The sequence below is a fragment of the Chiloscyllium plagiosum genome, unplaced genomic scaffold, assembly GCF_037043375.1.
Source record: "Chiloscyllium plagiosum isolate Xiang-an unplaced genomic scaffold, Cpla_swu_hap1 HiC_scaffold_1, whole genome shotgun sequence".
Lineage (NCBI taxonomy): Eukaryota > Metazoa > Chordata > Chondrichthyes > Orectolobiformes > Hemiscylliidae > Chiloscyllium > Chiloscyllium plagiosum.
The window spans coordinates 34915444-36039325 of record NW_028270139.1 but is presented as its reverse complement, the minus strand read 5'-3'; the positions used below and the strand labels follow the sequence as shown (position 1 = coordinate 36039325).

General features: G+C 43.3%; 5 protein-coding genes, 1 long non-coding RNA gene and 1 other non-coding gene across 7 annotated transcripts; 3 read left to right on the top strand and 4 right to left on the bottom strand.

Annotated features, from left to right (window-relative positions):
• The first annotated feature begins 73312 nt into the window (after positions 1 to 73312).
• prkg2 (protein kinase cGMP-dependent 2) lies at positions 73313 to 175165 on the top strand. Its single transcript, XM_043696194.2, has 19 exons — positions 73313 to 73413; positions 87648 to 88190; positions 102933 to 103099; positions 105389 to 105502; positions 106882 to 106987; positions 107739 to 107802; positions 111208 to 111285; positions 118574 to 118668; positions 120218 to 120286; positions 121308 to 121406; positions 128458 to 128605; positions 133521 to 133657; positions 145790 to 145879; positions 146018 to 146159; positions 149553 to 149716; positions 156190 to 156312; positions 159551 to 159613; positions 168673 to 168739; positions 172571 to 175165. The coding sequence occupies exons 2-19, from the start codon at positions 87661 to 87663 to the stop codon at positions 172664 to 172666; spliced, it is 2352 nt and encodes a 783-aa protein (XP_043552129.2). The 5' UTR covers positions 73313 to 73413; positions 87648 to 87660; the 3' UTR covers positions 172667 to 175165.
• A 41040-nt stretch (positions 175166 to 216205) lies between these two features.
• On the bottom strand, positions 216206 to 331202 carry bmp3 (bone morphogenetic protein 3). The gene is made up of 3 exons (XM_043696224.2): positions 329848 to 331202; positions 221159 to 222066; positions 216206 to 219615 (listed from the first exon to the last, which is right to left on the bottom strand). The coding sequence occupies exons 1-3, from the start codon at positions 330125 to 330127 to the stop codon at positions 219424 to 219426; spliced, it is 1380 nt and encodes a 459-aa protein (XP_043552159.1). The 5' UTR covers positions 330128 to 331202; the 3' UTR covers positions 216206 to 219423.
• A 2785-nt stretch (positions 331203 to 333987) lies between these two features.
• On the top strand, positions 333988 to 375152 carry LOC148152102 (uncharacterized). Its single transcript, XR_015757700.1, has 3 exons — positions 333988 to 334057; positions 357190 to 357293; positions 374458 to 375152. It is a non-coding gene; the product is annotated as an uncharacterized LOC148152102 (long non-coding RNA).
• On the bottom strand, positions 367875 to 1062228 carry cfap299 (cilia and flagella associated protein 299). The gene is made up of 6 exons (XM_087989061.1): positions 1062114 to 1062228; positions 943332 to 943462; positions 765131 to 765221; positions 454839 to 454981; positions 371210 to 371339; positions 367875 to 368092 (listed from the first exon to the last, which is right to left on the bottom strand). Exons 1-6 carry the CDS (start codon positions 1062222 to 1062224, stop codon positions 367997 to 367999), a joined length of 702 nt encoding a protein of 233 aa, XP_087845187.1. The 5' UTR covers positions 1062225 to 1062228; the 3' UTR covers positions 367875 to 367996.
• On the top strand, positions 880702 to 880893 carry LOC122555958 (U2 spliceosomal RNA). Its single transcript, XR_006313402.1, has one exon. It is a non-coding gene; the product is annotated as a U2 spliceosomal RNA (small nuclear RNA).
• On the bottom strand, positions 945697 to 964614 carry LOC148152101 (uncharacterized; the record flags this gene model as incomplete). The annotated part of the gene is made up of 11 exons (XM_087992407.1): positions 945697 to 945833; positions 952666 to 952741; positions 955534 to 955652; positions 957681 to 957886; positions 958411 to 958600; positions 958755 to 958847; positions 959685 to 959839; positions 962671 to 962884; positions 963732 to 963787; positions 963976 to 964053; positions 964568 to 964614. Coding segments are annotated over 11 exons (1371 nt in total), but the record flags the coding sequence as incomplete, so codon positions are not given.
• Positions 1062229 to 1090803: 28575 nt separating the features above from the next.
• Positions 1090804 to 1099887, bottom strand: fgf5 (fibroblast growth factor 5). The gene is made up of 3 exons (XM_043701938.2): positions 1099431 to 1099887; positions 1098157 to 1098260; positions 1090804 to 1091154 (listed from the first exon to the last, which is right to left on the bottom strand). Exons 1-3 carry the CDS (start codon positions 1099702 to 1099704, stop codon positions 1090804 to 1090806), a joined length of 729 nt encoding a protein of 242 aa, XP_043557873.1. The 5' UTR covers positions 1099705 to 1099887.
• Between the last annotated feature and the right edge of the window lie 23995 nt (positions 1099888 to 1123882).

Sequence of the window (1123882 nt, the reverse complement as noted above, 5' to 3'; positions counted from 1 at the left end):
GCTGGTTGTAGAACATGCCACTTGTGCCTGAGGTTGTGGGTTTGGAAGGTGCTGTGACAGGAGCATGGGTGAGTTACTACAAGTTGTAGATACTTCACATTGCTGTCAGTGTACATTGGTGGTGAATGAAGCGAACATTGAAGATTGTGGATGCTTTTCAACTGGATTGTGATGAGCTTCAAATGTTTGTGAAGCTGTACCCATCTAGACAAGGAGAAAGTATTCCATTACACTCACTTGGGCGGCACTGTGGCTCAGTGCTTAGCACTGCTGCCTCACAGCGCCAGAGACCCGGGTTCAATTCCCACCTCAGGCAACTGTCTGTGTGGAGTTTGCACATTCTCCCTGTGTCTGCGTGGGTTTCCTCCGGGTGCCCTGGTTTCCTCCCACAGTCCAAAAATGTGCAGGTTAGGTGAATTGGCCATGCTGAATTGCCCGTAGTGTTAGGTATAGGGGAATGGGTCTGTGTGGGTTATTCTTTGGAGGGTCGGTGTGGACTTGTTGGGCCGAAGGGCCTGTTTCCACACAGTAAGTAATCTAAAAAAAATGAGCAGGACGTTAGGGTTATAGGAGTGGGAGGCCATCTTCCCCAGATGCTGTGAAAGCTGTCATTGCAGTGTTAAACTGCCATGTGACTAGCATCTTCAATGGAGTGATGGGTGATCTATGTGGGATCTCCTAGTCACACTCCCACAAATGAATCAGGAATGTGACTGATGTCATTTGTACAAGCACGGTGTTGCCGCTTAGGCAGTAGGATTCAGAAACATTGCTGGTTTCACCTACGTGCAGGGTGAGATGGACTGCACCCACATGGAACTGAGAGAATGGAATCACAGAGCTGCAGAACTCAGCAACAGCAGAGGTTCCATTCCATTAACCACTTCTTGGAGAGCTGTGCCCACTACCCCAACAGCTGCCATGAAACTCACCAAAGTTCCTCAGATAGCACCTTCCAAACCAATGATCACTTCTACCTAGAAGGACAAGAGCAGCAGATGCATGGCAACACCACCACCCGCAAGCTTCCCTCTAGGCCACTAACCATCCTGATGTGAAAATATACTGCTGTTCCTTTACTGTCACTGGATCAAAATTCTGGAATTGCCTCCCTAAGAGCATTACATACAGCATTTGAACTGCAACGGTTTAAGAAGCCAGATCTCCACCACCTTCGCAAGGACAACTAGGGAAGGACAATAAATGCACTCCCACCAGCAACGCCCATGTCCCACGAATGAATAAAAGAAAATCTTGTCCATTCTGGAGCACTGTTACATGGAATGCTTTCCAAGACTGTTTACTGGGGGATGAGGAAAAGCAACTGTGACTGCAATCCATACTGTACAACCCCCTGACTATTGTGGAGTGCAGAAATGGAATCCCTACAGTGTGGAAGCAAGCCATTCAGCCAATCAAGTCCATACCCGCCATCCAAAAGTATCCCACCCAGACCTATCCCCTACCCTATCCCTACATTTCCCATGGCTAATCCACCTAGCCTGCACACCCCTGGGCAATATGGGCAATGTAGCATGGCCAATCCACCTTCCTGCACATCTTTGGGAGGAAACTTTGGGAGAGCACCCCGGAGGAAACCCATGTAGATATGGGGAGAATGTGCAAACCCCAGGCAGCAATGCTAACCACTGAGCCACCGTGCTGCCCATATAATGCTATCCATTCCTCAACCAGTGGTGGAGCAGAGTATTCGGCTGCTGAAGATGTGTTTCTATTGCCTGGAGCGATAGTGAGGGGACTTCCAGTATAGTCTGGGCAGAATGTACTGCATATCCTGGTAAGCTTTGCTCTGCACATTTTAAGCAGCCAAAGTAGTGATGTGTAGGATGGAGTGGTTCACTCTCCTGAGGATAAGAGAAAATGAGAATTTTGGGGAGAAGGAATTTGTTATTTGACAAAGGAGGATACAATAAAGCATCAAAAATGTCAAGGAACACAGGATTTAGTGCGAGGGAGGACCTGATGGAAATTAGTATTGGTAGGGAAATAGTGTTGGGGAAATTGATGAGATTGAAGGCTGATAAATCCCCAAGATCTGATCATCTATATTCCAAAGTATTTAGAGAAGTGGTCTGAAATATAGTAGATGCATTGATTGTCATCTTTCAAGATTCTATATACTCCAGATTGAAGGGTAACTAATATAACCCCAATATATTTTTAAAAAGGAGATAGAGATAAAGCAGGGGATTATGTACTGGTTAGCCTAAAATTAGTAGTGGGAAATTTGCTAGAGTCCATTTTCACAAACCTCATTAACTTGACCAAGATCTTTGTATCCTTGCTAGCCGTTGGAGAGGTCCTGGAGAACTGGTGAATAGCTAATGTTGTTCCTCTGTTCAAGAAGGGGAAATAGAGATAATTCAGGAAACGATAGACTGGTAAATATCACATCGATGGTTGGGAAGCTATTGGAGAGAAGTTTTAGGGAATAGGATTTATGCACAATTGGTAAAGCGTGGCCTAATTAGGGATAGTCAGCATGGCTTTGTATGGGGCAGGTCATGTCTTACGAACCTGATTGATTTTTTCAAGTGACAAAGGTAATGGATATAGGTATAGCAGTGGATATTGTCTACATTGGTTTTAGTAAGACTTTCAATAAAGTACCTCATGGTAGGCTCATCCAGAAGCTCAGGATACACAGAATTCACAATGACTTGGCCACTTGGATTCAGAATTGCCCAAAGAAGGCAGAGGGTAGTGATGGAAGGGTGTTTTTGGCTGGAGGTCAGTAACTAGTGATGTTTCACAGGGATCCACCCTGGGACCTCTGCTGTTTGTAATATATGTAAATGATTTGGATGAAAATGTAGATGAGTGGGTTAGTACATTTGCAGATGATACAAATATTGGTGGAGTTGTGGAAAGTGAAGAAGGTTGCCAAAGAATACAGCAGGATATAAATCAATTGCAGATATGACTAGAGAAATGGCAGTTGGAGTTTAATCCAGATAAGTGTGAAGTGCTGCACTTTGGAAAATCAAATGTTAAGGAAAAGTATACAGTTAATGGCAGGACCCTGAAAAGCATTGATGTACAGAGGGATCTTGGGCTTCAAGTCCATAGCTCCCTCAAAGTGGCCACGCAAGTCGATTGAGCGGTAAAGAAGGCGTATGGCATGCTTGCCTTTATTGGTCAGGGATTTGAGTACAAGAGTCAGGATGTTATGTTGCAGCTTTATGATACATTGGTAGGCCACACGTACAGTATTGCATTCAATTCTGGCCTCCACATTACAGGAAAGATGTGGAGGCTTTGGAGAGGGTGCAGAAGAAGTTTGCCAGGATTCTGCCTGGATTAGAGGCTGAGCTCTTAGGAGAGGTTAGAAAAACTTTGCTTTTTGAACTTTGCTCCTTTTTTCTGTGATGCAGCAGAGGCTGAGAGGAGACTCACCAGCAGTCTGTAAAATTATGAAATGCATAGATAGGGTTGACAGTCAGAATCCTTTCACTAGAGTTGAAATGTCTAGTACGAGGGGGCACGCATTTAAGGTGAGAGGGGAAAGTTCAAAGGAGACATGTGGGATTAGTTTTTTACACACTGAGTGGTAGGAGTCTGGAATGCATTGTCAGGGGTAATGGTAGAGGCAAATATGAAAGGGGCATTGAAGGGACTTTTAGATAACCACATGAATATGCAAGGAATGGAAGGATATGGACCAAGGACAGGCAGAAGGAATTAGTTTAATTTGGCATTATGTTCGGCACAATATCATGTGCCAAAGAACCTATTCCTGTGCTGTATTATTCTATATTCTCTGCTCTAATAGCAGACCATTTGGAAAACAGTGACAGGATTGGATGGAGTCAGCATGGACCTATGAAAGGGAAATCATGCTTGACAAATCTATTGGAGTATTTCAAGGGTGTAACTAATAGAGCTAATAAGGGGAAAACCAATGCAAGTGGTTTCGGAAGGCTTTCGATAAGGTTTCATACAAGAAATTAACATGTAAAATTAATGCCTTGGGATTGGAGGTGGTGTACTGACTTGGATATAGAATTGGTTGGCAGACGAGAAACAAAGAATAGGAATAATTGGATCATTTTCAGATTATGACCCAGTGGCTAATGGGGCCAATATAGGATCAATGCTTGGACCCCAATTATTCACTACAGATATATATATTTGTTAATGAGGGAACCAAGTAATATTTTCAAGCTTGCAGATGACACAAAGCTGGGTGGGAGGCTGAACTGTGAGGAGGAAGTAGAGATGCTTCAGTGTGATTTGGGAAAGTTGTGTGTAGTGACAAATCAACTATAATGCAAATAAATGTGAGGTTATCGACTTTGGTTAAAAAAAAACAGGATAGTAGGTTATTATTTGAATGGTTAGAAATTGAGAGAGGGGAATGTACAACCAGATTAGAGTGTCCTTGTACACCAGTCACTGAAAATAAACATGCAGGTGAAGCAGGCAGTGAGAAAGGTAAGTGGTATGTTGGCCTTCATAATAAGGGGATTCGAGTGCAGGAGCAGGGATGTCTTGCTGCAATGGTACAGGGTCTTGGTGAGACCAGTTCTGGAGTATTGTGTGCAGCTTGGTCTCCTTGTCTGAGGAGGACCCATTCTGGATATGGAGCGAGTGCAGTGAAGGTTTACCAGACTGATTCCTGAAATGGCAGGACTGAGTATGAGAAAAGACTGGATTGATTATATTCACTGGGCTTTAGAAGAACGAGAGACAAACTCATAGAAATTTCAAATTTCTAACAGGAAGAGACAGGGTAAACACAGAAAAGATGTTCCCAGTGACTGGGGAGTCCAGAACCAGGGGTCTAATGATATGGGATAGACCATTTAGGACTTGATTGAGTGAGGAATTTCTTCATCCTGAGAGTAGTGAGCCTGTGGAATTCTCTGCCATCGAGAATAGTTGCAGCCAAACCACTGTATGTTTTCAAGAAAGAGTTGGATATAGTTCTTCATGCTAAAGGGTTCAAGGTTGTGGAAAGAAAGAGAAGAGCTGTGTACTGAATTGGATGATCAGCCATGATAATATTGAATGATAGGGCAGACTTAAAGGGCTAAATTTTGGGGTGGCACAGTGGCTCAGTGGTTAGCACTGTTGCCTCACAGCACCAGGGTCCCAGGTTTGATTCCAGCCTCAGTCGACTGTGTGATTTGCACATTCTTCCTGTGTCTGCGTGGGTTACCTCCTACAGTCCAAAAATGTGCAGGTCAGGTGAATTGGCCATGTTAAATTGCCCATAGTCTTAGGTGTATTAGTCAGAGGGAAATGGGACCGGGTGGGTTACTCTTCGGAGGGTTGGTGTGGACTTGTTGGGCCGAAGGGCCTGTTTCCACACTGTAGGGAATCTAATCTAAATGGGTTAAGGTTAGAGTGGTGCTGGATGAAGGGTTCCTGCCCAATTTTCCTGCTCCTCGGATGTTGCCTGACCTGCTGTGCTTTTCCAACATCACTCTAACCTTGACTCTGATCTCCAGCATCTGCAGTCCTCACTTTTGCCTAGTTAAAGGGCTAATTGGCCTACCCCAGTGATATTTTCTATGTGTTTAAGTAACATTGAAGGGCACACCCCATGGGCACTATTCACATGCACCCCATGTCCATGGATATTTGCATCTAACATGTGCCACCCTAACAACTCTCATGGAACACCTCCAATCCACTGTCAAAACACTTTTACACTTCAGTATGACATTGAAAAGCTGCAGCAAGGACACTGTTTGCTGAGGAACCGACCAGCTCAAGGACTAGACCAGGCTGTACCTCTGGGCTTTCACAGCACTCATTCACTCTGAGCAAACAGTATTCCTGCTTTGCTTTTTGAACTTTGCTCCTTTTTTACCATCTAGCACAGGCACAAGTCCAAGGGACTCTCATAGTTCCCAGGAAGCCTCAGTCAAGTCAAGGGGGAATAACCTTTACTCACAGACTCCTGGTACAGTATTTCAAGGGTATCCTCTGATACCAGTCTAGCTCCTGAAGTTTGACCGGTCAGAGTCAGGATCCTCACCACAAAAGACAGACAGTATCCCACCTGTCTTGACTTTTTCTGCTATATTGTTTTCTTCCTGAAGTGAGCGAGAGGCAGAAATTAATGGAGATGAAAGTGGGTTGTACAGCTATTCCTGTTGGTGCAGGTGACCAGAGCGAGTGCATAGGCAGCACAAGAGGGCATGAAGCATTTTTGGTGTTGGGCATTGGGGTTGGTGACAGTAAATGGGGATAGTGTTACAACCAGTGGTGAGAATGGTGGAGCGTGAACCTTGGTGGGCAATGGGTGCAGTAGCAGAGAGAGAATGAGTGTAAAGTATTGGAGAGAAGAAGGCAGAACTTATCCTGGCAGAGTGGAGAAGGACAGTTTTGGCCATTCCTCTGTTCCTTCAGGCTGTTGAGAATACTTTAACCCAGATGGGGAAACCTTAGAGCAGGCTAGCATGGTGTTGTGGCTTTCAGTGCTGCTTCTGGGGAGGAAGATGTCCTTGTCCAGCAGGATGACCAGGACCTTGTCTGCAAAACGGGGTTCCAATCTCCCTTTGTTTGCCATGTCTGGGGCAAATGTCAGTAACTGCAGGGGACTTCTGGACTGACCATGCTTTTCTAAGAGCAACCCCTGACTTTTAAAGGATACCAATGAATTCTGGTTTGCCAGTTGAGTGGTAAGGTGGAGCAGACATTAAACATGGGGATCAGATATAGAAATGAGATAGATGGTTAATGAGACAACTTTGGCATGAAATCATTAGGCTTTGTGGCAAAAGATCCTCCCAAAAAAAACGCAATGCATCTTTACTTAACCAAAAAAAATGCAAGATTCAAACCTCTGAATACTTCCTCGTTAGCTACTCTTTGCAATTTGATTTTCCCAATAAAGGTTAAACTCATCCATGAGTAATGTTCTGTTTTGTTTTACATGACCTCATTATGTCCTGATTTAATCTCTGTCCCACAAAACAGTCACTGTTAATGGGCCCTTAGACTACTCCCATAATGCCTTCTTTGTTTTTTAATCTGAGTTCAGAGGGCAGTGAATGTTTATAAATATAGTTTTCGTTCCTTGTTTACTTCTATTGATGGTCACAATGTTAAATCATGTTATAGATTTGACAGCCATTGGTAGTTAATGACAGATAATTCACAAATTGTTCCAGAGCAGAGTTCTCATAAAGATTATGTAGATTAACACTGAAAACAATTGCTGGAGATCACAATGGGTCAGGCAGCATCCACGGAGAAAGAGCAAGCTAACGTTTTGAGTCAAGCTGAAGTGAAGTGTGCAGGGGGTAGCATTTATGCTATATTTAGGGTTGATAGGGTGTAGAGTGCTGGTGGAAAAAAGATGTTGATAGTTCAGAGAAAGTGATTGGAACGTGAGAATGGCAGAACAATGGTGTGTCTAAATGCCAGAATGGAAAGAACAGATAATCCCATTGGGATTGGGGAAGGGGAGACCATAAGACATAGGAGCAGAAATGAGGCCATTCAGCCCATCGAGTCTGCTCTGCTATTCAATCATGGCTGCTAGGTTTCTCAGCCCCATTCTCCCTATAACCCTTAATCCCCATGACAATCAAGATTAGATTCCCTAAAGTGTGAAAACAGGCCCTTCGGCCCAACAAGTCCACACCAACCCTCTGAAGAGTAACCCACCCAGACCCATTTCCCTCTCACTAATGCACCTAACACTATGGGATATTTAACATGGCCAATTCACCTGGCCTGCACGTCTTTGGACTGTGGGAGGAAACCAGAGCACACAGAGGAAACCCACGCAGACACAGGGAAAATGAGCAAACTCTACAGACAGTCACCTCAGGTTAGAATCGAACTGGGGTCCCTGGTGCTGTGAGGCAGCAGTGCTAACCACTGAGCCACTGTGCCGCCTCAAAAACCTATCTACCTCTGTCTTAAATATACTCAATGACCTGGCCTGCACGGCCTTCAGTGACAATGAATTTCACAGATTCACCACTCTCTGGCTGAAGAAGTTTTTTCCTTATCTCTATTCTAAAAGGTCTTCCCTTTACTCTAAGGCTGTGCCCTTGTGTCCTAGTCTATCCTACCGAGGGAAGCATCTTCCCAATGTCCACTCTGTCCAGGCCATTCAGTATTCTGTATGTTTCAGTTAAATCTCACCTCATCCTTCTAAACTCCATCAAGTATAGTCCCAGAATCCTCAAAAGTCCCTCAATGTTAAACCTTTCATTCCTAGGATCATTCTCATGAACCTCCTTTGGACTTGTTCCAGGGCCAGTATATCCTTCCTGAGATATGAGGTCCAAACTTACTCACAATACGCTAAATGTGGTCTGACCAGAGCCTTGTAAAGCTTCAGAAGTACATTGCTGCTTTTATATTCTAGACCTTGCAAAATAAATGCCAACATTATATTTGCCTTCCCAACTAGCGATTCAACCTGTAAGTTTACCTTCAGAGAATCCTGGACTAGAACGCCCAAGTCCCTTTACACTTCAAATTTCTGAATTTTCTCCTCATTTAGAAAATAGTCCATGCCTCTATTCTTCTTTCCAAAGTGCATGATCTCATACTTTCCCACATTGTATTCCATCTGCCACTTTTTTGCCCACTCTCCTAATCTGTCTAAATCCTTCTGCAGCCTCCCGCCTTCTCAATGCTACCTGTCCCTCTACCTATCGTTGTATCATCTGCAAACTGAGCCAGAATGCCCTCAGTTCCTTTATCTAGATCATTAATGTATAAAGTGAAAAGTTGTGGCCCCAACACTAAACCTTGCGGAACACCACTTGTCACAGGCTTCCATCCTGAAAAGGACCCTTTTATCCCGGCTCTCTGCTTCCTGCCAGACAGCCAAGCTTCTATCCATGCTAGCAAGTTGCCTCTAACACCATGGGCCCTCATCTTACTCAGCAGCCCCCTGTGCTGCACCTTGTCAAAGGCCTTCTGAAAGTCCAAGAAGATAACATCCATTGGCTCTCCTTGGTCAAAACTGCTCATTACCTCCTCAAAGAATTCTAACAGATTTGTCAGGCATGACCTCACCATGATGAAACCATGCTGACTATGCTCTATTTTACCATACACTTCCAAGTATTCAGAAATCTCATCCTTCACAATGGACTCCAAAATCTTACTCATGACCAAGATCAGGCTCATAAGCATGTGATTTCCCATCTTTACCCTTACTCCCTTCTCAAACAGAGGTATTACATTAGCGATTTTCTAGCCTTATTGGACCCTCCCTGACTCCAATGATTCCTGAAAGATCACCACTAACACCTCCACTACCTCTTCAGCTATCTCCTTCAGAACTCTGGGGTGTAATCCATCTGGGCCAGGTGATACATCCACCTTCAGGTCTTTTAGTTTTTCTAGCACCATTCCCATGGTGTTGGCCACCATACTCAACTCTGCTCCCCAGAGTCTTTTGAATATTACTCGTGTCTTTCACCATGAGGAATAACGCAAAGTACTTATTCAGTTCCTCAGCCATTTCATTGTTCCCCACTTCCACTTATTAAATTCCCTACAGTACGGAAACAGGCCCATCGGCCCAACAAGTCCACATCGACCCTCCGAAGAGTAACCCACCCAGACCCATTTCCCTCTGACTAACGCACCTAACTTATGAGCAATTTAGAATGGCAATTCACCTAACCTGCACATCTTTGGACTGTGGGAGGAAACCGGAGCACCCAGAGGAAACCCATGCAGACATGGGGAGAATGTGCAAACTCCACACAGACAGTCGCCCAAGGCTAGAATCAAACCTGGGACCTTGGTGCTGTGAGGCAGCAGTGCTAACCACTGAGCCACCGTGCTACCGAGTGTTTCTTTCTCCTAAGGTTGAATTGTTGCTGTGTTGCCTGAATTACTCTCAGAAGGAGAGGGCTTGGTGAAAGAGAATGTCACAAGTAAACCTAAAAGAAAAGGAAGCATAGGAATTGTTCCACATGTGGAATGGTTAAGTTGGAAACTATAGCAATGATCTTGGATATATTGAAGTGCCTTTTGTGAGTGAACAATATTAAAAAGTAGCATTGTAACAAAGCGATATTTATTTGGGGGAAGATCTTAATGTGAACAAAAGCAAGAATTGAGATATGTCTTTTTGACCAAAAACAATCGAAATGAAAAGAAACATCAGATTCTTTTTTAAAATTTTCAGCCTGTTTTGAGGTGCTATGATTCTCCGCTGCAGCAGGTGGGAATTGAAATTGGGCCTTTAAGTTCAGAGAGAGGAACACTACCACTGTGCCATAAGAAACACCAGAGACTTACTCAATGATTCACATTTTGAGATAGATAGAATGGGCATCACCAAAAACAAAGAATATATTGGAGTTTAAAGAGTGTGACCACCAACAAATCTGCAAAGAGAAAACGTGCTATAGGCAAGTAATTTTAACTTTTACTGACCAGGCAAGCAATCTTTTTTATTAAAGCTCTCCCATTCGAGATAAACAACTGTTTTATTCATCTGTAAGATGTGGGCATCACTGGCTGGTCAGCATTTATTTCCTGTCACTACTTACCCTTGAGAAGGTGATGGGGAGCTGTCTTCTTCACCCGCTGCAGTCCACCTGCTTCAGGGTGACCCACAATATCCTTAGGGAGGGAATTAAAGGATTTTGACCTTTTGTGAAGGTACCCAACAGTGAAGGTACACTGATATATTTCCAAGTCAGGATGATGGGTGGTTGGGAAGGGAACTTGATAATGGTGGTGTTCCCATGTATCTGCTGCCCTCGCCCTATTAGGTGGAAGTGGTCGTGGATTTCGAAGGTGCTGGCTGAGGAGTTTTGGTGGATTTCAGCTGTGCATCTTGTAGATGGTAGACACTGTTGCTACCGAACGTCAGTGGGTGGAAGGAATGGATGCTTGTGGATGTAATGCTGCTATGCCTTGGATGGTATCATTAGAGTGTCATTGGAGCTACACCCATCCAGGCAAGTGGGGAGTATTCCATCACACTCCTGACTTACAGGAATAGAGGCATAGAGTCATACACTACAGAAGCAGACCACTTGGCCCAACTCGTCTACGCCTAACAGGTATTCTAAACTGAACTAGTCCCGTTTGCCTATGCTTGGCCCATACCCCTCTAAATCTTTCCTATTCATGGACCTGTCTGAATGTCTTTTAAATGTTGTATTTGTACCTGCCTTTATCACTTCCTCTGGCAGTTCATTCCCTACACATGCCATCCTCTGTGTGAAAGAGTTACCCTTCAAGTCCCTTTTAACTCTTTCCCCTCCAACTTTAAACCTATGCCCTTTATTCTCGACTCCCCTACCCTGGGAACAAGACCTTGGCTATTCACCTTACATCCACCTCTTTTGAGTTCACTTCATCACTCGAGAAGTTTGCTGTCCTGAAAGCAGCAGTGATAATTTTTTAAAATTCTGAGTTAAGACTCCATGGAGTGCACTACTAGTGATTGAAACAGCAATTGTGTCAAACTAAATTATAATTAAAGATATGGTTGAAAAAATAGGGAATAATGGGATATAAAACTGAGGCAGTGGGCATGCAAGTTGGAATTCCTGCTCATAAACAAAGTCAAAACATGATCAAGCAAAAAACATTGTAATGTTGTCACTTCTATGTATTTTGACACAATGCACTTCAGTGAAGTTGACATGATTTAAGACATTAGAATCATAAATTATTTTATTTGTAATGTTTTTGTGATATGATTATATCCCTTTTCCCTGGAAATAGGAATATGTACTTATAATGCAAATTACAAATGCTATCTTGGCTTGTTTGACAGCATGTTTTCGTCTGGGATGGGAAACTGGAGGTTGAACTCTTCATTAGGGCTGAAGCATACAAAACAGTCAACCAATGCAGTACTAAGAACTGACTGTGTTGGTGGCACTACTGTCGTAGTGAAATGTCAAAATAAAGATGTTGTCTGCCTGCTCAATGTTAAAATTCCATGGAATGACTCAAATTTAATCAATGACTTCTCTCAGTGTCCAGGCCAACTCAATCGATACAATCTGAACCAATTAACTTCACATTTTGCGGCGATCGTTGTGGGGCATTACAAGTGTGGAGTATTTCCAGTCTTGATTCAACAGCCAGTGCTTTCTGTTTCCTCCAATATTCCATCCTGTTTTGTCATGAGTGAGTCTAAAGAGTGACTGTTAACAGTTAATCCGTGAAGGCTTTGTGGCTAAATCCAATTTGGTCCTTATTTAAGAATCAACATGTTCATGGTTCAACACATGGTTAAAAAGAGTACAAAGTCCGGTGACGGCACATCTTTCTTTTAATCATTTGCAAACTGCCTCATTGTCATGCTTCCAACATTGCCCTAGTTCAAATCAGATCAGTCGCCCACATTATGGATTGAACATGAAACCATTTCAGTCTAGCCTCAGCTAGATACCACAACTGCCCAAGCATTTAGTCACTGAGCTACACAGTACCCTATCCTAGATGCTTTTTTATCCTTCATATATACTGCCAAAGAATTAAAAGAACCAAGCTAAACCAAACCTAAACCTTAAAATTTTGACATATTATTGAACACAATTGCTCAGTTCAGATATAAAAATGATTATTTATGCCAGTTCCAGAAAGCAAACAGAAACAACTCTGAACATTCTATAAAAAAAAGGGAAACTTAAAAATGGAACAAATGTTATGTAGTTTTGTCATGAAAGCACTTTCTTGATGTTTGTTTATGGTTTTAAAACCAAGGATTACAAACCAACACAAAGTACAGATTTTATTTTAGAAAGTCATCATTTAAAATTAAATGAACGAATGATCGATTTTGAATTTATCAAAAATGAAATAGGAATCTGATGAATGGAAATGGTTTAGGAATTTGCTTAAATTCTGGCTGGTCTCAGTTTAACATTTAGCAAGTTACACAAAGCATAGCTTAAGCTTCTGCCCATATCTAACAGCCTCAACTATCCAAGCTGACTTACTGACATCACTCCATCAAACAAGAGACCCCTCAGCAAATGATACAGAAAATTGAAAACAACTCTTACATCCCCCTACAAGACCGCTAAACTGAGGATCTCAAACTGAATCACTGAAGGTAATTAAATATCGGCACAACGGTCAAGATTCAGAAACAAAATGGAACAAATCTTTGCCCTCATTTCAGAGCAGCAACCAAACAATTGAGATGTATTGCGGTATAACATGTCTACATATTAACAATCACATCCGGTTTGCATACTAGCAAAAGTATATCACTCATACTCAAGGCGGCATGATGGCTCACAGCACCAGGGTCCCAGGTTCAATTCTAGGCTCAGGCGACTGTCTGTATGGAGTTTGCACATTCTCTCCATGTCTGCGTGGGTTTCCTCTGGGTGCTCTGGTTTCCTCTCACAGTCCAAAGATGTGCAGGTCAGGTGAATTGGCCAGGCTAAATTGCCCGTAGTGGTACATTAGTCAGAGGGAAATGGGTCTGTGTGGGTTACTCTTCGGAGGGTCAGCGTGGACTGGTTGGACCGAAGGGCCTGTTTCTACACTGTAGGGAATCTAATCTAAAAGGATGACCATGACAGCAAAACAGGAAGCGTATGTTCACGGGTGAGTTGATGATTATGCAGGCCTTTATGAAACATTATCTCCTAAGAAGATTAAAACACGTTTCTGGGGGACTTTTATTTCTTTCTCCCTCCACACTGATTCTACATTTTCTCAAAACCCTTTGCTTTGTCTCATCAGCTTATTTTTGCTATTTTCCAGTGACCAGGTCTACATCAGAACAAAAGACTAAGTTGCACCACCTTGAGTAAATATTCAGATGGCATTGTTGTCAATTTTAGTTGTCCTCCTTCTAAACACAATGTCTAGCATTAACTACCATGGCATGAATCCTGGTGCTGCCAGCATGCTCCAGTGTTCTGTTGTTACCAATTGTAACTTGCCCCCTATTTTAAAGTTATTGCAAATGATGGTCAGGTTTTAGGGAGTCAGGAGGTGATTTACTCACCATTATATTCCTAGCCTCTGACCAGCTCTTGTAGCCACCATAGTTATGTGTTGGGTCCAGTTGAGCTTTTAGTCAAAGGTAACCCCCAGGATGTTAAGGGAGAGTCAGTAATAGTAATACCATTGAATGTTGTGGCGGAGTTCAGATTTTCTCTTACTGATGATGCCCATAGCCTGGCATTTGTGTGGTGCGAATGTTACTTGCCACTTGTCAGCTCAAGCCTGAATATTGTCCACATCTTGTTCATTTGAAAATAAACTGCTATAGTATCTGTTGAGTCACAAATGGTTTTGAATATCCCCACCCTGATCTTATGATCGAGGGAAGGACATTGATGAAGCAGCTGAAGATGGCTGGGTCTAGGACACGACCTGGAGGAACTCCTGCAGAGACTAATATCTAACAGCCATGACCATCTTCCCATGTGCCAGGTATGATTCCAACCAGTGGAGAGATTACTCATTGATTCTAATTTTGCTCAGACCCCTTGAGGCCCCACATGATTGAATGCAACTTTGATGTCCAGGGCTGTCACTCTTACCTCTGGCACTCAGCTCCTTTGTCCATGTTGGAACCACAGCTGTAATGAGATCAGGAGCTGAGTGGCCCTGGTGGAACCCAACTTGGACCTCACTGAGCAGGTTATTGCTGAACAGGTGCTGCTTGATGGTACACTCAATAGCACCTTCTATTACTTTACTGATGGACTGAGAGTAGACTGATTGGGCAAGACATACCAGGGAATCTTTCCACATTGTTGGGTAGATGCCAGTGTTGTAACTGTATTGTAAGAGCTTGTCTAGGGGAGTGGCAAGTTCTAGAGCACAAGTCTTCAGTACTATTGCTGGAATGTTGTCAGGGCCTGTAGCCTTTGCAGTATCCAGTGTCTCCAATGATCCTCGCTATCACATGGAGTGAATTGAATTGGTTGAAGACTGGTATCTGGAATGATTGGGACCACTGGAGAAGGCAGAGATGAATCATTCGCTTGGCACTTCTGGCTGAAGATTGCTGTGAATGCTTCAGCCTTATCTTTTGCTCTGATGTGCTGAGTTCTTTTATCATTGAAGAAAGGGGTATTCATGGAACCTTCTCTTCCACTGAGTTGTTTAATTGTCCATCACCATCACAATTAGATGTGGCAGGACTGCAGAGTTAGCTCTGTCTAACGCTTGGTCCTTATGCTATTTGGCATGTAAGAAATCCTGTTTGGTAGCTTCACCAGGTTGACACTTCATCTTCAGTATGCCTGGTGCTGCTCCAGACATGTCCTCATGTACTCTCCATTGCACCAGGGTTGATCCCCTGGTTTGATGGCAGTGGTTGAGTGAGGGATATGCCGGACCATGAAGTTACAGTATGTGCTGGAGTACAATTCTGCTGTTGTTGATGGCCAACAGCAGGATGCCCAGTCTTGAGTTGCTAGATCTGTTCAAACTCTGTCCCATTTAGCACAGTGATAGTGCCATACAACACAATGGAATTTATTCTCAATGTGAAGTCAGGACTTCATCTCCACCAGGATTGTGTGGTGGTCACTCTTAGTGACACTGTCATGGACAGACATGTCTGTAGCCAGCAGATTAGTAAGGATGAGGTCAAGTATGTTTTTCCCTCTTGTTGACTCCCTCACCACCTACCGCAGACCCAGTCTAACAGCTATGTCCTTTACGATACAACCAGCTCAATCAGTAGTACTGCTACTGAGCCATCCTTGGTGGTGGACACTTTGTGCCCTTACTATCCTCAGTGCTTCCTCCAAGTGTTGCTCAACATGGAGGTGTACAGATTCATCAAGATTAGAGTGGTGCTGGAAAAGCACAGCAGGTCAGGCAGCAACCGAGGAGCAGGAAAATTGACATTTTGGGCAGGAGCTCTTCATCAGGAATTAAAGCACCACTCTAATCTTGACTCTAATCTCCAGCATCTGCAGTCCTCACTTTTGCTGTACTGATTCATCAGTCGAGGGAGTTGTCATCAGCAGAAGATTTCTTTGCCCATGCTTTAAGTGAAGCCAGGAGACTCCATGGGGCCCAGAATCAATGTTGAAGATTCGCTTGGCAGATGTCTCCCAACTGTATTCCATTGTGCCACCACCTATGCTAAGTCTATCCTGCCAGTGGGACAGTACGTATCCAGGGAGGGTGATGGTTATGTCTGGGACATTGTCTGTGATGTATGATTCTGTGCGTATGACTATGGCAGGCTGTTGCCAGACATTACGACTTTGCAGGGTCAACATTGCTGTTTCTGCTATTGCCTTTTCCAGTGCTGAAGTTGATGCTAGGTGATCCATCCAGTTTCATTTTTTTAAGACTTTGTAGCAATTGGCGCACCTAAAGGGCTTGCTAGGCCATTTCAGACACAATTGAGAGTCAACCACATTGCTGTTGGTCTGGAATCACACTTAGGACAAAGTTCCTTCCTTAAACCAGATGGGTTTTTCTGACAATCGACAATGGTTTCAGGTGATTAGTAGATTCTTAATTCCAAATTTTTAATGGCATTTAAATTCTACCATCTGCTCTGGTGGGATTCGAACCCGGATACCCAGAACATTAGCTGAGCATCTGGATTAGTAGTCTAGCCATAATACCACTAAGATATTGCCTGGTCAGGTAGCAGTTTGACCTGAGAGTGGTCGGGAAGGAGAGCCCTTCATTGTCATCTCAGCTAATGCAGGAATTGGCTGTGATTGTCTGCATTACAAGCCAGCCATATAGTTAACCAACCTCCCCCCAGTCTTTGCAAAACTGCACTCAACAGAAGTTAAAGTAATGCCTCTGCTGCATGTTTCAACAGAATGAAAGATGGTGAACAATTCTTTAACATATTCATCAAGATTCAAATTGAAGCTAAACAAGAGACAAAAAAGCTTAGTTGTTTCCCAAATGAATTAATGTACTCTGAATTAGAGATATGATTTGCATTAATTGTACTTTAAGGAGTTGTAATTTTGTGTTTCATTACTAAATTGGGGATATAAATCTTTTCCTCATGATTAGACTTGCAAACATGAATAAATAGTTTTATTGCAAATTGATACAGAGGCTGCTTATGAGCACAATTTTTATTTTAAAGCAGTACTGATTGTGGAACATACAGATTTACATAATTCCCATGCTAGGCTAATTTATCCCATTTACAAAACTGAGAGATCTAACACCTCTAATTAAAAGGAAAGCAAAAGATTTTGCCAAAGGAAGGAATGTCTCTGTGATCTGATTTTTCAATTATGTTGAGAATTAGGGGTCCCCTTAACCTGCATTAACTCAGAATTCCATATTTGGTATTTCCAGTGATGAATGAGACCTGAATATTAGTAAGAAATCCATTGCAAATGTAAACAAATCTCTATATGAAAACAGAGAAGGGGTCATTTGAATCATCAAGGACTTTACTCATGTCAAATATTTATCAGGCCCACTCTATTCCATGACAAGTGTATCACAAATAAGAACGTTTTTTATCAGAAGAAAATGGAGAACTAATCTTCCGATGGAGGTGGGCGAGGAGACGATGGTCATCCAACTCAGGAATATCTGTCCCATGGCCATTGACCAAGACGGGTAGACAGGTGCTGTGGTTCTGTTCGCCGAGCTGGAAGTTTTTGTTGCAAACGTTTCGTTCCCTGTCTAGATGACATCCTCAGTGCTTGGGAGCCTCCTGTGAAGCGCTTCTGTGACACACGCAGACGACAAGCAACATGAATTTGACTGGGACAACACTACCATTATAGGGCAAGCCAAACAAAGAACAGCCAGGGAATTCCTAGAAGCATGGCTCTCATCCACAAACTCCATCAACAAACACATCGACCTGGACCCAATATACCGGCCACTACAGCGGACAGCTGAAACTGACAACCGGAAGCGGCAGGGACAGGCCACTATAAATGCCAGAGGAAACACCACAGAAGCGCTTCACAGGAGGCTCCCAAGCACTGAGGATGTCACCTAGACAGGGAACGAAACGTTTGCAACAAAAACTTCCACCTTGGCGAACAGAACCACAGCAATGAGCACCCGAGCTACAAATCTTCTCACAAACTTTGGGTAGACAGGTAATTGACATATCATTGATGGCCAGCTCCCAAAATGATTTAGGTTAACAAAAACAGGAGGGGATTAACAGGAATCTCAGATGGTGACAAAACAGATTACAGATGGGAGGTGGAAGACCTGGAAAAAGGGTGCACTGAGAACAACCTAGCTCTCAATGCCAGCAAAACCATGGAACTTATCATTGACTTTCAACGGGATATGACTTATTCCCCCCCTACACATTAACAGCACAGAGGTGGAACGAGTGGAGAGTGTCAAGCTCCTGGGAGTAGTCATCCACAGCAAGCTTTCTTGGACTCTTCATGTGGAAGCACAGGTTACAAAGGCCCATCAACGTCTCTCCCTCCTCAGGCAGCTGAGGAAATCTGGCAAGATGGCGAATGCCCTTGTCAACTTTTATAAGTGCGCCATCGAGAGCATTCTGTCTAGATGTATCACTACCTGGTATGGCAACTGTACCATTCAAGATCGGAGATGGTTACAGACAGTGGTGAACTCGGCCTGGACAATCACAAAGGCCAACCTCCCATCTATAGAATCCATCTACCAGGCCCACTATCAAGGAAAGGCCGCCAGCATTCTCAAAGATCCATCCCACCTTGGCAATGTTTTTCTACAGCCTCTACTATCTGGGTGAACACACGCACCAGCCAGTTTCGAAACTGTTTCTACCCTACTGTTGTTCGAATACTGAATGGACTCACAAACTCTTTGCATTCGCCGTACTTGTGTTTTTGTTTTTGCTGCTGTTTACTTATTATTTACTTATCTATGCTATTTAACTCTGTGATTTGCCTGTATTGCTCACAAGACAAAGATTTTCACTGTGCCTCAGTACACATGACAATAAATTCAATTCAATTCAAGAAGATCCAGGGAGATGAGCTACACCAATTCCTGGGGGCAGACTAGGATTTCCCCTACATCAGCCCGGGGGAAGAACAAAAATTGCTTGTACTGAGAATACCAAAGCCTGCCAGAGGCCACCACAAAAGACCATAGAATCACTGGGACATGTAAGTGTGCTGCCTCTACATCTCCATTCTACTGAACAGCTCTGGGATTGGTAAGGCCCTGTCATCTGTCTTGGGTCAAATATTTCTTTTCTTTGCCCTATTAATTAATGTACCTTATCTGAACTGATACTTCTAAAAAAACCATCAGAAAAATGCTATAAATTGTCGACTGTCCACGTTAGGTAACAACTACTTATTTTAGCAAATGGTGCATTAAACATGGCAATCCTACATGCTATATGAAAGACCAAGGAAGAGTCATACCGGATTCAAAATATTAACTCTGTTTCTATTTCCCCAAAAGCTACCAGACCTTCAGCACTTTTTGTTTATATTTTCAGTTTCCCAGCATCCACAGTGTTTTGCTTTTATTATAATCACGGTCCCTTCTTATTGACAATACAAAACAAAATCCTTATGCTAAGATAAGTAATGTCAAAGACTTTATTTTGTGTTTTGGTTTCACTGAGTCCCCGAATGCTCTGAAATCTTTCACCGGCTGTCCTTTGATCTGTTGCTCCTTGACCAGCTGTCAATGGTTAGATGTTCCTTGACTTGCTATTTCTTAACTTTGTATAATTGAACAACTTCTGCCATTGGAGACATTTGAGGTCAAGACACCTCTTGCTCCTCAAAGAGTGAGAATTCTTGATTGTGAAGAGTGTATAGGTTTTCTATTATTTGGCATTCCCTATATTGGAAAGATGCTTAGAACAAACTGATCCTTTTAAGTGCTCTGCCTCTTTGGCCACACAGTGATTTCTTACCCATGGCTCACAATCTGACACTCACACTTGTCTCTAACTTGAAATTTGTAAAATGTGCATTAACATAAATAACACCGTAACAAAATATAAGATCCAAATCACTTATTTCCCTGAAGAACACTTCAGACTTCTTTCTGTTGTAGACTATTCTACCTCATTAACCTCTTTTTGTGCGTGACTCTTTGATTTTCTGCTCTCCTGAAACTGTGTCACACTTCTGCACTTTTACTGGAAGTAACTTACTGTGTAAAGCATTCATTTTTAATAGCTGGGCACTATGTGTGCCATTTGTTTCACAATGCTAACAAAGAATGTTAGTGTCTGATGCCTGTTCTACTGCTTTGCTGTATTCTGTCATGTGCTTTTTGTAATGTCGTGTTTTAAGAATTGAATGGACTCTGCTGATCTCCTGTATAAAGGATAATCTTCTCCTCTTAAGATTGATCTGTGTGGCTTCCAGACTTCAGTTTCACTCAACACCTGAATAACTTTCTCTGGAATAGAGTCAAGTTTTCTTTGGACTGCAATAAATCTAGCAAACAGTTATTCGCAATTTCCACAATGATTCTGTCTTTTACAAATTCTGAATTTAAGTCATCATTGTTATATTTTGCCACTGATCTGTAGAGATCTTGAATTAAATTATGGATTTCTTTGGATGCTAATCTCTTGTATTGGATCTTGGTTTTTCAAGAACTTTGTTAGTTACCAAGCCTTACCAAAATACTTCCTCAAAAATGTTTCATACTTCTTTTTCTCTTGATAAGCTACAACATTATCTGCTGTACTCCCAACAGTGTATGGAAGTGTATCTAGATCATGACTTAGTACCTAATTCTGAAGTTACTCTGTATTGCGGAATTATTTTTTTCTGCAAGATGTCTAATTCAGTGTTCTTCTCAGCTCATACCTGGAATCATGTCTTCCTGACAATATTATTTCCAATGCCATCTCTTCCAGTTGTGATTATATAATTTGCTTGCTTTAAACCTTTTATTTTGTAATCATATCTGTTCTGCTATACTTTATTGCCATACGGGAGGGCTCCCCATGCTTTGAGGCGAAAATGGATGATTCACACATCTGGTAGTTAATAAGATATAGTTAAAACAATGGCCGAGCACTATGAACACATTGGACTGATTTTATGACCCCCACCTGTCATGCACATTTTCAGTAATGTACAAGTAAAATATAATCAGCGAGTAGCCTACTGCCTTCCCTCACTCTCAACCTGTTCCTCATGATATAGTGATGGTAAGACACTCACTCACTCACCTGCCCTTCGACCTATTGAAGTGGCTAATTAAGGGGCTAGTTAAGGACATTAATCCAACTTCACTGCCTTAATTCTCTGGAAATTGTGAAAATTTGTGGCAAGGTAGAAAGGCATGAGGTTATATCCTTGTCTGGGGTGCTCTGTAGGCACCTTCTCAACAGTGCCTGATCCTTCTCCACACAAAAGACCAGGAATTTACCTGGATTCTTTAATTCATGTGGAACTCTTTATGGTTCCCAGCTGCTCCCATTACTGCGTTCTGGTGCTGCTGGAACCACAAACTATTAGTTTGGCTGAAAGCTTTTGCAACTGGGATATCCTCTCATTCATGTGCAGAGTTTCCACTCTCTGCTTGTTAAGGCAGCACAAGGGCCACATTTTATAAAGTGGCTTGTTTTCGACTGCTTTTTCTAATGAGCTGGGGAAGAAATAAAATTCATTATCCATCTTATGCAGCCCACGGTGAAAGAGTCCTTTCAAATGGAGTTGGCCGCTGGTGTTAATGGGAATGGTAAGGCTACCAACCCCAGTTGATGGCCGAACCGCCCAGTTAACATACGGCAAAGTGAGTGAAAATCAATCTCATTGTGTGCAACTTCTAGACAATTAACTCCATGCAGAAGGAATTATTGCATTATGTTACACGGGCACATGTTTGTATGCCAAGAACTTACCTGATGGTTGAAATTATAGTTTCTCATTAATTTTGATAAAAGTCTGAAAGGACATATCTCATCCTGTTCATACTTGCTGTCATAAATGTGAATATATTTGGTTGCTGAGATTGATGCTTTATATGAAAAATGTAAAGGTGTTAACATTGACAGATTATGCTTCAATTTTCTGCTGCCACCCAGTAGTTTTTGTAGTTGCAGTGGTTGCATACCAGCCTGATCGATTCACAACAGTACAAGCATTGTCCTTCACTAATAGTTAATCAGACTTTGTGCAGGATGTTGAGCGACTTATGCTGCATGTCTCTCCCTGAGTCCATCATAAAAGATTTGTTTCGGGAGATGTTGCTCACTGCATTCTCACTACAGTATAGGTTTGACCCAGTACCTTCATCTCAAAGTTAATGGTATCTTCCATGTCAGAACTGCAGCAATAAGTACCCTGTCCTGTTACTTGACACTCAGGATGGTGTGTGTCAAATTGCTAGAAGGCAGAAACCTACCTTCTGGTGAATTACTTCAGATGATTTAGTAATTGCATATTCATGATACAGACCTGCAGCCTGTATAAAGGTCAACATAAGCACATAGACTCAAAAGCAACGTGCCATTACTTGGTGACAGGAAAATTCTCAAAGGCTGCCATCTGCTACAATTATTTTTTGATTTGCTGTCCCTCGGGCCGGTCACTGGAAACCAGCATAATTATTTGTTTGCTTAACAAAAGCAGTCGTCGCCTGAGACATGCGATGCAATGTGGAAGCTTAACTGATACCAGATGGGCCTTTCATTTGTCAGAAAGGGGCCTGCAGCAATAAAGAATAAGGCTGCTGAAATCGTGACATACGTAGACATCGCATGACTTCTGGGAGCATTAAAGTCAAGATTGTTTTTTGTGGTTAATGCAGCAAGAAATCAATAAAGTCACCCGGGTGTCTGCCAGAACAAGAAATCACCTGCCAAAGCATCGTCTCCCTCCTTTGAATTTCTACACGGCTTTCCTTGACAAGGATTAAACTTTTGAGGCACATGAAGACAGAACCTGCTTGTGCTGCTCTTCAAAATACTAATTACGGATAACACTCTTCATGAAAGATTTAGCTGAGTTAATTATACTTCGCTAATGAATATTTTGTCTGAGGAGCAAGTACTTTGAAGAAACAAAACTCACAGTTGTAGGCGTCCCCTTATCTTTGTCAATATTTTGTGAAATTATTTTGAGAAGTTACTTGAATGTGCCCTTTGAAATGGAAATGTGGCCGTGTTGGGACTTGCAGTCTGTTCAGATCAGGATTTTCCTCTTTGTCATTCTGCACAGCCCTTTGACATCTCAGAGTGTATCCAAACACAATCACCTGCCCTCCCCTTGTGCTGCCTAGTGATTAAGAGTCTTTAGCATTTGCATGCCAGTTATCCTAAAGCTCTTTGGATGTCGAGATCCTTTCTTTGCGGATTCGATATGTAGCTATGCACTGAAAAAAGTGTCTTTTATCTGGAGAAAATCATTTTTAATTACCAGTGTATGATCTAATTCAATAGAAATACCACCCTGAACCTGTTTCAAGATAGAGCAAATAAACAGACTTGGAGTATACCTTTGAAGCAACATCCAATATATAACATTTGAAATATAAAAGATTAAAAGGTAGAATTGGAGGGAAAATGTAACCTTCAATCTTTTGTATACCAAAGATGGTTCTTAGCTCAAGATGTTAATAGATGGGTACACAGTCAATAAACCTGATTTGGCAAATAGTTCCTTTTATTCAGTTGTAAGGATTTTATTTTAGTTTGGAAAGCTTTTATGCCCATGAAGTTAGATAGTGATATCACTGGATAGGAAACATTTCGAACAACCAGGCTAGGTACTCGTGTGCCCCATTTATCAAGTGTGGAGATTGCAATATCGCAACCTGTCCACATCCACTGAAATCCCCAGTCAGTATGAAATAATTTTGACATCGTCATCTATTTTCCTTCATTGTCGAATTTTGTGGTATAGCTGCCTCACTGTTCACGTGCTGCACCTCTGATCTCAAAGATGCCTGTGGCTTCTTTATACTTTGTGAAAAAAAACACTCTAGCCCTGTTGTTTGCCCATCATATCTTTCAGACTGCTTGCTCCATTTAAAGGCTCACTGTCTATTAAAGGGAATCTCCACACTACAGTCATGGCTGATAGAAAATCAGTTTTAAACATTTCAGGGATGGTTCACACAGCACAGGAGAAAGTCTCCCTGGTTCAGGAATGGCACTCTGGGACTCTAAATGCCACAGTGATACAGGAGAGAGACAATGTTTCCCTAGGTCAGAGGAAGCCCTCAAATCATGGCCTGAGGGATGACTGAGAGCATGATGCCCAGGAAATGAGCGCCTGCAGCCTGGCACTGTGAATATGGTAGTAATATGGGAATAAGTACAATAACTTATGGGAATAACTGAACATTAAGTGCTTAAGGAGTCTGAATGCTTCCCCTCAATATGTCTCATATCACCTAGACCAACAACCTGTTCAAAGTATGACACCCCATCACTCCCTCAGCAGCACTCCTGTCTAACATTCGCATGTTCCATTCATACTGTTGATTGATTGATTTATTGTTGTCAATGGACTGAATTACAGTGAAAAGTGTTGTTTAAGTGCTATAAATACAGATTGTACCATAAAAAGTGCACCAGCGTATCAGAACAGGGTGCAAAATACAGAGTTGTAGTCACAGAGAAGGTGCAGAGAGACAGGTCAGAATTAACATTTGAGAGCCTGTTCAAAAGCCTGATGACAGCAAGGAAGAAGCTGTTCTTGACTGGGTTTGTACGTGTATTTATATCTTCAGCCCAATGGAAGTGGGTGTAAGAGAGTATAACTGGGGTGCAGGGGGTCTTTAATTATGTTGGTTGCTTTCCCAAGGCAACAGCACATATAAATGGAGTCAGTTAATGGAGGGCTGGTTTGCGTGATGCACTGGGCTGTGTTCATGACTCTCTATAATTTCTTGCAGTCTTGAGAAAACCAGTTGCCATACCATGCTGTGATGCATCCAGGTATGATGCTTTCTATGGTGCATCTCTAAAAATTGGTAAGAGTCCTTGTGGACATGCCGAAATTCCTTGGTGTCCTGAGGAAGTGGAGACGTTGTTGTGCTTTCGTACTTGTTGCGTCGATATGGATGGAACAGGTCAGATTGTTGATGATCATCACTCCCAGAAACTTGATGCTCTTTACCATCTCCACTTCAGTACCATGGCTACATAGTCATGAGTGTATAAGGAGAATATCAGAGAGTGAGTACGCAGCCTTGCGTGGGTACAGGCACATCAAAAGCTTTTGGGACATATGATATCTTGTCATTGACCTTCTGTTCAAAGTCAGTGTAGAGTGCATTGAGGTCATCAGGTACGAATGTTTTGGTGCTCACGATTCTGTCCAACTTCTCTTTGTGGCCCGTTATGTCATGCAAGCCGTACCATATGGTTGGTCTGGATCTCAAGCTTAGTTTCGTATTGCTTCTTGGCATCTCTGATAGCCTTAAGATGGCTTACCTGGATTTCCTGTATAGATCAGGGTTGCCTGAATTGAACACCTCAGACCTAGACTTCAGTGGGTGTGGAACTCCTAGTTCATCCCAGTTAGGGGACATGCTTATTAACTTTCATGGCAAGCAGTCTTCTAAACACTAATTAGTGAAGTCTGTAATAATAGTGACATACTTGATGAGGTTGGCCACTGAGTTCTTGAATGAGTCCACCGACTCTAAGCAGTGCCATAGAAGCCCTTGTTGTCTCAGACCAACACTGCACTACTTTCAGTATTGGGTCCTCAAGCTTCAATATCTGCTTGTAAGCCAGGAGGAGAAACATTGTACTGTGATCTTATTTTCTAAATTGTGGACCGGGATGGAGTGCTGGCATCTTTGATGGCTGTATAGCAATGGTCAGAATGTTTGGACCTCTGAAGGGATAGGAGATGTGTTGATGGCATTTTGATAGTTCATTCTTGAGGCTGACCTGGTTGAAGTCACCGACTACGGTGATCAAGCCTCGAGTTATTCTGTCCCAAGACTGTTTGTAGCATTATATACTTCATTAAATGTACTCTTCACTTTTGCGTGGAATGGGATATAGACCACTGTTAGGATAGTGGAGTTGAACTTGTACAGCAGATCGGAAGGGTGGTTCTTCATTGTAAGATATTCTAGGTTCAGGGAGCATTAACTCACCAGGCTCATCACGCCTGAACTCCAGGAGGTGTTGATCAGGAAGCAAGTCCCATCCCTTGCTTTGCCCGAGGATGTCAAGCCGTCTGTTGGGTGAACTGAGAAACCATGTGGATTTAAGTAACAGTCAGGTGTAGCAGGAGTGAGCCATGTCTTCGTGAAGCAGAGCGCACAGTAGTCTCTCAGTTCCCTTTGAAATGTGAATCAAGCTCTGTTTTGTTCTCAATGGCTTGAGTGTTTGGCAAGAGTATGCTGGGGAGATGGGGGTGTACTCGAAACTCCAAAGTTTCAGTCTCAGCTGAAGTCCAGCACATCTCCCACATTTCCCGAGTAGGTGGCTGTTGCTAGTCGAAATTGGGTGTCAGTGCAGGGAGTGTGCTGCTTCGAGAGATAACAATGTGCTTCTGATGGGGTCCTGGACACTAGTCACGTTAATGAGTGGGAGGTCTTGCAGTCAGTCTGGTCAGGCCTCTTTGATGTTGGGTCACCTTGTTCCTGCACTGGTTGGCCCTTCTCGATATCGGATCGCTGTAGGGTCAGGTCTTGTTCTTGAGCTGGTCAGGCTTTTCCTCTGGGTTCCTATGAGAAGGTTGGGTTGTGGGAAGCCAGTAGGCCCTTAATTTGTGATTCCAGTGTTGAGCAGTTGAGCCTAATCGGTCGTAGAATCTTTAAACTAAAAGTGGATTGAAAAGAACATTGTTAGTAATTTTGATAGACTTAGAATCGAGGACTGGAAAAGCAAAATGATTGTAAGATACGTAAGAATACAATCTGCTGTAGACAGCTTACAAAATGTCACCACTCTAGCATTATCTTGAAAAAAATCCACCGGTATATATGATATATACATGTATATGTATATACAGTAACATTGTGAGGATCACACCCACCACTACCTGTGTCCACATAACATGAAGATGATTTAGTAGCCATTATGGAGATATGGTTACAGGATGGTCACAACTGGGAGTTAATTATCCAGGGGTACCAGACTATTTGGCAAGCCAGACAAAGGTAAAGAAGGTGGTATAGCTCTGATATTCAAGGATGGCATTAAGGCAGTGGTAAGAGAGGATATAGGTTCCATGGAGAATAAGGTTCAATCCATTTGGGTGGAAATTTGAAATTCTAAGAAGAAAATGTGACTGATAGGTGTAATGTATAGGCCACCAAATAATAACATCACATTGGGGTGGGCAATAAACAAATAAATAACGAATATCTGTAAAAAGTGGTACGGCAATTATCATGGGGGAATATTAATCTATATGCCGATTGATCAAACCAGCATGGTCAGGGTAGCCTTGAGAAGGCCTTCATTGAGTGTATTCACAATAGCTTTCTTGAACAGTATGTAATGGAACCGACAAGGGAGCAAGCTATCCTAGATCTGGTCCTGTGTAATGAGACAGGAATAATTAATGACCTCATAGTTAGGGATCCTCTTGGAAGGAGTGATCACAGTATGGTTGAATTTAGAATACGGATGGAGAGTGAAGATGAAAATCCAATACCAGGCTCCTGTGCTTGAACAAAGGAGACAACAATAAGATGAGGGAGGACTTGGCTAAAGTACACTGGAAACAAATATTTTGTGGTGGGACAGTTGATGAGCAGTGGAGGACTTTCAAAGCAATTTTTCAAAGTGCTCAGCAAAAGTATCCAGTGAAAAGGAAGGATTGTAAGAAAAGGGTTAATTTTCCATGGGTGGTTAAGGAAATAAAGGGAGGGTGTCAAATTGAAAGAGAAGGCATACAAAGTGGCCAAGATCAGTGGGAAACTAGAAGATTGGGAAAATTTTAAAGGTCAACAGAAAGCCACAAAAAGAGCTATAAAGTGAAGTAAGATAGAACATGAGAAAAAACTAGCACAGAATATAAAGACAAATAACAATATAAATATGTAAAACAAGAAAGAGTGACTAAAGTTAACATTGGTCCTTTCGAGGATGAGAAGGAGCATTTAGTCATGGGATATGATGAAATGGCTGAGGCTTTGAACAGGTATTTTGTATTGGTCTTCACAGTGGGGGATTCTAATGACATGCCAGTAATTGACAAAGAGACAAAGGTAGGTGAGGACCTGGAAACAATCACAATCATTATCCTGGTGAGGTGTTGGGCAAGCTAACGGAGCTAAGGATAAACAAGTCTCCTGGCCCTGATGGAATGCATCCCAGATTCGTAAAGAAATGGTGGGAGAAGTAGCAAGTGCACTTGTGGTAATTTTCAAAAATTTGCTGGTCTCTGAGGCAGTTCCAGCAAATTGGAAAGCAGCAAATGTGACACCATTGTTTAAAAAGGGAGGTAGATAAAAGATGGGGAATTATAGACTGGTTAGTTTAACTTCTGTAGGGGGAAGATGCTTGAGTCTATTATATAGGAAGAAATAGGAAGGCACTTAGATAGAAATCATTCAGTTGGACAGACGCAGCATGAAGGACATGCTTAACAAATCTTTTGGAATTCTATGAAGACATTACAAGCAAGGTGGACTATGGGGACCCAGTAAATATGGTGTGCCTAGATTTCCAAAAGACCTTCAACAAGTTGCTGCACAAGAGGCTGCTACGTAAGATAAAGATGCATGGTGTTACGGGTAAAGTATTAGCATGGACAGAGGATTGGTTGACTAACAGGAAGCAACAAGTGGGGATAAATGAGTGGTATTCTGGTTGGCAATCAGTAACTAGTGGTGTGCCTCAGGGATCAGTGTTGCCACTGCAATTATTCACAAGTTATATAGATGATTTGGAGTCGGGGACCATGTGTAGTGTGTCAAAGTTTGCAAATGACTCTAAGATAAGCGGCAGAGTAAAGCATGCAGAGGACTGTGAAACTTTGCAGAGGAACGTAGATACTTTAAATAAGTGGGCAAAGATCTGGCAGATGGAATAAAATGTTAATAAATGTCATGTCATCCTTTTTGGTAGGAGTAACAGTATAAAAGACTATTACTTGAATGTTTTTAAAGCTAAGATAGTTTTTTTTTGAACAATAAAGGAGTTAAGGGATACGGTGAGAGGGCGGCAAGTGGATCGGAGTGAATGATGGAACAGGTTTGCAGGGCCAGACGGCCTACTCCTGCTCCGAGTTCTAATGTTGTTATAACTTAAGCTATACAGCTACAACAGGCGCATGTCCAAGCACTTTTCAAATATTATCATTGATTGTAGTCTCTGCTTTCCTTCTGATTATCCTTAACACCAAGAAGAGGTAATGGATAGAATAGTACTCCATTATCTAATTCTCAAGTCCCCTCGAGCAGATGATGTTCTTTAATATGGAGTTGGAGGTAAAGTTATCCACAGCAATAGACATAAGAAACAGTTTCTAGTGTTGAGTGATAGCCTTACCCCTGTTTTCAACTCTCTCTTCACCTTCACCTGTGATGTGGCATCAAGTGAAGAGGCAAATGGTATCTAAAAATTAGGGCCTAGGCAAATTAAGGCATGATTGCTAATGGTGCTATAAATAAAACTGAGGATGCCCAAGAGGTCAGAATTAGTGGAATACAGAAATATTGGAGTGGGGATAGAATACATCACAGCGATAGCGAGGGTCATGCAATGAAGAATTTGAAAACAAGTAGGCAAGATTTCAAAAGACGATGTTCCTTGACAGGTAGCCAATGTAGGTCAGTGAGCATAGGGGTGATTGGGGAATATGACTTGGTATGACTTAAGGCACAGCATGCAGAGATTTTGATGTGACTTCATCCTCACTCCTGACCTTATAATGAAGGGAGGTCATTGATGAAGCAGCCGAAGATGGTTGGGCCTAGGACATTAACCTGAAGAACTCCTGCAGTGATGAAGCCACAGCAGCTGATGGCCTTTGTTCAAGAAGTTGGTCTGGATTTACTGTTTTACACATCTCCTACAAATGTTGTTTAAGGTTGATTTCTATGTTTGAGCCATACACACAGTGCAGAAAGAGTTTATTTAATTGACAAATGTAATCTACAATAATCTTACTCCGCAATGATTTCCTTCACAGAATATAACTCTCAGCACAATCTAAACCTTGGTCATGCTGCAATGCGAGTGCGGAATCTAATGAATTTCAAAATAATCCAATATACTGGGCTTTAATCAGCCGCATTGGTGAGGCAATCATGGCAAGGGAAATATTTACTTTATCCTCGATTATTTCACGTTTTATTTACTGAAACCAATTTCCAAGTCAAGATGGTGGGTGGCTTTTGGTAGGGGAGGGGGGAGGGGGTGGGGACTGTGAGGGTGGGCTGGAGAGAGAAGAGTTGCAGGTGATGGTGTTACCATGAATCAGCTCCCTTGTTGTTCTAGCTGGAAAAGGTTCTGTGTTTAGAAGATACTATTCAGGGATTTTTGATGAATTTCTCTTTTTGGTGAGTTATTCGTTGTTGTATTCCTTGCTTCTGGTCTATTCTTGTAGCCATTGTGTTTATGTGGTGAGCCCAGTTGAGTTTCTTGTCAATGATAAACTCCAGGATGATGATAGTGGAAGTTCAGAGATAGTAACATCATTGAATCTCAAGGGGCAATTGTTAGATTGTCTCTGATTGGAGATAGTGATTGCCTAGCATTTGTTTAGTGCGAATGTTACTTGTCATTTGTCAGTCCAGGTCTGGATATTGCCCAGATTATATTGCAGTTGATCATGGACCGTTTCAGTATCCGAAGAGTCACGAATGGTGCTGAACATTGTGCGATAATCGGCAAACATCCTCACTTCTGACCTTATAATGGAGAGAAGGTCATTGATGAAACAGCTGAAGATGGTTGGGCCTAGGACATTAACCTGAGGAACTCTTGCAGAGATGTCCTGGAGCTGAGAGGACTGACATCCAACAACATCAATTATTGTGTTCCCATGTGCCAGGTATGACTTCAACCAGTGGAGAGTTTGTTCTCTGATTCCCATTGATCCTAGTTTTGCTAGGGCTCATTGATGCCATGCTCAGTTTAATTGCTTTTAACATTTCTCATCTCTCGCCAAACTGTTTTCACTTCTTGTTTTACCTAACTTTCATCCTGCTCTAATGTGCTAAAATATTCATTGCTTAACAGGGTCAACTCCCAAACTTTTCCTAGCTTCCTGCTCTTCCTAAATATCCTGCATCCTTCAGTATTCATGTCACAACCTATATCATGGTGCAGCCCAGTCTCTGTATGCTAGATAGGTTACCATACATCAAGAGCATTTCTGAACTGACAGCCAGACTACTACGACCACTAGGACTCATAACAGCATACAGACCAACAGCCACTCTCAGACAACAACTCACCAGGACAAAGGACCCGATACCCAGCATGAGCAAAACCAACGTAGTGTACAAAGTGTACAAACTCCCATGCAAGGACTGCACAAAACACTACATAGGACAAACAGGAAGACAGCTAACGATCCGTATCCATGAACACCAACTAGCCAGGAAACGACACAACCAGCTATCCTTAATAGCCACACACGCAGATGACCAGCAACATGAGTTTGACTGGGACAACACTACTATTATAGGACAAGCCAAACAGAGAACAGCCAGGGGATTCCTAGAGGCATGGCACTCATCCACAGATTCTATCAACAAGCACATTGACCTGGACCCAATATACCGGCCACTGCAACGGACAGCTGGAACTGACAACCGGAAGCAGCAGAGACAAACCACTATAAATGCCGGAGGAAACGACACAGAAGTGCTTCACAGGAGGCTCCCAAGCACTGAGGATGTCACCTAGACAGGAGACGAAACATCTGCAGTACAAATTCCCAGCTCGGCGAAAAGAACCACAACAGGTTTTTGAATCTCAGGTACTTGAAGACTATTTGAAATTACACGAAAGAGGGGTTGAGACCTGGGGCATATCAGCCATGATCTTAATGATTGATTGGCAGGATGGGCTTGAATGGCTGAATGATCTACTCCTGTTCTTATATCTTATTTTCTCATGTTCTCATCTCCTACTTATCCCAGTACTGGTGTCTGTGCTTGTATGCATTGGAACCCATTTCTACCATACCAGTCTTAGATCTACTACATAATGGATGAGGTCAAAGTTATATTAGAATTTAACTCAGATACTAATATTCATTATCTCTATCTCCATATCTCGCAAGTACATTCTCAGCTTTCCCTAACAGAATTGTTTGTAATATTATAATGGGTTTATATTGTTAACTAAGGCAGTAGTAGGTAGTATCAGTAGATGTGTGAGAGGGAGATGGGATACCTGGATGTTTGGCACATTCTGTCTCGCAGGGAGTATGGTGGCTGAGTGATGGGGGCGTGATGCATCATGTTGTGAGAGTTCTTGGTGGATTAATGTGTAAAATATGACCTATGACCCTTGACTGCCTATGTGAGATCTTTGGAAATCTTTTGACACTGCTGTCAGCTCCTTGAACCCAGACTCCAGGAATTGATCTCTCTATTTACCTAATGCCTCCAGCATCACATCGGTGAATGTTGAAATCCTTTCTCTGATCTGGTGGTGCAATTTCCTTCTTCAAATTGTAGTAATGGCACTCAGCATCAGCGCCCTTTGATTCAGTTCAGCTTCCCCTTAAAGGAACAGACTGTCTTTAGGAACAGCAGGCTGACTGCACATTGTGCTTTTGGTGCTTACACACCCCTGCTGAGAGTTCAGGGGATCAACGTCAAAGGTTCACTAACCACAACGCTACTTCAAAGTAAATCAATGAATAGTTTTAGATTTGTCTAGTGCTGACCTCTACAGCAATGGGTAGACCAGATAGCAAATCGCAAAACCCATGCCCAAGTAATGACATGGATCAATTTGTAGACTTGGTGTTTAGCTGCCACATTGTAACTCTACCTAATAACTAGATCAAGTTTTAATATGATAACAGGATAACCCTTTACAATATTATGAGTTTAGGATTGAATTTATAGATTGTATTTATTTAATTCAGTATAATAAACACTGTAATAAGCAAATTTGATATCCCCGACCCAGGCAGATCTACCACAAAGGTTTCTCTTGCTGCAACATTTGTTTGCACTTGGTGCAGAAATTTGCTTTGAGATGTCACAGATTGTTAGGGACACTGAACATATTTTCAATGCAGGTCACTGCTTCCTCATCTCGACTCTACAAGCCTACGGCACTTCTAAATTATACATAACTTTAAACCAAATTAACATCATATTGTCAATGTATTACTCTCAATGCTGTTAGTTGATGAAATATTTAAAAGAATGAGACATGCGTTGTACAACATTGGCCAGTCCAAATTTATTTTCATCACGATGCAGTTACACTGGAAACAACCATAGTTTCTCCAGCATAAGCATCATTTCCTTTCTCAAATCAGACATTATTTCTTTGCAATATTTGAGCTCAAAGCATTTTTCAGAATTCTTTCTCTTGCTTTTTGATACTGTCCTTAGAATCTTAAAGCACATAAGGAGGCAATTCAGCCCATCATGCTTAAGCCTGCTGGCAATTAATGGCCTCACTAGCTGTTTCTTCATACTTGTGCAATTATTTTCTGATTAAATATATCTGGAGTTCCCCTTGAAAGTTACTGTTGACTCTGCTTCCAACATCCTTTGAAAGAAAACATTCCAGGTCATGACTTGTTGCATAAAAATGGTGCATCTTCATTTTGCTTCATTTCTTAATTATCTTAAATCTGTGCCTTCTGGTTTCCAGCCTCCATGACAAGGGAAACAGATTCTCTTTATTTGTTATATGTGAAGCGTTCAGACTGTCAATTAGCTCTATTCATTTTCTCCTTCATCTGTTCTGCTCTGATGACATGATGGAGAAAGTGAGGACTGCTGATGCTGGAGATCAGAGCTGAAAAATGTGTTGCTGGAAAAACACAGCAGGCCAGGCAGCATCCAAGGAGCAGGAGAATCGACGTTTCGGGCATAAGCCCTTCTTCAGGAATCTGATGACATGATTCCAACTTCTAAGTGAAAGCTTCCAACCTTGATGTAATTCCATCAAACGTCCACTGTCCTTTCTATAAGGCGTTGACATCCTTTCTAAGCTATAATGTTCAGAATTGGACATGGTTTTTATCCATTCATTTTCATAAATATATTGGGCAGGCTTGAAAGACAGGTGCTATGGTGAGCTTTGTGGTGAGACAGAATCATGTGAGAAGCTCAATGAGGCCTGACTCCACATCAACAATAACTCACTGCATCTTTTATTCATCTGCTGGGTAGCAAGGCAAGATACAGTGTTTATTACACTGAATTAAATAATGTGCTCTTCACCGCCCTCTAGACCTGCAATCTTCTTCCTGACCTCTCTGCCCTCACCCCCTCTCCGGCCTATCATCCTCACCCTCACCTCCTTCCACCTATCGTACTCCCAGCGCCCCTCCCCCAAATCCCCACCCCCCTACCTTTTATCTCAGCCTGCCTGGCACACCAGCCTCATTCCTGAAGAGGGGCTCATGCCCGAAACATCGATTGCCCTGCTCCTCGGATGCTGCTTGGCCTGCTGTGTTTTTCCAGCATCACACTTTTCAACTCTGGTCTCCAGCATCTGCAGTCCTCACTTTCTCCAAGATATATTCTCCACAAGGCAACGGAGAGTTGCCAATTATGGGGGATTATAGCTTGTTAAAGTCCTTATTGACAGCACAAATCACTCTATTAATATTCAGCTCCTTATCTTATCAAATGTACCGAACAAAGTAGATGCCAAGAATTCCCGACATGGAAATTCGGTACCTAATGCCTTCAGCTCCTGCTGGCTCCAAACAGTCTCCATGTTAGGCAGCATCAAACAGCATCTCAGGGAATGGTCACCAGCCACAAGCATCTCCCGTCTAAAGATATTGGCATCTGATATTTGTCAACCCCTCAGGATTCTCAGGGACTATCTCGGATCCATTTAGGAATAGCACAGCTGCAGGCAGGGTTGCACCAGCCACTAGCATTGAAAGGTTGCTGAAAGGAAACTTTGCACTCAGGAGTATCCAGCTCATTGTTAGACAAACTACATCTCAGGGCTGCTCGTTTGGTCGCTTAGTAATTGCTCGATTAGTGCATGTCAGTACGCTCAAAGCATCCACCCTTGTGTGTTCCATACTGCGCCATACCTCTGAGCACATTGGCACTTTCCCCTAAGGTCTAGCAGGCCGGCTGTATTGATGTGCTGTTTTGCACAGACTCACAGACAGACTATTTATATCAGTCAGGACATGACCTTGGGATGGACATTCTCCTGCATAAAATACTGAGATGTTAATCTAGCACCTAGATCACCTGCCAGTGCCTGGGCATTTATTCAACTGAATGGCCATGTTGAAATGTCGGTGGATTCCTTAATCCCATCATGGATGGGGAACTGGGATACTGTCGTTAATGGTTCTGGTATCCTCAGCCATTGCACAGTCCATGCAGAGTCCAGGGGCTTGGCTATAGCCAATCACTCACTTGGCTCAGTCACAATTACAGATATGTCAACCACAGTCTGGGGAGTGGGCAATCATCAGTCTGTAGGACCAGCACAAGCATTCAGGGAATTAAAGATCATCAGGCGGGGAGCTGCTAAGCCAGTGCTCAGTCATGTCTAGAGACTGCTTGTGAATGGTGGCCAGATGGCCTGGGGATCTGTGTTTTGTTTATTAAGGGAAGGTACAATGGGGCCATAGATGAAAATTCCTGTTGGGCTTGTCCAATTGTTTGCCATGACATGATGTTTCCTTACTGGATAATGACAAGGTGTCCAATGACCTCTGGGGACAGACCAGCTGTGCCTTAGATAGAATGCAGCTAAGGATGAGTAAACTGTGTGACCTGGTGGTTCAACAGTGGCTAAGGACACAAAATGTGTGAGGGAGTGTCAGCCATGTGCCATAAGGACTGTTGTTTTGTGGTTGTTGTACCATTCCATTGCCAGTGAGGGTTAATGCCTGATTGCCAATACTTGTCCAAGTCTTTTAAAGATGGCATGAGTGTGAGTTATGCTGGTCTTTCAGCAGATGTCCACTTGTGGCAAGTTGCTCTGGGAAGGTTGCATGGTGAGATAAGGCTTGGGTTGGATGCGAAAGTGCCATGGGACACTTTATGTGGTTAATGTGGTGAGTTTGGTAAGATATGGTAAAATGACTTGTTAGGCCTATTGGGGAAAATCCCCGAAAATTTGATGCAACAGCACTCAGCAAAAGAAATGTAAGATTCAGACCATCATCACAGACAAGAGGTCACAGTGAACTGAATGTTTTTTTACTGTTTCCTCTTGTGTTGATAAAAGGTACATTTTAAATTTGTTTTCCTAATTTTTTTACTTTCTCTTTTGTAAATTGACATGATGTGCTTTCATAGAATATAGAACATTACAGCGCAGTACAGGTCCTTCGGCCCTCGATGTTGCACCGACCTGTGAAATCAATCTGAAGCCTATCTATCCTACACTATTCTCATCCATAAGCCTATCCAATGACCATTCAAATGTCTAGTTGGCGAGTCTATTACTGTTGCAGGCTGTAATAACTTGGGGAGGCACAGTGGCACAGTGGTTAGCACTGCTGCCTCACAGCACCAGAGACCCGGGTTCAATTCCCGCCTCAGGCAACTGTCTGTGTGGAGTTTGCATGTTCTCCCCATGTCTGTGTGGGTTTCCTCTGGGTGCTCCAGTTTCCTCCCACAGTCCAAAGATGTGTCAGTTAGGTGAATTGGCCATGCTAAATTGCCCATAATGTTAGGTGAAGGGGTCAATGTAGAGGAATGCTTCTGGGTGGGTTGCCTCTCCGGAGGGTCGGTGTGGACTTGTTGGGCCGAAGGGCCTGTTTCCACACTGTAGGGAATCTAATCTATTACTGTCTGAGTAAAGAGCCTACCTCTGACACCTATCCTATATCTATCACCTCTCAATTTAAAGCTATGTCCCCTCATGCTAGCCATCACCAACCAAGGAAAAAGGCTCTCACTGTCCAACCCAACTAACCCTCTGATGATCTTATATGTCTCATTTAAGTCATCTCTCAACCATCTTCTCTTAACAAAAACAGCCTCAATTTCCTCAGCCTTTTCTTATAAGACCTTCCCTCCATACCAGGCAGTATCGTAGTAAATCTCCTCTGAACCCTTCCACATCCTTCCTACAATGCAGTGACCAGAACTGTACACAATACTCCAAGGGACCAGAGTTTTGTACAGCTGCAGCATGACCTTATGGTTCCAAAACTCGATCCCTCTACCAATAAAAGCTAACACACTGCATGTCTTCTCAACAACCTTATTTACCTGGGTGGCAACTTTCAGGGATTTCTGATACCTGGATACCGAGATCTCTCTGCTCATTGACACGACCAAGAATCTTACCATTAGCCCAGTACTCTGTATTCCTGATACTCCTTCCAAAGTGAATCAACACAAACCCTGTTTGTGTAATGCAAGTTAAAAATAGCCCACAGCAAATTCTTTAAAGCTAAAACAAAATAGGATTCAAAACTCAAAGCAGAATAGTTTGCAACACACACATCCACCAACAAATAAAAGAAAGATAAAGGAAAAGAAAGAAGTTACAAATTGCTCAAAATCTAGGATATTGGTTCCCTCTGGTTGTGAATCAGAGAATCCAGCTAGTCAATATCCAGTAGAAAGCCTTTCCATTGAAAAGGTCTTTTTTGCAGAATTGGTTCACTTTACAGGTGAAAAACAGGATTCTTTCCAAAAATAATACCTTTGAGAGAGATTGGGAATAGAGACACATATTAACCAAGCCCAAGGCTGCTACGTGCTTTTTATTTGGTGTGACAAGCAAATTATGGAAATCAATTCAACCTCTATAATTAAAGGCAATTCAAACAAACCAGCAGCCAACACAATCAGAATGGACTGAATGGACTCCTTCTGTGCCATAACCTATTCCATGATATGACATGGCTTGGAATGTGAGTTTTGATGTCCTGGTCAAAGCCTATTGCATTATATAGAAGGTAACTGAGGAGTTGTCAGCACCATCTCATGCATAACTTGTTTTAATAGTTTCCTTTGTTTAGAACTAACTGAGATAGACATCTCAACTATTATTTGTGTTGGCTTGAGTGGAATGTTCTTACAAATGGGAGATGTGACTTTCCACAGAGATGAATTAATGTTTGCCCTGGTATTTGCTAGAAACTTCCAGAAACAGCCGATTTGTCTATTTTGTGTTTGAGAGCATCCTTCTTTGTTATGCTGTCAAATGTGTTTTTTAAAATAGTCACTAAATAGATGTAGATGAGTCTTAAAGTTGGTTTCTAATCCATTCAGGATAATATGAACAGATATTTCAGAATGTTAACATTTAAGATTAATGAAAAGTAGAGAGAATTGTGCTGAAATTATGCGAACATTTTAATTTTAAAAATTGCAGTGAATGATATTGTTTATGACTGGCAAAAATAGTAACAGTTAAAACATGCTTCTAAACATATTTGACTATCTACCCACTGGAAGTTCATCCAATTCAATATAAGCTGATATTGGGCTCTCTCATGCCATCAAGTGGCTATATAATGCAACAAAAGTACCATAAGTTCGAGTATGCTGGTGGCAGAATGAATTTTTAAGGTGATTGATCAAGTTCCCTTGTCACCAGCTAAAGAGGAGGTAAAACCATATCTTACCTTCCCTCTGGGCTAGAGCATCACAACATCTGCTAGGCCACAAAGCAAAAATAAAATCTCTCACAAAGAAAACTTTACGAACAAAATTTATAATTGAACAAAACCATAGTGAATGCAAATGTTAACTAACTATTCTTGTGCAAACATATATCTCTCTAGTGGGTCTTTTGCCTGTCTTAGTATTCCTGTACAATGCCAGCTGAAATGCCACAACACATGTACTTTTACATGGAAAATACAGCAAAACGTTTTGTAAGTCGCCTCAGCACAGTGCCAACAATGACAGAAGTCATACATAACAATAAAAAAATGTAAAATTAAGACAAAGTTCATCACAGCCCAATTAACGGCTCTTGGGCTCGGGGAAAGCTGATTAAAGAGCGATGGAATACCCTGACAATGCAGCCAGGCTGAGGCTGCCACACTGGGCTGCTGGATACTAGGCCAGAAGCCTCTGCCGAAGACTGCCACTCCTGCTGGGCTGATGGAATACTTGGACCAAGATCTCCAAAGGGGACAAGACGTCCACACAGGGAGACCTCTGTGCCAGCACGTGACAGTCACATCTCCACTTTTGGCCCCCACCTGGGCCTAGCTGCAGACTTGGAGCCTCGACCTAGCGTGCAAGTCGAGGCTGGGAGAATCAGCTCGAGACCTGCTTGTCACTCGCTGGGACACCCCAGGGCTGTGGTCGCTAAGGCATGTCCAGTTCGTCCTGGCATTGCTGCTGTTGTCATTCAAGGCCTCTTCCTTCTCCCGCCAATCTCCAGGTTTAAAAGAAAAGAAATCAAAGTAAGCAAAAGAAAAGAGCAGAAGTAAAAAGAAGTATCAAAACAGAATGGAAATCTGGGTTCAGCCTCCTACTCCGCTGCCATCTTGCTGTGGGAAATGCCTTGCAGGGAGAATGTGATTAGTTTGTGGGCCTAGTGGCTGCAAACAGCACCATCCCAGGACAGAAGCAGCAGCCTAAGCTGGCTATGCTGATGGACAACAACCAGGAGACTGGCGGAGGGCAAGGTGAAGGAAGAATGCTGTCTTCCTGAACTAACCAGGATGTTCATGATCCATGGAATCATCGCTATTCCCTGTGATGATACCTCAGCAATCCCAATAACTTGTTGGAGAACAGATTGCTGAATTGTTGTAACCCTCTGTAAATCCCCTTGATCTCTGGTATCCTCAGGCTTGAAGGCAATGGCCTGCAATTCTATTGTATCAAGTTGACCTCGGTGTGAGTTTCTAATTCAGTGTTAAATATTGAAGGGATTCTCTTTGTACTGCAATGACGGCTGAGGCATTGGCCGTCAGAAAGGGCAAATTCACAGGGTTTTTGGAGTTGGCCACACTTCACGCTGGAAAAGCTTAACCCTGGGTTAAGCCTCTGGGTTAGTTGTTGTCTGAGTACACCATGCTATTTGATTGTGAATACAGTACGTTTGCTCAGCAGTGTTTGCTGCCTGTATACCAAGCATTTCATTGTGCATTTCTTACAGTTTTTCTTGTTTAAGATGAATCAGCAAAACCATCATGTGTGTCTTTCATAGCAGAGTTCCTGTACATTCTCATCCACCAGCCACCCTTGTTCGCTGCCCTGTCTGCAGATCACTCATGTCTGGTCTATCAGCATGTGTGAATTCCACTTATCAACTCTCATGTAAGTTCTGTCTGCATAAAAGACCCTGGGCTTCCATTTGTCTGCCACTTCAACACACCACCCTGTTCTCTGGCCAACCTCACTGCCTCAGGCCTGTTGCAGTGCTCCAGCGAAGCTCAGTGCAAGCTGACTTCTACTTGGGAAGCCTGTAGACTTTTGGACTCAGTATTGAGTTCAACAATTTTAGGGTTTCAGGCAGCTTCTTCAATGTCTTTCCCCCACTCCCACACACCTTGTCATCACAAGGGCTGTTACCACAAACAACCTTCTGTCGACCACTAATTAACCCTTATAGTCACAATTCATTGTCCAGATTGAACTTCAACCACTCCTTTGTCTGTCCAACTGTTTTTCTCTGTCTTTGAGCTCTATTTCCACCTATCGTTTACTTTCCCCCCCCTCTCCCTACACCATTTTTTGCATGAATTCCAATCTTTCTCTAGCTACCATCAGTTCTGAGGGAGGGTCATTGGACCCAAAAGTTACCTCTGATTTTTCTCCACAGATGCTGCTAGACCTGTTAAATTTTCCTAGCAATTTCTGTTTTTGAACCTGGAAAAATAGGCTGGCCAAATCCATGATCTAGGTGTATGTCCCTGAGCACTCAGTATCCTTCCTGCAGCATTACGAAGGCATATCATAGCACACATCACTCAGATCCCTATAAGATTCTACCTAACCTTTTCTTTCTTGTGTCCTTTTCTAACTTCCTCTTTCCTGTGCTTATGAACATGAAGCATGTTGTACAATTAGCTCTCCTTTGTTTGAAACTGAATTGACTCTTCCATGCTTCCAGTCAAAAAGTAGTTAGCACACCTTTCCAAAAAGAAAGAAGAACAAATCCAGAAATAAGGCATCTGTGGAGAGAAAACAGAGTTAATGTTTCGAGTTAGTGACCCTTCCTCAGAAGCGGGTCTTGTCTGATAAAGAGTCACTGGATTCAAAACTTTAACACTGCTTTCTCTGCACAAATGTTGCCAGATCTGCTGAGTTTCTCCATTAATTTCCGTTTTTGTTTGTTTCAGATTCCCAGTGCAATTTTTTGTTTTATCTAGATGATTTCAGTGTACTATATTTGAAAACAAATCTTGAATTGTTACCCCATGTATATTCTAAGCATAAGAATTTTCAAGGAAAATAAAATAAAAATCATTTATTTTAATCAAAGGATTCCTTCTTTAACAAAGCGTATCCTTTGATTCCAGCAGAGGGCAGTAGAACCTCTGTAACTGGATATCAGGGCTTACTTGAAGCTTTATTTATTTTGGAGTTTTGTGTGTACACAGGAACCTTGATTATCCAGCATTTGATTATCCGAATTTCGGATTTTCTGGCAAGATCGCAAGGTCCTGATGCTTGGCTAAACTATGTTATCCAGCATTCGATTATCCGGAATGCGATTAACTGAATGAAATACTGCCTGCTCGTGTCCTTCAGATAATTGAGGTTCCTATGTATGTGTCTATAGTTTGGTGATAGAGTGCAGCCGCTTTATTAGAAATATAATTGGATAACAAGATGAATAGTTAATGAACAAAGTCAGGGTTTACAACTTTCTTTCGCTTTGGAGATTCATGTTCTATGAGCATCCAATCTTTTCAGTTGCCATTTGAACTGAATCTTAAGCTACCTTTTGGAAATCTGCTGAAAATGTGAACTGCAAAGGCATATTAAGGGGCACAATGCATCCACAGTTTGAATGAACAGACTGAACTAATCTGATTCCAGGATTGTTAACAACACAGTGATGCTATGCAGGAAGTGTGGATTTGAGTGGGTGAATTTAATGGTATATTACAAGAATAGAAAAGAATGCAAGAGATAGGATCAGGAATAGAACAACAGCCTAGTGAGACTGCTTCAATTTCGGTATAATCGAGGCTTAGGCTTCACTTTCTTGCTAGATCTCCGAGTCCCTCTACTGTCTGAGGAACCAAAAATCTATCAATCGTAGCCTTAGACATTGTCAATGTTTGACTGCCCATCAATCTCTGGGATACAGAATTCCAAAGATTGACAACCCTTTGAGTGAATGCATTTCCCCATATCTCAGTCCTGAAATGATCAGTCCCTCGTTGAGAGACTGTCCCGCCATGTACTAGATTTGCGAGTCGGTGAAAATGACCACTCAGTGCCTATCCTGACAAGCTCCTTTAGAATCTTGTATATTTCAATGAGAACACAGCTCATTCTTGTGAACTCCAGAAAAGATAAGTGCAATTTATTCAGACTTTTATTGCAGGGCAACACTCACATCCCAGGAGCTAGGTGAATCTTCCAATGCAAGTATATCATTCATTATATTTGGAGACAAAAACTGTGCAGACCAGGACTCCAGGTGTGGTCTTGCAAAAGCCATGCACAACCGTAGCAAGGTTTCTTTATGAAATATTCCATTTGCTTTTGAGTTGTTGGCTATACCTGCAGGCTAACTTCCTATCATATGTCATACAAGTACTCCCACGTACCTTGGATTGTCACCAGTCACAGGTTTCACACCTTTTGAAGAGCATTCTGCTTTGTTATTCTTCCAGACAAATTGAATAATCTCACATTTTCCACATTACACTCCATCTGCCATATTTTCCTCATTCATTTAACCAGTCTATTAGACTTTCCAGTGTCTCTTAATCCTCCTTGGAACTTATATTTCTACCTAGGTTTGTGTCACCAGCAAATGTAGATACATTCCTCTGGTTACCATTGTGTAAGTCATTAATATTGATTGTAAATGCCTTGAACCCCAGCTCTATTCTTTCTGGTGCTCCATTAGTCACAGTGTGTCAGTTTCATGCAAACTCTTTGTTTCCTGCCAGTGAATCAGCTCTCTATCCATGCTCATATATCAGATGCCTAGATTTGTGAAACTTAAGTCTCTTCAGTTTCTCCTACATTTTTATTCCTGCAGACAATAATTACTTTAATTTTTCCACTGATTTTAGCTGGAAAAGCGCAGCAGGTCAGGCAGCATCCAGGGAACAGGAGAATCGACGTTTCGAGCATAAGCCCTTCTTCAGGAATATTCTTCAGGAAACTATCCCAAAAGCAATCTACAAATTCACCTTCCTTACCAATTTGATTGATCCAGTTTATATGAAGATTATGATTTCTCATAATTATTACATTTTTTTTGATATACTCCAATAATTTCTTGTGAAATTCCTTTGACCAAATGTATAACTACAATTCAAGATTCTACAAACAAAGTCCACAAGCTTTTTCTGATTCTTGCTAATCTCCACCCACATTGAGGCTACCTTATGATCTTTGAAGGAAAAATCTCTCTTCATCTTATAGCATCCTTTGCTAATAGACTACACTTCCTCCTTTGGAATTTTCCTGTTTTCTTTCAAAATATTGTGTACCCTGAAATATATATTTCCTCACCTTGATTGCCATCTGATCATGTAACTGTGATGGTGAGTGGATCTAAACTACTGATCTCTAGCCATTAGTTCATTCATCTTTTTTTTGAGAATGCTCTGTCTCTTAAAGTAAGGAGCTTTTTTGTTTCCTATTTTTTAAACTGCAGTACCTTCACTGAAACGTAATTACTGATGAACTCTTTGTCCCTTCCAGTTCCACTCTTCTTAGATTTAGCTACATGCATGTATTTTTCTGTTGCCTCAACTTTTCAGATTTCTAAATCTCCCCTCAGCTGAATCCTGCACCTCACCCCAATTCCAGTTAGTTTAATGACTTATTCACAGCTCTGTTTATACAATTTCTTGATACAACTAATACCAGCCTAGTTTAATGGTAGCTCTTCCTAAGAGAATGGCTCCTTCTTCAGTCTTTAAAAACTTAACTCGAGCGCGGGAGTCCTCCATTTCTGTTCTTCAGCAGCAGCAGCATGAAGGGCGAGAGCTTGGACCAGGGCCTGTAGGGAGTGGTGCGTCACTGATTTGAGTTTTTACACCTGACATCGGAGATCAGAGGTTTCTGGGAAAGGAGAGACTCTTTTATTTCCCTCCAGCTATATAAGTGAGTGTTCTTTAAACCCGAGACCCTACCCTTGTAGGGCCTCCCACCCAACCCACCTCCTCTACCCTTGAACACCAGGACACATCAGATAAGCTTCTCTTTTGTACATTCTGATAAGGAGATGAGCAGCGATGGCAGTGCAGGGAGAGGAATGTTCCTCCTGTATGATGTGTGAAGTGAGGGATGCCATTAGTGTCCCATCCAAGTACCTCTGTAGGAAGTACACACAACTCTCGCTCCTCCAAGACCGCGTTAGGGAACTGGAGCGGGAGCTGGATGAACTTCGGATCATTCGGGAGGCAGAAATTGTAATAGATAAGAGTTACAGGAATGCAGTTTTTCCTAGGCACGAAGAAAGTTGGGTAACTATTCGAAGGGGGGAATGAACAGTCAGTGCAGGGATCCTTTGTGGTTATTCCCTTGAAAAACAAGTATACTGTTTTGGATACTGTTGTTGGGGGTGGGAGGAGGAATTCACCAAGAGCATGCAGTGGGGCCCAGGTGTCTGGCACAGAGTCTGTCCCTGTTGCACAGAAGGGAAGGAGGGAAAGGAGGAGAGAGTTAGTCATTGGGGACTCAATAGTTAGAGGGTCAGATAGAAGGTTTGTTGGGAACAAAAGAGACCCACGGTTGATGTGTTGCCTCCCAGCTGCCAGGGTCCGTGATGTCTTGGATCGTGTCTTTGGGGTCCTGAAGGGAGGGGGTGACATGCCCCAAGTTGTGGTCTGCATAGGTACCAATGACATAGGTAGAAAGAGAGATAGGGGGTAGGGGAGCTAGAACAAACAGAGTTGTTATCTCTGGTTTGTTACCCGTGCCATGTGACAGCAAGGCAAGGAATAGGGAGAGATATCAGCTGAACATGTGGCTGCAAGGATGGCGCAGGAGAGAGGGTTTCAGGTACATGGATAATTAGGGCTTATTCTGGGGAAGCGGGGACCTCTACAAATAGGACAGTCTTCACTTGAACCAGAGGGGTACTAATATCCTGGGTGCTAAATTTACTGGTGATATTCGGGTGGGTTTAAACTAGCTCAGCAGGGGATGGGAACCTGAGGTGTAGTTCCAGTGCGCAGGAGGTTGAGAGTATGGAGAGCAAGGACAGGATTTCATGGTCACAGGAATGTGCTGGCAGACAGCAAGCTGGTTTGAAGTGTGTCTCCTTTAAAGCCAGAAGTATCCAAAATTAGGTAGGTGAGCTTGTAGCATCGATAGGTACCTGGGATATTGACGTTGTGGCATAGGGAGAGCAGGGTCAGGAATGGATGCTGTAGGTTCCAGGGTTTAGATCTTTCATTAAGAACAGGGAAGGTGGTAAAAGAGGGGAAGGGGTAGCGTTGTTAGTCAAGGATAGTATAACAGTGGCTGAAAGAACTTTTGACGAGCACTCGTCTATTGAAATAGTATGGGCTGAGGCTAGAAACAGGAGATGAGAGGTTACATTGCTGGAAACCTTTTATAGGCCTCCACAAAATTCCAGGGATGTAGAGGAGAGGTTCAGCAAAACAATCCTGGGTAGGAGTGAAAGGAACAGGGTGGTCATTATAGGGAGATTTAACTTCCCAAACATTGACTAGAAATGCTATAACTCTAGTACATTGGATGGATCAGTTTTTGTCCAATGTGTGCAGGAGGGTTTCCTGACACAGTATGTCGAAGGGCCAACAAGATGGGAGGTCACACTGGATCTGGTGTTTGGTAATGAACCAGGCCAGGTGTTGGATTTAGTGGTAGGTGTGCAATTTGGAGAAAGTGACCATAATTCGGTTGCGTTTAGCTTAGCGATGAAAAAGGATAGGTACATGGCACAGGGCAAGAGTTATCGATGGGGGAAGGGCAATTATAATGCAATTAGGCAAGACTTAGGATGCATAAAATTGGGGTAGAAAAATACTTGGGATGGGGACAATCTAAATGTGGAGCTGGTTTAAGGAACAGATATTGTGTGTCCTTGATATGTATGCCCCTGTCAGGCAGGAAAGAAGTGATAAGGTAAGGGAACCGTGGTTTACTACAGAAATTGCATCTCTTGTTAAGGGGAAGAGGGAGGCTTATGTGACAATGAGGCGAGATTGTTCAGAGATTAGCTAGGAAGGATTTAAAGAGAGAGTTAAGAAGAGCAAAGAGAGGACATGAGCAGTCTTTAGCAGGTAGAATAAAGGAGAACCCTAAAGCCTTCTATAGGTATGTGAAGAATAAAAGGATGACTAGGGTAGGAATAGGGCCAGTCAAAGACAGAAGTGGGAAGTTGTGTGTGGACCCTGTGGAGATCGGAGAGGTGCTAAACGAATATTTCTCATTGGTTTTCACTCAGGAAAAGGAGAATATTGTAGAGGAGAAGAATGAGGTACAAGATATTAGACTAGAAAGGATTGAGATTAGTTATGAACAGGTGTTATCAATTCTAGAAGGAGTGAAAGTAGACAAGTCTCCCGGGCCGGATGGGATTTATCCGAGGATTCTCTGGGAAGCTAGGGAGGGGATAACAGAGCCTTTGGCTTTGGTATTTGAGTCGTCATTGTCTATAGGTTTAGTACCAGAGGACTGGAGGATTACAAATGTTGTGCCATTGTTCAAGAAGGGCAGTAGAAATGACCCAGGTAATTATAGACCAGTGAGCCTTATGTCTGTTGTAGGGAAAGTTTTGGAAAGCATTATGAGAGATAGAATTTATAATCATCTAGCAAGCAACAATTTGATTGCAGATGGTCAACATGGTTTTGTCAAGGGCAGGTCATATTTCACAAACCTCATTGAGTTTTTTGAGAAGGTGACCAAGCATGTGAATGAGGGTAGGGCAGTTGGCGTGGTATACATGGACTTCAGTAAGGCCTTTGATAAGGTTCCACATGGTAGGCTGTTGGAGAAAATGCAGATGCATGAAATTGAGGGTGATTTAGCAGTTTGGATTAGAAACTGGCTTTCTGTAAGAGGGCACCGATGGAAAATATTCAGCCTGGAGTCTGATTACTAGTGATGTGCCACAAGGATCTGTTTTGGGACCACTGCTGTTTGTCATTTTTATAAATGACTTAGATACAGGTACAGGTAGATGGGCTCGTAAGTTTGCAGATGACACTAAAGTTGGTGGAGTAGTGGATAGTGTGAAACAATGTTGCAGGTTGCAGGGGGACTTGGATAAACTACAGAATTGGGTTGAGAGGTGGCAAATGGAGTTCAATGCAGATAAATGTAAGGTGATTCACTTTAGGAAGAATAATAGGAAGGCAAAATACTGGATCAATGGAAACATTCTTGGTAATGTGGATGTGCAGAGGGATCTTGGAGCCCATGCACATAGATCCCTGAAAGTTGCCACCCAAGTTGACAGTGCTGTTAAGAAGGCATATGGTGTGTTAGGTTTTATTGGTAGAGATATTGAGTTCCGGAGCCGGAATATCAGGCTGCAACTATACAAAATGCTAGTGCAGCCACACTTGGAATATTGCGTATAGTTCTGTCCACCCCATTACAGGAAGGATGTGGAAGCATTGGAAAAGGTGCAGAGGAGATTTACCAGGATGTTGCCTGGTCTGGAGGGAGGGTCTTATGAGGAAAGGCTGAGAGACCTGGGTCTGTTCTCATTGGAAAGTAGAAGGCTAAGAGGGGATTTGATAGAGACGTACAAGATGATCAGAGGATTAGATAGGGTAGACAGTGAAAGCCTTTTTCCTAGGATTATGACGTCAGCTTGTACGAGGGGGAACAATTACAATTTGAGGGGTGATAGATTTAAGACTGATGTCAGACGCAGGTTCTTCACTTCAGAGAGTGGTAAGGGCATGGAATGCCCTGCCTGCCAATATAGTTAACTTAGCTACATTTTCAGGAGAACATCACTCCTGGTTTTATTCATGTCACTGCTTCCATCATGGACAATGGCAACTGGATCCTTTTCCTCGGCATTAAGTTCATCAACAATTGCAAGATAATGTCCTTAACCCTGGCACTGGGCAGACAACGTAACTATTGGAGCTCCCAGTCATGGTTACAGATAATGGTTTTAATTCACCTGTCTATGTTACCTCCATCATGAGCATACACTTTCTTAATTCCTCCATTTCAGTGCATTTTGCATCATGCTGCTATGCTCATCCATTCTGCCAGCCATCGCCTCATCCAAGCAGGTGGCAAATACTTTGTTACTGTCGGTTCAAGGTAAGGGCTGAGGTTCCTCCATCATTACCTCCTAGATCCCCAAAACTGCTTGACTCACAGTCAAACCTCTCTGTCACTGACCATTGATCAACTCTAACATTCCAATAGCTAAGATGTCCAACTGTTACTTGGAACAAAGTGGATGGAAACATAGAAAACACAGATACACAGAAGATAGGAGCAGAACCCTTTGAGTCTGCTCCACTATTCAATACAATCCTGGCTGATCATCGAACCCGTTCCCTGTTCCTGCTTTCTCCCCATAACCTTTGACCTCCTTAGCCCTAATAAATTAATTGAACTCCTTCTTGAAAATATTCAATATTTTGACCTCAACCACTTCCTCTGGCATAGAATCCCACGGCTCATCATTCTCTGGGAGAAGAAATTTCTCCACATCTCAGTTCTAAATGGCCCACCCCACATCCTTAAACTGTGAGCCCCTAGTTCTTTAATTCCCACTCATCAGGAAAATTCTTCCTGCATTTATCGTGTCTAGTCCTGTTAGAATTTTATAGCTTTCTATGAGATCCTCTTTCATTCTTATAACCTCCAGTGAATATAGTCCTAAGCAATCCAGTGTCTTTTGATATGTCAATCCACCGTTCCCAGGAAGCAAGCTAACAAACTTTTCCGTTCCCTAATGCTCTGCTACTCAGACTCCAACCTGCCAACTCTAAGCCAAATGTCAGAGATATAGTTGTTCAGACAGCAGTACATGCCATAGATTCCTATATATTGCAGACCTGGCACACTGCCACCTCTATGATATCTGTCTAACATTATTTATGTAATTACGCAATTAATTATTAATTTACAGAGCTTATGTAATAATAAGATTCCTATCTTGATGTCTCATAACAAATATTCACTGGAAACTGGAAGCTCATAAAGGATTTAAAAAACAGCACTTCCCTCCCCCTCCATCTTAATTCCATCAATACCAAATAACAGACTTAGCACTTTTTCCTTGTCGCGGTGGCACAGTGGTTAGCACTGCTGCCTCGCAGCGCCGGAGACCCGGGTTCAATTCCCGCCTCAGGTGACTGACTGTGTGGAGTTTGCACGTTCTCCCCGTGTCTGCGTGGGTTTCCTCCGGGTGCTCCGGTTTCCTCCCACAGTCCAAAGATGTGCAGGTCAGGTGAATTGGCCATACTAAATTGCCCGTAGTGTTAGGTAAGGGGTAAATGTAGGGGTATGGGTGGGTTGCGCTTCGGCGGGTCGGTGTGGACTTGTTGGGCCGAAGGGCCTGTTTCCACACTGTAATGTAATCTAATCTAATCTAATCACAAGTCTTGTGCTTCCACTCAAGTACAGAAGGAAATAAGCAATGAATGGAAAAGAAAAAGTAAAAATTACACAATAAGTCTATATTTTCAAATCTCCCCAACAATTAAAACTGGATGAATGCAGCTACTTTCAGTTAATTTTTGATGCCAGAGACTAACTAGCAGTCATTAATATTTATCACATGACTAAATAGAAATATGTAGACTTAAACGAACAAGAGTTAACTTGCCTTGATGGATTTAATTTGAAACCACTGCACAAATGCAACAACTTTCCATCATTCATTATATTTCATTGGTGAGGAAGACAGCAAAATAATGTTTCTGTGTAGCTAATGTCAGATAATGTTTGGATTCGGAATTTAATAGTGTATCCATCACTCACCTGAAATTTCGATACCAATTCTGCATAAGTAACAATGAGAATCATTAACCTTAGTTATTTTAACAACAAATTCTGGTCTGACAATTTACATAATTAATGTTAGTGTAGATATTGCTGGTAACACAGAAAGTCATCAATATTGTCATTTTAGTGGTTTGTTAAAATGGGAATTCCGATCTATCTTCATGACTCATTGATTGAGATATTCTTCAAAACCATTCTTATTTATCGAGTCACAAATTTCAGGAGGACCCAGTTCACATTTTTATAACAGGATTTCCAACAAAGTACATCGCAACAACACAAGGAAAGCTGGAGACCATCCAGTGAATTTGACAATGTAAGTAACATCATTGGAATAACAGGGGTAATTTAAAAAGTGTCTAAGTTTCAGGTTTCGATTTATAATTTAGCAATTCACATTTTCTTTTTGCCAATGGGTACAGGCAATTTGTTCATAAGAACAGTTTTATTTTGTTACATTCAGAAAACTAGTGAGCATTTTCTTTTCTCCTGCATTCATCAACCAGATAAATTGGAGAACTTTGGACAGGTTTGACTAAATAATTTTGAAGTTTGTGATGACTATGGGAATAGTGGATCTCAATTTCCAGTGTACCATCCAACTAATAAGAACATTATGATCCATGGTGATGATGACAATTCGTTCCTCAACTTTTGTATTACCAAAAGGTGAGCACAGTGGCTATCAATGCTGTCATCTAACATACAGCGCCTTATATATCAGAAAGATACCTTACATGGAGGACATCCGAACGCAAACTTTCATCTCCTTATCCACCAAGTGGAAACAGCAACATGACACAGTTTCCCAATATCAGAATAAATAACTGACAAATAAAAATTGGGTGAATTAGTGGGTTAAGGTGGTTGGGTTTGAGAATGTCATTTTTCATCAATCATTCATCATCATTGTCTGTTGCAGGAGGATGCTTAAATATTTAGATTGCTTTTCTGTGCTGTCTATAACACCGCTCATTGCAATTTTCTGTAGCAATGTGTAGTGGGCTTCACAGAACACATTTTAGTCATTGGTGTCGGCTTCACTAGAGATCATTAAATGGACCCCCAGTCAAGGTATAATCTAGGAAGCTTAGAGCTTGTCAGAAAGATCTCATAGTGACACCAATGTTGTCAAGTTGCAGAAGTCACTTGAGTTTTGTAGGCTACTAGAAAAGCATTCTTATAGTTTAATATAAAAATTACAAACAGGAAGAGTGATGTCTACTGTAAGCAAACAATCTGTATATTTATAATTCTCTTGAATATATTTAGTTCAATCTTTAAACAAAGTTTAAACCAATGCCATCTTTTTACTGCTTAAACACCCAGAGGATCTGTAGGAGTGCTAGTTAAATAAAAGTAAAGAAATACTTTGTTTATTATCATGTGTGAGCAATCAAACTTGCCAAGTTATCAGGACAAGTTGGAATGCTTATGAGACTGTAAGGTTCAAGGCTTCATTTAAGTGCATAATATAAATCAAAGCTACAAAAAATACACCTAGACTAAGGAGCGCAAAAAGATCTAAAACTGAAGGCAGTCCTTTAGGGCAACTGTTGTGTATAAAGACTATTGACCCTCTCTGTATACATATTTCTACTGCATTAAAGGGCCAAGAGCATATCATGAACAAATAGTTAGGGTTGCACACAAAGCAGTCCTGGAGTTTGACCTGGTGGGAAAATTCAAAAACATTGAGATTACCTATTTAACATGAAGAGTGGAAATATTCCCCAAATAATTTTTACAAATAATTTTGTTTTCCAAAAGGGCCTTTAGTGTCACTTTGACTCAGATTGTTATAATCTGTCTTCTGAGTCAGATGTTTCTGAGTTTACAGTCTATTCTAACATTTAATCATATAGTCTAGGCTGGCACACATTGTTGTAGTGAGTCAGTGTTGCATTATGGAAGATGATTTGTCTTTGAATGAAGAGCTAAGTCAAGACCCAATGGGTCTATTCCTGTAATTTAAGGAAACATCTAATATCCCATAGATTGAATGGGGGTCATAGGTTTCCTGAGCCAACATTCTTTCCTTAATTATTACCACTAAAGGTTCCATTGATCTCTGTAGAGATATTATATTGCTGTCTTCTTGCTTGTTAACATCAACTATACTTCAAAAAATTAGAATAACATGAAGGAGGAAGTGTTTAAAAAAATACCGTTTCTTAGGAACACAAGAGATTGTAAAGGATGTGATTTACCAAAGTAATAAAAAACATTCAGGATTGTAAATATTACACTGCTATTTATATTGCCATGTGATCATATAATTTTGTGCTCTTCCATTATAATAATAGGCATCTACAGTGGAATAGTTTTTGCTTATTAACACATGGTAAAAGTTAATATTTCATTTTAATACCACATTTAATACCATATTCTGGTATTAATTGTGCATAATATAATTGGATACAGAGTCCTTAGCCTAACATCCCTAAAATATTAGAGATAATGGTATTAAACAGTTTACAAAGGATAATGGAGGTAAGTTGTCTGCACCAATAACAAACTTACACATTGGACAAAATTGGTCAGCCATGGCTTGCTTAGCATCATGTTCACCTCTTAATCATAAAGTTCCAAAATCAAGTCCCACTCCAGGGCATAAGGAAAACAAAGATCAAGATTGACGCTCTAGTACAATACTGAGGGAGAGCTGTACCGTTAACGGTGCTGTCCATCAGATGAGACACTAATCTGTCCACATAGTGGGTGAAAAGATCCTATGGAAAACAGCAAAGGGATTATCCGTGGTGTCCGTGGCAATATTTGTTATAGAACAAATAGATTATTGGGTCATTATTATATAGTTGCTTGTGGGAATTCGCTGAGTACATTTTGTATGTTGTATTTCCTATATTCAGATAGTGACTACATTTTAAATGTAGTTTATTGGCAGTAAAGAGCTTTGAGATATCCACAGGTTGTAAAATGTGCTATATAAATGCAAGTCTGCCTGTTTGTGATTATCAAATGTTCACGAAGTGAGGACCCAGTGTGGATGTAATTCAAAAATCATGGGACCAAAGGCAGTCTCAGAATCCAAAAATGTTGGGAGACTGAGGAACTGCAGAGGAGGAAAGGTTTAAGAAAAGCACACTATTATAAACAAGGGAGATCTGAAATAAACGCAGGAAGTACCAACAAAACTCAACACGTCTGCAAGCAACAATGAGGAGGGAAGGACAGTTGCCATTCTAAATTCAATTTAAGTAAGTTTTGGTACTGGAGAGGTGGAAAAGTAATGAATATTTGCTGTTCTTAGAGGTAAATGGAACATATGAAACAGAAGGGATGATCAGGGAAATGATCAAACTGTAACAGAAACAAAAGGCAAAAAGACTGGCTGTAGTGGTGGAGAAGTTACATAAATCTAAGTAAGGTGTTAATAGTGGATTTTGGTTATCACTCTTGAAAGCAAATTCATAAACTCAAGATCCCATGGTAGGGGCAAGAGAAGGGGAGAATCAAAATGGAGAACAGGGTTCATGTTCTGAAGTTTTCGAACTCAATGAGGCTAGAAGATTGTAAAATGCTGAAGTGAAAAATGAGCTGTTGTTTCTTCACATGCTTCCCTGCAACACTGCAGCACAACTAAAGCAGAAACATGAGTGTGGAAGCAAGACAGTACTTTAAATTGCAAGTCACTCTCCTCAGTCAGCCACAACCAAGATTTTATGTCTTTTAAGCATTCAGCTATATCTCATTCTAAATAAAAATGTAGTTGCAAGTTCATGTCAAGCAATAAGGGACCAATTGCAAGGTTTCATTGAATAGAGGAAGACCAATTTTATTACTTGCTAACCCCAAGAAAGATAATGAAGACAGAACAGATGCAAAACACAGGTGACAAGTGAAAATGTGAACAATGTCCCATGCAGAAAGGCATATAAATCATATGTAAAAACATGTGATGGAAGCATCATTTGCTTAGCTGCTCACACGGTCAGCATAAGTTCTACCAGAGCCACTCAGCTCCTGATCTCATTGCAACCTTCATTCAGACCTGGACAAAAGAGCTGAATTGCAAGATAAGGTGAGAATGACTGCCCTTGACACCAAGGCTGCATTTGTCTGACTTTAGCATCAAGGGATCCTGGATTCAATGGGAATAAAGTTGAAAACTTTCCACTGGTTGAGTTGTAATGAGCACAAAGGAAGATGGTTATAGTTGTTGCAGGTCAGTCAGCTCAGGTTCAGGATATCTCTGTAGGAGTTCCTCAGCATAGTGTCAAATACCCAACAATCCCCAACTGTTTCATTGGTAACTTTCCCTTCAGCATAAGATCAGAAGTGGGGACATTTGCAAATAATTGCACAATGTTCAGCATCCTACATAACTCATCAGATATGGAAGCAGACCATGTTCAAATGCAGCAAGATATCGACAATATCCAGGGCTAGGCTGACAGGTGCTAAGTAATATTGATATCATGCAAGCAATCATCTCAAATAAGGGAGAATCTAACCATCATCCCTTGTCATTCAGTGGTACTATCATCTCTGAAATTACACTATCAATATCCCAGGGCTTACCATTTACCAGGAACTGAACTACACTATTCATATAAATACTATGGCTATGAAAGTAGGTTATAGACTAGGAATCCTGTAGTGAGTAACTCACCTCCCGTCCATCATCTTTAAAGCACATGTCAAGAGTGTGATGGAGTATTCTCCACATGCATGGATGAGTGCAGGTACTGGGCGGCACGGTGGCACAGTGATTAGCACTGCTGTTTCACAGTGCCAGAGACCCGGGTTCAATGCCTGCCTCAGGCGACTGTCTGTGTGGAGTTTGCACATTCTCCCTGTGGCTGCGTGGGTACCCTCCGGGTGCTCCAGTTTCCTCCCACAGTCCAAAAATTGGCCATGATAAATTGCCCGTAGTGTTAGGTGAAGGGGTAAATGTAGGGGAATGGGTATGGGTGGGTTGCTCTTCAGAGGGTCAGTGTGGACTTGTTGGGCTGAAGGGCCCGTTTCCACACTGTAAGCAATCTAATCTAATCTAAAAAAAAGTAGGAAGTATGACACTATTCAGGTCAAAGCAGCCGACTTGACTGGCACCACATCCACAAACATTCACTTCCTCCACCGTTGTCGTACAGTAACAGCAGTGTGTTGAACCTGTAAGATGCACTGCAGAAATATCACCAAGATTCCTTTGAGAGCACCTCAACTATTGTCATCTAGAAGAAAGAGGGATACAGATACATGAGAAAATCAACCTCCTTCAAGGTTCTTCACTGTTGGCCAGAATCATAGCATTCCCTCCCTAACATCATTGTTGCTCTACTGACATGAAATGGACTGCTGCAGTTCAAGAAGGTAGCTCACCACCATTTTCTCAAAAGTGATTACAGATCAGCAATTAATGGTGGCCCGGCATGCAAAGCTCACCTCCTATGAACCTTATTTTTAAATAAAGAACTCAGATTATTGTTTGACCAATGTGTATTGTTTGATTGATATGTTTGTGTCAAGTAGAATATGGTCTGGATTTGGATGTGCATGTCTATATTTGAGAAAAGTGCAAGTGGATGATTGTGTCAATTGTAGGAATCTGTGGTTAAGAATTCCATTACAAACTTATTCAAGAAAACTTCCTGTGCTTGCTTTCTTCAGTGACAATAATTCTTTCGAAGATATTAAAAGCCAAAACAGAGCAAATCTTCACAGATAATATTTGTTAAGATTATCACTGCGCACAGAAACAATTTTTTAAAAATCCAGTGTATCTTTGGGTGAATCCTGAAATTTTGCATATATAGGTGAAAACTGACGTGGATGAATTGCTCACAGTACTTTATAAATACAGTAGCCCCCCTCCCCATACCCACAGGGTTACGTTCCAAGGAAGCCTGAAACCATGGATAGGAGTGAACCTGTTCATTTACATGGGAGATTTACCTTCCCAGCAGCCTCCTGGTCCCTGGTTCCAGAAGGTTGCCGATAATATGTCCAGGCCAGGGGTAACTGAAACCGCGGAAAACGATTCCATGGATACAGGGTCGACCTATATAATAAAAATATTGGAGCTAAAGTTAGTTTCATTGTTGCTATTATTGCAGAAAATGAATACATTAGCGCTGTCAGGTAGGTCAATTTCACTTAACAATCCACAGAATATGAGCAATGTTGGCATGGTCAGAATTTATTGTTCAGCCTTAAATTATAAGATAGAACTTTAATTCAGTTACTATCTGACATTAAGAAATAAACATACGCTGTTTCTAAGTTGTTTTTGCCTTACAATGTCACTCAGCTGATGATGCATTCTATTGTCTCTCAGCTACCATAACATAAGAGAACATGCGAAACAACAATTCACAAAACAACAGTACAAGGTTTTAAAGTAGACATGAAAAACAATGACTGTAATTTAAAGTATCATGGTAATACATAAAATGTGTTGAATATAATAAACATCTGAAATCTGTGTTTGTTTTTCAAAAACAATAATATTAACATAATGGTCCAACACTATTCAAGTTGGAACCTGAGGTGGAAGCATGAAGTAAATCTATAATTTACATATTCTCCAGATCAAAAACATCTGATGACTCCCGGAATGGAAATTGCATTCTCACCTGCATTGTGGATGGGTGTGTAGTACAAGTACCATGACACAAATCGGATTTGTGTCTGAAACAGCAGTTTCAAGATATTTAGTCAGCAGATTAGTTATTCCACATGTTGACATAGAGATTATGACACTTTTGGCATCAGACTCATGCGCATTTAAACAGTGAACAGTGGAGATAAAATGGGCGCTGGTCCCTTTGGTAGCAATTTTGAGCAGATATAATACCAGCATCACTCCTTGGGTAGATCCAGTGGAGGAAAGAAAGGGAGTGAAGTGAGGTTGAGAGGGGGCTGGGGGGGGTGAGGTGGCTCTGGGATGGAGTGATGCTAAATCCTGGTAATTATTTTGCAGAACATGGAGAAGCATTCCTGCACTTTCTGTTCTCTTTATAAAAAATTGAAGGGTGTTTTTTTTTCCAGCAATCACAAATGGAGCTTGTAAGGACATTGGATTAAGATTGTCCTAAACCCACAAAACTAGTCTGAATTTGCATACAGACATTTCATCTAACTGTGTTCAATTTCACTTCAGACTTGCAAATCTGTTTGCTGCCAGTTTCAAGTGAGTGCTTGGGCATGTAACGACATTGGGTTTAATTTTTGTGGTGTACACTTCAGGGTCAGACAGCATGGCGGATTGTAACTTTGGATTTCAATTTCCTCTACTTCATTGTCAAGAGATGGATGAATTATGTTCAATTTTGACAGAGTATTAATGATACAGAATACATGACTAAAGGGATTTTATCTGTTCATTCAGCTCCACTTAGCTGAAAAATACTGACAAGTTGCTAGAATATGCATGTTTACTATAATGGTTTTAATCAGTTAGAAAATTATACTGAAGTTTCAGAATATTATACTGTCAGTAAGACGTTTTTTATGTCAGACTCATATCTAATTAATGCTTACAGTGACTGATAGGTCTAAAATACAATTTCTGAACACTAAAAAGTAAATTGAGCGGCATCTCAAGAGGGCTATTAGAAGACAGAAATTAAAGTTGCAAAATCTGTGATATAATGTGATTGCCATGTCGAGACAGCAAATGTTGACTATCTGACAGTTGTTTGTCTGCCATTATTTCAGAAAACTGTGCACTTCAATTTAATGTCTATAGGCAAAGTCTGAAATTTTAACTGAATTATTAAGATGTAGGTAGTGAGTGTGGGCAGAATTTTACAATCTCTTATATGCAGTGTTGCAGGGAGAGGCCCCTGAAGTTCTTCTGATGTTCTTCCAGTTACCCTCCTGTCCCCTGCCTCAATCTGTCTTCAATTTTACAGAGGCAAATTCAAAATCTCAGGGTAAGTTGCTTATCCTTAGTCCAACTGAGGCCAAATATTTGTCACTTATGGGGTACCTCCAAACTGGTTTTAATTCTGAGGCTAACACGAGGAATTCAGGGCAGCTGGGAAACTTGGCAGGTCATGTTGCACGAGCTTGAGCGAGAAAACTAATGGTAGCTCTATAGCCAGCACCTTTCCTAGAATGAGCATCCCAATCCATTCTCCCCACCCCACATCTGTCATCCTAGGTTCTTCCACCATTGAGCATTGCAATCACACACCCAGCCTCTCTATTCTCTCTGACCCCAGACACCTCTCCCATCACTGCCATGAGAATCCACACCCAACTGGTTGCCTGGCATGTAGATTGCTTTGAATCGTGTGTTGTCCAAGAGGTGGCGCTGCTGGTGCATTCTGCACTCCAACTACTAGCACCGCACCCCAACCCCCCCATACCCCCAAAACTGTTCTTCCCCCTAACTGGATTGGTTCTCATAATCCTGTGCTACTGCCATGAAGGGGATTGAATAATAAGTTGAAGGTTACAAAGGACTTGGCAGACATTGAAAAGTAAGCGATTGATGACAGGGCCCCTGCCAATGTCAAATATATTTATTTGTGGCAATGATTTTCACTTTAATCAGTTTCAAAGCAATCTTACTGCTCAACTGTGAAGCACTGAGCTGTGTTTTCCTGGCTGAGAGGCAAAATGACTAGTGAATGATGTCAAGATTGAGGATGACATGTTGCAATCAGCGTAGCACATGCCCAAAGACAGAGCCTCAGTGGCAGAAATACCCAGTGAGTACTAATTGAGCCAATTAGAGGGTTACAGTGATAGGCTGGAGAACAGGACTGGCTGGGTAGCTCTTTCGGGAGCCGGTAAAACATGGTGGGTCGAATGGCCTCAGTTGGTATCGTAACATTTTATATTTCTACAATCTCCCAGCCTATAGAAATTATATTCAACTGCAACCCTCCTGCATCTGAGCTTCTAAGAAAAGCAATTCTGCTGCACAAACTAACTTCAAAAATTCTCCAGATATTAACTTACTGGACTTTAATTCATATAAATTAATGCAAAATATCTTTGATTTTGCAGCAATTTGCAATCGCTGTAGAGCTGATTATGCAAAAATCACCATATTTCTTGTGTCAGTGAGTACACTTTAAATATACTTCATTGAATGCAAAATATCTTGGGATATCCTGAAGTTGTAAAAGGGCTATATAAAAGTAGATATAAATGCAAGTCTTTCCTACTTACAGGGAAACAGATTTAAAGCATATTCCCTTCCTATGTTTAATTGAGGCCTATATTTACACAATGGCAGAGAGCATCAATACCATTGTGAAAATGATGGAGGCAATCAAAATCTGAATTCCAAGCCCCAGCGAATGCACCTACCATTTTGTGGAGGCAGGAATGGTGGTGGGTCATGTTTTGCACGTGCAGGTTTCCCAGCATCAGTGTTCCATATAAATCAGTAGCTATCTCCACTCAGGTGGATAAACCTGGTAGGAGGAGGTTTAAACTTGGCTGAGTCTTTAAGACAAGTGCAGCATCCATTTGGAGAGGTGAAATATGTCTCTACATATGATCTTACAACACTTTGGAAGAGGGTAATTATTTTCTGGGAGAGGTAAAGCACCACTTTGGATCTTTAAAAGTAAATATGTGAATGGGTAAAAATGCATAAACTCATGAATAGTCCTACTGGTCGGAACTGTCAACAGAAGTGTCAGAGGCAGTTGTCAAAATTGCCTAATGAATCTGTCAAAAGAAATTTCCAGTGCAACAATCACAGGTGTCAAAGCAAACTGTCCCACAGAACTATAGAAAACAACTGTCAAACATGTCAAAAAGGACTGTCAAATGTGGCCTTCAAATGTGGTGAAAGGAAATGTCATGCGGACATATGATTTGGCATGGTCACTGTACGACCAACAGTAGGTTGAGCAGGAGAATGCATTGGCATGAATTGAGATTGAGTTGGCAGAGGGGCCACAACATAACATGAGGTCAGAAGACATTTAAGGTTGACAGGGTGCGTGAGGGATTAGGAGGAAGACAAATGGTTATAGAATGGCATGGAAGGTATGACAAGCCTTTGAAATGGGTAGGGAGGGAATGGGTTGGCGAAGGGGTTATAAAGTACCATTGATGCAGGCAGAGAGGCAGAGTAGCATGAAAATTATGACACCCCGGAGGTGGGTAGGGGCATGCATTTGTATAGATGGATCATAGGGAATGTATGGGAGGGTGTGAGAAATGGAGCCTGGAGAAACGTTTAATATTTTATTAAGTTTTAAAATGTAGACACAATCCCAAGCATCAACATAATCCTGCCTTTATTTGTGTGAGTTTCTGTACTTGTTCAACATTGACCAGAGAACACAGCCATGCAATAATGAAAACCCTAACTTTCAGGGTTCTTTCTTCAGGCTTGGGTCTGTTGCATTGGGAACTGTCCCGTTTATACGGGAGCAAAGATTCAGGACCAATCATTTATATGAAGCAGTACAGCACTGATCATAGACCCAGGATGAAGACCAAAGTGACCGAGGATGGAATAAGGATTGCAGGGCTGATGCCACAACAGAGAGTGAGAGGAATTGGAGGCAAGCACAGGATAGTAGCTTTCAGCAGTTCCCCCATTCCAGTGTTGAGTCTCTGATACCGAGGCTTCTGAATGAGGGATTCCCTGCATCTCTTAGGACCCAGAAAGTGAGAAAGTGGCAGTTCTAACATCTATCGATCTCAAACTCTGATTAACCTGTCATTGTTTCCTCAAAGTCTTATAATACTCATTTCCAGCTTAGGACCCTACAAGCAAACCAGGCAGAGTTTGCCTTTCTGGTTCCCCACCTATTGCTCATTGAATGTGATGAGACCCTTAGGTAGGCATTAATTGCCAGTTTAGAGGCTTGTATTGGCATGTGGGTAAAAATAACATCTAATTCAGATGGAGATGGAGAAGTGCTGAGGACCCACCTGTGCCCTGTCACCTGGATCAATACTCTCCACTCCTCCAAAGAACCCTCCAAGGGAAGAAGAAATGGTGAGGATTAAATCTCATTCAATGATTCCACTATACAAATAATGTGCCATATGTATAATTGTCCAAAGAATCAAGTTTGATTTATAAATAGAAATAAGCAATGCTCCACAAATGTTACAAATGACCACGTCTAATCCTTCATAAAATCTCTTGATAACTTTTACCTCTGGGATACAACACATTCTGCTCTGCCAAATCTCCAGTGTGGATCTTTGGAAAACCTTTCCAAATTCTACAAATTAAATATTACGAGGTGAGGTACAGAGTAAGAGTTCATTAAAAAAATCTTCTCAAATATGTCATCAAAGCAATCATAAATTGATCAACAAACATGAAAAATGACCTTATTGCAAGTTTAGCTGATCTCTTGGAAAGAGAAGTACAAGTCACAGTCTGAGCATTTTACATTTCAGGATGTTCCCTGATAAGAAACTAACAAATACATAGAGATAGGTTTGGTGAATGGGCCAAAATGTGGCAAATGAAGTTTAACATGGACAAGTGTGAGGTTATCAATTTTGGTTGGAAGAATAAAAAGGCATCTTATTGTCTAACTGGAGTAAAATACTTTGGTGTAGAGGGACCTGGGTGTCGTTGAGCACAAGTTACAAAAAACTAGGACTCAGGTACAGCAGATAATAAGGAGGGCAATGGACTTTTGGCAGTTATTGTTGAAAAATGGAGTATAAAAGCAGGGAATTGTACAAGGCATTGGTGGCATTGCATCTGGAGTACTGCATACAGTTTTGGTCCCCTTACTCGAGGAAGGATGTAATTGCAATGGAAGCAGTTCAGAGAAGGTTCTCTAGATTAATTCTAGAGATGAGAGGCTTGCCTTATGCAGAGAAATTGAGCAGTTTAAGTCTACACTTGCTAAAGTTTAAAAGGATGGTAGGACATCTAATTAAGGTAATTGAGATTCTAAAGGGGATTGACAAAGTTGACATAGAGCAGATGTTTCCCCCTGTGAGACAATCTAGAATTAGAGGTCACAGTTTTAGGCTAAAGGGTGGCAGTTTTAAAACAAAACAAAGGAATTGCTTCTCTTAAAAGACTGGAAATCTATGGAATTCACTATCCCAAAGTGTGGTAGATGGCAGGACACTGATTAAACTGAAGGGGAAGATAGACAGATTTTTATTTAGTAATGTGTTAGAAGGTCATGGGGAGTAGACGGGAATGTGGAGTTGAAGCTGAGATGAGCTCAGCCATGATTGTATTAAATGGCAGAGCAGCCTCAGGGGGCTGAATTGCCTGCTCCTACTTCTAGTTCTGATGTTCTTATCTAATAGTTGCGATACCATTACCCCAGATTGGAACAGGGATATACTCTTGTTATTTGAACCAGATATTCATATATTCTGTGTGTATCCTTTTGAGGATAAACTGAGAAAAAATGTACTTAGAATGTTTTTCAGCAACAGAATGTACAGAACAATGATTAATATTGGGCACACTTAGTTCCGTCAGAACAAAGTATACATGATGGGTAGCTTTGCTTGACTTAAACTACCTCTCACTATTATATTGTATTCTGTAGAGCAACCTGCTGAAATCTGACAGGGCTCTGTTTAAAAATATGCCTTTGTCTCTGATTTGGACTTCTGATAGAAAGTGAGAAAGAGGCAGTTCTAACATCTATCGAGCTCAAACTCTGATTAACCTGTCACTGTTTCCTCAAAGTCTTACAATACTCGTTTCCAGCACTGCCAATGTGATATGGGTAGATTCACTGTCATCAATCCTTCTTACTGTATTAATTGATCTATTGATACCAAATGGTGAAGGATGTCCTCACGAAGTATTCAGCAGAAGTAGGGTTTAATCTTGGTAAACATTAACGGTTTCTTCTAATATTCTTATTAGCTAGCTACATTATTTGATGTATTGTTGTTGTCACAGGTACCTAAGAACAGTGAAAAGTTTTGATTTGAATGCAGTATAGGCAGATCATTGAAAGTAAAATCTGCTGTAGAGAGCTGGTAAAGAGTTGCCCTGTGTCAGTGCCATGTTGAATGTTGTTATCTAAGATGCATGATTGTCTCTTGGGCAACATCAGGCTCCATTTAAGATTAAATTTACATTACTAATTTAGCTACATGCTGTTAATACTGAGACAATCACTGGAGTGCTAATTACGAATCGTTACACATCTCTTTGTGAACACATGAAGATTTGGCTGGCTCCTCACAGGTACAGTGCTTTATTTCCTGATGGGCAGAGCTAGTCTTTTAGTGTCAGTTAGCTCTTTCAGGTACTAGTTGTCTTATATAACATATAGAAACCTCACTCATCAAGCAGGATGGCTCAAAGGTCAGAAGAACATTTGTATGTGGCCTACCACTTCTGTAGAGAAGAAAAGTACATTTCTGATGCAGCCTTTCATCTCTGTGATCCAGTGCTCAAAAGGCTAAAAATTAGAAACAAAGGACTCGTGTGTAGAGAGTAGACATAACTTCTATACATATGTTTGAAATGCTGAATATGTAGGATTGATCCTGTCTCTGCATCTGTTACAAATTGCATTAAGTAATTTACAAACTGCAGAACATCTTTGCACAAAGTGATCAGGTGTACCCTAGAACTCTGTGGGAAGCTAGAGAAGTGATTGCTGGGCCTCTTACTGAGATATTTGTATCATCGATAGTCACAGGTGAGGTGCCGGAAGACTGGAGGTTGGCAAATATGGTGCCACTATTTAAGAAGGATGGTAAGGACAAGCCAGGGAACTATAGACCAGTGAGCCTGACCTCGGTGGTGGGCAAGTTGTTGGAGGGAATCCTGAGGGACAGGATGTACATGTATTTGGAAAGGCAAGGACTGATTCGGGATAGTCAATATGGCTTTGTGCATGGGAAATCATGTCTCACAAACTTGATTGAGTTTTTTGATGAAGTAACAAAGAAGATTGATGAGGGCAGAGCAGTAGATGTGATCTATATGGACTTCAGTAAGGCGTTCGACACGGTTCCCCATGGGATACTGATTAGCAAGGTTAGATCTCGTGGAATACAGGGAGAACTAGCCATTTGGATACAGAACTGGCTCAAAGGTAGAAGACAGAGTGTGGTGGTGGAGGGTTGTTTTTCAGACTGGAGGCCTGTGACCAGTGGAGTGCCACAATGATCGGTCCTGGGTCCTCTACTTTTTGTCATTTACATAAATGATTTGGATGCAAGCATAAGAGGTACAGTTAGTAAGTTTGCAGATGACACCAAAATTGGAGGTGTCATGGACAGTGATGAGGGTTACCTCAGATTACAACAGGTTCTGGACCGGATGGGCCAATGGGCTGAGGAGTGGCAGATGGAATTTAATTCAGATAAATGCGAGGTGCTGTATTTTGGGAAAGCAAATCTTAGCAGGACTTATACACTTAATGATAAGGTCCTAGGGAGTGTTGCTGAACAAAGAGACCTTGGAGTGCAGGTTCATAGCTCCTTGAAAGTGGAGTCGCAGGTAGATAGGATAGTGAAGAAGGCGTTTGGTATGCTTTCCTTTATTGGTCAGAGTATTGAGTACAGGAGTTGGGAGGTCATGTTGTAGCTGTACAGGACATTGGTTAGGCCACTGTTGGAATATTGCGTGCAATTCTGGTCTCCTTCCTATCAGAAAGATGTTGTGAAATATGAAAGGGTTCAGAAAAGATTTACAAGGATGTTGCCAGGGTTGGAGGATCTGAGCTACAGGGAGAGGCTGAACAGGCTGGGGCTGTTTTCCCTGGACCGTCGGAGGCTGAGGGGTGACCTTATAGAGGTTTACAAAATTATGAGAGGCATGGATAGGATAAATAGGCAAAGTCTTTTCCCTGGGGTTGGGGAGTCCAGAACTAGAGGGCATAGATTTAGGGTGAGAGGGGAAAGATATAAAAGGGGCAACTTTTCACGCAGAGGTTGGTACGTGTATGGAATGAGCTGCCAGAGGATGTGGTGGAGGCTGGTACAATTGCAACATTTAAGAGGCATTTGGATGGGTATATGAATAGGAAGGGTTTGGAGGGATATGGGCCGGGTGCTGGCAGGTGGGGCTAGATTGGGTTGGGATATCTGGTCAGCATGGACGGGTTGGACCGAAGGATCTGTTTCCGTGCTGTACATCTCTATGACTCTATGACTCTAAGTGACATCTTGGGAGGTGCATTAAGGAGGAGAAGGACAATCTTCTGTGAAAACTGGTGACCTATAGACCATTCCTGAAGAAGGGCTTATGCCCGAAACGTCGATTCTCCTGCTCCTTGGATGCTGCCTGGCCTGCTGTGTTTTTCCAGCACCACATTTTTCAACTCTGACCTATCGAGTAGCCATGTATGACCTATTGTTTTAGTTTTTGCGAAGGAGCTTATCGAGTCAAGGAAGCATTAATCTGGAGCCCCCCTGAAAGACATAGATATAAACCAGGTGGTAAGATGCCATGAGAATTGTGGATTATGTGCCAGCCTCTATGTGCCATCAATGAAGGGTAATTAGGTTACTACTAACCAATCAGATTGTTAGAAAAGATGCTTTGTCTGAAATGACACAGAGTGAAGCTGTGGCTGTACGTAAAATAAAAAAAAATTGGAAGACACTGGGCACGCATTACTGAGAAGAGCAGTCAGAGATAAGTGGCAACCAATTTAGATCGTCAGTCATGTTCACAGTATGGTCTACTTGCAATACTAAAAGTTACATTTAGTATATATTAATACAAAAAGATGTATACCAGAAAACAAGGACCTGCGAATGTGATTACTTGTCACTGTTTTCACTTAAGAATCACATTTTATACTCATTGGGATAAAAGTTTAGAAAACTAATGCAAATAAAGGTTGAAAGGTACCCTGTATATGATGCATGCTAAGTTTTTTAAAAGAAGTGACTCCAAAAGTAACAATTACATTGTTTGTAATCTTTTGGAATTCCCCCAACTCTGGAAAGGTTTCACCAGATGGGAAATCACAGCTGTAACAGTTGTAGTCAAGGATTAAGGGAAACAGAAAGCCTGGGTAGGATTCATCACAGGGTGGGGGATGCTCCACAGAAATTTAAGGCTTCGAAGGGTATTAACTGTCTGGAGACAGGACGTCTGCTTGAGAAACAGCACCTCCCCAGTTAAGCAATTTACAGTCTTACAGATTAGATTTGACTCCCTACAGTATGGAAGCATGCCCTTCGGCCCAACAAGTGCACACCGACCCTCTGAAGAGTAACCAACCCAGACCCCCATTCCCCATACCCTATATTTACCCCTGATTAATGCACCTAACACCATGGGCAATTTAGCCTGACCAATTCACCTGACCAGCACATCTTTGGATTATGGGAGAAAACTGGAGTAGCCAGAGGAAACCCACGCAGACACGGACAGGGAGAATGTGCAAACTTCACACAGACATTCGCTCAAGGCGGGAATTGAACCCAGGTCCCTGGCATTGTGAGGCAGCAGTGCTAACCACTGAGCCATCTTACCGCCCATCTATGCTGCCCTTCTTTCCGGCACAATGTTTGAGTTTAATAATTTCAGAGTGCAGTCTCTGAAACCCTCTGTCTCCCATCACCATTTCTTATTTGCATGTGATGATCTTAATTTTGTTTTTCATGTTTTTGCCTTCAGACATGCCTATTCATTATAGTGCCATTCACACTCACTTGGGGCAAATATGTTGCTTTCTCATTCCAACTATTACTTCTCCCTTTGCCTTTTGTCCCACAAAGTCTTTGTCATTTGATCTCTCGTACTCTTAGTCCTATCATATATTCTTTATGTATGCAAGTTAAGAACGGGACTCTTTGTATTAATATATACTAAATGTAACTTTTAGTACTGCAAGTACATCACACTGTGAACATGACTGATGATCTAAATTGGTTGCCAGCATAATTCTTCACAAACTCAGGATTATGTGCAAAATGTTACATTTATATAGACGATTTGGAGTTGGGGACCACGTGTATGGTGTCAAAACTTGCTGATGACACTAAAATGAGTGACAGAGAAAAGTGTGCTGAGGACTGTGAAACTTTGCAGAGGAACATAGATACATTGAGTGAGCGATCAAAGGTCTGGCAGATGGAATACAATGTAAGTAAATGTGAAGACATGCATTTTGGTAGGAGTAACAGCAAAATAGATTATTACTTGAATGGCAAAATGTTGCAGCATGCTGATTTTGCAGAGGGACCTGGGTGTCCTTGTGCATGAATGGAAGAAGGTTGGTCTGCAGGTACAACAAGTAATTAGGAAGGCAAATGGACTTTTGTCCTTCACAAAAGGGTTTGAGTTTAAAAGCAGAATGGTAATGTTACAGCTGTACAAGGTGTTGCTGAGGCCACACCTAGAGTACTGTGTGCAGATTTGGTCTCCTTACTTACGAAAGGATGTACTGGCACTGGGGGAGTTGCAAAGGAGTTTCACGAGGTTGATTCCAGAGTTGAGGGGGTTGGCTTATGAGGAGAGGCTGAGTGGATTGGGATTATATTCTATGAAATTCAGAAGAATGAGGAGGGATCTTATAGAAACATTTAAAATTATGAAGGGAATCAATAAAATAGAAACAGATAGGATGTTTCAACTGGTAGGTGAGACCAGGACAAGAAGGCATGGACCCAAGGTTAGAGGGAACAGGTTTAGAACTGAACTGAGAAAGAACTTCTTCATCCAGAGGGTTGTTAATCTGTGGAATCCCTTGCCCAGGGAAGTAGCTGACACTACTTCAGTAATCGCTTTTAAAGCTAAGGTAGATACTTTTTTTGAAAAATAAAGGAATTAAAGGATATGATGAAAACGTGGGTAAGTGGAGCTGAGTCCACGTAAAGATTAGCCATGATCTTATTGAATGGCGGTGCAGGCTCAATGGGCCATACAGCCTACTCCTGCTCCTGGTTCTTATCTGAGCCAATTGCAAAATCACATCCAATATTAGAGACTGTGTGGCATGTTTTGCAAGCATAGCTTAGTTGAGTATGGTCAGTACCTTGCTTGTTGAGATAAGCTGAAGGTACATATTGTTTGATACACTCTGCCAATCCTTGGAACGTACAGCCTACATACCTGGCATCACACCTGCAGTGGAACAGATAGTCAGCACGGATTAGTTAAGAAAAACTTGCATTTTGAATACAGGGATACCTGGCTTACCTGACTAGGAAGAAAAGTGCTCCACAGTCCATTAGGGAGAGAACTGGCAATGTGACTTGCAAACTGAAAAAGATCAATGCCAGATTTCGGGAATTCTATGCAGAGTTATACTTGTCGGAGGGCTATGGGAATGGAGTTGTGAGAATGGAATCCCTTTTTGAAACCTGGACCTCCCAGGTATAAATGTAAATCAGACCTCCCTTTTAAATGTACCTCTGACAGTACAGGAGGTGCAAGGGGCAGTAAGGCAGCTCCAAGGTGACAAGGCACCCGGTCCAGACAGGATCCCGAGTGAATTTTACAAGGAGTTTATACGCATTTTAGCTGAACCACTGCTGGAGATGTATGGTCATTCGTGTAGCCAGGACTGCCTTCCGCCCCTCTTAGGGAGGCTAATATCTCTCTTAACTCTCTTATTTTAAAGAAAGGGAAAGACCCCGAGAATTGTATAGACCCATCTCATTGTTGAATGTCAATTTCAAGACCTTATCAAAGGTGTTCACTGTAATTTTGGAGAAGGTGCTGCCCATTATTATAAAAGAGGACCAGACAGGTTTTATCAAGGGCCGCAGCTCCTCCAACAACATCAGACGGATATTGAATATTGTGCAAATATGTCAACAGAGACTGATTCCAGGTTTGGTGGTCTCCCTGGATGCACAAAAGGCTTTTGATCGGGTGGAATGATCACATCTCTTTGCTGTTCTAGATCGTTTTGATCTGATAGGGGCATTTGCCAGGTGGATGGCAGTGTTATATAAAGACTCTAAGGTGGTGGTTATCATGAATGGTGTTAAATTGAACAATTTTAGTGTGGGGGAGGGGTAGCCAACAGGGGTGTCCCCTGCCGCCGCTGCTGTTTACCTTGGTACTTGAACCACTGACAGAGGCTATCTGAAAGGGCCCTGAAATAATGGCACCAAAGGCGGGAGTTGGGGAACACAAAATCACTCTCAGTGCAGATGATGTCCTTCTGTTTTTGGCTAACCCTGAAAAGTCCATACCACAGCTCATACAAACATTTAAATTATTCAGCAGCTTTTTGTGATACAAGTTAAATTTTACAAAGTTAAAAGACATGTCCATGGAGGGATCAGTGGAAGTACCAAAGCTGGAGGATGGAATGGAGTTTCCTTTTAGATGGTCACAGAAAGGTTTTCTTTATCTGAGAATTTTTATTACCCCTTATTTCCAGCAGCTGTACGGAGCTGACTTTGTGCAGCTGTTTGAGAGGATAAAGCAGGACTAGCAACAATGGGAGGGACTATTCATATTGTGGCTAGGCCATATATCCTTGATTAAAATGCATGTTCTTCCTTGGTTATTATATCCCATGAGGATTCTCCCATTGTTATTACCCAAACAGGTGCTGCGAAGGTTTGCGGAGTGGCTTGCATCATTTATTTGATACCGTAGGCGCCTCATAATTAAATGTACCAAACTGTGTGGGTGGACCTCCCAGATTTGAGGAGAAATGAAACAGGCACCCTGTTGTGATATGTGGGTGAATGGGTGCGTGATGTCGAGGCCTCGCTGGCGAGATGCGCCTCATAAACGTACAGTTCATGGAGAAGATAAGATTGGTAGTTGAGCACTGTGAGAGTCTGATTATTATAAATACGGTGAAGCATGGAGGATAATGCTGACAGGATGAGGAAAATTTGCTTTAGACGTTGCTATTCACCCCGTTAGTGGGAGCCCCAGGACTTAGACTGAAGCTGACTCCAGCTTCAGAGCATGGGAGAGTAAAGGAATCTCCTGTCTGGGAGATTTATTCGAGGGCAAGGTCTTGATGTCTTTCAACTAATTAGGTCAGAAATGCGGAATTCCTAATAGAGACCTTTTCCGATATTTCCAGGTTAGGGATTACAATACAGAAGACCACACTCTTGCTGAATAACTTAAGTCGGATATCTAAAGAAGAGTGCTCCGATGTGGGGGCGCTCTCTCAGTTAGCACCATCTGCGGAGAGGGAATGCCTTGGAGAATATGGAAAGACTTCATGAGATTTGGAGTCAGGAGTTAGGGGAAGAAATCTCATCAGAAACATGGGAGAATGGGGAATGTAAAGAAAATTTCAATATGCAATAAGGCACAAGCGATGCAATTGAAGATCCTCCACAGGGCCCGTATGGCACCAGAGAGGTTAGTTGAGTTTAAGAAAGGATCTTTTCTGATATGTCGCAAAAGTAAATTCAGCACAGGCACCCTTACAGATTGCTTTTGGTCCTGTTACAAGATCAGTGGATATTGGGGGGCCATAGTGGATGAGCTGGAGAAAATCCTGGGAATGGAAGTTAAGGAAGAGCCAGTGTCCCTCCTTTTGGGACTATCGAATCTTCCCTCTTTGAATGAGCACAGGAAAAGGTTATTCAATATTCTTACACACTGTGGGAGGAAGAACATCCTAATGAATTGGATATCAGAAAAGCCTCCAAGTCTTGCAGAGTGGCGCAGACTTGTGACAGAGCACGTCCCTCAAGATTATCTGACAAATTTAGTGCACCGTGGAAAAGAGCAATTTTATAAGACATGACAGCGCTTACTAAATTACATAAACATAGATCTGTCGGTGGTACTGATTAGGGCCTTTATATAGCCACGAGTGCCACATATGGTGGTCCGGGGACCCCGGGGGGAGGAGGCCTAGTAAATACGGGTATAATAATAGTTGCTCCCGTGGACGAGTGCTTTGGTGAAGGTGCGGTGAGTGGAGTAATATAATGTCGTGCAATGTAATGTAATGTAATTATAATAAACTGTAATTTAATTTAATATTATTTTATTTAATTTGGGTTTATTTTAATTTGGGTTAAGTTAAGTAAATATGAGATGACTATATCTTGAAAAATAGTAGGCAGTTTATTTCTAACGTTACTGTAATACAATAGTACAATATTATTTCTACTTTTCTATGTTCTGTACTGTTATAATTTTTCAGGCTTTTTTGTAAAAGAGTGAAAAAATATTCAATAAATATATACATTTAAAAAACTCTGCATTTGACAAATTTGATCCAATCTTTTGAGGAGGTAACCAGGTGTGCTATGCAAAGACTATAACAATGTTTTTGTCAAAGTCACGTAGGGCTGGTGATGAAAGTAAGCACCCAACTGATCAAAGGCAAAAGTGGCACATTGGAATGAAAGACGGGAGGCAGAAAATGATGTTAGATGGATAATTCTGCGACTGGAAGTTTGGAAGATAGGTTGGAATTGATATTTTCAGGGCAATGAATGTTGCGAGGGGATCTAATAGAAATTCTAAGATTATGAAACACACAGATAGGGTGAATGGGAAGACAATATTTCCGTTAGCAGAAGAGTCAATGGCTATGTTGTTTTAAGGTATGAATTAAAAGGTTAAGACAGGAGTTTAGAATACATTCTTTTATTCACAGGCTCGTAGCAGTCTGGGACTCATTGCCTGAGTTGAGTCAGAAACTCTCATAAATTTAAGCAGTATTTCAATTTTCGCCTGTGTAGCTATTACCTCCAGGATTATGGACCAAGAGATGGAAATGGGATTAGTGTAGCTGGATGTTTATTGACCAGCACTGCCACAATGGGCTGAATGGCGTCCTTCGATGCTCTAAGCATCTATGAGTAAGAGTAAAATTTATATACCACACTATTCATTTGAGAAGTAAGCAAACTGACATTTTAGTTTGACAGCAGTATGCTACTTACCTTGGTACTGAATAACAAACAATGCAGCTTAGAATTTGGAGATACCATACTCTTCCAGGATAATCTGAAGTAAACTGGGCATTTTTCAGATCTATTCATGATTTTGCATAACCTACAGTGAGAAATTATGTGATTAAGATAGGAAGGCTTTGATGCATTTTATTTCAGCATCAAGGTTGTCTGATGAATAAGTGACTCAGGCCCTATTTATGAAGTTGCCAATAAGAATAATTTTATAACACATAGAAATGTAGGATTCCCAGTGGTATTCTAATCAGCAAAGGTAGGTTTAAGGTAAACAGTTAATAGAGAGCTCCCTGGCTGGTTTATCAACATTAACATTAAGGAAAAGAATTCATTTGACTGCTACATTTCGAAGGAGAACTTGAGCACATGGTGGAATCTCTTAGGACATTTTACGAACTTCTTACATCAATGTATTGGATGTATGCAAGAAATAGGAGATTGAAAGTGCATTTCTCATGGAAGCTAACAAAGATGTTTGCAAGAGGTGGGCCAAGCAGGGGTCTTACAATATTACCATTTGTGAGCATACAGTGCTTCCTATTTGATTCATTATTAGTGACATCATTATGAAGGGAGAAAAATGAAATGAGTTTAGTACCTGTTAAGACCAGGACTTGGTGATCAAAATACCATAACCTTTCAACACATCCTATAACAGCACACATAGCCACTTGATTAGACTAATGAAGAGCGTAAGGATAGCTGATACATGAGGAATTGTCTGATTACATGTTTGTGATGGGGAACATTGGCCATTGACTGTACATTAATTTCTGAATCTATTTCAGTTTTCTATAACTTGTGGTTAAGGTTCCCATGAGTTGGTGAGGAATTTATTCTAAGCGTCTGCAAAGAGGCGGAGGATATAGTATTTTGTTAAAGGAATTCTATAATCATATGTTAAAATGTCATTTTTACAGGGCTGCAACCGCATAGCAGTGAACATTACTCCTAAAAGAAGACATTGCAGCAAATGCAGATAGCATGCAACTTTCACCAATCATTTTCAGTAACCAAAAGGGGAGATGGATAACACTTTGATGCCGCCTCACTGATAGGAAGAGCGCCCCACCTCAAATTCCATTACCAACGATCTCAACTCAGAAGAAACTGTTCTGTCACTAATGCCACGGGATAGAATGTTATAATTCTAATTATAGAATTGCAATGGAGAGCTTTAATAACCAAAGCAACATAATATTTCGAAGTTGCTTGCGGATTACAGAATGCCCTGAAGTGATATTAAGCCGCAGCCCATTTCTGATCAGATGTAAAGATCTGGACTTATTCCATGGGCTGTTCCTGCTGGAAGCGGATTCAGAGGTCCGGTTGGTAAGAACGGCTCCATGCAGCCGTTCCTTGTGATGGATGAGTCCTGGCACCCTTACTGCCGCGAACTCGTGTCGTCGGGGCACGTTTCTGTGGTTACAGCTGATCCCAGTCTGATCGCAGAATCACTGGGCACGTTGGCGCTGGGGCGTTCCGCTTGCAAAACAAATACAGGACCGAGCTTTGTACCGTGAAGGCACTCACTCCCAAGCAGGAACAGCGGAAAAGTGCAGCCCGGAGTTCAAAACCAACCCGCATTAGCACCGGGTAAGTATCATCTGTCAATACAGAATAAAGAACGCTTTTATAAGGTACAACTTCTTTAATTCCCTTGGGTTCAATACACCCTTGAACTGGCATATTTTTGCAAAATATTGTTCCTGTACAGGATGGAACATTGGACTAGATTTGATTCTGTAAATTGGACCCCTTGACATGGGCCAACGTACAGTTAAGATACATTTTCCTGTAATACTTCTGTAAAATGCACTTGTTTAAGATACGCTGTCCATCAGAGGGTAGTGAACTCGAAATTTGTACCCCGAGTACTCTCTCATGTAAATACCCAAGCTCTTCTGTGGAAAGACCCTAGCGTGGGAAAGGAAGGTATCGCGCTTTTGTGAAGGAATATTCTTTAATCAGCCACTGGGCAGATGCTATCGCAAATGTTGTTTAAAACGGGACTGGGTAAATAATTAAAATGAAAACGTGAACATACATGCAGAAAGAGAGTGGAAATCGGCTGGACAGCTTCAGTTGGGGCGCTTGTACCAGAAGGTGCATTAATGGTTCTGTGCTGACATTTATTTAACTCTGGGCACTGGAAGTTCTTAATTCGATGTGGGGCCCTGTGGGGTAAAACACATTCTTCTACAATAGGCCATGATCTCTTCGTATGCACTTTAGTTAGGAGATGATGCACTACACTCTAAAGCAAATTCTGGCAAGGATAAGATCACAATCTCGTGAATAAGGCCCTTAAATGAATGTTATTCTTATGAAGCATGTTTTAGGTGGGCTGTTACATGTTTCCTCTGTAAATGTCCTATTTTGAGATTTGGTTCAGATTACACAAGGTTAGATGAAATGAAGAAAAGAACAAAGAAAATTTACAGCCCAGGAACAGGCCCTTCTGCCCTCCAAGCCTGAGTCTATCCAAATCCATTGTCTAAACCTATGGCCGAATTCCTAAGCATCTGTACCTCTCTGCACCCCATCTACTGCCAGATGCACCTTAAATGAATCTACCATTCCTGCCTCTACTATCTTTGCTGGTAACATGTTCCAGGCACCTACCACCGTCTGTGTAAAGTACTTTCCATGTGTATCCCCCGTAAACTTTACACCTCTTGCCTTGAACGAGTGACCTCTCGTTATTGAATTCCTCACCCTGGGACGGAGTATTTTGAGTCCTGTCGACCAGCTGTGACATTAGAGAAAACCAGAACTTCAATTGTGGCACAGTGGTTAGCACTGCTGCTTCACAGCGTCAGAGACCCGGGTTCAATTCCCGCCTCAGGCGACTGACTGTGTGGAGTTTGCACATTCTCCCCGTGTCTGCGTGGGTTTCCTCTGGGTGCTCCAGTTTCCTCCCACAGTCCAAAGATGTGCAGGTCAGGTGAATTGGCCATACTAAATTGCCCGTAGTGTTAGGTAAGGGGTAGATGTAGGAGTATGGGTGGGTTGCGCTTCGGCGGGGCGGTGTGGACTTGTTGGGCCGAAGGGCCTGTTTCTACACTGTAAGTAATCTAATCTAATCTAATCTGATGCAGGTTTTCGAAAAAAAATGTTTGAATTTATTAGAAAAAATATGAAAGATTTGAAAATATAACTTATTTATGTCATGTGAGAGATAAGTGTTATATGCTGAAACACTCTAGAAAGTTGTTGATGTCTGTCCTGAAGGGAAGATTCCTTGTTAGTTTATAATTACAGAATAGACAAAGTCTTTTCCCTGGGGTCGGGGAGTCCAGAACTCGAGGGCATAAGTTTAGGGTGAGAGGGGAAAGATATAAAAGAGACCTAAGGGGCAACTTTTTCACGCAGAGGGTGGTACGTGTTTGGTATGAGCTGCCAGAGGATGTGGTGGAGGCTGGTATAATTGCAACATTTAAGAGGCATTTGGATGGGGATATGAATAGGGAGGGTTTGGAGGAATATGGGCCGGGTGCTGGCAGGTGGGACTAGATTGGGTTGGGATATCTGGCCGGCATGGACAGGTTGGACCGAAGGGTCTGTTTCCATGCTGTACATCTCTATGACTCTATGACGTGTTTGTTTTTAAACACCGCAGTTACAACAATCATCATTCCAGTGCCTGATTTTTTTTCAATGTTATTCTTGCTGGGTTTTTTCTACAAAATGGCCTTAAGTTGTCCTTGCATGCTGTATTTGTGTGAGTTAGCCCAGACACAATTTTGGTAAAGGAATTGGTGTCCCTGTAGGAACCAAAAACCAAAGGAGCTGGAGAAACTTAGCTGGTCCAGCAGCATCTGTAGAGACAGAAACCCAATTAACTTTTCCAAAGGGTCACTGGACTCAAAATGTTAAGTGTGTTTCAGTCTGCGCAGATGCTGCAGACCAAGCAAGTTTCTCCAGCTAGTTTTTTATTTTAGTCCGCTGAAGGCATTGACCACTACAAGTATGCAGAGTGGGCAATGATGTCTATTATCATGTCATGCTGACGTGCCAACAGCATAATTCAATATGGAGTTTAATATTCCACATTCCTGCTAACCCCATCTCTTACTTAACCTTTCACAGTGAAACACAAACTCAGCAATACTATTTAAAGGGAGCATTAACATATTCCACCTTGGTTGCTAATTGATTTTGACCAGCTGTTACTGTGATTGTCAAAGTGTTTTGTGATTTCTAAAGTCTGCAGGGAGTGGCAAATCATGTACTAAGGACTTTGTCCTAATTTCAAAGCTCTGTGCAAACCACCTGTAATTCAGCAGTAGACAATAGACAATAGGTGCAGGAGTAGGCCATTCTGACCTTCGAGCCTGCACCACCAATCATTATGATCGTGCTTGATCATCCTCAATCAGTATCCTGTTCCTGCCTTATCTCCATAACCCTTGATTCCACTATCCTTGACAGCTCTATCCAACTCTTTCTTAAATGAATCCAGAGACTGGGCCTCCACTGCCCTCTGGGGCAGAGCATTCCACACAGCCACCACTCTCTGGGTGAAGAAGTTTCTCCTCATCTCTGTCCTAAATGGTCTACCCTGTATTTTCATGCTGTGTCCTCTGGTTCGGCATTCATCCATCAGCGGAAACATGTTTCTTGCCTCCAGAGTGTCCAATCCTTTTATAATCTTATATGTCTCAATCCGATCCCCTCTCAGTCTTCTAAACTCAAGGGTATACAAGCCCAGTTGCTCCAGTCTTTCAGCGTAAGGTAGTCCCACCATTCCAGGAATTGACCTCGTGAACCTATGCTGCACTCCCTCAATAGCCAGAATGTCTTTCCTCAAATTTGGAGACCAACTAACTGCACACAATACTCCAGGTGTGGTCTCCAAATATTGGGGAAATAACAGAGAGAGCAATGCAAAGGGATTCTCAGCAGAAAGACATAACCTTGGGTATTCAGAAAGAATTCTCCCTTCTGATGCTCAGCCAGTGACAGGGGCTGAATTTAATGGCTGCAGCAATGGCTATGCCAGCCAGGCAGAAATCCAGGACAAACTGACCGTGACCATTTTCAAAAGACCTGATGGAATTCAATGGCAATCAGGCAATTCTATCATCCCGATAAGGGTGGAGATCCAGCCTCTAAGAGCTGCTGATTAATCGAGTCTCAACAGCACCACCTAGAATAATGGATACTTCAAGTACTGCAGGAGATTCCAGCATCAAAGGGAGCTTGTGTAGCCACTAAGGCAGTAATGTAAGCCCCAGTGATGGGAGTAATGGATGGGGTTGGGGTCATTGAGGGGCAGTTAGACATGAGGGCAGAGAGGCTAGAAGTGATCATTACCATCAGGAGAGTCTTGTACATGCCCTGGGATGCCTAATAAGAAAGCCAAACCTGGCAGGCGGCCAACAGCTTTCACTGGGGTTGGGGAAGCAGGCTGAACAGCCTGTACACTTGGTCTAAATTGGTAGCAACAACATCCCTAAAAAGAGGGGATCTGGTCCAGCAGTCATAATTTGGAGAGCTAGGTAGAGAATTGTTAATCAAGATCTTAAAAGTAGCAATGTATGGATTACTCCCAGTAGCACCCACCAGTCAATTTAGAAAGAGGAGGATAGAGCAGACCAGTGTGATTGGAAAGATAGTGCAGGAGGGACAGTTTTAGATTCTGGGGATTTTTGGTCAGTTGTAGTGGAAATGGGGCCTGTACAATCTGAATGGAATACACCTATGCAGAGACAGGAACAATTTCCTGGAGGGTTTGGGGGACTTCAATTACCTTGGCCATGACGTGGGAACCAGGAGGTCATGTCAAGAGGAATACCAAGGTACAAAGAATAATAGGAGATATAAATTGTGTCACAGCAGGAAATAAAAATATTGGGTTCAATGCTAGAGGGAAAGTAAAAAGTCCAAATTCAGTTTCAGTGCACAAATCTGGATGCACCGAGTGTAGCAAATAAGGTCACTGAGTAGCAGATAGTAGGATGTTGTTCCAGTAACAGAGACGTGTCTCAAAGAAGGTAGAACTGTAGGTTAAATATTTCCAGATACAGGAAGTTCAGGAAAGATAGAAAAGAAAGGAAAAGGGAAGGAAGGACATTTGATTTGATTTGATTCATTGTCATGTATATCTAGGTACAGTGAAAAGCTTTGTGAGCAGTACAGGCAGATCATAGCAAGCAAGGACATACAGATCATAGGGTGACAAAAAAGCTTCAACAGCGTAAGGCATACAGGTTACACCGCCCAGGACATGTGCTAGGCATAATCAACATAATTTGGAGTTAGAGAGCCTGTTTATCTGTCTAATAATGGCACCGAAGAAGCTGTTGGTGTGTGCATCTTCTGTATGTTCTGCCAGATGGAAGAGGTTGTATTTTACTGTAAGATATTCTAGGTCCGGGGAGCAATGGCTTGCCAGGGTCTCCACCTCGGAGCACCAGGAAGTGTTGATCTGGAAGCTTACCCCACTGCCCTTTACCTTATCCGAAGATGCTGTGCGGTTCATGCAATGTATGCGGAAACCCTCCTTGCAGAGCACAGTCAAGTATGACGAGTGAGTCAAGTCTCAGTGAAATAGAGCACACAACAGTATTGATTAAGGGGAACATAGTGAAAGATGATATCCCTGAAGGGTCAAGGACAGATTCTATTTGGCTTGAGCTATGCAAAGATCCATTATTTTTGTTTGATTAGCCAGTGGGAATGATATAGAGGAACAAATTTGGAATAAAGTTACTGAGAAGTGAAAAATCACAGAGGTGTTACATTGGGGAGTTCAGGTATCCAAATATAAGAATATGAGAATCTATTATTATAAAAATTCTAAAAATATATTTTACTAGCTTTTGAGTTTAAAGTGAAAACCACTACAACAGAGGTCTCAAGTCTGTGGCAAAACAGAAGATGCAATATACAAATATGTTTCTCTAAATAGTCCTCTTTTCATATAAAAGAATTGCCTACACTATCATGTCCAACCGAAACTCTGTCAACAAACACATTCGATCTCATTTACCACCCTCTGAGAAAAAGAACAGGAAATGACATCACCACAGGAAATAACATCACCGCAGGAAATGACACCACCAACCCAAGGGAACCTAAACACATAAATAGAAAGCGGGCTTCATCCGGAGGCTCACTGATGATGTTACCTAGTATGGTGATGAAACGTTTGAAAATGGACCTTCCAGCTCAGCGAGCAAAGCTACATCCAGAACCTCAACCTGAGCTATAAATCTTCTCAAAACTCGCTATCATACAATGTATTGGTCTCAACTGCTTTCTGTGGTAGCAATTCCACAGGCTCACCATTCTGTAGGTGAAGAAAGTTCTCTTCATCTCATTCCTAAATAGTCTACCCCAAATCTCTAGTCTGTGACCCCTGGTTCAGAACTCCCTTGTCCTCAGGAACATACGCCCTGCATTTACCCTGTCTAATCCTGTTTGGATTTTATCGTTTTCTATGATCTCCTCCTTATTCTTCTGAACTCCAGCAAATATAATCCTAATCAATTTAACTGCTCCTTATATGTCATTTCTGTCATCTGAGGAATCTGTCTGGTACAACGTTGTTGCACTCCCTTAAAAGCAAGAACATCTTCCTCAGATAAGGAAACCAATACTACACACAATATTCCAGATGGTCTCACCAAACCCCTGTACAACTGCAGCAAGACATCCCTGCTCCTGGGCTTGGATCCTCTTCCTATGACAACCAACATTCCATCTGCCTTCTTTGCTGCCTGCTACACCTGCAATGCTTACCTTCGGCGACTGGCGTGTGAGGATACCCAGATTATGGTCAGATATGGTTTTGTGAAAGGGAAATTGTGTTTGAAAAGTATTGGAGTCCTTTAGAGAATGCTGTCAAAGGTCAACTAGTAGATCCAGTATACATAGATTTCCACCAGACATTCAGTAAAGTGCCAAACTAAAGCTTAATCGGGAGGATGAGGGTTTGTGGAAGCAGGGATATATGTCAAAAGGATAAAGGATTGCTTGGTGACCAGGAAACAAAAAGTAGACATAAATGAGAATAGAATTATATTGGCAGGCTATGATTAGATGTGTGCAACAAGGATTTGTGATGAGCCCTCAGCTCTTTTATATTCTATTATAATGATTTAACCCAAAAGACACTACTGTGTGTCAGTTTTCTGATGGAACAAACTTGTTGGAAAAGTAGGTTTTGAGAATACGGAGAAACTGCAAGGAAATGCAGACAGTCTAGTAAGATGGCAACAAGTTGGATACAATATGAACAAATGTTAGGCTATTCACTTTGCTCGTGAGAAAAGCATTTTTAAAAGATGTGAAAATTGTAAATATTGATCTCCACAGGCACTTGAGTATACTCATACAAGGAACTTATAAAATCAATGTAAGGGGATAGTGCAAACTGGGAAAGCGATAGCATGTTGGCCTTTTTAATGTAAAGAGACTGGAGTACAAGAATGTTGAAGTCTTCCACAACATTGAACAGAATTTTGGTGTGACCACACATAGAGCACTGTGTGAAGTTTTGGACTTCACATTTAAGGAAGGATATATTTGCATTGGAGGCAGTACAGGGAAAGATCACTAGATTCGCCCCTGGGGTGAAAAGGTTACCGTATGATGAGCAATTGAGTAAGCTGGGTCTATATTCTCGGGAGTTGTTTTTTTTACTCATTCTGACGTGTGACTGGCTGGAACAGCATTTATTCATATCTTGAACTGTCCTTGAGGAACTGTTGGTGAGCCCCCTTGTTGAACAGTTGCAGTTGACACTGTTTGGGAGACATTGAAGAATGAGAAGTGAGTTCATTGAAACATACAGTGTTCCAAAGGGGTTTATCGGGGTTGACCCTGAGAGATCATTTCCACTGGTTGCTCACAGAGCCAGAAACAAGGATGTTGATCATTTCGGACTGAGATGAGGAAAAATTTCTCCACTCAAAGAGATATGAATCTGAGGAAGTCCTCAATCCAGAGAGTTGCAGATGTTGTAGCTTTACTTGTAATACAGATGAACTCAGGGCATGTATGGGAACTTGGGACTGTGACATCATAGATATTACAGAAATATGGCTGAGGGAGGGACAGGACTGGAAGTTTAGATGCCATAGGAAGGGTAGAAAGGGAGGCAAGAGAGATGGTGGGGTTGGCTTTTTTGATTAGGGAAAGCATTATTGCTCTACTTAGAGAGGATATTTCTGAGGAACGATCCAGTGAAGCTATATGGCCGGAACTCATAAATACAAAAGGGATGATCACCTTGATGAGATTGAACACCACCATCCCACACTCCCCCCACTCCCCCACCCCCCAGCATTCAGCAGGAAACTGAGTTGCAAATGTGTAGAGAGATCTATACATAATAGGTATATAAAACAGGGAATTTTAACTTTCCAAACATAGACTGGGACTGCCATAGTATTAAGTGCTTGGATTGTGGTGAATTTGTTAAATGTGTTCATGGAAATTGTCTTTATCAATATATAGATATATGTACAAGAGAAGGAGCAAAACTTGACATTCTTTTGGGAATTAAGGCAGGGCAAGTGATTATGTTATTGGGGGGAGCACTTTGGTACCAGTGATCATAATTCTCTGAAGTTTAAAATAGCTAAGGGAAAGATTAGGCCTTGTATAAAAGTTAAAGGTCTTATTTGGAGTCAGGCAAATTTTGAAGGTACAAGATGGGTTCGCATGTAAAGGGACACCTGGCAAGTGGGAAGCTTTTAACGGTGAGATATGTTCAGAGGCGCTATTTTCCTGTTAGAATGAAGGGTAAAGTTGGTAAGATAGGGAACAATGAATGACGAAGGATATTGAGACTCTGGTCAAGAATAAGAAGGAGGCAGATATTAGGTATAGACAACTGGAATCAAGTGCATCTCTTGAAATGTAAAACGGTGTAGGGATATTCTTTAGAGGAAAATCAGGCAAAAGGGAATATGTGATAGCCTTGGCAGATAAAGTTAAAGTTAATCCAAAGAGATTCTACAAGTACATGAAGAACAAAAGAGCAACTAGGGAGAGAATTGGGCCCCTTAAAGATCATTGAGGTCATCTATGTGTGGAGCTACAGGAGATGGAAATTTTAACATCAGATTTTACTGTGGAGAAAGATACGAAGACTAGGGTACTCAGGAAAACAGTCCATATTACAGAAGGGAGGGTGCTGGATGTCGTAAAAATCATAAATGTGGATAAATCTCTGGTTAAAATCCAAAAGAACTGTAGATGCTGTAAAACAGAAACAAAAGCAGAAATTGTTGGAAAAGCTCAGCTGCTCTGGCAGCATCTGTGAAGAGAAATCAGAGTTAACATTTCGATTCCAGTGACCCTTGCTCAGAACTGACTCTGCTGAGGAAAAGTCCCTGGACCTGAAATGTTAACTCTGATTTCTCTTCACAGATGCTGCCAGACCAGCTGAGCTTTTCCAGCAATTTTTGTTTTTGACGGTGATAAATCTCTGGGACCTGATCAAGTATATCCCAGGATGTTGTGGACATTTGGGAAGAAATTGCGGGGCCCCTAGCAGAGATTTTCATATCATCTGTGCCAGAGGAGTGGAGGTTGCCTAATGTTGTGCCTTTTTAGATGAAAAGCTGTAAGGAAAAGCCTGGGAATATTAGACCAGTGAGTCTGATATTGATGGTAAGTAAGTTGTTGGAGGTGATTCTGAAAGATAGGATTTGTACGCATTTGGAGAGGCAAGGACTGAACAGAAATAGTCAGCATTGTTTTGTGCAAAATTGATTAAGTGTTTTGAGAATGTAACCAAAAAGATTGATGAGGGCAAAGCAGTAGATGTTGTCTACATGGACTTTAATAAGACCTTTGACAAGGTTCCACATGGTAGACCATTTAGTAAAATTAGATCATAAGGGATTCAAGAAATTGGCTTGACAATAGGAGACAGTTGGTGGTGATAGAGGGTTGTGTTTTGGACTGTAGGCGGTGACCAGCGATGTTCTGCAGGGAACAGTGCTGGGTCCACTGTTGCTTGTCATTTATAAAAACAATTTGAATGAGAATGTAGGAGACATGGTTCGTACGTTTGTGGATGACACCAGAATTGGTGGTATAGCTGACAATGAAGAAGGTTATTAAAATTACAAACGGATCTTGATCAATTGGGCGAATGAGCTGAGGAGTGGCAGATAGAGTTTGATTGGGATAAATGTAAGGTATTGCATTTTGATAAAATGAACAAGGTCAGGGCTTATAAAGTTAATAGTAGGGCCCTGAGTAGTGTTGTCAAACAGAGAGACCTAGATGTTGAGATACAGAGTTTTTTGAAAGTTGCGTCGCAGGTAAACAGGGTGGTAAAGAAAGCATTTAGCATGCTTGCCTTCATTGCTCAGACCACTGAGTATAGGAGTTGGGGCGTCATGTTGAGGTTGAGGTAGACATTGGTGAGGCCAGTTTGGGAGTATTGTGTCCAGTTCTGGTCACCTACTTGTAGATATCCGAGTGGCAGTGTCTGCAGAGACCACAGCTGTTAAGTGAGACTGTCACTGACTTATTTGTCATGCTGCAATATGAGGCGAGACTCATGAGTCTTAGTGGACACCCAATCCTCATGGCCTTCGAAGATCACTGCATCGACCTTTACACAAACAGACCTTTCAGGAATCGCCCGTGGAAATGTCCAGAGTCTCTCAGGATGTGGCTCAGGATGTAGCAATACATCAACAAAATGACTAGTGTCCTGTTCTAGATGCCTGGTGACTATGGCCACTGCCAAACTGACCCATACAGTCAGGCCGACAGTAGCTTTGGGTTCAGGCTACAGCAGACTATGGATGTGTGTTAATCAAGGCACCCATTGGCCAGCCAATAGCCTTCATCAACAAAAAGAACTTCCATTCTATTAACATCCTATTGGTCTGTGAATAAGAAAAGTGGATTTTTCAGGTATCTGGCCAGTTCCTGGATACCATAAGGGTATATACATCAGCAGACCCAAGAGCTATAACTTTTATCAGACTCCTGCAAACCATCAGGAAGAATTTCCAGAGACATAGTTACTCTTACCCATGAGGACCCCTTACATTACCCCAGTGGAGACCTACAATACAATATCTGCCATAAGGTGTGACCAGTTGTCGGTCCAATCCTGCTGAGCCCTTTAGAATGTCTCATTCAGAGTCTCATATTGCTGTATCTGCTGTACTCTGCACAACTGAGGGAAAAAAGGCCTTGAATTATTAGAACATAAGTGATTGGAAGGAACTGCTGAGTAGATGGCATAGCATCAGAGATAAGTGGAAAGGAAAGCCAATGGCAGCCATAGTGGGTGGAGTAATGTACTGTCACAGAAGGGAAGGAACCCACAGTGGAGTAATCACTGGGAGATTTCAGCACTGTTGATAATGCAGTCCTGAGAAACAAGCCTGGAGGGTATGAGCTCTTTACATGTGCCTTTCAGTCAGGTCACACAGAGGTCAATGCCTCACCGTCGGAACTCCACTCGTCCATTGTATAGTTCCATGTGTCTTCAGGCAGTTAATTGGTCTTCTGTCTACATGTCACTTGTGTGGAAATGGCATCACTTACAGTACCAATGCCATGGTCTGGACTGTCACATAAAATTCAGCCCAATTAACAGGGGCATTGGAAGGGAACTTGATGCTGTTTTCAGCAAGAGTCAAGTGTATTAACAATTCAGATGCAGGAAAAAGAACAGAAATGACAATCCGGCCACATTTCCTCACCTTACTGATGTTAATGCAGTCACCCTCCACTGGAGATCAGAACAGGAATTAAATGTGGAATCTTTTGGATCAATTAGTTTAGCATTATGTAATTGCTACCTTTATACACTGGTCTACTGGATAAATCAGGAATTGCCTTTAAATATTTGGGGAACATGAGGTATCAAAGTCATTATAAAAGTGTGGGGGCAATGGTTGTAAATTATTTGATCCTTGCTGTTATGATGTCTGATGTAGTCTGATTCCAGGATGTTCGGAGAAAAATAATTGTATGGAAAGGGTTAACCAGCTGAGTGTGTTAAAGGCGTCTATTGATTTCACTTTGCATTATAATATTGTTAACCTTCAGCCTTTGTTTGTTGGGTTCAAAACTATGACTCAGTTTTAAAGCTTTGAACAGACTTATCTCAGTAAATGCCAGCTTTACCCATAAAGCGATCAAGGCAGAGTGAGGCAAGTTATTTACAATTGTGCTGTTGCTTTCTTGCTCCTACGTTTCAGGGAAGTCTCGTCATTGATAATGGAACACAGATGTTAATTATTCCTGTAAAATTAACTCAATTCACCCACATATCAATTCGTAAATATTATGGAGGAAAACTCATTCTATATTGTGGCACTTCAAACAGCAGCACACAGATTTGAATAGATTCTCTAAGCCCAGTAGTACCATGGGCTGCTACCTGATCCGGCTGCCTGGTTTTCCCTATGATTCTTTTTTTTAATTTCAAAAATATACTTTATGCATAAAAATATCTTTATGTACATAGTCACTAAAGCAGTTTGGTTTGATACAATAGCATATGAAAAAACAAACAAATGTTGTAGTTTGATTCTATCCCACAAACAAACCCAAGGCATTTGTTATACTTACAAGAATATATTCACATCCATTTGAGGCACCAGGAGAGTCTGACAACTGAATGGACCCCCATTTACTTTGGCAGAAAAACTTAGACAATGGTCTTTCCCCACTGTGCCTTGGTGGCAGCTGCCCGAAGCTTTAGTACATCCCTCAGCATGTAGTCCTGGACCTTGGAATGTGCCAGTGTTCAACACTCGGTCAGGGTCAACTCCTCGCTCTGGAAGGCCAACAAGTTAGGCAGACCAAAGAGTATCTTTCATTGCATTGATGGTCCTCCTGGAGCAGTGAATGTTAGTCTCAGTGTGTGTCCTGGGAAACAGACCATAGAGCACAAAGTCTACATCACAGCAGTTTGGGACAAACCTCGCCAAAAACTACTGCATCTTTCTCCTTTGCAAAGACACATTCCAGAAGGAGTGTGTGATAGTCTCTACTCCCTCTGTAGCTGCTTTGAGGACAGCGGGTGATGGTGTGGGGTACATGAAGGTCCCTCAGAAAATGCAGGAGGTGCAGGAGACTCAATGTTTGCCATTTCCTCTAGATGGACGCAATGTACAAGTCATCAGTGATCATTACTAACACGTTCTCGAAGTCTGCACTAATTATCCTGGGAGTTGCCCTGGTGTGTATATCTTTGAGAACTCCCATGTACCTGCTTTGTTTTAAGAGTTGAATGTCTTACAGGAATGGTTATAGGGAGACAAGGAATACCATTTGCAACTAGCTCTGATAACTTTATTATGCAACCCAGATTGATGCTAAGTGTGGATGCAATTCAGCTCATTCTTCAACCATGGTGATGGCAGCAGAAAGTAGGCATGCCGGGGATGAGGTTCTGATGTCTGGATCAGTCTGGGTGTGCAGGTGCCTTACAGTATGGACAAAGTGAGCTGTGCAATGCTGGCATGTTGTGTTCTGCACAAATGGAGCAGGCGAAGAGAAGATGCAATGGATACTGAAGAGCTGGCAGACTACCAGCAGTCTTTCAAGGAGATTGATAAAGGTGTTGAATAGGATGGGCAGCACCTTCTACATCACCTTCTGCAAAATCAGCCTCAATAAGCCAGACAGGCCTTAATTGACACCAGATTCCAGTAGATGGGAGCTGATGCAGTGATCACTCACTGACTGACTGTAAATCTGTTGCTGCTTAAAAGGGATGCAGTTGCTGTCTGTTCCCCGAGGCAAGTGCAACTTATTCTCATTTGTTTAATGGTTGCTTTTTTTGTTGCTGAATAAAAGTGAATGTTCTGAACTGTTTGAAAGCTTTCATAGAATCATAGAATCCCATTAGTGCCGAAAGAGCCCATCGAGTCTGCACTGACCATCCAAAGAGCAAGTCCCCACTCCATCCCTGTAACCCTGCATTTCCCATTGTTAATCCACCTAACCTGCACATTTTTGGATTGTGGGAGGAAACCAAAGCACCCAGAAGAAACCCATGCAAACAGGGGGAGAACATGCAAACTCCACACAGGCAGTCGCCCAAGGCTGCAACCAAACCCACGTCCCTGGTGCTATGAGGCAGCAGTGCTAACCACTGAGCCACCGTGCCACCCTCTGAATAGAAAGATATTTCCAGTTAGTGATGGGTCCAACAATAAATGATGAGAAGATATTCAGCAATGCTGGGTATTGGGGAAAGAGTAGCATTCCCTTTGACAGACTTCTAAGTTGAGGCTATGGATCTGTAAATTGCAGTAATTGGTTCTTAAGTAGAAATAGATGCACAAATGTGCACTTGTATTTGCAATGAAGTGTCAGCCATGCCGTATCAATGCCCTGAAGAACTGTTTGTTTTTGGTTACCCCTGCCCACTGCGTGCACGGTGAAGGGCAGCTCCGGATTGCCAGTGCTTGACCCGATGTCATGGCTTAGCTATAAACATGGCAGAGGTGCCCGGGAACTGGAATAGTCTCAGTAGTGGCAAGTACCTCTGCCTGTGGCATTGGGATGACACTCTCACTGAACTTGTAAATATTGACTCTTAGCCAATTTCCAGTAAAGTTCAATCGTTGGTGTTACCAAGAAAACTTAGAGAATTGATAAAAAAATTGTGCAAATTTGGATTTAGTTTGTGTACACAATAAAACTGGTTTGATGGTTTCTGATATAATTACATGCATTGACTATTACTATTAACTAATATATTACCATGGTCAAGGACAAACCAATAAGATCAATACGAGTCAGTTACTATCCTGTGCACATGTTCGGGCATTGAGATTGCATTAATTTAGAGCTCATAAAATTGCTTTTGCGTGTATTTGCAGATCACCTGACAAAATGGGAAACGGCTTAGTTAAATCCAAGCAACTAAAAGAACCAGAAAGTCATACAGCAAATATTTGTGTCAACAGCGTCAAGTTTTTGAGAGACAATGGCAGTGATTCAACTATTAAAGCCACACTAGAAATCCTGCAAAACAGATTATTGGAACTTGAATTGGAGAATAAAAACAAAGATGACCAATTGCAAGAGAAGGAGTGTAGGATACAAGATCTGGAAAAGCAGATTGTATGGCAGACCCGAACCATTGCTGAAATCACAGAGGAATTACAAGCCAAATGTATTCAACTGAACAAACTGCAGGATGTAGTCAAAACACAGTGTGGAGTCCTTCTTCAGTCATCTCCATCACCACTTAGAACTGCTAACAGAATTATGAATCAGTGCACCGGTTTATTCAAAGACATTGGAAGCAGAAGGAAAGGGGCTAAGGAGGGTGTGTCTGCCGAACCTACTAGCAGGACCTATGACTCCAACAAACTGCCAGAGTTCTCTTTGGAAAGAGCCAGGGTTCGAAAGGATTCAGGGTAATTACACCTTCTACAATTGCTTTGCATTTTTTTTTCAATGTTGCAAACACAGACGAAAAGTAAAGCAACCTTGTATTTGTTAAAATTTTGGTCACACTGCATATGTATATACAGGTGATTGGAGAAGACTCAGTATCATGGAGTAGTATTCAAATTCTGAGGTTCAGGTGAAGTTATAACATGCAAAACAATAAGCTCAAATAGTTTTTGATCTTTGTCTGATTGTTTTTCTGATTATTATTATCATTTTTCTATCTGCTCTAGACATATGTTTTTCATGTGCAATAACTAGTGAAAGTCTTTTTATATCAGAGGTTAGTGTTGCTCTGAAAATGACTTTTCACAGTAATTTTATTACATAAGTACATAAGAACTCGGAGCAGGAGTAGGCCGTCTGGTCCTTTAAGCCTGCTCTGCCATTCAATAAGATCATGGCGATCTTTTCTTGGCCTCAGCTCCACTTACCCACCCTCTCACCATAATCCTTAATTCCTTTATTGTTCAAAAAGTATTTATCTTAGCTTTCAAAACATTTGCTGAAGTAGCATCAACTATTTCACTGGGCAGGGAATTCCATAGATTCACAATCCTCTGGGTGAAGAACTTCCTCCTCGATTCAGTCCTAAATCTGCTCCCCCTAATTTTGAGGCCATGCTCTCTTGCACTAGTTTCACCTGCCAGTAGAAATGTCCTCTCCTTATCCCATTGTCTATCTTATCTATTCCCTCAATAATTTTATATATTTCTATAAGATCCCCCCTCATTCTTCTAAATTCTAATGAATATAATCCCAGTCGACTCAGCCTCTCCTCATAAGCCAACTCCCTCAACTCCAGAGTCAACCTCGTGAAACTTCTCTACATCTCCTATAGTGCTAGTACATCCTTTCTCGAGTAAGGAGACCAAAACTGCAAGCAGTACTCCAGGTGTGACCTCACCAGCACCCTGTACAGCTGCAGCATAACCTCCCTGCTTTTAAACTAAATCTGTTTAGCAATAAATGACAAAATTTCATTTGTTGTACCTGCAGACCAACCTTTTGTGATTCATGCAGAAGGACACCCAGGTCCCTCTGCATAGCAGTATGCTGCAATGTTTTACTCTTCAAGTTATGCTCCTTTTTACTGTTACTCCTACCAAAATGGATGACTTCACATTTATTAACATCATATTTCATTTGCCAAATCTGTTCCCACTCACTCAAAATATCTATATTCCTCTGCAAAGTTTCACAGTCCTCTGCACACTTAGATCTGCCATTCATTTTGCTGTCATCTGCAAACTGTGATACACTACACATAGTCCCCAACTCCAAATCATGTAAATTTATGTAAATTGTGAATAATTGTGGTTCCAACACTGATCCCTGAGGTGCACCACTAGTTACTGATTGTCAACCAGAACAGCACTCACTTATCCCACTCTTGGCTTCGTCTATCCTCTATTCATGCGAATACTTTACCCGTAACACCATGCATCTTTATCTTATGCAGCAACCTCTTGTGCGGCACCTGTCAAAGGCCATTTGGAAATCTAGGTACACTACATCCACTGGGTCCCCGTTGTCCACAGTGCTCATAATGTCTTCATATATTTCCAAAAGATTAGTTAAGCATAATCTGCCCTTCATGTACCCATGCTGCGTCTGCCCAACAGAACAATCTCTATCAAGAAGCCTTCATGTGTCTTCCTTGATAATAGACTCAAGCATCTTCCACACTACAGAAGTTAAGCTAACCGGTCTATAATTCTGTCAACTGCCTTTTTTAACAGTGGCATCACATTTGCTGTTTACCAATCTGCTGGAACTGCCCCAGAATTATCAGAAGTGCACTTGCTATTTCTCTTGCCATCTCTTTTAGTACCCTAGGATGCATTCCATCTGGGCCAGGAGACTTGTCTATCCTTAGCTCCATTAGCTTGCCTAACATTACCTCTTCCATGATAATGATTGTTTCTAGGTCCTCACCTAACTTCGCTTCTTTGTCAATTATTGGCATGTTGTTAATGTCATCCATTGTGAAATCCGATATAAAATACCTATTCAATGCGTCGGCCATTTCTATACCATGACTAAATACGCCTTCTCATCCTCTAAAGGACCAATGTTTAATTTAGCCACTCTTTTACATTTAATACATTTATAGAAACTTTTGCTATCTGTCTTTATATTCTGTGCTAGTTTTTTCTCAAGTTTTATCTTACGTTTCAATATAGCTCTTTTTGTGGCCTTCTGTTGATCTTTAAAGCTTTTCCAATCTTCTAGTTACTTTAATTACTCATTGGACTTTGCTAATACTTAGGAAATTGATGATAAAGATATATTTAATTATTGAAACATGAATAACAAAACTGGTTGAAATAATTCCACTGCCTTTGGGTTACCACAAACACAAATTTAGCATTAATTCTAGAAAACATTTCATAAGAACCAAACAAGACTTATGAACTGTTTGTGCGTTGTACAAAAATGTGTTACACTGTCTATGTAAAACAAGTTTAATCTTTTGCAACTTGTTCTTCTCTTTTATGCTTGGAGATAAATGTTCCCCTGCACAGCATGTATTGAGAGAAGTCAATTAGGAAGTTGTGAACACCCCACAACACAGCCACTTGGATTTTCTGTCATTTTAACTTATTTACACTCAAACGCAACAAAGGAAAATGTGTTCTTCGAAAAGCACATGTAACTCAATAGGAGAGTAAAGCCTTGCCAAAGCATCATGAATGACAGCCTGTATGACATTAACCTCAGGCCGCAAGGCCTCTGGCATTTTGTATTAAGTCTTAGCGTTTGGGCATCCCACTAGCAAGGACAGCATTTATTGCTAATTTGAATTGTCTTGGGAAAGTTGTGGTAGTGTGCCTTCTTGAAATGTTTCAATTGGTGTGACTTTGCAGCAATTTTCTATTTATGGTTTTACAATCTGGATTGCCATGCCAACTCCTGGGGGGTGGTGGTGGTGGATGTTCACATTCCTATGGGACTGGGATCACATACAGGCCAAACCAGGTAAGGATTGCAGTTGTGTTTTTGAAACATCACGATGGCTTCATAGTCACTTTCTTGTCATTGTTTTCAACTTTTATTTTCAGAAATTTCATTGAAGTCTGAATTAAAATTCTCTACCTGCCACAATTAGGTTTGAACTTAATGTTTTCTAGATTATTACTCCTGAACTGCAATCATTGTAGTTCTAGACTCTTATCATCCTCAAGCCTCCTGCTGAAGATCGTCACACTTTACTTCTCCACTACTTCTCTGATGGGGTTAAACCTCATTGCCAGCACATTATGGTCTGGATGTTTCTTTATATATTAGCTTATGTAGCATATAACGGTATATAAAAATTACAATAAACAATAACATTATATAAACTATAATATAACGCAGACTGAATTTTTGTTGAGACAGCTGACTTGAAGTTTATTAACAATACTAATTATTTACACTGTTACAAATACTCAGTTGCTTACAGACCATTACAATTGCATTGCATATACATAGCTGACTGACTAAACACACTACACTGACTACATTTCATGTATTTGGTCTTAATGTTGCCTTGTATGAAATCTATGCAATAGTACTCTGCTGTCTGACAAGGATTACTTCTGATAATTACCTCACTTCTTTGAAATGCTATCTCTGGAGATCCCAAACGATAGTGGTTGACCTTTTGTTTCTAACTCTCATGCTATTTTTTGGTGACAGCATCTGCAGTCAGTTTAAATGTGCATGCTGGTAATACTCAGTTCCATCTCTGCATCCAACTCTATCTGTCCCAGGACCGCTATGACCAGAGTACCCAAAATCAAGGACATGAAACAATGTGGCCCATATTTCCATTTGCTGATTTACTCTGCTGTTCACCAAACTGCAGGGGCAGGAGGTTTTACATACAAGGAGCTAGTGGTCCACACCCTGGGGATGGAATGGAGTGCCTGGTCCCAGATTCTGTGGAGACCCAGTAGCAGTAGGGGCACGATGTGTGTGTGTGTGTGTCATATTGAGAGGATAATCCTGATTGAGGGTTGAAGAAGGAAAATAACTTAATTCAAAGGACAAATTGGCATTTGGTCAAAGGTTTTGTTGAGACCTTTCGAAGGCCTACAATGGAACTCGGATCTCCAGCAGATTTGAGATTCACTGGGTGAAACAGGAGCAAACTGGATATAGTTTCCTGAAAACCCATAGATCATTTTCCAGGCACATCAAACTGAAGCCATGAATTGTTACCAAGCTGCTCAGACATGTCATGGCACACACTCAATGAAATAGAACTCCATGAGTTTCATATGATTTGAACATACTTTCTAACCTGGAGTTAAATACACTACTATTGTGCCAACAGTGAAAGAATTTTATTCTCAAAACCAAAATTTAGACACTGGCTTGTTTTCCATCCCCGGTTCTCACAGCAGTTAAAAAAAAAGTCTTCTGGAAATCTGCAATAAAAGCAGGAGTGCTGAAAAGGTTAAGTGTATCTTTGTTCATGCTCCACTGATTCAGCCTGAACCCTGAATAGTATTTCCAGAATTTTATGTTTTTATTTCCATTTATAAGAAGAGGGTTGCTTTGAATGATTCAACATTCTGTCTGAGGAAAAATTCTAAATACTCACCGAAGCTGAGCAGAAAGTCCAATCTATCTATTTTCGCCATGTTAATACTGACCGTTTAACTCAGTCTGCACTTCTCCTGTTATCCCTCCTATCCTATATCCTGTTCAATTCCTTCTTTTCAGGAATACTTATCAAGTTCTTTTTTAAGTGATGTGGTTGGTTCTGAATCATAGTCACTTGTGATGAAATATTACTCATTCAAACGACCATCTGCATCAAAAACAATAGTCTAATTACCCCTTTCATTCCTTTACTGATAAACCTTAGTTAATGTCCCTTGTTCAGCGAAAATAAGAAGGTCAGCTTTTGTCTCTGACTCCTGATGTGTGCAATTCTGTGCTAGGAATGTTAGGGAGAAAATTAACTCTAATCTTAATGATAAGGTGGCATTATTGCAGGTATGTTCAGAACATGTAATTGACTGTACATTATTGTTGTACTGCATCCAAATTGGCAAAAAAAATAATTCTGTGTAGTAGGGATAAAATAATGCCACACTAAAATACTGAGTTGAGTGTTTTAAAGATTTAAGCAGGAAGGTCAATTTCCAAATGTATTAAGAAATTCAAAAATATTTTGGCCAGTGTACATTGCAGTTTATTATGCAGCAGAATTTAATACTGTATTCAGATTATTGAGGGAAATGTTTATCTAATTTAATTACATTTGGGATTACTCAATTTATTATAGTGTCATAGAGTTATACAGCACGGAAACAGACAGCTTGGTCCAACCCCTCTGTGCTGAGAAGGATATGGAGAAGATTGTGGCGAAGGATATGGAAGCGAGAACACCTGGGGGAATAAATAATGATATTTTAAAAAGTGTAAATGTTACAGAGGAGAAGGTGCTGGACATGTTTAAATGCATAAAGGTGGATAAATCCTGGGACCTGATCAGGTCTTATAGAGTCATAGAGATGTAAAGCATGGAAACAGACCCTTCGGTCCTACCTGTCCATGCCGACCAGATATCCCAACCCAATCTAGTCCCACCTGCCAGCACCCGGCCCATATCCCTCCAAACTCTTCCTATTTATATACCCATCCAAATGCCTCTTAAATGTTGCAATTGTACCAGCCTCCACCACATCCTCTGGCAGCTCATTCCATACCCGTACCACCCTCTGCGTGAATAAATTGCCTCTTAGGTCTCTTTTATATCTTTCACCTCTCACCCTAAATCTATGCCCTCTAGTTCTGGACTCTACGATCCCAGGGAAAAGACTTTATCTATTTATCCTATCCATGCCCCTCATAATTTTGTAAACCTCTATGAGGTCATCCCTCAGCCTCCGACACTCCAGGGAAAACAGCCCCAACCTGTTCAGCCTCTCCCTGTAGCTCAGATCCTCCAACCCTGGCAACATCCTTGTAAATCTTTTTTGAACCCTTTCAAGTTTCACAACATCTTTCCGATAGGAAGGAGACCAGAATTGCATGCAATATTCCAACAGAGGCCTAACCAATGTCCTGTACAGCTGCAACGTGACCTCCCAACTCCTGTACTCAATACTCTGACCAATAAAGGAAAGCATACCAAATTCCTTCCTCACTATCCTATCTACATGCGACTCCACTTTCAAGGAGCTATGAACCTGCACTCCAAGGTCTTTTTGTTCAGCAACACTCCCTAGGACCTTACCATTAAGTGTATAAGTCCTGCTAAGATTTGCTTTCCCAAAATGCAGCACCTCGCATTTATCTGAATTAAACTCCATCTGCCACTTCTCAGCCCATTGACCCATCTGGTCAAGATCCTGTTGTAATCTGAGGTAACCCTCTTCGCTGTCCACTACCTCTCCAATTTTGGTGTCATCTGCAAACTTACTAACTGTACCTCTTATGCTCGCATCCAAATCATTTATGTAAATGACAAAAAGTAGAGGGCCCAGCACCGATCCTTGTGGCACTCCACTGGTCACAGGCCTCCAGTCTGAAAAACAACCCTCCACCACCACCCTCTGTCTTCTACCTTTGAGCCAGTTCTGTTTCCAAATGGCTAGTTCTCCCTGTATTCCATGAGATAGGGCGGCACGGTGGCACAGTGGTTAGCACTGCTGCTTCACAGCGCCAGAGACCCGGGTTCAATACCCGCCTCAGGCGACTGACTGTGTGGAGTTTGCACGTTCTCCCCGTGTCTGCGTGGGTTTCCTCCGGGTGCTCCGGTTTCCTCCCACAGTCCAAAGATGTGCAGGTCAGGTGAATTGGCCATGCTAAATTGCCCATAGTGTTAGGTAAGGGGTAAATGTAGGGGCATGGGTAGGTTGCGCTTCGGTGGGGCGGTGTGGACTTGTTGGGCCGAAGGGCCTGTTTCCACACTGTAAGTAATCTAATCTAAAGATCTAACCTTGCTAATCAGTCTCCCATGGGGAACCTTGTCAAATGCCTATATTTTTGTGGAAAACCAGGGAAGTGATTGCTGGGTCCCTTGCTGGGGTATTTGTGCCATCGATAGCCATGGGTGAGTTGCCGTATGACTGGAGGGTGGCTAATGTGGTGCCATTATTAAAAAAAGGAGGAAAGGAAAAGCAAGGGAACTATAGACCAGTGAGCTGACATCAGTAGTAGGTAAGTTGTTGGAAGATATTCTGAGGGGACAGGATTAACATGTATTTGGAAAGGCACAGACTGATTAGGGGTAATCGGCATGTCTTTGTCCATGGGATATCATGTCTCATTAACTTGCTTGAGTTTTCTGAAGAAGTGACTTGAAGATTGATGAAGTCAGAGTGGTTGACATTGTCTATGTGAACTTCAGTTAGATGTTAAACAAGGTTCCCCATGGGACACTGATTATCAAGGTTAGATCTCATGGAATACAGGGAGAACTAGCCATTTGGATACAGAACTAGCTCAAAGTTAGAAGCCAGAGGGTGGTGGTGGAGGGTTGTTTTTCAGACTGGAGGCCTGTGACCAGTGGAGTGCCATAAGGATTGGTGCTGGGTCCTCTATATTTTGTCATTTATATAAATGATTTGGATGTGAACATAGGAGGTATAGTTAGTAAGTTTGTTGGTGTAGTGGACAGTGAAGAAGGTTACCTCAGAGGACAACGGGATCTTGATAAGATGGGCAAATGGGCCAAGGAGATTAATTTAGACAAATGTGAGGTGCTGCATTTTGGAAAGGAAAATCAGGGTCGGACTTATAAACCTAGTGGTAAGGTTGTGGGGAGAGTTGCTGAACAAAGAGACTTTGGAGTGTAGGTTCATAGTTTCTTGAAAGTGGAGACGCAGGTTGATAGGATAGTGAAGAAAGCATTTTGTATGCTTTCCCTTATTGGTCAGTGCAATGAGTATAGGCCATGGGAGGTTGATTTGCAGCTGTACAAGACGTTGGTTAAACCACTTTTGAAATATTGTGTTAAATTCTGGTCTCCCTGCTATGGGAAAGATGTTAAGAAACTTGAAAGGGTTTGGAAAAGATTTACAAGGATGTTGCAAGGGTTGGAGGGTTTGATCTAGAGGGAGAGGCTGAACAGGCTGGGGCTGTTTTCCTTCTGCATGAAAACATTGTACCTTTTGAATCTTTCTCCTCTTACCTATGCCTTCTAGTTTTGGATTTCCCACCCCTGGAGAAAAGACTTTCATTATTCACCCTATCCAAGCCACTCATGATTTGATAAACGTCTGCAAAGTCACCCCTCAGCTTCCGACACTTCAGGGAAGAAAGCCCCAGCCTATTTAGCCTCTCGCTACATTCTTGTAAAACTCTACCTGGATAAATACACACTAAATTGAGGGCAAAATGCTTGTGAACTACTGAAAATCCCATATCAACTTGAAAATCTTTATATGGTTCATTTCTATTTATTACCAGTACACTTGCAGATATGATTAACCGAATAAAGCAATCAAGGGACAATGTCCAATCCAGAAACATGACTGTAAAGACCAAATTTAGCCCCAACAGATGATAGTCTGGTCTGTGCCAGCAGTACTCCAGAACCCATAGATTGCTGCTAACAGTCCTATCAATATTCTGCTAGACAGTATGCAAATAACAAAGTATATGGTAGCAAAAATGTTCCAAGCTCTTAAAATAATCGATGTACCATGCCCAGCCAAAATCGTCAATATTGCTTCATTCCAATAAGGAGAAATGAGAAGAGGGGAAAAGAGGTGTTTAAGTTTGCTAAAACAATGAAAAGAACAATCTCGGAAACTTCATACCAGAAAGTATGTTGGGAACAGTTTTTAAATGAAATTGAGAGAATTGATGAGTGAACAGTTATAAAAGTATAAATGAAAGCATAAGCGCTGAAGGTGTGCAGCAAACCGTTGGGTGAAAGTGAAAAATTTAGCATTTGGGGGAGATAGATTAGATAAGTGTCAATGGATAACTGTAATCGTGATTATGGGGAAATTGCTAGATATTTTCTTTTATAATACCATCTCCCACTTTAAAGTCACTTTATTAATATTTATATAATACTGCAATTGAAGTATCTTTAAGAATATTTTAGTTTCTATTTAATAACAGTTGAGGAGTTGGACAAACATGAAGAATACTGGAGAAACTGGCAGGTCTGCCTGGATCTGGTTTCAAAATGGGATGGGGAGTAGGATAGAGAGCAGGATGGGGAGTGTGATAGAGAGCAGGATAGAGAGTGGGATAGAGAGCATGATGGGGAGTTGGATAGAGAGCAGGTTGGGGAGTGGGATAGAGAGCAGGAAGGGGAGTGTGATAGCAGGATGGGGAGTGGGATAGAGAGCAGGACGGGGAGTGGGATAGAGAGCAGGATGGGTAGTGGGATAGAGAGCACGACGGGGAGTGGGATAGAGAGCAGGATGGGGAGTGGGATAGAGAGCAGGACGGAGAGTGTGATAGACAGCAGGATGGGGAGTGGGATAGAGAGCAGGATGGGGAGTGGGATAGAGAGCAGAACGGGGAGTGGCATAGAGAGCACGACGGGGAGTGGGATAGAGAGCAGGATGGGGAGTGTGATAGAGAGCAGGATGGGGAGTGGGATAGAGTGCATGATGGGGAGTTGGATAGAGAGCAGGTTGGGGAGTGGGATAGAGAGCAGGACAGGGAGTGTGATAGAGAGCAGGACGGGGAGTGGCATAGAGAGCACGACGGGGAGTGGGATAGAGAGCAGGATGGGGAGTGGGGTGGGGAACAGGTTAGGGAATTGGGTGGGGCACAGGTTAGGGAATAGGGTGGGGATAGAGAGCACGACGGGAAGTGGGATAAAGAGCAGGACGGGGTGTGGGATAGAGAGCAGGACGGGGAGTGGGATAGAGAGCATGACGGAGAGTGGGATAGAGAGCAGAATGGGGAGTGGCATAGAGAGCAGGATGTGGAGTGGGATAGAGAGCAGGACGGGGAGTGGGATAGACAGCAGGATGGGGAGTGGGATAGAGAGCAGGATGGGGAGTGGGATAGAGAGCAGGATGGGGAGTGGGATAGAGAGCAGGACGGGGAGTGGGATAGAGAGCAGAACGGGGAGTGGGACAGAGACCATGACGGGGAGTGGGATAGAGAGCATGACGGGGAGTGGGTTACAGAGCAGGACAGGGAGTGGGGTTAGGAACAAGGTGGGGAGTTGGGTGGGGAACAGGATGGGGAGTGGGGTGGGGAACAGGACGGGGAGTAGGATAGAGAGGAGGATGGGGAGTGGGGTGGGGAACAGGGGGAACAGGACGGGGAGGGGTGGAGAACAGGTTGGGGAGTGGGTGGGGAAAAGGATGGGGAGTGGGGTGGGGAACAGGATGAGGAGTGGGGTGGGGAACAGGGTGGGGAACAGGACGGGAAGTGGGGTGGGGAACAGGGTGGGGAACAGGACGGGAAGTGGGGTGGGGAACAGGGTGGGGAACAGGACGGGGAGTGGGGTGGGGAACCGGGGGAACAGGACGGGGAGAGAGGTGGGGAACAGGTTGGGGAGTGGGTGGGGAAAAGGATGGGGAGTGGGGTGGGGAACAGGATGAGGAATGGGGTGGGGAACAGGGTGGGGAACAGGATGGGTAGTGGGGTGGGGAACAGGATGGGGAGTGGGGTGGGGAACAGGACAGGGGTGTGGTGTGGAGAACAGGATGGGGAATGGGGTGGAGGACAGGACAGGAGTGTGGTGTGGAGAACAGGACAGGGGTGTGGGGTGGAGAACAGGACAGGGGTGTGGAGTGGAGAACAGGACAGGGGTGTGGGGTGGAGAACAGGACAGGGGTGTGGAGTGGAGAACAGGACAGGGGTGTGGGGTGGAGAACAGGACAGGGGTGTGGGGTGGAGAACAGGACAGGGCTGCAAAACTTGGAAATCACCTTTTATCACGCCTCCTACCTGTCCAATCCCCCCATCCAGTCTTTGCCTACCTCCCCTCCCTGATGCCCTTGTGTCCGAGAATTGCCCCTGACCAATTTTAGAGGTCTTTTTTGCTGCTGTGCTCCTGTTCTATGCAAATTTGCAGGTATGACGCAATAACATTGTAAGTCTGGAGCTGTGTGTAAATACATTTCTGGTGAGCACACTGGCCTAATTGTCCTGCAGTTCCAGTGTGAGCAAATATTATTATCACACAAATACAAACATTAGATTTTATTGACAGACCATAAGATAGAAGAGCAGAAGGAGGCCATTTAGCCCATCGAGTCTGTTTCACCATTTGATCATGTTGATATATTTCTCAACCCCATTCTCCTACTTTCTCCCCTTTACCCTTTGTAGTGATTGTAATGAGGTCAGCCAGGTTTAGGTATAGGAGTCAGGAGGTGGTGGTTAAAACCTGTTTATGTGCCTGGAGGCTGGTGTTCAAAGGCTTACCACAGGGATCAGTGCTGGATCCCCTTTGTGATGTATATTTAGACAACATAGATGAGAATTGGAACAGATGATAAGTAAGTTTGTGAATGACGAGGGTTGGCTGGGTGATTAACAATGAGGAAGAAGGTCTTCGGTACAGGAGGATACTGATGGATTGGTCAGACAGGCAGATCAATGTTAGATGGAACCCAATCCAAATAAGTGTGAGATGATGCACTTTAGAAAAAGGAGCAAGACAAGGGCTTGTCTCCACTTTGTAATTGTACCCTTTATTTTGTATCATCTCTTCATCTTCTTTCTGCTAAAGTGAATCACTTTGCATTTCTCTGCCTCAATTTTCAATGGGGCTCTTGTTGTCCTATTCCCATTGCACCAATTTGTGAATGACCTTTAAAGCCCTTGTCATGTTTTCACCTGCAAGTTTTGAAATGGTGTCCTGTACACAAAGGTCTAGATCATAGATATCTATCAGGAAGAGCAAGGGTGCCCCATACTGACCCCTAGTGAATCCCACGATCAACCTTCCTCCAGTCCAAGAAACATCCATTAACCACTGCTGTCTTTATCAGGTTTCTCTCTGTTTCTGTCTGTCTGTCTGTCTGTTTGTCTGTCTCTCTCTCTTTTTCTCCCTGTCACCTTTTGGTTATCTCTTTTTCCTTTTGCTTGTCAACTTCGTTTTGGCTCTCTTCTGTTTCTTTCTGTCTATTTTTTTCTTTTGAATGAAACTGGTTGCAATTAGAGTAGGATTGGGGGTATGTGGGGAACATGCCAGTGATAGGAGATATCTGCAGTTGATCTGAGAAAATGTAATCCTCAGCAATATCCTTTCATTCCCTGCCAAACACTCTTACTTCTCACCAACCCCTCACTGTTATTGTACATCTTAACCAACCCCTCACTGTTACTGAATGTCCTAACCAACCCTTCATTGTTACTGTATGTCCTAACCAACTCCTCACTGTTACTGAATGTCCTAACCAACCCCTCACTGTTACTGTATGTCCTATCCTACCCCTCACTGTACATCTTAACCAACCCCTCACTGTTACTGAATGTCCTAACCAACCCTTCATTGTTACTGTATGTCCTAACCAACTCCTCACTGTTACTGAATGTCCTAACCTACACCTCACTGTTACTGTATGTCCTATCCTACCCCTCACTGTACATCTTAACCAACCCCTCACTGTTACTGAATGTCCTAACCAAACCTTCATTGTTACTGTGTGTCCTAACCAACCCCTCACTGTTACTGTACATCCTAACCTGTTGCTGTACGTCCTAACCTACACCTCACTGTTACTGTATGTTCTATCCTACCCCTCACTGTACATCTTAACCAACCCCTCACTGTTACTGAATGTCCTAACCAACCCTTCACTGTTGCTGTATGCCCTAACCAACCCCTCACTGTTACTGAATGTCCTAACCAACTCCTCACTGTTACTGTATGTCCTAACCAACCCCTCACTGTTACTGTATGTCCTAACCAACCCCTCACTGTTGCTGTATGTCCTAATCTACCCCTCACTGTTATTGTACGTCCTAACCAACCCCTCCCTGATGCTGTACGTCCTAACCAACTCTTCATTGTTACTATTTTCTAACTCATTCCTTTGTAACCAAAGCCCTGTCCCTTCTGCACAATTCACCAAGGACAGGTAGCAAGATGCCAAAGATTCCCAAATTCTCATATCTTTCTACCCAATCTTTCTATTGGATTCACTTAAAAGAGCTTCTTTATTATAAGGTAATTTCTTAGGAAAAGATTGACAGCCTGTATTTCACATTACTTGTCTCTGTTCTCTCTGGTGCTAAGAGTGGATTTTAGTTCCACTGTCCTGACATGTCAGGATGACATGAGGGTTGGTAATGTGGAAATGCCACAAACCGAATCCCAAGAGAGATTTTGATGGAGGCCAAATAAGTATTGGGAACCTCCCAGTTGTCACTCATACTAGAAGGCCAATGCCTCACTGGAATTGAATTGAATTCGCTTTGTTGTCACATGTACTCAAATGAGTCCAGTGAAGAGTTTATAAATCACCATTTACAGCGCTATATTTGGTACGGAGGTACCTAGGAACTGCTTCTCCAGTTACAAGCGTAGTTACAGTGTAACCATGTCAGTAACGCACGGTGTCATCTGAAGTATAGAGTACCTCGCCACAATCCTTGGTTACAGAATAGAGAAATGAAGAAAACAAGACAGCTATAATCAGTATAACCATAGGGCAGAAAAGCAAGAAGCAAAGTTAAAAAAATAAACTTCACAGTCTCTCTCCAAAGGCTGTCCGCAGCAGGCCAGCATGCAAGGCCCTCAAGTTGCCTGACTGCTGGACTGCCTTCATGCTCCACAATTCAAATCAATTCAATTCACTACGAAGTGCTGAAGCACCATGTTACCCAAAACATGGAAATCACAACCAAAGGAAGAAGTTGACATGAGTAGTATTGAGGAAGGGGATGTTAGACAAGAAAATGAGGGAGAAGAACATGGTTACGATAATAGATTTCGATGGCAAAGCTGGGAAGATGCTCAAATGGAGCATAATCACTGGCATGAGCTGAACAATTTAGGACCTCCCATCTACAAAATGTGCAGTTATACCTCATTTTTCCAGCTCTGATTGTTTCCAAATATAAAGGTGTCATTCCTTCTGAGGGGGCAAGGAGCCCTAGGCACTAAGCAGGAGCCTGGGGAGCAAGGGAGGCAGAGAGGATTGAGACAGTGAAGGAGTTTAGGAAAGGTGGAAAGGCAGGAGTTGAGGAGAGCAGGAGAGCGGAAAAGGGAAGAATTTGAAAGGTTTGAGGAGCATTTGAGAAGGTTTTTTTAATGTGAACTGGAGAGTTTAATTATGGCCCACATGGCTGACTACTGCAATTGCATATTTTTATTTAAACTAGGCCTTTATTTTTGAATTGGGCACCATTGAAGCAGTTGAAGATTCAACAGCAAAAACAAACCTATTCATCATAATGCAATCCAACAATTTTGAGAGGGAGGGCAAAAGAATAAAGCTCCTCATTTCATACATAAGGGGATCCAGATGGGTGTCTGGAAAATTGTGTAACTCAATGTCATATCAGATAAAATATCCTTCGGACACAGGGCATTTGCTTTCAAGGTGACCCTCATTGTGCCCATTTTAAGGCCTCTATTAAATACTCTACATGAATGAGTTTATTGTTGTTGAAGTGATGATCACAGCTGATGCAGTTGGTTAGCCTCTAAGGCCTGTGTTCAACTTAAGTGATAGTTTGTTTCAGTTTTCTCGACAAAGATAATGGGATAAATTATGTTCACTGATGGACACTTCCTAGTGTAACAGACTGTATTGTTTCCATGTCAGAGTGAAGAAGCTTGTTACCGATGCCCTCAACAAGAACCAGTTTCTGAAGCGACTGGAGACACAACAGATCAGAGATATGGTGGAATGTATGTATGAGAAAATCTATCAACATGGTGACTATGTTATTAAGCAAGGAGAACCTGGCAACCATCTCTTTGTGTTAGCAGGTACTCTTCATTTTGGAATTTTGGAAAATTCTCAATATTATTCTAGAAGTTAAACTGGGGGAAGAATTGCTTTGGTCATTACATGTTGTAACATAATGGGGGCACACTTTGCTAAACCAGTCAGCAAGTCATCTGTTGCTCCTAGCGATCGTCCGTTTTGAGGGCCATCAGGTCTCATAATGTTCAGTCAACAGGTGCAGGTGAGAAAAAGTACTCTGGGAAAGACTGCAGACATGGACACGAGGGCAGCGTGGTGGTTCAGTGGTGAATACTGCTGCCTCACAGTGCCAGGGACCCCAATTTGATTCCACCCTCGGGTTGTGTGTTTATGTGGTGTCTGCATGTTCTTCTCATGTCTGCATGGGTTTTCGCCAAAGATGTCCAGATGAGGTGGGTTTTTAGCATCCGTGCCCCTCATAGTCCCTCAAGATCACAGTAAATTTTAACCTTTTGCTGCTTTCTCCACATGTTCTTCAGATAGTGCTTTCCTGAAATGCTAGTTGGAGCCTTTAGTCTTGTCTGAGGCAGGCGTTCTGTCTCCCCACCTGTAGGCCTGGGCGAATGTCAGACATCCATAGTTATAGCAGGGATAATGTATTTCATATTATTTTTGGTTTTCTACTGCCCCTTATTTCTGTAAGGCAGGAAGAAGGAAAACCTCCTGAAATATATATTCCAGAGAAGTCCATTTGGTTGTCTGCAGTGGAATTATAAATGGGTCTCCTTACTGCACATGATCACCTATTTCACGGTATCTTTTTCCAACAGGCTAAAGTTTTAAAAATCCCATATGACATAAAGTCAAGAGTATCAGAATAAAGAACTAAAACTCTTCTAATCTGATGAAAATTTGTAAGATCTGAATAAAATACTTGAGTTTACAAAAAAAAGTTTGTAACCCAGGATATCCCAAAATGCTTTACCACCAGTGAAGTACTTTTCATTGCTGTGTAATCACTGTTGTAGCATTGCAAACCTGAAAGGCAGTTGTACGGAGCAAGCTTTCAGAAATAGAATGGGAACACCAATGAGATTAACTGCTTCGATGTTGGTTGCAGGGTCATTGATGGCCAGGCCAACTTTGCTGTCCTTCATTGTAATAATGTCCTGAAATCTTTTCTGTCCACTTGGGATCTCAGGTAGAATTTGAGTTTAATAACTCATCTGAAAGACAGATCCTCTGAGCAATGTGCCTCACCACTGCATTGAGTTTCAACTTGAATTTTTTGATCAAAGTTCTGAAGTGTGACCTAAATCCACAACTTCAACTCAAAGGCAACAGTGTTACTGACTGAGCCATGGCTTCTGCATTTAGATAAAGAGTATTAGTTGGCTACGTATTTTACAGGACCTTGATGGAGATAATTTTAATTTTACACAGTCTGGTAAGCTATCTGTTAAATTTCTGCCTAATTTATTTTCCATGTAATGCCCACTTATTCGATTTTCCCGTTGAGCAGCAGTGCCAATAGTTGCTCAGTTGGTCAAATATGGTCTCTGAGTCAGGAAGTTGTGGTTTCAATATTTGGTGCTGTGTTCCTCATGGAGGCAATGGGTCTGCCCATCGACTGAAAAATTGTGGATGAGGTCATGTCTGCTGGACTTGAAAGTTGTGACTGAGTTTTATGGTTTGCCAAGTGGTTAATTCTTGAGGTTGTGACTTCTGCTTCCAAGTGGGAAGATACTCCACCTCTACGGACATGCCAGTCAATCAAAATGCTTGCAATAGCACCACTGGGTGCAAATTCCTGCCAAGGAAGCTGAACTGGAAACTAAATAGGGAGAACTTGCTGGGGACAGTAAGGGAGATTCTGTCAAACTGAGAGATGGGCAGGAGTTGGAGGTGGTAAATCAAACATATTACTGTATAATAAAATTACTGAATATTAAAATTTTACTGTACTTGGCATGGCCTCTCTAGTTAGTTTCTAGTTCAGCCTCCCTAGGCAGGAATTTACACCCATTTGTGCTAATAGGTGCGTCCAATTAGGAGCAGGGTGTCTAATAGGAGTGACTCCTCTGTTTGAGGTCACAGCCAGAATGGCAGGTTAGCTGGTGTTTGACCTGCTGCAGGTTGGAAATGGGCATCTACAGTAAAGCACTTCGAGATATCCTGAGGTGAGCAATAAAGCCAAGTGTTTATATTGTATAATCTTATTAAGATCATTTCAAATTCTAAAATATTTTTAGGATATATATTGGGTAAACCTGCTACACTGGAATTTCATTACTTGCATCAAAACTAATTCTCCGTTTTTGTTGATAATATTTTTACTTTTTTTTTGACAGAAGGCAAATTGGAAGTCCTTCAAAATAACAAAATTTTAACATCTATCAGTATATGGACGGCATTTGGTGAGCTTGCAATTTTATATAATTGCACAAGGACAGCATCTGTGAAAGGTACAGTTCTTCCATTACTTAAAGTGCAATAAAATAATTGTTTAGTCATTGAGTTTTTTATTTGCTTGTTCAATCATTTGTTTAAAATGTGAATCCTCCAATTAACATGTTTAACTTGTGTCTGATATTCATTCTGGAAGCAGCCATGTATTTCATGTATTTCTGTTAGATTATTATTATGGAGGGATTAATAAATGCTACCTTTTTATTTCCATTAGCTGCAAGCTTCTATGTGAAGGCATTTTACTTAGGAGGTTAATTCCCAAACCATATTGAAAATGGCATTGTATGTCCCTTTAGTCCTTCCGCTTACAACAATCTCAAGGCAATTCTGAAGAATTTTAGATGTACAATAATGAATAACTATTGACCAATGTCACAAACTTTAACAACAAAGCAAAACCAATTCATGACCATTGTTTGATGCCAAAATTAGATTATACTCATAAAATTGTCTGCTCTTATTAATGAATTAATTAAATGTAAGTGTGTATTGAGGTTAAATGTTAATATTCAATAACAGTGATTCTGTTTAATCAAAAGTATATGCAAAATTCTTACTGTAAAATTTTGTAAACTTCTTTAGTGCTGATTAATGTACAATTCAATCACCTAGTTACTGGTTTTAAAGAATTGTTATATTCTGTTAATGACTTCCCTGCAAAGGGCCATATGTTTTGAATGAAAATGTGGTGTACTAACATAATAATAGTATTAATCATTCCATTTAATTTTTTACTGTTACATTACCAACCTGACTTCTCTTAGATTCAGCTGAAAATTTGACTTTATGTTCAGATTTTCTTAGGATAGTTTTAGTTATCACTTCTTTCAGACATTTGCTGGATGAGATACATGAACTGCATTAAATCCTTGTTTTCTCAGTGGATTCTATGAACTTACACTCTGCTCAATAAAAGCAAGAGGCTTCTACAAATAAAAATTATTTGTGACACCGCATAAACAGGAATATATCCTTCTCAATGAAAGAGTGGCTACTGCTGTCACATTGGAACCCCTCCATTCAACCTGTCTTTCCATATTCATTTAATTTGCTTCAAGTGCCAGCGCAATGGCCTCCAGGTTGCCCATTATTCATCAGCTAACACTGGGTGAGCTACTTATGGCAAGTCATTTATACTTGCTTACTTCATCGCCAATATTAATGAGGCCTGGTCATTAAAATGGACTGAGCAGCCCCCACATCACCTTTTCAGAAGTGGTGGCCCAGTGCTCCAGTGGAAAAAAAATGTTGTCAGAGATCAGATAAATCTATAGTTACAGGCTCATTCAGGTTGTTGTCTTTGAGGGGAACAGTAAATTGAATATTGCCTGTCATTACCATTGTTATTATTTGAATTATTATTACCCTCCTAAAGCTTTAAGCAGAGTCAAAACATGGGTACTGGACCAAGATGTTTTCCGGAATATTATGAGAGGAACTGCGCAGGCCAGACATGATCAGTACAGAAACTTTCTCAGAAGGTAAATGTCAGTATTAGCATTGCGTGCAAGCATATGTTGCAGGATTAAATCCTAAAATACTTTACAATCAGTACATGCTATGGAGTTGCAGCCATGAACATAATGTTGGAACTACATACAGCAAGATCCCACAAATAGCAGTGTAATGATGATCAGATAATTTACTTTTAAGTCTTAATTGAAAAGCAAATATTGAGCAATGCACTGAGATTTTCATGATCTGCCATTTAAGTTGGAAGTGTAATCAGGAAAAGCCTATGTCAACATTTACAGCGTAACCTTGCATCAATTGAGAGAGGAATAACCTGTGCATGAATCATTTCTAAACAGTACTTACCTGTTAATTTCATCTGAATAATTTCAACTCTTTCAATTTAATGTTCTTACTGCAACAAGTTGTCCACCCAATCTGTGATCTATGAAAGTACTTTCTTTACTCTCCCTTGCAAAAGAAAAAAATCTGAACAAGTTCCCTGCAGAAATGAAAAGCACATTTCCTTCTGCTTCCCCTCTCATCCTGAAATTCCATGTTGTATCGTCGCTGCCCCTGTTTTACATTTCAGAACATGTTAACAATTATATTGCACTGCTCAATGAAAGTAAATTGATCCTGAACAATGATTCCGAGGACTCAAAGGATCGAACAATGGCTTGATAGCTTATATCAGAGTGTATTCAGTAATAATTGTCTGACCAGTTTAGTGCAAACCAGAATGTTTTTTAATGATTCACGTTTCATACATTTCTATAGTGTTTCTCTGCTGAAGAATCTACCAGAAGATAAACTGGTGAAGATAGTAGACTGCTTGGAAGTTGTAAGTTATTCATTGGGAGGGAAGTAATGGAAATATCTTGCAGACACTCACCCTTCTGTTTCTCACATTTATTTCAAAATAGCTTTGGATAATCTAGAAGTACTGGATCTGGAGGTTGCAGTCAATTCATCACATCAGAGTTTAGGAATGTGGATATAAAATCAAAAATTGTGCTGAAAGGAAATTATGATTTATTATATTTTCCATATATATTATTCAGCCTTTAAATGCATTTTAGTAAAACTCTTATGATGAAAACTCAATTAAATATAAGTTTCGCATTTCTTTTAATCATTAGTTATCTTTGCATGGAGGACTGCCAGATATTTTAGGGACTTTGGTGTCACAAACTAATCCAGTTTTCTGGTTAAAGAGTCATGGAGTCATACAGCACAGAAACAGATCCTTTGATCCAACTCATCCATGCTAATCAAGTTTCCCAATCTAAACCAGTCCCATTTGTCTGCATTTGGCTCATATCCCTCTAAACCTTTCTTATTCATGTATCTGTCCAAATGTCTTTTAAATGTTTAAACTGTACCTGCATCTACCACTTCCTCTGGCAGTACATTCCACATACGAACCACCCTCTGTGTGAAAAGACCTTTGCTATTCACCTTATTTATTCTACTCATGATTTGATAAACTTCTATAAGGTCACCCCTCAACCTCCTACACTCCAGTGAAAACAGTCCCAGCCTCTCCTTATAACTCAAACCTTTCAGTTCTGATAACATCCTGGTAAATCTTTTCTGCACCCTCTCCAATTTAATAATATCCTTCCTCTAGCAGGGTGACACATGATCTTATTAGGAATGTATTTTCTTTTCCTCAACTAAAAATGCTTTAATGGAATGATGAGAGCCTTCAATACAGACCAAATTACAACTGGAAAGTACATGATAACAAATAAGTACTGATTGTTGAATTTCATTTTTGTATGAGTGAATCTTCCTCTAAGAGACAAAAAAAACCACACAAGTGTAGGCTTTTGTGATAAAAAAATTAGTTATGTGAGTTTTTTGTGAATGATGTATATCTGAAAATGCAAATAGTAACTGGTCATTTTAAGCAAATGCATTTTGGTCTTCAAAATAAACATAAAGGCACCATAGTCTTATCATACATCAGGTTGTTCCCTTATTAGAAAGAGACAGTTGTCATGGTTTAACCTGAGGATCTCCAGGCCTGAGGTTAGGGGGAACGTTGAGAAGGGGATCCTTCACAGCTGGTGTGAGAATTGATCCCTAGGCATCACAAACCAGCCATCCAGCAGACTGAGCTAATTGACTCCCATTAACTGGAAAGTCTCAGTTTGATCCAGTTAACAGTTTGACAATCATGACATACAGACTTTTCTGATCATGTGGAGGAGGGCTTCCACTGAAGCCATTGCTTCTGGATAAAGTTCCATCCTAGGTCTTTTTCTGATGCCTGTTCCCCATACATTTGCATAGCCAGTATATGTGTTGTCTAAAACTGTTTATAGTATTTTATTCCAGCTAAAATTGTAGTTTAATATTAAGATGATGAGAATATCTTTATCTGTTTATTATTTCTGCACGATTGTCCTTATATATATAGTGTAGTAATCAGAGAAACTTCTGGAAGAATGGCATGTAAAGCTGAAGATGCCCGTTGATGCCAGTTTTATTGTGGTTTCACCATTCTCACAGTTTCTGGCTGCTATATTTTCTGTCCCTGTTCTGGTCTGCCAATTTCATTAAAAATTTCTTGGGCCAGAAGATGGGAAGACAGGTTACACCCAACTCCAAGGTGAAGATATGAACACTTTCCCAGATATTTGTGAGTTTCCTATGGAGCAGGTGTTTGGAGGAATGCTTGCCAGAAATGGAGGCAGGAGAAAATTTGACAAAATATTGGTCGACTGTTGTATTTCCATTCAGCTCAACACATGAAAATCTCAGTTATCTCATCTGTGTTGTCGGTTCATATTTGTCCAATTGTGGGGGCTCAAATCAAAATTTAGAACAGCTAATTGGCATTTCTGGCAAAGCTGTTACACCCTAACTGGATCCTTGAGCTAATCAATTTTCCGTTGCACAAAATCCCCCACCATCCTCCCCACATCAACAAATGTTTTGGCCAGACAGTTTAAGTTGCATTGCCATAATATACATAAATCTCATCATTAAGTGTCTTTGCACTATAATTGTCACAAAGTTAATTTATGTTTACTATGCAAATGTAGCATTCCTTGAAACTTGTAGAGATCAAGGAGCTCCTGTTGTTGTGGAACAAAGAGTAGAATGGTACAAATCATCCAGAATTTCATAACAATTCACAATGAGGATGTTTCTTCGCAAATTGCTGGACAATGTATGCAGTAATAGTGGTATGAATAATAAACTCAATATTATTTCCCTGGCAAATCCTGCTCTATATTTGGAAATATCATACAAATGGCTGGTTCTCAGCAAGAAAATTCAGCGCTGCAAGGAAATGAGCTCTGGATGTAAGAAATCTAATGGCAAGTTGTAACAGCCTGGGGAAGGGAATTAATTGGAAATTGTAACAGGCAATTTTGGCAAGAGAAAGGACTTGATTTTATTTCAAACATGGACAACAGAATGGATGAGAAAGGTAAACTTAATCTTGCGGGTAAAATAACTTTAAGGGCAGAATGGCAAATGAAACTTTATGAAAATGGTGGAAGATCCTCTTAAGATTAATCTTAAAGAGATTCAGAAAGGTACTTACGTATCCTAGATTTTGTGAGCTTTTGCAGATCTGTCCCCAGTAAGCAACTGAGGCCCAGTTATGCTGTGCCAGGATTAGGAATTACAGAACTCAAGTGTTCATGGTCCTGCTGGACAGTTGGTATCCAGCATTTGTACAGTGACCAGAAAACCATGGGAGAGAATGCCAAGACTCCATATCACCAGCAATAAGTTGTAGTATTAAGTGGCTTACTGAAGGGTTGCACGGATGTCCTCGCTTCTATGATAAATCAAATAAATAAATAAAATAATTTTTTTAAAAAATCACATAAATAAATAAATTGTGATGCTAACTTGGTGGTATAGGACCTGGAACAACATTTACCAGTAGGTCAAACAATGCGGTTTCACGTTCATGTTGCATGGCAGTTAGTCTACTTTTGAATGTATTACTGGGCTTCCATTCAGCTAAAACAGTAACAATTTTTTTTAACATATTAAGGAACAATGCACAGCTTTATAGATCATACCTTACTCTGCTAAAGCTAAGATGAAGCATTATCCAAGTTTCTTTGGCATGTATTTTTATTATCATCATTATGGGCGGTGCTATTCAAACATCCCCAGACCTTAATCTTTTCAGACCCAGGTAATACAAACCATCTTGAACATTGAAAGTATGGCAGATATGGAATAAGAAACAAAAGATTTTATTTTCTCACAGGAATACTATGATAAAGGAGATTACATTATCCGGGAAGGTGAAGAGGGTAGTACCTTCTTCATCTTGGCGAATGGAAAGGTAAGATTTACAATCTTAGTAGATACATTCAGTCGGAACCTAAGTCTTATTCCTGTTGTATTATGTATGTCAGTATTTTTTAAAGCTTCACCTGACGAAAGAGCAGCACTCCGAAAGCTTGTGGTTTTAAATAAACCAGTTGAACCATTACTTGGTGTCATGTAACTTCTGACTTTAACCACTCCAGTTCAACACAAGCATCTTTACATCATGGCTACTTTTAAGAGATACAGTATACCTTTAAGAGATATGCTTGTGATATAATCATCTATGTGTCATAGCATGTTATGTGAAGGTATAAGGCCTGCATACTCCATCTTAACTCGAATCACTTGAAGCATGACATTCTATCTGAAACATGCTCTTCTACTGAGACTGAATACACTAACACTAGCCCAGATACTTAAATGTGCATGAATGTAATAATTATATATAATGGTCAGCTGGGGTAAACATCTGTTGGATCCTTAAAAGCAAATGCTGTCCACGCCTTTTTTTTAATTTAAAAGGAATAGCATTAACATTGCTGGAGGCAAAACCCACATTTACAAGTGCATTGTCCTCAATCCAGAGTACTAGTCAGACAATACGTCTAGTAGTCTTAAATTCTCAGATTATTGCTCTCCTGTGTGCATGTTGGTCGGAATTTCAAAAATCAATGAGTTTCAGATGATTTTCTTAAAGACAGGAAGGAAAAAGGTATTAAATATTTCATAGATAGATGGATCAGTTTAATGTGCAAGATTGTAAATCATAATTTATTAAGTTGTCAGTCTCGGGCGTAAAGGGTACAAAATATTCAATATTCCTCTACTGAGTTGTACATTCTCTGAAACAAGTTTTCTGATAAAGGCACCTCCCTGAAGTACTAATTCAGCTTTATTTTTCTGATAATGAGTAGTATCCTGTGCATTTATAGCACTTCTTTTCTTTCAGTTAAAACAGCTATTTAAGCATTTTATTTTCCACTGCTGAATTTTATTTTGATTGAAAAAGCCACTATCATCAAATTATGTCAAAATATTTATTTTTAATGGGTTGGTTTAAAGTCATAATCAATTTGAAACATTTTTCTAGCCTTTACAACTTGGCCTCAAAACAACAACTTGCATTTATATGTTAATGTCTTTCATATTTTAAAGAACCTGAAGATGTTTGATATACTATGATCCTGCTCTGATTTTTTACCACCTCAACTGAGTGGGTGGCTCCATAGGTACAGACATGCACTGTAACCATGAATTAGAAATCCTCAATTAACGTTGTGGCTATATTCCTGAAGACATTCCATCAAATGTCTTTAAGTGAAAAGTTAATTTCCATAGGAAATAGTGTTAAAACTCAAGTTAGATTCTGTAGTGTTTTCCCTATCAGAAAACATGTTTTAAAGAGTTATAATCTGAAAGTTGAGATATTATGCATTGTTACAGTAGTAAATAAAATAACTTTTAAAATAAAGTAAATTTCAAAATATAAGAGAAATCTAATGCTCTATTTAGAAAATTGTGCTACATCGCTGTTTCTTGTTATTCATCCCTGGGATATGGGTGTCACTGCGAGGGCCAGCATCTGGTTAAATACCAGATGGCCTCCTTCTTCAAAGACTGAAATTTCCCCTCCCACGTGGTCAATGATTCTCTCCAGCACATCTCATCCACTTCCTGCACCTCTGCCCTCAGCCCCCACCCCTCCAACCGCAACAAGGACTGAACCCCCCTGGTCCTCACCTTCCACCCCGCCAACCTCCAGATACATTGCATTATCCTCCGCTATTTCTACCACCTACATACAGACCCCACCACCAGGAATATATTTCCCTCCCCAGCCCATCTGCATTCCGTAAAGACCATTCCCTCCACGAATCCCTTGTTAGGTCCACGCACCCCACCAACCCACCAAAAACATATGGCACCTTCCCTTGCCATTGCAAGAAATGCAAAACCTGCACCCACACCTCCCCCCTTACTTCCTCCATGGCCCCAAAGGATCCTTGTACATCCGACAGATATTTACCTGTACTTCCAAACACATCATCTACTGTGTCCGTTGGGGATACAGGACGCTCTCTTGCAGAATGCTTCAGAGAACATCTCCAGGACACACGGACTAAACAACCCCACCGTCCGATGACTGAACACCTTAACTCCCCCTCCCACTCCACCAGGGACATGTAGATCCTGGGCCTCCTCCACCGCCAACCCCTTACCACCCGGCGCCTGGAGGAAGAATACCTCATTTTCTGCTTAGGGACCCTCCAACCACACGGGATCAATGTGGATTTCACCTGTTTCCTCATTTCCCCTCCCTTGATCTAATGCCAGATCCAATCTTCCAACTCGGCACAGCCCTCTTGAACTGTACTACCTGTCCATCTTCCTTCCTACCTATTTGCTCCACCTTCTTCTCTGACCTATCACCTTCACCCCCAGCTTCGTCTACCTATCGCATCCTCAGCTACCTTCCCCCAGCCGTACCCCCTTTCCATTTATCTCTCAGCCCCCTTGGGCCATCCCCCATTCCTGATGAAGAGCTTATGCTTAAAACATCACTTCTCCTGTTCCTCAGATGCTGCCTGACCAGTTGTGCTTTTCCAGCACCACACTCTTCGATTCAGGCCAGCATTTATTATCTATTCCTTATTGACTTTAAGAAGGTGGTCGTGAGCTGCCTTCTTGAATTGCCATTAGGCGTAGGTACACCTAAAATTCTGTTAAGGAGGGAAACTCAGGATTTTGACCCAATAGCATTGAAGGAACAGCGATATATTTCCACATTAGGATATGAGTTGCTTGGAAGACATCTTGCCAGTGGTGTTCCCATGCCTTGGTCTTTCTAGGTAAAAATGGTTGTGGGTTTGAAAGGTGCTTTTTAAAGCACCTTAGTGAATGTTTGCAGTGCATCTCGCAAGTGGTAGACACTGCTGCTACTGAGCATCATTGATGGAAGAACTGAATATTTGTAGAGGTGGTGCCAGTCAAGTGGATAGTATGGTCCTGGATGGTTTCAAGCTTCTTGAGTTTTGTTGGAGAATACTTCATCACTTGTACCTTGTAGATGTGGATATGTTTTGGGGAGTCAGGAGGTGAGTCACTTATTGCAAGATTCATATCTCTCACCTACTCTGTGCACCCCTGTATTTATATCACTAGTCCAGTTCTGTTTCTTGCAACTCCAGGATGTTGATAATGGTGGATTCAATGATGGCAATACCTTTACATATTAAGGGGATGTGGTTAGATTCTGTCTTGTTAGAGGTGGTCATTGTCTTGCACTTGGGTGTGAATGTTATTTGCCACTTTTTAGTCCAAACCTGGATATTATCCAGGTCTTATTGTATTTGGGCACGGACTACTACAGTATCTGAGAAATTGAAAATTGTGCTAAAAATTGTGCAATAATCAGCAAACATCCCCACTTATGACCTTATGATGAAGGGAAGTAATTGATGAAGTAGCTGGAGGTGTTTGGGCCTAAGACACTATCCTGAGGAGCTCTTGTAATGATGCCCTGGATTGAGATAAGAGACCTCCAACAACCACAAGCACCTCTTTTGTGCTAGCTATGACTCCAACTAGTGGAGAGTTTTTTTTCCTGATTTCCATTGATTCCAGTTTTGCTAGGGTTCCCTGATGCCCCATTATTTCCAACATAGCCTCGATTTCAAGGCAATCGGTTTCCCCACCTCTCTGCAATTCAGCTTCTTTGTCCATGTTTGAATTAAGGCAGCAATGAGGTGAGGAGTTAAATGACTGGACAAAACCCAGTTTGAAATCAACCTGCTAGTTATTATTAAGCAAGAGTTGCAATGATAGCACTATTCAAGACAGCTTCTGTCACTTTGCAAATGATTGAAAGTAGACTGATGGGGCTGTAGTTGGCTGGTTTTGTTTTATTATGCTTTTATAAACAGGATGTACCTGGGCAATGTTTCATATTGTAGTGTTGAAGTTGTTCTGGAACAGTTTGGTTAGAGATGTGGCATATTCTGGAACATGCAGCTTCAGTACTAGTGCTGGAATATCGCCAAAGTGCATAATCTGTCCAGTGTCTTCAGCCATCTTTTGGTTTCACATTGGCTGAATCAAATTGGTCAAAAACTGATAACTGTGACCTGGGGACCTCTGGAGGAGGCTAAGATGGCTCATCTAGTCAACACTTATGGCTGAAGGTTTTGGAAGTGTTTCAGCCTTACTCTTTGCACTGATGTACTGGAATCCCCAACATTGAAATTGGGAATGTTTGTGGACCCTGCTCCTTCATTGAGTTGTTAAATTGTCCAACACCATTTATGATTGAAAATGACAGAGCTACAGAGTTTAACACTGAATGATTGGTTATAAAACTGTCCAGCACTTGCTGCCTATGCTGTTTGACATGTAAGTAGTCCTATTTGGGAGCTTCACTAGGTTGGCACCTCATTTTTTACATCTACCTTGTGCTGCTCCTGACCTGCCCTTCTGCATTTCCCATTGATTCTAAATTGATACCCTAGTTTACTGGCAATGGTTGAGTGAGGAATATGAGTTTGCACATTATGTTTGAGTACAATTCTGCTGATGATGATGATCTAGTGTCTCATGAATTAGCAGCCTTAGGTTGTTAGATCTGTTTGGAATCCATCCCATTTAACACAGTGAATTTAACGATCTCCCAGGTCTTTAGATGGAGATGGACCATACACTTCACCAAATGGATTTCTTATTGCTCTCCTTCACCCACCACCCTCACTGACCAGTTTGTAATGTTATGGGGCAAATAAAAGACCTTGGGTGGCAAATTAACCCAGGCAGCAATTGGAGCCCAGAAGTGGCAGAATTTGGAGGCTGTGTGGAGGAGAAGGAGTGCATGTTAAATGGAATAAAAATGGAACGTGTCCTACAACTCCCAGCATCTTCAGCTCCCAGCCAGCCAGGTCTGTCCTTCCTTCTCCTCTATGTGCTCCCTCCCCCAAGGCTTCACATCAAGACACACATCACACTCAAGCACTCGCCTGACCATGCACCTCCCCAATTCGTAGACTCGGGATTTAGAAACTGGATGCAGCTTCTGGTCCCAGATCTGACTGTTGCTGCCCCAGTGCTCCAGGAACCAATAAGCTGCTGTCCAAACAGTTTATTGAGGCAGGACCTCTGCTTGAGTAAAGGACAAAAAATCCCATCCATCTCCAGCCAATGAATAGCCATGGTTAGTGGGGACACATTCAGTAACAACTATTCAGGCATTGGCGTAAGAAACTGTTTAAGGCATGAGTAAGTTGGCATTTTGAGCTCAACTCACTGATGATGGAAGCAAGTAGAAACAAATACCCAGTCCAAGAAAACCCATTTGATAGCATATATTTATTAAACCATTTAATCGTGGTAAGAATCTATAAAATGTCATGTGTTCTGTGGTTTCCATGAGTTAAACATTTTCTAAAATCTAGATTTCTCGCTGTCTGAAATTTGTTGGTGGGTTGAGTGATTTATTTCAGTTTGACTTGTGGGTAGGTTTGGTCAATGCTCAGCAAATGTTGCTCTCTACATTAGGTTTTCTTTATAGATAATTCAACAGTAGCTCCAAGTGCTAACAAATTGATGTTTTAAACGCATTACATCTCCCACACTGTACCCTTTCAATTGGTTCATTTTCTTTAGTCACATCACATTTAATCTGATTACATATGTGTGCACATTGTACCGTCCACATGCTAAAGTCTGTTATTTTTAATAAATCACCAACATAACAAATCACATTTTTGAAAGAAGAGACCAAAGCTTTTATTGTCTAAACAGAATTTGTCTGTTTATAAAGCTGCTACTACCCTTGGTGTTACTCTGTTCAGACCATGCACACCCAATTGTTTTGATCTATTAGCTCCCTGAGTACAAAAAGGGTACCTTGACAGTACAACAAAGGAACTCTGTGCCCCACATTAAGATAAGGTACTGAGTAAAGATTGCCAATTGCCATGTCTGCATAGGATTTAATTTGGCAGGTTGATGCTGCTATTGCTTATAGAACACTCTGAAACCAATAGTGGATTAAGTAGCTTCCTTTCTTGGTCACAGGAAGTTTCAGCTTCATTGTTACTTTGTTATCTAGAATTATAACATTTTTAGGACACGTGCATAGAAGTATTCTATGGTGCTTTGCTGATGATATATAGTTAGTGGGAGGGTAAGCAATGAGAAGGATGAAGGAGGCTTCAAATGACATAGACATATTGAGTGAATGGTAAATAGCTTATGGCATATTGGAACACAGTCTGGACAAGTCTGATGTTATCCATATTGGTAGGAAAATAGAAAACAGATTTTTTTATTAATGATGAGAAAATGGGAAATATTTAAAATCAGAGAGATCTGTGTGTTCTGTTGGCTCCAGACTAGCAGTGCTTGACCAGGCTATAGTGACCATTTAAAAATGGTGCCCAGGCCAGGGATCCCAGGTTATCACAGCAGTGATGGATACTTCCACCTCGGTGAGTGGGAGAATCAGGTTAGCATTGAATGAAAGGAATGCCACAGGGCATGGTACATATTGAGTTGAGTTTGGGATGATTTGAGATCCTAGGTTTCTCTTCGAGAAACCTTCGATAAAATTTGACAAAATTGACACTTTGCTGATATTAGTTGAAACAATAAAGATAATTGAGATAATGTATTAAAAGGGTGGGTAACTTAAAACAGAATGTGGGACAACCAACTCAGTGGAGTTACAAAACCTGATTAACAATAACTACCAAATATTACATATTGATCAGAAGAATACAATTTGCTTACCTGAAATTATTACCAATTCTCTTAAGCTCAACCATTTCAATCACTCTGTCGCCAAACAGCATTTTAGTGAATAATTGACCTCTAGGGAAGAAAACAATTCCATGTCCCATAGTTTCATGTTGTAAGTACCTTTGGCAGTTTTCCAGTTCTGACAATATGTAGAACCAACTGATCATCACTGTACACATTCTGTGAGTACTAGTGCATGGATTTAATGAAGCAGTGCTTACGTGGATAATGGTTGGCCACTTACGTGGATAATGGTTGATTTTATGTAACTTGAGTTGATATGTAGCCTCCTTACTAGTATAAGTAAAATTAATTGACCCTTGACCCACCTCCATTATATCCAGAATTGGGTTGATTGAAGATGGATTGGGGTTGGGTTTCCTGCTTATTTTCGTCCTCCTTTAGATGTTAAAATTACCCTCAAAGTTTTTGAAAAGCTATTAATTGTTGGTTCTGTGAATGATGTCTGTTCCATGATTTTTCTAAATCTCTAACAGTGTTCTCTTTGGTTTTAGGTGAAAGTCACACAGAGCACTGAATACCATATAGAGCCTCAGCTGATCAAAGTCCTTCAGAGAGGGGATTACTTTGGAGAAAAAGCTCTAATCAGGTTTGACTACTGAAAAGAATGTCTTAACTCAGCAACCATTTTTGAGAAAAAGAGAGGACTTGCTATCCTGAAATGCCTGGCACATTAATGACAGACACTGTTATTACAGTTTTGGAAGATGAATTGTAAGGTGTATAGTCTGACAGTTGTTCAATGCCAATATTCAAGCAGCAACTCATAGATCATCTATAATATGTTTTAGTGAGATTAATTTTCTCACTAGATTAGTTTTCCAGCCAGGTACACAGCTGTTATTTGTGAAAATTGCCTAATTTCCATTTAACTCAATAGAAGGATAAAAAAAAACTCTCTGCAATTGATGGATTTCTGTGACATCAGTTTTCCACTGTGGTGCAAAATTGAATTCTAAAATATTTGTTGTGAAGTAGTTATTAAAACGTTGGATACTAGAGTAATTTTGTCACAAACCTGTTTGTTTGTTTGAGCTATTCAGAAAGAAAAAAAAACAAATGGTCCACATTCAAGTAACCCTATGGGTAGCATTTGTACCAGCAGTGTTTCTGATATTGTTGTAATGTTTGCAGCTAGCCTCAGTTAGTCTCCCTGTTGTAAAATGATATTATTTTTACCTGACTTGGAGAAACCAGACATGTGGGTAAATGAAATAGCCCACACTCTTGCTTGACTGAGCAAATAGTAATGGCATTGGCCATAGTAAGGGACTGTGACATCATTTTTCCAAATGGACATTGGGCAATTTTCTTTTAACTTTCTGTGCGGATCTATGTTCACTCTCAGGGCTTAAGGCAGAAAGCTTTGTATTCCTACATGTTGACTTGCTTCTCCTAGCCTTGATTGAGAGACTGCTCTGATTGCTGATCCCAACACTTACCCTGGTTTTGCTGAGCAGCCTCTGATTATCTGCCACTTTCAATCCAGACTGGTATTTAAATGAGATCTGAGAGATGAAATCCCCTTGGCCTTACTCCTGGATCAGTGGTTGAGTTCATAAATCTCTTACTCAGTTCAAATTGGACCCTGTCCAAGATAGAGATACCTTTCTTTTGGGCCAACCACCACCATACTATACGTGGACTAGGACAGAAAGGGACTGAAAAGGCTCAAAATGTATGTCACAGCTCCCATGTTGCAGATCTCAAAGTGTTTATCAGCATCTTCCCAAATGTGTAAATCCACAGATTCTGCATTCTCATCAGGGAGCTACATTCACTGGAAACGTGCCTCAGAAAATATGGGAACTTCTTTCACCCCTTCCTCAGTTTAGGCTTATAATCCTGCTGGGAGTCTGATTGACAAACTTGCCCACATTAATTCACACGTACATTCACCTTTTCTATGGAGAGCTACCTGAAGGATTTACTCATCCCAGAGAATAGAAAACCTAGTTAAACAAGTTGACATTCTGAACCACCTAAGAAAGTCTGTATGTGTGTGAGAAAGCTTTGCCCTGTGCATATATTATTCTGTTTGAAGACACAAGAGTTAAATTGCCAGGATGCTAGATTGCAATGTATTGCAAAGCAGTGTTTGATGTGTTACTAAAATGTTTTTGATTTTTTTTTCTCAGTGATGATGTGAGGTCAGCTAATATAATTGCTGATGAAAACAATGTGGAATGCCTTGTGATAGATAGAGAGTAAGTGTTACAGATATCCATAAACTAAGGTCTTTTTCAGTTGAAAGATTGCAACTTTAGTGAAAACCCCTTCAGCATGTTAGTTGTAAGTGGCAGCACCTTTGCAACAAAGGCCACAGCATTTCTAAAAGTTGTCTCACCATCACCTCCTCAAAGGCCAGCAGGATATGGGCAATTAAGGCTGACCTTGCCAATGATGCCAGTGTCTTAATTTTGAAAACATCTTTCTTAACATGAACTGAAACTAAATGAATTATGATACCCGGTAATAAAATGTTGCAAAAATTAGCACAAAGGAGTGATTGTTCCAAGTAATGACAAATACTTTGAAAGTACGATGCACACAATACAACAAATAAACAATTGCGCTTAAAATGCTTGGTTCATGAGGGTTCCTTGAGAATTGCAAACTTTCCTACAAGACTTGTAGCTATCATTAATTTCATTGAGCATATATAAAATTAGAAATGTACTTAGCTTTATTGACGTAAGTTTTTAGTATGAAATGCTGTTTATTTTGTTTTTGGAGCATTGTCACTTTTTTTCTGAATGATGTAAAAATAACAAGCTTTAAGGAATATCCAGAGTGAAGACATTTTGTGCCACATTTTGATATAAGTGGGTAATGTTTTTAGTGCATCTGTCAATGATAATTCTTTCAGAGTGTTGAGAATGTGACACTTGTATTTGTGGGTTACACAGTCTTTGAAATAAGGGGTGACAGAAGAATGGCCTTCTTCGATGTGTGATTCTGTGAGATAATTGAATTTAATACCTTCCTTTAAGAAAGGAAGTACCAGTGTTACTTTACAAATGTTTTTAAATCACATGTCTACATGTTATTCTAAATGTATGCACTCTGAATGTCCCCTGTTTTTGACTCTGGTTGTTCCAACAGAATCTGTCAAACATATTGGAGATCTTGTATTTTTTGTTAATCAGCATTTCTGACTTGCTCTAGTAGGTTCAGATCAATGGGATCACTTGTGATTTCTATCATTTGTCTTGTTACATGCTACAGAACATTCAATCAAACGGTCGGAACATTTGATGAACTCCAGAACTACCTTCAGGGTTACGTAGCAGAGTTGACTAGAGATGATGAGAAAAGACATGCCAGGTGAGTTATTATTAGCCTCAATAACATTTTCAGTAGCAAAGAAGAACTACAATTATTTAACACTGTTTCAGTATTTTAAATATTTAGGACTGGTAAGTCATGTATTTTTATTGATAAGCATGGCCTTCTAAAGAAGATAAATATGTTGGCATGTTTAATTGGAAGCACACTAGCTTTCGGAGCGACGCTCCTTCATCAGGTCAATCACCTGATGAAGGAGCGTCGCTCCGAAAACTAGTGTGCTTCCAATTAAACCTGTTGGACTATAACCTGGTGTCGTGTGACTTTTAACTGTACCCCAGTCCAACACTGGCATCTCCGAATCATGTTGGCATGAATTGTTATGGTATAAATCATGGGACAAATGTTTTAGAAGCTGCTTCTGCTCTGTCACTGTATCATTACAGGAAGTTTGCGTGTCTACATGGGAGTTCATGAACTGCAACACTCATGAGTTCAAATCCCACTCTTCATAGAATCCCTACATTGTGGAAACAGGGCAGTTGGCCCATCGGTCCACACCAACCTTCCAAAAAGCAGCCCAATCAGACTACCCACCTACCCTGTCTCTGTAGCCCTACATTTCTTTAGATTGGGTTGGGATATCTGGTCGGCATGGACTGGTTGGACTGAAGGGTCTGTTTCCGTGCTGTACATCTCTATGACTCTATGACTATGACTAATCCACCTAGCCTGCAAATCCTTAGATACTATAGGCAATTTATCATGGCCAATCCACCTAATCTGCAGTTATTTGGATGTGGGAGGAAACCCATACAGACACAGGGAAAGTGTGCAAACTCCAGAAGACAGTCACCCAAAGGTGGAATTGTACCTAGGTTCTTGGTGATGTGAGGCAGCAGTGCTAACCATTGAGCGACTGTCCCACTCTTGTTGTTCTTTCAAGCTGTGCTCAATGCTGCCAGCGCTCTTTACACTTTGGGGTTGATTAGTTCAGTTGCTGAATGGCTGGCTCGCAAGATAGATTGATACCAACAACACAGGTTCAACTCCTGCAGTGGCTGAGGGTTGCCACGAAGGCCCTGCCTTCTCAACCTCACCTGAGGCATAGTGACCCTCAGGTTAAACTCACTACAAGTCATCTCTTTCTAATGAGGGTATGAGATTGGCGCCTTTACCTACATTGGAATTATGTAGTGGAGCATTCACAGCTCAAGTAAAATCCTGGTTGTGGAAAGAAATATTTATGATAGCAGCACATGAGTATAACATTTATTATGTCATTTTAAGTCAATTACACTTTTCATAAAATAGAACATTGTCCTTATATTGCCTCACTGTGGTAGCCCAATGGAAATCAAGCCCTACTATTCCTGGGGTCGCCAAGTAAGTTAAAAAATTTTAAAAATACGCTAAATTCCCTAATTCATCTATCTTTTAGACCCAGATTGGCATAAAGATTGGACCAGGTTTCTATACTTAACAAGAATTATAAGTAATTAGATTTTAATTACAGGCAAACTATTATGAATCACCAGGGTATAACTCAACTAGTTAAAATTCTTATCCTCTTTATAAATTCTGCCCTTACACTCAGTCACATATAAATAAACAAACACAGGCAGGAAATAAAAAAAAGTGTTATAAATGGAGAGAAAACTGGGAAAGTAGTTAAGTGGCCTCTGTGCACAGGATCTGCTGAGATGGTCCTTTGGTTGATCAGAACACTGCTTCTCGGTCTCCCTTCCCTGCTTTCACTGGCTTGCAGGAGTCACAAAGTGGCTGGTTCATACTTAGAGCAGAGATTTGACTTATTAATTAAAAGCTACAGCCCATGGCAAGTGCTGAAGGAAAAATAAATTGTTTTATTTAGAGAACAGAGAGAACTCCTGGGCTGGTGAAGACCAGATGGCTTTTCACTGTCACGTTGACAGCCGTAAGCAATTCAGCTCCCTGAGAGCCAATCGCATAGTTGTTGCCAGTAAGAAGGGCTTTGTGAACAATAATTGATCACCAGTCCACAGACCAATCAGTTAATTGTTACTGGCTGAATTACTATTTGTATATACTGTCTAACACTAGCTCATCTGCAAACTATACCTCAATTACAGCTTGAATAATCAGCTGTGTAAATAGTGCTCACAATGAGTGTCAGGTCATTTGCTGCTTATTTTCCAACAATCCTTGGTTTTTAACACAGTTCTTTTCCCATTTTAGTCCCGAAAGAAAAATATCAAAAAATTATAGGACACTGTATTTACAGCCTGTGAAGTCACTTATATTCTGGAATACATAAGAAATGTCATACTGTACTTTCTTTTTCTCTAAATCTTTTTGCTAGGAATTATTTTCCTTAGTTTTCTCTCTTCAATTTGATACCTTCAGTTGAACTTTGCTTTTAAGCTATTTCAAAATCCCCGTAATCAACTCATGACTAGAAAGGGACAGAAGATTGTGTGGTGAATTGGTCCAATTTCCCATGCCTTAACACGACCCTCACCCCCACCCCCCACCCCCAAAATAAAAAGTTTTAGGCTTGGATTTGATTTGAGCGGGACATAATTATGTTGCAATTGTATAATTGAATTTGTTTTTAAGAGATTTCAAATAATGCTGAGTGGAACATGTATATAGGAAAATCGACATTTCGGGCATAAACCTTTCTTCAGGAATGAGGAAAGTGTACCAAGCGGGCTAAGATAAAAGGTAGGGAGCAGGGACTTGGGGGAGGGGCGTTGGAAATGCGACAGGCAGAAGGAGGTTAAGGTGAGGGTGATTGGCTGGAGTGGGGGTGGGGGCGGAGAGGTCAGGAAGAAGATTGCAGGACCTTTCCGCCCCCTCCCCCACTCCGGCCTATCACCCTCACCTTAATCTCCTTCCACCTATCGCATTTCCAACGCCCTTCCCCCAAGTCCCCCCTCCCTACCTTTTATCTTAGCCCGCTTGGCACACTTTCCTCATTCCTGAAGAAGGGCTCATGCCCGAAACGTCGATTCTCCTGCTCCTTGGATGCTGCCTGACCTGCTGCGCTTTTCCAGCAACACATTTTCAGCTCTGATCTCCAGCATCTGCAGTCCTCACTTTCTCCTGGGACAAGTATATATCCAAGCCTAACCTTGTCATGGATAGAAATATTCATCTAAAAATGTGGCTCAAATTAGCTCAGTTTGGTTCGAACTGGTCTGGGCTGAATACTGAGCAGGAAATGCAAGTTTGATATAAAATTTTGCATCTCAATTATAGCAGAGTGGCAAAATGCAAGCAGCTGCTAACACTGCCAAGTGGTTTATCAGGAATATTCAGTTGCTTTAAATTATGTTGCTATTGCGTCATTAACAATCGCCCTCAGGTAAGTTGGCAAGAGGATGTTAATGACTGGATGAGAATGGGAAGTTGTGATTAGAAGCTGAGGGGAGACAGATTTTTGGGGAAGGAGCACTTGGGAAAAAGAGGGAGGCAGCAATCAGGAGAAATAAATAGTGATCGGAAAGTGGCGGGCAAGTGACCATGAAAGGGTAGAAGACAGCAATCGGTTGAAGGAGGAGAGGAAGCAGTTTTCAGCAGGAGAGGAAGATCGCGATCAGGTGAGGGAAGAAGGTAATGATCTGGTGGGAGAGTAAGGCATAGATCGAATGAGGGAGGGAAGCATTGATTTAATAAGAGAAGGAGGCAAGGGTCAGGTGATGGAGGGGTTAACCAATCAAGTCAAAGAAAGGAGGAAGCCTCTGAGTGAGGGAGGAAATGATTGAGTGAGGGAGGAAAGGAGAGAAGGAAGGAAGCAGTGAATAATAATTGACTTTTGCTTTGTTATGGCATAGATTGTAAAGTTCCTCGATGTTTGGGCTCAGTATTATTTAAAAACATTATAATTTGGCAAGACTTGATCTCAACCCTTAGGATTCTTGTTGATCTGGTTATCTGTTCAGGGTGAATAACTTTGATAAAAGCAACATCAAAAATACATGAACCATGGTTCAATTCTTTTGATGCAACCACTGGTCAGGGACAATGTACATCTGCATATGCTCCTGGTCCAGTTTCATGCACATAACAATTCACAGCAAAACCAACAACTCCATCCTCCTCCCTGGCCACAGAAGCTGGAGCAGACTGTTTTCAAGCTTGGCTTGCTAATTGCACCTGAGTTGAATTCTAGCCTAAATATTCTCTATCATCATTAGGACCTACTTCTATGTTCATAACATCCTGTGTCCTCGCTCCCATCTCAGATCATATGTTGTTAAAACCCTTAACCATTATCCACTGTTACCCCTGTGATTGCTGATTTGCAATGCCCCCTTCTCAGCACCAGTCCTGTTTTAAAATTCTCATCCTTGCTCTCAAAGGTCTGCCATGGTCTTTTTCCTATTGGTGTTTGTTGCCTCCTTCAGCCTTACAATCCCAGTTGTGAAGAATACCATTGGATGTGCAATATTAGCTATATTTCTCTCTGCTCTGATGCTGTCAGACCTGCTGTTTCTCCAACACTTCCTGTTTTTATTTCTTACAATTCTCCAATGTTTGAACTTTGGTCTGTTGCACATTCCTGGCTCTAATTTGGTTCACAATGGATGGCAAACTTGTCAACAATCTGAGTCCCAAACACTCGAATCCCCTGTCAATGCCCTCCTCTTTTTCCTCTGTTATCTTTTAAAATATTCCTTAAATATTACGTGACCTATTGTCTCCTCATGTAGCTCGGTGTCATAGTTTGTTTGGGAAACTTCTTGTGAAGTGCTTTGGAATATTTTATTATTTGAAATCAGCTATATAAATGCAACCTGAAGTTGCAGCAGCTAGAGAATCTGTAGATGTGTGAGTGTTGGTATTTGTTGGGTTTCCTTCTCTTTTGCCAAAGGAGTGCATTGTGTTCTTCTACCTACCTATGGCTGAGATTAGCCAACTCATGATAGATGAAAGATCAAACCTGATCTGTACATTGAGTTCCACAGTGACAGGTGTACGTACCCACTGACACTAGGGTGGAGCTTCTTTGCATAACTTTTTGTTAAATGTAACATTGGACATTATGACTAGTGCAAGGTAATATTTTACAGGTAATTACAGATAATTGGCCTGAAGAGTAAATGATTGTCAATTGACGCAGTGACAGCTTTGAACATCTATTATTGTGATTGTGTTCCCAAGGCATTTAAGCATTGACGTAAATCCTTCTAAAACCTGACAACAAAAATCAAACAGTCACAGTGTGCACATTTCTAGTATAAAGTCAGTTTGTTCATGTGTCTTAAAGGTCAAGCGTGATATCTATAGTTTGATTGAAGCATATGATATGTTTATTTGAAGTTCCCTCTTTAAAACATACTCATTTTGTGTATTGTATACCAATTCCATTTGTTAAAAGAGATCACAGGTACTCTGTTACTGTTGTTTTATTGTGCAAATTCTTTGCATCCTGCTCTTTACTTTCCAAACATTAATTATGGGACACTGTTTAGTTTCCAAAACTAATCAGAATGTCACTGTAGTAATTTAGCACTGCCATAAGAAAGAGACCATGCTCCAGTAGATTTCTGCAGTTTTCTAAGCATCTCAAAATTCAGTTATAAAACATCACAGTGTATTGTACATTGAGAATCTGTTGTATTATATCATAAAGGTGTACTGTGTAGGTATATATTCCCATTTCCCTGTGTGTTGAGCAATTTATCTCAGCAACAGATTACTAGAGTGATGCAGCTGAGCAGAGATCTCATGTATTTTCACAGGAAGTGAAGGAACTGGAGATAAAATAGTTGAAACTTCTAGTAGGATCTGCATCCAGGGATTTACCAGCTCCAGTTAGAATTAAAACAGACAGAAGGTTGGAATGTGAAAAAGACATGCAGCACCACTTATTATATATAAATGATTCTCTCAATACTAGGCATTCTCCCAACCCTATGTGAAACAAAGATACCTAATAATAGGTCTGAAATTCTAAGTCTCCTTTATTGACTCAGAACTTATTGAGATAATTCAACTGACTCAAAACGAATGGTATTTTAATCTGGTCTTCCATATATACAGCATATTACGATTTAAAAAGCATTAAACAAGCAGTATTGGTTGAACTGTCTCTTCTAATCCATGGAGAAAGTGAGGACTGCAGATGCTGGAGATCAGAGTTGAGATCAGGAATCACGATGAAGGGCTCCTGCCTGAAACATTGATTCTCCTGCTCCTTGGATGGTGCATGACCTGCTGTGTTTTTTCAGCACCACACATCTGTTATAATCCATGCTCAGTGTCTCTTTTTATTGACTTAGATGATTAATAACAGACAGAAGTATAATAGATAACTGATGGTCTAGCCTTTTCACACTCTTTCCATGGCTTAATCGTATATCTTGCAAAACTAGGTATTAAGTTATTGTCATGGCATGGCCTTAAGAAGCTTACTACCATAACAGGTTCTTTGGTTTAACTGTTTTTTCACTATCTTCCGAAATGAGTAGGAATGCTGTACTGGCACCAATGTTCTATGAAAACCAGTTCTATGAAGACTACTTCCTTTATTTGCCAGGAACGTTCCTTTTATTCCAATATATCACTGGATAATTAAAATAACTATGATACATGTGATTTTGCTTTTCTTGAATTTATCTGTGTTTCCTTTCATCTGTATTCTTTTCATCATACTGTGATTTATATTGAGCTCAGTGGAGTAAAAATCTCACCTTGTTCTTAAATGTAAACTTTAACCAAACAGATTCAACTTTTCCCTATCAAGCTTCTGTTATAGTCAAATGCCAGAATGAAATCTTTAATTAGTACTGCCAACTCTCATTTTCACTTAACATTGTGCACACTGAATATTTTGGAATTGGGAATTTTTAACTCCCAGTCCTGCCCTACTCCTGCTCATGTTGTATGCCATGTACCTAATAGAAATTTCTACTTATAGCTGAGAAACTTTATTCAGACTGCTGTATGAATTTAAATGCTTAGAACACAAACCTGTATCTGTTTGTTCAGCAATCTTCCTTGCAATCCCTCCACCTTTTGATCTGTTCTTTCACTTTTTCTTTAAAATGTTATGAGGGTTTTGGCGTCAGTTCACATAACGTAAATATCTGGTTCCATGTAGAATATCCACGCATGTACAAGGGGCAGAAATCTCTTTGGAGATGATTCGGTTGAAGGAGAAAGTTGCCACATTTTCATCAACAGCCCCTTTCAGGAACCTTGAGATCATCACTACCTTGGGAGTAGGCGGATTTGGGAGAGTTGAGCTGGTAAGAAGATTTCCTCCTGTAGAAAATATGATATTGCACATTTTTGATTACCAGAAATATACAGGGGTGATATTGGTATTTGTGAATTGACGGTTCAATGTACACTTGGCCCAATTTTCTTTAGTATGAATGAGAATAGAATAGAAAATCTGATACATTGCAAAATGGACTGATTATATACTACAGCCATTTTGTTCTGTGGTTGAAACTCAGCGTCAGCCACATTGATTTTTATTACTGTTCCAGTGATGGTGCTTTATTTAAGTTTTGCTTACAACTGGCTTCATCTCCCAATCTTAGAAATTCAGCTTGGTCTTATAGCAAGCAAGATGCATGTCAGTTAGTTCCAACATTGATTTAAAAAAAAAATAAAAATCGTAGGTTTGTTTATTGTTTATATTACTTGCTTCATTTGCAGTAATAATCAAAGTTTATTGACAATGTCACCTAATAAATATAACTTCCATTGAAACATTTAAACTTCTCTAACTTTCACTTAATGCTCACTTACTTAGGCAGTTACTGCGCTTTCTCTTCATTTACAAAGCATACATGTCTTTCAAGAAGTAACGTTCAAAGTGAATACATTTCTCAAAGTATGGTTTGGCCAGTTGATTATAAAGCCCTAAGACTATTTCTATAGATTTACACATGGATGGATATAATCTACATCTGGTTAACATTTCTATGAGGTGAAATTAAGCCTGGTAGTGCCTACAAGTCCTCAACTTCCTAAAATGGTGTCCGTGGCACACAACTGTAGGGCCATGTCAGCATTAAGGCTGTCTGCAAAATCACCGAGAATCAATGAAAAATGTCAAAGAAACTGGCGAAAACCAAGCAGAATCATAGTGAAGCTGCAAGGAGAGAATTCTGAATCGTAATTCTGAGATATAGCAGTCTACATCGGGCACTAGATGGAAATTATTTTCTTTAATGAATGGATGAAATGTTCAGATTTAAAGTGAAATTCTAGGCTGAGAAACTAAAAGAAGGCTTAAATATTGTATTAAGCTAAAGTGCCTTGTTATAATTATTTCAAGCTGTAATGAAAAAAATAATTAGATTAGATTCCCTACAGTGTGGAAACAGGCCCTTCAGCCCAATAAGTCCACATCAACCCTCTGAGGAGTAACCCACCCAGACCCATTTCCCTCTGACTAGTGTACCTAACACTATGGGCAATTTAGCATGGCCAATCCACCTAATCTGCACATCTTCGGACTGTGTGAGGAAACCGGAGCACCCACGGGGAGAACATGCAAACTCCACACAGACAGTCACCCGAGGCTGGAATTGAACCTGGGACCCTGGTGCTGTGAGGCAGCAGTGGTAACCACTGACCCATCATGCTGCCCCTTGTAATTGTAAGGAAAGGATTCTTATGAGGAAAAGTGGAGGTGTAAGGGGGTGAACAGCAAGGTAAGTGGAATGACTGTCAGTGGAATATCCCCTTCTCAATGCTGGGACAGTCAAACAGGCGTTGAAGCCCTTTAAACAAGGAAACAAGGGACCCATGGGAGGCCAAAGACAGCTGGCACAGGTTTTGTTGTCATGATCCCTGCATGGCAAGATCCCACCCAGTGCTGGGTCGATAAAAGTGGCAGGGGGCTGAGATCTTTTAGTGGGCATTAAATGGCAATCCTTGTGGGTGTAAGAAGGTAGAAGGATTCCCACATGACAGAGCCTTGATAGCCAAGGTTGTCCCAAAGTTAACTGCCCTTTTTCTGCCTGACTGCTCTGAAATGTTGTGAACCTGATATATTTGTCAGCCCAATGACACAAGGCATCTGTGACCTCCTTTATAGGTCACTGATTGAGAAATGGCACATAATAAATCTCCAAAAGAAAATCGTTGGAATAAGTCACAGGCCATAAAGAAGAGGGCAAATGTCACATTATAGGCTACAGTCACTGTGTATTTGTCACTTCCTATTGGCATCAGTTTTTGTTCTAGCATTGTGCGAAGCTCATACAAGCAAATGAACATACAAACTAGGAGCAGAAACAGACCAATCACCGTTAAATAAAACAATGGTTAATCTGTCTGCCATTTGAATTCCACATTCCCTTGATTTCCTTGCCTAACACGGATCCAACCACCTGCACTGTGATGAGAAGAGACCTCCACTGTGATGCGTTTCCAGTGGCTACTGTGGATTTGAGAGACACCTTCATTAGCATATCTCAAAGTATAGCCAAGTTTGCAGATGACACAAATAGATGGGAATGCAAATAATGAGGATGACACTAAGAGTCTGCAGAGGGACATGATCAGGTTAAGTGAGTGGGAAATAACTTGGCAGATGGTTGATAATTTGGGAAAATGTGAGACTATGCACTTTGGAAGGAAGACTAGAAGAGTTGAAATATTGCTTAAATGAGAAAGACTGCAGAAAGCTATGGAATAGAGGGATTTGGGAATCCTCAACCATGAATTACAAAAAACAAGCATCCAACTTCTGTGAGTAATAGGGAAGACAAATGAAATGTTGACCTTTATTTGAAAGAGAATTGTTAAAGAATTCCTACAGTGTGGGAACAGGCCATTTGGCCCAACAAATCCGCACCGACCCTCCAAAGAGTAACACATCCATTCCCCTACCCAATTACTTCACATTTTCCCTAACTAATGCACCTAACCTACACATCCCCGAACATTATGGCCAATTCACCTAACCTGCATATCTTTGGACTGTGGGAGGAAACCGGAGCACCCGGGGGAAAGCCACGCAGACACGGGGAGAATGTGCAAACAGTTTGGGGCCCTTATATAAGAAGAGATATACTGGCACTGGAGACAGTTCAATCAAGTTATATATGTACAGGGACTGTCTTATTAAGGGCAGATTGAGTAGATTGGGCCCATGACAAATCAACATTATTGAAACACATAAGATTCTGGGAGAATTTGACAGTGTAGATATGGAAAGGTTGTTTCTCCTTGTGTGAGAATTTGGACCAGATGGCAAGATCTCAGAATGAGGGCTCACACATTTAAGACAGAGATGAGGAGGAATTTCTTATCTCAGAGAATAGTGAACCTGTAGAATTCTTTATCACAGAGGACTGTAGAAACTGGTCATTATGTATCTTAAAGGCTGAGGTAGATTTTTAATCAATAAGGATTAGATTAGATTACATTACAGTGTGGAAACAGGCCCTTCGGCCCAACAAGTCCACACCAACCCACCCATACCCCTACATTTACCCCTTACCTAACACTACGGGCAATTTAGCATGGCCAATTCACCTCAGCTGCACATCTTTGGACTGTGGGAGGAAACCGGAGCACCCGGAGGAAACCCACGCAGACACGGGGAGAATGTGCAAGCTCCACACAGTCAGTCGCCTGAGGCGGGTATTGAACCTGGGTCTCTGGCACTGTGAGGCAGCAGTGCAAACCACTGTGCCACTGTGCCGCCCCGATAACAAGGGTTATGGGGAAAAGGCAGGAAAATGAAGCTAAGGATTATCAGGTTTGCCATGGATCTGATTGAATGGCAGAGCGGAGTGGATGAGCTTATTTCTGCTGCTATGTCTTTTGATCTTATGGTCTAATCTCAAATGGCCACCACTTTCTGCAATCTCTCCAAATTTGACAGCTTCTGTTCTTGAGGGCTCAGCCTTACACAGCTTTATGAAAGCACTGCCATTTCCCTTCACAACTCAGCTGTCTTCCAGATTTCAACTTGTTTGAGAAAGTGAGAGTCATTTTCTGTGCATCCTGTGTGCCCTTGGTAAAATCAGAAAGATACAAAAACATTTCATAATTGGCTGGCTCTATGACCATATTGGTAATCTCTGTGACCTTAATTACTTATGTACCTAGGATCTGACCCTTTGTTTGGACCTTGTAAAATTGGTCAATATTAGGAAGTCATTGAAAAGTCAGCCCCATGCCAACCCATGCCATTTTATCAGCCCCCCCCAACCCTCCCGCACCCCCACCCAGCAGTGGCAAAACTCTTTCATTTCCTTAATCAAGTAGAGTTGTGAAACTTGAAAGGGTTCAGAAAAGATTTACAAGGATGTTGCCAGGGTTGGAGGATTTGACCTATAGAGAGATGCTGGGGCTGTTTTTCCTGGAGCATCGGAGGCTGAGGAGTGACCTTATAAAGGTTTACAAAATGATGAGGGGCATGGGTACATCTCTAAGTTGGGTGACTTGTAAGGTGTAAGCACAAATGGTAATTTATTTATTTTGAAATGTCATGCAAAGGGTTATGGTTATACACTGCAGATCACAGTGTATAAATCAATCCTTAAAGTTTTGAAAAATCATTGCAAAAGCGTTGGTCAACTATTTCTCTTTTATGGAATGAGTTAGTTGAATCCTGCCTCAATGATTGTCCCCAATGTTCACTTTGCTATAAAATTAATCAAGTGATTAAGATCTCGTCTTATTTCGCAAAATGTTTGCTTGGCTGAACTTTGGAGAGATCGAAGATAAAATGCATAAATTATGAGGCAGTTCAGGTCAACAAAAAGCAGAAATCCCTGGAATCCCGAGAAGGTATTTACAGTGAAACTGAGTTTGTAAATATCATGATGACTGAGCTGATGGCCCCAACCTTCACTATTGGGTGGTCAGAAGCTTCCATTCCTTCTTTCCTGTTTATTTCTTATAAATTTGCTTTACTCTTTGATTGTTAAATTCATATTAAGCATTCTTTATGCTTGAGCTTTCATTAATGCTCTTGAAAATCATAGGATTTAAAATTACTTTGAACAAATAGTGACAAAAACACAGCTCAACATAAATGTTCATTTTCACTGGAAGAACAATAGTGTAACAGAATGTACCTCCTTCCTTTTATTGAACCTGACCAGTGTATCTAATGAATACTTCATTGCCTTGTAAAATAAATATTTAAGAATGTAACTCTCAGCAATTAGCTGCTGTTTTTTATAGGTAAAAATGAAGAATGAAGATGTGACCTTTGCTGTGAAATGCATTAAGAAAAAGTACATAGTTGACACAAGACAACAGGAGCACATACATTCAGAGAAGAAAATTCTAGAAGAGGCTTGCTCTCCATTTATTGTGAGGTAGGTTTTTTTTCTGGAAAATGGTTACAGGAAGACTCAACAATTCTATTGCTGAGTTGACAGTAATGTATGTGAAAAATTTAGTTTGAATTTGCATCTCTTAGGCTGTTTTACCTTTTACCAGCATGTTGTTTGAATAGTAATTGACAACTATTTCCTTATTTCTGCAAAGATATGTCAGAGCCAGATGCTGAGTCGATCTCTCCTCTGCTGGGATCACTATTAACATTTAGTTAAAAACATATTTTGATAACATGCTGACATCCTAAAGCAGTAGTTTCTTTCCATGTTATTAATTTGATTGAGAGACGGTATCGAGAGTCATTTTATTATAATTTGAACAGAAATGCTGTTTTAATTTTGACAGGTAATTTAAAATAGTGTCAGCGGAGTCATTCCTGTTTCTCAGTGGGAATGACAGGGAACAACAATTTATGGTTCGCAACCAAAAACTGATGTGTTGTTTCTTCAACTGTGCATAAATTAATTATTTCCTTTGTGGGCCTTGCCTTTCCGAAATAATAAGGCCTTTGATCAGATTGGAGCACTGAAAGAAGGAATAGGCAATGCAATTATGGCAACGTTAGGGGAGTAATTTTATGATGCTGTAGGATTAAACATGAATAAGGCTCAAAACATAGTTTGGGCACTGTGTATGATTGACCTTTGACAAATACTGAAGAGGCTGGAGGAAGAGTCCCTGAGCAGTAGCACAGTGCAAATGGTGCAACAGGGCACAGTACATGATCCAAAGGTCACTGATGCAATGCCACAGATCTTGGTGCAAGATGTAGATGGGTCCTTGCCCAACACATAGCCACTTGTGGACATGGGAATGGTGGTAGTGCTTCATGAGCAATGTCTCTGTTTTCATTGCAGCACAAGCTGCAGCCACTCAATGGTGGGAATTTCACACAGAGGCAGTGGCCACATGCCCTGGCTTAAACAAACCCACCGCTGCACGGCTGGAAGTAACAAGTTACCTTTAAAGACATTAGGCCATTACATGACTCAGGGTGAGAATTCTGTCCCTATCTAAGAGCAAGTCCCACCTCCCAGAGTTGTTGGCTAGCCAAAGGGTTGACAACTCTCTAGTCCCAGCACTGCCATTGGCGTGGGTGGCCACTGCTGGGACTACACGCCATTCCTAATGATAATCATCACTGGTGACATACCATAATGCAGAGAGCCCCATTGGGCACCTGATGTCCAAAGAAAGCCATCAGGGTTTACCTGGAAGCCTTTCCATATGACATAAGTGCTATCATTTCTAATACAATCAAAACAACAGCCAGAAGAGGGCATTAAATGACTAGTCACTGGCCACCTAAAAGCTTCAGATGGTCCAAAGATGAATGGGCTATTTAATGCCTCTTCCTCTGCAGGGAAAATCCCAGCAGCAATGGTTAGGTGCAGGCACGGCACATATGCAATGACCTCCCTCTATCAGGCCACCCACATATATTTAACACTTCTCTTCCTCCCTTGTTCCCCAGTTTCCTGATAGGTGGTTTGGAAAATTCCAGCCAAGATCCAGTCCTGAACTGAAAGTTCTGAATGAAGTCATGAAATCTCAGTTTGGTGCCACCTAGGGTCAGACTGCTGCCATCATGGGTGTGGATATCAGTGCTAAGCGGGTGTCAGTCCAACCCTCTGTCTATCTGTGGATTGCTGAGTGCCCATGGTAGTGATGGTTGTCTCTTGGAGCATAAGGCCTCTGTGCTTTCTCAAGATGGTAGTGTTTGTCCTCCCACCAATGCCACTCTGTATGTGCCCTTGCTGATCGGTGTCAGCCAACCCGTCCAGACTGATATGGTGCAGTTTGAGGTTGAGCTCTTCAGGCCCAGAGCACCTTGACCATGCCTTGTAAAGCCATTTGAATTCTCCCCAGTGGTTGTTACAGGTATCATTTGTTCAGCTTGCAAGATCATAGGGTCCTGAAAGTGTGGAAACAGGCCCTTTGGCCCAAGAAGTCCACACCGACCCTCCGAAGAATAACTCACCCAGACCCATACCCCTGCATTTAACCCCTAACTAATGCACCTAACCTACACATCCCTGAACGCTATGGGCAATTTAGCATGGCCATTCCCTAACCTGCACATCTTTGGATTGTGGGAGGAAATCAGAGCACCCGGAGGAAACCCACGCAGACACGGGAAGAATGTGCAAACTCCACACAGACAGTCGCCTGAGGCTGGAATTAAACCCAGGTCCCTGGAGCTGTGTGGCAGCAGTGCTAACCACTGAGCCACCATGCTACCCCAAGTCACTATAGGGATATTCAGGGCTATTATCATTATAAAAGCTGCTGACAGTGCCATTCTTACTCTCCAGACAGTGCTGTCCTTACCCTACTTTGAAGGTGCACATCTGTCTGCATGAGTTGGCAGATTTTCTATGAGCAGCTCTTCAGCAAAACTGAAGTGAATGTCACCATAGTCCCAGTCAATTGTCTCATGACAGAGAGAGATAACTGATGGTGAGTTTAACCGGAATATCAACATCCCCCAGGAGAGGGGTGAGGTTAACAAAGTGGGGCAATCTCAATGTTCCCAGGAATGGAACCCATGATGTTCGTACTACCCTGCATTGCAAATAAGTTGTATAGCTAACTGAGAGGATTGGCTGACTGACAGAAGGCAAAGAGTGAGGATAAAGGGGTCTTTTTCTGGATGGCAGCTAGTGACTTGTGGAGATGTGCAGCTGTCAGTGTTGGGATCACAACTATTCACATTATATATTAGCGATCTCTACAAAGTAACTAAGGGTATTGTCGCTAAGTTTGTGGATGACACAAAGGTAGGTGGAGGGATGGGCAGTGTTGCGGAAGCAGGGAGACTGCTGAAGGACTGGTACAGGTTAGGAGAGTGGGCAAAGAAGTGGCAGATAGAATACAATGTGGCAAAATCTGAGGTTATGCACTTTGGTTGGAAGAATGGAAGTGTAGACTATTTTTTGTATGGGGAAAGACTTCAGAAGCACAAAGGGACTTGGGAGTCCTTGTGCAGGATTTTCTTAAAGTTAAAATGTGGGTTTTGAATGGCATTTAGGAAGGCAAATGCAATTTTAGCATTCATTGTGAGAGGGCTAGAATACAGCAGAACTGCACCACTGAGGCTGCATAAGCCTGTGTTTCGACCACATGGAATCATAGAATCATAGAGATGTACAGTATGGAAAGAGACCCTTCGGTCCAACCTGTCCATGCTGACCAGATATCCCAACCTATTCTAGTCCCACCTGCCAGCACCCGGGCCATATCCCTCCAAACCCTTCCTATTCATATACCCATCCAAATACCTCTTAAATGTTGCAATTGTACCAGCCTCCACCACTTCCTCTGGCAGCTCATTCCATACACGTACCACCCTCTGCATGAAAAAGTTGCCCCTTAGGTCTCTTTTATATCTTTCCCCTCTCACCCTAAACCTATGCCCTCTAGTTCTGGACTCCCCCACCCCAGGGAAAAGACTTTGTCTATTTATCCTATCCATGCCCCTCATAATTTTGTAAACCTCTATAAGGTCACCCCTCAGTCTCCGACGCTCCAGAGAAAACAGCCCCAGCCTGTTCAGCCTCTCCCTGTAGTTCAGATCCTCCAAACCTGGCAACATCCTTGTAAATCTTTTCTGAACCCTTTCAAGTTTCACAACATCTTTCCGATAGGAAGGAGACCAGAATTGCACACAATATTCCAACAGTGGCCTAACCAATGTCCTGTACAGCCGCAACATGACCTCCCAACTCCTGTACTCAATACTCTGACCAATAAAGGAAAGCATACCAAACGCCATCTTCACTATCCTATCTACATGCGACTCCACTTTCACAGAGCTATGAACCTGCACTCCAAGGTCTCTTTGTTCAGCAACACTCCCTAGGACCTTACCATTTAAGTCCTGCTAAGATTTGCTTTCCCAAAATGCAGCACCTCGCATTTATCTGAATTAAACTCCATCTGTCCCTTCTCAGCCCATTGGCCCATCTGGTCAAGATCCTGTTGTAATCTGAGGTAACCCTCTTCGCTGTCCACTACACCTCCAATTTTGGTGTCATCTGCAAACTTACTAACTGTACCTCTTATGCTCGCATCCAAATCATTTATGTGAATGACAAAAAATAGAGGGCCCAGCACCGATCCTTGTGGCACTCCACTGGTCACAGGCCTCCAGTCTGAAAAACAACCCTCCATCACCACCCTCTGTCTTCTACCTTTGAGCCAGTGCTGTATCCAAATGTCTAGTTCTCCCTGTATTCCATGAGATCTAACCTTGCTAATCAGTCTCCCATGGGGAACCTTGTCGAACACCTGACTGAAGTCCATATAGATCACATCTACTGCTCTGCCCTCATCAATCTTTTTTGTTACTTCTTCAAAAAAATCAATCAAGTTTGTTAGACATAATTTCCCACGCACAAAGCCATGGTGACCATCCCTAATCAGTCCTTGCCTTTCCAAATACATGTACATCCTGTCCCTCAGGATTCCCTCCAACAACTTGCCCATCACCGAGGTCAGGCTCACTGGTCTATAGTTCCCTGGCTTGTCTTTACCGCCCTTCTTAAACAGTGACACCACGTTTGCCACCTGTGACTATCGATGATACAAATGTCTCAGCAAGAGGCCCAGCAATCATTTCTCTAGCTTCCCACAGAGTTCTCGGGTACACCTGATCAGGTCCTGGGGATTTATCCACTTTTAACTGTTTCAAGACATCCAGCACTTCCTCCTCTGTAATCTGGACACTTTGCAAGATGTCACCATCTATTTCCCTACAGTCTATACCTTCCAAATCCTTTTCCACAGTAAATACTGATGCAAAATATTCATTTAGTATCTTCCCCATTTTCTGTGGCTACACACAAAGGCCACCTTGCTGATCTTTGAAGGGCCCTATTCTCTGAGGAGAAAGTGAGGACTGCAGATGCTGGAGATCAGAGCTGAAAATATGTTGCTGGAAAAGTGCAGCAGGTCAGGCAGCATCCAGGGAACAGAAGAATCGACGTTTTGGGCATAAGCCCTTTTTCAGGAAGGCCCTATTCTCTCCCTAGTTACCCTTTTGTCCTTAATATATTTGTAAAAACCCTTTGGATTCTCCTTAATTCTATTTGCCAAAGCTATCTCGTGTCCCCGTTTTGCCCTCCTGATTTCCCTATTAAGTTTACTCCTACTGCCTTTATACTCTTCTAAGGATTCACTCGATCTATCCTGTCTATACCTTACATATGCTTCCTTCTTTTTCTTAACCAAACCCTCAATTTCTTTAGTCATCCAGCATTCCCTCTACCTACCAGCCTTTCCTTTCACCCTGACAGGAATATACTTTCTCTGGATTATTGTTATCTCATTTCTGATGGCTTCCCATTTTCCAGCTGTCCCTTTACCTGTGAACATCTGCCTCCAATCAGCTTTCGAAAGTTCTTGCCTAACACCGTCAAAATTGGCAGTTTTGGATTGCATATCTCAGGGAAGGTGTGCTGGCATTGAAGGGAGTCCAGAGGTGGTTTACAGGTATGATCTCAGGATGAAAGGCTTGTCATATGACAAGCATTTGCTGACTCTGGGTCTGTACTCATTGGAGCTGAGAATGAAAAAGGGGATCTGGTCGAAACTTACAGAATACTGAGAGACCTGTATAGAGTGGACATGGAGAAGAAGTTTCCATAAATAGGAGAGGTTGGATCGAAGGCATGTCCTCAGAGTGAAGTGATGACCCTTTAGAACTGAGATGAGGAGGAATTTCCTCAGGCAGAGGGTGGTTAATCTGTGGAATTCATTGCCGCAGAAGGCTATGGAGACCAAGTAATTGAGTGTAGTTAAAACAGGGATAGGTGGATTCTTAAACAAAAACAGAAATTGCTGGAAAAATTCAGCAAGTTTGGTAGCATCTGAGGAGAGAAATCAGAGTTCATATTTTGTTTATTTTGGTTCTGATTTCAAGAGTCTGCAGTTCTTTCAGTTTTTTTAATAGATAGGTTCTTGATTAGTAAGGGGATCAAGAGTTACAGCGAGAAGGCAGCAAAATGGTTTAACTCTGCTCCGCTATCTTATGGCCTCATAGTCTTGTGAAAACCCCCAAGCAGTTCACCAAACTCAGATTCAGCATCAGCAACTAAACTGAGAGTGGTTGATGAACTTCAACTGGGACAACAAATCCATCCTAGGACAAGCCAAACAGAGACATGCACAAGAATTCCTAGAAGCATGGCATTCCAACTGGAACTCTATCAGCAAACACAGTGAATTGGACCCCATTTACCACCCCCCTGAAAAAAAGAACCGGAAATGACATCACCATAGGAAATGATGTCACCATGGGAAATGACATCGCCAACCCAAGGAAATCCAAACATCGAAATAGAAAGCAGGAAACACCAGCAGTGCTTTGCTGGAGGCTCACTAAAGATGTTAACTAGTATGGTGATGAAATGTCTGAAAATGAACCTTCCTCCTCACCGAGCAAACCTACATCACTTCATTAATGTTCAGCCTCCCATCTTACCAAATGTGCTGAATGAGCTAGACATTGAGAAGAGTCAACATGGAAATCAGAGTGGGTACCTGGTCTGTTTAGCTCACCACTGGCTCTGAAGGGCCTCCATGTTGGACACTGGGCATATGCATCTCAGGGCACACTTCATGGGCATACCTCATATACACTGACATTGGCATTCAATATGTGCTGGCCTCCAAGAACCTACATGGCACATCTCCCAACCCCATGGAGGATGCTTCTTCACTTCAATGCTGCACCTCAGGCTGTGCCAGTAAGTATCGTAGTAATGCTTCAGCAAGGACACTTTGCACCCATCTGGATGACATGTTCCCTCAGCCAGAGAGAGACCAGGCCCTTATTGCTTCTGTCTTATTTTGCCATTTGGCAGAGACACAATGTAATCAACAGACCTCAGTCAGGTTAAAGGGTAGCAGTAGTTGCTAAGGATGACTCACGCAGTGTGTGAGAAGCAGTTTCTGATACCAAGGGCCTGCTTAGGGCAGAGAAAGTCGGGACAGGTGGTGTGTCATTCACTTCCTCACCCTTTATAGGAAGAGGATCCTGATACTGACTGTCCTAAGGAGGCCCTGGAATAGTATCCGAGACTGCTCCTCACACACGGTGCTGGTCATCCTCAATAAACACCACCGCCCTTTGATGTGACTGAGGTCTGTTGACAAACATGACAATCATATTATGTTTGTACTAAACTGCAAGGCAAGGCAGAAGCATATGAGTTAAGAGGAAGAAGCCCACTGTAGGGCAGAAAGAGTCAGGACAGGTGGCATGTCATTCAATTCCTCACCCTCTTAAGAGGATCCTGACTCTGACTGCCCTATATTGGGCTTTTCCCTCTTAACAAAGAGAGAAGCAGATATTACATGAGATGAAAGTGGCTGGCCACATCTATTACTGAGGGTGCAAGTAACAAGTGATTTGGCAATGCAGGCAGTATGCAATGTTAGTGATGTCAGGGGCTGGGTGGATAACAAAGAATGAGGGAAGATGTTATTGGCTTTAGATTTGTAGAGCTTGGTCCATACTGGGAGGTAGGTGCAATAGCAGAGATAAGGTAAGTGTGAGATATTGGAGAAAAGATAGTGGGACTTAAGGTGGTGGAGCGGAGTAGGTCATTGATCTTCCTACAGTGCCATATATTCCTCAAATGCCAGAGACTGCTTTAACCTAGGTGGCAACCTCAGGCCAGGCTGGCATGGTCTGGTGTTGTGGCCTCCTGTGTTGGTCTTGTGGAAGAGGACATCCCACCCTGTCCAGCAGTACCTCCAGGACCCTGCCTGCAAAGCAGGGCATTGATTTCCCTGCCTGACACGTCTGAGGCAATTAGCAGAAATCGTGCAGGGCAACTCCAGCTTGATAGTGTTTGTCGTGTTTACAGAGAACGCAGGCACAAGAAATGCTGGTGAATTCAGGGATATCCAGCAGGCTCTTTTGAGAATGAGGTATGGTATGATGATGGATGCTATAAGGTGCCTGGTTAATGAAATGTGTCTGGTAAGATACAATAAGAAAACTTGTTATGGCGTAAGGTGGAAATCCCTCATCAGATCTTGCACAACTTGGACTGAGCCCAAACAAAATTTAGGCTCATTGCCTTTATTGGCAGAACAGAAAGATCTGGTCTTTAAGTACAGCTTTCCTTTAGCAGCAGTACATGGTGAGCTTGACATAAAATTGAATATTATCTGGATGGTCAAGACTTTTGCTTTATTCAATGAAAAGGAAGTGACAATAGTGAATAGTATGAAGTTGATTTATTCATATTAATGGAAAAGCACAGCAGGTCAGGCAGCATCCAAGGAGCAGGAGAATCAACATTTTGGGCATAAGCCCTTCTTCAGGAATCATTCCTGAAGAAGGGCTCATGCCCAAAACGTCGATTCTCCTGCTCCTTGGATGCTGCCTGACCTGCTGCGCTTTTCCAGCAACACATTTTTCAACTCTGATCTCCAGCATCTGCAGTCCTCACTTTCTCCTTATTCATATTAATCACTAGAGTAAAATTTGAAATATAATGCCAAGTGAAAATAAGTTATACACGTTTACCCTTCAGAAATTATTACAATAAATAAATAACAGTAGCTTGAGCTCGTTTTTCCAATATAATGGGGGATTTTGTGTAATCCAGAATGGCATCAGTAGTAGATGTTCAATCCCCATATGAGTTGAGAAAGTATCTGGAGTCTTCCGTCTCACTCTGCTCATAGTGGCATCATGGTATAAGCCTTGATCTTCTAACCAATGAGTGTAGAATATGACGAGAGGGAGTAAGAATGGGGTAAGAAGGGGGCTGGAGTTTACTACTACTCAACGTTTTACCTAGTGGTCAGTGAAAAATATTATGAACTACAACCAGTGAGAGGCGATGAGTGCTGCTCCACTTCTGCAACGAAAAGAGCAACAAAATTAAAGGTTACATGGGACAGTTACAGGCCAAAGATTGAATGCAAAATTTGTAAGAAAGGTCTGTGTGAGCTGCTGGAACCCTTGGTTTGGGAATTCAATGGTAGATAGGAAGAGAGGTAGTTACATCATGACTCATTCCTTCCAGCAAGGTCAAAACAGGATTTCCATTGTAACCACCTGAAACACCTCAGCTGATTGCTGTAAACTGACAGACCGAGGACTGTTGCTTGTTTTCCCTGGTACTGTCGCCACTATCTTTCAAACGGAAGCATTCAAAGATCAAAATTTCTGACTGAATTTTCAACCCTGAGGGGTGTTAGTGGGCTCTCATAGCATTCCCATGATGATTGACATTAGACACTGCTCTCGATTTTCCACCTTGCTCCACTATTTGTACCAGAGGAAAATGTAGCCCCAAAATAGGTCATTTAAGTCAGAGATTTACTGACTCGTAGCTGCAATACTTGAACAATTTCCAGCTCCTTCGAATATTGAGGACATGCACAGCACTGTGGCATTTTGAGCACCGATGTGCAGTATTAAGGAGACAGAGATGAATCATTTTGAGTTGCCTGAGTCCTTTAATTGCACTGCAACAGGGAAAGTAATCAGTTTGCTTGTACTTAACTTATTGCAGAAAAACTGAAGTAGATCTGATGATAGTTTTTGAATGGCTATTCCTATTATTGCATCCTCTTTGTCTGGAAGACATTCAAAGGGAGGCAATGGCAAGAAAAATGGATTTTTACTTTAATGGAAATATCTAAACCATTTAAAACAAACGTAGTGAATAAACAATAGGATACAATTGGATATGGAATGCATAAATGAATCAATCCAGAGAGATAATGACAAATTAGAATGTAGCATTCAAATTGTTCATGAATGCAATGAATTTTATAATCTTGGATGTTATCTTTCGAATGCTTTTCTTTCAGGATCTTTTGTTCCTGTAATGTTATCTACTGAACGTAATTAAGTTATATATTGGACATACCAAGTCATAGGTGTACTTCAGTCGAATACATAGAGGACACTCTAGCTTTGTATACTGCATATACATGTTCAAAAGTAGCCAACAGAACATCTAGCTCTTTGGTAACAAAAAGAAATATCACTAATATTCTAGTTGTTGCTCCTTATTTGTGTTTATTCATATGCAAAACTCGTACCTCCAGTACGGTAAGGTCAGTTGTTTTGCTTTAGAGTATGGGGAGGTGGTAAAGTATGCTAATGTCATTGAACTAGAAATCTATGTGCAGAGGCTAATGTTTTGGGTGTAGTGGTTTGAATCCCATATACTGATCTTTAAATTCAATTCATAAAGCTGGAATTAAACATTCTTTTAATGATAAACATGACACCGTCGTTTTTAAGATTTGTCATAAAAGGCCACCTGTTTCATTAAACTCTTTATGGGTAAGAGGTTTTCTGTCACTTCCTTGCCTGGTTTGGCCCCCACGTGACTCCAGATCCACACCAATGCTGCTATCTCTTCACTACTTCCTGAAATGACCCAACAAGGCATTCAGTTGTACGAAATTGAATCTAAGCTTCAGAAATGAAATGAAAACAACCTATCACTGGAAATGACAATGGCAATTGATGTCATCATAATCATTGAATCATGCCTGTACTTAAGAAAAATTAGTATTTATTACAAATCAGTAGCTTCTAACTACAAATAAACAATTATGAACCTTTAAAATATAAATGTATTATTTAAAACTCCAGATTGACTCATAAAACTATCCTTTGTATGCCCATACAAGCAAAAATATAAAACACATGGATGTTGTGGATGGAGGGAAAGAGTGGGAAAGTACTTCATTGTCTTTGTCCACAGGGTTTGCTGAATGATCATTTTGCTGATCAGAATGCTGTTTCTCGATCTTTCTTCTCTAGATAAGAGACCCAGATAAGAGAGAGAGAAGAAACAATTTGACCACTGTCTCTTGACATTCAATGGCATTACCATCACGGGATCCCCACTGGCGACATCCTGGGGGTTACCATTGAGCAGAAACTGGACTGACCAAGCCATATAAATATAGTGGCTACTAGAGCAGGCCAGAAGATAAGAATGTTGCAGTTAATAACTGACCTCCTGATTCCTCAAAGCTAGTTCACCGTCAACAAGACATACATCAGGAATGTGATGGAATACTCCATACCTGCCTGGATGGGTTCAGCTCCAACAAAACTCAATTTGACACCATCTAGGACAAGCAGCCCACTTGATTGGCAACACATCCTGAAACATAATGCTTAGTAACAGCAGTGAGTACAACATCTAGAAAAAAATCACCAAAGCATTCTTTACAGCACCTTCCAAACTCACAATCACTTCCATAATGAAGGACATAGACAGCAGGTACATGGTAACACCACTATTTGCAAATTCCCTTCCAAGCCACTCGCCATCCTGACTGGAAAATATATCGTCATTGCTTCGCTGTCACTGGATCAAAGTCCTGGAATTCCCTTCCTAACGGCATTATGGGTCAACTTACAGCACTTGGACTGCAGCAGTTAAGAAGGCAGCTTGAGGGAACCTAAGGATGGACAATAAATACTGGTCGAACCACCAATGTTCTGATCCCATTAATGAATGAAACATATCTCACATACTAATCTAGCAATTTTATTTTTGATTAATTCATGGTGTCTCTGGCTAGACCAGTATTTATTGCCCATCCCTAATTGCCCGAGGGCATTTGAGACATTGCAACATTGCAATATAGTGCAACTGTTCCCAATTAATTTTTGTAATTTTGCCAATTTCAAATGCACAAACCCGACTGCTCCCCAAACTTTATTTTCCTCCCCATGTGGACCTTAAAACCTACTCCCCTGTTCACTGCTCCCTAAGGCCTCCAATCCTTCCCTCTAAATGTCGCTTCCTTGCCTGATTCAAATACTCTGAGTCTGAGTCCTGAAGGTTTTAGTTTTAGGATTGTTTGGAGTGCTGGCAGCACCTACTGTTGAGCTTGGTGCTACTGGTCAAGCAGATTAGCCACTTCAGAAGGTGGGTATTCCTCCCACTGTGAAATCCCAGCACATCATGGCTGCCGTCAGGCTCCTTCTGAATTCTGTCCACTTCACACCAACGACCTTCATCCGTCAAACACCCCACAACCTTGTAAATCTTTAATAAGAATTTAAGTGAGCTTTGTCAGTTCACCTGGTTTCTTATTTGATGTTGTAGACTTTTTCGCAGTTTTAAAGACAACAAGTATGTTTACATGCTGTTGGAGGCCTGCCTTGGAGGAGAGATTTGGAGCATCCTTAGAGATAGGTGAGCTGACTTAATATTTGTGTACAGACATTGTACTCATCTTTCTGACACAAGCTTTGTGGAACTTTGATAATAAATGATTATCTTATCTTACATTTTACACTGACAATGTGCCTCAATGCATTCCTTTCATGGCAGAGGTTGCTTTGATGAATTCACGGCAAAGTTTTGTACTTCTTGTGTGACTGAAGCATTTGATTACTTGCATCGTATTGGAGTCATCTACAGGGATCTGAAGCCAGAGAATCTGATGCTGGATAGTGAAGGATACATAAAGTTGGTAAATAACAAATATTATATTGATTCTTGAGAATTAAATGCACTTGTACATATTAGTCTGGTTGTACTAGGCTAGCAACCTGATGGCTGTGAGTTTAAATACCTCCATTCCATGCAACATTGCAACATAGCATTAGGTTCAGCACAATCATTCTTAAGACCGTAAGACCATAAGTCATAGGAGCAGAAACTAGTACATTCAGCCCATCGAGTCTGCTCCACCATTCAATCATGGCTGATATGTTTCTCAACGCCATTCTCCCACTTTGTCCCTATAACCCTTAACCCACTTGACAATCAAGAACATATCTATCTCCATATCAATTATACTCAGTGACCTGGCCTCACAGTCTTCTGTGGCAAGGAATTCCATAGATTCAGCACTCTCTGGCTGAAGAAGTTTCTCCTCATCTCCGTTCTAAAAGTTTTTTTCCTTTACTCTAAGGCAATGCTCACAGTCTAACCTGCTCATTACTTCCTCAAAGAATTATAACAGACTTGTCAGGCATGACCTCCCCATGATGAAACCATGCTGACTTTGCCCTATTTTATCATGAACTTCCAAGTATTCGGAAATCTCATCCTTCACAATGGACTCCAAAATCTTACCCAGGACCGAGATTAGGCTAATCGGCCTGTAATTCTCCATCTTTTGCATTATTCCCTTTTTAAGCAGGAGTGTCACATTAGTGATTTTCCAGTCCTCTGGGACCCTGCCTGATTCCAGTGATTCCTGAAAGATCACCATAAACACCTCCACTATCTCTTCAACTATCTCCTTTCAAACTCTGGGGTGTAGTCCATCTGGTGTAGGTGATTTATCTTTCAGGTTTTCCAGCACCTTGTCCTTGGTCATGGCCACCATACTCAGCTCTGCCCTCCCCCACTTCCCCTCTCCCCCCGACTCTCTTAAATTTCTGAGATATTACTGTGTCTTCCATTTCCTTGTTCCCCATTAATATCTCTCTGGCTTCATTTTCCAGCAGTCTAATGTCCACTTTTGCCTCTCTTTTGCCTTCATATATCAAAAGAAACTTTTACAGTCTTCCTTTGTATTACTGACTAGCTTACCCTCCTATTTAATTTTGCTCCTTATTTCTTTTGTTGTTGCCCTCTGTTGGTTTTTGTAAGCTTCCCAATCCTCTGGTTGGTTAACACAACATTATTTTATATCAAGCCTTCAGCTTCAGTGATCTTTCTTAACTATTTGGCCCTATGTCTAGATTTTGTTAAAGGATTAGGCATTCTACTGATGTATTTTGTTTTATACATATTTTACGCATATTTAGATATTTTAAAATGTACTTTATTCTATTATTATTGTGACACTACAGTATTAGAAAGCCAATGGCATTTGATGCAGCAGGGCCAGATACTCCCTATGCATATCCCTATCAAGAACAATGTAGCCTAAGGCACATTCAGTAGGATTTGGTTTACAAGGCTATCAAAGAGAATGCTCATGGGCAAGTTCTAAGGTTCAAGAAACCGTCATAATTTGGATCTTTCAAGAAAATAAACTGACAATTAGGAAAGAGGAGGCAGCGCTGAATGTCTTAAAATGCATAAAAGTGGATAAATTCCTAGGACCTGTTCAGATGTATCCTAGAACTCTGTGGGAAGTTAGGGAAGTGACTGCTGGACCCCTTGTTGAGATATTTGTATCATCAATAATCACAGGTGAGGTGTTGGAAGACTGGAGGATGGCTAACATGGTGCCACTATTTAAGAAAGGTGATAAAGAAAAGCCAGGGAATTACAGACCAGTGAGCCTGACGTCGGTGGTGGGCATGTTGTCAGAGGGAATCCTGAGGGACAGGATTTATATGTATTTAGAAAGGCAAGGAACCAAATGGGATAGTCAACATGGCTTTGTGTGTACAAAATCATATCTCGTGAACTTGTTTGAGCTTTTTGAAGAGGGAACGAAGAGGATTGATGAGGACAGAGTATTTACTTCACTAAGGCGTTGGACAAGATTCCTCATGGTAAATTGCTTAGCAAGGTTAGGTCTCATTGAATACAGGGAGAACTAGCCATATGGATACAGAACAGGCTCGAAGGTAGAAGACAAAAGGTTGTGGTGGATGGTTACCTTTCGGACTGGAAGCCTGTGACCAGTGGTGTGCCATAAGGATCGGTGTTGGGTCCACTACTTTTCATCAGTTATATAAATGATTTGGGTGTGAACGTAGGAGGTATAGTTAGTAACTTTGCAGATGACACCAAAATTGGAGGTGTAGTTGTCAGCAAAGAAGGCTACTTCAGTGTACAACAGGATCTTGATCAGATGGGCTAAGGGGTTGAGGAGTGGCAGATGGAGTTCAATTTCGATAAATGTGCGGTGCTGCATTTTGGAAAGGCAAGTCAGAGCAGGACTTATACACTTAATGGTAAGGTTCTGGGGAGTGTTGCTGAACAAAGACACCTTGGAGTACAGGTTCATAGTTCCTTGGAAGTGGAGTCACAGGTATAGTGAAGAAGGCGTTTGGTATGCATGCCTTTATTGGTCAGAGCATTGATTTGGGAGGTCATGTTGAGGCTCTACAGGACATTGATTAAGCCACTTTGAATATTGTGTGCAATTCTGGTCTCCCTCCTATTGGAAGGATGTTGTGGAACTTGAAAGGGTTCAGAAAAGATTTACAAGGATGTTGCCAGGATTGGAGGATTTGAGCTATATGGAGAGGCTGAATAGGCTGGGGCTGTTTTCCCTGGAGTGTCGGAGGTTGAGGTGTGACCTCACAGAGGTTTATATAATCATGAGGGGTATGGATAGAATAACTAGCCAAGGTCTTTTCCCTGGGGTGGGGGAGTCCAGAACTAGAGGGCATAGCTTGAGGGTGAGAAAGAAAAATTTAAAAGGGACCTAAGGGACAACCTTGTCACACAGAGGATGGTGCATGTATGGAATGAGTTGCCAGAGGGCATGGTGGAGGCTGGTACAATTACAACATTTAAAAGACATCTGGATGAGTATGAGTAGGAAGAAGTTGGAGGGATGGTGGTAAATGGTAAATGGGACTCGATTGGGTTGGAATATCTGGTTGGCATGGACAAGTTGGACCGAAGGGTCTCTTTCTGTGCTGTACATCTCTATGACTCTATGAGAGTGACTACAATCCCCTTTAAGGAAAGGGAATTCTTGACCTCCCTGTCTACCGTAGGGGATATGCCAAATGCCATTTAGTGGTGCAGGCACCTGATTTTGCCAGATAGAATAACTAACCTTCTTTCCCCTAACCCCTGTCACTGGAAGGCTCATTGAATCAAATTAATGGCTGAGATTTCTGGTGAATGAGGATCACAGGTCAGAATCTTTCATCACTATCATAATTTTATAATAAGTAGTGTGGATAAATGGAAGATTAAATTTGACTGGTCCTGTTTCCAGGTTGACTTTGGATTTGCTAAGAAGATTGGCAAAGGTCAAAAAACATGGACATTTTGTGGCACTCCTGAATATGTAGCACCTGAGATCATCCTGAATAAAGGCCATGATTTTGGAGTAGACTTCTGGTCACTGGGAATTCTGGTTTTTGAACTTCTTACTGGAAGGTAAACAGACCCCTTGTGTAATTGACTGTATCTGTAGACACATCATGATGATGGGGACATCATGATGATGAACAACAACTAAAAAGTTAAATCTTATCAAACTATTGGGCCTATATTGAGTTAACTGATCGCAGCCAATGTGGCAATTAAATGGTATATTTGACTAATGTGTATTTGGGCTAATGAGAGTCAAGATTATTTAAATGCAAATTAGATTTGTGGATGTAGGTTTGCTCGCTGAGCTGGAAGTTTTGTTTTCAGATGTTACGCCACCATACTAGGTAACATCATCAGTGAGCCTCCAGATGGAGCACTGGTGGTATGTCCTGCTTTCTATTTATGTGTTTAGATTTCCTTGGGTTGGTGATGTTATTTCCCATGGTGACGTCATTTCTGGTTCTTTTTTGCAAGGGTGGTAAATGGGATCCAAGTCAATGTGTTTGTTGATAAAGTTCCAGTTGGAATGCCATGCTTCTAGGAATTCCTGTGCATGTATCTGTTTAGCTTGTCCTAGGATGGATGTGTTGTCCCAGTTGAAGTAGTGTCCTTCCTCATTTGTATGTAAAGATACTAGTGAGAGTGGGTCATGTCTTTTTGTGGCTAGTTGATGTTCATGTATGCTGGTGGTTGGTTTCCTGCCTGTTTGCCCAATGTAGTGTTTGTTACAGTTCTTCCAAGGTATTTTGTAAATGACATTAGTTTTGTTTGTTGTTTGTATGGCTTCTGTCAAGTTCGTTAGCTGCTGTTTTAGTGTGTTGGTGGGTTTGTGATGCCTGGTGGGTTTGTGATGCCAAGAGGTCTGAGTATTCTGTTAGTCATTTCCAAGATGTCTTTGATGTAGGGGAGAGTGGCTAGGCTTTCTGGACGTGTTTTGTCTGCTTGTGTGGGTTTGTTGCTGAGGAATTGGTGGACTGTGTTCATTGGGTACCCCGTTCTTTTTGAATACACTGCATAAGGTGATTTTCCTCTGCTCTTTGTAGTTCCTCTGTGTTGCAGTGTGTGGTGGCTCATTGAAATAATGTTCTAAAGCAACTTCATTTGTGGGTGTTGGGATGATTGCTTCTGTAGTTCAGTATTTGGTCCATATGTGTTGTTTTCCTATAGATGTTGGTTTGAAGTTCCCCATTCCCCGTGCAAGACCATCAATAACACCTTTATGGTATAAAATTCACTAAAGAGGAGGAAACCAACAACAAACTGCCATACCTAGATGTCCCAGTAGAGCAAGCAGCCAATGGGGAACTTCAAACCAGTGTCTACAGGAAAACAACACATATGGAGCAAATACTGAACTACAGAGGCTCACTGATAGTATAGTGATGAAATGTCTGAAAATAAACCTTGCAGCTCAGCGAGCAAACCTACACCCAGAACTTCAACCTGAGCTACAAATCTTCTCAAAACTTGCTAGTTAGATTTGTTTTACAAGTAATGATTTGCAATATGGCAAATAAGTTATTTGGCACTTGGCATGTGGTAATTGTAATGTGCTTTGGAGCTTTAAGATTGCCTTTGCACCTACAGTTTTCAAAGCTCTCCAGGATTGGGATTATTTGCAATGATTACAATGGGCAAATGTTGAACTACTGTTGTATTATGTGATTATGAGTTGGATAGCTGGTTTACATTGCAGAGTGATGTCAGCAGCGTGGGTTCAATTCCTGCACAAGCTGACGTTACCATGAAGATCCTCCCTTCTCAGTCTTCCCCTTATCTGAAAGTTGGTGATCATCAACTAGGCAAATGTGAGGACTGCAGATGCTGGAAATCTGCAGAGGAGGTGGGGCTCTTCTCTCTTACTGCAACCCCCAGGTCATCTCCTCTGCCCTGAAGCTCTTCAAACCATGTACTGATACAGACTCGCTACCACAGGCACATTTGCTTACTCTTTGCTACCTTCTCCCATCCTCCTCTCTGACCTATCACCTTCATCCCCACCCCATCCACCTATCGAACTCTTTGCTACCTTCTCTCCAGCCCCACCCCCCCTCCCACTTATCTCTCCACCCTGGAGGATCCCAGCCTCCATTCCTGCTGAAGGGCTTTTGCCTGAAACATTGATTTTCCTGCTCCTCAAATGCTGCATGACCTGCTGTGCTTTTCCAGCACCACTCTAATCTAAAATCTGAAACTTGGTGATCTTCAGGTTAAATGCACCACCAGTTGTCTCTCACTCATGCGAGAGCAGACTATTGTGACTTTACCTTTATGTGATTACCAAGATATTAAAAAGTGAAGAGTGTGAGCTTTGGTCTTTTTGTACCAACACTTCTTTACTATATGGATTAGGACTTCTATCCCAATGACCAAGACCATAAGACACTGGACTTAGAAATAGGCTATTGCGTACATTAAGTCTGCTCTGCCGTTCAACAACATCATGGCTGATATGCATAACTGCTCCTTTTTCTCTTAGTGGTTAAAAAAATTATCTTAGCCTTGAACATAATTAACAATTCAGCCTCTAGAGCACTATATGGTAAAGACTTCCATGGATTGACTACCCTCAACAAAAGAAATGCCTCCTCATCTCGGTCTTAAGTGGGCAACCTGTTATTCTGAGATTATGCCCTCTGATGCTAAACATAAGAGGAAACAACCTTTCCACATCTACCTGTTAAGTCTCCAAAGAATCGTGTATGTTTCAATTTGACTGCCTCTCATAAGGATGCATGGTGTTGGAAATAGTATGACAGCATAGAGAGAAGATTGGGTAATTAATAGATGACAGGAGCTTGTAACAGGGGCATTTTCTGGAGAAAATGAACCTTCCCTGGAATGCCAGAGTGCCAATATACCTTTCCAGAGGATGTTTTCTCAGAATAAATGGGTGTCAATTTAAAACTGAAATGAGGAGGAATTTCTTTGTGAATCTTTGGATCTCCTTGCCACAGAGAGCTATGGGAGCAGGTCCTTGTGTATGTTTAAGGCTGAGATAACTGAGTATCGATTAGAGGGGGAATCAAGGATTATAAAGAAAGGGCAGGAAAGAGAACATGAAGGATACGGATCAGCTCTGATCTTATTGAATGGTGGAGCAAGCTTGAGGGACTGAATAGCCCATTACTGTTCCTCTTCCTTATGGCCTTACTGTCCTTAGCTAAGGGCACCAAATTGTTCACTATATTCCAGGTGTGCCTTGTATTCCTTTAGCAAGACCTCCCTATTTTTATCCTCTGTTACATTTGAAATCAAGACCAGCATTCCATTTGCTTTCCCTATTATCTGCTGCACTTGAACTGTTTACCTGCTGAGGTAGCTTTATGTGATTTATGTTCAAGGGGTCCCAAATCCCTCTGTGCTGTAGCTTTCTGCAGATTCTCTTCACTTAAGTAATATCCAACTCCTCTAATCTTCCTGCCAAAGTGCGTAACCTCACATTTTCCCACGTGTTTTCCATCTGTGAAGTTTTGCATTCTCTCCATAACCTGTCCACATGCCTCTGCATTCACTTTGTATAATCCTCACCATTTGCCTTCCCACTTACTTTGCTACAACTTGGCTATAATATATTCACTTTCCTCATCCAAGCCATTTATGTTACAAATCATGTAGCCGCAGCACTGATCCTGTGCAACTCTACCAGTTACAAGTTGCCACCCTGAAACCACATAACCACCCCCCCACACTTATCCCCATTCTCTGTCTTCTATTAATTAACTAATCCCCTATCCATGCTAATATACTACCTCCAACGTTAGAAGCTCTTATCTTATTAAAAAGCCTAATGTATGATATGTTATTGGACAATTTACAAAAATCCAAATATATCTATTGCACTCCATTTATCTATCCTGCTTGCTCTCTCCTTAAAGAATTCTAATAACTTTTTAGGGCATGATTTCCCCTTTGTGAAGCCATGCTGACACTGCTTGACCATAATCACTCTGCGATTTGGTCCTTTAGAAGAGAATCTAACATTTTCCCAGGAATATGCTGGAAATGTAGATTCCAGTTGAGAACTGTAGTGATTATAATGAGGTCAACCAGATGGACCTCACAGAATGTTAACCTGGTCCAATCAGGAAGCCATGGCTGACAGATGTAAACAGGAGTGTCAGAGGTTCTGCTCACTCTGAGAGCTGCCTCTTAGGGAGCTTGATCAGTGTCAAGGACTCTCCACATGTAAATAAAAGGTGCCTTGGTGATGGGATACTGGCCTCTGGGTAGATATTACAGCGGCAACAAGGATGCGATTAGTAATGTAACCATGCAAAAATATTTACTATCTGAAGCCCAACTGAACTTCAAACAGGTACTACATCTGACTTTGTCATTAGGAAATGTAGCAAGCGGACCATATGAGTTGCAGTGGACACCCTTATTTGTCTGACTGAGCTTGGGGAACACCAGTTGAGTAAAGGCAATTGCATAGCCTCACTCAGGACAGAACAAAGGCACTGCAGGCCAGTCCACAGCAAAACCCCAAAACAAAGCCAAGCACCGGCCAAACAAATAAAAATTTCTTCAGGATCTGGGCCGACAAGTTACTAGTAGTTGCTGCCGGTATGCGAACTCAAGACAGGAAAAGAGTCCCACGAGACCTAAATTGTACAAAAGCACTCACAGGCTAGTATCTAGGAGAGTGCACCCTCTGGAAAATTCACCTACCTCTGGTTTGGAGCAGTTCAGTTATCTAACAATACCCTGGTTTGGACAGGACTTTCAGAAAATGTTGTGCACTGAGAGGATTAGGGTATCTGGAAGTCAATGCCTAAAAGGGAGGGAGAGGCAGAACCTCAAGATATTTAACAACTACAGTACTCACTTGAAACATTGTAGTATATGAAGCTATGGGGCTGGAAAGTGGGATTAGAAGAGATGAATGCTTGATCACCGGTGTGCAATCCATGGAACAGAGGGCCTCTTTTCATGCTGTAAAAATTGTATGATGCTAGCTGCAATATACTAAGTATATGTTACTGCTTGGTCACACAGACCACATCTGAGAGCAGCTAACATGGCATGGTGTCAAATACATTGTTCTAGATATGTTCTAGATATGGGGTTGGTGATATAGCCATGAACAGAGTGGTGGAGTTCTGGACAAGAAACCCATACTCAGGGCTTTGTACAGTCCGTGAAGTCTTAATTCTGCAGTCTGTGTTTTCTTTGTTCCCATAAGTCAGCCCGACTGACAGGGTTACCCTCCAATCCATAAGGTAGCTGTCTCAAACAAATATCAGGAACAAGTCTGTCTGATCTATGACCTTGCTGGGATTGTGTGAGGACACCTGATTCCAAAGTCAATAAGGTGTGGAGCTGGAAAAAGCATAGCAGGTCAAGCAGCATCAAAGGGGCAGGGGAGTCAATGTTTCAGATTGGAATCTTTCATCAGGATTCCAAACCCAAGTGCTGTGCTCATTCCAGATCACATTGGGAGGAGGTAGAAGACTGTTATCCAACCCAGGATTTTTTTTATGGATTAGATGCAACAAAAGGGGAATTGGACTCCAGAGAAAAACATTCCTGCTCCTTCTGGCCCACAGGTAGTGCTTTGAAAAACTTACCTTCTCTTCAAAGTTATCTTGCAACTACCAGATTTCTAGGTGTCTGCCAAACCTACCCACTCATTTTAGACCCTGCAAAGTAGGGTCTAAAATCTGAAACTGCCATCCTGATTAACATGGCTAAAATGGTAGCGTCTCCAGGAAACAGATAAGATGCCCATCACATCTCCTGCCCTGATGTAAGTGGTTAGAACAGGTTTCCAGATGCAGTCAGAATTTATCTCCAACTTACAACTCTCCCAACCATCACCACCACCAACAACTCACCTTTGTTAAAATTCCTCCCATCATTTCCATTTCACTGCATCTCTGTGGTTGCTGTATTTGTTATAGAAATCAATCTTTAGCAGTTCAGCAGCTCACTAGTTCGAACCTGGTGAACACACAGAAGGATTGGCGTGGAGTGTTCAGTGATTATGGAGGCTGGTTTAAGGGTGAGATTGAGAGGACTTCTCCCAACTCCACATAAACTTAATTATTAGAAAACATTTTGGCAATCCACCTGTAAAGTTAATGATATCACTGAATAAGCTGAATCAATTGGATGGTGCATTCACATTACCTCTTTTAGATTAATTTTAAGCGAGGTGCTGCAACTGATGACCAGACTCTGATTTGCCAATCTGGTCACCTAGTGTCTGTTGCAGGTAGAATCTTGGATTTTGGTAATGGGGTCATTCACAGGAAAGGTTGGCACTGGAGATGTGAAATTTGTCTTCCCACTAATGATTATATGCCTAAAGAACAGGCATAACAATGATGAATTTATCCGGCACTGAATAAAGAACTATATAAAATGCGAGAAGTTCAAACTGCGTTCAATATTTGACTTTGATATTTTCGAAATTCTCTGGGCATTGAAAGACAATGAGCAGTTGTAAAAATCTTCGGTATGTGCACTTGGATTAGAATTCCTGCAGTGAATTGCCTTAACATTAATTCTCTTTTATCTTTATTTAACAGTCCACCATTTTCTGGCTTCGACCAGATGATGACATACAATTTGATTCTCAAGGGAGTAGAAAAACTGGATTTTCCTAAGAAAATCACAAAACGTCCTGAAGAAATGATTCGTAGGTTGTGCAAGTGAGAAGAAATGTTCTTTTTTTTAAAAGTTATGATGTCACAAACATGGGTCCAGTATTCGTGGAGATGAATAATTCAAAAAGTACTGTTTATCAACTGGTTATTCACATAAATTGTAACGGAAGAGTAGCTGGTCAGCTGTATTTATTATCAATACATATCTTTGGAAAAAGGAAATTAGATATATAATCGAAAAGCAAAAACATGCAGAGCTCTGGAAGGATGCCACATACATAATGGGCCAAATAGTCACCTCCTGCACTTGTGTTGTCAATATGTTTCTACCTTATTATTTCATAAGTAAAGGGTGACCTTGTTAATTAAATGATGCCCATATTTACGTAAATGCAGACCCCATATACAGATTATTGCAAGGTTGGGTGCAGGTATTCAAATCAGAGAATTGATTTTAACCCCTGGAAAGGGGGAAGATAAAGGAAGTGCAAACTATCAGATATTCTGTAATGTGACACCCAGGATATTATAAATGCACAAGCCTGATGAGGATGGGTGGGGTGTCATGGTCAAGAAATGCACAAAGAAATTTGGGGAAGAGTAGACCAAAGGTTTCCTTGTGGATTTGGAGAAGCATTGCTGTCTGGTGTAACTCTTTGATCCCAATTTGTCATGGTGGAGAAGCTTCAAGAACCTTCAGATGGAGGTTTTGGATTAGAAATTGTTTAACATCCCAGATATAATCTGTGCATTTACATGTGCAGATTAGAGTGGTGCTGGAAAATTCCTGATGAAGGGCTTTTGCCCGAAATGTCGATTTTCCTGTTCCTCGGATGCTGCCTGACCTGCTGTGCTTTTCCAGCACCACTCTAATCTGGATTCTGAGCTCCAGCATCTGCAGTCCTCACTTTCGCCACATTTAAATGTGCAGCTTGCTGTCTTCTGGCAGTAAACCAATTTTTTTGTTTGGAAAATTCACAACCTATGTGATGGCAACAGGATCAATGGAGAAAAGTGGCTTCAGCCATTTCACTCAAGCTTGGCCTCAGCCAAGCAGACAGGGTTAAAATCAGCCCTCAGACAGCAGTGTCAGCAAGCAGGTGGATCAGTGGCACTTTTTATGCCAACAAGTTATTAGCACCTTTAGTGAAACTGAGAAAGTTTTGTCTGTGTTCTTTGTGCTGTGTGCAGTAAATTTGTACAACAGACACATATTTAGAGGAAATATTTCCCTGATTTTCCACAAGATTACTGTTCTGCAAAAGAGAAAATTATACTAATAGTCAGGCAATTAACAGCTAATATTGCTTCAGTAACCTCTGAAGTCTGATTCTGTGAAGGGTCATCTGAGTAACTAATGTTTTTCACAGATACTACGGGATTCTATAAAGAATAGAGGAAATTTGGCTTAATGGAATGGATTGCACCCCATTACAGGCCTCTGGAGCAGAATCCAATATTATTTTCTGATTTATTTACCAAACTATCTTTAGTTTGCCTTAAACCATTGGAGCAAAATGTTATCCACTTCAAAAATCATGTCTGGTGAGAACCATTTCTGGATCCCAACCCTGTGCCTGATGCCAGCCTGACCTCACAGTAAGCAGCTGCCTAACTGACCATGAGCCTGCCTGCCATCTAAGGAAGGATTATGGGCAAGCTGTCTTGGCTGTAGCTCCAAAGAGAGGGCCTGCAGCTTTGCAAGGACAGTATGCTGAGGTGAGCACTCCCACTGCAGTAGCACGGCCGTTGCTTCCATTGCTTTATAATAAATAGCGACCACAGTTGCCAGGTTTCCATTATGGTACAGGGGAAGTTTATCAAAGCACTGTGGACAGTCCCAGCTGTGGTTGGCTAATCACTGCCACTTGGGTGGGGGTATAAGTACCAATAGCCTCACAACCCACCCCCCACCCCACCCACACACTCCCCTTCACTTAGCCAACCATTGGCAACCCATCTCAAAGACTCTACTGGCCTTGGCTTCAGTGATAGAGATGGGAATGGGTATAGAGTTGGGGAGGAGGAGCTGAGATGCCAACTTCTAGGAAGACTTCGGCAGCTTCTCAATGAGCCCAATAGGTGGGCACTTGTAAGTTCAAATGGGCTACCTGCCACTGGTGGTTTGACCCTTCCTCCAGTGAGATTGACCTGAGGCATGAACTCATTGGCTCAATGACCCAGCACCCTCCTGCCCTACCTTCTTCCTGGTTTGGCTATTGAGGCCACTTTGGCAGAACTGGTAACTTCCATCCAATGAGTGTACTATTTTATGCAGGATTGGAAAAAGGTGTAAATGTTAAAGGCCATTAGTGAATAAGCTGGTTTATTACAATTCAGAATGTTTCATAGTAATTCTTTCTTCAATGTACCAGATTTATTAAATTCAATTTCCCCCAGTTTGCCTTGGAATTTGAGTTTGATGTGCTCATTCATTACTGTAACCACAAGGCTACGATATCCAATAGCAGTCCATGACATGGTCCTCATTTGTAGTGGGGTTCTGATCTACGCAGGTATCAATGTCCACATTTGCACAGTCTAAGAATATGGGGTAGGCTGTTTAGGACTGAGATGGGGCTAAAATTCTTCACTCAGAGGGTGATGAGCCTGTGGAATTCTCTGTCACAGAAAGCAGTTAAGAACAAAACCTGAATGCTTTCAAGAAGGAGTTAGATATAGTTCTTAGAACTGAAGGGATCAAAGGGTAAAGGACAAAGTGGGCATATCATATTGAGTTAGATGATCAGCCATGTTCATATTGAATGGTGAAGCAACTTTCAAGGAGCAAATGGTCTAATCCTGCTCCGATTTTCTATGTCTCTATGTTTCATACACAATTTATTTTACCCAACTCAGTGGTATCCTCTTAAATTAACCCTGGTCTATAATAGGAATGTATCAAGCTGGAGACCAGGAATCATATCAGTGGAAAACTTCAGAAAGGTTTTGTAATTTTACTACTATTTTTACAGGAAATTCATCTATTCAAAGTGAGTTTTATTCTGCCATGGTTTCTGTTTCTGACAGGCATTTATTGAACAATGAGGGTTCATGGTTTTGGAGACAAGATTGAGTTTGGCTGTGGTGCAGTACTGTCAGTACCCTGTCAACCTTTATTGTCAATACTCCAATATAAAGAATGAGTCCTGGAAGGCTGCAGAATGTATAAAACTATGACCCAGCAACAGACAGCCACTCCTGGAAAATAGGGTGAGAAGAACAGAGACAGAAAGATTTGGAAGAAAACTTACATATTTTTCTATGACATCCTTTATTGCAGGCAAAACCCAACTGAACGCCTGGGAAATCTGAAAAATGGAATCAATGATATAAAAAAACACAGGTAACTTTTATCCATAAAGACTTGCTTAGATTTTATAGGCATTTGGCAAAAACATGATATTTAGATTGGGGCTGGCACAAGATAATTAGGTGTGGGAGATGACTTGGCAAAGTATCTGAGTAGAAGCCTAGAAGGTCCCTGCACTGTCTGGGTTTTCACCTTCAGAGCGTCTGTAGTTCTGCTTTGACACTTTTCCTGTTGAGAATTGATCTGATTGACAGGCTTGGTTTCCAGTCAGATGGGGGCATTTGAGAGGAGGATGAAATTGCAGAAGAGAGATTTGTGAAGGGGAGTGTGATACCTGAAGTTAGAGGAGAGAGTCTGAAACCTAACCCCAGGAGAAGGTGGGATCTCCCTGTATGTGGGAGTGGAGTGGATATGATGGTACTCAGAGTTAAGATATTGGTGCCGTTTAGGAGAGGCCCAGGCCGCATTGGCCTTCTTCATGTATTTGTCCTTCTCTCTCTTCAAATGCTGGGTTGTTGGAGGACTGAGAAACTATGCCACCACTGTAAAGCCTGTATAATAACTTAAGTCATAGGCTCTGTAGAGTATAAAAATTGTTAACTTGCTATCTGGAAATGGATTAACTGACTGCTTTTGCCCTGCACTGATTGCAGAAGTAAGTGGGCAAGTTAGAGACAGCTCAGAGCGTGGTTATTGAATTTTAAAGATTTAACTTCTCTGAAAATTGTTCACTCATCAGCTCAGGAAAATACTGTAGTTGAAAGAAAAGACCTGCTGTCAAAAGTTTTCATCTTCCTCTTATCAGGGCAGACATGAGAATGCCAAATTTCAAAGGGAGCATCAATTTGTGCTGCTATCAGATTGGTTAAGGCATTGCCATAGAAAATACAGCAGGGAGCAATTGTCCCTCATGCTTTTGTATAATTCAATAAGAAACATGCCATATCTGGACATATATCTTTTCTCTGCAGAGGACAGGTCCCCAAGTATGTGTAATGTAGCAAATGTATGTATGCTACTTTGTGAGCCATTTTGATAATTTTAAATTGACTCTTGCTCAATTCTTAACACATTTGGGATTATTCAAGGAACTGTTCGAATTTTAAACCATGGTCCAGGTCATCTGGTGAGGAGATAGTTGTTATAGCATTGCAAGCAGTAGTTACTCATCAGAACCCTGTGAAATCATTAAAGAGCATTGAATGTTAAAATCAGAGAAACAAAAATGTGGTGAAGCTGCTTCTTTAACAAGGTTATGTTGTCCTTGGTTATTTTTCCAGCATGGTCGTAAAAGACACAGAAAAATTCTAAGTAGAAGGGGTTTAGGGCCAGTTTGATTTTAGCTAAGGCAACAGGCTTTCAAGTTTTCAAAAAAAAATACTTGTACAGTGGAAGGGGAGTGGCCAGATCTCCCAGCTCATCTGTACTCTGGTTTGGTTTGGTTTGGTTTTTTTAGTAGTAGTGTCGAAATAGCTGCTGGATCCAAAGAAGCAGGTCCAGTGATTTCTAAACTGTCAGATCCACACAGTCAATGTGTTTCAGGTATAACTGAGTTCTCATTAGGGGATTGTAAAACTCTGTTTTACAACCATCGCAGACTCTGTGCTGGCTGGTGCTACAGTCAGTGTGCTCCTGCTACTGTTGGCTTCTGCTTTTTTTTGGAGGAGCAGAAGTTTCTCTTTCTTTCCCCTTGTTTAGGGAAGACATTTGTTTTTTTGATTTTCTTTACTGGTTTTTGCTGTGTTTGTAAAGAAAAAATTAAAAAGAAGGTCTAGGCTGGTACTCTCTCTCTCTGACTTCTCTCCTGTAAGACCCTCTGTTTGACTTTTTTCTTTTGTGCCAGGGATTTTTATAGGGATTGTTGCAAGTATTTGGAACAGCATCATTAAGTTGGGATGATCTGTTGGGTTTTCGGATAGGCTAAGTTATTCTGTATTCTGATTTCTTTTGTTTGTGTTTCATTTAATAATCTTGTAAATAAATTCTGTTTTGTTTAAAACTAAGCTGTTGAACCAGCAGAATCTCTCCTGGAATATTCACCTTACACTTGCTTAAAACAATTAGCAAAGTTAGGGTCTGGGCTACTTTCTTGAAATGTTTTGAGGGAGTCTGGCCTGGTCCATGACAAATGTCACTTTGAAATATTAAATTACAGGACATTGAGAATTTTTAAAAGATCATTACACTTACAATTAATCAATTAAAATAGCATTAAATGTTTCAAAGAAACAGAAAAAAATAATAGTGAGTTATATATTACATGCAGACATTTCATTACACTTAGCTGCCCTCAAGGAGTCTTCCTAGGTCTTCTGGTTTCATGGCATGGTGTGGGTTCACCTTCCTTGGATGGGGTTGGGAACGAAAGAGGGCTGCGATGGAGATGTCTGGGTACAGCAGACATGGAAAGTTAAATGGATATCGTTTGATCTGATTGCCATTGGATAGATCTGTTCTTTCAGTAGTTGGAAGATCTGGACTATTATATTAACATTTTGACAGCATAGGCTGGTTAAGTAATGCTAATACCCTTGCTATTGCAAGCAATCAAAGAGCTGTGTGATATGATCCACTTGTTTTGAGAATGTACAGTCGATTTACTTGACACCAAACCAGCCATTTATAAACCTGTTCACTCATTTTTGTGAAACTTTTTGGTTGGTATAGCTGCATCCTGTCACTAGGAAATATCTAGTTTATTGAAAGTGATTAGTAGCAGCATGAAATGGTTAACTTGTTATTTAATGTTTTGAGTCATCTGCCTGTTTTTCCAGGTCAATTTGTAGTAGATCACACTTTGTAAGTCTGAAAGTAGCAGGCATAGACCCACACCTGAGCTTGTGCAATATACAGTGAGTGACGGACTGGTGGGGGTAGCTATTTTCCTGCAGGATAGCTTTGATGTGCCCAATTTTGGCATCAAGGTTGCATGCTGGACAAAAAGCTTGAGCCCAATTTACAAAGTTGCCAAAATCTCGTAGCATGTGGAACTGTAAGAATTCCAACTCAGTTTTGACCTTTAAAGATAGGCTTATGGTAAACAGTAGTAAGGAACCCATTGGCAGATTTTTCAACTAGCACATTGAGGAAATGGAGCTTGTTCACAAATTTGTACCTGGGGTGGATGGCAGTAAGGAGTGCAAGGAAATGCTTATATCCAGCTGCAGATCCAAAGATGTCAAACATATCATCTACACATTAGAAATATGCAAGCAGAAGAGGTTAGAAGATGTTCAAAATTGCATTTCTCATGGAAACTAATAAAAAATGAAAGTGAGATCTGGGCCTAGAGGGGATCCATTGCAACACCATGTGTTTAGGCATTAATTGAAACTGAACTCTACAGGAATTGTGAAGTTCAGAAGTTTAATTACAGATTTAAAAAAAGTGATGCATCCAGAATGTCAAGAGGTAGTAACATGTCAATAGCTTCTTTGAGAGACTTATAAGTGAAAAAGCTCTTAATGCCAAATGAACACATAAACACAACATTGCTGTATTTAAGCTAGTCACAAATAATCTTCACCAAATTGAAGGAATCCCTCATTTTACATGTGAAAAACTTATGGGTTTCTTCTGGGTGCTTTGGTTTTCTCCACATACCAAAGATGTGCAAGTTAGGTGGATTGGCCATGTTAAACTGCCCATAGTATCCATGGATGTGTGGCTAGGTGGATTAGCGATGGGAGATGCAGTGTTAGAGGGATAAGGTAGGGGGCTGGGGCTGGGTGGGATGTTCTTCAGTGGGTTGATGTGGACTCAATGGGCTGAATGGCTGGCTTTCATACTGTGGGGAATCTATGATTCTACTCAGCCTCTCCTTACAGCTCCAACCCTGGCAGTATTCTTGTAAATCTTTCAAGATTAGCAACAACTTTCCTATAGCAGGAAGATCAGAATTAAATGCAGTATTCTAAAGTGCCCTAATCAATGTACTGTACAGCCGCAACAAGCTGTCCCAACTCCTGTACTCAATGCGCTGACCAACAAAAGCAAGCATGCCAAATGCCTGTGACTCCATTTTCAAGGAACTACGTACATGCACGCATAGGTTTCATTGACAACAGTCTCCACAGCCTTACCATTAACTGTATAAGTCCTGCCTTGGTTTGCCTTGTCAAACTGCAAGGCCTCACATTTATCTAAATTAAACTCCATCTCTCAGTCCTCAGCCCAATTGCCGATTTGATCAAGGTCCTGCTATACTCTGAGATAACCTTCTTCATTGTCCACCACACCACCTATTTTGGTGTCATTTGCAAACTTACTGACACAAGCACTATTTTCAACTATCACAGTACTGCCAAAAAAACAATTAAAAAGGCATGTTGCCTACCAGACAACGTGAAATAGTGTGATGTGAATTTCAGTGATCCTTGGTATGTAAGGCATATGTCCCAATGACTGGCAGAGATTACCAAAAAGCCTAACCCTTCACAATAGGCAATGTACTGATTGTATTCAAGCAGCACATTCTTGCAAAGCTCAGAATAAAATATCTAACATTAGATGTGAATCCACAATAGAGCTCATTTACTGAATAATCCCATGTATGCGAAGAATTGCATGATAACCAATTTAAACTTATCAGTTGGGCTTGCGTTGAGGCTCATGTATGCTTCCTGGAGATATAAGTATTCCTACAGATAAAGCTGTCCTTTTCAGAAAAACATATATCCAGGCATTTTGCATTTTTCAGGATTAAGCAAAAGCATGGGGTCAGTAGTTCCCTGGTTCACTCTCCACAACAAAGCCTTGACCAAGCAAAGTCAATCTGCAAACTAATCAGCAGTGTTTTCTCAGGCAGTTAAAACTGTTAGCCCCTTTAATGTTCTTGACTCTGTTCTGCTGAGTGCAACATGAAAGGTTTCTTCAGCATGTCTCTTTTGCCAGCAATGTTCGATTTCTGGACTATCAAATAAGCAGATATACTATTAAAAGATGCATCCGGTTCCAAGATGCTTTTAAGTTAAATATAACTTCCATACTTGGTAATTGGATCTACTCCTCAAACAATAAGCAAAGAAACATGAAGATGATAAATCACTGAATGAAACTGAGAATTATCACTTTTTTCTTCTTCACCCACGGAATGTGAGCATCACTGATTGGACCAACACTTATTGCCAATCCCCAATTGTCTTTGACAAGGTGGTAGTGATCTGCCTCTTCGACAACTGCAATCCATTTGCTTTGGGTAAGCCCCCAATATCACTGGGTAGACATTCCAAGGATGTTGAACCAGCCACACTGAAGAAATGTCAATGTATTTCCAAGTCAATATGTTAGGTGGCTTTGAGGGAAATTTGCAGGATGCGGTTATCCCTTGTATTTTATGCACTTGACCTTTTAGAATGGTAGGGATTGTGAGTTTGAAAGGTGCTACTGAAGGAGTCTTTGTGATTTTGCCATTCAGCTTCTAGATGTTACGCATTGCTGCTACTGAGAATCAGTGATGGAGTGACTGAATGTTTCTAAATATGGTTTCAATCAATGTGGTTGCCTTGTCCTGGATGGCGCCAAGTTTCTTGACTGTTGTTGGAGTTGCACTCATGTCATCACATTTCTGACTGGTGTCTGTAAATAGTGGACAGGTTTTGCTGGATAAGATGATACGTTGCTTACAACTGTATTCTAGCGTCTGACCTGTTTTTTTAGCCAGTGTATTTGTACAGCCAGTCTAGTCAGTTTCTGGTCAATAATAATCTCCAGGATGTTGGTAGGACTCAGTGACAGTGATACCATTGAATGTCAAAGGGAGATGGTTTGATTCTCTGCTTTGGAGATAATCATTGCTTGCAGTTGTGTGGTGCAATGTTACTTGCCATATGTCATCCCAAAGAAGGGCTTATGCCCGAAACGTCGATTCTCCTGTTCCTTGGATGCTGCCTGACCTGCTGCGCTTTTCCAGCAACACATTTTCAGCTCCGATATGTCATCCCAATCCTGGATATTGTCTAGGTCCTGCTATATGTGGGCATGTACTCCCTTCAGTGTTTGAGCAGTGGTGAATGGTACTGAACATTGTGCAATCATCAGCGAACATCCCTACTTCTGACCTTATAATGGAAGGAAGGTCGTTGATGAAGCTGCTGAAGATAGTTGGGCCCAGGACACCACCATGAGGAACTCCTGCAGTGTGGTTCCAGAGCTGAGATGACCAACCTCCAAACACCACAAGTATCTTCCTAATAACTTAACCAGCAGTTCATTCTTTCCAAGATTAACATTGACTTCAGTTTTGCTAGAACTGCTTGATGCCACACTTGAATGAAAATAGTAATTGAAACATGTGTATGATGTGATGTGAAATGCTTAAATACTGTAATTTTGGACAGCTAACTTTTTATATTTTCTATTGGAAGTTAAACAGTTAAATAAGCTATGATCAGATGCCTTTGGCACTTTTCCCTCCATTGATTTTCCCTTTTCTATTTTTACCAATTTCTTTTGGTTGAATAACCTCCATCCTTAACAGAAAATTAAACAAGAAATCAATTGCAACAAACACACAGAACTTGTAGAAATTTTTTTGTAGCCACACTCTTGTGGTCATATTTTTATTTGTTCTTTAATTTTCCCTTGAGGATGAAAGTGATTTCAAGCAAAGGGAATTGATTGATGAAGATAAGTAATCCAAGAAAATTATCCAGAGTTTGAACAGTGGGAGAGAGAATGAAGAATCATCTTACTTGGTTGTTATCACAGACTGGACTATTGCTTGTTTATCTAGAAACGTATGAGATCTGTTTCTGATTTTAACAGATAGGCTATTTCAATTCATTTTCCGCCCAATCTGCCATAATAAATATTTCTGCTGTGAATTGATCTCCAATTTTCATGCATTTGTGTCAATATACTTTCCTGTTTGTGGAGAGTGCAGAGTGATACATAATTAGATGTGATATAGCAATGATGTTATTGCTGTGACATTGACTCAATATCCCTGTGTGATTTACATCACTGTTGATCCATAACATGAAAAGTACAGTGTCATGTTCTGCTGAAACCCAAACCTCTACTGGTTTTCTTTTCACTTGTGCATTCAGACTGTTTAACAGTATGCTGCAAAGAGTTTTGTATCTCTCTGGTAAGCACAATGCTGTTCTCAAATGCTTTTTATTGATCAATACGTTCACAAATAGGTCTATGTCAATTATTGCTATTTTGTGCAGGAATACACAATACAAAGAAACAGTAAAATAATTATCAAATGTTTGCAAAAAGTCTATAATTGCATATTCAGAAAGGAAACAAATCACAATGTGAATACTTGAATACTTTCATGGCTATTCATATCTGTGATTACTTTTGTACCAAACAAAATTTATTTGCCAGTAGCATGATTCCAAGTTACAAAGTCATGTGACCATCACTACAAATATTTTTGCAAAGTAAGTCACAGAACATAATTCAGCTGAAAATATCAAATGAGATTGAAAATTTATATGAACTGTGTCTTTCCTTTGGAAGCTTTTCTCACCATCCTATTGGATGGCTAAAAGTTATGTTTTATATAAACAGGGCTCAGTAATACTCTTGTGTAGTTTTCATACTATTTTCTTCTATTATCTTCTTCCTCTAGCTCAATTGTTTTTCCATTTTTAGAAGTAATTATTTGGTTACGCTACTGATTGTTAAAAAAGAAATTGTTTTCTCTCCAACCTGACTTGTTACTCATTATGTATTTATGTACTTTAATATTATCGACATAATTCAGCCCAATCAAACTAGAATTAGAAAAACAATGTGACATCTTTGGTTAAAATTTATCATTGATGTTTCCCACAAGAATTTGTATATATTTACTTCATCTATAAACTTTGCTTCAATTCGTATTTGCATGTTAGTTCTTGTAACAAATGTGTTTTAACAGCTAATTAAAAAAATCTCAGGAATGCTTGAGTTTTGTAATTCAGATAACATTCAGCTATCTCACTTTGATCTACCAACTGATAACTCAAAAATTACATTGTTAATTATCTTGGTTTCTTCAAGTAAAACAATCATTTTGGACAAAAATGTTCAATTACCAAAAGACTGGCTTTAGCCCATTAAGAATATAAACATATTTAAATGGTGCAATTTAACCAGGAAGAATTAATCAATTAAGGGAAAAGAAATTAGATATTTTTATCAGAGTTTGAAAAAAGCAAATGCAAAAGCAAACTTGAACTAATTTTCAAAGCATTTGTAATAAATGAAGTTGGGGAAAATTAGCAAAGGACTTTAGCACTTTATCATTGCTCATTAATGATTGCTCAGTGTTCAGTGCCATCTATGATAAATAATATTCATGCCACACTAGTGCCACATTCATGCCACCTTCAACAAGAGAGGATCTGGCCATCTCCTATTGGCATTCAATGACATTAATATTATTGAATCTCTTACCATCAAAGTCCTGAAGATTGCCACATACCAAAAGATTAACTGGGCCAGTTATGCAAATACCCTGGATAAATGAAAGCAGGTCAGAGGCTGGGAATTCTGTAACAAATAATTCACCTTCAAATTCCCTAAAGCTTAGTCATCACCTAGAAGGCACATGCCTTACATGTGATGGAATTCACTCCTCCAGGACAATGGCTTGCACAGCCTAAAAAAAATGCACCATAGCAACTTGCCAAAATTACTTCAAAGCACCTTCCAAACTTGTGGCCTCTACTGTCTTGCAGAACAAAGACAGCAGGTGCATAGCAATACCAATGCCATTGCCATTCACCTCAAAGCCACAAACCATTTTGACTTGGAACTATATTGTTGTTTGTTCACTTTGACTACGCACCTTCCTAATGTAACTGAGGTGGACCTGTACTACATGGTCCACAGCAATTCAAAAAGGTGACTCAGCACCACTTTCTCATTGGTAGTTGGGAATGGACAACAATGATGGGATAGTATTGGCATTCATATCCTGTAAATAATAAGAAACAAATATTCCAAATAAATTTTAATAATATGTTTACCTAGCATTGCAAAAGCTACACAAATTAGCTTACAAATGTAGGTTTAGTTGTATAAAAGGAAAGTATGTGTGAACCTATTAGATAAAGATTACATTTAAATAAATTCATTTCCTTCAAATACAGATGGTTCAGTGGATTTAACTGGGAAGGATTGAAAGCCAGAACGTTACCGTCACCTTTAAAAAGAGAGGTACTTTGCTTATTATTATTGTCCTTATGATGTAATATGTCATGATTTTGCACATTATTGTACTCTGTTATATTGTTTCTGTCAAAAATAAGTGGTTTACAATTGGGGGTAAGTAACTGACTAAACAATCAGCTCTTTATCTATTGGTAAACCAACAGTGAAGAGCCATTTGCTACTACTGTAACCAATGAGACAGGATGAGCTGTGGAATCAGGTCCAATTTAGGTTGATAATTCAAAAATGGTAGCTCGGGTGAGGTTTCCAATTCCATTCACATTAATCAATGCAAACATTGCAGAGAGAAGCAAAAGTTTCTTCACTACCAAAGCATTCTTGAAAAACTGGCAGCATTTTTAATGGAATTGGCAATCTCATTCAGAAAAGCAGTAATAGTCACTGGCATAGGATCTGGGCACACTTGACTGTTGCAGAAGAGGATAATCTTGATTAGATTAGATTGCCTACAGTGTGGAAACAGGCCCTTCGGCCCAACAAGTCCACACTGACCCTCAATCTATTGGGACCTAGGTTAAAGAGTATTGGTGAAATGCTGGAGAAACTCAGCAGGTCTGACAGCAGAGAAACAGAGTTAACATTTGAGTCTGGTATGACTTCTTCAGAACTCAACTTCAGTTCTGCAATAGTCTCTCTGGCCTTTTCTATTTTTCTTTCAGATTTACAGCATCTACAATATTTTGATTATTCTGCAGATGATGACTTACTATGAGTCTGATTGCAATATACCATCCCAGTGGATATCTGATACTGTCACTGGGAAGAATGAAATGCTGGAGATCAGAGTCGAGAGTATGGTGCTGGAAAAGCACAGCAGGTCAGGCAGCAACTGAGGAGCAGGAGAATTGATGTTTCTGGCATATGCCCTTCATCAGGAATGAGACTTATGGCCAGGGGGCAAAGAGATAAATGGGAGGGGGGTGGAGCTGGAGGGAAGTTAGCTGGGAATGTGATAGGTAGATGAAGGTGGACGGGGGGAAACGTGTGATAGGTCGGAGAGGAGGGTAGAGCATATAGGTGGGAAGGAAGTTGGATAGGTCAGGAAGAGGGTGGTGCTGAGTTGGTGGCTTGGGACTTTGATAAGGTGGGGGGAGGGGAAGTGAAGAAACTGGTGAAATCCATATTAATCCCATGTGGTTGCAGGGTCCCAAAGCGGAGGCTGAAGCATCCTTCCTCCAGGTATTGGGTGGTTAGGGTTTTGTGATGGAGGAGGCCCAGGACCTGCATCTCCTTGGTGAAATGGGAGGGGAAGTTAAAGTGTTCAGCCATGGAGCAGTGGGGTTAGTTGGTGCGGGTGTCCCAGAGATGTTCTCTGAAAAGATCTGCAAGTTGGTGTACTGTCTGCCACATCGGGTGTAACGGACACAATAGATGACGTGTGTGGAAGTACAGGTAAATTTCTGTCAGATGTGGAAAGATCCTTTAGGGCCATGGACAGAGGTGAGAGGGGAGGCATGGGTGCAGGTTTGGCACTTCCTGCGATGGCAGGAGAAGGTGCCGGGAGTTGGGTGTGGGCTGGTGGAGGTGGGTGGATCTGACAAGGGAGTCGCGGAGGGAATGGTCTCTCCAAAATGCAGATATGGGTGGGGATGGAAATATACCCCTAGTGGTGGGGTCTGTTTGTAGGTTGCAGAAGTGGCGGAGGATGATGCATTGTATCCAGAGTTGGTGGGGTAGAAGGTGAGGACCAGGGGGTTCTTTCCTTGTTGCATTGGAAGAGGTGGTGTTCAAGGGCGGAGGTGTGGGAAATAGCGGAGAGATGCTGGAGGGCATCATCGATCACATGGGAGGGGAAATTGCAGTTTTTGAAGAAGGAGGCCATCTTGGATGTTTTGTGGTGGAATTGGTCGTCCTGGGAGCAGATGCGGTGGAGGCAGATGAATTGGGAATAAGGGATGGCATTTTTACATGAGGCAGGATGGGTGGAGGTGGAGTCTAGGTAGCTGTGGGAGTCGGTGAGTTTGTACTAGATGTCCATGTTTAGTTGGCCGCCAGAGATGGAGATGGAGAGGTCTAGGTAGGGGAGCAAGATGTCCAAAATGGTCCAGGTGAATTTGAGGTTGGGGTGGAAAATGTTAGTGAATTTGATGAACTGTTCAATCTCCGTGTGAGAACACAAGATAGCACCGATACAGTCATCGATGTCGTGGAGGAAAAGATGGGGAATGGTGCCAGTGTAGTTTTAGAAGATGGACTGTTCCACTTACCCAGAGAAGAGGCAGGCATAGCTGAGGCCCATGCGGGTGCCCATGGATACCCACTTGGTTTGGAGGAAGTGGGAGGATTGGAAAGAGAAGTTGTTGAGGGTGAGGACCAGTTCATCCAGGCAAATGAGAGTGTCAGTGGAAGTGTACTGGTTGGGTTGGCGTGACAGGAAGAAAAAGAGGGCTTGGAGGCCTTCGTCGTGGAATCAGTTTTAATCATTAGGCTTTCATCAATGAGTGTGCATTGGTTACCTTCCTCATGCTGGAGTGGCTTGTGCCTCATTTACAATTGCCTGAGGATATAGCAATGCAACATACCGAACCCTAACTGACACAATATGAGATAACTTGCCTGTTGTACCACTCCATGCTATTGTGCAGGGAATAAAAATGGAGAAAGAGAGTCAGTGCATTAGTTTTGAAGGAGTGATAAGTCTACTAACTCCATTTTGAAATCCTTAGTGTTGCTTTTCCTAGGATCAGGTCATTGAAATACAAAATACAAATTGCCTATTACGAACACTAATGTCTTCATTCATGTTGTTCAAAAGAAATAACCATATAATGGATTAGATTAGATTCCCTACAGTGTGGAAACAGAGCCTTTGGCCCAACCAGTCCATACTGACCCTCCGAAGAGCAACCCACCCAAACCCATTTCGCACTAATTAATGCACCTATCACTATGGGCAATTTAGCATGGCCAATTCACCTGACCTGCACACCTTTGGACTGTAGGAAGAAACTGGAGAACCCGGAGGAAACCCACGCAGACACGGGGAGAATATGCAAGCTCCACACAGTCACCAGTACATTATTAAATTTACAGACCACAGTTTAAACTTCTTTGTTACAATGATTTCTCCATTATGTAAACTTATGTGGAAAAAGTAATGGTCAATGAAGGGGAGATTTTGAAAATTCAGTTACTGTACTGTGATTGCAAAAAGGATATTGGAACAGAGAGCTTATGACTATCAGGATACACAGAACCAGATGTGGCATTTTTCTTTCATTGGCTACTAGAGCTTTTTAAGATGATGAATTAGAATAGGGAAATATAAAGAAGCATTTTCACTCGTGGGGCGAATCAAAGGGTCATGAACATAAGGTAGTCACTAATCAATCTGGTAAGAAAGCGCTTTGTTTTGCTCAGAGACTATGGTTAAAACATGGAACTTGCTAAAGATGCAAATAACACAGGTACATTTAAGGGGAAATGAGGTAAGTATGTGAAGGGGAAACGAATAAGACGACACTGATCAGAGTTTGATGATGTCGGAGGCTTGTCAGAGCATAAACACCAGGACAGCCAAATTGAATCAAGTAGCCTACTTTTAAACTGTAAATTATATTAACTTTTTCTTATGGTATCTATTTAAATGAATGAATTAACACACCAACATATTTGGTAAAGACAGAAACTCTGTAATTGTTGAGTTAAGATGCGACACTTTATGTATCAGATGGAAGAGGCTGATGGTCCAAGAATGCCAAGTCTAACTTTGCTGGGTTACTGATGGAACCATTAATAATTAACATAACAATTTAATAGCAGTGTCTTTTTCAGGATGGGGTCCTTCCGAGTAATACATTTTCCCTTTTTTCCAAGCTTAAAGGTCCCACAGATTATAGATACTTCGACACTTATCCTCCTGATAAGGATATTCCCCCAGATGAACTTTCAGGCTGGGACAAGGATTTCTAAATCAATGCCAACTCACGTACTGCAAGAAGACTCCAACTGTTACCCTTACTCAATGATCATACGCAATCTGAACAATTTCATGTTCTATGGTATTGACCGAAACTAACCAGCAGGAGCATCTATACAGAATAAAGAATTAACAATCGATATGATCAAGAAGGAAAGAAATTACTTGAAAAATTTTAAGAAATCAGTAAAAGTTTCTTCTGGTATTATCTTAACTAGAAAAACATTTTCTATTTAAATAGTTGCTATGAGTCAAAACGTGGCTTGTACAAATAATCCTTTCGGCTGTAGTAAGATGGTTGCACTCAGTGGGCAGGAGCAAGTGGGGATGTTGAATAGCCAGGATAAACAGTTGTACAGCTGCAGTCAGTAGCAGTATTTGTGCTGCAGCCTTTCTTCCCAGTATGCACATGCCAAGATTTCCAAGCCACAACATCTTTGATCACACAGAAGTTTTGTTTTTATATTAAGACCTCACAGACTTTCTACACATGATGCTGATTTCACCTGCAGAGTATGTTTTTGGTGAACTGTGTACAATCATGTTCCTTCCTGGCTTGGCGATAATATCATTTCCTGAGAGGTTACCCTGACAAGCCACTTCAGAACCTTGTATATTTCAATTAGATAACCTCTCATTGTTCTAAACTCCAGGGAACTTAGGCCCAATTTAGCAATTCATCATTAGAATGATCTTTTCATCCAAATGCTAATCTAGTGAACCTTCTGTGTACTGCCTCCAGTACAAATACAGGTGTATCCTTCCTTAAAGACGAAGGCCAAAACTACACACAGTGCTCTATGTGTGGTCACACCAATGAGCTGTTATATAGAAGGAAGACTTCCATATTATTGTACTCCACGCCCAATGCAATAAAGGCAAATGTGCTATCTTGTATCAAAGTTCTTGTAAGGTTCCCTTGAAGTGGTCATTTTTTTAAGCAGATCACTAAGTTAGTTGCTTGCAGTTTTATAACTAGGAGGTTGGTTTTCTATACTGGAAGACTTAAAAAGGAACAGTCTGGAGACCTCATGATGTTGCAGCTTCTGGTTTTAAGGCATAAATATTGCTACCTTTGCTGCTCCTGTTATTTGTTGTATTGTTTGCAGACTCAATGATTTCTCCCTGGTTCTTGAAATAATTTTTAAAATCTGTACCAGATGACACATGACGAGTACTTCTTTTACCCATCCAGAATGTTTTGAGATTAGAAACCATCGCTACAGAATTGAGAATGAATAAAGGTCATTCTCATCTACTCACAAAGTAGCTTCTCTGTAGTTTCCATTTGCTAAATTTTGTATTCAAAAACAGGGAGCCCATGATTTCTGGGTTTGTGTTAGAATATAAAAAAAATGGGAACTGTGAATTCTACAAATAGGTTTTATTTGTTATTTCTTTTTAAGGAATGCACCTTAATGGTTTTTCTACTAGAGACTCAAAATACTTCAAATTTCAAAGTCTTCTGACTCTAAGCAGCCACCCTAAGTAGCACATCAGTGTCCACTTACAATGAAGTTAGTTCTGGAGGATTCCAAACAGATTACAGTTCATGTTATAAAAGTTAAATATAGTATATGCCTGTAATGGACAAAACAAATTGTCAAGACATTGTTAATAATAGGTTCCAGCATCTTTCTAATGTTAGCCTAACTGAACTGTAGTTCCTGATTATTTCTCCACCTCCTTTCTTGAAAAAGTGGTGTTACATTTGTCAAATTTAAACTGAATGTAATCCAGGTGGGTGCAGCTGCCAAGATCCTGAAAGAAAGATTTGGCATTTTTAAAGATTGTTGCCTCCCCAATAGAAAATGGACCATAGGAACAATAGCTGGAATCTAATGGAATGGAACACAAGGACATTCCTAAACATTCTAATGCTGGTCACATACCAGATTTTATAACAGCATGGAGCAAGTGACTATTGAAGAGGTATCTATAATGGTGTAGCTACCTGCTGGGCGCAACAAAATGGGGTGTCATTCCTCTGGTGCCACAAACTCAGTGGCGCCCGAACTAAAAGAATAGCTGGAAATATGACCCATGGATGTTTGTAACCAATTGTGAACACCGGTGACTGTGAATGGATTATTGTTTTGACAAAATATGGGCCATAGGCTTTAATGACTAAAGCTAGACATGGTAATCTGATTGTGGAGATGGTTTTGTTTTAACTCAGACAGTGTGCTGTACTCTGTCGATCAGTGCTGGAGGGCATGGCATATGAGAGGTTAGGTCTGCTGAATGTAAAAAAAAACTAATTTATGTCTCAGCCTTAATTATTTGAATATTTGTTTTGACTTGCTTTCCTACTTTTGTTGCTTTCTATAGTGTTGCCTGAAGAGGAAATGGTTGTTTTTAAGTGATATAAATGGTTGTACTTTATTTTGTATTGATTCACCCATTATGCTTCAGTTGGTATAATAAGGTTCTTCACTTAGAGTCAATTTACTAGGTTCTAAGAAGGTAAAAGCTGAAAATGTGTTGCTGGAAAAGCGCAGCAGGTCAGGCAGCATCCAAGGAACAGGAGAATCGACGTTTCGGGCATAAGCCCTTCTTCAACAGCGCTTATGCCCGAAATGTCGATTCTCCTGTTCCTTGGATGTTGCCTGACCTGCTGCGCTTTTCCAGCAACACATTTTCAGCTCTGATCTCCAGCATCTGCAGCCCTCACTTTCTCCTCTAAGAAGGTAAAAAAAATTACGAAAGTCTCGATTAATCCAGAGACTAACATTCTTAATGTCTGTTAACTCTAACATACTCCTATAGACAGACGAAGGAATTTGTTCTATCAAGAGATCTGGCATGAGGAGCAGAGGCCTTTTTAATGGGAAATATCAAACCAGCTCATAACAAGGATTCTGGAATTTTAGATGACACAAGAATAGGAAACACTAGGCAAACCTCTGTCTTGAATTGTGCATGTCAGGAATGTAAAAATATGATACAGCTTTTCCCCCAATTTTTTGGGAGCACCAAAATGATGAAATGTTCCTGGTTATAGAACTGCTTTTCTGGAATATCATGATGTTACTTCATGAGCAAATTTGATATTTTAGTTTTCCTGAAAACTCACCAAACCTGATCATAGTGTTTGTACATGTGAATTATATCAAAATGCTGCCCTATAAGATATGGACATGTCTAATCATATTAATGTCAATGTATAAAAGAAATAACAAATATTCAGCACGAAGGTTCAAGGACATTAAGTCCTACTATATTTGCAAACATGATTTTTATGGAGTATTATTATGGGCGCATCATGTTACCATTAGATTCATTAGCATAGTAAGGAGTCAGTGTATATTGCTTTCCATTCATTGAATTCCAGGTTGATAGAGTTTTAAGAATAAACTCCAGTGATGAAGAGTTTTAAGAATACCAGCTGTGAGCATAAATATCAGTAGCGAATCAGAATGAAAATATTATGAAGATAATGTGTGAGATGCTACTTTACAGATATTCAAACAAAATTGTTCAAAAAAACCCTTAAATTCAAAATTAAATTCTTAATAAAATGTAAGTTATAGTAAGTTCTAGCTGCTGTTTAAAAATCATAATGAAGTATAAATTTAGGTATTTCCATTTGTCAGTGTTAAGAAAAATATGCTTTTGTATTGGAAGTTTTGTTTATATATTTTTAATAAACTTTAGATACAAGAAATGAAACATTGCTTTTTTTATTACAAATGATTCTGAACACTAACACAATACAAAAATGCAAATGAATGAAATCCAGTAAAATTCCAAAAACCTTGTTTAAAGTTGAATAAATTTACAGAGAATATCAAACTTCCAAACGGGCCAAAGAAACTTAAACCTCAGCTAAGGGAAGCAAGTAATCATTTCAATTAATAGAACTCATTCTTAACATTCTCTTCCTTTTTGTAACTTATTTTTCTCAATTTTTGTTTCATTCTGCAAAATATACGTCTGGAAATTAACCTGTATGTCATAAAGCAGTGTTAAGCAATTGTCTCATGATGCTGCAACATGTCATTTCTAAGCCATCAAGAGGTTATAGGATGTTGCCTGGTATAGCAGATTTCAGATTAGATTACCTACAGTGTGGAAACAAGTCCTTCGGCCCAACAAGTCCACACCGACCCTCCGAAGAGCAACCCACCCAGACCCATTCCCTTACACCTAACACTATGGACAATTTAGCATGGCCAATTCACCTAACCTGCACATCTTTGGACTGTGGGAGGAAACCGGTGCACCTGGAGGAAACCTACACAGACACTGGGAGAATGTGCAAACTCCACACAGACAGCTGCTCGAGGTGGGAATTGAACCCGGGTCCCTGGCACCGTGAGGCAGCAGTGCTAACCACTGAGCCACTGTGCCACTCTAAATTGCTTGACCAGGTTTGTTTTCAGGAGGTTGAGGGGCAACCTAATAGGCGTTTATAAGATTGTGAATGGCATGGATAGAGTGGAAAGTATGAGGCTTTTTCCCAGGGTCCATTATTAGGGGACACAGGTTCAAAGTGCAAGGCAGGGGGAAAGAGATATATGAGGCAAGATTTTTACACAAATGGTGTTGAGTGCCTGGAATGCATTGCCAGAAGAGGTGGTAGAAGCAAACACAATAGCAGCATTCAAAAAGCACCTGGACAAATACATGGATAAGAAGGGAATAAAGAGATATGGATCCTGTAAGTGAAGACAGTTTTAGTATGGAAGGGCAAAATGTGGTGGCACAGGCTTGGAGGGATGAATGGCCTGTTCTTGTGCTGTATAGTTTTTTTGTTCGTTGTTCTTAAAAGGATAGTTTTGGACTTCAGCAACATTTATTCTGTGCCATAACTTGCCAGCAAAATTATTATCCCAAGATCCCTGGAACTACAGAGAGGAAAAAAATCTCATCCCTGAAGTAGGCAGAAATTTAAGGTGGACCCCAGCTTACATTGAGAGTCTGTTCCATTTGCACCAGCAAAGTAGGAGCTAAACACGTTGGGTCCACTTCCTGAATAGATGGAAGACAGCCTAATTTCTGAGCAAGAGAACATGTTATGGTAACTATTTTGTGCTAACAAAACCGGGTCCAAAATACTTTGGTCCCAAGTAGATTCACTGGTTTAAATGAGATTAGTAGTTACCCATAGTTAAATGGCACACCTTGGAAGTCTGCAAAAAGAGAGAGAATATAAAAGAAGACACTGGTAAACAGTCAACTGGCCAGTCAGCACCACCATCATTCTCTTCCAATGAAGTCAATACTGTATTAGATTGGTTAAAAATCACACATCGCTAGGTTATGGTCCAACAGGTTTAATTGGAAGCATTAGCTTTTGGAGTGCTGCTCCTTCATCAGGTGGTTACACTGTTGTCAAAATGCAGGTTTAGAAAGTCTCCCAACCCCCTAATGCATTTGGCTCCCATTTCTGCCACTCAAGTAGTTTAAATACTGGATCCATTCCAGTATCCAAAATGGCTGATCAGTGGACAGGCCAAAGGGAAGGATACATCAAAAATAAAGCACTGTGGATGCTGGAAATCTGAAATTTAAAAAAAAATGCTGGAAATATTGAGCAGATCTGACAGCATCTATTGAGTGAATTAATATTCCGGCTCATGACCTATCCCGCTAAATAATTTATCTCTCATCACACCCTCCCACTCCTGCAAAATCAGATGTCACCATTGGATGAGTTAGAAGGTTTGTTCTCCCCAGACTTCTTTATGCATTTGTTCTATTAGAAATCTTTCTTCTGATAATCCCCTTGCGTCCAACATGTATTAAAGGAGGGAATGTGATTAGCAATTCTGGCCATGTCTTCTAAAGCTTAAAAAGAAATGGATATTACATAATGTACTATATTAATGCTTGGTATCTTAAGACCACATCAGCTATTGAGCCATTTCATACCAGAAGGTGCAATGTAGCCAAATAAGACTCAAAAATGGGTTTGGATTTGTGTGTCCAGCCAGAGGTGTGCAGTATGTTTAGAGGAATACAATTGTACTTAATGTCCTGACTGGCTTTCTGTAGCCATGTGACCCTCACCTCTATTGTAAGTATCTTTCTATACAATCTGTGACAGTCATTAAACAAGCTATTTGAAACATGGTATCAGGGATGGCGCAGCTAAAAATGTGGATTTTCAAAACTGTAAAAGACCAGCTACTGAATGAAACCGTGAAAACAATCTGAAAAATACTATAACAGTCTGCAACGTTTTATTGCTGCATGAGTCAAATGGCTATTCACTTTACACTCCCTGATGCTATGGAAATTAAATAAGATATGAGAGAGAATCTGAATTTTTTCCACTCTCAGGAGAACAACTAGAAATAGTTATGTAATGAAATTAAAAACCTGAGCAAGTAACTGTAGTAACTCTGCTATCAGTGCTGAGGATAGAACCCTGCAGACTGTATTAGAAGCTAATTTCTCACCGAGGAGAAGAAAAAGCAGATTGCAGAGATTTTGAACACACGCCCTGGACTCCACATTAATGTCAACCACCAGTGAGAACTTAGTAATGAGACAAAAGCAATGGTTTTGCATTAATATGAGCTGCACATCAGGCTGAATGAAAATGACAAATTGACAAAATGGAATAAATATTTGCAGAAAAGTCAGTACAAAAATCACTGCCAAAGCCAGCCATGTACATATTACAGAGGATATCACAAAAAAGAAAAACATGTCAACAATGGGGCAGCAGTGCTCTAATTGCAAGAAACTGAATTGCTTTGCACACAAGTGCTGAACTAGAAAGAGGCAAAGAGAGCCTATAAAGATGACTGCTGGAGAAATGTCAGCCAACGGTTCTGATAAATCACTCTACACCATGCAACAGATTAGGGTTGCCAGGTCTAAAGATGATAATTGTTTTATGACCATTAGAATGAAGGCTGCAGAAAGAAAGCATCAAATGCAGATAAAGTGTCATTGCCTAGTGCAACATCGTAAGTTTTGTAGAAATGTGTGAAGTGAACTCAAGGTGGTGATCCAAGCTCTTGGAAGTATCGTTAAGACTTTATGATGAATCAATACTTCTTCCAAGAGGCCAACTTAAGCTGAGAGCCAAATGCAAAGGGGAAATGTTGCAGATAATAGAAATTGAGCAAAACCTATGCACCTCAACTGAAGCAAATCGAAAGCTTAGTCTGATAACCCTAAATATACCAAAAAAGATTGTCAGCATTTCACAGGCCACATCCTAAGAGATTTCAAAGAAACTTTTGTAAGACTTGGACATCATCCTGGTGAATGCCATCTCAAGGTGAATGGGAGTGCAAGATCACCTTAGCATCTGTTGAGGAGAGTCCCAACTGCCCTCAAATCCAGCCTGAAAGACAACATAAAAGAGCTAGAAAAGAAGGGAAGAGTCAAGGAAACGAAAACTCCAACAATTTGGTTAGTACCATGATAACAGTAAAATAAAAGTCTGGAAACCTGGAAGCATGCATAGATCCAAAATATTTCAATAAAATTTTGAACATAACTTTGAAGCCAATTATTGTAGAAATTTTGTCATAACTTGCAAAAGCAAGCGTTTTTGCAACACTCATTGCAAAGAACAGTTACTGGCAAGTGAAGCAATAACTTTCTAAATGCATTTTGGATGTCATTTAGGAGATATAGTGGCTGCACATGCTGTTTGGCATTTCCATTGTACTCAAAAAGTGTCGACATAAATAGCTTGATATAGTCAGTGATCATTCTGGAGTAGAGGCTATATTAGATGATGTGCTGATCTATGAATGTGGAGACACAATGGACAACATTATCACTGACCACAATCAGAATTTGGTGCCAACATTACAGACAGCTTGCCAGATCAACCTGAAACTGAAGATAAGGATTCAATTGAAAATACCAGACATCAAGTACATAGGTCATGTACTGACGGCAAAAGGACTCTGCTCAGATCTTGATAAGGTGGAAATAGTAGCAGAAATGCACCGGTCAACAAGTATGAAAGCAATGCACCATTTTGTTGGATTTGTAAACTATTTAGCAAAATTCTTGCCTAGTTTATCATCAGAATTGCGAACATCTATGACAAGGATATGGAGTGCTACTGGAATCCAGAAGCAGAAGAAGCTTTCACTAGAACCAAAAAAATTAATGATGACAATATCTGTGCTATTACAATGTCAATGATGAAGTCATCTTTCAGCTTGATGACAGTGGGACAGGACCTGAGCAGTACTTATGCAACAATCACAACCAGAGTATAAGCATAATGAGAAAGTGTGCCTGGATCTTGTCCTTGTTTTACTCATTTCACCATTGCTACTCAGAAGGGTTTAATCTAGACTTGCAGGGGACTGGAAACCAGAGAAACACGTCAGCAAGTGGAGGGATTGAGGGGAAGATAAGTGTTAGGACCAGTAAGTAAGAAAGGAAGGACAGGCATAGACAGATAAATGAACATGATGGTATTAATGAAGTGTGATAATATCAATGCAAGGCACATTATAGGTAAGGCAGATGAGCCTAAAGCCTGGATTAGTATATGGGCCTATGATGCTGTGGCCTTGGTTGAGAGAGGGACAGGACTGGCTCCTTAACATTCCAGGGTTTCATTGTCTTAGATGAGATAGAGAGGAAGGTAAAAGAGGAGGAGGAGTTGCATTACTAATCAGGGAGATTGTCACGTGTGCACTCAGAGAGGACATACTGGACAATTCATCCAATGAGGCGTGATGGGTAGAGCTTAAATATCAGATGGGTGCAGTCACTCTGATAGGATTATACTATAGCCCCTCCAACCGCCACTGACACACGGACAAGCAAATATGTAGGTAGATTATGGAAAGCTGCAATAACAACAGGGTTGTCATAGTGAGTGGTTTTAACTTTCCCAATATTAATTGGAACTCCTTTAGAGTAAGAGGCTTAGACAGGACAGAATTTGTGAAGTGCATCCAAGAGGGTTTCTTGAATGTCCAATTAGAGGAGGGGCCATACTGGAGCTTGTACAGGTTAATGAGCCAGGCCAGGTGATTGAACTTTCAGTGGGAGAGCATTTTGAAAACAGTGATCACAACTTCTTACATTTCAAGATAACTATGAATAAGTCAGGACCTTGCAGGAAGGTACAAAATTGGAGAAGGCAACTTATATCAGTATTAGACAGGAGCTAGGGAGTGTTAATTGGGAGGAGCTGTAATCAGGCAAGTCCGTATTTGGACATGTGGGAGTTGTTTAAAGACCTGCTGTTCAGAGTTCAGGACCAACATGTCCCAGTAAGGAAGAAGGATAATGATGGCAAGATAAGGGACACTTGGGTAACAGGGGAAGTTCTGGATTAATTCAAAATGAGAAAAAAGTCATATGTAAGGTTTAGGAAACTAAAATCAGACAGGGCTCTTGTGGAATATGGAGAAAGCCGGAAAGAACTCAAACAGGGAATCAGGAGAGCAGAAAGGTGCCATGAAATTACTTTGGCAATTAAGATTAAAGAGAGTCTCAAGGCATTCTATACATACATCAACGACAAGAGGATATTGAGGGGGAAGGGTAGGACCACTCAAGAATAAAGGAGGGAACTTGTGCTTGGACGCAGAGAAAGTGAGATCTTAAATGAGTACTTTGCGTTGATATTCACCCAAGAGAAGGATATGGAGGATAGTGAGATTATTGTGGAGTAAGCAAATATGGTAGGGTGTTTTGAGATCAAGAAAGGAGTGGTTTTGGGTCTCTTGAAAAGCATTAAGGTCAATAAGTCCCAGGGCCCAATGGTACCTGCCCCAGGCTATTGAGAGTGGCAAGAGAGGAGATTGCTGGAGTCTTGACCAAGATCTTTGTATCCTTGCTGGCCACTGGAGAATTCCCAGAGTAGCTAATATTGTTCCTCTGTTCAAGAAGGGATGTAGGGATAATGCAGGAAACTATTGAATGGTGAGTTTTACATCGGTGGTTGGGAAGTATTTGGAGAGAATTCTTACAGAGAGGATGTACAAGCATTTGGAAATTAAGGACAGTCAATTTGGCTTTATTCAGGGCAGGTTATGTCTTGTAACCTGATTGAATTTTTCGAGAAGGTGACAAAGGTGATTGATGAGGGTCGAGCGGTGGATGGTTGTCTACATGGATTCCAATAAGGCTTTCAATAAGGTTCCTCATGGTAAGCTCATCCATAAACTTTAGATGCATGGGATCAATGGTGACCCATTGATTCAAAATTGGCTTGCCCAAATAAAGCAGAGGTGGAAGGATGATTTTCTGGCCAAAGATCCACGATTAGTGATGTTCCACAAGGATCCGCACTGGGACCGCTACTGTTTGTGATATATATAAATGACTTGGATGAAAGTGTAGATGGTAGGGTTCGTACACTTGCAGACAACATAAAGATTGGTGGAGTTATGGATAGTGTAGCGAGTTGTCAAAGGATACAGTAGGATATAGATCAATTGCAGATATAAGCAGAGAAATGGCAGATGGAGTTTAATTCAGAGATGTCTGAGGTGCTGCATTTTATCAAATGTTAAGAAAAAGTATACAGTTAATGGCAGTACCCTGAACATGTACAGAGGGATCTTAGGCTTCAAGTCCATTGTTCCCTCAAAGTGACCACGCAAGTAGATAGAGTGGTAAAGAAAGCATAAGGCATAAAGCATAAGTCTTTATTGGTCAGGGAATTGAGGTCAAGAGTCAGGATATTATGTTACAGCTTTATAAGACCTTGGTTAGGCCACACTTAGAGTGTTGCATTCAATTCTGGCCTCCACATTACAGGAAAGATATGGAGGCTTCGGAGAGGGTGCAGAAGAGTTTTACCAGGATTCTTCCTGGATTAAAGTGTATAAGCTATAAGGAGAAGCTAGAAAAATTCGGGTTGTTTTCTCTGGAGTGGCGGAGGCTGAGGGGAGCCTTGATAGAAGTCTGCAAAATGATGCGATGCATAAATAGGGTTGATGGTGACAATCTTTTTCTCAGAGTTGAAATGTCTCATATGAGGGGGCATGCATTTAAGATGAGAGAGGGAAAGTTCAAAGAAGACATGAAGTGCAAGTTTTTTACACAGAGAGTGGTAGGAGTCTGGAACATACTAGTGAGTGGCATGGTGGCACAGTGGTTAGCACTGCTGCCTCACAGGGCCAGAGACCAGGGTTCAATTCCTGCCTCAGGAGTTTGCACATTCTCCCCGTGTCTGCATGGGTTTCCTCCGGGTGCTCTGGTTTCCTCCCAAAGATGTGCAGGTTAGGTGAATTGGCCATGCTAAATTGCCCCATAGTGTTAGATGACGGGGTAAATGTAGGAGAATGGGTCTGGGTGGGTTGCTCTTCGGAGGGTCGGTGTGGACTTGTTGGGCCGAAGGGCCTGTTTCCACACTGTAAGTAATCTAATCTACCAGAGGGTGGTGGAGGCAGATATAATAGGAGCATTTAAGGAACTTTTAGAAAAGCACATGAATATGCAAGGAATAGAGTGATATGGACCATGGGAAGGCAGAAGGGATTAGTTTAATTTAGCATCATATTTGACATAACATCATGGGCTGAAGGACCCATTCCTGTGCTGTATTGTTCTATGTTCCATGTTCTATGTTCTCTCTTAAGCAATACCAGTTTGAAGAGTCAAAATGAAGTGGAATTCGATCTGAAGTCACTTCAAAGCATTATCCTCGTATTGTTTCTCTCTGCTCCAAAGTGTTTCCAAAGAAGGTTACTTTGTTTGCAGGATACCATCCGAACGTGACATACAAGGAATAAAAACATGTACGTTGCTGACATGCTGTCGAGAACAGCACTCCCTATAAAAAAATTGAGGATGCTAAGAAATCTTCCAGCTTCGTCAAGAGGCAACAGCTCCACACACTCTGTAAGTTATCAGCCAAGCAAAAAAATTCAATTTGAAATACAAGCATCTTGCTCAAAATAAGAAAAGTATACAACAAGATACAACTCGCCAAGTGCTGCAAAAGTTTGTGATCAAAGAACATCCTGAAAGCATCATGGATAAACATGTGCTATAGGAAAATACTTGGTATAAAGAGGTGAAGTGATAGTCCAAGATAGTATCTTATGAAAAAGAAAATAGTTATCACGAATAAAATGAGAAAAGGGTGTTGAGTTTGAAGAAGGCAAGAGAAGTGCTGTACCAGCAAAAATGAACAAAAACAACAGCCTGTGCACAACTTATAACAAATACCAGCCTAAGCAAGCTTATGAGCCACTTATGATGCATTACATCCCAGAAAGACCATGGATGAAGTGCAGGACCTAATTGTCTTGGCACAGTCAACTCCTATTCTGACTAGTGTTAGATTACCTGCCATTAATGGTTACCATTGAGATTGTAGAATGCTTATAAATGCGCTTTGGTCATAATGGCATTCAAATCATGAATGAAGACTTCAGCGACTTCATAATGAACTGGAAACTCCAACAACATACATCATCCCCACACTATCCACAGTCAAATGGAAAGGCTGAGGCAGCAGTGAAAATTGCCAAACGGATCATAAAGAAATCAACCAAATCTAGTACAGCCTTCTACAGCACAATTCTTGAATGTAGAAATGCAGCTATAGAAGCCTCTGAAATACATCTACTGAAGTAGTCCAGTTCAAAGACTAATGTCACACCTCAACCAACTGCTCTTCCAACAGTGTGGAAACTATTGAAGCCAAAGTAACAATATATGTGAATGACAAGCTGCTTAATCATTGCCAGAATGAGCATTGGAGAGTCAGTCAGAGTTCAAACATTTCACGCTCTCAACAAGATTCAGCATATGTGCCAATGCAGGATGTGTGTTGAGCAGTTGTCAGTTTGATTGTACATGATGAACTACACAATATTGTTCTAACCATAGTCTGCAATGTACGACTAGAGAAGAACTGTCTTCACTGCAGGCAGATGATTAGGAAGATGTGACATCGTCACCTGCACCCAACACAAAGTTATATCAGTCCACGAGGTCTGTTGTTCCTGACAAGGGAAATGAATCAGCAAAAACAGTTAGAAATGAGCAGACGCCAGAAGAACAGCCCAAGAAAGCACGCACACCATGCTGAGACCCGCATGTTTAAAGACTATTTATGCAATGTTTTATACAGAGACTGAAGAATGTTGAACTGACTGGAGTTAACATACCATTTTGTTAATGAATGATAATTTTCTCTGTGACCATTTATATTAGGTAACTTGCATAACCTGTAACTGCAAATGGTAGTTAATGCAATTTATTTTATGGAAAGGGGAATGTTTGGAGAAATGCAATTGTACTTAGTGTACTAGCTAGCATTTTGTAATCGTGTGCTCTCTGCCTCTACTGTAGGTGCTTTGTATGCAGTCATTAAACATGGAATACAAGACACAGTCTTGGTTAAAGGTATTTGTATGTGCATGCCGAGTAACCACCAACAATACACAGTGCAGTGAGGTGGTGATGCATATGATTGTGCAATGCTGGTTTGAAGCCACCGCTGCCATTTTCCAATTCACCACTCTGGTCAGCTATCTGTTTTAACCTTGCATCGCTGAGCACAATGTCAGTTGGAATAAAGGATCCCCACAAGCCCTCTTTTAAGAAGATGATAAAGTGTCTAAACATGTAGGGTTATTTCTTCTGGCTACTGCTGGTGCAATTTTACGTGAATTTCGAGAAGTACCCATGTTTGGTAAATTTTGAATGCTCTACAAGTGACTGATCTGGCAAAATAAAGACACTAATGCTGGAAGTAACAGCTTTTGCACATCTGTAGTGAGAGAGATAGGGCTAATATTCAGGTCATTAGTCCTTCAAATATCAGTGGCATGATCTGAGTGCCACTGTGTAATTCTCTCTTATTATGTCAAATAATTTGCTTTAACAAGTTCCTTCCAGACTGACCGTGCTTCCGCTGCAAAGTGATTGGAACTGGCAGAATAGAGAGAGAGCAAGGACAAGCTGCTGGAAGGGTGTAAGATTCTGAGAAGGAGCAGATGGAAGTGGGATGCTGTAACACAGTTCCTCTCTGTCTAGGTTTAACAAGATCAGATTATTAATTAGAAATGTCAGTAAACCCAACATCACCGTTCCATTTGCCTATGATTCCACACTCCTCCCCTGTCATCTCTCACTGACCAGCATATTGAACTCATATGAACAATATTAAAAAAAACTAGGAAGTGTAAATTCAGTTTCAATGTTATAAATTCACTCATTACGGTCAGATCTGTTCTAACGCGGTAGTTCCATTCATGTGCAACCCTGTGTTCTAAGAAAGTTGTGTAATAGCACCAGTATTTAAACTAATGGGGCTGGAATCACGTTATAACCAATGCAAACTTTAAAAGTTCGCACTTTAGGAAGATTTTCCTCAATTCGTCAATCGCGTTATAGTGAATTCACATAAATGAAACATGGACGATAGCAGAACAACCTGTACATAGAACCTATAAAATATAACTCATAATGCTTATGTATTTGAATAGAGTCTATTTATCACATACCTTAACTAGTCTGGTACAGCCAGTCAGTGATTTCCAATGGTCAGTGTATGGCTGCTGAAAGGCTGTCTGCCTTTTATCCCATCCTCGTTTCCAAGGATTTGGCTGTGGTATTCCAATGGATTGGTCCATGTATATGGGGATAGTACTGCAGTGGTTTGCCATTGCCTTCTGGAGGGTGGCTGACCTGGAGATTCTACAAAACTCATCCGTCAGGCTTATTGGAAGGATTTACAGGCTGATGATCAACTGACCTGTGGGCGGCACGGTGGCACAGTGGTTAGCACTGCTGCCTCACAGCGCCTGAGATCCGGGTTCAATTCCCGCCTCAGGCGACTGACTGTGTGGAGTTTGCACGTTCTCCCCGTGTCTGCGTGGGTTTCCTCCGGGTGCTCCGGTTTCCTCCCACAGTCCAAAGATGTGCAGGGTCAGGTGAATCGGCCATGCTAAATTGCCCGTAGTGTTAGGTAAGGGGTAAATGTACGGGTATGGGTGGGTTTCGCTTCGGCGGGTCGGTGTGGACTTGTTGGGCCGAAGGGCCTGTTTCCACACTGTAATGTAATCTAATCTAATCTAATTTAATCATGACCTGCCAGCATTACAAATATACCTTGCAGGCCTTGGTGTGAGTCACAAACCTGGAGCTTGAGGCTCAGAAGACACTATCAATGTGTTGCAAGGCCTCTGGGTGACAGGGCTGCTGACATTTAATTCAAGAGGCAGCAGGAGCCAAGGAAGGTGATCTTGAGTTTTTAGATTCAGAATGCATTATCTCTTTCTGAGCTATAGCAGGGTCTTTTAAAGGCAAGTATTGAGAACACAATAGTTGGAATGCTGTGATACACATGAAGCCCTCTTGAACAATGACAACCTTGAAGAGCTGAAGTTCACTGCAAAACTTTGGGACGCAGATGTCAGAGCCATATCTGGCTCCGGGGCTCACTTTTTTTTATAATGCATACACTTGCTGGCTTAGTTCACCATCCAATTCGGGATAGAGGGTAGGTTCCAGAGCAGGGAGTTCAGGACAGAGCAGTCACTCCAAAGGCTACTGACAATGAGTGATCACTGGGAACACCATTGAGGCCCAAGCAACAGAAGTAGCTTGGTAGCACAAGAGACAACAGCAACACCAGGAGAACAGCTCAGAGACCATAAGGCTCAGGTCAGTTGGTGTTATCCTTTCAATGAAACCCACTCTCAAAGTCAAGGTTGGGAGATAAGAAGACAAAGGCTTTTGCATTTTTCTGCCACTATTCATCTCAATCAAATGTGATGCAGCCTCTACCTCCTGCTATATAGCCCAACCCCTCCCCTTTACCTGCTGGGATGGACACACATTGGTTAGCCCATGTGATACTGGTATGTCTAGAAATCCGAAAAATATCCATTTAGTGTTAATTAATTTAACTATCTGTCTACCACTGCTGTGTGCAAAGTTCCAGCCATTGTTGATAGCAGACCGAAATTCCACTGCAGCACTCAATCCTTTGATGGAAGTCTGCTTCAGGAGATGTTTGTACAGGAGGAGATTAATGAGGTTTTCAGCATCCCAGCAACTGCCACTAAAGCCGATGAAACTCCTTCAGACCCAATTTCTGGGAGTCTTCAGGGAGTTAAAGCTTTGATTTGCAGAAAAACCCTGCCACCAGAACTCGTAGCTCCATAACAGTCATTCAGTTGTAAGACAGCTGCCTGTTGGTTAGAAATACCATCCTGAAACAGGCAGCCATTTTGACACTTGGAGTACCAGCAGTACCGTCGGCAGCAGTGACTGTTGCTAGTAATGTGTTTGGGTTTTTATCAGGACTCATTGTGGGATCTGTAGGACAGGGGAAAGGAGGGGTGGAGTCACTGGCAAGTGGTGGAAGAGGCGTTCAGAGAAAAGAGCCAGAGGTTATCTTCCGGTGTGACTGCCATACCAGACACTGAATCCCTCAATCAGGTAATGTGTCTCTATATTACCGAGCCTCTCTCTATTCAACAAGACCACAGGGAAACCCAATAGGATTGCCAATTGGTCTCCATCCATGGTGAGTCCCCCAACTGCGTCTGACTGATTACCAGTGATGGCAGGATGAGGCACTAAAGTGAGGCTGCCTTACCCTCCCCCCACCCTGCTCCCCCATCTGGCCTTTCTAACAAAACCTTCAAACCACTGCCCCCATAATGCTTCCCCTCCAGGAAACTCTCCATCCTGGGGCTCAGGCACTTGGACTTATAAAATTATGAGTAATCCTCAAAGTAATCAATTTACCAGATGAGCTTCTAACATGGCTTATTTACACTTTCTGTACATCCATATGTAGGCATTCATTCTCTGCAAACAAAAGGAGCATGTTCAAGCCTGGGGCCATTTTTGAATTACCTGTGAGTTTGGGGAGCCTGTAGTCCTCTGTTAATTTCTTCGTAAAATCCATCCACCAGTCAGAGTCAACTTGCCAACCAATCAGCAGCCCTTTTTCCCTTTGGTGGAGAGAGTCAGGAATGTTTGAAATTTACCATTCCTGAGGTTGCCCTGATGAATGCAATAAGAAGCTATACTTTGGCAATCATGTATTTCTTTACAGTAAGAATTAACTTCAGTGCAACATTTGGATCCCTTTTAGCGGCCAGTCTCATTGTATACTCTCTCTTTGCCTTTCTAATTTCCTTTCTCTCTAAACTTTAGACAATCAGCCTGCTTCTCACTTGTATTGTCATCCTGACATCTGTTAAATATAACATTTCACTACTTCTCTGGTAGCAGTGTAGCTCCTCCAATCATGATCATAAAGAGAATTGTAGACTCTGGACATAGAAGTGCAGATGATAGGCTTACCTGCACAAAGCTGAAATTTAAGTTGAATATTGTGCAAAGGATACATATTGTGCAAAGGATAAATCAAATGTCTCTACTTTCTGGCGTGAATTCCAACCCCCAGTAAGTGACCATATACTCTGCCCTGATCAATCTGAGAAATTTTAATTCCTTATTCTCAGATACCAGCTAAATTATAATTCTTAAAAGAATAATCATGGTATCATCGGAATAGGAATAGGCCATTACTTCCTCAAACTCATTCCATCCTTCAAAGATATCATGGTTTTCTTGAAATTAAGTCTTTGCATCCACAATTGTCTCCTACCTTTTAGTAGGACATCCCAGATGGCCTCCTATTTCAAGGACCACAATTACCCCTCCCACGTCATCAACAATGCCCTCCAGTGTATCTCCTCCATTTCCCACACCTCTGCCCTTGAACCCTACCCCTCCAACCGCAACCAGGATAGAACCCCCACCCCCAACCCTAACCCGGACCTCACCTTCCACCCCAGTAATCTCCAGATACATCACATTACTCTATGCCATTTCTGCCATCTCCAATCAAACCCTACCACCAGAGATATATTTCACTCCCCACCCCTATCAGCATTCCGCTGAGACCATTCCCTCCGCGACTCCCTCATTAGATCCACACCCTCCCACTAACCCACCCTCCACTCCCGGCACCTTTCCTTGCCACCACAAGAGTCATTGTGGGATCTGTGGGACAGAGGAAAGGAGGGGAGGAGTCACTGCCCACATCTCCCCTCTCATCTCAGTCAAGTCCCCAAAGGATCCTCTCACATTTGGCAGAGATTTTCCTGCACACTGAAACACCTTATTTACTATGTCCGTTGCTCTTGATGTGGTCTCCTCTACATTGTGGAAACAGGACGTCAACTCCCGGAACATTTCAGAGAACATCTCTGGGACACATGCACCAAACAAACCTACTATCCTGTGGCTGACTACTTCAACGCCCCCTCTCACTCCGCCAAGGACATGCAAGTCCTAGGCCTCCTCCACTGCCAAATCCAAGACACCCGACGACTGGAGGAAGAACGCCTCATCTTCCGCCTTGGAACCCTTAAACCACGCAGCATCAACATCGACTTCACCAGTTTCCTCATCTCCCCTCCCCCACCTCATCCCAGATCCAACCATCCAACTCGGCACCGCCCTCTTGAACTGTCCTCCCTGGTCATCTTCTTTCCCACCTATCTGCTCCACCCTCCCCTCCAACCAATCACAACCACCCCCCCATCTGGATCTACTTATCACTTTCCCAGCTGCCTTGCCCCCACCCCTACCCTCCTATATATCTCTCAGCCCCCTTCCCCCCACACATTCCTGATGAAGGGCTCATGCTGAAACGTCGACTGTCCTGCTCCTCAGATGCTCTCTGGCCTGCTTTTTCAGTGCCACACTTTTAGTGTGTATCCTTTAATAACTTGGCTTAACAAACCTCCAGCAATTTGTGATTTCTGAGCACTGTTAATGATTTTATAGCCAATAGTCTTCAACTAAAACTGCCGTGAAAAATTATGATGATTTTCAGTCATAAAATGGCTGTTTCAAAATTTCTGTAGAACTGAATGTTCCATGACCATTTTTAAAACAAAGAACCCCCCTCAAAGTAAACAGAATTTCAAATAATAGATGCTTTCCTTTATTTACACCTGTAAAACAATGATTAAACTACTCTATGGATATAAAATTTGCAACATTTTTGCTTAATTATCAATTCCTAAAATTAACCTTGGAGTTCCTAATTGTTTAAAGGAGGCAATTATAATTTATATCTATCCCACACTCAGAAACACTGAACTGGGTGTAGTCTGTAATTTACACCATAACCAGCACACAAAATGCAAAGTATCTGACTTGGGTTAGAATAAATACAGCTGCCATACACTTAATCTGAAAACTATTTTATAAGTGACTGCACCATTCAGCAATCAACAAAAAGTCATCTTAACACAAGTTCACCATCTGCATTCAGTGGGTGGCAACTGGAAACGCCCTTTAAGCTATAAGATATAACTTTGGGAAAAATAAGTCTACAGGTATCACTAATTATTTTACATCCAATTCAATCAATTAATATTTTACGACTATTACAAATTGAGTTTTTTTTTATGATACCAGGATGTTGTTGGGTATGGAAAGTTTGAGTTATAAACAAAGACTGGATAGGCTGGGACTTTTCTCAATGGAGCTTGAAATTGAGAGGCGACCTAATAAATGTTTATAAAATAATGAGGGGTATAGATAGAGTAAGTGGTAGTTGTCTTTTCCCTAGGATGGAGGATTTCAAGACTGGGGGCTCATTTTTAAGATGAGAGGAGAGAGATTTAAGAAAGACATGAATGGCAATTTTTTTTACACAGTTCACATGTGGAATGACTTCCTGAGGAAGTGGTGGATGTGGGTAAAATTACAACGTTTAAAAGACACTTGGACAGGTTTGGAGGGATATGGCTCAGGAGCAGGTTGGTGGGACCAGTTTAGTTTGGCATAGACTGGTTGCGAGAAGGATCTGTTTTCGTGCTGTATGACTCTATGGCTATGAGTCTATGTATCCTTCCTGAATATTTCCTGTGGCGTTATGGATTAAACAGACAAAACATTCATGTCAAGGAAGGACCATCAGGTCCATGAAATACTGGAATGCACTGTAGCCTCCCACTTTCCCCCTCTCCTGCCAATCTCACCCATCTACCTTCAGCTGGCCTCACAATCTTCTGATAAATGCAAAAAACACAAAAAAAATGCAGGGCATTTTGGATGAAACTTTAAAAAACTTTGATACTTCTTCTCCAACAGGTCCAATTGATCATCATGACAAAGCATTCAGGATAAGGCTGATATATAATTTAACAATGACAACTTTACTCACAAACATAACTTGCCACTTGCAGGACATGGTATAGGGAGTATAATTAGTTCCAATCATCAGGAGTATATAATATCTTCATTTGATACAATTCTCACCTCGGCAATACTAGGCATGACAAATGTTAGTTACCTATTATCAGTCAGACAGATTCACTATGACAGCCTGTATGCCAACCTAGGAGCCAGTGCATTAAGTAGCATGTTGATCGTCCATGATTTGTAATGTTATTGATTAGAAGATGTACCTTTGTCCAAGTATATTATATTTTGTAAGTGCCCTGTTGTGAAAGATGGGATGCTCAGCAAGACTTGTATGATCATGTAATGGGTTGGCGCGGATGAGGTTTTAATGTAGAAGAGGCAACAATGCAGCAGACAATGTCTGCCATCCCAAAAATCCATGCTTTGCTTTCCTTCTCAGACTGATTGCAATCCTCTTATATGTGTGTATCCAGTTCCTGCAGATAATGTGGTTATTTATCTCGTGATGTCATTAATGTCCTTTGAACAAAGTACTATGATATGTCAAACTGAACAGTCTCTGATTTGGCTCATTTAGCTGCACATCCATTCATTATGTAGGAGGATGATGTTTTGAGCCGCAGGCAGAGCACACAGCGTTGTGTCTGACATGGCAAGTGACAGACGCACTTATAACAGCAGAGAAAAATGCTTCCCAGGGCCTGCACCTGGAAGATCTGACTTTATAAATTAAAAGGCTTAATCATTGTTTGAGGACTCCTTTGTCTGGCATGCCATAATTTCAGATCCATAAAGGGACTTTCAAAAATATTAAATTGAAAAACAATTAGAAAAGAGCCAAACTAATATTATGTTAAATGAAATCTGTTTTTCAGATTAGCAGTTCATCGCTGAAATCTCCAACAAAGACATAATGTTCAAATGTTAGTTGAGGCTTCTAATTAAACTCATCATGGATGTAATTGTTGCTAATCAAAAAGCAAAGTACTGAATTCACCAACACGGGTAATAAGTGAATACCTAATAAGAGAATAAAACCAAGTCTATTTTCTGTCTGTCAAGCAACATGGAGGTTGATTCTCTATTTTGGAGAAGTTAAGTAGTGTTGAGTTTTTAGGAAAGTTTTCCCCATGATTCCTAGCATGTCTTCTTATCAAAGTTACCTTATTAACTAAGTGAAAGTGAGGACTGCAGATGCTGGAGATTGGAGTCGAGAGTGTGGTGCTGGAAAAGCACAGCAGGTCAGGTAGCATCTGAGGAGCAGGAGAATCGACTTTTCAGGCAAAAGCCGTTCATCAACCTTATTAACTACCCAGGGACTCTCTACGCCCAAGTCCAGCTCATTCTTACCTTTGCAAGGTTCCAATAACAACTCACCACTCAGAGGATAGCTGCTGAATGACTTCCCCCCCATATCATGTTTACAAGACTGCTGTGCACCCAGATGAGCACTGTCATTCCAAAACTGCACCGCTTAGTCAGAGACATGTGTAGAAGATGTCAGAAAAGGGGAAGATGATACCATGATTCTATATTCACTGTAGATAGAGGGCGTGGTGCCAAAGAGGGCAGTTCTCTTCCCAAAAGAAGAGCCCATATTGCCAGTCCCTGGCAGCCAAGTCTGAGGTTGCTATCCAGGTCAGTGCTGTCTCCACACTGTGAAGGAATGAGCAGCAGTGTCAAAAAAATATCAATCACCTTCTCCACACACTCTTCCATGTGTCAATGCTCATCTTGCACATTATCTCTGCTACTGCACCCATCTGCTTCTTGTTCTCCCATTCTATCACCCTCATGTTCCCCAAACTCCCATACACCAACTCTGCATGTCCTCTGCACTGCCTACTCACTCCCTCAGAACACCTCACCTCTATGGTCATGTGGGAATGCTGAGACATACAGGTCCTGCCAACCATTCTTCATTCTGCAGTAACTCTCACATTAAGCTCACTGTCAGTCATGACTTGGAGATGCTGGTGTTGGACTGGGGTGTACGAAGTTAAAAATCACACAACACAGGTTATAGTCCAACAGTTTTAATTGGAAGCACTAGCTTTCAGAGCGCTGCTCCTTCATCAGGTGGTTGTGGAGGACACAATTGTAAGACACAGAATTTATAGCAAATATTTACAGTGTGATGTAACTGAAATTATACATTGAAAAATACATTGAATGTTTGTTGAGTCTCTTATCTGTTAGAATGACCATGATAGCTTCACTTCTTTCATATGTACATCACAAAAAGTTACATTCTCAGGTTAACTTTAACAATTGGTGTCAGCCCACATTATCTGGTATGTGTTGTACATATAAAAGAAGTGAAACTAACATGGTCATTCTAACAGATGAGAGACTCAACAAAACAATCAATGTATTTTTCAATGTATAATTTCAGTTGCATCAGACTGTAAATTTTTGCTATCAATTCTGTATCTTACAATTGTGTCCTCCACAACCACCTGATAAAGGAGCAGCGCTCTGAAAGCTAGTGCTTCCAATTAAACCTGTTGGGCTATAACCTGGTGTTGTGTGATTTTTAACTCACTGTCAGTGTTATTCATTGCAGACTAATGCATTCGGATAGCCAAAGGGTAGGGTTTGGGTTTGTATCCAGTTAAGTGTGTCTATGTGTCCACATGTTGACCCACTCTGATCGCCAGCATCTGCAGTCCTCACTTTCTCCCCTTGTCACCTAATCCATCCATTCCAAGTGTGGCCACAACATTTTCTTCCCGTTTACACACTTCTGATTTCCGGCATGATGGAAGGCAACAGTGAGTGCCTCTAGGTCAGTCATGTCCAGCTTCCACCTCCACAGGCCTAAACCATCTACATTCCCTTCCTGATGGCCCTTCTCATGAACGCATAGCCTTCACTCCTCCCCAGGACCCCATCCAACCTGCCTTTGTGATCTTTCGCTTGTCTGCATTTACTCTACAATCTCTGGATTATGAAGCGACCATACCAGGTTTGCCACTGTTACTCCACCATTTTGAAGCCAGGATGCTCGTGAGCATGGATGCTTGACCATGGCCAATCCCCCGGACTAGAATCAGAGGCTGCACCGACACACTGCTGGGACCCCCTGACTGACAGGTGCCTTTCTGAACTTTGGTGAGGACCACTCTCCTGAACCCTTTGAGAGATGGTTGCCTGCTTGCTACACATACAGTGTGTTTTCCACGTAAACTGAAGGCACAAGATGCAATTGTGAGGTTGATATAGCACACTGCCACACAGCAAGATGTGTGTCTCCTTGAATGAGGACTGCCTAGCGTTCAGAGCAAGCACACTGTCTAGTTATGTGACTGCACTGATTGGCACAGCAAGGTGAGCCATTGATGATGTGAGCATGCTGGTAGATACTAAATGAGTGAGCACTAAGTGAGTGTGCAATAAGAGCAATAACCCTTGAGATATAGCGTGGTCCAATCCTTCACCTGGATCTCCCTCCCTGGGTACAGACTTCCTGCTGCACCCCTTCAATGCTAGTTACCAATGTGCCTTGTGATGCAAATCTATGCTTCTAGAGTGCCAAGCCAATCTGTAGAGTGGTGCCATGATTGCTGTGCCAGGATGGCAAATGTCAGATGCCTATTTCCATGGATCAGGGCTGAGTGTGGCTGGTGCCAGTGGGTGATGCCCTGAGATGTTGTTTGGTTGGATACAACATTGAGGTCCCTTGGAGCAAGCACAAGGTGAAATCATCAAGTACCTGTTCTGATTTCCATGTTCTAGTTTCGTGACATTTGGTATATTTATTAATATAGAAAACTGAATATTAATGAGTCAAGTTGGGCCATCAACCAGGCTTGTAAGAAACAATAATCCCCTTTAACTGACAACTCACCATTACCTTGTGAGAAACTTACCACCCTGCTTGCCCCTCAAGGGACTTCTCTTCAAACCTGCCACAAATCTCACCACAATCCATGTTGCTACAACATTCCACTGATGGATTTAGTGGGATTAGTTCCTGATGACCCCTGGTGGCATAATTTAGTATCTGTACATTTGCAAGCCAACGCTGTAGTTAAGATTACTCTATGAGAACCAATCGGGCCAGCTGCACAAAGTATTGTCCCACTAGAATAATGAGGTTTTGTATTCATTAAATTCTTTTTTTCTAAAACTCCGGTTCTCCTTATTATAAAGTTTGCAAGTCGCTGAAAAGGTAGTTGTGGGAAGTTAAAAGATTAAAAGATATAGAAATCCTTACTAAATTTCATGTTCCATTTGTCATAATTCCTTTTGTTTTTTTTTATGGAGTCATTCATCTTTAGCTTCTGCTTTTCCACTTAGTCTCAGTTTTAATTTCAATTCTGCTCCTTTCTAGCTTGCTGGCCACTCAAATCTCTTTAGCTTTGCTGTTTTTTTGACCCTAAGTCCATTGTTTTGTCTTGAAAATTCCTTTTACAATTTGTTACTTCAGAAACTGCACTAATGTCACAATTCGTTTTGAAAGAGAATAGATCCTCTTCTTAGGATTGCAGTTATTGTTCAAATGAAAACTTATTGAATTAACAGTTTTTCTCCATAGATTTATTTACAACGAAGATCATTATTGTGGTGAAAAGTTCCTTAGTTATCAATCTCAATTGCTAGAATTTAAAGCTACTCAAAATCTTGCTTTTATATTTATTGGATTCCATTACGTATTTTTGTGAATTCTTCTCATACTTCCTATCTGATGTCATAAAATTTAAATTGTATCAGTTCCAAAATTAAGAGTGAGGATGATAATGATTAACCAATGCCTGCTCACTGTACTACAGATACATGCTAAACCCATGCTGCCTGCTTTTCCAACTTGATGAGAGAGCTGCCAATGTGAGAGCTGTCTACATTATCTATATTTTTTACTGACTGCAGGAGGCTTGAAGGAGGTTAGTGCAGCTTAAAGATCTCTCATCTCTTAAAGAAGTGGTTTGCTTTCACTGCAAGATTTAAAATGTCCGTTTTGTAAAGAAAGGTTCATCTAATTGTTAATGATATGTGAAAGGTTGTCATCATCGGCAATCACTTGCTAATGAGTATGATTGTCCCACCTAGGAAATTCAGTGTTGCTAGTCACTGGTTCTGCGGGTCCTTGGCTCAATCCTAAAGTTGTATCTCCGATCACATGTTTGGCAGGTACTTCTGGGAGTTGGAATTGGTCCTTGGCCTCAAGATGGCTGGCATTCCTTTCCCCAGTTCCTTTCCCGCATTTCCTCTTGCCAACGGGTGTTTTCAAAGAATTGTGTCCTTCCTACAGGAGGTTCCACCAAGTCAGTTTCTTCTGAATGAGGGTCTCCCAGGAATTGACATTTATGTTGAATTTCATGAGATAAGCCTTCGTAGGGTCTTTATTGTGCTTTCTTTGTCCTCCACTTGTTTGATTGGCTTTCTTGAGCTGGACAAAGATTTGCTTTGGCAGTCAGAACTCAGATATCCTAAACATGTGGCTGACCGAATGGAGTTGTTTTCAGATGATCACAGTCTCTATGCTGATGGTATTGACTCCATCAAGTTTGTTCATGTTATACACCGATCCTCCTGGCTGTTATAGAGGTTTATAAAACCATGAGGGGCATGGATAGGGTGAATAGGCAAGGCCTTTTCCCCAGAGTAGTCCAATCCAAAACTAGAAGGCAAAGGCTTTAGGGAAGAGGGCAAGATTTAAAATGGCCCTAAGGGGCAACCTGTTCACACAGAGGATGGTGCATGTATGGAATGAGCTGCCAGGGGAAGGTCACTGGTCCAATTACAGCATTTAAAATATTTCTGGATGGGTGTATGAATTGGAAGGGTTTAAAGGGGTATGGACCAAATGCTGGAAAATGGGACCAGATCTATTCAGGATACCTGGTCGGCATGGACAAGTTGGACTGTTGTACATCTCTATGACTCTATGATGTAGAGAACCCATTTTAAAAAGTGTTAATGGCATGTCTCCAGGGTCTTGAGGTGGTGTCCATACATAGTCAAAGTTCCAAGGCAATTAGAAGAGATGGAAGGCTTACTGCCTTATACACAAGGGTTATGGTGTCAGTACAGATGTTAGGGTCATTGAAGATTAAGTTGCCTGAAGGTGTACTCACAGATTGGATGGGGTGTTGGATCTCCACATTGATGTCAGTCCTGGATGAGAGGTGACTTTTAAAGGGAGCTTTGAAAGGTAAGCAGTGCAAAACTGATGATCATTTTCTTGAGTGTAAATTTTTTATTTTGCAATAGATATGCTAACACTGTGGGATCTCTTATGCCAACCACAAACCAGACTTTAATTTGATTATATTTTAGTTGAGCAATTTCACAGAATTCTGTGAACTGTACTGATGCAATTACATATTGATCAGTGGATTTTTTTCACATCTTGGGCCCCTGTACTGTACATCAGTTATGTTCACTTGGACTTCAAAGTGTCCCTTCAACATTTGCAAAAATTCTGCAGCCTATTTTCTTCTGTTCTTCAGAGAGATGTGGTTTGGAAACACTTTGAAAAAGTCTGTCTCCAACAATAACAGTGGAGCTATTCACAGATGACTTACCCAGTGATTTAGCTGAGGCCTGTATCTTTCTTTCTTTCCTGTGGCTTTTAGCAGCTTACAGCAGCTCTGAACATTCCTGTGGTCCTACTCTAGTAGCTGTGCCTTGGTACAGACCTTCGATATTCAATCTCAGTTCCACTGAGACACAGTGTTGTGATCACACTGAAACACCATCTGGATTGCATTGTGCTTTTATCGAACTGGCTGTAAGATTAGTGCATGTCACATGGGAGAGGTCACATGCTATGACAAACCTAGATGAGTATTAATATACTATTGCATTTCTATCTCTAACACCAGACACATTTTGATGTATACTTCTACATCCAGTCCCAGTATGTTGTCCCCAGTTTGTCACAGTTCCAAGTAGGACACTTCAAACCATTAAGCCTCTAATTGGGAAGGATGTACTGGCTACCCCTTAGTTATTCGTCCACCCCTTGACTGGTTACAATAAGATTAATAATAAAAGGATTCCTTGCCTCCTGAATATCTTTTGAACCAAATGAACTTACTTGAAAAGGAATCGATGTGGCCAGACCTTCTTGAATTAACGAAAAGAGTGATTTCATTAATTACTAAACATGAAAAGAAATAATCACGCAAAATCTTTCACAGAGATTGGAAATGAGAAGTAAGTCCAAAAGGTAGAACAGAGTCAGAGAGATGGACATCACGGAAACAGACCCTTCGGTCCCACCCGTCCATGCTGACCAGATATCCCAATCTTGTCCCACCTGCCAGCACTCGGCCCATATCCCTCCAAAACCTTCCTACTCCTATACCCATCCAAATGCCTTTTAAATGTTGCAATTGTACCAGCCTCCACCACTTCCTCTGGCAGCTCATTCCATACACGTACCACCCTCTGCGTTAAATAATTGCCCCTTAGGTCTCTTTTGTATCTTTTCCCTCTCACCCTAAACCTATGCCCTCTAGTTCTGGACTCCCCCACCCCAGGGAAAAGACTTTGCCTATTTACCCTATCCATGCCCCTCATGATTTTATAAACCTCTATAATTTCATCTCTCAGCCTCCAACACTCCAGCCCTAGCCCCAGCCTGTTCAGCCTCTCCCTATAGCTCAAATCCTCCAACCCTGGCAACTTCCTTGTAAATCTTTTCTGAACCCTTTCAAGTTTTACAACATCCTTCCGATAGGAAGAGACCATAATTGCATGCAATATTTGAAAAGTGGCCTAACCAATGTCCTGTACAGCCGCAACATGACCTCTCAACGCCTGTACTCAATACTCTGACCAACAAAGGAAAGCATGCCAAACGCCTTCTTCACTATCCTATCTACCTGCGACTCCACTTTCAGGGAACTATGAACCTGCACTCCAAGGTCTCTTTGTTCAGCAATTCTCCTTCGGTCCTTACCATTAAGTGTATACGTCCTGCTAAGATTTGCTTTCCCAAAATGCAGCACCTCGCAGTTATCTGAATTAAACTTCATCTGCCACTTCTCAGCCCATTGGCCAATCTAATCAAGATCCAGTTGTAATTGGAGGTAACCTTCACTGTCCACTACCCATCCAATTTTGGTGTCATCTGCAAACTGACTAACTATTCCTCTTGTGCTCACATCCAAATCATTTATATAAATGATGGAAAGTAGTGGACACAGCACCGATCCTTGTGGCACTCCACTGGTCACAGGCCTCCAGTCTGAAAAACAACCCTCCACTACACTCTCTGTCTTCTACCTTTGAGCCAGTTCTGTATCCAAATGGCTAGTTCTCCCTGTATTCCGTGAGATCTAACCTTCCTATCCAGTCTCCCATGGGGAACGTTGTCGAATGTCATTCGACTCAACAAGTGGTCCATTTGGATCATGTCCACCACTCTGCTCTGCCCTCATCAATCTTCTTTGTTACTCATTCAAAAAACTCAATCAAATTTGTGAGACATGATTTCCCACGCACAAAGCCATATTGACTCTCCCTAATCAATCCTTGCCATTCCAAATACATGTACATCCTGTCCCTCAGGATTCCCTCCAACAAGTTGCCCACCACCGACGTCAGACTCACCGGTCTATAGTTCCCTGGTTTGTCCTTAACACCCTTCTTAAACAGTAGCACTACATTGACCAACCTCCAGTCTTCCGGCACCTTGCCTGTGACTATTGATGATATAAATATCTCAGCAAGAGGCCCAGCAATCACTTCCCTAGCTTCCCACAGAGTTCTAGGGTACACCTGATCAGGTCCTGGGGATTTATTCACTTTCATGTGTTTCAAAACATCCAATACTTCCTCCTCTGTAATTTGGACATTTTTCAAGATGTCGCCATCTATTTCCCTACAGTCTATATCTTCCATGTCCTTTTACACAGTAAGCACTCATACAAAATACTTGTTTAGTATCTCTTCCATGTCCTGCAGCTCCACACAATGCCTACCTTGCTGATCTTTGAGGGGCCCTATTCCCTCCCTAGTTACGCTTTTGTCCTTAATGTATTTGTAAAAACCCTTTGGATTCTCCTTCACTCTTTTTGCTAAAGCTATCGCACGTCCCCTTTTTGCGCTCCTGATTTCTCTCTTAAGTATACTCCTACTGCCTTTATACTCTTCTAAGGATTCATTTGATCTATCCTGTCTACACCTGACATTGGATCCTTAGTTTTTTTAACCAAACCCCTAATATCTTTAGTCATCCAGCAATCCCTACACTTACCAGCCTTTCCTTTCAACTTAACTGGAATGTACTGTCTCTGGATTCTCGTTATCTCACTTTTGATGGCTTCCCATTTTCCAGCCACCCTTTTACCTGCGAACATCAGCCCATCAGTTTTTCAAAGTTTTTGCCTAATACCGTCAAAATTGGTCTTTCTCCAATTTAGAACTTCAACTTTTAGATCTGGTCTATCCTGTTCCATCACTATTTTAAAACGAATAGAATTATGGTCGCTGGCCCCAAAGTGCTCCCCCACTGACACCTCAGTCACCTGCCCTGCCTTATTTCCCAAGAGTAGGTCAAGTTTTGCACCTTCTCTAGTAGGTACATCCACATACTGAATCAGAAAATTGTCTTGTACATACTTAACAAATTCCTCTCCATCTAAACCTTTAACACTATGGCAGTCCCGGTCGATGCGTGGGCAATTAAAATCCCCTATTATTCTTACAGATAGCTGAGATCTCCTTACAAATTTGTTTCTCAATTTCCCTCTGACTATTAGAATTATATAATACAATCCCAATAAGGTGATCATCTGTTTTTTATTTCTCAGTTCTACCCAAATAACTTCCCTGGGTGTATTTCTGGGAATATCCTCCCTCAGTACAGCTGTAATGCTATCCCTTATCAAAAATACCATTCCTTCTCCTCTCTTGTCTCTCTTTCTGTCCTTCCTGAAGCATTTATATCCTAGAAAATTAAGCTGCTAGTCTTGTCCATCCCTGAATCACGTTTCTATAATTGCTATGATATCCCAGTCCCATGTTCCTAACCATCTGCCTTCCCTGTTAGGCCTTTTGCATTGAAATAAATGCAGTCTAATTTATCAGTCCTACCTTGTTCTCTGCTTTGTCCCTGCCTGCCCTGACTGTTTGACTCACTTCTTTTCTCAACTGTACCAGTCTCAGATTGATCTCTTTCCTCAGTATCTCCCTGGGTCCCACCTCCCCACCTTAATCATTTAAATCCTCCCGATCAGCTCTAGTAAATTTCCCTGCCAGTGTATTAGTCCCCTTCCCATTTAGGTACAATCCATCCTTCTTGTACATGTCACTTCTACCCCAGAAGAGATTTCAATGATCCAAAAGTATGAATCCTTCTTCCATACACCAGCTCCTCAGCCATGCATTCATCTGCTCTATCCTCCTATTCCTACCCTCACTAACCCGCAGCACCAGGAGTAATCCAGATATTACTACTCTTGAAGATCTTCTTTTCAAATTCCTGCCTAACTCTCAATATTCTCTCTTCAGAATCTCAATCTTTTCCCTTGCTATGTCATTGGTTCCAATGTGTACAATGACCTCATGCTGGTCCCTCTCTCCCTTGAGAACATTCTGCACCCTTTCTGAGATTTCCTTGATCCTGGCACCAGGGAGCCAACACACCATTCTGGTTTTTCGTTGCTGGCCACAGAAACATCTGTCTGTACCTCAGACTAAAGAATCCCCGAACAAAATGGATCTCTTGGAACCTGACAAACCCCTCATTGCATTAGAGCTAGTCTTGTTACCAGAAACTTGGCTGTTTGTGCTATATTCCCCTGAGAATCCATCACCCCCTACATTTTCCAAAACAGCATACTTGTTTGAAATGTGGATAGCCACAGAAGACTCCTGCACTACCTCCCTAGCTCTCTTACCTTTCCTGGAGTTAACCCATCTATGTGACTGTATCTGCAACTTTTCCCCCTTCCTGTAACGGCCATCTATCACATCCCCTTGCTCTTGTAAATTCCTCATTGCCTCTAAAGTTTTAAAAATAATGTACAAATCTGTTTCTGAATTGTTTGTGAAAAACGAATGGTTGAACCTGGTGACTATAGCAATGAAAGTTACTAGCAACACTGATGTTGATATTTAAACTGTCATTTTAGAGATTCCTGACTTTGTAGGTTGATTGAAACACTTTTGTTATGATTTCTCTCAGTAGTGGCTGTCTGGTAGCACTCAAACTGAGAGTGGGCTGTTTTCATTTCTTCACCCACAGTGCAGAGGTTTTTAAAATGGATTTTGTCAGAGCTAGGACAACCCAAAAAGGTGCAAAAGCTTTACGCTTGTTAAAGAGAAACTAATTGAAGCTTTTAATGAAACAAATAAATTAGAAATGCTGGAGGATAAGTGAAAGATCTTTGGGTAGAACATCTTCTGGAGTTCTTTAATTTCCTGTCATGATTCTGTTACATGACCAGTGAAAATCCCAGAGAAACATAAATTGAGAACTTTTGCAGACATGGCGAGCTAATGTTGTCACCTGTCTCGACATCAGATAATGGACTGGGTGCCATGACCAAGCAGAAAGGTAACAGAAGGGGAAATGCAATGTTAGCCAAACCATCCAGTTAACAGCTGGAATGCCTGGGGACTGGCAAATAAAAGGGAGCAGGCAAGGGGAAGTAACGGCACCCGAGAAACAAATGGGACATTTGAAGAGGAGGCAACTTCCTTGGTGTAAGGCTGCACAAGCATAAAGTGAAAGGAATGCCAGATCAAAGAGGTTGTAGCAAAATGACAGCTCCCAGTGGAAATGTTATAAATATATGTGTTCAGTTCTTAAAACCTCTCACATCACTCAATCTGCATACATAAGATACACTTTAGAAAGACCCACCAGTCTTCAAACATTTGATGAGCCAACCAGGTTTGCTAGGCTCCAAGTTGTTGTTGTGCCTCATTCAATCTAATCCTCCATGTACTGCAACACTGCTGCTTGCAGTGTCTGCCAACACTGACCTGCTGCTGACCTCCTACCTCCTTATGGCCAGTGAGGCTCCAAAACTCCACTCTTCACACGTGGCCCTGAAAAAAGTCTGAAAACCCCCAAGAAGTGCCCCAATAGCCATGTCTTAGGGGGCTCATTGGTATGTGGTACAAAAAAGCAGGGTCTTCAACAGGTGGATTGACTTTAACCAGAAACCTGCAAGAGCAGTTATTCATCCATTTGGGACCATTTTCTTGCTCCACCTGCCTCCCAGTCCTATAGCCCTGCTTATGAGAAAATTATGCTTACCAGCCCTTGTATTATTGGCAGACCTTAATTAACTTGGTTGTTGACACCTTCAGTCCGCAAAGGTTGAATATCAAGAATTTCAGAACCTAAGTAATAAGCTTCACTTCTAAATGTATTGGTCACAAGTTTGAGACAGATTTACAGATTCCAGGATCTAATTCTCATCATACAAACGTACCAACAGCATGGTTATTTACATTTTTCTTGCAATAAAGCATATGTTTCCAATCTGCATTTTAAATATTCGAGTAGCAGAGCAGAATCCATTCTCATTTGAGGGGATCAATTGTATCCATCTCCCAAGCCTAATAAATGGTTGCCTGCAGACCTATCTTTGGTTGAGTGGGATTAGGATCAGATGCCACATAATGTGTCACTGTTCTCTGTTGTAATTTTCTACAGTTTCCTCCAACAGCTGGCTGAGATGTTAGATTTGCAGAATATGGGCTCAGGTTCAAGAAATGTCAACCTCAAGTTTAAATGATGACTGAACACATTGGAATATAAGCTACAAAACATCATTTAGGTTCACTTCACAATGTCTTGAACCGGCTATACATTTTATATAGCATTCATTATTAGTGGTTACTTTAGTCTAATACACAGAATATGCTAGTCTGCAATTTTATTCAGTAGCATGTCTAAAATATTTATTAATTCTGGTTTATGTACAAATTGATTTTGAAGTAGTTCTGATACATCCAATTTGATTGATTATCCCGAAATCATGAGGAAGACACTGAAGAACTTCAAACGACATAGACAAGTTAGTGGAATGAGTGGACCGGGACATGATGAAATTAAGTGCAGAGAAGTCTGAAGTAATTCATTTTTATAGAAAACACTCAGGGAGAAAACATAAAATAAAGGATACAACTCTAGTAGGGAGTAGATGCAGAGGGACCTGAATGGATGTTGTATGATTAGATTCCCTACAGTGTGGAAACAGGCCCTTTGGCCCAATAAGTCCATACTGACCTTCTGAAGAGTAACCCACCCAGACCCATTCCCCTACCTTATATTTGCCCCTGACTAATGCACCTAACACTATGGGCAATTTAGCATGGTCAATTCACCTGACCTGCACATTTTTGAATTGTGGGAGGAAACCGGAGCACCTGGAGGAAACTCATGCAGACACGGGGAGAATGTGTAAACTCCACACAGTCGTTCGAGATGGGAATCAAACCCGGGTCCCTGGTGTTGTGAGGCAGCAGTGTTAACCACTGAGTCACCATGCCACCCTCTATGAGTCATTGAAGTTAGAGAACAGATTGAAAGAGTGGTTAAAAAGCATAAAGTATTGTAAACTTTATCAATAGGGGCATAGAATACAAAAGTAAGGTTTTGTTATAATTGTATAAAACACTGGTTTGGCCACAGCTAGTGTATTGTACCCAGAGTTAAGTAGTGTACCACACTTTCGGAAAAGGTTGAAGACGTCAGAGACCATATGTAAAAGATTCACAAGAATGGTGCCGGAGATGAAAACTTTCTGTCACAGATTGGTGAAGGTGTTTGTCTAGACAGATTAGGTAGGAAGAAAAACTGATCCCATTGGTGGATGGATTGAAACTGAACCAGTATAAATTTGAAGTAATTGAAAAAAAAGCATTAGAGAAATAAGGAGAAACTTTCTCACACAGTGACTGGTTAAGGTAGAATCAAAGAGTCAGAGTGATCTATAGCATAAAAAAGGCTTTTTCCTGCCTATCGAGTTTGGTCAAAAACAAGCACCTCACTATTTTATTCTAATCCCATTTCTCAACTTCTGTAATGTGCTGCCTGAGAGTGCAGTTGATACAGGTTCAATTAAGACTTTGAAGAAGAAATTAGACTATTACCTGAAAAGGAAGAATGTGCAGTGCTACAGCCAGAAGGCAGAGGATGATCCCAAGTGAATTGCTCCTTCAGAGAGCCAGGACAGTACAGCACAGGAACAGGCTCTTGAACCCATCATGTCTGTGCCAGTCATGATGCCATTCTAAACTAATGTCATCTGCCTACATGTAGTCCATGTCCATCTATTCCCTGTCTCTTCATGCCTAACTAAATGTTTGTTAAATGTTGATAATGCATCTGCTTCTACCACCTTCTGCAAGTTCCAGAATCTACCATCTTCTGTGCAAATAATGTGCACCACACATCTCCCTTAAACTTTTCCCCTTTCACATTAAACCCGAAGAAAAGACTCCAGCTATCCACCCTATCCATGTATCTCATAATATTGCATATTTCTATCAGGTCATCCTTTTTCCTCTGACCCCCCCCCTCCCCCCACCACTAACTGAAAACAATTTAAGCTTGTTGAAACTCTCTCTATAGCTAATACACTCCAATCCAGACAATATTCTGGTAAACTTCTTTTGCACCCTCTCCAAAGCCTCCACATCCTTCCTGTAGTGTGGCAACCAGAACAGCACACAATATTTTGAATGTGGTCTAACTAAAGTTTCATACAGCTGCAACATGACTTACAAACTTTTATACTCAGTGCCCTGACCAATGAAGGCTCCCAGAAAGTGACTACATGCTGTATGACTTATTTCCAGCCTTATCTATTCCTGTTGGCACTTTCTGGGAGCTTTGGACTTATACCCCTAGATCCCGCTATATATCAATGGTCATAAGGGTCCTGCAATTTATTGTGTACTTTCCTTTTGCATTTGACCTCCCAAAATATAACACCTCACACTTGTGTGGATTAAGTTCCATCTGCATTTCTCTGCCCAAGTTTCCAATATATCTATACCCTGCTGTATCCTTTGACAACCTTTCTCACTATCCACAACTCCCCCAATTTTCATGCTGTCTGCAAACTTACTAATCAGACCATCTACATTTTCATTCAAATCATTTATATTTATTACAAACAACAAAGGTTCCAGCATTGCTCCCTATGGAACACGACTGAACACAGACTTCCAAGTTAGAAAAACACCACTCCACAACAATCCTCTGTCTTCTACAATCAAGCCAATTTTGCAACCAGCTTACCATCTCATTGTGGATTTCATGAATCTTCTAGATCAACCTTGCACATTCGCCCTGTGTCTGCGTGGGTTTCCTTCGGGTGCTCTGGTTTCCGCCCACAGTCCAAAGATATGCAGGTTAGGTGAAATGACCATGCTAAATTGCCCGTAGTGTTAGGTGCATTAGTCAGGGGTGAACGTAGGGGAATGGGTCTGGGTGGGTTGCTCTTCGGAGGGTCGGTGTGGACTTGTTGGGCCAAAGGACCTGTTTCCACGCTGTAGGGAATCTAATCTAATCTAATCTAATCTAAACCTACCATGAGGGACCTTGTCAAATGCTTTAATGAAGTCCACGTAGATGACATCCTCTCCCCTACCATCATCATTTATCTCTGTCACTTCCTCAACAAACCCAATCAAATTTGTGAAACAAATTCCCTGCACAAAGCTGACTATCTTTCATAAACCCAATACATTCAGATTGAGTTGGGTAAAATAGCATGAGTTGGAGGGTGATAGAGTGTTTTGAAGTGAGGTAATGTGAAGAAGTATGAATTTAAGTGGAATGGATTGAGTTGGAGTGAGGTAGAATGATTTGGAGTAAGGGTGAATAGAGTGAGTTGGAGTGACCAACAGAAACGTCCAACATGAAGGAGTGAGATAGAGTGATTGGGGCATTTCAGAGTGAATTAGAATGATAGAGAGTGAGCTGGAGTGACATAGAGCAAGTTGGAGTGAGATGAATTGAAGAAGAGTGAATTAGGCCATGTTGGAGTAAGTGGGAGTGATGTAGAGTGACCTGCAGTGAGTTTGACGGAGCAGGAGTGAAATGGAATGAGTTTGCAGTGGACATAGAGTGAATTGAAATGAGGTAGACAGACTTGGAGTGTATTAGGGTGAGTTGGATTGAAGAGGAGAAAGTTAAAGTGAGAATGAGTGAGTTAGAGGAATTTGGAATGTTACACAGTGAAATTGGGGTGATGTAGAATGAGCTCGATAATGAAAGAGCTTGATTAAGGTAGAGAGAAGAAGAGTGATTTAGAGTGAGTTGGAATGAGTGTGAGAGGGGAAGAGCAATTTGAAGTGAACCAGATTGAATTGGAGATATAGAATGCATTGGTGTGAGTGGGAGGGAGGTGTGGCTATTTGGAGTAAGCATGAGTTGGAGAGTTATAGAGTCACAGAGTCACAGAGATGTACAACATGGAAACAGACCCTTGGTTTCAACCCATCCATGCCGACCAGATATCCCAACCCAATCTAGTCCCACCTGCCAGCACCCTGCCCATATCCTTCCAAACACTTCCTCTTCATATACCTATCCAAATGCTTCTTAAATATTGCAATTGTACCAGCCTCCACCACTTCCTCTGGCAGCTCATTCCATACACGTACCACCCTCTGCATGGAAAAGTTTCCCCTTAGGTCTCTTTAATATCTTGCCCCTCTCATCCTAAACCTATGCCCTCTAGTTCTGGACTCCCCACCCCAGGGAAAAGACTTTGCCTATTTACCCTCTCCATGCTCCTCATAATTTTGTAAACCTCTATAAGGTCACCCCTCAGCCTCCGACGCTCCAGGGAAAACAGCTCCAGCCTGTTCAGCCTCTCCCTATAGTGGGCGGCACGGTGGCCCTACTGCCTCACAGCGCCAGAGACCCAGGTTCAATTCCCGTCTCAGGCGACTGACTGTGTGGAGTTTGCACGTTCTCCCCGTGTCTGCGTGGGTTTCCTCCGGGTGCTCCGGTTTGCTCCCACAGTCCAAAGATGTGCGGGTCAGGTGAATTGGCCATGCTAAATTGCCCATAGTGTTAGGTAAGGTGTAAATGTAGGGGTATGGGTGGGTTGCGCTTCGGCGGCGCGGTGTGGACTTGTTGGGCCGAAGGGCCTGTTTCCATACTGTAAGTAATCTAATCTAATCTAATAGCTCCAACCCTCGCAACATCCTTGTAAATCTTTTCTGAACCCTTTCAAGTTTCACAACATCTTTCTGATAAGAAGGAGACCAGAATTGCACGCAATATTCGAACAGTGGCTGAACCAATGTCCTGTACAGCTGCAACATGACCTCCCAACGCCTGTACTCAATACTCTGACCAATAAAGGAAAGCATACCAAGTGCTTTCTTCACAATCCTATCTACTTGCGACTCCACTTTCAAGGAGCTATGAACCTGCACTCCAAGGTCTCTTTGTTCAGCAACACTCCCTAGGACCTTACCATTAAGTGTATAAGTCCTGCTAAGATTTGCTTTCCCAAAATGCAACACTTTGCATTTATCTGAATTAAACTCCATCTGCCACTTCTCAGCCCATTGACCCATCTGGTCAAGATCCTGTTGTAATATGAGGTAACCCTTTTCACTGTCCACGACACCTCCAATTTTGGTGTCATCTGCAAACTTACTAACTGTACCTCTTATGCTCGCATCCAAATCGTTTATGTAAATGACAAAAAGTAGACGTCCCAGCACCGAGCCTTGTGGCACTCCACTGGTCACAGGCCTCCAGTCTGAAAAACAACCCTCCACCACCACCCTTCTACCTTTGAGCCAGTTCTGTATCCAAATAGCTAGTTCTCCCTGTATTTCATGAGATCTAACCTTGCTAATCAGTCTCCCATGGGGAACCTTGTCGAACACCTTACTGAAGTCCGTATAGATCACATCTATTGCTCTGCACTCATCAATCCTCTTTGTTACTTCTTCAAAAACTCAATCAAGTTTGTGAGACATGATTTCCCACGCACAAAGCCATGTTGATTATCCCGAATCAGTCCTTGCCTTTCCAAATACATGTACATCCTGTCCCTCAGGATTCCCTCCAACAACTTTCACACAACCGACATCAGGCTCACCGGTCTATAGTTCCTTGGTTTGTCCTTACCGCCCTTCTTAAACAGTGACACCACGTTTGCCAAAATCCAGTCTTCCGGCACCTCACCTGGAAATATCGATGATACAAATATCTCATCAAGAGGCCCAGCAATCACTTCTCTAGCTTCCCACATAGTTCTCAGGTACACCTGGTCAGGTCCTGGGGATTTATCCACCTTTAACCGTTTCAAAACATCCAGCACTTCCTCCTCTGTAATCTGGACATTGTCACAATCTATTTCCCTACAGTAAATATCTTCCATATCCTTTTCCACAGTACATACTGATGCAAAATACTCATTTAGTAGTTCCCCCATTTTCTGCGGCTCCACACAAAGGCTGCCTTGCTGATCTTTGAGGGGCCCTATTCTCTCCCTAGTTACCCTTTTGTCCTTAATATATTTGTAAAAACCCTTTGGATTCTCCTTAATTCTATTTGCCAAAGCTATCTCATGTCCCCTTTTTGCCCTTCTGATTTCCCTCTTAAGTATACTCCTACTTCCTTTATACTCATCTAAGGATTCACTTGATCTATCCTGTCTATACCTGATGTATGCTTCCTTGTTTTTCTTAACCAACCCCTCAATTTCTTTAATCATCCAGCATTCCCTATACCTACCAGCCTTTTTTTTCACCATGACAGGAATATACTTTTACTGGATTCTCATTATCTCATTTCTGAAGGCTTCCCATTTTCCAGTCGACCTGTGTACATCTGCCTCCAATCAACTTTTGAAAGTTCTTGCCTAATACCATCAAAATCGGCCTTTCTCCAATTTAGAACTTCAACTTTTAGATCTGGTCTGTCCTTTTCCATCACTATTTTAAAACTAATAGAATCATGGTTGTACAGCTAAATTTAATAGAATGAGCACAATGAAATCTCATACCTCAGAGAATAGTCAAAAATCAGTGGATATATCAAAGTGCAAAGTGCATTCAAAGAGCTGTGGCATACTTGGTTTTGACCAAGAGAGAGATGGAAGTGAAACCTCAACATTTCATAGTGAATAAGAATGGCTGAAAATAAAGCAGAAGTTTCTATTGCTATTTTCTAGTTCAAAGAAGAAAGCTTTATGGAAATATATTGTTAAGTAAATAGTACTTATTCTTTATTCACTAGACAATTTTGCCTAAAGCATGAAATATTGTGATCCATTTTCTTTGATTAATAACATTGAAAATAAAATTCAAATTCCCAGTTAACGGTGTCCTTGGAGATCACAACCAAATACATTTAAGTCAGATTCAGTGTAGTATTAATTATCCAGTATTTGATTATAATATTTATCAATAACTATTCAACCAACACCCTTGACTAGTTCATTGAAGAAATTCAAGGACTTTAGCGAGAAGGTGGGAAAGTTGATTTCAAATCCAGGTTTAGCCATGATCACATTGAAAAACAAAACAGGCTCGACTGGCCTTTTGGCACTCAATCACTCAAGAAAATCCAAGTCAAAGCATTCTGCATGATCAACAGTCCCTCCATTGCTTTAAATATTTGATCCAGCAACAATCTTCAACACAATGGAACCAGTGTAAGATGCTCGTCAGGAACTCACCCTGCCTTCTTTGACAGCACTTTTGATACTCATGACCCTCATAATCTGGAAGGACAAGAGCAGTAGATGAGTAAAAAATGTAATCATCTCCAGCTTCTGCTACATGTAACACGTTATCCTGACTTGGAACTATGTCACTGTTATGTCACTCTCATTTGGTCACAATACTGGAAGAGCACTGCAGTGATTCAAGAAAGCAGGTCATCACCACCTGTTAGGGGTGGATCTGTTAGGGGTGGATGAAAGATGTAGGCCTCGCCAGCAATGTTCATGAACATTTTTAAAAAAAAATACAGGTTATAGTTTGTGGAGGTTTTGGTTGGTCAAGTTCAGGTCACTGGATGGATTCCATGTTTCATATCAAAGTTTCTTGCTAAGACCTGGTCCTTGGGCAGGGTTCCCTAATTTACTTTTAATTCCAGTTTGGGGTACCCCCAATTGTCAAGCTTCCAACTGTCAAGCTTCTGAGTGAGGAGGGATGAACCGGTTTCCTTTCTATATTTCCTCCACCTTGACTGGCCACAGCAAGGTTAATTTGAAAAGGATCTCTTCCCATGTGGATGCATTTCTCCCAGAACAAAATAATTTATAGTTTAAACAGAGGCAACGTCAGCAAGTTAAAGAAAGAGTGACTTTATTAGTTACTAAACGTGGTAAGAAATGATAACACAACACATAAGCACACACTTTTGAAATAAGAGAAAAGATTTCTTTAAAAATCAGTCTCTTGAGTTCTGTGTAGTGTAGAAGATATGACATTGGGTGAAACCCGTGGCACTGCTATTTGTCAGTGAGCAGTTAATTTCAAGATGTTTGTTTTTCAATGACAGCTGCAAGATCTTTGTCCTGTTTCCTTTCAACTGCATTTTCACTTGCTCTTGCTTAGAGCAACAAAAGATTTACTGCTTTTTAACCTGCAGCATAGGAATGACTAGAGGTTTTCTCAGTTCACCCACTAGCACACACTGACCAGGGTTGAAATTGACATTTAGCTCTTGTTTTTGTGTGATCTTGAATGGAGAAAACACTAACCATGTCTGCAATTTGGGATATAAATTCAGGAAATGATTTTCTGCTGATGATGGGGTTGTTTATTCAGCCCCTCATTATCACTATTGTTACGGGAGGTTGTGTTCAATTTATTTTGATTTACTTCTCTCCTTTTGAAGGGTCACTGTTTGCAATTCAAGTGTGCCATTCCAGGGTCCCACTCCAAAAAGCCATAGAGCTTACATTCACAGTCTTCTTTTGGCCATATCCTCTTTTTAAAAGGATATATGCTGTAATTAAACATTAAATGTGTTCATAAATAATTTGGCTTTCTGATCTGTTGTCATGATGTTCTTTATTTCAACTATTTATACTGAGTTTCTTCTACTTCTAATCACCTCCTGTGGCAACATCCCAACTCCAATGTCACGATATTATTGTGAATCAAATCACCATTAATTGCGGCTATGTAAGCCTTGGGCTCGACTGTCCGTTTGAATAGTATGTGCTGCAAGATTTTACGCATGAAAGTTTGAGTGAACTCAAGTTTCTCCTGGTTATCAGTGGAAATGTTGCTGAAGAACACATACAGAGCTAAGCTTGTCGAGGGCATGGATCATATTGCTGTCTCTCTAGCTGATATCTCTGTATTCTGATGATCCCTAATGCCTGCATGGTAGCTTTGTAACTTTGAGATTGGGCTGATGTTGTTTAAGAAGACAGTGATTTTCATAATTGTGAACAGATCTTCATAGATCAGGTGCACAATCATAAAATTGAATATTTTATGATTCAGTACAGCTGCAGCTTTATGAACAGGAGCAGGCATGATGAGGTTTATAAAATCGGAAGAGCATTGATAAGGCGAATAGAAAAGGTCATTTCTCTAGGGTAGGGAAGTTTAAAACCAGGGGGCATAATTTTAAAGTGAGAGGAGAAAGATTTAAAAGGGATTTGAGGGGCATCTTTTTCACAAAGAGGGTGGTTTGTATAGGGAATGAACTGACAGAGAAAGTGATAGATGTGGGTACAATTACAACATTTAAAAGACATTTAGAGGTACATGGATAGGAAAGGTTTGGAGGGATATGGGCCAAACACAGGCAAATGGAATTAGTTTAGTTTGGGAAACCTGTAGCATGGACGAGTTGCAGCAAAAGGTCTATTTCCACGCTGTGTGAATCTATGACTGTATGTATGCATTCAAAGATAGCTTGATCTTTGGAGAATCTTGCAAACTGCAAAATCCTTCAGAACTTATCCTCCTGTTTCTTGAAGTAGCTGGTGAAAGTGACAGAAATGTTAGCTGGGATATATGCAAATCGCAGATGGATTGACCTGATTTGTGGCAGCATGGAAAGTGCTGGAGATGAAAAGAAAGTTGAGGGTTGTCTGTTACTGACCTCTGAACAAGGTTTTGTGTGCAGTGCTTTATGTAGTGCTCTTCTACAGAATTATTCAGTATGTTTTATTTCAATTACCTTTTCTTCTATGGCAAGTTGAATCTGGGAATAATCTTTATCCCTCATGTCTGTCTTCTCTCCAGCATATTCTTTTGAAGGCAGTGAGCATTCAAGTGCTCCAAGTGCATCTTTATTGAGCAATAAGGCAGAATTATGATTTAATTGGATTTGAGATGATCGCACTATTTGATTATGTTTCGAGTGGAAGTTTTACTTTGACTTGTAAAACAATAATTGTTAGTGGCAAATATTTTCCCTTCTATCTTTAGACATGAGCAGCCTCACATGATCAACTATCATAGAGTCGTAGAGATGTACAGTACGGAAACAGACCCTTCGGTCCAACTCGGCTGTGCCGACCAGATATCCTAACCCAATCTAGTCCCACCTGCTAGCACCTGGCCCATATCCCTCCAAACTCATCCTATTTATATACCCATTCAGATGCCTTTTAAATGTTGCAATTGTACGAGCCACTTCCTCTGGCAACGCATTCCATACATGTACCACCCTCTATATGAAAAAGTTGCCCCTTAGGTCTCTTTTATATCGTTTCCCTCTCACCCTAAACCTATGCCCTCTAGTTCTGGACTCCCCGACCCCAGGGAAAATTCCTTGTATCTGTATTATATCAAGTGATATTCTTTATCACATTGATCTCATGCAACCAACATCCCCTTGATCAATCTCTTCCAATATAAAGTCACTGGTTTTGACTCAATCAGTACATTTTATAATAATATTATAAATATCTTGCTATACCATTAGGACCAAGCTGTCTTTTTAAATACTTCATAAGTCAAATGACATTCCAATTCAGCTTTTGGTTAGTGTGTAATAATGTCAGCTTTTAAAAGACTTGAACCTGGACTGATAGTTACATATGTGAACTATCCAATATGGACTTAAGTCATACATATCAGGAACATTCAAGTTTAATCCCTCATCTATAGTTAGCTTGCTGATCTTAGCCAGGCCAGTGATCGGGCAGTGCAGTTCCAAAAGAGTAACTCAACTCGGATTTTTGCTCTTGATGCTCAATGATTTGTCAATTTTGACTGTAATACCACTCTGCTAGCACTCACAATCATGTGCACATTGTGTTTTACCTGCACAAATCAGTGACTCCAGGAGAAGAGAAAATTGTAAATACTGTATGAGATTTCCTTTTAGAACACTTAGAAATAAACTAAACTGAATAAGCTGTAGAGAATACAGAGAATACAGCTGTAGAGAATACAGCTTTAACAGACAGAACCACAGAAAGAAAGAAAATAAATAAGCCTTATAAACCATACCTAAAGTGATCAGGATTTAGTTCTGATAAAACATTGTAAGGAAATAATGGTGATTTTGCTAGTTACATAACTAAATTTATTCATTTCCAAAGATAGTGAGGAAAGTTTCCATTAAAGCAATAAAACACTATTAAACCAGAAAGCTCAGACATCAGTAGTGACAAGTGCCCTTCACAGTTTCATTTCAGATGCTTTGTCGTGTTCAGGAAACTGAAGCTCATATTATTATTGTATTTAATAAACATTCCTGCAACCAAACAGTGAAACTGGTCAAAGAAGGGAAGAAAAAACTGCAGCCAAACATAAAATAAATTAAAAAAGCATTTCAACAGGGTTTCTTACCATATACAAATATGTACTATTTTAAAACATATTGTACAATACTATATCTTAACTAAATGTTTACAGGAAGCTCTTTACAATGAATGAAATTTTGACTTTTAAAAAAATCTGCTGCAGTCAAATCAAAGTAACACACCAACCAAAACACACCGAATTTGAAAATATATTGTCATATATGTTCATAGACATAAAAATGCACTTAAAAACTATACAAAGCCACTTAATTTCATCCATCCTTAACTATTGTGGTCTTATGGCCAAAGTTAATGTTGGAAATATTGTTTTTAATAAATGAATTATAATTGTGAATTGAGCTGCACATTTGCATTTGAAAACAGAATGATACACAGGCAAGCTGCTTCACAGATGTCAGTGTATTACGACATACATTTTTAAAATTTATAACAGAAAAGCATGCAATTTGACTTACACTAGTTTAATGGAGTATAAACTATTCAACTCTGATGGAGATAGAATGAGAAACATTCATTCAATTGGCTTGTGTTTCAATTGGCAATTGATTTTGGCTGTTTAATAACACATCCACTTTTGTAGCAAATCTAAGATAGAATTATGTACAAAGCTTTAAAATTAATAAACGCATTCAAATGTGTACCTACTTAAATAGCGAAAATATATTTGAATTTTTAAAAACTACTGAAAAATTACATGGGTGATTACTTCTTCTGAAATGAATATAAAATAATTTCCTCTAACAAAATGTTTGCTTATTGGATATACATACAAAGAAATTAAGGTTTTCTTTACTGTTATAAAGTGGTGAAAGCAGTTGACACTGGATCTAGAACTCACCTTTGGGAACAACATAAGAATAAACCACCAATAGGCAGTATGTATGATAAGCATAAAAATAATATTGAAAAACAAAGAGCAAAAGAATATCTCTACTGGACTATATGAGCACTCATTAAAATATCAATATTGTAAGGCACTATCCTCAACCGTCAATGTTCACAACTCTGACTCCATTTGGTTTCAGATACATACAAAATGATTTATCCAGACCTCCCTATCTGTGGAGACCAATGTCATGCATGATAATTGGATTTCTTTAGCCAGAAGAAAGTTTAGATTCAAACAAGGTCCAGATAAGTTCTTCTTTCTCCATTAAATATTTGGAGTGACAAGTGGAATGCAATAATTTTGATTAAATCTTAATCATTTACACATTTGGGTTGATTATCACTAAAATTTATCTTTACATTGAAGAGACAAATGGCATAAGCCAGTGGTTTGAGATAAAGTTGGAATTTAAGTTTAGTAAAAATAAAAACACAAGGTGATAGAAACTATGTATTATTATTGATTGTAATGTTTGCAGCAGAAAAGCAGATTTTGTCCATTTTTAGAATTGTAATTTTTTTTTTACATATGGAGAATGGAAGTTCTTGTGATCTAAGTACAGTAGGTTAGAGTAAATATTATTACTGGGGTAATCTGTAAATATTGACAGCATTGTTGACTTGCACCATATGTGATGGACAAATGTTGATCAATTAAACTGGAGGCTAACTTTAACCCACATATAATTTTTAAGCATCTTCAATTTCATTTTAATAATTAAATAGATGCTTTTTATTCTTTAAGAACACATATAGGTATGAAATTTCACAAATTACTTCCTTTCCACTGAGAAATACATTACTCAAACAAAGCAATATATTTTAAGCATTGCTAATGAAGAACAGATGTTGCCTTTTTAATCTAAATACAGAGCCTAGTCCAATCTGTTTTGTCTGAATAAGATGTAAATTGTAGGATATTGTATGAACAAATAGTTAAGACAAAATTAAAACTCTAGATTATGTTAAGAAATATAGCAAAAATGAGCTAAATATTAACCAGATTTGATTTGAGGAGCATCTAATGGACTAATTTTGGACCTGAGTGAATTTAATACTTTGCTGGGAAGTATTTTGTAATGAATGGAACAGCATTTAATGGGAGAGTAATTATTGCATTTGTGATATTCTAACATATCTCTTATTGTTAATTGATTTGGTATTAAGTAGGGCAATTCAGGAGGCAGGACTGGTGTAGTCTCTCTGTTTATCTTCTACTAATTTGGCTCCCTCACTTGTTTCCTCGAGCTTACAAAACCCTGCTTGCAGAGCTGTTTCATTTGACCATTTGGAATTGGAATGGATATTTCTGAATCATTACAACTGTGGTAGTTACTGGAGCTCCCTGGTTTGTTTTAAGCTATATCAGATTTGTATTTAGCCATTTAGCAAACATTCTGTAACTCTGTCTGCTTGGAGTGAGCTTTTTGGAATCATACAACATCTTCACAAATATTTTGTATTAAAATGCTGCTCACTGACATTAAATTAAAAATTGTGCACTGATCATGTGGCTTACTTTACTGTTGTAGTACATAACAAATAAATTGTTATTTTTCAACGAATACATTTGCATTGATTTGTATAGGTGATTTACATTTTGAATTACTTAATTATTTAAAAGATAATGAAATAAAATTCAAAGAATAAAATAAATTGCCCACAGCAATCTGTAATTGGCTGGGTGGACGAGATGGAGCTGAAGGAAGGGGCCAGTGCATCATAAACAGCCTTGAAACACAATATCTTTAGAAGGGCAATGGCAAGTTGTATGAAGGAGTCTTGAAGCACTTAAAAAGAAATTTACAATAAACACAGTTCCATCTCAGAATTCTGAATTCCAGACACAAATGATCTACTGCCTTAATCTGTTGTTGGTCCAGAGAGTTGCGCATTTAAATGCAGGTGAATGGGTTTGTAAATAAAATGATAAATTATCTTTCTTCTGAAGGCACCATCAGTTTTCATTTGTTGGAAGACTTCCTTTTGATGTTCAGAATGAAAACGAACAGAAAACAAAATGTCAGCAGTGCAAACCCAGAACCAATGTGCGTACTCCTGTGGGGTTATCTGCAAGCACATGACTCCACTTTCATGTTTGGGTAGACTTTCAGCACAATATTCTTGTTTTCATCGACAAAGAGGATGCTTAACGATGACATTTTCTCTGGTACGCAGCATGGTTCGGGAATCCCTGGAACCACGCCGACTGCTCTCACTATACTTTGAATCGTTGCGTGGTTTGAAGGCCTTAATGACTAAAAGAAAAAGGAAAAAAAATTACAGAAACACAGTTTAAGTGTTTTATACTTCTGTCTATCTTACAGTGACAGCTTGTGAATAAAATACACATTGTGTTCTGGCTCTTAAATCTCCAACATTTTGGAGGATAAATGAATGTCAGATACAGATTCATCATGATCTAAATTGAATAGTTGAACAGACTTAAGAAGCTAAATGGCCCACTCTATATTCTTACAAACAAACCTGTTTTACAGATTCAGGATTCAGATTTGTGGAGATGAACTCCTGGTCCTGGAAGTTCACAGGTTTTACAACATAAATGAAGTAAAGAAAACCATTTAAATTTATAAGTTGTACAACACAGAATTTAGCACATTTTTCAACATTTACAAAGAACTTGATGAAAGTACGCAGCCTAATGCCAGCAATATTGTCTCACAAATGCTAGCTAATGGTTATTCTGTCACTTTTCCTATAACTTGATGAAAAAAAAACAGGCTAATGCCTCCAATAAAATAGCAGGACTGTGAATTTGATGAAAGTAGATCAAACATTTCATTACACCTCTGAAGGAGTGACTGGTCATCCTCATCTATACAGATCTGTTAAGGGTAATTCTGCATCTCTCATTAGCTGATTGTAACATTCCATTGGCAAATGCACTTAACACATACCATATTCAAATGCAGCAACATCTGGATAATATCCAGGCTTGGGCTGACAAATTGCAAAATAACATTCACACCACACAAATGCCAGGAAATGAGCATCTCCATTAAGAGACAATTTAACCACTGTCCCTCAACATTCAATAGGGTTGCCGTAATTGAATCACCTACTATCAACATCCTGGGGTTTACCATTCAGCAGAAGCTCAGTTGGACTCACTGTATAGATACAAGAGCAGGTCAGAGGATAGGAATACAGCAGTGAGAAACTGGCCTCTGATTCCCCAGTGCCTGTCCACCAGCTACAAGGCACAAGTCAGGCAAATCATGGAATACCACCCACTTGCCTGGATGGGGGCAGCTCGAACAACATTCAAGAAACATGACACCATCCAGGACAAAACAGCCCGCTTGATTGGTAGTACATCCACAAGCATCCCTTCCCCCCCACTGTCAATGCTCAACAGCAGCAGTGAGTAACCTACAAGGTGTATTGGAGAAATCCAAAGATCAGACAGCACCTTCCAAACCCACAAGTTCCACCCAGAAGGATAAGGACAGCAGATACATGGGAAAACCATCACCTGCAAGTTCCCCTCTAAGTCACTCATCATCCTGACTTGGAAATATATCGCTGTCCATTCAATGTCATTTGGTCAAAATCCTGAAATTCCTTCCTTAAAGGCGTTTGACTCAACATACAGCATATGGAGTACAACGCTTTAAGATGGAAGCTCACCTTCTGAAAGGCAAATCTGGATGGACAATGAATGCTGGCCCAGTCAGCAATGCCCAAACCCCAAGAGTAAATTTTTAAAAATTGCTGGGGAATAGGTTGCCAACCAGATTCATAAGATGCAAGTGAAAATATGAAAAAATGAGCACCTACCTTGAGCATTGGGAACTGGCAGGCACCTGCACAATAATAGGCATCAAAGGACTTGGGAGAGATTATCCACTCACTCCATCCTATGTCTGCGAAATCCACTTTCAAGTAACGGCGAGCACAGTTTCTGGGCTCATTCCACTGTCTCCGTCTTGCTTTCCTCAATGTTTGTTCATCATACTGAAGCGTCTGTGATTTCTGCCTGTTACCCTTCCTCTGCTTTGACTTTCTCTCCCTGTCTGCTGGCCGAGGATGTAGCTTTTTATATGGTCTTCTTGTTTCCCACGCAGTAGCTTCATTGTACTGGTACTCTGCACCAGGCAATTCATTGTTGTGCAGGGGCAAGAGTAAGTTAGTTGATCGTTTCCTTCTTACTTCAGATGTCCTGTTTGCGGTATTGATTCCTAAACCCTGCACTTTGCTAACAAACGATCCCCGGCGTCTTTGAAGAGTGCTCACCACAGTGTCCAGTTCTGAAATTGCAGAGTCAATTGCGTACACCAAGATATAAGGTGAATGCTTTAAAAGTAACTGTTTCCAGAAGGTTGGAGCAGAAGGCATGATCTCAATTCCAATCAAAAGGTCATCATTTGACTTTAGATGGTTAATCACACTTGTGATGTCTTTCCACTGCCAAGACAGAAAGTCTCGATAAAAAGTGGATGCATTTAGCACATGATGACCCAGAATTCTGGTGATATTGTTAGCAGTGGCAAAAACCCAGATTGAAAGATCAATGTTGATTTGTTTTCTGCGTAAACGACGACTGCAGCCCTTTGAGGACGGGCAAATATTGCTTTTATTTTTTGCAAGATCGGCTGTATAATAATGTAAGGTAGCAGCCAAAATGTCTTCAGATTTTGACAGGGAAGTCAGATTAAAAGTATGAAGTTGCTTGTCTCCAATCCGCCCTATAATAATAAAACAATAAAAGACTTAACATCATCAGTGTCAAAATTGAATAAAATTGCAGCATAACGTCATTTATGACATTTGACTGCTCACTTCATCCCAATTTATTTTGTGTCATGCTTGCGTGACATCCTTTATTTCATAAGATATGTTCCACTGAAGTATATTAATTGACAAAATCTATTCACAAATGATAAATGATGAGATATTATCAACTTAAATTCTACAAGTTACATGAAATCAAAATTCTTTTTAAATATTGTATTTTTCTGAGGGTGTACATTTGAATAATAAAGGTTACTCATTACATAGGGGAGATCAGGATTCCAAATAGTGGTGCTCGATGCAACTTCTCACTTTAACATTTTCAAACAATCAGCAAAGTTAAACATACAGAGAAGTTGTGAGTTACAAATGTTAAGGAAGTTGTATTAATGACCAAACTTACACCTTGTCCATTTGACGCCTGTTTATAACAAGTTTTGCTTCTGAACCAGAATATTGAAGACTGAAGTCAACAAGTTGATATTTGTTGGCAATGTGGCCATGATAGTCAACCCAAAATAAAAGCAGATTAATATTAATAATGCATTCACATGCAGCCCTACCCATTTGAAGCAAATTGCTATTACCAATAGCAGTGTGAAGGTAAATCTGGGAAGGTCAGGAGAAAGGGTAGAGTGGCAACACTACAGAATGAACACAATATTGTGGAAGCACGGGTCTTGCTTTTGCTCACGACAGCAATTTTAAACCTCAGATTTCCAACTAAAACTTATCATACATCATGGCATTTAAGTTAACCTTTGAAGCCTTCACATAGCCTATGAAAAGCAGCTTCCACTTATATACTCAGAATACAATGTGAAGTGCCAAGGTGGGTGTAAATAGTCATTATTTTTAGAAGAACAATAACACTGGCAATTAACAGATAGTGTTTCATGATTTATTGGATAAATTAAACGTAAAAAAATTTTAATTACAATCAATATGTTTTAAAACTGCCAAATTATTGTCTTATCTGACACAATGTATGTTAAATTCATCCTGAATCATTTTGACAATAGCATCATCAAAAGAATCCCACTTTGGATCAGATGTGGTTCTTCACTTTCAAATTCTTCCCTGAGCAATAAATCATCTTGTTCTCTAGCCAATGAATTCAATAATCCTCATCTTTTGTACAATCTGATGACAGTTTGCACACTGTTGGCACCACACAATTTGATAATTAAAAACATCAGGCAAAGCAGAATGCTTTGACTTTTTTTTTTCTGTTGACCATCCACTTATGTATGAATATGATTCTTCAAAGATTTTTTGAGGCCACATTTAAAGGTTGAACCATGAGCATTAGGCTCCTCCAGTGCAACTGCAATGTGAATGTTATTTCTTTGAAAATACTTCTTCATCTCACAATTTATATGGGACATGAATCCCTTCCTAATGAATGCTTTTATTTATGTAGACCATCAGAGCAATCAGTCCACACATTATCAATCTAAAACCTCACTTTACCCACATCCATCCAAAGTATCGCATTTTGTTGCTGAAAAGAGGAGTCAAATTATATGCCAAGCACATGATTTTTGACATTATTGAGATGGGGTTACCTAATCCACTGGGTCTGTGGTGAAATGTCTTGCACCTATTGGTGATGGCTGCTGCTTAGGAGCAACAGTCTTCCCAATGCGATTGGAGATAATTGCCATAGCTTAAACAGTGGTGAACTCTTCCACCAGCATATGAAAGTGCCTTGCACTTGTTTAAGATGGCTACCCAATGAGTGGGCCCAAAAGAAAACACTAACATCCAAATACACTCCCATTGCCAACTTTGTCATTCTTCCGTCAGGTGTGCAACACATACTGGAGTTCAGTGTACAATCTCAGATGACATTTCAGTTGAAATGTTTAACTGAGGCTCACTCTGTCTGATTTGGTTCTTCAGGTGGGTGTTCTGTTTAAACCAGAACAGGAAAGTCTCCTGGTGATATGGTTGATCTTTTCCTCAATCAACTTATTCAGAAATGGGTGAACTGGTTATTATGGTTTGTGGAAACCTTAACGCTGTATGCTGAATAATTGAAATGACAGTGATCATATTTTGATACGATTCACTTTAGCTAAAGTGCCATGAGTCATTTCTGAAAGATGGAAAGAACATCTCACCTTTACAATTGAGAAGCTGCATTTTCCTCCTGCTCACACGGGATGGCGCTATTGAGCTATTAATAATAAACTGGTGAGGTTACAATTGAATTCAAATTCAGTAGGGTCGGGAGTTGCCAGTTACCAACAGTGATTAACTAAATTACAGATTTATTTACTCAGTAACAAAATTGAAAGTTGCTTAACCAGACAAATATGTTAAGAGATAAACAAAAAGACCCTGAATCAAGCAAATTGACATTTTAAATTGAATTCTTGTGGAATGTTGTAACGTACAGAATTTAGATAAAAAACTATTCTCAGAAACATTTATAATTAAACTGAAAGTTTTGGTGACAGTGACAGTGAGTGTCCAGCAGTTTCTCAGTTATAAAGGCTTCCTCTGTTAGTTGTCTATGCGATGTTTCAGTGTATCTTTCAGGAATATATTAATGACAATGAAACACTTCCAAGTTCAATAACTAATACTATGTAGTCAATATTTTTTGATGTAAAGTTTTCAATGTAATCTAAAGGTCCTGGAAAATAGTCTTCTGTCCAGTGAATGGGAATGGGAATTTGAGCCTTGGAATGGTGATCACACGGAATCTGCCCTACTCTCTGTGCTCGGAGATATGTGCATAAAGTGGTCTGGTCCTCGCACCATTTAAGGAGCTATGACAACCTGAATGTGGAGGAAACTGACAATGCAGCTTTATCAGTTCACTAAAGCAGGAGATCAGCCAGCTTAAAACTGCAGAAGAATCAAACAAAGTCACCAATTTCCAGAGGCTTTTTTTATTGTCTGAACTGTAATATCCTATTCAGTTGTTAGATCCCATCTCCATCAAAATCAGATTCGTACACGTGCATTGGCAGAAATCTGGCCTGCAATTGTGGCCAAGTGATTTAGGCAATCACATTTTGGTCTCCCTGCGTAAGTCACCATCAATCATGGCAGGGGTGGGGCAGCTCTTGTGGTGCAGTGGTAGTGTCCCAAACGCTGAGGCAGATGGTCCAGGTTCAAGAAACACAAGACCTAGAAGTCACAGAATCACAGCAGAATCTGGAAGAGGAGGCCGTTTGACCCATTGTCCCTGCACCAGCTGTTCAAATGAAGATCATTATCTAGTGCCAGTCTCCTGCTTTTCATCCCAATACCCGTGCATGCAATTTTAATTCAAATCATATCTAATCCCCTCATGTATGTTTCAACTGAACCTGCAGCCACCACACTTTATTTCACACATCAAATTTACTCCTTTGCAAACACTTTAGATCTCTGCCCTCCTGTTCTGGTTTCTTTTACAAGTAGGACACTTTGCCACTACCCAGCCGATCCAGTTAGCTCATGATTTTGAAAACATCTATCAAGAATCTTCTAAGCCTTCGTCTCTCCAATGAGAATAGTTCTAACTTCTTCGACCTATCCTCATAACTTAATTCCTCATCGCTGCACCCTGTAATTCACATCATGAACTCTCTCCAAAGTGTTCACATTCCGCGCTCTCTCCAACATGTTCACATTCCACGCTCTCTCCAACATTTTCACGTTCCACACTCTCTCCAACATGTTCACATTCCACACTCACTCCAACACGTTCACATTCCACACTCTCTCCCACATGTCCACATTCTGCACTCACTCCAACATGTTCATATTCTGAACTCTCTTCAACATGTTCATATTCTGCACTCACTTCAACATGTTCACATTCCACAATCTCTCCAATATGTTCACATTCCGCGCTCTCTCCCACATGCTCACATTCTGCACTGTCTCTAACATGTTCACATTCCACACTCACTCCAACATGTTCACATTCCACACTCACTCCAACAAGTTCACATTCCGCACTCTCTCCAACATGTTCATGTACCACACTCTCTCCAACATGTTCACATTCCAGACTCTCTCCAACATGTTCACATTCCAGACTCTCTCCAACATGTTCACATTCCATGCTCTCTACAACATGCTCACATTCTGCACTGTCTCCTACATGCTCACATTCCACACTCTCTCCAACATGCTCACATTCCACACTCTCTCCAACACGTTCACATTCCATGCTCTCCACAACATGCTCACATTCCACACTCTCTCCAATATGTTCACATTCCACACTCTCTCCAACATGTTCACATTCTGCACTCACTCCAGCGTGTTCATATTGCTTGCTCTTTCCAACATGTTCACATTTGTCGCTCTCTCCAACCTGTTCACATTCCATAGTCTCTCCAATATTTTCACATTCTGCACTCTCTCCAACATGTTCACATTTTGCACCCTCTCCAACATGTGCACATTCCACGCTCTCTCCAATATGTTCACATTCCACGCTCTCTCCAACATTTTCACTTTCCACAGTCTCTCCAACATGTTTACATTCTGCACTCTCTCCAACATGTTCACATTTTGCACCCTCTCCAAAGTGTTCACATTCCACGCTCTCTCCAACATGTTCACATTCCACGCTCTCTCCAACATTTTCACATTCCACAGTCTCTCCAACATGTTCACCTTCTGCACTCACTCCAACATGTTCACATTCTGCACTCTCTCCAACATGTTCATGTTCCACACTCTCTTCAACATGTTCACATTTCACACTCTCAACAACATGTTCACATTCTACAGTCTCTCCAACATGTTTACATTCTGCACTCTCTCCAACATGTTCACATTTTGCACCCTCTCCAACATGCTGACATTCCACACTCTCTCCAAAATGTTCACATTCTGCACTCACTATAAAATGTTCACATTCTGCACTCCCTCCAACATGTTCACATTCCGTGCTCTCTCCAACATGTTCTCATTGAGTGCTGTCTCCAATATGTTCAAAATCTGCTCTCACTCCAACTTGTTCACATTCCTCGCTCTCTCCCACATGTTCACATTCAGCATTCCCTCCTTGTTCACATTCTGCACTCTCCCCAACATGTTCATATTCTGCACTCTCTTCAACATGTTCATATTCTGAACTCTCTTCAACATGTTCATATTCCAAAATTTCTCCAACATGCTAATATTCCACACTCTTTCATACGCTCTCCATCATGCTCACATTCTGCGCTCTCTCCAATATGTTCACATTCCGCGCTCTTTCCAAAATGTTCACATTCCACGCTCTCTCCAAAATGTTAACATTGAGCACTCTCTCCAATATGTTCATAATCTGCCCTCACTCCAATGTGTACACATTCTGTACTCTCTCCAACATATTCACATTCTGCATTCTCTCCAAAATGTTCACATTCTGCGCTCTCTCCAACATGTTCACATTCTGTGCTCTCTCCAACATGTTCACATTCTGCGCTCTCTCGAACATGTTCACATTACATACTCTCTCCAACATGTGCACATTCCGCGCTCGCTCCAACATGTTCACATTCCACACTCAGTCCAACATGTTCACACTCCACAATCTTTCCAACATGCTCATATTCCACTGTCTCTCCAAAATGTTCACATTCTGCCCTCTCTCCAACATGTTCACATTCCACACTCTCTCCAACATGTTCACATTCCAGACTCTCTCCAACAACTTCACATTCCGACTCTCTCCAACAAGTTCACATTCCGGACTCTCTCCAACATGTTCACCTTCTGCACTCACTCCAACATGTTCACATTCTGCACTCTCTCCAACATGTTCATGTTCCACACTCTCTTCAACATGTTCACATTTCACACTCTCAACAACATGTTCACATTCCACAGTCTCTCCAACATGTTTACATTCTGCACTCTCTCCAACATGTTCACATTTTGCACCCTCTCCAACATGCTGACATTCCACACTCTCTCCAAAATGTTCACATTCTGCACTCACTATAAAATGTTCACATTCTGCACTCCCTCCAACATGTTCACATTCCGTGCTCTCTCCAACATGTTCTCATTGAGTGATGTCTCCAATATGTTCAAAATCTGCTCTCACTCCAACTTGTTCACATTCCTCGCTCTCTCCCACATGTTCACATTCAGCATTCCTTCCTTGTTCACATTCTGCACTCTCCCCAACATGTTCATATTCTGCACTCTCTTCAACATGTTCATATTCCAAAATTTCTCCAACATGCTAATATTCCACACTCTTTCATACGCTCTCCATCATGCTCACATTCTGCGCTCTCTCCAATATGTTCACATTCCGCGCTCTTTCCAAAATGTTCACATTCCACGCTCTCTCCAAAATGTTAACATTGAGCACTCTCTCCAATACGTTCATAATCTGCCCTCACTCCAATGTGTACACATTCTGTACTCTCTCCAACATATTCACATTCTGCATTCTCTCCAAAATGTTCACATTCTGCTCACTCTCCAACATGTTCACATTCTGCACTCTCTCCAACATGTTCACATTCTGCGCTCTCTCGAACATGTTCACATTACATACTCTCTCCAACATGTGCACATTCCGCGCTCGCTCCAACATGTTCACATTCCACACTCAGTCCAACATGTTCACACTCCACAATCTTTCCAACATGCTCATATTCCACTGTCTCTCCAAAATGTTCACATTCTGCCCTCTCTCCAACATGTTCACATTCCACAATCTCTCCAACATGTTCATAATACCGTGCTCTCTCCTACATGTTCACATTCCACCCTCACTCCAATATGTTCACATTCTAGACTCTCTCCAAAACGTTCACATTCCGCACTCTCTCACACATGTTCACAATCTGCCCTCACTCCAACGTGTACACATTCTTCTCTCTCTCCAACATGTTCACAATCTGCCCTCACTCCAACGTGTACACATTCTTCTCTCTCTCTAACATGTTCACATTCCACACTCTCTCCAACATGTTCACATTCCAGACTCTCTCCAACCACTTCACATTCCGACTCTCTCCAACAAGTTCACATTCCGGACTCTCTCCAACATGTTCACATTCCACACTCCCTCCAACATGTTCACATTCTGCACTCTCTCCAACATGTTCATGTTCCCCACACACTCTTCAACATGTTCACATTTCACACTCTCAACAACATGTTCACATTCCACAGTCTCTCCAACATGTTTACATTCTGCACTCTCTCCAACATGTTCACATTTTGCACCCTCTCCAACATGCTGACATTCCACACTCTCTCCAAAATGTTCACATTCTGCACTCACTATAAAATGTTCACATTCTGCACTCCCTCCAACATGTTCACATTCCGTGCTCTCTCCAACATGTTCTCATTGAGTGCTGTCTCCAATATGTTCAAAATCTGCTCTCACTCCAACTTGTTCACATTCCTCGCTCTCTCCCACATGTTCACATTCAGCATTCCCTCCTTGTTCACATTCTGCACTCTCCCCAACATGTTCATATTCTGCACTCTCTTCAACATGTTCATATTCTGAACTCTCTTCAACATGTTCATATTCCAAAATTTCTCCAACATGCTAATATTCCACACTCTTTCATACGCTCTCCATCATGCTCACATTCTGCGCTCTCTCCAACATGTTCACATTCCGCGCTCTTTCCAAAATGTTCACATTCCACGCTCTCTCCAAAATGTTAACATTGAGCACTCTCTCCAATACGTTCATAATCTGCCCTCACTCCAATGTGTACACATTCTGTACTCTCTCCAACATATCCACATTCTGCATTCTCTCCAAAATGTTCACATTCTGCGCTCTCTCCAACATGTTCACATTCCGCGCTCGCTCCAACATGTTCACATTCCACACTCAGTCCAACATGTTCACACTCCACAATCTTTCCAACATGCTCATATTCCACTGTCTCTCCAAAATGTTCACATTCTGCCCTCTCTCCAACATGTTCACATTCCACAATCTCTCCAACATGTTCATAATACCGTGCTCTCTCCTACATGTTCACATTCCACACTCACTCCAATATGTTCACATTCTAGACTCTCTCCAAAACGTTCACATTCCACACTCTCTCACACATGTTCACAATCTGCCCTCACTCCAACGTGTACACATTCTTCTCTCTCCAACATGTTCACAATCTGCCCTCACTCCAACGTGTACACATTCTTCTCTCTCTCTAACATGTTCACATTCCACACTCTCTCCAACATGTTCCCATTCCAGACTCTCTCCAACAACTTCACATTCCGACTCTCTCCAACAAGTTCACATTCCGGACTCTCTCCAACATGTTCACATTCCACACTCTCGCCCGCACGTTCACTTTGTGCGCTCTCTCCAAAATGTGTACAGTCCGTGCTCTCTCCAACACGTTCACATTGAGTGCTCTCTCCAATGTGTTCAAAATCTGCACATACTCCAACTTGTTCACATTCCTCGTTCTCTCCCACATGTTCACATTCAGTACTCTCTCCAACATGTTCATATTCTGCACTCTCTTTAACATGTTCATGTTCTGCACTCTCTTCAACATGTTCACATTCCACAATCTCACCAAAATGTTCACATTCTGCTCTCTCAAACATGTTCACATTCTGCACTCTCTCCAACATGTTCACATTATGCGCTCTCTCCATCATGTTCCCATTCTGCGCTCTCTGCAAAACATTCACATTCCACACTCGCACCAACATGTTCACAATCCACACTCTCTCCAACATGTTCACATTCTGCGCTCTCTCCAATATGTTCACATTCCAGACTCTCACCAACATGTCCACATTCCACACTCTCTCCAACATGTTCACATTCCAGACTCTCTCCAACATGTTCCCATTCCACGCTCTCTCCAACATGCTCACATTCTGCACTCTCTCCAACATACTGACATTCCACAGTATCACCAACATGCTGACATTCCACACTCTCTCCAACATGCTCACATTCCGCGGTCCCTCCAACATGTTCACATTCCGCGCTCTCTCCAACATATACACATTCTGTACTCTCTCCAATATGTTAACATTACACGCTCTCTCCAACATGTTCACATTCTGTACTCTCTCCAATACGTTCACATTCCACGCGCTCTCCAATATGTTCACAATCCGCGCTCTCTCCCACATGTTCACATTCTGCGCTCTCTCCAACACGTTCACATTCCACACTCTCTCCAAAATGTTCACATTCTGCGCTCTCTCCAACATGCTCACATTCCACTCTCTCTCCAACACGTTCACATTCTAGACTCTCTCCAACATGTTCACATTCCACACTCTCTCAAACATGTTAACATTCTGCGCTATCTCCAACGTTCACATTCCACGCGCTCTCCAACATGTTCACAATCCGCGCTCTCTCCCACACGTTCACATTCTGCGCTCTCTCCAACACGTTCACATTCCACACTCTCTCCAACACGTTCAATTCCTCACTCTCTCCAACAGGTTCACATTCTCTCCAATGTGTTCAAAATCTGCACTTACTCCAACTTGTTCACATTCCTCGCTCTCTCCCACATGTTCACATTCAGTACTCACTCCAACATGTTCACATTCTGCACTCTCTCCAACATGTTCATATTCTGCACTCTCTGCAACATGTTCATGTTCTGCACTCTCTGCAACATGTTCATGTTCTGCACTCTCTTCAACATGTTCACATTCCACAATTTCACCAAAATGTTCACATTCTGCTCTCTCAAACATGTTCGCATTCTGCGCTCTCTCCAACATGTTCACATTCTGCACTCTCTCCAACATGTTCACATTCCAAACTCTCTCCAATGTGTTCAAAACCTGCACTTACTCCAACTTGTTCACATTCTGCGTTCTCTCCAACATGTTCACGTTCTGCACTCTCTCCAACATGTTCACATTATGCACTCTCTCCATCATGTTCACATTCTGCACTCTCTCCATCATGTTCACATTCTGCACTCTCTCCAAAACGTTCACATTCTGCATTCTCTCCAACATGCTCACATTCCACACTCTCTCCAACACGTTCACATTCTAGACTCTCTCCAACATGTTCACATTCCACAGTCTCTCCAACATTCTCACATTCCACGCTCTCTCCAACATGTTCACATTCCGCGCTCTCTCCAACACGTTCACATTGAGTGCTCTCTCCAAAGTATTCAAATCTGCACTTACTCCAACTTGTTCACATTTCTCGCACTCTCCCACATGTTCACATTCAGTACTCACTCCAACATGTTCACATTCTGCACTCTCTTCAACATGTTCATATTCTGCACTCTCTTTAATATGTTCATGTTCTGCACTCTCTTCAAAATGTTCACATTCCACAATCTCACCAAAATGTTCAAATTCTGCTCTCTCAAACATGTTCGCATTCTGCACTCTCTCCAACATGTTCACATTCTGCGCTCTCCCCCACATGTTCACATTCTGCACTCTCTCCAACATGTTCACATTATGCGCTCTCTCCATCATGTTCCCATTCTGCGCTCTCTCCAAAACGTTTACATTCCACACTCTCTCCAACATGTTCACAATCCACACTCTCTCCAACATGTTCACTTTCTGCGCTCTCTCCAATATGTTCACATTCCACACTCTCTCCAACATGTTCACATTCCAGACTCTCTCCAACATGTTCACATTCCAGACTCTCTCCAACATGTTCCCATTCCATGCTCTCTCCAACATGCTCACATTCTGCACTCTCTCCAACATACTGACATTCCACACTATCACCAACATGCTGACATTCCACACTCTCTCCAACATGCTCACATTCCGCGGTCCCTCCAACATGTTCACATTCCGCGCTCTCTCCAACATATACACATTCTGTACTCTCTCCAATATGTTAGCATTACACGCTCTCTCTAACATGTTCACATTCTGTACTGTCTCCAATACGTTCACATTCCACGCGCTCTCCAACATGTTCACAATCCGCGCTCTCTCCCACACGTTCACATTCTGCGCTCTCTCCAACACGTTCACATTCCACACTCTCTCCAAAATGTTCACATTCTGCGCTCTCTCCAACATGCTCACATTCCACACTCTCTCCAACACGTTCACATTCTAGACTCTCTCCAACATGTTCACATTCCACACTCTCTCAAACATGTTAACATTCTGCGCTATCTCCAACGTGTTCACATTCCATACTCTCTCCAACACATTCAATTCCTCACTCTCTCCAACACGTTCACATTCTGCGCTCTCTCCAACACGTTCACATTGAGAGCTCTCTCCAATGTGTTCAAAATCTGCACTTACTCCAACTTGTTCACATTCCTCGCTCTCTCCCACATGTTCACATTCAGTACTCACTCCAACATGTTCACATTCTGCACTCTCTCCAACATGTTCATATTCTGCACTCTCTGCAACATGTTCATGTTCTGCACTCTCTTCAACATGTTCACATTCCACAATTTCACCAAAATGTTCACATTCTGCTCTCTCAAACATTTTCGCATTCTGCGCTCTCTCCAACATGTTCACATTCTGCACTCTCTCCAACATGTTCACATTCCAAACTCTCTCCAATGTGTTCAAAACCTGCACTTACTCCAACTTGTTCACATTCTGCGCTCTCTCCAACATGTTCACGTTCTGCACTCTCTCCAACATGTTCACATTATGCACTCTCTCCATCATGTTCCCATTCTGCACTCTCTCCAAAACGTTCACATTCTGCGCTCTCTCCAACATGCTCACATTCCACACTCTCTCCAACACGTTCACATTCTAGACTCTCTCCAACATGTTCACATTCCACACTCACTCCAACATATTAACATTCTGCGCTATCTCCAACATGCTCACAATCCAAACTCTCTCCAACATGTTCAATTCCTCACTCTCTCCAACATGTTCACATTCTGCGCGCTCTCCAAAATGTTCACAGTCCGTGCTCTCTCCAACACGTTCACATTGAGTGCTCTCTCCGATGTGTTCAAAATCTGCACTTATTCCAACTTGTTAACATTCCTCGCTCTCTCCCACATGTTCACATTCAGTACTCACTCCAACATGTTCACATTCTGCACTCTCTCCAACATGTTCATATTCTGCACTCTCTGCAACATGTTCATGTTCTGCACTCTCTGCAACATGTTCATGTTCCGCACTCTCTTCAACATGTTCACATTCCACAATTTCACCAAAATGTTCACATTCTGCTCTCTCAAACATGTTCGCATTCTGCGCTCTCTCCAACATGTTCACATTCTGCACTCTCTCCAACATGTTCACATTCCAAACTCTCTCCAATGTGTTCAAAACCTGCACTTACTCCAACTTGTTCACATTCTGCGTTCTCTCCAACATGTTCACGTTCTGCACTCTCTCCAACATGTTCACATTATGCACTCTCTCCATCATGTTCACATTCTGCACTCTCTCCATCATGTTCACATTCTGCACTCTCTCCAAAACGTTCACATTCTGCATTCTCTCCAACATGCTCACATTCCACACTCTCTCCAACACGTTCACATTCTAGACTCTCTCCAACATGTTCACATTCCACAGTCTCTCCAACATTCTCACATTCCACGCTCTCTCCAACATGTTCACATTCCGCGCTCTCTCCAACACGTTCACATTGAGTGCTCTCTCCAAAGTATTCAAATCTGCACTTACTCCAACTTGTTCACATTTCTCGCACTCTCCCACATGTTCACATTCAGTACTCACTCCAACATGTTCACATTCTGCACTCTCTTCAACATGTTCATATTCTGCACTCTCTTTAATATGTTCATGTTCTGCACTCTCTTCAAAATGTTCACATTCCACAATCTCACCAAAATGTTCAAATTCTGCTCTCTCAAACATGTTTGCATTCTGCACTCTCTCCAACATGTTCACATTCTGCGCTCTCCCCCACATGTTCACATTCTGCACTCTCTCCAACATGTTCACATTATGCGCTCTCTCCATCATGTTCCCATTCTGCGCTCTCTCCAAAACGTTTACATTCCACACTCTCTCCAACATGTTCACAATCCACACTCTCTCCAACATGTTCACTTTCTGCGCTCTCTCCAATATGTTCACATTCCAGACTCTCTCCAACATGTTCACATTCCAGACTCTCTCCAACATGTTCACATTCCAGACTCTCTCCAACATGTTCCCATTCCATGCTCTCTCCAACATGCTCACATTCTGCACTCTCTCCAACATACTGACATTCCACACTATCACCAACATGCTGACATTCCACACTCTCTCCAACATGCTCACATTCCGCGGTCCCTCCAACATGTTCACATTCCGCGCTCTCTCCAACATATACACATTCTGTACTCTCTCCAATATGTTAGCATTACACGCTCTCTCTAACATGTTCACATTCTGTACTGTCTCCAATACGTTCACATTCCACGCGCTCTCCAACATGTTCACAATCCGCGCTCTCTCCCACACGTTCACATTCTGCGCTCTCTCCAACACGTTCACATTCCACACTCTCTCCAAAATGTTCACATTCTGCGCTCTCTCCAACATGCTCACATTCCACACTCTCTCAAACATGTTAACATTCTGCGCTATCTCCAACGTGTTCACATTCCATACTCTCTCCAACACATTCAATTCCTCACTCTCTCCAACACGTTCACATTCTAGACTCTCTCCAACATGTTCACATTCCACACTCTCTCAAACATGTTAACATTCTGCGCTATCTCCAACGTGTTCACATTCCATACTCTCTCCAACACATTCAATTCCTCACTCTCTCCAACACGTTCACATTCTGCGCTCTCTCCAACACGTTCACATTGAGAGCTCTCTCCAATGTGTTCAAAATCTGCACTTACTCCAACTTGTTCACATTCCTCGCTCTCTCCCACATGTTCACATTCAGTACTCACTCCAACATGTTCACATTCTGCACTCTCTCCAACATGTTCATATTCTGCACTCTCTGCAACATGTTCATGTTCTGCACTCTCTTCAACATGTTCACATTCCACAATTTCACCAAAATGTTCACATTCTGCTCTCTCAAACATTTTCGCATTCTGCGCTCTCTCCAACATGTTCACATTCTGCACTCTCTCCAACATGTTCACATTCCAAACTCTCTCCAATGTGTTCAAAACCTGCACTTACTCCAACTTGTTCACATTCTGCGCTCTCTCCAACATGTTCACGTTCTGCACTCTCTCCAACATGTTCACATTATGCACTCTCTCCATCATGTTCCCATTCTGCACTCTCTCCAAAACGTTCACATTCTGCGCTCTCTCCAACATGCTCACATTCCACACTCTCTCCAACACGTTCACATTCTAGACTCTCTCCAACATGTTCACGTTCCATACTCTCTCCAACATTCTCACATTCCACAAACTCACCAAAATGTTCACATTCTGCTCTCTCCAACATGTTCACATTCTGCACTCTCTCCAACATGTTCACATTCTGCACTCTCTCCAACATGTTCACATTACGCACCCTCTCCCACAAGTTCACATTCCGCACTCTCTCCAACATGTTCACATTCCGCACTCTCTCCAACATGTTCACATTCAGTACTCTCTCCAACATGTTCATATTCTGCACTCTCTTTAATATGTTCATGTTCTGCACTCTCTTCAACATGTTCACATTCCACAATCTCACCAAAATTTTCACATTCTGCTCTCTCAAACATGTTCGCATTCTGCGCTCACTCCCACATGTTCACATTATGCGCTCTCTCCATCATGTTCACATTCTGCGCTCTCTCCAAAACGTTCACATTCCACACTCTCTCCAACATGATCACAATCCACACTCTCTCCAACATGTTCACATTCTGCGCTCTCTCCAATATGTTCACCTTCCACACTCTCTCCAACATGTTTACATTCCACACTCTCTCCAACATGTTCACATTCCAGACTCTCTCCAACATGTTCCCATTCCACGCTCTCTCCAACAAGCTCACATTCTGCACTCTCTCCAACATACTGACATTCCACACTATCACCAACATACTCACATTCCACACTCTCTCCAACATGCTCATATTCCGCGCTCCCTCCAACATGTTCACATTCTAGACTCTCTCCAACATGTTCACATTCCACACTCTCTCCAATATGTTAACATTCCACGCTCTCTCCAACATGTTCACATTCTGTACTATCTCCAAAATGTTCACATTCTGCGCTCTCTCCAACACGTTCACATTGAGTGCTATCTCCAATGTGTTCAAAATCTGCACTTACTCCAACTTGTTCACATTCCTCGCTAAGTCCCGCATGTTCACATTCTGCACTCTCTCCAACATGTTCATATTCTGCACTCTCTTCAAAATGTTCATGTTCCGCACTCTCTTCAACATGTTCACATTCCACACTCTCTCCTATATGTTCACATTCTAGACTCTCTCCAACATGTTCACGTTCCACAGTCTCTCCAACATTCTCACATTCCACCCTCTCTCCAACATGTTCACATTCCGCGCTCTCTCCCACATGTTCACATTGTGGTCTCTCTCCAAAATGTTCACATTCCGTGCTCTCTCCAACATGTTCACATTGAGTGCTCTCTCCAAATTATTCAAAATCTGCACTTACTCCAACTTGTTCACATTTCTCGCGCTCTCCCACATGTTCACATTCAGTACTCACTCCAACATGTTCACATTCTGCACTCTCTTCAACATGTTCATATTCTGCACTCTCTTTAATATGTTCATGTTCTGCACTCTCTTCAACATGTTCACATTCCACAATCTCACCAAAATGTTCAAATTCTGCTCTCTCAAACATGTTCGCATTCTGCGCTCTCCCCCACATGTTCACATTCTGCACTCTCTCCAACATGTTCACATTATGCGCTCTCTCCATCATGTTCCCATTCTGCGCTCTCTCCAAAACGTTCACATTCCACACTCTCTCCAACATGTTCACAATCCACACTCTCTCCAACATGTTCACATTCTGCGCTCTCTCCAATATGTTCACATTCCACACTCTCTCCAACATGTTCACATTCCAGACTCTCTCCAAAATGTTCACATTCCAGACTCTCTCCAACATGTTCCCATTCCACGCTCTCTCCAACATGCTCACATTCTGCACTCTCTCCAACATACTGACATTCCACACTCTCTCCAACATGTGCACATTCCAGACTCTCTTCAACATGTTCATATTCCACACTGTCTCCAAAATGTTCACATTCCAGACTCTCACCAACATGTTCACATTCGCGCACTCTCCAACATTCTCACATTCCACACTCACTCCAACAAATTCACATTCTGGACTCTATCCAACATGTTCACATTCCACACTCTCTCCAACATGTTCACATTCCGCACTCTCTCCAACATGTTCACATTGCGCACTCTCTCCAACATGTTCACGTTCCACACTCTCTCCAACATTCTCACATTCCGTGCTCTCTCCAACATGTTCACATTCCGCGCTCTCTCCAACATGTTCACATTCTGCACTCTCTCCAACAGTTCACATTCCGTGCTCTCTCCCGCACGTTCACATTGTGCGCTCTCTCCAAAATGTTCACACTCCGTGCTTTCTCCAACACATTCACATTGAGTGCTCTCTCCAATGTGTTCAAAATCTGCACTTACTCCAACTTGTTCACATTCCTCGTTCTCTCCCACATGTTCACATTCAGTACTCTCTCCAACATGTTCATATTCTGCACTCTCTTTAATATGTTCATGTTCTGCACTCTCTTCAACATGTTCACATTCCACTATCTCACCAAAATTTTCACATTCTGCTCTCTCAAACATGTTCGCATTCTGCGCTCTCCCCCACATGTTCACATTATGCGCTCTTTCCATCATGTTCCCATTCTGCGCTCTCTCCAAAACATTCACATTCCGCACTCTCTCCAACATGTTCACATTCTGCGCTCTCTCCAATATGTTCACATTCCACACTCTCTCCAACATGTTCACATTCCACACTCTCTCCAACATGTTCACATTCCAGACTCTCTCCAACATGTTCCCATTCCACGCTCTCTCCAACATGTTCACAATCCACACTCTCTCCAACATGTTCACATTCTGCGCTCTCTCCAATATGTTCACATTCCACACTCTCTCCAACATGTTCACATTCCACACTCTCTCCAACATGTTCACATTCCAGACTCTCTCCAACATGTACCCATTCCACGCTCTCTCCAACATGCTCACATTCTGCACTCTCTCCAACATACTGACATTCCACACTATCACCAACATGCTGACATTCCACACTCTCTCCAACATGCTCACATTCCGCGGTCCCTCCAACATGTTCACATTCCGCGCTCTCTCCAACATATACACATTCTGTACTCTCTCCAATATGTTAACATTACACGCTCTCTCCAACATGTTCACATTCTGTACTCTCTCCAATATGTTCACATTCCGCGTGCTCTCCAACATGTTCACATTCGTCGCTCTTTCCAACCTGTTCACCTTCCATAGTCTCTCCAATATTTTCACATTCTGCGCTCACTCCAACATGTTCACATTCTGTACTCTCTCCAACATGTTCACATTCTGCAATCTCTCCAACATGTTCATGTTCCACACTCTCTCCAACATGATAACATGCCACAATCTCTCCGAAATGTTCACATTCTGTACTCTCTCCTATATGTTCATATTCCACGCTCTCTCCAACATGTTCACATTCCGCGCTCTCTCCAACATGTTCACATTCTGTACTCTCTCCAATATGTTCATATTCCACACTCTTTCCAACAAGTTCACATTCCAGACTCTCTCCAACATGTTCACATTCTGTACTCTCTCCCACACGTTCACATTCCACACTCTCTCCAACCTGTTCACATTCTGCGCTCTCTCCAATATGTTCACATTCTGCACTCACTCCAACGTGATCACATTGCTCGCTCTCTCCAACATGTCCACATTCGTCGCTCTCTCCAACCTGTTCGCCTTCCATAGTCTCTCCAATATTTTCACATTCTGCGCTCACTCCAACATGTTCACATTCTGTACTCTCTCCAACATGTTCACATTCTGTACTCTCTCCAACATGTTCACATTCTGCACTCTCTCCAACATGTTCATGTCCCACACTCTCTCCAACATGTTCACAATCTTCACTCTCTCCAACATGTTCACATTCTGCACTCTCTCCAACATGTTCACATTCCGTGCTCTCTCCAACACGTTCACATTGAGGGCTCTCACCAATGTGTTCAAAATCTTCACTTCCTCCAACTTGTTCACATTCCTTGCTCTCGCCCACATGTTCACATTCAGTACTCTCTCCATCATGTTCATATTCTGCACTCTCTTTAATATGTTCATGTTCTGCACTCTCTTCAACATGTTCACATTCCACAATCTCACCAAAATTTTCACATTCTGCTCTCTCAAACATGTTCGCATTCTGCGCTCTCCCCCACATGTTCACATTCTGCACTCTCTCCAACATGTTCACATTATGCGCTCTCTCCAATATGTTCACATAACACACTCTATCCAACATGTTCACATTCCACACTCTCTCCAATAAGTTCACAATCCACACTCCCTCCAATATGTTCACATTCTGCGCTCTCTCCAATATGTTCACATTACACACTCTCTCCAACATGTTCACATTCCGCGCTCTCTCCAACACGTTCACATTGAGTGCTCTCTCCAAAGTATTCAAATCTGCACTTACTCCAACTTGTTCACATTTCTCGCACTCTCCCACATGTTCACATTCAGTACTCACTCCAACATGTTCACATTCTGCACTCTCTTCAACATGTTCATATTCTGCACTCTCTTTAATATGTTCATGTTCTGCACTCTCTTCAAAATGTTCACATTCCACAATCTCACCAAAATGTTCAAATTCTGCTCTCTCAAACATGTTCGCATTCTGCACTCTCTCCAACATGTTCACATTCTGCGCTCTCCCCCACATGTTCACATTCTGCACTCTCTCCAACATGTTCACATTATGCGCTCTCTCCATCATGTTCCCATTCTGCGCTCTCTCCAAAACGTTTACATTCCACACTCTCTCCAACATGTTCACAATCCACACTCTCTCCAACATGTTCACTTTCTGCGCTCTCTCCAATATGTTCACATTCCAGACTCTCTCCAACATGTTCACATTCCAGACTCTCTCCAACATGTTCACATTCCAGACTCTCTCCAACATGTTCCCATTCCATGCTCTCTCCAACATGCTCACATTCTGCACTCTCTCCAACATACTGACATTCCACACTATCACCAACATGCTGACATTCCACACTCTCTCCAACATGCTCACATTCCGCGGTCCCTCCAACATGTTCACATTCCGCGCTCTCTCCAACATATACACATTCTGTACTCTCTCCAATATGTTAGCATTACACGCTCTCTCTAACATGTTCACATTCTGTACTGTCTCCAATACGTTCACATTCCACGCGCTCTCCAACATGTTCACAATCCGCGCTCTCTCCCACACGTTCACATTCTGCGCTCTCTCCAACACGTTCACATTCCACACTCTCTCCAAAATGTTCACATTCTGCGCTCTCTCCAACATGCTCACATTCCACACTCTCTCAAACATGTTAACATTCTGCGCTATCTCCAACGTGTTCACATTCCATACTCTCTCCAACACATTCAATTCCTCACTCTCTCCAACACGTTCACATTCTAGACTCTCTCCAACATGTTCACATTCCACACTCTCTCAAACATGTTAACATTCTGCGCTATCTCCAACGTGTTCACATTCCATACTCTCTCCAACACATTCAATTCCTCACTCTCTCCAACACGTTCACATTCTGCGCTCTCTCCAACACGTTCACATTGAGAGCTCTCTCCAATGTATTCAAAATCTGCACTTACTCCAACTTGTTCACATTCCTCGCTCTCTCCCACATGTTCACATTCAGTACTCACTCCAACATGTTCACATTCTGCACTCTCTCCAACATGTTCATATTCTGCACTCTCTGCAACATGTTCATGTTCTGCACTCTCTTCAACATGTTCACATTCCACAATTTCACCAAAATGTTCACATTCTGCTCTCTCAAACATTTTCGCATTCTGCGCTCTCTCCAACATGTTCACATTCTGCACTCTCTCCAACATGTTCACATTCCAAACTCTCTCCAATGTGTTCAAAACCTGCACTTACTCCAACTTGTTCACATTCTGCGCTCTCTCCAACATGTTCACGTTCTGCACTCTCTCCAACATGTTCACATTATGCACTCTCTCCATCATGTTCCCATTCTGCACTCTCTCCAAAACGTTCACATTCTGCGCTCTCTCCAACATGCTCACATTCCACACTCTCTCCAACACGTTCACATTCTAGACTCTCTCCAACATGTTCACGTTCCATACTCTCTCCAACATTCTCACATTCCACAAACTCACCAAAATGTTCACATTCTGCTCTCTCCAACATGTTCACATTCTGCACTCTCTCCAACATGTTCACATTCTGCACTCTCTCCAACATGTTCACATTACGCACCCTCTCCCACAAGTTCACATTCCGCACTCTCTCCAACATGTTCACATTCCGCACTCTCTCCAACATGTTCACATTCAGTACTCTCTCCAACATGTTCATATTCTGCACTCTCTTTAATATGTTCATGTTCTGCACTCTCTTCAACATGTTCACATTCCACAATCTCACCAAAATTTTCACATTCTGCTCTCTCAAACATGTTCGCATTCTGCGCTCACTCCCACATGTTCACATTATGCGCTCTCTCCATCATGTTCACATTCTGCGCTCTCTCCAAAACGTTCACATTCCACACTCTCTCCAACATGATCACAATCCACACTCTCTCCAACATGTTCACATTCTGCGCTCTCTCCAATATGTTCACCTTCCACACTCTCTCCAACATGTTTACATTCCACACTCTCTCCAACATGTTCACATTCCAGACTCTCTCCAACATGTTCCCATTCCACGCTCTCTCCAACAAGCTCACATTCTGCACTCTCTCCAACATACTGACATTCCACACTATCACCAACATACTCACATTCCACACTCTCTCCAACATGCTCATATTCCACGCTCCCTCCAACATGTTCACATTCTAGACTCTCTCCAACATGTTCACATTCCACACTCTCTCCAATATGTTAACATTCCACGCTCTCTCCAACATGTTCACATTCTGTACTATCTCCAAAATGTTCACATTCTGCGCTCTCTCCAACACGTTCACATTGAGTGCTATCTCCAATGTGTTCAAAATCTGCACTTACTCCAACTTGTTCACATTCCTCGCTAAGTCCCGCATGTTCACATTCTGCACTCTCTCCAACATGTTCATATTCTGCACTCTCTTCAAAATGTTCATGTTCCGCACTCTCTTCAACATGTTCACATTCCACACTCTCTCCTATATGTTCACATTCTAGACTCTCTCCAACATGTTCACGTTCCACAGTCTCTCCAACATTCTCACATTCCACCCTCTCTCCAACATGTTCACATTCCGCGCTCTCTCCCACATGTTCACATTGTGGTCTCTCTCCAAAATGTTCACATTCCGTGCTCTCTCCAACATGTTCACATTGAGTGCTCTCTCCAAATTATTCAAAATCTGCACTTACTCCAACTTGTTCACATTTCTCGCGCTCTCCCACATGTTCACATTCAGTACTCACTCCAACATGTTCACATTCTGCACTCTCTTCAACATGTTCATATTCTGCACTCTCTTTAATATGTTCATGTTCTGCACTCTCTTCAACATGTTCACATTCCACAATCTCACCAAAATGTTCAAATTCTGCTCTCTCAAACATGTTCGCATTCTGCGCTCTCCCCCACATGTTCACATTCTGCACTCTCTCCAACATGTTCACATTATGCGCTCTCTCCATCATGTTCCCATTCTGCGCTCTCTCCAAAACGTTCACATTCCACACTCTCTCCAACATGTTCACAATCCACACTCTCTCCAACATGTTCACTTTCTGCGCTCTCTCCAATATGTTCACATTCCACACTCTCTCCAACATGTTCACATTCCAGACTCTCTCCAAAATGTTCACATTCCAGACTCTCTCCAACATGTTCCCATTCCACGCTCTCTCCAACATGCTCACATTCTGCACTCTCTCCAACATACTGACATTCCACACTCTCTCCAACATGTGCACATTCCAGACTCTCTTCAACATGTTCATATTCCACACTGTCTCCAAAATGTTCACATTCCAGACTCTCACCAACATGTTCACATTCGCGCACTCTCCAACATTCTCACATTCCACACTCACTCCAACAAATTCACATTCTGGACTCTATCCAACATGTTCACATTCCACACTCTCTCCAACATGTTCACATTCCGCACTCTCTCCAACATGTTCACATTGCGCACTCTCTCCAACATGTTCACGTTCCACACTCTCTCCAACATTCTCACATTCCGCGCTCTCTCCAACATGTTCACATTCCGCGCTCTCTCCAACATGTTCACATTCTGCACTCTCTCCAACAGTTCACATTCCGTGCTCTCTCCCGCACGTTCACATTGTGCGCTCTCTCCAAAATGTTCACACTCCGTGCTTTCTCCAACACATTCACATTGAGTGCTCTCTCCAATGTGTTCAAAATCTGCACTTACTCCAACTTGTTCACATTCCTCGTTCTCTCCCACATGTTCACATTCAGTACTCTCTCCAACATGTTCATATTCTGCACTCTCTTTAATATGTTCATGTTCTGCACTCTCTTCAACATGTTCACATTCCACTATCTCACCAAAATTTTCACATTCTGCTCTCTCAAACATGTTCGCATTCTGCGCTCTCCCCCACATGTTCACATTATGCGCTCTTTCCATCATGTTCCCATTCTGCGCTCTCTCCAAAACATTCACATTCCGCACTCTCTCCAACATGTTCACATTCTGCGCTCTCTCCAATATGTTCACATTCCACACTCTCTCCAACATGTTCACATTCCACACTCTCTCCAACATGTTCACATTCCAGACTCTCTCCAACATGTTCCCATTCCACGCTCTCTCCAACATGTTCACAATCCACACTCTCTCCAACATGTTCACATTCTGCGCTCTCTCCAATATGTTCACATTCCACACTCTCTCCAACATGTTCACATTCCACACTCTCTCCAACATGTTCACATTCCAGACTCTCTCCAACATGTACCCATTCCACGCTCTCTCCAACATGCTCACATTCTGCACTCTCTCCAACATACTGACATTCCACACTATCACCAACATGCTGACATTCCACACTCTCTCCAACATGCTCACATTCCGCGGTCCCTCCAACATGTTCACATTCCGCGCTCTCTCCAACATATACACATTCTGTACTCTCTCCAATATGTTAACATTACACGCTCTCTCCAACATGTTCACATTCTGTACTCTCTCCAATATGTTCACATTCCGCGTGCTCTCCAACATGTTCACATTCGTCGCTCTTTCCAACCTGTTCACCTTCCATAGTCTCTCCAATATTTTCACATTCTGCGCTCACTCCAACATGTTCACATTCTGTACTCTCTCCAACATGTTCACATTCTGCAATCTCTCCAACATGTTCATGTTCCACACTCTCTCCAACATGATAACATGCCACAATCTCTCCGAAATGTTCACATTCTGTACTCTCTCCTATATGTTCATATTCCACGCTCTCTCCAACATGTTCACATTCCGCGCTCTCTCCAACATGTTCACATTCTGTACTCTCTCCAATATGTTCATATTCCACACTCTTTCCAACAAGTTCACATTCCAGACTCTCTCCAACATGTTCACATTCTGTACTCTCTCCCACACGTTCACATTCCACACTCTCTCCAACCTGTTCACATTCTGCGCTCTCTCCAATATGTTCACATTCTGCACTCACTCCAACGTGATCACATTGCTCGCTCTCTCCAACATGTCCACATTCGTCGCTCTCTCCAACCTGTTCGCCTTCCATAGTCTCTCCAATATTTTCACATTCTGCGCTCACTCCAACATGTTCACATTCTGTACTCTCTCCAACATGTTCACATTCTGTACTCTCTCCAACATGTTCACATTCTGCACTCTCTCCAACATGTTCATGTCCCACACTCTCTCCAACATGTTCACAATCTTCACTCTCTCCAACATGTTCACATTCTGCACTCTCTCCAACATGTTCACATTCCGTGCTCTCTCCAACACGTTCACATTGAGGGCTCTCACCAATGTGTTCAAAATCTTCACTTCCTCCAACTTGTTCACATTCCTTGCTCTCGCCCACATGTTCACATTCAGTACTCTCTCCATCATGTTCATATTCTGCACTCTCTTTAATATGTTCATGTTCTGCACTCTCTTCAACATGTTCACATTCCACAATCTCACCAAAATTTTCACATTCTGCTCTCTCAAACATGTTCGCATTCTGCGCTCTCCCCCACATGTTCACATTCTGCACTCTCTCCAACATGTTCACATTATGCGCTCTCTCCAATATGTTCACATAACACACTCTATCCAACATGTTCACATTCCACACTCTCTCCAATAAGTTCACAATCCACACTCCCTCCAATATGTTCACATTCTGCGCTCTCTCCAATATGTTCACATTACACACTCTCTCCAACATGTTCACATTCCACACTCTCTCCAATATGTTCACAATCCACACTCCCTCCAACATGTTCACATTCTGCGCTCTCTCCAATATGTTCACATTACACACTCTCTCCAACATGTTCACATTCCACACTCTCTCCAACATGTTCACATTCCAGACTCTCTCCAACATGTTCCAATTCCACACTCCCTCCAAATGTTCACATTCTGCACTCTCTCCAACATGTTCACATTCTACACTCTCTCCAACATGTTCACTTTCCGTACTCTCTCCAACATGCTGACATTCCACGTTCGCTCCAATATGTTCACGTTCTGCATGCATTCCAACATGGTCACGTTCCACACGCTCTTCAACATGTTCACATTGTGCACTCTCTCCAACATGTTCACATTCTCCACTCTCTCCAAAATGTTCACATTCCGCGCTCTCTTCAACATGTTCACTTTGAGTGCTGTCTCCAATATGTACAAAATCTGCACTTATTCCAACTTGTTTACATTCCTCGCGCTCTTCCACAAGTTCACATTCAGCACTCCCTCCTTATTCACATTCTGCACTCTCTCCAACATATTCACATTCTGCACTCTCTCCAACATGTTCACATTCTGCACTCTCTCCAACATGTTCACATTCTGCACTCTCTTCAAGATGTTCATATTCTGCACGCTCTGCAACATGTTCAAATTCCACAATCTCTCCAATATGTTCAGATTCCGCGCACTCTCCAACATGCTCACATTCCACACTCTCTCCAACATGTTCACATTCCGTACTCTCTCCAAAATGTTCACATTCTGTACTCTCTCCAACAGGTTCACATTCTGCACTCACTCCAACATGTTCACATTCCGCGCTCTCTCCAAAATGTTCACATTGAGCACTCTCTCCAATACGTTCACAATCTGCCCTCACTCCAAAGTGTACACACTCTGTACTCTCGCCAACATGTTCACATTCTGCGCTCTCTCCAACATGTTCACATTCCACACTCTCTCCAACATGTTCACATTCTGCGCTCTCTCCAACATGTTCAAATTCCACACTCTCTCCAACATGTTCATATTCCACGCTCATTCCAACATGTTCACATTCCACACTCACTCCAACATGTTCGCATTCAGTGGTCTTCCCAACATGCTCACATTCCACACTCTCTCCAACATGTTCACACTCCGTACTCTCTCCAAAATGTTCAGATTCTGTACTCTCTCTAACAGGTTCACATTCTGCACTAACTCCAACATGTTCACATTCCGCACTCTCTCCAAAATGTACATATTCCGTGCTCTCTCCAAAATGTTCACATTGAGCACTCTCTCCAATACGTTCACAATCTGCCATCACTCCAAATTGTACACATTCTGTACTCTCGCCAACATGTTCATATTCTGCGCTCTCTCCAACATGTTCACATTCTGCGCTCTCTCCAACATGTTCACATTCCACACTCTCTCCAACATGTTCACATTCCTCGCTCTCTCCAACATATTCACGATCCACACTCTCTCCAACATTCTCACATTCCGCGCTCTCTCCAACATGTTCACATTCTGCGCTCTCTCCAACATGTTCACATTCTGCACTCTCTCCAACAGTTCACATTCCGTGCTCTCTCCCGCACGTTCACATTGTGCGCTCTCTCCAAAATGTTCACACTCCGTGCTCTCTCCAACACATTCACATTGAGTGCTCTCTCCAATGTGTTCAAAATCTGCACTTACTCCAACTTGTTCACATTCCTCGTTCTCTCCCACATGTTCACATTCAGTACTCTCTCCAACATGTTCATATTCTGCACTCTCTTTAATATGTTCATGTTCTGCACTCTCTTCAATATGTTCACATTCCACTATCTCACCAAAATTTTCACATTCTGCTCTCTCAAACATGTTCGCATTCTGCGCTCTCCCCCACATGTTCACATTATGCGCTCTTTCCATCATGTTCCCATTCTGCGCTCTCTCCAAAACATTCACATTCTGCACTCTCTCCAACATGTTCACAATCCACACTCTCTCCAACATGTTCACATTCTGCGCTCTCTCCAATATGTTCACATTCCATACTCTCTCCAACATGTTCACATTCCAGACTCTCTCCAACATGTTCCCATTCCACGCTCTCTCCAACATGTTCACAATCCACACTCTCTCCAACATGTTCACATTCTGCGCTCTCTCCAATATGTTCACATTCCACACTCTCTCCAACATGTTCACATTCCACACTCTCTCCAACATGTTCACATTCCAGACTCTCTCCAACATGTACCCATTCCACGCTCTCTCCAACATGCTCACATTCTGCACTCTCTCCAACATACTGACATTCCACACTATCACCAACATGCTGACATTCCACACTCTCTCCAACATGCTCACATTCCGCGGTCCCTCCAACATGTTCACATTCCGCGCTCTCTCCAACATATACACATTCTGTACTCTCTCCAATATGTTAACATTACACGCTCTCTCCAACATGTTCACATTCTGTACTCTCTCCAATATGTTCACATTCCGCGTGCTCTCCAACATGTTCACATTCCGCGCTCTCTCCAACATGTTCACATTCTGCACTCTCTCCAACATGTTCACATTCCGCGCTCTCTCCAAAAATTTCACAGTCCGTGCTCTCTCCAACACGTTCACATTGAGGGCTCTCACCAATGTGATCAAAATCTGCACTTCCTCCAACTTGTTCACATTCCTTGCTCTCGCCCACATGTTCACATTCAGTACTCTCTCCATCATGTTCATATTCTGCACTCTCTTTAATATGTTCATGTTCTGCACTCTCTTCAACATGTTCACATTCCACAATCTCACCAAAATTTTCACATTCTGCTCTCTCAAACATGTTCGCATTCTGCGCTCTCCCCCACATGTTCACATTCTGCACTCTCTCCAACATGTTCACATTATACGCTCTCTCCAATATGTTCACATAACACACTCTCTCCAACATATTCACATTCCACACTCTCTCCAATATGTTCACAATCCACACTCCCTCCAACATGTTCACATTCTGCGCTCTCTCCAATATGTTCACATTACACACTCTCTCCAACATGTTCACATTCCACACTCTCTCCAATATGTTCACAATCCACACTCCCTCCAACATGTTCACATTCTGCGCTCTCTCCAATATGTTCACATTACACACTCTCTCCAACATGTTCACATTCCACACTCTCTCCAACATGTTCACATTCCAGACTCTCTCCAACATGTTCCAATTCCACACTCCCTCCAAATGTTCACATTCTGCACTCTCTCCAACATGTTCACATTCTACACTCTCTCCAACATGTTCACTTTCCGTACTCTCTCCAACATGCTGACATTCCACGTTCGCTCCAATATGTTCACGTTCTGCATGCATTCCAACATGGTCACGTTTCACACGCTCTTCAACATGTTCACATTGTGCACTCTCTCCAACATGTTCACATTCTCCACTCTCTCCAAAATGTTCACATTCCGCGCTCTCTTCAACATGTTCACTTTGAGTGCTGTCTCCAATATGTACAAAATCTGCACTTATTCCAACTTGTTTACATTCCTCGCGCTCTCCCACAAGTTCACATTCAGCACTCCCTCCTTATTCACATTCTGCACTCTCTCCAACATGTTCACATTCTGCACTCTCTCCAACATGTTCACATTCTGCACGCTCTGCAACATGTTCACATTCCACAATCTCTCCAATATGTTCAGATTCCGCGCACTCTCCAACATGCTCACATTCCACACTCTCTCCAACATGTTCACATTCCGTACTCTCTCCAAAATGTTCACATTCTGTACTCTCTCCAACAGGTTCACATTCTGCACTCACTCCAACATGTTCACATTCCGCGCTCTCTCCAAAATGTTCACATTGAGCACTCTCTCCAATACGTTCATAATCTGCCCTCACTCCAAAGTGTACACACTCTGTACTCTCGCCAACATGTTCACATTCTGCGCTCTCTCCAACATGTTCACATTCCACACTCTCTCCAACATGTTCATATTCCACGCTCATTCCAACATGTTCACATTCAGTGGTCTTCCCAACATTCTCACATTCCACACTCTCTCCAACATGTTCACACTCCGTACTCTCTCCAAAATGTTCAGATTCTGTACTCTCTCTAACAGGTTCACATTCTGCACTCACTCCAACATGTTCACATTCCGCGCTCTCTCCAAAATGTTCACATTGAGCACTCTCTCCAATACGTTCATAATCTGCCCTCACTCCAAAGTGTACACACTCTGTACTCTCGCCAACATGTTCACATTCTGCGCTCTCTCCAACATGTTCACATTCCACACTCTCTCCAACATGTTCACATTCTGTACTCTCTCCAACAGGTTCACATTCTGCACTCACTCCAACATGTTCACATTCCGCGCTCTCTCCAAAATGTTCACATTGAGCACTCTCTCCAATACGTTCATAATCTGCCCTCACTCCAAAGTGTACAAACTCTGTACTCTCGCCAACATGTTCACATTCTGCGCTCTCTCCAACATGTTCACATTCCACACTCTCTCCAACATGTTCATATTCCACGCTCATTCCAACATGTTCACATTCAGTGGTCTTCCCAACATTCTCACATTCCACACTCTCTCCAACATGTTCACACTCCGTACTCTCTCCAAAATGTTCAGATTCTGTACTCTCTCTAACAGGTTCACATTCTGCACTAACTCCAACATGTTCACATTCCGCACTCTCTCCAAAATGTACATATTCCGTGCTCTCTCCAAAATGTTCACATTGAGCACTCTCTCCAATACGTTCACAATCTGCCATCACTCCAAATTGTACACATTCTGTACTCTCGCCAACATGTTCATATTCTGCGCTCTCTCCAACATGTTCACATTCTGCGCTCTCTCCAACATGTTCACATTCCACACTCTCTCCAACATGTTCACATTCCTCGCTCTCTCCAACATATTCACGATCCACACTCTCTCCAACATTCTCACATTCCGCGCTCTCTCCAACATGTTCACATTCTGCGCTCTCTCCAACATGTTCACATTCTGCACTCTCTCCAACAGTTCACATTCCGTGCTCTCTCCCGCACGTTCACATTGTGCGCTCTCTCCAAAATGTTCACACTCCGTGCTCTCTCCAACACATTCACATTGAGTGCTCTCTCCAATGTGTTCAAAATCTGCACTTACTCCAACTTGTTCACATTCCTCGTTCTCTCCCACATGTTCACATTCAGTACTCTCTCCAACATGTTCATATTCTGCACTCTCTTTAATATGTTCATGTTCTGCACTCTCTTCAATATGTTCACATTCCACTATCTCACCAAAATTTTCACATTCTGCTCTCTCAAACATGTTCGCATTCTGCGCTCTCCCCCACATGTTCACATTATGCGCTCTTTCCATCATGTTCCCATTCTGCGCTCTCTCCAAAACATTCACATTCTGCACTCTCTCCAACATGTTCACAATCCACACTCTCTCCAACATGTTCACATTCTGCGCTCTCTCCAATATGTTCACATTCCATACTCTCTCCAACATGTTCACATTCCAGACTCTCTCCAACATGTTCCCATTCCACGCTCTCTCCAACATGTTCACAATCCACACTCTCTCCAACATGTTCACATTCTGCGCTCTCTCCAATATGTTCACATTCCACACTCTCTCCAACATGTTCACATTCCACACTCTCTCCAACATGTTCACATTCCAGACTCTCTCCAACATGTACCCATTCCACGCTCTCTCCAACATGCTCACATTCTGCACTCTCTCCAACATACTGACATTCCACACTATCACCAACATGCTGACATTCCACACTCTCTCCAACATGCTCACATTCCGCGGTCCCTCCAACATGTTCACATTCCGCGCTCTCTCCAACATATACACATTCTGTACTCTCTCCAATATGTTAACATTACACGCTCTCTCCAACATGTTCACATTCTGTACTCTCTCCAATATGTTCACATTCCGCGTGCTCTCCAACATGTTCACATTCCGCGCTCTCTCCAACATGTTCACATTCTGCACTCTCTCCAACATGTTCACATTCCGCGCTCTCTCCAAAAATTTCACAGTCCGTGCTCTCTCCAACACGTTCACATTGAGGGCTCTCACCAATGTGATCAAAATCTGCACTTCCTCCAACTTGTTCACATTCCTTGCTCTCGCCCACATGTTCACATTCAGTACTCTCTCCATCATGTTCATATTCTGCACTCTCTTTAATATGTTCATGTTCTGCACTCTCTTCAACATGTTCACATTCCACAATCTCACCAAAATTTTCACATTCTGCTCTCTCAAACATGTTCGCATTCTGCGCTCTCCCCCACATGTTCACATTCTGCACTCTCTCCAACATGTTCACATTATACGCTCTCTCCAATATGTTCACATAACACACTCTCTCCAACATATTCACATTCCACACTCTCTCCAATATGTTCACAATCCACACTCCCTCCAACATGTTCACATTCTGCGCTCTCTCCAATATGTTCACATTACACACTCTCTCCAACATGTTCACATTCCACACTCTCTCCAATATGTTCACAATCCACACTCCCTCCAACATGTTCACATTCTGCGCTCTCTCCAATATGTTCACATTACACACTCTCTCCAACATGTTCACATTCCACACTCTCTCCAACATGTTCACATTCCAGACTCTCTCCAACATGTTCCAATTCCACACTCCCTCCAAATGTTCACATTCTGCACTCTCTCCAACATGTTCACATTCTACACTCTCTCCAACATGTTCACTTTCCGTACTCTCTCCAACATGCTGACATTCCACGTTCGCTCCAATATGTTCACGTTCTGCATGCATTCCAACATGGTCACGTTTCACACGCTCTTCAACATGTTCACATTGTGCACTCTCTCCAACATGTTCACATTCTCCACTCTCTCCAAAATGTTCACATTCCGCGCTCTCTTCAACATGTTCACTTTGAGTGCTGTCTCCAATATGTACAAAATCTGCACTTATTCCAACTTGTTTACATTCCTCGCGCTCTCCCACAAGTTCACATTCAGCACTCCCTCCTTATTCACATTCTGCACTCTCTCCAACATGTTCACATTCTGCACTCTCTCCAACATGTTCACATTCTGCACGCTCTGCAACATGTTCACATTCCACAATCTCTCCAATATGTTCAGATTCCGCGCACTCTCCAACATGCTCACATTCCACACTCTCTCCAACATGTTCACATTCCGTACTCTCTCCAAAATGTTCACATTCTGTACTCTCTCCAACAGGTTCACATTCTGCACTCACTCCAACATGTTCACATTCCGCGCTCTCTCCAAAATGTTCACATTGAGCACTCTCTCCAATACGTTCATAATCTGCCCTCACTCCAAAGTGTACACACTCTGTACTCTCGCCAACATGTTCACATTCTGCGCTCTCTCCAACATGTTCACATTCCACACTCTCTCCAACATGTTCATATTCCACGCTCATTCCAACATGTTCACATTCAGTGGTCTTCCCAACATTCTCACATTCCACACTCTCTCCAACATGTTCACACTCCGTACTCTCTCCAAAATGTTCAGATTCTGTACTCTCTCTAACAGGTTCACATTCTGCACTCACTCCAACATGTTCACATTCCGCGCTCTCTCCAAAATGTTCACATTGAGCACTCTCTCCAATACGTTCATAATCTGCCCTCACTCCAAAGTGTACACACTCTGTACTCTCGCCAACATGTTCACATTCTGCGCTCTCTCCAACATGTTCACATTCCACACTCTCTCCAACATGTTCACATTCTGTACTCTCTCCAACAGGTTCACATTCTGCACTCACTCCAACATGTTCACATTCCGCGCTCTCTCCAAAATGTTCACATTGAGCACTCTCTCCAATACGTTCATAATCTGCCCTCACTCCAAAGTGTACAAACTCTGTACTCTCGCCAACATGTTCACATTCTGCGCTCTCTCCAACATGTTCACATTCCACACTCTCTCCAACATGTTCATATTCCACGCTCATTCCAACATGTTCACATTCAGTGGTCTTCCCAACATTCTCACATTCCACACTCTCTCCAACATGTTCACACTCCGTACTCTCTCCAAAATGTTCAGATTCTGTACTCTCTCTAACAGGTTCACATTCTGCACTAACTCCAACATGTTCACATACCGCACTCTCTCCAAAATGTACATATTCCGTGCTCTCTCCAAAATGTTCACATTGAGCACTCTCTCCAATACATTCACAATCTGCCCTCACTCCAAATTGTACACATTCTGTACTCTCGCCAACATGTTCATATTCTGCGCTCTCTCCAACATGTTCACATTCTGCGCTCTCTCCAACATGTTCACATTCCACACTCTCTCCAACATGTTCACATTCTGCGCTCTCTCCAACATGTTCAAATTCCACACTCTCTCCAACATGTTGACATTCCACGCTCATTCAAACATGTTCACATTCCACACTCACTCCAACATGTTCGCGTTCAGTGGTCTTCCCAACATGTTCACATTCCACAATCTCTCCAATATGTTCAGATTCCGCGCGGTCTCCAACATGCACACTTTCCACACTCTCTCCAACATGTTCACATTCCACACTCTCTGCAACATGTTCACAATCTTCACTCTCACCAACAATTTCACATTCTGTACTCTCTCCAACATGTTCATGTTCCACATTCTCTTCAATATGTTCACATTCCACAATCTCTCCAACATGCTCATATTCCACAGTCTCTCCAACATGTTCACATTCTGCACCCTCTCCAACATGCTGACATTCCACATTCTCTCCAAAATGTTCACATTCTGCATTCACTCCAAAATATACACACGCTGCACTCCCTCCAAATGTTCACATTCTGCACTCTCTCCAATATATTCGCATTCTGCACTCTCTCCAACATGTTCACATTCTACACTCTCTCCAACATGTTCACTTTCTGTACTCTCTCCAACATGCTGACATTCCACGCTCGCTCCAATATGTTCACGTTCTGCATGCATTCCAACATGGTCACGTTCCACACGCTCTTCAACATGTTCACATTGTGCACTCTCTCCAACATGTTCACATTCTCCACTCTCTCCAAAATGTTCACATTCCGCGCTCTCTTCAACATGTTCACTTTGAGTGCTGTCTCTAATATGTACAAAATCTGCACTTATTCCAACTTGTTTACATTCCTCGCGCTCTCCCACATGTTGACATTCAGCACTCCCTCCTTGTTCACATTCTGCACTCTCTCCAACATGTTCACATTCTGCACTCTCTTCAACATGTTCATATTCTGCACGCTCTGCAACATGTTCACATTCCACAATCTCTCCAATATGTTCAGATTCCGCGCACTCTCCAACATGCTCACATTCCACACTCTCTCCAACATGTTCACATTCCGTACTCTCTCCAAAATGTTCACATTCTGTACTCTCTCCAACAGTTTAACATTCTGCACTCACTCCAACATGTTCACATTCCGCGCTCTCTCCAAAATGTTCATATTCTGTGCTCTCTCCAAAATATTCACATTGAGCACTCGCTCCAATACGTTCACAATCCGCCCTCACTCCAAAGTGTGCACACTCTGTACTCTCGCCAACATGTTTACATTCTGCGCTCTCTTCAACATGTTCACATTCTGCGCTCTCTCCAACATGTTCAAATTCCACACTCTCTCCAACATGTTCACATTCCACACTCTCTCCAACATGTTCACATTCTGCGCTCTCTCCAACATGTTCAAATTCCACACTCTCTCCAACATGTTCATATTCCACGCTCATTCCTACATGTTCACATTCCACACTCACTCCAACATGTTCGCATTCAGTGGTCTTCCCAACATGTTCACATTCCACAATCTCTCCAATATGTTCAGATTCCGCGCACTCTCCAACATGCTCACATTCCACACTCTCTCCAACATGTTCACATTCCGTACTCTCTCCAAAATGTTCACATTCTGTACTCTCTCCAACAGATTCACATTCTGCACTCACTCCAACATGTTCACATTCCGCGCTCTCTCCAAAATGTTCATATTCCGTGCTCTCTCCAAAATGTTCACATTGAGCACTCTCTCCAATACGTTCACAATCCGCCCTCACTCCAAAGTGTGCACACTCTGTACTCTCGCCAACATGTTTACATTCTGCGCTCTCTCCAACATGTTCACATTCTGCGCTCTCTCCAACATGTTCAAATTCCACACTCTCTCCAACATGTTCACATTCCACACTCTCTCCAACATGTTCACATTCTGCGCTCTCTCCAACATGTTCAAATTCCACACTCTCTCCAACATGTTCATATTCCACGCTCATTCCAACATGTTCACATTCCACACTCACTCCAACATGTTCGCATTCAGTGGTCTTCCCAACATGTTCACATTCCACAATCTCTCCAAAATGTTCACATTCCGCGCTCTCTTCAACATGTTCACTTTGAGTGCTGTCTCTAATATGTACAAAATCTGCACTCATTCCAACTTGTTTACATTCCTCGCGCTCTCCCACATGTTCACATTCAGCACTCCCTCCTTGTTCACATTCTGCACTCTCTCCAACATGTTCACATTCTGCACTCTCTTCAACATGTTCATATTCTGCACGCTCTGCAACATGTTCACATTCCACAATCTCTCCAATATGTTCAGATTCCGCGCACTCTCCAACATGCTCACATTCCACACTCTCTCCAACATGTTCACATTCCGTACTCTCTCCAAAATGTTCACATTCTGTACTCTCTCCAACAGATTCACATTCTGCACTCACTCCAACATGTTCACATTCCGCGCTCTCTCCAAAATGTTCACATTGAGCACTCTCTCCAATACGTTCACAATCTGCCCTCACTCCAAAGTGTACACACTCTGTACTCTCGCCAACATGTTCACATTCTCCGCTCTCTCCAACATGTTCACATTCCACACTCTCTCCAACATGTTCACATTCTGCGCTCTCTCCAACATGTTCAAATTCCACACTCACTCCAACATGTTCACATTCCGTGATCTCTCCAACATGTTCACATTCCAGACTCTCTCCAACATGTTCACATTCTGTACTCTCTACAACATGTTCACATTATGTACTGTCTCCAACATGTTCACATTCCACACTCACTCCAACATGTTCGCGTTCAGTGGTCTTCCCAACATGTTCACATTCCACAATCTCTCCAATATGTTCAGATTCCGCGCGCTCTCCAACATGCTCACATTCCACACTCTCTCCAACATGTTCACATTCCGCACTCTCTCCAACATGTTCACATTCTGTACTCTCTCCAACAGGTTCACATTCTGCACTCACTCCAACATGTTCACTTTCCACGCTCTCTCCAAAATGTTCACATTACGTGTTCTCTCCAAAATGTTCACATTGAGCACTCTCTCCAATACGTTCACAATCTGCCCTCAGTCCAAAGTGTACACACTCTGTACTCTCTCCAACATGTTCACATTCTGCGCCTTCTCCAACATGTTCAAATTCCACACTCTCTCCAATATGTTCACATTCTGCGCTCTCTCCAACATGTTCATATTCCACACTCACTCCAACATGTTCACATTCCGTGATCTCTCCAACATGTTCACATTCCAGACTCTCTCCAACATGTTCACATTCTGTACTCTCTACAACATGTTCACATTCTGTACTCTCTACAACATGTTCACATTCCACGCTCATTCCAACATGTTCACATTCCACTCTCACTCCAACATGTTCGCATTCAGTGATCTTTCCAACATGTTCACATTCCACACTCTCTCCAACATGTTCACATTCCGCACTCTCTCCAACATGCTCACATTCCACAATCTCTCCAACATATTCACATTCCGTACTCTCTCCAAAATGTTCACATTCTGTACTCTCTCCAACAGGTTCACATTCTGCACTCACTGCAACATGTTCGCATTCCGCGCTCTCTCCAAAATGTTCACATTGAGCACTCTCTCCAATACGTTCACAATCTGCCCTCACTCCAAAGTGTACACACTCTGTACTCTCGCCAACATGTTCACATTCTGCGCTCTCTCCAACATGTTCAAATTCCACACTCACTCCAACATGTTCACATTCTGTGCTCTTTCCAACATGTTCACATTCGGCACTCACTCCAACGTGTTCATATTGCTTGCTCTCTCCAACATGTTCACATTCGTTGCTCTCTCCAACCTGTTCACATTCCATAGTCTCTCCAATATTTTCACATTCTGCGCTCACTCCAACAGGTTCACATTCTGTACTCTCTCCAACATGCTCACATTCCACACTCTCTCCAACATGCTCACATTCCACACTCTCTCCAACATGCTCACATTCCACGCGCTCTCCAAAATGCTCACATTGCACACTCTCTCCAACATGCTCACATTCCACTCTCTCTCCGACATGCTCACATTCGACGCTCTCTCCAAAATGTTCACATTCCGCGCTCTCTCCAACATGTTCACATTGAGCACTCCCTCCAATCTCTTCACAATCTGCCCTCACTCACATTCCACACTCACTCCAACATGTTCACATTCTGCGCTCTCTCCAACATGTTCACATTCTGCACTCTCTCCAACATGTTCACATTCAGCGCTCTCTCCAAAATGTCCACATACCACACTCTCTCCAACATGTTCACATTCCGCGCTCGCTCCAACATGTTCACATTCCACACTCTCTACAAAATGTTCACATTCTGCACTCTCTCCAACATACTGACATTCCACACTCTGTCCAACATGTTCACTTTCCAGCCTCTCTCCAACAAGTTCACATTACACACCTACTCCAACGTGTTCACATTCCACGCTCACACGAACATGTTCACATTCCACACTCTCTCCAACATGTTCACATTCCACACTCTCTCCAAGTTGTTCACATTCTGCACTCATGCCAATGTGTTCACGTTCTGTGCTCTCTCCAACATGTTCAATTTGCGCTCTTTCCAACATGTTCACATTCCACATTCACTCCAACATGTTCACATTCCACACTCACTCCAACATGTTCACATTCTGCACTCACTCCAACGTGTTCATATTGCTTGCTCTCTCCAACATGTTCACATTCGTTACTCTCTCCAACCTGTTCACATTCCATAGTCTCTCCAATATTTTCACATTCTGCGCTCACTCCAACAGGTTCACATTCTGTACTCTCTCCAACATGTTCATGTCCCACATTCTCTTCAACATGTTCACATTCCACACTCTATCCAACATGTTCACAATCTTCACTCTCTCCAATATGTTCACATTCTGCTCTCTCAAACATGTTCATATTCCGCGCTCTCTCGAAAATGCTCACATTCCACGCTCTCTCCAAAATGCTCACATTACACACTCTCTCCAACATGCTCACATTACACACTCTCTCCAACATGCTCACATTCCAAGCTGTGTCCAAAATGTTCACATTACACACTCTCTCCAACATGCTCACATTCCACACTCTCTCCAACATGTTCACATTCCACGCTCTCTCCAACATGCTCACATCCACACTCTCTCCAACATGCTCACATTCCAAGCTCTCTCCAAAATGTTCACATTACACACTCTCTCCAACATGCTCACATTCCACGCTCTCTCCAAAATGCTCACATTACACTCTCTTCAACATGCTCACATTCCACAATCTCGCCAAAATGTTCACATTTTGCTCTCTCAAACATGTTCGCATTGTGCGCTCTCTCCAACATGCTCACATTACACACTCTCCCCAACATGTTCACATTCTAGACTCTCTCCAACATGCTCACATTCCACACGCTCTCTAACATGTTCACATTCCACACACTCTCCAATATGTTCACGTTCCAGACTCTCTCCAACAAGTTCACATTCTGCGATCTCTCCAATTTGTTCATATTCCACACTCTCTCCAACATTTTCACATTCCTCACTCTCTCCAACATGTTCACATTCAACAGTCTCTCCAACACGTTCACATTCTGCGCTCTCTCCAACATGTTCACATTCCACGTTCTCTCCAACATGTACACATTCCACACTCTCTCCAATATGCTCAACTTCCACACTCTCTCCAACATGCACACGTTCCGTTCTCTCTCCAAAATGTACATATTGCGCGCTCTCTCCTAAATGTTCACATTGAGCACTCTCTCCAATACGTTCACAATCTGCCCTCACTCCAATGTGTACACATTCTGCGCTCTCTCCAACATGTTCACATTCTGCACTCTCTCCAACATGTTCACATTTGTCACTCTCTCTGACATGTTCACATCCGCATTCTCTCCATCAAGTTCACAATTTACACTCACTCCAACGTGTTCACATTCCACACTCTCTCACACATGTTCACATTCTGTACTCTCTCCAACAAGTTCACATTCAGCACTCTCTCCAACATGTTCACATTCCACACTCTCTCCAACAAGTTCACATTCCAGACTCTCTCCAACATGTTCACATTCTGCACTTATGCCAACGTGTTCAGGTTCTGTGCTCTCTCCAACATGTTCACATTTGCGCTCTTTCCAACATGTTCACATTCTGCACTCACTCCAACATGTTCACATTCGTCGCTCTCTCCAACCTGTTCACATTCCAAAGTCTCTCCAATATTTTCACATTCTGCGCTAACTCCAACAGGTTCATATTCTGCACTCTCGCCAACATGTTCATGTTCCACACTCTCTCCAACATGCTCAACTTCCACACTCTCTCCAACATGCTCACATTCCACGCTCTCTCCAACATGCTCACATTCCATGTTCTCTCCAAAATGCTCACATTCCACACTCTCTCCAACATGCTCACATTCCAAGCTCTCTCCAAAACGTTCACATTCCGCGCTCTCTCCAACATGCTCACATTCCACACTCTCTCCAACATGCTCACATTCCACGCTCTCTCCAAAATGCTCTCATTCCACACTCTCCCAACATGCTCACATTCCACTCTCTCTCCGACATGCTCACATTCCACGCTCTCTCCAAAATGTTCACATTCCGTGCTCTCTCCAACATGTTCACATTGAGCACTCTCTACAATATATTCACAATCTGCCCTCACTCAAATGTGTACACATTCTGCGCTCTCTCCAACATGTTCACATTCTGCACTCTCTCCAACATGTTCACATTCAGCGCGCTCTCCAAAATGTCCATATACCACACTCTCTCCAACATGTTCACATTCCGTGCTCGCTCCAACATGTTCACATTCCACACTCTCTCCAACATGTTCACATTCTGCACTCTCTCCAACATACTGACATTCCACACTCTGACCAACATGTTCACTTTCCAGCCTCTCTCCAACAAGTTCACATTACACACCTACTCCAACATGTTCACATTCCACGCTCACACGAACATGTTCACATTCCACACTCTCTCCAACTTGTTCACATTCTGCACTCATGCCAACGTGTTCACGTTCTGTGCTCTCTCCAACATGTTCACATTTGCGCTCTTTCCAACATGTTCACATTCCACACTCACTCCAACATGTTCACATTCCACACTCACTCCAATATGTTCACATTCTGCACTCACTCCAATATGTTCACATTCTGCACTCACTCCAACATGTTCATATTGCTTGCGCTCTCCAACATGTTCACATTCGTTACTCTCTCCAACCTGTTCACATTCCATAGTCTCTCCAATATTTTCACATTCTGCGCTCACTCCAACAGGTTCACATTCTGTACTCTCTCCAACATGTTCATATTCTGCACTCTCGCCAACATGTTCATGTCCCACACTCTCTTCAACATGTTCACATTCCACACTCTCTGCAACATGTTCACAATCTTCACTCTCTCCAACATGTTCACATTCTGCTCTCTCTCAAACATATTCATATTCCGCGCTCTCCAATATGTTCAGATTCCGTGCTCTCTCCAAAATGCTCACATTCCACGCTCTCTCCAAAATGCTCACATTACACACTCTCTCCAACATGCTCACATTCCAAGCTCTCTCCAAAATGTTCACATTACACACTCTCTCCAACATGCTCACATTCCACACTCTCTCCAACGTGCTCACATTCCACGCTCTCTCCAAAATGCTCACATTACACACTCTCTCCAACATGTTCACATTGAGCACTGTCTCCAATATATTCACAATCTGCCCTCACTCAAATGTGTACACATTCTGCGCTCTCTCCAACATGTTCACATTCTGCACTCTCTCCAAAATGTTCACATTCTGCGCTCTCTCCAAAATGTTCACATACAACACTCTCTCCAAAATGTTCACATTCTGCGCTCTCTCCAAAATGTTCACATACAACACTCTCTCCAACATGTTCACATTATGCACTCTCTCCAACATGTTCACATTCCACACTCACTCCAACATGTTCACATTCCGCGATCTCTCCAACATGTTCACGTTGCGCACTCTCTCCAACATGTTCACATTCCAGACTCTCTCCAACATGTTCACATTCCACACTCACTCCAATATGTTCACATTCCAGGCTCACACCAACATGTTTGCATTCCGCACTCTCTTCAACTTGTTCACATTCTGTACTCTCTCCAACATGTTCATATTCTGTATTCTCTCACATTCCACAATCTCGCCAAAATGTTCACATTCCGCGCTCTATCCAACATGTTCACACTCTCTCTCCGACATGCTCACATTCCACACTCTCTCCAAAATGTTCACATTCCGCTCTCTCTCCAACATGTTCACATCGAGCACTGTCTCCAATATATTCACAATCTGCCCTCACTCAAATGTGTACACATTCTGCGCTCTCTCCAACATGTTCACATACAACACTCTCTCCAAAATGTTCACATTCTGTGCTCTCTCCAAAATGTTCACATACAACACTCTCTCCAACATGTTCACATTATGCACTCTCTCCAACATGTTCACATTCCACACTCACTCCAACATGTTCACATTCCGCGATCTCTCCAACATGTTCACGTTGCGCACTCTCTCCAACATGTTCACATTCCAGACTCTCTCCAATATGTTCACATTCCAGGCTCACACCAACATGTTTGCATTCCGCACTCTCTTCAACTTGTTCACATTCTGTACTCTCTCCAACATGTTCATATTCTGTACTCTCTCCAACATGTTCACATTCTGTATTCTCTCCAATATGTTCACATTCTGTACTCTCTCCAACATGTTCACGTTCTGTATTCTCTCCAATATGTTCACATTCTGCACTCTCTCCAATATGTTCATATTCCACGCTCTCTCCAACATGTTCACATTCTGTACTCTCTCCAACATGCTGACATTCCACAATCTCTCCAACATTTTCACATTCTGGACTCTCTCCAACATGTTCATGTTCTACTTTCTCTTCAATATGTTCACAGTCCACAATCTCTCCAACATGTTTACATTCCACAGTCTCTCCAACATGTTCACATTCTGCACCCTCTCCAACATGCTGACATTCCACACTCTCTCCAAAATGTTCACATTCTGCACTCTCTCCAAAATGTTCACATTCTGCGCTCTCTCCAAAATGTTCACATACAACACTCTCTCCAAAATGTTCACATTCTGCGCTCTCTCCAAAATGTTCACATACAACACTCTCTCCAACATGTTCACATTATGCACTCTCTCCAACATGTTCACATTCCACACTCACTCCAACATGTTCACATTCCGCGATCTCTCCAACATGTTCACGTTGCGCACTCTCTCCAACATGTTCACATTCCAGACTCTCTCCAATATGTTCACATTCCAGGCTCACACCAACATGTTTGCATTCCGCACTCTCTTCAACTTGTTCACATTCTGTACTCTCTCCAACATGTTCATATTCTGTACTCTCTCACATTCCACAATCTCGCCAAAATGTTCACATTCCGCGCTCTATCCAACATGTTCACACTCTCTCTCCGACATGCTCACATTCCACACTCTCTCCAAAATGTTCACATTCCGCTCTCTCTCCAACATGTTCACATCGAGCACTGTCTCCAATATATTCACAATCTGCCCTCACTCAAATGTGTACACATTCTGCGCTCTCTCCAACATGTTCACATACAACACTCTCTCCAAAATGTTCACATTCTGTGCTCTCTCCAAAATGTTCACATACAACACTCTCTCCAACATGTTCACATTATGCACTCTCTCCAACATGTTCACATTCCACACTCACTCCAACATGTTCACATTCCGCGATCTCTCCAACATGTTCACGTTGCGCACTCTCTCCAACATGTTCACATTCCAGACTCTCTCCAATATGTTCACATTCCAGGCTCACACCAACATGTTTGCATTCCGCACTCTCTTCAACTTGTTCACATTCTGTACTCTCTCCAACATGTTCATATTCTGTACTCTCTCCAACATGTTCACATTCTGTATTCTCTCCAATATGTTCACATTCTGTACTCTCTCCAACATGTTCACGTTCTGTATTCTCTCCAATATGTTCACATTCTGCACTCTCTCCAATATGTTCATATTCCACGCTCTCTCCAACATGTTCACATTCTGTACTCTCTCCAACATGCTGACATTCCACAATCTCTCCAACATTTTCACATTCTGGACTCTCTCCAACATGTTCATGTTCTACTTTCTCTTCAATATGTTCACAGTCCGCAATCTCTCCAACATGTTTACATTCCACAGTCTCTCCAACATGTTCACATTCTGCACCCTCTCCAACATGCTGACATTCCACACTCTCTCCAAAATGTTCACATTCTGCACTCACTCCAAAATACACATATTCTCCACTCTCTCCAAAATGTTCACATTATGTACTCTCCCCAAAATGTTCATATTCTGCACTCTCTCCAACATGTTCACAATCTGTGCTCTCCAACATGTTCACATTCCTACTCTCTCCAATATGTTCACATTCTGCACTCACTCCAATATGTTCACGTTCTGTATGCACTCCAACAAGTTCACATCTGCACTCTCTCCAACATGGTCACGTTCCACATGCTCTTCAACATGTTCACATTGTGCACTCTCTCCAGCATGTTCACATTCTCCAGTCTCTCCAAAATGTTCACATTCTGCACTCACTCAAACATGTTCACATTCTGCACTCTCTCCAACATGTTCACTTTCCGTACTCTCTCCAACATGCTGACATTCCGCACTCGCACCAATATGTTCACGTTCTGCATGCACTCCAATATGGTCATGTTCCACACGCTCATCAATATGTTCACATTGTGCACTCTCTCCAAAATGTTCACATTCTCCACTCTCTCCAAAATGTTCACATTCTCCATTCTCTCCAAAATGTTCACATTCTGCACTCACTCAATGTTCACATTGAGTGCTGTCTCCAATGTGTTCAAAATGTGCACTCACTCCAATTTGTTTACATTCCTCGCGCTCTCCCACATGTTCACATTCAGCACTCCCTCCTTGTTCACATTCTGTACTCTCTCCAACATGTTCACATTCTGCACTCTCTCCAACATGTTCATATTCTGCACGCTCTTCAACATGCAAACATTCCACAATCTCACCAATATGTTCAGATTCCGCGCTCTCTCTAAAATGCTCACATTCCACACTCTCTCCAAAATGCTCACATTCCACACTCTCTCCAACATGCTCACCATCCACACTCTCTCCAACATGCTCACCATCCACACACTCTCCAACATGCTCACATTCCACACTCTCTCCAACATGCTCACATTCCGCACTCTCTCCAACATGCTCACATTCCGCACTCTCTCCAACAGGTTCACATTCTGCACTCACACCAACATGTTCACATTCCGTGCTCTCTCCAAAATGTTCACATTCCGCGCTCTCTCCAATATGTTCACAATCTGCCCTCACTCCAACATGTTCAAGTTCCACACTTTCTCCAACATGTTCACATTCTGTACTCTCTCCAACATGTTCACATTCTGCGCTCTCTCCAACATGTTCAAGTTCCACACTTTCTCCAACATGTTCACATTCTGTACTCTCTCCAACATGTGCACATTTCACACTCTCTCCAACATGTTCACATTCCACGCTCACTCCAACATGTTCACATTCCACACTCTCTCTAACATGTTCACATTCCACAATCTCTCCAACATGTTCACATTCTGCACTCTCTCCAACATGCTGACATTCCACAATCTCTCCAACATTTTCACATTCTGTACTCTCTCCAACATGTTCATGTTCCACATTCTCTTCAATATGTTCACACTCCACAATCTCTCCAACATTCTCATATTCCACAGTCTCTCCAACATGTTCACGTTCTGCACCCTCACCAACATTCTGACATTCCACATTCTCTCCAACATTTTCACATTCTGCATTCACTCCAAAATATGCACATGCTGCGCTCCCTCCAAAATGTTCATATTCTGTACTCTCTCCAACATGTTCGCATTCTGCACTGTCTCCAAAATGTTCTCACACCACACTCTCTCCAAAATGTTCACATACCACACTCTCTCCAACATGCTCACATTCCACACTCTCTCCAACATGCTCACATTCCGCACTCTCTCCAAAATGTTCACATTCTGTACTCTCTCCAACACGTTCACATTCCGCGCTCTCTCCAAGATTTTCACATTCCGCGCTCTCTCCAAAATGTTCACATTGAGCACTCTCTCCAATACGTTCACAAACTGCCCTCACTCCAACGTGTACACATTCTGTACTCTCTCCAACATGTTCACATTCTGCGCTCTCTCCAACATGTTCAAGTTCCACACTCTCTCCAACATGTTCACATTCTGTGCTCTCTCCAACATGATCAAATTACACACTCACTCCAACATGATCAAATTACACACTCACTCCAACATGTTCACATTCCGCGTTCTCTCCAACATGTTCACATTCCGCGTTCTCTCCAACATGTTCACATTCTGCACTCTCTTCAATTTGTTCACATTCCGCGCTCTCTCCAACATGTTTATATTCTGCTCTCTCTTCAACATGCTCATATTCTGCACGCTCTTCAACATGTTCACATTCCACAATCTCTCCAATATGTTCAGATTCCGTGCTCTCTCCAACATGCTGACATTCCACACTCTCTCCAACATGCTCATATTCCACACTCTCTCCAACATACTCACCATCCACACTCTCTCCAACATGCTCACATTCTGTACTCTCTCCAACATGTTCACATTCTGCGCTCTCTCCAACATGTTCAAGTTCCACACTCTCTCCAACATGTTCACAATCTGCGCTCACTCCAACATGTTCAAATTCCACACTCACTCCAACATGATCACATTCCGCGTTCTCTCCAACATGTTCACATTCCACACTCTCTTCAATTTGTTCATGTTCCGCGCTCTCTCCAACATGTTCACATTCTGTACTCTCTCCAACATGTGCACATTCCACACTCTCTCCAACATGTTCACATTCCACGCTCACTCCAACATGTTCACATTCCACACTCTCTCTAACATGTTCACATTCCACAATCTCTCCAACATATTCACATTCTGCACTCTCCCCAACATGCTGACATTCCACAATCTCTCCAACATTTTCACATTCTGTAATCTCTCCAACATGTTCATGTTCCACATTCTCTTCAATATGTTCATACTCCACAATCTCTCCAACATTCTCATATTCCACAGTCTCTCCAACATGTTCACGTTCTGCACCTTCTCCAACATTCTGACATACCACATTCTCTCCAAAATGTTCACATTCTGCATTCACTCCAAAATATACACATGCTGCACTCCCTCCAAAATGTTCATATTCTGTACTCTCTCCAACATGTTCGCATTCTGCACTCTCTCCAAAATGTTCTCATACCACACTCTCTCCAAAATGTTCACATTACACACTCTCTCCAATATGTTCACATTCCACAATCTCTCCAATATGTTCAGATTCCGCGCTCTTTCCAACATGCTCACATTCCACACTCTCTCCAACATGCTCACATTCCGCACTCTCTCCAAAATGTTCACATTCTGTACTCTCTCCAACAGGTTCACATTCTGCACTCACTCCAACACGTTCACATTCCGCGCTCTCTCCAAAATTTTCACATTCCGCGCTCTCTCCAAAATGTTCACATTGAGCACTCTCTCCAATACGTTCACAAACTGCCCTCACTCCAACGTGTACACATTCTGTACTCTCTCCAACATGTTCATGTTCCACAGTCTCTCCAACATGTTCACGTTCTGCACCCTCTCCAACATGTTCACATTCCACACTCTCTCTAACATGTTCACAATCTTCACTCTCCCCAACATGTTCACATTCCGCACTCTCTCCAACATGTTCACATTCAGTACTCTCTCCAACATGTTCACATTCCACACTCTCTCTAACATGTTCACAATCTTCACTCTCCCCAACATGTTCACATTCCGCACTCTCTCCAACATGTTCACATTCCACAATCTCTCCAACATGTTCACATTCCACAATCTCTCCAACATTTTCACATTCTGTACTTTCTCCAACATGTTCATGTTCCACATTCTCTTCAATATGTTCACAGTCCACAATCTCTCCAACATGCTGACATTCCACAGTCTCGCCAACATGTTCACATTCTGCATTCACTCCAAAATAGTGAATGCAGCATGTTGGAGAGAGTACTGAATGTGTACACTTTGGAGAGAGCGCGGAATGTGAACATGTTGGAGTGAGCGCAAGAATGTGAAAATATTGGAGAGACTATGGAATGTGAACATGTTGGAGAGAGCGCGGAATGTGAAAATTTTGGAGAGAGCGCAGAATGTGAACATGTTGGAGAGAGTACTGAATGTGTACACTTTGGAGTGAGGGCAGATTGTGACCATATTGGAGAGAGCGCGGAATGTGAACATTTTGGAGAGAGTGCGGAATGTGAGCATGTTTGAGAGAGTGTGGATGGTGAGTATGTTGGAGAGAGTGTGGAATGTGAGCATGTTGGAGAGAGTGTGGAATGTGAGCATGTTGGAAAGAGCGCGGAATCTGAACATATTGGAGAGATTGTGGAATGTGAACATGTTGGAGAGAGTGTGGTATGTGAACATTTTGGAGAGAGTGTGGTATGAGAACATTTTGGAGAGAGTGCAGAATGTGAACATGTTGGAGAGAGTACAGAATATGAACATTTTGGAGGGAGTGCAGCATGTGTATATTTTAAGTGAATGCAGAATGTGAACATTTTGGAGAGAATGTGGAATGTCAGAATGTTGGAGAGGGTGCAGAACGTGAACATGTTGGAGAGACTGTGGAACATGAACATGTTGGAGAGATTACAGAATGTGAAAATGTTGGAGAGATTGTGGAGTATGAGCATATTGAAGAGAATGTGGAACATGAACATGTTGGAGAGATTACAGAATGTGAAAATGTTGGAGAGATTGTGGAATGTCAGCATGTTGAAGAGAGTGCAGAATGTGAACATGTTGGAGAGAGTGTGGAATGTGAACATGTTGGAGAGATTGTGGAATGTGAACATGTTGGAGAGAGTGTGGAATGTGAACATGTTGGAGAGAGTGTGGAATGTGAGCATTTTGGAGAGAGCACGGAATCTGAACATATTGGAGAGCGCGGAATATGAACATGTTTGAGAGAGAGCAGAATGTGAACATGTTGGAGAGAGTGAAGATTGTGAACATGTTGCAGAGAGTGTGGAATGTGAGCATGTTGGAGAGATTGTGGAATGTGAACATGTTGGAGAGAGTGCAGAATGTGAACATGTTGGAGTTAGCGAGCAATGTGATCATGTTGGAGTGAGTGCAGAATGTGAACATATTGGAGAGAGCGCAGAATGTGAATATGTTGGAGTGATTGTGGAATGTGAACATGTTGGAGAGAGCGCAGAATGTGAACATGTTGGAGAGAGCACAGAATGTGAACACGTTGGAGAGAGCGCGGAATATGAACATTTTGGAGAGAGCACGGAATGTGAACATGTTGGAGAGAGCGCAGAATGTGAAAATATTGGAGAGACTATGAAATGTGAACAGGTTGGAGAGAGCGACAAACATGAACATGTTGGAGAGAGCGAGCATTGTGATCACGTTGGAGTGAGTGCAGAATGTGAACATGTTGGAGAGAGCGCAGAATGTGAACATGTTGGAGAAAGCGTGGAATGTGAACATGTTGGAGAGAGTGTGGAATGTGAACATGTTGGAGAGAGTCTGGAATGTGAACATGTTGGAGAGAGTGTGGTATGTGAACATTTTGGAGAGAGCGCGTAGTGTGAACATGTTGGAGAGAGTGTGGTATGTGAACATTTTGGAGAGAGCGCAGAATGTGAACGTGTTGGAGAGAGTACAGAATGTGAACACCTTGGAGAGAGTGCGGAATGTGAGCATGTTGGAGAGAGTGTGGAATGTGAGCATGTTGGAAAGAGCGCGGAATCTGAACATATTGGAGAGATTGTGGAATGTGAACATGTTGGAGAGAGTGTGTAATGTGAACATGTTGGAGAGAGTGTGGTATGTGAACATTTTGGAGAGAGTGTGGTATGAGAACATTTTGGAGAGAGTGCAGAATGCGAACATGTTGGAGAGAGTACAGAATATGAACATTTTGGAGAGAGTGCAGCATGTGTATATTTTAAGTGAAAGCAGAATGTGAACATTTTGGAGAGAATGTGGAATGTCAGAATGTTGGAGAGGGTGCAGAACGTGAACATGTTGGAGAGACTGTGGAACATGAACATGTTGGAGAGATTACAGAATGTGAAAGTGTTGGAGAGATTGTGGAGTATGAACATGTTGAAGAGAATGTGGAACATGACCATGTTGGAGAGAATACAGAATGTGAAAATGTTGGAGAGATTGTGGAATGTCAGCATGTTGGAGAGAGTGCAGAATGTGAACATGTTGGAAAGAGCGAGCAATGTGATCACGTTGGAGTGAGTGCAGAATGTGAACATATTGGAGAGAGCACAGAATGTGAACATGTTGGAGAGAGCACAGAATGTGAACACGTTGGAGAGAGCACAGAATATGAACATGTTGGCGAGAGTACAGATGTGAACACGTTGGAGAGAGCGCGGAATATGAACATTTTGGAGAGAGCACGGAATGTGAACACGTTGGAGAGAGCGCGGAATATGAACATTTTGGAGAGAGCACGGAATGTGAACATGTTGGAGAGAGCGCAGAATGTGAAAATATTGGAGAGACTATGAAATGTAAACAGGTTGGAGAGAGCGACAAACATGAACATGTTGGAGAGAGCGAGCAATGTGATCACGTTGGAGTGAGTGCAGAATGTGAACATATTGGAGAGAGCGCAGAATGTGAACATGTTGGAGAAAGCGTGGAATGTGAACATGTTGGAGAGAGTGTGGTATGTGAACATTTTGGAGAGAGCGCGCAGTGTGAACATGTTGGAGAGAGTGTGGTATGTGAACATTTTGGAGAGAGTGCAGAATGCGAACATGTTGGACAGAATGCAGAATGCAATCATGTTGGAGAGAGTGCAGAATGTGAACACTTTGGAGGGAGTGCAGCATGTGTATATTTTGGAGTGAATGCAGAATGTGAACATGTTGGCGCAGAATGTGAACATTTTGGAGGGAGTGCAGCATCTGTATATTTTGGAGTGAATGCAGAATGTGAACATATTGGCGAGAATGTGGAATGTCAGCATGTTGGAGAGATTGTGGAGTGTGAAAATATTGAAGAGAATATGGAACATGAACATGTTGGAGAGATTACAGAATGTGAAAATGTTGGAGAGATTGTGGAATGTCAGCATGTTGGAGAGATTGTGGAGTGTGAACATATTGAAGAGAATGTGAAACATGAACATGTTGGAGAAAGTACAGAATGTGAAAATGTTGGAGAGATTTTGGAATGTGAACAGGTTGGAGAGAGCGACGAATGTGAACATGTTGGAGAGATTGTGGAATGTGAACATGTTGGAGAGATTGTGGAATGTGAACATGTTGGCGAGAGTGCGGAATGTGAACATGTTGGCGAGAGTGAAGATTGTGAACATGTTAGAGAGTGTGTGGAATGTGAACATGTTGGAGAGAGTACCACACTCTCTCCAAAATGTTCACATACCACACTCTCTCCAACATGTTCACATTATACACTCTCTCCAACATGTTCACATTCCACAATCTCTCCAATATGTTCAGATTCCGCGCTCTTTCCAACATGCTCACATTCCACACTCACTCCAACATGCTCACATTCCGCACTCTCTCCAAAGTGTTCACATTCTGTACTCTCTCCAACACGTTCACATTCCGCGCTCTCTCCAAAATATTCACATTCCGCGCTCTCTCCAAAATGTTCACATTGAGCACTCTCTCCAATACGTTCACAAACTGCCCTCACTCCAACGTGTACACATTCTATACTCTCTCCAACATGTTCACATTCTGCGCTCTCTCCAACATGTTCAAATTACACACTCACTCCAACATGTTCACATTCCGCGTTCTCTCCAACATGTTCACATTCCGCACTCTCTCCAACATGTTCACATTCCATAATCTCTCCAACATGTTCACATTCCACAATCTCTCCAACATGTTCACATTCGTCGCACTCTCCAACCTGTTCACATTCCAAAATCTCTCCAACATTTTCACATTCTGTACTTTCTCCAACATGTTCATGTTCCACATTCTCTTCAATATGTTCACACTCCACAATCTCTCCAACATGCTGACATTCCACACTCTCTCCAAAATATTCACATTCTGCTCTCTCTCCAATATGTTCACATTCTGCACTCACTCCAACATGATCACATTGCTCTCTCTTTCCAACATGTTCACATTCGTCGCTCTCTCCAACATGTTCACATTCCATAGTCTCTCCAATATTTTCACATTCTGCGCTCACTCCAACATGTTCACATTCTGCACTCTCTCCAACATGTTCACATTCTGCTCTCTCTCAAATATGTTCATATTGCCCGCTCTCCAATATGTTCAGATTCCGTGCTCTCTCCAAAATGCTCACATTCCACACTCTCTCCAACATGTTCACATTCCACAATCTCTCCAACATGTTCACATTCTGCACTCTCTTCAACATGCTGACATTCCACAATCTCCCCAACATTTACACATTCTGTAATCTCTCCAACATGTTCATGTTCCACATTCTCTTCAATATTTTCACACTCCACAATCTCTCCAACATGCTGACATTCCACATTCTCGCCAATATGTTCACATTCTGCATTCACTCCAAAATATACACATGCTGCACTCCCTCCAAAATGTTCACATTCTGCACTCTCTCCAACATGTTCGCATTCTGCATTCTCTCCAACATGTTCGCATTCTGCACTCTCTCCAAAATGTTCACATACCACACTCTCTCCAACATGTTCACATTCCACACTCTCTCCAACATGTTCACATTCCACACTCTCTCCAACATGTTCACATTCCACGCTTTCTCCAACATGTTCACATTCTGCGATCTCTCCAATATGTTCACATTCTGCACTCACTCCAACGTGATCACATTGCTTGCTCTCTCCAACATGTTCATGTTTGTCGCTCTCTCCAACATGCTCACATTTCATAGTCTCTCCAATATTTTCACATTCTGCGCTCTCTCCAACATATTCACATTCCGTGCTCTCTCCAAAATGTTCATATTCCGCGCTCTCTCCAATGTATTCACATTCTCTGCTCTCTCCAACATGTTCACATTCTGCGGTCTCTCCAACATGTTCTCATTCCACAATCACTCCAACATATTCACATTCTGCGCTCTCTCCAATATTTTCACATTCTGCGCTCTCTCCAACATGTTCACATTCCATGCTCTCTCCAAAATGTTCATATTCCGCGCTCTTTCCAATGTGTTCACATTCTCTGCTCTCTCCAACATGTTCACATTCTGCGCTCTCTCCAACATGTTCTCATTCCACAATCACTCCAACATCTTCACATTCTGCGCTCTCTCCAATGTGTTCACATTCTGCGCTCTCTCCAATATGTTCACATTCTGCACTCACTCCAACGTGATCACATTGCTCGCTCTTTCCAACATGTTCACATTCTGCACTCTCTCCAACATGCTGACATTCCACACTCTCTCCAAAATATTCACATTCTGCGCTCTCTCCAATATGTTCACATTCTGCACTCACTCCAACATGATCACATTGCTCGCTCACTCCAACATGTTCACATTCTGCACTCTCTCCAACATGTTCACATTCCACAATCTCTCCAACATGCTCACATACCACACTCTCTGCAACATGTTCACAATCTTCACTCTCTCCAACATGTTCACATTCTGCTCTCTCTCAAACATGTTCATATTCCGCGCTCTCCAATATGTTCAGATTCTGTGCTCTCTCCAAAATGCTCACATTCCACACTCTCTCCAACATGTTCACATTCCGCACTCTCTCCAACATGCTGACATTCCACAATCTCTCCAACATTTTCACATTCTGTAATCTCTCCAACATGTTCATGTTCCACATTCTCTTCAATATGTTCACACTCCACAATCTCGCCAACATGTTCACATTCTGCATTCACTCCAAAATATACACATGCTGCACTCCCTCCAAAATGTTCACATTCTGCACTCTCTCCAACATGTTCGCATTCTGCATTCTCTCCAACATGTTCGCATTCTGCACTCTCTCCAAAATGTTCACATACCACACTCTCTCCAACATGTTCACACTACGCGCTCTCCAAAATGTTCACATACCACACTCTCTCCAACATGTTCACATTCCAGACTCTCTCCAACATGTTCACATTCCACACTCTCTCCAACATGTTCACATTCCACGCTTTCTCCAACATGTTCACATTCTGCGCTCTCTCCAACATGTTCACATTCTGCGCTCTCTCCAACATGTTCACATTGCTCGCTCTCTCCAACATGTTCATGTTTGTCGCTCTCTCCAACCTGTTCACATTTCATAGTCTCTCCAATATTTTCACATTCTGCGCTCTCTCCAACATGTTCACATTCCGTGCTCTCTCCAAAATGTTCATATTCCGCGCTCTCTCCAACGTGTTCACATTCTGTGCTCTCTCCAACATGTTCACATTCTGCGCTCTCTCCAACATGTTCACATTCCACAATCACTCCAACATATTCACATTCTGCGCTCTCTCCAATATGTTCACATTCTGCACTCACTCCAACATGATCACATTGCTTGCTCACTCCAACATGTTCACATTCTGCACTCTCTCCAACATGTTCACATTCCACAATCTCTCCAACATGCTCACATTCCACACTCTCTGCAACATGTTCACAATCTTCACTCTCTCCAACATGTTCACATTCTGCTCTCTCTCAAACATGTTCATATTCCGCGCTCTCCAATATGTTCAGATTCCGTGCTCACTCCAAAATGCTCACATTCCACACTCTCTCCAACATGTTCACATTCCACAATCTCTCCAACATGTTCACATTCTGCACTCTCTTCAACATGCTGACATTCCACAATCTCTCCAACATTTGCACATTCTGTAATCTCTCCAACATGTTCATGTTCCACATTCTCTTCAATATGTTCACACTCCACAATCTCTCCAACATGTTTACATTCCACAGTCTCTCCAAAATGTTCACATTCTGCACCCTCTCCAACATGCTGACATTCCACACTCTCTCCAAAATGTTCACATTCTGCACTCACTCCAAAATATACACATTCTCCACTCCCTCCAAAATGTTCACATTCTGTAGTCTCTCCAATATGTTCATTTTCTGCGCTCTCTCCAATATGTTCACATTCTGCACTCATTCCAACATGTTCACATTCCTAGCTCTCTCCACCCTGTTCACATTCCCACTCTCTCCAATATGTTCACATTCTGCACTCACTGCAATATGTTCACATTCTGTGTGCACTCCAACAAGTTCACATCTGCACTCTCTCCAACATGGTTACGTTTCCCATGCTCTTCAACATGTTCACATTCTGCACTCTCTCCAAAATGTTCAATTCCGTACTCTCTCCAACATGTTCACATTCCACTCTCTCCCCAATATGTTCGCGTTCTGCATGCACTCCAACATGGTCACCTTCCACACGCTCTTCAACTTGTTCACATTGTGCACTCTCTCCAACATGTTCACATTCTCCACTCTCTCCAAAATGTTCGCATTCTGCACTCACTCAAATATGTTCACATTCCGCGCTCTCTTCAACATGTTCACATTGAGTGCTGTCTCCAATATGTTTAAAATCTGCACTCACTCCAACATATTAATGTTCCACATGCTCTCCCACATGTTCACATTCAGCACTCCTTCCTTGTTCACATTCTGCACTCTCTCCCACATGTTCATATTCTGCACTCTCTTCAACATGCTCATATTCTGCACGCTCTTCAACATGTTCACATTCCACAATCTCTCCAATATGTTCAGATACCGCGCTCTCTCCAACATGCTCACATTTCGCACTCTCTCCAAAATGTTCACATTCTGTACTCTCTCCAACATGTTCACATTCTGCACTCACTCCAACATGTTCACATTCCAGGCTCTCTCCAAAATGTTCACATTGAGCACTCTCTCCAACATGTTCACATTCCACACTCTCTCCAACATGTTCACATTCTGCGCTCTCTCCAACATGTTCACATTCCGCACTCTCTTCAATTTGTTCACATTCCACACTCTCTCCAATATGTTCAGATACCGCGCTCTCTCCAACATGCTCACATTTCGCACTCTCTCCAAAATGTTCACATTCTGTACTCTCTCCAACATGTTCACATTCTGCACTCACTCCAACATGTTCACATTCCAGGCTCTCTCCAAAATGTTCACATTGAGCACTCTCTCCAACATGTTCACATTCCACACTCTCTCCAACATGTTCACATTCTGCGCTCTCTCCAACATGTTCACATTCCGCACTCTCTTCAATTTGTTCACATTCCACACTCTCTCCAATATGTTCAGATACCGCGCTCTCTCCAACATGCTCACATTCCACACTCTCTCCAACATGTTCACATTCTGCGCTCTCTCCAACATGTTCACATTCCGCACTCTCTTCAATTTGTTCACATTCCACACTCTCTCCAACATGTTCACATTCTGTACTCTCTACAACATGTTCACATTCTGTACTCTCTCCAACCTGTTCACATTCCACGCTCACTCCAGCATGTTCGCATTCAGTGGTCTTTCCAACGTGTTCACAATCTTCACTCTCTCCAACATGATCACATTCCACAATCTATCCAACATGTTCATGTTCCACATTCTCTTCAATATGTTCACACTCCACAATCTCTCCAACATGCTCATATTCCACAGTCTCTCCAACATATTCACATTCTGCACCCTCTCCAACTTACTGACATTCCACACTCTCTCCAAAATGTTCACATTCTACATTCACTCCCAAATATACACATGCTGCACTCACTCCAAAATGTTCACATTCTGTACTCTCTCCAACATGTGCACATTCCACGCTCTCTCCAATATGTTCATATTCTGCACTCATTCCAACGTGTTCACCTTCCTCACGCTCTCCTCCCTGTTCACATTCCACACTCTCTCCAACATGTACACATTCTGCACTCCCTCCAACATGTTCACATTCTGTACTCTCTCCAACATGTTCACCTTCCACACTCTCTCCAACATGCTGACATTCCACACTCTCTCCAATATGTTCACATTCTCCACTCTCTCCGAAATGTTCACATTCTCCACTCTCTCTAAAATGTTCACATTCTGCGCTCTCTCCAACATGTTCACATTCTGCATTCTCTCCAACATGTTCACATTCCTCGGTCTCTACAACATGCTCACATTCCGCACTCTCTCCAACATGTTCACATTCCACAAGCTCTCCAACATGTTCACATTCCGCACTCTGTCCAACATATTCGCATTCAAGTCTCTCTCCAACATGTTCACATTCCGCGCTCTCTCCAATATGTTCACATTCTGCACTTTCCAACATATTGACATTCTGCGATCTCTCCAACATATTCACATTCTGCGCTCTCTCCAACATGTTCTCATTCAGTGCTCTCTGCAACATGTCCACATTCTGCGCTCTCTCTAACATGTTCACATTCCGTGCTCTCTCCAACATGTTCACATTCCGCGCACTCTCCAACATGTTCACTTTCCGTGCTCTCTCCAACATGTTCGTACTCAGTGGTCAGTCCAACATATTCACGTTCTGCGCTCTCTGCAACATGCTCACATTCAGCGCTCTGCAACAGGTTCACATTCCACACTCTCTCCAACACGTTCACATTCCACAGACTATCCAACACGTTTTCATTCCGCACTCACTCCGTGTTCACATTCCACACACTCTTTCCAACATATTCACATTCCACCCTCTCTCAAACATGTTCACATTCTGTGCTCTCTGCATGTTCACATTCAGTGCTCTCTGCAACATGATTTAAATTCCGCGCTCTCTCCAACATTCTCACATTCTGCACTTTCTCCAACTTGTTCACTTTCCACAAGCTCTCCAACAATGTTCACATTCCGCACGCTATCCAACATGTTCACATTCCGCACTCACTCCAACATGTTCACATTCCGCCCGCTATTCAACATGCTCACATTCCGCACTCACTCCAACATGTTCACATTCCGCACTCACTCCGTGTTCACATTCCACACGCTCTCTCCAACATGTTCACATTCCGCACTCACTCCGTGTTCACATTCCACACGCTCTCTCCAACATGTTCACATTCCGCACGCTATCCAACATGTTCACATTCCGCACGCTATCCAACATGTTCACATTCTGCACGCACTCCGTGTTCACATTCCACACACTCTTTCCAACATATTCACATTCCACGCGCTCTCCAACATGTTCGCATTCAGTGCTCTCTCCAACATGTTCACAGTCTGCGCTCTCTCCAACATATTCACATTCTGCGCTCCCTCCCACATATTCATATTCTGCGATCCCTCCAACATGTTCACATTCCGCGCTCTCTCCAACATGCTCAGATTCTGTGCTCTTTCCACATATTCACATTCTGCGCTCTCTCCAACATGTTCACATTCTGCATTCTCTCCAACATGTTCACATTCCTCACTCTCTACAACATGCTCACATTCCGCACTCTCTCCAACATGTTCACATTCCACAAGCTCTCCAACATTTTCACATCCGCACGCTATCCAACATGTTCACATTCCGCACTCACTCCGTGTTCACATTCTGCACTCAGTCCAACATATTCGCTTTCAGGTCTCTCTCCAACATTTTCACATTCCGCGCTCTCTCCAATATGTTCACATTCTGCACTCTCTCCAACATATTGACATTCTGTGCTCTCTTCAACATATTCACATTCTGCGCTCTCTCCAACAGGTTCGCATTCAGTGCTCTCTGCAACATGTCCACATTCTGTGCTCTCTCTAACATGTTCACATTCCGTGCTCTCTCCAACATGTTCACATTCCACGTGCTCTCCAACATGTTCGCATTCAGTGCTCTCTCCAACACGTTCACATTCTGCGCTCTCTCCAACATGAGCACATTCTGCGCTCTCTCCCACATATTCACATTCTGCGCTCCCTCCCACATATTCACATTCTGCGCTCCCTCCAACATGTTCACATTCCCCACTCTCTCCAACATGCTCAGATTCTGTGCTCTCTCCAACATGTTCACATTCTGCATTGTCTCCAACATGTTCACATTCCACAAGTTCTCCAACATGTTCACATTCCGCACTCAGTCCAACATATTCGCATTCAAGTCTCTCTCCAACATGTTCACATTCCACGCTCTCTCCAATATGTTCACATTCTGCACTCTCTCCAACATATTGACATTCTGCGATCTCTCCAACATATTCACATTCTGCGCTCTCTCCAACATGTTCGCATTCAGTGCTCTCTGCAACACGTCCACATTCTGCGCTCTCTCTAACATGTTCACATTCTGTGCACTCTCCAACATGTTCACTTTCCGTGTTCTCTCCAACATGTTCGTACTCAGTGCTCAGTCCAACATATTCATGTTCTGCGCTCTCTGCAACATGTTCACATTCTGCGCTCTCTCCAACATGCACACATTCCGCGCTCTCTCCAACATGGTGACATTCCACACTTTCTCCAACATGTTCACATTCTGCACTCCCAACATGTTAACAATCTGCACTCGCTCCAACATGCTTACATTCCACTCTCTCTCGAACATGCTTACATTCCACACTCTCGCGAACATGCTCACATTACTCACTCTCTCCGAAATGCTGACATTCCACAGTCTCTCCAACATGTTCACATTCTGCACTCTCTCCAACATATTAATGTTCCACACTCTCTTCAACATGTTCACATTGCGCACTCTCACCAACGTGTTCACATTCTCCACTCTCTCCAAAATGTTCACACTCTGTACTCTCTCCAACATGTTCACATTCTGCACTCTCTCCAGCATGTTCATATTCTGCACACTCTCCAACATGCTGACATTCCACACTCTCTCCAAAATGTTCATGTTCCAAACTCATTTCAACATGTCCACATTGTGCACTCTCTCCAAAATGCTCACATTCCACACTCTCTCCAACATGTTCACAATCTACCTCTCTCCAACATGTTAACATTCCGCACTCTCTCCAAATGTTCACATTCTGCACCCGCTCCAACTTGTTCGCATTCTGCAGTCTCTCCAACATGCTGACATTCCACAATTTCTGCAACATGTTCACATTCCCAGTCATATTCATGTTCCACACTTTCTTCAACATTCTCACATTCCACGATCTCTCCAACATGTTCACTTTCCACACTCTCTCCAACATCTTCACATTCCACATTCTCTCCAACATGTTCACATTCCGCACTCTCTCTAAAATGCTGACATTTCACACTCTCTCCGAAATGCTCATATTCCACACGCTCTCCAACATTCTCACATTCCACACTCTCCCAACATGTTCACATTCCGCAGTCTCTCCAACATGTTCACATTCTGCACTCCCTCCAACATGTTTCGATTCTGCACTCTCTCCAACATGCTGACATTCCACAATCTCTCCAATATGTTCACATTCCCAGTCTCTCCAAAATGTTCATGTTCCACACTCTCTTCAACATGCTCACATTCTACAATCTCTCCAATATGTTCACATTCCACAATCTATCCAACATGTTCACATTTCCAGTCACTCCAACATGTTTGTGTTCCACATTCCTTCCAACATGTCACATTCCCAGTCTCTCCAACATGATCATGTTCCACACTTTCTTCAACATTCTCACATTCCACATTCTCTCCAACATGTTCACATCCCGCACTCTCTCCAAAATGTTGACATTCCACACTCTCTCCAAAATGCTAACATTCCACACTCTCTCCAACATTCTCACATTCCACACTCTCCCAACATGTTCACATTTTGCACTCCCTCCAACATGTTCACATTCTGCACTCTCTCCAACATGTTCAAATTCAACACTCTCTACAACATGCTCACATTCCACTCTCTCTCCAAAATGCTCACATTCTGCACTCTCTCCAACATGTTCAAATTCAACACTCTCTACAACATGCTCACATTCCACACTCTCTCCAAAATGCTCACATTCTGCACTCTCTCCAACATGCTGACATTCCACAATCTCTCCAACATGTTCACATTCCCAGTCTCTCCAAAATGTTCATGTTCCACACTCTCTTCACCGTGCTCACATTCCACAATCTCTCCAACACGTTCACATTCCACAGTCTCTCCAACATATTCATGTTCCACACTCTCTCCAACACCTTCACATTCCATACTCTCTCCAAAATGCTCACATTCTGCACTCTCTCCAACATGTTCACATTCCACACTCTCTCCAACATGCTCACACTACACACTCTCTCCAAAATGCTGACATTCCACACTTTCTCCAAAATGCTCACATTCCACACTCTCTCCAACATGCTGACATTCCACAATCTCTCCAACATGTGCACATTCCTCACTCTCTCCAACATGTTCACATTCTGCACTCTCTCCAACATGTTCACATTCTGCACTCTCTCCAACATGTTCTCATTCCACAATCACTCCAACATGTTCACATTCTTCAGTCTCTCCAACATGTTCACATTCTGTTCTCTCTCCAACATGTTTACATTCCGCGCTCTATCCAACATGTTCGCATTCAGTGCTGTCTGCATGTTCATATTCAATGCTCTCTGCAACATGTTCACATTCCACACTCTCTCCAACATGTTCACATTCCACAAACTCTCCAACATGTTCACATTCCACAGACTATCCAACATGTTCACATTCCGCACTCACTCCGTGTTCACATTCCAACCTTTCTCCAACATGTTCACATTCCGCGCTCTCTCCAACATGATCACATTCTGCATTCAGTCCATGTTCGCATTCAGTGCTCTCTCCAACATTCTCACATTCTGCACTTTCTCCAACATGTTCATTTTCCACAAGCTCTCCAACATGTTCACATTCCGCACGCTATCCAACATGTTCACATTCCGCACTCATTCCAACATGTTCACATTCCGCACACATTCCGTGTTCACATTCCACACGCTCTCTCCAACATGTTCACATTCCGCACTCACTCCAACATATTGTCATTCTGCGCTCTCTCCAACATATTCACATTCCTCGCTCTCTCCAACATGTTCACATTCTGCGCTCTCTCCAACATGTTCACATTCTGCGCTCTCTCCAACATGTTCGCATTCAGTGCTCTCTGCAACATGTCCACGTTCTGCACTCTCTCTAACATGTTCATATTCCGTGCTCTCTCCAACATGTTCACTTTCCGTGCTCTCTCTAACATGTTCGTATTCAGTGCTCAGTCCAACATATTCACGTTCTGCGCTCTCTGCAACATGCTCACATTCTGCGCTCTCTCCAACATATTCACATTCTGCATTCTCTACAACATGTTCACATTCCTCGCTCTATCCAGCATGCTCACATTCTGCCCTCACTCCAAAATATTCACATTCTGCACTCTCTCCAACATGTTCACATTCTGAATTCTCTCCAACATGCTCACATTCTGCTCTCTCTCCAACATGTTCACATTCCACAAGCTCTCCAACATGTTCACATTCAGCACTCTCACCAACATGTTCACATTCCGCACTCTCACCAACATGTTCACATTCCGCACTCTCTCCAACATGTTCACATTCCACACTCTCTCCAACATGTTCACATTCTGCGCTCTCTCCAACATGTTCACATTCTGCACTCTCTTCAATTTGTTCACATTCCACACTCTCTCCAATATGTTCAGATACCGCGCTCTCTCCAACATGCTCACATTTCGCACTCTCTCCAAAATGTTCACATTCTGTACTCTCTCCAACATGTTCACATTCTGCACTCACTCCAACATGTTCACATTCCAGGCTCTCTCCAAAATGTTCACATTGAGCACTCTCTCCAACATGTTCACATTCCACACTCTCTCCAAAATGTTCACATTCTGTACTCTCTCCAACATGTTCACATTCTGCACTCACTCCAACATGTTCACATTCCAGGCTCTCTCCAAAATGTTCACATTGAGCACTCTCTCCAACATGTTCACATTCCACACTCTCTCCAACATGTTCACATTCCACACTCTCTCCAACATGTTCACATTCTGCGCTCTCTCCAACATGTTCACATTCCGCACTCTCTTCAATTTGTTCACATTCCACACTCTCTCCAACATGTTCACATTCTGTACTCTCTACAACATGTTCACATTCTGTACTCTCTCCAACCTGTTCACATTCCACGCTCATTCCAACATGTTCACATTCCACGCTCACTCCAGCATGTTCGCATTCAGTGGTCTTTCCAACGTGTTCACAATCTTCACTCTCTCCAACATGATCACATTCCACAATCTATCCAACATGTTCATGTTCCACATTCTCTTCAATATGTTCACACTCCACAATCTCTCCAACATGCTCATATTCCACAGTCTCTCCAACATATTCACATTCTGCACCCTCTCCAACTTACTGACATTCCACACTCTCTCCAAAATGTTCACATTCTACATTCACTCCCAAATATACACATGCTGCACTCACTCCAAAATGTTCACATTCTGTACTCTCTCCAACATGTGCACATTCCACGCTCTCTCCAATATGTTCATATTCTGCACTCATTCCAACGTGTTCACCTTCCTCACGCTCTCCTCCCTGTTCACATTCCACACTCTCTCCAACATGTACACATTCTGCACTCCCTCCAACATGTTCACATTCTGTACTCTCTCCAACATGTTCACCTTCCACACTCTCTCCAACATGCTGACATTCCACACTCTCTCCAATATGTTCACATTCTCCACTCTCTCCGAAATGTTCACATTCTCCACTCTCTCTAAAATGTTCACATTCTGCGCTCTCTCCAACATGTTCACATTCTGCATTCTCTCCAACATGTTCACATTCCTCGGTCTCTACAACATGCTCACATTCCGCACTCTCTCCAACATGTTCACATTCCACAAGCTCTCCAACATGTTCACATTCCGCACTCTGTCCAACATATTCGCATTCAAGTCTCTCTCCAACATGTTCACATTCCGCGCTCTCTCCAATATGTTCACATTCTGCACTTTCCAACATATTGACATTCTGCGATCTCTCCAACATATTCACATTCTGCGCTCTCTCCAACATGTTCTCATTCAGTGCTCTCTGCAACATGTCCACATTCTGCGCTCTCTCTAACATGTTCACATTCCGTGCTCTCTCCAACATGTTCACATTCCGCGCACTCTCCAACATGTTCACTTTCCGTGCTCTCTCCAACATGTTCGTACTCAGTGGTCAGTCCAACATATTCACGTTCTGCGCTCTCTGCAACATGCTCACATTCAGCGCTCTGCAACAGGTTCACATTCCACACTCTCTCCAACACGTTCACATTCCACAGACTATCCAACACGTTTTCATTCCGCACTCACTCCGTGTTCACATTCCACACACTCTTTCCAACATATTCACATTCCACCCTCTCTCAAACATGTTCACATTCTGTGCTCTCTGCATGTTCACATTCAGTGCTCTCTGCAACATGATTTAAATTCCGCGCTCTCTCCAACATTCTCACATTCTGCACTTTCTCCAACTTGTTCACTTTCCACAAGCTCTCCAACAATGTTCACATTCCGCACGCTATCCAACATGTTCACATTCCGCACTCACTCCAACATGTTCACATTCCGCCCGCTATTCAACATGCTCACATTCCGCACTCACTCCAACATGTTCACATTCCGCACTCACTCCGTGTTCACATTCCACACGCTCTCTCCAACATGTTCACATTCCGCACTCACTCCGTGTTCACATTCCACACGCTCTCTCCAACATGTTCACATTCCGCACGCTATCCAACATGTTCACATTCCGCACGCTATCCAACATGTTCACATTCTGCACGCACTCCGTGTTCACATTCCACACACTCTTTCCAACATATTCACATTCCACGCGCTCTCCAACATGTTCGCATTCAGTGCTCTCTCCAACATGTTCACAGTCTGCGCTCTCTCCAACATATTCACATTCTGCGCTCCCTCCCACATATTCATATTCTGCGATCCCTCCAACATGTTCACATTCCGCGCTCTCTCCAACATGCTCAGATTCTGTGCTCTTTCCACATATTCACATTCTGCGCTCTCTCCAACATGTTCACATTCTGCATTCTCTCCAACATGTTCACATTCCTCACTCTCTACAACATGCTCACATTCCGCACTCTCTCCAACATGTTCACATTCCACAAGCTCTCCAACATTTTCACATCCGCACGCTATCCAACATGTTCACATTCCGCACTCACTCCGTGTTCACATTCTGCACTCAGTCCAACATATTCGCTTTCAGGTCTCTCTCCAACATTTTCACATTCCGCGCTCTCTCCAATATGTTCACATTCTGCACTCTCTCCAACATATTGACATTCTGTGCTCTCTTCAACATATTCACATTCTGCGCTCTCTCCAACAGGTTCGCATTCAGTGCTCTCTGCAACATGTCCACATTCTGTGCTCTCTCTAACATGTTCACATTCCGTGCTCTCTCCAACATGTTCACATTCCACGTGCTCTCCAACATGTTCGCATTCAGTGCTCTCTCCAACACGTTCACATTCTGCGCTCTCTCCAACATGAGCACATTCTGCGCTCTCTCCAACATGAGCACATTCTGCGCTCTCTCCCACATATTCACATTCTGCGCTCCCTCCCACATATTCACATTCTGCGCTCCCTCCAACATGTTCACATTCCCCACTCTCTCCAACATGCTCAGATTCTGTGCTCTCTCCAACATGTTCACATTCTGCATTGTCTCCAACATGTTCACATTCCACAAGTTCTCCAACATGTTCACATTCCGCACTCAGTCCAACATATTCGCATTCAAGTCTCTCTCCAACATGTTCACATTCCACGCTCTCTCCAATATGTTCACATTCTGCACTCTCTCCAACATATTGACATTCTGCGATCTCTCCAACATATTCACATTCTGCGCTCTCTCCAACATGTTCGCATTCAGTGCTCTCTGCAACACGTCCACATTCTGCGCTCTCTCTAACATGTTCACATTCTGTGCACTCTCCAACATGTTCACTTTCCGTGTTCTCTCCAACATGTTCGTACTCAGTGCTCAGTCCAACATATTCATGTTCTGCGCTCTCTGCAACATGTTCACATTCTGCGCTCTCTCCAACATGCACACATTCCGCGCTCTCTCCAACATGGTGACATTCCACACTTTCTCCAACATGTTCACATTCTGCACTCCCAACATGTTAACAATCTGCACTCGCTCCAACATGCTTACATTCCACTCTCTCTCGAACATGCTTACATTCCACACTCTCGCGAACATGCTCACATTACTCACTCTCTCCGAAATGCTGACATTCCACAGTCTCTCCAACATGTTCACATTCTGCACTCTCTCCAACATATTAATGTTCCACACTCTCTTCAACATGTTCACATTGCGCACTCTCACCAACGTGTTCACATTCTCCACTCTCTCCAAAATGTTCACACTCTGTACTCTCTCCAACATGTTCACATTCTGCACTCTCTCCAGCATGTTCATATTCTGCACACTCTCCAACATGCTGACATTCCACACTCTCTCCAAAATGTTCATGTTCCAAACTCATTTCAACATGTCCACATTGTGCACTCTCTCCAAAATGCTCACATTCCACACTCTCTCCAACATGTTCACAATCTACCTCTCTCCAACATGTTAACATTCCGCACTCTCTCCAAATGTTCACATTCTGCACCCGCTCCAACTTGTTCGCATTCTGCAGTCTCTCCAACATGCTGACATTCCACAATTTCTGCAACATGTTCACATTCCCAGTCATATTCATGTTCCACACTTTCTTCAACATTCTCACATTCCACGATCTCTCCAACATGTTCACTTTCCACACTCTCTCCAACATCTTCACATTCCACATTCTCTCCAACATGTTCACATTCCGCACTCTCTCTAAAATGCTGACATTTCACACTCTCTCCGAAATGCTCATATTCCACACGCTCTCCAACATTCTCACATTCCACACTCTCCCAACATGTTCACATTCCGCAGTCTCTCCAACATGTTCACATTCTGCACTCCCTCCAACATGTTTCGATTCTGCACTCTCTCCAACATGCTGACATTCCACAATCTCTCCAATATGTTCACATTCCCAGTCTCTCCAAAATGTTCATGTTCCACACTCTCTTCAACATGCTCACATTCTACAATCTCTCCAATATGTTCACATTCCACAATCTATCCAACATGTTCACATTTCCAGTCACTCCAACATGTTTGTGTTCCACATTCCTTCCAACATGTCACATTCCCAGTCTCTCCAACATGATCATGTTCCACACTTTCTTCAACATTCTCACATTCCACATTCTCTCCAACATGTTCACATCCCGCACTCTCTCCAAAATGTTGACATTCCACACTCTCTCCAAAATGCTAACATTCCACACTCTCTCCAACATTCTCACATTCCACACTCTCCCAACATGTTCACATTTTGCACTCCCTCCAAAATGCTCACATTCTGCACTCTCTCCAACATGTTCAAATTCAACACTCTCTACAACATGCTCACATTCCACTCTCTCTCCAAAATGCTCACATTCTGCACTCTCTCCAACATGCTGACATTCCACAATCTCTCCAACATGTTCACATTCCCAGTCTCTCCAAAATGTTCATGTTCCACACTCTCTTCACCGTGCTCACATTCCACAATCTCTCCAACACGTTCACATTCCACAGTCTCTCCAACATATTCATGTTCCACACTCTCTCCAACACCTTCACATTCCATACTCTCTCCAAAATGCTCACATTCTGCACTCTCTCCAACATGTTCACATTCCACACTCTCTCCAACATGCTCACACTACACACTCTCTCCAAAATGCTGACATTCCACACTTTCTCCAAAATGCTCACATTCCACACTCTCTCCAACATGCTGACATTCCACAATCTCTCCAACATGTGCACATTCCTCACTCTCTCCAACATGTTCACATTCTGCACTCTCTCCAACATGTTCACATTCTGCACTCTCTCCAACATGTTCTCATTCCACAATCACTCCAACATGTTCACATTCTTCAGTCTCTCCAACATGTTCACATTCTGTTCTCTCTCCAACATGTTTACATTCCGCGCTCTATCCAACATGTTCGCATTCAGTGCTGTCTGCATGTTCATATTCAATGCTCTCTGCAACATGTTCACATTCCACACTCTCTCCAACATGTTCACATTCCACAAACTCTCCAACATGTTCACATTCCACAGACTATCCAACATGTTCACATTCCGCACTCACTCCGTGTTCACATTCCAACCTTTCTCCAACATGTTCACATTCCGCGCTCTCTCCAACATGATCACATTCTGCATTCAGTCCATGTTCGCATTCAGTGCTCTCTCCAACATTCTCACATTCTGCACTTTCTCCAACATGTTCATTTTCCACAAGCTCTCCAACATGTTCACATTCCGCACGCTATCCAACATGTTCACATTCCGCACTCATTCCAACATGTTCACATTCCGCACACATTCCGTGTTCACATTCCACACGCTCTCTCCAACATGTTCACATTCCGCACTCACTCCAACATATTGTCATTCTGCGCTCTCTCCAACATATTCACATTCTGCGCTCTCTCCAACATGTTCACATTCTGCGCTCTCTCCAACATGTTCACATTCTGCGCTCTCTCCAACATGTTCGCATTCAGTGCTCTCTGCAACATGTCCACGTTCTGCACTCTCTCTAACATGTTCATATTCCGTGCTCTCTCCAACATGTTCACTTTCCGTGCTCTCTCTAACATGTTCGTATTCAGTGCTCAGTCCAACATATTCACGTTCTGCGCTCTCTGCAACATGCTCACATTCTGCGCTCTCTCCAACATATTCACATTCTGCATTCTCTACAACATGTTCACATTCCTCGCTCTATCCAGCATGCTCACATTCTGCACTCTCTCCAAAATATTCACATTCTGCACTCTCTCCAACATGTTCACATTCTGAATTCTCTCCAACATGCTCACATTCTGCTCTCTCTCCAACATGTTCACATTCCACAAGCTCTCCAACATGTTCACATTCAGCACTCTCACCAACATGTTCACATTCCGCACTCTCACCAACATGTTCACATTCCGCACTCTCTCCAACATTCTCACATTCTGCACTCTCTCCAACCTGTTCACATTCCTTGCTCTCTCCAACATGTTCACATTCCTCGCTCACTCCAACATGTTCGCATTCAGTGCTCTCTGCAACATGTCCACGTTCTGCACTCTCTCTAACATGTTCATATTCCGTGCTCTCTCCAACATGTTCACTTTCCGTGCTCTCTCCAACATGTTCGTATCCAGTGCTCAGTCCAACATATTCACGTTCTGCGCTCTCTGCAACATGCTCACATTCTGCGCTCTCTCCAACATATTCACATTCTGCATTCTCTACAACATGTTCACATTCCTCGCTCTATCCAGCATGCTCACATTCTGCACTCTCTCCAAAATATTCACATTCTGCACTCTCTCCAACATGTTCACATTCTGAATTCTCTCCAACATGCTCACATTCTGCTCTCTCTCCAACATGTTCACATTCTGCACTCTCTCCAACATGTTCACATTCTGCATTCTCTCCAACATGTTCACATTCCTCGCTCTCTCCAACACGCTCACATTCCGCACTCTCTCCAACATGTTCACATTCCACAAGCTCTCCAACATGTTCACATTCAGCACTCTCACCAACATGTTCACATTCCGCACTCTCTCCAACATGCTCACATTCTGCACTCTCTCCAACATGTTCACATTCCACAAGCTCTCCAACATGTTCACATTCAGCACTCTCACCAACATGTTCACATTCCGCACTCTCACCAACATGTTCACATTCCGCACTCTCTCCAACATTCTCACATTCTGCACTCTCTCCAACCTGTTCACATTCCTCGCTCTCTCCAACATGTTCACATTCCTTGCTCTCTCCAACATGTTCACATTCCTCGCTCACTCCAACATGTTCACATTCCGCACTCTCTCCAACATGTTCACATTCCACAAGCTCTCCAACATGTTCACATTCAGCATTCTCACCAACATGTTCACATTCTGCACTCTCTCCAACATGTTCACATTCTGCACTCACACCAGCGTGTTTACGTTCTGCGCTCTCTCCAATACGTTCACATTCCACACCTTCTCCAAAATATTCACTTCCCACAATCTCTCCAACACGTTCACGTAGCACAGTCTTTCCAACACGTTCACATTCTGGGCTCTCCCCAATGTGTACACATTCCACACTCTCTCCAATATGTTCACATTCCACACTCTCTACAATATGTTCACATTCCGCACTCCCTCCAACATGTTTACAGTCCTTACTCTCACCAATATGTTCACATTCCACACTCTCTCCAACAGGTTCACATTCCTTGCACTCTCCGACATGTTCTCATTCCGCACACTCTCCACTGTGGTCACATTCTGTGCTCCCTCCAACATCTTCACATTCTGCACTCAGTCCAACATGTTCACATTCAGTGCTCTCTGCAACATGTTCACATTCCATGCGCTCTCCAACATATTCACATTCTGCACTCTCTCCAACATGTCCGCATTCAGTAATCTGTGCAACATGTCCATATTCTGCACTCTCTCCAACATGTTTGCATTCAGTGCTCTCTGCAACATGTCCACATTCTGCACTCAGTTCAACATATTCACATTCTGCGCTCTCTGCAACATGTTCACGTTCTGCACACTCTTCGACATGTTCACATTCTGCGCTCTGTCCAACATGTTCACATTCCACAAGCTCTCCAACATGATCACATTCCGCATGCTATCCAACATGATCACATTCTGCGCTCTCTCCAACATGATCACATTCTGCGCTCTCTCCAACATGTCCACATTCAGTACTCTCTGCAACATGTCCATATTCTGCGCTCTCTCCAACATGTCAGCATTCAGTACTCTCTGCAACATGTCCACATTCTGTGCTTTCTCCAACATGGTCACGTTCTGCACTCTATCCAACATATTCACATTCTGCGCACTCTCCAACGTGTTCACATTCTGCACTCACTCCAACATGTTCACGTTCTGCGCACTCTCCGACATGTTCACATTCCGCGCTCTCTCCAACATGTTCACATTCCGCACTCTCTCCAACATGTTCACATTCTGCACTCTCTCCAACATATTCGCATTCAGTGCTCTGTCCACATTCACATTCAGTGCTCTCTGCAACATTTTCACATTCCGCACTCTTTCCAACATGTTCACATTCCGCGCTCTCTCCAAAATTTTCACATTCCGCACTCTTTGCAACATGTTCACACTCCGCACTCTCTCCAACATGTTCACTTTCTGTGCTCTCTGCAATATGTTCACATTCCTCGCTCTCTGCAACATGTTCACATTCTGTGCTCGCTCCAACATGTTCACATTCTGCGCTCTCTCCAACTAGTCCACATTCAGTACTCTCTCCAACATTTTCACATTCTGCAGCCTCTCCAACGTGTTCACATTCTGCACACACTCCAACATGTTCACATTCTGCACTCACTTCTGCGTGTTCACATTCTGCTCTCTCTCCAACGTGTTCATATTCTGCGCTCTCTCCAACTTGTTCACATTCCACATCCACTCCAGCAGGTTCACATTCCGCTCTCATTCCAACAGGTTCACATTCTGCCCTATCTCCAACACGTTCACACTCCGTGCTCTCTCCAACATGTTCACATTCCACACTCACTCCAACATGTTCACATTCCTCACTCTCTCCATCATTTACACATTACGCACTCTCTCCAACATGTTCACATTCCGCATTCTCTCCAACATTTTCGCATTCCGCACTCTCTTCAACGTGTTCACATTCCACACTCACTCCAACATTTTCACATTCTGCACTCTCTCCAACGTGTTCACATTCAGCACGCTCTCCCACATGTTCACATACCGCACTCTCTCCAACATGTTCACGTTCCTCGCGCTCTCCAAATTTTTCACATTCTGCGCTCTCTCCAACATGATCACATTCTGCGCTTTCTCCCACATATTCACATTCCACACGCTCTCTCCAACATATTCACATTCCGTGCTCTCTGCAAATTTTTCACATTCTGCACTCTGTCCAACATATTCACATTCTGCGCTCTCTCCAACATGTTCACATTCCGCGCACTCTCCAACATGTTCACATTCCGTGCTCTCTCCAAATTTTTCACATTCTGCGCTCTCTCCAACATATTCGTATTCTGCGCTCTCTCCAACATGCTCACATTCTGCGCTCTCTCCAACATATTCACATTCTGCGCTCTCTCCAACATGTCCGCATTCAGTACTCTCTCCAGCATGTCCACATTCTGCATTCTCTCCAATATGTTCACATTCCACAAGCTCTCCAACATGTTCACATTCCGCACTCAGTCCAACATGTTCACATTCAGGGCTCACTCCAACATGTTCACATTCTGCGCTCTCTCCAACATATTGACATTCTGCGTTCTCTCCAACATGTTCACATTCAGTGCTCTCTGCAACATGTCCACATTCTGGGCTCACTCCAACATGTTCACATTCCACGCTCTCTCCAAAACATTCGCATTCAGTGCTCCCTCCAACATGTTCACATTCTGCGCTCTCTCCAACAAGTTCACATTCTGCACTCAGTCAAACACATTCACATTCCGCGCGCTCTCCAACATGTTCACATTCAATGCTCTCTACAACATGTTCACATTCCGCGCTCTCTCCAACATGTTCACATTCTTCAGTCTCTCCAACATTTTCACATTACGCACTCTCTCCAACATTTTCACATTACGCACTCTCTCCAACATGTTCACATTCCGCATTCTCGATAACATGTTCGTATTCCACACTGTCTCCAACATATTCACATTCCGCACTCTCTCCGTGTTCACATTCCACACTCACTCCAACATGTTCACATTCTGCACTCATTCCAACATGTTCACATTCCACACTCTCTCCAACAAGTTCACATTCTGCACTCTCTTCAACGTGTTCACATTCAGCACGCTCTCCCACATGTTCACATAACGCACTCTCTCCAACATGTTCACATTCTGCGCTCTCTACAAATTTTTCACATTCTGCGCTCTCTCCAACATGTTCACATTGCACGCTTTCTCCAACATGTTCACATTCCTTGCTCTCTGCAACATGTTCATGTTCCATACTGTTTCCAACATGTTCACATTCCACACTCTCTCCAACATGTTCGCATTCCTCACTCTCTCCAACATTTTCACATTCCGCACTCTCGTCAACGTGTTCACATTCCACACTCACTCCAACATGTTCACATTCCGCATTCACTCCAACATGTTCACATTCCACACTCTCTCCAAATTTTTCACATTCTGCGCTCTCTCCAACATGATCACATTCCTCGCGCTCTCCAAATTTTCACATTCTGCGCTCTCTCCAATATGTCCGCATTCAGTACTCTCTCCAGCATGTTCACATTCAGCATTCTCTCCAACATGATCACATTCTGCGCTTCCTCCCACATATTCACATTCCACACGCTCTCTCCAACATATTCACATTCCGCGCTCTCTCCAAATTTTTCACATTCCGCGCTCTGTCCAAAATATTCACATTCTGCGCTCTCTCCAACATGTTCACATTCCGCGCTCTCTCCAACATGTTTACATTCCGTGCTCCCTCCAACATGCTCACATTCTGCGCTCTCTCCAACATATTCACATTCTGCGCTCTCTCCAACATGTCCGCATTCAGTACTCTCTCCAGTATGTCCACATTCTGCATTCTCTCCAATATGTTCACATTCCACAAGCTCTCCAACATGTTCACATTCCGCACGCTATCCAACATGTTCACATTCCGCACTCAGACCAACATGTTTACATTTAGGGCTCTCTCCAACATGTTCACATTCCGCACGCTATCCAACATGTTCACATTCCGCACTCAGACCAACATGTTTACATTTAGGGCTCTCTCCAACATGTTCACATTCTGCCCTCTCTCCAACATATTGACATTCTGCGCTCTCTCCAACATGTTCACATTCAGTGCTCTCTGCAACATGTCCACGTTCTGGGCTCACTCCAACATGTTCACATTCCGCGCTCTCTCCAAAACATTCGCATTCAGTGCTCCCTCCAACATGTTCACATTCTGCGCTCTCTCCAACATGTTCACATTCCGCATTCTCTCCAACATGTTCGTATTCCACACTGTCTCCAACATATTCACATTCTGCACTCTCTCCAACGTGTTCACATTCAACACTCACTCCAACATGTTCACATTCTGCACTCACTCCAACATGTTCACATTCCACACTCTCGCCAACAAGTTCACATTCTGCACTCTCTTCAACGTGTTCACATTCAGCACGCTCTTCCACGTTCACATAACGCACTCTCTCCAACATGTTCACATTCCGCGCTCTCTCCAAATTTTTCACATTCTGCGCTCTCTCCAACATATTCACATTCTGCGCTCTCTCCAACATGTTCACATTCCTTGCTCTCTGCAACATGTTCACGTTCCATACTGTTTCCAACATGTTCACATTCCACACTCTCTCCAACATGTTCACATTCTGCATTCTCTCCAACATGTTCGCATTCCACACTGTCTCCAAAATTTCACATTCCGCACTCTCTTCAACGTGTTCACATTCCACACTCACTCCAACATGTTCACATTCTGCACTCACTCCAACATGTTCACATTCCACACTCTCTCCAAATTTTTCACATTCTGCGCTCTCTCCAACATGATCACATTCTGCTCTCTCTCCCACATATTCACATTCTGCTCTCTCTCCAACATATTCACATTCTGCACTCTCTCCAACATGATCACATTCTGCTCTCTCTCCCACATATTCACATTCTGCTCTCTCTCCCACATATTCACATTCTGCACTCTCTCCAACATGTCCGCATTCAGTACTCTCTCCAGCATTTTCACATTCTGCATTCTCTCCAACATGTTCACATTCCTCGCTCTCTCCAACATGTTCACATTCCACAAGCTCTCCAACATGTTCACATTCCGCACGCTATCCAACATGTTCACATTCCGCACTCACTTGGGTTCACATTCCGCATTCAGTCCAACATGTTCACATTCAGGGCTCTCTCCAACATGTTCACATTCCACACTCTCTCCAACATGTTCATATTCAGGGCTCTCTCCAACATGTTCACATTCTGCGCTCTCTGCAACATGTTCACATTCAGGGCTCTCTCCAACATGTTCACATTCCACACTCTCTCCAACATGTTCATATTCAGCACTCTCTCCACCATGCCCACATTCAGTACTCTCTCCAGCACGTTCACATTCTGCATTCTCTCCAACATGTTCACATTCCTCGCTCTCTCCAACATGTTCACATTCTGCTCTCTCTCCGATATGTTCACATTCCACAAGCTCTCCAACATGTTCACATTCCGCACGCTATCCAACATGTTCACATTCCGCACTCACTCCGTGTTCACAATCCGCACTCACTCCGTGTTCACATTCCGCACTCACTCCGTGTTCACATTCCGCACTCAGTCCAACATGTTCACATTCAGTGCTCTTTGCAACATGTCCACAATCTGGGCTCTCTCCAACATGTTCACATTCCGCGCTCTCTCCAAAATGTTCGCATTCAGTGTTCCCTCCAACATGTTCACATTCTGCGCTCTCTCCAACATGCTCACATTCCACGCTCTCTCCAACATGTTCACATTCTGCGCTCTCTCCAACATGCTCACATTTCACACTCTCTCCAACATGTTCACATTCTGAGCTCTCTCCCACATGTTTACATTCCAAACCCTCTCCCATGGGTTCACTTTCCACACACTCTCCAACATGTCCACATTCTGCACTCTCTCTAAGATGTTCACATTCCTCCCTCTCTCCAACATGTTCACAGTCCACATTCTCTCCAGCATGTTCACAATCTGCACTCACTCCAACATGTTGACATTTCTCGTTCTCTCCCCCATGTTTACATTCCATATCCTCTCCAACGGGTTCATAGTCCACACTCTCTCCAACGTGTTCACGTTCCACACTCCAACGTGTTCACATTCTGCACTCACTACAACATGTTCACATTCCACACCCTCTCCAACATGCTCACATTCCACCACTCTCTCTACAATATGTTCACATTCTGCACTCACTCCAACGTGTTCACATTCCTTTCTCTCTCCAACATGTTCACATTCCTCCCTCTCTCCAAGCTGTTCACATTCCACACTCTCTCCAATATGCTTCCTTTCTGCACTCACTCCAACATGCTCACATTCTTCACTAACTCCAACATATTCACATTCTGTACTCTCTCCAACATGTTCACATTCTGCGCTCACTCCAATATGTTCATATTCAGCACTCTCTCCAACATGTTCATGTTTCACACTCTCATCAACATGTTCAGATTCTGCGCTCTCTCCAACGTGTTCACATACCTCACTCTCTCCAACATGCTCACATTCTGCGCTCTCTCCAACATATTCACATTCTGCGCTCTCTCCAACATGTCCGCATTCAGTACTCTCTCCAGCATGTCCACATTCTGCATTCTCTCCAATATGTTCACATTCCACAAGCTCTCCAACATGTTCACATTCCGCACTCAGTCCAACATGTTCACATTCAGGGCTCACTCCAACATGTTCACATTCTGCGCTCTCTCCAACATATTGACATTCTGCGTTCTCTCCAACATGTTCACATTCAGTGCTCTCTGCAACATGTCCACATTCTGGGCTCACTCCAACATGTTCACATTCCACGCTCTCTCCAAAACATTCGCATTCAGTGCTCCCTCCAACATGTTCACATTCTGCGCTCTCTCCAACAAGTTCACATTCTGCACTCAGTCAAACACATTCACATTCCGCGCGCTCTCCAACATGTTCACATTCAATGCTCTCTACAACATGTTCACATTCCGCGCTCTCTCCAACATGTTCACATTCTTCAGTCTCTCCAACATTTTCACATTACGCACTCTCTCCAACATTTTCACATTACGCACTCTCTCCAACATGTTCACATTCCGCATTCTCGATAACATGTTCGTATTCCACACTGTCTCCAACATATTCACATTCCGCACTCTCTCCGTGTTCACATTCCACACTCACTCCAACATGTTCACATTCTGCACTCATTCCAACATGTTCACATTCCACACTCTCTCCAACAAGTTCACATTCTGCACTCTCTTCAACGTGTTCACATTCAGCACGCTCTCCCACATGTTCACATAACGCACTCTCTCCAACATGTTCACATTCTGCGCTCTCTACAAATTTTTCACATTCTGCGCTCTCTCCAACATGTTCACATTGCACGCTTTCTCCAACATGTTCACATTCCTTGCTCTCTGCAACATGTTCATGTTCCATACTGTTTCCAACATGTTCACATTCCACACTCTCTCCAACATGTTCGCATTCCTCACTCTCTCCAACATTTTCACATTCCGCACTCTCGTCAACGTGTTCACATTCCACACTCACTCCAACATGTTCACATTCCGCATTCACTCCAACATGTTCACATTCCACACTCTCTCCAAATTTTTCACATTCTGCGCTCTCTCCAACATGATCACATTCCTCGCGCTCTCCAAATTTTCACATTCTGCGCTCTCTCCAACATGTCCGCATTCAGTACTCTCTCCAGCATGTTCACATTCAGCATTCTCTCCAACATGATCACATTCTGCGCTTCCTCCCACATATTCACATTCCACACGCTCTCTCCAACATATTCACATTCCGCGCTCTCTCCAAATTTTTCACATTCCGCGCTCTGTCCAAAATATTCACATTCTGCGCTCTCTCCAACATGTTCACATTCCGCGCTCTCTCCAACATGTTTACATTCCGTGCTCCCTCCAACATGCTCACATTCTGCGCTCTCTCCAACATATTCACATTCTGCGCTCTCTCCAACATGTCCGCATTCAGTACTCTCTCCAGTATGTCCACATTCTGCATTCTCTCCAATATGTTCACATTCCACAAGCTCTCCAACATGTTCACATTCCGCACGCTATCCAACATGTTCACATTCCGCACTCAGACCAACATGTTTACATTTAGGGCTCTCTCCAACATGTTCACATTCTGCGCGCTCTCCAACATATTGACATTCTGCGCTCTCTCCAACATGTTCACATTCAGTGCTCTCTGCAACATGTCCACGTTCTGGGCTCACTCCAACATGTTCACATTCCGCGCTCTCTCCAACATGTTCACTTTCCGTGCTCTCTCTAACATGTTCGTATTCAGTGCTCAGTCCAACATATTCACGTTCTGCGCTCTCTGCAACATGCTCACATTCTGCGCTCTCTCCAACATATTCACATTCTGCATTCTCTACAACATGTTCACATTCCTCGCTCTATCCAGCATGCTCACATTCTGCACTCTCTCCAAAATATTCACATTCTGCACTCTCTCCAACATGTTCACATTCTGAATTCTCTCCAACATGCTCACATTCTGCTCTCTCTCCAACATGTTCACATTCCACAAGCTCTCCAACATGTTCACATTCAGCACTCTCACCAACATGTTCACATTCCGCACTCTCACCAACATGTTCACATTCCGCACTCTCTCCAACATTCTCACATTCTGCACTCTCTCCAACCTGTTCACATTCCTCGCTCTCTCCAACATGTTCACATTCCTTGCTCTCTCCAACATGTTCACATTCCTCGCTCACTCCAACATGTTCGCATTCAGTGCTCTCTGCAACATGTCCACGTTCTGCACTCTCTCTAACATGTTCATATTCCGTGCTCTTTCCAACATGTTCACTTTCCGTGCTCTCTCCAACATGTTCGTATCCAGTGCTCAGTCCAACATATTCACGTTCTGCGCTCACTGCAACATGCTCACATTCTGCGCTCTCTCCAACATATTCACATTCTGCATTCTCTACAACATGTTCACATTCCTCGCTCTATCCAGCATGCTCACATTCTGCACTCTCTCCAAAATATTCACATTCTGCACTCTCTCCAACATGTTCACATTCTGAATTCTCTCCAACATGCTCACATTCTGCTCTCTCTCCAACATGTTCACATTCTGCACTCTCTCCAACATGTTCACATTCTGCATTCTCTCCAACATGTTCACATTCCTCGCTCTCTCCAACACGCTCACATTCCGCACTTTCTCCAACATGTTCACATTCCACAAGCTCTCCAACATGTTCACATTCAGCACTCTCACCAACATGTTCACATTCTGCACTCTCTCCAACATGCTCACATTCTGCACTCTCTCCAACATGTTCACATTCCACAAGCTCTCCAACATGTTCACATTCAGCACTCTCACCAACATGTTCACATTCCGCACTCTCACCAACATGTTCACATTCCGCACTCTCACCAACATGTTCACATTCCGCACTCTCTCCAACATTCTCACATTCTGCACTCTCTCCAACCTGTTCACATTCCTCGCTCTCTCCAACATGTTCACATTCCTTGCTCTCTCCAACATGTTCACATTCCTCGCTCACTCCAACATGTTCACATTCCGCACTCTCTCCAACATGTTCACATTCCACAAGCTCTCCAACATGTTCACATTCAGCATTCTCACCAACATGTTCACATTCTGCACTCTCTCCAACATGTTCACATTCTGCACTCACACCAGCGTGTTTACGTTCTGCGCTCTCTCCAATACGTTCACATTCCACACCTTCTCCAAAATATTCACTTCCCACAATCTCTCCAACACGTTCACGTAGCACAGTCTTTCCAACACGTTCACATTCTGGGCTCTCCCCAATGTGTACACATTCCACACTCTCTCCAATATGTTCACATTCCACACTCTCTACAATATGTTCACATTCCGCACTCCCTCCAACATGTTTACAGTCCTTACTCTCACCAATATGTTCACATTCCACACTCTCTCCAACAGGTTCACATTCCTTGCACTCTCCGACATGTTCTCATTCCGCACACTCTCCACTGTGGTCACATTCTGTGCTCCCTCCAACATCTTCACATTCTGCACTCAGTCCAACATGTTCACATTCAGTGCTCTCTGCAACATGTTCACATTCCATGCGCTCTCCAACATATTCACATTCTGCACTCTCTCCAACATGTCCGCATTCAGTAATCTGTGCAACATGTCCATATTCTGCACTCTCTCCAACATGTTTGCATTCAGTGCTCTCTGCAACATGTCCACATTCTGCACTCAGTTCAACATATTCACATTCTGCGCTCTCTGCAACATGTTCACGTTCTGCACACTCTTCGACATGTTCACATTCTGCGCTCTGTCCAACATGTTCACATTCCACAAGCTCTCCAACATGATCACATTCCGCATGCTATCCAACATGATCACATTCTGCGCTCTCTCCAACATGATCACATTCTGCGCTCTCTCCAACATGTCCACATTCAGTACTCTCTGCAACATGTCCATATTCTGCGCTCTCTCCAACATGTCAGCATTCAGTACTCTCTGCAACATGTCCACATTCTGTGCTTTCTCCAACATGGTCACGTTCTGCACTCTATCCAACATATTCACATTCTGCGCACTCTCCAACGTGTTCACATTCTGCACTCACTCCAACATGTTCACGTTCTGCGCACTCTCCGACATGTTCACATTCCGCGCTCTCTCCAACATGTTCACATTCCGCACTCTCTCCAACATGTTCACATTCTGCACTCTCTCCAACATATTCGCATTCAGTGCTCTGTCCACATTCACATTCAGTGCTCTCTGCAACATTTTCACATTCCGCACTCTTTCCAACATGTTCACATTCCGCGCTCTCTCCAAAATTTTCACATTCCGCACTCTTTGCAACATGTTCACACTCCGCACTCTCTCCAACATGTTCACTTTCTGTGCTCTCTGCAATATGTTCACATTCCTCGCTCTCTGCAACATGTTCACATTCTGTGCTCGCTCCAACATGTTCACATTCTGCGCTCTCTCCAACTAGTCCACATTCAGTACTCTCTCCAACATTTTCACATTCTGCAGCCTCTCCAACGTGTTCACATTCTGCACACACTCCAACATGTTCACATTCTGCACTCACTTCTGCGTGTTCACATTCTGCTCTCTCTCCAACGTGTTCATATTCTGCGCTCTCTCCAACTTGTTCACATTCCACATCCACTCCAGCAGGTTCACATTCCGCTCTCATTCCAACAGGTTCACATTCTGCCCTATCTCCAACACGTTCACACTCCGTGCTCTCTCCAACATGTTCACATTCCACACTCACTCCAACATGTTCACATTCCTCACTCTCTCCATCATTTACACATTACGCACTCTCTCCAACATGTTCACATTCCGCATTCTCTCCAACATTTTCGCATTCCGCACTCTCTTCAACGTGTTCACATTCCACACTCACTCCAACATTTTCACATTCTGCACTCTCTCCAACGTGTTCACATTCAGCACGCTCTCCCACATGTTCACATACCGCACTCTCTCCAACATGTTCACGTTCCTCGCGCTCTCCAAATTTTTCACATTCTGCGCTCTCTCCAACATGATCACATTCTGCGCTTTCTCCCACATATTCACATTCCACACGCTCTCTCCAACATATTCACATTCCGTGCTCTCTGCAAATTTTTCACATTCTGCACTCTGTCCAACATATTCACATTCTGCGCTCTCTCCAACATGTTCACATTCCGCGCACTCTCCAACATGTTCACATTCCGTGCTCTCTCCAAATTTTTCACATTCTGCGCTCTCTCCAACATATTCGTATTCTGCGCTCTCTCCAACATGCTCACATTCTGCGCTCTCTCCAACATATTCACATTCTGCGCTCTCTCCAACATGTCCGCATTCAGTACTCTCTCCAGCATGTCCACATTCTGCATTCTCTCCAATATGTTCACATTCCACAAGCTCTCCAACATGTTCACATTCCGCACTCAGTCCAACATGTTCACATTCAGGGCTCACTCCAACATGTTCACATTCTGCGCTCTCTCCAACATATTGACATTCTGCGTTCTCTCCAACATGTTCACATTCAGTGCTCTCTGCAACATGTCCACATTCTGGGCTCACTCCAACATGTTCACATTCCACGCTCTCTCCAAAACATTCGCATTCAGTGCTCCCTCCAACATGTTCACATTCTGCGCTCTCTCCAACAAGTTCACATTCTGCACTCAGTCAAACACATTCACATTCCGCGCGCTCTCCAACATGTTCACATTCAATGCTCTCTACAACATGTTCACATTCCGCGCTCTCTCCAACATGTTCACATTCTTCAGTCTCTCCAACATTTTCACATTACGCACTCTCTCCAACATTTTCACATTACGCACTCTCTCCAACATGTTCACATTCCGCATTCTCGATAACATGTTCGTATTCCACACTGTCTCCAACATATTCACATTCCGCACTCTCTCCGTGTTCACATTCCACACTCACTCCAACATGTTCACATTCTGCACTCATTCCAACATGTTCACATTCCACACTCTCTCCAACAAGTTCACATTCTGCACTCTCTTCAACGTGTTCACATTCAGCACGCTCTCCCACATGTTCACATAACGCACTCTCTCCAACATGTTCACATTCTGCGCTCTCTACAAATTTTTCACATTCTGCGCTCTCTCCAACATGTTCACATTGCACGCTTTCTCCAACATGTTCACATTCCTTGCTCTCTGCAACATGTTCATGTTCCATACTGTTTCCAACATGTTCACATTCCACACTCTCTCCAACATGTTCGCATTCCTCACTCTCTCCAACATTTTCACATTCCGCACTCTCGTCAACGTGTTCACATTCCACACTCACTCCAACATGTTCACATTCCGCATTCACTCCAACATGTTCACATTCCACACTCTCTCCAAATTTTTCACATTCTGCGCTCTCTCCAACATATTCGTATTCTGCGCTCTCTCCAACATGCTCACATTCTGCGCTCTCTCCAACATATTCACATTCTGCACTCTCTCCAACATGTCCGCATTCAGTACTCTCTCCAGCATGTCCACATTCTGCATTCTCTCTAATATGTTCACATTCCACAAGCTCTCCAACATGTTCACATTCCGCACTCAGTCCAACATGTTCACATTCAGGGCTCACTCCAACATGTTCACATTCTGCGCGCTCTCCAACATATTGACATTCTGCGTTCTCTCCAACATGTTCACATTCAGTGCTCTCTGCAACATGTCCACATTCTGGGCTCACTCCAACATGTTCACATTCCACGCTCTCTCCAAAACATTCGCATTCAGTGCTCCCTCCAACATGTTCACATTCTGCGCTCTCTCCAACAAGTTCACATTCTGCACTCAGTCAAACACATTCACATTCCGCGCGCTCTCCAACATGTTCACATTCAATGCTCTCTACAACATGTTCACATTCCGCGCTCTCTCCAACATGTTCACATTCTTCAGTCTCTCCAACATTTTCACATTACGCACTCTCTCCAACATTTTCACATTACGCACTCTCTCCAACATGTTCACATTCCGCATTCTCGATAACATGTTCGTATTCCACACTGTCTCCAACATATTCACATTCCGCACTCTCTCCGTGTTCACATTCCACACTCACTCCAACATGTTCACATTCTGCACTCATTCCAACATGTTCACATTCCACACTCTCTCCAACAAGTTCACATTCTGCACTCTCTTCAACGTGTTCACATTCAGCACGCTCTCCCACATGTTCACATAACGCACTCTCTCCAACATGTTCACATTCTGCGCTCTCTACAAATTTTTCACATTCTGCGCTCTCTCCAACATGTTCACATTGCACGCTTTCTCCAACATGTTCACATTCCTTGCTCTCTGCAACATGTTCATGTTCCATACTGTTTCCAACATGTTCACATTCCACACTCTCTCCAACATGTTCGCATTCCTCACTCTCTCCAACATTTTCACATTCCGCACTCTCGTCAACGTGTTCACATTCCACACTCACTCCAACATGTTCACATTCCGCATTCACTCCAACATGTTCACATTCCACACTCTCTCCAAATTTTTCACATTCTGCGCTCTCTCCAACATGATCACATTCCTCGCGCTCTCCAAATTTTCACATTCTGCGCTCTCTCCAACATGTCCGCATTCAGTACTCTCTCCAGCATGTTCACATTCAGCATTCTCTCCAACATGATCACATTCTGCGCTTCCTCCCACATATTCACATTCCACACGCTCTCTCCAACATATTCACATTCCGCGCTCTCTCCAAATTTTTCACATTCCGCGCTCTGTCCAAAATATTCACATTCTGCGCTCTCTCCAACATGTTCACATTCTGCGCTCTCTCCAACATGTTTACATTCCGTGCTCCCTCCAACATGCTCACATTCTGCGCTCTCTCCAACATATTCACATTCTGCGCTCTCTCCAACATGTCCGCATTCAGTACTCTCTCCAGTATGTCCACATTCTGCATTCTCTCCAATATGTTCACATTCCACAAGCTCTCCAACATGTTCACATTCCGCACGCTATCCAACATGTTCACATTCCGCACTCAGACCAACATGTTTACATTTAGGGCTCTCTCCAACATGTTCACATTCTGCGCTCTCTCCAACATGTTCACATTCTGTGCGCTCTCCAACATGTTCACATTCAGTGCTCTCTGCAACATGTCCACGTTCTGGGCTCACTCCAACATGTTCACATTCCGCGCTCTCTCCAAAACATTCGCATTCAGTGCTCCCTCCAACATGTTCACATTCTGCGCTCTCTCCAACATGTTCACATTCCGCATTCTCTCCAACATGTTCGTATTCCACACTGTCTCCAACATATTCACATTCTGCACTCTCTCCAACGTGTTCACATTCAACACTCACTCCAACATGTTCACATTCTGCACTCACTCCAACATGTTCACATTCCACACTCTCGCCAACAAGTTCACATTCTGCACTCTCTTCAACGTGTTCACATTCAGCACGCTCTTCCACGTTCACATAACGCACTCTCTCCAACATGTTCACATTCCGCGCTCTCTCCAAATTTTTCACATTCTGCGCTCTCTCCAACATATTCACATTCTGCGCTCTCTCCAACATGTTCACATTCCTCGCTCTCTGCAACATGTTCACGTTCCATACTGTTTCCAACATGTTCACATTCCACACTCTCTCCAACATGTTCACATTCTGCATTCTCTCCAACATGTTCGCATTCCACATTGTCTCCAAAATTTCACATTCCGCACTCTCTTCAACGTGTTCACATTCCACACTCACTCCAACATGTTCACATTCTGCACTCACTCCAACATGTTCACATTCCACACTCTCTCCAAATTTTTCACATTCTGCGCTCTCTCCAACATGATCACATTCTGCTCTCTCTCCCACATATTCACATTCTGCTCTCTCTCCAACATATTCACATTCTGCACTCTCTCCAACATGTCCGCATTCAGTACTCTCTCCAGCATTTTCACATTCTGCATTCTCTCCAACATGTTCACATTCCTCGCTCTCTCCAACATGTTCACATTCCACAAGCTCTCCAACATGTTCACATTCCGCACGCTATCCAACATGTTCACATTCCGAACTCACTTGGGTTCACATTCCGCATTCAGTCCAACATGTTCACATTCAGGGCTCTCTCCAACATGTTCACATTCTGCGCTCTCTGCAACATGTTCACATTCAGGGCTCTCTCCAACATGTTCACATTCCACACTCTCTCCAACATGTTCATATTCAGCACTCTCTCCACCATGCCCACATTCAGTACTCTCTCCAGCACGTTCACATTCTGCATTCTCTCCAACATGTTCACATTCCTCGCTCTCTCCAACATGTTCACATTCTGCTCTCTCTCCGATATGTTCACATTCCACAAGCTCTCCAACATGTTCACATTCCGCACGCTATCCAACATGTTCACATTCCGCACTCACTCCGTGTTCACAATCCGCACTCACTCCGTGTTCACATTCCGCACTCACTCCGTGTTCACATTCCGCACTCAGTCCAACATGTTCACATTCAGTGCTCTTTGCAACATGTCCACAATCTGGGCTCTCTCCAACATGTTCACATTCCGCGCTCTCTCCAAAATGTTCGCATTCAGTGTTCCCTCCAACATGTTCACATTCTGCGCTCTCTCCAACATGCTCACATTCCACGCTCTCTCCAACATGTTCACATTCTGCGCTCTCTCCAACATGCTCACATTTCACACTCTCTCCAACATGTTCACATTCTGAGCTCTCTCCCACATGTTTACATTCCAAACCCTCTCCCATGGGTTCACTTTCCACACACTCTCCAACATGTCCACATTCTGCACTCTCTCTAAGATGTTCACATTCCTCCCTCTCTCCAACATGTTCACAGTCCACATTCTCTCCAGCATGTTCACAATCTGCACTCACTCCAACATGTTGACATTTCTCGTTCTCTCCCCCATGTTTACATTCCATATCCTCTCCAACGGGTTCATAGTCCACACTCTCTCCAACGTGTTCACGTTCCACACTCCAACGTGTTCACATTCTGCACTCACTACAACATGTTCACATTCCACACCCTCTCCAACATGCTCACATTCCACCACTCTCTCTACAATATGTTCACATTCTGCACTCACTCCAACGTGTTCACATTCCTTTCTCTCTCCAACATGTTCACATTCCTCCCTCTCTCCAAGCTGTTCACATTCCACACTCTCTCCAATATGCTTCCTTTCTGCACTCACTCCAACATGCTCACATTCTTCACTAACTCCAACATATTCACATTCTGTACTCTCTCCAACATGTTCACATTCTGCGCTCACTCCAATATGTTCATATTCAGCACTCTCTCCAACATGTTCATGTTTCACACTCTCATCAACATGTTCAGATTCTGCGCTCTCTCCAACGTGTTCACATACCTCACTCTCTCCAACATGCTCACATTCTGCGCTCTCTCCAACATATTCACATTCTGCGCTCTCTCCAACATGTCCGCATTCAGTACTCTCTCCAGCATGTCCACATTCTGCATTCTCTCCAATATGTTCACATTCCGCACTCAGTCCAACATATTGACATTCTGCGTTCTCTCCAACATGTTCACATTCAGTGCTCTCTGCAACATGTCCACATTCTGGGCTCACTCCAACATGTTCACATTCCACGCTCTCTCCAAAACATTCGCATTCAGTGCTCCCTCCAACATGTTCACATTCTGCGCTCTCTCCAACAAGTTCACATTCTGCACTCAGTCAAACACATTCACATTCCGCGCGCTCTCCAACATGTTCACATTCAATGCTCTCTACAACATGTTCACATTCCGCGCTCTCTCCAACATGTTCACATTCTTCAGTCTCTCCAACATTTTCACATTACGCACTCTCTCCAACATTTTCACATTACGCACTCTCTCCAACATGTTCACATTCCGCATTCTCGATAACATGTTCGTATTCCACACTGTCTCCAACATATTCACATTCCGCACTCTCTCCGTGTTCACATTCCACACTCACTCCAACATGTTCACATTCTGCACTCATTCCAACATGTTCACATTCCACACTCTCTCCAACAAGTTCACATTCTGCACTCTCTTCAACGTGTTCACATTCAGCACGCTCTCCCACATGTTCACATAACGCACTCTCTCCAACATGTTCACATTCTGCGCTCTCTACAAATTTTTCACATTCTGCGCTCTCTCCAACATGTTCACATTGCACGCTTTCTCCAACATGTTCACATTCCTTGCTCTCTGCAACATGTTCATGTTCCATACTGTTTCCAACATGTTCACATTCCACACTCTCTCCAACATGTTCACATTCCACATTCTCTCCAACATGTTCGCATTCCTCACTCTCTCCAACATTTTCACATTCCGCACTCTCGTCAACGTGTTCACATTCCACACTCACTCCAACATGTTCACATTCCGCACTCACTCCAACATGTTCACATTCCACACTCTCTCCAACATGTTCATATTCAGCACTCTCTCCACCATGCCCACATTCAGTACTCTCTCCAGCACGTTCACATTCTGCATTCTCTCCAACATGTTCACATTCCTCGCTCTCTCCAACATGTTCACATTCTGCTCTCTCTCCGATATGTTCACATTCCACAAGCTCTCCAACATGTTCACATTCCGCACGCTATCCAACATGTTCACATTCCGCACTCACTCCGTGTTCACAATCCGCACTCACTCCGTGTTCACATTCCGCACTCACTCCGTGTTCACATTCCGCACTCAGTCCAACATGTTCACATTCAGTGCTCTTTGCAACATGTCCACAATCTGGGCTCTCTCCAACATGTTCACATTCCGCGCTCTCTCCAAAATGTTCGCATTCAGTGTTCCCTCCAACATGTTCACATTCTGCGCTCTCTCCAACATGCTCACATTCCACGCTCTCTCCAACATGTTCACATTCTGCGCTCTCTCCAACATGCTCACATTTCACACTCTCTCCAACATGTTCACATTCTGAGCTCTCTCCCACATGTTTACATTCCAAACCCTCTCCCATGGGTTCACTTTCCACACACTCTCCAACATGTCCACATTCTGCACTCTCTCTAAGATGTTCACATTCCTCCCTCTCTCCAACATGTTCACAGTCCACATTCTCTCCAGCATGTTCACAATCTGCACTCACTCCAACATGTTGACATTTCTCGTTCTCTCCCCCATGTTTACATTCCATATCCTCTCCAACGGGTTCATAGTCCACACTCTCTCCAACGTGTTCACGTTCCACACTCCAACGTGTTCACATTCTGCACTCACTACAACATGTTCACATTCCACACCCTCTCCAACATGCTCACATTCCACCACTCTCTCTACAATATGTTCACATTCTGCACTCACTCCAACGTGTTCACATTCCTTTCTCTCTCCAACATGTTCACATTCCTCCCTCTCTCCAAGCTGTTCACATTCCACACTCTCTCCAATATGCTTCCTTTCTGCACTCACTCCAACATGCTCACATTCTTCACTAACTCCAACATATTCACATTCTGTACTCTCTCCAACATGTTCACATTCTGCGCTCACTCCAATATGTTCATATTCAGCACTCTCTCCAACATGTTCATGTTTCACACTCTCATCAACATGTTCAGATTCTGCGCTCTCTCCAACGTGTTCACATACCTCACTCTCTCCAACATGCTCACATTCTGCGCTCTCTCCAACATATTCACATTCTGCGCTCTCTCCAACATGTCCGCATTCAGTACTCTCTCCAGCATGTCCACATTCTGCATTCTCTCCAATATGTTCACATTCCGCACTCAGTCCAACATATTGACATTCTGCGTTCTCTCCAACATGTTCACATTCAGTGCTCTCTGCAACATGTCCACATTCTGGGCTCACTCCAACATGTTCACATTCCACGCTCTCTCCAAAACATTCGCATTCAGTGCTCCCTCCAACATGTTCACATTCTGCGCTCTCTCCAACAAGTTCACATTCTGCACTCAGTCAAACACATTCACATTCCGCGCGCTCTCCAACATGTTCACATTCAATGCTCTCTACAACATGTTCACATTCCGCGCTCTCTCCAACATGTTCACATTCTTCAGTCTCTCCAACATTTTCACATTACGCACTCTCTCCAACATTTTCACATTACGCACTCTCTCCAACATGTTCACATTCCGCATTCTCGATAACATGTTCGTATTCCACACTGTCTCCAACATATTCACATTCCGCACTCTCTCCGTGTTCACATTCCACACTCACTCCAACATGTTCACATTCTGCACTCATTCCAACATGTTCACATTCCACACTCTCTCCAACAAGTTCACATTCTGCACTCTCTTCAACGTGTTCACATTCAGCACGCTCTCCCACATGTTCACATAACGCACTCTCTCCAACATGTTCACATTCTGCGCTCTCTACAAATTTTTCACATTCTGCGCTCTCTCCAACATGTTCACATTGCACGCTTTCTCCAACATGTTCACATTCCTTGCTCTCTGCAACATGTTCATGTTCCATACTGTTTCCAACATGTTCACATTCCACACTCTCTCCAACATGTTCACATTCCACATTCTCTCCAACATGTTCGCATTCCTCACTCTCTCCAACATTTTCACATTCCGCACTCTCGTCAACGTGTTCACATTCCACACTCACTCCAACATGTTCACATTCCGCACTCACTCCAACATGTTCACATTCCACACTCTCTCCAAATTTTTCACATTCTGCGCTCTCTCCAACATGATCACATTCCTCGCTCTCTCCAAATTTTCACATTCTGCGCTCTCTCCAACATGTCCGCATTCAGTACTCTCTCCAGCATGTTCACATTCAGCATTCTCTCCAACATGATCACATTCTGCGCTTCCTCCCACATATTCACATTCCACACGCTCTCTCCAACATATTCACATTCCGCGCTCTCTCCAAATTTTTCACATTCCGCGCTCTGTCCAAAATATTCACATTCTGCGCTCTCTCCAACATGTTCACATTCCGCGCTCTCTCCAACATGTTTACATTCCGTGCTCCCTCCAACATGCTCACATTCTGCGCTCTCTCCAACATATTCACATTCTGCACTCTCTCCAACATGTCCGCATTCAGTACTCTCTCCAGCATTTTCACATTCTGCATTCTCTCCAACATGTTCACATTCCTCGCTCTCTCCAACATGTTCACATTCCACAAGCTCTCCAACATGTTCACATTCCGCACGCTATCCAACATGTTCACATTCCGCACTCACTTGGGTTCACATTCCGCATTCAGTCCAACATGTTCACATTCTGCGCTCTCTGCAACATGTTCACATTCTGCGCTCTCTGCAACATGTTCACATTCCACACTCTCTCCAACATGTTCATATTCAGCACTCTCTCCACCATGCCCACATTCAGTACTCTCTCCAGCACGTTCACATTCTGCATTCTCTCCAACATGTTCACATTCCTCGCTCTCTCCAAATTTTCACATTCTGCGCTCTCTCCAACATGTCCGCATTCAGTACTCTCTCCAGCATGTTCACATTCAGCATTCTCTCCAACATGATCACATTCTGCGCTTCCTCCCACATATTCACATTCCACACGCTCTCTCCAACATATTCACATTCCGCGCTCTCTCCAAATTTTTCACATTCCGCGCTCTGTCCAAAATATTCACATTCTGCGCTCTCTCCAACATGTTCACATTCCGCGCTCTCTCCAACATGTTTACATTCCGTGCTCCCTCCAACATGCTCACATTCTGCGCTCTCTCCAACATATTCACATTCTGCGCTCTCTCCAACATGTCCGCATTCAGTACTCTCTCCAGTATGTCCACATTCTGCATTCTCTCCAATATGTTCACATTCCACAAGCTCTCCAACATGTTCACATTCCGCACGCTATCCAACATGTTCACATTCCGCACTCAGACCAACATGTTTACATTTAGGGCTCTCTCCAACATGTTCACATTCTGCGCGCTCTCCAACATATTGACATTCTGCGCTCTCTCCAACATGTTCACATTCAGTGCTCTCTGCAACATGTCCACGTTCTGGGCTCACTCCAACATGTTCACATTCCGCGCTCTCTCCAAAACATTCGCATTCAGTGCTCCCTCCAACATGTTCACATTCTGCGCTCTCTCCAACATGTTCACATTCCGCATTCTCTCCAACATGTTCGTATTCCACACTGTCTCCAACATATTCACATTCTGCACTCTCTCCAACGTGTTCACATTCAACACTCACTCCAACATGTTCACATTCTGCACTCACTCCAACATGTTCACATTCCACACTCTCGCCAACAAGTTCACATTCTGCACTCTCTTCAACGTGTTCACATTCAGCACGCTCTTCCACGTTCACATAACGCACTCTCTCCAACATGTTCACATTCCGCGCTCTCTCCAAATTTTTCACATTCTGCGCTCTCTCCAACATATTCACATTCTGCGCTCTCTCCAACATGTTCACATTCCTCGCTCTCTGCAACATGTTCACGTTCCATACTGTTTCCAACATGTTCACATTCCACACTCTCTCCAACATGTTCACATTCTGCATTCTCTCCAACATGTTCGCATTCCACACTGTCTCCAAAATTTCACATTCCGCACTCTCTTCAACGTGTTCACATTCCACACTCACTCCAACATGTTCACATTCTGCACTCACTCCAACATGTTCACATTCCACACTCTCTCCAAATTTTTCACATTCTGCGCTCTCTCCAACATGATCACATTCTGCTCTCTCTCCCACATATTCACATTCTGCACTCTCTCCAACATGTCCGCATTCAGTACTCTCTCCAGCATTTTCACATTCTGCATTCTCTCCAACATGTTCACATTCCTCGCTCTCTCCAACATGTTCACATTCCACAAGCTCTCCAACATGTTCACATTCCGCACGCTATCCAACATGTTCACATTCCGCACTCACTTGGGTTCACATTCCGCATTCAGTCCAACATGTTCACATTCAGGGCTCTCTCCAACATGTTCACATTCCACACTCTCTCCAACATGTTCATATTCAGCACTCTCTCCACCATGCCCACATTCAGTACTCTCTCCAGCACGTTCACATTCTGCATTCTCTCCAACATGTTCACATTCCTCGCTCTCTCCAACATGTTCACATTCTGCTCTCTCTCCGATATGTTCACATTCCACAAGCTCTCCAACATGTTCACATTCCGCACGCTATCCAACATGTTCACATTCCGCACTCACTCCGTGTTCACAATCCGCACTCACTCCGTGTTCACATTCCGCACTCACTCCGTGTTCACATTCCGCACTCAGTCCAACATGTTCACATTCAGTGCTCTTTGCAACATGTCCACAATCTGGGCTCTCTCCAACATGTTCACATTCCGCGCTTCTCCAAAATGTTCGCATTCAGTGTTCCCTCCAACATGTTCACATTCTGCGCTCTCTCCAACATGCTCACATTCCACGCTCTCTCCAACATGTTCACATTCTGCGCTCTCTCCAACATGCTCACATTCCACACTCTCTCCAACATGTTCACATTCTGAGCTCTCTCCCACATGTTTACATTCCAAACCCTCTCCCATGGGTTCACTTTCCACACACTCTCCAACATGTCCACATTCTGCACTCTCTCTAAGATGTTCACATTCCTCCCTCTCTCCAACATGTTCACAGTCCACATTCTCTCCAGCATGTTCACAATCTGCACTCACTCCAACATGTTGACATTTCTCGTTCTCTCCCCCATGTTTACATTCCATATCCTCTCCAACGGGTTCATAGTCCACACTCTCTCCAACGTGTTCACGTTCCACACTCCAACGTGTTCACATTCTGCACTCACTACAACATGTTCACATTCCACCCGCTCTCCAACATGCTCACATTCCACCACTCTCTCTACAATATGTTCACATTCTGCACTCACTCCAACGTGTTCACATTCCTTTCTCTCTCCAACATGTTCACATTCCTCCCTCTCTCCAAGCTGTTCACATTCCACACTCTCTCCAATATGCTTCCTTTCTGCACTCACTCCAACATGCTCACATTCTTCACTAACTCCAACATATTCACATTCTGTACTCTCTCCAACATGTTCACATTCTGCGCTCACTCCAATATGTTCATATTCAGCACTCTCTCCAACATGTTCATGTTTCACACTCTCATCAACATGTTCAGATTCTGCGCTCTCTCCAACGTGTTCACATACCTCACTCTCTCCAACATGTTCACATACAACAGTCTTTCCAACACTTTCACGTTCCGCCCTCTCTCCAACATGTTCACATTCTGCACTCTCTCCAACATACTTACATTCCACACTCTCTTCAATATGTTCACATTCCACACTCTGTCCAACATGGTCACATTCTGCACTCTCTCCAACGTGTTCACATTCCTCGCGCTCTCCAACATGTTCACATGCAACAGTCTTTCCAACACTTTCACATTCCGCCCTCTCTCCAACATGTTCACATTCTGCACTCTCTCCAACGTGTTCACATTCCTCGCTCTCTCCAACATGTTCACATACAACAGTCTTTCCAACACATTCACATTCTGGACTCTCTCCATCATGCTGACATTCCAACTCTCTCCAATATGTTCATGTTCCACACTCTCCAACATGTTCACATACAACAGTCTTTCCAACACGTTCACATTCCGCACTCCCTCCAACATGCTCACATTCCACACTCCCTGAATGTTCACATTCCTCGCGCTCTCCCACATTTTCACATTCCGCACTCCCTCCAACACGTTCACGGTCCACACTCTCTCCAACATGGTCACATTCCGCTCTCCCTCCAACATGGACACATTCCACACTCTCTCCAACATTTTCACATTCCGCACCCCCGCCAACATGTTCACATTCCACACTCTCTCCAACATGTTCACATTCCACACTCTCTCCAACATGTTCACATTCCACACTCTCTCCAACATGTTCACTTTCCACACTCTCTCCAGCATTTTCACATTCCACACTCTCTCCAACATGTTCACATTCCACACTCTCTCCAACATGTTCACTTTCCACACTCTCTCCAACATGTTCACATTCCGTGCTCTCTCCAACATGTTCACATTCCACACTCTCTCCAACATGTTCACATTCCACGCTCTCTCCAACATGATCACATTCCACACTCTCTCCAACATGTTCACATTGTGTACTCTCTCCAACATGTTCATTTTCTGCGCTCTCTCCAACATGTTCACGTTCCACTCTCTCTCCAACATTCTGCATTCTCTCCAACATGCTCACATTCCACACTCACTCCAACATGTTTACATTCCACACCCTCTCCAATGGGTTCACTTCCCACTCTCCCTCCAACATATTCACGTTCCACACTCTCTCCAACATGTTCACATTCCGCACTCTCTCCAACATGTTCACATTCTGCACTCTCTCCAACATGTTCACATTCTGCGCTCTCTCCAACATTTTCACATTCTGCGCTTTCTCCAACATGCCCATGTTCCACACTCTCTTCAACATGTTCACGTTCCACACTATCTCCAACGTGTTCACTATCTCCAACGTATTCAGCACTCTCTCCAACATGTCCGCATTCAGTACTCTCTCCAACATGTTCACATTCTGCGCTCACTCCAATATGTTCACATTCCACACTCTCTCCAACATGTCCGCATTCAGTACTCTCTCCAGCATGTTCACATTCTGCATTCTCTCCAACATGTTAACATTCCTCAGTCTCTGCAACATGCTCACATTCCGCACTCTCTCCAATATGTTCACATTCTACAAGCTCTCCAACATGTTCACATTCCGCACACTATCCAACATGTTCACATTCCGCACTCACTCCGTGTTCACATTCCGCACTCAGTCCAACATGTTCACATTGTGCGCTCTCTCCCACATGTTTACATTCCGTGCTTTCTCCAAAATGTTCGCATTCAGTGTGCCCTCCAACATGTTCACATTCTGCACTCAGTCAAACATATTCACATTCCACACTCTCTCCAACATGTTCACATTTCACACTCTCTCCAACATGTTCACATTCCGCACTCTCTCCAACACGTTCACATTCCACACTCTCTCCAACATGTTCACATTCTGCATTCTCTCCAACATGTTCACATCCACACTCTCTCCAACATGATCACATTCCACACTCTCTCCAACATGTTCACATTTCTCGATCTCTCCCGCATGTTTACATTCCACACCCTCTCCCACGGGTTCACTTTCCACACACTCTCCAACATGTCCACATTCTGCACTCTCTCCAAGATGCTCACATTCCACCCGCTCTCCAACATGCTCACATTCCACGCTCTCTACAATATGTTCACATTCTGCACTCACTCCAACGTGTTCACATTCCTCGCTCTCTCCAACATGTTCACATTCCACACTCTCTCAAATATGCTTCCTTTCTGCACTCACTCCAACATGCTCACATTCTTCACTAACTCCAACATATTCACATTCTGTACTCTCTCCAACATGTTCACATTCTGCGCTCACTCCAATGTATTCATATTCAGCACCTCAAGAAAGAATGTTCATGTTCCACACTCTCTTCAACATGTTTGCATTCCACACTCTATTCAACAGGTTCAGATTCTGCGCTCTCTCCAGCGTGTTCACATTCCTCGCACTCTCCAACATGGTCACATTCTGCACTCTCTCCAACGTGTTCACATTCCTCGCGCACTCCAACATGTTCACATACAACAGTCTTTCCAACACGTTCACATTCTGCGCTCTCTCCAACATGCTGACATTCCAACTCTCTCCAATATGTTCATGTTCCACACTCTCCAACATGGTCACATTCTGCACTCTCTCCAATATGGTCACATTCCGCACTCCCTCCAACATGTTCACATTCCGCACTCACTCCAACATGTTCATATTTCACACTCACTCCAACATGTTCACATTCCACACTCTCTCCAACATGTTCACATTCCTCGCTCTCTCCCACCTTTTTACATTCCGCACTCCCTCCAACACGTTCACGTTCCACACTCTCTCCAACATGGTCACATTCTGCATTCCCGCCAACATGTTCATATTCCACATTCTCTCCAACATTTTCACATTCCACACTATCAACATTTTATCATTCTGCACTCTCTGCAACATGTTCACATTCCACACTGTCTCCAAAATGCTCACATACCACACTCACTCCAACATGTTCACGTTCCACACTCTCTCCACCATGTTCACAATCAGCACTAACTCCAACATGTTCACATGCCTCACTCTCTACAACATGTTCACAATCAGCACCCTCTCCAATGGGTTCACTTTCCACTCTCCCTCCAACATGTTCACATTCTGCGCTTTCTCCAACATGCCCACGTTTCACACTCTCTTCAACATGTCCACATTCTGCACTCTCTCCAAGATGCTCACATTCCACCCGCTCTCCAACATGCTCACATTCCACGCTCTCTACAATATGTTCACATTCTGCACTCACTCCAACGTGTTCACATTCCTCGCTCTCTCCAACATGTTCACATTCCACACTCTCTCAAATATGCTTCCTTTCTGCACTCACTCCAACATGCTCACATTCTTCACTAACTCCAACATATTCACATTCTGTACTCTCTCCAACATGTTCACATTCTGCGCTCACTCCAATGTATTCATATTCAGCACCTCAAGAAAGAATGTTCATGTTCCACACTCTCTTCAACATGTTTGCATTCCACACTCTATTCAACAGGTTCAGATTCTGCGCTCTCTCCAGCGTGTTCACATTCCTCGCACTCTCCAACATGGTCACATTCTGCACTCTCTCCAACGTGTTCACATTCCTCGCGCACTCCAACATGTTCACATACAACAGTCTTTCCAACACGTTCACATTCTGCGCTCTCTCCAACATGCTGACATTCCAACTCTCTCCAATATGTTTATGTTCCACACTCTCCAACATGGTCACATTCTGCACTCTCTCCAACATGGTCACATTCCGCACTCCCTCCAACATGTTCACATTCCGCACTCACTCCAACATGTTCATATTTCACACTCACTCCAACATGTTCACATTCCACGCTCTCTCCAACATGTTCACATTCCTCGCTCTCTCCCACCTTTTTACATTCCGCACTCCCTCCAACACGTTCACGTTCCACACTCTCTCCAACATGGTCACATTCTGCATTCCCGCCAACATGTTCACATTCCACATTCTCTCCAACATTTTCACATTCCACACTATCAACATTTTATCATTCTGCACTCTCTCCAACATGTTCACATTCCACACTGTCTCCAAAATGCTCACATACCACACTCACTCCAACATGTTCACGTTCCACACTCTCTCCACCATGTTCACAATCAGCACTAACTCCAACATGTTCACATTCCTCACTCTCTACAACATGTTCACAATCAGCACCCTCTCCAATGGGTTCACTTTCCACTCTCCCTCCAACATGTTCACATTCTGCGCTTTCTCCAACATGCCCACGTTTCACACTCTCTTCAACATGTTCACATTCTGCACTCACTCCAATATGTTCACATTCTGCACTCTCTCCAACAGGTTCATATTCCACACTCTCTCCAGCATGTTCACATTCTGCATTCTCTCCAACATGTTCACATTCCTCGCGCTCTCCAACATGCTCACATTTCTACTCTCTCCAATATGTTCACATTCCACAAGCTCTCCAACATGTTCACATTCCGCACGCTATCCAACATGTCACATTCCGCACTCACTCCGTGTTCACAATCCGCACTCACTCCGTGTTCACATTCCGCACTCACTCCGTGTTCACATTCCGCACTCAGTCCAACATGTTCACTTTCAGGGCTCTCTCCAACATGTTCACATTCAGTGCTCTCTGCAACATGTCCACATTCTGCACTCTCTCCAACACGCTCACATTCCACACTCTCTCCAACATTTTCACATTCCGCACTCCCACCAACATGTTCACATTCCACACTCACTCCAACATGTTCACATTCTGCTCTCTCTCAAACATGTTCATATTCCGCGCTCTCCAATATGTTCAGATTCCGTGCTCTCTCCAAAATGCTCACATTCCACACTCTCTCCAACATGGTCACATTCCACACTCTCTCCAACATTTTCACATTCCGCACTCCCGCCAACATTTTCACATTCCACACTCACTCCAACATGTTCACATTCCACACTCACTCCAACATGTTCACATTCCACACTCACTCCAACATTTTCACATTCCGCACTCACTCCAACATTTTCACATTCCGCACTCTCTCCAACACGTTCACATTCCACGCTCTCTCCAACACAATCACATTCTGCACTCTCTCCAACATGTTCACTTTCTGCGCTCTCTCGAACATGTTCACGTTCCACACTCTCCCCAACATTCTGCATTCTCTCCAACATGCTCACATTCCACACTGTCTCCAAAATGCTCACATTCCACACTCACTTCAACATGTTCACGTTCCACACTCTCTCCAACATGTTTACAATCCACACCCTCTCCAATGGGTTCACTTTCCACTTTCCCTCCAACATGTTCACATTCCGCACTCTCTCCAACATGTTCACATTCAGCACTCTCTCCAACATATTCACATTCTGCGCTTCTCCAACATTTTCACATTCTGCGCTTTCTCCAACATGCCCACGTTCCACGCTCTCTTCAACATGTTCACGTTCCACACTATCTCCAACGTGTTCACATTCCACACCCACTCCAATGTGTTCTCATTCCACACTCTCTCCAACATGCTCAAATTCCACACTCTCTCCAACATGCTCAAATTCCACACTCTCCACAACATGCTCACATTCCACACTCTCTCCAACATGCTCACATTCCGCACTCACTCCAACGTGTTCACATTCCTCGCTCTCTCCAACATGTTCACATTCCTCACTCTCTCCAAGCTGTTCAAATTCCACACTCTATCCAATATGCTTCCTTTCTGCGCTCACTCCAATATGTTCACATTCTGCACTCTCTCCAACATGTTCACATTCCCACTCTTTCCAACATGTACATGTTCCACACTCTCATCAACATGTTGACATTCTGTGATCTCTCCAACATGTTCACATTCCTCGCTCTCTCCAACATGTTCACATACAACAGTCTTTCCAACACGTTCACATTCTGCGCTCTCTCCCACATGTTCACATTAGACACTCTCTCCAACGTGTTTACGTTCCACACTCCCTCCAACATGTTCATATTCCACAATCTCTCCAACACTTCCACTTTCCACTCTCCCACCAACATGTTCATATTCCACACTCTCTCCAGCATGTTCACATAGCACAGTCTTTCCAACAGGTTCACATTCCGCGCTCTCTCCAATTAGTTCACGTTCCGCACTCACTGCAACATGTTCACACCCCACACTCACTACAACATGTTCACATCCCACACTCACTCCAACGTGTGCACATTCAGTGCTCTCTGCATGTTCACATTCCTCGCTCTCTCCAACATGTTCACATTCCACAAGCTCTCCAACATGTTCACATTCTGTGCTCTCTGCAGCATGTTCACATTCCACACTCTCTCCAACATGTTCACATTCTGTGCTCTCTGCACCATGATCACATTCCACGCTCTCTCCAACATGTTCACATTCCGCGCTCTCTGCAACATGATCACATTCTGCACTCAGTCCTTGTTCGCATTCAGTGCTCTCTGCAACGTGTTCACATTCTGCGCTCTCTCCAACATGTTGACATTCTGCGTTCTCTCCAACATTCTCACATTCTGCACTTTCTCCAACATGTCCACATTTCACAAGCTCTCCAACATGTTCACATTCCACACTCACTCCAACATTGTTACATTCCGCACTCACTCCGTGTTCACATTCAGACTCACTCCAACATGTTCACATTCCGCACTCTCTCCAAATTTTTCACATTCTGCGCGCTCTCCAACATGATCACATTCTGCGCTCTCTCCAACACAATCACATTCTGTGCTCTCTCCAACATGTTCACATTCTGCGCTCTCTCCAACATGATCACATTCTGCGCTCTCTCCAACACATTCACATTCTGTGTTCTCTGCAACATGTTCACATTCTGCGCTCTCTCCAACACATTCACATTCAGACTCACTCCAACATGTTCACATTCCGCACTCTCTCCAACATGTTCACATTCCGCGCTCTCTCCAACTTGTTCACATTCCACACTCTCTGCAACATGTTCACATTCAGTGCTCTCTACAACATGTTCACATTCATTGCTCTCTACAACATGTTCGCATTCCGCGCTCTCTCCAACTTGTTCACATTCCACACTCTCTACAACATGTTCACATTCATTGCTCTCTACAACATGTTCGCATTCCGCGCTCTCTGCAACATGTTCACATTCAGTGCTCTCTGCAACATGTTCACATTCTGTGCTCTCTCCAACATGTTCACATTCCGTGCTCTCGCCAACATAGTTACATTCTGCGCTCAGTCCAACATATTCACATTCCACGCTCTTTCCAACATGTTCACATTCCGCGCGCTCTCTGGAACATGTTGACATTCTGTGCTTAGTCCAACATATTCACATTCCGCACTCTCTCCAACATGTTCACATTCCTCACTCTCACCAACATGTTCACATTGCGCGCTCTGTCCAATATGTTCACATTCTGCAATCTTTCCAACATGTTCACATTCTTTCTTGAGGTTCTGAAGAAGAGTCATACCTGTTTTGTAACATTAACTCTGTTTGTATTTTGATCGATGCTGCCAGACCTACTGAGTTTCTCACTCTCTGCTGGTTAATGCTTTGCATAATCTCAAGATAAGTATCTCGCTCTTGTTTTCTCTACCCTTCATCAAGAATAGAGTATTCTAGGCTTTATCATAAACTCCTCAACCTGTCCAGCCACCTTCAATTACTTGTGCATACATGCACCCAGATCCCTCTGCTTCAGCAGCCCTTTTCATCCCCTTTTATTTTATGCTGGCTCTCCATGTTCTTCCCATCAAAATACATCTCTCCCTTTTCCCCACATTGAACTTCATCCACCCACTTGACTGCCTTATTTATGACCTTTCGAAGTTTTACATTGTGCTCCTCACAGTTTATACCCCTTTTTATATTTGTTCATGCCTGCGTGACCATCGCTGGTTAGGCCAATATTTATTGCACATCTTTAGTTGCCCTTGAGAAGGTTGTAATGGGTCACATTTTAAACTGTTTTGAACGCTTGAGCTATAGGTATACCCACTACATGATGGTTGGGAGTGTGAGCTGGGACTTTGACCCTGGATCAATGAAAGCATGTCGATGAGTGTCTACTTCAGAATAGTGTGTGGCATGGAATGGGATTTGCAGGCAATGGTGTTTCAATGAAGCTGTTGCCTTTATTCTTGGGGATCAGAGGTTTGGAAGATGGCAAAGAAACTTTAGTAACTGCATATTATAGATAAGCATATCTGTCACTCTGTGTTGCTAGTGTTGGGAATTAATATTTAAGGTGGTTGCTAGGGTTCCAGTTAAGGTTAGCTACTTTGTCTTGGATGGTGTTGAGATTTTGTTCATTGTTGGAACTGCAATAATCGAGTATTCCCGCAGAAGCCTGATTTGTATCTTGTAGATGGCAGAAATGCTTTGAGAAATCAGGAAGGCAGAGTTAGTTTCTGCTAAACTCTCATGCTCCAACCTGTACTTGCAGCCACAGTATTTAATCAGTGGTAACCCCCAAGATGTTAGTAGTGAGTGATATCATAGCAATGGTAATGTCATTGTACAAAAAGAGGAGATGGTTAGGTTTTCTCTGTTTGGGGATGGTTATCGCTAGGTCTTGTGTCTAGCACATGACTATGGAATATCTACAGAGATATTCTGGGACTGAGACAATTGATCTCCAACAAACACTGTCCATTTTATCTACCCCAAACATAATGCACAAAATATATCTAAACTATTGGATTCAGGTTTCTGATGCATTGTCCCATACATGCACAATGATGAACTGTACAGAATTAAATTTTGAATTAACTAGACTTCATATCGCAAAAGAATTGATAAATTAATTTCATATACATCTTTGGTACAAGTGAGATCAGCACTCGTCTTTATAGTATAGTTGAGATAATCTTTACATGAGAAAATAGTTTACCTAGTGCCAAAGATTATTCAAACTTGCTTTAATAGTGCTTAAAATATAGGAAAGATCTAAAATACCATTTCTAGTTAATCACCTTTTCCAAATAAGAAGGCTGTAATCAAGATTTTATCTTAAAGGTTTTTTTTCAATTTAAGATGCGGGTACCAGACAATATATCATTGCTGGCAACAATTTCATTTATGTTATTTCTGGTCATGAAATATGAGGTGCATTCTTTCTAACTACATTCTCAATATGGGGAATTGTATGGCATATTATAGGTCAAAGCCAGCTAGAGGACAAATTCAATGTGTCCTATTTTCACCTAGCATGGTTGCATATCAGGAAAATAGTATTCATAATGCGTGTTGTGTAATTTACTTCTTGGAATTCAAATGCTGGAATTTATTGGGGTACTAACAATGAATCAGAGACATCTTATGTCAAAATGCATGACGAGGCAATCCTAGTTCGACCTTTGGTAGGTATCCCTGTTTGAACTTCTGCTTACAAGACACAAATTTCTAGGTGAACTATCTGGGAAAGAGTTCCACTAGCAGAAGTAAAATGAGAAATTTTAATACAGGTTTGAAATTATACAGCATATTAAAATAGATCTTATGCTTTTTTTCCAGAATAGGGTAAAAGTTTGGTTTAGTTCTTGGCTATTTAGGGAAAATGCTTTAATCACAATTGTGTAGATTAGCAACAACTTTTAATACTACAATAAAACGTGCATTGAAGCATACTGTGATAGCGCTGAAACAAACAATTCAATCCATTAAACACAAAACATTTAATGTGTGCCAATACTTTTCTTTACCTTTTTCTCTCTCTTCATCCTAAATTTACTCTCCTTTCTTCTCACAATGTATACATTCTTCTTCCTCAAGCTGTATTTGAGTAAGGGAAGAATAACTTCGTTTTTCCTCATTTATAGGATGATAAATGTCTGATCATGAGGTAGTTTGTTCACTGTAAAGGTTCAGATGCTGTTTATTCAGTTACACACATTTTGTCCTGAATTATTGGTGAGAATTTTTCCAGCACAAAGTAGGATACCTGACATCGAGACCAACATGAATCTCAAGGTTGCATGGTCAGCAGTGGCACCGTGGCGACTGATTTAAGAGGACACAATCAGGCTTGCTCTCCATGCCACCAATCCAATCAGAGTGCCAGTGGTTCTGCAGCCTCCGCAAAACCATCAAGAAAAATGGCCACTGCTCAATCTGCAAGGGGACTGAGAGAGTGCCTCCACTTTGATCCATTGTTGAAGTGAAGGTGAAAAATCTGATGCCGTACTGCGGTCAGGCAGACAGACCTGAATGAATGGTAGGGAGGGTCTAACCTACCCCATAGGGAAATCCAGTGATCAAAACAGATGATACTTGGAAATAACCACACTGAACCTCCATTTTGATGTATTTAATACGAGTTGAACCAGTATGCCTCATTCTCCCATTTTACCAGTTTTTCCTTCTGGCACAGAGCTTCTAGAAACCAATATCACACCACGGGAATCTCCTGGGAGGCTGCTTTCATGAATTTGCTGGCCTCCCAATAAGAAATGGGAACCACTTTGCCCATCATGAGAAAATTATCATCAGTTTTATTTTAATTGTGCGAATTAACTGAGTATTGTTAGGAAAATAGTCAGAGTTAGAACTGCTGTGGGGAGCCATCCTTATTGGGCTCACTGGCATTTTACTGCCACTTCCACCACCTGTTACCATGTCACCCATAGGCCTGGTTAAACATCGACCATTGAATTACTATCTCATGATTCACTGTACACTATTTATCATCCTTCATATTTTAAATGTAATTACAATTTAACTTGGGTTTTATAACGTCTTCATCTCCATATCTCTCAGGCAATGTGAGAAGTGTAAACATAGTTACACCCAAGTAGAGTGAAGCTCATTGGCGTGCACCTCAGAGTTATATAAATTCTTGTTGAATGTGAGTCTTAACTCCTTCTTCTATTTCTGATAATGCTGCGTCCAGTTATTCCTACTACATCAATTACATGTTTAATTATAGACAACATTCTCTAAGTTCTGCCACTGGAAATACAACAAAGTATCATATTTTGAGATAAACATTGTGTGAAACCATTTGATTTACACACAGATCAAAATTGATGACAGAGGGAGCTCTTTCCCTATTAAATACAACCTATCCCTATTAAATATTAACCTTCCCAAAAAAAAGTGCAATTCACTATATATGAGGATAGCAAAGTTTTACAAAATAGGGGGGAATTCCTAACTTCTGGGCATTTCAGTGTTTGTAGTTTAGAAGCAATCTAAATATGAAGGATGTTCAATAAAGAAATATCGTGATATGCTGGGTCGAGAGAGGTTACTTTCCAAGAAAAACACTGTTGCAAAACAATTTGGTGTTCAGATATCAAATGATTGCATGACATAAAGTGACTAATTGGTGCACTGAACTAAAGTTCACCTTGAAGTAATGGTTAAAGTTGAAGCGGTAGAAAAATCTAAATTGCAAAAAATGGTCAAATGATATAGAGTATGATTTATGGTCTTATAGCCTCACTATTCTAAAGATGTCCAAATGATTTTGATCTTTGTAAGCATCATAAAAGAAAAAAAATTCAACAATCATAAGAACTTGGAGATTGATTTTCTCAAAAGCAAAAGATGTGATTTGTATCGATGTTGCATATTATTTTAGCAATATCCAAGTCCAAATGGACTTTCTGTTTTTAATTAAAATTAAAGAATAAATGACAAAATGATGACAAGTTGAAATTGTTGAATTTATGCATTCTTGGGAGAATGGCAACACAAAACAAATTATAAATTTTTATTGTTGTTTGAAAATTTAGATTCCTTGCCATTTAAAATTCTTAGATTTTGTTGCCTTGAAATAAGTAATATAAAAAGACTGTCAAAATGTTATTGTCTGAACGTGGCAGCAGCATGTGAGTAATAGAGTATGCTAACCAGACAATCATAAACCACCTTTACAAGGCATTGGCTATTCTTGTGCTCAATGCACAGGCCATGGGTTCATCAATTTAAATGTACATGACAATGGCAGAATAAAATAAAAAGGCTGCATTCAAAGTGCTGTTGTCTCTCCATCTCCTTAGACCATCGAGTACATTGAGTTATCCACGTATCTCCCTAAATCAAAAACAATCTCATGTATCCAGAAGCAGATACAGACAAAACTTTTGTCAAATAAATGGTTCTCTTTATTTCCTTTCAATTTAATAGCTTCAATTTAATAAACCACTTTATCACAACTCTAATCATAAAGCCAACCCAACTGTAAGATTGTAATGCCAATGTACCATCCAATTTGACACTTTACAGTACTAAACAATGCCTGTGCAATGGTTCACTAATGTCTTTTTGGGAAGGGAACTGCCACGTGTGATTCCAAACTTACAGCAAAGTAGCTGACATTTAACTACCTTCTGGGCACTTAATGCTGGCCTAACCAGTGACACTCTCAACCCATGAATGAATTTTTTTTAAAAAGTTTATTATTCACTCCTTGGGTTGAATAGTTGTGCAGTATGAGTTAACCAATTGTATAGCAAAACTGACACATTACTGTTCAAATCACAGAACAATCCAAGTGGTCTTTAGCCTTTGAGATCAGGTAGGTAGACTGTAATAATGAAAACAAAAAAATACTGGAAATCACAGCAGGTCAGGCAGCACCATAGAGAGAGAGCAAGCTAACATTCCGAGTCTAGATGACTCTTCAGCAGAGTTGCTGCCTGACCCATTGTGTTTTCCAGCATTTTTATTTCAGTACTGCGGTAATTTTCTCCTAGATTGTAAGAATGTTTTCCAGCCTTGTGTGTTCTGATCTTATATACATGGATTTTTTTTTGCAAAGATTCAACAACATGAACTCTTGCAGTTCATACCAGTATAATTGATAACCAAATCGCATGATCACACAATTTAATTTGAATACAGTATTTATCACATATATTAAATTCTTCTAAAGTAGACTAAAACACAATGCCCTTACTAAACCTTTGTTTAACTTCAGTTGTTGGGAACCAAGCTGGAGGGCTAAGGTGAGTCAGAAAGGTAGGTATTCTGACAGTTGCATATAACATCCAAAATTATACATTCCTCTTTCCTTCACAAGGTTTGGTGTAATTTCAAGACTTTTATCTAATGCTAGGATTCAAATATGTATAAACTGCTTGAGCTTTGCTCTCATGGTTTATGATAGCATGGAAACCATTTATTGGATTACAGTTTTATAACTATAATTTTCTTCCAAGCATCCCATCATTTCAATTTAAATAAAACATCTTGGGTGACATCATAAAGTCCGTAAGTGAAGATTTAGAACTCAATCCAGGGTTTAAAACCATGCCACATTTTCTTTGAATGACAAAATTTAAAAAGAAAATGCTGTGAATATGCCTTAGACAGACCATGCTATTAAGAATACAGACTAAGAGAGTTCTCGTCTCTGTCATCTTTTTTTGCTGCAATTTTAAATTATCCGCCGAGTGAGGGGACAAGACTTGTACAGTAAGTGTGACGCAGTCATTACAACTACTGATATTAATACTGGGAAGGTACAGTTTTGCTCAGGGTACAGATCGTCCTATAGTCAAAGCGTTAGTAACATTCCAGGAAGACAAGGTACATGGGAACACCGTCACCTGGAAATTCCCCTCCAAGCCAGTCATCACCCTGACGTTGAAATTTAGCATCGCTCCTGCAGCTTCACTGGGTCAAACTCCTGGAGTTGCCTCCCTGATGGTATTAGCCCATGGACTGCAGTGGTTCAAGAAGGCAGCTCAGCACCACATCAAAGACACTTAGGGATGTGCAATCAATGCTGGTCCAAGCAGCCATGCTTACATCTGATGAATGACCTAAAAAAAACTTATTTACCCTTCCTCATCTATTAAGAATAATTTGATGGGCGGCGGGGGGTGGAGGAGAGAGGTAAACTCAGTTGATCAGATGGCTAAATAACAGGAGAGCACGGATTTCCCTCTGGCTGTGGGCAAATTTGGAACTTACTTGCTGGTCGTGTCTTTGAGGTTGGAGGGCCAGAAATGATAAAACAAAACCGGTCAAGGCAGCGGATGAAAAAAAGAGAAAACGGTTCAAGAAAGAACATCAAGGACAATGAAGCAAGGACCAGGCTCTGCGCTGAATATCCACCCCACAGCATTTGATTGAAGTGCTGTCACAGCTCACTGAACCTGAGCTCAAAATGAAACATCGCCTTTTGAACAGCATGAGAGAAACAAATAAAAAAAAACTAGAAGATTACGATGAAGTTTGCAGATTTGTTTTAGTCTATTGTGGTCTCATCAGCTAAACTGGCTGCTGGGAATAATGGTTTGGAAACACTATTGCTTGATATGTATTTTAAAAATGTTTTGTAGTTGATTACAGGAAACAACTTGTCCGGGTCCAGAGAGTAGTTTAATCGGTACAGTGACTCGAGGAAAGATGCGCAAATGAACAGCGACAGTAGTAGGGTTGAAGTTACAACTGGTCAGACGGGAATGTTGCCTTTTATATGTTCGACAGTTCTAATGGACAGCGGAATTGTTATTGTATTAAGACTGGACTTAGTTGCATGAAGAAAGATCCCAGTTATTTACAGAGTGAATACTGAAGACAGCAAAGGTACACCAACATATCCCTCTGTATAATAAAGGTTAGGACCACTGTTTGGAATTCCCGAGTAATAAACAGGCCGGGTTAAAAAATCTCCGGCGGTCTGTAGGCTGCAAAGCTACCCTATAAAATCAGAGACATGCTAAATCACGCTCAGCACCATCCAACCATCACCCCCAACCTCCAAAATTAGAACCACATCACATCCCACCCTGATATACTCACCCAGTGTAGCTTTGTAACTGCGGACGGTATGGCCATCCTTGAAGCGGTAGCCTGCTTTGTTGTACTTGTCATAAAGCAGCAGCATGTGCTCCGACAGCGTGTCCTGACTCAGGTCTGCTTCTGTGGAGCCGGGGCTTCCCTTCAGAGAGTCTCCTGAATTCTCTCCCAAGACAGGAATTCTCCCAAGTCCGCGGAAATGATCCTTCAGCAGATCCGTAAAGCCCGCGGTTAAACAGCTCCATCCGACACACACAAACACCAGCGTGTGAAATTTGCCCATCCTCTTTTTCAGAAGGAAAGTAGTCGAGAAACGCAGTAAAAGTAGGAACTGATTGCCCTCAGAAAAGGAAGAAAATAATGCTCTTGGAAAACGTCCTAGACTTGTTTTTGAGGTTGGCGTTTTTCTGAGCGGCTGCTGGAAGATATTGAGGGTGGATCTCTCAGCTCCTGGGATGTGTGTGTGTGTGTGTGTGCACGGAGCTCGGCTCACTGTGATGCCTCTGATCGCTGGCTGTTGCTAGTGCCGTCTGTCGGTTTCGGACTCGCCTGTTCTGTTCCTCTCTGACTGCAGACGCACGGTGTTATGTGTCCCAGCTCAGGGCAGAGCTTCGGTCTGACCAATCAAACTGCTTCCCTGCCTCAAAATCAAATCAGACTTCAAAAAGCCAACTACATCTCAGATTGTGACTTTATAAATTGTTAACGTGGTCCCGACCGATTGCCACGAGGTACAGCTCTTACACACAGCACTTTAACCGAGAGTTTGGAGTTTAATAGCAGGCGTTAACTTGAGGGGCAGGAGATAGTTTTTTTGTTGCTGGACTGCGAGAAAGCATTTCGTGTTTAACTCTCCTGTTCAGTCAGCTTCTTGAAGTGTTATTTCTGTACAGCAGCACTATCCCGATAGGATACAGATATCAGCGTTAGTCGGACAGTCACTTTGATCCGTGTCAACCTTTCTTTTGGCGGGGGCATGGGACAGTACAAACCTTTACAAACAACAGTCCATCTTCATGGTCATTACTTCCAGTTGAGGCTGTTCTGAACCTGTCAGATTTTGGCAGATCGCTCCCCACATGTTGTCACTTACCCGCACGTTCTCAGCGCTGATGTGAAATGTGTAACTACATCGCCTACAAATTACCCGCTGGGTTAGTTGACATGCTCTTTCAGCTGGTGAACAACCTCATCAAGATTATCGACAATTAGTACATCCGAAATTCTCTGGGACTCATCCGGTAAACAATAGCGCAGATCAAGTTGAAAGTATTTCAGCAAAGTTGGGATGGTTTGAGGATAATACAGTTTATTCCAGGTTTTAAGTGGGATCTACTCTCTGTTCAGAAATGAATAGCGTTAAGCGGATACATCCTGCCGAGCTCCTGGCCCGGACACAGTCGCTGAGTGTCTCACTCACGCCAAATAAAGATAGGAAGAAGGCTTTAAACACTCTCTTTCACGGGCATCCATGAGTAACTAATGATTTCCCGTAAACCCTCTATTGCCTTGATGTCTATTGGTTGATTCAGATATGTTTAGGTTTCTACCCGAATAATTTTAACTAAGATGTCAGTTTTTTTTGCTTTAATATGTGAAACAGTTCGTATTTTAGATCTATTTATAACGCATACTAAAGAGTAACTAGATTTATGATTTGTCAATTCAATTTTAAAGTGAATAATATGACAAAACACAATGAAAAGTTTCAACTGATTGAGCGATGTTACTGGCTGCTGTGGTTAGTGGAATGACACTTTCTCCCTCACTTTGCAAACACACTAAGTGTCACTCCCGTCTGAGGTTCTACCTGCCCCTGGTGTGGTGAAGCATGGGACTGGCCTCGCTGCTGCGGAATGCTCCAAACAGTTGGACTGTTCAATGTTACCTGTGCTCCAGGGAGAAATTTGCAAAGGAAAATAACTGACAAGTCCATCAGAAAGTGGTCAGCACGTAGCCCCATTGAGACACTGTGGGGAAAGAAGACTGGACCTGTCTGGTTGTTCCCTGAGCAGATTGTCAAAGTCACTTGGCAGAACGCCTCATGCAGAACTTTCCAACAAGCTCCAAGATATCGCTTGGTTGATAGGGAGAAAGGCACTGCCTCTGAGATCCTCCATATATGCCCTGACTCTGCGCCATGGCATGTTGTCCTCTAAGCAGCTACAGGGAGGTAAAGACTATCACCCATCTCCTTCTGGAATGTGCCTTTGCAAAGGAAGCCTGGGGAAAGATGCAATGGGTTTGTGTTGAGGTTCATCCGGAGCAGCTCCCTGTCAGGCAGGACTCTGCACTCTCGGTCTGTTTCCTTGCACTCACACCCAGACAAACAGTGATTGTACCTGGAGGACTATCAACTGGGTGAAAGATGCTCTTTGGTCTGCTCAAAACTTGTTGGTCTTCCAGACCTAGGAGTTGGTCTTGACCTGGTGTTGCAGACTGGTACATTCCAAGATCCAGGATTATTTGCTGAGGGCACCTACCGCCAAGGCACAGTGGAGAAAGACCACTGTCTAAGGTCCTTCTGCTGAAGTTAAATGGAGGTCCATTCAGCTATCAAGCATTTACATACGCCAAATACATGTAAATATAGTCTTTGGCGTGCTGTTGGATTCAGTGAAACTCCAATGTTTGTTCCTTGATATGCTCCCGTACAGAACCGAACTGCGTTAGTGACTATGTAAACAGCTTTTTAAATGAATTACATATATATATACTTGAAATTTTAAAAGTCACAAATCGTGAAGAGTACCCAGGTGTATGTTGAATACAATAATGCAAATACTCCAAGGTGTTCACGAATAGGAGAGATGGGCTCTTGCCAATGGCCGTCAGTCACCAGCGAACTGTGTCCAAATGAAAGGCGAACGTATTGCTGAATTCAGCTCACATCGGGGAGGTCGGTGGGCCGCCGTGCTCATCTTCTCACATTATTCTAAATCCAAGGCGCAAGCACAATACCGCATTGTGAGTGCTCCTGAGCTGACCAGTTTAACTGATCTGCCATCAGATTTAAGTTACACCAACTTCCCAACACGCATTTCGGAAATCCCCAAAAGGAGAAGCCTTGCCAAGAACTGACAGACTCACCTTTATCCACATCTGACTTCAGTCACAATCAGCTTTACATTCCTGGTCTTTGATTGACTCCAATATATCTACACTTGATCCACCCAATAGATCATCTGTCAAACTGATTTCTGGGTAAATGGCTCATTGGTCAACTCTGCACTCTCAGGTGGACGGCAGTTGCGGGACTTGTCCCATTGAGCCCTCTTTCCAACTTCTCATGAACCTTCTTCTCAGGTTCATTGTCCGAAGCTGTGAACAAAACTGTAGCCAATCATTGGATAGGAAGGTCCTTCTCTGGGCATTAATTGTTTATCTGGTCTTCAGAAGACACGAGAAGAGGGTCTAAAATTCAATAAGTGAAATAGTTACAAGATACTCCAAATCTTGGAAATGGGACGGGAATATTTTGACAGCGTGTACGTGCAGAGTTTATGTTCCTAGTCTCCAACAATCAGGATTCAGAATTGCTAAAACACCATCTCTGACCATTGCTGAACTTACTCCTATAAGTTGGCGTGTTCCTCTCCTAACCCGAAAAATCAACCCTGGCGGATGGCACAACTGTTCAAATAGCAGCATGACACTGTTTACTTTAACTGCGCAGTCAGCGGAGAGAGGGTTAATGTGTAACCACATAAATGTTTCCAAAAGTCTTCTTAGGTATGAAATGATTAATAGGGCAGGGCACACTTCTTGAAGTTGGACGAGTGCCCAGTATATATCGTCAGATTGCAACCAAAACAGAATTCGAGGGACATACACGACAGGTCGGTCAGCATTTGAGAAAGGTTAAAGACTTGGGTGGGACCTTTACATCAGAATTGATCTTATAAACAGTCACAACCCAAACACTAGCTTGTATTCGTCATTCAGATGTTGTTTGGTTTGCCACATTTCTAACATTTTCTATTCACTCTTTCAGATTGCATTAAGTTGTGCGTATGCTTATTTTGTAGTGTCTGCATATCGGTGTCCACATTCGGGGGTGGGAATGTTGATGGTAAAGGATCCGTCCGTTTAAAAGTGATTCAGATAAATATCAGGCATATTTCCGATGGCCAATGACGCGCCTAGATTCTCCTGGAGATGAACAGAGCCAGAATATGTTCAGCAACCATATCCTTTGAGCAGAAGTTGCTGGGTTTGTATTTCCCGCTTGGCATTGGGGGAAATTGTTAAGCTTTTAGAATTATTGTTCATTATAGTTTGAGGCGAATGAGCAACATGTCCGTCGTTTACGGGATGTTACTACAGTTTATCATGAAATAGCTGAGGCATCTCTTTCACCAAGCCAGAATTTGTTGGGAAATAAGCTCAGTAAATTGAGGGCGGGGAGTGGGGATGGCAAAACTCTGAGAAAATACAAGCAAAGCCCAGCACGGTAGACAACATTCAGAGAGACGGAAGACAAACCTGAAAACGTTAACTCTTTTAATTTTCATGGATGCTGACACACCTGCTATTTCCAGCATTTAATATTTTTATTTTAGATTTTAAGATTCTGCCGATTTTGTATCAAATGGGGTTTCTTTGATTTACGATTGAATGCAACGCCTGATGTTGAATGAAATGAATAAACTGATACAATCCAATTCAACAGCTAAGCGAGTGGACATTACTAAACACAACTAAACACTTTAATAATTAAGCATTGTTCCATCTTACTTTCACACACAAGGTGTAACGTATGATGTATATTACGATTTGGAGATGCCGGCGTTGGACTGGGGTGTACAAAGTTAAAAATCACACAACACCAGGTTATAGTCCAACAGGTTTAATTGGGAGCACACTAGCTTTCGGAGCGTCGCTCCTTTATCAGGTGTGTGATTTTTAACGATGTATGTTACATTTTGGTAATTAGCTGTATTTTTCGAACACAGCGGGAAATAATAATGAAGAAATTGCATTGCAGAGTTAAACTGTAGAAAATCTGTTACGAAATATCTTTTGTGAGGGACTTCTGTTTCTGTCCCTGTTACGACTGACGCTAACCAAACTAGAAAGAGTCGTTTGCAAACTCTGCATTTGCGCTCGCTGAGAAGGCGGCAACATTGAGTGAACACAGAAATTGAAGAAAAGCGAGTGAGAATCCAGGCAACACAATGGGCACACAACAAATACTGTGCACAAATTTTAAATAAGACACAACAAAAAATAAAGTCGCATGATGTTAGTTTTTTTTCATTGAAACGAGTTGTGCAGCCATGATACTGCCCTCTCGTGGCTGCAGGCAGTGCCGCACGCTTCCCGTCACCAACTCAAGCCCCACAGGTCACAGGACATAAGACCCACCAATCACGCTCCAGAGAAGCCTCATGACATCACTGCTCTCCTGGCACGAGAAGGTGTGTGAATGAAATCTGAGAGCGTGCATTGGTTATTTTTTGCTTTGCTTCGTATTGGTGAAGGATAGCAAATATTAAATGTTGTGCTGATCCTTAATGATTATAATACCATTCAGAAAAGGAAACCATGTTACCAGACTGTAGGCCTAAATGACTGAAAGAACAAACCCACGGTTTCTAGTCCTGGTTGACTTTGCCTCCCTACAGACAGCAATTTTGGCTAGTCCAATCTCCTCGCTTGACCCCTTTCTTACTTCTCTCATTTGCTGGAGGCTATTCACAGTTTTTTTTGCCTTTTCCCACTTGTTACTTTCACTTCACCCATCACTGCCACTGGAACTCTGTCAGTAGATAAGCAGTCACTACCATCTCTGTATTTCCCTCCAGAACATTTATTTGTTTGTGCAAAAGATTCTTATCACCCACAAACTTATTGTGGTAGGAAGTACTTTGACGGTGAGTTGCTCTGTAGATTGCAACACTTAACTACTTTTTAATACCTCTTCTCAACAGCTGTCCTTCCAAATTATTTGTGTTGTCTCTTCCTACCAAGTTGGTTTAATCCTCCACCTAATCTTCTGAACTCCTTTTTTCCTATGATTAACTGACCCTCTTCCACTTGCAGATCTTGAAGTATTAATCAATGAACTGTAAACCAGACATTTATTTAGCCCCTTCAGTTTGCTAGTCAAATCTAAACAAGGATGGAGTGTCAAAATTGTGAATTTTGTTTCACAACCTTGAATCCGTGATGATTCAACATGGCAGTTCTCTAGTGGGAAAATAGGGCTCTTTGTCTCCATTGATTTTACTCATTGAAGATTTTACACTGGTCATCTTTCTAGTGCTTCTCATTGTGTACTGCTGCTAATTGTTTATCTGATATCTAGATTGGAATATCCTGTTTTTTTTGATGCTTGCAAATCTCATTCTGTCGATCAGCTACCAGCCTTTCTGAGCTCACCATGTGTCAAGTTCAGGAAGGCAAACCAAACAAATATAAACACAGAAAAGCACAAATAGAGGATTTTGCATCCAGAAATGTGGAGGCCTATGGGTCCAAGATTGAAATTTCACTTCTATTTGACTATATAAATGCAGTGCTGAAGTGAATTTCCAATTGAATGTAATTCAAGTCATTTCAAAAGGGGAAATAAAGATACATGCTATCTAAAATGATGAATGAGTAATAATGTTACAAAGATATCAGGAAAAACATGGGAGATTAAGTGTACAGATTGATTGATTGAATCAATGGTAGTGGTATGTTTTCATGTGAAAAGCCTGGATTTTTATGCAGTTGGTTTGGTTGTTTCATATCATTAGGTGATGTAACATTAATTTTGATGAAAACTATCAAGAGCAGAATGAATCTGGCATTTTTGGAGTAAGGTCCTACATACTTGAGAGAAAAGGAAAATAAGTATTTGATCTTCCAAATTGAATAAAGCTAAAAATGTAGCATAAGCATATTACAGATAAAAAAAAGGGTTGCCTTTATTACAGATGGTTCATTTATTCACTTTACTATAGTAATTGTTGAACTGGAGTTGATTAAATGTTTTTGTCCATAAGTAATGACAAAGGTAATAACTATTATGTTAAAAAGTTAATTCAGCTTATTTGTTACATCAGTTTGTTAAATTTGTAACTCTGCTTGTTGGATTGATTTATGTTGATTCATGACCATTACATTTATATAATAAAACTGGCTTAATTTCATTTTCTAAATTACACTTGATAATGATAGGTATCACAGCAGGCAGGAAACAAAATGGTTAAAATCTGGAAGTGCCACTCTTACCCAGCAAGAATATTTGTAAATTTCAAATACCCCTATTTATATCTTAGGTGGTATAAAATAGTAAACCCTGTATACTTTGCACCTCCATCGACTATACTTAAGTAGGAATTACACGTAAGCATTATCACATTTTATATAATGGAAACTGTTGCAAAAAAAAGTTCATTTATATCAGTACAACACCAATCGATGTGTCAAAGCAATTACAAAACACTGTATACCATAAAATAGAGAACCATACACAGGCCATTTAGTAAGATTAGTAATTTGACCCAGATCTTCAACTCTTATGATCAAATAGGAGTGATGTTGAACATTTGCATTAGGTTGTGAAATTTAGTAAAAGCCTAGTATCTGGACACGTTCCTTTTGCCTGTGGAGGTCAGAACTCTGTGTATGAATATATGTAGCTTCCAACAAGTTTAAGTGCCTACATTGTGAGCCTGTCTGATAACCTTAAATTGGTGGTTAGTGTAATTCTTAGCACATTCAGGATTGTGTACCAATTTACCATGATCATTGATTGTCACAGTTGCCATCAGTTCTGCAGTGCCGTAGTGGAAATAACTTTGAGACCTCAATCTAATAAGCAATTACTTAATGAACAGTTACAGTAGCAGCAAACAGAGCACTAAATGCATCAATGGGATCCATCAGATAGTACCAAATCAAAACATATATCTAAAATGAACTTTCATCATGCTACTGTTATTTCAGTTAGGTCTACACTTCTTCATAAATTAAAATACCAAACTGTAAAATCTGGAAATCTGAAACAATGACACAAAACACTGGAGATGTACTGTTAACTCAACTGGAAAGTGAAAATGTTTTGAGTTTAGATTCGAAACATTTTCCTTAGAAAAGAAAATTGAAAGGAAATGCCTTAAATCCAATTAAACATAAAAAGAAGAGAAGGAAAGTAGCAGACACTCCATTCGTAGTAAGCAATTTAATGTTAGAAATGACGTGTGAACTTCAGAGGGCAGAAAATGGATACACTGCAACCTGTCCAAACTAGAAATCTTCTGCTTTGCAACACCAGTTGTCTGGAAATATTTTGAGCAGACCCAAGCAAGTCATTACCACAATTTCATTCCAGTACTTTGGGAGAAGAGCCATTGAAGATAACTGCATTTAGTGTAAATTTTTAACAGGATGAGATTTTACACTTTTAATGCCCTGCTCGTTTGTGATCACAGGTAATGGTTCCTGTGGTTTTAGAACATCCAGGAATCTACCCTGATAGTTAAATTCTGCACAACTTCCAGGTTCTTTGAATATTTGCCCCGACACAAATCAGTTCCAGAATTGCTCCCTAATACTGTTCAGGTTTAGAATTCCTCACAGTACAAATCCCACTTTACACAGTATTGATACCAGTGCTCCATGAAACAGAACCCACTCATTTGAGCCGCATAATCATTTCTTTAATCTTATTCATCCAATGTCAATTTATTAATGGCTAAGGTAGTAATTCAGAGGTTATTACCTTTGAGTTTCTGCTTTCTAAATTAGCAACCAATTCCTCATACTACCTCACCTAAACCTTTTTCCTAGTTCTGCCTATGTTGTCAGTACTGACAGAGACCAGGACTATTGGATTCTCCCCTTCCCACTCCATGTTCTTCTCCTGCCCAGTGCAGAAGGCCTGAACCCTGGCACGAGGCAGAGAACTCAGCTTTTTGGACTCTCACTCTTTGCTGTAGCAAACAGTATCAATTTCCCTCATTAGACCTTTGTCTACTCCCATTATATTACTTCTTACTTCTCACCTTTTGAATGGCTCCTTGTACCATAGCCAGTTGGCCTAACCACCTTGAAGTCCTCACTGACATCCAAAGCTGAGAATACCTCAAACCTGTTGGACTATTTCAAAGAATAACGCTCCTGAAATTGGTTCTCCTAATTATGATGAAAGATCATGTGTATGCATGATGTTTGTCTTGAGGTTTGATACTCAAGTGACTTTTCATGGTGGTGTCCTTCTTTCTTTCAGTCAGGCCTTTGATGAGCAAGTATGTGATGGATTAGTTCTCTCAGTTGTGATCAAAGGTGAGTGAGCTGGCAGTGTGTGAGCTGCTGAATGCTATAGATTCCTTAATCTTTGAAGGATGAACCATAGCAAATATATATCATTGTGTTGCTCTGAGTTCAAATTGGGTCAGTGCAATTAAGTGAAAAAGCTGAAACCTTTTGAAAGGCGTAAGATGTATTACTTATAGCTTAGATAATTAACAATCATTAATTAATAAGTACATATTAGATATAGCAGGGTAAATGATATGCTCTGGTTGCAGAATCCGGAAGTTTTTGAACCTGGTGTGATTCACGGCAAACACACTGTAGTTCTTGTCACTGCAGGAACTTTGACTCAGTTATTGAGCTGGAGACTGAGCTGATGATTTTACTTAGAAATCTATAAGGCCATCAAACATACTATAATCATAGCATTTGCCAATCCTTTATGCTATTTTGATCAATTTGACTTGGTTGTGTTCTATTATTTTTTCATTCAGCTTTTCAAGAACTCATCATCATGACAGCAAGAAGGTTAAATCTCGAGTCATCATCCTTTTTTTTAATATGCTCCTGTCAAGTGCCAAGGGACATTTTATGACGCTGTTTTTGCATCAGTTATTTTTTGTAGAAAATCCCTGAACAAATCGAAACAACACAGATCACAAAAGATAACGAGTGAAATAAAAACTAACATCTTCCCCATGTAACTAATGTGGACCAAGTTAATTTTCACAACAGTAGAAGCAGTCACACTAACCAGATTTTTTTAAAAATTGCTTCAAGTAAAAATGATCATAAGCTCAATAGAACTATGGAGTTAGGCAGGGGGAAATGGGGAATTGTTCCAGTAATGAATATTACTAAAAGCTTGTACGCCCTTAATTTGTTTATATAAGCATAACAAACATTTTAAAGTACTGCCCAACTCAGATCTCTAAGCAGGTTACTGCTTCCTAAATACCTCTATTGGGAATAAAAGTAAATGCTGTCTGTCATCCATTGGGAATATAAACAATTCTCAGACTATGCAAAACAGAGTGCAGGGGAATATTTTACCAGTCTGTTTTAACCTAAGAGATCAGATTCTTAGACAGCCATATCAAAGTTTTTAAAAGCTAAACCAAGCATCAAAAACAACAAGCAGCGTAGTACAGTCACGCACGTCTCCTGGAAATTATGATGAGGGTCCTCTTCGGTATTCTCCCTCATTTCCCAAAAGGGAAAAACAGAGCAAAGTGCTCATGTGAAATTGCACTGTTTGTCAACATTTTACTGGGTTTTTTGTACGTAACATTAGAATGTGAAACTCAGTGGAACTACCACAGACATTGTGCATGTGTAATCTCATTCTTTACTTCATGAAAGAATTGTGCATGGTGAGTTTTTGAAAGACATATTGGACAGCTTAATTCTAGCTGATAGGACTTAGCTCAACTACCTGCACAGTTTTGAACGCTGCTGTGAAGAAAATCCATTACAGTTGGCATGACAAAATGTTTTTTCCATTTTATTACAATATCTGGTATTTCTATTTAATTATGTTAGTAAAATTAAGGAAAATGTGCTTGATATCAGTTAAGTTACTTGTCCTGGTTACTTTTTAAATGGTGATAACCTAGAAACTGTGGAGGTGCAGAGACTTGGAGGCTTAGGCAAGCTTGTCATTAAAATGGTATGAACAGGTACAGAGAAAAGTACAAAAAAGGCCAACAGACTATGAGATAACTGGCACATATCCAATTTGCCAGTGACACACAGATGGACAGGATTGTAAGTAGGATTGATAGAAGTGTAACATTATGAAGAGACATAGTTAGTAGATAACAATGTGCAAAATAAATTTTAATATAGGCATATGTAGGTCATCCAGTTTGACCCAATGGGATAGAATGGGTTACAGTCAAAAAGGTGAAAAGCTTGAAACAGTGGAAATTCAGAGTCTTGTGGATTGCTATTCCCAGATCAGTAAAACAAAACATTCACAGACAGGAAATAATCAAACTGGAAAGTGGAATCCTAGTCTTATTATCTAACGGAACAGAATACAAAGGGGTGAAGTTATGTTTCAGCTATACAAAGCCCTGAGTAGACCACATTTATTGTATGGTGAGCATTTCTGGGCACCACACCTTGAGAACGAAGGAGTCAGAAAGTAGGAAACTATAGATCAGTTAGCTTAACGACTGTCATAAGGAACTGCTGAAATCTACTATTATGAAGGTTATAGTTGGGTGCTATGAAAATCTCAGTGCAAGGAGGCAGAGTCAACATGAATTTGTGAAAGGGAAATCATGTTTCACTGATTTTTACTGGAGTTCTTTGAGGAAGCTACAAGCAATTTAGAAGAAGGTGAACTTGTGCATGTGCTGTGCTTTGATTACTAGATAGCATTTAACAATGTGCCACATTTCAAAATAAGAGCTCATTGTGTAGGGAGTAATATATTTGGATGGAGAGAGAATTGGTTAGCTCCAAGGAACCGAAGAGTAGGCATAAATGGGCCATTTTTGGATGCGTGTAGTGTCACAGTGCAGGATCAGTGTTGGGGCTGAATTATTTTGCAATTTGTTTTAATGACTTGGATGAAGAGAATATGTTTTCTAAATTTGCTGATGATGCAGTGATACGAAGCGGAAGTAAGTATCTGCAAATTGATATAGATAGGTTAATGGCAAACAAAAATATGGCAGAGGGATTATCACATTGGAAAATATGAACTTGTCTGTTATTTACATTAAGAGGAATTGCAAAACAGAGGTATCCTGGTGTCCTAATATTTGATCCACAGAAGATTGGCAAGCGGGTGCAGCAAGTGATTAGGAAGGCATATGGAATGAGAGATGATTTTATTGAAGTAAAGTCATGAGAGGATTTGACATGGTGAACTCTGAAAGGATGACCTCTCTTGTGGAAGGGACTGCAATTAGGGAACATCTAAAAGTAAGAGATAACCAATTTAAGATGGAAATGAGGAGAAAAGTTTTCTCTTTGAGACTTTTTACCCCAAAAAGCAGTGAAGGCAGAATCATTGAACATTGTTCAAGCCAAGCAAAGATGGCTTGCTTCCTAACTAGGGGCTTAAAGGGTATTTAGGGTAGGTCATAATGTGGAGTTGAGGCCACAATCAGATCAGAAATTATCTTATTAAATATTGGAACGGGCTCAACAGCCACTCCTACTATTTTGTATATTTATGTGTGTTGGTATGTTTTAAATGTTGACCTTTACGTGAATGCAGCATGGATTTACCACATCCTACCTATATTCCAAGAGTTAAATTACGAGGAGAGAATACACCAACTAGGGATGTGTTCGTTGGAATTTAAAAGGTTAAAAAGTAATTTGATCAAAGTTTTCAAGAGAGTTAGGGGAACAGATCAGGTAGGTAGAGGGAAACTAATTTCACTGTTTGTGGAGGCGAGATAAAGGAATAGTCTAAAAAATCAAGCCAGAACTTTCAGGACAGAAATGCAGCACAAGGTTGGTCGAATTTTGGAATGATTTTCCATGGATGGAAATTAATGCTAAAAAATTGTTAATTTTACATTGGAAAATGATAGTTTTTTTTAGCAAAGGTATTTTGTAATGTTCCCTTGCACTTGTTGCATTCTGCTTAATTCTGAACTAACTTAGGATCCTGACATTTATTTTTTGTTAGTGTATGATTGTGTTGTTATCCATGGAGCTCTAGCTGTAGCGATTGGTCCAGGCTGTACCCACAGTATTTCCTCTTTGAAGGCCTGCTACTGTTTTCCAATCCATAGTTTCTGTAACTGTACGTTTCACAGTAATTTTACTGGTCACATGGTATAATTGGAAACTGTCTTTTATAATTAACCTTGAGCAAAGAACAAAATGACATGTTTGAAGACAATTTCCAATTAAGCATAAGGATAATGAATTTTGTACAAGAATCTGTGATGTAATGGTTAAGGTACTTACCTAATAATCCAGAGGATTGGCAAAATGAACCAGAGAATTTGAAATCATGACATCATAGGAATATGAATATAGTTTATGAAATCTGAAAATAAAAGTTGGGAATCAGATTTAAAGTAAATGACCCTAAAGCAATTAGACTGTCATAGAAACAAAACTTTTATTTGTTTCTGGTTTACAAATCATTTGAGGGTCAGGTATATACATGAGTTTAGTTCCATACCTTTGAGATGGGGCCTAGTAAGAATCTTACTTAATTCAAACACCATCTCAGAGTATCTAGTTGTATGTATCTGTTTGCAGAGCTTATTGACTTGATTATTTGCAGAAGAATTATTTAAGTTGTTATTATTATTCTTATCATATTAAATACATAAAGGTGTACATGTGTAATGTTATTGTCCAGTTCAGAATGAAGGAATAGTGCATATTTGAGCAAGTTTAAAAATAACTTTAGATTTCTATGTTTGATCACCCTATGTTGGATTTTATTAATGTTGTATGGGTGGGGGTAGTTGGGACTATGAGGGAGAAGACAGTTTAATCACATAGTGTTAGACTGTGACCACAAGGCATGAAAACATGAACTATCTTAGACCAGTATCCCACTCATTCCTGAAGAAGGGCTAATGCCCGAAACGTCGATTCTCCTGTTCCCTAGATGCTGCCTGACCTGCTGCGCTTCTCCAGCAACACATTTCCATCTCAGTATCCCACTCACCCTGGTTTGCTAGTGCCAGTAGCTGTCCTGATTGATTTTAAAGTCAGTTCTGCACTGGGGGAGGCATGCAGCGTTTTCAGTATTCCGTGCCATTTCTTAATCCATGCAATAAAGGAGATATGGGCCATGCAATAGTACTGGACATTTTGTGGGCTGTATCCTGGGTGGGAGTGAGACTACAAGATATTTTTGCTGTTTGATCTTTAAGTTAAGATGATACAAATTGGAGAGCGGTGTAAATCAGAGGAAATCAGAAGAGCAGAGATTTGGACAAATCACGGAGAGTTGAAATAGGAGTAATCAAAGAGGTAAAAACAATGACTGCAGATGCTGGAAACCAGATTCTGGATCAGTGGTGCTGGAAGAGCACAGCAGTTCAGGCAGCATCCAAGGAGCTTCGAAATCGACGTTTCGGGCAAAAGCCCTTCATCAGGAATAAAGGCAGTGAGCCTGGAGCGTGGAGAGATAAGTGAAAGGAGGGTGGGGGTGGGGAGAGAGTAGCATAGAGTACAATAGGTGAATGGGGGAGGGGATGAAGGTGATAGGTCAGGGAGGAGAGGGTGGAGTGGATAGGTGGAAAAGGAGCTAGGCAGGTCGGACAAGTCCGGACAAGTCATGGGACAGTGCTGAGCTGGAAGTTTGAAACTAGGATGAGGTGGGGGAAGGGGAAATGAGGAAGCTGTTGAAGTCCACATTGATGCCCTGGGGTTGAAGTGTTCCGAGGCGGAAGATGAGGCTTTCTTCCTCCAGGCGTCTGGTGGTGAGGGAGCGGCGGTGAAGGTGGCCCAGGACCTCCATGTCCTCGGCAGAGTGGGAGGGGGAGTTGAAATGTTGGGCCACGGGGCGGTGTGGTTGATTGGTGCGGGTGTCTCGGAGATGTTCCCTAAAGTGCTCTGCTAGGAGGCGCCCAGTCTCCCCAATGTAGAGGAGACTGCATCGGGAGCAACGGATACAATAAGTGATATTAGTTACTTTGATGGATGTGGAACGCTCCTGTAGGGCCTTGGATAGAGGTGAGGGAGGAAGTGTGGGCACAGGTTTTACAGTTCCTGCGGTGGCAGGGGAAAGTGCCAGGATGGGAGGATAGGTCGTAGGGGGGCGTGGACCTGACCAAGTAGTCACGGAGGGAACGGTCTTTGCGGAAGGCGGAAAGGGGTGGGGAGGGAAATATAGGCGGAAAGGGGTGGGGGAGCAAGTACAGATAAGAATGGACAGAAATTGTTTTGAATTGTAGTGGAATCATGTAGCCTGCGTTATGTGGTGTCATTGCAGCTTTTGCACTCTTTCTGCTGTAACCACAGTGAATTAAATTAATTATATGATGAATTCTAGGGTAGGTTACTTTTGAGTAAAAGATTTGGGGCGAGAATGGGGAAGGAAATCACTGCCACATTTGACATAATTATAGTTGTGGTCTAAAATTAAAAGTTTTCAAATGTTCTTTTATACTATTCACAAGTGCAATGATTTGCTCTGTCATCGATTGTACTTGGCAAGAAGGTAATGTTTAAATTCTTGTTCAGCCTCCTGATGATAGAAACGCATTTGCTAAGCTGCAGTGATGGCATTTCCCTGTTGTTAACACTTAATTTGAAAATGCCAATAGAAATATCAACACGCTTATTCATCATCCACGACCATGACTGAGACAAAATCACAAGTCTGGTGAAAATGGCTTGGAAGCGAGAGGAATGGTTCTCTTTCTCATGATTCTTGTTGTCCCCTACAGAGGCAGCACTCCAAAATAGATGTGAAACCCTGAAAAGTTTGGACCCAATTATTTGTTTTGTTTGAAAGATAAGGTGATTGAAGCAATATTTTTTAAACTAGTGGGGAAGGTGGGAGAGTTTTCCAAGGTGTTCTCTTACTTGCCTGCCATATTTGGTCTGAAGTCTGACAAATTTGCATGAAACACATTAAAAATCTGTTGCTGAGCTGCAACTGATAAACAGAAACACACAGATGTTGGCAAGAAGTTGATCAACTGCTATGTAGAGCCAGGTCCCGCCTTTGCAGGTATGTTGGTGAAATGTCTACAGTCCTGAACATGCAATTCCCAAAGAAGTTGGCAGAGAGCCAGAATCTGTGTTGGCTCAGTATGAAACACTGCTCTTTTTCTTAGGCTTCTAAAAGTAAAAACTGAAAATCATGGACCTTGTTAGATTAGATTCCCTACAGTGTAGAAACAGGCCATTTGACCCAACAAGTCCACACGAACCCTCCGAAGAGTAATCCACCCTGACCCATTTCCCTCTGACTAATGCACCTGACACTATGGGCAATTTAGTATGGCCAATTCACCTGACCTGCACATCTTTGGACTGTGGGAGGAAACCAGAGCACCTGAAGGAAACCCACGCAGACACGGGGAGAATGTACAAACTCCACGCAGTCACCCAAGACGGGAATCGAACCTGGCTACCTGGCGCTGTGTGGCAGCAGTGCTAACCACTGACCCACCATACAGCTGTATTCCTTCAATGGTCCTTAGATGGTTTAACCAAGTGAGTCTTCATGGTGTACCTGAATTTTAGTAGAGGACATGATTTGCACAGTTGAATACTCTTTCTTCTTTGGGTGGTCCCTTCCGACAACAAAAAGTCTCCTGAGCCCTGATGAGACAATTTTGATATAGTTTGGTCAGGGCAGAGCATTACATAAAATGGGAAGACCAAACGTCGATTTCTACAATGGAGAAACAAGTGAGCTTGAGTTCAATGTTCATCAGTGTCTCAACAGTCAAATCTTAAACCTCCCACAAAAGTAATCTGTAATCAGCCAGCTGACTGTTTACATGATGCTGGACTTTTCTCTCACTCCTGAGCAAACCTGTCAGATGACTGGTCATGTACTCATCTTGATTTTTTTTGAAACAGTTGCAAGGTAGGTTATTATAAATGTGTGGCTGAGCTCAAAGACTCAGAAATGGATTCAACTCTTTGGATGTTTGTTACACAGCAGAGCAGGACTGCTATCTTTGTTTGATTGAGTTTGATTATCTTAGAAGTTTATCTTTCTTTGAAGTCATGATATGGAGGAGCCAGTTTTGGACCGGGGTGGACAAAGTTAAAAATCACGCAACACCAGGTTATAGTCCAACATACTTAGTTGGAGGCACTAGCTTTCGGAGCACTGCTCCTTCTTCAGGTAGTTGTGAAGCAGGATCTTAAGACACAGAATTTATAGCAAAAGATTACAGTGTTGTGCAAGTAAAATGATATATTGAACAAACCTTGATTGTTGTTGAGTCTTTAATCTTTTAGAATGGGTTACAGGTTTTGGTTCATTAATATATAAATCCCAGAACTTCTTTTAAGTCACATTCTCAAGATAAGTTAAGGTTTTATTAAAAAAAGGTGACATCTCAGCTCAGACAATGCCTTAAAGATGTGAGGTCAGAGTCTGTCTGTATCCCAATCTTCACTCAGACTGGTTCTATTTCCAAAGTGGAATTTACAAAATATTATATGGATTGACTGTCTGTATTGATTGCCTAGTAGTTGTGTATTTTTTGAGCAAAATGTAACCCATTCTAAAAGACGAAAGACTTAACAACAATTGGGATTTGTTAAAATATATCATTTGACTTGCATGACACTGTAATCTTTTGCTATAAATTCTGTATCTTAAGTCCGACTCCACTACCACCTGATGGACCAGTGCTCTAAAAGCTCGTGCCTCCAAATAAACCTGTTGGACTATAACCTGGTGTTGTGCGATTTTTAACTTTCTTTGAAGTGGTTTTTCAATGACTGTTTATTTGGTCAAGTTTAGGAGATAAGTAGATTAAAGATTTTATTTCATGGGAGTAGGAATGCCTGTGCTTATTCACAGTTTCATCAACCAGTAGGTGTGGCAGTCTTTTCAAAAGGATTAAATTGGCTGTACCTTTATTTCACAGCATTTCAAAGACTTGCCCATGTTGTTATATGGCTCATGAGTTCTGCACCCAGTTGTTACCAGATGAATCAACATGTTGGATGCATGAGGGTATGGAGGAAGTTTAAGAGATGTGAGGAAGCATGAGTTTCCCAAGGAGTATAAAGCATCAGGTTAAGGGGAGGGCATGGGTGGTTAGGGGTGAGCAGCAAGTGCCAGAAGGCTGAACAGCCATGAATAGAACTGAACTCATGTCATGGTAAATGAAGGCAGAACTGTGTTGGCCTTGGCACTTTGCTAACACTGTGGCCTTCCCTCGGAAAGTAGTGGGATTGGTTCTAACTTGTAACTGATTCTCAGACCCCAGAAGTTTTAGATGACACTCCTAGCTTGAGAATGTGTCTGCAGGGAAGGGTCTGACTTGCTCTTCCCAAACTAAAGACAAAAATTCAGCCATAAATTACGGGAAAGAAGATTTGTATTGATGTATCACCTTTCTTGGTCAATGGTCATTTCAAAGTGCCAGTCAATCAAGTACTTTCTTAAGTGTAGTCATTATTGTAACGTAGAAAATATAGCAGCCAATTTGTGCTCAGCAAGTTCTCACAAAAGAGCAGTATAATTATTCCCAGGTAGTCTGTTTTTTATGATGTTGATTGAGGGATAAATGTTGGCTTAGGCACTGGAGCTAGATTTCTGGCTGTTTTTTGGTATTGTGCCAAATCTTTTATATCTACTTGAGTACAGGGTGGGTCTAATTTTAACATTTCCAATAGTGTACTTAAGCTGGGATATCAATTTTAATTTATGATGTTTACATCTGGAGTTATGTTTGAAACTTGTCAAACACTCTGGCTCACAACCAGAATTACCCACTGAACAATGCTTGATACTTTTAATAGGGTCGTCCAACATTTTAAACTGGGGTAGAGGGGCTGGTGTGAGCAAATTTCACAGAAATAACGTTTATCACAATGTAAACATGAAATTCAGGAACAAACTTAATTCCAAAGTAATAAATTGATCATTTAAATTGATCTTTAATCAAAATGACCATTCTTATAAGTGCTAAGCAACAGAACAGAGAGGAGGTGACTGTGTTGTCATAATCTCACTGGACTTGTGTGACATCAGCTAATGCTCTGGGACATAGGGCTGAACCTCGCCATGATAGTTGTTGACATTTGATTTTCGTAAATGTGAAATTTTAAAATGGACAATTAATAAAAGTTTGTTTAAGAAGCAGAGGAGAGTTTTTTTAAAAATTGAGTTGTATTTACGGAACCTTTGGAGATGCCTACATATGGACGGCTCTGGAGTGAGATCAAAAGATTGAAAGCTGTCTGCTGGACCACTTGAGCAGGAGTTTTTAAAAATTTGATTGTTTAGCTAAGTGGTTGATTTTATTTAACATATATATTTTTGATTTGTTTTATTTCTTATTTTGTACATGCTTAATATTAAATCTTTGTGCAAAGAAAGGTATTTTATTTTATATATAAGGTGCTATTGTAAGAAATTTCTTTTTAGGGTAAATGACATTGAGAGTATACAAGAAACACATAGTTAGATGGCTAGTAGATTTAGAGAAGTGATTACACAACAAGATCAGATAGTTGGATCACTTAGAAAAGTAAGAAAGTAGTTCAAAAGTTTCCTGTGGCTACTCCTGTTTCAAACAGATATTCAGTTTTGGAAACTGTTGGAAAGGATAGTCTCTCAGAGGAAAATAGAAGAAGCAGTCAGATCTTAGGCACTAAGAATGAATCTTATGTTAGGCAGGGTTTGACAAAATTTAAAAGAATAATTGTTATGGGGACTCTCCTGTCAATGGTACAGGCAGAAGATTCTGCGGCAGTGAGCGTGAATCTATGTGGCTTTCTTGGTGCCAGGATTAAGGGCGCCTCAAAATGTTTGTAAACATATTGTTAAAGGGCAGAGTGAGAAACCGGAACTTATTTTAGATGTTGCTTTGACAAAGGGTCAGTTAGACTCAAAATGTCAGCTCTTTTCTCTCCTTACAGATGCTGCCAGACCTGCTGAGATTTTTACAGCAGTAAGACTGGGCTATTGATTGTGATAGGGGACTATCTAGTCAGAGGCACAGGCAACTGTTTCTGTGGCCGACAGCAAGGCATCAGAATGGTGTGTTGCCTCCCTGGTGCCAGAATCAAAGATATTTCTGAGAGAGTGCAAGATCTTCTCAAAGGGGAATGGGACCAGCAAGCAGCTGTTGTACACATTGGAACTAACGACATGGGAAGGTAAAAGGATAAGAATCTGAAGGGAGAACAAGAGAAGTTAAGCAGGAATTTAAAAAGTAGGTCCTTGAGGGTAGTATTATCTGGATTACTCCCAGTGCTACAGCTAGCGAGGGTAGGAAAAGGAGGAAAGAGCAGCTGAATGCATGGCTGAGGAGCTGGTGCAGGGGAGAAGGGTTCACAATTTTGGATCATTGGAATCTCTTCTGAAGTGACCTGTACAAAAAGAATGGATTGCACTTGAGTTGGAAGGGACTTAAACACTGGCAGGGGGGATTTGTGAAAGCTGCTTGGGAAGATTTAAACTCGTAAGTTAGGGGGAGGTGGGATTCAGGGCGATAGTGAGGAAAGCAATCAGTCGGAGACTCATACAGTTGGGAAAAGGAGCACGTCAAAGGAGCAAGTCAAACAGTCAGGGCAGGCAGGAACAAAGAAGAGAACAAGATAAATTAAACTGCATTTATGTCAATGCAAGAGGCTTAACAGGGAAGACAGAGGAACTCAAGGCATGGTTAGCAACGTGGGACAGGGATATAATAGCAATTGCAGAGACATGGCTCAGGGATGGACAGGACTGACAGCTTAATGTTCCAGGATGCAAATACTATAGGAAGGGTAGAAAGGGGGGCAAGAGGGAATGGTGGGGGGTGGGGGGGGGGGGGGGGTGGGCGGGGAGATGGTGGCGGTGTTTTTGATAAGGGATAACATTACAGCTGTACTTAGGGAGGATATTCCTGGGAGTATGTCCGGGTAAGTTAGTTGGGTGGAACTTAGAATTAAGAAAATGATGATCACCTTATTGGGATTGTACTATTGACCCCCCAGTAGTCAACGGGAAATTGAGAAACAAATTTGTAACGAGAACTCAGTTATCTGTAAGAATAATAGGGTGGGTATGGTAGGGGATTTTAACTTTCCAAACACAGACTGGGACTGCCATTGTGTGAAGGGTTTAGATGGAGAGGAATTTGTTAAGTGTGTACAAGAAAATTTTCTGATTCAGTATGTGGATCTACCTACTAGGGAAGGTGTAAAACCTGACCTACTGTTTGGAAATAAGGCAGGGCAAATGACTGAGGTGTCAATGGGGGAGCACTTTGGGGCCAGCGACCATAATTCTATGGAAAAGGATAAACAGGATCTAAGAGTTAAAGTTCTAAATTGGAGGAAGGACAATTCTGATGGTATTAGGCAAGAACGTTCAAAAGTTGATTGGGTGCGGATGTTCGCAGGTAAAGGGATGGCTGGAAATGGGAAGCGTTCGAAAATGAGGTAACAAGAGATCAGAGACAGTATGTTTTGTTAAGGTGAAAGGCAAGGCAGGTGGGTGTAGGGAATGCAGGAAGACCAGAGAAACTGAGGTTTTGGTCAAGAAAAAGAAGGAAGCATATGTCGGGTACAGGCAGCAGAGATCGAATGAATCCTTAGAAAACTATAAAGGCAGTAGGAGTATGCTTAAGAGGGAAATCAGGAGGGCAAAAAGGGGACATGAGATAGCTTTGGCAAACAGGGTTAAGGAGAATCCAAAGAGATTTTATAAATACATTAAGGTCAAAAGATAACTGGGGAGAGAAATAGGACCCCTCAAAGATGGAAAAGGCAGCCTATGTGTGGAATCGCAGGAGATGGAGGAGATACTAAACAAGTTTTTTGCATCGGTGTTTACTGTGGAGAAGGACATAGAAGGTACAGAATGTGAGGAAATAGATGGTGACATCTTGAAAATGTCCATATTACAGAGGAGGAGGTCTTAAACCACATAAAGGTGGATAAATTCCCAGGACTTGATCAGGTGTACCCTAAACACCGACACGCTAGAGATGTGATTGCTGGGCCCCTTACTGAGACATTTGGATCATCGATAGTCACAGGTGAGGTGCCGGAAGATTGGAGATTGGCTAACATGGTACCACTATTTAAGAAATGTGGAAATGAAATGCCAGGGAACTATAGACCAGTGAGCCTGACATCATTGGTGGGCAAGTTGTTGGAGGGAATCCTGAGGGACAGGATTTACATATATTTGGAAAGGAAAGGATTGATTAGGGATAGTCTACAATCATGTCTCTCAAACTTGATTGAGGTTTTTGAAGAAGTAACAAAGAAGATTCATGAGGGCAGAGCGGTGGACATGATCTTTATGGACTTCAGTAAGGCGTTCGACAAAGTTCCTCATGGTAAACTGGTTGGCAAGGTTAAATGACATGGATTACAGGGGGATCTAGCTATTTGGATACAGAACTGGCTTGAAGGGAGGAGACAAAGGGTTGTGGTGGGTTGTGGTGGAGGGTTGCTTTTCAGACTGGAGGCTTGTGGCCAGTGGTGTGCCACAAGGATAGTGCTGTGTCCACTACTTTTTGTCATTTATGTAAATGATTTGGATGTGAACATAGGAGATATAGGGCAAGGTTGGGGAACATTTTGAGTCTGGTGATCATAAATCTATTTGTATTAAAATAGTTATGGAAAAAGATAAGCCTTCCATAAAAATTAAAGTTTTTAAGGGAGTAAGGGAAATTTTAATGGTACCTTTAAAAAATTGGTTGGAGTAGACTGTTCGCACATAAAGGCAAGTCTGATAAGTGGGAAGTTTTCAAAAGTGTGATAACGAGAGTTCAGAGTCATTATGTTCTTATTAGAGTGAAAGGTAAGGCTGTTTGGATTAGAGAACAATAGATGAATAAAGATACTGAGGTTCTTGTCAAGAATAAAAAAATAATCATGTTAGGTATAAATAGCTGGTTCAAATGAGTCTCTTTAACAGTATACAGAGTCTAGGGGTATTCTTCAAGAGGGATATCAGGAAGGCAAAGAGAGTATATGAGATAGCCTTGGCAAATAAGGTTAAGGATCATCCAAAGAGTTTCTACAAGTACATTAAGAGCAAGAGAGAAATGGGAGGGAGAGAGAGTAAGGCCCCTTTTGTCTTCATGTTGTACCTCAGGAGATGGGAAAGATATTAAATTAATATTTTGCATCAGTTTTTTTTACTGTGGAGAAAGAAATGGAGGCTAGAGAACTCTGGGAAATAAATATTGATACTTTGAAAACAGTTCACATTGCAGGAAATAAAGTGCTAGATGTCTTAAAAAATATAAAGGTTGATAAATCTCCAGGACCTGACCTATGGTATCCTAGGAGTTTGTGGAAAGCCATGGAAGAAATTGTGGGCCCCCTTGGAGAAATATTTGTATCATCTATACATACAGGTGAGGTGCCAAATGACTGGAGACTGGCTAATGTTGTCCCTTTGTTTGAGAAGGATGTAAGGAAAAGGCTGGAAATATAGGCTTGTGGGTCTGACTTTGGTGATGGGTAAATTTATTGAAAATGATTCTGAATGATAGGATTTATATGCCTTTGGAGAGGCAAGGAATGATTAGGGATGGTCAGCATGGTTTTGTGCAAAGGAAAGCATGTCTCAGAAACTTGATTAAATTTTTTTTGAGGAAGTAACCAAGGAAATTGATGAGGGAAGAGCAGTAGATATTGTTTACTTGGACTTAATAAAGCATTTGACAAGGTTCCACTAATTAGTAAAGTTAGATCGCTGGGATTCAGGGTGAGCTTGCCAATTGGTTATAACATTGGCTTGAAGGCAGGAGAGAGAGAATGATAATGGAGCATTGTTTTTCGGTGTGACCAGCTGTGTTCTACAGGGATCCACTTTTGTTTGTCGCTTATATAATTGATTTAGATGAGAACATAGAAGGCATGATTTGTAGGTTTGCGGATGACGCCAAGATTGGTGGTATAGTGGACAGTGAAGAAGGACTTTGAAGATTACAAAGAGATCTTGATCAATTGGGTCAATGGACTGAAGAGTAGCAAGTAGACTTAAATTTGTATAAATGCAAGGTATTGCATTTTAGTAAAACAAACAAAGATAAGACTTATACAATTAAAAGTAAAGCTTTGGCAGTGTTATAGAACAGAGAGACCTCAGGGTTCAGGTACATAATTCTGTGAATCACATAGGGTGGTTAAGAAGACATTTAACATGCTTGCCTTCATTGCTCAGACCTTTTGAGTACAGGAGTTGGGACATTATGTTGCAGTTGTACAGGCCATTGGTGAGGCCTGTTCTGGAGTACTGTGTCCAGTTCTGGTCTCCTTCTATAGGTAGGATATTATTAAGCTGGAGAGGGTTTAGGAGAGATTTTCCAGGATGTTGCCTGGAATGGAGAGTTTGAGTTATAAGGAGAGGCTGGATAGGCTGGGGCATTTTTCACTGGAGAGTAACAGTTGAGAGGTGGCCTTCTAGAGGTTTATAAAATCATGAGGGGTGAATGGCAGGCGTTTTTTTCATGAGAGTTGGGTATTTCAAGATTAGACGGCATATTTTTAAGGTGAGAGAAGGATTTAAAAAAGACATGAGGGGCTTAGTGTGTGGATAAGTTTTTTTGAAAAGAAATGACAGGTTTACATTGTATAAGGTAATAATTCTAAAGAGCTTAGTGTTCACAGTACATAGGCTCCACCTATCCTACTGATGTCTGTGGTGGAGACAGTTCTAAATTAGCTTTAGGAGAAAGCAGATGCATCTATAATAACTCTTTAAAATCCTATTATTATGTCAGACTAGTACTAAAGTTGTAATTATTGCTATCACATATGAAATCATGCCTCTTCTATAAATACTCTCTGGGGTATCCTCCACCAGCACTCACTAGATAAGCCCAATATTAAGTAAAGACAAAGGAGGAATGGTGGAAGTGAACCATCAAAAACAACTGTTATCAAATATCACAAGATGCTAACTCTGCTAATCTGGGAAATACATGTTTGCATTGGAGTGGATCTGACCCCCTCTGCAAGGTGGAGATATCCAGAAGAAAACAATTCCAGCAAGTGAGCTTACCAATTGATGAGCATTACTGCTTTAAGAAGTAGTAAACATTTAAAATGCAATTTATGAGCAAAAAGAGATGGAAGGAGCTACGGAAGCATCAAAATAGTTAGCTCAGCATGTCAAAGGCAAAAATTTCATTCAGAAGATGGTATGAAGTACTGAACTAAGAGTACAGGTTAGGAGTAGAGAGAAAGGCTGACTAAATCTGAAGAATTCAGTAGGTCTTTAAGAGATAGGCTATGAAATGCAAACTGGAAGACTTCGGGAGATAATGTTCAAGGTCCCTAAACAAAAATGGAATAATTTTCTAAAAATTGTCTGAAGACCAGAAAGGGAAAGCAAAGGATTGTAATGAAATATTCTTGCCTCTCATAACAAGCATTACTGCCACTGATATTACGATCCATGAGATGTAGTTACAAGGAACAGTGAAAGTGCCAGAAAAGAAATTTTGGGGCTACAGAATTGGGAAGGTCTCAGAATTTATTTAAACTGGCAATAAGCGAATTTAAAGAAATTTAATGGAAATGTTCGAGGAAAAAGAGTAGTCGAGAAAAGTAGGTGCTTTGCTGTTTTTGTGAAAGGTGAGAAAATGACCATTTTCCCCATGAAGAAATGGGAATGCTTCATCTTGGCTGCAGAAGGTGAGAAAATTCTAGAAGTATGCAGTCACCAAATTTGATGGTTAAGATAGGCAGGAAAACCAAGTAAGCAGTGCAGAAATATAGTATTAGAAAGAAACAGGGGTAAAAATCTTGAACGCAGTAGTTATTATAAAATAATAGGGAATATAATTTGAAGTTTTATTGAAGAATTTGGAACAGTTTTGAAGGAATATAAACTTAAAGGTTGACAAAACATATTGTGCAGAGTCTAGAAAGCTCTAGAGTCATTCAATTTATAATAGCATTGGTGAATATAAAAATATAAGCTATTGAGTAGCGATCGAAACATACATAATGCTTGTCAGGGAAGGAATATATAGAGCACAACACTGAATTTAATGTACGTGATAATTCTTAAAATACAGCATGGTCTGAAGTTAAATACTAAGGCTGAAGCTGAGTATGTTAATACACTATTACATACAGTGGGTCTGATTGTATATGTTATTAACAGACAAAGCATCAAAAACAGCACAGACACTTTTGAAAATAACCGAAAAGCTGTTGATAATTAAATCAATTTAAGATCAAATAAAATTCTTGAATCAGCAAGATTGAGCAAAACATTACAGCTTCTAGGAGAACCCATAGACAATTTCATTAATGACTCTACAGATTAGTGGAAAACTATAAATATGGAGTATTGAAATCAGAATTCCTAAGACATGGAATTGCTGTTGGAAATTTGATGAAACCTGGTCAGATTTCTTACGTTTCAAAGAAGTTTAACTTGAAAGAAAGCTTTTCAAATCATGCTGGGAAGCAGAAACCAAAAAGACCCGTAGACAGATCCGAAGAGGGGCAGAGAGTTTTAGAGTCATATAGCACAGAAACAGGTCCTTTAGCCCAACTCGCCCATGCTGACCAGGTTTCCTAAAATAAGCTAGTCCTACTTATCTAATTTTGGCCTATATCCCTTTAAACTTTTACCATCCATGTGCCTTTCCAAATGTCTTTTAAACTTTGTAATTGGATCTGTGTTTATCACTTCTTTTGGTAGCTTATTCCATATACACACCATCCTCTGTGTGAAAACATTGCCTCTCAGGTTCCTTTAAAATTTTTCCCGCTCAGCTTAAATCTATACCCTCTATTTTTGGGCTCCACTACCCTGGGAAAAAGACCTTGGCTAGTCACCTTATCTGTGCCCCTAATGATTTTATAATTCCCTGTAAGGTCACGCCGCAGCCTCCTATGCTCCAGAAAAAAAACCTCCCAGCCTAACTGGCCTCTCCTTATAACTCAAACCTTCTGGTCTAAGTAACATCTTTGTAAATCTTTTCTGCACCATCTTAAGTTGAACAACATTCTTCCTGTAAAAGAGCGACCAAAATTGTATGCTGTACTCGAAATGTGATCTTACCAATGTCTCGTTCAGCTGTCATGTGATGTCCCTACTCCTGTACTCAGTTCTCTGACTAATGAAAGCAAGTGTGTCAAAGGTTCTTTACCACCCTGTCTACCTGTGACACTACTTTCAAGGAACAATATACCTGCACCCCTAGGTCTTTCTGTTCAATAACACTTCCCAGGGCCCTACCATTAACTGTGAGTTCTGCCCTGGGTTGTCTTCTCAAAAAGGCCAACACTACGTGAAGGCAGCAACAGTCTATTAACTTTACAAGGTAACGGCACTCTAAAGAGGCACATGACATGTCAAACACCAGATGATCAGTGTCAGCGCTGTGGAACAATAAGATCTTACAAACATAGAAAATGTGGGAAAATGGATGTTTCAAGCCGGAACCCTTCATTACTAATGTCGATTTTCCTGCTCCTCAGATGCTGCCTGATCTGCTGTGCTTTTCCAGCAACACACTCTCAACTCTGATCTCCAGCATCTGCAGACCTCACTCTCTCCCGGACACGGAAATGTCAAGCCATCAGTAAGGAATACTAGATTTGCAAATATTTAAGTCATTTCTGGAAGATATGCAGATCTAAGACACACAGTTTCAGAACAGCAGAAGTATTGGTAGCCATACATAATAGAACACCTACAGCTTTTAGAAAAGAAAACTGCATTTGGTTAGATACATAAAGATATCTGAGGTGGTTGTAGAAGAACTAGCAAAGCAAGACAAGCCAGAATAGACAGAACATATATATTCAGTGGGAATTGCATTGATACTATGCTAGATAATGTTGCAAGTGTTACTGTCCTATCAGAAAAAGCAGCTGTTTTGGCCTATAGGGATAACATTGCATTATACAGGAGAAATAAAGGTGAGGGTAAAGTTGCTAAAGGCTATAGGGGTGCTCTTTCATTAAAGAGAGATGACTGGTGTTGGCGCAACTTGAAGGTCATCGCACCTCATGCAAGGGGAAAGGTTGAGGAGAGTCTTTCATGGTAACCTCAGCGAATGTACAAATTGTACCTATGCCTTTGGCATAACTCTGAATCACAATTCAGCTGTCCAGGCAGCTGAGCTAACCAAATCTCACATGTGAAATAATTGTCAGATGCATAAGAATTTTACAGATTAAACTACAATGCAACTCATGTTGAAAACATGTCCATTGTTTGCAATCAACTAACTTCACCTTTGACTCTGTATACCTGCCTTGACTTCTCAAGTTGGAGGAGATCAGTAATATTCTAGAGATTATCTGGGCCAGAAGTGAACAATATTCCAAACACTGGTCCAGGCACAAACTGTTATTGGCGAACTAGTCAAGAGGCAGTGCATTGAAGACTTCAGTGGGCTTCCACGACTCCTGGTGGAATCCAGACAGAACAATAAATCAAGTAAGATCACTTAGGTTGGTGTAGAAGAGTTGTTTAACTTTGTCAAGATTTGGAGTGCCGGTGTTGGACTGAGGTGGACAAAGTTAAAAATCGCACAACACCAGGTTATAGTCCAACAGGTTTATTTGGAAGCACTAGCTTTCAGAGTGCTGTGTCTTCATCAGGTAACTAGATGAAGAGCAGCGTTCCAAAAGCTAGTGCTTCCAAATAAACCTGTTGGACTATAACTTATTGTTGTGTGATGTCGAACTTTGTCAACACAGAAGAAGTGACAAACTTCACAGGACTGATTTGAAATGTTCAGTCCTGTGTCTTGTAAAACAGGATAGTCAATGTCAATCATAATGCTGAGTGAGGAGTAACTTTTCAGTAACACAACTAAGAGTTTGAGTAAGTTTACTTCACCTGTCAAACAAATACAATGGGCAGGTAAAGATATCCAGCCTGATCAACATATCCCTCAGTGCAGCCAAGAGCACCATTCTAAATTATTTTGTTCAAATCTATTAAATAAAGCTTTTATGGATTACCTAAGATACACAAACAAGGGCCTCCCCTCAGACCCATAGTCTCACTCCCTGGCACACTAACATACAGACTAGCAAAGGAATTCCAACGAAAACTGAAATACCTAGTAGAGGACTCATACCACTCTATCCACTCTACCCAAGAATTCCTGAACATTATCAAAGACACCAAGGTAGAAGAGGACAAAATAATTGTCTCCTTTGACATAACATCAATTAACATCAGCCTGGCCAAAGAAACACTGACCTTACTTCTAGATGAACCAAGGACACAAACACCAGACAGCACCAACTCCATCAGCAAGGACAACATCCTCAAGCTGGTAGACCTGTGCCTCACTACCCACTTCACCTTCAATGACAAGACCTACAAACAAAACAATGGAACACTCATGGGATCACCAATATCAGGCTTCTTTAGCAGAAGCAGTAATGCAGAGACCTGAATGAACAGCCCTCCCCAAGATCCAACCCAAACTTTAGGTCTGCTATGTCATCACAAAACAGATCAAATTAGAAGAAACTGACAACTTCATCAACAACATCCTTGCTGGCATAAATTTCACAAAAGAGGAGGAGAACAACAACAGATTCCCCATCCTAGATGTTACAGTGGAATAAACAGTTGATGGAGAACGGCAAACCAGCACCTGTAGGAAAGCAACACACACAGACCAGATACTTAACTACAAAAGCAATCATCCCAATCCTCACAATGGAGCTGCATCTGGATATTACTTAAATGGGCTACAACACACTGCAGCACCCAGAAACTACAAGTAGCAGAAGAAAAATACCGATACAGCGTATTCAAGAAGAACAGATACCCGATAAACACAGTCTGCTGATTCTTCAACAATGAACTCAAACAAGTGGATACAACATGCCCAGAAACTCTAGCTACACTAACATTCATCAAAGATATCTCAGAGATGACTACGAGATTATTCTGACCGCTTTGCATCATGGTAGCCCACAAACCTACCAAAACACTGAAACAGCTACTGATGATCTTAAAGGACCCTATACCAACAACCAGCAAAACGAATGTAATTTACAAACCACCATGCAAGGACTGTAACAAACACTACATTGGACAGACAGACAAAAAACTAGACATCAAGATACACAAACACCAACTAGCTACCAAAAGACATGACCCACTATCACTGGTATCCTTACATGGAGTTGAAAAAGGACATGACTTTGACTGGGGCAACACATCCATCTTAGGACAGGCTAAACAGAAACATGCACGGGAATTCCTAGAGGCCCAGCATTCAAACCGAAACTCCATCGATTTGAACCCTATTTACCAACCTCTTAGAAGAAGAACTGGGAATAATACCACCCACCTTAACAGACCAAGATACATAAATAGAAAGTGGGACTGAACACCAGCGCTTCACTGGAGACTCACTGATGATGCTACCTAACATGGTGATGAAATATCTGAGAACAAACCTGCCAGCTCAGTGAGCAAACTTACAACCTGAACCTCAACTTGAGCTATAAATCTTCTTGAAAAAACGCTTATGAAAATTAGATTACAGACTAAATGCTTTGGTATTATGGGACCGTGTTCACTGCCAATGTGTATACAGGTTGAAGGTGAAGTTACCTGCTGTAGTGCAAACTACAAACAAAAATCCTGAACTGTTGTGAAATGTATTTGTTACCTTAATATACACTGCAGAGCTATTCTTGCAGGCAATTTGAATTCATTTTTATTTGCAGGCATCAGTTGATTAGAACCAGAGTGGGAAATTTGTGGCATGTTATTTGGGAGGGCTAATGGGTGTTGGTAGTTGTATATATTTCATTGCCAGTGTATGCTCGACAGTCTTATTGAAAGATTAATAGCTGTTATAGCTGGAAATGTGTTGCTGGAAAAGCGCAGCAGGTCAGGCAGCATCCAGGGAACAGGAGAATCGACGTTTCGGGCATAAGCCCTTCTTCAGGAATGGGGAAAGTTTGTCCAGCAGGCTAAGATAAAAGGTAGGGAGGAGGGACTTGGGAGAGGGGCGTCGGAAATGTGATAGGTGGAAAGAGGTCAAGGTGAGGGTGATAGGTCAGACTGGGGTGGGGGCGGAGAGGTCGGGAAGAAGATCTCAGGTTAGGAAGGCGGTGCTGAATTTGATGGACAGCACCGCCTTCCTAACCTGAGATCTTCTTCCCGACCTCTCCGCCCCCACCCAGTCTGACCTATCACCCTCACCTTGACCTCTTTCCACCTATCACATTTCCGACGCCCCTCTCCCAAGTCCCTCCTCCCTACCTTTTATCTTAGCCTGCTGGACAAACTTTCCCCATTCCTGAAGAAGGGCTTATGCCCGAAACGTCGATTCTCCTGTTCCCTGGATGCTGCCTGACCTGCTGCGCTTTTCCAGCAACACATTTCCAGCTCTGATCTCCAGCATCTGCAGACCTCACTTTCTCCTAATAGCTGTTATAATCATGTTCAACTAACGAACAGTTGATTATAAGCAAATATAGCACATAATGAATATTCCGTATGGAATCTGTGTTCCCAATTATTTATTTGTCATTATTAAATACATAGTATTTATCTACATAGCCATTATTTTATATTCAATCATTAGATTAGCAGTCGAGCAATGAAGATACTCTAGTTAGTCTATGTTTATATAATATGATATAATCTGTGAATTGGCACAAATCTGAAATGTACTTCCTGGGTGGACTTGTATAGTAGCTATTCAGAGCAAGTCATTCACCAAGGTTTATATTCACAAACAAAAGCTTGATTTTGATAGAGGCGAGGTTTGCTCGAATTGCTGCTTGTCATTGTAAATGAAGCACAGCAGTTCTTTGAAAACTAACAATTCTGATTAAGGTAAAATGTATTAATATAACATCCTTTAATCCTCAAAATTACTGGCCAATGCATTACAAGAGTAGCCAACTTATGCTATAAATGAACAGGATTTACTATGTTCTATTAGCTATTAAGGGAATACTGTACAGGCCAAAAGAATTCCAGTAAATCTTTTTCAAATTATGGTGTTAAGAATGGTTAGATTTTATCTTTATTGAATATATATTTTGAACATTTCCTTTTGAAAACATGCCCTGTCTCTGCAGTGTGTGTGATAGGTTTTCAGCCTCATAAATGTAGTAAAGCTGTTGTTCAAAAAGGTTTTCATTTTGATATTAAATTTTCCATTTATCATAGGAAATTAATGTCATAATGATTACCATTGAAGACTGGAGTGCAGTATGTATGTTTGATGCAGCATGCAAATAGATTCATGGGGTTAATTAATTTTCTTGGGTTCTGTAACAATCTTTTGAAGTATCTAGAAACCATTAAATTGTTTTTCAAGGTATCACAAAGTTTGTGTAATAGTTACATCAACATTGCAATAAAACTAAGATTTAAACAAATGCAACATGAATTTAACGCATGGTTCATTAGCATGGCTGAAATCATTTGTGTAGGCTAAAACAATGCTGACCCCACTCTGTGAGTGTTATTTTTAACTATGTTCACCATTCCTGGTATAGTAGCGTGAAGTAGAAGGATGGATTCTTCACTCGGCTGACTCTATCATCTCAGTCATGCTGTGCAGGGCTAAGATAGGGGTTAGATACTACTTTGTGGAAGCAAGGGTGGAAGTGAATGTTTGGAAAATTGAAGACAAGCCTTCACCTGTTTTGTTTTGTTTTGTTTTGTATTGTGAGGCAACTCCTGGGTGAAGCCTGCTTCATACAATTAATGATAGAACCTTCGTTATTGTTGGAGAACAGAGGGACCTCGGGGTGCAGGTAGATAGTTCTTTAAAGTTAACATCAAATATAGACAGGATGGTTAAAAAGGTGTTTGGCACACTTACCTTCATTGTTCAATCCTTTGACAGTACAGGAGTACAGGAGTTGGGACATTATGATGAGGTTATATTGGTGAGGCCTCTTCTGGAATACTGTGTCCAGTTCTGATTGCCCAGTTAAAGGAAGGATATTATCAAGCTGGAGAGGGCTCAGAAGAGATCTACTGGGTTATTGCTGGGTATGGAAGATTTAGACAATAGACAATAGGTGCAGGAGTAGGCCATTCAGCCCTTCGAGCCTGCACCACCATTCAACATGATCATGGCTGATCATTCCTAATCAGTATCCTGTTCCAGCCTTATCTCCATAACCCTTGATTCCACTATCTTTGAGAGCTCTATCCAACTCTTTCTTAAATGAATCCAGAAATTGGGCCTCACTGCCCTCTGGGGCAGAGCATTCCACACAGCCACCACTCTCTGGGTGAAGAAGTTTCTCCTCATCTCTGTCCTAAATGATCTACCTCGTATTTTTAAGCTGCGACCTCTGGTTCGGCACTCACCCATCAGGGGAAACATGTTTCCTGCTGCCAGAGTGTCCAATCCTTTCATAATCTTATACATCTCAATCAGATCCCCTCTCAGTCTTCTAAACTCAAGGGTATACAAGCCCAGTCGCTTCAGTCTTTCAGTGTAAGGTAATCCCGCCATTCCAGGAATTGACCTCGTGAACCTACGCTGCACTCTCTCAATAGCCAGAATGTCTTTCCTCAAATTTGGAGACCAGAACTGCACGCAGTGCTCCAGGTGTGGTCTCACAAGGGCCCTGTACAGCTGCAGAAGCACCTCTTTGCTTCTATACTCAATTCCTCTTGTTATGAAGGCCAGCATGCTATTAGCCTTCTTCACTACCTGCTGTACCTGCATGCTTGCCTTCATTGACTGGTGTACAAGAACACCCAGATCTCTCTGTACTGCCCCTTTACCTAAATTGATTCCATTGAGGTAGTAATCTGCCTTCCTGTTCTTGCCACCAAAGTGGATAACCATACATTTATCCACATTAAACTGCAGCTGCCATGCATCTGCCCACTCACCTAACTTGTCCAGGTCACCCTGTAATCTCCTAACATCCTCATCACATTTCACCCTGCCACCCAGCTTTGTATCATCAGCAAATTTGCTAATGTTATTGCTGATACCATTTTCTATATCATTAACATTTATTGTAAAAAGCTGCGGTCCCAGCACGGATCCCTGCGGTACCCCACTGGTCACTGCCTGCCATTCCGAAATGGAGCCGTTTATCACTACCCTTTGTTTCCTATCAGCCAACCAATTTTCAATCCAATCTAGTACTTTGCCCCCAATACCATGCGCCCTAATTTTACTCAGTAACCTCCTGTGTGGGACTTTATCAAAAGCTTTCTGAAAGTTCAGGTACACTACATCTACTGGATCTCCCTCGTCCATCTTAAGAGTTACATCCTCAAAAAATTCAAGAAGATTACTCAAGCATGATTTCCCCTTCATAAATCCATGCTGACTCTGTCCTATCCTGTTCCTACTATCCAGATGTGCCGTAATTTCATCCTTTATAATAGACTCCAGCATCTTTCCCACCACTGAGGTCAGACTAATTGGTCTATAATTTCCTGCTTTCTCTCTCCCACCTTTCTTTAAAAGTGGTATAACATTAGCCCCCTCCAATCCTCAGGAACCGACCCCGAATCTATCGAACTCTGGAAAATAATCACCAACGCATCCACGATTTCCCGAGCCACCTCCTTCAGTACCCTGGGATGCAGACCATCAGGCCCCGGAGACTTTATCAACCTTCAGACCTAACAGTCTCTCCAACACCAAATCCTGGCAAATATAAATTCCCTTAAGTTCAGATCCTTCAGCGACTGTTACCTCAGGGAGATTGCTTGTGTCTTCCCCAGTGAAAAATGTGTTGCTGGAAAAGCGCAGCAGGTCAGGCAGCATCCAGGGAACAGGAGAATCGACGTTTCGGGCATAAGCCCTTCTTCAGCCCTCCTGAAGAAGGGCTTATGCCCGAAACATTGATTCTCCTGTTCCCTGGATGCTGCCTGACCTGCTGCGCTTTTCCAGCAACACATTTTCAGCTCTGATCTCCAGCATCTGCAGACCTCACGCTCTCTTCCCCAGTGAACACAGATCTGAAGTACCCATTTAATTCCTCTGCCATTTCTTTGTTCCCCGTAATATATTCCCGTTTCTGTCTTCAAGGGCCCAATTTTAGTCCTAACCATTTTTTTGCCTTGCACATACCTAAAAAAGCTTTTACTATCGTCCTTTATATTATTGGCCAATTTACCTTCGTACCTCATTTTTCCTCTGTGTATTTCCTTCTTAGTAATCCTCTGTTGCTCTTTAAAAGCTTCCCAGTCCTCAGTTTTCCCACTTATCTTTGCTATGTTATACTTTTTCTCTTTTAACTTTATATGTTTCTTAACTTCCCTCGTCAGCCACGGCTGTCCATGCCTCCTCCTGGGATCTTTCTTCCTTTTAAGAATGAACTGATCCTGCAACTTCTGCATTATACACAGAAATATCCGCCATTGTTCCTCCACGGTCATCCCTGCTAAGGTATTGCACCATTGAACTTTGGCCAGCTCCTCCCTCATACTTCCGACTGTACCCTCTCCCTCTCTAATTGCAGATTGAAGCTTAATGTATTATGATCACTACTTCCCAATGGCTCCTTCACTTCGAGGTCTCTGACCAATTCTGGTTCGTTACACAATACCAGATCCAGAATTGCCTTCTCCCTGGTCGGCTCCAGCACCAACTGCTCTAAGAATCCACCTCTGAGGCACTCCACAAAGTCTCTTTCTTGAGGTCCAATACCATCCTGATTCTCCCAGTCTACCTGCATGTTAAAATTCCCTCATAACAACTGTAGTAACATCTTTACGACAGGCCAATTTCAGCTCCAGATTCAACTTACATCCGACATCCAGACTACTGTTTGGGGGCCTGTAGATGACTCCCAAGAGGGTCTTTTTACCCTTAGTATTTCGCAGCTCTATCCACACTGACTCTACATCCCCTGACTCTAGGTCCCCCCGTGCAAGGGACTGAATATCCTCCCTTACCAACAAGGCCACCCCACCCCCTCTGCCCGTCAGTCTGTCCTTGCGATAGCACGTGTAGCCTTGAATATTCATTTCCCAGGCCCTGTCCACTTGAAGCCACGCCTCAGTTATCCCCACAATATCGTATCTGCCAATTTCCAAAAGAGCCTCAAGCTCATCCATCTTATGTCTAATGCTTCGTGCATTCATGTATAGTATTTTTAATTTGTTACTGCTCTCACCCTTCCCATCAACCCCTATTTCACTCAACCTTACAGCATGATCCCTTTCCGAGTTTTTTGCCTCATTGATACAGTTGTCTTTCTTGACTTCTCTTGTTCTAACTTTCCCTTCAATTTCCTTTTTAAACATCCAGTTTGTCCCCTCCCCCCCGCTACTTAGTTTAAATGTAGCGGTGCTGCAGTAGAAAACCTGCCTGCCAGAATGCTGGTCCCTAACCTATTAAGGTGCAAACCGTCTCTCTTGTAGAATTTATGCTTACCACAAAATATACCCCAGTGATCCAAGAACTTAAATCCTTGCTTCCTGCACCAGTTCCCCAACCACACGTTCAAGTCCATTATCTCCCTGTTTCTGGCCACACCAGCCCAAGGAACTGGAAGCAAACCGGAGATAACCACCTTGGACGTCCTGCTTTTCAGCCTTCTTCCAGTTCTCCGAAGTCCCGCTGTAATATGTTCCTCCTCTTCTTCCCGACATCATTTGTGCCCTCATGTACCACCACCTCTGGCTCTTCACCCTCGTCCTTGAGGATTTCCTGCACTCTGTCCGCGATGTCTTTCACCCTGGCACCAGGAAGGCAACACACCATCCTTAAATCCCGTCTGCTGCCACAAAAACCCCGGTCAGTTCCTCTCACGATGGAGTCCCCTATTACCACGGCTCTGTGCGATGTCCGACTCTTCCGCTCTGCCTCTGCGCCAACTTTTGATTGACAGACCTGGCCACCTTGCGAACTGGCAGTGTCATCAGTCTCCAAATGCTTCAACTTGTTCTTGACAGGTACTTCTACCGGGGTCTCTTGCACCTGTCTCCTCTCCGCCTTCCTCATCGTCTGCTCTCTTCTGGCATGATTGGTGTAATAACCTCGCTGAAGGTCTTGTCCAGAAAGATCTTGTTCTCTCGGATGAGCCTAAGGTCCTCGAGTTCTTTCATCAGCGCTGCAATATGCTCGGTCAATAGCTGAATGTGCACACACTTTCCACACACATACGAGCCAGACACACCAGAGTCGTTGATCTCCCACATCAAGCACGTAGCGCACTGAACCAGCTGGGCAGTCATGTCTTCACCCTCTTCGACTGTGGCGTAATCACTTCACTCAACCTCCTTGTCAAAGATTCCTGAGCTGAAGCCTCACTCTTCGATCCAAACTTCCTTACACCCTCTTTTTGTGGCAAGTCTGTGGACTTTTAATTTAGGTTAGAGGAGGAGGGAGGGAGGGAGACCCTACTTTGTAGGACCTGGGGTTTAGAACTCACCCTCTCTAATAGCAATCACTTACCTTCCCGACCGGCTTTGCACTCCGCCTGAACTTCCGCCCAGCTCCCGCCGCTCTCTGCTGCGAAAAGACCGTTGGCGTCGAGGTAAGTTCTTTATATAGCAATCACTTACCTTCCCGACCGGCTCTGAGTTATAAAGAAAAGTTGAATAGGCTGGGACGTTTTTCACTGGAGCATAGGAGGTTGAGAGGTGACCTGTTAGAAGTTTATAAAATAATGAGAGGATAGAATTCTTGATAGTTGCCTTTTTCCCAAGACGGGGTATTTTAAGACTAGGGGGTATATTTTTAAAATGAGAGTAGAGATTTTAAAAAGACATGAGGTAAATCTTTTACAGAGTGTGGTTCGCCTGTGGAATGAAGTTCCTGAGAGGTGGTGGATGTGGGTACAATTACAGCGTTTAAAAAGCATTTGGGTGGATACATGAATAGGAAGGGTTTGGAGGGATATGGACCAGGAGCAGGCAGGTGGGATTAGTTTAATTTGGGATTATGTTCAGCATGGACTGGTTGCACTGAAAGGTTTGTTTCCATCTGTATGACCAAATGACTGTGCATTTTTGGCCAGCGGTGGTGTACAAGACCTAAGAGAGGAAACAAAATCGGCTATTACGTAATAACAACCAAAGGTGTAAATTTAGTTGTCTTTAGCTGTTTTTTCATGTATTTATATGTAATAATTTTAAATGCAAAACAGGTTTAATGCTGTTAAGTAAGAAGAGCTTTCAACAGCAGCAAGTAAAATACTTATTTAATGTAAACAAAAGAGGATGAATGTTTATGAAATTTATGTAAGTTTAATTATTTGTTCACTGTAGTTGTTACAACTGTTTAGCCATTGTTCTGAATGTTAACAAGAACAAGTAATGTGATATCACGCTGTGATTGATCCAAGATGTTCATGACTTTCTTCTTGTGGTGTGATCATAAATGACCACTTGCACATAAAGATCTGTTTCAATTATGTTTCGTGTGGTATTATCCCCGGGAGAGACCTGTGGGGGGAGAAAGACCTTGTTAAAATAAATTATACGAGTGAGGATGTTATTTTGAAATTTCTTTGCTTTGACTTAAAGCACCATTTTAAACTACTCATTCTTCACTCTTTACAGTTACAGGAAGGGATTCAAAATTGTGCTGAACCACCCATAGTTTAGATTATATTCCCTACAGTGTGGAAACAGGCCCTTCAGCCCAACCAGTCCACACCAACCCTTTGAAGAGTAACCCACCCAGACCCATTTCCCTCTGACTAATGCACCTAACACAATGGCCAATTCACATGACCTGCACATCTTTGGACTGTGGGAGGAAACCGGAGCACCCGGAGAAAACCCACGCAGACGCGGGGAGAATTGTGCTACCTCTTTGAAGAAATTGTACTCTCTCAAAGATATCACCGTGTCTCTAACCTGGCAGAACAGCAAGCTTCTAGAGATACTTACCAAGTATATTTGGAATCTAACGTGATCGAACATTGAACATTTTCTCTATTTACTCATAGATGTGGGCATTGCTGGCTATGCCAGCATTTATTGCCAATTACTAATTACCCCTGAAACACTGAATTCCATGATGGGGGATGGGAGGTGCAGAATTAGACACACACATAATGCTGTTAGGAATGGAGTTCTTATCTTATCCTTTCAGCAACTAGCATTCAAATTCCATGTAGTCTACATTCATTCCAATTTGTGCAATTTTATTTTGGACCTAGTTGCAAGGGTAATTAGTTCCTTCCCTAACATTTGTTGTCTCCACCCCTGCATGATGAGATGCATCAATAGTTTTGTTGTGAATAGAGTGTTTACTTCATGACAATAGATACTACAGGAAGTGTTGAGGTAGCTAGGAAAAGAGACCTAGTCATCTATATGACAGAAAGGCTGACAGAAGTTTGGATTCAAACTCTCACAATAACTATACTAATTAAAATGTATAGGATCAACTTAAGCTGATCCTCATTTGGTGACTGACAAAAGCTCAGCCCAATTTATCAACACTTTTGCAAATAATCATGAATCTACTTGACATTGCGAGATAATAAACTGTAAACTGTATGTTCTTAATTTGAAGAACTTCAGATAGTGATAAATCTCAGCCAACTGAGTAATATAAATTTACCACCATTTATAATGAATTTATCTCAACTTTGCCATATACAGCTGTATTTCATGGGATGCTAAAGTAGGTGATAATAATCTATAATAAAAGTGCCAAATTTTGTTGGATTCCCTCTGTGTCAAACATTGGAATTCACTGGAGGGGCTGAATCTGAATCTTGTTTGTGTTTTACATCTAACCAACACTTTGTTAGTTAATTGGAAATCTGTTTTACTTAGTGTGCACATATGATGGTTGAGCATGAGTACAGAGGAAAATAATTCTGGAGGTGCACATTTCTGTTTGCAGTAAACCTTAACATCTGTAAAATGGAATATTCCACAACATAAAAATAAAATGATGCTGCTGGTTAGTTTTCACATTGAAACACATTAAAAGTAAATAAGGATTAAACATATTATACAAATTCCTAGTTACCAGCCACTCTGAGGACACAGTGATGTGATTATGGCATTTATATCCCTTTATATTGCCAATAATTTGTGGAGCTAATGTTTGATGAAACTAAATACCTGATCATAACAGATTTCCCTACACAGAACATTTATGTTTAATTAAAGAGCAAAAACAAAGCTGCAGACACTAGAATTCTGAAAATCGGTTTGAATTTTTCTATTGTGAATCAAGTCCTGTCACCAGGCCCAGTAGTGAGAGTTGCTTTTATCTGGGGTAGCAGAGAGACTGCGATGTTGCTAGTGGTGCCAATTAAGTGCCAACCTCTGGGCAATAGTTGGCCAGTTTCCAGAGCAGCCTATAGCTCAGTAACCTCAGGCATCATTATTTTGAGTGCTTTTGAAGTCCCGATACAGTAAAATCGCCTGTTTGCATCTCTACTCTTTGTTCATTCATTTATCCACACAATAATTACCTCACTTATCTATGATATTAAAATAAAAAAGAAAAACCTAATTTCCTGGAATAAAACTATGTACGATATGTTTTGTTCTGTCCAGAATGCCTTGTTGGTTGTTTGCATTCTCTGGGATTGTACCCTCATGAACGGTGGGTCTTCAGATGAATTTTGAACAGCCAGCTCCTGGCAATCGTGCACTAGCAATTGGGGTTAGGTGGATGGTAATTGTGATGCACTAGCAGTGAATTAGGCATGAAAGGAGGTAGTTATTGTTGCTGTGGGTGACAATCAAGGAAGAAAATGTCCTAAAACCTGACTGTGGAGTCTGTCAGAGCCAACTGGCATTCTTTGTTCTCTGCAGTAATTCTTTCTGCTGCTGGGAGTATCTCTGGGGGCCAGAATGAGCAATTCACATAAAATAAAAGCACTTCAATCTGAGGTGCAGAGTTTGAGATGGGGGGGAGACTTGGTGGTGGGGTCCTGATGGAGGTGTGTGTGGGCTTCTTGTGGCAGCCAAAATAAAGGACAGTGCCTTAAAATAGAGAAGTTAATCATTCTGGCAGGAGGGCATTTGCCATTATGTGCCTCAGAAGGATGGCTGTCCAACTGACTTTTCTGATGCTGACAGTATGTCATACCAAAGAGACACCATTGGGCCTCTTCCGAACATGTTCCCTCCCCATATGGTCAGTCTTGCCACTTAACACTCTATTCCTAATTAGCTTACATAAGTAAGTAAAGTTGCCAAAGCTCCATAGGGCCCCTCTCATTAGAACCAACATCTGGTGCTGAGTTTAACCTGATGATTATCTTGCCTGACAAGGCCTGACCTTTATGCTGATCTCAGCCAACACAGGAATTGAACCTGCACTGTTGGCATCACTCTACACTGCAAACCAGCTGTCCAGCCAACTGAGCTAACCAAACCTGTATGGGATAATTTTACCCATTAATTCTTCAATTCCTTTCATAGATGCTAATTGTTGAGCTGGGTGCTTTTAACATATATGGCTTTGTCTCTTCCATATTTAACTTCTATTCTTTTTGGGTTATCAGAATATTATTTATACTTCAAAAAATAATATACAAGATCTGTGACAGATTGTAAAGGAACAAGAAATAAACAAACTTTTACCTTTGGATCCACGTGTACTGTTTTTCGATCTCTTTTGTTTTTGAAAAGGAGTCCTGAGGCATTATCTGTGGCTACCTGGTAAAATGGACTGGAATTGCACGTGCAGCTCTGTGTGTCCCAATTGTAGAAGCTACCAGAAAATTAGCGGAAATAAGTATGTTGAGATACAATTAATCATTCAAGTATTTCTTACTCCATCCTGATGATCAAGAAACCATTGCCGATTGTTGGAAAAACCCATCTGGCTCACTAATGTCCTTCAGGGAAGGAAATTTGCCATTCTCAGACCTGGTTCTGGTCTGCACGTGATTGCAGGGCCAAAGCGATGTGGTTGACTCTAAGTTGCCCTCTGAAATGGCATGGCAAGCCACTCATTTCAAGTGCAGCTAGGGCCAGGCAATAAATGCTGGCCAGCCAGCGACGTCCACATCCCACAAATGAATAACAAAAAATAAAAATTGGACAGTGTCAAGACTTTAACATCAGTGTCTATTGTGTTTAAATCTTGACCTTGTATTACTTTGTACTGTTTTGCTGCACAGTAAGTGTATACAAGAGAGAGAAAGCAAGGGATTATTATGGAGGCATGGCTTTCCTAATATGCATGTTATTAACATAAAAACAAATTACGGCAAATGGTTGAGATCAGAAAGTTTTGGACAAGCTGTTAGATCTGTCAGCATCAGAAGGGAGAGAGAAACAGAGTTAATGTTAATACTGTTTCTCTCTCCACAGATGCTGTCAAATCTTCTGAGTTTGTCCAGCTCTTTCTATTTTTATTTCATGATATTAATGTCAATCTTCTAATAAAATGCCAAGTGCCATGGTTTAATAAGGGCCTGACCTCCTATGTGACTGAACAGCTGCAACAGCAGTAATGGGGCAGCAAATTTGGATTGAACAGATTCTTTCATCCAAGATCACTGTTGTTGTTTACATGACAATTGATAGTTTTAACATATTTGTGTTTTGGTGTGAGACAATGCCTCAGGTATGTGACTAAACATTTCACACCTAGCTTTGTGCAATGTTGACAACTCTGAATTCTGGGAATAAATACTTGATTGAAAAACGTTTGCTGAATAAAATTTTGAGGGACCAAAACTAAAGAGAAATTAATACTGCACTGGAACTAATTAGAGGTGTCTGCATCTTATTAAATCAAACCTTAAAATAACATGAAGGACGTCATTCCTATTCGGTACTTTACCAAGAACTTCAACTCAGTGCTTATTTTGCTGAATGTTTATGGCTTGGGCTTTGGCCAGAACAAATGTTTTGTGCCAGTTGAGTAACGCGCCCCAGCAGTTAAATAAAGATTTAGTTTTTATTGCCGAAAAGAAATGTTGGATCAATTAAAAAGTTTCTGGAACCTTTTGCTTTATTATGCTCAAAGTACAACTGAGTTCATGACCACATCCGGTGATGCCAGATGCTGGTATGACATGTCACCACTGTTCTTTCAAAGAAGACTGCTGGTTCTTAGTGGGATAAATGAGCTGGAAAAAGTATCCTTCTTAAAATTGAATTGTTACAAGTCTTGGTACAGAATTGTCTGTCTATTGCAATATGAATTAATGATGAGGCTGTAAAAGTAACCATGCTACTGCAGATTTGTTATTGTAACCAGTTGGATCATTACTGTACTTTAAGGAAGGAAATCTGCCATCCTTATCCAGTGTGGCTTGTACGTCTTTAGTCCTACACTAAGGTGGCTAACTCTGAAATAAGGTAACTAGGAGATAATTATTAAACTGTGTCCTACACAGCAAACTAATACTTGAACTGCCACTGGTATGCATAAGAGTGTTCAATCTCACTGGTCCAATCCAGTAGAGTAGAATTTTTTTTAAACACCTATCCTTGTGTATTCTTTAATGAGAAAAATACAAAATGTATCTGTAGTTTGGGATGTAATCTGCAGAGGGTGATTTGCTGTTGAGCAGGAGGTTGTCAGCCCATCATTATCTTTGGAGTCATAATATAATCTATTTGAAATTCCTTTAATGCCTTTAGGTGTTATATTCCACTGGTCTCACAGTGTTCTTTACACCTGCAGTTACATTATCTCTAGCAGTCCTCTTTTTAAAGACAAATTTGAAATTAAGAGCTAAAAATATTCATAGTCCTTTAGATATTCTGACCCATTATTGTAACACTGAAAAATGAAAAGATCTCAATCATCACAGACCATATAGACTTTGCGTGAACTTGTTAAATCTTGAATTTTATGAACAATAATAAAAGTAGCGAGCTCAGAAGTGAAGAGTATGAAGAATAGATAGGAGAAACTATTTATATTAGAAGTAAAATTGGTTACCAGAGGTCAGATTTAAAATAATTGTGAGCTTGGTGCTATATAATGGACCTATTTGTTTATCTCAATAGCTCAGAATTATAATAATTGTTAGTCCAAAAGTACCACTGGTGTAATGGAAGAAATTGGACAGCATCATTTGAGTTTCTATTTTGAAAGCTAAAATTGGGATCAGTTCTAGGTCTTTCCCTTGACCAGCAAGTTCCAGATGCATCCAGTTAGAATTCTAAAGAGCAAAGCCAGTTAATGACAAAGAGCAGACTGAGCCTGGGTGACTGATCTGAATTCTATCTTCTGTGATTGAAACACTTTTTCTAAAGATTCTTGATTTTTACTTCATGCACGGCAAACAACTGTACATGCAGTTTATTCCATGGTCAGCAGCTCTGGCTTGGACAGCGTTCCCCCTTCTTACCATGGTGTATACTGCAATCTTTGCATCCCCAATCCGGAGAGGTATGACATACTCTTTCCTTTTTATAGTCTGGAGAGAGTCATTAAGCCCCCTCCTTACCCACCACCACCACCCTACAACCCCAAACAATAACTTGTTCAGTTAAGATGGGCTAAACGTTCTGGAGGAGCTCCCAATGGCCCCCAAGCATAACCATAGTAACAGACCCACCTGCTGCAGAAAGAGATGATGCCTCAACGAGGAGGTTCCTTTGGAAGCATTTGGCAACATTTTGCTTATTTAGAAATAGCACAGTTATAGAGACATGGAGATGTACAGCATGGAAACAGACCCTTGGGTCCAACTTGTCCATGTCGACCAGATATTCTACATTAATCTAGTTCCATTTGCCAGCATTTGGTCCATATCCCTCTAAACCTTTCCTATTCATATACTCATTCAGATACTTTTTAAATTTTGTAATTGTTTCTAACACCTCTTCTGGCAGCTCATTTTATACATATACCACCCATCCAGGTAATGACCATGAAGAGGGCCTGTGCCCGAAACGTCGAATCTCCTGTTCCCTGGATGCTGCCTGACCTGCTGTGCTGTTCCAGCAATAAAGTTTCAACAATGACCATGAAGAGGCAACCACACTCATGGATGGTCAGCAACTGTGGTCTAGTGGCTATGACCAATTTTGGTGGGCGAGGTTCTTCAGTAATAAAGCATCAATTTCAACCTTTGAAGACAAGAGCCCACCAGGGTTTTCTGGTTACTGTCAAAGCTTATGCCTCTTATCTGCATTGCTGAATGGAAATACAAATAGGAATGGGGCTTACTATGGGTCTAATTTCCTGCTGATGGTCACCTGCCACGTATTGTTCAGGTAGCCATTCTAACTTCTACCAGCCTGTTCAAAAGTGACTTGCCGTTGGGATCGTGGTTCCAATCTGGCACAATGGTTATTAACATGAAACAGTGGACCCACTCACCAACCTTCTTTTACTTGACAGTACGGAGCCCACACATCGTTAGTTAAAGTGGGGAAATTTGAAAGAAATTACTGTCAAAGGCAACTTGGCTGTCCACAGTAAGCACTGTTACAGTCTTTGCTGACAGATTTGGCATTGACATGACTATTATGGCATAATTTTTCTGTACCTTTTCCAATAAGTTCCATACTAAAAACAGTTGAAAATGTTAGGATGAATTCAAGTGAAAATTAGTTCTCAATAGCTTAATTACTTCTGAATAGCCTCTCTGTGCCCAAAAAATATTTAATAAATTGAAAATTTCATTCTCTCAAGGAAATCAGTGTCAAATCTTTTAAATAAAATCCAAATTTTATTGTTTCTGCCTGTCTTTCATCTCTTGTCCTTAATTCTATGTGTTCCCAATCTTTTCTTTACATGCTGTCATATCATTAAACTTTGCGCTTTGATACTTTTTAAATTTGAGTCAGTGTGTGAAGATTCTTCAATCTGAAGCACACTGAATGTTTTAAAGCAGTATAAGTATAATCAAAGATAAGTATTTGTTAATTGGTTGAATAGCATCATTTTGCTTTTCCTGCATAGACATATCGTATATCTCCTGTGGAGGGCATTGTGCTGGAAAAGATGCTAGCTTGGAGGGAATTTCTGCTGTGGAGTGCAGAAGAAATCTGTGGCCAATTGTCAGAGAGATGAATGGCCAATGCTATTGAGAGCACTGAAATAACTTCACAGAGGACTGTATCTGTCACCAAGTCACCCTTTATTTACATTTGGAGAATCCTTGATACTGATCCAGCTCCCTCAGAGCCAGTTCTGAGAATGAACAGATTGGTCTGATGTTCCTCTTGTCATCTGTCAGCCAAGGCTCCCTGATTGTCCGTGATTAACAGCTCCAGTCAGGGAACTATATCCTATGATGTCCACCTGGCTAACCTCATTGCAGTCACTTTAAGCACAATCTGTGTCAATGTATTTGGCTTTTATAGAAATAAACATAGAAATATTGGTAATGTGAAATAAAGTGATTAGCATCCTAAACTGAAAGATAATTTAACATTTTGAGCAAGATCTTTCTACCACCAGAACTCTAACTAATGATTGCACTTGCCATGTTTCCTTTAAGATACTGAATGACCTGCTGTGCATATTCACTAATTTTACTTTTGTTTCAAACTTCCAGCTTTGTTCTTTATGTTAAAAATGATAACAAGTGCATAAGGAAAACATATTTTTGGACACAGGAACAAAAATGTAGAAGATGCTGAGGAATCTTGCTCAAACGTGGCAACAGGCTGACTATTTAAAGTATGTTCTGCATTACAAGCAAATCATTTTATGTTTGGATCAGAATTTTGCATCAAAGTGTTATGCTTGGATCAAGAATCCTGCACAATGGGACTGAACAGAATGTGGCTTGGATCACGAAGTCTGATCTTGATTTAGGTATGACTTTATCTAGACAATGTTTCTTTCATTATAATACTGAAAACAGAAATGGAAGTGATGATACTGTTACCTTTCAATGGCTGTAGAATATTTTTATGTCTAACTGAACAATGAATCATCTCTGTCCAGGTTTCTCTCTCGCAGGTTTTCCAACATAATGTTTACGACTCTCTTAGCAGATAATGCAGTGTATTTAATTTTCCATTTATTCATTTAAATCCTCCATGACAGGCATTCAATATTCCCAGTCTGAGATTTCTCTGTGTGCTGTGACTGGGTAACTAAGTGTTTAAAAGCAAAAGTGTTCAGCGATCTGGGAGTAGCGTGGTAAGGAAAAGCTGCAACATTTAAAAAATGTTGAGAAAGATCTGTCATTTTTTTAAGCATATCTTTGCAGTTAGATTGATCCTTTGTAAATGACTGTTAAGAGTAATTTTATTGTAGGAGAAATATTGGTTCATATGACCAAATAACCCTTGATCTGGAATATTAACAGGGACAGAAGTTAAGATTTGCAAGTCATGAGATTGGACACAAAGATGTTCTGCACCAAAGATAAAGAGGAAATAGATAAAGAAACTTTTGTTGTAAATGCACAAATAAGTTCTCTAGCAGAAGAGACATAAAGAAGACAGATGTAGAAACTTCTGAAGGTGAAGATTGAGCCGAATGCAGAAGTACAAACGCAGACCAAGAGAGAACGCAGGCAGAGACAGAAAGGGGAACACAGTATTTGTGTGAGAAAAAACAAGAAAGGTTTTCAATGAAAAGGTTAATTTTCCATTTGGCAGAAAGATAAAATATAGAATTCTAGTAGTTCTTAGAGCAGTAATGTATCTGAGTACTATGATACATCAGACTGGTATGATTTAAGTGAGGGTGGACTCATAGATGTGTGCCTTGTTGATGTTAATCTTATTCTGGGACTTCAGATGGAATATAATTGCTGGTAAACATGACCTGAGGACTATAGCGATTGATTGGGAAACTGAGAGATCCTATGTATCAGAGCTTAGACATTCTAACTTCAGAACTTCCTGCGGTGACACATTTGTGTGTGGAGTGATGCAAGTACCTGTGGTTGTGTAAAACTTGTCTTTGTTGTTTTGACTATTTAAAATGAAATTAATACTTCCATTTTAAATCTAATTTACTTGTCAATTCATGTTCAGTTTACATTGACTCCGACGTGTATTAAACTAGAGTTATGAGACATGAAATTTTTGTTGGTAGTTTCTTCATTTGGTAAATTATTTTTGGTTTACAATTTCCCCATAGCAGTGTTTTATACTAGGATTTAGAAATGCTGATTTCTAAAACCTGCTAAACTTTTATTCTTCATGATCCTAATTATTATTTGTTAGCAGGTTGTCTAAAAATAGATCACAGTTGAGTGTTCATTTTTCCTGACATGCACATGCGTGCTTTTCAATGCCTAGTCCAGTTATACTTAGTCTGACTATAACTTCAATGCTAGCATTTAACTGACACAGTATAGCTAACTCAGCTTAGGATTGAGAAAGTCTCCTCAATGTTATAATATCCTTGATGAGTTCTACTTGGATTTATCGATTCAACAATTTCCACAGAGAGTACACAATTTGAATAAATTAAACCAGAAATTCAAGCTCAATACAATTATACCATCACTTTGTCTCAAAATGGGAGTTGAGTAGATAGAGACTGAGGAGGCCAATAAGTCCTCATTATCTGACTTGGTACAGTGAAATCTTTTAATATCTTGACTTCCTTTGCATACCGCGAGTGAGCTTCCTGCCTTTTACTGTCAAGAAATAGTAACATACCTGCAAGCAGGAGCACAGTAATTGAAGGGGAGAAGATCCTTCTGCAGGAATGTTTCATGGTAAGTAGGTAGAGCACCAGTTTATAATATGATGCGGAGATAGACAGCCAAACCAAATCAGCCTTTCTACTTATGAAATCACAACACCGTAAAATCAAAACCTTCAAAGATCCTCAAAATTGACCCAAATGGTTCCTAACCAAGCTTTTTTGGATAACCAATACAAGACTTTGTCAGTAATCAATTCTCAACACAGATGTATTGTTTCAATAAAAGACTTAACGATGTATTGACAATACAATAATTTTATGACAGTAAAATTAAATAACAAAGAAAACTAATTGGTCTATGCCATAATCCTAAAGAGCCTTTGTTTTCAGCCCATTTCACACATAAGACAGACAAACAAACATAGTTAAGGGATATATGAAAGAAAGTAACACAACTGGCCAAATGACTTAAGTGATTTTCACGATATGTTCCACAGGCATAGATGATGGTTTCTTGGTTGATTTTCTGAAGCTGTCAATCTTGGTCAAATTTACAGTTCACTTAAATAAAGGCAGAATTACTCACAACTTAGGTTTCTGTTCTCTGAGATTCCAAGAGCTGCTAATGGGTGGGTGGGCAGGGAGCTTTTCAAACCTTCATGATTAGCATCAATAGCCTTTTTTTGAAAACACAGTCCTAAATCCAATTTAAACTGACCACTCCCTTATAGAATAACGGTCTCCTCTATAAGCTTCCAGTTGCCATCTGCTTGAGTTTAAGATCATTCCAGACGAGCAGAAAATTTCCAGGTATCGACCTCATTAATAGCCAACTTTTGACATCTATTTAAACATCATGTACTTCCCAGTAACAAAGTATCTGCAGAACCTTTTATCAGAAACCAATCTGGAATGAACTTCCAGGCCTTCCCTCCCAAATCAACAAAAGCTTGGTTGGTGTGTTTTCCTTTTAACACAAGCTGTGACCCACAATCCAAAAGTCACCTTTGCCTCACAGTTCCCAGTTCACAGCTCCAAACCAAAATTGATAAAAGATTAAAATAAAAATAGTGTAGATCAGCATGGGTCTAATACAAGTGGGATTTGTGATTTGGAGGTGTGAGGGAGAGGGTAACGGTGACAGAGGGCCTCCCATGGAAAATTGCAGCTTCTTCAGCCTTCTCGAGGAAAAGCAACAAAATATAAGGCCAAAGTTCTGGTGTGAACTGGTTGATGCATTGGAAATCCATAATGGCTTTTCTGTGCGGACCTCACTATTATAGCCACCAGGCCATGATGATGACATTACTGCCCTATGTATAGACTGAAAGAAGAATGCTGCTGGCTTCCACTGGGAATTTTTCTCATATATATATATATATATAAATAACAAAATCTGAGATCTGAAACAAAAATAGAAATTGCTGATGAAACTCAACAGGTGTGATAGCATCAGTGTGAAGATGGCAGAGTCAACATTTCGAATGCAGTGACTCTTCAGAATTTTCCTAACTTGCTCATAGGAAAAGGCCAAAATTGTAACCATAGAATTGATGCTTTGCATCACTGAATGAGTGCTGCAGATGACAGAACCACCTGATGCTTGGTTTCTATTGGGGAAGCAGTGTTAAAATCCACAATATTGTGTGATCATAACATGACTTACTATACACTGTATATTATATAATATAAAATACTTTTAACATGGATTCTTGTGCTTTAAATCCAGTTCAATCATCTAGTTGATATTTGCAGATGGCTATATGCCAGTCTCAATTGGAGAATTAGCTTCTATAAAAAAAGGATGATTTAGGTCAAAGGTATGCAAAAGCATTTTGTGTTTTGGTTTGTAAACTCCTGGGTGCAGTGAAATGACACTCAGGCTTTGGTTCATAAATAAAAATACCTGGGGATCAAATTATTACTGAAAACAAGAACAAATAATTTGTACAGTTGTGAGCATGAATTCCCTTCAGTAACTGAGGTAGATCAGAATGTTCTGTTGCAAACAGTCTGTGGTTTTGGTGTTTCACATGTGCAGAACATAGCAAGACATATTGGGTCACTAAAATGCAACAACATGTGTTTGCCACTGGCAGCCGTTTGCATCAAAGGGTAAGTGTGGACAAATTTTGGAATGATTAACACCACAATTTGGCAATATTGTAATGTGGTTTAAGAAGGTTTAGGGTTTAAAATTTTAAGCTCTTGAAATCCTACTGCACATGTTGTCTCCAGGTTTTATAATGTTTTTGAATAGTGGTGAGTTCTAATTCCGATACCAGTCTCTGGTTTGTTTTATCTTTCCTCCTTCCTGAGTAGTCTGAAGATTTCAGCTACAATGTGAATATTGTTTGCAATATAATGAATATTTCTGAAAGTGAGAACTGTCATCATAAAAGTTGATTTTAGGGCAGTTTAACCTAACACCTTTGGGGTACTGATGAAAGCAGAACAATGCTCGTTGTTTTGTCCCCTCTCAATTTCACTGCCTGCTAAAATATTGGGGAAAGATTAAAACTGTTTCATTAGTTCCTTTGCACTTGGCAAGTTAATATGCTGTAATTATTTTGTACTTACTCTTTTTACATCTCCCTGAGTTGTTTACTCTTGGTCAAAAGGTATGGGGCTGGAAAAGCACAGCCAGTCAGGCAGCATCAGAGGACTAGGAGAGTCGATGTTTCGAGCATAAGCTCTCATCAGGAATGAATGTCCCTGATGAAGGGCTTATGCTTGAAATGTCGACACTCCTGCTTCCTGGATGCTGCCTGACTGGCTGCACTTTTCCAGCACCATACTTTTTGACTGATCTCCAGCATCTGCAGTCTTCATTTTCTCCTTGTTTATTCTTGTGCAAGCATCTATTCCTCATTGCAATCTAACAGTTATTGTGCCATGTATTTCCTCGGTTGCTCTGGGAAGCGGGAAAGGAAGTTGCTAAGCTGCTGGCGAAGATCTTTGCTTCCCCACTCTCCAAGGGGATTGTATTGGAGGATTGGAGGGAGGTGAATTGGGAAATCCCTGGCAATTACAGATCAGTCAGTCTTACATCTGTGGTCAGCAAGGTTTTGGAAAGAATTCTGAGAGATAGGATTTATGACTTTTTGGAAAAGTATAATGTGATTAAAGGCAGTCAACATGGCTTTGTGAGGGACAAGTCATGCCTTACAAATCTTATTGAGTTTTTGAGGAGGTGATGAAGGTCGAGCAGTGGATGTGGTGTATGTGGGCTTCACAAGGTATTTGATGAGATTCCCCACGGTAGGCTCATTCATAAAGTCAGGAGGTATGGCATACAGGGAGATTTGGCTCTCTGCGTTCAGAATTGGTTGGCTGACAGAAGGCGGAGAGTGGTTATAGATGGAAAGTATTCTGCCTGGAGGTCAATGGTGAGTGGTGTCCCGCAGGGATCTGTTCTTGGGCCTCAGCTCTTTGCAGCTTTTATAAATGACTTGGTTGAGAAAGTTATGGGGTGGGTTAGTAAGTTTGCCGATGACACAAATGTTGGAGGTGCCATTGATAGTATCGAGGGCTATTGCAGGCTGCAGCATGACACTGACAATATGCAGAGCTGGGCTGAGAAATGGCAGATGGAATTCAACCTGGATAAATGCGAAGAGATGCATTTTGGTAGATCGAACTTGAATGCTGAATATAGGATTAAGGACAGGATTCTTGCCAGTGTGGAGAAACAGCAGAATCTTGGTGTTCAAGTGCATAGGTCCCTCAAAGTTGCCACCAAAGTGGATAAGGTTGTTAAGAAAGCATATGGTGTTTTGGCTTTCATTAACAGGGGGATCAGGTTTAAGAGCCATGAGGTATTGCTGCAGCTGTACAAAACTCTGGGAGACCACACTTGGAATATTGTGTCCAGTTCTGGTTGCCCTTTTATCGGGAGAATATGGAGGCAATGGAGGTTTACCAGGATGCTGCCTGGACTGGAGGACTTGTCTTACGAGAAGAGATTGACTGAGCTTGCACTTTTCTCTCTGGAGAGAAGGAGGAAGAGAGGTGACCTGATCAAGGTGTACAATGAGAGGCACGGATAGAGTCAATAGCCAGAGACTTTTCCCCAAGGAAGGATTGACTGCCATGAGGGGAGGTGTTAGGAGGAAGATATAGAGGAGACGTCAGAGGTAGGTTCTTTAAACAGACAGTTGTGAGCACATGGAATGCGTTGCCAGTGGTAGTGGTGGAAGCAGAGTCATTAGGTGCATTTTAGAGACTGCTGGACATGCACATGGACAGCAGTGAATTGAGGGGAACGTAGGTTAGGTTATTTTATTGTACATTAGGATTAATCCTCGACTCAACATTGTGGGCTAAAGGGCTTGGACTGTGCTGTACTTTTCTATGTTCTATGTATATAGTGTTGAAAGACATCAGAACCCCATTCAGTCTTCACCAATATTAACATGCACACACCTTCCCAAAGAAGTTGTGCACAATAATGAAGAACAGTGATCCCTGACTGTATTTTTCACTTCCTTTCCTGGGGCCAGTGATTTTGTTTTCAGGCTTTGCGCATGGGAAATCATGTCTCACTAACTGAATTGAGTTTTTTTTTGAAGAAATAATGAAGAGGATTGATGAAGGCAGAGCTGTGGACGCAATCTATATGGACTTCAGTAAGGCACCCTGACAGTTCCGCACAGTAGACGGGTTAGCAAGGTTAGATCACATGGAATACAAGGAGAACTAGATATCTGGATTAAGAACTGGCTTGAAGGCAGGGGAGAGAGAGAGGGTGGTGGTGGAGGGTTGCTTTTCAGACTGAAGACCTGTAACCAGTGGTGTTCCACAAGGTTTGCTGTTGGGTCCACTGCTTATCATCATTTATCTAAATGATTTGAATGTGAACTTAGGAGGTATTGTTTATAAGTTTGCAGATAACATCAAAATTGGAGGTGTAGTTGACAGCGAAGAAGGCGATCTCCGAGTACAACAAAATCTTGATCAGATGGCCCAATGGGCTGAGAAGTGGCAGATGGAATTTAATTTAGATAAATGTGAAGTGCTGCATTTTTGGAAAGGAAAATCAGAACCAGACATATATATAAAATGGCAAGGTACCAGGGAGTATTGCTGAACAAAGAGACCTTGGAATGCAGGATCATAGTAAAGTTGCAGGTAGACAGGATAGTGAAGAAGGCATTTGCTATGATTTATTAGTCAGTACACTGAGTACAGACGTTGGGAGGTGTCATTTTGAGGCTATACAGGACATTAGTTAGTCCACATTTGGAATACTGCATTCAATTCTGGTCTCCCTGCTATAGGAAGAATATTGCAAAACTTAAAAGGGTTCAGAAAAATTTACAAAGATGTTGCAGGGTTGGAGAGTTTGAGCTAGAGGGAGAGGCTGAATAGGCTGGGGCTATTTTCCCTGGAGCTTTGGAAACTGAGAATTGACCTTATAGAGGTTTATAAAATCATGAGAGGCATGGATAGGACAAACAGCTAAGATCTTTTCCCCAGGGTAGTGAAGTTCAAAACTAGAGGGCATAGGTTTAAGGTGAGAGAGGAAAGATTTAAAAGGGACCTAAGGGGCGATTTTTTCACACACAAGATGTTGCATGTAAGGAATGAGCTGCCAGAGGAAGTGGTGGAGACTGGTACAATTACATTTAAAAGGCATTTGGATGGGTAAATAAATAGCAAGGGTCTAGACGGATATGGGCCAAATGCTGGCAAGTGGGATCAGATTAATTTAGGATTATCTGGTCGGCATGGACGAATTGGACCGAAGGGTCTGTTTCCATGCTGTATGTTTCTATGATTTTATTACTGTGGCTCAGTTGAGATCAGCCAACATAACAAATATGAAAATTTCCTGCTTTTTGTCAATTACATTGTACATTGCGAATTACATTTGTTAACTAAAAGATATTTTGGGGTTGTTTGTCATTTAAACCTTTTTTTAAGATGCAATAATTTTTTTTGCCATGTATCCTGCAACATGGAAAATATTTATAATACATATATAATTACGGTTAAAACTGACCTTAAAAGGTTAACCATTTCACTCTGATGAATTTGAGGAATTTCTGTTTTTTCAATGGGAATTGGCCAGCCACTTTTGGCCTGGTATGTTGGATGGGAATTGATACATATAACTGTTGTATCAAGAAATAGTTTAGACACCCACATAAGACATTTTAAAAAATGGCTGAACATAATCCAAGTATGATTCCCATCCAAGTGTAGAATTCAAGTGTACCAAATCACTCCCTATTCTTTCTCATTCTTGAAATTTCCTGATTTAAAAACAACATTTGCTTTGGTTATTCATGCGTAAAAGGCTCAGCATACTGTATATTATCTGTTGTTGAATTCTGATCTTATATAGTGAGACCTTTAATTTTAAAAAATATTTTTGCTTTATCTTTTAAAACTAAGATCATCACATGCAAATGTATGGGAAATTTACGTACCATCTTCACAAAGCCATCACGGACGTCAAGAGACAATACCAGACTAAACTAGAATCCCCGATTAACCACATGAACACACATGCTGACCATGGCAAGGCATACATGATATAACAAACTACAAAGTCAAGTAGAATCTCTGGCAACAATATATCCCTCCCTGATGAGCTTCTTGCATTCTGTGCTCGCTTTGAACAGAAGGTCAGGGAAATGATGCCACCTGCCTTGACAGCCTCGGGTGCATGTACCCACAGTCACCGCTGCAGATGTTAGATCAGCCTTTTTGAGAGTGAACCTATGGAAAGCGACTGGCCCAGACGGAGTCCCCAGCTCCTGTGCTGACCAGCTGGTGGGAGTAGTTGCAGACATCTTTAACTCCTCCTTACTCCGATGTGAGGTTCTCACCTGCTTCAAGAAGACCACTGTCATCCTGGTGCCAAAGAAAAATCAGGTCATGTGCCTTAATGTCTACAACTGGGTGGGTCTGACATCCTTCATTATGAAATACTTTGAGAGGTTAGTAATGGGACACATCAGTTCCAGCCTCCCAGACTGCCTTGGTCCACTACAATTTACCTACTGTCATAATAGGTCTACTGCAGACGCCATCTCCCGCCCTTTTACCTAGCCCTGGAGTATCTGTATAACAAGGACACCTGTGTCAGACTCCTATTTATTGACTTTATCTCCACCTTCAACACCATAATTGCAACTAAACATGTTTCCAAACTCCAAAACCAAGGACTCTGCTCCCAACTCTGCAACTGGATCCTTGATTTCCTGACCCACAGACTGCAATCAATCAGTAAGAATAGGTGATAACACCTCTTCCATGATAATGTTCAACACCAGTAGCCCACAAGGCTGCATACTGAGCCCCTTACTATACTCATTATACACTCAGAACAGTTCTAAATCCATTTACAAATTTATTGATGACACCACCATAGTGGATTGGACCTCAAACAATGACAAGACAGAGTAGAGGAAAAAAATTAGAGAACTTAGTGGCATGGTGTAAAGACACCAATCTCTCCCTTATTGTCAACAAAACAAAGGAACTGATCATCAACTTCAGCAAGTGGTGTGCAGGACATGCCGCTGTCTGTATCAATGGTGCTAAGATGGAGATGGTCTAGTGCTTCTAGTTCCTAGGTGTAAATATCACCAACAATCTGCCCTGATTGATTCATGTTGACACTACACAAGAAAGCACACCAATGCCTCTACTTCCTCATAAAGCTAAGGAAATTCGGCATGTCCACCATGACTCTTACCAATTTATATAGATGCACCATAGAAAGTATCCCACCTGGATGCATCCCAGGTTGATATGGCAAGTGCTCTGCCCAAGACCACAAGAAATTACAGAGCATTGTGAACACAGCCCAGTCCATCACACTAACCAGCCTTCCTTCCATTGACTCAGTCTATACTTCCCGCTGCTTCAGGAAAGCAAAATCAAAGACCCCTCCCATCCCTGTTATACTGTCTTCCACCCTCTTCCATTGGGCAGAAGATACAAAAGTTTAAAAATATGTACCAACACAATGAAGAACAGCTTCTTCCCTGTTGTTATCAGACTTCTGAATGGGCCTCTCATATATTAAAGTTCCTCTTGTCTGTACCTGTAATGCTATATTCTGCATTCTGTTCTACTATCTTGATGTACTTATGTAAGGTATGATTTGCCTGGATAGTACGCAAAATAATACTTTTCACTTGATACATGTGACAATAATAAATCAAATCAATCTGAAATACTATACAGGCTTTAACAGCATTGTGGAACTCATATTGAAACATATCATTGAGTCAATTCACTTCGGACGTTAATTGGCAAAAAAGATTCACATATGAAATAAAATGAATGCATTGTAAAGTAGGGCCCTACCTGAAGTATTAAACTGTCAACTCACAGCATAGTTTAAAAAGTTTTCTTTCTTTAGACTTTTCTGCCTTTTTAAACTAAAAGAGGTTATTGTGTTTTTCCAGATGACCACTGATAGTACATAGTGATATTTGTTACATATACAGTATGTGATGTTTAGTAAGGGTTGTTAGAACTAGCTTGTTACCACCAATCTTCCTTTTGTCTTTGTTTTGTTGTAACCATTACTTTATACAACAAAGGGTGGCCCCCACATTTTGTTTGAGATTCTTTTTTAAAAAAGGTGTGGGATGCTTGGCTTCATTAATAGTTGAATAGATTATAAGGTTGGCACATATGTAACATTTTTTGTGACTTAAGAATTTCTCAAGGCACAGAAGCTTCTACAATCAGCAACGTGATAATGATCAGATAATTTGTTTTTATTGATGCTAATTGAGAGATAAATATTGGGCATGGCATTGGAAATAATTTCCTTACTATCCTTAAAAATAATGCTATGTGATCTCTATATTCACCTGAGAGAGAATACAGAGCTTGAATTTCATGTCTCGTGCAATAACACAACACTCCCTTTATATTGTTCTTACGTGTCAGCCTAGATTTCACTGTTCAAGGCTCTAGATTGCACTTGAACCTGTAGCCTTCTGACTCAGAGGTGAGTGCTAATACTGAGACACAGTAAAAAGCAAGAATGTTATTTCCAAAATTTTATGAACCACTGTTAAAACCTCAAATGGAGTAGTAGTTCTATTCTGGGCAGCACACATTTTGAATTGTATCAGTTAAAAAGGACTGTTACAGTTCAGTGGAGAAGCAGCAGTGCTCATTGTGATTGGTGGCAGTAAATTGTATCAGGGATTTATGAGCTTCCTGTGTGGTGTGCGTAGCGCACCACATGCAAAATTATTAAAAATTCTACCTCTTCTGGCCCAGTCCCTTCCTCAATGGGTTAGCCTGGCAGAACATCAATTTCTGGTCAGGTCAACAAGTAAAAATTGGGTCTCAATTATATCATCTGGACGCGATTAGCTTTTGGGCCAATGGTCTTGCAACCTACTTATGAGAGCTTGTGAAAATCTGAACAGCTAGTTTCTCAGTGGCTCAAGGGCATGTAGTTGACCTAGCAGCTGTAACTGCTCAGTTTACAGTGAGAAGGGAGGGCTGAAATAGCATGGCATCAGGTCAAACATGAGCAGAGAAACCTCCTACTAATTACCAACTACTACACCACCCATTCCTTCAGAAAATGAACCAGTATCCTCCATGTTGAGCACAAGTGGAAGAAGTACAAAGGCTAGCAAGCATTATGCATTCAGAATGGGGGTGCCTTCAGTGTCCACGATTCGGTAGCATCAACACAGACCGAGTCCTAAAGGACACAACTTCTAACTAGGACTGCAGAAAGTGGTGAGGGAAATAACAAGAGGCAAAAATGTACTTGACCACTTCCTCAGCAACCTACTGACCATAGATGAATCTGTATGTGACAGAAATGGTAGAAGTGACTACCATACTGTTTGTGAAGACTAAAGCCTTCATCACATTGAGTTTATCCCCAATCACATTGCGTTGTACTGTCAAACTAAATGGAATCAATTTAAAACAGATGTAGCAATTCAAAAATAGGCATCCAAGAGGCATTGTGGACCATCAGCAGCAGCAAAATTTATATTTTACCACAATCTTGCACCTCACAATCCAGCATATTTCACATCTTTTTTCAGGTAGGGGATGTCAAGAGGAGAACCACAAGGCAAATTTAAAACAGATGTCAATCTAATGAGAGCACAGTAAGAATACTTACATGTTCAACAGTGGAAGCAGCATCCAATAGAGGTATATATTCCACAACCAACAGATCAAATCAAAACTGTGCAACTTTACCATATTCAGCTGGGAGTGGTGGTGGATATTTGAACAATTGATAGAAGGAGAAGTCTCCACAAATACCTCATCCTCACCAAAGGGGAGCTCTGCCAAATTTCAGATTGTTAAGAATAGGTTTCTTTGAATGTAAGGAATTTAGTTTAAAATTTCCAGAGCTGAAGTTACAACCATGGAGGAATATTTTGAACCTGGGAGAGTCTAACTTAAGTTGTATGAAGGCTCTAGGAAGAGCCTATCAAATTCTGAAGTCAGGGAGCTGAAGACAATGTTAAATTAAGCCCTATATCTGTGACAGAGAAGGGAATTCTGTCTGGTGTGAGTAAAGGAATGTTGTTGGGATCGATGGGATTGTATTTTCCCATATATTTAGAAATATTTAAATTTGTTTTATTTAAATTGTTCAGTTCATCTTATTTTAATTCCTTTCTTAAATTATTTTATCCTCTCTGTGAAGTGGAACAGCAGTGGCTCAGGAAAAGGTGACTGACATTTGTTCTCCTTCATCAGAGGCATTGGGTAGAACTGCACAAGTTGCTGCCATGTTGCTGTGGTGATTTTCAGCTGAGGAGTGCCAATTGAAGTCAAAAAGGTAGCCTAAATGTCTTCTTTAATACTGGAAATCACCCCAAACATAGGGAAAGCACACCCTGAGAACGAGTCCAGTGAACAAAAACCTTTCACACACACAAAGGAATAGTGGTTATAGCTTTGCATTTAATTGTCAACTTCTTCATCTTATGTGTAATACCATAATGTCAATTAGTTATAAACTAAAAAAAATTGTGTCTGCAGTTATTTCTGTTGTGCAGTTCTTACTCGGTTACACTTATGCAAACACTTTTTCTGTCAAACTTTGTTGATTACATCGTATGTGAATTTGAATAGAAAAGATAAGGAATGTGAACACCAAAAGTGAGAAAAATAGCAAGAAAATTGCTACTGAAAAATAATAAAACAAACCAATTAAAAGGAGATAGCAAATCATGCATCTTACTCAATGTTTTTGGAAAAATGTCTACATGCCTATATTCTTTTTAAATTAAAAATGCATAGTTCACAATGATATAATTGCTTAAGCATAGAAATATCTCTGATGTCTTTAGCAATTCTTCACTGATGAAATCTTTAACAGGAACGTTTGCCTGAACTTGATATTTTTGGTTAGATCAATGACTCTGTAAGATGTAGATAGATTATACAATTTGGGTTCCGAAGAAGAGCTGTGGGACTCAAAGCATTCACTCTGTTTCTCTCTTCATAGATGCTGCTAGACCTACTGTATTTCACCACCACTTTATACATGGTCAAATTTTAGTAAAAAACAAAATGTGCATGGATCTCCAGGAGTTATCAGGAACATTTACTATGGAAAAAAAGAGTCTTTGGCCTCCAACTGTATGTTTAGTTGCTTCTAAAATACTTTGAAGAAAAGCTTACTAACATATTTGTGAACTTCTCTTCATGCAGTGTAAACAGAAAGGTTCTGTACATTTTCTGAGAATTTCTGGATGAGCTCACAGAATGGCTGATTATTTCGAGGATCACAATTTTGAGGGTTACAAAAACTTGTGACTAAATATTGCTACTTGAAAATAAAATTATATTTAAAACAGCATGTTCACTGAAAATACAGCTCACCTTTCTCTCATTCTCCCACTGACAGAAAATCAAAAGCAGAGAAGATATACCGAATACCAGAATAAAGGATAACTAACCAATAACAAAACACAAAACCCGATAGAAGGAAGAGGAAAGGAAAACCGAGGCAAGGCAGAAGGACATATTTTCTGAATTCTCGCCCATAATGAGGTAACTTGTCTGCTGTGAGTGGTCAGTCTGTGGTCTCATCAAAAAACTGGATATCTGAACACAATTGGATTAACAATGACTAACAAAATCAACAGCTGCACTATTCAGTATTATTAAACCCTGGAATTTGCCTGCCAAGGTGGAAAATGCCCAGCTTCATCCTCTCCACAATCTATAACAGGAAAGTTCCAGCCAATTAATATCACTTCCCTTTTATCCCCTGACATATACGGCATGCTCACAATAATCAGGAAAGTGATAGAAGGTGCCATCTACAGTGCTATTTAGTAGAACTTGTTCAGCAATGACCTACCTTGTCATCAATGTTTGGTTTGGCTTCTGCCAGGACAACATGGCTCCATATTTCATTCTGGCACACGTGGTCAAAAGAGCTAAATTCCAAAGCTGAGGTCAGGGTGATTATTCTTGACATCCAGGCTGTATTTGACCAAATGTGCCAGAAGGAAATCCAGCAACATTGAAGTCAAAGAGAAGCAGCAGGTAATCTCGTCACTGGCAGGAGGCACATGTAGTAAAAAGGAAAATGATTGTGGTTGCTGGCACTAATCATCTTTGCCCATAACAGCAGCAGTTCTTCAGGGCAATGTCAAAGCACGCAAACCCTTCAGCTTCTTCAATCATATTTCACTTAATCTGAGGTCCCAAATGGAATGATAGTTGATTGCATTCATATCTGCTCACAGTGAAGAAACTAGTGTCCTTATGCAACAAGAATTAGACATCATTCACTCTTGTGCTGATAACTGGCCTTGAAGTCTGATGTTCGTGCGTGACAATCTTGCATCAGTGACCAGAAACAGAACTAGACCAGCGAATACTCTAGCTGGAAGAGCAATGGAGTGGCTCAGAATCCTGCAGAGAGTAACTCTTACTATGAATCGTCAGAGCTTCTCTTCCATCTACTAGGCTCATGCAGGAATGTGATGGAATATTCTCCACTGAACTGGATGAGTGCAGCTCCAACAACTCTCAAGAAGCATGACACTGTGCAGGACAAAGAAACCCACTTGATTGTGCTTCAGAAACTTACCAAGGTTGCTTAGAATGCACCTTCCAAACCAATGAGCATCACCACCTAGAAAGATGAGGGCATAAATAGATGTCAAAATCACCACTTTGAAATTCTGGTCTGAGCTATTCACCATCCTGACTTAGAAATATAATACTGTTCCTTCACAATTGCTTGGTGAAAAGTATGGAATGCTGTCTTGAACAGCATTGTGAGCATACCTAAAGCAAATGGACTGAAATGGTTCAAGATGAGTAATAAATGCTAGCCCCATCAGCAAAGTTCACATCCCATGAATGAAGTAAAAAAAACTGGATATAAATATTGTGGCTGCAAGAGCAAGTCAGACCCTAGGAACTGTCCAGTGAGTACTGCATCATCTGACTCCTCAATGTTTGCCAACCTACAAGGCAAGAGCCAGGAGTATGATATAATGGTTTATGTTTGTCTGCAGATCCAAAACACTCACGAATCTTGACATCATCCAATACATTCTGCCGGCCTGGCCCTCAGTCACCACTTTAAACCATAAACTCTACCATATAGAATGTAAATAACAGACCCAAAAGAACAACGCCATCTGAAACTTCTCACCAAATTACACAACATCCTGACTTGGAAGTATACCAGCATCCCTTTGTTGTCACTAGATCAAAATCCTAGAAAATCCTCACAAACAGCATAGTGAGATATACTTCCACCACAAGGATTACAGCAATTTAAGAACGTGGCTCACTAACACGTTTTCAAGGGCAATTGGGGATGCGTGATAAATGGTGGCTTGGTCAGGGATCCTCACATTCCAGGAATGAATTAAACACTCACTGAAAATATAGCCAGTGTTGGCTTAGCAGAAGGTCACTGTCAGTAGGGTTAAAAATAAAAGTGAAATTGGATGCAGTGATATAGAAAAGTGTCAAAGATAATTTAACAAAACTTTATCAGAAAGAAATTGCAAATTATTTGACAAGGACACATATACTCAATTCTTTTTCATTCATCCTTAACTGAAGCATTACATGTGTTGAAATAGCTTTTCTTGTTAAAAAAAACAGTCGTTCTGTAAGCCTGTTATTTCACCATGTCACTTGGAGTGTTCATTAATAATTCTTCCTAACCTACATATGATAGCTAATAGTTTTAGAGACTTTACAAAACTGCACTATGATGTAAGGAACTGGTAGCAGTTTTCATTGTATAATTTCAAATACGATTATTAAATACTACTCAACATTGACTGATTACTGCACTGTGCAAACCTCTGATAAATAACCTATTCTTTTGCCTCATTCTGTCCTTACACAGAAGACAAGTTTCAAATTGTGAAAGAACTACCTTGCCTTGCATGAAGAATAGACAATATTAATCATTCACTGCTTAAGATGTAGACAAAATACACAGATAAACTGGTAGGCATTGAAAGAAAAGGAAATTGGAATATTTTTGGCTTACAAATGAAAGGACTAGAATCATTAACCAGTGTTGATTTCAAAATTTGCCAAATGGCATAATTATCCGTTTTAAGTTTTGAATATTTTTTATAAAATTAAAATGTTCTTTTTATGATAATATAAAACAAGGTTTTTCCTCTCAGTAAATAGAAAGGAATGATGCAGCAGCTGGCTTCTGATGTTAAATGATGGCAGTTCACAAAGCATGATTTACAATGTTTTTTTCAGACTCTGAAAAATTTAAAATAATGTTTATATTTCTACTTAATGTTTATGGAAGTTCTCAGTCATACTTGAAGAATGGATCAGCATCCAAGACTTGACTTTACAAAGAGTAAACAGCATATTTTATCGTGTATTCCATAACTTCTATTAACTTATTCACTGAAAACAATTTTCATTTTCATGCAAGTTTTGTTATGTATTCAAACAATGAATGTATACAATACAGAATAAATATTCTGGTAGGTAGTCATTCTTATTTGAAAATAAACACTGATTTAGTTAAATTTGCAATGTTGTACCATTCTACATTGTCAACAACAAGCAGCAAAATTTCAAGCCTCCCTCCTGTGTAGATCAAAACACTTTTCCAGACACAACTGCTGGAAACTTTTGCAGGCAGTAATTTTAATGCATGTGTCATTTTTAAGGTAATCAGAGAAATGATTGACCTGTTCATTGCGCTGTATCTGATTGCTGTAGAGGTTAAGTGCCATTGCACTGGAGATGAACATGTCGATGTCAGGATGATGTCACCATGTAGAAAATGAAATATATTCAAAGGTTCTGTTTAGAAATACTTGAGCATACTAAAAATTTTGAAAATGCTTATTGCTAGCTTATATACTTAGGTTGTACTATAATCAGCTGACCATGGTCAACATGAGCTGCCAGAGCTATCAGGTAAACAATCTAGCACCACGGCTATGGCACCCATTAGTTTAATATTACAGATATCAAGTATTGGCGGAAGGACAGAGCATTAGGAAGCTACGCTTAGCAATCTGTTGGGGTTTGGAAGCAGCCTTTCTAAGTATTAACAGCACAAAGAATGTATTGCAACAGCGATTCCTCTCTGCAATACATTTAGGAAAGCAAATGGAATATTGTTGCTCAGTACAAGGGGAATGGAATATAATGATAGTGAAGTTTTGCAGTTTTACGTGGTGTTAGTATGATATCTTGGATGTGGTGTATAGTTTTCATTATCTTGAGAAAGAGCATAATAACATAATAAGCAGTTAGGAGAAAGTTTAGTTGATGGATTCCTGGGATTAAGGGGTTACCTCATGATGAAACGTTGGACATATTGGGGATTGAAGTTCAGAAGAATAAGAGGTGAGCTCATTAAAACTTATAAGGTCCTGAGGAGAATTGACAGGATGGATGCTAAGTGGATTTTCCCCTTGTGAGAGATTAGAATGAGTGGACACAGTTTGAAAGTAAGGGGTCTCCCATTTAACAGGGAGACGGGGAGAAGTTTTCTCTCTCAAAGGGTCATTTGTCCATGAAATTCTCTTCGACAGAGAACAGCAGAGGCAGGGCCATTGAATAGATTTTAAGGTGGACTTTAGTAGATTCTTAATTGACAAGGAAATCAAAAGATATAGAAGCTAGTCAGCAAAATGGAGTTCAGGCCACTAAACAGATACACATGATCATGGAGGGAATACTGAGGGGGCAGGATTTACATGAATTTGGAAAGGCAAGAACTGGTTAGGGAGAGTCAACATGGCATTCTTTGTGTGTAGAAAATCATGTCTCACTAACTTGATTTAATTGTTTGAAGAAGTAATGCAGAGGACTGATGAGGGCAGAGTGGTGGGCATGATTTATATGGACTTCAGTAAGGCGTTTGACAAGGTTCCTCATGGTAGACTGGTTAGCAAGGTTAGATCACATGGAATACGGGGAGAACTAGCCATTTGGATACAGAACTGGCTCGATGGTAGGAGACAGAGGGTGGTGGTAGATGATTGCCTCTCAGACTGGAAGCCTGTGACGAGCGATGTGCCACAAAGATCAGTGCTGAGTCCACTGCTTTTCATCATTTATATAAATTATTTTGATGTGAACAGGAGGTATAGTTAGTAAGTTTGCAGATGACACCAAAGAGGAGGTATAGTGGACAGCAAAGAAGGTTACCTCAGGGTACAGCAGGATCTTGATCAGAGAGGCCATTGGGCTGAAAAGTGGCAGATAGAGTTTAATTTAGATAAATGTGAGGTGCTGGACTTTGGAAAGGCAAATTAGGGCGGGATTTATACACTTAGTGGTAAGGTCCTGGGGAATGTTGCTGAACAAAGAGACCTTGGAGTGCAGGTTCATAGTTCCTTGGAAGTGGAGTCACAGGTAGATATAATAGTGAAGAGGACATTTAGTGTGCTTTCCTTTATGGGTTAGAGCATTGACTATAGAAGTAGGGAGGTCACATTGTGGCTGTACTAGAATATTGTGTGCAGTTTTGGTCTCCTTCCTATAGGAAGAATGTTGTAAAATTTGAAAGGGTTCAGGAAAGATTTACAAGGATGTTGCCAGGGTTGGAGGGTTTAAGTTACAGGGAGAGGTTGAATAGGCTGGGACTATTTTCCCTGGAGTGTCACAGGCTGAAGGATGACCTTATAGAGAATTATAAAATCATGAGGGGCATGGATAGGGTAAATAGACAAGGTCTTTTTTCCTGGGGTGGGGGGAGTCCAAAACTAGAGGGCGTAGGTTTAGGATGAGAGGGGAAAGATTTAAAAGAGACCTAAGGGACAACCTTTTCACACAGAGGGTGGTGCGTGTATGGAATGAGCTTCCAGACAGTTTGGTACAATTCGAACATTTAAAAGGCATCTGGATGGGCTTATGACTAGGAAGGGTTTAGAGGGATATGGGCCAAGTGCTGGTAATGGAACTACATTAATTTAGGATATCTGGTCGGCATGGACGAGTTCGACCAAAGAGTCTGTTTCTGTGCTGTATATCTCAATGACTCTATATCAAATGCAGAGTAAGCTAAAGTGGCCAAATGGTCTACTCCTGGTTCTAATTCGTATGTGTTCATGTCCTCCTCAATCTTTGGTATCAGGAATCATGACAGTCTTGTCCATACCTCATAGTTTTGCTCTTTTATCATAAATTAAGCTAAAATCGCATTAGTGTGGGTCAAGAGGAACAGAATCATGAAGCAACAGTAGATTAGGAAAGGAACAGAAAAAAAAATATGAATGCAGACTGAGAGGCTCATTCACCAATTCATGATACATTCCAATACGCATCAGAGCATACCATTGTGTGCAATACCTGGCGCACATCAACAATATAAAGTGTTCATAAGCACTCCATTGCTGATTCTTCAGCTAACTCCCATGCCTATTGCTTGGTAAACATTTTCACCATTGCTTGTTGAAAATTGCTAAATAGAAATGCTCAACACAGTGTTGAAATCAGATTCAATGCATGTCTTTAAATTATATGGTCTGTAAATTTCATCAACCTATTTTGGCACAATGCTGTTTCATGTGCTGTGGTTTGTTTTTGCTATGTGAAATTTAAACCTACTATTCATACTCATTAATCCCCTTGTGGAAAAGAAGACGAGTAATGGATGTGGAGTATGACTGTGGGGCGGTCATGTCCTGCTCAATTTGGGATGTATCTAATGCCATTGTGAAAATTATCCAACTCCAGTTCATCCATTGTGCTGCTACACCCTTCAGTTGTAAGCTGAAATGAGACAAAACTTTGCCCAGGAAAACTGGTTTTGGTAACAATCAATTCTTAAAAATTTAAGAAAACAGACTGTTATCCTGCTGCCTCAAGTTGGTATTACAAATATTTCTTACATGAATATTCTGTTTTTCTGTTACTGAAGAAAAAAGAATGTCCTAAAGTACTTATAAACTGCAATCACTATTGTAGTGTAAAGAAATATGGGAGCAAAGAAATATACAGCAATGTCTAACAGGTAACCAAATTCTCTGTTCAGTGAGGGATAAGTGTTGACCAAGACACAAAGAAGAATCTTATATTTCAGATATAGTAGTGAGCTCTGATATTTTGTCTAAAGGAAGGCAACGCCTCTGTACTGATTTTTGATTTTGATTTATTACTGTCACATGTGCCTACGTACAGTGAAAAGGTGTGTTTTTATGCAGTATAGGCAGATCATTCCATACAAAGTGCATAAGGGTAATAAAACAGAGCAAGAAATACAATGTTACTGCTGCAGACGTGTGCAAAGAGTGAGATTAACATTAAATTGAAAATTTGAATACTGAAGGATCACCTTTGATTGTGTGCTCAAGTCCTCAACATTGTGTGAACAGAACGCCTTCTGACTCAATGGTGAAAGTACTACAACTGACGAAAGGTAGACCCTAGTCCAAGTGTGCCTTAGTCTCTAATTAGGTGAATAATTCATGACATGAATGTCTTATTAGGTTTTGGCCTCACAGCTCCACCACTTCCACATTGCTGCTGTCCTAGACGTGTTGTTTCCAAAATAATTGATAAAATATGTTCTTGTGGGACACGGATGTCTTTGGCTGGCACAGTATTTATTGTACACCTTTAGTTGCCCTTGAGAATGGTGATGGTGAGCAGCCTTCTTGAACCGCTTCAGTCCAGGAGCTGTAATTGGTGCCATACTATTGGTAGGGAGGGAATTCCAGATTTTTGACCTAGCAAGGAAGGAATGGCAATTTATTTTTGACTGGGAATCGTGAGTGATTTGAACAAAAACTTGCAGGTGGTGGTGTTCTCATCTATCTGCTGCCTTTGTCTTTCTCGGTGGTGGCGGCTGTAGGTTTGGAAGGTGCTGTCTAAGGATCTTTGGTAAAGTTCTGCATCTTGGATATGGTACAGAATGCTGCTGAGTGTTGCTGATGGAGGAAGTGGATGTGGTGCCAATCAAGTGAGATGCTTAGTCCTTAATGATGTCAAGCCTGCTGAGTGTTGTTGGAGCTGTATTTATCCAGACAAATGGGTGTATTCAATCATACCCTTGATCTGTAACTTTTAGATGATGGACAGGCTTCAGGTAGTCAAGAGATGAGTTATTCACTGCTGTATTCCTAGCCTCTAATCTTCTCTATATATGGCTAATCCAGTTTCTAGTCAATGAAACTAGGATGTTGATATTAGGAGTGGGGTAAGTGATGATAATGCCATTGAATGTCCGGGGCGATGGTTATACTGTCTCTTACCGGAAGTGGTTATTGCCTGCCATTTATGTAACACAAATATTACTGGCACCTTTCAACCCAAGACTGGATACTGTCAACGTCTTTCTGCATTTGGACATGGACTGCTTCAGTTTCTGAGTGGTTACAAATCGTGCTGAACATTGTGCAGTCATCAGTGAGGTCGTCATGATGCAGGGAAGGTCATTGATGATGGTTGGGCCTAGGACACTTTGCTGAAGAACTCCTGCAGAGATGTCCTAGAGCTGAGATGACTGACCTTCAAAAACCATAACCATGTTCCCAAGTACCAGGGATTATTCCAACTAGAGAAGAATTATTCCCTTAATTCCCATTGACTTCAGTTTTGTTAGGGGTCCTTGATGCCATTCTCAGTTCTTCAAATCCTTGTGGTGCTCTACGAGCAAAGATTCATTGTACACTAGATTATCTTATTTTGGAAGTGGAAGAATTGCAGAGAGATATTAAAAATGAATAAGTAGAAACAGAATTTACTGCTCTTTTGCATAGTGTGGTCAATGGCAAGAAAGTTGGAGGAAAAGAAGAAAATGGAAAAATCATGCTCAATGTTGAGAAACATTTCTGAGTTTCTGCTTGGAGCTTACATGGCAAGATTTCGCTAATGAGTTGCAACTACTCTATTTCTATGCATTTGTATGCTATTATCAGCTATATCTAACGCATTTCTATATAGTTTGCAAATTAACTCTACTCCCTCATGCTTTCATCTAATTCTGTCTTCACCACAATGCTCTTGTATCACCTCTTCCACCATTTTGTTCAAACAACTTGGCAATGACAAAGCACCAGCACCAGGGACAATTATTACTTGCATGCTTCTGCTAGGTCACTCTGCATTAGGAATACACACATACACACACACCACATATCTTTTGCATTTACATATTTTTGACTATTTACTCACTTTGCACTGACTTGGAGGCTGACATTCTCTGTAGCTTGCATTGCTTTTTAGCACACAGGACGAGATGGCACCTGTTTGCACTTCAAACCACTGAAGCATCAAGGGACATGGACATGGTTTTGTATGGTATTAGTACCATAATCAGTATCACAGTGACAGCATGTGCCAGCAGCTTACATAGCAAACACACATTATGTCTTCAACAAAATCTCCATGAGTGAAAGCCAAGGGAAGCAGCCCTTGGTGAAGTCAAGGGGTCTATAAGTCTGGGGATACAGCCACAGTCAGTCAAGGGGTACTTCCCATTTGGGGGTTGGTCACAGTCTGTCCTCCAGATCAGATGCAACCAACCCAGCCAATACATCAGTGAGAGTGCTATAGAGACATCAGTCGAAAGGGTGGGCCAATTTTTCTTGCAATGAGACAAAGGGAGGTACTCTGTATGGTAACAGTGGATGGAAGAGAAGTTAGTGGTCATGGAGAGGAGGTGCTGAGTGAGTAGGAAGCACAAAGGTTGGGAAGTGAGATGTGGGAGCTTACAGTGTGGTTAGCACTGTTGCTTCACAGCGCCAGGGATCCGGGTTTGATTCCAGCCTCAGGCGACTGTCTGTGTGGAGTTTGCACATTCTCCCCAGATTTGCATGAATTTCCTCCCACAGTTCAAAGATGTGCAGGTTAGTGAATTGGCCATGCTAAGTTGCCCATGGTGTTCAGGGATACATAGGCTAGGTGCATTATTCAGGGCAAATGTAGAGTAATGGAGTAGGGGAATGGGTCTGGGTAGGATACTCTTCGGAGGGTTGGTGTGGACTTGTCAGGCCACATGGTCTGTTTCCATACTGTAGAAATTTGATGATGATGAAGGTCATTGATTTGACATGACACATGTGATAGTGAGAATCGTAGTCCATATGCCTTGGTGCAAGTTATATGCAGTAGCAGAATTACAGTGAGTGGTGGCCGTGTGAGTGTTAGGTAGCCTGGAGAAGATCATTAATCTTCCCTTGCATTGCTGTGTGTTTGCCTTGCTTGGCAACTGCAATGACCTAGCCACTGTCTTGGTTCAGGCTGACTAAATCTGGTGCTCATAATTTGGAGATGCCGGTGTTGGACTAGGGTGTACAAAGTTAAAAATCACACAATACCAGGTTATAGTCCAACTGCCTGATGAAGGAGCAGCGCTCCGAAAGCTAATGCTTCCAATTAAACCTGATGGACTATAACCTGGTGTTGCGTGATTTTTAAATCTGGTGCCAGGGCCTCAGTTTCTGGTCAGCAGGAATAAGCACTGCCTTCATTTTTACCACCCTTTCACTAGTTTCTCTAGATTCCTGGTGGTGAACTGACTTGTCTTTCTAGGCCATTTCTTGAGAACACCACATTAGGACACCACAATGTTAAGACAAGTTCCTGGTTTGCAGCACCTGATGTGCTGTGGGGCTGGGGTTTCAATGTGGCACCTGTGGTGTGAGCATCACAAAGTCCTTATAACAACAAGTACTTTGGTTCAAGAGGTGGGGACCAAACGGCCAGTTGCATAACTAATGAGATGAAGAATGGTAGAATGTTTGAGAAAAGTTGACACAGCCATGGTGGATCAGTTGCTTTGATTCTCACTCAAAAAATACTTTGCCAGAAAATAGGAAAATTCAGCCCAATATTACAGAACTGCATAAATTCAAGAATGCATTGCTTGCTAGAAATTGAAATGGTCATATCTTGTGTGAAGACCCTTAAGAAATGTTGTTGTGCGCACAGATTGCCTTAAACGTTGAGCTGTATGCTGTACTTAAAATTAAGTGTCCTCAATCATGCAAGCATTCCATGAAGTGTCTCTTCTGAGGCAAGACTGAATCTGGTTAAGCTTCTGATACAGTTCAGCATGTTACAGGAGAAAAGGATGAAAGAAACAGCAAACAGAAAATTCTTGCTTAAGTACTTGTGGCAGGTGCTTGTCATGCATAACAATATTGTTGGCTTATCTTAGCAAATCAGACATCTTTCTTACATGTTTCCCTCTATTTGTGAAGCTGAAAATAAACTGACCTTTTCTGTAATTTCTTCTCAGACTTGCTGCATTAAGGCCCTGCTGCAGTTGCTGAATGTCCATTTGAACCACACATGTCTTTCTCTCCTTCACTTCTCTAAACAAGGCCAGCATAGCTGTATCTGTGAATCTGGAACATCTCTGTACTGAAAGTTACATTCTTCAGAAAAATTACTGTGGTAACAGCTGGCCTGAATTCTGTTAGGACTCTAATGTCACATCATTGCCTTTATCTAGTGTTCCTTTGTGTTAACTAACATGCCTCCACATTGGAAACTGCTCTTTACAAACTGCTCTTTACAGCATAGATTGCAGCAGACCTAGTGAAAACAGTCAAATCAGATGTTTAGTTTTTTTGTGTAATCCTCAAAAACCCAAATTAATGTCCGATTAACCCTTTGTAGTCCACAATCAAACTATATTAAAGCTATTATCAATTGAAATACTGGTTTTAGCAATAAATGTAATTAGAGGTCAGGACTTTCTGTATGAATATCACAGTCTATCTTCTGTTCCACATAAGACGTTACAGCAAAGAAGGAGACGATTTATTGCTTTGTGCTTATGCCAGACTTTTGCTAAACTTATCCCACTTTCTCATTCTTTCAACACTGTCTGCACCTTCCACTGCTTCAAGCAATAATTAGGTTTTTGCTTAAACAGTAAAAGGATTTTTGCCTCAACTATTTCTTTTTCAAGAGTTCAGCTCTGTGCTTAAGAAGTTCTAACTCTCATCAGTTCTAAATTAATGAAGCCTTATTGTTGAAAACATATCCCTATTTATCCTATCAATTTCAATAATTTAAAAAACTTCTATTAAATCTACTCTTAGTCACTGAAAAGGGTCGAAGCATCTTATCTTTATAATTGCACTTCTTATCCCTGGTATCACTTCTATGAATCTTTGACGAATGCATTCCTTGGGCTAAATTTCCAGCCTCTCCCCGTGGACAGTAATCTGGTGAAGTGGATCCAGATTGATTTTTATTGCATTGACTTTGGGAGAGGCTACTAACAATCCCTCTAAAAGCACATGGAAATAACCTTCAGGTATTTATTGTTAAAGTTGCAACAGGTGTTTAGCAGACATAATGGCCTGAATTGCATAACTAAACAGTCAGCCATCTGTTTTGAGTAGACACACTGCCCATCTTTTTCAAAGTTTGCCTGAAAATCGATAAGAGACAGGCAAATGATCCACAAGGTGCCAAGCAGATTTTCAATTGGAATGCATTTGCTATTCATGTTAAAGTTTTATCATGCTTGGAGTTTCTCTGTGTAGAAGTACCCTCCCCTTTTACCATTATTTTCTGATTCTAAATCCCTATTCCTCCATACAGCCCTTTCGATTCCATTCTCTCTCCCCTCTTTCTGTATGTCCTCAGAGAATTCAATAATTAGATTAGATTAGATTAGATTAGATTAGATTACTTACAGTGTGGAAACAGGCCCTTCGGCCCAACAAGTCCACACCGACCCACCGAAGCGCAGCCCACCCATACCCCTACATCTACCGCTTAACTAACACTACGGGCAATTTAACATGGCCAATTCACCTGACCTGCACATCTTTAGGACTGTGGGAGGAAACCGGAGCACCCGGAGGAAACCCACGCAGACACGGGGAGAACGTGCAAACTCCACACAGTCAGTCGCTGAGGCGGGAATTGAACCCGGGTCTCTGGCGCTGTGAGGCAGCAGTGCTAACCACTGTGCCACCGTGCCGCCCACTACAGTGTGGAAACAGGCCCTTCGGCCCAACCAGTCCACACCGACCCTCCGAAGAGTAACCCACCCAGACCCATGTATCTCTGACTAATATGCACCTAACACTATGGGCAATTTAGCATGGTCAATTCACCTGACCTGCACATCTTTGTGACTGTGGGAGGAAACCAGAGCACCCGGAGGAAACCCATGCAGACACAGGGAGAATGTGCAAACTCCACACAGTCGCCCGAGGCAGGAATCGAACCTGGGACCCTGGTGCTGTGAGGCAGCAGTGCTAACCACTGAGCCACCGTGCCACCTTAGTAATCATCAGATGATCAAATAAAGGAGGAAAGTAAATCTGACATAATAGGACTGACTACTGAGGGCCATAAACATGGACCACAGCTATCAATTATTGGTAATATAATGAGGAGAAACATCAGAACTGCAGTGATATGTCATTAATAAGTATTTGGTTAAATTGTAATCCAAGCAAATTTAGTTAATTTGACTAGTGAAAGTGCCATTGGGTACTCATGAATAAAGACAAATAGTAAGGAAACAGTCAAATTGTAGAATTTCCAGGAAAGATGATAAAACTATAAATTAAACAAACTGAATGGAATTCTCACAAACTAAAAACTGTAGTGAGCTGACATCTATAATATTGATTAGGATAGATTTTTACCACCCCGCCTGGGCATAAGTCTGGAATTGCAAATTGCCTGTTATAGAAGGTTCCTGATTTTCATTTTTATTGAAATTTAATTTTGTAATGAGTGGTAAATTGCAAATCAATCCCACTATATTTAATACATTGAACAGATTGGAGAACTGTGAACAGTAATAGAGAACTTTAACTCACTAAAAGGAGCAAAGATGAATATAATCACAATCCGACAGATGACGAAATGTTCTCTGGAGAGAAATACAGATATCTGATCACAGCATCATTCCAAACCCAATAAAAACAACAACTTTAATTAATATGACAAAAATACCATCAATATTAATTGTCATTATGGACCAAAAAACACCAAAATTAGTTGGAAAAATAACAATTATTGCTTCCCTTACAGAGTGAATTGACATATGTAACCATAATTGTATATCATTTCAGACAGTACAGTTCTGCTACAATTTTGATATTTAACTTGCAGAAATGTACAAAGTTCTTCTCTTTAATGAAATGAGAAAATCAACATTCTTCTTGTCCTGTTTACTGATCTGTGGCACCTGGACTTGGACACAATTTAACTGTTCAGTGCCAACTGGGTCTCAGCCAAAACTGAATTTTTGATTTGTAAATTTTTTCCAGGGCTGGCATCAAACATTGAGATGTTAAACCCAACTCAGTTTAACTGAGACAGATCCACCCAGATTTGTTATCTGAGCAGTTCTTTTGTGCCAAACTCCATGAACTTGCATTTTAACTGATAAAATGCAGACTGTAACTTCTCAGGGAATTATTAGAATTTGCTCAGGAAATAATGGCAGGTCAACATGCCATTATCAGTGCATAAAAATTCCAGCAATTTGTCGAGATCTGTGCGAATTGGAAATCAGGACTAGCACCACTGCACAGTTAGCTTAAACAAAACTGGAGGTTATTGTTAGCTTTCCACTGAGTGTCAAGAAATTGATGCATTATCCTGCAAAACTAAAATTACCCCATACAGTCAGGGCCAATATTTATTGAAAAAAGGACAGTCCTTAATTATGAAACTTATGTTTCTGTAAAGCCAAAATGCAAGGCCCAGAACATGAACTACTAAAACTATTTACATAGTGACAGATTACTTATCCCCTAACCAACTGAAAACTCATTGACACCATGCTAACCAGAATCTCCACTGTTCCCCTCCCTCCCCTCACCAGATAATATGCTCAGTGAGGGGAACCTGAATGGCATTAAAATGGGACTTCTGCCCCCATCAGGAAGTTCCATCCCTAGAGAGTTGTCAGATAGTCAGCTCTGTTGTGTCAGTAGCAGCAGAATTGAGTATTGTCCACTGGTGAGACCACGCACAGTCCACAAAACTGAAGAAGTATTTGAATCTGGATTCCAGATCAGTCAAGGAGTTTGGATAGACTTGCCTAGCAGAAGCGAGTGACAAAAGGGAAAGAGGAGTGGTGGGTAAGGTATTATCCAGAGGACAGGGTAGCAAGAGAGGGTGAATGATCTTGAGAGTTTCCCCTCAAAGGGCACTGGGGACACTCCCAGAGGAGGTATTCGCATTGGCTTACAACAAGTCGTACAATGAAAGTTGCTGCACTGCTCACCTTGTCTCTGATTTCCCCAGCCATACTTGTAAATTTGTGATGGAGGCAGAATGTGGTCCACCTTACTCTTTCGGCAGAGTGTAGATGTTAGTATCATTGTAATCAAACAGAATTAAATCCAATATGGTTATAGACTTTTTAGTGTAAATTTTAAGACTATATTTTTAAAAATGTTTTGTTACACAATGTTGACAATTGCTCTCACAGTTCTAACTTATGCATGAGTCTCATGGGAATTAGTTTGCTCCCTGCTTGCCAGATGAGGATGATTCACTTCCTCTCCATATCAGCTCACTTCGAGTATTTCTTTAAACCAACCCAAACCCACAGAAACGAACAACAGCACTCTATTACAACAGCACAGATAAAAGACAAGTGTATTGATAAAGAAAAGGGCATACTGCTCATGAAAAATCAATTGTTTGTTTGTGAAGGCATAAAACTCAGTTGTGCCAGTAGTGGCATTTTGACATAGTGTCACACCCGAAGAACAATACAAAATGTTTAACTTGATTTCTGCCACTGCACTTAATGTTTAAGAAGGACCAAGTAAATACAGGTAATGTTCTGGAGCAAGAAACAGTTAATAGGTTGAATTAGGCCACAGTGTTGGCAGTTTTACTGGAGGTGGGGAGGATGTAAAAATTCAGATAAAGTCACCATAGTCCTACCAGACCATAGAGCTTCTGTCTCATTTGAGAGTGATGACTGGTGGTTGTTAAACTTGCATGTCACCATGCCGAGAATTCAACCCACACTGTTGGCCTCACATTGCATCACAAACCAGCCATCTAACCAACTGAGCTAAATCAAACACTGAGAAAAGTCAGATAGCTGTCCTGCCTTCAGATGAATTTCCAAGGGTCAGCCTGCTGGGAATTGAAAACTCAACCCAAAGAAGCCAGGAGGCTTTTAGGATAATTAAACTCCCACTTAGTGCATTTTCAGGATCCACCAGCATTTTCCTAGCATTTGTCTGGTCCACTTTTGAGTCCAGAAGCAAGCCACAGCATGTAGGTGGCCTCCCAGAAGTGAGCTGAACAGCCATCTGTTATCTTCTCTTATTGGCCTAACAAACAAAAACCTGTAAGCATGAAAATACTGCAGCTGTGTCCAAAACCATTCCTATGGAGGGGTTTCTCCTCAATGTTGATGCACCTAACAACATTAAGCGTTTTTTAATATTAAATTTTAAGTATGTTCCTAAATGGACTTCCATTATGAGTTGCCCTTACACTCATCTTCTGCCTCAGTAGTGCCAATGTCTTCTGGTTCATGGTATGGGCCAACTGTTTGGAACTCCCACCTCAGGAGCCCAGTCATCATCCTTGTTTGATGGTAAATAGAGATAGTCAATTAGGAGTCTGTTCCACGTAAAACTGTAGGCATCTTGAAGACAAGCTTGGATTTTGGATCTGTTTCTGGTCCTAACATTGGGTTCCTGATACTCATGAGAAAATTAGCCAATCTTTCACGTTACCTTTCATCAGAACTAGACACATTTAGAGATGTAATTGGTTTGAATAAAGAATGTAAACAGGGAAAATTAAGCAGGTGGCCTTCATCTCATCCTTAACCTTGAGTGAGTAAGGGAGGCAGGTTCCATTGCAGGAATGGGGCATAAACATGAGACACCATGCCTTTAGCTGCACATTGAGATGTGCTTCATAAGTTGTATGAATTTATAAAAACATTGCTTCCTGATTTCAGTCAGAATTCTGTCTGTTCTCATGAATTGTGGTAGGGACTCGTTAGGGAATCAGTTTTGTGAGATGGGGTGATGATGGCAGCGGAGAGCCCATGCTCCACATCTCTGTGTGGCTTATCCAGATACATTTGCTGGCTGGAGAACCTCTCTTAATGGTTCACATTCAGAGTGAGTCATAGACTTGCTGTCATTCAAGTGAATGGCCATGCCATCCTGCCATCAGGTATGCAACACTGTGGGCAGTCTCTTTCCAAAGGATGGTCACCAGGCTGTATTGGATCACTCTATCAACTTCCTTTTCTTTTTTCTCTTTATTCTCCAACAAAAAGTGGAGTGTCATTTTCTCCTCATCATCCAGCTCCCGTACTCTTTGTCATAAAAATAGAAAGTGCAGAAGAAATTCAGCAGGCCTGGCAGTATCTATGGAGAAACAGAGTAAACATTTTGAGTCCAAAGATGACTCTTTGAAACTGGAGACATCAGTCTTGTTTGATTTGTCATAATGTGAAGTGCACAATAGTTGACCATACCATGAACTCTGGCTGGCCCATTCTGCAAGAGACCACTTTACAGGTCTATGCAACAAAAGCATATCAGCAAGCCAAAACACTGCTCAAAGCAGATTTGTGTGAGCAGCTGACTCTTTTAACTCTTCTCTGTGTCTAGGTCCTGAAAGGATTCAGGAGCCAGCTCCTTGGGTAATAACCCTTGTTTTCTAATAACCACCTATGGAGTTTGGAAACTGACCTGTAGAGGTGCAGTACCTGAGACTTTCACAAGATAAAGGAATTATAACATCTAGTGAAGCATTTTATTGTTGAGAAATCTGGCTTGCTGCTCTCTCAGGAGGAGAAAGTGAGGACTGCAGATGCTGGAGATCAGAGTTGAGAGTATGTTGCTGGAAAAGCACAACAGGTTAGGCAGAATCGAGGAGCAGAAGAATCAACCTTTCAGGCAATAAGCACTTCATTATTCCTGATGAAGGGATTATGCCCAATATGTTGATTCTTCTGCTCCTCGGATGCTGCCTGACCCGCAATGCTTTTCCAGCAACACCCTCTCGACTTGCTGCTCTATTAGTGCAATCAACGACCTTCTGGACAGGGAAATCATCCATGGTGGTAAAGGCCAATGCTCTCTGTGACAACAGTGTCCTGTATATGTAAAAATGAATGAATTTCCCACTGACTAAAAGAGTTCCATTATCTGCTTGATGACATGATATTTTAGGAAACAAACCTAATATATAGAAGTTCAGGGTGACAGTAAACTTAAAATTCACAAGGACTGCCTGGTGCACCATTAGGCATTAAATCAGTGTTTAGCACAGACTGATCCTTCATCACCATCTGCTTTGCTAGCGTAACGACACAGGCTAAACTACCCCGCTAATTCAAATCCGCAACACAGACAAGATTTACCCTGCGTGGTAATCTGTGAAAATTTGATAGGCCAAGAATCATTTCAAAGGTCACTATTTAAAGTAAAAACTAACAACTGTAAAAATAATCTAACAGAGAATAATTAACTAACAACTATTTACAACTCCTTTCTCTAGCCTATCTATAATACTGGTCCGATAAAACCACCCGATTAAGATTTACCAAAAATTAAATTTCAAAACCAGCCAGCTGTTGAAACTTCTCTTTGTACCTTCCTCTGTCTTCTTTTTGTCTTCTTAGGGTTTCTGTTTCACAGGTAATTGATAGATAAAGGTACCTTTCAGAGAGCTATTCAGCGGGCAGTCTGCATATGTTAGTGGCTTGGCAGTTCTCCCCCAACTATTCAATTTCCCTGGTGTTATACACCCAAAGCATTGGACCATTTCATTGGTTTTAATATTGCCAAAATACTAAATTCAAACTTGATTGGAGTTTAGTATCTTGGGGCATAATTTAAACTGATTGGCCAAATTTGAATTTGTTTTTGTCTTACCGCAACCCAGGTAGTGCTAGCTGCTGGACCAAATGTTACGTTGTAAATTCTCCAGCAGTCTGTGTGCTTGCTAAGTCCTTCAACTCTCTTAAAGGTACAGTACCCCTTACACTTCCATAACACTAGCCTGAACTTCCTTTGGCTCTGACATTCTGGCTTTTAGATATTGCTGATTTGCGGTGGTACCCCAGATGTCAAAGTTAATACCTTTTTATTGCGGACCCTCAGTGTGTAACTTGAGCCATATTCAACTAAAAAACACCTCTGCTCAGGCTCCTCCTCATTGCTGTGCCTAGTCTGAGTATCCCACTTTCATCTCCAATCCAGAGCTGGCTCTGATTTGTTCAGGAGGCCAATCTCTGCCATCCTCTGATGCCCCAAAGAAACAAGTAACCTGCCACCACACCCTAGACTCCAACCTCTCACTAGTAAGCAGAACATATGTCTCAACACCAATAATAACAACTCTATGTCAGATGGTGAAGATATGAGTATTTTTGCTGATCTATCTCCCAGTGCCTCAATGCACCTGATGCCTCCCCATTGTGTTCATGCCAAGTGCATCCTGAAGGGTCTGAGACATCACTAAATGTCAATTTCAGGGAGCTCCATAGAGGTTCTCATTGTGTATGTACCACACTTTTACAATGCCGTGATTGTGCTATCCTGCATTCGCCAGTATCAGAGGTACTCATTGCTGCCATTACCTTTGGGGTTCCCACCACCACTGCCAAAGTAGACATAGTGGAGAGCAAGGTTTCTGAGGGCACATTGGTGGCACAGGCAACACTGCATTAGAAATAGAAGATTACATTCGTAAATATATTGCTACTTTACATCATCCCCCTTGACTTTCAGTGAGTTAACACGCAGGAATGGCTATGGTCCACTGTCCTGACCAACTTGGAATGACAGCCCCAATTGATGAGCGATCAGATTCCTGAATAATCTCTCGTAGATCCCCAACTGACTGATGCTCTCCAGAATCGTTGCAGGATTGACTGTAGCCCCCATCCTCTACGATTAAAAGTTGCATTGAATTTTGCTGGCGGCAAGATCCAGTACTCTGTTCTGAGAATGCAAATTTCCTAATTACACCTGCAACCATTAAAGACTTTGGCAACAATTGAAATATAGTCCACAGTATCATCAAATCATTTATCGTACAGAAGGAGGCCATTTGACTCATTGTATCTCTGCTGACTCTCTGTTGCAAATCCAATCAATCCTTCTCTGCAGCCTTTCATAGGAGTTCCTATTTAATTTTTTAAATAATTGATCATTACTGCTTCCAACACCTTTGTGGTCAACAAGTTCCAGGTTATTGCCATGTACTAAATAAAATGTTGTTCCTTACATCCTCTCACAGTCTTATGTCTGTGACCCCTAATCCTTGTACCTTCAGCAAATAGGAACACTTGTCCCTTACCTACTTTATCTAAAACTATCATAACCTTGTATAAAAATCATGGTAATTTTCCACACTTTGTAACCAATAGCTGCTGTTCAAAGAAAACTGGAAAAATTATATTCAGCTGAAAATATTGAATGTAAGGTTGAGTCTGGAAGACCATGAAGTGCCTCAATGTAAGATAAAATACTGTTAGTTGAGTTTTCATTAAGCTTCATTATGAGACTGAGGATAGAGGGGTCAGAATGGCAGTGAGGTGGAGAATTAAAAAGACAGGAAAGCAGAAGCTCAGGTTCAGGTCTATGGACTGAGTGGAGGTGTTCCACAAAGTAGTAACTCGATGTACATTTGTTTTCCCCAATGTACAAGAGGCCACATTGGAAGCAGTGAATAGCAAATAAATTATGTCAATTCGAAAGAAGTACAACTGTGTGGACAATATGACATTTCGAGGAGATTGTGGATGATATTGATAAGGTGGTAATGAGTAACAAGGATATTGTAAGATTACAGGAGAATGTAGACAGGCTGATCAATGGCAAATAGAATTCAATCTGTATAAGTGTGAGATGATGCATTTGGGCAGGACAAACAAGGCAAGGGAATGTATGATGAATAGTAGGACAGTGGATCAGAGGGACCTTGTGCACGTCCACCCAGTCCTTAAGATAGGACAGTTAGATAATGTGGTTAAGAAAGTGTATGGGATACTTACTTTTTTTAGCCAAGGCGTAGTCTGTAAGAATAGGGATGTTATATTGGAACAGAATAAAACATTTGTTAGGCCATAGCTAGGTCAATGTGTGTAGTTCTAGAATCCACATTATAAAAATATATGATAACACTGAAGTGCGTGCAGAGAAGATTCACCAGAACATTGTTTGGGCTGGGGAGTCTTAGTAATGAAAAGAAATTGGATAGGTTAGGATTGTTTTCTTTGGAGCAGATGAAATTGAGGGGACATATGATTGAGATATATAAAATTATGATGGATATATAAATGATAGACAGGAAGTGACCTTTCCCATTGGTGGAGGGATAGGTGATCAAGAGTGCATAAATTTTAAGGTAAGGGGCAGGAGGAGGTTTACAGAGGATGCTTAAAGGGAATTTGGAACTTGCTGCCTGTAAGGTTGGTACATTGAAGAAGTTGTTGACAGTGTGGTGCTGGAAAAGCACAGCAGGTCAGGCAGTATCCGAAGAGAAGGAAAATCGACATTTTGGGCATAAGCCGTTCATCAGAAACAAAGGGTTTATGTCCAAAACGTTGATTCTCCTGCTCCTCGGATGCTGCCTGATCTGCTGTGCTTTTCCAGCACCATACTCCTGACTTTGATCTCCAGCAACTGCAATCCTCACTTTCTCCACATTGAATAAGTATTTGGATATGCATATGTGATGCCAAGGCATACAAGACTATGGGCCAATGCTGGAAAATGGGATTAGAGTAGTTATATGCTTATTCTTGACAGGTGCAGACTTGATGGGCTGAATAGTTGTTTTCTGTAGACCTCCAAGACTCTAATTGCTGTTTTACCATGAAGATGATTTTGGAGATTTTACATCCACTGTGTTTGCATGTGAAGATGCTGAGGAAACAGGATAGGGAATTGGGTGTGATTGAGTAGTAGAGTGGGGATATCATGGATGTAATAGTCCCATCAGAATTCAGAATCATACAAAGAGGGGAGGATGCTCTTCATATTGACATTATGCTAAAGGATGCAGAGACTGGGGAGGATGACCTGTACTGGAGATCAGGACAAGGGGAATCCTTCTATGTACCTGATATGGAATGGTAAGGTTGAATGCACAAATTAAGGAATTGATGGACACAGTTGAGGGCTGTTACATCTAGACCTTTTTCCATTTCTGGTGAAAGTCATTGACCAGCACTGTTTCTCTCATCACAGATGGTGCCTTGCTGAGCATTTCTGGCACTTTCTATTTTTAGTTTACCTTTTCAACATCTGTCATATTTTGTGTTTCGTTTGGTTAAACTCAAGTACCAATGTCACCCTGCTTTAGATGAAATCCTACACGCTACAGTAGTAGAATACATCTGACATAACAAAATTTAGATGAAATTCCTCTATCTGCTATTTTAGTTGAGGCTGCCTTCTTCTTGAGTTTTCTGGCCAAAGGCAAGTCTGACAAAGGCAAGCATACCATGAATCCAACCCAGCCAGAATGGGAATTGAATATTTTGCTATTGGCACCAATCTGATCCAAACCAGCCATCTGCTGTAGTGAACCAAATGGCCTCCCAAGGAGTCTGAATTACTGTGACAACAGACAATTCTATATGCATGTTGTAGTCTTGGAGCTATGGATAACCATGATGGAGGCTCCAATTTCTTTCCATCACCTTCCTTGGCCATCAAGACTTGGATCAGGACTTGAACCTGTAGCTTCTGGCTCCTCAGTAGGGAAGTTAGTACTGTGCCACAAAATGACGTATTAGAAGCCTTATTCTCTTAGCTTTAAATAGTTTAGGATTTTAATAAAAATAGTCGAAAGAGGAGTTCATTTCAGAAGTCCCTCCAGGCTTTTTACAATTATGTCACTGACCGAAATATGCAGGCTAATATTCGATATAATTTTTTTCCAACTTCTCAAAATTAGATTTGATATACTTTTATTATCAGTAGGATAAACAGTAAAGTCTAATACAATATAAATAGTGAAAAGCCAAAAATGATGGGACTACACTGTGACATGAACAAACAAACTAACATTGGGGTGTAAGCTTTCGTCCAGAATAAAGGAAAGTAAAAATGAACATGCATTCAAATAGAGGAAGGAAAAATACAAACCAAAATGCATAAAAACACCAAAGGATGTATCCTTGGAAGAAACTGTAACCCATTTCAGAAATAAAAACCAAGTCTTGAATGCTTCTTTCCATCATCAGATGTAGGAATACTTTTGGCCACATATGTGTCTGCTATTTTTCTTGTAATAGATGACAGATTACAGTCATTATATGGCCTCTCTTACACTTTTTTTTGCACCCCCTTTGTAATGTATTGTTTTGGTTCTCAGAAATGTTTTGCTCAAAGCTAGATGTTCTCTCCATTAACTTTGATTAACCTGCTGTATTTCAGTATTTTATGATTTTATTTCAGAATTCTAGCAGTTACTTTTTAAATTTTTTTTATGATAACCCAGTCAACCTTGCTGGTGTTGCAGTTTGACATTCAAATCTAGTCGAAGATGTGCTTGATGGGTGTTTATCTATGAAGAAGGAATTGCACATGCTAGAGCTTTATTTTGAAACTTGAAGAGGGCTACAATATTTTAGATCATCTATATATCATATTCTCAACAGTCCCCATGCTATTTGGCATGCAGTTTAATACATAGTAAATTGTAGTCACTTTACATGAGAGAGACCATGTCCAGTACTCTTAAACCAATTACTTTTTATATTTAGTGAATTTCAGAATTGGTTACATTCAAAACACTCCACCCATGACACTGCCATGTGTACTATATCCACACACACAATACACACCCATATTAGAAAATAATTCTAAAAAATATAAATCTGGACTTTGTAGTCAGTACAAGGCATTTCTGCTGTTCACAGACTGTCAAGAAAATTGCCCATAAAAATTGTGTTTGATATAGTGGGCTTGGTTTAAAGCAGTTGCTCTTAAGAAAGGGAGGAGATAGTGTAGAACTTTTAAAAATCTTAATGTTAAGAGTTTAGTTTAAATTTCCAGACCAGAAGTATTTGGTTAAAACCTAGGAAGGATATGTGAAACTGAAAATGTCTAGGCTCAATTATCTGACAAATCACAAAGGGGCTACCAGATTCTTATAGCAGGGAATTGAAACCATAGCTAAGGCAAACTATGTTTCAAAATCTTTAAGTGTGTGTTCTATACAAATAGTCTGGTTTATTCTATATTATTTTCTTTTTTTGTGTGCAATAAACTTCTGTTTTTAGTTAAATATGAATCTGCCGGATTGTGTATTTGTGTTTCAGAGAAAGACCATATTGTTTAAACTGAAATAAAAACCTATCAAGGCAGTTATCAGTCTGGGATCTAATTTGTCCAGTAACAAAATCAGCTAGAATCATAATTTGAATCTGATAACAAGTCAAATTGATCTTCAGGCTTCCAGCAACAGTGATGTGATCAGAGTATGCAGCCAATCACATCAAAGTATTCATTGACCACAAATCATGATGTTCAAACTACTCAGAGAATGAAATGATTGGCATGTAAACATAAAAATAAAATTTTAAAATATGTGGAATTTCTCAATATAATGGAGAAATTTAAGTGTTTTGAATTACTCTTTTAAGACTGTTGAGGCTTTTTAACAATAATTGTGAACTTGGTACAATCTAAAAACCAAATTGCACCTCATTCAACAAGGTGTAAATTTTGAAAGGCTTTTGTATGGTCAAGTTAACAGTAAATAGTGAAAGTTCTCATCAGTTTAGTGATTTCCAATTGGGTTTAGTCTGAGAATGTCAGAAACATAGAATGTAGTGACAGCATCCTTTTGATTATTGCACTTAGTTTCATATTTACACACACCAGAAGTTGCTGCCAGGTTCAGAGAAGTAATACCAGCAAAAACTGTCAGCTTAGCCATCATTACTATCGCAAAATCTGAGCTTTTGTCTGTTCCTGCTAGCAAACTTTAACATGAAATATTGTTTAGCTGCTGCCCTGTCTTCCGTCAGGAGGTGTTTTGACTGTTTAACAGCTGTTCTTTGTTTTTACTGACTGATGTAACTATGCACAGATCTTCTGAATAATCTCACTGCTATTTGTTACTGATTTTGACACACAGTAAATGATGGGGTTTGCATGAAGCAGCATGTATTATCACAATCTGACTCAGTCCATTTTATAGTTAATGATTTCGCAATGAGCAGCCGATGCCTGTAACAATCAAAGCAACTGTCATTACTGAACAGAACCAGTCATCCCACAAGGACTTTAAAAATGTTGGGATTTTGACAGCTGTGTCTTCTGCTGAGAGTGTGACATTCAAGAGTGCTGACCTCCAATGATCATCTTCTTAAAGAGTTGCATTCACTACCTCGTGTGCCAATGGACTGAAAGGCAGCACAAAACCAAAGAAGGCTACTAACTAAGATCAAAACTATCTGCTGTCAATACAGGCATAGCCAAAGGCAAATCTAAAAGTGAAATTAAGATTCCTGATCTCCTGTGGCTGCTTGTTGCATAAAACATCTGACCGATAACACTGACTAATAATAGAAACAGTTTCTTGGAAATCAGTTGAATGTAATGGCTAAAGTAAAATTTTCTTGGGGGTTACCTTTTTCTAACTCAATTTATAGCTATTTTTCAATCAACTCAATCACTTTAAGATTACCTTGAAATAAATTGAACACATCTAATCTACCCCACAAAATTTATTTTGTTAACTTTGTAATGAGGCAAAAATGAAAGGGAATTCAGTCAATTATCACAATTTAAAACTCTTTGTTGCTTTGTCTGAGGATTCTTCACAACTACATTTAATGAATAAAATGTAAGCTTTTTGCTAAGATTATAATTTAACAGTTCATATGTATTAACATTTGCAGTCGTTTCTGTTTATTAAATTCAGTTACTAAAATGGGTGATTTCAAAATTTATTTGGAATTACTGTGGTGTGAATAACATTTTTAAAAAGTTGAATCGTTTTAACTTCAATTCAGTATTACACTTCATCCAATTTTCCTTTTCCTTGGCAGAATTTGTCTGACACTAACATTTCAACTTTGCTAGCAAAGTGGAATGTTCCATATAATTTGTATTGACTCTTTGTCCCTGCCTCAGAGGCAAAGCAACTTCTCACATTGCCACAATTTAGGAAGGGACTTTAATGTTTCCTCCTCTCAGGAATTGCCTCAGGTTTGCTGCCAGAAGACTCTGTGGATTCCACTGTTTCTGACAGGCAGGGGTGTTTTGGTTAGCTGGTAAAGCTAGTGGGGTCATAATTAACATGTGCCAATCTGACTCCATGTCTGTCATTGGGCCTTGACTTTGGCCTGCAACTTTCCCACCAGCTGAAAGCCAGTGTCAAGAAAATTGGCAAGTTACAGAAGCTCTCTGTCAGACCTTTCCACTTTCCTTTGTGGGCCTAGTGTATAAGAGGTGAACAATCTTATAGCATTTAATTTATCACCTTCCACATCCCCCATCCCCATCCCCACTCATGAGAATTGAAGATTCCACCCAATATGTTGGTGAAGCAGATGTATTTCAATCACGCTTGTAGTATAACTCTTTCTGATTCATGAATATTGTACACTTGGTGATGACAGTGAAATAAATTTTCACTTATTATGCCAAATAAGTATATTGATCTGCCAAGCTTTAATAACATTTTGCTATTACTTAATTGCCTTTTACATCAGTGAAGTCTCTTGTGATCCCATAATTTAAAGTAAGCAAATTTAATGGTTGGTGACTACTATACATGTAATTATAGTCCACATTCCGACAAGTTAATTACCATCTAATTATATCATAGTTATTATTAAATAATCAGTGACTTTTGTGATAAGCAGACAGAAGAAAGAATTATTTATTATGAAAGGTTGCAAAACAGATTGACCAACATCAGTAACTACATGGGATTCTTTACTCTTACACACCCAAAACATATTCCGCTGGCCCAAAGGTCATTGGAGTAGCGTAGGCTTGATTTACACATGGGACCATGTGGAGTCTCAGACACAGCTGACTCAATGGGAATTGTCTGGGAAATTAAATGTTCTGAAAAGCAATTCCCTGCCACAGAAACCCTCCAAAAGAGTCCATTGAAGTTGAAGAATTCAGAGGGCCAAATCACTTAAGCTTAATAATTATGCAGGAAAGGTTAGAGGATTGAAAAGCTACCAAATGGACCTCCTGGCTCATCAATGGCCTCCTTCCACCTTTTTCCCACAAACTGCCCTTCTCCTCATCCCTTACATATCCCTGGATAGCTGGCAAAAATTTACCCAAACAAGTCCATTTTCACTCCAATCTCACCACACTCCCATAACCCAATGCTGCCTGACACACCTTGATGATCCTTCCACTTCTGTCAACCTAATACTTCCAAAACTGATGCACTTCTCCGGCAGAATTATGCCCCCAAACACCCTCCACTCCAGAATTAAGCAAATTAGTTTATTAGATTATAAATAGTATAAATTATAAATTTATAAATTATAAATTTATAATTATAATTAAAATTATAAATCTAATTAGTACATTAGAGTATACCATTATATTAGGCATTTGTAAGTCCACACCTGGAATACTGTGCACAGTTCTGTTCTCCATATTTAGAAGATGACCAGAGATTTGAGAACATCTGAGTGCTCTGCAGAGAATCAGGGTGAAATTTATTACCTCATAGAAAAGAAAGTCTACATACACTGGTTCCCGAAGAAAGCACAGTATGCAGAAGTTGGCATCTGCAGAGTGCTGTGAACAGAGTTGAAGAATAGCTGCTCTCCAAGAAAAATTCAAGTGATCATGTTGGAGTGAGATGGTCAATCCTGAAATCGATAAAATAGTCGATAAAATGTGGAGCTGGAAAAAGCATAGCAGGTCAAGCAGCATCAGAGGAACAGGACAGTCAAGGCAGGACCCTTCATCAGAACTGCGGAGTAGAAAGGGGCTGAGAAATAGGTAGGGGGGGGGGGTGGGGCTGGGGGCAAGGTAGGTGGGATGGTGATAAGTGGATGCAGATAGGTGGTGATTGGGAAGCTGCCAATGATGTCCACGATACACAGCAAATAAATCATTAATACTGGTTTGGTGAAAATGTAAAAAAATTGCAAGAGCAGAAAAGTGCAGCAGGGTTGCAGACGAGCTTCCAGATTGGCCCAAATCTAAAAGTCTCAACAGCAAATCCTTACTGTGGAAGCTGACAAAGCCATCATACTGCATTCCTCAAAATATGCATGATTGTTCACTTATAAAAAGGAAAAGGACAAAATTCTGTGCGTGATAATAACAGAGAATTCTTATTGCTTCTGGTAGCTTGTAAGATTTGGGCAAAGGTTTTATTTAACAGACTGGTAAGTCACACAATAGAACATGTCCTACCATAAAATCAATGTGGGTTCATTAATGGCAGAGAGATCTGTAACATAACTGCTTCAGCAAATACAAGAAGACGGCTGTGAATAGCTGAAGAGACTTTACTGTGCCTTTGATGACCTAATGAATGCTTTGACACGGTAAATCAAGTGGCCTTGTGGAAAGTCTTTGCCAAAATTTGAGACCCTGTTAGATCAAAAGGTAAAACCATAGCACAAGATGGAACAATGGCTGAGTTGCTTTACTGTAGTGTTTTCCCAAATCAGACTAGTGATGGGCTTGGAGGTGAACTTGAGGCAGTGGTGTTTCCTTGTATTTGCTGCCCTTATCCTTCCAGATGGTAATGGTTCTGGGTTTGGAAGGATCTAGCCAAGGAGCCTTAATTTCTGCTGTGTATTGTTTGGATGGTACACATTGTTCCTACTGACTGTCACTAGTGGAGGGAATGAATGTTTGTGGATGTAGCATCAATCAAGTAGAGTCATAGAGTCTTTGAGTCATACAGCATGGAAACAGACCATTTGGTCCAATTAGTCCACACCGACCATGTTCCCAGGCTAAACTAGTCTCACTTGCTTGCATTTGGCCCAAATCCCTCCAAACCTTTCCTTTTCATGTACTTATCAAAATGTTTTCTAAATGTTGTAACTGTACCTGTACCTACCATGGTCTCGAGCAGTTTATTCCACGTACAAACCACTTGCTGTGTGAAAAAGTCACTCCTTATTTCCTTTCTCCTATTACCTTAAAAAAATGCCCTCTAGATTTGAACTGCCCCACACTAGACAAAAGACCTTTACTATTCACCTTATTTATGCCCCTCATGATTTTATAAACCTCTTTAAGGTCACCCCTCAACTCCTACCCTCCAATGAAATAGGTCTCAGCCTATCCAGCCTACTTTTATAACTGAAACCCCCCATTCCCAGCAATATTCTAGTAAATCTTTTCTGAAGCCTCTCTGATTTAATAGTATCCTTCCTATAGCAGGGCAATCAGAACTGCACACAGTACTCCAGAAGAGGCCTCACCAACATCCTGTAAATCTCAATATGATGTCCCTACACCTATACTCAAAGATCTAAGCAGTGAAGGCAAGTGTGCTAAATGCCTTCTTGACCACCTTGTCAACCGATGATGCAAATTTCAAAGAATTATGAACTTGAACCCCTAGGTATCTCTATTCTACAACATACCCAGGGCCCTACCATTAATTGTATAAGTTCTGCCTTTGTTTCTTTTACCAAAATGCTAAACCTTGCATTTATCCAAATTAAATTCCTTCAGCCACTCCTTAGCCCATTGACCCAATTGATCAAGATCCCTTTGTAATCTTAGACAACCTTCTTCACTGTCCACTATACTACCAATTTTAGTGTCATCTGCAAACTTACTAACCGTATCTCCGATATACTCATTCAAATTATTTATATAAATGACAAATAAAATTGGACCCCATACCATCCTGTGGAACACCTCTGGCCACAGGCTTCCAGTCTGCAAAACAACCCTCTACTACCAACCTCTGTCTCCTACCATCAAGCCAATTTTGTATCCAATTGGCAAGCTGCTTTGTCCAGGATGATGTCAAGCTTGTAGAATCATACCATACAGTTCAGAAGAGGCTCCTCGTAATCTTACGTACCTCTCTGAGGTTCCACACAGACCCCTCCCCCCCAACCTAATATCTGCTCCAAATCAAACAACTTAAGCTCACCCAACCTCCCTTTATAAAAAAGTGCTCCCTCCCAGGCAATATCTTGGTAAATCTCCTCTGCATCCCGTCAGTGTAATCATGTCGTTTCTATACTGTGGAGATCAGAATTGCATACAAAACTCCAGCTGTGGTCTAACCATACAGCTCCAGATAACCTTCTTGGTCTTATAATTGTCTTGACTGATAAAGGTAAATGTTCTCTATGCCTTCTTAACTATTCTATTAACCTGAGCTACCACCTTCAGGGATTTATGGACAAACAACTCAAGATCTCTCTGTTCTCCTGAGTTTCATGGTGTCCTGTTGTTCATTGAGTATTATCTTGTCTTGTTACTTTTTCCAAAATACGTCACCTCATATTTTTCAGGGTTACAGTCCACCTGTAACTAATCTACCCACCTGATTAATCCATTCATATCCACCTTTTTTTAATTCATTTGTGGGACTGGGGCATCGCTGGCTGGCCAGCATTGATAGCACATCTCTATTTGCCCTTGAGAAGGTAGTGGTGAGCTGCCTTCTTGAATCGCTGCAGTCCACTTGCTGTGGGTTGACCCACAATGCCGGTAGGGAGGGAATTCCAGGACTTTGACCCAATGAGTGTGCAGGAATGGTGGTATATTTCCAAGTCGGTGGTGAGTGGTTTGAAGGGGAACTAACAGGTGGTGGTGTTCCCAAGTACCTGTTGCCCTTGTCCTACGTGGAAGTGGTCAAGGGTTTGGAAGGTGCTGTCTAAGGATCTTTGGTGAATTTTTGCAGTGCATCTTGTAGATAGTGTACACTGCTGTTACTGAGTGCCAGTGGTGGAGGGATTGATTGTTTGTAGATATGGTGCCAATCAAGCATGTTGCTTTGTTCTGGATGGTGTCAAGCTTCTTGAGTGTTGTTGGAGCTGCACCCATCCAGGCAAGTGGAGAGTAGTCCAAGACACTCCTGACTTGTGCTTTATAGATGGTGGATAGGCTTGCAGTGCCAGGAGGTGAGTTATTTGCTGTAGTACCCCTCGTCTCTGATCTGTAACCTAAGACCACCTTCCTCACTGTCAAATTGCTGAACAATCGTTGTGTCATCCACAAGCTTACTTTTCAACCCCCACCACATTCTCATCTGTATCATTTATATGTATCATGAACAAGGAGGGACACAGCACTGATCCCTGTGGTATGCTACTGGACACCAAACTACAGTCACACAAACAGTCTTCTAAGACCAGTGTCTGTCTTCTACCACTATGCCAATTTTTGATCCTCTTGTGAAGTTACCCTGGATCCCATGTGTTTTTTAACTTGGTTATCATCTCCTATGTGAGACCTTGTCAAATACCTTGCTGAAATCCATATAAACTACATCAACTACCTCATCTACAAACTTAGTCACCTCCTCACAAAGTTCAATCAGATTTGTTTGGCATGATCTACCTCTGACAAAGTCATGCTGACTATCCCTGATCAAATCTTGCTTCTCTAAATGGGGACTAATTCTCTCATTCAGAATTTCTCCAATTGTTTCCCTCCCATTGATGTGAGACTCACTGGCCTATAATTCCTTGGTTTAGTTTTACCACCCTCCAATTCTCTAGCACCTTTCTCTGTGGCAAGAGAGAAGTGAAAAATTTGAGTCAAGGTCCCTTTGATGTCCTCCCTCATCTCCCACAGCAGCTGGAATAGAACTCAGTCAGATCTGGGATTTGTTCACTTTTAAATCTGTCAAAACAAGAGTTCTATTCCAGTTGCTGTGGGAGGCAGGAAGAGCCCGTTCTAGACCTTCCAATGAGGGGGATCAGATCTTAGTATGTACCCTATAAATCAGTTGCATTGTCTTACATTTTTCGTTGAGATCACTTCTTATTCTTATTAATACCAGAGAATATGGACACAGGAATATAGATGATTATTGGCTGTCAGGCATCTCAATGCCAGAACATCTCTGCAGGAGTTCCTCAAGGTGGTTTCAAGATTTGATCAAGGATAGTCAGCATGGCTTTGTTAGAGGTAGATCATGCCAAACAAATCTGATTGAACTTTGTGATGAGGTGACTAAGTTTGTAGATGAGATAGTTGATACTAGTGGTAGAAGATTAGAATTCAACAATAATTTATTGGCTGTGAAGCATTTCAGTAAGACCTGAGGTCATAAAAGGTACAATTAAATGCAAGTTATCTTTAACTATGAACAATTTTCTCTTCCACGACTGCTACCTTCCATTGTTAAGTAATAATCTCTAATTGACCTGAGAACATGCTCGGAGTTCAATTCCATTATTCTGCTCTTGTGTCTCTGCCCACAATTAAATTCAATTGTTCACCTATCTTATTTAATGGGATTGTACAATTACAAAAAAAGAAACAAAACATCACTGTAATCCGATTTGCAATGGTTGTAATGGACTTATAAACCATTAATCTTACTTTACTGACTATGGGTAACAGAAAATTGCAGTTTACTGTTTTCTTTATTGCTTTGGCACAGACAAAATAAAAGCATACTTATCAGGACAATAAATTCACCATTAATTTATTTACTAAAATCTTTGCAATGGCTGCTATTTGAAAGTCTTAGGTCAGGCAAGATATCTGAAATAACTGAATTCTTCAGAATTGGTGAGAAAAATAATGTGTAACATATCCTGTTGTTAAAAAACTACTTTCAACCATGAATATCATAGATTTTAAGGTACAATTATGTGGCTCATAGAAACTTTTGCTTAGGGTTTCATTGGACATCTGACTAGAATAGCTATGTAAAAATATATATTGTGTCTTGTATAACAGTAAGTTATGAAGTATGAAGATCTTTTCATCACTAGAGAAGTTGGGCTGAATGGCCTGTTTCTATGCCACACCCTCATTGTATTGTACAATATTATATTAACATTGCAAGCCTACATAACAATCCTAAAACACAGCTTAAAAAGGTTGGGATATCATACTCACCCAGGTTGTATGATCTCTATCATATATGACTATGACTCTATGACTAATAATTGTTTGTATGTAAATATTGTTTTAAAATATTGTTTGCAAACATATACCTTCACAAGAATTCTGACGGTCATTGGTGTATTGGAAGGATTTACAAGTTGATATTCAATCTGTTTGAACACATTAGGAAATACCTTCCTCAGCCATCTAGTCCTAGATTGGAAGTTGAACACAGAACGGCTCTCTCAGAGGCAGGGACACTTCCAACTGGGTCCCAAGACTTCCCATATAAGATTACAAGCCCTACTTATATTATCTATATCCTTTTTCCTGCTTTTTCAAAAAATGTCTTTTTAAGTCAAAGAACGTTTGGTACCAATAATTATGATTAAGTACAAAGCCATCAAGTACGTCATTGCTGTTTCCTCTTATTCAAACCTGGGCTGTCTGATCTTTGGCTTTAAAGGGAGTTGTTTCCTTTAATTAATCATAAATCACCTTCTAAAGATTACCATCAAAGAAAAGCAATAAAGTTATTTGCTTTACTCCTGCAATCCAATATGGCGCAATATAATTACTGGTATTTTGTTACCATAATATCCATTTATTTTAAGGCTTGTCAAAAGTAACCATCAACATTTCTACTTCCCAAGACCCAAAGCAAAAGTTGTACGAGCTGGCTTCATAGATAAAATCTTGCCAGAATAAAATCTCCCTTAGCGACAGAAGGATTTATTAGAATTCAAATTAAAACAGTATTGTTCAGTGAAAACGGATACAATGACAATGTAACGTCCCAAAGCAACTAAATGAGCTACATGTGACCTAACTAAAATCTCTTTTGCTAAAGTCACTGAAAAGGAACCAAACCTCTGCAATGCTAACCATCTTATGCTACGACCATTATTATAAAACTATTTTTTGAATTGTAATACTTTAAAACTAAAAATGTGTTAATTATTCAAAACATCAACACTTGGACACTTAGGTGGTGATTGAATAGAATCAGTGGGTGGAATCTTTACAGGACCTGAATGAACTGGCCAAGAAATGTGGGAGAACCGCGTGAGAATTCAAGTGAGGCCTTCATAAAGGCATCGTGTCACACAGCACGGAAACATACTCTTCGGTTGAATTAGTCCATGCCGACCACTTTTCCCAACATAAACTAGTCCCACCTTCCTCTGATGGGCCTATATCCCTCTAAACCTTTCCTAATCATGTACCTGTCCAAATGTCTTTTGAATGTTCTAACTGTACCTGGATCTATGACTTCCTCGAGCATATATGAACCACGCTGTGTGAAAACAAAAAATAGGAGAAGACCACATACAAGTAGACAGCAAAGAAGGTTACCTCAGATTACAAGAGGATCTTGACCAGATGAGCCAACGGGCTGAGAAGTGGTAGATGGAGCTTAATTCAGATAAATGCAAGGCGCTGCATTTTGGAAAAGGAAATCTTAGCAGGACTTATACACTTAATGGTAAGGTCCTAGGGAGTGTTGCTGAACAAAGAGACCTTGGAATGTAGGTTCATAGCTCCTTGAAATGGAGTTGCAGATAGATAGGATAGGATAGTGAAGAAAGCATTTGGTATGCTTTCTTTTATTGGTCAGAGTATTGAGTACAGGAATTGGGAGGTCATGTTGCGGCTGTACAGGACATTGGTTAGGCCACTGTTGGAATATTGTGTGCAATTCTGGTCTCCTTCTTATTGGAAAGATGTTGTGAAACTTGGAAGAGTTCAGAAAAGATTTATAAGAATGTTGTCAGGGTTGGAGGATTTGAGCTATAGGGAGAGGCTGAACAGTCTGGGGCTGTTTTCCCTGGAGCGTCGGAGGTTGGGGAGTGACCTTATAGAGGTTTACAAAATCATGAGGGGCATGGATAGGATAAATAGACAAGGTCTTTTCCCTGGGGTGGGGGAGTCCAGAACTAGAGGTCATAGGTTTAGTGTGAGAGGGGAAAGATATAGAAGAGACCTATGGGGCAACTTTTTCACATAGAGGGTGGTACATGTATGGAATGAGCTACCAGAGGAAGTGGTGGAAGCTGGTACAATTGCAACATTTAAAAGGCATTTGGATGGGTATGTGAATAGGAAGGGTTTGGAGGGATATGGGACGGGTGCTGGCAGGTGGGACTAGATTGGGTTGGGATACCTGGTCGGCATGGATGGGTTGGACCGAAGGGTCTGTTTCCATGCTGTACATCTCTATGACGCTATGACTCTAAAACTTTGCCCCTCAGGTTCCTTTTAAATCTTTCTCATCTCATCTTAAAAATATGCCCCTTAGTTTTGAACTCATTCACCTGAGGGAAAACACCCTTTCTGTTCATCTTATCTATGCCCTTATGACTTTATAAACCTCTATAAGGTCACCCCTTAACCTCTTACGCTCCAGTGAAAAATGTCCCAGCGTAAAAAACATCTCCTCATAATTCAAATCCTCTAGTCCAGGCAACATCTTGGTAAATCTCTTCTGAACCTTCTCCAATTTAATAATACTGTTCCTATAGCATGGTGACCAGAACTGTACACTGTACGCCAAAAGTGGTCTCACCAACGTCCTATACAACCTCGACATGAAGTCTGAGCAACAAAGGCAAGCATGCTAAATGCCTTCTTAATCACCCTATCTACTTGTGATACTTTCAAAGAACTATGAACCTGAACCGCTAGTCTCTGGGCAGTGGCCCAGTGCAGAGCATGGCCGCAGGCAGTGGTCAGACCATATGGAGGCCCCGACACTGGTGTACTGCAGAGAGCCCTTGGAGAGGCAGTGAATTTTTTTTAACTTTTCTTCTTGTTTTTCTACCCTATGTTTATACTGTGTATAGTTGTAACATAACATTTTTTCTTCATTTCTCTATTCCATAAGTAAGAATTGTATCTAGGTACTCTGCATCTAAGATGGCGCTCTAAATGGTGACTTGTAAACTTTTCACTCTTATTATTTGAGTACATGTTACAATGGAGCTAATTCAATTCAATTCTCTGTTCTACAACACTACCTAGGGCCCTACCATTAACTGTGTGTCTTGCCTTCTTCACTTTATCCAAATTAAATTCCATCTGCCATTTCTCAGCCCATTGGCCCAATTGACTAAATTCCCTTTGTAATCTTAGATAACCTTCTTGACTGTTGACTACACCACCAATTTTGGTGTCATCTGCAAACTTTTTAACCATTCCTCCTAAATTTTCATCAAAATCATTTATGACAAACAATAGTGGACCCAGCAATGATCCTGTGTAATATCATTGGTCACTGGCCTCCAGTCAGAAAAACAACCATCCACCACCACCCTTGGTCTCCTAAAGGCCGTTTTAATGGAGAGAAGAAGGTTGAAAGGGATTAATTCAAGACGTATAAGATAGTCAGAGGGTTAAATAGGGTGGACAGTGAGTGCCTTTTTCCTCGAATGGTGAAGTTTAACAGAAGGCGCCATTGCTTTAAATTGATGGGAGACAAATTTAGGACAGATATCAGGGGTAGTTCCTTTACTCAGAGAGTAGTATGGACGTGGAGTGGCCTGCCTGCAACAGTAGTACACTTGCCAACGTTAAGGACATTTAAATGGGCATTGGACACACAAATGGATAATAATGGAATGGTGTAGGTTAGATGGGCATCAGAGTACTTTCACAGGTCGGCGCAACATCAAGGGCTGAAGGGCCTGTACTATACTGTAATGTTCTATGTTCTATGTAAAGTCAATCCAAGTTTGTATCTAGTTGACAAGCTCCCCCGAATCCCATATAATCTAACTTTACTAAACAGTTTTTCTCAAAATCAGGAGCAGCATGTCATATTTTCCAACAGAATTGGAAGCCAACTAAGACTAACAGAGGACAACGAGAAAAGAAATAAGGAGGGAGAAGATTAAGTATGAGGGTAAGCTAGCCAGTAATATAAAAAAAAGCAAGAGTTTCTTGAGATATATAAAGGGAAAAAGAGAGACAAAAGTGGACATTGAGCTGCTGGAAAATGAAGCTGGAGAAGTAGTAATGGGCAACAAAGAAATGGCTGAGGAACTGAAGAGTACTTTGCGTCAGTCAGTCTTCACAGTGGAAGAGATGAATAATATCCCAAAAATTCAACAGAGTCAGGGCGAGGGAGGAGGAGGTTGGGTGGGTTCAGATTTGTGTATGGTGGCCATCACCAATGAGAAGGTGCTGGAAAATCTGAAAGGTCTGAAAGTGGATAAATCATCTGGGTCAGACAGACTACACCCCACAGTTCTGAAGGAGATAGCTGAAGAGATAGTGGAGGCTTTAGTGGTGATCTTTCAGGAATCACTGGAGTCAGGGAGACTCCCACAGAACTGGAAGGGAGTAAGACAAAAGATGAGAAATTATAGGCCAATTAGGCTGTCCTCTGTCGTTGGAAGGATTTTGGAGGCCATTGTGAACGATGAGATTTCTACATGGTAAAATAGGGGAAAATGGTTTCATCAAGGGGAGGTCATGTCTGACAAATCTGTTAGAATTCTTTTAGGAGGTAATGAGCAGGTTAGACCAAACAGAGCCATTGGATGCTATCTAAATTGGTCTTCCAGAAGGCTGCTGAGTAAGATAAGGACCCACGGTGTTACAGGCAAGGTATTAGCATGGATAGAAGATTGACTGTCTGGCAGAAGGCATAGAGTACAGATAAAAAGAGTCCTTCTCAGGATGGAAGCCAGTGACTAGTGGTGTTCCACAAGGCTCAGTATTGAGACCACAACTTTTCACTTTATGTATTAATGATCTGGATGAAGGAACTGATAGCATTCTAGCTAAGTTTGCAGATGATAGGTAGAGGGACAGATAGTATTGAGAAGGTGAGGAAGCTGCAGAAGATGTAAACAGGTTAGAAGAGTAGGCAAAAAAGTGGCAGATTGATTACAATGTGGGAAAATTTGAGGTCATGCTCTTTGATAGGAAGGTTAGAGGCATGCACTGTTTTCTAAATGGGGAGAAAATTCAGAAATCTGAAGTGCAAAGGGACACGGGAGTTCTAGTCCAGGTTTCTCTTAAGGTAAACTTGCAGGTTGAGTCAGTAGTTAGGAAAGCAAATACAATGTTAGCATTTATTTTGAGACGACTTGAAAATAAAAACAGTGATGTACTTCTGATGCTTTATAAAGCTCTGATCAGACCACATTTTGAGCATTGTGAGCAAATTTGGGCCCCATACCTCTTGAAGGACATATTGGGCCTGGAGCGGGTCAAGGGGAGGTTCACGAGAATGACCCTAGGAATGAGAGGCTTAATATGTGAGGAGTGTTTGAGGATTCTGGGATTATACTTGATGGAGTTTAGAAGGATAAGGGGTGATCTAACTGAAAGTTACAGAATACTGAATGGCCTGAACAGAGTGGACATTGAGAAGATGTTTCCATCAGTAGGAGACTAGGACCCAAGGGCACCTTAATTTCTACTTAATCAAGACTCATTAATATGCAGGTTCCCATTTTACTCCTCCTGGAGAGAAATTAGATACCGAGAATTCCTGACACAAAAGTCAGAGTGGTTACTTAGCGCATTGCTTCCGACTTCGGACTTCTATTCTCGACACTAGACACCAATATCTCAGGGTATGCCCAAGGGCAATGGCTACAAACACCCCACAAAGCATCTCCACAACATCATGCCATATCTCTGATCCACTTGCAGTATAAGTCTGCACTGCAATGATGTACTTTGGAGTGCACTGACACCTTTTAATTTAAATGCTCCTGCCAGAAAACTTTGCATGCAGGGACAGGTACCCAGCTCACACATTTTAGCTTATTGATTCTCAGGATTGCTCCCTTGCTTTCTTTGTGCTTTCTTTGTGTTCACTCACAAGGTGCTCAGCTGGATGCTCTGCCTCCCTGCCTTGCTGTGCGTTTTAGCACTTTGTCCCCTCAGCCAAAATGAACTTAGTACCTCTGTCTTGATATGTCAATTTCACACCTGCACCATGAAACAGTGCAAGCAACAAACACACTGCATGTGCTTCAAGCAAATAGCCATGTCTCAAAGTCTAAGGTGAGTCTTCAATCGAATCAGAGGAGAATCCCCTCAGTCAGGGGGTACTGGTGCTTCTACTACTTCTTTAGCAGTCCCTCAGGTTTGAGAATGACTTGCTTACACTCCAGGGGTTGAGTTCAACGTGGCAGTCCTTGTGAAGTAATGGTTGGATCTATTCATTGTTCCTTTCTCAGACCTTCAGCACCTCAGAGGCCATTCAGCCTATTTTCATAAACCTCATTTCTCCATCTCTCCTGGTACCCCTAGCTCTGTTTCCCCTCCATTACCACCACCCTGTTCCTAAAAACTCTGTCATTCCTGGCTACACCCCTCCTGCTGTACATCCCTGCTCTTCTGTAACATCACTGCAACTGAGGAAGTATGAAGTTTTCATCGGTCTGACTGCTGCATCTCACACTGCCCTGGTTTCTTCCACAGCATCATCAATTCCTCCTCCCTCAGTGTCACCTATCCTCCCCTTCCCATAAAAGTCCACTGTATGAGAACTTTCATTTCCCTTACATTAACATGCAATTCCCACTCCTTGCTGCCCTCTTTTACCCCATAACTGTGATTGCCCCTTCAGCTTCCAATTTGCCTAAATCTATTCTTAGTGAATCTCTGTTTATCCAAAGGACCATACTCTTTAGTTCCATTCCATATGCAAAACCACTAACCTTTCCATATTGAGTTGTACCGTTGAAGTTTAAATTACAGTCCTCTTGACTGGGCAATGTCCTGCCAAGAAGCCAGCTTCCTGTCTCCCTCAGATGGTAAATCTACAACAGGCAACAACACCCTGGCAATAACCACTCTGTGAATCATGTCCTATCAATGAAGAAGTCTCGGTAATAAGCATGAAGAAGTGTACACTAGGGTGTCGGGGAAGAAGCAGACCTCATTATGTGCATGCCTCATATAAGCAGCTAGATTTCAGAAGATTTTTTTTTGCTCGTTATTAACAAGATTGTGACTGTGAACAGAATACAGTGGCTGGGGTTTTAATGCTGATGAAAGCAAAAGAGTTTCCTGACCATCACGAACAGGAAGGTCAACCAGCCTGAAACTCTTCTAAATTAATACTAAAACTTTAACTGGCTCTTGGGAGCCTGGATTTTGGCCTTCCATGCAATTAATTCTACCCCTCCTGTCTTACTCTCTGCTCTAGGCAGGCCCAGAAGATTGTCCCTTATGTGTAAGACTGGTGCTCACATGGCAATGACATGGTTTTAAATGATGCAGCATATTACGCAAACATCATACTTTCAGTAGTTGTATTCCATGTAGTAATGCATGAATACATATGCTATTCTGAATATGGTATGGTGTGTTTTATCACATTCTAAATGTTTTTAAATAGAATTTATAAATTCTACATCCATTTATAATTAGAAGCATGCACTTAAGTCTAGAATAAATCTCTTGCATAACAATAGTAATATGTCTTATTCAGAAGCTACTATTAAACACATTGAATAGCATACATATTTAAACAAGATCAATTAATCTTTTATATCTCTTTTATGCAGATAAGCATTCTTTTAAATAAAAACCTCTAGTATCTGGAGCAACACTTAAATTTCATTTTGCTGTTGTTAGCTCCTTTATTAGTAACTTTTCCCGATTAGTTCCTGTTTGGGTTTAGTTACAGAATACCTTCTTTTCAGTGGTTTCCTTTAACATTACTTGACTATTTACACAGATCATGTCTGGTTCTTATATTTGCCATGTAACTGTTCAGCTGCTGTTGGTTTCCTTCCAGGCCTCCCTTCTTGGTGGATCGGGCCAATGGAATCACCCTGGTACATTCTGGCCTCCTGTACCATCAGGTCCATTTCCCACTTAGTAAGCTGGCCTTAAACTGTTTGATCAAGTAAAAGTGTATCATCTTGCCAGCAGTATATAATAAAGCCACTTTCAAGTGTTAAGCACCTAATATCCAACTTGATGAAATGTTTACTGTGATTATAATTGCCCTTTGCTCATAGGTGATTAATTTATCACTGATGAAAAATTAAGAGATCAGTATTACAGAAAATGGTACAAAATCAGAAATAAATGTGTGTAAACACCAATTCAAAGTTTTTGTTTTCATTTCATTTATTGTTGTCACATGTAACTAAGTACAGTGAAAAGTTTTGTTTTGTGAGCAGTACAGGCAGATCATGGCAAACAAGGGCATACAGATCATAAGCTGCTTAGACAGAAGGAGGCATACAAGGTTACAGCTGCACAGGAGTGCACAAAGCAAGATCAACATTATTTGAAATTAGAGAGTCTAATAACAACAGGGAAGACAGTTAAATAAACTGCCAAAACGCCTATCAGCCCAAAAATAGAATCTCAATTACTAAGCCAAATTGTGGAAAATCGTTCCTTTAATCAGAAAATATTTATAAGGAGGTTGTCAGGATTGGAAGATTTTAGCTATAGGGAGAGGCTGAATAGGCTGGAGCTGTTTTCCCTGGAGAAGCAGAGGCTGAGGGGGTGACCTTATAGAAATTTATAAAATCATGAGGGGCACAGATAGGATAAATAGACAAAATCTTTTCCCTGGGGTGGGGGAGTCCAGAACTAGAGGCATAGGGTTAGGACACGCAGAGGGTGGTGCGTGTATGGAATGAGGTGCCAGAGCAAGTGGTGGAAATTGGTACAACTGCAGCATTTAAAAGGCATCTGGATGGGTAGATGAATAGTAAGGGTTTAGGGGGATATGGGCCAAGTGCTGGCAAATGGGACTAGATTAGGTTAGGATATCTGGTCAGCATGGACGAGTTGGGCCAAAGGGTCTGTTTCCATGTGTACATCTTTATGACTCTAATCAGTTGTCAAATTCCAAAACAGAATACTTTGACCAGCCAAAATAGTAAATCTATCCTTCAGAAATTCACATTAGTCTCAGAGAAAAATATAGCTTTTTGTGTTAAACAATATGGCACAGATAGAGTTAATAATTTAGTGTAGTTTCACTCTAATATTAGAGGGAGCACAGAAGAATTTGAAAAGATTTGTATTGGGATCCCAACAGATGTGTCACATATTTTCCATAAGCTAAATCATGCTTCAGCAATTCTTGTTAACTAAGCAATTTTTAACTCTGCTCTTCAACTTTGGCGAATTAGGGTTGGAGTTCAGGTGATTTCACTGTCAGTAGAAAATTCAAAAATACGAAGGTTTGTGAAGGGAGGATTGATGTAGAATGTGAAGTAGTCTTGTAGCATCACTTGTGCTCCTAGTCCAGTACTGCCTTTAAGAAAACTAACAATTCAGTCTCATCTCTCAGTCATTGTAAAAGTTTGCACTCTCGTTAGGTAGTCTGCACTGTGAAACACTGGCTTTTATGGAGCAAATATTTTCTCCATAGGTAGAGAGGGCTACAGTAATTTCCAGAAGGCATTTAGTAAGATGCCATATCAAACATTAAAGTAAAAGCTCATGTTCAGGGGATAACATATTGAATAGTACTTTGGCCAGCTAACGGAAGCAGCATAGGGATAAATGAGTTTTTCTGATTGGTAAGATGTAATAAGTGGTGTGCCACAGGGATCTTTGATGGACCCTCAAAATTTTATGATTTATATAAATGATCAGGATGATGTACTTAATAGTATTGTTGCTAAATATGCTTATGAAATAAATAAAGGTAAGCAAGTAATTTGTGAAGAGTTGGAAAGAGGCTTCAAAATAATATAGACAGATGAAGTAAGTAGGCAAATATCTAAGGGGACCAAAACTGCTCACAATACTCCAGATGTGGTCTTAGCAGCACCTTGTACAGTTGTGGTAAGACTTCCCTACTTCAACCTCTCTCCCCTCCCCACAACACCCTTCCACCCACCCCCTGAAATTAGGACCAATATTCCATTAGTCTTCCTGATTACCTGCTGTACCTATGTGCCAGCTGTCTGTGTTTCATCACAGTACTCCCAAATCCCTTTGTGTTGCAGCTTTTTGCAGTTTCTCTCTACTTAAATGATATTGTGTTCTTTTGTTCACATTGACTTCACATTTTCCCACATTACATGCTATTTGCCAACTTCTTACTCATACACTTAATACATCAATAACTCTCAGTAAGATAATCATAGAGATGTGCAGCATGGAAACAGACCCTTCTGCCCAACCTGTCCATGCTGACCAGATATCCCAACCCAATCTAGTCTTACCTGCCAGGACCCGGCCCATATCCCTCCAAACCTTTTCTATTCATATACCCATCCAAATGCCTCTTTAAATGTTGCAATTGTACCAGCCTCCACCACTTCTTCTGGCAGCTCATTTCATACACGTACCACCCTCTGTGTGAAAAAGTTGTCCCTTAGGTCTCTTTTATATCTTTCCCCTCTCACCCTAAACCTATGCCCTCTAGTTCTGGATTCCTTGACTCCATGGAAAAGATTTTGTTTATTTATCCTATCCATGCACCCCATAATTTTGTAAACCTCTGTAAGGTCACCCCCTCAGCCTCCGACGCTCCAGGGAAAACAGCCCCAGCCTGTTCAGCCTGTCCACATAGCTCAAATCCTCCAACACTAGCAACATCCTTGTAAGTTTTTTCTGAACCCTTTCAAGTTTCACAAAATCTTTCCGATAGGAAGGAGACCAGAATTGCACGCAATATTCCAATAGTGGCCTAACCAATGTCCTGTACAGCCGCAACATGACCTCCCAACTCCTGTACTCAATACTCTGACCAATGTTTGTATTCTTCTCACAACTTGCCTTTCCACCTATTTTTGTGTGTTATGGACCAGACCAAACCCCCTCAAGATATTTTAAGAAGGTGGCCCAGAGCCTAACTTTTTCTTATTTTAAAGGTAGATGTGAAGTACATGGTCCAGATGAGATGCAACAGGTCAAACTACTCAATATTAAGCAAAACACAATTTATTTAAACACTATGGTTAAAATACAAACAAGAGAAAGAGGAAAACTTAACCAAATAATAGATATTGTACCTATTACTAATTAACCGTTCCAATATAGTAACATCCCATAAACACACCCCTTAGCAAAAAAGCAAATTCAGATACAGATTCTTATACGCAGTTCTCCACTCTAGGCGGAAAAAAAAGCATCAAGGGACATTTCAGAGGAAGTAGCAGACAGGAATCATTCATTGAAGCTTCTAACTCTTCTGAGCCCCAAACAACTTCTGACTCCTACAGCTAAAAAAAGCTAGAAGGCTTGGTCTGTGAGAGCTGGCCACTGTCATTCAAGCTGCTGCCATTGTTCCAACTTTCAAAAAAAAACTAAAGGCCTCCTAAGTTGTTTAATTAAGCCATTTTCAGCAGCTAGTTCTTCACCTCTGTCTTTACCCCCTCTTCAAAAAAACCAGACAAAATTACATTTTTAAAGTGACAGCATTGTCACATGTGTCAATGGCAAATGTGGCTACAGCAGACCTACTTCCTTCCAAGTCATAAATATATCTTGCTGCCCAGCACTGAGCCCAACTCCACTGGTCACAGACCGCCAACCTGAAAAAAAACCTCATTACTTTATGCTGTAAGTGCAGATTGTTTTCTAAGCATTGTGTTTATGGTGTGTGTATACACTTCTAACATGAAAAGTGACAAACATTATTTTGGAAAGTGGTTAATGTCACCCACAAAATCATGCAGAGATAGCAAATCCTGATGTCATGCTGATTTGAAGTCAGAGCTACCATCATTGAATTCCATTATTCAGCTGATATGTTGTCTTCATTTTGCACCGATGAACATGCAGTAACAGAAATAGAACTGTTGCTTTGTGTACAGATTGTCAAATGCTTGTAGGTTAGTTCCTAGTTAATTACTTCTGGCTCCATGCTTTCCATATTTATTCCAAGATTTAAAATCTATAATGAGTAGTGTGACAAATATTGAAGTACTTTCTAATGCAAAAAAGGCCTCTGCACAATTCAGTTTCTCCCAGATACCTTAAAGACTTGATTTTTGGAATTAAGTTCAGGGAATGATTTGGAGAATGAAGAGACTCTGGAAGGAAGGATCAGTTGTTGGAAGAATGAGTAGAAGAAAGCAAGAAGAAGAAGATGAAAACAAGGAGGAAGAGAAACTGAAAAAGAAAGCCATAACCTACACAGCACTTTATACTTGACCTGTCAGTGAACATTCACCTCAATCTCAATTCCTCATTGATCATTGCTCCAACACTTATTACCTTTTCTCTGTAACTAGTCATCACATTGTCCACACAAAATACATATTCCAAATCAACTTATTGATTAAATAATGCCATATTATCCATCAAACTCATGACCTGAGAGTGTGGTGCTGGAAAAGCACAGGTCAGGCAGCATCCAAGGAGAAGAAAAATCGACGTTTCGGGCAAAAGCCCTTCACCAGGAATGAGGCTGGGCGACTCGGGTGTGGAGAGATAAATGGGAGGGGGTGGGGCTGGAGGAAGGTAGCTGAGAGTGCAATAGGTGGATGGAGATGGGGGGTGAAAGTAATAGGTCAGAGAGGAGGGTGAAGTGGATAGGTGGGAAGGAAGATGGGCAGATGGGACCAGTCTTGAGGACGGTGCTGAGGTGGAAGGTTGGAACTGGGGTAAGGTGGGGGGGAGGGGGAATAAGGAAACTGATGAAGTCCCACATTGATGCCATGAGGATGAACGGTCCCGAGGCGGAAGATGGTGCGTTCTTCCTCCAGGCTTTGGGTGGTAAGGGGAGTGGCGATGGAGAAGGCCCAGGACCTGCATGTCCTCGGCAGAGTGGGAGGGGGAGTTGAAATGTTCAGCCACGGGGCAGTGGGGTTGATTGGTGCAGGTGTTCTGGAGATGTTCTTTGAAGCACTCTGCGAGAAGGCATCCAGTTTCCCCAATGTAGAGGAGACTGACATGTGAAAGTTTGATGAATGTGGAAGTTTCTTTTGGGTCCTTGGACGGAAGTGAGAGGGGACGTGTGAGCACAGGTTTTGCAATTCCTGCGGTGGCAGGGGAAGGTGCCAGGTGGGGACCATGGTTGTTAGGGGGTGTGGACCTGACCAGGTACTCGCAGAGGGACCAGTCTTTATGGAAGCAGATAGGGGTGGGGAGGGAAATATATCTCTGGTGGTGGGGTTTGTTTGCAGGTGGCGGAAATGGTGGAGGATGATGAGATGTATGCAGAGGTTGGTGGGGTGTAAGGTGAGGACTGGGGAGTTCTGTCCTTGTTGCGATTGGAGGGGTGGGGTGCAGAATGTGGATGCAATGTGCTGGAGGGCATCATCAACCACATGGAAAGGGAAACTGTGGTCTTTAAAGAAAGAGCCAGAAAACACCAGCGCTTTAGAGAACATCTCCGGGACATCCGCACCAATCAAACCCACTGCCCCGTGGCTGAACATTTCAACTCCCCCTCCCACTCTGCCGAGGACATGCAGATCCCACCTTACCCCAGTTCCAACCTGCCAGCCTCACACCCCATCAACCTCCGCATACATCATCCTCTGCCATTTCCCTATAAACAGACCCCACCACCAGAGATATATTTCCCTCCTCATGACCTGTCCTACCTGCTAATCTTCCTTCCCACATATCCGCTCCACGCTCCTCTCCAACCTATCACCTTCACCATCATCCCCATCTCCATCCACCTACTGCACTCTCAGCTACCTTCTCCCCAGCCCAAGCCCCAACCCCCACCCATTTATCTCTCCATCCCGGAGGCTCCCAGCCTCATTCCTGAAGAAGGACTTTTGCCCAAAACATTGATTTTCCTGCTCCTCAGATGCTGTCTAACCTGCTGTGATTTTCCAGCACCACACTCTCTCGACTCTGATCTTCAGCATCTGCAGTGCTCACTTTCACCCACTAAATGCATAAGCCTTGTGTATTAACTTAGTGCATGTCTTCTGTGTACCTTTACCTGCCCTAGTGCCTCTATGCAATACTATTCTTGTGAAAACAGCATGGCAAATGGAATGATGCAGAATTTCATTAGATGACGCTATAGATGTCCTGGAAGTACAACTTCCAGGTCTAGAATACTTGCTTCAGAGTGTACTATTTTAGTAAAAGAGGGTGGTAGAAGTCTGAGCTGCCTGTAAGGTAACCAACTGCAAGGATGTGGCAGATGGCAGAGATAAGACGACAAATGTTGTCTTCCTGAGAGTGGATAACATATCTTCATGCTCCATGGTGCCATTTATACTCTTCAGAACAATGCCTTAGCATTCTAGTTTTGATAAAAATGGTCTCTGATATTATCATTTTTGGAATTTAGAAATAAATAATAGGTAGATAGGCCTAGTCCTGTGAAGGTTTTTTTTTAAATGGTCAGGAAGTCATTTGGACAGTGGCCTAATTACATCATTTCAAAGAAGGCATATGACTTCAGTTTACTGCTTAGCAGCTGCCTGTAGTGTTCTTGGATAAACTGCAGAGTTTATGACTGATATAGTGAACACGTAAGGCATTAATGCAAACCCAGTTTATTTTTGACTTCAGAACAGAAGATTCAAGATCTCAGATCAGGAAAAAATCTAGGAGTTCAGTTCAGAGAAGAACCATGATTTTCAGTTAAGATTAGGGAGCTAATCACTTCAGCAGAAGTAGTTTCTAGTCTGTGGGGTTTCCAAGCTGGGAGAATGTGTATAGTAGTCATCAAGTTTAGAGTTGAGAAAGATTAGGCCATCAGAATTGTGAAAGTTTCCTACCATCAGACTCAGAAACACATCGTAAAGAAAGTAATCTCAGCAGCACAAGGGAAAGAATCTTGAAAGCATCAGTTAATTAAATACAGAAAAAGCTGACAGAGGAGTTCTCTGTGATTAAATTTCTGTAATACATCATGTTGGGAAACAGATTAAAACATCTTTTTGATATTTTTGTTGTAATATTCCTAAAACTTTGTTTTTCTCTTGTTTTCTGAAGGATCACTGGACTTAAAATGCTAACCCTGCTTTCTCTCCACAGTTGCTGCCAGATCTGCAGAGTTTCTGCAGCAATTCCTTTTTTTTCTGGACTTGCAGCATCCACAGTTCTTTGTTTACTTTTTTGTTCTTTTCTTCTTTTGCATAACAAAATCATGTCCTGTTGTTGAAGAAAATCTATAGCCTCATGTGAATAAGTGATTAACAAGGACGTTAATCAACTGCAAACATTTAAACAGATTGACCTATCAATCCAAAATATGGTTGCATTAGTCTGAGATTGTATGATAGCAAGCTGAGCTTGTGTAGGATGTAGCTGAACCCCCATTGCAGAATACAAAAGGTAGGTAACCAGTGCTTCTGTTTCAATGGAAGCTGTGACATTGGACATTTGTTGCCACATTAGATTTGGGTCCAAAGATGCGTGAACAAATTGGCCTCCATCTCTATTCTAGAAATTATGGACTTCAAACTCTTCCCATAACTTTGTCCTATGTTGGTGCTGGATTCCTACAATTCCTGTCTTGATATCAATCACCGGCTACCAATGTACCAATTATTTCACTGTATATAACCATCAGCCTTCTGCTGTATTTTGGTTTATCAAAATCCTCATCTTAAAGTTCTACAGCAGTCCCCCTGTGCAATTTCAACCTCTGGTGAGTGGAAACTAATGCTATCCTTGTCCCCTGCACAGTTGCCGCTCACTTGTGCCCCATTCCTCACCACATGCACATCTCAATCATATTTAGTCCTCTAAAGTTAATACAGTTATTGAGATGGTGTTTGTGGGTGTGAAATCTAGTGATGTTCCTATGTTTTCACTATCTTCATTGCTCCTTGACTGCCTGGTAAGGCGATTCTTTCTAGGGCATCTGAAGGGAAAAAGGACGAGAGGACAGTTGCAGTAAGGAGTGACAGGAAATAAGGAAGTCCAGAATTATATCATGTATGGTTGTAAATCAGAAAAGAGAGTGGGATGAAGGCTGAGTGAGATGTAAAAAGGAACAGCATATCTGTTCATCTTCAACAAATTCAGCCCTGCTGCTGGCCGCAGCCTCAGAAAAGCCCTAATGATAATGGTCAGCACTGCATCATTAATGCAAGCTTGCTTTTCGCTCTCTGGGTAGTTCCTGCTGACTGTCAGTTGTCTACAACTTTCTCCTGGAAGGGAAAAGGATGTATACCAGAGAATGCGAGGTAAAGTATATTTTGGTGATATGGCTGTTGTGGTTCAACAGCCATATTCAAGCTGTGAGATATGGATGCGACACTTAAAACAGTGATACACATGTCAGGTAACATGAAACATATATTAAGTATGAGTCCTGAATGGTAGAGATTGTTTGTAGGTTACTGATGGAATGTTGCAGTAGCTGAGGCTTGTGGTGTTGACTTTAGATACATTTGAAGATGTATTCACTGATCTTGACCACTCTTCTGGGATCATCAAACATTTTGTAGCACTGTATTCAGGTTCTCAGACTTAATTCTTGGCATTGATGTTCATGACATTTGACCATGTGCTCAATCTCATATTGGAGCTATTGACCTAAAATGCTTTTGTGCCATAAGGAAACAGATACTATGTAAGAGATATGAAAAAAACCTCACAATAATAGTAGTACAGATTTGTATGAGCTGAAATTAGCTGTAACCAAACAAAGAATATTTGACTAAGTGAGAAAAGCAATTCCTTTTTAGAAACAATCTCCAGTTCTATCCCTAGAAACTACCTCCAGCCTTGGGTGACTGTCATTGTGGAGTTTGAATGTTTTCCCTTGTTTGTGTGGGTTTCCACTGGGTGCTCCAGTTTCCTCCCACAGTCCAAAGATGTGCAGGTTAGTTGGATTGATTATGCTAAATTGCCAATAGGGGCCAGGTATGTGTAGTCTAGGTGGATTAGCCATGGGAAACTGAAGGTTACAGGGATAGGGTAGGGGTCTGGGTGGGATGCTCTTCGGAGGGTCGGTGTAGACTGGATAGGCTGAATAGCCTGCTTCTACACTGTAGGGAATCTATGTTACCATGTCAATATTTGCATTAAATAAAACACATGCTAACTTTAGAGCTATGCCTATCTTTCATGATTGAACTTTAACTTATACTAAAGCATAAACTCTTGGCATTGAATTAGTTGAGCTGCCAATCCTACATTGTATTTTGCTTGTTGAAGCAGTTTGCTGCCATTGCAATGTACACTCCTGATACTTCCTCAAATGCCATGCAATATTTAAGTGTCAGCTAAGTATTTTTCAGACTGCAAAGTTCAGGGTTTATGAGTAAATATTATAATTTTTTTTATAAATAGCCTCTCTTATTAAAAAGATAAACTATATTTCTCCATAGTTCTAAGATTCAAAATAATGTCAACCAAAAAGCCTTCACTGAGACCAAATTGAGTTAAAAAGAAAACAAGGAAGAGAAATAAGTGTTAATTTTCTTGTGTTATTGGAAGGAATAATAACCTAAATAGACAATAATTTTTAATAACGTGAACACAAAAATCAATGTGAAAAATAGTTAGCCTCAGACTTATCTATTTCCACTGAAGTTGATGGGAGTTATTTTTGGAAGGCTGAGCATATCATTTCAGAAGATGACCCTTAATCACTCGGTAAACTGTTTTCATCTCAAAATGTTAATGTGTGGAAAGAATATTGGCAATATAACTATAACAAGAGAAAAACCCATCAAGCTATGTATCATATGCATCTTAATCACAAGTATGTGCCGTATGATGTTAACTCACAAGTATCTTAATCACAAGTATGTGCCGTTATGATGTTTCGAAAAACTGTAAATACTGCATGATTGGATTCAGTAGAATATCTTTTCAATTTATGCAATACAATATTTGGTACAATCTTCAGTTCTGAGTAAAAGCAAGGCTAAGACAATATTTATGGTGCACTGAATTAGGAATTAGAATTAAATTGAGGCTGAAATTTATGGGATATAATTAAATGTTATAGTTAAAATTAACTTGAGATTAACACTATTTTTCAGTGAAAATAATTTTAATAGCAATTAATTATGTAAAGGAGGATTGCTCAGAGATTTACAATATTTAAACAGATTTAATTTCTTCCAACACTTCTTAGCCTCTCAAGGTATCATCCACTTCTTTTAAAAAAGATTTTCAATATTTGAAGATATTTTTCTTTTTATTACAACATTATGTTTTTTTACTTCCAATAACTTGACTAGTGGTAGCATTTAAGATATAATTCATGCAGGTATTTGTGCATTCCATATAAGTTGCTGAACTATTTAATAAAAACTTTTAAAAATTCCTTCATGGGACTTGAGAATTGCTGGCTGGGCCAACATGTATTGCCTGTCTCTATTTGCCTTGAGGAAGTGGTAGTATGCTGCATTCTTGAAATAGTGTCACAATGTTGTTCAGGAGGGAGTTCCAGGATTTGACCCAGTGACTCTGAAGGAACAGTGACATTTTTCGAAGTAATAATGCTGAGTGGCTTGGAGAGAAACTTGCAGGTGGCAATGTTCCCGTTGGAGTGCTGTGTGCAGTTCTGCTTACCACATTATAGGAAGGCTATGACTATTCTGGAGGGGCACGGGGAGATTCATAGGATGTTGCCTGAGATGGAGCATTTCAGCTATGAAGAAAGGCTGTATAAGCTTGGAAACAAAAACAGAAATTGCTGGAAAAGCTCAGCAGGTTTGGCAGCACTTGCGGAGAGAAATCAGAATTAACATTTCGGTCGAGGGACGCTTCCTCAGAACTGAAGGTAACTAAGAAAATGTTGATTAATATGCAGAAGAAGGGGTGGGAGGACACATGGATTTCACTTCCCAGACTGCCTCCCAGAGTGACTGTTGAATGGACATTACCAGCTGGGAACTGGACACAATGCTCCAGCTGAGACATTGGGTATTTTCTCAATGTTCATCATAACTTCTTGGCTTTTGCATACAATGTCTCAATTTATAAAACAAAGGATTCTATTTCCTTTTTGCTCACTTTTTCAACCTACCCAGCCATTGTCAATGGTTTGTGTACATATACCCTAGAATTTTTTGTTCCTCTGCCTCTGTAGAATTGTATACTTCATTTTGTGTTGTGCCTCCCTTTTCATCACAACAGAATGCATGTTCATTTGTTTAAAGTACAACTCTGTGAAATGTGTGTGAATTTCAACAGCCTATGATCTCCTGAAGTCCATCACTATCAACCTCCCAGTTGACAATATTTCTAAATTTTGTGTTATGTAAAAATTTTGAATTTGTGCTTTGAGCACACACTCAATATGCATCAGAGAAAGCAATGCTACTGGTACCAAACTCCAGGGATTAATACTGCAACCCTCCTCCAGTCCAAAAGAACAACTTTTCACCACTATCCTATTTCCTGCCAAATTTGTATCTATGCCGGCACTCTCAATTTTATTTTACAGATTTCAAGTTTGCCAGCAAGCCTGTTATGTGGCACTTTGTCAAATATCTTTTGGAATTCCATGTTCAGCATAGCCACCTTCCCTATTATATCAAAATACAATCAATTTACTTAAATATGATCATCTTTAACAAATATATGCTGGTTTAATTCTTTAATTAGTCCTGGGTAACATTTTTAAAAGCTTTCCCATCACTGAGCTGAAAGTGACTGGTGTGTAGTTACTGATTTACCTACATACATTTTCAAATAAGGTGTACCAATTCAAATCTTCATTACTCTGGCAAAATGCTCCTGTATCTGTGGAGGAATGGAAGACTATGGCAAGTTCCTTTGTAATTTTCACCATACTTCTTTCAGAGTGACAGATGCATCCAATCCACTCCCAGTGTCTTATCCATCTTTATGTATCGTTAGCTTTTATAGCAGCTTCCTTGATCAATTTTCAGTCCTTCTAGCGCCCCCCAAAACTTCATCTTTCATTATAACTTCAACATGCAGCATCTTCTTCCTTGGTATGCAAAGTCCGAAATCAGTAACACAGCCATGTCCTCAGCCTCCACTTTTCGAGGCCTGTCTTTTTAGTTCCTAATAGGCTTTATCCCTCCTCAGACATTTCTGATATTTCTATATCTTGAGAAGACTTTTGGATTCAATTTTGTGTTGATGTCAATCTCTTTTCAGACTCTCTCTGTGCCTCTCTTATTTTCCTATTCACCTTTCCCATAGATATTCTATATTCCGCCTTGTTAGAATCACAGAATTCTCAACAGTGTGGAAAGAGGTCAATCGGCCCATTACATCTGCACCGACCCTCAGAAGAGTATCTCACTCAGACACAGCTCCCTACCCTATCCCCATAGCCCCACATTTATCTTGGCTAATCCACTTTGCCTACATATCCCCAACAGAACAATTTAGCATGGTTAATCCACCTACCCTCACTTGTATTATTAAGCTGATGTAAAACAAAAAAACGTGTATGCTGGAGATCTGAAATAAAAACAGAAATTGTCAGAGAAACTCTGCAAGTCTGACAACATCTGTGGAGAGAAAACAGAGTTTACCCATGGTTCTGAAGTAGGGTCATTTGGACCCAAAATGTTAACTCTACTTTCTCTCTACTGTTGCTGCCAGACCTGCTGAGTTTCTTCATCAATATTTGTATCTGTTCTTATTAATGTGATGCCTGCTGTGTGCAACCTTTTCCTGTTTCAACTACCTAAATTTGACTTGCACAGAGCTCTGGAGTTAACTTTCCTATCTTTTCCCTTGTGGAAATGTACATCAACTGACCAAGCCAATCATGCATCAAGTTCTCCTTGCAGATAAGTTGAGGGAGGGAGGAGAGGGAAAAGAACTGCTTTCAATCTGATATACAATATTTTTAGTAATATATGAAGTAAGTGTCTTTCTTGATAATGTTGGCAACTCAGGCAGTTTTGACAGAAGGGGTCTGTAACTGACATCTTGTTGTATAAAATTTTCTTTACCTTTATATATTGCCAGAAAAGAAAGAGGGTACATTTTAATTACTTGACTGTCAAGGGAGCCTGCTGGTAGCATTTATAGAAGAAAACTCCTTCCTTCATGAATTTCAGGACATTTGAAATCAAATTTTAAACACTAATTTAAAAAAAATTAACTTGTGTGGCTCAATCTTTGCTATGATCTATCTATTCACAAAATATCAGTCGGATGAGTGGTTTTAATATTAGAATGCAGAAGCTACTGACAATCACCAATATTTTAGACCATAGAATCCCTACACTGTTCGAACAGGCCCTACAGGTCCCACCAACCCTTTGAAGAGTAACCCACCCAGACCCAGTTGCGTACCCTATTATCTTATATTTGCACCTGACTAATGTATCTAACCTACACATCCCTGAATACTATGGGCAATTTAGCATGGACAACTCACCTATACTGCACATCTTTGGATTGTGGGAGGAAACCCACACAGACACAAGGAGAATGTGCAAACTCCACACTGACAGTTGCCTGAGGTTGGAATCAAACCTGGGTCACTGGCGCTGTGAGGCAGCAGTGCTAACCATTGAGCTACCATGGCGTTTTCTTTAAGTTCATATTGGCATTAATATTATCTTGAAAACAAAACATGCACAATGTGAATTAAAATATGAGCCTGTTTCCATATGTGCAGGCACCAGCCCTACTTAATAAAAACTGCTAATGTGTCAACATTTATATTTTAAAAAGTAGGACAAAATTTCGCTTCTGCCATGTATTGCAACATCTCAAATTCCAAAACTACTTACTGTTTGTTTACATACCAAAGTGTTTATCTCTTCTAGCTTCTGCATACATGATTCTGATCCCATTTCCTGTTGACTGGAAACTGATTTATTTTCAATTATTCATTCATTATTATTCCTCTACAATGTTGTTGTAACGTTTCAGAATTGACAATGTATTGCAGTTAAACTGCTTCAATGGATTTGAAGGAAAATACTGTCGTATGCTGCTACTATCTTCTTTCCTCAACTGAGCCTTACGGCTTAGTGTGGTAGAAGACCAACCATTTGTGAGAAGGAACTCTAGTCTTAAACAAAATATAGTTTATTCCATTAAAGCAATTAGGGACAATTGCTTTAATTGTGGATATTGGTCTTCACTCCACAAGGTATTACATTATTCTACCTTAACTCCCCCCAAGCCTGTACAAAATCATCAGTTTGGGTGTGGCTTAATGCGGCCACTAATATTAACCAATATATATTCGAGAAAAAGATTAATAAAGTTTAAAAATAATAACGGCAACAAGAGATACAGTGAGTGTTGAGAATGGATCATCCATAAGCATACTGAATGGTGGAGCAGGTGCAAGGGCTGGATGTCCTACTCCTGTGGTGCTGGAAAAACACAGTAAGACAGGCAGCATCCGAGGAGGGCTTATGCCTGAAACGTCGATTCTCCTGCTCCTCGGATGCTGTCTATGTTTTTCCAGCACCACATTTTTCAACTCTGGTCTCCAGCATCTGCAGTCCTCACTTTCTCCTGTCCTACTCCTGTTCCGAGTTTCTATGTTTCCTTATTAACCCTTTCAAGATATAGGCTGCCTAATCCCTGGCCATCCTAAAGTCTGACCCTTTGTGTGTCGCTCCTAGCTGGCATAGTCACTGCTCGACCTTTAGTTGAACAGTAGGGATGTTGGATGAAGAGGGGCAAAAATGTTTGTATGACTCAATGCCATCTATACACATTGTTCCCCTACTTCTAGATGATGCAGTAGGCTCTCAGCCTCAGATCTCCAAACATGTAGCCTCATCTGTGGCCATAAAATGGTGCTGGATGGTGTAATAATGCGTTTTGTGCTTACATCATGGGACTAATAGGTACATGTACGATTGAAGCATAAAATTTATACATAAGCTGAGAATCTTGTACAAACCATTGGCACCTGTGTCACTAAAGTGGCCTCAATAAGTATTTTTCTTCCTCCCTCACTGTGTCTTAATGTAGTCTTTTGTTCCATATCTGGGATGGAGGGAGCTTGCTCAACAGGGGAGCACATTGGTCCTAGATGTTTGGTAAGGTGACGCCATGGACACTTGTGATTGGGCAGGTAAGATATGCCAAGGGTGTTCTTCCCAGAGACAAGTTGATCCTCCTTGGCTAGAACTTCCAAATGTTGGAGGAGGACAGGAGTGGAGGTCAAGGACACGTCTACAATGTCTTGAGGGAAAACTACTATGGATGTTGGACATGTGTCTCCATGGCAGCTGCCATGGAAGGTTGAGAGGAACAACAGTGAGTGAGAAAAGATATTGAAGGCAACAGTGAGATGGTGGAGCATGAGCCTAGGTGAGCACATTGGCAGAATTAGACTGAGTGTGAGGTAGCAGAGAGCAGAGTGTGGCAATTATTATGGCAGATCAGAGAAGGTCATTGGGGACTGCTGGCTGCCCCTCCACACCCTGGAGATGATACTGATCTGGATGGTGACGTCAGATCATGCTGGCAGGGTCTGGTGGCACAGCTTCTTTTGCTAGTCTTCCAGGAAGAGGACTCTTCTCCTTTACATCACCTGTCCATCACGGCCCTTGTCAGAGAATCAAGGTATCAACTCTCTTTCTCCACCAAGTACTGACTCTATCATTGATTAGGAAGGACAGTTTCAAAATGACTTTTCAGAGTACGCAAGTGTGCATATAACAGCTTTTTGAAGTTGGTGTGGATGCAAGAGGTGCTGATCTTTGGGTGTATATCTGCTAAATAGTATGATGCTGTGGGAATGTGGTAAATGGAATGGAAATTGGACACAAAGAACCAGGGTAGATAATGTGCTGAATTTGGTCAAATGTGGCAAGAAAATACTCGAGATCTCATGGTGAATAGCTCTCCAAAAAACTTGCGCAACTTAGACTTATCCAAAATCAGCATAAAATTCAGTCTACTGAACTGTTTGGACACTTTCCAGATTAAACAGAGTTCTTAAACAAGGAAGAAGAGAACCACTTTCTTTTAAGGAATGAGGTCAACAGTCTAATGTTGACTGCAATTTACCCACTGATTGCAGAAAATCAAGTTACTTTGGAAAAGCAACCAAACAAAGGTTTTCAGGAGATAAGAGACTGGGTTTATTGCCCTTAATTGCTGTAAAACTCAGCTTTGCATGATACTATGGGGCCACAGTGCTGACAATTGTCTATCAACCCTTTCTGGTTTTCATTTCTGTTTTAAAAATCTAGGGAGCCAAAAGGAAGAAAATGTCTAAATCTTGCACAAAAGCTACAATACTCTCTCAGTCCCTTGCTCCCTCTCTTGTTTTCAGTAATTGAGAAGCTGACAAAGTTAAGATATCTCATTTTGACTACCTTGTAAACCCTGATAAGTCAAACTAAGACTGCTTTCAAAAGACTTTGAATTGGCTCGATTTCAATCAGAAACCAAAGTTTAGACTAGATTCCCTACAGTGTGGAAACAGGCCCTTCGGTCCAACAAGTCCTCCGAAGAGTAACCCACCCAGACCCATTTCTCTCTGACTAACGCACCTAAACTATGGCCAATTAGCATGGCCAATTCACCTGACCTGTACGTCTTTGGATTGTGGGAGGAAACCAGAGCACCCGGAGAAAACCCACGCAGACACTGGGAGAATGTGCAACTCCACACAGTCGGCCGAGGCTGGAATCGAACCTGGGATGTTGCTTGAAAGGCCTTTCATCAGTCTGTGGCTTTCAATAACTCAGTTTCATCATGATGACCATGAAAATGTTGCTGATTGTCAGAAAACCCTATCTGGGTCATTAATGACCTTTAAGGAAGGGGAATGCCATTCTTACCTGGTCTCACCTACATGTGATTCCAAACCCACAGCAACGTAATTGACTCTTAGCTGTCCAACTGCCAATTAGAGATGGATAATAAATGTTGCCTGTCCAGGGAAGCTCAAATCCATGAATGAATAATAATAAAAAAAGAACCCGGTGGATTAGGAGAATTTATCAAACTCTATCTTTTGTTTTTCAGACAATTGGTCAATAAGGGTGTTTTGCTTTTGCCCTTTTTAAAGTATCATCATTGCAGCAATTTCTGTTGCCTTTTAAGTTGTCTAAATATTTTTGCATTTGGATTAAAAGTGGATATACTTCTAATTCTGGATCACAGCATACATGTTAACTGGTTTTGCCAATCATTTCTGGAAATGAGTTTTATTTATGTTTGTGTTTATGAATAGAACCTGGTCAAAGTCTCTTTTGTTCTGATAGCAGTACCCAAAAGGGAAACAAATTGCCATTTTGATGATTCAATCAAACATTTATATTAATGGTCTGACTCATGCAGAAGTCAAGCTTGATTACTGGTGCATCCCTTTGTCACACTCATTTCTGCCATTTAAAAGTTCTTTGGTTTTGATGGAAAATATTTTCAGCACTTCTGTATAGTCGCAGATTTCCTTTTTTTGTTGACTGTATAAAGCAATTCCCTTATGTCGACGTTGAGATTTTGGATTCTCCAGTAAGTCCAGGAAGCCAAATGAAATCTTCTACCAGTTTCCCCTTGACCAATTCGATGACAGCCATTTTTTAATAGACCAGTTGATTTCTGACTGGCTTCTCTTTGAATGGACATGGCAGAATGTGTTTTCTCTTGATATGTTTACTTTCTTGAAATTAGTTGAAGACCTTCAGTTACTCTATGGGTGTTGAAGTCAAGACTTGCTTGCATACACAAAAGTGAGAACAGTTAATTGTATATGAGTGCAGAAAAGATTTACTAGGATGCTACTTGGACTGGAAGGTTTGAGTTATAAGGAGAAGTTGGGTAGACTGGGACTATTTTCCCTGGAGCCTAGGAAACTGAGGGGTGACCTTATATAGCTCGATAAAAACATGGTAAGGTAGATAGCCAACAGCCTTTACCCATGATAGGGGAGTCTAAAACTAGAGGGCATAGTTTCAAGGTGAGAGGGGAGAGATACAAAAGGTTCCAGAGGGGCAATTTCTTCACATAGAAGATGGTGAGCATCTGGAATGAACTGCCAGAGGTAGTGGTGAAATCAGGTATAATTTCATCATTTAAGAAATATTTAGATAGATACATGGATGGGATAGGTATGGAGGCATATGGACCAAATGCAGGCAAATGTGACTAGTTTAATTGTCAAAACTGGGTGATATGGACAGGGCCTGTTTCCATGCTGTCGACCTCGATGACTCTATGACGTATATATATTCTCAACTCGAAACTCGTTTTGTTGAAGGGTGACTTGTAGTGTTGATAATCCTCATCAATAATCTTAACAGGTATGTCACTTGGACCATATAGTATCAACTTTGTAAGCTGTAATCTTTGTTTCTTCAGTCATGGGTGTTTGTTCAGTTAAGATAGTGACATTCACCCCAAACAACACAATGGCAGTGCAACCTCAGAATATTTCAGAGACCCAATTATTTCAGGATGGGAGGTAAGAAAATTATCACAATAAACAAAAATTGCATAAAGGCATATGAGAACAGGAGTGGGTTCATGGGATTAAGAACATTGATATTTATCCTTCACATGAACAATGTGGACTGACTAGACTAAATGGTCTGTATTTATGTAATATCTAAGTATGCATCTGTCTCAAGTGCAAGCCTACTCCTGCCATTTAATAATTCCAGATTGTAAGGTGAAAAGAAAATTCAGATTAGAATCCCTACCCTGTGGAAAGAGGCCCTTCAGCCGAACAAGTCCACATTGAACCTCCGTACAGTGACCCACCTAGACCCGCTCCCCCACCCCACTATCTCGATATTTACCCCGATAATGCACTTACCCTACACACCCCTGAATACTATGGGCAATTTAGCATGGCCAATTCACCTAACCCGCACATCTTCAGATTGTGGGAGGAAACCAGAGCACCCAGAAGAAACCCAAGCAGACACAGGGAGAATTTGCAAACTCCACGCAGACAGTCGTCCAAGGCTGGAATCGAACCTGGTCCCTGCCATTGTGAGGCAACAGTGTTAACTACTGAGCTACTGTACTGCCGCCATGAATATGGACCCAAATTTACAATGTAGCATACAATATAAAATGAAGTAAGGTTGCTGCCTTTTTCAAATGTGTCTCAAGAAAATGACGAACATGTTGCTGAAAAGTAGATATGTTCTTGAAAGTTTTTTTTAACTCTACCATCAACAAGCTATAGTGAAACCATAATGAAAGGTTACTTTTCATTTGTTAAAGAGCACCATTACAAGAAAGGTTGCTGATCGTAATAATTTTAACTAATGCCATGAATACTGAACAAATTGGAAAAGACTGTTCATAGAATATGCTTATTTCTTTAGAATCATAGAGTCATAGAGATGTACTGCACGGAGTCAGACACTTCGGTCCAACTCATCCATGCCAACCAGATATCCTAACCTAATCTAGTCCCATTTGCCAGCACTTGGCCCATATACCTCTAAACCAGGGGTGGGCAATTAATTCTTCCAAGGGGCCACATGAGAAACCTGAGTTGTGTTGGAGGGCCGAACCAACAATAAGTTGAACATAATTCTGCTCAGTATTAATTTTCTCCCATTGTAAAAAGTACGAAATTATATAGTTTTGCACTGAAACTTATAATCAAAAGAATAAGGATATTCTGTTACAATAAAGATATGAAACTGTGGAGTAGGTCAAATATAGAAGAAATAAACAGTAAAAACAATAATTTCAGTATTTCATTTTATTTTTAACATGTTAATCTCACAAACCAATACTGAAAAGTTGTTTCATTATTGTTCAGTATTACAAACAACTCTATACAAAAAGCAATAAGTGCTTTTGATGTTTTTCAGTTCATTTTACTTGTTTAGTGAGAAAAATCCAGTCTGTTTTGGGCTTGAACAAGTGCACTGAAATCTGGTTGAATGTCTGAGGTGGATATGCGAAGGACAGCTGAGAGGTGATCATCAGTGATAGAGGATCTGTATTTGGATTTGTTGAACTTCATCATTGAGAATGTCTGTTCGGATATATAGGCAGATCCAAAGAGGACTAGAATCTTCTGAGCATGCCTCCTCTTGTGTGGAAAGTTCTCTTTGAGGGAAGAGTAAAAATCAAGCAGTGAGATTGACCTAAAGTACTCTGCCAGAAGTGTGTCAGACTGCAGGTCAATGAGTTCAGGCTGAACATTACTAGGTGCACCCTCCACATTGCATGTAAATGGGGAAAAAAATCATGTGCATTTCATTCTCAACTGTTTTAAAGTCTTGAAATTGCCTTGAAAATTCACCATGCAGTGCTTCTAACATAGATGAGTACCTGTGGAGGTGATCAGCTGAAGGTGATGGCAAGTGGGTGAGAATGTTGTCCTTCATTTGGCTTGAGAAAAGCTGCAACTTTTTCATAAAAGCCTTCACCAAATTGTACATTTCATACACAAAAAGGTCCTTGCACTGCAGTTTCACATTTAGTTCATTCATAAGTACAGTCACATCAACAGCAAAACCAAGGTCTGCAATCCAGTCTGCATCTGAAACCTGTGGAATGCCGTTCCCTTTCTTCACACAGAAATCTTGAATCTCTTCTCTCAGGTCCCATACACTTTTCCGCATTTTGCCCAGGCTGAGCCACCTGACAGCTGTGTTGTAGCCTATGTCACGATGTTCAGTCTCATTTTCCTCCAAAAGTCCAACAAACTGCCTGTGATTCAAAGCTTTTGCCCTGATGAAGTTAACTATTTTAGTTACAACATCAACCACATGGTTAATTTTTATCACTGACTTACACAACACTTCCTGATGTATAATACAATACAAAAATACCAATTTCTGATCAGGGTCAATTTCTGTCACTTTATCCTGCAATGTCTTTAAGAGTCCAACATTTTTTCCTGTTAGATTTGGACAACCATCCGTTGTCACACCCGCCAGCTTGTCCCATTTTAGTCCCAACGTGTCCAAACATGCATTTACCTCTGTGAACAAACCATTACCAGTTGTTATTCCTTTCATTGACTGCATGGCTGCTAGCTCCTCCGTGATGTTAAAGTCCGTAGTTATCCCACGTACGAAGATGAGTAGCTGGGTTGTGTCACGTACGTCGCAGCTCTCATCCAAAGCCAAGGAAAAAAAGTCAAAGTTGACCGCTCTGTACTGCAGCTGAAGCTCCAGATTTCTTGCGATGTCCCCAATCCTTCTTGTTACAGTGTGTCGGGAGAGGGGCACATTCTCAAATGCCTCCTTTTTCTCCGGGCATATTAGTTCTGCAGAGTCCAACAAGCACTCCTTAATAAACCCTCCATCAGAAAACAGTTTACTGTTTCTGGCGATTTTGTGGGATATGACATAACTTGTCTTGGCGTGAGCTGCCATTTTGAGTGCTAGCCAGCAAACATCACTTTTAGCTGTTGACGCACGCACATAAACGCACATGTGCGTCCATATGTAAATAAAAAAAAGCATCCTTTTCACAACAAAAGCAACACAGTTGTATTGCATGCATGATGTAAATACTTTTTCATTTATGTTCTAATTTAAGATTGACCTCATGCGGGCCGGACAGGAATGACCAAAGGGCCAGATATGGCCCGCGGGCCATAAAATGCCCAGGTCTGCTCTAAACCCTTCCTATTCATATACCCATCCAGATGCCTTCTACATGCTGCAATTGTACAAGCCTCCACCACTTCCACTGGCAGCTTATTCCATACACACACCACCCTTTGCATGAAGAAGTTGTCCTTTAGGTCCCTTTTATATCTTCCCCCTCTCACCCTATATGTATGTCCTCTAGTTCTGGACTCCCCCAGCCCAGGGAAAAGACTTTGTCTACTTAACTTATCTAAGCCTCTCATGATTTTATAAACCTCAAAGAGGTCACCCCCTCAGCCTCCAACCCTCCAGGGAAAACAGCCCTTGTCTATTCAGCCTCTCCCTGTTGTTCAAATCCTCCAACCCTGGCAATATCCTTGTAAATCTTGACGTTATAGTTTTGATTAAAGGCTGTGGTTGGATGGGGAACTAGTTGGTGAGCAATTCTTGCATTAATCCATTCATGATATGGACAAGCTTGACTGCCATATAATGCACATTATACTGGCTACTCAGTCACAACTTGTGAAATGATTATGAACTAAGTGCTCATATGCTTTTAATAAGCATAAAAGCCCTTACTAGTCAAAAAATAAGATAAACAGAGTAATTAAAAATATTTCAAGCAATATATTACACATGTAAATATTCACAAGTCTTTGAAGTTACCAAGTCGATTTTATCAATAAGTATTCACGATATCATTTGTTGTCTGCCAGTTTTCACATGTCTGCTGACAACATCCCTCTACCTCCCAAACCACTTTCTTGAACATTCCACTATCTCTGAGTTGTCATGCTGTTTGTCTGATACTCTGAAACTTTCACCAATTAAATATTCAGACAATGAAAGCCATTGTCTTCAATGCCTCATACATGCCCTGTTCCCTACTCACTCATTCCAATCCCCTTCCTGTCTACTGTCTGAGGATGAACTAGACCATTCTTAACCTTGAGATCCATTTGACACTGAGCTGAATTTCGAAACCCAAATGGTCTTTATCACCATGGACACTTACTACCATCTTTCTAACATTTCCAATCTCCACCTTTCTCCCAGCTAATTTCCTGAAGAAAGTATTCCATGTTTATGCCACCTTTAGATTAGAATATTCCAACTATACAAGGCATTCTTAGGGTAGCACGGTGGTTCACTGGTTAGCTCTGCTGCCTCACAGTGCCAGAGACCCGGGTTCGATTCTAACCTCAGGCAACTGTCTGTGTGGAGTTTGCACATTCTACCTATGTCTGCATAGGTTTCCCATAGTGTTCAGGAATGTGTAGGTTAGGGCATTCGTCAGGGGAAATGTACAGTAATAGAGTATGGGTGGGATACTCTTCGGAAGGTAGGGTGGGCCAAATGGCCTATTACTACACTGTAGGGATTCTATGATTTTTGGCTGCATTCTCTGCAAATTTGAGCTTATTCAAAACTCTGCTGCCCACATCCTAACTGTCATAGCTCTTTTCACCATCATCCCTGTGTTTCCTGACCTACATTAACTCTCAGCCTACCCCCAGTAACTTTAAAATTCTCATTATCCTAGTTTTCAACCTGACCATGTTTTAATTCCTTTCTATCTTTTTAGCCTGCGCCAGTCATAGAATAATACAGTATGGAAACAGGTCCTTTGCCCCAAACTTGCCCATGCTGGCCATGGTGCCCACTCAACTAGTTCCAATTTCCTGCATTTGGTCCATATCCCTGTAAGCCCTCCCCATCAATGTACCTAGCCAAATGTTTTTTAAATGTTGTTATTGTACCTGCCTCAACCACTTTCTCTGGCAGCCCATTCTATAAACGCACCACTCTCTGCAAGAAAAAGTTGCCCCTCAGTCCATCATAAATCTTTCTCCTCTCATCTTGAATCTATGCCCTTTGGTTTTCAAATCCCCACCCCTGGGAAAAAGACTGTATACATTTCTCCTAACTATGCCCCTCATGATTTTATACACCTCAAAAAGGTCACGCCCCATTCTCCTACGTTCCAAGGAATAAAGTCCTAGACTGGCCAACCTCTCCCTATAACTCAGGCCTACTAGTCCTGCCAACATCCTTGTAAATCCTCTTTGAATTTTTTCCAATAGTACTATTTCTTTCCTATAACAGGGTGACCAAAACTATACACAATACTCTAGTCCTACAATGCTATAAGATCTCAGCACTGCTCTAAATTTTGGCTTCTTGAGCATTCTCAATTTTAATCACTCAACCAGGGACATGCTGTACATTCAGTTGCCAAGGCTCATAGCTCTGGAATTTCCCCATAAGCCTCTCTGCCTCTTTATCGCTCTCTCTCTCCTCCTTAAGACCTACCTTTTTGTCATGTCTTAATATCTTCTTATGTGGTTTGCTGGTAAACATTTGTTTAATAGCATTGCTGTGGAGTCCTTTTTACTACATTAAAGGTGTTTCTTTAATGCAGGTTACTGCTATAGTTCTTGATGAAAGGTCCAGATGTTAGCGTATATATATCTTGTTTTTCCTTCAAGGTGTATCATGGCACATTTGCAGCATTTAGGTACCATTCCAACAAATGTTTTGTGATTACTGCATTAACTACTTTATGAAAATAGTGTAAAGTTCAAGTGGTAGAAATATTTGTTGCTGCCAGGTACATTAATTAAGCAGGAGTTAGTGATATGTTGGTAAGTGTAGACTTCATTTTTCATGGTATGTTATCAGTTTTGTGGGAGTTCCCTGGTGGCTGGTTTTGAATTATTATCATTAAGTTACTTTCAGGAAATCCATTGCATTACTGACCTAAACAATTGTTGTATGAAACTACAGATGAGGAATGATATCGGACGTTATTATTTCATGCAGGAATGTTATAATTTATAAATTACCATAAGCAGAAAATTAAACTAAAAATGCCACCAACAGTGTCATCAAATCAGGATTATAATCTGTAAGCGTACCTTAGATCTGTTGACCGTGGTAATAGTTTCTTCTTTCCACTGAAATACCCTTCAAACTGTTCTATCTTCAGCCTATGACAGTAATCAATATACCCAGAAATCTCTTGTCCATGAGAATTGTAGTCTCGGATGAAAATTATAGACTGAAATTTGAAAACAAAATGTTTTAGAGCCTAAAATATTGAATTAAACTAGGCAGTCTTAATAAGCTGTTAAATATATATTATTCAGAAAAGATTGTAGGAACATCAAGATGCTATTTAATCAGTGCCCTTGGTTTGTTTATGCCTATTTAATCATGTGAAACAGACAACAGATATTATCCAAATTAGAAATGATGACATCAATTGCTTCCTAAAAGCAACAGTTTAAAATTACACACATTTCCTCAGTTAAGAATTGAGTTGTTGTTTGTAAGGATGGATATTTTCTTTCTCACTAACTAAATGTGTGGACAATTATGGAGATATTATAAATAAAATACTTATTTGCCTTCAAATTGATCACTGTGGCAATTTAATAAGCATCTTTGTTGAAAATTGGGGTCCCCTTAAACCTGTTAACTTTTCATTCCATATTTGATATTTTCTGTACAGCACGAGACCTTATCTAACTGTCGCATTGGCAACGAGCCTACTGCAAGTGTAAATAAATCTTTATATGACAGCAGAGGAGAAGTCATAGGACTCATCAAAGTCTTGAATCACAAACCACCTTTCACTATAATCAACGCATTGTATCAAAATAAGCATTTGTTCTTATAAAGAATGCTAAACTAACCTTCAAATGGAGGTGGGGAATGGGACAGTAGCCATCTGACTCATTAGTAGCTATCCCATGGCCACTGGCCAAGAGCAGTTGATGGCCAGTCCCCAAAATAAGTTATGTTAACCAAGACATGTGGGGAGGAACAGGGAGGAAGTTCCAGGGAGATGAGCCACACCATTGCTAAGTGGCAGACCACGATTTCTCCCAAGGGAAGAACAAAAACTATTAGTACCAAGACCACCAAAGTCTACTAGAAACTACCACAAAAGGATGTAAGACCAATAGGATGTGAGAATACCCTGCCTCGATTTCTCCATTCCACCGATGTCTCCAGAATTGGTCAAACATTCTCACCTGTATATTTCCTTTCTTTGCATAATTAATTAATTTATCACATTTAAACTGATGTTTCTCAATAAACTCTCAGAAAAATGCTATAAATCGTTGACTGCCTTAAATCAACAATTGGTGTCACTGTCATAAATCATGGGTTAGTTGGCTTTAATTTTGAAAAGCTTGAAAGTTAATTTGTAGTTAAATGTGTGTTCACTAACTTTTCAATAAACCAATGGCTTTCATGTATGCTAAATAGCAGGTGCAAGAAAGTTTTAATTGTGAAAACTGGGGCAGCCAGAGAATGATACAAGAAAATTATGATTCTATTCTTGATACCCTTCTGAATCTTGCTAGAAAGTAAGATTAATATAAAAGAAGTTCAGAATAAATTGGCCTACAGGGCCCGTGTGTGCTTTGCAACTGAATAAATAAGGAATCTTGGGAACAAGTTACAAACTTACAAAAGGAAAGTGACAGCTTGTGTGCAGAATTAAGAAGGGAGGTAAAAGCGTGTAATGAGGCACGCTACAAAAGTAAACAGATAGAGAAAATATAAAAACAAGATGCTGAGTTACGAGCAGAGAATTAGAGATTGAAAGGCGAAATGCAGGATGTAAGTAGTGCCTTGAGATAATTAATTTGACAAAAAATATATTCGTCCCTGAAGCAGATCACTTCTCTTGTATTGACAAAATTAAAAACTCCAGACAGTACTTTGCCAAAAGACTGCACAAATAGCTGTTTCTCTGCTAAAAAGATGAATGACCTTGAAAGAAGCTTGGACAACCAGCACTCTTCTGCTTTGCCTCTCTTGTACAGCAAGAGTGAGTGAGTGACTGAGTATAGTCACAAGAATCAAGGTGAAATCTGGGCAAGAGATAGATGAGGAGGGATTGAGAGTGTGGTGCTTGAAAAGCACAGCAGGTCAGGCAGCATCTGAGCAGCAGGAGAATTGACATTTATGCAAAAGCCCTTCATCAGAAGGACTTCAGGAAGCTCTTCCTGATTAAGGACTTTTGCCTAAAATGTCAATTCTCCTGCTCCTCGGATGCTGCCTGATCTGCTGGTCTTTTCCAGCACCACACTCTAGATTCTAATCTCCAGCATCTGCAGTCCTCACTTTTGCCTAGATAAGGAGGGATCCCTTACTGTAGTCAAAGGAGAGTTCACAAACACACCTTGACCCTTGTCACCAGCTAAGGTAAGGACCTTAAGGGAAGAATTGGGCATTACAATGACATCTGATATCCTTCCTATGCTAAAATGGGAAGTGCTTAGAAGCTCCCGCCTGAAATTAGAGGGTAATGATTTTAAACAGATTCTCCTAGCTGCCTGCTCTCTAGGTTTAAAAAGAGAACTCAGCTGGAATATTACAACTTAGGGAATTAGAGGAGGACATAAGGCACTAGGGGAAGTAGACAATGATTTCCATTCAGTATTAGTTTGAATCAGACAGTCAACCACTGGAAGTCCCTGTAGATTTGCAGAGATGTTTCTTGGTTGCTACAGAAAGATATGGTCAGAAGAGGGAGAGGACTCAGACAGTGGTGAACACTATGGCTCCCCAAGTTTTAAGGGCCTCTTTCTGAAAGGAACTTCAGTTAGCAGTCCATAGCATATTGGGTGTGTACAACAATAAAACAGTGATGTGGGATGAGTTGATTAATTATGCTAACACTACTGGAGGACACGCTGGAATAACCTTTGCATGAGTTTAGGAAATGCTAACATAGCAGCTGCTGAGATATCACTTGCCCTGCCATTATCCAAATTCACTGTTTCCACTGCAACAGGCCGAGTCACTATGCCTTTGAGTGCCAAGGAAAATGTGATCGGGTGTGACTCAAGTGAACAAGTTCTGCATCCCACCTCCTCCACCTACTGTACATGTAGGCTCTGACCCAAATAAACAGCATTTAAGGAGAATAGAGGTAGCAGTGGAGGCCATGAAACTGGGGTGAGAAACCTGACATGTCACTGCAGCGACAATCCAAAGTCTTACGCCAAAAAATCAGAATCCTTTATGATCCCACTGGTGTCCCAGGGAGAGATGTCGCTATACAATAGCTGCAGGAGATTAGGAGTTCATACTGATGATATTGGAGGCCTTCAGCAATCCATACTAGCTGACTCCCCCACAATCATTTTCCACAAGACCACACCCAGATTCCACAAAAGGCTGACCACAAGGTTCGACAAGGTTCAATACAGAGTTACTTGCCCTGGAGTTGAATATAGATAGCATTGCCAAGAACATAAACAGTGTCAAGCAGCAATCTGCAGTTGTAGAGGCCTTGTGGCCTTGAACATTCTTGGCAGAGAGTGGGCGATTCCAGCTGGTATAGGAGAAATGTTGAAAATATTTACCTCGCTCTCTCCGCCATTCCAACGCAATGAGGTGAAACTGGAATACAATGCTACTAGGACAAAGCTCGGGCAGAGACAGAAAAGGTGAGCAATAGACTCTCTGACACAGTTAGAGAAGAAATCACAATTTTGCATGAGTCAATGTTCACTGATGAGGTTAAAGAAACCCCTATGAAAATTGGATTGCATTCACAGACCATTCATGACAGTTACAATAAAAGCACCCCCTACATTCGACTGAGGTGAGTGCCTAAGACAGGGAAAAGTCAGAAAGTGTGAACAATTCAAGCCTTTTGAATCTTACTTCATTTAAAAAGTTCAAAATATGTCTTTTCTTTAAAGTGCTGCAGACAGGATATGTTGTGAAAAATAGTTTGGCTTCTTCTCAAAACATAGATAAACTTTCTTGGAAGACTTCCAATTTAAACTCAGAATTTGGAATGAGAAATATTTTGTTCATGTACTTTTTTTTTGAAGGTAATGTTAAAGAAAACCTTTTAGCCTTTTTCAAGAGTTTGTTTTAATAAAATAAGAAAATGTTGGCAGCTTTTTAAATAGAGTACATGAAATTACATGACATCACTGAGTGGCTTGGGCCCCGACTCTCCAAACAGCAGAGTTAACTCTTCTGAAATGAGTTTTAAGTCATTCCACATAGCTTCTGTGTGATGAGATACATAATTTTAGACAGGACTAAATTCTGAGTTTCTAATTTTACAGATACTTGTACATTATTAATCTACTGGGTATCTTTCAGAACCTCGGTGAATTTTGTTCCCTGTTGTTATACAAATTTCAAGAACTTTGGAAGTCTTGCTGAGACAAAGCTTTTGAGAACAGGAGAATGTTGAACTGACTGAGATCACTTATGTCTTCAATATAAACTTGGTATCTAAAACCACCAAGCATAGACATAATGTTTTCTGAACTTGGGATCGATAAAATTACTTGACACAAGTTGCTGTTCAAGCACGCAGCAGGAAATTCAATCGAAGTTTAAAAGGCAAAAAAAAAACTAAATTTTAAAATTTTAAATTAAAACAAGAGCCAACAGAAACAGCCTGAGTGGTTTTAATTGGTATATAAAAAAAGGAAAGGATTGTTTGGGAAGAAATTAAATTACCACTAATAAAACCTGTCAACCCATTAACATTACTGAGACTGTACACAAAAGAAACACTTAAGTCTATTGTTGTCATATTTGAATTCAGGTTAATTAAAAAAAAAGAAAATTGAGTTTAATGTAGCACTCTGAGAAAACTATGTTTTTTTTGTAAGAAAGTTCAAGTAAAGCAGAATTTGATAATGCTTGCAACAACTCAGTAACATTTGATCTGTTTTGACGATATTATGAAAGCACTTTCTGAGGTCAGACATTAAGGTTTTTCTGGAGATCCTGTATCAAATACAATGGAAATTAATAGGATGGTCCACTTAGAATAAAAGAATAGTAAACATAAAAAGTGACACAAGGTCAATTGGAAATAGAAGTGACTCATCTTAGATGAAATTAAATGGAATATACCAAATAAAAGGAGAGATAGATGAACTTAAATAATTAACAGCTTTCTCTTGGAGATAAGCGTGTCCTTGCTGTTTTTTTTTAAACTGAATTGATTAATTTTGTCACCAGCCGACACAACAGGACTGTCTATACACCTCCTTTCTCCAGAACTGCTCCAGGATTAGTAAAGCATTCTTCTCTGTCAAAAGATAATATATTTTCTTTCTTTGCCTAATTAACTAAATTGATGCTTCTCAATAAACTATGAGAACATTGCTACAAATGATCAACTACCTATATTAAGGAACTGTGATACCAAATTCCCTAAAATAAACTACTTCAGTATGCATCTCTCATTCTCAATTACAAAGATTTGCACAGTAGTGACACAATTCTCATGGAAGTGTATAACGTTTTCATGATTGAATCCCTTGGGTCAATTTGCCACATCAATAGTGATTTTGGTTTATCTACTACACTTACAGTTGCTATTAATATTGTTCCAAAGAGGCTGCTGACAGACAGAGGAGATACAGATGGGAGGAGTACCTCTATTATATAACCGAACACAGACAGGGTCCATGTCAAACATCTGAAACTAGAGTATGATTCATAATCAGTGTAATATATTTTGTGATCTTTCAACATTCACCTTACTGAGGTATCTATTCTACTTATAACAAATGGAACGTCAACAGCAACTGTGGAGCTAATTAGAAGGTTTGACTGGGGACTGTGGTGGAAGTGGTTGGAACTGACCTGCCCATGTAAACTGATTAGGATAGAGGGAAAGCATAACAAAATTATGAAATATTTACCAAAGTCTGTTTTTATATAGCTCACTGAAGCTTTACTTCTTTCCTTGTAACTATTAAGTCTTTAAATAATACTTACTATTGCAAACAGAAGTACATTGAACTAATATGTTTATAATGACTGTAGAAACCTGAAAGGATAAAATCTTATGATAATCTCAAACAGAATACTGTAAAACCGTTTATAAGTACCTTATTGGCTAAAGTGTCTTGAATTCTGGTGGACTACAATCGGACTCCAAACACTACATTGGACAAACAGGCAGAAAACTAGCCACCAGGATACATGAACACCAACTAGTCACAAAAAGACATAACCCTCCCTCACTAGTATCCTTACATATGGATGAGGAAGGACACCATTTTGACTGGGATAACACATCCATCCTAGGACGTCCAAAAAAGACATGCACGAGAATTCCTAGAAGCATGGCATTCCAACCGGAACGCTATCAACAAACACATCGAGTTAGGCCCCATCTACCACCCCCTGAGTAAAAGACCAGGAAGGGACTTCACCGCAGGAAATGACATCACTACAGGAAATGACATCACCAACCCAAAGAAACCGAAACATATAAATAGAAAGCAGGAATTATCAGCAGTGCTTTGCCTGAGGCCCAGTGAAGATGTTACCTAGTAGGGTGACGAAATGTCTGGCAATGAACCTTCCAGCTCAATGAGCAAACCTACATCCAGAACCTCAACCTGAGTTATAAATCTTCTCAGAACTCGCCAAGAGATAATGTTCTTCACATAATTCAACTGAATTAGCTTTATTGTCACATGTTACTCAAGTGAGTACAGTAAAAAGTTCACAAGTCGCCACTTACTTTGGCATCTTAGGTACAAAGTGCATAGGTACAGATTCTTCAGTACAAGTTATTTGGAGAAAAAATACCTCATGATGAAATTGATTTAATGAGAGCTGTATGAAACAGGTGCTTACTTGACAAATATATTTAAAACTAGAAAACTGATTGGACTATTTTAGCTTGATTTGTTCCCACAAAAGGACTTCTTTAAAGATTGTGTTGCTCAATATCAGTTCATTGACTTCATAAAACAAGATGTCCTTTACAGAACTCTGGAAATAATCTAACTCTGAAATAGGGAAATTAATTAGCCAATTTAAATATATCTTACTGAGTCCTTTCCCAATGCAAATTTAGATCATCACTTGGAAAATATAATTAATTTTCAGTAGATGATGTTGATAATTATGCCAAGAGAAACCCCAATAAGAACAACTTAGATTGACAAGCCAAATTCAATATCATGTTGCTCTGTGGCAGCAGGTGTATGAAAAAAATGGTTGTAATTTGTTTAGTAGTGTTGGTTTTGGCTATGTTAAAATTTAATTTCTTTTAGCCCAACCGACCTGCTTTTCTGTGACCTTTCTTGAACCTGTCAACCAAACTCAGATTAAACAAATTTTCATTTTATGAAAGACATTAAAACATGATTGTGACTGAATAAGTAGCACTATAATTGCTGAAAACCTTCAATCTAAATCAGATCAAATTTTCAAAGAATAGAAATGAGCAGAGGCTGCACTGAGCAAAAAACTAAAACAAAACCTCATGGCTCTCTCAGCCAATTTAAAGGATGCTTGAGCAAATTGACCATGTCACCTTGGAACAGGAAGTAGTTCAATTGGTTGGGGGGCAGCAATAAGGAACATAATTGTAGAAGTATTTGATAAAATGGTGAAGGGGATTGATACCATTCTCTGCAACAAAGAGTGAGAGTCCAGGTGGTTGTTTTGCCTGCTCGGTGTCAGGGCTTGGGACATCTGTTTAGGGCTGGAGAGGACCTTGTAGTGAAAAGGGTCCAGTAGTTTTGATCCATGCAGACACTAACACATAGGTACTAGAAACAAGATTCTGCATAGAGAGCATGAGGAGCTAGGCATTAAAATACAACATAGAATCTAAAAGGCTATAATCTCTGGATCATGACTGAAACTGCAGGCAAATTCGCATTGGGTACCAAATGTTTGAAATGAAAATGTGACTCAATGACTAATGTGAGAAATATGAGCTCTACTTTGTGTATATTGGAAACAGTACTGGAGGCTATATAGTTGGGACAGTCTACAGCTGAACCTGTGTTATTGTGCATCGTATAGACATTGAGAGGGGTTCAAACTAAATAATAGGGCAAGGGATCAAATTCAGAAAGATATGGTGTATTAAAGAGCTGATACCAAATAGTAACATGGAAAATGAGTGTCAGAGAATGACAGGAAGGAACTAAGGAAAAAATGAATGAGCACCAACAATCAAGATTAGAAGACAAGACTTCAAAAAGTCAAAATCAAAGGCTCTGAACACGAATGAGCATTCATTACAAAGTAAATGTATTGATAGCACACATTGAAGTAAATTGATAAGATCTGATAGACAATTCAAAGTCATGATTGTTGGATGACAAGGATTGGGTCTTAAATATTGAGGATATATGGCATTCAAGAAAAACAAGAAACTATGTAAATTTAGATGGGTGACATGTTAATCATGGATGCCATTTGTGCAATAGTTAGATATGATGTTGGTTCAGGAGATAGGTTGTAGATTTGGAAAGGAAGAAGGATGGAGAAGAAGAATAGGAAGGGAAAGAAGTAATTAGTTGCTGTGCTCCCAACAAAATGGCTCCCTAGCAGTAACTATAATGTAGAATAAAGTTTACAAAAAGAAATATCGAGTACTATTTTATCATGTGATTGGATGCCAATTATGAGATTTCTGTTCAAGACAGACTGTTTAAGGAGAAGGCAAAGTCAAGAACTGTCTTTTGGTTTGAGATTAAAGTAAAAGCTATACTTATTAGATTGGTATGGTAGCTCAGTGGCTAGCACTGCTGCCTCACAGAGCTAGGATCCCTGGTTTGATTCCAGTTTTGGGCGACTGCCTGTGTGGAGTTTGCACGTTCTCCCTGTGTCTGCGTTAGTTCATGATGAAAGGCTTATGCCTGAAATGTTGATTATTCCTGATGAAGGGCTGATGCTTGAAACATCGATTCTCCTGCTCCTTAGATGCTGGCTGACCTGCCATGCTTTTCCAGCACTACACTCTCAACTTTGTGTGAGTTTCCTCTGGGTGCTCTGGCTTTGTCTCGCAGTCCAAAGATGTGCAGGTTAGGTGGATTGGCCATGCTAAATTGCCCACAGTATCTAGGGATGTGCAAGTTTGGATTAGCCATTGGAAATTCAGGTTTATGGGGTTGGGTTTAATGCTCTTTGGAGGGTCGGTGTGGACTTGATGTACTGAATGGCTAGCTTACACACTGTAGGGATTCTATGATGATGATTATACAACAATAGTAGATACTCCTCAACATGTTAATTATATATACGTACCAGCTTTAACTTACAGCTCCATTATCCAAGGCCCAACATATCTTATTCATACGTTGAGATCCATCTTGCAGTCTGGTCTGGTAATGAGTTGTTTAACTCCATCTATTCTGTGCTATTTAAACTTAGTGATGTGCAGTTCCATGACATCGGGTTTGCTCCAGGGATCTGAAGCTCTTACATAACAGGGTCGTTCTGATAAAGGGACAGCAATAGACATAGCGGATTCTAATCTGCATATAATGCATATTTTGAACCTACGTGCAAAATTTAGTTTGGCCATAGTTGTCTGAATGAAGTGTTTTTAAAGTGCTTTTCAGGTAGTTTCTTGGAGCAGCATATTCTAGGACTTCCCAGGTAGCAAGTTATGTTAGATATTTTCTTATGTAATGTGACAAGATTAACTATGACCTGAGAGTAAAGACACTTGTTGGTAGTAGCAACTATAATGTACCTGAATTTCCATCCAAGTTGAACGATACAAGATTGGAGCTAATACTAGTACCTTAAAATTAAATAAGGGCAACTTACTAAACACGAAAGCTGAGCTAGTTGAAGTGAACTGGCATACCAGGTGAGGGAGAAACCAAGAGAAATGTTGTGGCAGCCATTTAAAGGGATATTTCACAGTGCTCAGAATATATATATATATATCTACTATATTAAAGGGAGGACTCACCTTCTCTGGCTAACTAAAGAAGTTGGGAAACCTCAAACTTAAGGGGAAAAAAACCTATAATTGTATAAAGATGACCAAAAGGACAGATGATTAGACAGAATATAAAGAACAGCAGAGAATAACTGAAAGGTTAATCTGAAGGAAGAATTGGAGTATGAGAGGAAGCTGCCTAGAAATATAAAAAATGGGTAGCAAGAGTTTCAACTGGTATGTTAGAAGGAAAAAATAAGTAAAGTGAGTTGGCCCTCTACAAATTAAGAATGGGGAGTTAATAGTTGATAAGGAAATGATAGGTCAAATGTACAAATATTTTGCTTCTGTCTCCAAAATAAATTCTAATAATATTAGTAAATTAGGAGGCAGAAGAGAGAAAGGAACTTAGTGAAATTATAATTACAAAAGAAACAGTACTGAGCAAACTAATCGAGCTGTGGGCAGACAAGTCTTCAGGTCAAGATGGATTCCATTGTACAGTCTAAAAGAGGTAACTAATGACATGGTAAATACATAGATGTTAACTTTCCAAAATTACCTAGATTCTGGAAAGGTTCCAACTGACAGGAATGTAGCAAATATAATCCCTCTATTTAAGAAGGGAGGTAAGCAGAAAACAGGGAGCAATAGGTCAAAATGTTTGATATCTTTTATGGGAACGTGTTAATATCGATGATGATAGAAATTATTGCTGGGCACTTAGAAAAGTTGGGACTCATTGAGGAGAATCACCATTAACTGGCTTTGTGAATGGGACATCATATTTAACAGATTTATTAGAGTTCTTTGAAGGAATAACACGTACTGTGGATAAAGTGGTACCTGTACAGATACTCCAACAGTTGGATTTCCAGAAGGCATTTAATAAGGTGTCATATTAATGATTATTTCAGAAAATAAAACCTCATAATGTATGGGTTGACATATTGGTATGGATAGATAGATGATTGGTTGACTAGTTGAAAATATAATTAAGCATAAATGGGTCTTTGATTGGCAAAATATGACAAGTAGAATCCCATAGGGCCTTAAATTTTATAATTTATATCATTGACTTGATGAGAGCAGCGAAGACACACTCACTAAATTACAGCCAAAACAAATTTAGTCGGAAAGTATTTTGTGAAGAAAACATAAGGAGTTGACAGACATTCATAAACTGGTCATCCAGTGGGCAAAAATCTAATGGCTGGTGTACAATGTGGGAAGTATGAAATTGTACACTCTCACAAGAATAGAAAAACAGAGCATTACTTAAATGAAGAGCAACTATGGGAACCCAAGGGGTTCTAGTACATGCATCCCAAAAATAAAGTGTTCAGTTACAGCATGTAATCAAGAAAGAGGTGCTATCTTATTTTACAAGAATAATTGAATATAAATGTAAGGATAAAAGTAATTATTCCAAATGCTAGAAATCAGAAAAAAAAGAAAATTGTTGGAGAAATTCAACATAATTAGCAGTATCTGTGGAGACAGAAACAAATTGTGCAGTGGCTTAGCTACATTGGTCTGGGGGCAGGGGAGAAGAGTGGCAAGGCAATAATGATAACAACTTGATTGTTAGGGGATCAGACAGACATTTCAGTGGCTGTGGGTCAAGGGTGTCATGGAATGGATGCAGTATATAGTTTTGGGGGGGAGGTTGAAGTGTGAGAGGTCATGGTCAACATTGGCACCAATGTCGTACATAGGAAGAGGGATGTGATCACTAAAGTAGAACTTAGCTCGGTAATTGACTAAAAACCTGGCTCTCTAAGCTAATGTTACAATCTAAGGATTGGTTCTAGTACTAGGTGCTAATGGATTTAGAAAAATTAACCTGTACTGACTGAATACATGGCTGTGACAATGTTGCAGGAGGAAAGGCTTTAGATTTCTGGGATATTGGGACATGTTCTAGGGCAGGTGGGACTTGTGCAAGGAGGATTGGTTAAACCTGAGTAGGACGAGGACTGGAGATTTGCTAGTTCTATTGGAAAAGGTTTAGACTAGCTTGTCAGAGAGGGATGGGAATCTAAGAGTGAATTCAGATAGGGTAAATAAGCCCATTTATGGGTAGTAGAAAAGCTGTAAATGAAACTAAACAGCAGTAGAAACAAATGCCAGAATCAACCAGTGTCAAATTATGGAATATTGCTAAAAAGGCAGAATTAAAAGCATTCTTCTCCGAATGCATAAATCATTTATAATAAGACTTACAATATAACAATAACAAATGAATGACTGCACTCATAGAAGTAAAATGATGTGATTATATTGCCATCATGGAAATATGACCGCAGGGTGACCAAAACTGGGAACTTAATACTTAACGATATTCAACATTTGGGGTGACAGGCAAAAAAGAGGTTGGATGACGCTGTTAATAAAGAATTAGTTGGATTAGTATACTAGTGAGAGAGGATTTCTAATCAGAAGACTAGGATGTTGAATCTGTTTGGGAGAATCTAACAAACAGCAAGGAGCAGTACTAGTGAAATAGTTTTCATCTTAAGAAGATTTGGATATGGGAGCAAAGAAGTCTTGCTTAAATTTTATAAAACCCTGGTGGCATGCTACCTGCTGCACAGTCTGAGTTGCTGTTCAATAAAGGGAATACAGCAGACATTCACCAGTCTGATTCCTGAGACAGTGGCACTGTACAAGTAGAGAAACTGAGGAAACTCGATCAGTATTCTCTGAAGTTTAAGAATAAGAGGTGATCTAAGAGAAACTATCAAATTTCTTAATGTAATAGATGGAGTAGCTGCAGAATTGATGGCTGTAGGAATCAAAACAAGGGGACACAGTCTCAGCGGGGAAGGCATTTAGTACTGAAATGAGGAAGAACCTCTTCACTCAGAGGGTGGCAAAGTTTTAAAAATCTCTACATCAAAAGAGTCTGGAAACTCAGTAATTTATTAAGTTCAGGACAGAAATTGCACAGTTTCTAGGTGCTAATGGCATCAATCAATATGAAGATAGTGTGGGGACAGGGCTTTGGTGTAGATTATCAGCTATGATGTAGAAGTAGTCTCAAGGGGCTACAAGGCCTGCTCCTGCTGCTATTTTTTTTTAATGTTTTTAGTTGAACAGAACATTTATTTTGTTGTTGCACAAGATAAAATATCTGGCAGCGTATTTAAACTACAATAATAATATGCATCATGTTTCGAATGTAAACATTTCACAGAATTGCCAACTCAAAAACATGAAACAGTACAGCACAGAAACAGCACATCAAATTTCTTGCCAAAGTCACCTAATCTTCTTACACACCACCATTTTTATTTTACAAACTTCTAATTACATAAATAACCTGAATTCAGAAACTCAATGCAAATTAGGTCAAATTTTTTCAAAGTACCAAATTAGGAGGAAAGATGGAAGCAGTTTTCAGAAATGACACAATGACTGAATGAACTAGATAGGTGAAAATAATGATAGTTAATGTGGACAACTATAAAATGCTACACAAGGAAAAGTCGACTTCATGCATACTTTGTAAATTGAGTCATAACAGCTAAAGTTGAAATCTTAACACTAAACATGTTCAGAACAGTGATCAACAAAGTCAATGGGATGTTGAACTATATAGTCAAAACAGAATATTAGTCAGAAAAGGCAAATGGAATGTTGGCCTTTATTTCAAAGGCCATCGAACATACAAATAGGGAAGTCATGCTAAAATTATACAAGACACTAATTACATCTATAATACTGTGAATACTTTTGGGCTCTTTATCAAAGGAAAGATATATTGGTATTGGAGACAGTCCAGAGAACATTAGGTTGTTCGCCATTATGGAGGGATTGTTTTTTGAGGAAACGTTGAGTAAGTTGGGTCTGTACTCTTTGGAGTTTAGAGGAATGAGGGGCTATTTTGTTGAAATATACAAGTTTCATACGGGACTTGATAGGGTAGATACAGAAAGGTTCTTTTCCTTGTGAGAGATTCTGGGACCAGTGGGCATAAACTCAGAATAAGAGAGGATCACCCTTTTCAGACAGGGAAGAGGAGCAATTTCTTCTTTCAGAGGGTAGTGAATTTGTGGAATTATTTATCACAGAGGGCTGCAGAGGCCGATTTGTTAAGTATATCCATGGCTGAGATACACTTTTATTCAAGGGTTAGCGGAATAGGTGGGAATGTAGAGTTGAGGGTTATCATTGAATGGCATAATAGTTCAATGGGATGAATGGACAACTTTTGCTCCTACACTTTATGGTCTTAAGTAATTAGTGATAAACTTTATAATGCTTGAGGACTGTGTCCAGTTCTGGTCTCTGGATACAAATATAAAACCATATTTATTCCACATGATATAAAACAAAATATAACAAATGTTCATACACTGAAAATAGTGCAAAAATGATTCAGTGTCAGAGGCCAGCTGTATGACAAAATATTGGAATAACTTGGTTTATCATCTTAAAAAGGTGGATTGTTAGGCATCTGGAGAAAGACCAGTTAATCTAATTTCAACTGTGGAGAAGTACTAGAACACTATAAGTTCAAAGAAGTAAAAGGTTAACTCAAGACTGATATTGGTAAATGTTTTGACACAAAGGAAATAAATTAATTTCTATCATCAGGCAAAAAATTGTGATTTCAATTTAACAGTTCATTTTACATCTTTCATGATCTTACTGTTCACTGATGTCAATAAAAGAAATTGAGTCAAGTCTCTGGAAATGATATTGTAACATCACTGCAAAGGTAAGATGTGCAATGATATCTTGGTATAATGTCACAATATAACCACCAGAGTAAACAAAACCTAGAGAAATAGAGTCTTCCTTGCTGCTGGTCTATAAAGAAAATTGGCAGGTTAACATGGCCTCTAGATGTTGGAAGTCTGTTTTACAAGAACTGATTGCCAAAGAGCATTTTAATGGCGCACTAAGATTCTGGCTATGCTGTACCTTAATTACAAGTGCTAGATAGTGAGACACCAGCACAATCTACTTACAACACAATTCACTAGCTTGAAAGGTCAAGCCTGGGCTCAAATATAATACATAACTCACACTGGATTCTGGGACATATTGTCAGGCTCAGCTGTCAGACAGCAATCAACATAGTGCTAACACACCTGAAGACTGCTTCTTTTTCACTGGATCTCAATACAGGTCATTCTGATATAACATACATTTCTTCAACGTGAATTGGCTATAACGCAACTGATGAGTTGTGGACACTGTTTGGATAGTGTGATCTTTCCACTGAATGGGTATAGTGATTTTCTATAGCGATCTTCTACAGCAAGATCTTCCACAGTGGGATTTTCTATCACGCGGGATTGCAGAATGACACAACCATCACCTTATTCTAGAAGCCCTGTGTAGGCAGACTTGCACTATTTCAGTGCTTGATTCTTGCATAATGTTTTAGTTAGTTTAATTTTCCCCAATATTGCATTAAACATGTTTGGTTATCTTAGTCACAGGTTTATGTTGGATTAGTCTTCCTGCAGCTTACTGTCAAGTTAAAGTATAAATTGCACAACTAGATATTGCTTATCATCTATTTTGTTCTTTCAATGACATGATAATCTTGCAGAATGGCATCAACACAATTTCTTTTTCTCATGGACCACAAATGTGATGGCCTTCAATATCAACTAGTCAGGTTTCTAAGTAATGGCCTCTGGGTGGTCACAGCATTAATTTGTGATCGACCATAGCAGTTTTGTGAGTGACTCTGCAAAAACTGAGTAGGTGTATAAAAGGATCTTTCACATACTTTTTTCCTCTCACTTGCTCTGCACCATCACATGGCCTGGCAGACATTCAGAACTGTATAATGTGTTTCGGTAGTACCCTGTCAGACAGCATTAGTCTTCCAAGACAGTGGAAATGTTCCAGGACGATAGCTAACTAGCTTCCTTTAAGGCAAACAATCATGTACTGTGAATGATTCTGCAGGTGTCTTGGGGTCTCAGCTGGCTGTTGTTTATTAAGGTGCACTGTGTGTGAGGAGGCAGATGAGGTTGCTACTGACAGCTTTGTGTAAATGTGGTAGGGAAATGGAAATATTGCTCTTCCAGGAACATTTGAGTACGGTGCTTTTGGTGTTTGTGACCTGATTCCACTACTGCTACTTGTTTCAGAGGGAATAGATTTCCACACAGCAGGCCCTGTGTTAAAGTATGCAATAGAGAAACCAGACATGTACACAGGTGTGCATTCACTTTGCCATCAAATAGAAAACCTTCCTAGACATCTTTCATAAAAAGCTACTTATTCCAGACCACCACATTTACTTAATAAATAATAATTATTGTAGTATAAAAATAAGTAAATCTTTGGAAAGGGAAGAGTGAAGATTTGGCCAAAAGGAAAAGTGGAAAATAACAAATTTATTCAGTTGGCTCATACTATTGAGATGAAGAGTGAAGTTGAGCAGTTTAGTCCTCATGGCTAGCTATAATGTAATGAAACGCTGAATTTATATTTCAAATATATTATCTATTTTTCAATCACACTATGTAAAGCTTCCTTTATGTTTCTAGTTATTGAATAAAAATGGTCACTTTATTCTGTAAAATTATAAGTTTACTTCAGAAATATTAGATATGGTGTGGGAGTTGAAAGGAGGATAAGTGATATGGAAAACAGAAGGACATTCCAATTTGTAATTAAATTGAAGAATACTGTATACAGTACCAGTAAGTTTTAAAACACAAGATGCCCACCAAAAGTTAGTATCCTGATATTTTAAATTCATATTTATTCCACATCATATAAAAGAAAATGCTCTGCCTGCCATGCCAGATCAGGGTTTTCCAAAGTGGCAGTTGGGACCTCAGGTGGGGAGGGGTCACAAGCTGAAATTTTGGGGTATCAGTTCTTACTGATGCAACAATTTACCAGTCTTTAATTGGGGTCACAGTGAGAAATAGTTTGAGAAGCACTTGACAAATATTTCCAGCATTTTCTGTTTCTATTTCATGGTACATAATGTTCTGCTATGGAAAACTCAAATCATTAAATTTAATCTTATAGATTAGAAACATGAAACTGGGAACTGAAGGCAAATTATTGGTTAGAAAATTGACTTGGTGTCAGAAGACAGTGAGTAGGGATAACTAACAGGCTACAAGCATTTAGAAGTTGTGCTACATTTCTACAAAGATCAAGTTAGATCACATCTGGAGTTGTTTCTTCAGTTTTGGGCATCATAAATCAGGAATTTTTAAAATAATGAATTCTCCACCCATCCCAAGCACTCCCACCATAACTCTAGCAGGAATGCAATGGAAGGGGTGGGAATTATGCCAGGGCCAAGATAGCCTAGGTCTCATCTCTAGAGTTCTTTCATACCTTTCAGGACTGTTAGCCTTTGATTGCCAGATACAAAGTCAGGGGTTTCAAAAGGAGCAAGGCCAGAGCAAGGACCATGGGGCAGGCTGCTCCTGCTAATGATATTAATTTAAAGTGCCTCAAATTCACTTTTTGGTTGTGGTGTGTTCATAAATCACATCTCGTCCATGTGAAGCGCCTTGGGTATTAATTTCCTAAAAGAGCCTTAGAAAAAAACCTTAATTTGCATATTTATGAAGTCAAAACCTGTTTTAGGTGTCAATTCAGGAATTCATAACACACCCAGTTTCTGACTGGATTGGAATTTTTTCAAATGCCTTAAGATTTACCAGATTTTTAAAATGAAATTGTTTTAAGTTATGTTCATTTTGTAAAACTATATAACAAGTCACGATAGCTTGGTAAATTGCTGAGCACAGTAATAGGATCAGACCATTTATTCTCTGCAGTTTTTTTTCAGAATTCAACAAGATTAAGGCTAACATGCGACCTAACTCTTTATACCAGCCTTTGCCCCATGTCCAATATTCATTCAGCTAAAAATAATGAATTGATCTCAGTTTAAAATTAACAACTGATCTAGCATCAACTGTATGTGTAGAAGAGAATTTATACTACACTGAACACACAGAAGAGTTTACTCCTGAAAGTCCTGATTCTAACTTTTAAGTTATGTCACCCTTAGTCCTAGACTTTCCAAACAGAAGAAATATATTGTTTCATATATCTACTAATCAGTTTTCCTTAACATTTTGAAAACGTTGAGCAATTCAACTCTTGATCTTCTAAATGGCAGTGAATCTGAATTTGTGTTAACTCATCTTGTAAGTTAACCCTTGGAGTTCAGTATAATTTTAACAAATCTTAGCTGCACTTCCTCAAAGGCCTGTATATCTTTCCAGATGGGTACAATGGAACAGGACTTGCTGAGGTGGTGAGGTTCCTCAATTCATTATGGCTCCAGATGGGATATCTCAAACTGTTAAGCTCCAAGAGAAGAGATGAACTGGCTCCCCTTCTTCAGTCACTCACTTTCTTGATTTGGAGATGCCGGTGTTGGACTGGGGTGGACAAAGTTAAAAATCACACAACACCAGGTTATAGTCCAACAGGTTTAATTGGAAGCACACTAGCTTTCAGATCAACGCTCCTTCATCAGGTGATAGTGGAAGGCTCGATCGTAACACAGAATTTATAACAAAAATTTACAGTGTGATGGAACTGAAATTATACATTGAAAAATTGATTGTCTGTTAAGCCTTTCATCTATTAGAATACAGTGATAGTTTCACTTCTTTCATGTGTAAGTCACAAAACCTTTTTTTTAAAGTTGCATTCTCGGGTTAGCTGTTAACAATGGTGATAGCTAGACAATATGTTGAAGGTGTTGGCCCCCTGTGTTCTCTGTCTATGCCATAATATTTAGATTGATTCTAATCTAAAAAGTGAGATAACAAAGTTTTACATAAATTCATGCAGTTTTTGAGCTCAGAGTTCTACATGAATGCATGCAGTTTTTGAGCAAAGTACAATGTAACTCTGCAAGTACAAATTCACCCTACAAAAATATGTGTGCATGTGGGTCTTTGTCTGTGTGTGTGTGTGTGTCTGTCTGGGGTGGGGGTTGTGAGTGTGAGAAAGTGTGTGTGTGTGTAGTGAGTGCATAGTGTCTTAAGTCTGTGAGGGGATGCATGTGTGAGTGTGGGAGTGTGTGTGTCTATAAGGGTGTGTGTGGGTGTCTGTATGCGCGTCTGTGTATACATGTGTCAGTGTGTATGTGAGTGTGTGTGTGTGTAGGAATATCTGTGTGTGTGTGTGTAGTGCAATGCTGATCACCTGTAATGTGACATGAACCCAAGGTCCCAGTTGAGGCCCTCCCTATGGGTACCGAACTTAGCTATCAGCCTCTGCTCGGCCACTTTTCTCAGCTGCCTGTCCTGAAGTCCACCTTGAAGGATAGTCACCCGAAGGTCCGAGACTGAATGTCCTGGACCACTGAAGTGTTCCCCAACTGAGAGGGAACCCTCTTAGTTGTGCGGTGCCCATTCATCCATTGTCGTAGCCTTTGCTTGGTTTCCCCAATGTACCATGCCTCCGGGCATCCTTGCCTGCAATGTATAAGATAGACAACGTTGGCTGAGTCACATGAGTACCTGCCATGTACAAGGTGGGAGGTGTTCCCACGCGTAATAGTGGTATCTATGTCCACAATCTGACACGTCTTGCAGCGTCCACCGTGACAGGGTTGTATGGAGTTGTCCTGAGAGCCGGGCAGTTTGCTACGAACAATAATCTGTTTGAGGTTTGGCGGTTGTTTAAAGGCAAGTAGTGGAGGTGTGGGGAAGGTCTTGGTGAGGTGCTCATCCTCATTGTTGCAGGTCACGAAGGACATGGCGTAATTTTTCAGCTCCTGGGAAGTACTGAACAACGAAGGGCACCCTGCCAGTTGCAGCACGTGTCTGTCTCCTGAGGAGGTCATTACGGTTCCTTGCTGTGGCACGTCAGAACTGGCGGTCAATGAGTTGAGCATCGTACCCTGTTCTTGCGAGGGCATCCTTGAGTATTTACAGGTGTCCACCTTCAACATATTATCTAGTTATCACCATTGTTAACAGCTAACCCGAGAATGCAACTTTAAAAAAAAGGTTTTGTGATTTACACATGAAAGAAGTGAAACTATCACTGTATTCTAACAGATGAAAGGCTTAACAGACAATCAATTTTTCAATGTATAATTTCAGTTACATCACACTGTAAATTTTTGCTATAAATTCTGTGTTACGATCGAGCCCTCCACTATCACTTGATGAAGGAGTGTCGCTCCGAACGCTAGTGTGCTTCCAATTAAACCTGTTGGACTATAACCTGGTGTTGTGTGATTTTTAACTCACTTTCTTGGTTGCATGCAACAAGGTTAATTTAGAGAAGATCCCTTTCTTTATGTATACATTTCTCCCAGACACAAATGAGCTTATGTTTTAATAGTGAATCTGTTAGTTATAAACATGAGAAAAATTAGTAATGCAACACACAAACAAAAACCCTTTAGAAATAGAAGGTGAGTCCAAAAAGACAGAAGTTAAACACACAGATATTTGATCAGTTTGAGTTGTTTGCAATAGCAGATAGTTGAATATTATGGGTGTTGAGGTTAGCGGTAGGGTTGATACTGGTTGCTGAACTGTTATCTACACAATCCTTAATTCTGCAGATTGGTTTAGATTTTGTAATTGTGATGCCTTTCCACCCTGATTGACTTTCAGCATTCAGGGTAAACGTGAACTGAATCTTTCTTGCCTTGTTTTCTTTTTAAATGGTTTGCAACATTCAAACTCAGAAGGTCCTTCTCTGCATTAGAGGGATAACTAGGGGATCGTTCTTTGACTGTGATCTTTACAGCAAGTAAATGGTCAAATAAAGGTTGGCACAGACAATGGCCTTCAGTTCCACTAGCCCACTTTGGTACATTTGAAACTAGCTTTTAAACCCCTGTTCTTGCATATTAGGACCATATCCACAAGCATCTACTCCCTCCACGACCGAGGCTCAGCAGCAGCGTGTACTATCTACAAGATGCACAGCAGAAATTCACCAAATTTGCATATTGTTCAATGGAAAAACACAGCATGTGTTAAGACATACAGTGCAAGTGGTGGTTTTTAGGTGAGCAGGGGGTTGCAGCCCTTCATAATTTTTGTAGTCACAAGAGATCACAGTCTAGTCTGTTTGAAAATTCATGGACATCTTTTAGGTATTACACCCAATCATTTCCTCCCAGATTTGTCTTACACCTGCAATTAATCATGTTGCTGTGACAATCTTGCTTTAAAAACATATTGTGAAATTATGTGCTAAAAATACATTCAGTATTTTGGTATTCTGACCTATCATCATAACCCAGGGGATAGGCCTATCCTATAACCAAACTTCTGCCCAATGGTCGAAGAATTTTCAGACCATTAGACCGTGACAGGTGGGAGCAGAAGTGGGCCATTTGGACTATCAGGTCTTCTCCACCGTTCAGTGATATCATTGTTGATCTGATTATCCTCAACTTCACTCTCCTGCCTTATTCTCATAACCTTTAATTCTCTTGCTGAAAAATGCCTATCTCAGCCTTGAATTTACATAATGACCCAATCTTAACAGCCCTTTGCAGTAAAGAATTCCACAGATTCACTACCTTCTAACAGAAGAAATTATTTTTTCATCTTTGTCTTAAATGGGTAGCCACTTGCTCTGAGACTATGCCTTCTGGTCCTAGACTCTGCTGCAAGGGCAACAACGTCTCTGCAACTACTCTGACTTTTTAAAAATTCATTTGTAGGATGTGGTTGTCACCAGCATTTATTGCCCGTTTCTAGTTGTTCTTGAGAAAGTGGTGGTGAGCTGCCTTCTTGAACCGCTGCAGTCCACCTGCTATGGGTTGATCCACAATGCCATTACAGAGGCAATTCCAGGACTTTGATCCAGCAACAGTGAAGGAATGGCAATATATTTCCAAGTCAGGTGAGTGACTTGGAGGGAAATTTGAAGGTAGTGGTATTTCCATATATCTGCTGCCCTTGTCTTTCTAGATGGAAGTGCCCGTGGGTTTGGAAGGTGCTATCTGAGGATCTTTGGTGAATTTCTGCTGTGCATCTTGTGGATAGTACACACTGCTGCTACTGAGCCTCGGTTGTGGAGGGAGTAGATGCTTGTAGATATGGTCCCAATCAAGTGGCTGCTTTCGCTTGGATTGTGTCAAGCTTCTTGAGTGTTGTTGGGACTTCACTCATCCAGACAAGTGGGGAGTATTCCATCACATTTCCTGACTTGTGCCTATATACTACAATATATAATAATGATTTGGCACTGGGGACCAAATATTTCCAAATTTGTAGATGACATAAAACTAAGCAGGAATGTGTGTTGTGAGAAAGATGTCAAACATTTTGAGGAGGATTTAAACAGGCTTAGTGATTTGGCAAGAACATGGCAGATGGAATATAATTTGGAAAAATATGAGGTTATCCCCTTTGGTAGGAAGAACAGATATGCATTTTATTTCTTAAATAGGAAAAGGTTGGATAGTGTGAATGTGCAAAGGGACCTGAGTGTTTTTGTCACTGAATGCTAACATGCAGTTGCATCAAGTCATTAGTTAGGCTAGTGGAGTGTTAACCTTTTTTGCAAGAGGATTAGAGTACAGGAGTAGTGAAATCTTACTTCAATTGTATAGGAGCTTGTTTAGACCACACCTGGAATTTTGTCTGAGTTTTAGTCTCCTTATCTCAGGAAAGGTATTCTTGCCATATTGGTAGTGAAACTTAGGTTTACAAGGCTGGTTTCTGGGATGGTAAGACTGACTTATGAAGTGAGATTGGTCAAACTGGGTCTGTATTCTCTAGAGTTTCAAAGGATAAGAGGTGATAGTCCAGGCAGAGGCAGGTAGCTGAAGATACAGATAGATATTCTGATGAAGAGCCACCGGGCTTGAAATATTAACTCAGGTTTTCTCCCAACAGATGCTGCCAGACGTGTTAAGGTTTTTCCAGTATTATCTGTTTATGTTTCAGATCACCAACATCCGGAATTCTTTGTTTTATTTTAGATACAGGTAGGATGTTTCCCCTGATTGGGAGTCTAGAACCAAGGAGCACTGTAGTGATTGTAATCAGGTCAGCCAGGTGGACCTTACAGAATATCTGGCTGATCGATATAAGCAGGAGTATCAGAAGTTCTGTTCACTCTGAGTTAACGCTGAAGGAGCCGGACATAAAAGTTTGAATATACTACGGACAGATTCAAGAACAGCTTCCTGCTGTCATCAGACTTTTGAACGGACTTCTCAAATGTTAATTCTCTCTCTGCAGCTGTTACACTGTTTTACACTCTGTTCTGCTACCCAGATGCACTTTGTATAGCACGAACTGCCTGTACAGCATGCAAAGCAACACTTTTGACTGTATCTTGGTACATATGACAACAATAAATCAGTCAATCAGGATCAGTGTCAAAGACTTGCCACATGTAAATAAAGGGTGACTTGGTGAGAGGATATTGGCCTTTGCGAAATTATTTCAACCACAACTTAAAAAATACGGGAATGTCCTTAACGACCAAGATGTGGAGAAATTGTTTCATTCAGAGGGTTGTAAATCTTTGGAATTCTCTAGAGTGCTGTAGAAGGTCAGTCTTTGAGTATATTTGGAATAGAGTTTGATAAATGTTTGATTATCAACAGGGTTAGGGGTCATGGGCAGTGCAGGTAAAAGGCACTGATCAGCCATGATCATATTAAATGGCAGAGCGAGCTCAACGGACTGAATGGACTAGCCCTCTTCATTTGTTCCGACCCTATCAAGACCCCCTAAGAATATTACATATTTCACTCGGCTACCTCTCATTCTACTAAACTTCAAGGAGTACAAATTAAAACTCCTCAACCTCTCATTCAAAGATGTGCAGGTTATGTGGATTAACCATAGGAAATATAGGATTACAGGAATCAGGGGTGGGTAGGGTGATTCTGGGTGGGATGTCCTTTGATGGGCTGAATGGCCTGCTTCATTTTAGGGATTCTATGATTGTCCTAGTAAGAATATACCTCCATACCCAGATTCAAATTCGTAAATCTTCTTTTGACTGTCTCCAAAATGAGTATATCATTCCTTAGATAAAGGTATCAAAACTGTTCACCATATTATATGTGGTCTAATTTAGGCCTTTTAACAAATCTTCCCTATTTTTGTACTCGATTTCCTTTTGAAATAAAGGCTACCAGTCCATATGGCTTCCCTATCACCCGCAGAACTTGAATACCAGTTTGTCGTGATTTATGCACCAGGATCATCAAATCCCTCTGTGCTGCTGCATTCTGTCACCTCTCACCATATAAATAACGTGCAGTTCAGCAATTCTTCTCACCGAAGTGCATAACCTCATATTTTCTCCACATTATACTCTATCTGCCAAGTTTTTGCTCAATCACTAAACCTGCCTATATCCCCCCTATAGACTCTGTGTCATCCTCTCTCTTGCCATTCTACCCATTTTTATGGCTCAGTGTTTAGCTCTGCTGCCTCACAGCGTCAGGGATCCAGGTTCAGCCTTAGGTGGTTGTCTGTGTGGAGTTTGCACATTCTTCCTGTGTTGCATGAGTTTCCATCATGTGCTCCAGTTTCTCTAACAGTTCAAAGATGTGCAGGTTAGGTGGATTGGCCATGTTAAATTGCCCTGTAATGTTCAGGAATATGCAATCTAGGGGATTAGCCATGGTAAAATGAAAGGTCATGTGGATAGGGTAGGTTGCTGGTGCTGGGTCTGGTTGGGATCTCTTTGGAGAATCAGTGCAGACTCGATGGGCTGAATGACCTCTTCCTGCACTGTTGGAACTGTATTCTATGAAATTCTATTTTGTGTCACCTGCAAACTTGGCAAGTGTACATTTGTCCTTCCTCATACAAGTTATTAATATATATTGTTATTAGTTATGGCCCAGCACTGATCCTTGTAGCACTCCATTAGATACATGTCACCCTCCCAAAAATGCCTTCCTTATCCCAACTCCCTGTCTTCTTTTGGTCTGCCAATAGACCATCCATGCTAATGTACTATTCCCACACCATGGTCTCTTATTAAGTAATGTAATGTGTGATGTCTAAAAATCCAAATACATTACATCTACTCGTTCTGATTTATCCATCCTGCTTGTTACATCCTTAAACCATTCCAATAAATTTGCCAGGCATACTATACATACCCTTCAGAAGCCATGCTGATTCTACTTGATTGTAAATGTAATTCTAAATACCCTACAATTACATCCCTTATAACAGACCATTTTTTTTCAGTCACAGATGCTAAGCTAACTGGCCTTTAGCTACTTGTTTGTTGTCCCACTCCTTTTTTTATAAGGGTGCTATATTAGTGGTTTTCCAATCCTTAAAGACTTTTCCAGAATCTAAGTAGTCTTGGAAGATCACCATCAGTGTATCTACTTCTTTTAAAATTCTAGAATGCAACCTATTGGGTCCAGGGAACATGTGGACTTTCAGCCCCCTGAGTTTCCCTGGTAATGTTTCTACGAAGTTGCAATTGTTGTGTTAATTTCCTCCTCTCACCTTCAGACATGTGATTATTTAACACTTTTGGAACGTTATTAGTGCCTTTGACTGCAAAATATTTATTCAACTTCTCTGCTATTTCCTGGACCCCAATTATTATTTCCCAGCCTCATTTGTTAAAGGACCTTGTTCAATTTAGCCTCTCCCTTCTTTTTTTTATGTTTAAAGAAGCTCTTACTGTCCATTTTATATTACTTGCTAGTTTACTCTCATAGATTATTCATTCTCTCTTTATTATGTTAATGGCAATATTTTGTTGGCTTTTTAAACTTTCCCAGACTTCTGGGTTTACCACTAATCATTGCCACATTGTATGGTTTTTATTTCAATTTGATACTATCCTTAACTTCCTTGGTTAACCATGTTGGTTTATCCTCAAATCCTTTTTCCTTGCTGCGATATATCTTTTGCTCAGAATCATAAATTATTATCTTAAACAGCTACCATTCTTCCTCAACCATCTTTTCTGCTAAACTCCTTTCCTACTCCGTTTGAGCCAATTCTGCTACCATCTCTATGTAATTATTCTTATTTAAGTTGAGCATAGTCGTTTCTTATTCATTTCTCCCTCTCAAACTGAATACCAAGTTCTACTATCTTATAGTTATTGCTCCTGAGATCATTTACAAAATCTGCCTCATTATATATATGTTAGCAGTTCAAAAATGCCTGATCCCTGGTTCGGTCCACACCATATTATTCTAGGAAACTGTCCTAAAAACGTATTCTATGAATTCTTCACCATTGTTACTTGTGCCAATTTGATTTTTCCAATCCACTAAATCACCAATGATTAATGTAACACCTTTCTTTTACATGTTTTCATTGTTTCCTGATTTCCTACAGAACATTAGGCAGAACATTAACACTCTGAGTATCATTATCTAAATAACGACCTTGCCATGCTGCCATATCCCTTTGCTTTGTGAGCATATATACCCAGTGTCCTGAACACTGCATCCCCCTAATCGATTTAAAGTCTTCACTACAACCCTAGTTATTTGATTTGCCAGGAGTTTTGTCTCACAATAGTTCAAGTCAAGCCTATCATAATTGTTATGCCATTTAACAGTGTACTGTAGTGATATGTGCTGTGTAGGCTGAGATTGTAGGCCTGTTATACCAGAAGTAAACCTGTAGTTGATTTTTAGCTTGCAAAATGATTGTACTCACTGTGTCAGAAACATTTACATAAAAATGTGCTTAGAAGGCTGAAGTTAATTTAAATGGACTGATTTAGACTAAACAGACGCTAAGAAACTAAAGAAGGTTGTGAGCACTGCTCAGACTGTCATGGAAGCCAACCTTCTATCATTAGACTCCACTTACACCTCTCTTTGCCACAGAAAGGCTGCCAACATCATCCAAGATCCATTTCTACAACCTCTTCTGTCAGGTAGAAGATACAGAAGCTTGAACACACATCAGCAAGTTAAAGAACAGCATCTTCCCTGCTGTTATTACACTCATGAGAGGACTCTCTAACTTCAAATAATGTTGATCTTGCTTCGTGCATGACCTGTGCAGTGCAACCTGTAGGCTTCACCCTGGTCAAGTTTTTTTCACCCTATGATTTGCTCACAAACAAAGCTTTTTACTGTACTTAGGTAAATGTGACAATAAATCAAATCAAATCAAATCAGTGGGAATTAGCGCCAGCAAAAGGGCAATAATTGGGTGATAAAGTTCCCTAACAATTTGAGTTTACCTTGACACAATTTAGATGGTCATTGGATTTGTGATATGTTGTTAGTTCAACATCAAGTTATCCAATGCAAAGATTTCATTTGGTCCTGGCTTTAGCAAAATTCGAACTCTGTAATTATTCTTATTTAAGTTGAGGACACTGGAGTGAGACCTGGGTTTCTCTTCCTCAAACTGAATTTCCAATTCTCCCATGTCGTAATCGCTATCCCATAGAGGATCCTTAACAATGTAATCTCTTATTAATCCTACGTCATTACACATTACTAGAGATACAAAGGCCCATTCCTTGTTTCTTGGAGCACAAGCAACTAATCACTGATGAACTTTACAAATTTGTTTTCCAGCTTTCCCTTTCCATTTGATTTATCCAGTCAATATGCAGATTAAAAACACCTATGACAACTGTGGTGCACTTCTTCCAGTCCCATTATTACCTGGTATATACTTAGAACTACACTGCAGCATTACAGGTGTTTATAGTCGAATCCCACTAGCTTTCCCTTGCTCCTTCTAATTTCCATCCAATCTGATTAACAATCTATTGCTCTATCACTTCTTACGATCACACTTTTCCTTTTTGCCTATTCTTCCCCGTGACCAAAGAGGGCTTTGAGGCAGCAACTAGTACCTGCAGCAAGCTAGGAATAAATAAATTGAACAATGGCCACTATGCATAGATCGCATCAAAATTTGGCTGCAACTGAATCCCAAGGCCAATCCATTAATTTTAGCAGTTAAGACAAGAACTGTGATCTGCTGTTGATTAATAAATATTTGGCATCTTGAACCAATTCTTCTCAAAATCACAGTCTACGTATAGCAGAGAAGGACTTCTGTCGTCTGAGTGGCAGGCCTCATTTGCAATTTTTAGTTAAACTTACTAATATCCTGATATTTCTTAAGACAGGAATGAATCAATACCAACCTCTTGCAAATCGATATGGAAGAATTCAAACTTACTTACAAAAACAGCTTAGTCAATGCCAGAGCTTTACTGCTGAATAACAAAGGCTCTGTGCTATAAACTCATGTTCAGTGGAATAATAACATTAAGAATGTTTCAAAGATAAAAATCTGTCGTATTTCTCTGGTATCCATAGTGAGACAATGATATGAGCTCATCCAGCATCCGTTATAGCTATTTATGAGGTATGTGACACTGAGCCAATAGATGTAACACCAGGTAGATAGTTCTTCAAATTATTTTTATTTTGGATTCAAGCCTGGTATTCTTCAGCAGATGTTGTGGACTGGTCTGAACATTGGATGTAATGATTGGAATTAGTAAGGTCCTTAATATCATATGAGAACATGTCTTGGCAGTGCAAATCGACATTGGGTACACTAAACCTGAAAAGTTGTTATTTTTGTCCTCAAATCTCACTTCACAATTTACTTTGATAGCACACAGTAGAAAAGATATCATGTTTCATCCCAGAACACATGAAAGTTCCATCTGAACAAAATTACATCTATTATTGTGAGTCCAGTGCATATCCTTTTTGACTAGATGCAAACAAGGTGTTTACCAATGTAAAAGAACTTTGGATACATATTGCACAGATTCCTTAAGAATCCACTCAAACATTAAAGATCTGGTGAACCTATTGTTGCTTAAAATCATGTCTATCCTTATAGCATCTTACTAGTAAATGCATTATCTCTATAATACTAGTTATAGACGGAATTTAATGCTTTCTCAAGTTGGGCTAGGAGACAGGGACATCCAGATAATGGGGTGGGATGGTATGTGGTGGACAGTCTGACACTTTGCTGACTCCCGCTAATTATGCCTAAAGCAGAAGAGGTATTGGAAAACCATTCTGTTCCACCAGTGGCAGGCAAGAACATGTGATCAAAGGAGATGCAGCAACTCCCATTCTTGTAGAAAGCCCCCATCTTCCCTTGAAACTGGTACATGGCCCATGGCCATGAGTATTAAATTCTGTCCTGTATTTCCTTTGCAGATTATTCGGCGTTTAGTAGATTATACACTCAAAAAATATTGTTCTTATTTTCAGCAATTTTTAAAAAATCCATTCATGGGATGTTTCTGCTATGCCAACATTTACTGCCCTTCCTTGAATGCCTTTGAAAATGTGATAGTGAGCTGGTTTCCTAAGCCACTCAAATCCAAGTAGGCTATGTACACCCACAGTGCTGTTAGGGAGGTGTACCAAGGTTTTGACATAGCAACAATGATGGAAGTACAATATAGTTCCAAATTAGGATGTTGTGTGGCTTGGAAGGGAACTTGCAGTGATGATGTTCCCACTTATCTGCTGCCTTTGTCCATCTAAATGGTGGAGGTTGCAGGTTTAGAAGATGCTGACTGAAGAGCCTGGTGAATTGTTGCAGTGTCACTTGTATATGGTACACAATGCTGTCACTATATATCCATGCTGAAGTTGTGAGATAATCTGCCAATCAAGTAAGTTGCTCTTATCTTGGCAAGCAGAGATTATTTCATTATACTCCTGACTTGAGTCTTGTCAATGTGTCCAGGCTTTGAGGAGTAACGGAGTATGTTACACACTACTGAATTCCCAGTTTTTCAGCTGTTTTTGAAGTCACAACATTCTCAGTTCAGTTTCTGATCAATGGTAGCTTCCAGGAAGTTAATAGTAGGCAATCCTAATGACAGCATTGTCATTGATTGTCAAGGGGAGATATCTGGATTCTCTCTTGTTGGAGATGGTTATTGCCCGTCACTAGTATGCTGAAACTGTTAATTGCTACTTATTGTTCCAAGACTAAATAATTACCGGTTTTTGATGCATTCATGCATTACTTGGACTGCTTCGTTATTTGAGGAGTTTCAGATGGTGCTGAACATTGTGTAATCATCAGTACGTATTCACCACTCTGACCTGATGATGGAGGGAAGGTCTCTGATAAGGCAGTTGAAGATGGATGGGCTGAGGACACTACCCTGTGGAATTTCCGCACTGATGACCTGCAGCTGAAATGCTTTCTCTCTAACAATCACAGCCATCTCTTTTATGCACGGTATGATTCCAACCAGCGCAGTATTTTCCCTCCAATCCAAATTGATTCCAGTTTAGCCAGGGATCCTTGATGCCACACACACTGAAATACTGCCTTGGTGACAGAATCCTGACAAGCTCTTGTAGTGGTGACTTGAAAGTGAGATGATTGATCCTCAGCAACCACACCCATCTCCCTGTATGCTAAGCATGATTGCAGCCAGTGGAATCCTTTCCTGAATTCGAGTCGACTTGAATTTTGCTCGGTATCATTAATGGCATACTCAGTCAAATTCTGTCTTCATGTCAAGGGAATTCACTTTCCCTTCAAGTTTGGACAACAGGTCTTGCTCTTTTTTTACTCTGAGGCTGTAATGTGGTCAGGAGCTGAGTGGTACTGGTGGAATCCAAACTGGACATCAGTGAGCATGTTTTTATTAAGGGTCACTTGATTGCTCTATTGATGCCAACTTCCAACACTTCGGTAATGATTGAAAGTAGACTGACATAGCAGTACTTGAGCAGTTTTGACTCATCTTGCTTTTTGTAGACATGACCTAGTATTTTAAGGGCTTGCTGGATATTTGCCATGAAAATTAGGGAATATAATTAATAAAGTAAGTTTTAACACCTTTTAACAATGTCATGGTTGTTACTATAACGTAAATTTATCTCGCCGGACCAAAAATGGTACAAGTGATATGGTTGAGTCACATTCCTGTATGTAGTAAATGGCTAAATATTTTTCAAACATATAATTTTAAAATAATCAATTCTCTTAATTTTTCTTTCCACCTCTCTCCTCTATTTTTCCCTCTCTTTATTTTCTGCCTGATATGATTTGATTCATTCTAATTTTCCTTATCCTTTCCCAATCCTTAAAGTCTATTGCTCAAGGAACTGTATTGTTGGCTCTGTCATTTATTAAGGTCTCAGGTCTTCTTTGCTCTTGGTAACAGCTCTCACTTCCAGCAACTTTAAGTGAAACTATATCTGAGTACAAAGTAACAGGAAATTTTCTAATGCTGATGCTCTGCTCACAAATCCTTAGGTTTTCTACCACAATTAAAGAGGAAGAGTGTAAGTTTGCATGTTTCATCAGATTGTTTTCAGGCTGCTTGTTTACATAATTTTATTCTGTAGTGTTGGTATTTTTCTAAACAGCATAATGCATTTGAAACTGAAAATTTGCAAAGCTGATTAGCACAAGGATTTACCTACATTTGCTTCAGGAAACCAAAATTTGGATTTGGTTGAATGAAAATCTTGTCAATTGTATATGACATAAGCTAATTTTAACCACTGTATGGTAGTGCAGCAATGTAACAAAAACTTATCAATAACAGATATTTGATAGAAAGAAGTGAAACATCAGAAATTTATTGAATTGTACAAAAGTTTGTCATTTTACGGAGTGAGATATTTGAAAATATTTAATTTTTCTAAAATGAGTAAAATGCAAAAAACCACGCAAACATTTCACAGAGGTGGAAATAACAGGAAATTAGAAATGGAAGGAAGATCATGAGGTGACCAACAGCAAGATGAAAAAGTGGGTGCTAAAGTTATTTTTTGAAGGAAGGGAAAACAGTAGCAAAATTGAGATGACGGTTCACAAAGATAGTGTGCGAGTTTGCAGTGTTGCTGTCAGAGAACATACAAAAAAACTGTTAGCAGATGAAATATTTTTAAAGATTTTCTCTCCACATCTATCATCAACATATAAGAGAGCACCAGAAACTTTCCAATGGATTTGAACATGTTAACTTCTGTGTAGAAAGCAATAGCCCATCATATGTGCATTGCAAACTAGTTTCATATGATGAAGTATGTTTACTTGATAGGCGAGATGGAGCTTGTTTTTGAAAACTGAAGGCATGGTCAGCTCCAATTTCTGGATGTGTGACAAAATGTGAAAATATAAAACTGTAAGTTAATATTGCAAGAAACAGTGACTGCCTCTACATTTTGTTGAAATTTTAGTTTACTGGAAAAACACATTTCAGGTACTGCCAACTTGGAAAAAATGTAACTCCATATTAGTAACATCTTTAAAGAATATAAAAAGGGAAAAATAAATTGTTTACAAACCTTCAACAAAGAAAGTCTTTTATCTCTAAAATAGTATTTTAGAAATAAAGGCAAGCTATATTTATCTGATGAACATCTGTACTCCAAGGTGATTACATTTTATAAAATTGTATGTTAAATTTGGATTCAATCTGCAGTTTTGTTTTGAACATGCTGCTCTGAAAAGAGTAAATATTTAACTTACTGTTAGCACATTGTGGAATAGATTTTTTTGCCAGAACAGTACTAAAGTGACCTCTGGGTGATTTGGTAGTTCTCAACCACCCGTTTAGTTGGCTTTAATGGCTGGGCCTTATCTTCATAAAACTGGTGTCAACCCACATGTCATAATCACTGATAGGCCAATTCGGAGGTGGTTTTGCTGCCTGGAAACTCTCTTGTTCAAAGGGTTGACTGAACCTCTCAAGTGCCCTCAGTAAAGTTTTTTTTCTGATTGGAAGCAATTTGGCAGGAATTTTTACTGAGGTTCTTATAAAAGTACAATCTGCCTTTTAAGTGTATTTTTCTCAGCATTAGCTGTTTCTTCTTTGGTTTCTTCTTTGGTGCAGACAGTACAACCAAGTATTAACATACTGCAGGAAAAGCTCGCTCACAGCAAAAGTAAATGGATCCATATCAGTAGTAGTTGGTGGGAAAAATATTTGGGGTTGCCTCTGTTTATCCATCTTAGAGTCATAGAGATGTACAACATGGAAACAGACCCTTCGGTCCAACCCGTCCATGCCGACCACATATCCCAACCCAATCTAGTCCCACCTGCTAGCGCTCGGCCCATATCCCTCCAAACCTTTCCTATTCATATACCCATCCAAATGCCTCTTAAATGTTACAATTGTACCAGCCTCCACCACATCCTCTGGCAGCTCATTCCATACCCATACCACCCTCTGCGTGAAAAAGTTTCCGTTTAGGTCTCTTTTATATCTTTCCCCTCGCACCCTAAACCTATGCCCTCTAGTTCTGGCCTATCCGACCCCAGGGAAAAGACTTTGTCTATTTATCTTATCCATGCCCCTCATAATTTTGTAAACCTCTATAAGGTCACCCCTCAGCCTCCGACGCTCCAGGAAAAACAGCCCCAGCCTGTTCAGCCTCTCCCTGTAGCTCAAATCCTCCAACCCTGGCAACATCCTTGTAAATCTTTTCTGAACCCTTTCAAGTTTCACAACATCTTTCCGATAGGAAGGAGACCAGAATTGCACGCAATATTCCAACAGTGGCCTAACCAATGTCCTGTGCAGCCACAACATGACCTCCCAACTCCTGTATTCAATACTCTGACCAATAAAGGAAAGCATACCAAACGCCTTCTTCACAATCCTATCTACCTGCGACTCCACTTTCAAGTAGCTATGAACCTGCACTCCAAGGTTACTTTGTTCAGCAACACTCCCTAGGACCTTACCATTACGTGTATAAGTCCTGCTAAGATTTGCTTTCCCAAAATGCTGCACCTCACATTTATCTGAATTAAACTCCATCTGCCACTTCTCAGCCCATTGGCCCATCTGGTCACGATCCTGTTGTAATCTGAGGTAACCCTCTTCGCTGTCCACTACACCTCTAATTTTGGTGTCATCTGCAAACTTACTAACTGTACCTCTTATGCTCGCATCCAAATCATTTATGTAAATGACAAAAAGTAGAGGACCTAGCACCGATCCTTGTGGCACTCCACTGGTCACAGGCCTCCAGTCTGAAAAACAACCCTCCACCACCACCCTCTGTCTTCTACCTTTGAGCCAATTCTGTATCCAAATGGCTAGTTCTCCCTGTATTCCATGAGATCTAACCTTGCTAATCAGTCTCCCATGGGCAACCTTGTTGAACGCCTTACTGATGTCCATATCGATCACATCTACTGCTCTGCCCTCATCAAAAGCGACACTGATATTGCATTTGGATAGAACAACAAGCATTATCCATGGCAAAAGTCAAAAGTATTGTGAATCTGGAAATCCGAAATAAAAATATAGTGCTGGGGAAATTCAGTCGGTCTGGCAGCGTCTGTGAGGAGAGAAAGAGAGTTAATGTTTTGATGCCAACATGAATCTCTGAAGAATCACATCAGCCTCCAAAACATCAATTTTGTTGAATTGCGGAATACAGTTGAGTACACTACTCTATCTTCATCAAGCATCAGTTCTGAGATAAGCAATCCAATTGGATTGAGAGTGAGATAGAAGACATGCATATAATATTTACATAGCAGTTGTAATTCCTGTTCTCCGTCTCAAACCTTGGTAGAGAGAATCGATCCAGGAAAAGAAAAACCAGCCCACTGTCATTTAACGGTGCACTGGCTGTTAATGAGCTGGAAGTGGAGTTGCTCACCCCAGAGAAGTGTTGGCCAATTAGATGGCTGTATCAGATGTGAGCATGGGGCCATTACTGATCCTACAGGCAGATCCAATGGAGATGAGTTAGATGTCAAGGTAAATGTCGAAGAAGAAGAATGAGGTCAGGACTGACAGGCTGGGGACATGTGAGGTAAGGTAAAGGGGAAAATGTGATCTTTGTCTAAAGGTTGGAGTTTCCTCTCCTGGGCACTGGGAACCAGCAAATGGGGAGAACACACTCCACCTTACCTGACACAAGCCCACGCAGATAAAGTTTCTGTGCCTCCCATGTGTCCTTGGAATTCCCTGGCCAAAGATAAAATAGCTGGGACAATTAATTAGATACTTAAGAGTCTCATTAGCCCAAAGGCAGGAAATCTGGTTGATATGTCCTTCGCATCTCCATAGGATTTCATGCAGGTCCAGGGTCGGCAGCAGGAAGGCCATGCACTGAATTTTACAAATGTCCCATCTCTCCTGACTTCTCTGCCTCCACCCACCCAACATCTAACGATTAAAGATCGAGGCGTTGCTCAATGGGGAGCCAATGTAGGCAAACAAGCACAAAGGTGATGAATATATGAAACTTGGTGTGAATTTGAAATGGGCAACAGAGTTTTAGATCCCCTCAAGTTTACAGGGGACATCAGAGGAATGCAAGAAATGCATTGAGAATAGTCAAGTCTAGAAGTAACAATGGCATGAATGAAAGTGTCAGAAGCAGATGAGCTGACAGAGTTGACAACATGGACACAGAGCATTTCTGTGTTTGTACTTTGACTGCCACTGACTGAACAGACCTGCAGTTGTATGCCAAGTGAACCTGTGCTCTCATATATTATTTGTTGGTGAATTCATGTTAATTGATTCTGGATATATAGACACCATGTGGAGAAAAGGCTTGTCTGCACACAATCCTCCTCCAGTGTGATATTCTGATATCACCTGGTTCAGTTCCAGTATTGTCCCCTTGTGCTCTTGCCCCTGTGTTTCTCCGAAAAGAAAGTGAGGACTGCAGATGCTGGAGATCAGAGTGAGAGTATGTGCTGGAAAAGCACAGCAGGTCAAGGAGCATCTGAGGAGCAGGAGAATTGTCGTTTCGGGCATAAGCCCTTCATCAGGAGTGGAGGTGGGGGTAGGGGGAGCTACAGGCAAAGAGGGGGAGAAGTTTGGGTGAGGTAAGGGGCAGAATGGTTAGGTAGTGATACGTAAACATAGGTGATGAGTATGACCTGGTTGGTCAATGAGAGCAATGAATCCGTTTGGTATCTGGAAGGAAGTAGGTGCAAAGGAATGGAGGAGGCAGACCCAGAAAGGGATTGGGGGGATGGGTGGCAAGGTTATTTGAAATTGGAAAACTCTTGAGTGTTCTGGGCTGAAGGCTGCTCAGGCAGAAGATAACATTCATCTACTTTGCAGTCTGATTCACTGTGGCAATGGAGGAGGCCGAGGATGGACATGTTGGAGAGGGAGGGGGAAGGAGAATTGAAATGGATGGTGGCTGAGAGGTCAGGCTGGCTTTTATGGGCCTGGTTGAGATGCTCGGTGAAACGTTCCCTCAGTTTGTGTTGGGTCTCACCGATGCAGAGAAGACTCCATCGGGAGCACCTGATGCAGTTGACCAGGTTGGAGGAGATAAAATCTCTGTTTTACCTGGAAGGACTGTTTGGGGCCATGGATGGGGGTGAGGGAGCTGGTATGCTGACAGGTTTTGCATCTTTGACGGTTGCGGGGGAAGGTACTGGGTGTATGCGTGCGTGTGTGTGTTTGGGGGGTGGGTGGGGTGAAGAGGGAAGTTGGGATTACTAAGAAACCTGTGTTCACCTATCACTACCTCACCATTCTGCCCTCTCCCCACCCACTCAAACTCCCCCCCATCCCCCATTATCTGCATTTTCCTCTACCCTCACCTCCATTCCTAAGAGAAAGGTTATACCCAAAACGTTGACTTCCCCACATCATGATGCTGCCTGGCTTGCTGTGTTCTTCCAGCTTCCTGTATGTCTACTCCCAGACTTGGACAGTCACAATCTTTCCCATTCCTCCTCTGCTTCGTCACTCTCCCTAAGGCAAAAAAATTAGTTATGCCAATATTCGCCATTGAATCTCAGGGTAGTAATCATCACTTGTGTTGCAAATGCAGCTCCCAATTCACATTCTGATATTTCCTGCTAAGAACTGATGATCAGTCCCATCTCTTGGCCCTGGTTCTATTTTGGTGTCCAAAAAATGTTTCACCTTCCTAATCGTTTCATAAGACACTGATTTAAATATTACTGCCTTACTTCAATGTTTAAGGTAGCCACCCAAATGACCTGATTTAAGAACTCCACAAAACTGATATCAGCAGTATGTTAACCAAGATGAAATGGTAAATTAATATCCACTGTTTTTAAATCCCAACTGTCCAGTTTCCATTGAAGTCAGCTCATGATAATTTCTCTTCTTTATAGATTAATAGCTCAATTAGTCTGACACTTAAACTGCCTGCCAGTAATATTAACATTATATCATTTGGCTTTTTGACCTCAATCTGATATATGGATTAGTGAATGTAAAGTAATACTAAAGGTCTTTCCTGAAGAAATGATTTACTTTAGTTTAATCCTAATTTTGGAATTTTGAAATAATGAGATCAGAAGAAAATGGTTTCTTTGGTGGAGGAAAGCTTTAGGAAACAAAAGATCAACATATTTAGGGAGTCGATGCCTTAGATCACTACTTTTCCTACCATAAACCTGGCATGGCCTGTGTTACAGTAGCAAGCTTAGTATGAAAAAATGTTTTTATGATAGATGAAGGACCCGCACTTAACTTTTATCAAGCAAGGATGAAAAAGGTAAAGCAGCCAGCATAACAAGGCTTTCAGCTGCAAGAATTTTGGCAGAAGAAAACAGAGTTGAACTAATTACTAGCATGAAGAAAAATGTTCACTATTTGCTTACTATTTTTACACACAAATACTCATATGAATCACTATCCAGTTCAACATAATAACAAGTATTTATGGCACTGTGAAATGCCATGGATCACTTGACCACCTTAAAGATGATGTCTAAGCTGGAATTGAATTAGAACTTTAGAGGAAAAGCATGGAGAGAAACACAGGCTTGCAGACTTCATATAAAAAGTGAGATATCAGGCATTGTGAGTGGCTTTTTGTGACCCAATAATTGGAAATTATTTGGAATTTCATTGAACCTTGATTTGAACAATTAGTTGAGCTGGATCATATTATCAGCAGAGAAGCTGCAGCCTCCTGTCTTGGCTACAGTAGGAATCAATCAGCAAAGTGACTTGGAAGGGATAATGGTGAAGTATAATTTAAACAAAGACATGTCCACTTTGTCATCATGAATTGAAGGTTCTGCTCTCAGTTCATCAATTACAAGTGTTTTCATGTAATTCTACCTCATCCTCTTTCAACCTCCTCCTGTCATCCACCATCTTTGGTGCTGCTCAGACTACTCTCGTCATCCTAAAACTCCACAATTCAATCCCATCAGGACCATTTATCAAGGCACCACCCTACACTCCCTCCATGGTGTTACACATTAACTCCATACACCTCCACCTTCATGCTACACACCTCATTCCTGCCAAATCCGTCTGTTTGCACCCTGCAGGAAAGATGGTCGGGGAATGGGAAGTTGAACCAGGAGAGTCTAGATTGGGGAAGAAGGGAGTGATGAGGGCCATTCAGTGACCAGACAAATGGTGAGGAGAACGCAGGATAGGGGATGTGGTTAAGCAGTAAGCCACGTTAGCAATGGAGGACTGAGCCAGAGACATGGCAGAGTAGGTAGGGTGAGCTGGGTGTGGGTGGTGGAGTATTTGAACCAGGGGTGAGATGGTGTAAAGCATAAGCGTTTAGCAGCACCTGGGGTGTTGAGAGTTGAAGAAACGCATTGTGATTTAGGACAGAGGATCTAGGTCATAGATCTGATTATTATGAGGCAAATCTGACTTTGAGTGCACAGCACATAGTTCAGTTGGTTCTCTTGGACTATGTCAGCATTTGTACTCTATATGACACTTTTGCTAACCCCTTTTTATTGTTATTAATACTGTTGTCTATTTCTTTCTCTCTCGTGCTTATCTAGCTGTCCATAAATTGACCCTTGCAATTCACCTCAACTACTCCTTGCTGTAAGCAAATTCCACACCAATAAAAGTAGTAAGTAGAATGGCTGTGATGAAAATGTCAGAAGTCAGGAATCCCAAGTCCAACCTTGAACCTGGCATTTTCCATCCTGGCAGGATTAGTGGTGGTCCATAGTTCACATATGTGTGGCTCCCAAATTATTTGAGTGATCAGATGCCGCTGATGAATTTGGATTTAGGAGTCCATGGTGTCTGGAAGCTGAAGTGCAGAGATCAGACCAGTAAGAGTGAGGCACATAATTTTGAATAGGTAAGATCACTCTTTGGAATAATGGGAAGTAAGGTGCCTTTTAAAAGAGGTAAGGCACCCTTTAGGAGAGGTAAAGCATCCTTTGGGAAAGGTAAGGCACACTTTAATAAGAGATTAAGTACTTTTCAGGATTATGAAAAATAAGTATGCTTGTGTATATAAATTGTATAAAGATATTTTTAAACATTTGCTCATGGGATGTGGGTTATTGCACATTCCTAATTGTCCTCATTCATAGTGAGCTATTTCCTGGAACCACTGTAGTCCTTAGGGTGTAAGAACATCCACAGGGCTGTTAGGAAGAAAGTTCCAGGATCTTGACTGAGCAACACTAAAGGAAAGGTAATATACTACATCCAAGCTGGTGTGACTTAGAGGAATACTTGCAGGTGATGGTGTTCCCAAGCATCTTCTGCCGTTTTCTTTCTAGCTGGTAAGTATTGCAAATTTGGGAGGTGCAATCATAGGATCCTTCGTCAGTTACGGTCGTGTATTTTGTAGCCTGCTACTACAATGGTGAGAGGAATTAATTTTGAATTTGGTGGAGAAAGAGTTGAGAAATCGGGCTGCTTGGTCCTAGATAATTGTGAGCTTCTTGTGTATGAATCTAACTCACATCTCAGGTTGAAAATGGGAAGTTCAGATAACTGTGTAAAGTGAACTAAGTTTTCTATTGCCTCTGTGCACCCAAAACTGGGACCAAAATTTGAGGCAGTTCACTTTGTTGGCCTCCTCATACTGCCTGAACTGCTGAGATTTTCGAGCATTTGCTGCTTTTTTTTCAGATTTTCAGCATCCACAATGTTTTTGTTTTGAATTAACATAGCTTAATAAAGCCAGTAAAATAATCAAACAGTGTACTGTGATTAATTATTACAGGAATGTTGCTGAAAAGTAGGGAGGTCACATTAAAATTGTGCAGATTTTTGACTACACCATGCTTATTTGCACAATTTATCTCCTCATTTTATGAAAAGGAATTGAAGGCATTGGTGATGGTGAAAAAGAGATTCACAAAGGTGATATCAGAATAAAAGATCGTATGTGTCAGAAAAGATTGAACAGGCTGGGACTCCTTCTGAGAAAAGAGGGGTGACCTGATAGAGGCTTTTAAGATAATGAAAGAGTTTGATATTGTAGATGAGGAGAAAATATGCCCCATATGTTGCCTTTAATTCTACACATTTTGAACAACTACATGTTGAAAAGAATAACTGTACCCAAGTAGGCTGACTATGGAATGAAGTAGAAATCTCATGACAAATTGATGTGTAGTGTACATTATAGCATAGGTTTTAAAGATCTAATTCAATTAATGAAATTTATGATATCAGCACATTAATGCTAAATATGCATGGTTAGTACTCTGGTGGCATTAGCAAAACTGCTCCAAGACTCTAACTATAATTAACAATCCTTTTACTGAACTAGACTGAGTCTTAACATGTTTTCTTAAACTCCCTCAATTAGCCTCATTCATATTGCTGCCAACTTTGCCAGGTGGTCCAACACCAGGGAAGCAAAACAGGGATGTATTGATAGGGATCCGATTCTGAGTGTTTATGGGATTAAGTTCCAACTGTGATATGTGAAGCAATTGAAAGAAGCCAGCCATTGTCCTGTCAAGCACAAAGTACAGACTATAGAGTTTATCTTTGTTTTCAATCTAATACACTGTATTATATGAATTCTTGTCTTCTTTGATCCAAGCACAAAGTTATCAGGAATGATGGTATGTGTCAGTTTAAATGTACAGGTGCTGATTGCATCAAAGTATTAAGGTGTTAAAAGTGTAACACAGAGTTTTCGCTCGGTTTATGGAAATGCTGGTGGTTGTCGATCTGTCCATGACATAATAATTCTTAACCCTTTCAAGTGCTGAAATCTTTCGTGTTCAGTTTATAACTACCCTTCACGTGGTTCACCCTAAAATGCTCAAGTATCCAACCTGAAACAAAATAATTGTGTAACTGATATTGTAATGAATCTCACTTTACCTATCAGGCATTAGTATTATGCATTCTCAATAACAGGGCTTTTGCTATTGTTGATGAAGGGGGTGTGGTTAGTTTTTACAGTTTGTTGGATTTGATCATTCCTGTATCGCTGTGCTTCTAAGGTGGAGCAACTGATAAACCAAACTTTATCGTTCTTGTCTTTTTAATAGGAATTATCAGTAAAAATGCTGCATTTGTGAGTTCCCAGTTACTTTGCATAATTTTGAGCACTACTGGGTACAGTCCTGAGAGTGGAGTGAGTAGGAAATCATACAAACTACAGCTATCTGAGAAACCACGGGAACGATGATCTAGTCAGAAGCACTTAACTTTGTTCAAGGAACTATAGCACTAAGTTCTGACTGTCAAAGATCACATACAGTCATTTCATCATGGATTCCATGCCCACCCATCCCAAAGCCCACAACATTGTTTACTGAATTATACGCTATGGGATGCTAAAGGAGAAATTTTTATCCTTCTTAATCAGTGGAAATGATGCTGTGAAACAGGTAAGATGAAACCTACGCCCATCATTTTAGATTTTAATATTGCTGTTTTCATTATAGATGAGACTCCTGCCAGATTCCATAAGAATAATAGGGTATAAACTAAGATGCATGGTATATAATAGAATTTCAACAAACTTCTGAGAAGGCGATGTTTGAATAAATATCTTTAATACTGGCAAAAGAGGGATTTGATATGGAACTTTTACCTCTTTCACTCATCAGGAAAATGAATGAATAACAAATTTCAAACATTCACAATAATTTATATGACAGGAGAAAATGGTGAGTTTGGTTGGCTGAGACAATGCTTTGAAGAAAGAAATGAGGAACTCCCAAAGCTTCTAAGTAATTCATGAAAGATGCAGGGCTTGAATATATTCTTTGCAATTATAGGTCTATGCATAAAGACATATGAGCAAGTGTCAATGAGCCAAATTACAAGCTCTACTGATTATATGAAATTGGTTGTTGATGCAACATTTAGTATTGCTAGTTTCATGGTAAAACCGTGACCAGAGTTCTTTGGGCAACCAATTTGCACTTTTTTCTCCTGCATGTATAAATTGTGGTGATTAAGCACCATGTCAGCCAGTGGGATGTTTATAATGAACAGGAAGCTCAACAAGTTGAACAGCCATTCATGACTTATGACATTCTGGCCAAACCATAGCGAATCTTGGCATAGACCACTTTACTCTCAATTGACCTGATTATAATGTCTCAGTTGAATACTCTTAGAAACACATGAATACAGAAAATAGCAGGAGCAGATCATTTGACCCTTTGAGCATGCTCTGCCATTCAGTATGATCATAGTGAGAAGTCACTTGACACCAAGTTATAATCCAACGGGCTTATTTGAAATCACAAGCTTATGGAGTGCTGCTCCTTCATCAGGTGATGATGAAGAAACAGCACTCCGAAAGCATGGGATTTCAACTAAACCTTTTGGATTATAACCTCGTGTTGTGTGACTTCTGACCTTGTTCACCCCAGTCCAACACTGGCAACTCCACAATATGATTATGGCTGATCATCTGACTCAGGACTGCATTCCTACTTTTCCCCCATACCTTTTGATCCCTTTAGCCCTAATAGTTGCATCTAACTTCCTCTTGAAAACTCGAAAATTTTGGCTCAACTGTGGCAAGGAATTCTAAAGGTTTACTACTCTCTGGGTGAAAGAATCTCCCCTCAGTCCTAAAAAATCTTCCTCATATCCTTAGCCTGTGACCCCTGGATCCAGACTCCCTGGTCATCATATGCTTGGGGTTAGACGAGCTGATATTAACAAATACGAGTGGGATTGAACAATGCCTCAAAACACACTTTAGTTGTCATGATATTCCCAATGTTGTCATAACTAACAATGGCCTTCAATTCATAAGTGAAGAATTCAGCCATTTCAGGAATGATTGGGAAATATGGAACCACACATCTGATATCAGACAAATGGAAAAGCTGAGGCAGTAGTGAAAATTGCCAAAGGGATTATTGAAGAGATCAGATGTGTACAATGTCAATTGGAGATTGGAGAAACACACTTAATGAAGGCATAGAAAGTAATCCAATCTAGTGATTAAGTCATGTGGCTCAACATTGGAACAAAATAACAAGAACAAAGTTTCTTTTTGATAAAGTGCAATAAATTTCTTTATGAACTATATAGCGCAACATATATAGTGCAAACGATGGGGTATGCTTTTTTTCTTCTATTGTTAAGGGTGTGTGAGGATAAATACCTATTTACACTGTGGTTTATCATTCTCATGTGAATCTAATGTCATTAAATGTACAAAAAAGTTATGGACAGTAACCATTTTACACAACACATGGAACAGGATACTCCTAAGTATCGGGAAGCCGGTGAAAGGAAGCTAAAAGAAACTTTTTTTCTACATTATAAAAGCAACGTCAGGTCTTTGTTCTTCCTGGGATCCTCTCTACTTCCATTCTACCTAGTTCCCTCCCAGTGACAAGAACCTTAGAATAAGGCCCAAAAAGACGCACTTATCTACAGCAGACTTCTGATGCCACAAGGTAGTTCAATGATGGCCCAATCTATGTTTTCCCTTCCCTGTTTTCTGCCAGAAATGGCCAAACAACTAACTGGAAAATGTCAAAGAATAATTTCTCAAGACAGACGAGTGATGGCTGGTGTACTTTTGTGAGGGGTAATTTTACATTAGCTAGCCCTGTAGAAAACAAAAGACATTGTAGTCAAACTTCTATTTAACATGCTGCCCAGTTTAACAAATCAATGCAAATAGGCAGAGAATCAATCGTGTTAAGTTTTCTGTTAGTAAGCTATATTAAAAATAGCTGCCAGGTTTTAAATAGTGCATCTGGACAAATGTCCTTCAGACAATGAAAGACATTTTGACATTCCAGTGGTTGTACACATTCATTGCACCTGCAAACTCTCTATTCATTTCAGCTCACTAGAAGCCATTGCCAATTTAGGCTGATGGATTCAATCTTTTCAAAACTGACACTGGAGTCAGTCTTTTTGAAGAAAAAGAGTACTATGAAAGAAAGAGGCTGTCAGGCAGCAAAATGTTGCAAGAGATTTGAAGAGATGAGGTTTCAGGGAGACACGTCCCTGCCCTATGCTGTAGGACATGATGTAGACCAGTTATTTGTTTTAGGTAAGGTAGCCCACTGAAGAGTATTCATTAGGTTTAAATCACAAAGTTATGTTTTGCTAACTGAACTAAATTGATCATCACTGGGGTCCTGCAGTTCATCTTGCTGTGAAACAAAGCAGTTTAATCCCTGATATCAAGCCTCACTTAGTGATAACTTGGCATCATAATAAGGAACTGTACCCTTTATGACCTCTCCACAGTTTTCAATTTGCTGATCACATAACCCTCCTCTAACTGCTTTCCATCATTCCAATAAAACAAAGAACTGTGGATGCTGCAAATCTGAAACGGAAACAGAAATAGCCGATGAAACTCTAGCAGTATCTTTGGGGAGAAAGTAGAGTTAATGGCTTGAGTCACCAGACTGAGTTTCACCAGCAATTTCTGTTTTTGTTTGCTCTCCACCATTGTCCAGTTCAGTTGGAATTACTATTGTTTCCAGTTTTTGTTCTCACCTATCTGGTCAACACTGCTGCCTTACAATGCCGGGGACCCAGGTTTGACGATAGGCTTGGGTGACTGTGTAAAGTTTGCGTGTTTTCCTTGTCTATGCAGATTTCTACCAGGTGTACTGGTTTCCTCCCACAGTCCAACAATGTTAAATTGCACCGCAGTGTCCAGGGATGTGCGGGCTAGGTGGTTTCGCCATTGTAAATGAGGGGTTACAGGGATAGGGTGAAGGGATGGGTTTGGTTGGGCTGCTCTTCAGAAGGTCAGTGCAGACTCAATGGGCTGAATGGCCTCTAAATGCACTGTAGGGATTCTATGATTCTAATGATTGTCAGAGAATCAAGTCTGAGCATGTCTCTTCATGCTCCCACAGTGTTTCCCTGCTGTCCTCCAAGGGTCTTCCTTGGACCCCACAGTTTCTCATCTCTCTGCTGTACCTTGGCAGCCTCATTTGGTAAAGGTAAATATCAAGACACCATAGTCCTACCAGATCATAGAGCTGATTTCTCATTAGAGATAAATGATTGTGGTAGTTTAATCTATGGTGCCTCAGGTGACTAAGCAGTTCAATGTTGGATCCACACACCCTATCACAGGTAAGGCAGTCTTGGTTTAGTAGGTGGGTTTTCATATTTTTTGTTCCATCACACTTGGCCTCCACCTATGCCTATAAAATATGCTCGAGATGATTAGCACTTTCACAGATTATTCTTCTCCACTTTAGGGACAAGATATTTCTATTAGCCAGTGGAGATAATTCCATTACCATCTTGAAAACCTCTTCTCATGACAAAGCTCAAAGTACAGAGTTGATTTGGAAGGCTTGAACCAAACACGCACATGAATTGGCCCACCCAGCTTAGCAACCAATGCCTTGATGCTCGGGATGTAGGATTGAGAGAGGATATTGATAATGAATGTGGGGGAGGTCGTGCTGTTGACATTTTTTTTAGAAGTTTAAGATATCTGCTGCACATCAGCCATCTCTCCAATGTATACATAAGGCAATGCAGCACTAGTGCACTGTAAACCACGAGGATGCTGTCGAGTTTGAGGTCCTTGTTATCAAACACTCTCTTCCTCAAGCAGCTAAAAGCTGCACTGACACACTGAAGGCAATATTGAATTTCATCATTGATCTTTGCGCTTGATGAAAGAAGCTCTCAAGATATGAGAATTGAGCCACGTTGTCCAGTGCTTCACCATGACTTTTAATAATTGCAGGAGACAGTGACATAGTGAGATGAGGCTGGTAGAGGGCCTTTGATTTAAGGAAATTTAGCTTATATTTAGACATACATTTTGTTAAAATTATAGCCTGTTCTTATTGAGACTCTATAGTGATTCATCCTCCACCACTGTAAACTAATTCGATGTTTAGACAAAGACAAGTAGAAGAATGGTGGTGGCAAGTTGCTTCGACCCACAAGTATCACAGCATCCAGGAAATATGGGCATACGTTTCTGATAAAGGTCTTTTGCCCCAAACGTCAATTCTTCTGCTCCTCGGATGCTGCCTGATCTGCTGTGATTTTCCAGCACCACACTTTCAACTCTAATCTCCAGCATCTGCAGTGTTCACTTTTGCCTATATTTCTTTTACTGACCTGCTTGCAGATGTAGGATTCACTATGTATCATTGTAATGCAGCGCGTTCTTAGTAAGGCAGCTCCCAGTCTCATGAGTGCACAAATGCCAAACTTTTCACAATATCCCCAGAATGTAATGGTGAGAATTGCCACTTATGTGTGCTTTCCATAACTTACATACTAAGAACAGACAAAGGTTACATGGAGAGCCTTAAGGTCCTGAACAACTTGAGGAAACACGATTTTCCTGTCCTTTCTTTCTTTATAACTGTTCAATTCCCATGGTGTTTTTCTCTGCTCCGTTCTGTTTTATTAATTTCCGTTAGACTAGGTTTGACCACTTCAGGCTATTGTTGCTCTTCCAGTTTTGTTCTGATGAAGGGTCATCGGACTTAAAATGTTAATTCTGTTTATCTCTCCACAGACGCTGCCAGACCTGCTGTACTTCTCCAGCACTTTCAGTTTTTATTTTAGGTTTCCAACTTTTGCAATTCTTTGTTTTATATTATTGTATACTTCAAATATTGCCTGTATATTCAGTACTGGTCTCTTTGATTTACTTGATAATTATTCTCCATGATCATTGCTGTTCTTAAGTTCATAATTGCTTGGATTGACTCCTACTCTTCTGCTAGTTCACTAAATTTGTTAGTTTGCACTGTTCCACTATGCAGCTGGGCTCTAGAAAAAAAGGCTTGGCTTTAAGTCCCGCATGCTCCGGAGGTATTCCATAACATCTCTGAACAAGGGCGACGCAGTGGCTCAGTGGTTAGCACTGCTGCCTCACAGCACCAGGATCCCAGGTTCGATTCAAGCATTGGGTGACTGTGCGGAGTTTGCACATTCTCGTGGGTGGGTGGATCCCGTGTCTGCGTGGGTTTCCTCCCCCAGTCCAAAGATGTGCAGGCCAGGTGAATTGGCCATGCTAAATTGTCCATAGTGTTAGGTGCATTAGTCAGAAGGAAATGGGTCTGGGTCAGTTACGCTTCGGAGGGTCAGTGTGAACCGAAGGGCCTGTTTCCACACTGTAGGGAATCTAATCAAAAGTTGATTTAAAGATATCTACAGATGGACCATTAGAAGGTACTACTGGCTAGACTGTATACAAACTTGATGTTCTAATTCTGCCAATATTAACTCCGTAATTTAGTTCCTTACCAAAGAGAAAGTATTCCTATCTGATTTTCTCACATGCAAAACCAACACTTCTCGACATTGAATTTCATTTTCCACCATTTTGTCTGTTCATTTCATCTTTGTTCCTATGTAACTTTATACTTCCATCAGGCAGCTTAAATCAGTCAGCGACACATCTATCAATGACTTAGTCCCTTCCCAGGCTTCAACTATTCTAAAAAAAAGCACCTCATTGAGTCTCAGACTGTAAAAGCTGCCACGATGAATAGGATCATAGAGGAGAGTAACATTAGATTGTTAATCCACCTTGACATCTATCAACCCAAATCCATAGGAGTTACAATCAAAATTCTTGAGTAGATTTGTGAAAATACATATAAGACCATAAGACATAGGAGTGTAAGTAGGGCCATTCGGCCCATTGAGTCCACTCCACCATTCAATCATGGCTGATGGGCATTTCAATGCCACTTACCAGCACTCTCTCCGTATCCCTTAATGCTTTGCAAGATTAAGAATATGTCAATCTTTGCCTTGAAGACATTTAATGTCCTGGCCTCCACGGCGCTCCATGGCAATGAATTCCACAGGCCCAATACTCTCTGGCTGAAGAAATGTCTCCTCATTTCCATTTTAAATTGACCCACTCTAATTCTAAGGCTGTGCCCATGGGTTCCAGTATACACCCGCCTGACGGAAACAAATTCCCAGCGTCCACCTTTTCTAAGCCATGCATTATCTTGTATAAGTATCATGCAGTTTGAACAGTTAGTCAGAGCCGCAAACAGAACTGCCAAAAGACCAACATATGTATGCTGCTAGTAAGAACTTTTTGAGATGTACCTGTCTGGAGGAGGAATTTGCACAGAAAAAATAATCAACATCTACCTTGAGAGCAAATCTACAGAGAAAGATACAAAGAGAAGATTCAATAGCTGGCTGGTTTTGAAATTTGAATTTTGCTGTAAATCATAATCGGAACTTGTGTGGGACCAGAACTGTAGAGGGGAAGGTAAAAGATAGGTTTGGATAAATGAATTGTAAGTAATTGTCAGCTAATATTCTCTGTTATACTTTTAAAAAGTTGTTAATTTTTACATTAAGTAGTGCCTTTTGGAATAGTAGTGCCTTTCTTTGCCTCTCGAATTTTCACAGATTACAGAACAGGATAAATCTTTTCCGTGTTGCTGTTTTAATTTAGTTGGGGAGGGGGGAACCTTGTGTCGTAACAGTTTGGGGGCTTTTGTCTGAGATTTGAACAGGTTTAGACAGATTTGAATAGATTTGGGGTACAAAAGCCCTGCAGAAATAAACACTTGCAGGTTAGTGTCCTGGATATTTAAATAAAATGTAGGTGAGGCAAATTGTTTAATTTCAGTGATTTGTGGTTGATTAAAGTACAAGTGAAAGAAATGGCTCTTAAAATTGCTAAAGAGTTTCAGGGATTTGAAGATGATTCTCAAAAATGCTAAGAAAGTTTAGAAGGAAAGTAATAAGCCACACTTTTAGCAAAGAAGTTGGATTTGGGTTTAACCAAGGACAAAAGTAAAACTGAATTGTAAGGGAGTTACTCAAACACTCAAAGAAACAGACAAGTGCAGTAGAAGGTGAAAAACTTAAATTACAATTGAGGAAAATGAATTAGAAGTTTAAGAAAGAGAGAGAGAGAGGAAAGGAAAGGGAGAGAGAAAGAGAGAGAAGAGACAGAGAGAGAGGAGAAAGAGAGAGAAAATATTCTCTGCTGAGCAAAGAGAGCGCGAGAAAAGGGGGAGAGGGATAGGGAGAGAGAGAGAGAGAGAATTTGAACTTGAGAAGTTGCGACTTAGTCAGAAAAGTCAAGTTAACAGGATGGGGATTCAAAGAGAACGTGGTAATATATATAAATATGTCAAAACTCTGCCACATTTAATGAGAGAGATGTTGAAGCCTTCTTTATTTCATTTGAAAAATTGGCTAGGCAGATGGAGTGGTCCGAGGATTTATGGGTAATGCTAGTTTGGATTAAACTGGTAGGCAGACCTAGTGAGGTATTTGCCGTGCTGTCAGATGAGGGGTCAAGTGATTACAAAGATGGAAGGAGGATCATTGTGGTTGCACCTTTTGATTAGTATATGTTACCTTTCGTTGAAAAAAATATAAACAAAATGGATTTTCTGACTTTGCACGATCAGTGAATAGCCTTACCTGCTGTAGTTGCATATTTGATATTTTGGTATGTTAGCCATTTTTGAGAAGATTTGTAGTTCAGGTTGATGATAAGTATGTAAGTTAGCTCGCTGAGCTTGAAAGTTTGTTTTCAGATGTTTTGTCACCTGACAAGGTAACATTATCAGTGAGAGTCTCTGGTGAAGGCTGGTGGTATGTCCCGCCTCTCTATTTATAGAGAGGTTTCTTGGTTTCTTAAGGTGGGTGGTGTCATTTCCAGTTCTTTTTTTCAAGGGAAGATAGATAGGGTCTAAATTGATGTGGTTATTGATGGAGTTCTGGTTAGAATGCCATGCCTCTAAGAATTCTTGTGTGTACCTTTGTTTCGCCCGTCCTAGGATATGTGTGTGTGTTATCCCAGTCAAAGTGGTATCCTTCTTTGCCTGTATGTATAGAAACTACTGATAGTGGGTCGTGTATTTTTGCGGTCAGTTGGTGTTCATTTATCCTGCTGGCAAGTTTCCTGCTTGTTTGTCTGATGTAGTGTTTTCTTTACAGTTCTTGCATGGTAAATGACGTTAGTTTTGCTGGTGGTATTTATTGGATCCTTTAGGTTCATTAGTCGCTGTTTAAGTGTGTTGGTAGGTTTGTGGGCTACCATGATGCCAAAGGATGTGAGTGGTCTGGAAGTCATTTCTCATATGTATTTGATATAAGGTAATGTGCTATAGTGTTTGGTTCTGCTGTGTCTGCTTGTTTGGGTTTGTTCCTGAGGAATCAGTGAATTGTGTTTATTGGATACCCGTTTTTCTTGAAGACATTGTAGAGATATTTTTCTTCTGCTTTTTGTAGTTCTTGGATGCTGTGATATAAGGTAACTCATTGAAATAATGTTTTGATGCAGCTCCATTAGTGGATGTTGGGATGATTGATTCTGAAATTAAGTATTTGGTCAATGTGTGTTGTTTTTCTGTACACGCTGGTTTGAAGCTCTCCGTAAACCGTACATTCAATTGTCATGTCTAGGAATGAGAGTCTATTGTTGTTCTCCTCCTCTTTTGTGAATTTTATGCCTGTCAGGGTATTGTTGATGGTGTTGTATGTTTCCTCTAATTTGTTCCATTTTGTGATGACAAAGCTGTCATCCAAGTAGCAGACCCAAAGTTTGGGTTGGATAGATGGAAGGGCAGTTTGTTCAAATCTCTGCATTACTGCTTCCACTATGAGCCCTGATATTGGTGACCCCATAGATGCTCCATTTACTTGTTTGTAGGTTTTGTTATTGAATGTGAAGTGAGTGGTGAGGCACAGGTTCACTAGCTTGAGGATGTTATCTTTGCTGATAAAGTTGGTGTTTGTGGTTGTGGTTTTCCGAGTAGTGATGCCAGAGTTTCTTTGGCCAGGTCGATTATAATTGATGTGAAACATCAAAGGAGACCATTATTTCATCCTTTTCTATCTTGGTGTCTTTGATTGTGTTCAGGAATTCTTGGGTAGAGTGAATGGAGTGGCGTGAATCTTCAATTAGCTGTTTTAGATTTTGGTGGAGTTCTTTGACTCGTCTGTATGTCGGTGTACCAGGTAGGGAGACTATGGGTCTGAGTGTGTGCTGAGTATTACTGTTGACTGAATATACTGGAAATTCTGAAGTGCTCAACTTGAATTTCTGATCATTACAATTTACACTGTGTGCTAAAATTTCCAACATGTGCTTTTAGTGGGTGAGACACCCACCAGCAGAGCAAAGTTGGTAAGTTAGTAAGTTACCTCTGTCAAGAAATAAACCAAAAACATGTAACTGCAGAAAGCCTGAGCAGATTAGAGAAGTATGTTTCATTTCAAGCCTCTGACATTATGCACATGTAGAACGATTTTTGTACCTATTGTCAGCATAACTTTCAATCAGGTTTGCGCATTTGTACTATGCAGATGTATATAAAAAATTAAACCTGACATTTCTTGTCAAATATTGAAACATTTCTAAAGTAAACCATACAAATTTCTCATTGGGGGTAAACCAGACAAATTCCTTTACCAGTATGCATTCAAACTCAACCAGTATTGCAATACTGTAGTGCATCAGTGCATTTTGGACAGTTGGGAAAATCTCCATTTATATTGATTCTTGCAATGTTACAATGTCTACCTCAAGTTGGGATCTTTTTTTGTAAGTTGACAATAAGATCCCAGTCATTTCAAGGCATACAACCTTATTGTCCATGAAATAGATTTATTTCTCACTAAAAATTCAAAGTATAACACGTAATAAAGAAATTGACAATGAGAAAATAGAGTTATTGGAGAGATGTTGTAAATGGCAGTTCCTCAATTTTAAATTATTCTGGAATGTCATTCAAATCATAAGCAATTACATTGTGTCAGTCTTGGTTCAGTTGGTGGTATTTTCACTTTTAAGTGTCTCTAAGACTGGAGCAGAAAAATCAAAACTGACCATCCATTGAAGCACTGAGGGAGTTAGACGTGCTATCTTTTAGATGAGATCATAATCTGATGCTCTGAATCCACTCTCAGATGGATGTAAAAGATCATGGCTGTACTCCAAAGAAGAACATGGAAACTATTCTTGATGCCCTTTATCCCTTAACTAACATCACAAAAACAACATATAACTTGGTCATTACCATGTTATTATTTGAGATTGTTGGGTGCTAATCAGTTGCCATACCTTTTATACCACAAAATGCAAATGTTTCAAAAGTACCTAAATGACTTTAAAGTGCTTTGAGATGTCAATTGGTCGCAAAAAGTACTATATCAACGCAAATCTTTTCACTTATATAGTAACATTAAGCTAACTTTACAGAAGTACAACTTATGTTTGTAAACTTAACCTTTATATGGTGGTCTTTAACAGTGAAGTATCATCATTGAATACACGTCTAATTGGGTCATTCTGCTTTTTGGGCTTCCAGAAACAGTTATAGAAGTTTCCTGAACACAATTTTAAAAGTAGAATACATATTATTATTTTGGAAATTGCCCCTATCCAACACCACATTTAGGAGGAACACACTGGTTATATGTTGGATCAATTTTTATTATGCATTTAGCTTTCTCTGAAAATGTTCACCTTATTCATTTAAATAGGTCTTGTGTTCTCATACTGCAGGTTCGTGCCTTAATGGGCTAGATTTTCCTACAGTGGGGGAATCTCATGGCATGTGCTATTAATTAGGCTTGTCATGCACCCTTTGCTGAAAAATGTTTTTCACACAAAGTTGCTGAAGTTGTCAATAAGCCTAACAACAGCAGCCTTTATTTTGTTGTTAAACAACAGTGTCGTTTAATTGTTAGTAAATAGAAATAACAACATCTGTAACTTAGCCACTGATTTCTTTTTCAGGATAGAAAGAGAATCATTTTATGATGAAATTGTTAAAACGGAACTTGCTCAGCAGTTGCTACTATAACTGTTAGGACTTAGATATTGATATTGTGTATGCAATCTATATTTCTGAAATGATTTAAGTACCGGTTTCTTTGTTTAATTTATACCAAACATAATGTTAGCGATTCTTCTAGTACAACCCAAAAAGTCTTTTTGGTAGACTGAGAGCTGACTCAGATGTTGGGTTGTGGACAGACAATGATCACAAGAGAAAGAACATGCCCAGAAACATAATCACAGGTGAGTTAAACTGCACCAAGACTCACTGAACCTTGGAATAAAAGCACAGACCAGTTTAATTAGGATGCAGTAATCAGGATATGAGTAGTTCTGATGACTCATGGACCCATCATCCCATTGCGAGGGTAACATGAAGGTGAAAGCACTGTGCCAATGGGATGGTGACATGATTGCAAATACAGGTCAGATAGAAAGGTACAAGCATTGGATGTGGAGATTTGTGGCTATAGTTGGAAGGGTGAATAGCTTGGATGGCAACCTATATAAGGGCAGCCCTCAGCCTCTAACTTTTCATGGCTATTTTCCCTCGGAGGCTGAGGGGTGACCTTATACAGGTTTATAAAATCATGAGGGGCATGGATAGAGTAAATAGACAAAGTCTTTTTCCCAGGGTGGTGGAGTCAAAAGCTAGAGGGCATAGGTCTAAGGTTAGAGGGGCAAGACTTTAAAGGGATCCAAGAGGCAACTTTTTCACGCAGAAGGTGGTCTGTATATGGAATGAGCTGCAAGTGGAAGTAGTGGTGACTGGTACAATTACAACATTTAAAAGGCATCTGGATGACTATATGAATAGGAAGAGTTGAGAGGAATATGGGCCAAGTGCTGGCAAATGGGACCAGATTTATTTAGGATATCTGGTCAGCATGGATGAGTTGCAATGAAGGGTCTATTTCCATGCTGTATATCTCTAAGACTCTATAACAGGCGTTGTAGACAGGATGGTTCTAATATCCAACCTTGTCATTCTCTAAAGAAACCAAGCAACTGGACTGACAGTATACATTATCAGATTAGATTAGATTCCCTACAGTATGGAAACAGGCCCTTTGGCCCAATCAGTCCACACTGACCTATTTCCTTCTGACTAATGCACCTAATACTATGGGCAAATTAGCATGGCCAATTCATCTGACCTGCACATCTTTGGACTGTGGGAGGAAACCGGAGCACCCCGAGGAAACCCATGCAGACATGGGGAGAATGTGCAGACTCCACACACACAGTCACCCGAAGCTGGAAACAAACCTGGGACCCTGGTGCTGTGAGGCAAAAGTGCTAACCACTGAGCCACCGTGCCGCCCTCATTTGTTTCAGAATTTTTACATTGATATTGATTTATGTACCAAGGGAATTAGGTTAATAAAAGAGTTGGTTGCAACATAAGTAAATGTACAATGAGTTGCTGATGTCCAGATTATACCCCGGAACCACAAGGGTTAAGTAATGGACCCTGGATAAGGGATAGTTTACAGAACTGACAACAATGCATCAAAAGACATAGGATATCTCGGACCTGTGGGAACAAGGTAAACAATAGCATAAAATCTTAATCAATCTTATTTGAGGGTTAAGAAATAACAGTGGAAAAATTGAGAAAAATGCTGAATTAAAGGGGATGAAATCAATATCAATGCAGGAACAGCAAGAGAAATAAAGGAAAGGATTTTATCAGCAGTCTGGGGACTTCAAAGAAGGTATATTGGGAAATGTGTGGAGGGCAATACAGTAAATTCACACCATGGTCAGGCTATCAGGACATGCTACCAATGCCAAGACAGAATTTGGAGAGGTGCTTGCCCAATATAAGTTAGCAGCTATTTCACATAATTTACAGTGCCTTTAACATCTTGCTGACATTTTATGTGGTGTGGGAAGGCTAACAGCTAAATGGAGGCAGCCTTTTTGTTGCAGTCTGATGGTGAGGCAAGGCCTCATGGGCCAAAGAAGAGACAGCAGACAGGTAAAGGCCAATAAACATTGCCCTGGAGAGGTTTCCTGTCAGTCCCATGAATTTGATAAAAGTATACACATGTTCCTAATAAATAGTCCTAATGACCTGCAGCAAATTAGTTTATACATATCGCACAAATACAACAATTCTATGACATTCAATGCATGTTAGTGGTAAAGTAGAGAACATTACTACCAGAACAGCAATTCTTGGACATTCACAGTTAACCTTGCACCAGCCTTTTGTCTGAAGTTGCTGTACTATTTTAGCATCATGATTATTTTTGATGATAAATTCTGGCCCTATTATAAACCGCACCACATATTGTTAGGGTACAAACTGAAGGAGCAATTTCCCAACAGAAAAGAAGTCAAAGAATTATAACATAGAAATCACTGGAAAATCTCAACAGCTTTGGCAGCAACTATGTTGCAACACAAGAGTTCTGAAGAAGTGTCAACTGGAACTATGACATTAATTCTGATTTCTCTCCACAGATGCTGCCAGACCTGCTGAGATTTTCCAGTAATTTCTGTTTTTATTTCTTTTTTTTCTTTTACCCCCACACATCTGCCTTACAGCAATAGTGCTCATTTTTCCCCAGCACCCATGTTGTGTGTGCGTGCAGGTCATAGTGAAAAATGATGAGTGCAGAAATCTTTATTTATATTCAACCACCAGGAAGAAAGGAAACACCCGAGTGGCCAGTGACAAGCAGTGCCTTTCTCAACAAAAGGCAATGCTGAGTGATCAATAAAGTAAAAGGGAGGACAGGGATTAAGTCAAAAGAGTTGGAGGGGGAAATAAAGCACTCTACACACCAAGGTGCCCACCTCTCCCTGAATATCTCAAGGGTGCTGGTAGACACCGCATGCTCCTTCTCCAGGGACACCTGGGCTGGGCATAACTATGGCAGAGGGGCAGGCAATCGGCCATAATGATCCCCTCCACAGCCCGCTACCTGGACCTGTTTATGGCCAGCCTGGCCAGGCCCAGTAGCAGATCCACAGGAGATTCTCTGATCTAACCTCCCCCTTCCACACTGGGTGCCCAAACATCAGGAGTGTGGGGCTGAAGTGCAACTAAACACATAAAAGAAGATTTTTAAGAAAATTAAAAAGGAAATGCAAATGCCCACACCCAATATTTACATGGTCCATGGACTCCACAGAACAAGCAGTTGAGCTGGGGGTCCGTCACCGCAATCTGAAATTGCAGGAGATTGCTGTGTGCAACACAATCCACCCCAGATCCCTGACAGAAAGGGGGACAATTCCCACGTATAGAGCCCTCCACTGGGGATCCCCACCGCCCGGTGCTAAATGAGCATGCCAAGGCATGTCCAGGTGGCAGATAAGGGATAAGAGATGTACAGTGTGCAGCAGTAGTTGATACAGGGCACTATGTTTTACATTCCTAAAGGGGACAAAACTAAAATTCCGGAGGCGGCTCAGGTTATAGGGCACAGGCTCCCCCGGGAAGTATGGGACCTTGGGGCCAATGTGAAATTCCGTTCGAACAGGAGTACGCGTGGAGGGGATTCCACCGCACACCTGAGCATCCTGCAACTGGTGCACTGTGTCAGGTCCGAGCACTGTCATTTTAAGGCATCAAATGGCATATTTCTGTTTTCATCTCAGGTTTCCAGCATCTGCAGTTGTTTAGGCTTTTAAGTCAAAGGATTCCCTTGTTACTCAAAACAGCATAAGCAAAGATCCAAGGCTAGAATACTCAATTAACACCTTAAAAGACAGGAAGCAGATGAAAAGAATTACTCTAATTACACTCACAATAACACTTTTAAAAATTTAATTGGCACTTGGTCTCCTTTTTTCTTTTCCAAAATACATCTGAAGAGAACTATCATCACATCAAGAGTGATATCAACACGTTAGTAGGTGTAATATTGTGCCCTACCCTGTGGAGGATTTTATGGCAGGAAGGTTACTTAATTAGATGGGAGAGTGGTGTGCACAGACCCTGTCATCTACTGCTGATTGGGGACCTTAACTGGCCAATTAATGCCTACTTAAGCATCTTGGCCCACAAGTGCTAGCACAAATCAGTGGTAGGCAGGGAACTCACCATGTGGACAGAATGGCGAGCAAACCTTGTCGTGTTTGTTTGCAAGCTGCTGGGGAAGTGCCTCACTCAAAGGTACTAATCAAGGGATTGAGGGACCTGGCATTGGGAATATGTGAAAGTGGGAGGTTTTGGAAAACTAATCACCTGGCCTTGCTGCTGATCCCCTCCTTTCTCTTTCTACCTTCTGACCGTCAGCCCAAGATTCTCTTTCTGTTAACACTCGGTCCTGTCTTGATCTGAGGCCTCAGCATGGTGTGTAGTGTACTGGCAGAAGCCACAACTGTACTAGTGGTGCAGCTGACTGCAGAAGAGCTTCAAGCTTCTGGTTGGCTGACAGCTGTCATCAGGTGAGATTCTGCCCGGCCCCTTGATCCTGAAGAAGGCATGCCACTGGCTAATTCATTACATTTGGGAAAATAAAGTTTTTATTTTAACTTGGAACTGAAGATATGCATGAAATAGCTTAATGTACAAAGGTAAGGACAGTATACCTCAAACAAGCTGTTTAAGGTCAGACTGATTATGCAGTAATTATGCAGATTATTTGCATATCTACATTTTGTTTGAGCAATCTTTAAAAAAACAGCTTATCTTGTATCATCCTGTCATGAGGCAAAATTTTCATTATGCTTATTTTTCACTGACAATTATTTTCTGTATCCAGCTGCGAGAAAATTTATCCATAATATGGAAAAACTACACACAGCATTTTCTAATTTAAAATAGTTATCCAGAAACCTTAAATTCACAGCGGAGGAAAGCTTTGCAAGCCAACCTAGCTGTATAACACATTTATTTATCAGCAGACAGCATGGACAACTGCACATACTACTTAAACCAGCAACATCTCAATATTGTTTATCTTTTTGCAGAATTTAGTACCACAAAACATTAATGTTAATTGGGGATGTCATCAGAACATGTTAGGCTGTATCATTATTAAGAGAGTGGACAAGAATAAAGCCAGAGGCCTCTCTCCCACTGGCTCAGGATTAGAAACAACCTGGTCTTGTACACCGACTTCTTTTCTCAGTCACTTTGACACTGGCATCCGACTAACTTCAATCATATTACATTACAATAGACTGACTGCTGGAAGCTGCTTCTTTGCAGCAGTATGATGATACATATGTGTCTTCACTGTTTTTATAGACATGGCAATTGTCAATACTATTGGTGTCCCAAAGGATGTCAACAGTTGATGGCACAATATAATACTATGCCACCTTTATAAACAGCAACAGTTATTCACATCTACCACTGATGATAAAAATAATGAGCTTCAGGAGGCTGTATCAAGTGAATCATGGTGTGGATGGTCTGGAATATTGCAACATCACTTGCAACGTCATGGGCATTGGCCTCCCATAGCCCATCTCCCTAGTTGTTGGCATTTGACATGTGCCAGTCACAAGATCCAATCTCCGATCCACTTACAGGCCATATTAGCACTTCAATGCTACTAGTCCGGTTGTACTGGCAACTATCATTGTAATTCTGCAGCAAGGTCAACTTCACTAAAGATACGGATCTTGTTCATGGATTGGACCAGATTCTTTCTTTGGGCTCTTCATTCTGAGTCTATCTGGATACTAACAGCTTTGTATTGCCTTGCCTTGTCTTTTTCTGCTTTGCCCCCTCAGCCAGAGATACCACTTCAAATTACTGTTGTCTTGCTGTACCATTTAGTGCATTCACAAAGACTGGAATTTTGTCATTATTGTCAACAGGTTTGACAAGGGGTACAGACTTTGCTAAGGGGGTCCTGGCACAGTATGTCATGAGCAACCTTAGATACCAGACCAGGCCCTGTTCAGGGCTGTCAGTCAAAATTCTCACGTTAAAGCGGTGTGGAGCCAAATGATGGCAGCACATCTTGACTCTTTCTGTCCTATTGTGGGCTGTTTGCCTCCTAGAATATGAGAGAGGGAGAGAGAAAGAGATATTATACAAGAGGAAAGTGGGTTACACAGCTATTACTGTTGGTGCCACTGGGCAGATGTCCTGAGCAAGTGAGTAGGCAGTATGGAGGGCAAGCAGGATTAGGAATGTAATGAGTTGGGCAACAGTGAGAATGGTAGAGCATGAGTCTTGGGACAAAGTAGATATGGTCGGTGTCAGAGGTGAGGTGAGGTGTCAGAGAGAAGATGGTGACACTTATATTGGCAAAGTGGAGAAGGACTCCCCTCCTTCTGACAGTATTGGGCATTCCTCCAGATGGTCAAGCCTGCTTTAACTAGGGTGGCAACATTGAACCAGGCTGGCAACTTCAATCTAGTGTTGTAACCTACACTGCTGATTCTTTGTAGAAGGAAATCCTGTGTCAGCACCATCCTGTCCAGCAGGACCTCCAAAAGTAAGGTGCCAATACTTCCTTGTCTGCCATGTCAGGGGCAAATGTCAGAAAGCATGAAGGGCAACGCTGGACGAACAGTGCTTGTCCAGGTGCACCATGAGCTTTCAAAGATTGTGTGAGCATCAGGGGTGCCAGTCTTGCAGTGGATATCCGCTGAGTGGCAGGTTTATCCAGAATGAGCACACAGTAAGGTGGGGCAGAAATTGGGCATGAGAGACGCTATAGGTGTAGAGTAGGTAATTTAGAAAATTTAAAATGTAAAATAATCGTTAGGCATGTTTGGTAAGATATAGTGAGGGAACAATTCTGGATACAGAATTGGCTGGCTGAAAGAAGACAACGAGTGGTAGTGGATGGAAAGTATTCCACATAGAGGTCGGTGACCAGTGGTATCCTGCAGGGATCTGTTCTTGGGCCTCTGGTCTTTGCAGTTATTATAAATTACTTAGGTGAAGAGGGGAAGAGTGAGTTAGTAAGTTTGCCAATGACACAAAAGGTTGGTGGTGTTGTAGATAGCGTAGAGAGCTATTGCAGCTATAAGACATTGACAGGATGCAGAGCTGGGCTGATAAGTGGCAGATGGAGTTCAACCTGTATAAATGTGAAGTGATTCATTTTGGAAGGTCAAATTTGAATACAGGATTAAAGACAGGATTCTTGGTAGTGTGGAGGAACAGTGGGATCTTGGGGTCCACGTACATAGATCCTTCAAAGTTGCCACCCAAGGTGATAGGGTTGTTAAGAAGGCATATGGTGTTTTGTCTTTCATTAACAGAGGGATTACGTTTGAGAACTGCAAGGTTTAGCTGCAGCTCTATAAAACCTTGGTTAGACCACACTTAGAATATTGTGTCCCGTTCTGGTCGCCTCATTATAGGAAGCATGTAGATGCTTTTGAGATAGTATAGAGGAGATTTACCAGGGTGCTACCTGGATTGGAGGGCATGTCTTATGAAGACAGGTTGAGTGAGCTAGGGTTTTCACACTAGAGAGGAGAAAGAAGAGAGGTGACTTGATAGAGGTGTACAAGATAATGAGAGGCATAGATAGAGTAGATAGCCAGAGACTTTTCCTCAGGGCAGAGATGGCTGTCACGAGGGGGCATAATTTTAAGGTGATTGGAGGAAGATATAGGGGAGATGTCAGAAGTAAGTTCTTTATGCAGAGAGCGGTGGGTGCGTGGAATGCACTGCCAGCGGTGGTAGTAGAGTCAGATACATTAGGGACATTTAAGCGACTGCTGGACAAGCACCTGAAAAATGGCAGTAAATTGAGGAGTGTGTAGGTTAGATTGATCTTAGATTAAGATAAATGCTCAGCATAATATTGTGGGCTGAAGGGCCTGTACTGTGCTGTACTGTTCTGTTTTGACCCATTTGGCCTCCTGGTGACAAACGCTCCAAAAAACTCAATGCGTTTTGGATTTAAGCAAACAAAAACATAAGATTCAGCCCGATCTTTTGGGTATAAGGTGCAATAGTCCTCAGATCACCAGTTCTGTCTGCCTGCTAGTTGTTAGTTTCTCATTTTTGAGACAAAAAGAAGACAAGACTAGTTTAAATAGCTAGACAAATATGAACTAAATTTTAAAGTTTAGTACCAAAAATTTCATTAACAGAACAGAACAAAAGTAAATGGGGAACAAGGCAAGACCAAAATCGAGTTAAGTATATTGCTTTTAATATGTGTACAAAACATATATATGAATAATATCCTTCAAATTCAGTTTCCATAAAGCTTACTGAATTAGTGCCAGACCATACTGAGGTTTGTATAACCCTGAAATATTCTCTGGCATATTTGTTGAACCAAATGGACTGCTTGGTTATAGTCCACATGTACTGTCTATGTTCTGAGGGTTCTTTTTTCCATAAAAAGGAGAAAAATTGAATTGAAAAAAATGTTTTTAGTTTCTCGGATTTACTGTGTTTGGTTTGCTGATGAATTAACACTTTGCCAAATATAATTAATGTAAGTGCAATAGTACAGCTGTTATGACTCTATGAATGGAAACATACTAATAGGCACACACTGAAGCGGGGAGTTCTTCCAAGCTGCACTAAGAAAGGAAGAAATGATAAAGTAATGCATCTTCATAATGGCTTCAGTGATTTATTTGTGGTTTAAGATATTTTGGTGGCTTCTTAACTGAATTCAATTTTTTTCTAAAATCACTAACAGGTTTGTTTTCCATTTCTAAAGGGTTAACTCAAGATTACTTTTACATTTTTAATGATATTTCACAAACACAAATTACATCTGGGAATTGAGTCACAAAAAATAATTAATACAACTCAGATAACTGGAGTAAAAAAATCTGTGTCAGATATATGGCCTTTAATGAAATCTTTAAGCTGCATCATTCATAATCCACTTGGCAAAATAAAAAAAATTCCAAAGGTGATTGTTACAAGGAGTAGAAAACCTCTCAATTGGCAAAGAACCTGTCTTGAAGTTGGGTTTGACACGTCATTGAGACAAAGAAAGGAGTGAAAATTTACCTTGAGTAGTGGTGCAATACAGGTAGTGTCAGATTAACTGCCAGTTATTGCAGGGTTTGATATTTAATTCAATTGACTGTAAAGGAATTGAATAGCAGATACTGAGTGTAACAGTCTGAATATCTGATACCATCTGTTTAGCGCAACACTTGAAGCAAATCTCCACCTTGGAGCTTTGTTTCTACTTGCCTGTGGTCTGCCTAACTCTGAAGAACATGCTAATTCTCTTAAGGGCTAAATTTGTTAATGGTCCTTTTGAACAAAAATGTAATTTTCTAAAATTTTACCTTGGTGCCACTAGTTGAAAATGGCTTTGTTCCACTCCATTCACATCTTTGACTTGATGAAAGCAAAAATTCAAATAAAACTAAAATAATGATGAAATATTTTTAAACATTCTAATGAATATCTGGTCTGACAAGTATGTGACTAGTATGTGGATACATTTCAGAAGTTATTTGTCATGCCCAAAAATTTCACAATTATAGTTTAAAATAGGTTAGCTGAAATTTGTAAATCATAATTATGAACCCTTACTTAAGTGTTAATTTACCAAGTCTGAACTTCTGGCATCCAAGTAGTGCAGTTTGGGGTTGTGGTTACCTGAGAAATATGATTTTCTGACCATTAATTTAAATGGCTGGAAGCAGATGTTTGAATTTCCACTGTCACTTCCATTGTGATAGGATCCTCAAAGAAGGAGCAAAGTCAGAAAATGACCCCTTTGCATATCAAATTCTAAAACTTAATAAGTTATATTTTGAATACAGGATTTACGACATTGAACTTGTTTTCATCAGATAAAAGAGATTAAATGAAGAAATAATCTGGATTTTAAATTAATAAGGAGCACAAATGATGTTATGAAATGACAGAAACTTCAGTTGATCCATCATGCTTATGTAGATAATAGCTCCATATCAGAGTTATCGTGAGGTAGAGATATAAAACCAGAGGCAACAAATCAAAAAACTCAATCAGGTTTGTGAGTCATGATTTCCCATGCACAACACCATGTTAACTATCCCTAATCAGTCCTTACTTTTCCAAATACATAAACATCCTGTCCCTTAGGATTCCCTCCAAGAACTTGCCCAACACCAATGTCAGGCTCACTGGTCTATAGTTCCCTAGCTTGTCCTTACTACCTTTCTTAAATAGTGGCACCACGTTAGCCAACCTCCAGTCTTCTGGCACCTCACCTGTGACTATGATGATACAAATATTTCAGTAAAACACCCAGGAATGACTTCCCTATCGTTCCACAGAGTTCTAAGGTACACCTGATCAGGTCCTGGGGATTCATCCACTTTTATGCATTTCAAGACATTCAGCACTTCCTCCTCTGAAATATGGACATTTTTCAAGATGTCATCATCTATATCATGTCTCACAAACTTGATTGAGTTTTTGAAGAAGTAACAAAGAGGATTGATGAAGGCAGAGCAGTAGATGTGATCTATATAGACTGCAGTAAGGCGTTTGACAAGGTTCCCCAAGGGACACTGGTTAGCAAGGTTAGATCTCACGGAATACAAGGAGAACTAGCCATTTGGATACAGAACTGGCTCAAAGGTAGAAGACAGAGGGTGGTGGTGGAGGGTTGTTTTTCAGACTGGAGGCCTGTGACCAGTGGGATGCCATAAGGATCAGTGCTGGGTCCACTACTTTTTGTCATTTATATAAATGATTTGGATGTGAGCATAAGAGGTATAGTTAGTAAATTTGCAGATGACACTAAATTTGGAGTTGTAGTGGACAGCGAAGAAGGTTACCTCAGGTTACAATGGGATCTTGATTAGATGGGCCAATGGGCTGAGAAGTGGCAGATGGAGTTGAATTCGGCTAAATACAAGGTGCTGCATTTGATAAAGCAAATCTTAGCAGGACTTAGACACGTAATGGTAAGGTCCTAGGGAGTGTTGCTGAACAAAGAGACCTTGGAGTGCAGGTTCATAGCTACTTGAAAGTGAAGTTGCAGGTAGATAGGATAGTGAAGAAGGCGTTTGGTATGCTTTCCTTTATTGGTCAGAGTAGATTAGATTAGATTACTTTACTTTACAGTGTGGAAACAGGCCCTTCGGCCCAACCAGTCCACACTGACCCGCCGAAGCGCAACCCACCCAGACCCATTCCCCTACATTTACCCCTGCACCTAACACTACGGGCAATTTAGCATGGCCAATTCACCTGACCTGCACATTTTTTTTTGGACTGTGGGAGGAAACCGGAGCACCCGGAGGAAACCCACGCAGACACGGGGAGAATGTGCAAACTCCAGACAGTCAGTCGCCTGAGGCGGGAATTGAACTCGGGTCTCTGGCGCTGTGAGGCAGCAGTGCTAACCACTGTGCCACCGTGCCGCCCACAAAAGTACCAAGTATTGAGTACAGGAATTGGGAGGTCATGTTGCGGCTGCACAGGACATTGGTTAGGCCACTGTTGGAATATTGCATGCAATTCTGGTCTCCTTCCTATCAGAAAGATGTTGTGAAATTTGAAAGGGTTCAGAAAAGATTTCCAAGGATGTTGCCAGGGTTGGAGGATTTGAGCTATAGGGAGAGGCTGAACAGGCTGGGGCTGTTTTCCCTGGAGTGTCGAAGGCTGAGGGGTGAACTTATAGAGGTTTACAAAATCATGAGGGGCATGGATAGGATAAATAGATAAAGTCTTTTCCCTGGGGTGGGGGAGTCCAGACCTAGAGGGCATATGTTTAGGATGAGAGGGGAAAGATATAAAAGAGACCTACGGGGCAACTTTTTCACACAGAGTGTGGTACGTGTATGGAATGTGCTGCCAGAGGAAGTGGTGGAGGCTAGTACAATTGCAACATTTAAAAGGCATTTGGATGGGTTTCTAAATAGGAAGGGTTCGGAGGGATATGGGCCAGGACCTGACAGGTGGGACTAGATTGGGTTGGGATATCTGGTTGGCATGGACGGGTTGGACCGAAGGGTCTGCTTTCGTGCTGTACATCTCTATGACTCTATGATTCTAAATCGGTCACCTGTTGTTCAAACTGCCCATTTGGCATTGATAGTTGCATAATAAGCAATTAATCTGCTATCACCTGTCGCAGCATATGCATATGCAAATTATAAACAGGAATAGGCCAGTTGGCCCCTCTCATGCTCCAACATTGATAAAATCATGATTTATCTGACTGCGGCTTCAACTTCACTTTCCTGGCTACTCCAGGCAGTCTTTAACTCTCTTTTCAATCAAAAATCTACCTATGTAAACGAGAATCAAAGTTGAATTTTACGTCCATCTACATGTATATCAGCACAAATCAGATACCAAATATGATTACAACAAGTTTCTGTTATTAACCAGCTCTAAACAAACACAATGCCTTTAAGCAATAGGCATACAGAGAAACAAACACAATTACCTCATTAATCTCTTTGTAGATAGGTAACCTTCTTCAATCTGAGTGTATAAATTGTTAATTCATCTCAAAATCTTTATAGATCACGACTCACGTTGATTTCTGATGATTTGACAAGTTTTATGTGAACAAGACTCACTGAATCAGGTACTTCTTACAAAACAACAGATACCAACTTGCTCACTATCCTGTCTAATAGTCTTACTTGTTATTACAGGACTGGCTTGGCTGTCTGGTGTAAAAATGAAGTAACAAACAGAAGTCAATAGGCAGGAGTCACACATTCCACAGTTTCAATTGAAGTAAACAGCACAGTCAGCTAAATTGTAAACTGACACAATAAATTCTCAAGCATCCTGAAAATGAGCAACTTTAACCATTTATTTATTCCATGCTGCAGTACAATCCTGAAAACATGTGTAAGTTAAAAAAAGCAAAATCCTCAACCATATGAAATTAAATCAAATTCCTACCTTACAAACAGAAGTCTACCCAACCAAAGGATTTGCATAGTTTAAGCTCATTCCTTGCTCCTTAATGATTTGAGTAGTTTCTTGTTAAAATGTTCATAACTAATTCATTTTTAAATAATGTGATTTGTTCAACTTTAACAGCTGACACCAGTATTACATTCTGAATTTTTTAACAGGTTACAATTTTAGAAATTGTAACTTCCTTTTTGTTTGCAATACTCATCCTCTCAAATCTATTCAAATGTTGAAAAGTTGTCTTTATTTTTCTTCTATAATTTTATTTTTAGCAAGAAATTTTTAAAAAACATTTCTCATGAATATTTCCTTTTGAGCATCTTATTATCTGTGAAATGTCACTGCAATTCCCATGCCTGTTATATACATTTCTAAAGGGTTGTCCAAAACTTCACACAGCACTCTAACTGTGTCACAACCTTTTCCAACTCAATTATGGATACACAATAAGTGCTGGCCTACTCAGTGATGACTATAATCCATGACCAAATTTTAAAAAAGACAAATTTAGAATCATCTCATTCGTCACTGTTCAGGATAAGAGTGTAAGGTGAAATGGGGGTGGTGAGAAACTATTCAAAAATGGAGGGAATCAAATGGAGGGAATCTATTTGACTAGGTATCCCCAACAGGATAAATTATAGGAACCCATGGTATTAGAGGTAGTGTAATAGCATGGATAGTGAACTGGCGAAAAGATAGGAACCAGCAAGGGGGAGATAAGGGATTATTTTTCAACCTGTAACCAGTGGGGCTCCACAGGAATAAGTGCTGGGTCCACAATTGTTTACAATATACATTCATGACTTGGTGGAAGGAAGTGAATGTACCGTAGCCAAATAAGGCAAGTTGTAGGAAGGATACAAACATATTACAGAGAGATATTAGTAGGTTAAATAAGTAGGCAAAAAGTTGGCAAAAGAAATATCATATGAGAAAATGTAAAGTTGTACACTTTGGAAGAGAAAGAAACTTAAACGAAGTCTTAAATGAATACTTGTCATCTGTATTCACAGAGGAGAAAGACATTATAGCTGGGGATTTCAGTTGGGATGGTAAGGTTCTTGTACATGTTAAAATTAATAAGCAGGAGGTATTAGGCATTTTAATGGAAATACAGGTACATTAATCCCCAGGACCTGATGAGATGTATCCAAGGCTGCTATGGGAGGCAAGGGTGAAGATTTCTAGGGCCCTGATAGAGATATTTAATACTTTGCTGACCACAGATGAGGAGCAAGTGAATTAGACAAGATATGAGAGACATTTTTTTTCATTTAGTGGGTGGTGAAAATATGGAAAATGCTGCCTGAGAGGGTGGTGGAAGCAGATATTCTTGCAACAATTAAGAACCATCTGAATGAGGACTTAAAATGCCAGGGCACAGGAAGCTATGCGCGAAGTGCACACAAATAGGATCAGTGAAATTTGGTGTTTATTGATCAGCAGACACAGTGGGCTGAAGGGCCTGTTTCTATGCTGTATGGCTCAACAACTCTCTAACAGTATTACTTAAATGGAGAAAAAATGCAGAAAGCTGCAACATAAAGGGACTTGAGGTCATTTATGCATGAAATACAGAAAGCTAGCACACAGGTGCAGCATGTAATCAAGAAGGCAAGTGGAATGTTGACCCTTATTTCAAAGGGATTGGATTATAATAGTAGGGAAGTCTTACTGCAATTGTACAAGGTACTGGTGAGACTACATCTGAAAAACTGTGAGCAGTTTTGGTCCCGTTTTTAAGGTATTATTTCATCGGAGACAGTTCAGAGAAGGTTCACCAAAATAATTCAGCTTTGGAGGAAACGTCTTATCAAACAAAAGTTAAGCAGGTTGGGACTGTAGTCACTAGAATTTAAAGGAATGAGGCCTGATCTCATTGAAACATATAGGATTCTTAAGGGGGTGTGACAGGGTAAATGCTGAGATGATGTTTCCTCTCATGGGAGAGTCTAGGACCAGAGGACACAGTGTCAGAATAAAAGGTTGGCAATTTAAAACTAAGATGAGGAGGAATTTTTTCTCTTTGAAGGATATGAGCCTTTGGAACTCATTCCAACAAAGAGCTGTGGGGGCAGAGTCCCTGTGTATGTGTGAGGCTGAGATAGATTCTTGATCAGTCGGGGAACCAAGAGTTTCAGGAAAGGGCAGGAAAGTGAAAGTGAGGAAAGTCAGATCAGCCATGATCCTATTCAATAGCAGCTCAATGATCCTATTTGCTTTCATTTTATAATATGTGGGGGCGGAGAACTAATAATCACAAAAATCACATGTGCTAGTTTCCACTATCATGATTAAATATCTGGCAGTGATCGGAGGTCACTCAAATGGCCAAGCATTGGCGGTTTATTGGCTTTAGGATAAGTGGATAGTTTGATTCCTCCTCCTGTTGTAGTCAAGATGGGTGGGCAGCAGGGATGGTGACACAGGAATGGCACTAAATTATGCAGCCCATCTACCTGCCATCTTAGCTATGGAACATAAAATGCCACCCATAGCATTTAAGCCTTTCCAAAAATATCCACTCCCAGCCTGGCTAAATATCTATAAAGGTAGAACATTACCTTTATATATGTTCATACTCTATATCCTTAACTAGAATCTTTTGATTCAATTTTTAAAATAGATGTATCAATTTGCACTCCCAGATTTTTAAGATTTATTTATTGAGAAAATCTCTTTGTTACTTACCACCTACTCTATTGTCATTTTTTTTTCTTAAAACATTAACAAAATCAAATACAACTGCAATAATTTTAGGCCAGTGCACCTCAGGACTGAACTTCATCTGAAACTGCATTCTAATGGTTTTACATATTCCATTAGTCTCTCAAGATGTCTCTCTTGTTAATAAATTCAAATTTAAGGATCAACCAAAACATTTGCAGGTGAAGGTGGGCAGTTGAGAGGAATTAAGGTGTGTGGGCTGAAGCATTCATCCATTTAGTTCACTACAGTATAGGGTCAAGGAGGTTTTAACTCTCATGTCTCAATTGCTAGTCTAGTACTGAATCCTAGCTTACAAGGAAGCATCTCTCAGGGCTACAATAGTGCTTGACACAACATTTGATGGTACATCTGAGTCTCTGTAATCCTTCATTAGCCTGAAGGTAAAGTGACATGTATGTTCAGATGTGCTATCAAAACAAGGCTTCGGTATTTAGCCCAACCTCAGTCCTTCCCATGTTGCATAATTGTGGGTGGGAGAGGAGTAGGAACAAGACAAGAACAAAAAAGGAATCCCACCTGCACCACTTCCACTGAGAAACCTATCTTATACTTTCAGTTTTAATAATGGGCTATTTGCCAAAGTTACAAACAGCCAATCTCAGTACATAGTCAGTCTTTTTATAGCTTACTAACTCAATCCTCAGGATAAAAGCAAACAACTTAGCCAGTTTAAGTGTATCCTGTGTTTGACTTAAATAATGCCAGAAATAAATTTGTTATTTGTTCCGTGTTTTTATACTCAATAAAATCAATTTCACAACAAGACACTCTGAGTGACTTTCAGTCCATTCAGGTGGAATCTTATGGTGATCTGAGTGATATGGGCTATACTGGGATTATGGGAGAATTGGGCAAGAAATGTGGTAAGACACACCTCAACGATAAGATCTCTTTGTTCCATCTTTTATGCTTTTCATGAGTGGTGTGGCAGTGTGAGATACTAATTGATAGTCATTATAGCTTGTTAAATGCCTTGATAACTGGCCAGCTTGGCTCATTAATATTCAGTCTCCTACTTTATCAAACTTATCAACACCTTGGTTGTTGGGATAACTTGACAAGGAAACCAGAGTTAGCACTGGGCAAATTCAGTTCACCACTTGCTTGAGCAACCTCCATGTTGGAACCAGGGCACCTGCATCACAGGCCATGCTCGATGACCAGCAGCCAGATGCACTTGCCCAAAAGAGTTCAAAGCTGCACCAATAATTATCACCGTAATACTGCAGAAAGGACATTATACACTACCAGACATACATTCAGCTCATGAACTGGACGACATTGCATCTCTGTGTATCTGTCCACAAAGTGGACACTGAGTTTCCCCTGACTGCCATATCTGTGGAAAATATCAGCAAACATGCAGGACAGCTCCAGATTATCAGTGCTTGTATGGAGTAGGTGCAAAGGATGATGGTGAATTCTGGGATATCCATGATGTTCAGTTGTTCCAGGAACAGCACATGGTAAATGAAGTGTAAATTGGATGTCAGAGATGCTACGGAGGGAGGACTGGTAATTAATGAGGCAAGTGTGTTAAAGATACGGTAAGAGAACCTGCCAGGCTTCATGGCAAGAAACCTTCCAAAAGAACTTGATGGTTTTAGCTAAAAGAAAGTAAGATTTAGATCTTCCTTTAAAGAGTAGTCACTGTGGAAAATTCAATAACTATGATCTGAAAATCTCTAGTGTAAAACCCAGAATCATATTTGCTTTTTCAATGGTTTTGTTTTCACCTACAACCCTGGCATTAAAAATGTGTAAATACATATTGTTAACTATGGCATAACTTCATTTCTTATACACAATGTGCCTGGAGATAGTAATTTAACATTGTCTCAAGGTCAGATCAGTTATATCATTAGAATGTACACCTTGAGCATTGATTTTAAGGTCACTGGGAATATTTATAAGGAATTTTGTCATTTAACAGTAAATTAACATGTATGTCCATGCTCAGGGATGTGGAGAGCAATTCTTCCAGTCTTTCAAAAGAATAAAAATAGCTTTATAATATTTGACAGTCTTTCAAAAGATTGAATGAGAAACGCATATGGCGGACGTAAAGTAATGGAATGCAAATCCGAAGTAAAGCAACAAAAAAAAGGTACACTGCTGGAACTGACCTACAGGGGACTGATACTGTGAATCTGATAATGCAGCTTGAATTGGGCTTTGGATCCTCAAGATTGCACCCTCTCCACAAGATTGGAGTAGCCCAAGTCTGACAAGAAATAATAGCTTGATCATTCACAGTACCCTCAAATCTAGAAACAGATGTAAGAAAAAGAACCTCGCGAGCAATAATTCAAGTTAGGTGGTGCATATCTGTCATGAACTGCCAGAGGAAGTGGCACAGTTACAACATTTAAAAGACTTTGAATAGGTACAAGGATAGGAAAGGTTTAGAGGGATATGGGCCAAACACAGGCAAATGGGAGAAGTTTAGTTTGGAAAACCTGGTTGTTGTGGGCAAGTTGGACCAAAGGGCCTGTTTCCCTGCTGTATGATCCCTGACTCACCAAAACTTATCTACTATCCGCGTGGCACAAATCAGGTGTGTAATGAAATACTCCGCATTTTCCTGAATGTGTACAACTCCAACAATACTCAAGAAGCTTGACACCATCCTGGACAAAACAGCCCGTTTGATGGCATCACATTCATTTCCTTGACTACCAATGCTCAGTAGCAGCAGTGTGCACCATCTACAAGATGCAGTACAGAAATTTGCTATGGCTTCTGAGACAACACTTTCTATAACCACAACCACAACCAACTAAAAGGAAAAGGAGAGCAGAAAAAAAGGAACAACCACCACATGCAAGTACCCATCCAAGTCACTCACCATTCTGACTTGGAAATATATTGCCATTCCATCAGGGTAACTAGGTCAAAATCCTGAAAGTTCCACATTAATAGCATTCTGGGTCTACTTACACCAAATAGTGCTTCACAACAATCTTCAGCCAGAAGTGCCAAGTCGATGATTCATCTCAACCTTCTCCAATCATCCTAGCACAAATACTCGTCTGCAGCCAAATTGATTCACTCCATTTGATATCAAGAAACAGTTAGAGGCACTAGATACTGCAAAGGCTATGGGCCCTGACAACATTCTGGCAATAGTAGCTAAGATTTGTGCTCCAGTACTTGCAACACCTCTAGCCAAGCTGTTCCAGTATAACGACAATACAGGAATCTACAAGACAATGTGTAAAATTGCACAGGTATGTCCTGTTCTCAAGCAAAACAAATCCAATGCGATCAATTACCACCCCATCAGTCTACTCTCAATCATCAGTAAAGTGATGCAAGATCTTATGAATAGTGCAATCATGCGGTGCGTGTTTAGCAATAACCTGCTCACAGATGCCCAATTGAATGTTCTCCTGACATAGTTCCCAAATATGTCACATGCTGTGGTTTTCAACACATGTTGTTGCTTCTAGTTCATGCTATTGTCATTTGCTTTCACTGTCATTTTTAGCACTTGCTGTGGTTTATAACTATATGTGAAACTTCTTGCTTCTGCCCTGGCTTTTGTGGCTCTTTTCGTTACTTGCTTTCAGGTTATAGCCCTTCTTGCCATGCCATTCTTTTAGCTTTCTTCTGGTGTCTAATGTTCATTTATCATAGGCCTGTAACATTGGGAGTAGCAACAAGGATAGCCAGAAACCAATTTGAGAGTCAGAAACCACAGAACATCAGCAGATGTGATGCTGATGTTAATTTGGGAACATCTCACTGATTCTGGTAATCATTGGTTTTCATCTTGCAACTCAACTTTATTTTGGCATGGAAGCCTGGCAGTTTTATCAATAGGTCAAGACTATTGATTGGAAAAGATACATTTAAATCCTACTATGGCAGCTATAGCATTTAAAATAGTTAACTATACAAAATATGGTAAAAAATCTAGCAATAATAAAAATACTTGCAAAGTGTCCATATTATAGAGGAGGAAGTGCTGGATGTCTTGAAACTGGTAGAGGTGGATAAATCACCAGGACCTGATTAGGTGTACCCTAGAACTCTGTGGGAAGCGAGAGAAGTGATTGATGGGCCTCTTGCTGAGATATTTGTTTCATGGATAGTAACAGGTGAGGTGCGAGAAGACTGGAGGTTGGTTAACGTGGTGCCACTGTTTAAGAAGGGTGATAAAGACAAGCCAGGGAACTATAGACCAGTGAGCCTGATGTCGGTGGTGGGCAAGTTGTTGGAGGGAATCCTGAGGGACAGGATGTACATGTATTTGGAAAGGCAAGGACTGATTAGGGATAGTCAACATGGCTTTGTGCGTGGGAAATCATGTCTCACAAACTTGATTGAGTTTTTTGAGGAAGTAACAAAGAGGATTGATGAGGTCAGAGCAGTAGATGTGATCTATATGGACTTCAGTAAGGCGTTCGACAAGGTTCCTCAAGGAAGATTGATTAGCAAGGTTAGATCTCACGGAATACAGGAAGAACTAGCAATTTGGATACAGAACTGGCTCAAAGGTAGAAGACAGAGGGTGGTGGTGGAGGGTTGTTTTTCAGACTGGAGGCCTGTGACCAGTGGAGTACCACAAGAATCGGTGCTGGGTCCTCTACTTTTTGTCATTTACATAAATGATTTGGATGTAAGCGGAAGAGATACAGTTAGTAAATTTGCAGATGACACCAAATTGGAGGTGTAGTGGACAGCGAAGAAGGTTATCTCAGATTACAACAGGATCGTGACCAGATGGGCCAATGGGCTGAGAAGTGGCAGATGGTGTTTAATTCAGATAAATGTGAGGTGCAGCATTTTGGGAAAGCAAATCTTAGCGGGACTTATACACTTAATGGTAAGATCCTAGGGAGTGTTGCTGAACAAAGAGACCTTGCAGTGCAGGTTCATAGCTACTTGAAAGTGGAGTCGCAGGTAGATAGGATAGTAAAGAAGGCATTTGGTATGCTTTTCTTTATTAGTCAGAGTATTGAGTACAGGAGTTGGGAGGTCATGTTGCGGCTGCACAGGACATTGGTTAGGCCACTGTTGGAATATTGCGTGCAATTCCGGTCTCCTTCCTATCGGAAAGATGTTGTGAAACTTGAAAGGGTTCAGAAAAGATTTACAAGGATGTTGCCAGGGTTGGAGGATTTGAGCTATAGGGAGAGGCTGAACAGGCTGGGGCTGTTTTCCGTGGAGCGTCGGACGCTGAGGGGTGACCTTATAGAGGTTTACAAAATTATGAGGGGCATGGATAGGATAAATAGGTAAAGTCTTTTTCCTGGGGTGGGGTGTCCAGAATTAGAGGGCATAGGTTTAGGGTGAGAGGGGAAAGATATAAAAGGGACCTACAGGCAACTTTTTCACACAGAGGGTGGTACGTGTACGGAATGAGCTGCCAGAGGGAGTGGTGGAGGTTGGTACAATTGTAACATTTAAGAGGCATTTGGATGGGTATATGAATTGGAAGAAACAATCACTCTGTGCCTCCTATGAGCAAATGAAAGTACCTCAAGAAGGAAGGTCAAGGATCAGTAAGTCCTGACAGCAAAAATGATCATCCATGTGAATCTTTTGAAAGGGACCATTGAACTATCTTGCCAGCTTTTCCATCCACCATGTTTTTACAAGTGTGTTGTCTGTATGTATAGGGAAAGTTTTGTAAGGGGTTTGAGATTTATATGTTAAAGGTTCATAATTGTTTGCCTGTAGCTAGAATCTATTTGTCTATAATAAATAATAATTATTGTTAACTATAGAAACCGAGTCCATATCTTCTGTCAACCTGGATCTAAAAACTGGAGAATTTGGCATATTTTTACAACATCATTAACTTTTGTGATGAATCCCGGAATAATGGGGCTTGATTTCCAGTGTGCTACTCCAATGAGGTGTAATAGAATTCTGAGTGTGAGAAACATGTGGAACTTATTAAAAGCGGGAATACTTGAGAAGAATAGTTACCATTGCATTTAAGGAGATGCGAGATGAAGAAGGCAGAATAAATAATTATGCTGAATTGGATGAGGAAGGATCGGTGATAGATTACATGGAGTATACATGTTTGGGCCAAATGACCTATTTCTATGCTGTATATATGATGTAATATGCAGAGATCAGGAATTATTCCACCTTGATAATCAATAATAATCAACAAAATAAGATAAATGAAAACTGAAAGATATGCAGATGCTGCATCAATCAGAAACAAAAACAGAAATTGCTGTTAAAGCTCAGCAGGACTGGCAGCATTTGTGAACAGAAATCAGAATTAATGCTTTGGGTCCAGTGACTTTTCCTCAGAAGCTCAAGATAAACAACATTGTTGACCAAGGCACTATGACATGCTCTTCTTCAAAAATATGCCACAAGAGCATTTACAAGGGGCAACTGGGTACTAGTTTAATGTCTCATTCAAACAATAACATCTCATTCCATGTCTACAATAGAACATTCCCTCAATACTGTACTGAACTGTCAATTCCAATGGTGCGATTAGATGACAGTGAATCCTTAACATAGTGCCTCTGACACTACAGTATTAGCACAAAGTCAAGGCTTCATCAAAGCATACTCCCATCCACAATATAGTTAGGCTGCTACAAAAGCAAAATACTATGGATGTTAGAAATCTGAAATAAAAATAGAATATATTTTAAATATTCAGCAGATTAAGAAGGATCAAAAGAGATACAAAGTTAATGAAGACCTTTTGCTATTCACTGAGAAACAGGATCATGGTGGAAGTGGCTCTGTAAAATTAGGAGGAGCAGGACTGGGTCAGTTTTCATCAGGATATTTTATTCTTGCAATGATTGGCTTTTAACAAGTTTCCTACTAAAAGGAGGTTGATTGAAAATTTCAATGACTCACTGATGTCAACTTTACCAGGGCAGCATCATATTTCTAATGGAATATTAATCCCCTGCCAATGGAAAGACGATTAGTTGAATACAGGTGATCCTCATTCAGAAAAAGGGTGATGTGGACAGGGAAGACAGCCCCCAAAGTCTAGGAATTAGGTCAGAGGTGTGTCCCTTCCACTGATCTCTTTTTCAAGGTTTTAAGAAGTTTCTTCAGCCTACCTCATGTAGCCTTCAGCTTTCTTCAGCAGTGGCTAATGCCTCTAGTGGTTCTGCCAACCCTGGGGATGGATGGCACTCCTGCACAAGATGGCAAAAGCCAGCAGCTGTTTATTCATTAGCTCCCACTGGTAAAATTGTTGTTTAAGTTCCACCACCTTCACAGCATGTTTAAGACCCAGATTCCTTCCACACTGAGCACAGAGTTCCTGAGCTGAAAAGTAAAATTCTGCCCAATGCTGTAGTTGGTGCCCTTTCAACACATGCTATATGTTTATACTGCAGTTACACTTGTTTCCTGTTGCTACTTACTGCTATGTTATATTTTAGGTCAATTTGGTTTTGTAGATTACTGTGTATTTTAATTTGTTGTAATTGTGCGAACTTTGGCAGAGTTTCATAATGTTTGCTGTAGAAAATCCTGGTAAATTGCGTTAGGCTAAGAATAGGCAAAGTTTATCAATTAATCAAATTAATGCGCTCAAAGTGGATCAGTATATAATAAGAAAAAAAATCATAAGTAACTGGCTTTCAGATTACTACCAAGAAGAAAAGTTCAACTAAATCAGTTTCTAGAATGGAACTTGAGCCTATTACTTTCTGACTCTGATGTGGGTTACCACTGAGCAACAATAGACACTCAATCAGCAATAGAAAATATTCCTAGTTAAAACAATTAATAATATGTCTATAAACTCAGCAAGTTAAATGTGGTTTCAAGATGTGATTGTGAATTTTAAGGATAGAAACAGATGATCAAATTCAATGCGAAGATAGCGTTTTGTGCTCTTGGGACAATGGATAAATCATCTGTAGTGTGTCATCTCGAGTTGAGTAGTGTTAGTTACAAGGTTAATCTTCTGAATTTTGGGTTGGCAATAAATTCCATTGAGCTTTTTCTTCTTGTCAGTTAATCTCCTTAAAAAATTGAACAGATTTGATCTAATCTGTTGGATTTGACCAGTGGAAAGAATAGGCTTGATGGAATGAATGTAATTTCTCAAGTTTCATACTTAATTTTAAATCAGATGCAATCGTTTCTCCTCACGTGCATCATTACCTGGGACCTACATAATAAGGGAAAAATGGAGTGAAAACTTGCATTGATTTATTATCGGATGACAATCATCTTTTTTGACTTCAACACATTTTCTGTTCTGTAGTATGTAACTTCAAAAAATAGGTTAGTATATTTTAAATGGTGGCTATTAATTTCTCCAGGTCAAATGTTTCAGTTTCTTTAAAAAAATTGGGATTCGATTTGTTTGCCTTTTTAGAGCTGAATGCAACTGTAGCAGGAGGGACATGAATAATTTTATGATTTTACTATTGAACAATTTTCTTCATATGTGGGAAAACTCTGGTTCAGAAATTTCCACAGAGCTGCTCCTGCTTTGTCACTAAACTTACTGTGTGCACATCAGAAGCCCTGCTTACAATAGTGGATGCGGTTTTTGCTGCACCTATAGTGAAATTACACAAATGAAATAGGAGCAGCTCAGAGGAAATCCTCAATTGTTGTCATGATGAATTGCTGTGTGTGATGCATGTGAGGGGGCTGAAATCTATCAGGTTAATTAGATTAACAACTCAGTGGCATCACATATAAATAGGATTAAAAGTGAAAAAAACAGATTGAATAGTATCTAGAAATTTTAACCATCCTGCAAATGTTAATTATATACAGAAGCTGAACCCATACCAAATCAGCCAAATACAAGCCAAACCAAACTCAACTAAACTGAACCGAGAATGTGTGGAATTGTGAACTCTTCAATACGAAAGCAGTGTGTTTTCATCTGGAGTTGTGTTTCAATTTAATTGATTCCTTTCTTAATCATATAATTAAGGCTGTTATTTTAAAACTGCATCTGATTATTCTCAGATTGATTTACGTAACTGAACTCAAAATTCTCAAATCATATTGTATTTTTCGCTGATTACAAGAAGACCAGAAAAATGTTAATTCAATAAGAAAATTACAGTGCAATTTGAAAACTTAGTTAATAAAAGTCACAACTTCTTTCTGAGATGAAATATGGATTGAAAACAGCAAAAAAGACTACAGTTACTGATTGTGCCAAATCAAATTTGCAGTACAGACTGGCATAATGAAACAGAATAGCCATAGTCTAATATATTCCAGTATGAAGTTGGGATAACAAAATGCCCTCTGCAGCTCTTTTTTAATGGAAGAAGAGATTTCAGACAGGGCCAAAAAAACTGGCAATGAAACTAAAACAGCGGATGTTTTTGCTGGCAACAAGTTCCCAATGGCAAATGGTCAAGTTATTGTTGAGAAGCAACAGCTGAATATTTTAAATCTTTAGCTCCTTTCTTCAGTGGAGAGTAAGAGGCATCCACTATGCTCTGATTAATTGGATTATGTCGGCTTTCCACTTCCCACTCAGATTGTTTGTTTTACACATATCACCCTTCAGGGTGAGAGTTTAAAACCAATAATGTTCATTAAATTATTTTCCCTGTAACAATTTAAGTAGATCAGATCTTGGACCCATCATTAAGCTACTTTAGAGGCTCAAATGTTATGCAAAGCTTTATTGCCAACCACAGGAGTCACAAACCACACACTTTTGTCAGTGTCATTCATAGACTGGAACTTTATTGTTGACGTGAGCAGACATGCTGTAACTACATTTAGCTCTCTGAGTTTAAATGACCATTCCAAATCCACATGAATAGTGAGGCAATGATCATTGAAAACAAGTTGATTTAACATTGCGTAAGAAACAGGTGTCTGTGTGACTGAGAGTACATTCCAAAAACAAATTGCAAGTGTCTACTAAAGTTCATGTAAGTCTACAAAGGGTTTCTTAATGAATGCAGATTTGTTAATACACTTAACTCCTAATTTTCCACTATGTTGACTGCATTTATATACCTTTAAATAATTCAATAATAACTAAATTTGTGGGTATGCCATAGCCTAGTTGTATTATCGCTGGACTATTAAGCCAGAGATCCAGGAAATGTTCTGGGGACCTGGGTTCGAATCCCATCATGGCAGATAGTGGAGTTTGAATTCAATAATAATCTGGAAATAAGAATTTAATGATGACCGTGAAATCATTACCAGTTGTTGGGAAAAGCAAATCTGGTTCATTAATGTCATTTTTGGAAGGAAATCTGCCATCCTTACTTGGTCTGGCCTACATGTGACTCCATACCAACAGAAATGTGGTTGACTCTTAAACTGTCCTCTGAACAACAAATGCTGATTTGGCCAGAAATGCCCACATCCCATGAATTAATTTTAAAAAAGCACAATCACCAAAACTAAACATTAATAATATAATTTTATAACTGTTGAATTGAAAACATTTCCTTATATAATATGAATGTGAATTAGAAATCAGGCAATTGGTTTCTGTTGCTATTAAATTTGAATATGCCATTGTCAGACCTAAGCAATCTTACTCTGTTTGACCCATCATTTCCTTCCTTCTTTACCTATTTTGTTCACTATAATAACTCTTTTTGCCAATACCCTCCTCCAATATGTTTATCATATTGTTCTTGCCTTTTTCCTGATTTGTTCCACTAAATGTTGAGTCTCCTTCTCAGACTATTCTACTTGCTATCATTTTGGTCTGCACATTTCATTTAATAAAAGAAAATATGGAGCAAGAAAGAGGCATTGGCTCAGTTGTGGCTATTACATGTACTTTTTCTCATCATATTCTCAACTGTTAAGAGTTTCACCAACCAAGTAAAACCCCTCAAGAAAAAGGTGGAATTTTTCTCCAACCCTGGTGTTTAAACCAGGCCTCCAGGAATGAGTTACATATTTATAATAAACAGTTCAAGATCTATTTCATTTTTAAACAGTATTGCACTTAAAATATATCTATATCCCGTGTTAACATAGCTCAAAAATTCCTGCTGTCAGTCACAGACCTATTCAATTATTTATTATTCCACAGGACAACAGCAATTCTTCTAGGGCCTGAAATCGATATACAAAGCTGAATTTTGTCTTCCGACTGGAAGAATTCTAACTCCACTGGAAGTTCCATGAACATACTATTTAAAACGTCTTGCCTGTACCAAGTACAGCCAAGATTGCCGCCTTGTGGGGAGAGAAGGGTTTAGGAGCAGAAAGTCTTGCTCTGATGTACAATATTCACAATTAGAGTCAACCTGTCTGGTCTAGGTCTAATCAGCTAACATTGACAGTAGCCAGTTCTTGCTAAATCTCTTTGTCAAACGTCATCCAACCAATTGGCACCCTTTTTCTCATGCTGTATAAGTTAATGTTCCCTTTCAAAGTTTAGTTTCTTGTGTGTCAGTCTCTGATGAGTGCAAGATGAAAAACTTCATCATGTGCCCTCTGTTTTTGCAATGTTTAAGATCTGAACTTTCAAGTTTTATTTTGTATTCATGCCCTGTACTTCTGCTATCAGTTAAATTTAAATAGCTCCTGTTTAATAATATTGACATTTTGAAATGGTGGATTATGTCACCTCTCAATTTCTCTCCATAATTCAGTTCCCTGTGTCCTTTTCCTAATTCAAAATTTGAAGTTGCAGAATTATCTTTATTGGTCTCTTTTAATCTCCCTCTAGTACATTTAAGTTCTTTTGTTGTAGAATGTGTCAAATTGCAGCAACATTTTAAATGTTACATTGCCAGTGAGGCATACAAAAATCAAAATAATTTTATTTAATTTTAGAACAAATCCCTTGGAGCTCCAGTTGATTAGTCCTACTAATGGATGTTTTACACTGATTGGCCACTTTCAGTAAGTTTCATTATTAAATCTAAATCCTTTTCTAATTTTACTGATGGACATTTATTCATTTTTGATGCATGTTTCATCTTTCCTCTACTACCAGGGACTACCTCGGATTCTCCTCAGTAGAATCATTGTCCTCTTAATCACACAAAACTATGGTTAAATACAGTATATGCAACTTATCCAGTTCGTTTCGATACTGTCAGTTTCCTGACCTGGTGTTCTCATTCAATTTTACAAGTGCAAAAAAAATTCATAGAATTTCTGAACAGTGTAAACTGGATAATCTATAAAAGTGCCATGTGAGCTGTTCTATTTACTCCTTCTTCACGTTATGAATATGTTGTATAGATATCTTAGGTCACTATTAAACCTATTATCTTTTCTTTGATTTCATAAGTTAACATGTTCAAACTTTGTCAAACATGCATCTGAAATTCCAGACAAATTATGTTTGGTGGCACTCATCCACTAATGTTACTTGTTACCTCCTTAAAGAAATTTAGTAAGTATGAAGGCATAATGTTGCTTTCAAAGCTATGCTGTGTACTCCTAAAGCCACAAAATAGTTTGGAAGAATATTGACAGCATTTAATAAACAATTTGTCAAATATTTTCTTCAACATTACAGCAACCAGTCTATTATTATCTTATTCATTTTTGAAGGTTAATATATAATTCCTTATCCTCCGTTCTGCAGTTTTTCGTTCATTCTTTTATCTTTGAGGATCCTAAAAAAGTTCAAATAATTTGTGTACACCCTGAAACAAAGGATACCATAATTGAAGCTGAACTGTTAGTACTTCTTAGGAAATGCACGAAACTTAAACATGAACCTAATCGTTTACTATAAATTGAGTATTACCTCCAACAGAAGGCTAGTAAAGTGCTTGGATCAGTGGATTCAACATGAAAAAATACCATGTGACTGAGTTAAGGAGACAAGGATGTTTGTGATTCTGAAACTCATTCTGTGCTGATTGTTGACCTCAGTGAGCAGGGGTATAACCAGCACTCCCTTGAGACTAAAGAAAAATACTCCAGGATACCCAGTTATCTGCTTAATTTGTTAAAGCCTTGTTCCCGGGATGTGGCCATCTCTGACTAGGCCAACAATTATTGACTATCCCAAACTGCACAGAGCATAAGTAAGAATCAACCACATTTCAAGAGTTTGGTGTAGGTGAGATCAGTTAAGGTTGGCTGACTTCCTAATCTGAAGGATATTAATGAACCTGATCGATTTTTACAATAGTCAACACTGGTTACATGGTCATCGTTAGGCGAGGTTTACACTCCAGTCTTTTTTTAACTGAATTTAAATTGCACCATCTGCCATTATAGAATTTGACCCCAAATCCATTTAAAAAATAGCATGCCATTCTAGATTACTGGTCTAAACGTGACATTCTACTACTACTCTATTGTGACTACTCTACTGCCAATCCATTTATCCAGTGCTTAATGAAAATATGATGTGGACCATGAGATGATGAGAAAATGAGCTTTTCTGTGAGGTTTCTATGCTGCGTATTCCATCAGTTCCTATCCACTGTTTAAGTCAACATGCCAATTATGGACATTTGAATCAAGTCTCAGATGGCAAGAATGTGTTGCTGGAAGCTCTCTTCCTCCCTCTACAAGGATTTCAATGAGTACCTCTCTCACTGAACCTCCTTCCATCCATCGCATTTCCAACGCCCCTCCCTCAAGTCCCTCCTCCCTACTTTTTATCTTAGCCTGCTTGGCACACTTTCCTCATTCCTGAAGAAGGGCTCATTTCCGAAACGTCGATTCTCCTGCTCCTTGGATGCTGCCTGACCTGCTTCGCTTTTCCAGCAACACATTTTCAACTATGACTAAGTGGCCCAATTGATTGGCACTAACAGCAGTGTATAGTATCCACAATCTGCATTAGAAAAACACACGAAGGCTCCTTCGAGAAAAACTTTCAAACGCATAACCACTGTTCTCTAGAAGGACAAGGGCAGCAGATACATGGGAACACATATCCTGCAAGTCCCCTCCAAGCTACTCACCGTCCAGCCTTAGAAATATATCCCCAGTCCTTCAGTGGTATTGGTTAAAATCTTGGGACTCCTTCCCAATGGAATATGGGTCTACTTCTACAAAATGAACTACAATGGTTCAAGAAGGCAGCTCACCACCACATTCTCAAGAGAATCTAGGGATAAGCAACAAATGCCACCCAAATTCCATGAATGGACTAAAAAAAGCACTGCGCGAGCTTGAGTGTGTCGTTTATGCATCAAAATTATACAGAATGGGCAGATCACAATATTGAAAGAGAATTCAATGACCTCGGTGGTGGACAAGTTGTTGGAGGGAATCCTGAGGGACAGGATGTACATGTATTTGGAAAGGCAAGGACTGATTAGGGATAGTCAACATGGCTTTGTCCATGGGAAATCATGTCTCACAAACTTGATTGAGTTTTTTGAAGAAGTAACAAAGAGGATTGATGAGGGCAGAGCAGTAGATATGATCTATATGGACTTCAGTAAGGGTTCAACAAGGTTCCCCATGGGAGACTGATTAGCAAGATTAGATCTCATGGAATACAGGGAGAACTAGCCATTTGGATACAGAATTGGCTCAAAGGAAGAAGACAGAGAGTGGTGGTGGAGGGTTGTTTTTCAGACTGGAGGCCTGTGACCAGTGGAGTGCCACAAGGATCGGTACTGGGTCCTCTACATTTTGTCATTTACATAAGTGATTTGGATGCGAGCATAAGAGGTACAGTTAGTAAGTTTGCAGAGGACACCAAAATTGGAAGTGCAGTGTACATTGAAGAAGGTTACCTCAGATTACAACAGGATCTTGACCAGATGGGCCAATGGCTGAGAAGTGGCAGATGGAGTTTAATTCAGATAAATGTGAGGTGCAGCATTTTGGGAAAGCAAATCTTAGCAGGATTTATACACTTAATGGTAAGGTCCTAGGGAGTGTTGCTGAACAAAGTGATCTTAGAGTGCAGGTTCATAGCTACTTGAAAGTGGAGTCGCAGGTAGATAGGATAGTAAAGAAGGCATTTGGTATGCTTTCCTTTATTGGTCAGAGTATTGAGTACAGGAGTTGGGAGGTCATGTTGCAGTTGCACAGGACATTGGTTAGGCCACTGTTGGAATATTGCGTGCAATTCCGGTCTCCTTCCTATCGGAAAGATGTTGTGAAACTTGAAAGGGTTCAGAAAAGATTTACAAGGATGTTGCCAGGGTTGGAGGATTTGAGCTATAGGGAGAGGCTGAACAGGCTGGGGCTGTTTTCCCTGGAACGTCGGAGGCTGAGGGGTGACCGTATAGAAGTTTGCAAAATTATGAGTGGCATGGATAGGGTAAATAAGCAAAGTCTTTTCCCTGGGGTCGGAGAGTCCAGAACTAGAGGGCATAGGTTTAGGGTGCGAGGGGAAAGATATAAAAGAAACCTAAGGGGCAAAGTTTTCAAACAGAGGGTGGTACTGGTATGGAATGAGCTGCCAGATGAAGTGGTGGAGGCTGGTACAATTGTAACATTTAAGAGGCATTTGGATGGGTACATGAATAGGAAGGGTTTGGAGGGATATGGGCCGGGTACTGGCAGGTGGGACTAGATTGGGTTGGGATATGTGGTCGGCATGGACGGGTTGGACCGAAGGGTCTGTTTCCATGCTGTACATCTCTCTGACTTTATGACTCTACAATGGTGATTTGGTGCTTGATCTGTCATTTTAGACTCTCTCTTAAATCCTCTGAGCTGAACATACCTTCAATTGAAAGACAGAACATACTACTTCTCCTTCACCCCAATTTGATCTGCATCCAGGCAAATGAATTGCATTCCCTTCCACTCTTGCCTTAGATTTGTAGGTGGTGAATTCAGGAAGTGAGACATTCACTGCAAAATACATTTTAAAATCCTTGTGCTCCCTCCCTAATAGCACTGTATTAATACCTACACCAAATGGACTGCAGAGGTTCAATCACCATCACAAGGGCAGCAATGGCTACACAATAATTTTGGCCCAGCCAATGTGCCTACATTCCATGGACAAATAAAACAAACTTACGATCAGCTCTCATATACGCTGTATTTGTGATTGATTTAGTATCTATAACACCTTGGCTATTGTTGGTGCAGGATTTTGTCAATGATAAAGTCATCGAATATCAAGATGAAGGTGGCTGGTGACTCTGTTGCTGATGTGAAAGTAATGTAAAAGTAAACTGAAGCCTTCAGGAAGGGCAGTAAACTGCAGCTCAGAAGGTATGTCACTCAGATATTAGACATCACATTGTGCTGCTGAGAGAAATGTTGTTAGATTTCCTCAGGATCTTATTCACGGTATTCTAACCATTTTCAGTAAAGCAGGGACAATGATGCTGATATTTGAACTCCAAAGTCTATCTTAAGAATTGGTGATAAGTGGACTTCTGCTCATTGACGTCTTTAAGGTATTCTGTGATGTCAGTTGTGCTGCTGTTATGTGGCACTGAGTGGTGATGGGCCACTTTTCTATAAAGTGTGTGAGAGAAAGAAAACAGAGAGTTAGCTCCCCTCATAGCTTCCTTGCAACTGTTCATAAAACAACACTAGTAGAAATTTGTGCAGTTCTCCAGTCTGTACTGGAGATTTTTGTAGATTAGAGAAGTGCTAAATCATTACATCAGCATTTAAATTTGCTTCCACTATGGTTCGAATTAATTCCAAATTCAGCGATTGAAATTCTTCCTGTACGGAAATGCAGATAAATGTACATAAAGTAGCAAAACAAGCCATGGAAGAAACAACAGAAATTAGTACAAGTGATAGAAAATGCTATTTCAGTAAAAGAGGTGATTAAAAAGGTCAGGTCAAAGCAATGAGAAATCAATCAATGAGATAGTTTTTTTGTCTGTTCTCAGAATACCCTGTGTTCCTGAAATTACACTAACTCTCTTGCCTTTCCTCTTACATATGGATTGCAGACCAGGGTAATCGTGCCTACAAGCAGACTGGAAAATCAGTATATAAACTTTTGATTTCCGCAAGAGCCATGTGCAAGTAAACATTGAAAATTGGCTTTCCTGCTTGCTAAAAATAAAAAGATGGGTCAGAGCAATCAAATTTAAAGGAGTGGTGAACACTTTCAGGAATTCAACTGGCTAATATGTTTTCCATATTCAGAATGCAATTTCATTATCTATTTTTTCCTGAAGGCAAATGCAGATTTTGATGCAATCTGTCGGTATTTATTAAAGATAAAATCTAGAAGTAGTTGTTGATGTAATTTAGACAGAGTGTTCAAAATGTCTGAGGAGTTCCTTTGTTCACCACTGTAATGAATCCAATAATCACGTAAAATATGAAAACCGCCGACCATTGACACAGGAATTAAAGGTTTATGGTCACATCTTCTTTTACCCTCCTCCCCCCATTCAATTTAATGTAATTCAAAACTTCCAAGGATTGACTAGAATAAATGTCTATTTTCCTTACAGACTGCATATCATTTTACAATATTGGATTTTGGTCTCCTATTCTAGTAACTCTTTGTTGTTTGGTAACAAATTTTGGTTCAAATGTTTCATTCAAGCATCTTGGAATGCTTCACAAGATTAAAAATGCATATAAAAACATTCGGGATCCCTCTCTACTGTGACTTTGATGACCATATTACAGAAATTCTGGAAAAAAGAATAAATAGTTTCGGAGATTTCCCAGAAGTTTATCCCTATTGCTTCATGTAAATAATTCGACCTATTTTATTTTCATCTGTTCACTTTATAGAACCAGTTTATTTAGGTTAAATTGAAATAATTTTCTCTCTCATATACATCTACTCGATATCATATTTTTCTATACAGAAGTGTTTTAGGTGTTGGAGGTGACTTCATCGAATTCCAGGAGCAGCATACTGTTTTATATGCTATTGCAATTGTTTTGGAACTTTGGAGAAAAAAAATCAAAACAACAGCACTTTTAAAAGGGCGACAGACAGACAAAGGCAGCAAGGACATGGTCTTGAAAGGGAGAGAGAGAAAGAAACCCACACTGCTAACTGACACAGCAGCAAATCCGCGCAGTTACTGCCTTTGCTATTTGAATTCATGTATCGCTGGACAATGGAGTGCGTCTAGGAAAACTTAACAAACAGCCAATTCACAAGTGATCTTGGGAGGAACCTGTTTAGGAGAGGTCACAGCACAGAAACAGGTAAATAAATAGTTTTAAGTATATCCTGGCAGTAAATCTACATTAGTGAGAAGATGGGTTCTTTCTTGATTATATGTTTTTATTGGGATCTGTCTTTTGATTAAAGTTTAAAAATATAAGCCATAAGTATTAAGTTAGCCTGGAGCAGTATTTTGTAAAGCAATGAAACGGTGCTATTTTCTGGGTCTGTAGATTAGAAGGAGCAAAATGGCCTTTAGTAGAGTGATATGCTCTTCTTGTCGGATGTGGAGTTTCAGGAGAGTTTAAGGGTTAGTGGGGATTATATCTGAAATAATTGTTGTTGGTTGTGAATCCTGTCAGATCGAATGGATTGGCTTGAGTGACAGTTAGAGGCAATGAGGAATTCACAAGAGCTAGGGGGCATGATGAATGGCAGCTATAGGAAGAGAAAAAAGCCGCAGATACAGTCAGGCAGATGGGTTAACTCCAAGAAAGGTAGGAGAGGTAGGCTGGTCGTACAGAAATCTTCTGTGGCTATCCCCATTTGAAACAAGTATGCTGTTTTGGAAAATGTAGGGGGTGATGGACTTTCAGCGGAATGTAGCACAAACAACCAAGTTTCTGGTATCAAGACTGGTTCTAAAGTAATGAGGGATACACCGGGTTCCAAGTGATCGATTGTGTTAGAGGACTCTCTAGTCAGGGGCAAGGCAGACGTTTCTGCGTCCAGCAGTAAAAAATCAGAATGGTGTGTTGCCTCCCTGGTGCCAGGATCAAGGATGTCTTAGAGACGGTGCAAAATGTTCTCAAAGAGGAGAGGGACCAGCAGGAGGTCACTGTATACATTGGTACCAATGACATAGGAAGGGAAAAGGATAAGATTCTGAAGGGAGAATACAGAAAGTTAGGCAGGAATTTAAAAATGAGGTCCTCGAGGGTAGTAAAACCCAGATTACTCCCAGTGCTACAAGCTAGTGAGGGTAGGAATATAGGAATAGGAGGATAGAGCAGATGAATGCATGGCTGAAGAGCTGGTGTATAGGAGAAGGATTCACATTTTTGGATCGTTGGAATCTCTTCTGGGGTAGAAGTGACCTGTACAAGAAAGATGGATTGTACCTGAATTGAAAGGGGATTAATATACTGGCAGGGAGATTTGCTAGAGGTGCTCGCGAGGATTTAAACTAGTGAGGGGTAGTTGGTGGTGCGACCAAGGAAGATACTGAGGAAAGAGATCAATCTGAGACTGGTACAGTTGAGAAAAGAAGTGAGTCAAACAGACAAGGCAGGCAGGAACAAAACAGTGAACGAGGTAGGACTGATAAATTAAACTGTATTTATTTCAATGCAAGAGGCCTAACAGGGAAGGCAGATGAACTCAGGACATGGTTAGGAACATGGGACTGCGATATCATAGCAATTGCAGAAACATGGCTCAGAGATGGACAGGACTGGCAACTTAATGTTCCAGGATACAAATGCTACAGAAAGGATAGAAAGTGGGGGGCAAGAGAGGAGGGGGAATGGCGTTTTTGATAAGGGATAGCATTACAGCTGTACTTAGGGAGGATATTCCTGGAAATATATCCAGGGAAGTTATTTGGGTGGAACTGAGAAATAAGAAAGGGATGATCACCTTATTGGGATTGAATTATAGATCCCCAATAGCCAACAGGAATTTGAGAAACAAATTTGGAAGGAGATCTCAGTTATCTGTAAGAATAATAGGGTGGTTATGGTAGGCGATTTTAACATTCCAAACATACACTGGGACCACCGTAGCGTTAAGGGTTTAGATGGAGAGGAATTTGTTAAGACCGTACAAGAAAATATTCTGATTCAGTATGTGGACGTACCAGCTAGAGAGAGTGCAAAACTTGACCTACTCTTGGGAAATAAGACAGGGCAGGTGACTGAGGTGTCAGTGGGGAGCACTTTGGGGCTAGCGACCATAATTCTATTAGTTTCAAAATAGTGATGGAAAAGGATAGACCAGATATAACAGTTGAAGTTCTAAATTGGAGGAAGGCTAATTTTGACGGTATTAGACAAGAACTTTCAAAAGCTGATTGGGAGCAGATATTCGCAGGTAAAGGGATGACTGGAAAATGGAAAGCCTTCATTAACGACAAAAGGGAGTGAATAGAGCCCCGCAAAGAGTAGCAAGGCAGCCTTTGTGTGGAGTTGCAGGAGATGGGGGAGATACTAAACAAGTATTTCGCATCAGTATTCACTGTGGAAAAGGACATGGAAGAGATAGAATGTGGGAAATAGATGGTGACATCTTGAAAAATGTCCATATTACAGAGGAGGAAGTGCTGGATGTCTTGAAATGCATAAAAGTGGATAAATCCCCATCACCTGATCACCGTGGGAAGCTAGGGAAGTGATTGCTGGGCCTCTTGCTGAGATATTTGTATCATCAATAGTCACAGTTGGCGTGCCGGAACACTAGAGGTTGGCTAACGTGGGGGGTGCCACAATTTAAGAAAGGTGGCAAGGACAAGCCAGGGAACTATAGACCAGTGAGCCTGATATTGGTGGTGGGCAAGTTGTTGGAGGGAATCCTGAGGGACAGGATTTACACATATTTGGAAAGGCAAGGACTGATTAGGGATAGCCAACATGGCTTTGCGCATGGGAAATCATATCATGAATTCGAGTTTTTTGAAAAGTAACAAAGAGGATTGATGAGGACAGAGTGGTTGACGTGCTCTATATGGAATTCAGTAAGGCGTTCAACAAGGTTCCCCATGGGAGACTGGTTAGCAAGGTTAGATCACATGGAATTCAGGGAGAACTAGGTACTTGGATATAGAACTGGCTCGAAGGTAGAAGACAGAGGATGGTGGAGGAGGGTTGATTTTCAGACTGGAGGCCTGTTACCATTGGAGTGCCACAAGGATTGGTGCTAGGTCCACTACGTTTTGTCATTTATATAAGTAATTTGGAAATGAACATAGAATGCATACTTAGTAAGTTTGCAGATGATATCAAAATTGGAGGTGTAGTGGACAGCGAAGAAGGTTACCTTGGATTATAACAGGATCTTGATCAGATGGGCCAATGGGCTAAGGAGTTACAGGTGGAGTTTAATTCCGATAAATGCGAGGTGCTGCATTTTGGGAAAGCAAATCTTAGCAGGACTTAGACACTTAATAGTAAGGTCCTAGGGAGTGTTGCCGAACAAAGAGACCTTGGAATGCAGGTTTATAGCTCCTTGAAAGTGGAATTGTAGGTAGATAGGATAGTGAAAAAGGTGTTTGGTATGCTGTCCTTTATTGGTCAGAGCACTGAGTACAGGAGTTGGGAGGTCATGTTGCGGCTGTACAGAACATTGGTTAGGCCACTTTTGGAATATTGCATGCAATTCTGGTCTCCTTCCTATTGGAAAGATGTTGTGAAACTTGAAAGGGTTCAGAAAAAATTTACAAGGATGTTGCCAGCGTTGGAGGATTTGAGGTATAGGGAGAGGCTGAATAGGTTGTGGCTGTTTTCCCTGGAGTGTCGAAAGCTGAAGGGTGACCTCATAGACGTTTATAAAATCATGAGGGGAATGGATAGGATAAATAGACAAAGTCTTTTCCCTCGAGTGGGGGAGTCCAGAACTAGAGGGCATAGGTTTAGGGTGAGAGGGGAAAGACATAAAAGGGACCTAAGGGGCAACCTTTTCACGCAGAGGGTGATGCATGTATGGAATGAGCTGCCAGAGGAAGCGGTGGAGGTGGGTACAATTGCAACATTTAAAAGGCATCTAGATGGGTATATGAATAGGAAGGGTTTTGAGAGATATGGGCCAAGTGTTGGCAAATAGGACTAGATTAGGTTGGGATATCTGGTCGGCATGGACGAGTTGGACCAAAGGGTCTGTTTCCATGCTGTACATCTCTGTGACTCTCTGACTCTAAGTGGTAGTTGTGGGTTTTCTCACCGCTCCCAGTGTAACAACATCCATCATCTGACATTAGGAGATGTTAGTAATAAGTAAATGTTCCTCATTGTGAAGGTGTTCTGAGTTAAGGAATAAATAGTAACTTCCCACTGCTCTAAAAGTATCTAAGTTCTCTGCATTCCTCTAACTGTAGCCTCTGACGCATCCTCCATTTCCATTTCGACTATATACAGTCCTTTCTGCTATTACACGTTTAGTCAATGTGAATTGGTTGTAATGCAATTGATGAATAGATGAACACTGTTTATAAAACATGAACTTTTGCATATGTGTGTTGGTTATTACGTGATTCCATTCCCAACACTTTAAGTGTTGTGATGCGCAAAAAAAGACAGTGTTATGCCACAGAGTCTCTGTGTTGACATCACGTGTTCAATTGGCTTGTATGCGTTGTTGTGAAGTGCTTTGAGAGAGATACCCTTTAATTTGTGTCTTTTTTTTGCAAATTTGACCCATAAATATAGGAGGACAAAGTAACAAGAGTCTTTACAAGAAGCGTTCTGGTGATAAAATTGCTGAGCTTTCTGAAAACATCAAAATTTTATTTTTACCTCCAAACACAAACTCTCTCCTTCAACCCATGGACCAGGGTGAAATAGCAGCTTTTAAAGCTTATTATTGAAGGAGCACATATAAGAAGCTGATTGCAGTTACTGAGGGGAATAAAGACAGCAGTGTTCTTCAATTTTGGAAGAGTTTTAACATCAAGAATGCTATTGACATTATTATGGAGGCCTAAGGTGATGTCAGTAAGGGCTGCTTGCATGCAGTTTGGCGAAGTTTATTTCAGAGTATATTCATGATTTTAAAGGCTTTGAACCATCAGAAGAGCTCTCAAGAATCAAAGAACATTGTTTGCTTTTGCAAAGCAAGTTGGATTTGAAGAAGTGGAGAGAGTGAGGATGTTGAAGAGCTGCTTGAGTCCTGTTGTGAAGACCTCTCTACAGCTGATCTACAACAACTTGTTACTGAAGGGGAAATGGTAGCTGGAGATGAAGAAGATGAAGTCCAGGATGCAGCACCATGAGGGCTTTCTACTTCTCTTTTGTCTTTCATCCCGAGGGAAATTGAGAAGCAGTTGCAGGTTTAGAAGACAATGATTACAAGGCAGAATGCAGCAGGATAACAGATCATGGAATAAAATCTTATTTGACAACCAATGAACAGCTTCTTCATGAAAGAAGAAAAATGGCAACGGAGCAAAAACCAGATGTCTTTTTTATGCCAACCCCAAGAAACAGACTGAAAACAATGAACCACAGCCATCCGCTTCTGGATTAATTATTTTTCATCTTAATCCTGCAACCATAACTGCACCTGAACGTGATAATGATGATAATGACCCTCAGCCTCTGTCTTAATAATTCAGTTACCTCAAAACCACCCTCCTCCCCTCATCAAGTTAAGAGTACAAATCTTCAGTACTATTTCTGAAATGTTGTCACAGCCTGCAGCCTTTGCAGTCTCCAGTGCATTCAAACAGTTCTTCACATCATGTGGAGTGAATCTGCGATGTTGGGATTCCCCATCATTGAGGATGAGGACATTCGTAAAACTTCTCCCGACAGTGAGCTGCTAATTGTCCACAACCATTCACGATTGATCTGGTAGGCTGCAGAGCTTAAATTTCATCTGTTGGTTGTGGGATGACTTAGTTTTGTCTATCAGATGGCATTTATGCTACATGGTATGCAAGTCATCCTGTGTTGTAGCTTTACCAGATTGATACCTCACTTTCTCCTGTATCTGGTGCTGGTCCAAACATGTCCTGCAGTACTCTTCACTCAACTAGGTTTGATCCCCTAGCTTGGTAATGAGTGAATGGGGATATGCTGGTCTATTAGTCTCCAGACAATTGTTGAATACAATTCTGCAGCTCCTGATCTGCATCAAAATGCTGATATGAGACAGGTTAAAGCACCAAGTGTGGCACCTGGAAAGCTCTGAGATCAGAATGTAGAATCATGGTGCATGCAGATGAGGCACAGGAGGGGAAAGAAGTCACTAGTGAGACGGTCTACAGGCCTCCTAATAGTAAACCACAATACAGGCAAAGCATATAACAAGAACTATTGTATGCTTATGACAAAGGGATGGCAATAATCGGATAATTTTAAATTGGAAAAGTCGCAATGGCAATAGCAGCCTTGATGAGAAATTCTTAGAATGCTATTGCATTTCTTAGAGCTGCACAATCTGGAACCAGAGAGTGGCTTATAACTGTCTTTCTCTTATATTCATTCATGGGATATGGGCATCACTAGTTGGCAAATATTTATTTCCCATTCCTAGTTGCCCTTGAGAAGATGGCGATGTGCTGGCTTCTTGAACCCTGCACACCACATGCAGGTAATGCCAAAAGGGAGTGGATTAGGGGGGACAGCAAAGGAATGGCAATATATTTCCAAGTCAGGATGGTGAATGGCTTGGAGGGGGACTTGCGAATATTGGTGTTCATGTATCTTTTGTCCTTTTAGATAGGAATGGGTTTGGAAAGTGCTCTTTAAGGCTCTTTGACAAATTTCTGTAATGCATCTTGTAAATAGTAGACATTGCTCCTACTGAGCATCGGTGGTGGTGGGAGTGGATACGGGACAATTTAAGTGGGCTGCTTTATCATGGATGGTGTCAATCTTCTTGAGTGTTGTTGGAGCTGCACTCATCCAGTCATGTGAGGAGTATCCTATCACACCTTGACCTGTGCCTTGTGGACAAACTTTGGGGAGTCAGATGGTGAGTTACTCACCACACTATTCCTAGCCTTTAACCTGCTATTGTAGGTTTGTATTTATATAGTGAGTCCAGTTGAATTTCTGTTCAATGGTAAACCCCAGTATATTGAGGGATTCATTGATGGCACCAATGAATGTCAAGGAATGGTAGTAAGATTGTCTCTTTTTGGAGATGGTCTTTGTCTGGCATTTGTGTTGCTCGAAGGTTACTTAACACTTCTCAGCCCAAGCCTACATATTGGCCAGATCTTGTTGGATTTGAACATGGACTGCTTCAGTATTGGAGGAATCACAACTTGTGCTGAACATTATACACTCATCAGCAAACATCTCCACTTCGACCTTAAGATGGAGGGAACTGTATCATGTGACATGATGAATTAAAGACCTTAAATTAAAAACATCCCTATTTAGCACAGAACACAATATGATTGAACTTTACATACATTTGCAAGGTAGTAAGGTTTAAAACTAGTATTCTAAATTTAAATAATTCCAGCATTGTGGGCATGGAAACTGAGTGAGCTGAAGTGAACTGAGAAATTAGGGTAGATGATAAACCAATAGAAATACAGTGGCAAAGTATGAAGGGTAATATTTCAGATAACTCAAAATCAGTATGTTCCGAGTATAAAGGAAAATTCTAAAGAGAGATCCCATCATCTTTGGTTAACTGAAGGAAAAAAACACAAACTTAAAGAAAAAGCATATAATTGTGTAAAGATAGTCATAGGTGAAATAATTGGTCAGAACATAAAGATTTCTAAAATATTAAACAAAAGGAAGAAATTAGAATATGAAAGGAAGCTAATTAATATTATAAAAAATGATAGCGTGATGTAGCTTTGTAATATTGTGGCATGAGAATAACATCCTTTTGAGTCTAGACTTTAAACTCGGGGCATATGGGTGCTGGTTTACTTTTATGAAGGGGTTTAAAAATTAAATGGTCTTTCTGGAAACCTGATTTTAAACCACTGTGTCAAAGTGTAGACATGTAAGTCTCTTGGAGAATTAATGGCAGTTTTTTTATGATGTGAAGTTGACAATAAAAGAGAAAACATTAAACCATTATCTGAGCACAAACTAAGATGAGCAATTACTTTGAAAAATTTAGTTAGATAGCTTTTGGGTTAGTTTGAAGAAAACCTGGCTAGAATCAAATGCAAGGCTAATCACTGTTAGAAAAGAAGATTGTTCACAGCAATTATAATGGAATACATTACCCCAGTGGAAAAGAGTAGTTTCTGAAACTTCCAGACCAGAAGCATTTGGTTAGAATTCTGCACATTATTAATAAGTTGAGAATTTATAAGCTCTCAGTTGTGTGGGTGGTCAAGGGAAAAGATCTCACAGTTTACGGGACCATAACTAAGCAGAAGCAGTTAAGTGAAACCCATAATTTTGATTGAGCAGGAAGGTTTCTTTGGATTTTGAATAACTATAAAATGAAGGTACTGGAAGAAGACTGAATTTCTTTTGTCTGTGTTTTTAAATATTTCAAAGTATGATATATTTAGATAGCTTGATTTATTTTGTATTTATTCCTTTTGTGTAATGAACTTCTGCTTTATTGTTAAAACCAAATCCATCACATTATGTGCTTAGATTTCATTGAAAGTCTGTTACATTAAATCAACAAAAAATAAACTAAGCTAAATGACTAAGTAAACTCCCTAGGGAGTTAACTGGTTCAATGCTTATCAAGTTGGACATTTATAACATATAAAGACAAACCAGGGGTCATAATCATGATTCATTTGAGAACAGTTTGATATCAGTGGAAAACCTGTTTAGTTTGTGGCAGTGCGGGTTTTCAGAATTGAAATGAAGTCTTAAAGCAGGGCTTTTCTTAAAGGTCAGTTAGGAGAGGTGAATTAAGTAGCTGAGCTAAATCTTTAGGTCAGTGCTAGTTATGTAGGGTTTTTGGCATCATGGTAGCCCAAAAACCCACCAACACACTAAAACAGCAGCTAATGAACTTGAAAGACCCTACACAGACAACAAGCAAAACTAATGCCATTTACAAAATACCGTGCAAAAACTGTAACAAACACTACATTGGACAAACAGGCAGAAAACTAGCCACCAGGATACATGAACATCAACTAGTCACAAAACGACATGACCCTCTCTCACTAGTATCCTTACATACAGATAAGGAAGGACACCTCTTTGACTGGGACAACACATCCATCCTAGGACAAGCCAAACAGAGACATACACAAGAATTCCTAGAAGCATGGCATTCCAACCGGAACTCTATCAAGAAACACATTGACTTGGGCCCCATTTACCACCCCTTGAGAAAAAGAACGGGAAATTACATCACCACAGGAAATTACATCATCAATCCAAAGAAACCCAAACATATAAATAGAAAGCAGGAATCATCAGCAGTGCTTTGTCCAGAGGCTCACTCAAGGTGTTACCTTGTATGGTAATGAAGCGTCTGAAAATGAACCTTGCAGCTCAACAAGCAAACCTACATCCACAAGACTGCACCACTGGAACCTGGAAGCCTACCCTGAAGTCGCCACCCAGGTCAGCACCATCTGACAGTGAGGATGTACAGCCAGCTGTGCCGTAGAAAGGTCAATCAACTTCTCTGCTGTACCAGGGTAAGTGTCATACTCTTCGAAATAATCTACCCAAAGTTTTCAAGAAAAACAGATATCCAATAAACGCAATCCACCGATTCCTCAGAAACAAATTCAACAAGCAGATTCAGCGGAACCAAAAACTATAGCCACATTACCTTACATCAAAGATATATCAGAAATGGCTTCCAGACTGCTCAAACCCCTTAGCATCAGGGGTAGCCCACAAACCTACCAATACACTTAAACAGCGACTAATGAAACTAAAGGATTCATTAGATACCACTAGCAAATCGAATGTCATTTACAAGATACCATGCAAAAACTGTAAAAAAAAAACCATTACATCGGACAAACAACAGGAAACTTGCCACCAGGATACATGAAAACCAACAAGCCACTATCATTAGTTTCCATGCATACAAAGAAGGATACAAATTTGACTGGGACAACACAGACATCCTCGGACAGGCGAAACAAAGATACACACGAGAATTCTTAGAGACATGGCATTCTAACCAGAACTCCATCAATAAACACATTAACTTAGATCCTATCTACCTTCCCTTGAGAAAAAAAACAGAAATTACTTCACCCACCTTAAGAAACCAAGACTTATAAATAGAAAGGCGGGACATACCACCAGCACTTCACTGGAGATTCTCATTGATGATGTTACCTAGTATGGTAATGAAACCTCTGAAAAAATATCTTCTAGCTCAGCGTGCTAACTTACGTACTTATCATCAACCTGAGCTACACATCTCCTCAAAAATCACGAACTCTTCTCTCTGCTATGTTACACGCAGTGTACTTCTGCTCCTGCATGAACTTCCTACTCTCATCATTGCATCCAATATCTTTCCACTTGCTCCACAACACTGCCAGTCACTCTCTGCCCACAACCTTCCTACTCAGAGTCCAAGTCGGATAACCTGCCAGTATTTCTCCCTGCCCCTTAACTCCACTTGCCAGTTTTAACTAGTGAGAAGTATCCCTTAAGTGGCCAATAATAAACTTTAAAGCTTCAACCAGATCTGGTCATGTAGATGTGCCTCGTCCCCTCTCTCTCTCATTAGTGGACATTAATGGACAAGTCAGGGTGGGCTGAAGGGTGACAGGAAAGACTTTTACAGGTGTACCTACCTGTAAACTGCAAATTTTGTCCCAGGACTGAAAATGAAGCAAGTCTTGATGTTCAAAGTGACCACCACTTCCGTAGTATTGCTGCAGCCATTGAGATTAGCTGGCTACTTTTTGAGGCAGAAGTTCTCCCAAGTGAGTGCATATTTTCAGCAGCTAATTTTTATATTTAAACACTTGTCACAAGGGCTACATAGTTTGGCAGTTAAGGAAGGGGATTTCAAACTTCTTCAGCTAGATTTTCTGGCTGGCATTATTTTAAATTGGTGACCAGAAAATCTAGAGTCTTAACTATCCTGCAATATCAACAAAGAATTTAACACCAAGTTGTACAGTTACATTGCTTACATTGATGCATAATCAAACTACTTCGCAACAATAAATAAGTCACTGTACAAGATTTCAGTCTTTAAAATACGCCATTGAATTTGTGGTACCTGTTCCTCCTGATTTTCTAAATTATAATAATTTCTACCAATTAAAAAAAATCCATGTAATTCTTGCATGAACAAATTACACAACTTCTATCATTTTAACTGAGGCAAAAATCAAATAGACATTATTCATTATTCATTTCTCAGCATCATCATTCTCTTAATTTACTCCATTTATTACGCATTTTCTAATAAAGTCAGACATGTAGCATTGATGTTTCGAGATGAGTTAAAGACAGTTTATGTAGATAAACAATAGCAGCACTGTTCCTTTAAATTTTAACCGAAGGTATTAATTTAGGTTACAGTGAAAAACTCCCACTGGATACAATTAAAGACATGAAAGGTTTTATGCCCAACCCTTGTAATAATAGGTTTCAGACTACAATGTAATTTTACAAATTATGCTAATGCTAAAAAATGTTTTCTCCCCTATGAATTTAAAATATCCATCAACACACAAATAGAATGTATATGACTTTCAATCTCTTTCCACATTAGAGATTTTCAGAGATATGTTCTTTCTAAAGTGTATTTTTGTACACTTCCATACACATAAGCAAGAATTTTCGATATCCTGGTCTAATGTTAGTGGATAACAAAACATAAAAACAAACCTGGCAAAGGTTTTGCCACATTCAAAAATGTTTAATTAAACTTTAATATAATAGACTGTTTTGCTTACCATATTTCAGTGCATATTACTCTCACAGTGAGAAACTCTCGTATGAAGCAGATTTATACAAATGTCAAAGATAAGCAATAACTTTTTTTTCATCCAAATGCAGATCTATATTAATTTGTCTACTTATAATCACTCCACTCTAATGTTTCCTTGTTTTATTAGGTTTGTGCAGAGCCATAGGTCTAAGCTGGATAAAAGAAACATGGAACAAATAAATACATTTGAGGTTTATGTATTTGCCTATTGATTACATTGAAATGATACAGTGCAAGATGGTGTAGCTTGTCTGTGAAAAGATGTTAAGTACAGGGTGTGTACGAATAGCTTGTTCATTCTGTATTTTGTTATGTTATTAATGGGATCAGCCTTATCATAAACTCACTAACCTGGCTATTGGCCCCATTCCCCTTCTCTGGCCACTCTCTTTGGCTGAGGTTGACTTTTCACAAGCTTTACGTCCTACTTGACTCTGAGCTCAGTTTATAACTCTATATCCATTCTGTCAGAGATAGTCTATGTCTACCACTTCCATTTTGTCACTCTTCCCATACTAATACAGCTTGTTGCGATACACTCATTCCATTTTTAAAAGAAACCTCCAAACACTACATTGCTAATATCTTCCTGGCCAGCATCCCATTATCCGCTGTCCACAAATGTCAAAACCTTGCTGCAATAAGCTGGAGGCAAAGCATTGATATCTGTGGTACCCACTTGCCAATACCTTACATACCAAAAAAAACTAATTTATATCTTCTCTGTTTACTGTCTGCTAACCAACTGATCTGTTCACAGCCTCTCACCTGCCTCTCACTATATCCTTCTCACCTTACTTTGGCTTCAAAACCTCAAATAGCTGAACATTTAAATTCTCACTATTGTTGTTAACTCCACTGAGATAGCCTCCCACCCTGAACATACTGTTCTTCTGACTCGGGCCTCGTATGCGTTCATCTTTTTCTCATTATATGCTACTAATGTTTACAACACATTTTGCAATTCTCCTTTGACATGCCTTTGCTACTTCACTCATTCTGTTAAACCTTTAATTTTGAAAATCCATCTCTTCAATCATGTTCTGGATTATCTGCCCTGATATGATTTTATTTGGGTCAGCCTCCATCTCTGTTCTCTTTATTTGTTTGAGAGACACACAGTGGATATTTTTCTATACCAAGAGTATTAGATATGTGAAAACTAAATGATGCCACTGCTGCCAAATATGAAAGTGATCAGACCCAAATATACACTCTGTTCAGTTTGAAATGTTGTGTTTGGCATCATTAGAGTGCTTTGGGAACACCATTCATTTCAGTTTGAAGATCGAAATGTCACTCTGATTATCTATCAAGGGGAGAAGGACTGTGATTGACATGTGTGTGACAATTAACAGTGTGGTTAGAACATAGTCTTGCTTCCAACTTAGAGATGGAAATTTTGGTCTTTCTTAATCTGAAACCTGGGTAAAGCTTAATAAAACAATTCCCATCATTCATAAACTCTGATAAGAATTTATTATATTTTAACTTCTTTTATGCTAATATTGTAAATCAGGAAAAAGTAAAACTATTACAAAATTCTAACTTCATGCCTCAAACCTCCAGTGTCCTTTTGAGGTGAATCAAGGTAGTGCAATACAATATATCAAAGCTTCAGTGGCAGTTTTTCAGGGCTTCCTTCAATATCAGAAATTGTTGCACAAAAACTAATATCCAGCTGAGCAGCTGAGAAAAAAAAATACGCTCAGTTGCAGATTTTTCTGAACTTTATTCTAGGTCTTGAATGTTTTCCCCAATGTTATTTGCTTGTCTGATGCAGACAGAATATGTATACAACTACAAGAGCTTCCTGTTGAATTACAGATGCCATGTTTGTACCACAGTATGGCTTATCTTTAATCACACAACCTGAACCAATGAATTGCTAAAAAAGAAACCACAGCTATTGACTGGCCATTCTGTATGAAATTGCAGTACTCCTTATGTTTGAGTGCAAAATCTCCAATCTACATTTTCATGTAAAATAAACTTCCCAAAAGGACTTATAGCATATTGTAGAATTACTCAATGAAAACTGCAGATCAATTGGTTAGCAGACAGGAAACAGTAGATATAAATTAGTCTTTTTTTGTATGTAAGGCATTGACAAGTGGGTACCACAGATTTCAATGCTTTGCCTTCAGCTTATTGCACTCTATACCAATGATACAGATGAATTAATTAAAAATAATATTTCCAAGTTAGATGATGACACAAAACTAGGTGTGATCATGAGTGGTAAGGAGGATATAAAAAGCAGAGGTAAAGATGTAAATAATAGAACAATATCTCAGATATTCCTGATCATCTGGTTGTTAATCAGGTAATGGGGAAAAACAGGTGATAGATCTGACTGAAGCAAACTGGAACACTCTTCTGGCCTCTGCTAAATGGAAAGACATGCCACTTTCAGACATTTTGCGTATGTTTGCGCAGAATTATCATGTCAAACAATGGAGATCACTGAAAGCAATGGTTTGAAACACAGGATTGATTATCCAGTGAGGATATTGGAGCAATTATTGTAGCTTTGAAAAGCTGTATGCATTGTAAAAAAAATCAGGAGACAGCATTTTGGAAGAGATCTGTGTCCAGTGAAAAGGTGAGGTCATTTATAGTAAGTTGCTGGTACCTATTTGCTGAGTTGAGTTCAGGTGACAGCTGTTCACTGGTTAATTTCTCTGGTCAAGATATTGTCCTTTCAAAATCAACCTGCCTTGTTTAAATTTTAAACAAAGCCTGGCCATGAACTGCAAACAACATAAAAGGGTACATCCTCCATGGCTTTGGCTTTGAATTAGCATTCACTTGCCAATGAAACAGCATTTTCCTCTCATGTAGTATACATGTTTGCACTTTTTGTGACATAGTGGTAGTGTTCCTACTTCTGAGTCAGAAGGCCTGGGTTCAAGCCCTACCTACTCCAGATGTAAATCATGACATTACTGAACAGGTAGGTTGAAAATATCCTCATGTTGCTTTTCCCCAAGAATTGATATTCTTGAGCATTGTCCTGATGAGTGCAAGATGAAAAGCTTTACTGACATGTCTTTTTTCAGCATTGATCCTGCATGACCAAAACACACTCAAAAGTTGAAAAGAGAAATTGGGCCATTTCATAGTGTTAGCACTAAATTCAACTGATAGCATAATATTATGGAGGTTTACAAATTAACTAAATAAGTTACTTGAACATAATTCACCAATAATGTGCCAAACATGAGGATCTGTTCAATTTGGTCAGAGTGTCAGTTTTGTTTTCAAAATTCAATCTGACAAATGTCTATTCATAAGTTGAATTAATGTCAAATCAAAATAACATTTAATATTTAAGATTCATATACACGAATGTCAGTTTCATAGACTGCCCTTTAGTTTTTCTTCAGCCTTTGGAATTATTCAAGGTGTAATGGACCAAGTGAACCACAATTTGAAAGGAATTCACAGAGTAGTGTTTTATTTGGATTAAATACTTACTTCAGCTCCAAATAGGCAAACCTATCATGAAAGGGTGAAGAACATGCTCCAGCATTTGGAAAACACAGCATGGGGTTCAGTGGTGAGCACTGCTGCCTCATAGCACACAGAACCCAGACGATTGTTTGTGTGGAGTCTGCACATTCTCCCAGTTTCTGTGTGGGTTTCCTTTGGGTACTCTGACTTCCTTTGGGTGCTCCAGTTTCCTCCCACAGCCCAAATATGTGCAGGTTAGGTGATTTGTGTCATGTTAAAATTTTTCGGGGGGGGGGGGAAATGTGTAGGTTAGGTGGATTAGCGATGGGGATTGCATGATTATAGGGATAAGATAATGGTGGTTTGGATGGGATACTCTTCAGAATGTCGGTGTGGACTCAATGGGCTGAATAGTCTGCTTCCACACAGTAGGGATTCTATGATTCTAACAAGGAAATTGAGCAAAGGCTGTCGAATGTGAAATGTTTCAAGTTAAAAATCACAAAGCATCAGGTTATAGTCCAACAGGTTTAATTGGAAGCACACTAGCTTTCGGAGCGACGCTCCTTCATCACAATCACCTGATGAAGGAGCGTCGCTCCGAAAGCTAGTGTGTGCTTCCAATTAAACCTGTTGGACTATAACCTGGCGTTGTGTGATTTTTAACTTTGTACACCCCAGTCCAATACCGGCATCTCCAAATCAGAAATGTTTCAAAATACTGTTGACTATTTGTTCACAGCATAGACAATGCTGGATTGCATCATACACAGTTTACAGTTCAAGCAATAACAATGTGTCACATCTTCAGGTAATCTATAAACTCAGTTACTTTATTTGGTCTTGTAAACTATTGCTACAAATTCATTTAAATTCTGCAACCCTTTGCATCCATTGAACAAACTCATGTGGAAAAGTAAGTGAAGTTATTGTCAAAGGAATGTTACAGATCAGTCAAATTGTGTGAAAGTAAATTGGAAGATGGCATGTGCTTGTACATAAGATTTGTCTGAAAAGATTATGCCAGCATTTGCTGTTTTTCCAAATGAAGTTGCTGCTATAATTCTTATGCATTGTATAATGATGAGGAGAGATTGAATGTTTTTGCCACATCTATCCTCAATTCCAGTGAGTGAAATTATGCTCAGATAAGAGTATGAAGCATTGTTGATTTTTGAAGTAAGAAGACTTCAGAAATACTAGCATGGTCATAGTCTCAAAATTGACCACAACCCACTGACAGCTATGTTGAATCCAAAAGCACCAGTACTCAATTTAGCTGTAAGTCAAATACAGAAATGGCCCTCGACTGTGCCTACTTATAATGTCATGACTGTAGTAAAATATCGATGATCAATTTTCACTTGCATGATCTGATTTTCATATTTGATATCTTCAAGAAACGACCTAAAATGACTGCAATGATCACATGACCACAGATTTAAGCATGTTCCAGAAACAAATGTAAAATAAATGAAATCATTACAACTGAAACTACCACTTTATCTAAAGGAAGTGAAACCAGAAAATTTGAGTCAGTGATCAAGAAACCTGCACCTCCTGTTTTAATTTAGACTTGTGTGAAAAGGTGCACATAATGGACATGAGAAGATCATCTCTAACCATCTAGCTTGGAGAAAGAAAAAGAGCTAGACTCTGGAATACATAAATGCATTTTATTTTAGTGGCTGTTCAGCAGAGCATGGAGTGAAAGAAAATGGATTTGTAATGGCAATGATTGGAAGACTCTTTCTTTCTCTGCTTCCTGTCTTGAAACAAAGCACTAGTGATTAAAAAAAAAGGAGAAACATGCATTTACCAATAATTCAAGGTTTCCAAAAACTTTGCTGAGAATGTAAGCCATTAACTAAGAAATCATGTTCTCAGGTTCAACTATAACAATTCAAGGACTCTAAGAGCATTTGAAACAGGATATTTATTAATCTTCCTGTTGTATTAGGTACATCCCTTTTTTTTTAAACTTCATATAAGTTTGTGGTTGGGATTAGTCAAAAACCTGGAAGACACAGTGAAAATGTCAAGCTGTGGAAAATAAGCCTCCATTCAATTCCTTTGTAACAATGGAAATACACAGCAGGCCAGGCAGCATCCGAGGAGCAGGAGAATCGACGTTTCGAGCATAAGCTCTTCTTCAGGAATGAGGCTGGTGTGCCAAGCGGGCTGAGATAAAAGGTAGGGGGTGGAGGGAATTTGCGGGAGGGGCGCTGGGAATACGATAGGTGGAAGGAGGTGAGGGTGAGGGTGATAGGCCGGAGAGGTCGGGAAGAAGATTGCAGGTCAAGAGGGCGGTGCTGAATCCGGGGGTTGGGACTGAGATAAAGTGGGGGGAGAGGAAATGAGGAAGCTGGAGAAATCTATATTCGTGTAGCCAGGGTCTGGCGATGGAGGAGAACCTCTCCATTTCTATCTCGGGCGGCCGACTCAACACAGACATTTACTACAAACCGACTGACTCCCGCAGCTACCTAGATTACACCTCCTCCCACCCTGTCCCCTGTAAAAACGCCATCCCATATTCCCAATTCCTTCGCCTCCGCCGCATCTCCTTCCAGGAGGACCAATTCCAATACCAAACAATGCAAATGGTCTCCTTTAGATTAGATTAGATTAGATTAGATTAGATTACTTACAGTGTGGATCAGGCCCTTCGGCCCAACAAGTCCACACCGACCCGCCGAAGCGCAACCCACCCATACCCCTGCATTTACCCCTTACCTAACACTGCGGGCAATTTAGCATGGCCAATTCACCTGACCTGCACATCTTTGAACTGTGGGAGGAAACCGGAGCACCCGGAGGAAACCCACGCCGACACGGGGAGAACATGCAAACTCCACACAGTCAGGCCTGAGGCGGGAATTGAACCCGGGTCTCTGGCGCTGTGAGGTCTTCAAAGACCGCAATTTCCCCTCCGACGTGGTCGACGATGCTCTCCACCGCATCTCCTCCACTTCCCGCCCCTCCAATCGCCACAAGAACAGAATCCCACTGGTCCTCACCTTCCACCCCACCAACCTCCAGATACATCGTATCATCCTCCGTCATTTCTGCCACCTCCAAACAGACCCCACCACCAGGGATATATTTCCCTCCCCACCCCTATCAGCGTTCCGGAGAGACCACTCCCTCCGTGACTCCCTCGTCAGGTCCACAACCCCCACCAACTCAACCTCCACTCCCGGCACCTATCCCTGCAACCGCAAGAAGTGCAAAACTTGCGCCCTCACCTCCCTCCTAGGCCCCAATGGATCCTTCCATATCCATCGCAAATTCACCTGCACTTCCACACACATCATTAACTGTATCTGCTGCACCCGATGTGGTCTCCTCTACATTGGGGAGACAGGCCGCCTACTTACGGTACGTTTCAGGGAGCACCTCTGGGACACCTGCACCAACCAACCCAACTGCCCTGTGGCTGAACACTTTAACTCCCCCTCCCACTCCGCCAAGGACATGCAGGTCCTTGGCCTCCTCCATCTCCAGACCCTGGCCTCACGATGCCTGGAGGAAGAGCGCCTCATCTTCTGCCTAGGAACCCTCCAACCACATGGGATGAATGGAGATTTCTCCAGCTTCCTCATTTTCCCCTCCCCCCACCTTATCTCAGTCCCAACCCTCGGATTCAGCACCGCCCTCTTGACCTGCAATCTTCTTCCCGACCTCTCCGCCCCCACCCCCTCTCCGGCCTATCACCCTCACCCTCACCTCCTTCCACTATCGTATTCCCAGCGCCCCTCCCCCCTACCTTTTATCTCAGCCCGCTTGGCACACCAGCCTCATTCCTGAAGAAGGGCTTATGCCCGAAACGTCGATTCTCCTGCTCCTCGGATGCTGCCTGGCCTGCTGTGTTTTTCCAGCACCACACTTTTCAACTCTGGTCTCCAGCATCTGCAGTTCTCACTTTCTCCTAACTATGGAAATAGTCAGCTAAAGTATAGCAGAGGTGCACATCGATTTTAAAGAATTTGAAATGCAACAGGTATTCATTGTGATAGATATTCATTCAAAGTTGGTTAAGCCACCTCCAATGAATTGAAAACAACTGGCAAAACATTTGGGGTTTTGTATAGCTCGATTGTTACTTATGGGTTCTGAGAGGAAATTGCTTCTGATGACAGACCTCAATTTTTCCTCAGAAGACTTTTCAAATTTCTTGAGAATGAATGAGGTACTCTATCACTGTTTCAAATGAAGTAGCAGAGCACACAGTACAAATTATTGCATTTGTTCTTCTTAACCAAATGCTAGATTCAAATTGGAAAAAATATTGGATGTTATTGAATCACAAACTGGTGAATCCTTTTTGCTTATTTATCATGACACACCTCATATTAGTACTGATGGAATGTCAGCTAAATTGTTTCTTAGAAGACAGCCTAAAATTGACTTTCATTGCTGAAGGCATAGTCAGTAGAAGAAAATCCACCTAGACATATAAAAGAGGTAGAGTGAGAGAAAGAAGTCTAAGGTTGAACCAGAAGTTTAAGGTGCAAGAACATTATCATAAGTGGTTGACTTGCCTTCCAGTGAGAATCTTAAAAATATATGGTCCTCGCATATATTTAATCAAGACGTTTGGTAGTGGTAAGGTTGGGCTTGTATATGTGGATCATTTTTTACCTTAAGAGTTTCATGAAGAAGAAAGAAGTTGAGAAGAAACAAATGAGTCTGATTCATTGGGTAATTGGGATACAAGTGGAAACTAATAGTTACTCCAGCACAAGTTTTGCCTGAAACCAGTTCAGATCCCAGTCAGAATTGGAAAGACAGGTTTTTTGTAGAGGAAAATTCAGTTGAGGATCGAGAAAAAATCAGTCGTTGTTGGAGAAAATTTCTCTGTCTCAGGCCAAGACAAGTCAAGGTCCTTCCCCAAGTTCTGAAAGTTTGAGTTAAAACAGGAAGTAAGCCCTTAGGAAGAGGAAATCTTTGTCCTTATTGAAAATAAATGAAAAACAAGAAATGTATATGTTATATGGAAGCTTGAGTATCATGTAACATTAAGGATAAAGGACCATAATTACAGTCTATTGTATATATGTATTAAATAAATTGCTTTCAGTTTGGTGTAAAAGCAAAATATTGCAAATAGTGGAAATCTAAAATAAAAGCAGAAAATGCTAGAGAAACTCAACAAGTCTGACACCATCTGTGGAGAAAGAAATAGAATTAATATTTTGTTGAGTCCAAACGCTCTTCTTTAGACCCCAACCCGTCTTTGAACCCAAACAGCAAATCTGTTTCCCTCAAGAATCAGAGTCAAAAGGAATGCTAAGCTCTTTAGTGTGTTTCACCTTCAGTGCATGGGTGTCTCTCTATTGGTATTGTTCTTTGAGGGGCATCACAAAGCTAGAAGTTGCAAGCCGCTCATTCACGATAGCAGCACTAATCCACTTACTCTGAGTGTAGTTACAGATAATTTAATTTTCATTGTGCATTTGTGATTTACAGGACGATTAAAAGCACAAGAAGCCACTTCTTAGACAGTGTGTTTCGGACTCCGCCTTGCCACATAGGTGAACATGAGAGGCCTTGCAACTCATTACCACCCACTTGAAGCTATGGTTCTACTCACCATTGACAGCCCCTGCTCCCACAGGACCCCTTAGAACTCTCATGCTCTAATATCTCTGTTATATAATGAATTGTCGCATTTCATTGTTATTATCCACACTGTATTCCAGCATTCAGCCTCTATTCTCTGCTATTAATTTTCACAAACCTTGCTCCTGCAGCACCTTGTCCCTGATAACCTCTCACTCCTTGGCATTCAGTGGTTGGAATTTTTGGACTGATCATGACCCACTCTCTTGAGCAGCGTAACTGGACAGGCATAAAGAATGAGTGGACAGACTCCTGACCGATGCCTTTGTACTTCCCTGTCAGCGACTCCCCAGACTGGCTGCACTGGACCCACACTGAACAGGTCTAGATGCCGTGACAGTGAGCATCCCGATCAGATGTCTGACTGTGCCCAAGTCTCTGGATTGATATCAAAAGCTGCCCTTGATTATTTTGCTGGGACTTCCTAATTGACCAATGTCTCCTTGGAACTCAGTGAAGACTCTGCCCCTCAGACATTTTAGCAATGGCCTTTTGATTTATTATCATGTGTACTGAGGTACAGTGAAAAGCTTTGCTTACAAGCAGAACAGGCATATCACAGTAAGCAGGGAAGTACAGATCAAAGGTTGTAAAAAGACTTAGACAGGCAAAAAGGTTATGTTGCACAGGCTTGCGCCAGGTGAGATCAACATTAGGTAAAAACAATGACTGCAGATGCTGGAAACCAGATTCTGGATTAGAGTGGTGCTGGAAAAGCACAGCAGTTCAGGCAGCATCCGAGGAGCAGGAAAATCGATGTTTTGGATTAACATTAGCAGATCAACATTATTTGAGGTTAGAGAATCCATTCATCAGTCTACTAACGGCTGGGAAGATGCTGTTCGTGAACCTGCTGATGTATGTGTTCAAGCTTCTGTATCTCCTGTCTGACATAAGAGATTATAGGACAGCATTACATTTGAAGCACATGGAGTGTGTTTGCCACATGGTGTAGGTATGAGACTGACTTAGCACAATGCCATACAGCAACATGCCCATCTCCTTAACTGTTGGCTGCTAACAACCATGACAAGCTGCCTGGCTCCATGTCTGTGCTAAACTGCAAGATATTACAGCATCACTCTGAACTTTAAGCTCTGGCTGAGGAGGCAAAAATGACAGGGTAAGGCAGGGATACAATGAACAATCAGGTAGACATGAAGTGAAGAAGGCAAGCACCATCTCTCATTGAACCTGTGAATTGGGAACCTACCCAGAGGAGCAAGCAGCAAGTTATCGTCACAGGTTTCCATGTCAAGAATTATTGCCGTTTAGTTTTCTCACAGTGGGTGATAGAGCAGTAGGCTGCATATTAATGAGGTGAGATGTGCAGTTAAGTTAGACTGACAATAAACAATAGTTGCCCATAATAAATATCTCATCACCACTTAGTGAGAATCTCACCTCGATTTCTTAGCAAAATCTCACACCAAGTATCGAGAACTGTTGAAATATGGAATTAGTTGCTTCTGAAGTCAAGAAAGGTCTTGCTGGACTTCTCACATGATTCTCTCAGATTTCTCACCATAGTTCACATCATTCAGGCTCATGCAAGATTCCATCCAGGATGATAAATTGAATGTTAAGATATTGTGAATAGCCTCTGCATCCAGGTAACTAGTAGTTTACATGGACCTCTGTTGGTATTTCTTATTTTTATGTACTAATCAATGTACAGGCAGTCCCCAGGTTACACACAGTTCTGATCTTGAGTTTGTTTGCAAGTCAATTTATACACAAGTCAAAACACAATTCAGGACAGCATGAAATAGCCATTCGTATGTATGAGGAAATGTTCATATGTCAGAGTTTTAAAATTAACATTAATAGAACCCTGTATGGAATTATATTTTTAATTATGAGTGTTGGTAAGTTGGACATTCATAAATCGGGGACAGTCTATACTCAGCATGAAAAGATATACAATTTATTTCCTATTAATCCTTTAAGATATATTATATTTTAGACATCACCCAGCCATTTATAAGTTTTTTAAAAAAAATCCTGCTGTCCCATTTGATGTGATCTATCAGTTTTATTATTTTATTTTTGTTTATTACATTTAACTTTGAAGGTTTGTTTTCTATTTGCTGCTTCATGAAGTTTTGATATGTTTCCCAGGAAGAGATTACGCAACAGTGTAGCCTTGTAGAACTTGCAGAATTAGTTATTCTTTATGCATTCATCAGTGAGAAGCCAATCAATAAGTGATCAATTAAACAGTTTCCCCTGAAGAACTATATTGTTAACTTCTTGCATGTTCACCCTTACAGCACACTGCCATTGTTCTCCAGCTTCACCTTGGAATGGACATAACCTCTATCTCCAATGCATTGTCCTCTCAAAAGAACTATCTTGCATTAATGTCAATAAATTCAAATAACTGGAACTACTTGCTTAACTGAATAAGTGTTCCACAATCAAGAACAACAAGGAATGTCAACCTGTTATGTTGAGGCCATAATGAGTTTCTAACTGTTTCAACTGTAGAAAACAAAATCCTAAGCACAAATTAATATTGACTTGGATTTTGTTTTAATTCTTTCCCACTTTCATTTCCTGCAAGTCTCATTAGCTTCTGGAGATACCATAAGAAGACATAATTCAGTTATTTCGTACAAAAGCTTCAGCTAAACATTCATGCAAACTATTGCTTTACATTCAAATTTACTTTGATTCAACTCAAACTTTAGTAAACAATAGCAGGGATAACCTTTGGTTTCCCATCCGGTTCATGCTGAAAACCTATTGCCCATTGGTTTTCTTGATGTACAATTGGATAGAGTATATAGTATCTCATGTCACTGATCCAAATATGATCTAAATCTCAAGAAATGGTATGATATACTTGAATCAACTGGCCTTTTCATCAATTGCAACATATTACAATCAATACAGCAACATTGCTTCACAGGAACTAACTATGTGAAAAACAATGCACATGCCACCTCCGCCATTTTCAAATATACCTCTGAAATCTCTGCCTGAGCGCAAAATAATTTTTAGCTGACTTTTTAAAAAAAACTTATTTATTTAAACTGCTCTCAAATCTTCAAATAATGGGAAAATTGTTCCCACATCAAACAGCACAGAGTACCACAATATAAACTTTTACTTGCTTCAGTTAGTCCTATTGTAAATTATTTAACTGCCGTTCATAAAAATAGAAATTGTAGAGGTGAGGGATCGGATTTTGAGCTGAGCTTACTGATATTAAACAATACATTCAGATGGAAAACAAATAATCTGAAATAGATTTTTTGCAGTGTATGTAAATATATTCTAAAATAAATGCTTATGAAGCAATAATCTTTCTTTTGATACAATATGAAATCATTCTTACCGATAAGGTGGACTTTGACAATTAAATGTATAGGAAAAGGGTTCTTGTGGTTCAGTAGTAGTATCTTTAACTCAAAGCTAAAAGTCCGACAGTCAATCACATCTGCCTCAGATGTGTGTCAAAACAAACTGGAAAAAGGCAGTAAATTCTCTTCTAGCTTACAGGCACTTCCAATCAAATTCGTGCAACAACATCACTGAGACAATATTAGAGCAGCATCCAAAAAGTGCCCAGTGCTTTGACAGTAACCAGAAGCTGAATTTTACAATTTTTAGCTAAGTATCAGTTTTGTGAGTTTCTTGGAGGCCTAGCGAGATTGCTCACTGCAATTTACCGAACATGATTCATTGACCATCGATACCACCCCTACTTCAGAATAGTTCTGAAGAAGGGTCACTGGATCTGAAATGTTAACTCTGCTTTCTCGCCAAAGGTTCTGTCAAACCTGCTGAGTTTTTCAAGCAATTTCTGATTTTGTTTCTAAAAGCTGTGCCACCCACTTTCATCTCACTCAATCCCTCCTTTTCTTTCATGCCAGGAGAAGGTAGCCCACAATATAGCAAAGAGGCTCCAGATGGGTAGAGGGTGTCTTACATCAGACTCTTCATCCACCATGAGAATAGAATCCTGTCTCTCACAGAAGGAGATCAAAATGGTTTCTGTGGAAATGCTGAGACATCCATGGCACAAAAACCAAGTAAGCACCATTCTTTATTCCAGTGCAACTCTCACATTAACTCTGCTGTCCATGTCAATTATTGTACACCACTCCTAATCACTTGCTGTTTTATCCTCTCTCCCTTGAGTTCGCAAATAGCAGAGGATGTTCACATCCTTAGCAGAGAAATAGCCTGCTTCACCTGAAGCCATCTCTTCAACTTCTGAGGGTTCAGAGAGCCTGATGGGAACTTTGGGCTTTCAGAGATTAGGAGGCCAAGCTGGTGAGCACCTGGAACATTACAGCAGGACCGAGACAGAAATAACATCAATGTTGTGCCGTGGTTGAAATGACAAGTTGCAACATTCCAATGAAGCATAATGCAAGCTTGAGGAACAACATTTCATTTTCCACTAAGGCACTTTCTAGCCTTAGGATCTCAATAATTAAATCAAAAGGAACTGACTGCATTATGTGTGATATCTATTGTTCTTACATTCTTTCTCCTATCCTTCCCCCACAACTGTGTTGTGTTTGTGTCTTTTTCACTTTGCACTTAGGGTGGCATGGTGGTTAGCGCTGCTGCCTCATATCACAAGGAACCCAGGTTCGATTCCAGCTTTGGGCTACTGCCTGTGTGAAGTTTGCACATTCTCACAGTGTCTATGTAGGCTTCCTTTGAGTGCTCCAGTTTCCTCCCAAAGTCCAAAGATGTGCTGGTTAGATGGACTGATCATGTTAGATTGCTTTGTAGCATTCAGGGATATGCAGGCTACTTGGATTAGCCATGCAGAGTTACAGGGATAGGGTGGCAGGCTGGGATTGGGTGAGATGTTCTTTGGAGGGTCGGTGCAGACTCGATGGGTTTTAAATAGCCTCTATCTGTACTGGAGGGATTTCACGATTATTAGGACCATTTCTCTTCATTTCACACTTTAATTTACACTCTTTTAACATCTCTTTCTTTCTCCATCCTTCAACTTCTACACCAGCCTCTAAACTTTCTTCCCTCTTGCTTTTCCTCTGCCTCTGTCAAAAGTATAAAAACACTTCCAATATCTTGCAGTCTGAAGAAGAGCTGCTCAGTTTCTTCAGCATCCTCTGTGCTTGTTTCAGACTCCAGCATCCATAATACTTTGCCTTTAGTTGGGTGGGATTGACATGGCCTGGCTCAATCCATGAGCTGGGTGCCTGTGCCTGTATACAAAGTGTCCTTTCAGTAGCTTTTCAAAGCCAATTGCCAGCACACCATGTAGTGCAGGTCTGTGGTTCCTAAGTGTCCTTTAGGTGGATTGGAGAGGTTCCATGAGGTTTCTGAGGGGTGGACAAATATTGGATGCTAATGTCTGTGAATGAGAGGTGTATTTGACTGGTGCGCATGGATCATTTCCTGACAAACTGAGTAGTCAGGAACACGAAAGCTCTTCACAGAACTGAAGTATTAGGTACCCACTGACTTAAAAGTTGATAATTTTCAGCATCTAGTTTACATCTGGTGGGATGGGAAGTTGCAAAATAATGAGGTTCAAATATTATGAAAATTATGTACTTTGAAGCAATCCAAAATAAAGTATTTGATTGTTGTAGCTGAAAAGCTGATGGATTTTAAAGCCTAGCATCAGTCACTATAATGTTACTTTTCATAGGAGCTATCACCTGCCTGATTAGTAATCACAGATAGTCATAAAATTATCAAAGTTTAAACAAAAGCTCTGGCTGTAAAAACCATCTATCGGGCATGTTGATCCTGGGTGACATCTAGTTTTCTTCTGTTAATGTTGAAATGTTGCACCTTCAAAATTTCCTAAATATTTTAATAAACACTCAGCAGCAATATGACAGTGTGACCTAGTAGCTGGGTAGATTGCTACAGCAATTGTCTTGTTACATGTGTAGGGGTTAGGGAGGATGTTGTTTTACTTCTGCCATTTACTGTATATTTTCCCCTGATTTACTTGCATCCCAAAATGCATCACCTCACACTTGTTCAGATTAAACACCATCTACTATTTTTCCATCCAACTTTCCAACTGATCAAAACCTGCTGTATTCTTTGACAACCTTTCTCACTATTCAAAACTCCACCAATTTTCATGTCTTCTGTAAACTTATCTATCTGGCCACCTACAGTTTAATCACTACAGGCCACAGAACTCCAGTCAGAACTCCCATACTCTGTCTTCTATGATCAAGCCAACTTTGTATTCAAACTAACAACTCACCATGGATCTCATGTGATTTAATCGTCTGGACCAACCATGAGGGACTGGTCGCCACACTCTAGGAAGATGTGGTGCCTTTGGAGAGGGTACAAAAGAGGTTTACCAGGATATAGCCTGGATTGGAGTGTATTAGCTAAAAGGAGAACTTGGACAAACTTAGATTGTTTTCACGACAGCATTAGAGTCTGAGGGGTGACCTGTTAGAAGTATATAAAATTATGAGAGGCATGGGTAGGGTGGGTAGTCCTAGTCTTTTTTTCCTGAGTGGTAAAGTCAAATACTAGGGTGCATGGGCTTAAGGTGAAAGGGGAAAAATTTAAAAGAGATGTGTGAGGCACTTTTTTATGTGGAGGGTGGCAGGTGCTGAGAGCTTGCTAGCAGGGGAGGTGCTAGGAGCAGATATGCAAGCAACATTTTAGTGGCATTTAAATGGGAATAAAGCGATGTGGATCATGTGCAGGTAGATAAGATTACTTAGAATGGCATTATGGTCAGTACAGAAATGGTGGGCTGAAGGGCCTGTTCTGGTGCTGTACTTTTCTCTGTTCTATTTACACACATAACAAGACAATTGCTGTAGCGATCTACTTAACTGCATGGTCACACTCTCATATGCTGTTGGATGTTAATTAAAATATCTAGGAAATTGTGAAGGTCCAATATTTCAGCATTAACAACAAAAAAAGTAGCTGAAAATGTGTTGCTGGAAAAGCGCAGCAGGTCAGGCAGCATCCAGGGAACAGGAGAATCGACGTTTCGGGCATAAGCCCTTCTTCAGGGCTTATGCCCGAAACGTCGGTTCTCCTGTTCCCTGGATGCTGCCTGACCTGCTGCGCTTTTCCAGCAACACATTTTCAGCTCTGATCTCCAGCATCTGCAGACCTCACTTTCTCCCCAACAAAAAAAGTAGACATGCCATCCAGAACCAACATGCTGGATGGTTTATCCAGCCACAGCGTTTGCTTAAACTTTGATAACTTTATTGTCTGTGATTACTAATCAGACAGGTCATATCCCCTATGAAAAGTAAGATCAAAGTGATTGTTGTTAAGCTTGAAAATTCTTTATCAGCTTTTAGTCTTGAAACAAAAATCAAAATACATCATTCTGAGTTGCGTCAAGGTACAACTTCATGACAAAGTGGAGAAGAGAAACCTTTGGTTTTACAAACATGTCAATTTCACGAGCAATTCATTGTAGTGGTACTTGAATACTATGCTGTGAAAATTAGATTTCACCTTTATATAGTCACCACATAATATCACTATTCTTACTGTAAGTTATTCTTAAAAAAAACTTGTAAATGTCACTATACTGAAAATAGTGTCTTGTTATCATAATATCAGCTGTCATTTAAATAGCACAGTAAAACATCATTCTGGATTAGTGGTGCTGGAAGAGCACAGCAGTTCAGGCAGCATCCAAGGAGCTTCGAAATCGACGTTTCGGGCAAAAGCACTTCATCAGGAATAAAGGCAGTGAGCCAGGAGCGTGGAGAGATAAGTGAGAGGAGGGTGGGGGTGGGGAGAAAGTAGCATAGAGTACAATGGGTGAGTGGGGGATGGGATGAAGGTGATAAGTCAGGGAGGAGAGGGTGGAGTGGATAGGTGGAAAAGGAGATAGGCAGGTAGAACAAGTCCGGACAAGTCATGGGGACAGTGCTGAGCTGGAAGTTTAGAACTAGGGTGAGGTGGGGGAAGGGGAAATGAGGAAACTGTTGAAGTCCACATTGATGCCCTGGGGTTGAAGTGTTCCGAGGCGGAAGATGAGGCGTTCTTCCTCTAGGCGTCTGGTGGGGAGGGAGCGGCGGTGAAGGAAAATTGCGGTCTCTAAAGAAGGAGGCCATCTGTTCTGTGGTGCACACCAGATGGCCTCCTTCTTTAGAGACCGCAATTTTCCTTCCCACGTGGGTAAAGCTGCCCTCCAACGCATCTCGTCTACATCCCGCACCTCCGCCCTCAGACCCCACCCCTCCAACCGCAACAAGGACAGAACGACCCTGGTGCTCAACTTCCACCCTACCAACCTTCGCATAAACCAAATCATCCGCCGACATTTCCGCCACCTCCAAACAGACCCCACCACCAGGGATATATTTCCCTCCCCATCCCTTTCCGCCTTCCACAAAGACCGTTCCCTCCGTGACTACCTGGTCAGGTCCACGCCCCCCTACAACCCACCCTCCCATCCTGGCACTTTCCCCTGCCACCGCAGGAACTGTAAAACCTGCGCCCACACCTCCTCCCTCACCTCTATCCAAGGCCCTAAAGGAGCCTTCCACATCCATCAAAGTTTTACTTGCACATCCACTAATATCATTTATTGTATCCGTTGCTCCCGATGCGGTCTCCTCTACATTGGGGAGACTGGGCGCCTCCTAGCAGAGCGCTTTAGGGAACATCTCCGGGACACCCGCACCAATCAACCACACCGCCCCGTGGCCCAACATTTCAACTCCCCCTCCCACTCTGCCGAGGACATGGAGGTCCTGGGCCTCCTTCACCGCCGCTCCCTCACCACCGGACGCCTGGAGGAAGAATGCCTCATCTTCCGCCTCGGAACACTTCAACCCCAGGGCATCAATGTGGACTTCAACAGTTTCCTCATTTCCCCTTCCCCCACCTCACCCTAGTTCTAAACTTCCAGCTCAGCACTGTCCCCATGACTTGTCCGGACTTGTTCTACCTGCCTATCTCCTTTTCCACCTATCCACTCCACCCTCTCCTCCCTGACCTATCACCTTCATTCCCCCCCCCCCCCCCCCCACTCACCCATTGTACTCTATGCTACTTTCTCCCCACCCCCACCCTCCTCTCACTTATCTCTCCACGCTCCTGGCTCACTGCCTTTATTCCTGATGAAGGGCTTTTGCTCGAAACGTCGATTTCGAAGCTCCTTGGATGCTGCCTGAACTGCTGTGCTCTTCCAGCACCACTAATCCAGAATCTGGTTTCCAGCATCTGCAGTCATTGTTTTTACCTACAGTAAAACATCACGAGGCTTCATTAATCAAACAAAATGTCATGCTGATCCACATAAGGAGGTATCGGAACAGGGACTAACAGTCTGCACATGGGTGAAATAAAATGTAATTTCTCTTCTCAAAGTATCCATCTCACAGTCGTATTTCTACTACATCTAAACTCTCAAATGAACTATAATGACAATCCCCCTACCTTGGAGCCAGAATGCTACAACAAAGTTGGGGAACGCAGATCGATAGTTCTTCATAATTGGAATAACTGATTGGTTTAGACAACTATAGATGTGTGGTTTCTCCGTAATTCGTAATTCAAATGAACAAACTTAATATCCTAGCAATGTCAGTATATATCAGGAAATGTAACCGAGATCTTTAAAATACTTGTTTCAATAACAGAATGTAATTAAAGTGCACTAACTAATTAGACTAAATAAAGTAAATTAGGTTAATCATGACACTATCAATCGTTAAAGCTCAGTTATTCAGAATAAATTGTGGCAAAACCAGCAATAGCAAATTAAAAATCTCAATGTACAATTTGCAACATATGGACTTATGATTTTCAGAACCATGATTCGAAATGACTGAAAAAAGTAATTTATCTAGAACGATTTGTCATCCTTGGTAGCCCATTCTTAGTCAATAATAATGTAACCTGGAAGTTCTCGTGATAATCCACCGGTGTTTGAAAACTGGCTACTACTTTCTGCTTGCATATCAAATATCAGTGGAATATAAGTGAGCTTATTGGACCTAGTGGGCCTTCCATAGTATTAATCCTGCCTCAGAATATCACCTGGAGGGAAGACATTAAAACTATACAAGGAGTATGAGAAAACAAAATTTTAAAAGTCATAAAAACACACAACTGCAAAGAACCTTGATGATATCTTTAGGCTTTAGATTTCCATGTTCCTCCCTAGTGTTCTGTTAAAAGCTTTTTCCAGCTGCTGTTGACTTTTGACTTGTGTTTAAGCACTGTGATGAGATCCAGGACCAAAAATGATGGCAATCCTATCCACTCAACAGCAACCAGTCAGAGGCGAACACAACACATGTTCGCCTTGAACAGACTATTGCTGGCTGGGAATCTGATGTGCACTTCATTCAGGTTACATTTTTTTAAAATCCTGACTCTCAATTTATAAATGCATTATGAGTTTGCATAAAATTTCATTGTTCATTATTTTTAATGGAGGTACTGGTCCATTTAAAATAAAGGGATACAGCACTCTATTATAGAGATAATGACAGAGATAAAGCAAATACATATATCTTCACTACTATAAAATGCAAACAAATCAATTTCAAGGCTCAATAAGGAGACCCAATTTTGTTTATCTTGGTTTGGGAGATGCTGTTCCTGGAATCAAAAGATTTATTCGCTTTTTGTACTTGCCTTTAATATTAAGTTTTAAAGGTACATTTTTGAAAGAGAAAAGTAATCATGAAGGAACTTTCTTCAAGAAATTTTAACTAAGTGCCCCTTTGGGGCGGCACGGTGGCTCAGTGGTTAGCACTCCTGCCTCACAGCACCAGAGTCCCAGGTTCGATTCCAGCATCGGGCAAATGTCTGTGTGGAGTTTGCACATTCGGTTTCCTCCCACAGTCCAAAGATGTACGGGTTAGGTGAATTGGCCATGCTAAATTGTCCATAGTGTTAGGTGCATTAGTCAGAGGGAAATTGGTCTAGGTGGGTTACTCTTCGGACGGTCGGTGTGGACTGGTTGGCCGAAGGGCCTGTTTTCACACTGTAGGGAATCTAATCTAATCTAAGTCCATTCATAGGATGTAACATAACTCATTACTCTGCATTTCACATTTTACTACAAAGCACAATATCTTCACTCATTTCTGACTTTTGTTATCTCAGCAAAACCACATATTTGATACTAAAATTGTTGGGTGTGTTCCAACAATCCATTTAAAGTATTTTCAAAAATCCCAGTACTTTCAATGTATGTTATTCCTATAAGTAATTTAGGAATACAGGAAGGTAATGGTGTGAAAAGACTTTACAATATTATAAGTGGAACATTGGACTGTATTTTTCCATTTGCAGTTAATGTGTGGTAGTGAGTGAGCTTCATGGTGTTCAGCCCACTAGCGTAGGTTGAATTTTCTTACAAAGTTTTCCACTTTTCAACTCATTAATTATGCTGCAAAACTGTTGGGCACTTTTCTCAGGGAATTTGCATGCCTGGAGATACCATAGTGCTCACCACTCGGAGCTACATTTCAGTTTACCTATCTCTGGCACCAGCTTTATTCACAGACCAGCTGCTCACCACTTTAGATGCTGAAAGCATCTCCTTCATTTCCTGCACCTCCACCCTTGAACCCCACCTTTCCAATTGCAACAAGGACAGAACCTCCGCCCCCCCACCCCAGTCCTCACCTTCCATCCCACTAACCTACGGATACATCGCATCATCCTCCGCTATTTCTGCCACCTACAAACAGACTCCACCACCAAGGATATATTTCCCTCCCCACCACTATCTGCCATTCCCTTGGCGACTCCCTTGTTAGATCCACGCCCCCAACCCCACCCCACACACTCACCCACCCTCCACTCCTAGCACCTTCCCTTGCCACCGCAAGAAGTGCAAAACCTGAGCCCACACCTCCCCCCTCACCTCTGACCAAAGATCCAAAGAATCCTTCCACATCCGACAGAGATTTACTTGTACTTCCACACACATCATCTACTGTGTCCATTGCTTTCAATGTGGTCTCCTCTACATTGCAGAGGCAGGACGCCAACTTGCAGAACATGTCAGAGAACATCTCTTGTATACACACACACTAAACAATCCCACTATCCCGTGGACGAATACTTTAACTCCACCCATCCCCGCCTCCGCCAAGGACATGCAAGTTCTGGGCCTCCTCCACTGCCAATCTCTAGCCACGCAACAACTGGAGGAAGAATGTCTATCTTCACTATGGGACCCTCTAACAGCATAGGATCAATGTGGATTTTGCCAGTTTCCCCATTTCCCCTCCCCCACCTTATCCTAGATCCAACCTTGCAACTCAGCACCGCCCTCTTGAACTGTCTATCTTCCTTCCCATCCATCTGTTCCACCCTCCTCTGTGACCTATCACCTTCACACTCACCTTCATCTACCTGTTGCATTCCCAGTTACCTTTCCCCTAGCCCCACCCCATCCCACTTACCTCTCAGCCCCTTTGGCCACCCCCTCATTCCTGATGAAGAGGTAATGCTCGAAACATCGTCTCTCCTGCTCTCGGTGCTGCCTGACCGCTGTGCTTTTCCAGCAACACACTCCGACTCTGATCTCCAGCATCTGCTCTCCTCACTTTCTCCTACATCTTTGGCTGTTGTGTTCAACCCTGAAAGTGTCTCAGAGGACAGCAATCTGAAGGTTTTAGAGGACAGGGTGATGGAAAAAACAAATAGTCTTTTTGTCTGCTGACAACCAAAGGAGGTCATGCCTGGATGAAAATTGGAGGTGTTTAATGTCAAAAGGGACACCCAATAATGATACAACAATGCCAATAATCTTTTGCCATCTGCAGAGGCAAGGTTTACCAACTTCTCTCAGCTACCCCAAAGGAGGTTGAGTACAGCACTGCCAACAACAGTAACAATATCCACGATTATGAACTTTTTCAGGTTGCATCAGGAGACATTCAAGAACTTGTAGTTTACTGCCCAGTGCTGAAAAAAGATGTCTGACATTCTGTATATAAAGAGATAAGAATACATTGGTTTCACTCTTCTCGAGAAGCAGACTAAACAAGCACATAGTTTTGCCAGGAATAGTAAGCTTCATGGTGCAGGGTGCAATTGCCTGCACACGTGTTGCTTTACAAGTGTCACACCTAAATTCAATGGATTGGAAAAGGAGTTCAACTATCTCAATGTGAAGCAGATGTGCAACCAGACATAGTATGTCATGCTTGACATTGCACCGTAGCCTAGCAAGAATCATAATGATGAACCAATCTGTTGTACTGTCAGAATGTGAGCCACCATGATTAAGTGGTCAAAGATTAAGTGACAAGGACCATCTGCTAGCCTTCTATTTGTAGTGTACAATACATGCACGTGTAACATGAGCAGCATGCATGTACTGAATGCCGTGCAGTTGCATAGATTTTCATTAAGCAGATTATTGTGGTGCTTAACAAACTATGACCATCAGACATAGGAGCAGAAATTAGGGCATTTGGCCCATCGGGTATGCTCCACCATTCAATCATGGCTGATAGGTTTCTTAAACTCCATTTTTCCGCTTTCTCCCTATAACCTTTGACCCCCTTGGCAATCAAGAACTTATCTATCTTTGTCTTAAATATACTCAATGATGTGGCTGCCACAGCCTTTTGTGACAATGGATTCCACAGATTCACCACTCTCTGGATAAAGAGGTTTCTCCTTAACTCCATTCTAAAGGGTCTTCCCTTTCCTCTTAGGCTGTGCCTTTGGATTCTCATCTTCCCTGTCAATGGAAACATCTTCCCAATGTCCACTCTGTCCAGACCATTCAGTATTTTGTCAGCTTCAATCAGATTCCCCCTCATCCTTCTAAACTCCATCAAATATAGTCCCAGAGTCCTCAAATGTTCCTCATATGTTAAGCCTTTCATTCCTGGGATCATTCTCATGAACCTCCTCTTGACCTGCTCCAGGGCCAATACATCCTTCCTGAGGGATCTACAATTTGGGTCACTCTGGAGGAGACTTGCAGATCTCTCCAGACTGCTTGTCAAGGTTTGTCATTCATTGCTGTGTACCCAGCACAACCTCACTATCATATTTTCCTACCAAGCTTATAGTGAGCAGCTGAGAAATATGAAGAGGAATGTTAGGAGGAGGTGATAGAAGAGAACTGGCAACCAAGCCAACTCTTGCCAGACTGCCTATCATCAAATCATCTAACTTTTGTACTTGTGAATAAGACTGCAAATCCCAATATAACTATAATCTCCCACTTTACAATCTCTCTTTTGGGGACAATCACAGCAGTCTCTTGGCTACTACAGAACAAACATTCCAAAACAATTTAATCAAACTAATAAACCAAATGCAATACAGAAGTCAACTGAACATCCATGTCAATTTTCTTGCTGCCTGTCTTCAATGGGCCTTTGCTTATTTCACTGCATCTAGACAGTGTTACATCCGTTGCTGCAGGATGGCTGGTGGTGGAAGGCTGTTTACTTTTGGTGGGAGAGACTGCAGATGGCCTTATGGGATGACCTCACATGCTTGTAGCCCTAGCTGGCTTGCATTTGGATTTCAACACTACAGCATGAGTGAAAGCAAGTCTGGGTTAGTTGGTTGACAGGTGACAGCAAAGTTGCTGGTAGTTTGGCAACAATCAGAGGATTTCTGCTATCATCCAGAGGTTGTACTTCATGGATTCACTGCCAATGGCTGGTAATGAAGGAGTCTGAGATATGGACAATAATGGGCAATTTGGTGAGTGTGACTATGTTAGGTCATTGCTTGACTAGTTTGTGGGACTATTTTGGCAGTTGAAACTTTATTGCTGGAACAGCACAGCAGGTCAGGCAGCATCCAGGGAACAGGAGATTCGACGTTTCGGGCACAGGCCCTTCTTCAGGAATGAGCAGAGAGTGTTCAGCAGGAGAAGATAAAAGGTAGGGAGGAGGGACTTGGAGGAGGGGCGTTGGAAATGTGATAGGTGGAAAGAGGTCAAGGTGAGGGTGATAGGTCGGAGTAGGATGGAGGCGGAGAGGTCAAGAAGAAGACTGCAGGTCAGGAAGGCGGTGCCGGGCTGGAGGGATTCGGCTGAGACAAGGTGGGGGGAGGGGGGATGAAGAAACTGGTGAAGTCCAAGTTCATCCCCTGTGGTTGGAGGGTTCCCAGTCGGAAGATAAGACGCTCCTCCTCCGACCGTCGCGTTGTTGTGGTTTGGCGGTGGATGAGTCCAATGACCTGCATATCCTCGGTGGAGTGGGAGGGGGAGTTGAAATGCTGTGCTACAGGGTGGTTGGGTTGGTTCGTCCGGGTGGCCCAGAGGTGCTCTCTGAATCGCTCCGCAAGTAGGCGGCCTGTCTCCCCAATATAGAGGAGGCCACACCGGCTGCAGCGGATGCAGTAGATGATGTGGGTGGAGGTGCAGGTGAATCTGTGGCGGATATGGAAGTTTCCTTTGGGGCCTTGGAGAGAAGTGAGGGGGGAGGTGTGGGCGCAAGTGTTGCACCTCCTGCGGTTGCAAGGGAAGGTGCCGGGAGTGGAGGTTGGGTCGGTGGGGGGTGTGGATCTGACAAGGGAGTCGCGGAGGGAGTGGTCTCTACGGAAAGCTGATAGGGGAGGGGAGGGAAATATATCCTTGGTGCTGGGGTCTGTTTGGAGGTGGCGGAAGTGACGGTGGATGATGCGCTGTACATGGAGATTGGTGGGGTGGTAGGTGAGGACCAGTGGGGTTCTGTCCTGGTGGCGGTTGGAGGGGCGGGAAGTGGAGGAGATGCGGTGGAGGGCACCGTCGACCACGTCGGGGGGGAAATTGCGGTCCTTGAAGAAGGAGGCCATCTGTGTTGTACGTATTTTGAACTGGTCCTCCTGGGAGCAGATGCGGCGGAGACGAAGGAATTGGGAGAATGGGATGGCGTTTTTACAGGGGGCAGGATGGGAGGAGGTGTAGTCCAGGTAGCTGTGGGAGTCGGTTGGTTTGTAGTAGATGTCCGTGTTGATTCGGTCGCCTGAGATAGAAACAGAAAGGTCTAGGAAGGGGAGGGAGGAGTCCGAGACTGTCCAGGTGAATTTGAGGTCGGGGTGGAAGGTGTTAGTGTAGTGGATGAACTGTTCAACCTCCTCGTGGGAGCACGAGGTAGCGCCGATACAGTCATCAATGTAGCGAAGGAAAAGATGGGGGGTGGGGCCAGTGTAGTTGCGGAAGATGGATTGTTCCACATACCCTACGAAGAGGCAGGCATAGCTGGGGCCCATGCGGGTGCCCATGGCTACTCCTTTTGTTTGGAGAAAGTGGGAGGATTGGAAAGAAAAGTTGTTCAGGGTGAGGACCAGTTCGGTCAGTCGAAGGAGGGTGTCGGTGGAAGGGTACTGGGTGGTACGGCGGGAAAGGAAGAAGCGGAGTGCTTTGAGTCCTTCGTGATGGGGGATGGAGGTGTACAGGGACTGGATGTCCATGGTGAAGATGAGGCGTTGGGGACCGGGGAAGCGGAAATCCTGGAGGAGGTGGAGGGCGTGGGTGGTGTCACGAACGTAGGTGGGGAGTTCTTGGACTAATGGGGACAGGACCGTGTCGAGGTATGCCGAGATGAGTTCGGTTGGGCAGGAGCAGGCTGAGACGATGGGTCGTCCGGGGCAGTCAGGTTTGTGGATTTTGGGCAGGAGGTAGAAACGGGCGGTGCGGGGTTGTGGGACTATGAGGTTGGAGGCGGTGGATGGGAGGTCCCCTGAGGTGATGAGGTTATGGATGGTCTGGGAGATGATGGTTTGGTGGTGGGGGGTGGGGTCATGGTCAAGGGGACGGTAGGAGGAGGTATCTGCGAGCTGGCGTTTGGCCTCAGCGGTGTAAAGGTCAGTGCGCCAAACTACTACTGCGCCTCCCTTGTCAGCTGGTTTGATGGTGAGGTTGGGGTTGGAATGGAGGGAGTGGAGGGCTGCGCGTTCCGAGGGTGAGAGGTTGGAGTGGGTGGGAGGGGTGTGGGAGTTCAGGTAGCGGTTAATGTCGCGGCGGCAGTTTGCTATGAAGAGGTCGAGGGCAGGTAGGAGGCCAGCACGGGGTGTCCAGGTGGACGGGGTGTGTTGGAAACTTCCATATCCGCCACAGATTCACCTGCACCTCCACCCACATCATCTACTGCATCCGCTGCAGCCGGTGTGGCCTCCTCTATATTGGGGAGACAGGCCGCCTACTTGCGGAGCGATTCAGAGAGCACCTCTGGGCCACCCGGACGAACCAACCCAACCACCCTGTAGCACAGCATTTCAACTCCCCCTCCCACTCCACCGAGGATATGCAGGTCATTGGACTCATCCACCGCCAAACCACAACAACGCGACGGTCGGAGGAGGAGCGTCTTATCTTCCGACTGGGAACCCTCCAACCACAGGGGATGAACTTGGACTTCACCAGTTTCTTCATCCCCCCTCCCCCCACCTTGTCTCAGCCGAATCCCTCCAGCCCGGCACCGCCTTCCTGACCTGCAGTCTTCTTCTTGACCTCTCCGCCTCCATCCTACTCCGACCTATCACCCTCACCTTGACCTCTTTCCACCTATCACATTTCCAACGCCCCTCCTCCAAGTCCCTCCTCCCTACCTTTTATCTTCTCCTGCTGAACACTCTCTGCTCATTCCTGAAGAAGGGCCTGTGCCCGAAACGTCGAAACTCCTGTTCCCTGGATGCTGCCTGACCTGCTGTGCTGTTCCAGCAATAAAGTTTCAACTTTGATCTCCAGCATCTGCAGACCTCACTTTCTCCTCGGACTATTTTGGCAGTAGTCCCAGATGCTAAAAGAAGAATCTTGTAGAATTAACGAGGCAGGGTGTGCCATTGACATTCCTAGTACTAAAGTTGATGCTAGACGGTCAGTCCAGTTTTATGTTTTTTTGACCAATTCCGATAATTACCACACCATTAATAGACTCTCAGTCATCAAAGAGATGGAATGCACCTTTGACAGTCCTATAAAAAGGGTGATACTCTGCACTTTCCTGGATGAATGCAGTTTCAACAATATTCAATAAGTTCAACACCATCCAAGACAAAGCAGTCCACTTGATGGACATCCATCCATCATCACTTAAGCATTCACTCCCTCTGCCATTAATGTACAATGGCAGCAGTGTGTGCCATCTATTAAATACACAGCAGTAAATTGCTGTGGATCCTTCAGCAACATCTTCCAAGCTTCTGAACTCTATCACCTGAAAAAGTATGGGCAGCAAATGTAAAGGAACACCACAACTGCAATTTCCTTCCAAGTTGCGTGCCACTTTGATTTGAAACTACATTGCCATTCCTTCACTGTCACTGGGTCAAAAACTGGAATTTCCTTCCTAACAGCATTGAAGGTGAATCTGCACTAGTTGAACTGAATAGATCAAGAAAGTGGATAATTTCCGTGTTCTCAAGAGTCATTAGGGATGGGGAAAAAGCACTTGTCTTACCAATGACACTCACATCCGATTTGCTAATTTCAATAAAAAGAAATGAATTTGAACATACCTGGGCAATTATACACACAGTGAGGTTGATGGCAGTGTTGTAGCTGCTAACAGTGCCTGAAGGACTGCCCGCAGCAGCACCGGGCACACCTAAAAATGAGGTGTCAACTGGTGAAGTTACTAAGGACGATTTGCATACCATATAGTCATAAAGATGTACAGCACGGAAACACACCCTTCGGTCCAACTTGTCCATGCTGATCAAATATCCTAAATTCATCTAGTCCCATTTGGCAGCATTTGGCCATATCATTCTAAACCCTTCCTATTCATATACCCATCCAGGTAACTTATAAATATTGTAATTGTACCAGCCTCCACCATTTCCTGTGGCAGTTCATTCCATACACACACTACCCTCTGCTTGAAAAAAAATTGCTCCTTCGGTCCCTTTTAAATCTCTCCCAAGCAGTAAGTAATAGACAGAGCTAAGTGATCCCACAGCCAATGAAGCAGATCTAAATTCTGCCTGCCACATCCTGCTATGAACAATGGTAGACAATTAAACAACTCACCGAAGGAAGAGGTTCAACAATCCCCATCTTCAATGATGGAAGAGCCCAGAACATCAATGCAAACGTAAGGCTGAAGCATTCACAATAATCCTTGGCCAAAGTGGCAAGTAGGTGATCCTTCAGTGGTCCCCAAAATCACAAATGCCAGTCTTCAGCCAATTTGATTCATTCCACATGATATCAAGATATAGTTGGAGACATTGGATACTGCAAATGCTGTGGGCCTTGATAACATTCCTGTAATTGTATGGAAGACTGCTCCAGAAATGGCTGCACCTGTAGCCAAGTTGTTCCAGAACAACTATAACACTGGCAACCACCCAATAAAATGGAAAACTGCCCAGGTATGTCTTGTACACAAAAGCAGGACAAATGCAACCCAACCAATTACTGCCCCATCAGTTTACTCTCAGTCATCAGTAAAATATTATGTGTCATTGGCAGTGCTATCAAGCAGTGCCTGCATCGCAATAACCTGCTCACTGTCACCCAGTGTGGGCTCTCCCATGACCATTCAACTTCTGATTTCATTACAGACGTCATTCAAACACAGCCTACAAAGCTGAATTCCAGAGGTGAGGTGAGAGTGATTGGCCTTGAGATCAAGATCGCATTTGATTAAGTGTGGAATCAAGGAGCCCCAGCAAAATTGCAGTCAATGGGAATCAAGGGTAAAACTCTCCACTGATTGGACTCAAACAGAGCACAAGGAAGATGGTTGTCTAGTTGGTAGTCAGTCACCTCAGCATCAAGGTATCTCTGCAGGAGTTGCTCAGGGGAGAGTGTTGGACCCAACTAACTTCAGCTGCTTCATTAATGACCCTCCCTCCATCAAAAAGTCAGATGTGGGGATATGAGTGTCCAATGTTCAGCACTATTCATATCTCCTCAGATACTGAAGTTGTCTATGTCCAAATGCAGCAAGGCCTGGACAATATTCACGCTTGGGATGACAAATGGGAAATAACATTGATGCCAAACAATGACCATCTCCAAAAGGAGACAATCTAACTCCACCTTTTGAAATTCAGTGGTGATACTACCAGCAAATCTCCCATTATCAACTTCTTGAAGGTTACCATTGACCAGAAATGTAATTGGACTCAACAAACAGTGGTTACAAGAGAAGATCATAGCCTAGGAATCCTAGGGGCTGTAACGTGCATCCTGACTACCCAGAACATGTCAACCAGCTGCAAGTTACAAGTCAGAAGCATGATGGAACACTCCTCACTTGCTTGGATGAGTGCAACTCCAACAACACTCAAGATGTTCGACACCATCCAAAACGAAGCAGCCCAATTGATTCGCACATCCATAAACATTCACTCCCTTCACTAACAATCCTCAGTAACAACAGTATGCACCATCTAGAAGATGCACTGTAGAACACCACTACCTGCAAGTTCCATCAAGCCACTCACCATCCTGATTCAGAAATATATTGTCATGCTTCAGAGTCGCTGGGTCAAAATTCTGGAATTTCCTCCCGAACTGCATTATGGGTTTGCCAATAATACATGAAATGCAGCAATTTAGGAAGTCAGCTTGTCACCACATTCTCAAGGGAAACTAGGGATGAGTAATAAATGCTGGCCCAATCAATAATATCCACATCCCATAAGTTAACAAAAATAAAGACATGCAATTTGGAGCACGATTATCATGTAAATACATGGCTAGCACAAAGTTTTCATGCTACCTGCATGAGGTGTAATGGTGTGGCTAATAGTCATAGAGTCATTGAAATATGTCATATCATATTGCGCTGCATAAGGCACTGACCATAACCTATCCAGAGAGTGGTGTGGATTTCTGATCACAAAGATATTACTGTAAGGATATTATTTCTTTGAAAGGAGACAGAGATAAGCAACAAATGTAAGTTCCAGGTCAGGAGCTTAAGTTATAAGAAAAGGTTAAACAATTCAACCTTGTTTTCTTCAATAAAGAGACTTCAAGGAAAGTTAATGTATATTTTCAAGATTATACAGGATTGATAAAGTTGACCCAGGCAATTTGTTCACTGTATCAAAAGGTTCAAATACCAGACATTGTTAAAAATATAAAATTAAGGGTACTGTATCAAATCAGATTTTTTCTGTACTATGTGGTTTTGAGGAGGAAGGATTAAGAGAAGGTGTGAGAAGGCGTGTGTCCAACACTGAAATCTATCAGAATGGGGCTTGTTTGTTGGGGCCAAAGGAAGCATTTTTGAAAGTGAATCTCCAAAAGATTTTCCTATTTTCTCATCACAAATTGAACAGAAGAACCATGGAAGCTGGAAAAAAAAACCTGTTGTGATAAGAGTTTTATGTCATTTTTCCCATGTTTATTTTCTTCTGTCAAAGATGAAACAATTGAAGTGGAGAACGTATGCAAAATTATTTCCCTTGTGTTTCACCATAGTGAGCATTTTTAAATACATTATCTCCATCATTAAACATCATGCACCCAATATTCATCAATACTTCATTTCAATGTCTTAAATTTATCCATAATAACGAGATTTGAAAATAAGAATCTTTGTACATCACAAAAATATTTCAAATCTCGTAAGTTAATAATTGAAGTACATTTCATTAACAGTTGAAGTTAAATGTTGAAATTCTGGAACTTTCACAATCTTCTGATAACCAACATGACAACTCTCACAAGGCATCCTTTAGCATAAATATCATGGGACTCAAATTCCTCAGGGGATCTGCGATGCTCCTGCTGAAGTTACAACAGGAGACTATAAATAATTTTTCCCTGACACAACTTTGGTCTTTGAATCTCAGTTTAATCAAAGCAATGCATCCATCTAGTTTTGTTCTTTAAGTTACAGATATGGCAGGAATGATAAAACACAAGGTGTGCATCAAACCATTTTAGTTCTGTGTGTCAGACCAATGCCATTGTTCATTAATCTTAGTAATAAATAGTAATTACACCCTTCTGTGGATCTATCTAAACAAAAGAATTATGATCTGACAAGAATTATTAAATGGTGTCTCATTTATTGAAAGTATACACAATGAGTTTGTATCACTTTTTTTTAAGCCAGCAAACTAATTGCAGTAATAAATCAGAGTTCACATAGTCAACAGAAAGAAGCGGGAAATCATATAAAAGAATACATGACCTTTCAAAATAAAAAGCTTGGAACCTAATAATGTTTTAAACTGGAAGATAACTGTACTGTGAAATTAAAGACTACAGAAAAGAAGAGTAGCTGGTACAGTTTCAGGAATGTCTGATGTTAAGCCAACATGAATTCTAACATATAATTAGCCTTATTAGTGGTTACAATTGATCATGGAACCAGCAATGTCTCAGCCAAACTAAGTCCAGACAATTTTGTAGGAATCATGGTTTAGAATTTGGTTGGTCAGCATGAACTGGGCATAGAAAGCATTGATTTGAGTGATTAGGTTTGCCCCATTAGTGGGTGAGGTTACAGCAAAACACTTGAGACATTCTGAGAAAATTAAGTTTATAAAGATCAAAATGGATAGGTGGATGAAGGAAATGGATATAAATAGAAATTATCACAAAAGATGGCCTTGCACCACACAGGTCACCTCCTCCTACCATCTTCAACCTACCCTATCATCACATCTTTCTATTCCATTCTTCCAAGTACATTAATTGAGCAGATTAAAGGGCTATGTGAATAGGATGGATATATAATACTAGAAGTCCATGTTCTGATTGCTGATGTAGATTCTTTTGGTGCATGATTTGTTTTAGTAATATAACTTCCAAGCAATTCTACATAGAGTGAAAATGTTTCCATGCTGTGCATCTCTATGACTATGACTGTATGATAAAATCACTCTTTAGGATTATGCATACTGACATAAATATGTAAAATAGAATACAGTCAAATAGTGTCTTTTTCACCAGTATTTGTGCACTCAACAAAATGCCCTGTTGACCTCACTAATTGATGAAGCAAAACTAACAATTTCTAAAAATGTAGAAATGGTATGCAGTTAATGATGTGTCGGTATCAGTATGGATATGTGGCAATAATAAAATGATTTATAATCTTTTCATGTATATTGTCTTAATACAACTGTAATATTCAAGTAAGTATCACAGACATATAGTGTTCTCTTGGTAGTTGAAGATATGACAATTTTTAGGTCAGATTTATCACTGATCCAAGTGCAGAGTATCTGTGGTAAAGTGAATATATTGCAAAGACTTTTTTGTGCTTTTAAAAGCTGTAGATTTGAAATGAGGAAGAGCTGTTTTAAAAAAATCAGTGCTTGAAAGAGCGACTGAAACCTTGAAGGCAAGTAACCTGACATTCATGCCAGGTATCATGTAAACAATATTGGAATAAACAGTAATTGAAGTTGTGTTGCAGACAATTTGAAGCAAAGGGGGTGCAACCAATGCAGCTTTTGCTGCTAACAATAAGTCAATTGGTCAATGAATTGTGACCAGTTTCCAATGACAGCTTGGAGCTGGGAACTACTCACAGAGGTAGGGGTGGATGTTAAGGTCTGGTCTCTGTGCTCAACAGTCAAATCTCACTGTAAAGCTTAAGGAAACCAGTTTATCTTTTTTGCAACAGTTGTTGTAAACAGTGATTTGAACTAACAGATCTGATACTTCTAATAAGGGAACCAGCCACCTTGTGTCTCTTAACAAGCAGTGGAAGCATCAGGAGAAAGACAATTGAAGTAAAGTATTGGCCTGCAGAAGAGTCATAAGGATCATCTCAACAACAGAATTTGGGGACAAAGACTACTGGACTGTCTTTCTCGTTTCTCCTCTCTGCCAATAACCTTTTTTTTTCCCTGTTTACCTGTCTGTTTATGTATGCAGGAGAGTTTATAAGGGGAATAGAGTTTTATTTAGTAATATATATATATATCCATGTTTATAACTGTGAACTTACTTCGTCAAAGTCTATTTACATGTAATAAATAGTGATTTTTGTTGAGTACAAAAAGCTGGTCTGTGCTTTCTATTAATCTCGTTCTGAAAGTCAGGTAAATTGAGGACCTTTGCATACTTTATAAAATCATTGACTTTTGTGATGACTCCAGGAATAGTGGAGCTCAATTTCCAGCCCATTACCCCAGTGAGTCATAACAATATGAATTAATTGACTGAAGTGATAATGGTGCTCCAGTTTGTCTGAAGTGCACACTCTGGATTATTACCAGTAGCTGTTATATTGTGGAACATATGTTTTGTTACCTCGTTGCATAAATGAGTGAAAATGTACTCATTGCTACTTTGTTTGGTGATGGGATTGTAATTACTCAATTCAGAGGTGTTTACAAGAGGTGCTTGAAGTCAAACACCTTGGATGATGCATTGAAAAGGAGAGAAATGTTCTAATTTAGGGATGGAAGAATATCTGCTGCCATCGTAATCTGAGTGAATATTGTTTCACTATATCTGGTTGTGAAATAGCTTTTATTGTGGCATTTCCGTAATATCCCATGCGGTTCTTTGACCACTGCTTGGGAAAAGTTTCTTTATTTGAAATATATGTGGGCCCAGGAAGAACTATCAGTGTTTGCCATCCCTTTTGTGGGAATTTCCTGCTCCCCTTTGTTCTACTTCCAGATTGGTGCTACAGAGATTCTACTGGATTTTAACTGAATTGCTATGTTATCTGTGAATGTTGGATCACACTCATAGTTCAGTACAAAATGGTCAATCTTTCATTCTGATACAATATCTCCTGGTTCTGGAAGCCCATCCAAGGAAAATATTCTTTCTGCATCTACTCTTTTAAGCCTTGCATCCTTCAATGCAATCACTTCTCATTTTTCAAACTGCATACACAGTGAGATCTCTTTCCACAGCAATGCCACCATCCCAGTGATCAAGCAGTGATATTGCTGCACTCTATTGCAATATATATTGCATAAAATACCGCTGATGGAAATTTATCAAGCCTTTATGCAATTTCAAAACTTTTGCGATAAAGGAGATAGGCAGAAAAAAATCTGGTGGATCTGCCCGTGACTTTACATAACCACACAAAGATGATGAAGGATAACATCCAGGCCAAGAGTTCTATCCTGTCTCAGGTGTTTAAGGACATGACTTCATCCATGGAGAGATTTTTGATAGTGAGGAGCCAGGTTCAGTTGACCACTCAGTGGCTGCCAGATATGTGCTCAAACCTGCACATGACTGCTATGATCATAAACACTCGGTGGTAGTAGAAAAGTAAGGTGTCCTTCATCCACTGGTAGACAGGAAAATGCCATTGTGCTCTGAGAGTGAGAAGAAACACCAGCTGGCTGCACCTGGGCAGCTACTCCTCAGCTCAAATGTCCCCAGTAACTGTAGCCTCAGAGAGTGGGCAGGAGCCTGTCAGCACACCTGGTCCCTCCAAGTCTTGAATAAATAGAGGACATCAGCCAATGGCAACGTAGGTGACAGTGCATTAAACTCAGCTGCCTGCCTCCACCTCAGCTACAGATATTAGGGCTCTACCATGGAACAGTGTTTGGAAACACATTAGAAAGACCTTGTAGATGTTCAAGAGTGATGATCAACCTTTATGTGTTTATCAGTAAATATATGGATGTTGTCACGTCTAGAAGGTTTGAATTATAGGAGGATGCTGAATAGGCTGGGATTCTTTTCCCTGAAGCATTTGGTTAGAGGTGTATAAAATCATGAGAGGCATGGATAGGGTGAATAGCTAAGGTCTTTTTCCTATGGTGGGTAGAATCTGCAACTAGAGGGCATAGGTTTAAGGTAAGAGGGGAAAAATTTAAAAGGAACATGAGGAGTAACTTTTTAACACAGAGGGTGGTGTGTGTATGGAATGAGTTGCCAAGGAAGTGATGGAGGCTAGTACAATTACAACATTTAAAAGGCATCTGGATGCATACATGAATACGAAGAGTTTAGAGGGATATGGGCCAAATGCTGGCAAATGGGACTAGGGTCAGATTGGGATGTCTGGTCGATGCAGGTGAGTTAGACCGAAGGAGCTGTTTCCGTGTTGTATGACGCTGTGACTATTTTTTTTACAAGTATATATTTGATTAATATATTAATTTTCTTCTTTCTAGCTGTGTAATCATCTGCAAGTCTATAAGGGGAAACATAGTGTCTTGTCCTTTCTACAGTTGAAGTAGCAAGCATTGAGTGACTTGGTGATGGAAACTGAGCAGTGATTTTGAAGAAATGCAGAGTTACGACGTGTTTGATGTGTGAGCTTGATCAAGGGCATCAAAAATTCTGCAATCAGTTGCAAATGGGGGAATCAAGGCACATCTTTCACATCTATCCATTCCAGTTGCTGAACCCTCAAACTGTTGACTTGCTTTCTCCGCCCCCTTCTCCCCATCCTTCTCATTAGATGATGAATTTAGCTCATCCAAATCATCTGTGTGTGAGGTCTCCTTCATCTGCTATTCATGGTTGAGGAGCACAAATCAGATGGTGATTATTTGGGAAATTAATGCCAGAATGTATTGCAATATACTGTCAAAACTAGTCCAGGCAGTGGAACCTCACCTTCAATATGCTGATCATCTCTTCAACTGTAATGCATGTTAACTTCCAGCATTTATTATAAACCTTCTCAGATGCCTTTCCCAGGCTTCTCACCAGCATCATCAGCTAATTTCAAATGGATCCCTTCCATGCCTAGGGAAGTATGGGGTCTTCAAACAATGATAGCACCAGCAAGTGGCGTAAGATTGAGACCTGAGTACTGAAGAGTGTATTTTCAGTGGTTGCATACCACTTTCCATTGATCAAGTGGAATCCTTCTTGTTTGTAAAAATTATAGTGTGGTGCACTTGTAGAAAATCTGCAGTGTATTCTAAGTACACAGATATCTTTCCCTGAAATTTAGGTTTGGTCCTGTAATGTGCAAACTCTCAGGCCCTCTTGAACAAAGTTACTTCCCTGATCAGTGATGATCAGCTACTGGGAGATTCCAGGTTCAAACCGGTTGTGTAGAAGGTTAAGGCTGCAGTGACCTTCAGAGCCATAGCAATTGGGTTACATCTGATTAATGCTTGTCCTATATCATATAGTCTATGATAGCTGCAATCGCAGTTGGTTTTTCGCATTTGGATACTTGAAGTAAACAAACTATGGGATGTATATAGAACATAGAACATTACAGCGCAGTACAGGCCCTTCGGCCCTTGATGTTGTGCCGACCTGTCATACCAATCTGGAGCCCATCTAACCTACACTATTCCAAGTACGTCCAAATGCTTATCCAATGACGACTTAAATGTACATAAAGTTGGTGAATCTACTACCATTGCAGGCAAAGCATTCCATACCCTTACTACTCTCTGGGTAAAGAAACAACCTCTGACATCTATCCTATATCTATCATCCCTCAATTTAAAGCTATGCCCCCTCGTGCTCGCCGTCACCATACTAGGAAAAAGGCTCTCCCTGTCCACCCTATCTAACCCTCTGATTATCTTATATGTCTCTATTAAGTCACCTCTCAAACTTCTTCTCTCTAACAAAAACAGCCTCAAGTCCCTCAGCCTTTCCTCATAAGACCTTCCCTCCATACCAGGCAACATCCTAGTAAATCTCCTCTGCACCCTTTCCAAAGTTTCCACATCCTTCTTATGATGCGGTGACCAGAACTGTACACAATACTCCCAAGTGCGGCTGCACCAGAGTTTTGTACAGCTGCAGCATGATTTCATGGTTCTGGAACTCAATCCCTCTATTAATAAAGCTAAAACACTGTATGCCTTCTTAACAGCCCTTCAACCTGGGTGGCAACTTTCAAGGATCTGTGCACCTGGACACCAAGATCATCTACACTACCTAGAATCTTACCATTAGCCCATACTTTGCATTCCGGTTACTCTGACCAAAGTGAATCACCTCACACTTGTCCGCATTAAACTCCATTTGCCACCTCTCAGCCCAGCTCTGCAGCTTATCTATGTCTCTCTGTAACCTACAACATCCTTCTTCACTATCCACAACTCCACCGACCTTAGTGTCGTCTGCAAATTTACTAACCCAACCTTCTACGCCCTCATCCAGGTCATTTATAAAAATGACGAACAGCAGTGGACCCAACACCGACCCTTGCGGTACACCACTGGTAAGTGGACTCCAGGATGAACATTTCCCATCAACCACCACCCTCTCTCTTCTTTCTGCAAGCCAATTACTGATCCAAACTGCTATATCTCCCACAATCCCATTCCTCTGCATTTTGTACAATAGCCTACTGTGGGGAATCTTATCGAACGCCTTGCTGAAATCCATAAACACCACATCAACCAGTTTACTCTCATCTACCTGTTTGGTCACCTTCTCAAAGAACTTAATAAGATTTGTGAGGCACGACCTACCCTTCACAAAACTGTGCTGACTATCCCTAATCAAATTATTCTTTTCTAGATGATTATAAATCCTATCTCTTATAACCTTTTCCAACGCTTTACCAACAACTGAAGTAAGGCTCACTGGTCTATAATTACCAGGGTTGTCTCTACTCCCCTTCTTGAATAGGGGAACCACATTTGCTATCCTCCAGTCTTCTGGCACTATTCCTGTAGACAATGACGATTTAAAGATCAATGTCAAAGGCTCGGCAACTCCTCCCTGGCTTCCCAGAGGATTCTAGGATAAATCCCATCCGGCCCAGGGGACTTATCTATTTTCACACTCTACCTCTTCCTTGTGAACCTCAATCCCACCCAGTCTAATAGCCTGTATCTCAGTATTCTCCTCGACAACATTGTCGTTTTCTAGAGTGAATACTGTCAAAAATATTCATTTAGTGCTTCCCCTAACTCCTCTGACTCCACACACAACTTCCCACTACTATCCTTGATTGCTCCTAATCTTACTCTCATCATTCTTTTATTCCTTAAATACCTATAGAAAGCCTTAGGGTTTACCCTGATCCTATCCGCCAACAACTTCTCAAGTCTCCTCCTGCCTCTTCTGAGCTCTCTCTTTAGGTCTTTCCTGGCTACCTAACTGAGCCTTCACATCTCATCCTAACATAAGCCTTCTTCTTCCTCTTGACCAGAGATTCGACTTCCTTCGTAAACCACGGCTCCCGCGCTCTACAGCTTCCTCCCTGCCTGACAGGTACATACTTATCTAGGACACACAGGAGCTTTTCCTTGAATAAGCTCCACGTTTCTAATGTGCCCATCCCCTGCAGTTTCCTTCCCCATCCTACGCTTCCTAAATCTTGCCTAATTGCATCGTAATTGCCTTTCCCCCTGCTGTAACTCTTGCCCCGTGGTATACACCTATCCCTTTCTATCATTAAAGTTAACGTAACAGAATTGTGATCGCTATCACCAAAGTGCTCACCTACTTCCAAGTCTAACACTTGGCCGGGCTCATTACCCAGTACCAAATCTAATGTGGCTTTGCCCCTTGTTGGCCTGTCTACATACTATGTCAGGAAGCCCTCCTACACACACTGGACAAAAACTGACCCATCTATAGTACTCGTACTATAGTGTTCCCAGTCAATATTTGGAAAGTTGAAGTCCCCCATGACCAGTACCCAGTCTCTCTCACTCCTATCGAGAATCATCTTTGCTATCCTTTCCTCTACATCTCTGGAACTATTTGGGGGCCTATAGAAAACTCCCAACAGGGTGTCCTCTCCTTTCCTGTATCTAACACATGTGGCATGGATCATGTCTGACTCATTCCTGGTTCTCTCTTTCTTGCCGTCCTTATGGTTTTGAATTGCTGGAAACGTCTTTCTGATGAATAACTTCTACCTCTGGTAATGGTGCCTCCAGCAAAAGTTTCACTGTCCCTCTGTGCCACTCCTCCTTACTCAGGAATCCAAGAAAACTGGATGGCCATGATCTATGGTAATTCTGGTAGTCCTTCAATGAACAATACCTTGTCAGGGGTGCACAGTACTGGAACTCAGGCCTTGGCTTTGCACCAGACACCTGCAAGGAGCTTCTTCTGGTCTTGCCAAGATCCTGAGGCAACAGAACTTGCTCTGTTCTACCTCAACTTTAAACTCCAAACTCTGTCACATCAGTCTTCTGACAGTGCCTCTCAATCTTCCTACAGAATCATAATTAGAATTAGCTTTGTTGTCACATGCTCAAATGAGTTCAGTAAAAAGTATTCAAATGGCCGCTTAAGGCACCATTTTAGGCACAAACGTCCCTAGGTACAGCTTTTTCAGTTACAGTTCTTGGGAAAAATAGAGAATTTAAAAAATCCAGCATTGCAGATTTAGAAATAAATTATAAAATGGAGAAATAAAAATTCACAACAACCCAGTCCATGTTGGCACCTAGCCTCCAGTCCGCATGGGGCCTTGACTCCGGACAGTGCCTGGCTTCACCTCAGGGTTCACGAGGCCAGGAGATCACTCTGGAATCATCTCGAGACTGGAAATCCTCACTGAGGCCATGCCAGGCTGACAGATTGCCATGTACTGTCCAAAGACCACCATACTGTGTTGGTGGGAGATCACCATGCTGGATCGAGAAGGCACCATGCCAAACCATAAGGATTCCACAATGGGTCTGCAGACTACCATGCTGGCTCAAGAGATCATCATGCTGGGCCTGGAGGCTGCCACACCAGGTCTGTACTGAGGCAAGGAGTTCCAAGGCTGGAGGTCAGAGGCCAAGAAGAGGAGGATGAAAAGACAAAAGGGAAAGAAAAGAAAAAGAGGAACAAAGAAAGAGAAAAAAAGAAATGTGTGGATGAGCTCTGGCTGAAGCATCCTACTCTGCTACTATCTTGGGTTTCCCTCAATCTCCCTACAGTGCCTCTTAATCATCCCCAACCCATAATGGCCTTTAAAATTCCTATAGTAACTTTTAACCTTGACATTTAACCTCTTGGAAGAAATTTATAGAGACAATGAATGGCATTCCAAGTGGCTTAGCTTCCCCCAGACTTACATACCAGCTTTAAATGATCCTGTTGATCAGTGATCCTCGTGTCCCTCATACTGAATTCAAATGGTACCATTGATTACAAATATATTTGTGCAAATGTGTGATGTAATAATATTGGGTTACCTATGTTATTCTAGATACAGATGTGAAAGACATTAGTTAATTAAGGACTTGGAGCACATTTAAAGAGAGCCAGGAAAGCAGGTCTTAGAAGGAGTCATTCAGCTCAACTGTATACCCATTTTCCCTGGCTATATGCTGGCCCTGGAGAGGAAGTATGCAATATTCAGTTTTCAGGCCTTTCGCAACCTTTAGGCCCCACGGAGGCTATGAGTATCAGTAAACTCTAAAACAGTAAGTAATTTAAATTTCTAAGCCTCCTTTTGAGATTTGTACCTTAGGATCCTTTCAGCAGACGTCATATTTTTAATTAGTTTAATTTGGCTTAATTGGTTAGTTGAAATAACATAAGGCAAGTCTAGCAAACAGACAATGGAGGAGGTTGATAAGCACAACTGCCCTCCTCTGTTCCAGGGTTACACCCGCTCTTGAGTATCCTTGGGGAAGGAGCATGTGACTGGTGGTGCACTTGAACCCTTCTGCAAACAGTTGGCAACATAAAGGCTGGGATGCAATACTTGCCTTAAAATTTCACTGAACACTAAATTTTGATTTGAACATGTGAATTTTATTTCAGTACCCATTTGGGATGTTTTACCTTATTAACTTCATTTAATTTCGGTTAATTTAAATTTGTTTTTCAAAAAAGCCTTGTTGTCCCTGGAGAAGGAACATGAGATATTCACTTATGACCTTCCATGTTTAGGGGACACCACAAAATGCTGAGTGTACTAGTGCCCCAAACTTGCTTTAATTTTGCAAGTTTTCTTTATTACAATACCCTTTTCAGGGCTGTATCTTAAACTAAGGAATTAATTGAATTATCTTGATTTAATCATTTTATAAAAGAGTAGGGAAACAGCATGGGCACCAGACTGTAGAGAGGGTCATCAGACACAACTGCTTGCTTCTCTTTCATTATTCCAGAATTGGGTAATGAAAAGCATAGTCATTATGGAGCCTTTGCTTGAGTGAGACGTTGGCCAAGTGAATAAAAAGCAAAAGAACTGCAGATGATGGAAATCAGAAATACAAATAGAAATTGCTGGAATATCACCTGCCTGAACAAAATTCCATTAACACACAAGGAGGCACATGTTGGTTAAAAATTATGGTTCCAGAAACATTGACCCAGTTAATTTTTAAACCCTTCACAAAAAAATGGACCAACACCATATGCCACTAGTTGGAAACCAAACACACAAAAAAAGTTATACATACTTTCATCACAATATTATCTTGAAGGATCAGAGAAGGTGGTGAAGCCCAATTTAATCATTGTTTTCAAAAGTGAATTGGATGGTCATCTGAAGAGAAAATGAAGTAACCTTGGTGTGAAACTTGGCGGCTTGCACTTGCAGTGAGGCAGGATATACATGAAAGACTAAATGGCCTTATTCTCTGATGTACCCATTCTATGATTTTATAATTTGGAGATACCGGTGTTGGAATGGGGCGTACAAAGTTAAAAATGACACAACACCAGGTTATAATCCAACAGGTTTATTTGGAAGCACTAGCTTTTGGAGCACCGCTCCTTTATCGGGTGGTTGTCCTAACGAAGGAGCAGCGCTCCAAAAGCTAGTGCTTCCAAATAAACCTATTGGACTATAACCCCTGGTGTTGTGTGATTTTTAACTATGACTTTACAGATGCTCTCTTTCAAATGAGATGGGAAACTAAGGCCCAATTTTCTATCTTAAATTTTCCCAAGGCACTACTTTGAAGAAGAGCAAGCAAGTACAAATTTATGTCTGTGCTTCCTATGATAAACTACTTTGGAGAATCCTGATGTTGGTTCATGGAATATGGCATAGCTGGATAGGCCAGCATTTACTGTCCACCACTAATTGCTCTGGAGAAGCTGTGGTGAGCAGTCTTCTTGGAATGCTTTAGTGCATGTGGTATAAGTGCATCCAATGTAGTTAGGGTGGGAGTTCAAGGACTTTAATCCAAAGAATAGCAATATATTTCTGAGTCATAAAGATGTGTAATTTGGTAGGAAATCTAGGTGGACAAGATCATGGGTTTGAAATGTGCTTTTAAAGAAGCCCCTGGGTGAACTGCCGCATTGTACAAGGTAGAGGGCATACAATACAGCCACTGTTTTGAAGCGAGTGAATATTTAAAGTGCTGGATGCAGTCCTAGTAAATTTGGGATGTTTCGCCTGAAATAGTGTTAAGTTCTGACATCTTGTTCACTTATGAAGAAGGAGCTGTAATCTTCCAGACAACTACGAAAGTTATCTCATTTTGTGATTTGATAACATACTTTGTTTTATAATGCTCATACATTTCTTTATATTAAAGTAGCCGCATAAATATGTTTTTACTGAGTATTTGACTACATTCCTAGCTTCTGCCTTACAGATGGTGGATAGGTTTTGGAGAAACAGAAGGTTTGTACATGATTAGGAATTCCTAACCTCCTTCCTGTTCTTTTAACAGTTGTATTTATATGGTTTAGCTGAATTTCTGGTCAATGATATTTTGTAAGATGGTGGCGGGATTTAGCATTAGTAATGTTATTGAAAGTCAAGAAATAATGATTAGATTCTCTCGTTTGAATTGGTCAAATTGCCTCGGACTTCTGTGCCATAAATGTTAATTGCTATTTATCATCCGAAGCCTGAATTTTGTCCAGGTTGTGCGGCATTTGGCCATTAAACTCCTCTGTGAGCTCTTAGAGGAACTTAATAGCCAAACGCCACAAGACCTGGACAAAATTCAGGCTTTGGATGATAAATAGCAATCAACATTTGTGGCACAGAAGTGAGGAGCTATGAATGAGACTGAACACTGCAATCTTCAATGGAGCTCACATCCAAAATTATGGTGAAAGAATGTCAATGAGGAAGCAGAAGATATTTGGGCCGGGAATATTACACTGAGGAAGACTTGTAGTGATATCCTTGGATTGAGTCCAGTTGGGTTGCACCAACCACAACTATCTTTATTTTTATGTAAGGACATATAACTCCATCCAGTAGAAGATTACCATTTCTCCTTACAATGTTCCAAGTAACTGATTTAGGAAGGCTCTTGCTGGCACAATTGGTCAGTGTTCCCCTGATGTCAAGGGAAGGCTCCCTCATCTTAACTCGAGAATTAAGCTCTTTGGTGCAAATTTTGACTAAGGTTGTAATGAGGTCTAGAACTGAAAAGTCTTACTGGAATCCAAATTGACTACTAAAGAGCTGATTATTGTTGAGCAAGAGCTCATAGCATCAATTTAAGCAATTTTGGTTACTTCGCCAATTATTGGGTATACTAATGGGTTACTGGTTTACTGAATTGCATTTGTCCTATATTTTGTGGATAAATTACACCTGGGTAATTTCAGGGAGATGCCAGTGCTGACAGTAGCTGTAATATAACATCTTGCTTAGGGTTGCAAATAGTTTTGAAGGTCTAGTCTTTAGCACCACAGTCTGAATATTATTAAGGCTCCTAGCCTTTGCTGTGCCCAATGAGCTCAGCATTTCCTTGATACCGTGCCAGCTGGAGACTGGCATCTGTGATATTGCGGATCTCGAGTCCAAACTAAGATGGATCATCTACTCAGCACAAGTAGCTGAAGATTGCTTTACTCCATGTTTAGAATATGGTGCTGAGTTGCACATGAAGTAGGCTTGTGTCATTTTACGTAAATTCATTTAAGTGAAAACATAGGAGCAGAGGGAATTATTGCAATTATATGTTGATAGGATGAAATAAAGTAAGATGGTGGAAACTTGCAAGGAGTACAGACAATTTTGGGAGGAATGTACATTTCTGTGCTGTAAATTCTTATGTAAGGCAAAGACTTTATGGTGGGATAGTGGATGACTTTCAAAGCAATTTTTCAAAGTGCTCAGCAAAAGTATATACAAATGAAAAGGAAGGACTGTCAGAAAAAGATTAAACCACCATAATTTCTAAGGAACTAGGGGAGGCTAACAAATTGAAAGATAAGGCAAAATGGGAAAGATTAGTGGGAAACTAGAAGATTGGGAAAAACTTTAATGGTCAAAAGAAATGTGCAAAAAAGCTATAAAGAAAAATAAGATAGATTATGAGGGCAAACCAGTTCAGAGTATAAAAACAGATAACAAAAGCTTCTACAAAAAATAAAAGGGAAACAAGTGGCTAAGGGAAACAAGTGGCTAAGGGAAACATTGATCCTTTAGAGGATGAGAAGGGGGATTTAATAATGGGAAATAAGAAAATAGCCAAGGCATTGAACAGGTATTTTGCGTTGGTCTTCACAGTGGAGGACACAAATAACATGCCAGTAATTGACAAGGAGACTAAGGTAGGTGAGGACCTAGAAAAGATCATTGGTTAACTAACAGAAAGCAAAGAGTGGGGATAAATGAGTGCTTTTCTGGTTGGCGATCAATGACTAGTGGGGTGTCTCAGGGAGTAGTGTTGGGACCACAATTGTTTACAATTTACATAGATGATTTGAAGCTGGGGACCATGTGTAGTGTGTCAAAGTTTGCGGTTGACATGAAGATGTGTGGTTGAGCAAAGTGTACAGAGGACTCGGAAAGTTTGCAGAGGGATATAGAATGGGCAAAGTGAATGAGCAAAGGTCTGGCAGATGGAATACAATGTTGATAAATGTGAAGTCATCTATTTTGGTAGGGATAACAATAAAAAGGACTATCATTTGAACATTAAAAATTGCAGCATGCTGCTGTGCAGAGGGACCTGGGTATACTTATGCATGAATCGCAGAAGGTTAGTTGACAGGTACAACTGGTAATCAAGAAGGCAAATGGAATTTTGTCTTTCATTGTTAGAGGGATCGAGTTTAAAAGCAGGGATGTTATGTTGCAGCTGTACAAGGTACTGGTGAGGCCACACCTGGAGTACTGCATGCAGTTTTGGTCTCCTTACTTGAGAAAGTGTGTACTGGCACTGGAGGGGAGTGCAGAGAAGATTCACTAGGTCAATTCGGGAGTTAAGGGGGTTAGCTTATGAGGAGAGATTGAGTAGACTGGGATTACATTCATTGGAATTTAGAAGAATGAGAGGGGGGAATCTTATAGAAACATATAAAATACTGAAGAGAATAGATAAGATAGAAGCAGGGAGGATGAAACTAGAACAAAGCCTCAAAATTAGGGGGATCAAACTTAGGACTGAATTGAGGAGAAACATGTTCACCCAAAGGATTATGAATCTGTGGAATTCCCTGCCTGGTGAAGTAGCTGAGGCATCCTTATTGCATGCTTTTAAAGCTTAAGATAGATAATTATTTGAACAGTAAAGGAAGTAAGGGTTATGGTAAGATGGGTGGGTAAGTGGAGCAGTGGCCATAAAAAAGATTAGCCATGATCTTATTGAACAGCGGAGCAGGCTCGAAGAGCCAGATGGCCTGCTCCTGCTCCTTGTTCTTATGTTCTAATTGTGTGAGAGGGAATCTGGCTCTGTTCAAAATTTTCCAAATAATCGAATTGCTGCAACATAACTTGTATTGTCCATCTTTTGGGTGAGAAGTTATCAAAGCTCCTTCAGTTCTCTCAAATGGACATAAAGAAAATCCCATGTCACTGTTGGCATCACAATTCCTCACAACAATAATTCAAGAAATATTACTTTGCTTGTAATCAAGCAAAATGTCCTGAGATTATGAAAGGTGTTTTTTGTATATAGTTCCTTTTCCTTATCTTACCAACCTACAGATTCTTGATGAGAGAAATTTCACTCTAATATTCGCAGAATTTATAAAATTGGAACATTTCTTAATTATACATATACAACAACTCACATTTTAGATAGTGCCTTGAACACTCAAAAGAAAATCGGGGGTTGGGTTCACAGGAGCACAAGACCATTTGAAAAGAGCTGATTAATATGAAGAGGCATCAGTATCATGAACTAACTGCCCTGTAATCTCCAGTGCTTACTTTGTTGATGGTGCTGAGAAATATTCCCCTCTCTAACGACAAATTCCTTTCCTACTGGGATTGAAACGTTTCTCAATTACATGCTGGGAGCTAAAGCTTAAAACATACATCACCTAATTTATTAGTTGTAAGATTTTCATTAAAAGCATGCCACACAGATCTCTGCATTTCAGTTCAATCAAATTTGTGATGAAAGCAAAGGTAAGGGAAGCTTTGAAAAGCAAACACTAACCGAACAATAATCTGATTTGATCAAATATGTTCACTGAGTGCCTGTCTAATGGCAATATACTGTCCAACAGGTTGTGGTTCAAGGATCCTCTCAGTTAGCTACATGCAGGTGACTGATAAAAACTGATGTACTTAGCGTTGCCACAGCATTTCTAAATTCCTTTCTAGTAATATGACACAACCGTTAAGTTAAGATGATGGTGGGGGTAAGCCAAGAGCCATAAATAGCTGGCAGGGAGACTGAAAAAAGCCAGTTTTAAATATAAAAACACATTATGAAACAAATGTCACTTCTTTGAGCTTCCATAAGCTGTAGGTTAAACGTTCAACTATTACCACATCTGTTAATGTTAACAATAACAAGGTCAAAGTAAAAGCTGGCCTTACTTCTAATTTATAGGTGAACTTCGAAGGAGGTAAAGTAGTGTTGACAACCCAAATAAATCTGGGTTTGCATTTTTACTTGGCTAACAATGTAACAGTGTAAAATAATTGTAAAAAAATATAAAAATCTTGTTGGAAAACATCTTGTAATTTCCAATATGTTCATCCTATTCATATGCAATGCTAGAAAATAGTTACAACTGTGTTCTTTTGAAGAAGTCATTGTATGGTATACCAGTTACCTGGTCTCTTATTTTTAAACTTTTATGCAGTGAACTTCATATCAGCCTTTCCTGTTACATAGCTTTGTATTGGTCAATCCTCAATTTCAAATCTGAAAATGATTTAGAAATAATTGGACAATTGCTCAAAAATAGAGCCAAAACCTCAACTGAATGTAAATCAAATTTCTTGAAATGGAACAAGAACCATTACAAAGGGGGAAGTGTCCAAATCATACAGATTTCAATTGTAGATTGATAACGAAAATCTAAAATAAACATACCTTTCCTTGAGGTAAAGTGGAGTAGTTTCACACAACAGCTCAACTTCAGAACATTTCTCAAGTCATCCTCATCACAAACCTTTTTCCTTGTTAGCAAGGAGTAGGAAAAGAATTATCCCACAAATCTGGAATAAGTTTGAGCCCAAGTCCTTGTGGTAGAAGGCCAGCAACTAATCTATTCACTTATTATACTGGATCTGGAATGGTAAGAATCACGCAGTCTATTTGAAATGTCCCACAAGTAACAATGAAATCGTGAAAAGATACATTTTTGGGAAAATCCATAAAGGCGTTTTTTACAGACATTGAGGTTCCAATGTGCAATCACATAATGCCTGGTTCCATTGAAGCAGGCCACATTGCAAACAGCATGCTGCTGCTTCTTCTAGATAATTTCAGTGAGCAGTCCATTGCTAAATAACTACATAATGAAAGAACAGCCAAACAATGCTGTAGCTAAGTATTTCAGTTAGCTCATACTTTTCAAAGAGAGCCTGCCCATTTAAAGTCGACCTGGTGGACAGAAGTTACTGCAGACTATGGAAGGTGTAGAGTGAAGTAAAAACAGAGCACAGCAAGAGATGACCGGGGTCTCCCAAAGTTTTGTAATGTGCTGCTGATTCTATTAATATGGGAGATAGATAGACGAGAGATGTTATTCCAGAGAAAACAGGAGGTCCCCGAGGTAGATCCTGGGAAGGGAGTTGGAGCAGATAACCAAGTAAAGGACCAGGAAGCCATAGAGATCAATCCCTGAGGATCTGGTAGGAGTGCTGCAGGTCATTCAATTACTTCAGTGAATTGAGGTCAGTGAATGCATCTTTTTATAACATTTCATTCTTAATATTTCACTAATTTCTCATGCTACTCTGCGCATTACCTCTCTCAACTACTTCATCAATCACTCATTAACAATCTCTAGCGGACAAGACTCTAGCTTAACATTTAGACATTCTAAATACCCTTTGCACATTATCTCTAATTGCTTCAACATTCCTTCAGTTATTCAGATCTGGCAAGTGAATCACCCAAGTATGTTACAATAAACTCACCGATGTCTTTCCTTGCAAATAGCACATAATAACAGACTAGAGCAGAAGTAAAAAGATGTAGGCACACCTGCAGCATCTTGGCTTTCTAAGGAGAGGGTGCTTCATACCTTGGGGTGAGCTGTAACAGAAATTGTAGTTTTTGGGGATACTGCGTACAGCCAAGAGGATGGTGATAGAACAGCGAACAAGACAACATTGTTAGTTTCCCACACTGAAATGCATAGTGCACTGGCTGGCTGCCACACAGCCTGTTGTCACTGTCAGGGAACATAAAGGAACCTCAGTGGTTAGCACTGCAGCCTTACAGCACCAGGGACCCGGGTTCGATTCCCTCCTCGGGCGGACTGTCTGTGTGGAGTTTGCACTTTCTCCCTGTGTCTGCGTGGGTTTCCTCTGGGTGCCCCGGGTTCCTCCCACAGTCCAAAAATGTGCAGGTTAAGTGAATTGGCTATGCTAAATTGCCCATAGTGTTAGGTGAAGGAGTAAATGTAGGGAAATGGGTCTGGGTGGGTCGCTCTTCGGGGGGTCGGTGTGGACTGGTTGGGCCGAAGGGCCTGTTTCCACACTGTTAGTAATCTAATCTAATCTAATCTAATCTAAATTGCCGATAGTGTTAGGTGCATTAGTCAGGGGTAAATATAGGGTAGGGGAATGGGTCTGGGTGGATTACTCTTCGGAGGGTCGGTGTGGACTTGTTGGGCAGAAGGGCCTGTTCCCATACTGTAGGGAAACTAATCTAAAAAATCATTTATGATCTGGTTCCGGGGATCAACATGCTTGGAGTCCATTTGCTCACCTTGGAAGTGATCAATGACAACTAGTGGATCCAACTGTGAGGAGGGAGTCATGATTATCTCAGCTTTGTTTACAAGTAGACACTGCCAACATCACAGCATTGCAGTAGAACCTCAGATGCAGGTCATAAGATCCATGTTTGTTGATTCCTAACATGATATCTGCAGATCTTAGTGCACAAAGGGATTTGCAGACTCTTATGACAGCCTAATATTTTCCTCCAAATGACTAACAGGATTGCAGAGGTGCTATTCTGTGGAATGGGAATTCATAAGGGAATGCACAAGGATGAATAGTTCAGCTTTTTATTGAAATATGGATGATTGCCAAGGACACATTAAAGCATTCAAGTAGATGTTAGAGAGGATAAATGGAAGAACCATGATGTTTAAAGAAAATAATGAAAATGCTCTCTGACAACTCATTTGGAATTAGAGTATCCTTCTCTTTCCATGCTGGTCTCTGGATTCTTGGGTATAAAGTTTTCATGCACATGTTGAAGATGGTGAAGAATGCAGGAGATCAACATGAGCTTCAAAATTCACTCTGGAATTTGCCATTGAGCTGTTGGCATGGTGTAGAGCAATTTCATGTTACAGAATGATGAGCCATGCACTTTCTCTCATCTTTCCTTGTCATGTGGAGTCAGTGGAACTATGTGCATACAATCAATTATTCTCCAACCATTGAAAATTGCACTATCTTGGTGAAGCCACATGTTTCGAAGTACATCATGTCCATCTGATTAAGAGACTAACGTATGGTCATAATCTGGACTGGATAGCCTCTGGTCTCCTGCATGAAGGTATAATGGAATATATCTGAGATGTTGCGACCTCTTGCACTGAAAAGGCCTGAGAAAGGTGCAAAGGCCAATGTCACTGTGACTTGACGGTCACCAATAGTGCCATATTTGACCAGCTGTGAGGCTCCATAGAAGTTTAAGAGGTAGCACAGCTTGATATCACATCCTTGTTCAACCCGAGCCACCTAAGGCACTTGAACAAAAACATTATTAAGCAAATGCTTAAAATCTAAAATAAAAACAAAAATGCCAGAAATATGCATTTGGTCAGGCAACCTTGGGCATTACTCTTGGGTGAGGTGGAGGTATGACAACTTCAAGTGCTCAATGCATAAGGCCTTCTTTTCCTTCCTCACTTTGTGCAGTTTTCTCACTCTGCAGTGTCTGCTCTATTTAATGGCTATATTGCAACAACAGCCCACATACATTGGTCATCCATTTTTTTTCCTGATTTCAAATGCTAAATTTTCACATTACAGGACAGCACTTACACCAATGCCCTTCGCAGCATGGACAGTCAGCAAGGCAAAATGCATTAACCAATGACATATTTGTGCCTTGGAGCTTCTATAGTGCTCGTGCCAATTTCATTCCCATAATGTCTACCATGCATGGAAGATGGTTGAAGGAGTTGAAATTTTAGTTTTCATGCTTGAACTATATTATAAAAGTGTTTTTGTGCTTTCCTTAGGTCCTAGTGAGACACCCACAAAATCTGATGAGTTGAAAATAGAACTGAACATCAACTAAATGAGGACAAATGGATACATTTTTATTCTGGCTTACAGGTTGGAGTCATAGTTGGCACATAGGAAAATGGTCAAGGTTGTTGAAGGTCGGTCATCTCAGCTCCGGACATCTCTGCAAGAATTCCAAAGGGTAATATCCTAGGCCCAACGATCTTCAGCTGTTTCATCAATGACCGTCCTTCCATCATAAGGTCAGAAGTGAGGATGTTTGCTAATGATTGCACAATGTTCAGCACCACTCTGACTCCTTAAGTATCTGACAAGTCACATGTTCAAATGCAACAAAACCTGGAGAATGTCCAAGCTTGGGCCGACAAGTAGCAAATAACATTCATGCCACACAAATGCCCAACTATGATAATCACAGTAAGAGACTGACCATCACTGTTTGACATTCAAAGGTGTTATAATCACTGAATCTCTCAACATCCTGGCCGTTACCTTTGACTAGAAACTCAACTGGACTCACCATATAAACATAGTGGCTACAAGTGTAGGTCACAGGCTAAGAATACTGCGATGAGTAACTTACCTCTTAAATCTCCAAAGCCTGTCCATCATCTACAAGGCACAAGTCAGGAGTGTGATGAAATACTCTCCACTTGCCTGGATGGTACAGTTCCAACAACACTCAAGAAACTTGGCACCATCCAGGCCAAAGCAACCCGTTTGATTGGCACTATATCCACAAGCATCCACTCACTGCATCACTGATGCTCAGTTGTAGCAGTGTGTATGATCTACAAGATGCACTGCAAAAATTCACCAAATTCACCTCAGAAAGTACAATCCAAACCCAGGACCACTTTCCAGCTAGAAAGACAAGGGCGGCAGATAAATGGGAACACCACCACCTTCAAATTCCCCTCCAAGTTACTCACCATCCTGACTTGGAAATACATTCCTGTGCCTTCACTGTAGCTGGGTCAAAATCCTGGACTATTCCCCCTAATGGCATTGTGGGTCAAACCATAGCCGGTGGGCTGTGGCATCTCACCACCACCTTCTCAGGGCAACTAGGAATGGGCAATAAATGCTGACCAGCCAGGAACGCCCACAGCTATGAATAAAATGAATAAAAAATACAGAGGCGGATGGTCCAAAGAATGTAGCCTTCAACCAAATTTCACTTCCAAATGAGTTTCTCGCCTTAGTTCATTTTCAATCCTTCTTGAACTTCTTCACATTCTAGATTTTAATATTAGCAACCAAAATCTAAAGGCATTTGTTACTGATGCAATTATTTCCAGTGTCAGTACTATCTGGAAGCTATAAGTAACTATCAGAGAAGCAAACAAGATATAAAACAAACATGACTGTTAACTGTAGAAATGTTTAGCACCAAACTGCAGAGTTTATAAAGCCTACTGATAGAGAAACGAGATAGAGAAGGCTAAACAAACCTCAAAGCTTGCTGAAGTACTATTCTGCTGTTACTCAGTGGATTAAACATTTCCATTTCCAGAATACAAACGACACTCCAATAAATCAATAGTTGTTGCATTCTTTTATGAATCAACTAAGGACAGAGAATATGTTTTAATTACAGAAATCGTAATTTTTAAAATTCATTCACAAGATGTTGCCATCACTACCACCATTTATAACCTATCCTAACTCACCTTGAGAAGCATAGTGGACCACCTCCTTGTACAGCTGCAGTCTGTGTGATGTAAGTATATTAATTATCCGATCAAGAAGGAAAGACAGGATTTTGACTCATGGCAATGGAGAAGTTGTGATTATATTTTCATGTCTGGATGGTCTCTGTGATCTGAGGGTGACCCTTTAAATAAAGGATGTTTCCACTCTGATTTCTGTAAATGTTGAAGGGTCCTGGAAACTGCTGTTGAAAAAGCCATAGAGAATTGTTGATGATACGTATTGACTCCCTCTGTAAGTGGTGCACTATGGCTGCAACGCTGAAGTTGATCGATGAGGTGAAAATCAAACTGACTGCTTTATCATGAATAGTATTGAGCATTTTGTGCATTGTTGGACCTACAGGTGAACAGAGTATTCCATCACATCCTGACTTTTGGACAATACAAAAGCTTTTGGAATTTAAGTTAGTTACCTGCTACAGAATGCCCAGCCCTGACGTACTCTTCCAGCCATTGTGTAGAAACAGTTGGTCCAGCTAAATTACTGGTCAATGATGGACACTTTGTCCTGAGGTTGGGGATTTGGTGATACAACTGAATTTGAGGGTGGGTGCTTAGTTGTTCTCCTGTTGGACATTGTCTCTTGCCTGGTATTAATGTGGTATTGAAATTACTTCCCATGTATGTTCACAACTCTGAATGTTGCATCAGTGTTAACTATTTCTTGATCACGTGGAGTGAATTAAATTATCCAAAGATTAGCATCTGTAATGGTCAGCAGGAGGAAGGTGAGATGGAGCATACATCAATGATTGCAAATTGCACGAATTTAGTGAAGTTAAGAGATCTTGAAAGATCTCAATATATATGAATAAAACAACAGAGGAAAAGATTAGCAGTTACTTTATTAATTTCCCATTAGAGATAACTACTCAATGTCTCACTTCTTGGATAGTCAGCAGAATTTTGATATAAAGTATGGAAACTTGCACTGAAAATACTGAAATATTTTTCACATCAAATGAAGTATTTAATGCATATTAAAAGCAAATTCTGATGATTGTGTACATTTATTATTATTATTAATAAAGTATTATTACATTTAATTTATTTAGTTTACAAATAACTTTACTTAAACAATTGATATAGCACATACATCCAATCATTTCTGCCTCCTTTAAGATCAGCTGAAATGATAAATATCAAAATAAACTAGCTATGTTTGTCATTATTCCATATTGAGGGGTATATATGGATATACAGTTAAAGGGCAAAAAAGCTTATTTGGAAAGATCTTGGGGATGGAATTAATTGAACAGTTCTTTCCAAGCACTGTCATAACTGACTAGGGAAGCAAGTTGTTCCCAAAAGCATCACAAAAATTAAAGGTTCTAAGCGAAATTCCAAAATGGCCTGATTTTCAGATGCAGGTTGATAGAAAGCACCTCAGGTCTAAAGTGGCTTACTGCACAGAACTGAGAAAGAGAGACAGTGTGAGTTTTTAGCTTCTGCAGACTTGCTGGTTTCTCTTCTAATCTGGCCTGACTTCACCATATTATTCACAATCCAAGTTGTTCAGCTTCCAGACAACCAATCATATAGTTGTTGGCAGGCAGAGTATATGTCATTGGTTTGAGGACTAGGGACCAATTATCAATACATTTGTAAACAATCACTCTGTTCTGGTTCAACTGCACATTGCTGGAACCCACAGCTACACAAACAAGGTTCATGTAGGTATCAAATTCCTTGCTTTCAGAACATTGCTGCCATTTTTGTAAATCCCTGATTTTAAAACATTCTTTATCATTTCAGCCTATAGTTTTAAAAAGTACAAAAAATTATGTTTACAGAGTTAACAGAGCTGAATGGGCTCAATGGCCTTCCTCTGTACAGTAAAGTTCAGTAATGTCAGTGATAAGAGTGCAGTTCTTTTTGTTCCAGATTTGCAGTGTTGGCACAAGCAAGGTGGATCAGTTTTTAGTTGAAATGAAATCATTTTTTGTTAGCAATCTTGGTATAGTTAAAATCATTCTGCCATCAAATGACTGAATAATTGGGATTATCTGAAATATGGTCTTCTGCAGTTTTTCAATGTAGATTTATTCTCTATATTTCAAAAACTATTCACAACCAAAAGGAAAAACATAGGGGGAGGGATCTCCAGCTGTTTAAAGCCTTTTAAGAATCTTTGCTCTATGCAGTGTGCACAGCAGGTAAGGGTTATGGAGTAAAGCAATTTGCAGAAATTAAACAATAACATACAAAAGCTCCAAACCGCAGCTAAAAAATAAGACAGTATTGATCCAAGTACATACTTAAGGAATTAGGAAGACTAGATTAATTAATGTTCATTCATTTATGCACTTGCACATACTTAGTCTACAAAAGGAGGCAGAAGATAATTTAAGCCAAAAATGCACAACTGTATGTCGACATTCCAAACTGAATTCAGAACAGCTTTTTTTTCATATTTGCACATCAAGTGGGAAATAGGCCAAATAAAATGGGATTTTAATTGGTGTTTGGGTTGTCCCTTCATATAAAAAACATTTCACAACATTTTTCTCAGTTATATAATTGTCTGATGTGCTCACAAAATTAGATTCAAACATAATTTTACCAGGGCAAGGCTTATAAACTTAATTGTAGGATCCTGGGGAGTGTTGCCAGACAGAGATCTTGGGACGCAGGTTCATAGTTCCTTGAAGGTGGAGTTGCAGGATAACAGGGCAGTGAAAAAGGTATTTGGTATGCCTAAATTTATTAATCAGTGTGTTGAGTATAGGAGTTGTGATGTCATGTTGCCGCTTAACAGGGCATTGGTGACGTTACTTTTGGAATACTACATTCAAGTCTGGTCTCCCTGCCACAGGTGGTTGTTGAAAGGGTGAAGAAAGGTTTACAAGGACCGTTGCAGGGGTTAGAGAGTTTGGGCTATAGAGAGAGGCTGAATAGACTGGGGCCTTTTTTCCCTGGAATGTTGGAGGCTGATAAACCTTATAAACCTTATAGAGGTTTATAAAATCATGAGAGGGATCGATGATCAAGTGAATAGCCAAGGTACTTTTGCCAAGGTAGAGGAGCCAAAATAAAGACAGCATAGGTTTAAGATGAGAGGGGTTAGACATAAAACAGATCTAAGGAGCAACTTTTTCACGCAGAGGGTGGTACATGCATGGAATAAGCTACCAGAGGAGATGCTGGGTGCATACAATTACAACATTTAAAAGGATACATGAATAGGAAGGGATATGGGCGAAATCCTGGTAAATGGGACTAGATTAATTTTGGGATAGCTGGTCGGTATGGATGAGTTTGACTGAAGGGTCGGTTTTCGAGCTGTACAACTCTATGACTCTATAATTTGTAACTCTGTCTCTTTAGCCCCAACATATTCCTCACTATACCATTGCCATCAAGACAGAGAAATAACCCGAGAACTTCCTAACAGCAGTGTACCTACACCAGATGAATTTTAGCTAATAAAGTCAAAATACTGCAGAACCTGGAGAGATAAAATAAAAAAGTGTTGCAGAAATTCAGCAGGTCTGGTAGTATCTGTGGAGACAGAAACAGAGTTAATATTGTGAGTCCAATAACTCTTCTATGAAACAGTTTCAAAGAAGAGTCATTGGACTTAATGTTAACTCTGCATTTCGGCTGTTCCAGATGCTGCCTCAACACCATCTTCTCAAGGGCAATTAGGGAATGATTATCTGAAGAAAACTGACCTTGGCTGCAATTCCCACATCACACTAAAGAATAAGAAAAGTAAAGAAATTACTCAGAAGGAGCGAATATAAGGTAAGTTGCTCAGTTTCTAGACAAAGGTCATAATTGATTGCCCAATATTTTCAATAGAGACAAAAGAACTGCAGACACTGGAATCCAAGGTAGACAAACAGGAGGCTGAAAGAACATAGCAAGCCAGGCAGCATCAGGGGATGGAGAAGTCAACGTTTCAGGTGTATCCCTTCTTCAGGACCCAATCTTCATAGTCCTGAAGAAGGATTATATCATAAGTGTTGATCTCGCCACCTCCTGATACTGCCTGGCTTGCTGTGTTCATCCTGCCTCCCGTTTGTCTACAATACTTTTAATAAATAGAGGCTGACTCAAACCTAAAAACACTTCATAGTAATCTATTCCCTGTTAAAATCTTTCAGTTAAAGAATTTTACCAAGTTCTACTAAGAAGAAAGACTAATTCTTCCCTTCCATCAACAAATCTGGGAATTTGAATGGAGCCAGCCATGTGGAAATCATAGAATTCCTACACTGTGGAAGCAGGCCATTCAGCACATCAAGTCCACACTGACCCTCCAAAGTTCATTGCACCTAGACTCAACCCCTACACCATCCCTGTAACCCTTCATTTCCCATAGCTAAACCACTTGGCCTGCACATCCCTAATGAAAAATGTGACAGCTGCACTTTGAGAATGCAGTACCTTGTTCTATCTGCAGCTCTATCATTGCCAACCAGTATTTCAATGGTGCCCTTTTATTTAAGCCTGCTGGGGCACCCTTCTGACAGAAGAGTAAGCCTCATTAAAATAAACAATTGAAAATACTTTTTAAAAAAATTCTGGTGATATACACTGCTGTTAAAGACTAGCATTTATTGTCCATCTGACATTAAAGGAGGTACTGGGTGGATTCAGTCTATGTGAACTATATATGGATCATCAAAGTGGGAAGAAGAGGCAAATTATCCTGTTCAGGGAATACTATGAGTTAAGTGCTAAATTAGAAAGAAAGGCTTGTGTTATAATCTTTGAATTATTACCTGTCTTTTATGCAAACTGGGACATGAGTTGACAGATTGCCCAGGAGACCATGTTACTAAAGAATTGGAATGGTCAACCACGGTTTCATTCCATGGCATTCTGATCCTGACACAAGAATTGAGCAGGGAAAGAACTATTCCATTGAGGCCGTTTCCACTTGAACTGGATTGTGAACTTGCATCCTAGTGAATCCATACCCTAGGGCATACAGAACATCAGCAAGGAGGTTAAGAACACAATGGAATGGTGGGAAACAATGAAAGGAGGACCGAAGTGGGAAAAGCTTATAATTATTAATTGTGAAGAATGAACAGGTAGAGAGTAGAATAATAGTCAGATATTGTGCAGTAGGTGCTACAGGTAAAAAGGGAACCAAAATATGCAAAGAAAATAAACCAGGAAAGATAAACATGAAACATATGCAAAATAAAATCACAGAAGGACACTTTTCGGGTTTGGTAGGGAAGAGAGAGAGAGAAATGGGTGTGTACTTTAAAAACTTAACTCGTTACATTACAATAACAAATGTATCATTTTATTTCAATACCTGGGACTTGCATGAACTTTAAGAGGGCATTGCTGACCTAAAATGGCTACTGTGATCACTTGACAATTCACATAACATCAATGAAACTGATGGTCTCAGGATTACCATTTTTAATCAAGGATCACTGAAAATCAATGAATATCAAGCAATTTACACCTCGTTTTACTCACACTTATATGATAATTTCACATTTTGGAGATGAAAGGTTGTTGCGTGCCTTCAGTTAGAAAAGATAACGAGTTAGACAGAGAATATAAATAAACCGTATTTCAGGAGCTTGCTTTGAGCAATAAAGAAGAGGGGAAAAACAACACAGACTGAAAATAACACAGCTACAGGAACTTCTCTTAGTCGTTTGCATGCACAGAAACACTATTCCACTCAAGCTTGGAAACTCGCTTTTGGAAAGCAACATAGAAAAGCAACAACAACCAACCAAGATTCTAGGCACTTGCAGGTTTGCCATTACAGAGAATACAAAATAACAGCTGAACTGTTTGATTCAGGTGTTAAGACAACCTAATGGACTCTTAAGATCTATAACTGAAATCTGCATAATTCCACCCCGATCCCAGCTCATGGTAATCATGGAAAGTCAGAGTGAGACCTGATTTGCTAGACTAGAAAGGTTTATTTTTGTTATTTGTTTATTGTGATATTCAGTCATTGAACATATTCACATGAGGCTGCCACTAGCTTTAATAAAAAGAGCATAAAAGTTTATTACAAAAGAAAAATTAAGTGAACTATGGTACACTATACAAGAACTATTGAAATTATCTTAAATGCCACAAATAAATATTAAAACCTATTATCCCAACAACCTTACAGACACTGAAATGTAATTGAAGGATCATCCAATCTTCACTTTAAAGCTCCTTGTAAAGTTACTCACAGCTGTATTGAACTTCTTTACAACAAATTTCTACATTTACCCAATGTTAACTTCTTTCTGAGACCCTAAAACAAACTGCTAACACTGCTAATTATTTAATCTCGATTTTTTTAAATGTATTTCTTCCATAGCTTCCTGCTTTTATGATTTCTTTTAAGAAACTCAGATACCCTATAACAATGCACAGAACTCAAAAATTAAACTAAAACTATGTCTTCCTCCCTTTTAACACACAGGTACAAAATCAAAATACAGAAATATACATCAAACTTGAAGCCACAATTTGTTCTTCCACTTTTTAATGCAAGTTCTCAAACAATATACTATGCATATTCATCACAGTAAGCTCCATTACCTATATTTGTATGTATGAGTGATTTAGTATCTTACCTTTTGTTTCACAGTGATAGGTCTTGAAATGTTACTTTCTTTTATTCAAGAAAACTTTAGAATTCATTCTCATTTATTTTGATCTGGTTAACTAATTTTAACTGAAGCATGATAGCCATATGTTTAAAAAGAAAAAAAGTAAAATTTTCTGCAACTGACTAAGAATAGGTTAATAAAGAGAAGTGTTGTGACACTAGATCCCTCCACCCCCACTTGACCATACAATGCAAAGTGAGGTAGAAGATTGAAACTCTTCCACAAATGGTAGTTGGTTCATTACTTAATCTTAAATCTGAGATCCATAGATTTCTGTTAACAAAAGATATTGAGGAATATAGAGAAAGGTTCCAAACAGGGTTGGGTCACAGATGAACATAATTTCACTAAAAAGTGAGGTATGCTTAAGGTTCATTCATGTTCCTCTGTTGCTTATCACATTTGCCCTGAGAAGATTGTGTTAAGTCATTTCAGAGTTCAGTTAAGAGTCAATGAAGATTGTTTGAGACTGGAGGAATATACAGGTCACGTCAAATAAGGGATGCAGGTTTCCTCCCTTAATGGATATTAATGAACCAATTGGAGTTTTATGGAAATCTAATAGGTGCAGAAACACTTTTATAGATTCCAGTACTTTCATATCCAGATTTCATAAACAGAATTCAAACTGTGAAATTGGAATGGTGAAAACTGAGCTCATGTTCCCTGAATAATCTAGCTGTCTCGTTAAATTGTCCAGTAACAACGTAAAGAAGGGCTTATGCCCGAAACGTCGATTCTCCTGTTCCCTGGATGCTGCCTGACCTGCTGCGCTTTTCCAGCAACACATTTTCAGCAGTAACAACGTATCCTAGTGTATTTAAGACCCTAAAGATATTTTAAGCACTGACTGTGCTGGGTGCCTGATAAGCAAGTCCCACTCTGTAAAATCTAGCAGGAAGAAGTGAAGTCTATAAAGATCAGTTTAAATGTGTGTTTACCGGGGGAAGTAATAGTGGGAAGAGCAGGAGTATTGTTCCACTACCCATATGGAAACTCAGGACTTCCAGCTTAAGGAACTCCTCATAACCTCCTTTCCTCACCTCCACAACATGACACATTCCAAACAATACTTTATTGCTTTACTTACTCATAAAACCCTGTTAAAATTCATCTTCTGAAATGTACCTGTGCATGGATGGGTGGATTCCTGGCTGACCAATCTTCACCTCTTTAGACTAAATCCCAGTTGGAAAATAGTGTTCTATTAACATCATGAAAAATCCAGTATCATAGATTCTTTCTAATCCAGCATTCCTTAAGTAGCCAATCCAACTGATTAATTATTACAAAATGTTTCCAGATAATACACATTTTTACAAGATATCTAGAAACTAAGGATGGAATGGTGGCTCAATGGTTAGCACTGCCATCTCAAAGCACCAGGGAGCCAGGTTCGATTCCACCCTCAGGCAATTGCCTGTGTGAAATTTACACGTTCTCCACGTGTCTGTGTGGGATTCCGCAGGGTGCTCTGGTTCCCTCCCACAGTCAAAAGACGGGCAAGTTAGATGGATTTGCCATGCTAAATTGTCCATTGTTTGCAGGTTAGGGGGTTAGCCATGGGAAATGTATGGGATAGGTGAGGGTGGGATGCTCTTCAGGCTGGGTGTGGACCTGTTGAGTAAATGGCCTGTTTCCACACTGTAGGGATTCCATGGATAGGTACACTGTAATTTTACATAGCACGTTTGTTTGAAAAATCTAAAAACTGAAATAGTTACAGATTTACAAAGTGATTAATCTACCATTGAGGTATGTTAACAATGTGTATAGTCAGATACATTCATTCATAGTGTGTGGGCATCACTGACTAAGCCAGCATTTATTGCCCAGAGGGGAGTTCAGAGTCAACTACATTGCTGTGGTTCTGGTGTCACATGTAGGCCAGACCAATTTCCTTCCCTATAGGACATCAGTGAACCAGATGGGGTTTCCAACAATCAACAACAGTTTTGTGATCATTATTAGACTCTTAATTCCAGATATTTTATTGAATGCAAGTTCTGCCATCTGCCATAGCAGGATTTGAACTCAGGTCCTCAGGACCTTACCTGGATTTCCGCATTAACATTCTCGCAATAATACCATTAAGCCGCTGCTTCTGCTGACAGTGGAAAAGAATTGTGTAGCTAATGCAATTCATAAAGGTTGGTGGATAGAAAATAGGAAGAAGAAAAAAATTTGCAATAATGCAAAATAAATTAGAATCTGTCCAAATGACTTGCTCAAATAACACTAAAAAAAGAAAGGCACAGGATATCTTAAAAAGGAAGTCCAACAAGAAAATAATATATAAAAATCAAACCTCTTCTTTTAAAACTGATTATGTTTTTAGAAGAATGCTATGATCAGTTTTTCTCCTTAAGTATCAATAACATACATTTCTCTTTTGGCAAACAGTTTCTTTCCCCGATTCCAGACCCCAAAGGCTGGCAACTAAACTGTACACCTGCTATTATGCATTACAATGCGATTAAAATATTTGGAGAATTTGGCAAGTTCCAGACTTGAAACTATGCTGGACGTTGTAAGTGTGAATAGGAGTATGGATACTGGCTACCCCATCCCTCCTGCTGATTGCTGTACACAGACCTACTGGTGGTCAGCAGCTGGGCTCATAAGGTTGGAATCAATGCATTGCTTGATATCCGGTCAGATGGCATGAGCGCCTAGACATTGTTATTTTGTCAGGGAAAAGTACGGAAGGATGCTTTGCAAAACATATGTACTGGCTGAGATGGGTGAAATGTGGCTCAGTGTTTTTTCAGGTGAAATAATATAAATTTGCCGATGTCTGGTTTCAAGTGATAAAGCAAAAGATTTCAAAGAATGCATTCCATGTGTTACTTTGAGTACTCTGTTGTAAGTGAATTTCCAATATCAGGTGGCAGCCAGAGATAAAGGAAGCCCCTATGCAGTCTATCAGAATTTTGATAGCTACTGACTCATGATGTTACTACTTAGAATATTTGTGCAACAGAAGTATGCATCATTTAAAATTTTATAATCCCATTCTGCTGTTGTCAAAATTGATTAATTGGGAATATACTGAACAATCATTTTGTCTTGTTTTTAATAAACAGCTAATCATAAATGGAAATGGAGTTGAAATAATGCATGTTCAACACGGTAAATATTTAATTTTGAAACTATTACATGAGAATTAAGAAAATGATTTCTTCAGCACCTTACTACTTGAATAGCAATCGCAACAATGATGTGAAAGTAGCTATTAAAATGGTGTCACTTTCTCCCCACAGTTTCTGTCAGACCTCAGAGTTTCAAAAGCAGTTTTGTTTTTGTTTAGACCTTCAGCATCCACAGTTCTTTGTTTATATTAAAATGATATTACTGAAAATTAAAATTTTAAAACTTTATTAAATCAGCTTTATTGTCATATGCACTCGAAAAAGTGCAGTGAAAAGTTTGCTATGACTCCGCTTATGCGCCATCTTAGGTACAAGATACTTAGATACAGGTACTTAAGTATTTGGTACATAATATTTGGAAAAATATTAAATAAAAGTCCAGCATAAGAATAAAAAGGAAAAAAATGTACTGGATTTACAGTCCTTTCGCCACGGTCTGTGCCAGGACCTACCCTCCATACCACACCAGTCCAAGTCTCCAGACCAAACCGGATTTCAAATTTGAGGCCTCGCCTACAATGCCTCCTTTGCCTCTCCACTACGGGCTCCAGTCTGGGAGGTGCCTCTCTGCACCATTCTCCAGGCTGGGACTCATCTCCCCTCACCAGCCTCCAGGTTGTGACTCACTTCCCTGCATCAGCCTCCGGTACGTGACTCGTCTTGTGGTGATGACCGCTGGTATGGGACATGCCTCCCCGCGACACACCTCCCCGTGCCAGCCTCCCGTCCGGGACTCGCCTCCCTATAGTGGTCTCCGGTCTAGGACTCACCTCCCCACACTGGCCTCCGGTTCGGGACTCGCCTCCCTATACCAGTCTCTGGTCTGGGACTCACCTCCCCACGCCGACCTCCGGTCCGGGACTTGCCTCCTGCTGTTGGCACCTGGTCCAGGATTCGCCTCCCCGCACCAGCCTCTGGTATGGGACTCATCTCCCTTCGCCGGCCTCCAACCCGGGACTCGCCTCCCCATGCCGACCTCCGGTTCAGGACACCTCCTGGTGATGGCCCCCCGGTCCGGGATTCGCTTCCCCACGCTGGCCTCATGTCTGGAACTTGCCTCCCTGTGCCGGCCTCTGGTCTGGGACTCGTCTTCCTATGCTCACCTCCAGTCCAGAATCCGCCTCCTGGTCATGGTCCCTGGTCCGGGTATTGCCTCCCCACTCCGGCCTCCTGTCTAGACTTGCCTCCCTGTGCTGGCCTCTGGACTGGGAGTCGCCTCCCTGCACCAGCCTCTGGTCTGGAACTCGCCTACCTGCGCAGGCCTCCAGTCAGAGACTTGCCTCCCTGCGCCAGCCTCCGGTCTGAGACTCACCTCCCCTTGACGGTCTCCGGTCCAGGACTCACCTCTTGGTGTTGGCCTCCGGTCCGGGAATCGTCTCCTGGTGTTGGGACCCGGTCCAGGATTTGCCTCTCTGCGCCGGCCTCTGGTCTAGGACTCGCCTCCCTGCACTGGCCTCCAGTCCGAGACTTGCCTCTCTGCGCCAGCCTCCGGTCTGGTCCTCGCCTCCCCGGAATAAGCTGATTAGGCATAGTCCATATGGTTTTGTGAAGGTTAGATCGGATGGTGAACAAACAGGTGGATGAGGGTAAAGTAGTTGATGTGGTATATATGGATTTCAGTAAGGCGTTAGATAATGTTTCCCATGGTAGGCTATTGCACAAAATACAGAGGCATGGGATTGAGGGTGATTTCGTGGTTTATGTTAGAAATTGGCTAGTTGAAAGAATACAGAGGGTGGTGGTGATGGAAAATGTTCATCCTGGAGTTCAGTTACTAGTGGTGTATCGCAAGGATCTGTTTGGGGCCACTGCTGAATGTCATTTTCATAGATGACCTGGATGAGAGTGCAGAAGGATGGGTTAGTAACTTTGCAGATGACACTAAGGTTGGTGGAGTTGTGGATAGTGCTGAAGGATGTTGCAAGTTACAGAGGGACATACATAAGCTGCAGAGCTGGGCTGAGAGGTGGCAAATGGAATTTAGTGCAGAAAAGTGAGAGGTGATTCACTGTGAAAGGAGCAACAGGCATAAAAAGTACTAGGCTAATGGTAAGATTCTTGGTAGTGTAGATGAGCAGAGAGGTCTCGATGTCCATGTACACAGATCCTTGAAAGTTTCCACCCAGGTTAATAGAGTTGTTCAGAAGGCATATGGTGTGTTAGCTTTTATTGGTAAAGGGATTGAGTTTTGGAACCAGGAGGTCATGCTGCAATTGTACAAAATTCTGGTGTGGCCACACTTGAGAGTATTGCATACAGTTCTGGTCACTGCATTATAGGAAGGACAGGGAAGCTTTGGAAAAGATGCAGAGGAAATTTACTAGATGTCACCTGGTATGAATGGAAGGTCTTATGAGGAAAGACTGAGGGACTTGAGGCTGTTTTCATTAGAGAGAAGAAGGTTGAGAGGTGACTTAATTGAGACATAAGATAATCAGAGGGTTAGATAGAGTGGACAGTGAGAGCCTTTTTCCTTGGATGGTGATGGCTAATATGAGGGGACATGGCTTTAAACTGAGGGGTAATAGATATAGAACAGATGTCAGAGGTAATTTCTTTACTCAGAGAGTAATAGGGGCATGGAACGCACTGCCTGCAACAGTACTGGACTCACCAACTTTAAGTGCATTTAAATGGTAATTGGATAAACATATGGATGAAAATGGTGTAGTTTTCTGAGGTTCATATTGTTCAGAACATGTATTTCCTTCCTTATTCTTCCACTTTTTTTTATATGTGGTAAAGAACAGCTGCTCAATACTACAGAAATATGCAGAACTCTCTGGTCTTCTAACTGCAGAAGGTGGAACTATAAATCCTTCGCTATTTATCTTTTTCTGTAGAAGTTTCAAATAATCTTAACTTCAGAAAATATTTATTTTTTGGTTGAGTTAAAAAATATTTATTTGTAACTTTATAGCAGAGCTTCTTCATATCCAGGCGATTAGAAGATGATTCTTCCCTTGACAACCATGCATTAAGATTCAGTCTGGTTTTATAAGAAGTGACAAAAATAATTTACTTATTTCCCCTCTTTCTGGCAAGCAGGAGTGCAACATGGTTGCTCAGTGTAAATGGTCAGAAATAGCTTTAGGTAAATATCTCTTATGTTCAAGCAATGATGACAGAGAGGCAGCTAACTTTAATTATTGTCATGATCATACTTTCTTTCCTTAATCCTTTGGTTGGAAGAGCAATCTATTACTGATCTTTATAAACCCAAAAACCCCAAGGATGATTATCAAGGTTGACTTTAACTCACTGTCTGGCAGAAATAGGAATTAAAGCTTTGGCTATTCAGCTTTAATCCTGTCTCAAGACCTTTTCTCTTCATATTGAAAATACATGTCTTTGTCACATTGTGATAGTCTACAAAAGATTGTCCCATTCACAATTCCCAATGATTACCAAGTTGTATAAAAATGTATCTATGAAAGTTTGCTGTATCATATGGACTATATTTATGTTAAAAGTAATTTTATATAATTTGTCTCATTCTACTTACGTATGTTTTTCAACCTGCAAAAAACTGTTAATTTTGCCTGAAAATTTTGCCCAATGACATGGCATCTTTTCTCTGACAGGAAAATGTTTTGGGAATCCTACATAATTTATGGGCACTATGCAGAGTGAGGGGTATTTCTAAACTCTATGAAAGATCATCTGATGCATTTTGGATGTGGGTTTTGGTTCATTGGATATTGAATATGTTTGTGGAAACTATCTTTTTTACCTGAACTTCATTAATTTCACCGACACATTGCACCCCGACCTGAAGTTCATCTAAATCATCTCAGACATCTCCCTCCCATTTCTGGACCTCTCCATCTCCATCAACGATGACTGACTCAACACTGATATCTTCTACAAACCCACTGACTTCCACAGCTACCTGGACTACACTTCCTCCTACTCTGTCTCCTGTAAAGACGCTATCCCTTATTCAAAATTCCTCCGCCTCCGCACATCTGCACCCAGGAGGACCAGTTTCACCACACAACAAACCAGATGGCCTCCTTCTTTAAAGACCACAATTTCCGCTCCCATGTGGTTGACGATGCCCTCCAGCATATCTCATCCACTTCCCGCACCTCCACTTTTGAACCCCACACCTCCAACCGCAACAAGAACAGAACCCCTCCAGGTCCTCACTTTCCACCCCACCAATCTCTGCATACATCACATCATCCTCCGCCATTTCTGCCACATATAAACAGAAACCACCACCAGAGATATATTTCCTTCCCCACCTCTATCCACTTTCCGTAAAGGCTGTTCCCTCTGTGTCTCCCTTGTCAAGTCAAGTCCACCCCCCACCACCAACCCACCCTCCCCTCCCGGTACCTTCTCCTGCCACTGCAGGAATTGCAAAACCTGCACTTACACCCATCCCCCCCATCTCCGTCCAAGACCCCAAAATAGCCTTCCACAACCATCAGAGTTTTACCTGCACTTCCACACGTCACTCACTGTATCTGTTGCTCCCAATGCAGTCTCCTCTACATTGGGGAGGCAGAATGCCTACTCGCAGAGTGCTTCAGAGAATATCTCTGGGGTACCCACACCGACCAATCCCACTGCTCCAAGGCCAAACACTTCAACTCCCATTCCCACTCCATCAATGACATGTAGGTCCTGCACCTCCTCCATCACCCCACCTCCATCTACCTATCGCACTCTAGGTACCTTCCCCCCAGCCTCACCCCTTCCCATTTATCTCACCCCTTCCCATTTATCTCACCACCCCCTCGGCTAACAGCCTCATTCCTGATAGGCTTTTGCCAGAAATGTCGATTCTCCTGCTCCTTGGATGCTGCCTGACCTGCTGTGCTTTTCTAGCACCACCCTCTCGACTGTAATCTCGAGCATCTGCAGTCCTCATTTTCACCTTTTATTCCTGGTATCCTATTTGGTTGACATTGGCAGTGACCATTACTGAATTTTATATATAAACATGAGCAGTTGGAGAAGAGTAATTTTGCTAAATAAAGTATCCACTTATATCTGCTCTTTGCATCGATGTCTGGAACATTTGATATTGTTACTGAAGAGTTATAGTAGTTGCACAACTATAAAGTTATTCCTGATGTAATGATCCCACAGATAGTACTGGTTAAATCTTCTGAAGTTTCACATAATAAAGACTTGCATGTTTGAGACAGCATGTGGTCAACTGTGTTTCTTTTCTCAATAAGAAAAAATAGGTTTGAAATAAATACTACTAATTGGAAAATAGCCAAAAGTGGTTTTATGGACTGCCACGATTTAGATAATGTAGATCTCAAATAAAAGTTGACTTAAGGGGATGCTTGGTATCAATTTGCAGTCATAAGAAACAATCTTGTAAGAGCTTTCATTTAAAAAGAAATGATCTTTTGTCTGACTAAAGCTTGTGAACAGTACAAAGACTGGATAGTCTATTTATTATTCACAGAACACCTGTGAGGCTCTAATTTCTGGATCCTGTGTCCAGGGTTAACTGTCACCAACTCATCCTTACAAAATGAACTACAATGTAACAGTCCAATAACTCCTTAAGAATCTGATACACAATGCCTTCAATCTTAAGGTGAAATATTTTATTTAATGTGACAGCTGGAGCATTTTCATTATCATAGCATAAGCACTAAGCTCACAGGTAATCAAGAAGATAAGGAAGAAGTAAGATTAACACAGTTTACCTGCAACCATGACTAAGCATCAAGTTTTAAGAAAACATCTTGCAAGTTTTGAAACTGCTTTTCTTACAATAACTTCTTCATGCAAAAGAAAACAACAGAAAAATTGCAAATGAAGTTGAAAAAAAAAGGAGTTCTCCAGCGTCTCCGTCCCATAAAAAAGGAGTTCTCCAGCGTCTCCGTCCCATAAGCAGTGTTGGAAAAGCACTTACTTCTTCTATATCCTCACCCACAATATAATAATCATTATATTTCAAAAGATTTCAATAGCTATAAAAGGTTTTGGAATTTTTTTTACATATGAAAGATGGTATATGAACATAACTTAGAACTGCAATATTGCAAAGAAGACAGGGTTAACTATAGGCTTATAATAGTCACACTCCTGCCATCCAACTTTAAATGAATTAATCTTGGAAAGGGCAATGCAATGGAACGCAAAATATTTAATAGACATTTAGCCAGTGGTGAGATTTTAACCCTCCAATATTGGTTAGCTTGAGCAGGATGACATGTTAAACGGAATTAAAATATCAAACTTAAAACCAAAGTGAACTTTTCACTTCCAGTGCGTATGGAGGCTGGATGAGGGTACAGATAATCAACCCCCTTCAAGGAGATGGGTGGGTCGTTAAAAGATTTTCAAGTGGCTAAGTGCCTCAGCCATTAACTCAGTTCCAGCTTTAACCCTGGCCAACAGAGTTTCCCAGCTTAAGGAAATCCAGCAATAAAGAAAGAAAATCTTGTATTCATGTATTCCACACCTAAAATACTTTCCAAAACTCTTTAAAGCAATTGAAATCTTCTGAAGTATAATTATTGTATTTAGGATGAGGACATATAGAATGTAGAACAATACAGCGCAGAACAGGCCCTTCGGTCCTCGATGTTGTGTCGACCTGTGAACTATTCTCAGCTCGTCCCTGTACACTATCCCATCATCATCCATGTACTTATCCCAGGATTGTTTAAATCTCCCTAAAGTGGCTGAGTTAACTACATTGGCAGGAAGGGCATTCCACGCCCTTACCACTCTCTGAGTAAAGAAGCTGCCTCTGACATCTGTCTTGAATCTATCACCCCTCAATTTGTAGGTATGCCCCCTTGTACAAGCTGACGTCATCATCCTAGAAAAAAAGACTTTCACTGTCTAGCCTATCTAATTCTCTGATCATCTTGTATGTCTCTATCAATCTCCTCTTAGCCTTCTTCTTTCCAATGAGAACAGGCCCAAGTCTCTCAGCCTTTCCTCATAAGACCTTCCCTCCAGACCAGGCAACATCCTGGTAAATCTCCTCTGCACCTATTCCAATGCTTCCATATCCTTCCCGAAATATGGCGACCAGAACTGTACACAATATTCCAAGTGTGGCCGCACCAGCATTTTGTATAGTTTAAGCATAATATTGCGGCTCCGGAACTCAATCCCTCTACCAATGAAACCTAACACACCATATGCCTTCTTAACAGCACTATCAACCTGGGTAGCAACTTTCAGGGATCTATGTACATGGACTCCAAGATCCCTCTATACATCCACACTACCAAAAATCTTTCCATTGACCCAGTACTCTGCCTTCCTCCTATTCTTCCCAAAGTGCATTACCTCACATTTAGCTGCATTGAACTCCATTTGCCACCTCTCAGCCCAATTCTGCAGTTTATCCAACTCCCCCTGCAACCTGTAACATTCTTCCAAACTGTCCACTACTCCACCGACTTTAGTGTCGTCTGCAAATTTACTAATCCATCCATCTATGCCTGCGTCTAAGTCATTTGTAAAAATGACAAACAGCAGTGGTCCCAAAACAGGTCCTTGTGGCACACCACTAGTAACCGGACTCCAGGCTGAATATTTTCCATCAACCACAACTCGCTGCCTTCATTCAGAAAGCCAGTTTCTAATCCAAACTGCTAACTCATCCTCAATCCCATGTCGCTGCATTTTCTCCAACAGCCTACCATGTGGAACCTTATCAAAGGCTTTACTGAAGTCCATGTATACCATGTCAACTGCCCTACCCTTATCTACATGCTTGGTCACCTTCTCAAAAAATGAGGTTTGTGAGACACGAGTTGCCCTTAACGAAACCACGTTGACTATCAGAAATCAAGTTGTTGCTTGCTAGATGATTATAAATCTTATCTCTTATAATCCTTTCCAAAACCTTTCCTACAACAGAAGTGAGGCTCACTGGTCTATAATTACCTGGATCATCTCTACCGCCCTTCTTGAACAAGGGCACAACATTTGCAATCCTCCAGTCCTCTGGTACTAAACCTGTAGACAATGACAACTCAAATTTCAAAGCCAAAGGCTCTGCTATCTCCTCCTTAGCTTCCCAGAGAATCCTCTGATAAATCCCATCCGACCCATGGGACTTGTCTACTTTCACTCCTTCTAGAATTGATAACACCTGTTCATAACTAATCTCAATCCTTTCTAGTCTAATATCTCGTACCTCATTCTTCTCCTCTACAATATTCTCCTTTTCCTGAGTGAAAACCGATGAGAAATGTTCGTTTAGCACCACTCCGATCTCCACAGGGTCCACACTCAACTTCCCACTTCTGTCTTTGTCTGGCCCTATTCCTACCCTAGTCATCCTTTTATTCCTCACATACCTATAGAAAGCTTTAGGGTTTGCCTTTATTCCATTTGCTAAAGACGGCTCGTGTCCTCTCCTTGCTCTTCTTAACTCTCTCTTTAAATCCTTCCTCTCTCTCCATCGCCTCATCTGAACAATCTTGCCACATCAACATATAAGTTCATCACCAAGCACCAGAACCAGAGTGGCCTCCCATCTTGTCGGTCGTTCAACATACTGTGTCAGAAAACCCTCCTGTACACATTGGACAAAAACTGATCCATTCGACGTACTAGAGTTATAGCATTTCCAGTCAATGTTGGGGAAATTAAAGGCCCCCATAATGACCACCCTGTACCTTTCACTCCTACCCAGAATAATTTTGCCAATCCTCTCATACACCACCATGGAACTCTGCGGAGGTCTATAAAAAACTCCAAGCAGTGTGACCTCTCCTCTCCTGTTTCTAATCTCAGCCCACACGACCTCAGTAGACGAGTCCTTGTCAAAAGTTCTTTCAGCCACTGTTATACTATCCTTGACTAACAAGGCCACGCATCCCCCTCTTTTACCACCTTGCCTGTTCTTAAAGAAAGGGCTAAACCCTGGAATCTGCAACATCCATTCCTCACCCTGCTCTATCCATGTCTCCGAAATGGCCACAACATCGAAGTCCCAGGTACCTATCAATGCTGCAAGCTCACCTACCTTATTTTGGATACTTCTTTCGGACACTTCAAACCAGCTTGCTGTTTGCCAGCACATGCCTGTGACCGTGAAATCCTGTCCCTGTCCTCCGTACTCTCATTCTCCTGTGCACTGCAACTACACCTCAGGTTCCCATCCCCCTGCTGAGCTAGTTTAAATAGAAGAGGTAAGTGCTTTTCCAGCACTGCTTATGGGACAGAGGAGAAGGAGTACATTCTCTCATCCCTTCAAACAAACCTACTTCATTGCTATCGGGATGATTATAAATCCTATCTCTTATAACCTTTTCCAACACTTTAACCACAACCAAAGTAAGGCTCACTGGTCTATAATTACCAGGATTGTCTCTACTCTCCTTCTTGAGCAAGGGAACTACATTTTCTATCCTCCAGTCTTCTGGTAGTATTCTGATAAAATGATGACATAAAGATCAAAGCCAAAGGCTCGGCAATCTCCTCCCTGGCTTCCCAGAGAATCCTGGGATAAATCCCATCCAGCCCAGGGATTTTTCTCTGTTTTCACATTTCCCAGAATTTCTAATATCAATCCCATCTAGTCTAGTAGCCTGTTTCTCAGTATTCTCCTCGACAACATTGTCTTTTTCTAGTGTGAATACTGAGGAAAAATGTTCATTTAGCACTTCCTCTATCTCCTCTGACTCCACGCACAACTTCCTACTACTGTCCTTGATTGGCCCTAATCTTATTCTAGTCATTCTTTCATCACTTATAAACCTGTAGAAAGCTTTAAGGTTTTCACTGATCCTATCTGCCAACAGCGTCTCATGTCCCCTCCTGACTCTTCTTAGCTCTCTCTTTAGGTCTTTTCTGGCTACCCTGTATCTCAATCACCCTAACTGAGTCTTCAATCTCATCCTAACATAAGCCTTCTTCTTCCACTTGACAAGAGATTCAACTTCCTTCATAAACCACAGCTCTTGTGCTCGACAACTTCCTCCCTGTCTGACAGGAACATACTTATCAAGAACACACAGTAGCTATTTCTTGAATAAGCTCCACATTACTATTGTGCCCATCCTCTGCAGTTTCCTTCCCCATCCTATGCATCCTAAATCTTGCCTAATCACATTGTAATTGCCTTTCTAACTGTAGCTCTTGCCCTATACCTATCCCTTTCCATCGCTAAAGTAAACATAACTGAATTGTGGTCACTATCACCAAAGTGCTCATCTACCTCCAAACCTAAAACCTGACCATGTTCATTACCAAGTACCAAATCTCAAGTGGCCTCACCCCTTGATGGCCTGTCTACATACTGTGTCAGAAAACCCTCCTGCATACAATGGACAAAATCTGCCCCATCTAAGTATATAGTTTTTGTCAGTCAAAATTTGAAATGTTCAAGTTCCACCATGTCACTCTCGCTCCTATCAAGAATCATCTTTGCTATCCTTTCCTCTAAATCTCTGGATCTATTCAGACGCCTACAGAAAACTCCCAAAAGGGTGACCTTGCCTTTCCTGTCTCTAATCTCAGCGCATACTAGCTTGGTTGACGAGTTCTGCAGCCGTAATAATGTCCTTGACTACGTAGAAGACAGAGGGTGGTGGTGGAGGGTTGTTTTTCAGACTGGAATGCCACAAGGATCGGTGCTGGGTCCATTGCTTTTCATCGTTTAGAGTCATACAGTCATAGAGATGTACAACATGGAAACAGACCCTTCGGTCCAACCCGTCCATGGCGACCAGATATCCCAACCCAATCTAGTCCCACCTGTCAGCACCCGGCCCATATCCCTCCAAACCCTTACTATTCATATACCCATCCAAATGCCTCTTAAATGTTGCAATTGTACCAACCTCCACCACTTCCTCTGGCAGCTCATTCCATACCCATACCACTCTCTGAGTGAAAACAGTTGCCCCTGGGGTCTCTTTTATATCTTTCCCCTCTCACCCTAAACCTATGCCTTCTAGTTCTGAACTCCCCCACCCTAGGGAAAAGACTTTGCCTATTTACCCTATCCATGCCCCTCATAATTTTGTAAACCTCTATAAGGGCACCCCGCAGCCTCCGATGTTCCAGGGAAAACAGCTCCAACCTGTTCAGCCTCTCCCTATAGCTCAAATCCTCCAACCCTGGCAACATCCTTGTAAATCTTTTCTGAACCCAGCAAGAGGCCCAGCAATCATTCTCTAGCTACCCACAGAGTTCTCGGGTACACCTGATCGGGGACTTATCCACCTTTACCCGTTTCAAGACATCCAGCACTTCCTCCTTTGTAATTTGGACATTTTGCAAGATATCACCATCTGTTTCCCTACAGTCTATATCTTCCATATCCTTTTCCACAGTAAATACTGATGCAATATATTCATTTAGTATCTCCCGCATTTTTTGTTGCTCCACACAAAGGCCGCCTTGTTGATCTTTGAGGGGCCCTATTCTCTCCCTAGTTACCCTTTTGTCCTTAATGTATTTGTAAAACCCTTTGGATTCTCCTTAATTCTATTTGCCAAAGCTATCTCATGTCCCCTTTTTGCCCTCCTGATTTCCCTCTTAAGTATACTCCTACTTCCTTTATACTCTTCTAAGGATTCATTTGATCTATCCTGTCTATACCTTACATATGCTTCCTTCTTTTTCTTAACCAAACCCTCAATTTCTTTAGTCATCCAGCATTTCCTATACCTACCAGCCTTTCCTTTCACCATGACAGGAATATACTTTCTCTGGATTCTCGTTATCTCATTTCTGAAGGCTTCCCATTTTCCATCTGTCCCTTTACCTGCAAACATCTGCCCCCAATCAGCTTTCGAAAATTCTTGCCTAATACGTCAAAATTTGTAAATGATTTGGAAGTGAGCATGAGGTATAGTTAGTAAGTTTGCAGATGAAACTAAAATTGGAGGTGTAGTGGACAGCGAAGAAGGTTACCTTAGATTACAATGGGATCTTGATCAGATGGGCCAATGGGCTGAGAAGTGGCAGATGGAGTTTAATTTAGATAAATGTGATTTGCTGCATTTTGGGAAAGGCAAATCCTAGCAGGACTTATACACTTAATGATAAGATTCTTGGGAGTGTTGCTGAACAAAGAGACCTTGGAGTGCAGGTTCATAGCTCCTTGAAAGTGGAGTCGCAGGCAGGTAGGATAGTGAAGGCGGCGTTGGTATGCTTTCCTTTATTGGGCAGAGAATTGGCTTATGCCCGAAACGTCGATTCTCCTGCTCCTCGGATGCTGCCTGGCCTGCTGTGTTTTTCCAGCACCACATTTTTCAACTACAGGAGATTTGAGGTCATGTTGCGGCTGCATAGGACCACTGTTGGAATATTCCATGCAATTCTGGTATCCTTCCTATTGGAAAGATGTTGTGAAACGTGAAAGCTTTCAGAAAGGATTTACAAGGATGTTGCCAGGGTTGGAGAATTTGAGATCGGGAGAGGTTGAATAGGCATCGGAGGCTGAGGAGTGACCTTATAGAGGTTTATAAAATCATGAGGGGCATGTATAGGATCGGATAGATAGACAAAGTCTTTTCCCTGGGGTGGTGGAGTCCAGAACTAGAGGGCATAGGTTTAGGGTGAGAGGGGAAAGATATAAAAGAGACCTAAGAGGCAGACTTTTCATGCAGGGGGTGGTACATATGTGGAATGAGCTGCCAGAAGAAGTGATGGAGGCTAATATGATTGCAACATTTAAAAGGCATCTGGATGGGTGTATGAATAGGAAGGGTTTGGAGGGATATGGGTCAGGTGCAGGCAGGTGGGACTAGATTGGGTTGGGATATCTGGTCGGTGTGGACATGTTGGACCGAAGGGTCTGTTTCCATGCTGTACATCTCTATGACTCTATGACGAACAATGCCACACCAGCCCCTCTTTTACCATCTTCTCTGTTCTTACTGAAACATCTAAATCCTGGAACCTGCAACAACCATTCCTGTCCCTGCTCGACCCATGTTTCTGAAATGGCCACAACATCGAAATCCCAAGTACCGACTATGCTGCAAGTTCACCGACTTTATTCCGGATGCTTCTGGCATTGAAATAACCACACTTCAAACCAACATCTTGCTTGCTGGTACCCTCTTGCAACCCTGAAATCTTATTTTGGACCTCCCTACTCTCAACCTCCTCTATATTCGAACTACAATTTAGGTTCCCATCCCCCTGCTGAATTAGTTTAAACCCACTGAAGAGCATTAGCAAAATTCCCCCTAGGATATGGGTACCCCTCTGGTGCAAGTGAAGACCATCCTGTTTGTAGAGGTCCCACCTACCTACCCAAGAAAGAGCCCCAATTGTCCAAGAATCCAAAAACCTCCCTCCTGCACTATCCATGTAGCCACATGTTCAACTCCTCTCTCTCCCTATTCCTCACCTCGCTATCACTTGGCAGAAGCAACAAACCAGAGATAACAACTCTGTTTGTCTTAGCTCTAAGCTTCCACCCTAACTCCCTGAATTTCTGCCTTGAATCCCCACCTCTCTTCCTATCTATGTTGTTGGCGCTTATTTGGACGATTTGGGGCTGCTCCTGTCAAGGATCCCGAAAACTCGATCAGAGACGTCATGAACCCTGGCACCTGGAGGCAACACACCAACCATGAGTCTCTCTCATTCCCACAGAAGCTCATATTTGTCCCTCTAACTATGGAGTCCCTAATGACAAATGCTCTGCTCCTCATCCACCTTCCCATCTGAGCAACAGGAACAGACTCTGTGCCAGAGACCTGTGCCCCATTGCTTATCCCTGGTAAGTTGTCCCCCCCAGCAGTATCCAAAACAGTATACTTGATGTTGAGGGGAACGGCCACAGGGGATCCCTGCACTGCCTGCCAGTTTCCTATCCATCCCCTCATGGTAACCCACCTACCTTCTTATACCTGAGGTGTGACTATCTCCCTGTAATTCCTCTCAATAACCCTCTCTGCCTTCTGAATGATCCGAAGTTCATCCAGCTCCAGTTCTCTAATATGGTTTTCATGGAGCTGAAGTGGGAAGACCCTTACTTCCCACATTCTGCAGGAGGAATATTCAACTGCCCTAACTGCTATTCTCACTATTCCCAATTCCCACTAGCCTATTGAAAACTAAAAAAGAGAGGGGAAAAAAAGTCACCTGATCAATCCGGCATATAAAATGTTTTTTTGGTTAGAGGAGGAGGATGGGTGGGAGACACTACACAAGTAGTGTTTCGAGTAAAGCAACCATCCAAATATAAAGCCTCACTTACCCAGCTTTAAAGAGCAAGTAACCCTGACACATTTGAACAAACTAAAGTTGAAGTTTGAATTGCAGATGATTGGGAGTAAGGTGGTGTAATCAATGCAGCTTTTGCTAGAAACAAGAAGTTAATTGGTCTATGGACTAGAGACCAGTTGTCAATGACTGAAACATTTTTTTCCTGCCAACACTGTGTGATTGGTTCTCAGGTAACCAAAGAGCTTGGTGCTGGGGTCAAGAGAGAGATATATTCAATTCTTCTCAGTTCCAGAGCAGTTTCCTTGCTCACTGTAACCATAAAGAAAGGAAGTTTATCTTTTCTGCAACAGTTGTAATCTATGATGTTTAACTGAAAAATCAAAAATGTTTAGAAGGGAAACAGTTACCTTGTATCTCTTAGCAATTAGTAGAAAAATTTGGAGAAAGACAACTGAAGCAAAGTGCTAAGGAACAGAAGACATAAAGATCATCTCAACAACCGTACATTGAACAATGATTATTGAACAGTTTTTCTAGTTTTTCCCATCTGCCCATAACCTAAGTTATGGTGCCTGCCTATCTGTATGTAAAGGGGATTTTGTAAAGGGAGTCGTGTTTTAACTACTAGTATTATATGCTGTCAGTTTAGAACAGTTTATTTGGAGCTAGAATCCAATTACTTTTAATAAATAGTGATTCTTGTTCTGTGCTGAAACCTGATACGAGCTTTCTGTCAATCTGGATGTGACGATCAGATAAATTGGAAAATTTTGCATATTTTAAATTTTGTGATCACTTCAATAATAGACTATCTAACCATCTTTCCTTGACATTCAATAGTATTGTCATTATTGAATCTTCCATTGTCAATTCTTTGGAACTATCATGAGCCAGACACTGAAATAGATCAGCCATATAAACACTGTGGCTACAAGATTGGATTTGGAATTCTCTGTTGAGTAACTCACCTCCTGTCTCTCCAAGGCTGGCCTACCATCTACAAGGCACAAGTCAGTTGTGTGATGGAAACTTTCCACTTGTACCTCCAAACCACTTAAAATGTTTGACACAGTTCACGACAAACCATCCTGCTTACCCCACTAATATGAACACTTGGTCTCAAAGCACATTGGAAGCAGTATCAACCATATACAAGATGCACTGTGAAAACTGACCAAAGCTTATTTTGATACCACTTTCTAAAACCACAATCACTATCACTTGTAATTACAAGGACTGTAGATGAATAGGAATATAGCCACCTGTGATGACATCACCCCACCTCCTTCCAAACCACATTAGAAACTGCATTACTGCTGCTGGATCAAAACCTTTTAACTCCCTTTATAACAGCACTGTTAGTGTACAAACACCATATGGACCACAACGATTCAAGAAGGCAGCTCACCACAACCTCCTCTCAAGGGCAACTAGGAAGAAGGAAGAAATGCTGGCCTAGCCAATGATGCCCACATACCCATTTTTAAATATCACTTGAACAAGAAATGAATGGATGGCAATTTTCTTTGGTATTAAATTATTGCATATACTACTGCTATATGCAGTGGAGTTTTTAATAGAAACTTTTAAATACTGCAGATGATATGAAAGTTATACAGAATGATGATGGGAAAATTGTGACAGAATTACATTAGATAAAGAAAATGTATTTAAAAAAGCACTACTGAAAGTCATCTGGTCCAGCTGGAAAGTATTATGAGTTCCTGAAAAAAGTAAAGAAGAATCAGCAGAGGCATTGGTTACAATCTTTTAAACATTATTAAATACAGGAGTAGTGGCAGATGACTGAAGGATTACTAATGCTATATTCACAAAAAGGAAGGAAGATAAACCAAGAAACTACAGACCAGTCAATCTAATATTGGCAATGGGGAAGTTATTGCAAACCATTATCATGAGCAAGATAACTTTTCATTTGAAGAAACATGGTTTAATCAAAGAGCATAAATTTGTTAAAGGAAAATATGTCCACTAATTTTAATTCATGAGGTATCCAAGAAGAATGAGTGAAGTATTGCAAAGGACATATGTATGGGTTTTGAAAAGGATTTTCACAAATAGCCACACAGGATCTTTACTAAGAACCATGGAATTAAGTGTGAAATAGCAGTTTGAATAAGGAATTAGTTCTATGACATGAAGCGAAGGGATGTGTGTTTTGTAGACTGGGATGTGGTTTGCAGTGGTGTCCCCTGGGGATCAGTTTTTGGTCCATTATTCTCTGCAATTTTAATAAATGACCAACATGCAGATGAAGACATCAATATTAAATGTTTTCAGAGGATACAGAACTTTGCAATTTAATATATGGTGATATAGATAGTTGCAACCCTACAACCACGCCCACACAAGCAACTGTCTCTGCCCCCACCTCGAGCTCCAGCCCCACTCCCATCCCTGCCATGTCTTCACCATTCCTCCAGACCTCCCCCTCAGCGAGGACAAATGTTTAGTCCTCAGTAAAGGCCTCACATTTACCCCTCTATGGTCCTAGATTAATGAGCTTGACACAAGCTGCGAACTTGAACGTTTCTTCCGCCGCCTCTGCACCCACTTTTTCAACCAAGATGCCAGCCCACCCGCCGACACCTCCTCCTACTTCCCCCATGATCACGACCTCACTTCCCATCACCAAACCATCATCTCTCAGACCATCCACAACCTCTGGGGATCTCCCACCCACAGCCTCCAATCTCATTGCCCATGAACCCTGCACTGCCCGATTCTACCTCCTTCCTAAGGTTCACAAACGTGACTGCCCTGGTTGACCCATGTCTCAGCCTGCGTCTGTCCCACCGAACTCATCTCTTCCCACCTCGACACTGTCCTGTCCCCCTTAGTCCAGGAATTCCCCACCCGACATTCGTGACACCACCCATACCCTTCACTTCCTCCAAGATTTTCGTTTCTCCGGCCCCCTACGCCTCATGTTCACCATGGACATCCAGTCCCTTACACATCAATCCATCACAACGAAGGTCTCCAAGCCCTCTGTTTCCTCTCACACCTTCCCAACCAGTACCATTCCACCCAACACCCTTATCTGCCTGGCTGAACTGGACCTCACCCTCAACAACTTCTCCTTCCAATCCTCCCACTTCCTCCAAACCAAAGGGGTAGCCATGGGCACCTGCATGGGACCCAGCTATGCCTGCCCATTTGTCAGATATGTGGAATAGTCCAGCTTCTGCAGTTACACCAGCAAAACCCCCCCACCTGTTCCTCCACGACATCAATGACTGTATTCGGCTCCGTCTCGTGCTCCCACGAAGAGGTTGAACAGTTCATCGACTTTACCAACACCTTCCATCCCGATCTCAAATTCACCTGGACTATCTCAGAAACCTCCGTCCCTTTCCTGGACCTCTCCATCACCATCTCTGGCGATCGACTAACCACATATACTACAAGCCCACTGACTCCCACCGCTACCTAGACTACACCTCCTCCCATCCTACCTCCTGTAAAAACACCATCTCTTATTCCCAATTCCTCTGCCGCATCTGTTCCCAGGATGACCAATTCCACCTCAGAAAGTCCCAGATGGCCTCCTTCTTCCATGATCGCAACTTCCCTTCCCACGGGATTGACAATGCCCTCCACCGCACCTCCTCACTTCACACACCACCGCCCTTGAACCCCACCCCTCCCAACACAACAAGGACAGGACGCCCCCTCCTCCGATTTTCACCTTCCACCCCACCAACCTCCGCATACAACGCATCATCCTCCGCCACTTCCGTCACCTCCAAAAGGACCCCACTACTAGAGATATATTTCCCTCCCCACCCCATCAGCATTCTGAAAAGACTATTTCCTCCGCGATTCCCGCATCAAGTACACACCTCCCACCAACCCACACCCCATTCCTGGCACCTTTCCCTGCCACTGCAGGAAGAGCAAAACCTGCGCCCACACCACTCCCCTCACCTCTGACCAAGGCCCCAAGGGATCCTTCCACACCCATTAGAAATCTACCTGTACCTCTACGAATGTCATCTACTGCATCCGTTGCACCTGGTGTGGTCTTCTCTATATCGGGGAGACAGGATGCCTTCTTGCGGATTGTTTCAGAGAACATCTCTGGGATACCTGCACCCACCAACCACACCGCCCTGTGGCTGAACACTTCAATTTCCCCTCCCACTCTGTCAAGGACATGCAGGTCCTGGGCTTCCTCCACCGCCAAACCATAACCATCGACACCTGGAGGATGAACGCCTCATATTCCGCCTTGGGACCCTGCAACCACACAGGATAAATGTGGATTTCAACAGCTTTCTCATTTCCCCTCCTCCCACTTTATCCCAGTTCCAAGCCTCCAACTCGGCATTGCCCTCAGGACGTATCCATCATTCCCCCCTGACCTATCACCTTCTCCCTCACCTTCATCCACTTATTACTTTCCCAGCTAACTTCCCAACCCGACTCTCCTCCCATTTATCTCTCAGCCCCAACTCACAATTTTCAGTCTTGATGAAGGGCTTACGCCCAAAACATCGATTCTCCTGCTCCTCGGATGCTGCCTGACCTGCTGTGCTTCTTCAACACTACACTCTCGACTCTGAGCTCCAGCATCTGCAGTCTCACTTTCTCCTGATGTGGATAGTTGCAGAATTCAGTACAGCACAGACAGAATGGTGAAATAGAAGCAAGCACAGCATATAGTGCTCAGCATGGAGCAGTGCAAAGTAATGTGCTTTTGAAGGACTGATATGGAAATACAGCAGACTATCTAAAACAGAGATAGGTTGATGTCCATGTTTACAGATCCTTAAAGGTGGCAGGCCATTTTGATAAGGTGGTTAAAAATACTAGGTTATTTTGGTTTATGGTGAGAGAAATAGAACATAAAGCAAGAAACTTATGATAGAATTTTGTAAATCCCTCAGCAAATTCTGCATCCCACATTTTAGGAAATATGTTAAGGTCTTGAAAGATTTCAGAAGAGGTTTACTGCATTATTAAAAAAAGGAAGAAGGATTTAAATTGAACCAAAAGGTTGAAAGAGTTAGGACTACTCTCCTTAAAAAAGAAAAACAAAAAAGGTGACATAAGAGGTTTTAAAGAATAAATGAATTTTTGATAGGAAAATGATGCCCTCTGATGGGAATTCCATAATCAGAGATCATTACATTAAAATTATTGACAAAAAGATTAGGAGGGAAGCTGAGGTTATGCCATTCAGAATTGATAGGATCCAGAAAATTCTTTATGTAGTGATGGTGGTAATTGCTTCCATAAATCATTTTAAGAATGAGTTAGACAGGTACTTGAGAATGATGAAATTGAATGAGACATAAAAAGTAGGTTTTTGAGATTCAGCAAAGCTGCTCCTATCAAATATTTAGCACAGGTCGAAAGAGCCAAAAAGGCTTTCTCCAAAGTTTGTGCGAAGATTTGTAGCTCGGGTGCTCGTTGTTGTGGTTCTGTTCGCCGAGCTGGAAGTTTTTGTTGCAAACGTTTCATCCCCTGGCTAGGTGACATCCTCAGTGCTTGGGAGCCTCCTGCAAAGCGCTTCTTTGATGTTTCCTCCGGTGTTTATAGTGGTCTGTCCCTGCCGCCTCCGGTTGTCAGTTTCAGCTGTCCGCTTAGTGGTTGGTTTCTCCCTTATTGTAAATTTTTTATGATTCCGTGATATAGACAGTAAATTATTTGATTGTTTAATGCAGGATACGAGGGAAGTAGAGAACAAAGAGTTTTAAGTATAGTGGCTCTGTGCTATCAGTGCAGTTGAATAAGATAGTCAGCCATTGGTTAGTGATGATATCTCATATTTCTTCAAGATATTGAGGTGGCCTTCTACTGCTTTCTCACTTTTCTGCTCTACTTCTGTCTCATCAAGACTGCCACTACCGTTGTCCCTGTTCCAAACAACTATGTCGAAGGTAAATTTGCACTGATGCAGCACACCACTGTAAAATAGCATAATAGTGCAGGTTGGAGTGGGTTCCTGTACCTGGTTAGGCATCTGAATCTCTGCTTTACTATCCCTGTAGAATACCATGGGCAGCATGGTGGCTCAGTGGTTAGCACTGCTGCCTCACAGCGACAGGGACCAGAATCGGGGACAGTCTGTTTGGAGTTTGCACATTCTCCCAGTGTCTGGTTTCCTCCCACAGTGCAGGTTCGGTGGACTGGCCATACTAAATTGCCCATAGTATCCAGGGATATGCAAGCTAGGTGGGTTGGCATGGGAAATGCAGGGCTAGTGCAGGACAGTGAGTCTCAGTGTGATGTTCTTCAGAGGATCAATGTAGATCAGTGAGCCGAATGGCCTGCTTCTACACTGTGAGGATTCTGTTCTATGATTGCATACTAGTTTACTGTATTGCTATAACATTGACTATTCCCGTGTTGCTCAGACATGGCAGAGTTACACTGGGATGTCATGAGTCATGCATTACAGATATCTCTGTCCTGTAACATCCATAATTCTTGAACAGCTCAATACTGCAAGACTGATTGAGTATTGCAGGATAAAAACATCACAATAACTGCCTGGGCATGTTTGCAGAAACTTGATTGGTGATGAGTAGCATATTGATTGAGCATTAACCTTCTGTTCATGTTCAGTTGAAAGAGAAGTCAACCACTTCTACTAATCCCCAAATATTCTCATGTTGAAGAGACCTGAGACAGCCTTCCTGGAAACGTGTAGCTACCACTAGCATGTTTTTCAGATATATCCAAGGAAGTTATTGTGGACCTGTACAACCTTTGTGCTCAGTATGGCCTCTTCAAGTAAACACCTTGTCTGCTGTCTTATGATATGTCCTGATGATGCTGGTTGTCTAGGCTTTTGCTGCTACTTTTTTGACTCTGCCTCAAGTGTTCCTTAATCCAAATGAAAATTGCATTAATGTCATCCATGATAGCCACAGAAAGCTTGAAGAGGATAAAAGGTAATTAAGGTTTGAATTAGGCAATGTGGAAACTGGAAACTGTCCTTAAAAAAACAGATAGTTAAAAAAGAACCTGTGATCCATTTATCTGCAGCTGAATACACATTCTCCTTTACTGGTTCTGACACACCAATCCTGATTTTAAGTTCAAAAGACATTGGGATTCTAGCTGCTTTAGAGGATTTTGATTTTAATATATTCACAACATGTTGACCATCTGTCCTGAATCCTAAAATTTAATAGGAAAAATCATGGCAGGCCAGAACTTTAATACACAGACACAATTTAATCATGCAACAACCCCATTCTTGTCAGGCAGATTGGATTAAAATTAAGCCTTAATATCCTGTCCAGAACTCATCAATCAGTTGTAAAGAGTTATAATTATAGATACTGCTTACATTCAATTTGTGTTTTCACTTTTCTATGTTCACAATTTGGCACTGCACAAAGAAGAAAAATTCTATCAATTACAATCACACTGCAAACATAATGTTGTGGATTTCCTCTAGTCACCATCAAACATATCAATTTGTTATTGAAAATACACTTATAATTTTGTTAAGAATATTGATCAGAGGCAATCCCTATAAATTTACTGCCTATATATTTGAATTAAGTATTCTATTTTTGTAACCTCTCAGATGGCTTGGTTTGTGAAGCAGAAGCTGCAACAAATATTTTTATCACTCTGATGGGAATATTTTTGTGGTTTTGTGGGGAAGAAAAACTCTGGATGTGTCAGGATTGTAGTTTATGTCATGTTTTGGAATTTATTGACCATTTTCCACTGAAAGAATCTGGTTTAAAAAATGCTGCTTTGAATATTGGGTTTAACATATGGGGCAGAACATTTCATATGGTGGCAATTCCTATCCTACCATCTGTACAAATTCCAATCACAATCGCCCCACAAGCCTTTACTGTTCTGAGGGCAGATTATTTTCTGGAGATGGTCTCCTCACTCAGGCGGCGATTCTGCCTCAGAGAATTGCTGGCCATTCTATTTTGATGGCATTTCTATTACAACAGCAACAGTGACCAAGAATGAAACTACAGGCAGTTTCCAGATCCTAAGTCCTGGAATAAGTGAAGGGGATGGGAGCTGAGGTGTAGGGAATCATGATGCAGAGGCTGGATATGGAGAGAACAGAAAACCCACAGATGGAGGTCTTGAAGGGCAGGTGCCCAAGGGGACAGGGTCTCTCGAGGGATGTCCTCCCCATTTACAGCTTAATTACTGAGCTGGATGCATTGCCAGCTTCCTATCAACTAAAAGGCACGTAAGTATTTTGAAGTTAATGAAATACTTTTGAAATATAGCATGGAATCTTCCAGTCCTGGCAAAAGTGAGAGGAAAAGAGGCTAGGAGAATTGGCTAGAGTCCAAAAATTTAGCAAAGAGGCTCTCCCACCTTAAAAGGCTTTCTTGATTGCAAGAATCAAGAAGATAATCCGCAAGTACTTGCATCTCATTAAAAGCACACTAGCTGTAATTAAGCACTTGCTCCCAATTAGGTTGTACCGAATGAGAAATATTTGCCCTCAGGTACTGGACTGCACATAAGGGGTGTGCATCTAGCAAGTTTTCCAGGACCTTAGAGTAAATACTTGCTGCTTTATCCTCATCACAATACAATTTTAAATCAAGGTTAAATTAAGTTGTACTGTAAGGTTTTGAAGTGGAGCAAAAGTGGCAAATGGGAGGAAGGTGGATGTATGTGCAGAACAGAGTGGAGTGAAAAGAGCAAATGACAGGAAGGTGTAGAGGAGGAGTTTATGAATACACAAATGAGCTTCTGAGGTAAGCTGTAATGTAACTATGGCTTTAGTTTGCGTATCAACCACTCTGCTGGGAGATTGGAACCTGTACTGCACAAAACATGCTGTATTGTAGCCTGATCATTATGTACAGTCGAGAGTGCGGTGCTGGAGAGGCACAGCAGGTCAGGCAGTATCTGAGAAGCAGCAGAATCGACATTTCGGGCAAAAGCCTTTCATAGGAAGGATCATTATGTACAATCTATTAATAGACTTTGTTCCAAACTATCCTAAAAATCCAGCCTGAAAATAAGGAAAAGGCAAGAGTTTGGCACTGGATAATACAGCAGTGCAGTCACAATGGGCCAAATGGCTTCCTTCTTTATCATTATATTTGTGATCATATCATTTAAACCAGATCCGCCATTCAATACGATCATGGCTGATCTGATTATTCTGCATTCTTGCCAAGCCCTGGCTTATCAAAATTCTAACTACCACTATCTTAAAAATAATCAAAGAACCTACTTCTATGTCCTTTTGAGAAAGAATGTTCCAAAGACTCTCAACTCACTGTGAGAAAACACTTCTCCTTATCTATACCTTAAATTGATAACCTCTTAAATTTAAACTGTGATCTTCAATTCGAGATTGTCTCATATTCACCCTGTCAAGATTATTTGAATTAAGTCACCTCTTAGGCTTCTATAACACCAGCAAATACAAACCTTACCCTCCCAATCATTCCTCAAAAGCCACTCACTGTTCCAGGTATAAATCCAGTTAACCTTCCTAGAACTGCTTCCGTTGCATTCACATCCTTCCTTAAATATGGAGACAACCGCTGGTTAAGGCACAGACCTGGTCTCATCAACACACTGTATAACTGTGGCAAACCTTTGATTTCAATCCCTCTCATAATAAACAATAACATTCCATCAACTTTCTTAATCATTTGCTGTGCCTGCATTCTAATCATGTGATTTGTGCACTAGGCTGCCTAGATTCCTCAGCATGTCAGAACTCTGTAATCTCTACTTCAATAAAAAGCTTCATTTTATTCTTCTTGCCAAAATGGAGAATTTCATGTTTTCCCAAATTAAACTGCATTTGACAACTTATCCTATCATCCTTCCGTAGCTTTCTTAATCTTCTTTGCAGCTTACTTTCTAATATATCTTTGTGACATCATCAAATTGGGGAGCCATATCTTTAGTTCCTTTATTCAATATAAATTGAAAAAATGTTGAGACTGACTTATCCCTGTAGTATACTACTCTTTACATCTTGCCAACCAGAAATGACTAATTTATGTTTCCTGTCTGTTAGCCAATTTTTTTTTTAATCATGCCATGCATGCCATGCCATGGGTGGCCTGGTGGTTCAGTGGTTAGCACTGATGTCTCACAGCATCAAGGACTTGGGTTCAATTCCAGCCTTGGGCGACTGTCTGTGTGGAGTTTGCACATTCTCCCCGTGTCTGTGTGGGTTTTATCCGGGTGCTCCGGTTTCCTCCCACAATCCAAAGATGTGCAGGTCAGGTGAATTGGCCATGCTAAATTGCCCATGCTAAATTGCCCATAGTGTTAGGCGCATTCATCAGGGGTAAATGTAAAGGAATGGGTCTGGGCGGGTTACTCTTCGGAGGGTAGGTGTGGATTTGTTGGACCTAAGAGCCCGATTCCACACTGTAGAGAATCTAATCTTAACTAATTCATTATCAGCTGTTATTTTGTGCAATAAAAGTTAACGTGGCTCTTCACGAAATGCCTACGAGAAATCTAACTGCAGTATGTCCACTGATTCCCCTTTATTCACAGCATATGTCACCTTGACGACAATTATTTCCAATACTCCAGGAAAAAAATACCTTGGCAAATTGGCATAATTGAAAAGACACAAATATAGATGAAAGTAAGACCAAAAAGTTATTCAATGCAAAATAAAACACTTTTTTTTGTCACTAAACAACAGCAACTTATTTTAAGAATCCAGACTTGGTTATCACATCGGCATCAATTTTATGAGTCAATTGCTCATGAGATTGTACATTAAGATGTCATGTTATTTGTGTTTTAAATTGGGTCAAAATTGCATTTCAGAAAATGTGAAAACTGAACTATGCACTCAAAACTGGAGAAGAAATAGAAAACACTACAACAAACAAGTCATGTAGTATCTTTGGAGAGATGAATATAGTTACCATAATCAGGTTTGATGCAGAATTGTACTCATAAGGCTCTGGATTGCCAGCAGAAACTAGAAAATTGTGGTTGTAACATATTGAGACTGGTGGAGATACAGAAATAATTTATATTGATGCTCCAAAGCTAAGATTATTGTCAGTATTGTACTGGTTCTTTACTGATGAAGATCCTCTTGGATTACAATTGGGGGATAGAGAGGTTTTCAGTATAGATTTTAAACAAATTATTTCTTCTTAGTGTTTTGACTTATACATGTGGATACCATATGCTTTTTATGACCATGAGGCAAACACTGATGCCAGTAATACAACCGGGCCTCCAGGGGAGATCTTCCTGCATGACAGTTGGTGTGGCACCAGTAAGATGTTTCAGTCATTTTTCTGGGCTTCTGAAGATTGAGAATGATTGATGTAATGGCTTCAGCCACCACAGACTCGGTCAATTTGAAAGACTTTGGAACCTTATCTTCTTTTACCTTGAGAATTCTGTTGGTAATTTTGATACTGTAAGTGTAGCCCAGAAATCACCACTAATGACAGGTTACAGAAAGTAAATCTTGAATAAAGGCTATGTATATCAGGTACTTAAAATAAAGAGGGTGAAATAAAAATTCAGTGATAGAAGATAATTCTGGTGAACAGCAGATGTGGTGTTAATTCATAGGAAAAATTTAACTGAAGCAGGATACTGATGATGGGATGACCACATCATAGCATCCAACATAAAACATAAGTGAAGCAATGTGGTATTGTGAAAAAAAAATTCTGGTGACTTACCTTATAAATTTGCCTGCCTTAACCATGGGAATATGGAATGTATTAAATGAAGAACATTTCATTTTCCACAATTAGCACATGAGTTTGATTAACTTGTAATTGTATGCAGAAGCATACTTTGCATCCTACAATGAGTTTTGGCAATGCATACACTGCAGCGGAACTTAATTCAATTGAAAATTGAGAGTAATCAGCAGAAGTATTCCAGAAATTTCATATTGCAACTACTATTGTTTTTCAATGATTTGTCCCATTTGTGAAAAGGACACCTAATTTGTCAAATAATTCGCATCAAGTTATTCAAAATTTGGATAGATTTCTTCTCAGGTTTTACAATTCTAACAGAATTCTAAGTATTTTACTGTGTTGACAGACACACTTCAATACGTATGCATAATATCATAACCTGGGAATCAAACATGAGCAAGGTTTTTCATCATAGAATATTTGTCTCTTTTGCAAATGCCTTCAAATGCCTTTTCAGATTTAAAAAAATGCATTAGGTGACTAGATACTTAACATGAATGACTGAACTGGTTTACTTTGTGATAATTTGATGTTCTGATGATACTTATTCAGTCAATCTCTTTTACTCAAAGGACTGAGCAATGAAGGCAAGCATGCCAAATGTCTTTTTAACCACCTGTTATATGATGCAGACTTCAAAGAATGATGTACCTGAATCCCTCGGTCCTCTTTTCTACAACACTACCCAAGGCCCTACCATTAATTGTATAAGCCCTACCCTTGTTTGTTGTATTGAAATGCAACACATGACTATGATAATATTAATGGCAAAGCAGGCTCAAAAGGGTTAAATGGTCAACTTCTGCTCTTAGTTTCTATGTTTTCATTATTAGTACATTCATAGAATGTAGGTATTGCCCATCCCGAATTGCCCAAAGGACAGTTAAGATCAACTTCATTGCTGTGGGTCATATGTAGGCCAGGCCAGGTAAGTACGGCAGATTTCCTTCCCTGAAGGCCATTAGTGATCAAGATGACAATCAACAGTGGTTATGTAATTACCCTGAGGCTAGCTTTTTAATTCCATTATTCTTCAATTTGAATTTCATCAGTTGCACTGGTGGGATTTAAACCCACGTCCCCAGAACATTAGCTTAGGCTGCATGACTATTAGTTCAGCAACATTACCATAATGCCACCCTTGAAGCTGTAAAACCCTTTCCTTTAGTCAGGTAAAATCCCCTCACATCTTTAGACTCAGCTGAATTTAGAATTGGGATTGTTGGACATGGCTTGGGAGAGGGAAACTGACACTTTAGCCAAGATATTTCTGTTAAAATTTAATCAATTTTCTGAATTCTCTCCTTTGACAGGCCAAACAAAGATGCACAGAAATTCCAAGATGTCTGGCATTCAAACTGGAACGTCATTATCAAAAATATAGATTTGGACTCCATTTACCAACCTCTCAGAAACAGAACTGGAAATGATAGCACACACCGCAACAGACCAAGATGCAGAAATAGCAAGAGGGACAGAACAGCGACACTTCACTGGAGGCTCACTGATGATGTAACCTAGCATGGTGACGAAACGTCAGAAAACAAATCCACCATCTCAGCGAGCAAACCGACAACCTGATTCATAAACTGAGCTACAAATCTTCTCTAAAATCTCAGAATTTAATACTCTCCTCTGTGGCAAGTTTGTGGAGAACATTTGATTGGGCAGGATGATGGTATTCAGATCATGCTTGCCCTAAGTGTATGGTAAGAAGGCTTATGGTGCTGTTCTTGTTTGGCCCACTTTAAGAGTGAGAGTGGGTAAATAATTCTACTTAAAAACATCATCCCTCTGTCATTATTATTTACCTATTGGTGGACAATACGGCTCCCTATGCAAGGAGCCAAAAAAGCAGCTGACTCCTCTATCCAGTTGGTCTAGTTGGCTAGACCATGTTTGATCAAATGGTTGAGATTAACCTGGAACAGGTGGAGGAACAAGCAGATATTTTTAGCTCAGAGAAATTAACTGAGTTAGAACAAAAAGATGAAAAACTGAAGAAATTGTATGAAAAGGCATACATGGAGGTAGAGTCTGAATGTATCCTTGAGTGCTACTATCTTAAAAATGATATCTTAATGAGGAAATGGAGACCATCACAGTCAGGCAGTGAGAAATGGACAGAAGTTCATCAGGTCATATTACCAGTGGGTTGTTGAAAGGTGGTGTTGCGGCTGGCACATGACTTACCAGTAGGAGGTCATTTAGGGGTAGGAAAGTCTCAAGCTAAGATACAAAAACATTTTGACAGGCCTGGAATGCATAAGGAGTTTTGCCAGACATGTATACTTGTCAGGTAATTGGAAAATCATAGGTTGTAATAAAACCTGCACGTTCAATACTCATTCCTGCATTTGAGGGACTTTTTACAAGCGCCTTAATTGACTGCATAGGAACCCTACCTAAAGTGTGGGAGTCAATATTTGTTAACAATAATGGATGTGCCCAGTAGATTTCCAGAGGCTGTTCCATTATGCAATATCACAGTTAAAAGGATTATAGAAGAGTTACTTAAAGTTTTCACTAGATACAATCAGATCAAGGGTCAAGTTTTGCATCAAAATTATTCAAGGAAGTTAGGGACAGTTTAGGAATAAAACAATTTAAATCTACTGCATACCATCCAGATTGCAGGGAGTGCTAGGAAGGTGGCATCAGATGTAAAAGACATGTTAAGGGCTTATAGTCAAGACTATCCAGGAATTCCATTTGTACTTTTTGCCATTAGAGATGCACCAAATGAATCAACCAAATTCAGTCCATCTGAATAGTTCTTGGACATGAGGTGAGAGGACCATTGAAATTGATTAAGAAGTTCGTGAGTCAGAATTCAGAGACTACATATTTGGACTATGTGTCAAATTTTAGGAAATGGTTAAATAGAGTGGGCGAGTTGGCTAGACAGCATTTAAAAATATCAGAGCATATGATGAAACAGGAAGCAGACAAGAAATCAAAAACACTCAATTTTGCTAATGGAGATAAAGTGTTGGTGGTACTGCCAGTGATAGGCGACCATTTAAAAGCAAGGTTTAGTGGACTTTATCAAATCAAAAGGAGATTAAGTGAGGTGAACTGTTTAATAAGGACTCCAGGCAGAAAGAAATCTCAGAGTGTGTCATGTGAATATGCTCAAAAGGTACTTTGATACAGAAGGAAAGCAAAAGGAATATGGTTACAACATAGCATAAAGAACCAAGTTCAGAGGATTCTGAATTAGACATTCAAAGCTGTCAAAAATTGGGATAAATGATTGAATTACCTTCCAGAGGAAAATCAAAATGATCTGAAAGGGTTATTGTGATCGCATGAGGAGATATGAGGAAATAAGCTGAGAAGTACTAATCTAATTATGCATTATGTAGATATAGGAAATGCCGTTCCAATTAAGCAACATCTTTATACACTTAATCCTCTTAAGTTGCATAGATTCAAAAAGAGATTGAATGCATGCTCCAAGATGATATAATCAAAGTGAGTTGCAGTGACTGGAGCTCAAACAAAGTAATGGTGCCAAAACCAGCTGGCACACAAAGGTTATGTGCGGACTATCACAAAGTCAATGCAGTTACCAAGTCTGATTCATATCAGATTCCACGTTTGGAAGACTGTATTAAGAAGATGGGACAAGCAACTTATATTTCTAAGTTGGATTTACTCAGAGGATACTGGTAGGTACCTTTATCAAAAAGAGCAAAGAGAATTTTAGCTTTCGTAACACCAAATGAACTGTGTCAATTTAAAGTCATGCCATTTGGTATGAAAAATGCACCAGCCACATTTCAAAGACTAACCAATAAAGTCATTTCTGGATTATCCAATTGTGTGGTATACATCGATGACCTGGTAATTTTTAGTCACACACGGAAGGAACACTTGCAGCATTTATGAGAATTATTCAATCAATTTTGGGAGGCAGGCTTGGTGAAAAACCTGGCTAAGAGTGAATTACCCAAAGCCAAAGTCACTTTCCTGGGTCATGTTATCGGACATGGACAGATGGTGCCACGGAATGTGAAAACAAAGGTTATTGGGGAGTTTCCTATATCATTGATGAAGACAGCAGTACTATGATTCCAGGGATTGAGTGGGTTTTATTGGAAATTTGTACCTAATTTTAGCAGTATGGCTGCTGTACTCACTCATTACGAAAGAAATGCAAGATGTTTCAGTAGATGGCTGACTGTCAAAAGGCTTTTGATAGCCTGAAAGTAGTGTTAACCACTGCTTTAGTATTGGTTCCACCTAATTAGGCAAAGCCATTCAAGGTGGGTATTGAGGCAAGTGATGTGGGTGTCAGTGCTGAAATCTTACAAGACGACGACGAGACAATAGGAAGACCTATCAGATATTTCTCCAAAAAATTGAAGATTTATCAACAGAAATATTCAACAATTGAGAAGGAGACTTTGAGCTTGGTGTTGGCATTACAACATTTCAACATTTATGTTGCCAGTAATGTGTCTGAGACAATCATATATACTAATCATAACCCATTGAAGTTTGTAGAGAAAGTTAAGCACAAAAATTCCAGACTGTTCAGGTGGAGCTTATTATTTCAGCCATTCAATTTGAAAATTATACATGTGGCAGGACAAGAAAACGTAATTGCCAACACATTATGGAGACTCAGATGAAAAACAAAGGTTCTCGATGGCAGGAGTAAAGAGACTGAAATAGAATGTAGTAGTGCATGTTTGCATGGTTATAGTCAATAGAATGTATATGTATTGTAGTGTACTAACTGAGCAAGATGAAGGAGTTTAAAATGAAGCCATTTTTGTATACTGATGGTACTTAATTTTAAGCAGGGGTGGGGGGGGGGGGGGGGGGGTGGGTAGTGTGACAATGCTGTCACTTTAAGGAGGTTATGTTGTCCTTAGGTTTTGTTTGAAGAGAGGTCATAAAGGCAAAGGTGACAAAATGTCTATTTTATCAATGGCAGGGGAGTGGCCAATTCTCCAAGTTCAAGCTTTTTCTAGTTTGGTTTATTGTAACAGCTGAGAAGCTGCTGGTATAGCAGTCACAGAAGCTGCTGCAGTGCAAAAAGGTTTCATACTTCAGCAGATAATCCCTGGCTGACATTTCTCTCTGAAATCTCTCCTGCCTGCAAAAACCTGTGTTTGAATTTACCTTTTGCCAAGGGATGTGGTTATGGAATGTTACAGGAATTGGAACAGCTCTTTAGTTAAGTTGCTGTATTGAGTGTGTTAAGTTTTCCAATAACAAAGTTATTCTAAAACTTGCTTTCTTTGTTCATATTTCAACTACAGCATTTAAATAAATTCTATTTTGCTTAAAGCTCAGTGGTTTGACCAGCTGCCTCACTCCTTGAATATCCACTTCACATCTGCCTTTAAAATAAGAAAAAGCATCTAGGCTACCTTCTTAAAAATTTTGAGGGAATTTGGTCTGGTCTGTATCAAGATGAAACTGACTTTTTAACTCCAGTCCTTGTATATTCTTCAAAAAGAAACACTCAATTCATCTACAGTTTAGGACAAAAACTGAAGGGGGTAGCTTGCTGGCGAGCAGGACATCATTAGCCCTTTATTATTGTCATAGAAAGAAAGAAATCACAATTCAGTAAGATTTGACTTGCCTCATCTCCCCTTGAAGAGCCTTTGTTTGAGGTTTCCTTCACATCTGTATGTGCGACCTTTCATGGGTCTCTCTCTCTCTGCAAACAGTCACTTGCTTTACATCTGCAGCCATTTCTGCTTGTATGAATATTTTTTAAAGAAAAAAAAGCATATTTTGGTATTATAAGTTAAAAATATCCACAATATTTTGGATTTCTGACCTTTGTCACCATATTTTGCAACATGATTAATACATTTCCCACGTTGCAAAATTGTAGTAAAGACTGTTATAAATGCATCAATGCAATGATGTCTCCCCAAGTGCCCACAGGTAGTCACTGGAATTATTATTCATATTTCAACTATTTCAAAACTAAATAGTGTTATTCAACTTAACACTGCTGGAGTTTAATTACATGCAGTCTGGTGTCTACTGTCACGCTTTTGCTACCAAATGCTAACACAGTCAGACAAGAACATCCTAATGAGCTATGTGTATAAAGTGTCAATCTGAAACAGTTTGTTCTGCATTTATTTAAGGAATGTCTGAAATGCTAAAGTAAAACAGTAAAAGTGATTAGATTAAGTATATCCTTTTTCATCTCTACTGAATGTCAGCCAGTACATACTGTAAATGTTGCTGCATAAATTCTCGCAGCTGTTCATGTTGGTGGGGGGAGGTGAGGGGGAGGTAAAATAGAGGAAATCATTATAAAAAGCACTTCCAGCCACTTGACTTCAAATGCTGAAATAGATTAAACAAGTGGTGTGGATCTCAGACCATTTGCACGCCAGTATGAACTTGCCAGGATTTTTAAATCTAAATGAGTGCCTGTACATAAAGTGAGTTGACAACTTTCCAGCCTGTTCCCTTGAGTCCCACTGTTTACAATTCCAGTAGCTAGAATTTACATAATTATAATTTCACATCAAGAATAATTTTAGATGACTTCCCTGCCTGATGTGTCTAGCAGCTGTTATCCCAGATGAAGGCAGTGATAATTATTCCAAACATTTACAAAGAAAAAATGCAAACCAAATTTAATCCTACTATTTTGTGGAATTTCACATGGTTCCGGAAGAGATGTAAAACAATATTTCAGGGTCTTTGATTTTCTTTCTTTAAACCTTTAGCAGCTTTGGAAGTTATCTTGGGACAGAATAGAGTTGCACTGTTCATACACTTGGTGAGAATGAACTATGTAAAATTATGAAATGGAACATGCTCAATTTACAATTACTAACGTACTCTTAGAGAAATAGAAGATAGGACAGTACAGCATAGTACAGGCCCTTCGGCCCTCGATGTTGTGCCAATCCTTTATCCTACTCTAAGATCAGACTAACCTACATACCCTTCATTGTATGATCTTCCATGAGTCTATCCAACAGTCGCTTAAATGTCCCTAATGTATCTGACTCTACTACGCTGCTAGCAGTGCATTCCACGCACATACCACTCTCAGTGTAGACGAACCTACCTATGACATCTCCCCTCAATCTTCCTCCAATCACCTTAAAATTATGCCCCCTCATGATAGACATTTCCACCCTGGGAAAAAGTCAGTGATTATCTACTCTATCCATCATCTTGTACACCTCTATCAAGTCACCTCTCATCCTTCTTCACTCCAATGAGAAAAGACCTAGCTCCCTCAACTTTTCTTCATAAGACATGCCCTCCAGTCCAGGCAGAATCCTGGTAAATCTCCTCTGCAACCTCTGTAAAGCTTCCACATCCTTCCTATAGTGAGGCAACCAGAACTGAACACAATATTACAAGTATGATCTAACCAGGGCTCTATTGAGCTGCAGCATAACCTCACGGTGCTTAAACTCAATTCCCCAGCTAATGAAAGCCAATATACAGTATGCCTTTTTAGCAACCCTATCAACTTGGGTGGCAATTTTGAGGGATCTATGGAAGTGGATCCCAAGATCCCTCTGTTCTTCCACACTGTCAAGAATCCTACCTGTAATCCTGTATTCTGCATTCAAATTCAATCTTCCAAAGTGAATTGCTTCACACTTTTCCAGGTTGAACTCCATCTACCAGTGGGCGGCACGGTGGCACAGTGGTTAGCACTGCTGCCTCACAGTGCCGGAGACCCGGGTTCAATTCCCGCCTCAGGCGACTGACTGTGTGGAGTTTGCACGTTCTCCCCGTGTCTGCGTGGGTTTTCTCCGGGTGCTCCGGTTTCCTCCCACAGTCCAAAGATGTACAGGTCAGGTAAATTGGCCATGCTAAATTGTCCATCATGTTAGGTAAGGGGTAAATGTAGGGGTATGGGTGGTTTGCGCTTCGGCGGGTCGGTGTGGACTTGTTGGGCCGAAGGGCCTGTTTCCACACTGTAAAGTAATCTAATCTAATCTATCAGTAATCTAATCTAATCTAATCTAATCTACCACTTATCAGTCCAATTCTGCATCCTGTCAATGTCCCATTGCAATTTACGACAGTTCTCCACACTATCCATAAGTCCAACAACCTTCATGTCATTGGCAAACTTACTAACCCACCCTTCCACTTCCTCATTCAAGTCTTTAATAAAAATCACAAAGAGCAGAGGTCCCAGAACAGGTCATTATGGAACACCACTGGTCACCAAGCTCCAGGTTGAACACTTTCCATCCATCACCACCTTCTGTCTTCTATGGGCCAGACAATTCTGTATCCAGACAGCCAGATTTCCCTGTATCCCATGCCTCCTTACTTTCTGAATGAGGAGAAAGTGAGGTCTGCAGATGCTGGAGATCAGAGCTGAATATGTGTTGCTGGAAAAGCGCAGCAGGTCAGGCAGCATCCAGGGAACAGGAGAATCGACGTTTCGGGCATAAGCCCTTCTTCAGGAATGAGGAAAGTGTGTCCAGCAGGCTAAGATAAAAGGTAGGGAGGAGGGACTTGGGGGAGGGGCGTCGGAAATGCGATAGGTGGAAAGAGGTCAAGGTGAGGGTGATAGGTCAGACTGGGATGGGGGCGGAGAGGTCAGGAAGAAGATTGCAGGTTAGGAAGGCGGTGCTGAGTTCGATGGATTTGACTGAGACAAGGTGGGGGGAGGGGAAATGAGGAAACTGGTGAAATCCAAGTTCATCCCTTGTGGTTGGAGGGTTCCTAGCCGGAAGATGAGGCGCTCTTCCTCCAGCCGTCGTGTTGTTGTGGTCTGGCGATGGAGGAGTCCAAAGACCTGCATATCCTTGGTGGAGTGGGAGGGGGAGTTGAAGTGTTGAGCCACAGGGTGGTTGGGTTAGTTGGTCCGGGTGTCCCAGAGGTGTTCTCTGAAACGCTCCGCAAGTAGGCGGCCTGTCTCCCCAATATAGAGAAGGCCACATCGGGTGCAGAGGATGCAATAGATGATGTGTGTGGAGGTGCAGGTGAATTTGTGGTGGATATGGAAGTTTCCTTTGGGGCCTTGGAGGGAGGTGAGGGGGGAGGTGTGGGCGCAAGACTTGCACCTCTTGTGGTTGCAGGGGAAGGTGCCGGGACTGGAGGTTGGGTTGGTGGGGGGTGTGGATCTGACGAGGGAGTCAGAAATTGCGGTTCTTCAAAGACCGCAATTTCTCCCCTGACGTGGTCGACGATGCCCTCCACCGCATCTCTTCCACTTCCCGCTCCTCCGCCCTTGAGCCTCGCCCCTCCAACTGCCACCAGGACAGAACCCCACTGGTCCTCACCTACTACCCCACCAATCTCCATATACAGCGCATCATCCATTGTCATTTCCGCCACCTCCAAATAGACCCCACCACCAAGGATATATTTCCCTCCCCTCCCCTACCAGCATTCCATAAAGACCACTCCCTCCTTGACTCCCTCATCAGATCCACACCCCCCACCAAACCAACCTCCACTCCCGGCACCTTCCCCTGCAACCGCAGGAGGTGCAAGACTTGCGCCCACACCTCCCTCCAAGGCCCCAAAGGAAACTTCCATATCTGCCACAAATTCACCTGCACCTCCACACACATCATCTATTGCATCCTCTGCACCCGATGTGGCCTCCTCTATATTGGGGAGACAGGCCGCCTACTTGCGGAGCGTTTCAGATAACACCTCTGGGACATCCGGACCAACCAACCCAACCACCCTGTGGCTCAACACTTCAACTCCCCCTCCCACTCCACCAAGGATATGCAGGTCTTTGGACTCCTCCATCGCCAGACCACAACAACACGACGGCTGGAGGAAGAGCGCCTCATCTTCCGCCTAGGAACCCTCCAACCACAAGGGATGAACTTGGATTTCACCAGTTTCCTCATTTCCCCTCTCCCCACCTTGTCTCAGTCAAATCCATCGAACTCAGCACCGCCTTCCTAACCTGCAATCTTCTTCCTGACCTCTCCGCCCCCACCCCAGTCTGACCTATCACCCTCACCTTGACCTCTTTCCACCTATCGCATTTCCGACGCCCCTCCCCCAAGTCCCTCCTCCCTACCTTTTATCTTAGCCTGCTGGACACACTTTCCTCATTCCTGAAGAAGGGCTTATGCCCGAAACGTCGATTCTCCTGTTCCCTGGATGCTGCCTGACCTGCTGCGCTTTTCCAGCAACACATTTTCAGCTACTTTCTGAATGAGCCTAACATGGCGAATCTTATCAAACACCTTACTAAAATCCATGTACACCACATCCACTGCTCTACCTTCATCAGTGTGTTTTGTCACATTCTCAATTTTCAGTACAGTTTGTAAGGCATGACCTGCCCCTCACAAAACCATGCTGACAATCTGTAATCAAACTATGGTTTTCCAAGTAATCATAAATCCTGTCTCTCAGAATCCTCTCCAACACTTTGCCCACCACAGATGCAAGACTGACTGGTCTGCAATTCCCAGGATTATCCCTATTCCCTTTCTTGAACAAGGAAATAACATTTGCCACCCTCCAATCATCTGGCACTACTCCAGTGGACAGTGAGGATGCAAAGGTCATCGCCAAAGATGCAGCAACTCTTAATCTCACTTCCTGTAGTAACCTAGGGTATATAGGGTATATCCCACCTGACCAAGGAAATTTACCTTTCCTTTTGTTGTGCAAAACTTTCAGCACTTCCTCCTTCTTAACATCAACCTGTTAGAGCATATCAGTCCGTTTCATGCTGTCCTCAGAAACATCAAGGTACCTCTTAGTAGTGAGTACTGAAGCAAAGTATTCATTAAGGGCCTTCCCTATCTCCTCCGATTCCAGCAGCAAGTTGACTCCACTATCCCTGATCAGTCCTATCCTCACTCTGGCCATCCTTTGTTCCTCACATAAGTGTAGAATGTCTTGGGGATTTCCTTAATATTACCCGCGAAAGCTTTTTCATGCCCCATCTAGCGCTCCTAAGTTCATTCTTCAGTTCCTTCCTGGCTACCTTGTAACCCTCTAAAGCCCTGTCTGATCCTTACTTCCTCAACCTTAAGTAAGCTTCCTTCTTCCCATTCACTAGATGTTCCACATCCCTTGTCACCCAAGGTTCTTTCAACCTACCATCTCTTCTTTGCCTCAATGGGACAAACCTGTCCAGCACCTTCAGCAAGTGCTTCCTAAACAATGTCCACATTTCTGTCGTGCATTTCCCTGAGAACATCTGTTCCCAGTTTAGGGGTCCCACTTCCTGCCTAATAGCATTGTAATTCCCCCGTCCCCAATTAAATACTTTCCCATACCATCTGCTCCTATCTCTCTCCATGAGTTAAGTAAAGGTCGGGGAGTTGTGATCGCTATCATCAAAATGTCCTCCCAGCAAGAGATCTGACATCTGGCATGGTTCGTTGCCAAGCACCAAATCCAATATGGCCTCCCCTCTTATGAGAAATTTTAATGTTTTCTTCCCCATGAAGCTGACTTTTGTTTTTGGCACACATCAACAAAAATGGTGGATGCTAGATATGGGAGTGGGACTTCAGATTTGAAGCTCCAATGGTATTTTGGCTGAAGTGAACAACTCTTCCATTTCTGTGAACATTTGGTCCAAATTGGGCAAAATGGTGAATTCCAGGTTTTAACACAATATCACTGAAGCATCAATGACACTTGGCCACATCATCACGGTTTATGACTCAGAAATGATGGTTTTCTCATGGCAATGTTACTTTTTCCCTCAGAATTCTTTTTGATAATTTCCTCAGCATCGAGGTTAAACTGCCTGGCCTGTAATTTCCTGGTCTATCCCTTCTTCCCTTTTTTAATAATGGGACAACATTAGCAATCCTCCAGTCCTCTAATATATCATCCGTAGCCAAAAAGGAGTTGGAAATTACTGCTTGAGCCCCTAATAACTCCTCCTTTGTCTCCTCAAAAGTCTGGGATAGACCTCACCTGAACCTGCAGAGTTAGTCACTTTTCTTTATTTACAGAGTAGTAGGGGCATAGAATGGCCTGCCTGCAACAGTAGTAGACTCGTTGACATTAAGGGCATTTAAATAGGCATTGGACATACACATGGATAATAATGGAAGTGTAGGTTAGATGGGCATCAGATTAATTTCATAGATCGATGCAACATCGAGGGCCAAAGAGTCTGTACTGCGCTGTAACGTTCTAGGTTCAAATGCTGTTACACCCATTGGTACCTTCATTCTCTGTAAGATCATTTCTTCTAATATTTCACAGTACTCCTGATGTCTATACCTGTGTCATTCCTTCCCATTGTGAAAAACAATGCAAATTATTCACTGAGAACTGCCCATTTCTTCCAGGTCCACACACAGACTACCTCTGAATCCCTAGTGGGCCCTATTCTTTCTCTAGTTATTTTCTTACCTTTCAAATGTTTTATAGAAAACATTAGGTTTTCTTTTATTCTACTTGCCAATGCTTTCTCATGCAACCTCTTGGTTTTCCTAATTTTCTTTTTAAGGATTCCTTGCACAATTTTAACTTCTGAGTGGACAAGACTACAAAAGACAAAGAACAAAGAAAATTTACAGTCCAGGAATTGGCCCTTTGGCCCTCCAAGCCTGAGCTGATCCAAATCCACGGTCTAATCCTATTGCTCAATCCTAAGCATCTGTATCCCTCTGGTCCCCACCTACTCATGCATCTGTCCAGACACATCTTAAATGAATCTACCATGCCTGCCTCTACTTGCAACGCGTTCCAGGCACTTACCACCCACTATGTAAAGGGTGTATCCCCCTTAAACTTTTCACCTCTCACCCTGAAAGCGTGACCTCTCCTTATCGAATCCTTCACCCTGGGAAAAGGTTTTTCTCGATCTAACCTGTCTATACCCTTCATGATTTTGTAGGCCTCAATTAGGTCCCCCCTCAATCTCCTTTTTTCTAATGAAAACAAACCTAACCTATTCAACCTCTCTTCATAGCTAGCACCTTCCATACCAGGCAACAGCCTCGTAAACCTTCTCTGCACCCTCTCCAAAGCGTCCACATCCTTTTGGTAATGTGGCGACCAGAACTGTACACACTATTCTAAATGCAGCTGAACCAATGTCTTGTACAATTTTAACATGACCTGCCAGCTCCTATACTCAGTACCCCGTCCGATGAAGGCAAGCATACCATATGCTTTCTTGACCACACTATCCACCTGTGCAGCAACCTTCAGGGTACAATGAACCTGAACTTCCAGATCCCTCTGCTCATCAACTTTTCCCAAGGCTCTTCTGTTTACTGTATAATTCGTTCTAGAATTAGACTTCCAAAAATGCATCACCTCACATTTGCCTGGATTGAACTCCATCTGCCACTTCTCTGCCCAACTCTCCAGTCTATCTATATTCTCCTGTACTCTTTGACGGTCCCCTATGCTTTCTGCTACTCCACCAATCTTCATATCATCTGCAAACTTGCTGATCATATCAACAGTGCCCTCTTCCAGATCATTTATATATATCACAAACAGTGGCCCCAGCACTGATCCCTGTGGATCACCACTGGCCACCTCGAGAAACTCCCTTCAACTACTACTCTCTATCTCCTGTTGCTCAACCAATTCTTTATTCACCTCGCTAGAACACCCTGCACACCATGTGACTTCACTTTATCTGTTAATTTACCATGGTCAACTTTATCAAACGCCTTATAGTATCTACAACTCTTCCTTCATCTATCAACCTGGTCACTTCCTCAAAGAAGTCTATTAAGTTGGTAAGGCACAATGTCCCCTGCACAAAACCATGTTGTCCATCACTGATAAGCCCATTCTTTTCCAAATATAAGTAGATTTTATCCCTCAGTACTTTCTCCAGCAACTTTCCCACCATTGACATTAGACTCACTGGTCTGTAGATATTCGGAATATCCCTACTACCCTTCTTGTACAGGGGGACAATATGAGCAACCCTCCAGTCCTCTGGCACCTCACCAGTGTTTAAGGATGCTACAAAGATATCTGTCAGGGCCCCAGCTATTTCCTCTCTCGCCTTCCTCAGCAACCTGGGATAGATCCCATCCAGTCCTGGGGATTTGTCCATCTTAATAGCCTCTAGTCTACCCAGAACATCTTCCCTACCTATGTCAATGTGATCCAGAGTTATCAAACTTCTATCTCTAATCTCAACATTCATCATGTCCTTCTCCTCAGTGAACACTGATGCAAAGTAATCATTCAGAATCTCACCCATTTTCTCACACAACCTTCCTTCCTTATCCTTTAGTGGACTAATCCTTTCTCTAGTTACCTGCTTGCTTCTTATATAAGAATAAAAGGCTATGGGATTCTCCTTAATTCTGCTCACTAAAGCTATTTCATGACCCGTTTTAGCCCACTTGATTCGTCATTTAAGACTGGTCCTATTCTTCCAATATTCCTCCAGGCCCATTTTATCCTTAGCTTCCTGGACATTATGTACGCTTCCCTTTTCCTCTTGGCTAGTTGTATAATTTCTCCTGTCATCCACGGTTCATGAATCTTGCCTTTTCTGTCCTTTGCTTTCAACAGGACATGCCTATACTGCACTATCTTTAACCTATCTTTGAAAGCCTCCCACGTATCAAATGTGGACTTCCCTTCAAATAGCTGTGTCCAATCCACATTGCCCAGCTCCTGCCTAATTTTGATATAAATGGCCTTGGCCCAGTTTAGTACTCTTCCTGTAGGACCACTCTCATCTTTGTCTATGAGTATTCTAAAGCTTACAGAATTGTGGTCACTGTTCCCAAAGAAATCCTCCACTGCAACTTCTATCACTTGGCCTGGCTTTTTCCCCAACACCAGGTCCACTATGGCCCCTTCTCTCGTCAGACTATTGTTATACTGCTCTGGATGCTTCTTATAAATTCTGCCCCATCCAGACCTCTGACACTAAGTGTATCCCAGTCAATGTTGGGAAAATTAAAATCTCCCATCACCACCATCCTATTGCCTCTACATCTTTCCATAATGTGTTTACCTATTTGTTCTTCTACCTCACGCTCACTGTTGGGAGGCCTATAATACAGCCCCAACAATGTAACTGCACCTTCTTATTTCTCAGCTCCACCCATAATACCTTACTACTCAAGCCCTCCATAATGTCCTCCTTTAGCACAGCCGTGATATCATCCCTGACCAGCAATGCAACTCCAGCCCCCCTTTTACTTCCCTCCCTGTCCTGTCTGAAGCGTCTATATCCTGGAACATTTAGTTGCCAATTATGCCCTTCCTTCAATCAAGTCTCTGTGACTACAATAACATCATACTCCCAGGCACTAATCCAAGCCCTAAGTTCATCTGCCTTACACACTATACTCCCTGCATTAAAGTATATGCACTTCAGGCCACCAGTTCTTTTGCGTTCATCTGCTCTCTGCCTACTCTTCCCCTTACTCATGCTATCTTCATGATTCTTATAGTCTCCAGTTTCCACCTCGCTGTCTACTTGTCTCCTCTTCTGATCCCCAGCCCCCCCGCCACATTAGTTTAAAACCTCCCCAACAGCAGTAGCAAAATCTCCTCCAAGGACATTAGTTCCAGTCTGGTTCAGGTGTAGACTGTCCAATTTGTAATAATCCCACCTTCCCCAGAACCGGCCCTAAAATCCAACAAATCTGAACCCCTCCCTCCGACACCATCCCTCAAGCCACATGCTCATCCTGCCTATTTTTTTCATTTCTACACTGGCTACCACATGGCACTGGTAATCCCGAGATCACTACCTTTGAGGTCCTCCTTTTTAACTTCTCTCCTAGCTCCCTGAATTCTGCTTTCAGAACCTCATCATGTTTTTTTACTTATATTGTTGGTGCCTATATGCACCAAGACAACTGGCTGTTCACCCTCCCCTTTTAGAATGCTCTGCAGCCGATCGGTGACATCCCTGACCCGAGCACCTGGGAGGCAACATACCATCCGGGTGTCCCATTTTCGGTCACAGAACTGCCTATCTACTTCCCTTACAATAGAATCCCCTATGACTATGGGCCTTCTAGACAGCAATGCCATGATCTTGGCAACTGCTGCCCTCCCCTGGTGAGCCTGTATACCTGTTTTGGAGGGAGATAACCACAGGGGACACCTGCACTGCCTTCCTACTCTTTTTCTGCCTTTTGGGCACCCATTCATTGTCTCCCGCAGCAATTCTAACTTGCGGTGTAACCAGTTCACTAAACATGCTATCCACGACCTCCTCAGCATCGCGGATGCTCCACAGTGAGTCCATCCGCAACTCCAGAGCCATCTTGCAAGTGTAAGAGTCAGGAATGTCAGCCACATTCCTGAGCTCCAACATCAAGCAAGAGGCACATGCCACGGGTCTGAGGTCCCTTGCCATTGTGAGCCTTAGCTTTATATCAACTAACTAAAACCAAACAATGTACCTAAATATATGAAAGAAAAGAAAGAGAAAAATAAGAAAAAAAACCTTACCTTACAGAGTCTTTTTCTTCTGGTTAGGGGGGTGCAGGAGGGAGATACTACACGTGTAGTATCTCGGGTTTAACCGCTGCCCAAATATATACAAAGTACTTACCTTCCCGGCACCCTCCTGGTCTCCATGTCAGCTCCACTCTGTCTTCCGCTGCTCCTGGACAGGAAAAAAACACCTAGCACAAAGGAGGATGACGTGGTCATTGGAGGTCAATCACCTCCATCCAAAGGCAACCCTGCTGGGGCTGCGAGAGACCCAATCATTTTTAGTTACACTATCAAAGACCCTCCTTCCATGAGTGGAAATGCTCAAAATTTTCAGCACTTCGTGAATCCTCAGATAGTGAAGCAGTCTATGTCAAAGTAAAGCAAGAACTGGACAACTTCCTTGCTTGGGTGGATAATTGGTAAGTAACATTCATGCCATACAAGTACCAGGAAATGATCATCTTCAACAAAACAGAATCTAATGAACACATTTTTGTGTTCAATAACATTACCATTCCTAAATCCTCCACTATCAACATCCGTAGGGCTACCATTGACCAGAAACTGAATCCAATGTGCCCTATAAATAATGTGGCCACAAGGTAACTTCAGAGGCAAGTGATTCTGCAATGGGTAACCTAAATCTTTTCTCCTCAATGTCTGTCCACCAACTACAAGGCACAAGACAGGAGTCTGAATTAATACTGTTCATTTGCATGGAAGATTCCAGCATCCAAAAAGCTTGACGTCAACCACACCAAAGCATCCGGCTTAATCGGCACCCTGTCTACTACCTCCAAACTTCATTTCCTTCATTTCTGAAGCATGGAGTCAGCAGTATGTACATCCTACAAAATACACTGCATTAACTCTCCTATACACTCCTTGAAGAGCACCTTTTAAACTCGCAACATGTACCACCTACAAACATAAGGACAGCTCATACATGGGAACACCACCACCTGTAACTTCCCCTCCAAGCCACACAGCATCCTCCCTTGGAAACCGTCCATCAGTGTTACTGGGTCAAAGCCCTGAAATTCTCTTCTGAACAACACTGAGTGTCACTACATCTGAAGAACTGCATTGTTTCAAGAAAGCAGCTCACCACTACCTTTTCCAGGGTGATTAGGGATGGTCACTAAATGCTGGTCCAGCCAGTGATACCCACATCCTAGGTATGAATAATGATAACAGAAAGATAAATTTGTAGAAGGGCATTAGAAGGCATGGATAGGGCACTGGAAGTGTGCAGGGGATTAGAGTTTGAGGGACGAGGACGAGGGGGCTTTCCTGTGTTTATCATTAATGGGACAGGGTCCCAAAGCACCAAGGTAAACAAATGATCTCTGAACTGACAGTGTTTGTGGTTTCTATGGTTAGAAAGTCTGACTGCAGTCAGCACCGACCATTCATGGAATTAAAAATCGTGCTTTCAAAGCCAAATTATCTTGAGGTGAGCACATGGAATTGAGAATTCTCCAGACTCCTGCTATCTGCTTCAAAACCTCAGTGCATTAGGTTAGCTGACAAAACCTACAACTTTGATCAAAGTTTAGAAGTAATGTCTTGCTTGAAAGTGAGATAAAGACATTTAAGGAGGACATTATACATCTTGGGACAGGCAACTGAAGGAATGGCCGGAATGTTGGAAAGATTAAAATTCCATATGGAAAAGAGACCATATCAAAAATGCCACTCCCCCTCCTCTCTCTCTATCCTTCCCGTAGCATTTGTATCCTGGAACATTAAGCCCATCCCTGAGCCATGTTTCTGCAATTGCTATGATATCCCAGTCCCATGTTCCTAACCATACCCTGAGTTCATCTGCCTTCCCTGTTCTGCCCCTCACATTGAAATAAATGCAATTTAATTTATCAGTCCTACCTCGTTCTCTGCTTTGTCCCTGCCTTCCTTGACTGTTTGACTCGCTTTTGTTCTCAACTGTACCAGTCTCAGATTGATCTCTTTCCTCACTATCTCCCTGGGTCCCACCCCCCACTCTACTAGTTTAAATCCTTCTGAGCAGATCTAGCAAACGTCCCTGCCAGTGTATTAGTCCCCTTCCAATTTAGGTGCAATCCGTCCTTCTTGTACAGGTCACTTCTACCCCAAAAGAGATTCCAAAGATCCAATAATATGAATCCTTCTCTCATACACCAGCTCCTCAGCCATGCATTCATCTTCTCTATCCTCCTATTCCTGCCCTCACTAGCTCGTAGCACTTGGAGTAATCCAGATATTACTACTCTCCAGGACCTCCTTTTTAAATTCCTGCCTAACTCTCTGAAATCTCCCTTCAGAATCTCAACCCTTTCCCTTCCTATGTCTTTGGTTCCAATGTGGACAATGACCTCTTGCTGCCCCCCGACCCCATAAGAACATTCTGCACCTTTTCTGAGACATCCTTGATCCTGGCACCAGGGAAGCAACACACCATTCTGATTTTTCGCTGCTGGCCAAAGAAATTTCTGTCTATACCTCGGACTAGAGAGTCCCCTAACACAATTGATCTCTTGGAACCCGATGTACCCCTCATTGCATTACAGCCAGTCTCAATATCAGAAACTTGGCTGTTCGTGCTATGTTCCCCAGTGAATCGATCACCCTCTACATTTTCCAAAACAGCATACTTGTTTGAAATGGGGATAGCCACAGAAGACTCCTGCACTGCCTGCCCACCTCTCTTACCTTTCCTGGAGTTAACCCATCTATGTGACTGTATCTGAGTCTTTCCCCCCTTCCTATAACTGCCATCCATCACATACCATTGCAGTTGCAAATTCCTCAATGCCTCTAACTGTCTCTCCAACCAATCAATTTGATCTGATAGGATTCGCAACCAATAGCACTTACTGTAGATATAACCTGAAAACTCTCCTTAAACTTCCACATCTGACAAGAAGCATATATCACTCTACTAAAGGCCATTTTTGCTTCTTCACAATCTACAGACCCAGAAAATAACACTGCCTTATTCCTCTACAAAACACTGTTCTAGATTAAATTAATAGTTATAGCTTTTATTTTGTTTAATAAAGAGACATATCTCAAAAAACATATAAGCATGAAAGAACCAACTCTATTCACTATTGCAGACTTTCTGTAGGCCACACTTTGCCCTTATCTGTTTCTGTGCTGTGACTTCACCCAAACAGCTCCTTCAAGACCAGTTGTGAATTTCACTGTTTGTTAATTTTCCCAGACGCACTCCGATGTCCAGCGATACATGAATTCAAACAGCAAAGGCAGTAACTGTGCAGGTTCATTGTGGTGTCAGTTTCTTTCTCTCTTGCTCTCTCCTGCACTGACCTCACCATGTGCTGAGGGGTGTAATTCTGTAGAATTCACTACCCCAGAGTGCAGTTGATGCTGGGACACTGAGTAAATTTAAGGAAGAGATGCACAGATTTATAATTAGCAATGGATTGAAGCATTATGGAAAATGAACGGGAAAGTGGAGTTATAGCTGAGATGAGATCAGCCATAATCATATCAGAATGATGGAGCAGGCGCAAGGGGCCAAATTGCCTACTGCTGCTTCAAATTCTGAATTAGAGGAGCACAGTTGTCTTGGATGGTTGTGGAGTTGGAGGGGATTACAGCATTAGAACAATGAGGTTTTGGATGGACTTTAAAACTTGAAGAGAACTTCAAACTCAAGATATTGCTTACCAGGAGTTCATGTATATTAGCAAGCACAGTGGTGAAAAAAAAACATGACTTGCTGTGAGTAAACTAGGAGACAGTGAGGTCTGCAGATGCTGGAGATCAGAGTTGAGAGTGTGTTGCTGGAAAAGCACAGCAGGTCAGGCAGCATCTGAAGAGCAGGAAAATCGATGTTTCAGGCCAGAGCCCTTCTTCAGGAATGAGGCTAGGATCCTCAGGGGTGGACATATAAATGGGAGGGGGTGGAGATGGGGAGAAGGCAGCTGAGAGTGCAATAGATGGATGTAGGTGGGAGTAAAGGTGATAGGTCGGAGAGGAAAATGGACTGTATAGGTGGGAAGAAAGATTGACAGGTGGGACAGGTCATAAGGGCGGTGCTGAGCTGGAAGGTTGGAACTGTGGTAAGATGGGGGGATGGGAAATGATGAAACTGATATCCACATTGATGCCCTGGGGTTGAAGGGTTCCGAGGCGGAAAATAAGGTGTTCTTCTCCCAGGCGTCGGGTGGTGAGGGAGTGACGATAAAGGAGGCCCAGGACCTGCATGTCCTCAGCAGGGGGCGGGGGGGGGGGGGGTGGTGGGAAGGGTTGCAATGTTTATCCACAGGGTGGTGGGATTGGTTGGTGCTCTGCGAAAAGGCGTCCAGTCTCCCCAGTACAGGAGACCGCATCGGGAGCAACGGATACAATAAATGACATGTGTGGAAGTGCAGGTGAAATTTGGATGGATGCGGAAGGCTCTTTTGGGGCCTTGGATGGAGGTAAGGGGGGGGGGAGGTGTGGGTACAGGTTTTGCAATTCCTGCAGTGGCAGGTGAAGGTGGGTTGTTAGGGGGCGTGGACCTGACCAGGTGGTCGCAGAGAGAACAGTCTTTGTGGAAAGTGGATAGGGGTGGGGAGGGAATATATCCCTGGTGGTGGGGTCCATTTGTAGTTGGCAGAAATGTTGGCGAATGATGCGATTTATGCGGAGGTTGGTGGGGTGGAAGTTGAGGAACGGGCGGTTCTGTCCTTTATTGCAAATCCATTTGTAGGTGGCGGATCTGCCAGGACAGAACCCCATCCACCACATCACGAGAAAAGGAATAGGAACTGACTTCACCACAGGAAATGACATCACCAACCAAAAGAAACCCAAACATATAAATAGAAAGCAGGAATTTTCAGCATTGCTTCGCCTGAGGCCCACTGAAGATGTTACCTAGTATGGTAACGAAACGTCTGGAAATGAACCTTGCAGCTCAGTGAGCAAATCTATATCCAAAACCTCAACCTGAGCAACAAATTTTCTCAAAACTCATTAACATTTCTTTATAGATATATTGAGTACATAGAGTCATAGAGCTGTACAGCAAGGAAACAAACGCTTCGGCCCACCTTGTCCATGCCGACTAATCCCACCTGCCAGCACTTGGCCGATATTCCTTCAAACCCTTCCCATTCATATACCCATCCAGATGCCTTTTAAATGTTGCAATTGTACGAGCTTCCATCTGGCAGTTCATCCCATACATGTACCACACTCCGCGTATAAAAGTTGCCTATTAGATCTCCTTTATATCTTTCCCCTCTCACCCTAAACCTATGTCCCCTAGTTCTGGACTCCCCCACTCCAGGGAAAAGACTTAGTCTATTTATCCTATCCTATCCTATCCATGTCCCTCATGATTTTATAAACCTCTATAAAGTCACCCCTCAACCTCTGACGCTCCAGGGAAAACAGCCCCAGCCTATTCAACCATCTTACCTATAATTCAAATTATCCAACCCTGGTAACATCCTTGTAAATCTTTTCTGAACCCTTTCATGTTTCACAACATCTTTCCAATAGGAAGGAGACCAGAATTGCATGCAATATTCCAACAGTGGCCTAACCGATGTCCTGTATAGCCGCAACATGACATTGATTAGGCCACTGTTGGAATATTGTGTACAATTCTGGTCTCCTTCCTATTGGAAGAATGTTGTGAAACATGAAAGGGTTCAGAAAAGGCATGAAGCTATATCAGGACTAACATTTTGAAGAGTTATGCACTTGAAACGTAAAAGATACCACGAACTTGACTACTTAGATTAGATTAGATTCCCTACAGTGTGAAAACAGGCCCTTCGGCCCAACAAGTCCACACCAACACTCCAAAGAGTAACCTACCCAGTCCCATTTCCCTCTGACTAATGCACCTAACACTACGGGCAATTTAGCATGGTCAATTCACCTGACCTGCACTTCTTTGGACTGTGGGAGGAAATCAGATCACCCGGAGGAAACCCACGCAGACATGGGGAGAATGTGCTAACTTCACACAGACAGTTGCCCAAGGCTGGAATCGAACCTGGGACCGTGATGCTGTGAGGCAGTAGTGCTAACCATTGAGCCACCGTGTCGCCCTATGGTTTTGTGAACAAGTAACAAAGAGGATTGATGAGGGCAGGGCAGTGGACGTGATCTATATGGACTTCAATTAAGGCGTTTGACAAGGTAACCCATGGGAGACTGGTTAGCAAGGTGAGAACTCATAGAATACAGAGAGAACTAGCCATTTGGATACAGAATTGACTCAAAGTAGAAGAGAGAGGGTGATGGTGGAGGGTTGGTTTTCAGATTGCAGGCCTGTAACCAGTGGAGTGCCACAAGGATCAGTGCTGGGTCGACTAGTTTTCATCATTTATCTAAATGATTTGGATATGAACATAGGAGGTATAGTTAGTAATTTTGCAGATGACACTAAAATTGGAGGTGTAGTGGACAGCAAAGATTACCTCAGATTACAATGGGATCTTGATCAGGTGGGCCAAGTGGCAGATGGAGTTTAATTTAGACAAAAGCAAGGTGCTGCATTTTGGGAAAGCAAATCTTAGTAGGACTTAATGGTAAAGTCCTAGGGAGTGTTGCTGAACAAAGAGACCTTGCAGTGCAGGTTCATAGCTCCTTTAAAGTAGAGTCGTAGGTAGATAGGATCGTGAAGAAGACATTTGGTATGCTTTCCTTCATTGGTATTTGAGGAAGGTCATGTTGCAGCTGTACAGGACATTGGTTAGGCCACTTTTGGAATATTGCGGGCAATTCTGGTCTCCTTCCCATCAGAAGGATGTTGTGAAACTTGAAAGGGTTCAGAAAAGATTTACAAGGATGTTGCCAGGGTTGGAGGATTTGAACTATAGGGAGAGGCTGAATAGGCTGGGGCTGTTTTGAATGAAACGGGCAACAAAGTCCATGGTCACGAGGAGCTTGATGCACACTTGTGACACAGTGGCAGTGTCTTTACCCATGGACATGGAGACCCAGGTTAAAGTTCCACCTTCTCCAGAGGTGTACAATAACATGTCTGAACAGACTGATTAGAAAAATAGATCGATTTAAAAAAAATGTCACTGCTCATGTGAAACGTGGGCCATCTGATGGCGCATTGTTGGCACCCCATTCCCTGGACCTGGAAGGCCCGAGTTCTAAGGGTCAGGGAACCCAAAACATTAACTCTACTTTCTCCATACAGATGCTGCCAAACCTGAGTCTTTCCAGCAATTTCTATTTTTGTTTTTGATATCCAGCATCCACAGTTCAAGTACCATTTGCTCCAGAGGTTTTTAATAACATCTCTGAGCAGATTGAGTTGAAATGTAGGTTACATATAAAAAAAAATAATGGCTTTAAATACTGAGATATAACAGCTGCTTCCTTACCTAGTTGGTAGTTGTGGGCAAATTTAGTATAAAGGCAAAATATATTAAAGTTATTAATAATTAATGTCAAATTAAATATAATTCGTGCCCAATGCACGTTATTCCCTCACCCAGATTTCTATAATACTTTGTATGATGTTTCATCATGTTAACTCTCTCTGCAGCTTCCTGAACTATTAAATCCACTGATAAAATAACGTCATTGAAAGTAAGAAATATAAAGAATGAATTCAGTGTAGTACCATTGCAGTTGGTCTCCTTGAGTGATTTAAGGCATGTCATAGGAAGGAAATGTCTGCATTGTGTCTTATGGGGAATAAATGCATGCACACATGATATCGCAGCAGTTACATAGCAATTAAGCCATGTTTTCAGTAGGTAGGTGGCTGCCTTCATCACGAGAAATCACCCTGCTTTGTCACACCACTCTGTGTAGAACCCCAGAGACAAGTTGTACTTTATTCTACTAGTTAATTAGAATCTCCACTGTGCCATAAACTCCAATTCAAGAGATACTGAGTTCAGTTATTCTACTGAGAGCCAACAGCTTGCAGAGCTCATTTTATGTGCAAGTTTTTCACTTGGAGAATGTCAATTCAAACCGAACAGACTCAAAATTTGCAACAGTATTAGGATAAGTTAGACCAACTACATCCCCTGTTCCCAAACCATCAGCTGCCCTGGATATGCATTGGCAATAAACCCAGCAACTTTAATTTTCCTGCACTCAGAAAATCATGGCTGATACTTTAATTTTAAAAAAAATCCTTGCATTTATCTCATGATATATTTCAGGTAAAACAAAAGAAAAGCACAGATTCATATTTACCAGTTGCTGCTCTCAATGTTCATGAATGTTTGGTCTTATGGTTTGTTACTTTGGCATACAAAGAGAAACTACATCCGTGGAAATCATCAAGTACAAACTACCACAGTGAGCACCTCAGAAATTCTACTACAATATATTACCTGTCAACATTTAATACAATAACAAATCATTGAAGGAGAATATAAAAAATAACTATAGTAATCTCTAAGCAGTCTCTAAAATTGTCAAAACTTAAAATTTCACATCTAGATAAATATCTTCCTCAAATATTAAGCAAGATTCTGTCTTTTAAAATACCTAGCAAAAGCATTTTGCAATCAACTTGGAAATTTCAAGCAGCCAGGACAAATTGACCTTGTCTTCACTGTCCAAACTATACCTATTAAAATGTGCAGCTGATTTCCTGTGGAGACACACAACTAACTGTCAGTGCTGTTACTCCTTCAGGGAAAGCAGATGCATGGGACATGGTTTCAATCCAACATAGATGTCACATACTGTTATATACATCATAAAAAGCTAGTTGCTATTTGACATTTTAAATTTGCCTATCTGAACTACAAAATCACAGATGTAGGGCTCTGATGTCATGGCCAGTGGCCTAAAAACAGTGCTCTCATTGACCTCAAAGAATATTGCCTGCAAAAATCAAGTGATCCCTATGGCAGGGATCTCACCTTTCCAGATACCAGTTTAAATCTGGTTCCAAGTCAATTGGATCTCCCACCTCCAGCAACAATGAGATAATCAAATAGAGTAATCAGCAATCACACTGAAGTATTTTGCATGTTATATGCACTGACTATCCTCCACTTTGTAAACTTTATAAAATAAAATAAATGATTGGAAAATACATTTGGAATTAAGGTAGAACCTGAAATATTATAATTTTTTAAATTATTATAGCTGAAGAGAAATTTGACATTCAACAAATATAAGATTGTTTTCCAGGACCAAAGAGTGTCATCAAAAGTAATTATAAACAAAGTACATACGTTAAAAATCCAGGGGTTAATCTTGTGAAGCTCCTGAGAGCAGGAAATAAGATGGGTGGGGAAAATGAATTTAGCAAAAGCCAAAACATTAGCTTCCTGACATCAGAATGAAAGTTGGGTATTAGATTGGCAGCAAGCCAAGGATGCTAATGGATTGAAAAGTCGTTCCCAACCATTTGCCATCAGGATGCTAGATACACCCTTGGCTCATTGCCAACTTAATACCCAACATTCATCCTGATGTCAGGAAGTTAATGTTTTGGCTCTTGCTAAATTCATATTATGCATGCTAATTAACCTAAAACATCTCCTAAAACAGAAACTCATCAAAATAAAGCACACTTTTGGGATTAAATCTGCAGGAAATAAGAACTATGTGTTTTCAGATTCATGATTGATTAAAGGCATCTCTGTAAAGCATTTGTAACCATGTACTGGCAGATGTGTCAAGTGGATGATCCTTTTCAGGCCTCCTCTAGAGGAAGTATCCACCATTACAGATGCCAGTCTTTCAATTCAATTCAATTCTCTCCATGTGATGTCATCAATGACTGGAGGCACTGGACACTGCAAAGCCTACATTTTCTAACAACATTCCAGCACCACCGCTGAAGCCTCAAGCTCCAGAACCTGCCACACCTCTAACCAAGACATTTGAGTCGAGCGACAACAATGGCATCTGCACAACAATGTGGATAATTGTCCAGGTACGTTCTATCCATAAAGAGTAGGATAAATTCAATCCAGCTAATTATCACTCCATCAGTCGAATCCCAATCATCAATAAAGTGATGGAAAAGGTTATCTACAGAGACATCAAGCTGCGCATCCTTCGCAATACCCTGGTTACTGGTGGTCAGTTTGAGTTCTGCAAGGGCAACTCAGCTGTTAACATCATTAAAGTCTTGCATCACAGAATCAGAGGGATGTATAGTACAGAAACAGACCCTTCAGTAGTGCCACCTGCCAGCACACGGCCTATATCCCTCCAAACCCTTCCTGTACATATGCCCATCCAGATGCCTTTTAAAGGTTGCAACTGCACCAGTCTCCACCACTTCCTCTGACAGCTCATTCCATGCACGCAACACACTGTGAATGAAAAAGTTGCCCCTTAGGTGTCTTTTATATCTTTCCCCTCTCACCCGAAACCTATGCCCTCTAGTCCGTGACATACCCACTCCAGGGAAGAGGCTTTGTCTGTTTATCTTATCCATGCCCCTCATGATTTTATATACCTCTATAAGGTCACCCCTCAGCTTCCGATGCTCCAGGGAAAACAGACCCAGCCTGTTTAGCCTCTCCCTAAAGCTCAAATCCTCCAACCCTGGCAACATGCTTGTAAACCTTTTCTGAACCCTTTCAAGTTTCACAACTTCCTTCCGATAGGAAGGAGACCGGAATTGCACACAATATTCCAACAGTGGCCTAACCAATGTCCTGTACAGCCGCAACAAGACGTCCCAACTCCTGTACTCAATACTCTGACCAATAAAGGAAAGCATACCAAATGCCTTCTTCACTATCTTATCTACCTGCAACTCCACTTTCAAAGAGCTATGAGCTTGCACTCCAAGGTCTCTTTGTTCAGCAACACTCCCTAGGACCTTACCATTAAGTGTCTAAGTCCTGCTAAGATTTGCTTTCCAAAAATGCAGCACCTCACATTGATCTAAATTAAATTCCATCTGCCACTCCTCAGCCCATTGGCCCATCTGATCAAAATCCCGTCGTATTCTGAGGTAACCTTCTTCGCTGTCCACTACACCTCACATCCAAATTATTTATATAAATGATGAACAGTAGTGGACACAGCACTGGTCCTTGTGGCACTCCACTGATCACAGGTCTCCAGTCTGAAAAACCAGCCACTACCACCCTCTGTCTTCTACCTTTGAGCCAGTTCTGTATCTATATGGCTAGTTCCCCCTGTATTCCATGAGAAATAACCTTGCTAACCAGCCTCCCATGGGAAATTTTGTTGAATGCCTTACTGAAGTCCATATTGATCGTGTCCACCACTCTGCCCTCATTAATCCTCTTTGTTACTACTTCAAAAAACTCAATCAAGTTTGTGAGGCATGAACTCCCATGCATAAGGCCATGTTGACTATCCCTAATCAGTCCTTGCCTTTCCAAATACATGTATATACTGTCTCTCAGGATTCCCTTTAACAACTTGCCCACCACCGACGTTGGACTGACTGGTCTATAGTTCCCGGCTTGTCCTTACCACCCTTCTTAAAAAGTGGTACCACATTAGCCAATCTCCAATCTTCCAGCACCTCCCCTGTGACTATCGATGACACAAATATCTCAGAAAGGGGCCCAGCAATCACTTTCCTAGCTTCCCACAGAGTTCTAGGGTACATCTGACCAGATCCTAGGGATTGATTCACTTTTATGTTTCAAGACATCCAACACTTCCTTCTGTAATATGGACATTTTTCAAGATGTCACCATCTATTTCCCTACTTTCTATATCTTCCATGTCCTTTTCCACAGTAAACACTGATGCAAAATACTTGTTTAGTATCTCTCCCATCTCTTGTGGCTCCACACAAAGGCCGCCTTGCTGATCTTTGACGATCCTTATTCTCTCCCGAGTTACCCTTTTGTTCTTAATTGTATTTGTGAAAACCCTTGAGCTACTTTCTTGAACCGCTGCAGCCTATGTGCTGTAAGTACACCCTCAAAGCCATTGGAGAAGGAATTCTAGGATTTTGAGCCAACAACAGTGAAGAAACAATTATCTATTTCCAAGTTCCTAGATAATGACTCTTGACGAATATCTGCAATGTATTCTGTAAATGGTACACACTGCTACATCAGTGGTGGAGGGTATAAATAGTTTTGGGTATTTTTGGATGTCAAAATGGACGAAAGAGCTGAATACCGGAGGTGAGGTGAGTGCGATTATCCTTGACATCACAGCCACATTTAAATAAATGTGGCGTCAAGGAGCCCTAGCAAAACTAAAAACAACATAAATCAGGGTTGAAGGTAATGACTGCGAGATACTACTCTGCAGAAAAAAGATGGATGTGGTTGTTGGACCTCTGTCATCTCAGCTGAAGAATGTCTCTGCAGGAGTTCCTTGAGCTAGTGAGGACAGCATCCTCGGCTAACTGACCTTAGCCTCCACCATCATAAGGTGAGAAAATAATTGCACAATGTCCAGCACCACTCACAACCTCTCAGACACTGAAACAATCCATGTTCTAAAGCAAAAGACCTGGATGATATCCAGGCTTGGGCTGAAAAGTGGCAAATAAAATTCTCAACATGCAATTTCTTTTATTTAGATTAGATTTAGATTAGATTACTTACAGAGTGGAAATAGGCCCTTTGGCCCAACAAGTCCACACCGGCCCTTCGAAGAGCAACTCACCCAGACCCATTCCTCTACATTTACCCTTCACCTAACACTATGGGCAATTTAGCATTGCCAATTCACCTGACCTGCGCATTTTTGGACTGTGGGAGGAAACCGGAGCAACCAGAGGAAACCCACGCAGACACGGGGAGAATGTGCAAACTCCACACAGACAGTTGCCTGAGGCGGGAATTGAACCCAGGTCTCTGGCACTGTGAGGTAGCAGTGCTAACCATTGAGCCACTGTACCGTCCAGCTAGGCAATGACCATCTCCAACAAGTAAGAATCTCACCATCATCTATTGACATTCAAGTCTGTTTCCATACTGCATGACTCCAAGGCATTACCATTGCTGAAGCCCCAGTCATCAGTTAACATCCGAGTGATTACCATTGACCAGAAACTGAACCAGACCAGTCCAAAACACTATGGCTACAAGTGCAAGTCAGAGGTAGGAATCTTGCCATGAATAGCTCAGCTCTAAACTGCCCAAGGTCTGTTCAGTATCTGCAAGACACATCAAGAGTGTGATGGAATGTCACTCACTTGGCTGGATGAGTAGAACCTCAACAATACTCAAGAACCTTGGCACCAGTCAGGAACAAAGCAGCCCTCCTGATTGGCACCACATCCAAAAATATTTACTCCCTCCACCACTGATGCAGCAGTATGTACCATTTACAAAATGTATTGCAGAAATTCACCAAGAGTCCTTATGTAGGAACATGGAAATAAATCACTGTCCCTTTACTGCTCTTGGCTCAAAATCCTGGAATTCCATCTCCAATAGCTTTGGGGATGTACTTAGAGCACATAGGCTGCAGCAGTTCAAAAAAGTAGCTCATTAGCCCTTCTCAACAACAGCTAGGGACAGGAAATACATGTTAGCCCAGCCAGCCATAAGCATGCCACTCGAGTACATAAAAAGCATGTAATAATGCCATGTTAATGCATGTGGATAGATGCAAAATGGCCTCTCTCTGCTCACTGTTAAGATTCTCATTACACTGTTCAAAAGATAGTTGTAGTATTGGACTTTTTGTCTCAACATCAAAAATATAATTTCTGCTGATTTCACCTCATTTTCCTAACTGATTTACTAATGGCTTGTCTTTCAGTGAGTGTGAAGATTCCACCAAATCTCTATGCAACTTTAATCTCCCATTCCTATTAAAAAACAACTTCAGTCTTCTTGTTAATTGACAGTTTCTATGGAACTATGGCTTTTCCATAGTTAAATCTGATTAAAGCAGATTATGTGTGCTTTTATCATGTTAAGAAAAGCTAACAGCATTTTTAAGTCTGGAAAGCTCCATATATCAGCTAACTCAGTTAAGCACCTGTCTTACTGAAAGATGAATTTGTAATATGATCCATTTCCGAATTATTTTTGTTTCTCTATGTGCTTGAGATTTGACATATGTGCAATGATTTAAAAACTGCATAAACAGAACTCCTGCAGTAGCAGTTCAGTTCAATCATGGAGCCAAAACTAGCAAAAGAGGGTCAACACTAGTGCAGTTTATTAACTCCACATATTGGTTAGAGCTTGATTCCACAAAAAGAAGAGTAAGATTATTTCACGAAATGGTCAATTGATTATTGTAGCTGATTTCCACAAATGTTATGAGTTCAAAGTTTTCACAGCAATTTGAAGGTGAAGGAATCCATTTTGTTTCCCAGAGCCGCTATGTAAATTCCCATTGGTGGAATAAATTCCTGTTGGGTGAATATTGTTATTCACAGGTGTGGCTGTTGTCATGCTCTTGCTGCTGCCATGATCACTTTTCATTGTGTCTTATCATGGCTGCTGTGAGGGAAAAAATCATCTGATTTTCCACTGAACTATATTAAACAAAAATTAAATTGGTAGCATAAGAATGCTAGGAATGTTGATGTAAAATCCACATGACAATATAATAAAGTGAATTCTTGCAGGTCTTTGCAGAATAAAATTGAACACTTTATGGCATTTTCACTATTATTTTAACAATGAGCATTTGCAGAAGTCATTCAGTCAAAAGAGAGAATGCAATAAAACTGAGCAAGGAAAGAAGTCAGAAGTTGTGATAAAGTACAATATGTTTTATGACATGCAGTGCATAACAAGGAGACTCTCATCAGTATACAAGCACACAGTAATTTTACTTTTGTCTAATCATTGGTTCACTTGGCTATGTGTAAACTTGTTGTGAGCAAACAAAAAGATTTGATTGACAAGTACTCCTTTTCATAGAACTTATGGTTATGGCTGTCAGATGTCTGAGTATTATTCTGATCAGGAATTACTACAGCACACAATAGTTGTGTTTGTTTTTGGTCTGTGGACCCAGAATATTCTCTGAGGAGAGACTAAGGCTGTATAGGTAATAAGGTGGTCAATGATGCAACAAAAAGATCAAGTTTAAAGTCAAAATTAAAGTAACATTCCCAGAACTATAGCATTTCAGTTTTTCTAAAGGTTGATATACTCCTCAGCCCTGTGTTCTTGTCATTGGCAGTAGAGCAACAAAAAAAACAAGTTGCTTTGCAAGCCTTAGCTAGTGGGAGGCTTTCAGATCCACTTACACAGAGGAAACATGTCAGCACTGTCAGACATCCTGACAAAGTTAGTAAGTAGACATTTCAAGTTATTTGTAGCTGAGGAGAAGCCATGTTAAATCAGAGGATTACATTTGACAATAAGACAATAAGAATCACATTAGGCCATTCAGTGATAGAGTCATGGAGATGTACAGCACAGAAACAGACCCTTCAGTCCAACTCATCCATGCCGACCTGATATCCTAAATTGACCTAGTCCCATTTGCTATATCCCTCTAAACCCTTCCTATTCACATACCCATCCAGATGCCTTTTAAATGTTGGAATTGTACCAGTCTCCATCACTTCCTCTGACAGCTCATTCCATACAGCACTACACTTTGCATGAAAAAGTTGTCCCTTGGGTCCCTTTTAAATCTTTCCCCTCTTACCCTAAACCTATGCCCTTTAGTTCTGGACTTCCCCACGCCAGGGAAAAGACCTTGTCTTTTTACCCTATCCATGCCCCTCATGATTTTATAAACCTCTATCAGGTCATCCCTCAGCCTCCAACGTTCCAGGGAAAACAGTCCTAGCCTATTCAGCCTCTCCTTATAGCTCAAACCCTGCAGCCCTGGCATCCTTGTAAATCTTTTCTGAAACCTCTCAAATTTCACAACATCCTTCCTATAGGAGGGACACCAGAATTGCACACAATGTTCCAAAAATGGCTTAACCAATGTTGTGTTCAGCCCCAACATGACCTCCCAACTCCCATACTCAATGCTCTGACTGATCATGCTGAGATGTTTCTCAAATCAATGTCCAGCCTTCTCCCCTTAATCCCCTTACTAATCAAGAACTAAACTAATTCTGTCTTAAAGATTCTCAATGATTTGGCCTCCACAGCCTATAATGAATTCCACACATTCACCATCCCTTGGCAGAAGAAATTCCTCATCTCTGTTCTAAAGGGTGATCTCTTCACTGAGGTTGTGTTTTGCATCTTACTCTGTCACTCGTGGAAACATCTTCTCATGCCAATTCTTTCCAGACCTCTCAGATTTCTGAAGTGTTAATGATATCCCCATTTCATACAACACAGACCAAGAGTCCTGAAATGCCCCTCAAAAAGCAAGCCCTTCATTCTCAGGATCACTCTTGTGAACCTCCTCTGGATTGCCTCCAATGCCAGTACATCCCTCCTTTGACATAGGGCCCAAAACTGTTCATAATATTTCAAATGCTCTCTGACCAGAGCCTTACACAGCCTCAGCAGCACAACCCTTCTCTTTATTTTATCTCACTTGCAATGAATGTAATATTGCATTTGTATTACTAGCTGGCAATGAACCTGCATTTTAATATTAAGAGAATCCTGAACGAGGGGACGTAGGTGGTGGGCAAGTTGTTGGTGGGAATCCAGAGGGACAGGATGTACGTGTATTTGGAAAGGCAAGGATTGATTAAGGATAGTCAACATGGCTTTGTGCGTGGGAAATCATGTCTCACAAACTTGATTGAGCTTTTTGAAGACCAGTGAACCTGACGTCGGTGGGGGGCAAGTTGTTGGAGGGAATCCTGCGGGACAGGATGTACATGTATTTGGAAAGGCAAGGACTGATTAAGGATAGTTAACATGGCTTTGTGCATGGGAGATCATGTCTCAGAAACTTGAATGAGTTTTTTGAAGAAGCAACAAAGAGGATTGATGAGGGCAGAGCAGTAGATGTAATCTATATGGACTTCAGTAAGGCGTTCGACAAGGCTCCCCATGGCAGACTGATTTGCAAGGTTAGATCTTATGGAATACAGGGAAAACTAGCCATTTGGATACTGAACTGGCTGAAAGGTAGAAGACAGAGGATGGTGATGGAGGGTTGTTTTTCAGACTGGAGGCCTGTGACCAGTAGAGTGCCACAAGAATCAGTGCTGTGTCCACGGCTTTTTGTCATTTACATAAATTATTTGGATGTGAACATAAAAGGTACAGTTAGTAAGTTTACAGATGACACCAAAATTGGAGGTGTAGTGGACAGTGAAGAAGGTTACCCCGGATTACAAGATCTTGAACAGATGGGCCAATGGGCTGAGAAGTGGCAAATGAAGTTTAATTCAGATAAATGCGAGGTGCTGCATTTTGGGAAAGCAAATCTTAGCAGGACTTATACACTTAATGGCAAGGTCCTAGGTAGTGTTGCTGAACAAAGAGACCTTGGAGTGCAGGTTCATAGCTCCTTGAAAGTGGAGTCGCAGGTAGATAGGATAGTGAAGAAACATTTGGTATGCTTTATTTTATTGTCAGAGTATTGAGTACAGGAGTTGGGATGTCATGTTGCGGCTGTACAGGACATTGGTTAGGCCACTGTTGGAATATTGTGTGCAATTCTGGTCTCCTTCCTATCGGAAAGATGTTGTGAAACTTGAAAGGGTTCAGAAAAGATTAACAAGGATGTTGCCAGGATTGGAGGAATTGAGCTATAGGGAGAGGCTGAACAGGCTGGGGCTGTTTTCCCTGGAGCATGAGATTGAGGGGTGACCTTATAGAGGTTTATAAAATCATGAGGGGCATGGATAGGATAAATAGACAAATTTGTTTCCCTGGGATGCGGGAGTCCAGAACTAGAGGGCATAGGTTTAGGGTGAGATGGGAAAGATATAAAAGAGACCTAAGGGGCAAATGTTTCACACAGAGGGTGCTATGTGTATGGAATGAGTTGCCAGAGGAAGTGGTGGAGGCTGGTACAATTGCAACATTTAAAAGGCACTTGGATGGGTATATGAATAGGAAGGGTTTGGAGGGATATGGGCTGAGTGCTGGCAGGTGGGACTAGATTGGGTTGGGATATCTGGTCGACATGGACGGGTTGGACCGAAGGGTCTGTTTCCATGCTGTATATCTCTATGACTCTATGACTCCCAAGTCCTTCTGTGCTTCAGATTTCCAAAGCCTTTCCCCTTTTAGAAAACAGACTATGTCGCTATTCTTTCTACCAAAGTGCATAACCTCACACTTTCCCTTATTGTAAACTATCTGCCACTTCTCTGCCCACTCTCTTCCGCTTCCTCAACACTACCTGTCCTTCCACCCATCTTTTCGTCATCTGCAAACCTAGCAATAAAGCAGTTCCTTTGTCCAGATCATTAAAATTAATCTGAATAGTTGTGGTCCCAGCCACAACTGTATAGGTCCCAGCCCCTGTACAATTGTACCAGCCCCTATACAACTCCACTAGTCACTGGGTACAAGCCTGAAAAAATCCCTTTATCCACATCAAGCCTTCCAGCAGTCAGTCAATCCTCTATCCAAGCCTGTACCTTGCCCCTAACACCATGGGTTCTTATCTTATTTATCAGCCTACTGTGCAGCTCATTGTCAAAGGACCTCTGGAAATCCAAATAGATCACGTCAACTGGTTCTTCTTTGTCTAACTTAATCACTACCTCCTCAAAGAATTCTAATAGATTTGTCAAGTATGACCTCCCCTTGATGAAGCCATGTTGATTTCCACATACTCCACAATCTCATCTTAATAAGTGACTCTAAAATCTTACCAAAGACCAGGATCAGGCTAACTGGCCTACAATTTCCTGTCTTCTGCCTACCTCCCTTACAAGCAGGGGTGTTACATTAGCCATTTTCCAGTCTTCTGAAACCATCCTTGACTCCAGTGAATCTTGAAAGATCATCACCAATTTCTCTACAGTCTCCTCAGCTAGTCCTTCAGAATGCTGGGATGTACTCCATCAGGTCCATGTGGTTTATCACTTTCCGACCTTGTACCTTCCATAGCACCTTGTCTTTAGTGATGGGGTGAGCACTTTTCCCCCAAATCTCTTGATGTTCTGGTCTGCTACTGGTGTCTTCCATCATGAATATTGTTGCAAAATACCTTTTCAGTCCCTCTGCCATTACTATTTCTCCAGTGGTCTTTCCTCTCATATCTTTTATATATTTAAAAAAGACTCTTGCAATCTTCTTTAATAATACTAGTTAGCTTATCCTCACGTTTCAACTTCTACCCCTTATTTCTTTTGTAATTGTAATCTGGATTTTAAAAGGCTTAGCAATGCTCTGGTTTCTCACTAATCCTCACCACATTTTTCTTTTGTTTATATGCTGACCCTAACTTCTCTTGTTAGTCATGGTTGCCTCACCCTCACCTGAGTTTGTTGATTACAGAATCTAGTTAGCCATCAACATAGACTGAATGTAACAGCTTAGTTCATGGTCAAGGTTCAATGTATTAAAGGTGAGTGCAAGGAGAGAATGTAGTATAAAGGCTAGAACAATGATTTCCTTGTTTTACAGAACAACCCAGATCAGATGAATGTTGTGGTCATGATCATTTATCATTCCCTGTGAAATTACCATAACATACAATTTATAAGTCGCACACCTCTATTTGTAGAGCATTTGTACCTACCTTCACATTTACTATTACAATCTTAAAAAGAATATTTTCTGTGTCAATGAAATAGAAAGTTATTTCATTGTACAAAATCTCCTGATTGTGCGATGTTGTAGTATGAAATTTGAAAAGGCAAACCATGGATAATAAGTATTTGTTGTCACCAGTAATTCTGTTTCTGTTTCTTTGGGATTTCCACTGATGTTATAGCAGTGAGTTGTACTTCTCTGATAGGTACTTCACAAATGGGGATTTTTGTCATCCTCTGTGCCACTCAGCCTTACTGCTCATGTTTATCTCTGTATCGTTTTATCTCTTTGTCAAGAACTGACAGGTCATGTCTTGTGACAGTCAGTTATTGTGGGCCTGAGCACAGATGTAAGAAATCAAGAAATGAAATGCAGCTTGCTTATCCCAAGAATTCAACTATTCTGAAATTGAACAGTTAAACAATGATTTACTGTAGCAGATTCAACTTAAAATCAATGCATTTTTAAAAAAAATCCTGGGATACTGTCAAAACCAACATGTATTAGTCATCCTTAGCTATCCTTCGGAAAACCATGATGACACCATAATCTTGAACTGCTCTTGTGTGTGGTAAATGTTTCTCCACAATGGTAAAGTCAGTACTATTGTGTAACCCCTGAGGATATCATTCTTACAATTCACACAAATTCATGTCAAAATTTAGACCATTTCACTCCGGCTGATGTTAGGTATTCATTTGTATTGTACCTGTATGCCATATGGCTTTTTATCAAACAAAAATATACTAAATTACATTATCAACATATCAATCTTTAGTCCCTTCATGAATGCAAGTAATGACTTCCAGAAACAAAAGTTGCCACCTTAAACAAACAAAGATGTTACTACAACATTGAAATTACACTCCAAAGCCCATTTTCAGAACTTGTTTTTAGTGCACATTAACTAAAACTTGGGTTACCATAAAGTAATTAGGAGGAGCAGGGATAATCCTCCTTTACACTAGTACTGCAGCCAGTCCTTCCCTTTAACTTTATTGTGTACCTTGGCGAGCTAGCTGAAATTACTCGTCTTCAGACTGGTAAGCTGTTTTAAGGCACCCAAGTAGCAACCTGCAGCATATGGCAATCGTGATAATGAGGGCCAAAGACAAATTTAGGGTATTCTCAGGTCTCTCTATTATAGTACACGTTGGTTGCATACCATACAGACCATGTCCAATTTCTGATTCTAATGAGCTTGATCTTTCCTAAAATTATGAATGATGCACCTCAAGAGGTCAGCTAGTGTAATGACAACAATCTTGGTTGCCTCACCCTCACCTGAGTTTGTTGATTAGAAAGAAGGGGAAACAAGCTGAACAGTTGAGTAAAAAGGTAAGTGTGCGCTGAGCAGATTGAAACATAGTAGCAGAGACTAAGCTAGAAGCTGTTGCAAAATTGGATGACAGGTGTGAAAATGTTTTTTCTTTAATCTTATTATCATTCTAAATATGTGTTTAACAAGAAATTGAAGGTGAAATTGGTCTTCCTAAATGTATAAATGGCTATAATTGAGAGCATTGGAAATGTCAGGTGGTAAAACAGCTGGATTTAATGGATTTCAATAAAGTTTCATATGACATGTACACATGGCATTTATTGGAGGTGTTGATTCTTCAATGGCTTTCTGTGGGTGCTAGATTCTCCTAATTGTGATGAAACATAAATGAGCTGTGGTGCGTGAGTGCTGTAGCTCCCTTTCTGTTTGAAGTGTGAATTGTGGCAGATGTGCGAGATGCAGTATCACTGTGTTGCTCTGCGCCTAACGTGGGTAAGTGCAAGAATTGACAGACAGTGACTGGACATTGGACATGTGATAGCATTGTCATTATCCAAGGGTGTGTATTACAGTCCTGTATGGTGTCGAGCCACTATGGTATAGTCATTGGAGCATGAAACATTTAGTAGACAGAGACATTTATTCCAGTAGATTGCAGCACATCATTCATCCTCTTGAGGTTTTGCATCCACGTATGCCTCCAGAATGACTTTGTACTGCCCACCTCAGCTAACTCCACCCATGTTGAAACACCTTCTCCAGGCAAAGGCCTCTAAGTAATAGATCACCAGTGCATAGCTCCAATGGTGATGTCATAAGACTCAGTAACGTGTCTCCACCTCCGCTGTAGATGTCATGGTAACACTAAAGCATAATGTTCTTGCTTGAGGAGGTATCAGGCTTTTCCATTTCCCTATTGACAACTCCTCACCCTTTCCTACTTCATGTTGTGTAGGGCATAACAGGCCAGAACGATTCAGTGTGGTATCTACTAGACTGGTTCACCTGAATGGCCCAGTAGTGGAATCTCATCCTCAACAGCTCGATGGCCTGTTGTATTGTTGCCCTATTTGAGGCATGGGTGGTATTGTACCTCTCTATTGGTGGACTCTATGGATTCCACATTGATGTCATGAACTGGTTGAATATCCAGGAGCTACCCCTGCAGTTTTGATACTGTGTGAGTGAGAGAGCAGTAAGAATAATGTGAGTCCTGGGAAGTGAACACACAACGGAAGGATTAATTTGCAGTGATTGCACTAAGACAGTGAAAGTCCTTTCAGTTTATGAAGGCGACTGGATGATCCCAGAATACTCCCAATATCATATATTTGCAGTTATATCCATGGAAATCCAGTTGTGGAGTTAAATCCATAGGTCTTATTGCCTGGCTCTTACCAGAATCTGTGCAGAATCTCTCAAAATCATTGGTTGCTCAGAACAGGGTGTGATGACTCTCCTGAAGTATTGGTCAGTGAATAACTGTGAAATATCATACATGTTCTGATAGAGAATAATCTGGTAGCGTAGAAATTCAATGCTGCATGCAGGGCAGCTTCAGACCAACAGTACTTGACCTGATGTATTTCAAACACGGCGCAGGCAAATGGAATCCCTGGAGTTCCCAGTAGTGGCAAATATTTCAAGCTCCGGTAAGAGGGAAGCTAGTCAAGCAAAGTGCCATATAGATGTGGTGCATATTCAATGAGGCAACATTTTGAAAAATATTGTGAGAAAAAAACCGCTAAGCTCAGGGAGAGAAACCTCGCACAAAACTCTCCAAAATTGACACTTAGCTGATATCTGGTCACATTCACCCAAAATTCTTTTGTAATGATTATAGAAACTAGAGTTTAGCTTGATGCAAGGAAACGTGGAGATAGAGATAACTTGTAAAATTAGCTTTACATTGGAAACAGAATATTTCAACTGATCAGCTAGAACTGAATATAAGAACATAAAAACACATGAACTGCATCTGCAGATTTGTAAAGTTCTACGGTTTTACAAGAAAATCCTGACTAATGTCTGGTGAATTAATATGATAAATGTTTTAAACACAAGCATAAAATGCTGGAAAGTCTAACCCGGTCAATCAGTGTCTGTGGCCAGAACAATCAATGATGCAGGCTCTTCATTCACTTTTTACATTCCTTTTATAGTGTTTTAACTTAACTAAAAAGGATTTCCAGATAGAGTTCTGGACTGCTGACCTTTGCAGAAACCACATTTTAAATGTTTTGAATAGTGTGTTCGTGGTTTGCTGACATCACCCATTGTTCTAGTGAGGCATTAGTTGGGTACTTATTACAGAGCGGATGCTCAGTTTTCAAAGCAGAGGTTTGGAGCAAAACACATAAAAACACTTTGTTAATTGGCAGATACTATATACCACTTATATCACATAATATAGTATTTTAAAATAAATGAGAAACTCAAACCAATTCTTCGTCTCTCCTGGATTCCTTACACAGAGGCGCTTGTGGTAGCAAAGCCACAATCGTATTAAAAGATCTCATGAACATTCTTTCCTTTCACAGGTGTGACCTGGATTTAATAAAACATTAACTTTTCCCAGAGTAAATAAAGTGGAAACTGCCCAACTGCACCTGTTGTTTGTGTGGAATACTTGGCAACAAGAAGCAGAATTGGACCATGAAAAGAGGTGTATCCTGAACAAGAATTTTTGAAAGGTGTTGAATCATAAGAAAATGATGAATAAAGATAAAGTGACTGTAATTAGCTGTGTGGGCTGGGGTTTAGAAATGGAGATGAAGTTGCCCTTCTATGATTTTACACCTAATTATTCAAATATATGCCCTACGCACTTGTAAGAATTTCCAGGGAGGCAGGAATAATGGACATTCTAGCTCTGGTGTTGGCAAACAAGAAGACAATTGAGGTAAACAGAGATAGTAAAGTGAGAGTTCCATACAATCATTGGGTGATATTAACTTTTGTATTCCATTTTCATGGGATGACAGATAATTGGAGTGGAGTAAACATTCCATCACAGAAAGGTATAGTTTCATCTTACTTGAAAGGGGTACTGATCATTAAAAAATAAAATATCCACACTAAATGGAAATATAAAACAAAAATAAGAACAATGCTGTCCATGGCATGGAAAAATTAGAACAATATCAGTCCTGCAGCATTGCAGTTGATAAAAATGTAATTTTCAATGCATAATGAATCTGATGGTGCCAATACCAGGAATTCCAGGAGGTCCCAGCCATGACCATTACTTCCATTTGCAGCAACTGGGAGAATACAAGTGGGGCACATTTGGAGTGTTATGCACAATTTTGGTCCCCATATCTCAGGAAGGGTGTACTGGCCCTGAAGCGTATTCAAAGAAGGTTCACAAAAATGGTCTCAGGAATGAAAAGCTTAACATATGAGGAACATTTGAGGACACTGGGTTTATACTCGATGGAGTTTAGGAGGACGAGGGTAGATCTAATTGAAACATACAGAATACTGAATGGCCTTGACAGAGTGGACGTTGGGAAGATGTTTCCTTTGGTAGGAGAGACTAAGACTCAGAGTAAGGGGAAGACCTTTTAGAATTGAAATAATGGGAAACTTCTTCAGCCAGAGAGCGGTGAATGTATGGAATTCATTGCCACAGAAGGCTGTGGAGGCCAGGTATTGAGTATATTTAAGACTGAAGTAGATAGGTTCTTGAGTATCAGGGGATTAAGGGTTACAGGGAGAATGGCGTTGAGAAACTGATCAGCCATGATTAAATCGCGGAGCAGGCTCAATGGGTTGAATGACCTAATATCTGCATCTATGTCTTATGGGCACAACAGGACGTAGCATGCAAATAATGGGTTTCTCAATTGGGCACTGTGCCTTTAAATGAGATAGTCTTTTGGGAATCTGCAGGCAAGCTTGTAAGTTTGGTGGTCATGCTTCCACATTGGAAATCTCCTGCCTGCTGCTGAGTTAATATCGTGATGATGGAAAGAGACCATTAAGTGGCACTGATCAGCTACTTGAAGGTCTCAGCTGGGCAGAAATGTGAGGAGGTCATCCACAGGTCCATTCATGTTGGACTTAATTGAAGTGAAGGGAAGAACACAGCACAATTCCGACCATCGCCACATAAACACAATGGCTACAAGACCAGGTCAAGGGTAGGAATACTGCAGAACACTCACCTCCTGACTCCCCAAAGCTGATGGAATGCTCCGCACTTGTCTGAATGAGTACTGTTCTAACAACACTCAAGAAGCTTGACACCATCCAAGTCAAAGCAGCCCGTTTGCTTGGCATGACATCCACAAGCATCCATTTCCTCCACCACTGATGCTCAGTAGCAGCAGTGTGAACTATCTACAAAATACACTGTAGTAATTCACCAAAGATCCTCACACAGCACCTTCCAAACCCACTTCCATCTAGAAGGACAAGGTCAGCAGATGCATGAGAACACTACTACCTTCAAGTTCCCCTCCAAGCCACGCACCATCCTGACTTGGAAATATATTGCTGTTCCTTCACTGTTGCTAGGTCAAAATCCTGGGATTCCCTCCCTAATGGCATTGTGGGTCAACCCACAGCAGGTGGACTGCAGTAATTCAAGAAGGTAGCTCAGCACCATCTTCTCAAGAACAACTAGGGACAGGCAATAAACGCTGGCTAGCCAGCGAAGCCTGCATCCCAAAAATACATTTTAAAAAAATTAACCCACCCACATGAAAAAATGGCCCCATGCCATCATACACATCACAAAAGACAAAAGATTAAGCTTTATGTATAGAAACCTTCTGCTTGAACTTTGCCTGGCAATTTTAATTTCACTCATAAATGTAACTGATTGTGCGAGTAGGTGAACTCATCACCTGCAATTCCTTTTAGTCACCCTTTCACACATGTTGGGCAAGCTTCTTTTATGTGAGATGGTTGCCAGGATTCTCAGCATTGATGCCCACCCATCTCTTTGAAACATGCAACTTCTGATCTCTGAGTCCTCCACAAACAAGTACCTAAAATAAGGTAAAAATGTTTCTTTGATCTGTGTAAATTAGATACATTTCTGTTAATCCCAGAATCTCAGTCTGTTTAGCACTAACACCACCATTATTTCCTGCATTTCTTAATCTGGATTGCAACCCGAGGACCTTAGGGTCAAGACTGTCATGCTAAAATAACTGCACAGAGGCCGGGTCCCGTCACCATGTCACCTTTTATTTACTACTGCACAGTACGCTGGCTGTGGCCAGTCAGTTCAGAATTAATCTTCTACTGAGGTGATCCTACCTCCGTTTCAATCTATGTCCGCTACCGACAGCCCCAGGTCTAGAAATATCAGGTTTAACCCGGTGCAGTCTTCTCCCTATCAGCAACTCTGCTGGAGCTATCCTTACTGTTGTGTGGGGTGTGGTCCTATAATCGAACAGGAACCAGGATAGCTTGGTCTCAACTGACGCTGTAGGCTGTTTCTTCAAGCCTGCCTTCAAGGTCTGGACTACCTGCTAAACCATTGGATGATGGACTTTATGAAGCTGTCCTTATGTGCTGAATGCCATTGGACTTAGGAAATATTCGAATCCCGCTCTTGTCACCACTGAAATAACTGCACAGAGACCAGAGTCCTGCCACCAAGGCACTCTCTATTTACCAGTGCACAGTACACTGACTGTGGCCAGCCAGCTCAGAGCCAGTCCTCAATGGAGGAGATTCTAATGAATCTTGCAGTTAACAAGGTCAAACACTACACATGCATTTGGCAAAGGTGAGAAAGATCATTTACTGGCCAACCTATATTCTCCTAAATACTGAGTATATCTCATGTCTTTTTAAAACAAAAATGCTGCACAAAGGAATAAACAGGACTCATGGCAGCTCTGCAAAATTCCAAATTCTGAGTTAGAAGAAGATAGCTCTTCCATTATTTGTTTTGGTGCAGTTGATTATTAAGATGATCATCTGCCCAACAGACCTGAGAAGGAGGCCATGCAATTTCATCAAAGTCGATCAAATACCCTCAAGTATGTAAACAGCCCGCTCAGATGAACTCACCTTAGAGGGATTAAACAGAAATGATCCAAATGGAGTACCTGTTGAAGTGTACAACACAAGTGAAAAATATTAATTGGGAATGAGGACAAAGTGAATGCCAGAGCATGTCCAGACGTATCACAGAGACCATTGATTCAAACTGTTGATACAGGCAAACTCAAAAGTAAAAAGAACTGTTTCTTCCTTGTATACGTTTTATTGTTCAGAATGCCTAGTGACATGTCAGAACGCACGTATATGTGCTACTCCAACATGTTTGCAATCTTGCCAAAAATCTTTCAGGTTGCAATGATCATAGTTGTGATTAATGGCATTCTACACTTTTAAGCAATGATTGATCTCATGTAAAGTTGATGCCTAACACTTGACCAAGATGTACTTCATTTTGCGCACACCTCAAGAAAAGGTCAATCCCCAATTTTTGGCAAAAATATTAAACATTTCGTACTTGCCACTTGCTTGGCACTGGAGTCAAACTTGTCAAGTGCAAACCTGCTTGACAGAATGATAGACTAACAGCTGATCAGTTCCTCAAATCAACACGTGTCAACACGGTTGGAAAGTTTATCATCCTTCTAGTCTGTGCTGCATTCTCACCAGTACTGCTTTCTAATTTGGCAACATGATATCAAGAAGAAATGACAGATAGATTCACAGCAAAGATCAAACTCAAAGACATCGGTATTGCAAAGTAGATAATCGTACAGCATCAAGAAAATTCAAGACATTGGAAAAGAATGTCATAGACTGAAGAAAGCTACCTATACTGCTTAGGCAGATGTCAAAGAGTAAATATGCCAAAAGAGGAAAGCTGTGCATGTGGCTGCAGTTGGAAGACAAAGAACTTAACAGAACTTAATAACAATGCTGTCACATTTAGAGAATGTAATCAAACATGAACAAAAAAAGAGTGGATACAGACTGGCCTGTGTTGGGAATGTGGATTCCCATGAATCTTTACATGTCAGCAAGTCAAAAAATGACCTGTGTTTTAGCGGAAAAAGTATTAGTGAATAAAATTGGTGCAGGTGTCCCGGAGATGTTCCCTAAAGTGCTCTGCGAGGTGGTGTCCAGTCTCCCCAATGTAGAGGAGACCGCATAGGGAGCAACAGATACAATAAATGATATTGGTTGATGCGCGGGTGAAACTTTGATGGATGTGGAAGGCCCTTTTAGGGCCTTGGATGGAGGAGGTGTGGGCGTAAGTTTTGCAACTCCCGCAGTGGAAGGGAATTGGGTGGGTTGTCGTGGGGGGACGTGGACCTGACCAGGTAGTCATGGAGGGAACGGTCTTTCAGAAAGCAGAAAGGGGTGGGGAGGGAAATATATTTCTGGTGGTGGGGTCCGTTTGGAGGTGGCAGAAATGTCGGCAGATGATGCAGTTTATGCGAAGGTTGGTAGGGTGGAAAGTGAGGACCAGAGGGGTTCTTGTTACGGTTGGAGGGGTGGGGTTTGAGAGCGAAGGTGCGGGATGTGGATGAGATGTGTTGGAGGGCATCTTCAACACGTGGGAAGGGAAATTGTGGTTTCTAAAGGAGGTGGCTATCTGGTGCGTTCTGTGGTGGAACTGGTCCTCCTGGGAGCAGATACGGCGGAGACGGAGGAATTGGGAATACAGGATGGCATTTTTGCAGGAGGTAGGGTGGGAAGAGGTGTAATCCAGGTAGCTGAGGGAGTTGGTGGGTTTGTAAATAATGTCAGTGTCAAGTCGGTCATCATTAATGGAGATAGAGGGGTCCAGGAAGGGGAGGGAGGGGTCAGAGATGGTCCAGGTGAATTTAAGGTCAGGGTGGAATGTGTTGGTGAAGTTGATGAACTGCTCAACTTCCTCGCGAAGCACGAGATGCAGTCATCAATGTAGCACAGGAAGAAGTGGTGACTGGTGCCGGTGTAACTATGCAAGATGGACTGTTCTACATAGCCGACAAAGAAATAGGCATAGCTGGGGCCCATACGGGTGCCCATGGCTACACCTTTGGTCTGAAGGAAATGGGAGTATTCGAAGGAGAAATTGTGAAGGGTGAAGACCAGTTCAGTCAAATGAATGAGAGTGTCAGTGGAAGGGTACTGTTGGGGACATCGGGAGAGGAAGAAACGGAGGGCTTGGAGACCCTGGTCATGGCTGATGGAGGTGCAGAGGGATTGGACGTCCCTGGTGAAGATGAGGTGTTGGGTGCCAAGGGAACAGAAGTCTTGGAGGAGGTGGAGGGCATGGGAGGTGTCTCGAACGTATGTGGGGAGTCCCTGGACTAGGGGGGATAGGACAATACTGAGGTAGTTGGAGATGAGTTCGGTGGGGCAGCAGGATGCTGAGACAATGGGTGGGCTGGGGTTGTCAGGCTTGTGGATCTTAGGAAGGAGGTAGAATCAGGTGGTGCAGGGTTCCCGGACTACGAGGTTGGAAGCTGTGGGTGGGAGATCTCCTGAGGTGATCAAGTTGTGTATGGGCTGGGAGATGATGGTTTGGTGATGGGGGGGTGGGGTCATGGTCAAGGAGGCGGTAGGCGAAGGTGTCTTCGAGTTGGTGTCTGGCTTCAGTGGTGTAGAGGTCAGTGCGCCAAACTACTTCTGGTTCATACATTTGTGGTTAGACATTTTACAATCCATAACATTCTGATAACTAGAAATGAATTCGTTCCAAGTATTCTGGACTAAAGATGTTACGAAGTATCGCATTTGAACCTTGAGTTACCTTTCTTGGACAATACAAAACACATCAGCTCTCAATTTCCTAGGTTTTCTGCAGTTTCCTGCCATAAATTCACTAAGTGCAACAGATACCGTGTTAATTCACATGAGCAGAATAATGATCAACCTACAATGGCAGTGCAGCATCAAAACAGTTGAAGGCAACAAGTCGTTATTAGCTATTGTCATAATATTTAGCTGTAAATGCAATGTTGGTAAGTAGTATTTTTGCTGTGATGCAAATTAATCTCATTTCATAATATCTATAGTAAATCGTACACACCTGTCAGGATGAAACAGAAACTGTATGTCATGCAAAAGTTTAGAAAAATGTTATGGAACTATTCCTATCCCAAATATTGTTCTTTCTTTTGTCTTTGCCAAATGTAATTTTCCTGTACTTGGTCCCATCTGCATTCTACATACCATCTGAAGGAATGTTGCATTTATGAATCATTTGGGTGCTGTATATGACATTGGCCCTATTTTCCTTAATCTGTCAAAGTTGCTGAATCTGCTGCTTAATGCTGAATATACTTCTCAGTGCATTAGCTCATGAAACATCCATTTCAACACAGCTGCACAGTTCATTGGCTTCTGTTTCCCCAGAGAAATAAAAACTTGAGAAATTAATTCATAGTCAATAAATTACCTAGTCATTATACTAACAAAATTGGCTCAAATGCAAAACGCACAATTTTCTACCTTTGTATTCTTGGCAGGCAGCCTATGTTAGAAACCTAGACCTACACTGTGCACAATCTTCTGAATCATTATTTTAAACAATTGGAGAGAGGGTGAAGAGCAAGGATCCAAATTTCAAGTTTGAACTTAGGTACTGTGCTGAGAACACAAAAGTGTAGTGACAATAAACAACATAACCTCTTAACAGAATTAAATTAATTACAATATTTCCTCTGGCCTACATCAATTCTTTTATTTTTCTCTTTTCTTCTGGGTGGGAAAAGATGTCTTTTTGGCAGTAGGGGAAAAAGGTTTGGGGTCAATCAGATTTCTTCCTTTTTACTTTTCTGTTCCAAGTTCCATACAGATGTCAGGGCTGTTCCACATCCCATTAAATCCTGATAGGCCCTGTGGAACTCAAAACCATTGCCTGCTAAGAGCAAGCAAGAGTTTCATAATCAAGTTTAAGCAAGACATGAGAACTTAAAAGAAATAGTAATCACTTCCAGAGGATACCTATCATCTAGTATCACTCACTCATGTTCCACTGTAAAGAAGAAAATCCTGTGGAGTTGAAGCATATTGTTTCATGTACTGTATTTGATGGATGCCACAAACCAAAATGAAAGCATTAACAGCAAAGGTAAAGGTAATCCATCTAGTATATTATGTACAATTGTATGTCGCAAAACCAAATCCTTTACATAAAAGAAAAGAAAACAAAAATATGCTTGCCTTAACATGTTCAGTTACAAGTTACATAAGATATTATACAATATCAGGGTCAACGAAGAAAATGATCTTTCATGAACAAAACTGTTAACTCTAGTCAGTCCTACTTTTGTCAGTCTCCGTACATGCAATGCAAACACAACTTTTAAATCATGTAAGTTTCCTAATGGTCCATATGTACATTGTCATTGGCTGTAAATCAGGCATCTGTTCATTCCTAGGATGATGTTAATTCTCACACCAACTGTTGTTGTGATGGTAACTGTTATTGCTGATTCATTCTGATTGTTGGTAATCTATACTCCATGCAAAAGGTGAGATCACATCTTCATGATCAGCTGCCTGCAGTGAAGGAGCAGCTTTTCTCGTTGTGCATATATGCCTGCAGTTGCAATAGGATAGCTGGTCATTCATGTTCACCACATATGAGCAAGATGTCAACCTGTTCTAAAATATCCCACGTTGTCATGTGGACTAACTGCTATTGAACATTTGCATTCTGATTGGCTCACAAATGCTCAGCTCTGGCAATGATTTGGCAGTTTTATCAGTGAAATTTGGCTTTCTCTCACTTGTGTGTGACTTTGTCACTCAATAGCTGCTAACTTCTTTTTCAGCAGTTTTTCTGCTTATGGAAGAGTTGTTTGGTTGTTACATAACATTAGACTTTGGACAAGACTACTTTCCAATTTAGGATTCTCTTCTACAAGTCTGTGTTAAATTGCTCAATTTCTTTATGACTGCTTTGGTGATTTTCAACATTGCCTCAATCTTCAGTACACTAGGATAGCATGGAGATGATGCATGGCATTGAACCATCCAATTCCACATCCAACCGGTCAGATCTAAGACCTGCAAACCTGACAGATCAAATCATGAATGGTAGTAGACATTTAAACAACTCACTGGAGGAGGAGGCTCCACATATGTCTCAGTTCTCAATGATGGAATAGCCTAATATATCAGTGGAAAAGAGAAGGTTTCCAGTGGTCTCCAGCAACATAGATACCAGTCTTCAAATAATTCAATTCATGTCACGTGCTATCAATAAACGGTTGGAAGCAATGGATATTGTAGGGGTACTGACAACATTCCAGCAATAGCTGTCCTGTGCTCGTGAATTTGCCAGTTACTAGCCAAGGTTTTCCAGTACAGTTCCAACACTGGCATCCACCTGACAATGTGAAAAATTGCCCAGGTACGTCCTGTATGCAAAAACAGGACAAATCCAAGCCAGCCAATTACTGTCTCATTAATCTTTGTTTCAATCATTAGTAAGGTGATGGAAGGAATCATCAACAGTGCTATCAAAAAGCACCTGCTCAGAAATAATCTGCTCACTGATGCCCAATTTGGGTTCTAACACAGTCAATTGGCTCCTGACCTCATTACAGCCTTGGTTCAAACATGGACAGAAGAGCTGAATTTCAGAGGGGAGGTAAGATGATACCCCTTGATTTCAAGGTTACATTTGACCAAGTTTGGTATTCAGCAGCAAAACTGGATTCAATGGGTGTCTCAAGAACAAACTCTCTGCTGGTTAGAACCTTACCTGACACATCGGAAGATGATGGTGTTTGTTGGAGGTCAGTCATCCAGCTCCAGTACAGCAGAATTCCTCAGGCTGGTGTCCTCGTTGGGGACCAGGGATGCGAAAATCATGGAGGAGGTGGAGGGCGCGGGTGGTGGGTGGCACTTTCCTCATTCCTGAAGAAGGGCTTATGCCCGAAACGTCGATTCTCCTGCTCCTTGGATGCTGCCTGACCTGCTGCGCTTTTCCAGCAACACATTTTCACCTCTGATCTCCAGCATCTGCAGTCCTCACTTTCTCCTCGAAGATTTTAACCTACTGCGAATCCTCTTGCAAGGATGCCTTCCTTGAAGAAGCTCTCTTCCTCCCTCTACAAGGATTTCAGTGAGTCCCTCTCTCACTGCACACCCCAGGTCATCTCCTCTGCACACTGTCCTGTCCCCCTTAGTCCAAGAACTCCCCACCTATGTTCGGGACACCACCCACGCCCTCCACCTCCTCCATGATTTTCGCTTCCCCGGTCCCCAAAGCTTTATCTTTACCATGGACATCCAGTCCCTGTACACCTCCATCCCCCATCACAAAGGACTCAAAGCCCTCCGTTTCTTCCTATCCCGCCGTACCAACCAGTACCCTGCCACTGACACCCTCCTTCAACTGACGGAACTGGTCCTCACCCTGAACAATGTCTCTTTCCAATCTTCCCACTTCCTCCAAACCAAAGGAGCAGCCATGGGCACCCGCATGGGCCCCAGCTATGCCTGCCTCTTCGTAGGATATGTGGAACAGTCCATCTTCCGCAGCTACACTGGCACCACCCCCCACCTTTTCCTCCGTTACATCGATGACTGTATCGGCGCTGCCTCGTGCTCCCATGAGGAGGTTGAACAGTTCATCCACTTTACCAACACCTTCCACCTCGACCTCAAATTCACCTGGACCGTCTCAGACTCCTCCCTCCCCTTCCTGGACCTTTCCATTTCTATCTCGGGCGACCGAATCAACACGGACATTTACTATAAACCGACCGATTCCCACAGCTACCTAGACTACACCTCCTCCCACCCTGCCCCCTGTAAAAACGCCATCCCATATTCCCAATTCCTTTGTCTCCGCCGCATCCACTCCCAGGAGGACCAGTTCCAATACCATACAACCCAGTTCCAATACCATACAACCGCAATTCTCCCCCAGACTTGATCGACGATGCCCTCCACCACATTTCCTCCACATCCCGCTCCTCCGCCCTTGAGCCCCACCCCTCCAACCGCCACCAGGACAGAACCCCACTGGTCCTCACCTATAACCCCACCAACCTCCATATACAGCGTATCATCCGCCGTCATTTCCGCCACCTCTAAACGGACCCCACCACCAGGGATATATTTCCCTCCCCTCCCCTATCAGCGTTCTGAAAAGACCACTCCCTCCGTGACTCCCTCGTCAGGTCCACACCCCCCACCAACCCAACCTCCACTCCTGGCACCTTCCCCTGCAACCGCAAGAAATGCAAAACTTGCGCCCACACCTCCCCCCTTACTTCCCTCCAAGGCCCCAAGGGATCCTTCCATATCTGCCACAAATTCACCTGCACCTCCACACACATCATTTATTGCATCCGCTGCACCCGATGTGGCCTCCTCTATATTGGGGAGACAGGTCGCCTACTTGCGGAACGTTTCAGAGAACATCTCTGGGACACCCGGACCAACCAACCCAACCACACCGTGGCTCAACACTTCAACTCCCCCTCCCACTCCACCAAGGACATGCAGGTCCTTGGACTCCTCCATCGCCAGACCATAGCAACACGACGGTTGGAGGAAGAGCACCTCATCTTCCGCCTAGGAACCCTCCAACCACAAGGGATGAACTCAGATTTCTCCAGTTTCCTCATTTCCCCTCCCCCCACCTTGTCTCAGTCAAATCCCTCGAACTCAGCACCGCCTTCCTAAACTGCAATCTTTTTCCTGACCTCTCCGCCCCCACCCCCACCCCCACTCCGGCCTATCACCCTCACCTTGACCTCCTTCCACCTATCGCATTTCCAACGCCCCTCCCCCAAGTCCCTCCTCCCTACATTTTGAGAACGTGATCAAGCATGTAGATGAGGGTAGGGCAGTTGACATCGTATACATGGACTTCAGTAAAGCTTGTGATAAGGTTCCACATGGTAGGCTGATGGAGAAAATGCAGAGGCATGGAATTGATGGTGATTTTGCAGTTTGGATTAGAAATTGGCTTTCTGAAAGAAGGCAGCGAGTGGTGGTTGATGGAAAATATTCAGCCTGGAGTCCAGTTACTAGTGGTGTGCCACAAGGATCTGTTTTGGGACCACTGCTGTTTGTCATTTTTATAAATGACTTAGACGCAGGCATAGGTGGATGGATTAGTAAATTTGCAGACGACACTAAAGTCGGTGGAGTAGTGGACAGTGTGGTAGAATGTTACAGGTTGCAGGGGGAGTTGGATAAACTGCAGAATTGGGCTGAGAGGTGGCAAATGGAGTTCAATGCAGCTAAATGTGAGGTGATGCACTTTGGGAAGAATAACAGGATGGCAGAGTACTTGGTCAATGGAAAGGTTCTTGGTAGTGTGGATGTGCAGAGGGATCTTAGAGTCCATGTGCACAGATCCCTGAAAGTTGCCATCCAAGTGGCTAGTGCTGTTAAGAATGCATATGGTGTGTTAGGTTTCATTGGTAGAGGGATTGAGTTCCGGAAACGCAATATCATGCTGCAATTATACAAAACACTGATGCAGCCACACTTGGAATATTGTGTACAGTTCTGGTCGCCATATTTCGGGAAGGATGTGGAAGCATTGGAAAAGGTGCAGACGAGATTTACCAGGATGTTGCCTGGTATGGAGGGAAGGTCTTATGAGGAAAGGCTGAGACCTGGGTCTGTTCTCATTGGAAAGAAGAAGGCTAAGAGGGGATTTGATAGCGACATACAAGATTATCAAAGGATTAGATAGGGTAGACAGTGAAAGTCTTTTTCCTCGGATGATGACGTCAGCTTGTACGAGGGGGCATAACTACAAATTGAGGAGTGATAGATTTAAGACAGATGTCAGAGTCAGGTTCTTTACGCAGAAAGTGGTAAGGGCACGGAATGCCCTACCTGCTAATGCAGTGAACTCAAGCCACATTAGGGATATTTAAACAATCCTGGCATAAGCACACAAATGATGATGGGATAGTGTAGGGGGGTGAGCTGAGAATAGTTCACAGGTCGCACAACATTGAGGGCCAAAGGGCTTGTTCTGCGCTGTATTGTTCTATGTTCTATGGACTGGCCACATAAATATAATGGCTACAAGAGTAGGTCTGAGGCTAGGAATACTGTGGCGAGTTAAGTCACTTCCTAATTTCCCAAAGATTCTTCATCATCTGCAAGGCACAAGTCAGGGGTGGGATGGAATACTCCCCACTTGCCTAGATAGGTGCAGCTCCAATTACACTCAGAAGCTTGAAACTTTCCAGACAAAGCAACCCACTTAACTGGCACCACTTCCACTCCCTCCACTATTAATACTCAGTAGCAGAAGTGTGTAATATCTACAAGATAGACTGCAAAGAAATCACTCAAGTTCCTTAGACAGTACTTTCCAAACCTATGACTACTTTCATCCAAAAGGACAAGGGCAGCAAATACATGAGCACACCATTACCTGCAAGTTCCCCTCCAAGCCATTCACTACCCTGACTTGGAAATATATCACCATTCTTTCACTGTCACTGGGTTAGAATCCTGGAATTCTCTTCCTAATGGAATTGTGGATCAACCTACAGCAATTGGTCTGCAGCAGGTCAACAAGGCAGCTCACTACCACCTTCTCAAGAGCAACTAGGGACAGATAATAAATGCTGGCCAGCCAGCGATGCCCACATTTCATGAATGAATTTTTTAAAATGGTTACGTAATATCTGAATTCTTTCCCCATGAATTGAAGGCCACTGTCGCCATATCTGTTATGTCATGATAACTGAAGTGTTCTTTCAGGCATTCTACAGTGTCTCCAGTATCATTGTCTAACTCCTACAATTCGGAATGATAGTTTATGGTGAGAAGATGATAGGTTCATACAAGTGAAGAGTTACATTTCAAGATTCAGCCAATGCCCTTTGCTGCATCATATGGTTCTTTGATTTGATACTAACACTGCACTGGATAGTGTCACCCTTAATCTCACTGTTCATACTTGGCTAATGAAGCACTTCTCTTGTCCTTCTCAAATTAGACTCAATTCCTTGACAGTTTGCATCTCTCCTCTTGTCTCTTTACGATAACTCTATTTCCTTTGTACAATATACCACTTGGGCGATCTTACTCTCTTTAGCAACAGATGAGTCATAGATCCTTCAGTTTAAGTCAACCATGTTTCCCAAACTAAACTAATTCCATTTGCCTGTATTTGGCCAATATCTCTCTCAACCTTTCCTATTCATGTACCTGTCCAAATGTCCTTTAAACATTGTAACTGTACCTGCATCTAATATTTCCTCTGGCAGTTCATTCCACATACAAACCACCCTCTGTGTGAAAAAGTTGCCCCTCAGCTGCCTTTTAAATCTCTTTCTCTTCTTGCCTTAAAATTGTGCCCTCTAGTTTTTAACTCCTCTACACTAGGGAAAGAATTTTTGCTGTTCACATTATCATTGCCCCTCATGATTTTATAAACATCTTTAAGGCCACCCTTAACCTTCTGCACTCTAGTGAAAAATGTCCCAGTCTATCCAGTCTCTTTTTATAACTGAAAACCCTCCAGTCCTGGTAACATCTTGTTAATCTTTTCTGCACCCTCCCCTTCCTATAGCAGGGCAACAAGAACTGTACACAGTTCTCCAAAATTGGCCTCACCAACATTCTGCTCAACCATAATATAATGACCCAACTTCTATACTCAATGGTCTGAATGAAGACAAGCATGCCAAATGCCTTCTTCACCATTCCACCTGTGACACAACTTTCAAAGAACTATGCACCTGAACCATTAGGTCTTTCTGTTCGGCAACATACCCCAGGGCCCTACCATTAACGACTTAAATCCTGCCCTTGTTCGTGTTACTAAAATGCAACAGCTCACATTTATCCAAATTAAACTCCATCTGCCATGCCTCGGCCTATTGGCCCAATTGATCAAGATCCTTTTGTAATCCTAAATAACCTTCTTCACTGTCCACTATGCTACAAATTTAGGTCATAGAGTCATAGAAATGTACAGCATGGAAACAGACCCTTTCATTCAATCCGCCATGCTGACCGAAGCAGAAGTAATCACATGCAACCTTTAAAGGGCCACAATTCACAAAGACAATCCAGGTATCATAGGCCACAGAAGAGCACAGAACAGATTTTCTCACATCTTGACTGTTACGTTTTCGCCAATGTACTCTTTTGTGCCATATTACCTTTCTTCAGCGATGTTGGTGATGGGGATGTTGGGTCAACTTATCAGTAATTGTACAGCACTTACTGTACTGTGCAACATGGATTGTGCCAAAGGTCCATGTCGAGGCGTTCAATGGGTCTCCTTGTTAGACTCGCAAGTCCTTGATGCTTTTATCTTGGAGACACCATTCTAGCAGTCACAAACTATCTACCACTTTTAGACCTGACAATGCCAACCTGTCATATGATGAGGAGTGGTCTGTCAGATCACCACTGGACATCTCTTGAATAGCCATCTTTAAAGGCTAGTTTTGTTTGTTTCTAACTAAACACTTGTAGACAAAGTGATTCAGTTTCTTGTATTAGTGCATTGATTTCCCCACATTAGACATGGTTCCTTTTCCTCTGTGTGGTGGCCTCTTCAATATTTACTTCCTATATTCTGGCCTTGCACTTCTAAAAGTATTCCTTCATTTTTTCAAAGATTAGCAGAATGCAAAACCTGATCTGATCTTCCATTGATACCTTCTAACATCAGGTTTTCCACATAATCTTGACAGTAGGTTTCTGCTGCATCAGTATAAGTGCTATCTTGGCAGTATTGTGTTTGCTCAAGTGATAACAGCATTGATGAGTGCAACTTTCAGTTGTCTGAACTCAGGATTCAGCTCGATGTATTAGCACAGTCACATACTGATCAATATCTTCCCTCCTCTCTTGATCTCTGACACTGAACATATACCATGCTGATGCAATATAAGGTTCAAGGCTTGTTTTCAAAACTAAAAGTCACACAACACCAGGTTACAGTCCAACAGGTTTAAATAGAAGCATTGGGACCGCTGCTCCTTCATCAGGTGGTTGTTTTCAAAGCCTTTAAAATCTCTCCTCGCTAGCTTCTCCATTACTCAAAAGTTTAGAGTGAAATATAATTTGAAGCACTCTTTCTTCAGCACAGATAGCAAGGTGGTTATTCTTAATTGGTCAGGCTTTTATTTAATTCTGCAACAACTTAATCGTATTTTTTCTACTGAAACAGAAAAAAAATTCTAATTCTGCCTCATATCTTCTTTCATTTCCACAGCACTAGGGAGTGGAAAAGACACCACCACTCTGATTTACCGTGGTTTTAATTTATTTTTTTCTTTATAGTAGTTAATTCTGTTTTGGCTCTGAGAATTTACTCTATCTCAGCTTCATACTTTTGAGACTATGCTTCAGGTAATGTGTTTACTGGGCTGCAATAACTAAAATGAAAGCACTTACAGCAGAGGTATACGTTACAGAACTATGATAAGCCAGCTAGCATAATATGTACACATGTATTTCTCCAAACACATACTATTTGTTGTCACTTCTTCAGGTCAAGTTCCTATACAGATACGCAGATCTACAGCTGTCCAGCCTGATAAAGAAAATGGCCCTGGATGGTGACCATTATACACTGCAGCAGCGAAATTTACAACCCTGAAATTTAGCACCACTTAGTCTTGCTGGGATAGGGTTCCACTGCTACAGATATCCACCAGTACATTATTTTAATGTGTAGGTCTAACCTGTAAGAGGTAGGTTTCAATATTAATCTTACTTCAGGATTTCAGCATCATACCCCCATCATTGATTACCTTTCCCATAATCTTTGAGTCATTTTTTAGTTACTTATTGTGAATGGAAATATCTTATAAGATTTCTCCAAAATAGTTCAAAATTGTTGACTGCTATTATTGTTTATTGAATTTTGACTTTAATAAAATATAAGTATGTTATTTGAATGCACTTTTCCAGGACAGATTCACATCTCAGTTTAATTTTGTTTTTGATATGTATCAGGAGCACAGAAGTCATTGGAAAAGATAGAGTGTATACAAATCAAATACAAACTGTTTCAAAGCTAAAGGGGAGTACAATAGTGGGCCAACAATTTAAAATAATTTTGGAGAATCATAGAGGTATTCCAGTAGCCATAATTAACTAAACAAAAAGCACAAAATGAAGGGAAAGGAAGACTATGATCCTGCAAACAAATGATGGAATCAATGAACTCTCAACCCTGTATTTGATGGGTACTGATGTGGAGCTGGCTTGTTATTGAATGAGATGATTGCAAGAATGATGGAAATCCATAGCAGCATCTACACTGACTTAGAGGATGGGGTCTGAAAAAAACTAGTGAGCAGCATGACAACAAACAGAAAATTCTGGAGGGCTAACAGCATCTGTGGAAAGAGAAACAGAGTAACAATTAGAGTCCAATGTAACCCTTCTCTAGGATTCTTTGTTTTTTCAGATTTCTAGCATGTGCAAAATTTTGCTTTTATTTACAAAAATAGTATTTACAAAAAGCACATTCTGAGAAACTATGGGCATGCACACCAAGATGTGCTCCCAGCAAATTCAGTTGTTGCTGATATTATAAGACCATGGAATCAAGTACCGCACTAGAAAGGAATTTATTAATTGGAGTTAAATCCACAATAGCAAAGAAAATAAGCTTCAAAATGGAAACACAAGTACTTATTAGCATTGGTACCTATCTTTTGTCATTAAAAAAAAGTTTTTTTCAAATCTTTGCCTTTACACCTCCTTCTAAATATCAAGACCATCAGCCCATTGAACCTGCTCCACCATTCAATCATGGCTACTAAGTTTCTCAGGAGAAAGTGAGGACTGCAGATGCTGGAGATCAGAGCTGAAAATGTGTTGCTGGAAAAGCGCAGCAGGTCAGGCAGCATCCAAGGAGCAGGAGAATCGACGTTTCGGGCATGAGCCCTTCTTCAGGAATCTAAGTTTCTCAGCCCCATTCTCCTGCTTTCTCGCCGTGACCCTTGATCCCCTTGATACTCAAAAACATATTTATCTCATCTTAAGTATAATCAATGACGTGGCCTCGACAGCTATCTGTGGAAATGAATTCCATAGATTCACCACACTCTGGCTGAAGAAGTTTTTCCTTATCTCCTTTCTAAAAGGTCTTCCCCTTACTCTAAGACTATGCCTTCAGGTTCTAGTCTCTCCTAACAATGGAAACATTCTCCCAACATCTACTCTATCCAGGACCGTTCAGTATTCTGGATGTTTCAATTAGATCCCCCCCTCATCCTTCTAAACTCCATCGAATATAAACCCAGAGTCCTCAAATGTTCCTCATATGTTAAGCTGTTCTGAGACCATTCTCGTGAACCTCCTCTGAACATGTCTGAGAACCAGTATGTCCTTCCTGAGATATGGGGCCCAAAACTACACACAATACTCTAAATGTGGTCTAACCGGAACCTTATAGAGCCTCAGAAATACATCCCTGCTTTTATATTCAAGTTCTCTCAAAAATAAATGCCAACATTGCATTTGCCTTCCTAACTAGTGCCTCAATCTGCAAGTTTACCTTGAGAGAATCCTGGACTAGTACTTCCAAATCGCTTTGCACTTCAGACTTCTGAATTTTCTCCCTATTTCGAAAATAGTCCATGCTCTTCCTACCAAAGTGCACAACCTCACGTACACTTTCCCACATTGTACTCCATCTGCCACTTTTTGCCCTCTCTTCTAACCTGTCCAAATCCTTCTGCAGCCTCCCTGCTTCCTCAATGCTATCCGTCGCTCCACCTATCTTTGTATCATCCGCAAACTTAGCCAGAATGCCCTCAGTTTAGTGAAAAACTGTGGTCCCAACATTGAGCCTTGCAAAATACCACATATCACCGGCTGCCACCCTGAGAAGGACCCTTTTATCCCCATTCTCTGCTTGCTGCCAGACAGCCAAGCTTCTATCTATGCTAGTACCTTGCCTCTGACACTATGGGCCCTTGTCTTACTAAGTAACCTCCTGCGTGACACCTTATCAAAAGCCTTCTCGAAGTCCAGGAAGACAACATCCATAGGTTCTTCTTGATCTAACCTGCCATTACTTCCTCAAAGAATTCTAGCAGATTTGTCAGGCATGACCTCCCCTTGACAAAACCATGTTGACTTCGCGCTATTTTACCATACACTTCCAAGTATTCAGAAATCTCATCCTTCACAATGGATTCAGGATCTTACCCTCAACCGAGGTTAGATTAATCAGTCTGTAATTTCCTGTCTTTTGCCTTACTCCCTTCTCAAACAATGATGTCACTCTAGCAATTTTCCAGTTCTCTGGGACTCTCCCTGATTCTAGAAATACCTGAAAGATCACCACTAATGCCTCCACTATCTCTTCAGCTATCTCCCTTAGAATTCTGGGGTGTAGTCTGTCTGGTCCAGGTGATTTAGCCACCTTCAGGTAAATAAGTTTTTCTCGCACCTTCTCATTGGTGATGGCCACCATACTCAGTTCTGCCCCCTCATTCTCTTGAATTTTTGGGATATTACTTGTGTCTTCCACCGTCAAGATTGACACAAAGTTACTATTCAGTTCCTCAGCCATTTCCTTATACCCCACTACTGTCTCTCTAGTGTCATTTTCTAGCGGCCCAATGTCCACTTGTGCCTCTCTTTTGCCCTTTATATGTCTAAAGAAACTCTTTCTTTATATTACTGGCTAGCTTACCCTCATATTTAATCTTCTCCCTCTTTATGACATTTTTTGTTGCCCTCTGTTGGTCTATGTAAGATTCCCCATCCTCTGGTTTCCCACTGCCCTTTGCCACGTCATATGCTTTATCTTTTTATTTTTATGCTAAACTGACATTCCTAGTCAGCCATGGTTGCCTCATCCTCCCTGTATCATGCTTCTTTTTCCTCAGGATGAATCTGTGTCCATTGAATTACTCCCAGAAACTCCTTCCATTGCTGTTCTACTGTCTTTCCTGCTCGGCTCCTCTCCTAGTCAATTCTATCTAGCTCCTGCCTCATGCCTCCATAGTTGACTTTATTCAGGTGTAATGCTGCTACATCTGATTCTATCTACTCCCTCTCAAATTGCAGAGTAAATTCAATCATATTATGATCACTGCCCCCTAAGAGTTCCTTCAAGCTCCCTTATCAAGTCTACCTCATTGTGCAACACTAAATCCAGTATTGCCTGTTCATTAGTAGGCTTTACCACAAGCTGCTCCAAGAAGACACCTCGTAGACATTCCACAAATTCCTTTTCTTGCAATCCACTACCAACCTGATTTTCCCAATCCACCTGCATGTTGAAATCCCCCAAGATCACTGTAACTTTGCATTTCCAATACAACTTTTCTATCTCCTGGTGCATCTTGCATCACAGCTTCTGACTACTATTTGGAGGCCTGTTCATAACTCCAACCAAGTTTTTTTTCCCTTTGCAGTTCCTCAATTCTACCCACACAGATTCTACACCATCTGACCCTACTTCTTTTCTTACTATTGATTTAGTTTCATTTCTTACTTATAAGGCAATCTTATCCCCTTTGTCCACCTGCCTATCTTTTCGATAGGATGTTTATCTTTGAATATTCAGCTCCCAATATTGATGGTAGCCATAATGTGGAGGTACTCCGAAAGCTTGCGATTTCAAATAAACCTGTTGGACTGTAGCCTGGTGTCATGTGACTTCTGACCTTCTTTAAATATTAAAAGTGCAATTTGTAAATAATATTATTAAATGATAGAAAATTGCAACAGCGGAAATAATTGATTCTTAATTTACATTAATCTTTCCCTTACCATCTCCCAGGACACCTGCTTCTAAACCATTTTCCTTATTTAAAAAAGCAGAAGTGTCCAATATAAGAATTCTGACTATTACTTTTCTCCCTTGTATAAATTCCAAGAAGTATATTTCAGTGTGCAAATGGTGTTCCTTAGTTCCTCCATCACTTGTTTCCTAAAAATGATAATATGGTCAATTTTCACATTGTGAGGGACTGGTATGTAAATGTTTTAGTGGTAATTCGCAGCATATTTTGTATATCTGTTGATTCTCATTTTTCTTTCCCCCAATGTAACATTGTTTATGCTTATTAGTTGAACAGAAAATATGCAATAGAAATCCATGAGCACTCAACACATTTTTGTGATCATCCTTTGTTTATCATTTCACTGGATTATTAAACCAGTCAGCATGTATTAATAGCATTGCTAAAAAAGCAAACAGAAGAATGTCATGGAAATGCAAGAAGCATTTGTGTATACACACCATGGCCCAAAACAAGACAGAGTGAAATTAAAAGAGAAGTGAATAATTAATGAGTTTATGTTTAAATAAAATGAAACAATTTCCTTGACTAGTTTAACTTGAAGCATATGGATTGGAGTAATTTTTTTATGTCATTAATGTACTTTTCTAATACAGGTCTGCAAATTTCCACACACTTATTTCAAGCACAGAAAATCCCAATGATTATTTCTGTGAAATTCACTATTGAGATCTTCTCCTATCCCACTTATAAAAATGAAAAGTAAAATAGAATAACCTTCTGAGCAAAGTTAACTAATGATACCAATGAAGAGTTAAATGGCTTTTATGGTGATCTGGTCACAATGTCCAAAGTCAGCTTATCTGCAAAATCAGGCAGACGAGTAATGAAAGTCTGGTGCCAGCATATCCACAATCAATAGAGTGGACAACACAATTATTTGCTGCAAGGAAGAAAACACTTTCTGCATAACATATTACATCTTAATACAGTGGCTTAACCCAAATTTCATGGCCACAGTCTATTCGAGACTGCTTTTAAGATGAAAAATAGAGATTTCAAGCAAGGTGCTAGAATCCATTGATACATGTAATAAGGAGAAAATCTTCCAGCACTAAGGACTGTGGACTACTTATGATTGTCAATTCCCAAACACTCTCAGTGACTAATTTAAGAGCTTGCAGTTGGATGTGATATTCTTTAAGGTAGACAATAGAGATTTCATTCTGATGACTCCAAGACCAATACGAGTACTTCATATTTCAAGCAATAAAAGCAAAATACTGTTGACACTGTAAATCTGAAACAAAGACAGAGAATGCTGGAGAAACCCAGCAGGTCTGGCAGATCTGTGGAGAGAGAAACAGAGGTAAAGTTTCAAGTCTGACATGATTCATCTTCAGAACTCCTTTAATTGGGTCAACTTACAGCAAGTAGACTGTAATGGTTCAAGATGACAGCTTAACACCAGCTTCTCAACAGCAACTAAGGATGGGCAATAATTGCTAGCCAGGCAACAATGCCAATGTCCCAGGAGGGAACAATAAAAAAACAAACAATATGATACCCAGAACTGTATATACTCCAGCTGAGGTGCAATGGTGTCTTGGTGTTCACTGCACAACTGTTAAACATATTGAAATTAGGCCTACATAACATTGTTACCTAAAATAAATGTGATGTGATGGCAATCAAGTGGGCTGATTTGTCCTGGATAGTTTCAACCTTTTTGAGTACTGTTAGAGCTTCATCCATCCAGGCAAATGTGGAGCATTCCATCACACTCCTGTTTTGTGCTTTGTAGATGATGGACAAACTTTGGGGAGTCAGGAGATGAGTTACTTGTCGCAGTATTCCTAGATCTGCTCTTGTAGCCATTGTGTTTATATGACGAGTCCAGTTTAGCTTCTTGTCAATGGTAACCACCAGGCTGTTGATAGGGGAGAATTCAATGATGGCAACACCACTGAATGTCAATGGGAGATGATGAGATTGCCCTTGGTAGAGATAGTCATTGCCTGGCATTTTTGTGATGTGAATGTTACTTGCTACTTGTCAGCTCATGTGGGGATATTGTCCAGAACTTGTTACATTTGAACATGGATTGCTTCAATACCCGAGAAGTCATGAATAGTGATGAACATTGTGCAGTCATCAGCAAAGATCCTAACTTTATGATTGAGAAATGAATATGGATGGAAGTAGCAGAAGGTGGCTGAGCCTAGGATACTATGCTAGGAATTCCTGCAGGTGTTCCTGAAGGTTACAAGATGCGACTTCAACCAGTGGAGAGTTTGTTCCCGATTCCATTCGATTCCAGTTTTGCCAACTCCTTAATGCCAACTTGGTCAAATGCAGCCTTGATGTCAAGGGCTGCCATTCTCACCTCACCTCTGACATTCAGTCTTTTGTTTAAATCAAGGCTGTAAAGAGGTGAGGAGCTGAGTGGCCCTGGCAGACGCCTGGGCACCAGTGAACAGGTTATCACTCATCAGGTTCTGCATTATAATACTGTTGATGACACCTTTCATCACTTTATCAATATTGAGAGTAGACTGATGAGGCGGTAATTAACTGGATTTTATTTGTCCTACTTTTGTGTCCAGCACATAGCTAGCAATTTTCCACAGTTTCTGGTAGATCCCAGTGCTCTAAATGTACTGGAAGAGCTGGGCTTGTGGAGTGGCAAGTTTTGGAGCACAATTATCAGTGCTATTACTAGAATGTTGTCAAGGCCTGTAGTCTTTGCAGTATCCAGTGCCTCCAACTATTGCTTGATAACATGTGGAGTGAATCGGAATAGCTGAAGACCAGTATCTGTAATGCTGGGGACCACTAGAGGAGAGTGAGTTCGATCTTCCATTCGGTACTACTGGCTGAAGATTGCTATGAATGATTAGATTCCTTACAGTATGGAAACTGACCCTTCGGTCCAACAAGTCCACACCGACCCTCTGAAGAGTAACCCATCCAGACCCATTCCCCTATCCTATGTTACCCCTGACTAATGCATCTAACACTATGGGCAATTTAGCATGGCCAATTCACCTGACCTGCACATCTTTGGATTGTGGGAGGCAACTGGAGCACCAGGAGGAAACCCAAGCAGATACAGGGAGAACGTGCAAAGACAGTCGCCTGATACAGGAATTGAACCCAAGTTCCTGGCATTGTGAAGTAGCAGTGCTGACCACTGAGCCATCATGCCGCCCAAGCTTCAGCTTTATTTTTTGTATCGATATGTTGGGCTCTCCCCCTCATGGCGGATGCAGATATTTGTAATTTTATAAGAGGATTTAAGATTTAACTAGTAGAGTTAAATGTTCATGGTCCATAATTTATTACCTGCAGATTGACTATTTATTACAAATAAATAGAACCTTTCTCGTTAAGCACAAACATCTGGTCCATGTTTTCTATCAAACTGGGACTAACAGACAGATGAATTGGTGAGTTTTATGTATTCTTACAAAATCTTTATCTTTTGTGACGACTCCAGGAATAATGGGGAGTGATTTCCACCATGCTATCCCCTGGGAAGCATAACAAGAGGGTGTTGATAAAGTAATCTCAGCATGTTCCAACTTGTTCAAAACTCATTTAGTTTGTTAGCACACTCTGGTCTGAAGTTTCATTGAGCCAAGAAGGAGACACCAGAGGAAGGTGCACCAGCAATTTTATATACCTGACTGATGTGCCAGCTCCTTGAGAAGGGTCTAATTGTTGCAATTTTATAGACACATCAGATACTGTACAACAGCAACCTGCCTGAAAATGCACACTATCAATTTAGTGTGCAAACACACCAACTAGCTTTCTGTTGATTTGGAATAATAGAGTAATTATGGGACAAAAGAAAGCTATTTGACCCGTTGAATCAATGGCAACTGCTTGTATAACCTTTGAAAGCTCAAATTCCTTACGTTATCACCATAGCACTTCATTTCCTTCCAAAGCCCATCCAATTTCCTGTTGAAATAATTGATTATCTTCACTTCACCACCTCGTATGTTTTCATCATATTCCCCTGAATTTCTTGCCCAAAAGTATACATAGGAGTCTTAGTAAATATATACTGGCTGCTCCCAAATTTAAGGATGACATCTACTCAGTTCCTCCCATGGGCCTTCATGTAATTGATATGTGATTTGCAATCTGCAGATCTTTGGGAGCAGAAAGTCCCAGAAAGATTTAGGATCCCATCTTCAGCATTTGTTTCTTTTTCATTGCTCTACCTCTTGATTAAGGTGTTTGGATTTAAAGCATCTCCAGCTTGAAGGGCAAGTTGTTGCCATTTTAAATTATTGGGAGCAAACTCCTACTAGTCATTAATTACAATGCTGTTGTATTTCCTCCCCTGGAACACTGGTCCTTTGAGAGTTGTGAAAATAGGTCCTAAATGGAAAGATCTTTTCTGCCATCTGGATATAGTGTTAAATTCATTGCATATGATTTTACAAAAGTTCTCCGTAATGTTTGTTGAAGCTGGATTCAAAAAGGACTAGCATTTATTCAACATTCTTTCTAATGAAACTAAAGAATGCAGTGGAGGAGTGATCAGTAAAATTTGTCTAATCCTTTTAAGTGTCAACAATAAATAGACCAGGTCTCATGGCAGTGCAGGTTTGTGGTGACAACAATTGTTCTGTCCATTAGAATGTTTGTTGACTTGCAGATACCATTGTAATCAAACATTTGTTATCAATTTGTATAAGGCAAATGTGTTGTAGTTGGTCCAGTTTCGGGTGTCCTCATCAATGGAGGCTTTTTGAGAGCGTTGGCTACTGAGGTATGAGAAGTGTTGGTATGGAAGATATGGAAGTCTCTCCATCAACATATGTGGGAGGTAGAATAATTGATTGACCAGGTTTGAGTTTCTGTTTTGGTAGCATTCAGGGACAGGTTTAATCTCTTGTATTCAAAATTGAAGAGATCCAGAGAGGCTGGCAAATCAAGTGCAAAGTGAACAACAGCTTGGCAGTCAATGCATATTACAGGTTCTGTATATTTGGAGTTTAGATCAGAGTGGTGCTGGAAAAGCATAGCAGGTCAGGCAGCATCCGAGGAGCAGGAAAATTGGCATTTCAGGCAAAAGCCCTTCATCAGGAATAGAGGCAGGAAGCCTCCACGGTGGAGAGATTTTATTGAATTCTATTGATCCACTGTCAATGGAAGAACTACAAGAAGCAATGAAACAGATGAAAATCAACACTGACTGCATCCCTGATGGTATTAAAACTGAGGTCGTCAAATTGGATGCGCTTTTGCTCATGTCAGGATTCTGTGCATTCAAGCTGTGAATTTGGAGGAAAAATGGACACCTCTCTGTATTTCACTTTTAGAAATGTGAAAAATGTAACTTTCTTCAAGAAAGGAGAGAAATCATATTGTGGAAACTCTTGAGATACTTCATTGTTGTTCTTAGAAGGTAAATTTTTGAAACATATTGTCCTGAATCATCTGTTGCCTGTCCCTGATGATATCTGTCAGAAAAGAAATATGACTTTAAACCTTCCTGACATGGTCGTTGTTGCCAGACACATTCAAGTAAAATGTTAAAAAAAATCAGAATTCTTCATTGTATTAATGACCTTACTAAAGAACTGATTCCGTAAATTGCAAGGCTCTTTGAATAGGTTTCAGAGGTATGAATGTTCAAGAAACTTCATCACAATCTCGAAACTGGTTAATGATGATATGAGTGAAACTGTCTTGAGCACATGGACTGCAGCGGTTCAAGAAACTGGCTCACCACCACCTTCTGGATCAGTGGTGCTGGAAGAGCACAGCAATTCAGGCAGCATCCGAAAAGCTTCGAAATCGACGTTTCGGGCAAAAGCCCTTCATCAGGAATAAAGGCAGAGAGCCTGAAGCGTGGAGAGATAAGCTAGAGGAGGGTGGGGGTGGGGATAGAATAGCATAGAGTACAATAGGTCAGTGGGGGAGGAGATGAAGGTGATAGGTCAGGGAGGAGAGGGTGGAGTGGATAGGTGGAAAAGGAGCTGGGCAGGTCGGACAAGTCCGGACAAGTCAAGGGGATCGTGTTGCTGGAGGTTAGAAACTAGGATGAGGTGGGGGAAGGGGAAATGAAGAAGCTGTTGAAATCCACATTGATGCCCTGGGGTTGAAGTGTTCCGAGGCGGAAGATGAGGCGTTCTTCTTCCATGCGTCTGGTGGTGAGGGACCGGTGATGGAGGAGGTCCAGGACCTCCATGTCCTCGGCAGAGTGGGAGGGGGAGTTGAAATGTTGAGCCACGGGGCGGTTTGGTTGATTGGTGCGGGTGTCTCGGAGATGTTCCCTAAAGCGCTCTGCTAGGAGGCGCCCAGTCTCCCCAATGTAGAGGAGACCGCATCGGGAGCAATGGATACAATAAATGATATGAGTGGATGTGCAGGTAAAACTTTGATGGATGTGGAAGGCTCCTTTAGGGCCTTGGATGGAGGTGAGGTAGGAGGTGTGGGCACAGGTTTTACAGTTCCTGTGGTATCATCTGCAGTCATTATTTTCACCACCACCTTCTCAAGGAAAACTAGGGAAGGGCAATAAATGCTGGCCAGCCAGCGATGCATATGTCCCACGAGTGAATATAAAAAAATGTGGAAGATCTCAAACGTATCCTTGGACAACAGTCTGTTAAGGACAGAAAACAGTTTTGGAGGGGTACACCAAGGAAAACAAAGGGACAAACCCCCATCAAAGAGGGTAGCCAGTCATGAAGATGGGTGAATTTAGCAGCACTACATAAATAGGGAAAGGATCAGAGAGCTTTTTAAACTGTAGTACACAGTGCCCTTTGAATATGTTGAAATCGCAGAAAGGAGTTTGATCTTTAGGTGTTGGTCAAACCACAAGAATCCAACATTCTGCAGTTAATGGGACAGAGAGATGGCTCCATTTCACCAAATGCAGTGCATTTGACAAATATGCAAGGAAGATCATAACTGAACATTTGGTTGATTTAGAAGTTGGAGATGAGAAACACTACTAAGCAGATATTCCAAAACCTGATATACATATTGGCCCTGAAGCCCACGCAGTTGATGCACAAGAGGTAGGGAGAGGATAATGCCAATACTTTCACCATGGGGTTTACAACAGCGAACAAAGTTCCTGAAAAGCAGATATGCCATTGGAGGATATACATATCTTTCAAAGGATTTGGACAAAGCTTTCAAGGCCAACATTTATTGCCCTAGAGAAATCAGTGGTGATTCACCCTTTTGAACTCCAGCAGTCCTTCTGGTGTAGTTACAGACACACTGCTGCTGGACAGAGAATTCCAGGATCTTGATCCCAGGACTCCGAAGAAGCAGAGTTTTGTTCCAAATCGGGACAATATGTGGTTTGGATGGAAATGCACAGGAGAAATTTGCAGGTGGTGTTGTTCCCACATGTTTGCTGCTTTTATCCTTCCTAATGGTAAAGGTTTGGAAGATGCTGTTGAAGGCATCACAATGAATTTCAGCCTCTTGTGGGTGATACATATTTCTGCATCAGTAGTGGAGGAAGTGTATGTTTATGTTGGTGGATGGGTGCTGATTAAGCAGACTGCTTTCTCCTGAATGGTGTTGAACTTCTTAAATGATATCAGAGCTTAACTCATTGAAGCAGGTATTCCAAAACACTAATGACATGTCTTGTAGATGATAGACAGGCTCTAGAGACTCATGAGGTGAGTCACTTCAGGATTCCTAGCTTTTCACCTGGTGTGGTAGCCACAGTATGGCTGGACTGGTTCAGTTTGTGGTCAATGGTAATCCCCAATGCACTGATATTAAGAAATTCAATTATGGTAATCACACTGAATGTCAAGGAGATGGTTAGATGCTCGCTTGTTGTAGATGGCCAAATCCCAAGCCTGATTATCACTTAGGTTTTAATGCATATTAGCATAGACTGTTTCAGAAGCTGAGGAGTATGGTGCAACCATCACCTTCTGACCTTATGATAGATAAAGCAACTGAAGATGGTTGGGTGGAGGAAACTACATTGAGGAACTCCTGCAGATATGTCCTGTGTCTGTAATGACTAGCTTCTAAAAACTCAACCATTCTCTTTTGTTCTAGGTATGACAGGTGATAAAACTCTTTGCATTTATGGAGACCCACCACTAAAGTGCCAGTGTCCTTAAACTTCTTCGCCTCTTATAACTTTCAAAATGTGTAAAGTGGACCTGACTAGCACTTGGCAAATGGCGACCCATCATAGCATAATGGATCACTGCTCGAGAAGGCAGCAGATTACAGCATGTTTAGTCCTGATCAGAACACAAAGGCACAAAAGGTATACAATTTAATTCCATTGCTAAAACCCCTCAGGGAGTTATCAACTATACTACATGGTCATCAGGGCACAGGTCAAACTGTGTTAACTGACAGGGAGGTTGCCAATTCTCCAGAACTGACCTGGAATCTAAAGGACTTGTCGTACACAACCCAAGAGAAAACCCATAGAGCCACTGAGAAAAAGCTGTTACGTTTTGCATTTTCTTCAAACATTAGTCTTTACAAATAAAGTATTGAAAATGGGTAGAAAATAGCTCTTTGGCTGATAGGCAATATCCAATTGGTTAAGAGGTCATTTTGCTTTCTAATTGGTGCAGAAAGGAACTGCATCACAAGGAAGAATCTGTTTGCCAATTAGTCATTGGAAATTGGAAGCAAGCGCTGCAAAACCTCCAGCAATATATTTAATCACATTGGCAATCCTAGCCATCAGTTGCCACTGTGGAATGGAGTCAAATGCAGAAATGGTCCTGACTTGAAAATGAAAACTTAGCGTCCTGGCTTCAGAAAACAAGATTTGAATCTGATACCCTCAAGTGTTTATTAGCAAATCAACTGGACTTTACTGTATATATTTGTATCCTGCACCTCATCTGCCATCATGTTGTGGAATTTTGACTCCAACAATTTTTGAGCTGGGCAGGTCAATATATATATATGATCGCCCCCATAGCGTAAGAACTATATGCAAGTAATGTAGTACTGAACAATTAAGTACATCTTAGTTCAGTTCCTGGCATGTATAATATATATATATATATATATATATATAGACAATTCGGTTGCTGGGCTAATAGTTGTTAAGAGACAACATTTTTAGACTATGAACCAAAAATGGAAAAGATACTTCTTTAAACTGTGTAAGATGTTGTTTAAAGTTTTAAAAACAAATTTTCTGGAACACATTGAGAGTACTTTATAAACAACATTGCCCTATTCAAACAGTAAGGAAGAATTCCAAACAGATCAGCACTCTCTGTAGGTGTTCAGAGCAGTTCTGTCTGGAGACAATCTCTTGACTCACTTTTCAATTGGCACTGGTTATTGTGGGATCAGGAGAGCTCAGGATAATAATAATTATTTGACTGGTTTCGAGGCAGGTGGCTACAGCTTTGTATGTACACAATACAGCAGTAATGTCTAGCCTGCAAAGAGAAAACATCCATCTCTTTTTCTCTTCATGTTCAGAAGCAAAAGAAAATCGCTAACAGTGAGTTACTCTCCTTCACTTTTCAGCTGCTCTCTCTGCAAAATGCTTTTTCAAAGGGAAAAGGGAAAACCACCTTGGGAAACACTGAAGGGCAAATTCTCAACTGATGAATGAAAGACTGAGAGTTGGTGTACTACAACCTTGCATCATCAGAAAAGAGTTGGAAGGAATCAACAGAAAACAAATCGTGGGGTCTATGTACAAACTGGTGTTATCAAGCTGTGTTTCCCTGATTTTTATTTTTCTACAACACTTTATTCATGGGTTGTCTGTCTTTATATGTCGATGCATGTGTGAATGGGAATTTTTAAAAGAGGCAAAATTTGGGGGATTCAAGATAGTGGCGATCTGATAGGTCTGCCTTGCTGAGCTCTGCATCGTAACCCAAGCAAAGTGGTGCTTTCATTCTCCCCTCACTAGCCATTTATATAAAAAAAATTAAAAATCAGTAGAATAAAGCCCCCAGAACCTTTAAATACTGATTTTAATGTTTAGGGAAAAAAAAGATTAGGTTAGATTAGATTACTTACAGTGTGGAAACAGGCCCTTCGGCCCAACAAGTCCACACCGACCCGCCGAAGCGCAACCCACCCAGACCCATTCCCCTACATTTACCCCTTCACCTAACACTACGAGCAATTTAGCATGGCCAGTGCACCTAACCTGCACATTTTTGGACTGTGGGAGGAAACCGGAGCACCCGGAGGAAACAACGTGCAAACTCCAGAAACGCAGACAACGTGCAAACTCCACACAGTCAGTCGCCTGAGGCGGGAATTGAACCCGGGTCTCTGGTGCTGGGAGGCAGCAGTGCTAACCACTGTGCCACCGTGCCACCCAAAGATGACAAAAGGAAAGGGATCGCGAGGATGGCAACATGCAGGGCACTCCCCTACAGCAACGGATGCGTCCACAGCACCAACTCCCATGGCAGTACCTTTGAACTTACTGGAGCAACAGAACTTAGTCTCTGAGTTCGTTAAACTTCGAGAGAAGATTGAGTTGGTGCTAGACAAGTCCCTTACTAGACTAGAACCGATCTCTGCCATGCTACAAAAGCACGAGCAGGAGATCCAATGTCTTGATCAACGCATGGAGGAGGTCGAACAAAGAGCCGTGGCGCGGAGATCGTGGCGGAGACCTCGGCAGGACAGATCCAGGCGTTGGAAAGTCAGGTGTGGGCCTTACTCAATCATGTCGATGACCTTGAGAATCAAGATCGAAGAAAGAGCATACATATAGTCGGACTGCCAGAATGAGAAGAAGGTGAGCAACTAGTCAGCTTCCTGGAGCAATGGCTCCTCTCGCTCCTGGGACTGGGAGTCACGTCAAGCCAGGTACAAGTGGAGCAGGCCCACCAAATTGTAATGCACAGGGCCAGGTTGGATCTGCGCCCCGATCTGGTTCGGTACGGTACGGTCCTAGAGCAACTCCAATGCTATAAAAAGAAACAAATGATTATGGATGCCTCCAGAACTCTCAGGCCCAAGTGTAAGGGATGTAAAATCATGTTTTTTCAATACCTTTCTTGGGCTATGATCAGAAAGAGGAAATCCTATGATGAAGTAAGGAAGAGGTTGAAGGACTTGAACATTAAATATTTGTGAGGTATCCGGCAGTCTTGTGCTTCAGCCATGGAGGGTCCATTTATAACTTTGACTCAGCAGAGTAGGCAAAGGATTTCCTAGATACTTTAAAATAAATTGGCTAGATCACATATTATGGACAATAGTGTGTCCTTTGCTAACTTGACTGTTTATTTTATATGGGGAGAAAGTGAGGTCTGCAGATGCTGGAGATCAGAGCTGAAAATGTGTTGCTGGAAAAGCGCAGCAGGTCAGGCAGCATCCAGGGAACAGGAGAATCGACGTTTCGGGCATAAGCCCTTCTTCAGGAATATTTTATATACCTGGCCTTGTTCTGCTAATATGAGGGGTCGGGGATGGGGTGATTCGGGGATGAGCCTGAAGAAGGGCTCATGCCCGAAACGTCGATGCTCCTGCTCCTTGGATGCTGCCTGATCCGCTGCGCTTTTCCAGCAACACATTTTCAGCTCTGATTCTTTCTTTCCCTTTCTTGTGATTTTTGCTAATTCCTGTTATTCCCTTTGTTCTTTCTTAGCTTGGGGTGGTTATTTCTTTTATTAATAACAAGCGGGTTAGCATATGGGAGGAATGGGTTCGATGCTCACTTTTAATTTCCATATGTATAAGATATATGTTTTCTTTGTTTTTGTATTGCTTGGGTTTGGGGCACGGCTCTCGCTGGAACGAGTCATGGTGGGATTAGTGAGTAGGGTGAGTGTCCCCTATGGGCAAAGTAGGTGGGGGGGGTGGAAAGTCTCCAGCTATTTGTCTGTTGCTTAGTTTAAGACTAGTGATTAGAATTTTTGTTTTGGTAGTGTCTGTAGTGGTAGTTTCTAGATTTTACAAATCATGTTTTGTCTCCACTCGATGCACTATGAGTAGGCTTCTTCCTCGTGGGGGGGCACAGGCCACCTTAGGCGGTTATGGCTAGTTGCTCGTTTAGATAATGCACTTGGAACATAAAGAGGAGTCACTCACCAGTCCAAAGAAAGAAACTGCTCTCGAATCTCAGAAATGAGAGGGGCGACATTGCTTTGCTACAAGAAACATACTTGAATGATGAGGAGCATTTAAAATTATGAGGGGGGTTTGGCAGGGTGTTCTTTTTGTCTTTTATTTCTAAAAGTAGAGGAGTGGCTATATTAATGCAGAAGAAACTTTCATTTCAAGTAGTACACCAAATTAAGGATGAACATGGGCAGTTTGTTATCCTCAAAGTCTTAATACATGGGGAGGAGTATGGCATCTTGAATGTCAATTGCCCCCCAGCACACCTTCTTAAATATTTAATTGATGCACTTTCCAGATTGATGGCTCTTGGGGTGTGCTGCACAGTTATAGGGGAAGACTTTAATCTTCTCATGGATCCCGAGGTGGTTAGGATACCAAGGGGTCTCTTGGGTATCTCCCCACAATTCAAACAATTGGTGGATTTGTGTGGGGAGTTGGGGCTGGTGGATGTGTGGAGATGTCTCCACCCTAAGGGTAGGGATTTTACTTTTTACTCCAACCTGCACAAGTGCCATAAAAGGATCAATATGTTTTTTGTCCCATTGATCTGTCTGGATTTGGTACTATCCTGTAAGATTGGGAATATAATCATTTCGGACCATGCGGCAATGTACTTGGAAGTCAAGATCAGGGGTAATAGAACAGAAATGCGGCACTGACGCATGGATCACTGTCTTTTGAAAGCCAGCAAGTTTACTGAGTACTTTACAAGGGAATTCAAGACTTTTTGGGACATTAACTCGGGTATGATCAGTAATCCATTGGTACTCTGGAAGACCATCAAGGCTTATTTAAGGGGTTTAATTATTTCATAGTCAGCGACTAGGAAGAGACACAGGGGAGAGCAGCAAAGTCTACTTGAGCCCGGCTGAAGGCAACCAAGTCGGCATACTATGATAGACCGTCTTTGACTAAATTACAGTGAGCTACGGCTATCCAGGCTTCTCTGAACTCCATACCCACCCAGGCAGCAAACAGAGAAGTCTTCTTTGCGAAGCAAAGACTATTTGAGTACATTGCTAAGCCAGGTAAAAACTTGGTATGTCTGGCCAGGAAGTGGAGCGCCCCACAATCCATTATGTCCATTAGGGACGGTACTGGTATTCTCACTCATGAGTCTGAAAAAAATCAATGCAATATTTAGGAAATTCTATTCAGAGTTATATCGGTGAGAGGGTTGTGAGGATGGGTTGGCAAGGATGGAATCCTTTTTTGAGAACCTCGATCTCCCAGGTATAACTGCAGAGCAGGACTCTCTTCTGAATGCCTCTCTAGCAATATCAGAGGTATAAGAGGCAGAAAGGCAGCTCCAAAGTGAAAAAGCACCTGGCCTGGACAGAGTCCCGAGTGAGTTCTATAAGGAGTTTACAGACATGTTGGCTGAGTCAATGTTGTTAATGTATAGCCATTTGTATAGACAGGACTGCCTTCCGCCCCCTCTCAGGAAGCTAATATCTCTCCTTTTCTTAAGAGAGGGAAAGATCCTGAGGGCTGAGCCTTGTACAGACCTAATTTGCTGCTGAATGTAGACTTTAAAATCTTGTCTAAAATGTTAGAATCGAGATTGGAGAAGGACTGCCCTTTATCATAAAGGAGAGCCAGACAGGCTTCATTAAGGGCTGCAGTTCTTCTAACAAAATCAGGTGAGTGTTGAATATGGTGCAGGTCTGCCAGCAGAGGTCAATCCCAGGCTTGGTGGTCTCCTTAGACGGAGAAAAGGCACTTGACCGGGTGGAGTGGCCCCATCTCTTTAGTGTCTTGGAAGAATTTGGTCTTGGGGGGGGTCTTTGCCAGGTGGGTGGCAGTGCTGTATAGCGATCCCATAGCGGCGGTCCTTACGAATGGCATAAAATCAAATAACTTTAGCGTTGGGAGAGGCAACCAAGAAGGGTGCCCTCTTTCGCCGCTGCTATTCACTTTAGTAATGGAACCGCTGGAAGAGGCTATTCGGATGGTCTCTAAAATAGCTGCCCCAGGAGTGGGAACAGAAGAGCAGATGCTGATGATGTTCTTCTCTTTTTCTCTTAATCAAAGATTAATTTATTTGGTACTTTCTCAGGGTATAAAATTAATTTTATGAAATCGGAAGCCATGCCAATGGCGGAGGGGCTTGTGGGAGCACCTGACCTGGAAGATGGAACACAATTTCCTTTTAGGTAGTCACAAAAAGGTTTCCTGTATTTGGGTATTTTCATTACCCCTGCTTTTCACCAAAGGTACGGAGCTAATTTTGTACAATTGTTTGAGAAGATAAAACAAGACCTTCAGCTTTGGGAGGGGTTACCAATATCATGGTTAGGTCGAATAGCTCTGATTAAAATGAAAGTTCTTCCTCGCCTACTATACCCCATGAGTATGCTCCCGTTGTTGTTGCCTAGACAAGCGCTGCAGGGACAATAGACAAGAGGTGCACGAGTAGACCATTCAGCCCTTCAAGCCAGCACCACCATTCATTATGATCATGGCTGTTCCTGCCTTATCCCCATAACCCTTGATTCCACTATCTTTAAGAGCTCTATCCATCTCTTTCTTGAAAGTATCCACAGACTTGGCCTCCACTGCCTTCTGGGGCAGAGCATTCGATATATCCACCACTCTCTGGGTGAAGAAGTTTCTCTTCAACTTTGTTCTAAATGGCCTACTCCTTATTTTTAAACTGTGTCCACTGGTTCTGGACTCACCCATCAGCTGAAACATGCTTCCTGCCTCCTGAGTGTCCAATCCTTTAGTAATCTTACATGTTTCAATCAGATCCCCTTTCATCCTTCTAAACTCAAGCCTTTAATCCTGATGAAGGGCTTTTGCCCGAAACGTCGATTTTGCTGAAGCTCCTCGGATGCTGCCTGAACTGCTGTGCTCTTCCAGCACCATTGATCCAGAATCTGGTTTCCAGCATCTGCAGTCATTGTTTTTACCTTTATCAAGTCTATACAAGCCCAGTCATTCCAATCTTTCAACATATGATAGTCCTGCCTTTCGAATTGACCTCGTGAATCTATGTTGCACTCCCTCAATAGCCAGAATGTCCCACCTCAAATTTGGAGACCAAAACTGCACACAATACTCCAGGTGCGGTCTCACCAGGGCCCTGTACAGCTGCAGAAGGACCTTTTTGCTCCTATACTCAATTCCTCTTGTCATGAAGGCCAGCATGCCATTAGCTTTCTTCACTGCCCGCTGCACCTGCATGCTTGCTTTCATTGACTGATGTACAAGAACACCTAGATCTCGTTGTACTTCCCCTTTACCTAACTTGACTCCATTTAGGTAGTAATCTGCCTTCCTGTTCTTGCCACCAAAGTGGAAACCACACAGAGGCTGAATGGCTGGCTTGGATCTTTTATTTGGCGTCCTCTTATTAAATTTGCTAAGCTGCAACTTCCACAGGAAATGGGAGGGGTAGATTTTGCCTCCCAGGCAAAACTTCCCTCCTTAATTTGTTAGTTATGGATCGGGTGAAAGCATGGAGAAGGATACGGCAGAGTGAGGGTAATCTACATAAGACCTCCCTGTTCACCCCCTTAGTAGGAATACCAGCATTCAATCCGGAATCAATGAATTCCGGCTTTAAGGTATGGCAGGCCAGGGGAGTCTCCTGTTTGGGAGATCTATTTGAGGGAGAGGACTTGATGTCTTTTGACCAGTTGAGTCATAAATATGGATTATCCGGTAGGATCTCTTCCGTTATTTTCAGATTAGGGACGATATGCAAAAAAGGAGCGTGCTCTTGGTTCAGCCCTAAAAGTCCGATATGGAGAGAAGAGTGCTTTGGTGTGCGGGCACTCTTTCGGTCAGCACCCTATATTATCCACAGAGATGGGCTGCCTTGGAACATATGGAAAAGCTTTACAAAGTCTAGAATCAGGAATTGGGAGCAGAAGTCTCGTTGAAAACATGGGAGGATATCTGGGAGAATGTGAAAAAGATTTTGATTTGCAATAAAGCACAGGCCATGCAACTAAAAATTCTCCACAGGGTCCATTTGGCCCCAGAGTGGCTTGCAAAACTTCAGAGAGGAGCATCTCCAAGGTGCCATAAATGCAAAACAGATACCAGTACTCTCACACACTCCTTGTGGTTGTGCCATAAGATCTGTAGGTACTGGGGTGCATTAGCGAATGTATTGGAGGTGGTCTTGGGAACTGAAGTTAAGCCGGATCCAGTATCCCTTCCCCTGCTTTCTGCCGAATCTGCCTTCAACAGATGAACACAGGAAGAGATTATTCAACATTCTCATGTATTGTGCAGGGAAGAACATTCTAATGAGCTGGATCTCGGAAACTCCCCCTCGGGTCTTATGGGATGGCATAGGTTAGTGATGGAGCACGTTCCCTAGACTTTCTTATGAACGTGGTGCACCAGAAAATGGAGCTGTTTTATAAGACATGATGGCCTTTTTTGAATCACATAGACACAGACTTGTTAGCCATATTGATTAGGGTCTTTGTATAGCCACGAAGACCAGATTTGGTGGTTCGGGGACCCTGAAGGGTGGAAGCCTGAATAAATACGGGTATATTAACTGAGGCCCCATTGGTGGGAGCTTCAGTGAGGGAGCGTCGAATGGTGCAATGTAATTTAATTTAAGTTAATTTAATTTGTTATGTTTAATTATTTATTGAATTGTAATGTGGGAATATTGTTCTGTGTTTTTGCGACAGCTTTGGTTTGTTCTGTAGAGTAGTAGGTAGTTTATTGTTATTGTTGCTGTACCATAAGGTTGCTATATTATCTTTTGTACTTTTATAATTTTGTAAACAATAAAAACTATTTTTCAATTAAAAAAGGCAAAATTTAAATTATACAATTTAGATTAGCAATGCAATTTGTCTGCTTTTTGCCATTAATTAAAAAGAGTTTGATTTGAATAAACAGTTATTGTCTTGTTAATAGAAAAAATACCAATGTTCACATTCTTTTAACCGGAATTAGACTGTTGGGTAGAATTGGGCAATTTAATTTCAACAAATTCTCGCATATGTGATTACTCAGTGACCATACAGGCTTACAGCACACCAGGGAGTCCTGACAGTATTTTCTGCCATAAACAATAGCATGCTTCCATTTATGTGTCATCCTTTAAGTAGCCTAGATTAAGATGGAGTCCAAGAGCTTTATAACATCAGTTCATATGTTATGATGAGGAGATGATACCATGAGCATGTCCGTTAAAACTATACTGCACGATAACTGTAAAACGTAAGCCAACAATGCCTGTTTGAAGTTTAATAACATTCTTCATAACCAATATCATTGACAACCAATTAAGTTAATTCCTTTGTTAATATTATCAATAGAAAATATACTGAGAGGCAGTTATATTCAGTCTAACAACAGGATGAGTTATTTGAAGTTTCAGGGCTACCCTAATCTAACAGTTACTGCTTTCCCAATTGAACTGTTCTACAGTAAAAACACAGTGTTATAAAACTTTCAAAGTTAAAAATCATACAACACTAGGTTATAGTCCAACAGGTTTATTTGGAAACATTAACTTTCGGAGTGCTGTTCCTTCATCCTGATAGCTACTGCTTCCAAATAAACCTGTTGGAATATAACTCCATGTTGTGTGATTTTTAACTTTATCAACCTCAGTCCAACACTGGCTCGTCCACATCATAAAACTTTCAAGTACATGTTGTCTCATTTATTCTCTCTTTTTGGACATCAGAAATTAAATGACATATTACATGACAAAAATACTGCAGATGCTGGAATCCAAAGTAGATGGACAGGAGGCTGGAAAAACACAGCAAGCCAGGCAGCATCGGGAGGTGGAGAAGTCAATGTTTCGGGTCAAGACCCATCATCACCCTGACATAGGATCACAGAGGCCGAATGCCAGCTCTCAGACACCATGACCTACCTCCCCCTGCCCATTAATCCACCATCTCCCACACTGTCCATGATCTTATCACCTTTGGTGATCTCCCCGCAAGCACCTCTAAACTCATAGTCCCCCATCCCCGCACTGCCCAGTTCTACCTGCTCCGCAAGATCCACAAGCCCATCCACCCTGGCCAACTCATCGTATCCACATGCTTCTGCCCCACCAAACACATTTCCTCCTACCTTGACTTCATTCTCTCCCTATTGGTCCAGGCACTTCCCACCTATATCCAGGACACAAACCACGCCCTCCACCTCCTCGGAAACTTCCAGTTCCCTGACCCCCAGCACTTTATCTTCACCATGTATGTACAGTCCTTATACACATCCATACCCCACAATGACAGCCTGCAGGCCTTCAGCTTTCTCCTTTCCAAAAGACCCATCCAGTCCCCTCCCACCAATACACTCCTCCACCTCACCGAATTAGTCATCACCCTCAATAACTTTTCCCTCAATCCTTCCCATTTTCTCCAAATCCAGGGGTAGTCTGGATGTCGCATAGCATGGGCCCGAGCTATGCCTGCCTCTTTTTCGATTATGTCAAACAGTCCCTCTTCAGTAGTACACTAGTACTGTTCCCCAACTCTTTTGCCATTACATCGATGACTACATCAGTGCTGCATCCTGCAGCCAGGCTGAACTGGAGCTGTTCATCAACTTTGCTAACAACTTCCATCCCGCTCTCAAACTCACCAGGTCCATCTCGGACACCTCCCTCTCTTTTCATAACCTTTTTGTTTCCATGTCCGGTGACAGTTTATGGACCGACTTTACTATAAACTCATAGACTCCCATAGCTAATTGGACTACACCTCCTCCCACCCTCTACGCTCAAAAGAAACTCCATCCCGTTTTCCTAATTCCTCCATTTCCATTGTATCTGCTGTGATGATATGTTCCATTCCTGAGCATCCCAAAAGTCCTCCCATTTCCAAAAACGTTCTCCCCCCCCAATCATCCAGCTAGCCCTCCACCACACCTCCTCCATCCCCACTCCACTGCTCTAAAATGCCCTCCACCCAAACATAATAAAAACAAGGTCCCCTTGTCCTCACTTTCTACCCCACAAGCCTATGCATCCAATGTATCATCTTCAAACATTTCCATCAACTCCCTACTACCCAGAACATCATCTCCTCCCCAACTATCTGTGCCTTCCACAAGGACCGTCCCCTTCTCAACTCCTTGGTTTGTGCCACACCCCCCACCAATCCCTCCAAACCCTCTGGCATCTTCCCCTGTACCTGGAAAAGATGCAATAGCTGCCCTTACATCACCTCCCTCACTCCATCCAGGGCTCCAAACAGTCATTCCCAGTGAGACAGAGATTCACCTGCATCTCCTCGAACCTAGTCTACTGCAACCAGTGCTCCTGATGTGGTCTTCTCTACACTGGGTGAGACCAAATGTAGGACGAGGTGACTGCTTCACTGAGCATCGGCACAAGGCCCTAAACAGCCAGCCTGACCTCCCAGTCACTGCCCATTTTAATTCCCCCTCCCACTCCCCCTCCAACATGTCAATCTTCGGCTCCCTCCATTACCGCTGTGAATCAGACCGCAAATTGGAGGAACAACACCTCATCTCATGCCTGGCAATCCACAGCCCTGAGGACTTAACATTCCCTGGTTCCCTTTCCAGCCCTGCCCTCTCCCTTCCATTCCACCTCCCACCTCACTAGCTTCTCTATCTCTCCACCCCTGACCTCATCCCATGTCCAGCCCTTACTCTCCTCCCCACCTCCTTGAACTAAACCTCCTCTGTCCGTCTTCCGTCCCACCTATCTGCTCCATCCTTCCCACTGACCTATCACAATAACTCCCAACCTGCATCCAACTATCACTATCCCACCTACCATTCCCCTAGCCCCACCTTCCTCCCTTTATTTATTTCTGAGCTCCCTTCTCCCTCCCCCAACCTGATGAAGGGTCTCGACCCAAAACATCAAATTCTCCACCTCCTGATGCTGCCTGGCTTGCCGTGTTCTTCCAACCTTCTGTTTGTCTACCTGTGTTACATGTTTTTTAAGTCATCTTTATGTTAGATAAGTAAAATAAACAAATTTTACATTGTCTTTGGCAATACCTGATCAATTCTTTGCTTCCTCATCTTCCTTCTGTGTTTATTAAATTATCTGCAGACTATGTCAGCAAAGAAAATCATGTATATACATTAATTAAATACTAATTCTGGCTGTGCATATAATTGCAAATTGAGGACTAGATAACAACATTCACCAACAGATAAAGGAATGTCTTCCAATGTCATTAATTTTATTCTGAAACGTTTACTTAAACATTTAACATCAGATTTAGTACCCTTATTTCTTTTCTTGTTTTAGTACAACTTGATCCCTTGGCCATGCACATAGCTTAGTCTTAAGCTCACCCAAGTCTAAAATGAGTATGCTATATGCCTTGGAGAAGATTTTGCACAGGAGATGAACTCACCCCATTGCCTTATTTGATCTGCACATCTTCTGCTCCTTTGTACATATATAACTCTCAGCCAAAATGCACTAGATTCCTGCTCTTTTCCCTGCATTAATATGGGAAATGTTAACTATTACACACAAAAAACATACACAGAATACAAAACAACATCTGTGAGCTGTGTGCACCTTATCCTCCTCTGCAGTAGAATTCTTGTACGTGAAAATTAAGATTTTTACTTCTCTGAACATCAATTGGACTGTTGTTCAATTGAAGTGTCAATTGGCTTTACTTACGTCAACCTTTATCTCGAGTATTGTGAAATGCAGTATCTACAGCAGGCAATAGATGTCACAGATTTTTAATGACATTACCCAATCGCTTAAATTTTAAAACAGTTACTTTCAGTCCTCACAAAAAAATATATTCACAAACCTAAAAAAGAACTTTAATTCAGTACTTTACAGATAAAGAATTCACATATCACCAATAGCCAAATGTGTTGATTGAAAGCTCTGCCCTAAAAGAAAGCAATGGAATTTCACATCTCATAGCTCCATTTACTTAGTCTTATCTGGAACTTTTCCATAAGCAAACATATTGAAAGAGACAAGCTTTCCCCTGAACAACTGCAGGCAAATTAGAAAATTATAAAGTCCAGTCTATCAGATAAATGAGTTGATAAAAATTGGACCTTCAACAGCATTTTTGAAAAGTAAATATTTAAATCATTCTCTTTCATTACAATAAATAAAAATGTCAGAATTTATTTATAATCACAAGTTAAGCATTATGCCAATCTTTATTCATTATAACATTTAGAGATGTTTTATATTTTAACATGCCTATGCTTAGTAAACATAAAGTGAAACACATCAACTATTACTGAGCATTCTGCATAAAGTTTATGGATTGATCATTCAAGATATAATGAGACAATGCATCTCATAATGCACATGCCCTATAGATGAGGGCATCTATAATTGAATATATAAATCAGAATAGGGAATAAATATCAATTTAAAGAAAATACATATTTATGTTTGATATCAAAGATTCGTTTTTGTCAAAGTCACCTGCTGGTTATAGAGTCATAGTGTCATACAGTACAGAAACAGACCCTTTGGTCCAATTCATCCGTGCTGACCAGATATCCTAAACTGATCTAGTTCCATGTACCAGAATTTGGCACACTTCCCTCTAAACCCTTCCTATTCATGTACCCATCCAGATGACTTATAAATGTAATTGTACCTGTCTCCACCATCTCCTCTGACAGTTTGTTCCATACACGCACCACCTTCTGTGTAAAAACGTTGCTCCTCAGGTCCCTTTTAAATCTTTCCCCTCATACCTTTAACCTATGCCCTCTAGTTTTGGACTCTTACAGACAAGGGGAAAAGAAATGGAGCAAGAGTGTTTCATTCCAAAAGTCATATGGGGGAAGATGGAGCTAGTATCAATACTTTTGTAAGTGTTTATATTTAAACAGAGATACAGATTCCGAAAATGTATCTCCTCACCCAACAGCCAAAGTTTTAGTCTGTTCCTTTTTATAGAGCTACAAGTGGGTTCCTCCTTAATGCCTTCTTCTTAGAGTCATAGAAATGTACAGCATGGAAACAGAACCTTCAGTCCAACCTGTCCATGCCGACCAGATATCCCAACCCAATCTAGTCCCACCTGCCAGCACCCGGCCCATATCCCTCCAAACCCTTAATACAATTAATGCATTTCCCACACTTTCCAAAATTATAGATGATTTGTGCAAAAAGAATTTTATAGTAAAATAAATTAAAGGCTTCCATATTCAATATAAGTTATTACCTTGTGAGACTGTAGAGCCGCCAACAAATTATATACAGATACACAATTCTTTTTGTAATCCAATTGTTGATAACTTGTATTAATCTATTTGAGAGATTTCCTTCTTCTCCATCATTTTTTCAAGCTGACAAGGTCAATTCACAACCTTTTTTCATTCACATATTTCATAAAAGGCCCATTATCCCACAAAAACAATGATCTACACAACACTCTATGGATATTATTATCTTCTATGTTTCCATTGTTCAGAATCTCACTTAATATATTGGTCGTGTCGTCATAGTCTTACCAGACCATAGGGGCTACTCACCTATTAGAGACGAGCGGCTGGTGGTGATTTAACCTGAGGGCCACCAGACCTCCGGCGAGGAAAGAGGTTGAGAAGCAGAGTTCTTCATGGTAACCTCAAACCGGTGAAACGGATTGCCACCATAAGAGTAAGAACTTTGGCAAAGTACGATTTTATCTTAGCTTCCTGAACTAAACAGCAACATTTCCCATTCCCACCTACAAAATTTATTCCAAAACAAGCTTTACTAGACTATGCACCAAATAGATTAGCATAAGAAGTGTTGTTGAAAAAAAATGATCAATTCATATTCATTTAATCACCCAAGAATGAACATTTAACTATCATGTATCAAAATTTAAGTTCCTTTATGCTTTCTTTTCCTTTAGCACATTTGCTACCTCAGGGTGTTTCATCATAACATTGCATATCATAACCAGGATCTGGTTTAGCTTGAGTGCAAAGAATCTTTGTTATTGCTATGCCTCTTCTTCTGATAGAACAACCTATTTCTGGTGATGATCTAGCCAAAGTTGGTGGATAGGAAGGAACACTCGAAATAAAATTAATTAGTTCCACCTTTTCCAGAACTATTTTGTGTAATATTTAAACCAGAACATTTTACAAGCCTGGCTCCCAATTTTAAATTTAATCTGATCTTATTAATATAGCTAATTTGTGAAATCCTATAGTACCACCTTGTATAAATAAAACCAATTTCATCAAAACATTGTAAAGAAGATGCCTGAAAATTGTCTTTTATGATATCAATGAAACCTTGTGGGTTTGCTTTGAGTTGGACACCTCCATTTTCAGCAACACACATTTATTGAAAAAATCCCTGGAGGCATTGTTCAGGCCATATATGCACTTATTTAGTTTCTATAGTTTTCATTCAGCGGGTCACTTGGGTAGTTTCAGAAATAACATGTTATAAAATATTGCCCTGCAGAAGTGCAGGCTTTATAGTGATTAACTTACACTTACAAGGACATGTCACCAAAAGAACTAAAAGGAATTTCAAGATTATACTTCCAGTTGTGGGAGAATGGTCTCTAAAATCTGTAACACCTGAGCGAGTTTTAAGATTTGTAGCTCAGGTTGAATTTCTGGATTTGGCTTGCTCGCTGAGCTGGAAGGTTCGTTTTCAGATGTTGCATCACCATACTCGGTAACAATCATCAGTGAACCTCTGGATGAAGCACAGTGGCATGGCCCGCTTTCTATTTATATGTTTAGGTTTCCTTGGGGTGGTGATGTCATTTCATGTTGTGACGTCATGTTCATGTTCTTTTTCTCAGGGGGGGGCGAGGGGGAGCCTGGCAAATGGGATTCAGGTCAATGTATTTGTTGATAGAGTTCTGGTTGGAATGCCATGCTTCTAGAAATTCTCCTGTGTGTCTCTGTTTGGCTTGTCCTAGGATGGATGTGTTGTCCCAGTCAAAGTGGTGTCCTTCCTCATCTGTATGTAAGGATACTAGTGAGAGTGGGTCATGACGTTTTGTGACTATTTTGATGTTCATGTATCTTGGTGGCTAGTTTTCTGCCCGTTTGTCCAATGTAGTGTTTGTTACAGTTCTTGCAAGGTATTTTGAAAATTACATTAGTTTTGCTTGTTATCGGTATAGGGTCTTTCAAGTTCATTAGCTGCTGTTTTAGTGTGTTGGTGGGCTACCATGATGCCAAGAGGTCTGAATATCTGGCAGTCATTTCCGAGATATCGTTAACATATGGGATAGTGGCTAGGGTTTCTGGACGTGATTTGTCTGCTTGTTGGGGTTTGTTGTTGAAAAATCGGCGGACTGGATGCATTGGGTAGCTATCCTTTTTGATGTCTAATGACTAATGTCATTTACAAAATACCTTGCAAGAATTGTAACAAACACTACATTGGACAAACAGGCAGAAAACTAGCCACCAGGATACATGAACATCAACTAGTCATGACCCACTATCACTCGTTTCCTTACATACAAATGAGGAAGGACACCACTTTGACTGGGAAAACACACGCATCCTAGGATGAGCCAAACAGAGACATGCACGAGAATTCCTAGAAGCGTGGTATTCCAACCAGAACTCTTTCAACACACACATTGACCTGAATCCCATTTACCACCCCTTGAGAAAAAGAACAGGAAACGACATCACCACAAGAAATGCGTCACCACATGAAATGACATAGAAACCTAAATACATCAATAGAAAGCGGGCCATGCTACCAGTGTTTCATCCAGAGACTCACTGATGATGTTACCTAGAATGGTGATGAAACTTCTTAAAACGAATCTTCCAGCTCAGCGAGCAAATCTATATCCATCTGTAACATCTGTTCATTTTTGAAAAGCTTAAGTCTCATGATAAATCTCATCTGCAAGCATTCTTTGTGACCTATGTGACAAAATGGTTGCCTCTTATCTAGTTCCGCAGAATAACCTCCAAATGCTTTCCAATTATCTAATTCCCTATGTTATGCTTTTCCCAATCATTTATCTTTAAGTAAGCCATTAAGTCATGGTGGCAGCCATTTCCATGATCATGAAGATTTCTGCTTCTAATTCTGATTGTTCTGTGTCTTTAATTCGCACTCTTTATTGTTCCAAGCTGCAGCCTCGAAAAGTAATTTTATCTCCCTCTTGTACTGATTGACACATATCTCCATTTATTAGACTCCTCTGGGATATATATCACCTGAGTTCCCACTCTGGGTAACTGACCTATGCATGCAATAGTACTGTTCTGTGTCCCATGATCACTCATATTACTGCGATTGATCTTTGATCTACCACATTCTGTTGCTCTAGTTTGTTAAATTCTGCCTCACCACTATGACATTGTAAGTTATCAGGGTCTTTACATTTCCCATCACCTTCTCTTTATAAGATACTAAACATCCTCATTTGAAATCTGTCTCAAATGGTCTCACACGGTGCCTTACTGCTCTCTAAAATTTTCTCATGACGTCAGGCTTTATGAAAGCATGTCTCCCTCAATTGTGTAGAATAAAATAGAAGCTGTTTGAGTTTCTTTGAGTGAATGAGGACTATCATACACAAGAGATGATAATTGCGATTTCATCTAGAAACTAATGAGGGCTATATCCTCCAACCATCTAAAGATAATTGTTTGCATGAACTGCCCATGCCCATACAGCAGGCTGGTGGACCGACTATAATTGCATTTTATCGATCACTGCATGATTCCTTTCATAAAGTCTAACACTGAAAGAACTTCATGACAGTGATGTTCATTATTTTACAGGTCTCTGAACTGGTCATTAAAAATTCCCCTCTAATATGTTTGAAATTTTACTCACATCCCTAAGTGCAGTTCCTCACATCTTACATGTAAACAACAGATTACGATAGAAAAACTGAGTTTGGTTAGTAGGTCTATAAAATGTAGAAAGAAAATATTTATCTTTGTTTCATAACATTTGATCTATTGGCAACAACCTTGTTAAAATCATATAATTAGAAGACTAACAAAAGGAATGGTAATCTCGTCCAATTTTTTTTTACAATTTCCATTATTCTCAATTTTTTGTCTATTAGTTTCTATTATGTAGCCATGCCCTGTACAGAAAATTATTTATTGGGCTGGAACTACTGATTGAGTGTGAAAAATCTATAAAGCTATATTTCAGTGGCTTGACAAAGTAGCATCTAAGATTGCAGAAAATTTGCATTTTTAAAATAAATTCCAATGCCATTAATGACAGAGTCAGGATGTGTAGAGTCACAATTGAAGATAATCACCTATGACGAGTGTGAAAAACACTAAATCCTGATATACTCACAAAACACCCAGACAATGCGTATATAATCAACTGGGGGTGGAACAAACAAACCTTTGGACAATGCAACCTGATTGTTAATGAGACTCCTTGAGCAAGAACAGATCCATGTCTAAGCCATGGGTTTGTAATCTTCTTGCTGTAACCAGATTTGAATGACTGACCCATTGGTGAGGAGAGATTTTATGATTTTGTAAGAAGAATATGATGAATCAACTAACTACTTTTGTGTTTCAGAAACTGTTTTTCTTACGTCAGAGATCAGGAGAAGAGATAGAAGAAGAACCCTCAGTGAACACTCTCTCTCCATCTATCCTGGAAGCTTGAGCGTTTACATTGTTCAACCAGCTATATGCCATCTAAAAACATCTAAAAACCAATTCAGCAGCTGCTGACTCCAGGATACCCAATTAGATATTTTCCAGTAACATCTTTAAATCATCCCATCATAGAATTCAGAAGATGCCTGAGCCCAGTCTAAAAATATCCAAGGCATTAATCTAATTGATCTTTTATAGAAGAAATGTTTTGGTCTTTTAAATTACTTCGTCTATTACTCCCACTTTGTAACTTTATTTGTGTATGCACGTGTGAAACCTTTAATGTATAGAAGAGTTGAAACATTTTTATTATTTTGACCTCGTATTTAAACAATAAATCTAATACTGGTTACTGTTATAGGACCTGTGCAGTTACATACTCACTAAATTAGTATTCTTTTAAAGAACAAAATGCATGGTCAACCCAAAGTTGGAAGAGAAGGTAGCCATTCCAGCACTTCCAACCTGGCTGTAAGAACCTTGCAAACTCCTATCTACCAGACACATGCAACTTACAGCAGAATGTTTTATTTTTAGCAAGTGGGGAGCAAATTTTCTCTAACTTGAAGAATAGAAAAAAATTATCTTTTGTTAATTTTCTTTTCCTCACTGATTCTTAGTACATGACACTTTTAAAACGTCTTAAAACTCTGATGAGAAACATCAAGTTCTCTTAATGGGATATTGTAATTTTCCATGTAGGTAAACAACAGATTAATTCTCAAAAATTGCTAATATTAATTGACTTTCCAAAAGTAATTGTCTTAGCAAACTCCTTTCCAAATTTCTTTTATGCTTTTTCAGAGAAGGTTTACTCAACAATATAAATCTTTCTCATGCGATTATGAAAATACCAAGAAAACTGTTTACTTCAGACATTTTAGTGACCTCGATGTGTTGCTATCATAAGACTTGAAGCAGGTAGAACTTCTGAATCTGCATTTCAGTTCTCCAGAGTAGAGCAGACTAAAGAAACAAAATGCAGAGTGGGTGACCGCTTTGCAGGACGTTTACATTTTGTCCGCAAAAATGATCCTTTAGCTCCTGTTGCTTGCCACTTCAATACGCCACAATGTTCCAGACAGTAATCAGGTCCTGGTAAAAGTCGGGCAGCATCTTTCTCTCCGCAGTTGCTGCCAGACCTGCCGACTTTTTCAAGCATCTTCCTGGCCAATTCCTCTCTTTTAGATTTGCTGCAGTGTTTCAGCGAACTCTGTGAAAGCTAGAAGAAAGCATATCATTTTCCGCTTGGGGACCTTGCAGCCTTTTGGACACAATATTGAGTTCAATAATTTTAGGGCCTGAACACTTTCTCCAATGTCCTTATGCACAGTTAACACATTGTCATCTATGAATAGCCCCCATTAGCAGCACTGATTCGTTCAGGCTGATCTTTACCCATTCCTTTGTCTACCCATCTGTGGTTCTCTCTCTCGGGGCTCCATCTCTACCTAATGATTGCTCCTCCCACCTCACCTTCAGCATACAAATCAACCTCTCTACAATCAGTTCTGAAGTAGGGTCACTGGACCCAAAATGTTAACTCTGCTTTCTCTCCGCAGTTGCTGCCAGACCTGCCGACTTTTTCAAGCTACTCCTGTTTGTATTTCAACTAATCTGTCCTGTTTAACTGTAAGCACTATCCAGCATTGCACAGTTAAATTAGATCACAGGACCACTGTTTTGTGATGTTAAATTCATCATACAGCTGAAAATCTTTGTGACTAATATAGTTTATGCTATATTTATTCCCAGAAGCCAGGTGGCGACTTTCCGCCTTCAGACCTTGAAATGATACCTTTATGTTGAACCTCCTCCTAGATGGTGCACCTTGGCAACGTATTTTTTTCCACCAGGTGCGCAACCTCAAACGTGACAGGCAGCTCCTGTTTATCGACCGTGATGGTTTGGAGGTCACCCTCAAGATGCTGCCCGACTTTTACCAGGACCTGATTACTGTCTGGAACATGGTCAACTCAAGGGCTGTGGTGGTGAGGGTGACCAGGGTCAGGAAAGTGTTGGGTGGGTAGGCCAGATGCTGCTGTAGGATTTAGTGAGCAGGGCGGCGGTAGATATCCTGTTCCCAGCCACCAACCATTCGACGTTTAAAATGGTGGTGCTCAGACCCAACATTGTGTGCCAGCTAGAGGATGATCAGGTGTGTGGTGGAATCCCGCCTGTGCATACCGCTGCCCGGATGGAATTTCACATTGGCCCCAAGGTCCCATACCTCCCGCAGGAGCCTGTGCCCCACAACCTGAGCTGCCTCTGGAGTTTTAGTTTCGTCCCTCTCATGGACATGACATGGTGGGCCCTGTATCGACTGCTGCTGCACCCCGTCCACCTCTTCTCCCTTAACCACCGCCCGAACACGCCTTGGCATGCCCATTTACCACTGAGCAGTAGGGATCCCCAGTGAAGGGCTCTTAACACGGAAGTCCTCCCCCTTTCTCTCGGGGATCTGAGGTGGAGGGTGTTGCACGCAGCAATTCCCTGCAACCACAGATTGGGTGGTTCACGGACTCCCAACTCAACTACTCATTCTATGGTGCTGTGGAATCTGTAGAACATGTATACATAGGGTGTGGACATTTGCACTCCCTTTTTGATTTCCTTAAAGACCTTCTTTTATGTTTTCGGTTGTACTTCAGCCCCATGCTCCTGATCTTTGGGCATCCGGTGCGGAGTGGGGAAGTTCGGTCAGAGGATTTCCTCATTGGTCTGCTCCTGGGCCTGGCCGGGTTGACCACAAACAGGTCCAGGCAGTGGGCTGTGGAAGGGGTCATTATGGCTGATTGCCTGCCCCTCTTCCGCAGTTACGAGCGTGCCTGGGTGTCCCTGGAGAAGGAGGTGCATGGTGTCCACCCACACCCTCAGGATTTTCAGAGAGAGGTGGACACCATGGGGTGCGGAGTGTTTTATTCCCCCCTCTGACTCTATTTCGATTTAATCCTTGCCCTCATTTTCACTTTTTTGATCACTTAGCATTGCAGTGTTGAGAAGGACACTGTTTTGTCACTGGCAACTCTGGTGTTTCCTTTCTTCCTGGTGATGGAACATAAATAAAGATTTCTGCACTTGTTACTCTGCACTGTGTCCCAAACCTGCACACACACACATGACATGGCTGCTGGGGAATAAATAAGCACTACTGCTGTTAGGCGGTAGTGTGGGTGTTTCTAAAAAAAAGGAATAAAAGAAAAGAGATTTTAAAAATATATAACCAGGAGATTTAGAATCTCCTCAGTTGAGGACTGACTCCAAACATAAATAAAGATTTCTGCACTTGTTGATCTTCACTGTGTCCCAAACGTGCACACACACGACATGACAACTGGGGAATAAATGGGCACTACCGCTGTTAGGCAGTAGAGTGAATGTTTCTCAAAAAAAGGAAAAAGATTTTTAAAATATATAACCAAATAATATATAAAAGAATCTCCTCAGTGTACTGTGCACTAGTCAATAATAGGTGATGAGCACCAGCCTTTGTGCAGCTATTTCAGTCACATATGAATTTCAGTACAGCTGTGATGCCAAGTTTAAAGGCTGTGTGTCATAGCAATTGCCTGGTCAAACTAAACAGCTTGTTTCTTCAGTTGTTTGTAATACACATAGTATAAACCATGCCCAAACAGCCTGCTCTTGCAAAGCACAAAACAAAATATTTAGAGTAAGATGTGTTGCTTTGAGTTGGCAGCGCTTGCTCTGAAATCCTGAGTGACTTTTTTTCCCCTGTACAAATAATTGGAGGTAATCAGTGTTTTACTGGAAGCAAATTACATTCATATACAGGGGTATATTCTCTGCAAATGAATGGAACATGTTGATGCCTTGTGCCTTCTTTGAATTACCAGGAACTTGGGCAGCCCTGCATTCATCCTTTGCTTTCTCCACCGCAATGCCTCAGTCAACCAGAATTGACTTGCCAACCCTTTTCTCCTATTGTATAAATCACTGAATATTTGAAATTTTGGCTCCTTGCATTTGCTCTGATGAGAGCAAGATGAAAAGCTTTTCACCTTTGTTTTCACCTTCACCTTTTAGGTAACCATGCCCCACTGTCATTTTCTAGCTGAGGAAGACAAGAATTAGATGGAATTGTAGGGTGGTCTACAATTCAATAAAGTCAAGGCCCTAACATTTGTCTATCCTCTCCACACCCTTTTAGATTGAATCTATCTAACTCAAAATTGAGTATATTCAATGAATACATCTCAGGATGCCAGTGGGGAATGGTAAAACTAGAACCAATATTTAAATAATTTTATAAACATTAATGTATAAACGCACATATTACAAATAGGCACATCCTCACTAAAAACTACAGCACCTCTCTTACTTTTCAGATAAGTACTTTTGAATAATTAGTTAATACCCACAGTTTAATACAATTAATATTCAAGTAACAGAGCAGGTGCAATACTAGGCTCAATTTCCACAGCAAGGTTGTACTTGAAGCACTTTGTAGAGATTGTGAATTAGCTACTGTGGGTTGTGGTTTTAAAAGTCAGGCAACATTCTCCTCACAACTGCAAATACATGATCCAGCTGTTTAAAGTGTTGAAAGGTACAGAGATTATAGATGCAAGTGGTTTATTTAATGTAAAATATGATTCCATTAGCAGAAAACATTATGAATGTATAAAATTGCTACATCTGGAATCAGATGAAAAAAAGAGAAATGCCTCACTTCCACAGTGGTGAATGTGTAAAAGGCTAACATAGGTCAAAACAAATAAGAGATCTTAATTTTCTGCCATTAATTTCAATTGATAAAGATCACATCGTCTATTGAAAGAAAAATAATGGCTTGCATTTATATTACACTTTTCACTACCACCTTGAATCTTGAAATACATTGCATTTCAAATAATACTACATTGCAGTCATTGTTATAATATAGGAAACGTTGCAGCCAATGTGCAACAGCAAACCTCCCAAAATTAGCAACACAGTAACGTTCAGATAATCTGTTTTCGTAATGCTGATTGAGATATAAATCACCTTCTCAGCTATCTCCATTCCTTACGTAAACTCAAAGTTATTGCTTATTCATTTGTTTTGTCACTAATGAAAGCAGTGTAAATAGCACTGTGCCTGGCCAAGTGGCACAAGATGTAAAAGCACGTGATTTTATACAGTGTCTAGTATTCACTAAATTGTTTACATATGCCTCATTATTACTGCAAAGAGTTATTCTATTAATTGTGAGCAAATGGCCATAATCAATAAGGAATATTTAGTTAAAGGAAATTCATAGATCTTCATATATGACAGTGTGATGCAGAGAATGATAAATATCATAATCTGGCAGTCTTACTAATTAAATAGTACTTTCCTGAAAATGTTGAATGTTATGCTTCTTTGCAACTCTGATCTACTGCCAAATTTAATAACTTGTTCCATAATATTGGTATGCCAATCTTTAACAAACCACAATTACGCTTTAATGGCTAGGACACAAGCTGTTTCCAACCTCGAAGCTACTCCAGCAGAATCTTCAAAACCATGTAGTTTGCTTATTCTCAGTTTTTCTTTATATGTGCATTTTCTTACTGAAAAAATAAACGACCAAAACCCCAAGTTTAAATCTATGTATCGACAGAACAAGCTACCTAGTTGATCTTGAATCAGGACCAAATTACTAAATGTTTCCAATGACGTCAAAATGATACTTTGAGAGATTAAATGGCACTTTTGAAGCCAAAGTCACCAAAGAAGCTTTTGAGGAATATATTCTATATTCATTTGTCTCTTTTATTTTATCTGTGGCTTTTTAGATTAAAGAAAGACCACAAAAGCCCGCCTCTTCATACTAGAAAATGTTGTTATAAAACTAAACATCACTTTAGCTATGTCTTGAAAAAAGGATTGGTCATTAATTGGAAGGATAGTGGAAGTTTCAATCAGCAATCAGAGAAGAGGGATCTGCGATCAGAGGACTGGGAGTGATTTGGAAGGGAATGCTGCATGTTAGGACTGCAGGAAGTTACACATGCCCTGGGAGGTTAGGGAGGGGGAATTACAGTATTTACTGTTCCACCAAGCCAAAAGGTGATAAGAGAGTGATTTAAGCTGATCCTCAGGAAACTACTGCAACACTGAATCAATACGCTTCCACATTGAACATTACATGGAGGATGCACTGAGGGTGGCAAGTACGCCAAATGTACTCTGGGTCAGGGACTTCAACATCCATTACCAAGAAGGGTTTGGCAGCATCACTAGGTAGAAAACAAAGCAGCAAAGATTTTGGAAATCTGAAACAAAATCTCTATTCACGATCACTAACATCATCCCTTCCCCAACCAACCATCAGCATAAATATCACCCTTTCTCAGCTTATTTTAGGTTGTGATGAAGGGTCATTGGACTCAAAACATTAACTCTAATTTTCTATTTACAAATGCTATCAGACCTGCTTCAGTTAGCAGCATCATTACTCCTTGAGCTAGCAAAGTCCTAAAGGGCATTATTGCTAGACTGAACCTATGGTAGGTGGTGAAGGAACCAATGAGGTGGAAAATCATATTTTACCTCAATCTCACCAATCTACCCAAAGTATCAGCAGCAGTGACCATTGCATAGTCCTTGTGGACCCATTCAACAATAACCTGTTCACTGATGCTCAGATTAGTTTCCACCAAGTGCATTCAGTCCTGAATTCAATACAGCCTTAGTCCAAACCTTGAGCTCAAGAAGGGATGAGATGACTGCCATTGACATCAAGGCAACATTTGACTGACTATGGCTACAAGGAGTATGACTGAAACTGGATTCGATGGGAATCAGGAGAAAGTCTCTCCATTGGTTGGAGTCATGCATAGCACAAGGGAAGATGGCTGTGTTTGTCAAAGGTGAATATCTCAGCCACAGGACACTGCAAGAACTTTTCAGGGTAATATCTTATGCCTAACCATCTTCAGCTGCTTCATCAATGATCTTCCCTTTATAAGGTTACATGTGGGATTAAAATAACGCCAGAGGTCACCAAGTCGCCCTTTATTTACACAAGAAGAGTCCTTGACACTGATCCAGTTCCCTCAGAGTTAGCTCTCAGTGTGAACAGCATGGTCAGATACTCTTGTTCCTATCGGTCAGCCAGGTCCCTGATTAAACCAGATTAACAGTCCCAATCAGGGAACTCATTCCCTGAGGTCCACACGGCTGACCTCTTTACAATCATTACATCACTCCTTCCTCCAAGTCAGAGGACATAAGCTGGTTACTTTGTTTTCTAGCTCTTCCTGGGATGTTGTAGCATCAGGTCAGATTCCTCCAATTCTGCCTTTGACACAGGCAGTGTGTAATGCACAATAGCTTGCCTCTTGAGCCCAAAGCATCTCAGAAGAAATTAATTCTTTTCTTTCATCTGCAGTTTCCACCTCAGATTCGTTTATCTCTTCAATGCTTGACAGAGAGGGAGAACCCACTGGCTGTGGAACCATTGCAAAGGCTGTTGAGGGCCCAAGCACATTTTGCTCCCACGCTGTTTGAGAATTTGCAGCTTTCATACAGACAGGACCGTCACACCTACATGAACTTTATACATCACTGGACATGACCTCACGTCAATCATGCTTCTTACCCATGCAGGACCATTCCCATGGTTCATACACAAAACATCGTTTCCTGAAGTAAACGGTCTCTTGCGCCTAGCGGAGTACCTTGTCTGGCATTGGCATTCCAAATGTCATTTCACAAGTTGGGTGGTGTTCCAACTTGTAATTATACGCACTTAGTATTACAGGTGAATGCTGAATTCAGCCTGAAACTATGACGGCATTGCCTCGTCTTCTTTAAATAGACCTAGCAGGAGTTTGTGGTCCATTATTATTACAAATTTATTTCTGTGAAGTATTAGTGGAGTTTCCAGACTCCAAATATGACTATCAAACCTTCCTACTCTATCTGGGCGTATTTACGCTCTGTATTAGTCAAAGTCCAGGATACATAAGCTATTGGACATTCCTCTTCATTGAACCACCTATGAGCTAATAATACCTCAAGTGATGTGTGGGGAGGCATCTCACTTGAGATCATTGTGTAACAATAAGTTAGAGGAAGATAGCTGTTGCTTCACTTCCCTGAAAGCTATGTCTGGGCTATAAGAACACCTCCAAGGCTGAGTATTATTTCAGAGTTAAGGCAAATGTGCCAGGATGGAGGTCAGGTTATGTATGAACTTTCCTTAATAATTCAATAATCCAAAGAACGACCTAAGCTTTGCTGCAGTCGTGGAAGCCCAGGCATCTTGATCGCGCTCACTTCATCTACCAATGGGTGTAACCTGGTCTTGTTGACTGTAGCCTGGAAGGTCACTTGTTGTGCTTGGAACACACATTTTTCCCTTCTAAGGTGTACGCCTGCCTGGGAAAAATGTCTAAGGACTATGTCCAAGTTTTGTGAGTGCTTCTTATTGGTCTTCCCTGATATTAGCATGTCATCTGGATAAATGGCAACCTGGGGTAAACCTTTTAAAAAGTTCTCCATCGCCCGCTGAAAAATTGCACAGGCTCATAATCTCCCAAATGGCAGTCTCATATTAGTACAAACCTTTATGGGTACTAATTGCAGTACACATCTGGAAATCTTCATCTAACTGTAACTGCAAGTCGGCATGGCTCATGTCCAGCTTTCTGAAGGACAACTCCCCTGCTAGGTTCGAGTGTAACGCCTTGATGCGAGGGATTATGTATTTATCCAGCTGCAAAAAGCAGTTTACCATTTGTTTAAAATTTGCAAAAAGGCGAACTGACCTGTCGAGCTCCACATATTTGTACAACCGATGCTGCCCATTTCGCAAACTGGACAGATTCAACAATTCCTTTACTATGCAACCTTCTGATTTTTGCCTCTATTTTTGCTGGTAAGGCATTGGGTGGGCCTTGCAGAACCATGGAATTGCTTCCTGGTTAACATGCAAGATGGCTTTGACTCGTTTGATAGCCCCTAGACCTTCCTGAAAAATATCTGGGTATTCAATTAGGATTTCACTCAGGCAGCCATTTTCTAATCAAAAAATGTTGAGCCAATAGAGGTGAATCTTTCTCAACCAATTTCACCCCATCAAGCTTGGTCCTGAGCCTTTTACTACAATCAATGGTAACTGAACCACCTGTTTCTCATAGGAGACTGGAACCAAAGTTGTACCCTTAACCTGTAAAAGTTTCCCAATATAGGTTCCCAATCTAGCCAAGGTCTTTCACAAACTTAAGGGTTGGAGTCCAGAGTAAATTTTGTTCAAACCTGGTTCTGTGATCACAGAGCTGCCTCGCCAGTATCGACCTCCATTTGGACTAGGTGACCATCAAACCAGATGTCTGATTTGGATGTTGCTAAGCAATTTAACTCTTCCAAACCAGATGCAGGTGGACTTTCCAAGATGAGCACTCTTCTGGATACCAACTTATTAGTTCTCTTAATCAATTTAGGTCTAGTGGGACTCTTTTGCTGTCTCGAGTCCACATACTGGCAGCAACTACAACAGTTTGCCAGCTGGATCCTGAAGAAATTTTTAACTGTTCGGCTGAGGCTTTGCTATGTTTTGAGTTTTGCTGTGGGCTGACCTAAAGACCCTCTATTCAGGATAAGTCCTGAGTGAAACTATGCAATTGCCTTCAATGAAGTGGTGGTCCCCAAGATAAGTTGGACTGGCTTGGGTGTCTACTTCCATCTGAATACCCTGAAACTCATATTCCAATGATAAAGCCAGTTGTATTGTCTGTTTGAAGTCCAGTTGGGCTTCAGATAGAAGACACTGTTGCACAGTCACATCATTAATTTCACATACCAAATGGTCTCTCAAAATCTTATTTAGGGTTAAACTAAAGTCACATGCCTCTGCCAATTGAGTTAACCTAGTTAAAAATCTGGATATGGATTCTCTGGTTCTCGAATTGTTCAGTAAAACTAATAGTGTGTCAGAATTAAAGGTGGCTTAGGCTCATAATATTCCTTAATTAAATCCATCAACTCTTGAAAAGTTTTAGTATCTGTTGTCTCAGGGAATGTTAAGCTCCTAATAACCGAAAACGCTGCAGGTACACAAGCTGTCAGGAGAATTACTTGCTGCTTTTCCTGCAACCCAATGTCATTTGCCCAGAAAAAAATAACTCATTCTTTCCACGTACTGGGCCCACTCTTCCAAAGCAGGATAAACGAGTCAAGATTCCCAAATAACTGTATGATGCCAGAAATGCTTACTGCAACTCAAAGACGACTGTTGCAAGCAAATTTCTTCAGGAGCATGCTTTTCTCTCATCACCACTGCAGTAACTCCACAGAGGCTCGTATCCCGTCATCAAGTCACCCTTTATTTACATGCCAGTGTCTATGATACTGATCTAGCTTCTTCAGAGCCAGCTCTCAGAGAACAGGATGTCTGGCACTCTTGTTCTTTTTTTTTGTTTTTTTTTAAAACCCCCACACTGCCGCCTAACTGCGGTAGTGCTTATTTTTTCCCTAGCACCCATGTTGTGTGTGTGCAGGTGTGAGACACAGTGAAAGACACAAGGTGCACGAATCTTTATTCAAATTTCCACCACCAGGAAGAAAGGAAACACCCAAGTGGCCAATGACAAGCAGTGCCCTTCACATCAAAGGGCAATGCTGTGTGATCAAAAGATATTGATGCAATCCATATTCAAATGTATTAAAACATGGACAACATGCAGGCTTGGTCTCACAGATGACAAGTAATATTACCACACAAAAGTGTCACTGATGAACTGTGGCAGCAATGTGCACCATTTGCAAAGTCCACTCCAAAAGACGTCTTTGGCAGCACCTTCCAAAACTGCAACCTCTATTACCTAGAAGGGCAAGTGCAGCAGATACATGGAACAGCACCATCTGCATGTTCCCAACCAAGCCACACAACATTCAACCTTGGAATTATTTTACAGATTCGTCACTGTAGCTAGGTCAAAATCCTGGAACTCTCTCTCTAAATGCACTGTGGGTATTACAAACAGCCAAGGACTGTAGAGTTTGACTAATACCTTCTCCATGTCAATTAGAGATGCCAATAAATGCTAACTTAGCTAGTGATGCCCACATCCAGAAATATGTATCCCAATTCTCCCAACTACCATATGATACTATCAAAATGCTAATTTCAACTTACATGGTAAGCAAGATTTTCTTTTGAAGGTGTTTGCAACCCTACTTTGGATATTTACAATGATTGTCCCCTTTTTATTCCTCTGCCTATACCTCAAATCAATCTGAGACCAGGGGAATGAAATTATGAGTACTATTAATGAATAACATCTTTTGCTCTTTTGTTAAGTCCCTGTTTTACATAGATAGGGTTAGCATTTTTATTTTTGTTGAAAGCTGTTCAGAGTTTGATGCAGAATTTTGATAGGCATAAGGTTCTGTACTTGAACATAAACCAGGAAAACTAATCAGATTGTATCTTTGAAAACTGTAACTTTACTTGAATTTTCAGTCCTGAAGAGGAGACATATTTGACTTGAAGCCTCAATACAGATTCTTGCTCCATGGATGCTGCCTATCTTGTTGAGTATTTCCAACGCTTTCTGTTTTTGTTTTAGATCTCCATTATCCACAGTATTTTACTTTTACTATAATTGCATTTTGTCTTGTGAACTACCCATGTTAACAATTTGATGGGAGCTTCTGTTCTGGCAGGGTTTCAATTTCTTCATCATTTACCTTTCTTTAGACTGAAAATTATATGGGAAATACATATACATATTACTGAGAAAATAGGTCTGTCAATGATTTCATGCCTCCTGAAAGATACAGTAGAAGAGAAGGGCCATTCTTCCAAATCCAAACATTTCTCTGCACATCAGATTGCAACTGAAGTAGGACCTACAAAGCCAATTTTACCTGGCCATCCACAGACAGGTGAGCCTGTATTTCTGCATGCGATTTTGTGGGTGGAAAAATTAAATTTAGAATAAAAGGTGTGGGACAATCCATTGATTATGCTACTGGACTAACAATCCAGATGTGATGAGTTGAATTCTCACCATGGGATACTGAGGAAATACTTAAAACCTAAATTACTCACTACTGCCCTTCAGGAAAAGCCCTACAATCTCTATGTAAATATATAATTATTTTTACAAGAAATTTTCCAAGTATGAATAATAATAAGATGAATGTTTCTTGACACAGCTGCAGATTAATTTCCAATGCACCAGTTTTATCATCAGAACAGTTAAACCATTAGTGAGACATTGGTTTGCATGTGGAACATATAGCATACTGATGATTACTGGATGGAAAACTGCTGCAAGCTCAACAGATAAACAAAATGTAAATTAAGCTCCAATTTAAAAATTAGTCACAGAACACAGAAAACAAGGACATGATTTGAAGGCAATAATCATTTTCAGCATTCAGATGATAACTAGAAACCAGTCTAATATTTTATTTGAACCAAATAGTCAAATACCCTTAGTTAACTCCTAGGAACCTATTCTCATAATAAATCAGGTAATACAGATGTATATTTTAAAATATTTAATGGTCATATGAAGGTTCTGCTTAAAAAAATATTTATATAAAAATGAAAATAGCTACAATGTTATTTCATAATATTTACATTCTTTACCTCAAGAATCACCAAACATTGTTTGAAATTCCTGCTTCTGTCACTGAGAGTGAGAAAAGAAGTTCAGAAAGTGGAAAACTATTCAAAAACAGCATTACTAAACATTACATGAAAGTATTTCCACTGCTGTTAACAATAGAGGATTTCAATAGACCAGCACATTATTTTAGTGGGTGGTCTTAGGTATCTTTATTGAAAAATGTTAACTTCTATTATGTGAACTTAAATACACAGTGTGAATGAAAATGTATCAGGGGATTACAACACAGATGCACTGTCTGAGTTCAATGAAATGCTGAAACATCTGTACAGCTTACATTCCATTCGTCTTCCTCCCCTTCTACCTGATCCAAAGCAATAGGATAGCTCTTCTTAAATGAGGTTACCTGCATTTGCTCTGCAAACAGTGTCTTAGACTTATCTAAATCTATAAAATGCAATCATTATTAAACAATCAACCAAGTCACTCTTCCTTACTGATAATAAAACTAATGTTCATCATTGCAAGAATTGTCACATACACAGAAAATACATGCAAGAATAGGCCATTAAGTTCTTTGAGCCTGCGCAACCATTCAATATGATCATGGCTGATCATGTAATTTCAGCATATCATGTCCGCTTTCTCTCCATATCCCCAGATCCCTTTAGCCACTAGGGCCAAGTCCAGCTACCTCATAAATAAATCTAATGAACTGTCTCCAACAGCTTTCTGTGGTAGAGTATTCAACAGGTTCACAACTCTGAGTGAAGAAATTCTTCCTCATCTCAGTCCTGAATGGCTTACTGCTTATTCTTTAACCATGACCTCTATTCCAGACTTCCCCCAACATTGGGAACATTCTTCCCGCATCCAACCTGTTCAATCCCATTAGTATAAGATAGGTTTCTGTGAGATCCCCCCTCATTCTTCTAAATTACCAGTGAGTACAAGCCCATTTAATGCCATCATTCTTCATATGTCAGTGCTGTCATCGTGGGAATCAGTCTGGTGAATCTTTAATACACTTGCTCAATAGCAAGAATGTCCTTCCTAAGACAAGCTGACCAAAACTGCACACAATACTCAAGGTGTGACTTCAGACTCATGCACAACTTCAAGGAAGAAATGAGGGTAGTGTAAATTTAAAGCACATAGAGTCCTTTCTGCAATATATTCTATTTGCCACCATGGCAGAATTAATATAATTTTCACTACCATCTATTTCAATCATAATCATTGCAAATCTTTTTCGAAACAATACAATGAAGGTAGTTTTCAATTTCACTGCCTGGGCATTAACCAAGAAGAGTAAATTATCAATGTGCTGAAGAACACTACCAACCAGCCAACACCAACCCCAATTTAATCTATTAAAATCAATGCAAAGGAATAGGCTCTATAGAATTCTATACATTTCATAGAGTACTATAAAGTGCAGGTGAGCAGCCTGTTTGATCAGATTACTAGATAGGGAGAAGTAAGGGTGAAAACGATTCTCAACACTTTTACACATGAGCAAGATTTTTTTGTAGAAGATCATTTTTTTAATGTCACTCATCTGAGACTTCCACTAATTTTCTGCTGTAGATATACTGGACCAATTGTGAATGCCTACAGAAATTCAATTCTTTTATCTTTAATAACTCCTATTTATCTTTGTATTTATGTGTGTCCATATTTGTTTGCAATATTCATATTTCTGTTAGACTTTTGTAAAGCTTCTTTCCAGGTCCTCACAACGATTAGCAACACGCCTGTTCCAGAATTTTTGAAAACACGTGATGCCCGTTTTTTATTGTTGAAATTTCATAAACATTTTCTAATCACAGACCTGTTTACCATTTGAATGAGTACTTTAGCAGAAGGGTATCGTTGCTAAAATTTGATTTTTTGTTTGTTATTGATTAGTTATTCACAAAAATTGCCACTACAAAGCTGGATGAAGCAACCTTTTCAAATGTACATCAGTCATTTCCACGATGGATCTCCTGAATCATTTCATGTAACTTTCGGAAATAGTTGATAGAAAACCTAAAGAAACAATTGAAAAGGCTGTTTTTTGCTGTTTCTTGAGGGTATGCAAACATTTTCTGTTTAATTAAGGCAGGTGAATGGATAACTGCTGTGAAAATTCTATTCCTTAAATAGCTTAGTGAATTATTAACTGCCTGAGAAAAGTACTGTATTTTAAGCTTTTTATTATTTTTTTGTGTACAGTAAGAATGTGATCCAATCATTCAGCGATTGCAGACGGACTGTTTGATCGTAAGAATATTAAAAAACAAATTCACAAGTTTTGAATTGTACAAAAATGTCTGTGCTGACTTTAAAAGTAAAAAAATTGTATAATACACTTCAGTGTTACATGGCAAAATTATTATCATATATATCTATGTATGTGTATAGAAATGTATATAAAATCAAGGAGCGGAAGTTGGGCATTTGGCTCCTTGAGCATGATCCACCAGTTACTAAGATCATGACTCAATCTGATTCTAACCACAAATTCACATTCTTGCCTACTGCTAATAACCTTTCACCCCCTTGCTAACTAAGAATGCATCTATCCACCTCTGCTTCTATCACCTTTTCAGGAAGAGAGTTCTAAAGACTTGCAACCTTCCTAGAGAAATTAAGAGTTATCTCAACTCTTTAAGATAAGAGTTTTTCTTGAAAGTGTGACTCCTACTTTTGATTTTCCCATAACAGGATCATCTCCATATCTATATTCTCAAGACTCCTTTGAATTGTATTTGCTTTAATCAAGTTGGCTTATATATGCCTAAACTCCAGCATGAGAGCCTAATCTGTCCAATTTTTCATCATAAAACAACTCACCTATTCCAGATAGCCAAATGGTAAACCTTTTCTGAAAAGCCTTTACATCCTTTCTTAAATAGAGCAATACTATGCACAGTACTCTCAATTTCATCAGTGACCTGTATAACTGAAGCATTACTTCCCTACTTCTGGACAGGTAGCTCCCGCTTTCCAAAAGTAGAGTGCTCCCAGGAAACCTTTCACAAGCCGAAAATGGCGTAAAGCGAAGGTATATGATTTTTCTGGGGAAAAAGGTATTGCTGTTTTTCGTAAAACAGGTACTAATGTAGATCTTTCGTAAGAGTGATTTTGTGTAAAACAAACGTTTGGAAAGTGAGGGATACCTGTATTCAATTCACCTTGCAATATACAGCAATATTCATAATTTTCCTCGTTTCTTGCTGTAACTGCATACCAAGGAAGTCAATCTGGGTGTTCCCCAACAGGAAACCCTGGATGAATCAGGACATACAGAACCTGCTAAAAGCCAGACATGAGGCCTTCACATTAGGAGACCCACCCAAATATAAAGAATCCAAATATGACCTTTGCAGAGCCATTAAAGCAGCCAACGACCAATACCAATCCAAACTAGAGACCCAGACAGACAGCCAGCAACTATGGCAAGGATTGATTGACATCACAGGTTCTTAAAAGAGACAGTGCAAGATAGCAGATGATGACACATCCCTTCCAGATCGTCTCAACGCCTACTATGCTCGCTTTGAGCAGAATTTCGGCGGAGAGGTAACACCTATTCCGACAAGTCCTGACGAACTTATCCCAACAGTCACTGCATCAGAGGTCAAATCAGTTTTCCTTCATGCGAATCCAAGTAAATTGATGGGAGCAGACAGAGTACCAGGCCTTGCACTCAGAGTATGCGCAAATAATTGGCAGAGGTCTTCTTGGACATCTTCAACCTCTCCCTGCAGCAGGCCACTGTCCCTGCCTGTTTCAAGAGGGCTAACATCATCCCTGTGCCAAAGAAGGCTCGTGCAGCATGTCTCAATGACTACCGCCCAGTGGCCCAAACCTTTGTGGTCACGAAGTGCTTTAAAAGGCTAGTCATGGCATTAATCAACTTCAGCCTCCCCACCACTCTTGACCCACTCGAATCTGTCTATCGGACCAACAGATCCACGTCAGATGCCATAATACTTGCCCTTCACTTCTCCCTAGAAATACTGACACCAAGAACAGCTACGTAAGAATCCTACTCATTGACTACAGTTCAGCCTTCAACACTATTATCCCTGTGAGACTGATTACTAAACTTAGTGATCTCAGACTAAGAGGAGAAAGTGAGGACTGCAGATGCTGGAGATTAAGCCCCACTCTCTGCAACTGGATCCTCAGTTTCCTGACCCACAGGTCACAATCAGTGAAGATTGGGGAGAATATTTCATCTTCACTAACACTGAACACTGGAGTGTATACTCAGCCCCCTATTGTACTCACTGCATACCCATGACTGCGTCGTCAAATACCAGACTTAATGCCATTTACAAGTTCTCTGATGACACCACCATAGTCGGTCGAATCTCAGATGGCGACGAAACAGACTACAGAAAGGAGGTGGAAGACCGGGAAAAATGGTGCACTGAGAACAACCTAGTTCTCAATGCCGACAAAACTAAAGAACTCATTATTGACTTTCGTTGGGATGTTACTCATGCCCCTTCACATGTAACAGCACAGAGGTGGAATGAGTGGGCAGTGTCTAACTCCTTGGAGTGGTCATCAACAACAAGCTTTCTTGGACTCTTCATGTGGACACACTGGTTACAGAAGCCCAACAACGTCTCTTCTTCCTCAGGCAGCTAAGAAAATTTGGCATGACAGCGAATACTCTTGCCAACTTTCATAGGTGAAAGTGAGGACTGCAGATACTGGAGATCAGAGCTTAAAAATGTATTGCTGGAAAAGCGCAGCAGGTCAGGCAGCATCAAAGTAACAGGAGAATCGATGTTGCGGGCATTCCTGAAGAAGGGCTTATTCCCGAAACGTCGATTCTCCTGTTCCTTTGATGCTGCCTGACCTGCTGCGCTTTTCCAGCAACACATTTTTAAACTTTCATAAGTGTGTCATCGAGAGCATTCTGTCTGGATGTATCACTACCAGGTATGGCAACTGTACCATTAAGTTGGTTACAGAGAGCAGTGAACTTGGCCCAGAAAATCACAAAGGTCAACCTCCCACCTACAGAAACCATCTACCAAGCCCGCTGTCAAGGAAAGGCCGTCAGCATTCTCAAAGATCCATCCCACCCTGGCAATGCTTTCCTACAACCTCTACCATCGGGGAGAAGGTACAGAGGCCTGAACACACGCATCAGCCGGTTTCAAAACAGTTTCTATCCCAATGTTAGTAGAATACTGAATGGACTCTCAAACTCTTAGCATTCGCCTGTACCTGATGTTTTTGTTTTTGCCGCTGTTTACCTATTGTTTATTTATCTATGCTATTTAACTATGTGATCTACCCGCATTGCTCGCAAGACAAAGCTTTTCACTGTGCCTCGGTACACGTGTAATAAATTCAATTCAATTCATACTAGACTTTTGCAATTCATGCAAAAGGATACTCTGATCTCTGTATTTCTGAGTTCTGCAATCTCTCACATTTCGATCATATACTTCCTTTCTATTTTTCTTGTCACATTTTGTCACATGATAGGAGAAAGTGAGGATTACAGATGCTGGAGATCAGAGCTGAAAATGTGTTGCTGGAAAAGCGCAGCAGGTCAGGCTGCATGCAAGGAGCAGGAGAATCAACATTTCGGGCATTCAGGAATGAGGAAAGTGTGCCAAGCAGGTTAAGATAAAAGGTAGGGAAGAGGGACTTGGGGGAGGGGCGTTGGAAATGCGATAGGTGGAAGGAGGTTAAGGTAAGGGTGATAGGCCGGAGTGGGGGTGGGGGCAGAGAGGTCAGGAAGAAGATTGCAGGTTAGGACGGTGGTGCTGAGTTCGAGGGTTGGGACTGAGACAAGGTGGGGGGGGGGGGGGGAGGGGAAATAAGGAAACTGGAGAACCAAAGGAGCAGCCATGGGCACTCGCATGGGCCCCAGCTATGCCTGCCTCTTCGTAGGATATGTGGAACAGTCCATCTTCCGCAGCTACACTGGCACCACCCCCCCACCTTTTCCTCCGCTACATCGATGACTGTATCGGCGTTGCCTCGTGCTCCCACGAGGAGGTTGAACAGTTCATCCACTTTACCAACACCTTCTATCCTGACCTTAAATTCACCTGGACCGTCTCAGACTCCTCCCTCCCCTTCCTAGACCTCTTCATTTCCATCTTGGGCGACCGAATCAACACGAACATTTACTATAAACTGACCGACTCCCACAGCTACGTAGACTACACCTCCTCCCACCCTGCCCCCTGTAAAAACGCCATCCCATATTCCCAATTCCTTCGTCTCCGCCGCATGTGCTCCCAGGAGGACCAGTTCCAATACCGAACAACCCAGATGGCTTCCTTCTTCAAAGACCGCAGTTTCCCCCCAGACGTGATCGACGATGCTCTCCACTGCATCACCTCCACTTCCAGCTCCTCCGCCCTTAAGCCCCGCCCCTCCAATTGCCACCAGGACAGAACCCCACTGGTCCTCACCTACCACCCCACCAACCTCCAGATACATCGTATCATCCGTCATCATTTCCGCCAGCTCCAAACGGACCCCACTACCAGGGATATATTTCCCTCCCCTCCCCTATCAGCATTCCATAAAGACCACTCCCTCCGTGACTCCCTCGTCAGGTCCACACCTCCCACCAACCCAACCTCCACTCCCGGCACCTTCCCCTGCAACCGCAAGAAATGCAAAACTTGTGCCCACACCTCCCCCCTTACTTCCCTCCAAGGCCCCAAGGGATCCTTCCATATCCGCCACAAATTCACCTGCACCTCCACACACATCATTTACTGCATCCGCTGCACCCGATATGGCCTCCTCTATATTGGGGAGAAGGTCGCCTACTTGCGGAACGTTTCAGAGAACACCTCTGGGACATCCGGACCAACCAACCCAATCACCCTGTGGCTCAACACTTCAACTCCCCCTCCCACTCCACCAAGGACATGCAGGTCCTTGGACTCCTCCATCGCCAGACCATAGCAACACGATGGCTGGAGGAAGAGCGCCTCATCTTCTGCCTAGGAACCCTCCAACCACAAGGGATGAACTCAGATTTCTCCAGTTTCCTCATTTCCCCTCGCCCCACCTTTTCTCAGTCCCAACCTTCGAACTCAGCACCACCTTCCTAACCTGCAATCTTCTTCCTGACCTCTCCGCCCCACCCCCCCCCACTCCGACCTATCACCCTCACCTTAACCTCCTTCTACCTATCGCATTTCCAATGCCCCTCCCCCAAGTCCCTCCTCCCTACCTTTTATTTTAGCCTGCTTGGCATACTTTCCTCATTCCTGAAGAAGGGCTCATGCCTGAAACGTCGATTCTCCTGCTCCTTGGATGCTGCCTGACCTGCTGCGCTTTTCCAGCAACACATTTTCAGCTTTGTCACATGATACTCCATTTTCCAGATCTTTTCCCACTCCCTGTACCTATCCATATGCTTTTGTAACCTCTTTATGACCTCTTCATTTTTCTACTGATCTTTTTGTCATCAGGAAATTTGGCCAAATGCAAGACACAGAACGGTAGTGCACAGGTCTGAACGTGGTGGTACTCATAATTGATTTAATCTGCACCCTGCCATCTGGAGGAGGCAGTAAGTAAAAGCCATGCACTTCCCTACAGGAAGTGAGGGAAAGAATATCAGTGGATGAATCATCAAAAATATTCTCGCAGATGATTAGAAAGACATGGCAAAATAGCAGCATGGGCGCAGATCATCTGCCCACCCTCAACAGCACTTATATGTACAGTGCCTGGAGGAATGAGAAAGGGCAATAAGAGAGAAAAAAATACATTGTAAAAGAAGGGTTATGCAAATTTGTCTGTGCCATAAAATATAACCACACATCATTGATTAAAAAAAAGATTCAGCCTGACTTTGATGTGTTTCTGCGATTTACTTTGCTTAGTCCTTTGAGGACACCATTTGTGTAAGACAGATGTTTTCCATCAATTACTTCAGCCTTACAAATAATATTTTATATGACCACAATGCTCAAGATTACATAACAAAATGAGAACATAACTAACACAGTATATAACTTTCATTTCCTATGGTAAAATAAGGAGGCATGGCTCTGAATTCTCACCATTGCCACTGGCAACCTTGATCCAGGATTTCCTTTCCTTCCCACAGCACTGGTCGAGTGAGTAAGTTCCTGAACCCAGAATGTCGCATCAATACATTTGATAGCAGGGAGGTTGGAATCATCGTTCTGTTCAATTTCCCTCCTTGCTATTGATCCAAGGAAGCATTAGAGAGGTGGCAGTGTATCATGAAAAATGAAGCAAACTCTCTCATGTTGATGTTAGAGAGAAAGTACCTAATAGGGACTAGTTTTTCTGCCATGAAATATGAACTCCTCCACACAATTCAAACTTTAATTTTAAAAAATATGGGAAAAAAACCTTTTGTAAGCCCCTGTACTATTTTGTAAGGAGACTTTTCTGTCATCAACAATGTTGGTGAGAGAGAATGTCCTGCAAGGTTTAAGGACAGGATCTCCTTGGTTAGCGTTAACAAACAATAAAGGTGTCATGCTTATGTTGTATTCTATAAGCCATATGGTGGAAAAGATACAAGGGAGCAAATTTGCAAGGAACAACAGAGAAATGCAAACATAATAAAACTTTAATGGGAAACCTCAATTATTCGAGCATGGACTGGGATAGTAATAGTACAAAAGACAGAGGGAAGCATTTCTGAACTGTGCTCAAGGCAACTTACTTCAACATGTTTTGACTTAATGAGAAAAGAGACATTGTAGGATCTTATTCTGGGGAAGAAGTTGAGTCAAATGATTCAGTTTTCAACAGGTTGATAGGGTTGTTAAGAAGGCAGACAGTGTGTTAGCTTTTACTGGTAGCGGGATTCAGTTTCAGAAGCATGAGGTCATGCTGCATCTGTACAAAGCTCTGGTACTGCCACAGTTGGAGTATTGCGTACAGTTCTGGAAGGGTGTGCAAGCTTTGGAAGAGGATCAGAGGAGATTTACTAGGATGTTGCCTGGTATAGAGGGAAGATCTTATGAGGAAAGGCTGAGGGACTTGAGGTTGTTTTTGTTACAGAGAAGAAGGTTGAGAGGTGACTTAATTGAGACATATAAGATAATCAGAGGGTTAGATAGGTTGGACAGTAAGAGCCTTTTTCCTCGGATGGTGATGGCTAGCATGAGGGGACATAGCTTTAAATTTAGGGGTAATAGATATAGAACAGATGTCAGACGTTAGTTTCTTTACTCCGAGAGTAGTAAGGGCATGGAACACACTGCCTGCAACAGTGGTAGACTTGCCAACTTTAAGGGCATTTAAATGGTCATTGGATAGGCATATGGACGAGAATGGAATAGTGTGGGTTAGATTGGCTTCAGATTAGTTTCACAGGTTGATGCAACATCGAGAGCCGAAGGACTTGTACTGCACTGTAATGTTCTGTGTTCCATGTTCTAGGGGAGCATTTAGGGACTATGATCACAGTATACTATGGTTTAAATTGGCTGAAGTAAAGGACAAGGAACAATATAGAGTCAAAACACTTGATTATAGGATTACAGAGCTATTTTTATGGATTGAGAATACATCTGACTTGGGTAAATTAGGATCAAAGATTGGCATACAAAACTGTGATAGAGCAATAGACCTTTTTTTATATATACTGAGAAGGGCACAGTCTGAGTACATTCACATAAGGGTGGAAGATAGGGCAACCAAGGGCTGTCTGGATTGTGAAAGCAATAATTATTTTTCTAGGAAGACAATGCTGCAATAAAAAAAACCTCAAAACAACTTCATACAACAATATATCTAACAATTTATATAAAATTTCATAAATCACTTGTGAGTTCCCTTATTGCCCATCCTCTGGGTGCCTTTTCCTATCTTACTGCTCCTATACAGCATTGTAATGAATGGCAACAGCATGGCTAATAAAAGGCTGCTGACTTTTAGTGTGGAAGACTGCAGTTAACCTTACATTATATCTATGTGGTCTTTCTTACTGTTTACAATTCTCCTAAGTTTTGAGTTGTCTACAGACTTTGAAATTACTCCCTGCACATCAAGAACTTGATTATTTATACATATTCAGAAGGGCAAAAGTCCTAATACTGACTCCTGGGAAACTCCACTGAAACATTTTCCCTAACTGAAAAGTGACCATTACACTTTGTTCCCTAACACGCAGCCAATTTTTGTCACCACATTCCTACCATCCCTTTTATAATCTATAATTTTCCTCAAATGTCTGTTGTGTGGCATTGTTTCAAATGTCATTTGAAGTTGATGTTCACCATCCCAACACTCTTGCCTTCATCAACCCTCTCTGCTATCTCTTCAAAAAGCTCTACCATGTTAGTTAGACAGGCTGACTTTTCCAAATCAACTCAGACTTTTCCATTTGATTATTACTTCTATCCTGAGTAATTATTTTTAGATATTATTCCACCACTGATGTTAAAGTGACTTATCTATAATTGGTAGGCTTATTTTAAAAATGTTTTTAGACTCATGGATATTTTCTGGTCACCGTTAGATTAGTTTTCAGTTCTAGATTTTCATTAATTAAACTTAAACTTCACCATCTGCCATTGTGGGACTTGAACCTCTGTTCCTATCGCTTGAGGCGAGGTCTCTGATTCTTAGCCCTGCAAAAATACTATGATGTTATCACCTCCCTCCAAATTTTGTATAGCACTCCCCCATTTTCTGGAGAGCTTGCACAACTCAATTAATAAATTCAAACTAAACGCTGCTCAAAGGGATTTCAGAAAGGCATATTTCTGCATTTTATGCCTATATTTTGCATTATGCCTATACCTGTAACAAAATATTGCAAATGAGAGAAACAATTTAATTGAAAGTAATAATTCAAATTGCCATGTGCTTGAAGGTGAAGACATAGACAGCATGTCATAAATCTTAACTGAAAAAAAAACACACTTGATTAGAACTTTAAATGTAGATTTAACTTAAATTGGACTTCTTACCTTTTAAAGTTTGTTGGCTCTACAAACATAATAAAATGAAAAAAGTCACATATCTAAATCCCAACCTCAGTATGCACTGGCCAAGTTTCCATTGCAGATAGGGACAACCATACAAAGCACGCAATAGCTGTAATATTTATTTTACAGAGAGAGGAGGAATATCCAGGCTTCCATCACCCTTGTTATTCGATGTATAATATTATAATACACATCAACAAAGACCTTAAGTATAGTTCTACCTTCACACGAGAAAGAATTGTGATGGTATGGAAGAATCAGTGGAAACGTACCATTTGGGACTGCTTTGAAAAGCTGAAACGCCTTTAGTATCATTTATTTCATATAATTCATACTAGCGTACTGCAAAAAAAAGTCATAGTTGGCTTTTGCATTATCTCAAATCAGTGCACATGTTTGGTAATTGTCCCATGTTCTATATATTGGTAACATTTCTTTCTGCAAGGTTATACATGAAAAACATAAAATACAACATCCATATATCTTTCACATATTAAGAAACACAAGGGCTATTATTTTAAAAAGTGAATTATTAGTTGAGAAGAAAGCAGAAAGCATTTCAGGAATGAAGGCTTTTGATGGCACCATCTTAAGTAAACAGCTACTCTGTCATCAGAGAATCTCATTTGCAAAAATTAACAAATGGGCTGATAAGTGAGGGACTTGTAGACATCATGTACAAAAGTGGTTCTCAGACCATTAAGTACTGTATTCAGAAGGAACATCAAGGAATAACAAGAAGACAGTAAGGTAGACAGATTTTTACATTACATATTATGCGCAAAGTAGTTTGTAAAGGGGTTTAGGTCACCTTGAGGTAATATAAGGAAGAATGTAAGTGCAAGCCTTTCTTTCCGTATGTTGCAAGATCATATTTATAAGCTGATCCATGCATACAACTTATTAAAGCCACTTGGTATTATGTGAAACAATTGATGAACATTTACAAAAACTCAGGGTCCTAAATTTGTTATTTCTCAAACCTAAAGTTAGAAACAAATAGTCAATCCTTGGGTCATTGTTTCTGATAAAATGATCAAAAGACATGCATAACTGCAGAATTGCTAAGAATACCAGGTCCTTTGTTAGGAATTCCAGACAATAGGTTCAAGAACTACCACTAAATCATCAAGGACCGTGACAATAATGCTATGCTATGATTTTAATTTGGACTGGATCTTGGGGTCCTGGATTTGGAATCTATGGTTAACCATCCAGCATCTCAAGTGTGAGCTCTGGGAAATTTAACTCTCAGATCTCATTTGCATGCCACAACAAAATTAGGAGCCTCCATCTTTGGATTGTACAGCCAACAGATGGCTGATGTTAGGTAAGCAAAACATGGCAAAGGAAGGGAACATGTGGGAATTAACAGATAACAGCAGGGTATGACTGCAAGTGAGGCAAGTATGGGGATCCAGATTTAAATCCACAATATTGAATTGTCCACAACAGATTTGGAATCACGACAACAGCATGCTAATAAATGCTACATATCATCAGTGACATTGACCACCATGTGGGACACACCTGAGGAGGATCAAAGTTAAAACAAAAGCTCTCTTATCCCTACTTATGTACAGAAGGTAAATAGTTAATAATAAAGGTTTCTCACCATACTGAGAAAAGATTCAATTCTCTCAATACCTTCAGTATGATTGCACTACACAGTGGCAGTGATAGCGGATTCCTTGCTCAGTAGACTTCCCAGTCATCTTGATTAAGAACAGGAACATTTAAAGCATCCAGCAACACAAGGCAAATTCTCAGGAAAGACCCGAAACAAAAGCAGCGAGACCCTCAGCAGATGATGGTTCAAGGGGGAGAACATCAAGACCGACAGTCACAAAAGGCAGAAAACAAAATCTCAGTTGAAAAGATACAATATGATAAACAAATGCAGACAAATTAGCTTACATGTTTCATCAACTGCAGAACATAGATACAATTTTGGCAATAGATAAGTCCCGAGCTCAACCCCATCATTTGGACCATGAGGCTGGCAAAACCAGGCTCTCAATGGTTAAGATGATTTAACGAATACCGTGCCACTCAATATTGCCAAACCAATAAAGACTAGGACAGTGTGCTTTTATATGCCATTTGTCACACTGCCAGCACAATTCTTGCCAAACTTGCGATAGAGGAAAAAATGGCAAAATGCAATGGTTCAATTGAAAAACTCAACAGGTCTTTCAGTCCAAGACATAACGCAGTTATTAATAGCATTAGGTTTAATTGATGCAGCCAGGAACCAGGATAGAGTGTGGATTCTTTCGTAAATGGCCTCTGTTATTTGGTAGATCATTATGACTTTGGACATAACAAAGTGAACTTATCTGAAAGTACATTGTAGTTGGTGTCCTGAATGAGGCTGCCTGATCTTGCAGTCCAGAGGCAAATCCTCAGGTTGTCCAAGGCTATTCAAACAGATCAGGAGGCTGAAATCTGGACATGTAACATGTCCTTTCTCCAGCAAAAATAGAGATTTTCCCTGGGATCCCACAGCTGAGCCTGTCATCTGTTAACCACAAGTCAGCTGGGCCATGTAGATACCAAAATCTTTGTGGGGAAGGAGGCAACACAGTTCATTGTTCACATCTCAATTTGGTAGAAAATTGCCCACCAATTAACGTGCTACATAAGAAAAGAGGTCATTTCAAAACTGTCTTCAGGAACAGCAGAACAGTCCTTACAGCAGGTCAAAACAACAAAAATAAGTAACAACTTTAAAAATAACAACATATTCCTGACTAAGAACTAGATGCTGATGAAGACCACAAGCTTTTGTTTCCTGTAGGCAATTATAGAAACTGAGGATAACTTTAGGTAGTTCAGATGTTTATATTAACAGGCAATTGACCATCTCCTATAAGAGACAATCTAACTACCACTGCTTGATTTACAATGACAATACCATCACTGAATCTCCCATTATCAATATTCTTAGGGTTACCATTGACCAGAAACGCAATTGGATGCCCTATAAAAACACAGTAGCTACAAGAACAGCACAGAGACGAGGAATACTGCAGCGACGAATTCAACTCCTGAATTCCCAAAGCCTGCCCACCATCTACAAGCCACAAATCGGGGTGAATATGGAATATTCCCCACTTGCCCAGACAGGTGCAGCTCCAACAACACTCAAGAAGTTTGACACTATCCAGGACAAAGCAGTCCCCTTGACTGGTACCACATCCATAAGCATCCGCTCTCAACACCACCGTCGCTCAGTAGCAGCAATGTGTACTATGAGACACATTGCAAAAATTTGCCAAAGATCCTTAGACAGCACTTTGCCAACCCTTAACCACTGCCATCTAGAAGGACAAGGGCAGCAGATCGAGAGGAACACCACCACCTGCGAATTCACCTCCAAACTAGCTTTGAAATATAACATCATTTCTTCAATGTCACTGGGTCAAAAAAGTGGAGTCCCCTCCCTAAGGGCATTGTGGGTCTTCTACAGCACATGGAGTGCAGTAGTTCAAGAATGCAGCCCATCACCATCTTCTCAAGGGCAACTAGGGACAGATAATAAATGCTGGCCAGCCAGCCATACTCACAAAAGACCAAACAAAATATTTAAATTAGTTGCTGGAGCTACAGTGTCCATCCTTTTCAATATTATGCTGTGACTCAAGCTTCATTTCTCTTTAAATCTTCCATCATCGAACTGAGGTGCATAATGTATTTTAATGAAAGTCAAAGGGTAGCTGCGTACAAAACTTCTTTGAAGTAGACATAAGTTTTGGACGTTCTAATGTAATTTCTAATCAAAAGTGTTATTGTTGAATGGAGAAGCTGGTCTTATCCTGAATCATCTTTATTCAACAGCAGCAGATAACTACAATCTACCCGTTCTGATATCTAACCATCTCTACAAACATACATGAAGATTCTGGTCTTCCATTCCTATTTCAGGACAGGTTACATGGAGCGGAACATGGGCACAAAAGCGATCAGCCAAGAGATGTCATGCTAGATCCACACTTGCTTTTTGAGGACAGAAAGAGTGAGAAGGAAGATGCCAGCATTGCTGAAGAATGGGTGGAGAAGGTCATCCTAGGTCTAGGCATGCTATTTCAGCACAGCACAGAGATCAACAACTTTTGTGCAGACTCTGCTGTCTCTTTTGACGAAGATCAGCCTTTGTTGAAGATACTCATACGACCATGCATTTCTCTTACCTTTTATCTCTATCTATAAAGGTTCTATTTTTACCTTGCTCATAGTTGGACCCCATTTTTCTCATGCCACTAATAAGTAATTAATATCCATTAATAAGTACAGCTGCTCAAACTTGCCACTCCATGCTTTCTATATTCTCCGAATGTGTTAATGCTTAATTCCCAGTCCTTTTCAATATTATGCTGTGACTCAAGCTTCATTTCTCTTTAAATCTTCCATCATCGAACTGAGGTGCATAATGTATTTTAATGAAAGTCAAAGGGTAGCTGCGTACAAAACTTCTTTGAAGTAGACATAAGTTTTGGACGTTCTAATGTAATTTCTAATCAAAAGTGTTATTGTTGAATGGAGAAGCTGGTCTTATCCTGAATCATCTTTATTCAACAGCAGCAGATAACTACAATCTACCCGTTCTGATATCTAACCATCTCTACAAACATACATGAAGATTCTGGTCTTCCATTCCTATTTCAGGACAGGTTACATGGAGCGGAACATGGGCACAAAAGCGATCAGCCAAGAGATGTCATGCTAGATCCACACTTGCTTTTTGAGGACAGAAAGAGTGAGAAGGAAGATGCCAGCATTGCTGAAGAATGGGTGGAGAAGGTCATCCTAGGTCTAGGCATGCTATTTCAGCACAGCACAGAGATCAACAACTTTTGTGCAGACTCTGCTGTCTCTTTTGACGAAGATCAGCCTTTGTTGAAGATACTCATACGACCATGCATTTCTCTTACCTTTTATCTCTATCTATAAAGGTTCTATTTTTACCTTGCTCATAGTTGGACCCCATTTTTCTCATGCCACTAATAAGTAATTAATATCCATTAATAAGTACAGCTGCTCAAACTTGCCACTCCATGCTTTCTATATTCTCCGAATGTGTTAATGCTTAATTCCCAGTCCTCAATATGCCCTAATATGTGTGATTGCTCTCATACATCCAGATTCCCTATTTCATTACAGAAACTATCTGCCTTGCTTGCACATAGACTAAAGCACAATTAATTTATTTTCTCTTTATTTGTGTTTAATCATATTTTTAAAACCTGATTCCATAACTTTATGTATTCTGTTGCCATCAATGTTTTCCCATTCTGTCCTATGTTCCTCGTTTTGTTTACATTTAGGCTGCTTAAACTTAAATTTCTTGTAGATTCATACTACGACTCTTTAAGCCTTCAAGCCTTTTTTATCTCCCTATTTACCTTTTTAGTTTGGGCCCCATATTGATCCAGCTGAAGGCCAGGCCATCAGAACTGCTCCTTCCTGTCAAGAACCAGTCCCAATGTCCCATGAAATGAAACTCCGCTTTCCCCACAACAACCTTTAGTCACAATTCGCCTGAACTGTCTTCTCCTCAGATAATTTGCATGGGGCTCAAGCAGTATTCCTTCTGGCAGGCTTAAATGCAAAGGCATATTGCCCCACAATCATAAAGTTTATTTGGCACCTTCATTCTGAAGGTTCACTTAATAAGGAACATAATACTTAGGAAACCTTTGACTTAACAGAAGTCACAACTATTGCAATAAAAACCTTTCCAGTGATTTCTCTTAATTTAGAATTCAAATCAAACAAATAATTAAAAATGAACAGTAGAATAGAATCCGTGTCACCTGTTATTTATTTCCCCGCCTCTCCTCAAAATATTCATTCCAAATGAGGACCATTTTATTCAAACAACATGAATAATCAATAATTATCAAAATGATTGTGGGAATGTGCTCTGTAGAAACCAAGGACTTCCCAGCAAAGACTTGGGGTCTGTTAGCAGTGGATAGGTAATGACTTTGTTAACACTAGAAGAACATCCTTCAGCAGTTGATGCACGGTCTGGGAAATCATAGAATTCGGGGCGGCACAGTGGCTGAATGGTTAGAACTGCTGCCTCACAGCGCCAGATTCCAGCCTCGGGCGACTGTCTGCGTGGGTTTCCTCTGGGTGCTCCAGTTTCCTCCCACAAGTCCAAAGATGTGCAGGTTAGGTGAATTGGCCATGCTAAATTGCCCATTGTGTTCAAGGATATATAGATTAGGTGCGTTAGTCAGGGGTAAATAGAGGGTACGGGAATGGGTCTGAGTGGGTTACTCTTCGGAGGGTCAGTGTGGACTTATTGGGCTGAAGGGCCTATTTCCACACTGTAGGGATTCGGATTCTGATTCTGATAATTAATGGGAACTTACAGAAAAAATAAATCAGAAACAGTTTCACACCTGCAATTCACTACACCTTAAAACATTCCTCTTTGAAACCTGGGGCTTTCAATCCAGCCCCAACCAGCATTGGAGATGGAGATCGGTATACATGTGTGCAGCAGGCCTGCATCCTGGTTCCTTAGTTCCATTCTGTCCCTGGGCTATGTAATTGAAGACAAAAAAGGAGGGGCAGCAGGACCACTTTCATGCATCAGATATCTAATTGGTCTAGTTAGAATTTTCCTGTTGGCCTCTAGATTGCTGAAGCTGACAGGGGATGAACTGCCTGAATGACTCTGGGTGGACAGTACTCCAGGCAGGCTGAGGCTGAGCAGAGAGGATTTCATGCCACCATCACACAGACTGGTGTCCCAGCTGCAAGGACCATTTAAACTCAAAGTCTGAAAAGTTGAAAAAGGGCACCTCTATTTTGAAGCGAGGTCTCTCTCATTTACATAAGGAAGACTTCACATTGATTGCCTAGCTTTAGGAGCCCACAGGTGAGCCTTAATTCCTGGTCATTAATTGACCACTCTAAGTAAATCACAATAAGTGACTTCCTCACATCATACTGGATTCTGGCTACAGTTAGGCCTGATAGCAGGGTTCAGAATTTCACTAAAAAATCCAGTTTGAGTGACTGTTCTTATGTAGAAAAGCACATCAAATGTTGTCACAACAAAGCACAGATGTAAATGATGACTTTTTCTGGGTTTTGTTTGGCTGATATTGTTCAGGGAATAAAGTTAAACTGGATATTGAGAGAACAACATGCTCTTTAAAAAGAGTGCATCTGAGTACCTGAATAAGCTGACAAACCTTCATCCAAACATAGTTTGAATACTACTTCACTACTTTGGAATGTCAGATATCTGACATGCAACTATTTCGATTGAATCTTGAAACAATAATGCTTTCTCAGTGTTAAAACTAGTGTAAAATTAAATGAAACAGACTGATGAAAGATAATTAATGGCAAAAATATTTTTTGAATAGGTTACTGGTGATAATTGTTGAAGTAGACAAGTATCAATGGGACTAATAAAAACACACAGCTCGAACATAAATGGAATAAACAAACTATCACATAAGGCAATGGTCAAGCCCTAGATTTGCCTAGGATGAAATACCAACATCAAGCAATTAATAGATGACAGGTACAGGTAGAAAATTAGGTCAGGTATTGGTTCTCCCTCCTGCAAAACTAAGCATGGAATTCCTGCTAGGTGCAGAAATAGGTCTAAGGTTCTTCCCATTACAGTATGATATCAAGCAAAAGGTGCAGCCATTGGGATAGGACAACCTGCCAGAATACCTTATTCCTTTATCATAAGCTTATTAGACATCATTAGTTTATGGAACCCAAGCCAAAGGTGCAGAAAACATGAGCCTCATATGGGTATTACCGTGTATGAGCATGGCCTGAAATCAGATTGGAAGATTAGATTGCTTCTTATAATGTGGGTTTATTTTCATTTTCTATTGAGGACGGGAAAACATTGTGGCTGTAAGAGCTGCTCCTTTTTTGAGGTATTTTAAGTGTTGGAGGTGATTTCCTCAAATTCCAGGAGCAGAAATTACAGTTTTATACACTGTTGCACTGTTTTGGAACTTTAGGGAAAAAAGATCAAAACAACAGCATTTTTAAAAGGAGGAAGATGGACAAAAGACAGCAATCACATGATCAGTGAGGGAGATACAGAAAGAAACCTGCACTGCTAACTGACACAGCAGTGTTTCTGCACAGTTACTGCCTTTGCTGTTTGAGTTCATGTATCTCTGGCTATCACAGTGGGTCTAGGAAAAATTTACAAACAGTGAAATTCACAGTTAACCTTAAAGGAACCGTGTGGGAGAGCTCACAACACAGGAACGGCTAAGTGCACAGTTTTTACGTGTAACCTCGCTGTAAGTCTACAGTAGTGAGTAGAGTGAGTTCTTTCTTGATTATATGTTTTACTGAGACCTGTCTCTTGATTAATTTTTTAAAATATAAGCCATAAGTACTAAGTTAGCCTGCAGCGCTGTTTTTTTTAGGAGAAACTGAGGACAGCAGATGCTGGAAATCAGACGATAGCATGTTGCCTCAAAAACACAGAGACTCAGGCAGCTTTCGCTGAACGGCTTATGTCCGAAAAGTCGATTTTCCTGCTCCTCAGATGCTGCCTGACCTGCTGTGCTTGCCAGCACCACGTTCTTGGCACTGCTTTTTTAGAGCAATAAGACGGTGCTATTTTCTGGGTCTGTACATTTAGCAGAGTGATGTGCCCTTCTGTCAGATGTGGGAGTTTATGGAGAGTTTCCATGTTACTGATGGTTATTTCTGCAGGAAATGTCTTTGGTTGTAAAATCTATCAAGTGGCATGGATCGGTTGGAGCGGAAGTTAGAGACAATGAGGAATTTACAAGAGCTAGGGGGTATAACGGATGACAGTTGTAGGAAGGGAGAAAAGCCGCAGATACAGTCAGGTAGATGGGTTAACTCCAGGAAAGGTAGGAGGGGTAGGTAGGTAGTGTAGGAATCTCCTGTGGCTATCCCCATACAAGTGTGCTGTTTTGGAAAATGTAGGGGGAGATGGACACTCCGGAAAATGTAGCATGAACAGCCAAGTGTCTCGTACTGAGATTGGCTCTAAGGTAATGAAGGGTACGTCGGGTTTCAAACGATCGATTGTGATAGGAGAGTCTCTAGTCAGAGACATAGACAGACATTTCTGCGGCCAGCAGTAAAAAATCAGAATGGTGTGTTGCCTTCCTGATGCTGGGATCAAGGATATCTCGGAGTTGTTGGAGGGTATCCTGAGGGACAGTATTTACATGCATTTGGAATGGCAAGGACTGATTAAGGATAGTCAGCATGGCTTTGTGTGTGGGGAAATCATGTCTCACGAACTTGATTGAGTTTTTTGAAGAATTAACAAAGAGGATTCATGAGGGCAGAGTGGTGGACATGATCTATATGGACTTCAGGAAGGCATTCGCTAAGGTTCCTCGTGGTAGACTGGTTAGCAAAGTTAGATCACATGAAATACAGGGAGAACTAGCCATCTGGGTACAGAACTGGCTCGAAGGTAGAAGACAGAGGGTGGTGGTGGAGAATTGCTTTTCAGACTGGAAACCTGTGACCAGTGGTGTGCAACCAGGATCGGTGCTGGGTCCACTGCTTTTCGTCATTTATATTAACTATTTGTATATGAACATCAAACGTATAGTTAGTAAGTTTGGAGATGACACCAAAATTAGAAGTGTAGTGGACAGCAAAGAAGGTTACCTCAGAGTACAACGGGATCTTGAGCAGGTGGGCCAGAGGGCTGAGGATTGGCAGATGGAATTTAATTTAGCTGAATGTTAACTGCTACATTTTGGAGAAGTAAATCAGAGCAGGACCTGTACACTTGATGGGAAGGTCCTGGGGAGTGCTGCTGACCAGACAGACCTTGGAAATGGAGTCACAGGGAAATTGGATAGTGAAGAAGGCGCTTGGTATGCTTTCCTTTATTGGTCAGAGCATTGAGTATAGCAGTTGTGGGGTCATGTTGTGTCTGTACAGGACATTAGTTAGGCCACTTTTGGAATATTTTGGCTCTTATCCCTGGACTATCAGAAGTTTGGGGTGACTTTGCAGATGTTTATAAAAACATAAAGGGCATGGATAGGATAAGTGGACAGAGTATTTTCCCTGGGGTGGGTAGTCAAGAACTAGAAGGCATAGAATGAGGGGGAAAAATTTAAAAGGGACTCAAGGGGCCTTTTCACACAGAGGCTGGGCGTGTATGGAATGAGCTGCCAGAGGAAGTGGTGGAGACTGGTTCAATTACAACATTTAAAAGGCATCTGGATGGGTATATGAATAAGAAGGATTTAGAGGGATATGGGCCAAGTGCTGGCAAATGGGACTAGATTAGGTGCTAATATCTAGTCAGCATGGAGAAGTTGGACCGAAGGATCTGTTTCCATGCCGTACATCTCTATAACTCTAATTTTAAGCCACGTCCATCTGCTTCAGTACAGCATGGCTTTTAAAGTATCACACTTCAAACCCTCCACTCTGGATGGTCCTGGTCACATGCCTACCCATTTCACTTAAGTGGCTTACCATAATTTTGGCAAAAGATTGAAGGCTTGAACAGCTAAAATATCTGTCAAGTAAATAAACTACAAATATCAGGATTTCTTTGCAATTGTTGAGATCAAAGTATCCTATGTCACATCTTTATTACAAAGTCACAAGTTTTTATAGAAACACAGTGCAATACTGTGGCCTGAAGAACTGCAAAACTATTACTGACCTGTTGACATATATGAAACTGAGTTAAAGCTATGTGACGGAAAACAAACTGTCTCCAGATTTGACAAAATTACCTTTTCCAATTGAAGACAAGTCTCCACAATTTGAAAAGTATTTTCAATATACAAGTTAACCACATCACACAATATTAGATGTATTAGATTCGTTACAGTGTGAAAACAGACCATTTGGCCCAACAAGTCCACATCGACCCTACAAAGAGTAACCCACCCCAGACCCATTTCTCTCTGATTAACATGTCGAACACTATGGGCAATTTAGCATGGCCAATTCACCACATGTATGCTCGTTATCTTGGTAATCCTAATCATTTTCTTTGCAGGAAGTAGAACATGGGAAAGGATTTAAATAAAAGCAAAGTAGTTTGGATACTGGAGCTCTGAAATAAAAAAAACGAAGTGCTGGAGAAACTCAGCAGGTCTGGCAACATCCATTGAGAAAGAAAGAGACTTAATGTTGAGTCCAGTGTGAGAGTGGGGAAAGATTTAAAAGTGACCCAAGGGGCAACTTTTTCATGCAGAGAGTGGTGCGTGTATGGAATGAGCTGTCAGCGGAAATGGTGGAGGCTGGCATAACTACAAGGTACATGAATAGAAAATATTTAGAGGCATTTGGGCCAAATGGTTAAATGGTACTGGATTAATTTAGGATAACTGGTTGACATGGATGAGTTGGACTGAAGGGTCTGCTTCCATGCTGTACAGCTCTATGACTCTACTTCAGAACCAAAGAAGGTCCACAGGAAGATCATATCAAACTTGAAACATTAGCTCTGTTTCTTTCTTCAGATGTTGCTAAGCCTGCTGAGTTTCTCCAGCACTTCTGTTTTTATTATTGGCAAAGATTTAAGCTATATTCACATAAGGAAATATAAATTATTACACAAGAAGTGCAATATTACATGCAACAGATCTAATAAACTGAAATATCCAGATAATTGGCATAGGCAGAGACCTCCAAGAAGCTAACCAAAATGCCTGAAGGATATCACAATATATTTGAGTTTACACATTTGGAATGAGTCTTTTCTTATAATTCAAAACATTGGTGCAAATTCACAACTTGATTTTTTAAGGAGAGTTATCACATAAAATAAAATTATATGTAAACATTAAACAGCCAAAATCTAAAAGAATGGATGATTACATAAAAAATAACTAATGAAATTTCACATTAATTGACAAAAATATTTAATTTTCTTGCTGAGTGAAATTAATAACGTTGGTTAGAGAAGGGCTCAATGGGGATTCCCCTGATCTTCCACCGTCATTTCTTTGGATGCTCAGCAGAAATTCCAGTGAAACAACATAAGTAGCTGTTTATGTGTCTCTTGAATGTTCATCAATCTTCCATGAAGCTTTCAGTGGGAAATTGGAGAATTCCCCTGGAAAATTCTATGGTATGTTCTTCAGCAAACACTTCTTGTATGTAAAATAACACAAGCTTTAGCTAATTCGTGTTTTATGCTTATTCAAATTTAGCAAGAAGTTAATAACAGTTGCCATTAATTTTTCCTGAACTACTGCCATAATGTTTTTTGCATGATCAGCAGAAAATCTGTAAAAAGAGTCTAAGATAAACTTTTTCTTTCACCTCACAGGCTCAGCTTTTAATTTCGATATTTACACTAGAAATATCAGAGATGGTTTTCTACATTGCCTGCAGTAGCTTTACTAGAAAATCAGGGAAACTCTGGAAGAGAATGACCATTTTTATTTTCTCTCCAAGCTTTCATTTTTATTTTCTCTCCAAGGTTTAGACAAAGTTATAACAGAAGAGTAGGGAATCTCTTTGACAATTCTATCCTCCTTTCCCTCATTATGCATATCACAAAAATAGCAAATGTAATGCCTTGCTGTGTGCTGAATATCTTACCTATTTTATTCTTATTTTTTAATTCTCTTGCCTGCAACAAATGTTATCCTCTATGTTCAACACCTCTGTTAAAATAAGTCAGCAAACTCATCTCAAACATTGTTGTGTTAAACCCATTTCTCACTATCTGAAGGAATAGCAAACTAGTACAACAGAGAGTTAGATGCGCGGATAACAGCATGCACCAGTGATTACTGTGGAGACTGTCCCAATAATCTCCTATAACTTTTAGGGAAATTACATAAATTGCACAGGATAATTCTACTCTATTTAGTTTAACCTTAAAATCAGATACCAGACACTTTGGCTGACCTGTCCAATATAAATTAAGAAAATCAACGAAGCACATTGAACAGAACATTCCTTAATTAATCCTTACTATCATAGAACAAAATGACATTCAACTTCTTGGTAGTGTGAAAAAATATCAGATGTTCTACGTTTCTTCAATGATGGAAGAGAGATTATTTTATTATTTTAATAGGCATTTTAACTTATTATAAGAAGACTGAAGCCAGCATTTAAATAGTACAAATCAGAAAATTCTAGGTCCATGTGAGGTGAAATTTAACCGCAATGTGCCACAAAATTATATATTCTGACTGGGTTCATTCTATGTACATTGGGCACCCAATTTTGTAAGGATCTGACAGTAAACAGTTAAGCACAAAAGGCCACTTGAAGTGCACTCTTTGCCCATGTAAATATAGCCTGGTAAACTTTGTAGAGCTTGCACAAAATGAGAATTGTCAAACCTGGAATTGAAATTACCTGCATGACTCATACCTTTTCCAGTAGTGGGTTTATTAAATGGGGGCAAATTTAGGTTAATTGAAAACGAAATAAACATTCTTACAATCAGACCTTTTTTCATCAAAGGAAACACTTCACAAGACTTGGAAAATAGTAAAGGGAAAAAAAAGAAGTGTGTCAGCACAATATTGTTAGTCATATACTGTACAATATTTTCTTCCTCAGGTTTTAAACACAGGAAGAGGTACATTAGAAGCTGCTTAATTCACTGTTTTCTAAGTCAACTACAGTGGTTTCTTTGAATAGTCTTGAAAAGGAACAAGTTGTAACCAGCTCTTTCATATCAACTTCAATAACATAAGTTTAAAAGCTAGAATGGCTTATGCATGAAACTGTTTACACAGTCAATATTCAGTGGGAAAATATGTGTCCACAGGTTCCAGTATCGCTTCGTCAGGCTATGTTTGATCTGGTAATTGCAAATCCCATAGTTCCAGATATAAGACGTCCATCACATTTTTTGCTGCTTATTTTTCCAATCAGAATTTTTGTTAGTCAACCCATAATTTAAATCTTTCCAGTGCTAATATTCCAATATGCCATAGACTACGCAAACTACGTAGTCCAATCATATACATGCATATATTCTGCCACAATCACGTGGATCAATATATTTTTGAAATTAGTTGTCATGGGAAAAGTATAACTGTAGCTATTGTATCAAGCAGGGAAGAATGGCCAAATATGTAGTATACTCTGGTTGTGTGGTGATTTGTGCAACTGTAGCCGTGAATATCATAAAAACAAAATTAAACAAAATACATAATAATAAACTGTGCCTTAATTTACTTTTGTAGCAGTAAATTTCCTTTGGAATTCCTAAATTGAAACATATTGTACATTACATTTTTGTACATTCCTTTGGTCAGAGTTAAATTAAGTGCAAGTAGAAAAAAAAATAATTTTAATCTTAATTTAAAGGAATATTGGAATAATTTGTATTAAATCCTTTCTTTAATATCATAACAATATAACACTGCAGACTTAAAAATATTATGGATGAATTTTCTTGATGCTTTCCCCATTTTGGCATGATATATCGGGCTCCCAGTAAATATCTGCTGACGTTATTCGAGCAGAGCAGGAGAAGTCACAAGGAAATTCACTCCTCTGTGGGAATATTCATTGGTCACACCTGAAAGCTCCAGGCAAAACAGCTTGTAAAGTGATGTAAAGTGCTGATATATTTCTTAAATAGAGTCAATGGTGTAAGTGTACATTTCAGCTAAAGCAGATTTGAAGGTCTCGCCTTCTGACAAGACCCTGGGGTGAAAATGGCCATCAGTGATGCTGCAACATGGATGAGAAACATGTCATCGTTAATACCCTGGCTAATTTTCTTTTCAGTGGTATGTAATTGCCTGTTTTGCAGCACTGCTGATGACTAATTTCACTGTTTATAATGTTTATAAACCACGTTAAGCTCAATTCTTGTGCAGTTTCCTCCAATATAAAAATAATTTATATGCAACTTAAACACTTAATTATGCACTCACAGCCATTCTCCCGCTGCGGTTGGCTTCTTCACGCTCTGCCAGTGCTATCAGGAAATTATCTTTCAGGTCTTTTCCTGCACTTGCCAGTATCCTACAAAAGAGAAAATAATGACTTTTTTTTAAAAAAGGCTTGCTTCAAAGCATTTTGTTATAATTTTACAATGACATCAAAAGAAAATTTATGTTTGTCAACAATGGACACATATGGGAACATGTGGAATATTAAAACATAAAATTTGTGCAGAAATTGATACAAATACAGAAAAAATAATGGGAGCTTGTCAGATAGGTATGGCAATAATCGTAGAGAATTTTAGTCTACATATTCATTGAAAAATTAAATGGATAAAGGTAGCCTGGATAAGCAGTTATAAAATGGTTTTGGGACAATTTCTTAGAACAGAGTATTCAGTAGTGAACCAAAGAGTAAGCTATTCTAGTCCTGGCATTATGTAATAAGAGAGGATTAATTTTAATAACATCATTGTGAAGACAGCTATCGGTAGTAGCAATCAGAATATGATTGAATTATATATTCAGCTTGGGTGGGAGAAGAGTGGGTCTAAGATTCCTTTTTTAAACTTTAATAATTATTAGGGCATGAAAGCAGGGCTAGCTGAAGCAAACTGGCAAGTTAGGTACAGGGTAAGGTCAGAAAAGATGCAATAGCAGACATTTAAGGGCATATTTCACAATACACAGAATGGATGCATTCTTGTGAGAAAGAAAAATTTGAATCATAGGACCTACCATTCATGCTTAGCTAAAATAATTTAAATGTAGTATGAAATTTAAAGAAAAATAATATAAGTATGCAAATATGGGTGGTAGGTCATAAGATTGGACAGAATATTTAAAATGTACCAAAAGTTTAATAAAACTAGCTACAAAAATAAAAACAGATGGAAAAAAAAGTCTTTGGGGATATTTAAAGACAGCAGTTAACAAAGGAACTATTGATCTGACAGAGAGTGAATCTGGGGATTTAACACTGGAAAATAAGCCGGTGACAGATGAATTGAACAGGTATTTTGCATCAGTTCTCACTATAGAGGTTATGAGTAACATCACAAAAATAGCTATAAATCAGAAAATGAAAGGCGCCAAGTAACTTAGGAAATTTGCAATCACCGGGGAAGTATCAATGAGCACATCACTGAAGCAGTAGTCTGATAAGTCCTCAGGTCCTGATGGACTTCATTGCACGGTCTTAAAAGAAATAGCAAGTGAGATAATTGATATTGGTTTCAATTATCCACAATTCTCTAGATTCCTGGAACCTACCATTGGACTAGTAAACAGTAAGTATAGCTCCTTTATTTAAAAAGGGAGTCAGAAACCAGGAAACTACAGCCCAGTTAGCTTAACATCTGCAATAGGAAAGTAGTTAGAAATTGTTATCAATGAGGTTATAGCAGGGTTTTTTTTAAAGATTAGATTAGTGTGGAAACAGGCCCTTCAGCCCAACATGCCCACACCGACCCTCCGAAGAGCAACCCACCCAGACCCCTTCCCCTACATTTACCCCTTCACCTAACAATACAGGCAATTTAGCATGGCCAATTCACCTAACCTGCACATTTGTGGACTGTGGGAGGAAACCGGAGCACCCAGAGGAAACCCACGCAGACACAGGGAGAATGTGCAAACTCCACACAGACAGTTGCCTGAGGCAGGAATTGAACCCAGGTCTCTGGCGCTGTGAGGCAGCAGTGCTAACCACTGTGCTGCCTCAGAACTATCAGGTAGGATTAAAGGTTTTGTAAAGGGGAAATCGTACTTAACCAATCTATTTGAGTGGTTTCAAGAAGTACACTGTGCACAAAGGGGAACTGGTTGATTTACTCGTCTTACTATTTACACACACACACACATATATACATATATGACTTAAATGAAGGGACAAGGGCTTATGGTTCCACAATTTGCTGATGGCATGAAGATAGGTTGAGAAATGGACATAAGTAGAATACAAAGTATCATGAACAGAAATAGCCATTTGTACCCTAACTCAAGTATTGCTAAAAAACACATTTTTGTTTTGCATTCATCAGGACAACTGGAAGATTACCAATGCAAGAAAAATAAAAATCAACATTTATACAACATGACAAGAACAAATTAGATGAACGCCATTTGCTGCTGTCTTTCTCAGGGCAAATCGCCGACAAATCAGAGTCATCAGGTCTTATTTATTTTTCACAAAGCCTGACAGTTAAATGTAAATAAACACTAAGGGGTGAAGTTGCCATGGCAGCAGCTCTATCTGTCACTTGCCAACCAATGAACATTCTCCACTTGTGAGGTTTAAATGTTGGTTTTCCCCTTGAATTGGTGCTCCTGTGAAATGTTTTGATGAGTACAAGGTAAAAACGCATTGATAAAATGTGTCAGTTTTCAAGTCAATTTTAAGTGAATGGTCAAGGATCTGGCAAATGAAATAAAACATAGAACAATGTGAAACTGCTCATTTTGGCAAGAAGAATAGAGTAGACCAAAATTATCTAAATGGTGAGTAAATGTAGAGCTCTGAGGTCCAGAGAGATTTGGATATGCTGTTTAATCTATTACAAAAGGTTGGTAGGCAGGTATAGCAAGAAATTAGGAAAGCTAATGGACTGTTATCCTCTTTTGCAAAAGGAAATTGAATATAAATGTAAAGAGATTATGCTTCAATGATGTAGGGCATTGGTCAGACCACATCCAGTGTAGTCTGTACAGTATTGGTCTCCATACTTAAGAAACAATATAAATGCATTGGAAACAATTCAGAGATGATTTATTAGATTAAATTCTGGAATGGGCGGGTTGTTTTGAGGAAAGGTTGCACAGGCTAGGCTTGTATATATGAGTTCAACACAGCAAGAGAAACAAAATCCTCACACTGTAGATATTTGTTTGCTAAAGCTTACCTTCATGGATTTTTTTCCATACAAATTCCAAATATACAATTTAAGACCAGGACATATGATACAAATATCGGAACATGTGATTTAGGAACAGAAGTGGGCCATTCAGCCCCTCAAGCCTGCTTTGCCATTGAATAAAATCATGGCTAAATTTGTTTGTGTTTCAAACTCCACATTCCCATCTCCTCCCAATAATCTTAGTTTTTTGTAAGATAATGATTGTTAACCAAAATAACTCAACTGTTTGAAGATTTAAATGTCTCTAGTTTAGTCCTAGATTTTGGCAGAACATATTTATCAGTTTAATTTTTGGACCAAATGGCCTACTTCTGCTCTTGCATCTTATGGTTTTATGAGTATATTCAAGGCTGAGATAGACAGACAGATGTTTTAATCAACAAAGATATCAAAGGTTATGGGGGATAAAGCAGAAAAGTTGATTTGAGGAAGTTGACTTGAGGGATCACACTATTTACAAATGGCTATTTCAAACTGTGCAATCAAGTTACAGTACAATAGAAATCCTAAAGCTTATAAGGGCTTCACAAATCTGCAAAAATCAAAGGGATTTAATTTTAATCTCAAAAATTTATGGATTTGGGTTAGTTGGGAGGTAACTGCACTAATGCCAGAAAGAAATCTCAACCTCCCACCAAAACCCTTCACCTCCAGCTTTAATGGAGCAGCAGAATTTTGAAACAGAGTTAACAGTAAGGCTATTAGAGTGAGTGATTGTATTGAAGAAACATTTGGAAGTAAGAAAGATTTAGAATGTAGCAATAAGGCAGGAATTTATAGGGTTAATCCATTGTAAACTTTGTTGTTCTTTCTAATTTGAAATTCCTGAGCCTCAGAAATCCAAATGTCGAAATCAAAGTAAGAATTTGGATCAAGGAAATGAGCGCCTCTTCAATTACCGGCAGAAGTGTACAGGTTTGCATGAGTAATCCTGCCATCACTGCTCACATCCTTCCACTGGCTCACAAACCATCCTTCCTATCTTCTCTCAGCCTTTTTATAATGCCTCCAAGCTCGCCTTATCCATGGCCTCAGTAAAATATGAAGTCTCTGATTGACCATTATCTTCAAGATTTGACATTACATGCCCCCATCATATAATAGTCATAGGTATCCTTGCCCACCCACCCATACTTACCCCACCCCTATGGATGGTTAGTATATCCCTGATTAGCACACCCTGCACCACTGTGCCCCCAACACAGAAGTATGAGCACAACCTATTCTAGTTTATTTCTTGTCCAATTGGAATCTAAACTAGTCAATCAGGATGGTTTCCAGCAGGAGGAAGTTCAGTGACATTATGGGTATGCTGTAGAGTCAGAGATCATAAATTATGGGTTTCCTTGCATCTTTCCAAAATTTTTAACTCATCTGATACAATGGGAGAAAAATCCAGGCCAAAGACCTGTGAAATAAATAGGACTCTAAAGTAGTTCTAGTGTTCAGCCAGGTGTTTAGCTGTGCCAGGGAAACAGATTACAGATTACATTACAGTGTGGAAACAGGCCCTTCGGCCCAACAAGTCCACACCGACCCGCCGAAGCGCAACCCACCCATACCCCTACATTTACCCCTTACCTAACACTACGGGCAATTTAGCATGGCCAATTCACCTGACCTGCACATCTTTGGACTGTGGGAGGAAACCCACGCAGACACGGGGAGAACGTGCAAACTCCACACAGTCAGTCGCCTGAGGCAGGAATTGAACCCGGGTCTCTGGCGCTGTGAGGCAGCAGTGCTAAACACTGTGCCACCGTGCCACCCACAACATGATATCAGCAGGTGCTTATCTGGAATTGGTTTGAGACTGTACCAGTATTTTTGTTTACTAATGGCTGGGACAAATTGGACTATTCTTCCAGGTCCCATAAGTAAGTACTGGTCACCTACTTCCTACACTCTCTTCATCCCACCACACTTGACTGAGTTGGTGGGCCCATCCTAACTGTTAACCTTCTGCTTCCCCACATCCTTCTCTCTGTAACTCCACTGGCCCATATCTGTCTCTCTGTAATCCCACTGCCTCCACATCTTGCTATCTGCCTAGGTCTGATCTTGGAGGAAAGCGGTTGGCAGAATATCTAGCAAGATGCAGATGAGGCAAATTAAAACAGTTGAGGCATCAGTGCAGGTTTCACTCCAGCAAGGTCATGCAAGTTTGACACTTAAGCTCTCACCCACACATTGAATTCACATTCTGAATAATAATTTCTGTGGATAGCCTGTTATCAAAATAACTCAGTTTTAATTTGATTACTAAAACTAATTTACTGTACATCGCCATATTTTGTTAACTCCAGAACCAACCTAAATAAGATCGCAACTTTTTCCATTTACAGTGCAATGGGTAAAAACTAAATGCATATTCACACCACTTGCAAATCTTAAAATTTATGATGCATACATTGTTGACAGAAAAATGTAAATATTCACAAATGCACACAAACGTCAATGAGCTGTCTGTAGTTTTGGCAGTGGTAGACTGAAAAGGCTGGAAGGATATCAATTTTCATTTCATGCTAGCGAGCGTTTACACTGGAACACATAATGATAGTTTATACCAATACTGTAACACTGACAACTTTTGTTTGGACCAACTTTATACAGAGTGGCCTTTTGATCAATTATGTTTATCACTTGTAACGTACACATGGTAGAAAAGCACAGCAGGTCAGGCAGCACCCAAGAAGCAGAAGAATCGATGCTTCGGGCATAAGCCTTTCATTAGGAATACCAGAAACATCGATTGTCCTGTTCCTCGGATGCTGCCTGATCTGCTGTGCTTTTCCAGCACCGCACTCTCGATTCTGATCTCCAGCATCTGCAGTTCTCACTTTCTCCATGTACATATAGTTGCAGCTTTACTGTTAGTAGTAAAGAGAAAATTAAAGTTTCCTCAAACGTCCATTTTTTACAATAAGATGTGCACAGACGAGGGATGTCAGAGCTGTAAAAAGCAAAAACTCTGACTTTCCAATAACCTAACAGTTGCTACTTCGGCATAGGTAGGAACAATGCATGGGGCCCCTGTGGAATGTCTATTGTAGTAGACTCCGACGAATTGCTGGGAAGTGCCTCCAGGCCTGAAACACTCCAAAATCCACAATTAAATCGGGGGATTCTGATGAAACTAAGTAAATAGTTACTCAGGAAAAATTAAACTATTAAATATATGGTTAAACTTCTGAGTTTGAGGGGAGTCAAGTGATACATTAGAAAAATGTCCCTACCTGTGTGTCAGTAGGCCTAGATTCAAGGCCAACCTGTTCCAGAGATGTGTCATGACATCTCTTAACGAAACTTTTTAATTCCTAAGTAATAATTCAACTGATCCCAGCTGACCTCACACACCCACAACTATATCCGTCAGATATCGATCCACCACCCTCAGTTCCATACTTGAACCTCCTTCCCCAGTGCTAGTTACCTGATCCTTTGCCTGATCTGCCAGACACATTCTTTATTTTCCTTGCTTTGCATCCAAGCCCCTTTTCCTGTCATCAGACCTGCACTTCCAACCTGGATATGATACCTACCTCCCTGTGCGCTCTGCTGGGCCTGATTTATTCCACTAACTCTGACCTAGCCTAAACATAGTCACTTACCTAGCCCCATTGCAATTTTGCACCTTGACATTCCTTACACTTGGCATCCAATACTTGTACACAACTGGCACCCTAATCACACAGCAGCCTACTCCTTACCCATCTGACATACTGCTCCCTTGCATCCTCAAACCCTGATACACTGGCACCATACCCACCTGAAAACCTAGTTGGCATCCTGGCAGCCTACTTATTTGCAACTTTGCTCTGAGGGCTGGCATTCTACTTACCTGACACCCTACCCAAATGACAATCTACTTTCCTAACACTTTAACATCACACTTCTCTTATGTACCCACTCTTTGACAGCTGCTGGACCTTTTTAATTTTCAGAATATGGTGACTGACAGCTGTAAAAAGGGGAATGATGTACGAAAGCAGTGTCAGAACAGAATATCAGCTTGCATTTCTGAAGGAGTCCTGATCAGAATCTACTCTCAGGAACATGGAGCTCCCTCCTTTTGTAAAATAAATAGGTGGGGTGGGGGACAGAGTGGCAAAGCCAATTTTTAAAACTCTAGTCCTTTGCTCTAAATCTAAAATGTTGGTTGCTTCTAAAAGCCTTATAAAGGCATGATGTTTGACTGGGAGTGGAGGTGGGGCATTAATATTAACAAGAAAGTATATGTTTCATTCCACATAGTTAGCTGAAACGCACATTCTAGCACATAGTTTAGATATCCTGGTTATTAATAGTATTTGTTAATGTGGTGGCAACAGGAACAGACAGCAATATGGAATCAGAAAGAATAAAGTTGGTACATTAATCATTGTACGGATTGCCTTAACCAAGGTATAATTACTCATATCATCATTGACAAATGCCAGCACCAAAAAAAAATCATGCATTTCAATAACCCTCCTCATGAGAAATGATTTATAAAGAATAACATGTGGAATCAGAGGTTACCAGATAGGGGTAAAATAAAAGTTTGGGAGTGAGACTACAAGGAAATTGAAGACTCAATCAAAAGGAAGAGACCTTTTCAGGAGGCCTAATAGGAAATTTTAAAGTAACATTCATTAAAAGGGAATTCAGGCATGTCATGATAGTACAGAGGAATGGAGAGAAATTAGCAATTTTATATCAGAGGAGAAAAGGCTGCTGCAGGTATGTTCTGCTATAGAAAACTGGTCATATCATATGAAGTGAAGGCTTTGACTACAATGGCAAGTATCTTGGAAATCAAACAGAGGGAACTGGTGAAACAAGATGGAATGATGGAGAATACTTTTAGCCAAACCTACTTAATGGAAAATCTAGTTTAATCTGAATAGCCCTCATTTTATATCTCATCCGATTTTACTTTCTACTGAAGTCAGCAAAAATTCAAACTGGTTGAAATGTAAAATGAGTAACCAATTTGCTGTCAGCTTCTCATATTTTACATTAAAATTACTCACATGGTTTAATGAGACCCACTGCAAACTCGTGTGTCATGCAGGAGAAAGTGAGGACTGCAGATGCTGGAGATCAATCAAAAAGTGTAGCGCTGGAAAAGCGCAACAGGTCAGGCAGCATCCGAGGAGCAGGAGAGTCAACATTTTGAGCATAAGTTCATCATCAGGAAGGGCCTACGCTGGCAACATCGACTCTCCTGCTCCTCGAATGCTGCCTGATCTGCTGTGCTTTTCCAGTGCCACACTCGTATGCCATGTAGTCAAGTAAAACAGAAAATTAGTGATAGAAGCTATCCAAACTTCCAATTAAAGTGACTCAAGTTTTCAACTTTCCTGCTCCCAAAGAAATCTGATTTATTTTCTCTCACCATTCACACATTGGAAAATAAGAATTGTTTCATCAAGAATCCATGAACAATTTACCACAGCAGCATAGACAGTTAAGAATGAGGAAATTGTTTATAAAAGATGGTCTATCATTGTGGGTGCAAAGTTAGTTCTGTACTTAGACACAGCTGTATGGTACAACTAGTTAACAATTTATCAATGAATCAAACTTGTGTGAAACCTACCTACTGCTAACCAGTTCTTACAAAACGTAAGAGTAAATTTAATTACAGAATCATGCATCTCAGAAATTGACCATTCAGCCCACCATAATTGTGCTAGCTCTTTGAAAAGAGCTAGATTCACTGTTGGTAACACTTTTTTGCAACATTTGGACAATAAAAAGCAATAAACTTGGCTTTATATAGTGCTTTTAACACAGGAAAGCAACCAAGGCAGTTCACAGAATTGTTATCAAACAAAATTGACACTAAATACATAATATGATGGTGTCGAATATGGATAAGGAGGTGGGATTAAAGGAGGAATTAAACAGGCGGATGAAGAGATCTTAACCAGGGAATATAACCTATTGAGGTGAATATATAATTGGCAATGGTAGATCACCAAACGTTAGGGACACACAGGACAGAATTACGAGTGTGGGATCTTAGAGGATAGGTGCAAGTTCAGAGATACCCTGGGGCTACCTTTGTTCTGATCTCAGCTGATGGACATGTCAGATCTCAGAATGAAGAATGGCTTGATTGATCATATTTTGTTTGCTTTATTTAACATAGTGGTCTGTTGCTAAAGCATAAGCATACCTTGCTGCAGATTTGGTTTTGTTTTACACTAAAGAAAAACAAACCAAGAGAGAAGATGCTGGAAAATCTCAGCAGGTCTGGCAGCATCTGTAAGGTGAGAAAAGAACTGACGTTTCGAGTCTAACTGACCCTTTGTCAAAGCTTGGTATAAATACCTCCCTATTTCTCCCCTTTTTTTTAGCTTTGACAAAGTATCAGTTAGACTCGAAACGTCAGCTCTTTTCTCTCCTTACAGATGCTGCCAGACCTGCTGAGATTTTCCAGCATTTTCTCTTTTGGTTTCAGATTCCAGCATCCGCAGTAATTTGCTTTTAAAACAAACCAAGCCAACTTTCAGAAAATAGTTTGAATTTGGTTACTTTATTAATTCTAGAATGAACAACAAATGTCAATAATGGTGGCTATGAAGTTACTGAATTGTCATGAAAGTTCATCTGATTCACAAAGGAACTTTGCCAGCTTTACAAGGTCTAGACTTGTATGTAACCCCAGTGTCACAGCAAGTAGGTTGACACTTAACTATTCTCTGAAGTGGCACCTTACTGCAGCAAAACTAACACACCATCTTAAGGGTAATTAGGGGGAAGGAAAAATGTTGGCATATCCAGGAATATATACATCTCAGAATTCAAGAGAAGAAAAACGATGTGTGAAACTGCTTCCACTAATTCTACAGGCTTTCCATCAAAGTTTGGAAAAATGGACATTCCACTCCTATTCAGTTTATTTTTCAACTTCTTCCTGCTGATGAGAAAATCTGACGATAGTATTACTTATTTTCCCCTTGTCGTCAATTCTCTCTTCTCCTCCAGGGAGAGAATAAAATGCTCTATGCATTACTTGTTAAAATTAAATCTGAGATTGAGGTAAGAGATTGGTAGAATAGATAGTTAATGCCTGGTTATACTTAAAGCTGAAACATTTTAATCAAGCATTTACTATCCATTCTACAGATCTCATACCTCAATCTCAGATTTAAATTTAACAATTAATGCATAATTTTCTCCCCCTGGAAGTGAGGGAGAGTTGATGACAAGGGGGAATGAGCAATATTAGGAATATATGTGATGAAAGTAGATTTGATCTGAAAGATGTTTCAGTTGATGTACATTTTGATTTAGAAGAGTGTTGATTACTTTGGAAAAAAATCTATTCTTGTTGAATCATTTTTGCCTTGTGCCAACTTTGAAACTATCGAGGATATTACACTTTTTGTGTGCATTGTGGCCTTATGTTTAATGGAGAATTGATTATTGAAGAAATTGTTTAATCTCACTGTGCTGTGCAAGTCTCAATGCCCCATTCATCAACACAAATAGTATTTAAAGTATTGTTACTATGGATTAGGTTGCTTAATAAATGATTTGGTGAGAATGGAAAAAGAAACCCTTGAAAACCAGAATAAAAAAGCCCCTGGAAAAATTGTGACTCCTCAAACAAAATGTATTTCGATCCTGATAAAATGACGTTTGCAATTCAAGATGAAAGCTGCAGGAGGTTACACAGAATTAATGATATGTTTTAGTGCACTGAATTACTATTCCTTTAGCACAAAAGTTGTTCTAATGCTCTTTTACAGAAGTTTTCCCTGCATTATGAGTACCCTCTCTCATATTAGAGATGTGCTCTGATATTTGTTGTGTAACTGGAAATAGTACAGCCCAACCGATTCAATTCCCGCTCATCTGATACTGTATAAAATAATCTTGCTTAAGGGGCTAGAGTTGAAGGAGGAGTACAATCTTGGATACCTTCAGCCTATTGGAATCAACATAAAGCTTAACAATGTCAGAGCATGAACACTTCTTTTCACATCGATTACTTAGCCCCATAATCCTGTCAAGATATAGGTTATTTTCAGCACAACCAACTGATTTTCAACTAGATGCAGTTATCCTTCCCAGAGGAAGAAAACTCAGCCAGATTAGAATGAAACTAGAACAAGATCTACTGGCTTTGATCTGGTCGGATTTGAATTTGAAAGTTGGAACAATCATTATCACGAGAAAGGTAGTGTTGGGCATGCTAATGGAGCTAAGGGTAGACAAGTCTCCTGGCCCTGATGGAATGCATCCCAGTGTACTAAGAGAGATGGCGGGAGAAATAGCAAATGCACTTGTGGTAATTTTCCAAAATTCACTGAACTCTGGGGCAGTTCCAGCAGACTGGAAAACAGCAAACGTGATACCACTGTTGATAAAAGGAGGTAGACAAAAGGTGGAGAATTATAGACTGGTTAGCTTAGCTTCTGTAGTGGGAAAATACTTGAGTCTATTATCAAGGAAGAAATAGCAAGGCATCTGGATAGAAATTGTCCCATTGGGTAGACACAGCATGGGTTCATGAAGGACAGGTCATACTTAACTAATCTACTGGAATTCTATGAATACGTTACATGGACGGTGGACCCAGATGTGGTGAATTTAGAGTTCCAAAAGACATTCAACAAGGTGCCACACAAAAGCCTGTTGCATAAGATAAAGATGCAAGGCATCACGGGCAATGGATTAGCATGGATAGAGGATTGGTTAACTAACAGGAAGCAAAGATTGGGGATAAATGAGTGCTCTTTTAATTGGAATCAGTGACTAGTGGTGTGCCTCAAGGATTAGTGTTGGGACCATGTGTAGTATGTCAAACTTTGCAGATGACACTAAGATGAGTGGTAGAGCAAAGTGTGCAGAGCACTGTGAAACTTTGCAAAGGGATATAGACAGTTTAAGTGAGTGGGCAGATGTAGTACAATGTTAATAGATGTGAAGTCATCCATTTTGGTAGGAATAACAGTAAAAAGGACTATTACTAGAATGATAAAAAAATTGCAGCACACTGCTGTGCAGAGGGACCTGTGTGTACTTGTGCATGAATCACAGAAGACTGATCTGCAGGTGCAACTGGTAATTGAGAACACAAATGGAACTTTGTCCCTCATTGCGAAAGGGATTGAGTTGAAAAGCAGGGAGGTTATGTTGCAACTTATAGGGTGCTGGTTGAGGCCATACCTGGAGTTTTGGCCTCCTTACTTGAGAAAAGATGTACTGGCACTAGAGGGGGTGCAGATGAAGTTCACCAGGTTGATTCTGGAGTTGAGGGGGTTGGCTTAAGAGGAGACACTGAGTAGACTGGGATTATAATCACTGGAATTTATAAGAATGAGGGGGGAATCTTATAGAAACATTTAAATTATGAAGGGAATAGATAAGACAGAAGTAGAGAGGATGTTTTCACTGGCGGGTGAAACTACGACAAGAGAGCAAAGCCGCAAAATTAGAGGGGATAGACTTAGGACTGAATTGAGCAGGAACTTTTTCACCCAGAGGGTTGCAAATCTATGGAATTCCCAGCCCAGTGAAGTCATTGAGGCTTCCTCAGTAAATGTTTTTAAAGTTAAGATAGATCATTCTTTGAACAATAAAGGAAATAAGGGTTTTAGTGAGAGGCTGGGTAAGTGGAGCTGAGGCCTTAAAAAGATCAGCCATGAATGGCAGAGCAAACTCAAAGAGCCAGATGGCCTTCTCCTGTTTCTAGTTCTTATGTTCTGGACACAATCAGAAGACTGGTCATTCTGTTGCTCTAAATTCTGGTACTTGTAGTTTTCATGAGTTTTCAAAACAGACTTTGATTACTCCACACCAAGTTCCTTACTGCCTCTCTGTATCATTCATTTGAGCATTGTTTATCATTTCTTTGTTTTAAGACTACTCCTGCTTCACAGCAACCTCCATTCTTTCCTCCTTCGATTGTAGCAATAATGCTAAATGGAAACACATCATGTTCATTGTTTTTCATATTATTACAGAATGAAGAGTTGGGGAATCACAAGCAGCAAAGCATGTTTCCATGCATGAAGGGGGAAGATGCCAAAACATGACTACTTTTTTTGCAGCCAAAGCCATCTGTTTTAGAGTCCCAGGTAGGGGAAAAATGTTATCTTTTATTATGCCTTGGTGGACAGGAGCAAATATGGAGAAAGGTTTTGTATCAGTGCTCAGCAAGGGTCCAGTGGAGAGACTACAACGGGTGAGACAGGATCCCCAGCTCCTACACCCTTATAGGATTATGCTGTGCTAGACACAGACCCCAAGGAGAATAGACCCTCCAGGGACAGAGGGGTATACACAGAAATTAAAGAGAGAGAAAAAACTAAATACACAATATGAGTGAATGAAATTCCTGAATGGTTCTGAATGCAGGGCTTTGAAATCAAAGAGAACAACACAGCAGGAGGTGCTGAAATAGTGCTTCCAGCCTAAAATGTTGTGAATAGAGACAAAAAATTGAAACATTTCCCCACATTTACATCAGTACAATAAAGTAAAAGCAAAACACTGTGGACATTGAAGAAACTCAACAGGTTTGGCAGTATCTGTGCTGAGAAAAAGAGTTAACACTTCAAGTCAATATGACAAAGAATGAGTCATACTGGACTTGATAGGTTAACTCTATTTTTCCTTCCACAGGTGCTGCCAGACATGTTGAATTTCTCCAGCACTTTCTGTTTTTATTCAAGGCACAATATATAAGGCTAGAATTCTACAAAGAGGATTTATTTACCTAATCCGAACTAGAATTTCAAGAAGGTGCCACAAATTAAGACACTCACCTTCTGCTGGCTTCTACAGGAAGGTCAAATGTGTGATTCCACACAGTCTTCACGTGGCTTGGTCAATACCAAATACTGTTCAATGGCTTGCATACCTTGTGCACGTCACAGGATCTCCACAGCAGGGGGGCGATGGTCAGGGAAAGGGAGAGGGCAGCTGCAGTAAACAAATGGACTCTCACTTTACAGAGAAGATTAAAAATCACACAACACTACGTTGTAGTCCAATAAGTTTTTTGGAAGCACTAGCTTTCGGAGCGCTGCTCCCCTCATCGGGTAGCTTCTTCATTAGCTACCTGACGAAGGAGCAGTGCTCCAAAAGCTCGTGCTTCCAAATAAACCTGTTGGACTATAACCTGGTGTTGTGTGATTTTTAACTTTGTCCACCCCAGACCAACACTGCCATATTTAAGAGAAGGTTGATGGGAAAGCATGAAAAGAGACACACAGAGAAAGAAAGGATTTTCTCTACAATCTACATGGTATCTTCAGACACTAAGTAGATTTTTGTTTTTCCCTTTAATTCTTTTTAATGTGTGTAATGATCAGTGGCCAAGTTTTTTGGGGGCATGTGAGTGAATAAATCTCTCATTACAGAGATTTTAAAAAGTCTGGCTGCAAAAACTTGAGGCCATTTTCCCTTTGTCTATCGCTGCATTGAACGCCCAATCTGGTGAAATACAGGGGGAGGGAGACATTAAAAAGGTTGGATTTAAACCTTTTTAATTGGAACAACTGGTCAGTTGAAAACCCTGATGTTCTCCAAGAGTCATATTGCTTGCAGGTAAACCTGCATTCAATGTTGTGGTGTGTCTGTCTGAAGAACATTGCTTAACCATCTTTTGCATACCATCTCCAAATTAAGTCCCTGTTAGTGATTAAAGTCAGAAAGGACTACTGAAGCATACTATTTGGGCTAGCTGTGTAGTCTCAAAGGAAATTGATACTACCCATTCTTGAGCAGAATCGTGCAGATGATGAACACTTTGGATTCTAGCATCTGCAGTTTTGTTGTCTCCAAAGTAGACAAACCAAAGACTGGAAGAACACAACATGCCAGGCAGCATCAGGTGGTGGAGAAGTGAACATTTTGGGTGTAACCCTTCTTCAGGACTAGGTGTTGGGGTAGGAGGAGCTACAGATAAATTTGGGGGGGTTGGGAGAGGAGCAGAATGGTGAGGTAGTGATAGGTGAACACAGGTAGCGGGTACAACCTGATTGGTCAATGGGAGGGATGTATTGGGTCAGTAGGTGGAATGGAAGGGAGGAGGTGTGCCGTTAAGGGAGCCAGGGAATGGGTGGAGAGGTTATTTGAAATTCGAAGAACCCAATGTTAAGTCCTCTGGGCTGTAGGCTGCCCAGGTGGAAGATGAGGTATTGTTTCTCCAATTTTGCGGTCTAATTCATTGTGGCAATGGAGGAGGCTAAGGATGGACATGTCGGAGGGGGAGTGGGAGGGAGGAATTGAAATGGGCAATGACTGAAGGGTCAGGCTATCGGTTTCAGGCCTGGCTAAATGGACATCTAGTTTATGTTGAGTCTCACCGATGAAGGGAAGATCACATCGGCAGCACCGGATGCAGTATACTAGGTTGGAGGAGATGCAGGTGAACCTCTGGCTCACCTGGAAGGTCTGCTTGGAGGCAAGGGAAGTGCTGTACAGCAGGGGTTGCATCTTTTTCATTTACGGGGAAAGTAACCGGGGGAGGGGGCGGTTAGACAGGTTGGTGGGGAGTGTGACCCGAACCAGGGAATGTGAAGGGAATAGTCCTTGTGGAAGGCAGATAGAGGTGGAGAGGGGAAGACGTTTTGCGCGGTGGGGTCTAATTGGAGTTGGCAAAAAGTGTTTGAGGATGATACATTAGATGTTGAGGCTGGTGGGGTGAAAAGTGAGGACAAGGGTAGCCCTATCTTTATCATTTTTGAAGGGGGTAGTATTTAGAGCAGTGGATCAGAGAATGGAGGTGGCATGGTGGCGGGCTGACTGAACGAGGGAACCATTCTTTACCCTCCTCTGTCATCCAGACAGTCCTCCACCGCACTTCCACCATTCCCTGCTCCACTGCTCTAAACACTACCTCCCTTCAAAAGTGATAAAGGTAGGTTTCCCTTGACCTCACTTTCATCCCACCAGCCTTTGCATCCAACATATAACCCTCAAACACTTTTGCCAACTCCAATTAAACCCCACCACCCAGAACATCTTCCCCTTCACAACGCGTGTGCCTTCCGCAAGGACCATTCTCTTCACCATTGGTTCGCGCCACACTCCTCACAAAACACTGCAATCCCCCCGCCGCCCTAGCTCCCTTTCCAGGTCCACCTCCTTCCTTCCATTCCACCTACTGACTCTTCTTTCTAGCTATCAAACCAGATTCATCCCTCCCATTGAGCCACCAGATCATACCCACTAACTGTGTTCACCTCTATCACTACCTCACCATTCTGCTACTCTCCCCAACTCCCCTCCCTTTTATCTGTAACTCCCTGTACCCCCACACATAGTCCTGAGGAAGGATTATACCCGAAATGTTGATTCCTCCATCTCCTGATGTTGTCTGGCTTGCTGTGTTCTTCCAGCCTCCTGTTTGTCTACTTATGAGCGTATTGGAGGTCAATCGAACAACCAAGGTAGGCACTTCCCAATCATCTGTGTTTTTTTTTAAGCTATTAACAAATTATAGTCCTACAGTGCCAAGTCTGTGCAAATGAAACATGATCTATACTACTCCACACCGCACCTCAGTGCATAACCTTGAACTTCTTGGTTGACAGAAGGACAACACTGGCTGGCTCAGGAGCACCTGAAAGAATCAGTTGCAAAATGTCACGAACAACTTCATGACAGAGATGCCCAGCTATGTTCCAGGCACTGAAACATACAACGGAACACTCATCTGTTTTTGATTGAGGGGGAAAGAGGAGGAAGACATGAATGAAATGCCCTCCTACCAAGGCTGGTTGGAACATGATTGGCAGGAGAGGAAATCAGTGCTCATGGGGATCAAGGAAAATCTATGCAAAGTGTATTCTTTTTTGGTGTGCTGTTGCTATAATATATGTAATTGTGTATTTCCTTTCTCCAGAGAGACACCACACCATCCCACCCTATTCCCATATGAAAATTAGGATTTAAAGGGCAAAATACAGTCTAACAAAGTGATCTATCTGAGACAGCACTGTTGAGTTTGGGTATAATGACACCCATGGCATGCAGAGCAGAACTATCCAGGTCAAGAGGGCATTGGAGGTCAGCAGTGCAAACAGGGTATATGCTCAATTCACTCCAATCTACTGCGGTGTATGCTCACAGAACACAGAATAATCAACAGTTCGTCTTTGTTGATGGATGCACAGACGACACATGGGAAAGATATTTAGGTCTGCAGAACTTGATGGACAGGGTCTTTTCAGGACATCCCTGTGGTTCAAAGCTCATGGATTGGACTCCAAACCCCACCCCTTGAACAGAATGCATCTCCACCAGCAGGAGCCATGTCTAACTTGGAGACAACAGCAATGTACATGCAGATGAAATCCAATGATATCCACAAGTACTGGTACAGAAGGGGTATGCCTAACTCTAGTTACAGGAAGCCACACTGGCAACAAAGCAGAATGGGCCAGCCACAGGACCTTAATTGTCACCTCTAGGAGCAATTCCACTGTCAATTTCTTTAATGCTAGAGACATTAATTGCCGGTTTGATTCCTTCTCAGATCTGCATGCAGCAAAAAGAATAAAGAAATGTTTTTTTAAGTCTCCCATAGCATGGCACCAAAAAACTGCCCACATCAATTCAGGTGGCCGACAGCCCTGTATACCTATTGAGTGGTATTGACCAATCTAGTGCCCTCATGGATGGGATGGTAACTGTTACCTCTTCACATCAAACACTGATTTTGGCTGTCAAGGCTCGAAGCAAGGTTTGATGTTCAAGAAGCCACAGTCATGGCTGCAGAGTTGAATTTAAATCAGGCTCACTTAATTTGTCTCTTGCATTGGTTTGTGCCTCTATTGCTCCTAATTGACCACATAATCTGCCATGCAAAACATTAACAGTCTCCAAGAAAGTTGGGTGCTGCAACTCCTTGTCCAAAGGATCAGGATTGTATCCAGAAACAATCCAAATATCCATTTCTATCCAAGTGACAATTTTTAAATCAAAAATTTGAATTAGGTTTCAAAAAAACCAGCTGAATTAAAAGAAACTTCAGTTCTGATAAATACTTGAAATATTAATTTGGTTTTCTTCCCACAGATCAAGTCTGACTTGCTGAGTTTCTCCAGCACTGTCTTTGTTGCAGATCTCCACCATCTGTTTGTGCTATATGTTGTGTGAGATAACCTCTCCCCAGATCTTCATAATTGAGATACTTGACACTACAACCATAAATATACAAATAATGCAATGCATGTGAGTTTCCAATGAACTGCTTCTTTTCCAAACTTCACGAGCTAGATCCAAAGTGAAACCTATAATTGCTCTGATAAAGCCAAGTTACCAAGGTTTATCAGCGGAAATTCCCCAACATATTCTCAAGACAAATTTCCAAAGTAGTGAAATGATAACTCGAATAGGCAACAATTTCCCCCCTCCGAGCACACTTTGCTTGTTAGTTAAAAAAAACTTTGTAACTTGATAGACTTAGTTCTTCGCCAAGTCTTAAGCTCCTACCAGGACCACACAATTTCTGAACACTTTACAGTACTTAAACGTTTGTTATATTGGTAAATAAGGCACCTTCCTCTTAGAGGAGAATAAATCTTCTTAGTGACAGAATCAAAGAGATGTACAGCATGGAAACACACCCCCTGATCCAACTCGTCTATGCTGACCAGATACCTTAAATTAATCTAGTCCCATTTGCGACCATTTGGCCCATACCCTTCTAAACCCTTTCTATTCATATACCCACGCAGATGCCTTTTAAATGTTATAATTGTACCAGCCTCCGTCACTTCCTCTGGCAGCTCATTCCTTTGTTTTAAAATAGTGATAGAAAAGGATAGACCGGATCTAAAAGTTAAAGTTCTAAATTGGAGGAAGGACAATTTGGACAGTATTAGACAAGAACTATTAAAAGTTGACTGGGGGCAGATGCTTACAGGTAAAGGGATGTCTAGAAAATGGGAAGCTTTCAAAAATGATACAAGAATCCAGAGACAATATGTTTCTGTTAGAGTGAAAGGCAAGGCTGGTAGGTGTAGAGAACGCTTGATGACCAGAGAAATTGAAGTTTTAGTCAAGAAAAAGAAGGAAGCATATGTCAGGTACAGGCACCTGAGATTGAGTGAATCCTTAGAAGCATATAAAGTATATTTAAGAAGGAAATCAGGAGGGCAGAACGGGAACATGAGATAGCTTTGGCAAATATGGTTAAGGAGAACCCAAAGGGATTTTATAGATATATTAAGGACAAAAAGGTAACTAAGGAGAGAATAGGGCCCTTCAAAGGTCAGCAAGGCAGCCTATATGTGGAACTGCAGGAGATGGAGATACTAAATGAATATTTTGCATCAGTGTTTACAGTGGAGAAGGACATGGATGAAATAGAATGTGGGGAAATAGATGAAGTCTTGAAAAATGTTCATATTACAGAGGAGGTGGTGCTGGATGTGTTAAAACATCCAGAACCTGATCAGGCATATCCTGGAACTCTGTGGGGTTAGGGAAGTGATTGCCTGGCCTCTTGCTGAGAAATGTGTACCCTTGATAGTCACAGATGAGGTTGGAGGTTGGCTTATCTGATGCCACAGAAGACTGCAGGTTGGCTTATCTGCTGCCACTATTTAAGAAAGGTGCTAAGGAAAAGCCAAGGAACTATAGACCAGACAGCCTGACAACAACGGTGGGCAAATTGATGGAGGGAATCCTGAGGGACAGGATTTATATGCATTTGAAAAGGCAAGGACTGATTAGGGATAGTCAACATGGCTTTATGTATGGAAAATCATATCTCACTAACTTGGTCGAGTTTTTTGAAGAAGTAACCAAGAGGATTGATGAGTACAGAGTGGTGGACATGATCTATATGGTCTTCAGTAAGGCATTCAACAAAGTTCTTCATGGTAGACTGGCTATCAAGGTTAGATCACATGAAATACAGGGAGAACTGCCATTTGGATACAGAACTGACTCAAAGGTAGAAGAGAGAGTGTGTGGTAGTGGAGGGCTGCTTTTCAGACTGGAGGCCTGTGACTAGTGTTGTGCCACAAGGATCAGTGCTGGGTCCACTTCTTTTCCTCATTTATACAGAGCCATAGAGATGTCCAGCACAGAAACAGACCCTTCAGTCCAACTCGTCCATGCCGACCAGGTATCTTATCCTAATTTGGTCCTATTTGCCAGCACTTGGCCCATATCCCTCTAAACCCTTTCTATTCATATACCCATCCATATGTCTTTTCAAGGTTCTAATTGTACCAGTCTCCACCATTTCCTCTGGCAGCTCATTCCGTACATGCACCACCCTGTGTGTGCAAAAGCTGTCCCTTAGGTCCCTTTTAAATCTTTCCCCTCTCACCCTATGCTCTCTAGTTGTGGACTCCACATTCCTGGGGAGATGAATGTCTATTTACCCTATCCATGCCACTCACGATTTTATAAACATCTAAGGTAACCCCTCAGCTTTTGACACTTCAGGGAAAACAACCCAGCCTATTCAGCCCCTCCCCATAGTTCAAATCCTCCAAACCTGGCAATATCCTTGTATATCTTTTCTGAACCCTTTTAAGTTGCACAACATCCTTCCGATAGGAGGGAGACCAGAACTGCACACAATATTCCAAAATAAATTATTTGGATGTGAACATAGTTAGTAATTTTGCAGATGACATAAAAGTTTGTGGTGTAGTGGACAGCGAAGAAGGTCACCTCAGAGTACAACGTGATCTTGATCTGATGAACTAATGAGTGGCACATGGAGTTTAATTTAGATAAATATGAGGTGCTGCATTTTGGAAAGGTAAATCAGGGCAGGACTTAAATACTTAATGGTAAGGTCCCGGGGAGTGTTGCTGAGTAAAGAGACCTTGGAGTGCAGGTTCATGGTTCACCGAAGGTGGAGTCGCAGGTAGATAAGATAGTGAATAAGGCATTGGTATGCTTTCCGTTATTGGTCAGAGCATTGAGTATAGAGGTTGGGAGTTCATTGTTGCGGCTGTACAGGATGTTGGTTAGGCCACTGTTGGAATACTGCCTGCACTTCTGGCCTTCCTCCTATAGGAAGGATGTCGTAAAACTTGAAAGGGTTCAGAAACGATTTACAAGGATGTTGCCAGGGTTGGAGGGTTTGAACGACAGGGACAGGCTGAATAGACTGGGACTGTTTTCCTTGAAGCATCAGAGGCTGAGGCATGACTTTATAGAGGTTTACAAAATCATGAGGGGCATGGCTAGGGTAAATAGATAAGGTCTTTTCCTTAGAGTGTAAGAGTCCAGAACTAGAGCGAATAGGTTTAGGGGGAGAGGACAAAGATTTAAAAGGGACTAATGGGCAACCTTTTCATAACAGCAAGAATTGTACTGCTTTGTACCTAACTGATCAAAATAAAGTGATTTGCTTTGAAGACTCATTGACTGAAGTTTAACTACCATTAGTTTGCAGAAACTGACAAAAGATTAATTTGATCTTCAAAACAAAAAAAGTATAACGATGAGTAAAGTAAAATCCTTCATGTAATAGAAACTTTATAAATATCCATTCATAATAGAAGCAAAATATCACGAACATAGCAGCACACATCATTGACCTGGCACTTGAACAGTGTGGTTACACAGAGTTGACCCTACAACGAGGCACTCGCACCTGTCAAAACATTGGCACAAATGTTCCAATAACTACCAGCAGATGTACAAGGTACACAGCTCTACCACTCCTTCAAAGTTTCAGAGAATAAGTCTTTACCTTACATTTTTTTAAATTTTCATTAGTCACAGTAATAAATAAGAACTACTGAGAAACATTCAAAATAAAAATGTGTATGTCACTAGCATAGCAAGAAAAGCACATAAATCTGTATGAGACAGCAATTTCTGTAAAAGTTGATCATAAGCTGCGTATGTGTTGATAAAGGTTTGAAGAAAAGTAGCACCCTTCTAACTTTAAAAGGAAAGGATCATTGGGTCTCATACCAGTCTATAACTGAAACTCCAAAGGAATGTCAATAAAATAATAATGATCCAATTCAATAATCTGCCCAAAAATAGTAGGATATCCAATATTGTACATACCTTGTGACTACATTCCACTCACCACCTTGAAACTGCAGTATAAAAGATACTACATATAAAAATATATCATTACATGGAAGAGGAAAATATTACACTGTGTTCTAAGTTCTACACCCTTTTGAAAAAATCCTATTATATTATTTATCATAGTAACTGTATTCCGGCAGAGCAAAATCTTCTGATATTTGATTTCAAACTTGTTAAACATAAAGATTCTCTTGCTCATCTCAGAGTGTAGCACGGAATTCTCTTAAAAGTCCTGGCTGATAATCATTGCTCAGTCAACAGATCAAAAAAAAAATTAGTCAATTGTCTCATTTGCTGTCCTTGCTGTCCACAAAACAAATGCTGGATTTTGTAATTTAAAAGTGACTATGCTTTAAAGTTTGTCAACTATGAAGTGCTCTTGAATATCTTGAAAATATGAAAACCATTTTATAATTGATCATCTTCCTTATTACAACATAATACAACTAAATGAATTTATTGTTAAGAAATTCCATAAATTTTCTTCTCATCAGGAGTAATGGTTGCTAATGTTGAACAAACTTTAAGCAGTCAAAGATCAGATATAACAGGATTTCTCCTTACCCTAATAATGTGCTTCAGCTCTAGCTTTAGCACACCCAGTGGCACTACAGTGACATTTCCTGCACCAGTCACGGCCTTTTGAAACTAGTCAAATTCTGTGCTCTGATACTGCCTTACAGGAAAATGAATTGTGAATGTATAAACTCACTTTAGACACTAACAAAAGTTGCTGGAAATGCAAGCCCATGCTCAAAATATGATTTGTCTCTGATTGAAGAGTAGGAACAACAGATTGTAAGTCTCATAATCAGTCAGAGATGAGATCAAGTTCCAGGGATAACTGTGATTTTGATGTCCTCAAGACAAAGAGGTAAGTAGTTTGCTTCTATTCCAATGTGAATGATAACTCAGTGTATGGAATAAAGGGCAATATTTACAATGCAAAAAGCAGCAGTTAGTTTTTTTGTAATAACAGCAAGTTATATTGCTTTGCGTTTAGCTTATTAATGAAATGTTTTTTATTTTTCATCTATCTTAGAATTTCCAAATTTTTAACTTTGCAAATAGATAATGTCATGCAAGATTAAAAGAGAATTTCACACTATGGCTCATTGAAACAACAACTATATTATCCTAACTTCAAAACAAAACACTTTAAAATCCATGAGCTAAATTGGGAAAGAGTGGAATATTCTGACAGACTATGAGCCTTTACAACTATATTAGTAACACTGTACATATCAAGATCGGATTTCCCAAACATTAATTAACATTTAAGTATCTTGTGATATGTATAATAAGTGGTTCTGAGGCAAGTCAGTTCTCATTATCTTACCATTATCTGAAACGCCCTTCCAGAAAGGAAACATCAATGGGTTCCCACACTTTATGACTGCCTCAATCAGTATTAACATTTATTCACTATTTCTGGTTCGCACAGAACACATTCCTTCAAATATGAAGTAACAGGTTTAAACTTCCCATAAACAAAAGGCCTTATTATGGGTACAGTAAAGTTATCAATCTTTTTACAATAACATTCCAAAGGGGGTCTATTTCTGGATATCTATGGCATGTATTTGAAACAAGGGATGGAATTTTTACCTATTAAACAGTTAAAAAGTTATGACTTGATAGCATTTTTAAGTGATAACATGAAAGGCATGATTCTAAAGCTGCATTGACATTCAGGAGAGCTTTGTATCTACATTGTGTGTAGTCTTTGACTGTCCTTTGTTTTTTTTAAATCAGAAAGCAGTCTTTCTATTCATTTTATTTTGGAGAGACTGTTCTCCTAACTTGATAGAACATAGATTTTAAGCAGAAAGAATGTAAATCCGCCTTTTGGCTGTTCAATTTACGAGTACTTGTATCTAATGTAGCAATGGGTTGTGTGAGCTCACATGTTCTAAGAACTAGATGTGGGAAGTATGATATTTAAAGATTCAACAGATGTTTGTTAAAGCTCCACATGTATCCAAAATATACAGCTGTTAGCACATTACTGTCTGGGTTAATATTTGGTTGCAAAGAATAGCACATTTTCATGACCATGTCATGATTCACAAGGCTCCAGTTAAGATGGAGTCTAAGATAAAAAAATTCTTATCACATGTTGTGAAACAGTGATGACCTCATGAGCATATCTCTTAAAGCGATAGTGCATACTACTTGAGGGATACAACATCCAGGGCAACTTGGGATGAGGTTGAACTCAGGCTATTTTTCTTCCATTGATCTGTTAACGTCCTCACATCCCTTCCCAAACAATATCCACATTTCTCTCAGAAACAAGAGTTTCTAACATTCCAGTCGACAGCTATGTTCTCAACTCCTTGGTCAATAAGTAAATACTGCTGAAATGGCACCTTTTTCAATCAAAAAGGATGCTCCTTCAGGGATCAGATACATTATGGAAATATAAACTTTTAGCTAGAGAAGGAGGTCATTTAGCTCAATGTGCTGGCTCTTTCAAAGAACAGTCATGTCTGATCCCACATCCCTGATTTTGATTCTAAGATCATCATCTTCAAGTACTATCCATATTACTTCTGAAAATTTTCAGCAGCATTTCACACAGAGGATCCAAATCCTTTCAATGCTCGACCTTCACTCTAACATTCTTCTCATCTTCCCTAGATTTTTGCCAATGATTTTTGAATCTATAGAAGGAGTTTCACTTTCAGTGAGTGTTTTGTCGAGTGAGATGCAGGTCGCCCAATCCACCATGTCTCAAAGCAACATTTCTCTCTCAACCTTCTGTGCCTCACCTCATTAATTGTGTAACTAAGGTCTGGGTCCTTTTTCAGGAAGTCACCCAGGCAGAGAGGTGGCAGTGCTCACCACAGCTCGGACCTTCGAGCATTCATGCTGCTTTTATATTTAACATTCAGCAGCACACCACTTTGGTGGATCCAAAACATTAACTCTGCTTTCTCTCCATAGATGCTGCCTGACCTGCTACGTTTCTCAAGAAATTTCTGTTTTTGTTTTCACTATACATTTTTTTTTCAAGTTGAAGAGCACTCAAACAGCAACCACATAAAGGATGGCGTGATCTCTTTAAATCAGGCTCCCACTTGAACTCACCCTTGTTTCCATTCCCACAACTGGCAATTGGCAGCCAAATTCATTTCCACACCAATTAAACTGTGAATCTTGATATTGATGACTGTTTCCCCTCACGGGTGAGTTCAGGACTAGAACCAACTTCTATTTCCCTCTGCTGAAGGTGAAATCCTGTTGATCCTCTGCATTTCAAAGCAAATTGCATGGGAGGTATTGTAGAATATAAGCAAAATGATTTCTGATGAGGTTGTTTCTCTAAACATGTATTACAAAGGCACTTTTATATTTGCATTGAGTGAAAACGTTCTTAACATTTTATGTCATACAATAAATTATTATTAAATTATGGAAGTCAGTTTGATTTACAACTCAACTGAATTATGGATTTGTAAGAAAGATTTAATGTTTCAGGTCCAGTGATCTTCAGAACTGTATTTATTGGCCTTGCTGAGAAAATTTATTCTGAAATTTGTAGAGATAAAGGTGCTGACATCAAGACATAAATACAATTTTCTGATTATGCACATTTGTCGATCACCATTGAAAGATTCAATTATGCAAACAGGTTTGAAGGCAGAGGTTTGTGCTTGCTGTTGGAATACTCAGAGTTCCAAAGCCCCAATTTGCATCAAATAAAATTACTCAATTCAGGTTACAAACGGACAGGGAGGGGTTTTAATGATGACTCAACATTGTCAATGCACTTTAATGCAACATGATAAAACCATGAGTGACAAAAATGAGCACTAGAGAGAAATTAACATAAACACATTTATGTATAACTATTATCTTTCTGTAAAAAATTCAGATGATGGCCTGTATGATAATCATTGATAAACTCTTTTAATAAATGCAATTGATATAACTTAGAGCAGTCAGTCTAGTAGTTGATGTGAAAACATGTCAAAAAATTTCAGTTTAATGGTTTATATACTCCACTTCAGTCTTACCAAATGTAATCCCTCTTAGGATAATTTAATGTTCAATTCAATTCAATGTTATTGGGTCTGGTACTATTTTCCAGATTAGTTTTCAATCAAACTGCTTTGCTTCTAATACAATTAAGGAAATTGTGTTTGGTGGATAACATGAATGATAAGGTACAGGTCACGCATACAAATCTGCGTAAGAAAACTCTCCAATTTGAGCTAGACTGTAGGAGATACACCAAGTGCAAATCTCAAATCTTTCTAAGCCAGTTTTAGTAGCGTCTTATCGAGAGAGATATTAACAGAAAACAGACTAGCAGCCTCTTATTTCAGGTGGTGATTAATACCTGGAAATATAATAGGAACAAGAGGAATAGGAGTAGGCCGTTCAGCCCATTGAACCAGCTCCACCATTCAAATAGAACATCCCTGAACATCTAAGTCAATACCATTTTTCTGCAATATCTATGTACCTGTTAATGTCAATAATCTCCAAATGTCTAGGGATTTCCGTCATCAACATACTCAGTGATTGAACTTCTACAACCCTCTGAGTACAGAATTTCGAAGATTCACCAAACTCGGAATGAATGAACTCCTTAACAAACTTAAATGGCTTACCCCTTTAACCCAAGGTTGTATTTCCTGGTTTTAGACTCACCAATCAGGAGAAACATCTTATCTGTATTTACTATCAGGCTACATAATAATCATTGAAATTTCAATGAGGTCACGCTTATTCTTCAAAACTATAGGGAATAAAAACACAGTCTGTGCAATCTCTCCCCATAAAACAATATGTCTACATCAGGGATTAATCTGGTGAATCTACATTGGCTCCCTCCATTGCAAGCATATTCTTTCTTAGGGGCTTATGGGCCAGAAGGTCTGTATTCATGTGCCACCTGCTCCAGCAGTGTGTCAGAACATATCTAAAAAAAATTGATTAAAAATAACTATGCCTCCTTAGATATGGGATTATGCACAATACTTCAGGTGAAGTCTCACCTAAATTGAATACAACTGCAACAACATTTTTGTTCCTGTTTTCAAATCCCCTTGCTATGAAGGCCAACATAGCATTGGTCTTCCTAATTGCTAATTGCAACTACATGCTAAGTATTCATGACTCGTGCACGAGTCCTTTGGAAATACATACTTCCTAATTTCACACCATTAAAGAAATCTTCTTTTCTTTCCAACAAAGTGACTAAGTCATGAGGCCTTTTTGCACACTCCTCACACATCATATTCCCATCCAGTTTGGTGTCATCAGCAAATCTAGATAAACAGCTCTAGCCCTAGCACTGATGCTTGCAGTATCTCACTTGTAATAGTTTACACTCCTGCAAAGGATTTGTTTATTCCTATTCTCCGTTACCTGTCTATTAATCAATGCTCAATCGATATTAACATATTTTCCACAAACTCATGTGCTTTAATTTTGTTTATCAATCTCCTGTGTAGGACCTTAGCAAAAGTCTTCTGAAAATCCACCACTCTTTTCTCAAAGCTGCAGATAACATCTTCAAAAAACTCCAAAACATTTGTCAAAAGTGACTTCTCTTTCATGAATCCAAGTTGACTCTGTCCAATCCTTTTCTACATGCCCACTTATCACACCTGTTATGATGTTATGATTCCACTTAATATTATTACTGGGCATGTCAGATCCCAGATTAGAACGTTATTTGATTGTGATTACTCTTCGATGCCGGCAGACCACGCTGACTAAAGATTTCTTTCCCCCAAAATTTCTCATCTCCACCCAAACTGATTCTAAATTCTGATCTCCTGAATCAAAATCATCTCTTAACCAATGCCATCATTGATTAATAGTGCTATCCCTCCATCTTTAGCTAGCTTCTTGTTCTTCTTCCTTTTGAATGTCATATATCCTTCAATATTCAGGACCCATTCTTTGACACCTGTAAGCATATTCTGGTGAGCATAGTTTTCGAGATAGCTGCTTTGCAATGCAGAGTGATGCTACACTGTGGTTCAATTCCCATAACAGCTGAAGGACTCTCCTTTTCAACCTCTCCCCTCACCTGAATAATGGTGACCCTCAGATTAACCCACTATCATTTGGCACTCTCTCTGTCTCATACAGAGAGAGCAGCCTCACGATCTAGGAGGACTATGGCTACCTTACTCTTTGATATGCTTCATCTTTCCAGATATGTGCCCTTGCTCCCACTAATTAGGTTTACACCTCTCACCTTCCTTAGTTATGTGTTTTTCAAGCCCCAGCCCACTCAAGTACTTTCACTGTCCGCAACCCCGGTTACAGAGGTTCATGGACTGGAATCCACTTTCCCACACCAGTCTTTACTGAACCACATTCTCCACTCTCACATTCCTTACTTCAATTGTACAAGACTCAGTTAATTATGCTGAGATTGTAACCTTTGAGATTGTTTTTCAATTTTTTGCTTAACTCATCATATTCTTTATGTAGAACTACTTTACAAGTTCTATATCATTGGCACTTACATAGACCACAACCACTTAATCTTCCCTCTCCTATAGCCATTCCTTTCTAGCCCAGAGTTGATGTGTTGAACCCTGGCACTGGAAAAACAACACAGCCATCTGAATGTTTGCTCTTTTCTGCAGAGAACTGTGTCAATCTCCCATACTATACTATCCTCTATCACTACTATTATATTCCTTGTTACTCAACCAAATGGACTGGCTTCCTGTTTCATGATGCAATGGTCAGTTTGCATATCCACTCTGCACAGAGAACTCTCCTCAAAACAAACTGACACAATGTCACACCTATTGAGTGATGGCGTAAGTTGACACTGCTGCACTCCTGTCCTCTGGGTCTTCTTGTCAGCCTAACTCGGAGTCACTCTGACAACGAAGCAAATTTGAAGACTTTATTCTACGTGACATGACTTTCTCCTGTTCAAACTTCAAACACTCACTACAGATGTCTCTGCCACGGATCACAATGTATCCAGGAATTCCTGAATGTTGCAATCTTCATATATCACCTGTCTTCCATCCTGAATGAGTTTTAATACCTTAATTATGTTATTCATGTTGCAATTTTTAATTTGCAGAACTTTTTACTGTACTTAGATACATATGACAATAATAAATCAAATCAAATTGTACATATAGGAAGAACTAGCTTGACATTTAGAAAAGCTTAATACAATCAAACAGAAGAGGTAGATAGACTTTCAAAATATCAGGGTTTTGACAGCTGTGCAGAGCTAGCACAAAAGAGTTGAGGCCTGGAACATATCATTCATGATCTTGTTTAATGGTGAGGTAGATGAGCTGAATTAGCCACTCCAATCCCTATTTAGTGTCACAGAGTCAGAGAGATGTACAGCATGGAAACAGACCCTTCGGTCCAACTCGTCCATGCAGACCAGATATCCCAATCTAGTCCGACCTGCCAGCACCTAGCCCATATCCCTCCAAAACCTTCCTATTCATATACCAATCCAGATGCTTTTTAAATATTGCAATCGTACTCGCCTCCACCATTTCCTCTGGCAGCCCATTCCACACAGGCAACACCCTCTGCATAAAAACGTTGCCTCTTAGGTCCCTTTTATATCTTTCCCCTCTCACACTAAACCTATGCCTTCTAGTTCTGGACCCCTCGACCCCAGGGAAAAGATTTTGTATATTTACCTTATCCATGCCCCTCATGATTTTATAAATCTCTATAAGATCACTTCTCAGCCTCGAACGCTCCAGGGAAAACAGCCCTAGCCTATTCAACCTCTACCTATAGCTCAAATCCTCCAACCTTAGCAATATCCTTGTAAATCTTTTCTGAACCCTTTCAAGTTTCACAACATCCTTCCGATAGGAAGGAGACCAGAACTGCATGCAATATTCCAACAGTGGCCTAACCAATGTCCTGTACAACCGCAGTAATGACCACCCAACTCCTGTACTCAATACTCTGACCAATAAATGAAAGCATACCAAACACCTTCTTTACTATCTTATCCATCTACTTTCAAGGAGCTATGAACCTGCACCCCAACATCTCTCTGTTCAGCAGCACACCCCAGGATCTTACCATTAGAGTCATAGAGTCATGGAGATGTACAGCATGAAAACAGACCCTTCGGTCCAACCCGTCCATGCTGACCAGATATCCCAATCCAATCTAGTCCCACCTGCCAGCACTTGGCCCATAACCTTCCAAACCCTTCCTATTCATATACCCATCCAAATGCCTTTTAAATGTTGCAATTGTATCATCCTCCACCACTTCCTGTGGCAGCTCATTCCATACACGTACCACCCTTTTTCCCTAAACCTATGCCCTCTAGTTCTGGGCTCCCCGACCCCAATGAAAATACTTTGCCACTTTACCCTATCCATGCCCCTCATAATTTTGTAAGCCTCTATAAGGTCACCCCTCAGCCTCCGACGTGCCAGGGAAAACAGCCCCAGCCTGTTCAGCCTCTCCCTATAGCTCAAATCCTCTTACCCTGGCAACATCCTTGTAAATCTTTCCTGAACCCTTTCAAGTTTCACAACATCTTTCCGATAGGAAGGAGACCAGAACTGCACGCAATATTCCAACAGTGGCCTAACCAATGTCGTGTACAGCTGCAACATGACCTCCCAACTCCTGTACTCAATACTCTGACCAATAAAAGAAAGCATACCAAACGCCTTCTTCACTATTCTATCTACCTGCGATTCCACTTTCAAGGAGCTATGAACCTGCACTCCAAGGTCTCTTTGTTCAACAACACTTCCTAGAACCTTACCACTAAATGTATAAGTTCTGCTAAGATTTGCTTTCCCAAAATGTAGCACCTCGCATTTATCATCTGCCACTCCTCAGCCCACTGACAATACTGATCAAGATCCCGTTGTAATCTGAGGTAACCTTCTTCGCTGTCCACTATACCTCCAATTTTGGTGTCATCTGCATACTTAATAACTATACCTCTTATGGACAACCGGAAGCGGCAGGGACAGGCCACTATAAATGCCGGAGGAAACACTACAGAAACGCTTCATAGGAGGCTCCCAAGCACTGAGGATGTCACCTAGACAGGGGACGAAACGTTTGCAACAAAAACTTCCAGCTCGGCGAACAGAACCACAGCAACGAGCACCCGAGCTACAAATCTTCTCACAAACTTTGAATACCTCTTATGCTCACATCCAAATCATTTACATAAATGATGAAAATTAGTGGACCCAGCACCAATCCTTGTGGCATTCCAATGGTCAGAGGCCGCCAGTCTGAAAAACAACCCTCCACCACCACCCTCTGTCTTCTACCTTCCAGCCAGTTCTGTATCCAAATGGCTAGTTCTCCTTGTATTCCATGAGATCTAACCTTGCTAACCAGTCTCCCATGAGGAACCTTGTTGAATGCCTTACTGGAGTCCATGTAGATCACGTCCACCGCTCTGCCATCATCAATCCACTTAGCTACGTCTTCAAAAAACTCAATCATGTTTGTGAGACATGATTTCCCACATACAAAGCCATGTTGACTATCCCTAATCACTCTTTGCCTTTCCAAATACATGTACGTGCTGTCCCTCAGGATTCCCTCCAACAATTTGCCCACCACCAACATCAGGCCCACACGTCTATAGTTCCCTGGCTTGTTGTTACCACCCTTCTTAAATAGTAGCACCACGTTGACCAACCTCCAGTCTTCCGTACCTCACTTGTGACCATCAATGATACAAATATCTCAGCAAGAGGCCCAGCAATCACTTCCCTCGCTTCCCACAGAGTCCTGGGGTACATCTGTTCAGATGCTGGGGATTTATTCACTTTTGTGTGTTTCAAGACATGCAGTATCTCCTCCTCCATAATACGGATATTTTTCAAGATGTCCCTATCCAAGTCCTTTTCCACAGTAAACGCTGATGCAAAATACTTGTTTAATATCTCCCCCATCTCCTGCGGCTGTACACAAAGACCAATCTTATGTTCTTGTCTTTAATGGGTCCAAATCCTCAGGATTACAACTTTTTTCTGGCATCTTTATAAATCATTTTCTTTAATTTAATTTATTTTATAATTACTTTGTTAACCATGCTGGCTTATCTTTCCCTTTGAGTGTTTGTGGCCTAGAGGAATGTATATCTGATATGTACCATGTAGTATTTCATTAAATATTAGCCATTTCCTGTCCATCATCAAATATTTTACTATCTTCCCAATCCATCACAGCCAATTTGCCCCTCAGACCTTCAGAACGTTCATTTTTCAGATTTAAATGTGAGGTTCAGAATGAACTATATTGAATTCAAATTGCATTTCAATTTGAGGATCAAAAGCCTGACTGTTATAAGGACAGACTGGAAATAGGCTTATCAAACAACCACAGCTGGTCAGGCCGCATCCTCGGATGCAGCATCTTCGACTGTGATCCCCAGCATCTGCAGTCCTCACTTTCTCCTTATTAAACAATCACATTAATTTTACAGCTAACCCTCTCTAAATCAGCTTACAGTCCAGGAGCTAGGATGTACATACATGTAAATATTGGCTCTGATTTTTGTTGCTGGATGGGATTGTTTTATGGGAGGATCCTGGGTAAACAAGAACTTGATAAGTTGAGGTCCAAGCTGAAGTTAACTCCCAGACTTTATTTCCACTCCTGGCATTGATTTCCCCTCACCAGAAATGCACTGCCTGACCAGTGGCAAAACATCAAGAGACAAGAGGGTGAAGAATAATGAACCCCGAGTTTAAGCTGGGTCAAAGGAGTCATCAGTGTTAATTTGAAAGTAATTCAAACCCACAATCTCCATCACCCTACAAGGACAAAGGCCATAGATGCAAGGTCAGACCACCACCTGGATATTCTCCTCTCAGCTACACCTAACTTGGAACTATGTTAAGATACCTTCATTATCAGTGAGTCAAATCCTGAACATCATCCTAACAGCACTGTGGGTATAACAGTGAATTGCAGCAGTTCAAGACCAGCACCTTCTCCAGGGCAATTAGGGACTGTCAATAAATGCTGGCCTAACCACTGATGCCTCCATCCTTCTGAAGGAATTTTTTTAAAAACTCCTTCTCCAAAGGAATCTTTAACATATATACAAAAGCTTACCTTCTTGGTCCTCATTCTGCTTGTCAGGAAAACACTTAGTGCTCTTCAGTTCAGGCCTTCAGTTAAAATAAAAGATCAGGCTCCAAATTACATCATTGAAGCCCAGTCTCAATATTCAGAGAGAAACTGACCAGCGTGGGACCCCCATATCCAGATGGGAAAAGAATGGATAAATATCCCATTTTACTCCCTGCAGAGCATTCTAGCTTGCATTTAAGAGCTATAACAAGATGCAAGACCTCAGCAATCTAATGCTAAAAATATCCTCAGTACAAATGTTGTTAATGTCCTGGACTTAATACAATTTTGTACACTACACAAACAATAATTTTAAGTTTTCCCAGAAGCAAAAATCATAATTACTTCCAATACAAACCAGAATTAATAATGAAACAACTGAACAGCTGCACCTAGTGACGAATGCCATGTGCTGCTGCACACATTCCCAACTGCCCAACTGCAGACTGAAGTAACTCCTCTGGGTGATTTTTTTTTTAATCATCAAAGATACTATAAGGGTCATCGCAGGTTGAAAGACAAATATTATAAGGGTCATCGCAGGTTGAAAGACAAATAAAACATTGCGGTATAGAAACAGATTTCATAGAATCTACTTCAAGATAATAAAGTTTAAAAACCATTTGTGAAAGCATGTGACGTACTAGCACCTAGCTGATACACAAGGTAACAGAGAATAGATTCTGAAAATGTAAGAAAATGAACCCACCAAAAATATTCCAGAGTTTGGATCATTTAAGAATGGCTACTGACTGAAATAACTTCACAGAGGCCAGTATCCTGTCACTTAGCCTCTCTTTATTTACACATGAACTATCCTCAACTTTAGTACTGCACACGTTTATGTGTGCTTTCATGGCAAGATGTTTTTTCTTCCTGGAAAAGGTCACTAGCTTGTCGCAACAGACTCCACTCCACATCAAGGATGGCTGATCAAATGGCTCTCTTACTGTTACCATCTTCCTAAGTGTATCAGAAAGATTGCAGGTTGATATTTAACCTATCTGGCTATATTATGAATACATAGCTATCAAGTCCGGTAGGGAGACTCGAAACCAGAGCTTCCAGTTCACAGACAAACTACTCATGTCACAGCTACTGAAGCTAAGTTTAATTTCTTTAGTAGCAAATAAACAATGAATGGGAGAGAAAAAAAGGGGAACTATGACTTGGGTTGTTAAAATAATGAGAGAAACAGGTAAGGTAGATATAATAACTGTCCTGTTAAAAAAACTGAAATCCAAGGAACATAAATAACATCTGAAGTAGTCACCAGGTAAATTATTTGTAATCATACTAAAAAGTGCTATTTTTGGAACAGATTCCTGTCTTGTAGAGTAAATTATTATGCCATTCAAGATTTACAAGGATGTTGCCAGGGTTGGAGGATTTGAGATATAGGGAGAGGCTGAACAGGCCGGGGCTTTTTTTCCTGGAGCGTCGGAGGGTGACCTTATAGAGGTTTACAAAATTATGAGGGGCATGGATAGAATAAGTAGATAAAGTCTTTTGCCTGGGGTTGGGGAGTTCAGAACTAGAGGGCATAGGTTTAGGGTGAGGGGGGAAAGATATAAAAGAGACCTAAGGGGCAACTTTTTCACACAGAGGGTGGTACATGTATGGAATGAGCTGCCAGAGGAAGTGGTGGAGGCTGGTACAATCGCAACATTTAAAAGGCATTTGGATGGGTATATGAATAGGAAGGGTTTGGAGGGATATGGGCCAGGTGCTGGCAGGTGGTACTAGATTGGGTTGGGATATCTGGTCGGCCTGGATGGGTTGGACTGAAGGGTCTGTTTTCATGCTGTACATCTCTATGACTATGACTCAAGAAAGGAATAGGAATCTGGATGTATTCATCACAACTGACACAAAGCTAGGGCATCTTAAACTCACTTGCATCTTTGCAACACAGCTCTTAACATTAGCTTGACTAGTTGTGACCAGTTATAAGGTGGAGGTTAATAACAAACCTGCCTGGTTATGTTGTGAACACACCTAATTGGCCACCAACTCCTAAAAAATATAGGAAGTTTGATTTATATGCTGAGTATATGGAAAGACATGATTTTTGGACAGGAAAGCAGGATATCATTTACACCGGGTTCACATATATGTTCTGATTTACCACACTTGAGTGACAAGAGCTGAAAAACAAAGGGAAATGAATAAGCAAATGTCGAAGGATATTTGGGAATTTGCCATTTTACGTGGAAACAAGAGCAACACTACCTTTAATTTCACTGTGCAAAGAATAATCTGTTTATTGCAGTGAATAGTTACTGCAATCCTTCCTTGTAAATCTATAAGACATACCTTAAAAGGACATTACTCTTGAACAGTTTTCCACGTGCAGTACATTTACATTTCAAATTGCCTGGCTGCACATTCAGACAGCTTAAAGGGAATATGGAATAGGTTAAGGCTAAAGCCACTTCAAGTCTGTTCCATGATTCAATAAAACATTGGTTGACCTGCTCTATATTGACACTGTTAGTGCCTTTGATAACCAAAACCTATCAGTCTCAGAAATAAGATTTACAATAGCACAGCTAAAGAGACATCCAAAGATTTCTCACCCCTTGTATATTGAAATGTTTCTAATTTAACTTGCGATGGTCCAACTCTAATTTTTAGATTTTTCCCTCTAGTACTAGATTCCCCATTCAGGATAAATAATTTCTCTATATTTACCCTAACTGTCCCATCTAATATCTTGTAAACTTAGATTAAATTAAAGTTTAACCTTCTAAATTCCAGGAAGTACAACTGTAGTTTGTACCAGTTTTCCTCATAATGGTAATACTTGAAGTCCAGGTATCGTTATGACTTCTTTAAGAGTCAAAATATCCTATGGATCACAGTCACTCAAATTATTCCAGGTGTAATCTAAACTGGGTTTTAAGTAGCCGAAGCATGATTTCTACCATCTTGTAGTCTAGTGATAGAATCATTAGAGTCATACAGCACAGAAACAGACCCTTCGATCCAAACGGTCCATGCCGAGCATAATACTAAACTAAACTCGTTCTATCTGCCTGCACTTGGCCCATAACCCTCCAAATGTTTCATATTCATATATTTATCCAAATATCTTTTAAACCTTGTAACTACACCCACATCCACCATTTCCTCTGGAAGTTCATTCCATACAAGAACCATTCTCTGTATAAAAACAATGCTTCTCATGTCTTTTTAAAATCATTCTCCTCTCACCTTAAAAATATGCCCCGGTCCTGAATTCTCCATCCTAGGGAAAAAAACACCTGCCATTTACCTTATCCATATCTCTCATGATTTCATAAACCTCTATAAGGTCACCCTTCAAACTCCTATACTCCAGTGAAAGAGAGTCCAGCCTATTCAGCCTCTCCTTATAACTCTAAATATAAAGAAGATGTGCAAGTCATTTTCTTTTTTTACACAGAATTTTTTTACACAGATTGATAGGTGCCTGGTACACACAGCCAGGGAGGTGATAGGAGCAGATATGATAGCAATGTTCAAGAGGCATGAAGACAGAACCATGAACAGACGTGGAATGGAGGGATGCAGATTATGTGAGGGCAGATGGAATTGTTTAGAATAGCATTGTGATTGGCATAAACATGGTGGGCTGAAGGTCCTGGTCCTGCACTCTACTGTTCTATGTTCTATCACTTTCCCTCTAACGTATTCGGCTTCAGTTGGAAGGTTCCAGTTTTCTTTTGGCTTTGGGAAAATACCTATATCTTGATGAGAGCCCTTTTGGTTTCAGTTTTGTGAAGATCTTGGCTGAAGCTGGATATACAAGACAGTTGCTCCACAAAAGAGAGGCAATTTGGAACTGTTTAGAAATAGGTTACCGCAGAGTAAGGAGTTTAGTTTGAAAGCTCCAGTTCAGAAGCGTTTGGTTAAAATCCCTAAAGGTTATTTGAAGCTGAGAAAGTTTAAATTCAGATGTATGAAGATTCAAAGAAGCGGCTATCAAATTCTCAAGATAGGTAAATGAGGCCACAGTTAAATTAAGGCCTGTAGAGGTGATGGTGAAGGGAATTCTGTGTGGTCTGTGTGATTGAGATTGATTGAATTATATTTTACCATTGATTTCAAATCTATTATGGACTAGGCCAGACCACTCAAAACATTCTTGAGCATGCGACCCAGACCATAACTTTGCAATTTGTTTTGGTAAGTGTACAGTGAAAATTACCCGGAATAACTTAGCTAGGTTGACTACTAGGTTTTAAAACAGACAGAAATTTATTCTCAAAATTACACAATGAAACACAAAGAACAGAATAAAGAGCTCCTACAGAATACAAAATTGTGGGCGGCACGGTGGCACAGTGGTTAGCATTGCTGCCTCACAGCGCCAGAGACCTGGGTTCAATTCTCGCCTCAGGCGACTGACTGTGGAGTTTGCACGTTCTCCCCGTGTCTGCGTGGGTTTCCTCCGGGTGCTCCGGTTTCCTCCCACAGTCCAAAGATGTGCAAGTCAGGTGAATTGGCCATGCTAAATTGCCCGTAGTGTTAGGTAAGAGGTAAATGTAGGGATATGGGTGGGTTGCGCTTCGGCGGGTCGGTGTGGACTTGTTGGGCCGAAGGGCCTGTTTCCACACTGTAATGTAATGTAATGTAATGTAATTCAGTCTATCCAAACTAGACTTAATTGTGCTGTTCTGAATATACACAACAGTCCAAATAAGCAACCCCACCTTAAAAAAAGTTTAACAAAAAGGAACAGATGCTTATAGGTTGAAGTTAGAAGGACAGAAAGAGTCAGAGAGCCTGTTTCAACAGGGCTGAACTCCTAACTAGTTCTGGACTGAACTGCTCAGCTGGAGAACTGACCACTCCCCTTTCATTATACAGGTCACTTCTAAAACATGCCCACTTTGGCCTGAAGTCTCATCTGTTTACATATAAACAAAAAGGCCTCTCAATACACTTTAATCTGTATAGCAAACCAGTCTAATCAGAACCGGGAGCTGGCTTATGACTCCTCTGAAATAAAACCAAAGACACAGTATCCTCGAGAAAAGGAATAGCTTTTAGAAAAAAGGGACCAGGTTTGTGACAAATCTTTAAACTTGTGCTATATATAAATAGTTTGGTTATTATATTTTATCCTCATTTCGTCTGCAGCATTGCATGCTTGTGTTTCAGAGGTTAAAAACAAATAAAAAATCTATCAAGCCAAATTTAAGTCTGCAGTTTAACTTGTCCGGGGTAAAAACAATGACTGCAGATGCTGGAAACCAGATTCTGGATTAGTGGTGCTGGAAGAGCACAGCAGTTCAGGCAGCAGCCAAGGAGCTTTGAAATCGATGTTTCGGGCAAAAGCCCTTCACCAGGAATAAAAAAAAGTTTTTTTCATTCCTGATGAAAGGCTTTTGCCCGAAACGTCGATTTCGAAGCTCCTTGGATGCTATCTGAACTGCTGTGCTCTTCCAGTTTAACTTGTCCAGCTGAAGTGATAACAATATCAATCAATGGCTCAAAGCAGTAGATACTGTAAAAGCAATGGGCCCTGACAACATTTTAGCAATTGCACTGAAGACTTGGGTTCGAGAACAAGCTGCACCCTGAGCCAAATTGTTCTAGTATAGCTCCAAACACTGCATCTACCTGGCAATGAAGAAAATTTCCCAGATATGCCCTGCTTACAAAAGGTGAGAAAAGACCCCATATTCCAACCCTACTATTTGGAGGAAATGTAGCTTCAGAATCCACATGTCCTGATTCTGGGACCAAGAGGGGGACTTTTAAGGAGAATTCAATTGCCACATTGGGGGTCACATTCAACGAAGGTAGGAATGCAGGGCTTTAAAGTTGGAAGACCAACAGGAAGATATCTAGCACTCAGTGATCCCAGTCTCATTTAGAGGTGGGAGTTACTGAAGGAGGTAGGGAAAAGATATGATGTTTCAAGATGGAGAGGACCTCTGAAGAAACTTCAAAAATTATGCTAAAAATTAGCTGCAGCTGCTAGAACATCTTTGTGCAGAAGAAAATTTCCAAATTTTGCAGCCTGTGTGTGGCACAATAATAATGATGACAGCAGGATGAGGGGTTTAACTTTACGGAGACAGCAGTGACCGCTGATCTACCACTGGGAGGCCAACTTCATTCACAGGCTGGCTAATGTCCACAGAAGTGCGAACTGGAAAATTCCAGTCTTTGTAGAAGAGTACTGCTTTCTTGGCTTTTCAGTTGGCTTAAATGATTAAATGTCACTTTCAAACAGACAGTTGTTACTCTGCTGTACCCCAGCCTTCTAAAATAACCTAGAGGCTGGAACATTCTGACAAAGTGCCATGTTGGCAAGTGGTAGTAAGCTCTGGCTTGGTAAAAACAATGACTGCAGATGCTGGAAACCAATGGCTTCCTGATGAAGGGCTTTTGCCCGAAACGTCGATTTTGCCTGTCCTCGGATGCTGCCTGAATTGCTGTGCTCTTCCAGCACCACTGATCCAGAGTAAGCTCTGGCTTGTCTACCTGTGTGTCCCACCTCTGCAGCTGAGTGAAAATTCAGTGCTGTACTCCAATGCCATCCTGTTGTCCAATCTGTAAACCTGTCTATATTACCTTGCTGCTATTTTGTTTCCTGCCCTCAGCTGATATTCCCAATTAGTTGTGCATTGTCACAAAATCGAGGCACTATACAACTTTTTCATCTAAATCATAAACATACATAGTAAATAAATAAGGACCAAGTATGTTTCACTAATTGCAATGAATCAATATTAAAATTACCCACTTTCTGCTTCCAACCTGTTTAACAATCCACTGTCCATGCTAATACACAATAACCAACTCCAAGACTCCTTACCTTATATATAAACCTTTTATTTGAAGATTCAAAGATATTATAGTAACTGGCGCTCCTTTATCAATCCAATAGCTAGATCTTCAAACACAAATCTGAATTTTATGAAGCAGAATTTTCTGTAACAAAACTATTGCGACTTTCTCAAATCAAGAGAGATCATGAGCTGAATCTTACATTGAGGGGCCAGGTCTCCATCCTCCAGTGTAGAAATCAGGGACAAGTCTGCATCAGCTTGGCTGGTTTGCTCTGCAGACATATAACAGTTGCTATCAGGTTATACAACAGGGAGGAGGTCCTACCTCAGAGGGCTGCAGAGCTCAAATGGCTGGAAGCTGCTATCCCAGCAGTACCACCAGAAGCAATGACCACTGATAGGACAGAATGCAGTCCCTGAAGAAAAAGAAGCCAGGGCTTAGTCAAAATATGTCCTGGTCTCACTATGGCCAGTTGGCAGGTCCCAGCAAAAGGGCTAGCCATTAATTGACCATTTAAGGACCTCAATAGCCCATCGCTGAGAAGGTATCCAAAATCTCTCCACAATACAGTTAAAGTCAGGGGGGGAGTTGGTGCTGAGGTGTGGGTATATAGAAGGTACAATTCTGTTGTCAGGACATCCAATCTTATGGCTCCTCCCAGCTCTAATACCTTGTCGTCAAGTCACCATAGAATTTCAGTCTATATCCTCTAGCTTTTCTGTGAACAAGTCACTGGCCCTTTGGTCCAGGATCCTTCCAAAATCAGCAAATCACCAAAACTTCTCCAGCAGCATTCTACAAACTTACAGAAACTTTGCAGAAGCCAAATTAAAACTATAAGTACCTCAGCATGGATGTTGGATGGCTAGCCCTTTAAATACTGTTATTCGGGATAGGGAGGTAGAGCTTGCTCATGCAGCTGAATGCATTTACAGCTGCGAGTGATTAGGAGAGGGCGTTAACTCGGCCTGTGCAGTTCAAGTTTGCAGAACATGCGCCAAATCAGCCCGTGAGGCAGTTTGACACCATGCTGTGAATTGTTTAGGGCATATGGCACGCCTATATGTTACATTTACTAGCACCTCTCCAAATAAGGCAGCATTTGGTCCATACCACAAGAGGTCAGAATCACTGCATTTAGTATTTGGAGCTCGGCTCCTTAAGTACTTATTCCATCAGTACTTTGGAGTCAATTTTGTGGCAATAACAGCTTACTTCAATATTTTTAGGAAAATGCACGTGTCCAGTATATATGACTGAGCATGTTATGTGAAATGTCTACCTAAAATGGATGGATATTTAAATAAAATTTTAAAGATTATTCTCAACAAAAGAATTTTGCTAACACATTTGTTAATCATATTGTGGAACATTAAATCAAATAGTGCTTGTTATATTTGTGAATCTTTTTGGTATATGCTGAAAACTATTAAAACAATGATGAATAAAATGAACATTGTACACCTAAATATGTAAGCCCAAAGCAAGCTTGAATTAATTAATATCATAGAAATGAAATCATTTATAAATCATGTTGCTATGTTACATTATTCATTCTTAAATTCAGTGGAACATCATACTGTGGTCATAGAGCAATGGCTCTTTTCTAAGATTCAAAACTGAGATAGTTTTGAAATTTAAAACTTGAGCACAAAATGCTCTCAAGAGAAAAAGTGGTATGCAATAATATCTGTTTGTAGAATGGGCTGGTTACAGGGTGTAACTGCATTGTACCTTTGCCAATGACCTCCACACCAAGTGTGTTTCCCACAAATTTTATGCTAAGAACACATAAATGCAACCATATTTTTAACAAAATCAGAGTTCAGTCTGTCTATAATTTTACATTTGCTTATATGTCAAAATGTAATATTCGGGTACATGTGCTTCCTAAATTAGCTAAAATAAACTAGGATCTGAGGATTAGAGAAAAACCATTTGCACATTTCCATGAAATCAAAGTGACTGCTGAAATAAACCACTTTAACCCTTTGCAATCTATAGGAAATCTTTAGCTGCCAGACTATAGACTATACTTGGTTGTAAAAATATCTGTGAGGCTAACACTGTTCACCATTATTAAAGCATAAATTGGAGAACTACTTTGAGTGACTATACATACATACATAATTGTGGAAATTAAGAAATTACTGCCTGAATTATCCTGCAACTCCAGAAGCTACATTAAAATTATATGTCTCAGAGATTCAAAACTTAATCCCATGGAACAAACCGAAGCTGTGACACTTATATTATAATTTCCCACAAAGCATACCAGAAAAATGTAGGATTTATCCATACAAATATTTATTGAGAGATTTATCTTAACTACCTCCAAAATGGTATTCAAAATTAATATTTTTAATTTATTCTTATTTCTTTTAACATTTTCTTTCTATCTTTTTTGTGTCTTTTATTCTTTTAATCCTATATGTCTTTGTCTTTTTATTTCTCTTTCTGTTCTTGATTTGACAATAAGTTAACTATTATAACTTACTTGACTTGGTTCTCACATAGCATGTCTCAATAAGAGTTTGGATATTGAAACTAAGCCTCTGATGGTCAAATTTTCAACAGATCTTGCATTAATTTTACATGCTAAAATGTACACGGATGCATCACCATCTTTTAGTTCCCCTGCCAGCCAGGCACCATCCTAACTTGAAACTATCTCACAAATTAGTTTCATATATTGTTTTTGCTTACTTTTTTAAAACTTTTAAAGTAAGATAAAATATAAATAGTAGTATAACTGTATTAATACTGCAATAAAGTTCCATAAGCATATACACTGTCACTGTGATTATTATAAAAAATAACTCATCCTAATTTATGCATTAAATACGCATCTAATTTAGAATACAATTTATATTTTAATCAGATGACAAAAAGTCAGCTAAAATTAAAGGAAAGGCATCTTACACAAAACAAAAATTTAGATCGGAAAAAAAACTTTCAACTATGAATCTTATAAAATTTAAAAATAAACCTTCTGTGAATCTGGAAGATAAAGCACAATCCAATATTACTTTATCACCGCTACGAGTATGTCATAAAACTTACCATTTTATTTCCTTCTCCCTGCTTCCCAACATTCAAAAATTACAATTGACATCAGATCAAAGCTATATAAAGATGTATAGAAAGATGTTTGCTGAAAATGTTTGCGTATAGGTTTCCTGGATGCTGACACATTTTTGTATTTGTTATGAAAACCAGCTGATATTGCAATTAAATGCGAAACTGAACATACTTTATTCATGCAAGTTTTTTGCAACTCTTATTCATTTGTTCTGTGAAAAACCTATTAACATGGCTTTTTAAGTTACAAGTTAGTTTTTAAGTTGCTGTAATTTTAAACATTTATTGTTCAACTTAACAAGACATCTGAACAATATGTCTAGAAGCAAAATACTGCCTGAGAACTTAAATCAAACAGCAAAGTTGGAAATACTCAGCATAACCAGCAGCATCTGTAATACCAGATATACAGAGTAGCTAGTTAGAGTATAAGAGTTGAGAAGTCTTATTACACCTGTACAAGAGACCACATCTAGAGTACTGTGAGCAGTTTTGCCCCCTGATTTAAGGAAAGATACTGTGTCACTGGGGACAGTTCAGGGAAAGTGCAGTAGGATGATCCCCGGTAGGGAAAGCTTTTCTTATGAGCAAAGGCTAAACAGATTAGAACTCTACTTACTGAAGTTCAGAAGAATGAGTGGCAATCTCATTAAAATATACAGGATTCTTAAGGGGCATAACAGAGCAAATACTCATGGGAGATTTGAGGACAATAGATAGTAGTCTCAGAATAAAGGGGGACTAATTTAAGACCGAGATGAGGAGGAATTTCTTGTCTCAGCATGTTGAGAATCTTCGGAACGGTTTGCCACTGAGAACTGTGAGGGCATGTGTATATTTATGGCTGACAAACACTATGGCTAACATTTATGGCTAACACTGGCAAAACAAAATACAGACCAAACATGACATGGCCAATGGTGAGACAGTGGGACTATATACTGAGATCAAAAGAAATCAGATTTTGAACAACTGAAGAAACAAAGTTTAATTCTGCAACCAGATTTTTAACTGTGAGTTGAGAACAGCAATAGGCTTACTTGCATGAAATTCCTATTCTTCGACAAGCTGAATAGAAACTAGACAACAACAATTCTTGACATTAAAGTCAGAGAAGTTCAGGCTTGCTGCATGCTCACACACGCCTCCATTTTTTAAATGGAAGTCTCCAATATCTCAGGATACACTCTAGTAACAGCAACTGCCTGGTCCACGAACGTTGACATCAGACAGACGCCAGCCTCGCCACATCATCAAGACACGTGCTTTTTGTCATTTATATAAATTAATTGGATACGAATATAGGAGGTATAGTTAGTAAGTTTTCAGATGACACCAAAATTGGTAGTATTTTGTTAGCTTTGTCTTTAAACAATAACAGAATTACAGTTTTGCAACTCAGATTTCATGTCAATAGCTTTAATGGTGTACTTTAAGAATTGAAATTATTTCTGATCAAGATATTATTTCATGCAAGTTATTCAGTGGCCATGGAATGATATTTGGTTGATAAAATAATCCAAACACTCACATTGCGGTCACAAAGCCTGTGCAGATAGGATGATAGATGCTTGGTACTCAAGCAACACTGGTGACTCATTGGCCTGCGTTTATGAACATCAACAAAACCCTTCAATTGCCTTAAATACACTGCAAAGGATCTGGTATTCACAAAATGGTATTTTGGGTAGTCTTACCCACTTTAAACATAATTGCTCTTTTGGATCACTTTTAGGTCCAAACCCAATACTTAAGAGGCAGCATAAATGCTGTTGGGATTTAACTTGAGATGGCATTGTAATCACTGCCTTTATGTTCACCATCTATTGAAGACGAATGGATAGATGCTGGGAAGGATGATAATCGCACTGGGAGAGGGGAAAGCTGCCACTGTAGAAATGAGACTGCCTGATGCACCTACTGAAAGCTTTGTTGTTTTTTAAACTGGTCAAATTTCGAAGGAGTGGAAATCACAACTAGCTCCTCACTGCACTATTTTTTCATGGAATGAAAGAGCTCTGCATTTCAAACAGGAAATTCCTTTCAGGGCTACTTCAAAATGTGTAGCCATACCTCAATTCTGAAAAGTACCTCATAGCATAGAACAGCTGGGAGAATGCAAATTGAGCCCCCCTTTTGCAGTAACCCCCAAGTACAAGGCAAGGTGGGGATGGGAGGATGGAACACATGGTCATATCCAGAAGAGAAGGGCTATTACTTGGCTGGGTGGGCAGCTATCTGCCGGGTGGGTGGTAAGGTCCCAAGAATGAGGTAGAATCTCGAGTATTAGTGGACTTGGAGGGTGGTGATTGGGGCTTATGAGGGACATTTACAGGTCAACTGAATACTTACTCAGAAGTTAGACTTGGTCATGTAACATTTCCTGAGTAACTATTTCTCTAAATTATCCCATTTAAATGGATATTTTGAAGGTTCCAGGCATAGGAAATTACCCAGAAAAGTCTTCAATGTCCCAGCATATCTTTTGGAGTCTGCTACGATGGGGATTTTGAATAGTCTCCAAGCGCAACTCCTATCTATGCTTCAGAAGCAAATATTTGGCCTTGGAAATTCTCAACCAATATCAGGCCATTGCTGTGGAGAAAAGGTGTGTGGCCACAGCAGTGATCCACTATTTACTATGGATCCAGTAGAGATATGAGGACTTCAAGAGCCACAGTCAACCAGACCTTGGTATCAATGGGTTAGGAAGGGTTGTCCACCAGCAGGAAGATCCCAGCAATGTCCTCACACTGCCTATACATGGGCATTTACATATACAAATGGACTACATTCTACTACCAGGCTGTACAGCTGGACTGGTAAACAAGGAGGGTGGGGGGTAATTTTCATTTATTGTCAAAGCCACCTTGGTGGGATCACAAGGATTTCATCCACTGTATTGTTAAAAGTGTTTGCACTGCTCGACGGTGGCTATACTTTGTGGTAGGCATGAGTTAATAAAGTTGGAAAAATACTAGGATGTTTGCGATAGATGATTGAAAATAGAATTGGGGGCTTACTTGACAGAATATTGTTACGTACTTACAATGAATCCAAGGATCCTAGATATTAACCAACTATAGGTCTAACATGAAGTTCCATAATTTACAGTAAACAAAGTGGAGTAATTTTCAACTGCAGTAGAGTAAAAAAAAACCCATCAGCACTGTTAGACACTGTTAGAGAGGTGACCAGCACTCTTAATGAGAGAAGAAGGAAATACAAAGTGTTTTGAGTATTCATGTGGCTACCTCAGGATAATGGACTTCTTCTTTATGTAATATGCCATTGGCTACTCATACATGAATTTGCCAGTGCCATACCTAAATGTAAATATGTTCCACAAGTGGAAAGGATTTCAGTCCCTGCATGTGCAGTTGTGTGCAATGATGCTCAATATATTAGTACAGATGTAGTGTACCTACCCCTGGACTGGGAGGCATAGTTTCAAGTTACATCTGCTCCAGAGACATGAAATAACATCTCTGAACAGGATGATTAGAAAAATATATTCAACAAAAATTATAACGCAGATCAGTATCCAGGCAACAGACATATCATCTTTATCCTGTGCCAGAGTTCCACCTGTATTTTCAGCACTGTGTTAACCAAAAGGTAACTACTGAGAAAAAAAGTCATCTACTGACCACCTGACTCCGCCACTCATGGGTAGAATGCATAGAAAGAGCCACACAAAATATTATCAACAAGCAACTGAGATGGTCAAACAAAGTTTCTGCTTCATCAACTCATCTGGAGTACTTGCCAAAGTACCACAATTTATCTTAGTTACTGCATGCTTTACAAGCTTGCCATCATGACAACAACTCCTACCACCAGCTATTACATATTGTTTGTAAAGAGCAAGGTAGCAAATAGCCAGGAAGTAATTCTACACTCTGCAGAGTAAGTTTATTCACAACATTGGCCTAAAAGTGTTATATTTAGAATTAACCTAAGCGATTGAAGCTTTATGAGTCTAAAGTTATTATTCAAATATTATTTCAAAATACAAAGAGAAGATATATCCGAGATGTATGGTGAACTGAGAAGCAGGAGGAACAGCAGGAAGAAGAGAATGAAGGGATGAAGCCCAAAAATTCAATTTTCCAGCTGGAATGTCTGTGATCATCTCATCCAACTCTCCCAATTTAACACAACCCAAACAAAGCTTGATCTTCTCTCTTGGCTATATGGCTGAAATAAAATTTAACTGCAACATGACCATTCCAAAGCACATTGAGATAGGACGGCAGACTTACAGCTCAACAATTCTAGCAATTACAAGGACAAATTGCTAGACTGCTGAAAACCTTGCACACCACTTTAAACTCTAGTATCTGCAGCTGTGGTGTAGTTGTCCAAACCCAGATAGCATCAAGCTGTGTATACATGGAAACCAGCTCAGAGTTAATGGCTCAGATTGTGCTTCTACTGCAACAATTAAGATGCTAGATAGCTTCACGTTATACTGTCATGGAACTGAAACAGTGACCATCAGATCATGTGTCATGGTTTGGTTTGCAAGTGTTCTCATAGTGATGACTACCATTTGCATGATGGAAAGGATGGTTCCCAGCTCTGCAGAGACATCTTAAAGAAGAAGGTAAGTTGCAGTGAGTGAAGAGCCAAAAAGCAAAAAGGCACATACTAATATTATCTGCAGATTATAAATCAGAAGAGACATTGCTATGAAATGGACTGGGAATTAGGCAGACAGAAACTGTCATCTTATACAGTTTAATGATGCACCACCAACACCATCTTCTCCATCAGGGTGGGTTCAGGCCATCTCCTATATTTGGAAGCTGTCGTCTTTGACTTTGCACCATTTTGTCTTGCAAAATAGAGAGAAGTATGTCAGTGAGCATTTTATTATTGTTTGGATGATGTGCCTGTCAGAATTGAATATCTAGCAGTTTGTGTCAGATCTGAAAAGTGAACATGAGGAAATAGTATATGTGTGAGGACAAGGTGAATCTATAAATGTGAAATACGAATCATGGTGGCAGAGAATGCTGGTAAGCGTGTGAATAGTAAATAGAGTGTGGCATGAAGCTATTGGCTGATCTGCAATGATTATAGCACTTAAAGATATATTTGCTGACCTTGACCATTTCTGTGAGGTCACTGAACTTCATGCATTATAGCATCTTCTGGTTCCCACTGCTTTCTCAGTGTTTGTCTTGTACAACCTCATAGCCTCCTGTGGAAAGAGGACCTTTCTCCTCCTGTTTACCTCCTGTATCAAAACCTCTAGTGGTAAGTCTGTGTGCTGCTCTCCTTTGCCATATTCTGGTCAGCTTTTTCCCATCTTTTGCTGCAGTCAGAATATATCTGCCTTTTAAGAGATGCAGGTTGGTTTTAAGTAGGGAAGCCTAGTTTTAAATGATGCTAACTTTGAATGAATTTGGGTAGCCCACACTATAAAATAAAAAATAAAATTGGTATAGTCCTACTGGACCAGAGAGCTGCTATCTCATAAGAGAGGGAGAGAGCTGACTGGTGGCGGTTTAACCTGAGGGTCACCATGCCTCAGGCAAAGGGAGAAGTTGAGAAGGAGAGTTCTCCATTGTGACTTTAACTGGTGCATGAATTGAACCCAAGCTGTTGGCATCACTGCATTGCAAATTAACCATCCAGCTAACTGAGCTAATCAACACTCCAATACAGCCACTTAGTGGCATACTTCACATCAGATTGTAAGCAAATATTGTTTAAGTTAGTGAGTAACATAAAATTTGTATTTTGCCTGCATAAAACAAAGGGGTCTGGATTAATCACACATCACAATCCCTATGCCCATTTTCAAGCCTTATCCAATTTTGTTTTCTTGGTATTTCACAGTATAAAGTAAGAGATAAAGCACAGCACTATGATGTCTGGTCTTTCATAGAACAAGAGGCAGTCAATGTTTACTCAGGAGATTGTACTGGTGTTTCACAGAGGTAGTTTTGATGATCTTGAAATATGACAGCGGTGAAGATGGCCTCTCGTAACTGCCACAGGCCTGAGGATTGATAGCATGCGGGTTATTGGTAGGTTTGCACAATGAAGATGATGAAACTTTGGACTGGCAGAATTAAAACCATGGCTATTTTGCAAGACTTTCCTATCTGCGTTAGCACTGATGTAGGCGACAAGAAATAGGCGTACCAAAGGGAAATGGAGTGTCCTAAGTTGAACAAAAGTGGGTAGTAAACTTCAGAGATCATTGTAAATATTCAAGGTTAGTGTTATAGAAAATAGGAACAGGAGTGTAATTTAGACTCTTGAATTTACTCTGCCATTCAATTAGATCAGAGCTGATCTTCTACGTCAAAGCTACTTTCCCAATATCCCTTGATATATTTCACATCCAGAAATCTGTCAAATTCTGTCTCAAACTCAATCATTATGTCTCCAAAACCCCAGAGGCAGAAAGTCCCAAAGCTTAATAACTCTTTGAGGGACAAAAATCCTCTTCATCTCAATACAAAATAGCGTACCTAATTTTGAGGTTATATCCTCAGTTCTAGACCTCCCAGCCAAGGAAAATATCTTTTCTGTAACTACCTTGATGAGGTCTGTAAGAATCACACATGCTTCAATGAAATCACCTCTTATTCTTATTACCTCTAGAGAATACAAGCTCAGCCTCATAAATCTTTCTTCATAGGAAAATCTTACCATTCCAGGTGTCAGTCAGGTGAACCTTTGTTGCACTCCCCCAATGACAGGTATAGTTCCTTAGATAAGAAGACCTCAGCTATACACAATACTTCAGGTGCAGTTTAACCAAATCACTATACAATTGGAGCAGGACATCTTTACTACTATACTCAAAACCTCTGTAATAAAGGCTGACAGCCCATTTATTTTCTTGGTGGAGAAGTCAATGTTTCAGGTGTAACCTGAAGGAGGTTACACCCAAAACACTGACTTCTCCACCTCCCGGTCCTGCGTGTTGACCTTGGATTCCAGCATCTGCAGTTTTTATTTGTCTCTAACATTTATTTTCTTCATTGCTTGCTGCATTTGCAACTTAGCTGTCAGTGAGTTATGCAAAAAGTTACAAAGAAATCTTTGAACATCAACGCTTACCATTCTCTCACCATTTAACAAATATTCTGCATTTCTGCTTTTCTTAACAAAGTGGATAACTTCATTTATTTCCACAATAACTCCATCTTTGAAGGTAAGGGATTTGACAAGGTGCTCCACAAAAGATTAATACACAATGTAAGATCACATAGGATTTGGGATAATACATTAGTTTGGATAGACAATTGGTTAACCAACATTAACTAGTGACATGCCACAGAGTTTGGTGTTCAGGGCCCAGCTATTTAGAATCTATATCATTGGCTTGGATGCAGGGACAGAAGGTGCTATCACCAAGTTTATAGATTACGCTAATATGGATGGAAAAATAGGTTGCAATGAAAAGATTAAAAAGTTACAAATAAATAGTTACAAATGGCAGCAGTGGTTAGTGACTGCAGAGTTTGCACAATCTCTGCGTAAGTTAATGCCAGCTGCTCCAGTTTCCTCCTACTTTTCAAAGATGTGCAGGTTAGGTGGATTAGTCATGGTTAGATGTTCAATTTAGGTGGATTAGTCATTAAACGTGGGGTTACAGGCTAGGGTGAGGGGTTGGATTTGGGTAGGATGCTCTTCAGAGGGTCGGTGCAAACTCGGTGGGTTAAATTGCCTCTTCCTGCACTGTAGGGATTCTATAATATGGAATGACTAGATTAAAGGGCCAAAAGTGGGCAAATGGAGTGTAATGTGGAAAAATGTGAAGTTGTTGATTTTGGTTACAAGAATAGAATGACATAGAGAGATATTTCACAATGTTTCTATGCAGAGGGATTTGGGTGTGCTCATGCATGAATTATGGAAAACAAGTATGCAGGTACAGTAGGTAATAAGGAGGAAAAATGGAAATTTGTTTTTTATTGCAAAAGAAATAGAGCATAAAAGTAAGAAAGTGTCACTGCAATTGTGCAAGTCATTAATGGGACAGCACCTGGAGTACTACATATAGTTTTGGTCCCTTTACTTGAGAAGGAATGTAGTTGCATTGGAAGTAAATTAGAGGAGGTTGAATAGATTTATTCCAGAGATGAGGTATTTGTCTCATGAAGAAAGATTGAATAGTTTAGGTGTATAATCTTGAGAGATTAGAAGAATGAGAGATCAAATTGATGTATATATTAAAGGGGATTGACAAAGTAGATTTACAGTGCACATTTTCCTTGTGGGAACGAGAGGTTCTGGTTTTAGGTTAAGGGGTAGCAAATTTAAATAGAGGTGACGAGGAATTGCTTCTTTCAAAGGGTCATGAATCTGAAATTCAGTACCCCAGAGTGAGATGGATACCTGGACACTGAGTAGATTTAAGAAGTGGACAGACATATTTTTAATTGGTTATGAGTAGACCAATTATGGAGACCAGTCAGGAAAATGGAGTTGAGGCTGTGATGAGATCAGCCACATTGTATTGAATGGCGAGTGGCTTAAGGGGCTGAATTGCCTACTCCTGTTCCAAGTTCTTATAAGACCGTAAGGAACAGGAGTAGGCCCCTCAAGTCTGCTCCTCCATTCAATAGGATTATGGCTGATTGGATTCTCCACATCTGCTTTCCTGCCCTTTCTCAATAACCCTTGATTCCCCTCCTGATCAAGAAGCTATCCAGCTCAGTCATGAATATATACAAGAACTCTGTCCCCACAGTTCTCTGTGGCAAAGTGTTCCACCCGCACCTTGCACAGCTGCAGTCAGACGTCTCTACTCTAATAATCCAAGCCCCTTAAAATAAGTGTCAACATTCCATTAGCCTTCCTTATTACCTGCTGCACCTGTGTGCTAGCTTTCTAAATTTCTGTGTTTTATGTTCTTAGGTATCTGCCAATTTCTTGACCACTCACTTTGCCTGCCTGATGCCCTTCAAGTGTCTTTATATCCTTCTTACAACTCACTTTCCAATCTAGTTTTGTGTCATCCAAAAACTTGAAAATATTACATTTGGTCCCCCATTCAAATCATTAATGTAAATTTTGAACAGTTGTGGTGCAAGCACTGAATCCTTTGGTATCCAACTAGTCACAGCACACCAATTTGAGAATGATTCACTTCTTCCAACTCTGTTTTCACTGTTAAGTAATTCCCAATCTATCACTTGGCCCTAATTTTGCTGACTAATCTTCCATGTCTTACTTTATCAATATTCACTGCATCCCCTCATCTATCATGCTCGTGAAAATCTCAAAAAAACTCCAAAGGTTTATCACACGATTTTCATAAATCCATGCTTATTCCTACTATCATGTTTGTGTGTCCAGTTAAGACATTCCTTATAACAGATTTCAGCATTTTCCTGATTACTGATGTTAGGCTTACAGATCTATAGTTCCATTTTTTTTCTCTCTCCTTTATTTATTGATTTCTTTTACTGATTTATGTTTACACACTTGTCTCACATCTGTTTATTTTTGTTTCCTTAATCTTTCTCCATTTGTATCTTTTGATCATATAGCTATCACTAATTTGAACGTTACATTTTCTAATAACTAAAACACAAATGAGTGTAATCAGAGGCTGAGGTACAAAAAAGATATTATCAAATCATCCAACAATTATTTACAGTGCCAGACTGCAATGGAACTGAATATCAATACCACATTAGGCCAGTCAGAAAGATACATAAGATTTTTTTTTTAATTTGTTGGTGGGATATGGATGTTGCTTGCTGGACTAGCATTAATTGCCCAGAGGGAGTCAAAAGTCAACTACATTGCTGTTGGTCTGGAATCACATGTAGGAAAGCCTGGGCAAGAAGGCAAACTTCCTGCTCTAAAGGAAATTAGTGAACTAGATAGGTTTTTATGACAATTGAAAGTGGCTGCAGGGTCATCATTAGCAACATTGCATTTAATTATTTTACCGACAATGCATGCCTCCAAGGCTCATGCACAGCTGTAACTCCTTGGCAGTCAATGCTATGATCGACACTCCTGTGCCAAATACCAAGTACAGAACATTGGAATGGTTGCATTCCACCTTAAAGGGAACATTGACATTAGCCTAGTCTTTATTTTTTAATTTTGGATTTGTACTCAATTCTAATTCTACCATCTGCCATGGAATGATTCAAATCCATGTCGCCAAAACATTAACCTCGGTTCTGCTCTACTAGTCCAGTGGTAAATACTACTACACAATACTACCACTATCTTTTACCAAGGAGTCACTAAAATGAAGCTTTTATCTTGAAAGTAGTGAAATCAGTAAGACTCCTGGCATCCTCAAAACACTCACTACCAAGGCACTAATGTCAAGGACTATAAAAGGTCTTTGCATGCAATTTCTAGCCTACAACAGTCTGAGCAAAGGCATTGGAAATGCTCCCTCCCTTATAAAACAATGTAAACTGCAACATACAATGAGCAGCACTAAAAAAGACTTTTTAGTTTTATATTTATAAATTATACAACTTTGTCATAGATCAGATATGGAATGAAAAAAAATAGTTGAAATGTGTCCTCAAAATATTAGAAAAAGATTACTTCCACATTCTGTAAGATATTAGGTGTAAACTAGAATATCAATTTAAAATGTGAGCATTCTGTGAACAAGTAATTCAGCTGCCACCACAAAATTATTCTTCTCAAACTTCCTGACCTTTATGAAACTCTCTCAAACTCTATCTCTTGGGCTATTCTTTTTAATCACTTCTCCAACAAAGTTACTTCGTTTCTCCTCTAGGGAGCACTTCAACTTGGATTTTCTTTCATGCTAAAGGTGCTGCCCATTCAAAATTTTCTTTCTTGTTAGTTGTAAGTCAAATGGCCAGCAGCTCTTTAGACTCAGCTGCTTCACTAGGAGCAGGTGCGGTCCTCACCAAAAGAGAGACCATGTTGTCAGATATGCAGGTACATTCAAAATTTCACCAGAGACAAGCTGGCATGCCTCAGCAAGGCCGATGGAGATGGATTTGGTAGGGCAATGAAGTTGAAACCCTGGGCGGTGGGTGAACAACTGTGCAAGAAAGTCCATAAAATAGTAGGGAAGCCCTGGTTCTCTCAACCTGCAGAAATGGCACCAAGTTATGAGATGGCATGGATGCCTCCCTCTTCTGGTATAATATCAGCAGCTGTGGGAAGAAGCCCCTAGTGGCTATTAACTGGTGAATTCTGGGTCTCAACTGGCTGAACAGAGGATTGGTTGCCCAACACCAACCGTACTGCTGGCAAAACACAAGAGAAGACAGATTAGTGACCCATACAGTGTCATCATCGTGGCATCCAATTTTACACTCACCTAATTCCCTGACCGCTAACCCACTCTGTGGGGCTGGTGGAGGAAAGTGAAAAATTCCTCCCAATTATGTAAGAAATGGTATGGGAGAAGACAGCAGGAATGTATGCAATTTAAAAAGATAAAAAGAGTAATTTTAGAAATACCCACTGCCAGTAGGAAACCAGATTCAACAGATTACCAATTAATGATCTGGATACGCAGAGGTCATCATTCACTTTAACGGTCATAAATATTATGACAGTACTCTTTTAAGTTTGATTATAATTGTGTTCTTACTTGAAATAAGTGAGATATTTTTAATGAACCTGTTCAGAGATGTTACGACACACCTCAGGAGCAGGTGGGACTTGAACCCAGGCCTTCTGAGCTTAGGGGTAGGGACACAACCACTGCACCACAAGAATCCCACATTTTGTCCGTGAATATTTTCTAATAAACCTGTTCAGAGATATTATACGCATCCTGGAGTATGTGGGAGTTAAATCTGGACTTCCTGACCCAGGGGTAGGTAAACTTACACTGTGCCACAAGAGCCTGTACTTTCTATAAGTAATCTATTTTTCCAATCAACCTGTCCTTTCTACAGATTGGGAACAGCCAGTTGTACAACAAGCATCACGTCATTTTGCATTGCAGATTAATCTCAATTACTATCAGCAGTTACTACATATTCTTCGATATGTCCTATATACTAAGAGATCTGAAAAAAGCTGCAGGACGAATACATTTTTATAATTCATCTTGGGATGTGGACATTGCCAGCTCGGCCAATATTTATTGTTCATCTCTACTTGCCCATGAGGTTGGGCTGGTGAGCTGCTTTCTTGAACTGCTACAGTCCATTTGGTGTAGGAACACCCACAATGCTGTTCGGGATACAGTTGTACGACTTTGTCCCAGCAACTCTGAAGGAATGGTAACATATTTCCAAGTCACAATATTGAGTGGCTTGGAGGAGAATTTGGCAGATAGTGGCGTTCTCAAGTATCTGCTACTCCTGCCCTCGATGGAAGTGGTCATGGGCTTACAAGATTCTGTCTAAGGAGCCTTGGCGAATTGCTGCAGCAATATACAATACATTGCTGCTATTCAATGCTGATGGTGCAGGGAGTGACCATTGGTGAATTTCATGCCAAACAGGCTGCTTTGTTCTGAATAATGTCAAGTCTCATTTACCATTATTGGAACTGCATTCATCTAGGCAAACAGACAGTATTCCATTACAGTTCTGACTTGTGCCTTCAACTATGGGCAATGTTTTAGGGAGTCAGATGGTGAGTTATTTGCTGTTGGATTCCTAGCTTCTAACCTACTCTTGTAACCACAATATTTATACTGAGAGTCCAATTCTGCTCCTGGTCAATGGTAAACCTCAGGATATTGGTAGTAGAAATTCAATGATGCTAATGTCATTGAATGTCAAGAGGAGGTGGTTAAATTCTCTTGTTGGAGATAGTCATTCCTGATACTTGTATGGCATGAATGTTACTTGCTGCTTGTTAGCTCAAACCTGGTTATTATGCAGGTCTTGCTGCATTTGCTTTGGACTGCTTTAGTACCTGGGAGTCATGAATTGTGATGAATGTTGTACAATCATCAGTGAATATCCTCACAGGGAAGATCTCTGATGAAGCAACTGAATATGGTTGGGCCTCAGACATTAGCTTGCGGAACCCCTGCAGAGATGTCCTACAGCCGGGGTGACTGACCTCCAACGACAGCAGTCATTTCTCTTTATGCCAGGTACGATTGTATCAGTATAAAGTTCCATTATACATTCTTCCTGACTCCCACTGACTCCAATTTTGCTGGAGCTCCTTGATGCCACAAATACTGCCTTGACATCTTGGGCCATCATTCTCACCTCACCTCTGGAATTTGTCTCTTTTGTCCATGTTGACCCAAGGCTGTGACGAGTTCAGGAGCTGAGAGGCCTGGCAGAATCTAAATAAAAGTGTCAGTGAGCAGATTATTGCCGAGCAAGTGCTGCTTACTATCACTGTTGATGGCCTCTTCCACCTGTCTTCAATGAGTGCCTAGTCTATCAGTCCAGTAGCATTATGACTAATCCACCATCTCCCTACAGCAATTGCATGTCACAGTTTAAACCTGAGAGCGAAAACTGGTACAAGTCAGAGTGATCAGAATAGGCCTTCATATGTGTTTTATAAAATATAGGTCTTGTGAGGATTACGTATAGACTGAAAGGAAATTTGCCGTTGAGTATCATTAAAAGAAAATCATGCCTTCCCTGTCCTGACTGCACCTCTTCCAATCTCTAAAAACAATTAATTTCAAACCTATCGCCCAACCTAATATTAAACAATAGTTTGTGCCTTTTTATCCACCGCAGTATCCATCTCCCATGGAATTCCTGCTCTACTTAGAGAGTCGTGGTGCATCACTTCTGTTGGTCACAACAGTAAAGTTCGAAAAACTTGTACCTCATGTTTTCTTCTTTCTAGGGCTTTGCATCAAATCTGTCTATATACGAAATCAAGGCCTTAGAAGTTGCTTGAACAGTTCCAATTTCTTTTTTTTTGGAATGCAGGATTAAGGGAGTAATAAGTGCTTACATACAGAGGGGCTTTGTGGGAGTTTTCAGACTGGGGAATGAACAAGTCAGTGGAGTCATGTTGAAACCGTTCAACCCTGCGCATCACTTGTTCTAAGATGTTGAGGTGACCTTCCTTTTCTGTATTTCTTTGTCTTCACACTGGATTTCCTTTGCCCATGAATAATGTGGCTGCACCTCTCCATATGACAAAGTATTTGTAGAATACAGGTCACCAATATAATGAAAAGTTTCTTTATGGTGCACAATACAACCATCAGGAACCTTCACCTTCTCTTTGAGTATTCTTGTTGAGTACCCAATTACAATTCCCCTCTTATTTCTATCGCTTTGATTATAACTGAATCAACTGAGTTGAGCGTCACACGATAAAAATATAGTGGCAGTTGCCTGAATATCTTGTGTAAACTTTCTGTTAATCTGGTCAGACATGGATTACACATCAATTGACCAGTAACTCTTTCTAATTGTAAATGCTGCTGGCTGTTGTTTAACGTCAACAATTTAAAGTATGAATAATGTTACTCCATGGAGGAGAAAAAGTAGTCATTTTTGCAACCCCTTGAACTCTTTCCCATAAACGCAGATTTCAATATCATAGTGAAATACTAGTTTGCCTGGCAAAAAAGGCAGTTGAGTTGTTCTTTAATATACCAATTCCACTGCTATGGAATAATCAATCCCACAAGGTGCATCAGGAGCTGCATGGGATATTTGATTTTCAGTTAAAATAGCAACTGAGCTCTGATTTGTATGTACAGTTCACTACCAATCTCTGGAATAAGTACTAGCCAACTAAAAAAAAACCATGCAAATTGTTTGGGGAGCAGGAATTAGAAATTTTTGAATCTGTCAGGAGGGTTGGGTTAAAATTACCTCTTTAGATTCTTGAACACAGCAGAGAAGTCACAGGGACCACACAAATACTAAGAAAATGTTGAAAATGCCATCTCTTCAAGGGGCTTTGAACATCATTGACGATTGTTCGTGATACTATGACAAGGGATATAGGCTTATAGCTAATCATCTAAGCTACAAATAAAGGTATACGTCATGCATTTTCATCTAGATTGGTAAAGTTTATTAATATTCTATTAATCCCCAGAAGGAGTTGGCAGGGATGAAATTTCAATATTCTACATCAACACCACCTGTTTCCTGTAGCAAATTGCATGGATTTTCCAAAAGAATTTTGTCTCATTTGTTTTTCATAAAGCCATATGTTTAATTTGGAATGGCTTAATGATTGATATAGTAATTGTAATTATTATTCCAGTGCAGGTACCAGTCTCAAGCAGGTACTCATAATGCAAAGTGTACTGGGAAAACATGAACTTTATGTCAAATCGAGCTAAGAAAAGTTAAAAACCTTGCTACAAGTCTGTTGGCTATTTTTTTATGTTATGAGAACAGCAATGTAGAGTAAATACCAATCCTCTGTCGATAACAAAAACTTTTTTGGTTAATTTTGCAATTATGCATCCCACCAAGGAAGGTGCTCTTGAAACTAGCACAGGTCAGACTAAAGGCAAGCTCAACTCTCTACTGGGAGCAGCCCTTTTTATTAAACTTTCCTCAAGGTTGTCCAAGACATTTCATGCATCCACTTTGCATAAGGTGATAGTTGTACTGTACTTCCTAAATTCCAAACAATATGAGACAACTCCTTCGGCCTGGTTTCTCATTATTCAAATTCAGAATCGAGATCAGCAATCTAACTCCTTTGAATGCTTCCACTACCTGACAGAATCATACCAATGTGAAGCAAGTAGGGGAGTGACGTGTAGGACATAAATTTTGCAATAAGTTAAACAAACTATAAAATTCCTATTATTGCATCTAAGCCACCAGATCAAGTGAGAGAGGAAAGTGTGCATGGTCTCATTTCATTTTGGTTCAACTATAGTCCTGTATTCTTTCAATTGTGTGTTGTTGATGCAGGCTGTTTATAAACTCAGATTCTTGGCTGAGATTATGTTACTAGCCTTTAAATGTCATATACAGGTGACTGAATTCCGTGAGGTGCATTGCAAACTATTCTAACTGAAATGAACAGACAATGGAGGATGTAATGGATTGATTCCTCAGTTATTAGGAAACTCGGAATCCAGAGGATCAGAAACAGCTAGTGCAGTCCATCTGATCAGTTTCATTGTTAATGAAACATCAAAATTTCTGATATTTCCATCCAACTAGGCAAGTCTGTTTTCCATTTACTAATTAAATCAGCTACACACCCTCCACTGACATTGCAAACCAATGCATTCTGAAAACTGGAAATGGAAAAAAATGCACGTAGAAAGACAGAAACCTTCCTCATCACTTTTTACATTTTAACCTAATTGAAGAATCTGAATTTAAAAATGTAGATTGTGACAATAAACATGCCCCGACACCAGAAGCTGTAGTTATAGACCATATATGTCATATTTGGGCAGTTCAACAAGACCTGAATCCGGGATTTCCCATAACTCCAGCTGAGTAAAAAGTAAAATGACATCACTTGTCATTGCCTCTGTCTGCTTGATGGGCTACACTGGAGCAACAGACCACAGTAATATTCCTTCTCATTACTGATTAACTGACCCCCAGTAATGGACCTTGTAGGACATTCCATAATGTTTGATTGAGTCAAGATTAGAGTAATGCTGGAAAAGCACAGCAAGTCAGGCAGCATCCAAGGAGCAGGAAAATTGATGTTTCGGGCAAAAGCCCTTCATCATTCCTGATGAAGGGCTTTTGCCCAAAACATTGATTTTCCTGACCTGCTGTGCTTTTCCAGCACCACTATAATCTTGACTCTGATCTCCAGCATCTGCAGTCCTCACTTTTGCCATAATGTTTGATTGACCCTATACAGGAAATAGGCAGAGACCAGGGACACAGAAAGAGTGCATGCGTAATTCTTAGACCAAGAAGGATTCTGAGTAATCCAAGATGGAGGAGGGCGAAAAATTGTGGCTGTAAGAGTTGCTCCTTTTTTAAAGAATTTTAGGTGTTGGCGAAGATTTCCTCGAATTCCAGGAGTAGTAGTTACTGTTTTATAAGCTGTTCCATTGTTTTGGAATTTTGGGGGGAGAAAGGTCAAAACAATGGCACTTTTAAAAGGAGGAAGAGAAACAAAGGCAGGGACCAAATGATCAGAGAAAGAAACCTACAGAGAAAGAAAGAAAGAATCTACACAGCTACTGCCTTTGGTATAATTACAACATTTATACAGACTGAACTCCATCTGCCACTTCTCAGCCCAGCTCTGCATCCTGTCAATGTCTTGTAGCCTACAACACCACCGACCTTCGTGTCATTGGCAAGCTTACTAACCCACCTTTCCCCTTCTTCATCCAAGTCACTTATAAAAACTACAAAGAGCAGAGGCCCAAGAACAGATCCCTGTGGTCACCGACCACCAGGCGGAATACTTTCCATCCACTACTGTGTGGAGTTTGCACATTCTCCCCGTGTCTGCGTGGGTTTCCTCTGGGTGCTCTGGTTTCCTCCCACATTCCAAAAATGTGCAGGTAGGTGAATTGGCCATGCTAAATTGCCTGTAGTGTTAGGTGAAGGGGTAAATGTAGGGAAATGGGTCTGGGTGGGTTGCTCTTCGGAGGGTCGGTGTGGACTTGTTGGGCCGAAGGGCCTGTTTCCACACTTTAAGTAATCTCATCTAATCAAATCTACCACTGTTTGGCCGAATGAAGACAGCAAGAGTGCAAAATATTCTAAAATGGGAGAGGGACCAGCAGGGGGACATTGTGAGCATTGGAACTTACGACATAGGAAGGGAAAATGATAAGATGCTGAAAGGATAGAAAGTTTGGCAAGGCTTTAAAAAGGAGGTCCTTGATGGTGGTAACATCTGGATTACTCACCTTGTTACAAATGTACTATCGACCCACCCCAATAGTCAGCAGGATTCTGAATAACAAATTTGTAAGGAGATCTCAGTTATCTGTAAGAATAATAAGCTGGTTATGGTAGGGGATTTTAACTTTCCAAACAGAGATTGGGACTACCATAGTGTTAAAGGTTCAGATGGAGAGGAATTTGTTAGGTATGGACAAGAAAATTTTCTATTCAGTATGTAGATGCTTCTGCTAGAGAAGGTGTAAAGCTTGACCCACTCTTGGGAATTAAGGCAGGGCAAGTGACTGAGTTGGCAGTGGGAGAGAACTTTTGGGCCAGCAACCGTAATTCTATTAGTTTTAAAATAGTGATGTAAAAGGATAGGCCAGATCTAAAAGTTAAAGTTCTAAATTGGAGGAAGGCCAAATTGAACGGTATTAGGCAAGAACATTGAAAAGTTGATCGGGGGTGGATGTTTGCAGGTATGGGACGGCTGGAAAATGTGAAATCTTCAAAAATGAGAGAACGAGAGTCCAGAGACAGTATGTGCTTGTTAGGGTGAAAGGCAAGGCTGGTAGGTGTAGGGAATGCTGGATGACTAGAGAAATTGAGGTTTTGGTCAAGAAACAGAAGGAAGCACATGTTAGGTATAGACAGCAGCGATCGAGTGAATCCTTAGAAGAGTATAAAGACAGCAGAGGTATACTTAAGAATAAAATCAGCAGGGCGAAAAGAGGACATGAGATAATTTTGGCAACTAGGGTTACGGAGAATCCAAAGGGATTTTACAAATACATTAAGGGCAAAAGGGTAACTAGGGAGAGAATAGGGTCCCTCAAAGATCAGCAAGACAGTCTATGTGTGGAAGCGCAGGAGATGGGAGGATACTAAACAAGTACTTTGCATCAGTGTTTACTGTGGAGAAGGACATGGATGACATAGAATGTAGGAAAATTGATGATGACATCTTGAAAAATGTCAATATTACACAGGTGGTGGTGCTGGATGTCTTAAAACACATAAAGGTGGATACATCCTCAGAACCTGAATAAATGTACCCTAGAACTCTCTGGGAAGCTAGGGAAGTGATTGCTGGATCCCGTGTTGAGATTCTTGCATCATCGATATCACAGGTGAAGTTGGCTAACTTGGTGCCACTATTTAAGAAAGATGGTAAGGAAAGTCCAGGACATTATACAGACCAGTGATCCTGACATCAGTGGTGGGCAAATTGTTGGAAGGAATCCTGAGGGATAGGATATACATATATTTGGAAAGGCAAGGACTGATTAAGAATGGTCAACATGGCTGTGTGTGTGAAAAATCATGTCTCACTAACTTCATTGAGTTTTCTGAAGTTGTAACGAAGAGAATTCATGAGGGCAGAACGGTGGACGTGATCAATATGGACTCAGTAAGGCGTTCAAAGAAGTACCTCACGGTAGACTGGTTAGCAAGGTCAGATCACATAGAACACAGGGAGAACCAGCCATTTTGATACAGAACTGGCTCAAAGGTTGAAGACAGAAGGTGGTGGTGGAGGGTTGCCTTTCAGACTGGAGGCCTGTGATCAGTGGTATGTCACAAGGATCAGTGCTGGCTCCACTGCTTCTCTTCATTTTTATAAATGATTTGGATGTGAATATAGCAGGTATAGTTAGTAAGTTTGCAGATGACACCAAAATTGGAGGTGTAGTGGACAGCGAAGAAGGTTGCCTCAGATTGCAACGGGATCTTGATCAGATGGGCCAATGGGCCAAGGAGTGGCAGATTAAGTTTAATTTAGGTAAACATGTAGTGCTGCATTTTGGAATTCACTTATTTGTAATAAATAGTTGTTTTTGCAATCTGGGTCTAAAAGACAAGCAAATTGGAGGAATTTTGCATACTTTCATAAAACCTTTAAATTTTGTGACAACTTTAGGAATACTAGGGCTTCATTTCCAGTGCGCGACCCCATTGAGGCATACCTATTGTTTCATGCTCCATTCCAATAATTTTTATGCAATTCACAATTCATTTTGACACAATCTTTGATTCTTCACCACTCTCTTCATGAATTGCATTGCGAAGACTTCTGTTGTTTAATCTCCCTTAGTCTGCACCCAATTATAGCCAGTTTTGCCGGTCCCTCACCACTGAACCAACCCTACACATACACACACCATCCATATTGCCCCACATCACTCCCCGTCAACACTCTACTTTGGTTTAAAAGCTCTCACATTATAATCTGTTTTCAATTCTGATGTAAGATCATCAAACCAAAACTTTTACTGCATCAATCCTATCTGACCAGGTTTCCAGTTTCCTTTTGTTCTTATTTCAGATATCGACCATCAACAGTGTTTTGCTTTTACAGAATGAAACTTGCTGTTGACAACGTTTATTTTTTAGTTCCTGCTGATATACTGGAACCTGGATGATGACATCATAGCACTAAGCACCAGGGGGCGGAAACTAACTCCCATCATTTTTCGGAACTGAACACAATTTACTATTTAGTTTGGACTATGACTGTAGAAATACAGGTGACAGGTGCAAAATTAATAAGCCTCAAGTGAAACAGAGATTAAGAGGTTTTGTTTCCCTCTTGCAGAGTGGAGGTTATGTGAAACAGACTTTCAGTAAAAACTGTTATTGCTGCATTAACTCTTTCAAAAGAAGTTTGTTGATACCTGGTTAAGTGAAAATGGTTGATGGTTCATTTTTTGTTGATTAACTTTTACATTACAGGTGCACAATCCTTTATCTGAAGTCCTTGGGTCCAGTTGTTCTTTGGATTTTGGAATTTTTCAGATTTCAAAATAAATGACATTTCCACAGTGAGATTAAAAAATTCTTACCAAACAGTAGACCCACATGTGACTAGGAGAGCGCTGAGACACAACTGATGCCTGCCGGTGCTGGGCCATGCTGCCGCATCACATCTGAATGATGTGGGTCGGGTGGGTGTGGAGTTGGGTCACCTGTTTGCATACCAAACAACCTTGTTATACAGAAAGAAACTTCACAAAAGAAACTTCGGATTTCGGAATTCCAGATAAAAGGATTGTGTACCAGTACCTGGAACACAAAACTAAAAAGAAATTCCTTTTAGCATAATGGCCTATAGGACTAAATCGGCCACAAATATTTCAGTTCAACAGATACAAAGATTTTAAAGTAGAGTGGTGCTGGTAAAGCATAGCAGTTCAGACAGCATCCAAGGACTAGGAAAATCGACGTTTCTGGCAAAAACCTTCATCAGGAATAGAGCCTAGTTGATACAAAGATTTGGCCAATCGAAATAAGATGGAAGAACAATAGTTAATTCTGAAAGGAGGGTTCAATGGAAAGTTTAGAAGTCTTCCATTTAGATTAACAAATAACTGGGACAATTGGAAAGAAAAAAACTTGAAGAGCTTCTATGTCAGGAAACTAGGATTGTTTAAGTTCAATTAACTCACACTTTGTAGGTAGATGCAGGATAATAAATGTGCAAGGCTCAAATACTGCAAAACTTTGGCTAGAGAACATGCGCTGATTTTCAACAGGAAACTACACAAAATTGTGTTCCTGGCAACCTCAGTTGCCAAAAACACATATTGGGAATTTGGATATAATTAACTTTAAATGAATAGAAAATCACAAGAACAGTCCGTTTAAATTTCCAATGTACAATTCCAGCAGTACAGTTCTCACTGGAAGCACAACATCATAATATTGGAGTGACAAAATGCATTTTGTTATATATCTTGTGAACCTCATAATAAATATGTCAACTTTTTAACAAAAATTGCTGTGTGGTGTAGCACCTGTATTCTTTGATTGAATGATGCATTCAGAAAAGCAATAGTTTTCAAATTTCAATACATAGAATCCCTGTAGTGCAGAAAGAAGCAATTTGGCCCATTGAGTATGCACTGACCCTCCAAAGTGCATCCCACCCAGGCACACCACTACTCTCCTACCACCTCCCACCACTTTATCCCCATAACTACACATCTACCATGGATAATCCACCTAACCTGTATACTATGGAGCAATTTAGCATGGCCAATCCAAAAATCCTGCACATTTTTGGACTCTGGGAGGAAACCAGAGCACTCGGAGAAAACCCAGGCAGATACTGGGAGAATGTGCAAACCTGCTAGTCACCTAAGTCTGGAATTACCCTGGGCATTGAGAGGCAGCAGTGCTAACCACTGTGTCACTGTGCTGGAATAAGAAGAGCGAGAGTTCAGGAGTGGAGGGGTAAGCAGAGCCAAGTGCACCTAAAATTGTGAGAGTGAGCACTGATGGTGATGAGGAAGGGAAATAAGCTGAGCTAGGGTTGTGGGAGGCCAGGGTAGATGATAGAGGAGCAGAACCGTGATAGCTGGGATGTAAAGAGTGGGTCCATGGTGCTGGGGGTATAGTGGGCTTGAATTAAAACTTGAATGGAGAAAACCTTGTACCCACATTTAAGTGCTTAAAAGTTATTTTCAAAAGTTATTATAGGCAGTGCAACTTTGAGATATAGCAATGAGATGTCAGCCTTGATTATTATCTTCAAGACTACATGTGAGAGTTGAACCTAGTGCTTCAGCGACAAGATTGCTACCAACTAAACCACAGGTGATGAAGCTAGGCAGAGGCCTAATTGCAGATATATTTATATTTATTACTTGTAGGAAAGGAATCAAATTCAATTACATGGAAAAAGAGTGATACATTCAATCCATTAAGCCCGTTCCACTCTTCAATGAGATTATGGCTTAGCTTCAATTCAACTCCATTTTACTTAGCTTTGGTCCATTTCTTTTTTGTAATTACCTGGTGAAAAATCTGTTGATTTCCATCTTGAAAAACTCAGCAGCTATATATGTTTTACATTGTTCATAGTACTTGGGTGTTACTGGCTAGGGCAGAACTTATTGCTCATCCCTACTTGCCCACGTTGGTGGTGGCGAGTTGCCTTCTTGAACCATTGCAGCCCATGTGGTGGATTCATTATACTGTTAGGGAGGCGTTCCAGGAATTTAACTGAGCAACCGTGAAGGAATTTTCATATAATTCTAAGTCAGGATGACGAATGGTTTCTTGGGGAATTTGTAGGGAGTAATACCCCCCATGCACCTGTTGTCCTTGTCCTTCGAAGCCAGTTTGCAAGATCCTGTTGACAGAGCCTTGGTTAATTGCTGCAGTACACCAAGTAATGGGGCTCAGAGTCGTAGATATCCAACAGGCTTCATATTCAAATGTGTTTCCTGATTTAATTCTTAAATGGCCAAGCTCTAATCTTAAATAGTCTCCCACTCGAGAAAATTATTTCACAGTATCTACACTAACAAATTCCTCTATCATTTTCATTACCTTAATTGGATCATCTCTAAATCTTTCCAAGCCAAGAGAATACAAACCGAGTTTCACAAAACCCATTTGCACAACTTGTTCTAATGACTCAATCCTTTCAGATCATTGTGTAATCTGTACTGCACCCTCAAACCAATATATTCTTCCTGAGGAGTACTGTTCAAAACTGATCACAGCATTCCTGATGGGGGCTGACAATATCTTTGTAGAGAAGCATAACTTTTTCACTTACTTCAGATAAAAGCCAAGATTCTAATAGTCTGTGATTTTTTTTGTACACGGCATGAGCTTTTAGCAATGCAATAAGGTGGTGCACATAAATCTCTCTGCTCCTCCAGTTTCTTTCGCACAATGAAGAAAATGTTCTCATTTGTCTTTCAGTTTCTCTTTTTCATCTGCTCATTTGGCCAGTCTATGTTTTGATGACTTGTTCCGTCTATGTCTCCTTGTAACTTCCTCCTTCCATCTCAACAGATGTAGCTAAATTAGTCAGATCCTTCACAAATTCATGCTAATTTTCTTTGATCATCTAATAATGTTCCATAGCTCAGTTACCATTCATGCTGATGTATTCTTTAACATTCTCACAACTCATGTAAAGCTGATTATGTATATACTTTGAGTTTTCCAAACAGTATGAAAAATGCTGTTTTAAAAATCTGAAAACTAATTAGACAGCTTTGGAAAATCATGACAAATTAATTTTAAAAGTTTCTCATCTATTGCGTTTAATATCCTGAAGTGCAAATCACCCTGTTCTTGGCAACTTATCTATTTCTAAGCTGTGTAAATGGAATTTAAAGATCAAATGCTTACTTTTTAACAGAGATCTTTTTACATGTGTTTCATGCATTCATTTAAAAAGGCGTAAATAACTTTTCACACATCATATTGAAATCTGGAATTGTTAAAAAGTATTTTAATCTTACCCAGTTCTAGAAAAGAAACAAAAACAATGTCCTAAGGAAAATGTCATGGCATCCTTCCAATATAAGCTGAGGTGTCTTGCTGTCACAAATTTTACTACTTGGGTGTTAGAGTTAGTCATAGATCTTGCTATTTTAGCTCCCTTTCCCAATTTTCATTGCAAGGCAGCAGGCAGTTAATAATCAGTATAAGGAATTATAGCCTAAAATCAAATGTATACTTGGCGAGTTTTGAGAAGTTGTGTAGCTCAGGTTGAGGTTTTGGATGTTTTCAAATGGATACATTTTCACAGCATCAGATAACTGACTGATTAGAAAATTTCAAGATTTTTGGCTCATGAGAAATTTTACAAGTCTGCAGATCCTAATGCTTTTCTTCAGAAATTATTCATGAAAATGTGCAGAGAAACCATTCAGTGAAGAATTATATTTAACACAGACAAGAGTTTCAATTTATTTACAGTCTTCGGAAGCTACAAAGTTTAGTGACTAAAACTGATGTTGAGATTTTCATTTTAGCAGCTGTGGCTTGAACATATAATGCATATTAATATCATCATGTCCTGTATACTCGGCAATTAGGCTCAGGTGATGTAATACAGAAAGCACGTTCTATGTGTTTTCAAATTTTGATGTAGCTTCAACACTGATAATTTCTATCAAAGGCTGAAAATATCACTTGAATCAATTATTGTGACAGTGTATCATAGGGGAAGGGGAATGGGAAAGAGAGATTCAATTAAATTAGATATTCTAAATGGTTTCACAGCACACTGTCACAGTAAGTAAATCATACTGTAGACTATAAAAAGTCAAACAAGTTTTCTTATAATAGCTGAAGGAATTTATAAAATAAAATGAGTCTCTGCAGCATATTGATATGTGAAGGCATCATGCATTCTATGCTATAGTCTCTTCTATACTTCAGAGATTACTATAACTCACTTTAGTCAGTAACCAGAATAATTAATAGATGATTTAAAATGAAACAAACTGGCAAAAAAGTTTATGTTAAAAAGAAAATGTCTCTTCAATTTTACATAAACTTGAATGATGTTAATGGAAAGCAGTCAAACATGAAAAAGTTATCAAAAGTTGTCAAGACAATAAAGATCAAGACATAAATTTCCAGGCAGATATCTTTTGCTGAGGAACTTGCATGGGAGAAATATTCATTCACCCATCGATGCATGTGGAGAGTCAATCATATTATGATGCAGGACATAAAGATGCTATTTCTGATTCTACTGATATGCCCAAGTTGTGCGAAAAAGGCTATCATTACAGAACTTTATCACTGACAAAGTGAGCTGAATTCGCACATGGCGATGTTACAGCACTAGTTGCTGCTCCAAACTAGAGTTCAAACGAGGAATGGCAGTGATATGAAGAAGAAGGACATGTGCGAATAAACATTCACATCACATATATTTATGTTCTTGATTTTAGTGTAGTAAAATTATTTTGTTTTAAACAGTAAACTTTGTGGCTTCTAGTGATAGCTGATAGTTCAGATTTCCAAACAAAAATAATAAAAATGGATTCTAATCTCAGCCAAAACCATAACAATCTTTTCATGGAAAAGGAAATGGAAATCCCTCTTTTGATGATTAAGTTCATTAACAATAATAAGAAAGCACGATTGGCATCAAAGTTTATGATTGGTAATAAATATCATTCCGTAAAGACCACTCCCTCCGTGACTCCCTCGTCAGATCCACACCCCCCACCAACCCAACCTCCACTCCCGGCACCTTCCCCTGCAACCGCAGGAGGTGCAAGACTTGCGCCCACACCTCCCCCCTCACCTCCCTCCAAGGCCCCAAAGGAAACTTCCATATCCGTCACAGATATCACCTCCACACATATCATCTATTGCATCCTCTGCACCCGATGTGGCCTCCTCTATATTGGGGAGACAGGCCGGCTACTTGCGGAGCGTTTCAGAGCACACCTCTGGGACACCCGGACCAACCAACCCAACCACCCTGTAGCTCAACATTTCAATTCCCCCTCCCACTCCACCAAGGATATGCAGGTCTTTGGACTCCTCCAACGTCAGACCACAACAAAACGACGGTTGGAGGAAGAACGCCTCATCTTCCGGCTAGGAACCCTCCAACCACAAGGGGTGAACTCGGATTTCACCAGTTTCCTCATTTCCCCTCCCCCCACCCTGTCTCAGTCAAATCCATCAAATTCAGCACCGCCTTCCTAACCTGAGATCTTCTTCCCGACCTCTCCGCCCCCACCCCAGTCTGACCTATCACCCTCACCTTGACCTCTTTCCACCTATCACATTTCCGACGCCCCTCCCCCAAGTCCCTCCTCCCTACCTTTTATCCTAGCCTGCTGGACAAACTTTCCCCATTCCTGAAGAAGGGCTTATGCCCGAAACGTCGATTCTCCTGTTCCCTGGATGCTGCCTGACCTGCTGCGCTTTTCCAGCAACACATTTCCAGCTCTGATCTCCAGCATCTGCAGACCTCACTTTCTCCTCAATAAATATCATCAAGTCACCTTGTTTGCTTTGCTCATGTTGCTACCATGCTACATCCTTCATGCATTTCCTTCAAGCTTGAGAGCCCAACGAAATGCATCAATTATTATAAACTTAATAAAGCAATCTTGGGAATGACAGCTGAAGCCAATTTAGATGGCAACAGCTCCACCACCAGATCTGAAAGCAGGAGACATTTCTACTTTAGCCAACAGGGGGCTTCAAATGGCCGCTGACAGCCATTTAAAGTGGTCACCATTTAATTAAGAAAGGTAACCTATCCCAAAGAGATGCCACACAAATCACAGGGCTGAGAGTTTGGTAACTACCAGCAGTTGACATTGCTGAGGCTGCAGCTGCACACAGAGAGTGGCTTCATGACTGGATACCATCAGAAGAAAGGGAAGGGAGGTTGGGGACGTTAGGAAAGGCAGGATAGGACAGATAGGTAGGCTCGGAAATCTGGGGAGGGTATCAATTGTCACTGATAATTGGTGTACAAAATTATCAGTGTACAAAAAGAAACCCTGTAGTATACAAGGTGTCTGCCACGTTTCACCCAGCAATTTCCTCATGAAGTTACTGGTACCTGAAAATGCCCACAAAGGTAGGAAGTGGCCTTGAATTGTCCACTTAAGTGACTCAATTTGCCTCAATTAAATGATCCAAATTTCCTGCCAGTGCCAAATAACATCAGGCAGTGATATCAGGCACCAAATACTCCTTATTGTTTTTCTGCCTCCCTAAAGAGCTTGTAAAATTAGTCAATTTTTTTTTAAACAATGAACCCTTTAGGATAGGCAGATTGTGGAAGCTTGTAGCATCACATTTTGAACCTATTATACTATAAGCACTATATAGATATCTCTCAAGTAATTGGTATAGAGAAAATTGTCATTGAAATTAAATTAACCTGCATAACAGATTTAAATATATTAAGGAGTCATAAATAGAATTGAGTAATACTTAAATTTACTCTGGTTTAAAGATATTTTATGCTCCATATGGGTGATGTCATTCTTACACTCCAATGACCAAAGGTTGTAAATAATATTTAAAACTCACACAATATCACAATGTGATAGTGCTGGCTTCATTATACACATTATTAGATGACAAGTACTAACAAAATAAGTGGTTAACTGCCAAATTGAACTGAATTCAAAGCATTGTTTTAAATGTAAATTCTTGAAGAATATTGCTCATCCTTTCAGAACGCTATCTATTTGATCTTTCTTCAGGATTGAGCTATAAAATAAAAAGCTGTTTTCGGTATGACAAACCTTCTTTTTCATGCAAAAATATAATTATTCCATGATATCTTTATAAAGAGTGAACAATACTTTCACTGTAAATTAAGAGCAAAATATAAATCTTTTTTATTAAACAGCAGGAATTGATTCAGTTCTCCAACACTGAAGGTATTTGTCCTGAAAGCAGCTAAAAATCAAAATTCTACTTCATTAGACAATAGACAATAGGTGCAGGAGTAGGCCATTTTGCCCTTCGAGCCTGCACCACCATTCAATATGACCATGGCTGATCATCCTTAATCAGTATCCTGTTCCTGACTTATCTCCATAAACCTTGATTCCACTATCCTTGAGAGCTCTATCCAACTCTTTCTTAAATGAATCCAGAGACTGGGCCTCCACTGCCCTCTGGGGCAGAGCATTCCACACAGCCACCACTCTCTGGGTGAAGGAATTTCTCCTCATCTCTGTCCTAAATGGTCTACCCCATATTTTTAAGCTGTGTCCTGTGGTTCGGCACTCACCCATCAGCGGAAACATGTTTCCTGCCTCCAGAGTGTCCAATCCTTTCATAATCTTATATGTCTCAATCAGATCCCCTCTCAGTCTTCTAAACTCAAGGGTATACAAGCCCAGTCGCTCCAGTCTTTCAGCGTAAGGTAGTCCCGCCATTCCAGGAATTGACCTTGTGAACCTACACTGCACTCCCTCAATAGCCAGAATGTCCTTTCTCAAATTTGGAGACCAGAACTGCACACAGTACTCCAGGTGTGGTCTCACCAGGGCCCTGTACAGCTGCAGAAGAACCTCTTTGCTTCTATACTCAATCCTCTTGTTATGAAGGCCAGCATGCTAACGGCCTTCTTCACTACCTGCTGAACCTGCATGCTTACCTTCATTGACTGGTGCACAAGAACACCCAGATCTCTTTGTACTGCCCCTTTACCTAAATTGATTCCATTTACGTAGTAATCTGCCTTCCTGTTCTTGCCATCAAAGTGGATAACCATACATTTATCCACATTAAACTGCATCTGCCATGCATCTGACCACTCACCTAACCTGTCCAGGTCACCCTGTAATCTCCTAACATCCTCCTCACATTTCACCCTGCCACCCAGCTTTGTATCATCAGCAAATTTGCTAATGTTATTACTAATACCATCTTCTATATCATTAACATGTATTGTAAAAAGCTGCGGTCCCAGCACTGATCCCTGCAGTACCCCACTGGTCACTGCCTGCCATTCCAAAATGGAGCCATTTATCACTACTCTTTGCTTCCTATCAGCCAACCAACTTTCAATCCAAGTTAGTACTTTGCCCCCAATACCATGCGCCCTAATTTTGCTCACTAACCTCCTATTTTGGACTTTATCAAAAGCCTTCTGAAAGTCCAGGTACACTACATCTACTGGATCTCCGTCATCCATCTTCAGAGTTACATCCTCAAAAAATTCCAGAAGATTAGTCAAGCATGATTTCCCCTTCATATATCCATGCTGACTCTGACCTATCCTGTTACTACTATCCAGATGTGTTGTAATTTCATCCTTTATAATAGACTCCAGCATCTTTCCCACCACTGATGTCAGACTAACTGGTCTATAATTTCCTGCTTTCTCTCTCCCACCTTTCTTAAAAAGTAGTACAACATTAGCCACCCTCCAATCCACAGGAACTGATCCCGAATCTATCGAACTCTGGAAAATAATCACCAACGCATCCACGATTTCTCGAGCCACCTCCTTCAGTACCCTGGGATGTAGACCATCAGGCCCCGGGGACTTATCAACCTTCAGACCTAACAGTCTCTCCAACACCAATTCCTGGCAAAGATAAACTCCCTTCAGTGCAGGTCCTTCAGCCACTGTTACCTCAGGGAGATTGCTTGTGTCTTCCCCAGTGATCACAGATCTGAAGTAACAATTCAATTCTTCTGCCATGTCTTTGTTCCCCGTAATATATTCCCCTGTTTCTGTCTTCAAGGGCCCAATTTTAGTTTTAACCATTTTTTTTGCTTTTCACATACCTAAAAAAGCTTTCAATATCCTCCTTTATATTTTTGGCCAGTTTACCTTCGTACCTCATTTTTTTCTCTGCATATTTCCTTCTTAATAATTCTCTGTTGTTCTTTAAAAGCTTCCTAGTCCTCTGTTTTCCCACTTATCTTTGCTATATTATACTTTTTCTCTTTTAACTTTATATGTTTCTTAACTTCCCTCGTCAGCCACGGCATCCCATGCCTCCTCCTAGGATCTTTCTTCCTTTTTGGAATGAACTAATCCTGCATCTTCTGCATTTTACACAGAAATATCCGCCATTGTTCCTCCACGGTCATCCCTGCTAAGGTATTGCACCATTGAACTTTGGCCAGCTCCTCCCTCATAGCTCCATAGTTCCCTTTATTCAACAGAAATATCGTCACTTCCGATTGTACCCTCTCCCTCTCAAATTGCAGATTGAAGCTTATTGTATTATGGTCACTACTTCCCAATGGCTCCTTCACTTCGATGTCCCTGATCAATTCTGGTTCATTGCACATTGTGTAAAAGCATGATATTGCATGTTTCAAATTAACACAAAAGTGCCTTTCACAACCTCAGAACACCTCAAATCGCTTCAGGGAAAAGTTCAAACTTTTTCTGCAAGTGCAGCAACTGTTGTAGCTGAGGACAACCAATTCACATCACAAGTAGTTCCAAAGGGGAGTCATTCTCGACTTAAAACATTAATTCAGTTTCTCTGTCCACAAATGTCATCAGGTCTGCTGGTAATCGGCAGCATTTTCTGTTTTTATTTATTACTGTACATAGTAATGTCCCATAATAACAATTACCAAAAGAACTATTTTTGATCTATTGGTTCAGAGCTAAATATGGGAGCAATTTTCTTGCTTAAGTTCAAAATAGTTCTACGGGATATTATAAATTCAACTCAAAGGGAAGTAAAGGTTTTGGTTGACCATAGTTTTTAATAGTCCAAGAGTATAGCATTCTTTCAATACTGCAGGAGTGTGTTCGCCTAAAATCATATTCAAGTTCAATTGAAGCAGACACATTTTTCCAATACACAAATTTCATAGCCCCCAGAACTGAGCTTAGGAATTGCAATATACCTTGATTTAATGTTGATTAGTTGGCAGCATCAGTAAGGGAGTCTAAGTTCAGGATAGCCAGCATCACTTTAAACTAGCTTGCGCTTAAGGACAGGTACATTATGGCTGGAACAGGTATTGACTATCATGCAGAAAGTGAATCTAATGTGGAAATGTTGAAAAATGACACAATGTAGGAGAAGGCATATTACTATAGGGTGTAGGTTTGCTCACTGAGCTGTAGGTTTGATATCCAGACGTTTCATTACCTGGCTACGTAACATCATCAGTGGCGACCCCAAAGTGAAGCGAAGCTGTTGTCTCCTGCTTTCTATTTATATGTTTGCCCTGGATGGGGTTCCTGGGGTTTGTGGTGATGCCATTTCCTGTTCGTTTTCTGAGGGGTTGATAGATGGTATCTAGATCTGTGTGTTTGTTTATGGCGTTGTGGTTGGAGTGCCAGGCCTCTAGGAATTCTCTGGCATGTCTTGGCTTAGCCTGTCCCAGGATAGATGTGTTGTCCCAGTCGAAATGGTGGTTTTTTTCCTCTGTGTGTAGGGCTACGAGGGAGAGAGGGTCGTGTATTTTTGTGGCTAGCTGGTGTTCATGTATCCTGGTGGCTAACTTTCTTCCTGTTTGTCCTACGTAGTGTTTCTGGCAGTCCTTGCATGGAATTTTGTACACGACGTTGGTTTTGTCCATGGGATGTACTGGGTCTTTTAAGTTTGTTAGTTTTTGTTTGAGAGGTAATGCAAAGCGGTAATGCAAAGACTAGAACAAACAGTCCTACCAAACATCAAACCAAAAATCTGGGTCCGCTACATAGATGACATCTTTGTCATCACTAAACGAAACAAGATAGAAGAGACATTTTAACATAATCAACAACACCCTCACAGGCATAAAGTTCACCAAGGAGGAAGAAACCGACAACAAACTCGCATTCCTGGACATCACAGTCGAAAGAACGGACAACGGAGAACTACAAACCTGCATATACAGAAAACCGACAAACACTGACCAAATACATAACTACACCAGCAACCATCCCAACACACACAAACAAAGCTGTTTCAGAACACTATTCCAACGAGCCACATCACACTGCAGCACAGACGAACTTCGGAAAACAGAGGAGAACCACCAATACAACGTATTCAAGAAGAACTGATACTCAAAAAATACAGTCCACAGATTCCTCAAGAACAAACCACGATAACCAGACCAAACACAGCCAGAAACCCTAACCACCTTACCATACATCAAAGAAGTTTCAGAAATGACAGCCAGGCTACTAAGACCCTTCGGAATCCTAGTAGCACACAAACCCACCAACACTCTCAAACAAAAACTAACAAACTTAAAAGACCCAGTACATCCCATGGACAAAACCAATGTCATCTACAAAATTCCATGCAAGGACTGCCAGAAACACTACATAGGACGAACAGGAAGAAAGTTAGCCACCAGGATACATGAACACCAGCTAGCCACAAAAAGACACGACCCTCTCTACCTCATAGCCCTACACACGGAGGAAAAAAAACCACCATTTCGACTAGGACAACACATCTATCCTGGGACAGGCTAAGCAAAGACATGCCAGAGAATCCCTAGAGGCCTGGCACTCCAACCACAACGCCATAAATAAACACATAGATCTAGATCTGAAAAATATGTTGCTGGAAAAGCGCAGCAGGTCAGGCAGCATCCAAGGAGCAGGAGAATCGACGTTTTGGGCATAAGCCCTTCTTCAGGAATGCTCCTTGGATGCTGCCTGACCTGCTGCGCTTTTCCAGCAACACATTTTTCAGCTCTGATCTCCAGCATCTGCAGTCCTCACTTTCTCCACATATATCTAGATACCATCTATCAACCCCTCAGAAAACGAACAGGAAATGACATCACCACAAACCCCAGGAACCCCATCCAGGACAAACATATAAATAGAAAGCAGGAGACAACAGCTTCGCTTCACTTGGAGGTCGCCACTGATGATGTTACCTAGCCAGGTAATGAAACGTCTGGATATCAAACCTACAGCTTAGCGAGCAAACCTACACCCTTAACCTCAACCTGAGCTACAAACCTTCACAAACCTTGCATATTACTATTTTAACATTGAATTGGAAGCCTGGTGAAGCAGGTTTAAAAAAAAAGGACAGAAGTCTTTTGTTAACCTACAGTCCAGAATCCCCACATCTCTGCATCGTTAGCCATGTGTAAGGTCCTGGAAGACTGGAGGGTAGTGAATGTTGTGCCATTGTTCAAGAAGAGCTGCAAACAGCTTAGGAACTATGGACCAAGTAAGCTTAACATCTGTGGTGGGTAAGTTACTTGAGAATATTCTGAGGGATAAGACAGGGTTTGAGTCGGAGTGGTCAGCATGGCTTTGTGAGTAGGAGATCATGCCTCACAAATTTGTTAAAGCTCTTTGATTAAGTGATCAGAAAGATTAACAAGGGTAGGGTGGTAGACATAGTCTATACAAATTTCAGTAAGGCTTTTGTTAAAGTTCCATATGGTAGGCTGCTCTGGAAGGTTAGATCGCATGGAATTCAGGGCGAGCTGGCAAATTGGTACAACATTGGCTTGATAGTAGAAAGCAGAGGATAAAAGTGAACGTGTGCTGGTCAGATTGGAAGCCTGTCTCTAGCAGAGTGCCTCAGGGATCGGTGCTGGGCCCATTACTCTTGATTATCTATAGCAATGATAGGATGAGAATATACAAGGCATGATTAGTACATTTGCTAATGACACTAATGTGATGATAGGCAGCATCGTGGACAGTGAGGAAGGTTATCAGAAATTACAGCAGAACCTTATCAGCTCGGGAAGTGGGCCAAGAAATGGCAAATGAGTTTAAGATAGATAAGTGTGAGGACTTGCATTTTGGAAAGCCAAATCAAGGTCGGAATTTCATGGTGAATGGTAGGGGTGTAGTCAAACAGAGGCATCTTAGAGTTCAGATTTACAGTTCTCTGAAAGTGGAGTCACAGGTAGACAGGGAAGTGAAGGTGGCTTTTGGCACAGTGGCCTTCATCAGTCAGGGCACTGAGTATAGAGGTTGGGAAATTATGTTGCAGTTATACAGGACATTGGTGAGGCTGCACTTGGAGTAGTGTATTCAACTTTGGACACCTTATTATAGGTAGGATGTTATTAAACCAGAAAGTGTACAGAAGAAATTTACAAGGATGTTGCCTGGACTCAATGGTTTGAGTTAAAGGGAGGGGTTGGGCAAGCTAAGACCTTTTTCTTTAGAACATAGGAGACTGAAGGGGGACCTTACAGAAGTGTATAAGATTATGAGAGACATGGATAGGGGGTGTACATTCAGTTTTAATCCCAGGGTTGGGGAATCAAGGACTAGAGGGCATCAGTTTAAGGATAGAGGGGAATGAATAAAAGGGAACCTGAGGGTCAATATTTTTTCCACAGATAGAGGTATGCGTATGGAATGAGCTGCCAGTGAAAGTGGTTGAGGCGGATATATTAACAACATTTAAAAGGCATTTGGACAAATACATGGATAGGAAAGGATTGGAAGGATATTGGCCAGGTGCAGGGAAATGGGGTTAGCGTGGACGGACATTTTGGTCGGCCTGGACCAATTTGGGCCAAAGGGCCAGTCTCTGTGCTGTAGGACTCTATAACTCTATTATGGACAGCAACGGAAGAAGGCGGCTATGAAGGCCAATGTCAGGATTTAAATTAGAAGGAATTGAATGAAATGCTGAAGATGTGTGATAAGCTTACACCTTAGTGAGGGCCTCGTAAAGTGTCTATAGTATCGATAGGAGCTATATATAAGTTTTGCTTAAGTGAAAGAAAGGCAGACAAGCAGTAGGCTGGAAGAACACAAAGCTTGGCGCATCAGGAGATGGAGAAGTCAACGTTTCAGGTGTAACCCTTCTTCAGTGAAAGAAAGAGCAATTTTATTATTTTCCAACCCTGTCAAGTATATATAGATACATACACAAAGTTACTATGTGATAGTGTGCAGTACAAAAGGAAAATGAAGGGACAATGAATGTCCCTGAGTAACTGGTTATTTAATTGATGTCATGGGTCCTCAGCAGAGACAATTCTTACAGTATCTTTTTAGTTCTTATATTCTGATAGTCCTTCTTAATTTTTCAGTCATAGAGTCGTGAAGTCATAGAGATGTACAACATGGAAACAGACCCTTCGATCCAACCCGTCCATGCTGACCAGATATCCCAACCCAATCTAGTCCCACCTGCCAGCACCTGGTCCATATCCCTCCAAACCCTTCCTATTCATATACATCCAGATGCCTTTTTAATGTTACAATTGTACCAGCCTCCACCACTTCCTCTGGCAGTTCATTCCATACACGTACGTACCACCCTGTGTGTGAAAACGTTGCCCCCTAGGTCTCTTTTATATCTTTCCCCTCTCACCCTAAACCTATGCCCTCTAGTTCTGGACTCCCCCAACCCAGAGAAAAGACTTTATCCATTTATCCTATCCATGCCCCTCAAGATTTTGTAAACCTTTATAAGATCACCCCCCAACCTCCGATGCTCCAGGGAAAACAGCCCCAGCCTGTGCAGCCGCTCGCTATAGCTCAAATCCTCCAACCATGGCAACATCCTTGCAAATCTTTTCTGAACCCTTTCAAGTTTCACAACATCTTTCCGATAGGAAGGAGACCAGAATTGCACGCAATATTCCAACAGTGGCCTAGCCAATGTCCTGTACAGCCGTAACATGACCTCCCAACTCCTGTACTCAATACTCTGACCAATAAAAGAAAGCATACCAAACACCTTCTTCACTATCTACCTACCTGCGACTCCACATTCAAGTAGCTATGAACCTGCACTCCAAGGTCTCTTTGTTCAGCAACACTTCCTAGGACCATACCATTAAGTGTATATGTCCAATTTTGGTGTCATCTGCAAACTTACTGACTGTATCTCTTACACTTGCATCCAAATCATTTACGTAAATGAGAAAAAGTAGAGGACCCAGCACCGATCCTTGTGGCACTCCACTGGTCACAGGCCTCCAGTCTGAAAAAGCAACCCTCCACCACCACTCTGTTTTCTACCTTTGAGCCAGTTCTGTATCCAAATGGCTGGTTCTCCTTGTATTCCATGAGATCTCACCTTGCTAACCAGTCTCCCATGGAGAACCTTGTCAAACGCTTTACCGAAGTCCAGACAGATCACATCTACCGCTCTGTCCTCATCAATCCTCTTTGTTACTTCTTCCAAAAACTCAATCAAGTTTGTGAGACATGATTTCCCATGCACAAAGCCATGCTGACTATCCCTAATCATTCCTTGCCTTTCCAAATACATGTACGTGCTGTCCCTCAGGATTCCCTCCAACAACTTGCCCACCATCGACGTCAGGCTCACTGGTCTATAGTTCCCTGGCTTGTCCTTACCACCCTTCTTAAACAGTGGCACCACGTTAGCCAATCTCCAGTCTTCCGGCACCTCACCTGTGACTATCGATGATACAAATATCTCGGCAAGAGGCCCAGCAATCACTTCTCTACCTTCTCACAGAGTTCTAGGGCACACCTGATCAGGTCCTGGGGTTTTATCAACCTTTATGCGTTTCAAGATGTCCAGCACTTCCTCCTCTGTAATATGGACATTTTACAAGGTGTCACCAACTATTTCCCTACATTCTATATCTTCCATATCTTTTTCCACAGTAAATGGAAACGTGGCTCAGCGGCACAGTGACTCAGTGGTTAGCACTGCTGCCTTACAATACCAGGGTCCCAGGTTCGATTCCAGCCTCAGGCGACTGTCTGTGTGGAGTTTGCACATTCTCCCTGTGTCTGTGTGGGTTTCCTCGAGGTGCTCCGGTTTCCTCCCACAGTCCAAAGATGTGCAGGTCAGGTGAATTGGCCATGCTAAATTGCCCATAGTATTAGGTGCATTAGTCAGAGGGAAATGGGTCTGGGCGGGTTACTCTTTGGAGGGTAAGTGTGGACTGGTTCGGCTGAAGGGCCTGTTTCCACACTAGGGAATCTAATCTAAAATATTGATGCAAAATACTCGTTTCGTATATCCCCCATTTTCTGCGGTTCCACACAAAGGCTGCTATGCTCATCTTTGAGGGGCCTTATTCTCTCCCTAGTTACCCTTTTGCCCTTAATTCTCCTTAATTCTATTTGCCAAAGCTATCTCATGTCCTCTTTTTGCCCTCCTGATTTCCCTCTTAAGTATAGTCCTATTGCCTTTATACTCTTCTAAGGATTCACTCGATCTATCCTGTCTATACCAGACATATGCTTCCTTCTTCTTCTTAACCAAACCCTCAATTTCTTTCGTCAGCCAGCATTCCCTCTACCCACCAGCCTTTCATTTCACCCTAACAGGAATATACTTTCTCTGGATTCTCATTATCTCATTCCTGAAAGCTTCCCATTTTCCAGCCGTCCCTTTACCTGCGAACATCTGCCCCCAATCAGCTTTTGAAAGTTCTTGCCTAATACCGTCAAAATTACCCTTTCTCCAATTTAGAACTTCAACTTTTAGATCTGGTCTATCCTTTTCCATCACTATTTTAAATCTAATGGAATTATGGTCACTGGCCCCAAAGTGCTCTCCCACTGACACCTCAATCACCTGCCCTGCCTTATTTCTAAAAAGTAGGTCAAGTTTTGCACCTTCTCTAGTAGGTACATCCACATACTGAATCAGAAAATTTTCTTGCACACACTTAACAAATTCCTCTCCATCTAAACCCATAACAATATAAGTCAATTGACACTTCTCCACAATTACCTGATGAAGGAGCCACGCTCTGAAAGCTAGTGCTTCCAAATAAACCTGTTAAACTATAACCTGGTGTTGTGTGATTTTTAACTTTCATCTTGAAAGGCCAACATATCATTTTTTCCAGCTAGTTTCAGTCACAAATCCACCCCTTCATCTTTGTCAACAGCTGGTGTATATACAATATTTCAGAATCTGAATTCTTTGTTTTCAAGCTTAATAGTTGCAGGTGATGTTTTTTATTGTCAATAGATGTAAATTATCAAACAAATGTTAAGCAAAATGGGAGATGAGCGTTTCTTCATGCCTGACTGGACAGACTAGTTCCAAAGACATTTGATTAAAATGTTAATTTCAGTTCAGACTATTTGGTTTCACAAAGCTTGGCTAATCTATACAGTCAACTGATTGTCGTGGCCATTTTAAGTCAGTTTTTTTTAAACCATTTCAGTTCTTGAATATCCCAGGTATTAAAATCAAATTATAGAATTTGAAAATCAATAGTCCATACTTTATCACTATTTTGACAATAGTGAATGGATGGTCCTAAGGCATGCCCTCAATTCCCAATCATATGGAGAAGATAATACTGGCCACCATTAGGATTGCATTGTTGAAGACATGAACAGTGACAGGCCTGAAACCAATGATGTAATTTCACACTCAAAAGCAAAGCTCCAAACTATTGTCGATACATTCATCAAAGCATTTGAGAGAACAGACCTCAGACTAAACATCTGGAAAAGAAAAGTGATTTACCGGCCCATTCCTGCGATGCAATACCTCCCAAATATCAAAAGCCAAGCTCATTGGCAAATGATCACTGAAAGGGCAAAGGAAATGCTGCAAGGACACCCTAAAAACTTTCCTGAACACATACAACATCCCCACTAACACATGGCAATCACTCGCCCTATAATGGGCAAACCAGAGAAGAGGTAAATGCAAAGGCACCAACTATTTTGACTGTCACCAAGTGGGGCACATGCAGATCAAGCGCGGAAAAATGTGCAGAATCCACAGCGTCCCACCTACTTGCTTCAAATACCACGCAGCCTTCCTGTGGCAGAGTCTGCAACTTCGGGATTAGACTATTCAGCCACTGTTGAACTCACCCATCCCTTTGGAGTGGAATCAAGTCATCCTCAATCTGCCAAAAAAGAAAACACACACTCATGCTTCTCTTTTTGCATCACCCCCTTTTGCCAGTATCACAACATATCTGATGCATTAATCAGAAGGAGCACGGAAGAGTCTAATATCAACATGACACACAGAATAGTGCAAAGTTTGAAATCCATACTTCCCAGGATAGAAATGGGGACCAACTCTGTATATTTGTGACTCCAACTATGATGTTATAACTGATAGCCAATGCCACAACTTCCAATACACCACAACTAAAACCCACCCCATGTCTATGCACTGCAATACAAGCATAGTCAGCTGTCACACAAAGTTAGTGTGCTGCCATGCAGGCTCAGTCTGTTGTTATCATGGCTTAAATCACAATATCAAAAACGGCTTCCAGGATATCACAGCTATCTAGCAGCCTCGGATTACTGAGCTGCCATGGAGTACGAACAAGTTATCTTCCCTCATGAAGATATATTCTTTCACCAATACCTGACACCTACGGTTGCCGAATCAGCCAGTGAGGACAATCTGCTGCCATCCATGCAATTAAAGTGTAATCCACAGTAAGCTCTTCTAGGTGTAGAGCTGTTTCATGTCAGCTTCTAAGTTCACCTTCAACTGTGCAAATTTAACAAAAAGCATTAGCTTTCATCCCTACCAAATGACAGTCATATGCAAAGGCACTGAAAGGCCGTATGATACTTGGTGTGATTCACCCTACAGGTTCTGACACCTTGGGTGACAATTTGAATTATGAGGACACTCACTCAGCCACAAACAAGGCACAAATTGGACCAATTTCTCATTCATCTATTATCATTATCCTTCCCTGTGCAAAAGAAAAAAGAAATCAACCAGTGGAGATAAATAAACAGAAAGTCCAACTTTTTTTAATTTCCACTGCTGAGTCAAAAGCAACAAGATTAAAAAATTTGCTAATTGTTGTTCAAAAATAGGATAATCATTCGAACCTTACAGCATAGTTCACACTGACTATGAAATCAATGTTATTGAGTCGCCAAGAAACCATTCAGGGAGAAAGATAGTAATTTAGGGTAGAATCCTGCCTGCTCAAGATATTTCATCAGCTATCAATTGTGGAGTGCTGGGGACAATTAGTTTGGAGCCCAGCACAACCGCGTGACCTGCAGTATTATACTTCTACCAGAGGAACAGCTGTTATTCCAACCATACGAATTAAAATGCCCTCGAAATCATGCTTTCAAGGTCAAGACGATTTGTTATTCAAGTGTCCTATCCACACATTTCGTGAAGCTAAAATCAAAACTTAAGTATACCTACATGAAACAAATGTACGTGTTTTATAATAGTTGCTTTTAAGTCTCACAATGGCATCCATTTGCAGTAGAAACTTCAAAAACTGATTGCTGTTAGAGAAGTATCAGATCATTAAAGTAGTAAACAACAGTAGTGATCACGTGGGCAATGTCCGTTCTTGTTCACTTACAAGAAAAAGCAAGGTACTGGTCTAAAATTTCAGCACCAGTACCGGTTATCAACATGAATGATGTGAATGTGACTCTGATATTTGGATGAGGGCAAGTAGGCACTTGGATACTATTTCTCATTCAAAATAGAACATATTGCTTTTTTTCACAATACTAAATAAACAAATGTTTACATCCTAAACTTTCAGGACTTCAGTATGAAATGATGCTTAACAATTGGCACAGTTCCCTTCTTCAGACCATTCAGAAGTTTGTCTGGATACATTTGTTTTGGAATTTATCATATAACCTTCTTAGCTAAACCCTTTGAAGTGAGTTTTCTAGCTCTATCTATCTATCTTTCTGTGGTTTATATTTTTCTCTGACTAACAGCCCACCCAGCTTTAAACATTAATCTTTATTTGAGGTACTAAAAACAGAAGACATACAAAACAAAGTTTCTAATGGAGTTATAATACTATGCTTCGATTACTATCAACATTTGTAAGTTTTATCAAGTAAATAATTTTCCAAACACTCCTAGTAGCTTTTATTTTAAATAACTTACATGGTACTCTGCACCATATGTACACTATCAAAATTTAGAGATTCTAATATGAAAACCGTTGAACAGATTTCTCACATAGAAATTTACTTTCCTGTCAAATATTTTGCAATGTTTTGATTGCACAAATATTACAAATGCCTCCGAGATTTCAGATTTTTTTTAACCAATAAATAGATGAAATGACATGAGTGCTGGAAATACTCAGCAAGTTGAACAGCATCTATGGAAACTTCATGAGTAACTTATGATGGAGAGGAAATCCTCAACAACATCCATCACGATTGTGAGCACGTGCAAAGAACTGGAAAAATGTTTGAACAAATTAGAAAGTTTAATACCAAAAAGCATTCTCTAAAATCAGATTGTTTGACAATGCGAATGCAAATACAACTAAACCTTCTGAATTTCCTCATTACTTTAATCAGAACAAATCACAGTCACTAAAGATCATGAAAAAGATGTAATTCTGCAGGTGTTCCATCTTCTTTCTTTGCAAATAAAAAATGGAAAGCTACTTTCACTGGAAAATCAATGCTTACTATATGGTTTTATTACATTTGTAAACTGTAAGGTTCAGGTCATTTACAATAAAGTGTCAGTAAGGGGATTCTCATATTTAACTTGATTCTCACACAAATATTCATTTATAACAATGTTCACAGCCAATATGCTATTTAAAATAAGGTAAACAGCTTCTGAAGAAGTGTACGGTCTGTGCAAACTGATGTGAATTTTATAGGACTGCAATCTAAAGGAAAACAATATGCTAGGTCAACAGCTTCCAAATGACTGCAGGCCAGCTGATAGCAATGAAATGAATTAAAAGATAATAATAGTATTTTGCAAAATACAAATGAAGCCAAGCCAACAGAGTATGACGGCGGGCACAAGAGATCAAAACATCTTTAAAAATGACAAAAGAAAGAATTAAGTAAAGAAAATAGAGTAAAGGCAAAAGTGCAAACAGAACCAAAGCAAACTGTTGAATGATAAAGATGTTACTAAAAGAATGGACAAAAAGAAAAGTTTCCAGGAAACTACATTATTCTAATCAACTGAAATCATTCAGATCTATGAATATGCAATGAAACTTTACAGGAAAACCAACCCAAAATGCATGAGGAAGAAATGTGTGGTATACAGGAAATGTCCGATTATGATAAGAGCGCACTGATTGAATGAAGATTGAATTATTGCAAACAGGATGTAAAAACCACTTCAAATTCCAAATTATTTCGCTTTGTAGTTTGGAAACATCTAACACTAAAAATTAAACTATTTCTATAATTCTGTTAAATATGAATAGTCATTACAGATTTTATCTGCTGTTGAACTCTTACATTTTTCAGACCTTCTTCCTTACTACTTTAACTTTTAAATAAATAACTTGTTGCATTTCTTTGTGATCATTGATCTTACAAACTATGGTTCAGTTATTTTCCACAACTTTGTTTTTTACTTTGTTTCAATGCATCTGCTTCTCAATTTTTTCAGGAAAAACCTTAAAGGTAAGACAACTGATTAGAAAACCACAGCACAGTAATTTTAAACAGAAGTTTTAGGCCATTCTTTCCAAGAGGGATGGGATGGGATGGGATCGATGGAAGGGATAAGGATGGCAAAGTTGTTGGTCCGTTCGCCAAGCAGTTAGTTTTTCTGCAAACGTTTTGTCACACGATTGGGTAACATCTTCAGTGCTGTGTCGTCTCTGGGTAAAATGCTGTTGTGATCTGGCCAGAATTTGTACGGTTCTGTCTGTCAAGGCGGGTGGCTCTATTTCTGGTTTTGTGCTAGACAGGTCTGGAGATGGAGTCTATTTCAACAGGTTTGTTTATGGAACCACTGGATGAATACCAAACCTCCAGGAATTTCCGAGATAAGCTTTGTTTTATGTGTCCCAGTATCGTAATGTTGTCCCAGTTGAATTGGTGTCCTTCATTGTCAGTGTGTATTGACATGATGGAGAACTGGTTTTGCCATTTTGCTGCAAGCTGATGCTCATGTATTCTGGTGGCAAAATTCCTGCTTGTTTTGTATGTTGTGGGTATGGGATCTTTTGTCTTAGATAGTAGCTGGCAAAGTGTGTCTGTTAGTTTGTGTGCTGTCATTATCCCAGAGGTAGTAGGAGTCTAGTAGTCACATACACTTTGTCTTCATACCAAGTGTACAAACAAATTAATGGGACACCCAATGGCTTATCCATCTCAGGGCACATTGCCAAAACAGTAACACAAAGACTAGAAAGCATAGTCCTCCCGCAGATCCAGCCCAAACTATGGATCAGATACATGGATGGTGCCTTTGTTATCATTAAACAGGCCATGTTAGAAAGCATATACAACCTTATTAACAGCATATTCACTGAAATCAAGTTCAGCGAAGAAGAGAAAGACAACCAACTTCCGTTCATAGACTTACAGGTGGAATGAATGCACAATGGTGAATTCCTTACCCAAGTGTACAGAAAGGCTACACGTACAGACCAGATTCGCAATTACATTAGTAACCACCCCAACACCCACAGAGCTGTGTCAAGACTCTGTTTAAATGAGCTACAACACACTGCAACACACCAGATCTCCGCAAAAATTAAGATGAACACTTAATAATATTAACTTTGTTAATAATAGGTACCCTAACAGCTTCATCCGCTGATGCCTGGCATACAAACAACACAAGGCGTGTTGCGCACCAACACTCTGACCTCATTACCCTATATTAGAAACATCTCAGAACTGACTACTAGACCCCTACGCCTTCCGGGAATAATGACAGCACACAAACCAACAATCACACTTCGCCAGCTACTATTCAAGACAAAAGACCCCATACCCACAATTGTAGGACAAATGTGATATACAAAATAGCATGCAGCAACTGCAAGAGACATTACATAGGACAAACAAGCAGGAATCTCGCCACCAGAATACATGAACATCAACTTGCAATGAAACAACACAACCAGTTCTCCATCATATCAATAAGGACACCAATTCAACTGGGACAACAACTGGAACACGAGGAGAAAGTGAGGACTGCAGATGCTGGAGATCAGAGTTGAAAAATGTGGTGCTGGAAAAACAGAGAAGGCCACTCTCGGCACCTTCCCCTGCAACCGCAAGAAGTGCAAAACTTGCGCCCACACCTCCCCCCTCACCTCCCTCCAAGGCCCCAATATCCATCGCAATTTCACCTGCATCTCCACACACATATCTGTATCCGCTGCACCCAATGTGGTCTCCTCTACATTGGGGAGACAGGCCGCCTACATGCGGAACGTTTCAGGGAACACCTCTGGGATACCCGCATCAACCAACCCAACCGCCCTGTGGCCGAACACTTAAACTCCCCCTCCCACTCCGCCAAGGACATGCAGATCCTTGGCCTCCTCCATCGCCAGACCCTGACCACATGACGCCTGGAGGAAGAGCGCCTCATCTTCCGCCTAGGAACCCTCCAACCACACGGGATGAATGTAGATTTCTCCAGCTTCCTCATTTCCCCTCCCCCCACCCTATCTCAGTCCCAACCCCCGGAATCAGCACCACCCTCTTGACCTGCAATCTTCTTCCCGACCTCTCCGCCCCCACCCCATCTCTGGCCTATCACCCTCACCCTCACCTATCGTATTCCCAGCACCCCTCCCCCAAATTCCCTCCCCCTTACCTTTTATCTCAACCCACTTGGCACACCAGCCTCATTCCTGAAGAAGGACTTATGCCCAAAACGTCGATTCTCCTGCTCCTCGGATGCTGCCTGGCCTGCTGTGTTTTTCCAGTACCACATTTTTCATTACTGGGAGACACAAAACAAAGACAAGTTCGGGAATTCCTGGAGCCTGGCATTCATCCACTGGTTCCGTAAATAAATATGTTGAAATAGACCCCATCTACAGACCACTACAGCACAAAAACAGAAATCGAACCACCCACCATGACAGACAAAACTGTATAACTTCTGGGCAGGTCACAACAACAGTGCTCCATCCAGAGTCTACATAGTACTGAAAATGTCATCCAGTTGGGAGACGAAACGTTTGCAGAAAAATCAACCACCTCAGTGAATCAACCAAAAATTTCAACGACAACCCAAGTTACAGATCTTTACAGAAACCTTAAATGGATGACAAAAGTGGGAAAATGATAGAATTAAAGGAATGAAATTAGGATGTCAAGAAAAGGATGACAAAGGAAGACAGCAATAGCATGTGTGGCATGGATGAGATGATAGCATTATTTAATCATGCAAAATGGCAGAGGCAAATAATTAACATGTCGTAATATTTCAAAGCTACTCTTCAAAACTAAAATTAAAGGTTCAATACATTTGAATTAAATGACTTTTGAAATACTGTCAGATGAATTTAAAGAATCATTAGCTTTGATTCTATACATGAAAATGACGGCCATAGATTACACCATTCTGAGTTTCTGGGTGTGCCATTACACAAATTTAGACTCAAGGACGAAGCTATTATAATGCTGCTATGAAACCTGAATCCCAAACAAGGACTTTGTGATGGAACAAGATTAGTAGCTAGGCAGCTCTTATTTTTGATGATGGATGGTAAAATCATAATAGACAGATTTTAAGGAAATAATGTATTTTTTTCCTTAAATGATGTTAAATTAATTAGGTATGTATCTGCTTTTTCAGCTCAGGAGAAAGCAAATCCAAATCAGGCTTTCATATTTATAAATTTAAGCAAGTTACAAGGCCAGATCTGTGACAAAGTTTATACTTCTACTCCTAGAGTGAAGCCATTGAAGCTAACAGTCAAGTTTAAATTTGGGCTGAGACGCACCCAGTGTCAGAGTCAGCAGAACCTAAACTTTAGAGGAAAGATTTAAGCAGAGAGAAGCTAACAAGTGACAACACGTAACCAAGGATAGGCATGCAGAGAGGGACTCACCAGTGAGCCGACTGCCCAAGACTCACCATGAAAGTCCATTCTTCCAACAGCTGCTTATGATGACTGGAAAATCTGCAGATACATGCCAAGATTTCTCCAGCAACAGTTCTGGTGTGTCCGCCAGCTGGAAGTTTATGGGTAGCCAACACAATGAACACCATCACCTCCAAGGTCCCTTGCAACTTATATTGCATCATCAATTAACAGTTCCCTCTTGTTCCTTCATTAGACTAAAATCCTGAATTCTCTAACTCCTTACTGTTATTAATCATTGCCTTCACCACGTTGATTGTACAGATTTAAGGTCAGTGTCACCATTCCAAGAAAAGCGAGAAATATGTAATAAATGCTAACAAAAGACAATAAATTGGTGTATTAGACCCTTTGTAGAACCCTGACAAAATGTTGATGTTCCATTGGGAACAGAATGCATTCTGCTAAGCAGAGGTTTCCATCAAGAAGTGGATCATTTGCCTTTAAAAGGAACAAAACATTTAAATCTATGACCTAATTCTTTTTAAGCACTGTAAGCTTGTAAATTTGATTCTATTGAGACACAAGATGTATTTTCTATTCACCAATCTGACCTGTGAACTTCAATCAAAGTTACAATGACTTGAAATTACTTTTTTTAGGTTTACATCTTTACGTAGTATTAAAGTCCACATTTGTATGTGCTGTTAGAAATTGCTTTACAAGGAGACCAAGTTAATATATGACAGTTTCTCAACCAATATAATTTAAACTTTTCCTTCAAATGGAAGTCACTCATTGGCAGCCTCTTTCATAAATTATTTCCCAAAGCCAGAGCACAGATATTTCCAATGAAAAGAGGAAGTATCACAAGTGGTCACCAAAAAAAGGTTTCTTGCTTGAATTCCTATTTGCACTTATTTTTTTCCTCCACAATAATGTTTATTGCTTCCTGCTCTTCCTAAAAAGAAAGCTGTTTTTCTTCCATATTTTGGCATGCATTATTAAAGGCAAGAACCAAACCCAAAACATACATCACACCACATTACGTAGAGTACTGAGTGAGTGCTACATTTCTGTAGAGGTTGTTTTAAGGTAATGGTTCTGAAGGGGTTAATGTTCATGCTACAGTGGCTCCACATATTCCATCAATGTCATACAATCTGTGAATGGAAGAAGCAGTTATATCTACAAAGCTCCCTAAGATCCAACCAATTACACCTGATCGGACACTATCATGCAATAAGCCTTCCTGTGATGTAAGAACTGTACCTTTTCTGTAGAAAGTCCATGCTGGTGTATCCTCCAGCATTGGATAGGTCCACACGAAACAAAGACAAAGGAGAATTGATAGCAGCAAATGACCTCAGAAAATTCTTCTCCAGAATCACATACCGCTAAAGATGGCAAATGCTACAATGCCAGGAATGGTCATCTGAGAAAATACCACAGGTGTTACCTGGATGTAAGTTTGCTCGCTGAACTGGAACATTCATTTTCAGGCGTTTCATCACGATACTAGGTAACATCATCAGTGAGCCTCTGGTGAAGTGGTTATGTCCCACTTTCTATTTGTGTGTTTCGGTTTCCTTGGGTTGGTGATGTCATTTCTGGTTCTTTCTCTCAGGGGGTGGTAGATGGGGTCCAAATAAATGTGCTTGTTGATAGAGTTCCGGTTGGAGTGCCATGCTTCTAGGAATTCTCATGCATGTCTCTGTTTGGCTTGTCCTAGGATACATGTGTTGTCCCAGTCAAAGTGGTGTCCTTCCTCATCTGTATGTAAGGATACTAGTGACAGTGGATCATGTCTTTTTGTGGCTAGTTGATGTTCATGTATCCTGGTGGCTACCTTTCTCGCCTATTTGTCCAATGTAGTGTCTGTCACAGTTTTTGCAAGGTATTTTGTAGATGATGTTTGCTTTGCTTTTTGTCTGTATATGGTCTTTTAAGTTAATTAGCTACTGTTTTAGTGTGTTGGTGTGTTTGTGGGCTACCATGATGCCATGTTCTGAGTAATCTGGCAGTCATTTCAGAGATGTCTTTGATGTAGGGGAGAGTGGCTAGGGTTTCTGGGCGTGTTTTGACTGGTTGTTTGGGTTTGTTGCTGAGAAATCGGCGGATTGTGTTCATTGGGTACTCATTCTTTTTAAATACGCTGTTTAGGTGGTTTTCTTCTGCTTGGAAAATGTTATCTTTTAAATCATCTAGTAAACTAAAACATTGTTACATTGCAGAAGAATCCAACGTAACATCTGAAGAACAGCAGAGATGTTTTCCCAGAGTCCTGGTCAACCAAAATCATTGAAATAAACTGTTATCAAAATGTTAGCAGATGAGTAGGATCAAGGATAACAAATATTTCCACAGCAACCATGAACACTGAAAGTTATGGAGAATGCAAGAGTGCATGCTACCAATTCTTCCATGACGGCAGGCAGGGCATAAAGAATGCCTACCCACATTTTGCCCAGGGTATTGTAAGCAGATGACTGACATTTATTCTCCAGCACATTTCCCGTGATTTGTGGCAAAGAATAGCAATGCTGGGTGGGGGACTTTTTTCCATGCTGGCAATATGCCCCAATTCCATGGAAGTATAAAATCTAGGCCAGCATGTGTGCGATTTTTCCGAATTGGTGTTCCAAGGGAAAAGGGTGGATTAATGTAGTTCTATAAATCATTCTAGGCCACTGCTCCTTGCTACAGCTTTTGGAAAATGTTTAGTGACAGCGGGTTAGACTGTAAATTATACATTCATGTCTCACTGTGCAAGTATTCCTTCAACTTAACAATCTTAAGATTACTCCTGACCTACTGAACCAATTGGAGCCTTGGCAGAACAGTTCTTATCTGGAGAAAAGTATGTCTGGACAAACAGATGAATCAAAGACACATTACTGTTAACATGTCCAAGTAGTGCTGAGACAGTCATGAGCACAGTTATTTGGGTATGGGATTATGCCACTCAGTTGTAGTACAGTCAGAACCTCTCTAAAGAATCTACTAGAAATCTTCATTATCCTTGAGCAGACTTCATGCTACCAGTGGATTGTTGCATACCACAATGAATTGAATATTATGAGAAAAATAGTCACAACATAAAAAGATGAAGCACTTAGGTAAATGTGAAAAAAACAATAATGCAATTTAAAAATATAATTATTGCACATAATTCAATATCTTACGGACCACTTCTTTCTAGGAAAGGCACTTTCTATTCCCTTTGAAATTTCTGTTCATTTCTCAATGCCACTATTTAAAGATGCAGCCTTACGATGCTTTCCTCTTAAGTCTAAACCATTAGAAAAGCCAAAGCAAGGAGATATGTTCCTATTATCTTGAACCTTTCTTGAATAATTTATGAGGCTAACATTTTTGAAAGTCTTGTGCCTTATATGTACCATGTGAATAACAGGAGCAGCATCTCGGCAGACCTTTTCTAGAACAAGCATTCTGACCAAAGTTTCCACTTCTTTTGTATCCAACAAAATTTTAACAACTCACTGTGCAATTCTTTTGAGAGTCTACTCAGGCCACAGAAAATCAAAGATCACCTTTCTCTGTCTGTCTCTCTCTCTCTCTCTCTCAACTTTATCAAGCTGCCAGGCATTTGAAGGATCTCAAATACAATTGTTGGTCAAGCTAACTTCTTTCAAATTCATCGGAATAAGAAATAGCTACATAGATGAATATCAGGGATACTTCTCAACAGACCAACACTAACTTCACATTTAACATATACTCACATATCAAACTACTTCTTTGATTCATTGTAGCAACCTAGGTCCATTTTTGTTCCTATACAGAAAATATATTTATCAAGATTGTTTTAACGGAAACAGATTTCCTAAGAGTACGAAAGAAGGAAGCCAATCTATCTGTATTAATGAAAAATTATCATATTAGTTACATTTAGGTCAAGCCATTTGTTATTCAGCAGAACAGAAGATTTTGTTGGCTGTTATGTATGACGCGTTTAAGAATTGAGCTACCACGTAATGAGCTATAAATAATAGAAACTTTTTGCTGATATGCATTCAAACAGATAGGGTCAGACAGTGCCTGCAAGAGCAACATAAATCTGTTCCTTCTGAAAGTGCACACCTACACATTGGTTCATGTATTTCTTATTAACTGCATACAAGGCAATTATGATAGTTGAGTTTTCTTTAAGGTTTGTGATACTATAAGGATGAATTTAAGTCCATTCACAAAATTAGGTAGTAAGACATATAAATTGTGAACTTGCTTCTGAGGATGAAGCATTGGTAAAACTGCTTCCTCCATCCCCCACTCGCTCAGATAATGACATCTTTTTTAATTCACTCTTGGAATGTAGTTATCACTAGCTGGGCCAGCATTCATTGCCCATCCCTAATTACCTTTGAGAAGATGGTGGTGAGCTGCTTAAAGAATTAAGCATTGCAGTCCATTTGCTGTAGGTACACCAAAATACCATTAGGGAGTTCCAGGATTTTGACTTAACGACACTGAAGGAACAGTGATATATTTTCAAGTCAGGATGGTGAGTGGCTTGGAGGGGAATTGCAAGTCGTGTTATTCATGTATCTGCTGCCATTGTCCTTCTCGATGGAAGTGGTCATGGAAGGTGTTGACTAAGCAGACTTCATGCAAGGTCCTTGTAGATGATACACACTGCTGCTAGAGCATCTCTGGTGGACACACAGAACTTTTGTGGATGTGGTGCTAATTAAGCAGGCTGCTTTGTCCTAGATCATTTCAATCTCCTTGAATGTTGTTGGTGTTGCACTCATCCAAGGCAAGTGAGGAGTATTGCATCATACTCCCGACTTGTGCCTTGTACATGATGGAAAGGCATTTAGATGTCAAAAGGTGAGTTTACTCGCTGAAACACTCCAAGCCTCTGAACAACTCTTACAGTCATAATACTTATATGACTAGGCCAGAGCAGTTTCTGGGCAATAGTGATGCCCAGGATGTTGACAGGAATTCAGTGAAGAAAACCTCCTGCTTTTCACCCTAAAATTATTCCTCCTTGCTTTTGTTCCTTCAACAGAAGAGAACAGCAGCTTTCTAACTAATCTACCAACTGCCCTCATAATCATATACACATCAATCAAGACCCTCTCAGTCTTCTTTACTCACAGAAAATAGCCTGAGTTTATCCAACCTCTCTTCATGGTTAAACTACTCCATCCCAGTCAACAATCTGGTGAATCTCTTCTGCACCCTTTCCACAGTAATCACATCCTTCCGCTGGAACTGCACACAGTACTTCTGCACACAGCTGTGGCCTAACCAAAGTCCTGCACAGATCTGTTACAAACTTCTTGCTTCTTTTAATCTATGCCATGCCTGATAAAGGCAAGTGTCCCATTTGCCTTCTTAAATACACTGCCCTAACACTCTCAGAGATCTGTGGACTAGCAATCAAAGATCCCTCTGTTCCTCTCAATTTCTTTTTATCTTGCGATCCCCTTGACTTGTTCCCTCTTCCAAAATGCATCACCTCAAACTTATGAGGGTTAAATTCCATCTACACTGAGCTGTCCATCTAACCAACTTATCTACACCCTCCTGTAACTTAACACTTTCTTCCTCAATGTCAATCACCAAGCCAATGTTCATGTCATCCACACACTTACTCATCATTCCTCACATTTTTCTTCTATGTCACTTATATCATGAACAATTTAAGGACCTGACACTGATCCCTGTGGTACACACTGGCCTCTTATCACACAAAAAGAATATCTCCTACCATTATGCCAAATATGGATTCAACTCACCAAGTTACCCTGAATTCCCATGTGCTTTTACCTTATTCATCAACCTTCCACGTGGTATCTTGTCAAAGGTTTTACTGAAAATCCACATAAACTGTTATCAGCTGGGACTCCCCTCATGTACAAACCTGATCACCTCCTTGAAAATTCCATCAAATTTGACCTCCCTCTGTCAAAGCCATGTTGACTATCCTGATCAAAACTTGCCTCTCCAAGTGGAAATTAATTCTCTCATTTAGAATTTTCTCCAGTGATTTGCCTAATGTGATGAAAAACTCACTGGTCCTCCAGTCCCCAGTGGTCAGAGCAGAATTAAAAATTTGAGTCAGGACTCCTGTAATTTCCTCCTTCATCTCCCACAACAGTCTAAGATACAACTCATCCAGACATGGGATTTGTCCACTTATAATACTACAAAACTTCACTCCTGAGGTCAAACTGCTCAACATCCTCACAGCCCCTATTCCTGAATTCTGAAGCTACATCCTCTTCTTCCAAATGACAACAGATGCGAAAACTTATTTAACCTGCTACCAATGTCCTCTGGCTCCATGCACAGATTGCCCCCTTGGCTCCTAATGGGCCCTACTCTTTCCTGGGTTATCCACTTGACATATTACAGAATATCATGGGATTCTCCCTAATCTCTCACAACAATGTTTTCTTATTCCCCTCTTTGCTTTCCTAAGATCTCCCTGCACTTTCAATATTCTCCAAGGGCCTCTGTCCATTTCCTCCCTTCATAATATTAAAAAACTTCCTTTTCCTTCTTACCCAGTTTTGAATATTTCTAGACATCAAGTGTATCTGAGCTTGTACCTCCTACATTTCACCCGAAAATGAACGTGTTAGGTCTGTACTCTCACCAATTCAACTTTGATCACCCACAAGACCATCAGATACAAGAGCATAATTAGGCCATATGACCAATTGAGAATGCTCTGCCATCATGGCTGATATGGTTCACAACCCAATTTTCCTGTCTTCTTCCTGTAACTCTTGAACTCCTTATCAATCAAGAGCCTATCTATCGCTGTCTTAAATACACTAATGACTTCGCTGCAGAGGGCTTTGAAGGTCATGAGTTCCACAGATTAAGTAACCTCTGGCTGAAGAAATTCATCCTCATCTCAATTCTAAAGGGTGATCCCTTCACTCTGAGGCTGTGCATTCAGGTGTTAGTCGCTCCTCCTAGTGGAAACATCTACCTCATCTCCATTTGATCCAGGCCTCTCAGTATTCTACAAGTTTCATTCAAATCCCACCTCATCCTTCTAAACTCCATTGAGTACAGACGTAAAGTCCTCAAATACTTGTCATATGACAATCCCTTCATCCCGAGGATCATTCTTGTAAACCTCTGGACCCCCTCCAATGCCAGCATATCCTTCCTTAAATACAGGACCCAAAACTGCTCATAATATTTCAAATGCAGTCTGACCAGAGCCTTATACAATCTCAGGAGTACATTTCTGTTCTTATATTTTAGTACTCTTGAAATGCATGCTAACATTATAACTTTACTTCCCAACCACCAATAGAACTTGCATGTTAACCTTACAGAGTTCTGAGCTAAGACTACCAAGTCCCTTTGTGTTTCAGATTTCCTAAGTATTTCCCTATTTTGAAAATAGTCTATGCCTCTATTCTTCCTAAGTGCCTCAGAATTTTTCACATTGTATTCCATCTGCTATTTCTTTGCCTACCCGCCTATCTTCACCAAATCCTTCTGCAGTCTCTCCACTTCCTCTACATTTCCCGACTCTCCACCAAGCTTTGTATCATTTCCAAACTAAGCAATAATGTCCTCTGTTACTTTGTTCAGATTCTTAACCTATAACATGAATTGTTGTGGCCCCAACACTGTCCCCTGCGGAATTCCTCTGGTCACCTGCTACAATCTGCAAAAGCTGAAACTTTATTGCTGGAACAGCACAGCAGGTCAGGCAGCATCTAGGGAACAGAAGATTCGACGTTTCGGGCACATGCCCTTCCTGAAGAAGGGCATGTGCCCGAAACGTCGAATCTTCTGTTCCCTAGATGCTGCCTGACCTGCTGTGCTGTTCCAGCAATAAAGTTTCAGCTTTGATCTCCAGCGTCTGCAGACCTCACTTTCTCCACAATCTGCAAAAGACCTCTTTAGCCCCACTCTTTGCCTTCTGAAATGGACAAATCCTCTACCCATGCAAGTACCTTGCCCCTAACACCAAGGGCTCATTTTATTTCCCTGTGTGGAACCTTGCCAAAGGTCTTTTGGAAATACAAATTAGATCATGTCCACTGGCTCTCCTTTGTCCAACTTGCTTGTTAACTCCTCAAAGAATTCTAACAGATTTGCCCCTTGATGAAGATGTATTAACTCAGCCTTATTTTACCATGCACTTCCAAATATTCTGCAAACTCATCCTCAATAATAGACTCTAAAATCTTACCAAAGGTCAGGCTAACAGGTCTATAGTTTCTTTTGCCTCCCTGCCTTCTTAAACATGATGTTACATTAGTCATTTTCCAGTCCTCCAAGATCATCCCTGACTCCAGTGATGCCTGTAAGATGCAACTAATGCCTCAACAATCTCCTCAACTATTTCCTTCAGAACCCTAGGGTGTAGTCCACATTGTCTGGTTGATTTATCCACCTTCAGATCCTCAGCTTCTACTTCTCTGCCGAAGATTTACCCAAAGCAGCTGTTTCCTGTCTAATTTTGGCCAGGCAGCATCTGAGGAGCAGGAGAATTGATGTTTCAGGCATAAGCTCTTCATCAGGCCTGCGGATCCCACCACTTCCATCCCCCTGACACCCAGGGTGAGCATCACTTCTACTGGTGATGTCACCCTTGATCACACAACCATGCCCACTCCAGTGACAGTCTCCACTCCCACTCCCAGTTCCAGCCCAACACCAGGTTCTAGCTCCCATCCCTTCCATGTTTTCACCATCCTCCCGACCTCCCCCTCACTGAGGATAAACAATCAGTCCTCAGCAAAGGCCTCCCCTATGCTCCCGGATCAATGAATTTAACACGCATTGCAACATCAAACATTTTTTCCGCCGCCTCCAGGCTCACTTTTTCAATCAGGACTCCTGTCCACCCTCTGAGGACCGCATTTCCCACCTCCAACTCACCGCATCCACCTGGACACCCCGTGCTGGTCTGTTACCCGCCCTTGATCTCTTCATTTCCAAACTCCTGATGAAGAACTTATTCCTGAAACGTCGATTCTCCTGCTCCTCAGATGCTGCTTGACCAGCTGTGCTTTTCCAACTCTAAACTCTTTGACTCTGACCTCCAGCAACTGCAGTCCTCACTTTCTCCCAAACTAATTCTGCCTTATTTTAATAAAATCTGCCTTCCCTAATTCAAAACCATTTTCTGCAATCTCTTTCTATACTGTTTAGAGTCAGTCATAGACCCTTACCATCACCCACATGACCCCTTTCACTTTCACACTATCAACTCACCACACCTTTATATAGAGTTGCCTTCCTTCAATATTGCCATCCACTGTACTTTCCAGCAACCTGCCTCCAAACCCGATGATTAAGTTCTCCAGCTTACCTCCTTCAACTGTGACGCCCCCCAATAAACCCTCTTGATTTTTGATGGACAGAACCCCAGATATACCATGGCCCAAGCTGGGAGTGAATTAGCTAGATAGCCCCAAATCAGACCCCTGACTGATATCTGTACAGCTCCCCAATTATGTTCCTGCAGTTCCCTTGACTTGTTGCACTGGTTTAATAGGACTAACTGTGACCCATTCCCTGGAATTAAGAAGTATGACTGACTATCACCAGCCTGACCTTACCAAAGCCCCTGGACTAAAATCAGAGGCTGCCTTTGATTTACGATGCTATGATTTAGGTGTGTCTGATGCACTCTTCATAGAATCAGGGTTAATCTCTGGATTATTAGTAATGACAGAGTGGGGGATATTCTGGGATATGGATTACAGAATGGGTTGGAATACAATTCTCCTGCTGCTGGTGGTCTACAGCAACTCATGAATGCACAATTCTGAATTGCGAGATCTGTTCAAAATCGTCCTCATTTAACTTGATGGCAGTGCCATACAACATAATGGAGGAAGATGATGATCACTGGAGTCCAAATTATGGTCATTGATGTGAAACTTGCCTGACTTACAGAGAATATCCAACATTTTCTATCTTTAATTCAAATTTACAGCATTCATACTAGCATGCCTTCATAAAATGTGCAATTCTCTGATTCTGGTATCACCACTGTATCTGAAAGGATTGCAAGATTATGGCCAGTGTCTCTGGCATTTTTGCCATTACACTTTGCAGTATCCACAGATGCATCCCACCACCCTCTCCTGGAGTTTTTTCAACTTTATGGAGAGGCAGGCTTTCTAATACCTTGGAGTGCATACAAAAACATAGCCAGAAATTACATGGGAAATAAAACTGCAGTGATTATGCAGACCTAATTGTTGTCATAAATAACAGGCAAGATACTGTTGAGGCACAATCTTGTGTCAGATTAGCCAACAGGCAATCAATTTTTCAGGACAAGCATATTTGCATAGCACTTTCTACAGGCCATCATAATTTACTGTATGAAAGACCTTATTCGAACATGAAGTAGAATTATTCAAAGAATATGAAATGGAGGCCATAGTTATGTGTATGAGACTTATGATGTGCTCCAAAGACCATATTGACAGTTCTGTGTTAACAGCCATGCTGTGATTCTGGGTACATAGTATCTGAAGGATCTGTTCACAATAACCTTAGCCAGAGGCTTTCTGCTGTGGACAGAAGTAAAATAACAATAATCCAGAAGATAATACTATAGGAAAGATTAATTGCCATTGTCATACAATGTATATTCTTGGTTAGAATCACCTACAGTGTGGAAAGAGGAGAAAGTGAGGTCTGCAGATGCTGGAGATCAGAGATGGAAATGTGTTGCTGGAAAAGCGCAGCAAGTCAGGCAGCATCTAGGGAACAGGAGAATCGACGTTTCGGGCATTAGCCCTTCTTCAGGAATGAGGAAAGTTGGTCCAGCAGGCTAAGATAAAAGATAGGGAGGAGGGACTTGGGGGAGGGGCGTCGGAAATGTGATAGGTGGAAAGAGGTCAAGGTGAGGGTGATAGGTCAGACTGGGGTGGGGGCGGAGAGGTCGGGAAGAAGAACGCCTCATCTTCCGGCTAGGAACCCTCCAACCACAAGGGATGAACTCGGATTTCACCAGTTTCCTCATTTCCCCTCCCCCCAGCCTGTCTCAATCAAATCCATCAAATTCAGCACCGCCTTCCTAACCTGCAATCTTCTTCCCGACCTCTCCGCCCCCACCCCAGTCTGACCTATCACCCTCACCTTGACCTCTTTCCACCTATCACATTTCCGACGCCCCTCCCCCAAGTCCCTCCTCCCTATCTTTTATCTTAGCCTGCTGGACCAACTTTCCTCATTCCTGAAGAAGGGCTAATGCCCGAAACGTCGATTCTCCTGTTCCCTAGATGCTGCCTGACCTGCTGCGCTTTTCCAGCAACACATTTCAATACAGTGTGGAAAGAGGCCATTCAGCTCATCAGGTCTTCATACAACCCTCCAAACAGTATCCCAGCCCTCTACTCTAACCCCATAATCCTGCATTTACCATGGCTAATCCACCAGAGTTTGCACATCCCTGCAAAGTACAGGGGCAATTTGGCATGGCCAATTCACCCAACCTACATGTCTTTGGACTGTGGGAAGAAACTGGAGCACCAGCATAAATCCTCGCAGAAATGGGGCAAACATGCAAACTCTACAACAAGGCACGGTGGCACAGCAGTTAGCACTGCTGCCTCACAGCGCCAGAGACCCGGGTTCAATTCCCGCCTCAGGCGACTGACTGTGTGGAGTTTGCACATTCTCCCCGTGTCTGCGTGGGTTTCCTCCGGGTGCTCCGGTTTCCTCCCACAGTCCAAAAAGATGTGCAGGGTCAGGTGAATTGGCCATGCTAAATTGCCCGTAGTGTTAGGTAAGGGGTAAATGTAGGGGTATGGGTGGGTTTCGCTTCGGCGGGTCGGTGTGGACTTGTTGGGCCGAAGGGCCTGTTTCCACACTGTAATGTAATCTAATCTAATCTAAATCTAAATTGCCCGTAGTGTTAGATAAGGGGTAAATGTAGGGGTAAGGGTGGGTTGCGCTTCGGCGGGTCGGTGTGGGTTTCTGGGTGTTGTGCAGTAATCTAACCTAATCTAAAACCTGGATCCCTTGTATTGTGAGATAGCAGCCATCTACTAAGCCAGCATACCGTTCAATATACTTTAGAGTGCTTTACTCAACAAGATGGAATCTCATACTGTTCATAAGGGGCTGCATGCCAGCTGCCAATTGGAAATCATGAGTTAATTTGAAGCCAAAAACAGGTTGGAAAATTTCATAGAAAGACTTCAGGTCATCCTTATTCGCAGTTTCCTTAATCTCTGCAGAGCCATACTCCCACCATTGTGTAGAAACTTTCTGTCATGCCATGAACAGCATATTATCCCATAGTTAGCTACTCTTTAAGTTTAATTTCTTTTTATATTTTGATTGCAGTGATTGGTGGCCAACCAGGAGCAATAACCTGGCGTGTGCATGGAAAGCAGGCTCTGTCTCTTCCTCTTCCCTGACCTGGGGAGAAATCTAAAAAGGCCTACTCTGTTGCCTTAGAAGTACATGAACTCCACATTGTCCCCAGTCTGTAGAGACTCACCATCATCCCAAAGTTTCTTATTTGACCAAAAACATCCTCACTGACCAAGGACTTGATAATATCTGGTATGTTTATCAATTTTGAATTTCTGAATAATCTGGCAATTCATGTATTCAAAGTGGGTGAAGCCACTCTCACTCTTGTCTGAAGAAGCTAATGCTACACCAGTGCAACATGTGCCACAATGGCAGCAGCTAAAAGGACGCAGATTTTAACTTTAGAGTTATCTTCCTTCTACATGATTGTTAAACAGGTAGGAAACTCTCTTATCTCAGCATCCAATCCACTGGCACAGTGGAGTCATAGTTCAGGAAACATTAAATCCTCTACTCAGTAAAACTGGCTTTGTTTTTCTGAATTCACATCCAAGAAGAGTTCACTATTCAGCTGATCAAAATGATTCTTCTTCTAGGGAGATGCTAACCAAGGTTGATGAGCCCCATCTGCACAGAACTTACTAGCCTTTTACAATTTATATGCCTATTAGTCTCACACAGTTGTAAATATGGCCCAAACCTTCACAGTGATAGGCTGGGACATATTAAAATCTCTTTTTCCTGCCCTATCACAAATTTGCAGAGATTGGAGACCAGAGAATGGAGACATGGAGAGAGAGAGGAAGATGGGGATGAGGATAAGAGAGAGAGAGCGTGCAAGAGTAAGAGCACACATGCGGGGATAGAGAGTGTGTGCGAGTGAGAGTGCACGTGTGCATACTTATTAGAGTGTGTGCATGAGTGTGACGGAATATAAGCCTCTGAGAGGATGCGTGCATGGGTGTGAGTATGAGAGGGGTGTATTTGTGTGTGTGTGCGTGCGCGTCAGTGTCATAGGATCACCTGTAGTGTGACATGAACCCAAGGTCTCAGTTGAGGCCATTCTCATGGATACTGAAGTTGGCTATCAGCCTCTGCTCAGTCACACAGAGTGGCTGAACAGAAGCTGATAGCCAAGTTCACTACCCATGATAATGACCTCAACCAGGACCTTGGGCTCATGTCATACTACAGGTGACCCCATTACACAATATACACACACACTTACACACTCACACAGACCCCTCTCATACACAGGCTTTCTCTCAGACACACACACATACACCCCCCACATTCACACCAACACACACATCCTCTCACAGGCTTATACTCTGTCACACTCATGCACACACTCTAACAAGTATGCCCAAATGCAAACACACACACACTCACACTCTCCTACACACACAGACACACTCACTCTGTCTCCTTCACATGCACACACACACACACATATAAGTCTATGGGGTGAATTTGCATTTACAGAAATGTAATTGTAGATTCATTCTATTTTGTTCAAAAAGCACACAATCCGTAGGCAGTCAATGTAAGCAGTTAATCCTTGTGACATTTTATAAATTCCTACTTTGGAAACAGAACCAGTCTGACTCAAGATTGAGATTAAGACAGACTCTAACCTCACACCTTTAATGAGTGATCTGAGCTGAAATGTCACCTTTTCTAATAAAACCTTCAGTTATCTCAAGAATGTGACTGGAAAGCAGTTCTGGGATTTACACATTAGTGAACCAAAACCTGCATCCCATTCTAAAAGGTGAGAGACTTAACAGCAATCTAGGTTTGTTCAATTTAGCATTTCAGTTGCATGACACTGAGGTCTATTGCTATAAATTCTGTGTCTTATGATCCTGCTCCATAGCTACCTGATAAAGGAGTAGCGCTCTGAAACCTAATACTTCCAAATAAACCTGTCGGACTATAACCTGGAGTTGCATGATTTTTAACTTTGTCCACCCCAGTCCAACACCGGTACCTCCACATCACGAAAAGAACAAGGCAGGGAAACATGAAACATAAAAACACAGAAAATAGGAGCAGAAGCAAGAGTAGGCCATTCAAACCCTTGAGCATTCTCCAACATTCAATATGGTCATAGCTACTCATTAAGCTCAATACCCTAATCTCACCTTCCCTCATATGCCTGATGTTTTTCGCCTTCTTGAAAACACAATCTGTTTTGACTTCAACCACTTTCTGTGGTAATGAATTCCATAGGTTCACTACTCTCGAGTGAAAAATATTCTCCACTTCTGAGTTCTAAAATGTTTACCCTTTATCTGGATAATATAACCCCAGACCTGGACTCTCCCACTATCAAGAACATCCTTTCTGCATCTAACAGGTCTAGTCCTTTTACAATTTTATTGGTTTTTGTTAGACCCCCACATTCTTCCAAGCATTCTTCATTAAATACAATCCTAAGTGACTCAATTTCTCCTCGCATATCTGTCCTGCCATCCACAGAATTAATTTGAAAAACCTTCGCTGCATGCCCACTACAGCAAGAACATCCTTCCTCAGACAAGGAGACCCAAAACTGCACACAATGTTCCAGATATGACCTCACCAATGCTGTGTATATATGCAGCAAGATATTGTTGTTCCTATACCCGAATCCTCTTACAATGAAGACCAACATATATAGTTTTCCTTCTTTCTGCCTGCTGCACTTGCACTCTCACGTTGTGACTAATGCATGAAGGCATACACCCAGGTTTCATTGAACATTCCCCTCTCTCAACTTACAATCATTCAAATAATAATCGGATTCCAATTTTTGCTACACATTTATCCATAATACACATTTAACCTCACAGTTATCCATATTGTACTGCATGCGCCATGCATTTGTCCACTCGCTCAGCCTGTTCAAATCACACTATAACAATCTGCATCCTCTTCACAGCTATCCTTTCCACCCAGCTTTGTGTTATCTGTAAGTTTTGAGGTATTACATATAGTTCCCTCATATAAATTATTAACATGTATTGGTAGATAACATATGTTATACATCAGACTCTATGATTCCTGTTTCTTTTTGACCTGTCTTAAAATAGTGGGGTTACATTTAGCTACCTCAATTTGTAGGAACTGTTCCAGAGTCTAAAGAATGCATTGACTATTTGTGGAGCTGCTCACCAAATATTCTGGGACTGAAACTGCAAGTATTGTATGAGTATGTAATAACAATCAGTCAACAAGTGGTTGGGTAGGTAAGTGCCACCATCCTCATTTTCTGACTAGGTCTGCATGGCCGACATGGACGAAAGTGGTAGAGGAAAACTACTAGGTAACTAAAAGGTCTTGTCTTAAATAAGATGTCATTTATTATATCGTAGCAATGAGGTGAAAGTTACAGAAGGAAGATACACATTGCTTCTAAGACAATTGGAAATCCTGTGACAATAGGTCTGTCCCCTTTGATCCGAAGACATTCTGCCTTTCCCTATGTGGGTCCTTATCAAATCATCAGACTGAAAGCAGAAAATGTAGCTTTCAGCGTTAACACTTTCAGTTTATTAAATATCTCTTTCCCAAACTTTTCCCATAATTAACTTTTATGCATTAATATAAATAATTACATTTACCACTACTCCATCTGCCCCGAAGTCTCCTCACCAAACTCAGGTGGTCTGAGGTTTCACTATTCTTCCAGAATTCATTTTCTTTTAGCATGGAAAACTGAGAGATCCTTAGTTTGAGGATGGTTGATCTTGATTCTGTTCAACCCCTCTGAGATCTATAAAGTGTCTTTTCATTGGACGACCTATTTCTTGCATCTTCTTTCTTGTGAATCAAGCAACTGGAGGACCCTTAATCTCCTTAATTTGTTTGCAAAGGAAGGCTTTGCTGCTGACATAAGTAATTTCATCATAAGACAATTTGGGGGGCCTTTAATCAAGTTAATTGTCTACATGGAAGATGACTGGATTTCTCAAGTAGTTGGTTGCTTTCTTGTTCTGAATAGGTGGATGTTGGTAGTTCTAGCTCAGTAGTAGCTTCTGTGGAGAGTTATACACCCTTTCTTCAAGCTGTGCAAGCAAATTTTTGTTTGCCTGCCAATCTATGATAAAATATGCAGACTCTGTACTCCAACTTGTTGATTAGATTGGCTGCTTGGATTGACCCTCTTTGGTTGCTTTACGAGTGAATGGAACATGCCCATTCCCTCAGTTATGTTATTTCAAGATTGCTTCTTCACTAGCATGATCTTTGTCACTTTGTAATAATGATTGTTCCCTGGAAAATTAAGAATTGAAATGTTTTTCTTGGACATGTGTCATCGTATCATCTGACATTAAATAAGAATCTGTCATAATGATTTCATCATCAGGTTGTGTTGGTATCTAAGGAACTTCAGTTAAATATGCATCAGTAAGCTCAAATGGGTCATACTGACCATTATCTGGATTAGTGGTGCTGGAAGAGCACAGCAGTTCAGGCAGCATCCGAGAGCAGTAAAATCGACATTTTGGGCAAAAGCCCTTCATCAGGGATACAGCTTCTTGTAGGGGGAGGAGGAAAACTTCTTCAAGGCAGGCATCCTTGCAAGAGGATTCGCAGTAGGGTTAAAATCAACTAGATAAAAACAATGACTGCAGATGCTGGAAACCGGTTTTTACCTTTTTACCATACTGACCATTATATTTTTCATCATTTGCACTTTTTTGCAATCGTTGATTTTGTCATCAGAACTGTCTTCAGCAAAGATATAAATAGAACAATTTTCATCAATCATGTATTGTTCCAGTTTTCCTGTTGACCATGTGAAATAATTCTGCTACATTAACATGGGTAATCTCAATGTCTTCTATTAGGGTTCCACAATGAGTCAAGGAAGCCCAACTGAAGTCTTCTACAAAAAAGCTATGGATGCTGGAAATCTGAAACAATAACAGGAACGGCTGGAAAATCTCAGCAGGTCTGGCAACACCTGTGGAGAGAAATCAAAGTTAACATTTCAGGTCCAGTGACCTTCCTTCAGAAGTCTTCTACAGATTGTCTCTCTTGAATGGTTATTCAACAAGTGTTTGCTCAATGACTAACATTTCCTTGACCAGTGCTTCCACACCTGGCTACACCTTGACCACTTGTTGCTTCACTGATATCTCTTTGAACAGTCTTGGTACAACTGGCTGAATATCAGCCTGCTTAGACTCAATTGTAACAGGTTGAACTCCTCCCACAACCTCTACGAAGTTATTGTCAAGACATTCATTCATGCTTAAGAGTAAGAAGTTTTGACTTTGGAGAACAAATGCATCAGTACCCTCTGATCACACCTTATATTGTTGAATTGTTTGGCACATACCTTTAATTTTGAGATCTATACCTGCTGGACCATGTTGATTCACTGTTGTAGGCTGTAATCTCTGTCTCTTTACTCTTGTAATTGATCTGATAATGTAGCAACAATTATCTCAGTATTAAAGTTAGTTAATGAAAAGTCCATTAACATAAATTGCTTCTTGTAAAAAAAAATTGGATCATCAATGTCTCCTAGGATTACATTGGATTTCTCTTCCTTATTCTGGTTGCTGTACCTCATCAACAGTTTGTCTGAGGAGTTACTTGATATCCTACCATTTTGCAATTATGTTTTGCTTCTTCACACCTTCTGGAAGTGACCTATTGTTTATAGGTATGTCATTCCTTTCTAAAAGCTGGGCACTGCTTATGCCTGTAAGATATCCTTACTCCCTAGCTTTGGAACAGACTCTTAGTATATGCTATCTTTTGGAGAAATGTTAAATGTGTCTTTATGATTTTTATACTTTATAAGCTGAATGAATTCTGTTGCTCTTCTGCAATAGATTGATTTTCTCATATCAGGATTGATGTGTGGTGCTTCCAGATTCCACACATCATCTGAATGGTTTTCTCCAATGGATCTGATAAAGACTCATCATCAAACAATTCTGTCTCTTAAGAATTCTGATTTCAAATGTCCAGTATGGCATTTTTCCACTAACCTGTAGAGATCATTAATTAAATTATCTATGGATTCACCTGGAAGCTTAATTCTTTTATTAAATGCTGCTCTTTCAAGAATTCCATTTGTTCTTAGATGAAAATAATTGCCCAAAATTATAGAACTCCATCAAAATTATCTTTGTCTTCTTTTATGGCTTGGCAATCTATGACAATGTCCTATTTGAATACAAAAGTCTACTTGCTCAGTTTCCAGCTTGGAAGCAGTTTGATATCTTAAGCACTGTTTTCTCCATGGTGTCCAACTTTATATTCTATTTGGCTCAATGAAATTAAACCTTATGACAATATTACTTTGATTGTTGTTTCTTCTTAATGCAATTGTTTATTCTTCTTATCCTAAAGCTTTTCAAATCTGCAGTGACTCAAGTCTGCTTTACTAGAACATAGAACATAGAACAGTACAACACAGAACAGGCCCTTCAGCCCACGATGTTGTGCCGACCAGTGATCCTCATGTAAGGTAAACCTAAATGTACGAACCCTCAAATTTCTGTGACCATATGCATGTCCAGCAGTCTCTTAAATACCCCCAATGACCTCGCTTCCACAACTGCTGCTGGCAACGCATTCCATGGTCTCACAACTCTCTGCGTAAAGAACCCACCTCTGACATCCCCTCTATACTTTCCACCAAACAGCTTAAAACTATGACCCCTCGTGTTAACAATTTCTGCCCTGGGAAAAAGGTCTCTGGCTATCAACTCTATCTATGCCTCTCATTATCTTGTACACCTCAATTAGGTCCCCTCTCTTCCTTCTTTTTTCCAATGAAAAATGTTCGAGCTCAGTCAACTTCCCTTCGTAAGATAAGCCCTCCATTCCAGGCAGCATCCTGGTAAACCTCCTCTGAACCCTCTCCAAAGCATCCACATCTTTCCTATAATAGGGCGACCAGAACTAGACACAGTATTCCAAGTGCGGTCTAACCAAAGTTTTATAGAGCTGCAATAAGATCTCACGGCTCTTAAACTCAGTCCCCCAGTTAATTAAAGCCAAAACACCATATGATTTCTTAACAACCGTGTCCACCTGGGTGGTAATTTTAAAGGATCTATGTACCTGCACACCAAGATCCTGCTGTTCCTCCACACTGCCAAGAATCCTGTCTTTAATCCTGTACTCAACTTTCAAGTTCAACCTTCCAAAATGCATCACTTCGCATTTATCCAGTTTGAACTCCATCTGCCACCTCTCAGCCCATCTCTGCATCCTGTCAATGTCACGCTGCAGCCTACAACAGTCCTCAACAACACTTCCAACCTTTGTGTCGTCTGTAAATTTGCTAGGTAAAAACAATGACTGCAGATGCTAGAAACCAGAGTCTAGATTAGAGTGGTGCTGGAAAAGCACAGCAGTTCAGGCAGCATCCGAGGAGCAGTAAAATCGACGTTTCAGGCCTCCCACTTCCTCCAGACCAAACGGGTAGCCATGGGCACCCGTATGAGCCCCAGCTATGCCTGTCTCTTTGTTGGCTACATAGAACAGACCATCTTCCGTAATTACACTAGCACCACTCCCCACCTCTTCCTGCTCTACATTGATGACTGCATTGGCGCCACCTCGTGCTCTCGCAAGGAGATTGAGCAATTCATGAACTTCACCAACACATTCCACCCTGACCTTAAATTTACCTGGACTATCTCTGACACCTCCCTCCCCTTCCTGGACTTCTCCATCTCCATTAATGGCGACTGACTTGACACCGACATTTTTTACAAACCCACCGACTCCCATAGCTACCTGGATTACAACTCTTCCCACCCTACCTCCTGCAAAAATGCCATCCCGTATTCCCACTTCCTCCACCTCCGCCTTATCTGCTCCCAGGAGGACCACTTCCACCACAGAACACACCAGATGGCCTCCTTCTTTAGAGATCGCAATTTCCCTTCCCACGTGGTTAAAGATGCACTCCAACGCATCTCGTCCACATCCTGCACCTCCGCCCTCGGACCCCACCCTTCCAACCGTAACAAGAACAGAACGGGAGACTGGACGCCTCCTAGCAGAGCGCTTTAGGGAACATCTCTGGAACACCCACACCAATCAACCACACTGCCCTGTGGCCCAACATTTCAACTCCCCTTCCCACTCTGCCGAGGACATGGAGGTCCTGGGCCTCCTTCATCGCCGCTCTCTCACCACCAGATGCCTGGAGGAAGAACGCCTCATCTCCCACCTCGGAATACTTCAACCCCAGGGCATCAATGTGGACTTCAACAGTTTCCTCATTTCCCCTTCCCCCACCTCACCCCAGTTCCAAACTTCCAGCTCAGCACTGTCCCCATGACTTGTCCTACCTGCCTATCTTCTTTTCCACCTATCCACTCCACCCTTCCCCCGACCTATCACCCTCATCCCCTCCCCCACTCAACTATTGTACTCTATGCTACTTTCTCCCCACCCCCACCCTCCTCTCACTTATCTCTCCACCCTTCAGGCTCTCTGCCTGTATTCCTGATGAAGGGCTTTTGCCCGAAACGTCGATTTTACTGCTCCTCGGATGCTGCAAACTTGCTAACCCATCCTTCAATCACCTCATCCAAGTCATTAATAAAAATTACAAAGGGTAGAAGCCCAAGAACACAGCCCTGTGGAACACCACGCACCACTGACTTCCAGGCAGAATATTTTCCTTCCACTACCACTCGCTGTCTTCTATCGACCAGCCAATTCTGTATCCAGACAGCTAAATTTCCCTGTATCCCATTCTGAACGAGCCTACTATGGGGAACCTTATCAAATGCCTTACTGAAGTCCATATACACCACATCCACCGCTCGACCCTCATCAACTTGTCTAGTAACATCCTCAAAGAACTCAGTAAGATTTGTGAGGCATGACCTGCCCCTCACAAAGCTGTGCTGACTGCCTTGAATCAAGCCATGCTCTTCCAGATGGTCATAAATCCTATCCCTCAGAATCCTTTCTAACACCTTGCAGACGACAGACGTGAGACTGACTGGTCTATAATTGCCGGGTGTTAAATTCCTGGTCTTAAATAAAAACAGGAAATACAGATAAACGTACTCTAATAAAGTGTCATTGGACCTGAAACACTGACTCTGGCTTCTCTCCATGATGCTCTGTTTCTCGAGGCAATTTCTGTTTTCTCTTGTTGTTTTAAGGGTTTTTGATCCTATAGTATATCAATGCTGCTTTGTTCTCTTTGCCGCAAAAGGCTTCTAAATCTTCTTTTTAGCAATGCTTTTTTTTATTTTCCTTGTCTTACAGACTTTTAACTGTGGAGTATAACAATGCTGTTTCCTTGTATTATTCACAGGAGAGTTTTCCCACAAATTGGTAGAGGTGTCTTACCTACTGTGGTCAACATTGAGGCTTCCCATAATCTGAGGCTAAAGTGATGGTGTCCATATTTTCCTAGCAAAATGGACAATTTGTGATACTTTGCAATCTAATAAATAATGCCCATCCTTTACCCCAACATTATCAAATGGATGCTGCTGTCTGTAGCCTTTAAAATGCTTGCTTAACAGCTTGCCCTGATGAAAGACACTGCCTATTATGCTTTTAATAATTCATTTTACCTTACAATAAAAGTAGATTCCTGTTTTCTTTAATGACTTTTCTGATTGAATCCCAGTTTCTGTGACCTTAATAGATTCTTCTCACCTAAACTACAATTTCATTTTTTAATCTCTCACCCTTATTGCAGTATCAGTCATCGCCTTACTTTCTTCTTCTGTCAGAAACTGTCTTATGTAATTTATAAATTGTCCATTTATCATAGTATGGCTCAGAATTTTAAATATTTATTTTTTCAGTTCTCGACTTCTCAGCTTTAACTGCCATTAATTTGATTTAGGTTTCCCATTGCCTAACAGAGATTTTTATTTTATTAATGTATCCTCCCATATCCATTTACTTTCTCTAGCTGAAGGTCTCATAAAGCCTGCTCTTATAGTTCACTGGTAGCAACTGCTAGATGTGCAGCATGCCAGGTCCCTCTAACCTCTAGCTCACAATTGCTTCCACGCTTCTCTTACCACATCTACCACATATTCTCCCTCCAATAACATGCAAGAAAATACAACACTAAGTAGCCCACTCGTTTGGCACCTCTCCCAACATCTTAAACTTTCACTCTCTCCATACTGCAGCACCTATGTGTATCATCTACAACCTGCAATGCCACAGATCACTAAGCTTCTTCAAAAGCATCTTCCAAACTCACACGCTCTAGCATCCAGATAAAAACAATGACTACAGATGCTGAAAACCAGATTCTGGATTAGTGGTGCTGGAAGAGCACAGCAGTTCAGGCAGCATCCGAGGAGCAGTAAAATCGATGTTTCGGGCAAAAGCCCTTCATCAGGAATACAGGCAGAGAGCCTGAAGGGTGGAGAGATAAGTGAGAGGAGGGTGGGGGTGGGGAGAAAGTAGCATAGAGTACAATAGGTGAGTGGGGGAGGGGATGAAGGTGATAGGTCGGGGGGAGGGTGGAGTGGATAGGTGGAAAAGAAGATAGGCAGGTAGGACAAGTCATGGGGACAGTGCTGAGCTGGAAGTTTGGAACTGGGGTGAGGTGGGGGAAGGAGAAATGAGGATACTGTTGAAGTGCACATTGATGCCCTGGGTTGAAGTGTTCCAAGGCGGAAGATGAGGCATTCTTCTTCCAGGCATCTTGTGGTGAGGGAGCGGCGGTGAAGGAGGCCCAGAACCTCCATGTCCTCGGCAGAATGGGAGGGGGAGTTGAAATTTTGGGCCACAGGGCAGTGTGGTTGATTGGTGCGGGTGTCCCGGAGATGTTCCCTAAAGCGCTCTGCTAGGAGGCGTCCAGTCTCCGCCGTGTAGAGGAGACCTCATCGGGAGCAACGGAAACAATAAATGATATTGGTGGATGTGCAGGTAAATCTTTGATGGATGTGGAAGGCTCCTTTAGGGCCTTGGATGGAGGTAAGGGAGGAGGTGTGGGCGCAGGTTTTGCAAATCCTGCGGTGGCAAGGGAAGGTACCAGGATGGGAGGATGGGTTGTAGGGGGCATGGACCTGACCAGGTAGTCACGGAGGGAACGGTCTTTGCAGAAGGCTGAAAGGGGTGGGGAGGGAAATATATCCCTGGTGGTGGGGTCTTTTTGGAGGTGGCGGAAATGTCGGCGGATGATTTGGTTTATGTGAAGGTTGATAGGGTGGAAGGTGAGCACTAGGGGCGTTCTGTCCTTGTTACGGTTGGAGGGGTGGGGTCTGAGGGCGGAGGTGCGGGATGTGGACGAGATGAGTTGCAGGGCATCTTTAACCACGTGGGAAGAGAATCCAGAAGAACAAGAGCAGCATGTGAACATTACCAATTTTAATCTCCCCTCCCAATCACACAGCATACTAATTTAGGAATTTATTGCCATTCCTCATTTTATCACAGGGTCAAAGTTCAGGAACTGCCTTCCTAACAGCACTGCGGATGTATTTATACCAGACGGGCTAACTATTTAAGATGGCAGCTCACCACCAACGTTTTTTGGTGAAATAAAGAAATTAAGGCGTAATTAAGGATTAGCAACATATTCTGGGTATACTATTAGGCTTGGAAAGAGTTAATACCTGGCAACGTATAATTAGCAGCTCCCACAGTGGAAGAGAGTAAATGACTTGAGGGAGAATGTTCATGGCCTCACCACCATAGGGCACAGTTGGAGCTACCTATTAGTTCTATAATAAATAATAAACTGGTTGTCCTTTAAACATACCAATGACTCAGTAATCTAATCCAAAACTAGACAACCAGCACGCAATAATGATTCTGCCCACAATGCTCAAAACAGATGAATGAATAAAACATTGGGTGCACTACTGCCAGGAGTACGTGAGCCAGGAAAAGTGGCACTATTTATTCCACTCTCTTAGTGTTCATTTGTGATGCAGAACAAACTGTGACTGTCCTTTTGATAATTTTCCAGTATAAAGCTGTTGTAAAACAGTTTTCAATTTGAAAAAGCCTTCAAGAAAGTGATTTAAAAAACTGCATCCCATGAAAAACACATTACATTGAGTGGAATCTTAAAGCGATCTGACCGACAGATTATTTTTCAGATTTAGGTTTTGTTGTCACGCTTACTCAAGTACGTGGTACAAGAGTACAGTGAAAAGTGTACAATGTTGGCACACACGTGCCATTTAGGTACAAAGTACCTAGATACAAAACCTAGGTTACTGAAATAGAAAAAAAGAAATACGTTAAAAAGTTCAGCACTACAGTCTTCTTAGCATAAAAGTAGAAAATTAAAGAAGTCAAAAAGTCAAACAGTCCTTTCTTGAGCCATGAGCCAACAGATGCTCGAAGCTGGGCTTGCCTAAGAGGGTTCACTCTCCCCCATATTGGGTATGTTTTCACCCATGCTGGGCTAAGACTACCCTGGGCACACCAGGCTTCACTGCTACTCAGAAAATGTAGGCCCAGATCACCATTGTTGCCATTGAGGCTCACACTGGACCCCAGCCACTGCCATGCTCCGTCACTGCCACTGTCTCCAAAAGGTAAGTGAAAAACACTGAAAACAAACCACCGCCATCTTGTATGCAGACTTGGGCTATAGCGAGATGTGTGGCAGAACCAGGCAACAAGTTCAGCGAGACTCACCACCATGCAAAGGTAATTTTGCTCCATCTTTTATGCCTTTCATAGCCATGTGTTAAGATACTCATTAGGCAGTAACAAGATTCCAACTGATGGTCATTATTGCTTGTTAAATGCCACAACTCACCTCATTAATAGTCAGACTTTACCAAAATCACTGAACTCACCAAAGGAGCCAGACTTCAGCTAAACCTAGGAAGGAAACCAGAGAGAACATTTGGCAGAGTGAGCTCACCGCTTGCTCCAAACCTCCAAGGCAAATACTGGGTACCAACATTTCAGGACATGATCCATGGCCACCAAACAACTACAATCCTCCTCCATGACACCAGAACTAACCGACCATCACGGCTGTCCTGGCACTTATATTATGCACTGGCATCGTGCCCTTGAAACACAGACTTGCATTGTAGTGTGTATCACTAAATTGACAGGCTGCAACAGGGGTATTTTCTGCACAGGTTCAGGTATTCAGTCCACATATTGGATCAAGCTACATCTTGAGGCTGTTCACTTGCTCTCTTAGCGCTTATTCCCTAAGTATGTATCTGCATGCTGCCAGCATCCTTTGCATTGCCATGCTGTGTCAATTGCTGCAGTCAAACAACCAACCAGGCAGTTTCTTTCACTGCTAAGCAGTTCTCAGTCCAGTGGATGCATGTCTTGCTATACAGCAGTGTACTATGTCAATCTCACGCCTGCCAGGAGCTTACACAGAAAACACGCTGCATGTGCAGCAAGGAGGCAGCCATATATCCAACTTTAGAGGAATAGTAGAAGGAGGGTAATGGCCTAATGGTATTATCACTAGACTATTAATCAAGAGACAAGAAAGTGAGGACTGCAGATGCTGGAGATTAGAATCGAGAGTGAGGGGCTGGAAAAGCACAGTAGGTCAGGCAGCATCCCAGCAGCAGGAGAATTGACATTCTGGGCATAAGCCCTTCATCAGGGCTCAACAACTCTGATTTAGCTAAAAAAAATTCAGATATATATTTTGCTTCTGGCACATTCAAAATACATAATGATCGAATTATTATTCCACTCCCAAGCAGAATTACATCACTCATTCATGCCTGTGGCAATCAGGATTTATAGATTTGCTTACTTCATAGATATATTTGTCACTCAATAATTCAATGCTTCATATCTGTAGATAGTACAGACACACAACATGAACCTACACCAATATAAGTTGTGGCACTGCATGATATAATTTGATAAAATTGTTTGCATTTTAATAATGTGGTTGATTCTTTGGGTTTTCCAACCATACTAATGGTCTCAATGCCAAGATGAGAAGTATGTACTGAGTTTTACAACCACAAAATGGCAGAAAGATCCTTATCTTCAAAGACTCAATTTTAACATCAAAGACCTTTGGTCCCTCTGCAACTCTTGCACACATAAAGTATGCGCAATCATGCTTCCTTTCTTCTGGAAAGGAAATTATTTCCCAAACCATTGACACAAAATACTCCCACTCCGCTTCAGAGCATGGAAAATTTTCACCACGTGTAACATTGTGCAGCAGAAGACAATTATAAGCAACAACTGACTGAGGATATTAGTTAAATGAAAACCATTAACATATGGAAGATGTTAACATATGGAAAATGTTAAGCAAGGAATCATGACAAATTCTTAATGAAAAATTTGATTATACCCTTAACCCTACAACTAGACTTCACTCCTTGTGTTTTAATGTTATATCAAGATTACCAAGATGATTAAGTTTCTCTCAAAAATTTTATGTGCATTATTGAATAATCAAAAACATAAATAATGATGTAGTTTTTACCTTATTTCTTCTTAGTTAGTTTAATTGTGCAAAATCACCTTTGACATATCAATTATCAAGAAGTGAAATGTACTTAGAAATAAACTTGCTACGGTATAGATTGAGTGCATTGTGAAGAGAACTGTAGGGAACTTTCCAATTCAGGTGTTTCATGGATGAACTGAACAAAAAGTACATTTTTATAAGGGATAAAATAAAAATGGGGAGATAATTCTACGAATAAGAGCACTGAGAATCGTAAAGAGAGTAAAAAAGTAAAAAGTTAGGAAGTCTAACAAGACTTGCCAATTTGCTTCTCGGCCTTTTGGCTCGGAATATGTGTAGTTTCTGTTCTTATCAGTTTAATCGCTGATATCTCCCGAACGTGGGAGTATTTGTATTAAATGGATTTTTGGAGCAGGGAAATGGCTTAAGGGCTTGCTCTGTCCTCTCCATGTATCAGCCTGGTATTGCAGTGTTTCCAGGAATGGTGCACCCAATGCCTACAAGTGGGTGGCACAGTGGTTAGCACTGCTGCCTCACAGCGCCAGAGACCCGGGTTCAATTCCTACCTCAAGCGACTGACTGTGTGGAGTTTGCACATTCTCCCCACGTCTGTGTGGGTTTCCTCCGGGTGCTCTGGTTTCCTCCCACAGTTCAAAACAAAACATGCAGGTTAGGTGAATTGGCCATGCTAAATTGCTCATAGTGTTAGGGGCCGGGGTAAATGTGGGGGAGTGGGTCTGGGTGGGTTGCGCTTCGGCGGTGTAGACTTGTTGGGCCGAAGGGCCTGTTTCCACACTGTAAGTAATCTAAAAAAAAATTAACAAAGGCACTTTAACACAAGAAGTACACTCAAAGAAGTAAAAGAACCACTTAAAGTTGAAGCAGCCTTATTTTACTTGAAAATACTAAAGGGAATTATATAGTTAATAATTTTTTAAAATGGGGTTAGTCACCATCACCACCATCTTCAAGAAAGGGGATCAAGTGGACTGTGGAAACTACAAAGGAATCTCCCTACTCCCCATCACCAGGAAGATCATTGCCCAAATCTTTACAAGGTTCCTTCTCCCAATTTCTAAAGAAATCCTTCTGAAAAGCCAGTTTCAGAACAAACTGTGAAACTATGAACATTAATTTCACCGCTCATCAACTCCAAGACAAATGTCAGGAACATCATTAACCATTCTGCATGGCATTTGTCAATCTGCCCAAGGCTTTTGGCTCCGACAATTGGGAAGTGTAATGGAAGATCTCAGAATCATCTCCGAGATCAGCAAGGATTTCTTCTTTGTTCCAGATTTTTAGAAGCAGTTGTTGGAGATGACCTGTAAGCTATACTCCTTCAAGTTTGAAAACCTTGGTTGGAATCACGTCCACTCCAGCAGCTTTTTCATTCTTCATGTGGTTAATGATGTCTTCAACTTCTGCTGTACCAGATGATAACCAAACGCATCTTTGATGGGGATTTCCTCAAACACATCTTCATCTTAAACTTAAAATATAAACCATAACTATTAATTTAACCTGGGGCAGTGTTTGTAGAGGAATAAGACGGTGTTATTTTCTGGGGCTGTAGATTATGAAAATGGCCTTTAGTAGACTGATATGTGCTCCTTGTCAGATGTGGGAGATTAAAGAGAGTTTAAGGATTACAGCGGATAATACCTGCCATAAATGCTGTTGGTTGCGAATCTTATCAGATCGAATGGATCGGTTGGAGAGACAGTTAGAAGCAATGAGGAATTTGCAACAACAGAATGCGAAGGATGGCAGTTATAGGAATGGGGGAAAGTCTCAGATACAGTCACATAGATGGGTTAACTCCAAGAAAGGTAAGAGAGGTAGGCACCTAGTGCAGGAGTCTTTGGTGGCTATACCCATTTCAAACAAGTATGCTGTTTTGGAAAATGTAATAGGGGATGGATTCTCAGGGGAACGCAGCACAAACAGCCAAGTTTCTGGTATTGAGACTGGCTCCAATGCAACGAGGGGTACATCGGGTTCCAAGAGATCAATTGTGTTAGGGGATTCTCTAGTTCGAGGTATAGGCAGACGTTTCTGTGGCCAGCAGCGAAAAATCAGAATGGTGTGTTGCTTCCCTGGTGCCAGGATCAAGGATGTCTCAGAGAGGGTGCAGAATGTTCTCACGGGGGAGAGGGGCGAGCAAGAGGTCATTGTCCACATTGGAACCAATAACATAGGAAGGGAAAAGGTTGAGATTCTGAGGGGAGATTATAGAGAGTTAGGCAGGAATTTAAAAAGGAGATTCTCGCGAATAGTAATATCTGGATTACTCCCGGAGCTACGAGCTAGTGAGGGCAGGAATAGGAGGATAGAGCAGATGAATGCATGGCTGAGGAGCTGATGTATGGACGAAGGATTCATATTTTTGGATCATTGAAATCTTTTTCAGGGTAGAAGTGACCTGAACAAGAAGGGCGGATTGCACCTAAATTGGAAGAGAACTAATATACAGGCAGGGAGATTTGCTGGAGCTGCTCAGGAGGACTTAAACTGGTAAGGTGGGGGGTGGTACCCAGGGAGATAGTGAGGAAAGAGGTCAAACTGACACTGATACAGTTGAGAACAGAAGCGAGTCAAACAGTCAGGGCAGGCAGGGACAAGGTAGGACTAATAAATTAAATTGCATTTATTTCAATGCAAGGGGCCTAACAGGGAAGGCAGATGAACTCAGGGCATGGTTAGGAACATGGGACTGGGAAATCATAGCAATTACAGAAACATGGCTCAGGGATGGACAGGACTGGCAGCTTAATGTTCCATGACACAAATGCTACAGGAAGGATAGAAAGGACGGCGAAACAGGAGGGGGAACGGCATTTTTATTAAGGGACAGCATTACAGCTGTGCTGAGGGAGGATTTTCCTGGAAATACATCCAGGGAAGTTATCTGGGTGGAACAGAGAACCAGGAAAGGGATGATCACGTTATTGGGATTGTATTATAGACCTCCTAATAGTCCGAAAGAAATTGAGAAACAAATTTGTAAGGAGATCTCAGCTATCTGTAAGAATAATAGGGTAGTTATGGTAGGGGATTTTAACTTTCCAAACATAGACTGGGACTGCCATAGTGTTAAGGGTTTAGATGGAGAGGAATTTGTTAAGTGTGTACAAGAAAATTTTCTGATTCAGTATATGGATGTACCTACTAGAGAAGGTGCAAAACTTGACCTACTCTTGGGAAATAAGGCAGGGCAGGTGACTGAGGTGTCAGTGGGAGAGCACGTTGGGGCCAGCGATCATAATGCAATTAGAGTTAAAATAGTGATGGAAAAGGATAGACGAGATCTAAAAGTTGACATTCTAAATTGGAGAAAGGCCAATTTTGACTGTTTTAGGTGGGCGGCATGGTGGCTCAGTGGTTAGCACTGCTGCCTCACAGCACCAGGGTCCCAGGTTCGATCCCAGCCTCGGGTAATTGTCCGTGTGAAGTTTGCACATTCTCCCTGTGTCTGCGTGGGTTTCCTCCGGATCCTCTGGTTTCCTCCCACAGTCACAAAAGATATGCAGGTCAGGTGAATTGGCAATGCTAAATTGCCCACAGTGTTAGGTTCATTAGTCAGAGAGAGATGGGTCTGGGTGGGTTACTCTTCGGAGGGTCGGTGTGGACTTGTTGGGCCGAAGGACCTGTTTCCACACTGTAGGGAACCTAAGCTGAAAAAAAACTTTCGAAAACTGATTGGGGGCAGATGTTCACAGGTAAAGGTACGTCTGGAAAATGGGAAGCCTTCAGAAATGAGATAACGAGAATCCAGAGAAAGTGTATTCCTGTCAGGGTAAAAGGAACGGCTGTTAGGTATAGGGAATGCTGGATGACTAAAGAAATTGAGGGTTTGGTTAAGAAAAAGAAGGAAGCATATGTAAAGTATAGACAGGATAGATCGAGTGAATTCTTAGAAGAGTATAAAGGCAGTAGGAGTATACTTAAGAGGGAAATCAGGAGGGCAGAAAGGGGACATGAGATAGCTTTGGCAAATAGAATTAAGGAGAATCCAAAGGGTTTTTATAAATACATTAAGGACAAAAGGGTAACTAGGGAGAAAATAGGGCCCCTCAAAGATCAGCAAGGCGGCCTTTATGTGGAGCCACAGAAAATGGGGGAAATACTAAACAATTATTTTGCATCGGTATTTAATGTGGAAAAGGATATGGAAGATAGATATAGAGTGCAGGGAAATAGATGGTGACATCTTGCAAAATGTCCAAAGTACAGAGGAGGAAGTGCTGGATGTCTTGAAATGCATAAAGGTGGATAATGATCAGGTGTACCCTAGAGTTCTATGGGAAGCTAGAGAAGTGATTGCTGGGCCCCTTGGTGAGATATTTGTATCATCGATAGTCATAGGTGAGGTGCCGGAACACTGGAGGTTGGCTAACGTGGTGCCATTGTTTAAGAAAGGTGGGAAGGACAAGCCAGGGAACTATAGACCAGTGAGCCTGACGTTGGTGGTGGGCAAGTTGTTGGAGGGAATCCTGAGGGACAGGATGTACATTTATTTGGAAAGGTAAGGAGTGATTAGGGATAGTCAACATGGCTTTGTGCATGGGAAATCATGTCTCACAAACTTGATTGAGTTTTTTGAAGAAGTAACAAAGAGGATTGATGAGGGCAGAGCAGTAGATGTGATCTATATGGATTTCAGTAAGGTGTTCAACAAGGTTCCCCATGAGAGATTGATTAGCAAGGTTAGAGCTCACGGAATACAGGGAGAACTAGCCAGTTGGATACAGAACTGGCTCAAAAGGTAGAAGACAAGAAGGTGGTGGTGAAGGGTAGTTTTTCAGACTGGAAACCTGTGACCAGTGGAGTGCCACAAGGATTGGTGTTGGGTCCTCTACTTTTTGTCATTTACATAAATGATTTGGATGTAAGCATAAGAGGTACAGTTAGTAAGTTTGCAGATGATACCAAAATTGGAGGTGTAGTGGACGGTGAAGAGGGTTACCTCAGATTATAACAGGATCTGGACCAGATGGGCCAATGGGCAGAGAAACGCCAGATGGAGTTTAATTCAGATAAATGCGAGGTGCTGCATTTTGGGAAAGCAAATCTTAGCAGGACTTAGGCACTTAATGGTAAGGTCCTAGGGAGTGTTGCTGAACCAAGAGACCTTGGAGTGCAGGTTCATAGTTCCTTGAAAGTGGAGTCGCAGGTAGATAGGATAATGAAAAAAGCTTTTGGTATGCATTCGTATACTGGTCAGAGTATTGAGTACAGGAGTTGGGAGGTCATGTTGCGGCTGTACAGGACATTGGTTAGGCCACTGTTGGAATATTGTGTGCAATTCTGGTCTCCTTCCTATCGGAAAGATGTTGTGAAACTTGAAATGGTTCAGAAAAGATTTACAAGGATGTTGCCAGGGTTGGAGGATTTGAGCTATAGGGAGAGGCTAAACAGGCTGGGGCTGTTTTCCCTGGAGCATCGGAGGCTGAGGGGTGACCTTATAGAGGTTTACAAAATTATGAGGGGCATGGAGAGGGTAAATAGACAAAGTCTTTTCCCTGAGCTCGGGGAGTTCAGAACTAGAGGGCATAGATTGAGGGTGAGATTGGAAAGATATAAAAGAGACCTAAGGAGCAACTTCTTCACACAGAGGTTGGTACATGTATGGAATGAGCTGCCAGAGAAAGTGGTGGAGGCTGGTACAATTGCAACGTTTAAGAGGCATTTGGATGGGTATATGAATCGGAAGGATTTGGAGGAATATGGGCCGGGTGCTGGCAGGTGGGACGAGATTGAGTTGGGATATCTGGTCGGCATGGACGGGTTGGACCGAAGGGTCTGTTTCCATGCTGTACATCTCTATGACTCTATCTATGATTGTATCACAGTTTAGGGGTTCTTTAAAGTGTTCTCTCTCATGAAGGTTCGTATTTTCACTGTCTTCCAAAGGGCTTCTGTTCTTACTTTGCACCAGTTTGAGACCAAGGGCGTTGTGTCCATATATCGCCTTGGTGACATTGAAGCAGTCCCAGGTGTCACACTTATCAGCAAGAAGTTGCAGCTCCATTGCTGAGCATCAGACTCTGAAAACAAGTATTCAAAAAAGACATCACATAGAACTCACTGTGTGGACCAAGAGGAATTGGAGGTCACCAAGCACTGAATATTGTAAGGGTAAGTGAAACCTCAAACCATCAGGTTACAAATTCTGTGGAAATTGAACTTCTATCATAGGTTTGGATCATGAAAAATACTTCACCCTCTTATTCAATCAGGTGGAAACTACAAATCAGGAAATTATAGACTCAGTCTTCCTGCATTGGCTCTGGGTAAATTCTAAATGCTGAGCCAGAAATTGTTGGCCTCTTTAGTGTAAAGCTAGTTCACAGCAAACTGAATTAATTGTGCCAAATTTTGCGTAGTCAAGTTATTTGAATAATTAAAGGATCTAATACTGTGTTCAATTTGCTTTAGTGGTGTCCCTCATTCCATATTTGCTAGGGCATCCTGCTATTATTCAGGAAACCCATCTGAGTTATGATAGATCTATTACTTTTACAAATCCAAAGCCCAACATATGTTTTGGTCCCCTTTCTTTTAATTTGAACACAACGGACTGCAGTATTCACCAGACAGGCTGCAGGCCGCCTTCTCCAACAGTAAGCAGACCTGCAGTCCTTTTAAGTACGAAGTGTTATACCTACATAAATGTAGGCCTATCAGGAGCAGGAGTACCCATTAAAATCAATCCATGATATCCTAGTTGCTTCAATCCATGATATCCTAATTACAAACCTCACACTGTCCTCATAACCATGGGTTCGGGTACAATTTTGGTCAAAATTCTTGTCTATCATCATTTAGAACCAGTGAACTGCCTCTGGGGCCACTACTGAAGCTTGCATCTCATTGGTAATAGAAAATTAAGTAAGCTAATCAATTTCCCATTGTCATGTTGTCAATTTCTGAAACTCATGCAGTGGTTGCCCTTCATGGATTATACCTATGGTTATGTTTCTAATCAATGATGTCAATATTCATTAATTTGGAGGTACCAGTGTTGGACTGGGGTATACAAAGTTAAAAATCACACAACACCAGGTTATAGTTCAACAGGTTTATTTGGAAGCACTAACTTTCGGAGTGCTGCTCCTTCATCAGGTGGTTGTGGAGTATACGATCATAAGACACAGAATTTATGCAAAAGTTTACAGTGTGATGCAACTAAAGTTATATATTGAAAAGACTTGGATTGTTTGTGACATCTCTCGTCTTTTAGAATGGGCATGTTGGTTTTAGCTCTATCATATGTAAATCCCAGAACCTTTTTTAAAATTACATTCTCAAGTGAACTTTAACAATAGGTGCCATGTCAGGTCAGGTAATGCGTTGAAGGTGTGAGGTGCACTGTCTGTTCAGACTGATTCCATTTCTAAAAAATGGATTGTAAACTTTTGCTATAAATTCTGTGTCTTACGATCTTATCCTCCACAACCACCTGAAGGAGCAGCACTCCAAAAGCTTGCGCTTCCAAATAAACCTGTTGGACTATAACCTGGTATTGTGATTTTTAACAATATTCATTAATGTTGACTTCATTTTGAGACCAATACGACTGATACTATTAGCTACTTAGAAAGTGGCCATTATTATCATGCAGACATTGGAAGAATTTTAACTGACTATGTTCTCATGCACTCAAATTCTTACAGTTGGATGGAAATTGTTGAAAATTACTACTACTGCACAAAATAGCAATTAAACAAGTTTGTTTGCCTTTCTTTCAAGTTTGTTAATTCTATTAAATGATTAATCTAATTTGTTTACATTGCAATGTTTGTTGTTGCCCTCACTGGCATTGTACCAAATTGAACATTTGGCTTTGATGCTACATGTGGTATATTGTCAACTGAAAATATTTCATAAAATGTTAAAGCAACCTGTAGAGAAAGTGAACTTTCTTTCAAATACACATTGCTCGGGGAGGGGATTTTATCACTGGACTGTCAATCCAGAGACCCAGGAAATGTTCTGGGAACCTGGTTCAATTTTTCACCACAGCAGACAGTGGAATTTGAATTCAATAAAATAAAAATCTGGACTTAATTCTTTAACGGTGACCATGAAACCACTCTCGACCATTGAGGAAAAACCCTTCTGATTCACTATCATCCTTTAGGGAAGGAAGCTGGTCTGAAAGCCACCCCCCCCTTTCTCTTACTTCACACCATTTAACCCCAAGACCCCTACCCAAAGCAATATTGATCATTAGCGTTCCTCTGTCCAATCTGGTCTGTCCCAGCATTTCAGGAAGTGTTGTCCTGGCTGCAACCATGGACTCCATCATGGCATTCCTAATGAAGGGCTTTTGCCCAAAACGTCAATGTTCCTGCTCCTCGGATGCTGCCTGACCTGCTGTGCTTTTCCAGTACTACTCTAATCTTGACGCTAATCTCCAGAATCTGCAGTACCCACTTTTGCCTCTATCATGGCATTGCAGTCTCTTACTGGCCTGCAGCTCTTGGCAATTGGCACTTCCCTCATCCTCAATCCTAATTCTGGCAAGATCCCACTGGCAACCAATCAGTTGCCTAACTGCTCGAGGATCTGCAGGCTTTCCAATCTTCATGAGTTGTTGGTTTTTTCCAGCAAAATCTCTTACTTTTGGATTTGATAGAATGGAAAAATCAGAGCTAAAATCTTAATCACATCAAGAATTATGGCAAGTGTAAATGGTAGTACTTAAAATCCTTACAGGGTGAAAAGACGCCATTCGGCTCATCAAGTCTGCAGCAACCCTTCAAAGAACGTCCATCCAGACCCAGTCCCCTACATCCTGCAATGTCTATAGCTAAATCACCTAGCCTACATATCCCTCGATGCTACTGACAATTTAGCATGACCAACTCACCTAACCTACTCACCTTTGGACTGTGGAAAGATATCAGAGCACCCGACACAAACTCTCACAGACATGAGAAGAACATGCAAACTCGATACAGATAGACATCAGGCTGGAATCAAGCATAGGTTCTGGTGCTGTGAGGCAGCAGCGCTAACCGCTGAACCACCATGTTATGCCATAATGAGTGCCATCATTTTCTTCATCAGTATTTATAGATTTCCAATAAGGTGCTGAGTTGCTTGACAAACATATGGAAAAAGTAAATAACAAACCCTGATTTTAGATTTTAAAAAGAGCCAGTACAGTAGTTTTATCTTGATAGAATCACATGCGTATGCTGTATTAGTGATTCACATATAGCACGGTTGCACAATAATTTTGCTGTGCATTGGAGCTGTAATTATAGGAACAAATCACATGTCATTGCTTGCTGCTATTGGGTCCTCACATTCAGCCAATAAGATTCGCGAGGTCAGGTATAAACTACTTCAAAGAAAATAATCTCACTGATTAATGTTTAGGTTGTGGTTTGATTAGAGTGGTGCTGGAAAAGCACAGCAGGTCAGGCAGCATTCGAGTAGCAGGAAAATCGACGTTTCGGGCAAAAGCCCTTCATCAGGAATAGAGTGACAACTGAGTTACAAAATTATTTAGTGTTGGAACCAAGTGGAAAGTTATGTATGTTATCAATCACAAATTTGTCATTTTATTTAACTACCATGAATCTGCAGTTCTAGTTTCTTAAAACTATGAAAAGATGAAAAAGATTGTTTTGAGCAGTTGAAGGAGGATGAGGATTACAATGAGGATTATAGATAGCATACTAAATGCAAGAGACTCGTAAATACATTTCACTTGTTCTGCAAAAAAGTTTATGAAACTTCTTAATTGGAATTTTGGAGTTAATGTTCAAGGAGGAAATTATATCAACATTCAAGATTAGATTGAATAGCAGGATGAAGGAAAGGTGATCAGAAAATTTAGGAACAGGCTAGGTAAGTGTGGTTAGAAATGTGTGTTTGTGTGGAAGGAACATTTTGATTTAGGCTGGTTAGGTTGAATGTCTTTTTCCATGTTGTAAGTTGAATGTATTTCTATGTATAAACAGCTGAGACCATGGATTTTTTTTGAAGGATTCGGTAGTTCCCTAGCTGGATCACTGTGACACTAAGCCAATAATTTATTCCATGGACTAACTTAAAACTGATATTTATGTAGTTCACACTTATTTTTCTCTTTTCCATCTCATTTTTGCTCCACAAACTGTTTGGCTATGTCTTTCCTCTATTCAATTCAACTGGAAATCACTCATAAATCACTCAGAGTAGGGCACTACCGTAGATGGCAACAATTTCAGGAAGGGATACCCCTTGAGTATTGATCCCTGCTGAGGAGACCAGATTGGAGAATCACATTTTGTCTGCGATTTATACTTTTTGCCTCAGGCCATACACCCCAAGTTTTATACATATCTGTGATTTGTGAAGATGCCTAATTAGAACTTAGGGTCTTCTGCTTTCAACAGAGAGTAAATTCACCTTACAAAATTAGGGACAACATGGCTTTTGCAGCACTATTACCTGCTCCACTTGGATGCTGAACAAAAGAAAGAGAGACCATATTTTTACAAAGCAGGGAACCCAACTCAGGAAATCACAGGTTTGTTTTATTCATTCATGGCTAGGCAATGGCAGTTAAGAGTCAACTACGTGGCTGTGGGTTTGGAGCCAGATATAGGCTCAACCAGGTAAGGATGGTAGATTTCCTTTCCAAAAAGAAATTACTGAACCAGATGAGTTTTTACAACAATCAACATGGTTACATGGTCAATATTAGGCCCGTTTTTCATTCCCGGTTTTTCTAAAATTGATTTCAAATTTTACCTCTGCCATGGTGGCATTCAAGACAATGTCTCCAGAACATTAGCGAGAGATTCTGGAAAATAGTTCACTAATTTTACAGCAAAGCCACCACCTCCTGCAAATTTCAGGTTATTATCTTCTATCCATTAAATCAGTAACATAAACTCACATGATTTTCTCAACAGTGTTTGCTGGTAGCAGCATTACTTACTATGAATACCTAATGATGGATACAGCTCTTTAGACCAAGCATGCTAAGTATATTTTTTGTGATTAAAATCTGATCCTCCTGGAATCCAGGACACTTAACAAATATGAACCATTTATGAATTTTTTAAACATTAAGATGATTCAAGCAGTGGCCAGTCTGTCAATGTTTTGAGTTCAGAAATGCTGATACAAGTAACAGTGTGAGATTTATCCACAACATTGACTACAAAAGAAGAGCAAGCTAAAGCAGGCTTTAGGGAGACTTGAGACTATCTATCTAAAGCTTTTTTGAAAACTCTAAATGGATTTTATCAAAACTTTACTGCATTTTGTGTATTGATTAGTTATTTTTGCCCAGAAGATTGTCTACTTTTGTGTTTTTGTTTTAGTTATATTTCTAAATGGAAGACTTTGATGTGACTCCTGCTTTTAAGTGAGACAAATCTGCTTTGAGCATACTGAAAAACTCTTAACAATAAAGTCCATTGACCAGATGCCTCAGCAGTTAGCCATTTTTCAACTATCAGCTCGACTTTCAAATTTCAAATGCCATCATAATTGAAAAAAGAATGCACTCAAGAAGAAACAAGATAGAAAACTGAAATTGACCCTGAACTACAAATATTACTAGCCTAATATCAGCATCTGAGTAAGTAATTCTGTCTTCATAGTCTTTCTTGTAAAGCAGAGACAGTCAAGAGCTGTGCTGTCTCCTACAAAATTATCTTTACCCAACATCTGGATCCAGGATGGTCCTTCCCAAACAAATAAAGGTTACTACAGCATGAAGCTTTTATGCAACCACATCCTTGCAAGTGACCCCAGGCACATCAGCCGGATCATTTAAACTGCAGTGCAAATGTATCAAGGAAATGACAACTGTTTATAACAGTTAACAGTTCCATAATTTTACTTGTGTGACGTAAACATTAGCTGAACAGGATACATTGCTTTCACTAAGTGGTGGAGATTCCTCATGTGTTCAGGATTGCACTTAGAAACCATGTAGGCATCAGGTCTGTTCAGACCATCAAATGCCTTTCAAGAGGCATTTCTATTCAGGTGGCACTTGGCAACAGAAAAGTTACCACGCATTCTTTTACCATTTTTCATGCGTTATGCCAAAATAAAACAGACTACCATAAGGATTTAACTTGATTGGAAAAAGAGGAAATCATTGTTTGATTAATTGTTATACAGGCAATTTATTCCATGATCTATTTTATCACTGACTCAATACTTATTTACACATGATGAAAATGGTGTCAATGGCTTAGAGTTGCTGTTAACGTTATGGTTCAATGCCACTTTTGTATGATTGTTGCACCAGTCTTTTTCTGAAAAAGTTATGAATGGCCGATTGAAAAATAATTTTCACACAAATAATTGTCACTGGAGGACTCATCAGGGTGCATTTGCAGAAATGGCTTGGCAAACATTATGAATTGACATGAACAGTATAAAGAACTGTCAGTTTGGTTTTGGGGTATGAACAGATCTGAGTTAGCATGGACGGGATATGAGCAAATGGTATGAGGAATGAGCATAAAAAGATGGCAGGGTAGCTCAGTGGTTAGTACTGCTGCCTCACAGCACTAGGGACCCAAATTGAATTCCAGCCTCGAGCAACTGTCTGTGTGGAGTTTGCACATTCTCTCAGTGTCTGCTTCAGTTTTCTCCAGACATTCTGGTTTCCTCCCACAGTGCAAAAATGTGCCAGTTAGGTGCTAAATTGCCCATAGTGACCAGGGATGTGTAGGTTGGGTGGATCAGCCATGGGAAACTTAAGAGTTACAGGGATAGGGTAGTGGGGTGAGTCTGGGTAGGATGCTCTTCAGAAAGTCAGTGTGGACTTGTTAGGCCAAATGGCCTATCTTCACAGTGTAAGGATTCCAATATTTGATTTATTGTCATATGTACCTCAGTAAAATGAAAAGCTTTGTTTACGAACAGTACAGTCAGATCACAGGATACAAGGACATAGGGTGCGATTAACTTGGACAGCATAAGGCATATAGGTTACACTGCACATGACAAATGCGAGGCAAGATCAACATTAACACGATCAGCATTATTTGAAATTAGAGAGTCCGTTCATCATTCTAATAACAGCAGGGAAGAAGCTATTATTGAACTTGCTGGTGTATGTGTTCAAGCTTCAGTATCTTCTGCCTAATGGAAGAAGTTGGAGAACTGCATTATCAGGGTGAAATGGGTCTTAAATGATGTTGGCAGCCTTTTTGCGGCAACGAGTGTAAATGAAGTCCATGGATGAGAGTTTGGCTTCCGTAATGCTCTAGGTTGTGTACACAACCTTACGTAGTTTCTTACGGTCCTGGGCAGAACAGTTGCCAAACCAGGCAGTTATGAACCCAAAATGTATGCTTTCTATGGTGCATCTGTAAAAGTTGGTGAGGGTCCTTATGGACATGCCAAGTTTCCTGAGCCATCTGAGGAAGAGGAGGCATTGTTGTGCCTTCTTAACCATCGCATTTATATGGTAAGTCCAGGACAGGTTGCTGTGTATCATCATTCCGAGGAACTTGATTCTCTCAATCCTCTCAACCTTTGCTCAATTGATGTAGATGGGGGCGTGTTCTCCTCTTTTCTTTCTGAAGTCATTTATCAGTTCTTTATTTTTGCTGACATTGAGAGAGAGGGTCAAAGTTCCAGACAACTGAAGTGGGCTTCTTTAACAGCCTGCCTCTCGACTCAGCAGCTCTTGCAATACCCACAACTACATCATACCCTACCTCCCCAGCCTGCAATAGAAATCATGCCATCTGCAGCAGCAGCTATTTCTGAGGCATGTGCATCAAGAAAGGAAATTTCCCAAGTCATACCTATCTGCCTTGATGCTGATAATTGGTCTCTAAGTATTGGCAGACTATTCAATCATCTTTACAGCCTCCCAAGCTTGCCCAGAGTCCTTTATGGCAAATCATATTACTACATTTTCTAGCATATATTATTCAATATCAATCATAAATGCTGAAGTGCTTTTTGTTGTCCCTATTTTAGAAACATTATTGCAAATTGCACGAACCATCTTTGTCACCCATTAGCCAACACTATCATCAAAACCTAGTTAAAATCAGCTAATCCAATACAAACTTGAAAGCAAAATAATAATCCTGGTCTGCCATGCCACAAGATCCAGTTAGCAATACGTAATTAGGCACATCTAACAACAATATTAACACATTGGTTATTTTATTATATTAAATGTTTTATGTAAATGCATAGGCACGAGAGTATTGTTAAACAAAATTCATTACCATTTCTCATCAAGATAAGTAAGGATAAGTAATTAAATACTAAGTCAAAGTAAGTAGATTTGAGGGAGGGTGTAAAAGGAAACGGAAGAGGTGGAGAAGATTGGGAGTGAATTATATATCTTAGGGCTCAAATAATTGAAGGTATGGTTGCTTTTGGTGCAGTGATTAAAATCACAACTATGCACGTCAAAGTGTGCAGAAGTCTCAGGGGTTGTGGGACTAGAGGAAATTACAGAAATAGGAGTGCCAAGGCTATGAAAGGAGTCAGAAATATGGAAAATAATATTAAAATCAGAACATTAATCAGACTGAATGCTAGAGTAGCTCGACAAGCAGAACAGTGATAGTTGAATATAATTTTGTGCTAGTTTGCATACAGACAGCAATTTAGCATGAGCTCAAATCTATGAGGTAGAAGACGGGAGGCCAGATAGGAAGAAGTTAGAATACATAAGTATAGATCTAAGTAAAGAGGGCTTCAACAGCAGAGATCAGTGTTAATCCTAAACTGAATTGCATTCAAATTATGGGAAGCATGAAATTTGATGTACACACATACACCAGTATACTAAACATCTCAAAGAAAATTATTCTAATCCCAAACCTTCCCATCCTTTCAGATTATATCATTTTAACTGAGTAATATGATACAGAAAAACAAGATAGATAGAAAAGCAAAGATCAGGAGTATCATTAATGATTAAGTTTATAATTAATTACTTCTGTAAGAGATGATATAATGAGGGATAAGGTGACGGTGACATTTATGGGTATAGTTAAAAAATAAAAGATGAAAGACTGCAGTGTAAGTTATGTGCAGTCAATTCCTCTATTATGTGATAATTGCCTTCTTGTGAAACCCCACATTATTGAAAAATTGTGCTTTAGAAACAGCGCTTAAGTATTGGTGATGCAATTGCATTACAGCCAACACACTTTTTTAAAAGTTTGTGTTTTAGAAACACCGTACCCAATTCAATCGTGTTACAGAGAATTCACATTGTCGAAACACGCATTATAGCAGAACGATCTGTAAATGGCCTCTCGTAACGGCTTAAAGTGGTGGAATGAATTAATATAGCAAAGGCACACTGTTTTTAATGGGGATTTTAACTTTAATATAGAATTAAGATAAGGAGGCTTGTTTACATTAGGTAATAAATTTTTTGAATGTGTTCAGTATAGATTTCGGCAACATTGTGCCCTACAATGCAAAAGGGGTGGGTCATATTAGAATCAATATTAAGCTAAATTCAGTTAAAGGTTTATTAGTTTATGAACATTTAATAGCAATATTAATATGATTGAGGTTAATGTTGGAAGAAAAATGAAAAAGTTATTAAGATTCTTGGTTTAACAAAGACTGACTTTGACATGCTGAGACAGACAGTCAACAGTAAACTTGACAACTTTGTTAACACGTTAAAAAGCAGAAGACAGTGGAAAAACAATTTAATATGGAATACAGCCATTTTGTTTCACTCAGTGGCAAAAATTCACTTTTCCAAAATAAAAGACTACGAAACAGGCACAGGGCAACATAAAACAATACAAAAATGCAAAAACTAGCACAGGCCCAGAAATTGACACAGATGCCAAGAATATCAAAAGTTACGATAGATCATGACTTATAGTTTGAAGACAGCCCAAATTTCAATGCAGAAACTCATGCTTATGCATATACGCAGCATATAAATGAACTTTCATATTAGTTACCGACCTCCATTTTCACCTCAGAAATGTACGTATTACTTTTATTGTTGGTTAACATATGGCATCAAGCAATGTGCGAAGAAGGCAAGTACATGTTCAAGAACAGTGTCGGCGCAGCTAACTGTATATGGCAAGTTGAATAGGACAGAGATTTAGTTTCTCGAGCAAATGCAACACATCGCTCCTTTCAAACTAAAAATTTGTTCATTCATCAAATAGCTGAACTGCAATGATAAATTTTGGTGTTACTGAAAAGCTGACACGTGAAAGGAAGAGGGAGGAATTCACTCTGGAGAAGATGTTAAGACTCAACAACTGGCATTATCTTGGGAAGCATGTATTGGGATGAGTCCTTGAAAATCACCAGAATGAAATCATCACCACCCAGAAACTGAATGCATAAATACACACAAGTGGACCAAATCAGACTCTCAGACCAGCAGAGATTTCAGGCCAACTGCTCATTGGTGTAACTGCTTTATGGAACAAAATGATCTAATGTTAGAGAGGGTTCAGAAGAGATTTACCAGGTATGGAAGGTTGAGTTATGAAGAAAGGCTGAATTAGCTGGGACTTTTTTCACTGGAGCTTAAGTGGTTGAGAGTTGAACTTATAGATATTTATAAAATCATGAGGGGCATAAATAGGGGTAATGGTATGCGTCTTTTCCCTAAGATGGAGGATTTCAAGACTACGGGTCACATTTTAAGGAGAGAGATTTAAAAAAAGACATGAGTGGGGTTCCAAGATGGTGGCGGTTTTAAAAGATTGCATTGCAGAGCTCCACACCACATCGCAAGCGGGACCAAGTCCTAACCCGCCCTACCCGGACCATCATAATATCCTGAGACTCTGGAAAGGTTGTGGAGTCCCAAGAAACTGTTAGAGAGTAACTTACCTTGGTTTTCGCCGTCCGAGATGCCAAAGAAGGGAGGAGGTACGTCCGAGGCCAGACCCGTGGCCTATCCTGCAGGATCCTCGAACTGGATTTCCTACCAGGTCCCGGTAAAGGAGCTCACGAAATCTCATGAGATGTTGGGGACACAGATAGAGGAGAAGCTGGCCCTGATCTCTATCATGCTGCAGAAGCATGAACAGCAGCTGGGACACCTTGAGAAAAGGATGGATGAGGTAGAACGCAGAATCACAGTGGTGAAAACATACCAATTCCTCCCAGGAGGTTACAACAGGATCTTGACTAGATGTGCCAATGGACTGAGGAATGGCAGATGGAGCTTAATTTAGATAAATGTGAGTGCTGCATTTTAGGAAAGCAAATCTTAGCAGGACTTATACACTTAATGGTAAGGTCCTAGGGCGTGTTGCTGAATGAAGAGACCTTGGAGTGCAGGTTCATAGGTCTTTGAAAGTGGAGTCACAGGTAGATAAGATAGTGAAGGTGTTTGGTATGCTTTCCTTTATTGGTAAGAGTATTGAGTACAGGAGTTGAGAGGTCATGTTGCTGCTATACAACACATTGGTTAGGCCACAGTTGGAATATTGCGCGCAATTCTGGTCTCCTTCCTATCGGAAAGATGTTGTGAAACTTGAAAAGGTTCAGAAAAGATTTACAAGGATGTTGCCAGAGTTGGAGGATTTGAGCTATAGGGAAAGGTTGAATAGGCTGGGGCTGTTTTCCCTGGAGCATCAGAGGCTGAGGGATGACCTTGTAGAGGCTTACAAAATCATGATGGGCATGGATAGAATAAACAGACAAAGTCTTTTCCCTGAGGTGTGGGAGTCCAGAACTAGAGGGCATAGGCTTAGGGTGAGAGGGGAAAGATATAAAAGAGACTTAAGAGGCAACTTTTTCATGCAGAGGGTGGTACGTGTATGGTATGAGTGGTGGAGGCTAGTACAATTGCAACACTTAAAGGCATCTGGATGGATATATAAATAGGAAGGATTTGGAGGGATATGGGCCAGGTGCTGGCAAGTGGGACTAGATTAGGTTGGGATATCTGGTCAGCCTGGACAAGTTGGATCAAAGGATCTGTTTCCGTGCTGTACGTCTCTATAACTCTATGATAGGTTCCAGACCCAGGAGACATAGGTGCATAATTTGCTTGACCAAGTTGATGACCTCGAGAACAGGGACAGGAGAAAAATTATTCAGATATTGGTCTGCCGGAGGGTAAGGAAGGTGAGCGACTAGTGGAATCTATTGAGGACTGGTTGCCAAAATTCCTTAACTTGAAGGGTGGAATGAGAAGCTTGAAGATTGAGAGGGGATCACCGGGTCACAGTGCGGAGGTCAGGTCTGGACCAACATCCTCATCCTGTCTTGGTACAGTTTCATCACTTATTGAGATGAGGAAAGAATCGTGGAAGCTTCTAGAATCCAGGGAATGGATCTTATGGGCCTAGTTTACGAGGGCTCTAAGAACATGTTCTTCCAGGACTTTTCAGCGGTGGTGATCCAGAAAAGAAAATCCTATGATGGCATCAAGAAAAGACTGAGGGAGCTCAGGATCCAGTACTCTTTGAGGTATCCGGCGGTGCTACGGTTCACCTTAGATGGATCTGTACATCTCTTTGACACATCGGAGAAAGCAAGAGACTTTGTGGACAAATTAACTTAATCTGAACAATTTAGTGTGTACAAATAGTAGTGTTGTTTGGGTATGTCGCTACTTTTCTTTTCAAAGAGGAAGTCCTGTCGGGGCTTTCTTTTCCTTTTTTTAAAAATTGGTAATAATCTGGTCTAAACAATGCTTGAGGGCGGTTGGGATGTGTACTTTCAACTTCTAAGTTATACCAAAGGATAGATGGGGCATTTACCATTTTTGGCAAAATTTCTTTGTTCACATTGTTATTCCATAGTGTATTTTCTTTCTTTGCTGCTTGTGTTTGTTGTGCGGCTCTAGCTAGGAGGAGAGAAAATGGTTGGGATAGCTAGATGCCTTCTTACGGGCAGATTATGCCTGGTTCAGGTATTTAAATGCCCTGACTGCAATAATGGCAGCAGGATAGGAAGTTGGGTTTTGGGAGGTGTAGATGCCCCCTTTGGGCAGGGGGTGAGTTCCCCTATTCAATGCCATTGATGCTTTATATGTTGGTTTGTTTTTTGGCTTTTGTTGTATACAGTCTTTGATAGCTTTGTAAGTTTCTTAACTGTAGTGGTTTTAGTTTATGTAGTTTTTATATTCGATGGATCTTGCGTCACTAAGGCTTGGCGATTTGTAATTCGAGTTCCTCCTCTCTGGACTCTAAATGTTACTGTAGAAGGTTATGGCTAATGACTTGATTAAATGGTGTACCTGGAACATCAAGGGGAGTCACTCACCAATTAAGTGGAAAAGAGTACTCTCGTGTCTTAGAAAGGAAAAGGTGGATATCGCTTTATTGCAGGAGACACACTTGGATGATAGGGAGCATTTGAAACGACAGCAGAATGGCTTTGATCGGGTTTATTTTTCATCTTTTAATACCAGAAGTAGGGGAATGGTCATGTTGGTTCGGAGGAATCTTCCATTTAAGTTACTAGAGTGTGTTAAGGATACACATGGGAGTTTTGTAATCCTCAAAGCCCTGATAATTGGGGAAGAATATGGTGTTTTAAATGTTTACTGCCCTCCAGCCCATCCCCTCAAATTTCTGGTAAATGCTCTCTCTAAGTTGATCAGTCTCAAGTCCCAACATGTTATTATAGGGGAAATTTTAATTGTCTTATGGATCCCATGGTAGACAGGTTGCCCAAAGGCACCCCAATATCTTCTGTACAAACTGAACATTTAGTCAATCTGTGTGTGGTGTTAGGGTTGGTGGACGTCTGGAGGCGTCCCTACAGGCAGGGATTTTATGCTGTTTTCCAAGGCTTACTTCGACAGGCATTCAGTTGGCCAAGCTACAGAGGACTATGGCACTGCGGTCTTCATTGAATTCCATCCTCACGCAGACAGCAAAAAAGGAGCTCACTTTCACGAAACAAAGGTTATATGAGCATAGTGACAAACCGGGCAAGTATCTAGCGTATCTCCTCAGGAAAAAAAGAGTGCCCCTCAAGCCATCACGTCGATTAGGGAAGGGTCTGGGAACACGTGATTCCGAAAAGATTAATGTGGCATTCCAGAGGTTTTACTCTGAATTACTCTGAGGGTTGTGAAGAGGGGTGGGCCAAGATGGAGTCCTTTTTCAAGAATTTGGAGCTCCCAGGTGTGACCCCCGAACAAGAGTCTTTTCTCAATGCCCCCTTATCAGAGCAAGAGGTGCAGGTGGCTGTGAAGCACATTCACAGTGGAAAGACACCCAGTCCTGATGGACTTCCCAGCGAATTCTATTAGGAATTTGTATGCATATTGTCAGACTCGATGCTGAACAAGTTCAATGACTCGTTCAGTCATGATTGTCTCCCACCATCTCTAAGAGAGGCCAATATTTCACTTATTCTTAAAAAAGAGAAGGTCCTGGAGCACTGTGCTTCTTACAGGTCCATTTCACTCTTAAAAGTTGACTTTAAAAACCTCTCTAAGACTCTTGAATTAAAGCTGGAAACTGCGTTACCTTCTATTGTTGAAGAGGACCAAATGGGCATCATAAAGATGCCTCCTCCAATAATGTTAGAAGGCTGCTTAATGTATTTCAAGCCTGTCAACAGTCAATACAGAGATTGGTGATTTCTCTAGATGCAGAGAAGGCATTTGAATGAGTAATGTGGGCATACCTTTCCATTCTAAGATGGGTAAAGGTTCTCTACAGTGACATCTTGCTGCGGTCATCACCAATGGGGTACGATCAAGCAATTTTAGCATTTTTAGGAGCAGCCAAGAGAGCTGTTCCCTTTCGCCATTGCTTTTCACAGTGGTAATTGAACCGTCAGTGAAGGCCATTCATAGGGATCCCAATATATTGACTCCTGAAGTGGGGTCAAAATTAAATAAGATTATGTTGTACATGGACATTATCCTCATTTTTTTGTCAAATCCAGCAGTTTCGGTGCCTCACCTGACACATTGCATCAAGTCATTTGGCACCTTTTTGGGGTAAAAGATTAATTTTGCAAAATCAGAGGCTATGCCTATGGGTGTTCTTACGAAGGTGCTAGGTCTTGAGGGCAAATCTCGATTCTCTTTTAAGCGGTCACAGGAGGGTTTTATGTACTTGCGCATATTCATCACTCCAGTTCTTGAACAGTTGTTTAAAGCTAATTTTGTTCAATTATTCGACAAAATCAAATAAGACCTTCAAAGATGGGAGGCATTTCCGGTCTCATGGTTAGGTCGAATAGCTCTTATTGAGATGAATATTCTTCCTCGTTTGTTCTACTCTATACGGATGACCCCCTTGATTTTCAATAAGCAAACGTTCAAGACACTGAATGGCTGGATTAGCTCTTCTATTTGGGTCATAAGCAGCCCCTTACTGAATTAGCTAAACTGCAATTGCGTCACAGATTGGGGGGGGGGGGGGGGGGGGGGAGAGAGAGGATCTCCTGTACATTAAAACTATCAACTAAGCTCGCTTTTATCTTACGTGAGTGATTGGGCTTGTGGGGACCCTCTTTCAATATAGTTAGATATCAAAACCTCTCTGGCAAAGTGCCCCATTATTAGTTTGCTGGTTTTGGACAAAATGTGGACACAGTTCAGGAATATTGCCATAACCCAATAGTTATCAATACTGTTAAAGCATGGAGGGCAATTCAGCAGAGGGAAGGCAATATTGGCAAAACATCTTTTCTTACACCTATGCTGGGTTTTCAACCAGGGATGATGGATTCAGGATTCAGATATTGGGCATCTTGGGGTGTGTCTCGCTTGGGTGATTTATTTGAGGAAGACACAATAACGTCTTTTGATCAGTTAGCGACAAATACGAGCTATCTAGCAGGGACCTTTCGTTTTTTTTCAAGTTAGGGATTTTATTCAAACAAAGACTATACTTTTGACTGATCTGGACAAATCTAACAGAGAGAAGGGTGCCCAGTGCTAAGAGTAAACTTTCTGTCAGCACTTTATATTATCAGCTGGGGAGGAGCCCCTCGGATGAGTTTGATCGACTTTACAGAGTGTGGGAGAAAGGGCTAAGCGTGGAGGTCTCCTCAGAGGCCTGGGAAGATATTTGGGAAAACACTAGCAAGATATCAATTTGCAATAGGACTCATGCTTTACAGTTGAAGATTCTCTACAGGGTCCACTTGGCTCTGGATCGTTTGTCAAAATTTAAACCAGGGTATCTTCAACATGCCCCAAATGTAAAGTTAGATTACATTACATTACATTACAGTGTGGAAACAGGCCTTTCAGCCCAACAAGTCCACACCAACCCGCCGAAGCGTAACCCACCCATACCCCTACATTTACCCCTTACCTAACACTACAGGCAATTTAGCATAGCCAATTCACCTGACTTGCACATCTTTGGACTGTGGGAAGAAACCGGAGCACCCGGAGGAAACCCACGCAGGGTAAGAGTACAGGCACTCTTACCCATTGTCTCTGGTCCTGTGGTAGATTTCAAACATACTGGAGCGCCGTGGCAGGTGAAATGGGTGTAAGGGTGAAGGACCCGATTTCTCCTCTTCTTGGCCTGGCAAGTGTATCCTCTGTTGATGCGCATAAGAAAAAACTTGTCAACATCCTCATTTTCTGCGCAAGAAAGAATATTTTGTTAGGTTGATGTCTGAAAATCCCCCGGGCTTGTCGGGTTGTCGTAAGATTATTATGGTGCATATCCCCTTGGACTTTCTTAAAAATATGGTACACCACAAAATTGAGAGTTTCTATAAAACACAGCAGCCCTTTTTGGACTACCTGGACACAGATTTGTCTGCCACACTAATAAGGGCTTTTATATAGCCATAACAATTGTGTTTTACGAGTCCAATATCTAAAGAGGGGAGCTGCAAACATATGAATACGTGAAATTAATGCTCTCAATATTCAAGAGTTAGTGTTTTGGTTTGCTGAGCTGTATTATTATTATTAGTTTTTTATTAGTTATTACTTATTGAGTTGAGTAGCTAGTTGGGGTTTTTAAATATATTTTTATCTATATTTAAACATTTGTACATAAGGACGGTTTGGGTTATTAAATTTTTTGGTGTATTTTCTTTCTATTGTGTTGAATTATATTGTTTTGTATTTGTTGTAATGTTAAAAAATCTATTTTTCAATTTTAAAAATCTAAAAAACATGAGGGGCAATCTTTTTACACAGAGGGTGGTTTGCATGTGGAATGAACTTTCTGAAGAAGTGGTAGATGCAGGGACAATTACATTTGAAAGACATTTTGATATGTACATGAGTAGAAAGGTTTGGAGGGATATGGGCTAGGAGCAGACAGGTAGTGTAAGTATAATTTGGGATTAGGTTCGGCATGGGTTGGTTGGACAAAGGGTGTGTTTCTGTGCTGAATGACTCGAAGATCAAGATCATTCACAGATTATCAAGCATCAAAAAACAAAGAAAATCACAGCACAGGAACAAGCCCTTTGGCCCTCCAAGCCTGCGCCGATCCATATCGTCTATCTAAACCTGTTGTGTATTTTCCAAGGATCTGTATCCCTCTGCTCCCTGCCCATTCATGTATTTGTTTAGATACATCTTAAATGACGCTATTGTGCCCGCCTCTACCACCTCCACTGGCAACACGTTCCAGGCACCCACCACCCCCTGCGTAAAGAACTTTCCACTCATATCTCCCCAAACTTTTCCCCTTTCACCTTGAACTTGTGACCCCTAGTAACTGAGTGCCCCACTCTGGGTAAAAGCTTCTTGCTGTCCACCCTGTCTATACTTCTCATGGTTTTGTAGACCTCAGTCAGGTCCCCCCTCAACCTTTCTAATGAAATTAATCCTAAACTACTCAACCTCTCTTCATAGCTTGCGCCCTCCACATCCTTCCGGTAGTGTGGCGACCAGAACTGTACAAAGTATTCCAAATATAGCCAAAAGTCCTATGCAACAGTAACATGACCTGCCAACTCTTGTACTCAATACTCCCTCCGATGAAGGAAAGCATGACCTATGCCTTCTTGACCACTATCAACCATGCATTGCCACCTTCAGGGTATAATGGACCTGAACACCCAGATCTTTCTGTACATCAATTTTCCCCGAAACTTTTCCATTCACCGTATAGTTCACCCTTGGATTGGATCTTCCAAAATATATCACCTCATATTTACCCTGATTGAACTCCATCTACCATTTTTCAACCCATCCCTCCAATCTATCTATATTCTGCTGCATTATCTGACAGTGCCCTTCACTATCACCAGTCTCAGTGTCATCTGCAAACTTGCTAATCAGACCACCTATATCTTCCTCCAGATCATTTATATAAATCACAAACAACAGTGACCTCAGCACGGATCCCTGTGGAATACACTGGTCACAGTTCTCCATTTTGAGAAACCCCCTTTCACTACTACTCTGTGTCCTGTTGCCCAGCCAGTTCTCTGAGCAACTAACGAGCACACCCTGGACCCCATGCAACTTCACTTTCTCCACCAGCCTATCATGGGGAACTATATCAAACACCTTACTGAAATCCATGTATATGACATCTACAGTCCTTCCCTCATCAATTAACTTTGTCACTTCCTCAAAGATTCCATTTAGTTGGTAAGACATGACCTTCCCTGCGTAAAACCATGCTACCTATCACTGATAAGCCATTTTCTTCCAAATGTAAATAGATCATATCCTTCTATCTTCTCCAGCAGCTTCCCTATCACTGACATCAGGCTCACTGGTCTATAATTACCTGGATTATCCTTGCTACCCTTCTTAAACGGGGGAAAAAATTAGCAATTCTCCAGTCCTCTGGGACCTCACCTGTGTTCAAGGATCTGCAAAGATATCTGTTAAGGCCCCAGCTATTTCCTCTCTCGCTTCCCTCAGTAACCTGGGATAGATCCCATCCGGACCTGGGGACTTGTCCACCTTAATAACTTTTAAAATACCCAACACTTCCTCCTTCCTTATGACTTAAAGTAATCAAACATCTATCCCTAACCTCAACATCCATCATGTCTCTCTCCTCGTTGAATACCGATGCAAAGTACTCATTAAGAATCTCACTCATTTGCTCTGACTCCATGTATAACTTTCCTCCTTTGTCTATGAGTGGAACAACCCTTTCCATAGTTAACCTCTTGCTCCTTATATACGAATAAAGGCTTTGGGATTTTTTCCTAACCCTGTTTGCTAAAGATATTTCATGACTTCTTTTACCCCTCATAATTCCTCGTTTCAGATTGATCCTACTTTCCCGATATTCTTCCAAAGCTTCATCTGTTTTCAGTTGCTTAGACCTGATGTATGCTTCCTTTTTCCTCTTAGCTAGTCTTACAATTTCACCTGTCATCCATGGTTCCTTAATCTTGCCATTTCTATCCCTCATTTCCATAGGGATGTGTTTGTCCTGCATTCAAATCAACCTATATAATATCAAATGTGAATTTCCCCTTCAACAGCTGCTCCCAATCCACATTTCCTAGCTCCGGCCGAATTTTGTTATAGTTGGCCTTCCCCCAGCACTCTTCCTTTAGGATCACTCTCATCTTTGTCCATGAGTATTCTAAAACTTATGGAATTGTGATCACTATTCCCAAAATGATTCCATATTGAAACTTCAAACACCTGGCCAGGTTCATTCCCCAACACCAGATCCAGTATGGCTCCTTCCTGAGTTGGACTACTTACATAGTGCTCTATAAAACCCTCCTGGATGCTCTTTACAAATTCTGCTCCATCAAAACCTCTAACCCAAGTGAATCCCAGTCAAAAATTAAAATCTCCCATCACCACCACCCTGTCGCTCCTACATCTTTCCATAATCTGTCTACATATTTGTACCCCTATCTCACGTTCACTGTTGGGAGGGCTGTAGTACAGCCACAACATTGTTACCATTTGCTTCCTATTTCTGAGCTCTGCCCATATTGCCTCACTGCTCAGGTTCTCCATAGTGCCCTCCTTCAGAACAGCTATGATATCCTCTCTAACTAGTAATGCAACTCCTTCACCCCTTTCACCTCCCTCTCTATCCCACCTGAAGCATCTATATCCTGGGATATTTAGTTACCATTCTTGCCCTTCACTTGAGCAAGTCTCAGTAATAGCAATAACATCATACTCCCAGATATTAATCCAAGTACTAAGTTCATCTTCCTTACTTGCTACACTTCTCACATTAAAACAAATGCATCTCAGACAACCTGTCCCTATGCGTTCATCATCTGCTCCCTGCCTACTCTTGCCCTGACGCTGACATCATTATCTAATTCCTTACAGGCTTTAGTTACTACCTCCTTACTGATACCAGCCTATATAGTCAATGGAATGCAATTAAACCAATGGTAATTTTCAAATATGCAAGAACATCAAGATCCCTGTAACAGCTCTTATGCATGTTCAAGACATCATATGAATAAGGATGGGGTCAATAATAGGTAGAATAGAAGTCCAAGCAGCCTGTAAAAAGAATGGATTGCATTATAAGGGATATGTTCCCGTATAACCAATGAGATCATGGAGAAGAAATAGTGTGCTGGAGAAACTCAGAATAATCCGAGATTCTCCAGCCTTTCTGTTTTTATTTCAGATTTCCAACATCCACGTGTGTTTTGCTTTTATTTCAGTTCAAGAAAGTTTTGTTTTTCTCTGTATGGGATGTTGGTAATTGTTGCCCACCCCGTTTGTCCTTGAACTAAATGGCTTTCAAGGGTCTAGATTCTATTTCAGAGGGCAATTAAAAGTCAACAATACAGTTGGAGGTCTGGAGTCACACGGAGGCCAGACCAAGAAAGAACAATAGTTTATCTTTCCCAAGAGACATAATTAAGGAAACAAAGATAGCCCTTAAAGCATACAAAGATAGCAGGAAAGAACTCTAACAAAGAATTAGGAGGGTTAAAAGGGTCCATGAAATGTGTTTGGCAAACAGGATTAAGTAAATCCTGTTTTATGCATACATAAGGAGCAGGAGGGTAGCTAAGGAAAAGGTAGATTCACTTAAGGACAATGGATGGAATTTATGTATGGAGCCAGAAGAGGTAGGTGAGGTCCTTAATGAATCCTTTGAATCCATACTCACAAAGGAGAAGGATATGGAGGATGGTGAGTCTCAGGAGGGGTATGTTAGTTTCCGAGCCATATTAATATAAAAAAGGTGTTAGGCATTTTAAAATGCACTAAGGTAGACAAGTCCCCAAGACCTGGTGAGATCTATCCCAGAATGTTGAAGAAGGCAGGTTAGGAAATTGCTGTTTAATATCTTTGTGTCCTCTTCAGTCACAGGAGAGATCCTAAAGGACTCAAGAATAGCCAATGTTTATTCTTTGTTTAAGTAGGGCAACAGGGATAATCTGAAAAATTACAGGTCAATGAGTCTTACATCATTGGTGGGGAAATTATTGGAGAAGATTCTAGGGATAGCATTTACTCATATTTGAAAACATATGGACTTATTATTGAAAGGCAGCATGGCTTTGTGCAGGAAGGACATGTTGCACAAACTTTATTGAGTTTTCTGAGGAAGTGACAAAGATGATTCAGAAGGGCAGGATGGTATGAACTTTCGCAAGGCAAGGTCCCATATGGCAGACTAATACAAAAAGTGAAGTTACATGGGATCCGTGGTGAGCTGGTAATATGGATGCAGAACCGGCTTAGTCATAAAGCAGCAGTGGTGGAAGGATATTTGTCTGACTGGAGATCTGTGACCAGTGGCGCTCCACCTAGATCAGTGCTGGACCCCTGTTGTTTGTAGTATATATAAATGATTTGGAGGAGAATGTAGGTGGCCTGATTAGTAAGTTTCAGATAACACAAAGATTGGGGAAGCTGTGAGTGGAGAGGAGCATTGCCAGAGGGTTACAGCAGGATATAAATAGGCTGAAGACATGGGTGGAGAAATGGTAGGTGGCATTTAATCCAGTGATGTATTTTGGAAGATTTAATGCAGAAGGGACGTATACAGTGAGGAGCAGAACTCTTAGTGGTATCAATATACAGAGGTATCTAGGCATACAAATCCACAGTTTCCCGGAAAGTGGAAGCACAATTAGATAAAGATGGTAAAGAAAGTGTATGACATACTTGTTTAAAAATTGGCAAGTCATGTTACAGCTATATAGAACTTTAGTTAGGCAAAATTTGGAATAGTGTACAGTCCTGGTCACTGCACTGCCAGAGGATATGGATGTTTTGGAGAGAATACAGAAACAGCTCATCAGGATGCTGCTTGGTTTGGAGGATATTACCTGTGAGGACAAACTTGGTTTGCTTTCACTTGAACATCAAAAGCTGAGAGGTGACCTGATAGAAGGTTACAAAATTATGAAAGGCAAGGATGGTCAGAGCTTTTTTCTCCTAGGGTAGAAATGTAAATTACTCAGGGACATGGGTTTAAGGTAAAAGGGGCTAAATTTAAATGAGATATGTGAGGCAAGTTTTTTTTTACACAAATGACAAGTGTCTGGAATGCATTGCCAGAGGTGGTGGTGGAGTTGGATACAACAGTATCATTTAAGAAACATCTTGACAGATGCATGAATAGGCAGGGAATAGAGGGATATGGAACGCATTGAGGCAAAAGGTATTTAGTTTAGAAAGGCATCATGTGTCGGCACCGCCTATTTGGGCCAAAGGACCTGTTGTTTTCTTTGGTGTTTGAACCAGATTGTCTTTTGAGATAATTGCTAATGGTTGAATGGTAACCATTACATTAGATTTAATTTGGAGATTTTAGTGAATTAAAACTTCCCTATTTGCCAGGTGAAGTTTGAATTCAGGTTCTGACAACATTAGCCTGGGTCTCTGGATTGCTAGTCCACTCAATTTACCACTACACTGCCTCCCTCTAAAAGATGTAATTAACTCAATGTGGTTACACCAAGAGGTATAATGTTCATTGTTCAACCTTTGGATGTGTGTGTGGCAATAAGCCATCAGGGATCATGTTCACACTGAATGGAATAGGCGAGTGTTGATGAAGAAAAAAACCTTCAAAAAGTGTGGAAAAATTTGATGTTTCTGTGGCTCATTATCAATCTAGAAATACTAATAATGCACTCATTGTTATAGGATTGTTTAAAAATGCAGAATATCCAATTCAATGGACTGAGAGGAGGATAATTTGTTCTGGAGGGATAATGTTTAAAGCAAGAATATTAAATCCAACTTAGAATAGGGTCTTTTTGACGATGCTACAGTCAAAATAACTCAGAATGAACATGTTGCACTCTTTCAATCCAACGTGGAAGACCATGAACTTTACTTTAAAATGCTTTGATTGTGTCTAAAGATATCTTTGTACAATTAAATCATACAATAAACTTGCAACTTTAATTTAATATGACCTACCAATTTTTGTTTCTTTTCACATTTCAAAATGGTGATCATTCACACCAATTTTCACATTTTGTACAGGGTATAATCCCTGCTTTTGGAAGGATTTTTACAGGTTTCAAAAGATTGATTCATATGTAATGCACTGCAAGAAATAAAAGCTCCAAACAACATGAAAAATGTCTTACAAGAGTTGAAAAAAATTAACCCAAAACATTTTTACAATTATGTTATCAGAAAAGGTAGTCAGAAATAATGTAAGCTATTTAAAAGTTAAAAGCAGCATCTTTGAAAATGAAAAATGAAATGTCAGGAACATGCCAAACATTAACTTTGTACCAATACTCAGAATAGAAAAAGAGAATACCATGTTGAATATCCTATGAAAATTAATTTTAAATCAGGAATAGAGATTCACTAAAATCTACATGAACAAAGTAATACTGATAAAGAAAATGCTAGTTCTAACAAGTGATAAATCCTCAACAACGGACGGTTTCCATCCAAGAGTCTTGATGGAATTTGGTAGGACATTTCAGAGACTCTGACTATAATGTTTTAATGTTCTGCTGATTGGGGAACTGTTCCTAAAGACTATAAATTTAAATGTGCCAGACCACTGTTTGAGGAAGCTGAGACAGTGAAATAAAAGATATACAAATCAATTGGCCAAAATATCTATTGCTGACGAATTATCATCTAGATTAAGGCTAAAATAACAAAACAATTTGAACATTTTCAGGCATGGTATATCTAATACATTTGTTTGAACATTTTGAAAAGATGACATGGAAATGTCTATGCATGTTGTTTCTATGGATTTACAGAAAATATTTGATTAATTCTCCCATAAGAGACCATTAGCTAAAGCAGAAGTTAAATTATTTACTTCATTAGAAAATTACCTCAACAGCATGAAACTGAGTGGCTATAGTAACAGAGAAAAAGGCATAAAAGAATCAAAGAACTACAGATAGAAAACTCTTGATCAGTTGGAATAATGCTTTGCACAAAGAAAGATGCTTGTGGTAGTTGGAGGCCTATTATCTCAGCCCCAAGATCTCTCTGCAGGTGTACTTCATGTAAGCATCCAGAGCCACAATCAGCTTCAGCTGCATCATCAATGAAATTCTTTCCATTATATAGCTCAGAAGTTCAGTGTAGAGTGACTGCTGCACAATGTTCAGTTCCATATGCAAATCTCCAAAGATACAGTTCATGACCTTAAGTAACAAAGCCTGCACAACACTTACATGATTGCTGTTAGATGTGCTATTTATGCTAAATCAGTGCCAGGTAATCAACAGTTCCAAAAAGAGAATCAATCAACATCCCATTGACATTCAGTGGAATTTAATTGACTAAATTCACCAATCAAGAACATTTAGATTCCCTACAGTGTGGAAACAGGCCCTTCGGCCCAACCAATCCACACGGACCCTCCAAAGAGTAACCCACCCACTTCCCTCTGACTAACGCACCTAACATTATGGGCAATTTAGCATGGCCAATTCACCTGACCCGCACGTCTTTTGGACTGTGGGAGGAAACCGGAGTACCCAGAGGAAACCCATGCAGACACGGGGAGAATGTGCAAACTCCACACAGACAGTCGCCCAAGGGTGGAGTCGAACCTGGGACCCTGGTGCTGTGAGACAACAGGGCTAACCACTGAGCCACCATGCCGCCCATTTAGTAGCCAACATCAACTAGAAACTTAAATGGATCAGCCACTAAAATATTCTGGATGTAGGTTTGCTTGCTGAGCTGGAAGGTTCATTTTCAGACATTTCATCATCATACTAGGTAACATCTTCAGTGAGCCTACGAATGAAGCACTGATGATGTAGCCCGTTTTTTGTTTGTATGTTTGAGTTTCCTTGGGTTTGTGATGTCATTTCCTGTGGTAACATTATTTCCTATGGTGATTTCATTTCCTGTTCTCTTTCTCAGGTGGTCGTAAATGAGATCCAAGTCAATGTGTTTGTTGATAGAGTTCTGGTTGGAATGCCATGCTTCGAGGAATTCTCGTGCATGTCTTTGTTTGGCTTGTCCTAGGATGGATGTGTTGTCCCAGTCGAAGTGGTGTCCTTCCTCACCCTATGTAAGGATACTAGTAAGAGTGGGTCATGTCTTTTTGTGGCTAGTTGATGTTCATGTATCCTGGTGGCTAGTTTTCTGCCCGTTTGTCCAATGTAGTGTTTGTTACAGTTCTTGCAAGGTATTTTGTAAATAACATCGGTTTTGCTTGTTGTCTGTATAGAGTCTTTCAAGTTCATTAGCTGCTGTTTTAGAGTGTTGGTGGGTTTGTGGGCTACCATGATGCCAAGGAGTCTGAGTAGTCTGGCAGTCATTTCCGAGATGTCTTTGATGTAGGGGAGAGTGGCTAGGGTGTGTTTTGTCTGCTTGTTTGGGTTTGTTGCTCAGAAGTCGGCAGACTGTGTTCATTGGGTACCCTTCTTTTTGAATACACTATATACGTTGGCAGAGCTGTTTGTTCGAGTCTCTGCATTATTGCCTCTGCTAAGAATCCAGATATCGGAGATCCCATAGGTGTTCCATTGGTTTGTCTGTGGGTTTTGTTGTTGAGTGCTTCATTCGGAGGCCCACTGAAGATGCTACCTAATATGGTGACGTCTGAAAATGAACCTTCCAGCTCAGCAAGCAAACCTACTTTCAGAATCTCAACCTGAGCTATAAATCTTCTCAAAACTCACTAACTAAAATATTGTTGTGATAGATGTAGATCAAAGGTTAGGTGGCCCACATGAGTCGAAACTCAGGAGTCCCCCAAACCAGTTCACCATCTACAAAACCTAAGTCATGACTGTGATAGAATGCACTCCACTTGACTGGACAAGTGCAGCTACAATAACCTTCAAGCAACTTGACACCATCCACATAAAACCAGCCTTCTTAATTAGCGACCAAGATGCCATATTAAACATTCACTCCCAGAACCATCATACAGTGTACACCATCTACAAGATGCATTGCAGCAACTTCCCAAAGTTCCTTCAATAGCACATTCCAAACCACTAACCCCCATCGCTTTGAGGAAAACACATAGTAACACTATCACATGTGCGATCCACGCTATGGCTTGAAAATATATTATTGTTTGGGAAAAAATTCTTGGACCTTCCTGCCTAACAGTTCTATGGGTGCACACATGGACTGCAGAGGTTCAAGAGGTTCACCATCTTCTCAGGCACAATTAGGAATTACTGAGAAAAAAACTTATTCTAATTAAGAATAGACAAATAATGGTCGTGCCAGTGATGTTCACATTCCATAAATGAACAAAAGAAGTCAATAGACTGTCTTTCTTGGAAGTTGTGATTTATTCAAGGTTTTCAAGTTATTAAAGAGAACAGAACAAGTCAATAGAGGGAAAGCAATTTCTCTAGTTGCAAAGATTATGATGAGTGTCACAGCCTAAAGTTAGGAAAGATGTCTACAAACAAAAAGGTGGCAAAAATTTGCAAAATAATGCCTAATCATTAGTTAATTTTGCATCAGAGTTCGATAGTTTTCTGTTGAACAAAGATTGTAAAGAATTTCAGATGAAGGTGTTGGATTACAGATTTCCTGTGATCTCACTAAATGGTGGAATACGTTTCAGGGACTAAATGGCCTATTTCTGCTGCTAGGTTCCAATAAAAATGCTTAGTAGTGTATTGGAAATAGGAACTATACAATAATCCCCCTGCACCCACAGGGGATACGTTCCATGACCTACCGTGGAAACTCAAAACCGTAGAAAGGAATGAACCCATTCATTTCACTGGGAAACTTACCTTTGTGGCAGCCTCCTGGTCCCTGGTTCCGGAACGTTCCCTACAATATGTTCAAGCCACAGAAAAGGATTCCATGAATACGGGGGTCACCCTGTATTAACTAAATTTGAATAAGACTCTTCCCATCCAACAAGGAAAATTACGAAACTCTCTGTATATCAAATAAAAATTAAAGACAATGAATGAAAGTGCATTCCAATGCTATAATAGGCTCTTGAAATTTAAATAGTGATAAACTGCTTGAACTAACATTTTTCAAAGTTTACAATGATTTCAAGTTTAACATGCTATTAGTTATCTTTAATTCCAAATGCAATGGAATTTAACTTATCCTTTATTCTTCCTGTTAAGAGCAGGTGCTGTTCAATTAAATATTAAAATAAAACAATATCTGTGCTGATTGAAAGGCTTTTTTGCTGAAATGTGAAATGCCAACAATTTGATCAGTCCACGCTGAGGAGGGTCAAATCATTAACTTGAAACTTACTGGTATGTCATCTCAAACAGAACTACTGTGTTTCAAATTCTGAGTTAGAAAGTGATACATTGAAATGCAATTAATGAAATACTCCTTTAAAAACTGAATGAGAATTTAAACATTATATACATGCCCTTTTGATCATCATCAAAGAACTGCCAAGCATTTTTGACTAGCTCTTTGACAGTAGTTTAACAGTCATCTGAAAGGCTACAAAATTAAGAACATCAATCACAAATATGATATGAAAGCACTAGGAATCTAATAGGATTCAATTAAGATCAGTGCAGTCATATATAATTAGAAAAAAATGACAACCGATTAAAAAAACTCATTATTTCCGAAGTGAGGACAAAACAGCTATTGTTATTTAGGATTTTGTTCTTGATTATTCATTTTAAACTTTTACCGAACTACAATATAAAGTCATTCTCCATACCGTTGTTCATGGCAATTATGACTAAATGAAAATTAATTTTAAACTTTCCTTAACAAATTTGTTGATTCCAAGTATAACATCAATCATGCAAATCTCCAATTATTAAGATTTCTCAGTCCTCTAAAATACTTTCCAAATCAGAAAAGTAAAATTAATTTCCAGTAATATTGGACAGGATTTAGCTTTGGCAACAAGACCTGACCTGCTGCTGGTAAACTAGATGTAATCCTGTATTACCTCCATTGTCCTTTGGAATTAAGCACACATTGAAGTAACTAGTGTGGGCCCTCCCCAAGATTTAAAATAAGAGGGAAATTCACCTCTGCCAATTAGAGGCTTAATTGTCCATCATTACTACCAGAAATACATGCTGTTGATAGTTATGAATCCAACTGTAGGCCTAGAATCGCCAAAACAGAAATGAGCAAGGGCGGAATAGTAGTCACTATGAGCAGGGCTACCAGCCAGGTATAGTCTCTTGGAAGGGAAGACAGGGAATTGTCCCTTCCCAAAGTTGGTTCCTCCAATCAGGCACTGCATGTGTCTGAACAAGGGTTGACTACCATTTAGCCTGGAATCCTGTAAGCAGATTCAATACGATTTGTCTTTATGGGCTCCATACATGATAACTCCACTGATTGAACAACTGTGATAGTCGGAAGAGAACTTATAAAAGTTAGCATCAATTGTTCACTTAAGGGGAGTCCACTAGCACCATTAGGTGGAAAGATCATCCACAAGACTTCAAACTCTGAACTTAAATCTGATATAGGGTGGAAAGGTAATGAGGTCCCTACGTCACAATGACCTGCCTCCAAATTTATCTTGATGGCATTTAATCTTCCAATTGAGTTTTTAAACAGACATATCAAATAAGAACAGAATCTGTGAAAGCAAAATATTACCAGGTAATTTTTAAAATTCATTCATGGATTATGGCCACCTTTGGTTAGTCCACCATTATTCCCCAATCCTAATTGCCCACAGGACAGTTAAAAATCAACCACATTTTTGTCCTTAGAGTCACCTGTAGACAGACCAGGATGGCAAATATTCTACCCAAAACAACATCAGTAAACAGGAAAGATTTTTACTTCAATCAACACTGTTTACATGGCTGCAATTAGGCTAACTTATTACTCCAGATTTCTATTGAATTGAAATGTTATTACTATCTGCCACAGTAGGATTCAAATCCATGTTGCTAGAACGTTAGCCTCAGATTTAGGATTACTCATCCAGTGACTTTATCACTACACCACTATCTCCTCCTCATAATGATGTAGCAGCAATGAAATCATCTAAAACAGTAGTGTCCATGAAAATATACAGTCTACTAAAAACGAAACCAACTAAATATTAATGAAACTCGACAGGTGAATTTAACAAAAGTGAAAATTTGAAGATGAATGAACAGACATGCACAAAATAAATGGGGCAGTAGAGAAGAGAATGAACAAGGGAGAAGATGGAGTGGTTTGTAGAGAAGACAAAACAATTAGAAAGATGAACAGGAATTATGGTATTAAGTTATCAAGGAGAGTAAAACATAAAATATTCTACAGATATAAAAAATAAAGAGTTAGAATGGAAATGGGGACAATCAGGATAAAATCACAATAAAGGGCAAAATAGCAGTAACATTAAATAATTATTTTATTTCAGTATTTACTAGAGACATAGCTCAGGTGGATAAAATATCAGAAGATGATAACAGAAATTATGTAGCAACATTTATAACTATAAAGAGATATATTAAATAATGCAATCAAACACAAAAGAGAATAAACTTCTATCTGGATGGATTACATTCATGCATTTAAAAGAATCCATGAAAGTGATACGAGAAGTACTGTTATACAGACCTAACAATTCATTGGAAAAAAGAGCGGAAGATGATGGGCAGATAGCTAACAAATACTCAGGGAAGAGAAATAAAACATTTCCAGGGAATTTCTTAAAAACTAACAATAGTTTTAACATTAGTAATAATAAAATTTCTACTATACAAAGAAATTAGAAAGGCAAATAAAAATGAAAGTATGATCATGAATGGTCAACTAAGCTTTCAAAACATTCAGTTTTGCTTGAACAAACTTCTTTGCAGAGATAATAGAAAAAGCCATGTAGTAGGTATGCTATTAATAGATTTCCAAAAGATTAAAATATCAGATAGAAAACTAGTAAATAAAATAAAATCTCATGGAGATATGGAATAATTAGGGAGTTAGATTGGAAGCTAAAAGGCAGGATGAGCAAAGTAGGTACTGCTTTGCTACTGGTACTGGGCTAGTGAGGCGAGGAACAGAGAGCGACCGCAGCTGAACACGTGGCTGCAGATCTGGTGCAGGAGGGAGGGCTTCAGATATGTAGATCATTGGGATATCTTCTGGGGAAGGTGGGGCCTGTACAATGAGGACAGGTTGCACCTGAACTGGTGGAGTACCAACATCCTGAAAGGGAAGTTTGCTTGAGCTCTTTGGGAAGGTTTAAACTAGTTTGGCAGGGGGACGTGAACCAGAGTTATGGATCAGAGGATGCGGTAGCTAGTGAACAGGCAGATACAGCATGCAGAGTCTGTGAGGAAGGATAAACAGTTGATAGGACAAAGTTGCAGACAGTGTGATGGGTTGAAGTGTGTCTAATTTAATGCAAGATGTGTCAGGAATAAGGGTGATCAACTTAGTGCATAGATCAGTACTTAGAGCTACGATGTTGTTGCCATTTCAGAGACATGGATATCAAAAGGGCAGGGACAGTTGTTGGATGTTCCTGGGTTTAGAGGTTTCAAAAGGAATAGGGAGGGAGGTAAAAGAGGTGGGGGAGTGGCATTGCTAATCAGGGATAGTATCACAGCTGCAGAAAGGGAGGTTTTTAGATTAGATTCCTTACAGCGTGGAAACAGGCCCTTTGGCCCACCAAATCCACACCGACCCTCCAAACAGTAACCCACCCCACTCTGACTCATGCTCCTAACAACTATGGACAATTTAGCATGGTCAATTCGCCTGACCTGCACATCTTTGGAACGTGGGAGGAAACCGGAGCACCCAGAGGAAACCTATGCAGACACGGGGAGAATGTGCAAAGTCCACACAGATAGTTGCCCGAGGCTGGAATCGAACTTGGGACCCTGGCGCTGTGAGGCAGCAGTGCTAACCACTGAGCCACCGTGCCACCCTATATTGGGGAGAGTTTGTCTATTCAGTCATTTTGGGTGGAAGTCAGAAACAGGAAAGGTGTACTCACTTTATTGGGAGTTTTCTATAGACCCCACCAAGAGCAAGAGACACGGAGAAGCTGATTGGAAGGCAGATTGGAAGGTGCAGAAGTAATAAGGTTGTTGTCCTGGGTGACTTCAACTTCTCTAATGTTGATTGGAACCTCCTTAGGGCAAATAGTTTGGATGGAGTGTTCAGGAAGGATTCCTGACTCGATATGTAGATAGGCAGACTACAGGAGAAGCCATATTGGATCGGGTGCTTGGCAACAAACCAGGTCAGATGTCAGATCTCTTGGTGGGAGACTATTTCGGTGATAGTATCACAACTCCCTGACCTTTACTGTAGTCATGGAGAGGAATAGGAGCAGACTGTATGGGAAAGTTTTTAATGAGGCGGGGGGGGTTACAATGCAGGAACTGTGGAGCATAAATTGAGAGCAGATATTCTCTGGGAAATGCTCGACAGAAATGTGGAGGTTGTTTAGGGTGTAATTGCTGTGAGTGCTGGATAGGTTTGTCCCGCTGAAGCAAGTGTGGGATTGTGTTCAAGTAATGACCAAAATCAGTGAATGGTGAAAACAACCTCTTTATTCTGTAATCACAGCACCTGTTCAAGGCGGCAATAGAATCCCGAAATACAGTTCTTATAAGAGCCCCTTTATATACACACTATGGTGTTACATTTTTCATCTATAGTACATGAAAGGTTTGAAGGGCTTCTGTCCTGGAGAACAGGAGATGGGTTAAAAATGTGCTAACTGCTGGCTGCTTGCTGCTGCTTCTGATGGGATGTCTGTCCGGTCTGCTTGCATAAGAGATGTTAGTTCTTTTGTCTTTTAAATTAGTAAATGTTAGTAAAAATACTAGGGTTTTTTCTCTAAATAAGTTAGAAATCGTAATAAAAGAATAAAGGATATTAGACTGATTACTGCAGCTGAAAATGTGTTGCTGGAAAAGCACAGCAGGTCCGGCAGCATCCAAGGAACAGGAGAATCGACGTTTCGGGCATAAGCCCTTCTTACTGCAGACCGATTACTGCAGCTGTGCAGTGAGATTTATTTACTATTTGCCGTTATGAGTTTCATTCATTCATGCAATTTCGTGCCAGTGCCGTTTCGTCAGTTAGTTTCTTAAAGCGATAATGACCCATTTAAAAGGTATTTAACAGGCAATTCTGATTAATATTATAATGTTTTGTGGAGACTTGATGGGGATGGTATTGTTCTGTATGCTGAATGTAGTAATGGTTTAAATTTAGATCCTACAGAACCGTGGTTTTATGAATGAATGTATGAAACCTTGTTATAGTAAATAACGAGTTAAAGGGTTATGAATGAATGAATGAATGGGAACCTGGTGTTAATGAATACAGCGAGCTGGTGAGTGAGTTAAGAAAGAAAGCCTATAATATTAAACCTCACACAAGGAAGGGACAGTAGGGTGAAAAGACCTTGGATGACAACAGATAATGGAACATCTAATCAAGTGGAAAGAGGAAGCTTACCTAAGGTTGAGAAAGCAAGGCTTAGACAGGGCTCTAAAGGGGTACAAGGTAGCCTGGAAGGAGCTGAAGAATGGACTTCGGAGAGCTAGAAGGGGGCATGAAAAGCCTTCGCGGGTAGTATTAAGGAAAACCCCAAGGCATTCTACACTTATGTGAGGAACAAGAGGATAGCCAGAGTGAGGGTAGGACCAATCAGGGATAATGGAGGGAGCTTGTGCCTGAAGCCGGAGGAAGTAGGGAATGTCCTTAATGAATACTTTGCTTCAGTATTCACTAGTAAGAGGGACCTTTTCATTTGTGAGGACAGCATGAAACAGGCTGATATGCTTGAACAGGTTGATGTTAAGGAGGACGATATGTTGGAAATTTTCTAAAACACGAGAATAGATAAGTCTCCTGAGCCAGACAGAATATACCCAAGGCTACCTCAGGAAGTGAGGGAAGAGATTGCTGCACCTTTGGCGATGACCTTTGCATCCTCACTGTCCACTGTAGTACCAGATGATTGGAGGGTGGCAAATGTTATTCCTTTGTTTAAGAAAGGGAATAGGAATAATCCTGGGAATTACTGACCAGTCAATCAGTCATATGTCAGTGGTGGGCAAATTATTGGAGAGGATTCGGAGAGACAGGATTTATGATTACTTGGAAAAGCATAGCTTGATTAGAGATAGTCAGCACAGCTTTGTGAGGGGCAGGTCTTGCCTCACAAGCCTTAATGAATTATTTGAGAATGTGACAAAATACGTTCATGAAGGCAGAGCAGTGGATGTGGTATACAGAATAACCTCAGTTATCCAAACATCAATTATCCAAATTTCAGATTATCCAACAAGATCTCAAGGGTTAAAAACGTTAAGGCATTCTACCCCTACACATGTCCCTCCTTCTTTAAAAGATTCTTTAAAACCAACCACCTTGATCATGCTTTATTTTCTGACCAAATAGTTCCTCAAGTGACTCAGTGTCAAACTTCCTTTGTGTAGCAACTTGCATCATTTTACTACATTAAAGGGGCTATATAAATGCTAGCATTGTTGTTTGATCTTCATTTTTCACTTCTAAGGAAATCCTGAGACCAATGAACCAGGTCGGGGCACAAGGGGACCACCAATGTGCAGAACGAATGGAACCGCAGAGAAACAAGGCTCCTGGTGGCAGCGTCAGAACTTACCGAGAGAGAGAGAGAAGCCCAATCCAGAGCCATGGCAGAGACACGATCACAAGATGGCGGCGTGCTTGTAGCAAGGGGAACACGCGACACCACCGGCCACGGGGAGAATAAAATATGTCAGTCCAGCAATTTTTTTATCCTGCTCTCCCGCCAGCTGGCCATTCAGCCTCAACACCAAGCTGTGAACACAGGCTCACACAACTGTACCAGGGTGATGGGTTGTGTGAGTGACGGGTGATGGGTTCCAGTTATAAGAAGAAACAATTGCAGAGGTATATGGACAGATTTAGACAGTGGGACTCAGGTCAATTCTACTATTCTACAATTCTATACTGGAGAAGCTGGAACTGCTCTCACCGGGGGAACTGAAACCTGGTCTCACACCGCTCCCCACAGCCACCAGATCAGTTATCCGAACAGATATCCAAACAAAATACTCCCTGCCTGAATCGGTCAGATAAGCAAGGTTGTTCTGTATATGCATTTAGCAAGGCATTTGATAAGGCTCCCCATGGTAGGCTCATTGAGAAAGTAAGGAGGCATGGGCTACAGAGAAATTCGGCTATCTGGATAAAGAATTGGCTGGCCCATAGAAGACAGAGGGCGGTAGTAGATGGAAAGTATTCAGCCTAAAGCTCGGTGACCAGTGGTGTTCCACAGTGATCTGTTCTAGGACCTCTGCTCTTTGTGATTTTTAAAAATGACTTGGACGAATAAGTGGAAGGATAGGATAGTAAGTTTGCTGATGACACGGACATTGATGGAGTTGCAGATAGTGTGATGGGCTATTGTAGGTTCAACAGGACATTGACAGGATGCAGAGCTGGGCTGAGAAGTGGCAGATGGAGTTCAACCTGGAAAAGTGTGAAGTGATTCATTTTGGAAGGTTGAATTTGAATGCAGATTTCAGTGTTAAAGTCAGGATTCTTGGCAGTGTGGAGAAACAGAAGGAACTCGGGGTCCACATCAATAGATCCCTCAAAGTTGCCACCCAAGTTCATCAGGTTGTTAAAAAGGCATATGGTATGTTGACTTTCATTAGCAGGGAGATTGAGTTAGAGCCACGAGGTTAGCCCTGGTTAGAGCACACTTAGAATATTATGTTTAGTCCTGGTAGCCTCATTATAGGAAGCATGTGGAAGCTTTAGAGAGGGTGCAGAAGAGATTTACCAGGATGCTGCCTAGATTGGAGCACATCTTATGAAGAAAAGTTGAAGGAGCTAGGGCTTTTCTCATTGGAGCAAAGAAGAATGAGAGGTGACTTGATAGATGTGTACAAAATGATGGCAGGCATAGATAGAGTGAACAGCCAGAGACTTTTTCCCAGGGTGGAAATAACTATCACGAGGGGCCATAATTTTAAAGGTAACTGGAGAAAGGTTTAGGGGAGATGTCAGAGATGGGTTCTTTACATAGAGAGCAGTAGGTGTGTGGATTGCACTGCCAACAGTGGTAGTAGAGTTAGATAAGGGACATTTAAGTGACTCTTGGGTAGGCACATGGATGACAGTAAAATGTAGGTTAGCTTGATCTTAGAGTAGGATAGAAAGTCAGCACAACATTGAGGGTTGAAGGGCTTGGACAGTGCTGTACTGTTCAATGATCTAATTAGCTGAACTGATAACTAGCTAGCTAAAGGTCAGAAAGAGAATGTATTAAGTGTGGCAAGACTGAGCCAATGCTGCTCAAAATTTAGAATGTTTAAATTGCGAATGTAAAAGAGCAGGTCTGGTGGCTCCAATGCACAAATCACTAAAAATAGAATCACAGGTTAAGAGACATTTAAAAAAAAAACTCTACAATGGGGAAGAACTATGAAATAGATAGCTTAAGCTAAATTGTAACATGTGATTTAACTAATGTTTGATGAGTACCATGGACAGTTCTGGTTGTTCAGAATATATAAACAGTTATTGGGACACAGGAGAAGTTGGACAATAGATTTACAACAATGATACCACAAGTGTGAGGTTGCACTTTTCAGGGAAAGAGTAGAATAGTCTGTATCTTTTCTCTTGAAAACAAAAAAGTGAGGCATAGCCTAATAGAGGACTATGAAAAATTTTAATAGGGCAGACACAGAAGTACCCTCACTTGTTACTAGTTCAAAACTAATGGTCATCAATGAAAGATAAGAACAAAATCTTAAATAATGAATTCAGAGAAACTTCTTTACCCTGCAAATGGCGTGAGTTCAATTTTATGGTGTGTTGGATTCCCCACCCTGTGAAAAGGTTAAATGGGAGACTCCACCAGACAAGAATGTTGCATTACATCTATTTAAAGATTTGGAAATATTTCCATTCAAACCAAACTTGCAGTGAGTCCAGAAAATAAGTGTCCTAAAAGTGACTGACTATTATTTTATGAATCTCAATAGTAGAAAGTATAATGTCGGAAAACCACTGAGTAGGAATCAATGTAGAAGGTGGCTTCAAAAGAAGAAAATAGTGAAGTTAGGGTTGCAATCAATGAGGAGGAGGTAGTGACATGGATAGAATAATATTAGAAATAAAAGAGGTGAAATAGATTTACATGAAGGGTAAATCGCCCAGTTCAGACTGGGTATGTACTAGGTTGTTGAGGGGATCAAAGGTCAAGGTAGCAAGACATTTACCACAAACCTCCAATCCTTCCTGGATGTGGGAACAGTGCCAAAGGATGAGAAGATTATAAATCTTACAATTTTATTCAAAATGGGAGACAGGGAGAAAGGTAAACCTGGTAACAACAAGCCTAACGTCAGCAGTGAGAGAACTACCAAAGCGGATCATTAGGGACAAAATCAAATATCACTCGGAGAAGTACTGGTAAATAACAGGCAGTTAATATTGATTTGATAAACATCTAAATAACTTAGTTAAGTTTTTAATGAAATAGCTGAGAGGGTCGATGAATGCAGTGCAGTATTGGGAGCATTTATGGATTTTTAAAAGGTATTTGACAACAGACTTAACTCTGATAACAGAAGCCCATAGTTTTCAGAGGTGGTGGTGACTTTGATATATAATGGACTGAGGGATAGGGACAGAGAGTAGATGGAGATTGAAAATTTCTGAGTAGCAAGCATTATGTAGTAGGGCTTTCCAGGGATCAGAATTAGAGCCATTGTTTTTCTTGTTTTCTTTACAAATGATCAAGACCTGGGTGTTGATCATATAATTTCTAAGTTTGTGTACAATACAAACTTGGTAATATAGAAAAGAGAGACTGGGACAATAGTAGACTTCAGTAAGGCATAGACAGAAAGTTAAAATGAACAGACACATAGTAAGTTTACTTTAATTTGGATATATGTGAAACAATGCATTTTTGACAGGAACAACATAGAGAGGCAGTGTATTCTAACAGACACAATCTTGAGTATTCCATTGGTCTGACACCTTCGTTTCTTCCTCTGCTGACGTCCCCACCAGTACCCTTCCACTGACACTCTCATTCGTTTGGCTGAACTGGTCCTCACTCTCGACAATTTCTCTTTCGAATCCTCCCACTTCCTCCAAACGAAAGGTGTAGCCATGGGCACCCATATGGGCCCCAGCTATGCCCGTCTTTGTCGACTACGTAGAACAGTCCATCTTCTGTAGTTGCACTAGCACCACTACCCACCTTTTCCTCCGCTACATTGATGACTGTATCAGCTCTATCTCATGCTCCCACGAGGAGGATGAGCAGTTCATCAATTTCACAACACATTCTACCCCGACCTTAAATTCACATGGACCATCCCTGACGCCTCCCTCCCATTCCTGGACCTCTCCATCTCCACCAATGATGACCGACTCAACACTGACGTTTTTTTTTTTACAAACCCACCAACTCCCACAACTACCTGGATTACAACTCCTGCCACCCTACCTCCTGCAAAAATGCTACCCCGTATTCCCAATTCCACCACCTCCACCGTATCTGCTCCCAGGAGGACCAGTTCCACCACAGAACACACCAGATGGCCTCCTTCTTTAAAGATTGTAATTTCCCCTCCCACGTGGTTGAAGGTGCTCTCCAACGCATCTCAACCATGTCCCACACCTTCGCCCTCAAACCCCACCCCTCCAACCATAACAAGGACAGATTTCCCCTGGTCCTCACCTTCCACCCCACTAACCTCCACATAAACCGCATCATCCGCCGACATTTCCACCACCTACAAACGGACCCCACCTCCAGGGATATATTTCCCTCCCCATCCCTATCTGCTTTCCACAAAGACTGTTCCCTCCATGACTACCTGGTCAGGTCCACAACCCCCAACAACCCACCCTCCCCTCCTCGCACCTTCCCCTGCCACTGCAGGAATTGCGAAACCTGCACCCACACCTCTCCCCCTCATCTCCATCCAAGGCGCCAAAGGAGCCTTCCACATCCATGAAAGTTTCACCTGCACTTCCACAAATGTCATTTGTTGCATCCATTGCTCCCAATGCGGTCTCCTTTCCATTGGGGAGACTGGGAGCCTTCTCACAGAGCGCTTCAGAGAACATCTCCAGGATACCCGCACCAATCAACTCCACCGCCCCGTGGCCGCACAATTCAACTCACCCTCCCACTCTGCCGAGGACATGCAGGTGCTGGGCCTCCTCCACCACCACTCCCTCACCACCTGACGTCTGGCGGAAGAACGTCTCATCTTCCACCTTGGAACCCTTCAACCCCAGGGCATCAATGTGGACTTCACCAATTTCCTCATTTCCCCTCCCCCCACCTTACCCCAGTTCCAAACTTCCAGCTCAGCACCATCCTCATGACCTGTCCCACCTGTCAATCTTCCTTCCCACTTATCTGTTCCACCTTTCTCTCCAACTTATCACCTTTGCCCCTTCCTGCATCCACCTATTGCACTCTCAACTTCTTCTCCCTAGCTCCACTCCCTCCCATTTATCTCTCCACCTGAGGCTTCCAGCCTCAGTCCTGATGAAGGACTCCTGCCCAAAGTGTTGATTTTCCTGCTCCTCGGATGCAGCCTGACCTGCTGTACTTTTCCAGCACCACTCTAATTCTGACACCTCAAGTCATGCACCCTGGCTAGTAAAAGGCACTACAGTCCACCTATGTTAACAGAAGCTTGAAGCTTAGAATCTCTGCTCAACAAATGATCTGAATCCATCACATCAGGTAAGCAAACAAATTAAAAAAAAGATACCAACTGGCAAACTGGAATGTCAGGACCACGTACAAGCAATTGACAGGCAATTTGCAGCTGGTCGATAATCTTCACAAGATAGCTGTAACTGACATGAAATTTAATAAGACTGAACATTGGCCTGGCTATCCAAAAAAGACCAGGCTTGTCAAGAGTGGATCATGGAAAGAAAAGCATTACACATTCATTTGGCAAGGGAAAAGTTCAAAGGAAAAGTATGAGTAGGGTGTAGGCTTGATGACAGAAATTACCTTTCACCGCCAAAAAATGATTCAGAACATGTTTTCTCCATCCTCCTCTCAAATCAAACAGGGCTAGTTAACCACATGCTAACCTGTGCTCCAACGTTCTGCCCTAGCGCAGGGATGAAAGCCTAGTTTTACGAATAGCCTAATGCTGCTATGATCAGAATATCTTTATATACTCAGGCACTTATCATAGCATCAAGTCAACATGGGCAAGAAAATCCCCTGCTGGTTACCATGTACTGATCCCAACCCTGGTCAATGCAGTATTCCTCCATGTTGAACACTACTTGGAGGAAGCACTGAGGGTGGCAAAGGCACAAAATGTACTCTGGGTGGGGAACTTCAATATCCACCACCACGAGTGGCTCAGCACCATCACTGCCGGTGAGTCCTAAACAATACTGCTGTTGGACTGTGCCTGGTCTGTGCCAGATGATGAAAGAACCATCAAGAGGGAAAAACAGATTTTAATTCATCCTCATCAATGACTGCAAATGGTGCATCTGTTCCTCACGGTATCGATAAAAGTGACCACTGTACTGACCTTATGAAAATAAAGTTCTGTCTTCAAATGCAGGATACCCTCCAAGGTGGTGTGTGACACTATCACCATACTAATTAGGACAGACTTCAAACAGACCTCGTAACCTAATATTGGGCATCCATAAGTGTCTGTGGGCTTTCAGCAACGACAGAAACACACTCAAACACAATCTGCAACCTCCTGGTCCAGCATAATCCCTTCTATAACATTGAACCAGGATTGATCCTAGTCAATGAGTGCAGAAGGGCATGCCAGAAGCAGCACCAGGCATACAACATAGGAAACAACAACACAGGATTACCTCTATGCCAATAGGGTTGTATGATTCCACAATCAGCAGATCAGGTCTAACCTCTGCAGTCATGCCACATTATGGCATGAAGGTGGACAAACAAACAACTCATTGGAGGCTTCACTAATATTTCCATCCTCAATGACGGTGCTGAGCTGCCTTCTTGAACTGCTGAGGTCCGCCTGCTGTAGGTTGACCCACAATGCCATGAGGGAGCGAATTCCAGGATTTTGACCTAATGATAGTGAAGGAACAGCGATATATTTCCAAGTCAGATGATGAGTTACTTGGAGAGGTATTTGAAGGTGATGGTGCTCCCATATATCTGTTGCCCTTGTCTTTCTCGATAGAACTGTTCATCGGTTTGAAAGGTGCTGTCTGAGGATCGATGGTGAATTTCTACAGTGTATCTTGTAGATAGTACACATTGCTGCTACTGAATGTTGGTGGTGGAGGGAGTGGTGCCAATCAAGTGGGCTGTTTTGTCCTGGATGGTGTCAAGCTTCTTGAGTGCTGTTGGAGCTGCACTCATCCAGGCAAGTGGAGAGTATTCCATCACACTCCTGACTTATGCCTTGTAGATGGCGAATAGGCTTTGGGGAGTCAGGAGATGAGTTACCCGCTGCAGTATTCCTAGCCTCTGGCCTGCTCTTGTAGCCACTGTGTTTATGTGATAACTCCAGTTGAGTTTCTCGTCAATTATAACCCCCAGGGTGTTAGTAGTGGAGGATTCAGTGATGGCAACACAATTGAATGTCATGGGGTGGCAGTTAGATTGTCTCTTATTAGTGATGGTCAGAGGCTGGCATTTGTGTGGCGCAAATGTTACTTGTCACTAGTCAGCCCAAGCCTGAATATCATCCAGATATTTTTGCATTTGAACATGGACTGCTTCAGTATCTGAGACACGAATGGTGCTGAACATTGTGCAATCAGCAAACATCCCCACCTCTGACCTTATGACAAAAGGTAGGTTATCGATGAAGCAACTGAAGATGGTTTGATCTAGGACACTACTGTGCAGAACTCCTGCAGAGGTGTCAGTGTCAGACAGCATGGAAACAGACCCTTCAGTCCATGCCAAACATAAACCCAAACTAAACTAGTCCCAACTACCTGCTCCTGACCCATATCCCTCCAAACCTTTCCTAGTTGTGTATCTATCCAAATGTCTTTCAAAAGTTGTAATTGTACCCACATTCAACACTCTCTCAGGAAGTTCATTCCACACAACAACCACCCTCTGTGTAAAAACTTTGCATCTTATGGTCTTTTCTCTCTCTTCTCAACTTAAAAATGTACCCCCTAGCCTTGTCAAGAATTGCATGGCCCTGGAAGAACACAATTTAGGCCTCACTGAGCAGGTTATTGTTGTGCAGGTGCTGCTTGATAGGACTGTTGATGACACCTTCCATCACTTTACTAATGATTGAGAGTAGATTGATGGGGTGGTAATTTGCCAGATTGGATTTGTCTGTGTTTTATGCACAAGATATACCTGGGCAATTTTTCACATTGTTGGGTCGATGCCAGTGTTGTAATTGTACTCGAACAGCTTAGCCAGGGAAGCTACATGCTCTGGAGCACAAGTCTTCAATGCTATTGCCGGAATGTTGTCAGGATTCGTAGCCTTTGCAATATCCAGTGTCTTTCCTTCTTAATATCACAAGGAGTGAACCAAATGGCTGAAGACTGATATCTGTAATAATGGGCACCACTGGAGAAGGGCAAATTGGATCACCCACTCAGCGCCTGTGGCTGAAGATTGTTGCAAAAGCCTTCAGCCTTATCTTTTGCACTGAGGTTGGGGATATTTGCAGAGCCTCTTCCTCTAGTGAGTTGTTTAATTGTCCATACTATTCATGAATGGATGCTGCAGGACTGCAGAGCTTAGATCTGATACGTTGGTTGTGGGATGGTTCAGCTTTATCATTTGCTGCTTATGGTGTTTGGCATGCAAGTTGTCCTCTTTAGTGGCTTTACCAGGTTGACATCTCATCTTCAGGCATGCCTGGTGCTGCTCCTGGCATGCTCTCCTGCACTCTCTATTGAACCAGGACTGATCCCATGGCTTGATGGTGATGGCTGAGAAGGGCACATGCCAGGACATGAGGTTACAGATTATGCTGGAGTACAATGCTGCTACTGTTGATGGCCCAAAGAGCCGCATGGTTATCCAGTCTTGAGTTGCTACATCTGTTCAAAGTCTGTCCCATTTAGCATAGTGATAGTGCTACACAAAATGATTGAGGCTATTCTCAATGTGAAGGTGAGTCTTCAACTTGATAAGGACTATGGTCCCTCTTACAGATCGTGTCACAGATAGATGCATCTGCAGCTGACAGATTGGTAAGAATGAGGCCAAGTATGTTTTTTCCCTCTTGTTTGTTCCCTCACCACCTGCTGCAGACCCAGTCTAGCAGCTATGTTCTTTAGGACCCGACCAACTGGACGAGTAATACAGCTGCCAAGCCACTTTTGGTGGTGGACATTGAAATCCCCCACCCAGAGTACACCCAGATGGCTCTTGCCATCCTCACTGCTTCCTCTAAGTTTTTTTCAACATGGACGAGTATGAATTATCAGCTAAGGGAATATGGGAGATAGCAATCAGGAGATGGTTTCCTTGCTCATGTTTAACCTGAAGCCATGAGACTTCATGGGATTCAGAGTCAATGTTGAGCACTCACAGGGCACCTTTCCTTCTCACCCCACCCCAGTGGCTGTATATTATTGTGCCACACCTCTGCCAGGTCTATCCAGCCAATAGGACAAGACATATTCAGGGATGGTGATGGTGGCGCCTGGAACATTGTCTGTCAGGTATGATTCTGTGGCTATGACTACGTCAGGTTGTTGCTTGACTAATCTGTGAGATAGCTCTCCCAATTTTGGCACTAGCTCTCAGATGGTAGTAAGAAGGGCTTTGCAGAGTTGACAAGACTGTTTCTGTCATTGTCTTCTCCACTGCCTAGGTTGATGCCAGGTGATCTGTCCAATTTCATTTCTTTGAGACGGTGTAGCGATCAGTATAACTGAACGACTAGCTAGGCCATTTCAGACATCAATTGAGAATCAACCACAATGTTGAGGATCTGGATTTACATGAAGGCCAGATCAGGTGAGGATGGCAGATTTCTTCCCCTGAAGAATATTAGAGAACCGGATAAGTTTTTCTGATAATCGGCAATGATTTCATTATCATCAGTAGATTCTTAACTCCAGTTTTTTTTATTGAATTCAAATTCCATTGCCATGGCAGAATTTGAACCTGGGTCTCCAGAATATTAGATGAGTTTATAGATTAATAATCTAGCAAAAATACCATTAGGTCAGTGCCTCGCCTATTCAGCATATATGTGAATGCTGAATCGTTCAGCAAAACTTAGGGCGAGCAGAACAACACGTATAGTAATTTCCACATTCCGCTGTGTTTGTATGGACACCAGAAATTGCTATCTGATTTATTCCTTAATAATTGGGGGCACCAATAACCTCATGCATAAGTATACCAAAATTTAGTCTGTGATATTTAGCTGAATAAATCCAAGCATTTAATTAGTTTACATGTAAATCTTATTTGTTTTTTTCAAATGCATTTTACATTAACTATAGATTAGAGATTAAAACAAAATGTCAGCTATAAAATCCACCAATACTTTACATTTAAAATACCCGTCAGGATTAATATTTGAGTAGATAACTATTAAAAGCTTACACTAATTTTCTCCTAACTAGCATATGGGAGTTTTAAAAATCAATTTTTTTTCTCTTGCTGACAGAAGTCAGAAAAAAATTGGTAGGATAGCCATGAACAAATCATCACTAATGTTTGCACATTTCCTCAAGACTTTCACACAATTCACCTCAAAACCATCTGACAAAACACAGGCAGTATTTCAATGAACAAGTAATTAAACCAATTTGCGTGAGAGGATACAATCAGTTCTTTCTCTACTTGGATTCAATTGATAACAGTCTTTCTCAAGTAACTTATCAATAATCGCCAGCTTAACCACTGCAATAATGTAACAATGCAACATCTGATTAAGATTGAGCAAACTATCACTGCACACTGGTGTTTTATTACCACAGGTGCACAGCACAAAATGATCAGATGCATGTAACGGCCGAGGTCAGTGCTAATTGAAAACAGCTTTATTTATACACCTGCACATACTAAAGACATTGAATTCAAGTGGTATGTTAAAAGCAAGTGGAGGACACAAAACAGCAATATACTGATCAAGGACAGCCCCATAATAAGTATATGGCCTCAGGCAAGAAGGAAAGGACAAGTTCTTAAAAAAACTGTAAAGGCACCCTGTACTCCTCCCCACCCCCCTCCCCAGAGTTGCTTCTTCAATTGCAGATGTTTACAAGCTATCCAATAATATTTAAATCTAGACCTCCAGCAATGTTAGATAGAAACATTGATGGCTTCTCCTTTTTTCCAAACAGGCTGTTAAAATGTAGGAGGAAGAAGAGGAGAAAAAAAATTCTTCTTTGCAGTAATTTTCCATAGTGTAGCTTAGCTACCTATTGGTCAAAAATATACTTACCACCACAATTTCTGAGGAGAATGTATCACAACAGAGTTATCAGCCTAGGTGTATAATTTTATTTCATGGGATTTCCAAACCATAAAATATTTTTACAAAATTACTTAAAAGTAAATCCACAAAATCCAGAATAAATTGAGCTATATATATTCCAACAACAATTTGTATTATGTACTTAACACCGTACAATATCATGAGTAACTTCACAGGAGCATAAAAGATGTCTTTTTTTAAAAAGTCCAACCTTAACACAGACTCAAATGAGAAGTCATTAAGGCGTATAGATAAATACACAGGTTTCAAGGAGTGCTTTGAACAGGGATGGATAAGTGTTCTGATAAAATCACTGGATTTGAACTATTAACTCTTTCTTCATACAGTTGCTGCCAGACCTGCTGGGTTTCATCAGCAGTTTTGGTTTTATTATGGATAAATGGAGATTGTGCAGACAATTCTAGAAAATTTGCCTCGACAGCTGAAAGGATGGATATCAATTGTAGGGCAAAAGGAAATGTGCATAAGGATAAAGTTTGGGAAGCAGAGTTCTTGCCATTAAAGATAACACAGATAAATAATCCACAGACCACTGAGGAATTTGCTATGAGGATGAGAATTTTAAAATCAAAGCATTTGAGGACTGTAAGCCAAAGTATGCCCTGTCTGATGTGTGAATCAATGGTAATTGGGGAATAGTGTTTTGAGTTCTCAGGTTTATGAAGGCAGAAACTGGACACTGGTCAGGAGACTTCTGGAATAATCAAGCTTGAAGGAGGTTCAAGCTGGATGCAGATATAGCTTTATTTTTAAAAAACAATAGTCTCAGACAAATATAATTCCAAATTTTTCAAGATCTGGCTCAGTCTGAGATAATGGCCAGGGAGAAGGATGCAATCAGTGGCTAAGGCAGAGTTTACCTTAAGGATCAAAGGCAATGGTTTCATGAAGAAAATTTGAACTGACCAAAGACTGGATATTGGGCAAGGGCAAGTAACTGAAGAGAACTGTAGAAGGTTCAAAAGAAGCAATAGCAACTTAGAGTTGGATGCCATCAATGTAGCTATGTAATCTTAAAATGTCTATTGAATTTATCACTGAAGGGCAGCATGTAGATCAGAAACATAGGAGGGTCAAGGACTTAACTTTGAGGTACTTGAGAGATTATGGTGCAAGAGTAGGAAGAGAAATCATTGCATGAAAAAGTCCCTACCTACAACTAGATAGCTAAATGGGGAATTGGTTAAGTATTTCCAATTAGCAAAGCTTTGGAGCAGATTATTGACAATGAGATCAATGATAGCAAATAGGCTGAGAAGAATCAAAACAGAATGCACTACATTTACATAGCTCAAATAAGAGCATAAATATCCCACCATTTCAAAGCTGCAGTAGAATCCTGATTGGAGTATTTCAAATGTGGATTAGGGGAAAGATGAGCAACATGTTGATGACCCGAGAGTAAAGAAAAGTTTGAGCCGACAGGGTTAGTTTCTAAGGACAATGGGATCATGTGACAGTGGACTCGGAAAAGGAAAGTGACAGTACTTGATAAAAGAGAATCATTTAAATACTAGTTACCTTGAGGCTCAAGAATCAAAACTGGGTAGTCAGCTTGCTTAGTGGAACTAAAGTTGTCAGTGAGGGCATGGGTCTCATGGACAGTAAGAGCTTGGAGAAATTATAAGAACAAAGCTCATGAATGATGTTATTTGCAGACTAAGGTGGAGGGTTACCTTGTAGAGTAAATGGCTCAGTGGAAGGGAAGGGACAGAATACCAGAGGAAGCTGTTTAGACAATCTCAATGACAGAGAAGTTTTTAGCTCCTCATATTGTTTAAAGTAAGATGATAGTTCGTAGTACAAAAAAAGAATCTGGGCACTAATTTATATTTAAAGACTATCATGCAGCAGGAAGTAGTTTTGGCAAAGTTGAGCACTTGACAACAGCCTAACAATCTCTGAATGAATGGCTAAACCAATTGTGCAATGTAATCTTTAAATCTACTTCTGTCCTCTGTGCTTGCAACTTACCACCCTCATCACAATGCACCCAAAAGACACCCTATCTCCAATTACCCTTCACTTTAAATTTACTGCCTTCTAAATCTATGCCGTTGAGCTAAGGAAGCATAACACCACCTTCTCCAGGGCAGTTAGAGACAGGCAATAAATGCTGGTGTAGCCAGCAGTGATGTCCACACCCCAAAGGTTGACAAAGGGGTAATAGTTGGTTAAAAGAGTAAACAAAGGTTTGGTAGATAGAGTATTTTGTGGGAAAATGTGACATTGGCCACTTTAAGTATAGAAAAGCAGACTATTATTAAATTGATGTTGGCATACAACTCAACCTTTGAAGTTTAAAACAAAACTGACATTTGAGGTTTAAAACTTCCCAGACAATTATAGAACATAGAACAATACAGCACAGAACAGTCCCTTCGGCCCACGATGTTTTGCCGAACATTTGTCCTAGCTTAAGCACCTATCCATGTACCTATCCAATTGCTGCTCAAAGGTCACCAATGATTCTGACTCTGCCACTCCCACAGGCAGCGCATTCCATGCCCCCACCACTCTCTGGGTAAAGAACCTACCCCTGACATCCCCCCTATACCTTCCACCCTTCACCTTAAATTTATGTCCCCTTGTAACACTCTGTTGTACCGGGGAAAAAGTCTCTGACTGTCTACTCTATCTATTCCCCTGATCATCTTATAAACCTCTATCAAGTCACCCCTCATCCTTCGCCGTTCCAATTAGAAAAGGCCTAGCACTCTCAACCTATCCTCGTACGACCTATTCTCCATTCCAGGCAACATCCTGGTAAATCTCCTCTGCACCCTCTCCAAAGCTTCCACATCTTTCCTAAAATGAGGCAACCAGAACGGCACACAGTACTCCAAATGTGGCCTTACCAAGGTCCTATACAGTTGCAACATCACCTCACGACTCTTGAATTCAATCCCTCTGCTAATGAACGCAAATACACCATAGGCCTTCTTACAAGCTTCTTACAATTATCCCAGAGGTCCCAATACACATCATACAGGGTATGTCCAATCTCTACCTACGTAGATACCAAAGAGTCTGGACCATAATCATGCAGGTTTACAGAGGTCCAGCTGCTCTTTTTCAATTTCCATTACTTAGCGCTGGGACTCTGATAGCATTACCACATCATCAATGCTATTCATCCACTTTGCATAGGCTGTCACAATCTCTGTCATTTGCAATGTGGGATTTGTTCTGTGCTGATGCATCTTCAACTCTTTTGCATTCTTGAAACACAATCTCCATTACTTATGAAATGAATAAAACATCCATTTCTAATGCAAGTGTAGTATGTCATAGCCAAAATGAGGAGTCAACCTTTCACCAATTGCATTCAAAAACAGAGGGCTGGAAAAATAAGCTCATTTTATATGCTGCGATCTATGGCAAATAGAAGAACACTGCAGAATGACCTGAGTGTTCTTGTGCTTGAATGACAAAATGTTACCAAGCAAACGGACTAACTAATTAGGCACTTGGAGCATTTCCTTACTTTTGAACTCCAACCCTCTTGAAACAAAGTGTAGTATTGTTATAAGTGTACAAAGCAGTAGTGGCAAAACACTCATAATACTGCATGCAATTTTGGTCTCCTTACAAAAGCATAGATGTTCTTGGAGATAGTTCAGAGAAGATACACCAGGCTGAATCCTTAGGTGAAGGTACTGTACTAAAATGAAAGATTGAGCATAGATTCAATTGAGTTTTAATGTGAGGTGATCTTGTCAAAAAATACAAGATTGAGGGAATACAACCTGAAAGATAGGTTTTCCACATGGGTAAGGTGGGAAGAAACTAAATTTGAAAGTGTCACTTCAAAATGAAATTATTTCAGACAGTAATGACTAGAAAATTTCTTTCTCAGATAGTTGTTAACTTTTGAAATTTTAATTCCAGTCAGAAGAAACTGGGTCATTGGATATATTCAATGTTGAATTTAACACATTTTTGATCTACAAGGGAGTTTAAGAGAGAATGTGCAGGAAACTAAGAATTGATGCCACAACCTATTATCCATGATCCTATTGATGGATGGCGCAGGCTCTGGAGTTAAACTGCCTACTTATCATTGTATCATTATCACGTTTATACCAAAGACGGAGAGTAAATACTGCAAAACTTCAATTATCTGTCAAGTTTTGATTGAACTCCAAAATAAAATTATGATATCACAGCAAATCTAGCTGAGAATACACATAACAAGCACTTTAATGTTATCTGAATCCTCTAAGTTGTACAGTTCAAAACAGATTTAAGCATACTGTCATGCAGATACTGAACAATACACAAGAATTTGGAAACTTATTAATTGTTCAGTTACATTTGCAAATGTAAGTACACAAATAGTTATCAGTATTTTAAACATTTTACATAAAATGAAATATCTAGTTAACTTATTTGACATATGTGTTTCTCATTGGGAATGAGAATGTAACCAGAGAACCATTATGAATTTGTCCATAATCAAATCCTTCAATGAAAATAATATTGTAATTTGAACAACAGATTATTGCCTTTACATCAATTCAAAAGCAAGTTTAATATCCATAATGGGAACATATTAGCATGTATTAAAGAATGAAGCAATTCACGCATACCTAATAAGCATAAAGGCAATAGTTCTAAGCTGACATGAGTTTATGAAAGGCAGGTCATGCCTAACAAATTTAGCGAAATTCTTTAGAATGCAACAGGTACGCTTGGTATTATATATCTAGATTTTCAGAAGTATTTCACTAGGTCCTCTACAAGAGAATTTTAGCTAACAGCCAGGATAGATAGGAGTAAATAGATAATTAATTGGGTAGATAGGAAGATTAAAGTATCAGTAATCATAAGGACAGACCTTTTCCAGGCTTAGTAAAATTAATATCCCCACAATTGGTTTTGCTTCCTAATTTACAAAAATGATTTTTCATGGAAATATTGAAGCTAAACAATTACAATTGTAAGTTGCCACTTAAGCAAACATGTGAAATACCTTCAATACATGGCAATGGTTATGAAGTCTGATACGAAGGGGGAGTATCCAAACAATACAAGAATTTTAAACAACACTAATTGGGTTACATGTGCAGTTTTGTATTTTATTACTATTGTGAAAACATATTAAACTTAGTTCAGATTGAAAAAAGGCTTAGATGTGTGATCACAGAGTGATGCAGAGAATAAGGAAATAATCTATTCCCATTGAAAGAAAAATTATGGGGTTAGTGAAAAAACATGGTTTAACTGAAATGCAGACCTTTAGGTTGGAGCAAAAATCAGAAATGCTGGGCCAATTCACCAGGGGTGACGCCTTTGAATTCAGAAAAAGTGTTAACATTGAGTCCTATAAAACTTTTCTTCAAAACACAATCATATTGGATCCAAAACATTAGCTCTACTCATTTCTCCAAAACTGCTGCCAGATTTACTGAGTTTCTCCAGCACTCAGTTTTAGTTTCAGATTTCCAGGACTTTGTTTTTATTTCAGTTACATGTACATGATCATCTTGAGCAGATCAAAAGGAAATGACTATGGACTGCAGAAACCATATTCTAAATTAAATTTCAAGAACGAGTTCATCAGTTCAAAGAATTCTCCATTGGTACACTAAAGTGTACATTTTTTTAAAAAACTGGACATCAGAAGAAATGCTGTTTGGGACAGAATGAGGATGTCATTGCATTCAACTTTTAATCTTGGTTTTAACAATTGCCAAAAAAAATAATGAAATGTTACAATTGAATTCCTTCTTCCATTCCCACTCTGCTCCATCCAGGTCAAATGCAAACTCCACGAACAGTATCTCATTTATTTCTATGAACGCTGCATTTCACTGGTATAAATTTTGACAATCTCAAAATTCAGCAAGATCCTGCATTTTGTTTCCCCCAATTAAGCTATATTAAGGATTATGAAATGGGTCTATCAGCATATAGGGGAAGAGATAGAAAAGTGTGGAGGGCAAGTCAATAAATGCTTCAGGTACACATGAAGACCATTTTATTTTGGAACTACAACATGCAATCAGAACTTTGTACTTCTTTTTGCTGTTCCTTTACTCCAATCTCACTAGTCTCTTAACTTTTTCCCTGTATTAGCAGTGCATCATCATAACTACTTTTTCATCAAAACAGTTTTGTTACTTAACTAATTTTTTTTAATATTGGATAGACAGACAGTCTGCAGGCCATTCAACCTACTAGCCCCTACTTGCCAACTATGATATGAATTCTGAAGATGGGTCACTGGACTCAAACATTAACTGATTTTTCTCCATAGATGCTGACAGATCTGTTACGTTTTGCCAGGTATTTCTGTTTTTGTACCAATATGTTTTGTTTCCTAATCATCCCCATTCACTTCTGCCTCTTTCCAAGCCTAAAGGGTATGCTGATCTTTCTGTTTCCAACTCTGAGTTAGATCAAAGTGCAATGTTCTATTCATGTTTAACCTTGTCAAATCAGGCATTGAAAATCAGCTGAAAAGACATGGTTTTGATTCTCTCACTTCTTACATAAACTATGCATTCATTGTTTATGGAAAAATAAGTGGATTTATAGTGTCCTTTACTAAGAAGCTGCTGTTGAGTTTTAGAGGTACTGAGTCCCAGTGCTAAGTGGGCTCTTCACTGTAGTGTGAACAGTCTTGATAACATTAAGTCAGGTCAGGAACCAGCTTCCACATGAATAATTGGATTATTACTAGAAAGGCATTACAAATCACTGTGGTCAAAGATAACAAAAATATTTCATTGTATATTAGTTCTATTTGTCTTCTCAGTCTATCTTGACACATACAAATTCCCTGCTGTAAGCATAGCAATGGACAAGTACAGGAACAAAAATGTCCACATTTCAATACTTTAAATCCAGCTAGAATATTTTCTACTTATTTCACAAAAGATTACTTTATTACAGGAAAAGGAGTGATTTCACATTTTCAATCTCTTCCATTTACAAAACAACCTCTAACCACAAGATGTTATTTGTGGGTATAAACCTATCCAGGTGTAGGTAATACTATAAAATTTAAGCAACTAAAATTTTCAGAGCTATCATAAATAGATTGGTCTTTTAATTTGAAAAGTATCTGTTTGAAATGTAACTTGTTCAACCAGAAGTCCACAAGTGCTTTGTCTACTTGAAAAATACCATTTGTTATGCTATCAAAGCCTATAATCAATTCTTAACTCAATAAGCTCAGCAAACAAGTGACTGGGCGCACAGGTGTCCACAATCTGACAGCCTGAATGCTCTGATAATCCTTTTTCTGCCTGAGTATTAAACAATTCACTGATGTGTCAGTGAACATGCTGTTCCTGCAGGTAAAGTTGGATTCCTTCACCAAAAAATTCATTTCAGTTGTGCCAATGGGGCAAGGAGCAGACAAGAGGAGCAGAAAAACTGGAACAAAAGTTGCCAGATTTGAATCATTTTTTGCAGAATATCTAAAATCACAACACAATGGTCCATAATTCAGATTTATACAGTTCTTCCTGGAAAATTGGACAAGAAACTTTGTCCATCTTTCTTAGATTTATAATTTAACCATATACTGGGATCCAGTTCCCCAGCAAGCCACATTTATGAAACCAGAGGGAATGTCAGCTAACAATACCATGGTGACTCGATGTAGAACCTGTTCCCCCGATTGTCATTATTCTATGATGCAAGCTACACTGCATTAAAAAACTTAACTCATGTGTCAAACAGAGTGGTCACTTGATATGACACACCCTATTTTGTGCAAAAAGCATCAATTTCTGGCACAACCTTTTCCTTACTAACAGATAAGATTTTGAATAAATACCTGAATTAACTGACAAATATTCAACAGGCAAACTACATTAATAAAGTTGTTGTTTTATTACACACAGATGTAGCTAGTTTTACACTGAGTTCAATTATTCTCATTCAAGGGCCCTCGTGGTGCATAGTAGTGTCCCTACCACTGGCCCAGGTTCAAGTCCCACCTGCTTCAGAATTGGATAACAACATCACTGAAAACGTTGATCAGAAAAAAGATTATTTTTAAAAAATTCTTATTCTAATCTCAATCCAATTCAAAAGTTAGATTATTTCAGTGTTGCTGCAGGAAGAATGATCCAATCCCTGGGACATAAAGAAGCTCAAAAATATTGTGTACAATCTGAACAAATTTGTGACGCCTTTGTACCATAAGTTTACCTTTCAGAAACAGATGTGTTCCTCCCATTCTCTCAGATACAGGTCTTGGAGAGGTACCAAGAGAAAAACCTCAAGACTTCTGCATAAAAGCATCTCCTCAGTGCATTTCAGTCTCCAATTGATTTTACCAGTGGCAAGACTGGATCAAGAAACCTTTCTATAGCCCGTCTCTTGGAAACAGACTGACAAACCATTGTGTCTTCTTTAAACACCCTCATGCAGGACATCCCATGGTTTCCCACCACTCACCTCCCTTGTCCACATTACCAAGCACAGCTGGTGGCCATCCATTGGCTTGTGCACTGCAATTGGCCTTCCTACCAATGCAGCCCTAATGGGTCAGTGAATAATTTGGCCACCTGCGGTAAGATCACACCAGCATTTAGAGGCTGGATCATAGGATTCAAGACTGGGAATTGACCCCAAAGCCCTGAAACCACAAATCCAAAAAACTTCACTCAACATCTGACATCATCCAAGTAGATTCACTGGAATGATAAAACACAATTACGTGATGAAACAAGGGTTTCACAGTTTGCTGACCATATTAAGTATGTCTTCTACTATTTTTTTGCTTTCCTTGTATTTATAAGTAGAACAAAAGCTCAGTGGCTCAATAGTTAGCATTGCTGCCTCACAGCGCTAAGGTCCCAGATTTGATTCCACCCTCAGGATCTTGTCTGTGCAGAGTTTGCACATTCTCCTTATATCTGTGGGTTTGCTCCTGGTGCTCTGATTTCCTCCCACATTCCAAAGATGTACAGGTTAGGTAAATTGGCAATGCTAAATTGCCCTGTAATGTGCAGGGGTGTGCAGGCTAGCCATGGGAAATGGCAGTGTTACAGGGACTGAGGGGTGGGGGGTAGGGGTGAGCTGCTCTTCGGAGGGTTGGTGTGGACTCCATGGGCCAAATGACCTGCTTCCAACTGTAGAATTTCTGTGGCTCAAATTGATGGATCATGTCCAACAAGTTTAAAACCATTATTCCCATCAAATTTAATTCTCTTTCAGATTTCATAATCATTGAGAAAATGCACTGCTGCATAATGTTCAGTCCCATGGCACTTCAGTTAAATGTTTCTCCATGTGCTGGGGTAATGGTGGCACAGGCATCATTGATGAGCTGATTCAGTACTGATGACCTCTAAAGCTATATCTTTCTATTTTTTCTTTGAGAGAAGTATTCAAAATGGTGCCAGATTGTGGCGACAGTGAAATAGCTTTTCACTGTCTTTTTCTGTTTTTCCTCACTAAGATACTCATCAATAAAATTCAATTCATTAATGTCATGTCATATTAAGAATTAGGTCAAAAGACACCAGTTTTTCAAGGGCTTTGACCAATTTTTTGCTTTTCTGACCAAAAGGAGACCAATGATAACGGATATCTCCCATGTGCATTTTGGAACTGTTTTGGGGTGATTTCTCAACTTCCCAATCTTGCAGTCATTTTTTCCTTTGTACAGGTTAGAATTTTGATGTCTTTCAATTCATACTGTCTATGCAAGTCAGTAAAAGTTTTGAGACAAAGCGTGAGCTGAATCGGAGGTTCTTTTGGCTTAGTCCAAACTGCATCAAGTTTTTTGACAGGATTTCTGCCGATTGGGATTTCTTACTGTAACTTACCTCATTAACTACTTACTCCAACCCTCACATCTGATTCTGGGCCCATATTACACTGTCATTCCCCAAACAATTTACCACTCAGCAGATATCTGATAATTTACTGGCATCCTATCATAAAAAATCCATAGTGCTTGCTTGGTTGCACAGTCATCAGGTACTGCGCTGGGCGGCTCCTGATATCTGGCCAGATATGGCTGACAATTCCATACCCACCCCCTCCCCCACCCCCCACAAGACCAGCAATGAATTCCTCATTCCCTAATCATGCTAGCTTGGGCGAAGGTTGCCACTTGAGTCAGTACACAGTCTCAGCTGTCTGAAAGAATGGATGCTACTGTAAAGTCTCCACACTGCCAGCCTAAGTACCACCATCTTGTCTCCAAATATCTCCCCTCAGATGCAATATCCATGCATGTGGGATGTATGGGGCTGGTGCCCATGGAGCACGTTCTGAGTTGTTAGCGCCCAGTATCCAATATAGATCATTTGGATCAAGCAGCAAGCTAAATTCACAAGGTACCTGCTCTGGAATGTTGGAGTGAAATGCTCCCGATAATGAGATCGGCCTTGCCAGTTCTCTCATCTAATTCAGTCATAAGTCTCACCATAGCCTACAATGCTCAGACTCCTATAAGCACTAAACGTATAGACAATGCTTTGTCATTGGCACTTATAAAGATGGCTAACATTAGTTGCCAGTCATAGTGAGTTGCCCACAAGCAATATAAATTGTGAGGACTACATTCAGGTGCATGAAAAACATTAGAGAGGAAATTTGTGCAGCACAAAATCAACATGAAGTAGCCAGAATTTGTCGGCAAATGAATAAACTACTGGGACAGATTACACATTTACTTAACAATGAAATTGGTCCAACCCAGGCCACTTAAAAATTATTCTTTAAAAAGGTACATACCTTTCCCTTTTAACTAAACTTAACCTGTGAACTGTAGCAAGATCAGCAGTAAGGATCAGAGGTGGATACAAATCAGTATTATCCTAGGTTGTCAGGCCATGAATTTTCAAGGCTTCCATCTTAACATATATACTGGAAGTTTGTATTTTCATTAAGATGAAATTTTTTGAAAGAGTGGAGGAATGAGTGTACTAGAGAGCAGTACATCAATGCACCTAAGTGGCTTTTCTAAATCTGACTTTCCTTCATTCACTGGTGGCAGTTGTTCATTCTTGTATTTTTGGTTTAAAGTTGTATACCATGTACGTTTAACAAGGCTTTTTTGAAGTAATTAATTCCAAGTATTACATAGACCATTCTGAAATTATCAAATGTGGAAAATGAAGTAAAAACGTAACTTTTGTTTGGATCTTATTCATTAAAAATGGCAACAAAACTCAAGCTAATCAGGGCAGGACTTATACAGTTAATGGGAAGGTCCTGGGGATGTTGCTGGACAAAGACCTTGGAATGCAGGTTCATAGTTTCTTGAAAGTAAAGTCCCAAGCAGATGAGATAGTGAAGGAAGCATTTAGTATGCTTTCCTTTATTGGTCAAAGCACTGAATATAGAAGTTCATAGGTCGTGTTGCAGCTGTGCAGGACATTGGTTAGACTACATTTGGAATATTGCACGCAATTCTGGTCGCCCCTTATCAGAAGGATGTTGTGAAACTTGAAAGGGTTCAGAAAAGATTTACAAGACGTTGCTAGGGTTGGAGAGTTTGAACCATAGGGAGGGGCTGTGGCTGTTTTCCTTGGGGTGTCGGAGGCTGAGGGGTGACCTTATAGGGGTTTATAAATTCATGAGGGGCATGGACAGGATAAATTGATGAGATCTTTTCTCTGGGTGTGGGGGACGCCATAACTATAGGGCATAGGTTTCGGGTGAGAGGGGAAAGATTTAAAAGGGATCGAAGAGGCAACTTTATCACACAGAAGGTGGTACGTGTATGGAATGAACTGCCAGAGGAAGTGGAGGAGGCTGGTACAATTGCAACATTTAAAAGGCATCTGGATGGGTATATGAATAGGAAAGGTTTAGAGGGATATGGGCCAAGTGGGACTAGATTAGTTTACGATATCTGGTAGGCATGGACGACTTGGACTGAAGGGTCTGTTTCTGTGCTGTACGTCACTATGACTCTGACTTTATTTATTACTATTATTGTCTTAACACTACCATTAAAATAAGCTTGGGTTTTGCTCCAAATGTATGAAGTACAAATACTTCCTTATTGTAATTCTTTGTTTTCATCTGTTGGAAGAAGATGAACAGGAAGAACACACAGCACTCATTATGATTTCAAGATCCAGTGAAATGCATTTCCTAAATGAAACAAGCTCGAACCACATTTTCAAAATAGCTACTCCTCTAATTCCATCACCCTGATGATGGGAATACTTTACCTAAAGCAACATATTTACTGTTTGTCTTTTAGATTAAACTCATGAATACCTATATATATCAAAGAATTAGGACGTACTCACTTTTTCTGGCTTTTCTTAGCAATCCTCGCGGCCTCAGCAGCTGCTTTCCTCATTTCAAACTCTTCTCTTTTCAGCACCTCTCCACTTCCCCTGTATCCCAGTTCCACCAATTGTCGAGCCAGCTCCTCATCCTAATGATTAACCAAGGCAGAAGTGAAAGTTATGCTCTTTGATAATATTATAGCAATGGTGAAGCTTTTGGGCCAGTTGGAAAACAAGTGCAAAAAGAAAAAAATAATTTGTATTACTTCTGCATAAAGTGAACTGTACTTTATTGTTAATAATAAAAGTGGGAGCAGTTTTGTATAAAATCTTTTTAGTCTATGATAGTGTTAACATTGTTCACTAAAAATGAGATAACTGAGATATTACTAAAGCATATGGTATGTTGTAAAAATGTAACTTCATGAAGATATAAAAATCTTAACAGTACAAAATTACCAGAGTGTTATGTATGAACACCGACTGAAATAATCACAGTAAACTAGAAGATGCTACTTTTATCATAACAGCTTAGGTGAATTGCTGTTACATAATAAGAAAGAAAATATTGGAAATAATTCATAACAAATTAGTTTATAAAATATGAATTGTGAAACAAAGTGCCAGATTTTAACTCTGTTAATGAATCAGTTTTGAATTAGTTAAAACCTTGCTCCAAGTCTTGAGCAAAATTCCGAACTTATGTAGTATCCATAATTTTAACGATCAAAAAAGCAGGACTTTCATAATTCAGAAAACTACTTGGACTTCCATGATTGAATGGAAGGATATATAGTTAAAAACAAGCATATGTATATTATTCTTGACTACAAATCAACTGTAAAGAAGAATATTGCATGTGATTCTGTCATAAGGTATCTTACATTTAACCATCATTCTACATGAATCACCGTGACTATGCATCGAAGCTCCCAGATTAGTATAGATTTGACTGCAGTAATTATTCATCTACTGATTATTTATATACTTAATTTCCTTTCAAGTTTTCAATCACAGTTGTTTAAAAAATGAAAAAGCGTATTAAAGAAAATGGTGGGTGGAGAAGAGAGATTAAACTTAAGCCATTTATATAGTCACTGTATTTGTCTTATCATTTTCTCGAATTATGCGTTTTTTAGATCTTGTGGAACTTAAAGGTTTGATTAAATTGACAGAAATTGGAGCAGATTTATTACCAAGAGTCCAGGTTATTCACAGTATATACTTCAAAACTTTAGGTTTTCTAATAGGATAGGATATGGAAAAGATATTCAATCATGTTTAAGTTTCATTGATTTAAACAATTGTTTAAAAAAGTTACATGCAAGAAATAAATATTATTCCACAAAATATGGATAATGAATATATTTATCATAACTAAAGATTACTGGCTGGTGGCTTTCAATTGCCACAAATGCAAACTTGTTGATAAATTTAGAATGATGTTTTGAACAAGCACTGCCACCTTGTGCCATGTTCAACATACAAAGTACTTAATTCTTTGCAATATACCTTGCTATAAACCCTTCCTAACATTACATTTACATTTATGTTCACTATGAACAAATTATATTTAAATAATCAACAAAGTAGAGAAATCATCAGTATGCATATTACAATTTTAGTAACTAGGGCAATTTTAAAAGAATTAAAACCCAAATCAAAATTATTCTATGAAGAGAATAAAGTATCTCAACACTTCGACAAAGTTTATGGTATATCAGACAAATCCAAAAGCTGACAGTCCACATGTACAATAAGGGTTTAACCTCTAGAATCATATAAACCCTACAGTGCAGAAAAGAGGCCATTTGGCCTCTCAAATCAACACCAAGTCAGATACATCTATCCTCTGGCATGCACTTACCAGTTCAGTGGGCTCTGCGTTGCCTATTATTTTATCTACACTTGAGATTTTCTAATGGCAGTCACAACTGCAGTGGAATTTGTTTTGTTACGAGGTACGAATTTGTTTTGTTACTCTGGGGAGGGGTTGATCTCCTACCTGCTCCATTTGCTTTGGAACACTCCTGTTGAGGCAACTCCAGTTATGTTTGCCCTGCTGCTCTCCCACCAGTTAATTTATCTCCCTCATTATTTGTTTACCTATCTGCAATACTACCTGGTCTCGCTTTAAATTTAATAAAAGGGCATTGGCTAAGTTTGTAGATTAATTCGCCAAGCTGACATATATTTTCTGCTGACGTTTCAGTGCCTCGCAAGGTGGCATAGTCAGTGCATCTTTGCTAAAGTGTTGGTGGTCTTTCCTGCCTGGTATTTATGTGCCTGTTGTTTTGGTACTTCTAGTTCTGTATCTGAGTGGTTTGTGAATGGGATCCAGTCAATGTGTTTATTGATTGAGTTCTGGTTGGAGTGCCAGGCTTCAAGGAATTCTCTTGCATTTCTGTTTTGCTATGATGGTTGCATTGTCCCAGTTGAATTTGTGCCCTTTGTTGTTTGCATGGTTGAAAATGAAATTGTACTGGTTGTGTCTGGCAGTGGCAAGTTGATGTTCGTGCACTTGTAAAGGACAAACAGAAAGAAAACTGACCAATGTAGTGTTTTCTCACAAACCTTGCAGGGTATCTTCTGGATAATGTTTGTCCTGTTGGATGTGGATGTCGGGTCTTTAACATTTCACCAGGAGCTGGTGAAAGGTGTTAACTGGGCATTAGCTAGCCAGACCACCTCTCATCCAGCAGGGATATAGGCTTCCTTCCTCTTAAAATCTTGTGCCTGGTGTAAGATTTTTCTATTTCTATCATACTCTTTAGGGCATCCTAACTCACAAAGCACTGGTTAGCTCCTGCTGCTCTAGGCAGAGGCTAATTCACAAGTGAATACAGTAGGTTTCTCACCAACAAGGGATCTATTCAAACACTTCTAAAATTTGGAAAGAAGGTTTTGGCCTGCCTGACCAAATTACGATTTAGCAAGGGTAAGGACTCCCTTAATCACAGTGGCCATGCAGTCTCTTATGGTTTGCCTATCTGGTCTGGGCTTCATAGCTTCTACAACTTGGTCGCTGGCCAGGTCATTCCCAAGTAGAAAATCTATCCTTGTTCCTAAGAGGTCCAGAATGATTTCTATGATTACTGAATTCAAGACTACACCAGACAATACATGAACTCATTGGAGGGGTTTATAATCTTCTCTGACATGAAAATTAGAGGGTCTCAGAGTAAAGCAATAGACTGGCTTGGTTTGTGGGAGCAGTGCTATTAATGGCATTCAGGACTCCTCACATTGCAGCAGTGACACATTATCTGCCTTGCTATCCTTCATTGTGTTTTAATTAACTACTCGATTGTCCTTTTTATATATCTTAATGTTACCACCAGTTCCCATACTATTTTAAATGGTGTGAATTGAATAGAGACGGACAATTCACCAGATTTGTATCTAAAAATAGCTTCTTCCCCTGCAGTCGAAGAAATCAATGAGGTTGGAAAAGTTAGAAAAAGCAAAAGTTAATATACACCTCCTTCCCTCATGTAAATCCGCAAACTTCCACGACTCTTTGCAAAACCAAATTATACTGAGAAGCCTAGTTTTAAAATATTCCAAAACAAAAAACTTCACTGGCCCCAGGTACAAAACAAATACTAGTTTCAACCACATTGCTGAATTATGTAACATCAACTATTTATCCCAGTAAAGCCTTGCTTAAAGCTTAGTCATTCAGAATTGAAATGATAGATTTCAGTTCAAGCAAGAGTGCCAGGGGGCATGCTAGACTCAGATCAGGCAAGCATACAACTGAGGTATCAATCTGGTGAAGTTATAAAACAGGACAACTTGCATTCCAGACATCTTAAGCAGCAAGTGATAGACAAAAGGTAAATGATTCTCCAACTAGTAGTTCAGATCTATGTCTGGCAGTCCTGCTAAATCTAGTTGTGAGTGGTTGAGCACAATTAAGCAACTCACTGAAGAAGGTATCACAAACATCCTCATCCTCAATAATGGGGGAATCCAGCACATCAATGCAAAACATAAGGTAGAAGCATTTGCAACAATCTTCAACCAGACATTCAAAGTGGATGATGCCACACTCAGTCAAATGTTTACTTGATGTCAGGAACAGATACCCCACACCACTGGAATTCAACTTTTTTTTTAATCTACTAGGAGAAAGTCAGGACTGCAGATGCTGCAGTTCAGAGTCAAGCGTGTGGTGCTGGAAAAGCATAGTAGGTCAGGCAGCATCTGAGGAGCAAGAGAATCAACATTTCGAGCATAAGCCCTTAATCAGGAAGAGCTTATGCCCGAAATGTCGATTCTACTGCTCCTCGGATGCTGCTTGGTCTGATGTGCTTTTCCAGCACTACACACAACTTTTTTTAATCTATGTTTGTTTGGAACAAAGCTTTAAATGTGATTTGGAGTCAAATAACTCTGGCAGAACGCAAACCAAGCTGAGATAGTTCTACTTGAAAGCACTGTGGATAACACCTTCCATCACTGTACTTTCTGTGGATTAGTTCTGCCTGGGTAATTTTCCAAATGGTCAGTTAATGGCAGTGTTGTAGCTCGAATGGAACAATTCGGCTAGAGGTATGGCTAGCCATGGCACAAATCTCCAGTGCTACAGTCAGAACATAATTGAGCTGTATAGTTTTGCTAAGCAGAATGAGCATTTCTTGATATTATATGAACATCTTAGCTTCAAGAGGTCAAGATGGATTTCCGCCTGCCATTTCTTGCTGAAGATCCAGCCTTGTTGTTAGCACTGATAGGATCCATCATCATCCAAAATTAGGGGCATTCAATAGAGCTTTTCCTCTTCCCATTAGCTGGTTAATAATTCACTATCCTCCATGATCAGATGTAGCAGGGGTACTACAGTGATTTAACTTAACTGTTATGTATGGGATCACTTAGTTTCCTATATCATGTTTGCCAAAGGAGAAATTTCCAAAAGAAATTGTCGTCCATATGGATGTCGAAAATGGATAAAGGAAATTTGGAATTTATAACCTGGTGGACTACACAAGGAAAAGAGTTTACTCATCTGGGACCAGTTTAGATCACATCTAGTGGCTCAGTGGTTAGCACTGCTGCTTCAGCACCAGGGTTCAATTCCAGCTGTCTGTGTGGAATTTGCACAGTCTCCCCCTGTATTGCATGGGTTTCCTCTGGGTGCTCCAGTTTCCTCCCACAATCCAAAGATGTGCAGGTTAAGTGAATTGGACGTGCTAAATTGCCCATACTGTTCAGAGATGCGTAGGTTAGGTGCATTAGGCAGGGGTAAATATAGGATAATAGGGGAGGGGAATGCGTATGGATGGGTAACTCTTCGGAGGGTCAGTGATGTGGGCCTATGATTCTATGTCTCATTATTGATAATCATTGCACACAAAAGAAATCAAATCATAGGTTCGGACCTGGTCTTTCTTGGTTTTGTGGAGGGGGTGGTGCAAGGTGAAGCTGGTTGCTCATAAAATCCAGCAGGTACACTTTATCTGCCTGTACCAAATCTGAAATTTTATACTGGGTAGGCGGGTAAATTAACCATGAAGTTATGCATCTGCTGTTAACAAATCAATAGTTCCAGATTAAACCCTATCAAAGCAGCCTGGGATTTCAGTTGTGCCTTTTTTGTGGAGCTTGTCTTCTCTGAACTGATTTTACATATAACAAGGTGTGGGCCCTGAATAAATACAGGTTTCATCAGATTTGCAGTAAGCTAATGTCAATGAGCGAAAACACAGCACAGCCACTCACATGAACCCAGATGTAACACTGCTTTGTGAAAAGCAAGTCAAATCTATTTTAACAATTCCATTTACAATAAGAATGCTTATTTCATTGTCAATAGTAACAGCAGTTCACAAATGCTCCAGATGGGTATATGAATCTCTATGACTCTAATAGAAGTATAAGGTACAATTTTTTTCTTAGCTAGTGAACCAGTGCCATCTGTTATTGGCATTTCCTTGCACACCACTGCCACCCTCTGTTGATTAGCAGTAGTGACAAGGCAGCCAGAGTCCTATTTCTTCCACTAATGCCATTAACTTTAGTATTCCTTTCATTGTACTGTACTGCTAACCACAGAAGCTAAGTAAAGCAGTATTTTTATGATTCTTGATGCCATGGAAAAAAATTAACATGTTTAAAATGTCCTCATATAGCATTTAAAGCACCAATCCTTTTTAGACTGTTTCTACCTTTCATAATGCCTTCTGTTCAGACAGCTCAAATAGGAATATCAACCTGACTTTCGTGATTGATATAACATATGATCAAAGGCAGACATGTTTTCTTTATTGGCAATTCTCATTGAGCAGATATTATGGGCAGTAGTTTTCATTGGTTGGTCCCCAAGCAAATTTCATTGACCAGTCCTCATTAGGCAAATGGAAGATGGAACAGCAGTTACAAACTCCCAGGGAAAAGTTCCCTAACACCTCAGCTAGAAAGCAGGATTCTGCCCCGACGAAACATTCCCTGCCAACAGCCTGTTTGTTCTCTGGTATTAGTGACCCCCATCCCCGACTGTCACAACTGTACACTTTCTTAATCAAATTACCTTTTGCTCCACATGTAATCTGCTATTTCTCAGCTTATGAGAAAATTGCTATGAAACATCAATATACTACAAGTTTGTGATCACAAACCCATGAAAATGAATGGGCAGTAGATGCACAGCAACATTAGCAACTGCAAGTTTCCCTCCAAGTCACATACCATCCTTACTTGGAACCATACTACAATATAAATTAGATTTAAATCACGTACTAAAAATTGAAAAGAGATTTGGACATATTTAACAGTTAGTCAGCTAACAGTTACTAGTTATCTTTCTTACAGGTCAAAGTAAAGGACTACAATTCCTACCAGCCTTAGATGTTCCAGCACATTCACAAAACAGGACACATTTATGTGCAAAGTCCAGCACTGATTCTTCTCAGCAACTGCAGTGACTGGGCAGAACACGACCATCTAGAATGCCTGTATGGTGCTGGTCAACTGAAAACCTGATCACATAGTAAGCAAAATGTAAGCTCATGTGACGGAGTCTTCTGCAACAGGGAAACAGGCTCCATACTGATGAGATGCTGGGCCAACTACAGCAGCTATGGCTCTGAAAATCCCTGGGAGCTGTTCAGAGCAGTTGCAGCTCAGGAAAAGTCCCGGGAACCATAGTTGGTACAAAGCAGTGCAAAATACTGGAGAATGGACAAATCCTTGGAATAATTTAGCTTTTGCTAAAACTGAATCAGATAAGAATTATAGCCATAGTATTAAAACCACAGACAGTGAACAACATTCAATTCAGTACATTTTGACAAGAAACCAGATTACTTCTTTGAAACTCAATATATGTAGCCACATATTCAAATACATAAATGAAAGAACCATATGGGCACTTCAACAAAGGTCCATTTACATCTTTAGTACATGTTGGCAGCAAACTAATATAGCCTACTTGCATCTAAAGCAACATAAAAAACCAGTACTTAATCCATTGAGTAGAATTCAATACATTGGTTGTGTGACTAAAATATACTGACTTAAAGATATGTTGCCAACCAGTTCAAGATATTACAGATTTATCTGCCTTTGAAATGCTTTGAAGGTTTAACTGAATTATTGTCATATTATAATATCCTAACACAAACTGTTTTAAATTCTTTTTTATGTACTTAAAACTACACTACAGTGAATATGGTGGGTTCACTGTTCCCTGCTCTTTGTTTATCTTAAGCATCAAATTTGTTTTTTTACAATGACCCTCAATCTCATGAGTGATGAAACATCCTTAGGCACTTCACAGCTGCAGATTATAACAAAGAATGACACAGACATTAAGTTAGATGACCATGGGGTTTGTCAAAAATAGGTTATAAAATAATGTTATAAAGCAGGAGAGCAAGATGATGAGGCAGAGAGATTTTGGGTAGGAATTCTGGAGCTTGGGATCTTTGTAATTGAAAATACAAACCTCGCCCCACTTGCTAGCACCCGGCCCACATCCCTCCAAACCCTTCCTATTCAGATCTGCATCCAGGTGCTCATTTGACTGAGTATAGCATCAAGTAGCCCCAGCAAAATTGGAGTCAATGGGAATTAATGGAAAACTTTCTGCTGACTGGTAGCTGCTTCAAAGATCTTCTCCACATCTTAGTATCAGAAGTGGGGACGTTTGCTGAATATTGCACAACATTCAACACCATTGGCAACTCATTCTTAGCATTACATGGCCAAAGTAATTAAAACCTGTACAATATCCAGATAGGTAATGTTCATCCTTAGAAAGAACAAAACAGCTCATGAGGTGAAGAGAGAAATTGTTCTTGACTGTAAGGCAACGTGTCACCATTAAGAAACTCCATAAAAACTGTAGATGATGGGAATCAAAGAGAAACCACTCTGCTGGTCAGAATCCTACCTCGCAAAAAAAGAAGATGGTTATGATTTTTGCAAGGTCAATCATCTCATTGCCAGGACATCACTGCAGATAATGTCCTGGACCAAGAGATTTTCAGCTCTTTCATCAATTACTTCTGCTTAGAAATCAAGTAGGGGCGTTCCCTGATGAATGCACAGAGTTCAGTACCATTTACAGTGGAGATTGAAGCAGTGTGTCCATGTGAAGCAATATGTGGATAATATTCAGGCTTGATTGTTAAATGGCAAGTATGGAAAATAAAGAACATGAAAGCATGGGAAGGGCTAAAGCATGAAGACCATTGGCAATCTGTGGTCTGTGGAAGGCAGGATGGGATAAGAATAGTGGAATGCTCTTACACCAATTAGCAGAGTATGGTTAAGGCTGAAAGGTCACTATGGCGAGATGAGAAAACACAAGTAATAAAGCAAGTTTCTTTGTTAAGTGTTATTATGACAGGATTGGGACCCTAAATATTTGGGACATGACATTAAAATATCTAATTAATAGTTAGTAGAGTCTGCTTGAGACAGGAGACTATTGTAATAGATGGAATAGCTAAATATCTATCATGACAGGTTAGTCTGGGATAGAAGATCTCTGTAGCAGAGTCAGCAATAAATATCTAACCACGACATTAGAATAACATTAAGTAGAATGTACAACTAAAGAGATAATGGGAACTAACATCATTGGTTTATTGTGTAGCGAGAGTTAGGAACTTTGATTAATATAGTTAGACATGCTGATAAGCTAACAGAAACATGATAAAAAAAAAATATAAAAATCCACGGACCTGAGGTTCGTGGGCATTCGACAATCTGCTTTCTCAGTGTCACTGCTTTTTGTTTGCAAATAAAAGACCTACTTGAGGAACTCTCTGTGTCTCCCAGTGATTCTCTATTTTCTCCACAGCAAATTTGGCGCTGCAAGCAGGGTCATGCACAGACCCACCTGGACAGAGGGCAGCAGTAACAGGGCGCTTCTTGGTCCACCGGGGGAACTCCTGAGACTGACAGAATAAGAGTACCTAACAAAAAAAAATGGTTAGCATTTTTGTTGTGAATTCAGACTATATTCTGTTGGCTTGGAGTGGTCATTGGGGACTCAGAGGTGCGGGAACCTGCCGGAGGGTCTCTCCGAACCAAGATCCAAAGGCAAGGGGTAAATTGCTGCTGAAGGAGATGTGGAGAATTGGTCAAGAAAACTGCGCAGTGGGGTAAGGGGTGAGTAAGAACAGAACACAGCAATTATCTGAGTAAAACGTCCACGCTGGTGAATATAAGACCCTATAGATAAATAGGGCAGAATAAAGAAGGAGAAATTGTTTTACTGGAAGCGCTGATAGACCTGTTTAGAAAGACGGCAGATTGGGAGTGGATGATTAAAAGTAAAATAGCAGAGAATAGTCATAGTGTTACTAGACTATTAAACATTTTAGATAAGGCCTGTAGGATAATTAGACTTTTGGAAATGAACAAAGGGTCTGTTTAAGTAAGGCTCCAGCTGACAGAGGTTGATTTACGGCCCAGTTCTTGGCTGTTCACAGCAAGTGTGTGTGCCTGTGTGCATACTCGTGTAAGAGAGAGAGACAGAGACAGCGAGACAGAGACAGCGAGAGAGAGAGAGAGGGCGAGAGAGAGAGAGGGCGAGAGAGAGAGAGGGCGAGAGAGAGAGAGGGCGAGAGAGAGAGAGGGCGAGAGAGAGAGAGGGCGAGAGAGAGAGGGCGAGAGAGAGAGAGGGCGAGAGAGAGCGGGCGGGAGAGAGAGGGCGAGAGAGCGCAGGCGAGAGAGAGCGGGCGAGAGAGAGCGGGCGAGAGAGAGCGGGCGAGAGAGAGCGGGCGAGAGAGCGTGAGAGAGCGCGTGAGAGAGCGCGTGAGAGACAGCGTGAGAGACAGCGTGAGAGAGAGCGAGCGAGAGAGCGAGCGAGAGAGAGTGCGAGAGAGAGTGCGAGAGAGAGTGCGCGAGAGAGTGCGCGAGAGAGTGCGCGAGAGAGCGCGAGAGAGCGCGAGAGAGTGTGTGAGGGACTGCGAGAGAGTGGGAGAGAGTGGGAGAGAGTGGGAGAGAGTGGGAGAGAGTGGGAGTGCGAGAGAGGGTGCGAGAGAGGGTGCGCGAGAGGGTCCGCGAGAGGGTCCGCGAGAGGGTGCGCGAGAGGGTGCGCGAGAGGGTGCGCGAGAGGGTGCGCGAGAGGGTGCGCGAGAGGGAGTGAGAGAGAGCGCGAGAGAGTGCGCGAGAGAGTGCGCGCGAGAGAGAGCGCGCAAGAGAGTGCGCGAGAGAGAGCACGCGAGAGAGAGCACGCGAGAGAGAGCACGCGAGAGAGAGCACGCGAGAGAGAGAGCGAGAGAGAGCGCGAGAGAGGGCGTGCGCGAGAGAGAGCGCGAGAGAGAGCGTGCGCGAGAGAGCGTGCGCGAGAGAGCGTGCACAAGAGAGAGAGCGCGAGAGAGAGCGCGCGAGAGAGCGCGAGAGAGCGTGCGCGAGAGAGAGTGCGCGAGAGAGAGTGCGCGAGAGAGAGTGCGCGAGAGAGAGTGCGCGAGAGAGAGTGCGCGAGAGAGAGTGCGCGAGAGAGAGTGCGCGAGAGAGAGTGCACGTGAGAGAGTGCACGTGAGAGAGTGCACGTGAGAGAGTGCGTGAGAGAGAGTGCGCGAGAGAGAGTGCGAGAGAGAGTGCGCGAGTGAGAGTGGGAGAGTGGGAGAGTGGGAGAGTGGGAGAGAGTGGGAGAGTGGGAGAGTGGGAGAGTGGGAGAGTGGGAGAGTGGGAGAGAGTGGGAGAGTGGGAGAGAGTGGGAGAGTGGGAGAGTGGGAGAGTGAGTGAGTGAGTGAGAGTGAGAGTGAGAGTGAGAGTGAGAGTGAGAGTGCGCGAGAGAGTGCGAGAGTCCGCGAGAGAGCGCGACAGAGCGCGACAGAGCGCGAGAGACCGCGAGAGACCGCGAGAGACCGCGAGAGACCGCGAGAGACCGCGCGAGAGAGTGCGCGAGAGAGTGCGCGAGACCGCGCGAGAGAGTGCGCGAGACCGCGCGAGAGAGTGCGCGAGAGCCAGAGTGAGAGAGAGTGTGAGTGTGAGAGAGTGTGAGAGAGTGTGTGAGAGACTGTGAGAGACTGTGAGAGACTGTGAGAGTGTGTGAGAGTGTGTGAGAGTGTGTGAGAGTGTGTGAGAGTGTGTGAGAGAGTGTGAGAGAGTGTGAGAGAGTGTGTGAGAGTGTGTGAGAGTGTGTGAGAGTGTGTGAGAGACTGTAAGAGACTGTGAGAGTGTGTGAGAGTGTGTGAGAGTGTGTGAGAGTGTGTGAGAGTGTGTGAGAGACTGTGAGAGACTGTGAGAGACTGTGAGAGACTGTGAGAGTCTGTGAGAGTCTGTGAGAGAGTGAGTGTGAGAGAGAGTGCGAGAGGGAGCGCGAGAGGGAGCACGAGAGGGAGCGCGAGAGAGAGCGCGCGCGATAGGGCGCGAGATGGCGCGAGATGGCGCGAGACGGGGCGAGACGGGGCGAGACGGGGCGAGACGGGGCGAGACGGGGCGAGACGGTGCGAGACGGCGCGAGAGGGCGCGAGAGGGCGCGAGAGGGCGCGAGAGGGCGAGAGGGCGAGAGAGCACGCGAGAGAGCGCGAGAGCGAGAAAGAGCGCGAGAAAGTGCGTGTGAGTGCGAGAGCGAGAGAGCGCGAGAGAGCGCGTAGAGCGCGTAGAGCGCGTAGAGCGCGTAGAGCGCGTAGAGCGCGTAGAGCGCGAGAGGGAGCGCGTAGAGCGCGAGAGGGAGCGCGTAGAGCGCGAGAGGGAGCGAGAGGGAGCGAGAGGGAGCGAGAGGGAGCGAGAGGGAGTAAGAGCGAGAAAGAGCGCGAGAGCGAGAAAGAGCGAGAGAGAGCGAGAGAGAGCGAGAGAGAGCGAGAGAGAGCGAGAGAGAGCGAGAGAGAGCGAGAGAGAGCGAGAGAGAGCGAGAGAGCGAGAGAGCGAGAGAGAGCGAGGGCGAGCGAGGGAGAGCGAGGGAGAGCGAGGTAGAGCAAGGTAGAGCGAGGGAGAGCGAGGGAGAGCGAGGGAGAGCGAGGGAGAGCGAGGGAGAGCGAGGGAGAGCGAGGGAGAGCGCGAGACAGAGTGCGCGCGAGAAGGGGGCGAGAGGGCGCGAGGGGGCGAGGGGGCGAGGGGGCGAGGGGGCGAGGAGGCGAGGGGGCGAGAGGGCGAGAGGGCACGCGAGAGCGCGAGAGAGCGTGAGAGCGAGAAAGAGCGTGAGAGCGAGAAAGAGCGTTAGAGTGCAAGAGCGCGATTGAGACTGAGAGCGAGCGAGCGAGAGCGCGAGAGAGCGAGAGCGCGAGAGAGCGAGAGCGCGAGAGAGCGCGAGAGAGCGCGAGAGAGCGCGAGAGAGAGCGAGGGAGAGCGAGGGAGAGCGAGGGAGAGCGAGGGAGAGCGAGGGAGAGCGAGGGAGAGCGCGAGAGAGCGCGAGAGAGCGCGAGAGAGCGAGAGAGAGCGAGGGAGAGCGAGGGAGAGCGAGGGAGAGCGAGGGAGAGCGAGGGAGAGCGAGGGAAAGCGAGGGAGAGCGAGGGAGAGCGCGAGACAGAGTGCGCGCGAGAGGGCGCGAGAGGGCGAGAGGGCGAGTGGGCGAGTGGGCGAGTGGGCGAGTGGGCGAGTGGGCGAGTGGGCGAGAGAGCACGCGAGAGCGCGAGAGCGAGAAAGAGCGTGAGAGCGAGAAAGAGCGTGAGAGCGAGAAAGAGCGTGAGAGTGCGAGAGCGCGAGAGGGAGCGAGAGAGCGCGAGAGAGAGCGTGAGAGAGAGCGTGAGAGAGAGCGTGAGAGAGAGCGAGAGGGAGCGAGAGGGAGCGAAAGGGAGCGAGAGAGAGCGAGAGGGCGCGAGAGGGCGGGACGGCGAGAAGGCGAGACGGCGAGACGGCGAGAGGGCGAGACGGCGAGAGGGCGAGACGGCGAGACGGCGAGACGGCGAGACGGCGAGAGGGCGAGACGGCGAGAGGGCGAGAGGTTGAGACGGCGAGACGGCGAGAGAGCACGCGAGAGCGCGAGAGTGCGAGAAAGAGCGTGAGAGCGAGAAAGAGCGTGAGAGCGAGAAAGTGAGTGAGAGTGCGAGAGCGCGAGAGGGAGCGAGAGGGAGCGAAACGGAGCGAGAGGGAGCGAGAGGGAGCGAGAGGGAGCGAGAGAGCGCGAGAGGGAGCGAGAGGGAGCGAGAGGGAGCGAGAGAGCGTGAAAGGGAGCGCGAGAGGGAGCGCGAGAGGGAGCGCGCGAAGGAGCGCGAGAGGGAGCGCGAGAGGGAGCGCGAGAGGGAGCGCGAGGGAGCGCGAGGGAGCGCGAGGGAGCGCGAGGGAGCGCGAGAGCGAGAAAGAGCATGACAGCGCGAGAGCGCGAGAGAGCGCGAGAGGGCGGGACGGCGAGAAGGCGAGACGGCGAGACGGCGAGAGGGCGAGACGGCGAGAGAGCACGCGAGAGCGCGAGAGTGCGAGAAAGAGCGTGAGAGCGAGAAAGAGCGTGAGAGCGAGAAAGTGAGTGAGAGTGCGAGAGCGCAAGAGGGAGCGAAACGGAGCGAGAGGGAGCGAGAGGGAGCGAGAGGGAGCGAGAGAGCGTGAAAGGGAGCGCGAGAGGGAGCGCGAGAGGGAGCGCGAGGGAGCGCGAGGGAGCGCGAGGGAGCGCGAGGGAGCGCGAGGGAGCGCGAGGGAGCGCGAGAGCGAGAAAGAGCGTGAGAGCGCGAGAGCGCGAGAGAGCGCGAGAGAGCGCGAGAGAGCGCGAGAGAGCGCGAGAGAGCGCGAGAGAGCGCGAGAGAGCGCGAGAGAGCGCGATAGTGCGAGAGAGTGCGAGAGAGCGAGAGAGAGAGCGAGGGAGAGCGCGGGAGAGCGTGGTAGAGCGCGAGAGCGGGAGAGCGAGAGAGCGAGAGAGCGAGAGAGCGAGAGAGAGCGCGAGACAGAGACTGCGAGAATGCGCAAGACAGCGAGAGACTGCGAGAGTGCGCGAGACTGTGTGAGAGAGCGCGTGGGAGCGAGGGAGCGGGGGAGAGCACGAGAGCGCGAGAGAGAGCGAGAGCGCGAGAGAGAGCGAGAGCGCGAGAGAGCGCGAGAGAGCGCGAGAGAGCGCGAGAGAGCGCGAGAGAGCGCGAGAGAGCGCGAGAGAGAGCGAGAGCGCGAGAGAGAGCGAGAGCGCGAGAGAGAGCGAGAGCGCGAGAGAGAGCGAGAGCGCGAGAGAGCGAGAGAGCGAGAGACTGCGAGAATGCGAGAATGCGAGAGTGCGCGAGACTGTGTGAGAGAGCGCGTGAGAGTGCGGGAGCGAGGGAGCGAGGTAGCGGGGGTACGGGCGAGCATGCGAGAGCGAGTGAGAGAGCGAGAGAGCGCGAGAGAGCGCGAGAGAGCGCGAGAGAGCGCGAGAGAGCGCGAGAGGGAGCGCGAGAGGGAGCGCGAGAGGGAGCGCGAGAGAGCGCGAGGGAGCGCGAGGGAGCGCGAGGGAGCGCGAGAGCGAGAAAGAGCGTGAGAGCGCGAGAGAGCGCGAGAGAGCGCGAGAGAGCGCGAGAGAGCGCGAGAGAGCGCGAGAGAGCGAGAGAGTGCGAGAGAGTGCGAGAGAGCGAGAGAGAGAGCGAGGGAGAGCGCGGGAGAGCGTGGTAGAGCGCGAGAGCGGGAGAGCGAGAGAGCGAGAGAGAGCGCGAGACAGAGACTGCGAGAATGCGCAAGACAGCGAGAGACTGCGAGAGTGCGCGAGACTGTGTGAGAGAGCGCGTGGGAGCGAGGGAGCGGGGGAGAGCACGAGAGCGCGAGAGAGAGCGAGAGCGCGAGAGAGAGCGAGAGCGCGAGAGAGAGCGCGAGAGAGCGCGAGAGAGCGCGAGAGAGCGTGAGAGAGAGCGAGAGCGCGAGAGAGAGCGAGAGCGCGAGAGAGAGCGAGAGCGCGAGAGAGCGAGAGAGCGAGAGAGCGAGAGAGCGAGAGACTGCGAGAATGCGAGAACGCGAGAACGCGAGAGTGCGCGAGACTGTGTGAGAGAGCGCGTGAGAGTGCGGGAGCGAGGGAGCGAGGTAGCGGGGGTACGGGCGAGTATGCGAGAGCGCGAGAGAGCGCGAGAGAGCGCGAGAGAGCGAGACAGCGAGACAGCGAGAGACAGCGAGAGACAGCGAGAGACAGCGAGAGACAGCGAGAGACAGCGAGAGACAGCGAGAGACAGCGAGAGCACGAGAGCGCGCGGTAGAGCGAGAGAGCGCGAGAGAGCGCGAGAGAGCGCGAGAGAGCGCGAGAGAGCGCGAGAGGGCGCGAGAGAGCGCGAGAGAGCGCGAGAGAGAGCGAGAGAGAGCGAGAGAGCGCGAGAGAGAGCGAGAGAGAGCGAGAGAGCGCGAGAGAGCGCGAGAGAGCGCGAGAGAGCGCGAGAGAGCGCGAGAGAGCGCGAGAGGGAGCGAGAGGGAGCGAGAGAGCGCGCGAGAGGGAGCGAGAGGGAGCGAGAGGGAGCGAGAGAGCGCGCGAGAGGGAGCGAGAGGGAGCGAGAGAGCGCGATAAGAGCGCGAGAGAGAGCGAGAGAGAGCGAGAGAGCGCGAGAGAGAGCGAGAGAGCGCGAAAGGGAGCGAGAGAGCGCGAAAGGGAGCGAGAGAGCGCGAAAGGGAGCGAGAGAGCGCGAAAGGGAGCGAGAGGGAGCGAAAGGGAGCGAGAGAGCGTGAAAGGGAGCGCGAGAGGGAGCGCGAGAGGGAGCGCGCGAAGGAGCGCGAGAGGGAGCGCGAGAGGGAGCGCGAGAGGGAGCGCGAGAGGGAGCGCGAGAGAGCGCGAGGGAGCGCGAGGGAGCGCGAGGGAGCGCGAGAGCGAGAAAGAGCGTGAGAGCGCGAGAGAGCGAGAGAGAGAGCGAGGGAGAGCGCGGGAGAGCGTGGTAGAGCGCGAGAGCGAGAGAGCGAGAGAGAGCGCGAGACAGAGACTGCGAGAATGCGCAAGACAGCGAGAGACTGCGAGAGTGCGCGAGACTGTGTGAGAGAGCGCGTGGGAGCGAGGGAGCGGGGGAGAGCACGAGAGCGCGAGAGAGCGCGAGAGCGCGAGAGAGAGCGAGAGCGCGAGAGAGAGCGAGAGCGCGAGAGAGAGCGAGAGCGCGAGAGAACGCGAGAGAACGCGAGAGAACGCGAGAGAGAGCGAGAACGCGAGAGAGAGCGAGAGCGCGAGAGAGAGCGAGAGCGCGAGAGAGCGAGAGAGCGAGAGACTGCGAGAATGCGAGAGTGCGCGAGACTGTGTGAGAGAGCGCGTGAGAGTGCGGGAGCGAGGGAGCGAGGTAGCGGGGGTACGGGCGAGCATGCGAGAGCGAGTGAGAGAGCGAGAGAGCGCGAGAGAGCGCGGGAGCGAGGGAGCGAGGGAGCGAGGTAGCGGGGGTACGGGCGAGCATGCGAGAGCGAGTGAGAGAGCGAGAGAGAGCGAGAGAGCGCGAGAGAGCGCGAGAGAGCGCGAGAGAGCGCGAGAGAGCGCGAGAGAGCGCGAGACAGCGAGACAGCGAGACAGCGAGAGACAGCGAGAGCACGAGAGCGCGCGGTTGAGCGCGGTAGAGCGCGGTAGAGCGCGAGAGAGCGCGGTAGAGCGCGAGAGAGCGCGAGAGAGCGCGAGAGAGCGCGTGAGAGCGAGAGAGCGCGAGAGAGCGCGAGAGAGCGCGAGAGGGAGCGAGAGGGAGCGAGGGAGCGCGCGAGAGGGAGCGAGAGGGAGCGAGAGAGCGCGATAAGAGCGCGAGAGAGAGCGAGAGAGAGCGAGAGAGCGCGAGAGAGCGCGAGAGGGAGCGAGAGAGCGCGAAAGGGAGCGAGAGAGCGCGAAAGGGAGCGAGAGAGCGCGAAAGGGAGCGAGAGAGCGTGAAAGGGAGCGAGAGTAAGCGAGAGAGAGCGTGAGAGGGAGCGAGAGAGCGCGCGAGAGGGAGCGAGAGAGCGCGAGAGAGCGCGAGAGAGCGCGAGAGAGCGCGAGAGAGCGCGAGAGAGCGCGGAAGAGCGCGAGAAAGAGCGCGAGAGCGAGAGAGGGAGCGAGAAAGAGCGTGAGAGCGTGAGAGCGCGAGAGAGCGAGCGCGAGAGCGCGAGAGAGCGCGAGAGAGCGCGAGAGAGCGCGAGAGAGCGCGAGAGAGCGCGAGAGAGCGCGAGAGAGCGCGAGGGAGAGCGAGAGAGAGCGAGGGAGAGCGAGAGAGAGCGAGAGAGAGCGAGAGAGAGCGAGGGAGAGCGAGGGAGAGCGCGAGAAAGAGCGCGAGAGCGAGAAAGAGCACGAGAGCGAGAAAGAGCGCGAGAGCGAGAAAGAGCGCGAGAGCGAGAAAGAGCGCGAGAGCGAGAAAGAGCGCGAGAGAGCGAGCGCGAGAGAGCGCGAGAGAGCGAGGGAGCGAGGGAGGGAGCGAGAGGGCGCGAGAGGGAGCGAGGGAGCGCGAGGGAGCGCGAGGGAGCGCGAGGGAGCGCGAGGGAGCGCGAGGGAGCGCGAGGGAGCGCGAGGGAGCGCGAGGGAGCGCGAGGGAGCGCGAGGGAGCGCGAGGGAGCGCGAGAGAGCGCGAGAGGGAGCGAGAGAGCGCGAGAGGGAGCGAGAGAGCGCGTGAGAGAGAGCGTGAGAAAGAGCGTGAGAGAGAGCGTGAGAGGGAGCGAGAGGGAGCGAGAGGGAGCGAGAGAGAGCGAGAGAGAGCGAGAGGGCGCGTGAGGGCGGGACGGCGAGACGGCGAGACGGCGAGAGGGCGAGACGGCGAGATGGCGAGACGGCGAGAGGGCGAGAGGTTGAGACGGCGAGACGGCGAGAGAGCACGCGAGAGCGCGAGAGTGCGAGAAAGAGCGTGAGAGCGAGAAAGAGCGTGAGAGCGAGAAAGTGAGTGAGAGTGCGAGAGCGCGAGAGGGAGCGAGAGGGAGCGAAACGGAGCGAGAGGGAGCGAGAGGGAGCGAGAGAGCGCGAGAGGGAGCGAGAGGGAGCGAGAGGGAGCGAGAGAGCGTGAAAGGGAGCGCGAGAGGGAGCGCGCGAAGGAGCGCGCGAAGGAGCGCGAGAGGGAGCGCGAGAGGGAGCGCGAGAGAGCGCGAGGGAGCGCGAGGGAGCGCGAGGGAGCGCGAGAGCGAGAAAGAGCGTGAGAGCGAGAGAGCGCGAGAGTGCGCGAGAGTGCGAGAGAGTGCGAGAGAGCGAGAGAGAGAGCGAGGGAGAGCGCGGGAGAGCGTGGTAGAGCGCGAGAGCGAGAGAGCGAGAGAGCGAGAGAGAGCGCGAGACAGAGACTGCGAGAATGCGCAAGACAGCGAGAGACTGCGAGAGTGCACGAGACTGTGTGAGAGAGCGCGTGGGAGCGAGGGAGCGGGGGAGAGCACGAGAGCGCGAGAGAGAGCGAGAGCGCGAGAGAGAGCGAGAGCGCGAGAGAGCGCGAGAGCGCGAGAGAGAGCGAGAGCGCGAGAGAGCGCGAGAGAGCGCGAGAGAGCGCGAGAGAGAGCGAGAGAGAGCGAGAGCGCGAGAGAGAGCGAGAGCGCGAGAGAGCGAGAGAGCGAGAGACTGCGAGAATGCGAGAATGCGAGAGTGCGCGAGACTGTGTGAGAGAGCGCGTGAGAGTGCGGGAGCGAGGGAGCGAGGTAGCGGGGGTACGGGCGAGCATGCGAGAGCGAGTGAGAGAGCGAGAGAGCGCGAGAGAGCGCGAGAGAGCGCGAGAGAGCGCGAGAGAGCGCGAGAGAGCGCGAGAGAGCGCGAGAGAGCGAGACAGCGAGACAGCGAGAGACAGCGAGAGACAGCGAGAGACAGCGAGAGACAGCGAGAGCACGAGAGAGCGCGGTAGAGCGAGAGAGCGCAAGAGAGCGCGAGAGAGCGCGAGAGAGCGCGAGAGAGCGCGAGAGAGCGCGAGAGAGCGCGAGAGAGCGCGAGAGTGCGAGAGAGTGCGAGAGAGCGAGAGAGAGAGCGAGGGAGAGCGCGGGAGAGCGTGGTAGAGCGCGAGAGCGGGAGAGCGAGAGAGCGAGAGAGAGCGCGAGACAGAGACTGCGAGAATGCGCAAGACAGCGAGAGACTGCGAGAGTGCGCGAGACTGTGTGAGAGAGCGCGTGGGAGCGAGGGAGCGGGGGAGAGCACGAGAGCGCGAGAGAGAGCGAGAGCGCGAGAGAGAGCGAGAGCGCGAGAGAGAGCGAGAGCGCGAGAGAGAGCGCGAGAGAGCGCGAGAGAGCGCGAGAGAGCGCGAGAGAGAGCGAGAGCGCGAGAGAGAGCGAGAGCGCGAGAGAGAGCGAGAGCGCGAGAGAGAGCGAGAGCGCGAGAGAGCGAGAGAGCGAGAGAGCGAGAGACTGCGAGACTGCGAGAATGCGAGAACGCGAGAACGCGAGAGTGCGCGAGACTGTGTGAGAGAGCGCGTGAGAGTGCGGGAGCGAGGGAGCGAGGTAGCGGGGGTACGGGCGAGTATGCAAGAGCGAGTGAGAGAGCGAGAGAGCGCGAGAGAGCGCGAGAGAGCGAGACAGCGAGACAGCGAGAGACAGCGAGAGACAGCGAGAGCACGAGAGCGCGCGGTAGAGCGAGAGAGCGCGAGAGAGCGCGAGAGAGCGCGAGAGAGCGCGAGAGAGCGCGAGAGAGCGCGAGAGGGCGCGAGAGGGCGCGAGAGAGCGCGAGAGAGCGCGAGAGAGCGCGAGAGAGCGCGAGAGAGAGCGAGAGAGAGCGAGAGAGCGCGAGAGAGCGCGAGAGAGCGCGAGAGAGCGCGAGAGAGCGCGAGAGGGAGCGAGAGGGAGCGAGAGAGCGCGCGAGAGGGAGCGAGAGGGAGCGAGAGGGAGCGAGAGAGCGCGCGAGAGGGAGCGAGAGGGAGCGAGAGAGCGCGATAAGAGCGCGAGAGAGAGCGAGAGAGAGCGAGAGAGCGCGAGAGAGAGCGAGAGAGCGCGAAAGGGAGCGAGAGAGCGCGAAAGGGAGCGAGAGAGCGCGAAAGGGAGCGAGAGGGAGCGAAAGGGAGCGAGAGAGCGTGAAAGGGAGCGCGAGAGGGAGCGCGAGAGGGAGCGCGCGAAGGAGCGCGAGAGGGAGCGCGAGAGGGAGCGCGAGAGGGAGCGCGAGAGGGAGCGCGAGAGAGCGCGAGGGAGCGCGAGGGAGCGCGAGGGAGCGCGAGAGCGAGAAAGAGCGTGAGAGCGCGAGAGAGCGAGAGAGAGAGCGAGGGAGAGCGCGGGAGAGCGTGGTAGAGCGCGAGAGCGAGAGAGCGAGAGAGAGCGCGAGACAGAGACTGCGAGAATGCGCAAGACAGCGAGAGACTGCGAGAGTGCGCGAGACTGTGTGAGAGAGCGCGTGGGAGCGAGGGAGCGGGGGAGAGCACGAGAGCGCGAGAGAGCGCGAGAGCGCGAGAGAGAGCGAGAGCGCGAGAGAGAGCGAGAGCGCGAGAGAGAGCGAGAGCGCGAGAGAACGCGAGAGAACGCGAGAGAGAGCGAGAACGCGAGAGAGAGCGAGAGCGCGAGAGAGAGCGAGAGCGCGAGAGAGCGAGAGAGCGAGAGACTGCGAGAATGCGAGAATGCGAGAATGCGAGAATGCGAGAGTGCGCGAGACTGTGTGAGAGAGCGCGTGAGAGTGCGGGAGCGAGGGAGCGAGGTAGCGGGGGTACGGGCGAGCATGCGAGAGCGAGTGAGAGAGCGAGAGAGCGCGAGAGAGCGCGGGAGCGAGGGAGCGAGGTAGCGGGGGTACGGGCGAGCATGCGAGAGCGAGTGAGAGAGCGAGAGAGCGCGAGAGAGCGCGAGAGAGCGCGAGAGAGCGCGAGAGAGCGCGAGAGAGCGCGAGAGAGCGCGAGAGAGCGCGAGAGAGCGCGAGAGAGCGCGAGAGAGCGCGAGAGAGCGAGACAGCGAGACAGCGAGACAGCGAGAGACAGCGAGAGACAGCGAGAGCACGAGAGCGCGCGGTTGAGCGCGGTAGAGCGCGGTAGAGCGCGAGAGAGCGCGGTAGAGCGCGAGAGAGCGCGAGAGAGCGCGAGAGAGCGCGAGAGAGCGCGAGAGAGCGCGAGAGAGAGCGAGAGAGCGCGAGAGAGAGCGAGAGGGAGCGAGAGAGCGCGCGAGAGGGAGCGAGAGAGCGCGCGAGAGGGAGCGAGAGGGAGCGAGAGGGAGCGAGAGAGCGCGATAAGAGCGTGAGAGAGAGCGAGAGAGAGCGAGAGAGCGCGAGAGAGCGCGAGAGGGAGCGAGAGAGCGCGAAAGGGAGCGAGAGAGCGCGAAAGGGAGCGAGAGAGCGCGAAAGGGAGCGAGAGAGCGTGAAAGGGAGCGAGAGTAAGCGAGAGAGAGCGTGAGAGGGAGCGAGAGAGCGCGCGAGAGGGAGCGAGGGAGCGCGAGGGAGCGCGAGGGAGCGCGAGAGAGCGCGAGAGAGCGCGAGAGAGCGCGAGAGAGCGCGAGAGAGCGCGGAAGAGCGCGAGAAAGAGCGCGAGAGCGAGAAAGGGAGCGAGAGGGAGCGAGAAAGAGCGTGAGAGCGTGAGAGCGCGAGAGAGCGAGAGAGAGCGCGAGAGAGCGCGAGAGAGCGCGAGAGAGCGCGAGAGAGAGCGAGAGAGAGCGAGGGAGAGCGAGGGAGAGCGAGAGAGAGCGAGAGAGAGCGAGGGAGAGCGAGGGAGAGCGCGAGAAAGAGCGCGAGAGCGAGAAAGAGCACGAGAGCGAGAAAGAGCGCGAGAGCGAGAAAGAGCGCGAGAGCGAGAAAGAGCGCGAGAGAGCGAGCGCGAGAGAGCGCGAGAGAGCGAGGGAGCGAGGGAGGGAGCGAGAGGGCGCGAGAGGGAGCGAGAGAGCGCGAGGGAGCGCGAGGGAGCGCGAGGGAGCGCGAGGGAGCGCGAGGGAGCGCGAGGGAGCGCGAGGGAGCGCGAGGGAGCGCGAGGGAGCGCGAGAGAGCGCGAGAGAGCGCGAGAGAGCGCGAGAGGGAGCGAGAGGGAGCGAGAGAGCGCGAGAGGGAGCGAGAGGGAGCGAGAGAGCGCGTGAGAGAGAGCGTGAGAGAGAGCGTGAGAGAGAGCGTGAGAGGGAGCGAGAGGGAGCGAGAGGGAGCGAGAGAGAGCGAGAGAGAGCGAGAGGGCGCGAGAGGGCGGGACGGCGAGACGGCGAGACGGCGAGAGGGCGAGACGGCGAGATGGCGAGACGGCGAGAGGGCGAGAGGTTGAGACGGCGAGACGGCGAGAGAGCACGCGAGAGCGCGAGAGTGCGAGAAAGAGCGTGAGAGCGAGAAAGAGCGTGAGAGCGAGAAAGTGAGTGAGAGTGCGAGAGCGCGAGAGGGAGCGAGAGGGAGCGAAACGGAGCGAGAGGGAGCGAGAGGGAGCGAGAGAGCGCGAGAGGGAGCGAGAGGGAGCGAGAGGGAGCGAGAGGGAGCGAGAGAGCGTGAAAGGGAGCGCGAGAGGGAGCGCGAGAGGGAGCGCGCGAAGGAGCGCGAGAGGGAGCGCGAGAGAGCGCGAGGGAGCGCGAGGGAGCGCGAGAGCGAGAAAGAGCGTGAGAGCGAGAGAGAGCGAGAGAGCGCGAGAGAGCGCGAGAGAGCGCGAGAGAGCGCGAGAGAGCGCGAGAGTGCGAGAGAGCGAGAGAGAGAGCGAGGGAGAGCGCGGGAGAGCGTGGTAGAGCGCGAGAGCGAGAGAGCGAGAGAGCGAGAGAGCGAGAGAGAGCGCGAGACAGAGACTGCGAGAATGCGCAAGACAGCGAGAGACTGCGAGAGTGCACGAGACTGTGTGAGAGAGCGCGTGGGAGCGAGGGAGCGGGGGAGAGCACGAGAGCGCGAGAGAGAGCGAGAGCGCGAGAGAGAGCGAGAGCGCGAGAGAGCGCGAGAGCGCGAGAGAGAGCGAGAGCGCGAGAGAGAGCGAGAGCGCGAGAGAGCGCGAGAGAGCGCGAGAGAGCGCGAGAGAGCGAGAGAGAGCGAGAGCGCGAGAGAGAGCGAGAGCGCGAGAGAGAGCGAGAGCGCGAGAGAGAGCGAGAGCGCGAGAGAGCGAGAGAGCGAGAGACTGCGAGAATGCGAGAATGCGAGAGTGCGCGAGACTGTGTGAGAGAGCGCGTGAGAGTGCGGGAGCGAGGGAGCGAGGTAGCGGGGGTACGGGCGAGCATGCGAGAGCGAGTGAGAGAGCGAGAGAGCGCGAGAGAGCGCGAGAGAGCGCGAGAGAGCGCGAGAGAGCGAGACAGCGAGACAGCGAGACAGCGAGACAGCGAGAGACAGCGAGAGCACGAGAGAGCGCAGTAGAGCGAGAGAGCGCAAGAGAGCGCGAGAGAGCGCGAGAGAGCGCGAGAGAGCGCGAGAGAGCGCGAGAGAGCGCGAGAGAGCGCGAGAGAGAGCGAGAGAGAGCGAGAGAGCGCGAGAGAGAGCGAGAGAGCGCGAGAGAGCGCGAGAGAGCGCGAGAGAGCGCGAGAGAGCGCGAGAGAGCGCGGAAGAGCGCGAGAAAGAGCGCGAGAGCGAGAAAGGGAGCGAGAGGGAGCGGGAAAGAGCGTGAGAGCGTGAGAGCGCGAGAGAGCGAGCGCGAGAGAGCGCGAGAGAGCGCGAGAGAGCGCGAGAGAGCGCGAGAGAGCGCGAGAGAGCGCGAGAGAGAGCGAGGGAGAGCGAGGGAGAGCGAGAGAGAGTGAGGGAGAGCGAGAGAGAGCGCGAGAAAGAGCGCGAGAGCGAGAAAGAGCGCGAGAGCGAGAAAGAGCACGAGAGAGCGAGCGCGAGAGAGCGCGAGAGAGCGAGGGAGCGAGGGAGGGAGCGAGAGGGCGCGAGAGGGAGCGAGAGAGCGCGAGGGAGCGCGAGGGAGCGCGAGGGAGCGTGAGGGAGCACGAGAGAGCGCGAGGGAGCACGAGAGAGCGCGAGGGAGCACGAGAGAGCGCGAGAGAGCGCGAGAGCGAGAAAGAGCGTGAGAGCGTGAGAGCGTGAGTGAGAGTGCGCGTGAGAGCGCGAGAGAGCGAGCGCGAGAGAGCGCGAGAGCGCGAGAGCGCGAGAGCGCGAGAGAGAGCGAGGGAGAGCGAGGGAGAGCGCGAGAAAGAGCGCGAGAGCGAGAAAGAGCGCGAGAGCGAGAAAGAGCGCGAGAGCGAGAAAGAGCGCGAGAGAGCGCGAGAGGGCGAGAGCGCGAGGGAGCGAGGGAGAGCGAGGGAGAGCGAGGGAGAGCGAGGGAGAGCGCGAGAGCGCGAGAGCGCGAGAGAGCGCGAGAGCGCGAGAGAGCGCAAGAGAGCGCAAGAGCGAGAAAGAGCGCGAGAGAGCGCGAGAGAGCGCGAGAGAGAGCGAGAGAGAGCGAGGGAGAGCGCGAGAAGGAGCGCGAGAGGGAGCGCGAGGGAGCGCGAGGGAGCGCGAGAGCGAGAAAGAGCGTGAGAGCGCGAGAGCGCGAGAGAGCGCGAGAGAGCGCGAGAGAGCGCGAGAGAGCGCGAGAGTGCGAGAGAGAGAGCGAGAGAGCGAGGGAGAGCGCGGGAGAGCGTGGTAGAGCGTGAGAGCGGGAGAGCGAGAGAGCGAGAGAGCGAGAGAGAGCGCGAGACAGAGTGCGCGCGAGAGGGCGCGAGAGGGCGCGAGAGGGCGCGAGAGAGCGCGAGAGAGCGCGAGAGGGCGCGAGAGGGCGAGAGAGGGCGAGAGAGGGCGAGAGAGGGCGAGAGACGGCGAGAGACGGCGAGTGGGCGAGTGGGCGAGTGGGCGAGAGGGCGAGAGAGTACGCGAGAGCGCGAGAGAGCATGAGAGCGAGAAAGAGCGTGAGAGCGAGAAATTGCGTGAGAGTGCGAGAGCGTGAGAGAGTGAGCGAGCGAGCGCGAGAGAGAGCGCGAGAGCGCGAGAGAGAGCGAGAGAGCGCGAGAGAGCGCGAGAGAGCGCGAGAGAGCGCGAGAGAGAGCGAGAGAGAGCGAGAGAGAGCGCGAGAGAGCGCGAGAGAGCGCGAGAGAGCGCGAGAGAGCGCGAGAGAGCGCGAGAGAGCACGAGAGGGAGCGAGAGGGCGTGAAAGGGAGCGAGAGGGAGCGAAAGGGAGCGCGAGAGAGCGCGAGGGAGCGAGAGGGAGCGCGAGAGAGCGCGAGAGAGCGCGAGAGAGCGCGAGAGAGCGCGAGAGCGAGAAAGAGCGCGAGAGCGAGAAAGAGCGCGAGAGCGTGAGAGCGCGAGAGAGGGCGAGAGAGCGAGAGTGCGAGAGGGCGAGAGGGCGAGAGGGGGAGAGGGCGAGAGAGCGAGAGAGAGCGAGGGAGAGCGCGAGAGCGCAAGAGAGCGCGAGAGCGAGAAAGAGCGCAAGAGCGAGAAAGAGCGTGAGAGCGCGAGAGAGCGCGAGATCGAGAGCGCGAGAGAGCGCGAGAGAGCGCGAGATCGAGAGCGCGAGAGAGCGCGAGGTCGAGAGCGCGAGAGAGAGCGAGAGCGAGAGCGCGAGAGAGCGAGAGAGCGAGAGAGCGAGAGAGCGAGAGCGTGAGAGACTGCGAGAATGTGCGAGACTGTGTGAGAGCGCGCGGGAGCGCGGGATCGAGGGAGCATGCGAGAGCACGAGAGAGCGAGAGAGCGCGTGAAAGCGCGAGACAGCGAGAGAGAGCGAGAGACAGCGAGAGAGAGCGAGAGAGAGCTGCGCGAGAGACTGCGAGAATGCGCAAGACAGCGAGAGACTGCGAGAGTGCGCGAGACTGTGTGAGAGAGCGCGTGGGAGCGAGGGAGCGGGGGAGAGCACGAGAGCGCGAGAGAGAGCGAGAGCGCGAGAGAGCGAGAGAGCGAGAGAGCGAGAGAGCGAGAGACTGCGAGAATGCGAGAATGCGAGAATGCGAGAGTGCGCGAGACTGTGTGAGAGAGCGCGTGAGAGTGCGGGAGCGAGGGAGCGAGGTAGCGGGGGTACGAGCGAGCATGCGAGAGCGAGTGAGAGAGCGAGAGAGAGCGAGAGAGCGCGAGAGAGCGCGAGAGAGCGCGAGAGAGCGCGAGAGAGCGAGACAGCGAGAGACAGCGAGAGACAGCGAGAGCACGAGAGCGCGCGGTAGAGCGAGAGAGCGCGAGAGAGCGCGAGAGAGCGCGAGAGAGCGCGAGAGAGCGCGAGAGAGCGCGAGAGAGCGCGAGAGAGCGCGAGAGAGCGCGAGAGGGCGCGAGAGGGCGCGAGAGGGCGCGAGAGGGCGCGAGAGAGAGCGAGAGGGCGCGAGAGAGCGCGAGAGGGAGCGAGAGGGAGCGAGAGAGCGCGCGAGAGGGAGCGAGAGGGAGCGAGAGGGAGCGAGAGAGCGCGATAAGAGCGCGAGAGAGAGCGAGAGAGCGCGAGAGAGCGCGAGAGGGAGCGAGAGAGCGCGAAAGGGAGCGAGAGAGCGCGAAAGGGAGCGAGAGAGCGCGAAAGGGAGCGAGAGAGCGCGAAAGGGAGCAAGAGGGAGCGAGAGGGAGCGAGAGGGAGCGAGAGAGCGTGAAAGGGAGCGAGAGGGAGCGAGAGGGAGCGAGAGGGAGCGAGAGGGAGCGCGAGAGGGAGCGCGAGAGGGAGCGCGAGAGGGAGCAAGAGAGCGCGAGGGAGCGCGAGGGAGCGCGAGGGAGCGCGAGGGAGCGCGAGAGAGCGCGAGAGCGCGAGAGAGCGCGAGAGAGCGCGAGAAAGCGCGAGACAGCGAGAGAGAGCGAAAGAGAGCGAGAGAGAGCGAGAGAGAGCTGCGCGAGAGACTGCGAGAATGCGCAAGACAGCGAGAGACTGCGAGAGTGCGCGAGACTGTGTGAGAGAGCGCGTGGGAGCGAGGGAGCGGGGGAGAGCACGAGAGCGCGAGAGAGAGAGAGAGCGAGAGAGCGCGAGAGCGCGAGAGAGCGCGAGAGAGAGCGAGAGCGCGAGAGAGAGCGAGAGAGCGAGAGAGCGAGAGACTGCGAGAGACTGCGAGAATGTGCGAGAATGTGCGAGAATGTGCGAGAATGTGCGAGACTGTGTGAGAGCGCGCGGGATCGAGGGAGCATGCGAGAGCACGAGAGAGCGAGAGAGCGAGAGAGCGCGAGAAAGCGCGAGACAGCGAGAGAGAGCGAGAGACAGCGAGAGAGAGCTGCGCGAGAGACTGCGAGAATGCGCAAGACAGCGAGAGACTGCGAGAGTGCGCGAGACTGTGTGAGAGAGCGCGTGGGAGCGAGAGAGCGGGGGAGAGCACGAGAGCGCGAGAGAGAGCGAGAGCGCGAGAGAGAGCGAGAGCGCGAGAGAGCGCGAGAGAGCGCGAGAGAGAGCGAGAGAGCGCGAGAGAGCGCGAGAGAGAGCGAGAGCGCGAGAGAGCGAGAGAGCGAGAGAGCGAGAGACTGCGAGAATGCGAGAGTGCGCGAGACTGTGTGAGAGAGCGCGTGAGAGTGCGGGAGCGAGGGAGCGAGGTAGCGGGGGTACGGGGGAGCATGTGAGAGCGCGAGAGAGCGCGAGAGAGCGCGAGAGAGCGCGAGAGAGCAAGACAGCGAGACAGCGAGACAGCGAGAGACAGCGAGAGACAGCGAGAGCACGAGAGCGCGCGGGAGCGCGAGAGAGCGCGAGAGAGCGCGAGAGAGCGCGAGAGAGAGCAAGAGAAAGCGAGTGAGAGCGAGCGAGAGAGAGAGCGCGAGAGAGAGAGAGCGCGAGAGAGCGCGAGAGAGCGCGAGAGAGCGCGAGAGAGCGCGAGAGAGCGCGAGAGAGAGCGAGAGAGAGCGAGAGAGCGCGAGAGAGAGCGAGAGAGAGCGAGAGGAAGCGAGAGGGAGCGAGAGAGCGCGCGAGAGGGAGCGAGAGGGAGCGAGAGGGAGCGAGAGAGCGCGATAAGAGCGCGAGAGAGAGCGAGAGGGAGAGCGCGAGAGAGCGCGAGAGAGCGCGAGAGGGAGCGAGAGGGAGCGAGAGAGCGCGAAAGGGAGCGAGAGAGCGCGAGAGGGAGCGAGAGGGAGCGAGAGGGAGCGAGAGGGAGCGAGAGGGAGCGCGAGAGGGAGCGCGAGAGGGAGCGAGAGAGGGAGCGAGAGAGCGCACGAGAGGGAGCAAGAGAGCGCGAGGGAGCGCGAGGGAGCGCGAGGGAGCGCGAGAGAGCGCGAGAGAGCACGAGAGAGCGCGAGAGCGCGAGACAGCGAGAGAGAGCGAGAGAGAGCGAGACAGCGAGAGAGAGCGAGAGACAGCGAGAGAGAGCGAGAGAGAGCTGCGCGAGAGACTGCGAGAATGCGCAAGACAGCGAGAGACTGCGAGAGTGCGCGAGACTGTGTGAGAGAGCGCGTGGGAGCGAGGGAGCGGGGGAGAGCACGAGAGCGCGAGAGAGAGCGAGAGCGCGAGAGAGAGCGAGAGAGCGCGAGAGCGCGAGAGAGCGCGAGAGAGAGCGAGAGCGCGAGAGAGCGCGAGAGAGAGCGAGAGCGCGAGAGAGAGCGAGAGAGCGAGAGAGCGAGAGACTGCGAGAATGCGAGAATGCGAGAGTGCGCGAGACTGTGTGAGAGAGCGCGTGAGAGTGCGGGAGCGAGGGAGCGAGGTAGCGGGGGTACGGGGGAGCATGTGAGAGCGCGAGAGAGCGCGAGAGAGCGCGAGAGAGCGCGAGAGAGCGCGAGAGAGCGCGAGAGAGCGCGAGACAGCGAGACAGCGAGACAGCGAGAGACAGCGAGAGACAGCGAGAGACAGCGAGAGACAGCGAGAGACAGCGAGAGACAGCGAGAGCACGAGAGCGCGCGAGAGCGCGAGAGAGCGCGAGAGAGAGCAAGAGAAAGCGAGTGAGAGCGAGCGACAGAGAGAGCGCGAGAGAGAGAGCGCGAGAGAGAGAGCGAGAGAGAGAGAGAGCGCGAGAGAGCGCGAGAGAGCGCGAGAGAGCGCGAGAGAGCGCGAGAGAGAGCGAGAGAGAGCGAGAGAGCGCGAGAGAGCGCGAGAGAGCGCGAGAGAGCGCGAGAGAGCGCGAGAGAGCGCGAGAGGGAGCGAGAGAGCGCGCGAGAGCGCGCGAGAGGGAGCGAGAGGGAGCGAGAGGGAGCGAGAGGGAGCGAGAGGGAGCGAGAGGGAGCGAGAGAGCGCGATAAGAGCGCGAGAGAGAGCGAGAGAGAGCGAGAGAGAGCGACAGCGCGCAAGAGAGCGCGAGAGAGCGCGAGAGGGAGCGAGAGGGAGCGAGAGAGCGCGAAAGGGAGCGAGAGAGCGCGAAAGGGAGCGAGAGAGCGCGAAAGGGAGCGAGAGAGCGCGAAAGGGAGCGAGAGAGCGCGAAAGGGAGCGAGAGGGAGCGAGAGGGAGCGAGAGGGAGCGAGAGGGAGCGAGAGGGAGCGAGAGGGAGCGAGAGGGAGCGAGACAGGGAGCGAGAGGGAGCGAGAGGGAGCGAGAGGGAGCGAGACAGGGAGCGAGAGAGGGAGTGAGAGAGCGCGCGAGAGGGAGCGAGAGAGCGCGAGGGAGCGCGAGAGAGCGCGCGAGAGAGCGCGAGAGCGCGCGAGAGAGCGCGAGAGCGCGCGAGAGCGCGCGAGAGGGCGCGAGAGAGAGCGCGAGAGAGAGCGAGGAAGAGCGCGAGAGAGAGCGAGGAAGAGCGCGAGAGCGAGAAAGAGCGCGAGAGCGAGAAAGGGAGCGAGAGGGAGCGAGAAAGAGCGCGAGAGAGTGAGTGCGAGAGAGCGCGAGAGAGCGCGAGAGAGCGCGAGAGAGCGCGAGAGAGCGCGAGAGAGCGCGAGAGAGAGCGCGAGAGAGAGCGCGAGAGAGAGCGCGAGAGAGAGCGCGAGAGAGAGCGAGGGAGAGAGCGAGGGAGAGAGCGAGGGAGAGAGCGAGGGAGAGCGCGAGAGCGAGAAAGAGCGCGAGAGCGAGAAAGAGCGCGAGAGCGAGAAAGAGCGCGAGAGAGCGAGCGCGAGAGAGCGCGAGAGAGCGCGAGAGAGCGAGGGAGCGAGGGAGAGAGGGAGAGAGGGAGCGAGGGAGAGAGGGAGAGAGGGAGAGAGGGAGAGCGAGGGAGAGCGAGGGAGAGCGAGGAAGAGCGAGGAAGAGCGAGGGAGAGCGCGAGAGCGCAAGAAAGCGCAAGAGCGAGAAAGAGTGCGATAGCGCGAGAGAGCGCGAGAGGGAGCGAGAGAGCGTGAAAGGGAGCAAGAGGGAGCGAGAGGGAGCGAGAGGGAGCGAGAGGGAGCGAGAGGGAGCGAGAGGGAGCGCGAGAGGGAGCGCGAGAGGGAGCGCGAGAGCGCACGAGAGGGAGCAAGAGAGCGCGAGGGAGCGCGAGGGAGCGCGAGGGAGCGCGAGGGAGCGCGAGAGAGCGCGAGAGAGCGCGAGAAAGCGTGAGACAGCGAGAGAGAGCGAGAGAGAGCGAGAGAGAGCGAGAGAGAGCGAGAGAGAGCTGCGCGAGAGACTGCGAGAATGCGCAAGACAGCGAGAGACTGCGAGAGTGCGCGAGACTGTGTGAGAGAGCGCGTGGGAGCGAGGGAGCGGGGGAGAGCACGAGAGCGGGGGAGAGCACGAGAGCGCGAGAGAGAGCGAGAGCGCGAGAGAGAGCGAGAGCGCGAGAGAGAGCGCGAGAGAGCGCGAGAGAGAGCGAGAGAGAGCGAGAGCGCGAGAGAGAGCGAGAGCGCGAGAGAGCGAGAGAGCGAGAGAGCGAGAGACTGCGAGAATGCGAGAGTGCGCGAGACTGTGTGAGAGAGCGCGTGAGAGTGCGGGAGCGAGGTAGCGGGGGTACGGGTGAGCATGCGAGAGCGAGTGAGAGCGCGAGAGAGCGCGAGAGAGCGCGAGAGAGCGCGAGAGAGCGCGAGAGAGCGCGAGAGAGCGCGAGAGAGCACGAGACAGCGAGACAGCGAGACAGCGAGAGACAGCGAGAGCACGAGAGCGCGCGGTAGCGCGAGAGAGCGCGAGAGAGAGCAAGAGAAAGCGAGTGAGAGCGAGCGAGAGAGCGCGAGAGAGAGAGCGCGAGAGAGAGAGTGCGCGAGAGAGAGAGAGCGCGAGAGAGAGAGAGCGAGAGAGTGCGCGCGAGAGAGCGCGAGAGAGCGCGAGGAAGAGCGCGAGAAAGAGCGCGAGAGCGAGAAAGGGAGCGAGAGGGAGCGAGAAAGAGAGTGAGAGCGTGAGAGCGCGAGAGATCGCGCGAGATCGCGCGAGAGAGCGCGAGAGAGCGCGAGAGAGCGCGAGAGAGCGCGAGAGAGAGAGCGAGGGAGAGCGCGAGAAAGAGCGCGAGAGCGAGAAAGAGCGCGAGAGCGAGAAAGAGCGCGAGAGAGCGAGAGCGAGAGAGCGCGAGAGAGCGCGAGAGAGAGAGCGAGGGAGAGCGCGAGAAAGAGCGCGAGAGCGAGAAAGAGCGCGAGAGCGAGAAAGAGCGCGAGAGAGCGAGAGCGAGAGAGCGCGAGAGAGCGAGGGAGCGAGGGAGGGAGCGAGAGGGCGCGAGAGGGAGCGAGAGAGCGCGAGGGAGCGCGAGGGAGCGCGAGAGAGCGCGAGAGAGCGAGAAAGAGCGTGAGAGCGTGAAAGCGCGAGTGAGAGCGCGAGAGAGCGAGCGCGAGAGAGCGAGCGCGAGAGAGAGTGAGGGAGAGCGAGGGAGAGCGAGGGAGAGCGCGAGAAAGAGCGCGAGAGCGAGAAAGAGCGCGAGAGCGAGAAAGAGCGCGAGAGAGCGCGAGAGAGCGCGAGAGAGCGCGAGGGGGCGAGAGCGCGAGGGAGCGAGAGCGCGAGGGAGCGAGAGCGCGAGGGAGCGAGAGCGCGAGGGAGCGAGGGAGAGCGAGGGAGAGCGAGGGAGAGCGAGGGAGAGCGAGGGAGAGCGAGGGAGAGCGAGGGAGAGCGAGGGAGAGCGCGAGAGCGCGAGAGCGCGAGAGAGCGCAAGAGCGAGAAAGAGCGAGAAAGAGCGAGAGAGCGCGAGAGAGCGCGAGGGAGCGAGGTAGCGAGGTAGCGGGGGTACGGGGGAGCATGCGAGTGAGAGCGCGAGAGAGCGCGAGAGAGAGCAAGAGAAAGCGAGTGAGAGCGAGCGAGAGTGCGCGAGAGAGAGAGCGCGAGAGAGAGAGTGCGCGAGAGAGAGAGCGCAAGAGAGAGAGAGCGAGAGAGAGCGCGCGAGTGCGCGCGAGAGAGCGCAAGAGAGCGCGAGGAAGAGCGCGAGAAAGAGCGCGAGAGCGAGAAAGGGAGCGAGAGGGAGCGAGAAAGAGCGTAAGAGCGTGAGAGCGCGAGCGAGAGAGCGCGAGAGAGCGCGAGAGAGCGCGCGAGAGCGCGCGAGAGGGCGCGAGAGAGAGCGAGGGAGAGCGCGAGAAAGAGCGCGAGAGCGAGAAAGAGCGCGAGAGAGCGAGCGCGAGAGAGCGCGAGAGAGCGAGGGAGCGAGGGAGGGAGCGAGAGGGCGCGAGAGGGAGCGAGAGAGCGCGAGGGAGCGCGAGGGAGCGCGAGAGAGCGAGAAAGAGCGTGAAAGCGCGAGTGAGAGCGCGCGTGAGAGCGCGAGAGAGCGAGCGCGAGAGAGCGCGAGAGAGACTGCGAGAATGCGCAAGACAGCGAGAGACTGCGAGAGTGCGCGAGACTGTGTGAGAGAGCGCGTGGGAGCGAGGGAGCGGGGGAGAGCACGAGAGCGCGAGAGAGAGCGAGAGCGCGAGAGAGAGCGAGAGCGCGAGAGAGAGCGAGAGCGCGAGAGAGAGCGAGAGCGCGAGAGAGAGCGAGAGCGCGAGAGAGAGCGCGAGAGAGAGCGCGAGAGAGCGCGAGAGAGCGCGAGAGAGCGCGAGAGAGAGCGAGAGAGAGCGAGAGAGAGCGAGAGCGCGAGAGAGAGCGAGAGCGCGAGAGAGCGAGAGAGCGAGAGAGCGAGAGAGCGAGAGAGCGAGAGACTGCGAGAATGCGAGAGTGCGCGAGACTGTGTGAGAGAGCGCGTGAGAGTGCGGGAGCGAGGTAGCGGGGGTACGGGTGAGCATGCGAGAGCGAGTGAGAGCGCGAGAGAGCGCGAGAGAGCGCGAGAGAGCGCGAGAGAGCGCGAGAGAGCGCGAGAGAGCGCGAGAGAGCGCGAGAGAGCGCGAGAGAGCGAGACAGCGAGACAGTGAGACAGCGAGACAGTGAGACAGTGAGACAGCGAGAGACAGCGAGAGACAGCGAGAGCACGAGAGCGCGCGGTAGCGCGAGAGAGCGCGAGAGAGAGCAAGAGAAAGCGAGAGAGCGCGAGAGAGAGAGCGCGAGAGAGAGAGTGCGCGCGAGAGAGCGCAAGAGAGCGCGAGGAAGAGCGCGAGAAAGAGCGCGAGAGCGAGAAAGGGAGCGAGAGGGAGCGAGAAAGAGCGTGAGAGCGTGAGAGCGCGAGCGAGAGAGCGCGAGAGAGCGCGACAGAGCGCGAGAGAGCGCGCGAGAGAGAGCGAGGGAGAGCGCGAGAAAGAGCGCGAGAGCGAGAAAGAGCGCGAGAGAGCGAGCGCGAGAGAGCGCGAGAGAGCGAGGGAGCGAGGGAGGGAGCGAGAGGGCGCGAGAGGGAGCGAGAGAGCGCGAGGGAGCGCGAGAGAGCGCGAGAGAGAGCGAGAGAGAGCGAGAGAGAGCGAGAGCGCGAGAGAGAGCGAGAGCGCGAGAGAGCGAGAGAGCGAGAGAGCGAGAGAGCGAGAGACTGCGAGAATGCGAGAGTGCGCGAGACTGTGTGAGAGAGCGCGTGAGAGTGCGGGAGCGAGGTAGCGGGGGTACGGGTGAACATGCGAGAGCGAGTGAGAGCGCGAGAGAGCGCGAGAGAGCGCGAGAGAGCGCGAGAGAGCGCGAGAGAGCGCGAGAGAGCGCGAGAGAGCGCGAGAGAGCGCGAGAGAGCGCGAGACAGCGAGACAGCGAGACAGTGAGACAGCGAGAGACAGCGAGAGACAGCGAGAGCACGAGAGCGCGCGGTAGCGCGAGAGAGCGCGAGAGAGAGCAAGAGAAAGCGAGAGAGCGCGAGAGAGAGAGCGCGAGAGAGAGAGTGCGCGCGAGAGAGCGCAAGAGAGCGCGAGGAAGAGCGCGAGAAAGAGCGCGAGAGCGAGAAAGGGAGCGAGAGGGAGCGAGAAAGAGCGTGAGAGCGTGAGAGCGCGAGCGAGAGAGCGCGAGAGAGCGCGACAGAGCGCGAGAGAGCGCGCGAGAGCGCGCGAGAGCGCGCGAGAGAGAGCGAGGGAGAGCGCGAGAAAGAGCGCGAGAGCGAGAAAGAGCGCGAGAGAGCGAGCGCGAGAGAGCGCGAGAGAGCGAGGGAGCGAGGGAGGGAGCGAGAGGGCGCGAGAGGGAGCGAGAGAGCGCGAGGGAGCGCGAGGGAGCGCGAGAGAGCGAGAAAGAGCGTGAGAGCGTGAAAGCGCGAGTGAGAGCGCGCGTGAGAGCGCGAGAGAGCGAGCGCGAGAGAGCGCGAGAGAGACTGCGAGAATGCGCAAGACAGCGAGAGACTGCGAGAGTGCGCGAGACTGTGTGAGAGAGCGCGTGGGAGCGAGGGAGCGGGGGAGAGCACGAGAGCGCGAGAGAGAGCGAGAGCGCGAGAGAGAGCGAGAGCGCGAGAGAGAGCGAGAGCGCGAGAGAGAGCGCGAGAGAGCGCGAGAGAGCGCGAGAGAGAGCGAGAGAGAGCGAGAGAGAGCGAGAGCGCGAGAGAGAGCGAGAGCGCGAGAGAGCGAGAGAGCGAGAGAGCGAGAGACTGCGAGAATGCGAGAGTGCGCGAGACTGTGTGAGAGAGCGCGTGAGAGTGCGGGAGCGAGGTAGCGGGGGTACGGGTGAGCATGCGAGAGCGAGTGAGAGCGCGAGAGAGCGCGAGAGAGCGCGAGAGAGCGCGAGAGAGCGCGAGAGAGCGCGAGAGAGCGCGAGAGAGCGCGAGAGAGCGCGAGAGAGCGCGACAGCGAGACAGTGAGACAGCGAGAGACAGCGAGAGACAGCGAGAGACAGCGAGAGCACGAGAGCGCGCGGTAGCGCGAGAGAGCGCGAGAGAGAGCAAGAGAAAGCGAGAGAGCGCGAGAGAGAGAGCGCGAGAGAGAGAGTGCGCGAGAGAGAGAGAGCGCGAGAGAGAGAGAGCGCGAGAGAGAGAGAGCGAGAGAGAGCGCGCGAGTGCGCGCGAGAGAGCGCGAGGGAGAGCGAGGGAGAGCGCGAGAAAGAGCGCGAGAGCGAGAAAGAGCGCGAGAGAGCGCGAGAGAGCGCGAGAGAGCGCGAGAGAGCGCGAGAGAGCGCGAGAGAGCGCGAGGGAGCGAGAGCGCGAGGGAGCGAGGGAGAGCGAGGGAGAGCGAGGGAGAGCGAGGGAGAGCGCGAGAGCGCGAGAGCGCGAGAGAGCGCGAAAGAGCGAGAAAGAGCGAGAAAGAGCGAGAAAGAGCGAGAAAGAGCGAGAGAGCGCGAGGGAGCGAGGGAGCGAGGTAGCGAGGTAGCGAGGTAGCGGGGGTACGGGGGAGCATGCGAGTGAGAGCGCGAGAGAGCGCGAGAGAGCGAGCGAGAGAGCGAGAGAGCGAGAGAGCGAGAGAGCGAGAGAGCGAGAGACTGCGAGAATGCGAGAGTGCGAGAGTGCGAGAGTGCGAGAGAGCGCGATAAGAGCGCGAGAGAGCGCGAGAGAGAGCGAGAGAGAGCGAGAGCGCGAGAGAGCGCGAGAGGGAGCGAGAGGGAGCGAGAGGGAGCGAGAGAGCGCGAAAGGGAGCGAGAGAGCGCGAAAGGGAGCGAGAGAGCGCGAAAGGGAGCGAGAGAGCGCGAAAGGGAGCGAGAGGGAGCGAGAGGGAGCGAGAGGGAGCGAGAGGGAGCGAGAGGGAGCGTGAGGGAGCGTGAGGGAGCGTGAGAGGGAGCGAGAGAGCGCGCGAGAGGGAGCGAGAGAGCGCGCGAGAGGGAGCGGGAGAGCGCGAGGGAGCGCGAGGGAGCGCGAGAGAGCGCGCGAGAGAGCGCGCGAGAGAGCGCAAGAGAGAGCGAGGAAGAGCGTGAGAGAGAGCGAGGAAGAGCGCGAGAGCGAGCGAGGAAGAGCGCGAGAGCGAGAAAGAGCGCGAGAGCGAGAAAGGGAGCGAGAGGGAGCGAGAAAGAGCGAGAGCGCGAGAGAGCGCGAGAGAGAGCGCGAGAGAGCGCGAGAGAGCGCGAGAGAGCGCGAGAGAGCGCGAGAGAGCGCGAGAGAGCGCGAGAGAGCGAGACAGCGAGACAGCGAGACAGTGAGACAGTGAGACAGCGAGAGACAGCGAGAGACAGCGAGAGCACGAGAGCGCGCGGTAGCGCGAGAGAGCGCGAGAGAGAGCAAGAGAAAGCGAGAGAGCGCGAGAGAGAGAGCGCGAGAGAGAGAGTGCGCGCGAGAGAGCGCAAGAGAGCGCGAGGAAGAGCGCGAGAAAGAGCGCGAGAGCGAGAAAGGGAGCGAGAGGGAGCGAGAAAGAGCGTGAGAGCGTGAGAGCGCGAGCGAGAGAGCGCGAGAGAGCGCGACAGAGCGCGAGAGAGCGCGCGAGAGAGAGCGAGGGAGAGCGCGAGAAAGAGCGCGAGAGCGAGAAAGAGCGCGAGAGAGCGAGCGCGAGAGAGCGCGAGAGAGCGAGGGAGCGAGGGAGGGAGCGAGAGGGCGCGAGAGGGAGCGAGAGAGCGCGAGGGAGCGCGAGGGAGCGCGAGAGAGCGAGAAAGAGCGTGAGAGCGTGAAAGCGCGAGTGAGAGCGCGCGTGAGAGCGCGAGAGAGCGAGCGCGAGAGAGCGCGAGAGAGACTGCGAGAATGCGCAAGACAGCGAGAGACTGCGAGAGTGCGCGAGACTGTGTGAGAGAGCGCGTGGGAGCGAGGGAGCGGGGGAGAGCACGAGAGCGCGAGAGAGAGCGAGAGCGCGAGAGAGAGCGAGAGCGCGAGAGAGAGCGCGAGAGAGCGCGAGAGAGCGCGAGAGAGCGCGAGAGAGCGCGAGAGAGAGCGAGAGAGAGCGAGAGAGAGCGAGAGCGCGAGAGAGAGCGAGAGCGCGAGAGAGCGAGAGAGCGAGAGAGCGAGAGAGCGAGAGAGCGAGAGACTGCGAGAATGCGAGAGTGCGCGAGACTGTGTGAGAGAGCGCGTGAGAGTGCGGGAGCGAGGTAGCGGGGGTACGGGTGAGCATGCGAGAGCGAGTGAGAGCGCGAGAGAGCGCGAGAGAGCGCGAGAGAGCGCGAGAGAGCGCGAGAGAGCGCGAGAGAGCGCGAGAGAGCGAGACAGCGAGACAGCGAGACAGCGAGACAGTGAGACAGCGAGAGACAGCGAGAGACAGCGAGAGCACGAGAGCGCGCGGTAGCGCGAGAGAGCGCGAGAGAGAGCAAGAGAAAGCGAGAGAGCGCGAGAGAGAGAGCGCGAGAGAGAGAGTGCGCGCGAGAGAGCGCAAGAGAGCGCGAGGAAGAGCGCGAGAAAGAGCGCGAGAGCGAGAAAGGGAGCGAGAGGGAGCGAGAAAGAGCGTGAGAGCGTGAGAGCGCGAGCGAGAGAGCGCGAGAGAGCGCGACAGAGCGCGAGAGAGCGCGCGAGAGCGCGCGAGAGAGAGCGAGGGAGAGCGCGAGAAAGAGCGCGAGAGCGAGAAAGAGCGCGAGAGAGCGAGCGCGAGAGAGCGCGAGAGAGCGAGGGAGCGAGGGAGGGAGCGAGAGGGCGCGAGAGGGAGCGAGAGAGCGCGAGGGAGCGCGAGAGAGCGCGAGAGAGAGCGAGAGAGAGCGAGAGAGAGCGAGAGCGCGAGAGAGAGCGAGAGCGCGAGAGAGCGAGAGAGCGAGAGAGCGAGAGAGCGAGAGAGCGAGAGAGCGAGAGACTGCGAGAATGCGAGAGTGCGCGAGACTGTGTGAGAGAGCGCGTGAGAGTGCGGGAGCGAGGTAGCGGGGGTACGGGTGAACATGCGAGAGCGAGTGAGAGCGCGAGAGAGCGCGAGAGAGCGCGAGAGAGCGCGAGAGAGCGCGAGAGAGCGAGACAGCGAGACAGCGAGACAGTGAGACAGCGAGAGACAGCGAGAGACAGCGAGAGCACGAGAGCGCGCGGTAGCGCGAGAGAGCGCGAGAGAGAGCAAGAGAAAGCGAGAGAGCGCGAGAGAGAGAGCGCGAGAGAGAGAGTGCGCGCGAGAGAGCGCAAGAGAGCGCGAGGAAGAGCGCGAGAAAGAGCGCGAGAGCGAGAAAGGGAGCGAGAGGGAGCGAGAAAGAGCGTGAGAGCGTGAGAGCGCGAGCGAGAGAGCGCGAGAGAGCGCGACAGAGCGCGAGAGAGCGCGCGAGAGCGCGCGAGAGAGAGCGAGGGAGAGCGCGAGAAAGAGCGCGAGAGCGAGAAAGAGCGCGAGAGAGCGAGCGCGAGAGAGCGCGAGAGAGCGAGGGAGCGAGGGAGGGAGCGAGAGGGCGCGAGAGGGAGCGAGAGAGCGCGAGGGAGCGCGAGGGAGCGCGAGAGAGCGAGAAAGAGCGTGAGAGCGTGAAAGCGCGAGTGAGAGCGCGCGTGAGAGCGCGAGAGAGCGAGCGCGAGAGAGCGCGAGAGAGACTGCGAGAATGCGCAAGACAGCGAGAGACTGCGAGAGTGCGCGAGACTGTGTGAGAGAGCGCGTGGGAGCGAGGGAGCGGGGGAGAGCACGAGAGCGCGAGAGAGAGCGAGAGCGCGAGAGAGAGCGAGAGCGCGAGAGAGAGCGCGAGAGAGCGCGAGAGAGCGCGAGAGAGCGCGAGAGAGCGCGAGAGAGCGCGAGAGAGAGCGAGAGAGAGCGAGAGAGAGCGAGAGCGCGAGAGAGAGCGAGAGCGCGAGAGAGCGAGAGAGCGAGAGAGCGAGAGACTGCGAGAATGCGAGAGTGCGCGAGACTGTGTGAGAGAGCGCGTGAGAGTGCGGGAGCGAGGTAGCGGGGGTACGGGTGAGCATGCGAGAGCGAGTGAGAGCGCGAGAGAGCGCGAGAGAGCGCGAGAGAGCGCGAGAGAGCGCGAGAGAGCGCGAGAGAGCGCGAGAGAGCGCGAGAGAGCGCGAGAGAGCGCGACAGCGAGACAGTGAGACAGCGAGAGACAGCGAGAGACAGCGAGAGACAGCGAGAGCACGAGAGCGCGCGGTAGCGCGAGAGAGCGCGAGAGAGAGCAAGAGAAAGCGAGAGAGCGCGAGAGAGAGAGCGCGAGAGAGAGAGTGCGCGAGAGAGAGAGAGCGCGAGAGAGAGAGAGCGCGAGAGAGAGAGAGCGAGAGAGAGCGCGCGAGTGCGCGCGAGAGAGCGCGAGGGAGAGCGAGGGAGAGCGCGAGAAAGAGCGCGAGAGCGAGAAAGAGCGCGAGAGAGCGCGAGAGAGCGCGAGAGAGCGCGAGAGAGCGCGAGAGAGCGCGAGAGAGCGCGAGGGAGCGAGAGCGCGAGGGAGCGAGGGAGAGCGAGGGAGAGCGAGGGAGAGCGAGGGAGAGCGCGAGAGCGCGAGAGCGCGAGAGAGCGCGAAAGAGCGAGAAAGAGCGAGAAAGAGCGAGAAAGAGCGAGAAAGCGCGAGGGAGCGAGGTAGCGAGGTAGCGAGGTAGCGGGGGTACGGGGGAGCATGCGAGTGAGAGCGCGAGAGAGCGCGAGAGAGCGAGCGAGAGAGCGAGAGCGCGAGAGCGCGAGAGAGCGAGAGAGCGAGAGAGCGAGAGAGCGAGAGACTGCGAGAATGCGAGAGTGCGAGAGTGCGAGAGTGCGAGAGTGCGAGAGAGCGCGATAAGAGCGCGAGAGAGCGCGAGAGAGAGCGAGAGAGAGCGAGAGCGCGCGAGAGCGCGAGAGAGCGCGAGAGGGAGCGAGAGGGAGCGAGAGGGAGCGAGAGAGCGCGAAAGGGAGCGAGAGAGCGCGAAAGGGAGCGAGAGAGCGCGAAAGGGAGCGAGAGAGCGCGAAAGGGAGCGAGAGGGAGCGAGAGGGAGCGAGAGGGAGCGAGAGGGAGCGTGAGGGAGCGTGAGGGAGCGTGAGGGGGAGCGAGAGAGCGCGCGAGAGGGAGCGAGAGAGCGCGCGAGAGGGAGCGGGAGAGCGCGCGAGAGGGAGCGGGAGAGCGCGAGGGAGCGCGAGGGAGCGCGAGAGAGCGCGCGAGAGAGCGCAAGAGAGAGCGCAAGAGAGAGCGAGGAAGAGCGTGAGAGAGAGCGAGGAAGAGCGCGAGAGCGAGCGAGGAAGAGCGCGAGAGCGAGAAAGAGCGCGAGAGCGAGAAAGGGAGCGAGAGGGAGCGAGAAAGAGCGTGAGAGCGAGAGCGCGAGAGAGCGCGAGAGAGAGCGCGAGAGAGCGCGAGAGAGCGCGAGAGAGCGCGAGAGAGCGCGAGAGAGCGCGAGAGAGAGCGCGAGAGAGAGCGCGAGAGAGAGCGAGGGAGAGCGAGGGAGAGAGCGAGGGAGAGAGCGAGGGAGAGAGCGAGGGAGAGAGCGAGGGAGAGAGCGAGGGAGAGAGCGAGGGAGAGAGCGAGGGAGCGCGAGGGAGCGCGAGGGAGCGCGAGGGAGCGCGAGGGAGCGCGCGAGAGAGAGCGAGGAAGAGCGCGAGAAAGAGCGCGAGAGCGAGAAAGGGAGCGAGAGGGAGCGAGAAAGAGCGTGACAGCGTGAGAGCGCGAGAGATCGCGCGTGAGAGCGCGAGTGAGCGAGCGCGAGAGAGCGCGAGAGAGCGCGAGAGAGCGCGGGAGAGCGGGAGAGAGCGCGCGAGAGAGAGCGAGGGAGAGCGCGAGAAAGAGCGCGAGAGCGAGAAAGAGCGCGAGAGCGAGAAAGAGCGCGAGAGAGCGAGCGCGAGAGAGCGAGGGAGCGAGGGAGGGAGCGAGAGGGCGCGAGAGGGAGCGAGAGAGCGCGAGGGAGCGCGAGGGAGCGCGAGGGAGCGCGAGGGAGCGCGAGGGAGCGCGAGAGAGCGAGAAAGAGCGAGAAAGAGCGTGAGAGCGCGCGTGAGAGCGCGATAGAGCAAGCGCGAGAGAACGCGAGAGAGCGCAAGAGCGCGAGAGAGAGCGAGGGAGAGCGAGGGAGAGCGCGAGAAAGAGCGCGAGAGCGAGAAAGAGCGCGAGAGCGAGAAAGAGCGCGAGAGAGCGCGAGAGAGCGCGCGAGAGAGCGCGAGAGAGCGCGAGACAGCGAGAGACAGCGAGAGACAGCGAGAGACAGCGAGAGACAGCGAGAGACAGCGAGAGCACGAGAGCGCGAGAGAGCGCGAGTGAGCGCGAGAGAGCGCGAGAGAGCGCGAGAGAGAGCAAGAGAAAGCGAGTGAGAGAGAGTGAGAGCGAGCGAGAGCGAGCGAGAGAGAGAGCGCGAGAGAGAGAGAGCGCGCGAGAGAGAGAGAGCGCGAGAGAGAGAGCGCGAGAGAGAGAGCGCGAGAGAGAGAGAGCGCGAGAGAGAGAGAGCGCGAGAGAGAGAGAGCGCGAGAGAGAGAGTGCGCGAGAGAGAGAGAGCGCGAGAGAGCGCGAGAGAGCACGCGAGAGGGAGCGAGAGGGAGCGAGAGGGAGCGAGAGAGCGCGATAAGAGCGCGAGAGAGCGCGAGAGAGAGCGAGAGCGCGCGAGAGAGCGCGAGAGAGCGCGAGAGAGCGCGAGAGAGCGCGAGAGGGAGCGAGAGGGAGCGAGAGGGAGCGAGAGGGAGCGAGAGAGCGCGAAAGGGAGCGAGAGAGCGCGAAAGGGAGCGAGAGAGCGTGAAAGGGAGCGAGAGGGAGCGAGAGGGAGCGAGAGGGAGCGTGAGAGGGAGCGAGAGAGCGCGCGAGATGGAGCGAGGGAGCGCGAGGGAGCGCGAGGGAGCGCGAGGGAGCGCGAGGGAGCGCGAGAGAGAGCGAGAGCGCGAGAGAGAGCGAGAGCGCGAGAGAGCGAGAGAGCGAGAGAGCGAGAGAGCGAGAGACTGCGAGAATGCGAGAGTGCGCGAGACTGTGTGAGAGAGCGCGTGAGAGTGCGGGAGCGAGGTAGCGGGGGTACGGGTGAGCATGCGAGAGCGAGTGAGAGCGCGAGAGACCGCGAGAGAGCGCGAGAGAGCGCGAGAGAGCGCGAGAGAGCGCGAGAGAGCGCGACAGCGAGACAGTGAGACAGCGAGAGACAGCGAGAGACAGCGAGAGACAGCGAGAGCACGAGAGCGCGCGGTAGCGCGAGAGAGCGCGAGAGAGAGCAAGAGAAAGCGAGAGAGCGCGAGAGAGAGAGCGCGAGAGAGAGAGTGCGCGAGAGAGAGAGAGCGCGAGAGAGAGAGAGCGCGAGAGAGAGAGAGCGAGAGAGAGCGCGCGAGTGCGCGCGAGAGAGCGCGAGGGAGAGCGAGGGAGAGCGCGAGAAAGAGCGCGAGAGCGAGAAAGAGCGCGAGAGAGCGCGAGAGAGCGCGAGAGAGCGCGAGAGAGCGCGAGAGAGCGCGAGAGAGCGCGAGAGAGCGCGAGAGAGCGCGAGGGAGCGAGAGCGCGAGGGAGCGAGGGAGAGCGAGGGAGAGCGAGGGAGAGCGAGGGAGAGCGCGAGAGCGCGAGAGCGCGAGAGAGCGCGAAAGAGCGAGAAAGAGCGAGAAAGAGCGAGAAAGAGCGAGAAAGAGCGAGAGAGCGCGAGGGAGCGAGGTAGCGAGGTAGCGAGGTAGCGAGGTAGCGGGGGTACGGGGGAGCATGCGAGTGAGAGCGCGAGAGAGCGCGAGAGAGCGAGCGAGAGAGCGAGAGCGCGAGAGAGCGAGAGAGCGAGAGAGCGAGAGACTGCGAGAATGCGAGAGTGCGAGAGTGCGAGAGTGCGAGAGAGCGCGATAAGAGCGCGAGAGAGCGCGAGAGAGAGCGAGAGAGAGCGAGAGCGCGCGAGAGCGCGAGAGAGCGCGAGAGGGAGCGAGAGGGAGCGAGAGGGAGCGAGAGAGCGCGAAAGGGAGCGAGAGAGCGCGAAAGGGAGCGAGAGAGCGCGAAAGGGAGCGAGAGAGCGCGAAAGGGAGCGAGAGAGCGCGAAAGGGAGCGAGAGGGAGCGAGAGGGAGCGAGAGGGAGCGTGAGGGAGCGTGAGGGAGCGTGAGGGAGCGTGAGGGAGCGTGAGAGGGAGCGAGAGAGCGCGCGAGAGGGAGCGAGAGAGCGCGCGAGAGGGAGCGGGAGAGCGCGAGGGAGCGCGAGGGAGCGCGAGAGAGCGCGCGAGAGAGCGCGCGAGAGAGCGCAAGAGAGAGCGAGGAAGAGCGTGAGAGAGAGCGAGGAAGAGCGCGAGAGCGAGCGAGGAAGAGCGCGAGAGCGAGAAAGAGCGCGAGAGCGAGAAAGGGAGCGAGAGGGAGCGAGAAAGAGCGTGAGAGCGAGAGCGCGAGAGAGCGCGAGAGAGAGCGCGAGAGAGCGCGAGAGAGCGCGAGAGAGCGCGAGAGAGCGCGAGAGAGCGCGAGAGAGCGCGAGAGAGAGCGCGAGAGAGAGCGAGGGAGAGCGAGGGAGAGAGCGAGGGAGAGAGCGAGGGAGAGAGCGAGGGAGAGAGCGAGGGAGAGAGCGAGGGAGAGAGCGAGGGAGAGAGCGAGGGAGAGAGCGAGGGAGCGCGAGGGAGCGCGAGGGAGCGCGAGGGAGCGCGCGAGAGAGAGCGAGGAAGAGCGCGAGAAAGAGCGCGAGAGCGAGAAAGGGAGCGAGAGGGAGCGAGAAAGAGCGTGACAGCGTGAGAGCGCGAGAGATCGCGCGTGAGAGCGCGAGTGAGCGAGCGCGAGAGAGCGCGAGAGAGCGCGAGAGAGCGCGGGAGAGCGGGAGAGAGCGCGCGAGAGAGAGCGAGGGAGAGCGCGAGAAAGAGCGCGAGAGCGAGAAAGAGCGCGAGAGCGAGAAAGAGCGCGAGAGAGCGAGCGCGAGAGAGCGAGGGAGCGAGGGAGGGAGCGAGAGGGCGCGAGAGGGAGCGAGAGAGCGCGAGGGAGCGCGAGGGAGCGCGAGGGAGCGCGAGGGAGCGCGAGGGAGCGCGAGAGAGCGAGAAAGAGCGAGAAAGAGCGTGAGAGCGCGCGTGAGAGCGCGATAGAGCAAGCGCGAGAGAACGCGAGAGAGCGCAAGAGCGCGAGAGAGAGCGAGGGAGAGCGAGGGAGAGCGCGAGAAAGAGCGCGAGAGAGAGAAAGAGCGCGAGAGCGAGAGAGAGCGCGAGAGAGCGCGAGACAGCGAGAGACAGCGAGAGACAGCGAGAGACAGCGAGAGACAGCGAGAGACAGCGAGAGCACGAGAGCGCGCGGGAGCGCGAGAGAGCGCGAGTGAGCGCGAGAGAGCGCGAGAGAGCGCGAGAGAGAGCAAGAGAAAGCGAGTGAGAGAGAGTGAGAGCGAGCGAGAGCGAGCGAGAGAGAGAGCGCGAGAGAGAGAGAGCGCGCGAGAGAGAGAGAGCGCGAGAGAGAGAGCGCGAGAGAGAGAGAGCGCGAGAGAGAGAGAGCGCGAGAGAGAGAGAGCGCGAGAGAGAGAGAGCGCGAGAGAGAGAGTGCGCGAGAGAGAGAGAGCGCGAGAGAGCGCGAGAGAGCACGCGAGAGGGAGCGAGAGGGAGCGAGAGGGAGCGAGAGGGAGCGAGAGGGAGCGAGAGAGCGCGATAAGAGCGCGAGAGAGCGCGAGAGAGCGCGAGAGAGAGCGAGAGCGCGCGAGAGAGCGCGAGAGAGCGCGAGAGAGCGCGAGAGAGCGCGAGAGGGAGCGAGAGGGAGCGAGAGAGCGCGAAAGGGAGCGAGAGAGCGCGAAAGGGAGCGAGAGAGCGTGAAAGGGAGCGAGAGGGAGCGAGAGGGAGCGAGAGGGAGCGAGAGGGAGCGTGAGAGGGAGCGAGAGAGCGCGCGAGATGGAGCGAGGGAGCGCGAGGGAGCGCGAGGGAGCGCGAGGGAGCGCGAGGGAGCGCGAGGGAGCGCGCAAGAGAGCGCGCGAGAGAGCGCGAGAGAGCGCGAGAGAGCGCGAGAGAGCGCGAGAGAGAGCGCGAGAGAGAGCGAGGAAGAGCGCGAGAGCGAGAAAGAGCGCAAGAGCGAGAAAGGGAGCGAGAGGGAGCGAGAAAGGGAGCGAGAGGGAGCGAGAAAGAGCGTGAGAGCGCGAGAGATCGCGCGTGAGAGCGCGAGAGAGCGCGAGAGAGCGCGAGAGAGAGAGCGAGGGAGAGAGCGAGGGAGAGAGCGAGGGAGAGAGCGAGGGAGAGAGCGAGGGAGAGAGCGAGGGAGAGAGCGAGGGAGAGAGCGAGGGAGAGAGCGAGGGAGAGAGCGAGGGAGAGAGCGAGGGAGAGCGCGAGGGAGAGCGCGAGGGAGAGCGCGAGAAAGAGCGCGAGAGCGAGAGAGCGAGCGCGAGAGAGCGCGAGAGAGCGCGAGAGCGCGAGGGAGCGAGGGAGAGAGGGAGAGTGGGAGAGAGGGAGAGAGGGAGAGCGAGGGAGAGCGAGGGAGAGCGAGGAAGAGCGAGGGAGAGCGAGGGAGAGCGCGAGAGCGCAAGAAAGCGCAAGAGCGAGAAAGAGTGCGAGAGCGCGAGAGAGCGCGAGAGGGAGCGAGAGGGAGCGAGAGAGCGTGAAAGGGAGTGAGAGGGAGCGAGAGGGAGTGAGAGGGAGCGCACGAGAGGGAGCGAGAGAGCGCACGAGAGGGAGCGAGAGAGCGCGAGAGAGCGAGCAAGAGCGTGAGAGCGCGAGTGAGAGCGCAAGAGCGCGAGAAAGCGCGAGAGAGCGCGAGAGAGCGCGAGAGAGCACGAGAGAGCACGAGAGAGCACGAGAGAGCACGAGAGAGCACGAGAGCGCGAGAGAGATAGAGAGAGATAGAGAGAGATAGAGAGAGATAGAGAGAGATAGAGAGAGATAGAGAGAGATAGAGAGAGCGCAAGAGCGAGAAAGAGCGAGAAAGAGCGAGAAAGAGCGAGAAAGAGCGCGAGAGCGCGAGAGCGCGAGAGCGCGAGAGCGCGAGAGAGCGAGAGAGCGAGAGCGCGAGAGCGCGAGAGAGCGAGAGAGCGAGAGAGCGAGAGAGCGAGAGAGCGAGAGCGCGAGAGCGCGAGAAAGCGCAAGAGCGCGAGAAAGCGCAAGAGAGCGCGAGAAAGAGCGCGAGAGCGAGAAAGAGCGCGAGAGCGAGAAAGAGCGCGAGAGCGAGAAAGAGCGCGAGAGAGCGAGCGCGAGAGAGCGCGAGAGAGCGCGAGAGAGCGCGAGAGCGCGAGGGAGCGAGGGTGCGAGGGAGAGAGGGAGAGCGAGGGAGAGCGAGGGAGAGTGAGGAAGAGTGAGGAAGAGCGAAGGAGAGCGAGGGAGAGCGCGAGAGCGCAAGAAAGCGCAAGAGCGAGAAAGAGTGCGAGAGCGCGAGAGAGCGCGAGAGGGAGCGAGAGAGCGTGAAAGGGAGTGAGAGGGAGCGAGAGGGAGCGAGAGGGAGCGAGAGGGAGCGCGAGAAGGAGCGAGAGAGCGCACGAGAGGGAGCGAGGGAGCGCGAGGGAGCGCGAGAGAGCGCGAGAGAGCGAGAAAGAGCGTGAGAGCGTGAGAGCGCGAGTGAGAGCGCAAGCGCGCGAGAAAGCGCGAGAGAGATAGAGAGAGATAGAGAGAGCGCAAGAGCGAGAAAGAGCGAGAAAGAGCGCGAGAGCGCGAGAGCGCGAGAGCGCGAGAGAGCGAGAGAGCGAGAGAGCGAGAGAGCGAGAGCGCGAGAGCGCGAGAGCGCGAGAGCGCGAGAGAGCGCAAGAGCGCGAGAAAGCGCGAGAGAGCGCGAGAGCGTGAGAGCGCGAGAGATCGCGAGAGCGTGAGAGCGCGAGAGATCGCGCGTGAGAGCGCGAGAGAGCGCGAGAGAGCGCGAGAGAGCGCGAGAGAGCGCGAGAGAGCGCGAGAGAGCGCGAGAGAGCGCGAGAGAGCGCGAGAGAGAGAGCGAGGGAGAGAGCGAGGGAGAGAGCGAGGGAGAGAGCGAGGGAGAGCGCGAGGGAGAGCGCGAGAGCGAGAAAGAGCGCGAGAGCGAGAAAGAGCGCGAGAGCGAGAAAGAGCGCGAGAGAGCGAGCGCGAGAGAGCGCGAGGGAGCGAGGGAGAGAGGGAGAGAGGGAGAGAGGGAGAGAGGGAGAGAGGGAGAGAGGGAGAGAGGGAGAGCGAGGGAGAGCGAGGGAGAGCGAGGGAGAGCGAGGGAGAGCGAGGGAGAGCGCGAGAGCGCAAGAAAGCGCAAGAGCGAGAAAGAGTGCGAGAGCGCGAGAGAGCGCGAGAGGGAGCGAGAGAGCGTGAAAGGGAGCGAGAGGGAGCAAGAGGGAGCGAGAGGGAGCGAGAGGGAGCGCGAGAGGGAGCGCGAGAGGGAGCGCGAGAGGGAGCGAGAGAGCGCACGAGAGGGAGCAAGAGAGCGCGAGGGAGCGCGAGGGAGCGAGAAAGAGCGAGAGAGCGCGAGAGAGCGCGAGAGAGCGCGAGAGAGCGAGAGAGAGCGAGAGAGAGCGAGAGAGAGCGAGAGAGAGCGAGAAAGCGCGAGAGAGCGAGAGAGAGCGAGAGAGAGCGAGAGAGAGCGAGAGAGAGCGAGAGAGAGCTGCGCGAGAGACTGCGAGAATGCGCAAGACAGCGAGAGACTGCGAGAGTGCGCGAGACTGTGTGAGAGAGCGCGTGGGAGCGAGGGAGCGGGGGAGAGCACGAGAGCGCGAGAGAGAGCGAGAGCGCGAGAGAGCGCGAGAGCGCGAGAGAGCGCGAGAGAGAGCGAGAGCGCGAGAGAGAGCGAGAGAGAGCGAGAGCGCGAGAGAGCGCGAGAGAGAGCGAGAGCGCGAGAGAGAGCGAGAGAGAGCGAGAGCGCGAGAGAGCGCGAGAGAGAGCGAGAGCGCGAGAGAGCGCGAGAGAGAGCGAGAGCGCGAGAGAGCGCGAGAGAGCGCGAGAGAGCGCGAGAGGGAGCGAGAGGGAGCGAGAGGGAGCGAGAGGGAGCGAGAGGGAGCGAGAGAGCGCGAAAGAGAGCGAGAGAGCGCGAAAGGGAGCGAGAGAGCGCGAAAGGGAGCGAGAGAGCACGAAAGGGAGCGAAAGGGAGCGAGAGGGAGCGAGAGGGAGCGAGAGGGAGCGAGAGGGAGCGAGAGAGAGCGAGAGAGAGCGTGAGAGGGAGGGAGAGAGCGCGCGAGAGGGAGCGAGAGAGCGCGAGGGAGCGCGAGGGAGCGCGAGAGAGCGCGCGAGAGAGCGCGAGAGCGCGCGAGAGAGCGCGCGAGAGAGCGCGCGAGAGAGAGCGAGGAAGAGCGCGAGAGAGAGCGAGGAAGAGCGCGAGAGAGAGCGAGGAAGAGCGCGAGAGCGAGAAAGAGCGCGAGAGCGAGAAAGGGAGCGAGAGGGAGCGAGAAAGAGCGTGAGAGCGAGAGCGCGAGAGATCGCGCGTGAGAGCGCGAGAGAGCGAGTGCGAGAGAGCGCGAGAGAGCGAGTGCGAGAGAGCGCGAGAGAGCGCGAGAGAGCGCGAGAGAGCGCGAGAGAGCGCGAGAGAGCGCGAGAGAGAGCGCGAGAGAGAGCGCGAGAGAGAGCGCGAGAGAGAGCGCGAGAGAGAGCGCGAGAGAGAGCGAGGGAGAGAGCGAGGGAGAGAGCGAGGGAGAGAGCGAGGGAGAGCGCGAGGGAGAGCGCGAGAAAGAGCGCGAGAGCGAGAAAGAGCGCGAGAGCGAGAAAGAGCGCGAGAGAGCGAGCGCGAGAGAGCGCGAGGGAGCGAGGGAGCGAGGGAGAGAGGGAGAGAGGGAGAGAGGGAGAGAGGGAGAGAGGGAGAGCGAGGGAGAGCGAGGGAGAGCGAGGGAGAGCGAGGGAGAGCGAGGGAGAGCGCGAGAGCGCAAGAAAGCGCAAGAGCGAGAAAGAGTGCGAGAGCGCGAGAGAGCGCGAGAGGGAGCGAGAGAGCGTGAAAGGGAGCGAGAGGGAGCGAGAGGGAGCGAGAGGGAGCGCGAGAGGGAGCGCGAGAGGGAGCGCGAGAGGGAGCGCGAGAGGGAGCGCGAGAGGGAGCGAGAGAGCGCACGAGAGGGAGCAAGAGAGCGCGAGGGAGCGCGAGGGAGCGAGAGAGAGCGAGAGAGCGCGAGAGAGCGCGAGAGAGCGAGAGAGCGCGAGAAAGCGCGAGAGAGCGAGAGAGAGCGAGAGAGAGCGAGAGAGAGCGAGAGAGAGCGAGAGAGAGCGAGAGAGAGCGAGAGAGAGCGAGAGAGAGCTGCGCGAGAGACTGCGAGAATGCGCAAGACAGCGAGAGACTGCGAGAGTGCGCGAGACTGTGTGAGAGAGCGCGTGGGAGCGAGGGAGCGGGGGAGAGCACGAGAGCGCGAGAGAGAGCGAGAGCGCGAGAGAGAGCGAGAGCGCGAGAGAGCGCGAGAGCGCGAGAGAGCGCGAGAGAGAGCGAGAGCGCGAGAGAGCGAGAGCGCGAGAGAGAGCGAGAGCGCGAGAGAGAGCGAGAGACTGCGAGACTGCGAGAATGCGAGAGTGCGCGAGACTGTGTGAGAGAGCGCGTGAGAGTGCGGGAGCGAGGGAGCGAGGTAGCGGGGGTACGGGCGAGCATGCGAGAGCGAGTGAGAGCGCGAGAGAGCGCGAGAGAGCGCGAGAGAGCGCGAGAGAGCGCGAGAGAGCGCGAGAGAGCGCGAGACAGCGAGACAGCGAGACAGCGAGACAGCGAGACAGCGAGACAGCGAGAGACAGCGAGAGACAGCGAGAGCACGAGATCGCGCGGTAGCGCGAGAGAGCGCGAGTGAGCGCGAGAGAGCGCGAGAGAGCGCGAGAGAGCGCGAGAGAGCGCGAGAGAGCGCGAGAGAGAGCAAGAGAAAGCGAGTGAGAGCGAGTGAGAGAGCGCGAGAGAGAGAGTGCGCGAGAGAGAGAGAGCGCGAGAGAGAGAGAGCGCGAGAGAGAGAGAGCGCGAGAGAGAGAGAGCGCGAGAGAGAGAGAGCGCGAGAGAGAGAGAGCGCGAGAGAGAGAGAGCGCGAGAGAGAGAGAGCGCGAGAGCGAGAAAGAGCGCGAGAGAGCGAGCGCGAGAGAGCGCGAGAGAGCGAGGGAGCGAGGGAGGGAGCGAGAGGGCGCGAGAGGGAGCGAGGGAGCGCGAGGGAGCGCGAGGGAGCGCGAGGGAGCGCGAGGGAGCGCGAGGGAGCGCGAGGGAGCGCGAGGGAGCGCGAGGGAGCGCGCGAGAGAGAGCGAGGAAGAGCGCGAGAAAGAGCGCGAGAGCGAGAAAGGGAGCGAGAGGGAGCGAGAAAGAGCGTGACAGCGTGAGAGCGCGAGAGATCGCGCGTGAGAGCGCGAGTGAGCGAGCGCGAGAGAGCGCGAGAGAGCGGGAGAGAGCGCGCGAGAGAGAGCGAGGGAGAGCGCGAGAAAGAGCGCGAGAGCGAGAAAGAGCGCGAGAGCGAGAAAGAGCGCGAGAGCGAGAAAGAGCGCGAGAGAGCGAGCGCGAGAGAGCGCGAGAGAGCGAGGGAGCGAGGGAGGGAGCGAGAGGGCGCGAGAGAGCGCGAGGGAGCGCGAGGGAGCGCGAGGGAGCGCGAGGGAGCGCGAGGGAGCGCGAGGGAGCACGAGAGAGCGCGAGAGAGCGCGAGGGAGCGCGAGAGAGCGCGAGAGAGCGCGAGAGAGCGAGAAAGAGCGAGAAAGAGCGTGAGAGCGCGCGTGAGAGCGCGAGAGAGCGAGCGCGAGAGAACGCGAGAGAGCGCAAGAGCGCGAGAGAGAGCGAGGGAGAGCGAGGGAGAGCGCGAGAAAGAGCGCGAGAGCGAGAAAGAGCGCGAGAGCGAGAAAGAGCGCGAGAGCGAGAAAGAGCGCGAGAGAGCGAGCGCGAGAGAGCGCGAGAGAGCGAGGGAGCGAGGGAGGGAGCGAGAGGGCGCGAGAGGGAGCGAGAGAGCGCGAGGGAGCGCGAGGGAGCGCGAGGGAGCGCGAGGGAGCGCGAGGGAGCGCGAGAGAGCGCGAGGGAGCGCGAGAGAGCGCGAGAGAGCGCGAGGGAGCGCGAGAGAGCGCGAGGGAGCGCGAGGGAGCGCGAGGGAGCGCGAGGGAGCGCGAGGGAGCGCGAGAGAGCGCGAGAGAGCGAGAGAGAGCGCGTGGGAGCGAGGGAGCGGGGGAGAGCACGAGAGCGCGAGAGAGAGCGAGAGCGCGAGAGAGAGCGAAAGCGCGAGAGAGCGCGAGAGAGCGAGAGAGCGCGAGAGCGCGAGAGAGAGCGAGAGCGCGAGAGAGAGCGAGAGCGCGAGAGAGAGCGAGAGCGCGAGAGAGCGAGAGACTGCGAGACTGCGAGAATGCGAGAGTGCGAGAGTGCGCGAGACTGTGTGAGAGAGCGCGTGAGAGTGCGGGAGCGAGGGAGCGAGGTAGCGGGGGTACGGGCGAGCATGCGAGAGCGAGTGAGAGCGCGAGAGAGCGCGAGAGAGCGCGAGAGAGCGCGAGAGAGCGCGAGACAGCGAGACAGCGAGACAGCGAGACAGCGAGACAGCGAGACAGCGAGAGACAGCGAGAGCACGAGATCGCGCGGTAGCGCGAGAGAACGCGAGTGAGCGCGAGTGAGCGCGAGAGAGCGCGAGAGAGCGCGAGAGAGCGCGAGAGAGAGCAAGAGAAAGCGAGTGAGTGCGAGAGAGAGAGCGCGAGAGAGAGAGCGCGAGAGAGAGAGAGCGCGAGAGAGAGAGTGCGCGAGAGAGAGAGAGCGCGCGAGAGAGAGAGAGCGCGAGAGAGAGAGCGCGAGAGAGCGCGCGAGTGCGCGCGAGAGAGCGCGAGAGAGCGCGAGAGGGAGCGAGAGAGAGCGAGGGAGAGCGAGAGAGCGTGAGAGAGCGAGAGAGAGCGCGAGAGGGAGGGAGAGAGCGCGAGAGCGCGCAAGAGCGCGAGAGCGCGAGAGAGCGCGAGAGCGCGAGAGAGCGAGAGAGCGAGAGAGCGAGAGCGTGAGAGACTGCGAGAATGTGCGAGACTGTGTGAGAGCGCGCTGGAGCGCGGGATCGAGGGAGCATGCGAGAGCACGAGAGAGCGAGAGAGCGAGGGAGCGCGAGAAAGCGCGAGACAGCGAGAGAGAGCGAGAGACAGCGAGAGAGAGCGAGAGAGAGCTGCGCGAGAGACTGCGAGAATGCGCAAAACAGCGAGAGACTGCGAGAGTGCGCGAGACTGTGTGAGAGAGCGCGTGGGAGCGAGGGAGCGGGGGAGAGCACGAGAGCGCGAGAGAGAGCGAGAGCGCGAGAGAGAGCGAGAGCACGAGAGAGAGCGAGAGCGCGAGAGAGCGCGAGAGCGAGAGCGCGAGAGAGAGCGAGAGCGAGAGCGCGAGAGAGAGCGCGAGAGAGAGCGCGAGAGAGAGCGCGAGAGAGAGCGAGAGCGCGAGAGAGAGCGAGAGAGCGAGAGACTGCGAGAATGCGAGAATGCGAGAGTGCGCGAGACTGTGTGAGAGAGCGCGTGAGAGTGCGGGAGCGAGGGAGCGAGGTAGCGGGGGTACGGGGGAGCATGCGAGAGAGCGCGAGAGAGCGCGAGAGAGCGCGAGAGAGCGCGAGAGAGCGCGAGAGAGCGCGGGACAGCGAGACAGCGAGACAGCGAGGGCGCGAGAGGGAGCGAGGGAGCGCGAGGGAGCGCGAGGGAGCGCGAGGGAGCGCGAGGGAGCGCGAGGGAGCGCGAGGGAGCGCGAGAAAGCGCGAGAGAGCGAGAAAGAGCGTGAGAGCGTGAGAGCGCGAGTGAGAGCGCGCGTGAGAGCGCGAGAGAGCGAGGGAGAGCGCGAGAAAGAGCGCGAGAGCGAGAAAGAGCGCGAGAGCGAGACAGAGCACGAGAGAGCGAGCGCGTGAGAGAGGGAGCGAGGGAGGGAGCGAGAGGGCGCGAGAGGGAGCGAGAGAGCGCGAGGGAGCGCGAGGGAGCGCGAGGGAGCGCGAGGGAGCGCGAGGGAGCGCGAGAAAGCGCGAGAGAGCGAGAAAGAGCGTGAGAGCGTGAGAGCGCGAGTGAGAGCGCGCGTGAGAGCGCGAGAGAGCGAGCGCGAGAGAACGCGAGAGAGCGCAAGAGCGCGAGAGAGAGCGAGGGAGAGCGAGGGAGAGAGCGAGAAAGAGCGCGAGAGCGAGAAAGAGCGCGAGAGAGCGCGAGAGAGCGCGAGAGAGCGCGAGGGGGCGAGAGCGCGAGGGAGCAAGAGCGCGAGGGAGCGAGGGAGAGCGAGGGAGAGCGAGGGAGAGCGAGGGAGAGCGAGGGAGAGCGCGAGAGCGCGAGAGAGCGCGAGAGCGCGAGAGCGCGCGAGAGCGCGAGAGCGCAAGAGAGCGCAAGAGCGAGAAAGAGCGAGAAAGAGCGAGAAAGAGCGAGAAAGAGCGAGAAAGAGCGAGAAAGAGCGCGAGAGAGCGCGAGAGAGCGCGAGGGAGCGAGGTAGCGAGGTAGCGGGGGTACGGGGGAGCATGCGAGAGCGTGGGAGAGCGCGGGAGAGCGCGAGACAGTGAGACAGCGAGAGACAGCGAGAGCACGAGAGCGCGAGTGAGCGCGAGAGAGCGCGAGAGAGAGCAAGAGAAAGCGAGTGAGAGCGAGCGAGAGAGAGCGAGAGAGAGAGCGCGAGAGAGAGAGCGCGAGAGAGAGAGAGCGCGAGAGAGTGCGCGAGAGAGAGAGTGCGCGAGAGAGAGAGTGCGCGAGAGAGAGAGTGCGCGAGAGAGAGAGCGCGAGAGAGAGAGAGAGAGAGAGCGCGAGAGAGAGAGAGCGCGAGAGCGCGCGAGAGCGCGCGAGAGAGCGCGAGAGAGCGCGAGAGAGCGAGAGCGCGAGAGAGCGAGAGAGCGAGAGAGCGAGAGAGCGAGAGCGTGAGAGACTGCGAGAATGTGCGAGACTGTGTGAGAGCGCGCTGGAGCGCGGGATCGAGGGAGCATGCGAGAGCACGAGAGAGCGAGAGAGCGAGGGAGCGCGAGAAAGCGCGAGACAGCGAGAGAGAGCGAGAGACAGCGAGAGAGAGCTGCGCGAGAGACTGCGAGAATGCGCAAAACAGCGAGAGACTGCGAGAGTGCGCGAGACTGTGTGAGAGAGCGCGTGGGAGCGAGGGAGCGGGGGAGAGCACGAGAGCGCGAGAGAGAGCGAGAGCGCGAGAGAGAGCGAGAGCACGAGAGAGAGCGAGAGCGCGAGAGAGCGCGAGAGCGAGAGCGCGAGAGAGAGCGCGAGAGAGAGCGCGAGAGAGAGCGCGAGAGAGAGCGCGAGAGAGAGCGCGAGAGAGAGCGCGAGAGAGAGCGAGAGCGCGAGAGAGAGCGAGAGAGCGAGAGAGCGAGAGACTGCGAGAATGCGAGAATGCGAGAGTGCGCGAGACTGTGTGAGAGAGCGCGTGAGAGTGCGGGAGCGAGGGAGCGAGGTAGCGGGGGTACGGGGGAGCATGCGAGAGCGCGAGAGAGCGCGAGAGAGCGCGAGAGAGCGCGAGAGAGCGCGAGAGAGCGCGAGACAGCGCGAGAGAGCGCGGGACAGCGAGACAGCGAGACAGCGAGGGCGCGAGAGGGAGCGAGAGAGCGCGAGGGAGCGCGAGGGAGCGCGAGGGAGCGCGAGAAAGCGCGAGAGAGCGCGAGAGAGCGAGAAAGAGCGTGAGAGCGTGAGAGCGCGAGTGAGAGCGCGCGTGAGAGCGCGAGAGAGCGAGGGAGAGCGCGAGAAAGAGCGCGAGAGCGAGAAAGAGCGCGAGAGCGAGACAGAGCGCGAGAGAGCGAGCGCGAGAGAGAGGGAGCGAGGGAGGGAGCGAGAGGGCGCGAGAGGGAGCGAGAGAGCGCGAGGGAGCGCGAGGGAGCGCGAGGGAGCGCGAGGGAGCGCGAGGGAGCGCGAGGGAGCGCGAGGGAGCGCGAGAAAGCGCGAGAGAGCGCGAGAGAGCGCGAGAGAGCGAGAAAGAGCGTGAGAGCGTGAGAGCGCGAGTGAGAGCGCGCGTGAGAGCGCGAGAGAGCGAGCGCGAGAGAACGCGAGAGAGCGCAAGAGCGCGAGAGAGAGCGAGGGAGAGCGAGGGAGAGAGCGAGAAAGAGCGCGAGAGCGAGAAAGAGCGCGAGAGAGCGCGAGAGAGCGCGAGAGAGCGCGAGAGAGCGCGAGAGAGCGCGAGAGAGCGCGAGAGAGCGCGAGAGAGCGCGAGAGAGCGCGAGGGGGCGAGAGCGCGAGGGAGCAAGAGCGCGAGGGAGCGAGGGAGAGCGAGGGAGAGCGAGGGAGAGCGAGGGAGAGCGAGGGAGAGCGCGAGAGCGCGAGAGAGCGCGAGAGCGCGAGAGCGCGAGAGCGCGCGAGAGCGCGAGAGCGCGAGAGCGCAAGAGAGCGCAAGAGCGAGAAAGAGCGAGAAAGAGCGAGAAAGAGCGAGAAAGAGCGAGAAAGAGCGCGAGAGAGCGCGAGGGAGCGAGGGAGCGAGGTAGCGGGGGTACGGGGGAGCATGCGAGAGCGTGGGAGAGCGCGGGAGAGCGCGGGAGAGCGCGAGACAGCGCGAGACAGTGAGACAGCGAGAGACAGCGAGAGCACGAGAGCGCGAGTGAGCGCGAGAGAGCGCGAGAGAGAGCAAGAGAAAGCGAGTGAGAGCGAGCGAGAGCGAGCGAGAGAGAGAGAGCGCGAGAGAGAGAGCGCGAGAGAGAGAGCGCGAGAGAGAGAGCGCGAGAGAGAGAGCGCGAGAGAGAGAGAGCACGAGAGAGAGAGTGCGCGAGAGAGAGAGTGCGCGAGAGAGAGTGCGCGAGAGAGAGAGTGCGCGAGAGAGAGAGCGCGAGAGAGAGAGAGAGCGCGAGAGAGCGCGCGAGAGAGCGCGAGAGAGCGCGAGAGAGCGCTAGAGAGCGAGCGAGAGGGAGCGAGAGGGAGCGAGAGAGCGCGATAAGAGCGCGAGAGAGCGCGAGAGAGAGCGAGAGCGCGCGAGAGAGCGCGAGAGGGAGTGAGAGGGAGCGAGAGGGAGCGAGAGAGCGCGAAAGGGAGCGAGAGGGAGCGAGAGGGAGCGAGAGGGAGCGAGAGGGAGCGAGAGGGAGCGAGAGGGAGCGAGAGGGAGCGTGAGAGGGAGCGAGAGGGAGCGAGAGAGCGCGAGGGAGCGCGAGGGAGCGCGAGGGAGCGCGAGGGAGCGCGAGAGAGCGCGCGAGAGAGCGCGCGAGAGAGCGCGCGAGAGAGCGCGCGAGAGAGAGCGCGAGAGAGAGCGCGAGAGAGAGCGAGGAAGAGCGCGAGAGCGAGAAAGAGCGCGAGAGCGAGAAAGGGAGCGAGAGGGAGCGAGAAAGAGCGTGAGAGCGTGAGAGCGCGAGAGATCGCGCGTGAGAGCGCGAGAGAGCGAGTGCGAGAGAGCGCGAGAGAGCGCGAGAGAGCGCGAGAGAGCGCGAGAGAGCGAGCGAGGGAGAGAGCGAGGGAGAGAGCGAGGGAGAGAGCGAGGGAGAGAGCGAGGGAGAGAGCGAGGGAGAGCGCGAGAAAGTGCGCGAGAAAGAGCGCGAGAGCGAGAAAGAGCGCGAGAGAGCGAGCGCGAGCGAGCGCGAGAGAGCGCGAGGGAGCGCGAGGGAGCGAGAAAGAGCGAGAAAGAGCGAGAAAGAGCGAGAAAGAGCGAGAAAGAGCGTGAGAGCGCGAGTGAGAGCGCAAGAGCGCGAGAAAGCGCGAGAGAGCGCGAGAGCGCAAGAGAGCGCGAGAGAGCGCGAGAGAGAGCGCAAGAGCGCGAGAAAGCGCGAGAGAGCGCGAGAGAGCGCGAGAGAGCGCGAGAGAGCGCGAGAGAGCGCGAGAGAGCGCGAGAGAGCGCGAGAGAGCGCGAGAGAGCGCGAGATAGAGAGAGATAGAGAGAGATAGAGAGAGATAGAGAGAGCGCAAGAGCGAGAAAGAGCGAGAAAGAGCGCGAGAGCGCGAGAGAGCGAGAGCGCGAGAGAGCGAGAGAGCGAGAGAGCGAGAGAGCGAGAGCGCGAGAGCGCGAGAGCGCGAGAGAGCGCAAGAGAGCGCAAGAGAGCGCGAGAGAGCACGAGAGAGCACGAGAGAGCGCGAGAGCGCGAGAGAGCGCGAGAGAGATAGAGAGAGATAGAGAGAGCGCAAGATCGAGAGCGAGAGAGAGCGCGAGATCGAGAGCGCGAGAGAGAGCGAGAGCACGCGTGCGCGAGAGCGAGAGAGCGCGAAAGAGCGAGCGAGAGAGCGAGAGCGCGAGAGAGCGAGAGAGCGAGAGACTGCGAGAATGCGAGAGTGCGAGAGTGCGCGAGACTGTGTGAGAGAGCGCGTGAGAGCACGTGAGAGCGCGGGAGCGAGGGTGAGAGCGAGGGAGAGCGCGAGAAAGAGCGCGAGAGCGAGAAAGAGCGCGAGAGCGAGAAAGAGCGCGAGAGCGAGAAAGAGCGCGAGAGCGAGAAAGAGCGCGAGAGCGAGAAAGAGCGCGAGAGCGAGAGCGCGAGAGAGCGCGAGAGAGCGCGAGAGAGCGAGGGAGCGAGGGAGAGAGGGAGAGAGGGAGAGAGGGAGAGAGGGAGAGAGGGAGCGAGGGAGAGAGGGAGAGCGAGGGAGAGCGAGGGAGAGCGAGGGAGAGCGAGGGAGAGTGAGGGAGAGCGCAAGAAAGCGCAAAAAAGCGCAAGAGCGAGAAAGAGTGCGAGAGCGCGAGAGAGCGCGAGAGGGAGTGAGAGAGCGTGAAAGGGAGCGAGAGGGAGCGAGAGGGAGCGCACGAGAGGGAGCGAGAGAGCGCACGAGAGGGAGCGAGAGAGCGCGAGGGAGCGCGAGGGAGCGCGAGGGAGCGCGAGGGAGCGCGAGGGAGCGAGAAAGAGCGAGAAAGAGCGAGAAAGAGCGAGAAAGAGCGTGAGAGCGCGAGTGAGAGCGCAAGAGCGCGAGAAAGCGCGCGAGAGCGCGAGAGCGCGAGAGAGAGAGCGAGGGAGAGAGCGAGGGAGAGAGCGAGGGAGAGAGCGAGGGAGAGAGCGAGGGAGAGAGCGAGGGAGAGCGCGAGGGAGAGCGCGAGGGAGAGCGCGAGGGAGAGCGCGAGAAAGAGCGCGAGAAAGAGCGCGAGAGCGAGAAAGAGCGCGAGAGAGCGAGCGCGAGAGAGCGCGAGAGAGCGCGAGAGCGCGAGGGAGCGAGGGAGCGAGGGAGAGAGGGAGAGAGGGAGAGAGGGAGAGAGGGAGAGAGGGAGAGAGGGAGAGAGGGAGAGCGAGGGAGAGCGAGGGAGAGCGAGGGAGAGCGAGGAAGAGCGAGGAAGAGCGAGGGAGAGCGAGGGAGAGCGAGGGAGAGCGCGAGAGCGCAAGAGCGAGAAAGAGTGCGAGAGCGCGAGAGAGCGCGAGAGGGAGCGAGAGAGCGTGAAAGGGAGCGTGAAAGGGAGCGAGAGGGAGCGAGAGGGAGCGAGAGGGAGCGAGAGGGAGCGAGAGAGGGAGCGAGAGAGCGCACGAGAGGGAGCGAGAGAGCGCGAGAGAGCGCGAGAGCGCGAGAGAGCGCGAGAGAGATAGAGAGAGATAGAGAGAGCGCAAGAGCGAGAAAGAGCGAGAAAGAGCGCGAGAGCGCGAGAGCGCGAGAGAGCGAGAGCGTGAGAGCGCGAGAGAGCGCAAGAGCGCGAGAAAGCGCGAGAGCGCGAGAGAGCGCGAGAGAGCGCGAGAGAGCGCGAGAGAGCGCGAGAGAGCGCGAGAGCGCGAGACCGCGAGAGAGATAGAGATAGAGAGAGATAGAGAGAGCGCGAGATCGAGAGCGAGAGAGAGCGCAAGATCGAGAGCGCGAGATCGAGAGCACGAGAGAGAGCGAGAGCGCGAGAGCGCGAGAGCGCGAGCGCGCGAGCGCGAGAGCGCGAGAGCGCGAGAGCGCGAGAGCGCGAGAGCGCGAGAGAGCAAGAGCGCGAGAGAGCAAGAGCGCGAGAACGCGAGAGCGCGAGAGAGCGAGAGACAGCGAGAGCGTGAGAGACTGCGAGAATGCGCGAGACTGTGTGAGAGCGCGCGGGAGCGAGGGAGCATGCGAGAGCACGAGAGAGCGCGAGAGAGCGCGAGACAGCGCGAGACAGCGAGAGACAGCGAGAAACAGCGAGAGAGAGTTGCGCGAGAGACAGCGAGAATGCGCAAGACAGCGAGAGACTGCGAGAGTGCGCGAGACTGTGTGAGAGAGCGCGTGGGAGTGTGGGAGCGAGGGAGCGGGGGAGAGCACGATAGCGCGAGAGCGCGAAAGAGAGCGAGAGCGCGAGAGAGCGAGAGACAGCGAGAGAGCGAGAGCGCGAGAGAGCGAGAGAGCGAGAGACTGCGAGAATGCGAGTGCGCGAGACTATGTGAGAGAGCGCGTGGGAGCGAGGAAGCGAGGGAGCGAGGAAGCGGGGGTGCGGGGGAGCATGCGAGAGCGCGAGAGAGCGCGAGAGAGCGCGAGAGAGCGCGAGAGAGCGCGAGAGAGCGCGAGAGAGCGCGAGAGAGCGCGAGAGAGCGCGAGAGAGCGCGAGAGACAGCGAGAGAGCGAGAGCGCGAGAATGCGCGAGACTGCGAGAGTGCGCTAGACTGTGTGAGAGAGCGCGTGAGAGCGCGGGAGCGCAGGAGTGAGGGAGCGGGGGAGCATGCGAGAGCGCGAGAGCGATGAGCGAGTGAGCGAGAGAGCGAGAGCGCGAGAGAGCGAGAGAGCGAGAGCGCGAGAGAGCGCAAGAGCGCGAGAAAGCGCGAGAAAGCGCGAGAGAGCGCGAGAGAGCGCGAGAGCACGAGACCGCGAGAGAGATAGAGATAGAGAGAGATAGAGAGAGCGCGAGATCGAGAGCGCGAGATCGAGAGCACGAGAGAGCGCGAGAGCGCGAGAGCGAGAGCGCGAGAGCGCGAGAGCGCGAGAGCGCGAGAGCGCGAGAGCGCGAGAGAGCGAGAGCGCGAGAGAGCGAGAACGCGAGAACGCGAGAGCGCGAGAGAGCGAGAGACAGCGAGAGCGTGAGAGACTGCGAGAATGCGCGAGACTGTGTGAGAGCGCGCGGGAGCGAGGGAGCATGCGAGAGCACGAGAGAGCGCGAGAGAGCGCGAGACAGCGAGAGACAGCGAGAGACAGCGAGAGACAGTGAGAGACAGCGAGAGAGAGCTGCGCGAGAGACAGCGAGAATGCGCAAGACAGCGAGAGACTGCGAGAGTGCGCGAGACTGTGTGAGAGAGCGCGTGGGAGTGTGGGAGCGAGGGAGCGGGGGAGAGCACGATAGCGCGAGAGCGCGAAAGAGAGCGAGAGCGCGAGAGAGCGAGAGACAGCGAGAGAGCGAGAGCGCGAGAGAGCGAGAGAGCGAGAGAGCGAGAGAGCGAGAGACTGCGAGAATGCGAGTGCGCGAGACTGTGTGAGAGAGCGCGTGGGAGCGAGGAAGCGAGGGAGCGAGGAAGCGGGGGTGCGGGGGAGCATGCGAGAGCGCGAGAGAGCGCGAGAGAGCGCGAGAGAGCGCGAGAGAGCGCGAGAGAGCGCGAGAGAGCGCGAGAGACAGCGAGAGACAGCGAGAGAGCGCGAGAGACAGCGAGAGACTGCGAGAATGCGCGAGACTGCGAGAGTGCGCGAGACTGTGTGAGAGAGCGCGTGAGAGCGCGGGAGCGCAGGAGTGAGGGAGCGGGGGAGCATGCGAGAGCGCGAGAGCGATGAGCGAGTGAGCGAGAGAGAGTGAGCGAGAGAGAGAGTGAGCGAGAGTGAGCGAGAGTGAGCGAGAGAGCGCGAGAGTGCGCAAGAGAGCGCGCGAGAGAGCGCGAGAGAGAGCGCGAGAGAGCGCGAGAGAGGGAGAGAGGGAGAGCATGCGAGAGCGCGAGAGAGCGCGAGAGAGATAGAGAGAGATAGAGAGAGCGCGAGATCGAGAGCGAGAGAGAGCGCGAGATTGAGAGCGCGAGAGAGCGCGAGAGCGCGAGAGCGCGAGACAGCGAGAGAGCGAGAGAGCGAGAGAGCGAGAGAGCGAGAGCGCGAGAGCGCGAGAGCGCGAGAGCGCGAGAGAGCGAGAGCGCGAGAGAGCGAGAGCGCGAGAGAGCGCGAGAGCGCGAGAGCGCGAGAGCGCGAGAGCGCGAGAGAGCGAGAGAGCGAGAGAGCGAGAGACAGCGAGAGACAGCGAGAGACAGCGAGAATGCGCGAGACTGTGTGAGAGCGCGTGGGAGCGAGGGAGCATGCGAGAGCACGAGAGAGCTTGAGAGAGCGCGAGACAGCGAGAGACAGCGAGAGACAGTGAGAAACAGCGAGAAACAGCGAGAGAGAGCTGCGCGAGAGACAGCGAGAATGCGTAAGACAGCGAGAGACTGCGAGAGTGCGCGAGACTGTGTGAGAGAGCGCGTGGGAGTGTGGGAGCGAGGGAGCGGGGGATAGCACGAGAGCGCGAGAGCGCGAGAGAGAGCGAGAGCGCGAAAGAGAGCGAGAGCGCGAGAGAGCGAGAGACAGCGAGAGAGCGAGAGCGCGAGAGAGCTAGAGGGCGAGAGAGCGAGAGAGCGAGAGAGCGCGAAAGAGCGCGAGAGCGCGAGAGCGCGAGAGAGCGAGAGACTGCGAGAATGCGAGAGTGCGAGAGTGCGAGAGTGCGAGAGTGCGAGAGTGCGAGAGTGCGCGAGACTGTGTGAGAGAGCGCGTGAGAGCGCGGGAGCGAGGGAGCATGCGAGAGCGCGAGAGAGCGAGAGACAGCAAGAGACAGCGAGAGACAGCGAGAGACAGCGAGAGACAGCGAGAGACAGCGAGAGCGCGAGAGACTGCGAGAATGCGCGAGACTGCGAGAGTGCGCGAGACTGTGTGAGAGAGCGCGTGAGAGCGCGGGAGCGCGGGAGCGGGGGAGCAAGCGAGAGCGATGAGCGAGTGAGCGAGAGAGTGAGAGAGAGAGAGCGAGAGAGAGAGAGCGAGCGAGAGAGAGAGCGAGAGAGAGAGAGCGAGCGAGAGAGAGAGAGCGAGAGAGAGAGAGCGAGCGAGAGAGAGAGAGCGAGAGAGAGAGAGCGAGCGAGAGAGAGAGAGAGAGAGCGCGAGAGGGAGCGAGAGAGCGCGGGAGCGAGAAAGAGCACGAGAGCATGCGAGAGCGCAGGAGAGAGCAGGAGAGAGTGGGAGAGAGCGGGAGAGAGCGGGAGAGCGCGGGAGCGAGAAAGAGCGCGAGAGCATGCGAGAGCGCGCGATCATGCGAGACCGCGAGAGAGCATGCGAGAGCGCGCGAGAGCATGCGAGAGAGCGCGAGAGAGCATGCGAGAGCGCGAGAGCATGCGAGATAGCGCGAGAGAACGCGAGAGCGAGAGAGCGTGAGAGAGTGAGCGAGAGAGAGTGAGCGAGAGAGAGTGAGCGAGAGAGAGTGAGCGAGAGCGAGAGAGAGAGAGAGCGAGTGAGAGAGAGTGAGAGAGCGCGAGAGGGAGCGAGAGAGCGCGGGAGAGCGCGGGAGAGCGCGAGAGCGAGAAAGAGCACGAGAGCATGCGAGAGCGCGAGAGCATGCGAGAGCGCGAGAGAGCACGAGAGAGCGCGAGAGAGCGCGAGAGACGCGAGAGACGCGAGAGAGCGGGCGAGCGCGAGAGCGAGAAAGAGCGCGAGAGCATGCGAGAGCACGCGAGAGCACGCGAGAGCATGCGAGAGGGCGGGAGAGCGCGGGAGGGCGCGGGAGGGCGCGAGAGCGCGAGAGCGAGAAAGAACGCGAGAGCGAGATAGAGCGCGAGAGCGAGAAAGAGTGCGAGAGCATGCCAGAGCGCGCGAGAGAGAGCGAGAGAGAGCGAGAGAGAGCGAGCGAGAGAGCGAGAGAGCGAGAAAGAGCGAGAAAGAGCGTGAGAGCGCGAGAGAGCATGCGAGAGCGCGAGAGAGCATGCGAGAGCGCGAGAGAGCATGCGAGAGCGCGAGAGAGCGCGAGAGCGCGAGAGCGCGAGCGAGAGAGCGCGAGCGAGAGAGCGCGAGACAGCGCGAGACAGCGAGAGACAGCGAGAGACAGCGAGAGACAGCGAGAGACAGCGAGAGACAGCGAGAGACAGCGAGAGACAGCGAGAGAGAGCTGCGCGAGAGACTGCGAGAATGCACGAGACTGCGCGAGACTGCGAGAGTGCGCGAGAGAGCGCATGGGAGCCTGGGAGCGAGGGAGCAGTGGAGAGCACGAGAGAGCGAGAGCGCGAGAGAGAGCGAGAGCGCGAGAGAGAGCGAGAGCGCGAGAGAGAGCGAGAGCGCGAGAGCGCGAGAGAGCGAGAGCACGAGAGAGCGAGAACGCGAGAGTGCGCGAGACTGTGTGAGAGAGCGCGTGAGAGCGCGGGAGCGAGGGAGCGGGGGAGCATGCGAGAGCGCGCGAGAGCGCGAGAGCGAGAAAGAGCGCGAGAGCATGCGAGAGCGCGAGAGCGCGGTAGAGCACGAGAGCACGGGAGAGCGCGGGAGCAAGAAAGAACGCGAGAGCGAGAAAGAGCGCGAGAGCGCGAGAGAGCGCGAGAGAGAGCGTGAGAGCGAGAAAGAGCGTGAGAGCGAGAAAGAGCGTGAGAGCGAGAAAGAGCGTGAGAGCGCAAGAGAGCATGCGAGAGCGTGAGAGCGCGAGAGAGCATGCGAGAGCGCGAGAGAGCACGCGAGAGCACGCGAGAGCGGAGAGAGCGCGAGAGAGCGCGAGAGAGCGCGAGAGAGCGCGAGAGAGCGCGAGAGAGCGCGAGAGCGCGAGCGAGAGAGCGCGAGAGCGCGAGCGAGAGAGCGCGAGAGAGCGCGAGAGCGCGAGCGAGAGAGCGCGAGAGAGCGCGAGAGCGCGAGCGAGAGAGCGCGAGAGAGCGCGAGAGCGCGAGCGAGAGAGCGCGAGAGAGCGCGAGAGCGCGAGCGAGAGAGCGCGAGAGAGCGCGAGAGCGCGAGAAAGCGAGAGAAAGCGAGAGACAGCGAGAGACAGCGAGAGAGAGCTGCGCGAGAGACTGCGAGAATGCACGAGACTGCGCGAGAGTGCGCGAGAGTGCGCGAGAGTGCGCGAGAGTGCGCGAGAGAGCGCGAGAGAGCGCGTGGGAGCCTGGGAGCGAGGGAGCAGTGGAGAGCACGAGAGAGCGAGAGCGCGAGAGAGAGCGAGAGCGCGAGAGAGAGCGAGAGCGCGAGAGAGAGCGCAAGAAAGCGAGAGAAAGCGAGAGACAGCGAGAGACAGCGAGAGACAGCGAGAGACAGCGAGAGACAGCGAGAGACAGCGAGAGACAGCTGCGCGAGAGATTGCGAGAATGCGCGAGACTGCGAGAGACTGCGAGAGTGCGCGAGACTGCGAGAGACTGTGTGAGAGAGCGCCTGGGAGCGTGGGAGCGAGGGAGCGGGGGAGAGCACGAGAGAGCGAGAGCGCGAGAGAGCGAGAACGCGAGAGAGCGAGACAGCGAGAGAGCGAGAACGCGAGAGAGCGAGAACGCGAGAGAGCGAGAACGCGAGAGAGCGAGAACGCGAGAGCGAGAGAGCGAGAGAGCGAGGGCGAGAGAGCGCGAGAAAGCGCGAGACAGCGCGAGACAGCGAGAGACAGCTGCGCGAGAGACTGCGAGAATGCGCGAGACTGCGAGAGACTGCGAGAGTGCGCGAGACTGTGTGAGAGAGCGCCTGGGAGCGAGGGAGCGGGGGAGAGCACGAGAGAGCGAGAGCGCGAGAGAGAGCGAGAGAGCGAGAGCGCGAGAGAGCGAGAGAGCGAGAGCGCGAGAGAGCGAGAGCGCGAGAGAGCGAGAGCGCGAGAGAGCGAGAACGCGAGAGAGCGAGAACGCGAGAGAGCGAGAACGCGAGAGAGCGAGAGAGCGAGAGAGCGAGAGCGAGAGCGCGAGAGAGCGAGAGAGCGAGAGCGAGAGCGCGAGAGAGCGAGAGCGCGAGAGAGCGAGAGCGCGAGAGAGCAAGAGAGCGCGAGAGAGAGCGAGAGAGCGAGAGACTGCGAGAATGCGAGAATGCGAGAGTGCGCGAGACTGTGTGAGAGAGCACGTGAGAGCACGGGAGCGAGGGAGCGGGGGAGCATGCGAGAGCACGAGAGCGCGAGAGCGCGAGAGCGAGTGAAAGCGAGAGCGAGAGCGAGTGAGCGCGAGAGCGAGAGCGAGTGAGCGCGAGAGAGCGAGAGACAGCGAGAGACAGCGAGAGACAGCGAGAGACAGCGAGAGACAGCGAGAGACAGCGAGAATGCGCGCGACTTACGAGAGTGCGCGAGACTGTGTGAGAGAGCGCGTGAGCACGCGAGAGAGCGCGAGAGCGCGCGAGAGAGCGCACGAGAGCGCGCGAGAGCACGCGACAGCACACGAGAGCATACGAGAGCGCGAGAGAGCGCGAGAGCGCGAGAGAGCGCGAGAGAGCGCGAGAGAGCGCGAGAGAGCGCGAGAGAGCGCGAGAGAGCGCGTGAGAGCGCGAGAGAGCGCGAGAGAGCGCGAGAGAGCGCGAGAGAGCGCGAGAGAGCGCGCGAGAGCGCGCGAGAGAGACAGAGAGCGAGAGCGCGCGCGAGAACGCGAGAGAGAGAGTGCGAGAGAGCGCGAGAGAGCGCAGGAGAGAGCGCGAGAGAGCGCGCGAGAGAGACAGAGAGCGCGAGAGAGACAGAGAGCGCGAGAGAGACAGAGAGCGCGAGAGAGCGCGAGAGAGCGCGAGAGAGCGCGAGAGAGCGCGAGAGAGCGCGAGAGAGCGCGTGAGAGCGCGTGAGAGCGCGTGAGAGCGCGAGAGAGCGCGAGAGAGCGCGAGAGAGCGCGAGAGAGCGCGAGAGAGCGCGAGAGAGCGCGCGAGAGAGACAGAGAGCGCGAGAGAGCGCGAGAGAGCGCGAGAGAGCGCGAGAGAGCGCGAGAGAGCGCGCGAGAGAGACAGAGAGCGCGAGAGAGCGCGAGAGAGCGCGAGAGAGCGCGAGAGAGCGCGAGAACGAGAGAACGAGAGAACGAGAGAACGAGAGAACGAGAGAACGAGAGAACGAGAGAGTGAGCGAGAGAGAGCGAGAGCGAGAGAGAGCGAGGGAGAGCGCGAGAAAGAGCGCGAGAGCGAGAAAGAGCGCGAGAGCGCGAGAGAGCGCGAGAGGGAGTGAGAGAGCGTGAAAGGGAGCGAGAGGGAGCGAGAGGGAGCGAGAGGGAGCGAGAGGGAGAGAGGGAGAGAGGGAGAGAGGGAGAGAGGGAGAGAGGGAGAGCGAGGGAGAGCGAGGGAGAGCGAGGAAGAGCGAGGAAGAGCGAGGAAGAGCGAGGGAGAGCGAGGGAGAGCGAGGGAGAGCGAGGGAGAGCGAGGGAGAGCGCAAGAAAGCGCAAGAGCGAGAAAGAGTGCGAGAGCGCGAGAGAGCGCGAGAGGGAGCGAGAGAGCGTGAAAGGGAGCGAGAGGGAGCGAGAGGGAGCGAGAGGGAGCGAGAGGGAGCGAGAGGGAGCGAGAGGGAGCGCGAGAGGGAGCGAGAGAGCGCACGAGAGGGAGCGAGAGAGCGCGAGGGAGCGCGAGAGAGCGCGAGAGAGCGCGAGAGAGCGCGAGAGAGCGCGAGAGAGCGCGAGAGAGATAGAGAGAGATAGAGAGAGATAGAGAGAGATAGAGAGAGCGCAAGAGCGAGAAAGAGCGAGAAAGAGCGCGAGAGCGCGAGAGCGCGAGAGCGCGAGAGAGCGAGAGCGCGAGAGCGCGAGAGCGCGAGAGAGCGAGAGAGCGAGAGAGCGAGAGAGCGAGAGCGCGAGAGCGCGAGAGCGCGAGAGCGCGAGAGAGCGCAAGAGCGCGAGAAAGCGCGAGAAAGCGCGAGAGCGCGAGAGAGCGCGAGAGAGCGCGAGACCGCGAGACCGCGAGAGAGATAGAGAGAGATAGAGAGAGATAGAGAGAGATAGAGAGAGCGCGAGATCGAGAGCGAGAGAGAGCGCGAGATCGAGAGCGCGAGATCGAGAGCACGAGAGAGAGCGAGTGCGCGAGAGCGCGAGAGCGCGAGAGCGCGAGAGAGCGAGAGAGCGAGAGCGCGAGAGAGCGAGAGAGCGAGAGCGCGAGAGAGCGAGAGCGCGAGAGAGCGAGAGCGCGAGAGCGCGAGAGAGCGAGAGGGCGAGAGAGCGAGAGAGCGAGAGAGCGAGAGCGAGAGCGCGAGAGAGCGAGAGCGCGAGAGAGCGAGAGCGCGAGAGAGCGAGAGAGAGCGAGAGAGCGAGAGACTGCGAGAATGCGAGAGTGCGCGAGACTGTGTGAGAGAGCACATGAGAGCACGGGAGCGAGGGAGCGGGGGAGCATGCGAGAGCACGAGAGCGCGAGAGCGCGAGAGCGAGTGAAAGCGAGAGCGAGAGCGAGTGAGCGCGAGAGCGAGTGAGCGCGAGAGAGCGAGAGACAGCGAGAGACAGCGAGAGACAGCGAGAGACAGCGAGAGACAGCGAGAGACAGCGAGAGCCGGCGAGAATGCGCGAGAGACTGCGAGAATGCGCGCGACTTACGAGAGTGCGCGAGACTGCGAGAGTGCGCGAGACTGTGTGAGAGAGCGCGTGAGCACGCGAGAGAGCGCGAGAGCGCGCGAGAGAGCGCACGAGAGCGCACGAGAGCGCGCGAGAGCGCGAGAGAGCGCGAGAGAGCGCGAGAGAGCGCGAGAGAGCGCGAGAGAGCGCGAGAGAGCGCGAGAGAGCGTGAGAGCGCGAGAGAGCGCGAGAGAGCACGAGAGAGCGCGTGAGAGCGCGAGAGAGCGCGAGAGAGCGCGAGAGAGCGCGCGAGAGAGACAGAGAGCGAGAGCGCGCGCGAGAACGCGAGAGAGAGAACGCGAGAGAGAGAGCGCGAGAGAGCGCGCGAGAGCGCGCGAGAGAGACAGAGAGCGCGAGAGAGCGCGAGAGAGCACGAGAGAGCGCGTGAGAGCACGTGAGAGCGCGAGAGAGCGCGAGAGAGCGCGAGAGAGCGCGAGAGAGCGCGCGAGAGAGACAGAGAGCGAGAGCGCGCGCGAGAACGCGAGAGAGCGCAAGAGAGCGCGAGAGAGCGCGCGAGAGCGCGCGAGAGAGACAGAGAGCGCGAGAGAGCGCGAGAGAGCGCGAGAGAGCGCGAGAGAGCGCGAGAGAGCGCGCGAGAGCGCGCGAGAGCGCGAGAGAGCGACAGAGAGCGACAGAGAGCGCGAGAGAGCGCGAGAGAGCGCGAGAGAGCGCGAGAGAGCGCGAGAGAGCGCGAGAACGAGAGAACGAGAGAACGAGAGAGTGAGCGAGAGAGAGCGTGAGCGAGAGAGAGCGAGGGAGAGCGCGAGAAAGAGCGCGAGAGCGAGAAAGAGCGCGAGAGCGCGAGAGAGCGCGAGAGGGAGTGAGAGAGCGTGAAAGGGAGCGAGAGGGAGCGAGAGGGAGCGAGAGGGAGCGAGAGGGAGCGAGAGGGAGCGAGAGGGAGCGAGAGGGAGAGAGGGAGAGGGAGAGATGGAGAGCGAGGGAGAGCGAGGGAGAGCGAGGGAGAGCGAGGGAGAGCGAGGAAGAGCGAGGAAGAGCGAGGGAGAGCGAGGGAGAGCGCGAGAGCGCAAGAAAGCGCAAGAGCGAGAAAGAGTGCGAGAGCGCGAGAGAGCGCGAGAGGCAGTGAGAGGGAGCGAGAGGGAGCGAGAGGGAGCGCGAGAGGGAGCGAGAGGGAGCGAGAGGGAGCGCGAGAGGGAGCGAGAGAGCGCACGAGAGGGAGCGAGAGAGCGCGAGGGAGCGCGAGAGAGCGCGAGAGAGCGCGAGAGAGCGCGAGAGCGCGAGAGCGCGAGAGAGATAGAGAGAGATAGAGAGAGCGCAAGAGCGAGAAAGAGCGAGAAAGAGCGCGAGAGCGCGAGAGCGCGAGAGAGCGAGAGAGCGAGAGAGCGCGAGAGAGCGCGAGAGAGCGCGAGAGAGCGCGAGAGCGCGAGAGCGCGAGAGCGCGAGAGCGCGAGAACGCGAGAGAGCGAGAGAGCGAGAGACAGCGAGAGCGTGAGAGACTGCGAGAATGCGCGAGACTGTGTGAGAGCGCGCGGGAGCGAGGGAGCATGCGAGAGCACGAGAGAGCGCGAGAGAGCGCGAGACAGCGCGAGACAGCGAGAGACAGCGAGAGACAGCGAGAGACAGTGAGAAACAGCGAGAAACAGCGAGAGAGAGCTGCGCGAGAGACAGCGAGAATGCGTAAGACAGCGAGAGACTGCGAGAGTGCGCGAGACTGTGTGAGAGAGCGCGTGGGAGTGTGGGAGCGAGGGAGCGGGGGAGAGCACGAGAGCGCGAGAGCGCGAGAGAGAGCGAGAGCGCGAAAGAGAGCGAGAGCGCGAGAGAGCGAGAGACAGCGAGAGTGCGAGAGCGCGAGAGCGCGAGAGCGCGAGAGAGCGAGAGACTGCGAGAATGCGAGAATGCGCGAGTGCGCGAGACTGTGTGAGAGAGCGCGTGAGAGCGCGGGAGCGAGGGAGCATGCGAGAGCGCGAGAGAGCGAGAGACAGCGAGAGACAGCGAGAGACAGCGAGAGACAGCGAGAGACAGCGAGAGACAGCGAGAGACTGCGAGACTGCGAGAGTGCGCGAGACTGTGTGAGAGAGCGCGTGAGAGCGCGGGAGCGCGGGAGCGGGGGAGCATGCGAGAGCGATGAGCGAGTGAGCGAGAGAGTGAGCGAGAGAGAGAGCGAGCGAGAGAGAGAGCGAGAGAGAGAGAGCGAGCGAGAGAGAGAGAGCGAGCGAGAGAGAGAGAGAGAGCACGAGAGGGAGCGAGAGAGCGCGGGAGCGAGAAAGAGCACGAGAGCATGCGAGAGCGCAGCAGAGAGCAGGAGAGAGTGGGAGAGAGCGGGAGAGAGTGGGAGAGAGCGGGAGCGCGGGAGCGAGAAAGAGCGCGAGAGCATGCGAGAGCGCGCGATCATGCGAGAGCGCGAGAGAGCATGCGAGAGCGCGCGAGAGCATGCGAGAGAGTGCGAGAGAGCATGCGAGAGCGCGAGAGCATGCGAGATAGCGCAAGAGAACGCGAGAGCGAGAGAGCGTGAGAGAGTGAGCGAGAGTGAGCGAGAGAGTGAGCGAGAGAGTGAGCGAGAGAGAGTGAGCGAGAGCGAGAGAGAGAGAGAGAGAGCGAGAGAGAGAGAGTGAGCGAGAGAGAGAGAGAGAGTGAGAGAGCGCGAGAGGGAGCGAGAGAGCGCGGGAGAGCGCGGGAGAGCGCGAGAGCGCGAGAGCGAGAAAGAGCACGAGAGCATGCGAGAGCGCGAGAGCATGCGAGAGCGCGAGAGAGCACGAGAGAGCACGAGAGAGCGCGAGAGAGCGGGCGAGCGCGAGAGCGAGAAAGAGCGCGAGAGCATGCGAGAGCACGCGAGAGCATGCGAGAGGGCGGGAGAGTGCGGGAGAGCGCGGGAGGGCGCGAGAGCGAGAAAGAACGCGAGAGCGAGATAGAGCGCGAGAGCGAGAAAGAGTGCGAGAGCATGCCAGAGCGCGCGAGAGAGAGCGAGAGAGAGCGAGAGAGAGCGAGAGCGAGAGAGCGAGAAAGAGCGAGAAAGAGCGTGAGAGCGCGAGAGAGCATGCTAGAGCGCGAGAGCGCGAGAGCGCGAGCGAGAGCGAGAGCGCGAGAGAGCGCGAGAGAGCGCGAGACAGCGCGAGACAGCGAGAGACAGCGAGAGACAGCGAGAGACAGCGAGAGACAGCGAGAGACAGCGAGAGACAGCGAGAGACAGCGCGAGACAGCGAGAGACAGCGAGAGACAGCGAGAGACAGCGAGAGACAGCGCGAGACAGCGAGAGACAGCGCGAGACAGCGCGAGACAGCGCGAGACAGCGCGAGACAGCGCGAGACAGCGAGAGACAGCGAGAGACAGCGAGAGACAGCGAGAGACAGCGAGAGACAGCGAGAGAGAGCTGCGCGAGAGACTGCGAGAATGCACGAGACTGCGCGAGACTGCGAGAGTGCGCGAGAGTGCGCGAGAGAGCGCGAGAGAGCGCGTGGGAGCCTGGGAGCGAGGGAGCAGTGGAGAGCACGAGAGAGCGAGAGCGCGAGAGAGAGCGAGAGCGCGAGAGAGCGAGAGCGAGAGCGCGAGAGCGCGAGAGCGCGAGAGAGCGAGAGCACGAGAGAGCGAGAACGCGAGAGTGCGCGAGACTGTGTGAGAGAGCGCGTGAGAGCGCGGGAGCGAGGGAGCGGGGGAGCATGCGAGAGCGCGCAAGAGCATGCGAGAGCGCGCGAGAGCGCGAGAGCGAGAAAGAGCGCGAGAGCGAGAAAGAGCGCGAGAGCATGCGAGAGCGCGAGAGCGCGGTAGAGCGCGGGAGCAAGAAAGAACGCGAGAGCGAGAAAGAGCGAGAAAGAGCGCGAGAGCGCGAGAGAGAGCGAGAGAGAGCGTGAGAGCGAGAGAGAGCGTGAGAGCGAGAAAGAGCGTGAGAGCGAGAAAGAGCGTGAGAACGCGAGAGAGCATGCAAGAGCGTGAGAGCGCGAGAGAGCATGCGAGAGCGTGAGAGCGCGAGAGAGCATGCGAGAGCGCGAGAGAGCATGCGAGAGCGCGAGAGAGCACGCGAGAGCGCGAGAGAGCGCGAGAGAGCGCGAGAGCGCGAGCGAGAGAGCGCGAGAGAGCGCGAGAGCGCGAGCGAGAGAGCGCGAGAGAGCGCGAGAGAGCGCGAGAGAGCGCGAGAAAGCGAGAGACAGCGAGAGAGAGCTGCGCGAGAGACTGCGAGAATGCACGAGACTGCGCGAGAGTGCGCGAGAGTGCGCGAGAGTGCGCGAGAGTGCGCGAGAGTGCGCGAGAGTGTGCGAGAGAGCGCGTGGGAGCCTGGGAGCGAGGGAGCAGTGGAGAGCACGAGAGAGCGAGAGCGCGAGAGAGAGCGAGAGCGCGAGAGAGAGCGAGAGCGCGAGAGAGAGCGAGAGCGCGAGAGAGAGCGAGAGCGCGAGAGAGAGCGCAAGAAAGCGAGAGAAAGCGAGAGACAGCGAGAGACAGCGAGAGACAGCTGCGCGAGAGACTGCGAGAATGCGAGAGACTGCGAGAGACTGCGAGAGTGCGCGAGACTGCGAGAGTGCGCGAGACTGCGAGAGACTGTGTGAGAGAGCGCCTGGGAGCGTGGGAGCGAGGGAGCGGGGGAGAGCACGAGAGAGCGAGAGCGCGAGAGAGCGAGAGAGCGAGAACGCGAGAGAGCGAGAACGCGAGAGAGCGAGAACGCGAGAGAGCGAGAACGCGAGAGCGAGAGAGCGAGGGCGAGAGAGCGCGAGAAAGCGCGAGACAGCGAGAGACAGCTGCGCGAGAGACTGCGAGAATGCGCGAGACTGCGAGAGACTGCGAGAGTGCGCGAGACTGTGTGAGAGAGCGCCTGGGAGCGTGGGAGCGAGGGAGCGGGGGAGAGCACGAGAGAGCGAGAGCGCGAGAGAGAGCGAGAGAGCGAGAGCGCGAGAGAGCGAGAGCGCGAGAGAGCGAGAGAGCGAGAGCGCGAGAGAGCGAGAACGCGAGAGAGCGAGAACGCGAGAGAGCGAGAGAGCGAGAGAGCGAGAGAGCGAGAGCGCGAGAGAGCGAGAGCGCGAGAGAGCGAGAGCGCGAGAGCGCGAGAGAGCGAGAGAGAGCGAGAGAGAGCGAGAGAGAGCGAGAGACTGCGAGAATGCGAGAATGCGAGAGTGCGCGAGACTGTGTGAGAGAGCACGTGAGAGCACGGGAGCGAGGGAGCGGGGGAGCATGCGAGAGCACGAGAGCGCGAGAGCGCGAGAGCGAGTGAAAGCGAGAGAGCGAGAGCGCGAGAGAGCTAGAGGGCGAGAGAGCGAGAGGGCGAGAGAGCGCGAGAGCGCGAGAGAGCGAGAGACTGCGAGAATGCGAGAATGCGCGAGTGCGCGAGACTATGTGAGAGAGCGCGTGAGAGCGCGGGAGCGAGGGAGCATGCGAGAGCGCGAGAGAGCGAGAGACAGCGAGAGACAGCGAGAGACAGCGAGAGACAGCGAGAGACAGCGAGAGACAGCGAGAGCGCGAGAGACTGCGAGAATGCGCGAGACTGCGAGAGTGCGCGAGACTGTGTGAGAGAGCGCGTGAGAGCGCGGGAGCGCGGGAGCGGGGGAGCATGCGAGAGCGATGAGCGAGTGAGCGAGAGAGTGAGCGAGAGAGAGAGCGAGCGAGAGAGAGAGCGAGAGAGAGAGCGAGCGAGAGAGAGAGAGCGAGCGAGAGAGAGAGAGAGAGCACGAGAGGGAGCGAGAGAGCGCGGGAGCGAGAAAGAGCACGAGAGCATGCGAGAGCGCAGCAGAGAGCAGGAGAGAGTGGGAGAGAGCGGGAGAGAGTGGGAGAGAGCGGGAGCGCGGGAGCGAGAAAGAGCGCGAGAGCATGCGAGAGCGCGCGATCATGCGAGAGCGCGAGAGAGCATGCGAGAGCGCGCGAGAGCATGCGAGAGAGTGCGAGAGAGCATGCGAGAGCGCGAGAGCATGCGAGATAGCGCAAGAGAACGCGAGAGCGAGAGAGCGTGAGAGAGTGAGCGAGAGAGAGTGAGCGAGAGAGAGTGAGCGAGAGAGAGTGAGCGAGAGAGAGTGAGCGAGAGAGAGTGAGCGAGAGAGAGTGAGCGAGAGCGAGAGAGAGAGAGAGAGAGCGAGAGAGAGAGAGTGAGCGAGAGAGAGAGAGAGAGTGAGAGAGCGCGAGAGGGAGCGAGAGAGCGCGGGAGAGCGCGGGAGAGCGCGGGAGAGCGCGAGAGCGCGAGAGCGAGAAAGAGCACGAGAGCATGCGAGAGCGCGAGAGCATGCGAGAGCGCGAGAGAGCACGAGAGAGCACGAGAGAGCGCGAGAGAGCGGGCGAGCGCGAGAGCGAGAAAGAGCGCGAGAGCATGCGAGAGCACGCGAGAGCATGCGAGAGGGCGGGAGAGTGCGGGAGAGCGCGGGAGGGCGCGAGAGCGAGAAAGAACGCGAGAGCGAGATAGAGCGCGAGAGCGAGAAAGAGTGCGAGAGCATGCCAGAGCGCGCGAGAGAGAGCGAGAGAGAGCGAGAGAGAGCGAGAGAGAGCGAGAGAGAGCGAGAGCGAGAGAGCGAGAAAGAGCGAGAAAGAGCGTGAGAGCGCGAGAGAGCATGCGAGAGCGCGAGAGAGCGAGAGCGCGAGAGCGCGAGCGAGAGCGCGAGCGAGAGCGCGAGACAGCGCGAGACAGCGCGAGACAGCGCGAGACAGCGCGAGACAGCGCGAGACAGCGCGAGACAGCGCGAGACAGCGCGAGACAGCGCGAGACAGCGAGAGACAGCGAGAGACAGCGAGAGACAGCGAGAGACAGCGAGAGACAGCGAGAGACAGCGCGAGACAGCGCGAGACAGCGAGAGACAGCGAGAGACAGCGAGAGACAGCGAGAGACAGCGAGAGACAGCGAGAGACAGCGAGAGAGAGCTGCGCGAGAGACTGCGAGAATGCACGAGACTGCGCGAGACTGCGAGAGTGCGCGAGAGTGCGCGAGACTGCGCGAGAGAGCGCGTGGGAGCCTGGGAGCGAGGGAGCAGTGGAGAGCACGAGAGAGCGAGAGCGCGAGAGAGAGCGAGAGCGCGAGAGAGAGCGAGAGCGCGAGAGAGAGCGAGAGCGCGAGAGAGAGCGAGAGCGCGAGAGCGCGAGAGAGCGAGAGCACGAGAGAGCGAGAACGCGAGAGTGCGCGAGACTGTGTGAGAGAGCGCGTGAGAGCGCGGGAGCGAGGGAGCGGGGGAGCATGCGAGAGCGCGCAAGAGCATGCGAGAGCGCGCGAGAGCGCGAGAGCGAGAAAGAGCGCGAGAGCATGCGAGAGCGCGAGAGCGCGGTAGAGCGCGGGAGCAAGAAAGAATGCGAGAGCGAGAAAGAGCGAGAAAGAGCGCGAGAGCGCGAGAGAGAGCGAGAGAGAGCGTGAGAGCGAGAGAGAGCGTGAGAGCGAGAAAGAGCGTGAGAGCGAGAAAGAGCGTGAGAACGCGAGAGAGCATGCAAGAGCGTGAGAGCGCGAGAGAGCATGCGAGAGCGTGAGAGCGCGAGAGAGCATGCGAGAGCGCGAGAGAGCATGCGAGAGCGCGAGAGAGCACGCGAGAGCGCGAGAGCGCGAGCGAGAGAGCGCGAGAGAGCGCGAGAGAGCGCGAGAGCGCGAGCGAGAGAGCGCGAGAGAGCGCGTGAGAGCGCGAGAGCGCGAGCGAGAGAGCGCGAGAGAGCGCGAGAGAGCGCGAGAAAGCGAGAGAAAGCGAGAGACAGCGAGAGACAGCGAGAGACAGCGAGAGACAGCGAGAGAGAGCTGCGCGAGAGACTGCGAGAATGCACGAGACTGCGCGAGAGTGCGCGAGAGTGCGCGAGAGTGCGCGAGAGTGCGCGAGAGTGTGCGAGAGAGCGCGTGGGAGCCTGGGAGCGAGGGAGCAGTGGAGAGCACGAGAGAGCGAGAGCGCGAGAGAGAGCGAGAGCGCGAGAGAGAGCGAGAGCGCGAGAGAGAGCGCAAGAAAGCGAGAGAAAGCGAGAGACAGCGAGAGACAGCGAGAGACAGCTGCGCGAGAGACTGCGAGAATGCGAGAGACTGCGAGAGACTGCGAGAGTGCGCGAGACTGCGAGAGACTGTGTGAGAGAGCGCCTGGGAGCGTGGGAGCGAGGGAGCGGGGGAGAGCACGAGAGAGCGAGAGCGCGAGAGAGCGAGAGAGCGAGAACGCGAGAACGCGAGAACGCGAGAACGCGAGAGAGCGAGAACGCGAGAGAGCGAGAACGCGAGAGCGAGAGAGCGAGGGCGAGAGAGCGCGAGAAAGCGCGAGACAGCGAGAGACAGCTGCGCGAGAGACTGCGAGAATGCGCGAGACTGCGAGAGACTGCGAGAGTGCGCGAGACTGTGTGAGAGAGCGCCTGGGAGCGTGGGAGCGAGGGAGCGGGGGAGAGCACGAGAGAGCGAGAGCGCGAGAGAGAGCGAGAGAGCGAGAGCGCGAGAGAGCGAGAGAGCGAGAGCGCGAGAGAGCGAGAGAGCGAGAGAGCGAGAGAGCGAGAGAGCGAGAGCGCGAGAACGCGAGAGAGCGAGAGAGCGAGAGAGCGAGAGAGCGAGAGAGCGAGAGAGCGAGAGAGCGAGAGCGCGAGAGCGCGAGAGAGCGAGAGCGCGAGAGAGCGAGAGAGCGAGAGAGAGCGAGAGAGAGCGAGAGACTGCGAGAATGCGAGAATGCGAGAGTGCGCGAGACTGTGTGAGAGAGCACGTGAGAGCACGGGAGCGAGGGAGCGGGGGAGCATGCGAGAGCACGAGAGCGCGAGAGCGCGAGAGCGAGTGAAAGCGAGAGCGAGAGCGAGTGAGCGCGAGAGCGAGAGCGAGTGAGCGCGAGAGAGCGAGAGACAGCGAGAGACAGCGAGAGACAGCGAGAGACAGCGAGAGACAGCGAGAGACAGCGAGAGACAGCGAGAGCCTGCGAGAATGCGCGAGAGACTGCGAGAATGCGCGCGACTTACGAGAGTGCGCGAGACTGCGAGAGTGCGCGAGACTGTGTGAGAGAGCGCGTGAGCACGCGAGAGAGCGCGAGAGCGCGAGAGCGCGCGAGAGAGCGCACGAGAGCGCGCGAGAGCGCGCGAGAGCACGCGAGAGCGTACGAGAGCGCGAGAGAGCGCGAGAGAGCGCGAGAGAGAGCGAGAGAGAGCGAGAGAGCGCGAGAGAGCGTGAGAGCGCGAGAGAGCGCGAGAGAGCGCGAGAGAGCGCGAGAGAGCGCGTGAGAGCGCGAGAGAGCGCGAGAGAGCGCGAGAGAGCGCGAGAGAGCGCGCGAGAGAGACAGAGAGCGAGAGCGCGCGCGAGAACGCGAGAGAGAGAGCGCGAGAGAGCGCGAGAGAGCGCGAGAGAGCGCGAGAGAGCGCGAGAGAGCGCGAGAGCGCGCGAGAGCGCGCGAGAGCGCGAGAGAGAGACAGAGAGCGCGAGAGAGCGCGAGAGAGCGCGTGAGAGCGCGTGAGAGCGCGTGAGAGCGCGTGAGAGCGCGAGAGAGCGCGAGAGAGCGCGAGAGAGCGCGTGAGAGCGCGAGAGAGCGCGTGAGAGCGCGTGAGAGCGCGTGAGAGCGCGAGAGAGCGCGAGAGAGCGCGAGAGAGCGCGAGAGAGCACGAGAGAGCGCGCGAGAGAAACAGAGAGCGAGAGCGCGCGCGAGAACGCGAGAACGCGAGAGAGAGAGCGCGAGAGAGCGCGAGAGAGCGCGCGAGAGCGCGAGAGAGCGCGAGAGAGCGCGAGAGAGCGCGAGAGAGCGCGAGAGAGCGCGAGAGAGCGCGAGAACGAGAGAACGAGAGAGTGAGCGAGAGAGAGCGTGAGCGAGAGAGAGCGTGAGCGAGAGAGAGCGAGCGAGAGAGATAGTGAGCGAGAGATATAGTGAGCAAGAGTGAGCGAGAGCGCGAGAGAGCGAGAGCGCGAGAGCGCGAGAGAGCGAGAGAGCGAGAGAGCGAGAGCGCGAGAGAGCGAGAACGCGAGAGAGCGAGAACGCGAGAGAGCGAGAGAGCGAGAGAGCGAGAGAGCGAGAGCGCGATAGCGCGAGAGAGCGAGAGCGCGAGAGAGCGAGAGCGCGAGAGAGCGCGAGAGAGCGAGAGAGAGCGAGAGACTGCGAGAATGCGAGAATGCGAGAGTGCGCGAGACTGTGTGAGAGAGCACGTGAGAGCACGGGAGCGAGGGAGCGGGGGAGCATGCGAGAGCACGAGAGCGCGAGAGCGCGAGAGCGAGTGAAAGCGAGAGCGAGAGCGAGTGAGCGCGAGAGCGAGAGCGAGTGAGCGCGAGAGAGCGAGAGACAGCGAGAGACAGCGAGAGACAGCGAGAGACAGCGAGAATGCGCGAGAGACTGCGAGAATGCGCGCGACTTACGAGAGTGCGCGAGACTGCGAGAGTGCGCGAGACTGTGTGAGAGAGCGCGTGAGCACGCGAGAGAGCGCGAGAGCGCGAGAGCGCGCGAGAGAGCGCACGAGAGCGCGCGAGAGCACGCGAGAGCGTACGAGAGCGCGAGAGAGCGCGAGAGAGAGCGAGAGAGCGCGAGAGAGCGTGAGAGCGCGAGAGAGCGCGAGAGAGCACGAGAGAGCGCGAGAGAGCACGAGAGAGCGCGTGAGAGCGCGTGAGAGCGCGAGAGAGCGCGAGAGAGCGCGAGAGAGCGCGAGAGAGCGCGAGAGAGCGCGCGAGAGAGACAGAGAGCGAGAGCGCGCGCGAGAACGCGAGAGAGAGAGCGCGAGAGAGCGCGAGAGAGCGCGAGAGCGCGCGAGAGCGCGAGAGAGAGACAGAGAGCGCGAGAGAGCGCGAGAGAGCGCGAGAGAGCGCGTGAGAGCGCGAGAGAGCGCGTGAGAGCGCGAGAGAGCGCGTGAGAGCGCGAGAGAGCGCGAGAGAGCGCGAGAGAGCGCGCGAGAGAAACAGAGAGCGAGAGCGCGCGCGAGAACGCGAGAACGCGAGAGAGAGAGCGCGAGAGAGCGCGAGAGAGCGCGCGAGAGCGCGAGAGAGCGCGAGAGAGCGCGAGAGAGCGCGAGAGAGCGCGAGAGAGCGAGAGAACGAGAGAACGAGAGAACGAGAGAACGAGAGAGTGAGCGAGAGAGAGCGTGAGCGAGAGAGAGCGTGAGCGAGAGAGAGCGAGCGAGAGAGATAGTGAGCGAGAGATATAGTGAGCAAGAGTGAGCGAGAGCGCGAGAGAGCGAGAGCGCGAGAGAGCGAGAGCGCGAGAGAGCGAGAGAGCGAGAGAGCGAGAGAGCGAGAGAGCGAGAGCGCGAGAGAGCGCGAGGGAGCGAGAGAGAGCGAGAAAGAGCGAGAGAGAGCGAGAGAGAACGAGCGAGAGCGAGAGCGAGCGAGAGCGAGAGCGAGAGAGAGCGAGAGAGAGCGAGAGAGCGAGAGAGCGCGAGAGAGCGAGAGAGCGAGAGAGCGAGAGAGCGAGAGAGCGAGAGAGCGCGAGAGCGCGAGAGAGCGAGAGAGCGAGAGAGCGAGAGAGCGCGAGAGAGCGAGAGAGCGAGAGAGAGCGAGAGAGCGAGAGAGCGAGAGAGCGAGAGAGCGCGAGAGAGAGCGAGAGAGCGCGAGAGAGAGCGAGAAAGCGCGAGAGAGAGCGAGTGAGCGAGAGAGAGAGAGTGAGCAAGAGTGAGCGAGAGAGAGAGTGAGCGAGAGAGAGTGAGCGAGAGAGAGAGAGCGAGAGAGAGAGAGAGCGAGCGTGAGCAGGTGAGCGAGAGCGAGAGCGAGAGAGCGAGCAAGAGTGAGAGAGCGCGAGAGCATGCGAGAGCGAGAGAGCGAGCGCGAGAGCGAGTGAGCAAGAGAGCGCGTGAGAGAGCGCGAGAAAGTGCGAGAAAGCGCGAGAAAGCGTGAGAAAGCGCGAGCGAGACATAGCGAGAGCGCGCGAGAAAGGGCGCGAGAGGGCGCGAGAGGGAGAGAAAGGGAGTGTGAGAACGCGTGAGAGCGAGACGGCGAGAGGGCGGGACGGCGAGAGGGCGGGACGGCGAGAGGGCGGGACGGCGAGAGGGCGAGACGGCGAGACGGCGAGAGGGCGAGAGGGCGAGAGGGCGAGAGGGCGAGAGGGCGAGAGAGGGCGAGAGAGCGACAGAGTGAGCGACAGAGTGAGCGACAGAGTGAGCGACAGAGTGAGCGAGAGCGCGAGAGAGCGCGAGAGAGCGCGAGAGAGCGCGAGAGAGCGCGAGAGAGCGCGAGAGAGCGCGAGAGAGCGCGAGAGAGCGCGAGAGAGCGCGAGAGAGCGTGCGAGAGTGCGCGAGACTGCGAGAGACTGGGCGAGAGTGCGCGTGAGAGCAAGAGAGCGAGGGAGCGAGGGAGCGAGAAAGAGCGCGAGAGCATGCGAGAGCGCGCGATCATGCGAGAGCGCGCGAGAGCATGCGAGAGAGCGCGAGAGCATGCGAGAGAGCGCGAGAGAGCGCGAGAGCGAGAGAGCGTGAGAGAGTGAGCGAGAGAGAGTGAGCGAGAGAGAGTGAGCGAGAGAGAGTGAGCGAGAGAGAGTGAGCGAGAGCGAGAGAGAGAGAGAGAGTGAGCGAGAGAGAGACAGAGAGAGAGTGAGAGAGCGCGAGAGGGAGCGAGAGAGCGCGGGAGAGCGCGGGAGAGCGCGAGAGCGAGAAAGAGCACGAGAGCATGCGAGAGCGCGCGAGAGCATGCGAGAGGGCGGGAGAGCGCAGGAGAGCGCGAGAGCGCGAGAGCGAGATAGAGCGCGAGAGCGAGAAAGAGCGCGAGAGCGAGAAAGAGCGCGAGAGCGAGAAAGAGCGCGAGAGCGAGAAAGAGCGCGAGAGCATGCCAGAGCGCGCGAGAGAGCGCGAGAGCGCGAGAGAGAGCGAGAAAGAGCGAGAGAGAGCGAGAGAGAGCGAGAGAGAGCGAGAGAGAGCGAGAGAGAGCGAGAGAGAGCGAGAGAGAGCGAGAGAGCGAGAGAGACGAGAGAGAGCGAGAAAGAGCGAGAAAGAGCGAGAAAGAGCGTGAGAGCGCGAGAGAGCATGCGAGAGCGCGAGAGAGCGCGAGAGCGCGAGCGAGAGAGCGCGAGAGAGCGCGAGAGAGCGCGAGAGAGCGCGAGAGAGCGCGAGAGAGCGCGAGAGAGCGCGAGAGACAGCGAGAGACAGCGAGAGACAGCGAGAGACAGCGAGAGACAGCGAGAGAGAGCTGCGCGAGAGACTGCGAGAATGCACGAGACTGCGCGAGACTGCGCGAGACTGCGCGAGACTGCGCGAGACTGCGCGAGACTGCGCGAGACTGCGCGAGACTGCGCGAGACTGCGCGAGAGAGCGCGAGAGAGCGCGTGGGAGCCTGGGAGCGAGGGAGCAGTGGAGAGCGCGAGAGAGAGCGAGAGCGCGAGAGAGAGCGAGAGCGCGAGAGAGAGCGAGAGCGCGAGAGAGAGCGAGAGCGCGAGAGAGCGAGAGCGCGAGAGAGCGAGAGCACGAGAGAGCGAGAACGCGAGAGAGCGAGAACGCGAGAGCACGGGAGAGCGCGGGAGCGAGAAAGAACGCGAGAGCGAGAAAGAGCGCGAGAGCGCGAGAGAGAGCGAGAGAGCGAGAGAGAGCGTGAGAGCGAGAAAGAGCGTGAGAGCGAGAAAGAGCGTGAGAGCGAGAAAGAGCGTGAGAGCGCGAGAGAGCGCGAGAGAGCACGCGAGAGAGCGCGAGAGAGCGCGAGAGAGCGCGAGAGAGCGCGAGAGAGCGCGAGAGAGAGACAGAGAGCGCGAGAGAGCGCGAGAGAGCGCGAGAGAGCGCGAGAGAGCGCGAGAGAGCGCGAGAGAGCGCGAGAGAGCGCGAGAGAGCGCGCGAGAGAGACAGAGAGCGCGAGAGAGAGACAGAGAGCGCGAGAGAGAGACAGAGAGCGCGAGAGAGCGCGAGAACGAGAGAGTGAGCGAGAGAGAGCGTGAGCGAGAGAGAGCGTGAGCGAGAGAGAGCGTGAGCGAGAGATATAGTGAGCAAGAGTGAGCGAGAGAGCGAGAGAGCGAGAGCGCGAGAGAGCGAGAGAGCGAGACAGCGAGAGCGCGAGAGCGCGAGAGCGCGAGAGCGCGAGAGCGCGAGAGCGCGAGAGCGCGAGAGCGCGAGAGCGCGAGAGCGCGAGAGCGCGAGAGCGAGAGAGCGAGAGAGAGCAAGAGAGAGCGAGAGAGAGCGAGAGCGAGAGAGAGCGAGAGAGAGCGAGAGAGCGCGAGAGAGCGAGAGAGCGCGAGAGAGCGAGAGAGCGAGAGAGCGAGAGAGCGCGAGAGAGAGCGAGAAAGCGCGAGAGAGCGAGAGAGAGCGAGAGAGAGCGAGTGAGCGAGAGAGAGAGTGAGCAAGAGTGAGCGAGAGAGTGAGCGAGAGAGAGTGAGCGAGAGAGAGAGAGCGAGAGAGAGAGAGAGCGAGCGTGAGCAAGCGAGCGAGAGCGAGAGCGAGAGAGCGAGCAAGAGTGAGAGAGCGCGAGAGCATGCGAGAGCGAGAGAGCGAGCGCGAGAGCGAGTGAGCAAGAGAGCGCGTGAGAGAGCGCGAGAAAGTGCGAGAAAGCGCGAGAAAGCGTGAGAAAGCGTGAGAAAGCGCGAGCGAGACATAGCGAGAGCGCGCGAGAAAGGGCGCGAGAGGGCGCGAGAGGGAGAGAAAGGGAGTGTGAGAACGCGTGAGAGCGAGACTGCGCGAGGGCGAGACGGCGAGAGGGCGGGACGGCGAGAGGGCGGGACGGCGAGAGGGCGAGAGGGCGAGACGGCGAGAGGGCGAGAGGGCGAGAGGGCGAGAGGGCGAGACAGCGAGAGGGCGAGAGAGGGCGAGAGAGGGCAAGAGAGCGAGAGAGCGAGAGAGCGACAGAGTGAGCGACAGAGTGAGCGACAGAGTGAGCGACAGAGTGAGCGACAGAGTGAGCGACAGAGTGAGCGAGAGCGCGAGAGAGCGCGAGAGAGCGCGCGAGAGTGCGAGAGTGCGCGAGACTGGGCGAGAGTGCGCGAGACTGGGCGAGAGTGTGCGAGACTGCGCGAGACTGCGCGAGAGTGCGCGAGAGAGAGTGAGCGAGAGAGAGTGAGCGAGAGCGAGAGAGAGAGAGAGAGCGAGAGAGAGAGAGTGAGCGAGAGCGAGAGAGAGAGAGAGAGCGAGAGAGAGAGAGTGAGCGAGAGAGAGAGAGAGAGAGTGAGAGAGCGCGAGAGGGAGCGAGAGAGCGCGGGAGAGCGCGGGAGAGCGCGAGAGCGAGAAAGAGCACGAGAGCATGCGAGAGCGCGAGAGCATGCGAGAGCGCGAGAGGGCGGGAGAGCGCGGGAGAGCGCGAAAGAACGCGAGAGCGAATTAGAGCGCGAGAGCGAGAAAGAGCGCAAGAGCGAGAAAGAGCGCGAGAGCGAGAAAGAGCGCGAGAGCATGCCAGAGCGCGCGAGAGAGCGAGAAATAGCGAGAAAGAGCGAGAGAGAGCGAGAGAGAGCGAGAGAGAGCGAGAGAGAGCGAGAGAGAGCGAGAGAGAGCGAGAGAGAGCGAGACGAGAGAGAGCGAGAAAGAGCGAGAGAGACGAGAGAGAGCGAGAAAGAGCGTGAGAGCGAGAAAGAGCACGAGAGCTCGAGCGAGAGAGCGCGAGAGAGCGCGAGAGAGCGCGAGAGAGCGCGAGAGAGCGCGAGAGAGCGCGAGAGAGCGCGAGAGAGCGCGAGAGAGCGCGAGAGAGCGCGAGAGAGCGCGAGAGAGCGCGAGAGACAGCGAGAGACAGCGAGAGACAGCGAGAGACAGCGAGAGACAGCGAGAGACAGCGAGAGACTGCGAGAGACTGCGAGAGACTGCGAGAGACTGCGAGAGAGAGCTGCACGAGAGACTGCGAGAATGCACGAGACTGCGCGAGACTGCGCGAGAGTGCGCGAGAGTGCGCGAGAGTGCGCGAGTGTGCGCGAGTGTGCGCGAGTGTGCGCGAGACTGCGCGAGACTGCGCGAGACTGCGCGAGACTGTGCGAGAGAGCGCGTGGGAGCCTGGGAGCGAGGGAGCAGTGGAGAGCACGAGAGAGCGAGAGCGCGAGAGAGAGCGAGAGCGCGAGAGAGAGCGAGAGCGCGAGAGAGAGCGAGAGCGCGAGAGAGAGCGAGAGCGCGAGAGAGAGCGAGAGCGCGAGAGAGAGCGAGAGCGCGAGAGAGCGAGAGCACGAGAGAGCGAGAACGCGAGAGAGCGAGAACGCGAGAGCACGGGAGAGCGCGGGAGCGAGAAAGAACGCGAGAGCGAGAAAGAGCGCGAGAGCGCGAGAGAGAGCGTGAGAGCGAGAAAGAGCGTGAGAGCGAGAAAGAGCGTGAGAGCGAGAAAGAGCGTGAGAGCGCGAGAGAGCATGCGAGAGCGTGAGAGCGCGAGAGAGCATGCGAGAGCGCGAGAGCACGAGAGAGCACGCGAGAGCGCGCGAGAGCGCGCGAGAGCGCGAGAGAGCGCGAGAGAGCGCGAGAGAGCGCGAGAGAGCGCGAGAGAGCGCGCGAGAGAGACAGAGAGCGCGAGAGAGCGCGAGAGAGCGCGAGAGCGCGCGAGAGCGCGAGAGAGCGCGAGAGCGCGAGAGAGCGCGAGAGAGCGCGAGAGAGCGCGAGAGAGCGCGAGAGAGCGCGCGAGAGAGACAGAGAGCGCGAGAGAGCGCGAGAGAGCGCGAGAGAGCGCGAGAGCGCGCGAGAGCGCGAGAGAGCGCGAGAGAGCGCGAGAGAGCGCGAGAGAGCGCGAGAGAGCGCGAGAGCGCGAGAGAGCGCGAGAGAGCGCGAGAGAGCGCGCGAGAGAGACAGAGAGCGCGAGAGAGCGCGAGAGAGCGCGAGAGCGCGCGAGAGAGACAGAGAGCGCGAGAGAGCGCGAGAGAGCGCGAGAGAGCGCGAGAGAGCGCGAGAGAGCGCGAGAACGAGAGAGTGAGCGAGAGAGAGCGTGAGCGAGAGCGCGTGAGCGAGAGAGAGCGTGAGCGAGAGAGAGCGTGAGCGAGAGAGATAGTGACCGAGAGATATAGTGAGCAAGAGTGAGCGAGAGAGCGAGAGAGCGAGAGCGCGAGAGAGCGAGAGCGCGAGAGAGCGAGAGCGCGAGAGCGCGAGAGCGAGAGAGAGCGAGAGAGCGAGAGCGCGAGAGCGCGAGAGCGAGAGAGAGCGAGAGAGAGCGAGAGAGAGCGAGAGAGAGCGAGAGAGAGCGAGAGAGAGCGAGAGCGAGAGCGAGAGAGAGCGAGAGCGCGAGAGAGCGAGAGAGCGCGAGAGAGCGCGAGAGAGCGCGAGAGAGCGCGAGAGAGCGAGAGCGCGAGAGAGCGCGAGAGAGCGCGAGAGAGCGAGAGAGCGCGAGAGAGCGCGAGAGCGCGAGAGAGCGCGAGAGAGCGAGAGAGCGAGAGAGCGCGAGAGAGAGCGAGAAAGCGCGAGAGAGAGCGAGAGAGAGCGAGTGAGCGAGAGAGAGAGTGAGCAAGAGTGAGCGAGAGAGAGAGTGAGCGAGAGAGAGTGAGCGAGAGAGAGAGAGAGCGAGAGAGAGAGAGAGAGCGAGCGTGAGCAAGCGAGCGAGAGCGAGAGAGCGAGCAAGAGTGAGAGAGCGCGAGAGCATGCGAGAGCGAGAGAGCGAGCGCGAGAGCGAGTGAGCAAGAGAGCGCGTGAGAGAGCTCGAGAAAGCGCGAGAAAGCGTGAGAAAGCGCGAGCGAGACATAGCGAGAGCGCGCGAGAAAGGGCGCGAGAGGGCGCGAGAGGGAGAGAAAGGGAGTGTGAGAACGCGTGAGAGCGAGACTGCGCGAGGGCGAGACGGCGAGAGGGCGGGACGGCGAGAGGGCGGGACGGCGAGAGGGCGGGACGGCGAGAGGGCGAGAGGGCGAGACGGCGAGAGGGCGAGACGGCGAGAGGGCGAGAGGGCGAGACGGCGAGAGGGCGAGACGGCGAGAGGGCGAGACAGCGAGAGGGCGAGAGAGGGCGAGAGAGGGCGAGAGAGCGACAGAGTGAGCGAGAGCGCGAGAGAGCGCGAGAGAGAGCGCGAGAGAGAGCGCGAGAGAGAGCGCGAGAGAGAGCGCGAGAGAGAGCGCGAGAGTGCGCGAGAGTGCGAGAGTGCGCGAGACTGGGCGAGAGTGCGCGAGACTGGGCGAGAGTGCGCGAGAGTGCGCGAGAGAGAGTGAGAGAGAGCGAGAGAGAGAGAGTGAGCGAGAGAGAGAGAGAGAGTGAGAGAGCGCGAGAGGGAGCGAGAGAGCGCGGGAGAGCGCGAGAGAGAGTGAGCGAGAGAGAGTGAGCGAGAGCGAGAGAGAGAGAGAGCGAGAGAGAGAGAGTGAGCGAGAGAGAGAGAGAGAGAGAGTGAGAGAGCGCGAGAGGGAGCGAGAGAGCGCGGGAGAACGCGGGAGAGCGCGAGAGCGAGAAAGAGCGCGAGAGCATGCGAGAGCGCGAGAGCATGCGAGAGTGCGAGAGAGCACGAGAGAGCGCGAGAGAGCGGGAGAGCGCGAGAGCGAGAAAGGGCGCGAGAGCATGCGAGAGCGCGCGAGAGCATGCGAGAGGGCGGGAGAGCGCGGGAGAGCGCGAAAGAACGCGAGAGCGAATTAGAGCGCGAGAGCGAGAAAGAGCGCGAGAGCATGCCAGAGCGCGCGAGAGAGCGCGAGAGAGAGCGAGAAAGAGCGAGAGAGAGCGAGAGAGAGCGAGAGAGAGCGAGAGACGAGAGCGAGAAAGAGCGAGAGAGACGAGAGAGAGCGAGAAAGAGCGTGAGAGCGAGAAAGAGCGCGAGAGCGCGAGCGCGAGAGAGCGCGAGAGAGCGCGAGAGAGCGCGAGAGAGCGCGAGAGAGCGCGAGAGAGCGCGAGAGACAGCGAGAGACAGCGAGAGACAGCGAGAGACAGCGAGAGACAGCGAGAGACAGCGAGAGACAGCGAGAGACTGCTAGAGACTGCTAGAGACTGCTAGAGAGAGCTGCGCGAGAGACTGCGAGAATGCACGAGACTGCGCGAGACTGCGAGAGTGCGCGAGAGTGCGCGAGACTGCGCGAGACTGCGCGAGACTGCGCGAGACTGCGCGAGAGAGCGCGTGGGAGCCTGGGAGCGAGGGAGCAGTGGAGAGCACGAGAGAGCGAGAGAGAGCGAGAGCGCGAGAGAGAGCGAGAGCGCGAGAGAGCGAGAGCACGAGAGAGCGAGAGCACGAGAGAGCGAGAGCGCGAGAGAGTGAGAACGCGAGAGCACGGGAGAGCGCGGGAGCGAGAAAGAACGCGAGAGCGAGAAAGAGCGCGAGAGCGCGAGAAAGAGCGTGAGAGCGAGAAAGAGCGTGAGAGCGAGAAAGAGCGTGAGAGCGAGAAAGAGCGTGAGAGCGAGAAAGAGCGTGAGAGCGCGAGAGAGCATGCGAGAGCGTGAGAGCGCGAGAGAGCATGCGAGAGCGTGAGAGCGCGAGAGAGCATGCGAGAGCGCGAGAGCACGAGAGAGCACGCGAGAGCGCGAGAGAGCGCGAGAGAGCGCGAGAGAGCGCGAGAGAGCGCGAGAGAGCGCGCGAGAGCGCGAGAGAGCGCGCGAGAGCGCGAGAGAGCGCGAGAGAGCGCGCGAGAGAGACAGAGAGCGCGAGAGAGCGCGAGAGAGCGCAAGAGAGCGCAAGAGAGCGCGCGAGAGAGACAGAGAGCGCGAGAGAGCGCGAGAGAGCGCGAGAACGAGAGAGTGAGCAAGAGAGAGCGTGAGCGAGAGAGAGCGTGAGCGAGAGAGAGCGTGAGCGAGAGAGAGCGTGAGCGAGAGAGAGCGTGAGCGAGAGATATAGTGAGCAAGAGTGAGCGAGAGAGCGAGAGAGCGAGAGCGCGAGAGAGCGAGAGCGCGAGAGAGCGAGAGCGCGAGAGAGCGAGAGAGCGAGAGAGCGAGAGAGCGAGAGAGCGAGAGAGCGAGAGCGAGAGAGCGAGAGCGAGAGAGAGCGAGAGAGAGCGAGAGAGAGCGAGAGAGAGCGAGAGAGAGCGAGAGAGAGCGAGAGAGAGCGAGAGCGCGAGAGAGCGAGAGAGCGCGAGAGAGCGAGAGAGCGCGAGAGAGCGAGAGAGCGAGAGAGCGCGAGAGAGCGAGAGAGCGCGAGAGAGCGAGAGAGCGAGAGAGCGCGAGAGAGAGCGAGAAAGCGCGAGAGAGAGCGAGAGAGAGCGAGTGAGCGAGAGAGAGAGTGAGCAAGAGTGAGCGAGAGAGTGAGCGAGAGAGAGTGAGCGAGAGAGAGAGAGCGAGAGAGAGAGAGAGCGAGCGTGAGCAAGCGAGCGAGAGCGAGAGAGCGAGCAAGAGTGAGAGAGCGCGAGAGCATGCGAGAGCGAGAGAGCGAGCGCGAGAGCGAGTGAGCAAGAGAGCGCGTGAGAGAGCGCGAGAAAGTGCGAGAAAGCGCGAGAAAGCGTGAGAAAGCGTGAGAAAGCGCGAGCGAGACATAGCGAGAGCGCGCGAGAAAGGGCGCGAGAGGGCGCGAGAGGGAGAGAAAGGGAGTGTGAGAACGCGTGAGAGCGAGACTGCGCGAGGGCGAGACGGCGAGAGGGCGGGACGGCGAGAGGGCGGGACGGCGAGAGGGCGGGACGGCGAGAGGGCGGGACGGCGAGAGGGCGAGAGGGCGAGACGGCGAGAGGGCGAGACGGCGAGAGGGCGAGACGGCGAGAGGGCGAGACAGCGAGAGGGCGAGAGAGGGCGAGAGAGGGCGAGAGAGGGCGAGAGAGCGACAGAGTGAGCGACAGAGTGAGCGAGAGCGCGAGAGAGCGCGAGAGAGCGCGAGAGAGAGCGCGAGAGAGAGCGCGAGAGAGAGCGCGAGAGTGCGCGAGACTGGGCGAGACTGGGCGAGACTGGGCGAGACTGCGCGAGAGTGCGCGAGAGTGCGCGAGAGTGCGCGAGAGTGCGCGAGAGTGCGCGAGAGTGCGCGAGAGAGAGTGAGCGAGAGAGAGTGAGCGAGAGCGAGAGAGAGAGAGAGCGAGAGAGAGAGAGTGAGCGAGAGCGAGAGAGAGAGTGAGAGAGCGCGAGAGGGAGCGAGAGAGCGCGGGAGAGCGCGAGAGAGAGTGAGCGAGAGAGAGTGAGCGAGAGCGAGAGAGAGAGAGAGCGAGAGAGAGAGAGTGAGCGAGAGAGAGAGAGAGAGTGAGAGAGCGCGAGAGGGAGCGAGAGGGAGCGAGAGAGCGCGGGAGAGCGCGAGAGCGAGAAAGAGCACGAGAGCATGCGAGAGCATGCGAGAGCGCGAGAGAGCACGAGAGAGCGCGAGAGAGCGGGAGAGCGCGAGAGCGAGAAAGAGCGCGAGAGCATGCGAGAGCGCGCGAGAGCATGCGAGAGGGCGGGAGAGCGCGGGAGAGCGCGAAAGAACGCGAGAGCGAATTAGAGCGCGAGAGCGAGAAAGAGCGCGAGAGCATGCCAGAGCGCGCGAGAGAGCGCGAGAGAGAGCGAGAAAGAGCGAGAGAGAGCGCGAGAGAGCGAGAGAGAGCGAGAGACGAGAGCGAGAAAGAGCGAGAGAGACGAGAGAGAGCGAGAAAGAGCGTGAGAGCGAGAGAGAGCGTGAGAGCGCGAGAGAGCATGCGAGAGCGCGAGAGAGCGCGAGAGAGCGCGAGAGAGCGCGAGAGAGCGCGAGAGCGAGAAAGAGCACGAGAGCATGCGAGAGCATGCGAGAGCGCGAGAGAGCACGAGAGAGCGCGAGAGAGCGGGAGAGAGCGCGAGAGAGCGGGAGAGAGCGCGAGAGCATGCGAGAGCGCGCGAGAGCATGCGAGAGGGCGGGAGAGCGCGAAAGAACGCGAGAGCGAATTAGAGCGCGAGAGCGAGAAAGAGCGCGAGAGCATGCCAGAGCGCGCGAGAGAGCGCGAGAGAGAGCGAGAAAGAGCGAGAGAGAGCGCGAGAGAGCGAGAGAGAGCGAGAGACGAGAGCGAGAAAGAGCGAGAGAGACGAGAGAGAGCGAGAAAGAGCGTGAGAGCGAGAGAGAGCGTGAGAGCGCGAGAGAGCATGCGAGAGCGCGAGAGAGCGCGAGAGAGCGCGAGAGAGCGCGAGAGAGCGCGAGAGAGCGCGAGAGAGCGCGAGAGAGCGCGAGAGAGCGCGAGAGAGCGCGAGAGAGCGCGAGAGCGCGAGAGCGCGAGCGAGAGAGCGCGAGCGAGAGAGCGCGAGCGAGAGAGCGCGAGCGAGAGAGCGCGAGAGCGCGAGCGAGAGAGCGCGAGAGAGCGCGAGAGAGCGCGAGAGCGCGAGCGAGAGAGCGCGAGAGAGCGCGAGAGAGCGCGAGAGAGCGCGAGAGAGCGCGAGAGAGCGCGAGAGAGCGCGAGAGAGCGCGAGAGAGCGCGAGAGAGCGCGAGACAGCGAGAGACAGCGAGAGACAGCGAGAGACAGCGAGAGACAGCGAGAGACAGCGAGAGACAGCGAGAGAGAGCGAGAGAGAGCGAGAGAGAGCTGCGCGAGAGACTGCGAGACTGCGGGAGTGCGCGAGAGTGCGCGAGAGTGCGCGAGAGTGCGCGAGAGTGCGCGAGAGTGCGCGAGAGTGCGCGAGAGTGCGCGAGAGTGCGCGAGAGTGCGCGAGACTGTGCGAGAGAGCGCGTGGGAGCCTGGGAGCGAGGGAGCAGTGGAGAGCACGAGAGAGCGAGAGCGCGAGAGAGAGCGAGAGCGAGAGCGCGAGAGAGAGCGAGAGCACGAGAGAGAGCGAGAGCGCGAGAGAGAGCGAGAGCGCGAGAGAGAGCGAGAGCGCGAGAGCGCGAGAGAGCGAGAGCACGAGAGAGCGAGAGCACGAGAGAGCGAGAGCACGAGAGAGCGAGAACTCGAGAACGCGAGAGAGCGCGAGAGCGCGAGAATGCGAGAGTGCACGAGACTGTGTGAGAGAGCGCGTGAGAGCGCGGGAGCGAGGGAGCGGGGGAGCGGGGGAGCATGCGAGAGCACGCAAGAGCATGCGGGAGCGCGCGAGAGCGCGAGAGCGAGAAAGAGCGCGAGAGCATGCGAGAGCGCGCGAGAGCGCGCGAGCGCGGTAGAGCGCGAGAGCACGGGAGAGCGCGGTAGCGAGAAAGAACGCGAGAGCGAGAAAGAGCGCGAGAGCGCGTGAGAGCGCGAGAGCGCGAGAGCGCGTGAGAGCGCGAGAGCGCGAGAGCGCGCGAGAGCGCGAGAGAGAGCGAGAGAGAGCGAGAGAGAGCGAGAGAGAGCGTGAGAGCGAGAAAGAGCGTGAGAGCGAGAAAGAGCGTGAGAGCGAGAAAGAGCGTGAGAGCGAGAAAGAGCATGAGAGCGCGAGAGAGCATGCGAGAGCGTGTGAGCGCGAGAGAGCATGCGAGAGCGCGAGAGCGCGAGAGCGCATGCGAGAGCACGCGAGAGCACGCGAGAGCACGCGAGAGCACGCGAGAGCACGCGAGAGCGCGAGAGAGCGCGAGAGAGCGCGAGAGAGCGCGAGAGTGCGAGCGAGAGAGCGCGAGAGAGCGCGAGAGTGCGAGCGAGAGAGCGCGAGCGAGCACGAGTGAGCGCGAGAGAGCGCGAGAGAGCGCGAGAAAGCGCGAGAAAGCGAGAGACAGCGAGAGACAGCGAGAGACAGCGAGAGAGAGCTGCGCGAGAGACTGCGAGAATGCACGAGACTGCGCGAGAGTGCGCGAGAGTGCGCGAGAGAGCGCGTGGGAGCCTGGGAGCGAGGGAGCAGTGGAGAGCACGAGAGAGCGAGAGCGCGAGAGAGAGCGAGAGAGAGCGCGAGAAAGCGAGAGACAGCGAGAGACAGCGAGAGACAGCGAGAGACAGCGAGAGACTGCGAGAATGCGCGAGACTGCGAGAGACTGCGAGAGTGCGCGAGACTGTGTGAGAGAGCGCCTGGGAGCGTGGGAGCGAGGGAGCGGGGGAGAGCACGAGAGAGCGAGAGCGCGAGAGAGCGACAACGCGAGAGAGCGAGAACGCGAGAGAGCGAGAACGCGAGAGAGCGAGAACGCGAGAGAGCGAGAACGCGAGAGAGCGAGAACGCGAGAACGCGAGAGCGAGAGAGCGAGAGAGCGAGAGAGCGAGAGAGCGAGAGAGCGAGAGAGCGAGAGAGCGAGGGCGAGAGAGTGCGATAAAGCGCGAGAAAGCGAGAGACAGCGAGAGACAGCGAGAGACAGCGAGAGACAGCGAGAGACAGCGAGAGTGCGCGAGTGCGCGAGACTGTGAGAGAGAGCGCCTGGGAGAGTGGGAGCGAGGGAGCGGGGGAGAGCACGAGAGAGCGAGAGCGCGAGAGAGAGCGAGAGAGCGAGAGCGCGAGAGAGCGAGAGAGCGAGAGAGCGAGAGAGCGAGAGAGCGAGAGAGCGAGAGAGCGAGAGAGAGCTGCGCGAGAGACTGCGAGAATGCACGAGACTGCGCGAGAGTGCGCGAGAGTGCGCGAGAGAGCGCGTGGGAGCCTGGGAGCGAGGGAGCAGTGGAGAGCACGAGAGAGCGAGAGCGCGAGAGAGAGCGCGAGAAAGCGAGAGACAGCGAGAGACAGCGAGAGACAGCGAGAGACTGCGAGAATGCGCGAGACTGCGAGAGACTGCGAGAGACTGCGAGAGTGCGCGAGACTGTGTGAGAGAGCGCCTGGGAGCGTGGGAGCGAGGGAGCGGGGGAGAGCGCGAGAGAGCGACAACGCGAGAGAGCGAGAACGCGAGAGAGCGAGAACGCGAGAGAGCGAGAACGCGAGAGAGCGAGAACGCGAGAACGCGAGAGCGAGAGAGCGAGAGAGCGAGAGAGCGAGAGAGCGAGGGCGAGAGAGTGCGAGAAAGCGCGAGAAAGCGAGAGACAGCGAGAGACAGCGAGAGACAGCGAGAGACAGCGAGAGTGCGCGAGTGCGCGAGACTGTGAGAGAGAGCGCCTGGGAGAGTGGGAGCGAGGGAGCGGGGGAGAGCACGAGAGAGCGAGAGCGCGAGAGAGAGCGAGAGAGCGAGAGCGCGAGAGAGCGAGAGAGCGAGAGAGCGAGAGAGCGAGAGAGCGAGAGCGCGAGAGAGCGAGAGCGCGAGAGAGCGAGAACGCAAGAGAGCGAGAACGCGAGAGAGAGAGAGCGAGAACGCGAGAGAGAGAGAGCGAGAGCGCGAGAGCGCGAGAGAGCGAGAGCGCGAGAGAGCGAGAGCGCGAGAGAGCGAGAGAGAGCGAGAGAGAGCGAGAGAGAGCGAGAGAGAGCGAGAGAGAGCGAGAGAGCGAGAGACTGCGAGAATGCGAGAATGCGAGAGTGCGCGAGACTGTGTGAGAGAGCACGTGAGAGCACGGGAGCGAGGGAGCGGGGGAGCATGCGAGAGAGCGAGAGAGAGCGAGAGAGACGAGAGAGAGCGAGAAAGAGCGAGAGAGACGAGAGAGAGCGAGAGAGCGAGAAAGAGCGTGAGAGCGCGAGAGAGCATGCGAGAGCGCGAGAGAGCGCGAGAGAGCGCGAGAGAGCGCGAGAGAGCGCGAGAGAGCGCGAGAGAGCGCGAGAGAGCGCGAGAGAGCGCGAGAGAGCGCGAGAGAGCGCGAGAGCGCGAGATCGCGAGATCGCGAGAGAGCGAGAGCGAGAACGCGAGAGAGCGAGAACGCGAGAGAGCGAGAACGCGAGAGAGCGAGAACGCGAGAGAGAGAGAGCGAGAGAGCGAGAGAGCGAGAGCGCGAGAGCGCGAGAGCGCGAGAGCGCGAGAGAGCGAGAGAGCGAGAGAGCGAGAGAGCGCGAGAGAGAGCGCGAGAGAGAGCGAGAGAGAGCGAGAGAGAGCGAGAGAGCGAGAGACTGCGAGAATGCGAGAATGCGAGAGTGCGCGAGACTGTGTGAGAGAGCACGTGAGAGCACGGGAGCGAGGGAGCGGGGGAGCATGCGAGAGAGCGAGAGAGAGCGAGAGAGAGCGAGAGAGACGAGAGAGAGCGAGAGAGAGCGAGAGAGACGAGAGAGAGCGAGAGAGCGAGAAAGAGCGTGAGAGCGAGAAAGAGCGTGAGAGCGCGAGAGCGCGAGAGCGCGAGAGCGCGAGCGAGAGAGCGAGAGCGCGAGCGAGAGAGCGCGAGACAGCGCGAGACAGCGAGAGACAGCGAGAGACAGCGAGAGACAGCGAGAGACAGCGAGAGACAGCGAGAGACAGCGAGAGACAGCGAGAGACAGCGAGAGACAGCGAGAGAGAGCTGCGCGAGAGACTGCGAGAATGCACGAGACTGCGCGAGAGCGCGAGAGTGCGCGAGAGCGAGAGCGCGAGGGAGAGCGAGAGCGCGAGAGAGAGCGAGAGCGCGAGAGAGAGCGAGAGCGCGAGAGCGCGAGAGAGCGAGAGCACGAGAGAGCGAGAACGCGAGAGAGCGAGAACGCGAGAGAGCGCGAGAATGCGAGAGTGCGCGAGACTGTGTGAGAGAGCGCGTGAGAGCGCGGGAGCGAGGGAGCGAGGGAGCGGGGGAGCATGCGAGAGCGCGCAAGAGCATGCGAGAGCATACGAGAGCGAGAAAGAGCGCGAGAGCATGCGAGAGCGCGCGAGAGCGCATGAGCGCGGTAGAGCGCGAGAGCACGGGAGAGCGCGGGAGCGAGAAAGAACGCGAGAGCGAGAAAGAGCGCGAGAGCGCGAGAGCGCGAGAGAGAGCGAGAGAGAGCGTGAGAGAGCGTGAGAGAGCGTGAGAGCGAGGAAGAGCGTGAGAGCGAGAAAGAGCGTGAGAGCGAGAAAGAGCGTGAGAGCGAGAAAGAGCGTGAGAGCGCGAGAGAGCATGCGAGAGTGTGTGAGCGCGAGACAGCGAGAGAGAGCTGCGCGAGAGACTGCGAGACTGCGCGAGTGCGCGAGAGTGCGCGAGAGTGCGCGAGAGTGCGCGAGAGTGCGCGAGAGTGCGCGAGAGTGCGCGAGAGTGCGCGTGGGAGCCTGGGAGCGAGGGAGCAGTGGAGAGCACGAGAGAGCGAGAGCGCGAGAGAGCGAGAGAGCGCGAGAAAGCGAGAGACAGCGAGAGACAGCGAGAGACAGCGAGAGACAGCGAGAGACAGCGAGAGACAGCTGCGCGAGAGACTGCGAGAATGCGCGAGACTGCGAGAGACTGCGAGAGTGCGCGAGACTGTGTGAGAGAGCCCCTGGGAGCGTGGGAGCAAGGGAGCGGGGGAGAGCACGAGAGAGCGAGAGCGCGAGAGAGCGAGAACGCGAGAGAGCGAGAACGCGAGAACGCGAGAACGCGAGAGAGCGAGAGAGCGAGAGAGCGAGGGCGAGAGAGCGCGAGAAAGCGCGAGAAAGCGAGAGACAGCGAGAGACAGCTGCGCGAGAGACTGCGAGAATGCGCGAGACTGCGAGAGACTGCGAGAGACTGCGAGAGACTGCGAGAGACTGCGAGAGACTGCGAGAGACTGCGAGAGACTGCGAGAGTGCGAGTGAGAGGGCGAGAGAGTGAGCGAGAGAGTGAGCGAGAGTGAGCGAGAGAGAGCGAGAGAGAGCGAGAGAGAGCGAGATTGAGCGAGAGAGAGCGCGAGAGCGCGAGAGAGCGCGAGAGCAAGCGAGAGAGAGCGAGAGAGAGCGAGAGCGAGCGAGAGAGAGCGAGAGCGAGCGAGAGAGAGCGCTAGAGCGCGAGAGCGAGCGAGAGAGCGCGAGAGAGCGCGAGAGAGCGCGAGAGAGCGCGAGAGAGCGCGAGAGAGCGCGAGAGAGCGCGAGAGAGAGCGAGAGAGTGCGAGACCGCGAGAGACCGCGAGAGACCGCGAGAGACCGCGAGAGACCGCGAGAGACCACGAGAGAGAGCGAGAGAGAGCGAGAGAGAGCGAGAGAGAGCGAGAGAGAGCGAGAGAGAGCGAGAGAGAGCGAGAGCGCGAGAGAGAGCGCGAGAAAGCGAGAGACAGCGAGAGACAGCGAGAGACAGCGAGAGACAGCGAGAGACTGCGAGAATGCGCGAGACTGCGAGAGACTGCGAGAGACTGCGAGAGTGCGCGAGACTGTGTGAGAGAGCGCCTGGGAGCGTGGGAGCGAGGGAGCGGGGGAGAGCGCGAGAGAGCGACAACGCGAGAGAGCGAGAACGCGAGAGAGCGAGAACGCGAGAGAGCGAGAACGCGAGAGAGCGAGAACGCGAGAACGCGAGAGCGAGAGAGCGAGAGAGCGAGAGAGCGAGAGAGCGAGAGAGCGAGGGCGAGAGAGTGCGAGAAAGCGCGAGAAAGCGAGAGACAGCGAGAGACAGCGAGAGACAGCGAGAGACAGCGAGAGTGCGCGAGTGCGCGAGACTGTGAGAGAGAGCGCCTGGGAGAGTGGGAGCGAGGGAGCGGGGGAGAGCACGAGAGAGCGAGAGCGCGAGAGAGAGCGAGAGAGCGAGAGCGCGAGAGAGCGAGAGAGCGAGAGAGCGAGAGCGCGAGAGAGCGAGAACGCAAGAGAGCGAGAACGCGAGAGAGAGAGAGCGAGAACGCGAGAGAGAGAGAGCGAGAGCGCGAGAGCGCGAGAGAGCGAGAGCGCGAGAGAGCGAGAGCGCGAGAGAGCGAGAGAGAGCGAGAGAGAGCGAGAGAGAGCGAGAGAGAGCGAGAGAGCGAGAGACTGCGAGAATGCGAGAATGCGAGAGTGCGCGAGACTGTGTGAGAGAGCACGTGAGAGCACGGGAGCGAGGGAGCGGGGGAGCATGCGAGAGAGCGAGAGAGAGCGAGAGAGACGAGAGAGAGCGAGAAAGAGCGAGAGAGACGAGAGAGAGCGAGAGAGCGAGAAAGAGCGTGAGAGCGCGAGAGAGCATGCGAGAGCGCGAGAGAGCGCGAGAGAGCGCGAGAGAGCGCGAGAGAGCGCGAGAGAGCGCGAGAGAGCGCGAGAGCGCGAGATCGCGAGATCGCGAGAGAGCGAGAGCGAGAACGCGAGAGAGCGAGAACGCGAGAGAGCGAGAACGCGAGAGAGCGAGAACGCGAGAGAGAGAGAGCGAGAGAGCGAGAGAGCGAGAGCGCGAGAGCGCGAGAGCGCGAGAGCGCGAGAGAGCGAGAGAGCGAGAGAGCGAGAGAGCGCGAGAGAGAGCGCGAGAGAGAGCGCGAGAGAGCGAGAGAGAGCGAGAGAGCGAGAGACTGCGAGAATGCGAGAATGCGAGAGTGCGCGAGACTGTGTGAGAGAGCACGTGAGAGCACGGGAGCGAGGGAGCGGGGGAGCATGCGAGAGAGCGAGAGAGAGCGAGAGAGAGCGAGAGAGACGAGAGAGAGCGAGAGAGAGCGAGAGAGACGAGAGAGAGCGAGAGAGCGAGAAAGAGCGTGAGAGCGAGAAAGAGCGTGAGAGCGCGAGAGCGCGAGAGCGCGAGAGCGCGAGCGAGAGAGCGAGAGCGCGAGCGAGAGAGCGCGAGACAGCGCGAGACAGCGAGAGACAGCGAGAGACAGCGAGAGACAGCGAGAGACAGCGAGAGACAGCGAGAGACAGCGAGAGACAGCGAGAGAGAGCTGCGCGAGAGACTGCGAGAATGCACGAGACTGCGCGAGAGCGCGAGAGTGCGCGAGAGCGAGAGCGCGAGGGAGAGCGAGAGCGCGAGAGAGAGCGAGAGCGCGAGAGAGAGCGAGAGCGCGAGAGCGCGAGAGAGCGAGAGCACGAGAGAGCGAGAACGCGAGAGAGCGAGAACGCGAGAGAGCGCGAGAATGCGAGAGTGCGCGAGACTGTGTGAGAGAGCGCGTGAGAGCGCGGGAGCGAGGGAGCGAGGGAGCGGGGGAGCATGCGAGAGCGCGCAAGAGCATGCGAGAGCATACGAGAGCGAGAAAGAGCGCGAGAGCATGCGAGAGCGCGCGAGAGCGCATGAGCGCGGTAGAGCGCGAGAGCACGGGAGAGCGCGGGAGCGAGAAAGAACGCGAGAGCGAGAAAGAGCGCGAGAGCGCGAGAGCGCGAGAGAGAGCGAGAGAGAGCGTGAGAGAGCGTGAGAGAGCGTGAGAGCGAGGAAGAGCGTGAGAGCGAGAAAGAGCGTGAGAGCGAGAAAGAGCGTGAGAGCGAGAAAGAGCGTGAGAGCGAGAAAGAGCGTGAGAGCGCGAGAGAGCATGCGAGAGCGTGTGAGCGCGAGACAGCGAGAGAGAGCTGCGCGAGAGACTGCGAGAATGCACGAGACTGCGCGAGTGCGCGAGAGTGCGCGAGAGTGCGCGAGAGTGCGCGTGGGAGCCTGGGAGCGAGGGAGCAGTGGAGAGCACGAGAGAGCGAGAGCGCGAGAGAGCGAGAGAGCGCGAGAAAGCGAGAGACAGCGAGAGACAGCGAGAGACAGCGAGAGACAGCGAGAGACAGCTGCGCGAGAGACTGCGAGAATGCGCGAGACTGCGAGAGACTGCGAGAGTGCGCGAGACTGTGTGAGAGAGCCCCTGGGAGCGTGGGAGCAAGGGAGCGGGGGAGAGCACGAGAGAGCGAGAGCGCGAGAGAGCGAGAACGCGAGAGAGCGAGAACGCGAGAACGCGAGAACGCGAGAGAGCGAGAGAGCGAGAGAGCGAGGGCGAGAGAGCGCGAGAAAGCGCGAGAAAGCGAGAGACAGCGAGAGACAGCTGCGCGAGAGACTGCGAGAATGCGCGAGACTGCGAGAGACTGCGAGAGACTGCGAGAGACTGCGAGAGACTGCGAGAGACTGCGAGAGACTGCGAGAGACTGCGAGAGACTGCGAGAGACTGCGAGAGACTGCGAGAGACTGCGAGAGACTGCGAGAGACTGCGAGAGACTGCGAGAGTGCGAGTGAGAGGGCGAGAGAGTGAGCGAGAGAGTGAGCGAGAGTGAGCGAGAGAGAGCGAGAGAGAGCGAGATTGAGCGAGAGAGAGCGCGAGAGCGCGAGAGAGCGCGAGAGCAAGCGAGAGAGAGCGAGAGAGAGCGAGAGCGAGCGAGAGAGAGCGAGAGCGAGCGAGAGAGAGCGCGAGAGAGAGCGCGAGAGCGCGAGAGCGCTAGAGCGCGAGAGCGAGCGAGAGAGCGCGAGAGAGCGCGAGAGAGCGCGAGAGAGCGCGAGAGAGAGCGAGAGAGTGCGAGACCGCGAGAGACCGCGAGAGACCGCGAGAGACCGCGAGAGACCACGAGAGAGAGCGAGAGAGAGCGAGAGAGAGCGAGAGAGAGCGAGAGAGAGCGAGAGAGAGCGAGAGAGAGCGAGAGAGCGCGAGAGAGCGCGAGAGAGCGCGAGAGAGCGCGAGAGAGAGCGAGAGAGTGCGAGACCGCGAGAGACCGCGAGAGACCGCGAGAGACCGCGAGAGACCACGAGAGAGAGCGAGAGAGAGCGAGAGAGAGCGAGAGAGAGCGAGAGAGAGCGAGAGAGAGCGAGACTGCGTGAGAGTGCGCGAGACTGTGTGAGAGAGCGCGTGAGATCAAGAGAGCGAGGGAGCGAGGGAGCCTGAGAGCGAGGGAGCATGCGAGAGCGCGAGAGCGCGAGAGAGAGCGTGAGCGAGAGAGATAGTGAGCGAGAGAGCGAGAGAGCGCGAGAGAGCGCGAGAGCGCGAGTGAGCGAGTGAGCGAGAGAGCGAGTGAGCGAGAGAGCGAGTGAGCGAGAGAGAGAGTGAGCGAGAGAGAGAGTGAGCGAGAGAGAGTGAGCGAGAGAGTGAGCGAGAGAGTGAGCGAGAGAGAGTGAGCGAGAGCGAGAGCGAGAGAGCGAGCAAGAGTGAGAGAGCGCGAGAGCATGCGAGAGAGCAAGAAAGGGCGCGAGAGAGCGCGAGAGAGCGCGAGAGAGCGCGAGTGAGCGCGAGAGAGCGCGAGTGAGTGCGAGCGAGTGAGCGAGAGTGAGCGAGAGTGAGCGAGAGAGAGCGAGAGAGAGCGAGAGAGAGCGAGAGAGAGCGAGAGAGAGAGAGCGCGAGAGCGCGAGAGAGAGCGAGAGAGCGCGAGAGAGAGCGAGAGAGAGCGAGAGAGCGAGAGAGAGCGAGAGCGCGAGAGACTGCGAGAGGGAGCGAGAGAGCGAGAATGCGCGAGACTACGAGAGTGCGCGAGACTACGAGAGTGCGCGAGACTAGGAGAGTGCGCGAGACTAGGAGAGTGCGCGAGACTGTGTGAGAGAGCGCGTGAGAGCAAGAGAGCGAGGGAGCGAGGGAGCGTGAGAGCGTGAGAGCGTGAGAGCGTGAGAGCGAGGGAGCGAGGGAGCGAGGGAGCGAGGGAGCGAGGGAGCGAGGGAGCGAGGGAGCCTGCGAGAGCGCGAGCGAGGTAGCGAGTGAGAGAGTGAGAGAGTGAGAGAGAGTGAGAGAGTGAGAGAGAGTGAGAGAGTGAGAGAGTGAGAGAGTGAGAGAGTGAGAGAGTGAGAGAGAGATATAGTGAGCGAGAGATATAGTGAGCGAGAGATATAGTGAGCGAGAGATATAGTGAGCGAGAGATATAGTGAGCGAGAGATATAGTGAGCGAGAGATATAGTGAGCGAGAGATATAGTGAGCGAGAGAGAGTGAGCGAGAGAGAGAGTGAGCGAGAGAGTGCGAGAGCGCGAGAGAGCGCGAGAGAGCGAGAGAGAGCGAGAGAGAGCGAGAGAGCGGGAGAGCACGAGAGAGCGAGAGAGAGCGAGAGAGAGCGAGAGAGAGCGAGAGAGAGCGAGAGAGAGCGAGAGAGAGCGAGAGAGCGAGAGAGCGAGAGCGCGAGAGAGCGAGAGCGCGAGAGAGCGAGAGCGCGAGAGCGCGAGAAAGCGAGAGCGCGAGAGAGAGTGAGCGTGAGCGTGAGCGAGAGAGAGCGAGAGAGAGCGAGAGAGAGCGAGAGAGAGCGAGAGAGAGCGAGAGAGAGCGAGAGAGAGCGAGAGAGAGCGAGACTGCGTGAGAGTGCGCGAGACTGTGTGAGAGAGCGCGTGAGATCAAGAGAGCGAGGGAGCGAGGGAGCCTGAGAGCGAGGGAGCATGCGAGAGCGCGAGAGCGCGAGAGAGAGCGTGAGCGAGAGAGATAGTGAGCGAGAGAGCGCGAGAGTGCGAGAGAGAGCGTGAGCGAGAGAGATAGTGAGCGAGAGAGCGAGAGAGCGCGAGAGAGCGCGAGAGCGCGAGAGCGCGAGTGAGCGAGAGAGCGAGTGAGCGAGAGAGAGAGTGAGCGAGAGAGAGAGTGAGCGAGAGAGAGAGTGAGTGAGCGAGAGAGAGTGAGCGAGAGAGAGTGAGCGAGAGCGAGAGCGAGAGAGCGAGCAAGAGTGAGAGAGCGCGAGAGCATGCGAGAGAGCGAAAAAGGGCGCGAGAGAGCGCGAGAGAGCACGAGAGAGCGCGAGAGAGCGCGAGAGAGCGCGAGAGAGCGCGAGTGAGCGCGAGTGAGCGCGAGAGAGCGCGAGAGAGCGCGAGAGAGCGCGAGAGAGCGCGAGAGAGCGCGAGTGAGTGCGAGCGAGTGAGCGAGAGAGAGCGAGAGAGAGAGCGCGAGAGCGCGAGAGAGAGCGAGAGAGCGCGAGAGAGAGCGAGAGAGAGCGAGAGAGAGCGAGAGAGAGCGAGAGAGAGCGAGAGAGCGAGAGAGAGCGAGAGAGTGAGAGCGCGAGAGACTGCGAGAGAGAGCGAGAGAGCGAGAATGCGCGAGACTAGGAGAGTGCGCGAGACTAGGAGAGTGCGCGAGACTAGGAGAGTGCGCGAGACTAGGAGAGTGCGCGAGACTAGGAGAGTGCGCGAGACTAGGAGAGTGCGCGAGACTGTGTGAGAGAGCGCGTGAGAGCAAGAGAGCGAGGGAGCGAGGGAGCGTGAGAGCGTGAGAGCGTGAGAGCGAGGGAGCGAGGGAGCGAGGGAGCGAGGGAGCGAGGGAGCGAGGGAGCGAGGGAGCGAGGGAGCGAGGGAGCGAGGGAGCCTGCGAGAGCGCGAGAGCGCGAGCGAGGTAGCGAGTGAGAGAGTGAGAGAGTGAGAGAGAGTGAGAGAGTGAGAGAGTGAGAGAGTGAGAGAGTGAGAGAGTGAGAGAGTGAGAGAGAGATATAGTGAGCGAGAGATATAGTGAGCGAGAGATATAGTGAGCGAGAGATATAGTGAGCGAGAGATATAGTGAGCGAGAGATATAGTGAGCGAGAGATATAGTGAGCGAGAGATATAGTGAGCGAGAGAGAGTGAGCGAGAGAGAGAGTGAGCGAGAGAGTGCGAGAGCGCGAGAGAGCGCGAGAGAGCGCGAGAGAGCGAGAGAGAGCGAGAGAGAGCGAGAGAGCGAGAGAGAGCGAGAGAGAGCGAGAGAGCGAGAGAGCACGAGAGAGCGAGAGAGAGCGAGAGAGAGCGAGAGAGAGCGAGAGAGAGCGAGAGAGCGAGAGAGCGAGAGCGCGAGAGCGCGAGAGAGCGAGAGCGCGAGAAAGCGAGAGCGCGAGAGAGAGTGAGCGTGAGCGTGAGCGAGAGCGAGAGAGCGAGCAAGAGTGAGAGAGCGCGAGTGCATGCGAGAGCGAGAAAGAGCGAGAAAGGGCGCGAGAGGGCGCGAGAGGGCGCAAGTGGACGCGAGAGGGCGCGCGAGACAGAGCGCGCGAGAGAGCGCGCGAGAGCGCGCGAGAGTGCGCGAGAGAGCGAGAGAGAGCGAGAGACTGCGAGAGACTGCGAGAGAGTGCGCGAGAGTGCGCGAGAGTGCGCGAGAGTGCGCGAGAGTGCGCGAGAGTGCGCGAGAGAGCACGTGAGAGCACGGGAGCGAGGGAGCGGGGGAGCATGCGAGAGAGCGAGAGAGAGCGAGAGAGAGCGAGAGAGACGAGAGAGAGCGAGAGAGAGCGAGAGAGACGAGAGAGAGCGAGAGAGCGAGAAAGAGCGTGAGAGCGAGAAAGAGCGTGAGAGCGCGAGAGCGCGAGAGCGCGAGAGCGCGAGCGAGAGAGCGAGAGCGCGAGCGAGAGAGCGCGAGACAGCGCGAGACAGCGAGAGACAGCGAGAGACAGCGAGAGACAGCGAGAGACAGCGAGAGACAGCGAGAGACAGCGAGAGACAGCGAGAGAGAGCTGCGCGAGAGACTGCGAGAATGCACGAGACTGCGCGAGAGCGCGAGAGTGCGCGAGAGCGAGAGCGCGAGGGAGAGCGAGAGCGCGAGAGAGAGCGAGAGCGCGAGAGAGAGCGAGAGCGCGAGAGCGCGAGAGAGCGAGAGCACGAGAGAGCGAGAACGCGAGAGAGCGAGAACGCGAGAGAGCGCGAGAATGCGAGAGTGCGCGAGACTGTGTGAGAGAGCGCGTGAGAGCGCGGGAGCGAGGGAGCGAGGGAGCGGGGGAGCATGCGAGAGCGCGCAAGAGCATGCGAGAGCATACGAGAGCGAGAAAGAGCGCGAGAGCATGCGAGAGCGCGCGAGAGCGCATGAGCGCGGTAGAGCGCGAGAGCACGGGAGAGCGCGGGAGCGAGAAAGAACGCGAGAGCGAGAAAGAGCGCGAGAGCGCGAGAGCGCGAGAGAGAGCGAGAGAGAGCGTGAGAGAGCGTGAGAGAGCGTGAGAGCGAGGAAGAGCGTGAGAGCGAGAAAGAGCGTGAGAGCGAGAAAGAGCGTGAGAGCGAGAAAGAGCGTGAGAGCGCGAGAGAGCATGCGAGAGCGTGTGAGCGCGAGACAGCGAGAGAGAGCTGCGCGAGAGACTGCGAGAATGCACGAGACTGCGCGAGTGCGCGAGAGTGCGCGAGAGTGCGCGAGAGTGCGCGAGAGTGCGCGTGGGAGCCTGGGAGCGAGGGAGCAGTGGAGAGCACGAGAGAGCGAGAGCGCGAGAGAGCGAGAGAGCGCGAGAAAGCGAGAGACAGCGAGAGACAGCGAGAGACAGCGAGAGACAGCGAGAGACAGCGAGAGACAGCGAGAGACAGCTGCGCGAGAGACTGCGAGAATGCGCGAGACTGCGAGAGACTGCGAGAGTGCGCGAGACTGTGTGAGAGAGCCCCTGGGAGCGTGGGAGCAAGGGAGCGGGGGAGAGCACGAGAGAGCGAGAGCGCGAGAGAGCGAGAACGCGAGAGAGCGAGAACGCGAGAACGCGAGAACGCGAGAGAGCGAGAGAGCGAGAGAGCGAGGGCGAGAGAGCGCGAGAAAGCGCGAGAAAGCGAGAGACAGCGAGAGACAGCTGCGCGAGAGACTGCGAGAATGCGCGAGACTGCGAGAGACTGCGAGAGACTGCGAGAGACTGCGAGAGACTGCGAGAGACTGCGAGAGACTGCGAGAGACTGCGAGAGACTGCGAGAGACTGCGAGAGTGCGAGTGAGAGGGCGAGAGAGTGAGCGAGAGAGTGAGCGAGAGTGAGCGAGAGAGAGCGAGAGAGAGCGAGATTGAGCGAGAGAGAGCGCGAGAGCGCGAGAGAGCGCGAGAGCAAGCGAGAGAGAGCGAGAGAGAGCGAGAGCGAGCGAGAGAGAGCGAGAGCGAGCGAGAGAGAGCGCGAGAGAGAGCGCGAGAGCGCGAGAGCGCTAGAGCGCGAGAGCGAGCGAGAGAGCGCGAGAGAGCGCGAGAGAGCGCGAGAGAGCGCGAGAGAGAGCGAGAGAGTGCGAGACCGCGAGAGACCGCGAGAGACCGCGAGAGACCGCGAGAGACCACGAGAGAGAGCGAGAGAGAGCGAGAGAGAGCGAGAGAGAGCGAGAGAGAGCGAGAGAGAGCGAGAGAGAGCGAGAGAGAGCGAGAGAGAGCGAGAGAGCGCGAGAGAGCGCGAGAGAGCGCGAGAGAGCGCGAGAGAGCGCGAGAGAGCGCGAGAGAGAGCGAGAGAGTGCGAGACCGCGAGAGACCGCGAGAGACCGCGAGAGACCGCGAGAGACCACGAGAGAGAGCGAGAGAGAGCGAGAGAGAGCGAGAGAGAGCGAGAGAGAGCGAGAGAGAGCGAGACTGCGTGAGAGTGCGCGAGACTGTGTGAGAGAGCGCGTGAGATCAAGAGAGCGAGGGAGCGAGGGAGCCTGAGAGCGAGGGAGCATGCGAGAGCGCGAGAGCGCGAGAGAGAGCGTGAGCGAGAGAGATAGTGAGCGAGAGAGCGAGAGAGCGCGAGAGAGCGCGAGAGCGCGAGTGAGCGAGTGAGCGAGAGAGCGAGTGAGCGAGAGAGCGAGTGAGCGAGAGAGAGAGTGAGCGAGAGAGAGAGTGAGCGAGAGAGAGTGAGCGAGAGAGTGAGCGAGAGAGTGAGCGAGAGAGAGTGAGCGAGAGCGAGAGCGAGAGAGCGAGCAAGAGTGAGAGAGCGCGAGAGCATGCGAGAGAGCAAGAAAGGGCGCGAGAGAGCGCGAGAGAGCGCGAGAGAGCGCGAGTGAGCGCGAGAGAGCGCGAGTGAGTGCGAGCGAGTGAGCGAGAGTGAGCGAGAGTGAGCGAGAGAGAGCGAGAGAGAGCGAGAGAGAGCGAGAGAGAGAGAGCGCGAGAGCGCGAGAGAGAGCGAGAGAGCGCGAGAGAGAGCGAGAGAGAGCGAGAGAGCGAGAGAGAGCGAGAGCGCGAGAGACTGCGAGAGGGAGCGAGAGAGCGAGAATGCGCGAGACTACGAGAGTGCGCGAGACTACGAGAGTGCGCGAGACTAGGAGAGTGCGCGAGACTAGGAGAGTGCGCGAGACTGTGTGAGAGAGCGCGTGAGAGCAAGAGAGCGAGGGAGCGAGGGAGCGTGAGAGCGTGAGAGCGTGAGAGCGAGGGAGCGAGGGAGCGAGGGAGCGAGGGAGCGAGGGAGCGAGGGAGCGAGGGAGCGAGGGAGCGAGGGAGCCTGCGAGAGCGCGAGCGAGGTAGCGAGTGAGAGAGTGAGAGAGTGAGAGAGTGAGAGAGTGAGAGAGTGAGAGAGAGTGAGAGAGTGAGAGAGTGAGAGAGTGAGAGAGTGAGAGAGAGATATAGTGAGCGAGAGATATAGTGAGCGAGAGATATAGTGAGCGAGAGATATAGTGAGCGAGAGATATAGTGAGCGAGAGATATAGTGAGCGAGAGATATAGTGAGCGAGAGATATAGTGAGCGAGAGATATAGTGAGCGAGAGATATAGTGAGCGAGAGAGAGTGAGCGAGAGAGAGAGTGAGCGAGAGAGTGCGAGAGCGCGAGAGAGCGCGAGAGAGCGAGAGAGAGCGAGAGAGAGCGAGAGAGCGGGAGAGCACGAGAGAGCGAGAGAGAGCGAGAGAGAGCGAGAGAGAGCGAGAGAGAGCGAGAGAGAGCGAGAGAGCGAGAGAGCGAGAGCGCGAGAGAGCGAGAGCGCGAGAGAGCGAGAGCGCGAGAGCGCGAGAAAGCGAGAGCGCGAGAGAGAGTGAGCGTGAGCGTGAGCGTGAGCGAGAGAGAGCGAGAGAGAGCGAGAGAGAGCGAGAGAGAGCGAGAGAGAGCGAGAGAGAGCGAGAGAGAGCGAGAGAGAGCGAGAGAGAGCGAGAGAGAGCGAGAGAGAGCGAGACTGCGTGAGAGTGCGCGAGACTGTGTGAGAGAGCGCGTGAGATCAAGAGAGCGAGGGAGCGAGGGAGCCTGAGAGCGAGGGAGCATGCGAGAGCGCGAGAGCGCGAGAGAGAGCGTGAGCGAGAGAGCGCGAGAGTGCGAGAGAGAGCGTGAGCGAGAGAGATAGTGAGCGAGAGAGCGAGAGAGCGCGAGAGAGCGCGAGAGCGCGAGTGAGCGAGAGAGCGAGTGAGCGAGAGAGAGAGTGAGCGAGAGAGAGAGTGAGCGAGAGAGAGAGTGAGTGAGCGAGAGAGAGTGAGCGAGAGAGTGAGCGAGAGAGAGTGAGCGAGAGCGAGAGCGAGAGAGCGAGAGAGAGCGAGAGAGAGCGAGAGAGCGGGAGAGCACGAGAGAGCGAGAGAGAGCGAGAGAGAGCGAGAGAGAGCGAGAGAGAGCGAGAGAGAGCGAGAGAGAGCGAGAGAGAGCGAGAGAGCGAGAGAGCGAGAGCGCGAGAGAGCGAGAGCGCGAGAGAGCGAGAGCGCGAGAGCGCGAGAAAGCGAGAGCGCGAGAGAGAGTGAGCGTGAGCGTGAGCGAGAGAGAGCGAGAGAGAGCGAGAGAGAGCGAGAGAGAGCGAGAGAGAGCGAGAGAGAGCGAGACTGCGTGAGAGTGCGCGAGACTGTGTGAGAGAGCGCGTGAGATCAAGAGAGCGAGGGAGCGAGGGAGCCTGAGAGCGAGGGAGCATGCGAGAGCGCGAGAGCGCGAGAGAGAGCGTGAGCGAGAGAGATAGTGAGCGAGAGAGCGCGAGAGTGCGAGAGAGAGCGTGAGCGAGAGAGATAGTGAGCGAGAGAGCGAGAGAGCGCGAGAGAGCGCGAGAGCGCGAGTGAGCGAGAGAGCGAGTGAGCGAGAGAGAGAGTGAGCGAGAGAGAGAGTGAGCGAGAGAGAGAGTGAGCGAGAGAGAGAGTGAGTGAGCGAGAGAGAGTGAGCGAGAGAGTGAGCGAGAGAGAGTGAGCGAGAGCGAGAGCGAGAGAGCGAGCAAGAGTGAGAGAGCGCGAGAGCATGCGAGAGAGCGAAAAAGGGCGCGAGAGAGCGCGAGAGAGCACGAGAGAGCGCGAGAGAGCGCGAGAGAGCGCGAGAGAGCGCGAGTGAGCGCGAGTGAGCGCGAGAGAGCGCGAGAGAGCGCGAGAGAGCGCGAGAGAGCGCGAGTGAGTGCGAGCGAGTGAGCGAGAGAGAGCGAGAGAGAGAGCGCGAGAGCGCGAGAGAGAGCGAGAGAGCGCGAGAGAGAGCGAGAGAGAGCGAGAGAGAGCGAGAGAGAGCGAGAGAGAGCGAGAGAGAGCGAGAGAGCGAGAGAGAGCGAGAGAGTGAGAGCGCGAGAGACTGCGAGAGAGAGCGAGAGAGCGAGAATGCGCGAGACTGCGAGAGTGCGCGAGACTACGAGAGTGCGCGAGATTAGGAGAGTGCGCGAGACTAGGAGAGTGCGCGAGACTAGGAGAGTGCGCGAGACTAGGAGAGTGCGCGAGACTAGGAGAGTGCGCGAGACTAGGAGAGTGCGCGAGACTGTGTGAGAGAGCGCGTGAGAGCAAGAGAGCGAGGGAGCGAGGGAGCGTGAGAGCGTGAGAGCGTGAGAGCGAGGGAGCGAGGGAGCGAGGGAGCGAGGGAGCGAGGGAGCGAGGGAGCGAGGGAGCGAGGGAGCGAGGGAGCGAGGGAGCGAGGGAGCGAGGGAGCGAGGGAGCCTGCGAGAGCGCGAGAGCGCGAGCGAGGTAGCGAGTGAGAGAGTGAGAGAGTGAGAGAGAGTGAGAGAGTGAGAGAGTGAGAGAGTGAGAGAGTGAGAGAGTGAGAGAGTGAGAGAGAGATATAGTGAGCGAGAGATATAGTGAGCGAGAGATATAGTGAGCGAGAGATATAGTGAGCGAGAGATATAGTGAGCGAGAGATATAGTGAGCGAGAGAGAGTGAGCGAGAGAGAGAGTGAGCGAGAGAGTGCGAGAGCGCGAGAGAGCGAGAGAGCGCGAGAGAGCGAGAGAGCGAGAGAGCGAGAGAGAGCGAGAGAGAGCGAGAGAGAGCGAGAGAGAGCGAGAGAGAGCGAGAGAGAGCGAGAGAGCGAGAGAGCACGAGAGAGCGAGAGAGAGCGAGAGAGAGCGAGAGAGAGCGAGAGAGAGCGAGAGAGCGAGAGAGCGAGAGCGCGAGAGAGCGAGAGCGCGAGAGAGCGAGAGCGCGAGAAAGCGAGAGCGCGAGAGAGAGTGAGCGTGAGCGTGAGCGAGAGCGAGAGAGCGAGCAAGAGTGAGAGAGCGCGAGTGCATGCGAGAGCGAGAAAGAGCGAGAAAGGGCGCGAGAGGGCGCGAGAGGGCGCAAGTGGACGCGAGAGGGCGCGCGAGACAGAGCGCGCGAGAGAGCGCGCGAGAGCGCGCGAGAGTGCGCGAGAGAGCGAGAGAGAGCGAGAGACTGCGAGAGACTGCGAGAGAGTGCGCGAGAGTGCGCGAGAGTGCGCGAGAGTGCGCGAGAGTGCGCGAGAGTGCGCGAGAGTGTGCGAGACTGTGCGAGAGAGCGCGTGAGAGCGTGAGAGCGAGGGAGCGAGGGAGCGTGAGAGCGAGGGAGCGAGGGAGCGTGAGAGCGTGAGAGCGTGAGAGCGTGAGAGCGAGGGAGCGAGGGAGCGAGGGAGCGAGGGAGCATGCGAGAGCACGAGAGCGCGAGAGCGAGAGAGCGCGAGAGCGCGAGAGCGCGAGAGCGCGAGAGCGAGAGAGCGAGAGAGCGAGAGAGCGAGAGAGCGAGAGAGCGAGAGAGCGAGAGAGCGAGAGAGCGAGAGAGCGAGAGAGCGAGAGATATAGTGAGCGAGAGTGAGCGAGAGTGAGCGAGAGAGCGCGAGAGAGCGCGAGAGAGCGCGAGAGTGAGCGCGAGAGCGCGAGAGTGAGCGCGAGAGCGCGAGAGTGAGCGCGAGAGCGCGAGAGTGAGCGCGAGAGCGCGAGAGAGCGAGAGAGCGAGAGAGCACGAGCGAGAGAGAGCGAGAGAGAGCGAGAGAGCGAGAGCGAGAGAGCGAGAGCGCGAGAGAGCGAGAGAGCGAGAGCGCGAGAAAGCGAGAGCGCGAGAGAGTGAGCGTGAGCGTGAGCGAGAGCGAGAGAGCGAGCAAGAGTGAGAGAGCGCGAGTGCATGCGAGAGCGAGAAAGAGCGAGAAAGGGCGCGAGAGTGTGCGAGAGTGTGCGAGAGTGTGCGAGAGTGTGCGAGAGTGTGCGAGAGTGTGCGAGAGTGTGCGAGAGAGCGCGTGAGAGCAAGAGAGCGAGGGAGCGAGGGAGCGAGGGAGCGTGAGAGCGAGGGAGAGAGGGAGAGAGGGAGAGAGGGAGCGAGGGAGCGAGGGAGCGAGGGAGCGAGGGAGCGAGGGAGCGAGGGAGCGAGGGAGCATGCAAGAGCGCGAGAGCGCGAGAGCGCGAGAGCGAGAGAGCGAGAGAGCGAGAGAGCGAGAGAGCGAGAGAGCGAGAGAGCGAGAGAGCGAGAGATATAGTGAGCGAGAGTGAGCGAGAGTGAGCGAGAGTGAGCGCGAGAGCGCGAGAGTGAGCGCGAGAGCGCGAGAGCGAGAGAGCGCGAGAGCGCGAGAGCGCGAGAGCGAGAGAGCGAGAGATATAGTGAGCGTGAGCGAGAGAGCGCGAGAGTGAGCGAGAGAGCGCGAGAGTGAGCGAGAGTGAGCGAGAGAGCGCGAGAAAGCGCGTGAGAGGGCGAGAGAGGGCGAGAGAGCGAGAATGCGCGAGACTACGAGAGTGCGCGAGACTACGAGAGTGCGCGAGACTGTGTGAGAGAGCGCGTGAGAGCAAGAGAGCGAGGGAGCGAGGGAGCGTGAGAGCGTGAGAGCGAGGGAGCGAGGGAGCGAGGGAGCGAGGGAGCGAGGGAGCGAGGGAGCGAGGGAGCCTGCGAGAGCGCGAGCGAGGTAGCGAGTGAGAGAGTGAGAGAGTGAGAGAGTGAGAGAGTGAGAGAGTGAGAGAGTGAGAGAGTGAGAGAGTGAGAGAGTGAGAGAGTGAGAGAGAGTGAGAGAGTGAGAGTGAGAGAGTGAGAGAGAGATATAGTGAGCGAGAGATATAGTGAGCGAGAGATATAGTGAGCGAGAGATATAGTGAGCGAGAGAGAGCGAGAGAGAGTGAGCGAGAGAGCGCGAGAGCGCGAGAGAGCGAGAGAGCGAGAGAGCGAGAGAGCGAGAGAGCACGAGCGAGAGAGAGCGAGAGAGAGCGAGAGAGCGAGAGAGCGAGAGCGAGAGAGCGAGAGCGCAAGAGAGCGAGAAAGCGAGAGCGCGAGAAAGCGAGAGCGCGAGAGAGTGAGCGTGAGCGTGAGCGAGAGCGAGAGAGCGAACAAGAGTGAGAGAGCGCGAGTGCATGCGAGAGCGAGAAAGAGCGAGAAAGGGCGCGCGAGTGTGCGAGTGTGCGAGAGTGTGCGAGAGTGTGCGAGAGAGCGCGTGAGAGCAAGAGAGCGAGGGAGCGTGAGAGCGTGAGAGCGTGAGAGCGTGAGAGCGAGGGAGAGAGGGAGAGAGGGAGAGAGGGAGAGAGGGAGAGAGGGAGAGAGGGAGCGAGGGAGCGAGGGAGCGAGGGAGCGAGGGAGCGAGGGAGCATGCAAGAGCACGAGAGCGCGAGAGCGAGAGAGCGAGAGAGCGAGAGAGCGAGAGATATAGTGAGCGAGAGTGAGCGAGAGTGAGCGAGAGTGAGCGAGAGAGTGAGCGCGAGAGCGCGAGAGTGAGCGCGAGAGCGCGAGAGTGAGCGCGAGAGCGCGAGAGTGAGCGCGAGAGCGCGAGAGTGAGCGCGAGAGCGCGAGAGTGAGCGCGAGAGCGCGAGAGTGAGCGCGAGAGCGAGAGAGCGAGAGAGAGAGAGAGCGAGAGATGTAGTGAGCGAGAGTGAGCGAGAGAGCGCGAGAGTGAGCGAGAGAGCACGAGAGTGAGCGAGAAAGCGCGTGAGAAGGCGCGAGAGGGCGCGAGAGGGCGCGAGAGGGCGCGAGAGGGCGCGAGAGGGCGCGAGAGGGCGCGAGAGGGCGCGAGAGGGCGCGAGAGGGCGCGAGAGGGAGCGAGAGGGAGCGAGAGGGAGCGAGAGGGAGCGAGAGAACGCGTGAGAGCGAGACTGCGCGAGGGCGAGACTGCGCGAGGGCGAGACGGCGAGAGGGCGGGTCGGCGAGACGGCGAGACGGTGAGAGAGGGCGAGAGAGGGCGAGAGAGGGCGAGAGAGGGCGAGAGAGGGCGAGAGAGGGCGAGAGAGGGCGAGAGAGGGCGAGAGAGGGCGACAGAGGGCGAGAGAGGGCGAGAGTGCGCGAGAATGCGAGAGTGCGCGAGAGCGAGGGAGTACAAGAGTGAGAGAATGCGAAAGCGCAAGAGCGAGCGAGAGAATGAGAGAGCGAGAGAGCGAGAGAGCGAGAGAGCGAGAGAGCGAGAGAGCGAGAGAGCGAGAGAGCGAGAGAGCGAGAGAGCGAGAGAGCGAGAGAGCGAGAGAGTGAGCGAGAGCGAGAGCGAGTGAGCGAGAGCGAGCGACAGAGCGAGCGAGAGCGCGAGAGCGCGAGAGCGCGCGAGAGAGCGAGAGAGCGAGAGAGCGAGAGAGCGAGAGAGCGAGAGAGCGAGAGAGCGAGAGAGCGAGAGAGCGAGAATGAGAGAACGTGCAAGAGAGAGCACGAGAGCGCGCGAGAGCGAGAAAAAGTGCAAGAGCGCGAGAGCATGCGAGAACGCGAGAGCGTGCAAGAGCGAGAGAGCGAGAGAGCGAGCGAGAGATAGAGTGAGCGAGCGAGAGAGAGCGCGAGTGAGCGGGCGAGAGAGAGCGCGAGTGAGAGGGCGAGAAAGTGAGCGAGAGAGCGCGAGAGAGCGCGAGAGAGCGCGCGAGAGAGAGCGCGAGTGCACGAGAGAGCGGAGAGAGCGCGAGAGGGCGAGTGAGAGGGCGAGAGAGTGAGCGAGAGTGAGCGAGAGAGAACGAGAGAGCACGTGAGAGAGCGAGAGAGCGCGCGAGTGAGCGAGAGAGAGAGGGCGAGTGAGAGGGCGAGAGAGTGAGCGAGAGTGAGCGAGAGTGAGCGAGAGCGCGCGAGAGCGAGCGAGAGCGAGCGAGAGCGAGCGAGAGAGAGAGCGCGAGAGAGAGCGCGAGAGCGCGAGAGCGAGAGAGCGAGAGAGCGAGAGAGCGAGAGAGCGAGAGAGCGCGAGAGCGCGAGAGAGAGCGAGAGAGCCCGAGAGAGCGCGAGAGAGCGCGAGAGAGCCCGAGAGAGCCCGAGAGAGCCCGAGAGAGCGCGAGAGAGCGCGAGAGAGAGCGAGAGAGAGCGAGAGAGAGCGAGAGAGAGCGAGAGAGAGCGAGAGAGCGAGAGAACGAGAGAACGAGAGAGCGAGAGCGAGTGAGCGAGAGCGAGTGAGCGAGAGCGAGCGACAGAGCGAGCGACAGAGCGAGCGACAGAGCGAGCAACAGAGTGAGCGAGAGCGCGAGAGCGCGAGAGCGCGCGAGAGAGCGAGAGAGCGAGAGAGCGAGAGAGCGAGAGAGCGAGAGAGCGAGAGAGCGAGAGAGCGAGAGAGCGAGAGAGCGAGAATGAGAGAACGTGCAAGAGAGCACGAGAGCGCGCGAGAGCGAGAAAGAGTGCAAGAGCGCGAGAGCATGCGAGAACGCGAGAGCGTGCAAGAGCGAGAGAGCGAGAGAGCGAGCGAGAGATAGAGTGAGCGAGCGAGAGAGAGCGCGAGTGAGCGGGCGAGAGAGAGCGCGAGTGAGAGGGCGAGAAAGTGAGCGAGAGAGCGCGAGAGAGCGCGAGAGAGCGCGAGAGAGCGCGAGAGAGCGCGAGAGAGCGCGAGAGAGAGCGAGAGACTGCGAGAGACTGCGAGAGACTGCGAGAGACTGCGAGAGACTGCGAGAGACTGCGAGAGACTGCGAGAGACTGCGAGAGACTGCGAGAGTGTGAGAGACTGCGAGAGTACGCGAGACTGCGAGAGTACGCGAGACTGCGAGAGTACGCGAGACTGCGAGAGTACGCGAGACTGCGAGAGTACGCGAGACTGCGAGAGTACGCGAGACTGCGAGAGTGTGCGAGACTGCGAGAGTGTGCGAGACTGCGAGAGTGTGCGAGACTGTGCGAGAGAGCGCGTGAGAGCGAGGGAGCGAGGGAGCGTGAGAGCGTGAGAGCGAGGGAGCGAGGGAGCGAGGGAGCGAGCGCGAGAGAGCGCGAGAGAGCGCGAGAGAGCGCGAGAGAGCGCGAGAGAGCGCGAGAGAGCGCGAGAGAGCGAGAGTGAGCGAGTGAGCGAGTGAGCGAGAGAGAGTGAGCGAGAGAGAGAGTGAGCGAGAGAGAGTGAGCGAGAGAGAGTGAGCAAGAGCGAGAGCGAGAGAGCGAGCAAGAGTGAGAGAGCGCGAGAGCATGCGAGAGAGCGAGAAAGGGCGCGACAGGGCGCGAGAGAGCGCGAGAGAGCGCGAGAGAGCGCGAGAGAGCGCGAGAGAGCGCGAGAGAGCGCGAGAGAGCGCGAGAGAGCGCGAGTGAGCGCGAGAGAGCGCGAGAGAGCGCGAGAGAGCGCGAGTGAGCGCGAGAGAGCGCGAGAGAGCGCGAGAGAGCGCGAGAGAGCGCGAGTGAGCGCGAGTGAGAGAGGGCGAGAGAGGGCGAGAGAGGGCGAGTGAGAAGGCGAGAGAGTGAGCGTGAGAGGGCGAGAGAGTGAGCGAGAGTGAGCGAGAGCGAGAGCGAGCGAGAGAGAGCGTGAGAGCGCGTGAGAGCGCGTGAGAGCGCGTGAGAGCGCGTGAGAGCGCGTGAGAGCGCGTGAGAGCGCATGAGAGAGCGCGTGAGAGAGCGCGTGAGAGAGCGAGAGAGAGCGAGAGAGAGCGAGAGCGCGAGAGACTGCGAGAGACTGCGAGAGAGAGCGAGAGAGCGCGTGAGAGCGCAAGAGAGCGCAAGAGAGCGAGAGAGAGCGAGAGAGTGCGCGAGAGAGCGAGAGAGAGCGAGAGAGAGCGAGAGAGAACGAGAGAGCGAGAGCGCGAGAGACTGCGAGAGAGAGCGAGAGAGCGCGAGAGAGAACGAGAGAGAGCGAGAGAGAGCGAGAGAGAGCGAGAGAGAGCGAGAGAGAGCGAGAGAGAACGAGAGAGCGAGAGCGCGAGAGACTGCGAGAGAGAGCGAGAGAGCGCGAGAGAGAACGAGAGAGAGCGAGAGAGAGCGAGAGAGAGCGAGAGAGAGCGAGAGAGAGCGAGAGAGAGCGAGAGAGAGCGAGAGTGCGAGAGACTGCGAGAGAGAGCGAGAGAGAGCGAGAGAGAGCGAGAGAGCGAGAATGCGCGAGACTGCGAGAGTGCGCGAGACTACGAGAGTGCGCGAGACTGTGTGAGAGAGCGAGAGAGAGATATAGTGAGCGAGAGATATAGTGAGCGAGAGATATAGTGAGCGAGAGAGAGAGTGAGCGAGAGAGAGAGTGAGCGAGCGAGAGAGAGAGTGAGCAAGAGAGTGCGAGAGAGCGAGAGAGCGAGAGAGCGCGAGAGCGCGAGAGCGCGAGCGCGCGAGAGCGCGCGAGAGAGCGAGAGAGAGCGAGAGAGAGCGAGAGAGAGCGAGAGAGAGCGAGAGAGAGCGAGAGAGAGCGAGAGAGCGAGAGCGCGAGAGCGAGCGTGAGCGAGAGAGCGAGCAAGAGTGAGAGAGCGCGAGTGCATGCGAGAGCGAGAAAGAGCGAGAAAGGGCGCGCGAGGGCGCGCGAGGGAGCGCGAGGGAGCGCGCGAGAGAGAGAGCGCGCGAGAGAGAGCGCGAGAGAGCGAGAGAGAGCGAGAGACTGCGAGAGACTGCGAGAGACTGCGAGAGTACGCGAGACTGCGAGAGTGTGCGAGACTGCGAGAGTGTGCGAGACTGCGAGAGTGTGCGAGACTGCGAGAGTGTGCGAGACTGCGAGAGTGTGCGAGACTGCGAGAGTGTGCGAGACTGTGCGAGAGAGCGCGTGAGAGCGAGGGAGCAAGGGAGCGTGAGAGCGTGAGAGCGTGAGAGCGTGAGAGCGTGAGAGCGTGAGAGCGTGAGAGCGAGGGAGCGAGGGAGCGAGGGAGCGAGGGAGCGAGGGAGCGAGGGAGAGCACGTGAGCGCGAGAGCGAGAGAGTGAGAGAGCGAGAGAGCGAGAGAGCGAGAGAGCGAGAGATATAGTGAGCGAGAGTGAGCGAGAGTGAGCGAGAGAGCGCGAGAGAGCGCGAGAGAGCGCGAGAGAGCGCGAGAGAGCGCGAGAGAGCGCGAGAGAACGCGAGAGAACGCGAGAGAACGCGAGAGAGCGCGAGAGAGCGCGAGAGAACGCGAGAGAACGCGAGAGAACGCGAGAGAACGCGAGAGAACGCGAGAGAGCGCGAGAGAGCGCAAGAGAGCGCAAGAGCGAGAGATATAGTGAGCGAGAGTGAGCGAGAGAGCGCGTGAGTGAGCGAGAGCGCGAGAAAGCGCGAGAAAGCGCGAGAAAGCGCGAGAAAGCACGAGAAAGCACGAGAAAGCACGAGAAAGCACGAGAAAGCGCGAGAAAGCGCGAGAAAGCGCGAGAAAGCGCGAGAAAGCGCGTGAGAGCGCGTGAGAGCGCGAGAAAGGGCGCGAGAGGGAGCGAGAGGGAGCGAGAGAGGGCGCGAGAGGGCGCGAGAGGGCGCGAGAGGGCGCGAGAGGGCGCGAGAGCGAGAGAGCGAGAGAGAGCGAGAGAGAGCGAGAGAGTGCGAGAGAGTGCGAGAGACTGCGAGAGAGTGCGAGAATGCACGAGACTGCGAGAGTGCGCGAGACTGCGAGAGTGCGCGAGACTGCGAGAGTGCGCGAGACTGCGAGAGTGCGCGAGACTGTGTGAGAGAGCGCGTGAGAGCAAGAGAGCGAGGGAGCATGAGAGCGAGGGAGCGTGAGAGCGTGAGATCGTGAGAGCGAGGGAGCATGCGAGAGCGCGAGAGCGAGGGAGCATGCGAGAGCGCGAGAGAGGTAGCGAGTGAGAGAGTGAAAGAGCGTGAGCGAGAGAGTGAGCGAGAGAGTGAGCGAGAGAGTGAGCGAGAGAGTGAGCGAGAGAGTGAGCGAGAGAGTGAGCGAGAGATATAGCGAGCGAGAGAGAGAGCGAGCGAGCGAGTGAGCGAGAGAGCGAGAGAGCGCGAGAGCGAGAGAGGTAGCGAGTGAGAGAGTGAGAGAGTGAGTGAGAGAGAGCGTGAGCGAGAGTGAGCGAGAGAGTGAGCGAGAGAGATAGTGAGCGAGAGATATAGTGAGCGAGAGATATAGTGAGCGAGAGATATAGTGAGCGAGAGATATAGTGAGCGAGAGATATAGTGAGCGAGAGATATAGTGAGCGAGAGATATAGTGAGCGAGAGATATAGTGAGCGAGAGAGCGCGAGAGCACGAGAGAGAGCGAGAGCGCGAGAGAGAGCGAGTAAGCGCGAGAGAGAGCGAGAAAGCGCGAGAGAGCGAGAAAGCGCGAGAGAGCGAGAAAGCGCGAGAGAGAGCGAGAGAGAGCGAGTGAGCGAGTGAGCGAGAAAGGGCGCGAGAGGGCGCGAGAGGGCGCGAGAGGGCGCGAGAGGGCGCGAGAGGGCGAGAAAGGGAGAGAAAGGGAGAGAAAGGGAGAGAAAGGGAGAGAAAGGGAGAGAAAGGGAGAGAAAGGGAGAGAAAGGGAGAGAAAGGGAGAGAAAGGGAGAGAGCGAGAGAGAGCGAGAGAGAGCGAGAGAGAGCGAGAGAGAGCGAGAGAGAGCGAGAGAGAGCGAGAGAGAGCGAGAGCGCGAGAGAGAGCGAGAGAGAGCGAGAGACTGCGAGAGACTGCGAGAGACTGCGAGAGACTGCGAGAGACTGCGAGAGACTGCGAGAGACTGCGAGAGTGCGCGAGACTGCGAGAGTGCGCGAGACTGCGAGAGTGCGCGAGACTGTGTGAGAGAGCGCGAGGGAGCGAGGGAGCGTGAGAGCGTGAGAGCGTGAGAGCGTGGGAGCGTGGGAGCGTGGGAGCGTGGGAGCGTGGGAGCGTGGGAGCGTGAGAGCGTGAGAGCGTGAGAGCGAGGGAGCGAGGGAGCGAGGGAGCGAGGGAGCGAGGGAGCGAGGGAGCGAGGGAGCATGACAGAGCGCGACAGAGCGAGAGCGCGCGAGAGCGCGCGAGAGCGCGAGAGCGCGAGAAAGAGCGAGAAAGAGCGAGAAAGAGCGAGAAAGAGCGAGAGAGAGCGAGAGAGAGCGAGAGAGAGCGAGAGAGAGCGAGAGAGAGCGAGAGTGCGCGAGACTGCGAGAGTGCGCGAGACTGCGAGAGTGCGCGAGACTGCGAGAGTGCGCAAGACTGTGTGAGAGAGCGCGTGAGAGCGAGGGAGCGAGGGAGCGTGAGAGCGTGAGAGCGTGAGAGCGTGAGAGCGTGAGAGCGTGAGAGCGTGAGAGCGTGAGAGCGTGAGAGCGTGAGAGCGAGGGAGCGGGGGAGCGAGAGAGCATGCGAGAGAGCGCGAGAGAGCGCGAGAGAGCGCGAGAGAGCGCGAGAGAGCGCGAGAGAGCGCGAGAGAGCGCGAGAGAGCGCGAGAGAGCGCGAGAGAGCGAGGGAGCGAGGGAGCGAGGGAGCGTGAGAGCGTGAGAGCGAGGGAGCGAGGGAGCGAGGGAGCGAGGGAGCGAGGGAGCGAGGGAGCGAAGGAGCGAGGGAGCATGCGAGAGCGCGAGAGCGTGAGAGCAAGAGAGCAAGAGAGCAAGAGAGCGAGAGAGCGAGAGAGCGAGAGAGCGAGAGAGCGCGAGAGCATGCGAGAGAGAGCGCGAGAGCATGCGAGAGAGAGCGCGAGAGCATGCGAGAGCATGCGAGAGAGAGCGCGAGAGAGCGCGAGAGAGCGCGAGAGAGCGCGAGAGAGCGCGAGAGAGCGCGAGAGAGCGCGAGAGCGCGAGAGAGCGCGAGAGAGCGCGAGAGAGCGCGAGAGAGCGCGAGAGAGCGCGAGAGCGCGAGAGAGCGCGAGAGAGCGCGAGAGAGCGCGAGAGAGCGCGAGAGAGCGCGAGAGAGCGCGAGAGCGAGAGAGCGGTAGCGAGTGAGAGAGTGAGAGAGTGACAGCGTGAGCGAGAGTGAGCGAGAGAGTGAGCGAGAGAGATAGTGAGCGAGAGATATAGTGAGCGAGAGATATAGTGAGCGAGAGAGCGCGAGAGCGCGAGAGAGCGAGAGCGAGAGCGAGAGCACGAGAGAGAGCGAGAAAGCGAGAGCGAGAGCGAGAGCACGAGAGAGCGAGAAAGCGCGAGAGAGAGCGAGAAAGCGCGAGAGAGAGCGAGAAAGCGCGAGAGAGAGCGAGAAAGCGCGAGAGAGAGCGAGAAAGCGCGAGAGAGAGCGAGAGAGAGAGTGAGCGCGAGAGGGCGCGAGAGGGCGCGAGAGGGAGCGAAAGGGAGCGAAAGGGAGCGAAAGGGAGCGAAAGGGAGCGAAAGGGAGCGAAAGGGAGCGAAAGGGAGAGAGCGAGAGCGAGAGAGAGCGAGAGAGCGCGAGAGAGCGCGAGAGAGCGCGAGAGAGCGCGAGAGAGCGCGAGAGAGCGCGAGAGAGCGCGAGAGAGCGAGAGAGAGCGAGAGAGAGCGAGAGAGAGCGAGAGAGAGCGAGAGAGAGCGAGAGAGAGCGAGAGAGAGCGAGAGCGCGAGAGACTGCGAGAGAGAGCGAGAGAGAGCGAGAGAGAGCGAGAGAGAGCGAGAGAGAGGTAGCGAGAGAGAGGTAGCGAGTGAGAGAGTGAGTGAGAGAGAGCGTGAGCGAGAGTGAGCGAGAGATAGTGAGCGAGAGATATAGTGAGCGCGAGAGAGAGCGAGAAAGCGCGAGAGAGAGCGAGAGCGAGTGAGCGAGAGAGAGAGTGAGCGAGAGAGAGAGTGAGCGCGAGAGGGCGCGAGAGGGCGCGAGAGGGCGCGAGAGGGAGCGAGAGGGAGCGAGAGGGAGAGAGCGAGAGAGAGCGAGAGAGAGCGAGAGAGAGCGAGAGAGAGCGAGAGAGAGCGAGAGCGCGAGAGAGAGCGAGAGCGCGAGAGAGAGCGAGAGCGCGTGAGACTGCGAGAGCGCGTGAGACTGCGAGAGCGAGCGAGAGAGTGCGAGAGAGAGCGAGAGAGAGCGAGAGAGAGCGAGAGAGAGCGAGAGAGAGCGAGAGAGAGGTAGCGAGTGAGAGAGTGAGAGAGCGTGAGCGATAGTGAGCGAGAGAGATAGTGAGCGAGAGAGATAGTGAGCGAGAGAGTGAGCGAGAGAGTGAGCGAGAGAGCGCGAGAGCGCGAGAGCGCGAGAGAGCGAGAGCGCGAGAGAGCGAGAGCGCGAGAGAGCGAGAGCGCGAGAGAGCGAGAGAGCGAGAGAGCGAGAGAGCGAGAGAGCGCGAGCGAGAGCGAGAAAGCGCAAGAGAGAGCGAGCGAGAGAGCGAGCGCGAGAGGGCGCGAGAGGGCGCGAGAGGGCGCGAGAGGGCGCGAGAGGGCGCGAGAGGGCGCGAGAGTGAAAGAGCGCGAGAGCATGCGAGAGGGAGCATGGTTTAGATTAGATTCCCTACGATGTGTTTGTTGATGGAGTTTGTGGATGAATGCCATGCCTCTAGGAATTCCCTGGCTGTTCTCTGTCTGGCTTGCCCTATGATAGTAGTGTTGTCCCAGTCGAATTCATGTTGCTTGTTGTCTGCGTGTGTGGCTACTAAGGATAGCTGGTCGTGTCCTTTCGTGGCTAGTTGATGTTCATGTATGCAGATTGTTAGCTGTCTTCCTGTTTGTCCTATATAGTGTTTTGTGCAGTCCTTGCATGGTATTTTGTACACTACATTCATCCACAAACTCCATCAACAAACACATCGACCTGGACCCAATATACCAACCACTACGGCGGACAGCTGAAACTGACAACCGGAAGCGGCAGGGACAGACCACTATAAACACCGGAGGAAACATCAAAGAAGCGCTTCGCAGGAGGCTCCCAAGCACTGATGATGTCGCCTAGCCAGGGGACGAAACGTTTGCAACAAAAACTTCCAGCTCGGTGAACAGAACCACAGCAACGAGCACCCGAGCTACAAATCTTCGCACAAACTTTGAGAACCAAAAATCACGTAATTCTTTTCCGGGCAGCACTGTGGGTACACCTGCATCTCAGGCAGCTTCCGACGAGCAGCTTTTGCCCGAAACGTGATTTTGCTGCTCATCGGATGCTGCCTGAATTGCTGTGCTCTTCCAGCATCACTAATCCAGAATCTGGTTTCCAGCATCTGCAGTCATTGTTTTTACACCTGCATCTCAGACTGCATAAATTCAAGTTGACAGCTTGGTCAACACCCAAGCATCCAAAGAAGAAAAAATGTTCAAATTCTTTTCTTATAAATAATAAATAATCAAAAGATAACGTGCAATCTGCTTCAGCAGATTTCAAAACATTGTGTTGCAGTAAATTAATTCCTTTGACAGTCACATGATTACAACTTTTTAAATCACAAGCAGTCACTAATTTTATAGCAACCTGGGTGACGAGTACCAATGAGTTGGTATATTCAATTGTAGGATTCAGGATTAAGATTCTGATTTGCACTTCAGGTTAACATTAAAGTGATGAGATAACTGGCTGGAATTGGGATTTAAAGACCAATAATAACAGCTTCTGAATCACCCACCGTAACTATAACTCATGGATTATAGTTTGTTCATTACAACGATTGTAGATTAAGTAACCGTTGATATCTCAACTATCGCAACGGTTTAAATAAGTAGATAGGCTATTTTTATGGAGAAAGCGTTGCTGTGAAAGAGCTCGAGCCTGTGAAAGTCCGGCAGTGGACGGCGAGGTTGAGGCTCGAGCTACCTCACGAGCAGCGACGGGAGCAGAGATGCCGATATGGCCGCACCGTCGCCCCACCTCCAGGAATGGGCCCAGGGTCGCTGGCGAGCAGGGCTCTTACCTCCAGGTAGTATAGGTCGAGGGAGGTGACTTGCGAGTCCAAGAAACTCTCGTACGTCTCGAACTCGTTGACGATGTTGTCGACCGACGCGCCTCCATGCTCATCCTCCATGTTGTTATCGCCGTCTCCTCAGCAACCAGCATTTCCGGTGCAGGGTCACGTGTCCCAAGTGGCGTTTCCTCTATGGCCCAGCTGTAGGAGTGAAGTTTCCCTTTTTCTGGGAATTGGAGAAACTTTCAAAATAAAGGCCGGTAGAAGTAACAGGGGGAAGAGGCTTGCAGGTGGCGGATTAATATTTAGTTATTTGCGTAAAAATGAGCGTACATCCGATGGACGGAATGGTCTCTTGAGGTTCAAAGCTTTCTGCTTCTACACGATTACTTTATAGAATTCCCTACAGCGTGGAACAGGCCATTCGGCCCATCGAGTCCACACCGACCCTAAGAGCAGCCCATCCAGACAATACTCCCCGCCCCCAACACCTAATCCCTATAAACTTGTATTTCCCATGGCTCATGCACCTAGCCTGTATATCCCTTGACACTATGGACAATTTAGCACGGCCAATCCATCAAACCTGCACGACCTCGGATGGGTGGGGGGGAACCTGAGCACCCAGAGATGCACCAGACAGACACAGGGAGAATGTGCAAACTACGCACACAATTACCCAAGGCTGGAATCAGACCCAGGCCCCTGGCATTATGAGGTAGCAGTGCTAACCACTGAGCCACTATGCCACTATTAATATCTCACCACAAAAGTTGTTATTACACTCGATAAAGTCCATTGGTGAAGGATTTATCATTTATGCACATTGTAGCTGTGGCTCTTAACCCAACAGGTTTTCTCCTGTAAAGCCAAAAGAACTGTAGATGCTGGAAATCAGAAACAATGATAGAAATTGCTGAAAATGTTCAATAAGTCTGGCAGCATTTGCAGAGAGAAATCGATTAACATTTTCAGATTCAGTGACCTTTCCTCAAAATTGGTAGCCAGGAAAGAGTTGTTTCCTTTTGGACACAATATCAACTTCAACAATTTTAGGGGTTGAGGCACCTTCTCCCATGCTCCTACCACACCCCCACATACCAGGCCTTGTTATCACATGGAGACAGTAAGAACTGCAGATGCTGGAAGCCAGAGTCAATAGACGCAAAGCTGTAAAAGCAGATTGGGCAGCATCCAAGGAGCAGTAAAGTCAACGTTTCAAGCCAAAACCTAGAGGAGCTAGACATGGGATAAGGGTAGGGGAGGAGGGATTTTGAAGCAGGTGAAATCGATGTTGAGGCAATTGGGCTGTAAGTTTCCCAGGTGAAATATAAGATATTGTTCCTCCAGTTTCAGTTTGGCCTCACTGATAGTGGAGGAGGCCAAGAATGGACAAGTTGTTGTAGAGTGGGAGTGGGAGTGGGAATTAAAAAGGATGGCAACTGGAAGTTCAGGTTGGTTGATGTATGCAGAGTGCAGATTTTCTGTGAACCAGTCCCAGAGTCTGCATTTGGTATCTCCACTATCAAGGATACCACATCGTGAGCAATGGATGCATAGATGAGGTGCAGGTGAATCTCTGTGGGATCTGGAAAGATTGTTTAGGTCAATTGACAGAGGTGAGAGGGAATGTGTGGGGTCAGGTGCTTCACCTCTTATGATTGCAGGGAAGGTTACTGGGTGTGTTGGTGAAGTAGGTGATGGATATAGATTTGAGGGAGTTGCAGAATGAACAATCCCTGCGGAAAGCAGACAGGGGTGGAAAAGGAAATATCTTTTTGGTGGGATCTGATTGTAGATGACAGAAGTGTCGAAGGATGATGCATTTAATTCAGAGGTTGGTGGGATGGTTTGTGAGCACTAAGGAGACTCTTATTGTTTTGTGGGGGAGGGGTTTTGAGGGCAAAAGTGTGAGAGATGGAGGAGATGCAGTTGACAGCATCTGTAATTACTGAGGAAGGGGAAACTCCGGTATCTAAAGAAGGAGGATATCTGGGATGTCCTGGAGTGGAACACCACATCCTGGGAGCAGATGCGGCGGAGGATTTGGGAGTGTGGGATAGCATTTTTACAGGAGGGTGGATGAGAGGAAGTGTAGTTGTGGGAATCAGTGGGTTTGAAATGAATATCATTGGTGAGCCAGTTTCTGGAGAAGGAGACAGAAAGGTCCAGGAAGGGGAAGGAAGTGTCAAAAATGGCTCTGGTGAATTTGAGGATGGGGTGAAGATTTTAGTGAAGTTGATGAACTGCTCGAGCTCCTCGTGGGAGCACAAGGCAGCACCAATGCAGTCATCAATATAGCCGAGGAACAGCTGAGGGATGGTGCTGATGTAGTTGTGGAAGAGGGACTGTTCTACAAATCCTACAAAGCGGGAGGCATAGCTTGGGCCCACTCAGGTGCCCATGGCTATCCTTTTGGTTTGTAGGAAATGAGATGAATCAAATGAAAAATTGTTGAGGGTGAGGACCAGTCCTGCCAGATGAATGAGGTTATCAGTGGAGGGAACTGGTTGGAACAGGAGAGGAAGAAGTGGAGGGCTTTTAGTTCCTCCATGTTGTAATGTTAAAAGATTAATTTGTACTGTCTCTCTGGACATTAATGTAATGGTAAGGGGTTAAATTGTACTGTCTTCCTCCAAGAAGCTGAACATTCTGGAAGTGGAATTGGGTGTGGGCAACATTTTGTCTCACAGATAGCATGCAGGAATGCAGATGACTATCCATTGTAATTCACACTTTATTTGGGCAGCCATTTACCACTATTCTAATGCTATTATCGAATTAAACTCTCATTCAGTCCCTTCCATTCAGAAATGCTTTCATAGCCATCCCCAGCCAATCACATTCGTTTGCATAATCATCCTCCGATACTGAAGCATATCACATCTGCATTGTCTTGGAGAATCACGAAGTCAGGAAGTCGTTAGCATAACTATTCCCCAGGATTAGGGCATTTACATTTACATTATCTCAGAGGATGACCTCATCCTACCTTTGTACCTGGGTAACATATGGTTATGGGGGAGAGGAGGAGTGGCTGGAATACCTATGAGCATTACCAACTGACCTGGATAAAGGGGATGTGTTTCCTTTATCGGGTCCTCTTTTGACTCGACTTCACACGCCTGCGAGAAGGGTCAAAGGCGGTCACCTAGCTTGTACAGGCTTTAATAAACTTTAACTGTTTGCAGAAGTTGGTGTGTGCGAATTACATCTCGTGTGAAACCTTGGGAAAAGAACCTAAGTGTGGGGTAGACAGATGTAAAGGGCCTGTTCAGTGAAAGTAAGGATGAGGTGTTGGGGGCCAGGGAATTGATAGTTTTGGAAGAGGTGGAGGGCGTGGGTTTTGTCTCAAATGTTGGTAGTGAGTTCCTGGACCAAATGGGAAAGAATGGAGTTGAGGTAGGAAGAGATGAGCTCAGTGGTGCAGGAGCAGGCAGAGGTAATGGGTTGACCAAAGCTCAGGTTTATGGTAGGAGATAGAAACTGGTTGTGCGGGGTTCAGGAACTATCAGGTTGGAGGCTGTATTCGAGAGATCTCCTGAAGTGATGAGGTTGTTGATAGTCTTGGAGATGATGGTTTGGTGATCAGAGATGGGGTCGTATTCGAGAGACAGTCATCTGGGAGCCAACATCTCCCAATTATCAACAACCTCATTACGTCTGCACCAGCTCCCTAAATACTTTGATTTAGTGTCAATCTCCTGCCTTTTCCCGTAGCCCCTGCACATGATTTCTATTAAAATAATCGTCTGACAACCTCTTGAAGGCTCTTGTGGCATAGTAGTAATGACCCTATCTCTGGACAGGAGGCCTGGGTTCAAGAATCACCTGCTGCCAAGGGTTCTTATGGTACAGTGGTAATGTCCTGACCTCAGAGCCAGAAGGCCTGTGTAAAGGTCCCACCTTCTCCAGAAGTGCATAATATCTCTGAACAGGTTAATATAGAAACTATCTACCTGTTGCAGAAGTGTGTAAAACATCCCTGAAAAAGTTGATTGAAAATATCAACAATCACCATCCATGCCACTGCATTTTCTTGGTAACCACTTTTTTCACCTGCCACTTCTAAAAAGAAGAGAGCTGTTGTGGCACAGTGGAGCCAGGAGGCAAGGGTTAAAGTCCCACCAGCTCCAGAAGTTTGTAATAACATCTCTGAACAGGTTGATTAGAAAATATCAATAACCTCTTGAATGCTTCAATTGAACTTGCCTCCACTACATTCCAGACCTTAACTGGAAACTCACTGCGAGTTTTCTTTTTTACACTGCATTTTGGTAAGGTCACAAAGATTAGCATTTAAAATTAAAATGCATGGAATTGGAGAAATGTGCTGACATGGATAGATAGCTGGTTGGCAAACAGGAAACAAAGACTTGCAATAAACAGGTATTTTTCTGAGTGACAGGCAGTGAATGATGGGGTACCACAGGAATCAGTGTTTAGACTCCAGCTATTCACAATACATTAATGATTTAGAGAAAGGAACTAAATGTAATCTCTCCAGATTTGCAAACGACATAAAGCTGGGTGAACTGTGAGGAGGATGTGGAAATATTTCAATGTGATTTGGGTAATCTGTGTGAATGGGCAAAGGCATGGCAGGTAAAGTATTATATCAATAAATGTGAAGTTATCCACTTTAGTAGCAAACACAGGGAGACAGAGTTAAAAATCACACAACACCAGGTTATAGTCCAACAGATTTAATTGGAAGCACACTAGCTTTCGGAGCACTATCTCCTGATAAAGGAGCGACCCTCCAAAAGCTAGTATGCTTCCAATTAAACCTGTTGGATTATAACCTGGTGTTGTGTGATTTTTAACTTTGTACACCCCAGTCCAACACCGGCATCTCCAAATCATGACAGGAAGACAGGTTATTGTTTGAACAGCAATAAATTCAGAAAGGGAGAGGATGCAACAAAACCTGGGCATCCTTGCACACCAGTCACTGAAAGTAGTATCATTCTTAACTTTGTTAGTTAGCCATCTATCATTCATCCTTCTTGTAAAGTCTTTGTTATTCAATGAAATATGTCATTGTTGAGAATTGTGTCTCCTTAAATGTCTGTAACTGCTTGTCTGTCATTTCCCTTTTAACCTGTCAACCCAGTCCAGCTGGTCAACCCTGTCTTCATACTCTTGTAATTGCTTTGATCTAACCTCAAAGCATTAGTTATGGATACATATTTCTCAAACTAAATGTAAAAATCTATCATTGTATGATCATTTTTGCCAGATGATGCTTTACTATGAGATTTTTCATAAATTCTCTCTCATTACACATTACCAGATTCAAATGAGCCTGTTCCCTGCTAAATTCCAGAATGGACTCGTCAAAGAAACAATGTCAAATATGCTCCATCACACTTTCTCAAGGCTATGTTTGGCAATTTGATTTGTCCAACTGGTAAGCAGATTAAAAGCACCCAAATAATTGCAGTACCTTTCTTGCAATGCTGTCATTTCTTGAAATAAGCTCTGTTATACTGTGTAACTACAATCTCCTCCACCAGTGATTTCTTCCTTTTACTATTTTTTTACCACCAATGAAACTTATTTTATATCTATATCCAAGGCCCTAAATGTATTTTCCAGGTGAATCAGCACTTTCTCTGCACCTCTCACAATCTAGTCTATTGCATTTGCTGCTCACAATGTGGTCTCCTCTACATTGGGGAAATCAAACATAAGGCTGGGTGACCGCTTCGCAGAATATCTAGTTCTGCCCACAGAAAAACCCTGAGCTTCCAGTTTCCTGTGACTTTAACACACCACACTGTTCCCTAGCCAACATCTCCATCTCAGGCTTGCTACAGTGTTCCAGCGAAGCTTAGCACAAGCTGGAAGAACAACATGTAATTTTCCACTTGGGGACCCTGCTTCCCTCGGACTCAATATTGAGTTCAATAAGTTTAGGGCCTGAACTCCCCCATGTCCTAGCCCACTACCCCACACAACAAACCTTGTTATCACCTAGTCTGCCATGACAGAGTATATATTTTTAGCCACTAACAGTCTCCATCAACAGCTATTCACTCTCGTAGCCAGATCGTTATCCTCTCCTTTATCTGTCCAACTGTTCTTCTCTCTCTTTAGACTCTATCCCCACCTATTATTTATTCCTTAACTCCTTCCACATCCTCCATTTCAAACAAGTATGCTGTGTTGGAAAATGTACAGGCTGATGGATTCTCATGGAAATGGAGCAAAAACAGCCAAGTTTTTGGTTTCGACCCTGGCTCTAATGCAATGAGGGGTACGTCAGGTTCCAAGAGATCAATTGTGTTAGGGGACTCTCTAGTCTGAGGCACAGATAGATGTTTCTGTGGCCAGCAGTGAAAAATCAGAATGGTGTATTGTCTCCCTGGTGCCAGGATCAAGGATTTCTCAGAGAGAGTGCAGAATGTTCTCAAGGGGGAGAGAGACCAGCATGAGGTCATTGTACACATTGGAACCAATGACATAGGAAGGGAAAAGGATGAGATTCTGAAAGGAGAATATCGAGAGTTAGGCAGGAATTTAAAAAGAAGATCCTCAAGAGTAGAAATATCTGGATTATTCCCGGTGCTGCGAACTAGTGAGGGTATGAATAGGACGATGGAGCAGATGAATGCATGGCTGCGGAGCTGGTGTATGGGAGAAGCATTCACATATTTGGATCATTAGAAGCTGTTTTGCAGTAGAAGTGACCTGTACAAGAAGGACGGATTGCACCTGTATTGGAAGGGGACTAATATACTGGCAGAGAGATTTGCTAGAACTGCTCAGGAGGATTTAAACTATTAAGGTGGGGTGGTGGGACCCAGGGAGATAGTGAGAAAAGAGATCAATCTGAGACTGGTACAGTTGAGAAAAGAAGCGAGTCAAACAGTCAGGGTAGGCAGGGACAAAGCAGAAACAAGGTAGGAGTGATAAATTAAACTGCATTTATTTCAATGCAAGAGGCCTAACAGGGAAGGCAGATCAACTCAGGGCATGGTTAGACACATGGGACTGTGATATGATAGCAATTGCAGAAACATGGCTCAGGGATGGACAGGACTGGCAGTTTAATGTTCCAGGATATAAATGGTACAGAAAGGGAGGCAATGGTGGCTCAGTGGTTAGCATTGCTACCTCACAGCGCCAGAGACTCTGGTTCAATTCCTGCTTCAGGCAACTGCTGTGTGGAGTTTGCACATTCTTCCTGTGTCTGCCTGGGTTTCCTCCGGGTGCTCTGGTTTCCTCCCACAGTCCAAAAATGTGCAGGCTAGGTGAATTGGCCATGCTGAATTGCCTGTAGTGTTAGGTGAAGGGGTCAATATAGGGGAATGGGTCTGGGTGGGTTGCTCTTCGGAGGGTCGGTGTGGACTTGTTGGGCCGAAGGGCCTGTTTCCACACTGTAAGTAATCTAATTTAATCTAATCTAGTAATCTAAAAAGAGGAGGGGGAGTGGTGTTTTTGATAAAGGATAGTATTACAGCTATACTGAGGGAGGATATTCCCCGAGATACATCCAGAGAAGTTGAACTGAGAAATAAGAAAGGGATGATCACCTTATTGGGATTGTATTATAGACCCCCCCTAATAGTCAGAGAGAAATTGAGAATGAGACCTATAAGGTGATCTCAGTTATCTGTAAGAATAAATGGGTGGGTATGGTAGGGAATTTTAACTTTCCAAACATAGACTGTGACTGCCATAGTGTTAAGGGTTTAGATGGAGAGGAATTTGTTAAGTGTGTACAAGAAAATTTTCTGACTTAATATGTCGATGTACCTACTAGAGAAGGTGCAAAACTTGACTTACTCTTAGGAAATAAGGCAAGGCAGGTGACTGACATGTCAGTGGGAGAGCACTTTGGGGCCAGTGACCATAATTCTATTAGTTTTAAAATAGTGATGGAAAAGGATAGATCAGATCTAAAAGTTGAAGTTCTAAATTGGAGAAAGGCCGATTTTGACGGTATTAGGCAAGAAGTTTCGAAAGCTGATTGGGGGCAGATGTTTGCAGGTAAAGGGATGGCTGGAAAATGGGAACCTTCAGAAATGAGATAACAAGAATCCAGAGAAAGTATATTCCTGTTAGGGTGAAAGGAAAGGCTGGTAGGTATAGGGAATACTGGATGACTAAAGAAATTGAGGGTTTGGTTAAGAAAAATAAGGAAACATATGTCAGGTATAGGCAAGACAGATTAAATGAATCCTTAGAAGAATATAAAGGCAGTAGGAGTATACTTAAGAGGGAAATCAGGAGGGCAAAAAGGGGACGTGCGATAGCTTTGACAAATAGAGTTAAGGAGAATCCAAAGGGTTTTTACAAATACATTAAGGACAAAAGGGTAACTAGTGAGAGAATAGGGCCCCTCAAAGATCAGCAAGGTGGCCTTTGTGTGGAACTGCAGGAGATGGGGGAGATACTAAATGAGTATTTTGCATCAGTGTTCACTGTGGAAAATGACACGGAAGGTATAGAATGTGGGGAAATAAATGGTGACATCATGAAAAATGTCTATATTACAGAGGAGGAAGTGCTGGAAGTCTTGAAATGTGTAAACGTAGATAAATCCCCAGGACCTGATTAGGTGTACCCAAGAACTCTGTGGGAAGCTAGGGAAATGATTGATGGGCACCTTGCTGAGATATTTGTATCAGCAATGGTCACAAGTGAGATGCCAGAAGACTGGAGATTGGCTAACGTGGTGCCACTGTTTAAGAAGAGTGGTAAAGACAACCCAGGGAACTATAGACCAGTGAGCCTGACCTCGGTGGTGGGCAAGTATTTGGAGGGAATCCTGGGGGACAGGATGTACATGTACTTGGAAAGGCAAGGACAGATTACGGATAGTCAACATGGTATGGTGCATGGGAAATCATGTCTCACAAACTTGATTGATTTTTTTGAAGAAGTAACAAAGAGGATTGAGGGCAGAGTGGTGGACATGATGTATATAGACTTCAGCAAGGTGTTCGACAAGGTTCCCCATGGGAGACTGGTTAGCAAGGTTAGATTTCATTCAATACAGGGAGAACTAGCCATTTAGATACAGAACTGGTTCAAAGGTAGAAGACAGAGGGTGGTGGAGGAGGGTTGTTTTTCAGACTGGAGGCCTGTGACCAGTGGAGTGCCACAAGGATCAGTGCTGGGTCCACTACTTTTCGTCATTTATGTAAATGATTTGGATGTGAGCATAAGAGGTACAGTTAGTAAGTTTGAAAATGACACCAAAATTGGAGGTATAGTGGAACAGCAAAGAAGGTTACCTCAGGATCTTGATCAGATGGGCCAATGGGCTGAGAAGTGGCAGATGGAGTTTAGATAAATGCAAGGTGCTGCATTTTGGGAAAGCAAATCTTAGCAGAACTTATACACTTAATGGTAAGGTCCTAGGGAATGTTGCTGAACAAAGAGACCTTGGAGTGCAGGTTCATAGTTCTTTGAAAGTGGAGTCGCAGGTAGATAGAATAGTGAAGAAGGTGTTTGGTATGCTTTCTGTTATTGGTCAGAGTATTGAGTACAGGAGTTGTCCTGTTGCAGGACATTGGTTAGACCACTTTTAAAATATTGCGTGCAATTCTGCTCTCCTTCCTATCGGAAGGTTGTTGTGAAACAAGAAAGGGTTCAGAAAAGATTTACAAGGATGTTGCTAGAGTTGGAAGATTTGAGCTATAGGGACAGGATGAGTAGGCTAGGGCTGTTTTCCCTGGAGCATCGAAGGCTGAAGGGCAAACTTAAAATCATGAGGCGCATGGATAGGGTAAATAGACAAAGTCTTTTCCCTGGGTTGGGGGAGTCCAGAACTAGAGGGCGTAGGTTTAGGGTGAGAGGAGAAAGATATAAAAGAGACCTAAGGGACAACTTTTTCACACAGAGAGTAGTATGTGTACGGAATGAGCTGCCAGAGGAAGTGTGGGGGCTAGTATGATTGCAACATTTAAAAGAATGGGTATATGAATAGGAAGGCTTTGGAGGGATATGGGCCAGGTGCTGGCAGGTGGGACTAGATTGGATTGGAATATCTGGTCGGCATGGACGAGTTGGACCGAAAGATCTGTTTCCGTGCTGTACATCTCTCTGACTCTGTGACATAAACCAACATTTTCCTAGCTACCATCAGTTCTGAGGAAAGGTGACTGGACCCGAAATATTAACTCTAATATGAATTCACAGATGCTGCCAAAACTACTGAGCTTTTCCACCAACTTCTGTTTTTGTTTCTGATTTACAGCATCCACAGTTCTTTTGGCTTTTATTTGTTACTTTGAATTTTTGAATCAAAATCATTTTTTTCAATTTTATACTGATCTCATCCTTCAGTAACAAAACTACCCCACAATTCTCTCCTTCCCTTCTCTTCCAAAATATAAAGTGCCTTTCAACATTCAAGTCCCAGCCTTGGTTACCTTGTAACCATGTCTCTATAATGGCTATTATCTCATACTCATTATTTCAATTTTCATGATTAGTTCAAAGATCTAGTTATGAATGGGACATAAATCTGGCATTTTACCATTTCTGCTTACTGCGACTATGCTAGTGCACTATTATGTTTGTATACTTCATCTGTTGCTATTGCACCCTGGTTATCATTACATTGCATTCTTCTTAATGTTATCAATTCTTTTAAGTATGCGCTGCCTACTAATTAATGTTAATAGAGATCTGGGAGCATGTTGTGATTCTCACTGGCTTCCATCAATTAATTTTGGGAAAACAGAAAGGTGGCAAATTTAAAGAGTTATACCCTGCATAAAAAGTTTAATACATAACAAGCCATGGCAATCGACACAATCAGATGTCAACAACCATGCAAACAACCTGAAATCATCTAGTTAGATGCTACAAAATTATGTCTAAGTATCAATTTGAATTCAAAATGAATGTTGTGCTTGGGCAGTTACACACAAATAAGACCATTTCTTCATCAGTTTTAAAGAATGTACTTTGAAGTTGCAGAAAGTCAGGGACCAGAATCTACAAATGGAAATTCAAAAATGAATGTTATCTTATGACAATGAATAGAAAGCATATTGATTAGTTCCAAAAGAAATGGGACATTCAGTTTGCATTTACAAATGTAAACAATTAGTTCTGTAAATGGATATAGATTTTTTGCAGAGTTCACTCTGATTTAGTTGTTGCCAATGATCTGCAGCACTCAGATTTTCTTCTGAAAAAAGATACAAGACAGCATTTGCCTTGTGTCACATCTATTACTTACAGCTGTGATTGAATTTCAAGCAAATGGATCCAGACATTTGACATCCCTATTTCATTATTATGACATCTCTTCATCCTTTCAATTGGCCAATGAAAATGTGTTTGTTGGAAAAGAAAATAATCTATCCCAAACAGAACTATAAAGCAAAACGCCTTTAATATAATTTGTGAGTGTTGATTTATCTCCAGGTTTGCAGCTTCTCTTATCTTTAGAATGCAGGATTAGCACAAAGAGATGAACATTTGACTCTAATTTGTTATTTACAGTTCAACAGCATTTGCTCTTTATTGAATTATGTTAATAAATCTATTACATAATTTATATGTAAGGGTAAACAAGCAAGAATAAAATTATCCAAATTAAAATCCAAGAGCAAAAATAAATGTTGTGTTACCATAGTTTAACATTGTCTCTTTCTGCCTGATTTAATGTGTATATTAAAAATGAAACCTAACTAATTGTTCAAGAATCTGGATTAGTGGTGCTGGAAGAGCACAGCAGTTCAGGCAGCATCCAAGGAGCTTCACTGAACTGCTGTGCTCTTCCAGCACCACTAATCCAGAATCTGGTTTCCAGCATCTGCAGTCATTGTTTTTACCTAATTGTTCAAGAAGCCAAACTTATGTTTCCCTTTCTATTCCTGCTTACTGCAATTCACAGCTAGGTTTTTAATAGTGTAAAAATACTTGCTAGAGGCAACTGGGGAAGGACTTGATCAATGTTAAATGGTGGGTAATTAAGGCAATATATGAGCAAGTGTAGCATTAAGAAGAAAGAGTTGACAAAGTTGACACTGGAAAAGCACAGCAGGTCAGGCAACGCCCTAAGAGCAGGGGAGTCAACGTTTTGGGCATAAGCCCTTCATCAGGAATGCCTTTCCTGATGAAGGGCTTATGCCCAAATTGTCAACTCTCCTGCTTCTCGGATGCTGCACATTCTGGACTCCAACACAAACTTGTTTGTGTCAGTCACACAGAGTGAATCTCGGAGGCAAACAGAAGCTGGACAAAATTAGGTTAAAGAACATTCATATCTTATATTCTTTCTTGGTTTCCTTATATACCAGGAGATGTCCCTACCATGGTATTTGGTTCCCCCTTATTTGACTTACCAACTCCAGACTCCCCACTCCGCCCCATTTCTGATGAAGGGCTTATGCCCAAAGTGTCAATTCTCCTGCTTCTCGGATGCTGCCTGACCTGTTATACTTTTCCATCACCACTCTTTTCAACTGTAGCATCAAAGAGCCTCAGCAAAACTGCAGTTAATGTGAATCAAGGGAAAACTCTCTATTGGTTGGAGTCATACCTGGCACAGAAGATGGTTGTGGTTGTCAGAAATCAACTATCTCAGCCACAGGATAGCATTGCAGGGTTTTTTCAGAAGAGTGTTCTAGGTGAAACCATCTATAGTTGTTTCATAATTTGCCTGCCCTCATCATAAGATCAAAGTTGGAATTGTCACTCATGATTGTACAGCATTAAGTACAATTGACAATCTTCAGATACTGAAGCAATCCATATCTATACACAGCAAGACCTGAACAACATCTAGGATTGAGTTGATAAGTGGATTGTAATATTAATACCTTCTAAGTACTAGACAATGACCATCTCAAACACAATCTAACCATTGCCCTTGACATTCAGTAGCCTTATCATCACTGAATCTCCCATTATTAACAACTTGAAGGTTATTGTATACCAGAAATCTGACCTGGTCTGGTTATATAAATCCTGTGGCAACAACAGCAAGTCCAAATCAAGGAATCCTGCAGCAAGTAACTCAACTACTGACTCTCCACTAACTATTCACAAGGCAAATGTTAGAAAGGTGATGGAATATTTTCCATTTTCCTGAACGGTTGCTCTTCCAACAATATTGAATAGTTTTAATACCATGCACATCAAAACAACCTACTTAATAAGCTGACAATTTGCCACCTTCAAAATAAACACTGTTCACCACCAGTGCACAGCCCCAGCAATAATGTGTACCAAATAGAATATACACAGCAGCAACTTCCAAACCCATAAACTTTACCACCAAAGAGGTGCAAGAGAACACCATCCACCTGTAAGTTTCCCTCCAAGTCTCTCACCATCTGAACATGGAACAATATCATTGATATTTTGCTGTCAATGAATCAAAATGCTGGAACTCTATTCCTAACAGCATTAGGCAGTAAGGACTGCAGTAGTTTAAGAAACAGGTTCACCACCTCTACCTTTATCTAGAACAGTTAGGAATGGGCAATAAATGCTGACCTAGGCAGCGATGTCTACATCCTTTGAATGAATAAAAATAAGTGGTGTGAATGATTTTGACATGTAAAATAACTGAGAGTATGTATCAAAGGTCCAGATTGTGAATTATTTATTGCTGGTTGGTTGACTGATAAAGGAACATTGAAAATGCACAATATCAGGACTAACCTGACCCAAGTTTATAAGCTTATGCCTTTTAATGTTAACCCTATCCAACCATCACATGAACTCCTGCTAGCATGGAGCAGCTGAATAGCTTGGAAATAATGTTAGAGATGTGCCCTACTATAAAATGAGCTAAAAAGTCTATGAGTTTGCCGTTGTTCAACATATTTGTGGGTAGTGCCATAGGTTTTCTTTTTCATTTGTGGGATGAGGGCATTGCCGGCTGGCCAGCGTTTATTGCCTGTCCAAGTTGCCTTTGAGGAGGTCTGATGGGCTGTCATCTTGAGCTGTTGCAATCTACATGCTGTCAATTGACTCACAATGCCCTTTGGAAATTCCAGGATTTTGTCCCAGCCTGAAGGAACAACAATATATTTCCAGGTCAAGATAATGAGTGGCTTGGAGGGGAACTTGAAGGTGGTGGTGTTCCATATCTCCGTTGATCTTCCTTCCAATTGGAAGTGGTCGTGTATTTGAAAGGTGCTGTCTCACAATCTTTGGTGAGTTTCTCCAGTGCTTCCTGTAGATGGTGCACACTGACGCTACGGAGTGTCGATGGTAGGGGGAGCCAATATGGTGCCAGTCAAGCAGGCTGCTTTGTCCTTGATGGTGTCAAGCTTCTTGAGTGTTGTTAGAGTAGCAACCATTCAGACATGTGCCGAGTATTTCATCACATTCCTGGCTTGTGTCTTGTAGATGATGTACAGGCTTTGAAGACTCTGGTGGTTAGTTATTCCTAGTAATTGTTCCTATTAATATGCCTCGGCACAATATTCCTAGCCTGTGCCCTGTTCTTGAAGCCACTGTATTTATGTGGTGAGTCCAGATGAGTTTCAGGTAAATGATAAACCCAAGGATGTTGATACTTGGGGATTCAGTGATGGCAACTCCATTGAATATCAAGGGGTAGTGGTTAGATTGTCTGTTTTTGGTGATGGTCATTGCCTGGCATTTGTGTGGCATGAATGTTACTTGCCACTTGTCAGACCAAGCTTAGCTATTTCCAGATCTTGTTGCATTCGAACATGGACTGCTTCAGTATCTGATGAGTTTTGAATGGTGATGAACATTGTGCAATCATCAGTGAATATCCACACCTCTGATATTATAAAAGAGGGAAGGTCATTGATGAAGCAGCTGAAGATGGTAGTGCCTCGGACTCTACCCTGACCAACTCCTGCAGAGCTTGCCTGGAGCTGAGCTGAACCTACCTCCAACAACAACAACTGTCTCTCTACATGCCAGGTACAACTCCAACCAAGAGAAACTTTGTACTCTGCTATCCATTGGTTCCAGTTTTGCTAGGGCTCTTTGATGCCCCACTCAGTCTTGATGTCAAGGGCTGTCACTCTCATCTCGCCTCTAGAATTCAGCTCTTTTGCCCATACTTGAAACAAGTCTGTAATGAGGTCAAGAGCTGAACAGAACCCAAATTGATGCCTTTGAGCGAGTTATTACTTTTGATAGCACTATTGATGATGCCTTCCATCACCTTACTAATGATTGAGAGTTGACTGATAGGAGCTCTAATTGTCTGGGTTGGATTTGTCCTACTCTTTAATGTACAGGACATACTTAGGCGGGGGGAGGTGCCAGTGTTGTAACTGTACTGGAAGAGCTTATCTGTGGGAGTGGCAAATTCTGAAGCACTGGTCTTCAATTCTATTGCCAGAATGTTGTCAGGGCCCAAAGCCATTGCCCCCAACCGTTTCTTGATATCACATGGAGTAAGTCAAATTTACTGAAGGCTGGTATCTCTGATGCTGGGGACCACTAGACGAGGCCATGATGGATCATCCACATGGCAGTTCTAGCTGAAGGTTTCTGCAAATGTTTCAGCCTCATCTTGTGGTTGTGTAAGACATAATTGCAGCTAAAATGCTATTAGTCTTTATTTGAAGTACAATTTGACTGTTAATTCTTGTTTAACTTTGTGTTGGTTCTAATTTGTCTTTAAGTAAAAGTGAAATGTGGCTGGCAATTTTTTGCATTTTGGTTTATAGTTGCCCCAAGGGGGGTGTAACACCATTAGAGACTCAATGAAAGCAGAGATTGAAAACATTCACTAGTACATTCCACCATTAAGAAAATTCCATGTTTTCTTTTATTGGATTTTATGAGAATATGGGTATCTGTAAGGCTCAAGTTTTATTTAAGGCAAGGATCTAACTTTAAAAGAATTGAAACAGTTGAGCAAAAATTATTTACTGGCTGTATTACAACATATAGGGAATAATGTAAGATCAGGAATTAAGGGGGATGGGAGCATTGAAAGAGAGACAGGGACAGTTTTTCCCTGGAGCGTAGAAGGTTGAAGGATGACCTTACAGAGATTTTTTAAGTCCTGAAGGGTATAGATAAGATGAATAACAAAGGTCTTTTTCCCTAAGGTAGGGAAATTCAAAACTAGAGAGAATAATTTTAAGGGGAGACGGGAAAGATTTAAAAGGAACCTGAGGGGCAACCTTTTCACACACACAGTGGTTCATAAGTGGAATGAATAGGAAATGTTTAGAGGGACATGGGCAAAACTCAGGCAAATGGGACTGGTTTCATTTGGGTAACCTCGTTGGCATGGACCTGTTAGACCAAAGGATCTGTTTTGTCCTGTATGACTCTATAACTAGGGCTTGAGGAAGTGAATGAGTACAACTGACCAGAATTGAAAAAATGACTTACATGGAGCAAAATTAGTAACTGAGGAAAAAGTTAGGAAAGATGTGAAAAGAGAAGAAAAAGATTGCAAGAAATGACACATCTCAAAACGTAGCATTTAATTAAACTGTTATTTGAAAGAGAAATGTGTGTGGGATTTCAGGGAAAAGATAAGAGAATGGCACTAAATGAAGTTGGAGAGCTGGTACTGACAAGATGGGTCAAATAATCATGTACGCTGTAAGAATTCTGCAACTCCATGGATTTTAAGTTTTGATTGCTTGAGTCAATGAGAAGTGAGGTTGACTCAGAGAGAACATGTAATTATGTTTTATGAACAATTTTTGCTGAGCATCTACATTTATGAAGAGGGATGGAGAATTCATCGTTTCCTCAAGAAGACTGGCACAAATTTGAATTGGCCAAAGGAATGTGGGCTATGTTCACATAATTGCTTTGATAGGGAACACTTTGAAACTGTATTCATCATTTTCAGCAGAGTATTCATATGATATGAGGAATTAAAGATTACTGTACTCAACTTTAATGAATAAGTGCCAAGTTCCTAATGAACAAATATTTAGAAATTTGAGAAAGTGAATGGGCCAGATCTTTGTAGAATTTTCCAGGTTACAAAAAATGGTTCCCTTCCCTTTCAAATAACAGCTTAATTAAATGCTGCATTTTTCTTCTCTTTTCACATGTCTTTCCTTACCTTTTTTCTCAGTTACTAATTTCTCTCCATGTAAGTCAATTTTTTTGTTCTGAATTTTTTCAATGCTGCCTGACCTGCTGTGCTTTTCCAGCACCACACTCTCAAAACTGTAATGAATGGAATGTCAGTTATAAGAAGTGAGGCCTTGGTGAAAAAGAGGGAAGACGTAAAGGCACAAACTCTTGACTGAAAACAAAAAATGCTGGAAATCACAATGGGTCAGACACATCCATGTCTAGATGAGTCTTCATCAGAGACAGGCTCTTGTTGGGTTAATAAAAGTGAAAATTCAGAGGACAAGTTTAGTTCAAAGCAACTGACATACTTACTCTTGTCACGAGCAGGGGAACGTGAAACCTGAATGCTGAAAATTGAAAATTGCAGCGTCCAGACAAGGGATACTGTTTCAAGTGATAACGTTCTAACCATTAAAGTTCATGATAAGCAGGGAATCTGCCCCCATGTTCACAGAGAGGATCAATCTGTTGATTGAAAGTCTATTTTATTTGCTCCTGGGTAAAGTGTCACTACATTCATCAGGTGAGGCTGAACTGGAAAAGGAGCGAGCTTTACCCATGGAATGATCTTCACTTGATCAACGTAGAAACCACTGTATTAGTGAGTTGCTTAACTAGACTTTAAAGATGATTATTATAATGTAAAAAATGGTGTATGAGGGAGGATTCACATGAAGGGAGACTTGGAATATTGAAGAGGATTGACAAGGCACAGTGTAGGGTAACAATAGAGGTAATGGTAACTAGAGTGTGACAGGACGGGACAGACATACAAACATGTGACTGCACAGCAAATGAGGTTGGTGTAGGAAAAATTGATAAAAAGACAAAATTAAAGACTCTTTAGTTGAATACTTTGAGCACTTGTACAAAGCTAGATGAATTGAGAGCTCAAATAGATATAAACAATATGATGTTATTGATATTAAAGAGAAATGTTGCAAAGTGGGTGTTGATAGTAATAGAGTCACACAGCACGGAAATAGGCCAACCACTCCGTGCTGAACGTAATACCAAACTAAACTAGTCTCACCTGCCTGTTCCTGGTCCGTATCTGTCCAAATCTTTCCTAATCATGTACTTATCCGAATGTCTTTTAAATGTTATACTTGTATTCCAATCCACCACTTCCTCATGAAGTTCTTTCCACAGGCTAACCACCTTCTGTTTATAAATTTTGCACCCTCATTACTTTTTAAAATCTCTCTCCTCTCACCTTGAAATATGTCCCATAGTCTTCAAATCCCCAACCCCGGGGAAAAGACATCTGCCATTTGCCTTTTCTATATCCCTCATGATTTTATAAATGTCTACAAGGTCACCCTTCAACCTCCTACACTCGAGTAAAAAAAGTCCCAGCCTATCCAGCCTCTCTTTAGAATTCAAACCTTCCATTCCTGACAACATCCTGGTAAATCTCTTCGGAATCCTCTCCAGTTTAATAATATCCTTCCTATAACCGGATGACCAGAATCGGACACAGTATTCCAGAAGAGGCCTCACCAATGTCCTGTACAATCTCAACGTGACTTAACAACTCCAATATTCAACAGACTGAGCAATGAAAACAATCATGCCAAAAGCCTTTTTAACCACCCTGTCTATATGTGATGCAAACTTCAAAGAATTATATACTTAAACCCCTAGATCCCTTTGTCCTACAATACTATCCAAGGCCTTATCATTAATTGTATTTGTTGTACCAAAATGCAATACCTCGCATTTATCCAGACTGAACTCCATCTGTCATTTTTCAGCCCATTGATCCATTTGATCAAGATCCCTTTGTAATCCTAGAAAAGGATTTATCAGGGCGGCACGGTGGCTCAGTGTTGGGTACTGCTGCCACACAGCGCCAGGGACCTGGATTCAATTCCACCCTCAGGCAACTGTCTGTGTCGAGTTTGCACATTCTCGCCATGTCTGCATGGGTTTCCTCTGGGTGCTCTGTTTTCCTCCCACAATCAAAATATGGGCAGGTGAGGTGAATTGACCATGCTAAATTGCCCATAGTATTCAGGGATGTCTAGGTTAGATGCATTACTCAGGGGTAAATATAGAGGAACGGGTCTGGGTGGGTTACTCGTCAGCAGATCAGTATAGACTTGTCGAGCCGAAGGGCCTGTTTCCACACTGTAGGGATTCTATGAAAAAACACCTTCTTCATTGTCTGCTATGCCACCAATTTTGATGTCATCCACAAACTTACTAACCATGTCTTTTACATTCTCATTCAAATCATTCATATAAATGACAAACAAAAGAGGTTCCAGACCTTGTGGAACACTATTGGTCACAAGCCTCCTATCCGAAAAGCAGCCCTCCACCATCACTCTCTGTCTCCTGCTGTTCAGCCAATTATGTACCCAATCAAAAAGCTCAGCCTGAGTCCCGTGTGACCTAAAATATTAAATGGTATGGGGAGAAAGCAGGAGTAGGCGACTGAGTTGGATGATTAGCCATACATAACGGTGGAACAAGCTCAAAAAGCTGAATGGACTATTTGTGCTCCTATTTTTTATGTTACTCTGAAAAGAAGGCATGTAAGGAAGTAAGGAATGGATTACTGCTCCTAGGTCTCCTCCTCCGATCAGAATGGTAGGACTGAGGATGGAGGTGAAAACAGAGCCAGTTGGTGTCCATTGTAATAAGACTGGGCACATTTTTCAGAATGCTGAATGTTGACAGGGAAACCCATAAGACATTTTGGAGCTCGTAAGACTGAATCCAAAAAGGAAACTCAGAAGGAAAAGAAGACCACAGACCAGATTGTCGCTCTAACAACAACTAAGAGACCAAAAGTAGACATATAAGGAAGCTTTGCAACAATCATGGGAGATTTAATCTTCACATAGTTCAGACTAGCTAAATTGGTGAAGGTACCCCAAAGGATGATTTTATAAAGTGTATTCAAGTGTTTCTTAGAACTTTATGTTCTTCAACCAACCATATTCTTCTAGAGATAGTAATGTGTTGTCAGACCGGATTAAGTAAAGAACTCAGGATAAATGATTCTGTAGGTTGTCACCACATTCAGAATTTCACATTCAGATTTCAGCTGAGAAATATGATTCTAAAACTAATGTCTTAAAATTAAATTCAGGTGATTACAAGAGTATGAAGACAGAGTTGGCTAAAATGGGGTGGGAAAATAAGTTTGCACTAAGGAGAAAACCACTAAGAAAGAAGAACATTATAAAAAGTATGCAACATCTGTTATCAGTGATATAAATTTAAAATGAAAATGTACAATGTTGCAAATATTAGTAGTATCCTAGAAGATTGGAAAGATTTTTAGAAACCAGTGAATGATGACTAAAATAAAAAATAAACAGTAAGAAATTGGAATATGAGAATAAACTGGCAAGACAAGTAAAATACAAACACTGAAATAAAACCTCTAAATGTGTATAAAACAGATGAGCTAAAGTAAGTCTTAGTCCTTCAGAGGGTGTGACTGGAAAATTACCAATGAATGCAAGAAAATGACATGTACACTAGACAAGTATTTTGTATTTCTCTTTGCAGTAAAAGACAAAAAGTGCACCATAAGAATTGTAATAAATCGAAAGGCAAAAGGAAAGGAGAAACTTAAAAGAAGCATGACCACTGTAGAAAAATTATGGAGACTAACAAGACCATAAGACATAGAAGCAGAAGTAGACCATCAGCCAATCAAATTTGTCTGCCATTCAATGGGATCGTTGCTGAACCAATAATCCACAAATCGACTTTTGCTGTCTGTTCCTCAAAACCCTTGATTCCCTTAATAATTAAAAATGTGTCAATCTTTGCCTGGAATGTACTTAATGACCCAACCTCAACAGCCCTCTATGGTAAAAACTTCCGCAGATTCACAACTATCTGAGAGAAGAAATTCCTCTTCATTTCTATCTTAAATGTTGCAACATTCACGGCATCCTCAGATAAGGCGAATGGCGGTGGGGTATGCTTCCTGATCAACGTTTGCTGTTGCTTGGACATAGTGACCCTGGCAAGCCATTGCTCTCTGAACCCAGAATACCTTACAGTAAAAGTCATCCCATGACCTACTGTGGGAGTTCACCTCTGCCATCCTGACAATAGTCTATATACCAACCCATGCAGATGTGAAGAATGCCCTAGACGTTATTGACACTGCCACAGACATTTGAGAGATGAAATTCCCCAACAACCTATTCATTGTAGTCCACGACTTCAACCAAGACAACTTCAAGAGAGTGCTGCCAATGTACCACCAACACATATCGTGCCCAACAGAGGACCAAACATTCTGGACCACTGCCAAACAACAATCAAAGATGTATACCACTCCATCCCCCACTGACACTTCAGAACATCAGATCACAGTGCTGTGTTCCTCCTCCCAGCTTACAAGCAGAAGCTGAAATAGAAGGACTCTTCACAAAAGCAAGTACAATGCTGTTCAGAGACTCTGGAAGACCTTCTCTGGTACTGCTTGGAATTGGTGGACTAGACCATGTTCAAGTACGCCGTCCACCACTGTCATGGACTTCATTAGCAAATGCGTGGAGACCTGTGTACCAAAGAAGTCAATCTGAATGTCCCCCAACTGTAAACCTTGGATGAACCAGAAAATCCACTCTTTACTGAAAACCGAATGGGAAACATTCAAGACAGATGACCAAGACCAATATAATAAGTCCAGATATGACCTCTGCAAAGCCATCAGGGATGCCAAGAGGCAGTACCGGACCAAACAGACTCCTGCTGCTTATGGCAAGGCCTAAACAACATTAAGGGATACAAAATGAAGCAGATCAAGATAACAGACAAAGACATATCCCTCCCTGATGTGCTGAATGCTTGCTGTGCTCAGTTTGAGTAGAATGCCAACAGTGCGGTGACGCCTGCCCCCACAATCTCGGTCACACCTATTCCCTCATCACCGCTGCAGATATCAGACCTAGGAGTCAACTCAAGGAAAGCAATGGGCCCGGATGGTGATGCCAGCTGATCCTGTGTGGACCAACTGGCAAAGGTATTCACCAACATCTTTAATGTCTCCCTCCTACAAGCTGAAACCCTCACCTGCTTCAAGAAGACCACCATCATCCCCATACCTACGGAAGCACAAGCAATGTGCCTTAATGACTACTGCCCAGTGGCTCTGACCTCAAAAATCATGAAGTGCTTCAAGAGGCTGGTTATGATCTACATCAACCATAGTCTCCCAGCCTTTCTCGATCCCTTGCAGTTTGCCTACCAACATAATAGGTCCACAGTGGATGCCATGTCCCTAGCCCTGCACTCTGCCCTGGAACATCTGGATAACAAGGACACCTATAGCAGACTCCTGCTCATTGACTATAGCTCCGCCTATAACACCATTATCTCCTCCAGACTGATCTCAAAATTCTGCGGCCTTGGTCTCAGCTCCACCCTCTACAACTGCATTCTCAGCTTTCTGACCCACAGGTCACAGTCAGTGTTGGTAGGAAACCTCACCTTCTACACAATAACACCTTAACACTGGAGCTCCCCAAGGATGCATCCTCAGCCCCCAACTGTACTCCCTGTATACCAATTACTGTATTGCCAAATTCCAAATGAATGTCATCTCCAAGTTTGCTGACAACACCACTACAAGTCAAAATACAGAAGGAAGATCGAGGGCTTGGTGACGTGGTGCAATAAGAACACCCACTCTCTCAATGTCAGCAAAATGAAAGAACTGACTTCAGAAGAAAGGAGGAGGATACGCCCCAAACTACACCAATGGTACTGAGGTTGAGAGGGTGGAAACTGTCAAGTTCCTCAGAGTGACAGTAATCAACAACCTGTCCTGGACTTCCAATATAGATGCGATGGTCAAGAAGGCATAACAATGCCTCTTCTCCTCAGGCAGCTCAGGAAATTTGGCATGTCTATAAGGACTCTCACCAACTTCTATGGAAAGCATACTGTTCAAGTGCATAACAGCTTGGTATGGCAACTGCTCTGCCCAGGACCGTAAGAAACTACAGAAGGTGGTATGCACAGCCCAGACCATCACGGAAGCCATCCCTTCCATCCATGGACTGCATTTACATGGCTTGTTGCTGTGGAAAGTCTGCCAACATCAACAAAGATCCATCCCACCCCGGTAATGATCTCCTATAACCTCTTCCGTAAAGCAGAAGACACAGAAGCCTGAACAGAAGCACCAGCAGATTCAGGAACAGCTTCTTCCCTGCCATTATTAGACTGATGAACGGAATCATGAGCTTCAAATATTGCTGATATTGCTAACATTGATCTCACCTAGCACACACCCTGTGCAATGTAACCTGTCTGCCTCTACGTCTTTTTGATCTGTACATCCTTGCTTACAATGACCTGCCAGAACTGCCCATAAGCAAAGCTTTTCATTGTACTTTGATACATGTGACAATAAATAAATAAATCAAACCAGTTATTCTGAGATTCTACCCTCTGGTTCTAGACTCTCAAGGGGAAACAACCTATCTGCATCTACCCTGTCAAGTCCTGTAAGACTTTTATATCATTCAATAAGATTTTCTCTCATTCTTCTAAATTCCAATGAATACAAGCTCAATCTACTCTTTCTTCATAATACAATCCCACCATGTCTAAAATCAAGCTTGTGAACCTTGTCTGGACTGCATCAATCCCAATGTATATTTATTTAGATAACGGGCCCAAAACTGTTCACAGTATTCCAACAATGGTTTGCTAGTGCCTTGCATAGTTGTCGCAAAACTTGCATACTTTTATAGTCAATTTCTGTTCAAATAAAGGCCAGCATTCTACTTGCCTACCCTGTTAACTACTAAACATCTATGCAGTCTTTCTCTGTTCAAATCATATTAAGCTCCTCTTTTCTTTCTGGCAATTGCTCGACATTTTTTGATATTATATTCCAGAGACTAAAGACTGACATGTACTGTGGACCTGATGGTCTGCATGCTAAGGTCTTAAAAGAAGTTCTTGCAGAGGTAGTGAAGAGTGAATAGCTTCCCTGTTTCTGAAAACACCCTCGAGGATTTAAAAACTGTAAATGTAATACTTCTATCCAAGAAAGGAGAGATGCTGAAAGCAAGAAATTAAAGGTCAGTTAGCCAAGCATCTGTAATTTAGAAAATGGTAGAATGCATTATGAAGATCATGTTGAACAACTTTATTTGAGTTCCTAGAGGATTTTACAAATAGAGTGGATAAGGGGGGGATTCAGTAGATGAATTGTATTTAGGTTTCCAGAATCCACTGGACATGTTCTTACATGAAAGATGACAATAGAAGATTACAGCTCATGGTCTTGGATGTGAAATCTCATAATGAGTAGAGAGTGGCTTACTAACAGGAAATAGAAAGCCAGGACAAATTGATTATTTTCATATTTGATATTGAGGTGCTGGTGTTGGTCTGGGTTGGTCATTTTCAGATTGGTAGACTGTAACTAATGCTGTGCAACAGGGGTCATCAACAATTTGATGATTTGTTGGACCCTCAACAATTTAAAACCTTAATTAATTATATGGATGATGGCACCAGTTACATTGCAGGAAGAAAGTGAGGACTGCAGATGCTGGAGATCACAGTTGAAGAGTGTGGTGCTGGAAAAGCACAGCCAGTCAGGCAGCATCCGAGGATTCTGCAAAGAGATGTAGGTATGTTTACTGAGTGGGTAAACATTTGACTCCAAGTTTGGAGTATAATGGGAGAAGACGTGTAGTTGTGCAAACTGGCAAGAAGAATAAGTGGAGAGAGACTGCACAATGTTGAGGTGTAATGGGATCTTAGTGCTCTCATACATGAATCACAAAGAGCTAGTAAGTAGTTACAGCGAGTCATTAGGAAGGCAAATGGAGTTAACAAAGGAGATGGAGTATAAAAGTAGGGAGGCCTTGATACAATGGCACAAAATCATTCTAAACCCGCATTAGGATGAAATAATCTGCCTTTGATGCAGGTTTTATGGAGTAAGACATTCAATTGGGAGCAGGAATTGCCAGTGGGGAATCTGTTATCTTCATGTTTCCAGCCCAATTAAAACAATGGCAGGAAGCCCCTGTGGTTCTGCTTTTTGTTCCTCTGCCAATTAAGGCACATAAATATAATTTTGGGCCAGATGTGCAGTAAGGATATGAGGCAGAATTTTACTCAACAAGTGGTAATAGCTTGGAGCTCAACATCTATGACAGCAATGGATGTAGACATGATGGTTTCAAAAGAAAATTTAATGGGCAATTGATCAAAAACATATAGAAAAACAATATAGCTGGACGGGGTGAACGTCCTCCTTCTGTGCCATATTGGCTCAGTGACTCCTATAAAATAAAAATGCATTAAGCTATTTGATACAGACAACTGATATATTAAACTCAGTGATATGTTGAGATGTAATGTTTGCAAAACGTTTAAGTGCAATTAACTGCAGCAGTCTGGGTTACCTCTCTTCCCAATGTCAACTATAAATCAAGCTCCAGTACTCATTACAGCTAGGCGAAAGTGATGACTGCAGATGCTGGAGATTAGAGTCAAGAGTGTGGTGCTGGAAAAGTGCAGCGGGTCAGGCAGCATCTGAGGATCAGGAGAATCGACGTTTCAGGCAAAAGCCCTACATCAGGTTTCCTCTCGAAACCATGCTTGCAGCTACAAATATAATGTGCTCACATCAAACATTCAGCTGTTCAAGGTGGACAAGTAACTGAAAAAGTAGATCCTCTGTCCAAAGTTCAAAACAATAAATTTGAAAAGTCAAAGTGTAATGTACAATTATATGGCAATTTAGCATTACCAGATGAACGTCTTAAAATAGCATCCGTACATCTCTATTAACCTGTTTTATACAGAACTGCACAAAGAAAAACTTTTAAAAACTGCAGTGACAGCAATTTGCATATATTCCTATCTTTTATAATCTATAATGAGGCTGTCAAATCTTTTTGAAAACTGCAGATTTTATAGTTTTATGGTAATTGAACTGAAATTGCTTTTATTTCTGAAACTTCTTTTGAATGTGATTAAAAAAAGCATCAGAACATATAAATTAATCAATCCCATGCTCTGATGGCGTGTGGATTGGGTCTTGGGGATTGCAGCCCTATCTACAAACGGAGTGTTTATGAGCTGCATTGTGCCAATGATTTGCATATCAGCAACATATGGTAGGATCCGTAATATTCTTTATTCAACAAACAGCTTTTATTTTATGAGTCCCTATGAACTGCAGCAGACAGAACCTATGACATACAGCAATATCTCTTAGGAAAGGCAGGATAATTTCTCCAGCATATAGAAGCTAGTTCCAGGTCACAAATAGCTAATTTCTTTGACAAAATGTAATCAGGGAACAATAAATTACCTATAACTTGTGAGTTTAAAGGCAATGGTGATCCCTAAATAACAGGACAGGTTTCAGTCCTGATTAATGGGAATGATTATCTAACCATTTCCATTCTCTCCTAACACTCCCTCTCAGGATGACCTCCCTACAATGTAGAACTGTTTTGCATAAATTCATTTCATGTGTCAAGCTTTTAAAGTCAGATTAATTGGCTCTTGACTGAATTAAAACTAAGTTGAAATAAGTAACTTGACACCTAACTATATTTAATAATCTACAAGATGTTAAAACATTTTATTTATCTTACTGTCATTAAATCCTCAGCAGCATAATCTAATTCCTAAATTAGTACCAATTAAGCGAATCACATTTCCAGAATCTGTATACAGCCGGTCATGTAGGATCTCTTGTAGTACGGTGTAGCTCCCCCACCTTTCAGCCAGGAGGGCTGGGTTCAAGTCCAACCTGCTTCAGAGGTGGTCTCTGAAGAAGTTGAATAGGAATATCTATTTCATGTCATATCGCTGGGCAAGCTTTATTTCCCATTAGACTGGCTAATTTTTTTCTTGAAAATTAATAACACGTAATGATTGTTCCATACAAGTTTACTGGTCAGTAGCCATCCTTGTGTGGAAGGTTTTCTTAAATATCATTAATTGTATTGCTCATCACGATGTATAAACTCATTAACCAGTCACTCACATAACTTGCACTTGAACAGCGGGACAGCCAGACTGCCAGTGTTTTTTCTTAGCAATCAATAAATGTTTTAAAATCAAGTGAAGCCGCGATTGTGAAACATGCAAGTCTGCAGGGGAACAGCTCGCATGGATAGTGCTCCCATTCAGTGCAAGTTGGAATGCTACTGTGCACTTTGCTGCTTGTTTGTTTTCAGGCATTGTGATAGGTGTGCAACCTATTACTGAACCATTGAGAATCCAATGCACACTGCACACAAATCAGAAAAAGATACTCAATAAGATTGACTTCATTTAATGAAAATAAAACATGACTGAAAGATTTGTGTTTTTAAAAAAACCTTCATTAAACATTTTCCGCGGCATTGTTACTCATGTTTTGTATTGCGAAGCGCAGAAGACCAAAAAAGCTATGAAAAAATACGCAAGGTACGTTGACATACTAATGGGAAACGAGACAACCTTTGTAAATAGACGGTCCCACCGACAATCAAATGTAATGAATGTAAACAAACGATAGGAATACGTGTGTAGAATATGAATAATATATTGCAGAATATTGCTTCAAAAGTTTGTTTTTAATTAAGAATGTACACATAATTGATAAACGTTATCTCAGTGCTTGTTATCTGCAAGTGCAGATACCCTGGCGCAACTCAAGCGTGTAAACTCTCAAACCAACTTGTCCTTGTACACAATCCGTTTGTTTGTTTTAACGCAGTGGCCATCACTGGAATCGTTACCTTCCCGACTTGAGTCCCAGGAGAGAGTTTTGCTAATAGAGCGTTTCTGATGACAGTGTGCGATAATGGGCCATGACGCTGCTATCTGCCACTTGATACACCTATAGACAGAAGTTGGCTCCCAGAAGTATGTGTGTGTGTTTCCTTCCCTGCAATGCAGTCCCTTCCCTGCGGGTCGTTAAGAAGTGGAATGCTAGGATGATGGCAGGGATATTTTAAACATCTGAACTCCGAAGTGATAGTTTGATCGACGGCCTGTAATCCATCCTTCCAGCTGTTCCGTCAAAGAAAGGTGGGTTCAAAGGTCGTGCACCACCAAAGTATGACCACTCCAAAAAACAAATTGTTGCATGCGCTTTCCAAGCAGAAATAAACCGACATTATCGCGTAGTGGTGAGGTCTCACTATGTTACCGAGAGAAAACAAATGAACATATTTCCCTGTTTGTGCTTAGAAAAAAATGTTTTCTTTTTAATCTCTGGAAAAGGGCTATGAAAATAAAGAAGGATTCAACGTTTTTGAAACCATATTCAACATTTCTACTGGGGCAAAATGTTATTTGCTTCCTTTACCAAACGTGATTTTATGTTCAATAATCGCATCTTTCCCTCAGAGCCTAACATAAATTTTCCAATGCAAATGAACGATTTTTATGTTCTGCTAACAAACAGTCTGTTTTTTGTGTTATACCCGTACAGATTCGCATTCCTAATGCTGATACAGCATCCTTACAACACTGTCATACCTCTCCTGGTCCACACTGCCGGTACGGCGCGCAGGGGTTAGGAGTGAGGGCGATGGCTGGTGTCTCCCTTTGGCGGAAGGAGTCACTCTTGCCTCCCTGTGCATCCCCGGTACACCACAGTTGCTTTCCAACAAAGTCACTGTCCCCCGAACCAAATAAGACGAGTTCAATCAATTTGCTATCCAAAACGAAATTTGGGCCTATATCTGATAACACTTGTACTCTTCCTGCGGATAATTGTTGCAGGAGGTGGTTTTGGAGATTTGGGTGGCGTTTTTTTATCTGGGACTTTCCGAGTAATTTTGAACGTTTTTTCTTTCTCAGACTGTTTGAACCGTGGAAGGAAATGTGTCGAAATGTGTTGAGGTTTCACTCGAGGGCTGTTCCCCATTTTCACTTTCCCGCGTTTATTTAAAGCCACGTACCACTCTCGGCTATTGTTTTCGCTTTTGTAAGTGGCCGAGGCGTAAGTGTTGTAACTGTTTTCTTGATATCTCTCCTTGAAAATGCATTCATTTGTAAACTTGGTCTATAAGAGAAAGCAAAATCAGAAAACAAATAAAATATATATTTCCTTTTACTCAGTCGTTTAGAATTATAGTGGTAAGGCTTACATAGAATCACTTAGCAAAGACAGAAACAAGCCATTGGCCCAAATCCTCCCTTATCAGTGTTTAGGCTTCATCCAAGTCTTCCTCCAATCCTACCAGCATCTCATTTTATTCCTTTCTCTTTCGTGCGTTTGCTATAAAATGTAGTTTTTACGCGCACAAGGTGATGAGGGTACTGGAGTTTTCCAACGGCATTTCCTGTGTTTTAATTCAGATTTCCAGCAGCTTCAGTGCTTGGGTTTTCTCGTGGACATTAGTTTGTTTCATGTTCTCAGAATTCAAAAATGTTCCATGGATTTTACGAATGGCCTATGATGCAGTGACCTATAAGGCGTTTGGCTGGACTGTGCTTTATATTTTTCGAATAAACCTGTTCTGGATACTCTTACACATCGCCGGCGCAGGAGGAACCTGAACACAAGTTTCCTGACCCAGAGGTAGGGACACAGCCACCGTGCTGGCCACATCCATATGTGGATATACCAGACTAAGTGAGCATATAGCGATGCTACAATAGGAACCCAAGCACTCGCTCAACAAAATGAAACAAGTGATTCATTCACTGCACATTGACTTGAACACGCATTTAGACTCCAGCTTTCGAGTACAGACTGATCGGATGGGCAGAACAATGGCAAATGAAATTTAATCTGAAAATCTTAAAATGATGCACGTTGGGAAGACTAACAAGGTAAGGGAGCCCATGATGAATGGTAGGACCCTAGCGGCTCAGAGAGACCTTGGTGGGCATGCCAGTAGATCCTTAAAGATAGCAGGAGAGGTGGACAAGGTGGTTAAAAGATATACTTCTCTGTATTTGTTGAGACATTGAATAGAAGAGCAAGGAGATTATGACGGAGCTGCATAAGACATTAGTTAAGCAACAGCTGGAGTACTGCGTACATTTCTGATCACCACACTATGGGAAGGATGTGCTAGCAGTCGAGGGGCTGCAGAAGAGATTCATCAGGATGCTGCCTGGCCTGGACCATTTCAACTATGAAGAGGGATTAGTTAGGCTTTTTTTTAGTATGGAGAATGTTGAGGGGAGACCTGATTGAGGTGTACAAAATTATAAGGCATATATATAGATTGAAAAAAACTTTTCCCCTTAATGGAGGCTCCAGTAATCCAGGGGCCGAGATATATGGTAAAGCGCAGGAGGTTTTGAGGAGATTTAAGGAAGAACATTTCAGAGTCATAAAGTCTTACTAGCACAGCAAAAAGCCATTTTGCGCATTGTGCCCACACAAGTTATCAAGCATTTTCCAGCAATTGGTCCATATGTTATGGCTTTTCAAGTGCTCCTCAAAATATTTGTTACATGCCTTCAGGGTTCTGGCTCTACCATCCTTTTTGGCAGAGAGTTCCAGATATCCACTGTCCCTGAGTGAAAAAAAAATCCTCAAATCCATTCTCAGGGTATTTATTTGGAAACTGCCCCTTGGTTAACAACCCCTCTACTAAGGGAAATATTTTGTCCCTGTCTACTCTCCTCATTACTTTGCTCATCTCAATCAGGTCCCTCAACAGATTTTTCTGCTGTAAGGAAAACAACCCCAACCAGTCAACTCTCTTTATAGCTGAAATGCTGCAGCCGAGGGTATATCTTCAAGAATCTCATCTGCAGCCGAGGGTATATCTTCAAGAATCTCATGCTGCAGCCGAGGGTATATCTTCAAGAATCTCATCTGCAATCACATTCTCCTAATAGTGTGGCAACTACAACTGCACATAGTGCTCCAGCTGTGGCTTAACTAACATTTTATACCATCTCACCATAACCACCATGCTCTTGTATACAATGTCTTGACTAATAAAAGCAGGTATCCCATATGTCTTCTTAACCACCTTAACTAGATGCCTTGTTGCCATCAAGGAACTACTGACAACTACACCAAGGTTCCTCTGAAATTCTGTATTTCCTAGTGTCCTCCTATTCAACATGTACATGCATGTTAGTCTCGGAAAAATACATCACCTCACACTTTTTCGGATTAAATTCCTTTTTTATTTACTCATGGAACATGTGCATCTCTGGCTAAGCGAGCATTTATTGCCCATCCATAATTGCCCAGGGGGCAATTAAGAGTCAACCACATTGCTGTGGGTCTGGAGTCACATGTAGGCCAGACCAGGTGATGATGGCAGTTTCCTTCCTTATGGGACATTAGTGACCCAGATGGGTTTTGTCCAACAATCAGCAATGGTTTCATGGTCATCAATAGACTATTAATTCCTGTTCAGCCCAAAGGGTGGTGGGTATTTGGAATTCACTGCCTGAAAATGTTTTCAACGTGGGAACCATCACAACATTGAAGAATTTTTAGATTATAACTTGAAGTGCAATGGCCTAGAAGATTGTGAACTAAATGCTGGAAAAAGGGGAGTAGATAGATACTTGATGAATAGTATTGACCTGATGTGCCAAATGACCTATTTTCATTCTATAAAATCCTATGACTCTATGTTTCTATATTTAAAAGTCCCTTAGCAGAACATTTTGGAGAGTTAATCTCTGAAAGAAAATGTAACAAACTGAATGTATGAATTCAAGAATGGATTCTAGCATAGAATGTTAGATTTATAATTTGGCAATCCATTAGTCTATTATTTTAGAAAGATTTGTTTCAGTAGAAACCATTTCTTGATAGAAAACTATCAGAAAAATATGAGCATGCTAACAGGAGATGCCATGACCATCAAATTCACAGAATATACCTATATATGCACAATACACATTTGTTTAATTAACCTATTCAGACATGTTGTGACACAACTCTGGAGCAGATAGAACATGTGCCTTCTTGTCCAGGGGTAGAAACATGACCACAGTAACACAATAACACACTCCATTTCAGAAGAGGTTGATGAAAAGTGGCGGCAAAGAAAATCTTATGGAAAACTGCCTAATGATGTTAGATATTTTTAATTAACTTATTCAAAGATGGATTTACATACTTCTGCAGCAGATGGGGACTTGAATTCAAGCATTTTGGCTCAGAGAAAGGGACCCTGTCACTATGCAACAGGAGATCCCTGGTGATTATATACTGGCACCAATAATGAATACTTCAAGTTCATATTACAGATGAGGAAGTGCTGGAGGACTTAAGACACATACAAGTAGATAAGTTCCTGTGACCTGATCAAATGTTTCCCAGAACTTTGTGGGAAGCTCGGAAAGAGATTGCTAGGCTCCCTGCTGTTTGTATCATCGATAGCCAGAGGTGAGGTGGCAGAAGACTGGAAGCTGGCTAATGTGGTGCCATTATTTAAGAAAGGCTGTAAGGAAAAGCCAGGGAACTGTAGACTGGTGAGCCTTACATCAGCGCTGCGTAAGTTGCTGCAAGGAATTCTGAGGGACAGGATTTACATGTATTTAGAAGGGCAAGTACTCATTAGAGAGAGTCAAAATGGCTTTGTACTTGGGAAATCATGTTTTTTGAAGAGGTGACAAAGATGATTGATGAAGGCAAAGCTTTGTCTATATGAACTTCAGCAAAGAGTTTGACAAAGGTTCTGCACGGTAGACTGGTCATTAAGCTTAAGTGACATGAGGTCCAGGGGACCTAGCCAACTGGATTCAAAATTGACTTGAAGATGGGAGATATAGGGTTGTAGTGGAGGATTGTTTTCGGACTGGAGGCCTGTGACCAACAGTGTGCCTCAAGGGTCAGTGCTGGGTCCACTGCTTTCTGTCATTTGGTTTGGTTTGGTATGGTTTGTAAGTTTGCAGATGACACCAAAATAGGTGGGGTAGTGGATAATGAAGAAGATTATCTTGGACTATAACAGGAACTTGATCAGTTGGGCTGAGGAGTAGCAGATGGAATTTAATTTACATAAATGTAAGGTATTGCATTTTGGTAAGGCAAACCAGGGCAGAACTTATACAGTTATGGTAGGACCCAGGGAAATGTTGCTGAACAAAGAGACCTAGTGGTGTAGGTACATAGTTCCTTGAAAATTGGATCACAGGTAGAAAGGGTGGGGAAGAAGGGTTGGGTATGCTTGTCTTCATTGGTCATAATATTGAGTATAAGATTAGGATACCGTGTTGCGCCAAACAAGAGATTTGTGAGGTCACTTTTGGAATACTGTGTACATTCTGGTTGCCCTTCTATAGAAAGGATGTTAAACTTGAGAGGATGCAGAAAAAGATTGACAAGCATGTTGTTGAGACTGGCGGGTTTGAGCTATAGGGAGAGGCTGAATAGGCTGGGGCTATTTTCCCCAGGAGCATCAGAAACTGAGGGGGTGACTTTAATGAGGTTTATAAAATCAGGAGGAGCATAAATAGGGTGAATAGTCAATATCTTTTTCCTACAGTGGGGGAGTCCAGAACTAGAGGACATAGGTTTAATCTAAGAGGGGAAGGTTTTAAAAAGGACCTGAGGGGTAACTTTTTCATGTTGAGGGTGGTGTGTGTACAGAACAAGCTGCCAGAGGAAGTGGTGGAGGCAGGTATAATTACAACATTTAGAAGGCATCTAGATGGGTATATGAACAGAAAGGATTTAGCGAGATATGGGCTAAATGCTGCAAGTGGAACTAGGTTCAATTGGGGATGTTTGGTCAAATGGATATGTTGAACCAAAGTGTCTGTTTTCATGCTGTATGACTCTATTTTCCATGTGTTGATGGCTATCTTAAGCTATCCAAATGTTTTTATTTAAAGGCACGCTTTGAAATCCATTTGATATGATTGCACATTCTAGTTCACCGTACATCCAGTGTTTTGCAATGGTTATCATGTATGGAAAGCACAGCATTGTGTCCTGTTGTGCAAATTTCATAAATGTGACAGTATTAACCCAAGGACACTTGGTTGCTTTGAATTCAAGGTAGATTGTTAAGTTGTAGAAAGTTGAAACAGGAAACCATGGGAGAAAAATAACTTGACATGTGGTAGCTAAATCGCGCCTACAGCTCTTCATAAACCAACAGTGAAACAGCTGGGACAAGTTCACTTAGGCGTTTTCAGCTGAGGTAATTCTTTAAAAAATCATTTTTGGCATGGAGTGAGTTTGATTAGATGCTGTAAAACTGGGCCTTTCAGTGTTAATCTGAAAATGACCATAGAAGGCCTTCTCTGTAGCAGCGAGGTGGTCTCTTCTGTCACCTTACAATTTCTGAAAGTTGTCAAAATGTTCTATCTATATAACCTCCCCATGCACCTGTCTCAGGCATCTTTCTAAGCTTTCTTGTTTATAAAAACACAGCAAGACAGACAAATTAGTGAAAACTATATTCTGTTATTTATGCCATTGCCTTTAGAAATATGCCAATTATGTTTTTGGAATTTAGATTAAATTCGGCAAATAATGTGTTTTCACCGTTGTGGGTCAAAATGAGAGAGGTATTCCCTTAAACTCTGTATGAAATCATTGGTGTGTGGCATGTCTGATTTCCACACTCAGTGCACTCAAATTAGTGATTAACCTGAACTTTAAAAATGCAATATTTCAAAATATGCCAAATCCTCCTGAGGAATTAAAGAACAATCTCCTCTGTGCAGCGGTTGATAATTGCTAGTCCGTATAAAATGCTGGAATACAATATTCTTCAAACTCAGTCCCTGATTTAATTATGTTGCCATCTGTATTTTGGGGAGAAAAAAAAGAGACTGATGTCAGACGACTAGTCAAGATAAGAGAAAAAGACTGGAGCAGTGTTACAAACTCATATACGAGTTGATTTGGCAGGATTGCAGAATTATTCATACAATTGACTTTCATCTCATCTCAGAAACAAGTAGGGACAGATTGAATTCTATCAACGCGCCACATTTACTGACAGGCGACAGGATTCTCTCGGCACTTTTTAAACTTATTAAGCAATCACAGAAATTCACCCAGCCGTGACGAGCACGCACCCACATGCCATTTTGTATCAATTGCATTAATTTTAGTAGAAGCAGAGGTTATGCCAAATGCCAATTTGTATATTTAGAATTCTGCATGATATTCAGTCATTCCATTTTGTTGGTTGTGTTAGTTTTATCCAAGCACCACGCACCCCACCAGCACCACCAATTTTAAGCACATTGGATTATTATTTAGTTGATATTTCTCCGAGGAGATCCATGGCGATGTAAAAGCAAAGTTCGGCTATTATTTAAGTGAAAAGTCTAGTCGGCCTGGAACATCCGCTGGTTTTCACACTGAACACGGCATTTAGTAATGGTAAAATATCTGAAACTAATATTACAGATTATTAATACAATATTAATATATCATCAACTTTAGAGCAACCACTGAATCCGGGCACTTGATGTTTTCTTTATAAATATACGTATATATGTTTTATTTTAGTGATTTTTTTATAGCTTTGCAGAAGGAACAGGGTTTGAACAATCTTCACGACACGTTTTGAAAGACAGTGGGATGGTGAGTTTATTTCACAATTGCTGTACATTTCACTTGTTAGTACCAAACTAAAAAGAAAATACGGACAGGCTTGTTTTCCCTTGCACACAAGACATCTGTAAAAATACATGCTTTGGAGGCTTTAAGTGTACTGTAAGGTCAAGGAGTATTCGGACAAATCTCCGTTACGGTATTTAACAAATGTTTGCTTATTGCAGAGAAAGATCATGATAGCAAGTGATTTGATATTCCGCTTCAGGGAAAAAAAAGTACCGACTGTAAGTCTTACATCGGATGCTTCATGCTTGATTTATGACGGCTGCGTTGAACTTTATGAATAATGCCTCCAAATAGAGGCCGCGTTGACCACGCCTAGTGAGTCAAACCCATCTTCGAAAAGGTGAAATTTATTTTGACCTATCCATTTGAATGAATGGCGGGACGCAGCAGCAGACTTTGTTATGAATTTGCATTCACATTAACTTTGTTTTCTTCTGCGCAGTACATTGTTGTTTCTGAATAGTACCACTGACCTCAGATAATACTCACGGTTGCGTGAAGTTTCCCCTTTTTATTCATTGCTAGAAATCGGTTGCTAAAAATTCCTCGAATTCCCACTATCCCCTGAGACACGGCGAATATTTCCAAAATACCTGCAAGTGAGATTTCACAATAAAATTCTTGCTGTCAGATTTTAAAATTATGCTCGCACACACTGCGATTACTAGCTTCAGAGAGCTCTTTATAAAACAATTCCCTTTAATAATGGGAGGTCCCAGGAAGTTAGTCGGCCTGTAAATATTTGAAGTTGTAAAATATGCTAATAATTTGCTAATTCTGAAATGCCTTGGGCATTTGTTCTGATTGTTTTGTTACAGAGCATGTCCCCATATTAGTGACGGACTAGAATTACAGATTGGAGAATCTGACACATATTGTCTTCAACCGAAGATTATTTGTATATAGTAAACATATAAAATAAAACTACTGGCATCACCCATAGGTAACTTCCATATCAGTAATGATGGTCTAAGATTTCTGATTCGTGGTCGTTTCCAAACTTAAGAAAACATTTTTTTATTTATTTCCGATAATGAATATAACTGTCAATCCATGTATTGACGTGACATGTTAGGAGATAATAACCACGCCATTCACTAACCCAATAACTTCAAGCACTCAGTTCCCTCCAGCCTGCACCTGTTAGCGACATGCTTCGTAGTTTAACATGACCGCACGATACACACGCCAGACAACCTGACCCCGGAAAGACTCATCGCAAAATCGATCTTTGCAGCAAAAAAATAACTTTGCAAACAACACCATTTCCAGTTATGTGGAATTAGGCCCACGAGGATGATATACTGATATCGCACTGCAGAACGTTATAGATTCGGTCAATAACTGTTTTGTGTTTTAATTGTCTTTCAAATATCTAAAATAAAACATTCGACCAATGTCAATATCTCGGACATCGACTGCAAAGCCAATATATGGAAAATCCCTATGCGCAGACGCACATGATCCAACTCGCCATTACTTTTGTTAGAATAAACTGTATTTCTTGACATAGATGGTTTCCTATTGTAACAACTTAAACAGCTCGGTTTTTTGCTAGTCAAACCAAGACGCTCGTAATCAAAGCAATCAGGCAAATGTGAAGGTTGGCTGAATGGTAGCTCGAAGTTATCATTAGATACGCTGCAGACAAGTACAGGAGCAATGCCTTCATAAAAATGCTGTCAGAGGCAATTTCGTGTAATTTATGTTTTTGCTATTGAGACTATCACTGTCACATGAACCTATTTCGAATAAATACTCACTGAATAGGTTGGCTTCATGCGAGCCACTGACTTTGCCATCAGGCTGGATCTGCAAATGAAAACCAATTCCAACTCTGCAATAAAGTCTTCCAGTGCGGGGCCCAGGTCTATTCCATTGGTACATGTTCCTCAGCGATTTACGGTTCTGCAAGACAGTGGAGTTCTCATTTGTTGTACCTCGAAGTAGTTCTGCGGACGGTACCTGCTCACTGTACCCTGGAGAGAAGCGGACAGTGTGATTCAGAAAGAGGAGGACGAGGTAGTGGAAGCGCATTCTTCCAGCGGATCTCTCCGGGGTGCTCCCTGCTAGGACAATGCCCGCATTTTGCTGATCCTTTGCTCCTTGCACCAACCACGGCGTGTGGTGTCTCCACCAGGCATATCCATGCAAAGGCTACTGCTGGCACGGTGATATTTATAACACAAATGATCTCATTGCGAGATGCATGCCTGTGATTTGAACGACAAGCTCTCATCCTGCAGTCGCCAGAAGAATGGGCATGGTTGATTCCAATATATGAAAAGGAAGGAGAATTGGTTAGGAAAGAGTGCTGTTAACCAAACACACACACGCGCACAAAATGCTTACGACGCCATCTGCGCAGACTTCACGCACGACAAAGCTAATTTTAATAGTGGGGGAAGTGAACAAATAATTCATAACAAATAGAAATGGATCCCACTGGGACAACGAATGAGTCATTTCATGTCGAAACTCGAGGCTGCCGTAAACTAATGGTTCTTAACCAAGAACCAAAATGATCTCTAATGACCTTGCGCCTCTCTAGAGATTTGAAATAGACGCATAAATGGTCACAGAGTGCAGTAGGAAAATAAAAAGGCAACTTTACTCGACAGATCAATGCCGCCAAGTTATCCACACGACAGGCAACTAAGACGGGAATTATGAGCAGCGGCAAAGAGTTTAAATGTAGCAAAACTCGTCAAGAAGATGCACATAAATTCAAATTCGACCTTTAGCGCTTGGGAGACAAGTGAACTGTCAGCTTCAATGATCTGGGGCTCATTTAATAGTCTATTCGTGACGATGTAAAGTAGCATGCTTGCATTCAGTCGGAAGTTTACTATAACAGATCTGGACGGAGGTGAGGTTTCAGCCAGGTTTGAGTGTGGTGGGGAAACATCAATGACATTTGGAATATTAACACGGCGTAGGCTAACAACACCAGCATAGTACGCTACAGACTGACAGTGCAAGCCTTCTCAACCGGCCAACAAGGCTTGGGACCGAAAAAAAAACTCTGAAGCGTTTCATATGTACTGACGACCAATGGACGAGATTCATTCAAATCAGTTAACATGAAACATCCACAGCCTTCAGTGCGCAAGTATTAAAGTAGGTTTTGAAAATAACATTTTAAAGGCAGGCAGAAAACTAAAATTGAGTCTGGGACTCGGCAATGTATCGCATTGTATTGTAGGTCCAGAAATTTGTACTGTAGGTGTGTGGGGGGTTGGGCGGGGGGGCGTATGAGGACATTTGCACAAAAAAAGTGGAATACCTGCAGTTGTACTACAAGAGAAAACAAGTCGGTGTGTTAGGGTGTACGAATTCTCGTGTGGGAAGGCAAGTTAGATACAGTATGTGTGCGTATAACATTGTGAGTATAAGGAGGGTACGCTACATATCCAAGTGATCATTTAAAAAAAAAACTAATTTTTAAAATACTTTCGAACCACATTTGCCGAAGTTCAGTAATTTACTGTCCTTTGCGATGCCCATCGAATCTGGTGCAGGAATCTTCCCATATACACGGAAAGGAAAACATACTTCGCAAAAGCACCGACTGATAAGTTTCCCTCTGCCTATCGTTCTGTTTTATTGAATGGTTTTGACCTGATAGTAAATGTTTGGACCCATCAATTTTAATAAATATGACCGCCCTTCAGAACTGTAACTTGAGGATTTTGCTTACATCGGACGCGGTTTAACATTTGAACTAAAAAAAGATTAATGACATGAAATGTTGCATTCACCGTCAAGTAACCCGAGAAAGCAAGATTTGCAGATTGCGGTTCGTTTTCTTTCAGCGTCACCTTGTATGCTGTTCGCCTGATCATGTTTTAAAAACTCTCAGTTAAAAGTCGGTCCTAATTAATATTTCAAGAGCAAACATAATGAAACGACTTGGAAAAAGTAAATGTATTGACATGGGTTCCCGAAGCATTTTGAAAATTCACACGCGTGGTGGATTCGAGAAAATGATTTAGGGAGTTATATAAGGTCTCTTATGAAGTAAGTGTCCCTATTTATCTGCAATGTATGCGAAACACTTAAACGTTGGAGCAAAGTTAGCGAAAGGAAATTTAAGGCAACGTTGGGAAATGTTTCATTGAATGAAATATATTTGGATCAGCCAAATGCAACTTTTCCATTAAAGGATTTTGTTTGACAAACCATTTTATATGGTTTGCAATTATGGTGTAATCTGTTATTTCTTTATATTGCGCGTTGTGTATTTTAATGTTCTGGAGTGGAACAGCTTGATCCAACGAGTGGCATTAGTGTTCTTACACATTTAGGACCTGAGTGCTGATTGCTCAAAGTCTGTTGTTTTCCGTCAAAATCAATTGGAGTCATTTCAGTCTAAGAACAACAGCACAAGCAAATACACAAGGAAGGGCACAGTTAGGACAATGTTACGCTATCGGGAATGGGGATGGGAAATCTAAAAAAGCACATGCATTACAAAATGTATCTGACTGGGGAGTAGTGTGAGTTAGCAACACCAATGACCGGTTCATAAGTTCACTTTCAGGAAGTGACCATTGAAAGTTACATGTATTTCGAGAGTTAGTACATACTGATTTCTCTAAAATTTGACCTGCAAATCATTAAGATGGAATGCCATACCATTTGAATGGCGATGACATGACCTGAACACAAATGAGCCAATTACTGTTGGAGAAAATGACTTGCTTTCATTAAAGTTGAACATTTGTTATGAAAACTCATAATCAGAAGCAGGACACATTAAGTGGACACAAAATCAGAAATCTTGCAGCACAGAGAAAACGGTTTGGTCTAGCGGCATGACAGATCTTGAAAATACTTAATTGCACAGAATTTAATGATGGTGATATCTCTTGAGGATGACAACAGAATATAACTTTGCTTTGATTTTGGGTGAGACCCTGAAAAGTATTTTATTGATGGCAGGTAGTTAAATGGATGTAGCTGGAAGGTTATCCAATTAGTGATGGCTGCCTGTCCCTAAGAACTCCTAGTGCAATCAGAGGACCAGCAGTTCAACAGTCCCCAGTATACCTCCACAACTGCTGGCCATTGCTGAAGCACAACATAGAAAACGGAAACAAATTAATGACCAATGTATCCCAAAATCTTATTCTGGGCATTGGTAGGTGAGCCCTGAGAAGGGGTGACTGGTCACCAAGGACAGTTGGTACCATTTCTGCCCGGGGTCACTGTCATTGCTGCCAGGAAAGGGCCATGCTGTGGGTTGTGGAGAGCCCAAAAATGAGGGCTGTCTCAGTCAGGGTCCACCTATCTTTAACTAGAAGTCTGTCTGTGAGTTCATCCATGTACAGCCAAAATTTCAACAGAGACAAAAATGGCCATTTTGTCAGCCATTTAAAGTGGCTAAGCTGGACTCCAAGCAAGTGGCTCATCTGTTATATATTCTGGCAAAATGGAACAGTGATAGGAAGGCAGTGAATGCCTCTCCACATTCCCTTGTTATTTTGCCAACCTTCTTATCTCCTACTTCATCACGTTTGAACTCTGACATTGGTGACAATTATTTGAAAATAAGGATGGTCTTTCTGAAGAAAACTCTCTATAATCCTCCAATGGCTTAGAGGCTGAGTCTGCTTTGTTATCCCTGATTTCACTTTTAACATGTAATAAAATGGAAAGACATATGAAAGAATGGTTATCATTGTCTTTCATTTAATGTTCTAACACTTCCGTGATAAGAAGTGGAAGAGGATTTCCTGTGGAGAATTGTGAGATACTCAATACATTGCAGTATTTAAGCACAATCATTAGTGCTTCTTATTTTCAGGATTCTTGAGTTTTTGAATTAATAGATGAAAGAACTGGCATTTATATAGCTACTTTTATAACCGCAGGCCTACCAAAGGCACCTTACCACTAATTTAGTACTTATAACATGAACTTAATGGTTTAATGTAGAAGTTATAGTTGTGGAGTAAAAATTGCAGGTAGCAAAGCCAGTGCTATATTGTAGATAGTGAATTACATTCTACCCACTAGGAGAGACATTTGTGTATACATGTTTACAATAAAGTATTTTTGAAATCCAGCTTCATAGTGCACTGGATATACACACCGTATGTGTCAACTTGAAATAAAATAAAACAAAATCCCTAAGGATCTCATCCACTTGTTTAATTGCATTGTACAATCAGATTGAGCTACATTTCCAATTTACTCTGAGACTTTTGCATTGCTTTTCAGCCAAATACTTTGTAAAAGTGGCAAAATAATTGAACTCCACATCTCTACCTTAAACCAGGGCAGTATTTATTTTCAGCACCTTGAAACTGGATGGTGAAGTTATCCACACTCAATATGTAACAGTCATATCAGCGAACAGTGGATATTCAGATTAAGCAGAAGATGATAACAAAACTGCAGAAATCAGTGGTTGTTTCCAATCTAGGCAATCCTATATCCTATAATGCCCCATTGCACAATGAATTACTGCCTGCAAATGCTGTAAACATTTATCTTTGTTCAAAATGAAGACTCTCCAAATAGTATTTCATTTTTTGAAAAATATGATTTATACTCTTATAAACCTCAAGCATATCCCAAAAAATTCTAATTTTGCATTATGATTTATACGTATTTATTTTTCTGTCAAATATGTCTGTTTGCTTTTCTATTCTTCAAACATTTTCCAATTGTTTGTGCACATTTCTCTGTTTATAACTCAAAATCCGATTCCCTATTTGTGTTTTCAAAACATTTCACATTTTCAAATACTTTACAGTCGGTTGCCTAAAGCTATTGACAGTCTAAATAAACTGCACCTGTTGTTCGATTATTGACATGCACCTGTCAATCGAAATATTGACTGGCAACAAGATGCTGTCAATACACAAATCTCAAAGGATTCCTTATCGGTAATTTGAATGATCAGACACCTGCTTGGTGATAATGACATATGGATGGCATAGTATTGACTTTTGAAACAAAATGTCCACAGGCAAACCCAAGGGTCTTTGCATTGACAGATGCTAAAAGAACATCTGTTTATAGATGACTGACTGTCCATATTTATAAAAATCGTATGAGTCAGACCTGCTAAATGACATTTCTCTATCATTGCCTTAACTTATTCCAAGGCTACATTGTTTTATGTAAAATGTTTTACATTGAAAAATGGAAGACTGATTTATGTGAAAAATAATAATGATTTTGTCACACTGTCCAGTACTGATATTAGTCATGAAAATAAAAATGATATGAATTGAATTGGATAACATTAAGTGGAGTAAATCATATTTCAGTTTGATGTTATTTCTGCATCATATTGAGTTAATAATGTGGGAAAAAATGTTTTATGTGGTATAATTTAACAACAATCCAATGAAAGAGTTGAAATCAGAATAAATCTTTAGGGTGAAACCTGAACATTCTGTGTTTATTTTCTGAACTTATTATTAGATAGCGACCTTTCATTCTCTTATTGGTATGTTCTTATCCGATACGCTAGAAACCATAAACCATTTACTTTAATTAGTAAAAGCCTGTGAATTTCAATTTTGTTATTCTCAACAATTACGTACCACATTTTTTTTAAATGTAGAAGAGTAATTATATCATATTATTCTCACCAATTGCATACCACATTTTTTGTGGAAGTTTTTGATTATATTGCTTGAAGACAAAGTTAGTGAACAATGATGTGAGACAAACATCATTAACATATGGCAAGGTCACAAGTTATCTGAGGATTATCATTAGTCATGCTATTGGATTATGCAGGGTGTTAGAGGAAACTTTATTATTAGGAATTTTGGGTAGGCAGTATTCCAGCACAAGTACATTATATCAGTTCATAGAATGTATGTATTTATGATCAGGATTTACTGCTACCTCTAAGTGTTCTTAAGAGATTGATGATTAGCCACATTCTTGAACCATTGCAGTCCTTGTAGTATAGATGTACATATCATGCTGTTATGGTGTTTCATGATCTGGATCCAGTGATTAAGAAAAGGGTGATAAATTTTCAATTCAGGATGTTGTGTGACTGTGGTAACAACATTGCAGGTGGTGTTGTTCCCCTACATCTGCTGTCCTTTTCCTTCTTAGTAGCAGAAGTTTGGAAGGTGCTATAGGGAGACTTGACAAGTTACTACACTGCATCATGTTGATGGCATACATTCTGCTACTGTGCATAGTGGTGGATTGAGTGAATGTTTAAGGTGGAAAATAGATTATCAATTAAACAGACTAGTATTATTTAGATGGTGTCGAGTGTCTTAAGTGTTGATGGAATTGCACTCATTTAGGCAAGTAGAGAGAATTCCTTTGCCCTCTTGACTTAGATCATAGGACATGGGAGCAGAAATCGGCAATTCGGTCCATCGAATTTCCTCAGGTATTCAAATAGATCATGGCTAATTTGATAATCCTCAACTCTATCTTCCTGCCTTATCCCCAAAATCCTTGATTTCCTTGCTGATTAAACATCTGTCTATCTCAGTCTTGAACATATTTAACTGACTTGTGTCTTATTATTGATGCATGAGCTCTGGAGAGTCATTAGGTATGTTATTTCCTGCAGAATCCCAGCCTCTGACCTGCTGTTGTAGCTGCAGTATTTATACAGCTGATCCAATTAAGGGTCTAGTGAATAGTTACTGCCAGATGTTGATGGTGGGTGAATTCAGCAAGAGTAACACATTTGAAAGTCAAGGTGAAATAGTTAAATTTTATCTTGCTGAAGATGATGATTGCTTGGCAATCATATGGCACAATTGTGACTTGCCACTTATCAACCCATCCTGAATGTGCCCTGGCCCTGCTGCATCTGAACGTTGAATGGTAATTATATGAGAAGTTATGAATGCAACCACACATTGTGTAGTTATCAGCACATGACACACTTTTGACCTCATGTTTAATGAGCTGAAGATGCTTGCAAGTCCTGCAATTATATCCTGGAGTCAAGGTGATGGTTTTGAGCAACAACAACCAACTTCCCTTGTACTAGTTCTGAACTTTATTCTTGACATCAACATGAATTTCACAAGAAATCTTGATGTTTGTCAGTCAAATTCTAACTTAACATCTACCCCATATAATTCTGCAAACTTCTCCTCACTAACATAGGCTAGGTGCATTAGTCAGGGGAAGTGTTGAGTAATAGGGTAGGGGAATGGGTCTGGGTGGGATACTCTTCAGAGGGTCAGTGTGGACATTTTGGGCCAAAGGCCCAAATGTAGGGATTCTATAATTCTATTCTATATCATCTCAAGACCTGTGCTAAAATTGGGAGAACTCTTCCAAAGATTGGTCAAGAAACAGCCTGACATTTTCATGCTCCGAGAATTTGCTTTATAGTCAATTTTGCAAATTCCCCATCATCTTCAGTGGGAATATCCTCTCCTACCAACATAGCGGACCCAAAAAAGGTGGAGACTCAAGGATGCACAATTAAGAGGGAGGGGCGCTCAGTGTCTACAACAACAACTTCTGTGTCTGTTAAGTTCCATGGCAGCATATCAAATATTGACAATGAAACCTCCCATTGGTTATCACCCATTACCCTTCCTCAAATATTGAATCAGTATTTCACCATATTGAATACAACTTTGAAGATGCTCTGAGAATATCGAATTTAGTTTGGCTAAGGATCTCCAATGTATGTTACAAAGAGTAGTTCAGTAGCAGCATGACTGACCAATTCTAAAAGAAGTATTTACAGGACTGGCACAGGAGGTGGCAGAGAGAGAGTCAACATAAGGGACTATGTTGACCTCATCCTTACCAATCTAGCTGTTATAGCTGCATCCGTCTGTAACAGCATTGGTCAAAGTGACCTCCACACAAACATTGTAGGGACAAAGTTTTGTCTTCACACTGAGGACATTCTCCATTATATTAATTAGCACTACCTCCATGCTAAATGGAATAGATTCAAAATAGCTGTCAAATCTTAAGGGCAGGAAACCATAAGGTGCTCTGCACAATGTATAACACCATAATAATTCTTTCCTTTTATCTTGGAGCTAAAGAAGCAGCCTTGGTTCAATAATATACTGGCAGGGAAATTTGCTAGAACTGCTTGGGAGGATTTAAACTAGTAAGGTGGGGGGGGGGGGTGGAAACCAGGGAGATAGTGAAGAAAGAGATCGATCTAAGACGGATACAGCTGAGAACAAAAGTGAGTCAAACAGTCAGGGCAAGCAGGGACAAGGTAGGACGAATGAAGTAAACTGCATTTATTTCAATGCAAGGGGCCTAACAGGGAAGGCAGATTAACTCAGGGCATGGTTAGGAATATGGGACTGGGATATCATAGCAATTGCAGAAACATGGCTCAGGGATGGGCAGGACTGGCAGCTTAATGTTCCAGGATACAAATGCTACAGGAAGGATGGAAAGGGAGGCAAGAGAGGAGGGGGAGTGGCATTTTTGATAAGGGACCTGTGCTAAAATTGGGAGAACTCTTCCAAAGATTGGTCAACAAACAGCCTGACATTTTCATGCTCCTAGAATTTGCTTCATAGTCAATTTTGCAAATTCCCCATCATCTTCAGTCGGAATATCCTCTCCTACCAACATAGCAGACCCAACAAAAGTGGTGACTCAGGGATGCACAATTAAGAGGGAGGATATTCCCGGAAATACATCCAGGGAAGTTATTTGGGTGGAACTGAGAAATAAGAAAGGGATGATCACCTGATTGGGATTGTATTATAGACCCCCAATAGTCAGAAGGAAACTGAGAAACAAACTTGTAAGGAGATCTCAGCCACCTGCAAGATTAAAAAGGTAGTTATGGTAGGGGATTTTTAACTTTCCAAACATTGACTGGGACTGCCATAGTGTTAAAGGTTTAGATGGAGAGGAATTTCTTAAGTGCGTACAAGACAATTTTCTGATTCAGTATGTGGATGTACCTACTTGAGAAGGTGCAAAACCTGCCCTACTCTTGGGAAATAAGGTAGGGCAGATGACTGAGGTGTCAGCGGGGGAGCACTTTGGGGCCAGCGACCATAATTCTTTTCGTTTTAAAATCGTGATGGAAAAAGATAGACCAGATTTAAATGTTGAAGTTCTAAATTGGAGAAAGGCCAATTTTGACGGTATTAGGCAAGAATGTTCGAAAGCTGATTGGAGGCAGATGTTTGCAGGTAAAGGGACGACTGGAAAATGGGAAGCCTTCAGAAATGAGATAACAAGAATCCAGAGAAAGTATATTCCTGTCATGGTGAAAGGGAAGATTGGTAGGTATAGGGAATGCTGGATGACTAAAGAAATTGAGGGTTTGGTTCAGAAAAAGAAGGAAGCATATGTCAGGTCTAGACAGGATAGATCGAGTGAATCCTTAGAAGAGTATAAAGGAAGTAGGAGTATACTTAAGAGGGAAATCAGGAGGGCAAAACAGGGACATGGGATAGCTTTAGCAAATAGAATTAACGAGAATCCAAAGGGTTTTATGAATATATTAAAGACAAAAGGGTAACTCTGGAGAGAATAGGGCCCCTCAAAGATCAGCAAGGTGGCCTTTGTGTGAAGCCACAGAAAATGGGGGAATACTAAATGAATATTTTGCATCAGTATTTACTATGGAAAAGGATATGGAAGATATAGACTGTAGGAAAATAGATGGTGACTTCTTGCAAAATGTCCAGATTGCAGAGGAGGAAGTCTTGAAACAGTTAAAAGTGGATAAATCCCCAGGACCTGATCAGGTGTACCCGAGAACTCTGTGGGAAGCTAGAGAAGTGATTGCTGGGCCTCTTGCTGAGATATTTGTATAATTGATAGTCACAGGTGAGGTGCTGGAGGACTGGAGGTTGGCTAACGTGGTGCCACTGTTTAAGTAGGGCAGTAAGGACAAATCAGGGAACTATAGACCGGTGAGCTTGACCTCAGTGGTGGGAAAGTTGTTGGAGGGAATCCTGAGGGACAGGATGTACATGTATTTAGAAAGGCAAGGACTGATTAGGGATAGTCAACATGGCTTGGGAAATCATGTCTCACAAACTTGATTGAGTTTTTTGAAGAAGTAACAAAGAAGATTGATGAAGGCAGAGCAGTAGATGTGATCTATATGGACTTCAGTAAGGCGTTCAACAAGGTTCCCAATGGGAGACTGATTAGCAAGGTTAGATCTCATGGAATACAGGGAGAACTAGCCACTTGGATACAGAACTGGCTCAAAGGTAGAAGACAGAGGGTGGTGCTGGAGGGTTGTTTTTCAGACTGGAGGCCTGTGACCAGTGGAGTGCCACAAGGATCGGTGTTGGGTCCTCTACTTTTTGTCATTTGCATAAACGATTTGGATGCAAGCATAAGAAGTACAGTTAGTAAGTTTGCAGATAACACCAAAATTGGAGGTGTAGTGGACAGCGAAGTGTGTTACCTCAGATTACAACAAGATTTGGACCAGATGGGCCAATGGGCAGAGAAGTGGCAAATGGAGTTTAATTCAGATAAATGCGAGGTGCTGCATTTTGGGAAAGTAAATCTTAGCAGGACTTATATACTTAATGGTAAGATCTCAGGGAGTGTTGCTGAACAAAGAGACCTTGGAGTGCAGGTTCATAGCTCCTTGAAAGTGGAGTCACAGGTAGATAGGATAGTGAGGAAGGCATTTGGTATGCTTTCCTTTATTGGTCAGAGTATTGAGTACAGGAGTTGGGAGGTCATGTTGCGACTGTACAGGACATTGTTCGAATATTGCATGCAATTCTGGTCTCCTTCCTATCGGAAAGATGTTGTGAAACTTGAAAGGGTTCAGAAAAGATTTGCAAGGATGTTGCCAGGGTTGGAGGATTTGAGCTACAGGGAGAGGCTGAACAGGCTGGGGCTGCTTTCCCGGGAGCGTCGGAGGCTGAGGGGTGACCTTATAGAGGTTTACAAAATTATGAGGGGCATGGATAGGATAAATAGACAAAGTCTTTTCCCTGGGTTCGGGGAGTCCAAAACTAGAGGGCATAGGTTTAGGGTGAGAGGGGAAAGATATAAAAGAGACCTAACTTTTTCACGCAGAGGGTGGTATGTGTATGGAATGAGCTGCCAGAGGATGTGGTGGAGCCTGGTCCAATTGCAGCATTTAAGAGGCATTTGGATGGGTATACGAATAGGAAGGGTTTGGAGGGATATGGGCCGGGTGCTGGCAGGTGGGACTAGATTGGGTTGGGATATCTGGTTGGCATGAACAGGTTGGACCAAAGGGTCTGTTTCCATGCTGTACATCTCTGTGACTCTATGACTCTAAGGAGGCTGGGAGAGCATGCCAAGAGCAGCAAAAAGGCTTAGGTAAAGATTAGTTACCCATCTAGTGAAGCCATATATCTCAAATACTTGCAAATGGTAAATACAGAGTGCTCGAGGCAAAATTAGCCAATCAGATCAAAATTCTTCATTCCTGTCACATCAAATCATGAATGTTATAGAATTATGAAGGCAGACTGAATCAGTTAGGACTACATTCGCTGGAGTTTAGAAGAATGAGGAGGTACCTCATAGAAACCTGTAAAATTCTAACAGGAGTAGTCCTGATAAGCGTGGGAAGGATATTCTCAGAGGTCTGAAGGCTTCTGATCCAAACATGCACATTGTGATGATACTATGGCTTTAAGAGATATATTTTACCCTTATTTTATAAAGGGAAGTTGAGACAGAAGTGACAGCTGTCTCTTCCAAGCCAATAACATAAACAGTTTGTGAGGCCTTGCGATTTTTTTTAAAAGTTGGAACAGTAGAAGAAGCATAAATGGGTGGAGTCAGGCTCCTACAGAATCAGAATTTTATTTTATTTTTCAGTAGCTGTTTGGGTTTTGAAGCTTCCACCTGGAATACTTGCCTTTAAATAAGCTCAAAATTAGGGTCGAGGCTATCTCCTTGTTTGAGTGGGGTTTGGTCTAGTCCATTACAACGTCTCAAGATGTTCAGTCTCCTGGAGTCAATTACATAGCTATTGGCAGATAGGAGCGTTTTTCATTGTTAAGTAATCACCATTACACAGATCAATCAGCTACTCTGCCTCTTGAACCAGTCCTTCTCCCATTTCAGTCCACAATCTAAAATACAGAAAAATTAGTCTTGACACATTTCATATTTTCCTCTCCTTATATATAAGGCATTCTTCACTCTTGCTTTTCGTTTTAATATCTCGCAGTTCTGGTGGAGGATAAAAGAGCTAAAAAGGTAGCAATTTTCTCTTTCCAGAGATATTGTCTGTCCTTTGGAGGATATTTTAAAATTTGTGTTTCTGTTTCTCTGCTCTTCCTTATTTTTATTTACATTTTTCTTTTCTCTCCTGCATTTACTGTAAAATTGAGAAATTCATAATTTTCATATAAATATAAATATATTTTTTCCCTCTACTTTTAAACTGTTGTGATAATTTGTCAATTGTGTAATGGCTTCACACATGCAACTACATATGAATCCACTCCATTCAGTACTTTTCCAGTTTAATTTGCTTAATGACTCTGCTGTTCAAGTATCTCAGGCCCAAAAATATATTTCTCGGTGTCATCAAATAAATGAAAACACTTATATTGAATAAGCTTTTTTAACATTAGAAAGGAAATAGAAGTGACCGTATGGTTTTTGATGGGGCATCAGGAAAGGATTGAAAACCTGTGTCCTATTCTAAGAAATGTAAGAGCATTAAGATAACCTTTTGGCAAGTGAGTTACTGGTGATGCATATTGCAATTAGTTTACTCCTGCTATCATAAGGTTCATTCAATGTGTTGTTTGGAATCTTTTAGTCAATGTGTGATATTGGCAGCACCTTACAAAGTCATGTATGAAATAAACAGGAAATGCTGTATACACAAAACAGGCTGGGGCAAAATCTTCAGAGAGACACAGTTAACACAGAGTCACAGAGATGTACAGTATGGAAACAGACCCTTCGGTCCAACCTGTCCACGCCGACCAGATATCCCAACCCAATCTAGTCCCACCTGCCAGCACCCGGCCCATATCCCTCCAAACCCTTCCTATTGATATACGTATCCAAATGCCTCTTAAATGTTGCAATTGTACCAGCCTCCACCACATCCTCTGGCAGCACATTCCATACACGTACCACCCTCTGCGTGAAAAAGTTGCCCCTTAGGTCTCTTTTATATCTTTCCCCTCTCACCCTAAACCTATGCCCTCTCGTTCTGGACTCCCCAACCCCAGGGAAAAGAATTTGTCCAATTATCCTATCCATGCCCCTCATAATTTTGTAAACCTCTATAAGGTCACCCCTCAGCCTCCAACGTTCCAGGAAAAACAGCCCCAGCCTGTTCAGCCTCTCCCTATAGCTCAAATCTTCCAACCATGGCAACATCCTTGCAAATCTTTCCTGAACCCTTTCAAGTTTCACAACATCTTTCCAATAGGGAGGAGACCAGAATTGCACGCAATATTCTAACAGTGGCCTAACCAATGTTCTGGACAGCTGCAACATGACCTCCCAACTCCTGTACCCAATCTCTGACCAATAAAGAAAAGCATACCAAACGCTTTCTTCACAATCCTATCTACCTGCGACTCCACTTTCAAGGAACTATGAACCTGCACTCCAAGGTCTCTTTGTTCAGCAACACTCCCTAGGACCTTACCATTAAGTGTATAAGTCCTGCTAAGATTTACTTTCCCAAAATGCAGCACCTCGCATTTATCTGAATTAAACTCCATCTGCCACTTTTCAGCCCATTGGCCCATCTGGTCCAAATCCTGTTGTAATCTGAGGTAACCCTCTTCACTGTCTACTACACTTCCAATTTTGGTGTCATCTGCAAATTTACCAACTGTACTTCTTATGCTTGCATCCAAATCATTTATGTAAATCACAAAAAGTAGAGGACCCAACACCGATCCTTGTGGCACTCCACTGGTCACAGGCCTCCAGTCTGAAAAACAACCCTCCACCACCATTCTCTGTCTTCTACCTTTGAGCCAGTTCTGTATCCAAATGGCTAGTTCTCCCTTTATTCCATGAGGTTTAACCTTGCTAATCAGTCTCCCAGCGGGAATCTTGTGGAATACCTTACTGAAGTCCATATAGATCACATCTACTGCTCTGCCCTCATCAATCTTCTTTGTTACTTCTTCAAAAAACTCAATCAAGTTTGTGAGACATGATTTCCCACGCACATGGGATATGGACCGGGTGCTGGCAGGTGGGACTAGATTGGGTTGGGATATCTGGTTGGCATGGACGGGTTGGACTGAAGGTCTGTTTCCATGCTGTACATCTCTATGACTCTATGACTCTTAGGAGGCTGGGAGAGCATGCCAAGAGCAGCAAAAAGGCTTAGGTAAAGATTAGTTACCAATCTCGTTCAAGTTGGGAGATGTTAGATAACACTACAAAATTGGAGGGCCATCAATGTCCTTGCCATAATGACATAATGTGGTGAGACTGGCACACACACAGGAAGGAGGTGTATAGAAACAGTTGAACAGAGAAAGCTGCAGAGGAAAGGGATGGAGATCACAGGTGGCATTACCAATGTTACAGTTGTTGCAGACGTAAGCTCAGTTTCCTTCACAGCACAGAACGACTTTTTTAGGTTGAAGATGTCATGCAAGGTGGTCACAAATATCTATAGTCTCCTAAACAAAGATCTTCTTATCTGTTGTACTTGGAGCTTATGCATCACTGTCATCAGGAATTCTGCTCTGGCTACTTGCAGGGTCCTACTAGATACCATTTTGAGGAACTACAATAGAATTGCAGATGAAATCTCTGTTTAGAGTGCAGTAAGAATTGAAAGTGGTCATTTGTTTGAAATAGTCATAAGTCTTGAGTGCATGTGTGAGATGGGAGGACGTAGGGTTGAAATGGTGTAGGGAGGGGTCAGTAATTCCAGGATGGAATTTTAGTTACAGTGGATGTTGATGAAGTTGAAGTCTCTATTTGGTTATGTTTCCTGAGGCCCTGGAAACCTGTTGCACAGGATGAAAATGAAACCTGAGTTACTCATCCTCATTAAAGTGCTTAATGATCAATCTGCTTCCAGGGACAAATTGAATTCCCCATGCCCATCCTGACTCTGTTAAAACTAGCAGTGAGCAGTTTTAAGAAAGATTGGGCTCCAGTTTGAATTTACATCCTATCTGACACAAATCCATTATTTTGGGGGGATTACAGTTTCCCTCATTTTTTTTCTACTGTGTGACAATTTAAGCACAAGGATCATATTTACAAATTAAAGAAAACAAAAAGTACAGGAATAATTTATTTACTGAAAGGATAACTAATTACGTGGAACAAGTTGCCAGCACTGATCATGGATCAAGAAACCTAATTGGATTTTATGAACAGACCATTCAGCAATTATATCTTTGTCAGATCTTTGAAAGAACTATCAAATTCATAATTCCCTTACTATTTCTCCATAGTCCAGCAATTATTTCCCTTCAAGTATTGGTGATGTTTCTCTGTATAAGTTATTTTTGAATTCTCTCAAAGGCTTTAACTTCCTATCTGAAATGTGACACCTATAATTGGACACAAAATTCTTGCTGGTGTATTGTGAAGTAATTTATAATATCTTAACACCCTTACTCTTGCATTGTATGGCAATAGTGTTGAAGTCAATATTTGTATATGAGGGACCTTCCTGTTGCTGTGGTTATTTCACTGTGAAAAGCACACTTGAATTGATAAATTATTCACTGTTTTCTACTGAAATATTGGAGTCAAGTCTAACTAATGGCAATTGGTGTTCATGGAGCAGTAATGGATTTCAAATGGAGTCAGAATGTTTACTGACCTGTTAATTCCAATGCTACAGTTGCTACCATTTGTAAAGCAATCTTCCCATGGGTATCAAAAGTCCCTGCAGCTCTAGGTTGCCAAAGGCATTTTGTACATGGGCACAGACTAGCTACATCTTCTGGGATTGAGTATCCTAAATGTTCTTAAATGGAACATTGTTAGCCCTTTCAAAAATGGCGTCCTTGAAAATTATAGTTTTGTAGAACTAGGAGGAATGCATTCGCTAGTCCATTATCTCATTTTCATTTCCCCCATCCACCCTCCCTGGAACTTTTCTGCTTGCTAGTACAGTGCCCAGGTTGCACAAGTCCAAAATTGATGAAATAACCATTAAGGGCATATACTCACCAGTTGCACAGAAATGAGGACCCAGGTCTTAATTAAGCTGGATCTTCCCACCAACAGAAATAGATTGACAGCTGGGACCTTCTGCTTGTCAGCCACCCAAGTGGTGAAATCCAGTCCTTCGTTTAAAAGATTTATTTCCTCATGGCTTGCAAAATCAGGTTAGCAAGAGTACGAACAGTCTTGGTGGCCAACATCAGGTCCCCATCACCATCTTTATTAAATTCTGCCTGAAATGTTGTAAGTATTGTCTAACAACTACTCGGCAATACATTTTGTATATCAGTTTCAGGCAACATTCATAGGCAACTATTACTTACAGTTTCGTGTTGTTTAGTCTCATCTGTGTTGTGTTTACCCAATGTTGTGATCACTTACTCTGCCCTTTTCTCCTTCCTCTGCAAGTATTGGGATAATTGTCTGTCTGTTCTGCACTTTTGTCACTGTTCATTGTATTGGTTTGTCTCCTGAATGCAAATAGCCTGCTCAGAAGAATGACATCAGACTGGGTTTTGTGAGAAAGCCAAGGCACCAGAGTTCACCACTAACCTTCTTACAAAAACTGTGGCAAAAGATTGAAAGAACTAAACAGCATCATTTCCCCCTTTCCCAACATCAGTTTGTTTTGTATTAAGGCAAGGTGACGTTTGGAGGTTTAGAACAGGGAAGTCATCAAGCAAGGGAAGCAGTCACTCACATTGAAGTTCTCTCACAGACACCAACCATGAAGTCAATCCCCTCACTATTAATTTTAATATTTAATAGATAGCAAAATAAGTGATTGGGGCATACGGATAGGCTAAAGGTAAAATATGAAATATCACAAACAATCTTTAAAAATAAATTATAAAACTCTTCGGAATTTCTTATATAATGGAGACATTTGACAAACATAAAATTACTGTTTTAGGGCTACTAAGTCTGTTTAACTAATCGTGAATTTAGCTGGAAATGTGTTGCTGGAAAAGTGCAGCAGGTCAGGCAGCATCCAGGGAACAGGAGAATCGACGTTTCGGGCATAAGCCCTTCTTCGTGAATTTAGTATGCCATTAAAAACCCTTCATTCAACAGAGTGTAACTTTTAAGGAATTGAGACGGAGAGTAGAAACTAACATCCTAACTTCAGTGGTTTCCAATTGACACCATTGTGGGGGCCCTCAACAGCACAAGATTTGGATAAACATGGAATTATTGATAGCAGCTTCTGAATTTACATGCTTAGCTGCATATGTGCAGACTCCAGAGTGGCCGTCAGCTTTAGAGGAGTAATAACGCTGACAGTTTTTCAGTTATTCAGTTATTATATTGAATTATCCAAGCCATTGTCCTGACATTAACAATCTCTTACGTTGTCATCTAATTAATTTACAATAAGGTAGAGGAGCCTTTCTGACAGTATAACTCTTTATAGAATAACTATTACAACAGAACATCTTGCAATTTTGGTAAGAGGACTAAGCATCTTCATTGTTGAATTTCAGTCAGCAGAGGTTAATAATTTCAATAATGATTATAATATCACATGGTGTACAAACCATACTAACATATGTAATATCAATAGGCAGGAGTTCTGTAACAATGCCTCACTAGTATGGTGCTGAGGAAACAATCAGTGCATAAAACAAGCTTACATGTGCTTACTTGCTTTTTAGATGTTATTTCAATTATGTTTCTAGTCACCCTACTTTTTCCATTCTGAGATTTCTACCTCGAGCTTCCATATAAAATAAAGTTATGCATGTAACTAACTTGCAAACATTCACAATCATGTAATGTATAATAAAGTACTGCTGCTGCATAATTGCATCTAGTTGGCTATTTTTAGAACAGTCAGATCAAAAACATTTAAACTAGAGACTAGATAACAAGAGTGTCTAATTTATGTCTGATGTCTGGATATTTGAAGGGAGGCTGGTAGCATTTAGCCAAAAATGACCATAAGACAGGACATCTCCAGGGCTGCAAAGCCCCTGCTGATCTAAAGAGCTGCATATTATACACTCAACCTCCGAAACAGCCTTCCCAGAGGATGTGAGGGAATAGTAGTGCTGGGAGACCACAGCCAGGGACACATGGAAACAGACCCCAGCAATTGAGGTGAAGAGAGAAAGCTTCATCTTGCAATTGTGAGGAGGAAGAATCTTGAAGGATTGGGTTGGGAAATTGTTGACTGGACTCTGGAGAATGTTGTACATTTCCTTGTGGGACCCAGGAAAGCACTCCTATTCATCTGCCTTACAAGGAACACTGAAAAGGCCTTTAACGAAGGAAGCAACAGTAATTATGTCTGTTTTACCAGGGGAGATTCTTAAATCGGTGATGTATGAATTATTTTTAAATTAGGCTCCTGAGCATTCCATTTGAGGCTAATTTAAAATGGTAGGAATAGAACTACCTATTTGAGATAGGAACACTCAGATGTCTCAAAATCCAGTGCAAAGAAAATCATTTGTTGAAGATCAAAAATTTAGTTTTAAAGCAGAAGCTTTTATTTAATTTTTTTTACAATATTCAAGCACTGATATTAAAGATATTTAAATTTTTTAAGTGATCAAATAAAAGACAATTGCCATAAAGTCATCTTTTCCAATCCATGTCCCTGATCTTGTTTTGTCTGTTCTTTAGGTACAGACTTGGTAAAGCATGCCCCTCTTTAAACAGGCATCCTATTTATATACGTTATCATTGGAAGCATTAGCATTCTTTTGACACATCAGCACATAATGAAAAATTCAAGCTGTAAAAATTCTTACAAATGGCAAGCAGATAAATCTTCCTTCCATTCCCTTAACATACCACACAGCACAAACACTAAAATCACTTATGGGTCCTAGGTTCAAGTCTCTGAGGTTAAGTAGATAAATGTTACTGTTGAAAAGGCAGTCAAAGAGAGGGCCCTCGCAAAGTTACTAGTTTTATTAACAGGCTGTAATGAGAGAGATAACTTCAGATTGGGTGAGGATGACTTTTTCATTAACAAACCAGGTAAGTGAAGCAATTGTGGCTGTACCAATTTTTAACTTAATCATTTATTTCTGACTGTAACCATTAAAACATTTGTCCAATCAATTCCTTTCCAAGTCAGCATTGTAATATTCATGGCAACCCTTGTCCCAAGCTAATAGCAGTGACAACGTAACCATTGATTTGATAATAATGTGCTAATTTCTTCATCCCAAGAGGTTTTTGCTGAATATAATTTAGCATTTTTAATGGTGTCATATTTCCACAATATTGCATTTAGAAGCCATTTCTACTCAGGAAGTCATGCAACTCATGAAGCAGAATCTTAAAATTAACATTACTGCTTGGAGGAGAAAGTGACATTCAAATGATGTCGTCATTGGTGTTCAAAGATAAATGGGTCAACCAAAATGTAAGCCCATTTATCAGATGGAGGCTGCTCTACCATATATTTTCAGCAGTTTCTGATTTTATTTTAGGGTTCCAGCCTATTTTGACTGTTAAAAATACTTGATTTGGTGCCTGGATTGGAACGGCTGAATTTGAAATATCTGTAAAGTTGATGGAGTATGAAGCATAACGTACCTACTAAGTGAATAAACAAACTGATTGGAATTACTCCATGAAAATAATGCGTAAATCTAAGCTCAGTCAGCATTAGAGCAGAATGAAAGTGAACACATCAACAAGCCTTTAATGTAGCATTTCTGTAAAAATTTAAAGTAATTTATATTCAACAACCTTAACTGAGGTTGATATGAATAGTTGAAACTTCGGATAATAACGTGAAGATTAGGATTGATGCAGGCTGGGGGTTGGTTACAATGAAGGTAAGAATGGCTGATTCTAACATGGAGGTCTCATTATCATCCTGTGCCGAAACAGATGAAATGCCCAACTGCATGCTGCAAATTCACTTCAACTATTTAAAAACCCAGTTCAGAAATACAATGGATGAGCAGTTTTGGAGATTGTAATTGTGGGTTTGAAGCATAACAGTGAGTGACAGATCTGAAAAATTAAAGTCTGCCATTATGTCAGCAAGTTGACATTACCTGCTCTGCAGGACTCAGTGAAGACTCGAGAAAGTTCCTGGGATAAAGAAACCTGTTACCTCCACAAAGACGTTGAAGGTGACATTAGCACGACAACCTGGAATCAGATTTTAATAGCACTATCAGGTCAGGAAAACTTAGCAAAATTGCACAGATAGCAGTACATTCGCAGTACCACCGAATGGAGGCATAAAGGTAGTTTCCAGGATCTCGGCCATAAGGTTGCATGAGCCCTTTCCTGTTGTTGCAGATTAACTGCTCATTAATGGAATTAAATCCCTCACATTTGAAGAGTACCCCTGACTGGTCAACGGATTCTTGGATTACCAAATGTGTGCAATTGGTGGCTCCTGTACTGAGGTGGAGGCTAGCAGTGTTCTAAATTTCAATGCCTCCTCTTTCTGGTTCTGACATTTATATACCTCACAGATCTGGGCATATAATCTGTCCATCACTTACCATGAGCTGACTCTAATATTTGTGATGAACCCTATGGTGGCCTAGAAGATGCCAGAGGGCAGTAGTTACTTTCAAAGCCATCATTAACATGCGGATTAGGTCTACTAAGTAGCAGGTAAAAACAATGACTGCAGATGCTGGAAACCAGATTCTGGATCAGTGGTGCTGGAAGAGCACAGCAATTCAGGCAGCATCCGAGGACAGGCAAAATCGACGTTTCGGGCAAAAGCCCTTCATCAGGAATAAAGGCAGAGAGCCTGAAGCGTGGAGAGATAAGCTAGAGGAGGGTGGGGGTGGGGAGAGAGTGGCATAGAGTACAATAGGTCAGTGCGGAAGGAGATGAAGGTGATAGGTCAGGGAGGAGAGGGTGGAGTGGATAGGTGGAAAAGGAGCTGGGCAGGTCGGACAAGTCCGGACAGGTCAGGGGATCGAGTTTCTGGAGGTTAGAAGCTAGGATGAGGTGGGGGAAGGGGAAATGAGGAAACTGTTAAAATCCACATTGATGCCCTGGGGTTGAAGTGTTCCGAGGCGGAAGATGAGGCGTTCTTCCTCCAGGCGTCTGGTGGTGAGGGAGCAGCGGTGGAGGAGGCCCAGCACCTCCATATCCTCGGCAGAGTGGGAGGGGGAGTTGAAATGTTGAGCCACTGGGCGATGTGGTTGATTGGTGCGGGTGTCTCGGAGATGTTCCCTAAAGCGCTCTGCTAGGAGGCGTCCAGTCTCCCCAATGTAGAGGAGACCGCATCGGGAGCAACGGATACAATAGATGATATTAGTGGATGTGCAGGTAAAACTTTGATGGATGTGGAAAGCTCCTTTGGGGCCTTGGATGGAGGTGAGGGAGGAGGTGTGGGCGCAGGTTTTACAGTTCCTGCGGTGGCAGGGGAAAGTGCCAGGATGGGAGGGTGGGTCGTAGGGGGGCCAGGTAGTCACGGAGGGAACGGTCTTTGCGGAAGGCGGAGAGGGGTGGGGAGGGAAATATATCCCTGGTGGTGGGGTCTGTTTGGAGGTGGCGGAAATGTCGGCGGATGATTTGGTTTATGCGAAGGTTGGTAGGGTGGAAGGTGAGCACCAGGGGCGTTCTGTCCTTGTTGCGGTTGGAGGGGTTGGGTCTGAGGGCGGAGGTGCGGGATGTGGATGAGATGCGTTGGAGGGCATCTTTAACCACGTGGTTCTAAAGAAGGAGGCCATCTGGTGTGTTCTATGGTGGAACCGCTCCTCCTGGGAGCAGAGTAGCAGGTCTCCCTGTCACAGACAATAGTTGTCTTTGTTCACCTAATGTAATAACCTGAAGTTTCAGAAGCACTGTTCCTCCGACAGGTCAATGAAACCCACGTCTGCTGTGTGATTGGCTTAGTAAGCTTATCCCCTCAGTTGCTCTCTTCTCTGCTGATCACCAGCTCCCCCACAGCAGGCCTTTTCTGCTGATGATCCTCATTTTTCGGCATGTCTTCAGTGACATTGAGAACAACAAGGCACCATCTATCATATTTCGATGCAAATGCTTCCAAATATTCTTATGATTCTCTTACACTGAAATATTTTCACTAAACTGTATCCCAGAATAGGCTGAGAAAGGGCTTGTGTATGTTGTGTTCTATCTGATTGCCAGTAGGTCAGTAGATCTTTCTGACATATGCTCATGATGTCATCACTGTATCATGGCATGTGACCTCATCACCTGAAGCATGACATGCCACAAGAAATATGCAGCTCTGTATGACTTACAACAAATTGTCAACTCAGATATCTGTGCCTGAACAATTTAATGTTTATATATAATTGTTAGCTGTAATAAATGTCTGTTAGATTCTTCAATAGCATATTTTCCACATCTACTTTTGTATGTTATGAGGGATAACATAAGTGTTGTTGCATCAAGTAGAATACATTGCTGGAAGCAAAACTTGCTGGAAGCAAAACCCACTTCAGTGCATACTACACCTTAGTTAAAATCTGGCTTTAATCATTTCATGAAACCGAAGAAATGTTGTTGCTGCACTCCTGCCTAATACCTGGGAAATCTGTACAACACCAGATAATTTTAACTTGGGCCCCCAATTTCATTACAATCGTCTAATTTAAATATGTAGCTAATAGTCTTGCTTCTCTAGAGTGGGATACTCAAATGTCATGATATTTGTCACTGTAACATTAATCATAAAATACATAATGAGTTGAGGCAGTTTCTGTGAATTTGATATTTGCATTTAATTCTCTTCCTCGCTTTTTGGCTTAATGTTGAGGTTGAGGCTTTCCAATGCATTTTTGTCTGTGTTTGTCACTGTGTAGAGGACAGCTTCTTGACAATTTAATTGCTCTCTTGCTTTAAGTCTTTAGTAAGACCATCTGTAATAGCTTTTTAGCTGAATAGGACTCTGTAACACTTCGGTCATCTTATTTCCATCTACCTGTGGATGCCTAAAGTAGGACTAAAGACTAAATTTGCCTCAAATTACTGCAGGAAAAGTCAGTTTATCCTCGACAGAACTGTTGTTTCCTTTTTCTATTGACAGTTCATTTCCTCCATTTTTAACATTCTCCAGGATTATCTCCCCTCTTCTCAGGAATTCACATAAACAGAAGACATGTCAACTCAAAGCTCTATTGTGAGATTATTCTTGCTTCATGCAGTGATATTGGATAAAGTGTCGTAACAGCTGGAGTTTCTCTTTTGGGAAAGTGTAGTCTGAAGATCTTTTCATGTTCTATTTCACAGGATTAGCAACAAAGTACAGAGTACTATTGTCTTCATTTTATGATTTGTATAGAATTTTGTTTAACTATTTATTTGCACTCTTTAGTTTATGGTACAAGAAAGCACACACTTAGATAGATCTGAAAGTATATAAAAACGATACATTAATTTACATGTGAAATGCAATGGAGGAGCACTAATAACCAGGTACTTAGAAATTCTAAAATTAGCTTCCACTTGATGTGCTAATGAGACGCTAAATGTTTGATCTGGTGTCTTGTGTCTGTTAGGAAGAATCAGGAAGTAGACCTCTACTGAATGAATTCAACTTCTTGATCAAATGGAAATAAAACATAATTGTAAGGAGGTTTTTTTTCCCATTAGCAACTATATTTACAAATTGTTAGTACACAACTGGGATTTTTGAACAGGGAAGTCACATGAAAGTAAAATTAATCACACCACTTTACATTTATTATTACTGAGGTCAGATTTCAAATCTTCTAGTTGAGAACATAAAATTACATGAATATAGTGCATCTATAGAGAGACACACACAACCTAAACAACATTTGAATGATCCCACCAGGCCATAATAGTCTTGGAACTACATCATTGATTTGTGTGATGGATGAGTCAGGGTGGGGAAATTTCATTGTGTGCCTAATCGATTTACAATGTGCATCAATTTCCATCCATCCCATCTGCTGGTATAAAGTGCTCTCACACAGAATTTACAAAATTTCTCATTTAACTGTTGATCTGACATAAACGAGAGGGAAATCAGACAAGGTACAATGGATATGAGTTCCTGAGAGCTGCAGCCCTGTCATTGTAATTTCAGCAGAAGTGTAGCAGAAAGCCGAGATGCACTGAGATCCCACCTTCAGTGCAAGTATCTGTTAAGAATTCTTTGAGTGGAACACCTGCCATCCATAAACATAGTTGC

What these genes read in the sequence shown, in the direction of transcription:
- prkg2 (XM_043696194.2), top strand. Translation starts at nt 87,661, where the DNA reads ATGGGAAACGGCTTAGTTAAATCCAAGCAACTAAAAGAACCAGAAAGT. An exon ending in TCATCTTGGCGAATGGAAAG is followed by an intron (nt 111,286 to 118,573) that starts GTAAGATTTACA and finishes CTTTGGTTTTAG; the next exon opens with GTGAAAGTCACACAGAGCAC. An exon ending in TGGAGCATCCTTAGAGATAG is followed by an intron (nt 145,880 to 146,017) that starts GTGAGCTGACTT and finishes CTTTCATGGCAG; the next exon opens with AGGTTGCTTTGATGAATTCA.
- bmp3 (XM_043696224.2), bottom strand. Translation starts at nt 330,127, where the DNA reads ATGGGCAAATTTCACACGCTGGTGTTTGTGTGTGTCGGATGGAGCTGT. An exon ending in CAGTTACAAAGCTACACTGG is followed by an intron (nt 222,067 to 329,847) that starts GTGAGTATATCA and finishes TTATTATTATAG; the next exon opens with GGCGGATTGGAGACAAGCAA. An exon ending in GCCAGTTCCCAATGCTCAAG is followed by an intron (nt 219,616 to 221,158) that starts GTAGGTGCTCAT and finishes TTTTTCTTTTAG; the next exon opens with TCATTAAGGCCTTCAAACCA.
- cfap299 (XM_087989061.1), bottom strand. Translation starts at nt 1,062,224, where the DNA reads ATGGAGGATGAGCATGGAGGCGCGTCGGTCGACAACATCGTCAACGAG. An exon ending in CCACGGTCAACAGATCTAAG is followed by an intron (nt 371,340 to 454,838) that starts GTACGCTTACAG and finishes ATTTTCTGGTAG; the next exon opens with CTTCTACAATTGGGACACAC. An exon ending in CAGTACACGTGGATCCAAAG is followed by an intron (nt 368,093 to 371,209) that starts GTAAAAGTTTGT and finishes CTCCCCCCACAG; the next exon opens with GTCTCTCCCGGGGATAATAC.
- fgf5 (XM_043701938.2), bottom strand. Translation starts at nt 1,099,704, where the DNA reads ATGCGCTTCCACTACCTCGTCCTCCTCTTTCTGAATCACACTGTCCGC. An exon ending in GCATGAAGCCAACCTATTCA is followed by an intron (nt 1,098,261 to 1,099,430) that starts GTGAGTATTTAT and finishes TCTCACTTGCAG; the next exon opens with GTATTTTGGAAATATTCGCC. An exon ending in AGGGGAAACTTCACGCAACC is followed by an intron (nt 1,091,155 to 1,098,156) that starts GTGAGTATTATC and finishes TTTCTCTTATAG; the next exon opens with ACCAAGTTTACAAATGAATG.